This window comes from Talpa occidentalis, unplaced genomic scaffold, assembly GCF_014898055.3.
Source record: "Talpa occidentalis isolate TD23 unplaced genomic scaffold, MPIMG_talOcc4v2.1 talOcc4.17, whole genome shotgun sequence".
NCBI classification, from domain to species: Eukaryota; Metazoa; Chordata; class Mammalia; order Eulipotyphla; family Talpidae; genus Talpa; species Talpa occidentalis.
The window spans coordinates 10,573,262-11,560,968 of NW_023601754.1; the positions used below are offsets into that span (position 1 = coordinate 10,573,262).

Below are 987,707 nucleotides of genomic sequence, written 5' to 3' on the forward strand. Positions count from 1 at the left end.
TCAGTTGTACTGAGTTGAATCTGAGAAATCTGCTGAAGACCATAATAGACAGCGCCAGCAAGCTCGTGGAGCCGGAAAGGGCCTGCTCTAGTAACACAGCATCCTCTTGGGTGATGTAGTTTTGAGGTAGACTTATCTGTGACCCTCTGTAGCTTTGTCTAGAAGGAATAAAAATCATGGCCTTAACACAAAGGGTGCTGCATAGAATATCAAGTGATTTTGGGGCACCGTACTAAAGGACTAGCGGCCATAACTGCCTAGGATACTGATGGTTGTGAAGACTGTTTCAAATGATTGGATCTTTGAAAGCGTCAGCGTGCCTTAGTTTCTAGGATCAGAATTCGTTCTCCTGTCACTTGGCCTTGCTGCTAAAAGGAGAAATCTCTTAATTTCTAGGAATACTTGCACATTTCAGTTCTTTCCCTAGCATAACCATGAAGGGGGGAGCAAGTTTGGATAGATTTCCAAACTATAGAGCCATTATGAGCTAACTCCAGGATGAAAAGCAGTGAGCCTATGTGTGTACTTGGACAATTTCACATGCACTTTTACCTCATTTCCCCTCCTCTTCCAGAGTGGTCTGTGTCCTATACCCTCCCCTCCTTTCCCAGTAATCCCAAGGGAGAATTCATCTGAGTGATCTCAAACAGCTGCAGGAAGGGAGCTCCATCCAAGAAGCTTCTCCCATAATGCTCTGGTGCTGTTACCTTGAGGTGATTTGGAAGTCATGGAATGTTTTATGCTGTGTGTAATGCTCATTTGTTGATTTTAAAGTCTTTCTCATTTAAAGAAACATTCCACAATGTAACACTTGGGAGGGGATTCTTTCCTTTTGCTAGGTTGAAGATGTGGTTCGTACCTCTTGTTTGCCCCATTCACAGAAGAATATAGACTTTTGAAACTGTCCGGCACTAACGGTTTGAGTATTTCCACCAACTCCCTAATAAGCTTTCCATTTTTATGTTCTTCTAGAGGAGATTGGAAGTTAGAGGATACTGTTTTTGAGGTTCAAGTTCATTATCTTCTGCATCGGCAACTATGTAGGCCATGAGAACTAGAGGAAGAAAAGATTTCGAATGTATATATAGGTTTTTTTTTCCTAGTGAATGTCTTTTATTCATGTTGTCCTAAACAGAGAGAGCTAGAGAGCAACAAAGTGGATTTTCACCAACTTTGCATTGATGGAGAGGTGGTGCATGTCTGTGTACTCATGAGTCTGGGAGAATTGATCCTTATGTCCTGAAGTTTAAAACACTTTGACCAGATTTTGCTTAGAAGGGTGGGGCTGCTTGTAGAACTGGAAGTGAATAACTTTTTCAAGCAATAGCAGTGAGTGGGTTCCATCTACAGGGATCCAGGACCTGGAACCCTTAAACAAACGGAAGAAAATGCTGAAGGGGCTCATGCAATTGCTTCATGAGTTTCCGCGAGGCTGATTCTGGCTTCAGATGGAGCATTGGAGTTTTTTGTTTTGTTTTCGTTTTTGGAACCTGCTGTTGCGCTTTGTGTGTTTTGTTTTTGTTTTCTATTTGGGGCCTCATGGGAAAGAGCTTCTGAATTCTTTCCTTTGTGAACTCCCACTGTGTCCCTGTAAAGTCCCTTTTCTTTTATAATGTTGGAAGTTACATTTTCATTAAGCCCTATCACATCTTCTTTACTGTAAAAATATTAAAAGGCTGTTTCCAAGCGGGGCGGCTAATGAAGTTCTAATTATTGCAGACATATTTTTGAGATGTAAAAAAAAATTAAAATTAAATGATAAGTCTTAGAGGCGAGTGAGGAATAAAATGGATGTAAACATTCACATGGGATGCATTAGAATTCTGCTGTGTGTATTGTCTTTTGGTTGAAACAAATTATGAACAGTGACTAATAATAAAAAGTCAATACTCAATGATTTAAAATTTGCTTTCTCGCTTCTTACAAGTGGATTAAAGAAGCTTTGACTTAATTCTTATTCCAGCGCTTTGACCAAACTTTCTGAGCTATTAATGTTCCCTTTACACAGGAATATCACCAAGAAAGGAATTTGATTGAACAACTTAAGAAAAACATGCAATTATAGATAGTAAATAGTATAACTGGAAATTTTACTTGGTTATTTCCATGCTGATTTGCTCCACAAGGTGAGTTCTCAAAGGGGACAAATCATCTCAGGATGAGATGAGTCATAGGGGTTTTGTTAGAAGCTTCCATTTATGAGTTCAAGTATATTTGTGACGGGGAAGAAGAAGTCTTGTCCAGGGGCCTCCCTGGTGGCGCAAGGGGTTAAGACGCAACCTATGGAGCTATCCACAGCCAGTGCAGCCAGTGCAAGTTCGATCCCTGGCCAGGGAGCAACCCACATGGCGCAGCAGACCTCTCCTGACTCGCCCGCTGCTCCCCTCAGCAGTGTATTTCAGTCAATCTGCCTATTCTGCTCCCCACTCTGTCTCTTGTGTATCCTCCCCCCTCCCCACGCCTCTGGCCTGTATCCCAGTTCTTGTATGCATAAATAAATAAATCTTTAAAAAAAAAAAAAAACTCTTGACCAGCCAAAATGAACTATATATATTTCATGGTCTATTTTCCTATGAACTCTTCCATAGAAATGACTGGTTACAAGTTGGAAGCTTTATTTTTTTCTCTTTTGAACTTAATTTATATATATATATATACATACATATATATGTGTGTATATATATATTTTTTTTACATCATTGTTTTGCTTTTTTAAAGAGGCACATATTTTATTTATTTATTTGTTTATACAAGCACTGGGTACAGTCAGAAGCGTGGGAGGGTGAGAGAATTCACCAGAGCCAGAGCTGGGAGCAGAGCAGGCAGAAGGACCGAAGTACACTGCTGAGGGGAGCAGCGGGCGGCAGGAGAGGTCTGCGCGCCATGTGGGACCCTCCTCCGGTGGCCAGGGAGCAGCCAGGGATCGAACTGGCGCTTCAGAGGCCGAGGGGAGCTTCGCAACCCAGCGCTCAACCGCTGCGCCACCGGGGAGGCCCACATCATTGTTCTTTTTTAAACAATCTTTGCATTCCTTCCCTCTCCCAGGTGTAGTCCCCATAGTGCCCCTATGTTTATTGCAACACTAATTTTTTTTTTAAAGATTTATTTATGCATACAAGAGCTGGGGTACAGGCCGGAGATGTGGGGGGTGAGAGGATTCACCAGAGACAGGGTGGGGAGAAGAACAGGTGGATCTACAGAAACACACTGCTAAGGGATACAGGGGGTGAGAAAGGAGAGATCTGCTGCGCCATGTGGGTTGCTCCCTGGCCGGATCAAAATGGTGCTGCAGAGGTTGGGGATAGCTTCATAGGTTGCATCTTAACCCTTGCGACACCAGGGAGGCCCTGCAGCACTATAACAGGTAAAACCCGGAAACAAATTGGAAGCTTTCGGTTTTCTGTTATTCAGATGATCTCTGACACTCTCATTGATTGAGAGGCAGGAGAGTATGACAGTTCCCTTAATTGAGGAGCCTTTTGTATGCTTCAGCAGCTATCTCTCATTTGTCTACATAACGTGCCCTTTGGCACTGTTGATAAATGACATTTTTATGATCATATATAGCTTAGTTGAAATTAATCTTGGTTTCTAATATTAAATTTAGCTCATGCCTGCATCTACATATTATTACATGAAAATATAAAAGCTACAGTAGAAAAGTTTAGCAAATAATAGACTCCAGACATACCCTTAACAATACAGTGACTAGTGCTCAGATTTGAATTTCAATCCAGGAGGTTCTATTTCAATGAGTTTTCCATGCATTTTCCTCCTCTAATTCACTTGTCCCCACATTCAAATAATGTAAAAAAAAAAACCAAAAACTTCAAACTTTGAAGCCAGATAAATAGTACATTTTTATTTGGAGCTAAAATAAGGAATATCTAAATCTGCTCGGCCTGTGGTTGAATGACTTTGTGATCACTGAAGAAATGGGAACCTGCTTTCAATAGTGAATGTTGTAAGCTCTTTGGGCTCCTCTACCAGAATCTGATAGAAATGTTCTTTCTCCAGACTTTTCCATTTTGTAGTGAGGATTAGGAAAATTTGGGGTGTGTGCGCACGCAGAGCCCAAGTGTGAATAGAAGTATGCCTAGCCTTTTAAAGGATTGGGAGAGAAAGAAGAATGATGAATTTTCTGTCTCTTGGTTTGATCCAAACAGTGATTTTTGTAATGAACCTGCAGTGAGGGCAGATGGATTTTTGCACAAAAAATCCCAGAGGAATTTATTTTTAGGGTTAGTTTCAGCTGTTTACCATTTCCAGAAGTTATAGTTATATAACCCTTGGCATACATAATGCACACTGCATTGAATTGGGGGGCGGGGAGAAGAACATGAATATGTGACCTTTGAATCATTATAAAATGTTAATGACACTACATGATTTGAAAAGAAAACTGAGAATCAACTGGTTGTCAATACTTACTGAATTGGATCTTAACTCTTGGAGACCTTTAAGGAGAGTTGCATCCTACATTCTTCCCTGCAACATCTGGGCTGGTGAATTTTTTCAATTTTAATTTTTTTTAAATAATCCTGCTGTTGTTGCAGCAATAGTAAATATGTAACTTTTAGTATGTTTGTATTATGGATTAAAGTTTCAGCTCACTATCATCAATTAAAAAAAAATAAAATGCAAAACCTGTCATCTACTGTTCCCCAGCATGAACTCAAATGTCGGTCCTGGAACTATGTCTTTCCCCTTTAGCTGATTAAGCAACTGAAAAAAGCCTCTGCTCATGAGATCTGGAAAAGGTAACGTGAAGCAGGCATTTATTTATTTATTTTAGATTTATTTATGCATAGATGAACTGGGGTGTAGACCAGAGATATGCAGGGGTGGGGGAGAGATGATTCACCAGAGACAGAATGGGGATCAGAACAGGTGGATCTACTGGAATACACTGTTGAGGGGAGCAGCGGGCGAGATGGGAGAGGTCTGCTGTGTCATATGTGGGTTAGCTCCCTGGCCTGGGGTGGAACTCAGACTTACCCTCTATGCCACGTGGGAGGTCCTGGTTTTTTTTTTGTTTTTGTTTTTTTTTCTTTTAATTTGAGGCTTAAAAAAATTTAAGAGATTATAATGATCTGGAGAGTAGGGGCAGTCTCTTTTGAAACTATAATCTATAATGTATTATAGATTCTGTACACTCAGGGAAGGAAGCAGGCAGCATGTTCATGAAGTATTGCTAAATGGGCTAAAGATCTGTCCAAAGTTCGAAGGACTGGATTTGAATCTGGGCTCTGCTGATGAGGGTGTGACAAATCATTTAATTTCACTGAGCTTCTGTTTCTTCATCTCTGATATGGGGGTTACCATATTTATCTTGAAGAAAACTGATATCAGCAGCAGATCTCTCCTGTCTCACCTGCTGCTGCTTTTAGCAGTGTATTTCAATAAATTCGCCTTTTCTGTTCTCCATTTTGTCTCTGGAAAATTCTTTCACCTCCATTGCAAAAAAACAAAAACTAAAAAACTGATATTTATTGGGCCCTTACTGCGTGCCAGCCATTGTGCTTAAAATGTATCAGCTCATTTAATTATCATACCAGCCTCCAGAGGTCAATGCTAATATTACAGATAGGGAAACAGTTTCAGAAATGCTCACAGATGCTATGTAATTTGCTGTGTCATACAATAGAGGATGAATAGAATTTTATTATTAAAAAATAACTATTCAAATAAGAGTTTTAAGCATAGGCCTCCCTTCTTAACTATGCTGCTAGAATGCCCACTCTGCTGCAGCGGTGATAGCGCTGAGACTTAACCTCTATGCCACCAGGGAGGCCCCTGAAGCAGGCTTTTAGAAACACGAATTCTGAACCACATTTTTATTCTTTCCACTCCTCTCTACTCTTGGTTAAGTCTACTTGTGTCTCCATATGCTACCTACCCCTGACCTAACAGTGCTTTTGCTGAAGATGTCACCTAGTAAGCGCCAAAATGGGAATCTACTGCTTTAAGTAGTTTTCTTGGATGAAAATCCAGGAGGTAAACAATTTAAGAGCTCTTTTCTCCTTGCACCAGGATCAAATCATTTTTAATTCATTAAAACGAGACAAATGAAGATTGCTGGAGAGTGGAATTTCAGTGTGTACAAAGCAATTCATTTGAAACAAAGTAGTGGCCAAACTTTACCATAATAAATAATTTGTAGTGTCAGGATCTTTGCAAGACTCAAATTTTGTCTTGGAACTTAAAATATCTCCAAATAGATAATACATATAGTACAGAAGGTCACAGACTGCATTGTTTGATGTCAAATTCTTGTACTTAGCCTACAATTAAAATAGTTAAATAGTTAAAATTACAGTAGGTTCAAACTAGACAAGCCGAACCGATGGTTACCAGACAATACCACCTTTACCAAATATTTAAGCTCAAAGATTTTTTTCTTGCTATTTAATTCCTTACAAGTTTCTTGAAGATTCATCAACACCTGTGCAAGTGGGGAAGAGATAGAAATCCGTTTATAAGGCTCCCTCAGAAACCGAGAGAGATCAGTATCTTGAGGAACTAAGTGAATCTTAAATTTACTTCATAGTAGCCATTATAATTCTGGACTTGTAAATTTAAGTCCAGAATTATAATGGCTACTATGAATTCCTACTGTGTTACCTAACACACAGTATGCAGTCACAAAATCATCATAACTACTAGGCAGATAGTAATTTTTTTTTAAAGATTTATTTATTATTTATACATGCACTGGGTACAGTCAGAAGCGCGGGAGGGCGAGAGAATTCCCCAGAGCCAGAGCGGGGAGCAGAGCAGGCAGAAGGACCGAAGCACACTGCTGAGGGGAGCAGCGGGCGGCAGGAGAGGTCTGCGCTAGGCAGATAGTAATTTTGATGTCACACTAAGAAACAAAGGCTTTAGCTCAAGTAACTTGCACAAGGATATAGATCTGGCATTTGGAATCAGGAGTCTGGCTCCAAATTTGACCCGCTTGCCAGCCACAACACTACCATCACTGAAGGAACTAAAATAAATGGAAATATGAACTTTTAAAGATGTTCTGAATTAGCTTTGCACATGATAAAATGGCTCACAGACCACATCACTGCTTGAAGCCAAGGAGACAATTCTAATAATGTTACTACATGAGGAGATAAAGGAATGACAATGCGGCTGGGACGTGAGCTCACGTTTTTGTCCACCAGGTGAAACTGAATTTGCAGGTAGTGCACAACTCTACAATGGAAAAGAAAGGGCCTTGCCAAGGTAAGTATTCCCTACAGTTCGTTCACTGGCTTTACCAGTGAGGTGACAGGCCACGCTGAGGTCGAGAGGCAACCTCCCGAGAGGTGCGCTGCAAGTGCTACCCTCTGCGGAGCGCAGCGTCCTGCCTGACAGGTGCAGGCCCCACTGGCCCCTTCTCCGGCCCACACCCTCCCTGAACCCCACTCCTCCAAAACCGAGGGCGGCCGCAGCGGAGAGCCAGCCCATTCGCGGCGCCGGGCTCCTCCCGCGGGGCTGGAGCCGCGGAGGCCCGGGGATGCGGCTTGGCGGCGCGGAGGCCGCGCTGCGCCCGCGTCTACGCAGGCCCGGTGGGCGGTGCGGCGGGAGGGGCGGGGCCCGGGGGCCGCGGAGGGCGGGGCCGGGGGCGGGGCCGGCGGGCGCGGGGGGCGGGGCCAGGGGCAGCTCGCGCGCGCTGCCGAGGCTCCGCGCGCCGTCGCGCCGGCCGGGCGTCCCCGTACAGCCTCCGCCGCCGATGGGGGAGGTGGAGCGCGGGCCCGCGGGCCCGCTGGAGCCCCCGGAGCCGCCCGGCGAGGCCGCGACCCGCCGGCTCGCCGGGATCCGGGTCCTGAAGGTGAGGCGGGGGGCGGGGGTGAGGGAGGCCGCCCCCGCCCCGCTCCGGGCCGCGGCGGCCGGCAGCCCCGGCCCGCGTCAGCCAGCCAGTCAGTCAGTCAGTCAGCCAGCCAGTCAGTCAGTCAGTCAGTCAGTCAGTCAGCTTCGCGGCTCGGCCGCCCGCAGCTCGCCGGGGCGCCGCGGCGCCCGCCCAGGCCTCGCCGCCCGGCCCCCGGAGGCCGCGGCCGCCCGCGCCCGCCTCGCAGGCCCACGCCTTCGGGCCGCCGCCGCCCACCCGCGCCCTCGGGGCCCAGGCCCGCCTCTGCCGCCGCGGCCGCGCGCGGGCCCGGGCGCGGGTCCCTCCCGGACACCTGAGGACGGCGCCCGCGGGGGGGGGGGGGCGCGCGCCGCGGGGCTGGGGCGGCCGACGGCCCCGGGGCTCCGCGCGGAAGTTCGGAGCCGGCTCCCCGCCCCGAGGCGCCGGCCGGGGAGGACGACCTGCCCCGCCTGGAGGGAGTCCCCGGCGGGGCTGCTTCCCGGGGAGGCGCCGGGCGCGCTGCCGAGGGAGGGGGCTTGGCGAGCTCGGGCTTTCCTGCTGGCGGGCGCCGGGCTCGCCCTCCGGGGAGACGGCCACGGGGGAGCAGTTATGCAACAGGCAGCTAGCGGGGCTTTTTGGCAGGAATCGGGGGGAAGTAGGAGGAAAGAAAGCAGATGCTGGCAGGGGAGGGAGTGGGTCCTTGAAGGTGAGGGCTCGAAGTTTGCAGGCACCCGGGATGGGGGGTGGGGTGGGGAGGGAGCAGGAAGAGGAGGAGGGGTTTTGGGGACCCACTGCACGGAGTTTTCTACTGGCCTCTGAAATAGCTGGAGAGAAAATTTCCCTTAGGTCAAATATATAAACTAGGTGTCCTTCTGGAGGTGGGATGGAATTCCTCCTAGAGTTCTGGAGGAGGGATCTGTGGGATTTCAACTTGCCAGGGGGAGAGAAAGAGAAAAAAATTAGAGGATTGATGCACTGAAAAATACTTTGCAAAACAATAAAAAGTGTTCTGTTAAAAAGACGTGAAATACTAGTTGTACATGGGAATGAAAGGTGAGCGCTGTAGATTTTGTTAAGGTTATTGCTAGGACATCACAAAGAAAGAACGTTGAAAACAGATTTGAATCATTTGGTGACTCTATGAGACAACATAAAATAGAACTCTAAAATATAAAAAACAGCTTTTTTTTCTCCTACTACTCCCAATCCATTTTTCAACACTTTACCTCCTTGTCTGCATAAACCTTATGGCTCCATAAACCTTGTACATATTTTTTGTGGCTTTTTTAGCCATAAGTTACAAAAATAATTATGCAAAGGCTTTTTTGGAATCAGAAAGTCACAAAAATGTAAATGTGAACGAACTAAAAGAAAAAAGTTCAGCTGCTCTGACTTATCAGGAAATGGCAGCTCTGAAAGATTGATAATTTCTCTGACCTGAGAGGTAAGCAACTTTAATTTTTAAAAATAAAGCATTTTTTGATGGGAAGAGAGTGAGTTGTGAGATGGAAGGACTTCAGAAACTGTGATCTTTATTGAAGGTTCTTACCTTCCTATAATTCTAGAAAGTGGTCTTGCCTACCAGTGTGATTCCCTCAGGTTCCAGTGTGAAAGATTCCAAAAATTGATCTTGATTGTAGTGCTGAGCTGGTGTGTGGCAAGCTGCCCCTAGTCTAAGGACCTTGCAATGCTTTATTATATATGGTCCCTACTAATCCTTGCAGGTAAATGGGCACAGCTCTGGAGAATAGGTGCTGTGTGTTCTACACTCAGAAGTTCCCTTAAATAGCTGAGTGGTTAAATTTTGTGCCAAGTGAAAATGGAAAAGAATATATTAAGTAGAAGACTTTCTGATTTGGAAGGAAAGTCATAATCTCCCACATGTTCTTCCCTGAACACCCTCTGAAAACTCAAAATTCTCTTTTGTGACTCTTATACTTAATATGAAATCATGAACTTCATTATTTTAAAATAACAGACATCTTCCTAAAAAGGCTAATAAAGTTAAGCTAGTTTAATTTAACCATATTAGATCTGGCTCCATCTGTAAGGGGTATTTGAAAATTTGATTCAAAATCTGCCCCAGATTTATTTAGCAAATGGCTATTTAGAATGCACCGCTTTAATGTGGTTGTAGTAAAAATATGATAGTTTTTAATACCCAAAGTTATTGGGAGTATCTTTGAAGCATAAAATTTACAAATGTTTCCTACAATTTTAGATTTTTTTTTTAAATTATTCTTTTGAGTCCTAGCACAGTACTCTTTTTTTTTTTTTTTTTAATAGAGGCATTTTATTTATTTATTTGTTTGTACAAGCACTGGGTACAGTCAGAAGCGAGGGAGGGTGAGAGAATTCACCAGAGCCAGAGCAGGGAGCAGAGCAGGCAGAAGGACCGAAGTACACTGCTGAGGGGAGCAGCTGGCGGCAGGAGAGGTCTGCGCGCCATGTGGGACCCTCCTCCGGTGGCCGGGGAGCAGCCGGGGATCGAACCGGCACCGCCGAGGCCGCGGGCAGCTTCGCAACCCAGGGCTCAACCGCTGCGCCACCGGGGAGGCCCCAATTTTAGATTTTTTAATTTACTCAGCCTGTAGAACATATGAAGTCACAACTCATATAGTCAGTGAATGGTGAATGCTCTCTTTCTTTTTTTTTTTCAATACTAGTTTCAACTTTTAATCACAATGTGAGCATGCGATCTTAAAAAATTAATACCAGAAAGATTTGAGTGAACTGAAGTACTCTTGCTCTCCTTATCTCACCCCACCCTTCCAAAATATTCCTTAACTGTATGTTCCCAGGGCGTCCCTGGTGGCCTAGGGGTTAAGTCTCAGCGCTATCACGCTATCACCAATGTGGCCAGAGTTCGATCCCCCTCCAGGGAGCTAACTCACACATGGCGCAATAGACCTCTCCTGTCTCGCCCGCTGCTCCCCTCAGCAGTGTATTTCAGGAAATCTGCCTGTTCTGCTCCCCACTTTGTCTCTGGTAAAGCTTCCCCCCTCACCTCTGGCCTACATTCAAGGTCTTCTGTGCATAAATAAATAAATCTTTAAAAACTAATAACATGTATATTCCTAGAGCTGAACTCATTTTGTTTGCACAGTTACTTTACTTACTGAGTATGGGTAGTTACTTTAGCCAACCTTGTTTTTAACTATGCCTATTTTAGAGTCATATGTGGGTGCTTAAGAGTTTGTTGCCTTTGAACTGATGGCAGCCCTCACCTATTATCTTAATTTTTAGAGAGGAGTTAAAAACATGAAATTGAAGTGGGTACTTAATTCATTCTCTAAAGCACTTTGCTTCCTAGAATGTCTTCAAATCTTAAATGTGCTTTTCTTACACTTGCCTTGTGAAAGGTGATTATAGTGTTCCCTTTTAGGTAATTCTTGCAACCGTTCTTATATATAGGTAAGTTAGGATATAAAATGTTCTCAGTCTGGCAAGTCTGGTGGAAAAAGTGATTTAAAACTGAAAGCATCTCAGAGGATGGTGTCATATAGGCAGTAGTGACTGTTTAAGGTCTTTCCAGCAGTTTCCTGATGTTTTAGGCCAGTAGAGTAGAAGGAAGTACTCTGTAATTCAGCGATGGGTAATAATAGTTAAATAGAAAATGATCTACATTGTTTTGAATTTTTTTTTAAATGTATTTCTTTTTTTTTTTTTAAAGAGGCACGTATTTAATTTATTTATTTATTTGTTTGTTTGTTTATACATGCACTGGGTACAGTCAGAAGCGTGGGAGGGTGAGAGAATTCACCAGAGCCAGAGCAGGGAGCAGAGCAGGCAGAAGGACCGAAGTACACTGCTGAGGGGAGCAGCGGGCGGCAGGAGAGGGTCTGCACGCCATGTGGGACTCTCCTCCGGTGGCTGGGGAGCAGCCGGGGATCGAACCTGCGCCGCAGAGGCCGTGGGCAGCTTCGCAACCCAGCGCTCAACCGCTGCGCCACCGGGGAGGCCCTTTTGTTTTGAATTTTTTTAAAAATTTATTTATTTATACAAGCACTGGGTACAGTCAGAAGCGCGGAAGGGTGAGAGAATTCACCAGAGTCAGAACTGGGAGCAGAACAGGCAGACTGATGAAGTATACTGCTGAGGGGAGCAGCGGGCAGCAGGAGAGGTCTGCGCGCCATGTGGGACCCTCACAGGCAGCCGGGGATCGAACCGGTGCTGCAGAGGTTGTGGGCAGCTTTGCTGGACCCTCACAGCCAGGGATTGATCCGGTGCTGCAGAGGCTTCCGGCAGCTTGGCAACCCAGTGCTCAACCGCTGTGCCCCCCAGGGAGACCCGATCTACATTGTTGTTAGAAGACTTTGCTTGCTTCATAGATAAACCTTCTGTTTATTTATTTAATTTCATTTTTTTTTCTGAGAAAATGAACATTTTGAGACTATTTAATGTGACTTCAACTTATCTTCTTTTTAACTTACTACTGTGCATTCCAGAAATTTTAGTTAGTGCTTTATTAAGTGAAGACTTCCCTTTCATGTCAGAAATGGTTCTATGCTGACCCCCAATCTTTTCCATTCCCATTTCTAGTTCAGGTGTTCCTCTACTTCTCTCTTGTGCAGGTTCCATGTGAGTTATCGGTTGGTGGTCCCTCTTGTTGACACATTTTGTGACCAGGTTGCTTGACAACCAGAAGGCTTTGACAGCCTTGAGCATCTCCCCTTCCTCTAGATTTTGATCTTGTGCACTCACATTTCACACCTTGCCTCAAGGCAGAGGGGAGCCAGGTAGAGAATCAGAAATAGAATGGAATGCAGTATCAAGGCATTTTCAATGCCCAGGTTTAAGAGAATGATCTCTATTGAAGTTCCCACTCAGTGTTTTTATTGTCTTCATAGGGTGGAATGAATAGACAGTGGATCCATTCTTTGTAGTAAATGGTGGCCGGTAACACATGTGTCAATAGTGTAAAGTTCCCTAAGGAATTTATAGTCTTAAGGGAAAAATGTATATGATTAAAAATGTAACTGTTAAAAATCCTTACAGGAGTAAAATAGTGGATGAACTAATAACTTCCTGATGTCTTTGTTATCTAAAATTGTGAAGGTTAGTGGGCCATTATTTGACCTTACAATTTTTCTTTAAAGGAGTTTTTTGATGGTTTTATGGAATAGTATCTATTTGTTCTCTGATATCAGTGAGTGAAATTTCTTTCCACTCAGTACAGAATGTAAAGCTTCTATGTATAAATGTTACTGTACCATATAGAATACTGTTTTCATATAACAACAGTGAGACTTTTCCAGAGATTAAAAAATAAGAAGTATTTAAAATTAACCAGTGGTTAATTACTCATTGGTTAAAAATTGTTTAATGGAGCAAATATGATTGCTTCTGTGTTTATAAAATAAGTACTTGTAGGCTCTTTGTAATTTCCTGTATGTTCAACTTTGAGAAAATGTTCTTGTTGAGAAGAGAGAGAGACCTAGTTCCTACCCATAGCAAGATTTTATCCTGCTATCTAAAGTTAGAATCAGTAATAATCCTTATGGTTTTGAATAGCCATATTCAAATTCCTAAGATCTAGAAAATGATCAAGTTTGCTGTGCTAGCCTAAATTAAAACAATATAGCCATTTTCACACTTGTTATTTCTTCCTATGTGGGATACCGTCCCCTTTTTACATCTTTAGAAATTGAATTTTAGGTGCTAGTTACTCTCAAATGTTTAATTTCAGTAATTACAAAAATAATATTTAATTTGCTTATGTATTTCCGTTTTCCAGTAAGTGATAGTAGCAAAAGTATTTAATTACTTTGTAGTTGGTACAAAGAATAGATGTTAGGTAGGGTTCACTATAAGAATGTATAATACCCCCCTAAGTTTGTTCAAATTTTTGCCAAAACTAACTGGATTAAATTAGCCTGGGAAGAAATTTTTGTAACGAGGTGGGAGCCGTGGAAGACTCCATAGACAGCACAGAGAGGCTAACTAGTCAGATTGACAAGGTGAAGGCTGTTTCAATCAGATCAGTAAGAAAACTGCAGAGTAGTGGCGTGTTCTGGACACTCTTAGTAGTTGAATATGCCTGAAACTGAGGAAAGGCAGTGGGAGAGGACACCAGGGTGGTATCTCAGTGTAACTTTTAGTGGAAATTTCTGTTTTATTAAAGGGAACATAAATGGCTCCTAAAAATAGAGTAGGTAAATGTTGATCTTTAGAAATTTGTTAGATTACTGTAGCAGTTGTTTTTGTTTGAGATAACTTCACAATGCATGAATTTCACATACCTAATTCATCAAATGCAACAGCAATATTTTGGAAACTGATGGGAATAGGAAGACTATTTATGCAATGTTTTATATTGTGTTGATACTGTACTGCTTATTTGGAATATGTAGTAGAGAGTCAGGACCCTAGAGAAGCTTTCAGATTGCGTATAGATACATCTACAAAAATGTTTATTGCAGCATTGTTTCCAACAGTAAAAAATTAGAACCAAACTAAATGCCATCAGCAGAATAATAAATTGCAGTGTACTTATAAAATGGAGTATAACTCAAATGAATCAGTTGGGTGTATTAACATGGGTATATTTCTAAACCAGCATTGAACCACATTTTAAAATTGCAGGATGAAGATAAATCTTGTCAAACAATACTGTGTATAACTTACAGGTATATACATATGGCAAACATTAATATGCATGGAATGATAAATACCAAATACAGTAGAGTGTGTGTTTTGGGGGAGAAATGGGTGGGGAAATAGTGGGATGCCAGGTCCCTTCAGCTGTGTAATGTAAGAATAATTTTATACACACGTGTGTGTAGAATAATGATCTAAACTGAATATGGGAAAATGGAAATATGTGAAAGCTGGGTAGTAGATGCACAGATATTTTTCTGAAAACATAAAAAGAATGCATCAGAGAATGATTTCCAGAGACATGAACAGTTAGCAGTAAAGAAAATTTTCCCAAGTTAAGGATGAGCATCGCAGATGCAGAAGGCTTCTTGTGAGGAGGGGATGATACTTCTGCGGAGTATTGGTCAATATAGAGTGGAAAGTTGGGGTTTGGGGTGAAATGTCTAATTCAGTCAAACATTCTAGCTGATTTCTTTCTTGATCTTTTTTAGAGAAATATGAAACGTAATGGGAGTAGAAATTGTTTGAATAGGAGAAGCAGGTTTGGTTCTCGAGAGAGAGACTGGCTGAGAGAAGATGTGAAGAGAGGCTGTGTTTACCTTTATGGAGCAGAGATACCCACTGCCACTACAACCACCACCTCCGCCTCCTCCGACTTGCATCTTGTCCTTTGCACAGTAGAGACACCAGCATCAGAAATATGTGCTGGAGAGGGAAGGGAAAGTCTTTATTTACAACTTCATGGAGACCTGGTCAGGTAAGGTCAGAGTTTTACCCCTCACATTACGACCATCACACAAGTAATGTGAGCCATTTGGAGGTGGGCTGTAGGGTTTTCATTGTGCTGGAACTGATGTTGATTATGGAGTCACTACACTTGAAAAGATTTGTCCTTGTAATGCTGACTTTATGGTTCTTAAATTTGAGAATTATCTGCAAAGGAAAATTTAACGGTGACTTCATTTCGTTTATGCCATAGGTCAGCTATCTACATTTAACATACGTATTTTTTTTTTTTAAAGTCATACATGTAAAAGAATGAAACTGAAATGTATAAAAGGGTACAGAGTGAAAATTAGATATGTTCGTGTATGAGTTTGTGTCTATTTGAATTTTAAAACTTGTAGTATATGCAACACATTGTGCGCTTAATATAAAGATCTTTCCATATTAACATTTAAATAGTTTTCATTTACTTAATGGCTGCATAGTGCTCTATTTTATGAGTATCATAATTTTCGCAACTTTCCATTCAGACTAATTTTGTACTTCTACAAATAGTGCTGCGGTAGCTATGCTTGTACCTGTGATATTCCCTCTGTGGAAGTCATCTGTAGGATAAACCCCTACAAGTAGAACTACTGGGCCAGAGGATGTATACATTTTTTTTTTTTTAAAGATTTATTTTATTTATTTATACAAGCACTGGGTACAGTCAGAAGCGCGGGAGGGTGAGAGAATTCACCAGAGCCAGAGCGGGGAGCAGAGCAGGCAGAAGGACCGAAGTACACTGCTGAGGGGAGCAGCGGGCGGCAGGACAGGTCTGTGGGCCATGTGGGACCCTCCTCCTGTGGCCGGGGAGCAGCCGGGGATTGAACTGGCGCTGCAGAGTCTGCGGGCAGCTTCGCAACCCAGCGCTCAACTGCTGCGCCACTGGGGAGGCCCGAGGATGTATACATTTTTAATTTTTGATAGATATTGTCAAATTCCTCTACCTAGAAGTTGCACTTCAGTTCATAGTACAAAAGTGTACCTATTTCCATCTTAACATTCTGCAGAATGTTAGTGTTAAATTTTATATATAAATGTGGATGCACACTCATGTCTGAGCACATAATTATTTGGGAAAGAAATGATTGTCAACAGTTTCAAAATTTGAGAACCAAAAAATCAGCATTCCAAGGACAAATATTTTTCAAGCCTAATGAGTTGGATTTTTGTAAATCTGATAAAAATTTGGTTATTTTATCATTTTAATTTTCATTTATCTTGATGAGTAAAGGTGAGCATATTTTCATAGGTTTACAAAGCATTTGCGTGTTCTTTAAAATATTTTAGATAAACATTAGGAAGAAAAGCATTGTGGCCTCCCTGGTGGCACAGGGGTTGAGTCTCAGCACTATCAAAGTATAGCCAGGCATTGCAGCATGTCCCTGCAGTCCCAGCCAGGGATCTAGCCCGCTTGGTGCAGCAGTCTTCTCTTGTCTTGTCTGCTGCTCCCCTCAGCAGTGTATTTAGTAGATCCGCCTGTTCTGTTCCCCACTCTGTCTCTGGTGAATCCTCTCACCCCCTGCATCTCTGGCTACACCCCAGTTCTTACATGCATAAATAAATAAAAGTAAATCTGAAGGAAAAAAAAGAAAAGTATTCTCATAGTAGCCTTACACTATTCATATGAACTCTTTGGTTCAGAGTTTTTAAAAAGTTACTGTTCTTTGAATTAAACCGTAAATAAGAGTGCCTTAAGTACCGGACCACTGACTTCCTCTTCTCCCCACCTTTCCTGTAATAAATAAATGTCTTGAAACAATTTAAAGCTGTGGATTGAGTACTGTTGAAAGTGAGAAAGGAAGCTCTAACTTACACCTAAAAATGTGGTAATAATAGTAACACCTTTAGCTGAGCTACAAATTGATGTTATTTTAAAAGTCTAAACTGAGGTTTATTCAAACCAAAACAAACTCTTGAATTCTGACTGCAGGACTGAGATTAGTAGAAGTGGTGATGATGGGAGCAGAGGGTGGAGGGTTCTGGACCGTCGTAGAGAGTTCCTGGTACTTTAGTAGTGGATGTGGTGCCGTAACATAACAACTGTGAACCTGTACTCCTGAAACATATAGTGGTGTAAGCCACGGTTACCTCAGTAAAGGAGAGGTTGGAATCTGACATCATCAATCAGTGTCTTATACCTTTAGTGCCAGATGAGACTTTATGCCTGATTGCAGTGACCAAAGCAAATGTAGTGACTCTGTGACTGTCTTTAGATGGTAGAAAATTGTGGTCTGCTCATTTTCTTGGAAACAGGAAAAACCGCAACATATGTGAACATTCCTGTGATAACTGCTTTTTTTAGTCTTTTTTTTTTTTTAAGATTTCTTTATTTATTTATACAAGCACTGGGTACAGTCAGAAGCCCTGGCGAGTGAGAGGATTCGCCAGAGCGGGGAGCAGAACAGACAGACTGACGAAGTACATTGCTGAGGGGAGCAGCAGGCGGCAGGAGAGGTCTGCGCACCATGTGGGACCCTCGCCAGTGGCCATGGATCGAACCGGCGTTGCAGAGGCTGCGGGCAACTTCACAGCCCAGCGCTCAACCGCTGTGCCCCCAGGGGAGGCCCTTTTTTAGTCTATTTTGAACATTAAAGTGTTTCTCCAAAATTAATTTTTCAGAGAATTTAATAAAATGACATATACATTTTCAAATTAAAAAATAATCTGAGGTTTATTATGTGTTCCTTGTACGATTTGGACTCATTCCTGAAAAAAGTAAATTAACAGGGGCCTCCCCGGTGGCGCAGCAGTTGGGTGCTGGGTTGCAAAGCTGCCCACAGCCTTGGCAGCGCCGGTTCAATCCCCGCTGCTCCCCGGCCACTGGAGGAGGGTCCCGCATGGAGTGCAGACCTCTCCTGCCGCCCGCTGCTCCCAGCAGCAGTGCCCGCTCTGGCTCTGGAATTCTCTCACCCTCCCTCTCCTGCCGCCCGCTGCTCCCCTCAGCAGTGTACTTCAGTTTGCCCGCTCTGGCTCTGGTGAATTCTCTCACCCTCCCGTGCGCTTCTGACTGTACCCAGTGCTTGTATAAATAAATAAAAATAAATCTTTTTTTTTTAAAAAAAAAGTAAATTAGCATTTGAGTGTTTTCCTTGTTGCCAGTTAACTACATTTACTAAATTCGTTTGTAAAAGAAAGGGATCAGATTGGGTGATCCTCAGGCTTTTGTAAATCTTAACACTGATTCTGATCTAATTTTATCAGTTGGAAGGCCTTGACCTACTTTATAGCTGGTCATGATTGATGGAATTCACTTGTATGTGAATGTGTGTTTGTGCAAAGATATTAGGAATGTGGAGAAACCCTCTTGACTTGGCTTGCTGCTGCTAGTTTTGTAGTTAATTAAGAATCTGAATGTGGTATAATTTACTTTGATTCTAAACTGTACTTACAATTAAGAGTTTGTCTCTTTTTAGCCCTGTGGCTTTGATAATTTTGTAATGAAATAGTTGTTTGAAAAATTACTGATTAGAAAATTACTGAAAACACATGAACGATGGTTTGCGAGAATGAGTTTATTTTTACTGCTGGAATAGGATCTTAAGAAGTCTCATCCCGCCAGAGTGATGGCAATGATGGTAGATTGTAGCTAACTTTAAGTGCTTTCTTTTGCTAGTCACTGTGTCTTGTGTTCTTTTGCACATACTCTCATTAAATGCCCCCAGTAGCTCCAGGGGCAGTTAGGGTGGTATCCCTTTCAGATGAGGAAAACGGAGGCTTTGTTCAAGGTCGAACAGGTACTGCCAAGCAGCCTGTCATTCAAGATAGACAGTGGACTTTGTTTGGGTTAAAGGCCCTCTAAGAGAAGAACTGGTATTCATTGAATGGTTTAGTCATACTTAAGGACCTTTTTTCGATTTCTTACTCAGCTTTTAATTGCTTACATTCATATTATGTTACCTAATTGGAGGAATAGGTACTTTCTTCTTGAGAGTCCTTTATAAGATAGCTGACAATTTAAGGTAGTATCTTCTTGTCACTCGTCTATAAAGATTACTGATTTATAGAATTTCCACACTTGAAGGAGCCTTCGATCATCTACCAGTGAAATGTTAGATTGTTAGCCAATCTAACAGTCCCTGTATCCCCTCCTCTTTCAGTTTGAAAATATGTGTGGGAACAGGGTTTCTGGTTTGTCACAACCCCTGGGAGGAATTACTGGCATTTAGGAGGCAAGGGACCAGACAGGCTTAATACCCTGAGTGTATGGGACAGTCTTGTACAGTGAAGAATTGTCCAGCTCAGAAGGCCAGAAACTTCAGTCGGAATCTGAGAGACCATTTCCCTACTTTTTGTAGATGTGAGGGAGTGAGAAGAGGTCAGGTAAAAAGCACACTCCCACAGCTGCCTGGTTGTAGAGCTGTAGTTGGAACAGAAGTGTCTGGTCTCCTGTACCACTGCTGTTTACATGATGTTTGGCCTGTCTTTTCTGTTGAATTACCTAAGTGATAAATGCCTCACTATTAAAGCTTAGTGTGATCATTGCTGTCTGTCTGAAAGGGTGTAACAGTATCACTTGTATCAAGATGGAGTACCCTTTGGCTCATGGTCATATATTTACTTACAGTTTTATTCTTAGTTATCAAAATGACTAAGATTTCTGTGTGTGATAGGCTGTCTTTCAAGATATACTGCAGAGCAATACGATGAATAGTACAGAAAGTCATACCTTGGGTCTCAGGACCTTGAATTCTAATTTCTCTTCTGTCACTGACATCCTGGGTGACCTCTTGCAGTTCACTGAAATTTTGTTTACCATATACTGATGTTATAAAAAAAAAAATGGATTGATTTACTACTGTGGAAAAAGGACATTCTTGTTTTGTATTTCATATCTCTAGCTTTAGTTTTGTGCTTCATATTTCTTATTTAATTTAATTTTTTATTTTTAAAAAAGATTATTTATTTATTTATACAAGCACTGGGTACAGTCAGAAGCACGGGAGGGTGAGAGAATTCACCAGAGCTAGAGCGGGGAGCAGAAGAGGCAGATGTACTGAAGTACACTGCTGAGGGGTGCAGCGGGTGGCAGTTGATGTCTGCATGCCATGTGGGACCCTCGCCCAGCGGCCGGGGATTGAACCTGCGCTGCAGAGGCTGCGGGCAGCTTCGCAACCCAGCGTTCAACCGCTGTGCCACCAGGGAGGCCCCATATTTCTTATTTTAAAACTAAAAGAATGTGTTATATTTCAAGTAATTTACTTTTTTTCTTTTTTAAGATGTATTTATTTATGCATACAAGAGCTAGGGTACAGGCAAGAGAGGGGGGGGTGAGAGGATTCACCAGAGACAGAGTGGGGAACAGAACAGGCAGACTGACTGAAATCACTACTGAGGCGAGCAGCGGTTGAGACAGGAGAGGTCTGCTGCGCCATGTGGGTTGCTCCCTGGCTGGGGCTTGAACTCGTGCTGCAGAGGCTGCAGATCACTTCATAGTGCGGTGCTTAACCCCTTGCGCCACCAGTGAGGCCCTGAACCTTATTTTTCTTATTTGCAAAATAGGCATAGCCTTTTTAAAATGTAGGACAACTCTAGCATAGGATGGAGTATTCTTTTTTGTATTATTGATTTTAATATTTGTTGATTTAATTTTTATAGGTCATAAGGAATTGAGTTTTAATCTGAATTTGATGTACTGCTGTGCTCTGTATAGGGTGTCTGATATAAAGTTTTTTCCTTGTTTGATTTTATTAATAGGTACTTTCCTTCCTGCTATTAACTAGAATTCTTATGAAATGATTGTTGAAATGAAATTTGCTTTTCTCTTACATGTATCCTACCTGTAGCTGGTGACTACTGCTGGCTAAGAGCTCTAGATGGCTCCCTCCCTCCCTCCCTCCCTCCCTCCCTCCCTCCCTCCCTCCCTCCCTCCCTCCCTCCCTCCCTCCCTCCCTCCCTCCCTCCCTGGTACAGGCCAGATGTGCATAGATGTGCCAGAAGGTGAGAGGATCCACCAGAAACAGAGCAGGGAACAGAACAGGCAGAGTGACTGAAATACACTGCTGAGGGGAGCAGCGGACGAGGCAGGAGAGGCCTGCTGCGCCATGTGTGTATTTCCCTGGCTGGCCGGGCTGCAGAGGCTGCAGACAGCTCCACAGCACTGCATGCTCAACTGCCTGAGCCACCTGTGAGGCCCCTAGATGGCTCTTGATAGCATAACTGTATTGGCTGAGTTCTTGGAAAGAGGTGGCTATATATACATTTATTCGTTTTTCAAAGGACTGTAGAAGCTCCTGGAAACCTTAGAAACAAACTAAAACAATGGCATGTTATAGTCTCTCCTTAAAGCAATAGAAGTGTTTCAAATGCTTAACAGAACTTTTCATTGTCAGTATTACTCTTTCCTAACTGTTTTGCGGTATATAATTTTCCTTTGATTTGTGAAATTTAACAAATAGCTAATTACCAGACTGTTAAACTTTTGGAACTTTGTAACACAAAATTGATTTGTAAGCATATTACAGCGTTTTCCTCCCCCATACTCTCTACTCTCTTAAGCAGATGAGTTTAATGAGTAAATAGATTCAGTCTCTTATTTTACTTGTTTTTGCAGTTCTTAAAATATCTCTTGTTTACTCATTTATACTAGATTAATAAGAGCAGATGTGAGATACTCTTGATCTTTTTTTCGCCCGTTGGGAAAATGCTTCCTTTAGGTGGAAATATATAAAGAGAGTTTCCAAAATTTCAGAGCCTTTTTAGATCAGAAAATATGTCATAATTAGATGTTTCCATTTCTTTTGGTTGTCTAGAGAGAAATAGAAAAACTGAGCTAAAATTTAACCTGAAAGTAGTACTTTTTGATCCTGTATATGTGATCAATATATGGAATTAAAGTATTTAAATAAAGTTAAACTCTGTATCCTAAAATAATAGCAGGCTTCAGATTGGACTCTTAGACTCTTGAGTTCTAAAAGACCCTAAAGGTCATCTGATTCAAATTGATTCTTACAGGACTCTAAGATATATGTGACAGATGGCTCTCCAACTCCTTGTGAGCTATTTTGAGAGGCAGTCTATTTTATTATTGGGCATCTCTGATTATTAAGGTTCTTCCTTATTTTCAGTCCAAATCTACCTGTTCAACTATTGCGATGTTCTTGTTCCTAATCTCATTTTTTAGCGCAGTCCAAAATAAGTCATCCTTTTTGACATTTGAAGATACAGATAGCTCTTTTTGTTCTTGGTCATCTTTAAATTAGACTTTATATGGTATGGCTAATTGAACCCCCACCAACATACATTTTATTAGAAGTCCCTCCTAAAATATATCCTTCTTAGAAAAATTCTGCCATTGCACTGAGAGAATGCTTAACATTGTTATTAACTCTTTGTTAATTTTTGTGTGTCTGTACTCATCAGTATAACTCCCACTCCTGAATTTTATGTTCATATATTTGTTTATACTTAGTGTTTTAGTGTTTCCATTTTGTGTTATTTTTTACTTAAAATCTTATTGCCAATATTATTTTCTAGTTCTTTAATCACAAAATCCAGATTCCTTCATCTTTTTGCCATTATGGCAAGTTACTATGTTTCTTCTAATTAACAACATCCTTAAATTTTATAAACAGAATCCTTTTAAGACAAAGATTAATGTTTTTCAAGACCCCTTAAATACACATAGTAGGTTTTCCTAACTTGTTTTTTGGTGGTGGTTTCAGGAACATGTAGTAGAATAATTTCTCAGAATTTTGGGCCACTCATTCCTAATGTCTATGGAAGAGTCATATATGACATCAGTGGAAACGGTAGTACCTAGGTCATAATTGACAACCCGAAGTCTGCATCTCTAAATCGGTGTGCCACAGCACAACAAATCAGTACATCTGTCAGTTTGATCAGTACATCAGTTACGGCCATGTATCATTTTTTATATGTCATAATTTTGCTGCCTTTAAGTTTGGGCCAGAGGTTCTCAGAGGATTCTGTGGCAGTCCTAAGACTCTTAGAAGTGGTGCATGAGGTCAAAACTAGTCCCTAATAATAAAACATTACTTTTTCACTCTTAGCAGCTACATAATAATAGCGTTACAAAAGACTGAATGGAGCCTCCCTGGTGGCGCAAGGGGTTAAGACGCAACCTATGAAGCAATCAGCAGCCACTGCAGCACAAGTTCGATCCCCAGCCCGCCAGGGAGCCACCCACATGGTGCAGCAGACCCCTCCTGTCTTGCCCAACAGTGTATTTTAGTCAATCTGCCTGTTCTGTTCCCCATTCTGTCTCTGGTGAATCCTTTCACCCCCCACACCTCTGGCCTGTACCCCAGTTCTTGTATGCATAAATAAATAAATCTTAAAAAAAAAGATTAAATGTTAAAGCAGATCTGAGAATCTAGCTATCTCCCATTAAAGCAGCTATTAAAGAGATTTACAAAAATGTTAAACAGTGCTATTGTCTTCATGAAATTTGTTTTATTTTGGAAGACATATTTCAAAGAATATTATTTAGGGCTCTCCCTGGCAGTGTGAGCGGTTAAGGCGCAGCACTATGAATCTATTGGCAGCCACTGCAGCACGAGTTCGATCCCTGGCCAGGGAGGTGACCCACATGGCACAGCAGACCTCTCCTGTCTCACCCATTGCTCCCCTCAACAGTGTATTTCAGTAGATCTGCCTGTTCTGTTCCCCACCCTGTCTCTGGTGAATCCTCTCATACCCCACCCCCCACACCTCTGGCCTGTACCCCAGTTCTTATATGCATAAATGAATCTTTTTGAAAAGAGAATATTATTTACATTAACATAGGATGAGCTTATTATTATTAAAATTAATAAATATATGAAAATTCTTTTTTTTTTAAAGATTATTTGTTTGTTTGTTTATTCAAGCACTGGGTACAGTCAGAAGTGCGGGAGGGTGAGAGAACTCACCAGAGCCAGAGCGGGGAGCAGAGCAGGCAGAAGGACCGAAGTACACTGCTGAGGGGAGCAGCGGGCAGCAGGAGAGGTCTGCACGCCATGTGGGACCCTCCTCTGGTGGCCGGGGAGCAGCTGGGGATCGAACCGGCGCTGCAGAGGCTGCGGGCAGCTTCGCAACCCAGCACTCAACCGCTGCGCCACCGGGGAGGCCCATATTTGAAAATTCTTAATTTTAGATTTTAATTCAGTAAATATTGATATACCTCATGTAAACAGAAGTTCTTTGGGAGTCCTCAAAGACTATGGGAGAGTTGTAAGGCCCAAAAACTTTGAGAACTTTTGTTTAGATTAGTTGTATTATATGTAGATTAGTTGTATTATATGATATAGATATAAATCTTGATCTAAAAGTGAGAATGGAGAGCATATGAGAAGACTGAAAGAAATAAATCAAGTATTTTTATACATATCAAATGTTTTTCTTTGTGTAAGCAGGAGACTGGACCCTACTGAACGACCTCTTCAGATTGTTTATGATTACTTGTCCAGACTGGGCTTTGATGACCCTCTGCGTATACAAGAGGAGGCAACTAATCCTGACCTCAGCTGTATGCTTCGATTTTATGGTGGTAAGAGTATATTGGTAGCTTTGTGAACATGCTGACTACTTTAAGTTGATCACTTATGCTTGTATATATTTTTTAAAACATTTTATCAAAGCCCTTTTTAAAAGACATTTAACTGAAATAATTAAAAATGCAGCAAGGACAACCAAATTAAGATGTAATTAAGGAAAGGTTTAGAAGCCAAAAATATCTTCCTTTTTTATTTTTGTTCTAATGTTTTTGTTAACTTACTGTAATTACTATATACCTTTGCCAAAATCTTGATCAAATTGTGCTTCCTTATCAGTTGTATTTTCAAGTTCCTTGTTAAAGCCTTTGAACTTCTGGGTAGTTCAACAATGTTGAGAAGCAGATGGTCATCATCATATGTAATTTAACAATTTGATCAGTACATCTGTAAAATGTATATATTGTTGAATTTAGTGGGTTTTATATCTAGGATTTTTTACTTTCTCTTATCTTTTGGTACATTTACCCCGTCAACTGTTTTTTACCTTATCACTTCAGTGATGAAGTTACACTTTCTAAAATGTACTTTTACTGTCCTTTCTGAATACTGCTTTCCTAAGGACACAGTCTACTGCTTCTACTGAGTCCCATTTATTGAGTACTTTTTATGTGTTTTTATGCTTGTGAATTGCCCTATGCACTCTATATAGCCTTATGCTGTAGGAGCCATTATCTCATTTTACAGATGAGAAAATTGAGACAGAGAAATTGGTTAACTTTTCAAAGTCATGCAACTAGTACATGATAGAACCAGTTAACGCTTTATAGTTTTGAATTAATAGGATCCATTTATTAAACAACCAAATTAATAGCTACATTATGTGTGTATGTAGGCATGACTATTTACCATGACTTCTTATATAACTCTTTCATCGCTCAAATGATTTAATCTCTGAATACTTGTTACAACTTTGACATAATGTCATAATCCAGTTTTATTAAGTACATTTCATAAAAGATTTAATTTATAATTTTTCATCAAAAAATGTCTTGTGTGGGCCTCCCCGGTGGCGCAGCAGTTGAGCGCTGGGTTGCAAAGCTGCCCGCAGCCTCTGCAGCGCCGGTTCCATCCCCGGCCACCGGGTGAGGGTCCCACATGGCGCACAGACCTCTCCTGTCGCCCGCTGCTCCCCTCAGCCGTGTACTTCGTCAGTCTGCCTGTTCTGTTCCCTGCTCTGGCTCTGGGTGAATTCTCTCACCCTCCCGTGCTTCTGACTGTGCTCAGTGCTTGTATAAATAAATAAAAAAAAAATCTTTAAAAAAAAAAAGTCTTGTGATGTTGTTCCTTAAAAGTGGGTTTCATTTCATTTACTTATTTTTTAAAGATTTTTTTTATTTATACAAGCACTGGGTACAGTCAGAAGTGTGAGAGGGTGAGAGAATTCATCAGAGTGGGCAACAGAACAGGCAGACTGACGAAATACACTGCTGAGGGGAGCAGCGGGCGGCAGGAGAGGTCTGCGCGCCATGTAGGACCCTCGCCTGGTGGCTGGGGATCAAACCGACGTTGCAGAGGCTGCGGGCAACTTCGCAACCCAGCGCTCAACCGCTGCGCCACCGGGGAGGCCCCTCATTTCATTTTATTAATAGCTCTCCTTTGCTAGCTGATTAAGGGAAAATAGTTTCTAAGCTAAAGTTAAATCTGAGGAAAGTCTTTTAAAGAGTAATTTGAGGACCAAAAATGAATAATGATATAAAATATATATAGAAATAAATTGAAAAAAAGTAATTTGAGGAGTACAGCCATCTTTCACTATAAAACTTGGTTAAAAATAACAACTTGGAATATTAACATGCTTTTATCTGATTGTGGTTGAATGTGTGTTCTTCATTATATGTTTTCATTCTGGACTGAAAGTTCACTCTTTTTTTTTTTAAAGATTTATTTATTTATTTATACAAGCACTGGGTACAGTCAGAAGCGTGGGAGGCTGAGAGAATTCCCCAGAGCCAGAGCAGGGAGCAGAACAGGCAGAAGGACTGAAGTACACTGCTGAGGGGAGCAGTGGGCGGCAGGAGAGGTCTGCGCGCCATGTGGGACATGGCTGGGGATTGAACCAGCGCTGCAGAGGCTGCGGGCAGCTTCACAGCCCAGTGCTCAAACGCTGCGCCACTGGGGAGGCCCTGAAAGTTCACTCTTAAAGTGCTTTTGAGTTCTTTTTGCCCATTGAGATTGCACTTAAATACACTTATATAGAACAGTGGTTGACAGCAGTACCATTGATTTTCCTACCACCATCTGATAGTATACCCAGGATCTTAACATAAGATGAAATTTCCTTTAGAGAATATTTCCAGTGGAATCTAAAAGAATACTGTTTATAGTACTTATTCCATTGGGGGTGGAGGTCCTAAATAGAGAACATTTACATAAGTGAGCTTCATTAATTTAGAGAAGCTGGAATAATTTGAGTGAGAAAATTATGTTTGGGAAAGGTTTTTAAAGCTTTTTTTTTTTTTTATGTCAATGTATGTATATGGTACGCCAAACAAATGGTGTGTGTGTGTGTGTAATGAAAAGTATATCAGTTATCTGTTGACTTTTCTAAAGATTGCCTCAAAACTTAGTGATTTAAAATGATAATAAACATTTATCAAATTTCTGTGGAGGGGCCTCCCTGGTGCCAGGGGTTAAGGTCTCAGTGCTATTAAGCTATCGCCAGTCGCTGCAGCACGATGAGTTTGATCTAGCCAGGGAGCTGACCCACATGGTGCAGTAGACCTCTCCTTTCTTGCCCTCAGCAGTGTGTTTTGGTAGATCTGCCTGTTCTGCTCCCCACTCTGTCTCTGGTGAATCCTCTCACCTCTTCCCCGCACCCCAACACCTCTTGCCAGTTCTTGTATGCATAAATAAGAAAAAAATATTTAAAAAAAAAACAAACAAATTTTCATGGATTGTAAATCCATCGGGAATTTAGCTAGATAGGATTATAGTCACTATTAGACTCTATAGTCTTCCAAAGACTTGACTGGGTTTGGAAAATTCACTTCTAACATGTCTCACTCATGTGGCTATTGGTAGAGCCCTGGGTTCCTCACTCTGTGGACCTTCCATAGGAATGCCTCAGTGTCTTCATGACATGGCAGCTGGCTTCCTCCAGTGATTTTAGCTCTCTCTCTCTCACACACACACACACACACTCACACTCATACTCCCACTCACATGGAGGCCTTGGGTTTTTTAAAATAATCTAGCCTCATAAGTTACCATCAATTTTACCATTTTCTGTTTATTAGAAATGAGTCACCAGGCCACACTATATAGGTGTATTAGACTCTACCTTTTGAATAGAGGAGTATCAAAGATTTTGAGTCCCTCTCACCTGTTCCTCCAACCACCCATTTACCAAATCAAGTGACAGCTGCACTATCGACAGAAGGAAAGATATTTTTGCAGTGGTCCTCTTGAAGCAAATAGCTTCACTGTCAGCTTTAAATAGTTCTCGTGTAGAGTTGTGGGGAGTAAGCTTAGTTAAATAGTGTTAATGAGGCCAGGGTCAAAAGGGCCTAAGTTCAAACCAGTTAATGTTTTTTTTGTCCCCTGGATAAAAAGGTAGCAGTCATCATGCAAATGCTAGTGGATCTTGTTGGAAAAGGGAGTGCTGGGGAAAAAGATGTGTGAAAGGACTGGCTTGATAAACATTTCTGATATAAAAGCTGTGGAAAAAGAATATTTGACTAAATATCACTGGGTAGCATGATAAGTCACAGATTAAGAGCACATTAATTGACTCCCTTATTTGTATATGAGGAAATGGAGTCTGAGGGTATGAAATGCTAGTGAAGTTGTGGGTCTGAGACTGTACAGCTCAGGTAGCACAACTCCCAGACTGAGCACTTACTTTGTACCATATTCTCTGCACACATTGTTTAAGACAATTTTGTCCAAAGACCATAAACATAAACAAAAGCAACCAGATGCATCACATAGTGTGTTTCCATTCATTCAAAGTTCAAAAACAGGCAAACTCAGCCATATTGTTTAGGGATATGTGGCAATACTACTTACTGCCTGTCTGCCAAAATCTGTTCTGTTCATTTTCTGTAATGATAGAGTTGGCGTTGGGCTCATGACCTGGCAGTCATTAGAGCAGCGCTAGAAGGCATGTTGAAAACAGCAGCGCCACCAGTAGCCTGAGTCTCCAGCAATGTTGATTCCTGGCAACCTGCAATGCCTATCCTACCAGAGAATTAAATTTCTGTTGTATTTGATTCATTATATTCTTTTTGTTACAGTAGTTTAACCTAATATATCTAACATAGGATGCATAAGTAACAAAATTATGACGAGAACAAGGAAATGATCATTATGAAAATCAATAGTGACTGATTGACCTCTAGGGTAGAGGGAGGAGGACATGATTCCTATAAATAGTTTTTCCCAGTGTTTATATTATTTATAAATTGAATATAAATTGTACTACAAGACTTAAAACAGCAATGCCTTGCCCCCAACTCTCCCACACAGAGCCCTGTTTTCCAGAGGTAAAATTTTTCAGTATTTTTTTAGGTGTTTATTACTGTATTCACCTCAAGATAGTGAAATGATCCACCTATGTTCTTCTTAATACTGAATACATGGGAAAAAAAGAAGTATAATCTGAACTTTACAGGTGGAATTTTTGAGTCAATACATATATATTTTTTAAATTTTGACAGAATATCCCTAAATTGCACAGATAGGTGAAACTAGTGCATGCTTTTATCAATAGCGTAGCAATTTCCTTATACCCTTGTCAGCACTGGATACTATTGTTAAAAATTTAACTTTGGGGTCTCCCCTGGTGGCGCAGGCGGTTGAACGCAGCGCTGTGAAGCTATCCGCAGCCTCTGCAGCTCAGGTTCCATCCTGGCTGGTTGGCGAGAATCCCACATGGCACGGCAGACCTCTCCTGTCTCACCTGGTGTTCCCCTTAGCAGTGTACTTGTGTTGATCTGCCTGTTCTGTTCCCCGCTTCTGTCTCTGGTGAATCCTCTCACCCTCCCACACATCTGGCCTGTACCTCGGTTCTTGTATGCATAAATAAATAAATCTTTAAAAAAAAAAATTTAACTTTGCCCCAAATTGAAAAAAAAAAAAAAAGAGTCCCAATTTACATCCTCACCAACACTTTTATTTGGCTTTTAAGATAATAGCCATCTGGTGGATGAGACTCGTTTCTTACTGTGGTTTTTTTTTTTTTTAATATATATATATATTTTTTTAAAGATTTATTTATTATTTATACAAGCACTGGGTACAGTCAGAAGCGCGGGAGGGTGAGAGAATTCACCAGAGCCAGAGCAGGGAGCAGAGCAGGCAGAAGGACCGAAGTACACTGCTGAGGGGAGCAGCGGGCGGCAGGAGAGGTCTGCGCGCCATGTGGGACCCTCCTCCGGTGGCCGGGGAGCAGCCGGGGACCGAACCGGCGCTGCAGAGGCTGCGGGCAGCTTCGCAACCCAGCGCTCAACCGCTGCGCCACCGGGGAGGCCCTAATATATATTTTTAAAGATTTATTTATACAAGAACTGGGGTACAGGCCAGATGTATGGGGGTGAGAGGATTCACTAGAGACAGAGCAGGGAACAGAACAGGCAGACTGACTGAAATACACTGCTGAGAGGAGCAGCGGGCGAGACAGGAGAGGTCTGCTTTGCCATGTGGGTTTCTCTCTGGCCGACTGGGGATCGAACTCGTGCTGCAGAGGCTGCGGATTGCTTAATAGTGTGGTGCTTAACCTCTTGCGCCACCAGGGAGGCCCTCTATATGAATTTTAGGATTAGATTGTCAGTTTCTGTCAGGATGCAGCTGAAATTTCGATGGGGATTGCATTGAAAACCCCATTTGTAATTCAGTTTGAGTATTGCCATCTTAGTAAGCCTTCCAACCCTGGACATTAGATGTTTTTCCATTTATTTAGGTTTTTTAAGAAGGGTAAAATGATGGAGTTTCTCAAAATATAGTTTATGGACTATCTGCATTTAAATTACCTGGATGCTTGTTAATAATACTTTCTGTGATCTATCCTTGGCCCTCTGAATTAGACTTTTTATGGGTGGGTAGGTCTTAACATTCTTCAGTTTAAACTAATTTCTCAGATAATTCTTGGGCAAAAAATAATTGGCAAATCATTGAACTAAAGGAATTTCACAGTTGAGACTAAGAGGAAATGGAAGAAAACTCCAATGCCTTTGTAGCTTCGATAGAAACAATAAAGAGGAATGAGTTGGAGAATGAGAAAAGAGAAAAACTAAACTCCCCAAGGAAGGTGGAATTTAAGCTGTCGGTGAAAGGGCTGGCCTAAAATAAGAGAAGTGCCTCTCTCATATATCTAGTGTTAACATACAAAATTTTAGTAAATACTTTTAAAACTTGTAAGTATTCTAGCCCTTTCCCTCATATTGCATATGGGGAATAAACAATTTAAAGGTCAAAGAGATGCCCAAGGTTCCAGAAGCAATTAGATATCTAGATTACAGCCCAGTTTTCTGAAATGCTGTTTTTTTTTTTTTTATTTTTTGCATTTGCACCACATCACATGATTACTGCTCCTATCGTTTCTGTGTAGAATTATTTGTCTTTTTTCAGTTAGTGCTTTTATCAAGAACATCTCGTCTGTTGGAATGGGCTGCTTTTGTTCACTACATGTCATTCATATAAAGACTTCTAGTGGGGAGGAGGGTGCTAAAAGAAAGAGAAGCTTTTGGGGCCTCCCTGGTGGTTCAAGGGGTTAAGCACTGCACTGTGAAGCAATCCTCAGCCTCTGCAGCACGAGTTCAATCCCCGTTGGCCAGGAGGCAGCCCACGTGGCGCAGCAGACCTCTCCTGTCTCGCCCGCAGCTCCCCTCAGCAGTGTACTTCAGTCGATCTGCCTGTTCTGTTCTCCTCTCTGTCTCTGGTGAATCCTCTCAACCCCCGCACTTCTGGCCTGTGCCCCAACTCTTGTACGCATATAATAAATAAATCTTAAAAAAAAAAAAAGAAGCTTTTGCTTGTATTTATCAACCTCTGCCACCATGATTGGTATAGTTGATTGAAATATCAGCCATAAGCTTTTCCTCATCAGGAAAAGACTTGTGGAGGATTGTGTACAGAACTAGAATACTAGTTATTAATTTCTTCCTGTTAAAATTGGTTAATAAAAATAATAGTGATGCTACTTACTCCATATATGCCTTTTGAGCTGAAAAATATGCTTAGTATTTTACATTCATTAATTTAATATTTTATAAGAGTCCTCTGAAGTTAGATACTTAAGATACAAGCTGTATAAATGAGGAAAGTCAGGTTCAGGGCGATTAACTAGTTGAAGGAAACAGGGTCAGGTTTTACACTCAAACTTGAATGTCTTACTCCCATGCCCATGATCTTACCTACATGTCATACTGTACGTGAGCAGTGTGGCTGTTGGGAGAGGATGAACAGTGGTATCCAAAATAAAGCCTTACTCTACACCAAAATTCACAGGTACCCCCATTATTTATTTATTTATTTTTAAAGATTTATTTATTTATTTATACAAGAACGGGGAAACAGGCCAGATGCGCCGTGGGAGGTTGAGAGGATTCACCCGAGGCAGAGTGGGGAACAGAATAGGCAGACTGATGAAATACACTGCTGAGGGGAGCAGCCGGTGGACAGGAGAGGTCTGCCTCACCTTGTGGGACCCTCGCTGGCTGGCAGGGATTGAACTGGCGCTGCAGAGGCTGCGGACAGCTTCACAGGGCACTCAACCACCTGCGCCACCAGGGGAGGCCCAACCCCCATTATTTAACTTCAGTTATAGATACACATTTTAGGAGTGAGACCTCACTTTGTAACACTTATATTGCTTGGTCATTTTGCAGAATGTTGACACATAATGCTTATTTTTCCCTTTCAGTGTTCTTATACTACTTTAATGGTGGCTCTTGAAATACTGTTTTCTTTTCAGAAAAACCATGCCAGGTGGATCATCTGGATCGAATCCTTCTGTCTGGCATCTATAATGTACGCAAGGGAAAGACCCAGCTGCATAAGTGGGCTGAACGCCTAGTTGTTCTCTGTGGCACCTGCCTCATCGTTTCCTCAGTGAAGGATTGTCAAACTGGAAAGATGCACATTTTGCCTCTAGTTGGGGGAAAGGTAAGACTTACAAGTATGAATTATTCAATTATTCTTCGTTTGAGCATCTTAATTAAGAAAACACTACGGGGCCTCCCCGGTGGTGCAGTGGTTGAGTGCTGGGTTGCGAAGCTGCCCGCAGCTGGTTTGATCCCTGGCTGCGTGGTAAGGGTCCCACGTGGCGCGCGGACCTCTCCTGCCGCCCGCTGCTCCCCTCGGCAGTGTACTTTGTCAGTCTGCCTGTTCTGTTCCCCACTCTGGCTCTGGTGAATTCTGTCACCCTCCCGCGCTTCTGACTGTACCCACAGTCAGAATAAATAAATAAATAAATAAATAAATAAATTAAATAAATCTTTAAAAAAAAAAAAACACTTCATATCCTTTTCTTAGCCTTTTTTTTTACATCTTTTCAAAGAAGTCAATATGAGCATTATTAAAGATTGCGTCATCACCAAGTTTGGTTTTTAGAGTTTTAGGTTTATTTTTTAAAATTTTTATTTTTATTTTTTTTAAAGATTTATTTTATTTTATTTGTTTATACAAGCACTGGGTACAGTCAGAAGTGCGGGAGGGTGAGAGAATTCACCAGAGCCAGAATGGAGAGCAGAGCAGGGCAGGCAGACTGACGAAGTACACTGCTTAGGGGAGTAGCGGGCACGGCAGGAAAGGTCTGCACGCCATGTGGGACCCTCTCCCAGTGGCCGGGGATCGAACTGGTACTGCAGAGGCTACTGGCAGCTTCTCAACCCAGCGCTCAACCGCTGTGCCACCGGGGAGGCCCAAATTTTAATTTTTTTTAAAGATTTATTTTATTATGCATACAAGAACTGAAGTGTAGGTGGGGGTGGGGCGAGGGGAGGCAGGAAGCAGGGGATGGTGAGAAGATTCACCAGAGATAAAGTGGAGAGCAGAACAGGCTGATTGGCTGAAATATACTGCTGAGGGGAGCAATGGGAGAGACAGGAGAGGTCTGCTGCGCCATGTAGGTTAGCTCCCTGGCTGGGAATTGAACTCGTGCTGCAGTGGCTACAGATAGCTTCATAGTGCTGAGACAACCTCTTGCACCACCATGGAAGCCCATGAGAGTTTAGGTTTAAATAAAGATCCCAACTTGGGCTAATCTAAGCATGAAACAGATTTATTTATATTACAGACTCTCTGGAAGTCCAGAGGCTGCCATGCCCCAGATTCTGCTGCAGGACCTGTCTTTTGAAGACTCCCCTGCCTCCCCTCTTGGGCACTAGTGTCATGGGTAACATCAAGAATAGACAGAGAGGGCCTCCCCGGTGGCGCAGCAGTTGAGCGCTGGGTTGCGAACCTGCCCGAGGCCTCCGCGGCGCTGGTTCGATCCCCGGCTGCTCCCCAGCCACCGGAGGAGGGTCCCACATGGCGCGCAGACCTCTCCTGCCGCCCGCTGCTCCCCTCAGCAGTGTACTTTGGTCCTTCTGCCTGCTCTGCTCCCCGCTCTGGCTCTGGTGAATTCTCTCACCCTCCCGCGCTTCTGACTCTACCCAGTGCTTGTATAAACAAAAAAAAAAAAAAAAAAAAACAAAGAATAGACAGAGAGTGCTGCCATTAGAGGCTATGGAACTTAGAAGTAGCTGCCAGCACCCATAACAAATTGATGTTTTCCAGTTTCTCCTTTTTCCATTAGACTAGAATTTGGAATCTGGGGTGGTCACTTAAGCCCCTTTGCAGCTGCTAGGGGGTTATTCCATTTCTTAAATCTACTGGAGAATTCCCCATCATGGGGAAGGCATTAAGGGGCAGATTGGTAGAGTGTAATGACAGCTGACTGTAAATAGATATATTGATATCTATATGAAACTGTACATAATTTTCTTTTATATATATTTTTTTAAAAGGCAGATGATTGTCTTTTTTTTCTATTTATTTATTTATTTATACAAGAACTGGGGTACAGGCCAGATTCACGGGAGGGTGAGAGGATTTACCAGAGACAGAGCAGGGAACAGAACAGGCAGACTGATGAAGCACACTACTGAGGGGAGCAGTGGGCGAGACAGGTCCCACCATGTAGGACCCTCGCTGGCCGGCCAGGATTGAACTGGCGCTGCAGAGGCTGTGGACAGCTTCACAGCACTGTGTTCTACCGCCAGCACCACAAGGGAGGCCCCTAGATTGTTATTTAAAATCCCACTGCTGGGACCTCCCTGGTGGTGCAAGGGGTTAAGACACAGCACTATGAAGCAATCAGTAGCTACTGCAGCACAAGTTCAATCCCCAGCCAGGGAGGTAACCCACATGGCACAGCCAACCACTCCTGATTCGCCTGCTGCTCCCCTCAGCAGTGTATTTCAGTAGATCCACCTGTTCTGCTCCCCACTCTGTCTCTGGTGAATCCTCTCACCCCTTACATTTCTGGCCTGCACCCCAGCTCTTGTATGCATAAATAAATAAATCTTACAAAATAAAATGAAATCCCACTACTAACTACTTTATAAGAGACAAACTTAAATCATTAAAGAGAAAGTTGAATATGAAATGATGAAAAAATAGTAGCCAAAAGAAAATTGATGTGGTTCCATTAATAAGTGAAACATTTATATAAAAGTTTAAAATGCAACAGAGGATTTATATTTTGGCTGTTATACCCTTTACTAAAGTAGATATACAGATGGCAGATAGACATGAAAAGATTCTGAATGTCATTAATCATTAAGGATATACAAATTAAAGTCACATATCTCTAGAGTGACAAAAATTAAAAGATTGATGAATACCAAGTCTGGCAAAGACATGGAGCAACAGGAATATCTTTTGCTTTTTTGACAGATTTTTTTGTAGTGGCTCTGTTTTTCTCCCCTCTTTAGGTAGAAGAAGTGAAGCGACGGCAGTACTCACTTGCATTCAGCTCCGCGGGAGCCCAAGCTCAGACCTATCATGTCAGCTTTGAGAGTTTGGCTGAGTACCAGAGATGGCAACGACAGGCATCCAAGGTGATAAGCTGTCACACATCCTGTTGTGGAGATAAGCATCTAGAATCCCAATAGAAAAGCATTTTGAAATTGTACTTACTCTCAAGAGAGTGAATTATAATTTTTGTGCATATTAATCTAGATCTTTCTGAGTCTGTAATTAATGAAATCAAAATTCCTCCAGGTTCTTAACTTGCTATTTATATTTGCATAATACCAAATACTTTCAAAAGTGTTTGCAAATGCATTTCCCCTTAGACCATCTCTGTGAGGAAGGTAAACTTTTTTTTTCTTTTTATTGAGGTAATACCAGGTTCCAGGTATACAGTTTTTACCTTCAGCAACTGCACATATATATATCATACTATATCCACCACCAGCTGGCCTCTTCTACCTATTTCCTCCCCTTCTGTTTTCTCTGGCAGCCATCATTCTGTTGTCAGGGTCCAAGTGTTTATTTTTGTTTTATTTGTTCAACTGCTTTTTTTACTCCACAAATGAGTGAAATCACAGTGTTTCTCTTATTCCTTCTGACTGACTTCACTTAGCATAATCTCTTCCAGTTCTATCATGTTGTCGCAAATGGCAAGATTTCATCCTCGTTTATGACTGAGTAGTATTCCATTGTGTTTATAACTACATCTTTCTTCAGTCATCCATAGCAAGATAGAGCTTTATTTTTTTTATTTTTTTAAATAATAAATTTTATTTTTATATTCCCCATACATTTGCAACCCCCCCCATTCTGACCCCAATCCCTCCCCTCCCGTCCCCCACTCCCCAAAAACTGTCTCTGGTTCATAGTTGTTTGTTGATTTTGATTTTCACTTTCTTATAGTTATTCATTTTCCTGATCCCTTATTTAAGTTCTCTAGATTCCTGCTATGAGTGAGCCCATCCGGTATTTTTCTTTTTCTTTCTGGCTTATTAAGATAGAGCTTTAAAGGAATCAAGATATAATGAGATTTAGCCCTTGAAGGATTTGAGACACGAGGTTTACATGCCTTTCCTGGAGTGTATTCCAGGAGAGATGGGTCCTTATCTGGCTTGTGACCTAGTTCTTCGCCGTTACATGTTTAGCACAGCCTTGATGTACCTCCTAAATTTAAATTTATTGTTGGGACAAGATCTTACAGTGCTATCACAAACCTTATTCCTGTTACTTCTATATGCTGAAAATAATTAACCTTTCAGCATAATTTCTTGCTAAAGATGAAATGCTCTAAAATTATATTTGAAATTTCAAAATTTTCTTATCCTTCTAGCCATCTTTGCAGAATGTTAGCACTTTTTTTTTTTTTGGTGTAGAGCTAAATAGCTGTATAAGGCATTGTTTCAGTATAATGACATGTCATCATAGCATGAATGACTTTTCCAGTGATATTTTGTTTGGATTTTCAGACCCATTTTCATAACCATGTTTTGGTAGCATACTATAACAGAGATATAAACCTTGTTTTGTTTTTATTGAATTTTCTGTAGTTATATTATGGTGGCAATAAAAATCTCTAAATAAAACTTATTTCAATTTTAAGTAGTTATTCCATTCTCCTGCCCTTATAAAGAGAAGTCACTATTTTTTGAGCACCCATTTGCATGCTATGTACTTGGTTATTTAATTTTATCCTTACACCAAATGAAAGATGTACACTAGTAAGTTGCAGACCCCATGTGTCTATAAGAGACCTTATCTTTGCTATCACAGTGGCCTCCAAAGCTTTATTTACAGTCATTTTGAATTATCTAAGCATTGCTTCTTATATGAAATTATGATGTTAACTTTCTGTATTTTTTTTCTTTTTCTTATAGATACAGCTTATACCTTTGCGCTTTTAAGCAGCTTATTGTTTTAGGAGAAAGTAAAAATTAACTGGTGTTTATAAATGAATAATTGGATCTCATTGTCTTTTGTTCCTTTCTTATGTTGTTAATCAATGTCTTTTTGTATAAATGCCATTCTTCCAATGCTCAGTGAGAAAGATGTAGTATAAAGCTCCTTGGCTTTTCTCTTTAACCTTCAGGTGGTGTCTCAGCGAATGAGCTCCGTTGATCTCTCCTGTTACAGCCTTGAGGAGGTTCCTGAGCATCTTTTCTATAGTCAAGATATCACCTACCTCAACTTGCGACACAACTTCATGCAATCAGAAAGACCAGGGGGCCTTGACACTCTCTACAAGTATGTGGAGAATAGGTTCCTGACTAACTTATTAAAACTGAATAATAGTCAGTATCTTAGTGGTTTGTGCCTGTGAGTAAGCATGTTTACCATCATATGTATTCCAAAATTTCCCATCATTTTGCTGAATAAGTAAAGTTTTTTATTCACAATTTCTCACTACTCTTCTCCCTTCATAAAACTGAAAATAAATGTAAATGTTTTGTTAGGAATACAACAATGAGCTGTCATTGATTTGGGTGATATTTTTATGTCATTTACAATAATGAATGCTCATCATGGGTAAATTGAGAGATTCAGATACATGGAAGTTTTTTAATCAAAAGTGTCAAATGACTTAAAGAAAATAGGCCTAATTTCAGTAATTCCACTTGTAGATTAAGATTTTTATCTTTCCTTTGTACCTATTACTGCCAACCCTAAAGTCTTTTGTTAGCTATGAAACCCCCCTCTTTATTCCACTGCCACGGGACGGTGACCCATATATCTCTATTTCCTTTGTTAGAATATATTCCCCACTTCCATCCTCCACCCATCCTGTCTCCCTCCTCTCTTTAAAAATGGATAGAGGGCTTCCCTGGTGGCTCAAGGGGTTAAAACGCAGCACCATGAAGCTCCCAGCAGCCACTGCAGGAAGAGTTCAATCCCGGGCCAGAGAACTGATCCACATGGTGAAGCCGACCTCTCCGGTCTCATCCGCTGCTCTCCTCAGCAGTGTCTTTCAGTCAATCTGCCTGCTTTGTGCCCCACTTTTTCTCTGGTGAGTCCTCACCCCCTATACCTCTGGCCTGTACCCCAGTTCTTGTATGCATAAAATAAATCTTAAAAAAAAAGAGGTGAATAAATATATGGTGTAACTAATTGTCTAGGCTTCTGGAGGGAAGGGAAAAATTGGAAATAAAAACATTCAAAGTACATGGTGATTAAAAAGAATAAACAGTGAAATGACATTTTTCATATTTCCTTAACTAATATTTCTAGAATAATTTGCAGAAAGCATAATGATTTTTATTTTGTTTAATATGTTTTGGAAGGTTTTCCAAGTATAATCCTGTACATAATAGGGTGATAACTATTTTAATTATATAGGTATGTAAATGAAGACACATTATACATTCTAGGAAGTCGATTTCCAGAATCTCCCTCTGAGTTGCTATGAAAGTAGGATTAATGTAGTTTCAGGAATGGACTAGGAATTCTGAAGTCAAGGCACCAAGGCAATGGAACAACTAGTAATTAAGTTTAGGACTATTGGAAATCAAAAATTGAGAATCTGGAAGAGGAACATTAGAGTGAAATACCAAAAATTCACCGAGAATCAACTGATAAAGATCATTATAGTAGAGAATACTAGCTTTTCCTTACTGTCTTGTATTAGTTTATAATGGAGTATAATATGCATAAGTAGTCTTACTAGAGTGACTCCAGTGGATCCAATTTATTGATCATACTAGCTCTGGGTAAGCCAGTATAGAAGCACTAAAAATTAATCTTTGGTACTGAATATCAGATAACATTACAGTAAAATTCCATATTTTATATATATATATATATTTTTTTAAAAGATTTGTTTTATTTATGCATACAAGAACTGGGGTGGAGGCCAAAGGTGTGGGGATGGGGGGGCGGTGTTGAGGATTCACCAGACAGAGTGGGGAGCAGAACAGGAGCATCTATTGAAATGCGCTGTGGGTCATCCCCCTGGCCAAGGATAGAACTCATGCTGCAGTGGCTGGCGATAGCTTGATAGTGCTGATACTTAAACCCTGTGCCAGCCATGGATGTCCCTCGCATACATATTTTAAAGCTTTAATTGGCACATTCATTCAAATGACTTTTGTGTCAACATAATTTCAATATGAAAAGAAAAGTTGCTTAGAATGGGATTTGATCTGCATGTTTGAGTTGCAAAGTTTTTTATGTTGCATACAGAATTTTAATAAAGGTAAAGATTTCAAGAATCAAATATGAATCAAATATGACTTGATAGAAAATAATTGTACCACCAGCATTTTCTTCATTATTTTCTGTCTTTTTAAGGAAAAAAAGGACTCCCATGGCTCTAGATATGGTTTTCTCTATACATAGACTAGGTGTTAGCCATTTCAGTATTTGTGCTGAGTGCAGTGTTTGGCATGTAGTGAGAATTCAGTAAATATTTGTGGAACACATTTTATGACAGACATTTAAAATAGATCGTTTTGTCTTCCAGTAGTATAATTTGTCCCTTTGCTGTTTAGATTTTCTCAACTGAAGGGCCTGAACTTGTCCCATAATAAACTTGGGCTGTTTCCTATATCATTATGTGAGATTTCTACCTTGACTGAACTAAACCTTTCCTGTAATGGCTTCTATGACCTGCCCAACCAGATCAGTAGTTTACTAAAGTAAGTATCTGCCTTTCACATATTCATTTTTTCCCTTGCAGATTAAGGGACTTGTCTGACATTTGGAATGAAAGTAGCACCTTGAGCTCTTCCAGGGAAATAAATTATGTAATTGTGAAGACTCTTGTCAGCATCAGTTACTTGCCTACAGTAGTGACTAGTCCCTAGTTTCAACAGCAGAGGGTCTGTTTTTATTATGGAGCACTATTCATATAAGTTACTGATGAGTCATTTATTGAGTCTCTATAGATAGGCTTCAGACATTTTATCATTATTGAATTCATGAAAATTTAGTGATATAAAGCAGATTCATACTTGTAGTTCTGTCCATTCCAAATAAAACCTTTCTCAAGAGTTGTTTTTGTTTTCTTTCTACAGTCTTCAAACCCTCTGTCTTGATGGCAACTTTCTAACTTCTTTACCTGAAGAATTGGGAAATCTGCAACAGCTTTCTTCTCTGGGAATTTCCTTCAACAACTTTAGTCAAATTCCCGAGGTTTATGAGAAACTCACTATGTTAGATAAAGTGGTTATGGCAGGAAATCAAGTGGAAGTTCTAAACCTAGGGGTGCTGAATCGGATGAGCCATATCAAACATGTCGACTTAAGGTAAGACCTTCTTTACCATATCTACCTTTAGATTGTTCTGATGGACCTTTCTTTTATAAAGACTTCTTTAAAACTGTAGGATTTTAGGGCCTCCCCAGTGGCGCAGCGGTTGAGCGCTGGGTTGCGAAGCTGCCCGTGGCCTCTGTGGCGCCGGTTCGATCCCCAGCTGCTCCCCAGCCACCGGAGGAGGGTCCCACATGGCGCGCAGACCTCTCCTGCCGCCCGCTGCTCCCCTCAGCAGTGTACTTCGGTCCTTCTGCCTGCTCTGCTCCCCGCTCTGGCTCTGGTGAATTCTCTCACCCTCCCGCGCTTCTGACTGTACCCAGTGCATGTATAAACAAAACAAACAAACAAACAAACAAATAAATTAATTAAAAAAATGCCTCTATAAAAAAAAATGTTTAAAACTGTAGGATTTTAGAACAGTGCACATTTTCAAAGCTTCATTTTTTATTGGATAGCAAAGATAATGAAAAGAAGTAGATGAACCACAGGATAGAGACTTTCGAAATGCCTCTGACAGAGGTTTTTCTGCCTCATCCTCCTAGCCACATTTTATGGGAATTCCTGTTTCCTCACATGGTTATCAGAGTTGGATTTTCAGCAGTCTTTTTTTTCTGTTTTCTTTTTTTTTTTTTTTTTTAAGATTTATTTTTTATTTTTATACAAGAGCTAGGGCCAGAGGCGCGGGAGGGTGAGAAGATTCACCAGGGACACAGCAGGGAGCAGAACAGGCAGACTGACTGAAATATACTGCTGATGGGTGCAGCGGGCGAGACAGGAGAGGTCTGTCGCACCATGTGGGACTCCCCCTGCAGGGCGGGAATTGAACCGGTGCTGTGGAGGCTGCAGACAGCTTCACATGGGGCTTCACAGCATGCGCTCAACCCACTGCGCACCACCAGGGAGGCCCTTTAGCAATCCTTTTTCTTATTACCATTATAATAGGTAGAAAGTGGTATTTATTGTTTCAATCACTATTAACTTATGAGGTTGAAGGTTTTTTTATAGGCTCTTGGTAGTTTGTATTTTTCCATAAACCTGGCCATTTTTCTTTTGGATAATTGAGATTCTTCTTAATATCTTTTGTACTATTATTACAAGGCTAAAGTTACTACTAAGGGTCTTTTTTACAACAGTTTTATTTAATAGTTATAATCTTTTCCTGAAGGCAGCCAGTAAAAGAACATCCTACATATTCTGTCATTTACACTAACACATTGATGTCCTCGTAATAGTTTTCTTGAAATACAAAGAAATGAATATAGGCCTGAGTGCATTAAATAGAAGAAAACTAAGTAACCATTTTCTGCCATTTGCCCTTGAACTATTCCATATACATACAAATTATTTCCTTCTCCATTAATTAATGTAGTATGAATCTTAGCACTAGGGATGGAGCAGACAGAGCAATTGGAGGTTGTACAGCTGCTTACTTTTAATCTTGGCATGGAACTCTGTGACTGTTTTGCTACTTTCTTATCCAGAAGGTTGTGTTCATCCTCTTGTTTCTCTGTCCTACTCCTTCGCCCCTACCTAACCTTATAAGATTTTGAAAGTAAAATTTTAACTGTTGTACATATGGTTCCTTCCTTTCATACTCTTTATTTAATTTCTATATTTACCAGTAAAAGTTGTCTGATTTGGTTTATAAACAAAGAACTCAAGGTGCAGCTATCTGTGGTTTTTACTTAGCACCTTGCAAAGTGAGGCACCGACCTTTCCTTCAGTTGTTTAGGAAAGAGAGAAAGGAAACATATCTCTTCTGTTTTTCTTTTGGTAAGCACATTTAGTAGAATTTATTTCTGATGATTTCCCTGTTTCTGAATATTAAGGATGAACTGTTTGAAAACCATGATTGTTGAAAATCTGGAGGGAAATAAACATATCACCCACATGGATTTGCGGGACAATCAACTGACTGACTTAGATCTTAGCTGCTTGTGTAGCTTGGAGCAGCTGCATTGTGAGCGGAACCAGCTGAGGGAGCTGACACTCAGTGGCTTCTCCCTTCGAGCTCTCTACGCCAGTTCAAACAGTGAGTTCTCTATCCAAGCTCCTGTTTTTCCTCTTTGAACTCTTGTCAGAGCTTTCTAAGCACAATGGCATCTGTGGTGTCCCTCAGCCACTCTGTAAAGTGGAGTTTGAGGTTCATTAAGACCTCACTTTATCTTTAAAGTTTGCTGTCAACACTTAAGTGATTTGAGATAAAAAGACATCAGGCAAGATACTTTGCTCACTGTGTGAGCATAAGAGGCACTTTGCAAAATAATGAGCTGAGAGGGTAGGCAAGCATGCTCAAAATAGAATGTCACTGATAGTCTGAAACAGGGTTGGCAAATGACAGCCTAGGGTCTAAGTCTGGCACTTACTGTTTTTGGGTAGTTGTAAGACATTCCATGGTCCACAAAGCCTAAAATGATCACCTTTTACAGAAAAACTTAGAGAATCACTAGTTTAAAATCTTGTGCAGCCTCAGTTCTAGAGTGAGAAATCTTTCATTTTATACTGATTTGTTCAGGAATATTTTCCAGTGTAAAAGACCTCATAGTTATTGAGGCTATTCTCTCTATGGAGAATTCTTCTTTACTAAAGAGGTTAAGTTTTCCTTTTTTGGATTTAAAGAAGGAATGGAAAAGATAGTTTTGCTAAGTGTCACAGAAATGTAAATTTAGATAATACCATTTTATGTTCATCAAAAAATAATAATGCTAAGTGGTACCAAAGAGGTGGAGAAGCAGCATTTCTTCTGCACCACCAGTGAGTTGGTCAGCTCATACAACTGACTGGAAAGCAAGGTGGTAGTGTTAAAGTCAAGGATGCATGCAGCCTAAAGTCTGCAGCTCCCTGCTGGGAAATTCTTCCAGGGACACTCACGTGTGCATAAGTGTGCTTATCACAGTTTACTTTGTTTTAGTGGGGAAAAAAGAAAAAATATGACCATTAATAAGAAAATGGGTAAACTAAATAGTGGTCTATGTACAATAGATATTTCATAGTATTGGAATAAATGTACTAAAGCTTTGTGTACCAATGTGGATAAATTTCAGAAACAGTTGTTGAACAAAAAAGTACATAATTGTGTGTACACTGTGGCAGTTATATCAAATTTTAAAACACACAAAGATGTTGTTTTCCTAGCTGTAATAACAATGTAATAATAGTATGTAAGGAGCTATAAGAATGATAAAAGTCATATTCAGGATGATATTTACTGTGAGTATGTGTGTTTTAATTGAAAAAAATAAACCTGATGCTTATAAGGTAGTTGTGAAGATTTTTATTTTAAGTAGATGATGGCTAGAAGAGTGTCCATTAATTTCTGTATCTCTAAAATATATTATCAAGATAATAGAGTTGAGTACTTTTAGTTGCCTTTTATCATGTTATGGAAGCTTCAAATTATAACTTAGGTCTTAGGTCAAAGTTGTAGTGTTGATTTTGCTGCTTATAAATATTATGAGATGGTAACATGTTCTTTGTCATGGAAATACTTATCAGACCCATTCTCTTTTCTTAATTTATGAAGACTGTCTAAGTGACTGGCTTTACTGGGAAAGATCTCTGACATACATGCAGTGCCGCTTATTAACTGAGATTCTATCAAAGTTCTATACTAAAAGCTTATTTGAAGTTTACTCTCTTTACAGAATCCTTACATTTTACAACCTGGAAAAATTCACACCAACACTTACAGTTTTCCCACCTCAAAAGTAGAGAACTCAACTTTGCAAAACTGATCCAAATAATAAGTTAACATAGGAAAAGGCATTCAACTCCACTGGTCATCAGGAATATGTAAATTGAAACCCCCATGTGATAATACTGCATACCTACCAGGATGAATATACTAAGAAAGACTGAAATTGCCAATGTCAGCTGTTGGGAGTGTAAATTGGTACAATCACTCTGGAAAACTTTGTTCAGGAGACCTTATTATAAAATTGAGCATTAAGTACCCCATGTGTTCAGCAATTTCTTTTCTAAACGTGTACTCAATATAAATGCTTACTTTAATCTAAAGAAGATGAGGGAAAAAATGTTCATGGAAGCAGTATTCTTAGTAACTGGAAAAGACTTGAATGCCCATCAGCTCTAAAATGGAAAATAAATTGTGGTCTTTTCACATAAAAAGTTTTACATAGCCAGGAGAGTAAATGAACTATGAGTATATGCAATAATATGAAAAAGTCTCAAAAGTATCAAGTGAGTGAAGCCAGACCAAAAATTATATATTCTGTGTATATAAAAAAAACTAGTCACTATTAACATTTCACAGCTGCATCATCTAGTGTGAATCAGTGCAGTACACAAGATCCTTCATTGAGTTGTATTTGGTTTTTATAATGGGATGAAGAAATCTAAAGTTGATGTGAGTTACCTAGTGGTTTTCATTTTTGGTTCATCTAAACATCAGTTTTCTTTCTGATGATTTCATTAAGCCACCTTCTGCTTGTTTCTCTCATTACTTTCTTCTTAGAGAATGTCACTAACACCTTTTTGTTTTTTTGATTAGGGTTGACAGCAGTGAATGTCTACCCAGTGCCCAGTCTACTCACTTCTCTAGAACTCTCCCGGTGAGTGTGTCGCATGAGGGTGGTGCCTGTTTGTTTCCTCATATTTAAGATACTTTGGGAGTTTTGAGGTACAAGAAATCTAAATATACTGAAATATTTGGATAACTTGGAGAAAAGTGAAATTATGGGTGGAGGAATAAGTCTGATGGTCATGCTGTCTAAAGGATGGTCCTCTTGAAACAGTAAGGTGCCTATGAATTACTCATCCTGAAGTATGTGGATTTTGGATGTGATGCAAACAAAGAAGACCCATTATCTTTTTTTTTTTTTTAATTTTTAATATTTATTTAATTATACAAGTACTGGGTATAGTCAGAAGCGCAGGAGGGTGAGAGAATTCACCAGAGCCAGAGCGGGGAGCAGAGCAGGCAGAAGGACCAAAGCACACTGCTGAGGGGAGCAGCGGGCGGCAGGAGAGGTCTGCGCGCCATGTGGGACCCTCCTCCGGTGGCCGGGGAGCAGCTGGGGATCGAACCGGCGCTGCAGAGGCCGCGGGCAGCTTCGCAACCCAGGGCTCAACCGCTGTGCCACCGGGGAGGCCCCCATTATCTTTTTCATAGCAGTAATTTCCTTTTTCCCCGTTGGAATTGGGTAACTCTTGTTTTTTAGTAACTTAAAAATTGTTTTTAATTGAGGTATAATTGGCATATAACTGGTTTCAGGCATACGAAAATGGTATTTGTGTATGTTGTGAAATAATTACCACACTAAGTCTAGTTTTTAATGACTTATTTAAAAATTTTTATTCTCTTTTGTGACCCTTGCGATCTGTGTTGATGTAATTTTCAGAGACATTAATTATATTCAGTATTTTATTACCTCTGTTGGTGGTGCAAAATTGCATAAATGAGGTTTGTTTTATTTCCTTTTTTCATGTTTAAACTATGGTAGGTATTCATGATTCAGTGGTTGAGGTTTATAGTCTAGTGGAAAGTTTGACAATCAAACAAGCAGGTACAGAGCATCCTCATGAGTGTTAAGTACAGAGCCCTAGAAATAGTTGACAAGGTACTGGGCGGGGTACTCTATGGTCAGGGTTGTTGCAAAGATCAAGGGACATAATTAATGCAAAATTGATAGCATAGGGCCTGGCGTTTAGTAGTTGCTCAAGAAATATTAGCTATTATAAACAGGTTTCTTTTTGTTGTTACTTTTTTATCATTATTTTAATTAAACTATTGTTCTCGATTCCATGCCATTCCAGTCATTCTTTTCTGTCAGAGCTTCCCAGCAAAATCTCAACATGGATTAGGGTTAGGGTTTACCTTCTCCACTGAGCTTGATCATTGCCAAAGACAATCATATCCCAATCGACAATACTATAAACGCACAATTTCTAGCCTCAGTTGGAACTTTCTGGTCTTTAATCCTGTCAGCACCTTCCAGTGTCTTAGGTATCTGCTCCAAATTGCACACTTTTCTCAATCACACCACCCCTTAGTCTCCTCCACTCTGTAGAGTTTAGCTTTCTACTTGATTGAGAAAATAGACGTCATTATGGTGATTTGCCACAACGTCTTACTTAAATTTTCATAGATTCACAACCATTCTCAGTTTCTTTCCCTGATCAAGGCCAGTCCAAGTCCAGTTATCTGTCTTTGCTCCTCCTCCCACTGCTCTGCACCATCCTCCCTGTCATGTGTGTTTAGTGTCTTTTTCTCAGGCTGGATACACTTACCTTCTGTCTTAACAAAAGAAAAATAGTTTTATCTTGCAACCCCTTTAGCTTCTACCTAGTCCCTCTCATCCCCTTTTGATCCAAGTGTCTCAAGAGTTATTTGCAGGCCTCCCCGGTGGCGCAGCAGCTGAGTGCTGGGTTGCGAAGCTGCCCGAGGGTCTGCAGTTGCCGGTTTGATCCCCGGCCATCGGGCGAGGGTCCCACCTGGCGCGCAGATCTCTCCTGCCGCCCGCTGCTCCCCTCAGCAGTGTGTTTCATCAGTCTGCCTGTTCTGTTCTCCGCTCTGGCTCTGGTGAATCCTCTCACCCTCCCGCGCTTGTGACTGTACCCAGTGCTTGTATAAATAAATAAATAAATCTTAAAAAAAAAAAAGGAATTATTTGCATTTTTTGGTTCAGTTACCTCTTTCCCCATTAACTTATCCCATCATAACTTGCTTTTGGTCTTCTTTTATGGGCCTTTGCTATTTTGTCATTTTTTTTTTTTTTAATAGAGGCATGTTTTATTTATTTGTTTGTTTGTTTTTTGTTTATACATGCACTGGGTACAGTCAGAAGCGCGGGAGGGTGAGAGAATTCACCAGAGCCAGAGCGGGGAGCAGAGCAGGCAGAAGGACCGAAGTACACTGCTGAGGGGAGCAGTGGGCCGCAGGAGAGGTCTGCGCGCCATGTGGGACCCTCCTCCGGTGGCTGGGGAGCAGCCGGGGATCGAACCGGCGCCGCAGAGACCGTGGCCAGCTTCGCAACCCAGTGCTCAACCGCTGCGCCACCGGGGAGGCCCCTATTTTGTCATTGTTAATCTTGCTCTCTGTTCTTCAAATATGCTGTTTCCTGACTGGCTAATGCAGTCTGCTTTTTTCATCCTACTTTGACCATTTCTTCTGTCTCTTTTGTGTACTTTTCTTCCTCAGTGCTAGCTCTTTAAAGGTTCATTATTCCAGGGTTTTTCTCTGGTTGGTTATACTTCTCATTTGACACAATATAATTTACCAATGATTTAACTCTAATTCTGTATCAGTATGTTAGTCAGTTGGCCAGCACAGGCCCTCATCTCTCAGCCTCACCCATGTGTCCTCTAATACTAGATAGCTCTGACCTGTGCATCTCCAAGTACCTCAAGTACGTACAAAGTTTTAAACCCATTGTCCACTCCTCCACCCTCGACTTAACTTTTTGTCTTGTGTCTATTTTAGCTTTCGACATTATCATCAGAAAGTCACATCCAGGGCTTCCCTGGTGGCCTAGGGGTTAAGGCTCAGCACTATCACTGCTACGGCCTGAGTTTGATCCCCAGCCAGGGAGCTAACCTACATGTGGTGCAGCAGACCTCTCCTGTCTCGCCTGCTGGTCCCCTCAGCAGTGTATTTCTATTTCAGTAGATCCACCTATTGTGCTCCTTACTCTGTCTCTGGTGAATCCTCTCATCCTCCACCCCCATACCTCTAGCCTATACCTCAGTTCATCTACGCAAAAGTTAAAAAATAGTCATATCCAGATGGCCACCAGTAATTTTTTTTAAAGATTTTTTAAATTTATGCATACAAGAACTGGGGTGTAGGCCAGAGGTATGGGAGGTGAGAGGATTCACAAGAGACAGAGTGGGGAGCAGAATAGGCAGATGTACTGAAATACACTGCTGAGGGGAGCAGCGGGCGAGTCAGGAGAGGTCTGCTGCACCATGTGGGTCACCTCCCTGGCCAGGGATCGAACTTGTGCTGCAGTGGCTGGAATATTTAGAATATTCTCTTCCATATATTTTACCTCCTGTTCAGATCTGTGTTGGTTCTTGTTTAGGCTTCTGTAATAGATGGCTTCCCTATTAGTCTTCCTTCTAATAAAACCACCTTATCCAGGCCTTCATGCATCCACAGAGTGACAATTTAAAATGTAGAATTAGGGCCTCCCCTGGTGGTGCAGCGGTTGCGCTGGGCTGCAAGGCTGCCCGCAGCCTCTGCAGCGCCAGTTCGTTCCCGGCCGCCGGCAAGAAGTCCTACCAAAAAAAAAAAAATGTAGAATTGACATTGTCTTTCCACGGCACACAAACCTTTAGCAACTCCCAAATACCTGCAGGATAAAGTCACAGACTTCTAGACATGATTTAGGTCTGCTCCCAGCCTGGCTTTCCAACCTGCTTATTATTTCCCATAAATATGTCATTTCTTTCCTCACCTGTGTCTTCTGCTCATGTTGTCACCTCTTGCTTGGAATGACCTCACCTCAGGTCAATTGTACAACATTTTTCAAATTCTAACCTAGATGTCAGATTTCTTGTCTTGTCTTTATTTTAGAAAAAGTTCTTCATAGCAGTATCTGCATTTTTCTTAGTCCATTTCATTCTGTCTCATTGTATCGACCATTTGATCAGTAGGTACTTTGAGGACTGCAGAAGCTAAATAACATCTAAAAATCAAATTTCTTTTATTGTCTTCCAGGTACTCTTACTAAGTACTTGAATTCACTGAAATTCTGCATATGAAAAAATTTCCCCTTGTTAACTTTTGTCTCTACTTCCTCATTTTGATTCATTCTGTTCATTTTCTCCAGAATATGCTTCTCTTCTCCCCCAGTCATTACTCTTGGGAATCCTACTCATCTTTGAAGGTTTGTTTAAAATGCCACTTCTTCCATTAAATCTTTCCTCACCTTTCTCTCAATCTATCCTACCAAGTGTGCTTTCCTACCAGTAAAAGCCGTTGTATCTTCTTAGAGCGTGCTGCATAACCGATCCAGCATTTTTTTTTTTTTTAAATCTTTTTATTTATTTTTTTTTTTATAGAGGCATGTTTTTTTATTTATTTATTTTGTTTGTTTGTTTGTTTTGTTTATACATGCACTGGGTACAGTCAGAAGTGCGGGAGGGTGAGAGAATTCACCAGAGCCAGAGCGGGGAGCAGAGCAGGCAGAAGGACCGAAGTACACTGCTGAGGGGAGCAGCGGGCGGCAGGGGAGGTCTGCGCGCCATGTGGGACCCTCCTCCGGTGGCCGGGGAGCAGCCGGGGATTGAACCGGTGCCGCAGAGGCCGCGGGCAGCCTCGCAACCCAGCGCTCAACCGCTGCGCCACCGGGGAGGCCCAACCGATCCAGCATTTTATGTGCTTATGTACTTGTCGGTCCACCCTTCTAATTCAGCATTCACTGAGCACCTACTATGTCCTTAAAGTGTTTTGAGGATAGTGCTCATGCCGTCAAGCGGTTTACAGGCCCGTTATAGGTTAGTAACGTGAGTTCCACTCATCTTAAGTGATGCCTTTTAATTATTTTCTGCAGAAACCTATTAGAATGTGTTCCTGACTGGGCCTGTGAAGCAAAGAAAATAGAAATATTAGATGTGAGCTATAATCTTCTGACAGAGGTTCCTATGCGGTATGTGTGTTTGTATTGATATGTATGTATGTATGTAATTATTTATTTTCCTAGATTTGGGTTGCCTTTCAAAGGTACTTTAATTCATTTGTTCAGTTAATATTTAATGCCTGCTGAGTTAAATGCTGTAACACACTAACAGCTAAGTATCATCTTGGCCTGCAAGGAACTTAGTAAGCAGATAGTTGAGGTGACTTGTAAAGGTGACAGCTATAAAATGTAATGAGAGTTGCTGGCATGGACTGGTGATATGATAGTAATAATAGATAATTTTTATTGAATGAATTAGCTGAGTTACTGAAGTTCTGTGAACTTCATTTATTGTCTTATTTAATCTTTTAATGACCTTGCTGTGTAAGTGCTATGACCCTCATCTTACAAATGAGGAAACTTGGGTTTAGAGTGTTTCAGTAACTTACCCAAAGTTCTAGGTAACAAGGAATGATTGGCGCTTGCACTTGAATGTTGTTATTCTTACTCCAAAGTCTTTACTCTTCATCTTTACACCGCAGAAGTAGTGTTTTAGAAATTCAGAGATTTGGATTATTAGAGAATGTGACATGAAGAATGCATATTTGAGTTGACTTAATCAACTTAATCAAATCCTGGCAGATTTCTGCATATGGAAGGAGAAAGAGAAGGAAGGGTGTTTGGAGAGCAATGAGGTGTAAAACATGTCACTGTCACCTAGTGGAGTCTTTAAAATTAAACTAGAGGTCTGGCAGCACAGTAGTGTGAACACTACCTTTGGAGTCAGACCTTAATTTCAAATCCTAACTATGCTGTTTACTATATTCCGTGTGAAATATTTGGCAAAACAAAGTCACTTAATGCTTCTGAACCTCATAATTAAATGGCCTGGGATATTTTAAGTGCTCAATAAATTGTAATTTTTATTACAATAAATTCTGTTATAATAATTTATATTAATATGAGTCAATTTTGGTGCCATCTAGACTTAACATCTGTCATTTAATCTAGAAATTGTTTCTTATTGTTTAAATCTGCTCTCTGCTGCTTGCTTTCATTAATTCACTTTTCTCAGAATGACCTTAATGATTTCTTGGTGGGTGGAGGGTAAACATATGGACGTGACTGTTTTCTTGGCTCATGCATTTGTCGGTGATTACACTGTCTAGAAGAATAATTTTCTTTTAGTTTATTTGTTAAGAGCCAAGGGCAGACTCAGAAAGAAAGATTTAAGTAAGCTGTTTGTGTGTGTGTGTTTTTTTGGTTTTTTTTTTTTTTTTTTTTTTTTTCAATATTTCCCTGTAGCGTTCTCAGTAGCTTGAGTCTTAGGAAACTGATGGTGGGGCACAATCAGGTGCAAAGCCTCCCAGTGCTGGGGGAGCACATCCCCCTCGAGGTGTTGGACATTCAGCATAACTTACTCACCAGGCTGCCAGACGCCCTCTTCTCCAAGGCCTTAAAGTAAGTACCAGAGATACTGCTTAGAAGAGTAAAACCTTTGGCTAAACAAACTGTATGGATTTGTCATTGGGGTGATCTTTGGAACCATACTTACGGAGTGTTTACTTGATAGCTTAGCTCTGGGTGGTGACCTATGTATGAAATATAACACTGTTGTATGAGGCAGTAATCTTCAACTCACAAGTTGAAAGTGTTAGTGTTAAAAACAGTTTCATACAGGTTGGGAAGGCTCAGACTTTCATCTCAGAAAATGAATATAGTTATGACCTTTAAAGAGAAAGTGCAGTACTTTAATATGGCTTCCTTGGGCAATTTTCAGCTATTGCATTAGAGGGGAAAGGACTTTTCACTAAAGCTAATTTAGTTTTTCTTCTCACTTTATCATATAGTCATTAAGTTAGATTCTCTATTACCAGCACCTTTTTACTATCTACTTTGAAAGCTCTGCACTTAAAGGTACATTGTTCCAAATGGTATTACTTGTTTTCTCATAAATTAACAAATAGGGTGCTTTCCTATTTTAATAACTGTAATCAAGTTTGCCTAATGTCTGTGTCACCATTCAGTGGAAGCTAGTTTTTAGTTACAATCTTCTGCATTGTGGACAAGCTTAGAAATAGAGAAAACATAGATAACCATTAGTCAGTTAACATAAGACAACAGGAGACATGAAAAAGCGTTTAACCCACAAGTGTGTGGCTTGTTATTTGTTTGGCAGCTTATGCATCTCTTAATGTATATTATACTTGGTTAGATTTTCCTAAAAATAAAATCCTTGGAATTCTAAAAAAAATTGTTTTAAAGATTTATTTATGCATACAAGAACTGGGGTACAGGCCAGAGGTACGGGGGTGGGGTGAGAGGATTCACCAGAGACAGAGTGGGGAGCAGAACAGGCAGAATGACTGAAATACACTACTGAAGGGGAGCAGAGGGCTAGACAGGAGAGGTCTGCTGTGCCATGTGGGTAGCTCTGGCTGGCCCGGGATCCATCTCCTGCTGTAAAGGCTGCGGATAGCTTCATAGTGCTGGGCTTAGCCCCTTGCGCCACCAGGGAGGCCCTCTAAAAATGTTTTAAGGAAATTGTGTTTTTGGAAAGTTTACATGGAGTCTTCATGCAGTAACATTTGTTAGTAATGCACACCTGTATTTAGTTCTAATGACAGTCTGAATAAAATTAGTTTACAACCATAGAATATTATGCTAAGGAAGTTACCTAGCCATTGTTGCAAACTGTCAACGACATGTATTTAATACTAACTCTGTACAGAGCAGTTCTTGGACTTACAAAGCCTTAAGCAGACACACAGCTTAAAGGCACATTAGGTGTTCTGACCACACAATATGAGGAATACTTAAGAACATACAACAAGTTTAATATTAGCAGTCTTTTTTTTTTTAAAGATTTATTCATTTATACAAAAACTGGGGTATAGGCCAGAGGCGTGGGAGGGTGAGAAGACTAACTGGAGACATAGCGGGGAGCAGAAAAGGCAGACGGACTGAAAACCCTGGTAAGGAGAGCAGCGAATGAGACAGGAGAGGTCTGCGCGCATCTCCCTGGCCGGCCGGGATCGAACCCGCACTGCAGAGGCTGTGGACAGATTCACAGCACTGCGCTCAACCTGCTGAGCCACTGGGGAGGCCCCCAATATTAGCGGTCTTTTATTGAGCATATTCTGTTTATGTCAAATTCTATGCTAGGCAAGTTTTTAAAATTATATCATGTTCTACTTATTAAATAGACAAAGATTAAGATGAATTATGATACCCAGTGTTGAGAAGTGTGAACCATTGTCATTCTTATATCTTTCTCGTGCAAGTATAATTTGATAAACATTTTAAAATTCAATTTGACAATATAAATAAATATCTAAAGGATGTACATAATTGTTTTTTTTTAAGATGTATTCATTTATGCATACAAGAGCTGGGGTACAGGCCAGAGATGAGGGAGTGGTGAGAGGATTCACCAGAGACAGAGTGGGAAAAAGAACAAGCAGACTGACTGAAACACACTGCTGAGGGGAGCAGCGGGCGAGACAGGAGAGGTCTGCTTCACCATGTGGGCTTCTTCCTGGCCAGCTGGGGATTGAATTCATGCTGCAGTGGTTGCGGATTGCTTCATAGTGCTGTGCTTAACCCCTTGCGCCACCCGGGAGAACCAGATGTATATAATTTTTTTTTTAAAAGATTTATTTATTTATTTATTTATACAAGCACTGGGTACAGTCAGAAACGTGGGAGGGTGAGAGAATTCACCAGAGCCAGAGCGGAGAACAGAACAGGCAGACCAACAAAGTAACTGCTGAGGGGAGCAGCGGGTGGCAGGATAGGTCTGCGTGCCATGTGGGACCCTCGCCCGGCGGCCGGGGATCGAACCAGCGCTGCAGAGGCTGCAGGCAGCTTCACAACCCAGCGCTCAACTGCTGCGCCACCGGGGAGACCCAGATGTATATAATTTTTAACCCCCAAATTCTGCTTCTGGGGATGTAGCTTAAAGAAATAATCGGATAAGGACACATGTTCATTGCAGTTTCTGTTATAGCAAACATTTTGCAATAGCTTATCTGCTCATTACTAGGGTGTTGTTATAAGAGAACTGGCTAAATAAGTATGCTGTTAAAATCAGATAAAATTTTTTCTGAAATGTATCTTCAGAAGGGTATTTTTGTATATCATAACGAATGATACCCTTTCAATAGCCACAACAGTGCTCGATGAAGCTAGTTTAGTCAGGCTACTGAAGGTGCCTATAGCACAGTCAAGCCTGTAGTCTCTACTTGGCTGGTAAGAGTTGAGCAAAAGTAACATTGATTGGGTAGAAGCAATAAGAGAAAACTATCTAGAGGAAATTACTTTTGAGTTTGGGTGTATCGGGTACAGGATTCTATAATGAAATGGCATGGTGGTTTCTACATAAGAAGGCAACAAGTAACTGTGATGGCAATGATCATCTGTGCATGTTCTGTCAGCCTCAGATACTTGAATGCATCTGCAAATAGTCTGGAGTCTTTGCCATCTGCCTGTGCTGGGGAGGAGAGTCTGAGTGCACTGCAGCTGCTCTATCTGACCAACAACCTCCTGACGGATCAGTGTGTGCCTGTCCTGGTGGGGCACCCGCACCTGCGGATCTTGCATCTTGCAAACAATCAGCTACAGACTTTTCCTGCCAGGTAAATGAATGCAAACTTGGGTCATTTCAGATACATGACATGCATTCTGCATTTGTGAGATTACCTTACAGCTCTCTTTTACTTGTTTACTCTTGCTTTCTACTGAGTGATTTACTGAAGCTGGTATTTCACTCAGTAAATGGGGTAATCTGTACACATTTGTTAAGTGTCAGTAACAGGAAAAGTTGTGATTAAAATGTATTTAATTATTTCTAATTACTTACTAATGGCATGAAAATTTTTTATTTAGAATGTATAGGGTTAGAAACTAAATTTTAAGAATTCAGAAGATAATTTTTTCTTTTGAAAATTTGAATGAAATCATGTATTTCATATAAAACTATATTGTGGGATAAAACTGGAATGAATAGCAGAAAAACTTACTTTGATTCTAATTTTACAGATTTTCCTAGAAATGTCATAAATTTAGAAAAACTTAGAGATTTTATTTTTGGGGAATATTTATGAAGTGAGATTTGGAGTTCATAGAAGACAAGCAGGATAAACTCGATTGCCTCCTGGAAAGAATTGCAACAATGGTTTTTATTTTTTAATTTTTAAAAAAATTTATTATAAATAAATTTATTATAAATAAATTTATTATAAAAAATTTATTATAAATATTATAAATCTTTTTTAAAAGATTTATTTATTTATTTATACAAGCACTGGGTACAGTCAGAAGCACGGGAGGGTGAGAGAGAATTCACCAGAGCCAGAGCAGGGAACAGAACAGGCAGAAGGACCGAAGTACACTGCTGAGGGGAGCAGCGGGCGGCAGGAGAGGTCTGCGCGCCATGTGGGACTCTCCTCCGGTGGCTGGGGAGCAGCCGGGGATCGAACTGGCGATGCAGAGTCTGCAGGCAGCTTCGCAACCCAGTGCTCAACCCCTGAGCCACCGGGGAGGCCCTGCAACAATGGTTTTTAAATTAAATGCAGAACATTAATTTCAGGATATGATAGATCTCTTCAATTCCTATCAGATTAATTTACTCAGCCTCACATATGTTCATATACAGTGAAAATAACAGACCACTGATACATTATACTGGTTTATGAAGCTGTTGGGATATGCCAGATGCAATACCCTGAAACTAGTGAGTTTTGTCTCACTTGATGACTCTTTTATTGCTGGAGGGTTAAAAGCAGACTCGTGTGAAATTTAAAACACCTCAAATTGGGGCGGTGGGAGGAGAGGGGAAAGGAAGGATTAGGGTCAAAATAAGGGGGGGGTGCAATTGTTTGGGGAATATAACCAAAATGAAAATGCATACATTGTGCAAAAATGAAAAATGCTATAAGAATTATATAAAATAAAATATTAAAAAAAGAAAAGCTAACAAAAAAACCCTCAAATAATATGAAAATAAGAAATTAGAAGTAAAGATGAAATTTAACAAATCACTCAAAATTGGAGTAACCTGAAACACAATAAAAGAGGGATTTTGCTATCAGTGTATTAAAGAAAATGTATGTTCCATGATGAATAGTAAGTCCACTGTCACATTATCTCCTGAACAATGTGGGAATTACACAGACACAAGCCAGAACTTCTGTTTCTTTTGAACTATTTTCAGACTCTAGTGGGATTCCGAGTGTTGATTAAGAGGCTGATTCATACAGGGACACTGATACTGTCTACAGGTCAGAAAAGTTGAAGCAACAAGTGTGATATTTGAGCATGGAAACACTTTTAAAATACTTTGTTAAGCTAAAAAAGGCAACTTATAAAACAATCTGTATTATACATCATTATTTTTTACTTTGAAAAATATAGTTTTGCGCATTAAAAAGATTCTACCAAATGTTACCAGAGATTATCTCTGATAGTAGAACGAAAATATTTTTTGTTTGACTCTATTTTGTAGTAAGTATGTATTATTTAATATTGAGCTTTTTAAATACTATTTAATACTACTTAATAACTGAGCATAGTTGTTTTCTAGCAGTAGAAATTATGTATGAAAAGAGGAGGATATAAATTTTATATTGTAACATGCATATGAAAATTATGCTGGAAAATTCAGCAAAAAGAGAGTAGTAATTCTTTCAGATTGGTGATATGGTTGATTTATTTTCCTAATTTTCACTCCTTGTTATAGCAGTTTATTATTTTCATAATTTTTAAATCAACAAATAAAAAGAAATCAGAACACTTTTTAATAATTTAGGAAAAGGTGTTAGGTCCTCTTAAAGATATTTTGCTTACTGTGCAGAAAACTTTGCTCAATCCAGCAGAATTATGGATGGATCATTTGTGTCCCTAACACAGCACCTTTTGTATAATAAGCACTTAAGAAATGTTTAGTGAAGATGATGGTTTATGTTATAAATAGATGATAACTAGAAATTTACAACTGAAGGGAATGTTAGTGATGTTTTAGTACTTTATTTGATTGAGAATATTGATGTCCACCAACATTATCTTACCCAGTATTTTGCAACAAGTTAGTGGCAAAGCATGTACCATAGCTAATCTAACAACCCTAAGCTAATGCTGATTCAGCTGCTTTCAGGAATTTGTCATGATTAAGCATCTGTAAGAAGAGCAAGGGGAGCTTCAGCCCTTGCAGCACACAGAGGCAGAGTAGCTGAAATTCGGCAGGAGCAGCCTCTGCAGTGAGCCTTTCCCTGTGCTGCGTCTGATAATGTCTTTCTGACCAGTCACATGGCAGTGGACCAGGTTGTCTCTGTGCTCTGTGGCTACTGCACTGCTAGCTTGGCATTTGCTAAGTTTATGTGCACTCTGTTCCTTTTTCAGCAAACTAAATAAATTGGAGCAACTGGAGGAACTGAACCTAAGTGGTAACAAGCTTAAAACCATTCCCACGACCATAGCGAACTGCAAGAGGCTGCACACCCTTGTCGCACACTCCAACAACATCAGCATTTTCCCAGAAATACTGCAGTTGCCTCAGATTCAGGTACTTTTTATGTGCTACTAGGGGAAATGGCAGTATAGTGAACGAGGCTATTCTCACAAGGAAGAAGAAAGTGGCAATTTTGGATCACAGTATTTTTAATTCATTCTTGGGAAGAAATTAGATTCCCTTTGAGGATATAGTTGGAGACTGAGTGTTGAGGAGTTAAGAATAAACTTTCAATATTGTAGATTTTTTTTTTTTTTTAATCTCTCCATTTTCCTCTCAGTTTGTAGACCTAAGTTGCAATGACTTGACAGAAATCCTGATACCAGAGGCTCTGCCTGCCACTTTACAAGATCTTGACCTGACTGGAAATACAAATCTCGTTCTGGAACACAAGACACTGGACACATTTAGGTAGGAAAATTGTAGTCTGTGATCAGACACAAGCTCAAGAAGCACAAGTTGAGTCTACATGTGTTCTCAGTCCCACATTAGTGGATCTTCTTAAGGACCTTGGAGATCTCAGTTAATTAAAAAATGAATTAGCTTGCAAAGCATTCTGGTTCTCTACTTTCACTCCATTATTAGTGGGTACTGTATCAGTAGTTAGCCCATTATATTAGAACTCAGCACTGTGGCTGCTGGTCAGTCACACACTGAATATTTTTACATAGCAAGCTTAGATATTATAGGTGGCACAGATCACATCCCTACATTTGAAAGATAATATCAGCTTATTCATTGTATCAGAATACTTAAAATAGATAGACAGTTGGCTCCTTTGTTGGGCTTAGTTTTCTGCTGAAAAAAAAAAATGGTATTAATTGTAAAAATATTTGGCCCCTATTTCTTCCTCCTATCATTTTCCTTTCTCCTTGGCCAGTGGTTTAGCATACAGCTTTCAACCAATTTCTCTGGAATTGAATCTTGGTCTGTCAGCAGATTATTTCATAAAAACATATATTATTGTTGTGGTAGTTTTTGGTAAGTACAGAGGTGTGTATACTGTTTAATCTTCCTTCTCACTTCCCATAGCCATATCACAACCCTGAAAATTGATCAGAAACCTTTGCCGACCACTGATTCTGCAGTTACATCAACCTTTTGGAGCCATGGCCTGGCTGAGATGGCAGGGCAGAGAAATAAGTGAGTATCTCAGCCATGGAGACAGAGAGGAAAAAGCAACTGCTGATGTCTGGGAACAGGTGTAAGACTAAAGGCCAGGCTATGGTGTTCTCCAGTTGGACATAAACAAATCATAGCATGCCCATATCAGATAAAGCCTTTTGAAACCATGATCCAGTGAGAAAAACACAATCTGAATGTAGTCCACAAATCTCAGATCCCCCCTCTCATGTCTAAAATGGGCATCTGCTAGTGCCTTTATAATTACAGCTTTATTCTTGTGCAGATCTTCCTTTCCTGTAGATAAGATTTATTGTGATCTCAGCCATAGAGCTGCCCCACTTTCTGGCAGCACCCAACCTTGTGTGGTCCCCTACTTTGTTATACCCTCCTCACAGTGATTGGATCCAAGCCCAAATCCTCTACCAGTTCCTTTCCAGTATCCTCTTACCATAGCACACATTCTTCCCTGTTGCTCAGGACAGTCAGCCCAACTCGCTCAACCTTAGATCTGCAGGATATTAACAAGACTAGTCATTAATCGTTACTAAGAGAAAACTTAATCTTTCCAGCCTTTGGCAACATCGCAAAGCAAATATGTACCGTCTGTAAATGTGCTGAATTCCCCCCATTTCTTTTTTTTTAAGATTGATTTATTTATGCATGCAAGAACTGGGGTACAGGCCAGAGGTGTGGGGGCATGAGAGGATTCACCAGAGACAGAGTGGGGAACAGAACAGGCAGACTGACTGAAATACACTGCTGAGGGGAGCAGCAGGCGAGTTAGGAGAGGTCTGCTGTGCCATGTGGATATCTCCCTGACTGGGGATCGAACTTGTGCTGCAGTGGCTGCGGACAGCTTCATAGTGCTACGTCTTAACCAGAGAGGCCCAGTTCCCCCATTTCTTATGACAAACGCTTTGAGATGCCGCTTAGTGATCTCATCCAACAACCTTTTCCTTGTGTAGATTTGTGTCTACTACTATTCTTCTCCATCCTCAGTTAATACTTTTTAAAATAAGGTTCCTCAGAGATAGCTCTTTACTAATAACTTTCTTTAATGCTTGACTTTCTTCCCTTTCTGTGGTAGGCTGTGTGTATCTGCCCTAGCTGTGGATAACTTTGCGGAGGGTGTGGGAGCTGTATATGGCATGTTTGATGGCGACCGAAATGAGGAGCTCCCTCGCTTGCTCCAGTGCACAATGGCAGATGTGCTTTGGGAGGAGGTACAACAGGCAACAAACGACACTATTTTCATGGCTAACACCTTCTTGGTATCTCACAGGTAAGCAGGTGGGTTGAGTAATCCCTAATTCAGTTCTGCTTTTGGAAAATGCATCTCACTATACTAGAAGGTCATGGTTTAAATTATAGGTATAGGATCAAGGACTTGGCAAAAATGAAGGGTTTGGGAAAGGGAACTTAGTTTATAAAGCACCTTCCCAAGAGCTCTGGGCACTGTGCCAAAGCATTTTTCATGATGTATCTTTAATTTTCAAAACAAACTAAAGAGGTAGGTGTTTTATCTGAAAAATTTCTCAAAGAATTAACTTGCTGAGGCTCTGTAGCCTGTGAGTGGCAAAGCTGGAATTTGAAATCAGATTTTTCTGATATAACTGCCCTATGTTTATTAGTATTGCATACTAAGCACTCAGTGCTGGATGCACTTGTATGGGAGGAATACAGAAAAATTACGGTTCTTCCCTCAAGGAATTTCCAACTTGATTGAGTAGTTCTTAAAATGTTATAGAATGCAGCCTCAACATCACCAGAAACTGCTCGTAAATGCAGATTCTTGAACCATCCTACCCACAGAATCAGAAACACTAGCAGTGGGATCCAGCAACCTGTGGTTTAGCCTCCAGACGATTCTGATGTCTTAAAGTTGAAACCTACTTTACTAGGTCATTGTAGTCAGTGATCAGAGACAAGCAGAAGCAGTAGATAAAGATGTGCTTCACTGGCTTCCCTCATCCCCATTTGTAAAATTTTTCTCATTCAACCAAAAGTAGAAGGAAGAACTCTCTACCATCAACTCCCATAGCAAAAGACTGCCTTCAGGTGAATCTCTGAGTCTGATTCATAGTCACATAACAGAAAAATGAGGAAACCACATATGTGATAACAACCATTTTTTTCTAAAGTTAACTACTATGTCTTTGTTTTCATGTCTTTCTAAACAGGAAACTGGGAATGGCTGGCCAGAAGCTGGGCTCCTCTGCTCTCCTTTGTTATATCCGCCCAGATACTGCTGATCCAACGACTAGTTTTAGCTTGACTGTGGCCAATGTTGGCACGTGCCAAGCAGTCCTGTGCCGAAGTGGGAAGCCAGTGCCCCTCTCTAAAGTCTTCAGCCTGGAACAGGACCCAGAGGAGGCGCAAAGGGTGAAGGACCAAAAAGCCATCATAACAGAGGTGATTCTTGCTCTCCTCCCATCACTTCTCCCAAATCTAGTGAATGCTTTGTGCAGAGTGAAGTCTGTTTTCTTACTATCAATCCTTGTAATTGTATCCAATCCAGATAATAGTACTGGGAGAAAATCTAAGAGCAGTTAATTAATGATTCTCAAAAACAAGCAAATTAATTAGAACTAGAAACTCCTCATTTGTGATCCTTTAGAGATTTAACTGGCATATAAAATGAACCTAAACATTTCCTTTGGTTAATTTCCTAAGAAGAAAGGTGCTATAGCTTGACATCCTGTTCTGAAATTCAAAGTTCCAAAGTATTTTTCCTGTTTATGGTGTATTTAACTTAATGCTCTTTTTTTTATAACAAAGAACCAGTATCTCTACTATTTCATAGCTTTCCTCCTTTTTAAGGAATTAGAGCAACTTTTTTTTTTTCCAAAGAAGTCTTCCCAATTACTTGTGATTATTGTTTACTGTGAAGCAGCATTCTGTTCAGATCTTTGGTCCATTTTATTTTTTATTATTTATTTATTTATTTAAGATATATTTTATTTATTTATACAAGCACTGGGTACAGTCAGAAGCACGGGAGGGTGAGAGAATTCACCAGAGCCAGAGTGGGGAGCAGAACAGGCAGACTGATGAAATACACTGCTGAGGGGAGCAGCGGACGCAGCAGTAGAGGTCTACCATGTCGGACCCTTGCCTGTGGCTGGGGATCGAACCGGCGCTGCAGAGGCTGGGGGCAGCTTTGCAGCCCAGCGCCCAACCGCTTCGCCACCGGGGAGGCCCTCTTTGGCCCATTTTAAATTGGATTGTTTGTTTCTTTATGGTTGAGTTTTAAGATCTCTTTGTATATTTTGGAATACAGTCCTTACCAGATTTGTGTTTTGCAAATACTTTCTTCCAGTCTGTGGTGTCTTTTCATACTTATAGCAGTGCTAACAGAAGTTTTTAATTTTAATGAATTCCTACTTGCCAATTGATGTTTCATGTTTTACATTAAGGGCTATTTTGCTTTAATTTTGTTAAAGGTGTAAGCTTCCCTTGGAGATTCTTTTTCTTCTTTTTGCATGTGAATGTCTGGTTGTCCCAGCAGTATGTGTTGAAAGCCTATCTTTTGCGCATTGAATTGCCTTGTTTCTTTGTCAAAGACCAATTGACTTTAATTGTGTGGGTGCATTTCTGGACTGTTTTGTCAGAATTCTGTATAAGGACTATCCATTTTATATTCCACCCTAGGCGGCACAAAATCAAGGGGAGTATTATAATGTGGTTGTTTGAGGACATTGGTCTTAGGAAGATCTTTTGGGTAAAACAAATGAAAGATAAAACAAATAATTTTTTGGTTTGATTAGTTTATTTTTACATACTTTAAGTAATGTTTAGATTTTCTTAGGAGGGTCCTAGACAAATAGGAAATACTTTTATAAATGTTCTTTTAGCCACAGATGTTTATTGTTTGTCTTTCATTTTCTGAGCATTGTACTTCGATTATTTCATCTTCACAAGAGAAGTGTTTCCATTTTATAAGTGAAGGAAATAAAATTTAGAGTTTGCAATAAATTTTGGTAATTGAGAGAGGATTTTCATCCAGAGAGTGATTGCAACTCTAAAATAATGAAAAGGGGATCAGTACAAAGTATCTGCAGATGAACATTCCCAACCTGCAACAGGGTTGTTCCTTTCCACTCAGGTCATATTACCTGGATTCTGACTTGATCTGTTCTCCTTCTTGGTGCAGCCCTTACAGAGTAGGTAAATTATACCACAGCATCCAGACTTTCCTTTTCTGGGCAAATCACTTGAGAGATTATTTAATGCCTTAGCTACAGAGATTCTTTTTTTTTTTTTAAAGATTTATTTATTTATACAAGCACTGGGTACAGTCAGAAGCGCGGGAGGGTGAGAGAATTCACCAGAGTCAGAGCAGGGAGCAGAGCAGGCAGAAAGACCAAAGTAGACTGCTGAGGGGAGCAACGGGCAGCAGGAGAGGTCTGCGCGCCATGTGGGACCCTCCTCCAATGGCCAGGGAGCAGCCGGGGATCGAACTGGTGCTGCAGAGGCTGCGGGCAGCTTTGCAACCCAGCGCTCAACCGTTGCGCCACCGGGGAGGCCCCGCTACAGAGATTCTTTCAGCCATTTGATATCTTCTTGAATCTTTTTGGTTCTAACTATACCTTTAAATGAGAAGTCATTTTGTGATCTGTAGAGTTTTAGCCTATCTGAGAGTACTAGGAATAAAGAATTAATGACAGTTCTGCTTATTGTTTCTCTAACAAACATTTCTCTATTTAAGGATATGTTGAGACCTGTACTTCATGTTAGAGCAGAAATCTTTTGAGGCAGTAGTGCTTTTAGCTGTTTAATTTTAATTGGCTTTATGATATAAAAATATATATAAAAAATAAATTAATGAAAGAAAAATTTTAGGGCCTTCCTGGTGGTACAGTGGGTTGAGCGCAGCTCTGTGAAGCTGTCCACAGCCTCTACAGTGCTGGTTTGATTCCCATCTGACCAGGGAGATTCCCACATGGCGCGGCAGACCTCTCCTGTCTTACCCCCTGCTCCTCTCAGCAGTGTATTTTGGTCCTTCTGCCTGTTCTGCTCCCTGCTCTGTCTCCGGTGAATTCTCTCACCTTCCCGTACCTCTGGCTTATGTCCCAGTGCTTGTATGAGTAAATCTTTAAAAAAAAAAATTTGAATTGGTTTTAACCTCAATCTTCTGAAGTATTTGGCATAATGATCATTTGACATAATGACATTTTATTCTTTTGTGTATTATACACATTTATTTCTGTAAGTCCACTTAAAATGATAAAGATCTTGGGAAAAACCATATAACATGTCAATTTTATTTTATTGTAGCATTGTGATCTAGAAAGATATAAAACTGCAAGTCACTGTTGCTTATTTCTCAGAATTTGCTTCTGCTTGTCTCTAGGACAACAAAGTGAATGGGGTAACCTGCTGTACCCGGATGCTGGGCTGTACATACCTCTACCCTTGGATCCTCCCCAAACCCTACATATCATCCACTCCACTTACCATTCAAGATGAGTTGCTGATTCTGGGAAACAAAGCATTGTGGGAACATTTGTCATATACAGAAGCTGTCAACGCTGTACGCCATGTACAAGACCCATTAGCAGCTGCCAAAAAGCTGTGTACATTAGCCCAGAGCTATGGTTGTCAGGACAATGTGGGGGCAATGGTAGTTTATTTGAACATTGGTGAGGAAGGCTGCACTTGTGAAATGAATGGGCTCACTCTGCCAGGTCCTGTGGGATTTGCTTCAACCACCATGATCAAGGACACCCCCAAGCCCACCACTCCTTCCTCTAGCAGTGGTATTGCCTCTGAGTTCAGCAGTGAAATGTCTACTTCAGAGGTGAGCAGTGAGGTGGGATCCACTGCTTCTGATGAACATAACACCAGTGGCCTGGATGCTGGCTTGCTGCCAAGGCCAGAGCGGCGCTGCAGCCTTCATCCAGCACCCACGTCCGGGGGCTTTCAGCGCCAGCCTTCTTGTGCAACTTTCTCAAGTAACCAGTCTGACAACGGCCTGGACAGTGATGATGACCAGCCCGTTGAAGGCGTGATAACAAATGGCAGCAAGGTAGAGGTAGAAGTAGATATCCATTGCTGTAGGGGGAGGGATTTTGAAAATTCTCCTGCTCTTACGGAGAACTCTTCTAGCCCGTGTCCTGAGGAACTCGCCAGAGGGTTACTTTTGGGGATCCGAAGACAGAACAGTGTGAATAGTGGCATACTCCTACCAGGGAGCAAGGATAAGATGGAGTTACAGAAATCTCCCTCTACTTCCTGTCTCTATGGAAAGAAACTCTCCAATGGCTCTGTCGTGCCCCTGGAAGATAGCCTGAACCTCATTGAAGTGGCCACAGAAGCACCTAAGAAGAAAACTGGCTATTTTGCTGCCCCCACTCAGCTGGAGCCAGAGGATCAGTTTGTTGTACCTCGTGACCTGGAAGAAGAAGTGAAGGAGCAAATGAAACACCACCAGGAAGGCAGGCCCGAATCTGAGCCCAGCGAAGAAGACCGGACAGAGCTCCTGGAGGAGTTCGATACAGCCCTGTAATTCTGCCCCAGAAGCCACAGCTGTGGTAGTGCAGGCTGTGCAGTGTTGGAATAGGGGACCCACCCGCAGGCATTGTGCTCCTGCGTCTTAAACCGTAGATGAGTGGGGTAGAACCCGGAGCCAAAAATGGTGAGAGCTATCAGGGTCTTGCTCTGCATAAGCTATAAACACCATCAGTGTTAAGTTTCACATTTAACTGACGCTGGAGGTCCCAGAATTCCTGGGACAAGAGCAGATGTTCTGTATCAGTCCTACCACCTGCCATTAACCCTTTCTCTCCTAGGATAACCTTGAGAATTTGCCTGCCTGGGCAGGAAAGGGACTATTTCTGTGGAGGAAATAACTGAAGATTGATTCCTTTACTAATTGCTGCTGATGGATCTCTGTGACAGAGAAATCACCTTATATCTCAACCTGACTGATAGGATGTGATGTGACTAGTCACATGGCTTTTCCTTCTTCTCTACGAGAATACAGCCTATCAAAATGACGTATATTGGAAATGTAGAACCAATCAAAGAGATAATTTATGTATGTAATGTAATGAGAGCACTTTTCATTGACTGTGAACTTTATATTTTTGAATCTGCACTCGAGCCAATCTTCTTAGAGGCAGCCAGGCACCTTTGTCCATAGGCAGAACGATCACTGCTCAGGTGTGGGAGCCTTCTGTGAGGGCACTAGGAAGGGTCCTGAGGAATTCATTGAACTGTTGGATGTTAGACTGTGAAAGTTCCTGAGAAACTCAGGGGAGTAGGGTCTTCTTTGGGGGAAGAAGATGGGAAAGAAGTGCGAACTAAAATTACTTCCTCCCAGATCAGAAAAAGAGAGTAACTCCTTGACAAATGTGATACCTACTAGGACTCTGCCAGGTAAAAATAGGCATTTGGGGATCAGCTTCTTTCTATTAACATGTGATAGCGTTGGCTGTCAGCCTCCTAATAGGTAGGGCCAAGGCTGATGCTGCTCACATCCAAGTAACCTTGAGTTATTGCAGGTGACTTCGAACAGACAGGCTGATGGAGAGTAGATGGGTGGATGGTGCTCACAGGTTAGACATTGTTCCTTCTCTTACTCTAGAGCAGAGGGATCATTTCCTATCACTCTCACTTCCTTAAAGTTTAACAGAGTACTCTTCTAAAAACTGCGTACCCACCTCACATGGTTTCAGAGTACTGGGCTCAGTTACTAATAACCAGGAGTTAATTGAGAAAGACCTATGCTTACAGGAAACCTGGTTTACTGTATTTTTTGCACTTTCCATATAACCTTAGCTAAATACAGTTCCTTCCATATTTCTGTTCTGTTGCCTTCTCCATCAGAAGAATTACTTAGGAAAAATAATTCCTGTTCTATGTAATTTTGACATTGCTTGATTTACCCAATGGGGAATGTGCTGTGAATATTTAGAATACTCCCACAATTTGAAAGTAATTTGTCTCATGAGAAACAAAATGTTAAAGATGGGGTTGATTATTTATTAGAACTTAAAAAAATTTTTTTGCTAAAGCAGCAGTAGAAAGTCAAGATGACCTGTTTATAGGTAGCATGGGTGGTTATAGATCTTTGTCTTCTCAGCGGTCCCACCCATGCCCATGTATTAGGGGTCCCATATCACTCCAATAGCTATATAACATTCAATCCCTCAAGAATCTGAATTTGAGCCCCCAAATTGTCAGGGGCACCTGATGGCTCTGTGTTAAAATGCTGGTCAGCTACTGAAACATTTTAGAACTCAGGTCTTGATTTGAACTTGGGAACATTGTGGTTCATACAGAGTTTAGGTGCTGTTACAGGAATGGGAGCAGTAGTGTGTTGCTGCTTTATTTTTGTATGGGAAGATGAAAATGAAGGGAATCTAAGACGATAGTTGTGGGTGATGTAAAACAGCTTCCTGCCCGGAGAGCAGAACAAAAAATGTTATGGGATTGTGATGTCTAGAAAAGAAATGTATTTGGGGAATGCGCCACTTTACTAGTGCAGTCAGTCGCTTAACACTGACCCCCTCCCTGCCTGTTAACTCTTTTCTTTTCTTCTCTTTGCTCCCCATCCTGCTTATTGGAACCACCACAAAACTCAGTTCTGACACACAACTTTACCACTTGTTGATGTGTTTACCTTTTAGTCAGAACTCTAAACTCCCAAATAGTCATGGTAGGTTATTTTCAGGAAATATTAGGTCGTATAAAAACCTTTCATATAGGCTATACCAAAACTTGTTATTCTCTTGTGTAACCCCCTTTAATTATCCCCCTCTATAATTGTTCTTTATTAGCACAGAGGGCAAAACGGCCATAGCCCACTACCAAAAATATACAGAACTTTTTGACCTTTGGGTCATTTTTAGTTGTGTGATCTGATGAGGCTGTCAGGTGGTGAAATCCAGTGATCTGTCTCCAGGCGAATGTAATCTACTTCCCAGGACTTAACCCAGGGGAGGTGTTCCCCAGGTGGGCAGAGTGCAGTTGATCTCCAGCCCGGAGATTCTGGCCTCTGCACAATTCTCAGGTCTCTGTGTGTAGCTCCCTGTTGGTAGAGATGTTTAAAAGTATTTCTGAAAGAACATCACTCCTTATGGGAGCAGTTCAGGAGTCCCATGGAAAAAAGAAAATCTGAGTATTGGCAACAGTGATATTCTTATTTTTACCCAAATTGATTGGAAATATATTTGAGAATGTGAATGCTGGTATGTCATAAAGCTGCAGTGCTACCACAGAATCATTGAATTACCACTCCTCTAACTTAAGCGAGGGCTTTGTTATACTACTGTAGAGTGTGCATGTGTGCAATAAGTGGATGAATTCATTTTCCTGGTATGTAGGAGAACCAACATGAGCAGCTTGGTAGTCATTGGGTGCTATTATAATTGTTTGTAGCGAGTGCTGTTTTCCAGGAGATGGTTTGGCTGATCTACTGAATATCAAATGATGCTTTTCTTTCCTTGTAGATCTTCAGCAAAAGCAGGTACTTGGAAGCCACAGGCTCACCTTCTCTACTCATTATTTCAATGAAGAGACCTCCATAAGGGAGCACTTGGCTGTTACTGATAAATGTATCAATTATTAAATAATTAGTCTCCAAGCCATTTGGTGATGTCTGCGGCATCACTCTAGAACTGTTTTGTGTCACTTCTTACTTCCTTGTGGGGGTGGGCTGGGGTTCAGACTCCCCCAATCATGGAGGCAAGTTAATCTTTCTCTCCAGTTAGTGACTTTTGCCCCATTGTCGGGTAAGCACTTCCTAGACTGAGAAAAACAACTACAGTAAATCCTGCTGTTTCCCTCATTCAATAACACATAAGCTCCTTGTATTCTAGATTTCATACACTTCTCCCAGATGCTATAGGGTTTTCTCTCACTGTAGCCAATGGATGTCCAGACAGTGAGTTCATATCTTATGGTTTTGTGCAATCATTGTCGTATTGTAGTCCTAAGACTCATTATAGTGTATTTTTGATATTTTTGAAATGTGTTAAATTTTTTAATTCAATAATATGAGCCAGAGCATGCTGCAGCAAATCTATTGTTTGTAAAAAATAACAATAACAATAATAATAAATAAAATAAAATGGAATATCTTTTTTCATGGCTTTGTTTTAAAGTGGAATACCTGTTATTTTATAAATACTTCATTTTACCCGATACTATAACTTTCTCTAACTTGTCTGTAGAATTAGTTTCTTAACCGAAAGCACTGTTAGGATTTTTCTGCTTTTTTTGCTTTAGGGGAAGATAAACAAATGAAACCACATTCCTTGACACATTATGAAACTGAGTTAAGTCAAGAGTAAGTATTTTTGATCACCTTTCAAGCTGAAATAGCAAGAAAGATTTTTTACGTTAAGAAACATTCTGATTTGATGTGTAAAGAACTTCCAAAGGGGCCTTCCCGGTGGCACAGTGGTTGAGCGCTGGGTTGCAAAGCTGCCTGCAGCCTCTGCAGCGCTGGTTCGATCCCCGGCCACCGGGTGAGTGTCCCACATGGCACGCAGACCTCTCCTGCTGCTCGCTGCTCCCCTCAGCAGTGTACTTCATCGGTCTGCCTGCTCTGCTGTCTGCTCTGACTCTGGTGAATGCTCTTACCCTCCCGTGCTTCTGACTGTACCCAGTGCTTGTATAAATAAATAAATAAATCTTAAAAAAAAAAAAAAAAAAAAAACTTCCAAAGACAGGAAACTCAGTCCTTCCTTACATGCAGCTTATTAGCTGACTTAGAGGAAACGCCAATTGAAAGTGCCCCTTAAATCAGAGAGATGACTTCAGAGGTGCCAAGTCGATAATCTAGCTCCAGTGTTTGTCGTCCTGTAATGGCTTTGTCATCAGAGCGTCGGGCATAGCGACAGATTTGGCTCACAATCTGGTTAAGCTTCTAAATTGTTTCTCCCATCTCCCCCACTGGTTGTCTCCCATAATTTCTGGATTTCCAAGCAAGATTAGCTACTTCTCACTCCAAAGAAAGCCCAAGTTAAAAAATTTTTTTGCAGAATGAACATTTTAAACTTGATTCAACAACTGCTGTTTAGTGTCCAGTGCGCCAGGCCCCTTTGGCCTTAATACCTCAATTCTTAAGATACGCACCTCCCTGCTCCAGGTGGCAGAAGGGAGAGCCTCTGAGTATCTTCTGTACCTCGTGTGATATTAACTCTGGCACACCAGAGGCCATTAGTCATTGAGGACACGTGCCTGTGTGATTCATGTTGGGTGTAGTTTAGCCTGTACTACTTCAGGCAAGAGTTGACTTCAGACAAGTTACTTGATCTCCCCAAGGCTCAGATTTTTCAGTTGTTAATGGAAATAATAGTAGCTTGTCAGCTGTGAGCTTAAATAAGATGATGCAAACAAGTGCTTCCTTAGTACTGACCTGGCGCACAGTGAGCAGTCAATGAAATGACAACTGTTGGGTTAGCCACTTGCCATTCTTGAGCTGCCCGAGGTACAAGAACAGCTATAAAACTTTAGGTTAAAATTATTGAAAGAACTTTATTTTTAAGATTCAGTGTTCATGATCTGTTACATTATAAAAATAATTAAGGTTAGAGAGATTACAGTCTACTTTTGAAGCCCTGTCAGGGAATGCAGAAATGAAGTCGCCTCAGTTAAGCCTTCATAGTCGTAAAATTAACTGCTTTGTCTTTGAAATCACTTGAGTAACATGTTTAAGAAGTTTATGAATTGTAGTTTGCCCTGTCTGGAAGCCTCCTTTTAAAAAATATTACAAGAAAGTGAATTCCAATTGTGTGACTTGCCACAAGAAAAATACTAACTACAAATGCTGGCAAAAACCATTTTCTCTCTGCCCTCCTGCAGGAATCCCAGGGAGGAACATGTATGCTAAGCATGTGTCTGTGGATCAGGAACCAGCCTCCCCACTCTAATGGAAAAAGGCCTCTGGGGACCCATGTCCTGGTCACAGTCCACTGCAAATGGACAGAATAGTTTCCCTCTAGGAAAGGGAATGTATTGACTCGTTCAGAATTCAGACACAACTGCTTTGAAATTACACTAATGGGACCAAATACAGGAGGCAATGACATACTTCTTTTGGCAACTAAGTAGGTGTGACAGGTAAGATGTTTCTGCTAGAACACTGGGTCTGCACCCCTGATGAGTAGTTCTCATCTTTCAGAATCTCCCTGGCTACTTAGCTATTATCATGATTGCTTTACCACTTGATAAAAAAGCAATCCTCTAAGGGCATTCCCAAACTTCTGATTTTGTTCTTTATACCAAAAGCAGAGATACTTTTCCCAAACTCCAGCCAGCAAAGACTGATGGAAAAATCAGTCATCTGTACCTTCATACCAGAGAGAACACTTAAAAATCAAGTATGTGAAACCCACTTGTCTCACGTGATTTAAAAGGATCCATCATTTTGAGAGAAGCAAGGGAGATGGGTTGACATTTCAGTCCCGGAAGACAATCTCAGAGCGTTCCAGACCATAGGTATTCTGGAGCACCACTGTAACTTTGGTGCTGTTCTTGGCTGTCTTTGTAATGCTTCTGTTCTCTGTAGCTCCGCAGGGCCAGCACCACGCTGGCACTGTACATGATCACCAGAAGACAAGCAAAGGTGGCCGCCGCTCCATCAGTGCCCGCCAGCTGGCAGTTCATCCAGGTGAGACCCTTGCGGGCATAGAGCCTCTCTCTGGCTTTGCAAGTGTCTGTGGAATTGATCTGCAGTGCTCCATGCAGGTAACAGCCAATGCCTATGCAGTAGCCCACTGCTGCCAGGAGGCTGAAAGCCACCTCCAGGAGCAGCCACTTGCTTGGTAGTCTGGTGGGACTCTTGGCTCCTTGGAGTAAAACACCCATGGTGAGGACACCCAGCCCCAGAGAAACCGCCACACCGCCGTATATCAGGGGGGCCCGGAGCACCGTGTACTTCTGGTCCAGCTGCCGAACCTGCTCCAGCTCCGTGCCCTCAAATGGTGAGTAATAGTTGTTCCCAAAGCCGCCACCGCTGGTAAAGCTGGCACTGAATCCAGCAAGGACAAAGTAGGAGGCCACGATACACATAAGAACCATCCCATTCAGTATCACCTCCACTATCTGTACCACACCTAGGAGGAGAGAGATTCGGGATTTAACACTGACGTCACTCACCCACAAAATTCTCTAGGTCAAACTAGAGAAAGACCCTGGTAACCTGATTTTAGGGTCAGATTGAACATTATCATCCTTGGCTGGTTGGTTGAAGATTTCTATCTTGGGAAAATCAAATGTTACTCTGGAAAGTTTTTGGCAATTTCTTGAAAACCTAAACATACACTTACCATCTGATCTGGCAACTAGCCTCCCAAGCATTCATCCTAAAGAAATGAAAACAGTTCTACCCAAAAACATAAATGTTCATGTAGCTTTCTTTGTGGTAGCCAAGTGCCAGAAACAACCAAATGTCTTCCAACTGTGAATAGTTCAACAACCTTGTATCAAGACCAGATCATTTGGTGGGTGAATGTCTTACTCAGCAATAAAAAATGGGCCTGTTGACATGTGCAGTACCTTGGATGGATCGCAGGGGAATTATGATGTGAGAAGAAAAAATCCAGTTTCAGAAGGATTCCAGTAGGATTCCACGGTTTTTTTGTTTCAAAATAACAAAATTATAGAGATGGAGAACAGATCTGTGACTAGGCAGTGGGCAGAGGGAGAGGGTCAGGGTGGAGATGACTGAAGGCGGAGCACTTGGGATGTGCAGTGGGCACACAAGTTATAAAAGTGCATAGACCCACACACATGCTCAGAAACCAGTGCGTGCAGAACGAGTGAAATCAAAAAGCACTGCAGTTTCCTGGTTGTGCTGTTGTACCACAGATGTGCAAGATGTCACCATCGGGGAAAACTGGGTGAAGAGTACACAGGGTCTCTTTCTACTATGTTTGCAATATCTGTGAGTCTGTAACTACTTCAAAATTCAACATTCTTTTTAAAATGTCAAAATGACTAAAAAACATATAAAATCTGCATTTCATCCCTTCTTCCCCTGCTTCCCCCCTGCCAAAAAGGAAGCATGCCACACACACCATTCTGCATCTTGCTTTTCTCACTACTCTCCCAGGGAGGCTCTCAGATCACGTCCCACCGTGTCCACATTCTTTGTTAGGTGGCCTGCGACTCCATTGTGAACACACTGGTCTATTCCACTGGAATCTGCTGAATCTGTTCACTGGGGGGCTTTCTTACTAGTCTAGCCATGGGTAGCAGGAGCCAACAGGTGATGGAGATGGTCTGCTGTTGGCTTTCATTCATCACTGAAAGAGACCCAGTCTCTTCTGAGGTGAAATTCAGACAAGGGGTCTCTGTCCTTTTCCTCAGGGTTCAGAGAGAACTGGAGTGGGAACCCGGGTTTACATCCCACTCTTTGCTGCCCTGTGACCCTGCCAGGTCATGGACTGAGCTGCAGACACTGACAACCAAAGCCTGCGCCATCCCCTTTCACCCCCAGGGAGGTAGTGAAGCCCACAAGAAAGCAAGTACATGGGAATACTTGGAAAATCTCAAACTATTGTTCCAGTGGATGCTGATGCCCCTCAGTAACACTTATAAAATGGAAGGGGATTCGTGAGAGATTTAAGAAGAAGTGGGACAGACTGATGAAAAGTGTAGTTTCCCAGAAACCAGGGAAACTCACACACTGGGTGCAAAAGTGGGGGTGGGGAGGGGAGTACCAGCTGGGCAGCTCAGATACATGCCTAAGTATGCTAAGTATCTCCAGCATACTTAGGCAACAGCACCGAGCTCGCTCATCCCATCTCCTGGGCCCACACGAATTCCTAGGAGGTCCACCGGTCGTGGCATCAAGGGCTCCGACAGTTGAGAAGCTACATTCTTCTAATTTAAATATGAAAATAACATCAGACCAGAGCTGCCTGCTCTGCACTGAGCTTTACCCTCTCTCTCTGCATCAGAGCCTGAACCCAGACATTCCAATTTGGGGGAGGGCGTACCTAATCCCCACACAACACCTTTCTCTGCCTTGGTTCTCCTGCACATAATAGTTAATGTCTGACCCCCAAAGGGAGGCAGCACCCTGCACGGTAACAGGTGGGCAACAGGAACGTTGTCCTCTGGGACAGATTCTGCCAGAACAGTGGAGCCATCATTCATGCACATCAGCAAGGCTGAAAAGGATCTAGATCTTGTCTTGTCAGCTCCCCCCATTGACTAGAACAATCGAGAGGAACAATGGCCTTTACTCATCTGCTGAAGGAATGTGGCCACAGAATATTATTACTAACCCAGCCAGGCTTGACCTGCTCACCATTCAGTATCAAACAGGCGCAAGTATTTCCAACCTACTGTTAGTACAGAAAGACACACCAACAGCAGAAGGGCAACTCCAGTGAGGCAGAACAGTCTCAGGAAAGACAGCAGATAGCTCTGTAGAGAGAAGTGGAGACTGAAACACAAGAAATTTTTGTTATGAAAAGCATCTTTCTGGATGAGGCTGGTTATGTAGCTGATCATTCAATACTCTGCTTAATTATACAGCTACTTCTGTTTTTTGTATATGTGGAAAATGGAGGATAGCAAATCAAATCTTTCATTTTTTATTTTTAAAAATAAATAGTACCTGTGCAGTCAAGCCATGCATAAAATGAAAAAAAAAAAAATCTCTCCAGAAGAAAATATAGTTAATGCTTTCTTATTTACCAGAAAGGTGTCTAATGTCTACAAGCATTTATGTATTTCCTTTCCAAAAGACAAATGAAACTCAACTTTTAAATGCAGTTAACTGCCCGCATTACGGGATAATATTATAAATGTAAAGAGAGCCATCACCTCAAAATTAAAGTTTTTCTTTGGATTTTTATTGGATCCACATAAAACAAAGAACACATTCAGTTGTACTGAAGATACATTTAATGGTGCCAATAAGCACATGCAATAAGAACCCATGAAGTTGCTTGGCTGAAAACAGCATTCTTATGTTGGGAAAGATTTTACATTCTTTTGTTCTGTTGGATCCTGAATTCCAGATGTCGGACTTGATTCTTCATACAATGGAACATTTAGAAGAGGTACAAAACACTTATTGAGCTTTCAAGGCCATTGTAAGGGGCTTGTAGAATAGCTTCTTTGCAGCTCGGCGAATTAATCTGATCTCCCGTTCCTCAGCCCATGCCTGCCTCCAACTTTAATCTGACAGCAGTCTCAGGAGATTCCCCAGCCCCTCCATCCAGACCATTAATGCAGTGAAGGACTTGAGAAAAACTCCAGGGGCATATCTCAAGACAGCTATATTTAGAAAAGTTCTAGGCTGAAATGTTATCTCATGGCTAGGTGGCTTTTCAAGAACTTTGAAGATAAGGTTCTTCAAATTCGCTCAGTTTTCTCTCTTTATTTAACCAAGGAGTGACCTTTGCGGGTGGACATGCTTTTTCCTTCTGGGTCTTAGGCTCTTGTATTGGGGTTAAATTTTTTTTGCTTAGTACCTCACCAAGAGAGGAGGCCAGAATTGGTGCTCAGGACATCCAAGAATGCGGCTCGTGCCACCAGGAGCTGCGCCTAGCAAATCAAAGCTGGCCTGTGGCTCTTCAAGCATCCAGAAGTTTGATGACAGGAGGAGTGCTTCCGAGCATCCATTGCAAACATTTTGCAGAAGGTTTTCCAAAGCCTAAAACACTAACATTTCTGCAGGCTTCTTTTTCAGCTTCCTGATCTTTTGGTAGCCCTTGATGGCCAGCACGGCACCCACAATAAAGACAGCCACGGCCGGGGCAGCAAAGATTCCAACTCCTATATCTCCACCATGGAAAGTGCAGCTGAAGCCACTGTACCCCTTGTTCTGGTAGAGAGTCTCCCTCTCTTTACACACGGGAGAGGCATAGGCTGCAGACACGTGGTGGAAATAGAAGTATAGAGCTGGGATGTAGGCAACCGCAATGAGCACATCCAACAAGCTTTCAACCACCAGCCACCAGGGACAATGCCATGGGACCCGAAGAACACCCAGGGTGATGAGGAGGCAGCAGAAGGCCATGAGGGCGCCACTGCAGGCCATTGCCGCAGTGACCGTGGGTAGTTTTAGCTGATAGAACTGGACGTCCAGCTGCTGGGCTTTCTCCCCGTCAGCACCATCGAAACCACTGTAAGCCCCTCCATACTGATAGTAGTAAATGCCCCCCAGGCTGGTGATGCCCGTGTAGCCCCCCGTGGAACTGTAAGATACAGAGCTGCAGACCAGGATCAGCAAGTTGAGGAGCAGTTCCAGCATTTGACAGCATGCTGCAAAAGAAGGGCGTGTTACCACTTAGACCCATAGGCTGGTGGGAGGGAGGTTTATCTTGTCCGTGGCAGCTCATGCTGCAGCGGCTCTTTATTCGGCCCCAGGGAAGGCCTGAGTAACCATAGCTGCAGATTAGCAGCAGATGGTGGCAGGCAACTGTGGTCTCCAGAAATGATGTCAGAGGTACTTTGGATTAACTCTCAGCAGAGCGCAGCAGCCTGCCCTAGGAAGATGGTGGGAGAGATCAGTCCAGTCAGAAAGAAAGGCTGCTGTGGAAGACGAGAAACTTCTCCATCCCAGCCCTTCCCTGCAAATAAATTTTGATGTATGTTGTGTAGCTCTCTTCACTTTGAAAGAGGAGATGACTCCAAGTTGGAAGGAAATCATAACATAGAACATAAGTGAAGTTAGAAAAAAGCATGTAAGTCATACATTAAAATGTGATTTATAGGTATTAGAAATGGAAAAGATTAAGTTCATTAAACCCAGAAGGCTTCCTGATTAAAGGAGCATACAAGGTTTTTTATTGTTCTCAGACTTTAACTCATTAAGCAGGTTTTAAGTTTCACTTCGTTTTCATTAGTTTCCCTAAAGAGCAAATCTGGGTTTTTCCCAGGGCTGGATTCTTACAGGGTCCTTAGATGCCTTATCTTGGACAAGGAAAGAGCTTTAGCTCCTCTACCCAAACTGGCAGCTTTCCTCAAAATCTTAAGACAAAAAATCTTAAAAACCTCATTGATGTGTAACACAATGGCCCACATCAAGTGTACACCTTTGGTGAGTTTTGACAGTGTCTGTGCCGTGCATTTGTCTGTATCACAGTCAAGATATAGAAGGTTTTCATCTGCCCAGAAAGTTTCCTGGTAACCCTCTGTGGTCAGTCTTCTCCCACCTCAGGCAAGCACTGATCTATTTTGTGCTTTTAGAAATTAGGTTTGCTTTTCTAGAATTTCATGTAAATACGATCATGCAGCTAGGTACCCTTTTGTGTGTGGCTGCTGCTGTTTAGAACAATATAAAGCCAGTGCTTCTGAGCTGAAGGGAAATTGTATTTGTTGAAACGGTTCTAGTTGGTCAGCCAGCTCAGGGATCAGACTGCCTGTATCTCCCTGGTTTGGGGAGAACCAGATTTTGTGCCTGGGTCCAGTTGACCTATGTATGAAGCTATGTTGCATTTACACATTCTGTCTTTGAAATCATGTATTCTCTCATATTATCTTTACACAGTATAATTCCCCACTCCATGCAAATAGCATTACTGTTTGTCATCATAAAGAAATAACAAGTTATTAAATTATAATGTAACACTATCAAAGGTTTAAAATAACATAATGGGGCCTCCCCGGTGGCGCAGCGGTTGAGCGCTGGGTTGCGAAGCTGCCCGCAGCCTCTGCAGCACTGGTTCAATCCCTGGCTGCCAGGCGAGGGTCCCACATGGCGCACAGACCTCTCCTGCCGCCCACTGCTCCCCTCAGCAGTGTACTTCATCAATCTGCCTGCTCTGCTCTCCCCTCTGGCTCTAGTGAATTCTCTCACCCTCCTGCGCTTCTGACTGTACCCAGTGCTTGTATGAATAAATAAAATAAATCTTTTAAAAAAAATAAATAAAATAACATAATGTAAAAATTAGCTAAAATGCCATCAATTAAAAAATACCCATGGTGACCATTATTTTTTCATCTGGACTTTTCTGTGCTGTATGCATACCTTTTGCTGTTATTTGTTTTGTTTTTTTTAATAAATTAATTCATGTGCTAGCTAGCACTTTTTTTTTTAATATTTATTTATTCATATAAGCACTGGGTACAATCAGAAGCGTGGGAGGGTGAGAGAATTCACCAGAGCCAGAGCGGGGAGCAGAACAGGCAGACTGATGAAATACACTGCTGAGGGGAGCAGCGGGCAGCAGGAGAGGTCTGTGCGCCATGTGGGACCCTCGCTGGTGGCCAGGGATTGAACCAGCGCTGCAGAGGCTGCGGGCAGCTTCACAGCCCAGTGCTCAACACCTGTGCCACCAGGGACGGCCCTGTTATTTGCTTTTGGTCAAGAACGGGGTCCTATTCTATCTATGATGTAACTTGTTTCTTCACTTAAGAATACAGTGTGAACCTTTTTTTATATATCATCAAATATTTTTCTTGTTTTAATCATCAAATATTTTTAAAGGCTGTCTACACTACTATAGTGAATTTAAATAATTCCAAGGTAGGCTGTTCCTGATGTTTTACTACAAAGGAGCAAATATATTCTATAGTGACAGTCTTTTATTTATTTATAATTCAGTCAGAAGCGCGGGAGGGTGAGAGAATGTACACTGCCTCTGATGTTCCTTGGCCGGGAAGCAGCCGGGGATCGAACTGGCGCCGCAGAGGCCGCGGGCAGCTTCGCAACCCAGCGCTCATATTCTCTCTGTTTCTTAATATATAGTATTGGGGAGAGAGAAGCCCCACAGCCACTTATTGCTGTTTTTAGCTTTAATAGAACTAGACAGGAATCCTCAGGCCTGAGGGAGACATCCAGTGTGGTATCTGTATTTAAAAATAAAGAACCAGTGCCTGTCCATGTCTTCCAAGCCTTTGCAAGGCTCTTCAAGTGAACAGTCTCTCCCCCGAGACCAGTACTTCATCTTAGGTCTTTCTTTGACCGGCAAATCCTTCACTATTAATGAGTCAACATTCTTAGAGTCAACCATGATTTGAAATCTTTTTTTTTTTTTAATTTTAAATTTCTTTTTTTTTAAAAAAAAAGGTTTATTTATTTATACAAGAACAGGAGTACAGTCAGAGGCGCGGGAGGGTGAGAGAATCACCAGAGACAGAGCGGGGAGCAGAACAGGCAGACAGACTGAAGACACTGCTGAGGGGAGCAGCAGGCGAAGCAGGAGAGGTCTGCTGCGCCATGTGGGTATCTCCCTGGCCAGCCGGGCATCGAACCCGCGCTGCAGAGGCTGCGGACAGTTTCACAGCACAGCACTCAAACTCCTGCGCCACCGGGGAAGCCCGGCTTGAAATCTTGACATAAGCGCCATCCAAATAAGTGCTGGATTAGTGTCTGAGATACACATATACAAGAGAGAGGGGATTGAGAATGTACACTGCAGAGAAAAAAATCCCACCACTGCCCATCAGGAAACTTTTTAGTATGATCATAAGTCCATGCCATTGTCAGTGGGACGCCACCTCAAGACTAAATCTCTAGGCTAAATCTAGACAAAACCTCTTGACTGAATCTCTATCTGAGTGAGAGACAAGCTCCACTGCTAGAGATGGCCGCTTTCCTGGGTGAAAATACTATTAAACTTTTAAAGATGCTCAGGATTAGAGCCACAAGTGGAAAGCAAACATCATTTTGATTGAAAGCTAAGAGCCTAAGAGGAGAGGGCAAGAACACAAGGGAGAGGGGAAAATGCACCAAATGCAAACTTGGGTGCCTAGGAGGGGAGCAGGAGAGGTACCTTCTTTCTGGGGCACCTATAACTCCTCACCGGTCCTTCCAAAAAATCCATGAACAAGGCCCGTCCACACAGGACTCCCTGGTGGTCTGCCCTGCACATGGCGTGTTTGTACTTGGCTTTTATCTTCATCCTCGTCCCCTAAAGAGTCTAGTATCTGAGTGCACTTGCCTGTGAAAGTGAATTTGAAATCTCTTTCATCCTCAGTGTTCCACTGAACTCCAGGGCCCCTCAAGGGAGTTAGAGAGAGCTACCGCTGCCTCCCACTTCTGCCAGTTTGCTAGTGGAAGACATCCTTTCACTGATGAGGGAGAGAGAGCACGAAAGATCTACTCTAACGTGGAGCTGAAAATCTCTGAGTCATCTTTATCCAGGTATGCATTTCCTGTGGGAGATTAAGTTCCTAGTGTTTAATGCCTGTTTCTTCTCAACACACCAGATTGTGTGTTTATGTGGGGCTCTGGGCATCCCGAGTTCTTTATAAGCTCTCATTTATTAGCTTCTGACTGCTGAACCATCCTTTCACTGTCGTGACTCAAAAACGCAATCTCAAGGCACACAGCCAAACAGCCAGAAGCAATCAAAGCTGCATCAAGATGTGCTTTGGTCAAAAGCCTCCAGTTCTGCGCTCTCCTTTCAGTAAATCAATTGAGAAGAAAATACACCTTTACAGAGAAATCTGTTAGCCAGCCTCTGGCTTATTCCTATTATTTTTTTTTTAATCAAGAAAAAAGGTGAAGCAAAGAAACCTTTCAGACCTTTGAATCAGGTTCTTAAGATTCAATTCCAGCTCTACCACTTAAGAGCTGTGTTACTTTAGGGAATCTACTCTACCTCTCTGAGGTTCAAGAGTTGTCAAGACAATGAAAAGTAATGAGGTTGTGCCAACATAGAGAAGCTACAGTAAGGACCCTTGTATGCAGATTCCTCGGGCTCCCTGGATGAAAGGTCTATAATCCTATCATCATGTACATCATTGTAATCCTAAATTACATTTTCAAGTACAAGTTTCCTGAATTCTCTCCCTTAGGCGGAGAACTTTCCCCCCTTAGTCACACACAGGAAAATTTCTCGCTCAATCATGTGAGTCATAAGGGCTCACCCTGACAAACCAGATTTTCTTCATTGCTGGTAAGGCCAGGACTCATGCTAGGAGGGAAATGCTGGGAAACCACTTTGGGAGCTGACACAGGATATCATTGATGTATTTTTCAAATGGTAGATTTTAACAAGTGTGGTTTTTTGTTTCTGTTTGTTCTTAATGAAATGGAATAGCAGTTGGTGTATAGTAGGGTAGTACAGTATCATTTCCCTGTGCCCGTGAGAAAACTTGGTCTTAGCTTAAAATGTCTTACTGTGGGTCTCAGTATCAGATTGCCTGTCCTGTGGTGCTGCCTCCTACAGGGGGCTTTCCCTCTGACCCAACCCTGGATCAGCTGGCAAAAGTTCTGGTTCTACCTGCTCAGCACTACCTGCCCAGTTCTACCTGCAGCCCTAAACCACTGGCTGCTGGCCTCGCGGAACCTCAGGCCACATTTGCAGAGAAGCACAGAAATCTGGCCACATCTTTCAGACTTCTCAGTTCCTCCCCCGCCCTTTTTTTAAGGAAAATGAGAACCGCATGTAGATAGAGAAATGAGAATTCTAGGAAACCAAGAGGGACGTGTGCTTGCATTTTTGCTTTACCAGCTCAGACCCCTTCCAGAACCACCAGTGACAGTAAATGGTCAAAGTTTCTCCCAAATGGCTCACCTCTGCCAGTGCACAAATATCTGCATTTATGGCATTCCAGGAGTCCTTCAGCCTCTGACTGGTAACATTCCACTTCTTCTCCAGGCCAGGCATTCGGCGGCAGGTATCTCCCCACAGTGAATTCACTAGAACCAAAACCAGACATGGCCATTAGGGGGCCTCATATTCAACCACATGACCTCCAGGCACACCTCACACTAGTCCCAAACCTTAAAAGACTGCAAAACAGAAATTTGTCACAGCATTTCGTCCTCCAGAGAATTCTCTGGCTCAGTGGCCCCATAGAGCATCCAAACACTTGCCCCAAGTCGGTTGGCCAACCACATCCCAAGAGCAGACAGACTGTGGACACCGAGAGTAGATCTGGTTCATAAAACGCGGAAGCCCCTGGCCCTGCACCCCGTCCACTGAGTAAGGCTTGTTACTCGGAGGACAAACAAATTGCCCTTTGGTTCCAAACTGCCAGCTGGCTGTGAGTAAAAACAGCAAAAGTATTCCTTTCACTGGCTGACAAGGAAACCTAAAATGTAGCCCTGAGTTCTCCCAGGGCGTGCACTGACCACAGTGCCTAAAGGTGGATTTACCCAAGAAACAATTATCCGGTATCTGGTCACACCCTTGGTTATAGTTTGGTCAGTTGGTTTTAGATAATGTAACATAAACTCAGGATAGTAGCCTGCTTTCCCGCTGTGTGAACACAACATGGAGGAAGACAGAGCTTTCGCTTCCAAGCCCCACAGCAGCAAGGAGCCTGACTCCTCAAAGAGAGGGGGTATCAAACACAGAGCAGCCTGTCACCTCTGCGGCCCGACTCGCCAGCTGGGCATTCAATAATATTTATGAAATAGACTGTTCCATGGGGAGAGACCAATTCCCTGGGGGAGGGTGTGGGGTCCCTTCCCTTCCAGCTCAGCCTTTGAGAACAGCTGGGAGCTTTCGCCTCCCGCGGCCAGATGCTAATTCTGTGTCCCGCAAAGCAGGAGTGACAAAGTTGGTTCAGGAGGGTGGGGTCTAGAGCAGTCAGAATTTGAATGAAGCTACCCAGAAAACCTCACTGACAAAGGGGTGGGGCATTGGGGTGAGAGGGGCACGGGGGGGGGGTGCGGGGGGGGTAGGGGTGGTGGCGGGGGTTGTGGAGGGAATCTCTGTCCTGGAGTGCGGAGTTTTAGGTGGATTTAGTTATTTGCACAAAAGCTGCTCCCAGCAGTGTTTGGAAAAGTACCTGCCCCTGGCAGGGGTCATGTATTCGCTGCTAACTCTCGTCAGGCACTTTTTAAGGCCCCGCCTCCAAGGAAGGGGACTTGGGGGGTGAGGAGGGGGGTATTGGAACTCCGGACGAGGGTCAGAAGCCCCAAGGGGGCAGTCCTGGGACTCTCGGGGTCGGGGAGGAGCTCAGGTTAACCCCACCTACCTGCTCTTCCTACCCCTCCCTTTCCTGTCCTGAAGCCTCTCTTCCTCCTTGCCCGGCGCCCCGCAGTTGCAACAGCGAATTGGGGGTGCTTTCTGCTTTGTTAATCGAGTTCGGGTCAAGAAGTGGAGGCAGCGCGAGGTTTGCCTTCCCTCCCAGGCCACCTCCAAGCAAATGGCACTGTCTCCCTTTAAATCCACTTAGTGGACAAGTGGGGGGGTGGGGTTCGACAGCGCCGAGCTCGCCGGGCCCCCGCAACCTCAGCTCACCTTTGCGGGGCGCGGCGCCCCGATTCTTCCTTCCTGGAGGGCGGCGGCCCCGGGGCGTCCCAGGGCGCGGGCCAGGGGGGCGGGGCCGCGTCCCAGGTGGGCCTCCGGGGTGCGCCCCGCGGCCGGCCGGGGCGGGATTCTTCCCAAACTCTCGGCGCCTCGGCGCGGTAGTCTCCGAGCCCGTGGGCGTCCTGGCGGGGGTCCCGGTCCCTCCCCCCGGCCCGGCCCCCGTCCCTCCGCCCGCCCCCGTCTCTCTCCCGGCGCCGCTCCCCGGGTCTGTCCCGCGGCCGCTCGGGGTGGCGGGTTCGGTCCCGGCGGGGGTGCCGGTCTGGGTGCCGATCTGGGTCCCGCTCTCGCGGCCGGGCCCGGGGCTCGCGAATCCCCGGCGTATCTTCCATGGTCGGGATCCGGGTCCCCGCCCCGGAGCGACCCGAGGGCAACAATCCACAAGTTTCCCGGGCAGGTGGCCAAGCCCAGGGGCGGGGCGGGGCGCGGCGCTCACCTGCGCGCAAGCGCGCTGGCCCTGCCGCGGACCCGAGGGTGCGCACCTGGGAGCGTCCCCCGACAGGGGGCGCAGCTGTGCCCCACCCGGGCTGCGGGCGCCCCAGAGTTTTTGCGTTTGTTTTTTTTAAAAGATTTATTTATTTATGCATACAGGAACTGGGGTACAGGCCAGAGGTGGGGGGGCGGTGAGAGAATTCACCAGAGACAGAGTGGGGAACAGAACAGGCGGACTGACTGAAATACACTGCTAAGGGGAGCAGCAGGCGAGTCAGGAGAGGTCTGCTGTGCCATGGGGGTAGCTCCCTGGCTGGGGATCGAGCTTGTGCTGCAGAGGCTGCTTTGATTGCTGCTTTTGTTAGTAGCTTCATAGGTTGCATCTTAACCCTTGAGCCACCAGGGAGGCCCTGGTTTTTGGTTTTTTTTTTAAACAATAAGCCTTAATCTTTATTTTTATAAAGGAGGCCTGTAATGTAAAATGAAAATAAGTGGAACCAAATACTCTGGGAGGAAAAGCAAATTTCTTTTAAATAATCAAATCGAGATTGTAATTATAAACCAATCAGTTTCTGTGCAGTAGAGTCTGATTTGAGCTGAACCTCAGATAATTCCAAAGCTATTTCTCTGTAAAGGGCACCACTCACTTTTGGATTCACCATCAAGGTTTGCTTCTTTTCTCTCTGAAGTTCTTCCCTGTATGGCTGGATGTTTTCCTCTCTGTCTGATAATACAGCCTCGTCGCCACTACTCTGTTCTTTGCTCGCTTCAGACCTTCGCTCCAAGTTGTTTTCAGCCTTGACTAAAGCAGAAGAAAGAGAACCAAGGGTAACCAATTCTTTCTCCAAAGTATATGCCGAATGATCAATCAGGAAATCTTCCACTCCTGATTTTAGCTTTTTGAGGACACAATTTATAGGGAGAACTCTGATCAGGTTATGAAGGCACTGGAATAAAACTGTTTGATTCCTGAAATAGACCATTAAAATCCCTTCAAATGGTGTTTTTTGTTGCCAACTGAAAATTGTCCCATAGAAACTTCCTGGCCTTTTACAAAAGCAAATTTCTGGAAATTCTTCAATCACTGCACATTCCATGTGGTCGAAGAGCCACACCTTCATTGAATTCAGGGCATAGCTGGGTGATATGATTTGAAAACAACTTTTGCGTAAGGCTGTGAGAAATGCAAAGAGATCTTCCATGTGTTCTATAGGATTCTTCTTTGAAAAGGTAACTATGTATTTCTCATTTGAAAGATCTTCTAGACTTATGAAGATCCTGCTACATTGAATATAACCATCTTCAGAAGAGTCATCATTTTCTCTCTTCCCTGACTTGTAGCAGCACAATGCAACCGAAATTCTTGAGTGCTAAAAGGGGTGGAAGAGATGTTACAGCAGTAATTAGGTGTACAGAATCTTCCTCAGATGGTGGTTTAGTAACAAAACATTCCTTTTTCTCATAGTCAGTGTCCACAGTCAACCTGATTCTTTTTGCTTGGGATTCTATTTCACATGGCACTAAATGTGTTGCTAGTGAGGAATCCCTCCTCAACTTGATCACCCTATTTTGACACTTCACAAAATTAAAGTTGGAGCAATCGGCTTGAACCACATGATTGATAAGAGTGATAAAGTCACATGATTCAGAGATAGGTGCAAAGATGAAGTTTTCACTCCAACAATCAATTTATCATCCATTACACGATACCATATCTTCTCCAGTATCTGTTCAGAGACTTGAAAACTGCCTGATGGCTTTTCAGTAAAGGTATGCAGAGGATTTTCCTCTTTACCACAAAGTGTAACAAGACAGTCCTCTGTACTTGAAGTATTATCATCTTTCCCATGAACCAGATGGATTAAACTTTTGCAAGATTTTGAAATCATTTTTTCCTTAAGTAAGAGATGCTGCTGTAATTCCTGAATAGAAGCCAAACCAACTTGCATTCTTCTTTCCAGAGGTGGAATGATCAAACAACGATTCTTTTGTGTGTCTTCAGATAAATCATTTTTGTTGCATTCCAATGGTTCACTTGAATAGTTTATGCTGCCAAAATCTGTTATTTTAAATGAACTCAGGCAATCTAAATTCAAAGAGTCATTAAAAAGTAGTAGTAGCTGGGCCTCCCCGGTGGCGCAGCGGTTGAGCGCTGGGTTGCGAAGCTGCCCGCAGCCTCTGCGGCGCCGGTTCGATCCCCGGCTGCTCCCCGGCCACCGGAGGAGGGTCCCACATGGTGCGCAGACCTCTCCTGCCGCCCGCTGCTCCCCTCAGCAGTGTACTTCGGTCCTTCTGCCTGCTCTGCTCCCCGCTCTGGCTCTGGTGAATTCTCTCACCCTCCCGCGCTTCTGACTGTACCCAGTGCATGTATAAACAAAAACAAACAAACAAATAAATAAATAAACAAACAAACATGCCTCTATTAAAAAAAAAAAAAAAGTAGTAGTAGCTGTTCAGTTCCAGTTCCAATAAAGTCATCTATCAGTACTGACTTAGTATTTTCCCACTTGGCAGCAACCTGAAAGTTCTTATTCCAAACAGCACAAGCATCGTTAGACCTAAAGGATACCACAAAGAGGATTTGTTCTCCACCGCCATCCATAAGTTGGACCGCCCAAGGATCTCCAAAGGGAAGCTGGCACACACTTTCAGGAGTCCCATTTTGGAATGAAATCAGTTGATTCTTTCGAGTGAGGGCAACCAGCCACATTCTTAGCTGGTTGTTGACCATTTCAGTGGCACAGACATGCACATAAGTGACAACATTGCTATAAGCAGGGGGGATAATGTATGAATCACTTAACACTTCTTGATTTTCAAGAGCATATACACAAAATTTGCTATTCTGAACTGCAAAATCTGATTTTGAAAACTGGGTCCATCCTTCCTCAGATAAATAACATCCCTTTTGTCCTAATAAAATGATACCTAGATTTTCAGTTTCTCCTGCCCACTCAATAGAGGACAAGTTCACAGACATAGTAATGACTTTGCCAGTTTTGGAAGAGATACTGTAGAATGTTTCGACATGTCTCCATAAAAGGAAGGGGCCTTTCAGGACCCTTAACTCTTTCAACTCATGGCTGAGCCTAAAACTCAAACATTTCTCAAATTTATTGGTACTGTGAAGAAATAGTAGAAAATGCTTAAAAATATTCTTTTCAGTACTTTGTATCACAATATAAGGGAAGTTAATTCCAGTTCTGAAATCAGATGCACAGCTGCAACACACAATTTTTGAAGGAGAGTCTTCCTCCTTTAGACTAAAGGATCCTGTGGATTTCTGAACAAATACTCTTGTTTCTCTGTCAAATACCATTCTCCTGATATGTAATATGGGTATTTCTGCAGGCCCTTCATCTGCAAGATTTCCTTTAAACAGTCGAAAAACAAGAACTTCCCCATTATAACACAAGAAACTTTCTTGTTCATCAGCTGGCATTGCTCGTTTACTGGTCGTTCCACAACGTCAAGTCAAAATGCTGGTTCACTTTTATGAAGGCAACTGATTCCAGTGGATGCTTAAACCTCCCGTTGCAGCTGTGTGTAGATGGGGGAGACTTGGAAGCGGGTTATTTATAACATTCTTCATAATTAACATGAGCTTTTCCTCTTCTATATTACAATGCATCAGAGTTTTACCTGTATTTTTACTATATTACAATGCATCGGAGTTTTACCCGGGTCCAGCCTCTGTCACGCTCTCGACGCCACGCCACACGCGGGCGCGCTGACCCCGCCTCCAAGCCTCCCGCCTGCACGCTCCTCGTCCTGCGTCCTGGGAGGGCCTGGCTGGAGGCTCCCAAGAGTATTTGGGACGCTGACAAAGCCCATGTGCCACGCTCGATCTGCCCTGGAGTATCCTCTCCTGCAAGGTGCGTGGCATAGGGAAGCAAACTCTGAAGTGACTCAAGCTTGGGGTTGCTTCCTGGGGTGTATCCTCGCTCACCCACCCACCCAGCCACCTGGCCAGCCACCCAGCCAAGAGACGCTTTCCGGGGTTCCCATCAAGCACACTTAACTGTTTCTGCAAACACAAGTCTCACGCGGGTGAAGCTGGCCCTGCATGGAATGTGGCAGAAGTGACCCCAGGTGACTCCAGGGGCAGGTCCTAAAGACGATGCAGCTTCCACCTGGCTCTTTCTGCGCTTGTTTCACCCTGGACCCAAGCCACAATCACGGAAGGAGTTCCAGGTCGCACGAAAAAGCCACGAGTAGGTGTTCTGACCCCTCTAAGGCCCCAGCCAACAGCCAGCATCACTCACCTGCCAGATGTTAGTGAACGGGCCCACCCTGAACCCCACCCCAGCCACCGCGATGCCTCCAGGCTCTGAGTCTCTATGCTCAGTGCCTGCCATTGTGAGCAGCCCTCCCAGTGTGGGCCTTTCGCAGTTCCTGACCTGCAGGATTCATGAGCATAATCTCAGTTGTCTTATGTTTCTGAGCATGGGGCTCATTTGCTACTCTGCAAATGATAAATCAGAATGCCTTTGAGGACTGGCCCATATTGGCCTCTCCTTTTTTGAATTATTGTAATTTTGGTTCCAAAAATGCATTTTATTTTTGGTCTGGAAATTTTTAAGTAAATATTCATTTGCACTGTCTGTCCCTCTCTCAGGACTGTCAGCTCCCTGGGACAGTTCTTTGACATTTTGCATAGCGTGTAGTAGGTGCTCAATAACTAATTGTTGAGTAAGTAGCATTCATTCTTTTTTTTTTTTTTTTATAAATTCTTTTTTTTTTTTTAAGATTTATTTTTATTTATTTATACAAGCACTGGGTACAGTCAGAAGCATGGGAAGGTGAGAGAATTCACCAGAGCCAGAGCGGGGAGCAGAGCAGGTAGAAGGACCGAAGTACACTGCTGAGAGGAGCAGCGGGCGGCAGGAGAGGTCTGCGCGCCATGTGGGACCCTCCTCTGGTGGCCGGGGAGCAGCCGGGGTTCGAACCGGCGCTGCAGAGGCAGCGGGCAGCTTCGCAACCCAGCGCTCAACCGCTGCGCCACCAGGGAGGCCCAGCATTCATTCTTATAATGAGTTTGTGTACGCAGATTGTATACAGGGACCTTTTATTTTCCATTGCATCTTACGTAGGGTGCATGTAAAAGTAAACAGTCCTAATATGTCTTTTTTTTTTAAACAACAGTCCTAATATGTCTTATTTTGCTAAATTGATCAACTACACCAGGAAGGAAGGAGTAAATACATGAGTGAGGTGCTTGAGAGTTTAGGCCCAGGAAATATCTGATAGATTTGCTTCGTTTTAGTTTAGTTTATGTTCTTTTATTTTAGTTTTGTAGAAGAGAAGGCTAAGAACCAATGGTCTGACTGCTCTTTGGCTGGTTAAAAATATAACAGTCTTGATCTTCCCCTGAACTGAGACTATATTTGTGGAGGAAGATTACAAGGGCAGAAGCCCATTTCTAAGAAAACCCACTGAGTTTTCTTTTTTTTTTTCTTTTTTCTTTCTTTTTGTTTAGAGAAAGAAAAAGTTTATTGAGGAGAAAAGGACCAGAAATAAAATGGGACTCCCAGGCCAGTAAAACCAGGCCAGGGAGGGGCAAAGGAGCGCTGAGTTTTCAACTAAAGCAGACAGCATAAGGAGCAGATGGCCAAAGCCGACAGAAAAGGAAAATACTTGGCATCGATGTGTTAGAGATAATTTTCTCAAACAGGTAAAATCACAACTCTCAGATAGTAAATGAATGTGGGTTAAGGGTGTTACTGAAATGAATAATCACAGAGGGAATCTGGCAGCTATTACGGCAGGTCCAGAGAGACTCCGAAGAGCAGACCCATGATAGAGTGGGAAGTGGAGGTGGATGAAATCCAGAGACGGCACAACTGGTTTCTTCCAAAGAGAGAAAGGAAAGGGAGAAAGGACAGAAGTGGGAGTGCATAGAGGAGAGGATTGCAATCATTTATCCAAAATTAACAGAGCTGTAAAATAGCAGAGTTCTCTACTGAAGATCAAATGAAAAGGCGTCGCTGCCTTAGTTTAAACTGCAAGATTTGGGTGCTAAGTGATTTGAGAACCTTTGGGGTTTGGAAAAGTAGCTCTGAGGAGAAGTAATCTGCCTAGCAGGTCTGATTTAGCAGGCTTGAAATGGAGCCTGGGCACCTGTATTTTTTTAATAATTTGAGAGGCACCCCATTTGAGAACCAACTGTTAATACTAGTGCTTAATTTGCCATCCTAAAGGAGAGTCTAATTTAAGAATAATCCAAATACTAACTTTTCTTTAAAAATAAACATTTCTATTTGTTTGGGGGTATATTCTATAGCATCTGGGGGCAGGGGGTTTTCTTTCTGGCATCTATTCTAACTCTGAGTAGTTTCATCCAGCCATCCCTATGTGTCCATCAAGGGGACATCCTTGCCCTGTCAGCAGGTGATCTGGCTCCCTCTCCCCACCAGAATGCCCAGGCTCAAACCCTGGAGGCACAGACTTCCAATCAGGGTAAACCGGCAGAGCTAGCCAGCAGGGGGCAGCACAGGCTCAGGCTGAGCAGCCCACTGGTGTCCCCTTCTCAGTGTGAGCATTTCTTCCCCACGTGGGTCTGGGTGGGACTCTTCTCCCTCATCACAGGTGAGCAGTTAAGCACACAGGTCAGTTTAACTTCAGTATTTCCTGACTTTCACATACTGCAGAGGTGACTTTGGGATATTCCTGTGTTTGTTTCCTTTGAAAATAGCAATAAGTGTACCTCTATAGGATTCAATAAATTCAATATGTGTCAAACCCTGGAAGCAGGGTCTGCCATATATTAATACTATAAAAGTGTTAGCTGTTAGGATCATTATTGCTTCTCAGGCACTGTGGAGTCCTGAGTGAACAAGGAAGTCCCTTTGAGAGTTCACAGCTTAATGAGAGCCAGAGAGGTAAATATTGGGTAACATTACAAAGAAAAAGATGTGCATAGGGAACAGAAAAGAAAAACACCACCACTAAACAGCCTCTCAGAGTAAGGAGGGCATTGAGGGGTCATAAGACAGAAGCTAGAGTCTTGGGAGTCCAAGGCAGGGGAGAGTATTCCAGAGGGGGCAGCAGACAGGAAGCAAGCAGGTTTGGGGCACTTCAAGTTCAGATCTTTCCATGTGGACCAGAGCTCTGGGGGTAAGACAAGGGAAGATAAGAGAGGATGACAAATAGGGACCAGATCATAAGAAACCTTGAAAGTCAGCCATTTGGACTTGGGCTTGGCACTGTGGTCTCCAACCCAGGCCACACAACCTCCAGGGTTGGGGGGTAGGGGATGATATTAGAACTTCTACTTTATTAGTAAAGGTTATCTTTGGGAGAGCTCTTTTTCGTATATGATTTATAACATGAGCAACATATCGGTACAATGGCACATGGATATGCTTTTTAAATATTTGTGTATTGGTGTGCATGTGAGTTGACAACAGGCTGCGGGGAGTGACCAGAGATGGCCTGACCCTTCTCCATACATGACGTCAGTTTGTTTGAAAGATTTACTTAGCTCACTGATGACAGAAAAGCAGTGTGATAAAACTGGTTCAGAGGCATTTCTGGTCAATGAAAGACAAAAGGCTGAAAGAAAATGGCTAGGTCAGTACCTAAACTGGCTAATGTCTTGCAGGTAGAGTGACCCACCACCCCCATTTGTCAGGGACAGTCCTGGTTTTATTTTTTGTTGTTGTTTTTAAGGTTTATTTATTTATGCATACAAGAACTGGGGTACAGGCCAGAGGTAAAGGGGGTGAGAGGATTTACAAGAGACAGAGTGGGGAGCAGAACAAGCAGAGTGACTGAAACACATGGCTGAGGGGAGCAGTGGGTGAGACAAGAAAGGTCTGCTGCACCATGTGGGTAGCTCTCTGGCTGACCGGGGATGGAACTCATGCTGCAGAGGCTGTGGATAGCTTCATAGAGCTGTGCTTAACACCTCGCACCTGGTTTTAGCCTTAAAAGTCCCATGTCCTAGGAAACTCTATCCCATCCTGGGCGAATGGGAACCATTTGGTTCACACTTGTTCATACAACCCACAAGGCAATAAACTGTAAATGTTGAAGTTTTTCTTTCTAGTAGAAAAGAAATCCACTCTTGTGGTGGTCAAGTTGGTGGTGCTGCTGCCTGGAGGTCCCAGTTGCTCTTCATGAGGGGCTCTCCAGTCCTGCTTGAGTATTGCAGTGACATGGCAGAGGGCTTTTCCCAGAATGAGAGACCCAAAAGACCAAGGCGGAAGGTGCAATGCCTTTTTTGACCTTTGCCATGGACATCATGTACTATCCCTTCCCTGGCATTCTACTGGCCACAAAAGGCAGCCCTACTGAATGTGGTAGGACCACACAATGCATGAATTGTCTCTATTCCAGGTCTCTCCAGGGCTTCAGGCTCATCATGAACTTTGTCTTGCACACCTCTGAACATCATGTTTCCAGTGAAGCAGTTCAGAAGGCCCTAGAGAAAACTAGCAGTAAGTAATGCTAACCACCAGCAATGACACATGTGTTGTAGCCAAACACAAGTTCTTTCAGCCTTTCCACCTCAGCAAACATCCAGCAAGTTGCCTCAAAAGGTAATGCACAGCCCTGCCAGGAGAATGGCTCCCACATCAGCTGATAGAGCTTTCCACACGTGGACGTCAGCAGTATGCCCTGTCCTGTTCTCAGCCCACTGTGACCAGCAGTACCCTGGTGTGAGTGATTCCTAACTGGTTTCACAATGTTCCAGGGTACAGTTGAGTTGAGTGCGAGAGGCAGCCTTGATGGAACAAGAAAACAAATGAACAAACTCAAACAAAAACAAACTTGCAGACTGTAAGAATGAAATGGTGGTTCCCAGCAGAGAAGGGGTAGAAAGGTGGGTAACTTGGGGGAAAGGGTCAATTGTGTGCTGGAGGATAGACCCTAGACTTTTGCTGGAGTAGCTCCAGGTGTGGAGTAGCTCCAGGTGTCTTGACTATACTGTTGTGTACCTGAGACCTGTATATTATGTCATAAAGCAGTGTTACTGCAATGATTTTTGAACAAATGAATGGATTTTAAAAGACAGTTTAAAATAAAAAGAGGTAGTCTTGGACCAGGGGAGCGGAGCTCTGACTCCAAAAGTTGCTTTTCAGTAAGATCTAGACTCAGACAAAGAATGCTGCTCCTACCTTTCCATTCAGCCTCATTTCTGTCTTGTGGGGGGGCACGTGTTACCCCAGCAGGTTGCAATTTGAACCTCCATATCACCCTCAGAAAATTCCTGCTCACAGTTAAATTTAACCTAGGACAAATGGTCTGTGCCTAACAATATCACCCCCCAATAACATCATAATATCTCCCCTCACCCCCCACCCCCATTCTCCCCACCCCCCCAATCCCTCCCACTCCCCCAACCCTCTTACCCCTGCCAATAACATCACCCTCCCAGTGGAAGCTCACAGGACAGGCAATGTTTGTTGTTTTTTTCTGTGATGTCCCCGCCTGGCCTAACATAGAGTCAGCAAACATTTGTTCGATAGAGAAATAAACTTACTCATCTTTTTTTTTTTTTTTAAAGATTTATTATTATTTATTTATTTATATACAAGCACCGGGTACAGTCAGAAGCGCGGGAGGGCGAGAGAATTCACCAGAGCCAGAGCGGGGAGCAGAGCAGGCAGAAGGACCCAAGTATACTGCTGAGGGGAGCAGCGGGCGGCAGGAGAGGTCTGCGCGCCATGTGGGACCCTCCTCAGGTGGCCAGGGAGCAGCCGGGGATCGAACCGGCGCTGCAGAGGCCACGGGCAGCCCCGCAACCCAGCACTCAACCACTGCGCCACCGGGGAGGCCCAACTTACTCATCTTTTAAGGGCAATATTACTGTAATAATTTTTTATTATTAGCAGTACTTACGGTAGAAATATTTGAAAATAGAGAAAAATATAAGGAAGTTAAAGTCACCCATACAAAATTACCCAACATACCACTTGTTATTCCAAATAATGTTAATGTTTTTATTTTTTTCCAGTAGCTTTGACATGCACTCCTATATATTTGCTACTTTGAAAAGAGTGTGGAGGGGTCTTAAAAATCACAGTCATTCATAATTTCCTAAAAATGGCCCTTTTGGTGATTCCAAGTATTTCCTCTAGCCAACCCTATGCCCAGTGACCATCTGCTTTTGTTTATATCCTTCTGGGAGGGGTTGGGATTATCTCAGGGTATGATGAAATTTCCAACACCTGAATAATTTTTTTGAAGTCAGTCCATGTTTGGCAATTCCTCTGGGCTGGCTGGTAAGGGAATGGTGGGGAGGTGGAGGGTGATGGGCAGTGTCACAAAATCAAATAAACAACCGTAATGTGTTGTGTGTTGCAATTCCCAGGAGACGGGAAACAATCATGGCCTGAACACAATGGCCCTGTGACTAGGTTTGTATGGGGGTAACCCTCCTCAAAAACCATTCTTCACACCGGCCCCTTCTGTATGGGTCCTTGTCATGTGACTCTCCTCTCAAAAGCTCTCTTTTTTGGGTAAATGGTTCTTTTAATACCCCAAATCTAACTTAATACTTTCAAGTTTTTGAACAGCAGTGCTATTTCAAAAACAACAGAATGAAGGTAGTACTCAGTTCTCAAAAACAACTCAGAATGAAACAAAAACAACTTTGATGTCATCTATAGGAATCCCCATGGTTTTTTTTTTTTTTAGCTCTAAGTATTTTTTTTTTAAAGATTTATTTATTTTTATTTATACAAGCACTGGGTACAGTCAGAAGCGCGGGAGGGTGAGAGAATTCACCAGAGCCAGAGCAGGGAGCAGAGCAGGCAGAAGGACCGAAGTACACTGATGAGGGGAGCAGCGGGCGGCAGGAGAGGTATGCGCGCCATGCGGGACCCTCCTCCGGTGGCCGGAGAGTAGCTGGGGATCGAACCGGTGCTGCAGAGGCTGCAGGCAGTTTCGCAACCCAGCGCTCAACCGCTGCGCCACCAGGGAGGCCCTGGAAGCTCTATCTTTAGTAGGTCAAGAAATCTCCACACAGCTCTCCATAGTGATTGGACCAGTTTGCCCTCCCACCAGCAATGCAGGAGAGTTCCTTTTTCTCCACAACCTCGCCAACATTTGTTGTTGCTAGTTTTTTTAATATATGCCATTCTCACTGGTGTAAGATGGCATCTCATGGTAGTTTTGATTTGCATTTCCCTGATTACAAGTGATGTTGAACATTTTTTCATATGCTTGTTGGCCATTTGCATTTCCTCTTCAGAGAAGTTTCTTTTTAGCTCTTCTGCCCATTTTTTGACTGGATTATTTTCTTTGTTGTTGTTGAGTCTCATCATCTCTTTGCAGATTTTTGTGATCAGTCCTTTATCATTAGTGTTGGGTGCAAAAATGTTCTCCCAGTTGGTGGGGTTTCTCTTTGTTTTTGTTATTGTCTCTTTTGCTGTGCAGAAGCTCTTTAATTTGATGTAGTCCCAGCTGTTTATCTTTGCCTTCACTATCACTGCTTTGGGTGATGTGTCTGTAAAGATGTCTTTGATGTGCATATCACGTAGTGTTTCGCCTATATTTCCTTCTATGTATTTTATGGTTTCAGGTCTTATGTCTAGTTCTTTAATCCATTTTGAATTGATTTTTGTGTATATGGTGTGAGGTAGTGGTCAAGCTTCATTCTTTTGCATGTAGCGACCCAGTTTTCCCAGCACCATTTATTGAACAAACTTTCTTTGCTCCAATGCATAGTCTTTGCTCCTTTGTCAAAGATTAGTTGACCATAAATCTGTGGGTTTATTTCTGGATTTTCTATTCGATTCCATTGGTCTGTATGTCTGTTCTTGTTGCAATACCATGCAGTTTTGATGATTATGGCTTTGTAGTAGAGTTTGAAGTCTGGGAGTGTGATGCCTCCATTCCCTTCTTTTTTTTCAGGAGAGCTTTGGCTATTCGGGGTTTTTTGTGATTCCATATGAATTTCATCAATAATTGTTCTATTTCTTTGAAGAATGACATTGGAATTTTGATTGGAATAGCACTGAATCTGTATATTGCTTTTGGTAGGATGGCCATTTTAATAATGTTTATTCTTCCAATCCATGAGCAGGGGATGTCTTTCCATTTCTTTGTGTCTTCTATTTCTTTTAACAGTGTTTTATAGTTTTCTTTGTATAGGTCCTTTACCTCTTTTGTTAGATTTATTCCCAAGTATTTGATTTGGGAATAAATAATAAAAGGGATTTTTTTTTTATTTCTTCTTCAGATTTATTGTGTATAGGAAGGCTACTGATTTTTGCGTGTTGATTTTGTATCCTGCCACTTTACTAAACTGATTGATTAGTTGAGTTAGTTTTTCTGTGGGGTTTTTGGGGTTCTCTATGTATATTATCATATCATCTGTGAATAGTGATAGTTTAACTTTTTTTCCTATTTGGAAGGAATCCCCATGTTTTGCAGGTTGGGAATCCCCATGTGTTTTGCCAACCACACAGTTGACAGACGAATGTTGGGACTCCAATTCTGTTAAATCTCTCCATTTTGTCACACCAGCACCAGTGTCTGCGCCCTGTTAGGGGTTAAATTATGTTCCTTCAAGATTCATATGTTGAAGTCCTAGCCCCCAGTTCCAACGAATGCACTTTGTTTGAATATTGGGTCATTAGGGGTATAATTAGTTAGGTTTGTTGTAGCAGAATGGGCCTCTAATCCAGTAAAGCTCATGTCCTTATTAAAAGAGGAAATCAGGACACAGACATGCACGCAGGGAGAGTGACATGTTAAAAATGAAGGCAGTAATCAAGATGGTGCACCCAAAGTCAAGGAATGCCCACCATGGCCAGCAACCTCCAGAAACGGGGAATTGGGGTAGAGGGCGGTGGGGAGGGAAGCTTAGAACAGATCCTCCCTCACAGTCCTCAGAACCAACCCAGTAGACACCTTGATCTTGGACTTGTGGCCTCCAGAATTACGAGACAATAAATCTCTCGTGTTTATGTCACATGCTTCTTGGTACCTTGTACCTCAGTCCTAGGAAACTAATACACTTCCTTTGTATGACCTTGGGAAATCATGGAATCTTGGGAAATTAATGCTCTCCTTTGGACTTGGAATTTCTTTGTCTCCTCCTTCCTCACTTTGGAAAGTGGTAGTACTCAGGCAGAGCTGACATTTTCCAAGCATATGTCAATAGCATGAATAATTTGGAGGAAGCAAGGGGAAATAATCACACCATAAATGTGAAGTTGCACTTACAGTTGGTTTCCAGAAGTAAACTATAATGGGACCTGTGATAGTGTTGGGACATTAGGGAAGATGTTCCCAAAGAAGTGGCATTTTCACTGAGGTGTAGTGAGTGAGTGAGTTAGCTAGATGCAGGACTAGGGGCTCAAGGCAGAGGAAAAGCCTGTGTAAAGGCCACAAAGTAGAAAGGAGAATGATCCGATTCCCTATTAGTGGGAGGCCAGTGACTCTAGAAAATGAAGCTCCAGGCCTCCTGAGAGAATGTAATGGGCCAAGATGGAAAAAATAAGTTACCTTGCCAGAGGGAACTGACATGGTGTGGAGCAGAACACCGAAAACCTTTCACCCAGGGATATGGCTAAAAAATGGCAGCAATCGTAATGGCAAACAAGTGAGGAAGCAAATGTGATAGCTATCCTAGGGTTTGGGGCAAGCAACAGATCAGCAAATTAACCAGAAAGTTAATAGGAAGATCGCAAAATGGGCCAGGCCTAGTGGGTTTTGATGCGCCCCTATATATATATCTCCAGTGATCTGGGAGCTTGTATGTGTGGGCAGCCGTCTAAATGTCCCTGACTCGTGGCCAAGCTTTAGCTGATCTCGGGACAACCCCTAGAAAGCCAGACTGAAAAATAAAGAAAAAAAACTGTAAATAGATAATAGATAAAACTGTAAATAGATAAAAAACTGTAATAGATAACTGTAAATAGATAATAAAACTGTTCCTACACTGAACAGGAGAGACAGAATCTACAGAATTAGTCCAGGCAAGTCATGAAACAAAAACAGCAATTGCAACAGTGCAGGGGAGAAAAATCAGAATCCAGACCTGCAATAATAATTACAATATGCAAAAAAGTATAAGACATGCAAGTAGACAGGAATGTGTGACCGTAAATGGTCAGTAGAAAGTGGACTTACCACAGACTTCAAAGAAACTATGTAATTACATTGTTTTTTGTTTTTTGTTTTTTGTTTTTGTGGGATCCTCGCTGGCAGCTGGGGAACAAACCGGCGCTGCAGAGGCTGCGGGCAGCCTCACAGCCAAGCGCTCAACTGCTGCGCCACCAGGGGAGGCCCTGTAGTTATGTTTTTAAATACCCTAAAGGAAATCATATTAAATAAAGGGAAGTGTGATGACAATGATTGTCATGGTTAATTTTTTGTGTCAGCCTAGTCATTTGGGCCACTGTTACCATGGGTGTGTCTGTGTTTCTGGATGAGATCAGCATTTGAACTGGTAGAGCAAACAAGTCAGATTGTCCTTCCAGTGTGGGTGGCCCTCATCAGATGTCCCCAGCTCTTATAGCTTCCTTCTCAACTATCAACTTGCCAAACTGCATAGGGCATATATACCAGCACATCCAGTCTCTTAAAATAGGTTTCAAATACTTTGGGATCTTGTTTCTTTTTCCTTTTTTTCCCCCCATTTCAAAAGGACAGGGTTATTAGGAAAAGGAGGAAGAAAAAGAGAGGTACCTGCATAGTCACAGGCGGGCAGGAAAGCTGCCACTCCTGTTTTGCAAAGGGAAAAGGTTTGTGAAAGATATACCTGCAGAGTCACAGGAGGGCAGGAGAGCTCCAATACTTTGGAATTTTGGTTGCTATTTTCCTTTTTCAACCTGGTTTTTCCTGTGGCTTTAAAGAAGTTTCAGGTTACTGTATCATGTATTAAGCACCCAGGTCAAAACCTCTCTTGATAAAGGTAACTGGCAGATTCTTAAAGGGGCTCTTTCTGGTGATATATTGATATTAGTGGTTAAGATCGATCTGAAGGTAGACTATCTTGGATTGAATCCCAGATTCATTATCTGATAGATTTGTGAACTTGAGCAAAATATTTACACTTTCTGGATCTTAGGTTCCTGCAATGAAAGGAAAAGTTTTCTTCCAGATTCCTGCTATGAGTGAGACCATCCGGTATTTTTCTTTTTCTTTTTGGCTTATTTCGCTGAGCATGATCCCTTCCAGCGCCATCCATGTTGCTGCCAATTGCATGTGAAAAACGAACATGATAATAGAACCGACCTCATAAGGTGGGTAAGTAGTAAAGGGGTTAATATGTGTAAAACACTGAGAATTGGGACTGGCATAGAATAAGTTCTATGTTTTAGCCATCTTTTATTTCCTCTTGTATCACTTGACGTGTGAACTTTCATAGTTCACACAAAAGAGAAAGCTTTAAAAATAAAGAAGAAGAAAAGAAAAATATCATGATTGACGTAACTTGAAAATGAATCGCGAGGGTCAGGAATTTTCTTCTGACGCTGCCTACATCAGATCCAGTCTGGTCCCCTGTTGAGAATTACCACTCAATGCTAAAGAAACAAATTATATAAACTTGCCCAAATCAGCAATTTTATTAGTCAGTCCTAACTAGTAAAATACCAAGGTTAAACCAAAATATATTTTAATCTGATTTATTTGTCACTTAAATTCATATTTGTTTTATGAATTTAAAAAAATAGAGAAGTCTGAATATGCTCATGGTTTAACCTACTCTAAGAAATAAATATTCAGCTTTTGCTTAAATTGGGTTAACTGACTCCTTGTGTGTGAAATTAACACTGTATAAAACCAGCTATATAAATATGGTCCCTGCCCTCAAAAGCCACAAATACAAAAAGAAGTAAATGCATACACCTTCCCAGAGTCTATAGTTTGGCAAAAGCAAAAACTAGGAACACATTGAGCAAATATTTACAAGACCCATAAACATTACTGTTAATAATTTTCATGTTAGAGCTCACTTACATGAGTGTGAACTTAGGGATAGTTGAAAATCAATAGAGCAGTAAAATAAGTAACTTTTGTAAGCAAATGTATTGGTCACCTTGATAGATTGATCATATATGGCATTTCTTGAGAAAAGCACTAACACAGATACATGTATATGTAGACTTATAACTGTGATTTTATTTTTTTTAAGAAAGACAGTGGTTCCTGGAAACCCCAGGACATCTGACATTCATATGCCTTGCAGTTGTGGATTAATGTCCTGACGTCAACTTACTGTACACTACAAGCCCTTGCTGTGCAGGAAACTGGCCAGATCCATCTCCAGCCCCTCTTCCTGCACTCTCTGCATCCTAGGCAGCCCCTAGGAACTCCCCACTTTCATTTATTAGGATTTAGCTCTGCCTCTGCCACCGGCTTCTCATTTGTGGGGATCACAGGTGGGAGATAGATCTATTTCATGCCACATGCAAGAGGTGCAACACTGAAGTCACTGAGCCTGACATTTCTCAATATTTGCTCTCCAGAGATAGGGAGCTAGCGTGGATCTCCTGTTCCAGGGGACCAAAAGCCATTCTGTAAAGAAGGGAAATGAACCCATCCTGCCCTAGGTCTGAGGGCAGGATGTTTGCAAGGCAATAAATCCAGCCTGCCTTTGCTTGTCCACTTGGCAAATGGACTCCTCCTTCGAGTTTCAACTCAAGGATTAGACAAAAACCACTCTTCTTTGGGGCTCATCCTGAAATGCTTCCAGACCTCCACAGGTGCTCATCAGTTGACCAGCCTGTGCCTTATCTGTCTATCCCTGGTACCTGGCAAGGTGCTTGTTACATCAAGGGCACCTAACAAATGTCAATAAAACAAAAGCCAAGCAGAGTTGGTTGGCTTTGCCTGCCTTTTTCCATTAGATATTCTTTGGCCAGAAAACCTAATGGTCTAATTAACCCAGGGCAGGAGGATCATTCTGGTCCCCCAAATTAATGATTTTCTTGCTTTATTAATTTCTTAGCTCTCTTAAGTATGATCAACAGAGAACAGGATGCTTTAGTGTAGCCTGATGGGTAAGAATGCAGAGCAGGCTGCCTTGACCTGAGTTTTGACTTAGCCATTTAGTAGCTGTGTGACCCTGGGCAAATTACTTCACCTTTCTGTGCCTGGATCTTCTCCTTTGTGAAACAGAGCTTAGAATAGTACCACTTTGTGTTGTTGTGAGAATTAGATGAGTTAATTTATGTAAAGTATTTAGAACTCGCAAAAGTGCCAAGAATAGAGAAATACTTGGTCAATTGTGAATGCACGGTTCATTAGTGAATAAAATTATCATTATTATTTAATTCTCATTTCATTGTTAAAGATGATACTTAAATATGCTTTTAAATTCTTGCAGTTACTTAATTTTACATTCTTGTTAGACTGGGTAGTGACAAGGATTGCTGTCTAGGTTATTGCTAATTTCTTTTTTTTAAAAAAAGATTTATTTATTTATACATACAAGAGCTGGGGTACAGGCCAGCTGGTGTGCATACAAGAGCTGGGGTACAGGCTGCGGGGGGTGAGAGAATTCATCAGAGATAGAGTAGGGAACAGAACAGGCAGACTGGCTGAAATACATTGCTGAGGGGAGCATCGGGTGAGATAGGAGAGGTCTGCTGTGCCATGTGGTAGCTCACTGGCCAGGGATTGAACTCGTGCTGCAGTGGCTGAGGATAGCTTCATAGTGAAGAGATTTAACCACTTGTGCCACCAGGGAGGCCCCTATATGGATTCTAGAAGCTCATTTTAGAGAACATAGTAGTGAAGTCAGAACTTTTGGTTCTCTTTGCTTTCTGAGAAGGAAAAAGGGTTCTTGCAAATCAAGTGGAGGAACATAGCTCTCTCCATGCATGGACTGAAAAGAGACAAGAGGGAAAAGCAAAACCACCCTGCCCTGAGGAGGGGTTAAGGCATGGAGGTGGGCAGAGGGTCAGGGTTCTTCTTGCTTTTCCCTCAACAGCGTTTATGTGGGATGCCCTCCAGTCAGCCTGAGATGATGTCCTTCCATGCTATGACCATCTCTGCCTGCCTGGTGCCCTGGTCATACTTGCTTAATTAAGAACAATCTCATAATCCAACAGTCAATGTGCTAGAAAGAATTTTAAAGACAAGCCTGTGATATTTAAAAATAAATTATTAATCTTCAAATTCCTCTTGTAAAACCCACCAGGATCCTACAGCCTTGACCGTTGAAACCCTGGTTCCTTTCGACCCTTTAGCCACAGGATTCTTAGGTGAGGGCCAAGGAACAGCTGCATTTGGAGGTAAGAAAGAACAGGGTATGTGTAAAATCCTGGGGAGTCACAGCAGGGACTACTCCAGATTCAGTCAGAATAGCCCTTTAATGTCTATCTGCATCTGTGGTCTGTGTCCTGCTGCTCACCCACTATCAGCACACGTGCCTTTTGTGGGTTTATTTCAGTTGTGAGTGGGTAGATGCTGATGCAGATGACCCCTCCCACCCCTTTATGTCTGGAGGCACTTACAGATGGCCAGGTGGGATGGTGAGACAAAGTTTCCTGTGTTCAACCAACAGCCCTATTTAGTCCTCTTGGTAGCAAGACTAAAGCACTTTCTCTCTTATGCCCCCTCCTGCCTCTTTCTGCTTTGCTTGCCCCAGCCCACTTGCCTGGCAATGTCCTGAGCAAGCCAAGTGTACTCCCACCTCGAGGCTATGCCCTTGCTGTTCCCTCTGCTTGGGGATGCTTGTCCGGCCAGTCATCCACCCAACTCATTCTCCCCCTCCATTCCTATCGCCTGTTAAATGTCACTATCTCAGGAGAGGTCATTCCAACGATCATTCACAAAATGCCACCCCTTCTAACCCCACAGCCTGTTGAAATTTTCTTTATGACATGGCGGCTCCTAACATATGTTCTTTTGTTGTTTGCTTTTCTTCCCCCAGAGGGATGTCAGCTCCATAAAGCGGGGGCTGGGTTTCTTTCCTTCACTGCTGTATTAGAACAGAGCCTGGTTCCTATGTACTTGCTGGATGAGTTTATTAATGAGAATGCTTGCAAAACTTGCTGTGGAGGAACTCGAAGTCACCATAGACACATTACCCCACCTTTCCAGGTTTGACTTATTTCAATTCCGAATGCTCTGATAATGTCTAGTTCTTTTTCACTGTCTCTCTCCCAGTACTCCCTCTGAGAGCAACACGTGACCCTCATTTCAAACACTAGCGATCCCACTGCCTCTCATCTTTGTTTTGCCCAGGGTCTTGCGGGAACTTGATGTTCCCACACTTGGGTAACTCACTGCTTTTGGCCCCATCGTTGGTCCTCCCCTTCTATGGATCCCTGCAGTGAGTCTGGGTAGAGTTTGCTGAGTTGCATCACCTCTGGCACTTGTTTCCAGGCAGAATAGGAAAGGAATAGCCTGGAGGCCTCATTGGGGGTTGGCAGCTGCAAACCCTTTAACCTTTGGAACATTCAGTGCTTCTTGGCTGAGAGGCTTCTTCAGAGATCGCTCTCTGTCCAGTCCATCTGCATCTCTGTGTCCTCTTCTTATTGACACAGCTACTTAGACCTTTACCAGGGGAACTGAACTCTGCTTTGGGCTCCACCACCCATGAAATCTTTCTAGGAAGGATGGAATAAATGTCCAGGGTAGATGGATGATAGGACCTTAGAGGAAGATACACAAACCAATTGATTGACCAGGAAAAGAAAAAAAAAATTGATACTCCCTTTAGAATCTCTATAATTCAGTGTGCATCGGAATGAATGGCCTATGCTGCTTCTTCTTGAAAGAGGCCTTGGGAAAAGTCATGAAACACGTAACTGTGATGTTTAAAACAGGATAGAGACCCATGAATGTAGGATGACTTCAAGCTCAAGGCTTTCCAAGATTACTCGCATCCCTCTCCTTGTAGAATTCTGAGATCTAGTTTAGAGGTCAGAGTGGAATTCTTGTTGCCAAATACTTTGGGTTTCTGTGTGTTCCCAGGAGAAAATAAATGGTGCCTAAAAACTAAGCAATTTGAAGAGAATTTAATATAGGACCCATATGCAAAGGTTTTCTGGCATTGAAAAAAAATAACTTATTTTGGATCTCTTGTGGTTCTGAGGGGTCGCTGGGCAATAGTGGGTGGGTCTTTCTTGGGATTTTTCATGGACTGTAGTTATCTTTTTTTTTTTTTTTTTAATTTTTTTTTTTTTTTTTTAGAGGCATGTTTTTTTTTTAATTTATTTGTTTGTTTGTTTTTTGTTTATACATGCACTGGGCACAGTCAGAAGCGCAGGAGGGTGAGAGAATTCACCAGAGCCAGAGCGGGGAGCAGAGCAGGCAGAAGGACTGAAGTACACTGCTGAGGGGAGCAGCGGGCGGCAGGAGAGGTCTGCGCGCCATGTGGGACCCTCCTCAGGTGGCCGGGGAGCAGCCAGGGATCGAACCGGTGCCGCAGAGGCCGCGGGCAGCCTCGCAACCCAGCGCTCAACCGCTGCGCCACCGGGGAGGCCCCGGACTGTAGTTATCTTGGTCTGGTGTCATCTGAAGACTCAGATGGGCTGGACACCCAAGATGGCTTCCTCACCAACCTGTGTGCACCTCAGTGCTTCCAGGTGTCCTCTCTGTAGAAGAATAAACTGGTTCCCTTGCATGAAGGTCTCAGGGTCCTAAAAGCAGGAAGCTGGCAGAACAATTGAAGACTATAACCAGGCTGGCACAGGACATTTTCCCCAACTTCCATTGGTCAAAGTAGTCACTGGTTGTGCCCAGATTTAAGAGGGTAGAAAACAATCTCATCCTCTCACTGGAGAAATGGTAGTCATGTTGTCACAAGAAATATGGAAGGAGCATATCCTTGCACCATTTAGGGGAGACTAAAGTCTGCCTTAAAAATGTTTAAATAGGGGGGCCTCCCCTGGTGGCGTAGCAGTTGAGCACTGGGTTGCGAGGCTGCCCACAGTCTCTGCAGCGCCAGTTCTATCCCCGGCCACCGGCGAGGGTCCCACAAAAAAAAAAAAAAAAAAAAAAAAAGTTTAAATAGGGCCTCCCCGGTGGTGCTGCGGGTTGAGCGCAGCTGTCTGCAGCCTCTGCAGTGCTGGTTCAATTCCTGGCTGGCCACAGAGATTCCCACATGGCGTGACAGACCTCTCCTGTCTCGCCCACTGCTCCCCTCGGCAGTGTTTTCAGCCCTTCTGCCTGTTTTGCTCCCCAGCTCTGTCTCTGGTAAATTCTTTCACCTTCCTGCGCATCTGGCCTGTACCCCAGTGCTTGAATAAAAAAATAAATAAGGGCTTCCCCGGTGGCGCAGCGGTTGAGCGCTGGATTGCGAAGCTGCCCGCAGCCTCTGCAGTGCTGGTTCGATCCCCGGCTGCTCCCCGGCCACAGGAGGAGGGTCCCACGTGGCGCGCAGACCACTCCTGCTGCCCGCTGCTCCCCTCAGCAGTGTGCTTCGGTCCTTCTGCCTGCTCTGCTCCCCGCTCTGGCTCTGGTGAATTATCTCACCCTCCTGAGCTTCTGACTGTACCCAGTGCCTGTACAAATAAATCAATTAATTAATTTTAAAAAAAGTTTAAATAAGAATTAGGAAAACCAGAGAGAAACTGTCATGTGGACATGATCTTCAGAAGCAGCAACCCACCCAGAAGAGAGCCAGAAGATTAATGCACACATTCCCCTTTCAAATCTCTCTCTCTTTTTTTTTTTTAAGATTTATTTATTTATTTATACTAGCACTAGGCACAGTCAGAAGCGTGGGAGGGTGAGAGAATTCACCAGAGCCAGAGCGGAGAGCAGAGCAGGCAGACCGATGAAATACACTGCTGAGGGGAGCAGCGAGCAGCAGGAGAGGTCTGCATGCCATGTGGGACCCTCGCTGGTGGCCGGGGATTGAACTGGCACTGCAGAGGCTGCGGGCAGCCTCGCAAGCCAGCACTCAACCACTGCGCCACCGGGGAGGCTCCCTTTTCAAATCTCTTAACGAATGACCCACAATGGCCAAGGGATCCCATTGATGGGCCCATGCAGGTCAGCCTCCCTGGCACAGAGAAGGATGAGGAAGCACAAAAAGTGGGTCAGAGGGAAGAAGAGGCAGAGGGAAGATTCCCCAACACACCAGTGGAACAAAATATCTAGGTCCAAACAGGCTTTAGGACTGGAATTGTTTCTTGCAGGACTAGAATATAAATGAAATACTTTTGAGCAGCTTGAAGGATTTCTAAATACCTGATGTGTTAAAAGGCACTTTAAACCTTTTCCTTTGGTAAGAAGATACTGCTACAGCTTCGGATCAGTTTATCCACAGCCTAACCCTGGCAGACACCCTTGTACTTCTCCGACCTCAGTCTGCAACTCCCTCCATGCTCATTCTGCCCCACCACATCCTCTCAAGCTCCAAGCCGATCAAGGCTTTCAGCAAGCTGTTTTAATAGTTTGGAACCCCTCTCCCTCCCTTCTTTTGGCCAAATTCTTATCCTAATTCAACTCAAATGCAACTTTTCTAGGGAAGACTCTCTCAACCTCTATCCTCACCCCTGCTCTTCTCTGGAGCACTTCTCTTAACAGTAACTTAAATATCTATTTGTATTATGATTCGCTTAGTGTTAATCTTTGTCACCAGGCTGCAGTTTCCTGAGAGCAGGGTCTATATCTATCTTCTTGAACCCCACATCTGTAGAACTTAGAATAGTGCTTAACACATAGTATATACACAGAAAGTATATTTGACTCAATTGCTATGAGAAGATAGGAGAAAAAACATCAGCAATCATTTCCCTGGAGGTGATCTTTGGACATTTTTTATATTGGTTTTCAGCTAAAACTACTGTTTAGCCAGATTTTGTAAAGATTTATTTTATTTATTTATGCATACAAGAACTGGGGTGTAGGCCAGAGATGCGGGGCAGGGGGTGGTGAGAGGATTCACCAGAGACAGAGTGGGGAGTAGAACAGGTGGATCTTCTGAAATACACTGCTGAGGGGAGCAGCGGGCGAGGCCGGAGAGGTCTGCTGTGCCATGTGGGTCAGCTCCCTGAACGGGGATTGAACTCCTGCTGTAGTGGCTGTGGATAGCTTCATAGTGCTGAGACTTAACCCCTTGTGCTACCAGGGAGGCCCAAGTTTGGCCAGATTTTCCTTGAGGCCTGGAAGAAAGACATGAATAGAATTAAGAATTAGAAAGACAAGATATATATGACATCAAGAGCTGAGTTTGGTTTCCCTATATTTCACATATAAATGAAAATTAGATGGTGAGACTTTTAAAAAAATACTCTTCTAGGGAGAGGGATCAGAGGGAAGGAGGAAGGAGCACAGGGGACAAAGGTGATGTGCACGGGTGCATTGAGGAAGGAAACTCCATGGGGACTACACCTGAGGGGGCGTAGGGAAGCAAATATCGTTTAAAAACAAACAATGATGTAAAATAAAATAAAATATAATTAAAAAAATACTCTTCTCTCAGACAGTAGAAAGTTCAAAAGTAGGGAGGATGTTGGCAGGGGTTGGGGAGAGGGGCAATTAATATTTAATGGGCTTAGAGGTAAAAGATGAAAAAGTTCTCGATATTTGTTGCACAATATAAACATATACTAAACGCGATTTAACTGTAGACTTGAAAAAATGATCACCCCGGTAAAGTGATGTGATTTCTACCACCATAAAGAATGCTTTTCTAGCATAAAATGCAATGGTCTTGGGGCCTCCCCTGGTGGCGCAGCGGTTGACCGCTGGGCTGCGAGGCTGCCCGCAGCCTCTGCAGCGCCGGTTCGATCCCTGGCCACCAGCGAGGGTCCCACATGGTGCGACAGACCACTCCTGTCTCGCCCACTGTTCCCCTCAGCAGTGTATTTTGTCAGTCTGCCTGTTCTGTTCCCCGCTCCGGCTCTGGTGAATTCTCTCACCCTCCTGCACTTCTGACTGTACCCAGTGCTTGTATAAGTAAATAAATAAATCTTAAAAAAATAAAATAAAATAAAATGCAGTGGTTTTATACTTCAAACAACAGTGAAAATTGTTTGATTTTTGAAATGAAAATCTTACTTATAGCTGGTGTAGCCTTTCGTGAGCATTTCCATTTTATTGTGCCCTTACAACCGTGGGGTTGACCTTGTGGCATTAAGACTTCCTCAGTAGACCTGGCTTTCCGTTGACAGAAAACATGAAACAGGGTGTTACCCAAATTTGCTTTGTTTTGTCTGTTTTTCCTTCTGATCTAGGTTCAGTGGTCAGCTACTGGATGAGGGTGTGTTGATAAGGATGACCTGACACAGCTTCCCCTACCCCCTTCACACCCACTCAGCCCTGCAGATTCTGCGTCAACTGCACTATTTGCAGGACCACCCGCCAAAACCCACTGCTGCAGCTGCTGCTGCTGACTGTTCTTTGATCTGTAAACCTAAGTCTGAGCCAGCTGATTGAGACAGAGGAGGCTGGGAGGCTGGGCTGGTGATCTCAGCACAGTGGCTGCGTTCCTAGATCTCATCTAAGAAAAAGGTGAGTACCCCCCACCTCGGCAAGACAGGTGAGGAGGTGAACAGGCAATTTGCAAAACTGGAAGAGCTAATGAATATATGACAAGTGATTATGCTCGCTAAAATAAAAAGAACAGAAATAATAGCAACTCTTTAATCCTATTCTTCCCCTGTCAATCAATTTGGCAAAGATTTTTTTAGAAAATAATTCTCAAGGTTTGCAAACAATTACTGATAGGAAGGGTACTGGTCTTTCTGAAAGCAAACTGGCAGTGCATATGAAAGGCTGTAAATATGTTCATTCTAGAATAGAATATTCCATAGGAAGTTAAGAAAGAGTGAGGGATTTAGTACAAGGTAGTCACGTTTCATATCAAGAAGGGGAGAAACTTCCATTTCTGGTCATGTTGAGGTGGGGTTGACCTTGAGAATCTCCAGTTACAAAACTATCTGGAAATGCTGGATAAAATATAATAAAATACCTGAGTCCCAAAGATTAAAAAGGTAATGTCCCATGGGCCAAACTATGAGAAGGAACGGAAAACCAGAGACAAAGGTGGACTGACATTGGTGCAGCCTAGACAGGATTATCTGAATAAAGGAAGGCTCCTGTTTTATCCTCCAGGGAGAAGACATCAAACCAAAGACCACATGGGTGTGCATGAGGGGGAGATTAACCCCCTCTGGTGTGGCTGGGATTCTTGAAAATCTAAACCATGAGTGGCAGGAATCAGTCACAATGGCTTCTAACTTTATGATTCCCTCCTTGCTCGACTTAACTCTTGCAAAGGTCAATATCAAGAGAAAGTCTCTTGACCTTGGGGATTCTGTCCACCTAGAGTACCTCTGCTTGGCTCTCAGTTGGTTTCCTGAGTCACCCCTCAAACACTGTCCTGACAGTGGTCTGTACTCTAAAGGGTTGTCAGACTAGGACATATTTGTATTGTCTCTCTTCCTATGAGTCAATCAGTTAGGCAGCTTTATTAGTATTTAAAACATGATTCTCCTTCTAGGAAACTGTCCCATAAATTACAGGATATTTAGGGCCTCCCTGGTGGCACAGGAATTAGTCCCAGTGCTATCAAGCCATCGGCCACTGTGGCAAGAGTTCGATCCCCAGTGTAGCAGACCTCTCCTGCCTCACCTGCTGCTCCCCTCAGCAGTGCACTTCAGTAGGTCTGCCTATTCTCCCCAATCTGTCTCTGGTGAATCCTCTCACCCCCCGCAACTCTGGCCTATACCCCAGTTCTTGTACTCATAAATAAAAATAAATCTTTAAAAAAATTACAGGATATTTATAAAAAATATTCCTAATCATATAAGTGTGCTCAATATACATGATTTGTAATAGGAAAAAAATGGAAGCTGTCCCATGTCTGCCATGGCTAGATGGTTAAACAAGTGACACGGAGCCTTCAAAAGAAGTGAATTTTCTGTATGAAAATAAAGATGTCCAAACAACTCATTACTAAGATTTTTAAAAAAGCAGACTATAGAAAAATCTTGTTCAATAGAAACAGAATGCAAACCATGTAGTAATTTCAAATTTTCTTTTTTTTCTTTTAAATTTTTTTTTAAAGATTTATTTGTTTATTTATACAAGCACTGGGTACAGTCAGAAGCGTGGGGTAAGGGGGGGCGGTGAGAGAATTCACCAGAGCCAGAGCGGGGAACAGAACAGGCAGACTGACGAAATACACTGCTGAGGGGAGCAGCCGGGGAGACAGGAGAGGTCTGTTGTGCCAAGTGGGACCCTCGCCGGCGGCCATGGATTGAACTGGTGCTGCAGAGGCTGCAGGCAGCTTCGCAGCCCAGCGCTCAACCGCTGCACCACCAGGGGAGGCCCAATTTCAAATTTTCTAAGAGAAATATTTTTAAATGCACAAAGAAATAGGTGAAATTAATTTTAACAATATATTTTATTTTACCCAATATATCCAAAATATTATTTAAGCATGTAAACAATACAAAATTACTGATGAGATCTTTAACATTATTTTTATAGTTTATATATATATATACACTATGTATTATACAAATATAAATACAGCATAGTATAAAAATAGTATATCGTACATATATTTGAACAGCTCCCAAAGCAGTTAAATAGGTATCATATAGACATAGAAACGCTTAGAAAGATGCACAAGAAATGACTAAAGTGGCTTTGTCTATGGGGTGGGGTGATAGGGAAAGAAGGTATTCAGGGCTTAGTTTATAAACATCTACATTTGAATTATATGAAGATATATCATACCTTAATTTCAAAATGTAAATGAAAAAGAAAATGTTTGTTCCCTTCAATGCAGTAAATCAAAGAAGTATAGAAACTTTTATCGGAGGAAATAATAAAAGATATGAACTGATATTTCATATATTCAGGATATAAGGATGTCATAGGTAGCAGGACTTACAGTGATAAAAACTAGCTCCATATCAGTACAACAACAGAAAAGTTATTCAATAAATTCTGATACTTCTCTTTGGTGAAATGTTTTTCATAACATGGGAAAAGAGCTATTATATAATTTAAAAAATACACAAAGCAAACACTATCCATGAGAATTGAAAACATATGTTCACTCAAAAACTGTGTACAAATGTTAGCAGTAGCCTTATAGTACTTGTAACAGCCAAGCAGTGTAAGCAACCCAAATAGCCATCATCTGGAGAATGGGAACACATATGTGGTCTCTCCATGCCGTGGAATATTACTTGGCCACATAAAGGAATGAAGTACTGATACACACTACATCAGTGAACCTCGAAATCATTTATTAAGGCCACATATTATGATTCCATTTACATGAAATTTCAGGAAGTAGCAAATCCAAAGACAGAAATTAGATTAATAGTTGCCAGGGACCAGAAGGAGGGAAATAAACAGTGGCTACTTAGTGGCTATTGAGTTTTTCTCTGAAGGGATGAAATGGTTTGGTACGAGATGGTGCTGATGGTTGCACATTGTTGTGAATATGCTAAAAATATCACTGAATCTTACACTTCTAAATGGTGAAAATGGTGACTGTTTATGTGAATTTTATCCTAGTTAAAAAAATAGATCTATAGAACAAGTGCTCAACTTTGTGGGAGAAAAATAGGATGAATGTGTTAAGAGTGGTGGTGGGACTATCCATAATTTTAACTTTCCCCAATATACAGATATTATATTTTATTTTTATTTATTTATTTTTTTTAAAGATTTATTTATTTATTTTTACAAGCACTGGGTACAGTCAGAAGCGCGGGAGAGTGAGAGAATTCACCAGAGCCAGAGCAGGGAGCAGAGCAGGCAGAAGGACCGAAGTACACTGCTGAGGGGAGCAGCGGGCGGCAGGGGAGGTCTGCGCGCCATGTGGGACCCTCCTCCGCTGGCCGGGGAGCAGCCGGGGATCGAACCGGCGCTGCAGAGGCTGCGGGCAGCTTCGCAACCCAGCGCTCAACCGCTGCGCCACCGGGGAGGCCCAGATATTATATTTTAAATGCAGGGTGGTGAAATAAAAATATTTAGAAAAGAACGGTCTTATCTCTTGACCAAAATCTACGTTCTTTGGAAAGACCATGTATCACTCTGACGGCAACTTCCCAAAGAGTAGCCCTATCCAGTCTCTGGATCAGACATCTATCTATACAGTGTTTAATGCAACCGTAAAACAAGCTATTTGCCTTTTGCCATAGGCTGCCAGACAACAGAACTGACTCAAGCCTTTCTTTTCTGTCTTCAGATGTTGGCGAGACAGGGCTGTATATTCACCTTTTGAAACAGAGAAGCCCCGCTTAACTAGCTCAGGGCTCGAGGCTTCCGACTTCAGACTTTTAATTTCCTTTGACCTGGCTAGCTTCCTGTCCTTGTCTGGTGCTTTGGCTGCTCCACTGGACAGAACAAATGGTAAATGCTTGTGTCACTGCAATGGGGAAGGGAATTCACTAGATTCATTCTATAAAGCAGAACCTTTTCTGGAAGGCCCGGAAAAATAAGAGATTATTTAACCTCACTGAAGACTCACATCACTGAATCACTGAAAATAGACAGAGAAAAAAGAACTTATGTAACAACTCTCTGTCTCCCAATAAATAAACAGATAGGATCTGAGCCCTGGAGTCACTGAGGCTTCTCTTAACCCTTGAGTGGATGGTATTTTCTTTAGGCTCCCAGCAGTGCTGAGGTCTTTGCTGTGACTGTTGAGCAAAGCTGCTTGTTTAAATCTCACCTGACACCTTATTCTTCCAGTAATTCCATAGCAGGTAAATGAAGAATTCACAATGTAAGGATAAAATTGCCCAGGCTTCCATTGCTTTGAAGACCCTGAACTTTAAAGCTATTTATTGAGTTGCCTCAACTGCCCGGATTGTTCTGAATGGAGTAGAACTTTGTGGACTGACAGGGAAAGGAGTCCAAGCTTTAGAAAGTGAACAAACATGTCTCTTTACAAGTGATACAGTATGAGCCCATCTGTGTTTTGAAAAATCTATAAAATGATGCATCTGTGTATCTATTATAGATTCATAATTCTATCAATCTACTATATCTATCTTGGTCAATGGCTAGAAATGGCTAAATCATTATACTGCCCACCTCTGAGAGTGAAATGGAGTGGGCAGACAGCAAGGAACAAGGAGGGACTCTCATTTTGTACTTGATCAGTTCTGTTAAAATTCTCTTAACATTCCTTGAGTTGTTTTGAAACAAAGAAGGTCTAATAAAAAAATGACCAACTATCATGCATAATGACTCCTCTGAAAGCTCTCTCAAACATCTCCCAAAGTGCTCAGAAAGAGTTAACAAATAGGATTCCAGATGTTTGACATGAGGACAAATTCCTGATTTGGTGATGGGGGTAGGGTTAGAGGTGAGAGGCAGCAAAAAGTGAGGAGGGGCTTGGAGAGGAGGGCTCAGTTCTCACTCTAGCCAATAGCATAGAAGTTTCAGGCCCAACGCCCATGTGTGGAGACTATTTCAGGAGTCAGCAGTTGCATTTGAGTTCACTGTTACTGTAATCTAGCAAAGAAGCACCAACATAACTTCCAGGTTCGCCTCCGTGGAGACAGCTCCTTCTTTATTTGGAAGGTAAAATCTCAAGCCTCAGCTTATCTGATGATTGGAGTGAATGCTTTTGTTCCTTTGTGGTATATTGACTTCTTTTTCCATAGGGCAGTAAGGTGCTTATGGGATGGGGTTTAGGTTTACTCATGATAATATTAACACTATCTCTCTCACGATATGGAGTGGTTCTTCCTGGCTCCTTGCAAGAGATAAGAGTCAGTCTGTTGAAGCATTAGAGAGTTTAGAGAGAACCTTTTTTGGACAGGCTCCACATGGGAAGGAGGGAACACATCCTTTGGTAGTCTAGCAACCTGCCTGTCATCCCCGTTTCACAGACAGCGTGGTTAAACTTTTGAGGAGATTATGGTGGGGGACATAGCCAATCTCATAATATATGAATAGTCAACTAAATGCTCTCCACTAACATAATTGAATGGATTCTTGCTTTCTTGTCCCTCTCAGCAAAACCCCCCTCATTCATAGCAAAGTTACTGTACAAGAGAAAGCAACAAAGAAAGGAGTTTGTAAAGAGGTGTCCAGTGAAATCACCCACAATTTTAAGAGCTTAGGGTAATGTTGTGTTCTTGGCATCACAGGAACCTCCTGTTTTCTCTCAGTCTTCCCTAGCAATGGATCCCTACACGATTCAGATGAACAGCAATGGCAACTCGCCCTCAGTCCTGGACGTGCATGTTAACATCAGTGGGAGAAGCTCCCTGCCAGGAAAAACCAAGGGCAGGAAGGCCAAGTGGTGTGTGAAGCCCTCAGACATGTCCGACAAGACTTTCAATCCCATCCGGGCCATCGTGGACAGCATGAAGGTCAAACCAAATCCAAAGAAAACCATGATTTCTCTGTCAATCGGTGAGTTGGGAGCACTGGACTGGGGCAGTTATTGCTCCCCTTCCTCCCAGGCTAGTTGAAGATGGGAGTGGAGGTTGAGGCTGAGCACCGGATGCAGAAGAGTAACCTCTTCGTGGCTCTTTTCTTTTTTCTTCTATGAAAAGGGGACCCTACTGTGTTTGGAAACCTGCCTACGGACCCTGAAGTCATCCAAGCAATGAAAGATGCTCTGGACTCAGGGAAATATCATGGCTATGCCCCTTCCATTGGTAAGCCCTCCTGAGATCATAAGATGGTTTCCAAATTTTTTTTTAAAGATTTATGCATACAAGAACTGGGATGTAGGCTAGATGTGCAAGAGGTGAGAGGATTCATGAGAGACAGAGTGGGAAGCAGAACAGGCAGACTGACTGAAATACACTGCTGAGGGGAACAGCAGGAGAGACAGGAGAGGTCTGCTGCACCATGTGGGTAGCCCCTGGCCAGCTGAGGATTGAACTCATGCTGCAGAGGCTGCGGAGCTTCACAGTGCTGTGCTTAACGTCTTGCATCACCAGGGAGGCCCTGGTTTCCAAATCTTTAGTGCTTATCTAATGGTATTAAATTTCTAGCAATCCTCTTTGCTTTCCTGAGGCAAAGCTCCTAAGGAGAGGCTAAGATATAAGTGGTCATTTGGATTTGGAGAAAGGGGGACTCATGATGCCTAACCATAGCTACCAACGTCCATATTCTTTCCTTGCTTTCTCTGGCCTACTGGCACCTCCCCTCTAGCCTCCCTCACACACATTTCTCAGATGAACACCCTACCCCTTCATCACTAATTCTAATTTGAAGACCTTGAATTTGGCTGCAGCTGCTTGATTCTTGAGTCCCTTAATCTGAAATTACTCATTGCCCTAAGTAAATGATGTTGTTTTTTGGAGTTTGGCGTGCGGGGTCTTTGGGGTCACTCTGGGAAAGGTGTCACCAGAGCTCCCTTTTCAGTGGCACACGGTGAGTTTCCCAGGCGAGTTTCTCCATGAGGCAGAGATGTTAGTTATATTTAAAGAGCAGGTTTATTAACGACAGGGACAGAAGAGTAAAAGAGACTTGCGTAGACACCAGCGGGCAAAGATAGCTGCCCTGAAAGGAACAGGTTTGCTGAGAGAGGCCTGCATGGTTGCAGGCGGGCGGCCTGGAGGAGAGCTGCCTCCGCTGAGGGAGGCCAGTAAAGAGAAGCCCCGGCAGGTACAGGTCCTGGGCAGGCAGGAGGCTGCTGCCCTGCAGAGGGACAGAGTGGGTGAAAGGAAGCACCTGCATAGTCACAGGTGGGCAGAAAGACTGCGGGCCCGTCGTGGGAGCAGCATTAGGTTTTATCAGCTTCCTTTGGTAGGGCGGGGCTTATCCTTGTGGGTGGATGGTTTGTGTTCCTGACACTTCCTGTAGCAGTCTGACAGTTTCTGAGTGTTGCACCTCCTGATCTGGGCATTGATGCCTGAGGGTTTTGGTTTCTATAAGTGGATTAATGGCTTACACTAATCCCCTCTACCCACACTTCCTTGGGTGAGTCAGGTTCTTGACCTTGTATCTCCTTTCCTCCATCATAAATACTCCTTGACTTTATTTCCCCTTTTCTGTACATTCAAACTTTATTGTAATTATGATACTGATCCCATTCAAATGCAGTACTAATTGTTCGAGATTAAAGAGGTTAAAAAAAACAACAACAAAAGTCAAGAATGACAAGGAATGGGCTGTGTTACTTAAAGAAAAAATCCAATAGGTTGTTTCTGAAAGAAGAAATTATTCTTATTTAGCTTTAATACTATCCATTTATTAAACATTTGTACTCTAAACATTTTGGTAAAATAAATGATTCTTTGACTTTGTTTCAGTTTTGCACATTTCCTCCCTGGCCATATGTGCATATTCTTAATGCAGAGTAGACAATTCAGTTTTAGTCTGAAATAGAATTTTAAAACACTTCAAAGAGGTCTCAGGGACATGACTTTTAGGTTGATTATTTATATTTCATTAAGTATTGTACAACAAAAAGCAAAACAAATTAAGACCAAGGTTATGAATCAATGATTTTTATATCCAAAGTGTTAGAAAACTGCTTTAACCTGAAAAACTAAAGCCAAGTCTCCCTTTGACTAACATTTAAAGGATATGAACATTTCATGCCAAAGCAAATCCAAATACATTATACTCTAGGTAAATTTTTTTCTTATTAATAATTAAGGAAGTACTGATTTATGTTTCTTCAAGAGACCCATCTCTACCTGTTAAGTTAAACATTATGAAATATTACCTCTGGTCTTGCTAACTGAAGGCAGCCTTTCTTGGAAGGCAATTTGGTAAAACATGATTGTGTGTATGAAATGGTTTATACTTCAAACTTGTACGCCAACAAGAATATCATTTTGCATACTGTAAAAAAGTTAAATGGTGTTTTATGCATTGATTACAACTTTTAAAAAAATGGAGGGATTTAGGGATACAAGGGACTCAGGGATAATCTAAGTCCTGTATTTCATGGAGAATAAAACATAATCATAGTTACCAAGATGGGACCAGAGAGTATTTTATAGTTTGTGGAGCTCTCCTTGATAATAATTTATACATTTGTACTTATTATAAAATTATATAAAGTTAATCTCCTTTATCTGCAGTGGCTGAGATACTGGCTCTGAGCCCTGAGAGTAGAAAGTCTGAAACCCTATTGACAGGAACTCGCTCTCAGTTTCAGAATTAAACATTCATCTTTTTCCTAACCCTCTTTTCTTTCAGGGTACCTATCCAGTAGGGAGGAGATTGCTTCTTATTACCACTGTCCTGAGGCACCCCTGGAAGCCAAGGTAAGCCTTAGACCAGGTACCAACTCTGAAGCAATACTGGACAAAGTATACTCTCCCCCCCATTTCTTATTCCTTATTCTTATTTACCTGTTCAAAGGACCAGGGCTAGTGCTTGCTTCAGCAGCACATATACAAAGGACCAAGGCTCCAGGGGGAGCAAAATATCTGGATAACATCCCTTTAGCAATTTCAGGACTTGTGTTATAGAAAGGTCACTAATCAGTGATTATACTTAACTATGCAAGTATGGTGTCATTATGGTGTCATTATAATATGATAATGCAATTGCTACACCTTATGTAGTATCTGTCACAAGAAGTTTCCAGGACTTAAAGGTTAACCTGAGTTTGATGATCTGCAAAAGATCACCAAAGAACAGTAGTTCATAAACACCAAATCATTAATATTTATTTTACCAGTGGAATATTAAAAAAAAATTCAGGGGCCTCCCCGGTAGCACAGCAGGTTGAGTGCAGTGCTGTGAAGCTGTCCGCAGCCTCTGCAGCACGGGTTCGATTCCTGGCCAGCCAGGGAATCCGGCATGGCATGGCAGACCTCTCCTGTCATGCCCGCTGCTCCCCTCAGCAGTACTTTTGGTCCTTTTGCCTGTTTTGCTCCCCACTCTGTCTCTGGTGAATCCTCTCACCCTCCTGTGCCTCTGGCCTGTACCCCAGCTATTGTATAAATAAAAAATAAATCTTTAAAAAAAATTCAGATGGGAAGTAATGTGACATATTAAATGCTACCCTCCCCTTTATTGTCTATTGCGGGGGGGTTGGAGGGCTAACATTTCTTCACATCTGTATTTCACAGAAGAGTCAGACTTCAAATTTCTGGTCAAAGTAAATAAATAACCAGGCAAAAAAGTCCAAGGTCACAGTGATCTCTCATGGAAGTTGCTGAGTCACAGTTGCCCCCTCCTTTTCCAAGGAATCTATTTCTTTTAAGTCATCAACATTTTCTTTTTTTTTTTTAATATTTATTTATTTATTCATACAAGAGGTGGGGTGTAGGTCAGAAGTGTGTGTGTGGAGGGGTGAGAGGATTTACCAGAGACAGCATGGGGAACAGAACAGGCAGACTGACTGAAATACACTGCTGAGAGGAACAGCGGGTGAGTGAGGAGAGGTCTGCTGTACCATGTGGGTAGCTCGCTGCCCGGGGAGTGAACTCTTGCTGTAGGGCTGCTGATAGCTTCATAGTGCTGAGACTTAACCCCTTATGCTACCAGGGAGGCCCAAGTTAACATTTTCAATAACATTTAGAACTGGACACATTAATTTCTTTCTGTTTTAACTTAGTACAGCTCCTACTGCTCCACTTAGAACATCTAAGTTTAGTGCTACCCTCTCATCCGTCTGATAATCTCTTTTCGCCTGTTGCTATTGGAACCCCTGGCAAAATGAACCTTTTATTGTCTTTGCAGGATGTCATTCTGACAAGTGGCTGCAGCCAAGCCATTGAACTTTGTTTATCTGTGTTGGCCAACCCAGGGCAAAACATTCTGGTTCCAAGACCCGGGTTCTCTCTCTACAAGACTTTGGCTGAATCTATGGGGGTTGAGGTCAAACTCTACGATTTACTGGTAAATGACTTTTTAAATTTTGGACTCAGGTGCTCACTTATGACTTTGTAAAAATATGTAGTTTTTATCATAGCAGAGAAGGATCTGGCAGTGTGTACTTGAGGCTACCAACACAATATTTACATTATACCACTCAGGGATTATTCCCCCTAAATTTTTCCAAAATATCTTAGTCTTACTCTTCTTCTTCTCCAGCCAGAGAAGTCTTGGGAAATTGACCTGAAACAGCTGGAATCTCTGATTGATGAAAAGACAGCTTGTCTCATTGTCAATAATCCATCAAACCCTTGTGGGTCACTGTTCAGTAGAAGCCATCTCCAGAAAATTCTGGCAGGTGAGACTAGCAGAATTTACTAGGCAGGAGAGAAGATGGGGACAAATCTGGTAGCTATTTCTTGGAATGAGACAAGAGCCCTTCACTAAATTCTAAGACTTTGATGGAGGTGGGGGCATTCCTCTGTGGTCTCTTGTGAAGAGCATTCCACTAAGATGGTAGGATTTGGCGTAAAAGGAGAAAAAAGCAATCCTGGCCTCTTCACCGTCCTCATCATGTGCAAGACAATGTTTGAAATATCTAGTTACTTAAATGGCAAATCTAGCTCCATTTCCAGGAAGAACATAAGCACTGATAGTTCTTAAAGAGGAAGGTAAAATGCACAAGCTACATAATGACAGGAATGAGAGACTAATGTCTGTGTGTCCAGGCAATTATGATTATAAACGCCTTTAGTATATGTCTCTCACTTGCAGTGGCGGCACGGCAGTGCGTTCCCATCTTAGCTGATGAGATCTACGGAGACATGGTGAGTCTTGCACACAATTGGTCACCACAATCACCACATTCACTTTTGGCATGGGACATTGAGAGGTGGCTGCTAGAATCACCAGAAGCAACTCGGAATCACTTCAGTACAGCCAACCAGTGTTCCTGCACTCTTGATAGATGGATGCATGGAACTATCACCCCCAGGATGGTTTTCCAAAGTCCAAAAAGCTATGAAAATCTGAAGAATTTTGGAATTCATTTGGTGGAAAAACCTGACTTGAACAGAAAAATATTTATAGATTTTTATTGATCTTACTTATGGACCTATGTATTTGTCAAGAGTGTAGGGAAAGGGGCAGGAATGTTAATTGCCTTAGGAGTGCCATCCCACGCGTCTCTGGGGGTGTATGGTTCTGGGGGTATATGGACTAGTTGAGCCCAAATAAGCTGCAGGATATGGAATTGTTTGGGCTTTATGTAGCAGGTCAGAGCGGGTTTCTACAGCTTTTTCTAAAACCCAAACATTGTGCACCCTGCAGCATACCTGGGGCCAGGAATTTCAGATAAGGTGTCTGTGTTTTATTTTTAACTCTGTAATCCAACAGCCATTCATTCCCTAGAGGTGGCTCCTCGAGGTTGTACTACTGGGCTAGGGTGAGTTTCCTCCTTTTAGGCTTCCTTTAATCCAGTCCAGACAACAGGCTAAAAGTCTTAGGATAGTCCCCTTTGAAGTCTCTTGGATCCGGGTCATGCTTCAGGATAAGGAGTTGGTTAATCCTGGGCCCTGTTTCTAGTGATAAAAGAAAAAGGGCGGCTGTGGGGTTTGGAGGAATGTAAGCAAGAAGGCAATTACAAGCACCTCTTCTCCTCAGGTGTTCTCTGATTCTAAATTTGAGCCTCTGGCCACCCTGAGTAGCAATGTCCCCATCCTGTCCTGTGGAGGGCTGGCCAAGCGCTGGCTGGTTCCTGGCTGGAGGCTGGGCTGGATCCTTATCCATGACCGAAGAGACATTTTTGGCAATGAGGTGAGAGCAATTGGTGAAATATGTAATTTAGGATATGTATACATACATACATAAACACACAGATATTTACTTTGCATGCACAGTGGTGAGGAGGTAGGGTTGTTGTTTCCTCCCCTTTTCTTCTTTTTTTTTTTAAAGATTTGTTTTTATTTATTGATACAAGCACTGGGTACAGTCAGAAGCGCGGGAGGGTGAGAGAATTCACCAGAGCCAGAGTGGGGAGCAGAGCAGGCAGAAGGACCGAAGTACACTGCTGAGGGGAGCAGCGGGTGGCAGGAGAGTGGCAGGAGAGGTCTGCGTGCCATGTGGGACCCTCCTCAGGTGGCCGGGGAGCAGCCGGGGATCGAACCGGAGCTGCAGAGGCTGCGGGCAGCCTCGCAACGCAGCGCTCAACCGCTGCGCCACCCGGGAGGCCCTCCCCGCCTTTCTTCTTGACCTTGTCATCTAGGGTGCTTGGAAAGATGCTGGATAAAGATAGCACTAGTTATTTTTTTGCCCCAAAACTCAGTTTTCCTGTACCTGACTCTGAAGAAGCACTATCCACCACCAATTTCAGGACCATCTAAAAGGAATCCATAGTAATAATGACACTTAAATATTTGGGGCTTATGATGTGCCAGCACTTTAGATACATTATTTAATATAAGTTTCTAGACCCCGGGAGACCTGTATTGGTCTTTACCAATTGAGAAAAATGAGGCACAGAGAAGTTATCCAATCCACCCAGAATCACACAGCGGGTCCATGACAGAACAGGCTACAGAGCCAGGTGGTCTGATCTAATAATGCCACTAGGTACCATCACCCAGAGTTAAAACCTGATATAAAGAACAGTCAGAACAAGAACCCCCAAAACCAGCTGCTAAAGAATGACTAAATAAGGTGATTGCTGGGGTGTCTTAGATCCGAGACGGGCTGGTGAAGCTGAGTCAGCGGATCCTGGGACCCTGCACCATCGTCCAGGGTGCTTTGAAAAACATCCTGCATCGCACCCCTCGAGAGTTCTACCACAACACTTTGAGCTTCCTCAAGGTAAGAGAGCCCGTGGCCTTCTGCTTTGGGAGTCGCCAGTGGGATAACGGGTTCTCATTTCTGGAGCAATGTTCCTTCATGGGGTTCCCAAATCAGGAGGTGGATCAGAACACTCATACCTTTGCCTCAGTTCTTACAGTTCACTGTGCTCCTAGCCATAAGCTCCAGGGGACAGGTCTTTTTGTTGTGGACTCCTTATTGTGCCAGCAGAGCCACCTTAGGCTCTCTGTCTTCCATGTGGCTCTCTTTTCAGTGTCTTCATATTTCTCACACTTAAATTTTCATCCTTCATGACTCTGCCTTCTCTCATAGTCCAACGCTGATCTCTGCTATGGGGCGCTGGCTGCCATCCCTGGACTCCGGCCAGTCCGCCCTTCTGGGGCCATGTACCTTATGGTAAGTAGGTGGGCGGCAGGCACTTGTGAGACGAAGGGAGGCAGTCAGAGGACTCTGAGATATCAGTGAGGCTGTGGGCCAGTCTCTTCAGGGAGTCCCTTGTTGTCAGCTGTCCTGCTGACATGATTAACAAACTCTTAAGATGACTTAATTCTTTAGAGAATCATTTTATAAGTAGATAAGGGGAAGATATAACACAAAGAGGCTTTCCGAACTATTGTAGTACTCAACTGGGACTGATACTGGTTCCCTAGAGATGTTTAGGAACATGGAGGAATTTCCTTTGTTTTTGGAACAACTGGGTGTTCTTTTGGCATTCTGAGGGCCAGGCATGCTAACTGTCTTGCAATGGGTGGGGCAGTTCCATACTGGAAAGAACTGCCTGACCTGTAATGCTAACGCCTTTTGGGGAAAATGCTGGCATTCTATTTCCAGCTTTCATGTATCAGTGTCTAGGAAGGAACTCTTTAAGAAACTAAAATAGTCACAGGAATATATCCTTCTTCCCTGTGAAAAATCCCAGGAGCTCATAAAAGCTAGCACTCATCATATTCGGTGGCAGAGTTCCCAGCTATGTTTGAGAGCAGTCCTGAATTGAATTTTTGGCAGAGGGGCTTGGCCTGTCCTCAGGCCTTCTGATAAGTTTGCCTCTCCCTGTTATTTGTATAGGTTGGCATTGAGATGGAACATTTCCCAGAATTTCAGAATGATGTGGAGTTCACGGAGCGGTTAATCGCTGAGCAATCTGTCCACTGCCTCCCAGCAACAGTGAGTGCTCACACCTCTCTCAGGACATTCTTCACAATTCTAGGGTCTCAGATACTCTCCCAGCTGTTCTTAGCCTGACTTTTTCTCCCCCAACAAAGCATATTCTCATTTGAGAAGATGCAAACTGATGGGCCTATGGCCTCTACTTAAAATTTGTTTCTCCCCCATCATTGTCCCATCCATACCAGGAAGCCGTGGACAAACTTGCTAGGTGAGAGGAAACCAAGCTTGTCCCATAAGTCCCTTTTCAGATGAATTAACTCAGTGATTGGCTTAATGATAGCAACTGGGTGAATCGATATCTCTGGGTAAATCAAGGGACTGCTCCTTGCTCATATGGGCCTGGCCTTTTTAGGGTGGTCCAGTGCCGAATCAGTTGCTCTAAGAATAACAGGCACTTTGTTGTTGTTGCAGTGCTTTGAGTACCCAAATTTCTTCCGAGTGGTAATCACAGTACCCGAAGTGATGATGCTGGAGGCCTGTAGCCGGATCCGGGAATTCTGTGAGCAGCACTACCACTGTGCCGAAGGGACCCAGGAGGACTGTGATAAATAGGCCCAGGACATTCTCCTGATGATGTGTCCCCTGCAGGCAGGACTGGGCTGGGCCCTACTGCTCCTCAGGGGATCAGACACCCCAACTGGGAGAGGGGCCCTTGTAAGGGTTCAGAATTACTCCTGCTCCCCGCCAGCTACATTCACATTTACACTCTGAACCCCAGATTCTCCTCTCACTCTGCTGGAATGACTCATTCATTCATCTGTCACCCTCACATATGACTTTTTCTTTTTATTATTATTTTTTAAGGGTACCAAGTTGAGACAAGAAAGTTAAGAGTTCAGGATGAGAGAAACAAAAGATTGTGAGAATTTGTACCCTCACCCCCTAACATTTCCTCATACTGTAAGTAAGAACTTATTCTCTCCAATCAGGTCTGAAAGCCCAATTATGGTCCGGTCTCACTTCAAATATACCTTGCTATATGCCAAGGAGCTATAACACAAGAAGTTAGGGACACATGTATTTGGTTAATTATATTCTAAATGCAGTAGGACCATGTGCTAATTTGAAAGATCCATTACACAAACATTTTCATTGATTTTTTTTGTAAATAGTGATTTTGTGATGCAAATAAATGAGATCAACTCTCTACATTTAGAAATGTGTATCAGGCTTTCTTAAAATGAGGGCTCATCTGTACTAAAAAAAAAAGGAATAAGAGGAGTTTCAGAAATCCTGCTGTGTGAGGGCCTGAAATAGCCTCACTTGTCATTGTTGAAGGATCATTACTTTTGCTGTAACATTGATATTGATTTATTGATATATATATATTATATTATCTTTTCATATGTTTTCTAAGAAACATTTATATTGAGAAGATCCTTTATTTTACCAAGGGCATAAATTATTATTTTTTTCCTTTTTTAAAAAATAAATTTTACTAAGTACACTCTCCTATGATGTGGTTTTTTTTCCCCTTGTGTGGAATTTCTATCCCTAGGTGGTGCTCCTTGCTCAGTCTGGTTGATGCATTATCTTTTATTTCTTTGTAGATGGAATGGCTTTTGGAGTTATTTAAGAAACACTATTCCTAAAAATATTTTGTTTGGGAGCACAACCTCTGGCTTCTCACTTACAAACAAGGCAAAGTCAGAAGCAGTATTATAATCATCTGACCTTTGACTTTACACTTTCAACAATTAGGATTCCCAACCTCTGTTCCCAAATTTCTACACTTGTCTAGATCTACTAACCACTCACCAGGGCCTCTACGTTGAACCAGTTCAGTTAACCCAGGAATGAGAGGTACTGGATATGTTCTTTAAATGTGAGCATTTCGTCTGCAAATGCTCTTAGGCGGTTTTAGGCCTAAATTCCCCCTCACCACTTCCCTCAGAGGAGGGAGACTTAAGTTATCTTGCAAGGTTGGGGGCGAGAATATACCATAATTAGGGCCTCCCTGGTGGCACAAGGGGTTAAGTCTTAGCACTATAAAGATATAGCAAACCACAAGAGCACGAGTTCCATCCCTGGCCAGGAAGCTAACCCACATGGCGCAGCAGACCTCTCCTGTCTGGCCCCCTGCTCCCCTCAGCAGTGTATTTCAATCAGTTTGCCTGTTCTGTTTCCCACTCTGTCTCTGGTGAATCCTCTTAGCCACCTTCCCCCCACCCCCAGGCCTGTATCTTAGTTCTTGTATGCATAAATAAATAAATCTTAAAAAAAAGAATATACCATAATTAGTCTGGAGATTCCTCACTAACTGAAGCTTTCCTTACCTGGAAGAGGACTTTCAGGTCTCAACCTGGCCTGACACACCCAATTAATTTCTGTTGCAAAGATAAACATCAATGTCCTCTTCCAATCAACCTTTGACTTATGTGAGCTCCCATTGAAAACTGCCTTTTAATTTGTTTCAGCAAATTCATGAGGTTAAGATGGCAATGATTAGTTTCCTGTATGCCACCACTGCTGAGAATTTTCCGAAAATTGCCTGGCTCCTCTTTTCCTGTACCCCTTTGCTCCAACTCCGGAAGATCTCTGTCCAGAAATAAACAGGAAGACTAGGTGGTTTACACAAGACATTTTTGTCTTCACATGTACATATTATTCTATCTAGCATTACTGAATTCTCTTAAATTCCTGAATTTCTTTGGTATCAAATGTTTGAATGGAAATTCAAACATTTGAAAAATTTGAACGAAACAATACTCCTCGTGCTCATTTTTCAGCCACCCAGTTTCTTCTCCCCAGAAGTAATAGTGACCAGTTGCTGGTATATACTATAAGTTTATTCTGTGTATATGTGAACGTGTGTGCATGTGTATGAATTTTTCCTTTCTTTCTTCAAATTAACCATTACTCATCTTTATAATAGGCTTTCTATAGCAATCAAAGGAGGGATGACCTTTCTGAAGTACCCATCACATCCTGGGGATCTCTAGATTAAAAAAAAGAGTCCAGGGGTAGGGCTGCTTTCAAGTAAGTTTGAAATTCCTGAAAGAAAATTTCAAGAATGGTATGAGTTACTTTCTAATATTATAACTCTTAAAATATAAAATGAGAAATAGAGAGCATAAGTAATTTGCTTACAGTCACAGAGTCAATGATCTTACAGAAACAGAGGCTGTCTAGCCTGTAAAAAAATAGTGAAAAAAAGTTTACTGAAAAGAGGGAACCCAACAGAGCCTGGTTAATTTATGGTATTTACTATATCATTGTAGTAAATGTGGAAATTAATGTGTGTTCACTTAGTTTCTTGCCCTACTTTAGAAAATAAATGGCACAGGAGTAGCCTCAGTATCAGCCCTGCTGCTCACTGCCCATCTCATGTATCAAGCAAATGATTGACACCTTAAAAGTGGGCCCTCGCCCACTTTTTTATCTGTTAAATGAGTTGTTAAATGAGTGAAGAAATCAACCTATGTTGATCAAAGAAGGAAAACAAAAAAAAGAAAAAGAAAATTTCAGCTGTTTGGTGGACCGCTGCAGCTAAGCGTCCCAGGAAAACACAAAGACAGCGTACAAAGGTCAGAGACAAGGGATCTCCCCTGTGATCTCACCTTTCTTTCTAGGCATGAGCACCGCCTACCGAGTAACAGGCAGGTGGGGCCACACATCGCCCCTTTCAGGTCCCCACCTGCCGTCAACTTCGCCTAAGCCCGGCCACCCGTGATTGCGCATGCGCCGCCGCTAGGCCACGCGGCGCGGCTCAGTGCGCAGGCGTCGAACCCAGACGCACGCCGGGGCTTCGACTCTGGGGGAGGCGACGCCTTTTGGCCCTTCAGGGCTTCCGTTACCTGTCGGCCTCCGCTTCCTCTCCGCGGCCGGTGAGCTGTGGCGGGATTATCTTCCTCCTTGGCCCTTTATCAGGGCCGGCTCCGAAGGGGAGTGTCCAGGAAGTCGACGTACCGTCCCTAGGTATTGTAAACACCTACTAACCTCTCCCGGCGTCGCGCCCTCCCCCTTCACACTTCGTGAAACACAAACGCAAACTCCTTTTACCTGGTGTCAGCTCGCGCGCTCGTTCCTGGAACTTTTCCTCAAAGAATCGTGTCCTTCATGTCCCGAGTGCCTGGCATGTGTGTTCGTATCTCTGCTCAGAGAGAAATTTGAGCCCACCCGCATGCTCCACACACTGTGCACATTAGTGTGGGGGGCTGTGTTTTAAGTACCCTAAAGGTTGAAAGAATTAGTTGGAGGTCTGGATTCCCGGGACATCTTATTCATAGTCTACTTGAAGCAATTTAAGTTTACAAACAAGTTTCATATGATGCCAGGGTGGTACAGGGCAGGGAGAGGGGCAGCACCTCCCCCTTTCCTGGGGACCACCCTGTTACAATGGGACCCCCTAATCTGAGTACTTCTGTCTAGGTTGTCATATTGCTCTGGAAATTCTCATACTTTTATTTATTTATTTTTAAAGATTTATTTATTTATGCACTCAAGAGCTGGGGGACAGGCCAGGGGGGGTGGGTGAGAGGACTCACCAGAGACAGAGTGGGGAACAGAACAGGCAGACTGACTGAAACACACTGCTGAGGGGAGCAGCAGGCAGACAGGAGAGGTCTGACTTGCCACATGGGTGGACCCCTGGCCCCTGGGGATGGAACTCGTGCTACAGAGGCTGCGATTGCTTTATAGTGCTGAGGCTTACCCCTTGCGCCACCAGGGAGACCCAAATTCTCATACTTTTAGCCTCCTCCAACCTGACGCTTTCTCCTTCCAGAGCTCCCGTCCTCGCCCCCCCCATCCTTGTTCCACAGCATGTGGAATTCTCTGCCTTTTCCAACTCTTTAGATTAGTTCCTTCACCTTTTTGCCTTAACTGTAAATCCCCCCAAAGACATTGCCGCCTTGACAACCAGTTTGAAATTGCTTTTATTCAATATAGAGTCTAACTTAGTGTCTTTACAGGATATCTCCTTTCTGAGTCATGCGATAACTATCCTGGTTTAAAATGCAGACTGCATTAATGCTCTTCCTGTGAACTCTCATTTACAAGGGTGGTGACATGGTAAATTCCATTTCTGTGAATGACCCCACCAACACCCTAATCTTAAGACCTCTTATCCACCTGGAACCCTAGGAGCTATAAATCCTACCCCTATTCCAGTAATTGCACCTTTGTTCTTTATCTTCACCCTCAACTAATTTCTTAGGAATCTTGAACTGCAGCACACGCACATTCTTGCCTGCCATCTCAACTTCTTAGCTTCCTTATTCTACAGCATCTCTGTAGAGTCTCTACTTGGGATTAATCTAACTTGAACCATCTTCGTTTCTGTGCTTAAAAATAAGTATCGAGGGCCTCTCTGATGGCGCAAAGGGTTAAGTCTGAGCACTATGAAGCTATCAGCGACCACTGCAGCACCAGTTGGATCCCCGGCCAGGGAGTTGACCCACATGGCGCAGCAGACCTCTCCTCTCTCGCCTGCTGCTCCCCTCAGCAGTGTATATCAGTCAAACCACCTGTGCTGCTCCCCACTCAGTCTGGTGAATCCTCTTACACCACCCCATGCACCTCTGGCCAACATGCCAGCTCTTGTATGCATAAATAAATAAAAATAAATCTTTAAAAAATAAAAAGAAATGAACAGCACTCAGGTCTTCAGCACCCACCCCGCTATTAGTCACTTTACCCTTTTTATTTTATTTTTTTTTAAAGATTCATTTATTTATGCATACAAGAGCTGAGGTACAGGCCAGAGATGTGGCGGGGGCAGGTGAGAGGACTCACCAGAGACAGAGTGGGGAGCAGAATAGGAGACGACTGAAATACACTGCTGAGGGGAGCAGTGAGCGAGACAGGAGAGGTCTGCTGTGCCATGTGGGTTTCTCCCTGACCGGCTGGGGATCAAACTTGTGCTGCAGAGGCTTACGGATTGCTTCATAGTATGGTGCTTAACCCCTTGCGCCACCAGGGAGGCCCACTTTACCCTTTTTAATAGCGACTAGTCATCAAGACTAGCCAGCTGCTTGGGAAGTCATATATTTTGAACTTGAATCACCTGTATCTGGAAAACACCACATTCTTTGGCCTTGCTCACTAGATGACATATGCATGTCATCTGAAAGATAACTTCTCTCTGCTGATAAACTTGTTAGAAGGAAGAGACCATGAAGCTGTAAGAATGTGAAATCTGGCAAAGAAAATGAGTTCTCAAGAGACCTGGAAACTCTCAAGTTAGTTTCTCATTTTGATTTTTATCTTATTTTTGTGTCAGTGGCATGATGGCTTCATATCTATTTTTCCTCTAGTTATCTCAAATTCATCTTTCTATTAAAGTGAATCTTCTGATTTAAAAAAATGATGCCATTGGTGCATAATGTATTTTCACTGGACTCTCTTGTAAATACTGGGGCAGCGCCTCCTTAGAAGCCTGGAGGTAAAGATGCCAGAGCCACATAATGGAAGAAACCTAAGTGTATGTATTACTGCTTGTAGGAAGAGCCATTTATCAAATACAATGGACCTTGGGCAAGAAAGAAACTTCAGCTGCGTTCTGGTAATTAAACATTTGGGAATGTGTTATAGTAACTACCATTATCTTAACTAATAAAATGAGATCCTACTTGGAAGTTTTAGTTTTCATCAATAATAAGAGAAAATTCTCAGAAATCATAATATAAACTATACCATTGTTTTAAAAAGTACATCACCAGTGATATAATTAAAAGTAGCACATGCTTGAACAGACATTTAAAAAAAATTGCTGTGGCCAACAAGTTCATGAAAACACACCTGACATCATTGATTATTAAAGAAACGCAATTCAAAACCACAATGATGTATCCGTCCACTAAGATGGCTATAATAAAAACAGACAAAAAACAATAAAATAACAAGATTGACAAAAATGGGGAGAAACAGGAACTCATATCTTGCTGATGGGAATATAAAATGGTCCACCTGCTATGGAAAACAACTTGTTGATTCCTCAAAAAGATAAACTTTAGGGGGCCTCCCTGGTGGCACAGCAGTTGAGTGCTGGGTTGCAAAGCTGCCTGCAGCCTCTGCAGCGTCGGTTTGATCCCCGGCCACCGGACGAGGGTCCAACATGGCGCGCAGACCTCTCCTGCTTCCCGCTGCTCCCCTCAGCAGTGTACTTCGTCAGTCTGCCTGCTCTGCTCTCCCCTCTGGCTCTGGTGAATTCTCTCACCCTCCCGCATTTCTGACTATCCCCAGTGCTTGTATAAATAAAATAAATAAATCTTTTTAAAAAATGATAAACTTTAGCATTACAAGCAATTCTACTTCTAGGTTTATATCCAAAAGAATCAAAAACAGTAATCTAAACAAAAACTTGCACATGAATATTCTTGGCAGTGCTATTTACAATAGCCAGAAGATGAAGACAACCCAGAAGTCCATCAATGGATGACTAAACAAATGGTGATATATATTTATAATGGAATATTACTTGGCCATAAAAAGGAACAAGATGTTGACACATGCTACAACTTGGATGAATCTTAAAAAATAAGCTAATTAGGGGCCTCCCTGGTGGTGCAAGGGGTTAAGACGCAACCTATGAAGCTATCCACAGCCACTGCAGCATGAGTTCAATCCCCGGCCAGGGAGAAACCCACATGGCACAGAAGACCTCTCCTGACTCTCCTGCTGCTCCCCTCAGCACTGTATTTCAGTCAGTCTGCCTGTTCTGTTCCCCACTCTGTCTCTGGTGAATCCTCTTACCCCCGACTCTTCTGGCCTGTACCCCAGTTCTTGTAAAAAGTCTATATATTAAAAGTATGGAAGGGCCTCCCTGGTGGTGCAAGGGGTTAAGGCACAACCTATGAAGCTATCTGCAGCCACTGCAGCACAAGTACTGCAGCACAAGTATCACACTAGGCAAAATCAGCGTCATTTAAAAATGTAAAGTATGTAACTCAGGAAACATTGGAAAACAGTTTTCTCAGATTAAAAACAATTGAAGGTAACAATTTCCATAAGTTTCAAAAAATATTAAGTATAAAAAGTCACATAGTAAATGGATAAAATTGGATAGCCAAAAGTCCCCCTTTCATCCTTATTCATCTCCCCAACTCAATCTGCCTTGTTTCCTATGGGTACTGTTTTTAGTGTTTCCTGTACCCTTTTTGTTTCTTCTTCTACACAATAAATTTGAATACGGAGGCATAACACCCCCCCCAACACACATACACACACACACACACACACACATACACACACACAGAGTAATACAACGGCAGCATGAAATCTCAGTTTTGCACTTGCTTTTTAACAATATAGATCTTGGGGATTTGGGAGGACTTCCCATATTTGCACATAGAAAAATTTCTCTCATGCGCTCCTCCCTCGCTTTACATCATTAACTTCTGTTCATCCTTCCGAGCACAAATCCCTGAAGTCTTCACACCCTCCACTTTGGTCAGTTTCCTTTACTGTGCTTCCAACCTGTCTTTGTATCATTAGATTAGCATCTTTCTCCTTCACTAGGCTGTAAGCAACCTAAATTCCCCAAACTGCCTGCTCTTGCTTATCATTGCCACCCAGCAATTAATTGTGAACAAATGAATGACTACTGGTGCATGACAACAGAGTTCGCCTTTTCACCATGGTTAGCCTCTGCCCTTTCCTTGGAGTTCTGTAGCCCATAGTCCTACCTCTTGCTTCCGGGGGATGCTGTGGAGGAACAAGCATCTGCCAGCCCAGAGATCACGCAGGGCGCTCTGCATCCATTTTGCCTTTGCCATTTACCAGCTGTGGATTCTTGGGCAAGTCCCTTTTTGCCTCTGAAGCTTAGTTTGCCAGTCTTTAAAACAGGCCTCCCACTTACCTCTTTACAATTGGTTTTATTTTTTTTTATAGAGCCATGTTTTTTTATTTATTTATTATTTGTTTGTTTGTTTGTTTTGTTTGTTTTTTGTTTATACATGCACTGGGTACAGTCAGAAGCACGGGAGGGTGAGAGAATTCACCAGAGCCAGAGCGGGGAGCAGAGCAGGCAGAAGGACCGAAGTACACTGCTGAGGGGAGCAGCGGGCGGCAGGAGAGGTCTGTGCGCCATGTGGGACCCTCCTCCGGTGGCCGGGGAGCAGCCGAGGATCGAACCGGCGCCGCAGAGGCCGCGGGCAGCTTCGCAACCCAGTGCTCAACCGCTGCGCCACCGGGGAGGCCCTTTACAATTGGTTTTAATATTGAACATTTTTTTCAAAAAATAGCTCCTATTACACTGTTCATTTTCAGGGTTTCTAATTATCTTCACAATGTCTTTGTCAGGACTTTGTTTTTTCAATCTAGGATCCAGAGTTCACCCATTGCCTTTAGATGTCTTATCTCTTTAGTTTTCTTTCATTTAAAGAAGTAAACCTGAATTTTTAATTTCTTTTGTCATCCGTTCATGATATTACAATGTTGAAGAGTCCCAGCCTGATGTCTGGTAGAATGCCCCACAGCAGGTGTAAACTCCAAGGTTAGATGTTTTTGGTGAAGGACATCTGATCACATGTACTTCCCCACTCCCTCCACCAGGGGGGGTGCTGTACCGGGGTTTCCCTTTTGATGATGTTAATTGCAATCCTAGGTTAAAGTGACTAATATAGAGTTGTGGATGAGGGGAGGATTAAATGAAGCTATATATATATATATATATATATATATATATATATATAGTTTCTCGGCCTTTTGGCTAAGATCAACTGTAGTATCTGTTCTTAACAGTTTAATATCTGATACGTCCTCTATCCGAGGACAATATATTAAATGGATTTTTGGAACAGGGAGATGGAACAGGAGCTTGCTCTGTCCATTCCGGGCATCGACCTGATATTGCAGTACCTCCAGGAACGGTGCACCAAAGAAGAAATGAAAAAAATTAAAATAAAAATATAAATGAAGCAATATATCCAGGGCTCTAGTCCATAAGCCTTAGTTCTTACTCATTACCCTTCAGCCTTCACTTTGGGCAAACATACAACAGTCATGATTATTCTTCCCTTCCACAAGTGCTTCTTGGTGGGACGGGGAGGTCTTACTAATTTAAGACTACTTAAAAATTTTGTTGTGAAATTTTCAGACAGACACAAAGTATAGAGATCAGTGTAATGAATTTCAGTATATTCACCTAGTTTGGAAAATTATCACCATTTTGCCAGTTGGGTTTTTTTCCCAATCCTTTTCTTTTGGTGCATTTTAAAGTGAATCAAAAAATATATAAATTCATTCTTAAGTACTTTGTTTATTACAGTACATCATTAACCAATAGGGACTTTGGTTTGTTTATTACAACTTAACCATAGCACCATTGTAACACCTAGCAAGATTTAAAATATCTTAGTGTCATATAAAACCTTTGGAGTTTTATCCTTTGAGAACCTCTTCTTTTTCCTAACACACAGGTGCCTGAATTCTACAAAGGTCATCTGGGAAAACATTACACTTCTGAATTCTTGTTCCATTGGTCCACTTACCTTGGCAGGTAAGTGCTAGTGGCAAATGGCATGTTGTTGAAGCGTTGGCCGCCCTGCTTGGAAGAGGACTTCCATCACCCCGAGCTGAGGGAATGGGGTTCATCACAAACGCTTAACTGTTCTTATCAAGATTTAACAAATTTTCTTAGTAAATGTTTCCCCTTAGAACAATGTCCAGAAACTTGGGATGGTTGTTTTTCCTACTTTTCACTAGTTAAATGTCTGTTTCAGTGGGGCGAGCATCAGAGCTCCTCACTGCCATTCCAGAAGTTGTGGCTCCCCCCAGAAGTTTTGATTATTCTCATTATTTTCGTATGAGAAACTTTAAATAGCAAAGTTGAAAGATCGTCACAGTGAATACCTTTATTTTTGCCAAGATTCTACCATTAACATTTCGTTATAGTTGTCCCATAAGGGAACTCCATAGGTCTGTTCTCTTGGTGGGTATCTGGGCCGAATTAAAGACACAGCCAAAAGGGGGTGCAGAAAGGACAAGGATTTATTTCCCTGTGACAACAAAAGGAGACAATGAAACTGGTGTTTCTAAAGACACTGTCTCTCTCTCCAGGGGACAGCAAGGTAAATTGTTTAGCTTAGGAGGAGGGGCTCTGCAGGAATGTCTTTGTTCCTGGTGCTGGTCTCCACTGGAGGGAGGAGGGATTTATCTGTGCAAAACATACCTTCAGGGAAGCTTGAAAGTGTGTCATATACAAGATTCTTATCTAGGTTGAGGTTATGAGCAAGGGCAGAAGGTGACTAATGTGTGGTGATCCTGGACAACAGGGAACATTCCTTAACTCTTGCTAATCTTGCCCTCAGTTTGTCATTTATCTGTCCACCTGTCTGCTTTACATTTGAACACATTGCTAAGTAACTTTTAGATATCAGTAATTTTTAAATTCTCCTGCTTGTGTATCATTAACCAGAATTCAATATTTGTTTGTAATTTTTTTCCTTTTGAGATAAAATTTACATGCAGTGAAGCCCCTAAACCCTAAGTGTACAGTCATTCATTAAATTTTGACAAATTCATGCACCCATGTAATCTTGTCCCCTATGAAGATCTGAACATTCCTGTCACCCCACAAGTATAATCAAATCTCTTCCCAGCCAATCACCACCACTCCCTACCCCCCCAAAGAAACCTCTGTTAGGATTTTTCCTTACCATATTTTAGTTTTTCCTACTCTAAAACTGTATATAAAAGAATCTCACCATATTAACTCTTTCATATAAACTTCTTTAACTTAATGTTTTTGCAAAGCCTCATATTACAGGTATCCTTAGTTTCTTCCTTTTAATGGCATGATATAAATATCTAAATCCATTCTCCAATTTACCTGGGCTTTTTATTGGAGGACTTTAGGCAGAGAGTTGACACCTAATTTATTTTCAGATAGGTCATTCTGGCTAGTAGGGGTAAGATGGACTATGAGGTCAGGGCAAGGAGACAAGAGACCAGTTAGGAGGCTCTAGTAGCACTTCAGGGGAGATTTCAGTTTGGCTTGGATGAACACAGTAGCAGTGGAGATGGTGAGAGGTGGTGTGAGTCAAGGTTTATTTTGGAAGTTGAGTTGGTAGGATTTGCTGATAGATAGACATGGAAGATGACAGAAAAAAAAAAAGATTCAAAGATGACTCTATTTCCTCAAGCCATTCCTTTAGCTATAGTTTGCCACTGCAAGGGTGGAAAGGCAATAAAAATAAACCAGAAAATTTCTGCTTGAAGATTTGGCTAAACACTAAATGTGTAACTATCAATGAACAAGAATTTGCCAATTACTTCTGGGTGGCAATTGATTATTAGTTCATGTGCCACACCCAGCTCTTCAGAAAGCCAGCATAATTTGTAGCATCTCTTGCTATAGTAGTATCACTATTAGAAATACAGGTCAACTGAATTTTTGAATCTCTGCTTTATCATACCCCACCACCTGCCACCCCACTTGACCCAACACTTCTCAGCTGTTGGGGTTTTAAGATTCAATTTCCCTTATTTCTCTCAAACAGGAAACTTTAAAATGTTGGTTTGTTCTTATCTAAATCTGTAAACATGTTACCATTTCTCTGAACAGAAGGTCTGTGATTAACCTTTTTTCTAAGTATGACATAAAGCATGAGCCTTTTACCTGTTATGTAGATGCGTCTAGGATTCATGCACTAAAATATTGATTGCCTACTCTGTGCCAGAACTGTGCTGGGCATTGGTTGTACCACATTGGATAAGAGAATCTCTGCCTTCAAAGAATTCCAGGAGCACATAAATTGGATGGATTTACATAGTGGGATAAATACTGTGATGAAGGAAGCCTGAACAAGTGGAACTCAACAGAAGCTTCATGGTCATGGTCAAGCCAAGAAAAACTCCTAGAGGAGCTTTTCTACTAGGACCGAAAGATGAGCCAGAGAAGTTGGGAACTGGACAGAGTAAGGTTTTCTGGGTGGGGGAAATGGCATTATCTGCCCTCCGGAAGTACATGTGGTGCACTGGTAGAACTTAACATGGGGGAAAGTAGAGGCTAGATCAGAGAGGGATTCAAGGGCCAGATCGTGAAAGACTTTATAAAGTATAATAAGAAATTTAGGCTTTCTGGATGTTCAATAGAATGTAGATACTGGGTTGAAGTGGGCAGTTTGGAGATAGGAAGACTAGTCAGTGGTTCGGTATGGAGATGGTCATGGCATGAACAAAGACAGGAGGGACCAGAGGGGAAAGAGGAGAAGCCCAGGAACTTAAGAACTGTGGGTGAGGTCGGATCAGCTTTGGTTGGCGACTGATTTGTGGAAGAAGTCAAGGGCGAAGTCCAGGTTTTTGATTTGGTCACAGGTTGAAAAGGTGAGAAAGAGACCAAGGAGGGATGAAGATGGTTGGAGATCATGAATGCAGTGTTTGGACATGTTGGATCTGAGATATCTTTTGAGATATTCAAGATGTGGCCACTTGGTTGGTTGGATTTCCAGGACTGGCGGTTGGAGAGAACTGGGCTAGAGAGAGGCACTTGGGCATGGATAAAATAGCCTGGAGAGAGAAAGCATTCAGTGAGGAAAGTAGAGCATCTATGCTGGGCCTAAAGTAACCCCAACATTTAATAGCTTGGTAGAAGAGAATGCTTCTACAACAAAAACCTGAGAAGCGGCCATAGACATAGGAGGAAAACCAGGGTACAAGCTCTTAAGGAAGAGGGAGCGCGCCATACAGTGAATGGTACTGAGGCTCAGGCGAAATGAGAATTGGAAAATGCCTATTGGAATTAGTGAGTGTGGAGCATGGAATTTAACTTTTGTTGTTAACTAGCACTGTTTAGAGAAGGAGCCCAATTCAGGTCAGAGGGAGTGGGTGGAGGAGAAAGTAAAAAGTGGTAAGACAAAGCCCATGACTATAGACACCTCTTTAGAACAGCTTGGCTGCGAAAGAGACCAGCAGTTGGGGAGGGTGTGGGAGTGAGGGGGGAGTTTTTCAAAAATGGAGAGAATTGACTAAGTTAAAAAGCCAACAAGGGGGATTCAATGGAAGAAGTAAGTTCATAAAAATGTGACTAATGACAACATCTAGTTTCGAGAAGATGAGGTGATGGAATCCAAAGCTCTGATGAAGGGACTGGTATTAAACATCTGTATCGTAACACAGTATAAGAAAGCAGATTGGATGCTAAGGGAGGTTAGGGTGTTTGGCTTAGAGGAGTTGAAAAGTCCACATCTAATGGTGCTACTTTTCTTGAGATAGAGGCGGCATGTGGCCAGGAGATGATAGGGGTGAGTTCTGGTGGAGAGAGGAAAAATATTGAAGGGATTGTAAGTGAACATAGGTGATCTTAAATTCCCCATGAACCAAGTTGCCCTCATGTGATTTTCTCCACTCAACATCTGCCTGCTTGGACTTGGGAGAAGAGGTCAGGAGAAAGCAGAGTGCTGGAACCATCCAGGATTTGATTGCTGAAGATAATTCAGCATTTCTCAAACTGCTTTTTCTCAAAATGTTCTCCTAATGGATGTTAATAGGTATATTGAGGGAAAATGTCCTTGGTCAAAGAAGCTTGGGGAAACTGCTAGATGGTCTGTTCCTATTTTAAGATGCATGTGATTTCTGAGGAGCTTATATTTTAAAAATCCAGTTACAATTGTACAGTCAACTTTTTCAAGTTTACTTGTACCCAGAATGTGGTGTGTGTTTGTGTGTTGTGTGGGCTGCATCTGTAAGGTCTTATGATTTGGTCCATGATGGTCAGACCATCAAGAGTTCCCTCCACTCACCTTACCCTTCCATAAAGGAACAGGCATCTTTATTCCTCTTTATCCAACATCATCTGTAGTCATTTAAATCCACATTGGGTTGAGGTGGTTCAGCAACTACCTTTTTTCAAAACGTACCGCATTCTTTATAAACAGTAATTCCATGTACCTAGCCCACTCTTTTCTTTTTAATCAATTCTTATCATAAACTGAGAAAACAAACAATAAACTAGCTTCCTTGTCCTTCCAGGACTATAAGACACCATCTTGAAAGTCAGCAAGGAAATCAGGGTTAGTGACCATCCCAAATTAGGAGTAGGGCCAGCAGGAAGGGCATTAATCAGAGCTACTTGTATTTACTATTTTACTACGAATAACTGATATTTCCATAGACCTTTACAAATTGTACTCATGTGTTGTTTTACATGATCACATTTAAGTATTGTTGGGCAAGGTACAGTTATCAGTGGTGAGAGCTGGCACATCTTTTGCGGGGGACATTGTTTGGGGATATAACAAATGCAAAGATATGCTGAGGAAAAATGATCGAAGCTGGGAAAAGAAAAGACCTAAAAAAAAAAAAATACTAGGGACTGTGTTCTACTTCACGACTCTCAGTGGAGGTGGTGTTACCACCAAGGTGTAAAAAGTGGTTCTTTGGGAGCAAAACAATTGAGATATCAGTGGTCTGTGGGCCACCACAAGCCACAGCACAAACAGCTGTGCGGTATATTTGTGGTATTAGCATTTCATGGTGAGGGGTGAAGGGGGGCAGTCTGAAAAGATTTGTAGAAGTTGGGAGGGGGCGGATAATAATGAAAAGAAGGTTGCAGAGTGCTGGTGGAAATCCTAGGGTGCCTCTGGAACTTTTTCATTCTCTTCAGACAACACATTTGTCTGGCACAGTGTCTGCTTCTGGCTTTGTCAGAGTCACCTTCCCGGAGCACCTAAATGATCATGTTTTGTCTCTGTAAGTTCTTCTCTCCTGGCCAAGGCTAACTGAATTAGGGGGATGTATGCCGAGAACAGGTAGAGCAGACTGTCCTCTTAGCAAACTCTGGTGATGCTGCTGTGCACTTTCGTAATGTCCATGCCACTGCTCCCCTGGAGCTCGCTTGAACAAGTGCCCAGAGAGCCCCAGTCCCTTCATCCCCAGTCAGCACCCCTGGACAGGTGGTGCCCTGTGAGTGATAGTGCGCGTGACTGAATGGAATGAAAGAGAAATCTATTCCAGTCATTGACTATTCATCCTTTACATGGTCACCAGCGACGCCGCCGTGGGGAGGCGGTGCTCTCCTGTGCACTGAAGCTTGGCAGCATCTCTGTTCCCTCCCCACTAGATGCCAGGAGCACCTTCCCTCCAAGCTGGGATGGCCAAAAATGTCTCCAGACACTGCCAGATTTCCCCAGGGAGGCAAAATCACCTCAATTGGCAACCACTGATGTAGAGAAACGAGAACATCAGAAACCCAGCTATTTCCTAATCCTATCGGTATGGCCAGAAAGGCCAGAAAGGGCTCGTGATCTGCTGTTAGGCATGACCTCAGTGAGGAGGTTACCAGAAATGATATTACACAGGCCTGGAGAGTGTTTTTACTCAGATATTTACAGACAGCATTTCGTGAACGCTTGCTTGCTTGCTAGATGCTTGCTAAGCATGTTCCATAGTCCTGCCCGCCGCAACATGCAGTGGGTACTGCTGTGCTACCTGCCCTTTGGTTGACTGAAAGAGAGGAATTAATTACTGACTGTCTACTTTCTGCCAGTTCTCAAGTGCTCAGTGTATCAATTTATCAGTTTACACTTAGTTTATCACCTGATACCAAACATTCTTAGCAATATTTTATGTGTCGCATATGATGATTTATAGATAATGGCAAAAGGATTGAAAAAAATCTATAGAGATGATCATGCTCTTAAACTAGGATCCCATAAGAATAAGTATTTTCTACTAGGTAATTAGAAAGCATAAAAGGGGATATTCCAAGCAGTCTTTTTTTTTTTTTTTGTTTTTAAAGATTTATTTATTTATTTATTTTATATTTAATTTATTTATACAAGCACTGGGTACAGTCAGAAGCACAGGAGGGTGAGAGAATTCACCAGAGCCAGAGCGGGGAGCAGAGCAGGCAGACAGACTGAAAGCACTGCTGAGGGGAGCAGTGGGCGGCAGGAGGGGTCTGCGCGCCATGCGGGACCCACCTCTGGTGGCCGGGGAGCAGCCGGGGATCGAACCAGCGCTGCAGAGGCCGCGGGTAGCTTCGCAACCCAGTGCTCAACTGCTGCGCCACCGGGGAGGCCCTCCAAGCAGTCTTATTTTGGGTTTTTAGTGTTAATGAAAGGCAGCTTCCCAGGTCAAAATCTTCTATGTGATGGGAAAACACTTGGGAGGAAATGACAGATAGATTGGGTGTAGCCACTCTGTGAACTGTTGTGCAGACATCTTATATATATATTTTTAAAGATTTATTTATTTATGCATACAAGAGCTGGGGTGTAGACCAGGGGTTCGGGGGGTGAGAGGATTCACCAGAGACAGAGTGGGGAACAGAACAGGTGGATCTACTGAAATACACGGCTGAGGGAAGCAGCAGGTGAGACAGGAGAGGTCTGCAGCACCATGTGGTCAGCTCCCTGGGCGGGAATCAAACTCGTGCTGCAGTGGCTACCAATAGCTTCATAGTGCTGAGGCTTAACCCCTTGAGCCACCAGGGAGGCCCGGATCTTACATTTGTGATAATCAGTAGCTGTGATGGCAAACCCTCCAGCAAAATCCAACTTTGTTCTCCATTCCCTTTTTGAGTCCACCAGGTTTCAGAGTTCACATTTCTGTGGACTATGCTTGAGAGCACTTTGGTGGAAGAACCATTTTCCTGGCTTTCCCTGTCCCCTGTCCTCTCCCCTTTCCCACAGAGCAAGATATGGACAGAGACATTCATGGACTTACTATACTGTCAGTGTGGTTCCTGACAGACTCCCAGCCCTCAAATCTCTGAAGTATACACAGAAGGAAGGCCAAGGCATTGCTCCTGCTCCACTGCTGGAATGTGCCACTCACGGAAGGTTCCTGAGTCTCTTTCCTAGACACGAGTAGAGACACATGATTTCTTGGCTAGGGCACACAACTCATGCTCACGTGTGCGACAACAAAGGCGTAAGGCCCAGAAGCCTCAGTTATGTGGCAGAGGCTGGTGCCAGCTGGGGAGAGAGCGTCCTCAGCCCTCCTGGTAGTCTTGCTTGGAGGGGGTCCAAGTTGACAGAAGATCCAGTGACAGATTTTTCTGTTCTTGTTTAGACTTGACTAGGTGGTAGCCCAGCAAATTCATAGTATGGCCACAGAGTTCTTGAATTCGAGAAACATTTTCATGAGGCAAGGACCACCGCCAGGCCTGGGAGACATTGCGGGCATTCCTGGTGTTTGTGTGAAAGGGATGGTTCCCCATGCCCTTGCCTTGAGTGATGTTGTGCACCCAGGTCTGCAGCCGGGGTAAAAATTTCAATCCTGCGAACTCATACATTCGCGCGGTCTGAGGCAGGGGATCCCGGACCAGGTCCTCATAGCGCATGAGGAGGTAGCGCTGCCGCAGGGCTTTGGGCAGGGCCTGCATGGCCTTGTAGATCTCCAGCTGGCTCTCGCAGATGACCTGCATCACTTTGTAGGGTTGGTCCTCCTTGCTGACTTTCTTCCCCTGCGGCCCCATCACAATGTTGCTGTCGATCGAGAGTTCGTGCGTGGTGCGTTCCCGGGACCTGAACACCGCCCGGGGGTCGCGCACCAGGTGCACGATGTGCAGATTGAGAGAGGGGTCTCTCAGCAGCGGGTAGAGCACCTGCAGGTTGAAGACGCGCACCTCCTTGAGCACCACGTGGCTGTAGGTGCGGCAGGCCTTCTCCACCACCTCGAAGGGCTGCTTGCTGCACACCAGCTTGCAGTGAGTCTGGGGTATGATCTCATCGCGCTGGAAGACATTGCAGGCGGGTGGGGAGCACAGGGCCCTGCTGGCTTCCCACTGAAAGAGGCTGGACTGCAGGCGGGGCCCAGGACTCATGTAGGCGTCAAAGACACTCATGTCACACAGGAAGACTGCGCGTATCAGATCCCGCACCGCCATGTGCAGCGTGGAGGCGCTGCTATGCCCGAAGTTCATCCACACATGCCACGCGGGCTCCATCAGGTAGAAGACATCCGGATGCTGCCCAAACAGCTGCCCCACAAAAGAAGAGCCCGAGCGCCATGAAGACAAAACCAGCACGTGCATGGGCTTGGGCGCCTCCTCAGTGGGCGGGGGGTTGATGTTGTGGGGGTACAGGAAGATGAAGAAAGTAAAGATGGCCATCTGGGAAACCAGAAACAGCAGCAGCTTCATCTTTTTTAACAATGTCATCTTTCCGAGTTGGAAGACCTTGAAGGAACAGTCAGAGGGGCTGTGTTAGGCTGCCCTTTCGGTACCTGCTTTTCACCTCCTTTCTCTAGAAAATACCCTCCTTCCTAAATCCCACCAAGGAGCAAGGCAGAATGCTGGAAGCCTCTTGCAGCCAGTTACTCAGATCCTTCTGTGTCAATTCCTGTCCCTTGCAGTTAGTCAATAAGTCCTGTAGGACCTCCTTCGTGGCCTAGGGGTTAAGGATCATCATCATCATTATCACCACTGTGGCCTGAGTTCTATCCCCTGCCAGGGAGGTGACCCACAGGTGATGCAGACATCTCTCCTGTCTTGCCTGCTGCTCCCCTCGGCAGTGTATTTCAGTATATCTGCCTGCTCTGCTCCCCACTATGTCTCTGGTGAATCCTCTCACCCCCGCCCACATCTCTGGCCTATACCCCAGTACCCCTATGCATAAATAAATCTTTAAAAAAATACATAAATAGGGCCTCCCCGGTGGCGCAGCGGTTGAGCGCTGGGTTGCGAAGCTGCCCGCGGCCTCTGCGGCGCCGGTTCGATCCCCGGCTGCTCCCCGGCCACCGGAGGAGGGTCCCACATGGCGCGCAGACCTCTCCTGCCGCCCGCTGCTCCCCTCAGCAGTGTACTTCGGTCCTTCTGCCTGCTCTGCTCCCCGCTCTGGCTCTGGTGAATTCTCTCACCCTCCCGCGCTTCTGACTGTACCCAGTGCTTGTATGTATAAATAAATAAATAAATCTTAAAAAAAAAATACATAAATAAAATAAAAGGAGTCACAGTATTTCCTAGGGGGAAAACACCTAAGAATTTTACCAGCTGCTAAATCAGTCATTTCTGTTAATTAACAGCTAGTATGAGCTGGTGTTTTGTCATTACCATACAGTGCAAAGTCTGCTTCTTGTCCATCTGTCCATTTTCGCTTTACCCCACCTAGCAACTAGGTTTATTATTTTTTGTTTCCTTTTAGTTACTTTATAACTGTACAAAATTCACATGGATGTCACCTTAATTTTTCCTTTATAACACACAAAAAATAGCAAGTTCTTCACAGAATAGAATTTTATTTATGGACGTACCACAATTTATTTAGCCAGTTCCTCATTGATTGAGTTGTTTCCAGTCTTTTGCCATTTCAAAAACTTCAGTAATCATCTTTATGTTCATCTGTGATCATACATGGAAGCTAAACCCCAGAAGAATCCGAATATGGATATGTATACCTTTGCCATCTGTGCCTCAGAAAGTCTCCATTCACAGTGGTAGTAAGCCACTATATCCACAACTCCACAGAGTCTAGGGAGTGGATTTTAGAGGAGGAATTGGGCAGCTACCGATGTGACTCCTAGAGTTTATAGCTGGCTTCCTGAAAGGGTAGAATAGAGTGTTGCTGGCTCATGGGCTTCCCTTGGAAGTCCCCCAAAGCTTCTGGGAAATGTGGATGACCCAAGCCAAATCTTGGATGGCAGTGGCACCGAGAACGTTCTCTTCCACTCATCACAACAACGTATTCCCAGAGGATCCAGGGAGGGTCATCTCTCCTTTGTAGCCAAAAAGCGCTTTTTTTTTTAAGATTTATTTTTATTTATTTATACAAGCACTGGGTACAGTCAGAAGCGTGGGAGGGCGAGAGAATTCACCAGAGCCAGAGCTGAGAGCAGAGCAGGCAGAAGGACCGAAGTACACTGCTGAGGGGAGCAGCGGGCGGCAGGAGAGGTCTGCGCGCCAAGTGGGACCCTCCTTCAGTGGCCTGGGAGCAGCTGGGGATTGAACCTGCACTGCAGATGCTGCGGGCAGCTTCGCAACCCAGTGCTCAACCGCTGCACCACCGGGGAGGCCCTCTAGCCAAAAAGTGCTTTACTCTGTGTCAGGGAAATTTCAATGCCTTAATATCCCTGTCACTAGAACAGGACCAGCAAAGACATGTTCCTAGGTCTTTTAAACTTGAACTGAAGAGGAAAGAATGAAAAATTATCCATTATTGAGAATGGTGCAAGAATGACCCCCACAAACCAAAGACTGAAGAGGTGACTTTAGAAAGAGATTTTTCTCCCAAAGGCAATGTGTGTTCGAAGTCTGGAACAAAGATAGGAAACAACAGAATGAAAGAAAGGAAAATAAAGAACAACAGACCTTGATCCCCTGCAATTATGTGTAATAAGGAAACTGTGATCACATTTTATAAGCAGGACCTACATACAGTCAACTCAGGAAAAAGCTAACGTTTACTAGGGATTAGGAATGTAAACCTTTCCAAGTTACACCCTCCTCCACTCCCATCTCCACCCCTCCCCATCCTGGCTTTGGGCCAATTCACTCTCCTCGGCAGGTTCCGTGGCTCTGAGCCCTCCTTGTCTGCCCGTCTCTCCTGGCCTCAGCCCACTCTCGCCCTGAGCTGGAGCCAGGCCTTCTCACTCTGTCCCCAGCTGTTGTCAGGCGTTGGTTGTCCCATAGAAACCCTTGGACCACTCCCTTTCTCTGACCACGATCCCTGGCCAGAAAGAAAGTGTGCTTTCATAAAGTGAGCTCCACTTCTTTTCACTGAGGTCAAGACACAGCCTGGCTCGACAACATGGGCTGACCAAAAGAGGCAGGTGTGTTGAGGAAAGCTTGTCTCATCAGACACTGTTAGGAGCCCTAGAGGAGAGGCAGGTACTCTTGAGATGGGGAGAAGCAAGGTGATGTCCTTCCATGAAAACAAGGTAGGTTTTATGTGGCAAACCCTGCTTCTCTAGCCACGAGCCCTCCCCAGCTGTCTGTCACTAACTGCCTCTGTAGTCCTTGGCGTTGGTGAGCATTTGTGAGGAGTCTGTGACAGGACTCCATCTCAGTCGCTAGTCTGCCTTCCTGAGCTTCCTTTCCTGGCTATGCAGTTGTGCACTTTCATTCCGCCCTATGGGTGGGTGAACCCTCTGCTCCCTCTGGCCTGGGTCTCAGAGTGAAGAGCTGCCGGCTTCTGTCTCTCAGCTCTCTCCGTTGTCCACTGATGCCCAAAAAGATCTTTTCACTCTCCTGTTCAAAGATACTTCACTAACTTTCCAACGGACCCGATTTCATAGAAACCTGCAGGTTTTATATCCAGGGCCATCAGGTTCTGATCTTTGATCTCTGTCACCGCCTTCCTTTTGGGTACCTGAAGCACCAGCATTCACTTTTGGTCTGTCCCAACTTGCTCTGTTATGGAGAAGCCCTGAGCCATTTGTGAGAGGACCTCCCCCCCCAAGATGCGGCATGCATGTCAGCTTTCTCCCTGAAAGCTATCTCTTTTCCTTCCAAGATCTACCTTTTCCCCAAACTTTCCATTCACATCCATCTCTCGCTCTACATGAAATGTCTCTCTCGTGGATCTGCCATAAATTACGGGTAAAGTTTTTATCATATTTTCTTTACAGATACAACAATGTACAAATGATTAGACTCGCTGAGCACTTGCTGAGTAAATAAATTGCTAGTTGAGCGTGAGAAGGGGCATGACCCTTGCTAGGAAGCAGGTAACACTAAACCCATTTTTGAATAACATGGATGTCTCGTTAGTATCGATTACTAACATTTAGGTCTTCCAGTGAGTGTTGAACCAGAGCTAATACGGTCTGAATTGCCCAGAGCAAGATATTAATTGAAGGCATGGGTTGATGTCATATGGCACAGTTAACCTCACTCTAAAAAACAAGTCCCTACATCAAGCAAGTATTAGTTAAAACCAGGGGGGAAACCGTCAACATTATTTTTTTTTAAATAGGCATTAAAAAGAAATTACAAATCTCATTGCAGGGCAATAGATTGCTCAGACTACTTCCCTTGCTCTAGCCTGATCAATTAGAAAAATAAAGGGAAAAGGGAAAGGAAAAAACCCCTCAGCACATCCCATCATCACCACCCAGAGGCTAGTCCTTCATTAAAGGGGCCTGAGAATGTCAGGGTCTTGAAAACATCCCAGAGAGTGCCAGTGAGGGAGCAGCTCCACTGGGCACAGGACCACAGGGCACCGGGACAGACAACCTTGTCCAGCAAGCAGCTGGATTACAGAGCACTGAGGTATAGTTGACTCCCCAAAATGCTAACGTGTGGCCTATTAGGAACAAAATGAGGAATTCTTGAGTATCAAAAACAAGTCGGTTTAAGAGCCCTGGACTCTAGCCACTGGCACATTCCTCACTTAGATTCCCCGGGGAGAATCTGCCCCTGCAACCCGAGTTAGAGATGGTAGAAGACATTTGCACAAACAGATCACAGAGCTGGCTTTGGGGAAAGCAACATCCACACCAGTAGCTATAACCTAAGAAACCTATGGAGAAAACACCAGGCAAAGGGAGCCCACATAATGTGAAACTACACAGCCGCAAAGTGCCAGGAGGACTGGACCAAGGTCCTTGACAATGCTGTGTCCCTAGTGCCAGCAACACACAGCAGGTGCTCAAGAAACAGCCACTGAATGAATGTCAGAATAAACAAACATTTGTAGAGCACATTTTACTGTTTGAGGTGCCCTCATTGATTCCGGTAAGGAAGACAGGACAACATATTTTTATTTTGCACATAACAAAATATTTCAATTCCAGTGAGAAATCCCAAACTTATGCAAGATCATGCAAAAGAGAGATCTCTTCTAGGTTGGCCAGTAAACTGGCCTCATAACGAGTGTCCTCTTATTTAACACACAAATGGCTCTCTGTAGGCTCGAAAGCCACAGTCAGAACAATACACTTGGACATTTAAAGGTCCGTGATGACCCCATTTTTCAGAATACTTAAACTGAATCTTCATTGGTTGACTCAGTGGTGAAATAACCTGCTTGATCAGAAACCCTGTCTTTTGGGGCCTGGGTCTGAGTGTTTTCAGTGATCATACTGTTATAGGGCAGCCCCGATACAAAACGGGGTGCCTGACTGTGGGTCCTCACCCGCGCGCTTAAAAGGACTTATCAATGCTCTACTGCAGGCGCACCCGAAAGGTTAATAAAAGGTTTATTTACAAGGGAAGGGGAAATGAGGAAATGTACAGCTCAGGGAGAAAAATGAGAGACAAAGTTTTAAATGCGTCCTACCTGATCCGCAGATCTGGAATCCCAAATGGTGCTCTGAGAGCTGGCTGCAAGCCAGGAGCAGCCCGTGAAGCCAGGAGGCGAGTGAGAGAGCGACCCGCCAAGGCCCACGTGTCTGGTTTTTATACTCAACCTGGCTGCTTAACTCCACCCTCAGGTCCCAGCCACCCTCCCTTTGGTGGTGATGGGATTTGTCTTTCCCAGTGTCTTGATGGCTTTGGTCTGGAGTGGGGGTGGGGTCCACAAAGGCTGTATGGAATTAGCTCAGAACATCCTTTCATCCTTTCCCCCTAACAGTACTGCATGTTCACCGGAGATAGAGAAAGCCTGATTTCCCCCTTCTTCTCCACACCCACATTATCCCCCCCACCCCCACATCCCCGGCACCTGAGCAGAGGAGTAACTGCGGGAAGTAGAGTTGAAAGCCAGGATCTGAGTAAAGGCAATAGCAGGACCACCTTTAAAATACACTCCAGAACAGCCCAGCACCTTCCGGGTGCTTTCCCTTCTAGGGATGGAACTGGGTAGGGGTGCAGAGCTCTTAGCAGGCAATTCCTGCTTTGGGGGGAAAGATTCTCCAGGGTATTCAGATTGAGAGAGGGAAGCAGCCTTCACCGAAACCCTCAGTGTAACTGCCTGAGTGTACATCATAAATGGCCCTGTGGCCCCTGGCTAACGGCCTGCTTTGGACTTTGCACAGAAATACCCTCTTACCTTGCTCAGGGCTGGGGCTTCCCGCTGCTGTGGAGAGACTCTCCGGTGGCCGGTGGCCGGTGGCCGGTGGCCGGTGGCGGAGGCTGGCTGAGCTCTGTTCCCTGACTCAATAACTACCTTCTCGGCTTCCTCCTCCCACTTGCATTTTGCATAACAGTCCCAGCTCTGAAAAATTCCTTATGCAAAAAGAAGGATAAAAACAAAGATCCTCCTTCCTAGACAGGGTTGGGAAAGCACTTGTTCCGGGAGCCTTGCCGCTGGCGACTTGATCACTGACACTCTGCTCGAGGTGGCAGGCGGAGCCCCGGAGGAGCAGAGCTGTCTCCCCCCACCCCCTCAGCGCAGGCGGTGATCCTAGAACGGAGACTCTTTGAAGACAGCCCCTTAGGGCAAGGTGGGAAAAGAAGATACCCCGGGACGACCTGGAGACAGAAGTGATAGGGAACTTGCAGAGTTACCGCCCCAAAGCCCATACACATCTTCAACCTGATTCTGACATCTGAATCTTATCTCTATTGCAAAAAAGAAGTGTGCGAGCTATTTCTGGGTTGTGCCTACTTGCTCATATCCTCTGGGAGGGAACTAACATTTTTTGGCCTCTGTGTCAGATTCAACATCTTTCCCCTTCTTGTAGGAGCTGGTAACTGCGTGTATGGGGTAGAGAACAAAAAATTCTCCCTTCAAGGGAAAAAAAAGGAGTTGTTACCAAAGGGCATAGCTGTGCGTCCTTGAGCAAATCACTCCACCACTCTGAGCTGCTTTATATAATTGTTTTGAATATAAAAGAATTGATGAGAAAACTGGGCAGCACCTACCCAAATAAATGTAAATTGAGGTGAAGTCTAAAAATCACCAACTTCAGAGTCAGAAATCTGGGCAGGTCATTCCATCTCTCTGACTCCTGTGCCCATGCCGTAGAATTCTTGTGAATGTTAGGATGGATTAATGCATACAGCGCTCCTAACATAATATTACAACACTGAGTCAAAAAGTGGTAGTTATTGTTGAATCATAGTAATACTGATGGAGGAAAGGATAGAAAACCTAAAGGAGGCATCACAAGACTAGAGCCTAACTCTCTCAGGGAGGTGGGGGTAGAGGGGATTAGTGTAAGCCATTACCCAGTTATAGAAACCAGGACCCTTAGGTGTCAACACCCAGACAGGTATCAGACTGTGTTAGGGAGTGTCAGGAGCACAAACCATCCACGCACAGAGATGAGCCCCGCCCTACCAAAGGAAGATGATAAAACTTAACGCTGCCCCCACAACGGGGGCCACAGTCTTTCTGCCCACCTGTGATTATGCAGGTGCTTCCTTTCACCCACTCTCCCTCTGCAGGGCAGCAGCCTCCTGCCCGCCTGGGACCTGTACCTGCTGGGGCTTCTCACTGGCCTCCCTCAGCAGAGGCAGCTCTCCTCCAGGCCGCCCGCCTGCAACCATGCAGGCCTCTCTCAGCAAACCTGTTCCCCTCGGGGCAGTTCTCTCTGCCGGCTTGTGTCCATGCAAGTGTCCTGCATTCTGCTCCTTCCCCTAATAAACCTGCTCTTTATTTATTTATTTATTTATTTTAAAAGATCTATTTATTTATTTATACAGCACTGGGTACAGTCAGAAGCGCGGGAGAGTGAGAGAATTCACCAGAGCCAGAGCGGGGAACAGAACAGGCAGACTGACAAAGCACACTGCTGAGGGGAGCAGCAGGTGTGGCAGGAGAGGTCTGTCACGCCATGTGGGACCCTCGCTGGTGGTCAGAGGCTGCGGGCAGCTTCGCAACCCAGCGCTCAACCACTGCGCCACCAGGGGAAGCCCTAAACCTGCTCTTTAAATATAACTAACGTCTCTGCCTCGTGGAGAAACTCGCCTGGGAAAGCCGCCATGTGCCACTGAAAGGGGAGCTCTGGTGACATCTTTCCCAGAGTGACCCCAAGGACCCTGCACTCCAAACCCACTGACTCCAAAAAAAAAAAAAAACCGACATCGATAGCTCTTTCTTCTTATGCAGCTGCTGACTCATTTTGCAGACCTTGAAGGAAAGGCAGCAGATAGGGAGCTACTGTTAGGGGGAAGTGATGTCTCTATGAGTTCTGGGGTAATCTAGACATTTCTCTGCTGGTTTCCATCAGCTGAGCCCCCTAAGGCCTTTTCATTGGTTCTGATCCTTGTATGAATTTCAGTTGTGTGGCGCTCTCTCCCTTCGTACTAATCTCTGGCAAGAAGAAAAATTCCTCTTTGGAGTGACTCCATGCAGAGATGTAAATTGAAGAGCCAGAACTAAGGAGTCAGTAGTTCTGTATTTATTCTTATTATAAAAGTAATAATTATTTTTAAAAATTAAAACATACAAAATGTGTGTGGAAGGCTGCGCACAATCACCACAGTTGATCACTTTTCTCCTGCATCCTGGAATCTCTCTCACAGAGGTCACATTGCAAACAGTTTTGTACTTCTCTTCCCTTTGTCTTTTTTTTTTTAGATTTATTTTATTTATTTAAGCGTGCAAGAGCTGGTGTGTAGGCCATAGATATGGGGGGAGGGGGGAATGAGAGGATTCACCAGAGACAGAGTGGGGAGCAGAACAGGCAAATTGACTGAAATACACTGCTGAGGGGAGCAGCGGGCAAGACCGGAGAGGTCTGCTGTGCCGTGTGGGTCACCTCCCTGGTTTGGGATCGAACTCGTGCTGCACTGGCTGATGACAGCTTCATAGTGCTGAGACTTGACCTCTTGTGCCACCCAAGAGGCCCTCCCTTTGTCTTTATTTAATCTTTAAACATTTAAAATTTTGAAATTCAAATCAGGGCATAAAGGTATAATTGAACAAGTCATATAAAAGAAATATCACTTAAAAAAATTCACTGTGTACATGTCAGTTAACTTATTTTCTCTTCCTCCTCACAGTCCATGTCATTTCTCAGAAGTGGCCCCTTTCATGCTGAGCATTTATTTGCTTTTAAGATAGTTCATCACCTAAGTAATACAATGGTATTACCCCCAAGTTGACCTTCTGTTAATGGAATCATCCTATGTCAGGCTGACTACGGCACTGGCTGAGCGGCTGGGTTCAGAGAATGGATTCTGGGGGACTAGAGTTTTCTGGTTTGGCAAAGTATCTCGAGGGCCGTAGCGAGTGGAGAGACCTCAGCCTCCTAGGGAACCAGCACTTTCTGAAGAAGTGGACCAGGAAGGGAATCAGGAAGGTTGTTGTAAATCCTATTACCAAACATACAATTATCTAAATGGAAAACTGCTTCCCTGAGCTGGGTTCTGTGGGTGGACACCTGTGTAGGAGTCTCCTGGCAATGGGATGGTCCTTATCTCTGTACAGTATTAGTCTCTATTTCAGTAGTGAGAGAACAAGTTGGATTAAGGTAAGTCAGAATAAAGGAAAAGGTGAATGTGGTTTTAAGTTTCTCAATGATTCTTGTTTTCTTAGCTCCTGAACAGGACATAAAAGAGCGGGAATGGGGTAATAAATAGCCAGGTGCTCTTCATAAAGCTCAATTTTGTCGGTCTTTGGTAGCTCAAGAGCTTGACATGGTTAGACAGTGCATGCCTGGATATCTGCAGTTGGTCTCGGATGCGATCAGGGAGTTCTACCTCCAGGCTCTCAGAAATTTCCAAAGACTGCTACAGGTGATCCATGTTTACCCTGTCAAGGAGTTTCTGGGGGTGACACCTGGGTAAACAAAAGGGTGTCTCCTGGTGAGCTGTAACCCCATGCACCATACTGATCAGCAAGGTCAGTCTATTCTGCCCCTAAAGAGCTGTCAGATGTGCCCCCTTTCTCTTCACATCCACGGTCACTGTCTTTGCTCAGGCTCTCAGTCTTGCTTCAGTTTCTGCCAACAACCCCTCAAATGATCCTCCATCTTCAGCCCTACCCTCTCTAGTCTTTGCTCCACCCTGCAGCTAGAGGGAACTTTCACTGTCTCTGCCACTTCTCAGATGACAACCCTGTGCTGGAGGTCACTGGAGACAAACTCTTTGGCAAACTCTTTGGCACGTGACATCAGCACCTTTGAAGAACTGGTGTCTCCCTACTCTCCATCATAAGCTCCTTCATGCACGAAATTTCAAAAATAGTTGCTGGCCCTGCTCTGGCTACTGAAAACAATAGTGAACAAAGCAGACAGAATGTTCTGCTTGAGTGGAGCTTGCATTCTGTTGAGTGGGGGACAGAGACAGAATAAAAGGTGTTGTATATCAGATTGTGGGAAGTACTGTGGAGAAAACTAAGGAGAGAAGAACATGAAGATTGTGAACAGGAGTGGGAATCGTTCCAATTTTCAATAGCGGGATCAAGGAACGTGACATTTTGGTGAGGACCTCAATGAGGTAGGAGGGAAAAAAAGAACAAGAAAACATCTGAGGAAATACCATTCCAGGCAAAGGGAACGGCAAGTGCAGCAGAACTCAGCCAGGGACCCCAAGAAAGTGGACCCCAAGAAAGCGGTGTGACGGGTCGAATGAGTAGCAGTAAAGGAGAAAGCTAAGAGAAAACAATGGGCAGGGAGGACAAATTGTATCTGAATGCATCACTTAGTTAGTGGGAGTGCAGCTCCTATTATGATGCAATGGAAAGTTACTGGAGTGTAGAGATCATTAGTGGTCATTTATAGTCACCATAAAGAAGGTCAAAGGCAGAAGCAGAACCAGGATAAGAATGACTTACAGTCATTTATTGTCACCATAAATAAGGTCAAAGGCAGAAGCTGGATGATAAGATAGGGGGCCAGGCAACAGTGTAGTAGCAGTAGATTCTAAAATATCAGTTGAAACATATACTTACAGGGTAGCATCCCAGTTATTCACTCACTATTGGCTCAGCTATGGGGAAGAGAGTAAGAGAGGGGACAAGACTGACTCAAGAATTTGGTTCCCAGTTTCAAAAATGGGAAGAATTAGTTTTGGGGTGGAAATCAGGAGTTTGAATTTGGATGTGTGTAATTCGATATCCTGCCGGGAATGTTGAACACATGGTTGGATGTGTTAGTCTAGACTTCAGAGGAAAGATCCAGGCTGGAGATACACATTTGAGAGATATGCAGAGATAAGTCTGGTAGAGCCTTGAGGGGACCCGGACCAGGAAACCAGGAAAGAATCACTGGCAAGTTGGGAGGAAAACAAAGGGTGTGGTGCCTGGAAGCCAAGAGAAGAAAATGTTTCAAGGAGAAAGGAATTATCCATTCTGTTAAAAACTCCAGAAAGAGGGGCTCCCTGCTGGCCTAGAGATTAAGTCTCAGCGCTATCAACGCTATGGCCTGAGTTCTCTTCCCGGCCAGGGAGAGACCCACATGGCGCAGCAGACCTCTCCTGTCTCACTGCTGCTGCCCTCAGCAGTGTGCCTGTTCTGCTCCCCACTCTGTCTCTGGTGAATCCTCTCACCCCGACATTTCTGGCCTATACCCCAGTTCCCCTATGCATAAATAAATAAATAAATCTTTAAAAAATAAATATTTAAAAACAACTCCAGAAAGATTAAGGATAGAGACCACATATTGACCATTAGCTAAAGCAACCATTATCATTAAAAACCTTGCTATGCGGACATTCTGTGGAGCCATAAGCATGAACATCAGTCAATGGGAGCAAAGGAATGAGAAAGGGCAGAGAGCCAAGTCTCACGGCCTTGAAGCGACGAGAAAGGGAAGGGTGGTTGGAAGTGTGGTCAAGAGACAGTTTGTGGGGCCTCCCCGGTGGCGCAGCAGTTGAGCGCTGGGTTGCAAAGCTGCCGGCGACCTCTGCAGCGCCGGTTCAATCCCCGGCTGCTCCCCGGCCACCTGAGGAGGGTCCCACATGGCGCGCAGACCTCTCCTGCCGCCCGCTGCTCCCCTCAGCAGTGTACTTCGGTCCTTCTGCCTGCTCTGCTCCCCGCTCTGGCTCTGGTGAATTCTCTCACCCTCCCATGCTTCTGACTGTGCCCAGTGCATGTATAAACAAAACAAACGAACAAACAAACAAATAAAAACATGCCTCTATTAAAAAAAAAAAAAGAGACAGTTTGTGGTTTTTTTTTTTTTTTAAGGTGGGAGAAATAACAGTTTGCTTATTTGCTGATGGATAGCTGGAGAGTTAGATTTACTTAAGGCTTGCTTTCTGTCCAAAAACTACAACGAAATGAGAGAGGAAAGGAGTGTATTCAAGCATATTGACTATTATATTCAAAGGAGTATTTTTTTTAAAGATTTATTTATTTATACAAGAAGGGGGGTACAGGTCAGAGGCGCAGGAGAGTGACAGAATTCACCAGAGAGAGCGGGGAGCTGAACAGGCAGATGGACCGAAGACACTGCTGAGGGGAGCAGCGGGAGAGACAGGAGAGGTCTGCTGTGCCTTGTGGGTAGCTCCCTGGACAGCTGGGAATCGAACCTGCACTGCAGAGGCTGAAGAGAGCTTCACAGCGCTGCGCTCAACCTGCTGCGCCACCAGGGAGGCCCAGGAGTATATTTAAAGTTACATTCCAAGGAGTGATTGTAATAATGGGCCACGGAACCTTAACTGGATAAGAGATGAAACAAGGACACAGGGGGGATGGCTGAGCTAAGATGGAAGAGAAACTTTTTGGGGGAGAGGAGGTCAAGGCTTTTAGAAATTAGCATTTTGGGAGGATTCCTATGAGGACAGTGAGATCCTGTAGGAGCAGAGCCGGAGAGGGACGATGGCCATTTGACCGCAGTGATATAGTGGTCTGGGTAACATTCGAAGCAAAGGTTTAGGAAGGAGGGCCTGGAAGCAGCAATGAGGACAAGGACACCTCTTTCAAGAGAAAAGCAGGCACATATAAAGATGGCTGCAGAGGAAGCAGTGACCTCAGAGGAGACCCAGGTTTCCTTTGGTGCAAGAAGGTGAAGGAAAAATTCAGACTTTGAGAAAAGAGGAATTTTGCAGATCCCAACAATGAATTCTAGAACGCTTCCAGAGGTGGGGGAGAGGCATGGGAGAAAGGGACACAGAAAGCAGGATGACAGGGCCCCTTGGGATGAAATGCAAGGGACAAGGGGCAACGTTGGGTCTTGGGCTTCTTGAGTGACTAGCATAAATCGGAATAAAGAGAATCAGGAGAACAGTTCATGATGGTCTCAGGGCAGACAGTGGTGGCCAACTGTGAATACTGGAGGAAAGGGAGGTTGGAAGCCAAGCACCTGCCAGGAGCCTCTAAGGTGCCCCTTTTTACTCTTGGCAGTGTGGAAACCAGGGGAGAGGTGTGGTCTTATCCAGAGCACCCGAAACTCTTGAAACTTGGAAAACCTGGAGAATTCACCACTTCTGCAAATGAGGCAAAACATCTAGAGTTAGTGTGACTGCAGAGACAGGAGTTTCGATTAAAGGAAGAAGTGGGGACATAGTGGCTCATGAAACACTGATGGGCAGGATGATTCTCAAGGGGGGTTTATAGGAGCTCCTGGGTTCTAACCCCTATGTCAGGAAATGTGGGGGTGTCAGTTGGGGCTATTGCGGTGGCTCAAGGATGAGGTAAGGGCATCTTTCTGTCTACCTTCAACCTGCTGGTTATTGCCTCATGGTTGTAAGAAGGCTGCTGCTCATCTAGGACTCACATCTGAATTCCAGACAGGAAATGGGGGTGAGGGAGGAGTTAACAGGGGAATGGGGTATACGAGCAAGAGGCAATGATGTGGAAGTACTTACAATCTCTGAAGTCTCTTAGCTCATGTGAGTTGCTCTGCTCAAAGCAGCCTCCCTCCTTTATGATCTTGCTGACTTCTATCCTCTCAAGACTCAACTCAAGTTTCTCTGAAAACTTTCCTTATCTCCTGAAGCTGAATGAGGCGCCCTGGTCTGTGTGTTCAGCGCTGATGACACAATAGATTGCCGCTCCAACCCCAAATCTCCCGTCTGTGTCCAGGCCCTGTACCATATAGCTCTGCTTCTGGTTCTAGTCATGCAACTTATTTCACCAATTTTTAAGCCTCTTCCTAAAAACCACTTGTGCTGCAGGGTTTGCAAGCATGTGTGCAGCAGCAGAGACTTACACACAAGAGAAAGAGCACACCCACAGCACAGCGCATTGAGACACACGAAGCGGAGCCGAGCCTTCACAGAGAGGCCATCCTGGACCAGCCAACAGCAGCGAGCCCTCAGGCCCTTTGGGACGCCCAACCCAAATCAGTAGCAGCGCCTCGGCAACCATCCCAGATGCATGAAAAATGAACGGTGCTGTTGTGTACCACTGAAGTTCTGTGTTTGGTTGTTCCTCAGAATTATTGTGGCTTTAGATAATCAATAGAGTCCCTTGGCCTTATCCCGTCTCCAGCTCAGGTGGGAGAACTCCTTTCTGACAGGGTCACCTTTTATCTGTGACTATCTAGTACCCAGCACAATGCCTGGCACATGAAGGTGCGCAGTGAAATCTCATGAAAAGAATGAATGAATGAACCTTTGTTTAACCTTTATAAAGGAACTTACAGCTTTGCGCACAACTAGTGCAGAATTCCCCATAACTAAACAATGTAATCAAAGGCACTCACCCACAGAAAACCTGGTTCAACAAGATTCGTGAAACTGCAATATAAAATAAACTCATCACAGATTAAAATGCTTTTCTACCTCAAGCACAATGATCAGTTCTTAAACATTGGGCACTGGATTTTATTATATTGGGTAGATCAGTTGAAAGATAAGCTAATCCTATATATACACTTTCAATGGTACAGTGTAAATAAGTAGATATGACTCAGTCTAGATAGCCTGACTGTTATCTTCAGTACACAATACCAAAGCATTGTAACTACTGACATTTCCTAACTCCTGTCAAGGAACTGCGCATTGCTTAAAAAAAAAAAAAAAAAAAAACAACAAAAACCCCACATGGACTGCATGTAGTATTAACATGTAAAAGAGAATTTCCAGTAGGGGCCTTCAGAGGAAAACATGAATAGTAGCCTAGTGAAGTATGGGGTGGTAAGGGGAGACTACCATCCAGAGGAAGGTCAGTGAGCACCTGGTCTGGCATGTTTTGGGGACACTGAGCAAACAAATTTTGCCAAAGAAGAGGCTTTCGGCAGAGAAACAGGGGAAGACTGTATGTGGTGGGGCAGGATGAAGCCGGATTGTGAAAACTCTTAAATATAAGGTCAGGGGCATTTTAACATTATCTTGTACTCAGTAGGGAAAAGTTACAATTTTTCAGTTATTTTCTTTTTTTTTTTTTTTTACAACATAATGAGGCGCCGGGTCAGTCTTAGCTGGCTGGATTCCAGCAGTGTGGTGTGGGATGGATTTGGAGAAACACATTGAACAATCATATCACAATATATAATACCAAATGCTGTCATGCAGAAGCTGTTCTCATTTGTTTCAAAATCACTTGTCTCAGTAACATCTAGACTTAGGCTGGATGCAAGGAATTATTTTGACCAAGGAATTATTTTGAGACTAAGGTTTGCTGTTCCCCAATTCAGACTAAGCCATTGTCCATTGGAAGCCCATGAATTATTTGTCCCACCCCCAACACCCCTGACCATTTCCTCACCCCTGACCATTAAGCTCTCTCTTTTTCTTCTTTTTCACTTTTGATACACTCCCTTGGCTCTTCTGCTCCAATTCTGTGAAGAACTAATTATAGGGTCTCCCCATTGGCACAGCAGGTTGAGTGCAGCGATGTGAAGCTGTCTGCAGCCTTGCAGCGCAGGTTCAATTCCTTGCCTGCCAGGGAGAAGCCCACATGGCGCAGCAGACCTTTCCTGCCTCTCCCGCTGCTCCCCTCAGCAGTGCTTTTGATCTATCTGTCTGTTCTGCTCCCCACTCTGTCTCTGGTGAATCCTCTCACCCTCCTGTGCCTCTGACCTGTACCCCAGCTCTTGTATAAATAAATAAATCTTAAAAAAAAAAAAAAAAAAAAATGGGCCTCCCTGGTGGTGCAAGGGGTTAAGACACAACCTATGAAGCTATCTGCAGCCACTGCAGCATGTGTTCGATCCCCGGCCAGGGAGCAACCCACATGGTGCTGCAGACCTCTCCTGACTCGCCTGCTGCTCCCCTCTGCAGTGTATTTCACTCAATCTGCCTGTTCTGCTCCTCACTCTGTCTCTGGTGAATCCTCTCACCGTGCCCCCCACACATCTCTGGCCTCTATCAATAAATAAATGAATCTTTAAAAAAAAAAGAACTAAATATAGACAGAGGTGAGGTCAGAAGTAACAATGAGTGAGATTCTGTGTAACCCAGGATAGAACTGGCATGGAGATAAACTGTTCTAGGTGATTTTTCCAAGAGCACATCTCATGTGAGTTGTGGAATATTTATCATTTTGTCCTGGAAAAGCGCCTGGCCATCCACTCATTGCATTTGCTATGCTGGTGTCACTTGTTTTTTATTCAAGTGGAACTTAGCATCAGGCAGGACAAATATCTTACCCCAAATCTTCTATCAGTGATGGAAGCATGTCTTTCACATGCCACTCCTCTATACCTGTTTTCTCTATAATGTTCTCCTCCTCACCTTTTTTCCATTTCACCTTAAAAATTCCAGGTCAGGGGCCTCCCCGGTGGCACAGCGTGCTGTCCGCAGCCGCTGCAGCGCTGGTTTGATTCCTGGCCGGCCAGGGAGATTACCAAATGTGCAGTAGACCTCTCCTGTCACGCCCGCTGCTCCCCTCAGCAGTGCTTTCGGTCCTTCTGCCTGTTCTGCTCCCCACTCTGTCTCTGGTGAATACTCTCACCCTCCTGTGCCTCTGGCCTGTACCCCAGCTATTGTATAAATAAAAAATAAATCTTTAAAAAAAATTCCTCGTCAAGCTCTGTTCAGGTGTGCCTTGACTGTGTAGGTTTCCCTTACCAGGGCCTCTGTTCTGTCCCCCCCTACCACCACCCTGTAGAAATGACCATTTTTTTGGATCATACAAATTTCCATGATAATGCACATTCCTTTATATTCTATTGCCTCTATTGGTCTACTGGGGCCTTGAGGGTCTTCCTTTTGTGGCCTAAGCACCAAGCATGGTGTCTAGTACACAGCAGGGGCTCAATTAATGTTGTCGAACCTCAGGGGAGATAATCTAAAGGTGGGGGGAAGGGGTGTGTGTGTGTGTGTGTGTGTGTGTGAATTCTGAACTCTTCTGTGTAAGCAAAGGGTGAAGAAGCAACACCTAGAACCATCCCTTAGAGTTGGCCCTTCCCCCTACCCCGAATGTTTGGGAAAGAAGTTTCTCTCAGCCACCATTTATGCCTTCACTTAGGGGCACCCCCGTGGACTCTCTCTCCAGTGTGTGCTGAGCATGTCACCACAAGACCTTGATCCTCCTGGGTCCCATCCCACCCCGCAGGTTGCTTTTTCAAGCTCGCTGCGCTTCCAGTGTGGATGCTCGCTCCTCGCCTTCACATTGTCCTTGTTTACTTACATTTCTTCTGCCCAGGAACTTTGTTTTCTTCCTCTGAGGAGATCCATGTTCCCACTACATCCTTCTCCACCTGTGCCTCCCAGGAGAGCTGGGCGGAGGGGCAGGGTCGTGGCGGGAGGCTTCCTGTGCTGGCCCGGGGTGTGTTTTCTTTTATGCAATGAATGTTCCTTCCAAGTTTCCAAATCTGTAATCAGACAGGCGTGAAGTGTAATCAGTGGGTGGTGAGAACTGAATGAATTGAACATGAGCACTGTTTATTTAGGGGGCGAGGAGGAAGTGTACACCGACAGGCCGGCTCTTCCAGCTTCTGGCTTTCTATCTGCGAAACCCTGGGTCACACTGGCTTAGGGTTCAGTCTAGCAGGTGGGTTTGGGGAAAACCTAGTCCAGCAGCTTCACACACACCCAGTCCTTAGGATTCCAGAAGAACCCAGAAAGAACAGCATGGTTCAGGGCTGGGTGGGGAGCAGCTAGGGAGGTTGAGGGAGGACCTTGGGACAACAATGTGTTGTTGCCTCCTTGAATCCTCAAATCTATAACAAAGTGGGTGCCAGGTGACCCCCACATCCCCAGCCCTATTGGAGAGAGTGAAGCAGAGAGAGAGTAACCAGTCCCCCTTGGCAGAGGAAGGAGCTCAGAGAGAAAACATACATGATGGTTTTACTTGTATTTACCTCAGCAAATCTCCCTCTATTCAGAGAACACCACTTCAGGGATCAGATTGGGATGAGTAAGGCATGTGATTCAACTGCAAAATTTAAGGGGGTCGGGAATGCTATAAAAAACCCCCTCAGTGGGCCTCCCTGGTGGCGCAGCGGTTGAACGCTGGGTTGCGAAGCTGCCCGCAGCCTCTGCAGTGCCGGTTCGATCCCCGGCTGCTCCCCGGCCACCAGAGGAGGGTCCCACATGGCGCGCAGACCTCTCCTGCCGCCCGCTGCTCCCCTCAGCAGTGTACTTCGTCACTCTGCCTGTTCTACTCTCTGCTCTGGCTCTGGTGAATTCTCTCACCCTCCCGAGCCTCTGACTGTACCCAGTGCTTGTATAAATAAATAAATTGTTAAAAAAGATTAATTTAAAAAAAAAAACCTCAGTAATGAAGATAAATTGTTTTTCTTCCAATTTTATATAATATTTTAATGCAATATTTTAAAATAAATTATTGCAATAAAATCTGGGATATTTTAAGCTAGTATAGGGCAGTTTTCTTAAACATACAATGACATAAAACACATAAGATTGGGGCCTCCCTGGTGGCACAGGCGGTTGAGTGCTGCACTGTGAAGCTGTCCCAGCCTCTGCAGTGCGGGTTTGATCCCAGCCGGCTGGCAAGAATCCCACATGGTGTAGCAGACCTCTCCTGCCGCGCCCGCTGTGCCCCTCAGCAGTGTGTTTCGTCAGTCTGCCTGTTCTGTTCCCCGCTCTGTCTCTGATGAATCCTCTCACCCTCCCATGCATCTGGCCTGTACCCCAGTTCTTGTATAAATAAATAAATCTTTAAAAAGACCAACACATAAGATTGTCTTTATGGAGTCTTGAAATTAACAGACATTTCTTCTTTGAAAAACAAAAAAAGCAAATATCTTAGACCCAAAATACTGACAGTGGGTTGTTGTTTTTTTTTTAAAGATTTGTTTATTTATTTATTTATATAGGCACTGGGTACAGTCAGAGCGTGGGAGGGTGAGAGAATTCACCAGAGACAGAGCGGGGAGCAGAACAGGCAGACAGATGAAATACACTGCTGACGGGGAGCAGCGGGCGCAGCAGGAGAAGTCTGTTGCACCATGTGGGACCCTTGCCGGTGGCTGGGGATTGAACCAGTGCTGCAGAGGCTGCGGGCAGCTTTGCAACCCAGCGCTCGACCGCTGCGCCACCAGGGGAGGCCCTGTGACAGTGGTTTTAACCATCAAGATTCCCATAAGAAACAGAAGGCGTCCTCAGTTGGAATTTCAAAAGGAATCCTTCCAAAGGAACACTTTTACAAAAATGTGGGCTGTGCTAAGGGCATCTGTACAAGGTGTACAGTGCCCAGAGTATGGCAAGAACAGGGAGCTTTTAGCACCTCTATGCCAGCAGCGGCAGAGGAGCTCTATGAGAGCCAGGTGTGGGGAAGAGCCCACTGCACAGGCACTGAATTTGTAGAGGAAGCAGCCTCTGGCAGAACTTTGGTGATGAGAAAGGAGGGAAGGCTGGAAGAAGCACCCCCAACCTTCCTCCCACCCTCTGGTTCCCAGCAAGGGCCTCCCATTGGCTGAACCCACCAGACACCAGAAGGCAAGAAACCCTCTGGGTCAGCCCCCCAAGGGCCAGAATGGGGTTGAGAGGGGGCAGAGAAGGGATATGAGGGTAGAGGAGGTATCCAGGAAATAACCAAGCATGGTGATAGACAGGATTAGGGTGAGACAGAAAGAGAGTGGGGCACGTTCAAGGCTGGATTCTGCCTTTGTTTTAAGATTTATTTTATGCATACAAGATCTGGGGTGTAGGCCAGAGGTACGGGGGCGGGGGTGGTCGTGGTGGTGTGTGTGAGAGGATTCACCGAGACAGTGGAGAGCAGAACAGGAAGATCTACTGAAATACACTGCTGAGGGGAGCAGTGGGCCAAGACCAAGAGGTCTGCTGCACCATGTGGGTCAGCTCCCTGAATGGGGATCGAACTCATGCTGCAGTGGCTGCCGATAGCTTGATAGTGCTGAGACTTAACCCCTTGAGCCATCAGGGAGGCCCCTCCTGCCTTTATTTTATTATTATTATTTTTTATTTATTTATACAAGCACTGGGTACAGTCAGAAGCACGGGAGGGTGAGAGAATTCACCAGAGCCAGAGCCAGGAGCAGAACAGGCAGAGTGACGAAATACACTGCTGAAGGGAGCAGCGGGCGCAGCAGGAGAGGTCTGCACGCCATGTGGGACCCTTGCCAGTGGCCGGGATCGAACTGGCGCTGCAGAGGCTGCAGGCAGCTTCTCAGCCCAGTGCTCAACCACTGTGCCACCAGAGGAAGCCCTGCCTTTATTTTAAATTCAGGTAGTGTGTCATCCCAGATATTGTTGCAATAATTTATTTTAAGATATTGCATTAAAATATTATATAAAATTGGAAGAAAAACTATTTATCTTGATTACTGAGGGTTTTTTTTTTTATAGCATTCCCAGCCTCCTTAAATTTTGCAGTTGAATCACATGCCTTACTCATCCCAATCTGACCCCTGAAGTGGTGCTCTCTGAATAGAGGGATTATGGAGGATCTTGTTTTCTCACTTTTCTCATTTGCTCACCTGTGTGTCCTGATTTTTTTTTAAAGGTTTTTTTTTTTTTTTTGTAAGATTTATTTATTTATTTATACAAGCACTGGGTACAGTCAGAAGCACGGGAGGGTGAGAGAATTCACCAGAGCCAGGGCAGGGAGCAGAGCAGGCAGAAGGACCGAAGTACACTGCCAAGGGGAGCAGTGGGCGGCAGGAGAGGTCTGTGCGCCATGCAGGAACCTCCTCCGGTGGCCGGGGAGCAGCCAGGGATCGAACCAGCGCTGCAGAGGCTGCAGGCAGCTTCGCAACCCAGCGCTCAACCGCTGTGCCACTGGGGAGGCCCTGTGTCCTGATTTTTTGATGGGAGCATGTATTTCTTGTGTAATAAAAACAACTAAATACCAAAATATCTTCTTTGAAATGAAGGGATGCTTTGTTCCTGCAACAGTTAGAGACATCAACTGTTTATTGAATGAGTAAATATAACAAGAGTATGGGGGGAGAGGCACAAACTTCTAGTTTTGAAATAAGTAAGTCATGGGGTTGTAATGTAGAGTGGAGACTAGTCATGGATGTTGTCAAGTGTGCTTGAGAAAGCTGTCAAATGAGTAAATCCTGCAAGTTAAGTTTGTATGGTGATGGCAAGAAGACTTAATGGTGATGGTCATTTTGTAATAAGTACAAATATCGAATCTTTATGTTGCACATCTGCAACCAGTGTGATGTTACGTGTTGATGACATATAACAATAAAACGCTTAAAACTAAAGAAGTGTTCAACTCAATTCCCAAATCTTACCTCTTCTCAAGTTCTAACTCAAACACCATTTTCTCACAAAACCTTTCTATATATCCCCATCTCATCAGCCCACAGAGGCCCCGTGTGTGCGTGAGCCATCTCTTCACACCCCCTTACCTCCTGCCACCCTCTTGCTTACCCACCTGGCTCCTCTACATTGGCCCCTCCTGACTGTTGCTCCTGGCACCTGGGGTGTGGGGCCAACGCAATTGATTAATATTTGTTGAGTGAATAAATGGGACATCTCTCTCCTATGTCATTCTTTTTTTTTTTTTTTCTTTTAAAGCTTTATTTATTTATTTATACAAGCACTGGGTACAGTCAGAAGCGTGGGAGGGTGAGAGAATTCACCAGAGACAGAGCAGAGAACAGAACAGGCAGACTGACGAAATACACTGCTGAGCAGCGGGCATGTCAGGAGAGGTCTGTTGTGCCATGTGGGACCCTCGCCGGCACCTGGGGATCAAACCTGTACTGCAGAGGCTGCGGGCAGCTTTGCAGCCCAGCGCTCAACTGCTGCACCACAGGAGAGGCCCTCTTTTTTTTTCTTTTTTTAAGATTTATTTATTTATATATACAGGCCAGAGTTTATGTAGCAAGCACCGTGCCAGGCACCAAAGGTCACAAGAAAGTGAGTAAGATGTCCTGAGGTGCTTAAGAGCAGAGGAGATAAGATAAACACACACCTACAGAACAAAATGGATACTGGGGTACAGGCCAGAGTTTTGGGGGGTGAGAGGATTCACCAGAGACAGAGCGGGGGAACAGAACAAGCAGACTGACCAAAGTACACTGCTGAGGGGAACAGCGGGCGAGGCAGGCAGGAGAGGTCTGCTGCGCGATGTGGGTCACCTCCCTGGCCGGGGATCCAACTTGTGCTTTAGTGGCTGTGGTGAGCTTCATAGGTTGCGTCTTAACCCCTTGCGCCACCAGGGAGTCCCCTCCTATATCATTCTTGACAGTATCCATTTTGTTCTGCAGGTGTGTGTTTTTCTTATCTCCTCTGCTCTTAAGCACCTTAGGCCATCTTACTTACTTTTCTGTGAACCTTGCTGCCTGGCACGGTGTTTGCTATATAATTAGTAACGGACGTTAACAACTATAGCAGGAAGAGCCATCACTGGGATGATTCCAGTGAGCTAGGCATTCAACATTTATAGGTCTCATCTTGCTTATATATTGAGGGGACCGTGAGGATACATTTGTAAGAACCCGCACAGTTATAAGTGGAGACAGTTATAAGCTGTCATCAGTCCCACTTTATAGCTGAGGAAACTGAGGTCCAGAAAGGTTAAGTGACTGACTTGCTGAAGCTCACACGACTCATGAGTGGCATCACAGGAGAGGGCAGTCCCAAATATATCAGATGAGTAGATCACAAACTGTGGGCCAGGGACAAGTGGGGTCTCCAAGACCCTTCAGGGGGACTGTACACTCAAGACCACTTTTGTGTGGATATGGTGATTTTCCCAGAGGCAACATGTCATGTGATATTGAGTACCTGCTTCTGTATTCAGAAGCAGAAGTGACAATCCTACTGACTTCTATGAAGCCAGCCATTAAAAACATTTTTTTTAAGATTTATTTATTTATTTATACAAATACTGGGTACAGTCGGAAGCGCGGGAGGGTGAGAGAATTCACCAGAGCCAGAGCAGAGAACAGAACAGGCAGACTGACAAAGTACACTGCTGAGGGAAGCAGCGGGCGGCAGGAGAGGTCTGCGCGCCATGTGGGACCCTCGCCTGGTGGCCGGGGATCGAACCGGTGCTGCAGAGGGTGCAGCAGCTTCGCACCCCAGCGCTCAACCGCTGCACCACCATGGAGGCCCTTAAAAACATTTTCAAAAATGTAACGCCGCAACGGTCTTTTCTTTTTAAAGATTGGTTTATTTATGCATACAAGAACTGGGGTATAGACCAGAGGTGGGGGGGTGAGAGGTTTCACCAGAGACAGTGGAGAGCAGAACAGGCAGATCTACTGAAATACACTGCTGAGCAGCAGGCGAGGTCTGCTGCGTCATGTGGGCTGCTCCTGGCCAGCGGGGTATCGGGGTATCGTACTGGTGCTCTAGTGACTGGTGGGAGCTTGCGCCACCAGGGAGGTCTGCAATGATCTTTTCTCTTAATTTATTTTTTGGAAAATATAGTTGTTTTCATAAAAATGTCTTGTTTGTGGTAGCATACAATGTGTTTTCTTGTTATGTTAAAATTAATAACCATTTACAAAAATGATCAGTGCTAACTTCTAATACAACAAATACCATAGATGGATCTTGCAGATGTAATCAAAACCCTTCTGGGGTCCTCAGTATCTTTAAGAATATCATGGGGGCCCTGAGACCAGCTTGCTTGAAAAGTAAGTGTAGTAGATAAAATTTAAGTTTCTTCCCAGCTCTAAAATTGAAGGGTCCCCTGTACTTGAAGCGGTTTAGATCAAGGGACTTTGGGAGGCCATGGTGGGGGCTCAAGGTCATTCATCAGCCTCCTAGTCAGCTCAGAAAAGTGGGCTGCCTTGGGGCCTGGCTCCATGCCCAAGTTCTGCATTGTTTGGTCTTGGTTACTTGAATTTATTCTGGTTGTAACTGTTCCATGAACTTGTGGCAAGTCCAGTTTCTGTTGTGGGCTCACACGTAGCTCCCAGTTACAATTCATTACTTATGATCATTACTTACAATTCATTACTCATTCCTTTGTCCCTCATCCTCTTTACATCTATGTGATGTGTCAGTTCTGGCCTTGACCCTCGAGTGCGTAGGTGTACTTAGTCCTGCCAAACAAAGGTCTCACCAGGCCCAAATGCTTCCTGGACTACGGATTAGCCTCAAGTGGCTTATTTCACACTGCCTACAGTGTGCACAGGATTACAACAGATTTCTTTCTCATTCATTACCTCTGATGAAAGGAACAAAGTGGCAGGAGAAAAGGCGTGGAAGGGAAGTCCACTCTTCCACAATAAATTTAATTGAAACTTTGCTTCAAATGAAGCCTAACAGTTATTTCCTCCAGAGCATAATTATTTGTAAAGACTTCCTTATTTGGGCAGTGGCATTCCCTGCAAGAGGGGTCATCTTGCAGGGGGACACACTTGTGGGAAGTTGCCACCGATCACCGGACAGTGAAAATGAATGTCCACTTTAGAATGGAGAGTGCCTTTGAGGGCTTTAGGTTTTGTTGTTGTTGTTTTTCCCTTCATTGAACTGAGTCATAGTTTGATGGGGAATATCGATGGGCCTGTGTTACTTTATGAAAATGATTTTTGGAAAAATCTGGACATAGGAACTTAGACTCTGTTGGGTGTGGTATCCATATTGGCTGCCCTGCATACTTTCTGTTTATTTGCTGGTGTTTCATTTAATCAGTGATTTCTTATGTTCTGCTTTCCTTCTGTCCTCCCAGGCTGCTGCATTTGGGGAAAGGAGGTAAATGTGGGTGCTAGTCCCATCAGGGTCACTTATTTGCTGTCAGATCTTTGGCAAGTCCTGAGTCTGTGTGACCAACATGTGCCAAGCAAGAGTAAGACTTGCGGTCAAGAGACAGTTTCGAAGGAAATGCAAGACCCAGATAACAAAGTCTTTCTGAAAGTTAGAAGTACTATTCAAAACCTAAGTAGTAGTATTAAATACCCCTCATGCTTACTTCTTCAACACCATGGGAAGGAAACAGGAAACTAAATGTTGGTTCCCTTTTCCAGAATAGAACAATAAGGCTAAAGCACATTCCCTGAGTTGTAAAGCAAGGCCATGGTCAAAGCTTGTGTCTCTGCCTTTTTTCCAGTCCAGAGAAATATCCTCTAAGCCGGAGGTAGGGCTGAGTGGTCTTCAAAGCGGGACTAGCAGCAGCATTAGTTCTTAGGTAATCCAGTTTTACATCCTCAGCTTCCCGGAAGCAGGCCTACTGCTCACCTGGCCTCTTTTCTCAAGTCCTGGCATAATCTGCCTGTCTCTTGCTTTTCCCTGGGAAAGTGCACTCGTAACCTGCACCAACAGCCCAGATAGTCAGACTCTCTGGGGCTCCAAGCAATGGTACAGTTTGACATAATGGATTTCTGAAAAGGCTCTTTTAATTATTAATCAAAGGCAGGGGGGATCCTCTCTACCATTTGTCTTCCATTGTCTGGTACTTTCGTATTGGGAGGAATTAACCTGTATTGGCATATTCTGAATTTGGATATGGTGGCATGGAATAGGGTAGAAATGACCTCCTCTCTCCCCCACCTTCTTTATTGTCGAGCAAAGTTTCTAAGTTCTTAGCAGCAGCTGCAAGAAAGCAAAGCAAGTATCAAGTTCTTAAATTGCCTTTCTCCTCCATGTTAAGGTAAACCAGTCCATTCAGTGCATTCCATTCCACACTCATTCCAGGTCTTGTATTTGTGGAAAGAAAAGTACCTCCTAAGGGGTGCAGTGTGGATTCTTTTCAAGAAAACTTGCACGTGTTGTGGGACTAACAAATTATTCAAGACACTTGCCAACAGAAGTTTCATGTGATTTCTTTAGGATGTTCTGTGCATTAGTTAATACGGAGGTTAACTAAGGTAGTTTTATCAAAATGTATGAAATATGTATTCCTATATTATTCCTGTATTTATAGTTATTCCTGTAATTTCCTACATAATTTTCTCAATCCTCATCTTATTTTCTTTCTTTTTTTAAAAAAAGATTTATTTATTTATTTGTACAAGAACCGGGGTACAGGCCAGATGCATGGGAGGGTGAGAGGCTTCACCAGAGACAGAGCAGGGAACAGAACAGGCAGACTGAGGAAATACACTGCTGAAGGGAGCAGCGGGCGAGACAGGAGAGGTCTGCTGCACCATGTGGGACCCTCCCCAGCTGGCCTGGATCAAAATGGCGCTGCAGAGCTGCAGACAGCTTCACAGTGCGGCGCTCAACTGCCTGCGCCACCAGGGGAGGACACTCATCTTATTTTCTTTTATAGAATGATTAATGATGCACATAACAGATTCCTGCAATACATACCTTTCTCTTTCATAGGAAAAGTTCCGCCATGATGTCTAGCAAAATTCAAGTGAACTTTGAGTTTTATACATAATTTTATTCAGTGATACAAAAGCTGAATGCATCATACTGTTGTATGCACACATCAAAGGAATGTTGTATCTTCTATCATATTTTTCCTTTGTAAATAACTGACCACGTTCCTTGCACATTACACTGAAGTATTTGAATTAAGTGATGGCAAATTGTGTATTTTGCTTTTTTTAAACTATTCTAAATTTGTATAAACTAATTGCATAAGAGCCGCATTATTTGAATCTTAACTTGCTTTTAGTAATATATCTTATAAGAGGTGCTCCGTATGTTATTTCTTAGAAGCTTTTATTTTTATACTCTTCCCCCAAAATTTCTACTAACACATTTATTTGGGAATAATTTTATTTTTCTCATTTATTCAACCATATTTATTGGTCATTTGAAATTTATCAGCCACCTTTCTAGGCACCTAAGATACTTAAGAGAACCAAAACTGAGAAATTCATGCTCCCCTTAAAAGCAATATTTTAGTGGACTAAGACAGTAAATGAAACTCTAATCCATTTATTATATAAATTGTACAGTATGTTCCAAATCCCGAATTCTCTGGAATTATCCATGCTCACATCCATGCTCATATACAGGACGTTTGGGGCTTCTGTGTAGTGAGAACGTGGACAATTTTCTGGTGAGTTCTCAGGTCGTTGTGGTAGGTAGGTGACTCGTGGTGGCTTCTCCTGCAGAGGGACCCACATAGGGCTTCTCTCTTGTGGGGGTTCGCTTCTGAGCGCAAAGATTGATTTTGTGTCCAAAGGACTTTTCACATGTGCGCAGGCTGAACCACACCGAGAAAGCCCAGTCTTTGAGCAGAGTTTCTCAACCTTGGCCCCAGTGAGATCCAATCATTCTTTGCTGAGGTGGGGGAGTGGGGAGACTTCAGTGTGCATGCGGAATGTTTACCATTACCCCTGGCTCTACTCAGTGATGCCAACAGCACTTTCCCCGGGGGAGGACAATCAAGACAATGCCCAATTGAGAATCACCGCTAAAGCGGATGAGGCCCAGGCATCTTTTTTTTTTTTTTTTTTTCTTCAGTCATCGTATTTTTTAAAATCTTCCCAGATGATTCCAATGTGCAGCCAAGTTTGAGAACCAGTGCTTGGATGGAGTTTCCTTTGGGAAGCGTATACTGGTGGAAAGTCCCGGGAATTTTGGAGTGGGTTTTTATAGACTGACTTAATATTGGCTCAGTAAGCATGGATGTATTCTGAATTACATGAGCAGTGCTACTCATCTTGTGGAGTAAGCATCTGTTTCTTTCTAGGATACTCATAGGTGCAGTCTCTGTAGGCAGATTGACCAAAGCAAAGGCTCTTGCTCTTGCTGAATGTTGATTAGACTTTGGAAATGAATAGTTGAGATTACCACAGAGCTCATTATGATGGTCTTTTTTTTTAATAAAAAAAAAGATTATTATTTTTTTTATTTATGCATATAAGAACTGGGGTGTAGGCCAGAGGTGCGAGGGGTGGTGTGAGAGGATTCACCAGAGACAGAGTGGGGAACAGAACAGGCAGATCTACTGAAACACACTGCTGAGGGGAGCAGTGGGTGAGACAGGAGAGGTCTGCTGCACCATGTAGGTCAGCTCCCTGGCTGGGGACTGTAGTGGCTGCAATAGCTTGATAGCACTGAGACTTTAACCCCTGTGCCACCAGGGATGCCCTATTTTTTTTTAAGATTTATATTTTTTTATTCATACAAAAAAGAACTGCGGTGTAGGCCAGAGATGCAGGGGGTAAGTGGTCTTTATAAAAAGACCATTGTATCACCTTCCTTGAAGGTATCACCATTGTATCATTGTATCACCTTCCTTGAAAAACCATGAATCTTATCAAATTGTTTTTCCTTCATATTTAAAATTTATCCATAGATGGGATTTATCATACTGATGCCTCAGCTTTTTTTTTTTTTTAAAAACTCACCAACTGATCTCTTCTTTTTTTTTTTTAATTTATTTTTATTTATTTATTTATACAAGCACTGGGTACAGTCAGAAGCGCAGGAGGGTGAGAGAATTCACCAGAGCCAGAGCAGAGAGTAGAACAGGCAGAGTGACGAAGTACACTGCTGAGGGGAGCAGCGGGCGGCAGGAGAGGTCTGCGCGCCATGTGGGACCCTCCTCCGGTGGCCGGGGGCAGCTGGGGATCGAACTGGCACTGCAGAGGCTGCGGGCAGCTTCGCAACCCGGTGCTCAACTGCTGCGCCACCGGGGAGGCCCCTGATGCCTCAGCTTTTTGCAGGAAGATGGTATTCCAAAGTTAGCCAATGAGTTCTTTCTCTAAATTTGTCAAACCAGGTTCTTTGCAATGATGAATGTTGGATACTACCTTAAGCTGGTTTGGAGTCCTGAATGGGATTTTCTTGGCTGTTATTAAATTACCATAGCACGTTTTCATTTTATTTGAGAGTCCAGTTGACATTAAAAAAAAAAAAAAAAAGGCATACTTTCCATGGGTGAGCCAATTCCTGAGGAGAAATTACTTCAAATGGGCAGCCTGGTCTGTGACTATCACCCTGAACACACCTGATCTTGTCAGATGGGAGACTGGGAGTCCCCAGAAAGCCATTTGCTCCATTTCAGATCTGGCTCCCTGGGTTGGGTTCCGGTGCTGATGTTGGGGTTTTTTTGGTTTTTTTTTTGTGGGACCCTCACCGGTGGCGGGGGATCGAACTGGCGCTGCAGAGGCTGCGGGCAGCCTCGCAACCCAGCACTCAATCGCTGCGCCACTAGGGGAGGCCCTCCGGTGCTGATGGTTTTTAACTTTAACTTTTCAGTAGATGTTTTTATGAGTATAAACAGAAGAAAAAAATTTCAACTGAAGTATTTACAGGAGAAATATGATATCTAGGATCTGCTTTAAAATACTCTAGCAGAACCAAAAAACAAGAATAAAGTGTGTGTGTGTGTGTGTGTGTGTGTGTGTGCGCGCGCGTGCGTGTGTGCCCATACCACAGGCAATAAGGGCATCATTGCTGAAGCTGGTGATGGTGGATGCCCATAAGGGATTCATTATACCACCCTCTCTGCTGTGGTTTTTTTTTTTTTTAAATAAAAGTTTAAAAAATGAGGAAAGAATTGAAGAAAAAAATCCAGACAACTCTAAAATAAAAAATGTAGGCACAGGTATATTTTTATTTATTTATTTTTTAATTTTGTATTTATTTTCTTACACCGTTGTTAATTTTGGAGCAGGATTTGATTTCTTCCCTCAGGTGTAGTCGCCATAGCCCTCCCACCACATAGCACCCGTGATCCATCTCCACCGTCCCCGACACAAGTATATTTAGATATATATTAAAATTATATACAAGGATGAATGTGTTTGTGAGAAAGAGGTAGAAGTGAGACCTCACAACTTTCACTCTGAAAGACCGCGTGAGGGCTATTAGTATGTTTTCCAAACCCCTCCACTAGATGGTGCTGTTGCCCTCCTTATTTTATTAAGAGTGTCTTACAGTCATTTGACACCGTTGTAATTTACTTCAGTAAAATTCTACTCTGCCTTCCAAGGATTTCTTCCTTAACGCACTGCTTTCTTGAGTATGTTTAAACATAGATGTATATAATATTCATCCAAGATTTGGGGAAAAAACAGAAATCTCTGCCCAATTCTATTTAAACAGGACTTGGCCTTTGTTCTGTTTTTTTTTTTTTTTTTTTTTTAATAGAGGCATGTTTTTTATTTTTTTATTTGTTTGTTTGTTTGTTTGGTTTTATACATGCACTGGGTATAGTCAGAAGCGCGGGAGGGTGAGAGAATTCACCAGAGCCAGAGCGGGGAGCAGAGCAGGCAGAAGGACCAAAGCACACTGCTGAGGGGAGCAGCGGGCGGCAGGAGAGGTCTGCGCGCCAGGTGGGACCCTCCTCTGGTGGCCGGGGAGCAGCCGGGGATCGAACCAGCGCCGCAGAGGCTGCGGGCAGCTTTGCAACCCAGCGCTCAACCGCTGAGCCACCGGGGAGGCCCCTTTGTTCTGTTTTTAACATTAATTTATTTTATTTATTCATTTTTATTGAGGTGACATTACAACCCTGTATATTTACACTTTTACAAGCAATGTATGAGTATCCACTTCTCTATATCTTTATTGCTTGTTTTCATTATTTTCTTTATCTGGATCTTTGCTAGTTGTAATGGATATACTCATTTTTAAAAAAAAGATTTATTTAAGAACTTGGGTATAGGCCAGAGGTGTGGGGGGTGAGAGGATGCACCAGAGACAGAGTAGGGAACAGAACAGGCGGATCTACTGAAATACACTGCTGAGGGGAGCAGCAGGCGAGACAGGAGAGGTCTGCTGCACCATGTGGGTCACCTCTCTGGCCAGGGATCAGACTTGTGCTGCAGTGCTGCGGATAGCTTCATAGTGCTGTGTCTTTTTTTTTTTTTTTTTACATTTTTTTAATATTATCTCAAATTCTCAGTATAACTTGTGAAGTAGATGAGGTTTTATAGATGAGAAGACTGTAGTTCACAGTCACACAGCCGGTAGTGACTAAGTTGGAATTCAATCCAGGGCAGTCTGTCTCTGATGACCTCTATACCCACTGCCTCTTGCAGAGAATGTTCTTTTGACCGGGCAGTGGTGTCAGTTAAATATGCCAAGGACAGAACCCTATGACCGAAGGATCCCAGCTCTATCTAGAGGAGCTGTGTTCCTGCATGCCAGCTGTGAACTGTCACGGGCTGGGGGTGGAAGGGGGAGAAAGAGAAAGGGGCTTGATGGGATGTTGGCCCCCATCTAAGATGGTCTGTGTGTCTGTGGACTTCCTTCAGGGATGGGGCAGTGGTGGGCTGCTTCCCTGGATGTGTTGGCTAGAGATTCTGTGCTTATGGAGTTGATTTCTGGGAAGTACCCAATTCCAGTAAATTTTGATCAACATTGCAGTCACTAGTTAGTTGATGGGTTTTCTGTTGTGTTAATTTTTTTTTTAATTTAAATTTTATTTTTATATTCCCCATACAATTGCAACCCTATTATTTTGACCCCAATCCCTCCTTTCCCCGCCCCCCACCCTCCATAGAGTGTCTCTGGTTCATAGTTGTTTGTTGATTTTGATATTTTCTTTCTTATAGTTATTCTTTTTCCTGGTCCCTTATTTAAGTTTTCTAGATTCCTGCTATGAGTGAGACCATCCGGTATTTTTCTTTTTCTTTCTGGCTTATTTCGCTGAGCATGATCCCTTCCAGCGCCATCCATGTTGCTGCAAATTGCATGTGTTTATCTTTTTTGAATGCTGAGTAATATTCCATGGTGTATATGTACCACATCTTCTTGATCCAGTCATCTATTTTTGGGCATTTGGGCTGTTTCCAAAGCTTAGCTATTGTAAACAGTGCTGCTATAAACATAGGGGTGCAGGTGCTCTTTGGAATTGATGTTACTGTGTCCTTTGGGCAAATACCTAGGAGTGGAATTGCTGGATCCTATGGAAGCTCTATGTTTATTAGGTCCAGAAATCTCCACACACATAGTGCTGTGTCTTAACCTCTTGCACCACTAGGGAGGCCTGGATATACTCTAACCTAGTTAATTCCTATTCTTAAACGTTCCCATGTAGGATAAAGTCTCCCCTGTCCCAGTCAAAATCGTGATCTTAAACTTACATATTTGCTTCATGTATGTCTTTCCCTTTCTAAACTTCAGCCCAGAAGGCATTGTACCTTTTCCCCTCCAGCTATCTCCTGTGTCTCACACTTCTCCTGGGAAATATATGTAGTAAATCCTTGCTGGATGAAGAAAGTGCAATTAAGTCTATAATCTCCAACTGGGAGAAGCAGTGTACAGGAAAGGAAAACAGTGTGAGTTGGTAGTGTAATGCGGGAGCCAGATCAGGTCTACAGAGACAGTGTGATCTGAAGGAGAAACTGGCACTACCCATGTGAGGAAGGGTTGGGCTGCTGGAGAGTAGCAAATACAAAGGTTCTAAAGTTGGAGTAAAGTGTTCATACAGAGGCAACAGTAGGTACAAAAGTCCTGAATTAGCAGAGCGAGAAAATGGAAAGGTTTGTGTGGCTATAAAAGGAAAGGAATTGGGCCTCCCCAGTGGCGCAGCGGTTGAGCGCTGGGTTGCGAAGCTGCCCGCAGCCTCCGCAGAGCTGGTTTGATCCCCGGCTGCTCCCCGGCCACCGGAGGAGGGTCCCACATGGCGCGCAGACCTCTCCTGCCGCCCGCTGCTCCCCTCAGCAGTGTACTTCAGTCCTTCTGCCTGCTCTGCTCCCCGCTCTGGCTCTGGTGAATTCTCTCACCCTCCCGCGCTTCTGACTGTACCCAGTGCTTGTATAAATAAATAAATAAATCTTTTTTTTAAAAAAAAGGAAAGGAATTAAGTGATCCATGATGAGACCAACAGGACGTGACAGCACACAATGCGTTTATTTAGGGAAGATGCTAGTTCTTTGACAGATTGGCAGCTTGACAAGAGTACGAAGTGTCTGTATGGATGATAAAGCTAAAACTGTAATAGGGTGGTCCCCAGGAAAGGGGGAGGTTCCAGGTCTCCTATGTTTTGTGTTAATGCAGTGCGGCAGATGGCAAAAACCCATTTAGAGCAGGCAGCTTTGCCGGGTCTGGAGTGCCCCTCTCCCTGCCCTGTAACAAAACAATAGCAATGTTGAGGTGACTTCAGGATTTTGCTGATCAGTTTCAGGAATCCATGTCATGTCCAAGAATGGGGTGACAGACAAAAAAATATGTCTGCCCCCAGATCCTAGTAAAGGTAGACTTTTTCTCTCTTAAGAAGAAAATTCAGAAGACTCTTTTTCTGAATTCTCTTGGCTGCTATTACCTGTTCTCCCTTAGTAGCCTTAGAAGCACTTTAACAAGTTCCAAAAGAGCTCCTGTTGGCATTACAAAAGGAAGCAATTCGATGTAGTTAGTAAAAGCATGACCTTTGGAATCTAGCACATGGGCTTGGGATCCAAGGTCATCCATTCATCAGCTGAGTCCCCTTGGTAGAGGAAAGTATTCTCTTAGCCTAGTTTTCTCATTAGGGACAAACAAAAAGGGTTCAGAGGATTATTGTGGGACCAAGTGAGAGGAGAGCCATTGTTCATTCCCACACATACTTCTTTTTAACCTTTTATGTTTCTTAGTAAAGTTTTATTTTTAAAAACAAAAGTTGGTCTCCTCTTGTTAGGTTTTGCTTCAAGTTTTTTTTTTTGGGGGGGTTGTGTGTGTGTCTTTTGCTTGTTTTTGCTTTGTGAGCTTATATTCACCCTGTACTCATAGATGTGCTCATGTCTTACCTAGGACAGGCAGCCTTGCATGATGTTGGTGAGTACAGGTGCCAGTGACTGAGGGCATGTTACTGCTTAAAATCTCAGTCTTCTCAGAAAGCAAACTTCATGTTATGGTGTGTATTAAAAAGAAATATTTATACACCACTTACCCAGTTGGCATTTGGTAAATGATTTCTGCTGCTTTGGGCAGACTGGTGGTTTTAAAGGAGAACCTTTGACTGGGCCAGGCTCACTTTGGTTCTCTTTGCTTCTTCCCTCAGCCCCTGCCCTTTACTGAGAGGGATCCCAGGTGATGGCAGCATGTCTCTGAAAGGCCGCCACCAGGTGAGCTGTGGATGCCTTGGCTCAGCCTTCAGGAGCTCTTATTGGAAGGAAATGGGGGTGTGAGAGGGGTGATTGTGGCCAAAGTCTTGAGAGTCAAAGCAGTAGGAAGACCCCTATTGATTCTCTCCAGTAGGATGGTGCTGGGGCAAAGGCAAGATGGTGAGGGCTAGCCAACCAGAAGCCCAGCAAGCCAGGCCTGGATCGAGTGTCCTGGGAACAGGAGTCTAGCCTCCTGCTTGCTGAAGCTCTCTAAGCTGGAGGTCCTAGGTTTGGTAGCTCCTTCAGACAGAGGGAGGCGAGAGGATTCACCAGAAGCTGAGTGGGGAGGCCTGCCTTTGCTTTCTGACTAGGAGTCTCACTAGCCCCAAGTCTTGCTGTTAGACCTGTATCATCTTCAGTGTTTTACTTATCAGCACCATAAAGTCAGTGATACTAGAGCATACCAGGGAGAAGTCATTGAAATATAATGCCTGAAGTTGCCTAAGGAGCAGTCTTCGCTGTTTGTACACCAATACCCTGTTGCACCTCATCTGTACTGTGCTATACTCGCACTTTCATTTTAATAGCCTTGTCTCACTAGCAAGTTGATGTGGAGGTTGGAAAAGTCACCTCTGAAAGTGCTATAACTTTCGATGCTCTTTCATGCTTTCCATTTGTTATGTCAGATGCTGAGACCAACGTTAACAGTGAGTCAACACCAACACAGGAAATTTCTGAATAAACAGACATAATGTCACATGGGCAGCAGGAAAATGTTCTTCAGAAACCCAGCTTCCTGGAAGCATGTGAACTGGTAAAGCACCAGAAAATGCCCACAGTGAAAACTATTACAAGAAAGGTTCCCAGAATCTCTTGTGATAGCAAGACGTTCCTGTGTGAAAAGTGTGGAAAATACTTCAACTACTTTTCTTACTATGTTAGACACCAGATAATTCACAAAGGGACAAGCCATTTGAGTGTCATGAGTATGGAAAAGCCTTCAATGGCAATTCCTCATTGCTGTGGCACCAGAGAATCCATACTGGGGAGAAGCCCTATCAGTGTGAAAGGTGCAGGAAAGCCTTTAATGATGATGCGAATCTGATCCGGCATCAGAGAATCCACAGACCCTATCTCTGCGAGGAGTGCGGAAATAGTTTCACCAGCAGTTCTGAGTTGGTGATACGTCAGAGAATCCACACTGGGGAGAAACCCTACGAGAGTCATGAGTGCGGAAAAGCTTTTGTTTGTAATTCACCGCTATTTCGACATCAGAAAATCCACACTGGAGAGAAACCCTATGAATATAATGAGTGTGGCAAAAGCTTTGGAAGGACATTGCATCTTAGTCAGTATATTCACACAGGGGAAAAGCCTTATTCTTGTAAAATATGTGGGCAAGACTTTAATTTTCATACAAAACTAACTCAAGGGCCTCCCCGGTGGTAAAGCGGGTTGAGTGCAGTGCTGTGGGGCTGTCCACAGCCTTTGCAGTGCAGGTTTGATCCCCGCCAGCCAGCAAGAATCCCACATGGCGCACCAGATCTCTACTGCCGCGCCCGCTGCTCCCCTCAGGTGTATTTTGGTCATCTGGCTGTTCTGCTCCCTGCTTTGTCTCTGGTGAATCCTCTCATCCTCCTGCACCTCTGGCCTGTACCCCAGCTCCTGTATAAAAATAAATAAATCTTTAAAAAACTAAACTAAACTAACTTGGCACCAGAGAGTCCACAGTGAAGAGAAACCCTTTGGTTGTCTAGATTGTGGAAAGGCCTTTAGTGCTCAAGAACAGTTACAAAGACACCTGAAAAGCCATAGTCAAGAGGCTTCCTGTGTATGTGATGATTGTGGGGAAGTCTTCACTAGCAAGAGAAATCTTCTTCATCAAAGAATCATGCTGGAAAGAAATCCTTTGAGTGTGTTAATTATGAAAACTCTTCTAGGACTTCTAGCCAGCTAGATTATGTCTACTCTGGAGAGAAGGCTGTGCTGGACTTTTGTCGTTTTGTCCTCTCAGAATTTTTTACCCAATTCTACTGGTAATAATGTACTAAATTTCCTTTTGGATTCTATCTCCCCTTCAGAAGTTGAATGTGTCACAGGCCTGACTTAGCTACAGGTTCCTTCCCCCAGGCCATAGCTACTGGTTCAGGTATCAGTAGGTGACCCATGATGGGCCAAGTAGAATCCCAGGTCTGGTAAAAATGAGCTGGGAGAAATACTCTTCTCTTCTCCTTGGTCTTAAAGTTGAGAGGAACTCCTAGGTACATGTGGAGGCTGAGAGAATGAGGGGAAACAGCAGAATACCACTCAAAGTTGGAGAGTAGTCAGCCTTGAAGATTATGTTTAAACAACTACATTAAAGTCTGTCTGAAGGTGGAAGTACCTCTGGGTTTTGGGGTTTGTTTGTTTGTTTTTGGCTCAAGCAAGTTTGAGTTAAGTTTTCTTTCCTTGAAACAAGAGTCTTGACTTAATACAAGCCATATCAGTGTAACGATTATTTTTTAAGTCTTCAGGAATAACAAACCCGATGAAGGAGAAAGGTATGTTTAGGGCATGATTGTGAAAAGTCTTTAGCTAAGACCTTGGCATTTTCCCTGATTGTAATAGTAATGGGGAAACTTATTGTGACAGTGGGGAACTCTGGTTGCCACTGTATAACACCAGTGAATAGGAATTCTAGCAACTTTCAGTGCTACTACAGCATTATGCCCGCATCAGTGAGCCCATTCTCAAAAGTAGTCTTGTTATAGGACAGGGAGAGGGGCACCCCAGAATCCCCAAACCTACACTGTGTCAGCCACAGCACTGCTGTCAGTAAGCCCTCTCCAACTGAGTAACTGTCCTTGAATCAGTTATGATTAATGTATTAGTCTCATCGCTCTGTAGCAAATTAATACTTACTTGGTGACTTAAAACAACAGGTCTAGTTTAATAGAGGAGCATTACCAGAGTGTTGAGACTTAGAACCTTGGAGAGTTCCATAAACAAGAGCGTGTCAGAACTAGCACCTTGGACAGCACCACCGCGTCCCTGTTTTCTGCCCTAATCTTGTCCGTGACCAGTGCCAAGAACACGTTGCTAATTTCCTGAAACTTTTGACTCCTGCGTGCCTGGTAACCATATTACCCTAAAGCCAGCATTCTTTTTTAGAAGCTTTTTTTTTTAAAGAGACATTATGCATACAAGAACTGGGGTTTAAACTAGAGGTGGGGGGGGGGCAGTGAGAGGACTTACCAGAGACATAGTGGGGAGCAGAACAGGCAGATCTACTGAAATACACTGTTGAGGGAAGCATTGGGTGGGACGGGAGAGGTCTGCTGCGTCATGTGGGTTAGCTCCCTGGCTGGGGATCGAACTCAGGCCGCAGTAGCTGGCGATAGCTTGGTAATGCTGACTTTAACCCCTGCACCATGAGGGAGGACCCTAGAAGGTTTTTTTTTTTTTTTTTTTTAATGACAGTATGGGAGTTGAGAGTCTTCTTTGCATAAAATATCAGCCTCAGAACTGTTCATTGGATTCCCTTGGGAGCCCTGTGGGTTTGAGACTTGGTACCACTGTATTTTTCTGTCAGGGGGAAATACCTGATACCTTATCCTGCTATACAGAGAATACTACTCAAGGTTCTTCCTAGGTATATACCAGAAGCAAGCTACTAGTCAAAAAGGTGTGAGAAAAAGGATATGTTGTATTTACCTGGAGATAGGCAACTGGATATATACCCTCTCCTAACTTGCTACCATTCCACTGTTAACCCTTTTTCAAAAATAATGGATTGGGTATGCTTTCACTGTGGCAAAACTTTAGCAAGTTTTGGTGAAGTCAGGCAAGCCAAACCGAAAGAGGCACTGCAGCCTCTTTCTCCTCCTAACAATGATGCCACAGTTACAAACTTATGCATTAAGTATCTATTCCTTTATGACAAATGGAAAAGGAGATTGGGCCCACAATTAAGGTGGAGGAGGAAAGATGTTAAAGTCAATTGGACAAGTAATGAATGCAGGTCCTATTGTATGTACTTTGAATAAAACTACATAATGGTATTTACAACAACTATATTATGCCATTTTTCAGATGAGTGTGGTTTCTGAAAAGCTAAGTGATTGCCAGTGTCTCACAAATAGTCAGTCGAGGAGCCAGAACCCCCCGATTTCATTCCCACTATCACACTGCTTCAGAAGTCAACTGGTAAGTGATTTTGGACTTACTGACTAGACAGCACTAAGTTTTTGTTCACTTTGGCCTCTGGGTATGCCTGGTTTAGCAGGGGTAGACCTGAATCGCTGAAGTCTTATGTGAGGGCCATGCTTTCCTGTGAGTCGAGTGTTTAAAATAATGCTGTAGATCATATCTTATCCTACATTTCTAGATACCACTTTATAGTGTTTCCTACATTGCCTGAAATGGAACCCTGCCCTAATATATTTTTTGTCTTAATGTAGTTGCTGTAAGCTATTACTATAGCTATGCCATTTTTCATTTCGCTTACTGCTCACCTGGCATCTCTTTTTTAACCCATTCTTTGACTTCCAAGCCTTTTGCCAAAAAAAAAAAAAAAAAAAAAAGAACTTTTCACAGATTTGTATTTTCATATATTAAAAATATATCTATTTTTAATTATTATTCCCCTTTAACCACTCCTTTATTACAGTTAAGATATAACATTATTTTTTAAATGTAGGTTATTTATGTTATGGTCTTCTAAGCCATTATCGATCAGCTTCATGATAGGAGAATGAAATGTCATTACGACATATTTGTAACCAAAAGGGGGCTTTGGGTCCGACAGCGTGTGAGCCACGGGTTCCGCCGGGAGACACCCAAATCCGGTTGCCCCTGCAGCTTAGCCAAGGCCCCGCCCCAGCCCACCGCGAGGGCGTCGGCTCTGGCGGGGGAGACGCCCCTGCGGCGCCCAGCTCCGGCCGCAGGGGGCGGGGCCAGAGTACCACCGAGGGAGCGCGACGCGGCTCCTAGAGCGGCCCGGCCGGGCCTGGTGACGCACTTCCGGCCGCGCCGCTGAACCGCCCCCGGCGGAGGTGAGTATCAGCCGGTGGCGGGCAGGCTGCGTCCCTGGCCTCGGAGCTCTTGGTGCCGTTGGGACGCGCCGCCGCCCGGGGTGGAGCTGGGCCGCCCGCGTCTGCGACCAGGGCCAGGCCGGCGGCCGCGGGCCCGCTTCCCCTTCTCGTGTCACGCTTTGACTTGGTGGCCGAATAGATTCCCTTCCCTGTCAGGACCGCGACCCCCGGAGCTTTTGGCGCTTGCCCTGTTCGGGAAGGAAGCTTCTGGGCTCTCGGGAAGATGCGTTGGAGCAGCCGGAGGTGGAATGTATCCAGGGATCGAGCAGCCTGAGGTGTAATTGTTAGGGGGAAAAGGATGTCCTAAAGCTAATCCCATATAGGCTTTGTGGACCCCACCCCCACCCCAGGCCAAAGCCAAAAGACACTGGGAACTCCAAATCCCATCACCACCCAAGGGAAGGTGGCTGGGACCTGAGGGTGGGGTGAAGCAGCCAGGTGGGTATAAAGCCAGACACGTGGGCTTGGAGGGGTCCCCCATTTTGACTCTCCGCCAGCTCGCAGTGTCCGGCCAGCTCTGAGAGTGCCTTTGGGTTTCCAGGTCGGCGGATCGGGTAGGACGCATTAAAGACTTTATTTCCCTATTTTCTCCTTGAGTTGTACATTTTCCTTCTTTCTTTTTCCCTTGTAAATAAGCCTTTTATTAACCTTTTGTGTATGCCTGTAGTGGAGTATTAATAAGTCCCTTTTAAGCGCGCGGGTGAGGACCCACAGCCAGGCACCCCGTTCAATATTGGGGCTGCCCTATAACATTATCACGAGTCTTTTGAGGTGATGAGATCGTGTAGGGGTGTTTAGGTAGTAAGGATGGTGCTCCCTGGCTGCCGGCGTGAGGGCGCGAGGCGGAGGCTCAGCCCCTCCCGGCGTCCCGGGACCAGAGGGAACCTGCGCGGGGTCAGTACTGAAAGGTGACAGCCAGGCTTCTTTCTGGCTGGGAGGACGGTGACCTGGGAATGCTTTCTGCGATTTAATTGCTGATTTGCTCAATCCTAGAATAAACATAGAATAATTCCAGAATTGCTAATTCGTATCTTCCTGAAATGAGAATTCACCAAGTAGAGGACAATATTTGGGTGGAGGTCTTTTCGACTTTAGTCAAAATACTGTTTTCTAAAATTACTATGTTCTTTTCCAATTCTTCAGTGTGGTTTTGTTCAGCAATTGTAGTATAGTTAGGCTCAGTTGCTGTTGTTTGTACTCCTTTTTGGGTTGTCAGCCCCACCCTCTCCCGCTTGGTTGATTTTCTGTGTGTGTGTATAGTATTTTAATGTGGATATGTGCAACTTTAGTATGGTTTGGCAAGTCAGAAGAAGGTGTTAATTCCTCTCATCCCTTCTACCTGTTTTCTTCCAACTTATTTCTTTTTCTGGGTTCCTTTCACCCTGTTTAAGGAGGCAACAATTCTCCTTAATTTTTGGTTTATCCTTTCTCTTTTTGCGCAAATGACCAGATATACATAAATTTTTGTAAACTCTCCCCTCTCCCCTTTTTTTAAACACCAAAGGTAGCATACTGCCTTTTGCACTTTGCTCTTTTCATTGGACAGTGTATTCTGGAAGCCACCCCATATCATACAGATAGGTATACATATTTAAATATCATTAATTATACAGAAACTGCATCTAGCATGTCATTTAAGAAGCTTAGTAGTGAAACAGCATCAGTGAACACACCACCCCATTAAGACGGGGAACATTGCCAGTACTGCTGCTGTGTACTCCCCAACCCAACTCCCAGCTTCCCACCCCAGAGGTAACAACTGCCTTGAATTTTTTGTTACAGCCTTAACATTTTTTTCAAAAATAATTTGATGTGTATATATGTTGTAAACAGTATGTTTAATTTTGCTTTTTTGTTTTATGGAAATCACATCATAGTGTCTGTTGTCATCTAAGACTTGCATAGTTGAATATTATCTATCCAGATTCATTCATGATGTGTGTGAGTTGTTCATTTTTGCTGGGTTATGTTCCTTTGTTTAAAAAAAGACTACATCAGCTTATTCTCAGTGGACGTTTGCTTGCAGTTTTTTGCTCTGAAAATATTGCTGATGTGGATAATTTTGTACATATCTCCTACATAAGAGAGTATTAAGAGTATTTAATACTTTAGAGTATTAAGTTTTAAAATTTGGGCATGAATGTTGAATTTTATCAAATGCCTTTGACAGCTGTTTAGGTGGAGATTATTTTTATCCTGTACATCAGGATACTAATGTATATCCTAATATTGAGTTTTACGTATATTCATTGAACGATCCTTTATAGTCATGGTATGTCTGTTTAATGAAGTACTGGAATCTATTCCTTACTATTTAGGATTTTTGCATGAATACTCATAAATGAGACTGGTCTGTGGCTTTTGTATCAATATTGCACTGCCGGCATAAAAAGGGTCAGAAAACTTGCTTTGCTATTCTTTGTTACAGTTTAATCATGCTAGAATTATTTCTTTATTAAAGATTTGAAAGGGTTTGCCCATGATCCATATGGGCTCAGTGTTTTGTGAGAGTTCATTCTTTCCTGGCTCTCAGATTTTAATTAGGTCAAAATAATCTAAGATTATGGAGTAAAATCCTGTATAATAAAATTGGTACAGTCGACTTACTAAATTAAAGTAGAATTATATATTCTTCTATCCTGAACTAAGTTTTCTTTTTAACCATCCATAAAATATATTTCAAATGGACACTGCCACCACACATACACACACACAGAAGTCCTAAAAAATTTGTAAGCAGAAGTAAATAGATGAGTTTAAATACCTGGCGGTAAAGCCAGAAATTATGAACAAAGAAATTAACAACATCAAATTGTCCTAAACACCCTTTTGTTCAGAGATAAAAGAGTTCCTGACTAGCAATAAGCTAGTAATTTAAAACATGAAATATAAATAACCTTATAATGTGGCTGAATTGAGTACTCAGAGGGAAATTTATGACCCTAAAGACTTTAGTTGCCAAATAGTAAATAATGATAAGTAAATAAATCACGCAACCTCAAGAAGGTAGAAGAAAAGCCTCCCCGGGATACAGAACATAAGACAGAAGTTGTGTTCAGGCCATTTATTTGGAATATAGTACAGGGCAGAGTGAAAGACATGAGTGAGGGGCCTCCCTGGTGGCGCAAGGAGTTAAGATGCAACCTATGAAGCTGTCCACAGCCTCTGCAGCACGAGTTCCATCCCCAGCCAGAGAGCAACCCACGTAGCGCAGCAGACCTCTCCTGACTCACCTGCTGCTCCCCTCAGCAGTGTACTTCAGTCAGTCTGCCTGGTGAATCCTCTCACCCCCCACACCTCTGGCCTGTACCCCAGCTCTTGTATGCATAAATAAATAAATCTTTAAAAAAAAAAAAAAAAGACGGGAGTGAAACAGAAGTGAGGACAGCCAGAACAGGGGTGCCATGGCAGGCTGGCTCCTCTAGGCAGTTGTGCTTTATCTTGCAGGATCCTTGAGGAGCTGTGGGATTTCTACATTGGGCCTAAAGAGGAAAGTATTTATCCACTGACTTCTGAATAGGGCTGAGAGGGAGACAAGGGGATTTTGAGCAGCACACATGGTGTCTCTTACAGACTTAGGGAAACAAACTAAGCAAGAACTCAGTGAATTAAAAACAGAAAAAAGAATGATGTTCCAATAAATAGAGAAGCTGATTCTTCGTCAATAAAAGAGAACAACGTTAAAATAAACTGTTAATTTGACCTAACTTTATTCATCTGCTCAGGCAGCTATAGCAAAATCCCAGAGACTGACTTAAACAACAGAAATTTATTTCTCACAGTTCTGGAGGCCGTCAGTTGGAGATCTTGGTGCCAGACCGTTTGGTTCTTGGTGCAAACCCTCTCGTTGGGTAGCAGGCAGCTGCCCTCTGCTGTGTCCTCTCAGGGCAGAGACAGTGCTCTGTGTCTCATTACTGTCAATATTACAGGGGCACCAGCCCTGTGAGAGGAGGGCCCCATTCATAGAACCTCAGTTAACTTTCTGTCTCCGCATGGATCCAAATATAGTCACAGTGGGGTTAGGTCTTCGCAAATGAATTCTGGGGGATGCTTTGAGAGTATAACATTAACCAAGGGGAAGGTCTCAAAGGCACATACTCTCAAAAGAAGTAGAAACAGCAAAGTAGCTCTGGATACAGAGGAAATGAAAAGAATCATGAACCAGTGTTTTCCATGACGACACTGAAGTTGACGTTCTGGAAAATAGAATATTTTAGGAAAATACAAAATTTTCAAAGGCAACTTTAGGAGCAGTTAAAATCAGATGACCAGTCCATGTGTTTTGACTATAATGAGCGAGGGGTGCTGGATCATGGGGTCCTGTAGTGATCCCCTCTCAGGGAGCCATGGCCTTGCCTACTAGCTCTGAGAAGGCTGGGAAGTCAGAGGAGCCAGTCTGGTACCATATTTCTGGCCCAGCTTCCTCATGGTAAGCCTGCATCGTTCGGGAGGCAGACCTCCCAAGGTCTCTGCAGCGGCATTGGGACTCTCGAAGACACTCAGCTGTGTGTGGGGGAACCAGGCAGCATGTGGGGAGCAGCCATGCCCTTCTCTGGATGCTGCCTCAGGAGCCTCTGTACTGGGGCTACAGCTCTGCTTCTCTTGTTGACGCTTGTTTAGAGAAAATCAGTCAAAGACTTTGGTCATGCTGGTTCTTGAGCTGACTCACTGCTATATGAGTCATTGTTTATTACACATCAGACCCTGCATACATTTTGTGTAAACACTTAAGTGTGTATGATCAGGATTTAAAAATTGTCTGGGGCTTCCCTGGTGGCCTAGGGGTTAAGTCTCAGCGCGATCACCATTGTGGCCTGAGTTCGATCCCTGACCAGGGAGCTACCCACATGCATGGTTCAGCAGACCACTCTGTCTCTCCTGCTGCTCCCCTCAGCAGTGTATTTCAGTAAGTCTGCCTGTTCTGCTCCCCACCCTGTCTCTGGTGAATCCCCTCATTCCCCTCATACCTCTAGTCTACACTCTACTTCTGCACACACAAATTGTCTTATTGCTAGCAGTGGTCATCAGGCTGGGGACTGAGCCAGAGAACAGCTTACTCCCTTCCTGTGGCAGCTCCTACTTGCACTCCTCTCAGAATTCGGGTGGCTAAGATCTTCTGAGGGACTGTCATGTTCCTGGTGGGGGTGGCTTGCCTCATGCTGTGCCTCTGTTTTTCCTCAGCTCCAGTTCAGCCCTTTTCTCAGAGGGAGGCCAGGGAATGGCAGCCATGCTTCTGACAGCCTGGCCCCAGGTGAGCTGTGGGTCCTTCCTCTGAGCAGTTTCAAAGGGAAGAAGACAAGAAGAGAACCTGGTTAGGCCTGTGATGAAAGCTGGAGGGGGCCTCCACACTTTGCCTGCTGGACTGGAATTTGTGGGAGCAGCTGGTGACATGGAGGGATGGGAGTCAGGCAGAGGAGAGCATGCCTGAAGACATAGTGGAGCCTTCTGTGTATTGGGGTTCTTTGCTTCGCTGGCAAAGAGGAGATGTGAGTGGATGTGGGCGTGGGAGCATTGCAGAGGCTGCTTGCCAGGGACAGGTGTGGGGAAGAGAAATAGCAGGAGCTGCCCAGCAGAAAGGATGCTGTGCCTGTAGTTCAGGGCGGAGGGGAAGTGCGGGTAAGGGAAGGGGGAAAGAAAGGAAGTCCTATCTGTGGGGCAGCGTGTCTCATTGTATCCTGCAGAGGCTTTCAGGACTTGCGGTGCAGGCGCTCAAACTGAAGCTCCCTGCACCCTCCCCCAGAAAGGAATCTGTGAACCAAACTTTATGTACAATTTCAGGGACCTTGTGGACCTCCTGAAACTCTCCATGGGCTGTAGGGAATGATGAGTGTCGCAACGGAGCATTTGAGGCACTATATACTAAGCTCTTGCACGGCACATTCCGTCCTGGCAGTTAGGTGAGTTAGGTGCTGTGTGTGCTCGTTCTGCCACGAAGATATGAAGGCAAAGGAGTAGAGTGACTTGCTCAAGGTCGCTGCTCAGTCCCCGGACAGATGTGGAACTGGTGAAGTTAATGTTGTCAGATTTGTGACAGCTGTATAGGGAGTAACTAGGGGGAGGGATTCAAAGGTGAGGTGGCCAGTTCTGGGCCAGGCGATTTGGGCTTGTGTCAAGAAAAGTAGTTAAGAGGAGAGAGCCAAGTCAGGCGGTCCTACAGAAATCTGTAGGACATAGTCAGGATTGGGGATCGGGCAAGGGGAGGGAGAGACCGAGAATTAGCCCCTGAGGTTTCCTGCATGGATGGGCCTGGGTGATTGACACCAGCAGAGGTTTACTTTCAGGAGGAGGAGCTTACGGGTGAAGGCAGTGAGCAGAGGAGGCATTTGGTTTTGTGCAGAGAAGTTACTTGACCTGTCCAAGACCACACAGGGGTTGACTCGCTGGGAACACCCAGAGGTTGTATCAGAATCGTGGATGGGTGCGGATCAGTAGACTCATGCAAGGCCCATCCCGGCAGAGGAGTGGAGAAGGAAGTGAATCCCCACTGGTGTATCCCCGGGGTTTTTACAGAAGGCTGGCGTGGATAGAGGGAGAGCAGCTGGAGGTTCCAGGTGCCCAGGAGAGAGGAGTTGTTCCGGGGAGCACCAGGCAGCGTCGCCCTGAGCGACAGCCTGTGCTGACCGCATCACGTGGCAAAGAGAAGCCGAAAAGGGTGGCTGAGTGGCCGGCCAGTGGGCTGGCTGGTCTGTCTTTTTCAGACCTTCTTGGAGAGAGAGAGAACTCTAGAGTGAGACTGGAAAGGGTGACACTTGACTAGGAGAGAACAGGAAAGGTTGGCTGTTCAGTGAGGCTCATCTAGGAGCACAGTGGGGCTGTTTCCCCAGCCCATCTGGGCACTGAGTTGCTGGAGGTGCAGAGGCTGAGGCTGCATGACCTCTGTGGGATGTGGGGGTGTCTCTGATGGGAGTCAGGTGGGGTTGGTTGAGATGGAAGCTGTGGCTGTTCTTTGGAGAGGGCTCAAGGTTTGTGTGAGGGTGAGATGTGGGGAGCCAGCCCCGGGCTGAGGTTAGGCCCTTGGGAGCAGGATGGAGAAGCCAAGACCTCCAGCAGATGAAGCGAGAGTGCAGGTGGGTGGTGCTGAGCCGCCTCTGCCAGGGAGCACCTGGTCTAACCCAGAGAACGGAGTTGCTTTAGGAAGCTCGGGATGAGCATTTATTTTTCATTCTAACTTAACATTATCTTTTATAAATGTAAAAAAATGGCACAATGTTCTCTACTGTTAGAGGAGTCAGATACTCTGTGATTTACTTTTCAGATGCTTTTTCTTAATTCTTACCACAGTTACTAATTCTGCGTCCCTCACAAGCCCCTCCCCAAGCCCTTATACTGCCCTCTGCCCCTCACTTAGGGCCTGAGCCATGGAATTGGCCCTAGGGCAGCAGGAACCTGTTGTTTCAGAAGTCGGTGACCTTCGAGGACGTGGCTGTGTACTTCACCCAGACGGAGTGGGATGGCCTGTCCCCTGAACAGAGGGCCCTGTACAGGGATGTGATGCTGGAGAATTATGGGAATGTGGCCTCCCTGGGTAAGGACTCTCCCTGTGACCCAGACTCTGCCTGGGCTTCCCCGTGCAGGTTGTAGGCAGGGGCCTCTGGTAATCCTTCACTGAGGGAGACCCCCCCAGGGACTGAGATTCCTGGTTCCCTAAACAGAAGGGTCGTGAGAAGGATGAACCACACAACCTTTTTGGACTAACACAGGCCTTTGCTGGGGTTCTGTGGACTTTCAATCCACTTTATAAAGCTCTGTTTTGGACACAGTGTGAAAATTTCTTGCTCTGCAGTGTTATTAGATTCTTCTGCAACCTGCCTGCAGTTCTTAAGTCCAAAGATTTCATGTATTCTGAATATTTCAGGTTAAGGTTAAAAAAAAAAAAATTAAATATTCTAACTCTTTGAGTAGAATCTCCCCATTTGCCCTGCTTGAGACCATCTGGGCCCTTCCCGACTTCCCCCACCACCGTCCCAAAACCCCCTCCCCACTTTCCTTAGGCTCAACCCCCTGGGGCTTTTACCTTCCCTCTCCATTGCCGACATAATCTGAGAGGAAGCTTAGGAACTCATCTGTGGGGCATAATTCACCTCTTTCTGCTTTTCCTTTCCCCCAAACAGGATTTCCACTTCTCAAACCTGCTGTGATTTCACAACTGGAGGGAGGTGAGCTTGGGGGCCCATCTCCACTGGCTTCTGGAACAGGCACAGGCCCCCAACCCCTTTGGACAGGTAAGGGAGGCATGTCTTGCCCATTATGCTGGGGGAAAACCAACCTCTAGGAAGAAAGTCAATGTTAGCAGCCTGTGGGCATGCCGCATTTATTGGCCAGATGCACAATAAATGAAATTTAAATAAATTTTGATGTGTTGGAGAGATAGGTACTGTTGAGACCTTTCTAATCCCAAGAACAGATCTTTTCTCAAGTGCCTCATTCAACTCTAATTTAGGAAGTCTACTTTTCTCAAACAAAATTAATGGATTTAGTCATTTTTGGGGTCCTTGCTATTTTCTAAGCATTGTCCACTTAATATGGAAGATACAGAACTAACAGTCTTTTCACATAGACAGGCAGCATAGCCTGATTGTTTGGAGTATAGTTTCACAGTAGACTTTCAATGTCCAGTTCCAGCTGTACTACCTCCTGGTTGTGTGACTTTGAGCAGGTCAACTCTTTGATTTCTGTAAGAATCAGTGTACTCATCCCTGAAAATGGATAATAATAAAACAAGTTAATAGTATTAGTCTGTAGGTTGAAGATTAAATGAGACGTCAAGTTCCTGGCTTATAGTATGTTCTCAAGCATTTTTTTAAAATTTTAGTTATTTATGGGGCCTCCCCGGTGGCACAGAGGGTTGAGCACAGTGCTGTGAAGCTGTCTGCAGCCTCTACATTGGGGGATCGATTCCCGGCTAGCCAGGGAGATTCCCACATGGCATGGCAGACCTCTCCTGTTGCGCCCGCTGCTCCCCTCAGCAGTGCTTTCAGTCTGTCTGCCTGTTCTGCTCTCCACTTCGTCTCTGGTGAATCCTCTCACCCTTCCACGCCTCTGGCCTGTACCCCAGCTCTTGAATAAATAAAAAATAAAAAAATTAAAAAAAACCAAGATTTATTTATTTATGCATATAAGAACTGGAATGCAGGCCAGAGGTGGGGGGTGGGGCGGTGTGAGAGGATTCACCAGAGACAGAGTGAGGAGAAGAACAGGCAGATCTACTGAAATACACGGCTGAGGAGAGCAGTGGGCGAGACAGGAGAGGTCTGCTGCGCCATGTGGGTCAACTCCCTGGCCGGGGATTGAACTCGGGCCACAGTGGCTGGCGATAGCTTGATAGCACTGAGACTTTAACCCCTGCGCCACCAGGGAGGCCCCATACTCAAATATTTTTAAATAATATTAATTATTCATTTTTGGCAGAGACAGCTGTGCATAGTAAGTTGTAGGAAATAAGCAGAGAGAGGAAGTGCTCTTAATTCATTGCTTCTCAGATGTGCAAACAATCACCTGGAGTCGATAGATATACACGAGTAAGTCTGGGCTGGGGAACAAGATTCTGCATTTCTGTGTAGTTCCCAGGTGAGGCCAGTCCTTCTGGTTCCCAGAACACACTGAAGTAGCAAGGTTCTCATTGGCTCAAGCCAAGGAGCTGCCTGATGACTTCCCATTTCTCCTAAGGTTCAGCTTTTCCTGAATTTGGAATCCATCTGATTCTCACTCATTCTTTCAGTGAATTTGTTTTTTTTCAGAGATTTATTTTATTTATACATATAAAAGCTGGGGTGTAGGCCAAAGGTACATTGTGGGGGTAAGAGGATTTACCAGAGACAGAGTGGGGAGCAGAACAGGCGGATTGACTGAAACACACTGCTGAGGGAAGTAGTGGGCAAGTCAGGAGAGGTCTGCTGCACCATGTGGGTTGCTCCCTGGCCCGGGATCAAACTCATGCTGCAGTGGCTGCCAATAGCTTCATAGTGCTGAGACTTAACCCCTTGCGCCACCATGGAGGCCCATTTCAGTGAAACACATGTTTTCAGTAGGTTTTTGTTCCTTGTGATCATATAACCAAGTGTTCTCTGACCAGGAATGACATAAATGGAGAGTTTAAAGTGCTTGGCAAATGGGGTACTTGATACTGTGGAGATTCTTCATGGAAGGAGCCTGGATTTCATTCTATAGGCAGCAGTTTTTGAAGGACCTATCACAACCTTAGCTGAGCACAGAGACATTCTCTTAGTCAGTCTGTGTAGCTTCACTGGGATGCGGCATGTCACGGGTTTGAGGCAGGTGGAAGGAGAGGGCGGAGGGAGCAAGGCCCATCTTAGCAGAGTTAACTTTCTTTTAAAGCCTTTTCAGAAACCTCACTTGGTAAATTCTGTTTAAATCTTATTTGCTGTGTAGATGGCCATCCTCAATGCAAGAATGGTGGAAAATGTAATCCTTAGCTGTTGTTTTTATTGCTACCTCCCCAAAAATGGAGGCTGTGCTAGTAAGGATGAAAGGGAGAATGAATATTGCTTAGGTGACCAGTAGCATATGCCACACCATGGGATTAGTGCAGAAGAATTAGCAAAGATTGTAAATGCTTGATGCACTAAGAAATACTAGTATTAATCAGTGTGAAAAAGAATGTTCACACTATCATTTTGAGAATAATAAAATTATAGTAAGTGATGACAACAGTGAAATAAAACAGGAAGAGACTTCTGGAGGTGGATATGAATAGGTAGTCTTTCTGGAAAGTACTTTAGCAATACATATCAAGAGCCTTTTAAAAGTTTCTACTTAGGGCCTCCCCGGTGGCGCAGCGGTTGTGCGCTGGGTTGCGAAGCTGCCCGCGACCTCTGCGGTGCCTGTTCGATCCCCGGCTGCTCCCCGGCCACCGGAGGAGGGTCCCACATGGCGCGCAGACCTCTCCTGCCGCCCTTCTGCCTTCTCTTCTTCGCCCTTCTGCCTGCTCTGCTCCCAGCTCTGGCTCTGGTGAATTCTCTCACCCTCCCGCGCTTCTGACTGTACCCAGTGCATGTATAAACAAAACAAACAAACAAATAAATAAATCATAAATAAAAATACATGCCTCTCTAAAATAAAAGTTTCTACTTAATAATCTGGATACTTTTTTCTAGGGCTGTATCGTAATAATCAGATATAGGCAAAGATACACACACACGAAAGAATTCATCAAAGTTTTATATAAAAACAAAGTACTGAAGGGCCTCCCTGGTGGCGCAAGGGATTAAGCACAGCTCTATGAAGCTATCCACAGCCTCTGCAGCATGAGTTTGATCCCCAGCCAGGGAGCTGACCCACATGGCGCAGCAGACCTCCCCTGACTCGCCCGCTGCTCCCCTCAGCAGTGTATTTCAGTCTGCCTGCCTGTTCTGCTCCCCATTCTGTCTCTGGTGAGTCCTTTTACCCTCTGGACTGTACCCCAGTTCTTGTATGCATAAATAAATAAATCTTTTTTTAAAAAAGTACATTCTTAAAAAAAATACTGAAAATAACTTTAATTTTCATCACCGGAAAATAGTTAAATTAAGGTGCTTTTGCAGGGTGGAATACTGTTTAGCAATTACAAAGTAATTGAGTAGCTGGCAATAGCTTGATAGCGCTGAGTAATTTTTATAGACTAAAGACACTGGCAAATGATCATGGTAAATATTTTCATTTTCAATTTTGAAAAAACAATACAGGTTAGGGAAATGCTTGGGCAGGAGAAACATCAGAAGATTAGCAGTTTTTGTTAGGTTTATATTTCAGGTAATTTTCATTTTCTTTATAATTTTCTTTTTAAATTCTTTAAAATTTCTTTATAAATTTCAATTTTCTTTCTGATGCTATAGATGAATGTTGTTTTTATAATTGAGAAAAGATCAATATTTTGAAAATGCTTGGTAGGAAATTCAGGACATTTGGGTCTATTAATGGTGAGTGAGAAATACTAGAGTGTGGAACATTGCATGTGGTTGAGGAAAGACAAAAAATAGAGGCAATTAAATTTTTTTTTTCAGTTGAAGTGATATTGCATTAAGTTTCTGGTGCACATCATTAAAAATAAACCTGTGTATTAAACTACACTAAGTTTGCCACTGAAAGTACATTTTTATCCTTCACTGGAGGAAACAGTTTTGGGCGAAGGTTTTAAGACATTTGGAACAGATGCAGAGATTGGTAATTCTCTGCTACTGACTAATAGAATTATATAAAGCAATTTTAGGGAATGATCAATTTTAGAACTGAAGGAAGAAGCAGAAGGGAGAATGGCAAGGTGAATGCAGCAGTGTTCTCCAGGGACTGAGAGAGATGGGGTCTAAGGACTCAAATGGGCCTAAACAGAGGCCCATTAGCAGAAGTTTCTGAAGTAAAGAATAAAGAAGTTGAAGCAGGGGCCTCCCTGGTGGCGCAAAGGGTTAAGCACTGCACTATGAAGCAATCTGCAGCCTCTGCAGGCCAAGTTCGATCCCTGGCCAGGGAGCAACCCACATAGTGCAGCAGACCTCTCCTGTCTCTACTGCTGCTCCCCTCAGCAGTGTATTTCACTCAGTCTGCCTGTTCAGCTCCCCACACTGTCTCTGGTGAATTCTCACCCCCCTCATCTCTGGCCTGTGCCCCAGCTCTTGTAGGCATAAATAAATAAATCTTTAAAAAAAAAGAAAAAAAGAAGTTGAAGCAGGAAGTTTGGAAAGACTGGAGTTTGAGAACTAAGTGAAGAAATAAATGCTTTCCCTTTAGCTTCTTGGTGCTGCTAACACTTGCCACCCCCAAGGTTGCCTGATGTTGTTGGTTCCGGTACCTTTTTCTTTTCAAGAAATTTTCATTTTTATTATCAAGGGACAGCAATGTAGGCATAACAGGGAAGCGACTGCAAAATGTAGTGAGGTATAACGTGATGGAAAAAATGCTGACCTGGAGGACAAGATCTAGAATTTTGCTCTAATACTATCATTTTCAACCTTCATTTTATTGGTCATTGGTTTTGAGACAGTGATCTTTTTTTTTTTTTTTTTTAAAGATTTATTTATTTATACAAAAACCAGAGTACAGGCCAGATGTGCAGGAGGGTGAGAGGATTCACCAGAGGGGGAGTCTAGCAAATTTCCTGTGCCAGTTTACAAAGTTTCTTGTGTATTCTTCTAGAAGTTTTCTAGGGTATACACATATATGTTGGCTCTTTTTATTTGTATTTATTGCAGAACCCACTCTACATACCCTTTCTCAACTGTTTTTCTATTCCATTGGTTGTCAGCTGGACATCTTTTCATGTCAGCATATATGAACTGACTTTGGGCCCCTTGATAACTACAATCCTTTGTTCTTTGTAGCCCAGTTTTCTTTTTCCAACATGGTTCTTCATGAGATTTTATGTTTTTTTTTTTTTTTTTTAGTAAATACTGATATCCAAACTGACAATAATTTGGCAAAGGAGATGTATGAAGAAAAAGATAATACATCATTTGATCGTCAGAGGAACTTTTTCCAAGAAACAGACTTTTCAGAAGCTTGTATTCTAGAGAAACAGCCGGAAGTCCACTCAGTAGGAAGTAGGAAAAAAGAAAACAATAATGTCATTGATAGAACAGTGAAAGATAAGACAAACCTTATGGAGCACTGTTTAAATCAAAGTCCAAATTTGCATCACTGTCATACTATCTCCACTCAAGAGCAGCCCCCTAAGTGCACACGATTGGAGGAAGCCTTCAACTTTGACACAAAACTTACTCAGTGTGAAATAACCAATACTGGGGAAAGGGCTTTCAAATGTGAAGAAGAAACCTTTAAATGTAATAACTCTCATCTTAATCAACATCAAGATAGCTACACTGTGGAGAAGCTCTACCAGCGTCAGGAGTGTGGCAAAGCCTTTAGTGTTAATGCGAAATTAATTTGGCATCAAGGACTTCATAGTGGAGAGAAACCCTTCAAATGTGTGGAGTGTGGAAAATGCTTCAGTTACAGTTCCCATTACATCACACATCTGACAATCCACAGTGGGGAGAAGCCCTATCGGTGCAACGTGTGTGGGAAGGCCTTCAGTGTGAATGGGAGTCTAAGTCGGCACCAGAGAATCCACACAGGAGAGAAGCCCTATCAGTGCAAAGAATGTGGGAACGCCTTTAGTTGCAGCTCTGCATATCTCACACATCAGAGAGTCCACACAGGGGAGAAACCTTATGTGTGTAACTACTGTGGGAAAGCTTTCAATGTCAACGCAAAGTTAATTCAGCATCAGAGAATACACACTGGAGAGAAACCTTACGTGTGTCATGAGTGTGGGAAAGGTTTCAGGTGCAGCTCCCAGCTTAGGCAGCATCAGAGCATCCACACTGGAGAGAAGCCCTATCAGTGTGAGGAATGTGGGAAAGCCTTCAGTAATAATGCAAAACTCACTCAGCATCAGAGAACCCACACAGGTGAGAAACCTTATGAGTGCACTGAATGTGGAAAAGCTTTCAGTGTCAAAGGGAAGTTAAACCAGCACCAGAGAATCCACACAGGTGAAAAACCCTATAAGTGTAATGAATGTGGAAAAGCCTTCCGGTGTAATTCCCAGCTTCGGCAGCATCTGAGAATCCACACTGGGGAGAAGCCCTATGAGTGTAATGAGTGCGGAAAGGCCTTCAGTGTTAACGCAAAACTATTGCAGCATCGGAGGAGTCACACGGGGGAGAAGCCCTTTGCGTGTAACGAGTGTGGGAAATGCTTTACTTCTAAAAGAAACCTTCTGGACCACCACCGAAGCCACACTGGAGAAAAACCTTATCAGTGTAAGGAATGTGGGAAAGCCTTCAGCATCAATGCCAAGCTAACTCGGCATCAGAGAATACACACCAGGGAGAAGCCTTTCAAGTGCATAGAGTGTGAGAAAGCATTTAGCTGTAGTTCTGACTACATCGTACATCAGAGAATACATACTGGAGAGAAGCCCTTTCAGTGTAAGGAGTGTGGGAAAGCCTTCCATGTGAATGCCCATTTAATTCGGCATCAGAGAAGCCATACTGGAGAGAAACCTTTCAGGTGTGTGGAGTGTGGCAAAGGCTTCAGCTATAGCTCTGACTGTATTATACATCAGACGGTCCATACGTGGAAGAAACCCTATGTGTGTAATGTGTGCGGGAAGGCCTTCAGGTTTAATTTCCAACTTAGTCAGCATCAAAGTGGCCATACTGCAGGAAAACCCTAATAATTGGAAGGATGTGGAAAAGTCAAGTTTAATGCTGAATTGGATCATCAGATTCACCTTAACAGATCCCTGAGAGGGAAATCTACATGGTAGAACTTTCCCATGGAAAGAAATCCTTTCCATTTTATTTAATTTTAAATCAACAATGAAGAGCAGTTGAAAAGTTAACATATCAAAATTGTTTTGTACCAACAACCAGATGGAGAATATAATGAAAAAATATCCCATCCTCAATGGCATGAAGGAAAATAGATTTTCTAAAAATAAATTTTATGTGGGACATCTTGGGGAAAGTTTACAAATCTCTACTGAACAAATCTCTACTGAGGACCACAGATGGAAACTTGAATAAATGGGGAAGAGAGAGAAACCTTGTTCTTGCATAGGAAAACTCATAAAGATGTTCTGTACCTAAGTTAATTTATTTGCCTTTCATTTTTGACAATAAGCATGCATTGCTTTTGCAGTGAAGAAAAACTAATAAAGATTTCCTTTAAAAAGATGATTGAATGTTTTCATGGAATGGAGAAAATCTTTCTAAGCATCATAATAGCCAGAAACCCACCATAAGGAAAATATTGATGAATTGACTTTTGAAAATTAAATGTTTTTTGTTTTAATTAATCCCAAACAAGGTTTTTAAAAGCACCAAAAGTGGAAATAACCTTTGTAGAATTTGTGAAATAAAAGTGCAGTATTTCACATACTGATGACTGAGATGTTCCGTCTCGATTGTATTCTGAAGAGTGAATATAAAAGGAAGCTCTCAAACCTCTCTTGGACAGATGTAAGATCTGCACACAGACGTAAACACACACAGGCCCTGCAACTACAAAGTTTACCCCACAGACACCCCCTCCCCCAACATATACAGGTTCACATAGAGCCACAGGCCACCCCCTACCTACCCAGACATCTCTGATCCTGCACTATAACTTGTGCCAGTGTCAGCTGGGAGTGCTGCCTTGAGTACCGCTAAGTTTCCATTCCTAATGGCGTGGCATTAGGACCTCAGCAGAGCGTCCCAGGGATGATGACATTGTGCAAACCGTGCCCCACCCTGAGTGCAGGTGGACTCAGACGTTGGAACCCCCATAACACAGGAAGGAGCAGGACCCCCTTCCTCTTGACCAGTCAAGCCTGCTTCTCTGGGCAGTTCTAGACCACACACTGAGACCCGGAAGCACCCAGGGCACAGAGTCCTCATCAAGGAGGAACAGGCCCAGACATGGGCGGTGCTCCACCTGGCCACACAGCACATCAATGGCTGATGGGGCCCCTTGCCCCTCACCCTGGACACAGGAGAGGCAGTTCTCAGGGCCCTCGAAGTGCAGGCCCCATGCCCTGCCCCTCACAGAGACCAATACTGAATCTAGTGTAAGAAGATGCATGCCAAAGGCGTGAGTCACTGGCTCACCCCAACTTCCTGGTTTGTGAAAAGCCTCCAGATGGGCTGTGGGTGTGGCAATCAGGAGAGGGAGGGCCTGGGAGGCCCCACAGCCCTGGCTCTCAGCAGGATCCAGCAGTTTCTCTGCTGTGGCAGGACCCCAGCACGAGTTGAGAATAACTGAGGACAGAACCCGATGTCCCACATCTGCCACCAGCGCCCTGTGTAACCTTGTGCCTTTCTGGGCCTCAGGCTCCAGATTGGTGCAGGGTGGGGGCTAGTTCTGGGGCTCTAGGCCCTTCCCACCTAGACGGCTCGAGAGTCTGTTACTGTGCAGGGCAGTTTCTGTTAAGGTCACAGTGACAGGAAGGTAAAGAAGGAAGATGCCTACAAAGCTGTGGGAAGTCTGATGGCCCTTGGATTCCTGATAGATGTAACCTCTGATCACTGCTGCGGTGCAGAACTGCCTGGGTCCAGTGGAGGCCTTGAGAAGACAGGAGCCTCAGCGCTGGAGAACGCTGTCCTCTCACAAAGCACATCTTTTCTCATCTGGAGCCATGGGCCTTTCTCCCTCAGTCTGAGTGTTCTGTCCCACCAACTTGGCGCAAGGGGCTCAGCACAGCGCCCCTGGGTCAGTGGCCCTTGCCCTGCGTGGGGCTGGGGTTCTGAGAAAAGCCTTCTGGATCCTCTTGTCCTCCTGCCTGTGCTTGACCTCCACTTTTGACTGCAACCTCTTCCTGACAAGGAGCTGAGGACATCCTGCTCCTCAGACAGTCCATTGGATTCAACCAAACCGTTGCAGGCCCATCCACCTCCCTGCAGCAGGGTCAGCCAGGTAGGTCCACGCTCCCTGCAGACCACGTGGTCCTCGGCAAATCCAACACCTGCTAAGCCGCCAGGGGCTGCAGTCCCGGGTCTGACCGGCGCTGCCAGGCCCTGAATCCTCCACCTACTCACAGGGAGACAGACGCCCGGCCTGAGCCTCCCTCCTGCTCCAGCTTCGCCTCCCACCGCTCGCTTGTCAGCGTGTGCCCTGTGCGCGCGGGTCCCCAGGTGGCTCCAGTGATCCCGAAGTGTGCCCCCCCCCTCCTCATCGAAATCCCACCCACACGCAGCCTAGCCCAGCCTCCAGGAAGCCCTTCCCGGCTGCAGGATTTGCACAGCGGTTCTCTCTGGGCTCTTCGGCCACCACGGTAAGGCGAGCTTGTGCCGCTCGTTCTGTGTCTCCTGCCGCCCCAGGCCTGGCAGCCCCGCGCCCACGTGCTCCTGCTGCGCCTCAAGGCTGGCCCGCAAGGCCCGGGCCCCGGCGCGCGGAGGGGGCGCCCGGGGGCTGCCTCTGGGCCCGCGCGCTCAGCCGGCCTGCGGCGGGCGCCTTCTCGCCCTGGATTCAGTTTTGGTCTCGGTGTGAGAGGGGCAGGACACGGGGCCCGCACGTCCAGGGCCTGAGATCTTCAGGGGCTGGGAGAAGCCATTAGGAGTTACTGGCCGCCAGCTTGGCCTCCTGCTGCCCCTGGTGGGCAAGTGGCTCACCGCAGGCGGGGGTGGGGATAGGGGACCCCCAGCCCACCCTACTGCAGGGTCCCCTCGGGACCCCCTCAGCTGCTCTCTGATCCCCAGGGGTATCCCTTGAGCAGCTGCTGCAGGCCCAGAGTCCTGGGCAAACACGTCTGAGTTCTTGTTGGAAAATCCTCCCGTGGATCGGCGGAGGGTAAGCGTGGAGGCCGGAGCGGACTTGATCTCAGACACGGGGCAGGTCCTTGGGGCCCTGGGGCGCCCCCTGCAGACCAGAGGCCGGCGGTGACGCGGAAGGTTTTGTGGCGCTCGGCGAACGTTCCCCGCAAGAAGCATAACCCCCCCCCCCACCTCAGGCCCGGCCTGTGCGCTCACGTGCGGAGACCCGCGAGGAGAGGTTTGTCAAGGCCCGCGGGTGAGGCCGGGGGCTTTGCTCGCGGGTCCCTGCGGAGGTCAGACGCCCTCCCAGGACAGAGAGCAGGATTCGGGGCCCCAGTGTCCCCCTCAGGGCGGTGGGGGCGGGGTGTGCGGCGGGTAGGAAGAGCCAGAGGAGGAGCTGGGGGGAGACGGGCCCCCACCATGCGCTCCTGGCCAGGGTGCGCGGTAAGGGATGGTGAGTTGGAGGCGTCCCAGGAGCGGGATGGGCAAGAGAGAGGACGCACCGTGAGGGGGGCCTGGAGAACCCCAGTTCCCCACCCTTCCTTACTCTTCCAACTGAGGGCTGTGCCCCTTCCAACTGGGGGCTCGTCCCCGCCGAGCTCACCGGCGCCCCCTTGCTGGGCCCCCGGGTCTCGGTCAGCGCCGGGCTCCTGCAGGAGGCGCCCTCCCCGCCGCGCGCTCCGCCGCTGGGCCTGGGCCTGCGGGTTCGCGGCCCCGGGAGGCCGCCCCCGGGGTCCGGCGGCCTCGCCGTGATCCACTTCAGTTGAGTGGAGCGTGAGCCCGTCGGGGAAGAAGTGTTTTGTGCTGTGTTTGTGCCTCATCGAGCGCCCACATTCCCCCCACCCGTGATTCCCACAGGCCTGCAGCGGGGGAAGAGAGGTTTCCTGCTGGGGAGCAGCCGCGCGCACCCCACCAGGAGAAGCGCGGGGCGGGGAGCCCGGGGCGTTACCCCCCAGGTGGGCCCGGGTTGCTCCCCGGCTGCCGCCAGAGGGCGCTTCAGCCACTTGCGCGCCCCAGGCTGATGCTTGAGGTCGGGCTCCGAGAGCCCCACCTCTGCTTACCTGAGTAAGGAAGGGTGGGGACCTGGGGTTCTCCCACCATGTGCTGGGAGCTCCCCGGCAGTGCGACCAGAGCTGGCCAGGCTCTCTGGGCAGGGGTGGCCGCACTGGCTGGGTCTCCTCACAGAGAAGCGAAGGTAAGAACCCCGCCGGCTGTGCTGTCTGGGGGGTTGTTGGATGGAGAAGAAAGGAAATTTGCTTTGGGGGGTCTTGCTTGTGCCTGTCTTTGTTTAATTTGGGAGTGGTGAGGTCAATGAGGGGGTAGGAGCGGCAACAGGCTAAACCTGGGTGGGGGCCGATCTTAAATACCAGCTAGCTGGGCATTACCTTGAAGGCCACCAAAGTTTCGGGCCCCAGGGAGGTGTAAAAGACGGGGTGAGAGAAAGGGAGGGAGCTTCGGAGGCCGGAAGTCACGGCTGGGGAAAGATTTCTCTAACAGCAACCATTTCGGAACTTCTGCAAAAGAAGGAAGCCAATGGATGAGAAAGAAACAGCAGCAGAGGAGAGTGGGTTCAGTGAGTAGGGCCGGCCAGTGCAGGGGTACGGGGAGGCCCAGCCAGAAAAGGTGCGGCCTCACAGCCCCCACCCCTCCTGCACAGAGGGCCCAGCGCCCGGGGGCCCGCACCGCTTCTCAAATGGGAGTCCCTGTGGGCAGAAGCAGCCTCTGCACCACCCGGGCATTTGTTAGTAACGTGAGGTGAAGTCTCAGCCCCACCCCAGCCCTACAGAACTGGGCACAGCACCCTATTTGAAAAAGCCCTGCAGGGGATTCTAACGCAGGCTCACGTTTAACCTGAATGGGGCCGCCCCAGAAGAGTCTTCCCTGGTGCTCACCTCCTGTGGTGAAGGAGGAAGGAACTCAGGGCCAGGCTTGTTCGAGCTGGGGCAGAGGCAAGACAAGGAAGAGGGGCCTCTCCCCTCCCCCTCTCTTAGGTACCCACATCGGTATCACCCAAAGTCAGCCTTCCCGAGCAAGGGCGTTAGCCAGGAGGCGAGGACTGGAAATGGCTCTTGGGAGCCGTTCAACCTGACGCGCCATCTTTGCTCAAACACTGCCTCTGGTGGGGGAGGCTTGAACCCAGCTCTAAGACTTACATCCCCTAATAATTTCTCAATAATTTCTCACTCCGTCTTGCCTCCTGCCATGAATTCCCGGCTCACCCTCAGCCTAGCCCTCCAGGGTTAAGGGCAGCCAGGTTGTGGCTCTGCAGGAGGCTGTGACCACACCCCCGTCACCTGACCTGCTTCAGCCCCTGGGCTTGATGATCAATTAGGCTTCCCATTAGAATCAGCCCGGCTGCAAGAGAGGGGCAGTGCCTGGGCCCAGGTGGGGGAGGAGGGGTCCCGCCACCATCAGGGTCTCCTCTAACCCATCAGGGTTAGACCTGCCTTCAGAGGTGAGTTCCCTGCCCTCGGGGATCAGTGAGGGCTTGTTTGCTGGCAGAGTGAACCCCAGCTCTAGCATTTGGGGTCCAGCTGAAGCTTTGGAAAAGGAGTTTCTGGGTAAGGGGCGGGATATCTGATATCTGTGTTCCTAACACAAGGGGAGTGGGTGACAGCCAGTCTCTCTTCTGATCTTTCTAGAAAACCTTGTCTTAGTCATAGCGTGAAATCGCCCCACTTCCTTTAAGCTGTACCCAAACTCCACGCCGGGGCCTGGACTCACACGTCGGCTCTCATGGGCTGGGAATGTCTGCACTCCACGCAGCCACCCTCACCGGGACAGCTTCAAGGAGCCTGATGATTGTCGGGCTGGAGTTCATTAAGAACACTGAGGACCCAGCACTGTAATCTGGGGGTAAGATGAGGAAAAAAGGATTCGCTAAGAAAAAGACTCAAGATCCTGCCAGTTTGAACTTAGGTTCAGAAAACCACCAATGTACAAAATCTACCGGAGTTATTCCTTGGGTGACTCCCATTCAGATGAACCATTTGCCAATTTCCTTCCCTAAAGGCAGCCGCTCTTCCTAATTTATGTGCATGCAGATATGCAAGCTAGATTCTCCTTCATCCTTTCATGTAAAAGCTGCTCATCGTGTTCATTGTTCTGAAGTTGAATCGCCCCCTTCCCTCCTCCCTAATTAATATAACGGGATTGTCCATATCCATGCAGAAGGGTCCTTGTGCTTTGTAACAGCTGCATAGTACTCCACACAACACTGGAGATCTGTAATTTCCCCATTCCCTTCCTGAGGCCTGTGGTGGTTTTCCAGGCATCTGCTCTCAGTCAGTGCTTCTGCTTATACATTATCACTCCCATATATTCAAATGCATCAATTGCCCGGGTCTTGTTATTTTCTGTTAATGGATCTCTGGGGCTCCCCAGGGCTTTTCTGGGGCTGGCTGTTGGGCAGCTCATAATGGAACTTCTTGAAGGAAGATCTGGTTGCCTTGAGTCCTCAAAGCTCTGGCCCCAGCCCAGAGTGTCTTCCGTTTGTTGTTTGCCCTGACCCTTGTATAATTCTGAGCGCTCAGCGCGCTCATCCCATTCAGTTCTCAGGACTGGACCGCGGGGGAGGGCAGCTCACATCCCTGCCGCCCAGTAGCCTCGCCATCTTATGCAGCCTCACCCCATCCAGATGAGCATCAAGTCTGCATGCCTCTTCGGGCTCCCCCCACTGTCCCTCAAGAGGGCCAGACACCCTGTGATTGTGGAGTCTCCTCTTGGGTTTCAATTCCACTGGGGTGAGGCCGCATTCGAAGAGCAAACCTTTAGATGAAAGGTTCGTACGTGACCAGGAATTCGGTTCATGGGTCTAAGAGGAATGCATCCATCTCATCAGGCACCCCGCCTCCGGGGGTCTGTGGGGCTGCGCTGGCGCCATCACCACCAATGTTGAGTATCAAAAGTTAGTTGGCACAGGGCCTCCCTGGTGGCGCAAGGGGTTAAGCACTGCACTGTGAAGCGATTCACAGCTTCTGCAGCAGGAGTTCGATCCCCGGCCGGCCAGGGAGCAGCCCACATGGCGCAGCAGACCTCTCCTGTCTCCTGCTGCTCCTCTCAGCAGTGTATTTCAGTCAATCCGCCTGTTCTGCTCCCCACTCTGTCTCTGGTGGATCCTCTCACTCCCCGTATCTGTGGCCTATACCCTGGCCCTTGTATGCATGAATGAATGAATCTTTAAAAAATAAAAAAGGTCGGCACAGTCCTTCTGTAACAGGGTGGTCCCCAGGAAAGGGGGAGGTTCCAGGTTCCCTGCCCCACCCAAGGGAGGGTGGAGCTGAGCAGGAAGAGGAGAAGCTGGAGAAGAGACTGAGGAAAGAAGCAGGATGGAGCCAGGAGACCTGGAGGAGGCACATGGAGCCTAGAGACACGTAAAAAAGCTGCGCTTGTCTTTTGGTCGTGGACTGGGTGACACAGATGTGGGTGAGACCCATGGGGAGGTGACAATGGCAGCTTTTATCTTGATGTTGATTTTGCTCTTTTCCTTCCGGGCTTGTCCAGTTGTTTGTGACCCTTTTCTGTGGGTCTCCACTGGAAGATGCTTTAGACTTGTGGCAGGCCTTGGGGCCTTGCTCTGGGCCAATCCCATATGGATGGAGTTTTACCCACGAGGGGACGGGTAACTTTGGGTGCTTCATTTAGAAACTAGACTCTTTGCCTTACCTGTGTTGTTTCCTAGTTTAATTAAAGTTCCTTCCCATTAAAGTCTCCTATGTTTTGTGTTGATGCGGCGGATGGCAGAACCCATTTAGAATAGGCAGGTTTGTGGGGCTTGGGCTGCCCCTCTCCCCGTCCTATAACACTTCCAATTCTGTCCCTGAGAGAGGGGATCTCACCCCTTCTGGTTAGCCCAGTGCTTCTGGGTGCATCTGCGTATCCACATCTCTCTCTTGCTCCAGGGGCCAGGAGACTTGGGAACCCAAGAGCTGCCGTTTCCAGAGCCCTGGAAGCGGCGGCCCCGACGCCTTCCCTGCAAGGACATGAGCGAAGCCGCAGAAGAGCCCTCCTCTTTCAGGATCCTCACGGTGTACGAGGAAGCAGAGGAACAGAGGGACGTGCCAGAAAGCTCTGGTGCTTCCTCTCAGCCTGAGCACCAAGCACAGGCCCCACTGGGACAGTCAGGTGGTGCGCCCCCGCAGTCCCCCGCGCCCCCAGCCCGGCAGGACTTGATTGAAGATGCCGGGACCCCACCGCCCTGGGCCCGCCAGGCCCTGGACACCCCGGAGCCCCAGGCCACTTGGCTCCCTGAGGCAGAGGCCAGAGAAGCAGCAGAATTCAGCCCCAGGTAGGTCTCCCCCAAACAAGACAAGAGGGGGGTGAACCCTGCTGGGGGGCAGACATTCCATGCTTGTCTCCTCCCTCTCTCTCCGGTCAAAGCTTCCTGCCAGGGTCGGAGTCTGGTGAGTCTGGTCGGAGTCTGGTGTGGGCAGGGGCCGGGGGCCGGAGGCCTGGTGTCGGCAGCGTGGCCTTCTCCCCAGTTCTGCTAGTCTGTGGCCGCCGGACACCGTCTCGGTGAGCGCGTGGCCATTGTGTTCCCCTGCAGGCCAGCCCTGCCCTTTGCCTCCTCCCAGTGAAGACGTCAGGTCACTGCTCACAGCCATTGTAAGTGTCTTTTCTTAAAACAAAACATGAGCTCGTTCCCTTCCCCGTGACTCCTCAGAGAGAGGCCCGTAGCCAGAAGGGGGGGGCCGCCGTGTGCGCCCTCCCGCAGGTGGGGCTGAGAACCAGGCTGCCTGCCTTCGCCCACAGCAGCAGGTAAGGCCTCCAGCTCACAGGGGCACCCCTTCCTGGGGGCCTCAGCCCGGCTTCCCCCTCACAGCTGTGGTCCTCATCCCCCAGGGAAGGAAACCTGGCACCCTTGGGGCTCTGCGGCTGGTGGCTTGGCCAGGGATTCCTCCAGAGGACCGGGCGGCTGTCCCGTGGGTGATGTAGGCCCGTACTGGGGGCCTTTCATGGCCACCCCACCCCTGTCCACAGCCTCCTATCCCCGAGGAAGTGGCAGTCAGGCAGAGGCCCCCACGGACGTGCTGGAAGGTGGGCACCCTCCGCCACAGAAAGAAAGTCTACGACGTGGCCATCAGCAGCTCTACCCACCACGTGTACACATGTGGCCACGGCTACATCAAGGTGTGGGACGAGAGCGCCCTGCATGCCTGGGACAAGGCCCCGCAGGCTCAGGTGGACTTTCAGGTGAGGGGTGCTCCAGAAGGTGGTAGGGACCCCAGCATTCCCTCAAGAAGGGGCGCCCCTCTGAGGGGGCACACATGGCAGCTCTCCGCTTCTAGTGACGGGCCCTCTCTGCGGGGTCATGGGGAAGGGAATGATCTCATGTGCCCCGGGCTGTGCTTGGAGGAGGTGAGAGAGCGGGGCCGTTCCCACAGGACCGTCAGAGCTGTGTCATCACCTGCAAGCTGTTCCCCGACGAGCAGAGCCTGATCACTGGGGGGCTGTCCCGGCACTTGACTCTGTGGGACCTGGCGCCCACACCCCGCATCAGGGCACAGCTGGCCTCCTCTGGCTACATATGCTACTCCCTGGCCATCTCCTCCAATGCCCAGATCTGCTTGGCTTGTTTCAAAGGATTTGTTGAGATTTGGGATTTGCAGAACCAAATCTTGATCAGGTATGACCTGGGGGAGAGCTTGACAGGGAGGCCTTTCTGGACCGCCCCCCCACACACCCACTTTGCAGTAGGTGAGTCCATGTAGAGAACATATGGGGGAATCCTTGGCTTCCTGGCCCAAAAACTTCTGGGGGTCCAGCCAGCGCAGGGACCTCTGAGTTGTGTTCCCACCAGGAAGCAGGAGGTCCCCAGACATGGGTCGCAGTGTGTGGACATCGTGGGCAATAAGTTCTGGACAGGAGGGGAAGACACCAGCCTGTATTCCTGGGACCTGAGGAGCTACCAGAGGCTGCAGCAGGAGCATTTACGCCACGAGGTGCCTGGCAGGCCACGACGGGCCTGAGCTGGGGTCTTGGGTGGATGGGGTGGGTGCGTGTGATGGCGATATTGAAATGACCTCGAAGCTTCTTCCAAGCAGATTGTCAGCATCACCCACGACCCCAGTGAGGAGTGGATATTAGTGGGCTTGAGAAACAGTGATATTGTAATCAAGCACCCGCACCGGAAGGAGAAGTTTAAGGCCGCCATAGGGAACAGATACGTCTTCTACCACAACCTCAAGTTTGCCTCCTGTGGTGAGTGGGAACTGGGGCACCCTCAGGGGTCCTGTTGAACTCCACAGGCCTGGTGCCCCCCTCATTTTAGACTCTGCAGCCTCCCTCTCCAGCCCCTTCACTCTCCCAGGTCTCCCTCCCTCTGCCTGCCGCCTGCCTCTCCTCCCTGCTTTCCTGCTCTTCCACGTGGAGTGACATTGCAGACACAGACAGACGGACGAGGCACCAAGGCTCGTTGTCCTTTGGTTCAGTGATGTCATGATTTCCTGCGTGCTTAGAGGCAGGGGGCAGATGACAGATGCTTTGGGTCCCATCTCTGATTTTAGAGACACGGGGAAACTGAGGCAGAGAGCGAGTTCCTCTTTCATCTGCTGGGGGCTGGAACGCCGCCCCATCTCTGACCTCCCTGTCTCCCCCTCCAGGGAGCTATTTCGTGAGCACACTGGACGAGTCCATTCACTGCTTAGCTGCGCCTTCTCTGCAGAGGTTGTTTAAGGTACCAGAAGGAGGGATGCGCAAACATAGGACTTGGGCCCGACGGCCATGGGTTCCAGCGAGTGCTGTATCACACCTCTTGGGGGGGGGGCACAGGGCCTTTCCATAGATGGGGTGGGGAAACTGAGGTTCCGGAGCCCTGAGACCTGTTCGTCTCCAGTCTGAGCCTTGGGTCTATGCTGAGACTTGAAACAGTCCTGAACGAAGCCTCACTCTCCGTGCAAACTTGTCCTGCGCATGTGGCCCCTCTTTCGGCCTGTCTTTCCAGGCAGAGGAGTCTCTAAACATCCTGTGTTGCGACATGTCCTCTGACAGCCAGTATCTGGTCACTGGCTCCAAGAACAGCGCCACGGTCTATCAGCTCTTGTACTGAAGGTTGTGTGTGCTGGTCCTGCGGTGGGGGAGGCCCCCAAGGAGACAGCGCGAGAGCACGCGCGGTGCCGGACAACCTCAACCTACCTCCTCCTGATCCTGATGACTGCCTGTTCCCACCCCCTGCCCCCTTCCCCCAAGCTTTGATTAGATGGCTTAGGGATTCGCCCTTTGTAATTTTTTTCCCACCGGTTTCTGAGTTCAGATGGGAGCTGTTGAATAAAGTAGAAATGCAAAACCCTGCAAAGGATATGTGGTCAGTGCCTTTGAATAACAAGCTGATTGTGAGGGATTGTGTGCATCCCAAGCTGCCAGCTCCAGGGTGGAGGAAGACTTTGAGATCAGGTTTAGTTTATAAATTTTTTTGGCAGAGTAGTCAGGGATTCTTGGAATCTTCAGAAAACTCAAGAAGACACATGTGTATCTGTCAACTTTGGGATCATATCCTAGAGTTGGTTGACCAGTGCCGCTCTGGTGAAGACATCAAGGGCTGGGGTAACCACGTCCCAACCAAGGGCTCCCTACTTCCCTTGGAAACTCTACTTCATGGCTTTTCTATGGATTTGACTTTTTTTAAAAAAAAAAAAAAAAGAATTTATTTTTATTTGTTTATGCTTACAAAAGCTGTTGTGTAGGCCAGAGATGCAGTGGGTGAGAGGATTCACCAGAGACAGAGTGGGGAACAGAACAGGCAGACTGACTGAACTACACTGCTGAGGGGAGCAGCGGGCGAGACAGGAGAGGTCTGCTGTGCCATGTGGGTCAGGTCCCTGGCAGTGACAGCACTGAGACTTAACCCCCGGGCCACAAAATGCAGCCATTTTGAAAAACAGTTGCTAGGTCTTCAATGCTCAACAGAGATAACCAGATGACCCCGCAATTCCACCCTATGTGTGTCCATCCACGAGAATTGAAAAGAAAGGCACATGAATTGGATGAATAATAACTGGGGAGGGACAAAGTAAAAATCATTCTAAAATTCTTTCTGAAAAGAAGACTATAGCTTTGATTTATAGTTGTCAAGCAGTAGCATCGTAATTTTAGATTAATTGTTAAGAGAATAGTAAAGGTACAGATTTCATACTAATACAGGAAAAATACTGGAATAATGTAATATAAAATGAGGTCAATTAGTTTAATTATTAATTACAATGAATATCATTTTAGTAAGTCATTATTTGTAGTTTAATTTTATATTAACCCATTGTTAATGTGAATAAAGTCATAATAATAATAGTAATAATAAAGCAATCCAAAAGAAGAGAAGAATGGAAAGAAAAGCAACAAAAAATGGCAGAGCAGAAAAGGAAACATTAGTAACTTGACAATTTAGATGCAAATATGTCAGTGTTATATTAAATGTAAATAGAGCAAATATTCCTGTGAATCTGTAGAAATAATATGATTAAAAAATCTCACATTTAGAAAAGACATGTTAAAATATAGATACAGGAAATACAAAGACCAGAAAAAGATACTTCCTACACACAGTAAATCAAAGGAAACATTATTTTAATATTTTACATCCATTTTGTAAAATAAAAAGAAATATTTGAGATAAAGGTCAACACTTCCTAAGTCTGTTAACTGCATTACCAGGAAGATGCAAGATTTCTCTCGTTTTATGCATTTGTCAATGTAACATAGAAAGAAGAATGGAGAAAAAATAGACAAAGCTATCTCAGTAACCAAAAATTCAAGCAGACAAAAAATTAACCGGAAAAGAGAAGCTTGTAAAAACACAGATAGCAGAGTTGAACAATGCGCTTGGAAAACTCAAGACAATGGATAAATCACCGCAGAATCCACGTTTACTTTTTTTACACTGACAAAAACTTGGGCATAGTGAGCCATAGATTAGAGAATTTCTTACAAATATATTCCATGATTACAAAGCCATCAAAACAGAAATGAATAACAAAAAGAAAAACTAGAAATTTTCCTAATCTTGGAATTAAGAAATACACTTCTAAGTAACCGGTAAAGATTAAATCACAAAGTGATGGAAAAATATTGTAAACTGTGTCATAGAAAATTGAAGGATTCCGATAACACTGTGAGAGGACTTAGCCAATCTGGGGTCACCGATGTCAAGTCCCCCCTTGTTTCCCCGGTCGTCGTGGGGACCTGTCCCGTGTGCCCAGGTCTTCAAGTAAAGGAAGTTGGGGGGAAAGGAGATTGCAGGTGGACTTGGGGTCTGATTTTCACAGATGTTGCTGAAGCAATTAACCATCGCTTTGGGACCATCCTCCACAGTCGCTCCAATACTGCGCACTGTCATTTTGGATTTTATTTCTGGGACAGGGGACAATTTTCCCTCATGGTCACGACTCACAATTCCTGTGCAGCCAGAGTGAGCCTCAGTCATTTTTTTCTCAATCTGTTACAGGGCAGGAAGAGGGGCACCCCAGACCCCTCAAACCTGCCTGCTCTTTATAAATAGGTTCTGCCATCCTGCTTCCTTTCCTCAGTCTCCTCTGCAGCTTCTCTCCCTACTCAGCTCCACCCTCCCTTGGGTGGGCCAGGGAACCTGGAGCCTCCCCCTTTCCTGGGGGCCACCCTGTTACACGTCCTCTGGCAGCGCCCCACGGGGTCGGGTTGGGCCCCTGGGGTGTCCCCGCTGAGTGTGTAAAGCATCGCCTCAGGGCGCGACAAAGCGGCTCTCCCCTCTCTGAGGCGCGAACTCCAGACCTTCAGGTGACGAGACTGACGCGCTGGCCGCTGCGCCAAGAGGCCCCCGCGCCTGCGTCTCTTCTGTGTTACTAAAGGGAAAGCGGCCTCAGCCCCTGAGGCCGCAGGACGCCGCGGGTTTCTCGGCCTCTCGCCGCAGCCAGACCGGGGCGCCTCGGCGAGCGCGCGGAGGCCGCGGGCGCTGCGGACACGCCCCCCGAGCGCGCGCCCCGGCCCGACGCCGCGGGACCAGCCGACGGCGCCTGCCCCGCGCAGCCCCTGAGGAGCCGCGGCGCGGACGCCCGAGGTGAGCGCGCGTCGGGGGGCGCAGGGCTCCGAGGGGTGACCCGGGGAGCGCGGCCGGGGTGACAAGGACGGGCAGCGCGCGGGGGGCCGCGTGGCCGATGAGTGGCGGTGAGCGCGGGGACCCCGCCTGGAGGGGCGACGCCGGCGGCGGGTGGCAGCGCCCCGCGCCCCTCGACGGCGGGGTGGGCCGGGAGGCGGGTGAGGGCGAGGCTGGGGCGTCTCCAAACCTGGGTTTTGGTTTGAGAGTGAGGAGAGGCAGAAGGCAAGGAAGACGCCAGAGGCCTCCCGGGAAAAGTAGATGCTTTTTTGGCTTTTTTAAAAACTCGGAATGTGGGGCCTCCCTGGTGTCGCGAGGGATTAAGGCGCAACCTGTGTAGCCGTCCGCAGCCTCTGCGCCACGAGTTCCAGCCCCGGCCAGGGAGCTACCCCCGTGGCGCAGCAGACCTCTCCTCACTCACCCGCTGCGCCCCTCAGCAGTGTCCTCCAGTCAACTGGTCTGCCTGTTCTGCTCCCCGCTCTGTCTCGGGTGAATCCTCTCACCCCCACACCTCTGGCCTATAAATCTTAAAAAAAAAAAAACAAACAAAAAACCTTTAAAAAATAATAAACTCAGAATGTGCATTTTAACCTTGGTTGTTGATTAGTGTCATGGAGCTGAAACATGACACGCAGTTCCTGCCCCCAAGGAAGTTAGGGTTCTTGGAGGCAGAGGCACCCCGGGGCGGGGTGTGGCCTGGACTCAGGGGCCTCCTTTCTGCTGGAAGCGCGAGGTGAGCGGTTGGTGGGTAGGAATGTGGGGGAGCTGAACCGTCCAAGAGGCAGTTGCCGGGCGGGGGGAGGCTGTGAGTGAGCGAGCCGTTGGGATGAGGAGGCTGCAGGAGAGGGGTGGGCCCAGCGCAGAGCTTCATATATGAAGAGGACCTGGTGACCCACACTGCTGAGAGCTGGAATGAGGGAGCTGGGAGGGGCGCGGGGCCCGGCGGTGGGTCAGTCCTCTCCTCGCCCCGTGCTGGGCTGAGCGAGGACTCCCCGGGGGTCTCCCAGGATGATCGCTGATGCGGCCCCACCGGCGGGCGGGGCCAGCGCAGGGTCAGCCGAACCGGGCTTCTGGATGGAAGGATCGAGCTACTAGCAGAGAGGGGTTTAGGGGTGAGCTGCCTGGGGCTGAGACCAGGGAAGAGGCCGCTGGGGGTTTCCAGGAAAGGCTGCCATCCCCTTGGACCTCGGGAATGTGCATCTGTCTGTCCTTCCAAGGGGAAGAAGATTCAGCCCACTGAGATTTGCCCCACACAGTCAGAAGGGGAAGAAAGTGCTTGAGGGTCTTGAGGACCCAAGGGGTGGTCCTGGCTGCTCTCACCTTGGAGACCAGGAAACATCCCGGCTGGGAGAGGGGTTCTTGGTCCAATAACTGGATTCAAACCTCTTTTGTGCACCTGTGGGGGCCTTTGTAGGTTTAGATGAGCTCATGTATATAAAGTATCTTTATAAGTGTGTAAAGTACTCAACAAATGCTACCATTCCTTAGGGGACAAGACGAGATGAAGACGAGATGATGAAGACGAGATGGGAGTAGCAACCCCGGGGGTGGGGGGGCTGCAAAGTCCCCGGAGCCCTGCGAGGAGCAGATGGAATGGAGTCAGCGTCCCCCAGCTACATGCCAGGTATGGAACACGCGTGGCCCCAGACCGTCCTTGCTGTAATCCTAAGGGGGAGTTTCTTTTGTCCACCCATGCTGGGATCCCCCAAACCCAAGGTCACCACAGCATGACCTATGTTTCCTGCTGGGATCTGGACCTTGAATTTAAATGGCCCTTAGATGGAAGGCCTCCTCCCTTGGAGACGCTCATTTGCAGTATGCCCTCCCAGCCTCTCCCAATGCTGGTGACCCCCTTGCAAGCCTGTTACAGGGCAGCCCTTCCCTTTGGTGGTGACGGGATTTGGAGTGGGGGTGGAATGGGGGTGGAGTCCACAAAGCCTGTATGGAATTAGCTCAGGACATCCTTTTCCCCTAACAAGCCCACCCTGCAGGGGATTTTCCCTGGCTACGTTTTTGCACTCTTAACACTTTCTTCTCCTTTCCCTAGATTTACAGCTGTTCCCACCCCAGACTCCAGGTGAGAGGTTGGACTTGATTGTTAGTTGGGTGTGTTGGGGGGATCTAAGAGGACGGAGGTGCCTTGAGCCAGGGATGGGCTCATTACCATCTCCGGAATTCCCCAGGCCAAGCTACAGGGAACTTCCTAAACTCTACGAAACTCTCGCCACCGTTTGTTGCCATCTGGGGCAGGCCCAGGGGCTCACGGGAGCAGATTGCCAGTCCTGGAATCTGGGATGAGGTCTATGCCATCCCACCAGTACTTAGCCAGTGACCTCGAGCAAGCAGGTTCCTTGTGTCTCCTCCCTCTGTTTACCCCCCTCCCCCTTGGTTTCCATCTCTGCTTCTAGGGCATTGAAGTAGACTCTCCCCATGGGCCTCTGGTCTCCAGGACCTGGTTCCTCCAACTTTACTTTGCACAGCAGACCCCTGGAGAGCTTGTTAAAATGCAGATTCTATTCTATAGGTTTGGGTGGGTCTGCAGAGTTTGCATTTCTAATATCCCTGGTGAGTTGTAGGGGTGGCCTGAGAATCTTACTTTGAATCACAAAGGTCTGGCTTGGAGGTTTTCTGCCCTTGAATAGATGGAAGGTCTGAGGTTGCAGCTTTCCTCGCTGCCCCCATTGTGAAAACTAAATTTCCTCTGGGGAGATTGTAAAAAAGCTTGATGGTAGGGTTGCACCTCGGGCCAATTAGAGTTTCTGGGGGTGGGAACCTGACGTCGTGGTTGTTTAAAGCTCCGCAGAAGACCCCAATCTGCAGCCGGGGCTGGGAACCACCGCTTTGCCGCCCAGGCGGAGGATTTAAGACAAATTAGCGGTTTTCTGGTAAAGCTTTTGTCTCCTGCTGCCCCCTTGTGGCCATCTTGTTTCCCCACAGTCAAATTTACCCTCGGGGATTTCCCGTGGAGTCGGGAGTATCCGAATAAAGGCAATGATGCTGTTGCTATGAGGGGCTCCCCTACCGTCCTGAGACCCACCCTGCCGTGAGCGGGTCCCCCCACGCTCTGTCTTTAAGCTGAGGAGAATTCACAGTCCTGGGGGCGTTCCAAATGAGATGGAACCCCAGGTCTGGGGTGACCTGGGCACTGGGAAGGTCCAGGAAAGCAGGAAGGCAGGCCCAGGGCATCAGCCAGGACAGCCAAGCAGGAGGCAGGGACCTGGCCCACAGCATCTGTGCCAGTAGACCGAACAGATGCTTGGCGTGACCCCCATCCTGACAACCTGCCCTCTGCGGGGAGGAGTAGGTTCCCAAAGTGCTCTGACTGCAGCCTTGCCACATCGACTTCTGCTCTCTGAGACTGTTTCTCCTCCATCAAATGGTGGGGTCCATCCCTTGTAGCTGGTTCTAGGATGAAGTATCCCCCAGACCATCCTGGGCTGTGGTGCTGCTATAGCCTCACACATGGTCCTGAGGGCACCGGAGTCACGAAAGCCAACCTGCTCCCTCAGTGGGGACTTGTCCTGAGCTCAGCATTTTCTCCTCTCTGCAAGGCCCCCAGGGCAGTGACAGCAGATGAACTGGGGCCCCTTAAGAGATGCACGTGATGGGGTTTTTGGAGTTGCGGAGTCCTTGGGTTCACTCTGGGAAAGGCTTCACCAGAGCTCCCGTTTCAGCGGCACGTGGTGAGTTCCCCAGGCGGGTTTCCCCACGAGACAGAGACGCTAGTTATATTTAAAGAACAGGTTTTTTAGGGAAAGGGAAAGGGACAGGTTTGCTGAGCGAGGCCTGCATGAATGCAGGCGGGCGGCCTTGAGGAGAGCGGCCTTTGCTGAGGGAGGTCAGTGAAGAGAAGTCCCGGCAGGTACAGGTCACGGGCAGGCAGGAGGCTGCTGCCCTGCAGAGGGAGAGAGATGGTGACAGGAAGCACCTGCATAGTCACAGGTGGGCAGTGGCAGTGCTGCCCTGAGCCTGTGCAGAGTCTGCGCTGTTAAAGCCCTTTTCTCTTTGGGGCGGGGGGGTCACTCCTCGTTGGAGTGGCTGCTCGTTGCCGTTGTTGGGTGACAGGCAAAACTAGAAAGGGACTAGAGATTCCAGGGTGGGCCCAATCTCCATATCTTTCCCCTCAGGTCTGTGCTCCACTCCCTGGAGCATCTGATCCTGCCGGGGTTTCCTGCCTTGTGATAAGGCCCTGGTGCCTGAGTGTCACGACCTCTCCAGCTGGGTTAATGGTCCTATTATTCCCCTCGACCCCCACCTCCTTGTGAGTCTGGTTTTAGTCTTGTGAGGCCTCCTTCCCAGTTTTTCTATACCTGTCCTCCATCGCACCCACCCACGGTCCAGACCTGGCAGCGTGATGCCTTCTCTGTAAGTTGTTGGAACACACCCGCCAGAGTGACCTGTTGATTGTTATGACACGAGTGTCCAGTGCAGCAGGAGAGACGGGGAGAAGGGCTGCCCTGCCAGGCCCCAGGGTGGGGTGGGGGAGACAGGGGCAGCAGGGAAGGGCAGAGCGGGTGGGAGCTTAGACTTGGAATTATGTTTCCTCACTTGGGAAGTTGTTCTGCTGCACACAGAGCAAATGTCTCTGTTAAATCTGGTTGGCTGTTTCTGGAACAAAAACCTTAGGTTTGAATGTGTCTTTGCAGACTACCAAAGCTGCCTCTGAGCCTCTGAGCGCAGTTTGGTTGAATGCAGCTTCTTGGTTGTCACAGGCGCCGGGGAGGTCCTGCTGGGCCCAGTAACCTGAGGGAAGGGTGACTGTCGGGAGAGGAAGACAGAGTGGCCTGGCCCAGCCGAGGAGGAGTGTGTGTCGGTTCCTGCGCAGCGCTCGCCTGCCTGCCGGGTCACAGCAGCCTCACGGTGTGAAGCAAAAGCGGAGAGGCGCCGAGAGAACCGTGACTGGAGGCATCGAGGGGCTGCCCGTCCTCACTTGCGGTTATTGACCGGCCGCTGGCCTGGAGGAGCGCAGGGGCCTGGCCGCTGCAGAGCGCGCTGGCGTGTGGCTGCTCAGATGGTGACTGGGCTCAGTGCCTCAGCTGCTGGCTGCGTGGGTCTTCACGGGTGAGCGTGGCTGCAGGTGATCGGGACCCTGAGCTGGAGCCCGCCAGAGGGGCACCTGCGGATACCTGCACCCACTGAAGAGTCAGGGCCCGGTCCCTCTCCCTGCAGAGGCGGGGTGGGCACAGGGAGCTGTCTGGTGAGGACAGCGTGACAGAGGCTTCATGAGGGGAGGTGGTTGATGAGTGTGTGGTGGATGGAAAGCCAGACTGGAGTCAGAGCCCCCCCCCCCCCCCCCCCCCACTGGCAGGGATCCTGCTGTGGGCTTCCACCTTTGGCCTCGGGGCTGGAGGGCCCTGTGGCTTCCAGGTGGTGTCACTGCGGAACAGTTAGCCAACCCTCTTGGTCCCCCGCCTGGTGATCCTAGCAGGCCCTTCCTGATAGGTTGGTGGCGAGGCTTAAATGAGGCAATATGTGCAAAAGGTACTTTTGAGCAGGGTTTCTTGTATGTATAAAATAAGGGTGGCGGGGGCATGTAGGCCCCTAAAAATACCTCAAGCCAATATAATATTCCTGGGTCCCTGGATTTGGAGAGCCGAGGGGGTGTGTCTGTGTATGTAAACACTTCCCCGCTCCCGGGGACAGAGCATACACACTGAGGTGCTCAGTCTCCAGGTTGGATGCCCAGAGGTTTCAAGCACCTTTATTCCAGACTCTGGCCCCTCAGTCTGGGCACTGCTGACATCTGGGCCCTGGTCATTCTTTGGCATGGGGGCTGCCCTGTGCATTGTAGGATGTTTAGCAGCACCCTATCTCTTCCGTGAGGGGTCGGAACACCTCCCCCCTTCCCCCCCAGTTTTGACAATGAAAAATATCTCCAGACATTGCTAAATGTCCCTGGGGTTGGGGCTGGCGTCGCCTTTGGTTGACAACTGTTGCTTTGCCAACAGCTGACCCCGCAGCAAGTCCTGTTACTTGCTGTGTTGAGGTTCTGCAGGATTACTTTTCTGAACCTCGGTGGTCTCTGTCTACTTCTGTGCACTGTCTGGAGGCCCCCATGAAATCACAACAGAGGGTCTTTCAAAGTTGGCAGACCGCAGACCTGGCAGACCCAGCCGCATTAGATAGAAATGACTGGCCTATGAGCAGGCCAGGCAGCTGGGTCTGCAGGGATTTCTGGAGCAGTAAATGCCGTCCTTTAGTGGGAATGAAAAACCTGAGCTGTAATTAACCAGTTAATTCTGTAGGGAACAAGGTCTTGTGGGACTCTCTTGGGGTGGAGACATTTTTTTGAAAGCTCAGGCCTCAAAGCTGGCAGTTCTTCATCCAGGGAAAGACCAGAGAAGGGGCTCAAGGGGCAGACCCAGCAGGACAGACGAGGAAGGAGACCTGGAAGCATTTGCAGTCCCCGCTATTTAGGAGGCAGTCTGGACTCTGGTGTAGGAGGATGAAAAGCACCCAACTCTGGTGCATCTTTGCTGGGGCAGGCCAGGCGCCAGGAGGGCCTGGGCATCTCTGATGTTCATTTTTTTGACTGATGGACTGTCTCCCCCATCCTGCCTGGTTCTTCGTCTCTCGCCTCATTCCTTGATCAACTGCTCTGACACCTCCCCGGCAGTGCCGCTGCTCAGGGGTCAAGAGCATCCCTCTAGACTTCAGAAGCTTTTTCTCTTGGACTCCTCTCTCCCTCCCCAGTACTTGCTTTTGGGGTGTCTCTTTGGTCCTGGGTGTCTCGGCGTGATAGTCTCTCTTGTTGTGACGGTATGGGAAGAAGCCAACTTTGGAAATAGTGTGGACAGAATATGATGAAGCATTGCCTTGACTGAAGGGACCAGGTGCTAGGGTTCTCCTTGAGTCCCTCCTGGACACTGTGGGGTTTAGGGATCTCATCAGTGACCCCAGGTATGGGAATCGGCGTGGAGCCCAACTCTGCAGGTTCGTGTCAGCAGCCTCGAGTGTGGTCACTTGAGTCTCTGTGGCACTCACGTGGCCCTGACTGTCATCCGCACAGCTGGTCCTGAGAGCTCAGCGACTAGGATTCCAGTGGCGCCCGGCGACGTCCCCGCAGGTCCTGACAAAGGTAATAGATGCTGAGACACGGAGAGCTGGGTAAGGCCTGGGCACCTCAGCGATGTTCCTGACTGTCTTACAGGCACAGAGGTGGCTCTCTGCAGAGCGAATGTGGCTGGTACCACGAGCGTCTCTAGGCCATGCTGCAAGGGTGGCATGCCATGGGCCAAGGCGACTGCAATCGCAGGTCAGCCTTGACGTGCGGCGTAGGTGAGCGTGGGGGCCGGGAGCTGGGCTGTCGGGTTGGGACTTAATTGCAAATGACACCTTTGAGAACACATCTCTGTGAGCCGGACACATGACACCGAGATCGTGAGGCAAATGGGCGCAAGGGTGAGGAGGCCTTTCATTTGCCATGTAGACAGCAGGGCTGGTGTGGGCCTTCAGGGGGTGCCCTGGCTGCTCGGAGCCGGGGGAGTTGCTGATGAAGACGGAGTGGCTCATGCCTACGTCGGGCATCGTGGTGGCAACCCTGTTGGCTCTGACACTTTGACACGGCAGCTCCCCCACCGTGGTCCGGGGGGGTCTGCAGAGCGGCCTGGATGGGGCATTCGGGCTCCTCAGCGGTCGTGGACCTGGTGGAGGCTGAGGTTTTCTGGGAGTGGGGGGACCTGCAGTTTGGCTCATTGCTGGTAGAAAGGAACAGTGATCAAAACAATTTTTTAAAATCCCAAATCTTAAATTGCATTCTCTGCATACATACCCTCTTGGGAGAAAGACGCTCTCCTTTGGGGAAGCACATCACATTTTCTCAGTAGGTCTAAGGGGAACCATAGGTGGCAGAAGAGGGTGGCGGTGCAGGACGTTCCCCTGGTGGGGGCGTGCTGGGAGTCTTGGAGTGGGGGTCATCTTTGTCTGGGTGTGATCATGAACACGACAGGTGGCTGTGATGTCCAGCTCCTTAGAGGACAGGGTTTTGGGTTGTATTGGTGGGACCCCAGCCATACCAGCAGCCGTGCTGTGGGGCCTCAGATGTCCCCTGCAGACTGATCATGGGGCTTCCAGGTGCAGCCGGGCTCCCTTGGCAAGAAGGCCAAGTGTTGCAGAAATAAATTCTAGCCTTTTACCCAGGCAAGTGAAGAACAAGCGGTACTTCAGGAATGCCCTAGGGGCTGGGGGTCATCTTTGTCTGGGTGTGACCATGGAAATGACAGGTGGCTGAGATGTCCAGTTCCTTAGAGGACAGGGTTTTGGGTTGTATTGGTGGGACCCCAGTCATACCATCAGCTGTGCCGTGGGACCTCAGCTGTCCTCTGCAGACTGATCATGGGGCTTTCAGGCGCCGCGTGACTCCCTTGGCAAGAAGGGCAAGAAAGACCCCATGGGAAGCCTGGTGGTCGAGGATGTCTTCCAGGAAGTTTCTGGTGACAGCTTACGTCTGTCTCTCCTTGGTGTGTTTGTCCCAAAATAAGCCTCAAGGCAGCAGCTACCCCCTTCCTCCTCCTGGGTGGCAAGAACTCTTTGAACATCCTGTAACGGGATGAGCCTTCCTGGCTTTCGCGGTGTTACCGAACACGGGCCTCAGTTTCCCTCAGCCAATAAAAGGAAACAGTTTGAGGAAAAGGAAAATGGTTTAATTTGTCGACAAATGAGGAGGGCAGCAGAGTCGTGTCTGAAAGACCACCGTCCTGCTCTCTGGCAGAGGGCAGGGGTATTTTTACAAAGGGAAAAAAGGGAGATAGACCAGGGTCTGCAAAGGGGAGGGGAAGGAGCTCTGCACAGAGACAGGTGGGCGCCAGCTTGCTTTTCTTCAACAGCTGATGTTTAACTCCCTCTTCCTTGAAATGCAGGAGGACTTGTTACTGCTCACCTGAGAGGCGGGGCCATAAAGACAAACCTGTCAGGCAAGGGGAAATGGCAGGGAATGGGGGAAAGACAACCTGCTAAACGCTATTCAGAGAGACTGTTTGTAACTGCATCACTGGCGAGAGTGCTAAGGTGGGCTCTATAGGATTGTTCCCCGGCGTCTTGGATATTCTGCTTGTTTATTTTCATTTCCTCAGGCAACTTCCACTCTTTCTCCTTCCTGATCGGTTGCCTGTGCCCCAGAAGCACCTGTTACTGATGCTTTTATCTCGACTGCGTGGTTTTGCCTTTATTTTCCTGGGGCGCTGAGCACAGGCTGGAGGCTCCCCCCATCTTGCCCCGGGAGCCCATCATCCCCCATGGCTGTCAGATCACTCCCTTCCTTCCTGACTTTGTTAGTGTCGCGGGGTTATGACTGGCTGCTGCTGGCCTACTGAAGGCTCATGTGGTGGGGTGACCCCCAGGGACCCCTCCTCTCTCACCCGGGAAGGGAAGAGAGCGGCCTCTTTCTTGCACAGTTGTGGACAAGATCTGGCCTGAGCATGATCTGACTGGGCCGCTTTCTGTCTTTTCTCATCTTGGGATTCACTTGCTTTCTGACTTGCGGCGCACTGCATGCTGGGCTGGGGGTGGGGTGCGCCATGGTGCGGGGCACCAGGAAGTTGGGGTCCTCATCCACTGACTCCAGGTTCTCCTTGGTTGAGGCATGCTCTGGGAGGGTTGACTCCAGGACTTGCGGCCTCTCTTTGAAAGGGAACCGCTAAGCAAATGAAATCTTTCCTGTTTCCTGCTAAGAGTCATAGGTCTGGTGCAATAAATAATGCAAAGTAAATGTAAACAACAAGTTTTGCTTCTCTAAAGCCTGTCTAGATGAGATGACTAAGGCCAGGCTGATTGATCTCCCAGGGCATTCTGGAATACCTGTCTTTTGTCATCAGTGTAAGATGGTTGTATATAAAAGAAACCCGTTGTCCCTAGACTGGTGCTCAGACCTTACGGGACTACCCAGGTCTGGGACCTCATGCATGAGTAATAAAGCTTCTCCTGACCTCACCGTTCCTGAAGTACTGCTTGTTCTTCCCCTGCCTGGGTAAAAGGCAGGAATTTATTTCTGCAACACTCTGACTTTGAGGGCCAGTTTCTCTCCCCCTTATACTTTTGCCCATGGCTCTTCAGCTCCTCACCACTCAGCCCAGCTGTGGTTTCAGCTGCTTCGTCTTGTTCCTTTGCTTATCTCCTGAGGAGTATCTCCTGACTTCAGTGATTTTCAGGAAACCAGAGGCCCAGCAAAGTGACACTGGAAAGGACGCCTCTTGCAGCAGCCCCTTCCTTCCAAACTTACAAAGACAGCCCCACCCAGGGGAGATGAGGCCTTTCCTCCCTAGGTCTCTGCTCTGGGACCCGACACCCCCCACCCCCACCCCATTCAGCTTCTCCCTTCTGTGTGCTGACAGTAATCCCCAGGACTCCACTCTGTCTCCAAAGGCCTGAGGCTGGGGCCTGCTGCTTGGGCTCTTGGGATTAGGAGCCTGTGGTCAGGAATGGCTGGTCAGAACTTTATTTTGGTTTTTAAAATAGATGTTTAGAATCCCGGCTTTTTCTTAGTCTTTAAGATCCATTGGCAATTTCTGCTTTAACGTGTTTTAGCCATCCCCTTTAAGGGGGGTTGGTGAGATTCTGGATCCCCCTGGAATGGGAGCTCTTCTCCTGCTGAGGATAAGCTAACAGTCTCACGCTGTTCTGCCTTGGGCTAGTGGCCACTAAGCTCATTTCTCTCTCCTCAGTCAAGGGCTGGCCTTGGGGTATCCCACAGGCCCTGTCCTTGGTTTTTGTCTTGTCTTTGTCTTGAAATTCTTAAATTCTGTTGTTGGAGAAGGAGGCCTGTGTTTTCTTTTAGCACTGGGCCTACATTGTTTACCTGCTTAGTCCTAAGGGGGAGCTGTGTTTCCTAGGAGGGTTCCTGAGGGCAGGGGATCAGCTCACCGAAGAAAGTTATGGAAAGAGGACCTCCCCTGGTGGCGCAGGCAGTTGAGCGCAGCGCTGTGAAGCTGTCTGCAGCCTCTGCAGCGCTGGTTCAATCACGGCCCGCCGGCCAGCGAGGGTCCCACATGGCGCACAGACCTCCTGTCGCACCTGCTGCTCCCCTCAGCAGTGTATTTCGTCAGTCTGCCTGTTCTGTTCCCCGCTCTGTCTCTGGTGAATCTTCTCACCCTCCCGTGCATCTGGCCTGTACCCCGGTTCTTGCAAAAATAAATAAATCTTTTTTTTAAAAAAAAGAAAGTTATGGAAATAGCTGGGGTCGAGGAGGAGGGTGGGTCCTGAGGGAAAGGGCTGCCTTACTATCAGTGGGATGGAGAGGGCACGAGATTAGTGTCTGCTGTGGGGCTCAAGGCAGGAAACTCAGATGGAGAGACCCGTGCGGGAAGGGCAGCTGGGCCTGCCCTTGTATCTTTCTGCAACCCCCAGGTTGAGTGTGGCATAGAGCACAGCTCAGTGCTGGTCTCCCGAAGGAGTCGGACCACAGACTCCCCAAGGGAGCCTCAGGCGCAGTGCGTGGTTGCCTCCGGGCGGCCAGTCCCAGGCAGGGCGCTGGGTAAGCAGAAACCAGGGGTCATTTGGTGTTGAGCAGCAGTTTTTTCCGCTGCTGGTTTAACGAGATGGCGTGCTTGCCCTCCGCTACGTCCCTGGCACATGGCCCGTGCCTTTTGAAGAGCTTTCTTTTTCTCTGCTTCTGGCCCTCCAGTCTGGATTCCTGGATTGTGTATCTGCAGGGTTCCCCCAGGCATCCTGGGGCCTTCACTGTGTAGCTCCCAAGGCAACTGTCCCACTTGCATCACTTTCTGCTGGTTTCTGCATTAGGTACAGGGCTTCCTGCCCATGGGCGCTCCCTCCCTCATCCGGGCATAAATGCACTGCCTCTCTTGCATTGCCTCTGTGGTATTTACCCACCCCATCCGCCTTCCCCCCCTGGGGAGCTCTTGCCTCCACCCCACAGGATTTCCCCAGGGCCATGGATTTGCTGGACGTAGTCTCCCGGGATGAGGTATCTGTAGGAAGATGATGCCAGCCAGGTGGCCAGGAGAGGGAAGTGTCTGCGCTCAGCTCTGTACTTGGCAGGGTTGTGTGTGGGGGGGTGTGGTTGTGGGGAGCCAGTGGGCATTTTTCTTTGAGGGAGGGTGTGTGGGAGCCGAGGGCAGAGGCTCGTACGAGGCACACACCTCAGTGGGCGCAGGTCACGGTCATGGCTCTTGCTGTTTCAATCACACTGAAGGGGACGTCCCTCGCCCAGGCCTGCCCCGGCAGCCGTCTGATGCCCTCCGTGTGCATCTTGGTTTTTCTGATGCCCTAACAAAGCACCGTGTTGTATGATGTAAACTTACACAGGTGGTGTTGCTAGGCCACTTACTACTCCTCTTCCTTTTTCCCCCAACACTATGTTTTGAGATCTGGCCTGACCCTCTCCATTCTTGACCATGGAGATTACCCAGAGAGCTTTTGTTTATGTGGGTTAAGACTATCGATATTTACCACATTAGAAAAAGAAGCGGAAACATTTAAAAAAGTACCTGTTTATTCATTCATTCATTTGAAAATAGCCTTGATGAACACACCACAGGTTAACATAAATAACATTTTAGTATTATTATGAAAATAGTTTTGACCCAGTCCTAGAGTACTAGGTCCGTTTGTTCCAGAATGTGAAGGACAAAGTTTGGAAAGTGAACTTTACTTGTGTTACTTTTGTCACACAAAAGTATTGTGTTACTTGGGTCTCAAAAGAAGCCATGCAACCTGTGGTATTTTAGTTAAGGCTGCAGGGGTTGTGTAGGCCTCCTTGCTTTCCCGGCCCACACTACTGCCCACAGCAGGGAAGGTTCATTTAGAGGTGCATTTTATTGACCTTTTCACGTCCTAGGGAAGATTATTTTTAAACACAAGGAGTGAAAACGCACTCATGAACAAGCTGTGTGTACTCCTTGTTCCACGGTTCATGCCTACATAGGCTTTTTTCCTTTCAAATGAAGGTATTTACCTAGGAGAAAGTACAGGTCAGTGATTTTAGTCCACTCTCAGGATGTGCAGCCTCCAGCACTCTCTGATTCCACCTAATTCCAGAACAGTTGCTAAAAGAAGCCCTGTGCCCAGAGGCAGCCATGCCTCCCTCCACCCCCCAGCCCTGGCAGGCACTTCCTGTCTTAGGTGTCTATTCTGGATGTTTCATATACATGGAATCACGCGGTATGTGGCCTCTCTTATTCAGTCTACTTATTTTGAGGTTCATCCATGTGTGGCACCTCTCAGTCCTTAGTTCCGTGTTTCAGGGGACTCACATTCTGCACATTGTGTGGAAACACCACACTTTATTTATCCATTCATCAGTTGATGGACATTTGGGTTATTTCCACTCTTTTGGCAATTATGAACGATGCTGCTATGAACATTTGTGTGCAAGTGTTCTGTGGACCTATGTCTTCAGTACGCTTGGGTCTTTAATTTTTAAATGTTTGCTAATCAATTAAAAGGGGGAGCCAGGGTTATTTCTTGGGCACCCATGATCTTATATTAAAATCTCCAAACTTCCTGACAACGCTTTACATTTTGCCTTCCCAGATAGTGTGATAAATTTAGAGGAAGAAAAATGAAAGGGACCTCTCAGGCTCTCTCTCTCACCTCCAGTGAGCTCTGAGATTTCCCAGGGGAGCCCGGGGAAAGACACCAGGGTGGTTTTTGTACCTCGTTAAGAAGAGTGGGGCTAGAAATAATCCGGCGGGTCTAGAGCGTTACTGTTGTAAGATTTGTGTGAGTTGTGAGATGAGAAGACAGGCTCAGCCTTCCTGGGGTCGAGCCTGTGGGGCGACATGTTAATACACTGTAGAAATTGTTTGTTTTACGAGGAGTCCCCGGTGACGAGTTGGTGCTCACTGCTTGAGTGCCTGCGGCCCCAGGGGGATGCCGCCCAGAGGCTTGTGAAGTGGCTGTGTGCCCTGCCTGTAGGGCTGTGTGCCCTGCCCTTCATACTCCCTTCTGACACCAGCTGCTGGTGTGACCAGTCAGCCCCAGCCAGGAAGGGTCTGGCCTCTGCAGGGGGTTTTGTTGACCTAGACTCTGGCCTCTGAGCAACGGTCCCAGCTTGTGTCTTCAATGGAAACATGCCTCGCCTCGCGGGAAATGACCGCCCCAGTGTTAGGGGGAAAGGATGTTCTGAGCTAATCCCATACAGGCTTTATGGACTCCACCCCCACTCCAGACCAAAGCCATCAAGACACTGGGAAAGACAAATCCCGTCACCACCAAAGGGAAAGTGGCAGGGACCTGAGGGTGGAGTTAAGCAGCCAAGGTTGGTATAAAAACCAAACACGTGGGCCTTGGGGGGGCTTGCTCTCTTGCTCGCCTCTTGGCTTTATGGCTCCTGGCTCTCGGCCAGCTCTTAGAGTGCCATTTGGGATTCCTGATCAGCGGATCGGGTAGGACGCATTTAAAACTTTGTCTCCCACTTTTCTCCATGAGTTGTACATTTCCTCATTTGCCCTTCCCTTGTAAATAAACCTTTTATTAACCTTTCGGGTGCGCCTGCAGTAGAGTATTGATAAGTCCTTTTAAGTGTGCGGGTGAGGACCCACAGTCAGGCACCCCGTTTTGTATCGGTGCTGCCCTATAACAGTTTGGCGCCCACTGTGGTTTCCAAGTTACACCCGCGGTTGACCAGCCCAAAGTAACATTCCTTGCATTGGTCACCATAAGCGCACTAGGTGTGTAGGACTCACGGTGTAGTCTTTGTCTCAAGTCCTGAAAAGGCTTCAGGCGCCTGTCCTTTAAAGAAGTGAGCCTGTGGTTCAGGCTCCTGAACCAGTGTCTCTGAAGTTGTAACAGGGTGGTCCCTTTCCCTGCCCTGTAACAAAGTGACTCTCGGCCTGCCCCTGAGGAGCATGTCCTGCCCTGAGCCCAGGAGCAGCCGCTCTGAGACCCAGCAGGACGAGCTCCGTCCCGGGCCCGAGGCCTGGGCTGCTCTGTTGTGGTTTTCAGTGTAAACCATGGGCATTGTGTCAATGCTCCATTTTCTGGCTTTATGAGGTAACCCACAGCAATTTAGTAAATGCTGCCTTTATAAAGGGAAATAAAACACTGAAAAAAATTAAAAAATTGAATTGGGGTTTCCCTGCTGTCAGATGAGAAGGTGGGCTCAGCCTTCCATCAGTGTTATGTCTCTGGGGTTTTAACTTGCATTTCCCTAAGGGCTACCTACCCGTGTCTGTCCTTTCTTAGAAGTTGTTTTGCCTTTGATGTGTGCTCTTCAGTGAACTGGCAGGAGGTGACTGGGAGGGGGCGGAAGACAGGGTCAAAGTATATGGGGTGGGGTGTATGTGCCTGGGGAAATGCGTGATAACCCTGAAGGGATGCTACTTGTTCCTGAATGAAGACAACAGAGCAAATACAAGTTGCCCACAGTATCCCAGCTGAACAATCATTGGGGAGTCAGGGAGCAATTCCCAGAAGACAAGGCAGTCCCCCTTGCTGCAGCTGCCCAGTGGGGACCAGGGTGGGATTCTAGGCCCACATGCTCCCTTGCCTGGTCAGGGTCAGACCTGCTGGGTGCCCAGCCCTCTCCCCGACTGGCAGTGTGGTGGAGAGCGGCCGCTAGGACAAAGCCTGCTTTATTAGCGCTTTCCAACGGCAGTGGTCCCCGTGGTCCCCATGCTCATAGCACTTCCCAGCCACGTGACTTCCCCTGGATTTGACCAGTCTGCTCTAGGAACATTCTCGTCCTGCCTGGAGAGGCGCTGGATTCCTGCTTATTGGGTTATGGTTCTGAGCGCTGCCTGTCTTGAGATGATGCTCTTGGCGTTTTCCTTCTGATACCGGAATTGTCAGGCCTAGTCTCCCAGCCAGGAACAGATCCCAGGCTGCAGGGGCAGCGCTGAGCCCCAGCCACTAGACCCCCTCGGGTTGGTGTCTCACGAAGCTGCAGCAGGAACTTCGCAGACGCTCAGGCGAGCAAGCGAGAAGAGGCAGTTTGTTTAGAGAAAGAAAAAGTTTATTGAGGAGAAAAAGAGCAGAAATAAAGTGGGACTCCCAGGCCAGGGAACCAGGCCTGGGAGGGGCAAGGAAGCCAAAGTGAGTTGTGTCTCAGGGAATATAGACCTTCTTTTCCTCATTATTCTAAAGCTCCACCAGTTTCTTTGTGATTGGCCAGTTCTCGGCTGTCTCACTTAATTTGTTACTGAGCAGGGGATCTTCACATTCCTTATCTAGCAGGTCTGTCTTTCCCCATTTGTTGCATCTTTATCTTTATGGCCCAGTCCTCTGGAGGGGCATCCCTGCAGTGAAGTTAAACAGCTGCCCTCCTAAGTTGTCCATAAAGTAAACCCCTCTCCATTTCCCCAATCTCCGCCTCCCTTTACCACCTGAAGGAAACCAGGACCAGCGTTAACAATGTTGTCCTTGGTCCTGGCATGTTTGTTTTTCCAGGTGGAATTAGTTACACTCCTCTTGCTGTCCTTATCTCTGAAGCCTTCCTCAATTCTCCGAGGTCCCCTCCTGCAGTGTCCCTAAAACTGCCTAATTCCTAGCTTGCCCTGTGTCTCACTTCCTCTTGGGCGATTGAGCTGAGTCTGCGTGTGAGAAGCGGGGCAGCTGATGGCCTTGTTTGGGGGAGCTGCAGCCCAGAGAAAGACCTCGAGAACCTCTCTGCTCCTCATTGGGGTGAGGCCATTCCTGGGATGAGCCTGGGAGACCCCTCGCCCTCCCCATATGGAGTTAGAGGGGTTTGTGCTGGCTCTTGGTCATCTTTCCAAAGGGATGGTGTGAACGCAGAAGGTACCCTGGAGACCCCTGCCGGAGAGCTGGAGAGCTCCATGCTTGCCCGGGGCTGCTCTGTCCTGGACTTTGGCCTCAGGAGCCAAAGCTCTCCAGGGCAAGCCAAGGCAGTAGAGCGGGGCTGCGAAGTCTAGTGTTCCCAGTGAGAAAGGTGAAGCAGAGGCCGCCCCGCACGCCCGAACGCCTCGGCTACCATTCAGCTCTCCCCAGCCCGGGCCCTGCTGGCCTGTGGCGACGCTCTTCTCGCCCCCACCCCCCCATTTCTGTGTTCACAATGGACTGAATCGGCTCAGTAAAGAAGACCCCGTCTTGAGAGCATGAGTCTGCCCTTCCTGTGAGTGTGCCTGGGAAGACTCCGCCGCAGCCAAGTAGAAAAGGACCAGCTCTGCCCCCAAGTGGACCCCAAACTGTGGCAGCCACTGTCCCCACCTTTCCAGGACACTGAGGGGGATGCAGATATAGGTGTGTGTGTGTGTGTGTGAGGCCAGAGCACCTCATCCAGGGGTCACGGCCGAAGACCAGGGATGAAAAGGGGGGGCTGTGCACAGAGGACAGAAATGGGCTTTTAGGGCATGGAGGGGAGAAGGCGTGAGGAAGAAGTGCGGCAGGGCCTCCTGGAAGGACCTGTCCTTTCACGGTTTCTCTCTGTTTGGCTTATTTTTTTCCTCCGCCCCCACTTCTTCCTCTCCCCCAGCTCCTCCCTCCCGTTCTGACTTTTGACCCCAGGGCGCCCTCTGCTGTCTTCTCCGCTGCCCTTTGATGGCTTCTGCTCTCCACAGCACCAGGTGGATCTTGGTTCGGGTTGGTCTTGCTGCCACCTCTCGCCCCCAAAGCAGCACCTGGCTGCAGGGCCCCACCTTCTCCACGACAGCCCTGGACCTCAGGCTCAGGCTCCGGGAGGCTCTTGGCCCCTGGCCCAGCCTGCGCGTGATGTCCCTCTGGTCCAGGCTGGTGTGCGCAGCAGCCAGAGGCCCCCGGGCTGTGGCACCCAGCAGTGGAGAGGACAGGTCTCTCAGGAAGGGGTGTGGCTGGGAGAGAAATGAGGGCTCCGGGGCCCTGCATGGTCTTTGCACCGGGACAGGAGGCTCCAGAGTGGCAAGGACTCTACCGAGGCGATTTGGAGTCAGACCAGCTGGGTTCAAGTTCTACTTCTGCCGAGAGCGCCTTGAACAGTTTCATGTCTTTAAAAGTTACTTTCTTCGCCTGAAAAGAGTATCTGGCTTGTGGGATTGTTGTGGGGGTCAAATTTCAGGGTCATAGAGCCCCACGGGACCCAAAGGCCAAACCGGCCCTTCACCTAGGGGACAGGGGGTGAATTGTGGGCTCAGCTGTGTTTAGAAGTTAAATTCTCAGGGTTCTAGAACTCCTGGATGGAAGTCCCCCCATTTGGGAGAATTACCTGACCCCACTGTTGCCCCACCCCATTGGTATCCCTGTTATAAAGAACATGGGCTCAGTTGGCCGGGTTCATGCCCTGAACCCCATGTGAGTTTCCTCGGTGCAGAGGAGACAGGGCACCGTCCCTCCGCCTCACAGGAGGAAGCTTTCAAGGAACAGGCAACAGGTCTAATCTGAGAGATGTGGGAACAAAAATGGAGCCAAGAAGTGACGGGACGAAGATGGGCAGTGAGGCCGAGGGAGCCAGAGAGGCTGGTGGTGCCCGCGGAGGGGTGGGCGGGCCCAGGCCCTGCCTGCCTGCTGCCCTCTCTGCCACCAAGAGCGGCTAAACACAGACGCTGCCCCCGCCACAGAACCGGCTCAGCTTCCACAGCAGGACGTTTCCATTTTATTGTCTGTAAACGCTTCTTTGGTAAACAAGACGACAAGAAACCCAAAGGGAAGAGGAGCACGTGGAGTCAGGACGAGGCAGGGGCGGCGCCTCCACAGACGGGGATCTGAGCAGACAGCTACAGGCCAGCAGGGAGGGCCGGGGCGGGGGTCCACTCGGTTGGACACAGAAGCTAAATCGTACAGCGAATGAGCTCATGCATCACAGCGAGGAGAACCGGAGCCCACCTGCGCCCCCACCCATCTCCCGTGTGGCATGCGCCCACACACGAGCACGTGCCCGTCCGGGGCCAGTCGGAGGGGCCCCAGGTGGCCAGCAGCCCATCCTCCATTTCTCCCTCCCCGTTCTGCAGGCCGGGGTGTACAGGATGCAGGGGGGCTGACGGGGGGCTCACGATCTCCAGGTCTGGGTAGAGGTGGCAGGGCAGCAGGGGCAGGCTCTGGGGGCAGTGGAGAAGCAGCCCCCGTCCCCCTTTTACAGGGGGGGCTCGCTGCAGAGGACAATCTCCAGGTCCTTGCGGTAGAGTTTCCCCGCCTCAGCCAAGGACATGACGCTCTTCCTGTAGCTGGTGAGCTGCTGGATGTTCATTTCCTAGAGACACAGGCCGAGCAGGGGAGCAGGCTTAGTGCCAGCTGTCGGCAGCTGTGCCACCCACCTGTCCACCAGGGCACGGGACTCTTCCCCCTCCCCAGCAGGTGGTCTGGCGGGATACAGACCTGGGCCGCATTGCAAGTGTCTCCAGCTTTGGGGAGCACCTTGCCTAAAGTGAAGTCCCTGGAAATGTCACCTAATTCATAACACTGAGGTGTGCCCAGTGAGGCGCCAAGGAGGGGACCCCATCTGGCCAGCCGAGCAGCAGAAAACTCGCTGCCCTGCAGCTTCCGTGGTCCCAGCAGTTGCGGGTTGTGTGTGGGCTGCCAGTGTGCTGGGCCTGTGACTTGCTTGAAGCCTCAAAGGCTTTAGGGAGTTGTTGCCTTAGGAATGCTGGGAAATTGCATCATTGGGATGGGAATCCCACCAGCCCATTAGGATGGGAATGATGGAATCCCATCGGCCTATCAGAAGCTGTATCCCGGTCCCCGCGAGCCATCAACCTGGACCATGCATCTGCGAAGGGGGTGCTTGTGGTGGATCCCCCACCTCTACCACCCATAAATTAAGCTTTGTATTTGAAAAGTTAAACAAATGAAATCACCCTATCCTCCTTAAACCCACCCCCACCGCGTCTGTGACTTTTTTCTTCCTGGATTGCTGGGAACCTTGTATTATGTTTCAAAACAAAGTTCCCTGTGCCCTCCAAGGCGGATAACACCCAGGCGAGCATCTGCTGACCTTCACAGGTGGCTAACCCCGACGGGCAGTCTCTGCTGGAGAAGTGAGCACTGGCTTATGAGCCTGCCCTGCCCAGCACCACCTCAGGCCCGGGAATGTGAAGCCCCCACTCTCCTCATGTCCTGCACCTCCTCACAGCGCCCTGCCACCGTGCGTAATAAGCTCCTGTGCAAAGGCATTCTTGTGGTCAGAGCGTGGCTTTCTGGGTGGACAGTGAAAGACCCGGTTTGGCCTTTCACATCTTCTACTCAGGTCCTTCCCTGGGCCCCCAGGGGCCAGGTCTGGAGCTTGCTGCGGGGCAGGCTCCCGGAGAACAACTTTCTTCACATTCTTGTTTTCTAACCTCCAGAGCGCCTCCCTAACCCCAACACCTGCTCCCTTATTTGCACAGCTCCACTCAAGCAGTGTGGCCATAGCTGTTGTCATGTGTGGTCATCAGGAGAGCACCTAGCTAGGTGGCGATCTGGAAGTGTGGGGTCTCCAGAGATGTAACGCGCCTGCTGGCTCAGCCCACCGCCGGTGTAAAGCAGAGCCGCAGGTGGGATAATCATGTCTCTGAAGGCAGTTGCACCGTCCTGTGCCCAGTGTGGTGTGCGCACCTAAGGGTGCATTGACAGCCCTTGCCTAGATTTTGGTGCCAGGAAGAAGTTTGCTGAGTTCAAGCAGTACTCGGCGTACATCTTAACCTCCTAGGAGGCGTTTGCTCACTTGTAAGTGGAAGCGACTGTAGGTTATATATTGGAGGGGGGTGGTGAAGAAAATGAGGATGCTGTTCAGGACAAAGACAGAGAGACTGGAAAGCAACTGAACAGGGAGACAGGGTCAGAGGCTACAATGAGTTCCCCCTGAAACTGAGCAATCAATTTAGGTCTTGTCTGGGAGCCAAGGCGTGCAGACAGTGCGAGGCACCACAGCCCTTCATTGTCTGATTAAAGAAAGCAGCAAAACCATCTGCTCAGAGAAATACCTTTCCAGGAGGTGAAGGGAGACAATCGCAAAGACTTGTCTCTGGGTTGGGGGCTCCTGGTCTGTCCAAGAGGCAACATGACCAGGCCAAGGCAGGGGCCTCCAGGGGAACAAATGCTTGTGGGACTCCAGTTAGCCCCGTCCTCAGCCCCAGCTTCTGCAGTTAATTGATTCAGAAAGTCTTCTGGTCTCCCTGTGTTGCGCTGACAACACCGCACTGACAAAGGGAGGTCGTGGAGCAAACTGTAGGGTGCAGGATGCTGCAGAAGAGCAAGATTCTGGCCTTTTTTATTGATCGAATAATCATGCAGCATCAGTTGTGAGGGGAAGGAGGACCAGAAGAAAAGGGAGGGGCGAGACTAGAAAATGTGCTGTCATCTATAGTATCAGGGATTGTGAGTCTGCCCTCCAGGCACCTCGCATCTGCTTGATGACTCGGTATTGCAATTAAGATCAAGCCCTAGATCACCAGCCAGGGTTTCAATCTTATCTACAAGGCTTTCCACTGATCACCTTCTGGGGTACCTTGTCATATATCGGTCCTCGGCCCCCCAGGCGTTCCTGGTCATACCTTGAGAAGCATCCCCTTCCCAGAGTGGTCAAACTTTAAGCTCTTGGTTGATTTGAAAGGCATCTCGTAAGAGAACAGACACATAGGCCAATGGAATCGAATAGAAAATCCAGAAATAAACCCACAGATTTATGGTCAACTAATCTTTGACAAAGGAGCAGACTATGCATTGGAGCAAAGAAAGTTTGTTCAATAAATGGTGCTGGGAAAACTCGGTTGCTACATGCAAAAGAATGAAGCTTGACCACTACCTCACACCATACACAAAAACCAATTCAAAATGGATTAAAGAACTAGACATAAGACCTGAAACCATAAAATACATAGAAGGAAATATAGGCGAAACACTACGTGATTTGCACATCAAAGACATCTTTACAGACACATCACCCAAAGCAGTGATAGTGAAGGCAAAGATAAACAGCTGGGACTACATCAAATTAAAGAGCTTCTGCACAGCAAAAGAGACAATAACAAAAACAAAGAGAAACCCCACCAACTGGGAGAACATTTTTGCACCCAACACTAATGATAAAGGACTGATCACAAAAATCTGCAAAGAGATGATGAGACTCAACAACAACAAAGAAAATAATCCAGTCAAAAAATGGGCAGAAGAGCTAAAAAGAAACTTCTCTGAAGAGGAAATGCAAATGGCCAACAGGCATATGAAAAAATGTTCAACATCACTTGTCATCAGGGAAATGCAAATCACAACTACCATGAGATACCATCTTACACCAGTGAGAATGGCACATATTAAAAAAACTAGCAGGCCTCCCCGGTGGCGCAGTGGTTGAGCGCTGGGCTGTGAAGCTGCCTGCAGCCTCTGCAGTGCAGGTTCGATCCCTGGCCGCTGGGCGAGGGTCCCACATGGCGCGCGGACCTCTCCTGCCGCCCGCTGCTACCCTCAGCAGTGTGCTTCATCAGTCTGCCTGTCTGTTCCCCACTCTGGCTCTGGTGAATCCTCTCACCCTCCCCGCGCTTCTGGCTGTACCCAGTGCTTGTATAAATAAATGAATAAATCTTAAAAAAAAAAAAAGAGCAACACATATTAAAAAAAAAAAAAAAACTAGCAACAACAAATGTTGGCGAGGTTGTGGAGAAAAAGGAACTCTCCTGCACTGTTGGTGGGAGTGCAAACTGGTCCAACCACTATGGAGAGCTGTGTGGAGATTTCTTGACCTACTAAACATAGAGCTTCCATATGATCCAGCAATTCCACTCCTAGAGATTTACCCAAAGGACACAGAAACATCAATTCCAAAGAGCACCTGCACCCCTATGTTTATAGCAGCACTGTTTACAATAGCTAAGCTTTGGAAACAGCCCAAATGCCCAAAAATAGATGACTGGATCAAGAAGATGTGGTACATATACACCATGGAATATTACTCAGCAATCAAAAAAGATAAACACATGCCATTTGCAGCAACATGGATGGCGCTAGAAGGGATCATGCTCAGCGAAATAAGTCAGAAAGAAAAAGAAAAATACCGGATGGTCTCACTCATAGCAGGAATCTAGAAAACTTAAATAAGGGACCAGGAAAAAGAATAACTATAAGAAGGAAAATATCAAAATCAACAAACAACTATGAACCAGAGACACTCTATGGGGGGTGGGGGCGGGGAAAGGAGGGTTTGGGGTCAAAATAAGGGGGTTGTAATTGTATGGGGAATATAAAAATAAAATTTAAATGAAAAAAAAATTGAAAGGCAACATGGGCTAATAAACCTAAGAAAATGTAACTGAAGCAGAAAAAAAAAAAAAAAGGCATCTTGTAAGGTGTGGCTCCTATGACTGAGTGACCGGGCAGTTCTGACCTTGTATAGGAATGCAGAACTGCAGGTAACAAAAAATGGTGGCTGAACAGGCCACTTAGGAGTAGCAGACCCACACCCCTGCTCTTGGTTCTCCACAATCTCCCGTCGCTCGTCTTTTTTGTTGGTGGTGAGGCTGATGCTTCCCTGAGCTGAGCCAATTAAAACCCCCACTGCCCATCACCCGGTCATGCACAACTGCCCACAGACAGAAGCAGCCTAGGTGTGGAGCAGCGACGAGCAGATAAACTGCAGGTGGTGCAGTGGAATGTTTGCCTGAAAAGGGAAGGAAATTCTGACACAGGCTACAACACGCGTGTAACTGGGGGGCGGGTGTTAGGCTAAGTGGAATCGCCTGTCACAAAAGACATCCAGGATGGGGCCACTTATGTGAGGGACCTGGGCCACCGCGTCTATAGGGACGGCAGGGTGGTGGGCGTGGGCCGCTGGGGGAGGGAGCAGTGGGGAGTTTAACCAGGACAGATTGTCATGTTGGGAAGATGAGGAGAACACCGCCGTGCCACTGAGGAGTGGTGAAGGTGGTCAGCTTCATGTGATGCATATTTGGGGCAATCAAAACCAAAGGAAACCTCACCAGAGACAAGCAAAACAAAGGCCACTGGCTTGTCCTGGCTGATGAGCGGGGAGCAAACTGCACCCTTGCGGGTTTCCTCCCACCCTCCCTCAGAAGCCTCCCTCCACCCCTCCCAGGACATCACCCCAGCTGCTGGGCTCACTGGCTCACCTTCTTGTTCTTCTCGTACAGATCCTTGAGCAGGGCGTCCAGCTCATTCTCGTCAATGTAGCCACTTCCGTCCTGTCGGGGAGCAGAGTTCACACACAGCTACCCCGACCCGCCTCTTGCCCCCCTTCCATGCATTCTAGGGAGGTCTCTGAGCCTGACCTCCCCTCCCGTTACTCTGCAAAAGGAGGTGGCCGGGCCAAAATAATGGGTTGCCCAGATTTTGCCTGTTAATGCAGGGACTGGACAGTTTGGGGCCAGCTTTTAGTGGCCTTTTGTTCCGTTGTCTTCCATTTGCATGGAAAGGATACCTGTGGTTGCAGAAGCGCTTGGCTAACTCCCTGAGTGTCACATCCCATAGTATCGTGGACTCCAAGACCACTGGAGCCATACTGCAGGGGGCACTAAGATGGGGCTGATTGTGGTCAGGAGGGCCTCTCACCCCAGCTTCTAGAATAACCACCTGCTATGCTGCAACACCGAGCACCCCCCCCGTAGGCGGAGGACGCAGAACTCTGAGCATCCACCAACCATTCTCTCCTGCGCTTTAAGGACCAAAAGCCCTTGGGTTCCACAGGCCGGGGAATGCAGATGACATTTATCTTCTCACAGAACAGAAGATGCTGCCAGGAGTCACGGACAGGAGGAGAGACAGGGCCCAGGATGCCTCTCTGCCGGCTCCGTTGTCCTTAAGGACCAACTGGCGCCTCCCTGTGCAGATGCTGTGGGGTGTGGGAGTGCAGGGGTGCGTGGGGGCTTCCTGCTTTTCCACCCCACACTGCCATCCTCCCTCTTACCTTGTCGTAGAATGTGAAGATGGCGTTGAACTCCTCCGAGGTCAGCTTCATGCCCTGCAAGGTCAAGGTGTGAAAGGGAGAAGCAGAAGTGCCAGCCTGCCTGCGCGTGCAGTGGGTCTGGGGAGCAGGCGGGAGGGGAGCACCCAGAGGCATGAGGGGAAGGGAGGCGCGAAGGAAAGCAAAGTGCCCCTTTTACCTGAAATTTAAGCAGGAAGTTCTCCTGTACGGGCAAGAGTCTGGAAAGAAAGTGATAGAACAGGGGTTAGGAGACCAGCAGAGGCAGGAGCCAGGGCTGCGGAGGGTGGGGGATGCAGAAGCTGTGCCTTTAGTCAGGGAAACCACCGCTGAGCAGGAGCTAGTGGAAAGCTCTAAAAGGAGAGCGACAGGAGCGTTGAGGTGCTGAGAGCCACCGCTCTGTCTAGCTTTGTCTAAGCTTCGGGGCACCTGACCTGTCACTTTTTTTTTTTAAAGATTTATTTATTTATACATACGAGAACTGGGGTGCAGGCCAGAGATGTGGGGGCTGAGAGGATTCGCCAGAGACAGAACGGGGAGCAGAACAGGTGACTACTGAAACACACTGCTGAGGGGAGCAGCGGGCGAGTCAGGAGAGGTCTGCTGCGCCATGTGGGTAGCTCCCTGGCCGGGGACCAAGCTCGTGCTGCCTCGGCTGCGGACAGCTTCACAGTGCTGAGACTTAATCCCTTGCGCCCCCAGGGAGGCCCCTGACTTGTCACTTTCCCACTGATTGATCTTAGAGCTAGAAAGTAGCACAGGACTGGTCTGCAGGGATCTTGTTAGAAGAGACACTGGGGCAAGGGCAGGCACTTACCGGGACATCTCTGAGAGGCCCAGCTTGCCATCCCCATTCAAATCAAACATCCGCAGCTGTGGGGACAGAAAGGGGTACCTGGGTTATTTGCTTTGACCTTCTGTCATGTGGGAGCTGCCCTGTCGTCTCCCTGTGTCCTGGAGGGGAACGGAAGGTGGGTGGAGGGAGTGTGCTCCTGCCTCATCTGTGTCACCTCACCCGGAGCCCCAGGAGCTAAGTCGATTGCTGGGGACACGGTCTCTGTCCTTCCCTCCTCTCCCCAGAGGCCAGGAGGCCAGTGCTGACGGCCCAACCCTCTCTGAGTTTATCCTCTCCTGGAGTTGCAGGTTGTCATGGAAACACATGCTCCCAGCTCTGTGGGGACTTAAGAGAGGCTGTGTGGGGGCCACGGGCCACTGGGAGTCATTTCACGTGGGGCTAAAGAGTCAGCCAGTAAGAGACCCTGCAGACCTGGAATCCCACCAGCTGGGGAGTCAGCCCTGCGCCCCTGGGAGGGGCTTGGGTGCACTCACGATGGTCTGGGTGTATTCTTGGAGCTTGGGCTCATCATAAGGCCGGTTTGCCTTCTTCAGCAGGTCGGATAGGAACCCCTGGAATAAAAAAGGCCTCCTCAGAATTCCTGACCCAGTCAGGCAGCCCCTCATCCACGTAGCTGTCCACTAGATGGACAGCACTGCCTTCTGAGGTCTTCTGTTGGCACAGCTGACACTCCTCATGAGTCCCTATTCCCTTAACACCGCGGAGTGGCCTTGAAGGCCCCAGAGGACAGGCAGTCGGAACTGGCTCTGCCTCCCAGAGCCCAGCACACAAGGCTAAACAGTTCTGGGGACCCGTGGTCCCAGAGGAACTGAGGGGCACATGCACAGGCCAGAAGCCCAGTCTGCTGGAATCGCCTCCAGGATGCCTGTCCTGGGCACTGATGTGCAGCGGAGTGTGGTTGGTTGAACTCTGGGGCCAGGAGCTCCACGTTCTGGCTTCACGCGGCTGCCCTGAGGATCCTCAGCAGACCACCAACCCACAGCCCTCAGCCGGTGTCTCCTCCTTCTGCCCCCCTGCCCCAGGCTCCCCGAATCCCCTGCCAGGCTGACCCCAGCCCCCTTCCCCATGCCCTCCTCCAGGCCCACCCTACCTTGAGCTCGTTGGCTTCGATGTAGCCACTTCGGTCTGTGTCGTATTTCCGCCAAGCCTGCAACGGGAGTGCCTGTTAGCCACGTCCTACAGGGTAAGCCTCTCCACCTCCCCAGTGGACAGGCGGGGTCAGCGTGTCTTGGCCCAGGTCACACGGGGGGAGGAGAGCGCAGGGTTGGTCTCCACTTTAACTGGCTGCAGGCCTGGGGCTTGGTTTTGCGTCATCTTGTACCCAGAGGTGACTGGCTAAGGTGTTAGGTTGGCAGCACCCATCCGGGGGAGAACTAGGGCACAGTGGGCCTGACACGGGTTGTGGGCACGGGACTCTGCCATCTTGGAAAACTGGAGACAGTCCTCTAAATCACCGAAAAATGCAATCCACATCTGACGCTTAGGCAAGCTGCCACTTAAAAAATGACTCTCTCGCCCCGAGAATCAGGTATTTCTAAGTGACTTCCTACCACGTGGGGACAGACTGCCCTGTGGGAGGCTGGGCTACCTCCCCGGGGGTTTTAGGCGGTGACTCACGCAGAGGGGATTACCGGTGGCTGGAAATGGATTTAACACGGCAAATGGCAGTCACGTCACAAGTCAGCTGTTATTTATCACGGCAGGTAGAGCTCGTGGGGGTGTGTGTGGGGCATGGGCTGGGTGTCACCCTGAGGGACACACACATTGAGAGTGTGTTTCCCCAGAAACACGGCAAGAAATAATGGGTAGTTTGCTGCGTCTCCAGCTGGTTTCATCTGTTGGACTCAGAATCTGTTACTCCAAAGACACGAGTTGGGTTGTCCTATTTCACACAAGAATCTCAAAGGATTTCTGTTGCAGGGACAGCAGTGCCCATTTTAAGGGTGGCTGGGGGGAGGGGGCACGATGAAGCCCTGGAAAATACCAGAGACTGGAGTTCTCGCTGGGTTTCTCTCGCTGTACGTCGTGCAAGGGTCATGATCCCCAGGCAGGCCCCTGGGACTCTGACTTCCAGGGCCTGTTCTGAGCGAGAACAAAGGATGGGGGCTCCCAGGGCCACCCAGAGGGGAGCAGGTCTTTACTGCGCATTTCCCAGAGCCCACACAATGCAGATGTCTGTGACCAAACCCCAAGGGGGAGAGAGTGTGCACACAGCACTCCCCAAGTGTCCTTGACCCGGGCTTGCTTCTCACCTCATCCCCCGCACTTTCTGGGGGACACACACACACACACACACACATCTGTCCCCCAGGAATCCTGGCAGATGCAGATCTGACTCACTGGGTGATGCAGGCATGCTGGTCTGCGGCCCCCACTGTGGGTAGCCGAGCCCTCAGGGGTTCAGGGTTCCCCCAGGGACCTTACCCAGGCACCAGGATGGACCTGGCTCTGAACCCGGGAGAAAGGCAGGCCCCGACGCGCAGAGATGGCAGCTCGGCCTTACCTCCATGAACTCGGTGCTGGAGCCCACGTGCTGCCTGAAGCACAGAAGGAAGTTCTCCTCGGTGGGCAGGATCTGCGCCAGCTGCGGGGCCAGAGCGACACTAAGCTTAGGGGGGGCAGCGTAGGAGGGAAGGGAAGGGATATGCCTGGTGGGGACGTGGGGGGAGTTCCGGGGTTTGCTTCCGTCTTTGGAAGGAAGGGTTAAAGGATGTGGTGACGAGTGAGTCCCTCAGGAGACAGCCACTTGGTGAGGAGTGCCCATCCTCATTTTTGGGGGGCGGAATATAAAGTGTTTTATTCAGCTAAAGCAGGAAAAAAAATCTGGTATGTGTTTTATTCTTTTTTTTCCCCCTTCCTCTTGAGGTCACAGTGGTTTCAACACTGAGTCAGTGTAGAGGATCCCAGCTGCCCGTCCTCATTCTTAACCCTCTGCCGCGAGTCAAAGGCTGATTTTCAGAGGTGTGAGGGGCTGTGGGGCAGAGGCGGCCTGACCGGCGCGCAGCCTGCATCGCCGCAAACCCAAGCCTACACCTGTGAGGCCTCAAGGCCAAGGAGCCAGAACCCGAGGACAAGCGACCACCGGCAGCCCTGGCCTTGGCCCAGCAAGGCCCCCTCAGGCGGGGGCCCCTGGGGACCTGCCTGTCCCGGGCCTGGGGGAGGCGCCGCTGGGGAAGCCTGGGTGGGTGCCCCACGCCAACATTTTTTGCTGAAATTAACCCTTTCAATAAGCCTTGGTTTACCTTAGCATCTGCACATCCGTATGGGTTTAACAACACGCGCCTCTCTAGCCTTTTTTTTAAGAACCTTGCCTTGGGATGCCTTTAGGTGCGGCGGGATCTCTCCCCAACAGCAACGGTCCTCACCCCTCCTCCCTACACAGGGCTTGGGGACAATGGACACCCCCTGGAGGACCCTGAGGGCATTAAGGTCTCCCTCCCCCTCTTAGGCCCAGTTTGTGTTTCCTCCTTCCTTGCGGGACTTAGAAAAAGCCCCAACACGTGTTCTCTTCCCTCAGCCCCAGCGCGGGGGACGGAGAGGGGGCGCGGCTCCCCAGCAGCTGGCTCTGGGGAGGGGCGCGGGCCACACACAGGCTCTGGGACTTGGGGCTCACCTCGGCCATCTCGATTTTCCCATCTGAGTTCTTGTCGTACTTCTGCATGAACTCCTTCATCTTCTCCCCGAAGTTGTCGCTCTTGGACATCTGCGGGAAGGTGGGGGTGGGGGTGGGGAGGAGGTGGGGGCCATAAGGCTGCTGGGATCCTGGGTGACACACGCATCCCACGCCCTCTTGGGGCAGCAGGGGTGGGAGTCATTTTGAGCTCCAAATACACCCACGGAGCCAGGCGGGGCCGGTGCTCTGCGGCGTGACCAGGGCTGCGCACTTTCCTTTTCAAGACTGGGTCACAGAATTTCCACAAGGGAACGGGATACACAGCAAGCGCTGGCCCCTGTCATTAAATATGCCCCCCTGCCCCCTGTGGGCTGAACCACTGCTCTCTCAAAGGACAGGACTACTGCCATCTCTTGGAGGTCAGGCTGGAGGCCCCAACATTTTACTGAGGCAGCACATAATAAACCCAGCATAATCCAGCGACCCCCCCATAGGCTGTCAGCATCCCACCCGTGCGTGCTAAGTGACTTATTTCCTTCTTTAAAGACTACCCATTTCACCATGATTTTTCACTGTGATTTTGTGCCTGGAAAAGTGTGAGAAGAAAGTCTTCTGTAATAGAGGGGTAATATAAGTAGTCTAGCAGATTCCTGATGACCAGGAAGGCAGAGCATGTCAACAATTCCTTCAGCCCATTGTCTCCCAGCCAAAGGGGCTCTTGAAGACCAGCAGGGTGCCACTGGTTCTTTGCATTGGCAGCTCTTCTTCCTGGCTAACCCAGGCCTCTCTGCCTACCCGGGTGACTTCTGGGCGGGGGTGTGTGTCCAGGGCTTGGGCCAAGGAGAGTCCCTCCAACTCTTAGAGTCTTTTCTGAATTCCTTCTATTGCTTCTTGCCTTTGGAAGGGGTCTCTGTGTGCCAATAGGCATTAGTTTATTAATAACTCTTGCTTTACATTTACAAATGGAATGACCCTAGGCTATTATCACAAGGTGGGCCTGTCCACTTTATAGACAAATGCAGGCCAAGATGGGGTGACTTCATGCAAGGCCCCAGGGCAGGGGCCAGAATGTGAGCTCATGCCCCTGTGTCCACATTCGGTGTTCCTCCTGCCCGGAGACAGCTGCTCTGACAGCCCGTCCCGGAGGTTTCAGCTGAGATTGTGCTGGCAGATTCAGAGATCACCCTGACGCCAGCTGAGGAAGGGAATGACTCAGAGAAGGATTTCAGAGTTGAAGCACTTTCACTGAAACACGTTCCTCTGCCTCCCTGGGGAACAGCATCAGGTCTGGAGCCCGTGTTCACTGAGATCCAGGCTTTAGGATCCTAGCCGTGAGGGGTGAGGAGGGAACGGTCATGAACAAACCCGAGAGTCACCTCTGCAGCCTAAGACCGTTGCTGGTTGCTGTGACCTCCCCGTCATGGGGGGTGGGGGGGGCTATGCCCAGCTAGCTCACCTGGGGCCAGTTGTGACTCATCTTCGGCACCTTCCATGAGGACTTGCTAATAAGCTAATAAGCAGTGGGTTGGGGTCTAGACCCCACCCGCAACTCCCAGGACCTGCAGGAGGAGCTAGGGAAGGAGTGGGTCTGACTCCCTGTATTTCAGAACCAGACCCAGGAATCACAACAGACCGGGTCCAGACACCTCAATACGTCAGCCTCCCTCAAAAGATTCTAGTGAATTCACCAGTGCCGGGCTAGTGCTGGGGGCAGCAGGATCCTTGCCGCAGAGGGCCTGGGACGTGAACTGGAGCCCGTTCAGGCAGGTTAGGAAGGGCCGCCGGACGCCTGCATGGACCAGACCAGCAGCACTGTCGGGTGCAGATGCTGGTTTGGGGGCAGTCCTCAGTGTTTCTCTAGGTCCTTGCTGAGGATTTAGTCTTTGTGGGCCTAGAACTATGGTTCTCCAGTGGGGACAGTCCTGCACTCCCATGGTCCTATGGGGGACATCTGGCAAAGTCTGGGGACATTTCTGATTGTTTCAACTTGGGGGGTGCTGCTGGCATCTTGTGGCAGACAGCCAGGGGTGCTGCAAATCATCCTACAATGCACAGGACAGCCCCATGACAAAAACGATCCGGTCCCAAATGTCACTGATGCCACTGAAAAGCCCGAGTCTAGAATAGGGCACTTGAAACACCCTGGGCACCTTGAGTCGTGAACCCTCTGCACATCTTAGGTGGGCTCTCCCAGAGGGAAAACTGATTTTCATACACTCGGACACAAGCACAAAGCTTTGCAATTTTTGGGGAGGTTCATCAACTCCTTTTGCTCATTCATGAACACCTCTCAACCCCAGATACCTTAGGATATTAAGGGAAGGTACTCTTGGTAGGGGGTATCCCATTAAAAAAAATCCTTACAAATAAAAGAAAAACTTGAAGTGTCAAGACCAGGGATGTCAGGCCAGCTGATGGGAAGCATAACTGGGACAGACGATGTTCAAAGCCACGGTCAGAAAATCCCACAAACAACTGGGCTTACCATGCCAGAGCCTTTTCTTGCCTTCTCCAGCTCTTGGAAAAAGTTTTCTAGTTCTTTACCTTCAATATACCCATTTCCTGTAAAGAGAGGGAAGAAAAAAAAAGCAATTCATCTTGAGGCTAAATAGTAAGGCTGGTGGGGGTTGGGCAAGGGGTGGGGGTAGGTCCAGAAGGACTTCTTCCTGGTCAACAAGCCAGTGTCTGGCCAGCCTTGGTCTGCACCCATGGGGCGGGCACCCACACATGCAAGATGGGACGTACAGTCAGGAGAGAACCCTGGGAGGACCCAACACCTGAGCCTAACCGGGGGCTGGAGCGTTCATGACAGGCTGGGCCGCTGCCAGGCGCTGGAGACTCAACAGCGTGGAGACTTGTCAGCAAGCAGGGCCGATGAGGTTGGAGGTAGCATTCTGGGGTAAGGAGGTGAATTGATTCTTTTTTTTTTTTTTTTTTTTTAATAGAGGCATGTTTATTTATTTATTTATTTATTTATTTATTTATTTATTTTATTTGTTTGTTTGTTTGTTTTGTCTATACATGCACTGGGTACAGTCAGAAGTGGGGGAGGGTGAGAGAATTCACCAGAGCCAGAGCGGGAAGCAGAGCAGGCAGAAGGACCGAAGTACACTGCTGAGGGGAGCAGCGGGCGGCAGGAGAGGTCTGCGCGCCATGTGGGACCCTCCTCTGGTGGCCGGGGAGCAGCCGGGGATCGAACCGGCGCCGCAGAGGACGCGGGCAGCTTCGCAACCCAGCGCTCAACCGCTGCGCCACCGGGGAGGCCCAGGAGGTGAATTGAATTGAAGGAGTCACCCCCCACGATCTTCACCCATCTAGAATCTCAGAATGTGACCTTATTTGGAAACAGGATCTTTGCAGTTAAGATGAGGTCCTAGTAGATTAGGGCGCCGCTGACTCCAGTGACTGGTGTTTGAGAAAGCCGTGGGAAGACAGGTGGAGCCTGGAGTGACGCATCTCCAAGTCAAGGGGCGCCGCGATGACTGGCACCCCCAGAATGACACTGTCCCTCAGAGCCTCCAGAAGGAAGCCACCCTGCTGTCACCTTGATTTTGGACTTCAGAAGTGGGAGACAATGAATTTCTGTTGTCCCACCCCACCCAGTTGGGGTGCTTTGTTGCAGAAGCCTCAGGAAACTAATCCAGAGGGAAGAGTGGGAAGAAAAAGGCTGGGGCATCTGTCCCAGGGGGTGAGTCTCCTGAGAGAGCCGGTCACAGGGAGGAGCCGAGGGGGCGGCCCACTGCGCTGTAACCGAGAGAGAGGCTCTGAGGCTGGGCTGCAGGCCCACCATAGTTCTGCGCGCACTGGCCGTACGGCTTTGGGCAATCTGACCTGTCACTCCTGCAAAGTGAGTCATTATAATTCACGTTATAGTAACTAATATTATGACTAAGTGGGACTTAGGCATGTAAAGCCTGTCACCCACAGCGAGACACGTCACTGTTGTTTGAGTTCAGTGACCGGACCTGTGTATGAGATGGGAAGGACTCTGGGTGAGAAGCACGATTATCAGGACCAGGTCCTGAGGCCAAGGCCTGACCTGCGAGATCACAGAAATAGTGAGAGGTCCTGCAGGCTCTCACCCCAGAGGCCCAGGTGACCTGGAAACCAGGGCGAGCTTGCCCCTGCCGAGGCCTGCGCGACAGGACAATGGGACAGGCCTCCTCGGGCAGTGCCACCCAGGCTGCCGCCCACGACGCCATCCCCGGGGGCTTCAGAGAATACAGGTGTGTGGCTCCCATCCTCAGGTGCTCTGATGTAATTGGTTTGGCTTGTGAACTAAGCACCGTGACTTTTTTTAAACACCCCAGGTGATTTCCTTGTGCAGTAAAGTCTGGAAACCACTGGCCTAACGTCAGATTCCAAATCTGACCTGCCGCAGCTCAGCAAGGTTCCCACGGAGAGCATGCAACTTGAACAGCAAAGAGGGGCGGGTGGTCGTCTGCTTCAGGGGTGAAGGGAATTGCAAAGTGAACAAAGAAAATAATGACAGAGACTTTACCCCCGTCTTGGTGTGGTGGGTGTGGGGGCGGGGTAGGGTGTGGGGGTCTGGAATTTAGATTCTGAATCAATAACCTTAGCGGCGCCCTCTAGTGGAGAAATCGCACTAGAGCACAGACAATCACGTGATAAAGAATTTTTTTTTTTTTTTTGGTCTGCAGAGAAAAGATTTGATTGTCTTTGAGGTTGGGGGAACCAGACTTGAGTTACCTTTCCCCCTCTTATGCTTGAGTCGCCATTTTTCTTCTAGAATGTTCTGCAAAACTTCTTGGAAGATGCTTGGGGGAAGCTTCTTGGAATTCAAGAGTGTGAGCCTAAGGCCTGGTTGGAGGCCAGCTGGAGACGGGTGGGAGGGTTTCCTAGGCAAAAAGGCATCTAGTGGAAGACTCCTTGAGTAGGAGGAAAGAGTGATTTTCTTCTCTGTGGTCACCTCCTGCAGTGATCTGGCCGTCACCCCATTTCTTAGGTCGGAAGCTGAGCTCAGCTCTGGGCCCAGGTGCAGAAGCCGGAGGCTGGGGTGGGCTGGGAGGGCTCCCACCTGGTGCCTCAAGCACAACCTGGGCTTCCAGGAAGCAGGGGCTCAGAGGCGGCCCCGAGCCAGCACATGGCCCGTGAAGGCGAGTGTGTCTGTTTTGGGAATTAGGAGGTGGCTGAAATGAACTTGGGGAGCCAGCCCAACAGTGCAGCAGGGTGTCTTTCCCAAAGAAGCCACTGCTCAACTCTGAAGATCCCTTCCCCCCATCACAGCATTGCTGCATTTCTCCTCCAGCTCTGTCACCAGCTGTTTGGGGTTCTGCAGAGTGACAGGCCTTCCTGGGTGAGGGGTGGAGCAAGGGGCAGCGGAGCAATAGGAAATTAATTTAAACAGGACATTTCCAGATAGTGTCAAGTGCAACAAAGGGATGATGATGATGATGTAACAGGTTGGCTGCCAGGATGGCTTGGGTGGGGTGGGCAGGGACAGCCACTCTGAGGGATCCCCACTACTGGCAGAAGGAGGAGAAAGAGAGGAGCAAGGTTAGGCAGGGGGAGGGGTCAGGAGCTGGGATGGAGGCACTGGATGAGCTGAATGGGCAGTGGGAGTTGCCCAGAGGCTGGATGAGCTGCTCTGGCCAGGCCAGGAATTCTACCACCCCTGTCTGTACCCCCAACATAGGCACAGAAGCGTGGCTTAGTTTGACGTCTTTGGTTTTTCGAACTGACAAAAAGTCAGACTTTGCGCCCGAGCTTGGGGAGCTAGGGGCAAGCTTAAATGTGGGCCTGTTCCCCAGGAGCATTTGATGGTCTATGGGAATGAAGCAGCCAGACGAGAATCACTGGGACCTACCACTGAAGGCAGAGGGTGAGGAGCAGAGCTGAGGTAGGCAGGCAGGGGCTGCGGGGCCCAGAGGGGCACCCCTATCATTGAGGGGAAAGACCCTCGCTACTTTGGCCTTCCTCAGAGCACACCCGACCCATCCCCAGGGGGCAGCTACTATCCGGGGCTGAGGGTCAGTCTATGTCCTACGAGGCCTTCTGCACTGGACAAGTGACTTGCCTTTTCTAGCACCTGCTAATGGGGGGTAGGGGTGACTGGTCACCAAGTGCATCTCCTGAGGGATGCAGTTACTATGGCAACCACCACTCCTACCCTCCATATCAAACCACATCCTGAGACCATTCAGGACAGGTTGTTGGGTGGGAGCCAGGGACCCTGCACCACCATTTCTTGCTTTCCCCTCATTTAAAGTCACATCCTCTTCTTTACAATTCATCTGACCACAGATGCTGGGAAAGCCTTGACTGAAGGGTGCGCTGCCCCAGAGTGGAAAGAAGCTCCCTTATTTCTCCCTGAGACCCGTGTGTGCAGCTTTCCTAAGAATTGAGCAGCTAAGAGGCACCTGAGCGAGAGGATTCTGCCACCAGCCGCATGGCCGTCAGGTGGTGGTCAGCAAACCAACCTCTCCCGACCTACGTTTCTTGATCCTGAATACGGGTCAAACTATTTATATGCCCTCTCTTTTTTAGAGGACTATTGTGAGAGCCACACGGGAAACATAGTGCAAACATGCTGGAAAATGTAAAATTGCACATAAATGCAAAGCAGCCTTTTTATAGTCTGTCCTCTTAAGGGCCTCTGAACCAAGCCAGGGTGGAGACTCTTTGGCCCAAGTGTTCCCTAGGGGGTGCTCTCTAGGCGGTGGCTGCTCAGTCCAGGCTGCGTACTAGGATCCCTTGGGAAGTTTTTCCAACAACAGCGCTGCTGGGCCCACCGTCAGGCTTCCAGTTGAGTAGCTGGGGTGGGGACCTTCCTCAGTGTGCTGTCAAAGCTCTCCGGGTGATTGTAAAGTGCAGTTGGTGGTAGCTTTAAGAACTGTTTCAGAGCAGCAGGTCTCAGATTTTAAGGTGCTTGTGAATTCCCTGGGGGGAGCTTATAAAAATGAAGAGTCTAATATAGTACGTCTGGAGCAGAAGGGCTTGCTGCCCAAAGTGTAATTGGGAGCTTGTTGGAATTGCTGAACCCCAAGCCCCACCCCGACCAGCTGACCCAGAATCTGCATTTTTCACTGTGTAGGAACATGAACATTTGAGAACTGCTTTCAAATGTTTTCCAGGGGAGAACTGAGTCCTAGGGACTCAGAACCCATAGGAGTGAAGGATGGAATGAAGGAGAAGGATTTAGAATGTCTAAACGCCTCATCTCGTGGATTATAAACCTTTGTCCTTTTCCTGTTTTCTGCCAGTGGTGGCTGGAGGTTGGGGGAGCAGGAAGAGCACAGGGAATTTTTAGGGTGGCCAAACTATTACATATGAGACCACAGGAGGGTGCAATACAGACGGTGAACCCCTTGTCAACTATGAACTAGTAAGAATGTAACCACATTGGTTCATCAAGTATAAAAATATGCATCACACTAATGTAAGGGTGGATAATAGGAGAAGCTAGTGGGATGGGGAGTATAAAAAACTTCTCAGTTTTTGGTAAACTAAAAACTGGTCTATAAAATAAAATCTCTTCATTTTCTTGAAATGTTGATTAAATAGAAAAGCCAGGGCCTCCCTGGTGGTGCAGGGGTTAGAGTCTCAGCACTGTCAAGCACTATTAAGCTCAGCACCATCAGCACTATCAAGCTATCGCCAGCCACTGCGGTGTGAGTTCGATACTGATCCCCAGCCAGGGAGGTGACCCACATGGCACACCAGACCTCTCCTGTCTCGTCTGCTGCTCCCCTCAGCAGTGTATTCAGTAGAGCCACCTGTTCTCCTCCCCACTCTGTCTCTGGTGAATCCTCTCACCCCCTACACCTCTGGCCTAGACTCCAGCTCTTGTATGCATACATAAATTTAAAAAAAAAATCTTTTTTAAAAAAGAAAGAAAAAAGGAAAATGAAAAGCCAGAAAAAGCTCAAAGACACTTATGTGAATGCAGGCAGGTTAATGCCTTTGGCATTAGGCAGTGGAGGTTGGGAGGATGCTGGCTGAGCTCAGGAGTGGCAGACCTGGGCCTGGAATGGACAAGGGACCATGGGTCCATGGAGTTGCGGGCCGAGACCAGCACGACTCAGAGTGTGGGACTTGTCCGGGCCACAGCAGCGCCTGTGACTCTGTTAGAAATACAAGTTCTCGGGATCCACCGTGGACTGCCTGAATCAATTCTGGGGGTGAGACCCAGAAATCTGCTTTAACAGGGCCTTCTGCATGCTCAGGTTAGGGAACTGGAGTAGTCAGTGCTCACCCTTCTGTTTTCTCTGTGACGTGAGGTGTAGAGAAAATCGAAAAACTGCCTTGCCATTGAGACTTCCTCCTTAAGCTGCACACGACAGCGTTCCTGGGGCCAGGCAACTTGGCTGGGGCCCAGAGTCCCAATTGATGGAAAGGCAGAGAGCCCTCCACCCTCAGCACGCCCGGGAACAGCCAGGTACCGCCCTCTGGGCCCAGGAAGTGGCTCCCCGCACGCGGCCCCAGTGTCAATGTCTGCTTTGTGCATGTACCCCATTTATAAAGCCTTCCATTCCCCACCTGCCCATCTGGTCTGTAGGACTCTGCCAGGCAAGACAGGCATTATGGACCTGCCTTAGAGGAGGAATTTGAGGGGGAAGGAGAGTTTGTGGCATAGACCCACCTCCCGCCCTGGGGTCCCCTGCATTCCTGCCCGGGCCCACCTCGGTCCACGCCTGACTCCGCGTCTCGTCAGGGAATCATAAAGATGGGCACAGGCACACGCGCTCCTCCCAGTGGCTCCTGGGCAGGGAAACACCACCACCCATGCGAACAGCTACTAGTTGAATGTTCCAACACTTGCTTTTTAATCTGTTTTTCTGGTCCGGCTGCTTCTGGAACAGCGGCTCCCGAGCTGGCCGTGTCCCGAACCTGCGGACCCTGTGGGCCCGTGGCAGCCTAAGGCTGGGCTGCTTCCAGGCATAGGCGAGGCCAGAAGGAAGGGGCAGATTGGGAAAGGAAAGGAGGGACAGCAGCGAGCCAAAGGGGAGGGGGGAGGGCTGCAGCCAGAGGCCCCAGATGGGCGGGCCGGGCAAAGGAGGGCACATGATGTAATTCGCCAGGGGAGGCCGGGGCTGGCCAGGGAGCGACTGTTCTTGGAGAGCCTCGCGCCTGCTCTATTAATTCTGGCTCCCTGGGTCCTCGCAGAGATTTCCCTGAGGGGTCTCTTTACCTGGAAGCCTGCCCCACGGACTCAGCTAGTACAACCACCGAAGTCTGGTGGGGAATAAACAAGGCAAGTGGCAGGGACGCCGGGTTGCTGGGCAGTGTCTGCCCTGGCAAGGAGCTGAGCATCTTGTTTGTGAAGATGCACCCCAGCGGCAGCCTCCCCTGGGGAGCCCCAGCTCCTCTCATACTCAGCTGCCAACCCCCACCCCCAACTAGTGCGATCACTATGGAGAGGTAGGGTGATGGATAGGAGACCGCATGGGGCGCAGGGGGCACCCAGCCAGGGCTGGCCCGCCGCGGGCTCTCCCCACTTAAGGACACAGTGAAACAGTGGGGCGCTGGGGGTGAAAGGCAAGGCAGGGTGGAGGGACAAGAACCCCACATCCTGACATCATGCTTAGAAGAGACACAAAGACCCTGCAGACCTCTACAACGGGGTTCAAAGACGGCCTCCCTACGACAACCATGACCCGGGTCCCCCTGCACAGGCTCCTGTGGCTTCGGTGTGCCAAGAAGCAGTCACTTTCAGAAATCCTGTAACTATCTTACGATGAGCACCCGGATGCCGCGCTGTGCAGGTTGCAGTGTTTATGTAAATATAATATGTACCAGGTATTTTGTGACCCTGTTTGGGACTTCTTCCTTCAGCGCTCTAAGAGCCCTAGTTCGGGCCCACCACCGCCTTCCACGCTGCTCCTCTGAGAGGCGCTGTTGATTGATCAGCTAACCCATCCCCCCCCAACATTTGGGGGGGTGGCGCTGGGAGAACCAGGCTGGGCACGGCATCTGGCATGTGCTCTGACTGGGTGGGTTTGAAGGACTTATTTTCAAAGTCCCCAAGGCCACACAGGTGAGGAACAAGGCTCAGGCCTCTGCAGAGGCTTCAAGACCCCCTTAGTCACCAGGGCCTTCTGGAAGTGGGCAAAGGCCCAGAAGAGTCTGGGCAGATTCCCACACTTGAAGACACACACACACACACACACACACACACACACACACTTCTTTTGGAAGGTGGGGGAGAGACCCATGAAGTGATTTTCTTTTTATATCCTTATTGTTGTGCTGATTACACAAGAAACACATGCTCCTGTAAGTTTCAAACCCTATAAAATTAAGTGATGAAAATGCCTTTTCATTTTTCTCCACACACGCTGCAGAGCCAATCCTGCCCTTTTCTTGCAGTTTTTCCCAGCATACATGCTGCAATAATAATAAAAATAGACTCAGACTATCCTAATATTCTACTTTTTTTTTTTTTAAATCTTAATATATTCTGGACAGCTTTCCCGGTCAGCCAGGAATGCCGCCTCCTTCTCACTGGTTGCATAATATTCCACGGCAGAGATGAGCACTCTTTCTTTTTCTGTGCCCCTAATGCAGCATTTCCCTCCCAATTTACAGTATTCTCAGCCCCCTTGGTTCATGTAACTTGTCCCTCATGGGTAAGTCTATCTCTGTGTGTGAGCGGATCCTCAAGTTCTTTGCCACAGGCATTTTTGCCACGTAGCTAATTGGCCGCCAGGCAATTTTCCCATCCAAGAAAAAACGACTGGCCGATGGTGTGGCTTCAGCGGATGCACATGGTACCAGAAAACGACAGTCCACCAGTCTGCAAACCCTGGGGTGCACACCGCTCCCCTCCCACCCATCAAAGCCTGAAGTTTACCAGGCTACGGCAAATATAAGAAAAGGCTCGTGAGTCCCCAGCCTTCCAGAACACGAGTTCTCTAGCGGTTGCAGACACAGCGGCGCGCGCAAGGCTCCTCCCCGAGGACGCGCACCCGGGTGCAAGTTGGGGGCTAAAGAGCCAAACTCGTCCTACCCCCACCCTTTGCCCTCCCCCCACCCCAAGAATGGTTATGTGAAGCCTGATGAGTCTAAGTTTCTTCAAAATGGTGAACGGTTTTGGCTCTTTGCCAGCGGGGATCGCCGCGGTCCCTTGGGGCGCCGGCTCGGCTCGGGGGACCCGGCCCGCGGGCAGGTGCGGACACGGGTGTTTCCGGGTGAGGAACCGGGTCCGGCCTTAGACCCTGACCCTGCAGGACGCCCCGGCGTCCGGAAGGCACACACACCCCAGCGCCGCCGGGCCGCCCTCCTGTTTACCGCAGACCCTTTTACGGCCGCGCTGCCTTACGGCCCTGGTCATGGCGGCGGCTCTCCCGAAGGCCTCGGCGCGGCCGGCCCCTGGCGCGCCCTCGGGGCCCCCCAGCCTCGCCGCCGCGCTGGCCAGGAGGGGACGGGGCAGCAGAACCGCGGGCGCAGACCCCAAGGCCAGGGTAGGCCCCCCATGCCCCACCCCCCACTCCCGGCAGGGCCCCCACCTGTCCCCCGCCCTCAGGGCCCAGGGTTGGCCCCACCCCGCTGCAGGGCCCCTGGGCAGAAGGTGGGGGGCAGAGGAGCCGGGCCCAAGGGTGCGAGGGGTGCGCCTCTGGCCTAGCTCTGCCCCTGCCAGATCCCCGAGCCCCCCCAAAGGCCTGACCTTGGCTGACAGCTGAGGAAGGGGCTGTGGGCGACGGAGGGGACCGACAGACGGGACAGAGGGGATGGAGAGACGGGGTTCCGGGGCCCCCCATCTTCCCGTTTTGCTGTGTGAGTTTGCGAAAAGAACTTTGCAAAGTTCTTCTGGACTGCCTGGAGGCCCAATTTCTGCATCTATAACTGCTCCTTCCGCCCTCCACGGCGAGGCTACGGTCGGATCCTCTTGAAACAAATCTAGCTCCTGGGGCAGGGGCGCCGGGAGGGGGACTGCCTGCTCTTGAGACCACGGCTGAGCGAGGGGGGGCCCCCCCAATCCCTCTCTCCTGGTCTCTGTTTACTGCGCACCCACGAGGGCGGGGCGGCCTCCCTGGGAGCCTGGGATTAATTGGGCCCCAGCGGCCTGGTGAGCAGCAAAGGCAGGTCCTCCCCAGGCTCGTGGCGGGAGGACTCTCAGTGAGGGGAGGAACCCCAAGTGGAAACAGAAGCTAGAGCTGAAAGAGGGTTCCAGTTAGGGCAGGGAGCGCCTGGGGAAGGGGGTGAAGCACTGGCTCCCAGCGGGGGGTGGGGGGGTGTTAGGGAGGGTCAGGGCGGGAAGGAGGAAGGTCAGAGCCAAGGCACACAGCAAGGTGGCCTACAGCCTGGCTCGGTGGTAGGAATCCTGATTTGGCTGTACCCATAGCTCCCTACATCAGACAGGTAAGGACCTCGATGGCATTTAAATGCCAATTGCCCTCCTTCCCTGTGAGGCTCACACATAGGAGGGGACAGAGAGGACAGAGGATGCCTAGTGGATAAGGAGGCAAGAAGAAGCATCCAGCTCCCTTTTCACAGAGGAGGAGAGGGGAGCCAGAGGTACAGTGAATGGAGGGGGGGCTTGTCTTCAAAGACTCCTGAGTTCTTCCTACTCAGCTTGGTTATGCTGTAGCTAAGCCAAGGGCCCCTTTCTGGAATGAATGAAAGGAATTGCCCATCACTTTGGGGCTGGGGGCTCTTCTATGGACCAACAAGAGGAAACTTGTACCTCTCATCCCAGAAAACCCCTCTCCTAGCACCAGCAGGTGTCCAGGCCCCAGAGTGGGGGGTAAGTGCTGGCGACCTTGCTACATGACCTGGAAGTCCCGCCTGCGTCTGCTTCCTTGTCTGCAGGAGGAGAATCCTCATCTGCCTGGCAGCCTTGCAGTGCGGATGCAAGCAGGTGCACTTGTGTTTTGAAGAGTACAAAGTCTCAGATAAATGGAGGGATCTGTAGGATTAGCAAGAGTGCTATTGGTTGTCCCTGCTAGAACGGGGGGAAGCAGAGCTGCGGAGTCCTCTGTTTACAGCTGACTCATCTGGCAGGAGGCTGGGCACATAACCTTGGCCACTTGGTAACTTTCCTTGAACCATGCTAGTCTCTGGTGCAGATAAACTGGCAGGAGCATCCTTAGGGAGAGTGCGTGTCTGTCATCAGGAATACTAAGAGGCTGCAATCTTCTCAGCCGTTTCACCAAGGGAGTTTCATGGCACCAGCCAGGGGCTGGAAGTACAGCCTCTCCTTGGTCCCATTTTACAGATTTACTGATCTACCCACCTCCCTTAGTAATTCATGGGCAGATCATGGTTCTCACCTGGGTATCACACGCCCGGTCCTCTGCCCACCTCCTACCCCCAGCTTTCTTAGCTGGCTCCAGGGGAACTAAACTTCATGTATTAGCCTCTCCAGGCATTAACCTTTGCCTCTCCAAGCACTCAGGATAGAGGCACTCAGTTTATCCACCTTGAGCCCACCCAGCTGAGGAAGGGAGGAGGAAAGCATCAAATAAGCCACCACTGACCCTCCCTCTGGTTCCCGCCCCTCCTCCTCTCCTCAATCCCAGGATAAACACACTGAGCCCCCATGCTGCCAGTGGCCCGAGATGCCAGGACATTCTGGATGCCCACTCCAGCCAGGCTCCCACAGAAGGAAGTCAATAATACTATTACTTGAAGTGGTGGACAACTCATCATTGGGGATATTAGAAGCCTTTGGTGGGGGCGAGGCGCTCCCTTTATGCCTGAGTGAGACCACCGTGGGCTTGTGGAATCCCAGGGGTAGGGACCACCTGCACAAGTCTTTCAGGTCAGCTCTTGCTTTTTGGACAAATCAATGGCCAGTCCACCTGGAGCAGTGGCTGCTCACTGAGGCATTTGAGACTCTACCTCCCCCCACCCAGAGAGGGAGTCACCAACCACACCCAGGATTATCATCACAGGGGGAAAGTGTGAGGCTGGCACCCCAATCCTACCGCCACCACACCCACTGCCGCTATGGCTGGGACCTGCCTGCCCAGGAGGGATGTAAAATGCGGGGAAGGAGGCCCAGGGTGCTCAGGACGGTGATATCATTGTCCACTCCCTGCTCCGGGCCAGACAGGCTGGGTTTCCCTTCAGGATTCCCCAGGTGGCCCCAGCCCAGAGACAGTGGCCAGGCTAACCTGGTATTCAAGAGAAGGGGAACTTGGGAAAAGAAGTGAGTGGGCTTCTGAGACCTGTGGCTGCAGCAGCCGAAGGCAGGAAGTTATCCCGAAGAGGAAGGCAGGAAGAAAATATGGCAGGGGAAATCGTGGGGAGCCTTGCCTGCCCAGGCCTCCTCTCTGGGGAGCCACCAACTTGCCCAGAATGAGGCTGCAAAGCCAGGGGGCTCTCTGTCATCTATGTCAGGGAAGAAAAGTTACTGACAGTTGTCATCGGAGCGGCCAGACGTCTTCCGAGCTCGAGAACCCGGGCTCAGCGGCTCTGCGGCCGCCGCACCCCCCCTGGAGCACCCTTCCAGCGGCCGCCTAGAGCGATGCCCCCTTCCCTCCAGCGCAGGTCCCCGGGGGAGAACGGGCACAGAAGTTGCGAGCGTTACTGACCGTCTGCGTCAAAGTGCTTCCAGATTTCCAGGAACTGGGACGCCGTCAGCTCGGCCAGATGCAGGTAAGGGGGCTGCTGCTGCTGCGGGCCAGCCATGGCGAACCGCTCGGAGACCTCAGGCGGCGCGGCGCTGTCCCCGCGTGCGGGCTCTGCTGCTCCGGGGCTGGTCCAGGGCGCGCGCGCCACGCTGCCTTTATATACTGTCCGGGCTGCGCCTGCGCCCGGCCGCCAGCAGGCGGCGCGCGCGCCCAGAGAATCCGCCCGAGGCGCGGCGGGGCGGCGGCGGGGCCCAGGGGCTCGGTCAGGGTTCGCTGCGGGGCGCGCACGCCCGAGCTGAGGCCCCTCGCGCGCCCGGTGGGGGCAAGCCCGAGAGTCTTCCGGGCAAAGGGCGTGACAGGCTGTCCTTCCCTTCCTTCTGTCGCCGACGGCCTCGAGTCCAGCCAGCACGCCTTGTTGCCAGCGGCGGGAACAGCCAGGCCACCAGCAGTTGCAAGTTTAGCAAGTGCTGAGCACCCGGACGGCGCGTTTACTGGGTCTCGCCTGCCTTCTCTCGCCTGACTCTGCCGAGCATTCCGTTGGGGGCCCTGGAGACTTGAGATGACTAAATGACTTGCCCAGCAAATGAGGGGGCCCAGCTAGAATGTGAGCCCAGCTCTCTGGCTGGCCCCCCTAATGGGGCCCTGTCTTGGGGAGAAGCCAGGCGTGCTCAAGGCTGTCCTGGGGAGTGGTTGGATTCAGGGGACGCTCACTGGACCATCCGGATAGGCCTGGAGGAGTGGCTTCCACGCTCCCCTGGGGTCTTGGTTGTTGACCACCCTGGACCCCTCCCTCCACCTGGGCAGGCTCTGGGGTTTTTAGACACTTGTCTTGGGGGAGTCAGCGCTAGATCCTCTCCTGCTGGGTCTTAGCCACGCCCACCTTAGGGGCATCTCAGAGATTTGCCTAGTGCGGTGGGCAGAGACCATCCAGCTGTGACCTAGGGTGTTCTGCGCTGGTCTCAGAGAAAATGGAAGCAGCTGCAGGGAGCATGGCCCTACGGAGCCCCAAAGGGACTCCCCGAGCTGGGGACTGGCCCCATCCCCGGTGTCTCGGGTGGCTTGAGTCCTGGGCACTTGCCCGTGACTTTGCACACCTGCTACCCCCAGAGTGGCCTCTCCCTGCTGAGTGACTGAGAAATGAATTGATGCTCATTAACACGTGCTAATGAGTGTTAGCTGAACTGCCTTCCAAGGGGAGCGAGAGGGAAGGAGGTAAGTGAGAATGGAAAGGAGGTCGCTGGGGAGAGAGGCAGGTCGGGTGGGGCGGCAGGGCAGGGAGCTTGTCCCTCAGACCCAGGGAAATGCCCAGCGTGAGCCTGAAAGGGGTGCTACCGAGTGAAGCTTCCAAAATCACTTGTTTTCTTTTTGCACAGAGCAAATATGTTCAGCGTTCCTTGCAGGAACAGAGTAGGAGACAAGGAGACAGCCAGCTTTCAGGCCTGTCGGCAGGGAGTCAGAGAGGCATGGCCTGAGAGATGGTCTCGCTGGTGCTGCCTCTGGGGAGAGCTGCTTGGGTTTGGATCCCAGAATCTGCTGTGTGACCTTGGGCAAATTACCTAACCTATCTGCGCCTCAAATTGTCTCTTCTGCAAGATGGAAATGTGGGTCTTCACCTCTTAGAATTGTTCTGAGGGTTAAATGACTTGGTGGCACTGTGACCCTGCACGGTGCCTGTGACCTGTGGTGGCTGGCTCGGTGAGCAGTTCCTGGGCCAGCATCCCTCCCCTGGGGTAGCTGAGGGCTCCCCTCTGAGGATCCAGCCCCAGAGCCAGGCTCAGTGCAAAGGCTAAACACAAGCCCCTAGCTCTGCCGCACAGAGCTCTGCCACCTCGGCCCGGTCCTGCCCGGATGCTGGCATGTGGGCGCCTCTGCTCCCCTCCTGGCCCCTCCCCTGGCCCAGATCTGAGGGGGGTGGCGGGTAAGAGAGCCCTCTTCCCTGACTCTTTTTTTTTTTTTTTCTTCCCTGACTCTTTAAAGACCGAAGCCAGCACCGCCTGGTGGCTCTGGTCTTCCTGGTGCGGAAGAGAGCAGCTCCTGCCTCCTGCGGTCCTGAGCCAAGGCTGAGATGGGAAGTGTCGGCCAGACTGGGGGAGGCCCTGGGTACGAAGGCTTGGGGCGGGGCTGTCAACTTGTGTGCATTTTAGATGCATGGTCAGAACCTTGTTTGGGAGGCCATTCCCTCACGCTCAGACGCAGAGTGGGCTGCAGAGGCCGAGGAACTTCCCTCTCCCTTGTTCCCCAGGCTGAAGCCTGCAGTGGTGGCACGTGTGGGACTAACCAGTCCCTGCTCAGGGGGCAGACAGGTGGGGGTATGGACCCCATCGATTGGTTAGGAGGCCTTGGAAAAAGCTTTTAAACCTCTTTGAGCCCTCTAAAAATAGAGGGAATAATAATAACAATAATGGGTCTTTCTAAATGGATATAAGGACCAAAGTGGATGTAGTTAAGGAGTTAGCAAGAATTCTGGCAGTGGTGAGTATGCTATTAAAAAGTAGTTATTTATTAATAACATAGGGTGTTAGTTTTTCTGCTTCCGAAATAGTACAAGAGGAGTTCAGTACTCCGCTTTCAAAACCACAACACAGAAGCCAGGTACATTTTATCTGTGGGGCTCACTAGGCCAGCCCCCCACTTCTGACAAGGTCATGGACTGGAAAGGAGAGAGGGCAGGAGTCTTAGGATTTGTGGAATGCAGCATCTGTGGCTCCTCTGAAGCCACGTTTTTGTGGGGGACTCTCTAGGTAACCTCTGCAGGGCATGGGGCTGCCTGCGGGGTGGGGCTGGGGCACTGGGATACCTTTAGATGATGTTCTAGAGGGGTCTGCTGTGCCTTGGTTAGGTCCTCACAGCTAGTCTCTCAGTGCAACGATTGGGGCCATTTTAAAGACAAGGAAACCAAAACACAGAGAGAGCAACATCTAGCCGAGACCTGGTGGGGGTATTGAGAACACCCTGGCTCCTCCATGGAGACCTTGTAGACCACACCAGTGCTAAACCCTAGGACCACATGAACAAAGTTCTTCCCCTATCCTGGCCTCCAGAGCCTCAGGGCGCCCCCCAGTGGCGAGGAGTGATGCCCTGTCAGCTGTTTCCCAGGTCAGCATGAGGCTGGAGTTCAGCTGATCACTGGTTACTCCTGCCCCAGAGAGGGTGTGTTGGATGCCCTGCTCCCTTCTGCATCCCCAGCCCAAAGAGGCCTCCTTAGTGCTGCATCCCGATCTCCAGCATTGCCAAGGACACCTGCCAGGCCTGCCAGCGTTGCTCCCCCAGAAGGGAGACTGAGAGATGGGGAGATGTGGGAGAACAGATGACAAGCAGCTTTCCAGCCAGTATCCACTGGGCCCAGGTAATTAATTGGTAGAGCTGCTTGAAGCACCTGGTGTGTTTTTGGAGAACATCAAAGAAAAAATCAGAAACCCAACTCAGTTCCTCCCTCTGCCTGTAAATATTTCTTCCAGATATTGCTTCTTTGGTCTTTATAATCATCAGGTCTGGCGACTGGGGTAGTGGAGGGCTGGCTTTGCTTCCCAGAAAGAAGGATGAAAGGCATGCAGGCACCCAATAGTTTCCATGGAAACGGATTAGGTGGAGGGAGAATAGAGTCCAGAGGAACCCAGAGGTGGGAGCAGGACTTTTGAGTAAACCTGAGCTGAAGCCTGAGGATCTGGGGACAAATTCTTCCCTCTGGGGAAAGGATTTGGGTCACCAGAATAGCAACAGGAGGTAGAAAAACAATTGCTGGAGGCCACTGAGAGATACCTTTCCCAACAGGCCTGGGCACAGGGGCTAAGAGGGCTCAACTCAGAACCCCCTCTCCCCCCACCCAGGTCCCTTTCAGCTGGGTTCTGCTGTGAATCAGCAGTTTTGCCACATGAAGGCTGTGTGGCCCTGGGAAAGGTGTCCACCCTCTCTGAGCTTTCATTTCCTCGGGATAAATGGAGGATAATCCTAGTAATTTGTGTGGTTTTTGTGAGTGAGAGTGGTAATGCTTGCAAAGGGTGATGGAGGACCTGGCACACAGTAGGCACTCAAATTGTTTTTGTTGGCGAGAAAACTGAAGGCCAGCGAGAGGGAGTCTGAGCTAGTCAGTCTAACCCATCTCCCTGGCCAAAGGGACCGCTTCAGAAGTAGGCAGTGAGAGCTCATGTCCCCGAATGTGAAGCAGCAGCTGCAAGGGCTGCCCTCTCTGCTTGCAGACATTCCGGTATGACTCTGTGAGGTCTGGGATTGCTGCCGCCACCTTGATACCGTGAGTGAAGAGTCCAGAATGGCCTGAGATGCGGAAGGGCAAAGTGGGGGAGCCTGAGGATGAAGCCCTTATTGCAAAGGGACTTTTCAATTATATGAGTCGATAAATACCCACTAGTTCAAGTCCATTTATAGTGGATAATCCAGGAAGAGAACAGTGGTTCCCCTGGGAGCTGGGCTTGGGAAATCTTTAGGAAGCGAGGCTTCCCTCGCCTCTCCGCTGGCGCACAGGGTCACACTTTCACAGATTCGGCCTCCGCCTGCACAACTCCTCCAGTGTCTCCTCTCCCACCAGCAAGTGTCCTCACACCCTTGCCTAGCCGTGCCCTGCAGAGCCACCTGGCCTCACCTTGACCTCAGGAGTCAGAGCTTTCACCTCCCCAGACAGGCTTTGCCTGTCTCTCTATACCTAATTCCCAAAAGAATTAGACGTGACCGGACTAGTTCATCTTCCTATGGCAGGCCGTAGGGTGCTTGCTGTCCAGCTGTGCCTGGCACCCACTCCTTGGTCTGGGCAGCTGTGACTGGGGGCAGGGAGCAAAGTGGTGGTGGACAGAGAGGGAGGGCTGTTTTCCTTCGAGGGCACAGAGGCATTAATTACCGTCTCTCCTGGCGGGGGGGGGGCGGGCTGAATGTGGAAAATGCAGGCAATGTGATATGTTTGTTGTAAATCTGGCCAAAAACCACTCCATCCAATAAGTCCAAATGTAAAATGGAGAGCTGGGGAGGGGGGTGTCCCCTGGCAAAGGGGTTGACAAATATTTTGAAAGGGCAATCCTATACAATTTTTTTTTTTCCACTCTGCAGGCCACAGGGTCACTGTCTCAGTTCCGTTGTAGTGCAATGGCAGCCACAGGCAGTAAAGAAACAAATGAACTTAATAAAGTGAATGAAACTATTAACAAAACAGGTGATGGGTCAGTTTGACCTGTGGGATGGTTTCCTGGCCCCTGATCTGACAGGTTGAATTCCAGTTTCTCTGTCTTTCCAAACCCCAGTTTCTTCTGTGAAGTAGAAATTTCGCTGATAGAACCTACGCGGAGGAATTACTGGAATGATTCAGGAGAATGATGTGAGTAACTTAGCAGAGGGTCTGGTCCGGAGTAGATAGACATTGATGCTCCTATTCATTTTATCCTGGGGTGAAATTGCAGAATAACTGGATTCTAGATCCTTCAATTTACTTTCTGAACCTGGAAGAGTTCTTTCATCTTCTCTGGACTGAGCTGAGAGTTGATAATCTCTCTCTTCAGAAGGTGCGACAAGATCCCTCAAGAAAGGGGTTAGAGGAGAGAGAGAAAGGCAAGACTCGGGCAAGGAGACAAAGGGAAATAGAGCTGCAGATGAATCCAAATCTGCAAGGCCTCTGTGAGGCTGGCTTGGCCTCACTCAGGGACCTGGCAGGGCGCCCTGGGCTCCATTTGCAAACAAATCTGCTCTATTTCCTGCCAGAACAGGACTTCCTGGTGGCTGGGGGTTTGGATCCTTTTACCACTGCTGAGAAAAGGGTCCCTAGAGGACCAGTGTCCCACTTCCAGGATTCCCCAGGATGCAGCAGGGATGTTGGAGCGAGGTGCAAAAAGATCAGGGCTGTGTTGCGTTCACTCATGAGTTCAGTTGAAAGTTTATTCATTCATGCTGTCAAACAAAAATTTATTCACCATCTGCTTTGTGCTAAGGCACTGTATTGGGCTGTAGGGGCTCCGTGGCTAGCACAACACAAATTGTCCCTCCTGTCAGGAGTTTCAAATTGAATGGGGGACAGACATTGATCAGACCACACAGCTGGGCATGGAAATGCAAACAGTATCTAATAAGAGTCTCATAAACATGCAACATTTATGGGAGGTGAGGGAGCGGGAGACACGCTCCTGGGTGGGGTACCTGGGAGAAGAGGAGATGCTTTTTGGGATGGAGGATGCTACAGGAGGACCAGATATGGAGGATGAGCCCACCGTCACCCCTCCAGTTTTAATGGTTGTGTTGGGTTTGAGTTATTATTTTTTTTAAGATTTATTTATTTATGTATGCAAGAACTGGGGTACAGGCCAGAGGTGTAGAGGGAGAGAGGATTCCCCAGAGACAGAGTGGGGAGCAGAACAGGCAGATCTACTGAAATACACTGCTGAGGGGAGCATCGGGTGAGACAGGAAAGGTCTGCACACCATGTGGGTCAGCTTCCTGGCTGGGGGATCGAACTCATGCTGCAGTGGCTGCAGAAAGCTTCATAGGTTGTGTCTTAACCCCTTGCGCCACCAGGGAGGCCCTGAGTTATCTTTGACTTAAATGCAAAGGAAAGCAGGTTAGTTACAGACCCAGAGCTTGGAGGCGAGGTGGGGACTGGAGAGGTGTCCCTCTGGGAATCTGTGGGTGTGGTGAGTGGACTCTGTGGGAAACTGTGGGAGCCCCTTGGGCTGCTCTCTGCCTTGGGTGCCTTCCATGCCACCCCTAATTCCACCTCCCACTGCTCCTATGACGAGTCATCCTTCAGGAGAGAGGTGACGCCAAAGAATGAAGTGGTTCTTTCTGAGCTTGGGGACTCAGTGGTAAGACAGGGGCCCTGAGCCCCCCAGGCCAAGTGCGTGTATCACCTGGGAGCCCCCAGAAGTCACATGCTAGGTGGGTGGAATTCTCAGAGTGCTGATTCTGGCCAGGGGAGCGAGCGAGCGTGCGCAGAGGACATGGACCAGATCCCACTGATGGCGAGGGAGATGTGAATTTCACGAAGGCTGACATTTGGTGATCAGAGAGGGCCAACCGATGTGAGAAGCACAGGGCTCCTGCTAGCCTGGCTCTGGCCTGTCACTCGCAAGCCAGGTGGGTGAGAAGCTCGGGCCGTTTCCAGGTAGGAGGCTCAGTGAGATGGATTACTCCTCTCTCCCTCCTCACTGCCCTTTCAGCGAGGTGCCCCAAGCCAGCACGGCCTCTCATCGGGATGTTGGTGCTGCCGTCCCAACCAGAGCATATTAAATAGATGCGAGGAACAGATGATTGACCGAAACTGATAAACCCAAGAGGGCTGCTCCATTCGCCTGAGGAGGGTCCGGTGCTGACTGGCTTCAGCCTGACCAGTGCCTGTGCTTCTTTGCACAATCCTCTATGTTGCAGGGGGCCTGTTCCACATTCCTGTGGGCCACCTGCAGTGATACTGCGTTTGTAGACATCAGACAAGTAAAAGCATTCTTGGAAGCTGCCTATCTTCAGTCGGGTTCCTACTGGCAGAGCCCGAGACAAGGATTCTGCACCGCAAGTTATTGAGGAAGGGCTTTTCAGAGATGCTTTCCAGGGAGTGGGGAAGCAACGGGGCAGGAGGAGAGGCCAGTCAAAGGGCCAGTGCAGCGGAAGTGTAGCTGCAGCCTGACCAGGGGAACCCAGGGCTCCCCAAAGCCTTCCTGCCTAGAGGCAAGAGGGCTGAGCTGTTGTGTCTGCTCTTTGCCCTTCGCCCTTCACCACTGGCCAGGGTCTGTCTTCTGGGGTGGAGGTACCTCCCTTCCACCCAGGAGATCCCCTGGAGAAGGATGCAGGTGTGGCAAGTTAGCAGCTGTGAGGGGATGTCCTGGCCAGTGAAGGGAGACCCCCAGCAGCATGGCTATCCCCCAGATAGGAGCAGGTGTGTCTGAGCAGCTGGGCAGGGAGAGACAGGCCTGTCACAGTGGCCAGCAGGAAGGACCTTGTGTTCTGCCAAGTGGCCTCGCCTCCTCCCATTACCCTTTGGTAACTCCTGCCCTCCCTCACATTTGGGTCCCATTATGGTGCAGAGGCGAGGGGCTGCTGGAAAAGATGGAGCATCGAGGGGCCTCCCTGGTGGTGCAAGGGGTTAAGACGCAACCCTTGAAGTTGTCCGCAGCCACTGCAGTACAAGTTCGATCCCCGGCCAGCCAGGGAGCAACCCATATGGTGCAGCAGACCCCTCCTGCCGCCCACTGCTCCCCTCAGCAGTGGACTTCGGGCAATCTGCCTATTCTACTCCCTGCTCTGTCTCTGGTGAATCCTCTCACCCTTGCCACCCACTCTGGCCTATATGCCAGTTCTTGTGTGCATAAATAAATCTTTAAAAGAAAAAAAAAAAAGATGGAGCATTGAACTGGATGAAACCAGCTCCTCCCGAACTACCTTTCTAAGCGCAATAGCATGGTGCTACCAGAAATTGGCAATTTTAAAGCATGCTCCCCATTCCTGCCCCCACTTCCCAGCAGGGCGGGGGCACTGGAGGAAGATTAGGCCAATGACAGGAACCAGAGCAGCACTATCTCCTTTGCACAGCCATCTGAGGGAATTTCCAACTTGCTACACACGGCTCTTGTCTGTCACCCACCCCTGGAACGGCAGCGGGGACCCTGTCTGGGTCACTCTCCACTTTTTCCCAGCGCCCGCCCGGCTTGTGGCCTGCACGCGCTCAGGAAACCATCGTGGAACGAAGGGCTTGAGGACAGCTGAGGGGAAGGCAGTGTTTCTCCTTAAAGCATCAGCACTCTCTGGAAGCTCTAGAAATGAGACCTTGCACGGGCCTGGCCAGCTCCACGCCTGGCAGTTGAGAGCCAGGCAGTGGGCCCAGTTGGGTCAGCCTCAGGAGGGCAGCTGCTGGCCCTGCTGGGGGCTGCAGGCCGTCTGGTGAGGAGGAGCTGCTTGGCCCTCATCCTCGCCCCGAGCATCATTAATCCCCAGCCCTGGCTCCAGGCTTGTCCCTGCCGGCCTTCCCGATCTCGTCAGTGGGAATCCCCTCACGGGCAGACCACAGAATGGGGCTCGGGGTGAGCAGGCCCAGGGCAGAAGAGGCAAAATGGGGTGTTTTCTGGACGCTCAGGCTCCGACTCGGAGAGTCCATGGCCCCGTGCAGGAGCCAGGAGCTGGGCCCTGCCAGCCAGTGCGGGCTGATGAGGCGGCCAGAAGGAAGAGAGGAGCAGGGGTGCTGGGCGGGAAGGAAAGGAAGGCAGATTTCTAGGAGTCCCGAGGCAGGCGGCAGGTGCCAGGTCCTGGGGCGGCCAGCGTTCTCCAGCTGTGGAGAGTTGGCCCCGGGGATCGGCCTGCCCTTGTCCTCCAGGGGAGAGGACTCCACACCTCCACGCGTGCCTGCAGCTGCCTGCCGTGTCAGCCTGGGGCCGACCTCAGCGGAGCTCCCTCCCTTACTTGGCTCCTAACCACCCCCCATCTTTCTCCCCTTGCTCCCTCAGGCTTCTCCCCGGCACCCTCCCTCAGTGACTCACCAACACACAGACCCAGCGCGAGGGGAGCCCTTTCCCCTCAACCACTGCAGGAGGGGGGCGAGGAGGGGCTTGTCCCTGCGGAGGGGAAGGCTTGGCAAGAGGGGACGGGGCAAACTGTCTTTCCCTCGGAGCAGAAGTCTGGGGACTCGGGCCCTCGGGCAAATCCGGCATCCGGCCGCCTCCTGTGTTCCCCGGCCTGCGGGCTAAGTGGTTGAAGCCATGAGAATAGTATTTTATAACTCAGACGTGGCGGCCAGACGGCACAGCCGTACCGTTCGCTCCCTCGTTGTCCGTGGCTGTTTTCCCGCCAAGATGGCAGAGCGGCCAACGTCTCTGATTCTTTTCCAAAAAGTTTGCTGACCCCTGACTTACAGCAGACTTGGCAGAAAGGAGAGGCGCTTCTCCCTTGCTCATGTTCCCCGATCTGCTGGTGCACCCCTTCTCGGGAACCTTTCCCTTCAAATGCTGGGTACTTTCTTCACACCTGGCTAATGCAGAGGGAAGAATCTGATTAGTAAATTCACACTAAGGTGTTGGTGACTTAATGTATTGCACCCTCCTTTTCCCAGGAGATTGGACTAAGGGAAGAAATCTTTGGTGGAATTTTAGCGTGTGTGTGTGCGTGTATGTGTGTCTCTGTGTGTGTATGTGTGTGTGTGTGTCTGTGTGTCTGTGTCTGTCACAGAGGGTAGAAGCTGCAGGGCCCTGGCCCAAAAGAAACAGGGCTTTGAGATGCATTGGGAATGAGCCCTGATTCACCTCGGAGAGAGAAGTAAGAACTAGACTTAGGGCCTCACCGGTGGCGCAGCGGGTTGAGCGCAGCACCGTGAAGCTGTCCACAGCCTCTGCAGCCCGGGTTTGATCCCAGCCGGCCAGGGAGAAACCCACATGGCCCAGCAGACCTCTCCTGTCTCCCCGCTGCTCCCCTCAGCAGTGTACTTCGGTCAATCTGCCTGTTCTGCTCCCTGCTCTGTCTCTGGTGAATCCTTTTACCCCCTACGCCTCTGGCCTGTACCCCAGCTCTTGTATAAATAAGTAAAATATTAAAAAAAAAATAACTAGACTTAGTGGATCCTGGGATCTCTCAAGACACATTAGAGAAGGTGTCGCCCTTTCGGATGTGCATTTAAACCTGTGTGGACGAGCCTCCTTTGATGAGGAAATAGCGCTGGGAGGATACGGGATCTGGGAACAGGTCAAGAGAGCGGGGGCACCACCTCCCCCCCAGACACTGCCCTGGAGGTCAAGTCCCCATGCTGGCCAAAGGACACATGGCAGCTGGCGTCCAGCCTTTTGGCTTTGACACTGGCTCTGTGGGCCTTGGGTGCGCTGGGTGCCAGCTGCTGCCTTTGTCCTCTTCTCTGTGCCTGGTGCTGAAGGTCAGGTGCCGCCGGGGCAGGGCTGTCAGCTCGGCCATGGCGGCTGTCACCTCACAGCCTGGTCCCCTAACTGGTTGCTCTAACTGGTTGTCGGCCGAGATGGGCTTTACCTCCAACCCCTCGCTTCTGGTTTCCGTTCCCCAAATTGTCCTCCCTGCCAGAGCCAGGCTGAGCTTTCAACAATGTCAGCTGTTGGGAGTTGAATCCCCCTAAGTTCCTATGTTGACATCCTAAATCTGGAACCTCAGAGTGTGTCTGCATTGGGGGTGCTACCTTTAAAGAGGCGGTTCAGTGAAACTGAGGCTAGGGTGGGCCTGATGGGTGTTCTTCTAAGAGGAGGAAATCTGGACACACAGAGAGACCCCAGGGGTGCAGGCACGGTAAGATGGCAGAGGGCCACCAGTCCTGCCAATACCAGCACCCGGGTGGTGGAGTTGAACCTTCCAAAACTACTGGCAAAGACATTTCTGTCGTCTCCGTCTCCCCAGTGCAGTCTGTGGGGGCTTGTTAAGCAGCTCGAACAGGACATGCCAGCCTGACTGCAGAACTGCCAAGTTAAAATCTTCACGGCTCCCCGTCTTCTCAGATGCACTCTCCCCACGGCCTTCTTGGCCCCTTGGCCACATCTCTGGACACCCCTCCCCTTCTACTCCCCCACCCCAGGTTCCTGGCTGCTGCGGAGTGTGACGTGTTGCTCCCCGGGGCTGGCCGTGCACGTGCTGTGTCTGGTGTGGCTCTTTCCCAGCCTGGCAGCTCCCGCCGTCCTTGAAGACTCCTTCCAGAGCTGCCTCCTCTGCCTGTCCTGATGTGGATGCCAGTGAGGACTCATCCCCCTGGGGTCCCCAACCAGTAGTCAGGTTGTGCCCAGAGGACGAAGTCACCTCTACTTACCCCTGAGGCCCAGAAGCAGCACCCAGCCAGCTCCGTGATGTGCACAGCTCCTCTTCACCAGCACGTTCTCTGAGTTGGTGCCGGCTCATTCCCAGCTGTGAAGAGAAGTCCTGTCCTTCCGCCTCCAAGGACCGCGTCAGACTTGGTGTGCCTGGAGTGCTTGGCACCGTGCCATGCGTGTCTGGCAGCTCCTGTGGGCCCGCGCACCCCTGTCCCTTCTGGGCCACTTCACCCGAAGTGCTTATGGGGGGCCTGACCTCACACCCTCTCCCTCCCTATCCTACTCCCTCCACCCCTTTCTGGTCCCTTCTGCCATCTCCCCCCCATAAATCACTTGGCCATGAATCCTTGTGCCGCCTTCTGCTTCTAGGAGCATCTGACCTAAGATGGGCCATCTAGTCAATACTTAATCAACATTTCCAGCTTTGCAGGCTTTACAGCCTCTGTTGCAGCTGCTCGGCTCTGTCGTCCTGGGGGGAGGCAGCCATGCACAATAAGGGACGAGTGTGCGTCTGTGTTCCAGTTAAACTTTGTGCACAGAAACAAGACGTGGGCTGGATTTACTCTGGGGTCACGGTTTGCTGACGTTTGAGAGATGACAGCAGCGTGGAAGCTCTGTGCTCTGGCACAGCTCCATTTTTATAAATACGTGAGCAGAGGTAGCAGGCAATAGCCTTCCCAGGCCTACTTGGCAGAGGCACTTCCTGTCCTGGGATCTGGTAGGAGATGTTCCAGGGGCCTCCCAGTGTGGGAGAAAAGGGGGTGCAGGTGAGAAAGTTCTGGTTACCTGAATTCCTCTCCATCTCCAGAAGGAAAAATAGCAACCATGTGCTTGGGTGGGAGTTGGGTGTGGGGTGCAGAGCCCCTAAAGTTCTGGGTGATAGTCATTAATGTGTTCACTGACTGCCCTGTGCAGACTGAGGACTCCTGGAATCCTTTGTGAAACTACGTGCTGGAAAGATTTTAAAAATAGCACCATGCCCTTCCACAAGTGGGGTGCTAATTACCCTGATGCCCTGATGCTCTGGCACCCCAGCTGACACACTGCCACCAAGGCCTCCAACACACCTCCCTACCCCCCGCTGCGCCCCCGCCTGCCCAGCTCAGAATAGGGAAGTCTTTGCTGAGAAGTGAGGTGAGGCTCCCAGTTGGCCCCAAATTTTCCAGCTCAGGCCTGGGAGCTGCTTTATTCTGAGGGTCGCCAAGCTGAATGTGATGCTGGTTGGCATGTGGCACAACCTTGCTTCCTGCCCTGTGAGGGAGAGGGAAGAGGTGGGTGGAGGGAGAGTCCAGGTCCCTTAGGCCCTGTCTACTGGCTAACCCGGGACACTCTGTGTGTGTGTGTGTGTGTGTGTGTGTGTGTGTGTGTGTGTGTGTGCGCGTGTGTGTGTGAACTATTTTATCTGCAAAAATATTTTATAGTTATTGTAGTAAATCCTGCTAAACAAAAAGAAGAAAAACCATCTGTGGGTTAGTGGTTTGGTAACATTTTCATTTATTTCCTTCTAGTCTTTTGCCTAAGCATGTATTTACAAATTATTTATTACAAAAATGGGTCCTACTGCGCATGTGCCTTGGTTTCAGTGGCAGATCTTGACAATCTTTTCATGTTGTGGCTACTCTTCTGCGGTTATCTTTTTATTTTTTGGTAAGGATTTATTTATTTATGCATACAAGAACTGGGGTCTAGGCTGAAGGTGCAGGGGTGAGAGGACTCACCAGAGACAGAGTAGGGAGCAGAACAGGCAGATTGACTGAAATACACTGCTGAGGGGAGCAGCGGGTGAGTCAGGAGAGGTCTGTTGTGCCATGTGGGTGGCTCCCTGGCCAGGATAAAACTCATGCCACAGTGGTTGCCGATCAATGTCATGTCCACCACAGGGCCTTTGCACTTGTGGCTCCCTCAGTATGGTACATTCTCCAGATTTCCACATGGTTTACTTCCTCTCTTCCCGCAGGCCTGAGCCTAGATGACTGCCTTTTGCACCATTCCCTCCCTTGCAATCTTTGTCTCTTTACTGTGTTGTATTTTCTTAGCTCATTATGGCCTTCTGATATATGACAGTTTATTATTTTGTTCATGACTTCATCCCAGTATCCAAATTGCAGTGCCTAGTATATAGATGATATTCTTGCATAATTTTTGGAATGGATGAATTTTGTGTGTGAATTTCTGGGCACGGTGTCAAACCCAGGCTGGTGTGTAATAAACGGTTATTTATGACTAGAAGAGAGTGATCAGGACATTGATGGTGTGTTCCAGGGGGTCTGAGTAGTGGTGACGAGGAGACAGGAGGTGAGACGGGGCAGGGATGTCCTGTTTGACTGCTCTTCCAGCCCTTGCTGGAGCAGGGTTGGGTCTGGCTGGGCCGATGGGGACTGGGAAGTATGGTTCGATGCCCCCCACTCGCCCCTTTCTTCTCGGGGACACCCTCCATCCCCAGACACAGTGCCTCCTCTGAACTCATCTCTTCATGGGATTTTTGATTTTAAAGGGGAGCCAGGCAGCCAGAAACCAAGAAAGAACCCAGGGACCTGCCTTTTCTGCCCTTGTTTTCTCCTTCCGCGGTGCTTCTGCTGCCTTGCCCTGGTTCCCCACACTGCAGCCACTTGCTGCTCCAGCAGCCTCTCCCCCATCTTCCCGATCTCAGTCTCGGGGCCCTGGCCCAGCCTGTGCTCTCTGCCTGGCGCACTTCTCCCTCTCGGCCTGCGCCCACCCCACCCAGCTAGCCTGCCGGGAGGATGCTTCCAGACTTAGGTCAGGTCTCATCTTGGAAGTACCCTGACCCCTCCTCCCGATCTGGTGCCTCTGAGGCCGCCACCCTTCCGCTGTCTCCCTGCTGTCTCACGAGTCTGTTTTCTTACTGGCTTCCTCGTCTGAACTCCGCAGGGCTCTCGGTTTATCCTCAGTGCCTGGCCTGACACAGAGAAGGTGCTTGGTACTGTTGAGTGAATGAGACTGTGATGATGCGAGAGGCCCTGTTAGGTGTCAGCGGGCACTGTCCCCCTGGTGTCCCCTGGTGTCCCCTGGTGTCCCCTGGTGTCCCCTGGTGTGTTCACGGTCAGGTGCTGAGCTGGTGCCAAGAGCCTGGGATCCCGGCTCCTGTCTTAGGTCAGGCCCCGCCACAGATTCTGGAAAAAGCGTCCTTCTGTGCCCTCGGTGTCCAGGACCTGTCAGATTCAAAAGCTTCCTCCGGTTTCCATCAACACGAATGCTTCAGTCTGGCAGCAGCTGCCATGGTAACTGGCTGAATCTTAGGACTTGGGGGCTGGGAGCAGACCAGGGAGCAGGTGACTTTTAAGAGCCCCCTTTTCTCTTTTTAAAACGTGAGTGTTCTTATTTATTTATTAACATTTTTCTTTCTCGCCGCCATCCCTGCACGCCCTTGGCCCTTTCTCCAGTGCGGATAGACCTCGTCTTCCTGATCCAATCAAGAGGCTCTTTTTGACTGTGCTGGTATTTGGAAGCTCATCATTGAGAGCTGACTTTGGCCAAGTGCCCCATGGTGCCAACCCCAGGGCCTCCCTTCCCCTGGGGAAGGACCTTCCAGAGCTTCATGGGGTATGTCTGTGCTGACCCTGGCTTAGCTTCTTGGAGCCCATGTTGTCTGGGGCTCAGATGAAGCAGGTTGTGACTTTTCTTGGTGTAGTCGAGTTGATGAGACTGGGAAGGAGGAGGCATATGGCACAGCGGGGAGAGAAGGTCACACTTAACCTTTACTCTTTTATCCTCCAGCTTCCAAAGAACCCTCCGGGCTCACGGCGCCCCCTTCTTCTGTAGCCTCTTCTCTGACGAGACAATGTTTTTGAAACATGAGTGCTACTTCCCCATGGCATTGTTTTTCTCCCTATTCAAACTGTACAGTCAGTATGTTGCAGCATATACAGCCTGTGTCTGCATACAGATGTTCAGGTGGTGCACTGCCTAAGCCCCCACGCCCTAGAATTGTGGTGTGCGATAGCCCTGGGAAGGGAAGTAACCACACTAGGAAAGGGAGATGATTCCAGGATTTGGCTTTTCTAAAGCCTTGGTCTTAGGGGAACAAAACGAGCCCCAAGTGTAGACAAAAGGAGAGAATGCTGGATAACTGAGAACCGGGGTTCTTCTCCACCAGTCTAAATAAAGGGAGCACTGACAGGTGCATGGACATTAGTGGCTTGTACGCTGCTCCCTGGTCAAGTCCAGGTTAGGGCAGGCGGATGAGAGTGTCGGATTCCCAGGCGGCGCTCCAGAAAGCAAGTCTGTGCAGACAGGTGTGGGCAGCAGAGGGACGACCGCAGTGCTGCAGGCCTAGCCTTGCAGCTGGTCAGAGAGCTGCTGAAATGGAACTTGCTCAGACCCGGATTTGAACAGAATAAATGTGAAGAAAAATGATGAAATGATAGGGAAAATTTGAAGACCAGTTTGAGACTTGATAAATTAAAGGAATTACGATAATTGTGTTTGGGTTGTATTTTTAAAGAGACATTAAAATAGATATTGAGCTATTTCCAGATGACAACTCTTGGATTTGCTTCCAACAAAGGCGTGGGGACGAGGGGGTGAAGGTGCAGAAGGAAAGAGGTCGGGCATGTATTCATCATTGTTAAACTGCGATCACGCTTGATCACGGGTTCCAGGGGGTTCTTGTGTCATTCTCTGTACTTTTGTATGCATTTGAAAATTTCCACCCAAAATGTTTTTTAAGGCTGGCTCGTGATCGCTCGCCTCCTGGCTTCACCAAAATGTTTTTTAAGTAGAAGGAGGAGGGGGGAGGAGGAGGAAAATTAGGGGAGTGTTCCATAGGTTTCCCAAGCAGAAGAATCTTAGCTGGAGCTCAGAGATAGGAGTCCAGGTACCTCCCTGGCGCATGGCTGCTTCCCTCTGCCCCAAAGGTCATGGTGCCACTGAGCAGAGAAAACACGATGGGCAACCTCGGCAGCTATTTGGAAATCCTGGCAGTGGATGGAGAACCCATTTCGAGGCATCTGGCTGAGCTGACCTGGTGGAAGGGCAGCTGTGAGCCTGGTCTCTGTGGAGAGAACCGAGGAACAGAACCAGGAACAGAACCAGCCATGGGCCTGAATCTTCTTTTTTTTTGCCGTGCCTTTTAAAGGGAACACATCCTGGTTTTCATACGGTCCTACTGGAAAGGTTTCCCCAGGAAAGCATCAGCTGAGCCAGGCCTGGAGATACTTGTGTGATTCCAGGTTTAAGATATTTTAAAACACTAAGCTTTTTTTTTTTTTGGATTATGAAAGTAACATCTTTTTAATAACATTATATAACATATGAAAAGAGCCTGTTTCTTGAAAGGAGTCAGGCAACAACAGACTTTATTATTCTGTCATATAAAGCTCAAGAAAAGCAGAATTTAATCATGTTGTCTTGGCGCTCCATGATGAGGTGGCGATTTTAAGGAAAAACAAAGGGATGAATAAGACAGTGAGGAGAATGGTTGTCTATAGGGGGATGGATGGGACCGTGATCAGAAAGGACCCGGGTAGGGCTTTTGGGGTGCTGATAAGGACAGCAGTATGTGTTTACAATTGAGTGTGAGGTAAATTTACGTTTCTTGCATGTTTGTCTGCATGTGTTATATTTTATAAGTATTTAAAACACTATGCCTATAGAAGATAGGAAAAAGTGAAAAAACAAAAAAGGAAAGTCAGCTCTGATCATTCCAACTCGGATTACTCACTATTACCATTTTGGCGTGAATCATTCTGCAAGGAATTGAGCTGGGTGGTTAAGAAGATGGACTTTGGAGTTAAATAGACTTAGCAGGGTTTAGATCCTGGCCTTGTTGCATGCTGAATGTGAGAACTTTGGGCAAGTTACTAAAGTCTCATCTGCAAAGACAGGCAAGAATAATACTTTATTAGAGGGTTGTCACAGGGCTCACATTAAATAATGCAGGAAGAACACCCAACGTGTAATATAGCTTATTGGGCCTCTGTCCCATGTGTCATAGCTTATTTTAGTTGATCCCAATCTTGAAAAAACTTGTGTACATATATTACACATAATATGTCTGTTATATGTATATGTGATCTATAGATTTTTTTTTTATGAAATCATGATTGCAGTTCTTAATAGTTCTAACTGAATGAAAAAAGTAATGATCCCTTATTGAGCCTCTCAGAGGGAGCGCTCTACACAGTCAATTCTATATGATAAAGAATAAACACACTCTATACAATCTTACACATTAATCTCATACATCTTCCCAAGCTGTAACTATTCTACTCTATTGTTCTCCAAAAACTGGTTATTTGCCTTTGCTCATGCCATTCCTTTGCCATCCCTTATGTTCTTGCTGGTTGAAATTCTACTCGTTATAACTGCCCTTCTCCAGAACCCTTCTTGGTTCTTCTGATTGGGGCAGAAGAGAGTGACCTTCTGCCTTGGGATTTCCTTGTTATGGATGCCTCGGGAGAGAAGCCCATACCTGCCAGATGGATCCTTAGTCAGTGTTTGCCAATAAGGGTGATGAATAGATTCCAAATTTGCTTCCTGCTGATTTGAAAGCCATTGGAAATGAATCTCATGTTAGGGCTCAGGGCAGGAATCACACATATATTAGGCTCTTGAACAGAATTTTAAACAGTTTAATATGACTGCTTCCCATCATCAAAAAAACTGAAAATAAAATTAGCAGCTTTAAACATATGAAAGACTTTTTTTTTCATATAGAAAAAGTCCAGAGGGAGATGGATATTGGAGGCTCCACTGTGCCATCATGTAGACTCCCATCTCTGCCATGCCCCCCCCCCCCCAGTGCTCAGCCATCCTTAACTCACCTCAGGGTCTAAAATGGCTACCAGTGCACCAGCCATTAGATATTCATGCCATGGCATAGGGCCAGAGCTTAGACTGGAAAAAAAGGGGGGCATACTTTTATTTTTAGAGTCCTTCCTAAAGTCCCAAACAACCTTCCACTTACATCTCACTGGCCAGAACTTAGCTGCCTGGCCATGTCTATATTCAAGGGAGTCTCCTCTTAGAGAGGAGGAAGGTAAGCATGGTTGTTGGCATCATACAGTCCCTACCTCACCCAGAGGGCTCTGCCCACAAGTATTGCCTGTGGCTTTCACCTCTAAGGGGATGTGGCACAGAACGGGCATTTCTGCCAGCGACAGCGGATGTCCCAGTCATATAGAGAATGCCCTGGGGTCTGGGGACGTTGGCCAGTCCTGCCCTGCAGTGGTTTGAAGGATGCCTTCCAAACTTTCAACTCCAAAATGCAACTGAGTGACTTCCAGGAGCCTGTAGAGGCTGTTTTTCTGCTGCTCTGTACTTTTCAAAGTGCTTTCCCCCACATGACTCTGTTATTTTCTTACCAAAGCCCCAGCTTAGGAGCCATAGGTGATGTGTATAGATCTTGCCCCAGGAAATGCTGAACACTTTACTTGTTTCATCTTGCTTCATTTTCACATGATCTGGGAGCCAGGAGCTGCTGGAAACCCATTTTTCATGTGAAGAAATGGACCAAGGTGACCTGACCTGTCAGAGGTCACAGAGGACCTGGGTGGGATTTGAACCCAGTTCTGTTTGATTCTGAAGCCCTTGTTTCTTAATCATAGGCCGGGGTTGCTCTTATTATCATTTGATAGTTGATGGAAAAGTTAAAGTGATTTATAAGAGTTATAAACCAAGTGGATGGGGCACCAACACCAAGCCAGGTCTCCAGCCTCTGGCTGGGGAGGGCGTGTCCTCCCTGCTGGGGGCCTGGCCTCCTTGCTCTGGGCCAGCAAGGGGCCGGGTTACCCCCAGATCCCCGCCTGATTCACTCCTCCTCCAACTTAGAAGCATCGAGTCTAATCAAAGCCGATGACAGAGGATTTGTGAGTGGGAGAGGCAGCAGAGTTAGCAGGAGGGAGCGAGAGACGTCTTTTGATTTGTGAGCTGAACCTCTTTGATATGAAAATCAATAGGAGTAAATTGGTTGGACCCATGAGAGCCTTTGCCATGCTCCTCCGATGGCAGTGGCTCTTGTACTCACTGCTGCCCACCAGCATCGTGACTCCCTCTGGGCCGGCCCTTCATAGAAAAACTGCTGTCAGGTGGAGTTATCATTTTCTGCTAGCACCAAACAGGCATTTTTTGTTTGTTTGTTTGTTTGTTTGTTTGTTTGTTTTACTGCTGGTTCCAGCCTCTTGAGTGAGTTCAATATCCCATCCCCACTGTCTGGTTGGGGCTGCTGAGGCTCAGCTGGAGGAAGAAGGCCTGGATTTAAGAGATCTTGATAGAAAATGCCAACTGGACCCTGGCGAAGCTTCCTAGAGACCCCACAGGGAGCAGTACTGGCTGTTTCCAGACACTCCAGCCTCACTCAAGGGCTGATCTGGCAGGCTGAAGAGCAGCCCTGGAACGCATTGTCCTGTCAATCACTCAGATGCTCTCACTCCTCCCGCCCCCCCAGTTTAAGGAGCACCTGGTGCAACAGACCCCAGTGATCATCCTGCTGCGGTCCTGGGCATGCCTGTATCTCCAGGCTGAGCCAGGGCAAACCAGATTACTGGGAATATTTTGCAGTTGTAAATAATTCTGCAGGGGGCTTTGCATCCTGCTTCCGCGCCTGGCACATCCTAGGCACGGACACTGAATGAACAAGCACCGGGTAAGATTGCCTCCACAGCCAGTGACTTCCGAGTCAGCAAGTTGTGCAGAGAATGCTGGAATTCATGTTCAGCCGACACAGGAGACGAGGCAAGGGTGAGCCCAGGGCACTCCTCACTGAGCTCTCACCTGTCACTTGACCTCTCGTCCATCCCAGGCAGGTTTCTTAGACCCTGGTGGCTATAGTGTCACAGTTGAGACCATGAGCTTCCGCATTGCATGCGTCTGGGTTCAGATCCTGCCTCTGCCCATCTGTTAGCTGTTTGACTTCAGGCTTCATCTTTTGGGGATTCATTTTTCTCATCAGGAGAATGGGGCAATAGTGGAACCTACTCTTGGGGTGTTTATAGGCTTGCCTGAGGCTGTACGTGAAGTGTGCCTGGCCCCCTGTAAAGGGGTCCAGTGAATCGTAATGTTCCTGGGTCGCCACCACCACGGCTGGTCTCTGAGTCACTCTCCTGCCCATCTCTTATCCAGCAGGTTCTTCTGGCTTCAATATAAATCTTACCTTGTCCCTTTTCCCCAGAGCCATCATTTTTCTAGTGGCTCTTCACCAAGAAAGGAAGAATTAATACTCTAAAAATCAAAATTAAGGAAATAAATATTTGCTCACCATATAGAGGTTTGGCTGGCTTAGCCCACCTGATATACAGCCCTAGATGCTTCTCTTTCATTAGGTTTGTCTATAGATCCATAATAATGATTCATTATTCACGGGTTGATTTTTAATTTTTATTCTTTTTTTTAAAGATTTATTTATTTATGCATATAAGAACTGGGGTATAGGCCAGAGGTGTGGTGATAGGATTCACCAGAGACAGAGTGGGGAACAGAACAGGTGGACTGACTGAAATGCACTGCTGACGGGAGCAGCAGGTGAGACAGGAGAGGTCTGCTGCGCCACATGGGAATCTCCCCGGCTGGCTGGGAATCGAACCCGCGTTGCAGAGGCTGCGGACAGCTTCACAGCGCTGCGCTCAATACGCTGCATTCAACCTGCTGTGCTACCTGGGAGGCCCACTTTATTATTATTTTAAAGGAGCCATTACAGTGTGCTTTATGCTTATGGAAAAGCATAAGGGGGGTTGGGTGCAGAATGACAAGGGTAAGTGAGAGTGTGATTAACAGGATAGGTGTGACCCATCTGAAGAGGTCAGCTGCTCCCCAAGTCCAGCTGAATGTGGTCCTGAAGCTCAGTGTTGTCAAATATTTGTACTTTGTCAAAGGATGGTGGAAATTAACTTTTTTACTTGAGAACTTCCAGTTTTAAGATTTGGGCAATTCTAATCAATTCCCCATCTGTCCCTCTCTAACACATTCCACGCTCTGCCGTCTATGGTCTGATCTGATCTATGCGCTGTCAGTCGGCAACTCAAAGAAACTCAGTGGATTAAACAATAATGACAGCCCCATTTAACAGATACCATTTCATCCATGTCATTTTTTAAAATCTTTTTAAAAATTCATGATTGGGACTTTAGCCTTGTGACTATTACCTCTTAAAACAGTTTCTCTGAAGGATGCCTTCTGGCTTTTAAGAGTGCAGAATGCACACATGTATTACTTTAAGTTTAAAAGCCATCTTGTTTAAGAAAAAGTCTTTAAGTTTGAAAGCCATCTTGTTTAAGAAAAAGTCAGGAAGACACGTATTACAGGAAAACTTTTTTGTTGCTTGGGGCCCGCCTTGATAATGAACAGCCAGAGCGGGGGGCCAGCACAGCTAACTCAGAAGCGTAGCACTGGGACCCAGAGGGTCTTCTGTCTGGGTCACTGAGTTGAAACTGGCCCAAGGCAAAGCTGTCACAAGCATGGAAACAACAGCAACTGCTCGACTAACCGCATGGGAGGGACTTAGGGTCAGTTTGCTGTCCCGCTTGGGTTCTATAGTGCTGCGTGGCTCCTTTCGTAAGACATATGTGAATAGCCCAGCATTGCTGTAACTTGTTTCGTGGAGGCAGAGACTGAGGAAGAGGGAGGAAGGGATGCCATGTTCAGAGGGTCCATGGAGAAGCAAGATTCAAGTCTTGATGTTGAATTTAGATTCTCTGCCTGCCACGTGCCAGGTGGTGCTTCCTAAACGTCAGGCATGCTTGTGTTGCCATGGCATTTCTTACCACATCTTTCTACCACCTGAGCTCTTATTTACACAATTTAAAAAAATTGACCCATATTTTTGCTTAAATAATTTACAAAAAATTTCTCTCATTATCATTCATCAAAAACCATCATTTCTTGCCATAAATAGAAGGTAACAGTAAGGTATCAGTTATGTAACCATTGCAGTCTTATAAATGCATTAATTATATTCGCCTGTCATCAGTGGCACTTATCAGGCCTAAGCCCTCCTGTGCAAGAAGAGTATATCTAGCTCTGATTATACAGAGGTAGCTCGTCTCGTTCACTGTCCTCTCATATCTTTTTTCCTGGGAAGCTATTAGTACATTGATTTGTTTATTGACTTGACATTCATCAGATACCTCTGGGCCTGGCAGAGATTCCCAGGTTTGTGATCCCTCTTATAGATGATTATGTTGAGCTGTTTTGCTCTGGGGTTTGGTTGTGCGTCTTTGGCTGTGAACTGAGTTGACCCTCAGCCGGGACCCAACAGAAACTTCCTGCCAGTTGTGTATGGCTGATGCTCAGTGCATCCAGTTCTGATGGGTGGATTGTAAACATTTTGGATATTATTTGGATTGTAAACATTGGGTGGCAGGAGTGAGAAATGGATTCAAATTAGCTGAAGCAAAGGGGAATTCACTGGAAGGAAACTGAAATCTCACACAGTGTATTGGAGGCTGAAGAACCAGGTTGGGGACAGGGCAGAACTGAGGTCAATCTGGAGTGTGATGACACAGGAGACACCATCCTGGCTGGGACCCAGCTGGTCAGAGATGGCCCAGCAGGGTCAGTCTCTTTGAAGCACTGAGTGCGCTTCAGGCTTTGGTCAACTGGACACAGCCTGAGTGTTAAAGGGAGAAGGTCCAGGTTATTGTATCCCAAAGAGAAGAGGTATATCCCCCAAAAAACCAGAATTGACTTTGGGGGTTGACTTTTCAAAACGCATTTGTATCCCAAGATGTTGTCTTTTCTGATCTGGGAGAGAAGAATTTTGGTTCCTTGCAATTAGTAGAGTAATTGGAGGATGGAAGAAGATGAGTTTGGCCATAAACAATATAGCTGGAAAATGTTGGGCAATATTTGCCCTCTAATCACATATGAGAAAAAGTGTCTTTTTCTCTCTCAGTGATTTTATATCTCCAAATTATATGATTGGACTAACTAAATATGTCTTTAAATGAGGAAGATCATTATCCCTGGAACAGAAGGGTCTCGTTTTGCCACTGTTCAACTCTGAACTTCCTATCTGCAAAATAACCATACTAACACCCCCACCCCCCGCCATGTGGGAGATAATAGGATATTCATTATCCTAGCTCTGACATGGAGTAGCTTGTAGGAAGGGATCTTCAGTGAGATGCTTTTTAAGAGACTTTTCAGTGGTCTGAGGCCAAGACGAACTTCCCAGTATCTCACCTGGTGGATGGCTGCCCAGGTCAGTGGTCTGAGAAGTATAGGTTCCATAGAGGCCCCCCTGACTCATAATCATCCCTCCTGGTGCTTAAAAAAGAACCAACTTTTGGGTAGTTCTACTTCCTAATGTATCAGTTTTGTGGAAGAGATAGTTCAGTTGATTAGCATCAAATATATCAAACCCCAGAAGTCTGACTGCATTTTGACTCAGTGTTTTTGATATTTGGAGTGCTGGCTAAGTTCTCCAGAGTGGTAGCTTGCTGTGTCATTGGGGCTGCTTTATTCATTGTGACAGGAGCAGGAGAAATGGCGTGTGTCACTGTAATCAAAGGGAGACACCAGTAGTCAGCCAAGGCAGAAATAGTCGAGGGTGGATTTTTCTAGAGAAAAGTGATTTAATGGATGAGTGGTTCTCCAACTTTTGACCATCATATATCAATATATGTGTTTTCTGTCTCTTTCTCTCTCTCTCTCTCTCTCTCTCACACACACACACACACACACACTTCATACTTTATATACAGATACACAATTCATTTTTAAAAATTTCATTGTATTCTTTTCCTTTTAAAATGGCCACAGCCCTCTAGTACTGATTTTGCGTAGACCCACAGTTTTGAAAGCACTGATACTAATGGCCCAAGTTCCAAGTCAGCACCTTCTGCCCCATTTGCTGTCATTGGAGCTGTCCACAGTGCTGATTTCTGCCCTCCCAGACTGACTTGGTATATAAACAAAAGCATTGGGAAACTTTTGAGTTAGCTCCCAGGGCATGCACTTTTATGCTCAATTTCTCCTCTTTCCCACCCTGAAAAAAAATGGCCACAGGCTGGATGCACCAACGAAGAATAGTGAGTGATGAAAACTATCCTAGCTAGCAGCCAGCCACTGCCCTGAGCACTTTATATAAATGATCTCTTTTAACCCCTGAATAACTCCATTCGGAAGTGTCAGCACCATTCTTTTCTCCATTTTCTGATAAATAAGTGGGTACTCAAGGTGTTTTTATAACTTAGTTAAGGTCACACAGTTCTTTAGAGGTGGAGTTGAGATTTAAATCCAGGCCTCTTTGACGTCAAAGATTTTTAATATAGTTTCCTACTCAAGACATATAGGCACAGGAACTGAATAATTTAGATCAATACCACAGTGTTTACCTTTACACAGAAGGTCCCAATAATAGTATTTGTCCTGGGGCAGATTGCCCCAGTGTGGGGGACTGGCCAGCAGTGCAAAGTAAGCCTTCTTGATGGCTCTGAACACATACCTCTGCACCCCAAGCACCCACCATCTGGAGAAATGCTTCTCTTATGTTCTGAGGGCTTACAAAACCTTCTTTCCACATTCCTGTATGTTGACTTGGAGCAAATCTCGCCAAAGAGAACATGGCCATGCTCAAGAGAGCATGCATGTTCAAAGAGTACCTCTACTTGCAATCCACACGAGTACACCCTCTAGTCAAACTAGAGAGTTAAACATGCCTATGCAAATGGCCACTATTACACCAGCATAAGTTTCCCCAAGGTCACCTGAGCATTGCAGTATTTCACAGTGAGGACATCTGATATGAACCAGATGGCTCCCTTCTTTTTTTCATAATAGCATGTTTACTTCTTTCCATCCTCAGTTGACATTTATGGAGTACCTGGTCAGATGAGCAAAGAAAAATAAGACAAGGCTCATCTGCTATTGAAACTGATGTGATCTATTTTCTCCCCAAACTGCCCAGCATAGGGCTCTGTGCATTGCCCGAGGGCTCACCTGTCTCTGTTCCTTTCTGTTTCTGCAAACTCCTCCTTACTCTCCCTAGAGAGGAACACAAACTAATGAGTGCATTGGTGATGAGCACATGGCAATATCAGCATTCTAAGAAAGACAGTTTCCCCTGTGTAGAAATGATAGGCTCAGTTCCAGGAAGTCCCTCTGCTTCTAGTCAAACATGCTAATTAAACCCTGTAAACCAGCAAACACTCAGGAGAAGGTGGCTTCAAATGGGATAACCGTGGAAAGCTTTTCTAAACTTTATGTATGTTGTGGGTTAATTTTTTTTACCCTTTGTTGTTCATCAATGAGGGAGGCAAGTTTCTGTGTGATGGTCTTGCTGCAAAATGGTGACTAAATCCTAAGTCCAGCAAGAAAGGTTTCTTTTCATCCCTCAGTGCTATAAAATGGAAAGTTTTCAGCAGAAAATGAAAAATTAGAACCCGGAATATCAACAGACATCTTTGCATGAGGACAAAGTCACTCCAGCCATCGTCAACCACTGTCTTTTCTGTCATGGGATGGGATGGGGATGGGGATATAGAACAAGTAAGAAAACTAAAACTAAGAGAGGATGGTGAAATATTATAGCAAGAGAAGTTTTGGGGACATTTGGACAAAATGTGTGTTTTTGTTTTTGTGAGTTACACAGAAGATGACTGCAGCCTTTGTCACATGATTGGGCAAACATCCATATCAATAGCTTCTTTGAGAATCTTGCCTCTAGAGACAGACCCCTGTCTCATCTCTGGATTGACTTAAGACACCCAGGTTCTTAGAATTTAAGAGCTAGAAAATTCATCAAATCTAGAGTACCTTGTTTACTATGCGAATCTTGGGTTAATGGTCTTCCTTCACTTATTCATTAGTTCAGCATCTATATCTGGCAGATGCTACACACTGAACTCATGTTACTGCAGGGCTTCATAGTAAATGACACACAGTACAATCCAGGAAAGGGCCTCTAAGTTGTACTCTTTGCTCCTACATAGTTTATATTCTGAGGGGAAGACGCAAAGAGAAAACAAGTCAATAAACGAAAGAGCAAGATAGCTTCACACTGTGGTCAATACTGGGTCGCTGATAAAATAAGCTGTGCCCATGATGGGGAGAGAAGACCGACATGAGAATAAGGGAGCATGCCTCTGTGACAAAGGATGTTTGAATTGGGGTCTCAACGACAAGAAGGCACAGCCTTGATAGCTCAGAGTTTCTGGCTGCCTCTGGCAAATACCACAAGGTGGGAATAAAGTTGTTTTATTCAAGAACCGAAGGAAGGCCAGATGGAGTGGATCACTGAGGACGGGAGGCCAGATGTGAGGTGGGAGAGGTGGGCTAGGTGGGCTGCGTGGTCTCGCCTGCGGCTTTGCAAGTCAAGGCAGTGACTGGGATTTCATTCTTTGTGCGATGGGAAACCTCTGGCGAGCTTTCAGCAGCCGAGCAAAGCAGTATTATTTTAAAAAGACAGCTCTAACTATCAAAGGAAAATAGTCCATTGGAGAAGCAGAGAATACAGGGACGAAGCTCCCATTAGGATCCAAATAAATGGTAATGCCTCGGTTTAGAGTGAATTAATGGCAAAGCCATGGGGTGGGGGGAGGTGCTTTAAAATCAGACTTCTTACTACGAATGGATTCAGTACAGTTGAAAAAATAGAGAAATCAGAGGGTAATTATTTATTTCAGTGCTGAGTGTTGCCAGGCTTGGTGTGATGTGCTGCATATACATCATTGTATTAAATATTGGTCACAGTTATCTAGATAGATTCTATTTTACAGGTTGATAATTCAGTGTCCAAATTCATAGAAGTAGCAAGAGACAGAGGGCACGTGGGGATTAAAACCCAAAGAAATCTAAATCCTAGTGCCCTAAAGTCACAAAGATCAGTCTCGTCCCTTCCTGTGAGGGGTGCCTTAGCCTAGCGGTTAAGCAGGTCAGTGTCACGGCCAAGTAGCCTTGAGTTCAAATCCCAGTTCTGCTTTCCCACCTCTCCTGCTTACTAACCCCATGACCTAGCAGTAAGCTGCTTCACTTTTTGTTAAGAGTTTGACATTTTGGCTTTATTGCTTTCCCCTCCACCCTATTCACCCATGTTCCTGCTATTTCCCCATAGTGATTGCCAGTGAGACTCGGGAGAGAAAATATGACCTTAGACCATGTCTGTGCAAAAAATGGAACAGCTGGGCAGTCTGAGTCCCAGGCTATAGCCATAGTTCAAAGAGTGGTACCAGCGCCTGGGGGACGGAACAGATGCTGGTTCTCTGGATCTCGGGGTGGGGGGAGAAGGGAAAAGTGGAGGGGGAGGGGTTCTGAGTTAGACCTAACAAGGGGCCTTGGGGCTGGGTAGGCAGAGAATCCTCAGGAGGAGGCCTCCCTGGTGGTCCAGGGGTTAAGAATCAGCGGTATCATCACTGTGGCCTGAGGTCGATCCCCAGCCAAGGAGGTGACCCACATGCATGGCGCAGCAGACTGTCTCCTGTCTCATCCACTGCTCCCCTCAGCAGTGTATTTCAGTCAGTCTGCCTGTTCTGTTCCCCACTGTCTCTGGTGAATCCTCTCACCCCCTGCTTCTCTGGCTTACACCCCAATTCTTGTATGCAAAAAAAAAAATAAGGTCCTCATGAGTTCGGTGGTACATGTGTGATCTAAAGAGACCTCCAGCCTTCTATCCTTTCAAATGCAGAAACCCAAGTCCATTGTTTTCGCCGGCTATTCCGTGTCTGTGCTCTTACACAGGATGGTCAGCAGGGGGCAGTGTAGCCAATGTATTATGTGAGTGAGGGGCTGCCTGCTTTTCACGCAGGGTCTGGGGAGGAGTTAACGCTGGGCAAAAATGTGTCTTTCTGGGCAGGTTCTGTGTAGAGTAGCCCAGCTATTTTGTTCTCTGTGAGCCTGTTTTTCCCTTCTTAACTCATTTCTCCTGTTCTGTCCTACTACCTCACATCCTCTGCACTGCCTCACATCCCCAGGTCTCACCTTTTGTCTTTGTAAAGTCTGATCATACCCACTGCCTCTTGGGTCTGCCCAAAGATTCTATGAGCGAGACAAGGTCAGGTTAAGTATTTATCACGTGCAGATGAAAAAACAGAGGTCTAGAGTGGTGTCTGGTTCCTTCACCCCTGTATTTTCCTCCATTGTATTTCCAGGACATGAAAACTAACACCAAAACTTTCCAGAGAAATCTCTGACACCACCAGGGCAACCACCCGTGCTTTGGAATTAGCACAAAATCTGCCAAAGGGCTTGTCAGGGCCATGGTCTCTGGGGTACTGTCAATTCCAAGGATGAAAGCTCAAAGGCACACCATTTGGAGTACACACAGGGATTGATGGATCTTTGAGCTTTTTAAGAGAAGTCACCAGAGCTCCTGGCTGGTTGAATCAAGCCAGAAAAAGCCAAGATTACTTAGTGCGAGGAATCAGACTGTAAGCAGGTTCTTTTGTCTCTTTATGCCTGTTTCCTCTCTTATGAAGGGGCAATTATGCCAGAGCCACACATCTGCATTCCACCACTACTGCTGTTGGGGGTCAAAAGAAGACATTGCTGTTTTCCTAGCAACTCATTGTGGAAGATTAGTTACATTAGTGGCCCCAATGAATGGCTTCCTGTTTCCACATCCTTTGCAATGAGAATTTCTAGACCATGCCCTAGACAATCCGGGTTGGCCTCGTGTCTTGCTCTGGCCAGTAGTATCCAGCCAAAGTGGCCGTCTGCTGGTTTTAAGCCTGTGCCTCCAAGGGACCTGCCCTCTTCTGCCATCCCTTACTTGCTTTGAGAGCCTCCCATGAAAAGGCTAGCTTTCTGGAGCATGAGAACCACACGGAACAGAGAGCAGTTGCCCTAGCTGAGCCATCAGCCTAGGAGACTACAGCCAGTTGCCCCTCTATCACGTGAGAGAGCTCAGCTTAGATCAGTAGGACTGCATACCTGGCCCAGCTGACCTCAGATACATGGCTAAATGCGGCTGGGAACCGAGAGACTGCTCAATGGACCCATATAGATTCAGGAGCAGTAAGTGCTTGCAATTTAATATTGCTTACTCTTGGCGGTTTATGCAGCAACAGATAACGGGATACATGCCTTTAAGCAGGCACATGGAAGGAGGGGGGTCACATGGCTGAGACCTGAAGGAGGTTACTATGTTAATGACTACTTCAGGCAGTGTCATGTTTTTAGAAGTAGTGATTCAGACTAAACACTGGAATAAGGCAGATCAATTCCTGCTCTACTGCTTACTAACTGCGCATGCACCTTTCTTCAAATGCACACATCTCTCTATGACTCAATTTCCTCTTTTGTAACATGGGGACGATCATAGCTATTGGGAGGATTAAGTGGGATGATGTAGGCAGAATGTTTAATATGGTGGTTTCTGGCATCTTGTGAGTACTGGATAAAAGTTATGCACTTTTACCGAATGGTGAACTCAATCTCCAAAGATCTCTTGACACAACCGTGTGGGTGTGCAGGCCCACTTGGCTTCCAAGGGCAGGATTTTGTAATAAATTCAGCTAAGCTTTGAAAAAAAGAATTACAATTGCCTAAGTATTTTTTCCACCTCTCTTTAATTATAAAAACTACCATATATAGCAACCCCAAATCTCTTATAAGACAAAAGTCCTGATTCAAAGAAAATTTGTATTGTGAGTTATGACTTAGAGTTCGAATATTGAACTCTGGTGCTTCAGGGCAGATCTCACTGTCTTAGAAAGGAAATGTGAACCCATTGCTCAGTTGGGAGATGGGAAATAAATCTCCTTGTAGCAAGTGGTAACATCTTACAGAGCAGTTACCCACATAGCTAAGGTAGAAGAGAAGTTGTCTGACTCTAGTTCTGGTGCGCGGGTTCAGCTTTGTAGGAGCTCTCAAAGGGAAGCCAGATTAGGTTCATTGTTCAGGCCAAGAGTCCTCCAGTGATCAGTTCCGCACAGGTTTTGGATCACAGTCACTATTTATTCCTAAGGGAGAAGGAAAATTGTGGGGGTGATGGGGAGTCAGGTGGAAATTCTTGCAGCCTAGTGAGGAATGTGCAAACTCCCTCTGGTTCTGCTTGTTCCCTTCTGCGGTGTTGTCTCCTGTGATCAGCTCCATGTAGGGAGGCACCGAGGGCAGTGACCTCTGGCCAAAGGGCAGTGAGGGGCCAAGGGGCAGCCAATCCTGCCAGCAGCCACAGGGATGGGGGTGGAAGTCAGCGCTTCCCCAGGTGAGCCTCGAGGTGACTGTGACCCCAGCTGAGCCCTTGACTGTAGCCGTGTGAGGGACCCAGGCCAGAGGCACCCACCTGAGCCGGGCTCAGATTACCCACTCAAGAAGATGTGAGGTTACAGGTGTCATTCTAAGCCATTACGTTTTACCTGCCTGTCCCCCCTCTAAGCTACTACATTTTGGGGATTGTTTGTTAAGCAGCGATAGATAACTAACATAGGCACCTCGTGACTGGAGAGGCTCTGAGGACCCAGGATCAGATTTTTGTGCCAGTTATTGAACCTATTCAAGTCACCTTCTCGTCTGTAAAATAGAGATAACAGTAATAATACAGTTGTTGTGAGGACTGAATAAGTATACCCAGTGCCAACACTTAGTTTAGGTATACTAATATTAATATATATTAAAAATTCAATATTAAAAATGAATAAATAAAATTAATACTAATAGGGTAACTAATATTAGCCACATCAATAAAATTTAGCTGTGTCACCGAGCTTTAATAGCCCACCTTGTCCTATACTCTGGGTATTGGTGTTTCAGTGCCTTTGACAAAGAAGTCTGGAAGAGTCTATGAGCTGTGGCCTGTGATCAGCTCCATGGAGGGTGGCATTTCTCACAGAAATGATATAAGAGGAACCTAAAATATTCCCTCATCTCTCTGAAACAAATGACTAGTGAATATGGAGAACTATTTTCGCTTTAGTCGTCTTGGTTTTACAGTAAAGGACAATTTCATATCATGAAGAAGTCAAATAAAAACAGAGTCCATTGTTTCAGATTCAAAGTATGAAAAAAAACCAACCTTGAACTGATAGAATTTCTTTTTGCAGTCTCCTTCACACAAAGGCACCCAGCCACCTTCTGCAGCCAATTATTTTGTGCGTGGAAATGCCAGCTCGCTGTGCAGGTGGCCGTCCATCACGACGGAGCCCGAAGACCAGGAGCATGGGGATAATCATTGGCACTTAAAAGGTTTCTGCTTTCTGAAGCTGAAGCCCACTGTGTCAAAGGTTTGATGGGATGTGCTCATTAATTCCAAGCTCCAGTGCTCTGCTGCTGTGTTTTCAGTTTTCCTTGGTGATGCTGCTTTTCACCTTTGGGAGCTCTGGGCCTTGTGTGATAGTGGGAGACGTCGGATTTGCAAATCTCCCATCTGCCCCACCTGCAGCTATTCAGCACTTCCTCAGAAGGTCCCCACTGAAGCTCAGATTTCCAACCTGTCTCCTTCTGCCACCTGGGGTTCGGCCTGCCCACCCCACTTCCACCTTCCTTCCACACTCCTCATCCACTGCCCTGATGCTTCCTTTCTGAGCCTGGCTGATGAGCAGGGGCAGCTTCTTGGATGTTCCCCCACTTTCACTGTCCCAAAGTCAAGTGCCACAGAAGCCCTTTCTGTGCTCAGGGTGACATTGCTCCTTGCTGAGAAAAGAAAGGGCAGCAGAAAGAGTAAATGAGAATTGGTGGCCAGACAACCTGCCCCCAAGGGCTCCAGCCATCGCCATAAGGCTGGGGCTTCTTGGGGTCTGCTGGGGTCACCACCTTTCATCTCCTCCCACCCAACCCTGTGTGTAGGCATAGGAGGGTGACAGAGACAATCTCCTCACAATTGAAGCAACAACAACAGCAACAACAATAACAACAACAACAACACTTTTTTGCTTCCAGAATCAACCTTTCAGGTCACCCGGTGAAATAATCCACTTAACAGTGTTACCAGGAAAGAGGGTATATTCATGCTAGAAATGGAAACATAGCCAACAAGAAGAAAAACAAAGATTTTGGTGTACTTAGTGCTGGTTCTGCATTACCCTTTGCCCTAGAAGTGATATGAGAAAAGGAAGGGAGTTGCAGAAAACTGAGAATTCTCACCGTTATGTCCCTGATTTAGATGGAAGCTGGTAAAGTCGCAAGTAGGGAGCTGAGAGAAAAGTCAAGGAAATCTGCTCCCACAGCTGAGGTTCCCACCTATGATCTGAGCCAAGAAAAGCCCCAGATGCCATCATGTGCCAGGACTCCATGCTGAGTCGGGGCATTGAGTTGAAGCCTAAAGATACTGTACCCCACTATGCAAGAGATGTACCCCAACCTGCACATGACCAAAAGCTTAGAAGACAGGCTAAGCCCTGTCCTATACCAAGAACAACAGGATGTTCGTCTTACTCTTTCCGAGTTCCTGTTGTTGTAGGAATGTGAGTGATGTGCAGTCCCTGGGCCTCAAGATGTAGCTGGAAGGGGAGGTGGTCCCAGATATGGTTAGGAAGTTGTGAATTCATCTTTCTTTCAAAGCTGTAAGAACGGGGTAGAGCTGTCCATTTGGAGTATGAGCAAGATGAAAAGCATCAGCATGGTAACTAAGCAAGTATTCTGCAGGCAAATAAAGCGAATAAAAGAGAGCAGCAAGCACAAAACAGATGCAAGACTGCAGAAAAAAAAAAAAAGTCCAAGGAAACAAGGACTAACTCTTTGCCACAGCTTCCAGTGTCAGAGGATATGAACAAGAACATGAATTCTGAGCCTCCCCTGGTGGCGCAGTGGTTGAGCACTGGGCCGCGGGGCTGCCCACAGCCTCTGCAGCGCTGGTTTGTTCCCTGGCTGCCAGCGAGGGTCCCACCAAAAAAAAAAAAAGAACATGAATTTGATAAGAGTCAAACATAGCAAAGCAAGACAAAACCATTTCAGGGATGAGAGTCAACAAACCAAAGGATGCACAGATCAGGGGAAGGGCGAAAGCGACATTATCTCCAGGTTCATGGACCACATTCTACAAACTTCCGAGGGAAGGTAAATATCAAGTCCTTTGAGGTTAAAGGCTATTGGAGATAGATTTAAGCTTGCTCTACCTTCATCCTCGTGAAAGCATAGTGAAAAGAACCTCTAGGGAGAAACCAAAGGGAAAGGACTCCAGAGGAATGAACTTACACATGAGGACACCAAGACTGGGGGCCACGTGGCCTCAACAGTGAGTTGCCATCTGCCGACATGTGGGAGGCTGTGGGCTGAGGCGGTGTTGGGCACTGGATTCAACTTCAGTTAAAGGCGAGGCACATATGAGGACATATTGGTTGGGCAGTTATGTGTATTTAAGAGACTACAGATGAGAAGAGAGGTCTGGGCTGGAGAAATATGATCTGGAGGGCCTAGACTTAGAGTAACATTTAAAGCTTGTGTCGGCTGAGGTAACTCAAAGAGGCAGAGTGTTATCCCTATATTAAGAATCAGGGAGAGGGCCTCCCCGGTGGCGCAGCAGTTGAGCGCTGGGTTGCGAAGCTGCCCGCAGCCTCTGCGGCGCCAGTTCGATCCCTGATTGCTCCCCGGCCACCGGAGGAGGATCCCACATGGCGCGCAGACCTCTCCTGCCACCCGCTGCTCCCCTCAGCAGTGTGCTTAGTCGTTCTGCCTGTTCTCTTCTCCGCTCTGGCTCTGGTGAATTCTCTCACCCTCCCGTGCTTCTGACTGTACCCAGTGCATGAACAAACAAACAAATAAATAAATAAAAAACATGCCTCTAAAAAAAAAAAAAAGAATCAGGGAGAAAAGGAGAAATGAGCAGAGAACGCTGAGAAGGAAATCTCGCGAGGCAGGAGGAAAACCAGATGAGGGCAGTGTCTGGGACGTCACGTGAGGGTGGGTGTTGGGGAGAAGTAGGTGATTAGCTGTATCAAATGCTGCTGAATGATCAAAGTCAGATGAGCCTTGAACATCATCTGCTGCCTTCAGCAATGCAGAAGTCACGGTGACCTTGACAAGACCTGTTTCGGTGGAGTTGTCGAGGTGAAAGCCTGGCTGAAGAGAGTTTAAGAGAAAATTAATTTCCAAGAAGTTTGCTGCAGTTGGGGCGAAGACCAGGGGAATTAGTTGGCTGGGAGGGTAAGGCCAAGGTAATGTTTCTTAAAGAGGGCACTGGATGTGGGATAAAGGAGAAGAGGGATCATTTTTAAATCTAACTGGTAGCTGGCCAGCTGGCTCTAGCCTCAGTCGTGAGCTCTGCGTGGGAATCATTGACATATTTAAGATGAGTCTACTAGAGAAGTCTGAGGACACCAATATTCAATAAACAGGTAGAGGCATGGGAGCCTGGAAAGATGCCTAAGGAAGAACATGACCCTAGTAGCAACATCAGCAGCGCATATCGTCACCCGGTCTTAGCAACAGATTGTTTCACGAGGAAGATCGTGGGGTGTCAGGGTTCAGTGAAGTGCAAAACGTCCTAGGTTTGATGTAGCAACAGAAGAACTTATTTGTGGTTCTTCAGTGAGTTTCAGGAGAAACAACTTTCTTAGGAGTTGAAGAATCACTGGGAGGTGACGATGTGGAAACTGGGCATCAACCTCCTTCCAGAACTTTGCCTGCAAAGGAGGAGGGAGAGAGGAACACAGATTTGAGAGGGTTATTGTCAGGATGGTGGCGGCTGTTGCAATGTTGGTAGAAAGTTTTCTGGGCTGGGGGAGGCTTCTTTGCCTTTGGGATGGAGAGAGAGAGAGGGAGAGAGGGAGAGGAGGAGAGAGAGAAAGAGAGAGAATATAAATTGATGGAATTAGTTTCCTTGAGAAGGTGGAAGATGGAAGACATGGCACACAGAGAACAGAGGAGGGACGAGTGTTTACACTTACCCCATTATGACAGGCAGGATAGGAGAGCGGGCATAGATGCAGATGAGGCTGTGGTGAGTGACAGAATTCTGAATGCGCTCCTTCTGATGGTTTCTGTTCCTTTGTAAGGAGAGGGTGAGGTCATCTCTTGACAAGGAGGGAGAGGAGGGTCGGGTAGGAAATATGTGAAGAGTGGAGGAAGTTTTCCTTGGAAAGCAAAAGAGATTCCCCACTTGGAAGCATAGCAAGGGAGGTAGAGTGAGTGGAAATGGAGTCATTTGCTCTATGGTCTTCTTTGTCCACCAAACACAAGAAACAGATTCTCTTTTCTTTTAAAAATATGAAGTGTTCAAAGATGGGTGATCAAGTGGGATGGGGATAAGTTGAATTTGATTAATTTTTCGAGATCTTTTAAGAGCCACCAATGCAAACAAACTCTTCTTGTCCCTTCTGGTCTCAGCTTTGAAGCCAGTTTCCTTCACGAACGCTTCTCAGCTCCTTGACTGGCAGTTATGAGGGGATGGTGCTCTAACTCCGACAGGGTCTGTGGAGTCACTGGAGATGGGACCTGTGATTTGGGATGAGGCAGAGTATGCTCAATCTCGACCTGTCAGAGTTTATTTACCACATTCTCTAGCAGGAGTTCAATGCCATGGCCCACAGGCCAAATCTGCTGTTTTGTTATCCAGTTTTATTGCAATACAGCCAAGTCCAAGTTTGCTTTCCAACTATAACATCAGTGTTGAGTGGCTGTGACAGAGACCTTCTGGCTCACAGAACTGAGGGTATTTACTATCTGTCCCTCTCACTGAAAGTGTTTGTCCATCCTTCATCTAGAGGAAAGATGGGAAGGATTTGGAGGAAGGATAACCTTGAGAAAATCCCAACTTCTGAGTCTCTTTCTTTTTCTGCAAAATAAGAAAGGACACCATTCATTAAATCATTCTTTCATTTAACAAACATTTATTGATTGCTTACTATGTGCCAGAAGTTGAACTGCAGAGATCGATAAGATCCGGCCTTGTCCTTTCAAAGCCCACAGCAGCGATAGCTGGGTAGATAAATCGTTGGGATATTTCGAGATAAATGCTATATGCGTGTCAACGAGACTGGGGAGAAGTCACAGAAAATCAGAAGTGAAGGGATTCGTCAGCCTGTGGCTGAGAATGAAATCTGCCAGGGACTGTGGGGGCCTGAGTAAAGGTCAAGGAGAATCAAGGGGGGATTCTTGGGCATAGCAAGAGAGAAGGGGCAAGTGAAGGGAGGTGGAGAAAGAGCAGTGAGAGAGGGAGAATCCTGAAAGTGTTAGGAATGTCGGTGGGACACATGGGGACTGTCCACCACCCTGCTGTTGACACACCTCCTGCGTGACCTTTGCCCACCCTGCTGTTCCCAGAAATGGGTCAGACTAGCTACACAGCCCCCTGGGCAGCTGCCATCAGTTCATTGGCATTTCCTCCTGGGATGGAACCTACCGGCAATCTCAGGGTATCTACAAGCAATCTAAAGGTGGACATAGCAATTTGCTAACTACAGAGCACCCCTAAAGTTGTAAAGTATTACAATTAATGATTGGTTATAAAAGAAAATGAAACAAAAGCCCAAGTAATACAATAGTATGTGTCATTCAATCCAGACTACAGAATTTGAAATGTTTTTTGATAATGGAAACAAAAACACAAAGCATGATCTGTTTCTGATAGACCGATTTTACTCTTTTAAGAATGGAATCTTTTAAGAATGGAAGCATACTCATTTCTGAGAGTCATTTATACGTGTGATTTAGCCACACAAATTCGTTTCTCAAGTGTATGGAGTTGGAATGGTTTAGGAAGGAAGCAAATAGTCTTTTATTAGGCCTAAAAGTTTTAGCAAATATTTCAAACACTAAACATTTAAAAAGTGCTGATTTGTTGCCATTGCTTCAGAGCTTAATAAAAAGAAAAAAATTTTTTGCAGATATAGTCAATATCCCTTTCATGCCTCCTGCCCATCTCTCTTCCTTCCGAGAAGTTACGTGAGCTCTTGACGTTAGTATGTCTCTTGCTCATCCATGATTTTGTATTCTTACTCTGTATTTATAAACATTAACCAGAATTGTTGTGTGTGTTTTTAAACATTACGTAAGTGACAGTGGCAATGCAAAATTGTTTCACAACTTGCCTGTGTCATTCCACATGATGTTTTTGAAAGGCATCCAGGTTGATTCATGTGTTCATTTTACAGCCTGTCTTCTTTCTGCTCTTTGAAAACTGCCCAAATTGTTGAAGACAGAAAGCAGATACATGTGATGGCGTCTCTGTGGCAGATAGCAAATAACTTGGTCTCAATTTGTCATCTCTTTTTCCCCTTTTCTTCTCTATTCTCCCTCCCTCTTTCCCTCTCTGCTCTATTAAGCAACAGCAAAAGAGGGAAAAATCTACAAGAAGGGTCTGAATATGGCATCCTATTGTTCAGAAAAGAACAGACATTTTTCAGAGGCAGCTAACATGGATCAGACTGGCTAAATGCGAGAAGCCCATAACTAAGCACTTGACATTCATCTGGGTGATCCTCAGTGGGATCCTTGGAGGTCTTCCTTGCCTAGGGTCCCGTGGCTAGGAGGTGGAGATTTTAACCCAGGCACTCAGAATGGGTGTGTTTAACGGTTCAAAATGAGAAGCCATATTGATCCCATGGAGGGACAGTGTTAGGTGTGTTATTAGCAACACGAGTCCCCAGAGCTAGTGCTTTAACAACCGTTGGTATAGATTTTACTTCTAACTGAAGTATCGTAATGATTAGTAATACTAAATAATAATAAAGTACTTATATTAAAATTCACAGGGTTGAGTGTTGCTTCAGCTTTCTCACCTGCACTTCAGACACCCATAATTTCCAACTGCCCTCTATCCTGCATGTGACTCAGAGGTATAGGTTCACCCTTCTTCAGGTGTGAACACATCTCACCCATCACCGAGACATCCACAGTCCTCCACTATAATCCACTGGCTCACCAATCCCCTGTGCTCCCCATCTGGACCTTCCCCTTCTGGTTGCCTCTTCTACAGTGAGATTCTAGGGTTTATGTTGGTTTTGCTTTCCCTTTCTGTAGATTCTCACAGCACTTAATCTGTGCCATATAACACAGCCCTTAGTTATATGATGTTATTCTTCAGCATCTTGTGCCTGAAATGAATTGATGCATGCTTCAAAAGTGGGCCATTTTTTATATTTTATTCCACATATCAGTGTTTCCCAAACTTTTTTTTATTTTTTAAGGCCCTGAAACAGCTCTTTCTCAAACCCTTAAGAATGAAAAAACAGGGCCTCCCCGGTGGCGCAGCGGTTGAGCGCTGGGTTGTGAAGCTGCCCGCAGCCTCTGCAGCGCCGGTTCGATACCCGGCTGCTCCCCGGCCACCGGAGGGTCCCACATGGTGCGCAGACCTCTCCTGCCGCCCGCTGCTCCCCTCAGCAGTGTACTTCGGTCCTTCTGCCTGCTCTGCTCCCCGCTCTGGCTCTGGTGAATACTCCTACCCTCCCGCGCTTCTGACTGTACCTAGTGCTTGTTTAAATAAATAAATAAATAAATCTTAAAAAAAAATAAAAAGAATAAAAAAACAGGGCCTCCCTAGTAGCCTAGGGCTTAAGTCTCAGCGCTATCACCCATATGGCTGAGTTCGATCCCCAGCCAGGGAGCAACCCACATATGGTGCAGCAGACCTCTCCCATTTCACCCACTGTTCCCCTCAGCAGTGTATTTCAGTAAATCTGCCTGTTCTGTTCCCCGCGCTGTCTCTGTTGAATCCTCTTACCCTTGCACCTCTGGCCTGTATCCCAGTTCTTATATGCAAAAAAAAAAAAAAAAAAAAACCAAACCAAAAAAAACAGTGCATTTTCAGCTAAGGTGCAGGTGTTAGCATGCTTTTCCTCTCCAAATACTTCAGCATGGATGGGGTTAGAGTCAGTATCTGTTTTTGGCTTTTTTTTTTTTTTTGTGATAAAATTTATATTCAGTGAAATGCTTATATTTTAATGTTACTACCTGAAGAGCTTTGACAAGGGTATATGCCTCTTTAACCGAACCTCCTTCAAGATGTAGAACATTTCTGTCACCCAGAAAACTCCCTCTGGGGTTTTGGAACCAGAATCTTATATTACTGCCTCACAGAATCTGAGGATTGAAGTAGTGATTTAGTAAGGTGACTAGTGATAAATGACCAGGTAAGCAGTTTAGTTTGTGTTTGCTTTAAGAGAGAAATAAAATTGGAGCAGAGGCTGGGAGGCCAGTTGTTTTAATTCTTGTTGTTTAATTCTAGTTGCTTTAGTTCTTGTATGCTAATTACATTCTCATTGTCCTGCCAGTTGAGTACAAAGAACACCCACTAAGTGGAAAGAATAACTCACTGTAGCCAGGCTTCCACCCAGACACTAGTATGTTTCCTAAAATGTGTATCTTTAAAAGTTGGTACTAAATGCATTCACCTGATTGAATTTCAAGCCAAATTTGCAGTGGCAGGTTGGTTATTTTCTTTGAATTTTTTTAAAGTTACAGATACTAATTTCATTTGTTCAAAATATTTCATCATTTTCCAAAAAATTTGCAATAATCTACTATCTTTTGCCTTTAGGGCAAAATAAAAAAAATTCACCTTTAAAAGAATTGGTGGTCTACTGTTAGTATTTCTGTCATTAATGTGGACTGTAAAGTTGTTTTAATATTACTGGAGGCAATTTCTAGGAATTCTTGGCAAAACACACTGAACTTGGAGTCGGACCAACAACCTAAGTCTGACTACTTGTTGACTGCATGACCTTCAGCATCATTTGCTCCTCAGTTTCTTTGTCTATAAAATAGTGAGAAGACATGTTTCTAACTCACGGAGTTGTTGAGAGCATTAAATGAAAAAAGTTTAGCTCAGCGCTTAGCATATATTATGTACTCCATAAATGTAGTCAATGTTGTGATTATTTTAGTAAGGACTGGCTTTGTTGTTTGGAACATCACTGGTAATATTTGTAAATCTCAGGGAATATAGTGATTGCGTTTAAGAGATCACGTATTGTTCATCTAGCTTCTCAGTCCCTCAAAAGACAATCCACATCTTTACATTTTTAATAATATTTATTAAGAATCACCTGAAAAGCAACCAACTCCCACCACTGGCTAAAAGGAAAAAGATTTACAATACCAGAAGTTGGTGAGGATGTGAAGCAAATAGAATTCTCAGGGATTGTGGGTGTAAGCACTTGGAAAACTGTTTAGAGGTTTCTTAAAAAGTTGCACATAGGGCCTCCCCGGTGGTGCAGTGGTTGAGCGCTGGCTTGCAAAGCTGCCTGCAACCTCTGCAGAGCAGGTTCGATCCCCAGCCACTGGGTGAGGGTCCCACATGGCGCGCAGACCTCTCCTGCCGTTCGCTGCTCCCCTCAGCAGTGTACTTCGGTCCTTCTGCCTGCTCTGCTCTCCTCTCTCTCTGGTGAATTCTCTCACCCTCCTGTGCTTCTGACTGTACCCAGTGCTTGTATAAATAAATAAATCTTTAAAAAATAAAAAAAGAAGTTGCACATATATCTATGTCAGTGATTCTCAAAATGTCGAGAACTACTGAACTTGAGAAACCTTAATTTACTCCATGACCCAGACATTCCTGGCTTAGGTACTAATTCAAGAGTAAAGGAAACATGCTCATAAAAATGCTCTCTGTTAAATGCATAGTAGGTTTATTGGTAATAGCCCCAAACTGGAAACAACTAAGATGTTCATCAACAGGAGAAGGGATAAGTTGTGATCCCTCCATACAATGGCATGCTACTACTTAGGAACAGAAAGGAACCCACAGATATGTCAAACATGAATATTGATGGAGCTGCGAACATGCTGCCCCCAGATCTGGGGCCTTGTTGTGTTGAGTATGTTAAACTAAAAGCATCTGAGAAATGGTGGGTGAAGGAAGGATACTCTGACCTTCCCTTGAAGCTTATTACAAGTCCCTTTGTAAGCTATGGTCTCCCTATACCTGGAGGAAAGGAGCATCCTTACTTTTAAAGGTGGGAGGGCTCCCAGAGGGATCTGAAAAAACAAGCTTTCTATATATTTTATGGTTTCAGGTCTTACATCCAAGACTTTCACCCAATTTGAGTTGATTTCTGTGTATGGTGTGAGATAGTAATCTAGCTTCATTATTTTGCACGTGGCCGTCCAGTTGTCCCAGCACCATTTAAGAGACTCCCCTTGTTCCAGTATATATTCTTTTCTCCTTTATCATAGATTAGTTGATCATACATGTGTAGTTTTATTTCTGGGCTTTCAATTTGATTCCATTAGACCAATTCTTTTTTTTTTTTTTTTTTAAATATTTATTTATTTATACAAGAACCGGGGTACAGGCCAGACGCGTGGGAGGGTGAGCGGATTCACCAGAGACAGAGTGGGGAACAGAACAGGCAGACCGATGAAATACACTGCTGAGGGGAGCAGTGGGTGAGACAGGAGAGGTCCGCTGGGCCATGTGGGACCCTCGCTGGCAGGCCGGGATGGAACTGGCGCTGCAGAGACTGTGGACAGCCTCACAGCACTGCGCTCAACTGCCTGCGCCACCAGGGGAGGCCCCCATTAGACCAATTCTTATAAAGACAACAACTTCTCCATTAATGCATGTCTTGGAAGATACGTTAAAAAAAAAATCTCTCTCTATATATACACATATGTAATATGTACACTATATAATTTACATATTCAAATTCTACAGTTTTATTCATTCTGTTTTCACCCAATACTGTTAATATAAAACTTATGAATGGCTGCACAATATCCCATTATATGGATGTACAGTAAAAAATTAATTCCCTTAAAGTAGGCATTTAGAGAACTTCCAGTTTTTGTTATTGTTGTTAAGGTGCTGCTGAAATGAACATTTTGTTCAAAGTGAATGCCAGTTGTCTGTTTCCTAAGGATAAATCGTAAGGAGTGGGACTTGCTGGGCTAATGCACAAGCCCATTTAAAAGTTTGCATTCCATATGGTTTATATCAATTTTTACTCCAACATAGTATACATACCTGGTTTTCCCTATTCTCACCAATAGTGGCCATTATCGATCTTTTAAAATCTGTGCTAAATCAGATGAAAAGAAAACTTGTTTTCATTTCCAATTCTTTTAAAATTCTTCGTGTATCCTTACTGACTCTGACTTTTTTCTGCCAGTTCAAATTTTCACCCATTTTTCTTGTAAGGTACTATTTTTCTTATTGTTTTATAGATACATAACAGTATTATTTCTCAGCTTTTCCGGATCTGGCTTTTAACTTCATCGTTTTGGTCTTTCCAACGCCACTTTTTAAAAAATATTTTATTTTATATAACTCTTACATCATTTTTCATTTATGCACAATGTATGCATTTTCATTTTGGTTATATTCCACGTACAATTCCCCCCCCCCTTATTTTGGCCCTAATCCCTCCTCTCCCCCCCCAGTGTGTACATATACACAATGGAATATTACTCAGCAATCAAAAAAGATAAACTCATGGCAATTTGCAGCAACGTGGATGGAGCCAGAAGGGATCATGCTCAGAAAAATAAGCCAGAAAGAAAAAGAAAAATACCGGATGGTCTCACTCATAGCAGGAATTTAGAAAACCTAAATAATACTAATTATAATAAAAAAAGACTAATTATAATAAAAAAATCAAAATCAACAAGTAACTATAATCCAACACCACTTTTAACTCTGCCAGCATCTGCCCCACAACGCCAGGTGATGGGCGACCTGGACTATTTTGCGGCTCAGTGGGCGGAGCCAGCGCGGCCCGTGGCGGACACCTTGGCCCCGCCCCACCCCGTCCCTCCACCGCAGGGGGTGGGGCCAAGGCGCGCCCCTCCTGCGCGCGCAGCTTCCGTTGCCATAGAGGCGCTTCCCACTTCTCGTATCACGTGGAGAAGCCAAACTCAGCGGCGGAGACCTCGGGGCTGCTGGAGGGGCCGGCGTGCGTAACGACGCACGTAACGCCAGCCCCGCCTTAGCGCGCCTGCGCAATGTGCCTGTCAGGCCCCGCGGGCCGCCGTCGGCCAGAGTTTGGCCGAGGGGCGGCCGGGAGGCGGGTCCCCGCTTCTGGTGGCGCGAGGGCGCTTCCGGGATCCTCCTCGGCCTCCGGGCGCGCCGCCTTACTTCCCTGCGGCGGGCGGGCGTCGCGGCTCAACGGAGAGACCGTCCCGGGAAGCAGCCCCGGGGGCGGAAGTGGAGCATGGCCCCCTCGAGGGCGGAGGCGCGCAGCCGCGCTGGACTCGGGGGGCCGAGGTGGGCGTGAGCGCAGGTAATCCCCGCCCGGGCGCCGGCCCGCGCAGGCGTCCCAGTGGGCGAGGCCGGTGCTGGGGCTGGCGCTCCTCGGGTCAGGGGGCGAGCCGTCCCGTGGAACTTGGGGCTCACTTGCACCAGGTTAGGCGAGGACTCGGGGTGCCCCCGGCCCCCAGTGGTGCACAGCAGCCGCTGTTTTCACCGTGCGGGGAAGAGTTGGCAGAAACTCTGCTCAAGCTCCCCTGTAAGCGTTCTTTTGAAGAGGTAACAACTGTTGATGAGCTCTTGTGGGTTCTGTGTCAGGCCCTTAAATTTCGCCGCTGTTCCCTGTGTGGATGTGGGCAGAGGACTAGCATATCCTCTTTTTCGAGTCTGCAAATTAATAACGGTAGTACCAACCTCCTGGCTGAAGTGGGAGGCCACAAAGCTCTGTCTGCGAGGTGCTTAATGACAGGGGCACAGGAACACTAACTGGAAACTTTCCCCTTACCCCCCACCCAGTAAGCCACATGCTTTTAAAAAAAATTTCAGCCATGCATGGAAGGGCCTGGAGTGAAGTGGAAATGCATTGTGATGACTCATTCAGAACCTGATCAGAAGAGTGCTTTTTGTGCTAAGTATGCTATCCATTCATTTATTTGATCTGTACTTACCGTGTGTATATTAACCACTGTTCTGACCTCCTGGAGTGCTCCAGGAGTAAATAAAACAACGATCCCGGCCCCGTGGAGTTACGTTTTAGTTTGGGGAAGACCAGTAATAAGCAGTGAACGTAAGTAAATTATATGTTGGAAGGAAAAGAGGGTTACGGAACAAAGAGAAAAATACAGCAGGATAATGGGCATTGGAAATGCAAGATGCAACTTGAGTTGTGAGGTGAGGTTTCACAGGCAATTACACTTGAGTTAATGCCTGAAGGAGGTGAGGGAAGTCGCTGTACAGATGGCTGAGGGGAGACAATGACCACTGCAAACCTTGAAGCTTGCACTCTGCCTGGTGTCTTCAGCGAACAAGAAAGCTTGTATGATGGGAGAAGAATGAGTGAAAAAGATAGCAGGTTAGAGATAGGGTGGGGCTGGGAGCATTATCTTCAGGGGCCCTGGGGACTACTGTAGGGACTTTGACATTTACTGGGAGTAAAGTGGGGAGCTATGACTCAGTTTTGAGTGGCACAGCAACGCTGGGACAACGTTACTCTGGTCAGGATGTTTCAGAGTAGAATGGAGGAGGCAAGGATACAAGCAGAGAGGTCTGTGAAAAGGCCGTGGCAGTGATCCAGGAGAGAGTTGAAGGGGTCTGCAGTCAGGAGGCTAGTGGGTGGAGGTGGGAGCTAGTGCCTGGATTCTAGGAACTTGATAGTAGGAAACATAATCTTTGGATAAGTGTACATGCAGTTGTGGATTGCCAACCTGAACGAGATTTAGTATATAATTCTGGTCTAAAGTACAGTCAGGAAGGACAGGAGAGTGTTGGAATTACTTTAGTTGTTCTTATATGAAGTTAATTATTTATTAGCTTAGGTGCCATTGGAGAGGTTACCTACAACCATTATTTAGATGTGAAGTTGAGGACTAAAGTCACTTTTTCCCCCAAATAGTTGAAATCGAATAATGTTTGTAGTTTCCGGTAAGCACACTGTGAATTAAAACATAATGACTTGTAGTAAACTTTTTTTTTTTTTGCTTTTATTTTTTTTATTAATTTTTATTTATTTATTTATTTATACAAGCACTGGGTACAGTCAGAAGTGCGGGAGGGTGAGAGGATTCACCAGAGCCAGAGTGGGGAGCAGAGCAGACAGAAGGACCGAAGTACACTGCTGAGGGGAGCAGCGGGCGGCAGGAGAGGTCTGCGCGCCATGTGGGACCCTCCTCCGATGGCTGGGAGCAGCCGGGGATCAAACCGGCGCTGCAGAGGCCGCGGGCAGCTTCGCAACCCAGCGCTCAACCACTGCGCCAGCGGGGAGGCCCTTTTTTTTGCTTTTAATTTAGGGTTTTAGTGAATCTGGTTATTTAGGATTTTAGTGAATGTGAAAATGCCTCCTTTGACCTTTGAGAAATTTGTCTAAATACAATTTCTAGCAGTAAAAACAGTTAATCTGAGGTGAAAAAAAGATACTGGTGGGTAGTTGTGACTATTAACCTCAGGTTACATGTAACTTGTAAACGTACTGTGGCATATAGAAATGAGGAAGAAGGTTATTTGTTACTTTCAGATAAGTTAGTTGAGTAAATAGACTTGTAAATACTTTAAACATAAAGTATGAAAGGATGAAAAAGTATCCTAAAAAAACACTACAAAGTAAATGATATAGTATATCTTCTGGATATTATTGTACTTATTGTGGTGTTAGCTCATCTGTATTTCCCCTTTTAATCATCATACTTTGGCTTTTTGTGGGATGGTGATCTAGTTGCCAATTTTTCTACTTTAAACAAATTTAGGTTGTTTTTGAAAATTGGGGTAGAATGCATTGAATATGCTAAATAGATAGCAGAAGTCATGAACTGAAGCATTCATTGATTAATATTGTGCTAGCAAGTACTGTGTAATAGTCATTGCTGTATCTGCTGGAATTTAGTTTTCCAACTACACCATGAAGCCATGCTGCTTTCTTTCGTATCCCTTTCGTCTGTGGGCATGTGTTTTTGTTTTCTTAGGCACTGTTAGCACACAGAATGTAGAATGAGTGTTATTTGTATATTCACTTGTACTATTTGTTCAGTTTAAAATTCTTTCAAAACAGGTTAAGTTTTAGTGGCAAGCAGAAATAATATTTTACAGCACAGAGCTGTGGCATTGACCAGATGAGACAGGAACCTGTAGTTTAGAAACTTGCCAGTGTAAACTATAGTCAGTTTCAGTGTTGAGCAGAAGAGGCTAACTTGTCAAGTTGAGCGCAGTGAACAAGCATTGTGGCGGTGATTGTTAGTTTGTGGTGACAGGATCAGTAAAGTGCCAGAGAGTAAAATCTTGAGAGAGTATTTAATCACCATCCCAGTAAGTGAGGCAGTGGATGGTGGGCCAGAGACCTGGTAGCAGGACCAGTGCAAGGTTAAAATCGAGGATTCGCTCCTGGAAGAAGGTGAAATTTGGAGGTAGCAAAAAATAAGCTAAAAGTTATTTATACAGCTTGTTCAGAGGTCAATGTTCAGAGAGGAATTGCTAAGAGTGTTGGGGTCCTGTGGGTGGTGTCTGAGCCAGGATTAAAAGAGAGCTTTGGGGAGTAGTTAGGTGCTTGATGATGGTAATAAGAGCTTCCATTCACTGGTGGTATTTTTTTTTTTTTTTTGGCATATGCGGTTTGTATGCTAGTATATTTTATCATTAAGAAAATGATAGCTCTTTTTTTAAAGAATGAGAAACCGAGACTGAGAGATGTGATTTGCTCAAGACCACTTACTAAGTGGCAGAGCTGAAATTTGAGCCCAGATCTATTGGCTATCAAAGCCTTTTGCTCTTTCTTTATTCTTTTACTATTTATTTTTAATTCCTTTCTTTACTCCCTCATGTAACAGTGTATGTTAACCGTTATGCAGTGTGTCATGAGTCTGGCCCTGTTTGCTGTGTATGACATTTCACTCTCTAATAAATCTGATTCATTTAATCATGTGTTTTCTTTTTCTAGATTTTAATTTAATTTGAAAATGAGTAAGTGCAGAAAGCCTCCAATGGGTTCAGGTCCTGAGACATTCAGCCCAGATGTTCTTGCTGACATTGTCGAACTGTTTGCCAAAAACTTTTCTTACGGCAAGCCACTTAATGAGTGGCAGTTACCAGATATGAGTGAGATTTTCACCTGTGACCACATGGAATTTAATGCATTTCTTGATTTGAAGAACTCACTAAATGAAGTAAAAAATCTACTGAGTGATAAGAAACTGGATGAATGGCATGAACACACTGCTTTCACTAATAAAGCGGGAAAAATAATTTCTCATGTGAGAAAATCTGTGAATGCCGAGCTTTGCACTCAAGCATGGTGTAAGTTTCACGAGATCCTGTGCAGCTTCCCGCTTATTCCACAGGATGCTTTTCAGGATGGAAAACTGAACACCCTACACCTTTGTGAAGCTCCTGGAGCTTTTATAGCTAGTCTCAATCACTACTTAAAATCCCACCGATTCCCCTGTGAGTGGAGTTGGGTAGCTAATACCCTGAATCCATACCACGAAGCAAATGATAATCTTACGATGATTATGGATGACCGACTTATTGCAAATACCTTGCATTGGTGGTACTTTGGTCCTGATAACACTGGTGATATCATGACCTCGAAATATCTCACTGGACTTCAGAATTTTACAAGCACCATGGATACCATTCACTTGATCACTGCCGATGGGAGTTTTGATTGCCAGGGAAATCCCGGTGAACAAGAAGCTTTAGTCTCTTCTTTGCATTACTGTGAAGCTGTCACTGCTCTGATGACTCTTGGGAATGGTGGCTCTTTTGTTCTGAAGATGTTTACTTTGTTTGAACATTGTTCCATAAACCTGATGTACCTGCTGAACTGTTCCTTTGAGCAAGTCCATGTTTTCAAACCTGCCACCAGCAAGGCAGGAAACTCGGAAGTCTATGTGGTATGTCTTCACTATAAGGGACGAGAAGCCATCTACCCTCTGTTATCGAAGATGGTGCTGAATTTTGGGACTGACATGACCAGGAAAGCTCTCTTTCCCCATCATGTCATTCCCAAGTCTTTTCTTAAGAAGCATGAAGAATGTTGTGTGTTCTTTCATAAATATCAGCTACAGACTATTTCTGAGAACATTCGTCTGTTTGAGTGCATGGGAAAAGAGGAACAAGCAAAGCTGAATAATTTAAGGGACTGTGCTGTTCAGCATTTCATGCAAAAGTTTCAATTGAAGCCTCTTTCTAGAAATAATTGGCTAGTAAAAAAATCTAATATTGGTTGTAGTACAAATACAAAATGGTTTGGGCAGAGGAACAGATATTTTAGGACCTATAATGAAAGGAAGGTACTGGAAACTCTTTCATGGAAAGATAAGGTGGCGAAAGGATACTTTAATAGTTGGGCTGAAGAGCATGCTGCCTATCACCCTGGGCAAGGGGCTTTTTTGGAGGGAACAGCTTCTAACCTTGAGTGTCACTTATGGCAGGTTTTAGAGGGAAAGAAACTGCCAAAAGTAAAGTGCTCTCCTTTCTGTGATGGTGAAATTTTAAAGGCTCTTAATGAAGCCATTGAAAAATCACTAGGAGGAGCTTGGAATTTGGATCCCAGTTTTAGGCCCAAGCAGCAGTATTATTGTTCTTGTCACGTTTTTTCTGAGGAAATGATATTTTCTGAGTTGTTTAGCCTGGCCAGGGACCTTCAGGACGAGCAGCTTGTAGAACCCAGCAGCCAGGTAAAGTGTCTGCTTGTTGGTTTTTCAGCTCTTCATGATACCAAGATACATTTGCCGTTGGAAATTGTCCGGGAATCAGCTGAACTCACGACTTTTAGTTGTTCGTTGCTTCACGATGGAGACCCAGCTTACCAGCGGTTGTTTTTGAACTGCCTTCTGCATTCATTGCAGCAGCTTCATACCGGAGATGCTATGGTTTTGCCTGTGCTGTCTTGTTTTACAAGGTTTATGGCTGGTTTGGTTTTTGTCCTCCACAGCTGTTTCAGATTCATCACATTTTCTTGTCCCACGTCCTCTGAGCCCCTGAGAACATGTGCAGTTCTGCTCTGTGTCGGTTATCAGGGCCTCCCAAATCCAGTGTTCCAGTATCTGCAGAATGTGAGCGACTTGTTGAGTGCTCTGCTCCACTCTGATGCACCCCAGCAGGTTTTACAGTTTGTCCCAATGGAGGTGCTTCTCAACGGGGCACTACTTGATTTTTTGTGGGATTTGAATGCCGCCATTGCAAAAAGGCATTTGCATTTGATTATTCAAGGAGAGCGAGAAAAAATCACCAGCAATCTTGAGTTATGAACTTGAACTTACCCTTTCTGGGATTCAACTTTATGGCTTCTTATAGTTTCCAGTGAAATGTTACTGCATTCCTTTGCTCTGTTTATTTAAAAACTTACATTTTGGGGAAAGATCAACTTTTGCATCATTTCAAGTCTCATTATTTCTGGAAAACCATTATCTAATTCTGATCTCTAGGTTACTTACACCCACAGTTTCCCTGTGGTGGGATCTATGTAGCGATAATATTCAACCTGTCCTATGCCCTTGGGGTGGACATACTTCTGGTTGCGTATGCAGCTCGGGTGGTCTGAGTTTTCTGCTTACAGTTTGCACCTGTGTGCCTTAATTCAGAATAGATTTTTTTCTCAATGAATTTCCTCTTAATGGCAAATTCTGTTAATGAATTGATAGAGGTGTTTGATGGAAGGAGGTGATTCACTCTTCAACTATACAGCCCTTAACGTTGACCATATCACTTACGGATTCAGGGAACTCATCTTGCCAGATTTCTTGACATAGGCCATTCATATTCTCTTTAAACCACTCACCCAGTTGACTTTTGAGGTTCAGATTCAGCCAATGTGCTGTGGTATGAATATTTACCACCCGTAGTCATCCAACTGGAAAGGATGTCAGGACAGCTTCAAACCAAAGATCATGTTTAAAACAACGAAAATTGTGTCTAATTATTTCTGTATCGTGAAAAACTTCATTTAGCAATGATGAGGTGATATTTAACTTCCAGGAAATAATCTGTGGAATAAAAGATTTTTAAATTGCAAAATAATGTTTATGATCTCTTATGAATGTGCTGAATTTAGTGAATAACTGAAGGAAAATTTTAACATTTTCAGATTTTTTTCAGCTTTTAACATTTTTTTCTTAAATCACTTTATGATGTAAGCATTTATAACAATATTAAATATATGTATGTATAAATGTCTTGTTATATACATTAACCATTTAGTATAATTACGTAAATAGGGATGACTTGGAGTTTCCTAGCACTACACGAAGCTTCTTATTAAACTTTGGGCACAGTTTGTATTAGCGCTTCACCTTAATCTCCTCTCATATTTGGTCTTCAGCTCTGGTCACTGCTTCTATAGGACATTCTTCTCCATTGTCCCTCATGCTTTTTAAAACTGGGTGTAACACCAATTCTACTTTTATTTCTTATTTTGTGTATTTTTTGAGAAAATACAGTGGGTTCCCATCTGGGGTGTTTTTCTTTCTTCCTTTTCTTTTGAAAAATTTTTGGCTTGTTTCATTTTCAGTATTTCTATTAAGCTTTGAAAGCAAACCATCCTACTTCACACAACCTAGAAAAACAAACCCCAGGCGGCAGAGGAGGGTAAGGAAATGCCCTCAGCAAAGAGACGTGTTAGTGGGCTGCCTTGGGTTGGCATAGTAGCTCAGGGAATCAGTGGTCACCTCAGAGTAGCCTGCAGGGGAGAGGGTGGCCCCATCCCTACTCCTGGTGGTCCCGGGCAGGCCAGTGGGGTCAACCCCTGCTTACCTACCTCAGCTCAGGGCCCCCCCAGGGGGTGGGCATTGGCAGTGCTGTGAATCTGGATACACCCGGGACTTCCTTCGTTCTGAACAGTAAAATAACACAACCTTGCATTTGCATAACTCCATTTGAGTCTCACAGCTGAATAAAACAAGAGGATGGCATTTCACTATTTTACAATTGGAAAAAGTCCCAGTGATTTCCAGATGTCTTTTTCACCTCCCACAATTCCACCACTCCTTTCCAGAGCTCTCCCTATTTAAGTTATAGGTTCTTTGAAGCAAGAAACAAATGTTTGGGTTTTTTTTTTTTTTGGCTTCTTAAAACATTTTATATTTTTTATAATTAAGTTTTAATTGAGGGAATATTGGGGTACTCCCATCAAGTATAACTGCCACAGTGCACCCACCACCAACTATCTTTACTAATTTCTTATGAAGATAGTACTTCACCCAAAGAATATGAGATGACTCTTTTACCAGTTATGTTTGATTTCTTTTGAATTGCATATATTTGACAGTGTAAATGAGCTTTTCTGGAAAACTGTTAAGCAAATATTCATTACACTGAAATGCTGCAAAGTGAAGAATATGTTCTCATGTGTGCATTTTAGACATTTTTGTTATATGAAAAATAGATGTATTCTCTGATGTATTTGGTTGATAAATATTAATCTGAAATTTTTTCATGTTCTTTGCCATTTTGAATTCCATTATAGATTCATGAATAAAGTCATTAGCAGAAAGATTTTGTGTTCATCTTTTAAAAAGAGAATCTTTTAAAAGAAGTTAAAAATACTGCTTGGAAACAGATTTTTTAAAAGGAAGGTTTGAATGGGAGTTAATGTTCCTTCATTTCCTCTGATTTGTATTCATTAAAATTTAGTCCTTAATATTGTAATATTTATGGAAGCTCTACTTTGGGAAAGAAAGTGAATACTTAAGGGAGAGAGGGGTGAGTGTAGATTTAGTTCTTACCAGAAAAGTATGGTGACCAGGCTGTAGATTTCTGAAAGAAGTGTGTTTTTTCTATTGGTGACTATGGAAGCAGTTCTGTGTAATGCTGGACGTCTGATAGAAAATTAGTTAGCAAGAGATAATTAAAAATCACTCATGGAAAGCCATTTTGCACTTAATAGTCTTCACACCTTGCTAGGTTTGATCCAGTATAATACAGTTTATTTTTACTTATTTTAACTATTTGACTAGAATAAAGTTGAAAGCCTAGGTCCAGATTCTGGCATTTAAAGCTTTCAGTTAAGTATTGAATACTTAACTATTTTATTACTGATCTCTACTGGAATATATATCCCATACTGGACTATGCTAGTATATTTTGATTTTTAACCTGGATTTTGGAATCAGTTGCACTTCATCTGATTTTTGGATTAAGATTTGTTGTAGAAGTATGATATGACTTGAAGATTCTTATTGAACTGGTTGTAGATGATAGGTACCAATGAATTACAGAATTTTCTCTTTGAGAATACGAGGGGGAAACGCTGTTGGAAAAAATGAATGAGAAAAAATAGAAGATAGTTGAGAGATGGTTTGTATAGTTTATCAAGATGTTGTCCTTTAAAAAAAATTGTTATGGGTAGACCTTGAAGTTTTTAATTGTGATGCTTTTTGAAAAGAAATTTTAGTAGCCAGACAATGTAAACTTCACATATGTGTTTCCTAGGAGATTTTAGGTGTCAAAGAGGTCTGACATATTTAATTTCTTCAATATTAATTTTTTCACTAAGAAAAATATAGTGAAGGCTTTTGCATATTTTCCTAATGTTACTTAAATAAGTGAGTTAAAAATATCTTCTGAAATTTAAAATCTTACGTATGTGTACTGTACACCCATCTTTAAAAGGTTTTTGGTTTTTTTTGGGCTTGAAGACATTTGTATTTTTTTCCGACTCCAAAGATCTTGAAGTGATGAAAGAAGCAAGTTCAAAATGTTAAATGAGAGGAAAAACCTGTTTATTGGTGCTTTTGTTATTTTACTTATCTTTGATGATTATACTAGGCCTTTAGAAGTATTTAAACCTTATCTTGCATTTCCAGATGAGATCATTAATTGAGTAGTTTTAAATTAGTTTCAGTGCATAGTGTGGGTATATGAAATCAGTTACCCTCTCACATTTTTTAAAAAATTTATTTATTTATACAAACACTGGGTACAGTCAGAAGCGCAGGAGGGTGAGAGAATTCACCAGAGCCAGAGCGGGGAACAGAACAGGCAGACTGACAAAATACACTGCTGAGGGGAGCAGCGGGCGCGGCAGGAGAGGTCTGCGCGCCATGCGGGACCCTCGCCGGTGGCCGGGGATCGAACAGGCACTGCAGAGGCTGCGGGCAGCTTCGCAGCCCAGCGCTCAACTGCTGTGCCACCAGGGGAGGCCCATCTGACATTTTTTTTTTTGAAATAAAAATGATCATAAACCCAAACAAAAATATTTTCCAAGTTTAAGTATTCTTCATTGAAAGAGGACAACATTGATTATTTCTTGTATTTTCACTTTATAATATGGAAAAAATAGGACATTTTTAGTTTTGTTTCAGTTTTTAAAATTGTTTTAAACAGTTAATGTTTATCACTTTTTATGCATACAGTATGTGCTTATAAAGCTTTTAAACAAAGCATAAAAGGTTTTCTATTTTTGTTTTAAAAATAATGGTCTCTTTAGTACACTGGTGTAATGCTTTGTGGTTTGGTTGTATAATTTGAATGATACACATACTATATTCTCTACTAATGTGATGAAAAATTATACATCGATGACATGGATATGGCTGATAATTTGTTTATTCTGTAGTTAGTATTGAAGAAAGAGACTCAGTTATTTGATAACAGGCCTCACCCATCTTTTTTTTCCTTCTTTAATTTACTGGATTAAAACTCACTTCAGACTGATTTTAGGAAAAAACATATTTCAGCTTATCTGATAAATGGATGGCCTCATAGCTAAGGAGCAAGTAAACTAAAAGCTTGATATTACATATTGTAACTGAATATATAACTATGTTTTAAAGCATGTAATTAAAACAGTAATCGTAATAAATTTATGAGTTGTTGCTTATGTACTTCTACTCAATGCATTCTATAATTAGCTTATATAAAAATAGCAGTTTTTGAAATGAGTTTTTTTTCTCCCATTCTGTTATTAAATCTTAATACTTGTTTTTCTTAGTTTTGGCCAATACAGAAAGTGAAAGTAACTTATCACTGCATAAGTACAAGTTTATACTAGAATATTTTGGGAAAAGAGAAAACTCCTTTATCACCTCACAACTATGTGATGATGCCAGCTATTTTTTTTAGTGAAAATATTTAGAAAATACCTGTCAGCATAGGTTAGCACTGAATTTCACTCAAGTGAAATTTTTGTTTAAAAGTCTAATCTGCTTGTGTTCCTGTGTAGGCTGAGTACTCATTTACAAATTGTACCCATAATAATATTACTCTGATTTTCTTGAGATCTTCATCTTTGTGTCTTTCCAGAGTGTCTTTTTTTTTTTTTAAGATTTTTTTATTTATGCATACAAGAGCTGGGGTATAGGCCAGAGACGTGGGGGTGGTGGTGGTGGTGGGTGAAAGGATTCACTAGAGACAGAGTGGGGAACAGAACAGGCAGACTGACTGAAACACACTGCTGAGGGGAGCAGCGGGCGAGACAGGAGAGGTCTGCTGTGCCATGTGGGTTGCTCCCTGGCCGGCCGGGGATTGAACTTACACTGCAGAGGCTGAGGATTGCTTCATAGTGCAGTGCTTGACCCCTTGCGCCACCAGGAAGGCCCTGTCTTTTTTTTTTTTTTAAGATTTTATTTATTTTTGCATAGAACTGGGGTATAGGCCAGAGTTGGGGGTGTGAGAGTATTCACCAGAGACAGATTAGGGAGCAGAACAAGCAGATCTACTGAAATACACTGGTAAGGGGAGCAATGGGTGAGATAGGAGAGGTCTGCTGCGCCATGTGGGTAGCTCCCTGGTGAAACTCAGGCCTTTGTGGTGGTAGCACTGAGACTTAACCCGTAGGCCATTAGGGAGGCTCGCTTCAGAATGTCTTAATAGATCACCTAGGTATAAACATCTGTGATCTCTTAAAAAATTTTTAAATTGGAGTGATATTAGGATACCCGCCTCAGGTATTGCCATTGCAGTGTATCTATCCCCAAATCACCCACAGTCCACCATCATAGTCCATTGTGCTTCCTACCCTGTTTGTTCTTACCCTCCCCACCCATTATCCCCCTCTGGATGCTTCAGTTCTGTAGTCATCTTGGTGTCACTATTATGTGGAATATAGATCAGCCAAACTAAGGGTCAGGTAAGACAAGCATCAGTTTAGCCTATTAGATATTTAATATTTAATCATGCAGTCATATTGTTGATTTATAGCTTAAATTTATTGTGATATAATTAAAAACATTTGAGGGCTTATTTTTCCCTAAACTTTGTAATATGATGAAAAAATACTTTTATTAAAAAGATTGTATAGGTCTTTGTGGATAAACTGGCGTTTTAGCCTGTGTATCTGCATCTTTTTTTTGCTGTTTAAGATTGTTTTTCAGCACCAAATTATTTTACTGTGCAAGACAGGTGTGCTTTTACTGTCTAGGCTTTTGACAGTTTCCATTCTGTTTCCAGTGAATCTCAGGATTGAAAAATTAGTCTATATATTAGACAGAAAATTCAGAACAAGCACAGATCTATCCTAGTGGATTTCATTTTTGTTGTTCCTGCAGCTTGCCTAATGCTGCTACCATTAATTAATATGGAGAAAATTTTGACCTTTCCCAGAACCCCTAAATAACCTGCCACATCAGAAAGTTCTATTTTCAGGTAGCTGGGAGAACCTACGCTTCAATATGTCTCTGGAGTTTCACTTGTTCTATGAAAGCCCTCACACCCCAGCCCCAGTGTTTTCTTTCCGGTGCCATTTTAACTATTGGAAGAACAGGTCATTTCGTCCTGTACTTTTCTATATTCTAGATCTGGCAGATCACTTTCTCATTAAAGATTTCCTTTAACTTATATCTCTGTTGCCACATGTCCCTTGTAAATTGGTAGTTAGACCTAGAGGATTTATTATTTTGGGCAAGAATACTTCACACAAGTGGTGTTAAATTCTTTTTAAGTTACATCACAACAAAATGGCAAGTTGCTGCTAGTGACATTAGGGTTTATCAAAGGTTTAGACATCAACCTTATTCACATACTGTTGTGTTTTTGATTGGTCTTTAATAATCTTACCATTTGTTGAATGTCAATACATAGGGGTTGCAAACTAGTGATTTTTTGTTTTTTCAGCTTGAAGTTTATCTTCTGTGTTAATTGGACTTGTATGAAGATGTTTATTTAGTTATCAACTTATTTTTTTCCTGAGTTTGTTTAGAGAAAGATGAACAAATGCTTAATTTTAAAAAACACATCAATTTTCAGAAAAATAAGTGAAATTCTCTTTTGGTAGTTGTTTTTTAACCATTTTTGGGGACTTTTGGTGGTGTGTGTGCGTGTATGGGGGGGCTATATTTTAATCAGTTAAAACTTGTCAATTGATGTGCAAATAAATGATCCTACATAGGCTTTGGTGACTAGGGGAGGGGCTCTGTGAAATTGATACTTTTTTTTTTTGCATAATTCAGTCTTTGATAACTTCCATACTTTCTGGCGTAATATGTCATCTTGTATATATTCTGTCTAGGCCAGCTATCATCCTGACCTCAATGGGAATGTTTGTACTGTAGTTCTGAAGTGTTTTGGTCTCAAGATCCCTTTACCCGCTTCAAAATGATTGAGAAACCCAAGAATTTCTTTATCCATCCTCCTTTGATGAACACTTAGGTGGTTTCCATGTCTTGTCTGCTGTAAACAATGCTGCAGTGAGCATGGGGGTGCATATATATTTTCATTTCCTTTGGATATAGTCCCAGAGGTGGAAATGCTAGACCATTTGGAGGAAAACCAAATCTCCATAATGTTTCCCATAGTGGCTGCACCAACTTAGATTTCCACTAATTTAGATTTCCACAGTGACCAAGGCTCCATTTTCTCCACACCCTCTCTGACATTCGTTATCTCTTGTCTTTTTGATAATTGCCATACTAACAGGTGTGAGGTGATAACTCATGGTTTTGATTTGCATTTTCCTGATGATCAGTGATGTTGAGTACCTTTTCATGTAGCTGTACACTGTCTTTTTGTCTCTGGAAAACTTTTTTTTTTTTTTTTTTCAGAATCTCTGCCCATTTTAAAATCAAATTGTGTTTTTGCTCCTGCGTTGTATGAGGTTTTTGTTTGTTTTTGTTCACGTAAAATTGCATTACACAGATTTCAGTTATGCATACTATTACTGACACATAAAAGACATGAATCAATAAATTTACATTTGCTGCTTGCCATACAGAAGGATCTTACTATATATTGTAGTTGTTGCACTGAATTGTGAGTGACAGAATTGAAGAGAATTTTAGGGCTGATGTCCATATAGTGCTGGACTTATCAAAGTCTTTGAAAGATGTCCAGATGAATTGAATCAGCCAGAATATGCAAGGGAAGCCAAAATAAAGTGTCATTTCATTTAAAACTAAAAAAATATACAGTTACATTTCAACCACCTTTCTTTCAAATGTATCCATAGAAATGATTAGGGGAGGATAGTGGTTCACTGCTCTCCTTTATTTTTTTTGATATTTTTATTTTTTTTAATTTATTTGTTTGTTTTGTTTATACAAGCACTGGGTACAGTCAGAAGCGCGGGAGGGTGAGAGAATTCACCAGAGCCAGAGCTGGGAGCAGAGCAGGCAGAAAGACCGAAGCACACCGTCGAGGGGAGCAGTGGACGGCAGGAGAGGTCTGCGCGCCATGTGGGACCCTCCTCCGGTGGCCGGGGAGCAGCCAGGGATCGAACTGGCGCCGCAGAGGCCGTGGGCAGCTTCGCAACCCAGCGCTCAACCGCTGCGCCACCGGGGAGGCCCACTGCTCTCCTTTAAAAGGTCCTCCTGCTACTGTTCTGCAAAGAAACCAAGAGAATGTCATGTCCTGTCCCCAGGAAGTTGGAATGACTAGTACCCTTAAATAAACAGGTGTAATTAATCATGTTGCTGCTTGTTTTGATGAGCACGCAAGAGTGACAAATCCATAATAAATCTCCAGCTCATACAGGGAAGGTGGCTAAGGAGGTGCTGTGGTTTAATTTACATCTTTGGAAGGCTCCGAAGATTTAATAATCTCCCTGCCTCATACATCAAAGTAATTCCCCTGAGGCAGAAAAGCAAAACATTTTTAACTGTTACTCTGAGAAGCAATAAAATCATGTCTCAGGTCACAAATAAATTGAGTTTCTGGTGGTCTCGATGGGCCCCTGGTATGTGTGGTTTATTCAGATTCCGAAGAGCACACAGGGCCCCTAGGAGCCTCGGTTGCAGAGCCATGTATGAGAATCACCAGTCTAGTTAGACATTCTAGGCTGTGGCCAGTGACTGATTTTAGCTTAGATCTACCTGATTTATTTCAACTGTGTTGACTACAAATAGATTATGGACTATAAACATGCATGAATTTGAGATTAACTTCTAATGATTGCTTTTAGTTGGGATTGCAACCACCTTTCCCTTATGTAGTACTGGTTCTTAAAAGATCAAAATTGTTTCGAAGTTTTTATTTTCAAGGACAGGATTTTAACCTGGCTAGGGAAACCAGGACACAGAATGTGGAAATGAACCCTTCATGCTATGATGAGCCAATTGTGACCTAAACAGTGTTCAGATTTCCAGCTCTTCATTTCTTTTTGTTTTGTTTTGAAGATAAAGTTTCTAGCACATTTTTAAAAATTTTTTAAAATTTTTAAAAATTTTTAAATTAATTATTTTTTTCCCCATCTCTTCATTTCTAAGCAGCTGAACTCTGGGGTGTATTGACTGTATTAATTTGGAAAACTTTCTCCTTTTTGATATCACTATAGAACATACCATCTTTGTTTAAAGAACAGGCCCTGATGGTCTCAGAGAAAGAGGAAGATAGAGTTATGTGCATTAGCACTAACTGTCAATATATGTATATTCATGGCTACAGTTTATCATAAAATTTCTATTTATTTATTTTTAGATTTTTTTTTAAATTTATACAATAGCTGGGGTACAGGCCAGAGGCATGGAGGGTGAGGATTCACCTGAGACAGAGCAGGGAGCAGAACAGGCAGATGGACTGAAGACACTGCTGAGGGGAGCAGCAGGCGAGACAGGAGAGGTCTGCTGTGCCATGTGGGTAGCTCCCTGGCTGGTAGGGAATTGAACTTGTGCTGCAGAGGCTGCGGATAGCTTCACAGCGCTCAACCCGCTGTGCCACCAGGGAGGCCTATTACAAAATTTTTATAAAGGAATTAGATTTAAAAGATGGCCTCTGCTCGTCGTCTTACTAATGCTGGTCATAATTTCAACTGAATTATTTGTGATGTTTAATGTACTGTTATCGAAGATGGAAAAAAGGAGTCTAAGTTGGTGACATAAAAATAGCCAATTTCCCTTCTATTCCTCCCTCCCTTTAACCCCCGCTGCTCTAAATCAGAGCCATAAATTAGGGCTGCATTTTGTCATGTCTTCCAAGCACACACTGGCGTAGGGTGAGCTTCAGACTATTACTAGCTCATCCATTCAACTTAGCAATTAGGAACCACATACTTCCCTGGAGGCATCTGGGCAGCTTCTGCCTGCTGCTCTGAGGAAGGCTAGATTATCTGGTCAGGAGATCAGGTTGGGGCAGGTGGGGAAAGCCTTTGAGGAAAATCCTTTCCTCCTCCAGTAGTTCTCTTAGTAAACATCCACTCTGTACCTTGGTCCTGGAAGTGCAGGGCCACCTAAGGACAGAGGCAAAGAGCACTGTGTTGCTTTGCTGTTGCTACCATAACAAATCACCGCAGACTTGGTGGCTTAAAGCAATACAAATTCATTATCTTCCTGTCCCGAAGGTTCCTGTCTGGAGACTCTGGAGGAGAATCTTTTTTCCTTTTCCAGTTTTTAGAGGCCACTATTCCTTAACTCATCTCAGTTCTTGCTCCTGTTGTCATATAGTGTTTAGTATGGTCTACCTGCCTCTTAGAAGGATTCTTGTGATTACATTGAGCCCCTGTGCACAATCCAGGTCATCTCCCCATCTCAAAATCCTTAATTTAATCACATCCACGAAGTTCCATTTTCTATATAAGGTAGCATTCAGAGCTTCCAGGAATTAGGATATGGACATCTTTGGGGGGTCTGTGTTTCAGTACATAATTTGCCACTGGAAAATTCTACTATTCTAACATAATATGACTATTACTATTTAATTACTATATAAAATATATTAATATTCTGAATAAATTTATTAACCTTTCTAAATATCACTGTTCTTATCAGGGAAATGGATTGACTAATGGGTCGTGTGAAGTTTAGATGCCTAAAAACAGCACCCTGTGTGACACTCTTTTCCCTAGGTCAGTGAACGGGACGTTCATGAACTATTGTTAGTACTTTTCAGTGATGAAAGGGCACAGGTACTTATAATGCTCATAGAGTTTGACTTTGGTTAATCCTCTATTTAATAATTCAGGTCAAACATTTTCAGAAGGAATATCACACAGTTGAAGCTGTGTTGTTTCTTTTGTATCTTACTGTCAAACAGGATATGATTTTGATTTTTCCCCTTACTGGTGATGCTTACTTTGATCACTTGATTAAGGTGGCGTCTGTGCAACAGTCTTGCTGTGAAGCTTCTCTTTTCTTTTTGTAAGTAGTATTTTATGAGGAGGTACTTTGAAAATATTTAAATTTCCTGTTCTTCATCAAACATTCATTTTATTCATTTATTTATATCAGCAGTCAAGGATTCTTATTTAATGAGTTATAATCTGTTACCGTCATTATTTATTTTGAAGCTCTAATTTCTCAGACTAGAAATGAAGGAGCCACATCAGTCTGACCTGTTTGTCATACCCCATCATTCTTTGAGTACTTCCTTGCTTGCTAGCACAAGATGTCCCCCGTGTGTCTTGTACTTGCCTTGTTCCAACCTTTGGATCAGGTACTTCTCCCTGGTTCCATGGTAATGGAAGCCAAAATCAGGTATAATTGCTGTTGGGTGTCACTCCTAGCTCCTCCCATTCTTGGGGATGGAGCTAAGGAGAGCGTGCGTGTGTGTGTGCGCGCGCACGCGCGCGCGTGCAGTGTGTGGGTTTTGTATTTTATTCAATGTATTTGGATACAACGAACAACTGTAAAAAAAGCATTTTGTGGCAAAGGGGGACATTTTATAGGAAGTGAAATTAGGTGATAGCAAGCACTTGTTAATTTATTATGTGTGATAAGGACATTGTAATTATGTTAAAGAAATCCTTATCTGAGAGGCAGTTGAGATACCAGCAAACTCTCAAGGGGGCTAAGTGAAATAATGCAGGTGAAAAAGGCTAAATGATTTACTGTTCCATATATATGTATATACACATGCATATGTACACATACACATACATACCATGCATGTTAACATATAAAGTAAGATTAAACTTGAGCTTGTAAGGTATGTAAGTAACTGGAATCTCAACCCTCTATGTCCAGTGTCTAGAACTCATGTGCTCCAAAAGCTCCCTGTTTAATAAGTAAACTGGTATCACAAGTCCAATGTTATAAGACCCAGAAAGATTTTAACGATGTCTGAAGAATACTTGTCTCCTGACCTTCATTTTAGTGTATGGTGTTTTTCTTCTCCAAAAAGTAGAGCTAATAATTTGAGATGTCATATGTATTCTTTGCTTTGGTTAATTCTTTGTGACATTAAAAGGTTATTTAGCACCAAATGCAAAACCTATCCTTCATCTTCCTGTGCATTGGTGCTGGTATGACAGGAGGGCTTGATACAGACGTCAGCATTTCCTTCCCTCACTGGCTAGGGTGGCTGGCCTCTAGCCCCCACAAGCTGTTGGGCCATAGTTCCTGGGTGCTCTCTAACACCCAGAGCAACTACAACAGCAAGTGCAAAATAAACTGTCAATTAATCTCTTTGTTATTGGACATTTCAGATGCCAGTGTCTTGGGTAATGCCATAATGAGGTGGGAAATAGCATGACTCTTGATTGCCATATCCTCTGCCAACAGATGGTTGTCCTGCCTACTCCTTCAGCACCCAGAGAAGAGGGACAGTTTAGAAGGTGGTGAGACCAGTATGTGCAGGTTATACCCGTCTAACTTAGCCTTGGCAGTGATGACGCCGCCCTTTCTCTTCCATCCATGAAGCTTATCAGAATGCCAGTGAGTGAGAGGACTCCCCTCAGAGTCTCTTGGTAAAGAAAAGTAAATTTTTTGAAAACTTCAATACTCGGAATAGAAATGAGCTAGTATCAGGATATCATGTTTCAGAGCTACTGCACTAGTGGAATACTTTTTAATGAAGAAAAGAATTGTTAAACAATGTCTGCACACTTCAGCAGATTTGTCCAGAGACCTGAAAAACCCCTAGGAAACCTTCTGCTTTGCACTTAATTACCACCTCTTTTGACTGTTTCTCTTTTACTGCTTTTCTTTCCTCCTCTGTGACTTTCTCTTCTTGTTGCCAAACATACTTTCTCTTCCAGACACCATCTGTTTCAGAATACATTTACATTTCCCTTTTCCCTCCCAGAGTGGCCCTACTTTGGGGCCTGTGTTTTCCCCTTAGTGGACCTCTTCTACTCTGTCCCCAAATGGACCGGTGGGAAGGAGAGCCGGGGCTTGCCTAATTGAAATATAACCAGGAATCCAACAGAGACATTCTTTCTGGACTGCCGGGTATAAGGATTGGTTTGTGGTATTTCTTAAAAATTATTTTCGTTTTTAAAAACAAAATTAAACAAATTCTAAAATGTACAAAGGAGAACGAGAAAGTCATTCTAACACCGGTCATGTTCCTCAGAGGTAGTGAACTTGGCCACACACGGTGACCTAGTGACTGCTGTCAGCCATGTGGCCCATAGCCTTCTAGTCTTTTTGCTGTGCGTGTATCAGAAAGTCCACTGTCAATAAATAGGAATTTAAAACAAGTTGGAGCATAGTATACGCACTGTCTGGACACATTATTATTTTACATAAATATCACGGACTGTTTTCATGCCAGTACACTTGATTTCTCATTATGCTTAGTGCCTGGTATTCCATAGTTAGAATGTACTGTGACTGACTTACCCAATTCATTACTGTTTGTTTACAATTTCTCATTATTATTACCAATACCTAACACATCTATCTTCATGCTCGTGCAATGGTATCTGTAGGATAGTAGGACTTGCTGCATCATGCGATGTGCATTTTAAACACTGTAAAAGGGTATGTTTAAAAGAATATGAGTGTTATACATACTGATACTGTCCTAAACTCCCTGTCTAGTCATGAGCAGAAGCACAGCGTTTTCTCCTCTCAGTTATCAGAGATGATAATGAGATAAATGATGACTTGTGAAGTGTAAAGTATTTCACACAGTACTTTAATTCAACTTATTTAGCACTTACAGATATTCCATAGGAAGGTAATATCTTCAATTTATGAGTAAAGAAAGGGAGGCTCGTGGAGAGGAAGTGATTTACCAAGGTAATACACTTGGAAGTGCCTGAGAGGAACCAGGGTCCCACACCCCTGCTGACTTCTCATGGAGCCTTTCCCTGTGATGATTGCCTGAACGTAGGTGTTGGGAGAAGGGGCAGAGGAGGGGAGGTGAGTGCGGAGGGAATATTGTCCAGCCAACTCAACCTAGTGTGCCTCGCCTTTGGCTATACAGATCTCTCTGTCTGCCTTGGTGGTCTCATCTGGTTACAGCTTTAAATACTGTTTCCTTGTCAGTGACTCTGAGACTTACATTTACAATCTAGAATTCTCTCTCTTATGGCATACCCTATGCTGAACTCGATCTTTTCTCTAAACCTGCTTTGCCTGAAGTTGTCACCGTCTCAGTTGGTTACTACCTTATCCTTATAGCTCTTAAGGCCCACATCTTTGATTTCTCTGTTAGCCTCACACTCTTCCCTGACTGGGAATGTGACCAAGGCCACATTGCTGATTCCTGTCAGGTTTGGAATTAAAACACAGGCAAGTCTTTCTCTAAAACACAATAGATTATACCACTTAATTCTAGTCCCATTAGTTTGGAGCTGAAATTCTGATCTAACTCTTGGAATCTGTGCTCTGATTAGGAGTCTGTGAACTGAATGAATGTTTAGAGATGAGATCGCATTCTTTTTTTTTTTTAATTCATTCATTTATGCATACAAGAACTGGGGTACAGGCCAGAGGTACAGGGGGTCAGAGGATTCACCAGAGACAGAGTGGGGAACAGAACAGGCAGACCAACCGAGATACACTGCTAAGTGGAACAGCAGGCAAGACAGGAGAGGTCCACTGCTTCACGTGGGTTGCTCCCTGGCCGGGGACTGAACTGCTGCAGAGGCTGCAAACAGCCTCACAGCGCTGCGCTCACCCCCCTGTGCCACCATGGAGGCCCTGAGATCATGTTCTTAATAAATTCATGTCAACTGGTTTCTAAGACTACCAAAAATTGTAAGTCTGAGTTAAACTTGTTGAAAATATCATTTAATCTTAGCCAGGAGATCAATGTGTCCAGGCTTTTGAAGATAATAAGTTCCCTCTAGATCAGTTTGTCCGTGTTGTGTGCATATGGGAAGGGAAAGCGGGGAAGAGAGAAGCCCCAGGAGGGAACCTCTTGCTCTGTGGCTTGTTCTCTTCCTCATAAAAATACAGGATCAGAACAAATATCTTCCAGTGGAAAGACAGCTATTTCCTGGGTTTGGACAGGAGCTGAGACCAAGCTGTGGGTTTTCCTCAATGTAAAAAGTCAGCTCTTGAGTAAAACATAGTGAAAACTTAGTATTGACCAGATGTATCAGGAAGCACTTTTTTTTTTTAAGATTTATTTATTTATTTTTTACTTATACAAGTGCTGGGGCACAGGCCCCATGCATGGGAGGGTGAGAGAATTCACTGGAGACGGAGCAGGGAATAGAGCAGGCAGACTGATGAAGCAAACTGCTGAGCGGAGCAGCGGGCGAGACAGGAGAGGTCTGCCCCACCATGTGGGACCCTCGCTGGCCAGCCAGCATCGAACTCGTGCTGCAGAGGCTGCGGACAGCCTCACAGTGCGGTGCTCAAACACCTGTGCCACCAGGGGAGGCCCTATTTTTTTTTTTAAAGATTTATTTATTTATACAAGAACTGGGGTACAGGCAGAGATGCTGGAGGGTGAGAGAATTTATCAGAGACAGAGTGGGAAACAGAACAGGCAGATGGACCAAAGACACTGCTGAGGGGAGCAGCGGGTGAGACAGGAGAGGTCTGCTGCGCCAAGTGGGTTTTTCCCTGGCCAGCTGGGAATCGAACCCGTGCTGCAGATACTACGATCAGCTTCACAGTGCAGCACTCAATCTGCTGTGCCACCAAGCAGGCCCAGGAAGCACTTATGTTAATGTCAGAGGAATATATAACCCCTTAAATCTTCAGGAAAATTGTTTCCTTCAATGAATGCATAGTGAAAGTGAATTTTGGGTGTTGTTGTGTCTGTGTATATGTTTGCTTGTGGGTAGTTGTCATACTCAGAAACCTCAGGTTGAATAGTATGTGCCATTTTATTTATTTATTTATTTATTTATTTATTTATTTATTTATCTATCTATCTATCTATTTGTGGGACCCTCGCCGATGGGCGGGGATTGAACTGGTGCTGCAGAGGCTGCAGGCAGCCTCACAGCCCAGCGCACAACCGCTGCGCCACCAGGGGAGGCCCATATGTGCCGTTTTAATTGTAATTCAATTGTCAGTTGAGCCCTGCCTGGCTTAGCGAGTTTAGGTAAACAATTCAGTCCTCAGTTTCACAGCCTGGCTAGAGTTTGCCGGGGCAGAGGCAGTTCTTGGGATCCAGGCTTCTACTGCTAACACTGGAAAGCCCTGCAGAGACTGCAGCCGTGGCTCACTCCAAGCTTGACTGTCCTAGGCCCTCACCACGATTTTTACTAATTCCAGTTAATCTTTTCTGCCCTTCTTTGTGGGTTCAGATTTTCTCATTTCTACCCCATTTTGATCTACATGCAAAAGTTAGTTCTTTCATGAATTCCCCCCGTCCCCAAAATTCACTTTCACTATGCATTCATTGAAGGAAACAATTTTCCTGAAGATTTAAGGGGTTACATATTCCTCTGATGAGCTTTTAGCTACCTCTTTGGCTTCTTAGCATTCCTCTCTTTCTTTTTCCTTCAGTCTCTGTTGTCATCATCAAATTTGTTGTTGCCTTATCCAGAGTATCTCCATTGCCCAAGGTCCTTGCTTACAGGGAGCGCAAATTTTATTGCAAGACATTTTCTCAACAAAGGTGATTTTCATCTAAAAGGAATTCTTAACCCAGCTCCGTAGAGAAGAAAATTGTACCGATTACATTACATAATACATATTGTTTTATTCAAAGGGGATAAAAAGATTTTGACATCATTAAACTGCCTTCCTTTTCTCTCTTTTCCAAGCTCTTGTAGGATGCACCTCCATTCCCAACTACACCATGCCATTTCCCTCCTTTTTCCTGGACATTACCAGGAAGGGGTGAACTAAGGGTAGCACTTAACTGTCTTCTTATTTTAGGAACATCATGGAATTTTCCTCAGAGGTTTGTGGCTTGATGCATTAACTGCCCTTCAGGATACTGACTTCACAAGTGGAATTGTGTGTGCATCTTAAAAACCAAGTGATGCATCTTTTCTAGCAGAAAACATTAAAGATTCAAGTCTGACTTGGACCAGGGGCCATAATAATGAGGAAGTTGTTAGAACCATTCATCAGGAACGAGGTAGAAGGAGGTCAAGTCTGGGGACCTGATCACTTGCGTCCTTTCTGTCCTTAGACCGGACATATCTGAGCAAGGGTGGGAACCTGTTTGGGGTGGAAGACAGAAGTCTCACCTGACTTTGAGCTCCTCTTTCTCAGCACATCTGAACTCTGAGAGAGTCAAGGAGAGTTATATAGAGAAGTTAGTCAGGAGAGGGGGAAGCATGGAGAAAGACATGCACAGGGCATAAAAGGTGGACCAAGAGAGTACAAAATGTTTAGAAGCTTCCAGAAATCTCTGCTCATGTCCCCATCTGAAAAATTATGCTTTGGTACCATATAACAACAGCGATTAACATTTTTCCATACTTATTATATGCCAGACATGATGTTTAATGAACAAATGAGAAGGTGTTCAACTTTATTGTCGCTAGAGAAATGCAAGTTTGAAATTACAAAATGATAGTGCTATAAACTCACGAGAATAGCTAACAGTAAAATGTCAGAAAATACCAACTATTGCTCAGCAGCAACTGAATTCTCATAGACTGCTAGTAGGGATTTAATTTGGAACAACTCCTTTGGAAAACTGATTGGCATTATCTGTTAAGGGTGCTCTGTTACCCAATAATTTCATCTGATCTGGAAATTATAAACGTATTATCACTAAGTGATATGTACAAGGACTTTCATAGCAGCAGTCCTTGTAATAGCCCTAAATTGCAAACAAATTTATCAAGAATATGACAGAAAATTAAGTCAGAATATTGACAAAAGGGACTATTATACAGTAGTGCGAATGAATAAACTCCAACTATATGCAACATTGTGGATAAATCTTACTCCTCATAGTAACTCTGTGAGATAGTTTTGTTATTATCTTCAAGTTTCAGATATTTATTAATCAGTGTAAACCCCAACACAGTATACCAACTTGATTTTGTGCATTTTGAGGGGAAGTGTTTCCTGGTTAAGGGAAAACCACATGCTGATGGCTTCTGAAAGACCTTTGTTTTAAGCAGCTTTATAGTGAAAGATTTTATTTAGAGTCTGCATGTTCCTTCTGCAGTTTGCTGTTGTCTTCATTGACTGAGAGGAACTTGTATTGATCATCGCGATCCAGTGTGTGCCAGGGTTCTGGGTTAATCTTTCTGTTCCAGCTGATGTCTAGATTGAACAAAGCCAAACGCATGACATATAGTGCTGCTCCAGTGTCTCCGGCTTCAGTCGATAAAGAGGGGCCGGGATGCTTGTTGGCCTGACTGAGCATCTGGTGGAGCATGGTTGAGGGAGAGGCCTTGGGCTGGGAAGGAAAGCAGAACAAATCTTAGTTTTTATTATTAGCCTATTTTATAAATGAGGAGACTGAGCTCAGAGAGAATGAGTTGGCTAAGCCCGCAAAACTAGTAGAGTGGCTAGGATTCAAGCCGTGGCAGTTGGTTGAGTTCCAGCCCTTAGCCACTATGCTCTGTTGCGTATGAGTGAATGCTTCACACAAAAAATAGTGTTGGTCCTCCGTGCAACCCTGTGCAGGGGACACTGTTACTGTGCCCATTGATTGCGTTTCCTTGTCTGTGGTGGGGGGAACGGATATGGAGAGGTAAAATAATGAGGTAACTAAGGATATGTGACAAAGCCAGAACACTACGCCGGGTCTGTGTGCCACAGCGTCTGTGCTGCCACCTCCCACCACATGCCTCCCCTCAGCACCAACCAGGGCAACAGAACCAAGGGGGCAGCACCCAAACAGGAAGCCCTGCTCCTGGCCACAGAGCTTGAGATCCTTGAGCTGTATCCATTTACAAAAACAAGCAGAATTTGAGACCAAACCCCTCAGATTTCTTGTGGCCAACTGGCTTCTGAGCAAAGTCTCTGCTATCAGTTGTTTTCACACACTTTCAAAGGAAGAGGAAGCCAAAAACACATGCTCGTCTCAGTCAGCTGTCCCGGGGGTGTGATACTGCTCTCACTGGGTGTTCCCATCTCACCATTTCAACGCCAGCGCCAGAAACGCTCGCCTTTAAGGGGAAGCCACGAGTTGCTTCTTCCATCTCGGCTTTCTCACCGGCGGGCGCTGGGGAGGAGGTGATGCGGTTATCGTGACACAATTTAAAATGTGGCGCAGTGTTTGTGCACGGGGGAAAGGACTGATTTATTCTCTGTCCTCCAGCTTCCATGCTGGGTTAGTGGGTATCAACAGCTTTCATAAGTAGACTTTTGGAGAGCAGATTTTTAAAAATTATATTTTATATCATTGTTCATTTTGTACAATGTTTGCTTCCTCCTCTCAGGTGTGGTCCCCGTCAGATTCCCACTACCAGGTCACCCGTGCACCATCACCACAGTCCGCTGTGCTCTCCCCTCCCCTGTTTTGACCCCTCTCGTTCCCACTCCCCTGCAGAATGTCTCTTTTATAGTTGCCTGTTAATTTAATTTTATTTTTTTAAACACTATAATAATTACTTTTAATATTTAGAATTAGGAGAACCAGAACTTTCTCCTGGACTCCAGTTTACATATTCTCTTTTTTTTTTTTTTAATTTTTTTTTTAAAGATTTATTTATTATTTACTTATTTATACAAGCACTGGGTAAGTCAGAAGCGCGGGAGGGTGAGAGAATTCACCAGGGCCAGAGCGGGGAGCAGAGCAGGCAGAAGGACCGAAGTACACTGCTGAGGGGAGCAGCGGGCGGCAGGGGAGGCCTGCGCGCCATGTGGGACCCTCCTCTGGTGGCCGGGGAGCAGCCGGGGATCGAACTGGCACTGCAGAGGTTGCTGGCAGCTTCGCAACCCAGCACTCAACCGCTGCGCCACCGGGGAGGCCCTTACATATTCTCAATGGGCTTGTGCGGCCAGTAGGGATACTTCTTCTTGTCTAACTTGGTTTCCGGGAAGACTTCATTCAAGTCCTTGATGGTCATCTGATCAAAAGGAATTATGGTCTTTATCTTCTCCAGCTCTATCTGGTACTCTTCAATCCTGGCCTTTGAGAGGTTCAAAAACTCAGCATAACTTTTCACATCTCCTTTTTCTTCAGCATCCACCAGGGCAGTATATTTATCCTCTGGTACAGGAACCTTCAGGGCCTTGAACTGCTTCTCAAAGTCATCTACTAAGCCAGCCTTCTTCACATTGGCCTTGTAGTAAGCCCAGTTGATAGCAGGGGGATTCTCAGGGAGAGTAGCCAACCTGGAGATGAGGGTCTCATTCCAGGATTTCAGGGAGTTGGCAATAGCCTTTTGGTTTCGGGGGATGATCTCTCCAAAAGCTACCCAGTCAATGGCTTTTAGAGCAAGTTTTCGCCCAGCCATCTTGAGATCTTCGTGACCACCAGACAGACCCTAGGCTGGGAGCCCAAGTCGTTCCTCTGCTGCCTCTGCTGCCAGGAGGACCCGGAGCTGGACTCGGACAAGGTGCACCCCGCCCTTGGGCGTGCCCCTGGCCTGCAGAGACCCGCGCTCCGCCTCTTAATTTTGTTTTATTTATTATTATTTCCTGACCTCTTATTTGGTTCCCTTATAGTCCTCCTGTAAGTGAAACCATCCAATTTTTTTTTTTTTTTTTTTTTTTTGTGGGACCCTCGCCTGAGGCCGAGGAACGAACCAGCACTGCAGAGGCTGCAGGCAGCCCGGCAGCCTAGCACTCAACTGCTGCACCACCAGGGGAGGCCCACCAGCCGATATTTTTAAAGAATATTTGGAAAACCTAAATAAGAGACCAGGAAAAAGACTAATCAATACAAAGTAAAAATCAACATCAACAAGCAACTATAAACCAGAGACACACTGGGGTGGGGTGGGGGAGGGAGAGGCGGGGAAAGGAAGGACTAGAGTCAAAATAAGGGGGGTGCAATTGTATGGGGAATATAACCAAAATGAAAATGCATACATTGTGCAAAGATGAAAAAAGATGTAAGAATTATATAAAATAAAATATTTTTAAAAAAAGAATGGATTTTCTTTTTAAGGACAGACAGTTTTATAGGAAAATTGATCAGAACAGCGAGTTCCCATGTACCCTCTTCCTAACCCAGCGTTTCCTGTTATTAACAGCTTGCATTAGTGGATTACGTTTGTACCGTTTGGGAGCTACTATCAATACATTGTTATTAATTGGAGTTGGTCATTTATTCAGATTCCCTTAGTTTTTACCCAATGTCCTTTTCTGCCCTGGGATCCCATCCCACATTTCACTTAGTTGTCATGTTTACTTAGTTTCCCCTCTGTTGTGACAGACTTGTCTGTGTTCGGATGACCTTGATGGTTTTGAGGAGTATTGGTCCTGTATATTGTCCTCTATTCCTCGATTGAAATTTGTCTGAGGTTTTTCTCATGATTAGGCTGGGTGTGGGGGAGGAAGGTCGTAGAGGTAAGGAGCCTAACGGGTTTTTTAAATGTCTTGGTGTGGAGTATGAGGGCTTCTGGTGCCCGCTCCACGCGACCACATTTGCCATGTGACCACAGCTGCCTTCCTCTTTAACAGTTGAGTTTAACGGTTGAATTTATTTAAAAATAAATTGGTATTTTCTTAAAGTAATTTTCCTCCAAGAAGACTAAATGGTGTGCATGTATGTGCATGTGTATGATTGTGTGAGTACGCATGCAGGAATGTTTGTGTGCACACGTAGCATGTGTATTATGTGTATGTGTGTGTTTGTGTGCATGTGTGTGTGTGGATGCGTGTGCATGCCGTGCAGACTCACTGGGGAGGATTTTCCGGGTCATGGCTTGAGCTGAGGAAGAGAGCTGGCCGTGACTGCAGTCTGCTGTGGGTAGGTCTGGTCCCCTTGCTCATAGTTAGTTGCTATCAAGCTGGAAAAAATGAGAGGCAAAAGGAAGAGAAGGAGAACATATACCTGCCCAGAAGTGTGTGTGGGTGCTCAACAAAACCTTCACTCAGTTTTCTTTTTTAGCGACTTAAAACAGAAACCTCTCTGATGTCAGTGTGGTGGGGACTCCCCACAGCCGAGCTGGGCCCTTGGGCGGCATGGGGTTGCTTGCGGGCTGCAGTCAGGGGTCAGCCGCTCCCCACCGTGTTGCACTTTAATCACAAACACCTTCTAAAATTCACCAGCTTAACCTCAACTACTTAAAACTTCTATAATGCAGAGAGCTTTTGTCACTCCCCAGGCACGGTGTGTAAATGTAAATTGAATCCCTTGCTAGGGACAGCTGGTTGTCTGTCAGTGTGAAACGAGTCCGTTGTGCTTGATGTACGATATGGCTGTCCTAAATTTTAATGGGCAAGAGAAAATGCTTTTCAAATTCCATCTTCCAATTATTCATAGAAGTCTACACTCCTCATTATTAAAGTTTAAAAGTGCATGAGGAATTGATGAACATCTCCTAGGCAGCCTGTTGAGGAAGCTATGAGCGTTCTAGACCAGGGGCGCTTTTTATTATGTCCTGCCCAATGCTAGGCAGGAAAAGGGCTAACAGAGGTGGGGAAATGGTGGATAGAGCAGGAGCCATGGGGCGGGAGTGCTCATAGGCAAGCATTTGGATAATTTGCTGGATTAATTAATCAGGAAGATAAATGCTCTCTTTGCATATTTATGAACATTGACTTGTTAGCAGCTCATGGAAGCTGTACTGTGGGGGAAGCCAAAGGCCATGCAGACATAGTCACCATCGATTTGGAAAGTTTTTATTTCCTGAGCTATCTTGTGAGAGTGGAATAAGAGCTGTTAGTCTGGGATGGGAAATAGCCACCGGTCGTCTAATAAAAGCAGCAGCTGGAACCAAACCGCTGGTGTTTCCACAGTGTGGGAGCAGAAATAAATATGGTTTGTTGAGGGTTTAGGTAGCAAGGTACAGACATTGATAGGCCAAAGACAGTTGGTCAGAAATAGGAAGAACACATGTAATTCCAGTATATCCATGTAACTCTGATGTTATCTTTATCTTGACTCTCAAGAAGTCTGTCTCTCTCTCTCTCTCTCACACACATACACACACACACACACACACCCCCCTATGTATATGTCAACCATCTTCTTCATATTGCCTCGTTAATAAAATAATTTAGGAATATTTTGAAATGCTTCTTTTTGGGTGCATAATCCATGCCATGAGTACCTTCATTAGTTCAGGGAGGCAATAATTGATAAACAGCTGCTGCTCCCCTATTTTGAGTTTTATGTCTCAGTTATTTAGCTTAAATCCTAACATAATTTTAGATGTTACCTTGTTTTTATCCACCATCAAAAGTCAGTGCCTTCAGTTTTCAAAGTCATGACCATGTCTGATGGGTCAATATCTAGAACCAGACCCTGTCAGGGGCATTGCTGGCTGCTATTAACCCCTCTGATGGGTCCATCTGCCTTCCTAATGAAGCCAGGGACCTAAGGGCTCTCTAAAGCCTCAGGGCTGGTCTAATGGGAAGACAGGGCTAATGGGGTGCTTTTAAATTTTGACTGTCTTGTTTCTCCTAATATTCTGCTTGGTCAGTTTATGAAAGACCTCAATAAAAGGCTAAATGTCTGCCTCCTTCTACCCCGCCCCCCCCATGTCGTCATTACAAGGCTGTCCCCCTTTAAATTTAGAGTGGCTGGAAAATAAACAGCAGAGAATTTTTCGCCCTCTTCTTTTTTTGATCTGTATTATCTGACACAGTTGATACAGATTGAATACCCTGATGTCTGAGAGGTGTGTGCTTGAATGAATGAATAGATCTGACATTTTCCTCTCCATTTCTATAACAGGATATTATAATTATCAGAGCAAAATTTTCATACGGACTCAAATCAAACATTTTTTCTTTGCTTCTAGGTCATCTGGGATTTCACAAATCCTCATTTTGTCAGAAAAAAAGCACACCTGAGATTTATCACAATCCCCTCTAAAGTCAGTTAGGCGCCCACCTCCATTTTCATCTTTATGAAGTTCCTGTTGTCACTCTCCAGGCTTATTTCCAAGTGTTTAAGGTGAGACTTTTTTCTCAGAAGTAGTCATCTTCCTCAGGGACAAGCCCTGAAGAGCTGTTCTCAGGGACATTGTAGGTCTCCTCTTCTGGAAGCTTTGCCCCTGCTCTTCCTCTGCTCTTAAGACTCTTGCTTGTTCAGGTGGCATTTCCAGTGCCCTGCATGGAGCGAATGCTCACTGGTGAGCTGTGGAGTATGTTAAAGGAATAAATGAGGGGGACCATGAGCTAACTTCTCAGTGACCCCCCCAGTGAAAGGCACTATCTGCTCTTAGAGCAAGGACTCCATGCAATATTTACTAAACCCATCGCAGGGCATATTAATAAGTGAGTCAACATTTTACTGGTCCTTCACTGGCCACTTCAAATTCAGCCTTCTCTGGAGCTTTCTGACAACTCCAACCAACCACAGTCTCCTTACTGCCCTCTGCTTATGAAAGGCTTTTATAAATCAGTATAGTGGTATTTTTGTGTATGTAGCACATCAGTTTTTGCATGTTTACAGGCTCACCTTCTCTTGATTGCAAACTCTGTGTGGGTGCTAATTTTTGTGGGGTTTGACATTTATGCAATTTTGGAAGCCCTCTATTATAGAAACAAATTAGGTGCAAATATGAATTTTTTCAAAATGAGTTATAACAAATTACAACATGAATGATGAATACCATATGAATAAGAAAATAAAAAATAGCAAGAATTTTATTTGTTACTTGCCTGCCACTTCTCTGTAATAATTTTCTCCTATAATTTTGTCTGCATAATTTTTCATTGCTCCTTTATGTAACAGTGGTTTTGTAGTACCATTTTCTCGAGGACAGATAGTTCAGTCTTTCCATGGCATGGTTGATGCAAATTACTGTTATATTAGTGACAGTTGCTTGTCTGTCTGTGCATGCTATCTCAGACATATACATTCTCTGCACTCCTACTACATAGTTGGGCCCTATAAACACAGGGACTCTATGTTGTGAGATTTTCATTAAAAAAAAAAAAAAGCAGGGCCTCCCCGGTGGTGCAGCGATTGAGCGCTGGGTTGCGAAGCTGCCCGCAGCCTCGGCAGCGCCGGTTTGATCCCCGGCTGCTTCCCGGCCACCGGAGGAGGGTCCCACATGGCGCGCAGACCTCTCCTGCCGCCCGCTGCTCCCCTCAGCAGTGTACTTCGGTCCTTCTGCCTGCTCTGCTCCCTGCTCTGGCTCTGGTGAATTCTCTCACCCTCCCGCACTTCTGACTGTACCCAGTGCTTGTATAAATAAATAAATAAATCTTTAAAAAAAAAAAAAAGCAAAAGAATGCACAGTGCTGTTATAATCAGGTACATTGCATTCCCAAGTATTTTCCTGATAGGACAGTTTTGGCTTCACCTGGGTATTGGCACAAACCAAATCCTCTGCTTACAGTTTTACATGCCTGATGGTTGGAAGCATTTTTCACATATTAGCTCTCCCCCTACTCCCTTTAAAGCGTAGGTCTTCTCTAAGACTTGTTCTGGGGCCTCTGACACTTTCATATCATGAATCAGTGTCTGATCCTGGGTGTTCATGTCTACGACTCTTTAAATTATGTCTCACATCCACCCGACTCAGCTCGTGTCTGGTGTCTGTTGACAAGTGTCTCTCTTTAGATTTCCTCTCGACAGTTCATCACTGGCTGTGTAGTCCTGTTGGCAATTGTTGGATTTGCATTTTCAGGAAGTTCAAAACAAAACAAAATCTGCTTTCAAATTCTGTTGCAATCCAGACAGAGTCCGTATTGGCAAATCCTCAGGACGTAAGGTAATACATATTTCCACCTACAAGCAAGACAGGGGGTGATTAAACATAGTGCTGACAGCTTTTGTTCCTAAGCTTTTGTTCCTTGGCCCTGAAAGAGATTTATAATTAGTCTTTTAACTGTTGAGCTGAGTCTGATGTCCTAACAGAGGTCCAGCTGACTTGTGCAAATGGAATAAATATACGTTTAAGTCTGTGGTCATGGAGGAGCAGTAGCAGAAGATGTAGCCCTGTAGAGACCTGCATGGGAGCTGGGGCTTGTGTCTTCTTGGCTAAATAAGATCTTACACTCAAGTCAGACCCACCTCAGTACTGCCACTTGCTGCCTGTGTGATTTTGGGCAAATCACATGTATTTCTGGGGCCTTTGTTCCTCATTTGAGAATTGGGGGGTTCGTGCATATGCAGTCAGCGCAGAGGCACGTAGTAAGCACCCTAGGCATATTAGGTGTCATTTCTTCTAAGCTGCTCTCTCCTCTCAGCTTATCTGGTACCTAGATGTCTGGTGTCCTTGGTTGTGTGAAACCTTTTCTCAGAAGCCAGCCCCTTCATCTGTTTTTGAAAAAAACTCTTTGTAGGGATGACAGCTTAGCCATTTTCTGTCCATAGGGCCCCAAATGTGTTTCACACATAACAATCCTTCTTGCTAACAGTCTGCTACTTACAGAGCAGTTCCTGTACTGTATTACTTGTTCTTCAAAACGACCCTCTGCTGGCGGTGTCACCGAGTTCACTGAGCTACTGTGCTCGCCTTTCTGCTGCCTTTCTCTAGGCATGTGCCCAGCAAGGGGGGTCATGCTGGTGTTCCTTTCTGGGAGAGGCCCCCCTCCTGCTCTCACTCATCTCACCTCGGGCTCATTCTCCGGAGAGGACTCGGGCTCATCCCACTGCCAGTCTCCACCAGCACGCCCTGTTTGACACTTTCATAGCATTTTCCACATCTGATATTTTACTTGTTTATTTTTTTTTAAGATTTATTTTTTATTTATACAATAGCTGGGGTACAGGCCAGAGGTACGGGAGGGTGAGGGGATTCGCCAGAGACAGAGTGGGGAGCAGAACAGGCAGAGAGACCAAAAGCACTGCTGAGGGGAGCAGCAGCGGAGACAGGACAGGTCTGCCTCGCCCTATGGGAATCTCCCTGGCTGGCTGGGAATCGAACCTGTGCTGCAGAGTCTGCGGACAGCCTCATATCACTGCATTCAACCCGCTATGCCATCGGGAGGCCCTACTTTTTTACTTTTTATCCAGCTTCTCACACTAGAATGTAGGTTCTGTAAGAGCAGAAATGTCCTCTTCATCTCCTTAGGGAGTGCATATTTAATAGGGGTGATATCATCCTCAGGAGGCAAAAAACAAACAAACAACAACTTGCTTAACACACACACATGCACAAACACAAACAGATATGCAGTATCTATGTGGCATTAAAATTTAGGAGAACATAATAAGGACAAAAATGTCTAAAAAGTCTACTTTGGGGAGAGATAATGGAATAAACATTTGAGAATAAAACAGTGCCAGCACAGAGGGGCCCATAAATAATGTTTTTGGAATGACTGAATCATGCCCTCCCATGGCTGCAGCCGCTGAGCTTCAGGGGGACGAGGTTGCTAGCTTTAGGATGGGAAGGTGGTAGACTGTAGAAATGAGTCTGCAGCCTATATTTCTTCTCGTGGTTTGCGTTCTCAGCTTCCCAGACAGTGTTCAGCATATGCTTTCTGAGCATATGCAGTCAGCGCAGAGGCATGTAGTATTCAGATTCAGAGAAGACAGTTTTCTTCTCGGTGGGCATTAATGATTTTCTGTGTGGCTCACCTCTGAAGTGGAAGGCATTTTCATTTCTTACTCTTGGTAAATAAGAGTGAAAAGATAAGCAATATCTTTCGTGTCTTAGTAACATTTTTCCAACATCCCTGGGCAGAAGAACTAGCAAGCAGTTGCACTTACTGAGTAATCTGAGCCAAAGAGCTTACTGTGTTCAGGTCCTAATAACTTAGTGTCTGTTGAGCACTGCATCCTCAAGTCTTGTATTTGTATTGGATGCCATCATCTTCGTTTCCTATTCCTCATTGATTTTTTTAAAGATTTATTTATCTATCTATCTATCTATCTATCTATCTATCTATCTATCTATCTATCTATCTATCTATCTATTTATTTATTTATTTATTTATTTATTTATACAAGCACTGGGTACAGTCAGAAGCGCGGGAGGGTGAGAGAATTCACCGAGCCAGAGCGGGGAGCAGAGCAGGCAGAAGGACCGAATGAAGTGCACTGCTGAGGGGAGCAGCGGGCGGCAGGAGAGGTCTGCGCGCCATGTGAGACCCTCCTCCGGTGGTCGGGGAGCAGCCGGGGATCGAACCGGCGCTGCAGAGGCTGCGGGCAGCTTCGCAACCCAGCACCCAACCGCTGCGCCACCGGGGAGGCCCTCCTCATTGATTTTTGGGGGGTCCCTGCTTTCATCACAGCAGTTACTGAGAACCCAGCTTTGAGAAGTTTTGATGTCATTGGAAGCAGTGTAATGATCTAGTGTTGAAACTGCTAGCTACCTAGTGGTCTCCAGCAGATGTTGCTGTGAGCCCCATGGAAATTGAAAAAACACTGAGATACCCCAGTGAGTTCAGCGTGATGCTCCAGGGTGCCTCAGCATGCAATTTGGGAACTGTGGAAGTAGATGCTGGCTTGAGCTGGAGTGGGGGAGAGAAGGGTGGGGGCTGGAAAGAATCGGGAAAATATATAGAAGTAAAACGTAGGAAGCAATGGGAGCTGGTTCAAAATGGTGACTGAACAGGATGTGGAGATGGAGAAATGAGGTTTGGAAAATAAAGTTTGGAACCTGGATGATTGGAGAACTGTCATGTAGTAGATGGCTTTGGGGTCCCTGCCCACCTTTACTTTCTTGATAATCAGCCATCTTCCACACAGGGGCGCCCCTGGTAGCCACATTCACTAACAGGGACTCCTCTCTCTGGCAGATGATGATGAGGACGCGAGTGGGGGTGGGGTGTGTGACTGGGAGGGGTCGGGGGGTGAGGAGGGTGCACTAGAGTCAAGCTAAAACAATCAGATTTTCTATCTTATGGATTTGGAGTTAAAACTTAAAACTTAATGTACTGGTTTCTTGTGTCCCTTGCAATAAATTATCACCAACTGAATGACTTCAAACAGTAGACAGTTATTCTCTATAGTCCTGTGGCCACAAGACTGACATCAAGGCAAAGGTGGGGCTATACTTGCTCTGGGGCCTCCTGCTTCTTTCAGTTTCACTCCAGTTTCACTCCAGTCCTCCTCTGTGATCACTACACATGTCCTCTTTATGTGTCCATGTCTGCAAAGACTTTTTCCAAATAAGTAATGTTCACAGGGCCCAGGGAGTAGGATGCAAACATGTCTTTTTGGGAGCCACCATTTAACCGGCTACAGTGAGAGATTTAAGATGCACATGTGCTGAGAGGATGGATGTGTGGGGCCCTAGGGATAGTATTTTGTAAGATTTGGGTGAAAGTAGAGAAAGGCAGGTCTAAGGTGGAGGAGAAAGATGGCATAGATGTAGAGAGAGAAGCAGAAACAAAGGGATATTGGCCCAGAGAAAGAGAGGCAGGGGGCAGCCCTGTTTTGCTTCTATTAACTTTCTGCTTCCTAGTTCTGTTCCCTGGAAGCCCAGCTCCCGCAGTTTCTATGATTCTGCAACAGATTCTCCTGTTTGCTTAAGCTAGTTCCAGTGGCTTTCTCTCATTTGCAAGCAGGAGTATTGATGACAGCAAAAGACATCTTAGTCAAGAGCTCTGACTAAGGCAAACAAAATAATAGGAGAGTCTCAATTTCACTAGACCTTCTGACTTCTCCAGGCTGTGACTTATGCTATCTAGGCCTCAGAGAAAATTCTGATGGTGGCTATTCAGAAAAGTGAGACTGATTAGAACTTTTTGTTTTTATAAAACAGGAAAAGGTGACTTATTTTTCTGTTTTGAACATAAGAAACAAAAACATTTTTCTTACAATCTTACTCTGCACACCCACTCAGAGCACGTGAGACAACTGTTTTCATTTTGATCAGCAGTGAAAGAGGGCACTGGCCAAATAGTGTTTGTGTGGTGAAGCATGCCTGGGATATAAAGGGACCAGAAATCCTGCCACTTGAGAAACTAAGAGGTTTGATCACTTTAGTCTGAAACTGGAGGACTTGAAGGCTCTGATGGATGGTTTTTATACGGGAAGGACTGACACCTAAGGAGAAATTAGACGTATTACTGGAAGTGACATCCTGGGAGAACTCAGGAAGTTTCCAAACATCTTAGCCATTCAAAAATCAAGTGGGTCTTAGAAGGACTCAGGCCCTGGCTTGTCTCTTACCCCATCCAAGGGTGAGGTCCCGTTAGGGGCTGGTGGCCCCACTTAAGAATGGAGACATGGGGACTATGGGCTGCTCTTCTTTGTTTTTGGCTGCTGGAGTCATGCCATGGCAGGGCAGGCATTTAGAAAGTTTCTTCCCCTCTTTGAGTGTTAGTTGAAAGGAGTGCAGCTGAAACTGTAACCAGGAGGCATAATGTTTCCTGAAAATGCTCAGTGGTGAGAATTGCAAGCAACAGCAGTAGCATTGGGATCGGGCTTTAAAGGAGAGGGTGAGAGCTTCAGCCAGCTAGTGTTGCAGTTGGGGATCAAGTTCTCCTCCCAGAATATGGAGGCACCAAAGCCGCTCTAGATGACAGTAGTTATTTCGTATTTAGAGATGGTGACATTCTTGCGAGGCACCTAGACGGAAATAAATCACAATTGAAATGGCGCCATGAGGAGATGTCCCTTTCTTCATAAGTTCTGAGATCTTTCATCATGTAAATAATCCCATCTCTCTTGTTTTGAGATAAACTCATTATATCCCCCTCCCCTGCCTCCCCCAAAAGAGTGGGGATGCTGTGTCCTTCCTAGGAACTTTTTAGCTTGAGGGAAAAGTAGGAGCCGTGGCCACACTCACTGGCTTTGGCTCTCAGCTTCTCCAGCATGGCCTCTGGGGCTGGGGATCAGATGCTCATCTTTGGTCTGAGCTGAGTCTAGGTGGCTTTAGATAGTCTGTTTTTGTCCTGTAATAATATGCACGTTAATCTTTAGCTTTAGACAGTCTCTGTTCTGTACTCTTACTAGAGAATAGCACACATTTCTGCCTTTATCTACAGACTGCCTCATAGTTTGTTTTTTTTTTTAAAGACTTATTTATTTATACAAGAACCAGAGTACAGGCCAGATGTGCGTGGGAGGGTGAGAAGATTCACCAGAGACAGAGTGGGGGACAGAACAGGCAGACTGACTGAAATGCACTGCTGAGGGGAGCACCGGGCGAGTCAGGAGAGGTCTGCTTCGCCATGTGGGATTCTCACCGGCTGGCCAGGTTCAAATCGGTGCTGCAGAGGCTGAGGACAGCTTCACAGCGTGGCGCTCAACCACCTCTGCCACCAGGGAGGCCCCTACCTCATAGTTTTTATGTAACCCTTGAGTCAAGCTTCATGTGGGGGCTGCTGCTTAATTTTTGTCTTCTGGTCATTCTTTAAAATGTCTCTGCAAGGGCCTCCCCATTGGCACAGTGGTTGAGCTGGGTTGCGAAGCTGCCCGCAGCCTCTGCAGCACCAGTTTGATACCCGGCTGCTCCCCGGCCACCAGAGGAGGGTCCCACATGGTGCGCAGACCTCTCCTGTCGCCCGCTGCTCCCCTCAGCAGTGTACTTTGGTCCTTCTGCTGCTCTGCTCCCCGCTCTGGCTCTGGTGAATTCTCTCACCCTCCCATGCTTCTGACTGTACCCAGTGCCTGTATAAATAAATAAATAAAATAAATAAATAAATCTTTAAAAAAAAAAAGTCTCTGCATGGCAAATTGTTTCCCTGCCTGTGGGGGAACTCAGTTAGGTGCCCAAACTTTTAGGGACCCTTTTGAGTGTCAAAATGTAGTCTCAAAACAGTTGTCAAAGTGTTCTGTCCAAGGTGGTAATCAAAACTTTTAACTTCATTCAAAGTTGTACCTCCTCTTCTCCTTTTTTAAGTTTAAGGACTGCCAGCAAGAGACCTCCAGTTGGAGAATGAAAGCATGAGCAGCGTCTTCCTCCTTTGCTGTCCTCTCCTAGGGTTCACTGCCAGGCGCTACACCTGTGCCCCCAGCTGCATAGCTCTTTTCTGGCTCCTCTGGGATTAGACCCTGAGGAAGGAGGAGAGAACACTGCAAGGAAGTTGTTACTTGTCTGCTAAGGCACTGACTCAACTGATGCTTCTCTGGAGGGCACTTTCAAGAGTCTTTCCAAAAACTTACCCTCATCTGCACCCTGCAGTTTGCTTAATGAGGCCAAACGCACCTCTTTTGGCTGATTCTTGCTTTTCCGTGGTCCCTAGGAACCTAATACTCTCAGCTTCTCTTTGCTAAAGTCTCTTTGTCCCACTAGAATCCCTCTTCGCAAGGACCCAAAATGACCCTACATACCTCTCTTGAGTGACGTACATTCTGCTCCTTAGAAAACACTCGCGTTTTTTTCCCTTGATAAATTCTGGGGGAAAGTGATGGGTGATTCCCGACCAGCCATCTCTTCCTTTGCTTGTTGTCCATTGACCAGTTCACTCATCTCTTGCCCTTTAGAACTTCCAGAGACTCAGACACAAGCACGCTGCGCTCTCTGATTTACGAAACTCTTTGGGTGGCGGCCTCCCGGCCTGCCCTTCTGCTGGCGAGGAGGCGGTGGGGCCGGCTCACAGTTCAGCTCTCTGAAGAAATCCTCTTTAGTCACCTACTCTTGACCCTTTTATACAGTTGAAAGGCTCGAGAGATGTCTAATAGGTTTTCTTTGTAAGTTTGCACCCTATTGTACCCATGGATGAAATGTCTATTTCAACATCTGTAGTAAAATATCAGTCATTTATTCAGCTAGTATTAAGTTCCACTGGACTGTGTTGTCCAGTAGAAATATAATGCAAGCCACCTATGTCATTTAACATTTCTAGCAGTCAGGTTAAAAAAAGAAACATATGAAATAAAATAATATACCTTATTTCAAGATGAAATCGGTATTAAAAATTATTGATGAGCTATTTTACACTCTTGTTTTGCCCTAACTCTCTAAAATCCAGAGTTTATACTTACTTGCCCTATCACATATCAGGTGCTCAGCCAAAGCACTTATGATCTAAATCATTCAATTCTACACACCTTTAGTTGGCCCATGCAATTTGTAATTCATTTATTCCATCAGCATTTAAGCTTGGTGAAGGTGGGGATGTCTTTGTTTTTGTCTCCACGGTGTACACTGCTCTTAAGTATCTGATGTGGAGGTTGGTGTCGTCAACATACATTTATTTGTTGTCCGTGCTGGGCCAGCTGTTTCAGGTGCTGGGATACTGTGTTGAATAACATGGATGCCATCTCTGTTCCCTTGGAGCTCACAGTCAATAAAAAGTAACCAGGGCTGTGAAGGAAATAATTGAGTGAAGTGATCGGGTGTGACTGGGCCCAGGGGGTGACAGAGGAGCAGGGTAAAGTGGCCAGTCCAGCAAAGAGCTGGGGGATGTGCAGTCGGCTGTGGATGGCCATGGTCCCGAAAGCTCTTTCCTTTTCAGCCAGAGGCCTTCCACCTTTTCTGCCACCCCACATTCATTTCTTTGCACTTTTGCCCCTTTTTGTGCGTTGCTGTCTTCCTTACTCTTCTATAGCTGGTGTCTCCTCATATCTCAGCTCAAATGCCATCTCCTCAGCGTGATCTTCTGACCACCCTACCTGCAGGGCCCATCACCCCAGACACACTCCATGGCATTGCCAGGATTAGTTCATTATCACAGGAAAATCGCGTGTCCTTAGGTGTTGGCTCCTACACCACGAAGAAAACACTAAGAAACGAGGAACTCTGCCTTGGCAGTTGCTGTCTATTATGTCTAGAAAAGTGGCAAATATATGACCCATGATGAGTGATTCGTAGGTATTTTCTGAAGAATGAACGAAGGGTGAGAGTTAGTAAAAGTCTTTGGGGGCTATCTCAAGGCAGGCTTTGAATGAGGCCATGGTCTCAATGAAGTCCGGAAGGCCCGCACTGTTTCTGTTGCTGTCTCGGAGCAGGAAGGTGGGATGAATGCCTGTGGGAGTTATTTTCTTGCACTGTCTGGGGCAACCCGCAAGCGGGGTTCTACTTCTGGCTCCTTTCAGTCCTGGTGGTGCAGAGGGTTGAGCGCTGCGCTGTGAAGCTGTCCCAGCCTCTGCAGCGTGGTTTCGATTCTTGGCCGGCCAGGGAGATTTCCACATGGCATGGCAGACCTCTCCTGTCGTGCCCGCTGCTCCCCTCAGCAGTGTATTTCGTCAGTCTACCTGTTCTGTTCCCCGCTCTGTCTCTGGTGAATCCTCTCACCCCTCTGGCCTGTACCCCAGTTCTTGTATAAAAAAAATGAATCTACAGCTGCGGACCCTCATTCTGGGTAAATGGACATAAATGTCTAAATCAGAGGGTGCATGAACCTCCCAAGATGTCAACATACCCTAGGATGAAATTTCTTGTAGAAACACAGGGAGGCAAATTGGGAAATGCATGAAGCACCTTTCAAGAACTAGGGCGGGCGCCTGGTGAAGGGTGCCTTTGGGGAGAGAGGGTGACTGAGGAATTCCTGAAAGCTAAATTCTTTCCCAAGTAGTGTTGCTGCCTGGAGGTTGCTATGGACGCTGCCCTCTCCAACCACCGCCCGGCTTGCTAGGCGGTGCGGCGCCCGGTGGTTGCTGGGGCAACGGATGGCAACAGCTCCGGATCCTGCAGGCGCACTGGGAGAACCGGCAGCTTGGAAGCTGGGTTGGGAGCCCCTTGGCAGCGGCGTCTGTGAGTCGGACGCGGGGTCTGGGTGGGAGTGGGACCCCTCTTGGAATTGAAGAGGGGTCAGGGCTGCACGGGGTCGGAGGTCCTTGCAGAGGTCGTGGAGTCACGGTGAGGGGACGTGGGAACTGGCCCTGGGCATCTCCTCGCGTTCCCGTCCTTTGTCCTGGGCACCCCCCAGGCTTTCCAAGGGTCTTTCCCAACCTCCCCTGATCCCTTGTCTTCACCCCCATTAAATACCCCAACCTCCGATTTCTGTTAGTGGGGTTCCCCAGCCAGACAGGGAACAAGAGGCAGAAGATCTGCGTGTTTGTCTTTCCTCTAACTTTAAGGCCGTGATGTCTTGGACAGATCATTTCTCCTATTTCATCACCAAAATGGGGTGTACCCCCCAGTTCTTCCTTCCACCTTCCCCTCCTCAGGATGATTGTGAGGATCCAAATGCGCGACCAGTACACCCTCAAATGTACTTTTCCTGGATAATCTCATCTCTTCACCACAGTGGTCCTGTGCAGTGACTTTGCAGTTGGGTAAACTGGGTTCAGAAAGTGCCCCCATGACAGGGCTGGTGAGTGGCCTGGCTGTGATGTGTGACCACCACCTATGCTAGCTACCTGTGTCCTGTTCTCCATGCCTGCTCACCTGGATACCATAGGTTTCTTGCTTCCTGCCTTTATTGTGGTGTCATGCTTTTCATTTCAAAATCTTTCAGTAAGTTGAGTTTAAAGAATCAAGATGATTCTTTTTTTTTTTTTTTTTTTTTTTTTTTTATATTAAATTTTATTTTTATATTCCCCATACAATTGCAAACGCCCCATTCTGACCCCAATCCTTCCCCTCCCGCCCCCCCCCCCCCAAAAAGTGTCTCTGGTTCATAGTTTTTTTTGTTGATTTTGATTTTCACTTTCTTATATTCATTTTCCTGGTCCCTTATTTAAGTTTTCTAGATTCCTGCTATGAGTGAGACCATCCGGTATTTTTCTTTTTCTTTTTGGCTTATTTCGCTGAGCATGATCCCTTCCAGTGCCATCCATGTTGCTGCAAATTGCATGTGTTTATCTTTTTTGAATGCTGAGTAATATTCCATGGTATATATGTACCACATCTTCTTGATCCAGTCATCTATTTTTGGGCATTTGGGTTGTTTCCAAAGCTTAGCTATTGTAAACAGTGCTGCTATAAACATAGGAGTGCAGGTGCTCTTTGGAATTGATGTTTCTGTGTCCTTTGGGTAAATACCTAGGAGTGGAATTGCTGGATCATATGGAAGCTCTATGTTTAGTAGGTCCAGAAATCTCCACACAGCTCTCCATAGTGGTTGGACCAGTTTGCACTCCCACCAACAGTGCACAAGAGTTCCTTTTTCTCCACATCCTCGCCAACATTTGTTGTTGCTAGTTTTTTTAATATGTGCCATTCTCACTGGTGTGAGATGGTATCTCATGGTAGTTTTGATTTGCATTTCCCTGATGACAAGTGATGTTGAACATTTTTTCATATGTCTGTTGGCCATTTGCATTTCCTCTTCAGAGAAGTTTCTTTTTAGCTCTTCTGCCCATTTTTTGACTGGATTATTTTCTTTGTTGTTGCTGAGTCTCATCAGCTCTTTGCAGATTTTTGTGATCAGTCCTTTATCATTAGTGTTGGGTGCAAAAATGTTCTCCCAGTTGGTGGGGTTTCTCTTTGTTTTTGTTATTGTCTCTTTTGCTGTGCAGAAGCTCTTTAATTTGATGTAGTCCCAGCTGTTTATCTTTCTCTTCACTATCACTGCTTTGGGTGATGTGTCTGTAAAGATGTCTTTGATGTGCAAATCCCGTAGTGTTTCGCCTATATTTCCTTCTATGTATTTTATGGTTTCAGGTCTTATGTCTAGTTCTTTAATCCATTTTGAGTTGATTTTTGTGTATGGTGTGAGGTAGTGGTCAAGCTTCATTCTTTTGCATGTAGCGACCCAGTTTTCCCAGCACCATTTATTGAACAAACTTTCTTTGCTCCAATGCATAGTCTTTGCTCCTTTGTCAAAGATTAGTTGACCATAGATCTGTGGGTTTATTTCTGGATTTTCTTAAAGAATCAAGATGATTCTTTCCTGCTCTCCTTGTCTTCACTCCTTTAAGTAATCAAGGTCCTACTTCATGTTTCCTACCAAGCGAGGTATTTTGCATGAAAAAAATATTATAGGACAGGATCTGTGCCCTTGATGAACCTTTAGAGCAGAGTCACATTTTAGTGTATAAGGTTCAAAAGTCAGTACTAAGGTTGATGCTGAATGAAGTAAAAAACAGACCTGGAAAATCCCTTAAATTACCCAGGAGGAAGCCAATTCAGAAACTAAACCACTGAAAAGCTTTAATTCTGGGAATATGTAAACACATTTATAAAAATTCTTCATAGATTTTTCCTATTTGTCTCCATAAATAAGTTATGTCTCTACCTGCCTTTGTGGTGGGACCCATTTCATACTTCAGTTTCTCCCCTGAGAATGTTGAGGAGGCTCTCACCACGTGTGTGACCACCCATCATTCTTTGCTTGGAGGTGGTGATAAATCTTTAGAGTGGTTGGTGTAGACCTCTGTAGCTTCCCCATTCTGCACTGGAGTGGCTGTTCCAGCATTGTTGGAAAGGACAGTCACGTTTTCAGGAAGACCATCTCCCTACACCCCACTGATCGGACCAACAATCTTAAAAGATTATTTTTTCATTTTTTGGTTTAGCTAAGTATAATTATTGTTGACAGCACAACACCTCCAATGATGCATGTATTTTAAGGTCTTATGTAGAGATTGCAATTACCCTACATATACGTAACATTTGATGTTATCTGTCTTTTTGATGGGAAAATAATGGCTATTGCTTTGATTTATGATTTACATTTCCCTAATTACTTCTAATGGGGTTGAGCAGTTATGAGTACTGACTATTACTGTCTCTTCCATGAATTTTTCTATCTTTATCTTTGCCTAACTGTAAAACTTGTCCTTTTCTATTGACTTGTAGTACTCCACACACTTTGGGTATACGTGGTATTCTATGTTCAGATAACATTTAAATTCATTTTGTCCCATTATGTCCTTAGCTATTTATTTTTAAAAAGTGAGGCTTATTAACTGTTATTTACATATAATAAAATCCACCCCTTTTGGTGTACGGTCTCATGAATTTTGAAACATACACAGTTGTGTAACCACCACTATAATAAATACATAGCACGATTCCTTTAGCTCACATATTTCTGGCAACCAATGATTCAATTTTCTGTTTATGTTTTCCTGAATATTATATAAAAGAAGTAATAAAATACATAGCATATTTTGGTGTGGCTTCTTTTATTTACCATACAATTTTAAAGATTTTTCCATGTTTTCATGAGACAGTAGTGCATTCCTTTTCATCACTAAATGTTATTCAATTGAATGCATGTATCCCCAATTGATAGACATTTGGGTGCCTTCCAGTATTTGGTGTTATGAATAGAGATTCACATACAGATCTTTATATTGACGTATGTTGTTACTGTTATTTTAGAAATATCTGGGAGTGGTGTTGCTAGGTTCTATGGTAAGTGTGTGTTTACTTTTTAAAGAAATTGCTGTTTCTCCAAGTGATTGTACCATTTTGCATTTCCACCAGGATAGCCTTAGAGGTGAACTTGCTTCACAACCTTGCCAGCAGGCGGCATTTTTGTTAATTTTCGCTTTCTTAGTTTTGTAGTAGTATCTCATTCTATTCATAATTTGCATTTCCCTAATGATCAATGGCATAGAACAACATACGCTTATTTGTCTCCTTTGTAAAGTTCCTGTTCATAATTTTTGTCCATGTCTTGTGGTTGTTTTCTTATTGAATTATCTTTGAAATTTAAAAGTCTGATGAAGTCAGCTTTGATGAAACCAGATTTATCAATTTTTTCCTTTTGTGCATTGTGTCTCAGTATGCTATCTACAATCTCTTTGCCTAACCCAAGGTGTCAGATTTTCTTTTTGAAGTTTTATAATTTTAGGTTTTACATCTAGGCCTATGACGAATTTTGTGTTAATTTTTGTTTATGATGTCAGGTAAGGGTTGAAGCGTATTTTCCCCATATACATGTCCCTTTGTTCCAGCTCCATTTGTTAGAGACTCCACTTAATCTAGTCAGTTACCTTGGTAACTTTGTTAAAAATCAACTGACTATATACGTGTGGATCTGTTTGATTTATTCCTGGGATAGAGTAGTTAAGAATAATGAAAGTGACATAATTTTATATTTTATTAAATGAACTCCAGTCTTTCAAACAAGTTACATTGTCTTGATTTTGGAACTTTATGTGCTGAGTTTTGAAATCAATTTGAGTCCTTCTGTTTATACTTTGTTTTTATTTTCAAAATTGATTTTAGAATTTTAGAATTAAATTGCTGATATCAGCAAGAAACTCTGCTGGGATTTGGATTGGGATTGTATTGAATCTATAGGTTAGTGTGGGGAGAGTGGACATCTTTTTTTTAAAAATAAATTATTTTAGTGCCTCCCCTGGTGGCGCAGCGATTGAGCGCTGGGCTGTAAAGCTGCCCGCAGCCTCTGCAGCGCTGGTTCGATCCCCGGCCGCAGGCGAGGATCCCACATGGTGCACAGATCTCTCCTGCCACCCGCTGCTCCCCTCAGCAGTGTATTTCTTCGTCAGTCTGCCTGTTCTGTTCCCCGCTCTGGCTCTGGCGAATTCTCTCACCCTCCCGAGCTTCTGACTGTACCCAGTGCTTGTATAAACAAACAAACAAACAAACAAATAAATAAATCTTTAAAAAAATAAATTATTTTATTTTATATAATTCTTACATCATTTTTCATTTTTGCATAATGTATGCATTTTCATTTTGGTTATATTCCCCATACAATTCCCACCCCCTTTTTCTGACCCTAATCCCTCTTCTCCTCCCCGGCCCCCTACTGTAGTGTGTCTCTGGTCTATAGTTGCTTGTTGATTTTTATTTTTATTTCATTGCAATTAGTCTTTTTCCTGGTCTCTTATTTAGGTTTTCTAAATTCCTGCTTTTAGTGAGACCATCTGGTATTTTCCTTTTTCTTTCTGGCTTATTTCACTGAGCATGATCCCTTCCAGCTCCATCCATGTTGGAGAGAGCTGACATCTTAATATTGAATCTTGCAGTTCACGAATGTTGTGTCCCTTCTTTTGTTTAGATCACCTTTAATTTCTCTTGACCATGTTTTGTAATTTTTAACATATAAATTTTGCACATATTGTATCTTTAAGTACTCCATGTTTTTTATACTACTGTTTTAAAATTCTCAATTTCCAGTAGTGGCCAGTATATAGAAATGGGATTGATTTTTGTATTTAGACCCTGTATGTTGCAACCATGCTAAACTAACTTTATTAGCTTTGCTAGTTTCATGTGTTGATTTTTTTTTTTTTTTGCATTTTCTATGTAGACTTAATCACATCTGCAAATAAAGATAGCTTTGGTTATTTCCTTTCTAATCCTTAGATTTTAATTTATTTTTCTTGTCTTATTGCACCAACTTAAATCTTCAGCATAGTTCTGAGTAGAAATCATGGGAGAATATGTCCTTGCTTTGCTCCCAATCTGAAGGGGTAATTGTTCAGTTGTTTATAGGTTTTTCATAGATGCTGACTATCAGATTGATGAAACGCCCTTCTGTTGCTAGTTTTCTGGGATATTTGATTGTAAATATCTATTGACTTTTTCCCCCAATCATTTTTCTAAATATTTTAAGATGATCTTGTCATTTTTCCACCTGTGTGTTGGTATGAATGATTGGCTTTTTTGATTGTCTAACCTAATTTACATTTCAAAAAACAAAACCCCACTTGGTCATCATGTATTATGTTCCATATATTATTGGATTTTATTTACTAGTATTTTGATAAGGATTTTTATAAATCTATTCACAAGGGATATTGGTTCATAGTTTCATTTTCTAATAATAAATATTTTTGTTGTTATGTCAGGGTCATTATGGATCATATGTTGGGAAATGTTACTTCCTGTTCTATTTTTGCAAGGGTTTGTATAATACTTGTATTTTTCCTTAAAGGTTTGATGCTCATAGTTAAAAAAAAAACCTTTATTGGTGGTATAATTCTATATTTACTTTATTCTACTTTAAGTTTTTATGTAGTTAACGTCTGTAAATCTTTTCCTCCAGATTTTACGTTGTTGTAACTGTGTTATATGTATGTGTGTCTCTACCTTGATGATGATAATGATGATGATGATTATCATCATACTTTTTATCTCTCATTACTTTTAAGATGTGTATCTATGTTGCTTAATTCTTTTTTTTTTTTTTAAATAGAGACATGTTTCATTTATTTATTTATTTATTTGTTTGTTTGTTTGTTTATACATGCACCGGGTACAGTCAGAAGTGCGGGAGGGTGAGAGAATTCACCAGAGCCAGAGCGGGGAGCAGAGCAGGCAGAAGGACCGAAGTACACTGCTGAGGGGAGCAGCGGGCGGCAGGAGAGGTCTGCGCGCCATGTGGGACCCTCCTCTGGTGGCCGGGGAACAGCCAGGGATAGAACCAGCACCGCAGAGGCTGCGGGCAGCTTCGCAACCCAGCGCTCAACCGCTGCGCCACCAGGGAGGCCCTGTTGCTTAATTCTTTTAGCAGTTATCCTGACACCTTGGGTTGATGTCTCTTGTTACTTTTGGAAATTCCTAGCCATTAATTTTCAAATATTGCTCTATCCCATTCTTTCTTTTCCTTCTCGAATGTCAGTCACATGTGTGTTAGAACATTTTACTGTGTCTCACATGTCTCTTAATGCACCATTCTTTTATTTTCATTATTACCCTGTGCTTTAGTTTAAATATGTTCTGATGACTTGTCTTTGAGTTTATTCTGCCTTCTTGGCTTACTCTGCAGTTAAACTCATTCAATGTGTTCTTAATTTTGGATTTTTAAAAAGTTGTAGAATGTGAGTTTTTCTTCATAGATTTTGTACATGTGTTGAAATTTTCCATCTTTTCCCTAATTTTGTCCATCTTTTCCTGAATTTTTATCATATTTAAAATTGTTATGTAAAGACCTGCATCTGAATTGTCCATCTTTCCTCTTTTACATTTTTCCCTCTCCCTAAGTTTCGATTGTATGCAGGACATTTTGTTTGAAAGAAACAAATAGACTGACTATAATATTTTTTCTCCCAGAGGAGTTTTTCCCTTTCCTATCAGGGTAAGGAACGGACAATCTAAATTAGCTAGGAACTCCTCTGTGCCATTGCTGGGTTGTATCTTTAATTAGGCTCAGTTCACTTGCAAGTTGTTGTTTTTTGGGAATGATTTCTTTGTTGGCTTTTGATTATGAGCTTTGCAAGTCTTTCTCTGCTTAACTATTGACATCTACAGGAGATTCAGAGTTCTTCCCTTTGGAGTTTTGAGTTTAATTCTTCAGCTTCCCAATCTATGCTGCTTCAAAAACTGCAAATATCTCAAGGTGGAGACTTGTTCCCTCACTCTTGCAGGACTTCAGTTCCTAAGCAGACAAGGCAATGGCGGCATCATCCCTCCTTCCCAGCCCAGCTTCTTCCTTGGCCATGGGACTCTCAGAGCTTTTGATTGAGAAATTTCTGTGTCTCTCCTCAGCCATGAGAGTCTTGCCCTTTGAAGATTTTGACTTTAGGTCTTTGGTTTCACGCCAAAGAGAATGGTATTGTGTTTGTTGCAGGCCCTTCCTTTGTCTAGACCTTGAGTTCTAAGCACCAAGAAACTATGGGAGATTTCACCCCACCTTTCTCATTCAGTTGTGGAATTCTCATGCTGGCCCACTTCTCAGAAACCTGTCCACAGAGAAAGCTGGGCATGGATTTTTAGATACCTGTCAGTTATGCCCGACTTCACAACCTCCTGGCTTCTCTTTCACCTTAGGAATCCCTCTGTCTATGCCTGTTTAGATGCTCTCTCTGTGCCTAGAATTAGCAAATGTCATCAGAGATAAAAATCACTAGCAATCTCAAGTCACTGAGGATGCGCTCTTCGGGCTTATTAGTCCTCTAGTCCGTGTTTCTTCTATAGCTCTCAAATGTTTTTAAAAATAAGACTTTTAGAGCCTCCCTGGTGGCTCAGCTGTGGAGCCCTGGGTTGCAAAGCTGCCCACAGCCTCTGTAGCGCCAGTTCGATCTCTGGCCGCCTGGCAAGGGTCCCACATGGCGCACAGACCTCTCCTGCCGCCCGCTGCTCCCCTCAGCAGTGTACTTCGGTCCTTCTGCCTGCTCTGCTCCCTGCTCCGGCTCTGGTGAATTCTCTCACCCTCTCGCGCTTCTGACTGTACCCAGTGCTTGTATAAATAAATAAATACATCTTAAAAAAAAAAAAGACCCAGAAAAAAAAAATAAAGACTTTTACTATGTATCTATTTGCTCAGTTGTTGAAGCAAGTACAGGGGCTACTGCAATCCCACACATTCTCCTTGGGATTAGAAGTTCTGTTCATTGGGTTTTAATTACTTTAATTTCCATTTCTAGGGTTTTACTTTCTACAGTATGTTTTTGCCAGCTCCTGGTTATGGTACTTTTCCCACTCTCTTGGTGTGTTTCTTTATTTTGACTGTGAGCTGTTTATCTTCCTTGGAAAATTATTTATGGGAAGTTTTTTGATGAGTAAGATGAAGGAGGAATTCTCCAGAGAGGATTTACATTTACCTCTGCCGGCTACCTCAGGGCACTTCCTGTCCAGGCTCACTTTGAGACTCTGGAGCTCATCAGTGGTGTGCGTTTGGGGTACACATCTACAAGGGAGTTGGTTTGTGATTCTGTTCTTTGTGATTCAGTACTTTTTGTTTTTATTTCCCTTCTCTACTCAGCATCTATTCCCTTGCATTTTTCTGGGGATGGTCATATGGGAAAGGTTCATTTTCAGTTCATTCTATAGACCTGTGAAGTCTCCTCATGCCTCCTCAGGTGGGCCTTGGCCTTTGACATCTTGTCCTGCAAGGTCTCCATAACCAGAGCTCCAGAGAACCTTGTCTAAGGATGGCCTCGCAACAAAAGTAGTTTTGGTGCTCCACTTAACCTCTTTCTGTTCCTGTTTTCACTTAGATGTTAATCAGGTAATTCCTTATGGTCTTGTTAGTTCTCTGATGCTTTTAAGAAGATTAAAAAATATTTTAACCACCATTTTAAATTGTGTTTAGCTGGAGAGTTGGACCAAATAAACCAGATCATCCTGCACTAGAAAACATGGCTTACTTTTTAAATCTTAGTTTTTAGTAAATAGCTTATATATTCTTTGTAAACATGCACATGCCTTAGAAATGTAAAAATGAAAATATCCTCATTATTCTCCTCTCTCTCCCAACCCTATTCCCCAGAAGTAATCATGCTTAATAATTCATGTTTTGCTGTATTGAGTGCATCACAGTTAATTAATCTTACATAAAGTTTGAATGTTTTGACTGTATATACATGTGACAGAGATGGAAAATTCAGAATTAACAAATGCCAACTGAAGACTAAATATTTTTTTCCTTATGAGCTCTGGATATCATAATTTTATTCTGTGTCACTTTTAGAGGTGTGAAAATAAATGCATGTTTGAAAAGCTCTTCAGTAGATGGTACTTGTGAGGTGCTATTTTACATTTGGTATATAAGGTAAATTTAGAATTACTTGGGGAAAGATACAACAATGCCTCCGGCGTGTGTGAGAGTGATTCACGAAATCACAAAGTAGAGGGGAAGGTGGTACTTGTTATTAATTAGTGGAATTGTTTTACAGTCTTCAGAATCGTTTTGAGAATGTGTCTCTGTGTTAGCAGCAAAAGCCTCTAGAACATGAACGCTTACCCCAAGTCTGAAAGAAAGCCACATAGCCCTTGCTCGTTGAAACCATGTCTCAACTGGTGCCCTTGGATGTGTGTTTAGTAGAGATTCTTGACTCTGGGTGGGTGGACCTATAGATTCCATGTTTACGTTCATCTGTTGGGGGACAGCGTTTCCAGCTCTCATGGGACCCCCTGGGTACCCAGATCTCAGTGGTTAGAGATCACTGGTTTAGGATGAAGATATTTCAGAACCCACAACAGTGATCAGCTCGCTCATGGTTGCTGTTGTTGAAGTGAAGAAGCCCTGTTTCCTGAGGGTGGGGCTCTTCTCCTCAAATGATTTCTTCCAAGATCTATTTCCTCATTAACACTGTGAAGGCACTTAGCACTTGGATGCTTTTCCTTTAAAATGTCTTGTGAGGAGAAAGGGGGCTTGAAATCAGACAGAAATAATTGTGGGATCGTGGCTAGAAGGATTCATATTGGACAGAGAAGGGCAAGTGAGGAATTGACATGTCACAGAGGAATGCCTCCACTGCAATGGGATTTGAAAAACTGTCGTCAGTCTTTTCATTTCTTTAAGAACTTAAAGTGCTTTAGTTCTCTCTCTTTTTTTAAGGGTCATATTTATTATCCCTTGCAGTGGCGGGGAAACAAAGTGGACTTTTAAAAAGGCTCTGTGCTTGATTAAAAGGCCTGTCAGGAAGTAGACGATATTGTTTAAAATGGTGATCTTCATCTTAAAATGGATATCAAAAAGTCAATTTGGCTGACTTTAAGGAAAAATTAGTGTGAAATGACTAAGGAAGAAATCGCTTGTAATTTCACTGGCAGTTCATAAATCTCCTGTATTTTATTTTAAAATAGCATCTCCTTGCTTTTATAGTTGATCTAGATTGTCCTGAACATGAAGTCACTGTAATAGCATCAGACCTGACTGCAGCTGTGTGCTTACATTTCGTGAAGCCACTATTGTGAGCCGGAGCTAAATGACTGCCTAGTTCTGTGTCCTAACAGCTATGTTGTTACTGCTTGTTTTTATTATAAACAATCCACCCAAGTTTGCAGCAGTGGCTCTGAAAAATCCCTAATTAAAATAAGTTTCAAGGTTAAGCCATTTGTAGTCATGCCTGGAAACAATTACCAATGCTTGTGGCTTTTAAAATAATAAGAGTTGGTAAGCATATTTCAAAACCGGGAAGGCAGAAATTTGTGTCTGTGAAAGCCAAAAAATTAGTCTTGCAATACTTAGGAATGTTCCTGGTAATTAATTGTAAGTGATGGGTATTATATGAAACCTCAAAGATTTTAGCAGGAGGTGGGAAAATGGGCACCTTATGTATTTCATTTCTGATATAATCCCTGTCACTCTCAGAGGGAATTAAAGTTTAATAAAAAGGAATAATAGAGATGTAATCTAAGAATACTAATGAGTAACTCTAGCTCTACCAGAATGAGATTCTGTAATAAATGGTAGGCTGGCAGTTGTTAAATCATGAAATATTGCAGAGAGAGGGAAAAGCAACATACTCTTTCACAGTATGGCTCTCTGTGTTAAGACTGTTAGTGGTAGGGAAGTTTTCTACTTGTTAATCATTCGTGTTTTTACATCACTATTTGTAATTACAATTAAACAGATGGTTCCTAAAAAGATAGTGTGTTCTTAGCAATTAAAACCGTGGCAAGCAGCTTTGCCTCTTTCCCAACATACAATTAAACTGAATAGAATCGCATACTCTGTGGGTTCTTCAGAGGAAGGGTTCTGTGCGGATTCCAGCAGATTGGTATTCTGTTCCCCAGCCCTGTCATCTTGACCCCTGCAGACTGAGAGCTTTGCAGCTGCCAGAGGACTTCCAAACAGGGGTGTCATGCGGTAGTTACCCCTTCCGTGCTATCACTCCAAATCCTACTCTTGCCAGATGGGGATTAATAGAATACATTTTAAAGGAACTCTTTGCAACAGTCCCTGACAGACACTGGATGTGTCGTGTCTAATATGACTTTCTAACCTCTGTGAGATCATATCAGCTAGGCCATGAAATTCCTCCACGGCATAGAAAAGGGTCTTCCCACCCTCACCCTCACCCTATTTTAGCACAACAATGTTGATGTGTTTGAAAAAAATTTTTTTTCAGAGTTTTTAATCTCAAAAATATAGCATTTACTTTGGGGACTAGGAAACCATATTTTCACCAATTTATTTACTCTGATTCTGATGATAAGTGAACTGTGGGAAATTTTGCAATAAGGATTCAGCACCTCATGAAATATTTCACCAGTGGATATATGGCTCTGCAGCCAGGGATTCCTCCAGTGAGCCAGACCCCGTCAGGGTTAGCGGGTCTCCCTGAGAGCAGTAGAGCACGTGGCTGTCTGTTCACAGATTTTTGAAACCTTGGAAATAAGTGTTTTGTTTGCCTGAGCATAAATAGGTCTGAGCACACTCTCAGTGATTTTAGGTACAGGCTTTTGTGCCCACAACTAAGCAGTCATTTGCTGGTATAATTAACCATCTGCACCTTATTATGAGGGTGCAGCTGGCAAATTATGCTCAGTACACAGTGCAGGTTAAACTGCTCATCTGCATGAGAACTGGATTTGCAGCAAAGGACACTGACCTTTACAAACGAGTCCCTAATTTTAACCAGTTCAATTTGAGTTCACCACCCATGGTTTTTTGTTTTGTTCTACAGTGGAGTTTATATATGGTGATGGTAGTTCTGTTTGTAAAGTGATTAGTGCAGAACCACAGGACAGACTCACATTATCATGAGTCAGGGACAAATGAGATCCCTGCTGAGTTCAAATTATTTTGGATTCTCATTTTGGAAAAGTGGTGGGTTCATCAATAGGGATGAATACAAGTGCTCATGAACTTGTGTGAATGACAACATGGAGTGTCATCGAGACTTGAAATGAGGTAAATTGGGATAAAATGGTCAAAATAATTTCAAGATCATTTTCAGCAATAGTTGTACATTATTGTGACTGCGATGGATTGTTTGAGGGATCAGCATAGTACTGAGGGGCAGTATCTTAAATTTCACTGTAGGTTAGATTCTCTCAATGCTAACTGACCAAGTGTGAAGGAGGTCTACAAGCGTGAATCTTCCCACATTTTTTTTGGTCTAAAATTGTCTTTAGATAACGTTGATTGATTTTCGGATGTTAAACCATCCTTGTGTCCCTGGAATGAATCCTACTTGGTCGTGGTGAATTATCTTATGGATACATTGTTGGATTCTGATAGCTAAAATTTTATTGAGGATTTTTGCATCAGTGTTCATTAGGGAGATTGGCCTGTAGTTTTCCTTTTTTGTGTTGTCCTTGTTCGGTTTTGGTATTAGTGTAATGTTGGCTTCATAAAACGTGTTTGGTATTACCCCTTCCTTCTCAATTTTTTGGAAGAGTTTGTGAAGGATAGGCACTAATTCGTCTCTGAATCTTTGGTAGAATTCATTTGTAAATCCATCAGGTCCTGGGCTTTTGTTTTTGGGAAGGTTTTTGATTACCATTTCAATTTCGCTGCTTGTAATTGGTCTGTTTAGGTGTTCTATTTCTTCTTTATCTAGCTTTGGGTGATTGTAGAGTTGTAGGAATTTGTCCATCTCCTCTAGATTGTTGAACTTGTTTCCATATAACTGATTTGTATATCAAAGACATCTTTACAGACACATCACCCAAAGCAGTGATAGTGAAGGCAAAGATAAACAGCTGGGACTACATCAAATTAAAGAGCTTCTGCACAGCAAAAGAGACAATAACAAAAACAAAGAGAAACCCCACCAACTGGGAGAACATTTTTGCACCCAACACTAATGATAAAGGACTGATCACAAAAATCTGCAAAGAGCTGTTGAGACTCAACAACAACAAAGAAAATAACCCAGTCAAAAAATGGGCAGAAAAGCTAAAAAGAAACTTCTCTGAAGAGGAAATGCAAATGGCCAACAGACATATGAAAAAATGTTCAACATCACTTGTAATCAGGGAAATGCAAATCAAAACTACCATGAGATACCATCTTACACCAGTGAGAATGGCACATATTAAAAAAACTAGCAACAACAAATGTTGGCGAGGTTGTGGAGAAAAAGGAACTCTTCTGCACTGTTGGTGGGAGTGCAAACTGGTCCAACCACTATGGAGAGCTGTGTGGAGATTTCTGGACCTACTAAACATAGAGCTTCCATATGATCCAGCAATTCCACTCCTAGGTATCTACCCAAAGGACACAGAAACATCAATTCCAAAGAGCACCTGCACCCCTATGTTTATAGCAGCACTATTTACAATAGCTAAGCTTTGGAAACAGCCCAAATGCCCAAAAATAGATGACTGGATCAAGAAGATGTGGTACATATATACCATGGAATATTACTCAGCATTCAAAAAAGATAAACACATGCAATTTGCAGCAACATGGATGGCGCTGGAAGGGATCATGCTCAGCGAAATAAGCCAAAAAGAAAAAGAAAAATACCGGATGGTCTCACTCATAGCAGGAATGTAGAAAACTTAAATAAGGGACCAGGAAAATGAATAACTATAAGAAAGTGAAAATCAAAATCAACAAAAAACTATGAACCAGAGACACTTTTTGGGGGGTGAGGGCTGGGAGGGGAGGGATTGGGGGAATGGGGCATGTGCAGTTGTATGGGGGAATATAAAAATAAAATTTATTATTTAAAAAAAATTGTCTTTAATTTTCCTTTACTCTTAAAAGATTTTTTGTTGGTTACAGAACTAAAAGATGGCAGTTTTTTCTTCCAGCACATTAGAATGTGTCTTCCTACCATCTCCAGCTTCCATTATATTGAGAAAGTTGTTTCTAATCCAACCAAGGCTCCTTTGAAGATGATCTTTTTAATTTGTTCTCTTAGTGCTTTTTTCTTTTTCTTTTCATTTGTCTCCATCCTCTCTAGGGTGAATCTTGCTCTGGCTTCCCCTTCACCCCCAACCCACCTAACATGGGATTTGTTGGGCTTCATGAATCTATATATTGGTCTTTTTCAACATTTCAGTAAAATTCACAGCTATCATTTGTAGCTATTGCCTCTGATTCATCTCTCATCCAAGGATCCAGTGAGGTGAGATCTCTATCTTCCATGTTTCTTCATTTCACTTCACTTTAAAATTTTCTTTTCAAAAAAGATTTATCTATCTATGCATACAAGAGTTGGGGTACAAGCCAGAGGTGTGGGGGTGAGAGGATTCACCGGAGACAGTGTGGGGAATAGAACAGGCAGATTGACTGAAATACACTATTGAGGGGAGTAGTGGGTGAGTCAGGAGAGGTCTGCTGTGCCATGTGGGTAGCTCCCTGGCCAGGGATCAAACTCATGATGCAGTGGCTGTGGACAGCTTGATAGGTTGCATCTCAACCCTTTGTGCCACCACGGAGGCCCTCATTTTTTAATTTTCTATTATTTTTGTTCACTCCATCTACTACTTGCATAATTCTGACCCATTTTCAAATTCAATCATATTCTCTATTTAAAATATGCTTTTTATTTATCCATAACCATTTTAAGTTTGACTGCTATATCTTCTATTTAACTTTACCCTACAGCATTTTGTTTTTTAAAATTTTCAAACCTAAGGAAAGTTTTTTTTTTAATAGAGGCATGTTTTATTTATTTATTTATTTGTTTTGTTGTTTGTTTGTTTATACATGCACTGGGTACAGTCAGAAGTGCGGGAGGGTGAGAGAATTCACCAGAGCCAGAGCGGGGAGCAGAGCAGGCAGAAGGACCGAAGTACACTGCTGAGGGGAGCAGCGGGCGGCAGGAGAGGTCTGCGCGCCATGTGGGACCCTCCTCTGGTGACCGGGGAGCAGCTGGGGATCGAACCAGTGCTGCACAGGCTGCGGGCAACTTCGCAACCCAGCGCTCAACTGCTGCGCCACCGGGGAGGCCCAAATTTTCTCAATTTTTAAGTAAGGGTCATTATAGTTTTTTTTTTTTAAATTAAATCCAGGATCCAGTTAAGGATCATACACACATTTAGTTGTTAAACTTTTTAGTCTCTTTTAGTGTAGAAACAGTTTCCTTGACTTTTTTTTTTTAGCACATAGACATTTTTGAAGAGCTCAGCAGTTTTACAGAATTGCTGTATCGTTTAAAAAATATGTTCTTGTGCCCCAGAGACAGATTTAAGTTTGTCTGTTAGTAAACAGATTTGTTTTATAAACTATCTCTAATAATTTTCCCATATGAATTCTTTGATGCCTCTCTGCTGTCTTTAGTTTCCACCAGTTTTGCTCATGATGTCTTTTTTCTCCTATGTTTGCTTATTTCTGTTCTTCATTGTTCTTGAATTATTATTTATGGGGATTTTTGTTTTTTGCGGTCTGCTTTTTTGATGGTGCCTTTCTTCCTAGGGATTCGCATTTGTTTCTGCCTGACACTTCAGCATCGTTTAGTCTGGGATTACCCAAAAGCTAGCTCATGGTTTGGAGTTCTTTAGGGCAGGGCTGCAAATTTGAGTTTTAGAAGTGACTCCAACTTTTGGGATATTTTTCTGTTTTTCTTTCTTAAAAAATTATTTTATTTTATATAATTCTTACATCATTTTTCAGTTTTGCACAATGTAGGCATTTTCATTTTGGTTATATTCCCCATACAATTGCACCCCCCTTATCGTTCCTCTCCCCCCACACCCCAGCTCCCGCCGTAGTGTCTCTGGTTTATAGTTGCTTGTTGATTTTGATTTTTACTTTGTATTAATTAGTCTTTTTCCTGGTCCCTTATTTAGGTTTTTCTTTTTATTCTCTCTTTTTTAATTCTCTCTCTTTTCTTAGTATCATGACAAGTTCTACTAGGCTTCCTGGGGATGGTGACTGAGTGGCCAGTTTTAATTTTTGGTCCTAGCATAATGTGAAAAAAAGGTTTCATTATATTACTTCCCATCTTTTTTTTTTTTTTTTTTTAAAGATTTATTTATTTATTTATACAAGCACTGGGTATAGTAAGAAGCACGGGAGGGTGAGAGAATTCACCAGAGCCAGAGCGGGGAACAGAACAGGCAGACTGATGAAATGCACTGCTGAGGGGAGCAGTGGGTGGCAGGAAAGGTTTGTCACGCCATATGGGACCCTCACCGGCGGCCGGGGACCAAACTGGCGTTGCAGAGGCTGCGGGCAGCTTCACAGCCCAGCGCTCAACCGCTGCACCACCAAGGGAGGCCCTATACTACTTCCCATCTTAAGCAAACTCTCATATTGACTTTGTTTCATTGGACAGCAAGGCCACCGAAACCAAGTTCAAATTTTCTGGATTAGCAATTACTCTAAGGACAAAAATTGTTTTGGCATTCTAGTACTTTGCTTACTTCTCTGGTATTTGATTTCCTTTAGATAGTAATTGCTTACTAGCATGACAGGTCTTTAATACTTTAAAGGAGATTAAATTTTTTTCTTCTAGAGCTTTTAGCTGTGTTCACATGGATGGTTGGGTCAACTAATTTACCTGCCATTTCTGGAAATGCAAGCATTCTTTAATTTTAGGAAGAAATTTTATTGTTGTCCTTATTAGAGTTGTAAGCTGTGTACAGATATTTTTCACACTTTTAATGGAAATTGATCTGGCAAAGCTCTGTGAAAGCTTTGAGAATTTCCTAGTCAGTATTTACCAACGTGATAACTGAAAGAAGAAAAATGGCCATGTTTTGTACCAGACAGTCCAGCACAGTGTTCTAATATGTTACCAATCTCTGTCATTGGTTTTCATTACTGAATTCTGTTGTGACAGCCATCCAATATGAATTAAAAGAATTATTCTTGACATTTTAATAAAAGGTAGACATGCAGCACTTAAGTAGCTGCTGGTGAAGGATGTATGAGGCAGTGTTGAAAGCTCTCAGTTGAGCAGGGTCAAACTACCTTGCTGCTCGCTTTCTTCTGGAATTGCCACATCTCTCATGGCCAGTGGAGACTGAGGAAAGCATAGGCCCCTTTCTCCACTGATGTCAGTGGGGGCCATGGAAGGGCCAACACATAAATCCAAGTTTGGGCTTTTAGTGGGACTGGCTTTATTAAAGGGACTCTCAGTGTTTTCTGTGAAAGGAAATTTGATTCTCTGGCATTATTTTTGTCAGGAGGATTTGGTTAACAAGTGAGATCACTTTACTGTTTGCAAATAGCTCTAAGTTTTCAATACTTGTAGAAGATGCATATAAACTATAAAGGATTTTCTCTAACCATTTATAGGCTCTCATCTTTAAGATCTGAAGATGAAATATTTCCAGTTATCTCTTCTGGACTCACATATTCTGAATGACTCAAAAGTTTTGGATTACTCTGAGTTCCTGCAGAGACAATGCTGTACACTAGCCATGCTCAAATGTGGGCTTAGTAAGAATGGAATAATTTATGTATGAAGTTACATGCCTTTGATTACCTAATCTAAATAGCAAATGATTTTTCATGATTTCCAGATTTCCTAGGCATCCTTGATGTTACATTTGATGGCACATATGAATTAATCTATATATTACATATGACTCCAAAATGCATTAGCTTATTCTATTCTAAGAGACCTGAGGAATTTTCAACTCATTTTGAAAATAACAATTCATATCATTGCATAGTAGTAGTGATTTATAAATTTTCTTTAGAAGCTGCAGTAAATTTCAAGTATATGTACAGTTCCTAAAAATATGACAAATATGATAGAGATTGCTGGATTTCAAGTGATAGAAACTTAACTTCAAACATCAATACTTAATCAACATAAGGAGTTTATTCGTCTGCTTAGTTAGGTCAGTAGGATGGCTCATAGGCTCAAGGAATGAGCCTCACAGTTTAGAACTGCTTTCAGTATCACAGGATTCACTCATTCTTATCTTTCTTCCCTCTTGTTACCCATCTAGCTCACATTTCTGCTTTTATCTCCTTGACTTTGTTCTACAAAAACCTTCTCCAAGCAATGGGGAAGAGGCCTGCCCCTAGTTGTATATGCATTTTCAGCCCAGCTCATCTGAAGGAAAGCCTTCTCTTCCCCATGCCCAGCTATTATTCAAGGGAAGGATTCTGATTGGCTGGACGAGTGTCACATGTCCACACCCAAGACCAATCAAAGCATAGGAGACTAGGATACTATGCTCAGCCTGCCCTTACTGCACAGGGAGTGGATTCTTACAGGGGGATGAAGAAATTGTTAAAATGGTTAAAAACCGTTAGAGTGCCCGCAATTGAAGTACTATAAGCAGATTTAAGGAAATGATTTACTGCATCATTATAAGTATGAGAAGATATTTTCTGATATTAGAAAATTCCATAGATTAAATAATTGATATAGCACACTGAGGAAAGGAGAGTTGGTTTAGGGATTGTTGTGTTAGGGAAGGACTTAGAGCATTTCCTTTATCTTCCATAAAAAAGTTACTAATAGTTGGGAGCCTGCAGCTTATTTATTTTTTATTTTTTTGCTAAGCCAGCAGGCTTAGCATTACATCTATTGTTTATACTGAAATATGAATAAACTCTCATCTATTTGATGGTCAGCTCTAAAGTAAGGACATTTAATTATCAAATACGTAATTTTAATATCGCTTTATTTCAGCAAATGAATAAATAAGCATTTGTTTATGAATTTGTTGCAATTAAAATTATATGACTTGTCTAGCATTCATAAGAAGCTTATACAATTATCTTGAGTGATTACCTTGAGTCATGTGTGTGCTCTAAATTCTCCAAGTGAACATTCGAGTGTAATAGCTGTAGAAGCCAAAGATATCCTCACCGTGGGTTTCTGCAGGCCTACCAGTCTTTCAGACTCTGGTAGTGACAGAATCAATAGCACATAAAATAGAAGTTATTCCGTTTTAGTAAGGCAAGTGTGACTTTGTCTTCTGTTTTTAAATTAGCATACTTGACAAAAATCAACCAAACTCTCAAAAACTGATTTTGGCAGTTGTGGTCTGAATGGCTCTCAAGTTATGTACACTACAGTACTACATTATAAATAATAGATGGACTGCAATTATTTATAAGGGATTCACTTTGTCAAGAGACTGTGGCCACAGCATACAGCTCAGATGACACTTGTGTCAGAGAACAGTAATTGGCTCAGATAACTGAAAAGTTCCTGGCTGGATCTAAGGAGTCAAATGATGCCATCACCAGTCTCTTGGCACTCCTTTCATTTGTGTGACTTCAGTCTCAGACAGCCTCCCGTCCTGTCGTCCTGTCAGGGCAAGTGGCTGCCAGCAGTGTCAAGCTCCCACTTTTCAGCAACCTCCATCGAATGAAAGCATGCCTTTCTTTCAGCACTTCCAAAGTCAGAATTAAACCACGGTGGCTCTCATTGGGTTGACTTGGGTCATGTGCCCTGCTCAGAACCAATCACCATGGCCTGGGAGATGTGACCTTGGGGTAGGATTGGGAAAAGGAATGGGGTGTTTGCCTAAGGAAAAAAAACGATACTGTTCTCAGTAGGAGGGGAAATCAATAAATATCTGCCAGATGATCCTTTTTTTTTTTTTTTTTTAAATGAAGATGTCTTTGAGAAGGAAAACCTAATGAATGGTTAGTGGTTTCTCTCCTTATTCCAATTGTTCAAAAATATTTATTGACTCCATGCTAAGTACTTTGCCAGTGTATACACCAGTAGTGAGCGTGATGGTCAAGATCTCTGCCCTCCTGGAGTCTGCTCTCTAGCGGAGAAAGCAGACGTGAAAATCCAGTTACTTTTTCAAATTATTTTTCATTACATGAATAGAGTGTAATTGCTATAAAATCATATAGTGGAGACACAGGGAGGTCAGGAAGTCAGGTCTAAAGGCAGTGATGTTTTGGCTGAGACCTGTGGGATGAGTCGAAATGGGAGGATGGAAGGAGAGTGTTCCATAGACTTTTATCTCCCCTGTACTTTGAACTAAGGAAACAGAACAGCCTGAGAACTTTTAAAAACTTTTAGCTTCTCTCATTTCATTATGATATTAGTTTGTGTTGTCCTGATGGCTAGTGAAAACATTTGTCCATATACTTTTTGCCACTGATACATCTTCCTCAGTGAAAGGTCTCCTCAGGACTTTTACTCAGTTTTTAATTAGATTGTGATGTAGGCAGAATAATGCCTCCTCTTTCCCAAATATGTCCCAGTCCCAAAGGTGTGAATATGGTAATTACACTGGAAAGGAGAATTAAAGTCCCAGGTAGAATTAGCATTGCTGATCAGGTGACTTTAAGGAGGGGTGGGTTATCTGTGAGTTTCCAAGCAAGAGTCCTTAGAAATGTAAGGCAGCAGCAGAGGGCAAGGGATGTGGTGTGAGAAAGCCACGCCTCCTGTTGTTGATTTTGAAGAGAAAGAAAAAGGCAACAATGCCAGAAAATGGACTCTCCCCCCTACCTCTGGAAAGGAGCACAGCCCTCAAGTTTAGGCCAGCAAGACCTGTGTCAGACACTTCACCTCCAGAACATTAAGATAATACACTTGTATTTCAAGTCACAAGTTTGTGGCACTTTGTTGTAGTGGCAGGAAGAAATGAAAACAGACATTATGTTTCTTACTCTTTGGCTTTGGGTGTTCTTTATGTATTCTAGATGTATGTCCATTGTCAGATATAAAGGTCCACAGCACTTTCTCCCAGTTTCTAGTCTTTCTAAGTGCTAAAGTTTTATATTTTGATAAAATCCTCTTTCTTGAAGTTACCCTTTTTTGGATTAGAATTTTATTTTAAAGATTTATTTATTTATGCATACAAGAACTGGAGTGTAAGCCAGAGGTTCCAGGGGGGTGAGAGGATTCACCAGAGAGAGTGGGGGGCAGAACAGGAGATCTACTGAAATACACTGCTGTGGGGAGCAGTGGGCAAAACAGGAAAGGTCTGCTGTGCCATGTGGGTAGAGCTCCCTGGCTGGGGATCGAACTCATGCTGCATTGACTGGTGATAGCTTGATAGCACTGTCTTTAACCCCTGGACCACCAGGGAGGTCCTAGATTAGAATTTCAATGTCACATCTAAGATCTCTTCACCAGAGCAATTGTTAGGCCTAGAAAATTTCTCCTATGTTTATTTCTAATAGTTTTGTAGTTTTATAGGTTACAGTTAAATCTAAGATCCATTTTGAATCAATTTTTTTTTTGTGTAAGATGTGAGATATGCATGGAGGCTTATTTTTTCCCTATATATCTTTAGTTGCTCCAGCTCAATTTATTTAAAAGCTGTTTGTCTTCTATTGAATTGCTTTTGTACCTTTGTCAAAAATCAATTTTTAATATTTGTGGGGTCTATTTCTAAGTTCTCTGTTCTATTCTTTTGATCTATGTCTATGCCTCTGCCAACAACATGTAGTCTTGATTACTGTAGTATATAAATAAGCCTTGAGATTGGTTAGAATAATTACCCCCACTTTATTTTTCTTTGACAGATTGTTTTGCTATTCTAGGGCCTGTCTGTACCTTCCCATATAAATTTTGAAATAAGCCTGTTTATATCTAAAATAAGCTTTGCTTGTATTTGATAGAAATTGCATTAATCCTCTGTACCAGTTTGTGGAGAACCAACATCTTTACTGTGTTGAGTCTTCCAACCCATGAACACAACTCTCCTTTTATTTAAATGTTCTTAAATTTTTTTTTTCATCAGCACTTTGCCTTGGGCATATAAGCCCTGTATATGTTTTCTTCAGTTTACTCATTTCTTTTTTGATGGGATGGAAATTATAAATGGTATTGTCTTTTGAGCTTTGGTTTCCATATCTTCATTGCCAATATATAGAAATATGAATGATATTTGTACATTTATGTTGTATCCTGCGACCTTGGTGTACTCACTTGTTAATTCTAGAAGCTTGTTGTACATTCTTTGGCACTGTCTATGAATTAATCATGTCATCTGCAAGCAGGCAGCTATGGACAGTTAATTTAATCTTTTTTGCTCTGTATACCTTAGATCCCTCCCTTTTCCCCTTGGGGTTATAGCACTTACTAGAACTTGCAATACTATGACTAATAGCCATGCTGTGTAGTGTATGGAGTATTTAAAGTAAATCTCAGACATGGTTTCTCTTTATGTGTAAACACTAAGTATCTCAAATGTTGAAGTTTGAAGTTTATTCTCTGAAGGGTGGTGTGTCATGAGAGAACAGTCAGCTAAAGTGGCAAACTCTGCCATGTATTTATTGGGCAATGTTAATTTGTTTATCTTGTTGGGAAGATAAAAGTGTCCAAATGTAAGAATTGCTTGTGTTTTTGTGAATTTAATTCAGAATCACTTGGTTTGTCTAAAAGGGATTTTTAAACTTTGGGATAAAGCTAAAGCTAGACTAGTTGCATGGAATAGAACCCTTTAGTTATGGCATTTACTCCAACCACTCGATGGATTTGGGAAGGTCATTGTTTCCTGGACATTCCTGTATTTGTAAAAGCTAAAGAAATTGTGACCTGTCACCTATATTCAGAAGTTAACTGTATTTATTCTAAAACTTTTATTTTTCACTCTTAGGTGAGCAAAGAAAATAAAAATGACAAGCAGAAGACTCGAGGAGACCATGGGGGCTGTTCAGATGGGATTAGTCAGAATGCTTAAGGGAACCCAGAGCAAAGTTTTACCACCCCTAAGCCCAAAGCTGGTTGCAGAAGAAGATGTAAGCCAAATGGTAATGTATCAGAGAATTTCTCTGTAAAATACTTAGTGTCCCCCGGAGCCTGGCAGTTGCTACTTAGCATTCTCAGAATTTCAGAGAATTGCTGAGTGATAGTTCTATTTAGTTAACAAGATAGCTTCTTGTAGAACATAGGTACCTCTCAAGGCCCAACAGTTTTTGAAATTACCTCTATGAAAGCAGAAGCTTGAATTGCTTAAGTTAATCAGTCCATGTAAGACTAGATAAACTGCTAAGGTTTTCTAAATATTAGGTTGAACCATATGAGATTGTCATTTGCATAGTTTGAGAAAAAGGTCAAATATCAGAATTTCATAGAGTTTAACCTAAATAATCTATTACCTGTTGATCAGCAGTTATTTATAGAACATAGGGCATTAAATTAATGACTCTGTGTTATCTAGGAAAAGATATAATTTTTATATCCTTTAAAAATATATGTATTTTCAATAAATTATAATGACTTGGTGAGAACTGAATTATAAACTCCATGCTATAGAAAATATCAGTAATCATTTACATAAAGTGCCAGAGATATTATTCACTACACTTAAAATACTAATATTGTGTTCCAATTAGAATATAAAATCTGTCATCTTTCTCTTTCGTGATGGTGGTTGTTACATATTTAAAGTAACTCCTATTGCATTTAAGATTTCACTGTTTTTTGCTTAAATCACAGAACAGCTGATACCTCTTAATATTTTGAGTATTCTATTTCTGGGTTCTAATTAAAAAGAACTTTAAAAAAAAACCAAGTTGGAAGTAATATTAGAAATATGCTTTCATTTAAATGGATTCAATCACAGAAATTAATATTGCTGGGAATTTGAAGAGCATTGATTTTAACCCAAGGCAAAATGAATCAGCTAAATTACATACCTCTGAATGTCTTTAAAATTCTTGGCACATATGTCGCTTTATGTTGCTGCCAATGGTCATAATCTCTTTGCATATTAAGTAGGCCCTGAAACAATGCGAACATTCCAGAGCAGCAGTAACTAAATAATAGTGATTGGTCCTGGCTCACTAAGCTCTTGTTGAGTTAGTTTTATTAAAAGGATAGGTTATGATTTTTTTTCTCATAACATTCGAACGTGATAAAGGATTTTGTGCTCTCCTTTGGGTATGTCAGCATAACAGGCTGCTGGATCTGATGAGTGACACAGGGCTCTTCAGAAACAAGGTCTAAATGTGCTCCCATGCTTTCTAAAAAGTCCAAACTTACTCCTTACCAATGCGATCATGCATCCCAGATCCTTTACATTTAGAAGATTTCTCTGTAACATGATTTTAAACCCCTAAAAGCTTTCCTGGTACGTTTAACTAGTATGTTTAGCTAACTTTCCTGGTATGTTTAGCTAACTTTAGTTGAAAAATAGAAGTATTACAAATTCCTTAGCTCTGGTGCCCATAGTGATTTGAGAATCGAAGAGTTTCATGCTCAGATGACTGTTCTGAGCAAAAATGTTAAGCTCTTTGGTCATGTTCCTGTGCCATTTTCTGGCTCCCCTCACCCGCCCCAGGTTCCTTTGCATCATTCCTCCCAAATCATAAAGAAACAGCAACCAGATGACATTTCAAATTTCTGTGCAAAGAATTCAAAAGTTCCTGGGTACTTCTCTTGTATTATTTAGTTATTTTAAATATTTTATAAGGGGACTTAGCAGCTTTCCAGAATGATCCTGAAAGCTGCAAACACAAATGATTCACTACTGGTATTTATGAAAAGACGTTTTCAAGTTGACTGCTTATGAGTCTTTGGCTCTCATTGTAAATTCTAGCTGACACCCTCGGAGTTCCTGAAGGAAATGTCCCTCACCACAGAGCAGAGACTGGCGAGCACCCACTTCATGTACCGCCCGCGGATCGTGGAGCTCTTAGATATGGGGGAGACAACTCACCAAAAGGTAGTCTCATTTTGACTGGCCTGGGTGTCAAGTAGTCCCTGGAATAATGTCAACACTCTAGAACAAAGCTAGGTCATAGTTACTGTTCCTGGGCTAACCTCTTATTGGTTTTGTTTTATCCATTCTCTGACTTCTGTTGATCTTGATACCTGTGATTTGATATTGAGAATGATTTAATTTATAAGTACAAATGACGTTTGAGTAGTCACACTTCTTTCTTAGCTATTCCAGTCACTACCATTTACAGATTAGGAGTAATTCCAAGAATGAAATTAGCCAAGTCCAATTAAGTTATCTCCTTGGCATAAAGAGAAATCCCTCTTTACCTGAGCTGTCACCACTCAGAAGGAAGAAAGTGGAATTTGTTTATGAAAGTAGGCATTTGTTGTCTATTCTGGCTCATTTCCAATAACAAATGTATCCTTGTAGTCACTAAAGAACGGTTATTTCAACGTGTTTACATATTCTAGTGTCAAACATATGGTCTAGTCTTGTCAAGCATATAATTGTAAATAATTTCTGGTTTCCTACTTTTTAATTTAATTTCTTGCTTCACTTTTTATGCACAAGTTATGGTGTGAACCGCCATTGGTGACCGACAGAAGACTAGTCCCCTCTCAAAGGGTTCCCCTGCTATTCCCAGGAGTTTTTCAGCGTCATTTCCCACATGAAAAAAGAACGAGTCCCTGAGTCCTCTTGTTCTCCTGCCACTGCTCCCTGTCTTGGTGTGATGACATTCCTGTTTCTCCAGAGCACTGCCAGCTCTAGTTGGTGCTTTTTAAAAAAATTATTTATTTTTTATTTCTTATATCGTTGTTCATTTTTGTACAATATTTGATTTCTCCCCTCGGGTGTAGTCCCCAGATTTTCCAACCACCAGCGCACCTGTGACCCATTCCCATCGTCCCTTGTGCTCTTCCCTCCCCTGCTCTCACCCTCTCCCTCCCCTGCTATTTGCCTCAGATCTACGATCTGCCTGCAAGTTTTGTCTTTTTCCTGACCCTTTGTTTGGTTTTCCTATATTCCACCTATAAGTGAAACCATTCAATGTTTTTCTTTTTCCTTCTGATTTATTTCGCTGGGCATAATCCCTCCCAGCTCCATCCATGTTGCCACAAATGGCATGAGTTTGTCTTTGTTGATCGCTGATCAAAGGACACAAAAACACTAATTCAACAGGAAACCTGCATGCTTATGTTTGTTGCAGCACTGTCTACCATAGCCAAAACATGGAAACAACCTCAATGCCCAAAAACAGATGACTGGTTCAAGAAGATGTGGTATATATACACAATGGAATATTACTTAGAGATCAGAATAGTTACTGCTTCTTCTCTTTCCCACAACCAGCCTCTAACTCTGAGGACAAGGATCACCACTTTTCCCAAAGGTAGTTCACCCACATTAAGGAACTGGTTGCACCTTCGCATAGCTCCTTCCACACTACATGCATTTCTCTTCATGTATTGGGTGCGCCGGGTGTGTTCTCATGTATTTTTTTGCCGGGTGTGTTCTCATGTATTTTTTTTATTTAATTTTTTTTCTTAAGTTTTTTTTTTTATTTATGTAAGAGCCGGGGTACAGGCCAGATGCGCGGGAGGGTGAGAGGATTCACCAGAGACAGAGTGGGGAACAGAACAGGCAGATTGATAAAATACACTGCTGAGGGGAGCAGCGGGCAAGACAGGAGAGGTCTGCTCGCCATGTGGGTTGCTCTGAGGCCGACAGGGATCGAACCAGCACTGCAGAGGCTGCGGACAGCTTCACAGTGCTGCATTCAACCGCCTGTGCCACCAGGGAGGTCCTGTTCTCATGTATTTTGACACCTGCTATGAAGTATGAGGAAATTACTAAACTTTCTGTGTCTCATTTTTTCTTTTTCTTCTCTTAACCCAGGTGGCTGTTTTTACATTATATTCTGGAATCTCATTTGTCTCTAAGTTGGATTGTAGTGATCCTCTACTAATTTCTTCAAAAAGTTCTTATGGAAACAATAGTTCCTTGGTTTTATGTGTTTGTCAATATTTGTCTAATGCCTTTATACAGAAGTGAAGACTTGCTAGGTATAAAATTCTCAGGTCACATATTTTTCCTGTAGTACTTTGCTGCTCGAGTCCTCACTTCCTCTGGCTTTAAGTGCGGAAGCAGGAAGCCAAATTTATTTCCTCCCATACAGACACTTCAATCTTTTAGCTTGCCTGCCTAAAGCTGTTTATTTGTATTTGATGTCCAGTCATTTTATTAGGCTAGTTCTAAATTTCCCCTGATATTTATAAAAATAAACACCTTTATTTAGTCAAAGAAATTTTTTCTTGAATTATCAAGTGTTTTTTTCACAGCAACTTTGGGGGTTGCTTCTTTAGGAATGTCAAATATGAGCATGCTCTGAGCCATTTTTAACTTTCTGTTTATTTCTATTTCATGATAATTGCATTCACCAAGTGATCCTTTATGGCTGTTACTTAGAGGTTTTTGTGTGTGTGTGTTTCTCTTAAAATTCATTCTTAAGCTTGACTAACTCAGCAGACCTGGGTTGGCTCACAGCATTCGACACAGTGTCTCTTAGACTCATTTGTGTCTCAGATACCACATTCCTTTGGTTTTCTGCCTACTTTACCAGTTATTTTCTTATTTTATTTGCTGTATGTTTCTCCTTTTCCTGAGCACTAAATGTTGGAGTGCCCCAGTTGGTCCTTAGACCTCTACTTTCTTTTCTTTTCTTTCTTTCTTTTTTTTTTTTTTTGATAATAGACTTTCTTTTCTTAACTCACTCCTTAGGTGGCCCCTTTTACAAAAAGGTTTTGAAGTCCTTTGTTTTTTTTTTTTTTTGGTACAATTACTAAAAATGATCTAAGTAATACTGCATTATAATATTACATGAGTTTCAGGTGTTGTATGATTATTTCTATACTTATATCTCCTACCATTGCCTATGCCCTAAACTCTGGACTATATATTTAGCTCAATGTATGATTAGCAGTTCAAACTTAAAGTTTTTGAGACTTGATTATTCTATTACATTCCTTACCTAAAAACCTGATCTTTCTATTTTTTGTCTCCCTCCTTCAGCCTGTAGTATCTTCATTAATACACAGGCAAAAACCTTGGAGTTATTGCTGATACCTCTCTTTTTCTCATATCTTATATGAAATCCAGTAAGTACTATTGACTCTGCCCTCACAAATATATCTTTGTTTAATTGATTTATTATTGACTTACAGTGCTATTTAAGTTTCAGGAGTATAGCTTCACACCTTGATATATGTATTTACCAAAGTTCTAGTACCATTCACCACTTTCACATTGACCCCCTCTACTGATTCCTCTCAGCACTTTCCTTCCCTCTGATAACCACTATTTTGTTCTCAGAGTCTTGAGTAATTTTTGTTGTATTTTGTTAGATGGTTTGTTCAGTTTATTTATATTCCACATATGAGTGAAACCATCTGGTATTTGTCTCTCGTTTTCTGACTGTATAGCACAATCATCCCAGGGTCCATCTATGTTGTTGCTAAAGGCAAGATTTCATCTTTTTTAATAGCTGAGTAGTAGTCCATTGAGTATATAGATCACAACTTTTTTAGTCATCTGTTGGTGGGTATTTAGACTATTTCCAGGTCTTGGCTATTGTGAATAGGGCTGCTGTGAACATAGGGGTGCGTAGAACTTTTAGAATACAAATACATCAGTACTCAAACCTATGCTCATCACCACCACTACCACCCCCTCCATCCCAGTTCAATCCGCCACCATCAAAAGACTACTGAATAGCCTCCCTGTTTTCATCCTGCTGTCAATTGATTGATAATTCTGTGTTACAAAAACATAAGAGTGATTACAAAAATAAATCAGAACATATTACTTCTGTGTTTAAAACTATGCAGTAGTTTTCAGTTATCCTCAGAGTCACAAGTTGTCCCCCTCACCAGCTGAGTCTGCCTCCCTCATTGATCTTTTTCTTCTACTCTTCCCCACGTAAATGTGAGCACATTGGAACTGAATGTGACTTCAGTAAGTGGTGTATGCTGGTGTGAAGGCTCATTGTCTCCCCAGCTTGCAGTGCAGCTTCCCATGGCAGCTGGCTGCTGTGCAGGGTTTTCTGTAAAACTCTTGTGTGTGAAACATAGTTACCATGCAAGTCATAAAAATGGTAAACAGTTTTCCATCTTCTTCAATATGACCCTAACCCCTGATTCCAATTGTTACCTAATTTCTAAGTCAATAGAAAGTAAGTGTGAGTGCACAGTGTGTGTGTGTGTGTGTTCATACATTCCTTTTGCCAATATATTTATCATGGCAATGGTAGGAACTTTGCTAACCAATGCTTCCCATTTCTTGGCCCAGCAGTGGCAGTTAAAAGGCTAACTCTAGGCAAATTGTTAAATAGATCAAATTTGTTATGATTTCAGCCTCTTCTTTTGTCCTTCCTCCCCCCATCACCCTTCACTCCAGTAAAAAACAGTGTTCCCCCAGTCACTTTCCTTGTCCTGCCTTAATTTTCTTCATGGCCTTCCTCTCACCACCTGACCTCATAGTGTATATTTCCTTATTTTTGGTCCATTTACCCAAGAATGCCACGAGGCAGGACTTTGCTCAGCATGTGGAAAACACTGAAAACTCAATTAGTATTGAATGAACATATGAATTTTTCATCTCCTCTGATTGCTTATCGCTTCTCTGCACTCTTGAATATTTGCTTTGTGCTCTCTGAATTTTTCCCATTATGTTCTTTGCATTTATGGTGAAATAGAATGTTAGGGTTTTCATTGCTCTGAGGTCATGCTTTTCTGGTAAATGTTTATTTGCCATTTTGTTTACTTTTATTTTTTCTTGAGTTTTTTTGCATAGATGCTGGCTTGATAAGCGCCATGATTGTTTTTACCGCTCATCTTTGAAAGAAAGAAAGGGAATTCTTTCTGGACTTGTAGTTTGCAGGCAGTTAGTGCTGAAGCAGGGTCTGGGCAGTGCCCCAGAGCAGCAGGAAGTCTTCATGGAGATTCTCCATGCAGCTTTTTAGGACCAAGGAGTGTGTGTGTGTGTGCACTTGGAAGGGGGGGAGAGGAAGGACGGAAGAGTGACTGAATTGTGTTAGTCTTTTCTTCTCCCAGGAGCTCTGACTGTAGGGATTCTTAGGATTCACATGCCTTCTCTCCCATCCTGCCTCAGTGACAGACTGCTTCCTATAAATATGCATATCTGTGTTTTCTAGCTCAGCTCTGCCTTCCCTACTATTTCACAGTCCCAGATGGCATCTAGGAAATTTCTTGTTGCTATTCCTTTATTTCAAACAAGGAGTTGGTGATTTTGCCTTTTATCTGCTTTGGAGATCTGAGTGTTGCAAACCTCACCCGAGATCTAGCAGACCTTCTTGCAGACATCTTTTCACAACCCGACTTACTGTGGGAAGGGCAGGAATGAAGGGAGTCTATGCTTCCAGTTACAACCCACACGGCGTCTATCTTTGATTCTAGGTGTCATTTATGTAAAAGCCCCGCCTCCTGCACTGGAGGGCCTCCTTTGTCATGCGCCCGGAGTCCAGATATGTGAGGATGGGTTTCTGGACTGTTGTATACCATTGGTTGGTCTGTCTGTCCATCTCCAAACCACGGCATTTATCGCAGATATTTTTGGTTCTCTGTACTCCCATGTACATTTTAGGATCAATTTATTGAGCAGAGAGATTTTGATTGAGATTGCATTAAATCTATAAATTAATTGAGGAAGAATTGCTATCCTTACAATATTACTTCTTATCCATGGACTTATTGTGTCTCTCCATTTCTTGAAGTCTTCTTTAATTTCTGTTAGTGAAGTTTTAGTTTTCTATTTGGTCTTTTTCATTCTGTTCTATTTATTCTTATTTTATATTTTTAATGCAATATTATATAATAGATTTTCCCTCTGTTTAAAATTGTGTTTTGTTTAGTAAGGAATAATTATAATGGTATCTTTTTTTAATCACTGTTGCATCATATCCAGTAGCCTTGTCAAAGTCTCATTTTACTTCTAACAATGTATCTAACAATTTATCTGGATTGTCTATGCAAACACTCTTATTATCCTAGAATATTGGCAGTTTTATTTCTTTCCAATTTAAATTTTTAAAATTAATTGATGAACTTTAAGAGAAGTTTCATATTCATAGAAATATTGATTGGAAAATCCAGAGTACCCACATACCCCACCACCCTGACACACATATACATATAGTTTCTCCTATGATTTATATCTTTTTTTTTATTTTTTTTTTATAGAGGCATGTTTATTTATTTGTTTGTTTGTTTGTTTGTTTTGTTTATACATGCACTGGGTACAGTCAGAAGCGCGGGAGGGTGAGAGAATTCACCAGAGCCAGAGCGGGGAGCAGAGCAGGCAGAAGGACTGAAGTACACTGCTGAGGGGAGCAGTGGGCAGCAGAAGAGGTCTGCGCGCCATGTGGGACCCTCCTCTGGTGGCCGGGGCGCAGCCGGGAATCGAACCGGCGCTGCAGAGGCCGCGGGCAGCTTCGCAACCCAGCGCTCAACCGCTGCGCCACCGGGGAGGCCCTATGATTTATATCTTATACTTGTGCTCTTTGTTATGTTTTGTTTTATAGTTGATGAACCAATATTGATACATCATTACTGACTGAAGTTCATAGTTAATATTAGGGTTTACTTTGTGTTGTATACTTTATAAGATTTATTTTCTATGTCTTGATACTGTCATCGATTTTAGAAAAATCTCTGACATTACTTCATCAAATGTTGCTTCAGCATCAATGCTGTCTTCTTGGATTCCAATTTCACCTATTTCATACCTTTTGGCATAGAGCTCCCACTTCTACACTTTTCCATTTTTACAATTGCTTAGTTCTAGATATTTTCTTCTGGTCTATCTTCTTCTAGTTCAGTAATTCTTCAATTTCAGCTAATCTTCTAAACACATACATTGAATTCTTAATTTTAGTTGTTATAATTTAAGTTGTACATTTACACTTATTTCTTTTTTTAATCATTGCCAATTCTCTGCCACAGTTCTCAACCTTTTCTTTCATTTTCTTGTACAGACTAAGCATGAACCAGATCTCTCTCTTCTGCAGTCTCATTTCTGCTGGTTTTTGCCTTATGACTCCTTATTTCCTCATATATCTGGTCATTTTTCAATATGCAGTTTTTGGTGGTTGCAAACAATTTTCTTGTTTTAAGTTTTCATTTCAAAACTGAAAGTTGTAGAACTGACTTGAACCCCTGTGATGTTCTTGTCTTCCAGAGAGGACACATTTGCTTCTACACCATCCCTGTAAGCACCCACAAGCTGAATTGTCTCCTTAGTTCACTTTCAAGGACTGAGGATCTGTCTGCCATAATGTATTCCTGTTCTGTGGTACAGCCCTGCATGGGTCAGTGTTGGGGAAGTCCATCAGGCCCACTGCCCTTTACAAGCGTGGATTCCAAACTGTTTCCCCAGCCCTGCTACTCTTTAAAAGTGCTGCACAGGGTCTTAGCCCCCTTACATCTCCATTGCTATTTGTGATAACAAATAACCACAAATTTAGTGGCTTACACAATGCATATTCACTTCTGTCTGGAGGACAGAAGTTTAAAATGGTTCAACAGGACTGCTTTCCTTTTGAAAGCTTATAGGGAGAATCCACTTCCTTGCCTTTTTTTAGCTTCTAGAAAAAAAAGTAGTCCTGGGAAAAAGTAGTCAAGTTCTAATTCTAGCCATGGTCTTAGATCTAGGGAAAAAGTATTCCAGTTTTCTCTATTTACTCTACCTTCCACCCTGAGTTACCTGTTTTTCATGGATTTTGGCCAGTAATTCCTCCTTGTCTCAGTAGCACTTTGGTGCTTCCAAGCATGAATTTGTTGATAGAGCTTTCTGGTTATTCTCAAATGGAAGTTGGTTCAAATACCTTCTTATCCATTATTGGAAATGGAAATCTAAGGCTGGTGTTCTGATTAGCCTATTTCTTTTTAACCAGGGACCACAATTTGTAATTTCTTTTGTATTAAAGAAGGTGATGCCACCCTCACTAGTTATAACAATCAACGTTTATAGTGGTCACCCCTTTTTGAGTGTTTCCTGTGTTCTTCATATTAATATCCACAGGTCAATATATCAATAGTATTTTCTGCCTTTCCCCAGACACATTTACCATTGTGTGATTAATACGATGAATTTTCTCTTTCAACTGCAGTTTTCAAGAATTGACGTGGATCAGGCATTATTCCAGCCCTTTCCATCAGAAATTGTATTTCAGAACTACACCCCGTCTGAAGTCTACGAGGTTCCACTGGTCTTGAGGAACAACGACAAAGTGAGTATGTTTGAGATGGTACCTTTCCTGGACTTGTGAGAGGGGTTAAATAAAATGGGATCCTGTGGGATCTCAGATGAAGAAAAGAATCAAGTTTATAGGCCTATGAAAATGATGTGAAAACATGCCCTTGAACCGTAAGCTCTGTGAAGACAAGGCCTCACTGGTTTGTTTGTTGCTGGATGTCCAGCCCCAGGGCAGTGCCCAACAGATGGTGGGTACCCAGCGTGCGCTTTAAGGTACTTCCAACTAGGACTGACTAGCTGACTGTTGGGAGGTTGTCGTGTGTGGCCAGCTGAGCTCAGCTTTCATTCCTGACTGGCCAGCTGCCATTTGCGTGTCCCTGCTCTGTACCAGCATCACCATTTCTCCAACTGAAGGTATAAACTGCACTTGGATGAGTAGCAGTGGTTGAGCCAGGGCTTTTATATTCTTCAAATTGTATTAAAAAAAGACCCTTCTTCCTCTCTCCCTTTCCTCTGTCTCCCCACCCCCCCTCCACCCATTTGGTGGCCCACGCATGTCATTTATAGACAGTTCTGGTTGGCTTCTGCCACCATTTCTGCCTTGTCTCTTTGTGGGTGCCCCTGAGGCTTCTTCTCCACCCTTTTGCCTCTTTCTTCAGAGCTAAATTAGGGTTTATTTCAAGAAAACATAACCAAGTGTCTGAAGATTTCCTTGACATCTAACAATAATGAGAAGAGTGGATAATGCAGAAGGTCAGCGTGAAGCACTGTTGAGTGTGAAAGGAATAGGCTGGCAAGGCAGGTACCTGAGCGAGGCCAAACTTCAGGCCTGAAGACCCAGAGGTAGACCTGCCCGAGCCTGAGAGTGTGAAGGCAAAGACCTGGCTTTAAGAAAAAAGAAGAAATAAGTGAAGACTATGCAAGAAACCGAGGCAGATGGGAGGACTCGCAGTTACACTTGGGACAGTAGCTCATTGAAGGAAGCGGTGAAGCCTTTCAGGGATCAGCAGGTGACATAGTGACAGCAACGTGAGACTCTGGAGAAAATGATGTACTTAGTTCACCTCAGGAGTGTTAGTGAGAAAAGCTTGTGGGACAGAAGCTAGCAGGGTAGGCAGACAGAGAAAGAGTCCAAAGGGCTCAGGATTCTGTACCCAGATCTCTTGAAGAGATACATAGCACGTAGCTTACGTGGTATCATTCACCACATGAGAAATGCCACCACATGTTCCTCCCACCAGCAAAGCTAGTTCCATTCTACCAGATCTGCACACATTTCCTTTTTACATCTCTATCTCTTGTCCTAAAATGTGTCCAGATTGTCTCTGCATTTCTCGAGATCTTCCCTTCCTCCTGGGTTTTAGCTTTGAGAGAATGTGGGGGTTCTTTTTCCTTCACTTTTACCTGAGACTTGTAAGTCATACATTAAATACTGTTAACTTTCCTCTGCTGTCTACTTAGGACAGTCCCAGAGAAAGGGAAGGTAGACTTAGGCTGGCACTTGACTCCTGAATTGGTGTCCTCACCAGTTTGCAACCTGAGTATGTGTGGAGGCTCTCCAACACTAACAAGCAATTCTCAGTTCCCTTCCAGATATCTGAGAATTCAGCTTAATTCTGACACTATTTCCTATGCGGGGATGGCATCAGATTCCAGAAAAGGAAAGGGGCTAAGTCTCCTAGCACTGCCCTCCCTTCAGACATCAGCAGCAAACTCAGGCTGTTCCCTGTTCATCTCACCCACCAGCTAGAGATGGGAGGCCCCCAGACCCCCTCTCCTTACCCTGGAGGTTCATTTGCAAGCCCAGTTTATTATTTGTGCTTCTGACCAACTGGCCATAATGAGAAGTTCCCATGAGCCCCTCCTCAGGTTCATTTCATTTGCTGGAGCAGCATACAGAACCTATTTACTCACTACATCACTGATTTATCACAGTGGATATTACTCAGGAATAGCCAGATGGAAGAGATACACAGGGCAAGGTAGGGGAAAAGGCCTGGTGCTGTCATCCTCTCTCCCAGTTCTTCCACATGTGCACACGTTGGGAAGTTTTCTGAAGGCCCCTCCTTTTTTTTTTTAAATTTAATTTATTTTTTCATATATTTCTTAAATCATTTTTAATTTTTGCACAATGTATGCATTTTTATCTTGGTTATATTTCCCATACGATTGCACCCCTCTTATTTTGACCCCAATCCCTTCTCTCCCTTCCCCTTCCCCCCCGTAGTGTGTCTTTGGTTTATAGTTGCTTGTTGATTTTGATTTTTTCTTTCTTATAGTTATTCTTTTTCCTGGTCCCTTATTTAGGTTTTCTGAATTCCTGCTATGAGTGAGACCATCCAGTATTTTTCTTTTTCTTTCTGGCTTATTTCTCTGAGCATGATCCCTTCCAGCTCCATCCATGTTGCTGCAAATTGCATGAGTTTACCTTTTTTGATTGCTGAATAATATTCCATTGTGTATATATACCACATCTTCTTGAGCCAGACAGTCCTTTTTGGTTTTTATGGAAGTTTCACTACATAGGCACAATTGATAAATATTTGGCTATTGGCAATTGAACTCAATCTCCAGCTCCTCTCTGGAGGTCTGGGTTGGGACTAGAAGTTCTGTCCCTCTAATCACATCTTGATGTTTCCAAGCAACCAGTCTCCATCCTTAAATACTTCCCAAAGTCACCTTACTCTTATCACAAAAGAAATGTTATCACATTCAACACTTAAGGAATTCCAAGGTTTTGAGAAGCTGTGAGCCAGGACTGTGGATGAAGAGAAAATGGATTTTTTGTTATCTAAATGACAAAATATATATTTTCCTTATTAACCATAGCATTGTGGCTCCCAGCAGTATTGCTAAGTGAAGCTGGAGCACTCAGGGCAAGTGTCACTTTCTTCATCTGTAGAAGGGAAATCATAATGAGCCTCCAAAGTTACTTCAAAGCTTCAGTGCAACTCCATGTCAGTGGCTGCTCCTTAGGAGGAAGCACTGTGCTCCTTCCCCAGATGCTAGGAAATCCAGCTTCACTGTGTGTGGGTGATTGAGCAGTTAGTCTTTGAACAGAGTTATATTTAAATAATTAGATGATTATTTAACTTGTAACATCAATAGAACAATAGTAATAACATTAATAAAAATGAAAGCTTCCTCTGTGCGAGAGGCTCTGGGATAAAGATAGGCACGGTTACCTTCCTGTACAGTTGAGGAAGCTGAAGTGCAGACCTGACCAAGGTCTCATGGATGGTAAATAGTAGCCAGATTTCCTTTTTAACCACAAAGCAGGTACCTTTTCTTTTTCACATGCCCCATGTGCCCCATGTCCTTCATCATGTGCTTTTCCCCTGCAGATTCCAAGGATGGTGAAAGTCATTGAGGAAAGTTCACCTTACTTTAAAGTTATCAGTCCCAAAAATACTAGCCACAAAGTTGCTCCAGGAGTGCCGTCTACATTCCGAATCCTCTTCACTCCAGAGGAGAACAAGGTAACAGCAGTGCCAGGAAGAATTGGGTTTAATACCTGTCACCAGCGGTTTGCAATTCTGAGCATTCATGAAGGTGGCAATGAGGGCACTGGGTGTTGGTGTTGGTGGTAGTGGTGGTTGTTGATGTGACTGTGGTGTTGGTAGTGACAGAAGTAGTAGGGGTTGGGTGAGAGTTGGGGATGGTGCCCCACTGAGGGTGAGGAAAGAATTGTCAAACAATGCTTGGGTTGGGTATGAGCTGTAAGTAGTGAGGATATAAAGAAGGGTAATCCTCTGGATGTCCGCTGGCACCGGCCTCAGCATGTTTATAGTTGACTGTATAGCTGCAGGAGGTGTGGTCTGCATGCAACGGGCTGAGGCAAGGATAATGGTTATGGTGTCTTAGAAGCTTGGGGCCCTAATACTCTACTTAGTCACATCCCTCCTGCTCAGATTCTGACTAGTTTTGAGGAGATCCAAGATCCAACTATTGACCACAGTGTCAGTTTCACTACTGGCAAGGAATGTGGCCAGGACACGAAGCCCTAGGCTCCCCTTGCTCCTCAATGACTAGTAGAGAACAGGTCCTGGGGGACGGGCTGACCTAACCCCCAGCCCCACCCAGGCTTGAGGGAGATCCTGGAGCTGAGGGCAAGGGCCTGCTGGGGGCACTCACCCTCGTCAAGACATAGGCAGGCTAGCAGGAGCCCAAGTTCAAAAGGAGAACATCTCCCCTCAGCAATCCCAGAGCTGTGGGGATTTTGGCCCGTTCTTGGCCTCTGCTTAGTCATAGAGGCTGGAAGGACTAAGTGGAGCAAAGGATGGAGGGGCCTTCCCAGCAGTTGTCCTTTGTGTGGCTCCAAGTGGGAGTGAGGAAGGGGGTCTTACCAGCACCACCACAGGGTAAGGACAGAGAACAGGGCTCAGGCAGGCGTCGCAAGATGTGAGTTGTATACAGTAGGTGTAGTGTGTGTGCATGCCTGTTGCGTGGTTGTGGTTGGAACCAACTAAGCACAACGGAGTTCAAGAGAACCAGCGTTGAGTCCCTGCTCCTCACCACTGATGCTGATCAGCCGCTGTGAATGTTGCTCCGGGTATTCCTGCTACCACCATGACCCTTTCTGTTTCTTTGGAAGCAGAATAGAGACTGTAATGTGGTGCCAAGCATGCATCTTTGTAGTGATTAGTGCTTAGAATTTCCATTATAGAAAGGGTGCTGTTATCATTTTGTAACTTTGTGGTATTAGTTTTTATTTCTTGGGTTGTATTTACAGACCTGTAATTTTATTTGGGGTACTATGAAAATAAATGAAAAGATTAGAAGTTCCAGAAGTTGTGCTCTTGTTATATGTTGCTATTTTATGTTGTTATATGTTGCTCATTTTTTCACAAGGCTTTGTGTCCCAGTACCCTGTGTGAGGAGACGGGTCGGCACCTGACCTTAGTTTGGCTGTCAGATTCCTGCACTGCCATTTCTGTAGGAAGCTAATTATAAGCCTTTGGTGCAGCTTGAAATATAAAGTTTGCTGGATTTGGCTCTCCTTCATTTCTTTTCTGCTTGGGAGAAAATATGTTCTGTTGGGAAAGTATCGTTCTGCCTGCAGGAAGTCTGGCTGAGAAAGGGACATGTGGAACTTTCCAGATTGTGATAGGTGTGCCGGTTTTAGGGATAAATTCATTTGTCAAAATAATGATTTAATATTCATGCTTTCTAATAGATTTAATTTACCTTAAAAACTATAAAAATAGAATAATAGCAGTAGAGAGGAGAGGTGGGGGATGGTACAGATGAAGCCAGAATGATAGAATCTGGGTGATGGTTAGACTGGAGTTTGTTATACTATTCTGTTTTCTTTGTATAGTTTTAATTCTGTCCTAATCAAAAGCTGAAAGAGGAGAGAGATCTTATTACCATTCATCTATATAGGCAATAAATAATTGAAATACATTTTAGGTATGTTGGTATTTAATTTACGAATGTGAAATGCCCTCATTCCTATGGAGAACTAGAACTTGACTCTATTTTGTAAGTGTTTATCTTTCTCTCAGCCTTTTAATTTCATTCCATTTGCCCAGCATTTTATTCCTATTGGGAACCCCCTAATTAAATAAAATTAAGTTAAACATTGTTAAACTGTTTCTTCTTCTAAATATTTAGAAGTTATCAAAAGGCTGGGGGACATAGGGTTAGAATAACAGTGAGAATAATGGCTGCCCCTGAGAACTTCAAGGATCCAATTCTGGATGTGTTAAGATTTTGTATTGGATTTGGGTTCCCAGCTTTGTTTTTCTTTCTTTCTTTTTTTTTTAATTTTTTTTTTTTTTTGTGTAGAAGAACTGGGGTGCAGGCCAGAGATGTAAGGGCTGAGAGAATTCACCAGAGACAGAGTGGGGAGCAGAACAGCCAGATCTACTGAAATACACTGCTGAGGGGAGTAGCGGGCAAGACAGGAGATGTCTGCTGCGCCATGTGTGGGTTAGCTCCCTGGCCAGGGATCAAACTCAGGCTGTAGAGGTGGTAGTGCTGAGACTTAACTCCTAGGACAGCTGGAAGGTCCTCATCTTTGTCTTTCTAGACTCAAAGTTGTTTTCCTCTTTTGCTGACTGTCTAAGTAAGAGCCAGGTGTCTGGGGACACTCCTGCTGGTTTTGATCATCTGTCTCTGCAAGGCTCTTCCACACTCGCTGCATCAGCAGGACCCCCCTCCCAGACGCGCTCTCAGTCGTCTGGGCATCTACATTCACTCTTCCTGTTGGAAAGCAACAGGACCATGCACAGAATGGCTGACCGGCTAGCGTTAGCTGCACTCTCTCTCTATTGTTGTTCCAGAACGTAGCAGAGAAGGAACTAAAGTCGCATTTATTTTAGGAAAAAGAAAAGTCAGTCTTTTCACTGTCACTTTTTCTTCGCTTGGCCATGGTGATGGCGAACATACATATGTATTTTTCCTCCTTATCCACTGCTGATTTGAGCCTTCTCCATTCTCATTTACCCTCTTCACATCTGGAGTGTGAGATATGTAAATTGCAGCATGCCACAGTTTAATAAGCCAGTCCCCTTTCAGTTGGCTTTTCAGCACCCATGTATATTAGCATGTCGAAGGTGATAATACAATTTACATTTTTCCCCTTGTCATCTATTAATCTGACTTCCTGGGGATTTAACTTGTTAAGAATGCCAAATACCCAGATAACAGGTGCCGCAAATTCACTTTGGCTTTTCCTTATCTCTTCTTCTCACACACACCTAAAAAAGTGATTGGCTATGATATTAATCTGATAATCTTAGTGTCCATGTCATGTACTGTAGGAATATAGTAATTATTGCTATCATAAAATAGCACTAGAAAATTCTAGAGCCTGGCATTTTTTCTTGACCTCTGAACATTTGTATCTTCACTATTATAAGGAGTATTAAAAATATTAGGCTTTTGTAAGAAAGCAAAACTGGGTGCTTCCTTGAGCTTAAGGAAGCATCTGTTTACAGCAACACTGTTATGTGGAAATGGCAGCAGTGGTTTCAGGAAAATACTAGTTGATGCAATCTCACTGCTTGGTTATGTTTTATGAAAATAATCTAATTTGTAGTCAGAATTGTCTTCCTGATTAGTTAGTAGGAAATTGAAAAATCATGGCCAAGATGAATAGAAAAATGTTAACATTTTGTGTTTTCTAGGTGTGCAATAATAATAAACTGTATTGCCAGCATTTTTAAATAAAGCATAGATAGCAACAATTTCCACAATCAGCAATTTTTATTGGCAAAATAATGATAGGAGTTTGGGTTTATTTTTTCCTGCCTATAATTAGTCCTCACCAGTTTACCCTGGGTCACCCCTGTAACCCCATGCCTAGCACAGTGCCAAACGCACAGGAAATATGCAGTAAATATTTGTCAAGTGAGATAAGTAAAAATCAATCCCAAGAAAATATCAACAATTTTGGGCCTCCCCGGTGGCGCAGCGGTTGAACGCTGGGTTGCGAAGCTGCCCGCTGCCTCTGCAGCGCCGGTTCGATCCCCGGCTGCTCCCCGGCCACCGGAGGAGGGTCCCACATGGCGCGCAGACCTCTCCTGCCGCCCGCTGCTCCCCTCAGCAGTGTACCTCAGTCCTTCTGCCTGCTCTGCTCCCAGCTCTGGCTCTGGTGAATTCTCTCACCCTCCCGTGCTTCTGACTGTACCCAGTGCTTGTATAAATAAATAAAATAAATCTTTAAAAAAAAAAAAAAAAAAAATATCAACAATTTCTTAAATTTAAGGATGGCCTATAGATGATAACAGCAAAAGCATATAAAAAGGACTGAAACATCCTTTTTGTGCCATGAATGTATTAGACATTAATTTTCTTTCTTGTCATTTCAACCAAGAGAAAGATGCTAAGAAGCCTTCTCTAAAAAGACTCCATTTTGTTTAATTTCTTTAGTGAGTCTCCTCACTGGTATTTAGCTTTCTGGGCGTATTAAGTGTCATTTCATGATAAGACCAATGAAGGCCTTAAGTATCCTATTTTTGAAGAACTCTTGTTAGTTTATGAATTGTAGAGTTTAGGCAAAAAAGATGAGGATGCCTTCCAGTTCCATCCATGTTGCTGCAAATTGCATGTGTTTATCTTTTTTGATTGCTGAGTAATATTCCATGGTGTATATGTACCACATCTTCTTGATCCAGTCATCTATTTTTGGGCATTTGGGTTGTTTCCAAAGCTTAGCTATTGTAAATAGTGCTGCTATAAACATTGGGGTGCAGGTGCCCCTTTGAATTCATGCTCAGCGAAAAAAGCCAGAAAGAAAAAGAAAAATACTGGATGGTCTCACTCATAGCAGCAATTTAGAAAATCTAAATTAGGGACCAGGAAAAGGACCTAATTATAATAAAGTAAAAATCAAAATCAAAAAGCAACTATAAACTAGAGACATACTATGGTGGGGGTGAGGGGGAAGAAGGAGTAGGATCAAAGCAAGGGGGGTGGGTATTGTATGGGGACTATAACCAAGATGAAAATGCATACATTGTGCAAAAATGAAAAATGATGTGAAAAATAATAAATAAAACAAGCAAAGAGATGAGAATGCTTTGGTGCAGGCTGGTGGCCATGAAGGTGATGAGAAGTAGGAGGATTAAGGATATGTATTTTTATGGTAGCTGCAGGGCTTGCTGATGGGTTGAATGAAGAGTGTGAGGGAGGAAGGAGTCTAGTGTGACTTGCAGTGTTTGGCCAGCAGCTGATCAAATGATGGCCCCATGACTGAGGTAGGGAGCAGTGGAAGAAAAAAAGCTGGAGCTTTTTACTTTTTTGTGAGACTGGATAGGGATTGGGTGGGATATCAGGAGCTCTGGTTTATTTATTTGTTTATTCATTTATTTATAGTTTTTTAATGTTTTTAATGGTGTTCGTTTAGGGTTATAGGTTCACACCTCTAAAATTGTTTGTTGTCATTATCATACCTACTACCAAGTCCTCGACCATAGCCCATTGAGTCCCCTCCCCTTCCTTGTCCTCCACCCCTCCTCCCTCCTTTTCTGGCCGTCTCAGTTCTGCAGTCAGATTTCAAGGATTTGTTTTGTTTTTGTTCTGTTCCTTTGCTTTGTTTCTTTGAGTGAAATATTTATCTTTCTCCTTCTGTCTTATTTCGCATAGAATAATCCGCTCCAGTCCCATCCATGTTGCAAATGGCAGATTTAATTTTCAATTCTCTTTTCATAGCTGAGTAGTATTCCTTTGTGGATAATCATGCCACATCTTCTTTATCCACTTCTCTGCTTGGGCACTTAGGTTGTTTCCATGGCTTGACTATTGTAAACAGTACTTCGGTGACATAGAGTGCATATATCCCTTCAAATTATTGTTTTTGTGTCCCTTGGGTAGGTATCTAGGAGAGGGATTGCTGAATCTTATGGGTAGATCTATTTTTAATATTTTGAGAAACCTCCACACTGTTTTCCATAGAGGTTGGATTACTCTACATTTCCACTAACAGTATTCAAGTGTTTCTTTCTCTTCCATGCCCTTTCCAACACTTCTTGTTTCTGGTGGTTTTTAATATGGGTCATTCTTACAGGTGTGAGGTGCTATCTCATTGGGTACCATTGTAATCAGAGAAGATACTTGAAATGATTTCAATCTTAAGGAATTTATTGACACTTCTTTTGTCACCCAACATCTGATCTATCCTAGAGAATGTTCCATGTGCACTTAAAGAGAATGTCTACTCAGATTTTGGGGAGTGGGATATATATATGGGGGCTTTGTTTTTCAGATGTTAAGTTTGAACTTCACTTTAGATGTTTGAGATATCCAAGGAATTACCCGGTAAGCCACAGAATGATTATTTGTGACAAAGAGAGATGTTGGGGCCAGAGATATATGTTTGACAATCATAATGGCAAAGATGGTAATTTACACCATGTGAGATGGTGTTAGGGTGAGTGTAGATAAGGAAGATATTGAGGATAAGAAGAGACACCAACAGAGAATGACACCAATAAGGGATAATTGTCAAATGGGAGGAAAACCAGGGGATTACAGTGCTCTGGAACTCACATAGATAAAGCATTTCAAAAAAGAGGAAGAGGTCAACAGTGTCCCAAACTATGAAAAATAGAACAAAATAGAATATGGAATTAGCCATTGGATTTGGCAAAGTCACTAGTGAACCTGGCACAAAGAATTTTTGTGGCGTGTTGGGTTACAGAAGTGTGATGGGTGGATTGGAGAGAGAATAGAAAGTAGGGAGGTGGTAATATTGAGTATAAATAACATGCTTAGGAAGGTTTGCTGTGAAGCCTGGGGGAAAAATGGGGCAGTAGCTGGAGGTGAATATTGGTGTCAAGTTTAGGTTATTCAGTATTTAAGAAGAGGTTATTCAAGCACGATTATAAGCTAATATGTGTGTGACTATTCAGTAGAGGGAAAATTGATGTTTCAGGAAAGTTCTGGAGTCAGTGAGAAAGATTTCTATCTAGTACATAAGGAGAGGAGTTGGTCTTAGGTAATAACAGAACTGAAGGCAGAGCACATGGGTACAGCAGTAGATGAAGTGGTAGATTTAATGATAACATAGAAAACAAAGAGATAAAGAGGAAATTAAATACCTTAAGTGGATGATTTGTGCATGAATCATGAAATGACCATATTATCATTGTGTACTAAGGGCAACAGTAGTCAAAATAAATTTGGAATGCTCGTCTCATTTCAAGCCTGAAGTCAACAGTCATTGTTTTTAAATAGATGGAGAAATGTAGATACTGCTAGAAAGCTGAGATTCCCCTCCCCCACCAGCTGAACCACATGAAGAGTCAAAATGTTAGAGGATAAGGCCCAAGAGACCTGATCAGTCTCATTTTTAAACTGATTGGCATTTCAGAATTGAGTCTTCTTCTTTGAGGGTTAAATTTCTGATTGAGAGATACTGTATAGTAAATACTGTTAACTGGTTGGGGAATTTATAGCATTTTTGAGGGGCACTGAGTGCTAAAGTTACTGGTTCCTAATCAGATATGGGTTTCTCTGTGTTAGCCTTTCCTCCATCAAGTTTAGGGATGGAAAAAAGGCAGAAAGAGAACTTGGAGGACTTAGCCTCCCTGTGGGTGCTTACCCTTGAATGTCTTGTGAATCATGGGCTATAGTAGAGGACACCATTTTCCTTTGCTGGATACTTTAAAGGACAGAGTTATTGCCTTGTTTGTTTTCTATCATGGAGCTAATATAAAATCAAGATTCATTCTTTTCACTTCTCAGAAGAAAAAAATCTGCCATTTTCATATTTTGCAGGTTTTTTTTTTTTTTTGATGCTTGCAAGATGGACTTGTTGGAAGGAAGGCGAATGCACAAAACCTGGATTGAAATGTCATCTGGGGAGTCTTGTTATAAAGGATAACATTTTAGGATATAAAGTGATTCCTGGCCAAGTCTTTTTGCAGTAGAAGGGAGAGAGCTCAGAATAAATATTTTGAGTCTGACTGGTGACCTGAGCGCCCTGAGTCTAAGTACAGTGTCAGGGAGAATATCCACCAAAGCAATTGCTTTGCTTACAGGCTGGCAAATGCCTCCCGAGTCATAACATCTGAATTTATTTTAGGCCAGTGGAGCAATATCTGATGCTAGATTACATAATCTAATATAGTTGTATCGAATACAGAACTTCAGTGATTGGAATACATTTTTAAAGGGGTAGTTTAAAGAATTTCTTCATAATTTCTTTGGTGGGTATGTGAATTAATTATGCACAAAACATATCATTCTGGTCAAACTTCAAATTTTCCTCGTCTGGACATGTGAAAAGATTTGAAAACATGCCTGATAATTTCAATTTCAATTTGTTTCCTAAATTGTTTTCAGCTGCCTTTATTTCCTTATACAACAAGGCAAAGAGTAGGTACATACAAAGTAAGACAGATTTCTCTGGGGTCGCCTCTCATTCTGGATTCAACGGGATCTTTTGTTCTTTCTCTCAAAGCCTCAGTTAAAACTAAATTTCCAGATATGCCAGGAACTTTCCAATTTCTGATTCCCAACAAAAACTTTGCTTGCTGGGTTCTGTCTACTAAGAAAAAATGCAAACAGTACTTACCGCTTAGGGTTGTGATGTAGTCGTACTAGACTGTTTCATTGTTGAATTCTGTGGGGCTTTCTAGGATCAAGTATGCTTAATGTCATTTGTGCTTCCTTAAGTCTGAGTAGCATTAATTCAAGTGTGGCACTCACATCCAGAAACCAGAACCAATTGAAGAGCTAAGAGTCCAGCAACTCAACTTCAGTAAATTTCATGAATACTGCCAATTAATTTTTATTACTTGCTTCTTACCTTAGGATCTTTATGTTTGCATTTCCCCTTATTCGGAATACTCCCTTCCTAGATCTCACCTGACCAGCTCCTTTTGCTGTTCAGGTCTCCTCCCAAAGGTCACCTCCTCAGGGAGGCCTTCTTGGTTGTCCTAACCTAAAGCAGCCCTTCCCACATTGTCACTTTGCTATGTGTTATTATCTTTAAAGCCTTTCTCATTTTCTGAAATTACCTTTTTCAATTATTATCATTTGCAGAATTAGCATTATTATTAATCATCCTAACAATAAGAGCAAATACAAGTTGAGTTTTCACTATGTGTCTTACACAAACCTTTGTATTTTTAATGCATTTTGGTAGCGACAAGTAGCATTTATTGAATATTTTCTATTCACAACACTGGGCTCATAGGTTAGCATGCTAGTCCAGGTCATTTCTTGTCTAGATCCCCACCATGACTTTCTGAGGGCCCTCTCCCCATTTTAGCCTCTTTACATCCGTTGCCCACATAGCAGCTGGTGATTTTTCCAAAACTGGTGAGGGTTTACTTTGAACTTTTTCTTTGCTACATTGAGGATAAGAGTTCCATTTTTCTATATTATGAGATGACAGAGGGTAACTTCATACAGCATTTTTATTGCACTTAGACTTTTACATAGTTGGGTTATGCACAGTTAGCTGCTGTACATAGTAACACTCCACTCCAACATCCACTGGCCTAAGATAATAAACACTCACTACAGCTCACAGATGGTGGTTCAATTGGTCTTCACTGGGCACACTCACACATTATGGACAAGGCCTGCAGCTCTCCTTGCCATGGCTGGGCTCTCTCACATGTCTGGGGCCGTCACCAGAGCCCTGCTTAGGATGCCAGGCCATCATCCTGCATTGGCTGGACCAGGCTTTTTTGCACAGCAGTGGCTGAGTTCCAAGAGCAAGACTGGAAATAAATAACCAAAGCTTCTTGAGGCCTCACATTGGCACTAGTTAGCAAAATGGCCACTTTCCCCTGGCCAAAGCACAGGGTGGAGAAATCACCCATAATGGAGTGACACTGCAGAGTATGGGCACAGAGAGACCACTGACTGGGGCTTGAAGGATGCATCAGGGGTAGAAGGTTATGAGGGAACTGGTATTCCTTCCTCTGATGCAAAGAAAAATGTCCCTTGACCATCCCTCACGAAGCATGAACTTCTCTAGGTTTTAGCACTTGAACTGTTCTTTCTCCTCCTCTCCCAGAAATGATCTCATCGAAAGTTCATCTCTAAGGTTCTTGAGGTTCCAGAGAATGCCATACATCTTCACGGTTGTCTTGCTCATGTTGGTGCCTCTATAAATAATGATTGTACCTGGTCTTGTAGGATTATGCCCACATGCTGACCTGTGTCACTGAGAGAGAGAAGTTCATCGTGCCCATCAAGGCCAGAGGTGCACGAGCCATTCTGGACTTTCCTGATACGTTTAACTTCTCCACATGCCCTGTCAAATACAGCACCCAGAAGATTCTGTTGGTACAAAACATCGGCAACAAAGATGCGGTGTTTCACCTTGAAACTCGTAGGTAAGCATTCCCTTGGCTCTTGTTTTTGATCGACTCTAGCTAGATTTGGTCAGCACAAGTAATTTTCTAGAATAGCAGTCAGGACCCAACTGCTAGTTACGCTCTGGGGTTGCAAGGCAGGAAGATCTCACTGTTGAGGGGCAGACTTTCTGTTCATTCCAAAAGGAAATCAAAATTCAAGGTTACCAGTTTGGTAGTGATGATTTTCCGAAGAGCTGGATAAAAATCTTTTCTACTTAGAGACTGGCCTAAAGGGAATCCATTAACAAACATATTTGTTTTGACTGAGAGTTTTATAACTGGCTGTGTTAGTTTTCTACTTTTCTACTGCTGTTGTAACAAATTGTCATAAATTTAGTGGCTTAAAACAACACAGATTTATCATCTGATATCTAAGTAGGTCAGAAGCCTCTCTGGGCTAAGAGCAGTGTCTTTGGAGCCATGTGCTGTACTATAGGGTAGAAGACATCCCGTGGGGAGTATCTATGCTTATTCTTCCATGTGTCCCAGGAGCATCACTGTCTATGGACCATTTCACATAGATCCGGGTTTCTGTCTGGTATCCTACTTCTTTTTTAAAAATACTTTTTTAGGATTTATTTATGCACAGAACTGGGATGTAGGCCACAGGTACAGGAGGTGAGAGGATTCACCAGAGACAGAGTGGGGAACAGAACAGGCAGATCTACTAAAATACACTGCTGAGGGGAGCAGCAGCAAGACAGGAGAGGTCTGCTGCACCATGTGGGTCACCTCACTGGCCAGGGATCAAACTCCTGCTGCAGTGGCTGGTGATAGCTTAATAGTGCTGAGACTTAACCCCTTGCACCACCAGGCAGGCTCCAGTATCCTAATTTTTTTGGTTGACAAACTAATACTATTTCTGGTAGCACGGGTCCATTGGAAATTCTTTCAAGTTTTGTCTATCTGAAAAAGAAGTCATTGTTTTGCTGTCATTTTGGTAAGCTGTTTTTTTTTTTTTTTTTTTTTTTTTGTGGAACTTTCACTGGTGGCCGGGGAACGACCCGGCGCCGCAGAGGCTGCGGGCAGCCTCTCAGCCCAGCGCTCAACCGCTGCGCCACCAGGGGAGGCCCTGTAAGCTGTTTTCTCTATAGTATATTTTCTCTGGGTTGATGATTATATATGCACATATTCTTTTTGTAGTACTTTCCAAGGTATCATTTCATTGTCTTTTGGATTATATTTTTCTAATTAAAAGTCTGCTGTAATTCTTATCTTGATTACTCTCAGTGTGATTACAGTGGTCCCGGCTTATCTGTGGGACATATGTGCTGAGATACCCAGTGGATGCTGAAAGCCATTAATAGTATTGAATCCATTTTGTGCTGTGCTTTTCCCTATACATACATACCTATGTCAAAGTTTAGTTTATAAAATAGGTACAGTTAAGTGATTAACAACATAACTATTAATAGTAAAATAACTACCCAGAATAATTATGGCAAGATATTATAATAAAACGTATATGAATATGTCCTCTCTCAACAAATATCTTATTGTACATATTTTTGGATTATGCTTGACCAAGTGTAAATGAAATCACAGAAAGTGAAACTATGCATAAGGGAGTGTATCTTTTTGTGGGCTGTCTTTAAGATCCTTTGTTACATTTGGTTTTTAGCAGTTTAAATATGATGGGTCTAGGTATGGGCTTTATTTTAAGGATTTTGTTTAGTGATGATTTCAGTCCTGAATGAGGTTCTATGAGCTTCCTAGTATTTGGGGGGAAATATCAGCTATTGTCTCTTCAAATATTTTTTTCTGCTTCATCCTCTCTGTCTGCCATTAACAGGAAAGTCTGTGCATGTCCCACTTGGGGACAGCAGGATTGTCCATTTTTAATATTCAGGCCACTTGCGTGCCTTGGTGGGTTCAAGATGTTGTTTGTCTGGGTTTTTTTGTTTGTTCATTTGTTTGTGTTTTCACAGTTAGGAGTGAGAGAAAGACACTTTCTAGCTTTCTAGGTAGATGCGAGACTCTCTGAACCAATTTAGGTGAAATCAACCATAAAGGGGAAAAGCAAACTTCTTTTGAAAGTCAGTGTCTCCTGACATCACCCATAAATACCTGTCCAGCCTTTGTCAGTTTGTGGTGGACTCCTCACAACATCTGACTGAAGGAGAGCGAGGCAGGTTGTTGAACTGGCTCACCATGACTTAGAAAGAATACATCGTTTTTATTTTTAAAAAAGCCCTCTCATAATCACCATCCATAATACATTAAAAACTTCCTGCTACCTTGGTATTTTTCCTGTTAAGCCTGTGAAGCTTAGCTTCCTGAACTGCTGGATCTTAAAAGCCACAAAATAAATGGCTAATTTTTACATTTTTACAATTTCTTAAATTTGTATTCATGTAAAAGTGAAGCAAAATCTCCTCATGAATTTAATAATATGAAGTTGCAGCAAAGAGGTAAAACTTTTCTGTCCATTTACCTAAGAACGCCAACCGCCTTTCCTAATATGGAAACACTTCCAAAGTAAAATGAGGAATCAACTCAGGGACTAGCCAGGAATCCTAAAGACATCAGAAACTAGTTCAACAGCCCCATTTTACAGAAGGAAGTCAGGTCTGAGAAAGGAAATGACTTATCCAAGCTCCCCAAGTTAGCAAATAGCAAAACCTGGATTAAAACAAACATGAGCCAGTTATGGACTTGATTCCTCTGATCCATTCCTCTGTTCCTACCCTACCCCCACCCCCATTAACTTTCCTAGGTTCCCAGGTCAGCCAGATTCTAGCTGGGTTTCACCATTGGGAGGCACTAGGAGGGATGGGAGTGTAGGAAGAATCCAGGGTGTTTCTCTTTCCTGTGCCTTCAGCAGAGCCCCCAGCCAGCAGTGGCTGCCTCTTTTTCCATGGCTCTTGCTCCTGCCAGTGGCCTTCCTCTTCCAACTTCTGTGAACACTTCCCCTTTGTCTCCAGCCCAGGGGTGGAAATGGCTCCTTTCTTTTACTAATCTCTGAGCAATCTCACCCTCTAAATTGCACTCCTTATCACTTCCATCTTCTGTGTAATCAAGTCTCTCAATTAAATTCCCTGTTTGCAAACATTTTTGTTTCCCTGTTTGGACTCTGCATGAAAAAGTAGTTACCCATCATTTCCACAAAAGCATGTTTTCCAACCATGTTTTCAATTTTGTGAGCCAAACCCAGATTCTTCCAGTAAATTCCCTTTCTGTTTAAGCAGCCAGAGTAGTTTTCTGTTGCTGGCAACCAAGAACCTCGATGGCCCTGGTGAGAAAGGATGTGGTTAGATTTCTGGTCATGTCGTGTTGAATCAGGATCTCTGGAGAGAGCATCTGACAAGCATCAGTTCTAAAAAAATGCACAGTGGATTGTGCTGCTCAGACAGGGTTGAAGTCACTCCTTCAGTGAAGGTGATTGGCAGTAGACATGGTATAGCAGTGGGTATAGTTTGAAGTTTTGGCGTCAATATGCCAGTCTTGGTCCTGCCCCTTTGAGAGTCAATACAGCTAGATATAACACCTCACAGGAAATTGTTGCAAAAGCACATCATATTCTTTTCATTGAAGTAGTGATTTAATTAATGGCTAAGTTTATAAATGGCGAGCTTCCTATAAGTTAATAAAACAAAAATTTTCCTTGTATGACCATGGCCCCCATTAAAACATTGGCTCCTTAGATGCAAGGATTGTAGTCTCTTCTTTCCATTTATATGTTTCCAGCAAATAGCAAAGTATCTTGAATAACTAAGTGCTCAATAAATGTTTAGAGGATGCCTAACCAACAATATATCACAAAGGCAAAGCTACAACTGTAAACCACAATTATTTAAAAATAAAAAAATCATGCTGCAAGTACTATAAAATAGGCATAATGTTTTTTGTACCAATAAAAGGAGCTTCAGTGTGCTATAAAATATAGAGAAGATAAACAATTACTGTTCAATTTTATTACAAATTTGACCTAAAACTCTGGTGTAGGTATCAGAAAAACTTTGGCTGTTAAGGAAGACTACTTTTGGAAGGTGAAATAGAAAGGATTAAGAAGATAAATCCTCAAGGTAGGAATCAGTTAATAAGAAAGATTACCTGGAGAAAAAAATACTAATGCTATATTCAATATTTAATAGATTAGCATCAGCATTTAGTCTTCTGCTAAAATATTGAATCATTTAAATGGAATTGTTGTAGTTCTTATGAATAGTCCATGATGGATTGAACAAAAACTCAAAATCTTTCTCATGACTCATGGTTTTTCACAAACATCCCTCCCTAATTAAGTATTGTGTATTCATGAAGACGTGATATCAAAACCAAGCATTTTGCCTCACACCTTTGAGGAACAGTACCTTTTACCAATTTGTAAGACTATTTTCTGATACTTGATATTTTCTAGCCTGTTCAGCCTGTCTGCTTTTAGTACAATGAAGTACAAAATGGAATTATAGACATTGTTTAAGCACCAGAACTTAACACACTCTACCCAATTAACTCTGAATTATTGCAAAAGCTTAGGCAGCTCTAGGTAGCAATGGTTACCCCAGGTGATTTTCTACTGAAGAAATTTAGTGTAATATAAACCCAACCATTAGCACAACAGCAAAGTATCTGTTACCACCATATGGGATTTGGATTTCTGGAGGTCCTGGAGAATGGTCATTTTTTTCCTTAGAAAATCAGCTTAGGTTCTGTCTAGTAATACTATCCAACTCATTTCAAAGCTGTTCTTTTGTTACCAAGAAATGTCTGAAAATAAAATGAAAGCACAGTGTAGGAAGAAAAATATTAGGAACTAGAGAGACAGAAATAGAAGAAAAGGTTATAACATTGTTCCAAAAGCCAGGAAGCTGGGCCCAGTTCCCAGCTTTTGAGATTTTGAGATTTTGAGAAGGTGAAGAAAGGAAGACATTCGAAGACTCTGAGGCTCACCTTCATCTCCCATTAAGCAGGAGTTTCCTGAGATATTGAGAGCCTCTTCCTTTTCTGTTCCACCAAAAGGTTATAAATACATTTTTATAGATATTGTTATTTCTGTTTAAAAGTTGATGTAATTCAGCTCGTCGAGGCTCCTGTAAGTAAAGCGCTGTATGTGGGTGGTGAGAAATGTGGGGATGCATGTAACACGTGGCTTCCACGTCCAAGGTGAATTGGGGTTGGGCAGAAGGACCTTGAACTTGAAGGGAGGCTTCTTCCATCTCTGCTCTGCCACTACCTAGTTAGGTAATTTGAGGCCAGTTGCATGTTTTCTCATGTCTAAATTACAAACAACAATACTCACTTTTCTCAGAGATTTTTTGAGGACTGAAAGAATTGACATAGGTGCAGTGTCCATAACAGCACCCAGTGCAGGCACGTATCCATGAGATTTTTCTTCTTCTTTCATCTCAAGACTCTCTAGCTACTCAAAGAGGCAGGCTTGAAAAGAAACAATAGTACGAGATATATTGAAGTAAGAGGTAAAAAGAGTTTTCCCCTCTGAGAGGAAGGAGACGCTGTTGTTAAGAGGAAGAATCAGGGAAAATTCTACTTAAGGGGTGACTTCCAGTCTGGGCAGTGGAGTATGGCATGTGGAAAATGGTATTTCTTTGTGACCCCGGTAGTTCTGGGATGTCTGTTTAGGCGACTGATCTGTTGTAAGGGTGAGGAGAGAGAGTGTGGGTGTAAAGATGAAAGCTGTCACGTCCCATCTCATCCAACCACACCCTATATTGTTGTATCACAATCTTTTGTAAAAAAGATTCATGTGTTAAGACCTGTGTGTGTTTTTACAGTCTCTCTAGAACAGTCGAAGGACTGGGGGGAGAATGAGAAAAACGTGAAATCATATAAACGCCAGAGCTCCTCCCCACGCTCATCTTCTCACTGGGCAGTGAGGACACAGCAATGACAATCACAAAAATAATGAACACTTGGTTAGCACTTCTTGTGTACCAGGCATTATTCTAAGCATTTTACCCACATCAGCTCCTTTAGTCCTCTGAGGGTGTTGTCATTACCATCCTTTTTTTTTTTTTTTTAAAGAGGAAAATAAAGTCTTTTTTCTTTTTTTAGAATTTATTTATTTATACAAGCACTGGGTACAGTCAGAAGCGTGGGAGGGTGAGAGAATTCACCAGAGCCAGAGTGGGGAACGGAACAGCAGACTGATGAAATATACTGTTGTGGGGAGCACTCCTGTCGCACCATGTGGGACCCTCTCCAGGGGCCGGGGATCGAACCGGCATTGCAGAGGCTGTGGGCAGCTTCATAGCCCAGCACCCAACCGCTGCGCCACCAGGGAAGGCCCTGTCATTACCCTCCTTTTACAGAGGAGGAGACTGAAGCTTAAATGACTTGCCCAAGACCATGGCAGAGCTGGGTTTTGAACTCACTCACTTGGCTCCTGGCAAATGACCACTGGCCCACTGTGCCTCTCCAGCAGTGCCTGGGGTTCGTTGGGGCTCTGGTGCTGTAGGTACTGGAAAAGGAATGGAGAAAGAAGTGTAAGTTGAGGGAGATCAATATAGAGGGCACGAGAGAAAAAAAACAGTGTCTCTCTTCAAATGTGGTAATAATTGCAAATCCTCCCCTGGCCATAAGCTCTGTACCCGCATAGAACACTTAGGTTTTCTGAAATTAAGTTCATTATCTAAGGGAAGATTTAAGGAATGAAGACTCCAGAAATGGTTGTGATAGAAGTAAATAATCAGAAACAGCTTAGCCTGCCAGATACCTTGTACAAACATATTACTTTGAAAAACTAACAATTTGAAGAAGTGAAGTGGACCATGAAAATAATTAAATGGGCTGGGTTTCCTATTTAGAAGGAAGGGATCTGTAAGTTATTTAAGGCGCTTTATGATCAGATCCAGCTCCTCTCTTCCTGCTCCCTTCCAGGACAGGGAAATGAAACTATTTCCTATTTCCAAATCCACCTTCTCTCCCTCAATATCTGCATGCCCCAATTCTGTTTCCCAAACACGGGTTTTGTCCCCAGTTTTCTGTCCCAAATGCATTCTCCACCCTTCATCCAGTGGGTGCTTGACCTGCTGGGCAAGGTCCACAGGCTCCCTTGCCTTCACGTTTCTGGTTGGGTGCAGCCAAGGGGAGACCCAACGGACAACCAGACAGGAGGAGGGTGTGTGGTCAGGGCCCCCAGTGTCTCCCTCGTGAGACCTCCAGGGCTGACTGTCCCTGTTGCCTAAAGCTCCTGGCTCCTCACAAGCAGCATCCTCTTAGGACTCCCATGCATCTATGGATTCAGAAGTGGCACAGTTCTACTATTATAACCCTGGGTGACAGCATCATTTCTTGCCATTCCTTTATACTGCCTTGTTATACAGACCCTTTTGTTTACCTTATGTGATCTGTTATCATTTTCCTTTTGGGACTCTGATATTTTTTCCATTATGAAGCCCTCTCCTCTCTGAACTTTCATAAAATTGATTTTCACCCCCTTAAAGGTAGTGTTCTTTTGCAAATCACAGTACTTGCATATATGTCCCTTAATAAAGTCACTCAATGAAGGTTAAAAGAATGACTGAGTGGCAAGAACAAGCAAGAATATTCTTGCATCATTTAAGTTTCTCTTAAACTTGCTGAACTGTTATTTTAACATTGAAACAGAATTTCTCACATTGGAGGGAGAATTATACCTACTGTCTGAATCACTGATCTCTTGAGGTGGGTCTGAGCTGTCTGTGGTGCTGAACCCCCACTACTGGGAATGGGCTGTGATGGCAGGTCTTCCTGTGTGTTGCAGGCCTTTCTCCGTGGAACCATCGGTTGCAACTCTTAATGTGGGAGAACTCATGCAACTGGAAGTGCAGTTTGAGCCCCAGACTGTGGGCAGCCACAGTGAGAGACTTATCGTGTATTATGACACAGGTATGCGTTATTTTTGTTACAAGTCATTAAGAAAGGTCAGGTGGGAAATATGACAAAGCAGAATAGGAAATGCCCTTTTTGGCAGAATTAAGTGAGTAAGCCAGGACCCACAAGGTAAAGAACTGAAGAATGAATGACTCTGATAGACATGCTCTTGAATCAGATATAAGTCCCATATCGATGATTTCTCCAGTGCTTGAAAGTCTGAGAATATAGAGCTCGGGTAGGGTCCTATACCCAGAAGTCACACCGGTAGATTGAGGTTATTTATATGTAAATGGGACTTGAAGGTAGCTTAATACACTTGGGTTTTCCATTTGATTTATTGCCACATTTGTCTAACATTAAAAATAAATAAACCCCTGTTCAGAATGTTCTTGTAGCAATCACTAGTTTATGTAAGATCAGTTACTTTAATCCTAAGGATGTGCAGATATCTTCCATAACATCCCCCTTAACTATAGGACTGTATCTATTGCCACTAGCATTTTCTTGAAGGCCAGAACTTGCATTATCATGCAAATACTCATTGCTGTTGCAAATATAGAATCGTGTAGATTGCATGTGCATTGTACAGTTCCCCAAAGTTGGTTTTCAAATTAATATTTTATCATTGCCATTTATTATTTCACAATTTCTCTCATTTCCTTCTCTTATTTTTCATCCTTACATGTCGATGGACTAGACTGTGTGCATCAGAAGGACATTTTAGGGGGAAAACAGGTGCACAGGCAGGGAAAGAGCAACAAATGACCCCTTGGTCACAGTTCAGAGTTACGGGCCCTGTGGACACCCACCTGGGCAGGACAGTGCAAGCCCTTTCTAAGGGCTCAAGGTTGCATGGATCTGACTCCAGATCGTCCAGCACACCAACAACTGTGACACAACCGTGACACAATCTGTGTTTTCTTATCTTTTAGCATTTGCCATAATGCACTAACTGCTGGCGTGAGAAACCTAACTTGAACTAGCTTAAGCAAGAGGGGGGGTTTCGACCCATGTAAAGTACCAGGTGAAAAGGTTAAAAGCGTAGCTTATCACACACCGTGAGTGTTCCAGTGGCTTCACATCCTTGCCAATGGTTGTGTTGGTCTGTTCATTTTAGACACACTAATGGTGTAAAGTGATGTCCTTTATAAAGTTTTTAAATGAAAATTGTAGTAGAAATTTTCATTTCTGTAATGGTTAAATTATGTTGAGTACCTTTTTATGTGCTTCCAGGTAATTCAGTCTTTTTATATGGAATGTCTGTTCATGTCTTGTTCATTTTTTGTTGACTTTTTCCCTTTTATTCTTCATTTGTTGCAGTTCTTGATCATTTGATATTCTGAATAGTAGTCATTTGTCAGATATACGGATTGTTAATATTTCCTCCCAGTCTGTAACTTACCTTTTCATTTCCTTAATGGTATTTCTTGATGAGGTAAAATTTTTAATTCTGATGAAATCCATGTTACTTTTTTTTTCTTTTAAGATTCATTTTTTGCCTTTTTTGCTAAGAAATGTTTGCCTTCCTTGAGATCATGAATGTGTTTTCCTAAAGGTAATGCTTTTTAGCTTCTCTGTTTAGGTTAATGATCCGTCTGCTTTAATTTCATTTTTGTGTATGTGCAAGGCAGGGCCATGTTTCATTTTGTTTTCCCCAAGTGGATAATTGCCTCTTCTCTGTTCTGTTGTCTTGTTCTGGAATTCTAATTAGTGGCTTCCTTAGCCTGTTACTTATTCTATTAATATTCTGTTTATTTCTTCTGACCTCTAGTTTATGTTTTCCATTTCTTATTCTCTGCAGACTTCCCAGGATATTTCCTTCTTGTCCATTATTCCATTCAATAATTCTCTCTTCAGTGAAATCTCATCTGATGAGTATCAGTTTTTCAGTTATTATAATTATTTTCTTTTTTTCCTTTTTTTTTTTCCCATAGAAGAACTAGGGTGTAGCCCAGAGGTGCGGGAGGTTAGAGGATTCACCAGAGACAGAGTGGGGAGCAGAACAGGCAGATCTACTGAAATATACTGCTGAGGGGAGCAGCGGGCGACACGAGAAGTCTTCTGCGCCATGTGGGTCAGCTCCCTGGCCGGGGATCAAACTCAGGCCATCGTGGTGGTAGCGCTGAGACTTAACCCCTAGGCCACCAGGGAGGCCCCAATTATTTTCATTTCTGAAAACATGTTTGGTTCTTATTAAATCGATTGCTCTCTATGCTTATTTTTCATTTTCCTTTTATTCTTTAAATTTTTAAAATTTAATTTATGTAAATTAAATCAAGCAGAGAGGTTTATATTCTGGGTTTTAGGATTCATATATATTGTTTAGTTTGCCTTTTGTTGGTTCTGATGGTTTTAAGCCATAACATCTATAGAGGAGGAAAATACCAGTTTCTTCTACCTTTCGAGTGTTTTAGCTGGATGCCTGTAACATAAGACAGAAGAAGGCATATAACACACATGTATCCAGTGTAAGTTTTGTGTGACATGGGCTCCTTCATGAGGAAATAAAGACTCTAAAAGACTTAAATCTTCAATAAAGACTCTAAAAGACTTTTATATTATTGATCAAGAGTAGAGAGTAAAAGTGTGATAGGGCAAAAAAGACCTGAGCTGAGTGAACTGGGGGAAAACAGCAAGGCCTGTTCCTGCAGATTCCTCTCAGTGTCCCTCTATCATTGGAGAGAAGGAGGCTGCTTCCCTCTGGGAAGAGGCAGGCATCTCTCTCGTGGGGAGTCTCTATACTTGCCTAGGAGGTGTTCAGAAGATCCTTCCTGGGCCTGCCATCACTCAAATTCCTTCAGCTTAAAATATTCAATCCCCAGGCTGCCAGACTTTGGGGGTACTGTGAATGAACCCCTTCATTGTTTATGTCCTTTGGTGGTTTTTGGCTGTAGCATCCCCCCTCGGACAGGCCCGGGGCTTTATGTCCTGTCCTAGGCACACAGTGCACTAGTTAAAGCTCAAGTTCAAGGTGCGGAAGAAACCTTGGCACCAGGTTACTTCCTGGCCTTCTTCACTTCGTTTGATGGCCTTATTTTCCTGTCAGGTTACTGATGCATTTTAAGTTAAAAAAATATTTTATCAAGTGTTTAGTGATTTCAGTCACCACTTTAACTTGCTGCTTAAAACCGACTAATATAAATCTTTTTCCCCCGCATTGTTCAGCATTCTTTTTTTTTTTAATAAATTTTATTTTTATGTTCCCTATACAATTGCAACCCCCTTATTTTGACCCCAATCCCTCCCCTCCCAACCCCCCGCCCCCCATAGAGTGTCTCTGGTTCATAGTTTTTTGTTGATTTTGATTTTCACTCTCTTATAGTTATTCATTTTCCTGGTCCCTTATTTAAGTTTTCTAGATTCCTGCTATGAGTGAGACCCACCATGGAATATTACTCAGCATTCAAAAAAGATAAACACATGCAATTTGCAGCAACATGGATGTTCAGCATTCTTCACCGAATGGGTCATCCTTTCCTAAACCCTCTCCCTACAGCTTGTCAGCAGGCATTATCCCTCCTGTGCTTAGCGGTGTTTCTGTTTTTCAAGCATCTGGGAATTTTCTAGGTTTTTTCTGATATATAATATACATAAAATGTATATATGTATATATTTTAGTTTCTTTTTTATTTTATATATTTTTCAAATCATTTTTCAGTTTTGTACAATGTATACATTTTCATCTTGGTTATCGTCCCCTTGAATTCCCACCCCCATTCACCTGTGAACCATCACCATGGTCCCTTGTGTTCTTCCCTCCCTTGTTTTGATCCTACTCCCTTATCTCCCGCTGCAGTATGTCTCTGGTTTATAGTTGCCTGTTGATTTTGATTTTTACTTTATTATAATTAGCAGCAACATGGATGGAGCTCGAGGGATTTTGCTCAGTGAAATAAGCCAGAAAGAAAAAGAAAAATACTGGATGGTCTCACTTATCTCAGGAATGTAGGGGATCCAAATAAGGGATCAGGGAAAAAAAAACTAATTCATTCTGATATTCTTACTTGAGTTCCACCAATGACAGAAAGCAAACTCTATATGATTTCTGTCCTTGAAATTAGTCAAGTTACACTCTGCTTCCGAATATGTTCCATTTTGGTAAATGAGCCTCATGCACTTGAAAAGGATACAGGTTGCATCAACATCTATTATGTCAAGCTTGTTAATCATGTTGTTAAATCTGTCCTCCCACTAATTTTTGTGTCTTCTTTTAAAATTAATTATCATGTACTGTTCAGTCCTTTTATGTTGAATGCAACTTCTGATTTATTTGGGTTTGAATCTTCTGTATGATTGTGAAGGAACTGTTACCACTATGGGAAAATTATTAGCTGAATTTCAGCAAAGGCCTTTGTGTTGTTAGTGTTGATAGCAGATGAAAGTGAAAAAGAAATGAGTGTTAAACTCAGTGGTGATGCCTTTCTACCATCTGTGTGTCTCCGTCTTTGTGAAACATCATTTCATTTATGTCAGCCACTAAAATTAATTATTGAAAGAATGGTGACCTAGGAATTACCTTCGGATCGCTATATCACAATGTTTTAAGCCAGGAGTTTAAAAAAGAATGAAGCATAGTTAACCTTTGCGCTAGTTAAAATAGTTAGAATGATAGTTAAATAACAATTACAATAATTAATTGTTGGTAGGTATTTTAAAGAAATTATCTTAAAATATCATTTATCTCATCCTTTTCAATATTTTGTGCATATTTTTAATCATTTGACATGAGTACTCTGGCACATGGGTGTAACTTATAAACAAGTGAACATATGTTGGGGTGTTCAGACATTTTTATCTGTTTGAGTTTTGAGACCAGCTGTGCTCATAGATGAATAGAATCAGGGATAATCTCAGTTTTAGGGATAATCTCAGCTAATCATTATATTTTTACATATGAAAAGCTGAATCCTGAGAAATTAGGTGACTCAAGGTCACAAAACAACTCAGAAGTACAATTAGAACCCATATTCAGCCCCCTAACCCTGCACTGTGCTTTGCCTATCCTGGTGGGTCATCTCCCTAATCTCTCATATGAAAACATGTGCATTTTTTACTCCCTTTACCCACTGACATTCAAATACAACTGCATTCTCCCAATTACCTCCTATCTAGATCTTACTTGTTTGCAGTTTTTTTGATGCCCATACTTAGATTTACTGTCCTATGCCAAAGGAAATGAATATTTGTGTATTAAAATTTTGTCTTGCCTGGAAAAGTTGACTACTGTACCCTGAGGCTATGGTGTCAACTAGGGTATATGAATTAAGTCATTTTCTAAAGATTGCAGAAGTAAACTTCATTGTCTTGTAGCATTTTGCTTGATGTGTGGTGAACTGCTGATAAGAATATGCTTTCATCGTTATTGTGGGTTATCCATGACCAGAACCTATAACCTTCCATTAGTGAAAAACAATCATGAGTAATGACTGCCTAAACACAATTAATCATGGCACTTTTCCAGGCAGCCATGATCACTGGCTGCTCACATTTCATTAAATAAACATCTGATTGAATTTTCTGCAGCTGTTTGAAGTGTGAATTGATCTGAGGAGGGAAATTTAGCATAGGCTGTCAATGCAAATCTTTTCTTCAGATGTCCTCAACAATTCTAAAGAAGGGGCATGATACTTCTCCACAGGAAGTCCTCAATCACAACCTAAAAGTTGTGTTTATGCCCTTCAGTTGATTGAATGCAGCTAGGAGATTTCTTTGCTTTATCTACAACCAGAGTTTGAACCAGTCCTTTGGTATTAAGGAGGTTGAATGTAAGTTTCTCCAATAGCTAATAATTACTCATCAATGTTTTCCTGAACCATAATTCTCCTTTCTCCCTGTGTAAGCCTCCTTCTGTGGTAAAATCAAGTTTGTTTAGGCAATTGATTTTATACCAGAAATAATTTCGTTATCTTTTCATTATAGTCTAAAATTGAGAAAGGATTGAAGTAACTTAATACTTTTTACAAACTAATCCCTTCAGAAGAGATTGAGAATTCAATTACTCAAGACTACGTTGATAACAAAACAAACAAAACCCAAACCAAATCAAAAGTAGAATGAGTAAACTAGTCCTGTCACTTTAATAAAATTGAGCAGTGAAAATATTATTGACTATGAGAGACAAATGATTAATTGCCTAAGTTTTGTATACTTCAGCTGAATATTGAGAAGCTATATAATCTAAGGGTTCAGGGTGGTTTAGTATTCAGGGCAGGCTTTAAAAAAAGAATGTTCTTATTGGATCTGTAGTTACTTGTATGAGCATTAAAATAAGAGTGCAGTGTGTTTTTTCTTCAGGGCCTGGTGAGGTTGCTGTCACCTTGAAGTGACATTAACTACTGGCATAATCAGGAGAGCGAGCTGATGCACTTACTCAGCATTTTTAAAAGTATTATGTCTCTTACTGAAGAGGAACTATTTCAATTCAGGAGTCAGAAGTTGGCAAATAGGCTCTTTTCCCCAAAGGTGTGTGTAATGTATTATTATTAAACATACGAGCAACCATAATATTAGTTCTTCACATGGCAGCTTTATTGTCATTTATATATTTTACTCTAATAAGCCTTAAAGAAATGCTTTTCCTTCTAAAGCAATAAATGAATACCAAGATGCATGTAATTGAATGTGATGTATTTTACAATCAAAACCGCTAAATAATGTGTATCTGAATATACCTATGATGCTCCACCTGTGAGAACCTTGTTTCAGTGGTGTGATTATTGTAATTAATTATAAGTATTTGCCATTATAATTAGAAAACCTGCAAAACATAGTTAATGTAAAAGAAGCAAATGTTTTAGAGGCAGTGCAAATGCTCCTTGGCCAGTATTTTTTGTTTGTTTCTTATTCCACATTTTAGGAAAGGGACCAGCAGAAGTTAGGATGAACTGAAGGTGAAGGATTGTTTAGGGAAGTGGAGTGAGGTCTTTGTAAATTACATAGCAAGAGAATACTCTTCAATCATCAGGACCAGCATTTAAAGGGACATTAAAGGATGTCTCTTCCACTCCCTTCATTTTATTTTTATTTTTATTTTTATTTTTAATTTAAGATTTATTTATTTATTTATACAAGTACTGGGTACAGTCAGAAGCGTGGGAGGGTGAGAGAATTCACCAGAGCCAGAACGGGGAACAGAACAGGCAGACTGACTAAATACACTACTGAGGGGAGCAGTGGGCACAGCAGGAGAGGTCTCTGTGCCATGGGGGACCCTCCCTGGTGGCTGGGGATCGAACTGGAGCTGCAGAGGCTGCGGGTAGCTTTGCCAGCGCTCAACCGCTGCGCCACTGGGGGAGGCCCTCCTTTCATTTTAGAGATGAGTAAACTGAGGCTCAGAAATGTTAAATGACTCAGAGATATTAAAAATAAAGCTGTAACTTGAACCCAAACCTTTGGCACCCTCTGAAGCCAGCACACCCCCTATAATCCTGCCTCCCATGCTGTGTGAGTTCTGTCAAGTCATGTTAATTACACCCCACCCCACCCCCACCCTGAAATCCTTCAAAGACAGAACCCTTCCAAAGAGTTCTGATCCAGCAATTCACTTGAGGGGCACATTCGACCCTGCTGTGACCAAGGGTGAGAAACACTTTCCATCGGTTGTTGGTTCCTCCCCCGAGAATATGAGGCTCCTCATCCATTTTATTTACTGTCCTCTGTCCTCTGGAAGTCTGAAATCACAGTATGAAATGTATCGTGTAAAGAGCTAGACTCAGTTTTGTTTTGTTTTGTTTTGTTTTGTTTTTGGGTAAAGTTAGTTTTGCTCATGTTTGTTTTTGTTTGATGGATAGTAGCAAAACTGGCAAGAGGTAATGAGACTGTCCACAAAATATATCTTACTGGGACATAATAAATGGCTGCGACTAACCTCATCTACAGTGACTATAATGCTCAGAGACTGCAAAGGGACCTGGGTGGGAACAGGCACTGCAAGGGCACAGTCAACACTGACCCCAAGGCACAGCCACCTGCCCATTCTCAGGGTGCAGCCCGCCACCCGTGGAATCAGTCTTGTGAGCAGCGAGGGGCTGGGAGCCCTTTTTAAAAAGGTCCTCTTTATGAAAGCAAGTACTTTAGCAGCTGTGGGAAGAAGAGGAATTACTGCTTCCTTCCCTTTGTACAGATTTTGGGGGCATGATGGTGAGAAATACCAATATCAATTGGTTTTCAAACAGAATGTAGTGGCTCTTGCTGTTTTTCTGGGAAGAACTTTTGTAGCGAGCCACTCACTAGGGGTTCATACAAACCCTAGTTGTATGAAATAGGTAAGTCCCTGGACTTTATTTCCAATTAGTTTTTTGTAAACAATGAAATAGTTGAAGTAACCACAAAAGCACAGAAATATTGTAGTATAATCAACAGCCATTATATTTAACACATCTAAAGATTTTGGAATACACATTTCTTTCAGATATATTATTTTAAGGATAACTGAACTGATTATAGACTCAAAGTGACCTTGTTATTCATTTCTGACCTAAATTCCCATGTCTTATTCCTCAGAGCTGTATTAGGTGTATTTTTATTCAATTACTACAGATTTACTTTTCCATAAACAATATTACTGTTGTCTTGAGCAGTTCTAAACTTCACAGAAGTGGCACCATGGCATATAAATCATTTACCAACTTGCTTTTAAAAAAAAAAAAAAAAAAAGATTTATTTATGTATACAAGAGCTGGGGTGTAGGCCAGAGTGCAGTGAGTGAGAAGATTCACCATAGACTGAGTGGGGAACAGAACAGGCGGATTGACTGAAATACACTGCTGAGGGGAGCAGCAAGTGAGACAGGAAAGGTCTGTTGCACCATATCGGTCACCTCCCTGGCCAGGGATCAAACTCGAGCTGCAGTGGCTGCAGATTGCTTCATAGTGCTGACACTTAACCCTTGCGCTACCAGGGAGGCCCCACAACTTGCTTTTTTAATTGAATATTGTGCTTTAAAGATTTACACATATATAGCTCTGATTCTTTTTAACTTAATATATCACTTCCCAGTGAGTAGAAATACTATAATTTACCCACTTTACTGTTGAATAGGATGCTCTCCCTAGCTTTTTGCTCTTACAAACAATGCTACAACGAATGTCTTTATATACATCTTCTTGTGCAGCTGTATGAGGATTTCCTAATGGATAAATATCTAGAAGTGCAGTTGTTGAGTTTTAGGGCAAATGTACGTTGAACTTTATTGAATACTAAATTGATTTGTCAAGTGGTTATATCTATTTATATTTCCATCAGCACTATATGAAAATTCTTGTTTTTCTTTATCCTTGTGAGTATACTGCCATGCAGCATTCTCAAATTGTTTAAGTTTTGTTAACATTGTTGGTTATGACATGGTATTTTATTTTATATTTCTCTCATTACTGGTCCTAACCAGCTGCTTTGCATGTTTACTGGAGGCCTTGTAAATTTTTCTTAACATTAAAGTTTTGGATGAGTAATGTTTTCATATGTTCAAGAATTAAAGCAGTATATTAAAATACATATTGAAAGGTGTTATTTCTATGCTGCACTCAGCCACTCTTATTTATTGGTTTCTTATTTATCTTTCTAGTGCTTGTATGCAAATAGATGCAAACGTCAAAAATAAACCTTGCTTCTTCCTACTTCTTTCTATGCCCTGGAGATCTTTCCATATCAATGTGTACTTTTTCACACCTTCTACTTTTAGAAGTATCACAGATTATTTAACCAGGCTTCTCCTGAGGAATACTTGGGCTGTTTCCATTCTTGGTTACTAACAACAGTGCTGTAATGAATACCCTGGTTCTTGTTCTGACTCACCTCTAGGATACATCCTTAGGACAGAGGATAAATAGTTTTGTAATTTTTGATAGATATTTTGATCTGTATCACCAGATTCACTCTACTGGGGGAGAAAAATGGCACCACTTTGCATCCCCATAGCAATGTATACGCAAGAGTGCCTTTTCTCCAATAGTCTTGATGACAAATTATAGTCTCAAACTTTTGTTTTACCAATTTGTTGGGGTAGGGGAAATTAGTATATAAGTACATCTTTATTTCTGTGTGTGTGTTTTTTTTTTATCATGAGTGACGTTGAACATCTTATCTAGGGGTCCTTTGTATTTCCTTTTTGTGCAGTTATTCTATTCTTCTATTGACTTGTCTTATTGATTTCTAAGAGCTATTTGTATATGTGTGGATTTAATCCCTTTTTCTCAGATATAAATAGCAAATATTTAACTCAGTTTTTCATTTATTTTTACTTGTGAAGTTATGTGACATGCAGATTTTTTTCCTTTATATGTAATTAAATTTCTTAATCACTTTTGGAGGGATCTTGATTTTGAGTCATAGTTAGAAAACTTTCCCCTCTCTAAAATTATAGAAAAGTTTTCCTATCAATATTTTTGCTTTTATATTTTCATATTGACATTTAAATGTTTGATTTATTTACCGTTTATTCTGATGGTAGACATAAAGTATAATTTTTTTCCATATGACTTCCAAGTTGTCTCAGTTTTTTTTTTTTTTTTGTATTTAAAGAGCAAGTTTATTAGAAAAGAGATAGGACAATAAAAGACACTTGCATAGATGCAAACGGGCAGAAAGAGCTGCCTCAAATTTTTTTTAACAAAGTTTAGTTTTACACCAATGCATTTGGTTTTGTTTTGGCTTTTCTATTCCTTTCATCTACCTCTTCATGCTTTTATAATTATGGAAGCATTATACTACATCTTAATTCTATATTTCCTGTTTTATTGCGTGTTTTTGCAAAAAAATGTTTTGAATTTTATCAAATTCTTTTCTAGCATCAGTGGAGAGCATATATTTTCTTAGATCCAGTCTGTGTTAATAGAGTTTCTAATAGTGAGCCATCTTTGCATTCTGAAATAAACTTTCCTTGGTTGTAAGTATTCTTTTAATGTGTTAATTGATTATTGCTAATTTTCTGTTTAGGGGTTTACATTGATATTCAGAAGTATAGTAGGTCTATAAATTGGTTTATTTGTTTTATCTTTATCAGCTTTTAATAACAATGTTAGACTGAAAACACAATATTAGAAATTAAGACCTAATTGTACTCACAGCTGAGATATAAATGTATCAATATAAATTCCACAAATTGAAGCCCAGAAAGAAAAAAAATAGGAAAAAGTGAAAAAAAAAATAGAGAGCAAAAGCCAATTGGGATACATTCAACATAGTTGTAATTGGATTCTTAGAAAGAGAGGGAAAGAAGAATGGAATAAAATTGCCTGAGAGAGAATGGCTGGGAACTGTCTAAAAATTGTGATAATATGGATCCACGTTTTTACAAAGCTCAGCAAACCCTTACGGGTTATAAATACTGCTGAAAACCAAAACAGGGAAGAAAAACACATTACCCTAAAAGACCTACCAATAATTATGATGGAATATTTTTCAGCTGAAATTATGGAAGTCAGAAGACAGTAAAATAGCATTCATTCCAGGGATGAAAGAAAAAAGTTAATTTAGAATCCTTTACCCATTGCAATGTCCTTAAAAATTGAAGACAGAACAAAAATACTTGTAAACAATAAATAATACTGAGAACCCCTCCTGCATCATATGAAAGATGCCAATCCATTGCTTTTTCAGTTTCTATTGTTACAGTTGACAGACAGCTATAATTTAAACTGTGGCTCCTTTGAAGATGTCTTATTTTCACTGGCTGTTCTTTGAATTTTCTCTTTGTCTTTGATTTTCAGTTTGACTGCATGTTGATTTGTGAAGTTATGAATGTAGCACTAATTACAATAGCCAGCACAAGAAAGCAGCCTAAACATTCATTGACAGAGGGTTAGATCAAGAGATGTGGTCTTTCCACATGATGGAATACTATCCACCCATAAGGAAAGATGAAGTACCGCCATTTATGGCAAAAATGGGGGGAGTTAAGGGGTATCATGTGGAGTAAAGGAAGTCAAACTGAAAAAGACAAATACTAGACATTTATATAGCAGACCATTTAACAACACAAGAATACTGAAAAACCTAGTGGACATTATTAAATGAGGTGAGGATTCTGAGGTGAAGAGGGTGCAAGGAGGGAGAAAGGAACAGGATGTAAGGGATATGGGTGGGGGGGGGAGACAATGTAAATAAATTAGAAAAATATAGGTGAATAAAAAAATAGAAAATTGAAAAGTAAAGTTGTTGAGTCAGTAAAAAATGCTTTGGTGGATTCCATCTTTATTGGTGTTTCTCTGTGTCTCAAAAATGATGTAATCTGCACATTGTATATACAGAACCATCATTAGTTTGTCTAAAATTACTTATTTTTTGCTACCTACTAGGAACCTTACAGGTAACACACAGAAATCTACATTTTTAAGAAAGTCTGTGTAATTATTGTTAATTCAGTTCACACTACATGAATGCAACAAATTTGGTCAGAACAAAGAAAAAAAATAAAGATATTAAAAAGAAGAAGTAGCAAAACACAACAATTCATATTATATATGTATTTTTACCGCAGCCAATCAAGAGAATTTGATTCTCTGTACCTGTAACAAGAAACAAAATTTAAGTTTTCTGATCATGTCTGATCTCTGGATTGATGGAGCATAAAAAAGAATAAAATGTCTTATGCTGATGTTACATTCTCCACCTTCATCTTGGAGGGGGCCTGGGGAATGTTGGGAGATAGCCTAGTAGCATCATTCTAGAATAAATCTAAAAATGTGTCTATAATTTGTTAATTCCTAGGTGAAAAAGTATTTATATCTCTATATGGAGCTGCTGTAGACGTGAATATAAGACTGGATAAGAACTCCTTGATCCTTGAGAAAACCTACATATCTCTGGCCAGTCAGCGGACTGTCACTATTCACAACCGCAGTAACATCATCGCCCATTTCCAGTGGAAGGTATTTGCTACCCAGGAAGAGGAGGACAGAGAAAAGCACAGGTTTGTGAGAAAAATCACCTCTATGCTAAAATTGGTGGGGGGGGGACTCACAAAACTCATTTAGTATGAAAAATCAGTGAGATTGGTAGTAAGGTTTTAGCTAAAATGATGTCAGATTTTTATATTTTGTTTTCTATGTATGATACTCCATTGGAAAAGTTCATTTAAAGAGCTGGAGCTGAGTTATGTGGCACAAAATGTTGTCCATCCTCAGTTAGTCTTGACTTGGTTATAATTTATCAGTAGCTAAACTCCTAGATTTTAAAGACCAAATATATCATTGTTCATTATTCTTTCGAAATAAAGCCATGGGTCTGTATTTCTTTCCATGACCTTAGCCAGACTGACCAGATTCCTAAAAATAATCTCTTTTGGATTGGGATCAATGTAGAATTTTTTTTTCCCAGTGAAAATATGTTTTGAAAAAATAGGAAGAACAAGGAAAAAGAAAGACTTAGCTATGACAGCTTTTATAGTCTCAGTTTTATCAGCATTGTTAAACCCACGCTCATCATGCAGTTTAATCATCACTTCTCGTTGGTATCTTTAATCTTCTGCTTTCAGAATGATTTTCCAGGCAATGGAGAACATTTATAAAATGGAAAACCACACGGTCTTAATTAATCTCATCACTTCAATTTTGAATACTTCTCTTTCTTGAGGCCTGTCCTTGCCTTTTTTAAACCCCATCTTCATTTTTCTCTTCTTCCATCCTCCTGAATGAGCACGTCTGCTGTGTTCACGGAAGTTATTTCAGCCTTTTTTATTTGCCTCTCCATTTTCATTACCCCGGGAAGCTTCAAAGCTTTGTTTAAAACCAAGTTAGCATGTGATAAAAATAAGTCTCAGGTCCATGGAAGCCAGACACCAGTCCCCCAGCGAGCCATCCCTAATTGAATCAGGAGCTGTGACAATGACAGGACACTGTGGACCAGAAGCTTTGTCATTCATACAATGAGCTTTAATCACTGTATCGCCACTGTGCCATCTTTAAAAAGTGAGAAAAGAAAAGCTTTTGCCAGCCCCAAACTTCGTTTTGCCTCACGGTATAGAAATACCAGCCCTTCAAATTGGCGAGAGGAAGCTGTTCCTTCAGTGCACTCCGTGGGTCCTGGTTCTCCAGCTGACATGGCTCACTGACAGCTGGGACGGCCCATAGGACAGGAGAAGAGACGCCAACGACGAGGCGGTATACGGGCAGTGTTTCCACAGCCTCCTGACCAGTGCTGGAACCTTGGGGAGAACATGCGCGCCCCGTGAGGAGGAAAGCCAGCTTCTGCAGTCTGTGTCGCTGTGTTGGACTGCACAGGACGTGATTGATGTCATGTCAGTGTCCAAAAAAGTATTTAAGACAGTTCTTCTATTTAAAGAAAAATTATTTATTTATTTATTTATTTTCTTACATTGTTGTTCACTTTCGGGTGGTATTTGGATTCTCCCCTCAGGTGTAGTCCCCGCAGTGCCCATGATCTGTGTGCACAGTCCCTGCCTCTTCCCTCCCCTATTTTGACCCCTCCCTCTCCCCTCCCCTGCTGTGTGCCTCAGATCTATGGTCAGGTTGCAAGTTTTGTCTCTTTTAAGACCATTATTTTCAATAGTGAAACTCAAGAAAATGTCCAGCCAGTCACTATTAGAGGGACTAAGACAGAGCCCTTGCATCACTCTCTCTCTAATAGTATCCTTGATTCTTTTACTTCCTTTTCTCTTGTTTTGTCTCTTTTTTCTCCCCCAATGTTTTTTATTGTGGTGAAATCCATAACGTAAATGTTCACCGACGCAACCATGTGTAAGCGTACAGGCCAGTGGTGTCCAATGCAGTGACGATGTGCAGCCGCCACCACCATTCATCTCCACGACCCCTTTCACCTGGGAAAACTGAAACTCCATACCGTCTAAGCAGTCACTGTGCAGGCCCCACCCCCAGGCCCCTGGCAACCACCATTCTACTTTCTGTCTCTGGGATTTTTGACTACTTTAAGATCACAAAAAAGTGGAATCACACAGTGTTTGTCTTTTTTTGTCACTGGCTTATTTCACTTCCCCATGGAGGAGACTGTAGAATGTCCTTCCTTTTTAAGGCTGAATAATATTCTCTCATATGTATGTGCCACATTTTGCCTCTTCATCTGTCAAAAGACACCTGGTTAGTTCCACATTTTAGCAGGGGGAATGCTGCTGTGAACATGGGTGTGTGCATTCCTCATCAAGGCCCTGCTTCCCGTGGAATTGCTAGATAAAATGGCAATTCTACTTTGAATTTTTTGAGGACCCATCATGACAGCAGCTGTCATTTCTTACATTCCTATCAGGGGCATAAGGACTCCAATTTCTTCAGTCTACTCTTAAAGATTCAGTACAGGTGCTTCCTCTAAAGAAAGCCTGGCCCCCCATCTCCTCCTGCTGGGGTGGGCGCCCCAAGGTATTTCCACAGTTCTGATAAACTGATGTGTCTTTAGCTCCAGTTCAACACTTAGAAAGCAAGTTTCTTGTATTGTCTTCCTTTTACTCTCTCTCTTGCTCTTTCTATCAGTTCCTGTAGCATTTTTTTTTTTTAGCAAGGGAACAATAGGATAGTGTTTTCATAACCATGATTGGAAGCCTTATTTTATCATGTAGGATCATGCCTCTCCTATGTGATGAGCTGACTTCAGGTGATTCAATAAGAATTGCTGCATTTTGGGCCTCCCCTGGTGGCGCAGCGGTTGAGCGCTGGGTTGCGAAGCTGCCCGCAGCCTCTGCAGCGTCGGTTCGATCCCCGGCTGCTCCCCGGCCACCAGAGGAGGGTCCCACATGGCGCGCAGACCTCTCCTGCCGCCCGCTGCTCCCCTCAGCAGTGTACTTCGGTCCTTCTGCCTGCTCTGGTGAATTTTCTCACCCTCCCGTGCTTCTGACTGTACCCAGTGCTTGTATAAATAAATCTTTAAAAAAAAAAAAAAAGAATTGCTGCATTTTTACTTTGGGTGACACATATCAGTGTAACTCATGTCTCTCCAAACTGGATCGGCTAATTAATCTAAGTAAAGTGAGGAGTGAAAGTGCTGCCTTTCCTCTTTCTCTCCCCTCTCCAAGGGCCAGTTGCTGAGGGCAAGAGGAGAAGAGCTTTAGAGGGAAAAAAAAAGGAGTAAGCCATTTGCCCTACTCTCCTGTTTGACTAGGGTGTCTCATCTCTCTCATGCCTTCCTGTTCCTTGATACATCCCCATTCATGCTGGGACTTTCCTATTAGTAGCCTTGGGTTCTTGTTCCAGGATGTCACTGGCCACAGAATGCCTATTCTCTTGAAAGGCAAGGTAAATGCAGAGAAGTTTGTCGTTTCCTGAACATTTAGTTCCCGTCCCTGCCCCGTGCAGGTAGCAGTAGTGTTGCTATGTCTGGCGCCCCCTCTTCCTCCACCTCAAGTCCTCAGCCTGGGTCGCAGTGGCAGCAGTGGCAGATAAGCAGAATGTTCTTTGGTAGCTTGCTTATGGCCAGAGGTTTGCTCAATTCTGAGCAGCAGCAGTGGACTCTTTAACTAATGGGGTACACCCTCCCTCCAGCTCCCGGGCAAGACCAGTGGCATCCCTGGAATCTTGCTTTTATGTAGGACTCTTCTCCTCTTGATGGTGAGCAGTCCCTTCCTTCCTCCTTCTTCTGGCAGCAGCCTCTGTAGTTAAATATGTTGAGAGAAAGATCAACTTTCATCCTGAATTTGGAGCAGAGAGAATCTAGTCTAAAAGGGCTCATGAATGCTTTTGGAGACTAAGGTTTCTCTTCTCAGTACCCCAAGGGCCTAAGATTTAAAACTGAAGTGTAAATTTTTATGTGAGATGTAAGAGTCTGCTTGCTGCTCTCGGGCTAGAGCAAGGTTTAGAGCATGTTCTGAGGCATCGGCTACAGGCGCTGGTAGCCCGTGTCCCCCAGCGTCTCAGCGATGCACCCGAGCAGACCTGGATGTCTCCTCTCAGTGGAGGAGTTTCAGTCCTTCTCCAGAACAGGAAGGCCTCGTCTTTTTTGGCAGTTTACCATTTCTGTTCCTCTCCGCCTGCAGCATTTTGGTAAAAACCTCAGGACACATGGCCAGATTTGGGGTCCATCAGGCAAATTTCAGGTTCCAAACTCTGACAGGTGTACACTTTAAATTTCCACTAAACCTACACACACACACACATACATTTTGTTTTTGTTTTTGTTTTTTTTTAAACATTTATTTATTTATACAAGCACTGGGTACAGTCAGAAGCGCGGGAGGGTGAGAGAATTCACCAGAGCCAGAGCGGGGAGCAGAGCAGACAGAAGGACCGAAGTACACTGCTGAGGGGAGCAGCCCCGGGGCAGGAGAGGTCTGCGCGCCATGTGGGACCCTCACCCTGTGGCTGGGGATCGAACCGGTGCTGCAGAGGCTGCGGGCAGCTTTGCAACCGGGCACTCAACTGCTGTACCACCGGGCAGGGCCCACATACACATTTTGAATCAGATAGAGAGACCTTCAAAAAATTACCTTTAAAGTCCCTCTGTTTCTTGATGTTTTCCTGGGACTTATAGAGAAATGGTTCTCTTTAGAAATGGAGGCTGCATTTATCTCTCTTCACTCCCTCCACCTTGTCCTGATGGGTTATAAAACATTCCACAAGATTCTTTCATACTCATTCCCATCAGATTTCTGCTCCCTATTTCTCCATCAAGGTCATGGCCATACCAATGGGCACTAATTCTAGATTTGCTCTATCCAAGAACTCCGGGAGTTCTCAATGGAGCCTTCACAGAGTGGACAGCTTGGATTTTTTTCCCCCACAGCATTTCTGGTATTGGAAATGCTAATGATGTGTTTCTTTTCTTTTTTTTTTTTTTTTAAATATTAAATTTTATTTTTATATTCCCCCATACAATTGCAAACGCCCCATTCTGACCCCAATCCTTCCCCTCCCGCCCCCCACCCCCCAAAAAGTGTCTCTGGTTCATAGTTTTTTGTTGATTTTGATTTTCACTTTCTTATATTCATTTTCCTGGTCCCTTATTTAAGTTTTCTAGATTCCTGCTATGAGTGAGACCATCCGGTATTTTTCTTTTTCTTTTTGGCTTATTTCGCTGAGCATGATCCCTTCCAGCGCCATCCATGTTGCTGCAAATTGCATGTGTTTATCTTTTTTGAATGCTGAGTAATATTCCATGGTATATATGTACCACATCTTCTTGATCCAGTCATCTATTTTTGGGCATTTGGGTTGTTTCCAAAGCTTAGCTATTGTAAACAGTGCTGCTATAAACATAGGGGTGCAGGTGCTCTTTGGAATTGATGTTTCTGTGTCCTTTGGGTAAATACCTAGGAGTGGAATTGCTGGATCATATGGAAGCTCTATGTTTAGTAGGTCCAGAAATCTCCACACAGCTCTCCATAGTGGTTGGACCAGTTTGCACTCCCACCAACAGTGCAGAAGAGTTCCTTTTTCTCCACACCCTCGCCAACATTTGTTGTTGCTAGTTTTTTTAATATGTGCCATTCTCACTGGTGTGAGATGGTATCTCATGGTAGTTTTGATTTGCATTTCCCTGATGACAAGTGATGTTGAACATTTTTTCATATGCCTGTTGGCCATTTGCATTTCCTCTTCAGAGAAGTTTCTTTTTAGCTCTTCTGCCCATTTTTTGACTGGATTATTTTCTTTGTTGTTGCTGAGTCTCATCAGCTCTTTGCAGATTTTTGTGATCAGTCCTTTATCATTAGTGTTGGGTGCAAAAATGTTCTCCCAGTTGGTGGGGTTTCTCTTTGTTTTTGTTGTTGTCTCTTTTGCTGTGCAGAAGCTCTTTAATTTGATGTAGTCCCAGCTGTTTATCTTTGTCTTCACTATCACTGCTTTGGGTGATGTGTCTGTAAAGATGTCTTTGATGTGCAAATCCCGTAGTGTTTCGCCTATATTTTCTTCTATGTATTTTATGGTTTCAGGTCTTATGTCTAGTTCTTTAATCCATTTTGAGTTGATTTTTGTGTATGGTGTGAGGTAGTGGTCAAGCTTCATTCTTTTGCATGTAGCGACCCAGTTTTCCAGCACCATTTATTGAACAAACTTTCTTTGCTCCAATGCATAGTCTTTGCTCCTTTGTCAAAGATTAGTTGACCATAAATCTGTGGGTTTATTTCTGGATTTTCTATTCGATTCCATTGGTCTGTATGTCTGTTCTTGTTCCAATACCATGCAGTTTTGATGATTATGGCTTTGTAGTATAGTTTGAAGTCTGGGAGTGTGATGCCTCCATTTCCTTCTTTTTTTTTCAGTAGAGCTTTGGCTATTCGGGGTTTTTGGTGATTCCATATGAATTTCATCAATAATTGTTCTATTTCTTTGAAGAATGCCATTGAGATTTTGATTGGAATAGCATTGAATCTGTATATTGCTTTTGGTAGGATGGCCATTTTAATAATGTTTATTCTTCCAATCCATGAGCAGGGGATGTCTTTCCATTTCTTTGTGTCTTCTTCTATTTCTTTTAACAGTGTTTTATAGTTTTCTTTGTATAGGTCCTTTACCTCTTTTGTTAGATTTATTCCCAAATATTTGATTTTTTTTGTTTCGATAATAAAAGGGGTGGTTTTTTTGATTTCTTCTTCTTCAGATTTATTGTTTGTGTATAGGAAGGCTACTGACTTTTGCGTGTTGATTTTGTATCCTGCCACTTTACTGAATTGATTGATGAGTTGAATTAGTTTTTCTGTGGAGATTTTGGGGTTCTCTATGTATATTATCATATCATCTGCAAATAGTGATAGTTTGACTTCTTCTTTTCCTATTTGGATTCCTTGGATGTCTTTCTCTTGTCTTATTGCTCTGGCTAGGACTTCCAGTATTATATTGAAAAGCAGTGGTGAGAGTGGACATCCTTGTCTTGTTCCAGATCTTAATGGAATTGCTTTCAGCTTTTCACCATTGAGAATGATACTGGCTGTTGGCTTGTCATAGATGGCCTTTATGATGTTGAGGTATGTTCCTTGTATCCCAAGAATTTCAAGGGCTTTTATCATGAATGGGTGTTGCACTTTGTCGAAAGCTTTCTCAGCATCTATTGATATTATCATATGGTTTTTATATTTCTTTTTGTTGATGTGTTGGATAACGTTGATTGATTTTCGGATGTTAAACCATCCTTGTGCCCCTGGAATGAATCCAACTTGGTCGTGGTGAATTATCTTATGGATACATTGTTGGATTCTGATAGCTAAAATTTTATTGAGGATTTTTGCATCAGTGTTCATTAGGGAGATTGGCCTGTAGTTTTCCTTTTTTGTGTTGTCCTTATTCGGTTTTGGTATTAGTGTAATATTGGCTTCATAGAACATGTTTGGTATTGTCCCTTCCTTCTCAATTTTTTGGAAGAGTTTGTGAAGGATAGGCACTAATTCGTCTCTGAATGTTTGGTAGAATTCATTTGTAAATCCATCAGGCCCTGGGCTTTTGTTTTTGGGGAGGTTTTTGATTACCATTTCAATTTCGCTGCTTGTAATTGGTCTGTTTAGGTGTTCTATTTCTTCTTTATCTAGCTTTGGGTGATTGTAGAGTTGTAGGAATTTGTCCATCTCCTCTAGATTGTTGAACTTGTTTCCATATAACTGTTCATAGTAGTTACTGATTATTCTTTTGATTTCTGCTGTGTCCGTTGTGATTTCTCCTCTTTCATTTATGATCCTGTGTATTTGTGCTTTCTCCCTTTTTTTCCTTTGTGAGCCTGGCTAGGGGTTTGTCTATTTTATTTATTTTTTCAAAGAACCAGCTCTTGGTTTCATTGATCTTTTGGATTGTTTTTTTAGTTTCAATTTCATTTATTTCTGCTTTGGTTTTTATTATTTCTTTTCTTCTACTGGTTTTGGGGTTTTTTTGTTGTTCTTTTTCTAGATCTTTGAGCTTCAAGATTAGGTTGTTTCTTTGAGTTCTTTCTTGTTTTTTGATGTGAGCTTCTATTGCTATATATTTTCCTCTTATTACTGCTTTTGCTGCATCCCATACATTTAGGATATTGGTGTCCTCCTTGTCATTCAATTCAAAGAATTTTTTAATTTCTTCTTTGATCTCCTCGTTAGTCCAGTGGTCTTCCAGTAGTGTGGCTTTTAATCTCCATGAGGTAGGATAGTTCCTTGCCTTCTTTTTATGATTTATTTCTAGTTTGATGCCTTCGTGGTCAGAAAAGATGGTTGGTATGATTTCAATCTTGGTGTATCTGTTGATGTTTGTCTTGTGCCCCAGTATGTGATCGATCCTGGAGAATGATCTGTGTGCGCTTGAGAAAAATGTGTACTCCGTTTTTTTTGGGTTTAGTGTTCTATAGATGTCTGTTAAGCCCAAATGCTCTAGGTCCTTATTTAGCGCTTTAGTTTCTTTACTTATTTTTTGTCTTGTTGATCTATCCATTGTTGATAGTGGTGTGTTGAAGTCTCCCACTACGTATGTGTTTTCTCTGATGTCTGTTTTCAGAGAGGACAACAGTTGTCTGATATATTTTGGTGCTCTTTCGTTTGGTGAGTATATGTTAATGAGTGTTATTTCTTCTTGAAGTATTGTCCCCTTGATCATAATGTAGTGACCATTGGGGTCTCTTTTTATTTTTTTGAGTTTGAAGTCTGTTTTATCTGATATAAGTATAGCTGTTCCTGCTTTCTTTTTTGGCCCATTTGCTTGTAGGATTGTTTTCCATCCTTTGACTTTGAGCCTATTTTTATCTTTTGTAGCTAAATGTGTTTCCTGGAGACAGCAAAAGGTTGGGTTTTGTTTCTTAATCCAGGCTGCAACTCTGTGTCTTTTTATTGAAGAGTTTAGTCCATTTACATTTAGAGTTAATATTGATATGTTAGCATCTGTATTTGCCATTATGTTTGTCTTTCCTTTGATTTTATTTATTCTTTTAATAACTTTTTTTTTTTTTGGTCTTCTTTCGTTGTTATTCGTCCCTCTGAGGTTCTGGCTTTAGGATTCCTTGTAGTATTTTTTGGAGTGGGGGTTTATTCGTAATGAAATTCCGGAGTTTCTCTTTGTCTGGGAAGGTCCATATTCTTTCTTCATGGAGGAAAGAGAGCTTTGCGGGATAGAGTATTCTTGGTTGGCATCTGTGTTCTTGGAGTCTGTTGACTATGTCCCTCCACTCTCTCCTTGCCCGTAGTGTTTCTTCAGAGAAGTCTGATGTCAGCCTGATTGGTTTTCCTTTGAATGTTATCTGTTTCTTCCCTCTTGTCAGCTTCATTATTTTTTCCTTGTCCTGGATTCTTGGTAGCTTTACTATTATGTGTCTTGCTGTGCTTTTCCTTTCGTCGTGGAAGTTTGGTGTTCTTCTTGCTTCTTGTATATCAATTTTCAGCTCCTTCTTCGCATTTGGGAAGTTCTCTTCAATTATCTCCTGGAATATTTTCTCTGTTCCTACATCTCTCTCCTCTCCTTCTGGGATTCCTATAACTCTTATATTTCCTTTCCTCATGGAGTCAGATAGTTCCCGAAGTCTTTCTTCATTCTTTTTCCTTCGTACTTCTCTTTCCTTTTCTGTTTTGGTTCTTTTTATTTCTGTGTCTTCAAGAGAACTTATTCGTTCTTCCATTTCATCTATTCTGCTTTCCTTGCTTTTCCCGGAGTTCTTTAGTTCCTCCATTAATTCTTTGATCTCCTGCATTTCTTTTACTTCCCTCTTTAGTGACTCAATTTCCTTCTTCTGATCTATCACTTTTTTAATCATGGCAATTTTAAATTCTCTTTCTGGAAGGCTCAGAAGTTCTTCCAAGTTGCTGTCGTTGCAATCTGGGGAGTGGTTTTCTTTTTGTGGTGTGCTTCTTTCCTGAGGAGTTGTTAGGTTGCGTGTGGTTCTTCTACTCCCTACTGTCTGTTTTCTAATTTGTCGTATGCGTTGGGACACTGTGTTGCTCGGACTGACTGACATCTTGGGTGAACTTCTCCGCTCCCCTCTGGCTCTTCCAGGAGCCATCTCTGTCTTCTGGGGGAGCTTTCTGCTGGTTTTAGGCAGTTTTTACTGAAGAAATGTCCCTGTTCTCAAATGGCGAAGCGGGATGCAGTCCCTGTGCCTCCGGTTTCAGGCACACTCTTCTGCGCACCCGGTCTGCCCCGGACGTGGGTGCCTGCTCCCTCTGTGGGCTCAGACTGCTGGTCGGAAGGGGCCTGGCGTGGAATAACTTCCTGGCTGGCCACTGGGTCCTCCAGAAGCCTTCTGCCCTTTTCAAGCAGTCTTAAGAAATTTCCTGTTCTATGGGGTGTTAGTGACTTTTTTTTTCCTGGTCGCTAGGTGGCGCCAGAGATCTCTCCTATTGTCCTTGGGGGGCTGTTTTTCGCCTCCCCCCACCCCGTGGGACAGGGAACAGAGCGGGAATGGTAGGGTACACCTCAACAGCTTTGGGGTGCTGTGTCTGCCTTGTGCCCCACCGTCGTGGAGAACCCACGCCCCGAATTTTCGTGCCCTGGGTCTCAGTTCAAAGCCCTCAGTTCCAGGACGTGGGCTGTAGCCCAGTTCAGTGGCGCGGGAATGGCGCCTTTTGCACCCGGCTCCCGTGCCTGGGCGCCTGGTTCTTGCTCACTCAGGGAGGGACCTTCACGTCAGTGAGGACCTCCGCGCGTCTCCCCGCAAGCCTAGGTCGTCTCCCCGCAAGCCTAGGTCGCAGGCGCGGGGACCTGGGCAGCCGGGATCCCGGTCCGCGTTTTTTTTTCAAGCGCGCTGAGTGCGCCACTTTTCCGCGCCAGCTTACCGGCAGCCCGGGCTGTGTGCGCGTCTCCCGGGGTCTTTGTTCTTCTCTAATGGCGCCCGGAGCCGTTCCCTCACCGCCGCGGCGGATCCTGCAGGGTTCGCCTCAGCTCCTGTTCACGGGGTGTGGTGGCTGCAATAGTTCCTTTCCACGCACAGTCCCGCTTGCTGCGTCGTTTGTTCTTGTTGGTCGTTTTGGTTTGTTGTTTCCTCCTCTCTGCTGGTCGGAGAGTGCCGCCTCTGTGGGCGGGGGAGGGGAGCAGGGTTCTGCGCTTCCCTCCCTTCTAGTCCTCTTTTATGGCCACTTTCTTCTTCGGGTAGTTTGCTGGCGTCACCCGTTTATCTTCCGTGTCCCAGTTCTCACTGGGACCTGCCGCTTTTCCTCCCTATTAACTTTTTTTAATGGGAGATCTTACTCGCAGCGTCTCCTCGCCGCCATGTTGCTCCGCCCCCTTGATGTGTTTCTTAAAACTAGAGATCTGCCTGCCTGCTTGTCTGTCTGTCTGTCTGTCTGTCTGTCCATCTATCTGTCTACTTGAGCCAGCCACCTGGGTAGTATTAACTTTGATCTCAGTTGTATTTGGTGGCCCTATCCCTTCCTCAGGGCCCTCCAAGAATCTGAAAACCCTGGTGGTACCTGGTAAATAGAAAGAGGACCTCTAATCCTCAGTTTATAGGCGGCATTGCATGATTGCTGGTGGATAGCTCCATCCTTTCCATGGCAAAGCATGGACATGGGAGTGTTTCTGTGAGTCTTAATTGTTATTTCCATTAGAATCCAGTTACCACTTGGGACTGCTGCAAGGGCTCACATGCAGGTCTCTAGCACCTGAAGATAAGGGAGCATCACTGGTTCACTGCCATTATACCTGAGACACACGTCTTCCCTACTGACTACAGCCCACAGATGGGACTGAACTTGATGCCTGAAGGTGATGGATGTTGGTGGCTCCCAGACCATTTGTAAAATGGGTGAAATCCACAGGATTTACTGAGAGAGAAGTCTGTGTGTGGTTATGCTGTCTGATGAGAGGTGTCCTCATCTGTAAAACTGAACCATGTCTGAGTGCAGAAGACCATGAACCTCAGCAGGACAAGCTGGCAAAACAAATAGACAGAGTCAAGCCAGCTCAAGGTCATTGCACAGTCCCTTCTTAGACTCTCAGCCTTGGCACCAATTCTCCTTTTGTGGGTAAAAGAGGGTGACACCTGGTGCCCTCCCTTTGCATAACATGCCTGTTAACGATTCAAGAGTCCCAGCAGCATGGGAGAAGAGTGGCATTTGGGAATTTCGCTTTGTTCTCTTGTTTTCTGGTGTGAAGGCAGTCCTTCACGCAAGCATGAGCATCCTCCGTCCACGTAAGGCATTTTATCCCCACATCTCACTGCCATTCATTCCCCCTAAGTAGATGTAATGTCTGTGATTCCCTTTATCTGTTTAACCAATTCTTCAATCTCATATCACATTTCTCCACAGTCTTTTATATGATTGCAAGCATTTTGATGAACATTTTGCAGCTGTGTCTTTGTTTACATCCTCGATGGTTTCTTTAGGATTTATTTCCAAAGATAGGTATGAATAAATCCCACTCACAGAAATCCTTTCTTTCTGTAGACTGAGCTGCCTTTAATTGGCACCTCTCTGCCCAGCAGCAGAGAGGGACTGATGCTCTGGTTACCTTGGACACTGCTTCCCATCTGGCAATAAAAAGGAAGCACAAAATGCTTTATTCCTTAAGACCAGAACACATGGAACCCATTTATTCAATTTCTTTATGCTGTGTGACTAAAAGATCCCAAACGCTAAAGTTATAACCAAATAAAGGATCAGGGAAAAAATAATAACAATAAAAAAACACAACACAGCAAAACAAAAATAAACAGACAAGTATAAATCAGAGACATTCTGCAGGGGTGGGGGAGGGAGAGGGATCAAAACGGGGAGGGAAGAGCACAAGGGACTATGGTGATGGTGCATGGGTGAACTGGTGGTGGGAATTTTATGGGGACCACACCTGAGAGGAGAAAGCAAACATTGTACAAAAATGAACAATGCTGTAAAATATAAATATATAAATTATTAAAAAAAGAAAAAGTCATTTGACCTCCTGAGCCCGTGGTTCACAGTTAGTCATTTAGAAGCTAGTTGGGGCTGGGGCAGGAATTCAGTGATGCTGGGCTCTCCTGTTGCTCCATAAGTTGTCTCTTACCACTGGTAATACCAGTAAAATGCTGGGGAAATGGTCACATGTCCTGGAGGAGATAAATTGCAACCTTCCAAGTTCTGGTGAAGTAACCGATACCGGGAGTAATGTGGAAACAGCTCCAGTGAGGGCTGTGAAAAGAGACTGGGGAAGACTGCTTTTCTAATTTATCATGGGAGATGTTAAGCGCTAGAAAGAGAGAGAAAAGCAGTGGCCTTTAGCTGTAGCCCAAACATTTTATAAGCTTAGCGGCTTGATAATTGACTATGCTGGAGACAGGGAGAAAATGAGTCTTGATTGAGCACCTGCTTTGTTCTACTAACTGCATCCATTCCTTGATCACATTTAATTCTCAACATACCTTTATGCTGGAGGCGCTCTTGTTGAGTACTGAGATTTGTAGGAATTAGGTGACCCCAATGTCACAGATCTGGTTAATGGGCAGCAGCGTCTGTGTCCACACCCTGTCTTTGCTGGTCTCAAGGTAACAGCTGAGAAGGAACTAAAACTAAGGACGTTTAAAAGAAACAAAGTTTGAAATGTGAGAGGCAGGGTAGATGTTAAATATTTACAAAGCAGCCTGGAAGACACAATTACCAAAAAGAAAATATTTGTCTAAATACACAGAAGGGCTCAGGAACAAACAGGCATTTAGTTGGGCAGAAGGCCCTGGGGGATGGACTTCTTGAAGGAAGTGACTAAAGATGAGCAAACAGAGGCTCTTGAGAGGTTAAAGTCCAGGTCACTCAGCTAGTATTTCTCTATTACAGACTCAGGGCAAGGAGGGACCACCACAGGGTGAGTGGTGAGAGCGGGAAGGAAGATGGCCTGGAGGGACCCCGTTTATGAAGGTCCTCATGGGAGTACCAGAATGAATGTCACATGTCCTGTTTTTTCTCTAGGGTCTGTGATGATCTGACCAAAGAAGAAAAAAATGAGACAGATGAGTTTCTTGAAGAGTGCATTGCTGATCCTTTACTCCGAGAACGTCTTACCATTCTCTCCCGTACCTTCGAGAACCAGAGAAGGCTGGTTCAGGCAGACAGCATGCTCTTCTTGAATAAAACTTTCACTATTGAGCCCCTGGTGAGCACATAAAAAATTATGATCACACAGTAAACACAAGTGGAAGGCCAGGGCTTATCTTGATGTGAATGCTCTGGGATTGATTTAGTGAGTCCCGGGAGCATAAGGATTCCATCTGAAGAGCCGCATCGTTGTTATGAGACATGAGTGAAGGTTAATGGTGTTAATGCTCAAGGTCACATTTATAGGACACGCTTCCTTTGTCTCAGTCAATGTGTTAGATATTTCATATGCATCAACCAGGTTATCTCATTTGTTATGTTTTGTCTTACTATAACCTTAGAGAAATTCAATAACTTACTAGGCAGTGTCAGCAGTTAAAAATTTATCCCTGAATAGTCTCACTTTAGAGAAGCGCTGTTGACATTTGGGGCTGAGTTGCTCTTTGTCCTGGAGATTGTTTGGTGTTTAATAGCATCCCTGACCTTCACCCACTAGATGCTGGCTTTTTCAGCCCACACTGTCTCTGGGCACTGCCAAATATCCCCTGGTGGGCAAAATCACTCTGCTTGAGAACTGCTTTGCCCTTAACGCACTCAATAAATACTGACTGACTGTACATTCTGTACCAGGTCTTGTGTGTGTCCCAGGCATTGACAAAACAGACACTCCTGGACCTCACTGTCCTGGTGAGAACTGAGTCAGTGGGTGTCTTATTCCATAGGTGAAACTCTTGACCAAAATGAAAATAGCCAGTGCCTTCTCAACTTACTATTTGCTAGGTATTGTGCATTATCTCACACTTGGCAAGCACGCTTGCTAGAGACAACAGGAGGGGTGAGAGAGCCCATGATTAGTTAGCGCCGCTGGTTGCGACCACTCAAATCAGTGGGAGACGTGGGCACAGTGACACTAAGTACAAGATCACTTGTGGAAAATCCCGCTGACTCTTGGAGACCTGTTTTTCAGTTCTTCCAAATTGTTATTAAAGGATATAACATAGAAAAGAGATTCTATGAAATAATGCATTTGGGAAATGGTTCAAGTATTGTTTGAAAGATTTCTTTGCTGTAAGGCTCTAGATGTCTTTGATGAGCTAATGTGAATTGCAAATCTCCAAGACAGAGCACTCCTCCTGGAGACATGCTTTGGAACTAATGTTTTGTAGGACCTGCCATGTGAATAACTTGAAGAGAGTTAGTGCTCTGTTTCAGAGGGGAGGTGTTTTTCACAGGCTAAGAAGCTGGAGAAAGCTTCTTGGGAGCAGAGCCTTGAACTGGGTCTTGTAGGATGGGACTTTTGAAGAATAAAACTGTGGATGTGTATTCAAGGCTCAGTCAAGTCTCCATTTGCTAGGAGTAAAGGGCTCAGGTAGGAAAATAAGATTGGAGATATAGGTTGAGGCTGAATTTCCTGTCATGTCAGAAGACTGCTATGGGCTCAATAGAGCAAAGGGATCTTCAGTTATGGGTTACACTAGCAAGAAATTAAATCAAGATGAACAAACAGTGTTGGAAGGATAGGACAGGCACTTGGAGTAAAATAGGTCAGGTGCAAAGATACTGAAAAAGTCGAGAAGGCGTCACTAGTCCAAGTAAGAAGTGGTTGACTTGGGTAAAGACAGAGAGGAGCAACTAACCATGTGATCTTAGACATTTAGCCAGGACAGTTCCAGAAAGGAGCAGCCCAAGAGTCTCCCAGCTGCTCCTGGAGATCCAAGCTAATACCTACAGTACTGTTTCTTATCCCCTTCTGGGAGTGGGTGAGATCTGCACGCTGAAATTGCAAGCATTGGTGGGCAGGATGAGGTGGAAGGCCCACACAGGACTCCTGTCCATTCTTGCTACAGAGGTAGAAAGTCTAAAGTTGCTTCAGATTTTCTTTGCCTCATGTTATGTCCCGAAGCTTCGGATGGACATGTGTATGTTGAAATATGGGGTGTAATGTGATTGCTTTTGAATTCCAAAAATTATCCTTTGGATATGGTATCCTTTCACCAACAGGGAGAATAGCATTATCTTTAAATAGTGATACACAGAAATAGTACCGCTTAAATAAATAAACTAATTTTATTTCTATGGGATGGCAAAAATTCTAGAAACAGGAAGGGGTAATATTCACTTAGAGTACAAGTTGCCTTTATGGCATCTGAAAATGACTGTGTCATTTCTGTACACTGTCCAGGCTTTCTTCTCATGATAGTATTCATTAGCTGGTTGTTGACAATTTTTGCAAAATGAAAATGAAGGCATGAAACTTTCCTAGTGTCTTCCTAAAATTATTCTAGTCAGAACGAGAGAACTCAGTGTAGGATGTAGTGAATTATTTAATGACATTAAATCTCCTTTCCCCTCTCACTTAAAGATCCTGTTTGTGAGTATAATATAGTAACACTTTGAAATTAGTTTGGAAGGTATGAGATGGGGGAAATACTGCCATTTCATTAGCAACTTGACCCAAATGTGAACTATGGGGTTTTTCACTGTTGAAATCTTGGTTTTCCATTACAAATAAATAAATGTTACATGAGTTTTGGAGTAGAGTTGGGGAAAGATTTATAGATGAGATGAGAACTGAGCTGAATATTAAAGAAAGGGTGACATTTAACTAAGTGGAAAGGAAGGAGGAGAAAATTTCCAGTTGCAGAAATTATGAAAACAAAGAAAAGGGAAATTACTATGTTTGTGACTTATCAAATAGCAATGAAATGACCAGTTATTCTGGAGCAGTAAAGTCATGGACAATGTAATAAATAAGACAGGGAAAGAGCATGGAAGAAATCTGGGTGGTCTGGTCAACCATTCCGCCATAGCTTACAGGGTACCATCTCTCCCAGGCTGAAAACCCTCATCTGAGGGGTGGTAATGTGAGGCCCTGGCATAAAGGAATTTCTGTAATCACATAAATTTGGGAAACACTGGTCTAACAGAAGGTGATTCTCCAGATGATAGAGTCGAAGCACTATGTTCCCATGACCACAGCCCCCTTCCCCCACACAGCATGCTGAGGGTGTCTGAGGGTATCAGAGCAGAAGTATGACATGTTTGAGGCTTTGAGAAAGATTATCCTAGTAGTCACATGCAGGTCACATGGACAGAAGGTAGGATGGTTGGTGCGTGCAGGTCAGGTAAGGGAAATGTACCAGTGCAGGAAGGGCCAAGGAGACTGAACATCTCTGCAGCCAAGTTCAGAGTGGTGTGTGAGGATGATGCTGGAACTGGAGCCCAGTGATAGAAAGCAGTGGAAATGGCAGATGTGAGAGATACTCAAAAGAAATACACTAAAAAATGTTTTGATTGATTGGTGGTTGAGGTTGAGATGTGGGGAGATATCATGTGTCTTCTCCGATTGAACTAGAGTGACTGGGAGAATGATGATGTCTTTGATAGAAATTAACAAGTCAGGAGTGATGGGTTTAGTCTCCTAGCTTTGCCAGTAGCACATGTGACCTTAAACAAGTCATTCCCTCTCCCTTGGCTTCAGCTGCCTTGTGTCCAAAGTAAGGTTATTGGGGTAGGGCATGTTAATCCTTTTTGAGTCATAGGTTGTGATCTTCAATTTGGGAACAGACTCTGAGCTCCTTAAGGTCAAGGAGTGCCTTCCCCTCATCTGTGCACAAGATCTAGCACAGAGCCTACAAATGGATAAATGGGGGAGGGAAGGAGGAAGGAAGGGGAATCAATGAGTAATGCTAAGTTTGGTTCTGAACATGTTGAATTTAAGACAATAGATGTGTACACGTTTGAGAAACGCAGTACTAAATGGGAGGGACATCGGAAACAGTCAAGGTTGGTGAGTATCTTAGAGTTGAGGGCATAAAAAGCAGATGGAATTCTAAGCAGAGCAAAGAAGAAAACATGCAGAGACAGCACCCGGGTGCTCACCTTTGGAGACCCCCAGAGGGAGGAGAGGCTGTGAGTTCACAGACAAGGATGGCACAGAGCAGAACAAGTCAGCTGAGGGCTCAGTAACCTACCTTCCCTGTCTTTCTACCCCATATGCCTGGTTTGCCGCCAGTTCTACTGAAGGTCTCTTCTGAAGGTCTCTTGCTCATGTATCACATCAGTTATGCCAAATGGTCGTTATTTAATTTCTGACAGTTAAGCCATGCATCAGTGATTAGTTCTTTTTTTCTATGAGGGCGTGATTCTTTTTAATTAGCTTCTTGATATAAGTTGAGTTTATAGTAGAAGCAGAGAAAATTAAAACCAAGCCATGTACCCACTGATTTAACAATCAATCTCTAATCGATACCCTGTTAAAAAAAATCAAAATAAAATAAAATGTTGATAACAGGGATGTAGAGACCATCTTGCTTTTTGATGGTGCCTTCACCCTCTAGATCTACCAAGGAAGGGCACTGTCTTCAACTGAAGTAAACATAAAAAGTAAAACAACAACAATGACTACAAAGAACCTGTTACTTAAGGATCAGAAAAGAAATAAATGACGTGCTTATTGTCTCAGGCCTTTGGTTCTTCAAATGCATCAGCTAAACCCAAGTTAGTTTAGCCCTTTATTGTGTTTTCTGCATAGTGAATGTTTTTTTAATATTTTTTAATGATTTATTTATTTGTGCATACAAGAGCTGGGGTGCAGGGCAGAGGTGCGGGGCAGTGAGAGGATTCACCAGAGACAGAGTGGGGAGCAGAACAGGTGGATCAACTGAGATACACTGCTGAGGGGAGCAGCATGCGAGTCAGGAGAGGTCTGCTGCGCCATGTGGGTCACCTCCCTGGCTGGGGATCAAACTCATGCTGCAGTGACTGCGGACTGCTTCATAGTGCTGCGTCTTAACGCTTTGCGCCACACGGGAGGCTCTGTGTGTTGAATGTTTTATGGAACCATTGTTCCTATGTTAAGAAGTTTTTAGAATCTTGCAGTTTAAAGCTAGTAGATCCAATATCAAGAAATCAGCCACTCTACCTAAATTGCCCAGAGGTGGAGATGGACTTGAACATAAGTCAGGTGTTATTAACATATTCATGAGAGAAGTAGTTTGACTCAGCGCTGTAAGAACCACCCGAAATGCTAGAATAGTAAGTTCTTACTCAGTTCCACTCCCCGGTAATCACTTGGCTGCTGGTTAGTTCCATTGTCTTGGCCCAGTTTCTTCTCATCGTGCTCACCCCCTAACGTCACTGTGAAATCTCTGGCTCGAAACTTGGAGACTTAGGCTGGGGCATCTTGGCTACTGATGTGGTTGCAGAGTACAGAGGTGGGAGTTTGTTTTTGGGAGACCCCGGAGGTATTCATCATGAAAACAGGAGGTAGGCAAGGACTCAGAGTGACACAGGGAGAAGGCAGTCCAGGGTGGATACAGGGCAGAGAACTGGAAGAAAGTTCTTGCAGCTTTACTTGGTGTTTATTGATATTCTGATAGTGGCCATAATTTGTTGTTCTAGTCATTAAGTCATGTGGTGATTATTGCTGTTTATATCAAGCTCCTCATATATCAATTCTTTTAATATTGTCATGGAGTATTACTATAATTAGCCTAAAATTTTTTATGCCTTACCTAGGGCAGTTAGTGGGTTCTGTAGAATGCCAATCATTTGTTAAGCCACCTGCTTCCATATTTTTCCCCCCTTTTTGGAAAAGAATTGCAAAATTGAGTCTACTATGCATGTTTTGCGCCTTCTAGAAAAGCAAGTTGAATTGATGACTTCCAGAAATATAATATTCTATTAGATGGACTCTGTCTGTACAGAATTTTGACAGTCTCATTCTGTTATTTCCTCTGCTTAGGTCTCTTGGGTCCTCTGAGTGAGAGAGATTCAAAGACAAAAACACAATTCTGAGAATTGAGAGGCAAGAGAATATCACAGGGCAAAAGGAGAGAATTAAGCTTTCGATTTGTGCAGTCCTCTCGGAGTCCTCTGAGAAATCACCACACACAGGTGCCGGCCGGTGTCTAAACTCCGGTGCAGCTGGCTGAGGTCACACTTTTAGGATGCAGCAGTTTTCTGAATGTTGAACACTTGATATTTTTTTCAAAAAGGGATGTCTGAGAATTTCCAGGTATTTGCCCAAACAGGTCCCAACTGATTGGCTGACATTGGAAAGCAGGGAAGACATTTCTGTTTCTGTCAGCAACTGGCTTCTCCATCAAAGAAAACTTCATCCAGTGTCCCCAGGGAAGCCTCAGCTGAATTGAACTAAGCCTTAAAAAGGGAAGGAAACTTGATAATTTCTTTCTTACCATGTAAGTAATAGTAAACCAGGCTTTGTCGTCATCTAAGTTACAGAAAACACACAGTTCAGCAATTCAGACTTTGAAAACACAGCTCAAATTTAGTTTACCTTATTTTTCCCAAATCGGTATGGCATGTGAGGTCAGCAAAACCAGGTTGGGCGGAAGCCCAGATGGCTACCAAAGAGGAAAGGTGTGACATTTAAGCACAGATCCCTTCCACCTTGCGCACATTAGCTGTGAGTCACACTGCAGACACATGGGGGCTGACTCCTTGGAAATGGACACCTGAAATGAGAAAGAGGGACAGCGATCTGCTGAGCGCGAACTGTCCTTGACAAGTCACTGGTCTTCCATCAGTATGACTGCCCCATCCCACAGCCTCCCTTTGTTATTCTTTGTCCTTCAGTATGTTGTGCTTGGCCAAGCCATTCCCAGTCCACTTGGGCCAGTGCGTTCACTCTGGATTTAAACACCAGTGTAGGTGGAGGGAGCCCTAGGGAAACCTTAGGGACTGTGAGGTTCCTCATGCTCATTAGTTCAGTGAACACCCTTCCTTTTGGGTAAAGACTCAAATCTGTTCTCTCCAGAGGGAGGCATGGGCAAAACAGACACCGTTACCTCAGTTCTGTAAGATCTCAGTGGAGTTTTCTCTCTATCTGGGTTGGAGCGCCTCACCCAAAATAAAATATACCTCTGCGAAACTTCCTCTGACAGATGGCCAATTCTGTGTCTCCTCTCTTGGAAACTCTTCTGGTCATTATTTTGAGAATCAAAACTTGAATAACTTCAATTTCTTATCCCAGGAGCTCTAACAGAGTAGAAAAATCTCCTTGCTTGCCATCTGCCTATTGGATCCTTTATCTCAATGATGTTTAATATAGTTTACCTTTGATTTTTAAGCTTCCATTTAGTTTTATATTTTTCCTTGAGCTCTCTTCTGTTTGTCCCAAGTGATGATAAAGAGAGCCATGATGTCTCTCGTTGATCTGGAAAGTTCTACAAGAAAGAGCAAGTGTGGGCAGTGGAACAGATTATAGCTTTGAATCAGTGCTCTTTTCCTTATTGATTTCATTTTAAAAAGTTGACTTTAAGAACATGTTTTCACTTCCCAAGAGAAATTCTTTCTGTTTGTATTTAAGGAAAATGGTAAGGCTACTGAATGTATTTGTTTACGTAGTCGAGAATGTCTCTGTTTTGATGGAGCATCATGTAATTCATCACACAGCATAGCTGCTCTTGAGGTCATTATTCCACAACCTGTTCTGAGCTGGCTGGGCCTTGCCTCTCCACCCAACCAAGATAACTTGATCAAGATACATTTCTTAAAAGCAGTGACACATGACACGCGAGTGTCTGCTCTATCATCTCACAGAGCTTCCCAGGCGTCACCTCCTATGCCTGAATGTGTGAGCATACATGCTGTCTTACTGTGTTCCCCAGACAGGGCCCTCGGCTTTCATCTAAGCCTGTTTGTCAGCACTAGTGTTTTTTAAATTCTTCCATACTTTTAGGACATTAGAAAGGTGAGGACTCCCCTTTTATCATAATTGCATTAAGGTTCAGGAAGTTAAAGAAAAAAATATTATAGAATCCCAGCTCTGCCACTCACTGTTGGCTTGTCTTTGGTGAGAGACTTAACCTCTCTTTTCCTTGGTTTTCTCATCTTTAAAATGGGGATAATACTACCTCATAAGGCTGTAATGCTTGAACTAGGTGATGAATATTAGCACTTAAGAGAGTGACTGAACATTAGCACTCAGTGAATGGTTGCAGATGTTATGATTTGGAGTGAGATTTAATTCGGTCTCTTGATAGAAAGTATGGTCGGAGTGTATAACATTTGAGTGGAAAATGTTTGGCTCACTCTTCTTAATATAAGTTGGGAATTAAAATGCAGCTATTTTATATCATGAATGTAGGCATTGGGGCATGTTGTATACTGTTTTCCAGATGAATTAGGTACCTAAGTACCTCCTTGTTCTTGCACTTTGGATTTTAATTTTGCAAAATTTGCTAGAAATAATCTTCATTGGAAAGAAGGAAGAAAAAGGAGGAAGGGAGGAAATGAGAAGGGGGAGGTGATTTTTTTCTTTTTTCTTTAAGAATTTGGGGGGAAGGGATTTTTAAAAAAGAGCCTCTTTAGCTATCATCAGTACAATTTTTAAAAGAGGTCATTTTTAAAATGCTCATTTCTCATGATCACGTTAATCACCTACCACAGCCAGTGGTACCAAATCCTTAGAGAGTTTTCACAAAGTCTCCAAACTGTGTCTGCCAAGTCACTTGCCATTTGTTTTGTTCCAGAAGGAAATGTGAATTTTTGCCTTCCAGAGACATTTCATATTTGAACAAAACCCACGATATGGCAGTTAGCTTTAGGCCTGAAAATTCAAATTTGATTCGTTCCAGCAGGTCTCTTGATGAATAAAAGTAATGCACCAATAATCCATTGGGCCTCCCTCTCTCTGCTCTCTGCTCTCCCCCACCCCCTCAGGTAGGCCCTATTCTGCAGTCAGGCTTCTAGTTTGTTTTGGTTTAGTTTTCTCTTGTTCCTTTCTTGTGCATATTTTTATTCCACCTATGAATGAAATTATCTGGTATTTGTCTTTTCCTTCTGACTTATTTTGCTTAACATCATCGGCACCAGTTCCATCTGTGTTGTTGCAAAGGACAAGATTTCATCTTTTTGATAGCTGGGTGGTGTGCCATTGTGTGTTGGATGTGGTGTGTGGTAACACACATCTGAGAAGCTGAACTGGTACCCCTAAATCATATGCAGTTTTGTAAGCCAGCATTAGCTCAATAAAAAATAATAGAATTAAAAAAGTAGTCAGTGAAATACCACTATGGATCTGAGGGGAAAACAAAACTTTAAGACCAGGAAGAAAGAAAATTGCAGTATTGACAATTATTTTTTTATAATTTTTAAAAAGATTTATTTATTTATTTATTTATTTATTTATTTATACAAGCACTGGGTACAGTCAGAAGCGTGGGAGGGTGAGAGAATTCACCAGAGCCAGAGCAGGAAACAGAACAGGCAGACTGACAAAACACACTGCTGAGGGGAGCAGCGGGTGCGGCAGGAGAGGTCTGTTGCTCCATGTGGGACCCTTGCTGGCAGCCGGGAATTGAACGGGCGCTGCAGAAGCTGTGGGCAGTCTCGCCTCGCACGCAGCCCAGCGCCCAACCGCTGCGCCACCAGGGAAGGCCCACATTATTGACAATTATTTTTAACAAGCAAGATAATAGTTATAGACTATGTCCTGTGTACTCAGTCTCTCATTTGGAGCAGGAAAATGGACAATGATGGGAGAGGGGTTGTAAATAAAGGGGAAGTAAAACACCCAGCAGGTGGAGGGGTCCGTGCGATGAGACTTGTTTCCTAGGACTAGGAAGAAAGGATACTGATAGCAGAGCAGGTAAGGACAATCCTAAATGGTCTGGTTTTCAGACACTTTAGAATTGAACAATGAAGACAGAAAAAAATTTTGAGACATAAATGACATGGAAGTTAATATCAGAGGTGTTGGAGACATAAGATGAGGTATCTCAAAGGTATATAAGTCAAAGTGGAATCATTTAGGCTTATTGCTTATTTCCAGGCTGTCTCTTCATTTTAGGTTCTGCATCTGATTTGTTAGGAAATGCAGTATTGGGTTTTGCTATAAAGGAATAGAAGTTAACTTTTATTTTAATCCCCTCTATAAAAGAAAAACATCCTTCTACATCTTCCTACCTCCTTTAAAGGACAGAACATTGAAAGTAGCCCTCTGAAGCTGGAACTATTTCTGTTTGAGATGCACTTATCCTCTTAATGCATTTTACCTGATACGAGCCCAGGAGAGGGCTTTAGAGTAGGATTTGTCCTTGTATCTCCCAGGGCCCAGTGAAAGCTACAAGTTACTAGCAGATGCCTCAGGTACAATAAACAGTTTCAACCCAGGATAGGAAAGCTCAGTGCCCACCTCTCCTTCCCACCAGTCTGCATGGAGGCTCCTGTCTGCTTGAGTTGGTTTCCCTCACCAAGCAGAAGGTTCTCTTGGTCTCCAGAGAGCATCATGGATTCTCTCATGGATCTCCACCCTCTGGGGAGATTCTCCTTGCTTCTCAGGAGCATGCCTACCCCACCATTTTCCAGCCCACCAACTCTGATAACCAAGATTCCTCTGATGATCGGGGTGTAATGGAATGTCCCTGGGACTGAACTGAAGTGTGTCCCCACCTTATCTGCATGCAGAAGCTGTGTTCTCTTGCTAGGACAGTGCTTTGATCAGATTTCCACTGAATCCTTTTAGAGACAGAGTTTCCTAGCATAGGTTTTCTCAGGATTCAAGATGGACGCCTTGGCCAGTCAGTTTGGATAGCAACAATTTAGCTGTGTCCAAACAGAACAGAGTCAAAACCTACCAGGGGATACATTTGTCTTCTGAGTTAGGAGGAAGCCCAATTCTTCAGTAGTTCTGAGATGAAATGCCCTTTCCTAACTAACACTGTATCTCCAGAACTCCCACCAGTCAGAAGTGGCCAGCTATTAGCCATTTATCAGAGTGGAGCCACTATTTGTTTCAAGGTTTGGAGAAGTACCACCATGAAATGCCTAAATAAGTGAAAATGCTCAGGACTTTCTGTTCCCTCCGTGACATCAAAGGTCCCTTTCAGGCATGACTTTTGTGGTTCTTCCGGGAGAGAAAATGGCAGAAATAGGCTGCAGAGATGAGCAGGCATCTGCTAATAACTACACAAATAACTACCATCTGCAAACTGCATGGCTATGGCTGGGTCAGTAGTCCGGGGAGCACTCCCTGTGTGTCACCTCTGTGAAAGTGGTCATGTCACCCCCATGCAGCCTGTCCTAGTGGGCCAACAGCTTCCAGGACCCCCATGGCACTGACACCCCCACTGCTGCTTTCTTGGAGGGGACGCTCCATTCTGAAGTCAGGGGACGCTGCCCGGAAAGTGCACTAACCAGACCGTCACCTTCAAAATAAACCCAAATTGGCTCTAGTTCTCTCCCCCTGCTTTGTTTGAACCATTTTAAATCATTTGGTTCTCTACTCAATTATATTTTCCAGCAGTATGTTTATTTCTAGCCAGACCGGAAATAGAACATGAGTTGGGGACTTTCTGAAACAGGAACCTAATTATTTTTCAAGTTGTCTTTCCTTAATTTTCTGTTTGGCTGGTGGGAACATTTATAGATTATTGGATGTGTTTACCCCTGTGCCTTACTTGGTCCTATTTACAAAAACCATAGAAGAAAAATCACTTTTTTTCCTTTAGCTTTTTTCTAATACTTGTATTTTAGTCTTTTCGAATGGCATAAAAATATAGGCAATCACAGTAACACAGTTACTTCCTGATTTTCACTGTGCACTGAGCAGGGAGCCAAGCATCCGACCTCCCTGACCTAGTGAGACCTCAGGAGACCCTTCGAGGCAGGTGCTATTGGCATCTTCTTTTACCATCCCATAAAGTTAATGAAGAGACTCCAGTTTACATCATCAGTACAGAAATATTGGATCAAATAATACCTCAAGGGGATTCAGATAGGTGACATATTGTATTAAAATTTCAAAACTCGGTTTCGGTGTTATGACTTTTGAGTGGTTTGCATTAAACTGAGAATTCTCATACTGAGTCACAACCAGGGTTTGATATGGCTAGTGTTTGGCCTCGGGGGCCAGTGCTGTGCTTTTGCAGAATAAGAATATGTCCTTAATGTGGTCACCTCGAGGGTCAGGAATATGGTCCCATCTCATGAAAGTTAGGTAATTCTTTCTCCATGGCCTCAAAGTCCTTTCTCAGGACTTTGTTCGATAGGCTCGGATGCCCTCAGGTGTATTACAGAATGTTTGTGTCTTTCATCACCCACCCCTGGAAGACATGCGCTCCACGTGGGCTGGCCCGCCCCTTTCCTCATCTCCAAAGTCCAGTGCTGGGCACACGTCAGACATACAATGAATGTTCACTGTAATTTTAAATGCCCTAACCATCTTCATTTATTTTAGAAATGATTTACATATTCATGAATGCAGTTACCTCTGAGGCTCACTGTTATTTGTATCACATCTTTTTTTTAATTTTATACATTTTTTACATCGTTTTTCATTTTTGCACAATGTATGCATTTTCATCTTGGTTATAGTCTCCATACAATTCCCACCCTGCCTGTTTTAATCCTTTTCCCACCTCCTCCTCCCTCCCCACCGTAGTGTGTCTCTGGTTTATAGTTGCTTGTTGATTTTAACAAGGAGTGTCAGTTTACTCTCTGTGGGGTAAAATGGTGCTTTCTTTTATCTGTTGTAAAAAAGGTTTCCTTCAAATTTCCTGGTGTTAAAATAACAACATGTGAAAGCAGTGTCTTCCCTTGTTTGTTTTTGAATGATTCCTGTTTTTCAGGAAGGTGATGTCTGGCCTAACTCATCAGTTGAAATCATTGTGTACTTTAACCCTCTGGAAGCCAAGCTCTATCAGCAGACTGTTTACTGCGATATTTCAGGTAAAGACTTCCTCTGTGTGATAAACTCAGGTTATGAGGCACTCAGGGCAAAAGTGGGAAGGTGGGTGCTGGAGTGTGTGTGCATAATTGTTTGTGTTCTGGCTGTTGGTCACCTACGGTATCAATAGGGCAATAATTGAGTCAAGTTAAACACTTCTTTCTAGAACAGAACAAACTTCGGTGTACATTGCAATTTGTGGTATGTTGGGGAGGATGGGAAACTATGGGTCTGGGTTTCCATTTGATTTTTAGAGCAGAAAGAATATTACTTGAAATAAATTCTCACTATGTTATTTTTTGTTCTTTTTGCAGTATTTGACTCTGGAAATTTTTCTTATTTAAGTTTTAATCAAAATAATGCCAAGTGGGATGGGAAGGCAACCTGGCAGAGGCCAGAAGTGACAGGAGGGTGTATAGTAGGGTGGCAAGCTGATGGCTTCCAGGGACTGGATATGTAAAAAGGAATTAAGCAAATGTACCGAGGATAACAAGGGCTAGACATTTTTATTCTTGGAGGAAGAGATACAAATATGGAAAGGAGGAAGGCTCAGAGGAGCCCTTCGGTATTAGCATAGAATTGGAGCTATCAGATCTGAACTTATGGTTGTCGTTCTGTATAGATAGATGTAGAAAGAAATATATATGTGAGTGAGTGTATGTGTATATGTACATGTGTGCACATATTTCCTCACCATGTCCGTTGAGAAATCCTGGATGCTTTGAGGCCCTAATAATGATGTGCACAACTAACACCCCAAGTTTGGCTTCTAAATCCCACCCTCCATTAGAGGAAACCTTGGAGGACTGACTGATAGTTGAACCAAGACAGGGAAAGAGCAATATGAAAGGAGCATTCTTCTGTTTGTAAAGTAAGGAAATGCCCTAAGAATGACAGAGATAACACAAAGTGACACAGAAGCCATGAAAGGGACCCCCATGAACAAATTTGAAACAATTTGAGGATCAGAATAAATGATAATACCGATAGACCATAATCTATTGAATAAGTAGGCAATAAACCCAAGTTATTCTATGCAATTGTTACTTTCCTAGCCTCTCTCACACAAGTTCAAGAAAGCATTTTGCCAGAGTGGTTTTAGACACCTTGTATTTGGGATCTTGCTTGCTGAAGGTGGAAGCATGTGTTACTCAAAAACTTGTAATAGTGGCCCAGCACCCTGTCAACTTTTTTTCTCTCTTTCACCCACATGAACCTCAATCACAAGAGACTGAGTCTGTTTTATCTGACATACTGTTCAGGGATCTTTTATTTCTGCAATCAGTTTTTTCTGTTTTAGTAACATTGATTTGTGCCATTACACAGGTTTCCAGGTATACACACTTAAATATCAACATTTGTATATATTACATTATGCTCATCACCAAAAGTCTAGTTTCCATCCATCACCGTAAAATTGACTTCTTTTGCTCCATGTGCTTTTCCCTCTGGTAGCCATTTCTATAGTCATTTTTAATTTAATTTCCAAGACTTCTTTTGTTCTCTGTTCCTTTTTCATAACTAACTGTTCTTTTATGGTTGTTTCTTTTCAGATAGTAATTAGAACTTTTTAAAAACAACAATCGCTCGTGTTGTCCAAATTGTGCATTGTCAGTTACATTTCTCACAGGGTTCCTTCCAAGGTCTTCTGGTATGTGGTTGGCCATCTGTTTATAAGTCCATTTGTTTGTGGGTCAGTTTCCTGGCAGTGTGGCTGCAGTGATTACTTGATGGGGCAGAGGGTGAGTAATGACAGTACACAATTATTCAAGTCTCTCCAAGTATAAAAATTCTACTATTCTGCTATACCCAGATTGTTTTCAGGCATATCTGCTCAGTTAGTTTTCTCTGTGTAGGGTCAGGCAGTCTCAATAGTACAGAAGACTCTGCCTTCTCTCCCTGCCCTCAGGTGTGTGTACCTTCCAGTGATGTTTGTCTCACCTTCCCTGAATGTATCTATCACGTGACCCTGATGATAGTCCTTCTCGTGCTTCACATACAACTTTACCCACTGTGTACTCATCCCTAGGCAAAATGGTGTAGTTTCCCCTGTTTTAAAAATGTATACATTGGAATCACATGCCTTATCTTATGCTGTTAGTACCAGGAGGATTAAGTCAGTCAATAAATGTTGATTGAAAGAAGAGCGAATCCATGGGGAAGAAATGAATGGATGAATGAGTGAGTCCTAGTCTGATCTGGCCTCTCCCTTGCCTGTGAGTGTGGATTCGCTACACAAAATGAATGCAGAATGGAGTAGGAGTTTCTGGATTGATATAAGTCTGTTTCTGTACTGCAGCATCACACACCCAGACTCCTTAGTGAATCTGGAGGACTGTTGGCACATCAGTGTTCAGATGGAGGCTGGAAATACTCCAGGCGCCCCCGTGCCACAGGTGGTGGGACCTCCCTCCCATCAAAGGCTCCCCTGGGATGTCGTGCTTGGCCACCTTCCAGAGGGTTGGCTTCTCTCCAGGAGGTTCCCAAACATTACATAACTGGTTATATTTATCTATTGTTTCATTTGCAATTCTGAATTCTGCCACAGAATTCACATCCTGGATAAACTGAATAGTATAATTTTCCATCTGCGTGACATTTTTCTTTATTTTGTTAGTGGTTCATTAAAAGATAAGATTGCCAGAAAAGGGTTTTGTTTACATAGTAATTCCATGTTATCTTCCCTGTAAATTCCATGCAATTCTATGTGTCTTGTCAAGGACTGGTGATGTTGCCTTACTATTATCTTCAAAGGGTTGGTAAAACCTCCTGGTTTTAGGTCACTAAGAAATACTTCTTAAGCTGGAGGAAAAGCTCCTTCCCTTGGTTTTTTTTTTGTTATTGTTGTTTGATTTGTTTTTGTTTTCCTATATGCCTTGAGCATATAAAAGCAAGTACATGTCGGTAGACTTTCTCCTTGCACCTTTTTACATAAATGATAACATTCTTTACACATTGCAGATGATTCCATAATGCTAAAATGTGTCATTCTTTTTCATGGTCATATAGGAATCCTTTGTATTTACATGCCACAATTTAATTTTTCATCCTTTGTCCCTAAGAAGTAGTGACAAGTAAGTTCATAAATGCATATAACACATACTTGGTAGACAGAGTAATGATGGTCTCTCAAAGATGTCCATACCCTAATCCCAGAATCTGTGAATATGCTACTGTAGTTATGTTATATTCTAGTACATCATGGAATTCAGATTACCCACGAGCTGACCTTAAAGACGGAGAGATTACCCTGGATTCTGTGAGTAGCTCAATATAAGCACAAGGGTCCTAAAATATCAAAGGCATGAGGTGAAACAATCAGTGTCAGAGTAATAACATCTGAGACAGACTCCATCAGCTATTTCTGGCTTTGAACATGGAAGGAGCAAGTAATTCAAGAAGACCTCTAGAAAATGGAAGAGGCAAGAAAATGAATTTTCCCCTAGAGCCTCCACGCTTGACTTCTAGAACTTTTAACATAAGTTTGTATATTAAAGTGTACGAAAGCATGCTTCCTGCCCTCAGCAGGATAGATAACATCAATGGGTGCTTTCTGAGTCAAATGCAGAAATGCAGCATGTGGAAATGACTCCAGTAAACCCATTTCCTTCAGTGGCCCAATCAGGATGATGCCTCATTGTCCATTTCATGCCATACATGGCAAGATGGAAACATTAGCATTTTAGCACAACTTAGGTCTTAAATTTTATCCTAAATGAACTAAAGAATGGAGATTAAGGGAAAAGAAAGCTAAATCACCCTAATAATTAAAAACATTTTTGTGCTTTTACAACAATAAGTGGTGTAATATTCCACATAGCTGTAGGTTTTCTTAAGACTCATCAGACTATAAGCTCTATGAGGTTTCTTCCTTGTAAAATAAGAATTTATGTTCTTGATCAACTACAGTGCTTAAATTATATTTTCACTGCCCAAACATTCCAAGCAAAAATGCAGGGAATAATATACAAATATCAATGCATACATAATTCAGATTTAAGAAAAACTGAACAAATGCAAAGGTATCCCCTTACTTTTGGTCAGGTATATCAGTAGCATAGTAAATGCAGTGTGATCCCAGTGATGATGTCAATAAGGTGTTTTTTTTTTTTTTTTCAATTACACTGTGATTTCAGTTCTTTTGAAGGAAAAGTATAAACTAGGCTTGCTTAGAAAATACAGAAAAACAAAAATTATGTGAGAGGACTAGCTCTATCCATTATTAAAAAGCTATTGCAAATATAATTGTGCAGTTCTAGAACATGAAGAAAAAGTGGTTGTAAAATCGATGTTTGTTCCTTTCATCCTTACCACCTGTAGCAACAACAAAATAATAACCAACATGCTCAGATCCCCTAAACCCTCCCCAAATCCACATTCCCCAATGATATGTGAGCAAGATAAAGCCCTAAATTGCTTAAGCCACTTTGTTCTCTTTCTCTTGTGCTACATAACAAACCACCCTAAATTAAGTGGCTTCAAAGAACTGGTAAACATTTATTTTGATCCCAGGCCTGCTATTTGGTGAGGATTCATCAAGGACAGCTCCTCTCTCTTTTCTATATGGGGTCAGCTTCTCTTTGTGGCTCTTTGCTTCCTAATTGAATGGACAACGAACCAAAAATCTACTATCTTTTATATTAGGTTATCTTTTCTCTCAGATTGATAATAAGAATTATCCTAAGCTTTGGGCTTCTACAGTTTTATTGTGATGGAATTGCCTTTATTTATCCTACTTGGTAATTGATGTCCTATTCAATCTAAAAACCTTTTATCAGTTCTGGAAAATTCTCAGCAAATATTTCATTAATGTTTACCTCTCATTATTTCAATTTTGTCCTTCTGGAAATTCTCTTAGATATGTGTCTTCCTCATGGAATCACCATGTCTTTCAATCTCACCTTTACATTTTCAGTCTCTTTTTCTTGCTAATACTTTCCGGGTATTTTTCTAAGATCTTTTTTCTGGTTAACTAATTCTTTCTGGTTAACTAAATCTGTATTTACTCTTTAATATACTCATCTGCTCATCTCTCAATTTATTTAATCTTATTAATTTCACATAAGCCCCTCAACTCAGTTAAGTAGTTTGGAATTATTATCTTTATTTTATAAATGAGGAGACTGAAGCTCAGGTGTTTCAGTGAATTGCTGTCAGGCTTCCAAATCCAAGATTTGAATCCTAGGTAGTTTTGTCTTCTTCCCAAATGTGCAACCCATATTCCATTATTGTTACTGGGAGAAATAATCAAGTTCCCAACCCATTCAAAACCCCATCCGGGGTTTTGACATTTAAAAGAACCATATCAAGGATTGCTTTTTAATCTCGGAATCTACAGCAAACAGATTATCTATATCATGCACAATAAACTAATTAATGGATATATTGGTTTGTAGTATATAAAGATACTACATAATATTAGCTAAAAATTGCATTCTCTTTCTGTTCCTTTTTTATCTTGTACTTCTCATTGTATAGGTTTTTTACCTCCTTTGTTAGTTTGATTCCAAGATAGTTCATTTTTTTTGTAGCAATTATAAATAGTTATTTTCTCAATTTCTTTTGCTACTTGTTTGTTGTTGTGTATGAATTTTTGCATGTTGATTTTGCAGCCTGCCACTTTGCTGTATCATTTATTGTTTCTGATAACTTTTTGATGAAGTCTTTAGGATGGCTATATATAATATATCATCTGCAAATAGTGATAGTTTCACTTCCTTTTTTTTTTTTTTTATTTGGATTCCCTGGATTTACTATGTTTGTTATTCTGGCCAAAACCTCTAAGTTTAAACAGAAGAGGTAACAACAAGCATCCTTGTCTTGTGTCAGATCTTATGGGGAAAACTTTTAGGTTTTCATCATTGAGTATTATATTGGCTGTTGGTTTGTGATATATGACCTTTATTATATGGAAATAGGTTCCTTCTGTTCCCATCTTGGTTAGAGTTTTTAATCATAAATGAGTGTTGACTCTTATCAAATACTTTCCTCTATTGATATCTTTGCCTTGATTTTTATCTTTGCTTTGATTTGGTGTTTTTATTAATTGATTTACATATATTAAGTCATTCTTGCCTCTCTGGGATGAATTTCACTTGATCGTGGTGTATAAGATACATTGTTGAATTTGATTTGCTAATATTTTGTTGAAAATTTTTGCATTGATGTTCATCCAGGATGTTGGTCTGTAATTTTCTTTCCTTTGCACAATACATTTTAAATAAGGATACCGCTAGACACTTGTCTCCTCAGAACAGCTTAGGTTGGACAGCTTAGGTTTATCATGAAAATTCAAGCAACGTAAATGCTTTGGCTATAGCAGACATACATATGCATTATAGCTTGGGTTTAATTTGGATGATAAATTTAGATGAAATTATTTATGTCATAGGATTGTTGAATGTGAAAGTACTGTTAGTGAGATTTTGGACTACAAGAAATACCTGTACATTAAACAGTTCTGGGCTGCAAACATGCAGTGAACTGCTCTATATAACATGTCCTTGACTTACCTTACAATTAATCAAGTTTTAAAATTTTGTCCCTCTGGTGTATGTGAAATGGACTCTTTGTCCTGAGTTCTGTATTTTTAGTCCTTTTTCACTTTGTGCACTAATGCAACACCATCTCAATTATAATAGCTTTATACTGGATTTTAATATATGAAAGGGCAAGTCTTCCACTTTATTCTTTTTATGAACGTTATTATTTGTATTTTTATTTTATATTAGGATTTTATAATCAATCTAAATTCCACCAAATTCTACCTGCTGGTATTTTGTTTAGTAAGGCATGGAAATTATAGGGCTAGATCAATTAGAGAATTGACAACTTTATGATATTGAATCTTTCTTTTGAAGAGCATAACCTGGTTGTCATTTATTCATATCTTTGTTAAATATCTTTCAACAACGTTTTAAAATTTTCTTCTTGAAGTTTGTTAAGTGTATTTTGCTAGATTTATTTCTAGGCACTTTATATTTTTGTTGTATTGTAAATAGTATCTTAGAACTTTATTTTTCTGATTGTTACTGTGTATAGAAATACAGTTGACTTTTATATATTTGTTTGGTAACCAGCAATTTTTCTCTCTTATTAATTTACAAAATTTATTTATAGATTCCTTAGGGTTTTCCAGGTAGACATCCTAAAATATATAAATAATGGTATTTTGTTATTCCTATTTATTATCATCCCCACCTTTTTCCAATATTACTGCACAGAAATGGAACTCAAGTATGTTATCCAACATCTAAGATAGCTTAGCTGGCCAATTTTTTGAACGCCTATAGTTACATTTAATGATATTTAATGCAAAGTAAACTCTTGCATTCAGGTATTTCTGGCCTGTTGAAGGGGTTCTCTAGTGCATTTCTCTGCTTCTCATGTGTGAAACCAGACACTGTAATAAATAAGAAACTTCTGTCTTTTTAAAATACACTTTAATATGTTGCTCTTCTAGTAATGAATGTGTCCTTAGGGCTAAGTGGTTCTTCAGGTTTGTCTCTCTTGCTGCCTTTTGCCAAGACTGAAAAATCTCTGCTTGGAAAATCTTGTGGAATAGTAGCGTTTGTAAAATTTACTAGCTCTTGCAAGTGCAAGACCAGGTATTACTTGTACTCCCATTCTGTCCTGGATGAAGAGAGAAGGTAGTAGTTGCAAATAAGACTAACTCTGGAAGCAATTAATAATTCCCAAAGAAACATTGGCTCTCTGCTTTATTACAACACATCTCCTTTTTCTTTTTTTTTTTTATTATTAAGGAAAGCAGTCAAGGTAACAGATGAAGAAATCTTTAAGCCTGACAGTTATAAATAGTCTTGCAATTTAGTGCACAATATAGTTGCAATTTTTTTCTTTGCCATTCTGAAAGTTGGATCTCTGTCAAAATACTTTTCTTTTGACCAAGGAGTACAAATCATTGCATGTATTAAAACTCTAAATGGAGTAGGATGGTGAGTTTGGGTTTTCTGGAAGCTTTACTCATTTTTTAGAGTGTTCTTGATCATTAGAGGACTAGGGCTAAGTAGTTCTTCAGGTGGGTTGGGGATCAGATGGGTTGGGGGAACTTTGAATGAGTCAGCTATTCCAAATACTGGTATGCTTGTTTCTCTTCTCTTTGCTCTTGTTTCTTGTAATCAAAGTAACCTTGCTCTAGAGGGGACACAGAGACAAGTGTTCCTGTCTTCAAAAGTGCAGTCATGGAGAGAAAACATTAAAAATACAAAAGCAAAACAGCAACACTTCTGCAGAACATGAAGTATCTCAAAGTATTACAATGATAATAAATTAGAAATATGACTTGATTGTTCATAGTGTATTTGAGGTAATACTGAAAATTATATCTAACAGAGCAGCAAAGTATTTTAAATATTCAAAATGTTGCACACAGAGGAAATATGTAATTTTTCCATATAAATAACTTGAAGTTTAAATGGCATGAATTTTAAAAAAACCCTGTTTAACTAGTGAAGATTTTCAAAGGTGATGATAGCCCCACTTTCAGGGAAGATATGGAGCAACAGCAACCCTAAAATATTGTTGATGTTTGTGTGCAAATTATTCTGGATGGGGAAATGGCCATAGCCATCAAAATGGCCAACATACACCCCTGTGCTTGGGCATCTGTACTTCCAATAATGATGGGTGGGGAAATTTAGATCAACTCTTTCTCTAAGAGCAGCAAGAAGAACAAGGTAAAATATTTTTTAAGACCTGTTTGAAGGCAAAAGAGAGCTGCCAGGTCAGTAGAGAAATAGGAGGCTAAGATCCAGGAGAAGGAAGCCAAACCAATCAGACTTTAGAGGCTGCTTTATTTATTTATTTTCTTAACTATTTATTTATTTATTTATACAAGAACTGGGGTGCAGTCCAGATGCACGGGAGGGTGAGAAGATTCGCCAGAGACAGAGCGGAGAACAGAACAGGGAGACTGACGAAATACACTGCTGAGGGGAGCAGCGGGCGTGACAGGAGAGGTCTGCTGTGCCATCTGGGACCCTCGCCGGCTGAGATCGAACCAGTGCTGCAGAGGCTGCTGACAGCTTCACAGCGCTGCGCTCAACAGCCTGTGCCACCAGGGGAGGCCCTGGAGGCTGCTTTACCCTTTCACTACCTTTTTGCTAGAAAATGCAGGAAGACCCAAATGTCAAGGAATTAGGGAAGAAAATGTAGGAGTTCATGGCATGCCCAAGGAGAAGGCATTAATAATTTCCCAAGCTTGAGGCTGGGACCCATAGAAGCAGGGGCTAGAAATGAATCAGCCCTCCCAAGAACTAAAGCTCAGTTTCAAATCATTTTCAATTCTCAATTTGATTAAGACAGCTTTTCTTCACTGGGGTTCCAGAAGATAGTCAAACCCTAATGTTTTAAGCCATCTGTTATATATGAGGAATTAACTTCTCTCTTTTGTACCTAAATACTAGCTCTATTCCCTTCTTGGGAGAATTGAGAAAATAGTCACTGTTGCTGCAGGGCCTAATTCTTTCAGGGAATCTTAGTGAGAAAGGTTAGATTGGGTTATCTGGAAATGCTAATGCCCCCAAGTCTCAAGCCAGAGACTGGAGGAAAATAACATCTTAGAGCTTTAAATTGTCTTTACATATTTTTCTTTTGTATATACTGGTCAAACCTCAATCAAAAATAACCAAGCACATGTAGAGGTAACACAAAATAAGCAATATAAACTTTACTAGGAGCCAGAAAATAGAATTATCCAACAGATTCTTTAAATGTTCTTACTAAAGGCGAGATTGAGCAGAGTCCTGGACACTGTAAAAAGTCTAGTGGAAAGTTTAATCTGAAAAGTTACAGTGTCAATTTGAGAACTCAGAAGAATTTAATAGCCTAATAGGTACAGTCAGAGACAGACTTTGTAAAACAGAAATTAGATAAATCAAAAGTAAATAGTCTGAATGATGTAGAAACAAAAGACAGAAAAGTGCATAAGAGTCAAATGAGATGTGGCCAAAAAGCCAGCTGTATCAAGCCAGCGTTTTCAGAAGAAAAGATGTGAGAAAATGGAGCCTGAGCTCCATGTGAAGAGATAATGACTAAACATTTCCCCAACACTCATGAAAGACATTTACCCACAGATTCACTGAGTGCCACAAACCCCACAAAACATGAATACAGATCACCCCTGGGAATATCATAGTCAGACTGTGGAAAATCATAAGCAAAAAGAAAATCCTAAAGCGTCAGAGGAAGAGATATTACCTCAAATGAGCAATAAGACCATGAGCTGACTTCTCAACAGAAATAGTGAAAGATAAGTGACAATAGAATATCTTGAAAGTACTGAGAGAAAATATAGGAATATGTTCCATGTATGTGTTCAAGGATATGGAGATATGGATTAACTTATAACTTATACTGAAAAGTGGGATACCATTTACATATCCAACAAGAGAAACTAGTTCTAAAAAATTACATCATCTTTAGGTGATGACATAAAAATGTTTCAGCAATTAAATGAAAAGAGTAGGTTACAAAATAATATATAGCGGTGTTCTCATTTACACTGTCTTTAAATGTGATTAAGTGTGGAAGGACAGGCACAAAAATACTATCAGTAGTTGTCTTTGGGTGGTGGGATTATGAGAGAATTTACATTTTCTCTATAATATATTTCATAATGATCGTGTTATCAAATGAAGACATACCATTTTGAAAGGAAATAAGCCAGTCAATACTTTAAAGGTTATGTTTGTTCTCTGTTTACCCCATCCCTTGCAGGGAAGGTATCTCTCATTCATGAGAAGCACCTCTCTACTTAGAAGAATTACTTGGCTTTATGAGAAACTTAAGAATATGGTTAAGACTTGCTTAAAATTTTTAATTATCTTTTTTTCTGCTGAAGTATCAGCCTAAATTGCAAAATAAGCTGCTCCCTAAAGATAAGAAACTATCAGTATTTCTGTTTCCTAAAGATAAGCTAATTCATCAGCCTTGGTTAAATTGCAGTTCCTTGTGTCTAGTGCAGGAGTTTGGTGCGGAAACCTTGATGGCTCACATTGGCAACAAATGGCAGGTAATTTGGAGGTGATAAAGCATTGCCTGGAGTATTATAAAATCTGAATTATTTTAGGGCGAGAGATTCGTCTGCCCCTCCGAATCAAAGGAGAAGGAATGGGACCAAAGATTCACTTCAACTTTGAATTGCTGGACATTGGAAAAGTTTTTGTTGGATCTGTGCATTGTTATGAGGTAAGCACTAGAATTATGTATGAGACCCAAACAGTACCTGCATATTTGTGTGTGTGTGTGTGTGTGTTGATAGAAAATGTGTAGTCACACCCACTTGGCAGAGAGCTTACTCAGACCCCAGAATGATCTGGCTCTTCTCTCTCTCTTAGCTTTACTAAGGGGAGTGATTTTTTTTTCCTTCAGCCTCTCTAACTTTCCTAAAAGCTAAAAAGCATCAAAACCATAATTTAATTGGCTTTATTCTCATCATTTTGTAGATTGCAAAGGGGAAATCCATAAATACATCTCCCCATCTGTTTAATGCTTGTTCTCTGACAACACAAATCCTACAGATCACAGGATAGAGAACCTTTTACATTTTCCAGAATATCCTAATGAGAATAGCTGTTTTCACACCTCAGAATCTTCTCTGAACGCACTAGTCTCTAATTCATGATTTAAAAACCAATCCTCATGATTTCTGGAAGTGACCTCCCTGCTTTGTCTTTCCAATTAAATAGAAAATGATCCTTTTATAAAAGGTCCTCCTGGATTCTTCAGGATCAAAATTATTTCTCTGTTATCTTACCTACCATGTTTGTCCCTTGGGTACTTTTTTCACACCTTATCAAACTATAACCGTTGAGACTTTATTTCAGACAGATTCCTAGATTGTAAATGTTTGTGTTTCTATAGAGGTAGTGACTAAAGCAGTTCTTTAATGAGTGACAGAGCGGCACCAGGCTCCTTGCTTTACTGTGTGTGCCCAGTTTCTACTGCTTACAAAACCGAAAGGTAGGTTTTAATTGCACTGTTTAACAAATGAAAATAGATGAGGGCTCTCTGATTAATACCATCAGCAGCTCACCCCTCATGCGTGTAGAGCATACCTGCTTTCCTTCATTCATGCCTCACGCAATCCCTAAAGAGGAGGTGCAGAGACCCTCCGCATTTCTAGCTGAGGAGCTATATAACCTTTCAGCATTTGTGCTAGTTAAGGGAGTGCTATATAGGGCCACAAACAAATGCACAAATATTCACTATCTCATACATGATAGAAGTGGACTGTATCGATTACCTAAGCCCTAAACCAGGCTGGCAATCAGCAGCAGATCGCCCCCCTGTAGCTGAGAACAGGCCCCTTTCACCTCAGCGCTGCTGCACCTAACTTGTGGACTGCAGAACTGGGGTTTCAGCCATAACCTGGCAGAGGAGAGGGCGTGCAGGAAGGTGTGGCAGAGGTCTGGGTAGGAGGCGACGGGGGTCACTTGCGTACAGCTGAGTGTAACCGCTCGCATGGCTAGGCCGTGCAGAACCGGACGTAGAGGGCACAGGCTGGACTGTGCCACGTGTGTTATGTAAGCCACACAATTCACGCTGGCGGGGAGCACTGGGTCGTTAGGGCGCTGTGCCCTGTGGGAGAGCAGGGCCCTTAGCTGACCTTTCAACTGCTCGCTTGGCACTCAGCGTGGGCAAATCCAGCCTACAGCAAGCACAGATTCAGGCCCCCTGCACTGGCATGCAAGGTTGTGTCTGTGCTGTAGCGCCCCCTACAGTGCATCTCGTCCCCATTCACTCAGTACCCTGGGCCTCCGTGCAGTAATGCAGAAGGTGAATAGCGAGGTTACCTGCAGGGGGAGGTGAAGTGTACCTAAGAGCCCAGTTGAAATGAAAAAGCCAGGGCCATCATAAAATGGAAAGGGGCATGACTGCCATGTGGCATTGTCTTTTATTGCTGTGCAGGAAAAAAAAAAAGGTCATTGAGGGAGAAGAAAAAGCTACAGTCGTTCTTACAAAATTGGTATTTGTCTGTAATTTATCAGCACAGATTTGATGGATGCCATATCAGGAAAGGACGGTTAGTTCAGAGGCAAAATGGATAGGGTTTCCCCAAATGGAGTAATCTTTTCTTGCAAATTTAACAGAAGTGTACTTTAGGCTACCACTTCCCACCCTCCCAGATTTGAATAGTTAAGTAAACCACAGGCGGCTAAGTCATTGTTAAATGAGGTGCCACATCGGACTGGGCAGTTTTCAGAGCCATGCAGTGGCAGAGAAGGACATGGTAAGGTGCTTCTTATGGGAATATTTTGCACTCTCTGCGTATTTAACGCTGATGCCTCACTGCATCTCTCTTTCAATTTATTATGTTACCTACTCGAGACTAATTTGAATAGCTAGCTGGAGCCCTTCGTCATTGCTGAGCTTAGCAGATACTTAAAGAATAAACCATAACCGCAAGAGGATACCCTATTCCCCAGTGTAATTACAAGGAAAACAAATGAGAGGTGACATGCTATTACAATTTTTTTGCACTCCAAGGACCTGGACTGCAAGGGTAAGGGTATTCCTGGTAATCTAAAGTCTCAGAATTATATCCTAAATGGTTTGCTGGATTGTGTGTATACAAGTAGGTACTCCATGTTTTTCTCTGTCAGGGGGAAAAGAATGGCCCGCATTCTTTTTGAAAAGGAAAAGCTGGTACCTTATACAAAATCTCAGTAAAATATAGCTGTTGCTCACAAAATAGAGAGGCAGTTATTGCATCTTCTCAGAGAGAAGAACAACCATCCTCTAATTCACCACAACCACCTTTGAGCTGTCTTGAAGTCACCACTAATGCATGTCAGATGCTTCTTCAGCACAGGTAAATTCTAAGTCCATTCTGTGTGGCTCTGGGGGTATAAATAATGATCACTCACTTAGAAGCACTCTTTTCCAGGCACTGTTGTGAGAGTTACATAAATTAATAAGTTTACTCTTCAGCAACCTCAGAAGCTAGTCGACTTCCATTTCACAAATGGGGGAACTGGCGCACAGAGACACTAAGTAGGTTGTCCAAGGTCACACAGCCAGTAACTCAGTGGCAAAGCTGGGATTAGAACCCAAGTAGTTTGGTTTCCAAGTTCTTGGTGGTAGTCACTTTTCTACTTGTAAGTAACAAAAGGTGAAGCATGATTCTTACTTCCAGGAAACTTATAGCAGGCAAGGGGAATAGGAAATAAACACAAAAGTGAGTAAAATGCAAGTTTTGGTGTATTGTTCACTTTTCTTGGCGAAAGTGGTTGTCTTTCTCTATTCTACAAAAGCTCTTGGTTCTTTTTCTCATCTTTCTGCTTCTAAGTAGTAACCTAATTAGTAGATTAGTAGTAATAACCTACCCTAACCTCAAAACAGGAATCTAGAATAGTTGACCACTTTCTCCTCTGCAACCACTTACTCCCTAGACATTTGTTCTCTGGTTTCTATAATCAAACTCCTTTGGAATACCCTCTTTTTCAAGGCCAGGAATGACCATCAATGAAAAAATCTGCACACAAAAATCTGCAATGTTTTTTCAGAACTTACTCTCCTTAATCTCTGTTCCCATTTGACTTCTTCTAGAAATTATCATATGACTTCTATGTTCCCAACTTGCTCCACATTTCCTGTACCTTTCTGAACGTGTCTCATGATTGCCTGTGCATTCTTCTTCTCCAGGGCTTGAGTATGGGGAGTACCTATGTCAGAAGTGCTGTCCCCTTGTTCAGGTATAAGCGCTGGTGAGGAATGGAGACTGTGGCTTGGAAGCCCAGGAATAGAACTGAGTGGCTGTAGTGCATGTTCATGGGCAGGAATAGTGGCGAGGGGAGCAGGAGACTGAGTGAGCTGTGAAGGTCTCTGAATGCCAGGCATGATCTCTTCACACACACACAAACACATATGCACATACATAACTAGTTAGCAGGCAATGGGCAATGATGTGCTTCTAAAACACCGGTGTGTAGGAATCAAACTTTTCCGGGGTAAAACAATTGCTTGCAGAAGAGTCCTCAGACAATCATCCATCCACTAGAATCTGAGATGAAAATATCCCAACAGGATGCAATCTAACAGTATAGTTGAGAGAACCCTTGCTCTCTCAGTGATGTCTCCTGTATATTCTTCAGGCTACACTATCAACATAGGCTTGGGTGTAGGCTTGATCCTCTATCCTGACCTGCTTTTTGTTTTTCTGGGTGCTTAGTTTCTGCTTCCCATGCTTATTTGAGAAATACCTGCCTCCACTTGTTTACTTTATTGAGAATATTTTCAAAAAAAGTTATTTCTTTGGGCCTCCCTGGTGGTGCAACAGGTTGAGATGCAATCTGTGGAGTTATCTGCAGCCACTGCAGCACAAGTTCAATCCACAGCCAGGGAGCTACCCACATGGCACAGCAGATCTCTCCTGGCTCACCCGCTGCTCCCCTTAGCAGTGTATTTCAGTCAACCCGCCTGTTCTGCTCCTCACTCTGGTGAATCCTCTCACCCCCCACACCTCTGGTCTGTACCCCAGTTCTTGTATGCATAAATAAATAATCTTTAAAAAAAGGTATTTCTTCGGTAGATGTAATTAGAATCAGGCTTTCTAGCATGAGTATAACACACCTGACAAACTCCGTTTTAAAGAGAAGACTGAAAACACAGTTCTTTTCTGACTCAGGATTCATATCTTCAAACAAAGTTTCCATTTCTCCCCTGGAAATTTCATTTGGTTCTAATTCCTGCAGCTACTTCTGTGTTGGTATTAAACAGTACAGCCATGTGATTTTATGGAAGTGTATTGGAGGCCCATTGTTTACTTTTTCATTCTTTCCTTTTTTAAAAAAATAGGCAGTCCTCTCCAACAAAGGCAGCATCGATGCCCTCTTCAACGTGGTGCCTCCGACTTCAGCTTTGGGGTCCTGCTTTGTTTTCAGTCCCAAGGAAGGTATCATCGAACCAGGCGGAGTCCAAGCTGTCCAGATCTCCTTCAGTTCTGCCATCTTAGGGCACTTTGAGGAAGAGTTCCTGGTCAGTGTCAACGGCTCACCCGAGCCTGTGAAACTGACCATTAGGTAAGATACACCTATAACCAACATAGAGTTGATTGAAGCTTTTACTTACTGCCTTCCTAAACAGCAAAACTAGATCACATCTTGGATCTCCATAACTGTCTTCACTGATATGAACATATCAACATAACAGTATGTTTCCTACTGAACACACGTAACTTATTATTGTGACCCAGATATCAATGCCGCTTTGGGACTTAGTTTTTCTGTACTCCGTAGCCTTGTGTAATAAGGACTTAAACATTAAACTAGTTTTGGGTTATTTTCTCTGTTTGAGGATGTTTAGGGAAAATATGTCACCACAGTAACACCTGGATAAAATTACCCTCTTCACTAAGCTCTGGCTGCATCATTTTCTCGAAACCTTCATTTCCCATTTTTACTATGAGGAGTTCTTTAAATGTTCTTACTTGTGATGCCTCCAGGTATTGTAAGCGTCCACTTATATTGTCAGTCAGCCAAGGCTAGACACTTGCAGCTTTTGTGCTTAGAAGTCTTTTGGTGACTTCTCCAGCTGCTTGTGATAATTGAGTGACATTAATAGCAGCATTCGTCCTCAGGTTTTAAAAAGACATTCTCTGACCAGCCCTCTGGGAAGATCTATAACTTTGGTTCCTGGTGCTTAGAAAGACATCTTTAAAACACATTGCACTGATTCTGTTTGGATTCCCACAGTGACAGGTTGTTAATTACCATGGCAGTCTCTAGTATTATAGTTACTGCTAGCAAGCCCCCTCCTCCTCAGAGCCCCCTGAGGTCTCTCATGGGTTCTGGGGATAACATAGAAAAGAGACAGACACATGTGACCTAAAAGATCCTAGGAAAATCATGACCTCTGTTGGAAACCCAGACTCTCAATATCAGTTCAAAGGTGATTACCATTTCTTCTCAGTTCTTCCATATAAGTATCCCTGAATTGTGAATTGTGTCCTTCAAGTACCTCCTAATACTCAGCACCTCAGAATGTGACTACACGTAGAGATAGGACCTTAAGGAAGATGTTTAAGTAGAGTAGGATCATGTGACTGGATCTTAACCCAAGATGTCCCTTCCCTTTCAAGGGAAGGCATCAAGACAGACACACATAGAAGACTTGTGAAGAGAAGGTGGCCATCTTCAGAGTAAACCAACGCTGTGGCACCTCAATCCTGGCCTCTAGCCTACAGAATTGTGAGGAAAATACATTTTTGTAATCTAAACCATTCAATTGATTATGGCTCCCTCACAGACCAGTACAGCCCCTAACACTAAGTAGAATGGATGCTTGTGCCTTAGAGGCTTGGGCTTGGCTAAGGCAGCCTGCCACAATTGTGGCCTTTTTTTTTTTTTACTCTCAAGATTTATCTGGAACGTTCATAAGACATTTGCATTTTTCTTCACTAAAACATCTGTACTTGTGTCATGAGGGAAAAGCAGGGTTGCTTTCCAGAGATATAGATGAGCCGTGCTATACTGGCCCATTCTTGACAGCCTTCAGGAATGCACAGACTATGGGAAGGGGCACCTTTTCACATTCTATGAATGTCAACCCACCTTTAGAACAATGCACAGTTCCTGACAACCTGTGGACGTATTGATAGTTAGGAGAAGCAGGAAGCGCAAATCTGAAAATGCAAGCTTTGTCCCCCACTGAGGGTCATCTGGTCCCTTGAGGGTCTTTGATAAGCTCCAGCAGATGAGCTCTTGAAATTTCCATTCAAGTCAAGGATTTCTGACTTTGTGGCATCAGGAAGTTTAGCTCAGACTCACGAATGCCCTCCACAGCATTAACTTTGATCTTATGCCTTTGCTAGGAATAGGAACACTTTCTTGGGCCTTAGGACCCAAGAACTCTCTACACAGTTAATGTGGAGGATTCTGAAATTTAGTTTCTTCATCTCATGTTGTCAGGTACAGTTTCCTTAGTATCACATAATTTTCATTAGAATGCCTTGAAAGATCAGAGCAGTTATACTTTTCCTGTATCTATTTATTCCTGCAGCTACATGACACAGGTTTTAAGTGGTTGGATGAACAAGTCTAAAATGAATATAATTTTTAAAACTACTCACAAGCATCTTTATTCCACCCTATGGTAACATATGTATTGTGTAAATTTTTTATTTTCTTATGAATACTATTCAGCAATCAAAAAAGATAATTTGTAAAGTTTTAACCATAACATTGATATTTTGCACTCCACTTGTTCTCTTGACATAATAATTCAATCATTCTATCTCTTGGTCTGTGAAATTTTAATTTTAATAGACTATCAATTCATGAAGGACGTAATCTTGGCAGAGGCTGGTGCTCAGCACCCCTTTTAGAATTAATGTGACCAAATCTCTGTCCAGATGGTGTTCAGTCGCAGCTCCTGTAGTGATCTGTGCCTTTGAATGAATGTGACTTAACGTTGGCGCTTTCAACTTCTGTAATGATTAGATGACAGCTTTGTGCACATTTGTGAGCCTCATTCTCGCTTTCTTCTGCCTTTTGTGCATTTCAGACACTTTTGATCAATTTGTTACTTTGGCCTCCTAAAACTCCTTTGACAAGTAAAGCATCTAACCTGTAGGCTTGTTTGACTTCATGCTCAACTGGATCCTAATTCCTTGCTGAGTCCCCCACTCCCTTTGAAACCACTCTGCATCATTAGCATGGGATGGACTAGATGGTTCTGAGGCAGGTTTTTAGAACTGAAACTTGCCACACTGAACCTTTGCTGCGATGGCTCCTCCCTGGCTTCCCACACCCTCTCACCACATTATACTCAGCTCTGAAGAGCTGGGAGTGTCACTAGGCTGCAGTGCATTCCACAGGTGTGACCCACCTATGTCACCAACATCTGGAGCTGGGTAGGTCAGGAGACTCAATGCTTCACGTGTTTGCTGATAACTTTTTAAAGCTTTGGTGCAGAGATGGGGAATTATTTCCGTTCTTGCCTTCGACCTAGAGATTTTAAAAGACAGGGATCATAGCTGATGTACTAGTTTTCTATTGCTGCTGCAACAAATCACCGCAAATTTAATAGCTTAAAACAATACGAATTTATTCTTTCACATGTCTGTGGAGCTGAAGCCCAACATGGATTTTACTGGACTAACATCAAGGTGTCAGCAGGCTGTTTCTTCTTCAAGAATCCATTCCTACCTAACCACTTTCAATTTTGTGAAGTTGTCACATTCTTTGGCTCACTGGCCCCCTCGTGTGTCTTCAGAACTAGTGACGGCTGGTGGGGTCCTCTCTTTGCATCACTCTGACCTCCTTTTCTGCCTCCCTCTTCTGTGTTTAAATAGACGATGATACTGGGCTCATCTGGATAATCCAGGATCAGCTCCCTATCCTAAGATAGTTCTCTAGCAACCTTAATGCCTTCTGCTACCCGAATCCCCCTTTGCCATGCAACCCGGCACATTCACAGATCCAGGGGATCAGCACATAGTCATCCTTGGGGACCATTGCACTATCTACCGCATTTGAAGTCAGCCACACATTGTAGAATCTTTTATTAATTTTAAGCTAGAACGTCACCCACATATCACGAAGCCTTGCCCTGAGAGAGAAGTAGACTAGCATTTAGAATAGGGGCTACCTATTCTGATCCTCTCTCTTATGCACAAGAAAAAGAAACTGAGGCCTAGAGAAGTAAAGATCACAGCAAGCTGGAGGTAAGAAGTGGATTAAAACAGTTTTGTAAAAGTGTGGGACAAGCAATGGTTAGTCTTCCAAGTCTATCATTTGATCAGATCTATAATTTTATTTCTTGTCTGGGTTAATAGCTTTTCATTCGTATTAACATTTTGTGCCACTAGTCCTTAGTTTTGAGATCTGTCTGCCCTTCCTCATCCATTAATAGGAATATGGTGCTAAGTTAATCACAGCACCATTTACTATCACCCAGTGGTTTGAGTCTTGAAATTCTTGAACCACTATTATAGAGGATCATCTTATTGAGTTTTTAAGTCCTAGATTGTAAAATTGACTTAAAGCCAAATTATGATTTTTAGCAATTCCTGATTGTTACCTTGAATTCACTGGGTCTCCTCCTCACTCCTCCTATTTGTGTTTCTGCTTCCAGAGGCTGCGTCATTGGACCCACCTTCCACTTCAACGTCCCTGCTCTGCACTTTGGTGATGTTTCCTTTGGTGAGTATTTTTCCATTAGAAATTGAGTAGAATTACTTTTCTCTCTACACAGGAAGAGGAAAGGTGACAAAGAACTGCTCACCATATTTTATGTCTAATAGCTGGGAGGGTCTTGGATGGTTCTCTCCTTCCTCTCAGCAAGGAAGGATGACATCTCAGTGTCATCTCCTAGTTTATATGTCTATATGTAGGTTGGACCTGTCCGGGGCCTAACGAGCTATCAGGCCCACCGTCCCCACTCCTGCAGCAGTGGGACAACTGAGAGCCTTCAGCCTCACTAGGCCTCAGTGGGCTACCTGCTCCTTCTGAGCACTCTGTTTGTTTTCGGATTCTGACCTGCCAGTATCTGTCTGGCTGTACAGCAACCTTTTCGGAGAGGCTCTCAGGTTTAAAGGGACCGAGGTTACTTGCTACAGGCCTCATGTAATCATGAGGTTCTTTAACACAGAGATCCGGGTGATGCAAAGGGGGACTCCACCAGGCATTGCTGCCTCTGAAGACAGAGGAAGGGGCCCATGAGCCAAAGAAATAGAGAGCGTCAAGCAAATGAAAAAAGCTTAAGGAATAGACTCTCCCCTAGAGCTTCCAGAAAGGCCACTTGGAAGAGAGATCTGTTTTAGCTTAGTGTTGGAGATTGGCATTTACTTGCTTAGAGATGAAATCTAGATTTGGCATCAGGGTCTCTTGTGATTCATGATGTTAGGATATTAAAAATACCATATAGCAGGAGGAAGGGAATAATACTGTTGGTTGGTTTCTAAAATGTTTCAAATCTAGCCATAAAGTTTTCCGTGGTAGGATTAGGTGATGGATGACATAGCTAGTCATCAGATGGACTGAAACCATAGTGGCATGAAGTCGGTTTACAGAATTTGGGTGGAGACTATCCCTGAAGGAACATTGAGGCATTGATAAATCCTCGGATTGGTCAAAGAATAAAATGGTCCAAGCAACAACTGATGTGCCAGGTGATAGACCAAAAGGAGCGGGTAAGTGTCTGCAAACCCACTATTTTTCAAGAGGCAAAAGAGTATGTTGAATGATAATAAGGAATTTGGAAGAATCCAGGCCCTCGGTAGACTTGACTGTTGGAAAATTTGGACCAAGTAGTTAGCGTTTGAGCGCAGTCTTGTTGGGGTAAATGTGTGTGTGTGTGTGTGTGTGTGTGTGTATATATATATATATATATATATATGGCATGATAGTTATCTCTTCCATGGCACCTTTGTGGCCAGGTATGAACTGAGAGCATTTTACTCAAGGAGAAGCAGCTAAATTGACTTTCAGGAGGGTGTAAAGCAGGGAGTCAGGGGCAAAGCTTAGCTGTAACGATCATAGAAAGGTCTCAGAAAGATTGACAAACAAGATCACTGTAGGACAAGCAAAACCTAGATGCAAGCAAGTTTTCATGAATAGTAGTGAGGGAGCTGTCACCACGATATCAAAATTGTGTAACCTCAAGACAGTAAACAGAGAATCATAATGGAAAGGATAAAGAAAAGAAGTGTGCAATGGAAAGTATGAGAATGAGTATCCAGCAAAATCATGTTCCGTCAGCCTTGGGTACAAAGTCTGCTTGTTCTGAGGAGCTTGGAATAGCATTCTATTACTGATTGATTTCTGGAAGTTTTGGTTTTTCAGAAAACTTCCATTTAAGATCTCCAATAACAATAATTTTCATACACCTTCAGCCATTGCATTGATTTTTGTAAGGATCTTACTTTTTTACTGAACCTTTTTAAATTGAGGTCACACTGGTTTACAACATTGTGTGTGATTTAGAGGCATAGAATCACCCACTGCAGATGTATGTTACACCACACCCACCACCAGGCACCCTTGGTCCTCCACCATAGTCCTGTGTGCCCCTTCTCTACTTTGATGTCCCCCTCTAGTAGCCTCAATTTTACAATCAGATTTCTAAGATTTGTTATTGCTTTGGGATTATCTGACCATTTGTTTTGTTTCTCTGTATTCCTCATATAAGTGACACTATCCTGTATTTGTCTTTCTCCTTCTAACTTATTCCACTAATCATAATCCCTCCAGTTCCATCCATGTTGTGACCAATGGCAAGGTTTCATCTTTTTTTTTTTATTTTATTTTTTTTTTTTTTAGTGTAGCTGAGTAGTGTGCATACCACATCTTCCTAATGCATTCATTTGTCTTTGGGCACTTAGATTGTTTCCATAGCTTGACTGTTATTAGTAGTGCTGCAATGAACGTAGGAATGCACATATCCCTTCAAGTTAGTGTTTTTGCATTCTTCAGGAGTGGAATTGCTGGATCATATGGTAGATCTATTTTCAATATATTGAGAAATCGCCATACTGTTTTCCACAGAAGGCTGGACCAGCCTACCTTCACCCTCTTTTTCTCCACATCCTCTTTGAGGGGTTTCTTACTCAAAGGTCACCTCATAAATTAACTGCAGTTGTTACAAGGCCCTAAAGGCCCTAAAGGCCACTGGTGTATTTTTTTCCAGAGTACTCATTGTTGAGGTTGAAAGAAGGGAGACTTTTCTGAGGGTGAGTTTTTGTTGAAGGCTTCTTGAACTGACAGCTGAGTTGGTTCTTGACAACATTTAGTTTTTATCCACATGAAGCAAACTTGATTGTGATTGGTCAGACACTTGTGATCACATGGCTAGTTACATAAAATGTGAGTTCCAGAGGGAACTAACCTGATTGGATGGCCATTAGAACCAAAGGTAAAATTCTGCAGCAGAGAACTCCAGGAACCTCTGAGCTTGACCAATTTAAGATCAATAATACCTTCTCTGTGCTCTATGTTTGCCAAGAATTACCCATTGGGAAATTTTTGATCAAATGGTTGACATACTATGAGATTCTTTGTAATTCTCTAAGAATTACTTCCTAATTCCTTCAGGTGGGAAAGTTATATCCTACAACTTCTTAGTCACTGTTCTGGTGGTAAGCTTTCTCTGTAGGAAGGCTCAAATCCACCTAAAGAATTTATAGACAACCACAAAAATATATTCTTAGCGGTGTGCCTTGGGAATGGTCTGTTTGTATTTGAAACCCATGTCCCACTGCTGTTTTCCTGAAATATGGCTTTAATGTGTGAAGGAGGAGCCAGCCAGATCCCAGTACAGAGGAGAGAGGATCCCATCATCTCTTACTCAGAGTTATCTTGTCTCTTCTATAATGGGGTCCGTGGTTTAAGATTTTTGTCAAAGATCAGTTCTAAGAGGGCACACCATTGCTGTCACCTATCAGAGACATTTGAAGTGGACAGAGAATTCCAATTTTAGAGAATATTTCTTCTCTAGGTAGAAATCCATGTCCAGAATGGCTTGCATATATGTGCTTATTTATTTCCCATGTTCTGAACTGTTTCTCTAGACAACTACAAAAAGGCAACCTGTTTTATACAATGACCTGCCAACATATTTCCCATTGCCTTGTTGAGATTTTTATTTCACTAGAGAAATTAGGAGCCATGGTCTAAAATATCCCATGAATCCCCAAAAGTCTATCAATCATAGTTTTAATGTTTGGTGATGGATATTGCTTAATCAGTTTAATACTGCCCTTAGCCAGGGTCCATTCTTTTTTTTTTTTTAAGATTTATTTATTTATTTATACAAGCACTGGGTACAGTCAGAAGTGTGGGAGGGTGAGAGAATTCACCAGAGCCAGAGCGGGGAGCAGAGCAGGCAGAAGGACCGAAGTACACTGCTGAGGGGAGCAGCGGGCGGCAGGAGAGGTCTGCGTGCCATGTGGGACCCTCCGCCAGTGGTGGGGAGCAACTGGGGATGGAACCGGCGCTGCAGAGGCTGCGGGCAGCTTCGCAACCCAGTTCTCAACCGCTGCGCCACCGGGGAGGCCCAGGGTCCATTCGTTAGAAGAGAGATCAGTTTCCAAATCAAGTACTACCTTTTTGTCAGAACTGAAGTTTTTCCTTTCTAGCCATATGATCTTTAGCTCCTTGTTTCATTTAGAATTCTTCTTAGGGGCTTTCTAGGTCAAGTGAAAATACACATGTTGAGTGAGAATCCAATCTCCTGAGCATGTTGTCTTCTGAATCATTATTTAAGTACTGGGACAAGTACTTAAGTGCCTCTGTGAATCTTGGAGGCATTCTGTCCAAGTGTGTTTTAATTATTTCAAAAAAAGATATAAATCTTGAGTTTTTATATACCAGATGTTAGAAAAGGGAGAAGAGAGGTCTACACAGAGAAGTACTTGCCTTCAGAGGAAATGAAAGTCAGAATAGCATTTGGATCTGGTACAACTGGAAGCCCAGGCATGCTGTTCCTATTTACCACCCCTTGGTCTATAATAATTAGCTAGTGTCCTTACTAGGCTTCTTGACAAGCAACATGGGGGCATTAGTGGTTGTTGTGCTAGGAAAGTTCTAGCTAGGAGTTCAAAATAGGCTTTATTCTCTGAAAAACCAGCTTCAGGGAAGTTGCCTGAGCACTGGTTTGGAAGGACCCATCTGACACTTTGTAGGACCAACTCCTAATAGACCTGACACTAGAAGAATGTTCAGCCCCTGAGGGAATGGGATGTGCGGTTTCTAGAGTCACTGTTGGACAAGCTCAGAGAAGGCCAGTGTGGTAGTTATACCACACTGAGAATGACTCTTGAGCAGGTTCTCTGGAATTTCCAAGAATAACCCCTTAACTGCACTTAACCTGGCAATTCTTATCCCATGAACTATCTCTTCCACATATAATAGATCAGCAGGGGTGGTGTCACAAAGGATAACTGCATGGGTGTTTTCACCATCCTCAGGTCCAGACAAAGGCTCAGACCTGAGGAGAAAAGTAGATTCTTTCAAGCCCCCCACCCACTGCCCCTGGCTGCTGCCACACTGGGTCATACCTCCTAGAGACCAGATGTGTTCTATTGCTATTGGGTGAGAAGCAGAAAGGGCACGGTTAACCTCTAGGAGAAATACAGAACTTGTTCTGGCTGTAGACAATTCTCCTTCTGATAGTGGTAGCAGATACAGCAGCCACCTCAGGGATCCACAATCAGGACCCAGTTTATTGTTTGCCAGGTGAGGAAGAGCCACATCTCTTAGGAAAGGAACACGGGTCTCATTGGCTAAATGTGGGGAGTAAGATAGAACATGCAAAAGTAGTTTTGTCTAAGAGAGGTAGAAGCCCAGGCATTAGTCTCTGACTGACTCAGAAGCAGATGGTGTAGTCTCTCTCCTAAAGAGGCTGCTGTTCGATTTTGTGCCGTCAACCCTGAGAGCGTGAGCCTCAGACAAGTCCAGGATAAGTTATATAAGGACTTGGCCGGCTTGGGGTCACCCAGCGGGTAAACCCTCACAGCCTCCTCTTTGTACCCACACTTGGAAGATAAGAAAAACAAGCATGGGTTTTTTTTTTTTTTTTGAAAAATGTATTTCTATGCCAAAATTAAATGCAAGTATACTTCTGGAAGACTACTCAGCAAACTGATAATAGAAGCTGCCTCTCGACAAGGTTTGGTTTATATCTATTGCCATAGTAAACGCAGAGTAAATATTCATGGGATGAGTGAAAATTGTATGTACTGATCACACAGTTGAAAACAGCGCCAGGGAGGATTGGAGCTGAGGAAGGAGTGATGAGATGCAGAGACTATTCATTGAGGAGGTTGGGTGGTAGCTCAGGGAGCTTGAGGTGAAAGGGAGGCCATTGTGGAACTTTCATTTCTCACACCTCCTATTTCTTTTTCCAGGATTTCCTCAGACTTTGATGTGTTCTCTCAACAACACCTCCTTGGTCCCCATGACCTTCAAACTGCGCATCCCTGGGGATGGCATTGGCCATAAAAGCATTTCATGTTGCCAGCAGTATTCCAACAACAGGAGACTGTCTTGGGACAGTGATGAGATGCCCACAGTGAAGCCAAAAGAATTCACCATCATTCCTGACAGTGGCACCATTCGCCCCCAGGGATTTGCTGCTGTCAGGGTAATGTGAACATCTCCTCCGGGGGTTAGGGTTTCCATGCATGAGTTGGGGGGCACACAGCCTTTTAGGCTGCATAGTTGTTAGTGGAATTGACAGGGGAATTACTGTGGCGGTGAGTTTATTTCTCTTTTACTGAATAAGGCTCAGCCTGCATGTCACTAGCTTTCCAATTATTATTTTTTGGCCTCTCTGATTTAGTGCAGAGAGATTTTAGAAGACATTGCATCTATCCAGCAGTCTTCTGCCAGAACCACTTGTTCTCTGCCTTCTACCCATATCTCCAACACATAAACAAGGGTTAGAGTCACACCAGGACTCGCATGCTGGGGCAGCTACTTCTCCCCAAATCTGATAGATTTTCTTCCTGAGTCTGTGACTCCATCTTCACCTGATTTTACTTTTGTATTTGGAAAAGCTTTCTCCAAACTTTAATTTTCCTCCTGGATCTGCACTTGAACCGGGTCTGTCTGGACTCAAATTTACATCCAGGGATTCCCTCTGCAACCAAAAAAATTTTAATTAGTACCAGATACATAATTTATAGACAGAAAAACCTTAACCTGTGCCAGAAACTGTCTTCTAGACTAATAAGTATCTCTTCAAGTGTAAATCATTTCAAAGCAATTAAAAATTGTAATGAGGCGTTCAAAAGCCTAAGTATAACATTTCACAACAGCAACTAAAAACAGAGAGTAAACTATTCCAACCAGGTATGGTTCTCAGATAGGCTTTTCTTCGGAGCTTCCTATTTCCTGTTCTAATAATGAATTTTGAAGAGGGGGGCTGGCTTGGAGGGGCATGAGAAGGGCAAGATTTTGGTAAAACAATGACTAATTGATTTCTTATGCCATTTCCAGGAACTGACACAGTTGTGTTCATTTATTTTGCTGTAAGAGAAATTTAGCTGTAGTGTTTTATTGGTATATTGAATTTTCATAATTTATGTAGCCCAGAGGCATAGGGAACAACTGCAGTCACAGTAATTAAACTTTGTTTGCTGTTGCTCAGCCTTCAGGGTCATTTCCCCCTCGTGCAATTCTGTGGCTTCTTTGCTGCAACCTCTTCTGAAATGAGTGCGCCTATGGTACTAAAAGCCACTTGGTTCCTGGAAAAAGTCAGCATGCCCTAACTTGTTCAGCCAAAAACATCACACGTGCTGTGTCCCAGGAAGCACTGAAAGCCACACTGGTCATTTAGGTGCTGCTCTGACTCCTTTCCATCTGGTGCAGACAGCTGGCCTTGTGGAAGAGCACTTTTCACCTTTTTCTTTGCAGGTGACCTTATGCTCCAACACTGTGCAGAAATACGAGCTGGCCCTGGTGGTCGATGTGGAGGGCATTGGAGAAGAGGTGCTGGCGCTCCTTATTACAGCCAGGTACCCTGGGCACCAGCCATGTCTCCCTGCTACCCCCCAAGCCACCAGGAAGGGCCTGTCATTCCAGCAGGTGACATGCCTGCAGCCACTTCACACTGGATTTGCTCTGCCTTCCTGGGAAGGGAAGCTGAGTCTGATAAATGACAAAACTTTAAAGCAGTCAAGGTTTCTAGAGCACCTTTGGTAGAGACCAAAGGGATATGTGTGTGTTGCAGTCTTAGGAACCACAGCCCTCACTAATGGGGCTCACTGTTCATGGAAGTAGAAAGATGTGAGCAGGAATTTGGTGCTCCAGAGGTGGGCGGTGGAGAGCAGTGCTCCCAGCCCTAGCTGCTTGGCAAGACATTCCACCTCTGGGACACGGTGGCGTGATGGGAAGGCAGGCTGCCAGCAGCCCCCAGATGAGGCACCTCGGGAGCAGCAGGATCCCCGGGGCCATCAGCAATTCCGCTCCTTTCACTGAGGTGGGTTCTGGAGTCCGGTTGAGGTCGGCCTTGCCAACTGCTGAATGCCTCTCCTTGACTACAGTCCAGTCTCTCTGATGAAGGCTGTTGTGTCATCTGCAGATGATGGCAGTGACCCAAAATCAGATCACTGGCCACATACACTCAGCAATGCAAACGGTGTCTGGGGCTAGGACTTTGCAGTGTGATATGAAAATGCAATCTATAGGAAACAGAGAAAGAGACCTCATCATACTCTGACAATATATCAGTTCGTAGAATGTGGGACTCTCACTTGTGAATGGGAGGACGGTGTGCCTTGATGAGGGAAAACTGCCCCCACTTCATGTGCCATGGGCTCGGTGAAGCCAAACAGCAGCCCTGAGAGACCTTGAAGGTCTTCCTTCCAAAGACACAACTGATTTTTCTGCTTGTTTAAAAACAACAGACACTCTTTCATCTGGTCTTCTTTATACCCAAGTTTTTCCATTTGGTCTAGGATTTCTTTTCTGTGTGGGGTTTTCCTAATACTTTTCAGTCCCTTTCTGACAATAAGAAATCCTAAATTTAAAAACAAAGGTCCTAAGAGACTAGAAATTTCATACTATGTTTATTTACTCCAGGACCCAAGTCACATTCTCGAAACCCTCTCAGCCACAGTGCTTCAGGTAGGAAAAAGGCAGCTTTATAAAAGCCACTGGGTCATCTGACAACTTGCATTCTAGCTAAAAATGAACCCCCATCTGGAACTAAATGTTGGGGTTAGTAAGAATCACTTTCATGTCATTGCTCTTGGTGTAATCTGTAGGATAGTTGCTTTTTGAACTTGATCCCTAAAGTAATTCTCCACGGAGTCACCCTCAATGGCAGTGACTGCCTGCCATGTCCTCCACTCTGCTTGATCCCCACTGAGCCAGCCCATGTGGGACACTAGCTTTCTCCTTCACTCACCTCCTCTCCTGCATTTCCCACAGCTCCCTAGGAAGCGTTAAAAATGCTAACATCAGTTCCCAGAATCACCCTTCATTGTACCTCTGGGCAAAATTGGGGGGGAAAGCAATTTACTCAAGGTGATCCAGGTCACACTTGGCCAGGTCAGTCCTTGGCCCTGGCTCTGTCCGAGTCACGCAGGGTGGCGTGACAGTGCGCAGGGCAGAACCAACTCCGAGATGCACAGACACAAACTAACACCCAAGTCACCTAATAATAGACCAGCCACGCACATGGGGCTTCAGTCGCTCCCTCCCCCGCACACAGCTCTCCCCGCTCCACGCCATCCCTCCATGCTGAGAACCGCTGGCAGGGGGCCGGTTCTGGGTGCACAGCTGCCTGAGCCTGCTGATCCAAGACAGCTGTTCTGCATAGGAATTAGAATTATCACCATGATTTAGATGGCGGGAGCTGTTGCTAGTCCTCAGGGGCCTCTGACTGGTCCAAAGTGTCACAGCCAGTTGGACCCCTGCTGGTGGCTCTGGCCCTGTTTGTCATGGAAACAGATCCACCAGCCTAAGGAACGCGTGGTGAGGGCCCCTTGCGAAAAGAAGGCCGAATCTGAAAGACAGTGGAAATGTTAGTCATTAGCCCGCAGAGTCAGCTGTTTAAGGAGTCCTGCTTCTAGCCATTTTTTGATTAAAAAGCGGTGACTGGGGGCCAAGAGAGGGCAATGATAGGAGAGAAGATTTGAAAATGATTAATGTAGTGATTAGAGATAAACAATGGTGTGACAGTGACTGATGTGCCTAACTCGGGACTCTGTGTTCTCGGGGTGTCAACAAGCTCTGTCCTCTTTAATTCTTTCCCGGGTAACCCGGAGCAGGTGTGCCGTGCCTGCCCTCCAAATGGTTAACACAGAGGTGGACTTCGGGCGCTGCTTCCTGAAGTACCCGTATGAGAAGTACGTCCAGCTTGTCAATCTCGACAACATCCCAGGATGCTATGAGGTCTTGCCGCAGGTGAGCTGCTCCGGCCTCCTTCAGAGTCAGCTCTTCAGTTGGAGTCCCTCAGTGAGAAAGGAAGGCCTTCTAGAGAGCCCTGTTCCTGGACACAGGACCTTTATGCAGTTCTGGTTTTCAACCCTGGGATACTCTGGGGGTGGGTGACAGAGCTGCAGCTGGGTTGCCACCTGTGTGGGTGAACAACTGCAATGGGAAACAGTTGTTAATTTCCCAAGGGATTTGCCTTTGCTCAAGAAGGGAGAGGATCAACTAAACCAACACATGCAAATAATTCCCCATGAGTTAACCCTCCGGGGGAAACGAGGCAGAACCGGGGGTGTTCATTTAAGTCCTTGGCTGTGACTGGAAGGGCGTCACTAAGATGCAGTGATGCACTGTTTATAATTGGGTGTGTTGGACCAGAAAGCTGGAGAGCAGAAAGGAGGAATTGACCATTGATATTTTATGAATGGACCTGTCTGTATGCCACGGCAGCCGGACAGGTGGGATACCAAGCAGGAGAATGTGTGGATAAAGGATTCAGCAAGCTTTGTGCAGAAGGAGTCACGGAAGGTTACTAAGGGATGCAGTTTTCCAAGAATGCATTTGGGTTTAAAATTCAATTCTAAAAGCACAGCACTCTAGTAAAAATCTATGCCCTAGACAGTCAAGCCGGGGGGTTACTTGGGTCCAAGTTCAAAGTGAGTTAAAAGATCAGTGTGGGGCTGCCAAACCAAGGCAGGCTAGAGGCTGCGTCAGGGAGACACGCAGTCAGCTAGGGAAGGCCGGGACCGGCCCAGGGTGTGGGAGGAAAGAGATAGTGATCAAAGGAGTGTCAGAAATTTCTTTTCAGATCTTGACATTAAAAAGAAAAGTTGGAAACTTGAAAGAAAATGAATTGTGTTTGCAGCTACCGGGGTGGCAGTCTACGGCATCTGGAAACAAGTCACATGAGGAGCAGAGGCAACATTTAATCGGGAGCAGAGAAAGCTTGGCCGGGTCGAGCTAGCCAGCTGTGTCTAGTTGAAGGTCTGCCGTGTAACAGAGGGAATTAGGATTAATCTCTCACCCCCTCTGAACTAAAGCTATAAGTCAGGGTGGGGGATGGGAGATAGCTTATCTAACTTTGAGATGCTCAGCAGCAAACAGCCACGGTCACTTCAAGAACTGAGAGCTGAGCCTGTATTGGGATGAAGGGGAAGCTATTCTTGCATGGTTGGGTTGGGAAAAGGTAGGACATTTGCCTGGAGGACGTATAAAGAGGAGCCCAGAACTTTAGCATCGAGAAAAATAATGTTTTCATGCATCATTTTAAGAAGTCAAAATACCAAGAAAAATCCATAGTGAACAAAATATGAAAATATTAGATAAAGACAAGATCAGTGCTATTGCCTCTCCCTTTTGCTGAGGCTCTGGGCTGGGGGCAGAGCGCGCCACTCAGGCAGGTGAGTTAGATTAGACCAGCCACAGACAGGCCAGAGTGTTCCAGAGGGTAAAACCTGTACACCTGTCCTTTTCTCCCAGAGCCGAGCCTCTGAAAAGTATTGCTCAGAATCACCCAAACTAAGTTGGCCACAGGATTTTGACGGTTTTATTTGCTGTTGTGACTGTTGCATAAAAGCTGTCGATTCACCATAGGACAGGACTCCAGGCAACTTCCCCTGGTTACACTGGTCAACGTTCATTCATATCCCCCAACCTGTCTCCCCATTTAAAAGATATGCGCTGAGTGTACATTTGAGGCCAAAAAAAAGCAGGCATATTTTGAGGAGAGGCCAGGTTAGGTCCTGAGCTCCCAGTCATTGGAGAAAGACACATAGTGCATGCTGTGAAAGAGGACCACAGGGTCTGCCCAGCACACAGGACCCACCCCAGCTCCAGAGCACTGAGGGCACTGGGAACATCAGGATGAGGCACAGGGCAGTTGACAGGAGAGGGTTTTCCTGGCAGCATCAGCATAGTGAAAAGGTTGGAGGTAGGATGGAAGGAGTGTCTCATGCTCAGGAGATGCCAGTGGCCTCTCTGGACGAACTGCAAAGGGACAAGGCGGTAGGGATCCAAGCATGGATGCATGAGGCTGGGTGCAGGAATGTGGGGAGCTGTCATCCTGAGCTAATTGGTGCTGTGGCTCATTTCTGCCTCTCGCTGGGTTGTGCACTTTGGGGGTGTTTAAAGGGTACTTAATCAAGCTTCCTTTTTGGAAGGAAGTTTCCAGAAACTTCCTTTTTGGAACCAGGATGCTGAATCAGGATGTTCATCCCCATTTACTTGCTTGAGCAATATCTAAAGGACCTTTGTGGACTCAGGACAACATACGTATCAAAATAACCTACTGAGCAAGGCGTTTCACGCAGTGCGGCGGGCGGGCTAACCTCTGACTCACCTCTCCCACCAGGTGCCAGAGGACTCACCCACCGTTTTGCTCTCCAGCCCCACCCCCTGTGGGATCATCCCTCCCCGCAGCACGATCCACATCCCGCTGGCCCTGGAGACCCAGGTCAAGGGAGAGCACAGGTCCACTGTTTACATCTTGACCTTCGGGAGCCGGGACCCCCCAATGGTGAGTGTGTTGCAGTTATAATGACATGGCCGTAGTTAGTTTCTGTCAGGTGTTTCAAGCCTCCCCACTTAAGGCCCACACCACTTCCCACCTCCTCCAAATGGACTTCCAAGTTTTACAGTTCCAGTCTGCAGTCTCCAAATATGAGTGCTGGTGACCTTGGAGCCTCAGGTGCATCTAAGGGGAGCGACGTCTCCTGCCGGTCTCCTCTCCAGGCCGATTAATCAGTGTCTGAGGGGAGAGGGCCACCCCAGTCGTTCTGGACCCAAGTGGGGTCCTGCTAGCTGACTGCAGGTGGACTCTAAGGTGGGGTTCACGCCCCACTCACAAAATCTCTTCCTGTGTAGTCACTGGACTCAAGGCCCAAAGTGACCCGCCGAGGCTCTCACAGCGTAGGCTCGCTCCAGGTAAGAGGAGAGGGAGACCAGACATCTCTCCTCTCGGCGGCCTGAGCTCTTGGAAGAAGTTGCCCACCAGGCTATAAACCCCTGGACACCTGGCTTGCTTGGCAGCTGCGTGATATCAGCTGCATTTGTTCGAAGAGACTCCAACTGCTTGAAGTGTTCTAGACCGGGAGTATCTCTTCTGTCTCAGACACCATAGTTGAGTCTCCTGGCTTACGAGCAGCGTTATTAAGGGAGGTCAGCCCCAAGATGCCATGGTCCAGGTCTTGCACTCACCCCACTGTGCCCACTGTGCACACCCCTCAGAGGTGGCTTGCTGAGGAGGCAGCATTTCATGAAAGAAACGGGCACCCCTTTCCTCAGGCAGACAGTCCCTGGCAGAGGGCACAGGGAAAAAAGGGGAGCAGAGCAAGTTAGATTTGTCAGGTTGGTCATCCCCAGTCTGCACAGCTGTGCACCGTGGACAGCCCTGTCACGTAACGCAACAGAAGTGGGACTCTGTCCAGCTACACTGACGCGCAAGTGTCAGCCCTTCGCCCCACGCTCGGTGTGCTCGGGCCACGGGCTGGCCGGCTCATGGAGCTAGGTGGTTCCAGTTTCCCTCTGCATGGCTTTAGGCTGACTCAGGGAAGTGGATTGTCCTTCTTGATGGGGAACCCCAGTCGGGAGTCACAGGACTGGCCCAGCATGGCCACCTCTGTCCCTCTGATTACAGAGTCCAGATAGAAGGGATGTCAGTTCTAATAAGTTCGCTTATACCCCGGCTTTTTACAAAAGGGGTGCCTGGAAACCTGTTTCAATTGATTTTATGCGCCAGCCTTTTTCAGGTACTCCTCTGTGCTTTCTCCTGTGTGCAATGCAGGTCTGTCACTTAAAGAGCATCGGAGAAGGCCCGGTTGTCTATATTTATCCTTCTCAAGTTGATTTTGGCAGTATCTTTGTCCTGAAGGAGTCCTCCAGGATGCTCAACCTGTTGAACCAGTCCCTCATCCCCGCGTCATTTGAGGCACACATGGTGAGTAAACCGTAGGTTGTTGTGATGGAAACACAGCTCTGCCTCTGTCACTCAGGCAGGGGCCCCAGTTCTGCACTAGGCTTTGGACATGATCACCAGAAGCAGGGACTTGCATGGTTCAACCATATTAATCTATGTCTTCCCATCTCCAGTACCTCTGTATCGATTTTTTGTTGTTGTTGACCCAGGAACACAATTTTCATGTTATTTGGTAATTAACTTTATTATAATCCTGGTTCAAAAAGATGCTTCAGAGGTAAGAAGCTCTCCTTACTGAACTGTACCTAAGCCCACCTCCTCCAGAAAATACTTTCTAAATGTCTCTGTAACTGAAAGTGCTTTCTTATAGTTGAACACTTTTGGCTAGAACTTTGTTAGTATGCTTATCCTGTTTTTGTTCTCTCTTCCTTCTAGCAATATTTTAACATAGTTTATGGCAACAAGATGGAATTTGCCAAAAGTAGCAGTTAAAGCAAACAGCAAAGCAAAGATAGACATAAAATGGTTCCAGAATTGAATCTGTCTCATTTCAGTGTATTTCATAATGGCATTTAGATCTGCTAATCTTCAATAGACTAATTTTTTTAACAGAAGAAGAGTGACTTTTTTTTTTTTACAATATTTAAAATTTCCAATCCAGTAATTCAAAGTATTCTGGAGGTTAGAGATTATTTTGAAACTTTAATATGACATTTTAAAGGCTAGCACTCCCCAGCCTATCTCCAATTTTTTAGAAATTGAATAAGAGCTAACATTTGGCTTCAGCATTTGCTAGCTACTTCTGAAAAATCAAATATTATTAATTTTATAAAGGCCACTGTCAGAAAGAATAGGACCATAGTTTCCTACTGACTTGTCACAGCTTATCAGATTCATTGGTGCCAATTAGCAGCCAGCCATTCATCATTATCTTTATTCATTTTCATTATCATTTGTTATCCCTCATGCAGGCAGACTTTTCCTGTACAGTCACTGCTCTTTTTAACATGAGCCTGTCTTTTCACAACCTGTCTTTTTCCAGTGTCTTGTGGCTCATGTGTAAAGAATGTTTATTAATACTTAAAGGAAAGCCCTATTGAAGAGGCACCTTTGCTGGTCTTCGTCCAGTTGGCAAGCGTGGGCGTCGCTTAGGAAGTGTTGCTTCGGGCCGGTTGTATCTGTGCAGAGTTGACAGTAGTTAAGGAGGAGAGTCAGGAGCAGTGCAGGAGGCTGAGAACTGGGCGTGGGAGGGCCCAGGTGGATTACGGGAGAGAGCTGGGCAGAGACCACCAAAAAGCCTGGTGTGATGCAGCCTCCGCTGCCTTCCTCCCCCACTCGCCTTTCCCTCTGTTGTCTCAAGACTTCACTTCTTCTGGCAACTCTTGGTACATTTTGGAAAACAAAAGGCACATCGAGGATCTGTCACTCTTTAATATGGCGCCACCATCGGGTGATCTGACTGGTTAACTGGGACCTTTCCTCTCCTTAAACGTGTCATGGTTCCTAGCTGCGATTCTTTAATATCATCTCATCAGCCAGCTCTGCCCCCAAGGAATAACGTGTGATAAAAGCGATCAGTTGTGGGTTGTATTTTTCCTTCAGTTCTCTCTTAGAAAATTGGTGTTTATGGAGTTGATTGCTGGTAAAGCATGAAGGTGATTTCCGCTGCAGTTCTCATAGGGAAAAAATCAAATTCCTTTCATATTTCACCTGGGATTTTTGATGGATATCCTTGTAAATATGATGTTTGAATATTGTAGGAATTTGGGATTAGGCTTAGAAATTTACTACAATGGGAAGAAATTGAAATACATTTCACCTTGACATACAGTCCTGAACTTGCAAAGTCACCCTTACAGAAATGACCGAGTATTGAGGGAAGAGTTTCAATTCATACTTGTTTGCTCCCTGACTAAGCTCAGCACCCAGGTGGTCAGCTGTTGACTGCATTTCATTTCTAGCTCACTCCAAGGTAAGTGGGGCCAAGGGCATAGTCACCCCTCCTGTTATTACTACAGATTCAGGTCTGAAGTCCTTTTCTTTTCCCTCTGGGTGCCCTGATAGAGGGTCCTCCTCTCTCTCCCCACTGGCTGCTGCTGAAATCAGCTCTCCCCACCCATGGCTCCTGCTGTCTGTCGTCTGTCCATCGCTTCGCCTTGTGCGTGGTGGCACAGCACGGCCCCTGCTGTGATTAGATTGTCCCTCAGTGGGGAACAGCCATGTGATGTCAGCTGGAGGGTCAGGAGATGGGAAGCAGGAAACCCACCTTCACTGTGATGTTGGGGAGATAAATGACACTGAGAATGGCTCAGAAATAAACACTAGACGACAATGATTTGTTTAAAATGGAAATCAAGTTGTACGTGGAGTAAAGAAACAGTAAAGATTTTTTTTGCCACTCCATTAAAGTCTAACTTATGAGTATACCAAAAAAAACCAAAAAACAAACAAAAAAAAAAAACAACTTAGGAAAAGCAGCATGCTCTGTGACCTGAGGCAGTGAGCTTTGTGCTCTGGAAAGCCCAAAATATCAGTTCCCGGAGCACTGGCTTAATTTGGATTTAAGCTGAGGAATTCAAAATAATAGTCACCTGTGATTTTGAAGAGTGAGAAATCAGAATGTGGGAGCAGAATGTGTGCATGGGGGCTAGGTGTACACAGCACCGTAGCAGGAAGAGAGCCCTTCTCTTCAGTGACAACAGGAATGGCGGTCTCCCCTGGGCCCCGGGATCTCAGCACTGCTGGAAGTTGGAGCAGGTGCACCACCCAGCACTTGTTTGGAAGCTTCTGGAATCCTTTTCCTCTTCCTCTTGGTTCTGGTTCAGCCAGGGGTCCCATCACCTCAGGCACTTGTGTGCAAATGTCAGTGACACCTTGGGTTTCTCTGGCACTAAAACATATTCATGGGGGGCATCTGCCTCTGTGACTTGCGGGAAAGGCCATTGGGTAATTATATCTTTAGAGTTTCTGGGATCAGGAAACAAGAATTCTGAGGCTTCACTTGAGCACAGTCCTTTGTAAATGTTGATTTTCTCATCACTTGCCAGAGCCGTGTACAGTGCTATGGCATCAAGGAATTTTCCAGGCTTTCACATCTTTTTTTTTTTTTAATAATTTATTTTTATTTTTTTTTAATTTTATTTTTATATTCCCCATACAATTGCAACCCCCTTATTTTGACCCCAATCCCTCCTTTCCCCCGCCCCCCCCCCATTGTGTGTCTCTGGTTCATAGTTGTTTGTTGATTTTGATTTTTTCTTTTTTATAGTTATTCTTTTTCCTGGTCCCTTATTTAAGTTTTCTAGATTCCTGCTATGAGTGAGACCATCCGGTATTTTTCTTTTTCTTTCTGGCTTATTTCGCTGAGCATGATCCCTTCAGCTCCATCCATGTTGCTGCAAATTGTGTCTGTTTATCTTTTTTGATTGCTGAGTAATAGGCTTTCACATCTTAACACCCTCCCCCACTGGTTATTTCCTCCTTGAGCTGAGGACCCCTTTCTATATTTTGTTCATATGCCTTTCTCCTTCCAATGACAAGGGTCTCTGCTTTAAGCCCCCAGCACCTACCAGCAGGTTTAAAATTATGATGATACTAATATGAAGACATGGATTGCAGCCAATGTTTATTTAGTTCAATTTGCCATACTATATGCAATATTCCATTGACTACAACTCTGTGAGAAAAAAATACTGTTGTGTGTGCATTTTGATGAGGTGGAAACAGTGGTCCAGATAGGGTAAGTGAGTCCCTGTGGCCTGTGAGGGGCAGAGCGAGGTTCTAACCCCTGTGACCTGGCTTCAGACCCTGGCCCCTTTCCTCTGTGCCTCTGGCCTGCCTGACTTGGCCCGGTCGGTGGCAATTAAAGTGAAATGCTTTTGATTTCATGCTCATGAAAGAGCTTTAAAGGTAAAACACACCCAGAGGAGCAAGATTTGCTAAGAGAATAGAAGAAAAAATTAAGGAGCCTTTTCTGAAATAGACAAAAAGGACTGTATATTCTTCATTTAATTCCAAGATGTGCTGAATGTACTTATGCAAATCACCTTAATTAATGTCATTTTTCAACCACGCATAATTATTTCAGTTGTGTATCTCAAATAATGATACATCTACTTTCCCACCTTTTTTTTTTTTTTTTTCATTTGATCCTTTGTAATATAGTATGACGGAGCAGTCAGGTCACATGTGAATGTGTGTGAAAATTCTTTACTACATCAGCTCTTAAAAGAGCCCCGCCAGGGCCTCACCTGGTGGCGCAGCGGTTGAGGCTGGGCTGTGAGGCTGCCTGTAGCCTCTGCAGCGCTGGTTCATTCCCCGGCCACTGGCGAGGGTCCCACAAAAAAAAAAAAAAAAAAGACCCGCCAAATGACTCATCCGATGACAAGAGAATGGCAGTCGCTGTGATGTGGCGAGACAAGCGAAGGTTTGCGTTTCACAGAGAGCCGTGTGCTTCTTACCCCACCCCACCTGAGACTTCTTTCTCTTTGGCAAAGCAGAACGTGAGGCCCAGAAGACAAGTCCAGCAGGCCCTATTGATTATAAACTACACTGAGCGAAGGGAAGCTATTGATCGAATGTTAGGTAACATGATGGGTCAGCACCTTCCCTGCATTTACAGCAACAGCACTGCTGATTGAATATGACTGAGTGTAAGTTAAAACTAAAATGAAAGGAGGTTTGGTTCCCTCGTCACTTGAGAACCACCCAGAAAATTGGAAATATATCTATGTGTAGGTTTCCGGCAGGCCTTTTAGCCTTCGTTCTTCCCATCTCAGCTTTTAAATAGCTTTAGTCAATTGTTTTTTCAAGTTAATTATCATTCAGTTATATAGTTGTCACCATAGGCGGAGATGAGGCTGAAAATCCCTTTATATGGATCAAGTGTGTTTTTTCTTCCCAACCCTGCCTTCTCCATAAAAATGTAACTTCTCCGTTACCAGCATCATCATCAACCCAACAGTTAAGGACTGTTTGCCCCCCTCTCCAGTCACATACTCAAATTCTAACCAGCCATGGAAGGAGGTGAGGTCCTTGGCAGGGAATAAGCTCACAGAAGTAGAGCCTTCATGAACAGGGTTCCTTCTCTCCTGAAAGCACCCAGAGTCCACCACATAGTCCACTGTGTCCAGTTCTTGATCTTTTTTAGAAACTTTTTCTTTAGAAAATAACACATGTACACAGTATTAAATTCAAATGACTTCTCTCTATTCCACGTGTAAGTGAGACCGTGGATTCATGGATAAAGTCTTTTGCTTTGATGCCTGCGGTTTTCTGTGTACTTTACAGAGACACGTCATTTGGTGGTAGGTGCACTTGGGATGGGGGGACCCTATTCTTATAAAATACCAGCAACGATGTGAACTAACGGTGCTTCAATTTAAAAAATGAAAAAGAAATGGAATGAAACTAAAGCCAGAGAGCACAGTTAAAATTAAATGGGCTCTAAAGAGAAATTAGAATGTCCATATCCTTTTATTTAATAAATGTGTATATCTTCTTGTTATACAAATAGCATTATCCTTATTTTGAAAAAAGGAAGTTAAAGGTGAGGAAAAAATCACCCATTGTGCCACCAAATGGTCAGACACTATCAAACTTGTGGTGTGCCTCTTCCGAAATCTTACCGTGTAGCTGGTTTGTCTGTGTATTCCTCCACGCTCCTGTGGGATAGTACTTTTTTTGAGACTAGTGGTTTTCACTCAACAGTGTGGTGTAGTCACTTTTGAGGTGAATTACTCAGGATCATTTTCAGTGACTGATTTCTTTGACATCATTTGTCTCTAGCACAGTTGACTTAACGAACCCCCTACTGACAAGTTGCTAACCTTTTACCACTGTAAGCTGTTCCCTGAGACTAAGTTCCTCTCCAGGCAGTTGCTGAGGCAATTGGTATGAACGTCACTATAAGTCCCGATACATCTCACAGAATCATCCCCCAGAAAAACTGCCCCTTGGTGCTGAGGGGCACCTCCCTCCCCCATATCTTGCCAACCTTCTCTTTGCTTCTGCCAGATCTGGCAGATGAGAAAATCCTGCATTGTTAGTTCTGTGGCTGGTGCTAACTGTGTGAACTGTACTAACTGATGTGAGAGCTATAAAGGTAAATCAATTGATTCAGAGTTGAAAGTGTTCATGGGTCGGAACTTTTGATTCACGACTTAAAGGACGAGGACGAGGAGGACAGGGATAAACAGGGTGCACGTTCCAGAGGGCGGCCCAGGTTGCTGCTGCAGTGGTCTGCTACAGCGCACAGCAGGGTGTGGAAATAGCACCTGGGAAATCAGCCTGGGAAGCAGCTCTGGGGCCTGCTCTTCGGGAACCTGTGATCGGCCCTGCACACCTCCCACATAGCCTGAGTCTTCACTGCAGGCTGCTACGTGTCTTACCAGAAAAATAACAAATACCCACCATGTATAAGGCCCATGTATCCTGGAAACTGCACGTAGAGTTTGGGGGTGTATGACTTTCCTATGGAGGGATTCTATAGCTTTTTCAAAGGAGATAAAAGATTCTGTGCCGCTGGTCCAGAGCCCCCAGCATCTTCAGCACAGGAGAGGAGCAGGATCAGGTCTGGGAAAGAGAATCCCGCCAACCACACAGGCCAGGGAGTGCACAAGAAGGAAGGGCAGCTGGACGTGAAGTTTAGCGTGAGAATGTTAACAATAGCCACCACTGTTGAATATTTGCTCTGTGATAGACAAAGTGCTGGACACTTCGAAGCTCATTTATTTCATCTCCAAGTAACACATTTAACCAAAACTGAAACCTACCTTTTCAAATCAGCCCTCGGTGGCCTGGCTGCATTAGCGAGGCCACAGTTGACCACTCGGTCATGGACCTCTAAGCTCATGCTTTTCATCACAACACCCTGCTGTCTCTCTTGTAAAGCACCAGCCCCACTTCTCTTGCGCTCCATCATCTAATATCCAGTTAATTATTTTAAGCAGTAAAGTGACTCACTCCAGGGAAGAGAACCATATGACTAGAGATACCATTTAAAAGCCAAAAAGGAGAAAGGTCTCGGGAACTGTTATTGTTCTTGTTCCACAAAGAATTGATTATCTGCTGAGATAATAGTATAAAGCCAAAGAACCCCCTCACTCTGTGCATTGGCTCCCGTTGTTACGTGCATCTTCTCATCCCATAGAAGGACATTCTTACAGATTTCAATTGGCAAAGGAGTCATTTTGAAGAAAAGTGCACAGTGCTATTTTCTTCCAGCTTCATTGTCATTAGCACTACCGAATAGGAGGTCTGTCTGAATGCATTCCCTCCTCATTGTTGAAATGACATGTGCAAACAATAGTGTTCACTTCTGCCTTTTGTGGCAAATATTAAATCCAAAACAGGGAAGCTTATAAAAGCTCTGTCTTACCTTGGGAGCTGAACCTCCTCCTGCCTGAGGAGCCTGCTGGTGCCCTATTGCCAAAGGAAATGCAAATGCTGTCTTCAGAGGTCTGATCTCTCAGGGAGGGGGTCTTAGCATTCATCACCAGGAATGCGGAATGGCTAAAGATCACACTTGCTCTCTTTGCATCATCCACGTGCCTAGGCAAACCTGGCCACGTTGTTCATGGGCTGCTGTTTGACCTGCCCATTTAGCCCCAATCACAGGGGAAAAAAACCAACAACAACCAGAGCAATTGTTGCTGGAATTTTGGTGGAAGGCTTAGGAAAGCACACTTTTATCAGACCAATGAAACCCTGTATCTGATTTTTATTCCTGTGTAGCAAATTCCCACAACTAAGTGACATCACACATCAACTTGAATCAGTTTCCCTGGGCCTGACTTGACTGGATTCGCTCCTTAGGACCTTCAAAGGCTGAAACCAAGGTGCTGGCTGAGCTGCTTTCTTCTCAGGAGGCTTCAGTAGGGACAGATACACTTCTAGGGCCTTCAGGTTGTGGACAGAGCTGCTTTCCTTGCAGTTGAATGACGGAGGTCACCATTTTCTTGCTAGCTGTTAGCCAGAGTCTGCTCTCAACCCCCCCAGAACAGTTCCCTGCATGTGGCCCCTTCTGAGGGCCCCTCACACCCAGAGTCTCTCACCAGGCAGAGCCCAGTCCCTTCTAGGGGTTCACCTGGTTCAGTCAGGCTCACTAAGGATCATCTCCCTGTCTCCAAGTCAACCATTTTAGGACTTTAGCAACTTGTGCAAAATTGCTGCACCTAGATTTGTGTTTGGTTAAATGTCTGGGAGAAGGTAACTCCGCACCTGGAGATAGAGATCTTGGGGGCCATCTTAGAAGTCTGCCCACCACAAACCCTTACAGACAGCTGCTCTTCTGACATCAGTATTGTATGTTAAATGCTTTCTCAGCAGCCATCTTAATTTTTGCATTTTTTTTTTTAGCAAATACTATTGATCTCATGATCACATGTCACATGGGGCATTTCAGATTTCAGGAAAATAAAGACAATAACTGTCTTTTATGAGGACTTACTATGTTCCAGACACTACCATGAGTTTTACATGAGTTACCTCATCCTAATCCTCCCACAACCCCATGTGAAGGTACATGAGCTACAGGTGAGGAAACTGCGACAGAGCCAGTTAAGTGACATGCCCAATGTCTGATGGCTGGGACGCCCCAGAGCTGGGACTCAAACTCACATCTGTCTTCCTTCAGTGCCCTCCTTTCTAACCTGAGTCCACCTGTTGATGTCTTGCTGTACTGAGATTTTGAAAAGGTAATGCAATGTCCTCCATAGCTCTAACAGTTGTCATCCTTTTCATCAAATTTGCAGTCTAATAACAGAAAATGTCACATAGGCCAAGTCCTCCCTACAAAACAAAGGGCACCCCTGAAAGTCAAATACAAAAGAAACACAAGGGTGTTAGAGCAGTTTAGAGCCTGGCTTTTAGGAAGGTTAGTCCAGTCCCTGAGCAGCTGGCATTTTAATGTGCCGCCTTCTTGGATTTTATGATATACTTTGCTGCTTGGTTTGATGCCAAACATTGATTAATAGGCTTCATCAAATTGAAGAGACATCAATTTGGCCCTAGGGAGCAACTTCAGGTCTTCTATCCAGAACAGCCAACCTGTGTCAGCAGGAATCAGCATAGAAATGGTATGAGCCCTTCGGAAACAAATGTCCCTTGACTTGAAATAGCACTGATGCTGGTGACATACTCTCTTCATTGAGAACAGGGGACTGACCTGTACTACTGGCTGGAGGAGGAAAATAAATGGTCATGATGGAAAATATGGCATTGACATTCAGAAATATCTGTTTGTTGATAAAAGAAGGACAAAAATGGCATTGATTTATGTTGTAATTCTAAACTGAGTCTGAAGTAAGTAAAACTACAGGGACTGCTATAAGGCCACAAATTGGGGGAGAAGGGCCAATAGAATGAGATAATCTTGCACAGAACTTTCTCATTTTATCTTCTAGCTGCCCCTCCACCTATCCTAACAGCAGGCCTCCCAACCTGTAGTTCCCAGAGGAGTTGAAACCCTAAGTTATAGTTCCACTGCTCTGTTCTGATGGAGTTAACTCTGAGTTGAGATCCAGGGCAGTTGTAGGGAGACCCAAGGATGTGGCAGTGGAATGAAGCATCAAGGTAGCTTTGGTAAAACATAGCTGCCAGTTCACCATGCCTCTCCCCTTTACTCTTGGACCCAGAGCTGGGAACAATTCCAGCTCCCTTTGGAGTTAGGTGTGGCCACATGAAATGGCCAGTGGAAGTGGGCAGAAGTGATGTGCACCATTCAGGCTGGGCGCATAACATCCAAGCATAGGGTCCTCCATTCTCTCTTTTCTCTTATTGATCAACTGGGTGTCAATGTTTAGAATGGCTTTGAAGCCACAAGTTAAACATGCCAGAATCTGTTTAGCTGGAGTCCTTGAGCAGGACAGAAACCCCTTCTGATGTCTGTTGTCCATTGGAATTCATGTGAACCAGAAATAAGCTTCTATTGCATTAAGCTGTTGAGTGCCAGGGATCTTTCTGCTATAGCAGCTACCATTACCTTATCTAAGAGAGTAGACTAGAATCTAAAAGCTGAAAGTAAGAAAGACAAGTAGTTCTAAGTAAGGAGAAAGACTGATTACTCTTGCATGAGAAATCAATTTCCATGTGTCACTTTGATTGGGTAGGTCAGACTGAAAATGATATTAAGACTCCCATGTACTGCAATAAAAATGCTGATAAAGCAAAGCTACAATGATCCATTAAAAAGTACTTGCAGAAAATTTAATTTGCATTTATAGCTCTCTTGGAACTCATGTTTATGTCATTTTCTACTTTGACTCTGTTAAAGGAGTTCAGTGTTTTCACTTTGGACCTGTCTTTGTCCAGGCCGCTATACAAAGTGCCACACACTGGGGAGCTTCTAAACAGAAGCTTAGCCCCCAAGTCCTGGAGGCTGCATGTCTGCAGTCAGGGTGACAGCTGGGTCGGTTCTGGATTGCACACTGCTCTCCTCATTGTGTTCTTATTTGGTAAGATCAAGGAGAGGAAACAAACTCGTAACTGGTCTGGTTTCATAGGTTCATGGGTAGAGAGGGATTTTACCTCGGGATGAATTGTACCTTGATTGAGATGCTATCTAGAGAGACCTTGAACTTTATTTTTTATTTTTTTAATATTTTATTTTGTATAATTCCTACATCATTTTTCATTTTTGCACAATGTATGCATTTTCATTTTGGTTATATTCCCCATACAATTGCACCCCCCCTTATTTTGACCCTTATCCTTCTTCTTCCCGCCCTCTCCCACCTTAGTGTGTCTCTGGTTTATAGCTGCTTGTTGATTTTGATTTTGTATTAATTAGTCTTTTTCCTGGTCACTTATTTAGGTTTTCTAAAATCCTGCTATGAGTGAGACCATCCGGTATTTTTCTTTTTCTTTCTGACTTATTTTGCTGCACATGATCCCTTCCAGCTCCATCCATGTTGCTGCAAACTGCATGTGTTTATCTTTTTTTGATTGCTGGGTAATATTCCATGGTGTATATGTACCACATCTTCTTGATCCAGTCATCTATTTTGGGGCATTTGGGTTGTTTCCATAGCTTAGCTATTGTAAACAGTGCTGCTATAAACAAATGGGTGCAGGTACCCTTTGGAATTGATGTTTCTGTGTCATTTGGGTAAATACCTAGGAGTGGAATTGCTGGATCATATGGAAGCTCTATCTTTAGGAGGTCATGGAATCTCCACACAGCTCTCCATAGTGGTTGGACCAGTTTGCACTCCCACCAGCAATGCAGGAGAGTTCCTTTTTCTCCACAACCTCACAAACATTTGTTGTTGCTAGTTTTTTTAATGTGTCATTCTCACTGGTGTAAGATGTTATCTCATTGTAGTTTTGATTTGCATTTCCCTGACTACAAGTGATGTTGAACATTTTTTCATATGCCTGTTGGCCATTTGCATTTCCGCTGGAGAAATTTCTTCTTAGCTCTTCTGCCCGCATTTTTTGACTGGATTATTTTCTTTGTTTATGTTGAGCCTCATCAGTTCTTTGTAGATTTTTGTGATCAGTCCTTTATCATTAGTGTTATGTTCAAAAATTTTCTCCCAGTCGGTGGGATTTCTCTTTGTTTTTGTTATTGTCTCTTTTGCTGTACAGAAGCTCTTTAATTTGATGTAGTCCCAGCTGTTTATCTTTGCCTTCACTATCACTGCTTTGGGTGATGTGTCTTTAAAGATGTTGCTGAGGAGTATGTCATGTAGTGTTTTGCCTTTATTTCCTCCTATATATTTTATGGTTACAGGTCTTTTGGCTAGTTCTTTAATCCATTTTGAGTTGGTTTTTATGCATGGTGTGAGGTAGTAGTCAAGCTTCATTCTTTTGCATGTAGCGACCCAGTTTTCCCAGCACCATTTATTGAGCAAACTTTCTTTGCTCCAGTACATATTCTTTCCTCCTTTGTCAGAGATTAGTTGACCATAAATCATAAATAAATAAATCTGTGGGTTTATTTCTGGATTTTCTATTCGGTTCCATTGGTCCGTGTGAGACCTTGAACTTTAGATGTTAGGGTTGATGCTGGCACAGGGTAAGATGCCAGGGCTGTTGGGATGGAATGGATGTATTTTGCATCTGAGAAAGTACAGAATTTTGAGGACTGGGGCAGAATTCTATGAATTGGATGTTTGAGTTCTCCCAGAATTCATGTGCTAAAGCCTTAGTCTCCAGTGTGACAGTATTAAGTGTGTGTGTGCAAGGGGGTGGGCATTTGGAGGGGAGAATTAGCATTAGTTGAGGTCAAGAGGGTGGAGCCCTTAAGAATAGCATTAGTGCCCTTAGAAGAGTTACAATACTGTAAATGGACTAAGATAGTTAAAAAAATTTCTTGGATTAAAAAAAAACACACATTAGAAATTGTTTCTTTGAACCTACAAGCGGAATACAGTGACATTAATCCTTATAGTTTCTCTCACCAATTATAATTTATCTGTAATCCTGAAAATTCAATTTAAGAAAATTATTATCCTTTTATTAATATTTTATGATAAACCTATAAACAAATGTAGGTTAATGTTCTGGAAAGACATACTTCACTTACTGTGTTCTAAATATTTTAGGACTCTACAAATAAGGGTAATTTATTGTGAGAAAAGATAGAACATTTTAGAAAAACAGATCAAGTCATTCAAGAATCAGCTTTTTTTTTCTGTAACTGTCCTTTGAAGAGAGATAACTATACAAATATCCTGTCTTATTCCTAGTTTACCTTGCGTGGTATTTGATGTTTAATTGTATCTTTTAAGCCTATGTCTCTAGAGATGTCCCATCTTAAAAAAATCATGAGTTATAATAGGATCCATGAAGCTAAGTCTATATTTTCCATTAATACTAAAATCAAAGTAAAATTTCTATATCAACTTTCATCTACATCTTCATTATAAACAATTTATAATCTTGAAAATTGCTCTTATTTCCTTTAATTTATTTAAATTTTAAAATACAATTTATTTATTAGCTCTATAACTAGCTTTCTGATCTAATAGGATTTGCCCTCAGTTGTTAGTTGGGAAATTGGCATTTAGTCTTAAATATTAGATTTTCCTTATTTAAGTACTCATAGGCCTGTTCCTATGAGAGTGTTCATTCAGAGCCTGTAGTCTTTTTTTTTTTTTTTAAGATCTTTAGAGAGCAAGAACTTTTTTTCTTTAAAGATGTATTTATTTATGCATACAAGAACCGGGGTACAGGCCAGAAATGCGGGGGGTGAGAGGATTCACAAGAGAGGGTGGGGAGAACAGGCAGATGTAATGAAATACACTGCTGAGGGGAGCAGCAGGCGAGACAGGACAGGTCTCCTGCGCCATGTGGGTTGCTCCCTGGCTGTCTGGGGAGCAAACTCGTGCTGCAGTGGCTGATGATAACTTGACAGCACTGTCTTTAACCTCTGTACCACCAGGGAGGCAGGGCCCATAGTCTTAATCTGCAGTGAGACCAGACCTGGATTTCAGTGACATTCCGAGGCTTTGCTACCCTGTGGGATTTTGCTGCAATGTACATTCTTATTAACAGTGACCACCAGTGCAATTCTATTCCAAACCCCGACCTAGACTAGTCAGGAAGTCTCTGATTTACAGCCATACATTATACCTAAGAGCTTATGGAGCAACTCAATGTTTTCACATTTCTCTCCACAAGAAGCACACCATTGAGAAGTATACTATAGAGATTAAGTGGAAGAAGATAATTTTGAACTGGATGCCTTCTCCAATCCAGCCCACAGAGTATATTTTAGATTTGTTCTAAACTACATTGTTTTCCTCTGTGTGATTTTCTTTAGGGCTCTCCTTCTGTGCTGCCATACTCAGAAGAAGAGTATGAGGAGCCAAGGAAAGTTCAGGGGAAACAAACACTTCTTCAATAAAATTGAGTTTGACTTTTGCTTTCAGTTATCCTGGAAGTTTCTGAGTGATCTCTGCATCTCTTATTCTTTGTTTTTCTACCCTTTTTCCAGTGCATTGTTGTTCATCACTAAATATTTTCTAAGACTATTCATCCATGTAAGTATTTCTGAGTAAAAGAGGTCAGAATTGATTTATACAATAGAGCAATCAAAACAGGGATATATATTTTGTTAATTTTGAGATGATTGTTTTCATATGATACCAGAGTGGAATAAATCTGGATTTTATTGATCAATAGCACAATATAATTAGGGATCACACTGACTGGTAATTAAGCCTGATTTCATATTTGGATAGAAAAGAGAACATGTCTAGTACATTTGTCATTCAATCAGGGGGTTTCAACATCCTCTGCTCTGGAAAAGTATCTTGTTTAGATTTCCCTGAGGTATTTTCACTTCAGTCTTCTTGTGACTTGCAATTTTGTTGTTTGCATGTTGGTCTCCCTGGATGTCATTTCTGTCTATTCCTTGGGAATGAGAATGTGCTTTGGACATTTTCGTGTCTCCCATAACACCTGAACTACTGAATATGTATGTGCTATATTTACTTGAAAAGGCCTAACAGCAATTGGCTTATCAATTTTTCAGATGATTAGGATGGATAAGGAATAGCTAAAAAGTGCAATGCCATAATCAGAATTTTGAAAGATCTTGACAGGCTGAAAAAAATATGAGAAGAAATATAAATAACAAAACCTGAATTCAAAATAGAAAAACAAAGTGGAGAAGAACAGGGTAGATATGTTTAACAGTGAGTGATAGACAGTTGAAGAAAGAATTAGCAAACTGGAAGATATTGCAGAAGAAATCATCCAAAATGAAGCACAGAGAACAAGAGAGTGGAAAGTACAGATGAGAGGCTGAGAGACAAGAGGGTATAATAGAGACGTCACACACACACATCCAGGTGGAACCACACAAGGCAAGGGCAAAGAGAATGAGGCAGAAACAATTATTTTTTATTTAAATTTTATTTTTATATTCTCCATACAATTACAACCCCCTTAAATAGATAATGGATGAGGATTTTGCAGCAACAAAAGAGATCAAAGCACAGATTCTAGAAGGGTAGCAAATGCTGAGCAGGATTTGCAAATAAAGCCTTACCTAGACACATTATAGCGAACCTGCACTCTAAACAAGACAAGGAGAAAAAATCTGAAAAGCAGCCTGAGAAAATAGATTATCATCAAAGAAGTAGAATATGTATTTTTATTTTTTTTTTTTTTTTTTTTTTTTTTTTAGAATATGTATTTTTAGATTAAGATGCTTATAGGATGATTCATTTTTATGATACCTTAACCAAATTGTCAGCTTTGGAGCCTGATTCTGCCCTGCCCGAGGGGTTTTCTTCTAAAACTGGAATGCAGGGTTTGAAAGCTTGAGCTGAAGCAAAAGAGGAAGATTCCATTTGTTCTCTTTGGCTCTAAGAGAGTGGACCAAATACCATTGTGTGGAAGATTCACAAAACATATCTCTACTTAATATATACCAGTTTGAGTTATTAAAACCTGGGCTTAGATAAGAAATGGGTTCTCTGACCTCAAAGGGTTTGGTTAGGAAGATACATCCATCCATTCATCTATCCAATATTTATCAAGCACCTACTATGAAGTGAGCATAGTTATGGATGCTGAGGATATATTGGGCAATATCAACGAGGACAAAAAAAACAGTGCCCTCCTCTGGGAGCTTCTAGCTTGGTATAAGGAAACAGACAAGCATGATAAATAAGTCAGTTGTGTACTGTACCAGGAGATAAGAAGTGTTAAGGGGAAAAAAATAGAACAGGCTAAAGGGGATCAGGAATACTGGGGGGAGGATTCCCATTTAAAATCCCAGGGGAGGATTGTTTGGCCAAAGGCCTCAGGAGAGAGAGAGTAAGCTCTGAGAGGCTAAGTAGTTAAAAGAACAGATTGGTGGGAATCACTTCCAACTCTATAATGCAGCCCTACTTCAAAGTAAGTGTGGGACTTTAGCAATTACAATTCGATTATTATGAAGTGATAGAAATCAGGATGACTTCCTACTTTGTGTTTATTAATTAAAGCTGCTCATCCTCACCATAACACCATAGAAACTCAGCATTTGAAAAACATTTCTTTTAAACCTTCAAGTTCCAGAAAGGGTGTTGTACCTTCTGTTGATGTCTCAGAATTTGGAAATTAGAGCAGATAATTAGTATAGACTTGTCAGAGAACTAGACTGTCATCCTGAGAAAGAAATGTAAAGAATCTTCACAGAGTGTTCAAAAGTAGAATTGTAGGTTTGCTCTTCAGAATCAGAGAAAAAAGAGAAGCCAACAAACACCCATCTGCTTTGATTTGAAAAAAATAACGTTTGTCTCTGATGTTGGGTTCCGCAGTGCCAGGCATTTGAAGTATAGAGGGCTTTGACATGTGCAGTATGAAAAGCCAAGAATATCTTCACTGTTAACTTGTAGTCTTGTGTTGCAGGCAAACAAAAAGTCACTTTGGACCGTTGAACCCAGTGAAGGCACGGTTCCCCCGGAAGCTGAAGTTCAAGTGACATTGACCGCCAACCTGAATGACATAGTGACATTCAAAGACACAGTAGTGCTGAACATCAAAAATAGCAACACCTACCAGATTCCTGTCCAGGCTTCTGGATTTGGCTCTACCATTGTTTCAGATAAGCCCTTTGCTCCAGAGCTGAATTTGGGAACACGTTTTAGGTAGGCAAAGTATCAGGGACCAATTTTTATAGCTGTCACATATGGTGCATAGCTGAGCATCTCCTCTTAATTTAGGAAATTATTTTTAAGTAAATAAAACCAGTCTCTTCACTCCTCCCCTTTCCCATTTCTTTTTCCCCTTCTAGAAGCGCCCATCAGGCATAAGACTAGTAACCAAGCTATGACTCTGTTTTCCAAGCTGTGTCCCTGTACTCTGGAAAAGAGAAGGTTCTTAAGAAGTGTGTTCTTCCAAACTTTGTGGAGGCTGCTCCTATGACAAATTGAGAATCTCAGCCATGATTTTTCCTCTTTGATTCCAATATGCTGCTAATTTCTTTACATGAATTTAGAAACTACAGATGCATGTTACTGGAGTGTAACAAGAAAGTAGAGTATAACTAGGAAGGTAGAAATTTATTACAAATGTGTCTTATCTGGTATTGCAAAGCCAGTAATTTTTTTTTCTTGTATGTCCTCTGCTTACCTCCCCACTGTAATGCCAGTTGATGTTGTTGCAATTGGCACCACTGATCACTCCAGAAAAACTAGAGAGTCTAAATATTTAAATAAAAGGTGGTACAGTATACACACCTCTGAGAAGATCCAATGTGGCTCGAAAGATGTATGGGGTTTGAATGCATGTGAGGGTTTATTTGTGTTTCCTCAGAAGAGTCACGTGACTGTCACTAGTTGAGTCATGGTGGGGGGCAGTTAAAGTTTACCTGCCTTTGCAATACAGTGAGCAGATCTCAAGGAGGGGGGGGGGCCTGCATTCTTGTCTACCTGGCCCTGAAACCAAGATGGGTACACTCTACTTGAATGCCTGGCAAGAAACCCTTAGGAGCTTCCCACACACCCATCCATGCCTCCTTTCCCCTGTTCCAATTCCAAAATGGGCACTTGATTGAAAGTACTGTAAACCAATAGGAATTAGGTAACAGGCATGTCAGATAGCTGAATTGCATGTGTTTTCAGACACACATCCAATTATGGTTTTGTGTCAAGTGAAAATTCCTTTCTGCCCATCTATTGGCATAGGCTAGGGCAATTTGTCATTGCATGCATACCATGCTTCTATTTCCAAACTCATTTGTTAAGTGCACTCAAATATAATTATAGAAAGCAGTGCACTACAACCAGACTCAATTACATGTTCTTAATCTACAAATAGCCTCAGAGGATATTCTGATGCTTGCTTGGAATTGGAAGGATAGCTATTAGTTTTCTATGAATAGAGAAGCCAACTGTACAACTGTAGTTTTTAGCTGTCTGTTTCCCCCTCTGCCTAAACTTTATCATTCTTTTTGACATGAAACCATGATGCTAGTGATCTCCAGAAGAAAAGGGTAGGCAAACTTCAGCCCACTGCCTGTTTCTGGAACACAGCTATGCCAGTTGACACACATTTTTCCATACCTTCTTTCACAGTACAGCACAGTTGAGTAGTTGTGACACAGACGATGTAGCCCCCAAGTCAAAATAGTTATTATTAATTATAAAATTAACTGTAAGAAAAAATTCACCATCTTTCTGGGCATGTGGGACTACTCATATGTTATCCCTTCTGATTGCATATTCTTTTGGTAACTCCCTGAAATTTTTAGAGCTTCTGTGTCTTCCTTTATAAAATGGGAGAGTAAATATATTTGTAGTGGATTGCTATGGTGATTGAAAGATCATCTTTTATTGTGAGTAAGTGACCAAGAGCTTGCCTATTTGTTATTTGTTATTACTGAAATCTACTGTTAGTCATGAAATCAAACTGCTGAGTAAGAAACCAATGAACATATCCCAGCAGTGACGCCTGACAACTGGCAAATACTCCTTATTTATCTGATGCTTCAACTTATCAGATCTGTCATTTCCTAAGGAGGAAGAGATGGCATGAAATCTCAAGGCCTAATAAAATTAAAGAAGTAAGAGTCCTCAGATGAGTTTTCCCCCTGAAAAAGTCTCTTAAAATAGGCTTGTAAATCAGTTTTTTAAAAATCTGAAAGACACATTTGAACCAACACTAAGATCTTAGAAACCTGAATATCTAGCAATACCCCAGACAATCAAGAGATCTTCACTAAATATTTGTAGAATAGGTGAGTGAATGAATGAATGAGAGAAACTGAAGCATCTTTAGAGCTCATTAGTTTGAGAAACATGGTCCATTGCCATCCCCTTGGTATTTGGCAAGGCTGAGAGGATGTATATTATTGTTCTTCTAAGTTCCCTTCAATATAAGTCCATCAGAAGACATTTGACTCAGTCAATAGAAATTAACTGAATATGATTGAAATATGCCTCTCTCCAAAAGGTTTTTCCCTTTCACTCACTAGTACAATTTCTCCCACGGAAGAGTGGTTTTCACTTGTTCTGTGGCCTGCTGGACCTGCTGGGGAAGATGGAGGGTGGCTGGGACCACTTTCCCACAGCTCCTCCCCTGGGCGTGGCAATGCAGGGACCAAACCCTGTCCCCAGCGCAGTCTGTTGGCCCCATGAGTAGACACTGACCTTGTCCACTGCTGTGGTCACTCCTGGTGGAGCCATAGCTTAGCCTGCCGGGTTTTGTTTTCACATCACGTCTCTTCCATTGCTCACCCTTTAGAAATCCCGGAGGAGTCAGTCCCAGGTATGTAGCAATGAACTTCCTGCACCTGAGCTCACTCAACACTTGTATCCTCTTTGCAGCCAGGACACCTTTTATTACCACTTCAAGTTGACCAATAAGGGACGTCGGGTCCAACAGTTGTTCTGGATGAATGAAGATTTCCAGCCCCAGGAAAAGCTAAGCAGGAAGAGTCTGGCTAAGAAGGGACTTAGTAAGAGCCGGTCCCAGCTCCAGGGGCCCAGGGCTTTCCAGAGCCCCGTATTTCAGCTCCACCCCATCAGGATGGAGCTGTACCCACAGCAGACCTTGGACGTGATCCTGGAAGGCTATTCTTCTATTTCCAGGGTAAGCGGACAGCACGTTTCATTTATTTCTCCTAAATAAATCTTTGCTTTGTTTCTTAGGAGAGTCCCTTGACATTTATCTGAGGAAACGATGTGGTTTCTCAAGGATTTCAGAGTGCACGGAGTTACCATGGCAGCAGCCATTGCTTTCAAGGTTCAGTTCTGCTCAGTTCTCTGTTTCTTTCACAGCTATCATGAACCCAATCTTCATATCCTCTTTCAAGCTGGTTATCGTCCCCCCAGGGTCCACAGTCACCAGCCAACAAGTCTCTGGCAGAGGATATCCAGTGTTCCCCAGAGCTAAGCCTCCCGTGAACACTCAGCAGGGTTCCTTTCATATTTTTCACACAAAGTGTATTGATAGCAACATTCAAGCAGCATCTCCTGTCCAGGTGTCAGGGCATCCCGATGGTTTCCCTCTCAACCTGACAAAGCAGCATCCCATTTATTTTTATAAAAAGATTTATTTATTTATGCATATAAGAACTGGGGTGTAGGCCAGAGGTATGTGTGGTGGGGTGGCGAGAAGATTCACCAGAGACAGAGTGGGGAGTAGAACAGGCAGACCTACTGAAATACACTGCTAAGGGGAGCAGCAGGCAAGACAGGAGAGGTCTGCAGTGCCATGTGAGTCAGCTCCCTGGCTGGGGAGTGGCTCTGATAGCTTCACAGTGCTGAGGCCCAAACCCCTACACCACCAGGGAGGCCCAGCAACTTCCCACTTAGAGTCAGCCTTTGGTACGTCAGTCAAAGAGCTGCTTTGACTTCAGCCTTCCAACCTTCTGCTCTTATTTTGTCATCATTCTCCTCAAAATGTGCAGCCGGACCCAGACCTTGTGTCTGTTTATTCCCCTTCCCTTTTGGAGACAGGAAACCACCAAACGAAGCTTCCAAAAATCTCTTAAGAACCTCTGCTACCTGACAGGCCAGGTTTGCAGATGCCATGGGAGGGTTGCTGAAGCTCCTGGTCGCTCACCAAATCAGAAGGTGATGCTGAACTTCTCCTCGTAGAACAGGGAACAATAAGAAACCTCCCTTCCAGCAGACAAGATAAGAAAACTGCCCCCTGGTAGCTCCACTTCTTTATGAAGTGTTTTCAGGTAGAAGACATTCTCAGGGCAAAAAAAAAAAAAAAAAAAGTGACTTCTCAATATGGAGCATATAATATACCCCTACTCTGTTTGTCAGGAGTCTGGCCTGCTGGTATCTGGCAGGCAGCTGGTGGCAGAGCACTGGTACCGACGAGAGCGGGACCCCACTCAGGCACTGAGCCTGCTGAAGATGTCCGTTTCATTTGCCTTGGTATTTTCAAACCTGGCCATGTATTTTTTTTGATTCATTAAGAATTAATTTTTTCATGAAGTCCCATTGTTTTACATCCTTGTTACTATGTTGACAGCATAGCCTAATTAAAAAAATATTTTGACAGTGTAGGATTTCTCGCCTCAGGCGTGGTCGCCAGAGTGCTCCTACACCCAGGCATCCACAGTCCTCCACCAGAGTCCATCTTGCTCCCCCCTCCCCTTCTCTCCTCCCCTTCCCCCTCTCCCCATGCATGCCTTAGATCTATGCTGACCACATTTTTAAAGGCATTAGATCTAAACTGTAGGGTTTTGAATTCACTTGAAGCTCTACTAAAAGCTTCCTTGAATCTTCACTCAAGTTATGCTGCATCATTAAGACTTGAATTTATTAACACCTGAAACCTTGACACTCTTCCATACAGGCTATTCATGATATAAATTTACTGTTGGTCCTTTCTATTTTTTGAAAATCTAGGCCTCTTAGGTCCAAAAACAAATAGTTTCTATGGCATAATTTTCAAATATTCAAGCTTGAAAAGCAAAGTTTTCCCAGCCACAGTTTCTGATTAGCTTGATGAGAAGTCATATAAGTACCATTGAATATAAAGGATTTTATCTGCCTTGTCCATCGTAGCACATCCAGTGCCTAGCTGACCAGGTGCATAAGAAATAATATATACATGCAAGGGGGCCTCCCTGGTGGTGCAAGGGGTTAATTCTCAGCATTATTAAGCTCTCAGCAGCCACTGCAGCATGAGTTCGATCCTCAGCCAGGGAGTTGACCCATGTGGTGCAGCAGACCTCTCCTGTCTCACCCACTGCTCCCCTCAGCGGTGTATTTCAGTAGATCCACCTGCTGTGCTCCCCACTCTGTCTCTGGTAAGTCCTTTCACCCCCTGTACCTCTGGCCTATACCCTCGTTCTTGTATGCATAAATAAATAAGTCTTTAAATACATATATGCAGTGGTTGAACTGAATGTGAATTGACCATTTCCTCAGGGCAGTCAGAAACACATACGGGATCTCTGCAGGACACGTTAAACCAATCAGAATTGAGTTGTGTGGCAAAGCACGAGTGCCGAAATATACTCTTCCAAAAAAATGTGTTCTTTCCTGGTGTCTGCAGGCAGGCAGTTAAGATCAGCTTATGCGATGTTGAGAATTAAGTTTTCTGAGCTATGGAGGTTCCAAATGCGCTGGTGTGTCTCCTCCGCAGATAGTTCAAGAAAAGCTGGTGTGCCACGCCATCATCGGAGCACAAAAGGGGAAGAGCTTTGTGATGACCGTGAACATCATCTGTGAGTTTGTGGAGCCGATCATCCAGCTGTCCACCAAGCAGCTCATATACCGGCTGGAGAAGGTCAGTGGGGCTGCCCTGGGGAGGGCCGGGTGCTCCCCTGGGGGTCAGCATGTCCACCTTTCACTTGGGGGAGTGAAGGGAGGTCGGTTACACCTACACCCAACAGATGTTTTTTTAAAGTTAAAACACATTCAACTAAAAAATTCTGAATCTAGCCTATGTACCTTTGAAATGTAAATGATTATGGAAATTCTACTTCCATCATTCCTGATGCCTGAGACTAAAGTGAAGTGCACTGAAAACGCATTTCAGTTGATCGTTTGACAAGGTAGGGGAGACAGTGTTGAAGGAGAGTTCTTGATAACTGCAGTCATCTGCACAAGTGGCCGCCACTTGGCTCACGTTCATTGCATGCGTCGCCCAGTTGTTCCCACAGCCATCTGCACAGCAGGGACGTCCCATGGCCATGCCATCAGCACACAAGAGGAGATGCAGATACAACCTGTCAGCAGAGAGATCACCTAACCCACTTGAGAATGACCCTTTTTGAGTCCCACGCATTAGCTGGTATGGCTGTCCATGCCCCTGAGTTTATGGGGCCCTGAGGACAGAGGCAGAGGACAGCGGGTGGGTGGCAAGGACTGCTCGGGACACGGGGTCAGGTGACAAGGAAGTGGTGGGAAGTCGCAGTGGGACTTGCCCTACTCCTCAGCAGTCATCTGGCACAGAATTATTTACTATCCCAATGGAAATATATGGAATGTCTCTCCTGAGCAGCAGACTGCGTTGGTGCTGAACATCTGGTGAACCCGCCAGTCAGAGCCAAAATTGAAAGACTGGTTGTTGGGTACAGGCTGTGAACAGATCGTCATAATTTAGTTGTTTGAACTGCAATCCTAAACAGTCCTGTGGACAAGTGTACAGTTCTGTGAGAACGTTTGTCAGGGGTATTTGTGCAGGTGGCCATCGATGGCTTCCCTGAGCGCCTGCCCAGGGTTGAGACTTGCAGGGAAATAGAAATCAGTCTGGAGAGGAGGTGGAGGGAGGAATGTGGGCAGAAGTAGCGGCACATCCATGGGCTGAGTTGGGAAGGCACTTGGGTGAGCATGTAGACCTGGGAGGCCACCTTCAGCAGAGACTGTACCAGGGATGCCAGGAGGACCCTCTAGAGAAGTGATGGGGACCAGATGTGGGTGGCATGACCTGGAGGCAAGCTCTGGACTTTGGGTTTTATTCTCTCATGGGAAGGTTTTAGGGAGGAGAGTGACACTATCAGATTTATTCATGGATACAGCCAGGCCAGCTGCTGAGTAGAATATTTATTAAGGCCTGCCATGTGCCAGGCACTGTCTAGGGATACAGCAGTGAGGGCAGACACTCCCTGGTGAACCTCGCCAAGCAGTAGGTGGGCCGCTGTCCCACTGTGTTCTATGCTGTCACCCCAAAGGCCTGGGCCCGGGTGGCCCATCAGCCAAAGGTCATCATCTGGAGACTCGTAGGCCAGGGCTCAGGACCATTTATTCTGGTGCTGTGTTCTAGCACTTTTGTTCATATCAAGTAAATCTCTACAGAGCATCCACCTGGGGCAGGCGCCCTTCTAGGACATGAAGGAGGGAACTTACAGCCCAGTAGGGGAACTAAGACATGTAGGCACCATCGAAATCCACAAATCCATTGTGAGCACCTGTAGTGGATTCAGTAGCAGAAACCCTGGCTCACCAGGTTTGTGGGGAGAATAGAAATCGAAGAACTGAAGGGTTTTGGTTTGGTTTCAGAATGCTAAACGAACCGTGGCAAGTTTTGTAAGACATATTAAAAGAAAATACTATAAGAATTCCTGCTACTGTTATTAAGCTCGTTGCTCTGATTTAAATTCTTCCATTTTTAAGTAACAGGAAAGATATTTATTGGTGACAGCTGCACCAAATTTGGTGGCATCATATTTTCTGTAAATGTAGCTATTCAGAGAAAACTCTGTGAATATTTATTGAAAAGCTATTCTGTGCAAGACATTCAATATATGTTAAATATGCAGCTTAGTTTCTTTAGTGGATGCTTTTATCCTAAGCCCATAAACACTCATAAAAATGTGTGGGTAGTGTTCTTTTTTTTTTTCTCTCTTTATATCTGTAAGCCTTGTTTTTCAAAAGTATATTCATTTTCAAATGTCTATTGTTTGAGCTTATCCCTAGAATATAATAGCAAATATTTTGAATATGGCAGTGACTTACTGGATTAAAAAAGGAATTGAGTTACAACCCTCTGCTTATTCACTTTTGTCCTTTCCCCACAGCACCCCACCCTCTGCCCCACCAACATCTCAAGTTTGAAAACTGTCCTATTACTCTATTTTTCATAGTTCATTTCTTGTGCATATTTAATCCTTATTGGGGCCAATGAAGAAGTAGAACCTCATTATTCAGTGTGTGCAAGAGACCTGTGAGGTCTCGGTATTGAGACTTAATTATGTAACACCCCGTTATCTGTTAGGTCTCCTTATTTTAACTTAAGGCGGTGTCCCTGACTTGGTAGATCACACTGTAGCGATACCAGCCCTGCCTGTGGGAAGGGTTTTGTGGTGACCATTTCCTCAGATTTGATCTACTTTACACCTGTCGTACCACTCACGCCGCGGAGATAAAACAGCATCTCTGTGGGATTGAAAAGGTCAATTGAAACGAGCAGTCAGTTTGCTTCATGAAGTCCAGCAGTAGATCCTGCCTCCTGTTAACTGGGGAGACAAACAACCCTGAGAGAAGGGGTCATTTTAAAATAGAACAGATTTTCTGCACATCGACTCCTTCCCATCCCTGACCTCTAAATGGCCTCTTGCCAAAACCAACCAAGTGAGACTTCTTCACTTCCAATCTGCCTGCAGTGGCGCAGCCACCTGGGGAAGGTTGCTGCGTGGACAGTTCTCCTAGCAAAGCCTGCATAAGGCCCCTAAGTGGTGCTTTGCCCCAGACTACAATGCCATCTGCAAGAAGTGAGTCCAGTACCCATATTACCATGTTGGGGGGCCAGGAGGGAATGGTTGGCATCTTGTGGTAAGTGCCAGACCAAACCCCTAAAAGAACTTAGGGGTGTGAAGACAGTGAGTGGAGTGCAACTGAGGGGGGAGGCTGGAGCCAACTATTATGAATGAATGGTTATGTACCCCCCCTCCCCACCAACCCAGATGACTATGTGGAAGCCCCAGTGTGATGGTATGTAGACATAGGGCCCCTGGAAAGTGATGTGCTCATGCAGGTGGAGCCCTCCCGAATGGGGTTAGTGACCTTGTAAGAAGAGACAAGAGAAACACCCCCCACTCTCAGCCATGGGAGGACACCTTGAGAAGGTGAAGCCAGGAAGAAGCCCTCACCAGACACTGGGCTTGCCGGCACCTTCACCCCAGACTTCTCAGCCTCTAAAGCTGTGAGACAAATCTGTTGTTTACACCACCCAATCTGTGATATTTGTGGAGGCAGCCGGAACAGTGGACACTGGGCCTAAGTTTGCTCAGAGCCCGGGCACCCAGAAACCACAACAGAAGAAAGTCTGTGCTGAACAAAGAAGCTGAGACAGCGGCAGACCAAAATGTGATATCAGGAGGATTTAACTGAAATTGGAACAAGAAGGAAAAGGCAATCCAAACAAAGGGGCCTGGGAACCACTGGCCGGAATGGTCAGGAAAGCCAGCGGGTAGAGGGAGGAGTTTCTCCTTGGGGGCCTCCGAGCAAAGGCTTCCCCTCACCTATTCCTAACAGCAATGGGCCCTCTTACCAGCTCAACATCCGCTTCTGATACTTTCTCCATTTGGAAAATTAATTTTGATGTGTCTGACATGTGAAAAGATGCTTCTAAATCAACTCTCCCAGTGTTCATTTTAGAGGGAATGGTTATGAGCATTTGTCAATACAATAAGTCTATTTGCAAATTGGGTATTTTAAGTATGGAAAAACTATCGCATAACAAAAAAAATGTTTAATATAATGATACCGTCCATGAGACATGCTAATTTATTAGACATTATTTTATGAGATTGTGGAAGCTTGTATTGCAATAGTTCTATCCAGAGACATGACAACCAAAGAGTGAGACATTGAATTTGAGTTTTCTCACTTCCATAGAGTCTCTTCTCAGTAGTCCACCATACAGTACATTAAAAATGATGGCTCTAAATCTCTATTAGGGAAAAAACATTATATACACATGTACATATATATGTAAATAGAGAGAGACTTAAAGAGACAGTTGGACGGTGGGAGCAACGCTAATTCTGCTGTTAGCAACGAATATGAGACTCTCCTGCTAAAGGCTTACCATATTTACTAACACTTGGTTTGCATCCTCTTTTTCCTTTTTTGCAGAAGCCCAACACTGTCCTGGAACCCAATTTCCAGCCCTTGGCCCTGAAGAATACCTCCACCCTGCCCGTGAATGTGCTGTTGTCCACGGGCGGCCCCTTCTTCATCTGCGAGACTGATAAATCTCTACTGCCCTTAACCCCTGAGGTAAGTGATCAGGGGGCTTTTCTGACCCTCCGGAGAGGCTGTGTGTGTGACAAAGGAGCAGAATCATGTCAGTGTGCTGCCTGATTCCAGTCCAGAAAAATGTAAAGAACCCAGGAAATGGAGGAAAGAATATAGGAAATTGAAAAGTCGTGCTTTAAAAAGAACTCAAGGATGAGATAAAAGTATTTAAAGAGGACTGAAACTACCAAATAGGGGAAACAAATGGAGGAGAAAATGAAAATTCAGCCACCAGCAGCTTTCTTAGTCTGCATAGTAGATTGGGCCCACTTGCTCCCTCCTGGAGTGGAGGGAGATGAGAGCAGAAGTGTTCAATAGGGAAGAAGCCCGGGACAAGAAAACAAAGCTGGGAGAGGATAGATGTAACCAGACACTGAGCATCTGAAACAAATTCTGGAAGGTAGAATGAAGATTAGGGTGAGTTGATAAATCACAAAAATCTGCAGCCTAGAAAATTCTCCAGTGAGGTTGTGGGTGCCATCCCCCCAAGCAGCCTGTGCTCAGAGGCGATTTGTATGAGAACTCTGAAGACAGAGGGATTCCGTGGGCTGTCCCACCTGACAACCCCTCTCCCCCACCCAAAACATGGGCAACTAGCTTTTATCTCAAAATACAAAAATAAGTGCGCTTCTCCAGGGAAACAGATCAAAATATTTGGGGAAATTTAATGTTTCTAGTGTCAGCATCAGCACCCTAGAATAATCACTGGCATCTGGGGTGTGTCCACCACTGGCCATTCCCTCTCTGCCCATGGAAACTGCCCTGTGGCCAGGCCTGCAAGAATTGAGAAACAGTGACCTCCAGGTTGTTGGGAAGCCAGGGGAGCTCAGGAGCTCCTGCTTTTGGGATGATAACTATTTTAGTACAGTATGGCCTTCTGTGTCACCTGCAAATGTACCTTTAATTAAAGCATACATATAATTCAAGTGCTTCTGCAAACTGATAAGAATACCAACAATCCAACAGAAAAATAGGCAAAAGGAAGTGAACAGTGAGAGCACCAAAAACAAACAAAAGAAAGTCTCTTAAATATAGGAAAATATGTTCAAATTGAATAATACTAGAATAAAATGCAAATCAATATGGCTATGAAGCCCTTTTTTTCTTTACTCTCAAATTGGCCAAGAGCAGAAAATAACTTGGATGTGGCTGCTAGGGAGGGTTGAGGAAGCAGCTGTGCCCCTGCAGTGTGAGGGAAGTGTGCATTGGAAAGCAATATGGCAAGACCTATCGAGATTTTAAATGTCCATACCCCTCTACTCCTAGGAATTTATCCCAAAGACATAGATCCAGCACACAAGGTGAATTATATGTAAGGATATTCGCCACAACATTGACTATAGGAGCGAGAGACCAAAAGCCAATATCCATCAACAGGAGAATAAACAATGGCAGAATTATATGGTGGAGTAAAAGGCTTTCAGCTATTAAGAAAAATGAAATCCTGCCATTTGCAACAACGTGGACGGACCTAGAGGGCATTTTGTTGAGTGGAGTAAGTCAGACAGACAAAGATGAAGCTGTCCGATCCCACTCCTACGTGGTACATAAACAAAACAGATGAAATCCAACAGAATAAATAAAACAAAAATGAACTAAATAAAACAAAAATAAACTTTTAGACTCGAAGACCAAATTAGGGCCACCAGAAGGGAAGGGAGGAAGGAGAGTTGGGGAGCATCAATCAGGTGGAAGGGCTCAGTCGTAGGATGAAAGATGGACCTGAGCTTTTAGGGGTGAACTTAGCCTATAGCTACAGATGTTGGATTATAGCGATGTACACTGATACCTACATAATGGTATCATGCAGTGCTACTTCAATTAAAAAGTATAAAGAAATACGATAAATTAAATGTTTTGGAAACTTAAGGAGTGAGACAGCCCCGTAAACACTAATAAGTGATCTCCCAGTGGGAAAGCAAAGTGCAGAGCAAGAGTGCCCGGGATGCTATCATTTGGGTTTAAAATTAATCCTCCTACAAAGGTCACTTTATAACCATACACTTGGGTAGGCAGGACACTTATAAACTTGAGTACTTCAGGGGAGGGAACCCCTTGGCTTGGGTGAGACATGGGGAGATGGGCATAAAGGTGACTTGCATTTCATTGTTCTAGCTAGTCTACATACAAAGGAATTTTTTTTTTTAATTTTTTTTTTAAAGACCATTCTTTGTCCTGGGACAAAATCATGTAGAATATTCTATAGTGAGTCATATCGTAGTGAAGTTTCTGGTCCTATTGATAATCAAAGAATTCCATTACATATAAGCCAAAAAATAAAAGGAAAAAATCTTCCCACTGAGGGAAGATTTTAGACCTACTTTGGCCTTCTACACAGTACTATTTAATGCCAGTCAACAACAGAGCAGTGGAGACAAAGTGTTGAGGGAAAACTCAAAGGTGACTCCCAAATTTTATAACCAGCCAAACTGCCCTTTAAACATAAAGGCTACAGACACCCTCAAAATGCAAGGAAGGAATGAAAACAGTGTTCACACAGCCCTGATGAAAAACCAGTTTGCTAGTGAAACACTGCAGTTCAGAAGAACGAAATAAGGCACATGGGAATGAAAAAAAAAAAAAAACAGTGGGTCCATTTAATTATAGAATTGAAATGAAACAACCTTGGTGATCCCAGAACACAATGTTTAAGCCTCATCCTTTTAAAATTAGTGCTATAGCCAGTAAAGAGTAGGGGACAGGAAGGACGAACATACAGATTCCATCCCCCTTAGTCCTGGGCGTCAGCAGATGCTGTCTGGAGTTGAAACTACTTAATCCTTACCCATCTTCCTCTTGTATGTAAAGGGATAAAGTAATAATTGGCATTTACACACCATGTGCCAGGCACTGCTTGGAACACATCCCCTACATACCAACTCATTTCCTGCAAAGAGGAAGGTACTATTAATACCCCTGTTTTACTGATGGAGAAACTGAGGGTTGGGGAGGCTAAATATCTGTGTCCAAGTTCATAGGACCCAACCTGGTCCTGTGCCAGGACATTTTGTTCAGGGGTTGTTTTTGTTTTTTGAGAAAAAAATTCAAGCATGATTTTTAAAATATAAGTACATGTAGCCTAGTTCCATTTTGTATTTATCCTTCCATGACGTCTGAAGTGCTACCAAATGTGAATGCTGAAAAATACCATTTAGAGCAAGTGTCTCATTTCTTCTCTGTGCTTTTTTATATATAATAATGTAAATGTTTGTGAATATGTATCATTGCTACAAAACAGCAGTCATTCTTCTGGGGGAAAAAACACATTCAAGTTGATCTTCAAAGATATTTTGAAACCCCTAGCATTTTGATAGCAAGTGCTGCCGTTGCCGTGGCCTACGAGAACAGGACCCAGCCTCCAAGTCATGGCCCGAGCTCTGATTCTTGAGTCAGGGGTCGGCTTGATCTACAGAAGTCATCCGAGTCTTGTTGCTGAAGGGCCCCATGAAACACCTAAACACTGAGACTCTGTGGAGAGGGATGAGCACCTCACACACCTTTGTTCTGTGCACTTCCTCGGTGCCTCGGGCACTCTGCAAAACCAGGAGGCGGCTTGCACAGAATAAATATGGGAATCGAGCAGGTCTTTATAAAGCCAACTCATCCTCTTGATCCATTCGCTTGGGGACATTTGGGTTGTTTCCATATCTTGGTTATTGTAAATAGTGCTGCGATAAACATAGGGGTGCAGATTGCCTTTCAGATTGGTGTTTTTGTGTCTTTAGGTAGAGTCCTGAGATGGAATCACTGGCTCATGTGGGTCATTTTTAGTCTTTTAAGGCCCCTCCATGCAGCTTTCCCAATGGTGGTAGGAGAAATTATGGACTACACACGAGGGGAGAAATCAAATTCTATCTAAAAATTAACATCGATGTAAGAAAATAAAGACATGTAGTTTAAAAATAAGTAAAAAATAAAGAGGAGGGGGAAAAAGCCAACGCAGAGCCAGGCTGTTGCCTGTTACTCTGGCCTTAGTATCCAGAAATACGTGCAGGTTTAACTCAAAAAGAAAAAAAAGAAACTGAACAAACTCTGTAAAACTCCGGAGTACCAATTTAAGTTGAATAGAAACAGCAGAAAGTAGCTGACACTGCGCTTAAAACTTAGAATTACAGACATCAGAAAAGCAATTAAATTACTTAATCCATCCCTTTCTGGGGCAACCTCTACAGAACCCCTCCCCCAGGGCTGTAGGAAGCCTCTTAAAAATTTCTTAAATAAAGACCTTTGCCCCTGTGTCTAGAGAGAACATTTTACAATCCCATGTATTTTCAGTTAAGGATATTTTATAATAGTCACAGGGGACTTTCCCTTTTTATAACTCCTCAATCCTTATAACCGCCTTACTCTTACCAAATCCCTTTCTTCAAAAATTTCTCTCCAACAAAGATGTAAAACAATGGTACTTCATTAATAAAAATACATACATAAAGAAAAAATCCTTTCCAGATTATCCTTGCTTTCATTGTCATCTAATACATGTGTGTGTGCCTATAGATAGATATATCTATATTGATATCTGTATCAATTTAGATGTAGATAATGCTCACTACTTGCATGTAGGAGTAAGTACATGATTTTGGATAAAGTGTGGCTGTATAGGTATTTAGACTAGACTGCGTGCATTCATGTGCTGTGTGTGTACAGAAGTTCCTATAAATAACTTTGGTTGTCCTGTCTCATGTATCAACTTAGACACCCATGGTACAAAGGTCGGTAACGCCCCATTTTCTTGCTTTGCAGCCTATTAAGCTAGAAATTGATGAAGAAAAGAACCTACTAGTCAAGTTTGACCCTTCCTACAGAAATGATTTGAACAACTGGGTGGCAGAAGAAACTCTCACCATCAAGTACGTGGAGCATCCTCAGGTGGACAGCTTGAGCCTACGTGGGGAGGTGCATTACCCCAACCTCAGCTTTGAGACCATGGAGCTGAACTTTGGCTGTATCCTGAACGATACGGAGGTGATCCGCTACATTAACATCAACAACTGCAGCCCCTTGCTCGTCAAGTTCCGCTGGTTCTTCCTGGTGGATGATGAGGAAAATCAGATAAGGTAGGAGCAATCTCACTGAGCTCTTCGCTGCTGTCCCGGTCTTCTCCTTCGGGCTTGCCCTGGGCTTCTGCATCCTGTGTCCTGGTGTTTCATGAACGTGTTCAATTCTGACAACTGGTTATTGACAAAAGGCACCCGGAGCCTAAAATCATGGTCCAGCTTACATTTCCAGGCAGGAAAGGCAGATAAGACATCTTTGAAAGCCCTCCCTGCCTCCACACTGCGTATCTAACATGTATACAGATATCACTATCGGTGTATCTGTCTATAGACACACACTTTTATTAACAGAAAATGAGAGCAAGGATAATCTGCTTTATTTATTTTTTATTTTTATTCATGAAATACCATTGCTTTACATCTTTGTTGGAGAAGAATTTTTGAAGCCTCTAGCTGGCTTTGATGTTGACTCTAGGGGTCAGTTCATCAGCAATTTGTGATCAAAAAATAAAAGCTTTGTAGAGCTTTCTTAATAAGCATTTGAAACCCAGAGGAGGAATTGAGCAGGACAGTTCTACCCTGAGCCCATACCCTGCAACTTGCAGTGTCTTCCCATCTGGCCCACAGATGTGCGTGTCCATGTACATGTGCACACACACAGCCACGTGTGCGCGGCGGGAGGCAGTGAGTCCTGGCAGGGAAAGTCTGCCTTCAACAACTCTGTGTTTAGAGGTGTTTCTTCTGCTCAATTAGATTTAAGGTCAATTAGAAACTAAATCCAAATTTAATTCGGACAAGTCTTTTCAGAATGTACACACAGGCTGTTTCCCGAGCCCACGGCAACATTCTCACCTGGGTTGGATGCCTGGCTGGCGGCCAGGACAGAAGGGCTTCTGCACACGCCCTGTTGGATGCGTTGACAGCTGAGTTTTCAGGCCCTGAGTGTTGAGTGGTCATTCTGAACGGAGAAGCCTGGGGTGCTTCCTGCACACAGTCCTCATGTTTATTCCAGCCCCCTTTTCCTCGCCGGCGCTGGTTACCATGGTGACGATGGCTTGCTGAGGATGTCTGTTAGCCAACTACCGGGGAGTACTGAAGCGGGCCTGGGCTGAGTGTTAGGGCCTGCTTGTGAGGTGCCGCCGCCTGTTCAGGTTGGAGATGAAATTCACAATGGAGATGCTGAACATTTAAAGTAATTATGGAGCGATCCGCCAGCCCGACCTAATAAGCTTTGAGTATCAGATCCTGTGACGCTGTTCTGATGTAACACAGCTAACTGAGTTCGTTCCATCTGGGAGCAAAGGACATGCTTTATTTATTTTTTTCAAGAGGTCATTTCCATAATTTCCATAATCAAACAGATAAGATTTTGAAAGTGTATTTGGGTATTACTGGAGATGACATATAAAATTTTTCATTGCTTGAAAAAATTCATTTAACCACTTTTCCTTTTTTAGTATCTTCCTATATCTTGATATTGAGCTTCTGCTTATAATTCAATTGTTCATTTATTTAGTCATTCAGAGGATCATTCAGAAAACATTTGATGAGATGAGTGACACTAGGGGACCGATTATGTGTAAGACCTCAGCTGCAAAATTGAATAAGCATGGCCTCTGGCCTGAGCTATTGGGGAGCAGATCTGTCAACCACCGCAGATTTGATGATGCTGGGCTCTGAGGGTAGATGGGGGGTAGGGAGGTAACAGCTCATGCTTGTTGGGGGAGGTTGCTCTGAGAAACAGGGTGGAATGTCCCCAATGGAGAAGCAGGGATGCTTTCTAAGGGACAGAAATAGCAAGCATGTATCAGGTAGGCGTGGTGGAGTCCACTTCTGTTGCGAGTAGCAGGAAACCTGACTGAACAAAAGTGGAAAGGAAAGGACATTCATTGGTCCCCACAACCTGAAGTCCAGGTTCATTCTGGCTTCTGGCCTGGCTTCACGCACGAACTTCAGCTGCGTCCCTGGAGCCAGTGTTCTCTGTCTCTTGGGTCTGCCAAGGAGTTGCTGCATTAGTCTCTGTCTCAGGTCAGCTTGTTCCCACAGTCACCAAATGGCCAGCATCCCTGCGGCCAGGTACGTGCAGCTCCAACCAATGGAAGGGAACTATTCTCTTCCATGAGATCCACGGGCGGACCAGCTTCAACACGCCTCTGTCCCCTCCCCCAGCCAGTGAAGCTCTGCTCCCCTTAGGCCTCGCCACACTCCCACACCCAGGCCTGCCATGGTGCCTCCGAACCACCTGGACAGATGGGGCTGTCCAGTGGTAAAGCCAATCTCCAGACAAAAACTGACCTATGAGAGAATGAATGCTGGAGAGAAGAATGACTTGCACCCCCAGTGTGAACAGAGGACACATCCATGGGGCTACAGCACAGAATGCAGGATGAGGGAGCAGACGGGAGCCAGGTCTGGTAGTGTGTGTGAGATGTCTGGTACTTGATAAGGAGTTAACCCTCCTCCTCCCTGCCTCTCTTCCAGACCTGTCCTGGTAAATGACCCAGTTGTCTGGGAGGCATCTGCTTCTTTCCTCTCGCTAACCCACCCTCCCCGTCAGTCCATCACCAGGTTCTGCCTCTTTCACTATCTGAAAAGGCCCATTCCCTTGTCCACTGCTGCCGCCCTAGTTAAAGTCACTGTCATGCCTTGCCTGGACATGGCAGCCCTGACGGGCTCTCTGCCTGCATGCCTGCACCACAATCTGTTCCCCACTCGATGATTCTGCTGGCTTCCAGGCCTTGGTGACCATCCATGACCCTGGGGAGGAAGCAGCAAGTGCTGCCTGTGTCCCACCAGCCTGAGTGGGTGCTGCTCCTGCATCTGCTCAGGCTTCTCCTCAGTCACTTCCCCTGGCCACTCTGACCTCTCTGGCTGCTTTCCTGTCCAGGGGTGGTCTTGCCCAGCTGCTCTCCACTCCTTACCTTCTAGCTCCTCAGTCAGGTCTCAGCCTAAACACCCTCCCCAGGGAAGACTTCTCTGAGATCCTTCCCTCTGCCAGAGCCCCTGTCGCAGGCAGGAGGCCTGTCCCTCTCATACTTTTGTCATCACAGCTCAGTCCAACTTCCCAGCTGGCTCCTTATTCCCCAAGAGACCAGTGAACCATCTGTCCTGTTGCCTTTGGGTCCCCAGAGCCCAGCACAGAGTAGGTCCTCAAAGGGCATTTTTTAATTAACTAGCTGATTCCCCCCAGATATTTGTCGTGAGAGGAGAACCCTTTCATAACTGGTTTAAGATTCTTTTCTGTCAGCTTCCTGTCGCCTGCCAAGCGGAAGGGTTCACAGCATAAATGTCACCTTGAATAGCAAAAAGGAAAAAAAAATGCCACTTGCCCATCACATAGGCACTCCCTGAGCAGACTGTCAGGAAAACATAAACCACTCCTTGGCTAAAGGTCACTTATCAGATTCATCAGCACTAACCTTTCTTTTCCAATTAGGATTCTTCTAAGCCTCACAGTTAGTAAAAGAAACAAAAGAATCAAAGGGGATTTTCTTTTTCTTTTATTAGGCAGACTATGAGGATGCCTTGATGCTCAACCTTCCTGCCTGTGCCTGCGTACAGACATCTGCTGTGTGTGTGCACTCGTGCATGTGGGGGTGAGTTGGGCATGCATGTAGGAACATGTGTGTGCAAGCATGTATGTGTGCACATGCGCAAGGGGTGTGTGCATGTGTGTGGGAGTGAATGCATGTGTGTGCAGTAGTGGGTTATGTGTGGGTTGTGCATATATGTGCATGCATGTGTACACATGGTAGTGAGTGTGTGTGTGTGTGTGTGTGTGTTGTTTTGTAGGCATTTCTGACTGACATTTAAAGCAGCTTTGAGCACACACTTCCAAGTTGGCCATTGTGACACATATTAGTAAAAACAAAGAACAACATAAACCGGACAGGCGTGCTAAATAAGCACTGTGGAAGAGGAAAAGCCAGCCGCTGCCTTAGAAGCTGCTGGTCTGAGTTCATGCCCGTGACAGGCTCCCAGCCGACCTTGGTGGGCCACAGTCTGTGCCCTCACGCACCACGTGAACTGGGAGGCTGGGCTGAGTCGGCGCCGGGTGCGCACGCTGGCCCGCCGGCGGAGTCTGCCTCTCCTGGGTCTGTCTCTTCTGCCTGACTGCTCAGTTAGGGGAGAGTGCAGTGCTCCAGGCATCTTTGTGGCAAGGAGCATGAGGAAGCTCAAGTGGCAACCAGCCTTTACTTCTAAGAGGCCAGAAAGGGCTGCCCCGACACTGGCTCGGCTAGCATCTCCGCCCGGTTCACAGCCTCCAAGCCGAGGCGATGCCAGAAGCTCCATGGCTGCCTCGCCTCCAGGGAAAGCTCTGGCTTTTCTTTTCCAAATCAGATTATAAATAAACGGAACACGAGAGTCCAGGGGAGCCCAGCTCTGCAACCAAAGAGCACGTGTTGTTCTCACATTGGTTCTCCTGTGACACGCATTAGCCGTCCAGTACTGTAATTGAAGGAGGATGGTCGAAAGGCTGGGGATGGACTAGGGGAGACCTCGTTTTCTAGATGCTTCCATGTTTCTCTTCATTACCCGTCAATTTTCACTGCCTCAGGAATGGAGCTTTTGTAAGATGAGTTACATCAGTGGTGGTCGTGGTCCTGGGCCATGGGGTAGGGTGTGGCTAATGAGAATCCAGGCTCTGTCCTCAGCCATGGGCCCTGTGCCCTGGGTTACCTGCCTGGAAAGTGGGGATAATGTCAAAACCTAAGAGAGTTGTTGTGAGGATTAAGTGGAAGAAAAGCTGAAGTCCGTGACTGTTTGCAGGGTGCCTCCATCCCCTTCACTCCTTTGTAACAAGCGCTATTAAAAGAGAGCTCCCCAGAATCTGACAGTGTGGGTGCTGGATCCACAGACACCAAAACCATGGGCCCAGACCCCTTTTTCTCCTGACAAAGGGTGGCAAATCCCAGAGGTGCCTTTCAGATATTTTCTCCTGAAATCAGACCAAAGCCGTTTTAAGGACACAGGAGCTCTCCGGGGTGCGAGGGCTTCGTGTGCTTCTCACTGGCCTCAGCTTTAGTCCCTTCCATAAATATCCTTCTAGCTTCCCTGCAGGCCTCACTCTCAGAACCCTTTTAAGCATCTGTGCTCCTGTATTTTTTCGTTCTACCTCCCAGAGAAGTTTGGATAAGAGACAAGCCAGCATGGCGCCCTGGGGCCAGGGGGGGAAGCTGCACTGATGAGGGAGCAAATGGGTCAGAAAGGAAACAGAAGCGGTGACCACCGCAGGCCTTGGGCAAAATGCCCCGTCCAGCTGTTCTGCCCTCCTACCCCCTTTCTTCCCTAGCGCTTGTGTCCAAGAATGATCTTTTCACAGCCCAAAGAATGAATCATGCCCCCACCCCTGTATGATTTTTTTTCTTGCTGCTATAAACAAATCACCATAAACTAGGTGCCTTAAAACACTGTACATTGATTTATTTCTGGTTCTGGAAGCCAGAAGCCTGGATCCATTTCACTGGGCCAAAAGCAAGACAGACAGGGCCACATTCCCTTCTGTTTCCTCTAGATGATCTGGGGGAAAGTCTAGGAAACTCCTTTTTCTTGCCTTTCCAACTTCTGGAGTCACATTCTTTGTATTCCTTGGGTCATGGCACCTTCTCTGTCTTCAGAGACCACAGCATAACATCTTCCAATATCTCTTTCTCTGCTGACAATCCCACTGTCTCTGGTCTGGAGTATTATCACCCTTTTACAGGGACACTAGGGATTATATCATTGGATGACCCAGATAATCTGGCACAGTCTCCTCCATCTCAGGATCTGCCACTTAATTACATTGGCAAGGTCCCTTAAAAGGTAACACATAAGTGCCATGTAAGGGAACAGTCATAAGTTACGGATACTCAAACATGGACATCTGGAGGATGTCCATTATTCAACTGTCCAGACCCCCCAACTCTGCCAGTGTCAAGTTCCCATAGTCTCTTCACTCTCTCCCAGTCCAAATTGGTTTTTAAAAAGGAATCCAGGGCCTCCCGGTGGCACAGTGGGTTGAGCACAGTGCTGTGAAACTGTCCGCAGCCTCTGCAGCACGTGTTCGATTCCCGGCCGGCCAGGGAGATTCCCACATGGCGCAGCAGACCTTTCCTGTCTTGCCCGCTACTCCCCTCAGCAATGCTGTCTGACTGTCTGCCTGTTCTGCTCCCTGCTCTGTCTGGTGAATCCTCTCACTCTCCTGTGCCTCTGGCCTGTACCCCAGCTCTTGTATAAATAAGAAATAAGTTAAAAAAAATCTAAAAATAAAATAAAAGAAACCTCCACTATTGATGACTTTATAATGACCTGTGAAATCTTTTTGTGAGTACTAGCAAACTTGACTCAAAGAAACTTTAAAAATATATTTTATTGGCTTATATAGAATGTCTAGGTATAGGCTTCAGACACAGTTTGATCCATGGCTCGGGCAGTGTCAGCTGCACCTTGTATCTCTCCCACCATCTTTTGGCTCTGCATTCTGTTGGGTTGGCTCCATTCTCAGCTAGGTTCTGCATCCTCCTTGGCCAGATGATTCAGCAGTTCCATCAATTCCAACAGCTCCAGCTAATTATGCCAGATTAATTTCCAGGGGGTGTGAATGGGAAGCTCATTTCTAAAATAGTCATTGGCAGATGTTTTGCTGCAATTCAGTGACTCTGATTGATTCCTGTGTCCATCCCTGAACTATGACTGGGGGAACCTAGTGCTACCCCTGAGCCAGACTGGAAATCAGACATAGGCTAGTTCCACAGGGAAATCAGAGGCACTGAGTGGAGAAGAAGATGATGGATGCTGGGGGCAAAAAGTAAGAAGCCTACCATAGTGACTGATAAGGCCCTTGTGTCTTCCTTCTTGGTCCCAAGCTAAAGAAATGGACGTCTCATTATAAAGTTAGGTTCCAGATGCTTGGGAGGGTTTTTGAAGAACAGATCACCTTACCAGGTCCCCAGAGACATGACAGGCTGGTAGACACTCAGACACTGGAAAACCGACATTTCCACCTGTCCTCAGCACAGCTGCCCATCACTGTGGAGCCCAGAGTACCTGCTTCAGAGATACCTTTGATTTTCTAGTTCTACAGTTTTTAATCTTTCATATGATAGGCAACATCCTTATCTTTGAAGGCTTAGAATAAGACCACCACCAGTATGGCCAAATTCATGTCTTGAGTAGGAGTTATTTCCTGTAGACAACTGTTAAATGCCAAATCTTCCCTAAAGAGGTAATAGTAGGAGCATGAGAGAAGATCCTATAATATTGGCCGATAGTAATAACTACAGTTGTGTTCTTATGTGCCAGGCATTGTTCTTCCCCTATTACTTACCTTGTTTATATATAGCATGTTATTTACATATCTCTGTCACATACAACAACCCTGAAAAGATTAATATCTCCTATAATATTATTAGCCCTGTAATATTAATATCTCCTCTTAAAACTGAGGCCCCAGGTACCTAATCCCTTAACAATGGATCCAGGACTGTGGGTCTACACTGACTGCAAAGCCCCCTACCTTAGCCACTGTCTTCTACTGACATTACATCAAAGCACATTTTTCTGTGTTATTACCATATTTCATTTAAATGAACTTTTTGTGAACATTCTACTCAATTTTGTGCTAAGTGCTATGGGGACTACAAAAATAAATGAGACCCATTCCTAGTCATGTGAATGGATAACACAACGATGGTGTTTGTGATGGTAGTTGGTAATAATGGTGATGGAGGTGGTGGTGGTTGTGGAGGTGGTGCTGGTAAAGGGGATGATGCTGGTGGTGAGGATGATGGTGATGGTGGTAGAGGTGATGATGGTAGAGGTGATGGTGGTAGAGTGATGTTGGAGGTGGTAGTTGTGGTAGGATGATGGTGATGGTGGTAGAGGTGATGATAGTAGAGGTGATGGTGGTAGAGTGATGTTGGAGGTGGTAGTCATGGTGGTGGTGATAATGGAGGTTTTCATGTGGTAGTTTTAGTATTTGTCCAGTTCATACTTGAGTGTTCTCATCCTCACTCCCCATCACTCACTCTGAACAAACCCATATGTGCAGAACGTAGGTGTGATGAGAAGTAGAGGGGCAGCTTGTGGGGTCCAGCCAGCTTCCTGCACTTCATAAGCAAGGACTCCACACATAGCTGGCCCTTCCTTCTGGTCCTTCCTAGTAGTAACAAGTGCTAACAAGAAAACTATTGCAAAACCCTTTGTTTTGAATTTTTTAATATTCAGAGAAAACCCTGTTGACCTCTTTTAAGAATCAAGTTGTCCTGAGCAACAAGTCACTGTCATACAACAAACTAGTTAGAATAGCTGTTGACCTTGCTTCAGGAGAAGGAGTGGAAAGCTGAAATGGACACTTAAGATCCACAAACTTAGCTACATACACAGATTCTGAGACCTCAAAGACCTTGGTAACTCATGAAAACAGTCATAGTTTCTAGCCAGATGGGAGATGCTTTAAAGGAGGAATGAACAGGGCTTGCTGCAAGTCTGGTTGGGGTTACAGGAAAGGGTACATCAAGGCTGGTGCCTGGACTTTTGATTCAGAGAAGTCAATAATTGACAGAGCTGATAGGTGAGGAAGGAAACACTCCGGGTTTGTTGGTAGAAGAAGAAAGGCCTGTTTCCAGATGAGATTATAATAAGGCTCCATGAGTATCTGACAGACACCCCCATGGAGAACGAATTAATGTAGAAAATTAATTGGGCTCCTTCAGCACAAGGCATGGTGAGTGGGAAGGTGTTGTATGGTGCCAGATTAACAATAGAAATAGTTTCCAGTACTTCAGGGATGCATTTACAAATCTTCTTACACAGATTTATAAATCTGTAGAATGTTAGCTCCTCAGGACATATTACAGCCCCGTGGCCCTTGGCGCCATCTGTTCATTGAAGAATATCTGAAGGCAACAGGAAATGGCAAAGATGAGGATGAAAACCTGAGTTCTTGCTCCAGGGAGGATAGGGATGAGCACTTTTGTCATCCCCAGGCTTTGTCCTTTTCACTGTGCTAGGAATGTGCTTTCTCTTGTTACCATTCTGTGATTCGAGGCCCAAATTGAGGCCTGCCTGGAGCCCTGCCTCTCTGTGATTGGAGGCTGCTGTCTGCCTTGTTAAAGCAAAGTAGAGGGGGATGGTCTTTTGGGAAGACCAAATCGTCTTCTCTGAAAAAGCCTCCTACATGGTTGGTTTGGGCTTGCTCAGAAATAAGAGGACAGGCACTGAGGAGGCCTTGCACGGCGGGATTTTCAGCTGAGGCTGAGAAGACGGCGGTTATCACTAGACAGTTCAGAGTGGGGTGTGGGTACCTCCAGAACACGTCACTATTAACCCAGGCTGGACTTCTTCAAAGTCATAGAATTGGATGCCTTAATAATAAAATATTTTTTTTAAAAAAGGAGAGAACCAAGAATGGAACTTTTATTTAAGGCAAGCTATTTTATTAAGGTAAAATTAGAGGACTGAGTAAAGATGGCTGAAAAAAAGACACAGTAAGAGAATCAGAAGTGGTCATAGAAACCAAAAATAAGGAATTTGAGAGAGAGAGAAAAAGAGAGAGAGAACACAGGAGGAGGGTTGGGGGAATAGTTCCACTTCCAGTAATGTAGTGGGCTAGAACATCAATTAACTTTTTTTTTTTTTAATTTAAGGTATCAATGAACTAATAGGAGTAATAGGAATTCCCACAGAAAAGGTCCACAGAGCCATGCAGTTTTGCATTAGTTTGCTAGAGCAGACTTGACAAAGTGCCTCAGCCTGGGAGGCTTAAATACAGAAATTAATTTTCTTACAGTTCCAGAAGCAAGAATCCTGAGCTCTAGTTACAGGCAGGGATGGTTCCTTTTGAGGCCATGAGGAGAGGATCTGTTGCAGCCCTCTCGCCCTGGCTGTGCTGGCAGCCTTCTTCTCCCCGGGTCTTCCCTCTTATGTGTTTCTTCCTCTGACAAGGACACCAGTCGTATTGGGTTGGCCCCTCAGGATCTCATTTTAACTGAACTACCTCTGAAAAGATCCCATCTCCAACTAGTATGGTCATTTTCTGTGGCACTGGGATGCTAGGACTTCTACTATATGTATTTTGAGGGAGACCAGTTTAGCCCACAGCAGTGTTGAATAAAAAATTTTAAGCAGTAAAATATATGAGGAAATATATGAAGAATAAAAAGGCCATGGTAGCAAAAGCCCACAATGAGCAGGGTGAACTTAGCAAAACTCACGGCAGGGTGGCTGGGGTGGGGGTGGGGTGCAGGAGAGGGAAGACAGAAAGAAAATCCAAAGAGTTGACTCTTGCTATAATGAAAACTACATACTGATTGTTATATGAAAGTTCTTCCAAGAATTCAAGGAACAAATAATTTCAAACTTACTCAACCTCTTTTCCAAGAGAAATAAAAGAGAAAATATTACCCAACTCATTTTAGGAAACTAATTTAATCTTCATACCCAAACTCATTAAGCCAGGTCAGACACATAAATATTTCAGACCCTTCTCACTCATTAATTCAAAAATAAAAATGCAAAATATTCATCCAAATGTTAGCAATCTGAATTCAACAAAGGATAAAAAGATAGGACGTTATGACCATTATTTCAAGGATGCAAAATTGGTTTCACATTAGAAAATCAAGTAATTTAATTTACCACATTATCGTACTAAAGCAGAAAAACCATACGGTCATCTTGATAGATTTAGGAAAAAAATATTTAAACTAAACAACTGTTCATGGAAAAATTCCTCTACCTGATAAGTTGAGAAAACTATAAAAATTCCAGAAACAGGACAAGTGTTACATTTCCATTCAACCATTTACTCAAGACTCTAGCCTATGCAAGAATATATGAAAATAAGTAAAAGGGACTAGATTTGGAAAGGAAGATGTAAAACTGCCATGTTCCCACACAGAAAGTTCAATATCACCTACAGGCAAGTTATTAACCAGAATTTAGTGATGATGATGAATGGGCATGTTATGAAAGTTGATTGCATTTTCATAGAGCAACAACAAATAGAAAATAAAATGCAATAAAAAATGTACTTATGACTAAAGTTAACAAAAATGCAAGGTATTTATGTATAAAATCATTTTATTAAAGTTGTTAAAGATGTAAGTAAATAGAAAGTAAGTAAATGGTGAAACATACAGTGTTCTTTGATTTAAAAGACTCAATCTGGTAAAGATGGCATCATGTCTCCCCAAAATGATCCCCAGCTTCAGGGCAATGCCAGCCAAAATCCCAACAGCTTGATCCTGAAATTTATGTAGAAGAGCAAAGGGAAGAGACTAGTTAAGCCCCTCTAAATGAGGAGGTCTTTCTCCACCAGATTTCACTTCACTATAAAAATATAATATTTAAAGTGCAATGTTGGCTCATAGATGGGGAAATAGATAGCATAACAGAAGCAGGCCTATCTATATATGGAAACAGTTGAAATCGTAGAACATAGGAGAGGGATGGCTTATTCAGTAAATGATCCAGGGACAATCCATCATCTATAAGGACAAAAAAAGACCAAAAATAGATTCTAAACCCATACTCAACAAAAAATGAAATCTGTGTGGATTAAAGATATAAATGTGGAAGTCAGTTTTTAGACTTGGAGTAAATGTAGGAGAATGTCTTGATCTCTGAATAAGGAAGACTTTCTCCAACAAGAAACAAAAACCACAAGACCATAATGACCATATTCATAATTTCTGCATGTAGTTTAAAAACTTTTCTTCATCAGAAGACACCATGAAAAGAATGAAAAGACAAGTCACAAGCCGAAAGGAGGTTTCAGCATACATACTACCTTCAGATTAATTAGGGCACAGAGTTTTTAAGTATGCCTTTGAAGGAAAAACCATAATTCAGTTAAGTAATGGGAGAAAATGAGTAGTTAGTTCCCAGAAGGGGAAAGACGAACAGTCCATAAAGATAAAAAGATGTTCCACCTCATTAGTAATCTTGAAAATGGCAATTTAAACAACTAGACACCAATTGCATACCCACCAGATTGAATAAAATTAAATGTGATGGTTTGAGTATGGCTGGGGTGGACACACACTCAAACCTGGCTGTTGGGGTGCAAACCGATACAATCACTTTGGAAAACCATTTGTCATTTGCTGGTAAAGTTGCTCAGGAACATTCCAAGGCCTCTGGTTTCATGTCATCTTGCTTCAGCTTCTCTCTCCAGTTTCACATTTCCTCCAGTTTTCCCTCAGAAGTGTTTTTTTCTTGGTGTGCCCTTCCTTTCAGCTCTGTGAGCTGTCTTCTCAGGCACACTGCCCTTCTGGATTCTACCATGCCCTGCCAGGTGGCTGGCTTCCCCCGGCCCACCCCTGTCATCACCTCATTCCCATCCCTCTGACATCTATTGCCAATCAAAGCCAAACTTTCTATCTGTGCAGATCTCTAGCAAAATTATTAAAAAGTAAGACTTAGATCTGAGATGCTTCTAAGGAGGGTACGGGGAATAAATCTCCAAGCACTCCATCTCTTTGCCCTCAGCTCAAGCCTTCCACATCATAGAAAGTCTTTCTCTTGATCCTCTTGGTGTTGTGAACGCCAACTCTGTAAAGCAGTGTAAGAAAACAGCACACTGGATGCCACATTTGCTTCCCGACCGAATTTAAGCTGCTGCTGGCCCCTCTCTGAGATCAGACTCCAGATGAAGCCCTTCCTCATTCCACATAAGCCTTTACACCTTTTCTCTTTTTGTGGTAAAATTGCGTCACATCTACAAAAATGTCTATAAAATAGATGACCATCCGTGACAACTGTAAATGCATTACTAGTAAATTCAAAGCCCCTTGTGCTGTGTGAGGCCAGTCTTCAACAGAACTGCTTTTGCTGAGTCCCCAAGGCCCCAAGAAGCCCCCCAGGGCCCCTGGAGCCCATCCACCTAGAGCCTCCTCTTCCACTAGGCTGGGCAAACTGGTTGACCCGAGGCGGGGGTGGGGGTGGGGTGGGGGTAGGGAAGGTGGTCAGATTCTCCTCCGGGACCGGTAGAGGGCAGTCTGGGAGACATCTCTCACATCTGACCTTCAGAAGCAAGTGCCTGACTCTGTGGTGGGCTTGCCTGCGACTCAAATCCAAGGCTTCATGGGAGAGAGACCTTGAAGAGGGCGGGCCTTCATCACCTTCCTCATCTTTCACCTGAAAGTGATCACTGCATTAGGGATCATGTAGTTTGTGGCTATTTGTAGTTTAGTCCAATTTCCTGAGACAGCTTATCTGATAACCCATAGAGAAATGAACTAGGCTATTTTCATTTTCATTTTGAGTGTTGTAAAACTTTTTGTCCTGCTTTTATGTTGCTTTGGAAGAACTCCCGTTACTTTATTATAGATCCATTCTTTCTGAGGCATTTTACCATCCTCTCTAGTATCAACCATCATTCTGGTTGATGTCCAGTGTAAGCAAGCTGGCTTATAAAGAAATGACTGGAAACTATCTGTGCACATCTGAACCTACTCAGGGTTATGTCTGCTGGGCTCATTTAGTGATCTGATTCTCAAACAGAGCTTACTTGATTTGTCTACGTGTTCATTTTAATTAAATCTCCCCAAAGCTAGCTACATCTACTGAAAACTAGACATTAAAAGTGACTGACTTAAAAACCCATCTGGTTTTGAAAGTAGAGCTTTGAAGCTGTTAAGAAGGGAGACTTCGCAGCCTACCTGTTCAGCGGCCTTTCTAAGAACATGTAGCAGTGGGGACACCTTCTGGAGCTTCTATGGAAATGGTCATTTCCCACAGAAATCCCTCTGGAAGTAGATTCTGGGCACCTTCCTTCACTGCTCACCTCACAGTGAACTCCTTGTGGGAAGTCACTTCACACCTAAGGAGAACCAGGTCTTGCTTTTTCTTACCTAGATACAATCAGGATGGTTTTGTCTTTTTCCAAAGAAATATTCTAGACAATACTTACATGTTCCTGAGGTTGTGGATTCCACCTACTTCTAAAATAAAACTTTTTAAGACTTTTTTTTGTGGGTGACTGCCATAGGCAAGGCATAGCTGTGTGACCAAGAAGAACAAGAAGTCCTCACTTGTTGTGCAGCAGAGTTGTGACCTTTAGAGGCTGGCTGACTTAGCTGGGCCACCCAATTCTGTCACCTGGAGGCCTGAGGATCATCCTAGTACCTACCTCATCTGGGTAGGAGTTAAAGAGATAATGCTTATTAAGTGCTTAATACAGTACCTGGTAGGAAGTACATGATGAATAAGGGCTGGTTGTAGTTACTTAACTAGGGCCTGTCTTCATCTGTTCAGACCTCTGTAACAAAATATCAGAGACTGGGTGGCCTATAAACAGCAACCTGACAAGTCCAAGAAGGTGGCACAGATTCAGTGTCCAGGGAACCTGCTTTCTGGCTCACAGAGAGCATGAGGTTTTCACTATGTGTCCACAGGTGGAAGGGAGTAGCTTTCTGGGGTCTCTTATGTAAAGACACAAATCACAATCCCCAGAGCTCAGCCTTTGTGACCTAATTACCTCCCAAAGGCCCCACTTCCTAATACCATCACTTTACGGATTAGGATTTCAACCTATGAAATTGGGGGGACTCATACATTCAAGCCAGAGCAGGGCTCTTGTTTTGCCAGCATTCTTGGTGACCTTCTTGCTGCCATCTTTAAGGCAATGGATCTCAGCCTTGAAGGCACATGAGAATCAAGTGAGATCAGAACCCTTGTGGGGGGACTGAGATCTCAGTTGTTCTTAAAGGTCTACAGGTGATTCCAATGGACAGTTGCAATCCCATTGGGAAACCTTTAAAAGATAGTTTTACCACCCCCTAATTCCTGAGCAACTTGAGTTTCAGCTACTCTATTATGCCCCCCCCCAGCCCCCACTGTCACACAGTGAGTGGCTAGTTGGAAGCATTCCGGGACCTTGGAGCACCAAGGTCCCCACAATGACTATGTCTGCAGTGCTTCCCCTCTTGGGGGGGGGGGGCCAGAGCTAGATATGCTGGTAGGGAAGGCACTGAGCCAGCTCCATCTGTTTCCGTCTGTCGTTTGCTTACCAATGTGGGAGGTCCAGCAAGTGTAAGACCACAAAGCCAGGCAATAAATATGGAAACGTGGCTAGGATTTTGCATTTGTGCCCAGAGAGGCTCAGGAATTTGCCCACTTGTGATATGATTTCAAACAATGATTATAATCTCCCATTACAAAGAGGAATTGGGGCCTATCTAATCTGGAGCAGGTGTGTGATGTGCACTTGGAAGGAGGGAGGGAGTGTAGGGAGTAAAAGCATTAGAGAAGCAGAAATGAGATCACTTGAAGGAAGAATAGGGATGTAAAAAACCACCTGACAGGATCTGACAAGCAAAGATGAGTGGTGTGCTTGGCATGGTACGCGTGATACATTAAGAGGAGTGGACTTAACAAGCGTAACAGCAGGAGAAAATATCTCCCCCAGTGAAACACGGTGTTGTGCAACCATCCCAGGTGGGCAGGTTGTTGATTCAGGCAAACGGAAAGAGAGTCTTGGAGCCTTCAAAAGATTTGTCAGGCATTTAGTGCTGAAGCAGGGGGCACAGGGAGACCAGCAGGCAGGGAGACCAGCAGGCAGGGCAGTGGGAGGGGGCTGGGAGGCAGACAGCAGCCAAGCCTCCCAGCCCCCATGATCTCACTCCCTCTCTTGCTTCTGTCTGGCCACTCTCTCTCCCAATCTCTATGTGTCTCTCCTCCCAGGAGTCCATGTTTATATATGCACATGCCCCCTGCTCTCTGGTTTCTCACCCTGGATATCTGTAATCATAAGTGCATGTGCCCTGTGCTCATGTTCCCAAGCACCTTTTTACTGCAATAACACAATATCACATGTGGGCAATGAAAGTTAGGAGGAAAACAAGGTCGCCGGTGGTAGCCATAGAGGCAGCATAGCATACACTACTGTGAACATTTTCTCTCCTCTCTTGAAATATTTGCATTCACGTGTTCATCCTATAGTTAGTTATTGAGGGTGTGTGTACAGAGTGCTGTGCTAAGGAGAAACAAAACCAATCTGTATCTGTTAACTTTTGCCACATAACAAAACATGTTATTGTTTAAACATCAAACATTTATTAGTTCTCACCAATCTGTCAACTGGCTGGGTGGTTTTCAAGTTGCCACTTGTAACACATCCTGTTACTCCCCATTGGCCAAAGAAGTGACTTGGAGAAACAGCCTCCACCTCTGGGTGGGAGAAGAGACAATGGCACAGTGCAAGGGGCTGTGCTTACAGAAACTTGGGGGCTATTTTTCAAGTGATTGGGTACAACATCTGATGCAAGATTCAGACAAAACCATACCTAGACATGTCAGTGTCTACCTTGTCTGAATTCCAGTAATCTTGCCCCTCATCTGCAATCCAAAAATGATGGCCCGCCTCCCTCCTACTAACCCAAGCACCCTGACAAGTCTGTGCATGCACTAAGCATCACCACGCTTGGACAGGGTGGCTTCTATTACTCATACAGTGCCCAGGCCACAGAGTATGTAAGTGGGGACTCCACCAGATAGCAAACCCAGATCTACAAACCCCCTACAGGTTTGCACTGAACCCCGTGTGTTCTTACTGTGGGGGTCCTCTGTCTCCAACACTTAACCACTGACCTTGGGGTCCCCTGTAGCAAGAATTGGTTTTTGCATCTTCAGAGTCATGCAGTACTTGAAGGGGATGCCCTGGAAAGAGAACCTGACATGGTGAACCTTGGACAAGCAAGCTGTTGAGGGAAAGCTTTATAAGAGGGTCCAGGAAGGAAGACAGGGCAGCTCCATGTTGCCCAGGCAATGCTCCTGAGAAAGGGGCATCTTCTAGTAAAGGGAGGTCTAGACAGCGCACCAACAGCCTCTGCTACAGGTGTTAAGTCAAACGAAATTCAACAGCTTGAGCCCAACAGAATCTTCTATCCACTCCCAGAATCCAGGTCCAGTGAATCAAGGAATTGGAAGGCGCTATGTCTATGCCACGGCCGTCCCTTGTTTACATGACCTGCCCGACGCACAGATGTCCAGCAGACACCATTCCAGCCCCAAATCATGTCCTAGCCACAACACATGATATTGACTGAGATCCAAGCCTGTCCTTTGGGTTTCCATTTTGATGCAACACTGCCTCCACTGACAGGGGAACAGGAAATCAGAGCAGGAAACTTTCTAAAATTTGCCTGATAAAAGATTGCACTGGTCCTGACTTCTCCCAGAGTCAAAAATAAAATATGAAGAAGGAAATTGCTGAGGCCGTACTGGTGCCCTCGACACTGTGTATGACAGGCACCCACTCCCACCACCACAGAAGGGAGGGCTTCCTTCTGGCTCCCCAGTGGCTCTGCTATGGAAAGCTCTGGAATTGGTGCAATATTGATTTTCCTTGCTTGCTACGCACTCTCTTTTAAAAATAACTGAATCTAATCCAGTTTGGGTCAGCATAACAGGAAAGTAATCATCTGTTCCTGAGGGTAGAATGAAATCTGATCCAAAAAGCTCTACCAGCATTCTATTTCCATTTTTTGAAGCAGGTTTCAATTTTGATGATACGCGGAAGCCTTCATTATGATAAAGGCTTCACTGTCTCCTGCGGCTCTGTTTGGTAGAAGCGAGGGCTGCTTCCCCAGCCTCCTTTGTTTGATTCCAAAGAGCCCTCTCACTTCCCAATTGTCCTGTTTATCATTGTTAACCGAGGTGTTGTTTTTCCTCAGGTCTGCAGACATTCCCCAGCACTGTATTTTTTCTTTACACATATTCCCATATGCTTCCTCCCAATCCAACATAGCACCACAGGGGGTGCAAATGTTGGATGAGAGAGAGCTATTATGTGGGGCAGCGATCTGACAGAGTCTCCCCAGGCATCTCTGGTGATCTGGGGTGATTTAATAAGAGCTCCGAATCATCCTCTACTGATTTTCACTGTCCCTGACTGGTAAAGCTGAGTGAGAGCCCCGTATTAATTATCAGTTCCAGTCCTCAGCTGTCATGTTTTCATTCCTACCCATGACTTGTCCTAAAACTGGCTGCATCTTAGAACCACCTGGGAAGACTGTTAAAAATCTCACTCCTGGTTATTCCCTGAGACCTGCTGAATCCAAATAACCCAAGAATGAGGTTCGAGAGTCTTTATCGTAAGGAGCTTTCCAGCACCCACCCCAGCATGGGTCCTCTGCCAAAGTGTGTCAGCCGGAGTCAGCTGGAGACATCTGGTCTGGATAAACCACATGGAAACTCATGCAAGAAGATGAGTTTTCCCACTCTTTTCCAAGGCCATTGCAGATGCGAATGAGGTGGCGACAGGCCCACGGAAGTTAACTGTCCTGCATGAGGCTCATCCATGAGGCTCATCCGTCCATCCGTCCGTCCGTCCGTCCATACATCCATCCATCCATCCATCCCTCCCTCCCTCCAATCAACCAACAATGTATTGAGCTCATGAACTGTATATAAGGCCCTGGGCTGCGATGGATGTAAAGAGATAACACCATGGATTTTGCCATCCAAGTGCTCACAGTTCTGTAGGGTGAGCCCAGCCAGGGCAGAAGCTTGTCCATGGCATTTCCAAAGGTGCTGTGAGGTGACCTGTCTTCTTAAAAAGAGCAAGCAGGGTTCAGCTCAGAGCCCTCACCAGACAACAAAATAATATCATTGATTTTTTTTTCTCCTTCAAATTGATTTTTCTAAATATGGCAGATTAAACTTTAGCTTTTTCATCTACAGAAATAATATAAATGTTGCTTTAAAATTAGCTTGTTCATGAGTACCACAATGTGCTGTCACCCACGCTCACCGAATGGTTGAAATGTAAAAGACTGAATATCAAGCGTGTGTGAGGATGCGGCCTCTCTGGGGCCCTCACACATCACGTAGAATAGTGCAAAGCCTCTCGGAGCCCTTTTGGCAGTTGCCTTAATGTGGAACATACATCGACCCCAACCCAGCAACGTCCTTCCTAGTACTGTGCCCAAGGAGAACGAAGCCATATGACTCCACACAAAGACGTGTACCGTGCTGTCCATAGCAACTTTGATCATAGCACACAAACCCCAAAAACAGCCTAGGTGTCCTTCCGCAGGAAGACAGAGAGCAAACACAGGATGCTGCTCAGGGCCAAAGGACAGGCCCTGCTCACTGGAATCACAGAGAGCAACCTCAGATACGTCATGCAGAACCAGCTGAAGTCAGACACAAGAGGATACATAGTTTTTATTCCATTGCTGTGATGCTGTACGCAAGTCTAATCTATAGTGATAAAAAGCAGGTGTGCGTTTGCCTGAAGTTGGGGTGGAGGGCTGGTCCAGTAGGTCAGCTTGTAGGGTGATAGAAATAGTTGGTGTGTGAATGTGGTAGTGGTAACACACAAGCATACATACTTGTAGAAACCCATCACGCTGTATGCCTATCATGAGCGCTTGTGTTTGTGAATTGTTCCTCAGTAAAATTGATCCATATTAGGTGACGCTCGCTGTGGCAGAAATCTGGACATTGGGTGTGGAATGCCGCAAGTTTAAAAATGGCACCCAGGGACACGGCAGAGTAGATGGTGTCCTAAAAGGAGTGCGGGTGAAACACGGGGAAACTCCAGCAGCAGGAGGGACGGCTCCTGATGGGCAGATGGGGCTGCTGTAGGGCTGCAGGAGTGTCACATAATCTATGACGTTGCTGCTGAGCCTCTGCAACCACGTAGAGGCCTAGCTGGAGTAGAGTGCAGGTGGAGTGAGAAGGAAGATAGAAGAGGGATGGGTTGAAATTAGTATCAAGAGTTTGAGATGGGTCAGGGAGGGAGGTCATAAAAATTCAAAAGCACCCTAAAGGCAACAGGAAGAATGGGGGTTACTCTACTGCTTTGGCCCTTGTGACGTCCAGAGCCCTTCTAGTGAGTGACAGCTGGACACATGGTCTGGGGCGGGTGCAGGCCCCAAGTTGCCCCCCCATCCTCTGGCCAGGGCCAGCTTGAGGCAGACAGAGAGAGGCAAGGCCGGGCTAGTCACTCCAGGACTCTGAGTGTGAGCTCCTCCCATGCCTGGCCCTGGTCCCAGCCCTACTTTCTGGGGACCAGGGAACAGGATCCCTATAATTCATTTGTTCATGACCACCCTCGTGCCCACTCCCACCAAGCACTATACAGACACCTTGCAGATTCAGGCCCTCAGGGACCTCACAATCCAATAGGGATGTGTGAGGGTACGCCCAGAGGGCAGTGGGAAGTCAGAGGAGAGACACCTGGCCCACATGGGAGGGGGCGGTCAGCAAACACTTTAGGAGAAAGTGAAAGTAAGATTTGAAAAAGGCGAGTCCCAGGGAAGGTGGAGGGCAGCCCCTGCTAGACCTGCCTGGTCTGGCATTTGGGGCTTACCCTGAGAAACCAAGCGCCCCCTGGGCAGTGCCTTGCAGCAACTGAGGTGTGTCTGTGTTCCTTCCCCAATGCCTTTGTAGGTTTGTGACGTGGCCAGGGAAGTCCAGCAGTGCCACCATGTCCCAGGTGGATTCTGTCGTGGTAACCTCAGCATCTGTCAGCTCACCAGCAATCCCAGTGATAGAGTCCCCTGAGATCGATTTAAGTGACTTTAGGTAAGTCCAAATGCAAAGGCAGAATTATTTTTTTTTAATATTTATTTATACAAGCACTGGGTATAGTCAGAAGCACGGGAGGGTGAGAGAATTCACCAGAGCCAGAGCAGGGAACAGAACAGGCAGACTGATGAAGTACACTGCTGAGGGGAGCAGCGTGTGCAGCAGGAGAGGTCTGCGCGCCATGTGGGACCCTCACCAGCGGCCGGGTATCGAACAGGCGCTGCAGAGGCTGCGAGCAGCTTCACAGCCCAGTGCTCAACTACTGCACCACCAGAGAGGCCCAGAATTAATTTTTTTAATAGCATCCGTTTGTCTGCACTAACTTCCACTCTCAAGTTCATCCCTCATTTATTCATTTAACCAGCCAACAGTTTAGCGAGTGTCTTTGTGGTAGACCCTGGTAGGCATCTCGGATGTGGAGTTGAAAGTCATCTCTGCTCTCAGGAGGTCGTAGCCTCCCAGGTCCTGGGGGACCTGAGCCCTTTCTGTCACACTGTCCTCTGTGTCTGCCAAGTCAGGCCAGCCAGAGTTCGGTCAGGGTTTGGTCAGAGAAGGATCTGACCATAGCCTAATAAGATAGCCTCACAATACAGTACTCTGCTAAATGATGACACTTAACATTGGACACCAAGGACACATCCAAATTGTCTGAAAAAACACTGGAACTTCCCAAAATGTTTTGTCAATCAGACACGGCCTTGATAGACTGGGGATGAAGGGTTGGAGCCTACAGGAAGTTGACCAATTTGAGGCCCCTAGGCTGCATATTTGGGAGCCAGAGAGTAACAGTGCTGACTGCTCAATAAGGGTGTCCTTTAGTGAGAACCCCCACTTATACTTGGGGGCACAGTGGAGGGAAAGAGGAGGATGGGGCTCTTCAGCTGCTGGATGAGTGACTCTTGTTTTGTTAACTCCCCAGGACCATCCTTGTGAGCGAAGAACTTATGTCTGAAGAGAGGGAACCCAATGTAGCCCCAGAGCTCCCAGTGAACACGTCAGATGTACGGTTGCTTTTCCCTGGGGCAGGCTGGCAAGTGGAGGGTCCTTCCTGTGGAACGAAGGCAAAGCCAGGGCCAGGGTGGCTGGGGTTTGGTGAGGATGAGGCTGCCAACTTTATCCAAGTCACTTCCCAACCAAAAACCCAGCCAACACCTCAGCAAGAGGGAGCCCTGGACCGCTCACCAAACAGATGTTCTTTCTGGAAAAGCCAGTTATCTCTAAACCCTGCAAAAGGAGAAATATTTGTATCAATAATTTCATAGTAAAAACACAGTCGGCGGCGGATGGGCTAGCCAGAGGGTTGAAAAATACATGTTTAAATTCTCCCAGAATGCTGGCCTAAGGAAATCATCAGAGATACGAAGATTTATGCCCAAACAATGTTTGTTACAACACTTTAGAAATAGCAAAAATCTGGAAAAGCAAATTACTGTCTGTCCGTAATGATAATAGTCTTTTAAAATAGTGTTTGTCTTCAGTGGAGGCAGAATAGGGTAAGCGAGCATTCATGCTTGGTAGGTAAGACTGAATTATTATAGCCTCTGTGTCATACAGTACTGGCAAGGGTCTCAGAACTTCGTTCCACAGTTCTTCTGCTAAGACAGTATTGTCGAGAACCACCTTTATATTTGCATTGACATGTGACTGCTCTTGTACACAGCAGCTTTGTTTGCAGAAAACTCGAGATGCATTGGAAACAACTGGTAGGAGGTTGGCTAAATAAGTCACATCTGTACAAGGCAATACTCTGAGCAAAATGAGAAAGTTCTCTAATGCTGATTTGGAGCATTCTCTATAATTAAGTAAAAGAACTGCGTGCATAGTGGTGCAGAGTATGCTCCCACTTATATAAAGATGAAAGTATATGAAAAACACATTGCATACGTGTAGGTTTTACACCATTTTAAGTTTTTTGTTTGTTTGGTTTTTAAACATTAATTCTTTCAAGTCTCCCAACAACCCTGTGAGGTGGGTGCTATTTTCTTTCCCCACTTTACCAGTGAGGGGACACATCCACCAAGCTGTGGGCCTGTCTACCTCCTAATAAGTCCTCAATAAATAAAATAACTAAATGGAACATAGAAAAAACACAGGCCATGGTTCCCTGGGAGAAGGAATCCTGAGGGCTGGGAAATAAAGATGGGGTTTCATTACCACATTTAATTATTATTGTATCATGTTGTAACATCTATTTTTTGAAGCATTTTAAGTGATGCTAGTAAAGAATAGTCATGTGGGAGGGTGGCACTCATAATGTCAACTGAAAAATGAGGATACAGCTATGTATACACCACACGCACACACACAGAGCAGTATAACCCAATGATTGATAAATATTTTTGTCTTTGGAGTTTTTTGTATTTTCCAGTGTTTTTAGAATATGTGCATATTAAACTATTATTGTCCCATAGTTAATTTTTCCCCTCTTTTCAATGATGTTGATTGTAGTATACTCAAGGCTTCAGAAAAATGAAAGCAAAAATGTTTAAAACCCCAGCATTCCTAGAAAAGTGCTATTAAGCTTTAGCAGACAACCTCTCAGCTATCTGTTTGCATGTGCAGGTCTCTGACTGGATTACACATGCCCACACTTCAGGAGTGCCCCACAGGCATATGTAATTTGATGTGAGCAGAACAGCTTTTTCACTCACTCATGTCCCTAAATAGTCTCTGCATCATCTACTTTACATCACACATCATGTGTAGTGACCTCCTATTGAAAGGCCTTTAGTTTGCTTCCAGAGTTTTGCTTTTACAAATAACACTGAGGTAAATATTCTTATAACTTACATTTTGGACACTTGTCCAATTATCTCCATAGGGGAAAAATGCGCTATCTTTAATGTACTACATGCTTCATTTTTCGGTTAGTGATGGGGAGGAACCCATTGGTGACTTATCGCGAACACATGCTAGTTTTCTTCATCCTTCTAATGTCTGGGAATTACAGATAAACTCTACTGAAACAGAAGGATCAGTCTCAAGCCAGAGTCAGGAGTTTCAGGAATCCATACAGCAATATGAACAGGAAGACATGCTTACCATTGGGATAGAGGAAGTAAGTAGCACCTCATGGGCCCTAAAGGTGTTCTGACTGAGCACCTGCTCCAAGTTAGAAACTTAAATCATGCCAGAGCACTGTTATTGCCATCCCCCCCCCATCATATATTTTTAGGGTGCTGGGCTAGTCGCCTTTCATGGAGTCAAAGGAGTCAAAGTCAGGAATTCATCTGTAAACTGACTTAACTTGAACTTACCCTTTGCAGACCCTTCATCCCAGTGGATGCTCTCATGGCCGGTGACTTTCTCTGCAGGTGTTTGATATTCTGCCCCTCTATGGAGTGCTGCCCCCACACAGTAGCCACCAGATCTCTTTCACCTTCTACGGGCACTGTGACATCGTTGCACAGGCGAAAGCTCTGTGCGAAGTGGAAGGAGGGCCCACCTATGAGATCACACTGAAGGGAGAGGCGTCCTTGGTCAGCTATTCCTTTGACACCACAGACATTAACTATGGATTGCAGGTATTGCCAGCCATGGGGCGGAAGTTTGCCTTAGACATCCATCCTAGTCCTTGTGCACTCATCTCCACTGGCGCCCCAACCATCATTGTCTCACTATTATCCCATCTTTGATCCTTAATCTGCCTCCCTAAACCTGAACATCCTCCCACCACCAACGATTAGCCAGATATTTTCACTTGCTGTTCTCACTGTCTCTCTGGAACTCAGCATGTCACTGCCATTTGCGCCTTTGCTCTTAATCCTGAAGTCCGTTCCAACTCTGCTGTTTCTTTCAAATAGCTCTACTACCCTCTCCAGCCCCGAGTTTGCCATCTCCAAGGCATTTTCCACTGCACTCAGTCCTTCACCTCCCCACGTCTCTAGCACCCAGGGGTTGCTAATCCCAATGAGTGTCTTTTCCCTTCTCATTGTCACTGTGGTTACCACACTCGAGTCTCACCAAATCAAGCTGAAACGATCACAGCAATTCTTCTTAAAGTTGTTGTGCATACGAGTCACCCAGGAATCTTGTTTAAGTGCAGGTTCTGATTCAGTGGGGCTAGGAGTTGAGCCTAAGCATTTGCATTTCTGGCAAGCTCCCAAGCAATGCTGATGCTGCTGGCCTACAGACCACATGCAAGCAAGGGATCACAACACATATATAGCTTCTCCCAAGAACCCAGCCAAACATTATTGTCAAATTTTCCCATTATTGCATTTTCATGCCATCAATCCTAGACTCATTAACTCCAGCAGCATGTGGGAACAAAACACAGTATTGAGAAAAGAGTATGGTTTTTTAGTCAGAGCTAAGATATTAGTCTCATCTTACTTTCTACTGACTGTAGCCTTGGGCATATTGCATATCTAGAAAACAGGGATTGGGTAGCCACACCTATGTCACCAGATACCAAGTGTCTGATAAACTATGTTTCTCAGAATTCCCCATTATAGCCCATTCATTATTTGTGGCCAAGCTAGTTTACCCCCTTCCCTAATAACTCCCTCCCTTCCTGTCTCCATGATTCCTCTTATATTATCCCTCTCATCTTCCACCCTGCCAGCCCCAAACCCTCTTGTGCTCTAAGACCCAACTCAGTTTCACCTCTTGGTTATCTCTCTCTTCTTACTTTACATATTATGGCACTCAAGTATATTTGCCATAATATACTGTACTTTCTAATTTTCACTTTGGAATAATTGTCAGTTAATTCTCTGCCTCTACAGCTTCTCTTCCCAATCAGATTTTGTGTTTCGTACTCAGAGACCTTATGCTTACTAAATTTAATGTCATAGACCTCTATTGTGTACATGTGGCATCTGCACATGTAATTACTATGTGTGTGGCTTGTCTGTTTTTATAGATTAAAGATTGTGCCTGAAATCAAATTCACCCAACATTTTTTGAGACCTCATCCATTGCATTGACTAATAAAATGCTCTATCATTCCTTACCTCCTCAGCAGTTGGTCCTCTCAGCAGTTGGTTCTGTCTGAGCTTAGAGTGTTTGAAGTGGCCAGTTCTTACCCTAGCTTGGCCTAAGAATCCCTGAAGTGGCCTCAGTTTCTTGTTATTGGACCTGCTGAACCAGCATTATCTAGGCAAAATCTAAAAGAAAAGGACATGTCTGACTTATTATTGTCATATCTCCATATAAATAGAAAATTTTATTCTAGAACATTCTGAACTCTAATCTGACCCTCTTTCCCTCCCAAAACTCACATTTTCTTAGTGGAGAAAAGCTTACTTTGTGGTGAAACAACAGGTCCATGGAGATTAGATGCCTACCCCACAGTCATAAATCAATGACTAAACTAAATCAGTTGTTAGAAGATCTAAGATTGGAGCCCATTTTCCAGGGTCTAGTGCTTCTCCTGCCTCAGTAGTCACCTTTACTAAAATGTGAGTCTGCCTGCATCTACACCTTAAAAATACTAATCCATGTCTGTGAGGCGTGTCTATCTACCCGCCTTTGTCAGGGTGATAGCAGCACCCCAAAGCATGGATGGCAGAGGGGTCGCTCTCCCCCTTTTTCTTCTCAAGCTATTTGACCGTGTCACGGAGAATGAAATCACACTGAAGAACACCGGCAAAGTTGGTTTTGAGTTCAAGGTTCTGAGTGACCATCAGTCTTTGCCAGACAACCTTCTGCCTGGAGTGCCGCTCATCCTGCCTCGCTCAGTGAGTAGCCTTCCCGTTCACGAGGACCTCGGGAGACTGGTGTGCAGGGCCCAAATCCAGATCTGGGAGTCCTAGCCCACAGGGGCCAGCTGAGTGCAAACCTCCAATCCAAGCAGGTCTTTCTGAGAAGAGCCATTCAGGTCTGCTGAGTTCGTCCTTTCTACACTGCCCTCTTCTTTGCAGTTGACCCTTGCTTTTATGCATCTAAATGGAATTTTTTTTACCCTGCGTGTTTTTCTGTTTTTTTACCAACTATCCTATAATGAGGCCAAATTCTCATTATGAAAACAACTGTTTAGAGAATCCCATAGTATACACGGATATTGAACACAGGACAATATAAGGAAAATTCCCCGCTCCAAATTCCATGAAAGAACTGTGTTTGTTAGAAAAATACACTAAGTACTCAACATAAAAGCTAAGACTCATGCCCCTCCCCATGCCCAGGACATCGAGTGCAGGGAGAACCTCTCTGTGGGAAGCACGGGAAGGTGGTGGATTGCTCCACTCAGGAGTGAGAGAAATAGAGAATGAGGGTGTGAGGGCAAATCCTGGAAGACTACAAAATATTGCACCCTCTGAAATTTGCCCCCAACTTGTGACCCTTCTACACACACACACACACACACACACACACACACACGCACACACACACATTAAAATATGCAAAATTTCATAAAATGTATTCAAAATTATAAGGGGGCCCATTCAAAAAATGACTTTTAAAATAATTCTATCCAGACATTAGTTTCCCCTGTTGTGCCTTTTACAGACATGTATAGCCTTGTGATTTTTTTTCTCACTTTTATTTTCTGACTACTAATCTGGAGGTTATATTTTGTGACTTTATTGATAATTTTTTTTAAGTTTTATGTGATATTTGAGGTATGTAAAAGAAATTGACGGAGCATATTTGACTTATAAAGCACAATAATAAAACTAAATCCCCTGAAACTAACAGCCATCCTGGTTTAAAGCCATCCTATTGAATGGGATTAGGCTTTATCTTGAACTTTATAAAAATAGGGTCAGAAATATAATCCTGTGCAATTTGCTTTTTTTTTATTTTATTTTTTTTTTTTATAGAGGCATGTTTTATTTATTTATTTTGGTTGTTTGTTTGTTTTGTTTATACATGCACTGGGTACAGTCAGAAGCGCGGGAGGGTGAGAGAATTCACCAGAGCCAGAGCGGGGAGCAGAGCAGGCAGAAGGACCGAAGTACACTGCTGAGGGGAGCAGCGGGCGGCAGGAGAGGTCTGCGCGCCATGTGGGATCCTCCGCCGGTGGCCGGGAAGCAGCCGGGGATCGAACCGGCGCCGCAGAGGCCGCGGGCAGCTTCGCAACCCAGCGCTCAACCGCTGCGCCACCGGGGAGGCCCTGCAATTTGCTTTTTTAACCCGATATTGTGTTTGTAAGACCAGTTAGTTGTTGCATGTAGCTATCATTCATTTATTTTCACCACTGAATAATATTCCTTTTATGTTGAAAATACTTTCCATTTTCCTTTTAAAGCATATTTGGGTGTTCTCCCCCAAATTTTGCCATTAGAAACAATCTTGCTACAAATATTCTTGTATAGGTCTCCTGGTCCTCAGGTGAAAACTTTCTAGAAAAATTTCCCTCAGAGAGATTTCTGGGTCATGACCTATGTACATGTCTAATTTACAAGGTGTTGCTAAAGTGTGTTTTTCACAGTGACTGTTCCCCTTGCTCCCACCAGATTTGTCTGAGTTGCTTTTTTTTTTTTTTGGAGATTCATTTATTTTTATACAAGAGCTGGGGTACAGGCCAGTGGTGTGGGAGGGTGATTCACCAGATACAGAGCAGGGAGCAGAGCAGGGAGACGACAGAAGTACACTGCTGAGGGGAGCAGCGGGCACAACAGGAGAGGTCTGCTGCACCATGTGAGATTCTTGCCGGCCAGCTGGGATTGAACCTGCACTGCAGAGGCTGCGGACAGCTTCACAGCACGGCGCTCAACCCGCTGCGCCACCAGGGAGGCCCTGAGTTGCTTTTGATGTACATTCTCACCAAAATTTGGTAAAGTTTGCCAGTCTTGTGGAGTGAAAAGAAAATGTATTATGATCTTAGTTTGCATTTCCCTGGTTCCTTATGAGAACGAGCATCTGTTACTGTATTTATTTGCCATTTGTGTTTCCTCTTTTATGAAATGCCTGGTCACATATGCTGCCTGTCTCTGTATGTTGGCTTGCCTTTCCTTGTAGCTTCGGGAGAGTGAATCCTGTGGGGTGAGTGTGAGAGGTGAATGAGCAGCACAATACCCTTGAGGATTGTCTAGAGGGCCTAGTGCCAGAAGCAACATCCACTGTAGATTTTAAAGTTGTCTCTGGTCTTTCTGCCACATAGGGGTTTATCAGCTCACATAGAGACCAGGTGTTGAAGGTTTACTACTTACCTGGAGTCCCTGAGGTCTTTCAAAGGAGTTTCCAGATACAGATCGCCCACCTGGACCCAGAAAGCATCACTCTCAGTGGAGAGGGAATCTTTCCCCGAATCTGTCTCGATCTCCCCAGGAACCTCAAAGGTACTGTGACCTACTGTAGTATTTCCCCACTGGGGAACAAAAGATGCATTTTAGGTTGATGGATACTTGTGGTATTTGCTTGACAGCCCTCTCTAGTTGCCTTCTGTGTTAGTCTTCCATTGCAAAATCAAGTTGAGAGTCGAAATTGTTTGGGAGTCCAAAATTAAGACCCCTAGCCAATTCTGCCGTCACTGAATTACTATGGAGGATTCAGGAAATTACACCTCCAAAGGCCTTTTCCTCTAGCTAAATCTCTCCCTGCCTCTTCCTTCCCAGGAGCACCCTTACCCATGGCCATTGAGAAGGCAATACCATTAGGAGTAATGTTCTCAAAACACAACTCTCCAGAAAGGCGGCCACAGACTTCTGGCCCCTATTTTCCATTCAAGGGGGTGTGTGCCCACATGCCTGTCTAAGGCTTTCCCTGTCACCTCTGGCCCCAGGAGCCAGTTCTCGGTACCACAACTTCATTGATCCCAAAGCTCAGTGGAGCAGCTCTCAGTCATATGCTTTCTCTGGCTCTGTCCTCCAGGCTGGGAGTGCAGGCTGACGGGCCATGAGATGCTCCCCACTCTTCTTCCAGAATCCTTCCTCCAGCTCCACATTCCATTACCCACCCCAGACTAAGCCTGCACACCTCAGCCTTTCCCCCACCCGTACCCCAAAGTCACTTATTCACCTCTTGAAGGTCACCCATCAAATCCTAATTGTGCCCCCAAAATATGAACACAAACATTGGTGAGTCTTAGGGCACACTAATTACACTCCAGCCTGGAGAGTTCCAGCCAAACATGTCAGTCCGACCCCACATGTAACTGCCAGGGAGGAGAAGCTTTGCCATGTGGCTGAAAACTGGGTACCCAGTGACCCCATTAAGGCAGGAAACACGGTTTGGCCAGTGCAGGGCTTTAAAATCCTTCAACTTGCAAAGTATTTGGATTCTCCCTTCAGGCCTAGTCCCCATAGTCCTCGCACCACCATAAAACCCGTGACCCATCACCACAGTCCCTTGTGCTCTTCCCTCCCCTGGCTTGACCTCCTCCACCCCCTCCCCTGCTACGTGCCTCAGATTTACAGGGAGAAATCAAATACTGTACAAAAATTAACAACTGTGTAAGGAAATAAATGTAATAAAAAATAATTTGAAATAAAACCAAGGAACTGGGAATCTTGAAATTCTATGACGGTATAGCTCTATAATCTCTAATTGAGTGAATAAATTGGTAAAACAAAAAAAAAATTAAATCCTTCAATGTGACTGCCACCAGCTGGGTATTCTGTGCTCCAGCCCCCGCTTCCCCTCGCTTTACAGTGGACATGTGAATTGCTTTGCCTCCTCGCCCCTCCAGCATTTGAATTTGCACTGACTTGATGGTGAACTTGGGTGGCAGAAATCTCTCCTCTGATTGCCTCCCCTCCCTGATTTGGGGGATTGTAGCTTAGTCAATGTAATTAAAGCAACTTGACCCTAATATGTTCTTTGTGTCCAATGAGATTTAATGTGCATGAAGTCTAAATGAAGGCGTCCAGCACGGAGGGGGTCCCACATGCCATCTTCAGTGCTAGAATGGGGGAAGGACCTAATGAGCCAGTGGGTCACTCTGCAAGTGACTTTGGACGTCGCTGCCATGTCCTTGAGAGCCGCAAAAGCATACTCTCCTAAAACTCAGTGAGGTCTCTGGCAAATTCAGCTCCGTTACAAATGACCTCTCCCTCTGAAATAAAGAAAACATGGCCGGTGGAGTATCAAATAGTTCATTTCCCTGCTCACTGCACTTACCCAGAGCTGAGGGTCAATGTTTTAGGCAAAGTCCATATTTTCCTGGGCCTCTCTGGTGGCGCAGGTGGTTGAACGCAGCACTGTGATGCTGTTTGCAGCCTCTGCAGGGCTGATTCGATCCCCGCCGGCCTCAGAGCAACCTACATGGCGAGCAGAGCTCTCCTGTCTCGCCCGCTGTTCCCCTCAGCAGTGTATTTCGTCAGTCTGCCTGTTCTGTTCCCCGCTTTGTCTCTGCTGAATCCTCTCACCCTCCCGTGTATCTGGACTGTACTCCAGCTCTAGTATAAATAAAATAAATCTTTAAAAAAAAATCCGTATTTTCCTAACCATCCTGATTTACTTCTCCTTCCAACTTCCACAGGAAATGAAAAGTATGAAACCTTTTTGAACCAGGCCAAGAAAAACCTAGAAAAAGAGTACAACAAATATGAAATATTTGATCAGTTTGAGATGGCCGAGGAAATGCCTGAGGACGAATCTTCCGAGGTAAGATTGGCCTCATTGTGCACAGAATGTGTGTGGCAGTGGTGCAGGACATGCACATGGTAATCTGTAAAACAGAAAGAAAAAACAAACTTCATAAAGCAAAAAGGAAGGGAAGCAAAGAAACTGAGGAGAACTGGAAGACATAAGCAGCCTCCTTGTGAACCTGTAAGGGTTTTGAACTTTATCCTCAGGATGACGGGAGGTCATTGACGTGTTTCAACAAGGTCTCTGGGTACTCAGATTTGCATTTTATAAACATGTATACAGGCCTTCCCGGTGGCACAGCAGGTTGAGCGCAGCACCGTGAAGCTGTCTGCAGCCATTGCAGTGCAGGTTCAATCCTGGAGGCCAGGGAGGTACCCACATGGCGTGGCAGACCTCTCCTGTCTCGCCCGCTGCTCCCCTCAGCAGTGTATTTCGATCAGTCTACCTGTTCTGTTCCCTACCCTCTCTGGGGAATCTCTCACCCCGCCACACATCTGGCCTGTACCCTGGTTCTTGTATATATAAATAAATAAATCTTTAAAAAAAATAAATAAAAATGCATATTTTCACACCATGCCCACCACTTGTGCCCCAATAATCCTCCGCCGTGTCCCAGCATACCCCACCCCTTCCCACACCCTCCTCACCATCTTCCCCCTCTGGCTGCCCCAGTTCTGCAGTCAGATGTTTCAGGTTGTTTTTTTAATGTAAGCTGATGGAGTAAATCTAGATGAGAGATAGTAGAAGTGTGAATGAAAGCAATGACCTCAGGAGTAGGGAGAATTGGGCAGGTTCCAGAAATGTTCTGGAGGCAGAATAATCTGATATATGTATGTATTGCAAATGGTCACCACAGTAAGTCTAGTTGACATTTGTCACCATACATACTGACAAACTTTTTTTCTTGCGATACAGACTTTTAAGATCTTCTCTTAACAACTTTCAGATACGACTACGTTCTTAATAATTATCTCATCATGCTCTGCATTATATACCCATGACTTCTTTATTTGGTAACGGGAAGTTTGTGTTTTTTATCCCTCCTCCCATTTTGCCCACTCCATGCTCAACTCCCTGCCTCTGGTAACCACTCATCTATTCGCTATATCCATGAGCTTGGTTTTGTTTGTTTTTTTGTTTTTGTTTTTTGGATTTAATATATATGCGAGGCCATAGAACATTTTGTCTTTCTCTGCTGACTTATTTCACTTAGGATAATTCCCTCAAGGGTCTCTCCATATTGTCACAAATGGCAAGATTTCCTTCTTTTTTATGACTGATTAATATTCCATTGTGTATATACATACATATGTGTGTATACATATATATCTACATATATATACACACCATACATACATATGTGTGTATACATATATACACACACCACATTTTCTTTATCCATTTACCCATCCATGGATGCTTAAGTAGTTTCCGTATCTTGGCTAATATACATAATACTGCAATAGAACATACAAGTGTATGTATCACTTTGAGGTTTTTTGGTTTTTTTTTTTTTTGATAAATACCCAGATGTGAAATTTGGAGAAAATGTGGTAGTTCTATTTGTAATTTTTTGAGGACTCTCCATATAGTGGCTGCACCAGTTCATTCCTTTGATTGCTGAGGCTGCTCATAATATAGATGCCCTTGTTTGTTTACCCTGCCTCACCCTCCCAGGAAATGTTAAAATATGCTAGGGGTTTAGTGTGGATCCATGTGTGTACCACAGCCCTTCGGAGAGCCACAAACCATTATAATATCTAAGGTTTTTGTCCACCTTTATGAACCAATTTTTGCCCCTTTGGGGGTGGTATTTCCACCATTGAGGATGGATTTTCTGCAAGAATTTGCTCACTTGCTCTTTTCTCTTGCTCCAGTTAAGTGCCCATCTCCAGATGGAAGTGGAGCGACTTATAGTCCAAGACTATGCTACGGACCCCACAGAGGACTCTAGCCATTGGAGCCGCCGCAAACTGGCCAAGTGAGTGGCCTCGTGCTGTGCTTGTTCCAAAGTACTGCAGAGTAAGCAGTGCTGCCCACTACAGTGCTCCCAGGATGGCAGGATGAAATCCGCCTGCCTCACATATCTGCCCTCCCCTAGCTCAGTCACGCCCATTGGGTCTCTCCCCTCCAAGTCAGAAACCTCCGACTTTATCCAGCAGACAGGCCCGGCCTTGGATCCATCAGGGCAGATGCTAGCTGGGCTTTGCAGTAATGCCTGAGATGGCAGTGCAGACTTCTGGAGCAAGTGTCTCCGTCTCCATGCTGAGGTTCATCAGTTGTTCTCAACTCCGCAGAATGGAGCTGTGCATGGAGAGAGATCTCCAAACTTCGTGCCTTTGAGAACAGCAGCCTTCAGGTTTGAAAGCAATTGGTAAGGAGGGCTTGTTTGCCATTTCAGAGTCCAGCTGCCAGAATACATCTTGGACTTTGGCTACATCATCCTCGGTAACATCCAAACCCACATCATCAAGATCACCAACACCAGTCACTTCCCAGTGTCCTTCCATGCCGAGAAGCGCGTCCTTCATGACACAGGTAACAGGCTGGGGAGGCCTTCCCACTGCCCTTTTCCTTTCCCAGCAAGGTGTCTCCTGCACTATCCTCCTGGGGAAGACTTTCTGTGGCCCTGGGAGCAACTGAAACACTTGTGGGGCCACTGGGGACACTCTGTGTGTCCATCCTTCCCCCCGGGTCTCCATCTGGAGCAGCTCTGCTTTGCTAATCCTCTTCCCCACCAAGGAATTTTGTTGATCTTGGTCCAGGCTTCAGTACCGAGCTAGATCGTGTCAAGAATCTGCCTTACTGTGAAACAGAGATATTTGAAGTGAGATTTGACCCACAAGGGGCGGGTCTTTCTGTTGGAAACAAAGAAGTCAGTCTGCCCATCAAGGTGAGATGCAGCCCTGGGCCTGGCTGACCCTCCCCAGCTTCCAGCGCTGCCTGCTGGTCACCCAGTAACAGCAGCGTTGTACCCGGTGTAGGTGGTCGGAGGGCCCACCGTTCACATCTGTCTCCGAGCCAAGGTGACCATCCCCACCATGACCCTGTCCTGTGGAAAAGTGGATTTTGCCACCGTTCAGTGTGGGCAGTGCCTCGTGGAGACGATTCAGCTCTCCAACCACCTCCAAGTCCCTTGTGAATGGTTTGTCCACAGCCACAAGCCTGAAAATAAGGTGAGTTGTGGCCTGTTGGTCCCCTGTGGCCCTTTCCTTCTCAGTGGGATTTGTGACTCTAGGCCTTCACTCTTATCATTCTGCACTCCTGCTCCCAGACTTTCACTGGCAGACATTGAGCCTGTGGAAGATCTAGGCCCTTAGCCCAGCACTCAAGGACCTGTCTGACAATGCTCCCATCCCACATCTTGATTGTCTCTGTAGCCCTGTATCTGTGTGCTCCCCAACACCCAGGACATACTCAGTTAATGTAGGTTGAGTACACAGAGAATGAAATAAGTCCATTTTCAATAGGTGATGATCTAATTGTCTGATACTTTATTAACCAGCTGGAGAAACACATGCCAAAGTACTTAAAGCGGAAACTACATGCTGAATTAAAGCCAAAGTCCCAGATCTTTGAGATCCAGCCCACTTCTGGAATCTTGGATCCTGGTGAGAGAGCCAATGTGCAAGTGAAATTCATGCCCAAAGAGGAGGTAAGTTTTAAAGAAATGTGGTTTTGTTCAGACTCCTGGATGGCTTTGAGCTCCAAGGAAGCTTCGAGGAAATTGGGTCTTGCTATCCAATTATGACATCTCCAGCACCTCTGGTAAAGATGGGAACTGTGAGGCCTGGTGGTTAAGTGCCCCAACTCTGGAATCAGCAGATCCATCAAACATACTGATTCTTAGCAGCATAGCTTAGTGGCCTCTGCCTCCAGGTCCTTCCAGGCCAGGTGACTCTGAGCAGATTACTCAGCCTCACCATAGATGAAACAAAAATAAGAGGATCACATGTCAAAGATCTCTTGTTGCAGTTCTAAAATCCAATAAGCCCCCAACCTAGAAAGAAAATGTCATAGGTATTACACCTATACTCTGATAGAAAATCCTCATCTGATCTGACATAAGGCTATTTAACCTTCTTTTTATCCCACTTGGTTTGCACAGACAAACAGTGCAACTGCAGAATTATCACTGTGTTTGACTACAGGGGACCTGCCCCAGGCCATGCTGGGGGTATTGGGCAACATAGGGTATACACATGGTGCTCACCTTTTTAAAAATGTGAATTTGGATGCATTCACCCCTAAAATTTCAGGCCAGACATTATCAACCTGCAAGGCTACCTCCTAGGGTGATTTGGAAGTTTAAATGAGTTAATGTGAACAAAGTGCACAGCCTGCTGCTCTGAATGTAGTGCTGTAACTGTCACTGTGGTACTTGCATGATGATAAGAAGAAGTGCATCCTGTAGACAGCCTCCCTGCGTCCCACAAATGTGTCTTTTGTGAACACCATCAGCACAAAGAACACAATAAAAATAATAAAATCCTAGAACCATAGGGAATCTCAAGAGGTTACATTATACAGAATTTTGCTCACAGCCTAAGGCATCTGGAAGATGATCTTCTCTATTCTTTTTTAAAAAAGATTTATTTTTTATTTATACAATAGCTGGGGCACAGGCCAGAGGCGTGGGATGGTGAGAGGATTCACCAGAGACAGAGCAGGGAACAGAACAGGCAGAAGGACCAAAAGCACTGCTGAGGGGAGCAGCGGGCACGACAGGGGAGGTCTGCTGTGCCTTGTGGGAATCTTCCTGGCCTGCCAGGAATCGAACCCACACTGCAGAGGCTGCGGACAGCTTCACAGTGCTGTGCTTAACCTGCTATGCTACCGGGGAGGCCCCCTCTATTCTTTTAAATAAAAAAAAAATCTACATTCATTTTACAGAATAGCTGTGGTTAACATCCATATTCTTGGGGATGGCTTTGAGGAAATGCTTAAAAATCTGCAGTGAGAAATAAGAAAGTGAGTGATTTCATATCCCTATTTCCATCATTATCAAAATCTCCCCCACCCTTTTTAAAAGAAAGAAAATTAATGGTTGGCAGTCTTTAAGAATCTTAAGACTGTGAAGAGGCTTAATCAAGATTTCAGATGTTTAACTGAATGAGGGATATACCAAGAGTCAAAAATAGATTTGTTTAAGAAGTTCCATAAATGTTGAGTTGGAATTGGTCAGAGTTAATGTTTTCCCCAATCAGGAGTGGAACTTCTGGGCTGTATACAAGGATTTGGCATTAGCCCATTCAGTCTACATCTGTATTCCATCAATATCAGCCACACATGATCACTTCTTTGATGTTACAGCATATGTTAAGAATACTGTGTTAGAGAACAAGGAAAAGTGTTAAATGTTTTAGAAAGATTTATATTTTAAAAAGCAGTTAAAATACAGACATGTGGGCCATAAGGTGCTAAACCCATAACTGTCATAGAAAAGTTAATAACATGTTCTCTTACTGTTTCCAACAGATATTTTTCAGAATGTGTCCGTATATCCCCATGTGCATTCCACCCATCAGATTTTTCACCCTGGAAGTAACATAGCTTGGAGTGCTTCAAATCATGGAGCTCCTCAATGTTCTGAACCCAGTTCCTGAACCCACCTGTATCAGCGCAGCCTGGGTATCTGGTTAAAAGCGTAGGCACCCCAACCTTCCCCTGAGCCCACCATATCAGTACCTCCAGGGGCAGGGCCTGTGCATCTGCATTTACTTGGTATCCAGCGACACTAGGTTAGGATTGTTGGTGTCACTATCAACTGGCATTTAGATTTTAATTGTATCAGATAAAATCAGTGCCCTATCTTCTCATCCCCACTTGCTCCTTACCTACATCTCAAATAATGAAAATACATCAGATTCTTCAAGAAACAGATCTGGAGACAAGGATTTAAGTGCAAGCAGATTAACCGGTAGGGAGCACCGGTAGAGAGGCAAGCGGTGACAAGGGAGGAAAAAGGCAACTGATAAAAGATGTACAAGTGAGCCAGCCACCTTGGAGGCTGGAGCTTGATCACACTTGAAAGTTGAGGAAATACACAAAATTCACATTTCAGATTATCCCTCCCAGGAGCAAGAGAGCAGGATCTTTATACAGTAACTCTTGAGTCATTGGTTCAAGACAGATCCAGAGGTTATAACTTTCTTTTCACATCTGCCCCTCATGCTCTGCCCAGTCTGTGCAGAGCAGAGCCTGGGAAATCAGGACCCAGAGGTACAGATAGTGGCGGGGCAATGTTCAAGCACATTCAGGGACCGGAGAGCCTCTTCCTTGTGCCAAAGTATGTGGGGTGCCCAGCATCATGATACCCAGCATTAATACAGTCATAGAAAGTGCTCTTGTGTGATCTCATTAGAAAAGCTCTCTTTTGGGTCTCCCTGGTGGCGCAAGGGGTTAAGTCTCAGCACTATCAAGCTATTAGCAGCCACTCTAGCAAGAATTCGATCCCCAGCCAGGGAGGTGACCCAATGGCACAGCAGACCTTGCCTATCTCACCCACTGCTCCCCTCAGCAGTGTATTTCTGTCGATCTGCCTGTTCTGCTCCCCACTCTGTCTCTGGTGAATCCTCTCACCGCTTGCACCTCTGGCCTACATCCCAGCTCTTGTATGCATAAATAAAGTAAATCTTAAAAAAAAAGAGTCTTCTCTCTCAACCTAAATAGGATCAGTTTTGTTCATCAGTGTTTTTCAGTTCTGCATGGAATGTAACAGAAAAAAAATCAAATGTTTATTTTGGTTTTACCTTTTCCAGAAATCATACAGTCAAATGCTGGTGTTCCAGGTTGCTCAGAGTGCTCAGAAGCTCACGCTGCTGGTGCAGGGGCAAGGCCTGGAGGCACACTTGGAATTCAGCCCTTCCATTCTAGAGCTGGGGCCCCTGCTGCCGTATGCACCTGGAGATGAGGGCGAGGTGGTGGTGAAGAACCCCTGCAACTTCCCCATTGAGTTTTACTCCTTGGAGTTTGACCAGCAATATATCATAGAAGAGAAGGTGGGCAGAGACCCCAGCCGACCTCATTTCCCTACCCCTGCCAGGCACTGTCATGCTCTTCTCTCTGCGGGGACAGCGTCCTCCTGCCTTTGGCCCCTTCTTCCCCTTGATCTTCCTCATCAATTTGAAGATGATGTCTCTGTAGCCTTTCCTGACCTACTTCCCTTGAGAATTCATCGCTTCTTTGTGATCTCATTATACGTTTTAAATAACTAATTGAAAACCTAAAGCATGCCCCCGTTACATCTCTAACAGTAAGGCAACTCTATGTGGCAATCAGAGTTGAAGTGGTTTCTTATAGACAGAACACATTTGGTCTTCTCTATTATATTCTTTCTGTGTCTTTGATCAGTGTATTTAGGCCATTTTACACTTAATGTAATGATGTTAGGGCTTAAATTTGCCTTCTTTTTTTTCTGTTTATTCTGGACTGCTTATTTTTTCTGTTTATTCTGGACTGCTCCTCCATGTCCTTTTTTCCCCATTTACTTTATTTTTTAGAACAGTTTTAAGTCCACATCAAAATCAAGGGGAAGATACAGAGATTTCCCATGTAACTCCAATCCCCACATGCCCACTTATACACAGCCTCCTTTACCAAGCCATTTAAGGGGTATTTGTTGGCAATTGAGGGGCAATAGTTTGGCCTTTTCCAGAATGGCATTATAGTTGCAATCATACAGTATAGCCTTCCACTTAAGAAACATTTAAGGTGCCTCCGTGTCTTTTCATGACCTGATAGATCATTTTCTTGAACATTCTTTTCCTCTGGATCCTCTGTGTATGAGACCACCACGTAGATAGGGTGATATTGCTAACCACAGCAGATTTTTTAGGAATGTGCCGACTGCTTAATGGAGTTCAATATTTTGATCAATAGACAAAAAAATAACAAGAAAAAACAACAACAACAACAAAACCCCAATCTATGTTATTTTTAAAACAAGGAGAAACCACTCCTTCATGGGTGATATACCAAGGCTCAAATGGAACCAAATGAAGATCCCCTGTCTCCTTGGATCCAGGGCTCAGTCTTATTTTTAAGCCACCCCAGAAGATCATGCATGTTGAAATCTAGAAAGTATTTGTACCCACGCCGGTCTCAGAGTCAGAAGCGTGGCTTTTTTTTTTTTAAGATTTATTTATTTATGCATACAAGAGCTGGGGTACAGGCCAGAGGTGTGGGGGGGTGTGAGAGGATTCACCAGAGACAGAGTGGGGGGCAGAACAGGCAGATTGACCGAAGTACACTGCTGAGGGGAGCAGTGGGCAAGTCAGGAGAGGTCTGCTGTGCCATGTGGGCAGCTCCCTGGCCCAGGGATTGAACTCGTGCTACAGTGGCTGCGGGCAGCTGCATAGCTTGCGTCTTAACCCCTTGCACCACCAGGGAAGCATGGCTTTTATGAGATGAAGAAGCACCCCCCGGGCTGTGGGGAGAAGCTGCCCGGGGGACCACCTGCAGCCCCCTCCTTTCTCCCTGAGCAGATCCTGCGAATGCTCAAGGGTTACGACTCCTACAACACCTTGCTGCTGCCTCCCCGCCAGCCGGGGGAGAAGCTGCCCCCAGAGCTGTACGAGCACTTCAAGGAGATGAAGCGCTGCAAAGAGGAGCAGATGAAGGCCAAGTATCTAGAGAGCCTGGAAAATGGTAAGAACTCAGCGCTGGCACTGAGTGACCCCTGCTGGGAAACCAGCCAGTTACTGGACACCAACCATGCCCCATACTGTCTTTCCAAACCTGAGACGATGATCCTGTTACCTCCACCGTGTGGCTGCAAAGGCTGTGTGGTTCACACTCCCCCCTCACCAGAGTCTAGTGGGGCGTTAAGATGTAAAAGCTGCTCATGCAAGTAAGTACCAGCAGCTGCGCGTTGGAAACCTGCCCTGTGCAGAGGCTTTCCACATACAGTTGAGAAACTCAGGCATTGAGCGCCAGACCCATCACCCGTTTAAGTGGCAGAATCAGGACTCATGCTCAGGTCTCTCTGACCTGGAGCCCCCAGGGTAACTGCTGTTCCCCACTTCGTCTGTGCGTTTGCCAAGGCAATGCTGAGGAACCCAGCACACGCTAAGAGAAGGCAGTGGGAGCACTCATGAGGAAGACGCTGGCCCTCCATGGTCCTCAAGGCCATACTCCAACCAGAAAGCTGGACTATGTCCTCATGGTCTTGTCCTTTTGACCAAGCACCCCCGAGTGACCCCATCATCTGCTCAGGGGCCCCTTTGGGTTCATTCGAGCACAAAGGTTCCAGACAACCTACAGGTTGTGTGGTTCATGCTTCCCCACACCCCCCACCCCCTGGCTGTGTGTCTTCCCCGTTGTGTGCTCTCTTCTGCATGATGGTCATCACACATGTCATTATTTCCTTCATACCCATGTCCCCACTAACAAAAAGTCCCATGAAAGTAGTGATCACATATTCCCGCTGAAAACCCAGGGCTTGGAACAGCACCTCGTGTGTCATAGTAGCCAGTAAATTCATGCTATGGAAGTGAATGAATGAATGAGTGGAATGGAGTCTCTGCCTCCTGCCCTTGGCCAATCTTGCTGTCTCCCAAGGAAATACAAGTGAGCCTGAAAATACTAGTTTCCCCTAAAAAAAACATGTAAGAAAAAGAAGTTGCCTCTCCACACCATCTCCTGGCCGTAGTTATTGAGCACCATTTCTCTGCCAGAACTGCCTTCACAAATGGATAAGGCTTGGGCACTTAACCAATAGCACTTTATTTTCTCATGGCTCCTGAGGCTAGACATTCAAGATCAAGGTGTCGACAGGGTTGTTTTCTGTGGACCCTCGCTCCTTGGCTTGTCAGTGGGCATCTTGCCCCATGTGTATCTGTGTCTCAATCTAGTCTTTTAAGAACGCCAGGCATGCCAGTTTATGGAGGCACTAGGTCACCCTTACGACTTCATTTAGGCTTAATTACCTCTTTAAAGGCCCTGTCTTCAAAACCAGTCACATTCTGAGATACAGGGTGTGAGGATAGCACTTCAACATCAGAATTTTAGGGGGACCAATTAAGCCCATAACAAACACCCACTGTGTTCTAAGCATTGAGTTTATGTGCTAGAAAGAAGATCAAACAAGCCATCTGCTTGCTCACGGTCTGGAAGGTGGGTCATAGGCGTTTAAACTTAGGGGTACTTGGTGGTCCAAGAGCTGTGGGGGTGGGGAGGATGTGAGGCCACATACAGAGGACTTTGTGAGGGAGGAGATGGGCCCTCTTGTTCTTGTCCCCACGTTATTGTCCTGTCCTCAAACACCTCAGTATGGGGCCAGGTTGGGAGGGGTGGCAGTCCTCTTGTTCAGTGACAGTCCAGCCTGCCCACTGAAACTGTGGGGTGGAGACAACAAGGAGGGCAGGTGTGCTGAGCAACAGCATGAAGAGACATTCCTGAAAAACTCGGGGCAAAGCTGGCTGCAAGTCAGTATCTACAGTATAATCTCAAGTCCGGTTTTTAAAAATGAGAAATCAGAGAGGTTGCCACTCTCTCGCCTCTGTTGGCTTCATAAATTCAGCTGCAATTCCTCTGTCACCATTTGTTACCAATGTGTCTCTTTTTATAGATGAATTTTATAAATTTTTGCTCTTCTGAATTTTCTGAGCTTTCTAAGACAAATATGTAACCTTGGGTTTTTGTTTGTTTTTTTCTTTTTTTCGTAGAAGATCTGGGGTGTAGGCCAGAGGTGCAGGGGTGGGGGTATTTAGAGAATTCACCAGAGACAGAGTGGCGAACAGAATAGGCAGATCGATTCAAACACTGCTGAGGGGAGCAGCAGGTGAGTCAGGAGAGGTCTGCTGCACCATGTGGGTTGCTCCCTGGCCAGGGATTGAACTCAGAGCAAGGAGGTCATAGCACTGAGTCTTAACCCCTGGCCACCAGGGATGCCTTTGGTGTGTTTTGCTGTTCTTTTTTTTTTTTTTTTTTTTTTTAATTCAAATGGAGGAGCACTTTGTGATGAGAAACTTCTTAAGCCGCCAACAGCAGCTCTTCTTTATTTGGGTTGGCCAGTCCCAGTAGATCACCAGCCATTCAGTGATTCTCCCCCCTTTCTCTCCTTTTCTGCCCCCAACTTCCTCATCCCCCAACTTCTCTCCATGTATTTCCATCCCTTGCTCCCTAACAGAAGAAGAAGAATCGCCCTTGTCAGAGCAGGGGACCTCCATGAGCACGAAGAGGACGTCTATCAGCCGAGGTGTTTCTGTCACGTCCAACCTGGAAGAGCGACATGTCCCAAATGTCGATTACAAAACCTACCCCGATGATGAGGAGGACGAGGAGAGCTTGGAAAAAATAATGTTTCAAAGTAAGCAAACTTTTTCATATGCGGGCGCCAGTTCCCTAGAAGCAGGAGTGGACTGTTCAATGCCCTTTCACCCTTCCCCATAAGGGGCCTCCTCTGAGCCTTCGGGCGCTGCTGTGTATTAATTCTACAGGGAGAGGCAACCATTTTCTTAGCCATTTCCCTCAATGATGCAAATCCTGCAGGTTCCCAATATTATTGTTCAGCAGGAGAGATTCCCAGAAATGGAATCAAGAGTCAGAGAATATCTGTCTTTTAAGATCTCTTAGCTGAACATTAGCCAGAAGGGGCACCTTTGAACACAACAGGGGCCAGCAAGAACTGCAGCAACATTTAAGGCAGATGATGTTTGTCGTTTAAAAATAATGCTTGAAAAGAAAGTCTTTCCTGTTCCCTTCCGAACCATGTGAATCCTGGGTGTGTCCACACACATGCACGTGAGTGTGCACACACAAACTTTTTTTTTTTTTGTAATTTGCAGCTGACAAGTTACAGAGCATTGAAAGCCAGTCAGTAGAGGAGGTTGGAGAAGTAGAGAATAACCCTGTGAACAGGGCCATTGCTCGCTACCTGGGCATTGACATTTCTTCAGAAGGCCAATTGGCCAAGAACCGGAAAGGCATTGCCGTTATCATCCACGGGACCCCCTTGTCAGGTAGGCCAAACTCCCAGGGGCTGGCTTTTTGGGATTGGTGAAATTGAGATGTGTAATTTTTGAGGCAATAAAAAGAAATTTGCATACCAAAAGATTGCCCCCAAACTATTAAATTGCCAACCTCATAGGTACAGGGTTAGAGAAAGAGCAGTGACTGCTCATTTTTCAAATGATTGTGTCTCTAACTTGTTTGCATTTCTATTTTTTCAATAACTTTAAAACTTTAGAAAAAGTCTAAGACATTACATTATATAAAAAAAATGTAAAAGTACATGCAAACACTTTGGCTATATTCTAAAACTTTATGTCAAGTTAGGAAAATAATTAATGATGTGGACAAAATTTAACCACTGGACATATACTGCAGCATTGTTTACCTTAACAAAAATGCAGGGAGCTATTGAGGCATTTAATATGTGAAAATGGTAAATGAAACCACAGTCTGTTCATTATATTACATTGCCATTAAAGTCAGTGCTTTGTACTCCATGTTCGCAGCAGTGTTGCAATAGCCAAAAGGTAGAAACAACTCACTGTTGATGGATGAACTGCTGAACAAAATGTGTTACAGTGGAATATTATACAGCCTTAAAAAGGAAGGAAAGTCTTATACATGCCACAACATGGATGAGCCTTGAAGATACTATGTTTGGTGATACAAAATAAAGACAAAAAGACAATTACTGCATGATTCCATTGATACGGGGTACCTGGAGTAGTCAAATTCTTGGAGACAGAAAGTAGAGTGGTCATTTCCAGGGTCTTGTGGGGGAGGGCAGAATTGAGGGGTTACTGTTTAATATGAGTCCAGAGTTTCTGGAAGATGAAAAGGCACTGGAGATGGATGGTGGTGATGCCTGCACAATGATGTGAGCATACATTTGCAGCTTGAAAATGAGTAAAATGATAAAATTTGTATGCATATTGCCACAATTTTAAAAAATGGCCATGGAAGTGTATTGAATAAAGAGAAAGATGATCACAATGTATCTTTTTACTTAAAAAAAAAACCATACTTATGACTTTTATCTGTATTACTTCCCTATTGCTAACTGTAACAGATAGCCACAAACTTAGTGACTTAACATAATGCAGATTTACTTTCTCTTTTTAATTTCATTTTAATTTTTTAAAATTTACCACTAGTTTTCATAACAAAAGTTTGCCTTTTTGTTGTTGAGTTTTATGAGCTCTTTTTAAATTTTTTTTATTTTATATTTTTTTTACATCATTTTTCATTTTTGCACAATGTATCCATTTTCATCTTGGTTATAGTCCCCATACAATTCCCACCACCCCTGTTTTGATCCTACTCCCTTCTCTCCCCCACCCCCCAAGTATGTCTCTGGTCTTACAGGTCTAGATGTCAAGAGTTAGATGTCAACGGGCTGCTGCGCTCCTCTGAAGGCTGTTGGGGAGGATCCATCCCTTGTCTTTTTTACTGCAAGAAGTATTGCCTGCTCCTGCTCCTTCCTCCATCTTCAAAGCCAGCATCGTGGCATCTCCAGTTTCTGTTTCTTTTAGCTTTCGTCATCACACTCTGGGTTCTGACTCTATCCCCACTGCTTCTCTTTCATAGAAGGACCTTTATGATTAAACCATGTCACCCACATAATCCAGGATGATCTCCCACATTAACACCCTTACCTTAGTCACATCTGCAAAGCCCCTTTACCAAGTGCAGTGACATCTTCACAGATTCCAGGGATTAGAATGTGTTCATGTTATATAGCCCATTTCTTTTCTATAAGGAATAGAGAACAAATAGCATACTCAGGAGCAGTACACTTAGCAACCATATGCTAATTGTCATCTCTCTGGATGAGTAAATTATAGATTTTTTTCCTTTTTTCTGTTACTTCTGAGTTTTATTATTGAGCAGCTATCTTGAAATGAGATAAAAAGTCAACACAAGTTATTCTTTTAACCAAAATAGTCCTACCATTAGAGACAGTGAGACCTACAAGATTTTTAAAGATCACACCATAGAAATCACTTTTTCAACTGAGGGGGATATCCAAAGAGGAGGTAGGTTGCCATAGCTTATGGTACATAGGTAGCAGGATTAGGGCCAGAACCCAAAGTCCAGACTCTTGACTCAGCTCTTCCCTCTCTTTCCTGCTGCCACCAATGCCACAGAGGTCTATTTACTGGGCTCAGCCTGGAACACCGAGCAAGTGTGTCACATGATCCAACCCCCTTGCTATTTCATAGGAAAGTCAGCCACTGCCGTCAGCACAGCCAAGTACTACAATGCAGCCTGCTTGAACATAGACTCCATCATGCTGGAAGCCATCTCCGACAGTAACAGCATTCCAGGGATCCGAGCCCGGGAGCTCTGCATCAGGGCTGCCATCGAGCAATCCATGAAGGAAGGAGATGAATCTAGTAAGCACCCTGACTCCATGGGGTTCAGTGATGGGCACCACCAGCGGTAACACCGAACTCCTTTGCTGCCCCACTGAGCTTTTCTCCCCGAGCCCAGTTGAAAGCTGACTTTGGCTGCCAACGTAGGAGCCTGGAGGAGGGTTCTCTTCCCAAGCACAGACAGCTGTCCCAGGAAGGCACACACTTAGCAGTGCAAGGAATAAAACAATTAACAAGACCTCCCCACACCTTTGGGGGTGACACCTGGAAGGGGGCAAACATGTTCATTCAGCACAGAGGAAACTAATATTGTGACAGAAGTACCAACTTCTGAGCAAATTTGGGGGTACTAAGCATGTTTGGGGGAAATTTTAATAGAAATGGGCTTTGAAGGAGCAGAGAAATGTTGATTGGCAAAGATGGGGACCAGGACATCCTAGACCAAGAAAGCAGGAAAGCTGACAGTAAATCAGAAGTAGGAAGGCAGGTTGAAGCCAGTTGTAGTAGACCTTGATGACAAGATTAGTAATTTGGATTTTATTTGGAAGGAGAAGAGCAGCAGGGAGGTTTTGACCCTATGGGAGAAATGGTCTAAAAATCACGGAAGGAAGTAGCTCTTCTAATGTCTTGGAAAGGAAGCAGTGGTGAAGCTGACTGTGAATGGTACTGGGCAGACTGACCTGGGTGCCTGCCGAGGGCCAGGGAATTGAAGGAGTGGAAGATGTTCAAGATGGCCACGCTACTGTGTCTCATCACTTAGAGCTGGAGAGACTGACGCCGTTACCCAGGGAACAGGGAGGAGGAGAGTTTGCTGCAAAGGAAAATTAATTTTTTTGAGCCCCATGGAAGTGAGACCTGATGTGGCCTACCTACCAAAGGTAGAGAATCCCTCCCTCCCCCACTGAGGACCCTGTAGGTCACCCAAGGGCTTACAAGACAAACGGAGGACTGGTCAATACATTGGAAATAGGCTGCGTGTAAATCAGAGTGTGTGCTCAGAGCTGAATCACTTTTCTATAAACAGCCCTGACAGCACGGCACCATCCCCAACAGGGTGCCACTTCTGCTGCTGGTAAACTGCCTGGGGCTTTCAGGGGCGTGTCCTCCTCTCAGCGCCTCTATGTGAACGCATAGGGAAATGGGAAAGCCGAGAAATAGCTATCCTAACATCTCAGGCCACCGTCTGTGTCTGCTATACCCTCACGTTTCTCCTTTGGGGGCCCCTGATCCATCCTCGCAGAATAGGAACCTTACATTGAGCAAGCCCATGAGACAGAGCTTGCCTTTGTGGTTGTGGGTGAGAAAACGCAACAGCTCATTGTGAAGGCCAAAGACACCCCAGTGAGGGCTTTTATGACCAACTGTCTTGGAAACCCTTTTAAATAACTGCGTCAACCTGAAAAGGAACTTGTCGGGATCAAGTACGTTTCTCCATTTGGCAGTGGCAATCTGACTGGAAGGGTGGGTGGAGGTAAGGACGAGAAATTAATTCTGAAGCCCACATTTGCCAACAGGCCAGCTGTTATTACTCAGCCTGCTGTTTACCGGGGCAGTGTGGCACGGAGCAGAGGATGCTCTGTGCATGTTCCTCGCAACGGGGCCACTGCCCTGAGCCACCAACGTCAGGTGTCGGGCTTCCAGGGCAGGTTACCATGTATAGCAGTCTCAGAAATGATCACCCCCAGGCTGGAAGAGATTGTGGGGAGCTGACTGTGAAGTGCCCTGGGCTCCCATCTCTCCACTGACTCTCATCATCGAGCCTCTGGGGGTGGTAGGTGTCACCCCCTGACCAGCTGCAAAGGGACATGGCTCTGTATTCCTGAAGAGAATCTTGTAAGTCTCAGCCTGCCGTCCCAGCTATGCCTTATGACCCTGAGGTTCCTTTTGATATAAATCCTCTCTTTCCATGTAGCCCAGGAGGCAGGTTCTGGCCAAACTGCTGTGGGACAGACAGGACTGAGTGGCGAGACCCTGGGCAAGTTAACCTCGGAGACCACTCTCGTGCTCCCTGAAGTTAAACCTGCAAAGACTCTGCGTGGGAGCATGGTGGTCCCCAAAGCCAAGACGGAGATCCACACCTCTGGCTCTCAGAAGCACCACTCACACTCGTCCGACACCCCACAGGTACATCCTAGGGCCCCCCAGATGGAGGCTGGGGTGCTTCTTCCTCCTCAGCCTCCTGCCGGCAGGTGAAGGTGATTCCTGGGTGCTTTCTCCAACGGCCCGAGCACCATCGCTGCCCTGCTCCTATGGAAGGATCTCGTCCAGCAGGTGTGGAGCAAGCGCCTTATGTGACAGGCACTAGGTTGGGGACTGGACGAGTGACAGCACATAAAGCAAAATCCCTGCATTAGAACTTCGTTAAGTCTCATACAGGAGAGAACCACACCTTCAATTATTGCCGTAAAATGAGATTGGTGACAAAAGAAGTGTGGACACAGAATTAGATTGAGCCATGTAAAATGGCCAGTGTTCAGCCACTGCAGACTCCATAACCATCTGCTGTGGCTTGCCCTAACACTACGGGAACACTAAGGATGTAATCAGCAGGACAGGTACCCGAGGGCTGCAGAGGAGTCTTAGGAAGTCACAAGAAAGTCATTCGAAGGTCTGGACCACACGGGCAGCAAGCAGGATAGCCAGCCTTGTTTGTTGTTGTATACCTGGTGCCTAGTAGGTGCTCAAGAAATACCTGCTGAGTGAATAAGGTAATGTGTGTGGTTTAGTACGTAGGCAGTTCTTGAATGAAGATGGGGGCCTTCCACTTCACATGGTAGCCCCTATGTTGCAGGAGAAATGAGGCCCAGAGAAATTACATGATTTTCCCAAGGTCACGGGGCTGCTAAGTACAGAAGTCCCTCAGGCCCTAAGCTGGATTCTAACCCCTGACCCTTCCCCTCTTGACAGATATCCAGTAGCCCTCTTCCCTTTGGGCCCATGCAGCGCCGACTCAGCGTCAGCGCCAGTATCGGCGGTGAGACTGGACTTATGAGCTGTGTGCTCCCCGAGGAGCTGTTCACACAGATCCTGGCTGAACGCATACAGGTACTTTCACTGGGGCCCAGAGGTCTCCAGAGCCAGCTGTGGTGCCAGTATAAGCACCAAGGAAAGAACGAGCAATTTTGCATGGGGAGGAGGAGGATCCTGGGGCTGGCTTCACTGTCTTTGCTCTCTCTGTTTCAGCTGAGCGACTGCTTCCGGGGAGTGGTGTTTGATGGCCTGGAAACGCTCTTTGCTCGGAACACCACCTCCACCCTCCTCTGCCTGCTGAAGGCCATTGGCAACAGGGAGTACATCTACGTTCTCAACATGGCCCAGGACTACACAGCCATGAAGGCCCAGGAGAAAGCCAAGAAGGAGCAGGAAGGTAAGGCCCTTTCTCCCAGGTCTTTCCTGCATCGGAGCTTTTGGCGTGGATAATGTTTGCCTGTCAAGATCACACACTGGGCTTCTAGAAAACTCTTACCTTTGCTGTTGACACCGCACTCTGTTCTGTCAGGTGGCAGTTCTTGCTTCTGCTTTGCCCAGTGGGGGACTGAGACACCTGCGGAGAGGTTGTGGAGTGAAGGATGAGCCCGAACGTTGCTTCTTCCCCCACCTCGCAGCTGTCCCTTCACCTGCTCCATGATCATGACCCACCGCAAGGGAGCACATCACTCACCCCACCTGACTCAGGCGACCCACACACCTACTGTGCATTTCCTATGAAACGGGAGGTGCTAGTAGCCTTTTTAGCAGGACCACCATGGCTGTGAGTGCACTTGGGCTTCAGAAGAGGCCCCCAAGTGTCTTCCACAGAGGCAAAAAGAAGGCCCAGTTGGACCCACGTGAGACACATGAAATCACTAAAGCCACCACCCACCAGCAGAAGCTGATAAAGGTTGGCCTGTCATCCAGACACCTGTGACTGTGCAGTCTCAGGCCCAAGGCTGGAAAAATGCCTTGGCCCGCCCTAAGGGAAGGCATATGGGCCTAGGTAAGTGGAAGGGCACCACCAGTGCTTGAATGCCCAGAAGGGTACCTGGACGAGAAGGAGGAGAACTCTGCGCCGGCTACCTAGAAGGTCCCATGAATCTCAGAAGGCTGACACCATCACAGCCTGAACTGGGAAGTGAGGAGGAACATATTGTGAAGCAAGTGGATGCTCAGGTACACACCCACAAACTGAAGGCAGTGGGGCTGTGGTCTGAAACTGAGGAAGCCTGTGAAATGGTGAGAAGCGGCGCCCGGCCACGAAGGAGAGCATCACGAGTCTGTCCAGGGAGGACACCAAGAAATAAAGCTCTTCCCCTCTCTTGTCTGTTCATAGCGGCCATGACAATTACATTCATCGATCATTCCATGAAACAAGACTTTATCTGCCTTAAAAAAAAAAATAACACAAGAGGTATTGATAAACTTTACAAAACAACTTTTACATCTCAGCTTACTGTGTGCCAGGCACCGCAGCAATTTTGTACATGCTAAATGTGTTCAAATGCTAATCTGAGTCGACTGATCCTTGTGTGTCCCTGTGAAGATCATTGTCCCCAGTTTACAAATGGGGAAAATGAGACTCAGATACCAGAGGTCTTGTGTAAGATCACATAGCAAATTAGTGAGACCTGCATAACTAAAACCCGTACTTTCTCTGTCAGTCCTTCTGTGGCCTGGAAAAGCATGTATTGAAAGATTTGATTGAAAAATAGACAGTCATGCGGAGTAATTTTAGGTTAAATTCCCAATTTGGTCAGGAGACCTTGCAGAGCTTGGCCCCCGCAGGAGGAGGTGACTCTGTCCCTGGAAGGCAGAGCCTATGCTGCCTCAGATCTGGCCACCAACCTGCCCTCGTTCACTTGGGCATTTTGCTTGCTTCTGGAATAGTCTACACAAATCATGCTTTTCCACAGAAGGAAACATTTCTAAACCCTGGGCTCCCTTAGTTCTTAAACAGAGCTCAAAGACTCTGTCCTGAATTCTGATCCAGAGGAAATTCTGGAATAAAAACCAGGTCTCCCCAAGAATATTTTAACCTACAGCTTCCCAGTTTTCCAGAAAACTCATTTCCCCCATAATCACCAACTTAAAGAAAATATCACAGTTTTTTTTTTTTCAATTGCGGGTTGAGGTGCCTCCGGGTGGCTCTGCGGGCTCTTCCCCTCAGCCATCCTCCTTGGGACAGGCCCTCGGGTGCACTGCAGTGACATTATTACATCAAAGGCTAGTGTTTACTGGACACTTAGGAATGGGCCAGGTCCCCGGAACAACCCTGTGCAGGAGGAATTATTCTTACCTGTCACAAGCCCTTAGTTATTGTCTGGGAAAGAACAGATGTAGGTGTCAAGCACGAACTGACGAGAATGTCAAGTGAGAATGCTGGGCTAGTGAGGTGTGAAGAAGCAGCCAGTGCCTGTGCCAAGTGTGAACCACACTTCAAGCCAAACCAAAGTCTGTAGGGTGTGGATGATGATGCCCTTGGTCTGCAAAGGCTGTGTGACCCGGAGTGCTTGGTGGCATGTGCGCGTGATGGGTCCAGTCAGCGGGTGGTATTTTGGGTTGTCAGAAAAGTCATGACGTATTTTTCCTATGTTTTCTATGCAAAAATGTGTCGTGACTTTTCTGATAACCCACTATTATTCTCTAACGTCCTATAACCTATTGCCACAATCTCGGTGACTTTAAACAACACAGCCTTATTATCTTTCAGCTCCGGAGGTCAGAAGTCCTACAATTCAGGTGTTTGACAGGCCGTATTCTCTTGGAGGTTCTAGGGGGAAATCGTCTTCTCGCTTCTTCAGAATCTAGAGGCACCTGCGTTTCTTGTCTCTTGGTCTTGTCCACGCAGCCCTCTGGCCGCTGCTTCACCATCACATCGCCTTCTCTGACTCTTAACCTCCTGCCTTCCTCTTACAAGGACACTTGTGTTATGTTGCACCCACTTGGGTCATCCAGGATAATCTCCCCAGCTCAAGGCCCCTCACTTAATCATATCCACATAAGGTGACATCCCGTTTTGTGAGGATAAGGGCATGGCCATCTTTGGGGCCGCCATTTGGCTCCACACATGGAGCCTGAACTTGGAACTGGTGAATGAAGGGAATCAGCAGGCACTAGCAGCAACAGCCTCACAGACTCCCGCCGCCTGTTTAGAAAAAGCTGGTGACTTTTCCTTACCTTCCTCTCTGTCCCCCCCAACAGAGCACCAACACAGGGAAGCACTTGAGAAAGAGAAGGAACGTCTCCAAAATATGGATGAGGAAGAATATGATGCCCTGACAGAGGAAGAGAAAATCATTTTCAATCGGGAGGTTCAGCGGGTCCTCCAGGAGAGGAAGAGGAGGTGGGCATTGAGGGCCGGCCAGAGCAGAAGTGGTTCCCCCTGGGAAATGGGCCATCCCCCAAGGGGGCAAGAATGATCTTAGGAGAGCCTGGCAGATGACCTCAGGAAGAGCGCAGTTAACATGTCTTGCTCATCAGGGCACTTCAGGTTCCCTGCAGAACTTCCTGGCAGAACTTGTCCCACTCTTCTTTTTCCTTCTCTAGGGAGCATTTGGGACTAGAAGGAGGCCAACCTGAGGAAAGAGTTTCTGGCTCCCAGACTGTAGGGGGTAGTCCCTGTGGGATGCCCTGACAATTGCCCCTCAATGTGGCTCATCTGCTTTTGTGCTTATAGCTCAAGTGTCCGCAAGCTGGTGACCCAGGGGCCACTCCACATGCATGTGGTGGTTACTCCCCAGAATGCAGCCAGCTCTGCACCTTCTCTGGCCACCATCTTGCACTTTTGAGATGCTGCCCATACCCTGAGAATGGTTGCCTCTCCCACTGGGTCCTCCATCAGGGCAGGCTCCTAAGCCAGTGCTTTCAGGCGCCTCCGGGCCTCTCACAGGCAGCACATGGGAGTGACTGGGCCACCTCCATAGCACCTTGGGCCCATACCCATGCAGATAAATGTGGGCAGCGCAATGTAGTGCTTTCTGCCTTCAGTTCTTCAAACATGGGGAGTTGGCGGTGGGGGGGGGTCCTGTTGCTTACCCCTCCCTAGGATTCCAAACATGGGAGGGAAAAGAGCCAAGACACTGGCCCATAATTTGACCCCCTTCTCTCCTCTCCCTCCATCTCCAGGCTCTCCCCCACTGAACGCCAAAGAACTTTCATGTCCTCGCTGCCCCTGTATTACGTCCTCATCCCTTCTCCTGGAGGGTCTGTGGTGAAAACACCCAGCCCTCCAGAGGGATGAAAAGCCCAATTTCAGGATTCTAAAGGGATCACTCTGCTTTCTGCCCAGCAGGTTGCTCTCGGGCACTGATTTCATTCATGGTAGGTTTAGAAAATGCAAATCTGATCCTCAAGCTCAGTGACGACTAGTTTATCTCACACACACACACACACACACACACACACTCTCACACACACACACACTCACACACACACACTCACACAGTAATGAATTAATAATGAGCTGACTGCAGAGTGTGGAGAACCAAGAACAACTTGGAATGCATCGTGTATTTTCAGAAATGCTACTCCCACTGCAATTATTTATACTTGGCGCCCTCTGCCACTAGCTGCAGAATCCATAGCAGAAAGGAAATGAGAGGAGCAGAATGTGACTTTCAGATCCTGTGCCAGGACTGCAAGCTGGCCACACTAGGGACTGCCAATAAAAACACTAGTTCTTGTCATCTGAATGTCAAAGGTGACAGTGTGGGGAGATGGGCCTCATTGTATGGTAGCCCCCCCCATCTGTGTGTTAGTTACATGTGATCTGGCAATAGTGTGTGCTGTAAGATATTTTGAGAGACCATATTCATAAAGTTTTAGTGTGGCATATTGCTCTAACTGTTCTCTTTTATTCGTAGTTATTGCTGTTAATCTCTTATACACTGCCTGATTAGTCAATTAAGCTTTATTATAGATATGTTTGTATAGAAAATAACAGAACATCTAGGGTTCAGTACTAGCCACCATTTCCATTATTACAGAGGGTCTTGGAATGTGTCCCCTGCAGGTAAGGGGGACTCATGTTTTATCAGAACAATCTTTGAAAGTTACTTTGAAAGAACATCAAGCTTATTACCTGCCCTTGTTTTGTTCTCCTGTGAAAGGAGATTGGACTCGAAATATAGATGAGCAGAGAATTCCTCTTGGTTGAGTTTTAGCTCATCAGTTCTTGCTGAATTAGCTGTCCAGATGCAGATGTCAGCCGTCCTCGCTAGACAGCTTCATTCCCTCCCTCCCTTTGTCTTTCCTTCCTTTCTCCCTCCCTCCCTTCCTTTCTCCCTTCCTCCCTCCCACCTTCCCTCCTTCCCTTTTGCTCTTTCTTTTCATACCCAAGAAAGCTCTGCCCCACCAAGCATTCCCAGGTTTCCTGACTTGTTTCTTCTGGCTGGTTTGATGAAGGGAGCTGGAGAGACTGGCCAAGGAGATGCATGAGAAGAAGCTGCAGCAGGAACTTGAGCGGCAAAAGGAAGAAGATGAGCAAAAGCGGAAGATCAAAAAGCCAAAGCCAGGACCAGTAAAGGAAGAGCTGCCCGTGAAGAAAACTCAAGGAGCAAGCCGTCAGGTAGCGTCCCCCTCGTTTCTTCCCAAGAAGCAGACATAAGCGGAGGGATCAGCCATTGTGGCCAGCTGGTCAAGCTGGCACACCTTCCCTCCAAAACACTGACCCAGTACAGTTAGGATTTTGTGGTGGAGTGGAAGACAGGAGGAAAGGGACTGACGTTCACTGAGCAGTTTGCTAGGTGCTATGCTTGTGCCTCGTGTCATTCTGTCACTTCGCCGTCCCACCCACCATGTGAGGTTCAGAGACACAACCCTCATCTGAAGATGAGAGAGATGGAGTTGCAGTTCGAGGACATCACCCAATTATGTTTGCCACAGACTTTGCTCTTTCCACTGTCCCCTGTGCTCCCCAGATAGTGCTAAATAGGCTAGTGCTAGAGGTTAATTGACAATGGTAAATTGTGCCTCCGGTAAATTGACAAAGCCCCGGTATGCATCGGAGAGTCTGTCCTTACCCACGGTCAAGGAAGATGCTTGGCTTCAGTCTGTCCTTGCAGGCGAGCACACCGAGTGCCCACCAAGCTTAGCGTTTGTATCTCTACCACCGTGATACCAGAAGGACAGCTCCCCAGGTGGCAAGGTAGCCAAGGGGTGTAGCTCACTGGTGTGGGCAGCAGCTTTATAGCACCATCAGTTCTGAGGATAGAACTAAAGCCAGACTCCCAGACAAGGTACAGACTGGTCCCAGGAGGCAAGCTAGAGACTGAGACCACATCTGGGTAAATGTCAGAGCAGAATTGTCCAATGAGGGACTGAAGAAGCAGGATGGGAGCACACCCAGGTTTGGGAGCCAAAACAGGTATAAGAAACAAGCAAGACTCGAATTCAGACTGGAACCTGGGAACAGGAGGCAGGTACCCTAACCAGATGACCCCCGGTTGTGGATGTGCAGAGGTCAGGCTCATAGCATTCTGAATGCTGTGTTGACCCTGTATCATCTTATATTTCTCCAAAGAGTCTGGACATCATCCGAGAATGACCCAAAAGCTACAGAATCTCTGGGGTCTTTTACCCAGGAAAGGAGAAACTCTGAATCCACAAAGCTAGTTTAAAAGGACAGTGAGCAAGAACCTTATTAGGTTCCTTCCTCTATGCCAAGTTCATCCAATAAATACATATTTTTTTTTAAAATTTGGAGCGCAGCCAGATTAAAAACTCCCATTTATTCCCAACAACACCCACTATACATGCACCCTGCGCAGTTTCAATAACGCGACACTACCAGGTCCTTTACTCTGTGGCTGATGCTACTGTAAGCGTTTTGCATGTGTGCACACATGTGATCGCCAGTAGTCCTCTGGGGGGAGTTATTAACTCCCCCTTTATAAAGATGGGAGCAGAGATGTGGAGCCCCCACTACCCCCTGCCAGCACACAGTTCAACAGGATGGACTACCACAATGGGGACTCTACAAGCCCTAGGAAAGTAGGTACAGAGATCAAAGGCATTCTGCCCCGTTTCCGGTGTGCCCAGTGCCAGACCCCACCTAGCTCTATAACAAGAAGGACCACAGAAATAATATTTGGGAGGAAACCCAGAGTGATTCTTGGGGACCACCCTAAGAGTCGGCAGGAACCCTTGGAGGCCTTCACAAAGAATAAAATGTCCTCTCTTCTTTATGTGATTTGCTGTCCCCTAAAGGGCTGTTTTAAGCATATTTTATGTTTTTTTGCCTCCTAGATTCTTACTTTTTCCAAACTGGATGCCAAGACAGACACAGTAGACAGGAAAATATCTGTTAGGGATCAAGCAATGACTGACAAGGAAGATCTAACCAAGAAAAGGAAGACCCTACCGACAGAGAGCAACACGCTTGGGTTTCCTGTTGGCCAGGAACGAGAGGAAAGTGAAGGGGACCTCATGAAGGACAGTGAGAAGCATCTGGCCCAGAGGTTTAAGGCCTATGAGATGGCTTTGAAGGATGTCCAGAGCATCCTTATGTACTGGGACCGGAAGCAAGGGATGCTGCTGCCCCACGCCGGGGCCGAGGACATGGCCCATGAGCAGGAGGACCAGCGCCAGGTCCCCTCAGGTGGACGTAGAGGCCGCAAGGACCGGGAGAGGGAGCGTGCCGAGAAGGAACGTGCCGAGAAGGAGCGCCTGGAGCGGGAGAAGGCAGAGAAGGAGCGCCTGGAGAAGCTCCGCCAGGAGGACCGGAGCGATGGTGGAGAGGCCAACGGGGAGGAAGACCATGAAGGGAAGAGGGATGTGGGCGTGCCCTTCATCAATGTCCAGACGCCGGACTTCGAGGGCTCGAGCTGGAAGCAGCTGTTGGAGAATGACAGGCTTCCCAAAAAGGACCAGGTACAGACTCTGCTCCAGGATGCAGATGTAGCCACTCAGGTAGCAGGTGCTGTACTGACAGTCACAAAAATGTTGTTTTTCTCCTCACATGAACACCACATCCCCTTAATGCCAGTCATCTCTGGTGCCCCCATTGTAGATTACACAGTGATGGCTGCAGTGCCCTTTCCTACTTGATGCAAGTCCCTGGAAAGTTCCACGGATCTAAATAATTCCACCTAACCCGATTTAAAAAGCCACCTGGCGGTTGATTTTTAATATTGACTATTTTTGGTGCTACTCTCTGTCAAGGCTGGTCTCCTTTGGGGTGAAGCTAGAGGTTCAGCTACTCTAAAATCTTTTCCCAACAAGTTCCCCACAGTGACAGAAAGGAGACTGCCTGATAGTTTTTTTGTCTCTAGAGACCAAAGTGTTGCCTAAAATCACCTGTGCCACCCATCCCCCGCCCCCGCCCCTTTCTCTCCCTATGGGCTGCATGTTACAGCCTTTTGCCCAGAGTCAGAAGTTTTCTGTAAAACACCAGAGAGTGCATCTTTTTGACTGCATGCGATACTGTCTTTGTGGCAACCACTCAGCAACTGGAAGACGAAAAGACATGTCACCTCATTTACACAGATGGTGAGCCAGATTTGACCAGGGGCCACAGCTTGTTGATCCCTGATGTAGTTTACCAGAAATCAGATGCAACGTAAAGAGTAGAGAGCAGAGCCTGAGAGAGGTATCTGGGTGGTCGGGGTTGATTCCGCAGAGGATAGATTTCGATGGGCTGTAGCCTCACTGTGAGTCTTGCAAAGTACTTGAGGGGGACAGGGGGCAGACCACACAGCACCACTGCTTCCAATCCTGCCTCAGGTTCACCTCTGAGGAAAGCAGTCTTTTATATTTTTTTTCCCAGAAATTCAGTTTTTTAAAAAGAACATCTCCTCATCTTATTTATGTCCTAATCCAGTAGCCAACATCTCTTTTGCTTTATTTTATACTCTCCTCATTCCAAGCCATGGGTTAGACAGTGGCTTAAAGAACCACCGGGATCTATTAATTTGCACCAGTTGGTACAGAGTATTCATCTCTTTCCTCACAGACATTCTGAATCCTGGCCACACATTAGTCAGCACATGTCTTTGGCTGCCTGACCCACAGGATTATACACACAGGACTACATGTGGAGAGTTAGCTGCTGGGCCCAGTGGCCCATGGGGTCCACAGAGGGGCAACTCAGGTGGCCCGGGCCACTCACTGTTGCCATGACAGCAGTTAACCTCAGGATAGCTTCCTTTTTCTGAGTGTTTTGCATGCGGAGAAGGAAGTTGCTGCTAAGTTTTCAAGCCCTCTGCTTCGGAGAGTGCATATCATCTATCAGAGTAGAAGGGACAAGGCCGTAAGAATACATCTTCTCTCTCTTGATTTTCTGTGTGACTTCTCTGCTCATTCTCATCTTTTTCCCGCTCCCAGAACCTTTGCTTGTTTGTTTTTTTTTCCTTTGCTGTATTTGACTGGCTTCCAAGCTATCTTTCATTTACCTTTGGAAGGAAAGAACACTTAAAGATAAAAGAAAAATTCGCTTGGGGTCTGAAACAGATGGAACGACTCTTATCATACTGACATCAGAATCTCAAGAGCTGGACTCTGTAAATTAAGCAGAGATTTCTTGAGTGCTACTGTGAGCTAGGTCTGTCCTAATGGAGTTTACAGTCCAGCTGCAGAGACAGACACTTAAACAGGCACAATAAAGTGACAGGTCTGTGATAAGGGGGTGCAGGGAGTGTAGAACACACAGCCAGAGGCTCATCATGCCCGTACTGCAGTGGCATCTCCCAGGAATGTTGGGAGAAAAGGTGGAATGCTGACCCTCCTGGGCTCAGTTCAGGTTGGCTGGCCCTCTGCGCAGGAAATTAACAATGGACTTTTCCTTTAGATCCTAGACATCCTTGGTCTGGGTTCGTCCGGACCCCCCATCCCGCCTCCTACTTTATTCTCAATCGTCTCCTACCCCACGAAGCGGCTGCCTTTGGCCATGACGGAAGTCCTAAAGCATTTTGTGTTTATAATTCCACCATCCGACGAGCTGTCCCTGCTGGAGGAGAAGAGAGATGTGGATACAGAAATGGAGATTTCAAACCTCGTGGGCTCTGTAAAGGTAAAGAGCAATCAACCTGTCCCCCTGATCTTTGGGACGTCAGGGGAAGTTTTCCACATGGCCAGATGTTGAGCATCATGCTGGCTGTGGTATTTTCCCTCATTCTCAGGGAGTCCTACTTGAGGACCTGCGTGAGCCTGGATGTCACCTTCCCTGGAGCCCACTTTACCTAACTTCCCAAGAGGGAACTGAAAAGGACCAATTTTTCCCTTCCAGTCCCTGGTGGGGGGGGAGGGGGTTTGGGAACTGGTGGAATTACACTGACACTCATCTGCAAGAAAAAATCAGCAAAACTTGCTCTTTATAAAAGATAGGAGAATGTATTGTGAAGCTAAGGTAATTCACACAGTACATAAGAAAACAAGAAAGGGTACACAAATATCTTTAGAGGAAAGACCGATTTTTTTTTAAGATTTTATTTTTTTTATTTATGCGTACAAGAACTGGGGTGTAGAGGTGCGGGAGGGAACACAACAGGCGGATCTACTGAAATACACTGCTGAGGGGAGCAGCGGGCGAGAGACAGAAGTCTGATGCATCATGTGGGTCAGCTCCTGGCCAGGGATCGAACTCATGCCACCGTGACTGGTGATAGCTTGATAGCACTGAGACTTTAACCCCTATGCCACCAGGGAGGCCCCAGGAAAGACCAATTTTAAAGAAACTTTGATAAGGAAGATTGGATACTTTGGGTAAAAGCACCTTTTATCTCTTCTACTGATTCAGTACAGTTAAATTAACTCCCAGCTGGATTAAAGATAGAAGTAATCAAAATGAAAAATCATATAAGATACACACACACAAAATAATAGAATAAATCACGAAGAAAAATAAACCTGCAGTAATATGCAGAAGGTATGTCTACTGAAAATTACAGCAGAGCTTTTTATTCCCAGAGAAATATAGTGACCCAAAATTTGACTCCACACAATAGCCTACCAATCATGCATATCAGCAAAGAATAAATAAAACTGGCAACAAATAAATCACCTGGGGCCTTGTAGGTGACAGTGACTTCCCCAAATTTCAGTTTACAAGCAGAAAATCAACATCTGCGGTGAGTGGCACTTGTGGGTGAGCAGAGTCCAAGTTAAAAAAAGATAAAGGGGGAAAACTGCCTCCATCAGAGCTGACTACTCCACCAACCTCTTGTTCTCAACATTGGCCATTCAAAGGAAAGAGCTAAGCATTCTTATCGCTTTAGGAGGAACTCTAGTTTGTCCCTCATTCACAAAGGAAAGGTTCTCATTCTAAAAGAACGGCAGCTAACATTATAGCAGGAACGTGGAATTAGGTAAGCCCTAACCCATGCTCCCCAGTGAAGTGATGGTTTAAGGTTTAGGACACGCACAAAGGGCAGTCGGTGGAAGGCGGTGAAACTCTGAGCCCAAGAATAGAACGTGGTCCTGGAGGTGGCCAGCCAGCTGCAGGGGGCGTGTCTGCTTGCTCACGGCCAGATGTGGTGGTCTGCACCGCACCACGCTCACTCTCACACTCTGCATCTGTCACCGTGGTCAGCCTGATGTTATTTGCCCCATACTGCGACAAAGCAAGATGTGCATAGCATCCCCTCTGAGGCTGGTCAAACCTACGACCTTGTTTTCTTTTACAGGGATTAAATGAGTAAGTTACTTGACCCCAAAAGAATAGTCAGAAATGTACAAACTGAGGGATGTTCTGTAAGAACACCAATCTGGTGTCTCCCCAAAAGTCAGTGTGAACGGGAGGGGGTGAGGGGCCTTGATGGAGAGAGAGAGACAATGAAAACGTAACACAGGCACACACTCCCTGCCAGCCTGCAGTCTCCTCTAAGATTCCTGTCTCATCCTCGGGGAACTGGGTGCCAAAGAAAACATGAGGGTGTTCACCCACGTGCCAGGCTGGGCTCTGCTCTGCTCTCAGCCACTGCCAGCATCCTGAACCTGGGCGCCGTCCCCACCAGGCTGCAGCGGCATCAGGCGTCTGTGTGCCTTCTGTCCGTGTGTGTAAGGGGAGTATTTTAAGAACTCATGCTCATTTTCAATTAAGGTTCAGGAGGAGCAGACTTCCTCGGCAAAAGGAGTCAAACAGAAAGTGAAGGAAAAAACTGATCAGACCCGTGAGCCAAAGGACAAGCGCCGCCTCCCCTACAGGAAGGGCCTTCCTGTGGGATCTCCTGGAAACATCACCCCCCTGTCGGACATAGAGCAGAACATCACAGGGCAGTACTCCCAGGAGAAGTTCATCAGGTGGGCCACCAAGTAACCCAGTGCAGGGACCGGGGGAGCCCCAGCTGGAAGGTACAGCCGTCACAGCAGCAGCACGGAGCAGGACTGTCCTGCCCGCGGGGTCCAGTATGCCTCACCCCGGCTGGATAGGGCTTCCCCCGGGCCGTGGTCTGTCTTCTCTGGGCCAGAAGGAAGCCGTCTCACCTCAGCAGCCTGTGTGGTCTTTGCAGACTGAATCATTTCCGGTGGACCGTGCCTGCCAACAGCGAGGTGACTTTGCGGATACACTTCAGTTCTGATGATCTTGGAAATTTCGACCAGACGTTTAACTTTGAGATCCTTGGAACTCACCGCCAGTACCAGCTTTATTGCCGCGGCGTCTGCAGTTACCCGCACATTTGCCAAGACCCAAAGTGAGTGTACTTTACTTTAGTGGTGGGTGGAGACAGTTCCGCTTTCCCCCGTGGCACTTTGAACAGGCTGTCACCGATACCGGTGTGGAGCTGGGCCAGCACCCCGACCCTCTTGCCGTGTTGGGCTTCAGAAGTCTTGGACACTGACTAAGGAATGACGTGGTTCTGTGAGACTGAGGTAAAGGTTAATAGGTGTTGAGGGAGGAAGGTGATTTTCCTCTGGCAACTGAGTTTATACTTTTTTAACTGCCAAGCCATGGAAACATGTTATATTTTCTGTCGGACATTTTATTCCATAATATGAAATGTGTGCATTTATTTCCATGGGAGCGCTTTTTCCTGAGCAACCGCACACCCCCGTGTCCCTGAGGCATGGTATGAATGCACAAGACTGGTGAATAAGCAGGCCACTGGGGTGATGTTTATAGTTTGTCCACCAGAGGAGCCTTTTTGCGGTTCTCTCCAAGGGGCCACATTGGGCAAGAATCTCAGAAGTTAGCTAATACCCACCAGAACTAGTTTCCCATAAGGATTCTCAGGAACGTTCCTAGCTGGGCACAAAGAACAAGAAATCCAACTCAACCCTGTCATCAGTGCCTCACCTTTCCCTGAAGTTCCAACTGGACTTGTCATCTCTCCGAGAAGGGTGGGGGCCAGGGGAGTGAAGACTCAGTAAAGGTCGCCCAGTGAAGAATCGCTCTGTCTCCAGACACCTGGGCCCCTTGCAGAACAGGGGGCGTGGGCGCCTGGAGACTTGGGCAGGATGACACCGCATTCAGCGCCTCCCTCTCCCTTCCCTCCTGGCACAGAGTGGTGTTCCCACAGCGGCAGCAGGACCTGAAGAAGAACGAGATCATCTTTAAGAAGTATGTTAAGAGCACGGGAAAGTTTTACTTCGGGCCGCTGCTTTGTGGGAAATCAAGAGATAAGTAAGTATTCCACTGTTGCCAAGCAGAGTTCAGACTCCTGGGTTGGACTCATGAAAAGGCCTCTGTAGATGGAGCCTCCACGTGTCCTGAACCTCAAATCAGGAGAATAGGGTTCTCAGGTTTCTGCTAAGCACCCAGATGAATGAGGGCACCATTTTCTTAGACAGGAAGCCTGAAAGAGGACCAGGCTTTGCTAGGGAAAAGAGTTCACTTGCGATGTGCTAAGTTTGAGGTGCTTGGAGGATATCGCTAGTAGCCACATAAAACAGGGACTGGAGTTTACAGTTTGGGTTCTCCAGGGAGAGGTCCGTGTTCAAGTCAACAAAAGCCTTGGAGGTGGATGAGATGGCCTCGGAAGAGAAGGCACTGCAAGGAGAGAAGGCCTGAGGAGGGAGCCCTGAAGAACTTCACCACTCACCAGAGAAGGCAGCAAAGGAGATGAGAAAGAGGGTCAGTGCTGTTGCTGCAAACAGGATGTGACAGGGCCGTGAGGACAGCAGCGGCCAGTTGCGTCAAGTGCAGCGGAGAGGGCCGAGGATGAGGACACTGCCACCTGCGGGGTTCAGCACATGGTGGTCAGCACAGAGGGCTTAACAATCCCCTACTTTGTGGGAATTTTTGAGGGTGAAGCCCAGGTAAAGTGAGTTGAGAAATCGGTGGGAGTTGAGAGAGTGGAGACAGGCTGTGAATGTAGATCTTTGGGAAAGCTTGAGTGTGATTTCCATCCCATGGAGGATGTCCCGGACGGGGATGGAGGGACAGAGGGAGTCCAGGACGGGGATAGAGGGACAGAAGGAGTCCAGGACGGGGATAGAGGGACAGAAGGAGTCCAGGATGGGGATAGAGGGACAGAGGGAGTCCAGGACAGGGATGGGGAGACAGAGGGAGTCCAGGATGGGGATGGAGGGACAGATGCATATTTCTCAAAATTCTTAGTAATAATAATGATAATAGTAACAACTGCCATTTATTGGGCATTTGATATCTGTAGCTGTCCTGAGAGCATTAGGTGCATGATTTCACTTAATGCAGAAATCCTAAGAGATGTTACCATCCCAGCTTAAAAGATGAAGAGCCCAAGATTTGGAGAAGGGGTTCAGGTCCTCACAACTACAGGCTATGTTTTTCCCCTCCGGTAACCCCAGTATCCTCTGGAAGGGGATACCGCACGACCCTCCCTTTCCACGTGAATGCGCGGTCAGTCCTCAGAACTCCCCTCATTTTTGTTCATTTCCAGGTACAAGTCATCGCTGTTCCCAGGCAACATGGAAACACTAACAATCCTGAACAACTCCCCGCTGCTCGTGGAGGTGTTCTTCTGTTTCCAGAATGATGTCAAAGCAAACACTTACTTCCTGGAGCCCGTCAATATGACTCTGAAGCCCAACGAGAAGCAGGTACGGTCCCATGGAAGCAAGTCCTCCAGGGCCCGGTGTCCTTAGGAGATTCAAGACCTTGGCATCCTTGGGGTAACTGTTCTTTGTTATTGCCACTTCCATCAGTTACTGAGCGTGTGGGCCTACCCCACTGCTGTGGGCGTCTTCGAAGACAGCATTGTCTGCTGCATCAAGGAGAACCCAGAGCCGACTGTCTTCAAACTAAGTTGCCAGGGGATCCGCCCAGAACTGGAACTGGAGCCCCGGCAGTTACACTTTGACCGGCTCCTGCTACACAGGTTAGGCTTCTGAGGGATACCAGCTCTGAAATGGAATCTTCTTCCAGGGTACCCAACTCATCCTGGTTTTCTCAGAACATTCCAGGTTGTAGCACTGGAAATCCTGCACCCTGAGCAAGCCAGAGCAATTACTAACCCTGTGGAATTCACAGCTTGTTCACTTAGGTCCGGCAGCTGGACTTTATCAGGATCAAGGCCAGGCCCTCACACCCCTAGATCATCTGCCATATTGTATTCAGATTTGCGCTTTTCTCAAGAGAAGGACTAGCTTTTCCCAGATACTCAAAGTACTCCCGTTATCCTCAAAGGTTAAGAATCTTTGTTCTAGAAATTAGAGAACAGAGAGCAGGACACCAAAACTGGAATTTACATATTCATTTACCGAGGTTGTATTATTTTAAGAAAAGAACGTTTTTTTCTGGGGCTAGTGGGAGAGAATATTGTGATGATATTGACGTGTGTCCTGCACTCCTTGATGATCACCACCAGACCCCATTCAGCTTAGAAAAATGCAGATCAGAGAACTAAGCGATAATTGAAATAACCACAATGCTTTTTCTGACCTGTGATAATAAACGAAAATCATAGGAAACTAATAAAATGTATTTTGGTCCCTACAGAAAGGAATCCAAGGCGATTCTTCTCCGCAACATCACACCCCTCCCCGTGGCCTGGCGGATCACCAGCCTGGAGCATCTGGGCGATGACTTCACTGTGTCCACGATGCAGGGGATCATCTTCCCCAAGGCCGAGTACTGCCTGCAGGTCCACTTCCAGCCCTCCAAGCCTGTCGTCATCAAGAAGGCGATTCGGGTGGAGGTAAGGTTTCCCACATCTTCAGACTTGGTCATTAAAATGTGTATATTTTAATGTGTGTACACACACATGCACACCCTACCCCCAGGTCTCCCTGTTACATGCTCCCATCTGATCCCATTTTGTTAGAGGATTTGGGGTGAGGGGAGGGTATTGCTCCTTGCCACTCATAAGCCAAAATTCAGGAGACAGGAGTTGGTAGAAGGAAATCCAATTTAATCAGGTGCAGGCAAACCTGAGGACATGGTGGGCTCAAAGGTCTCATGTTGGGCTCATGTTGTCTCAAAGGTCACCTCCCTGAACTGGGGAGAAGCGGGCATTTATTTGCAGGACAGTGGGACAAGGAGAGGCTAAAGGGTCTTTGTCAGCAGGATCAGAACAATAGGCAGGGTTTTCTAGGAACTGCATTCATGCCCTTTTTCTTCCAAATTTAGTCTTGGCCTGATCTCCTCTGAGTCTCCTCCTTTTCTGTATCTTATAAGGACACTTGTCATTAGCTTTAGGTCCTCCCAGATAATAATCAAGGATGAATTTATCTTGAGATCTTTAACTTTAATTACATCTGAAAATAAAGCCACATTTACAGGTACCAGGGATGAAGGCATGGACTTACCTTTTTGGGGATCACAATTTAAGCCTCTGCCCTCACCCTATCCCCAGAGTCTAGAACAGGCCTGGATGTAGAAGGTACTCAGTGAGATCTGCGGTGAATGAGGGAATGTATGTCACTGACTGATGCTTGAATCAGTTAGCTCTAAGGAGTCATCCAGATTTTTCTGAATACCTCCAGGGCCAGGAGATGCACCACCATTCCTAGCAGCAGACCTTCCTTTGATCAGATTTGACAGTTAATTCTCCCTTGGGTTGAGCTCAGAGTGCTTCCTGTAACTTCCACACATTAACCCTGTTTCTACCTTTTAGAGTCAGTCGATAGATCTAATCTCTCCTCTTACCCTTTCACATAGCTGAAAACAGACAGTCATAAAGTCACTCAGTCCACAAATGTGTATGAGGCCCAGAGGTGATAGTTGCCATTTCTAACACCAGTCTCTATGCAGACATGACCTCTGCACGGTGAACCCGGGCCATGGGCCTGCTGTGGGGTCCCAGCTGTGCCAGCTTCATCCTTGAGTTGCTAGATCAAGGTGGTGTCCAGTGGTTACCATGGTGAGGAGGTCAGGGGAAGACTAGCAGGAGGAGGAAACCGGAGAGGTCAGCAGATAGCTGTTTACCCACTTGGAAACATTCCTGCAACTTAACAACTGACATGGCACCCCAGTGTGTTCCAGCCAAAGTGGACACAATAGGTGCAAAGAAAATAGAATGTTCAAGGTACTTGCTACCTCTCAGTAGAAAAGCACTGTATGAATCTGGAGCTGATAGTCCCTAGTTCCTTGACCTGTTTTGCCCTTGACTGTCACCCCTTCTCCTTCTGACCTCTTAAGCAGCAAAAGAAAGAGGATGAAACTCATTTGGATCCAATGAAACAGTGGGGAGATTTTAATGAAAGAAAAGATGGAGAGACTGAATTATAGTTTGAGTTTAGTGATGGGCGGCAGATTCCCCCTTGGCACCCAGAGTGGAAGTCATGGCGAGTCGGTGGCTGATTCTTTCACCTTGAAGGTTCAGCACAGAGGCAGGTGGTCCCCAGGCAGAAAATGTACCCCCTGCTCATTGCCTCCTCCCCTTGACAAACACACCCTCTATTGCTACACCCCCCACCTCCCCAACAGTCTCCAGAGTCAACATTGAGTCCAGCTGACAGAAGACACTAGTTCACATGTGCCCCAGGATTAATGGCACATAAGCACTATGGATGACGAGGGAGGCAACAGCAGGCCGCCTGGAGGCTGAGGGTCTTGCTTTCTTTTTTTTTAAGATTTATTTATTTATGCATACAAGAGCTGGGGGACAGGCCAGAGGTGTGGGGGGTGAGAGGATTCACCAGAGACAGAGTGAGAAACAGAACAGGTAGGCTGACCAGAGTACACTGCTGAGGAGAGCAGCCAGTGAGACAGGAGAGGTCTGCTGCGCCACGTGGGCTGCTTCCTAGCCGGCCGGGAGATTGAACTCATGCTGCAGAGGCTGCGGACAGCTTCACGGGCTGTGTCTTAACCCCTTGCCACCAGGGAGGACCAGGGTCTTATCTTTCCCTACATGTCCAACTTCTCCAGCAGGTTGGCGCCTGAATAAAACATTTGAAATTTCCAAAAGACACACATTAGACACTCATTGATAGGTAAACCCTAGCGCTCTTCCACAGGTTGGGTCAGATACAAAGAAGAAAGCAGTTCAGATTTTTAAAATTATCAGAGCAAGGATAATTTCAAATCTGAAAATTTCCATCTCAGCTGTCAGGAAAAAATGCTCTTCACATTGATTTGACTTAAAAGTCCCAGAGAACACTTTCCCACGTTGTATACTTGTGGCCCAAACTTCGGGAACATAACTTCAACTGCACAAGGAGTTTAGACCCAGTAAGAGGACAAGGTGACAGTGGAACCCCCTTTTCCTCATTTGTCTAATGAGCGTTACCCCAGCTTTCCCCAAAGGGTATGTTGAGGAACAGTGATCCTGCTGAACGCTCAGTGAAGATGAAAGCTGAGTTTCAGAAGCACCCCACACCATCTCCCCTTCTTCACGGACTCCCTCTGTTCAAGCCCAGGGCCTCAGGGGTCTCGCTTACCCTGAAGAATTTCTCTTGCCCAACAGGTCTTGGATGCCGACAACCTTGTTGGTGTCGTTCAGATTGAAAACATCATGGTGTTTGCAGAGTCCTACGATGTTGCCCTGGACATCACCTTCCCCAAAGGTCTGTGGGTGAAGTCATGTGTTTAATGTCATCTATGTCCTGTGCAGAGGAAGACTAGTAGGGTCTGGGAGGAGGGCAGGGTTTCAGCGAATAGGAACGCCAGCCCCACCGCACTGCGGGCCACACGTGCACGAGTCTTAGCTTCTCCCTCAGGAGAAACAGTGGACACGCTGACGCTGTCTGCAGTGCTCTCTTCTGCAGTCACCTGAGAGTGAGTAGGTCTCCCTGCCTGTATGAGTTTTCCATCGTGCCTAACAAATGACCAGGCTCAAAACAATACAAATATACTGCCTTGCAGTTCTGAAATCAGAAATCCAAAATGGATCTCACTGGGCTAAAATCAAGGGCAGTGTTCCTTTCTGGAAACTCTGGGAGTGGGTGGATTCATTTCCACGCCTTTTCCATCTTCTCGAAGCCACCCACACATGTTCTTTGGCCCCTTTCCTTTGTCTTCAAAGCCCACCATGCTGGGTCAAGTCCTCTGACATGGCCATCTCCCTGGTTCTCCCACTTCTGTCTGTCTCTTCTGCTTGTGAGGGCCCCTAGGATTATCTGGGCCCACCCAGATAATCCAGGATGATCTCCCTGCTTTAAAGTCAGGCGAAAGGCAGTCTTAACTTCCTCTGATACCTTACTTCCCCTTTGCCGTGTAAAGTAGCGAACCCACAGTTCCAGAGATCAGGACAGCCTCTTTGGAGGATGAGGAGGTCACCACAATGCCCGAACACCCAGGTTAGGTCCTCGCTGTTGCATTCAGCTCTCCACTAACCCTCTTTTCCCTGGCAGGCCTGCTTCTCAACCAGAATCATAAAATGTTGGAGCACATGCTTACCTAGATGTCATGAATCCTGTGACAAAGATATTTACTGCAGCATTGTTTATAATAATGGAATTTTGCCAATAACCTAAATGCCTATCAGTAATGGAATATTATTATTGTAGGAAGAGTATTGCAAATGATGAAACCGCCTTATCATGGTATATTATGCTCCCCTTAGCCTCACATTTATGAGGCATTTTAAATTATGTGGGGAACTACTTGTGAGATGACACTACGTAAAACAGTCCAGACTGACATGGGCTGTCCCAACCCTGATGGTGCACACGTGATTCAAAATGTTTTTAAATACTGGCTGTTTAGTGAAGAGGAGACATGGAAGGAAGAACAGTGCTCCCAGGCTAGAAGCCCGAGGAGGCCGCCCTGTGGAACTGGGTGCAGGAGCAGAGTTTGTTGTTTGCTCAGACTCCGCGACAAAAGGGTTTTCTAGCCCCAGAGTTTTCAGAAAAGAAATTCTCCAAACTTGTCACCAAGGGTTTTCCACGTGAGCTTCAATGGGATGTCACCCCGCTTCTGGCTCCCATGCCCACTCACCCCTTCCCACCCCGCCCCGCCTCTGCAGGAGCTGAAGGAGGCCTCGATTTTGGGATTGTCAAGGTCATGGAGGAGGTGAAGCAGCCCCTGCAGCTGAAGAACCGTGGGAAATATGAGATTGTGTTCAGGTAACCCAGCGCCCACCAGGCCCATGGCCGTCCACTTCCTCTCCTGGGGAGAAGCGTATTATCTGGGACAAAAGCAAAATCAGTCAAGGAAATCATCAGAACATCTATTGCTTTTAGCCTCTCTTGACTTCAAATGGATGGAATTCCATTTGCTAAGAAAGCAGGTTTTCACTCTGTTCTCAGGAGTGTCACTTTGCAGGCAGCCTGAGGGGCCTTGCGGGTACAAGAATCTGGAGGTGCCGGCAGAGACTCAGGGATCGAGAGATGCTGGGGCTAGGCACGTGGCCTCCACCTTCACCTCCTGTCTGTTTCATAAGTTGGCTTTTCACATTAAGATTTCCTGGTGAAGAAAGGATTTTCCAATTTTCCTTCTTAATTTTGAGAGCCACTGCTTTATAGAATCCAGATGGCAGCCTGGACTAGAGCTCCAACTTGTGTTCATTCCAGGAAATGAAACGCTAAATAGAAGAGGTTCCTCTCAGGAGAAAGGGTAGCTTTGGGCGGAGGAAGAAGGAGGTCACCTCACTCAGGCAGGGTCACACAGCCCTCGCTCGCAGTCTTTTTATGAAAGATCATCCTTCTAGAAGAACTGGGGGGATAAATGGACATCTCCCCGGTGGACTTCTATTCATGATCATTTCATTTCAGCTAAAAGAATGCAGGAATGAAATCAGTCCCACCTCAAAGTCACCATTAGGTAGAACTGGAAATGAAAATAAATGTAAATTAAAGCTAAACACATCTAGAAGAAAGCCAGTATCACTTTGGAATCAGTGCTGAATGGAAACTCCCATTTGTGAGTTTTGTGTCCGATGGTGATGGACTGTTAGCTCTGCTCCTCTGGGTATAGGACACAGTTGGGTTGGACCAGATGACCAGGGGTTGTTGACAGAATGGCAGGGAGGTGAAGAAGCCAGGCTGCCTGCATGCTGCAGAGGAGCGGCCAGGTCTCCCCAAGCAAGGGGTGACAGTGGGTCCCCATACCGTCTCCAGGTGTCCTTCCTCACCTTGAATTGCTTGCTCCTGCCCCCTCCCCCCGCACCTGTTGCTGTTCTCATGGGGCAGCTGCTCTCTGGGGCCCCTCACCTCTCCCCCATCGGGCCACCGCTTCCCTCTCTGAATGCCTCTGCTCCCTGGCTTCTGCCCCCAGCTTCCTGCCTTCTACAGCACTGCTCACTCTCTGTTGTGACATTCAGTCACTGAGTGGGAAGAGGAGGTGGGGTGGGAAGATGACAGACAGAGGAAAGGTGGAGAGATGACTTCATTTAGTTCGTCCTTTAGCATCAAGTGTCCCTGTTGGGACACCCCTTCAAGGGGACTCCGTGATCATGGGGTCACAGAAGACAAAGTGCTGCTAGGATTAAGCAGGTCAGAGACATGCTGGCGTTTGATAGGAAAGAGTCTCATCTCTCATATCTGGTATCTTGAGTTCCCTGGAGAATGACTTTAAACAGACTTTTTACTCTTGTCTTTCAGCTTTTCTGTGGACTGTGTAGGGCTTTCAAATACCAACTTAAATTCCATGATCACAGTGCAACCCAAAAAGGGCTCACTGGTATCAGCAGACAAGCCCTCAAATATCCAAGTATTCTTCCGTGCAAAGAAAGAAGTGAAGATCGAGCACCAGCCAGTTCTGCGCTGTCAGGTAGGAGAACGCAAAGGGAGGGACTGGCTTATCAGCCAAACTGTGGGTCTCTTATGGAAAAGAAGAGTCTGTGGTCTAACCCCTGCCCCAAGGGGAGAAAAAGGGGACTAGCCTGAGGCAATCAGTTAGGATAAACCAGGGTTTGGTCCCCAACTAGCAGGCATGGGTAGGTCAGGTGGGAAGTGTGCAGAGTCATTAGAAATTAGGGACACCAGAGAAGAACATGGCCCTGGTCCTTGGGAACCGTCAGAGGCAAGGAAGCTGAGTTCAGTGGTCAAGCGCAGCAGAGGTCTGGGCAAGTGAAAATAGGAAGGAGGCAAAGACAGGTTCATGGTTAGTATTTCTTAGTGTTGATGCAGTAATATTAAGAGAATGAAATAAAGCACTTGGCTTCATGTCAGTTATAAAAATAGGCACTGAAGTAGACGGTCATGGGGATTCTGGAGTCCTGCCAGTGGCCGACACTTCCCAGTCCTTCCTTCCTTTCTAGATTATTGAGCCCAACATGGCGGAAGCAGGTGAAATTATTGCCAGCATCCCTATTAAGTTTTCTGTGAATGCTGTATACTCCAAATATAACATCAGCCCCTCCTCCATCATCAACTTTGGGGCCTTGATCTGGGGCTATCGTAAAAGTGCCACCTTCACCATAGAAAATCAAGGCGTTACTGACTTCAAATTCGCCCTTTATAGGCTGACAGGGGAGATCCCCCTTCATCAAAAGAAAGGGTAAGATATGTATTTACTTAACTCATACCATCCCCTGGATTATATTTTACAAAGAGCTTTTCCATATTTTGTATAAATTCATCCAATCATCAGATCGCCTTTTGTGGGTGAGATCATTAAGGTTTGTAAAGATGATGCAGGAAATGACCGGGACATCTCAGTTTTGAACCTGCATCTTCTGGACCCAGATGTCATACATTTTCTAACTGCTGTAAACTATATGAGACACTTTAGTTGAACAAATGTAAAGTCATCTCCTTGGGGTTGTGTATTTTGCCCTGGTACTTCTAACAAGCTACAAAATTTACTAGTAAGTCGATCATTTGTCCTCTCATTCTTAGAACATTCAGGAACTGTTACAACAGCAGGCTAAATCAAAGACTACAGAAATCAAGATGGGGGACAGCAAAGGGTACCCAGGAAACGTAGACTGGAGAAACCATGGCGAGGCCTTAGTCTATTGGGATTGTTTTTACCTCCTCCCCATGGAAAGGACCCTTTATGACAACAGCTAACTTGTTTCAACTATATAACTCTGTTCTGGCTCACCATCAGTTCACTCAGTTTACCTTTTTGAGTGCTCTTGGCTTTTATATGATCATAATACTACTTTTTGGAAAATTAGATGTAGTTTTACCAATCCCTAAGGTACCTTACCTAGAATTTCCAATAAATTAATTCATTTCTTTTTTCTTAATTTTTTTAGGATTTTTTTATTAATTTTCTTACATCATTTTTCATTTTTAAACAATATTTTCTTCCCCCCCACCCCCTCAGGTGTAGTCACCATTGTTTCCTTCACCAGTGTACCTGTGCACCATCACCTCAGTCCCCTGTGCTCCTCCATTCATTTATTTTTTCATTATAATTCCCCACAAATGTAATTTTTAAATATTGCATAGCAATGCATAAAAAGCTAAATCTTTTTTGCTTTTCTCCACCACCTTCCCTTGAGTCTGCTTTTCCCTTTTCCTACCCCCTCCCTCGTAACCGCCAAGCTCTCAGGATGTTTGCTCATCCATCCTTGCAGCTCCGGGATAAATCCCACTAGATCATAGCATATAATTCTTAGGATGTACAGGTGAATCGATTTGTTAGTACTCTTGAAGATTTTTGCATCAATATTCATCAAAAATATTGGTCTAGAATTTCTTTCACGTGCTATCTTGGTTTTGGTTTTGGTATTAGGATAATATTGATATCACAAAATGTATTAGAAAGGATTCCTTCTTGTATTTTTAAAAACAATTTGAGTATGATGGGTTTCAGTTCTTTAAAAGTTTGATAAAACTCATTTGTAAAGGCATCTGATCCAGGGCTCTTGTTTTTTTGAAAAATTTTATTATTGCTTCAATGTCCATGTGGATGATCTGTGTGTTCACTTCATCTGTTTCTTCCTGAGTTACTCTTGGTGAAAGTTACTGTCACCACCCCAGCCTGAAGGTGTGATCTTGCTTCCTCATCAGAACCTCCCATATTAAACACCCAAGGTCCCGGGAAAGCGATAGCTTCAACAAGAGTAGCACATCCAAAGCAACCAAGTTTTCTGATGCTGTTCCGAAAGATGTTAACATGTCAAATCAGGTGAGCACCTCTCTTCTTGTTCACGGAAACCTGGTAAGGCCACCTCCCTACTAGCTTTTTTTAAAGATTTATTTATTTATGCATACAAGAACTGGGGTACAGGCCAGAGGTTTGGGGGAGGAGAGGATTCACCAGAGACAGAGTGGGGAGCAGAATAGGCAGATTGACTGAAATACACTGCTGAGGGGAGCAGCGGGCAAGTCAGGAGGTGTGCTGTACCTTATGGGTAGCTCCCTGGCTGGGGATCGAACCCGTGCTGCAGTGGCTGAGGCTAGCTTCATAGGTTGCGTCTTAACCCCTTGTGCCACCAGGAAGGCCCCCTACTAGTTCTTACAATGAATGCCTTCTTAGGACAAAAGGATTTGACTCTGTTCTGGTAGGAATATTCATCATATTGAAATATCTCTTTCATTTTAAGATCAAGGTGTTGGGACATCTAATTCTGATACCTTCCTTTGTTTAGACACTTTTGTTGACTCTCCATTACTTTGAAATGAAATTTCAACTCTCCATATGCATTTTAATTCAAAATCATTTGCTTATAAGAAAGAGAAGGCCAGGGCCTCCCTGGTGGTGCAGGCGGTTGAGCGCTGCGCTGCGGTGCCATTTCGATCCCCGCCAGCCGCGGAGATGCCCACATGGAGAGGCAGACCTCTCCTGTCTTGCCTGCTGCTCCCCTCAACAGTGTATTTCGTCAGTCTGCCTGTTCTGTTCCCCACTCTGTCTCTGGTGAATCCTCTCACCCTCCTGCACCTCTGGCCTGTACTGGCCTGTACTCCGGTTCTTGTATAAATAAATCTTTTTTAAAAAAAAAAAAGAAAGAAAAAAAAGAGAAGCCCATCCAGACGAATTTAAATAAAAGGAGATCTGAAGACTTCTGCCCTAGTAAAATGAAGTTGATCTTTTCTTCCACGTACTTCCCAACTTAACAATTTTTCAGTTTTACAATGGCGTAAAAGCGATGCACATTCACAAGAAAACATACATCACACTTTGAGTCTTGGTCTCGGGACTAGGGATAATGGTTATGATGCTCTAGAGATGCTGGACAGTGGCAAGAGCCACCACTTCCAGTCACATGCCCATGGGAGTAAACAATATTCTACAGTGCCCTTTACCACCTGCTCTTGAGTCTCATCAGGAGAGAGAAGTTGATGACCCTATCGCTATAGCATCCCCATCTTTCAGCAACTTTTACGTCAATGTTTCAGATATTCTTCAGCCCCAACTTGCTTGACATTACTTACATTAACGGTGAGGACCCAGGCAACCATTCTTCTCATTGCTTTCAGTACAGTATTCAATAAGTTGCATGAGGTAGTCAACACTGCTATAAAATAGACTTTGTGTTGATTTTGACCAACTGTAGGCTAATGTTCTGAGGTAGGCTAGGAGCTATGATGTTTGATAGGTTAGTTAAATTAAATGAATTTTCAGTGTCAAACATTTATTAGAGTTTATTGGGACATAACCCCTAGTAACTCAAGGGACATCTGTACAACCAAAATCCTGGATGTTATATATAAAGCATAGAAGACTGAAAGGTGGAAATTAAAAATCATACCAGCAGATGTACCCAGTGCTTGTATAAATAAATAAATAAATAAATATTAAAAAAAATATCATACCAGCAGGGTTCCTTGGGACCCAATGTGATTTCCCTGAGTTTTCTTTTTTGCCTCATTTAGCCCAGATAGGGTGCTCAAGGAGCCAGAAACATCAACAGGCACAAGTTAAAATCCCCAACACAGGACTGCTTCCATTAGCCAAGGGACCAGGAAAAGAGCAGCCTAAAGGACAGAAAACTTTCAGATAATAACTATTCTGTTACAGCCAAGGACAATAGAAACATCTCTGGTCCATCCCACCCCTGCTAGCAAAGGCCAAAGGTGAGCCTAAGTTTCCATGGAGTTAGTGAGTTGGATATTATGTGCAAAAGAATGAAATTGGACCCTCATTTTACACCCCCACCCAAAAAAATTAACTCAAAATAGATTGAAGACTTACCCTGTAACTATAAACATGCTAGAAGAAAACATAGGGGAAAAGCTTTTTGAACTCGGTCATGGCAATGATTTTTTGGATATGACATCAAAAGAACAAGCAAAAATAAACAAGTGGTACTATATCAAAATCAAAACTTTCACACACAAAAGAAACAACCAACGGAATGAAACAACCAGCAATCCATGAAATAGAAGAAAATATTTGCCAAACATATATCAGAGGAGGGGTTAATGTGCAAAATATGTAAGGAACTCATAGAGCTGAATAGCAAAACAAAAATCTGATTTTAAAATGAGAAGAGGACCCAAATAGACATTTTTTTTCCAAAGAAGACGTACAAACACCACTAATCATCAGGGAAATGTAAATAAAAACCATGATGAGCTATCACTTCACACCTATTAGAATGGCTATTATCAAAAAGTCAAGAGATAAGTGTTAGTGATGATGTAGAGAAAAGGGAGTCCTTTATGCACCATTTGTGGGAATGTAAAGTGATACAACCGCTATGGAAAATAGTGAGGCGGCTTCTTCAAAAAATTAGAAATAGAGCTGCCATATAATTCAGCAACCCCACTAGTGAGTATTTATCCAAAGGAAATGAAATCACTATCTCAAAGATGCAAGTACCCCCATGTTTACTACAGCATTAGTCACAATAACCAAGACATGGAAATGACCTAAGTGTCCATTAATAAAGAAAATTATATATAATTATATAATACGTACTGATGGAATATTATTCATCTTTAAAAAGAAGGAAATCCTGTCATTTGCTGTGACAACATAATGGATATTGAGAGCACTGTTCTAAGTGAAATAATCAGACATTGAAAGACAAATGCTGCATGATCTCACTTATATGTGGAATCTGAAAGCGTCAAACTCATAAAACAAAGAGTAGAATAGTGGTTGCCAGGCATCTGGGGATGGAGAGGAACAAGGAGATGTTGGTGAAAAAGTGCAAACTTCCAGTTATAAAATAAATATGTTCTGGTATCTAAAATTCAGCATGGTGATTCTAGTTACCATTACTGTGCTAATATATTTTAAGTTGCTAAGAATAGATCTTAAACATCGCCATCTCACACACACACACACACACACACACACACACAAATTGTAGTTGTGTGAGGTGATGGAAGTGTTAACTAACCCTGTTGTCATCATTGTGCAATGAATACAGCAAATCTTCACATTGTACACCTCAAGCTACAGTGTTACATGTCAGGTATATGGAGGGTAGAAAAAGAGGCTCCCAAGAACCAGAGGAGTTCATGCTAACACCCCATTTTTGAGCACAAATTATGTGCCAGGTGCTATGCTAAGTGCATCACACACATTCTTTGACTTAAACCTCCAGTGCTCACTGGGTAAGGGCTTTAGCCCCATTCTGTGGATAAGCTGAGGCTCAGGGAAAGCATTTGTTCAAAGTCAAGTGGTTAATACACAGCAGGACTAGAATTCAAGCCCAAGAGTATCTGACTCAGTGTCCATCATCTTAATCACTTCTGTTCCCCTCTGCTGGGAGGCACCCATCTGGGTGAGTGTTGTCCAGAATGGAACCCTGACCCAATCGTGATTGGCTGGAGGAACATACTTAGAAAGAAGTTGGGAGGGCCTGTCGCTGCAGCCTCCACCACCGCCGCCCACCCTAGGCCCTCCCTGCTTCCAGGAGAACTGAGCCCCAGAGAGAGCCCGTGGGGAGAGGTCCCACCTATCTCAGGCCATACCTCCTCCTAGCTCGGGTGGAAGGGCTCAGACTCTGCCATCCCCTCTGCCTTCCATCCCTCCACCCTGTCCTGCAGGCTCGCTTCACCCATGGCATGTTCACCGTGTACCCTGGGTTTGGCTCCATCCCTCCTGGAGGACTCCAGGTCATCACCGTGGACTGCTTGGCTGACCCCTTGGGAAGGTGTGAGGAGTTTATAGCTATCGACATCTCTGACCGAGACCCCAGAGACCAGCCTGCTGGCATTCCTTACACCCTTTTGGCTGAAGCCTGTCTACCAGGTACTGGGCACTCAGAATGGACAGCCACCCTTCAAAGCCCTTCCTCCGTAATGTTGCTCCCAGGCGAGTGTCTAGCAGGCAGGGCTGGGCTGTTTCCTCTGGGACCCTAGAACATCTAGTGTCTTCAGCCATATTTTTCCTAAAAGACTTAGGAGGCCTGACACCTAGGAGTGTGCAGCTTTAGATCCTAGACTTCCCAAGTTTGGTCCAGGATTCTCAGATGAATATTGTTACCTGGGAGTCATGGTGAGATGGGCCATGCCTGGGGGCCCAGCAAGAGAATCCTGCCCTTGGATGGCCCCCTCCCAGGGGCAACACACTGAGAACCTTGGTCACCAATTGGGAGAACTTTTACTGCAGCCCAGCCCGAGTGCAGCCGCGGCCCAGAGATATCCCCCTTTGCAGTGACTCCAGACAGCCTCCAGCAAAGTGGACCAAATGCCTGCTTCCCTCCCAACCCTTCACCATGGGGAGAGAAAGATGGCAAGGGCCTGGGGACATGCAGGAGCAGTGCCCAAGAGGCAGAGGGGCAGAATTTGTCCCTTAGCCATCACCCCTTAGTGTGAATTCCCTCCCTCTGTCCCTGTGATTGTGCTCAGTCAGAGCCCAGACCTCCCAGTCAGGGGTGACAGAGGGCAGGAGTCGGGCTGCCAGCCTTCGCCTCAGCACCCTCCCCTCCACCCCCAGCCTTCGTGACAGACAACAATGCCTTGATCTTTGAGGAGCATCAGATATGTCACAGCTCCAACCTGCTCCACATCCTGCAGACCACGGAGACTGTGGGGCTGTTTGTGGAAGATGAGAACAAGTTCATCTTCTGCAACGTCCTGGTGGGCCACCTGGCCAAGGCTCGCTTCAAGATCTGCAACCAGGGGAAGATCTCCTGTGATGTGAGCATCGCGGTAAAGCCGGTCTCCAGCAAGGTAAGTGGCAGAGTGGGCCCCAGGCTGCCGAGGTCCCAGGGAGCACCCGCCTCTGCCACGTCTCCGAATGAGAGGGCACAACCTGACTCCAGGGCCTGCTGGAAGTTCTGTGAGGTGACTGGGTGGTTTCCCCAGGACCAAGGTTATGCACTGGCACCAAAGGGGGGTCCCTCCTGGGTACCTGGGGATACACCAAAGCAACCCACTCTTGCACAAACACCCACTGTGGGCAAGCATTGTGGAGGAGCAAGCAAGTGCCAGCCAGGCAGCTGCCTCATGGTTTGCATTTGCCTGATAAGGACATTTTGGGGGCTGTCAAAAGACAAGTGAGGTGAAGTGATGTGCATTTATTGAGCTCCAGCTGTTTGCCAGACACTGTGCTCAATAATCTGCCTTTATCGCTTCATTTCACCCTCACAAGTTTGTATCGTCAAGCTTTGTATTATTATCCCCAGCATCCAGTTAGGGGAATTGAGGCTCCAAAAAGCTAAATCCTTCCCCTGGGCCCCAGGGCCTAGGGATATGGGGCTAGACTTTCGGTAAGCTTCATCCGCTGACTATAAAATATAAGCGCCCACCACGAAACTGCCCTCCCCTCTGAGTCAGGCCCATTGAGATTTTTTTTTCACACTGAAATGGAAGTTTGGGAAACAGAGGGCTCAGTCAGGCAGCATCGCTTCCCCTCCATTTCCAATCAGATGTGCGACAAATGCTGCCTTGTCTGCCCAAAGGTGGAATCTTGGCCAGGCAATCCTTGTGTCCCAGAGAAAGCCAGCCCTGCTTGGGCTGATGGTGGAGGGCAGATCCCCGAGAGAAGGCTGAAGCGGCTGGCACGAGGAGAGAGTGTGCATTCCCCGGCACTGCCAACACAGGGTGGCGCTTTTGGGGGACCACCTGGTCCCTTTTATGGCTCCTAGTGATGTGCAGTCCTTACTCTCTGACCATCTTTGTGACCTGAAGGGGCAGTTTCCTCTCTATTCTGTGCTGAAACACAGTGAGCAAGCCTGGTTTCTAAAGCAAGATGGATTTTCAACAGTGGATTTGTAGATGCCACATCCTCCTCCCCACTAACTTGCAGGCAGTCCCTTGGAAAGACCAAAGAGCCCTGAGTGTCCTCTGCTTAAGAACAGAGGGACCAGTCAGTCTGGAATCCTGCCTACCTCCCAGGAGAATGAAAAGTCTCTCAAGACCATGACAGGGGTCCCCACAGTCCCTGGGGTCTTCCCAAAACACTGCTGCAGGCTGGGACCAGGTGAAGTGCTGTGGAGACTGTTCTAGATGAAGCTCCTGTTGCAAGGAGCAGAAACCCGCATAGGTAGCCCACACAATGCACCAGAGGCTGCAGACAGCCGGGAAGGCACCAGGTAACCAGAGCTCTGGGGCACAGGGACTGCCCGTGCTGACTGCCATCAGCTTTCAGAAGAGTCTCTGTCCCTCCTCCATTTGTCTCTCACTCATGGTACCTCTGAGGTTCCATTGTCATTATGGCATCAAGTTCAGATCCACATCAACAACTAGGTGATCTCTGGGCACCTTGATGGCAGGGGACGGAGGAGAGAAAGAGGGAGCTATCTGAGACCTAGTTCAGTACATCTGTTCATGTCAGAGGTCACAGGTGTAGCCAAATCCAGCCAGTTACTGCTCAGGGGCAGATCCAAGTTATCTAGGCCTCTCCTTCCCAGGACACAGCTATGCAGGCAACAACAAGGCATGTCTACAGAGCTTGGGGAAGGGGGAGGTCACAGCAGGAGATAAAGCTAAGCAGCAAACCCCATGTAGAAGCAGCACCCACAGCCCGCACCCCGCCTCCAGGTGTATGCCCGAATCACTGACATCTTTGACGTGGAGCCCAACAAGATATGTGTCCCCAGCCGTGCACACGCCTTCACCACGGTATCATTCACCCCGCAGACCATGCAGAACTACCAGTGCATCTTTGAGGCCACGCTGGACGGGTTGCCCAGGTACGGCTCCCCAGCAGGGCCTCCTCGGCCGGCTGCCGCCCCAATCCCGTGCGGTGTGATTCCTGTCGCCAGGGCTAACAGCCTCCATCTTCCTGTTCCCTGCAGCAACCTGGCCAAGAACCGAAACCTGGTGTTTGATATTGTGGGCGAGGGGAACCTCCCTCGAGTGACCATTGTGCGGCCAATTCTCCGTGACCAGCAGGGAAACCCCATGATCCTCTTTAAGAAGCTTCTACTGGGTCACTCAGATAAACTGCCCCTCGTGCTCAAGAACAGCGGCACCATCCCCGCCCAGGTAGCTGGAGGGCAGGACAGGGCGTGGAGGGAGAAGATTCACTCAGAGTCAGACTCTGACATTGGGGCCCTGCCGCCCCTAATGCATGAGGGCTGCTTCTTCGCTGTTTCTCATATATCAGCCTGTGTAAGACGTGGGCCATGCCGAGGGTGTCAGGCCTGGTCCCTATCCCCGAGGAGCATGAGAGTGTCAACAGACACAGGTGACTGGTAATCACCGCACAAGGCAGCGTCCCGGGTAGACTCCACACCAAGGGCTAATTTACGGGTGTCCTTATTATCTTCCTTATTCCTGCGCTATTTTCAGTAATGAATATTGCACTATTCATGAGAAAAAAAGCAATAAAATAAACCTCACTAGGAGAGATACAACTTCTGAAGGACCTTTTGTTTCAATGATTAAATTACGTTTTTAATTTTGCAAAAAAATAAAAAGTGGTAAGTTGTGCATTAATAAATAAAGGACAGTAGGATTGTTGGAAGTGATCTAAGCCTTTTTAGGAGCTCAAAGAAAAAGTCACTGTAAAATGACACTTGACTTAGGCATTGAAGGGTCGCTGGGTTTCAGTAAGTGGGCATACCAGTGAGTGCACCCCAATGGGAGAGAAAGCCGCAAAGACAAAGGATTAGAAGCCAGTAGTGTGTAAGATACAAGCACCCAGCCTCATGAGACCACAGGTATAGGGAGATGAGAGAAGAGAGGTAAAAATAGAAGGGTAGAATAAGGAGGCAACTTATAGAGCACTTTGGATTGTTTATAAATGCTATAAACCCTACACAACCCTATAACTATCATGTTGTTATTTATACAGTTAAGACTCATTATATTTCCCCACATCATTAACATTCTTATCAGTCTTCATTCTTGCATCTCCAACTTTCCACCTGAGGTCCTTTTCCTAAGTTCCAAAGAGTATTCTTTAGTATTTCCTTAATGTGGATCTGCTTGTGATGAAATCTCTCCATTTTTCTTTGAAAACTTTCATTTCGCCAACATTTTCAATGTAATTTTTACTGACTATAGAACTCTGGATTGGCAGGAGGTATTATTCCAGTGTGTTCTGGTTTCCATGGTTACTGCTGAGATATTTATTGGCTATAAGCCCACAGTGTTGTTTTTAGGAATCTTTCCTCTCCCTGTCACTTTGTATTTTGCATTTTGTTTTCTGTTGTATTTTGCATTTTGTTTCACTATGATGCCTCTAGGTGTGGATTTCTTTTAGTGTATCCTTCATGGAATTTACCGGGCGTCCTAATCCTGCAGGGGATGTCTTAAATCATCCATCCTGTCTCATCTCTCCTCTGGGAAGCCCAATACATGGAAACCTTCCCACTATATCCTCTGAGTCTCACAACCTCTGTGTTTTCCAATGATTTTTCTCTGGGCTTCTCCATAAAATTCTTTTTTTTTTTTTTTAGATTTATTTATTTATTTATACAAGCACTGGGTACAGTCAGAAGCACGGGAGGGTGAGAGAATTCACCAGAGCCAGAGCAGGAAACAGAACACGCAGACTGACGATACACTGCTGAGGGGAGCAGCAGGCGGCAGGAGAGATTTGCGCGCCATGTGGGACCCTCGCCAGCGGCCGGGGATCAAACCAGCGCTGCAGAGGCTGCGGGCAGCTTCGCAACCCAGTGTTCAACTGCTGCGCCACCGGGGAGGCCCTCCACATAATTCTTTTGACATACCTTCAATTCATTAGCTCTCCCTTTGTATCTATTCTGTTAAACCTTGCATTAAGTTATTAAGCTCTTATATCTTTCAATTCTAGAATTTCTGTTAGATCATATTTTTTTAGACATGTGTTACCAGTTTTTGTGATTTCTAGTTTCAGGCTGAAATGATCAGACTTAGCTTTTATTTCTTGAACTCAGGAATCCCAGCCATTTTGCTCTCCATGCCAGATAATTCCAAATTCTGAAGTCTCTATCCAAAATACATTTCTGATATCTGCTACTACTTCTCCATTTTGCCCCTGTTTTCCTCTCTCTCCTGGGCCTGATTGTTTTTTTAACCATGTATTGGGTATTATATTTGAAGAAATAATTAGACTAAGTATGATGATTTTCCTTCAGAAACAATCTTCATTTGCATCTGCCTGGCACTTAGGGGTCCTAGAAACTCAGATCACCTTAAACTGGCTTGGGGGCTTGAGAGTTTCTGAACTCCTTAGATGACCAGGAGCAGGATTGCTGTCCTCAGAGGGGCTGGTTTCTATGTACCTCACCTTTTGTCTTAAGGTGCCTACCTTTTGGGACATAGTTCAGAAAAAGGAAGGCACCCTACCCTTCACAGGACTGTGGCCCCTTACCACAAGGAGACCATCCCCCACCTTCCAGATTGGCAAATGCCCCAGGTCTAATACAGCCCAGAAAGTTAGGCTGGCCTTTCTGGATTTCCATCTTCCCCCAGATCTTGACTTTTCATTATCTTCTTAACTCCGTGATGCGCTTAAGAATTTTTATGTTATTAAATGTTATTAATCTAGCATTATTTTGTTCTCTTGAGTTCTGATTATATAAGCATTACTCTGCATTACTACCATTATCATGGATTTATAAAATGTTTTAGCATCAAGTTCAGTAAATTCCTACCCACGCCCCATTTTTCTAAATTTTCTTAACAATTTTCGCATGTCTAGACTCTCAGATGAAACTTAGATGTCATTTTGTAATGTTCCTCAAAAAATTCCATTGCTGAAAGAATGAAGCTTGACCACTACCTCACACCATACACAAAAATCAACTCAAAATGGATTAAAGAACTAGACATAAGACCTGAAACCATAAAATACATAGAAGGAAATATAGGCGAAACACTACGGGATTTGCACATCAAAGACATCTTTACAGACACATCACCCAAAGCAGTGATAGTGAAGAGAAAGATAAACAGCTGGGACTACATCAAATTAAAGAGCTTCTGCACAGCAAAAGAGACAATAACAAAAACAAAGAGAAACCCCACCAACTGGGAGAACATTTTTGCACCCAACACTAATGATAAAGGACTGATCACAAAAATCTGCAAAGAGCTGATGAGACTCAGCAACAACAAAGAAAATAATCCAGTCAAAAAATGGGCAGAAGAGCTAAAAAGAAACTTCTCTGAAGAGGAAATGCAAATGGCCAACAGACATATGAAAAAATGTTCAACATCACTTGTAATCAGGGAAATGCAAATCACAACTACCATGAGATACCATCTCACACCAGTGAGAATGGCACATATTAAAAAAACTAGCAACAACAAATGTTGGCGAGGTTGTGGAGAAAAAGGAACTCTTCTGCACTGTTGGTGGGAGTGCAAACTGGTCCAACCACTATGGAGAGCTGTGTGGAGATTTCTGGACCTACTAAACATAGAGCTTCCATATGATCCAGCAATTCCACTCCTAGGTATTTACCCAAAGGAAACAGAAACATCAATTCCAAAGAGCACCTGCACCCCTATGTTTATAGCAGCACTGTTTACAATAGCTAAGCTTTGGAAACAACCCAAATGCCCAAAAATAGATGACTGGATCAAGAAGATGTGGTACATATATACCATGGAATATTACTCAGCATTCAAAAAAGATAAACACATGCAGTTTGCAGCAACATGGATGGCTCTGGAAGGGATCATGCTCAGCGAAATAAGCCAAAAAGAAAAAGAAAAATACCGGATGGTCTCACTCATAGCAGGAATCTAGAAAACTTAAATAAGGGACCAGGAAAATGAATATAAGAAAGTGAAAATCAAAATCAACAAAAAACTATGAACCAGAGACACTTTTTGGGGGGTGGAGGGCGGGAGGGGAAGGATTGGGGTCAGAATGGGGCGTTTGCAATTGTATGGGGGAATATAAAAATAAAATTTATTATTAAAAAAAAAAATTCCATTGCTGGTCTCCCTGGTGGCCCAGGGATTAAGTCTCAGTGCTATCACCACAATGGCCTGAGTTGAATCCCCAGCCAGGGAGCTCACCCACTTATGGCAGAAGCAGACCTCTCTGTCTCGCCCGCTGCTCGGCTCAGAAATGTTATTTCAGTCAATCTGCCTGTTCTGCTCCCCACTCTGTATCTGGTGAATCCTCTCACCCTCCACACCTCTGGCCTATATCCTAGTTCTTCTATGCAAAAAAAAAAAAAAAAAAATTAATTCCTTTGGGAAACCTATGAATTTGGAGGAAAGATTTCTACTTTTAGAGTATTTAGTCTCCCCACAGGAGTAGCATTTAGAATTCCCACCCATTTACTTAGATCTTCTTTGATGTCATTATTTTTTCATATAGTTCCTTATGAAGGTCATTTCTAAATATATAATTTTTTAAAATCTCAGAAGCTTCTGTGTGATGTCAGTACTTCTTCCTTCTTTGTGCCTCATTTTTTATATAGTTCAGTCTTGTTCATGATAGTGCCAGTCTTCGAAAAATGTCTGCTGATTTCCCAAATTCTGAATACCCAAAATCAGATACATGGCTAGTTTTTTTTTTTAATCCATTAGATAGATGGATGGCTTCCTGTGGGTTAGAAAACATCCCCTGGAGGCCCACCTTGATTTTTTTCCTCTTAGTTGGTTGATCCTTTTATCTTGCTTGATGACATTATCAGGCAACTAATGCAATTAGTACCTTGGAGATACTGGATTTTAGGAATTCACATTCATGAAAACCTTTATAGAATAACAAGTATCCATTACCACTTTATTAATCAGTGTATATTTTACAACTCCTGTCAATGACAGAAGCCTTGGCCTCACCCCATTTTGACACTATTTAGCTGGGTGCTCTGGAAAGCAGGGCTCCCAGTTCCTCATTGGGACCACAAGGGCTGGACTCAATTTTCTTGTTTTCTTACCAGGTCTAATATTTATATCTCCCTCTTAATAAGAAATTCCAAAAGTGAGCATTAGGGGCAGTAACTTGTGGGCTACTTCCCAGCAGCACAGTATCTCTCAGGACTCAAACTCTCAGGTGACTTAATAAACCTATCACTCAACCCTGCTTTCCTCCCACCAGCTCCACGTTGACTTGCAGGACGAACTAGGAGTCTTCTCCTTGAAAGGGACGCCGACCACCTCCTACATCTACATCATAGAGGAAAACAACCCTGAGGCAAAAGGTAAGTCAGGGAGGGTGGCTTCTAGAAGGCAGTGGGTCTCAGTAGCCATGTCGTTAGGGAGTATACCCCAAGTAGGGTGCTCAGTCTCTTCACCAGTGGTCCCTGTAGGCAGGCTCATTCCCACGTGAGGGGTACTTTCCCTTGGGTCCGGGTCTTCATAGATCATGTTCTTCCCAACTGGTTCTAAATTGTGTCTTCTCTCTTCTCTTTGCAGCCAAGAAAGCTCACACAGCCTCCCTGGTGGTTTCACCTGGAGCCACAGCTGAGTTTGATGTCCTTTTCCACCCCCAGAAGGTTGGGAGAGTGATGGGCATCATCCACTTGTCTGTGATCAACAACCAGTACGAGGAGACATTCATCCACATGGTGGGAGAGGGCTATGAGGACGAGATCACCTTGGACAACATCCACGGGCTGGTGACGGCTACCAGCCAGGAGATCCCAGATGTCATTGAGGCCTCAGAGGAAGGCAACATGGAAGACCTGGTGGCAGGTGGGAGAAGAGGCAGTGAGATGTGGGCAGCCCTTGGCACTTGGGTCATGTTAACCAAAAGTGGAATTTAAATAACAGCTCAGCTAGCTTCTGGGAATTTCAGAAGGAATCTCTTCCTCATGGCTGTACGCTCCTTCCCGCCCGTCTCAGAACCACACTCACTTGAATGTTCCCCCTTGGAACATTTATTGAGGCTCAGTGTGCATGTACCAAGCCTTCCTCTGGAGTTACAAGTTCTATGACATGAGTCTCTGTCCTTGGGAGTTTACTATTTAAACTCAAATTCCGCTTTAGCTGATAAGTGAAAGTAAAAATTCAAATCCCCGTGTAGCTGACAAGTGAATGTATGTCTCTCTGTAGTTTTCCCTGTCTAGACCTTGGTGCTGGCTTGTGTTGCCGTTATCTGTTTCATCTGAGCCATGAGTCCTAGACATTCTAACAGAAATGGTGGCTGGTGACTGGGAGGTGTGCAGGTGTGTGCCAGCTCTGGAGTATCCCTTTGCCACAGCCTCCCTTCTTGATGCACTGAGAACCTGCAGCACTGGCGTCACCCGGGGGCTCCCTAGAACTGGGAGTTCCAGACCCCAGCCCAACACTTCAGACCTGCTGACTCAGAACCTGAGTGATCTGTGTGTGTATTCAACTCAAGACATGCTGCTCTGCCCCTTATCAAGCGTGGCGGCTCCTTTTGCTTAGCTGTATTCTTGGGGGCAGGAGAAAGTTCACTTCATCGTTACCAAAAAGTCTTTGTTACACACTCTGTGTGGCTCTTACTTGTGTGGAATGAGTTTTAATTTTTTGTTTGTTTGTTGTTATTGTTTTTAATTTTCTTTTTATTTATATATTTTTTACATCATTGTTCATTTTTAAACAATATTTGCTTCCCCGCACCAGGTGTAGTCCCCATAGAATTTCCTTTACCAGTGTACCCGTGCACCATCACCACGGTCCCCTGGGCTCTTCCCTCCTTCCTTCTGATCCCTCTCCCTCCTCCTCCCCTGCAGGATGTCTCTGGTTTATCATTGTCTGTTTTTGTTTTGTTATGTTGTATTTTGTATTGTTATTATTTTTCCCCTGATGTCTTATTTGGCTCCCCTATTTTCCTCCTATAAGTGAAATCATCCAATATTTTTCTTTTTCCTTCTGACTTACTGGAATGAGTTTTAAACACAGTTTCACAGTTCTTGTAGGAGCTTAATTATAGGCCTATAATGTAGCATTGGGCTCCCCTGCAACATGGGTTCAATCTGCATGCCTCAAATCTCTGGAGTTCACACTCCCCCCCACCCCTTTGCAGTGATACTTTGTAAGGGGTCAAAGCAGAAGCCAGCAATGAGCCCCAGTGCAGAAATCAGACTTCAGATTTATAATGGGATGGCCAGATTTAGAAAGTCAGAATAATAAATGATGAATAATTTTTTTATTTACGTGTGTCCCAAAATACTGCATAGGGCATCCTTATACTAAAAATTACTCATTGATTATCTGTAATTCAAGCATAATGGGGACTGCTAGATTTTATTTCACTCTTTTTTTTTTTTTTTTTTATAGAGGCATGTTTTCTTTCTTTCTTTCTTTCTTTGTTTATACAAGCACTGGGTGCAGTCAGAAGCGCGGGAGGGTGAGAGAATTCACCAGAGGCAGAGCAGGGAGCAGAGCAGGCAGAAGGACCGAAGTACACTGCTGAGGGGAGCAGCGGGTGGCAGGAGAGGTCTGCGCGCCATGCGGGACCCTCCTCCAGTGGCCGGGAAGCAGCCGGGGATCGAACCGGCGCCGCAGAGGCCGCGGGCAGCTTCGCAACCCAGCGCTCAACCGCTGCGCCACCGGGGAGGCCCGATTTTATTTCACTCTTAATAGTACTGTTTCAGTAAAGAAATGGAGTTTGCTTGGAAGTAAGGGCAAGGGAGGGAGGGAGGGAGGGAGAGAGAGAGGAAAAAGAAAAGTAGATTCCCCTAGGAGTGAAAACTGGACTGCTCTGGGACTCCAGGCTTTTCCAATAAAACCACCCAAGGAGGGAGGGGTCGCCCAAAGTTGAGATACCATATGTATCAAGTGCTGCCTCCTCGGGAAAGCAGCCCTAGGAGGAGGCCGAAAGGACTGACCACCTTCTTCTCTGTCCCCTAGCTTCCATGGTGGACCACATCAACTTTGGAGACTGTCACGTTGGAAACAGCTACAATATGAGCTTCACACTCACTAATCACAGCCAAGCAAATGTGATTCGATTTGAATGGCCCCTTTTAGCAACAGTTTTTTTCTCCCCACAGGTAAGTGAAAGCCATTCAGTGTTTTCTGGACTCCCTTAAGCCTAAAGCAACCTCAGTTTGATTGTCATTTCAGTCCCTGGCTGCATGGAATGGGATGGCTGGATCACCAGCTAAGCAGCAGCCCAGGTGTCATCTGTGCTGGAGGGCGCTATTTATGTCCCCTGGTCTAAGAACAGAAAATAAGGTCTGCCAAGGCTGTAGCTAGGCTGATTCTATGCAGCCCTGCGTGGGTGAAACAGGTCCCAGTCACCCGATCCTAGAGTGTGGACCCGTGTACCCCGAGGTATGTGTTCTTTAGAGCATTTGTCCTGCAATAGTCGTCCATTGAAAGGTAAGCGGGTGGATTCTGTGGACAACTGTGATATAGAAAATGCTGCAGCTCACATCTTTCTCTTAAAGATTCCCAGTGCCCTTCAGCCTATTAAAACCTACTTAACATTTTTTGAACCTGAATTTTCTAATCCTTTCTTTTAGCACCTCTCAATGTACATTGTATGCCTTGCTGGTCAAAACTTGACCTGATAAGAGACCCAGGCCTACATGGAGGCAGGTTCTAGCCTCTAGTTACTTTTATAGACTGTTTGCTTCTGAGTACCCAGAACCCCAGGACTCCCAGATGTGCTCACTGTCTCCAGCTCTGTTTCAGCCATTGAGTGTTCAAGCATGAAACTCTGAGGGGATAGAACAAGAGGGTTCGGGACCCGGCTTTGTCACCTGATAGCATTTTTTAGTGCTATCAGGAAGAGGTTTTGCTTCCTGGAAGGATGTAAAGTATTAGTCAAAGTAAGCAGAGATGAATAGATGACTGCCTTCTAGTCCATTTATGCGCATGTGCACGCGCATGCACGTGCACACACACACGCACACACACAATTTGAGCCTTAGGAAATACTAAACTTTCTTCACTTTCCGGAAGGGAGAGAGTTTTTATCTGTCAGAAACATCAAACATTTATCATACATGTATACTCATATATATTCTCACACGTGTATATTCACATATATGATATATTCTATTTGTCACATGTATTCTTATTACATATGACATGTGAGTATATGTCTGTTAAATCATAAATGACTTTATCCTACAGAATAGATTGGATTTCCTGTATCTCTACTGTCCCTCACAAATCTCAAATTTTGGGGTCTCAAGACTTCTTTACACATGACTGAGGATCCCAAACAGCTTTTCTTCCTGTGGATTATGTCTACCAATATTTAACATACTAGAAATGAAAACTGATATTGCTTAAAAATATGAATTAATTCATTATAAAATAGAATAATAAACCCATCACATGTAATATAAATACCATATTTTTATGGGCATGGCCCTATTTTCCAAAACACAAACTAATAGCATTACTTTATATTTTCACAAATCTCTTTAAGCACTGACTTAATAGAAGACAACTGAATTCCCATATTTGCTTCTGCATTCACTCTGATGCAATATCACATGTCCTGTAACCTTGTATATGCATTCAAAAATAAAAGTGAAAAAGACAAATAATGTTTATTATGATGAAAATAATAAATTTTTACCTTGTCGTTCTCAAAAAAGCATTAGGGACCCCCCAGAGTCACCAGATCACACTCTGAGAACTGCTAATGTATCATGTACATCCATCCTAACTTGTGCAGATCCTGTTAATTCAGAAGCACGGGTGGGGGCCAGAGGTTAAGAGGGTGGAGTCTGGAGCCACACGGTCTGGGTTTGAATCCAACTCCTCTACCATTAGTGGTCTGGCCTTGAGCAAGTTACGCTTTCCCTTGTCTACCAAATAGCTGCGATAGCTTTATGTTAGGTAGGGTTGTTGTAGGGATTCATAAAATTGTATAAAGGTTTAGAATAGTGCCCAACTGGGGCAACAGCTTGATAAATATTAGCTATTGTTTATATGTTGATCTTTCTAAAGGCCTCTTGTACATGATTAAGGCAGTGTACATATACAGGCTTGAATGAGGTGCTTTTGCCAAAACTTGGTTCTATCCCTTCTCTAAAATGTCACAATCAGGTATCAGAATCCTCATGATTTATTCCCAAAAATAAACCCAAGTTCTTCCCCAGGTGGGCCACCTCCACCCCGGCTGTTCTAAAGACACAGTCGTGACCTTGAAGTCAGATACGCCCATCAGCCTGAAGAAGATGTGGGTCAAGTGCAGACTCTCCAAGATCATGTTTCAGGTCCCCACAGACCAGGTCCCTGACTGGGATGACCGCATGCGCACTGTCAAATGGGTGGACATGCCCAAAAACACACCCGGGACCTTCACTACGAAACGAAAAGTGAGTAGGAGGCACCAAGTACAGACCCACCAGGCTTAGATGCCTCTCAAGTTCAGTGTCTCATCATCCTCTTCTTTCAAGGGAAAAAAAAGTTCTAATTCTCCTTGACTTTGCTTTCAAAAGCAACAGACTGAACTTGCAGGCACACCGCCTGCAGCACTTTCTACACGTCCTACCGCGCTTCTTAATCGGGAGAGGTGTAAGGCTTGATATCTAATTGAGCTAGTCCTCCCACCTTTTTATTCTTCAGGTATGTCACAGTGGGTCTTTTAATGGTTCCCTTTTCCCCTTGTGTCCAGAATTAGAGTCATTATAACCTTTTGTTCAAAACAGGATCTCATCTTCGTTCCATGCATCTTTTTCCCCTTGCTTGGTTTCTTTTTAATAATATACCAGAGATGAACCCACACCCCCCTGTGGCTGGCCTGTGTGGTTCTCAGCCAACTCCATTACCAGCCCCCTACTAGTGGTCATCAGTCTGCTGAATTTGTTTGCTCATTCCCTTGATCTTTGGTTTTTGTTTAGTTTTTAACCTGGGCATTCTAAAAGGCATTTTGTTTGATTTTTTTTAAGATTTTATTATTTATTTATGCATACAAGAACTGGGATACAGGCCAGAAGTGGGGTGGTCAGAGGAGTCATCAGAGACGGAGCGGGGAACAGAACAGGCAGACTGACTAAAATACTCTGCTGAGGGGAGCAGAGGGCGAGACAGGAGAGGTCTGCCGTGCCATGTGGGTGGCTCTATGATGGAAATTTGATTGAAATTGGATTGCATTTTTAAGTCAACTTAGGAAGAATTGTCTCGATTTTATAATATTAACTTGTCTTTTCCATTAAGAGGGTATACCTCTGTGTTTTAAGGTCTTCTGAGATATTTTTTTACTACTACTCAGTTTCTTTAATAGTAGTAAGACTCTCCAGATTTTTTTAATTTGTTTTTGAGTCCATTTTATTACATTATTTTTCTAATCTAGCCCTTCAACTAAGCTTTCATATGCATTTTCATGCAATTACCACAATATGTTCTTGTCTGTTTAAATACGTAGGGTGTGTGGTGATGTGGTGATGTCTCCCTTTTCTTTTTTTTTTTAAAGATTTTATTTATTTATTTATTTATGTATACAAGCACTGGGTACAGTCAGAAGCGTGGGAGGGTGAGAGATTTCAACAGAGCCAGAGCGGGAAACAGAACAAGGAAGTACACTGCTGAGGGGAACAGCGGGCGGCAGGAGAGGTCTGCGCGCCATGTGGGACCCTCGCCCGGTGGCTGGGGATCAAACGGGTGCTGTAGAGGCTACGGGCAGCTTCGCAACCCAGCGCTCAACCACTGTGCCACCGGGGAGGCCCAATGTCTCCCTTTTCATTTCTGATATTGGCTATTTGTATTCTCTCTCTTTCTCTTTTTGATCAGTCTCATCACAATTTTTAAAAATTTTTTCAAACAAACTGTTTTTGCTTTGCTGGTCCTCTCTGTTTTAGATTTACCTTTGACTTCATTAATATCCATCCCTATCTTTGGTGTTTCCTTTTTTTTTTTTTCTACCTTCTTTGAAGACTATCTGACCATGAAACATGTCCAAGTATCTTTTCCATTATTTTGTCCCTTGCTTCTAATATTTTTGCTTTTTGTTTATGAGAGCTGGGAAGCCAGGAAACGAGTCTGTTAGAATTGTTTGTTAAATGAGATAACAAATCAAAGCTCATGCCCATGCAGTCTTAATGCTCTCAGTAATTCTCACTAGTGCCTTTCTTCCTTATGAGTGCCTTTCTCCACTTATGAGTCCTTTTAGATTTGCCTTGATCATTTATTCTAGAACTTGAGTTTGTGGATTGGTGCCCATGTACACACATGCAAGAAAGCCCTGTGTTGTCCCTCCAATATTTCTGTGAGCCAGCTGGCTCTGCATCACTGAGTGTTCAGCTGCCTCTGCCTCTATTACAGGTGATAGAGACGGATCCTGAGCCAGCCCATTCAGTACTGGAAGAAAACTACCAAGACCTGCAGCTTCAGATCAGTGCCAATGTGAATTTTGCTTCATACCAGTGCCAAACAAGAGATGTGCACTTTAAAGAAACCATGGTCTACCAGACCCGAGTGTTTGAGTGAGTCCCAACTCTCATCAGAAAAGCTGTCGTGTCATCACTCACTCACTCCTTCATCAGTCACTCAGTGTTATCTACAGCATGTACCTGGCACGCACCACAGTGTCTTTGTGACACCCATGAAACATCAGACCCATAAAGTTATTGGAGTTCACACTTGAAGTCAAGATTAGACCAGGAAACACAGTCTTCCAGGAGGGTGGCATCAGTCCATCTGCTTCAATGGACAGACTTTGATGCAGTCCACAGCACCACGCAGGAACTGTTCCCATAACCCCCACCCACCTCACTGGTGATGGCTCACACAATGGCCACACCTACAAGGATGGAGTCCATCTTAGCTTAGAAGTCCATGGCCAACAAAAACCAATATTTCTCATAACCACACCATAGGTGTAAGCACAGGTATAGCTTCCTGCAGGGAGCTTGTCCAGGCACAAGAGTCACTCCACTCTGAAAACCCCAAAGCTGTAGCTTCCCACCAGGTTATCATCATTCCTCCCAGACCAAATGCAATTTGCTAATCAAGGGTCATTTTTACTATAAACAATGTTATCTAATGATACAGCTGACATTTTTTCCAGATTTCCAGGGAAACAGAATCTGAACATTCATTCAAAGTCAAAATTGTCCCTGGAGAAGGGGAAAGGGTTACAGTATCCCTTCAACCACCCTTCGGTGCAGGGACCTGGCCATGTCACAGGTTCTTCTCTCTGGGAGCTTGTGGTCTGGAGGTGGGCGATTGGGAAATGGATAAAATGGGTGAATAAACAGTGGCAGCCTGGTATCCTGTGTGTACAGGGAGACAAAGTAGTGCCCCAGTTGAATTTTGGATTATAAATAACCAGTAGCCAGATGAAAAAGTAAGGGGACAAGGGTCTTTGAGTAGAGAGAGAGCAACATAGGCAAAGATAGACCAAGAGGAGACAAAAATGCAAACACAAAAATGTAGACCACTGACATTTCTACTTTATAAAAATTCGTAATTAACTTTCTCAATTCATTTTGCATTTGTTGCACTTTAAGTGTTCTCTCAATCTTATAGAACCAAAGCTGTAAGGCAGGATTTGGGACCACCTGGAGCAGGGGTCAGCAAATGATAGCCCATGGACCAAATCCAGCCAATTTCCTGTTTTTGCAAATAAAACATTGTCGGCCCACAGCCATGCCCATTCCTTTTTATGTTTCTGGCTGCCTCTCACTACGTCAGTGGTGCGAGTCATCGCCACAGAGACCACATGTCATGCAAAACCAGAGAAACTTATACGCTGGCTCTTTACGAACAATGTTTTCAACCCTGGCCCAAACCAAAAAGCCTTAGTTTGAAAGGTATTCTGTGCCACCAGTGTTTCACCACCTTATAAAAACTTTCTTTAGGGTAAAGACCGGTGCTCAGAAATTCATAGTCTGTATCTCAGCATCTTAGTCAGGGGTCAGATGACCTCTGACCACAAAATATTTTTTTCTGGTGGGAAATGATTTAGGCTGGAAGGGGCTGTGGAATTTATGCCCCATGAAGGTGAAATCATAGGAACTTTTCGGGGCTACATTGATGCATTCTGAGAGCCCTTTGCCTCGGGTGCTGGTGGTGTGCAAGATGGTGTTAAGTACTAATCATTTGGGTAGTTTCACTATCAACATATGTATGTATATTCCATGTATTTTAAAGGAAATTTTAACCAGTATGTAAAGGCATGGTTTCAGATAAAATTGTTTAAAATGTGTCTTTGGTAGATGTCCTTAAGACACAAAGTTACTTGAATTAAAGAAAAAAGGTAAAGTAGCCATATAGATGACGAACAGAGAAGGACAAAAATATCTCTGTTGCCTTTCTCCCACCTGTCTGCTCTTTGATCTATCACAGGCTTGACTTGGTTAATTCAGGAAGTGTGCAGCTGGAATTCAACTGTGTCTCAGAAGAGACCACCAAGGCTGTCAGCTTTGCAATGCCAGAATCCCAAGGTGAATGTGATGACATAAAACCTGGACTTGAACCACATCCCCAGTTTGTAGACTAAGAACCTTGTTCATGGTGAGCGGATACTCCTCCAAGGCCTCCTGAATGGTTAAGGAGAAGCAGACAGAGGTCTTGTGGCATTGAGAACTTGATGGAATGAATAGAAATATTTCTCACGAGTCTCCTGTGAGTAATGCAGGAATTCTTTACCTCAAGGCCCCCAAGTTAAATCTGCCTGCTTACATATATCTAAGGGTCCTCAGTGACCTGTGGACTCAGGGAGTGGATTGCCCTCTCCCTGCCCTTCCACTGCAAATGCAGAGTCTCTCACTGGTTCTCTGTCTGCCCCCAGGCTCCAGTCAAAAACTTCAGCTTAGCCAGGGCACACTGCACACGGGCAGCACCCTGGACAGCACCACGGAGGCCTGGACTGAGATGCCCACACCACTGTTCTCTGTGGAGCCCTCCTCCGGCATCGTGCCCGCGGGCAAGACTCAGAAACTTAAAGTGAAATTCTCCCCATTGGAGGCTGGTGAATTCGAGTGCAATCTGTTCTGCCAGTAAGGAGACAGACTCCCTACATCAAAGTTTTGCACCCCACCCTGTCACCTCTTGCGCCCCACCCGTTCTTTCAACCCTAGGACCCTCCACAGCCCCAGATGGCCACATTTCCCTCAGGCCCTTGTTTGGAGAACAAGAAGAATATGGTCCTCAGACTGTTCTTCAGTCCTCTCTCAGACTCTTCCTCCTGCCCACCTCCCCCACACAGCCACATACCAGATTCCATGTGCAAAAGAATGGTTGACAGTCAGGTGCCTTCCAGTCCTTGGGCAGGCATGAACTTGGGGAACTTTTTCATATCTCTTCTGAGACTCAGTTTCCTTATCTGTAAAATGCAAATTAGTAGTACCCACCATGAAGATTAAATGAGCTAATCCAAGTGAAGTGCTTCCAACAGCATCTGGAGCACGATAGACACTGGGTGTTGGTGGGAAGGGTAGGCCTGGTTTATAGTATACCAGGAAATTGAAATGAGCCAATCCTATAACATCTGGCAATAAAGTCCCTGATGTAGTGCCCACTCCCAGGAAGTCTCCAAGAACACCAACCTTTCAGAAGGATTCTGAGAACTGTAGCAAATAAAACCTAGGAACCTTTTGGGGTCCCTGTAATCACACTGTAAGGACCCCTCGCACATCTGTGTCAGCCTGCTCTCATCCAGTTCACCTTCACCAAGGAGCTCCAGATACTCATTTAGGGTTTCTGGATCTTTTCATATCCCACTCGAAGCCTATGCGAGGGTCCAGAGGGTGTAACTGTGTTCATACTATGGCAGGGAGATTTTTGTACCACTGATGGAGGAAGTAACTCGAGACCATAATGGAAGGAGCCAGAGTTCAGGCTGCCCATTCATGTTTTCATCCACTCATTACCAAATACCTACTATGCATACATCATGTACTGCTCAAGGCACTCAGGTTATGTCGCTGATTGTTGACCAAGACAGACCCAGCCTCTACTCTCATGGAGCTCACGTTCTGGTGGATATAATACAATATTCATGCCAAACCAATTAAGAAAGCCACAACTAATTTAAATATATATATATATATATATATATATATATACGAATGAATGAATGAAAATAATCTTATCTTTTCAGGATTCCCAACCTGCCACCTGGAGAGCAAGGCCCAATCCTGTCAACCAAAGGGCGAAGCATCTTGCCCTTCTGCCATTTTGACCTGAAGGATTCAGACTACATCAGTGCTTATCGCTGCAGCTCAGACCTCCGGTGGCCCGGGGGTGGGCCTGTGGACCCTAATACCCGGGTGATTGAGTTCACCAGCTTGGGTGTCGGGGGGAAGGATCTTCGGTGAGTTGTATAGGTTTGGATTGGTTTGGTTCCTATCAGTCAGTCCTTCTAAAGAATTCAGAGGAAGAATTTGGTAAAACAAGCTAGACCGATTTGACCTGAGCTTTAGAGGTCTGATTTGAGAGAACTGCTACATTAAGAAGATAAATCTATCGCCTTAGGCTTGACACTGGGGGAAATTCAAAAGACTTGAAAACAATGTCTTCCTGCCACCTTGACCACAGAGGATCACTGGCACAGAAGGACCATTGGCTCCCTCATTACTACAACATCCAGAACTCTGGCCAGACTTCAGACCCCAGATGAGATGTAGCTTTTGTTTCCACACTAATTTGGTGCCTAGAGCCCTTCAAATTTCCAGACAGGGGACTGCACTAGGGCAGGTGACCCAAGAGTTTCTCATAATCCTCAACCGCTCTCTCACTCTCTACTCTCAATTCTTCCCCCTTGGCCAGGACTTTCACAATCCTGAACCCAACCAGTAGCACCTACTCCTTCTGCTGGCTCTCTGAAGAAATTGATACTCTCCAGCACCCTCCAGCCTTCACATGCCTGACCGAGAGGGGGCTCATCTACCCTGAAAAGAAAGCTGAGGTATGTGTGAATAAGGACCACTGGGCCCCAGGCCTTACTCATTCTGTCCCTCTCTGCATAGCAAGTGTGCCATAGACCACAGGTGGAAGAGTGAGGGAGAACCACCTAAAGGTGCATCAGTCAGCAAGTATTTCCTTCATGGGTGCTACATACATGAGGCAGCCCTCAGAACCAGACAGACCTGAGCAATCTCCTGTGACCAGGGAGAAATTTTAAACTCTAGAATTTGCAATTTAAAAGGCTGAGGTGATTAAGGAAGGAAAGGGGAGCCAGGATACCAATGCCTGGAGACTCCAGGATTCATACAGTAACGTGAAGAGTTATTTTTGACCAAGGGACAGACAACAATGAAAGGACACAGGTATGTTTTTACCTATTCAGGCCAAAGTGAAAAGCAAAAAGGTGGAGCTTGTTCCATGACTGAGTCCTAACATGTATGGGGAAAGGTAGAGTCCTGTATTTATGGGTCCTGTATCCTGTAAGTTCTGCAGAGACTCTTGGAGGCAGAGTTTTATCCATGAAACAAAAGTCTCAAATTCAGATGCCTGCAGGCAGGTCACACAAATGAACGAAGCAGGCCTCTGGGTCAATCACAAGGAATGCAGGGCCCTGCGGCTGGATGGCCACTTCTGTGGGTGACTACCATGCAGATGAGAGGGTCTATGGTGGCCAGTTCTCCCAAGTTTCACAGGAAGAAAAACACATTTTCAGATTTTGATCTGAAAATCTCCAATCTTACATGCCATCTAATGACATGGTAATAAATATGGCAGCCTAGCCAGCAGAGGCTCTGACTGGGTAGGCCCAGTGAGAGGAAAACCAGGCATGAATACTAATCCAACTTACGTGATCTCATGGATGAGTAGACAGGTAGCAATGGCCTGTGATGTCGGCCATCAAAACCCCAGTGCTGACAAGCCGCTAGGGGCACATGCGTAAGCAGACGCAAGTGCCTCTGACCACCCTACTCTGAACTGTCTTCTTAGATTATCTTCCAGTTCACACCTTCCCATCTGGACATCACGGAAGCATTCTGGACTTTCACAGTCCCTGAACACAACATCACAGTCCCTTTCCTACTGGTAGGCAAAGCCACCAACCCTCTCATCAGTCTGGACAAGTCACACATCAACTTCAGTTCTCTCCTCATTGGTAAGACTGCCTTTGGTTTATATTTGGATTTGGTGGGACCGGTGGAGCGGGGAGAGGACTGACCCCGAGGTGAGCCCCAGGAGCAGGCTCGATTGGTGGTACACAAGCATGTCAGAGGCCTCTGTTGCTTTCACAGAGCCATGATATATTTACCTCTCCATTTAATCTCCATCAAGCATCCCCTAAGCCCACCCACTAGTAACCTGCAGAAATGTAGAGCCCCTGCTCCAAATCCTCCTGTTTAGATTCCTGTAGGGCCTGGGTGATACGCATTTCCCAAGTCTCCTGTCAGCTCCCTCTGACTTGCATATGCCCCCACACTATGGGCTGTGTTTGTTTGCTTCCTGGTCTGTGCTGTGGCAGTCAGATTTCCCTGCCATTCTTCCTTGCATTTATTCAACAAACATTATTGAACCTCTCCTCTGACACTCTTCTGTGAGGTGGGAGGGCAGTGGGAAAAACGCAAGTCCCACCCTCATGATGGTTCCATCCGAGCAATTGGAAGCACCATCCAAAAAATAAACAAAATATGTCAGCTGTTGATGAGTGTGCTAGAGAAGAACAAGCCGGGTAAGGGGGAATGGAGCTAAGTCGACAGTGGGAAGGAGAACTCTGGGTAGAGATCTGAAGGCATTAAAGACGTGATTACCAGGTTCTGATAACCCTGTGAATCTATCACTTGGATGTGGGGTGTGTGTGTATTTGTGTAAAATACAACTAAATACAGAGTTTTTTTTTTTACTAACTCACTACATTTTTTTTAAGTAATATTCTTCATAAGTCCATCTATCTGGTTTTACATAAGGAAAAATATACTCGCGCTTCCCACCCATGCTATCTCATCCTTCCCTTTTCATCCAAGGAAACTAAGGTTAAGAGTTTAATGTGTGCTATTTTGCGTACATTTCTTATACTGATACACATAAGTAGGTGGGAAGAGATTATATTGTTTTGTAAGGGTTTGAACAAATAAATCAATGAGTAATGTAGCATAAGAATAATAACAAAAACAAACTGAATTTAATCTAGGAATGCAAGGTGGTGCATTTCAATGTAATCATTACATCAACAGATTAAGGAAGAATAACCATGTGATCCTAATAATATATACTAAAAAGTCTTTGCTAAAATTCAGCAGACAAAAAAAAATAAAATAAAATTCAGCAGACACTCTCAACAATAAAATAAAATAATGAAATAAAATTAAAAGGGGGAATAATAATAAAATAAAAAGGGGAAAACATAAAGATTAATCACACTCAAGAGGCAAATATCTTGTAATAAACCACTAAAGCCAATTCAGTTAAAATCAGACAAGGATGCTTATTACCACTATTACTATTGAACACATTCCTAGTAATTTCAGAAAATATAATGAAACAGGAAAATTAAATAATTGGCATAAACATTGAGGAAAGAGAGACAAAGCTATCTCATTTTGCTGTTGCTGATGACTTCATATTTGAAAACCTCAAGAAGCTCAAGGGAAAAGTGGAACTATTAGAATCAACAAGATAATTTAGTAAGTGATTGACTGCAAGATAAGTATGCAACAAATCAGTAGTTTCTCCTTCTTATAATGGTAAGTACTTAGAAACAGAAACAAAAAAATTATTCAATATTGACAAAACCTAATAATATTTAAGAATAAATGTTAGAAGAAAAGTGCAGGACCTAGATGAAGAGAACAGTAACATCTAATTAAAATGTTCCCAACCATGATCTGAACATTTATCAATTCTCCAAAAATTAAATGTAAATTTAATCAAGTTCCAATTAGACTCCAACTAGGGTTTCTAGATAAAATACAGGATACACAGTTACATTTGAATTTCAGGTAACAGCGAATAATTGTAATGTATATCAATATAATTATGTCTCACGCAATATTGGGGTCATACTTACATTAAAAGATTGCTAAATCTGGCAACCTTAATCTCTAAAAGATTGGAGGGGTGGAGAATTAGATAAAATGATTCTCAAGTTTGTACAGAAAAACAAATGTTCTACAACGACCCCAAAAGTAAGAAAAAGCAAAATAGCAATAGGAGATGTATTTGTTAAAAAACTCATGACATAGTGAAGGTCTAATTCAAAAGAGCTCACTGCAGGGGACATGGGGCCTGCCAGGGAGGATAAAGTCCCAGTAAGGAAACCAGGAAGGTTTTAGGTCTAAAGGTACAAGGAGAGAAAAGGGTGTCATCAGCACCCAGGGGAAAGTGTCACCAATACAGGAACCATCAAGCAGGAGCAGGCAATTGATGGGGTAATGTCTAGAAGGAAGAGGTAGAATCCCCCCCAGAGGAGGAAGGTCACTTGTAGAACAACAGGAAGAGAGGTAGTGAGAGGCCTCTGAGAGGAAAGAAGCTGGAGAAGGCTCCTCTCACCTGTGGAGCAGGATCTGCTGAGATGCTTGGGGAGCAGGCTTGAACCCCCCACTGAGGGCCCATGTTTCTCCCTCAGGCAGAGAAGCCAGGGAGACAGTGACGATCATCAACAAGGAGGAGCAGGCCTTCCATTTTGCCTTCCAGGACAACTCCCGGTTTTCTGAGGGTTTCAGCAACTGCCTGATTGTATGCCCCATGGAAGGTTTGATCCCACCACAGTCCAGGTAAAAGAAAAGGAGGTGCCCAGCACTGCACCCTCTCAATATGACAGGGACTCCAGGCCAGGAAAATCCATTTCCCTGAGAGCATTCCAACTCTAACATTTAGACGTTAGCTGTTCACCTCTGGCCAGCTTACTCCCTCGTGTTCACTTTCCTGACCAATTATGGAGCACTGAGATTTTTACATCCTCGTTCTTGATATTTTCTCTTACCTTAGTAATCTTTTTCTTGCCATCTTTATTTATAGATCCACAGGTGATGCTCAGTCTATCCTGGTAAATCTTAAAATTTCATCATCATTGCAGTTGCAATGCCTTTTTCTCCCAGTGCTTCTGCTCATCAGTTTTTAAAGCAGGTCTTAACAAGTTGCGCTAGTGAGCTAATCTGCTGCCTTCTTCCCCAATCAGATTCCCAGTTGACATCTTCTTCACACCAAAGCAAAACGGAGGTGTGAACTTTAATTTGATCTGTGATGTGAAAAGGAAAGCCAGTCCCTTGACCTTAAATGTTAAGGCTGAGGGCTACAGTATGAGTGCAGAAGTCAAGTGCAAGGACAGGACTGGTTCCATCACTGTCTTAACTCCCAACCAAACCAACATTGTCAACTTCTGTGAGGTAAAGACATGAGAGAGCCCTGTGTGTTCTCTCTCTCTTTCTCTCTCTCTCTCTTCATACTGACTAGGAAAGTGAATATTATCTGACTCTGTCCATTTCAAATGCCAGGGAAATCAGAACAGAAACATACCAAGAGCGTGTCCATCCCCAGAGTGTATATATAGTTTTGACATGAAAATTGTTCCCATTTTATTTTTCTGGGTTAGGGGTGGTGGTGGTGGTGGAGAAATGGTAAGGAAGGAAAAGTGGGGAAAGAATTCTTAAAGAATATTAAATATAGAGGAAGGCTATTTGGCTATCAAGGGAGATGTAATAATTAACTCACCATCTCACTCTTCAGATACAGGAGGCCCCCAACTCTTAGTAGCTCTTGCTGGAATGTGTGACCACATTAGGCTAATGATCCTCAACCACTAACACCATCTGCCATCCCTATTTCCCAGAGTATCTTGTGCTCCAACATGTTCCATAACCTGATCCCAGAGAAGGAGCCATGGTTTGCATTTACACTAGTTACTACTTTGTTCTTGGTCTCTCAGGTGGTCTTGAATGAACCTGTCCAGTGTGAATTCCGTTTTGTCAATACTGGAAAGTTCAGCTTTAGCTTCCAGGCAGAGCTACTTGGCACTAAAGCTCTACTGCAGTACTTTGAATTTTCACCCATGGATGGCAGCGTGGATGTGGGACAGAGTGTCCAGGCCTCACTGTCTTTCCAGCCACTGAAGAAGTGTGTCTTGAAGGGCTTGGAACTCAGAATCAAGGTGAGATCATTCATTGCCCGACACTGCATGCACTCATAGCATTCTGTCTTGAGAGATTAATTCTCCTTTGTGCTCCTTGTCTTCTGTATCTTGTCAGAAGTTCCTGGAGAGTGGTTGTGTTGGAGGTAGTTCCACAACCTCCAGTATAAAGGTTTCATCTGTAGTTGAGTGTCTGGTGTATAAGTGCCAACATGAAAAGTTTCTGAGGCTGTGTGTACCTCAGGGCTGTGCATTTGCTCAGGAAAGACCTGAGAGAATCTAAAGTGAAAAGCATCCCTGAAGTGGATTGTCTTGCAGCGATTTAAATAAGTAAGGGAAATGGGTGGGAGTTGGGGGCGGAGAGAGAATATGAATGAGAATGAGAATGAATATATAACATTTTCCAAGATAAATTTTCATTGAATGAAAAACCAAGGAATTGTGGGGCCTCCCTGGTGGCACAAGGGGTTAAGCACCACACTATGAAGCTGTCCGCAGCCTCCGCAGCACAAGTTCCGTTCCCAGTAGGCCAGTGAGCTACCCACATGGCGCGGCAGACCTCTCCTGTCACGCCCGCTGCTCCCCTCAGCAGTGTATTTCAGTCAGTCTGCCTGTTCTGTTCCCCACTCTGTCTGTGGTGAATCCTCTCACCCCTTCCTCCCTCCCACCCCGCACCTCTGGCCTGTACCTCAGTTCTTATATGCATAAATAAGTAAATCTTAAAAAAGAAGAAAAAACAAGGAATTGTGACATCAGCAGGAATGATAGAGGGCCTTCCGTAGTGGATGAGAACACTGCCAAAAAGTGCCAAAATCAACTTTTTCAGAACTCTAAAAATTAACCAAAGGCTTTCAACAATTATGGTGTATTTGTTTAAGAAAAATAACTGAATATTCCTAAGAACAGTGAGTTTTGTGGTATTTTAATTTGCATTTTTCCCACCATGTTCTCCAAAGACCTGCAGCAGCCTTGATAAACCAGTAATTCTATGATCAAAGTAAAAACCATCAGCCTAGCAGCCAGAAAACCCATTCTAAAAGAATTGTCATTATTTTCCATGTCTAAAAGTTGCCTGGGAACCCTCACTAACAGAGTTTGCCTTTTTTGACTTGACTCAGAGCTCCCTCGATGTAAATACCCTCTTCCTGTGGGGTATTTGTCAAAAACAATAAATGGCCCTTGTTTAACATTGCAGCGGCCTTGTGTGGCTATGATAGTTGGGACAAAGAAGAAGTTAACCAGAAAACTTACAAGTGAAAGAATGAGCTATTCATAGGGACTTTGAAAAGCTCTAATATGTTCCTGAAAATCTATACAGGCATTCACATGTATGGTTGTGTGTACCTCAGGGCTGTGCACTTGCTCAGAAGGATCTAAGCAGACCCCAAGCGCTCCCCACTGACTAACCTTAAGCTCTGTATAGGAAAAAAATGAGAGATGAAGCAGAGTTGGCAATTACCTGGCTGAGAGTTTAAGGAATGCCCTAAAACAAATGCAGAGCCCTTCAGCAAAAGTTGTTGGCTCCAGCAATTTAAGAAAATTTCTGTCTGTTCATCTGCTGATAACTAAGCTAACTTAACAGAGACTTTGGTAGCAACACATAAAAAGAATATAAGGTCTACAGAAAAAGTTACTAAACAAACATAGAGTAACACTACCACCAAACTTTAGCCATATTATATTATTTAAAATCTCCAGTTTTCAACATACAGTTATGAGGCGTAGAAAGAAACAAAAAAGTTGACTCACACTCAAGGGAGGTAAACAGTTAATATAGAGATGGTCCCCAAGAAAGCCCATATGTCATACATATTAGACAAAGACGAGCTCAAGTATTTAAAATAGATATTCAGAGAACTTTAAGAAAACTTGTAGCTAAACGAGGTAGGAAAGAGTGAAGAAACATGAACAGCACCTTGGAGTTTGTGGGATACCATAGAACATACCATTATACCATGATGTGATTCCCCCTTGACAAGAAGAGGAAGGAACAGAAAGAATATTTGAAGGAATGATAGTCAACATTTTCCCAAAGTTGGTGAAAAACTATTAAAATTTCTTTAAAACTCAATGAACTCCAAGAGACCCACATCTAAACACAATATAAACTCTTGCAAAATACAGAGCGTCTTGAAAGCAGCAGGATTAACAGCTGACTTCTAAGAAACCTCAGAGTGTGACATTTAAGGTGCGGAAAGAAAAGGGCCATCAACAAAGAATTTTATATTCAGCAAAACTGCCCTTCAAAAGTGAAGAAAAGCCGGAACATTCCCAGATGAATGAAAACAAAATTCATCACTAGCAAATTGCCCTATAAGAAACAATGGAGTTCCTCAGACTGAAGAAATGAGGAGACCAGTAACTGCGTAGGTTTCGTAAAAGACAGCACGAGTTATTTTTGTTTGTAACTTTTTTCTGTCTGATATAAAAGACAACTGCATAAAACAATAACTATGAATGGGTGTTGATGGACATTAAAGATGAAATTTGCATAACTATAATATAAAGGAAGTAGAAATGAATAGCACTACACAGAAGCAAAGTTTTATTATATATTATTGAAATGATTCACCAAACTACATTATTATAAATTAAGATAGTAATTGTAATCCTCAGGCAGTCACTAAAAAAGAAGTCAAAAAGGAGCCCATCCCCTTCGAGAATTGTCTTTTTCAGAAATTTTCATTACAAAAAGAAAAAGAAGCAAAAGGAAACATCAACTTTAGGTTGATAAATCCTTTTCAGGAAGTCAGCTACAAAGTGCAAAGACTTTCACAACCTTAAATAAGAAAATGTTTTTAAATTTATAGTTACTTATGAAAGCTTGTAACTGTTTTAATGTGCATTCTAAGAATAAATATTGGATATTTTGTTTTAAAGGAATTAATCAACTTACAAAGTTCCCTGTTTGGTTTTTGTTTTTTTTTTTTTTTACGATTTATTTATTTATTTATTTATTTATTTATTTATTTATTTATTTATACAAGCACTGGGTACAGTCAGAAGCACGGGAGGATGAGAGAATTCACCAGAGCCAGAGTGGGGAGCAAAACAGGCAGACTGACGAAATACACTGCTGAGGGGAGCAGGGGGCACGGCAGGAGAGGTCTGTGTGCCCTCGCTGGCGGCTGGGGATTGAACCAGCACTCCAGAGGCTGCAGGCAGCTTCACAGCCCAGTGCTCAACTGCTGCGCCACCGGGGAGGCCCACAAATTTCCCTGTTTTAAAAAGTTTTTGTAGAGTAACTTAAGATCATGTTCCAATGAGTATCTGTACCATGTTGTGGTTGAGTCCAGGTCTTGACCCACATTCTTTTCTTTCCACTCTTTCTTCCTTGCCACATTAGCCTTTGTTCTAATTTTTGTCATCTGGTCACAAGATGTTCATCCCACCTGCAACTCTGTGTGCATTCCAGAGTGGAAATTAGCGGGAAGAACCTGAAGGCAAAACCTTTCCCAGCAAGACCTTGCCTCTTTATTTGAGATAGGGCATGCTCTTGTGTCTGTTTACATCCTAATGATCAAAACCATGTCTGAGGTCACCCTTACCTGCAAAGAAGGATGGGAAATCAAGTGTTTCACCTAAGCATGTTGGCAACCAATCAGATTGGTTTTTTCCTACTGATAAGGAAGCTTGGGAAGAGGATGCTGGGTAGAGGTAACAGTCTCTGCTACCGCCCTCCTCCTTCAAGCCACATCATTGCTGCAGGAGCAAAGCAAGGTCACAGTAGGGTCTGATTCCTGAGTAGCCCATTGTGCTTTTCTCAAATAGACAAACATCTAACCTGTGAACCAGAATCTCAGTAGATGGATGCCTGGGATCTATAATTTTTTTAAGCATGTGGCTGCATCCCTCCCTCATCTGAGAGCTTCGTGGCCCTTTCCTCTGATTTCTAATCATGCTCCACCTGCCATTCCCTCCCCCCAGATCAGCAGCGGTCCAGTCTTCACATGCAGCATCACAGGCTGTGCCGTGAGCCCTGCCATCCATTTCTCCTTTACCAGCTACAACTTTGGGCCCTGCTTCATCTACCAGGCCGGGATGCCTCCATACAAACAAACCCTGGTCATCACCAACAAGGAAGAAACATCCATGAGGTAAGCAGTCTTCCCAGAGCCTCCAGCTGATTTTGTAGCACCTTGGGGTTCTGCAGCCTCCACATAGGTAAAGTCTTGCCAAGACAGAAAAAGGATTATGGGAAGTAGTCAGACAGAGGTGGGTATGAACTCTGAGTCACTCTTCTTCACCACTAATGCTGAACTGGGATAGCCATGAACTACTCGGCTTAAAGTGCGAAGACCAAGGCCAGATGACATAAGATGTTTGGTGGCTTATTTCTCCCCACGTGATGGGGGAACTCGATGTGAAAACTAGAGTTTGGAGACTTAAAAAGTGAAGTTCTCAGGGCAAGGCCTTGCAATAAATGGTAGGTCCAGGCTGAGCCTACACCTTCTGATTCAAATCCAGCCTCTTCAGATCATCACTGTATAGAATGTTCTAGTCCAGGATTCTGGGCTGTATTCCTAAAGAAACAGGAACTGAACCTCCAAGGACTGTCCCAGGGACCTGTGTCCACTCAAAGATCTCAAGGTCAGTACTACGCAATAGGCCTGGTGATGGAAATGTTATATATCTGGACTGTCCAGTATGAGGGTGTAGACAGCTTACGTGTTGCTTTTGCAGCTGAGGCACTGGGTTCTTTATTTTGTTTTATTTCATAGCTGTTTGTCCAGTGGCTACCATGTTAGCATTAGCACAGATGTAGGTTTGAATCCCAGCTTTTTTCTCACTAAGTGACCTTGGGCAATTTTTTTAAACTCTCTGTTCCTCAGTCTCCCTGTCTCCAATAAGGGATAGAAATAGTAACTCTCCTATAGGGCTATTAGGTGGGTGAAATTAGTTCATCTAGAGAGAGGACCAAGAACAGTTACTGGAACTTAGTAACAGTAATCGGCGTGATTACTGTTACTGCTAATACTGCTGCTGACACTGCTGTTGTCATGGTGATGATGATTCTGGTCGTGGTGGTGGTGGTGATGGTGTTCTTGATTGTTAAATGACAAGAATATCATGTAATTAAATACTGCTTTAAGATCTTACCTGCTTACATTCTTTCTTGCATGATTTAATTTAATCTGAATCTTACTTTGTTTGAAGCATTGACTCCATTTATTGGCTTGACTGGACCCTTCTAATTAATGACCTGTGCGGCAGACAAGGAGAGGTTGTTCTGGAGAGTTCTAGGTGCCTTCTTGTCACAGGATCCTTTTTCTAGTTGAGCAATGAAGGGGGGTGTGGAGAAGAAAAAAGAAAAGGGAGAAGAAAAGGAAAAGGAGCTCCCTTTATGGAATGTTTCCTCTGTGACCTACTTTGCAGCTGCTATAGTCATCATGTCATTTAATCCTTACAACAGCCTGACGAGGTAGCTGTCACTACTGCTGTTTTACAGATAGGGAAACAGAGACACATGGCTGCGTAGTAATACAGCCTGGATCCAAACTCCTCTCTGGCTCCAGCACACACATGCCTCTCCCCAGTGCTTTGCCACCCAGCTACTTCAGGAAGCCCTTCTCTCACTGGCAACCACCAAACCTGCGTGGCACTACCAAGTGAGAAGGGATAATTAGAGTGGGAAGTGCTGGGCAAAGGTTCACAGGTTCACTGTGAACCTGTGCTTTGGCTGCCTGGCTCTGCCAGCACTGCAGGGAGTGCCCTGGAGAGTGTGGGACAGCTCGTCCCTGAAGTCCCATCCAGGCCTTAAATTCTGTGACCCGAGGACAGCAGGGCAGGAAATCTAAGGAGACAGAGTTCATTTCTCTGGGTCGGCCTGCTCAGTGCTGACACACCTTCCTCCCGGTTCTTTCCAGCATAGAGTGTTTGTACTCCAGTACACCCTACCTCGAGTTGAACTTCCGTGTTGATGTGATAAAGCCAGGAAAGACTCTGGAGATTCCAATCACCTTTTATCCTCGAGAAAGCATCAATTACCAAGAACTCATCCCCTTTGAAATCAATGGGCTCTCACAGCAAATAGTTGAAATCAAAGGAAGAGGCACTGAAATGAAGGTGAGAGACAGTTGGGAGATTCTTGGGTTTGGTACCCTCTTCTTGCACTTCCCACCCTTTTTCCCTGCCTGGGCCCTCGCCTTCCCTCCTACCTCATATCCTCTGCCTCCAAGCTGTCCTCTCAGAGGTCAGCCAGTTTATGGAGGGGCTAATTGTCAAACTCCAGGGGCTCATAGACCCTACCCAGTACCAAACATCTCTGTGCCGGTGGATGCTAGTAATCAGGATACGAAGCCCTGGAGATACATTCTTTGTCTTGATGCTTAAGACTATCAAATGAACATCCCAAGCATGTCGTTTTTCTCCCACATTAGGGCATGGGTTTCTTTTAAACATGTTTTTTTTTTTCTTTTTAATTATTTTTTTATTATTCTTAATTTTTTTACATCATTGTTCATTTTTAAACAATATTTGCTTACCCCCACCCCCTCAGTTGTAGTCCCCATAAAGTTTCCTTCACCAATGCACCCGTGCACCATCACCTCAGTCCCCTGGGCTCCTCCCTCCCTCCCTCTGATCCCTCGTCCTCCTCCTCCCCTGCAGGATGTCTCTGGTTTACAATTGTTTTTGCTATGTTGTGTCTTGTACAGTTATTATTTTTTTACATTGATGTCTTATTTGGTTCCCCTATATTCCTGCTATAAGTGAGACCATCCGATATTTTTCTTTTTCCTTCTGACTTATTTCTCTGAGCATAATTCCTTCTAGCTCCATCTACATTGCTGCGAATGGCATGAGTTTATCTTTTTGGTCCTGCATCTATTTTTGGGCATTTGGGTTGTTTCCAGGTTTTACCTATTGTAAATAGTGCTGCAATAAACATAAGGGAAGGTGGTCTTTTGAATCAATGTGTTTGTGTTTTTTGGGTAGATCTCTAGGAGTGGAATTGCCAAGTCATATGGTAGCCTCCATTTTTGTAGACTGAGGAACCTCCAGACAGCTTTCCATAGTGGTTGGACCAGTTTGCCCTCCCTCCAGTAATGTAGGAGAGTTCCTTTTTCACCACATCCTCACCAACATTTGTTGTTGCTTGTTTTTCTGATATGTACTATCCTTACTGGTGTAAGGTGGTATCTCAATGTGGTTTTGATTTGCATTTCACTGATTATAAGGGATCTTGAACATTTTTTCATATGCCTGTTGGCCATTTGCATTTCCTCTTGGGAGAAATGTCTTTTAAGTTCTTCTGACCATTTCTTGACTGGGTTGTTTATTTTGTTTTTGTTGAGTCCTGTGAGTTCTTTGTATGTCTTTGTGATCAGTCCCTTATCAGTTGAATGGAGTGCAAAGATTTTTTTCCCAATCAGTGGGGTGTCCCTCTGTTTCAGTTAATGTCTCTTTTGCTGTACAGAAGCTTTTCGGTTTGATATAAGCCCAGGAGTTTATCTTTTCCTTGACTATCTTTGCTTTGAGTGATGAGTCTTTAAAGATGTTATTGTGATGTATGTCTTGTATTATTTTACTTATATTTTCTTCTATTTATTTTATGATTTCAGGTCTTATGCCCATTTCTCATCCATTTTGAGTTGATTTTTGAGAGGTAGTGGTCTAGTTTCATTTTTTTGCACGTGATGGACCAGTTTTCCCAACACCATTTATTTAACAAACTGTTCATGTTCCATTGTATGTTCTTTGCTCCTTTGTCAAAGATCAGTTGTCCATATAAGTGTGGTTTTATTTCTGGGCTCTCTATTTGGTTCTACTGGTCTGTGTGATTTTTTGTTCCAATACCAAACTGTTTTAATTATTATGGCTTTGTAGTATAGCTTGAGGTTTGGAAGTGTGATACCTCCTTTCTCCTTTGTTTTCATCAGTAGGGCTTTGGCTATTCATGTTTTTTTGTGGTTCCATATGAATTTCATCAATATTTGTTCTATTTCTTTGAAGAATGTCATTGAGATTTTTATTGGAACAGCATTGAATCTGTGTATTGCTTTTGGGAGGATGGACATTTTAATAATGTTAATTCTTCCAATCCATGAGCAGTAGATGTCTTTCCATGTCTTTGTGTCTTCTTCTATTTCTTTCAACAGTGTTTTATAATTTTCTTTGTATAGGTCTCTCACCTCTTTTGTTAGGTTTATTCCCAAGTATTTGATTTGATTTTTTTGTTTTAATTATAAAATGGATGGTTTTCTTGATTTCTTCTTCTTCAGATTGATTGCTTGTGATAGGAAGGCTACTGATATTTGTGTGCTGATTTTGTATCCTGCTACTTTACTGAACTGGTTGATTATTTCGAGTAGTTTTTCTGTGGAGTTTTTAGGGTTCTCTATGTATATTATCTTATTGTCTGCGAAAAGTGATAGTTTTACTTCTCCTTTCCCTATTTGGATTCCTTGTATGTCTTTCTCTTGTCTTATTGCCCTGGCTATGACCTCCAATATTATATTAAAGAGCAGTGGTGAGAAAGGACATCCTTGTCTTGTTTCTGATCTTAAAGGAAAGGGCTTCAGCTTTTCGCCATTGAAAATAATATTGGCGGTGAGTTTGTCGTATATGGCTTTTATCATGTTAAGGTATGTTCCTTTGATCCCGAGAATTTCAAGGGCCTTCATCATAAATGGATGTTGGACTTTGTCGAATGCTTTCTCAGCATCTATTGATATGATCATATGGTTTTTATTTTTCTTTGTGTTGATGTGTTGGATTACACTGATCTAAACATGTTTGTTTTTTAATAAAATTTGTTTTAAGCAATGTATGCAGGTATCCTTTACAGTTAGGGGACATCTTTCCTTAACAGCACCTTGATTAAGAGCCTGTCACAGGCCCCAGTAATGTGTTTGATTTAGGGGACCCCTTCCAGCCAGGTGCTCCTCATGAAAGGAAATGGCCCAGTCCTGTGTTAGTGCCTGTCCCAGCACCTAATAAATGTACACTGCTGAGAGCATTTGCATTTTAATAGGAAGGTCAAGACCTTTCAAAAGTCTCGGGAATGCATGGGATGTGGCAGCATCCCACTGGACATGGGAAGGGCGGGTGCCTGGCAGCCTTCTTCAAGCTAGATGAGCAACAAGACATTGCCATCTTGTGTGTCTGCACCCAAGCCAGAGCCAGGGGCTCTGATTCCTTCATTGCTCGTTCTTGTATTCCCTCATTCAGCACCCAATGTGTGTTGGGTAATTTGGAAAAATCCAGAGGTGACTTAAATGTCTTCTCTGAACTCCAGGAATGTACAGGCTAGTGCCAGAGACTCTCTTTTAGAAAACTTGGAAACAACTGAGCTGGGAGTAAAGATAGTTGGGGGATTCGTAGTTTGGTGACTAATCAAATGACAGGGACCAGTGGGTGCTGCTCTTTGTGGGTCATTGTTTAACTCAGCCCCTTCCAGTGTATCCTCAAGGTGCCCTGAGCTTTCCCTTCACATCTCCCAATCTAGTTGTAATTATGTAGCTGTGTGATGAGTTATTCATTGGGCATTTTGTGTGAATAAGGTTTTTATTGAGTAAGTGAATGCCTGTCCGATGTGAAGAAAGCAGGACACACTTGCACACCCTGGACAGACACAGCATTCACTGAGGGACCCTCCCTCACTCCCCTCTCCCCGTTCTCTTTTTTTATCCCACAGCTTACCATCACAGACCCAGCCAACAGGATTGTGAAGTTAGGAGCTCTCCTGCCAGGACAGGTTGTGAAAAAAACAGTTTGCATCGTGAACAACAGCCAGGCCCCGCTCACATTTATCCAGTCAGTCATGTTCTCGACTCCAGAACTCCAAGAACCCAAGGTTGGTACTGGGGTTCCAATGGCTCTTCCTGCTTCCCGGTGTCACAGGTGTCCAAGTTAGCCACACTGACAGCACACAGTTCTCAGGCACCAGCAATGTGCCAGCTCAATCAGAGCTTCCATGTGCCACCCAACAGCGTAGGGTTAGTGCGTTTATTCTTCTCATTCTACGTATAAGGAAATCAAGGCTTAGTGAGGCCACATTCCTCCAAAGAACAGCAGCATGAAATAGAAAACTAGATTTGAGGGGATTCAGAAGATCTGGATTTCAAAGAATATAGCTAGAAAACCGTAAAGGAAAACATTTTGTCCATAAGCTCATACCTAGAAATAATCATTTAATATTTTGGTGCCTTTTTTTTTCAGTGTTTCTCCCATGCATTTTTCTATAAAAATAAAATTATAATGTTCATATTGCTTTCAGTCCTCCGTTACCGGCTAGTAATATATCCTAAACATTTTCCATGTCATTTGTTTATTTATGCCTCCCTGACATAGTTGGGCCAGTCCTCTATTTCTACTCCTTTCAGGTATTTCTAACTTTTTGATTATAAACAACAATGTAATATCCATGTAACCAAACTTTTAAATACATCCATGATTTTCTAATTAAGACAAATTCCCAGAAGTGGACTTGTTGAGCCAAAAGAAAAAGTTTTTTTCCATGCACATCGCCAGTCTGCCTCTGAGAGACTTTCCCCTGGTACACTTGTGTCAGCGGTGTAGGGGTAGATGCTGGTTGCTGAACCCACATCCTGAGTTCCCTGAATAGAGAAGCTACCTGTCCCGACTGCCTGCTCCCCAGCTTACAGTCACCAGTGTTCAGACTGACCTTTGGGAGGACCAGAGGCAGTTCATTCTGAGGGCCATCCCGTTATTCAGTTGGCTCTTAAATTTACTCAGGGAATATGTTGTAGGTACTGGAAGTATTAGGGTATGTCTTAGTCGTTTGGGCTGACTTCAGCAACACATACTGACTTTCTGACATTCTGAAAGCAGAGGGTTCATAAGCAGAGAGCAACATGGTCAGTTTCCAGTTTCTGATTTCCAGTTTCTGGTGTGAACACTCCTAGTGGCTTGCAGACAGCAGCCTTCCCGCTGCATCCCCACATAACGGAGAGAGGAGATTGAGTTCTCGCAAGTATATTCTTATAGGGACACTAACTCCATGATGAGGGAACTGCTCTCGTGACCTAGTTACTTACCATGAACCTAAATGCTTTCCAAAGCCCCCATCTCCAAATCACACACACACATGACTTTGGGGAAAACACAATTCAGCCCACAGCCAGGTCAATATGACCTAGACTTTGATCTGCTGGGAGTTCACAGGACACATGGACCGCACAGAAACCAGCAGGGACAGGGTGTGGATTGGGGCTGCTCCCAGAGACGGGGCCTCAGAAGGGCTCACGGTGGAGAGAGGTCTGTACTGAAATTGAAGAGATGAAGAGGCAGCTTCCGGGAGCCTGAGGGAGTGGGGTGTTTCTGGTGGGCTGAGGTTTAGGAGCTTGAAAGGGGCTGTGCTTTTAGAAACCTAGATGTGATTCAGTGTTACAGGAGTGCTGCAGGCCATCTGGGGATTTCAGGATTCAGAAAGCCTGGCTGTGAGAGGTCGGCCAAAGCAAAAGACCCAGTGCGCATTCTGCCCCAAGGACCGCCCCCCCCTCCCCCCCCGTGCCAGCCACACTCAGGCACCCACAGTGACCTGTGGGTTGACTTCCAATGTCAGTATGTTGACATATCTCTATGATCACTTTCCTGTTGCTGCTTCCCAGCCCATTGTCTCACTCCCTGCTGCCACGGGTCACTTGCTGGTGGCTGCTCAGAACTCTGTACCAAAAGGAACTTACAGATGGAAAGGGCTCAGGCTTCTGTAAAGCTGCTTTTGACTTGATTGTTACCATGACACAGGGAAGAGAAGACCCATATGAATCCAAACTGTAGAAGACATGGGTCACTCGGGGCCCAGTCAGTGGGCCTAGGGCAGGGCAGAGGACAAGACCCAGGAATCTGATTTTAATCTGCACACTGAGAAGTGTGACTCAGGAAGTTCTGGGAGCACTGAAGTTGTTTGCAAGGAGTTGCAAAAAGAATTAACATTTACTGAACACCTACTGTGTGCCACACATTTTATATAGGCAGTCTAAATCTCCTCCACAGAGTACATCTCAGAAAGTTTAAATAACTTACCAACCATGACCCAACAGGTAAGAGAGAGAAGAAGTGAGGTTTGCCCCCTAGAATATAACAGCCCGCTCCCCCTTCCCCGCAGCAGCCAGACCTCCAGGAATGGTGGCCTCAGAGGCTCCCACTGCCCTGTGCTCAGCTGCTGAGTCTCACTGTCATCTCGTCCAGGTTATCACCTTGTTACCCTTCCACAACATCACGCTGAAGCCCAAACAAGTCCATAAGCTGGAAGTCATCTTTGCCCCGAAGAAGCGTGTCCCTCCCTTCACCGAGGAGGTGTTCATGGAGTGCATGGGACTCTTGCGCCCCCTGTACCTTCTCAGTGGCTGCTGCCAGGCCCTGGAGATCTCCCTGGACCAGGAGCACATTCCCTTTGGACCAGTCGTGTACCAGACACAAGCCACACGCCGCATCGTCATGTTGAACACAGGAGACCTGGGTGCAAGGTAGGGGGACAGTGCCCCCACCCCAAGGCTGGAGCAGACCAGAGTTCTGTCCCTGCACTGACCCTGGATTTGGACTAGTCACTTGTTTCACAAGGGTGGCCGCTTCTTTATTTCTTTTCCATCCTCTGCCCTCTAGATGGAGCAGCGTTGGCCTCATGGGGCTGATCGCTGCTGCCTTTAGTAAAATTAGTATGATAGAGGACATTTTCTCAGTGCCTGTTACACAGGCATGCCTCATTGCCCTTAACCCCAGCAACAGTTCTATGAGACCAGTGTTTGGCGCACCCATTTTACAGATGAGAAAACTAAGATATAAAGAGATTAAATAACTTTTCCAAATGCACGCAGGTGCAATGACAAGCATTCTTATATATAATATCCCACTAAATTATCCCATGACCCTCTTAGGTAGGTACTGTGTTGTCCTCATTTCACAGAGGAAGCTGGGGCTCAGAGTAGTTGGGTGACTTGCCCAAGGTCACACAGCCAGGAAGTGAGAAAGATAGGTTTGGGAGCCAGGTATACCTATGGCAGCTCTCTTTTCAAGACTCTCCCACTTGCTAGCAGGTACCCAGCCCACAGGCACTGGGTGTGTGCCACCATAACGATGCAGGCTGCATGCCTGCAGGGGGCACCCATCACACAGAACCCAGTGTGAACAGGACCCTAAGGTGCAACGTGCCACCTGGCATTGGAAGAACTGGTCTGTACCATCTACCCTCTGTCTCCTACCTGGATCTAGTGCCAGACAAGAGGAATGACCACACAGGGCCATCAGACGCCAGTGCCACCAAGAGCAGCTACGGCTCTCACATGAAGTGATACTCTCCACCCTCCTGGGTCTGAACCTCCTGGGTCAGTGCAGAGCATGGCTAAGGCCATGGTCTCGGGAGAGTGCCGGTCCTAGCACGGCCACCCCCTAACCCTGCAACCTTGGGCACACCTGTGTAAGAACATTTGTACGTATCGTTCCCTGATGCGGCATCTCTTCTGGGCAATAAGATGCATCCACTTCCCTCCCTGCTCAGCTTGTAGAGAGAGCTGAGTCAATCTACCCAGGAGTGACCTTGGCCCTTGCCCCACCCTGTCTCTGCTTTGCCCCCTGAATTTTCTTCCTTCCCAGTCCCATGAGTATACAAGGGACTGAGGCTCCCAACTGAAACCCCAGGCAGTCTTTTGTTCTCAGTAGCAGTGAGGACACAGACACACCTGGATGTTAATAAACTCTCTTCTTTTGTCTTGGCAAAGGTTTAAATGGGATGTCAGAAAATTTCAGCCTCATTTCTCCATCAGCCCAGAAGAAGGCTATATCACCTCAGGCATGGAGGTTTCTTTCGAAGTGACCTACCATCCCACCAAGGTGGGCAAGGAGAGTTTTTATAAAAACTTGCTGTGCTTCATCCAGGGAGGCAATCCTCTAAGCTTAACCCTGTCTGGAGTCTGCGTGGGACCCCCTGCAGTGAAAGAGGTCAGTAGGTGCTGCCCAGGGATGGGCCAGTGGGCCCAGCAACCCCCAAGTGAACTTAACCAAGCCTTCTGGTTAGAAACAAGTGACTGGTCAAGCAGTCCTCAGTGCCCACATCAAACTTTCAAACCTACCCTTCCTGCCACAGGGCCTTTGCACGTGCTATAGCCACTGCTGGAATACTCATTTCCCTCTGTTGGTTCAGTTATTTCCTATCCATTCTTCAGCTCTCAGCTCAGGCATTACATTCTCAAGGAAGCTTGCATTCACATCTTTGGCTAGATCAAATTCTGTTATAAGCTTTGTGAGTAAAGTTAAACAAAAAATACTTGGGTTAATCCTCTGCTAGTCCTGTTCCTAGAAGCGCAAAGTGGACTTTCCTGGCAACATTGCTTATGGTAAAAATAACACCTGATCTCTGTCCATGTCTTCGAGTTAGTAATAGGTAGAATGTTACATAAATGAATCATATAATATTCTATAACAAGTATGTTCAAGTCCTGGCAAGAACATACATTTTCATTTTCTTGAGAAATGCCTAGGAGTGGAATGGCTGGGTGATAGGATATACGTATGTTCCCCTCTTTACAAACCTACCAAACTGTTTTCCATAGTGGTTGTGTCATTTTACAGTCCCACCAGGGATGTTTGACATTTACACTTGTCCCACATCCATGTCGGCACTAATTTGGTCAGTTCTTCATTTTAGCCATTCTAATAGTTTTTTTTTTAATTTTTATTTCCCTATTGACTAATGATGTTGAGCATCTTTTCAGACACTTATTGGCCATCCATAGATCTTATTTGTTGAAGTGTCTATTTAAATCTTCTATTAACTGGGTTATTTTCTTATTATTGAGGTTTGAGAACTCTGTATACTCATGACAAAAGTTTTACATATAGCTCTTCCATATTTTTAGAGTTATTTTTCTATGTACAAAATATCAACCAAAATTCTTTTTTTTTTTTTTTTGCATATAGATATCCAATTGTTATAGCACCACTTGTTAAAAAGATATCTTTTCTCCTCTGTACTGCCAAAACCAGTCAATAGATATGTATGGGTATATTGCTGAACTCTGTTCTCATTCATTAATCTATTTAACTCTCTTTATGCTGATAGTACTACACTGTTTTAGTTGCTAAATTCAATGGCCAGTTCTCACCCCTCAACTTTCTTGACTTCCCAATAGCATTTGACACCTTGAACTAGTCTCTTTTCCTTCAAATATATCCTTTACATGGCTTCCAGAATACCAGTCTCTCCTGGTTTTCCTCTTACCATGTTTTCTCCTTCTCCTCAGCACATCTCCTGATTCTTAGCATTAGTGCATTCCAGCCAGGAATTAGTCCTTAAATGCCTTCTTTTGGGTAAATATTCTTAGTGATCTAATCCAATTTCTTGGCTTTAAAAAGACATTTCTCTACTGATAACTGCATAACATATATCTCTAGCCTCAACCTTTTACTTGAACTCCAGATTTGTGAGTTCTACTGTCTGATTGAGTTGTCATTTTCTTCCAGGTGGTAAATTTCAATTGTCAGGTGCGCTCCAAGCACACACAGACCATCATGCTTTCAAACCGTACCAACCAAACCTGGAATCTGCACCCCATTTTTGAGGGGGAGCACTGGGAGGGGCCGGAGTTTATCACCCTGGAGCCCCACCAGCAAAACAAGCCTTATGAGATAACCTATAAACCCCGCACCATGAACGTGGAGAACCGCAAGCATCAGGTAGGCCGAGGCTTCCTCTGCCCCCGTGGCTTACCTGCTTGGTTGGAGGAAGGATTTGAACAAGAAAAGCTAAGAGTCAGTTTGGGAGCCCAGAGGATTGACAAGAGGGGACCCCACAACTCATGCTGGAATAGTGGGGAACTGTAAAGATTACTAAGTCCAGAACTTCCCTTTGGTCCATATGTTTTCATGGGTGGGGGATACTCCTGGAACCAGGGGCTCAGTCTTGAACTAAGCAGCAAGCAATTAACATTTGGCTTAATTCGAAAATAACATCTTAGTGACTGAATAGAAATTTTAAAATAATAGACCACAATATTCCACCCTACAAATGCTATCTTTACTACCAATCCTTGTTCAGAAACAACCACAGCTGCCATCATAGCATACCCAATTTTGCATTTTATTTTCACTTTGCATTATATTTGAGCATTTTTCTATTTAACTCTGTAGTCTTTGTGATACTTATTTTTAATGATTGCCTAATAGTTTGTTGCATGAGAATTTAACATTCCCCAGTTGTTGAATATTTAAGTTACCTCCAGATTTCATTCATATAATAAATACTTGCTATATATACAATATATGTATGTATACACACATATACACACAGACACACACATATGCATGCATGTCTGTCTGTATATAACTTTTTCCTCTAGAACAATTTGGGGTGGGATTCCTGGTTCAAATACGTACGATGATTTTTATGACTCTTGAAACATTTCCAAGCTGCTTTCCAAAAGTGTTATGATTATTTGCACAGACTCCATAGTCCTGTGTCACCTCCTTGCCTGAGAGGTATCTAACAAAGGACCCCTTCTGTTGCTCTGACCACATTTCTTCCTCCCCACAGGGCACCCTCTTCTTCCCCCTCCCAGATGGCACCGGCTGGCTGTATATGCTGCATGGCACTGCTGAGTCCCCCAAAGCTGTAGGCAATATCTACCGTGAAGTGCCATGCAAGACGCCCTACACCGAGCTCCTACCAATCAGTAACTGGCTGAACAAGCCCCAGAGGTGAGGAAGTGCAGCAGGGCATAGGGGTGAGGTGGAAGGAACACTGCCACTGTCTAGCCTGGCCATTTCCTTTGCCAGTGCCTCTGCAGGAAAAAGAGAGACGACCTTGACGGCCAGACCTTGACGGACGTCTCAGGCGTCAAAGAGCTCCTCCTGTTCAGCACTATCTATAAATGGCAGGGTTCTTATAAATCTCATAGAACAGTGCCTGGCACATAATAAGTGCTCAGTAATTGTTAGTTGTTACAACAGTTTTCTCTCATCCACTTGGGGTACATTCTTACACCCCAAATGGATGCCTGATGCTGGGGGTAGTAGCCAACCCTATACATTGTGTATTTTCCTATATGTATGTATACATGATCAAGTTTAATGTATAAATAAGGCAAGTAAGAGATTAAAGCAATCAGCAATAACACAATAGGACAATTATAACAATACACTGTAATAAAAGGTACAAGACTATGCTCTCTGCCTCTCCCTGTCTGTTTCAAAAGATCTCATTGTACATACTATCCTTGGACCAAATTTGGTCCTAATGCTTTCAGTGAAACCTTTGGAAAGTAAAACTGCAGATTGGGGGGACCTCTGTATTACAGTTATCATAGTGATAGTGACAGTTGTTCTTATTAAGTGTGTGTCTTATCTAAGCCCCTGGGTGGAGAGGGTGTCCATTGGGTCTTGTAGTTGCAGTGGGAGCAGAATAGAAGGCAAGGACTAGACAATCTTGAGGCCAGCCAGCCCACTCCTTTCTTTTTCTTTTTTAAAGATTTATTTATTTATACAAGAACCAGGGTACAGGCCAGATGTGTGGGAGAGTGAGAGGACTCACCAGAGACAGAGTGGGGAACAGAACAGGCAGACCGACAAAATACACTGCTGAGGGGAGCAGCGGGAGAGACAGGAGAGGTCTGCTGCACCATATGGGATTCTTGCCGGCCGGCCAGGATCGAACCCACGCTGCAGAGGCTGCGGACAGCTTCACGGTGCAGCGCTCAACCGCCTGCGCCACCAGGGGAGGTCCATCCTGCTCCTTTCTTGATGGAGGGTCAGAGGCTGGGAAGAGAGGCATGGCTCACTGAAGAGCCACCTATTTAACGCGTATGGATAAAAAGGTCCAGACCTAAGTCTGAATCCTAGTTCTGTCAACATCTAGTCATATATAATGTATTTATTTTCTTGCATCCCCTCAGGTGTAGTCCCCATAGTTCTCCCACCACCATGGCCCTCATGCTCTTCTCTCCTCTGCCTCTCCCTCCCCTCCCTTGCTGTTTGCTTCAAGTTTGTCTATGGTCACCTTGCAAGTTTTATCTTTTTCCTAACACTTTGTTTTGGTTTTTCTATGCTCTCCCTATAAGTGAAACCATTTAATGTTTTGCTTTTTCCTTCTGACTTATTTTGCTTAGCATAATCCCTGCCAGCTCCACCCATGTTGCTTCAAATGGCATGAGTTTATCTTTTTTGATCACTGAGTAGTGTTCCATTGTAATACCTAGTCATGTTACAGGCGTATGTTATCTTCCTTCTCTTGGTCTCTATCTCCTCATTAGTGAATGGTGGTCACTGTATTATTAGTGTCAGGCAAAGATTGATCTGCTTTCTCTAAAATCAAGAGCAGAGATAGCACGTTCCCTCTTTCCTTTGAGCAGACAGCCTCATTCCCTCTCCCCCCTTTTCATATGCTTCTGTGCTCCCCCAGATTCCGGGTCATTGTGGAAATGGTGAAACCAGAGAGGACAGACCTCAGTGTAACCATGAAGGGCCTTGACTACATAGATGTGCTGTCTGGCTCCAAGAAAGACTACAAGCTCAATTTCTTCTCGTACAAGGAGGGAATATACACTGCAAAGGTATCCACATGTCAAGGCTCTGCCCAGGGCCCCTTGAGGTTTGACCCTGAGGTTGACCCTCCTGGTATTAAGGAGTGAAGATGTTCTCCCCAGACAGCTTATCTTTATCCTGTCAGGCTGACACTCAGAGTCATCAAGCAAGGGCATTCAGGGGGTGCAGCCTCTTTCAGATGAGACCATATTTCAGGGCCAGCCAACCATCATGTAGGACCATGCCCAACCTTTGAGGCAACAGAGTCTGGAAAATCCTTAAGCAGTAGGCAACATCAGATCAGCAAACACTGATTAAAGAAGGCCCCATGTTCTGAGGGCTTATGGTATCCAGCAATGTGCTGAGCATGCAACACACACAGCTGATAATGGCAATGCTGGGGTTCAGTTCTGAGCCATCTGCTCCCAGACACCTCAAGGTCTTGCACATTTGAACTGTTCCTTCTAATTCTCATTTCTTCAGCAAGAGTCTGTTGAGCATAGATGACATGTACTAAGTGCTAGTAACACAGCAGTGTCTAAAAATATGCTCTGATCTCAAGGAATACACAGTCCTGTGACAGGAAGTGGTCATTCATCAGATAATCACACCATGAATGTATGACAACGATTTGAGATAAGTGCTTTGGAGAAGTGGAGCATCTGTGGATCTGCAGTTCATGGGGTGAGGTCAGGGATGAAGGTGGCGTTTTGAAAGGTATCCACTTATAAATGATATTCAAAGATATGATGGAGATGGAATAATCTAGGGGAAGATTTAAAGTGAAAAAACATATATCTAGAAATACCCCTCCAGAAAAACACACTGGCAAAAGCTACCCAGGGGCATATAGTGCCCTCTCCTGCAGTCCTGAAGGCTGCTTTTCTCAGATTGCATTCATAGACATGCCAACAGTGAATCTTCAAAGAATCAAAAAACATCCAAAGGGGGGGGGGTGGAGAAAAATGGCCACCATAAAATAGAAATACCAGCTCAATGAATAAGAAACCCCCCCCAAGAGAAAAGAGTTATTAAAGCAAACAGAAGATAATTATTGATTATCATGAATACCCTCAAAGGAATAAAGGAAGATAATCAAACCATGAAATAGGAACAATAAGCTATAGTGGAAAAAAACAATAAGCTATGGTGGAAATGAAAATAGAATACTAAAGGGGCCTCCCTGGTGGCGCAAGAGGTTAAGATACAACCTATGAAGCCATCCATAGCCACTGCAGCACGAGTTTGATCCCCGGCCAGGGAGCTACCCACATGGCTCAGGAGACCTCACTTGCCCACGGCTCCCCTCAGCACTGTATTTTAGTCAGTCTGCCTGTTCTGTTCCCCATTCTGTCTCTGGTGAATCCTCTCACCACTCCCCCCATACCGCTGGCCTGTACCCCAGTTCTTGTATGCATAAATAAATAAATCTTTAAAAAAAAAAAAAGAAAAGTAGAATACTAGGAATAGAAAGCTGTAGGGAAAGGCTGAATAGTGTAATGGACCCTGAGGGAGAGACGACAGGGGCCTGCTCTGAGAAAATCTTCATTGGGTGATTTTGTCCTAGTGTGAGGTCATCCAGTCTACCTGCACAAACCTAGATGGTTCAGTTTGAAGGGTCCAGCTGTAAGGTAAGAAATGTTAAAATTTTGACTCAAATTATGACAAGTTAAAAATTTTAATTGTCAGCTCTAGAGCAAACCACTAAGAATCTGTCGCTTTAAAACATAGCTAAGCAGTCAGTAGAAAAGATAGAACATATTCCAAGAGGTTACTTGTTGATCCAAAAGAAGGCAGGAAAGTAGCAACCAAAGAAGAAGGAAAATATGAAGGGGACAAATGGACAACAAGCGAGAGGGCAGACTTTAACCCAAACACGTAACTAAAATGTAAAAGACTAAACATTCCAGTGAAAAGACAGAGGGTGTCACCCCCACGTTCACCACAGCACTTTTCTCAGTAACCCAGATTTGGAAGCAACCTAAGGGTCCACTGACAGATGACTGGCCAAAGAAGATGCGGGATGTATACCCAACAGAAAACTGTGCAGCTATTTAAAAAGGGAACCTTGCCATTTTCAACAACACGGATGGACCTAGATGAAGAAAGAGAAATACCAGATGAAGAAAGAGAAACACCATCTGATTTCACACATATGTAGAAGATAAAGAAACAAAGCAAATGAACAAGCAAAACAAAACAAAAACAAGCTCTTGGACTATAAGAACAAAATGGTCCTTACCAGAAGGGGAGGAGAAAGACAGTGGGTGAATGAGGGGAAAGGAATCAGTTGCATGGTGGAGGATGGAAACTAGAGATTTGGGGGTGAACATAATGTAGTCCATATAGATGTTGCTTTATAGTGAGGTGTGCTGAAACCTGTCTAATGTTATATACCAATGCTACTCCAAGCAAAAAAAGGTTTATTTAAAAAAGACAAAGAAGGTATCAGCAGCATTCTAAATTTAAAGACAGGAAGAGGTTGAAAGTAGAAAGACATATGTAAAGAACTATTACCTAATAGTAAGATTAACAACAAGGTGTTGAAAAGGAGAAAAGACTTGAATAGCCTCTCAGGAGTCGCTGGGAATGAGCAGTGGGCAGCCGGTGTCCAGCAGCATCAGCCACCCCGGGAACACTGAGCAGCTAATGGAGACTGAGATGCAGGGCAGGGAGCAACAGCTGCAGGTGTGATCTCCAGAGTCAGTCCAGTCTGGATTCAAATCCTGGTTCTGCTAAACCTCAGTTTCCTCATCTTAAAAAAAAATGGTGAGGGGAATAATAGGACTCTCTATACAATGCGAATTCAATAAGTACGTCTAGCATGACGTGACCATTCATTAAGGGTGAGATGCCATCCTCGCCCTCACCATCGTCATCACCACTACTACTGCTAACGCTGCTAGCAGCAACAAGATCAGGAGTGAAGTCACTGCAACATGAACTTGTCACAGTTTTGCTTGTTCTCCAGGGCCAGCCAGCTGCCCCACAGGTGACACCTTTACCTTCAGCACTATGTAGTGCTCCTCCAGCCGAGCCAGAGCAGAGGAGGAAAAGGCTGGCAGGGGCGAGGGTGGGTGGAGAGGTGTGTCAGCCTGCTGCCCACGCTTCACGTCCCCAGGCAGAGAGGAAGAGCTCTAGGAGACGCAGAAGACCCCCTGCTAACCCCTCTCCTCTGCCCTGCTTCCTCCCACCCCCGTGAACCCAGGTGATCTTCCGAAATGAGGTAACCAACGAGTTCTTACACTACATGGTGAGTTTCAGGGTTATCCCTTCAGGCATCATAAAAAGCATCGATATGGTGAGTCTGGTCCGGCAGAGCACGTCCGCCTCCATCAAGCTGGAGAACCCCCTGCCCTACTCGGTGACCTTCTCCGTGGAATGCAGGATACCTGACATCAGTCTGCCCTCCCTATTTGCAGTGCCTGGCAACTCTGAGGTACAGCCCTGGCCCTCAGGGGCTCCCTGACACCTATAATAGAGGCTTCTGCCCTTAGGGCCTCCAGATGCACCTGTCTGCAGCTGGTGGGACCAGACCTGGCGGTGGGCGGGAGACCAAGACCATGGATCAATCACACTCTCCCCTTTCTCCTATAGCCCAGTCCCCACAGGAAGTGAACAAAGACTCATAGGTGGGGGCGTCACTGTCGTCAGCTCTTGTCTCTATTATGTTTGCCTTATTCTAATCTAAAGGGGAAAACTTTCAGTTTCCCCATTTATTGTGATGTTAGTTTTAGGTTTCTTATAGACACTCCCCCCTTATCAGATTAAGGATGTCCCCTCCTATTCCTAGTCTAACTAAAGCTTTTTCAAAACACCATGAATGGATATTTTTTATCAAATGTTTTGACTGCGGGATTGATTAAGATGTTCATATGATCTTTGAATTTGTCAGTGTATCAACTAGCTGATTTTCCTAAAGTGACACCAATTTTTCATTCACGGGATAAAACCCATTTAGTCATGTAACATTCTCTTTATTGCTGGATATTGCTGGATTCAGCTGGAAGACACTATTAGGTGTTTTGCATCTATGTTCAGAAGGCGGACTAACAGCCAATTTTCCCTTCTCATGTTGCCCTTACTGAATTTTGCCAGCAAGATTAAGCTAATGCGAGGTCTCCCTCTCATTCCTTTCCCGGGAAGAGTTTATGGCATACGAGATTATCTGGTAGAACTTAAAAGTAAAGCTTTGGTCCTGGAATTTCGCCAAGGGAAACTTTTTGAGTATTCACTAGATTACTTTAATGGTTATAGGACTATGTGGGTTTTACTTATTTTCAGTCTTTATATAACCTATATTTGTTTATACTTCTGTTTATTTTCATCTAAGTATTTTAAATTGTAGAAGGTCATCTAAATGTTTATACTGTATTCTTTTCTATTAAACATCTACAACAAATTTAATCATACTCCCTTCTTAGACTGTTTTTCAGTAAGAATAGTTACTTTTTAAAGAAGCAGTCACTGCTTATGATAAAAACTAAATTTTAGCTCTACAAAAATATATGAAACAAAATCAGAGTCCTCACGATCCCATTTCACCCAACCTAAAATAGCTACTGGTAACAATTTGATATATATTTAGCCTTGCTATCTCTTGTCTATACACACATAGACATATTCTCCTCCACGAAAATGAGCTCACAGTTATATACATTTCTAGAACCTCCTTTTTTCCATTTACACTGTCATCACCAATGCTTATCACTCTGCCCCTTCCTTTTTAACAGCTACGTAATATCCCACTGAAGTGGGTAAACTGTAATTTATGTGTTGGGCGTCTTAGTGCCAACCGTTTGAATGTCTCCCTTATTTTGCTGTGATAAGCAATATTCTTTGGTCTCTGTTTTGTTCCCTACCATAACAACTGAAGGAGAAAGCCTCTCCCCAATACAGGTAGAAACCAGGAAGCTGTTCTGGATTGGCTGTGAGCAATGAAGGGCCTGAGCCCCCCATTCCTGTGACCACACTCTGCACCCCTGCACTTCTGTGAGAGAGATGATCCAGTACCTATTTTCAGATTCAAAAAGATTCCAGATATAGAAATACCTGAACTAGGGAGGCCAGAAGGGGGACAAGGAAGGGAAAAGGCCTGGTTGGGACACAGGCTCAGGATGGGTATGAGCATTTCCTTGCAAAGCCCCGTCTCCACCACCAACCGCTCTCGGTGTCTGGGTGGCGCGGGCAGGCTGGGGCTTTCAGGCTCACGGGAGACCCTGTCTTCTCTTCCAGGGCACGTTCTCATTTGAGTTCCAGCCCCTGAAAGTTGGAGAGACATTTGGGAGACTAACTCTGCATAACACTGACTTGGGGTACTACCAGTATGAGCTCAATTTGAAGGCCCTGCCCGCACTGCCTGAAAAGCCCATCCACTTCCAGGCCACTCTCGGCAGCAGCCAGAGCCTCTTCGCCAAGTTCATCAACTACACCCGGCAGAAGACAGATTACTACTGCAGGGTGAGCCACCCCGCCCCACCCCCTGCCCTTCCCTCACCAGAAGTCTGGGCTGAAAAATAACGGAAAAAGGGCACACAAGGGTGCAGAACTGAGAAACTTAGGGAGCAGGGACTCCCTCCAACCCAAAATACTTAATACTTAATGTCATTTATTAAGAAATAAACAGTACCAGGCAGATCTTGTAGGCCTTCCTTACAGACTTGCTGCCTTGCAGTGTGGGGTGTGTTGGGGAGTTTTGCTTCTCCCAGCCTGCTCAATAGTCATGGACACGGCTGTGGAATCCCGCACCCAGATTTGACTCCTGGCTTCACTGTCTGCTCTGTGTGTGAATAACTTACTAAGGCTCTCTAAGCATAACTATAGATGGCCACAGGACCCCAACCTCACAAGATTGATGTGAAGATTTTTAAATATTTATATAAAACCTGGACTTAGGGCCTGGCCCACAGCAACTGCACCATCTATGTCCTTCTATCATTTGGAATGCAGGTTTAACTGATAACACAGAAAGCCCAAACAACAGCAAAATGGAAGTGTATTTCTTTCTCAAGCAGCAGTGTGAGCCTATGTGGTTTGGGCTGGAATAGAGGCTCCATGAATTAAGGCACCCACATCCCGTGTCCTGAGGCCCTTCCCTCTGGAGAGTTGCCTGGGTGCACGTGGAACGAGATGACTTCTGTAACTTCTATGCTCCAGCCAGTGACAAGGAGGAGGAATGGGGGAGCTGCCTGTGTCACTTCCCCCCACCTTCCAACTTCCCAGGACACACCTTGCAACAAGGAGAGCTAGACGGGGTGGTCTTTACACCAGAGGCCATGTGCCCAGCTAACATCTGGGGTCCCATGACTATAGTCAAGGGGCATAGACTCTCATTTTTATCAGTCAGGAGAAGCTAGATCGTGCTGTAGTAACAAACAAACCCCCCATCAGTGATTTGGCCCCAAAAGGGTTTATCTCTCGTTCATGCTGTCTATCCAGAGCAGGTCAGCAGGGCTCTCCACTTACCACAGTCACTCAGGGATCCAGGCTGAAGAGCAAACACCATCTCAAATGTTCGCCATCATAGTCCAGAAAGTTCTGTGTACATGGAGGAAAAGAAGAGCCAGATGGGGATTTGGGGTGGGACGTGAGGGAAGGGCCAAGGGAGCAGTACCAAGGCCAGCCCCCAGCACAGTCCAGCTGGGTGTCTTTGGGCAAGTTATCTAAGGTCTCTGAGACACGGTTTCTTTGTCATAAAATGGGCATATGCATTTGTGACCGCTCCTCTCTGAAGGCATAGAGGGCACAGCTTCTGTATAAGCTGCCTGCCTCACTCTATGCCGGGTGCTTGATCCAGAGCGCCGGGCTTGGGGCCAGGCCTGAGCTGAGCTGCGGGCATGCTCGCTAGCATCTTGTCTGAGCTGAGTGCATCTGTTCCCTTTCAGACCGACTGTCCGGACTTCCACACCGAGAAGGTCATTACTGCAGCCCCTGGGGTGCAGGGGGGCACCGAGGTCAGTGTGGAAGTCTACTTCGAGCCCAGCCGCCTGGGGGAGACCAAGGGCCTCCTGATCCTGTCGTCATACATAGGTGGGGAATATATCATCCCCCTCTTTGGGATGGCGCTGCCCCCCAAGCCCCAAGGTCCCTTCCTGATCCGAGCCGGGTATAGCATCATCATCCCCTTCAAGAATGTTTTCTATCAGACGGTCAACTTCTCCATCTTTGTGGAGAGCCCAGCCTTCACCATTCGTGCCACCGACTCTGTGCGGGCCAAGAAGATCAACAATATCACCGTGTACTTTGAGGGAAACCCCTCAGGCAGCAAAGTACCCATCACCACCAAGTTGATCGTGGCTTGTCCTCCCATGGAAAACTGTGAAACGGGGGTCCAGTGGGTCTATTATCTGAAGGGCATCACCCCTTAGTGGTCCCGGGGTCAGTGGCCTCAACGAAGAGCCGTCCCCTCGGTCTGGACAGCTATGCATTTATCTAGCCCGGTCATGTACAGAGAAAATTCTCAGAATTCTAAAGCTACCATTTTATTCCAAATATATACATGACGTGTGCTCTGTATTAAACCTGGTAACTACATAAAGCTGAACTATATTTTCCTTTGCAAAGGCAAGCCTCTGGATGTAGTTTCAGAACATGTCCACAAAGCTCGGGTTCTAGGTAATCTCAGTTTGCCTGGACACAGGTGACCCATCCTTGGCCTGCTGTCATCCAGCGTGTGACCTGGGGCACCACCGCTGAGTCATTTTGTCTTTTGCTCCATCCTGGCTTAAGGCCCTTAGACTTGACTCTTTTCTCATGTGCTGTTGTATTCTGCTGTCACATAAAAGCCAAATGAGTCCTGTTTTCTAAGTGACAGATAACACAAGTTTCATCATTGCAGCAACAGGGGGCAGGAAGTCTCAGCCGAACTCCCCCAGGCCCCCGAAGTATGGACTTGACTGTGGGCACCACCCATTGAAATAAAGTTTGTTAATGACCGGCCCTGAAGTAGACTTGTTTCTGCCTACAAAGCCCCTCTATGCTGGAGGGACCCCTGCAACATCTCCTCCCGGCTCTTCATCCCTGGCAGCTTCTCTGCAGCCATGGGTCAGCCATGCCTCCCCCATGCATGAAACAACCACTTGGGAATGAACACTCCAGAGAAGTAGCTCTCAAAAATGGTCCTGGACCAGCAGCACCAGCAGTTCCTGGGCATTTCTTAAACATGCAAATTCTGGGGCCTACCCTGGACCTATTGAGTCAGAAATTCCAGGGGTTCAGCCCATCCATGTGTGTATTAACAAGGCCTGGCAGCTATTAGAGGTTTTTCTAACAGATTCTCTGGGGACTTTGGTTCCTTCACACTATACTCATCCCATTGCTATTAACAAGTTAACCTTTTTCTAGATCTAACAACTTGTTTTCGTAATGGCTAAGGACTCTGCTAATAGAGAAAGACAGAGATAACAGATTGTCCCCATGGTTAGATGAGCAAAGAATGCTCACCCAGGAGGAGGCAGTGACCCCCAAGTCAGTATGTGGCTAGCACAGAGTCTGTGTAAACCAATGTTCTCAACCTTAGTGTCCATGGCCTGCCAGGATGCACCCTCAGAGGGTCTGATCTTGTTTGGGTGAGTTCAAGAATTCCCATTTCTACCCAGTTCCTGGGGGTGCGAGAGCTGCCCCGGAGGATCCCACAGCCTGAGACTTGTCGAGACCCTGTTAGGAATGCAGGATCTCAGGCCACACTGACCCTCCAAATCAGAATCTGCATTTTTGTGTTCCCCACCCAAGGAATGCACGTCTCTGCTGAGAGCGCTGCTTTAGGTCACCAGCATAACCTGGACTTTTGCCGAATCCACAGCCCTCACACGCTGCCTGAGAGCCATAGAGGGCAGTGTCGTGCGTCCTGCTTGTGGCCTGGCTCACCACAAAAAAAAGTCCCTCCTATGACCTCCCCTAAGGGGCCCCCCATTGTATTCTTCACAAGGGGCATCTTTTCAAGGATTGAAACCTCAAACGATAAGTGGTTGTTATGACTCAAGATGGAGGACATGGTGTGAGCGTGGATGAGACACCTGCAATCTGAACATAGGGAGACTTGCGAGCCCTCGAACCTTGTTTGTTGTGTCCCATAGATCCTGATGTATGCATTGAGGATAATATTCCATTTTCAAGATGGTTATAAGCTTATTCACCCATTTAGCTACCACCACTTGTTTTGTTCACATTTAATATCCATTGGGCCCCACTGTGGTATATCTTTCGTCCTAAAGTCCTTGTCCACCGTGGAAGCTTACAATAAGGAGCTCTGATGCAACTCTCTGTGACTGCTTCTCTAGCCACACTGCGGACTTTTTTTTAAAAAAAAAAAGATTTTATTTATACATACAAGAACTGGGGTACAGGCCAGAGTGGTGGAGGGGGTGAGAGGGTTCACCAGAGACAGAATGGGGAACAGAACAGGCAGATTGACTGAAATATACTGCTGAGGGGAGCAGCAGGCAAGACAGGAGAGGTCTGCAGTGCCATGTGGGTAGCTCCCTGGCCATGGATCGAACTAGTGCTGCAATGGCTGTGGCGAATGTCATAGGTTGTGTCTTAACCCCTTGCGCCACCAGGGAGGCCCCCTATGGACTTTTATAAAGATTTTTACCACGGAGCTTCAACTTGTCCCGCCACACAGTGTGACTCTAAAAGCACTTGGGGGATCTGCTTTACCGTGGGTTTGTAACTGTGCTATCCATAGCAAGGGTTAGAGCTGAGCAGAGGGGAGAAGCTGAAGAAGAGGAAAAAGAAGGGGAGAAAGGGAGAAATAAAGACAGGAGGAGGCACATGGAGCAGAGAGACATGCGAAAATACATACTTCTGGCTCTGTCCCCCTCCACCACCTCTGTCCTCACAGGCTCTGCATGTTTCTCACATCCTGGGGTTCCATCAGTCCAGATCACTATACTTATCCCTGTTCCACCCAAGGGAGGATGGAGCTGCATGGGAACCTGGAACCTCCCTTTTTATACAGGGTCCGGGGAGACCTGCGCTCAGCGGGTTTGGGGCTCCTGCTGTTACAGAGCAACCCCGATATAAAATGGGTTGCCTGGCTGTGGGTCCTCACCCGCACGCTTAAAAGATACTTATTAATACTCCACTACAGGCACACACGAAAGGTTAATAAAAGGGAATTTACAAGGGAAAAGGAAATAAGGAAAATGTACAACTCAGGGAGAAAATAGGGAAATAAAGTCTTTCATGCGTCCTATGCGATCCGCTGACCTGGAAACCCAAAGGCACTCTCAGAGCTGGCCAGACTCTGCGAGCTGGCAGAGAGCCAAAATGGGGGATCCCCCTCCAAAGCCCACGTGTCTGGCTTTATACCAAACCTGGCTGCTTAACCCCACCCTCAGGTCCCAGCCACCTTCCCTTGGGTGGTGATGGGATTTGGAGTTCCCAGTGTCTTTGGCTTTGGCCTGGGGTGGGGGTGGGGTCCACAAAGCCTGTATGGGATTAGCTTTAGGACATCCTGTTCCCCCTAACACTGCTGTCAGTAGCCCAGTCCTCCTGGGCTGTCTGGGCGTGGCGGACACATCCTGAGTCCCAAATGTGGGGTGAGAGTCACTGGAGATTTTCGGTGGTAGACAGGTAAGGCTGTTTCTGATTGAGAATGTATTTTAATGTGTCTTTTAAAAATACATAAGTATTCAAATCTATGATTCGGGGGCATAAACAAGGCTAAAGTAGGAATTTAAGATTTTTTTTCCAAGTGAGCTGATCTGAGGAAAACAGAAATCATAGTACAAGCGGTTACGACAGGACCAGCGAAAATCGTGATGGTGTTACTCCAACTTGAGAAACACCGGCCTATGCAGACTCGGTGACTGAGTAGTGAATGAGCCAGCGCTGTCAGCATTGAATAAATTACGGAGCGTCTGGGCCCAGAAGCCATGCGCTCTCGCCGGCGGCTGCAGCAGCACGCGGGCGCCGGGGCTCCCGGCGGGCGGCCGGTCCAGGTCACGTGAGCCGGGCAGCGGGCTCGGGTCGCCGCGCTCGAGGGGCCGCGCGAAAGGAGGAAACGGAGCTGGGCGGGGGCCGGGCTCGCCCTCCCGCGGCGTGCGTGCGGGGGCGTGGCCGGGGGCGGGCCCCGCGGCGGAAGGCGGAAGCGGCTGCGGTGTCACGTGATCCGGGCATCATGGCCGCTGCCCCGTGAGCGCCGCAGGTGCCTGGCGGGAATGAGTCGCGTGAGCCGTTAGGCAGCACCTGGCAGGTGTGCGGGGACCGGATCCGGGTCCGGGTTCTGAGGCGGCGCTCCACGGTCGAGAGAAGCAGGTAGGCCTGGGACTGCGTGGTCCATGAGCCGGCGCCGGAGGCAGCGCGGAGCCGCACACTCCCCTGGCCCCGGCGCGACCCGGGCAGCCGCGGGCTGAGGAGTCGCGGGGCGCCGGGAGCGCCCCCAGCCGCCACCATGAACCCGGAGAAGGACTTCGCTCCACTCACGCCCAACATCGTGCGGGCTCTCAATGACAAGCTCTACGAGAAGCGGAAGGTGGCAGCGCTGGAAATCGAGAAGTAAGCCCTGGGGAGCGGAGCCGGGACACCGCCCTGACTGAGCGGGGTCCCGTTCCCAGGGGTCGGAGGGCTGGTCCTCACGTCTGTCCTGCCAGTGTTGCTTTCCCAGGTTTCAGGCCCGCTAGCGCAGTGCTGAAGAGCAGGAGGGCTGGAATCACGTCTGGGAGTTCCACCCCGCTTTGCTCTCCACTGACTGTGAGACTTGGGCCAAGTCCTTTTACCTCCTGGTACCCCACCATGCTTTGGTCTCCACTGACTGTGAGACTTGGGCCAAGTCCTTTTACCTCCTGGTGCCCCAAAGGGCTGCCCTGAGAATGAAGCGACGTACCTTATGGGTAGTGCTTAGCACAGCGCCTGGCAACGGTGCGCCCTCCGTGTGGTCGCCTTCAAAACCCAACAATTCACACAGAGTGACTTGTGATGAGAGAAAGGTAGATGTGAGAGGTGCTGGTGCGGCTGAACTGCCTCCTTTCTCACCTGCTTCTTAGAAATAAAAGGGGCTGGTAGGTGGCTGAGTGGAGAAATCAGGTCCCAAACCTCAAGATCTCAAGGCTCAGAGGGTTGTTTTATCTCTGTCATATCACCATTCCCTCCACGTTGAAGTAGGAATAGTTTGACCTTTCTTGCTTCTTGCTAGACTGTATTGTAAATATGTGTAACCATGATCTGACATTTTGCTTTATTTCCCATTGTCCTCAATACGGCATTTAAAGTGTTTATTAGAATTTTTTTGCTATTATTTACATTTACACCTTTTTTCCAGGCAAATCTTAATGATAGAATCAGGTGTGTGGGTGATTTCAGAAGAGTGGAAAGAAGCAGGCTTTGAAACTAAAAGTTAGGAAATATGCCCTGTCCAAGAGGGCATCCCCTGGCCAGTTGTGGCTATTTCAATTACTAAGATTAAATTTAAAAATTAAATTCCAGTTGCACTACTAATATTTCAAGTGTTTAATAGCTACATGTGGCAGTTGGCTATCCAATTGGGCGGTATAGATTATAAAACATATCCATCACTGCACAGTGCTCTGTTGGACAGCTCTAATCTCGTCCACCATGTGACTCTCATTCTTTGACCTTGAACAAATTCCTTAACTCACAACTTCTTAACCTGAGCACTGTTGACATTTGGGGACAGATAATTCTTGTTTGTGGTGGGCTGACCTGTGCATTGTAAGGTTTTTAGCAGCCTCCCTGGTCTCTACCCATTAGATGCCAGTAGCACCCCATCAGCTATAACAACCAAAAGTGTCCCCAGACATTGCCAGATGTCCCCTTGAGCTACAAAATCACCCCTGTTGAGAATGGCTGTGTTAACTGTATTGAAAGATATGCGCTTTGCTAACAGGACCCTCCCTTTCAGCTCTAACACTCAGTCTATTCAAAACCACTACTTTCTTGACTTCTTTTTGTGTGCTGCTTCTTGTTTATCCCGATTCTTGCTAGTGCTACTATGCTTTATCACCATCTACTTGACCCAAGATGATATACAGACCTTGCTCCATATCTATGGGTTTTATTGGCTTTGAAGCTACTCTGACATCCAGTTTTATCCATCACCTACTCTGCTTCTCAGAAATATCTCATTGCTTCATAACTTGAGTCACCTACTGGATCCTGAGTAGAGATACTCATCTCAGCATTATTGTTGCTTCTGGCACAACCTGTGTAAGTGTTCTCACTGCTGGCTTTTCCGTTGGGGCTTTTTCTTTACTGGGGCTCGTTTTGTCTTCATCAATGTCCTAGATTTCTAGAATTCAGAGACATCCACTAGGGCTTTCACTGCACTGCAGAGACCCTATTTTATTTATCCCTAGCACTTAGCATAGCGTCTGGCAGCATTTGGCAGTTGGTGCCAGAAGGAATGAAGGACCATACATTTCTGGTGGGCAAACAACAGCAAATTCTAAGGACTTGGCTACTCAGAATTGGTGTGTAGACCAGCAGCCTCAGGATCACTTGGGAGCTTGTTAGAATGAGACTCTCGGGCACCCCCAGACCTGTGGGTCGGAATCTGCATTCCCATTCACTTTGTGGGTGATTCTTGTGCAGTTTACAATTTGAGAAGCACTGACATAGAAGACCTTATAGTTTCTAGCCTTCTTTAGCCATATTGCAAATGAGGAGTGCCCAGTTTGGTATGATCCTCAGAATATATATTTCACAAATCGTGGAGGGACAGAGTTATCTATGTTTCACCAGTGAAGTTTCTGGTGTCTCTTTTTATAAGGACATGGTCTACAGGATCCAAGGCCAGTATAGCCCCATTTAACCTTAGGTTACTAAACTAACCCTACCTCCAGATACAGCCACAGTTGCAATTAGGACTTCAACTGGGAATTTGGGGTAAGGCTAAAGGGACACAATTCAGTCCATAACAGTAGTTATTATAAAAACAAAGTGGCCACGTGTAAAGCACTGTCTGCCTGATTCTGGGGGAGGAGGGTAGAGCAGCTTCCCTTTGTTGGCCGCTGTGCACCCCTCATCTCAGTCCTTTTGCTTGACTGTCCTATCAGCCAGGTGGCAGTGCCCCATTTCACAGATGAAGAACAGGCTCCTTGAGGTTAAGTAATCCCCCAAGTTTCCCAGCAAGAATCTGGGTACAAAAGCCATTGTCACCCATCTCAAAGGGCTTCCCCAATGAATGGTTTCTCTACCAGAAAGGGGACATATATTTAGTAAAAGAAATTTCACACTTGAACATCCTCATGGGTTTTGTTGTTTGTTTTTTTTTTTTTAAGATTTATTTATTTATTTATACAAGCACAGGTACAGTCAGAAGCGCGGGAGGGTGGGAGAATTCACCAGAGACAGCGAGGAACAGAGCAGGCAGACTGACGAAGCACACTGCTGACGGGAGCAGCGGGCACGGCAGGAGAGGTCTGTCGTGCCACGTGGGATCCTCGCTGGCGTCTGGGGATCGAACCAGCACTGCAGAGGCTGCAGGCAGCTTCGTAGCCCAGTACTCAACCGCTATGCCACCAGGGGAGGTCCCTTCATGGTTGTTTTCACTGCCATGTTGGTTTTCCAGAGTCGTCTGCTCTGGTGACTACCTGTGGTGTTCCAGTGAGGAGTTCAAACCTCTAATAAATTTGGGGAAATGCCTCACCTTGAGGCCAGCCTCTCAGACACTGCCTTGCAGAGGTGGATGCTGGACTCAACTGAGGGGCCCCAGGACTCTCGAGGCTCAGGGCCTGTGGAGTGAGGTGGCCGGAGCCTGATGGCTGGTACATATCGCCTACACACGCTCATGGGGCACTTTCACCCCACAGCCAGGGCAGTGTGTCTGCAGTTTTCTAAAGGACGAGGTACTTTTTCAGCTGAGGTTTTAGAATCTTTCAGGTTTTGTGGACTCTCTGTTCAGGGGTGGAGTCGTGGATCCATCCTGATGTAACATACAAGGCTCTCCTCTCTGGGAGAGTCTGATGGGGTAGCTGGAGGCAGTGTGCCAGCAGACATGCTCATCCATGGTGTCTCTTTTTATAAGGACACCATGCTGGGGTGGCAGGACCCTGCCTTGGGGTGGGGGAGGGTTCGCTGTCTCTGCAAGCTGGGAGAGAAGCTGTACTTCATGGTAACCAGGGGTGAGCTCGTGCCAAGTCTCCAGCATCTCAGAACTTGCAGTTCCAAAGTTAGCAAATGGTGGTGCCCGGGCCATGTGCCCCGAGAACATTGAAACCCAAGGGATCAACTGAATTCCTGAATCATTTGCCCTTGCCTGCTGAGGTGGGAGATAGGGGTGGGGGGTGCCCCCAGAGCTCTGTGATAGGAGAAGATTGGAACTGTTGCATCTGACCTGGCTCTTCGGAGCCTACACCTCTGTGGAGAGACTCCGTCTATGACCAAGCGGCATGATGCAGTTTTTGGAGGAAGGGTCCGCATTCTGGACAGCTCTGCTTTTTATTAGCGGTGGGACCCTCAGCAATGACTGGATCCGCAGGTCACAGGCGGGCCATCAGGCCTGTGTCCTGCCGGCAGACCTGTTTGGTTTGGCCTGGATCACAGGTGTTTTAAATTGAGACTTGTCACAGTGAAACTCAGTTTCCAGATTCTCTGAGGGAATTGGAAGATGTGGCTCGGGCAGCAGATCAGGGGACCAAGGGCCACCTCTCCCACTTCCAGGCCAGGACATAGCTCCCCAGTTTGCTATCTGTGTCAGCAAGTTCCCCCAGCCTCTCTTACTACTCTGGCCTTGTCATTTGTATTTCCTGCTCGACCCCTGTAAGCACATAAGTTTGCGACCTCTGGGCTAACTCTCTGTGTCTCAGTTTCCTCATCTTAAAAAATAATGCCCCTTGAAAGCATTACGCTAGGTAGAAACTGGTCACAAGAGGCCGTGTGTGGTCTGCTTCTGTCTCTGAAGTGTCTGGAATGGGCAGATGTACAGGGCCAAAGAATGGCCTGGAGCTTGGGGAGGGGCTAGGGCAAAGTAGGGCGCGGCTGCTAATAGGTGCAGGGCTGCTTTGAGGGCTGGCAGAGTGTTCTGAACTTGATCATGGTGCTCGTTACACAACTTCATGAACATACTAACAACCCTGAAATGTGCACGTTATAAGCAAGCTTATGGCATGTGAATTTTATCTCAATTTAAAAATAATAAGAATGCCTGTCAAGCTGTGTGACAGTGTGAGGGAGGCACCTGCTGGCTGGAACATTGGGATGAGACCAAAGAAGATAATAAATGTGTCATGCTGACTCCCAGTGGGCTGCAACAGGGTGCAGGTGTGATGTGTGAAGAGGGGATAATGTCACACGTCAGGGTTTCAGAAAAATCCACATTTGGCTTCTGTGTCTGCAATAATCTAAGTTGTGTGACCTTGTGTGGGTTTAAAACAAAGTCTCTGAGCTTCAGTTTCCCCCATCTGTAAAGTGGGTATGATAGCACCTGCTCTGTCCCTTATTAGAAGGATTAAAGTAGGAAACGCGTGTCAGTCAGCCAGTGTGTGGCCTGGGCATCTGGCATGTGCTCAGCTATAGTTGCCTCCTCCTGCCTTCAGAGCAGAGCAGCTAGAGGCTTCGCTGCAGGACAGGCACCCAGCCCCTGGTGCCCCAGGGGGTGGCAGAGCAGCGCCCCCGGGCCGTCTGGAGGCTCTGCCGTGAGGGGGGGTGTGTGGAGAAAGCTGTGTTTCACTGGGGGCCGCAGTTCTGCACCAGGGAAGTGCCCTCTGTGACTGTGTGGATGCTGTCTGCAGACTTAGGGCGAGAGGAGCCGGGGTGCAGCTGAAAGGGTGTGGGCTTTGTAGATGTCTGGGTTCAGATCCCCTGAGACCTTGGGAAAGGCAGTGGGTTCCCCCGACGCTCGGTTTCTTGGGAGACGAGAGCCTAACTACCACAGAACCGCCCTGAAAGGCTGTGTGTCAGGCGGGGCTCAGACGCAACAGTGCGTGTCAGCCCACGGGTCCGGCTGTGTCACCGAGACCTCGGCCCCGTCCCCCTCTGGCTGGTGACTATTCCAAACACCCCCTGCCCTGTGGGGGCCCTGCCCGTGGCTGTGGCCCTGGCCCCGCACTGGGGTTTGTGAGCAGTTGGCCCTCTGGGGAAGGGGTAGCTGCATCCAGCAGCACCTCTGACCAGCTGCTGAGCAGGGCGCTTCCTCAGCCAGGCCTCTTCAGCACAGGGGAGAGGAAGCCGGGCAGAAGCAGAGTCTCTCTCGGGTACATGGCACAGGAATACCGGCGACCTCTACGTCCCAGGCACTTGTGATCGTGAGAGTTTCCTGGCCAAATATTAAACTTCAAAACTAGTTTGGCTTCAGCCCCCCACCCCCATCTGTGGCTCACAGCCTGTAGATGAAAGTGGAGACAGTGTGGTCTTCTGAAGAGAGACTGAGCCTGGAACTGGGGACCCCGATTTAACTTATCTGAGTTTGTTCCCTCTGTAGTGGCTCTTTTCTCTCTGCATGCCCCTGGGGCCTATTCACTGGCGCTATTTGGGGCAACCTGGACAGGGGGTTTCAGCAGCCACCCACTTCAGGTCACCTCCTGGCATCGGCGTCTTCCCTAGCCACCGCCCACAGCTCTGGTACCTGCCCTTCCCGCTGCATTATGGGATCCTGCTTGTACTTTGCTCCTACCGACTCGAGTGATAACACTGAGGACTCGGGACCACCCAAGTACCACCCAGGTTAAGCCCACTGGCCGGGTTTAGATAAGCAGGCCCTCCCTGGTCACCAGCAGGCGGTGCAGGTTTGCCCCTGTTTGCCCTACAGCTTGTGCTGCGCTCCAGCCCTGCCCCCGCAGGTGGATCCTGAGTCCCACAGGCCCTGTGCTCGGCAGGGGCTGCAGAGGTAGACGTGTACGCGGGAGAGGCAATCAAGTTGGCCGCAGGGAGGCGGTCCCAAGTCCTTCCGTCTTCAACGAGGAGTGGCCACTTCCTGGGGTGGCCAGGGACAGTGGGGCGGGTGGGATTGCTGGAGGCTGTAGAGCTGCTCTCTACACGAGCGCAGACACGAGCGGAATGAGCCAGGCCCGGTCAGAAGGCGATCTGGCTGCACTGGAGGGTTGGCGGGTGGGGGGAGGAGGGGAAGACAGTTGGGCAGTGAGACGGGGCGCTGGACTTGCCCTGTTTTGATCGCCCCCACTGCCAGCTAAGGACCCGTGGGACAGACTCTTCCTACTGCGACCCAATGCCCGCTGGGTTCCCTGTGGTGAGAACAAGTTCTCAGGACTTCCCCTCCGGAGGGAACCTGTGTTTGTCATCGCGGGCCTTGTTTTCTTGGCCAGGAGGAATATTCTACCCCTGAGAGCGGGGGTACAGGCAGTGGGCTTGGACAGGCCATCTGAGCACAGAGCCTCAGGGCGTGGGCAGGCCATCATTTTCACAGTGGCCTGGGAAGCCCTGGGAAGAACCCGGTAGGATTCAGGGTTGGTCCATTCAGAAGAGTGAAGGAGGAAGGGGGTGCTGGGCCAGCAAAGTGGGTGCCAAACCCAGAGACACCCCCCATTCCTAGCTCCTCCCTTCAGGTCACCCTGTTACGCCCGCGAGCTGGCACTGGCCATCAGCACCCCATTCCTCATTCTTCCCCCCGCACAGGGCTCTCCCCGCCCTTGGCTGCCGTCTGCGCTGGCTCCTTCGCCGAGCTTTCAGCACCTGGCCGGAGGCGGGGAGCCGCCGCGCCCCGTCACCCTCCTCTCCTCTCCCCTGTCCTTTGCTTCTGCCAAGCCAGATGCCTCTCTTCTCCCTCTTAGGCCTCCTTCCTGCTCTTCCCTGTCTGAGCTACCTCGGCCTGAGCAGCTCCAGAAGGACCCTCTCCTCAACTTCGGGCCCCTCAGGTGCCACCCTCAGGAAGCCACACCTAATTCCCTCCCCTCCAGAGATGCTGCTCAAGCCTTTTCTTGCAGCCGCACCTCCCCTTGCATTCTTCTCATCACATTTTCTTCTCTGCTTTGCAGGAAAGTCCTTGACTACTTGCTTGTTTCCTCTACCCCATCCCAACCGGACAGAAAGCCCCTCCAGGGCAGGGAACACGTCCCTTGTGCTGGCTCTCCCACGAGGAAGCGTGCCCTTCCCAGCTGCCTGGGGACCATTAGTGACCTGCATCAAAGAGACAGCGAGGCCTGGCTGCTGGCAGCTCGGAATCTGGCTCCCGCGCTGAGGCTGCAGGTGTGCTCAGGCCCACTCTCGGTGCCGCCCTGACTTGCACCAAGCAGACACGCAGATTGCCTTCCCCAGAGTGCTGTCAGCCGCCAGAGCCCCAGGCAGCGTGGGAGGCATAGCTGTCTTCTATGGCTTTGCTGCATCCCTGCGTCCTGGACCCCTCAGGAACCAAGAGACACGGGTTCTAGATCTTTGTGGAATTTAGGAAACAGTACATCAGTGTAAAACATAAGCTCGAAATGAGTCATTCTCAGTTCTCAGACTGTTTTCATAAGTTTTTTAGGCTGTGTGAAATCTCACATTCGCTCTTTTTAGGACCAAAAGTGTCAGCTCTGTGCATTGGCCGGGAATCGAACCCGGGCCTCCCGCGTGGCAGGCGAGAATTCTACCACTGAACCACCAATGCTCCAGCTGTCAGCAGCTGTGTGAGCGCCTCCCTTTCACCCTGGTCTGTCTGCTGAATCACAGACTATAAGGCCAGGCTCAGATGCTGCCACATCAGCACAGCCACATAGGCTCCAGAGCAAGGGGCGGGGTGGGGGGAGGCGGGTTGTAGTTGAATTGCCTTCAAGTCTTTCCTTCTCTGTAGCAAATACATGTTGAAACTGGGTGCATTTCTCCTTTCTGATGTCTGGGTTCTCCCTTTCCAGGTTCATATGTGTGTGGAGCTATTTTACAGTTCTCAGGTTTCATCCCAGCTTCCTGCTGGAGATTGGCCAAGGCTGAGGGGGTCCAGCAGGAGCTCCTTCCTAAGCCAGGAGTCCTAGGTCCCATAGCCAGTAGTGCTTCTCCCAGAGAACCCAGCTCCCGTGCTCACTGAGCCCGGAAGTTCAGGCTTGCTGCAGGCCGGGCGTGGTTCCTTCGGCAGGATCTCTGGGAGGACTGGCAAAGGATCAGACAAAAAGAGCAGCTCTGCATTGGCCGGGAATCGAACCCGGGCCTCCCGCGTGGCAGGCGAGAATTCTACCACTGAACCACCAATGCTCCAGCTGTTTCTTGCTGCATCTGCAAGGCTTTTCTCATGGGTCTGTATCCGCTGCTGCTTGAGGAGGAGCTGCAGCAGATGGGCCTCACCTGACTGGTTGGTCCAGTTTGGAAGACCGGACAGGCTGTAAAACCCTTTTGACTGGGCTTTGCTACGCTGTGTGGGGAGTTGGGGCCTACAAAACTGGGGTGGAGCTCCATCCAGAGGCCCTTGATTCATCCATAGCTCTCAGTCCCCCGGTGTGGGCTTGGTGGAATCACCCCCTATAAAGATCAAAGGATGCAGCCCCTCACAGGCCATTTGTGCAGCCTTTCCTGGAACACCAGTCCCCTCAAGCCCTGGAGCCAGGCCTGTTTGGTTCACCTTTGTACGCACCCTGCCAGGCACATAAAGGTGCGCCATGCCACTTGCTGTGTTCAGTCTCTGCCAAACCCTGTCCAACCCTCTTGGGGATAACATTTTTTGCAAGAGCAGTCACCACCTCCAGGGACAGCGCCCCCTTTTTTTTTTAAACAACTCTGGTCACTAGCAGGTTCCTGAGACTTGGCTGGAATAGGATGGACTCCTTGATGCTGTCCTTAACACCCTTCAAGCCAACCTGAGGCCCCTGTTTATGCAGTGGGCAGAGTAGACCTGCACGGTCCACGTAGAGCCACTGCAGGGAGTCTGGGTGGCTACTTGGAAATGTCCGTAATCTCTAGCTCACCCTGTCCACCGTCGGCTGCTACTCTGGTATCAGTCCCCAGCGCCTGGATGATGGCGTGGCCTCCCCTCCCCTTCTGTCTCCTAACTGCTTGATGCACTTGGTTACCACGCTCTTCAAAAAACAAAGGAAACATCCCCGTTCCCCATGATGCAACCCATTCTCAGAATTCTGAGGGGCTCTGATGGCCGCAGCGGCCGGTGCTGGTTAACTCTCTACCACCATCATGTTTCCCGGGACCCACACCAACGTGGCTATTTCGCCCTCATTGCCTTTGCTCACACATTTTCTCCTGCCCAAAATGTCTCCTCTCCTCTCCTGCCTCCTTCAAGGTCAGGCTCAAATCCCACTTCTGGGAAGACACCCCTGACACCCAGGCCATGGCTCCACATCAGTTTTCTGGGCCTCGGACCACCGTTCCCCCAGGTGAGGCTTGTAACTGCAGAGACACTGTGAGCTCCTAATGGGCACAGGGTCTCAGCTTCGGTGTCCACTGGGCTCAAAACAGAGCAGGCCCCTGGCAGAACCAGGCCTCCCTCTGCTCTCCTCTGCTCCAGTCAGGTCTGCCCTGGGAGCATCCTTCAGGGAGACCCCAGGTGTGAGCACTTTCACAGATATGAAAGTGGCCTCCCTCAGCTTTACTCCCCAGAGCGAAACCACCCTTGTTACATGGGCTCCCGATCAGCTCTTCTGTTTAGTGTGAAGCAGCCCCTTCCCGCCCTCTCCTGCTGGCTCAGCCACATCTCAGGCCCTCCTTCCTCACCTGGACAGCTGCAGTTCTCCTCTGGGGTTTTTCTTGACATCAGTCTCCTGTCATACACCCCCCTGCCCTGGCCCAGCCTCTCCAGGCTGCCCCCAGAGGCACCTGATTAAAACATAGACCCGAGCACATCCCCTCACTGTGTCCAGCCATTCGTTCCGTGCACAGACTCTTCGTCCTCCCTTGATGCACGGTCTCCCCAGGGCTCTTTGGGCCAGACTCTTCCCTCTGCCCGAGATGCCCTAGGAAATGCCTGGTAATGTTTTTAAGTTCTGACTCAAATGGCAGCTCCCTGTCGGCCCGAGCAGATTAGCATGTGGTGTTCTTCTCACTTCTGTGGTGTCACTGCACCTTGTCACTACCCTTGCGTATTTGTGTGTGGGTCTTGCCTGTCAGACTGGAGCCCTGGAAATAATGACACAGAGAGAACCCCTTGGGTTACCTTAATGAAGGTGGGCTGGCTTGAATAAAGGCGGCTGATGAACAGAAAATGTGTTGCAGCTTTTGTCCCCTGCACAACCTCTATTTCCATCATCTCAGATTCCCAGAAGCAAGATAGCTTCCTTATTCCCTCGTATGCAAAGGGAAACTGAGAGCTGGAATAGGGGAACAGTCGTGACCTATCCGCAGCAGAACTGGGAAGGTCCTAGCTCAGATCCCTGACTCCCAGTTCTTCTTTCTGAACACCTCATCTCCCTCATCCCAGCCCCAAGCCCGGGAGCCACAGGCCTGCAACCCGATGCCGCGGCCCTGCAGCCTCTCTCTCTCCTTTCTCCAGGCTGGTCCGGGAGTTCGTGGCCCAGAACAACACAATGCAAATCAAGCATGTGATCCAGACCCTGTCTCAGGAGTTCGCTCTATCTCAGCACCCCCACAGCCGGAAAGGGGGCCTCATCGGCCTGGCCGCCTGCTCCATCGCGCTGGGCAAGGTGGGCCTTTCTCCCAGAGAGACAGACACCCGCTATGGCCTTGACTCTCCACCGAGACCCTGGAGGGCATCGCAGACCTGTGTTTGATTTCTGTTCTCTCCACTAAGGCCAGCGAGGCTGGCTTTGTGGCCCAGCAGCCTGGTGCCTCAGCCTAGCCCTGTGCTGGGAGGCTGACTTGCAAAGGGCCATGGAGCACAGACTTCACACAGAGGCCCGACTGAGCATCTCAAAGGGGGCTGGGGCTAGGGCACTGGGGTTGGATCCATTTAGAGCAGCTTCTCCTCCTCCCACCCCATGGCAGGACTCAGGGCTGTACCTGAAGGAGTTGATTGAGCCAGTGCTGACCTGCTTCAACGACACAGACAGCCGGCTACGCTACTACGCCTGTGAAGCCCTCTACAACATCGTCAAGGTGGCCCGCGGCGCTGTGCTGCCCCACTTCAACGTGCTATTTGACGGCCTGAGTAAGGTAACTACTCCTCCCAGCTGGGCTGGGCTCACCCTATCCACCAAACTTGACCTTCGGAACCTGGAATGCTTGGATCGCTTTTCCTAGCTGCAACTGGAGCAGATAAGCACGTGGCTGCAAGGAGCACCTGTTGTCTATTGAATCTAATAATTTTCTGAATGGGCTTGTGTGTATGCTTGTTTTTTTTCCTATTTCGCTAGTAATTTATTTTTGTTGCATTTTACAAAGTATTCATCCACCACAAATTTGGAGGAAAAAAACCGAGGTTGCAAAGTACCTACCTCCCAAGTGGGCCACCACCATGGTGACTCCACAGTATGTCTCCCCCGTGAGGAGCACGGAGCTTGTCAGCTCTAGAGAGAGCTCTGCCTAGAAAGGCCCCCTGGGACCTCCTCTGGGCCTTATGGAATCCCCTGGAGCTCTGCTGACCCTACTGTCAAGAATACCAGCCTTGAGGCTGCCTGGTTCCCTCCTCCAGGAGTGGAGAGAAGACCAGCATTTTGAGGCCAGAAACCCTGAGATCCTGTCTGTATAACTGGTCACCGAGGTCCCAAAACAGACGGGGAAGTTGCTGCTCTCAATTCCTTAGCCGGGCTCCATGTGACCCCATCCACCTCCCCTACTCTTTGCTTTAGTCTCTAAATGAGGTGCCCACTCTGTGTCCAGACTATGCCAAGGCCCAGGCCAAGCATTTCCGGTAGTCTCCCTGCCATAGGTAATGCACGTGTTTCTACTTCTATGTCCCCTGCAGTTGGCTGCGGACCCAGACCCCAATGTGAAGAGCGGATCTGAGCTCCTAGACCGCCTCTTAAAGGTATTCGTGCTTTGTCCTCACTTTGCTGATTCACACCTCTTTTTTCTGGGCAGCTTATAAATTCTGTTGTCAGAGATTTTTTAACTTGCATACAGTAAAGTTTGCTCTTTGGTGTCTAGTGGGAGGCAAGTGTATAGAGTCACGTCACCAATGCAATCAAAATGCAGGCCCTTCTCTCCCCGCAGCACCCTGTCGTGTTAGCCCCGCTTCCACACGCAGCCCCCAAACACAGGGAGTGGCTCTGCTCGGTGCCATGGGATGTTACCAGCCACACCACACATGTAGCCTTTTATTATATGATGAGCGCTCTGGGCTTTGGCTCCTGCTTTCAGCCCTTCATTCTGGCTTGTCCTTTGGCCTGAGAGAGCCTGGCTGCTGCCGGGACCTCTCCTAGCTGCCTTGGGATCTCCATCATCCTCGGTAGATGCCTGAGCCGGGAGCCAGCCCTGGGCCAGTAACTTGACCAGATCAGGCAGCCCCTGGCCCCCGGCTCACAGCAGCTCCCGTGCCTTTGACCCACAGGACATCGTGACAGAGAGCAGCAAGTTTGACCTGGTGGGCTTCATCCCCTTATTGCGGGAGAGGATCTACTCCAACAACCAGTATGCCCGGCAGTTCATCATCTCCTGGGTAAGGGCCAGCCCCCGGTGCTCTTTCTCTACCTGGAGGGGGCCGCGGGTCTAGTGTGGTTTCTCCGGCTCTCCCTGCCGCTTCCTCTGACTGCAAGGAAGCCTCATTGTTATCCCTCTAATAGCCAGTGGCAGATAACACAAACACATTTATCCAGCTTTGCCCCATATGTTTGCCCCTGAGAAGGATTCGGCTCTTCTTCCTCATCCCAGGAAACTCCTGACTCCTCTTCGTGCCCATAGTGTTCCTTCCAGCAGAGCCGCCTCTAGCTCCTCCGTCCTTTACCAGGCCTCTCCCTTTCCTCCAGGCACCTGAACCTCCTGGAGTTAAATTTCCATTTCCCTGCACATTCAACAAAATAACAACTGCCCGCCACCCTCCCCCTATGGGGAGTGTCCCTCTGGGCTGCCTTGGCAGGCCCCTTCTCTCTGGCCTGTCCCCAAAGACTGAGGATCCTCTAGCTGATTTCTCAAGACCGATTTCTTCCCCTGGGTCAGATCCTGGTTCTGGAGTCTGTGCCAGACATTAACCTGCTGGATTACCTGCCGGAGATCCTGGATGGACTTTTCCAGATCCTGGGCGATAATGGCAAAGAGATTCGGAAAATGTGAGTCGGAGGCAGTGGGCCCCCCAACCCAGCACATGGGCAGCAGCAGGAGATAACTCTTTTCTTCCTGGCTCATGTGCTTCCTGCTTGAGGAACTGGGCGCTCACCAGCCCCAGCCTCTGGCGGAGTCCCTATGACAAGCAGCCCCCTCGGGAGCACCCCAGCAGGGATGGGCTCAGGTGGAGGCTCCCACCACCTGAATGGCAGGTGCTGTTCCCTGCTCTCATCCATAGGTGTGAAGTGGTCCTTGGAGAATTCCTGAAAGAAATCAAGAAGAACCCGTCTAGTGTGAAGTTTGCTGAGATGGCCAACATCCTGGTGATCCACTGCCAGACCACAGGTTAGTGTGTGGCCCTGCAGCCCCACCATCTCTGGCTCAGAAGCCCCTTTGTCTCTCACCTTCTCCGAGAGAGTGCTGGTAGAGTGTGAGCCAGGGTGACAGTGGCTCCTGGAGCACTGGGGGGCAGATCTTGCAAGAGATCCAGGTAGCCCTTTCTCCTAGCCTGGCCCTGGAGGGGTGTGAGCTCTAGAGACCTTGCTGGTAGGTCTGGCACTAGCCCTGTGAGTCAAAACACTTAGAGGTTGGGGCCGTGTACCTGTTAGTTTCTGTTGAGTGTCTGACCACCATCCAATTGCTTAACACAACAGTCATTTATTATTAGTCTCTGGTCAGCTGGTTGCTGACCTGGGCTGGGTGTGATCACACACCCACAGTGAACATAGGATGAGCTCAGGCTGGATGATCTAGGATGGCCTCGCCCAAATCTAGCAGATGGCCAGTCGTCGCCTAGTCCATGTGTTACATCGTCCAGCAGGCTAGCCGGAGTGCATTCATAGGCATTAGCAAGGTTCCAGGAGACAAAGGAGAAGTGAGCAAGGCCTCTTGAATGAGGCATGCCATCCCATGCCACCTGCTGTTGGCCAAAGTAGCAGGCCACCCCAGAGCCAAGGCGTTGGGAAACAAACTGCACCCACTTAATGAGGGGCACTGCCAAGTTCCATAACATGGACACCGGGGTGGGTGGAGAATCCTGGCTGCTCTTACAGTCTGTTCTGTTCCAGCCTGGTAACATAGAAGCCAAAAGCAAGAGTGAGGAAACATGGGGGGACCTAGAAGCATTGCAAGCCCGTGGGTCACCCTGGTCTTCCAGTCGCATCCCGTGGGCCTGGTCAGTGGGAGGGAGTCTGGCTATTCGTGCTCACACTCCTAGAGCCCGCCATGCCTCTTCCAGATGATCTGATCCAGCTGACAGCCATGTGCTGGATGCGGGAGTTCATCCAGCTGGCCGGCCGGGTGATGCTGCCCTATTCTTCTGGGATCCTGACCGCCGTCTTGCCCTGCCTGGCTTATGATGACCGCAAGAAAAGTATCCTTCACTCTGGAGAGAGGAAGTAAGAGCAACCCCAAAAGAGGCTGTGAAGGTTCAGGACCCTGAAGTAGGGAATGGGGCTCCCTTAGAATCCATGCCCCGGCGCCTCGGGCAGGAGGCAGAGCTGAGCAAGGACAGGGGGATCCCTGCAGGGTCCACCAGGACCCAGAGCTCCCGCTGCTGTCCCCAACCTCACTTAAGATCTGGAGCAGCTCCTGGGTCCCGTACTCCAACCCTCTGAACGCACATGCTGAGCCGTGGTGGGGAAATCCTGTCGCTGAGAGTCTGCCGAGGAGGGGCCCAACAAGAAGTTAAAGGAGCATCTCGTACAGAGGCAGAGAATGGGGACTCGGTTCCAACTACCTGTTCGCCTGCTACCACCCCTGGGAGGCCCGAGCCCTGGGGTTTAGGGAAGACCCCCTGAGTGGAGCTGCTCCTTACATCAGTGGCCTCAGGCATCAAGGAGGTTGCCAATGTATGCAACCAGAGCCTGATGAAGCTGGTCACCCCTGAGGATGATGAGCCCGAGGAGCCGAAGTCTGTGGTGCCAAAGCAGGTAGACCCCAACCCTGATGACTCCCTGGCGAAGCAGGAAGGGACAGCTGGTGGTGAGTAGACCCTGCCCCCACCCCTCTCCTGCCGGGGTGCCCCAGGGAAGCGAGGTCCTAGAAATAGACTGGAGGCCTCATTTAACCTGGCAGGGCTACTTCCCATGTATTAACTTAATTCTGCTAACACCCTGAGGTGTGTATGAACTGTTGTTACCCCCGTTCCATAGTTGGGCACAGGGAACGTCCAGGGTGGCAGCTACTAAGTCAGGGACGGGATTTGAACCCTGGCTGGCAGCCTGCTGGCAGTTGCTTTTAACCCTTACTGCCTCAGAGACCACTAAGCCTTTCCTTAATCTTTTCCTGGGTTCAGCTATAGGAAATAGCTGTTTCCAACGCGAGACAGTTTGGAACATGGCAGTTCAGGCTGTAGGGTGGACTTGGGTCTTGGCTGGAGACATCCAGACACCCAGCTGGTCACTCTGAGGAAAGCGGGGCTTAAGAAAGTGCCAGCGGGCGTGTTTACTCAGCTCTGCTGCCAAAGACAGTGTCTTTAAAAGGGAAAGGACTGCTTTCTTCCCACGCCCCTTGACCATGATTATCTTGTATATCCATAATGTGATAAAAGCCACTTTTTTGCTGATTGGAGTTTGGCGCTCTAAATGTTATCTGGAGCTCTTTATTTTCGTAACTCCTTTGACACCTTTCCTCACTCTCAGTGATGGGCTTTGGGGTGATGGTCTCCTTTGAAGAATTAGCCGGAGAGTAAATTGTTGCACTGCCTACTCATATCTTAGGCTAACAAACTAAGGTCTGGAACCTTCTACCAGGAGCCAGCAGAATTTTTAAGACCTCTTCTCCCACTGCTGTTCTCAGGCTTTTTTCTGAACAGCTGAGCAGAATGTCAAGCACGCTTGTCCTGTGGGCCGCCTCCCATGGTTTGCCTGGTGCAGTCCAGCGGCTTTCCACACTGGATCTGTCTTAGGTGTCAGGTTACGCCTGTGCCATCAGCTACTGTGAGCCAGCGCAGCAAAACAGCTGGCGGCAGGGCAGCACTCAGCTGGAGCATTGGTGGTTCAGTGGTAGAATTCTCGCCTGCCACGCGGGAGGCCCGGGTTCGATTCCCGGCCAATGCACGTAGCAGCTGAAACCTTTTTGACCACTCCTTGAAAAAGAAAACTTGGGGCAATCACTTAGTATCGGCCTCCCACAGCAGGATCCTTCTTTGTGGGAAACTAGAAGAATCTCAAGGAGAGACGTATTTCTTGAGTTTTCACTGATATATGGGTATTCCATTTTATTTTAGCACCTTCTCATGTTTTGATTCCCATTTTAGGAAATTTGGAAAGTAGAAAAATTAGAAAAAAATAAAGCTGTCCCCAAGGGTGGTCAATATTATAATTTCACATCTTGAGATCATCCAATTTATGTAATTCCACATTCTGGTTTTGGTTTTTTTTTGCTTTTATGATAGGTATTTTTGGGGTTTCCTTTGGGCTTGACAAGTCATAGCATGCGAAAGTTTTGAATGTTTCATACTGACTTTGTGCCTCTCCCTCCAAAGTGGAACTATTCAGCCCCTGCCCCACCCTTTCTGCTAATGTGGCAGCGAGTAAAGCCCTCTGGAAAGGAAGCACTGTGTTCTGTGGGTCATAGCAGCTGCTGAAACCCTCCTGCCAGCTGGAGCATTGGTGGTTCAGTGGTAGAATTCTCGCCTGCCACGCGGGAGGCCCGGGTTCGATTCCCGGCCAATGCAGCCTTGTTCCCTTTTTAGATAGTTTTCCTAAGTATTCTTCAAACAGCTCCCAGCACAGCAGAGTCTTATCCGAAATCAGGAGACAGTCAGACAACTTGGCTCCAGATTTTACTGCCTCATAAACAGCATTTCAGCAGACACAAAGCTCACATTATAGTACTTTCCAGAGATGGCAACAGCTAATTTGGGGGCTCCACATCCATTCCCAGACCTGCTCAGCTTGTAACTAACCACCACTTTACTGAGGCACCCAGGAGAAGGTCCCTCAAACTAAGAGAGAGCAGTGATTTAGTTCATCAGTTGGCAGGTTCACGTAGCCCCCCTCTTACTCTGCCCTCTGCCTATGTTCCTTCCCGAATGCACCCTGCAGAAGGCAGAACCTCCTGCCTGGTCTCCCTCATCTAGTGGGTCCCTCCTGGCTCCGTCTGAGATGCTGCAGCCGCCACATACCACGTTCTTCAGAGCAAGGCCCACGGTGAGGCTTGTCAGCCAGGCCCTCTGCTCGAGCATGCACGAGCACACCTTAGCACATGTGAGCCCACGCACCCACACGCACACTCCCTCCCTCACCATGGGGCCCCAGTCAGGGCAGGGCCTCGTCTGTGCCATGCTGCTCCCCGCCCCCCACCTCCCCCTTCTCTCCCTCTCACTCACCCTTCCTCCCCCATCCTCCCCTGGCCTCATCACCCGAGGGCCTGCGCAGCAGAGTCCTTTCTCACATTCTGAGTTCCTGCGGCACTTGATGTGTCCCCCCCGGCTCCCTCCATGACGTTCCCTGACAGTCTTGGGTATCACTCTGGCTGCTGTGGTGAATGTGGACTTTAGCAGTCAAGAGCAGACCCAGAGAGATGAGGTGTGACAGGACGGTGGTCCCTGGGGGCGGAGTGGTGGACTTGGGGCCAAGCGGCCAATTCTGTATGTATTTCCCGTTAGAACGGACAAGGTGGCTGGTGGATTTGAGGTGAGGTGTGAGAAGGAAAGGAGTTGGCAGGTCTGGAAGGACGGAGTTGCCACTGCCTGAGCTGGAGGGGGCGAGGGAGAAGATGGGTTTGGGACAGAAACTCGATGAGCAAGTGGAGCTTCGAGCAAGTGCCCAGGGACAGGGTCTGTGCCTGAGGGGAGTCTTGGGGAGTCTCCATGAGATGGAGCCATGAGATGGGTGACAAGTTAAGGCCTGGACTCCAGGGCACCCTTTAGAAGGAGCGTCCCCCAGGATAGAAGGGAGCCCAGGAAGGGGAATGCTTGGCTGTGTCAGCTGCTGCTGGCAGGCAGGCAGGGCAGGAACAGAGCAGACAGTGGATTGAACGGTCAGGAGGTCTTTTGCGGTTGGACCAGCTGTTTGGGTACAGTCGTGGGGGCAAAGGCCTGCTGAGTGTGGGCTGAGGGAGAATGGGGAGGGGGCGTGCACACGGCAAGGATCAGAATCCTTTTGAAGAGTTTGCCTATAAGGGGGATGGAGCTTTTTTGTGAAGATGGTGCCAAAAGCAAAGAAAAAAAGCCCCCATCCATCCCAAAGCCAGAACTTTAGAGACCAAGAAAGCAGTGCTGAGAGGCATCCACAGCCACAAGAAAAAAAAAAATCCACATGTCTCCTACCGTCCAGAGGCCCAGACACTGTGACTCTGAGAGCAACTCAAATATCCCTAGAAGAGCACCCTGGGAGACATTGAGGGGACCAAAGTCAACACCCTGATCAGACCTGATGGAGAGAAGGCAGGGGTGCAACTCGCTCCTGACTGTGATGCTCTGAATGTCGGCCAACAAAATTGGGATCCTCTCAACTGAGTCTAGTTGGCCAGTTTGAAATATAATTTTTTTACCATTAAAAAAAAAAGAGGAACAGAAATGGGGTGATGACTGATAGGGAAAGTGGAGTGTTCTAGATCTTTAGGGAAAATGATAGCAGGTGTATTTGTGTCTCATTGCTGCTGTAACAAATTGGACACAGCATGAGGACAGTCGCGGACCACATTAGACTTCTGACCTCTGGTCTGTGTTGTGTTAAGCTACTTCTGTGGCAGTTTCTAGAGGCTGCCTGCATTCCTCAGCTCTTAACCCTGCCCTGCATGTTCATCAAAACCTAAAAGCAAGCGTAGTGTGGTGTGTGGGTGTGGGATCTGGAGAGACATTGCCTGTGTCCCACCATCCCACCGCTGACCAGCTGTGTGACCGAGTTAGTCACTCATCCTCTGTGCCTCAGTTTCCTACTTCACAAGGTGACTAAGAAGATTAAAGGCATTTATGAAAAGCCTAGAAAAAATGCCCAGTGCATAGAAAGTAACAGTAATGATGGAAGTATCCAGCACCTCACGTTTGTGAATTACTTCAACGTTTCTCCATCATGACCCATCTTCATATTTCTGTTCTCCCGTCCTTGGTCAGTTTGCAGCAAATTCCTGACATCAAGTCATTTCATCTGCAGATCTAAAAGATTAATGTTCCTTTTCCAGAAATCACCACAACACATCATCGCACCTCAGGAAAGGAAAACAAAATTAAGACATTGTTACTCTTCAATATCCAGTCGGGGTTTGTATTCCCCATGACTAGAGATTTGCTTTTTGCTTTTTCACAGCTTGAGTTAGGAGCAGAGAGGCCTCATTCATTATAGTTGCTGATGAGTACCCCAAGTTAGCGCCTTTTTTTTTCTTCCTTGCAGTTTGCCCATTAGGAAACTGGATCGTTTGTCCTGTGGAATTTCCCGTGGTGACTTCATCGTGGCCATCTGTCCCCTCCATTTCCTGTGAATCAGTCAGAGTTAACTATCAGGTTCAAGCTCCACATTTCTTGGCAAGGGCACTTGGAAAGGATTTCTTTTAAAAGAGACCCATGAGCAAAAATGATCAAAAAGAGCCACCCTATTTAAATTGAGGAGTGGTCTAGCCCAAAGCAGGCTAAAAGTTACAAGACACAGACTGGGAGGAGACATTTCGGTGCATTTCACCCTCAAACCCAAACCCCAGACAGAGTTCCTTTACATCAAGAAGCAAAGAATACCCCAGAGGAAGGAAAAGTTGCACGTCCATGAAGCTTATCTCCTGATGTGACAAACACACCAGGCGTCATCTTAAAACACCTAACAAACATTAGCACGTGTGTTTTCGTAACAAGCCTGTGGTGTGGGCACCGTGCTACCCTCTTGTACAGGCCGGAGATGGAAGTCAGATGGAAGCTTCCTAAATGGCACAGTGTCTCTTAAGATATCAGTGTCTCACCCTTGCACTCAGCAGCCCCCACCATCACCCCCATGAGCCTTGAGAAATACCCGCATCGTGCACAAGGATGTGAGAGTGCAAACATGTAGGCAGTCGAAATTAACTGGCAGCACAAGTCTGATAGCACATCATTTCTATAAATATAGCGGGAGGGAGGTCACCGGGGCACACAGCTGACCTGCCCAGACTTCCCCTGCACCTCCTCTCCCTCGAAGGCCCTGGTCCAGCTGACACCAGGCTGCTTGCTAGTCAGGCCCAGGCATCCCCAGCACCTACCCTAGGGAGCTGTGCCCCGTCCCCCGGGGCCTCTGGGGCAAGAGGAGGCAGGTGGCAGCTTGCAGTTCTCATGTTCAATAAAGACCCCATTTCTGGGGGAGGGGTGGTGTCCAATGCCCATACCTGGAACTACCCTGCGCTAAGACAGAGAACAAAGTGACAGAATACCCTGTGATTCCATTTATGTTCACAAAACAAAGAGGAGGATAGCAGAAGCTGGAGAGGGATCCTGCCTGCTCAGCCAAGTAGATCCCTGCACGTGGGGCAAAGTAAAACTGCAGCCATGGGAGAGAAGTGGGTTTGGCTTTGTTTTGTCTGGAATTTCTAGTCTAATTTAAAACTTTCAAGAGGTCAAAGTTTTTGTACCACTTGAACAACCGTGTATAATGGTGGTTTTCATTTGTAGCCCACAGAATAAATATCCATGGGTCTGTAACGATGGACCCATAATGATGGATGCATGGGTGGATGGCAGGCAGGCAAGGGACAACTTTTCCTTATAGAAGAATTCCAGGTGATCAATGTAGAAAAAAAAGAGGGAATAAGAAATCACCACTGAGCAAATGCCACAGTGCTAATTATAGGCAGGTTCTCTCATTGGATGCTAGAATCATTGGGGGGAAGTTTAAGGGGAAAAGTGTTATATGTCTAAGTGTCTTCCCCACAATATTCATTAATCGCAAAAAGAGAAGTAGTAACCTTACGGGGAGGACCCCTGCAGATGTGGTGAGGGTAATGGTCTCCAGCACAGTGACAGACATCAGGTCCCCTGGGGTGCCGGGCGGAGCAGGCGCATCACTTCAGGGCCTTCTTTCAAAAATGCAGAACCTCCACCTTAGAGTAGGAAGGCATGAGACAGACAGAAACTGGAAGACACTGCAGGGTGACCAGGCTGTACAGAAAGGCTGGGCAGCTGTCTCAGGCTGGGGGGCCAGAGGAGACAGGACAGCTGCAGGCAGGGCGTTCTGTCCGGGACAGGGCTAGAGTGGCACGGCAGGCACAGCCGCCCAGGTCCCTGCTCCTTTCCTAGTGTCCAGTGACCTCCAGCCACGTGTGCTGTTCCTGGGGGAACAGTGGACAGAGCTCACTTTTCACAACTTTTATGCAAATCTAAAATTACTTCAAAGTAAAAAAATTTTTCTTTTAAAAAGCAAACAGCTGGGCCTCCCCTGGTGGCGCTAGGCTGTTGAGCGCCACACTGTGAAGCTGTCCGCAGCCTCTGCAGAGCGGGTTTGATCCCAGCCAGCCGGCGAGGGTCCCACACAGCGCGGCAGACCTCTCCTGTCTCGCCCGCTGCTCCCCTCAGTGGTGTATGTCAGTGGATCTGCCTGTTCTGCTCCCTGCTCTGTCTCTGGTGAATCCTCCCACTCCCCTGCGCATCTGGCCTATACCCCGGTACTCACACCTTACCCCTGTAGCCCTTGGCGACCTCGACCCACTTTCTGGGTCTGGCGATAGGGACATGTGTGCGAGTGGACTCCACAAGGGCCCAGTGACTGCCTTCCCAGCTGAGGTTTCTGGGTGTGTCCATGGTGCAGGCTGTCGGCACCTCTGTCCTTTCACTGCCGGATCATAAAGAGCACGCAGTGTGTCCAAGACACATTTTGTGTGTCCACTTACCAGTGCAGAAATGTGGGTCGATGCCCCTGTGGGACATATAATGTCCCAATAAATAGTGCTGCTGAGAGCCTGGCGAACAAGTGTTCACGTGGCCACGAGTTCTCATTTCCCTTGGGCGTATACCTAGGAGTGGCAGTGCTGAGTCATGTGGTAACTGTTTGACCTTTGAAGAAATTGCCAGACTGCCCCCAGGGCACTTGCACGGTCTTGTCTGTCCCTTCCCCACCGAGGGGCAAGTGGGTTATGGTCCCCGCCAAGCCAGGCTACAGTCCTCACTCGCGGGTGTGCAGTAGCGTCAAATTGCAGATTTGACTTCTGATTCCCTGAGCGCTAGTGATCGTGAGTGTCCCAGAAGTCATTTTCCCCATTCTTTTTTGTTGCGTTTCTTCTTTTTGTTTTGTCTCTTTGGTTGGTTATTTTGTTTGTCAGAGTCATTTTTAACTCTCACCGCCCTCAGGCCAACAGACCCTTTGGGGATTTCCCAGGTGTGTACAGCACTTGGTGTCATGTGTCCACCCCCCTACCCCCCCCCCCCGCAAGATCACTGTGCCTCAAAACTTCTAAGCATGGGCACTGTCCCCAAAGCATGGAGGACGAGTAGGCCTCAAGTTCTCAGGGCTTCAGGGCCACATTTCTTTTCAAGAGGAATTGGGTGTGGGAGCTGGAGGGAGAATGTGTCCTTGTGACAGGGATCTTGTTCATTCAAAAGACCCCAGAACCTCTTAGCCTGATGCCTCATTCCTCTCCCTCCCTCCAGGAGTGCCAGATGGTTCCTGTGACTCCAGCTTCGGTAGTGGCATCAACGTCTTCAGTCCAGCCAGGTAAGTGGTTTCTTCCAGCCAGAGATGTTTGTTCAAAGCCAGAGATCTAGATCTCTCCTGGACTCGGGAGTCTGCAGCGAAGAGTCGAGGCCAGCTCTGCTCGGGGCCACTTACAGGGCCCAGGAGGATGCTGATGAGGGGATCTGAAGGGCACCGAGCAAGCCCATCCCACCAGTTCCGATGGCCACAGCCTCTGGGGAGGGATGGAAGCTGTCGGAGGTCAGTAGAAACAAGTTATAAAAGTTTGACCCGTGCCTGTGACTACAGGGAGCTGCTGCTGGCACAGCTGCCTGGCACCTTTTGTCAGGATGACGTGGCACTGACTAGGGAGGGGGCTGTGAGAGGACAGTGCCCGCACGGAGTCCCAGGCGCCCAGATGGGTGTGAGGGCACAGTCTTCCACATGGGGGCAGTGCAGGCCAAGCATTGAGACTGTCTCCTCCCTCCAGCCCACTCCTACACCCCGCAGGGTGCTGGCCTGCCCCTGGAGAGAGAATTGCCATGTTCTGTTCCCTGAACTAAGTCCCCTGAACTTGCCCCATGTCACTTTTTCTTTGGGCAGAATTGGCACCTGTGGGACCGGAATTGACGGCAATTCCCCCAAGGGGTTTTCTTCCCTAGGAACTCAGCACTGAGCCTGGGCCTGGGGGAACCAATCACTCAGAAAGGGAAAGTGCACTCAACCCCAAGAGGCTCTCCTCCCCCAACCCCGTCAGAGCCTTAGGATCGCTCCTCCATTTATATCATTTTGAGTCTCCAAGGACCATGTGCGTGTTGTCGTGTGCAAGTGCCGGTTGTAAATAAGGACTACTGCTCACACCTCTTCTAAGTTGCTGGAGCAGGCACATAAACATGATGCCTTGGTTTTCAGTGAGTTGTCACGCATTCGCAGAGCACCTGCCTGTGGTCAGCCCGACAGGGGCCAAGACAAAGATGCAGTTCCTGACCTTGAGGCTCTCTGGTGGGAGGCAGAAAAAGGGTAGTAGAGCTTGCTCTGGTGGGGACTCAGGGTGCTGGGGACAAGTGCAGGCACCTGGATGTGATGAACACAGCGCTTCCTAGGCTGGGCTCTGCCAGACTCTGTGTTGTCTCATTGGAGTTTGCCAGCATTTAAATCCTGTGGGGTCAGTAGTATCTCCATTTGAGGACTAAGGGAGGACTGACAATCAGGGACTGCTGTGTGGAGAATGGATTTGGGGGTGCTCCATAGGTGCAAGTTGCTAGAGGGCCACCACTGCCATCCCAGTAAGTAGTGACAGAGTTTAGGACTGAAGAGGTGGCAGAATATGGAGAAAGCTGGAGGCCTGAGGTCTGCTTTGAAGGCAGAATGAATAGGATTTGCTGATGGATGGGATGGAGCAAGAGGAGAGAAATAAGGGAAAGCATGTCTTCTAGACTTTAAGCCTTAGCCCAGTCCAGCTCACCTGGCACCGCTTCCCAAGCTGTGGTAGAAGGAGGAGCAGGTGGCTGCTGGGCCAGTCAGGAGCGCTGTGTGCTGTGCCAGGTCTAGACCTCATGGGAAAGGTCTAGAACTCAGAGGACAGAGATGCAGGGGAGTGGTGGATGCTGCAGAGGCAATCTGCTCTTGTTCTGAAGGCTGTAGAGCCAGAATGACACACAGGAGTGAAGGGAGCAAATGCATGATCCAGAAGACTCTGGCCACCATGGGGTGGGGGGAGGTGTGTGGATGAGGCCTGTTGAAGACTTGTCACTACAATCCAGGCTACGAGGTGTGGCCCTGCTCCAGGACTATGGCAGCGGGGGCAGGCAGAGGGCTAAGAGGAGGCAGAGATGGGGCTGTTAGTTCAGTCGGGCAGTTGTGGAAGCTTTGCTTCCTGGACCCCCAAGTCACCTGGAGGGTGTTACTATGTGCACAGGCCTCACCCTGCCCTGGGCTTTGCCAAAGGACCAAGGTGTCGCTGGTGACATTCAGAACAGGTGTCCTGGTGTAGCTGACTGCCCTGTACATAAGGCAAGTGGAAATATCTAGAGATCAGTGCTCCCAACTTTTAGCATCTACTGATTGAAAAAAATTATAATCATTTTCTATAAAAAGCAACTCTGGATTCAGGAACAGTTCTTATTTTAGTTTCACCTTAGTTCTCCTTTGAGTCAAGAAGCAGCATATGAAAACCATGAGGAGTTAGATGTGATCGAAATTAAGTGCTGCCTCCCAGAGAGAACCTCTGGAATTTACCGTTCTGTTTTGGTTCTATCAGAAGCATTTATTCACTAAATCGATGCTGTAAAAACCCCCAGGAGCACCGTGCGTGTGGAAAACGTATAGTCCATCCCCACGAGAGACGTTCCTTATGAGATGCTTCATGAGAAAACACTCCGGAAGATGGGGTTCTGCAGACACCTTGAAATAGCTCGTCTGCTCCCAGGAGTGACTCGTCTAGACTTTTTGGAATTGATACAGAAATGCATTTTACACTGCGAGTCAGCTCCGTTGTGTCTGCTAGGGTCAGGAAGCCAGGGGCTGAGATGTGCTGTCTCAGGCTCCAGACAAGCAGCTCAGGAGCTGCACACACCACGCAGTGCCCCTCTGGGAAGGCGGTGTCCCAGAGTCCTACTCCCCCAACCCACCATGCACAGAGCCCCACAGCTGCTGGCCCCATCACAGCCGCTGAGAGCAGCCTCCTCAGGGCGGGAACTGGGATCCTCCTTTCCCCAGGCACTGGGATCATCTCCCTGGTGTCCGGGGGCACACCTGCATCCCATGACCTGCACCTCCAGCCAGACCAGGGAGGTGACACCCAGGGAGTCGCCCCGGCTGACGGAATGCGTTCTCGGCGCTCAGCTTCAGGCCAGGCACAGTCCCTACACTCTCCACCTCTGCTCCCCGGTGTGTGCACTGAAGAGCTGGGTCGTGTGAGCCCAGAGGGCTGTGGAGTACAAAGTCCTTGTTGGCTGGAGCCGACAGCCGCCTCCCAGCCATCCGAGGTTCCCATATCTGGGAGGTTTGCTGGGTCTGGAGGCTGTCAGTTTCCATACCAGCTCCATGAAGTCCTCCTTTGTCATTTGGCCCTGGCACAGTGACACCTCACACAGGGGTGCCACCGTGGGCTGACACTTTCTGCCCTCAGTAGAGACACTGACCTGGCCAGAAGCATCTTGGGTGATTTAAATAGCGGAGGGAGCACCCAGCCTGGCATCTTGAGACCCTGTTTGGGACACTTGGATTTGAATGCCCCCACCCCTCACCTCCTCCCCCATCAACACCAGGCATGCCCTCTTACCCTCACGCAGGCTGTCTGACCTGCAGACAAGAAAATATGTTGAAAGGGCATGTGTGACAACCTTTCCTCCCTCTTCCTCCAGCACATGGCTGCAGGTCTAACCCGGCCAGAGAATGGACTGTCTGCCTGGGATTGTCATTCTGCCCCTGTCAGCTGATGGCTGGGAAGTGTACTGTTGTGGGCATCTTAGCCTGACCCACTGGGATGCTGTGTGGTGGGTGAGTCCTCTCTGGACTCAGCCTCCACAGGTTCAAATTGTGGTTCCACAATTCCTGGCTGTGTCACCTTGGACAGGTTACTGAGTGGCTCATGCCCTGGCCTTCAGAATGGGAGTAACATTGCTTCTGGCACAGGGCTTGGGGGGTAGTGAAAGAGGTGGTGCTGATACAGAGCTTGAAATAGCAGCCTGGCCCATTGATCCAAGAAGGTGAGTTGGCATTTTCGGTACTGCCACCATCATGGTGGTTCACCCGCACCAGTGGCCCAACTGTGGGGTGTGGTCAGGGAGTTGGACTTGGCACTGCCTTCTGCCCACCAGCAGCTCAAGTACAAACACATCCCTCCCACGCCATCCCTTCTGCTCACCATAGTCTAGTGGCACCCGCTCTCACCCCAAAACTCGCACCGTGGGGCATCTTCAAACCCTATTAAGTACCCGGTCCATTTAACACTGATAGCTCAGAATCGTACCTATTAAGGATTTACCTGAAATGAACTTCAAAGAGGCTGCAGGCAAATGAGGAAAGCTCGGGCGTGGAGCTCCTGATGCAAATGAATAATTGAGCAGCTGGAAATACCATGAAAGGCCATTTAGTAAGACAGACAACACACGCACCAGCCTGGGCCCTCGGGAACGCAGCCCCTGCTCTGCTCTGGCTTGGCACCTTTGGACAGTCCAGCACCCTGTGTTGTTAGGAAGGGAGACCGGCCCTGGCATACTAAGATTCTCTGGCCACACTGTCCACCCCTCCCCCCAAAATGCCAGCCTCTCTCCGGAGCCCAGGGAAGCCAGGGGTCCCCTGGAGCAAAGCACATTCTGAATTGGCTGTTTCTCATAGGTACAAGCAGGTTGCCTCCTCCCCAATTCAAACAGGAGTGTTTACACCTCACAGGCAACTCAGGGCCTCTCAGCCAGGCAGGCACAGTGCTCTGCCCAGTGGGCAAGGTGTGTCTGCTGAAGGCCTTTCCCCTGGGCCCCTGCACGTGCTGGTTTTGTTTTGGCAACAAACGATCTGTACTTAATGTCCTTAGGTTTGCTGGGGCCCAGCTGCGTGACACCCTAAAGATGGTCTCACTCCTAACCTGTCTCCAGAGCCGGGCTAGTGCTGGAAGAAGAAAGGGGGTGTGGGTGGGCACTCAGCACTCCTCCCTCAATATGGGCATTCTAGTTCCAGCCCTGGGGTGGGTAGCGGGAAGTGGAGGGAGAGATACAGGCTCCCAGGAGCCCCAGGGGAGGGGTCTGCCTGGGCTTCACCCCTACTCTTCTTGCTACTCTTGCCCACAGCACTGACAGGGCCCCGGTCACCCTCCACCTCGACGGGATTGTGCAGGTCCTGAACTGCCACCTCAGTGACATGGCCATCGGCATGATGACCAGGATTGCCGTCCTCAAGTGGCTATACCACCTCTACATCAAGACGCCCCGGAAGGTAAGCCTCATGGGCCTGGCCCAGGAGGCCCCTGGAGCCAGGGACTCCTTCCACATCCCCTTGGTTTTATGGGGACCTGCCCACAATTGCTGGGGTTCTGGTCATTGCAGAGAAGGGACAGTTGTTTAAAGAGTCCTTGGAGCCTGGGTGCGAAGGAGGGAGGTGGCCATGCAGTGGGAACCTGTCCTGCCACTGGAGGCTCATGAGCTCCAACATCTCTGCCCTCCAGATGTTCCGGCACACGGACAGCCTCTTCCCCATTCTCCTGCAGACGTTATCAGATGAATCGGATGAGGTAGGTCACTAATAGCCCCTTCTTTCTGTGCCACTGGCTACCCCACCTCCACTTTTGAATAACTGAGGGATCTGATAATTGAGCAGCATGCACTGTTGTTCTTGATCTCTTAAATCAACACCCAAAAGCATCCTGCTTGTCTTACCTGGTAAGGTGAATCCTGTGGAGGGAAACCCTGTTCAGAGCTCTTGGCTTTGGGAGCAAGGACCTTCCTCTTTACCTGAGCCCTTCTGAAGAGCACGCTGACACCAAGTGTCAGCTACAAAGCCAGTCTACCAGAGGAACTTGCCCTTTAAAGGCGATGGAGAGTGGTGGTAGAGGCACACAGGGGCTGGCCCTGCTTTACTGGCCCTGCTAAACTCAGCTCTCTGCATCCCCATCTCCTCTGGGAAGTTAACCCAGAGCCCAAGCAGCAGGAGAAACCACGAGAGGGGAGGAGAGCTAGGCCCTGGGTCCTTCGGTCTTCTGGGGTTGGGTCCCTGCACACCTGGCCCCACACCAGTCTCCTTGTTCCACTGCTGGACCTTCAGGTTGGGTGATTCTTCCTAGGACTGCCCTGCCACCCAGCCAAGGGGCAGGATTTGTGCCTGGGTGTTGCCATCCGCCAGGGTGGCATCGCTTCCTTCTGCCCATCCCAGCTCCAGGCTACACGTCAGACACTGGCAGTCTGTGACCCCTGGCCCTCTCCTTCCCTCCACTGGGTTCTGGGCAGAGCTGTGTCCTCCACAAAGCAACAGGCCCTCACCTCTATAGACCTCCCCCTGCCTGGTGGGGATGTGGGAGTCGACATGGACTGGGGGTGACAGGGAGAAGGGAGCTGCCTGTGCAGTGACACACCCCAGTCTTCCCTGAGGTGGTACCAGGCTTTGAGGGCCCCACAACTGCAATTGGAAACTGAAGGGGAATGCTAACAGGCGGGTCGAGGCCTATAGGTCCTCTAAGGATAGGGACATGCAGACATACCACACCCGCTCGCACCCCTCACCTCCAGTGTGGGAGGCCCAGCTGGACCTGGCCCAGTTCTGCCTGAGTTGCTCGTGACTCATCCACCACACGGCGCTGGCCCTCATTTCAACACAGAAAGGAAGTGAGGAGCTTAGCCGATTGGTTCCTTCCCTAGGACTTAACTGGAAGCAGCTGAGTTTTCAGTCCTTTGAATAGGGTGGTTTAATCCCATCTGCACTCTGCCTGAGCGTGGGTCCCGCATGCGGGTGCACTTAAAGGCAGGAGATGCAGGCCATTAACAGCCCCGCTCAGACTGTGGAAACTCCATTTGTTGAAGTGCAAGGTTGTCGGAGCTTTGTGGCGCACCTCGTGAGCCTCCAGCAGGGGGAGGATTGCAGCTCCTCTTGGGGACAGTTGAGGGGGTGGAGGAGGGGGTACTGTAACCGGTGAGAGTCCCTGCTTTCCTGTCTCTCTGCTGGAGGGATTTGAGGAGCGTGAAAATCAGCAGGGAATCATGAATCTGGCACCCGTTCTGGACCCCGGCTAACCCTGCTTTGCTGTCTGTGCCCCCCATCCCACTGTCCTCTGCACCCTCTTTCTGCCATTTCTGAAGCAGAGACCCTGCTGGGGACTCTGCCTCCAGCAAAGCAGAGGCCTGGTCCTGCTTCGGGGCCTGAACCCCCAGGCCCCCACACTTGGCCTGGGCACAGGGGCAGCACTGGCTCCTGGGCTCTGTATGGGCTCTGTATGGGCTTATTACCCCCTCATTCTTCAACATCATGGATCCACTGCCCGCAGGCCTGCCCCGAATGCTTCCAAGTGCCCTCTGCCCTCACACACACAGGGAGGCCTTGTGGGTCTCCTCCCGGTCTGGGTGGGGCAGGTCTGACTTACCTGCGGCCCCAGCCCCTGGCTCAGCAGGGACTCAGCTGTTGCTGAGAAAGGGGAGCGACAGAGGGAAGCACAGGGTGGGACAGGTGACAGCGCTTGAGTGCCGGGTCCTACCTGGGGGAGGCAGGGTGCAGCACAGAGGGGTGGGAGAAAAGCAGCCAGTAACTGTCCCTGATAAGCCACTGCTCGAGGAGCTCCATGGCCTGAAAGGGTGAGCAGCCTCGGGTGGAGAGGACCCCGGAGAAGTGACAACCGGGACAGGGTAGGATGACGCACAAGTGTGACCTTGGGAAAAGGAACCTCAGGAGAGGGTGTTCGTTATATCTTCTTTTTTGCTGTTGTTAGATAAAATTGGTTTCAGTTTGTCTACAAGGCTGTGCGCCGGTCAAACCCTCACCACTGACTACCTGCAGTCCATCATCAGCCCACAGAACCCTGAGTGGCCTCATCTTGACTGGGGTCACCATACTGTACCCGGCTGATCTGCGTGGAGCACAGGGCTACCCCCAGGGCCCCCCCACCAGCCTCTGTGGCGCTTCCCTGGTCCTGGACCAGAGATTTCAGTCGCCCTGCTCATTCTTGGCTTGGGCTCTGTACATTCTTCTGCCTCTTGGGCATCTGCCAGGGGCCAACACCAGTCCTGGGGTACACCTATGGGTAAAGCAGGCACAAAGATGAGTGGGGAGCAGAAAGGGACGGGTCACCCCCTACAAAGGGATCAGAGCCCTGCTGGAGTCACTGGGGCAGGTGAGTTACACACACACTCACACACACCAGCGTGTGAATGTGTCCTCCCCAGCGAGGCACCTCCCCACTCACTCTTGAAACCCAGTGAGAAGCAGGAGATGGGGTTTGCAATGATACGAGGGCCCAGAGTAGTGGGATGACTGGGGGACCTTGCAACACCCAGCAATGAGGGCCACACACCTGACTGTCCTCTGTTCCCAACTCTGCATCTTCCTGGGAAGAACCTGGCAGGCTGGGGAAGCCCTGCCCCACTTGGATGCTGTGGAAGTAGCTGAGAATTGAAGAGCGTGTCTGGAAGTTAGGGAGTCCCCTATCAGACTCCCAGTGTGCAGAGGCATCTGCCTTGTGGCCGCCACGCTCAGCAGTGTGACTGTAGGATCTCTCAGGTGGACACTGGGGCCACACCCAAACATTCCCAAGATGTACACCACACAGACTGCACCCTAGTGCCTGAGGGCCCATCTCTTGGGGACCCCACAGATATCCACTCAGGACTGGAGAAGAAAGGTCATGGAAAGTAGGTGGCCAGGCCTAGGCTCCAGCTTGTTACTCTGCTGCCTGTGTCCTTCTTGTCTGTTCTCCTCAATCTCTACCCTTTCTCGAACATTCTGAATTCTTTCATTACCACAGTTGGCAGCTCTTACCAGCCACTCGTCCTCCTTAAATCCCGCTCTGCCCTCTGGAGGACTTTCTCCGTCTCCACTCCCTGTTGTTCATCTCTGCTTTTACCCCCCAGGTTATCCTGAAGAATCTAGAGGTTTTGGCAGAAATTGCTTCCTCCCCCGCAGGCCAGACGGATGACCCAGGCCCCGTTGATGGCCCTGAACTCCGGGTCAGCCACTCAGACCTTCAGGTGCCCACCCCTGGCAGAACCAGCCTACTGAGCTCGCCCAGTAAGTCTGCCCCTGGGGGTTGGGGCCTTGGGCCCCTGGGAAAGCTGGTGCCCGGGTCCTGGATGGTCCCTCCAGCATCTGCCCTGAGAACATCTGGTCTGGAGCTGCCAGAGCTGCAGGACAACCTGGGGGGTGGGTGGGCCCTATAGGTCTGACCTCGCTTCGCTGCCCACCAGTCACAGGAGGCCCTGGCATTGAAGCTGTGTCCCCAGTGATGCCGGAAGTATCAGCCCCTGCAGCGGGGGGTCCCATAGGACCCCAGCTCCAGACCACCTCCTCTGTGCATGCTCCACCTGCAGCCATTCCCCAACTTCCTGCTGTGTCTGATGAAGCAAGGAAGGAGTAGGGGGCTCCTGTGGCACCCCAGCTTCCTTCTCTTGTTTTCCCAGGAAGCAGTGGTTTCCCTGCCAACGACTGTTTCCTCTGGGCAATCAGAAGTCATGGTCAGGAGACCCCACATCCTGACTCTGGGACCCCTCCTGGGGGTTCCCACTCTCTGTCCATAGCCCCAGGGTCCTTCTTCATTCTGTGGCCCCAAGTGAGCAGTCAGGGGTCAGTCTGAAGTCCCTGACAGGGGACAAGAAAAAGGTTGAGCACAGAATTGGCCTTTGTCAGGAGCTCCTCCCACCACCTGTACATTCGGTCTTAAAGGCAGGTGGCACAGACTGAAGCTTCAGCAGGGAAGTGGGCCCAGCACATGCCTGTAACTGCCGTATGGGTGTCAAGTTGCCAAAGCCAGGTCCCCATCCCACGGGCCACTTGCCTCCTCGGCATTCCCTCTCGCCTGACCTGGCACATCCATCCCTCCTCCAGCACAGAGCAGGTGGGCTCACTTCACCCCTCCCCCTCATTCCTGACCTGCACAGTTGACCCTGCTTGGAAGAGACCACCACTGGCAGGCAGGAGGGGAGCGGCCTGGGTGGCAGCTCACTGGGAAGCCAGTGGAGGGACACGTGTCCCTGTCACCCTAGCCTGCGTTGGCGAAATGAGACAAAAACAAATGCTTCGTTGTTTTTTTCCTATGACTTGCAACTTTTGTGCTTTTTCTGCCATCTAATCAGGAGCAAGAAGGGCAGACCCTCACCATGCACTGGGGAGAGGGTGATATTGGGAGTTTATATCCCATCAGGGAACCAAAACTGATGTTAGGCAATACAAGCAGAGCCCAGGAGCCCCAGATTAAGAGGGAAAAACCCATGTTGCCCATCCTAGGGTTCCTGCTGCCCACATGCACAAAGGCAAAGTTATCAGACTCCAGTGTACTCAAATGTTTTTAATCAGGGAGAGGTTTAAATGATACAGTGAAAGAGCGAAAGGGAGTAGGGAAGAGAAGAGTTCCCAAATCCTCACACTCCCAGATCACCCGTCCCTTTGTGGGCAAAAGCCCAGGCAAACACACAGGCCCCAGAGCAGAACTGCCAGGAGGACAAGTCCAGCAGGAAGCTTAGGCAGCGCCCAGAGGCTGGGAAAGAAAGAAATGAGAGAAAGAACTGCACAAGCTGAATCACCCGAGGGTCAAGGCAGTGGCTGCCCTGTCTGTGAAGAGAGAGGCGGCTCGTTCAGGCTACACTGAAGCCGCAGAAGGAAGCGGACACAGGAGGCGCCTCTTCCCCCTAGTGTTCACTTCTCTCTCCCTGTTCAGAAATGTCCAGGCTGCTCCTTGAGGCTCAAGGGTCGGCTCCCCTTAGCGGAGTTAGGAGTTTTATAGGATTGCTGGCGTGGGGGCAGGTGGGGGCAGCGAGGGGTGTCTGGAGCCTGGTCTCCATGGGACCAGTATAGGTTCATGACCAGATCGTGCCTTTTCAGATTGTGCCTCTTCGTGGGTCACGTGTTCACAAATGGTGGCCGGGGACCACCTGGGATGGGGATTTTATTATGTGAATGGATGTTCCTGCACCCAAGGAAATGTTAGTCCCTGAGGGTCCTTGCGCATGTATAACTTTTAACTAGGTTGGGCCCGAACGGGCACCTGACTCCTGGGCGGTTCTGAAGCGGGGCTCACTCGGGTCTCCCTGGTGACACAGCTGTGCCCTGGGCACCCAAACTCAGTCAGATCCCCCTCTCCCTGCGTGGTTATGCTTGACCCTTGCAGCTTCTCCGGGACGAGCATGGCAGGGCGCATGTTTCAAGGGCCCGTCTGAGGGTGAGTTGAGCTGCTCCATGTGAAGGGGCCATACGGGCACGGGACACAGCGGCGCTGAGTACGCGCCGCAGCCGCCGGGGGTTAAGGAGCCGCACTGGGGAGACGCTGGAGAAGGGATGTGAACGCCCAGTTTGAAGATGAGCGAGGCCAGACTGGTGTCCAGTGAGATGGCCATAGTGACTGGGACTGTTATGTACGTGCCAGCGGCTGAGAGGGTAGATCCTCCATGTCCTCAGACGCAACGGAAATGGTAGCTCTGTGGGGTGGTGGAGGGAGGTGTTAGCTGCAGTTGTAACATTAAAGAGTATATGTGTGTGTGTGTATGTACATGTGTATTCAGTGCATTGCGCACCATAAACTTAGACATCACTATCAGTTACTTTTCAATCAATGTGGAAAGTTATTTAAGTATAAAAAGTAAGTAATGCCCCCATATGTGGAAAGATACTGTGACACCATTAACGGGGAGGAAAGGCCTAAATGTAAGAGCTCAAACTGAAACTCTCCGAAGAAAGCAGTGACTCTCTGTGACCTTGGATGAGGTAATGTTTCATCGATAACACCAAAGCACAAGCAACCCAAGAAAGAATAGAGGAATTGAACTTCATCGAAATTGAAAATTTTGTGTTTCAAAGAACACCATCAATGAATCCTCTCACCCCCCACACCTCTGGCCTACACCTAAATTCTTCTACACAAAAATAAAGAAAGAACACCATTAAGAAAATGTGATGCTGTCACCCAGAAAAGAGAAAATATTTTGCAAATCAAATTCCCAAAAGACTTGTACCGAAGAACTCTTGCAATTCAACAATAAATACACAAAACCCAATTTGAAAATAGCCCGAGGACTTGAGTGGACGTTTCTCCAAAGCAGGTAGACAAATAGCCCGTAAGCACGTGGGGAGATGCTCAGTGTCCCCCCTCCTCAGGGACAGGCGCTCACACCCGCTCCACACCCACGAGGGGGGCTGTCACAGGAAGTCAGATCATCACAGTGTTGGGGCTGTGGGGAAACCGGAATCCCCTCGATGGCTGGTAGGAAAGTGCAGCTCAGTGGAAAACGGCCTGACAGTTCCTCCAAAGTGAGCCATCCAGCTGCATTGTGATCCAGAACCTGCACTCCTGGGTACATAACAAAGTAAAACGACCATGTGTTCATACAGAGACGTCTGTGTTCCCAGCAGCTTTTTCTTAGCAGCCAAAAAGTGGAAGCAACCAAATGACCACGAGCTGATGAATGGATCGAATATGGTACCTGCAGGCAATGGAATATGATTCAGCCGGAAAAGTGAATAAAGGACAGATGCGCACTGCCTCGAGCACGAACCCTGAAAATGCTACACCACATGAAAGAAGCCACACAGCGTGCGATTCCATTTCCATGAAGTGTCCAGAGTGAGCAGATCCTAGAGACTGTGGTTTCATGGTTGCCAGGGATCGGGGGGTGACAGCAAGTGGGTGTGGGGTCTTTAGGGGGTGATGACAATGACCTGGAGTTAGTGGTGACTGATGAGTTACTTTGTGAATATACTGGAAACCCCTGAATGGTGTACTTCAGGAGTGCACGTCATGACATGTGAATTGTATCTCAATTAAGGACAGATGTTGTTCAAAAAAAAGTCCTGTTAATGACTCAGACTGATAGACAAGGATCGCTAACGTCCCTAACACCTCAACAGCCGTTGTGTTGAGGCCATGTGTGTTGGGGGGGGCATGTGGGGTGACCCCCGAGGGTGAGCACACGTCACCAGGATGACCAGGTCCCCACCCGCTTCCCTCCGTGCTGGATGCTTTACAGAGGCGGCAGGGGCAAGCGGGCTGTGTAGACCCTTGGTATTTTTTCAGCTGGGACACATGCCAGAGGGAGACCCCAAAAGTGCTTCTGGTTCTAAAGCCCACTCAGAGCTGTGAAAGTCTCCGGATGTGACTCTAAAGGAGCATCTTTGCCTGAAGAATATCTGGTTTCAAAACACAGGGTGAAGGCGACGCACGGTGACGTTTGTCAGCGAGTGCTGTCTCCTCCGTGGGCGTTCCCACTTACCCTGCTCCCCGTTCACGCGGGAGAGGAGCTGCCCTTTGCCTCGGTGGGTTGGGGTCTTGCGTCTTTCCCCTTTTCCTCTTGGGCTCGTCGTGAGTCCTTAACCGACGGAGATAAAGACCAAGTGTAGTTCATTTCCTGGGGGCGGCCGTGGGGTGCTTTAACTCCAGTGCTGGCAGCGTCCCCTTGCCCTGGGCCCGCGGGGGGCAGGTGATGGGGTGCGCAGGGAGCAGGGGGTGTGTGCTTGTTCCCGTGTGCACCGTCCCTGCTCTCCTGCCGTCCACCACGGCCCCTGGTGGGAGAGTCGCCCTCGACCTGCCCCCCACACACACCTTTTCATGTTCCCAGGTTTCTGTTCTCAGGGCTCCGTCTCTGAGGACACGCAGCGACATCACAACCCTGTCCTCTCTCCACAGGTACCAAAGGCTTAGAATGTTCTCCCTCCACTCCCACCATGAACTCCTACTTCTATAAGTTCATGATCAACCTTCTCAAGAGGTTCAGCAGTGAACGGAAGCTGCTGGAGGTCAGAGGCGCCTTCATCATCAGGTCAGCCGCGTCCCTCCTCGGCCCCTGGCTCCCACCTCGCTCTCCCTCCTCCTCTGCCTGGTCTTAGAAGAAGCATAGAAGGTTCTGCCCCCACCCCGGTGGCTGGTGCTGCCAGCTCGAGGCGGATCAGCGTCGCCATCTTGCCAGCAAATGAATTTGTTTCTCAGCTGTGAGTTGCGGTTTCCCCGTGGGGTCTGGTGTCCTTGTCGACACCCGTGTAGGCGTCATGAGAGGAAAGCGGTGGAGCTGAGTAGGCTGGGACCCGGGCTGTGCGTGGGGGTCCAGCCGCCAGCTTGGGGTTTGCCCACGGTCGGTAGCAGCAGTGACTTCCACAGAGCCGGACCCTTGAATCATGTCAGCCTGTTCACAGGCACCAGCCCCAGTGTCTCAGTGCTTCTAGAACTGTCACCACCAGTCGCATGGCCACACCTGGTGCTTTACCTGCTGTGCGGAAGTGTGACCTGCAGGTGACCCAAGTCTGGCTGGGGCACAGGTTTCTCCAGGTTCCCAGCAAAGCCGGGCAGAGGAGTTTTCCCCAATAGTCTCAGCTGCCCTTTGCCCCTGGTCTCAGCCCTGGTCTGTGAGGTCAGAAGGAGGCTTGGAGTGAAGTGAGTGAAGTGAAGTGGAGTGAAGGTGGGGCCTCCCCCTTGACCAGAGAAGTCAGGGCCCCTGGGGTGATGTCTGATTAGAGCCGCCCAAGGTGCTGGAGAGCTTTCTGCCCCGATCCTGTGCCAGGAGGGGCCAGAGGCCATCCTGAGGAGGCTGGGGGTTGAGGAGGAATCCAGCAGAGGGCCCAGCCTTGCTGAGGCTTCAAGGCTGGAACAAACAGGGAGCGTCATTCTGATATAAACCAGAAGGCGAGGGAGGAGTCAGCCCCGCGGCCACGGCGAGGGCCTGAGCAGGGGTGGTGTGGCCAGATGCTGCTTGTAGAGACTGCTGTGCTGTGGGGGACAGTGGGTGGGGGACCGGTTGGGCGGCGACTGTCCCTGTGATACCTGGAAGCGGCTTGGTGGGGGCCGGGAGAGGCAGCAGGAGTCCAGAATTGGAAGGAAGTAGAACTGATCGGTGACAGTGCGTGAAGGGCCAGGGAGTCGCGTGAGCAGCTGGGTGGGTGGTGGGACAGTCCCTGAGAGGGGAGCCCTGGAAGAGAGCAGGAGGGAGGAGGCTCCCAGTGGGCGTACATTGTGTGGGGGCCACCAAGGGAGAGATGTCGTAGAAGCAGACCCGGCCCCGCATCTCAGGAGAGGGACCCAGGCCTGAGGTACTAATCTGGAATTAAGGGCATAGTCATTCATTCATTCTTCTATTTGCTCATTCAGTCATTCATTTCCTCAACAGATTTTACTGAATGCTGGCTCTGCAGGTACACTCTGGAGATGCCTGCGCTGAGGCGTTTTCATTCTTAGGTCGTTAGGATGGTCAGTGGGTGAGGGCCTGAGGCAGGCTCTTTGGAGCTCCAGTGTGTAAACGTGCAGGAGGGAGAAGCCAGGAAAGAAAGCTGAGAAGGCCCCAGAGGTGGAGGGGAGGGGAGGGAAGAGGATATGGCAGGAGCCAGTGAGGGGAGATGAGGTCCCTGGGTTCTAGGGGGAGCTGTGGCCAGGGTGCGTGAAGGAGTAGGGGACAGAACGTGGAGGGGGCAGAACTGACACTGCATCCCAACCTGCCTGAAGGAGGGTAAGGAGAGCCCCAGCACCCTTGCCCAGGGCATCCTGGGGACAGGTTTGTCTTGAGAGAAAGAAAAATATCAGGACCACAAAGTGCCAGGCCATCAAGAGGAATGGGCCTCTGAAGTCCCCGACCCCCAAAAGCTGTCCCAGAGGTATTGGGATATCGCCTCCCTCTTGTTCTGAGCTCTTACAGAGCAGGGTATCTCAACCTCTGGGGCCCAGGAATTCATTGTGGGGCTGCTCTGCGTCTCATAGGATATTGAGCAGAGCCCCCAAGCCCTCCCCACTAGATGCAGTCTCCAGTCCAATTCCACCCCCAATTCTACTGGTGTCTCAGCTCTTCAGCTGTGCACCCTGCCTATGAGTATTTCCCGTCCCCTGACCCTCCACAGGAAGACATGTAATCTTCCTGTCTGGGGAAGCCCGAGGGGAGGGGGCCATGGAGAAGCCACTGGCCCTTCATGTCTCTGCTCCCCCTTCTGCCTGTGGTGCCTGAAATAGCAACAGGAGCACCCTCTGTGCCCCCAGCCCCAACCCCGCAGCCCAAGGTCACTCTGCCCCCCATAGGGCCCTGGGCTGGTGTGACCCGGCAGCTGCCCGGTGTTATCTGTCCCTGCTCGGCTGCCGAGATGTCTGTAATTAGAGCTCTTAGAAGGTCGCAGCTTTCATTTCATTTGTGTGGTGTTTGAGAAAAGTTCCAGCCTCTCTTCACATGTTCAGTCCTCCCAAGCCAGCCAGGGGGCTGCTGAGAGCACAGGCAGCCATCGGGTGTGCCCCCAGGCCCAGCAGGATGGCAAAGAGAGAAGGGCCAGGCCACAAGAGGCGAGACCAGAAAGGAAGGCAGGACCACAGACCTGGACAGGGGTGGGGCTGAGAGGGTGGGCAGGGCAGAGGTGGCACCTGACCAGAGGGCACGGCCTCTTGGGTCCAGGAGCGCTGGCGCAGCCCCTGAGATTGTCCCTCCACTGCCAGCACCAGCTCCTAGTGTCCCTCTTCCTTGGGCTTGACCTTGCTCTGTCCTGCCCCTCAAAGGCCATCCAGAAAGGCAGCCTGAGACCCTTTGCTCTTAGCCTTGGACGGAGTTTGCATGAGGCAAAGGGACTTTGGGAGCAGCGGGAAGGTGGCCTTCCCTGCTGTGGTGGTGTGTAGGGCCTGACACCCCGCCCTGGAGGAGGCGACTCCCCTCTCTGGGGTAGCGCGGGCTGCGCCTCCATGGAGAGGATGCCCTCTCCTGCGCTCAGCCTCCCTGGAGCAGGTGCCTCTGCCTGAGCAGCCTGGCCCGCTCTCCTGCTCGTATTATGCTAATCACTCTCACAAACAGGCAGACTTAGGAGGAGGCTCGCCTGGTTCTAGATGAAGCCTACGCCTTTGAAGCAAAGAGCTGCAGTAGCTAAAAATATCATTTCCCGGCTGTTGATCCTCTCATTTGTAAGATGCATGTTTCCATTGTCAATTCTGGAAATCTGCTGCAGCCCCACGCGGAGCCCGCAGCCCTGACATCTCGGCCGCCAGAGCCCGCTCTCCCCTGCCCCCTGCACGCTCTCCCCAGGGCAGCCCAGCACGCTCCCCGCAGGGGGAACTCGCGCGATGCCTCCTTGTTTATCGGGAAAAATACCCTTTGAGCCAAAATAAGCGTTGAAAGAGCGCAGAAGAGGATAAAATGTGAAGGACCCTTCACGGCCACCTCCCTCCCCAGGCGAAGCCTGTTTCCAGATTCAGGTATTTCCTTCCCAAACCGTGTGTTTGCGTTTGTAAATACACAGCCGGTTTGGTGTCGGTTGTGGTTGTGGTTTCCAGCACCGAATTCTGAGTCAGAACTGTCCCGGCCCCTCGGCCCTGAACTCCTGGGACACGTCTCCAGCCTCCAGGCCGCAGCCAGGGCTCAGGGCCGCGCTCCCTCCCCACCAGGCCAGGCCACGGCGCCGAACCCCATCACACACGCTTTCCTTGGAGGTGGCCGTCTGGTCTGCCCCAGGGGCAGCGATGTGGAAACCAGAAGTAGCCAAAGTGGGAGACGGAAGGTACCAGGTAGTCCTGAGGCCACAGAGTAGGGCAGGAAGGACCTAGCAGGGCCACAGGGTCGGGAGGGCTTCTGGGCACGTTTAGAGGTGACCTTTTGGGATCAGGTGAGGCCCTTCCCTGGGCCCAGCCCACCTGGGGACCCCCAAATGAAATGCACGACTCCAGTCAGTGGCACAAACAGGGCGGGTTCCTGTGGGCTGGACGGGCTGGGGCCTGGTCCCGCTGTTGGCACAGGGAGAGGGCCCTGCAGACCCAGGCTGCCCACCCGGCCTGGAGCATGGCCACTGAGGCTGACTGAGTTCTCTGTCCATCCCGGGGCCTTTGGGCCCGAGGCCAGCGGGACCGATACAGGACCAGACTGAACAGACAGGCAGGAGGAGGGCGCTCCCCACTTTCACGCCATCCCTCAACACTGGCATCTCTTCCCACTCTCAGGGGATCCAGGGTCCCTCCCCGCAGGCCACCGCAACAGCTTCTTGCTGAGGACAGTCTAGAACCAGAGGCTGCGGGAGATGAGGGCGCCAGCCGCCACCCCCTCCGAACCCCTTGAATCCCTTTCCGCCTCCCTGTTGGGTAGCCTGGTGGGGCCGGCGCGCCCTTCCCCTACCAGCCCTCAGCTCTGGGCTGGGTGTCCGATGGCCGATGGTCGGGACAGACAGGCGCCAGGGTCAGCAGGGCTTTACTTGGCAACAAGAGCTGGAGGGGAGGCCCAGCGGGAGCTGCAGGCGCTTCCAGAGCAAATGGCCCAGGGGCCTGGGGAGGATCCAAGGACAGCAGCTGGGGGAGGCTGCTCTGGCCGCAGTAACTCTGCTGGTGCTTGTCAAAGGGTTCAGGGAGTGGGGCCATGGGAAGGCGTCTTATACCTTCTCTGAACGCGCAGGCGGAGTCCTGGCCCGCACCTCTGTACTAGCCCAGGTTCAGTCCCCTGGTCCCCCTGCTGGGCCTGTCCTCTCAGGAACTCCCCCTTCAACACTCCCACTAAAAGCCTGGCCTCCTCAGCAGTCCCTGTATCCCACCAAGTCCCCCTGTAACCCTGTCCCTCATATCCTGCCACCAAGGGTTCAGTCAACCAAATATTTCCATGAATGCCTAACTAGAGCAGGCCGGGTCCAGGCAGGCTCACCATCTGACAGAAAGGTGCCCCTCCCGCAGCTAACTAGAGAACGTGCAACAGCGTGCTCTCTGGCCAAGGACAGAGAGCCTCGCCCGCCCGAGGCAGTGGCTGGCCAGGTCCCTGGAGAGAAGCGCTTGGGGCCTCTTTCCCACCCCTGCAGGCTGAAGAACCGCCCTGGGCTCCCTGCTGGCCCGGCCTGGGTGCCGGCCTCTCCCGGGCCTCCTCCCACAGGGCGGGCAGCTGCTGTTTCCTGCTCACGGGCCTTCTCCTGCCCAGCCTAGGGCTGCGGGCGTGACCGGCCAGTCTAGGGTCACCTGCAAGGCCAGCTGATGCCCTCCCGGTCTCACTGGCTCCGGCCCATGTGTCACCTGAAGCAGGAGCTGTGGGTGGGTGCCAGGCTGGGATTCAGGGGAGCCCCTTCGCTGTGGCCCCCCTGAGCTCGGGGCCAGAGCCTGGTGCAGGGCGGATGCTTGGCCACTGGTGGTGGTTCAGGGACAGTGACACGAAGCTGACACTGGCCTGGCAGGCATGAGGCCTCTTCCAGGTGGGCACTGCTCCAGCGAGCCTTCCCCTGTCTCTAGTGGAGACCTCGACCTTGTGAGGCTGCCCAGGGGAGGAGCATCTCCTTGGGTGAGGTAGCATCATCTCCGCCCATTTCGGGGTGTGGCCCTCCCTCATTTGAGTTTCAGGGTGCTCCTGAGGGAGTTGCGGTGGTAGGGACAGCACACACATGGCCAGTGTGTGTGTAACCCATCACACGAAAATAAGTTCCATCTGGAGAGTAAATATGGGGCGGGGCCCGCAGTGCCTTGGCATTCGGGTGGGAGGGGGCGGCACATGGTTGTGAAAAGTAGAGAATCTGGACTGTAGCTCAGGGCTCCTGTGAGGACTTTAGTAGCCAGAGTCCCACTGTGTGTCTGCGAATTCCATTTTCTGGACTAGGGCGTGATGTGGGGGTAAGACTGTGGGGCTCTGGAGATGCACATTGGTGGGGCCCCTGGTCTGCTGTGAACAACACCCCGGTGGCCCCCCTCGGGCCTCAGAGCCAGGTTCCAGCACAGCCCCAGGAGAGAGCAGCTTCCCTCAGGGGCTGCCGGCCAGGACAGGGGGCCAGCCTGGGCCGTGACCTCCGTCCACCCGTCTTCCAGGCAGCTGTGCCTCCTGCTGAACGCTGAGAACATCTTCCACTCGATGGCAGACATCTTGCTCCGAGAGGAGGACCTCAAGTTCGCCTCCACCATGGTGCACACCCTCAACACCATCCTGCTCACCTCCTCTGAGCTCTTCCAGCTCAGGAACCAGCTCAAGGACCTGAAGACTCTGGTAAGCCGAGTCCATGGCCCGGGTCCTGCGTGCACGCGCCAGAGGCTGGCGGGAGGAGGGGCAGTGGGGAGCTCCCTGGTCTGTACAGCACCGACCCCCTGGGCGGGCTGTGTGGCTGCGCCCACCCTGGCAGCAAGTCACGGCATGTTTCCGTGGGGCCTCCCGCCAGAGGTGTCCCCCACAGAAGGCTCCTCCCTGTCCCCCGGGTCCAGCGCCTCTCCCACTCACTGACACCCCACCCCACGCCACCCCACACACAGATGGGCTCGGCGCTAGGCCTACCCCGTGGACCCTGTGGGGGGCGTGCCGGCTGGGTCAGGCCTCCGGGTTATATCTTGGCCACGGGTCAGGGGCTAACACTCTCCTTGGCTCTGCCCGCTCTCCCCGGCTCGTACTCTGCCCTGCGGGGCACCCGTTATAAGTCAGGGCTTGGTGCTGCCTGTCCCAGGCTGTGGGTGAAGACCCGCCAGGGCTGGGAGGCGCTCGCCCGGCAGCCCAACAGAGCAGGACCAGGAATGTGGGTCTCAGGCCAAGCGGCTAGAACGTTCCAGGCCAGCCCTCCTTCCTCCTGTGGCTCCTTCCAGACATTCGCAGAGGCCTTAAGAATTTCCCTCAGGCAGGGGCTCCCGAGTGTGGGCTCCCTCCCTGCGGTTCCCGAGTGAGAGTGAGTTCTAGGGAGTGGGGGTGTGCTGGAGAGCAGGGAGCCATGGCCTTTGAGGATGAGCACACACGCTGCCCAGACGGCTGTCCCCTGTGCCCTGCTGTCCCGCCGGCCGCGCCCCCCCAGGACCACAGAGTTCTGGGAAGGACAATTACCGCCATTTGCTGAGGGCAGAAACGCCAGCACAAAGGAGAGTCTCCCTCCCGCCCAGGCCCTCGCTGCCACCACCACGTGGCATGTGGGACTGGGAGGTAATGACAGGGTCTGAGGAGGCGCTGTCAGCATTTCCTGTGTGACAGCTCCTTCCCCGTGGGACTGGCTCCTGGTGCTCTGAAAGGACCAGAGACCTGGAACTGGGCCCTTTCCTCCACACAGCTCCCCGGGGGACCCCGGCAGAATCACTGCTCCCTCTCTCTCCCCCTCAGGAGAGCCAGAACCTCTTCTGCTGCCTCTACCGCTCCTGGTGCCACAACCCCGTCACCACCGTGTCCCTCTGCTTCCTCACCCAGAACTACCGGCACGCCTACGACCTCATCCAGAAGTTGTATCCTTCACCTCAGGGCGGGGTGTGCCGGGGAGAGCACGATGGCTCAAACAGGGTCAGCCAGGGCCTGGTGGAAGGGGCTGGCCCTGAAGAGACCTGTGAACCGGGAATTGGGCTAAGCTGGCCCAGCCCAGAGGTGCTGATTAGGGGTTTGGTGGGTCCTTCTAATTGTGGTACCCCAGGAAGGATGTGGTGTGCTCTCTGCTTCTGTAGACACTGCAGTCCACCTTCAAGCCAGACCCAGAACTGGGGGCCTTCGTGCCAACGCCTGGGAGCAGAGGGGGGTTACATGACAGTGGGTAGGCCTAGGTGCCAGCTGGAGCTCACACATCAGGTGTGTTGCTCGTGATTTGCTCAGGGACCTTCAGGTCCTCAGATCCAGAGCCCAGCAGTCTCAGCACATGACACATGGAGGGGAATCTAGCTGAATGGGCGGCCTCAGAAGAGTAGAAGACACCCCCTACCCCATCCCACCCACCACCACAGCACACCTCAGGGCCTGCCTTAGCAAAAGGCACCCACGTCAGATTTGCTTTAAAATACCCTGAGGCAAACCAGCCTCTTCAGTGAATGTCTGGTATGTGGGTCTTGGTCGGAGCACTACTTAGGATGCAAAATTGGTGGCCTTAGGCCTCCCCTGGTGGCGCAGCGGTTGAGCGCTGGGTTGCGAGGCTGCCTGCAGCCTCTGCAGCGCCAGTTCGATCCCCGGCCATCGGCGAGGGTCCCACAAAAAAAAAAAAAAAAAAAAAAAGGCGGCAGAGGGGGCCTGGGGGCAGGAGAGCAAGGCCCTGAGTGCCTTGGTGAGGATCAGCTGTGACCTGGCTCCTTACAGGTGCCTGCTCTGCTTCCACAGCCAAGACCAGGATTTGCTCCTCTCAGCCTCTGGTGTGGCCCAGAGATCACAGGCCACACACACACACCCCAGCCCCCACTCGGGCTGCCCACGCTCCCCACAACCCTAGTGTTGGCCCTGCTGACCAGCATCTACTCAGGCAGGTCCAGGGGCCTCCTGCCCAGCCCTCCTGCCTCAGGCTACAGGGCCCTGCCTGACAAGAGTCTCACAGAGCCAAAAGGACGCAGAGGTGAGAGCTACAGAAGCGGACCTGGTGCCCATGCAGCGGCCCAGCTGAGCTGCTTTTCCTACAGCGGAGCAGGAAAGCAAAGAGGAGAACAGACTGATGTGCTTTATAGGCCACGCCCTGCTCAGGGTCTGTGCTAGGAAGCAGGACATGCTCCAGACTGTACTAAGCCACAGGTCCAGCCCCCGGGCCCCTTCTGCCGCCTTTCAAGGCAGGCTCTCTGAACCCCAACCCCAGCTGCGCCCCACCGGGAGAGGGCTGTCCTGGGCCTGTGGTAACTTTCCTTGACTGCCCACTCAGTGGGGACCTGGAGGTGACCGTGGATTTCCTCACAGAGGTGGACAAGCTGGTGCAGCTGATTGAGTGCCCCATCTTCACATGTGAGAGCCTGGAGCGAGGTGGGAGGGAGGCGGTCACCCAGGGGTGCTGCTGGAATGCCAAGAACGTGAGGCCAGGATGGCAGGCAGGGGTAGAGTGTAGTGGAGCAGGACTGGGACATTGGAATGTGTGCCCCACCTCTGAGCCTCGAGGCGACCTCGAGAAACAGGCCAGCACCCACGGCACCTGAGGGTTAATGTCACCCTGCGGGGAGAACTGGGGCAGAGCTGTCAGGAGCAGGAGAACACCCTGTCCCAGAACTGTCCCTGTCCCAGAACTATTCCCCTCCATCCCCGCAAACTTGTGCCCTCTGCCCTGGCCTTGGAATTGTGGGATCTGCTTATGGGTGGCCCCTTGTGCCCAGGGGCCATGGCCACATCCCTGCCAAGCACAGTGGCATTTGCGGGTTGCTGATGGGCAGGCGCTGATGAGTGGTCAGACACGCAGCGACCAGCGGGCACTGCTCTGGGCGCAGCAGCTCTCACTGCCCACTCCCCAGAGCTGGGGCCATAGGGAAGCCTGCCTGACACTGAGGCCCTCCTGCCGAGTCACCCCAGACTCCCACTCTCTAGCAGCGCCCCTCCCTGCCACGCTGAGCCCGTCAGGCTTCACCCCAAGTGCATAGTCAAACAGGGCTGAGGGACCCTCCCATCCAGGCAGAAGCCTGCTTCACCAAATGGCCAGGCCTCACATGATACGTGCCTGTCAGCAGGAGGGAGGACCTGCTCCCCCAGAGTGCATCTGAGCCTGTCCCCTGGTGTCCCTCAGCCTGATGTCACTTCCTTGAGGGCCTCCCCAGTAGCCAGGCACACACCTTTCCCCTCCCAGCACCCGTTCCAGTCCTGGGGGTGCCTGGCAAAGCCCTGTCTCCTCAGCCCAGATTGGAGACTGGACTCGAGACAGGCCCACATGTCTGCTGGAGCGGCCAGGCCTCAGCACTACTGCTGGGGCCTCCACTGGGGTTCCTGCCACATGGAGCAAGGAGAGCGCCTTTGATGGGGACCCCATCTTCCTGTTTCACCGTGTCTCCGAGGCCTGGCTGCTCCAGCCCCAGCCTCAGCCCAGGCCCTGCCAGTCTGCTGTTGGGGTGACGTGGCCTCTCCAGGGATTGGTGGCTCAGTTTCTATGAGGATGTCCCAGACCGGGTCCAGATACTCAAAGTGGAGACACAGTTCTCCTAGAGGGGCTCAGAGGCCTGGGGCAGGTGCTGGCCAGGGCCGGGGTGCAGCTCTGCCTGGCTGGTGCACTGGTGGCGGGGCTGAGGCGGAGACCCCAGACGTGATGGGCCTGGGGTGTGGACAGCACCACACTAGTGGTTTCCAGCCCCCTGCCCTACAGCTGTCCTAGTCCACTCTGTCCAGCCCACCCCATTTCTAGCCTTGTGTGCAGACCCATGCGGAACAGGTGAGGGTGTCTGTTACACGGAAGACTTCACCCCTCATCTGGGGAGGCCACCTGGGGACAGGGGAACTGCCTAGCGGCGGGTTTGGGGTAGCCAGGAGGGGTGACTGCCAGGAAGATCAGGCAGAAGGGCAGGTGGGAGCAGGAAGAAAGAACTTGAGCTCCATTGTGGGGCCTGCTGAGGTCCTCCCAGGGGAGGGGAGGCATGCGGGCTGTGGAGCCACATCACCACCACCGGGCTGGACCTCTCCTGACCAGGCCGCAGCAGGGAGTCTGGGCAGGGTGAGGTTCTAGGCCTTGCCTCACCCCCGGCCCCTGCCCCCTGCCCTGCTGCAGATCTGCGCCTGCAGCTGCTCGACGTGAAGAACAACCCGTACCTGATCAAGGCCCTGTATGGCCTGCTCATGCTGCTGCCCCAGAGCAGCGCCTTCCAGCTGCTGTCCCACCGGCTCCAGTGCGTGCCCAACCCCGAGCTGCTGCAGACCGAGTGAGTGCCGGCCGGCCTGCCCTCTGCACCGGGGCGCCCGGCTTCTGCCACCCAGCAAGGTCAGGGCCCGAGGGGCCTGGAAAGTAGGGGTGTGTAAGAGTATGGCCCAGCATCTCCCTTGCCTCAGCCCTGCACCTCTCTGTCACTGTGAACACAGCCATTTGTCTTTGGTGGTGCAGTTTCACGGCCGAGCCCCAGGCTAGGGGTTGTGGGCGTGTCTCCGAGGTGGTGGCTGTAGCGACAGCTTCTCTGAGCCGTCAGGGTGAGCGTAGGACGACCAGGACTTAACTAAACCACCAAAGCCAAACCGGTCACCGCACAGAGGCCCTTGGACAGGAGCTTCGGGAAGTGGAGGGGTCCAATCCCGGGCCTCAGACAGCGCCCCCGTCCCTGCCGTGGCACGGGCTCCGGCCTGGACCCCTGAGAGCCGCTGGCACTGCTGGGACCTGCCCACGCTCCTCCTGGGCGGGGTGGGAAGCAGGGGGCCCTGGCCCGCCCCGCCCTTCCCTGCCCCGGGAGAACAGGTCCCGCGTGGCAGCCTCCGGGCAGAAGGGCCTCGGCTCCCCCCCTGAACCCCCTGCCGCCGGCCCCAGAGCCTGTTGGGCCGTGTCTATATTTGGTAACCCTTGGAGGCTTCGCCTCATCCACAGGCATTTGGCATCCGAGATGGAAAATTTCACTTGTCAGGTCGCCATGGAAACCAGCAGAGCCACTGAGAAGATTTACGCTGAATGGAGCGCCCGGCTCGCATCAGATGCCCGTGTCTAGAATCCCCTCCCGGGCAGCCGGAGCCACTCGGGGTCCTGGCGCCTCGCTCCCAAGCAGGGCGCAGGCGGCCTTGGGGTGGGCCTGCCGGCACCTTGCCCCCGACCTGAGCCCGGTACCCTCTGCAGCCGCTTGGCCACCGGAGAGGTTGTCTGGCCCAGACCGGGTGGAGGGACTTGCCCCCAGCAAGTGTGGTCGCCGAGCCCAGACCCAGCTCCAGCCCACTCAGCCCCTTTCCCGAGACACTGGCAGCCACTGGTGAACAGGAAATGCTTCCCAATGCAATGCCCGCTGTGGGCACCGTGGCAGCCCACAGACTGAAGCCTCATCCAAGCAGCCGTGGTGACCAGTCCCACCAGCTGCAGGGCAGGGGATACTCCTGGGGCTCCCCAGCCCTTTGGGGTTCACTGTTGGAAAAGGACTGCTGGGCTCGAGGCAGAGGCTCCCTGAGGTTGAGCTGTGCCAGCCCTGACCCCCAAATGCCCAGTGACAGGTGCCAGCCCCCTGCAACCCTCCTGTGCCGGTCCACTGACCTGCTTTCTCTCCGCAGAGACAGTCTGGAGGCCGCCCCCAGGTCGCAGAAGACAGACACCCCCAGCATTGACTATGCAGAACTGCTGCAGCACTTCGAGAAGGTCCAGAAGAAGCACCTGGAAGTGAGGCATCAGCGGAGTGGGCGCGGGGACCACCTGGACAGGAGGGTCGTCCTCTGACGGGCGTGGCATGGGGCAGGGCCAGGAGTGGCCTGCAGAGCACCCAGGGTCTTCAGGAGCCTGAGGACCTGCCTGAGGCAGGGGGTGGAGGCTGCTGTCTACTCGAGCTCCTCTCAGCCCAGCCCTGGGCCCCCAGCCCTGTCAGCTGCACCCTCATTCTGATAGAGCCGGCTCCCGCCAGGGTGGGGCCGCAACCTCAGGTGCCACCCGCCTGCTGGAACTGATCTTTTCCTAGTACCCTCTGTGACGGAAGTTGACGGCGCCAGAGCGCCGGCCTCGGGCAGAGATGTGTATACACAGGTGGACGTTCCTGTGTGCACACGGGCCCAGCGCAGAGGTCCCTGGGAATGATGCACCCCACCCCAATAAAGAGCCGACAAACCCTCCACCCACCCCCGCCTGCTCTTTTCCACGGGCACCCATCCCCCACCTAATGTACCCCAAGACCTTGCTCCCTGTCCTGGAGAGCCGGTCTCTGTGCTGGCTGTCCCGGGAGAGGCAGGTCCCGAACTCACCTAGGGTGTGGGCTTGGAACCCAGCCCTCACCTCTAGGGTCCCCCACTTCTTTCTGGAGAGCACCTAGCGCTGGCTTCACCCTGAACAAACCTTTCCAGGGACCCAATCTGGCTATTCCCCCTGATTAACCCCGGGATAACGAGCCCCAGCAGTTTCTGAATGGTCATCACACTAGCAGACACTCTGCAGGTCCCTGGGGGTGGGGTAGCCTCAGCTAACACCTGACCCAAGGCTTTGGGAAGCCTCCATTGGCATATTGAGCTCCCAGGTGGCTCCCCAAGCTTAACAGCTTGTACCTGCCTTTTTCCAGGTGGTCCCCAGGAACCGGGGAACCCCAGAGACCGAAGTCTGCACTCTGGGTCCATTAAAGCACCCTGCCCCAGGACTCTACACCACCCCCCAAAAGTATGACCTGGCACCAGGTACAAGTGGCATCACCACCACTTGGAAACGGGTGAAGAGCTTACGGAAGAGGTGCCTGGGCGAAACATACCCATGAGGGCAGACCCAGAACCTCTCCCCACTGTGTGTGTGGTGTATCTTCCTTGTGGGGGGCTGGTGGAGGCCCCAGGCCCACCACCCCCAGCTGGAAGCTCAGAACCCGCCCAGGGCAGGGCGGAAAGCAAAGAAGGCAGGGTGGTGTGACCCTTCTAGCCCATATGGCAACCCCAGCTCAGATTTCAAAGCTCTGCTTTCTGGCTGAGAAGGGGCCACAGCTCTGAGCCTTGGAGGTTCAGATCACAGCTCTGCTCCAGTCCGCGCCCCCCCTCCCCCCCCCCCCCCCCCCCGCCACGCCGCCACTATGATGTGGCCTGAAACGGGGCCTGCCAGCCAGAGGGTGGAGCCCAAAAGATACCCTCGGGGCCAGCTCCCTGCCTCTGCCTACGTGGGACGCCATGGCCCAGCCCGGCCGGAGCTCCACAACCTCCGAGGAGGGGGCTGCCTGGGCCGGCTCTTCCAGGCCATGGTCAGCGACTGCGGGAGCAGAGTGGTGGGTGTGGTGAGCAACTGTGCATCACGGTGTGTGTATCCATGGCTCCAGCCTGTGTCCACCTAGAGCCTAGATCTCCGGTGCCAGTCTGGAAGGCGGGTGTGTGCGTGCAGTGGGGCATCTTGGACCCAAAGCAGCTCCCTGTAGACTTCAGCCATTCTCTCTCCAGGTCTCGGGTTTCTCATCTATCGGGGGCGAGGGGCGGGGGGAGGGGTGATACTATTTAACCTGCTTCCCTGGGTTGTTGGAAAAGGCCAAGGCTATTGAATGACAACATTGTCCAAGAGCGAATCAAGGAGTGTCAGCATTTTCTTCATCTTCCGCTGAGAAAGTGTTGGTCAAGTATTAAGGGCACGGCCGGGGAAGGCGTGGGGAGCAGATGAGCCTGTCTGCACCACAGGGGCCGTGAGGTCCCTATGCCCTCCTGTGGAGCGAGGATTCAAGGCGGCAGCTCTAACCTGGGTCCTGTCCCCCTTCCCTCCCTGGGAGTCCTTATTGACCTCCGCGCCCCCAGGGTGTTGGCATGGGGCATGAGGCTCTGGGGATGGGGGGGAGGGGTGCCCTGACCTGGCCTGAAAGTCAGTGCCAGGGTCTCCATTCCTTGCCCCCACCCCTGGGGGTGATGGTGTCCTCACTCCTGGGACGACGGCCATGTGGAACAAGAGGGGTGAGGAAGGGCCTTCCCTGGCTGGAGAAATGGTGTGGCATCGGGGCCTGCACTGCATTGAGACTGGCCACGGGCCGAGGGCCTTGCCCCAGATGCAGGCTCTGGAGCATGGCTGTGGCTGGCCACTGGCCCGGCCCCCTCTGGTGAACAGACTTCTTAGGTGGGAAGCAGGTATGGCTGGGCTAAGTGAGGGGCCAGCCTGGCAGCCTGGGCGGTGAAGGCTGGTGGCATCTGGCGCCCATGGAGGCCTGGGCCAGGCTACATTTCCCTCCAGGGAGCGGACTCCTAGCATGTGAAAGGTCACGTCAGAAGCTGAGTCCTGGGGCCTTTAGAAATGGGTCCTAGGGGCTTATTGGCAGAGACCCCTGCAATTGCCAGGCTCGGGGTCCTTGGCAGAAGCAGAGGTGCCCGCATTAGTTGGGCAGAGGCCCAGCTGGGAGATAAATAACATCTCCTCATCAGCTGTCCCAGGTCCGTGAGGGCCGCGGGACACATTCCAGGCCAGCGTCATGAGAAGCTTTGCGCGGGAGGCCTGGTGGGTCTCTCTGCCCTGCTCTGCGCGTGGACTGGTGGAGGCCACAGGATCCCACAGGGCAGACGCCCCTGCCCTCCCCGCGGCGGACACAGCAGCCAGTCACAGCACACCCCTGCCTTTCCCTGCTGCCCCCCTGGCCGGCTCTCCCCTCAAGACCCGCCTCCGGTTGGGTTGAGGGAACATGGGCTCAGGAGGCAGGTGGGGTCAAGCTCCAGCTCTGTGCCTCAGTTCTGAAAAGTGGGGGGCAGGGTACCACCTAAGAAATCCAGGGAAGAGCCCCGAGTGTCACCGCTGGGCTGCGCTGGACGCGGGTTTCACGGCCATTCCACAAGTGGAACGGCCCCTCTCACAGGGTGCAGGGGCCCCACAGCCGAGTTTGCTTGTCGTGGTTGGCTTGGGGCCTTCTGTGGGGGTGGGGGGGGACAGGGGGTTGTTTGGGGGAAAGGGTGAGTACTGTTTCAGAATCCCAGTTCCCTCTCCCTCTGTGAGGCTGAACCTTGACCCTGGGTGTGGGGGCAGACGGGATGCTGGCCCCCAGCCACACCTGCACCCCACTCCCCCCGCCCAAGGCGTGGAGGGAAGCCAGGGCACAGGTGAGCAGCTCCCTCTCCCGAGCTGGTCCTTTCGCCCTACGTTGCACCCCCAGACCTGCCGTGAGCACAGATGGAAGCGTCAGAACTTGGAAATGTGAGAATAACTTCCCAACTTGAGCCGTCTGCGGGGGGAGGAGCGCCTCGGAGGCGGCCTGCCCTCACTGCCCGCCCCAGTGCCTGCTGCCCCCCTTTCCAATCCACACCAGGCACCCTGTGGGCTCCCCGGGGTTTTGATGGCAAAGTGGCTGCCTGGCGGGTGGCGAGCCCAGGGCAGAGGCCCGCAGCCGCCCACAGCCGCTGCGCCTTTAAGGACAGGAAGCTTCACGGGCCTGCGTGGGCCTGCGTGGGCCTGCGCAGGGCCTGCGTGGGCCTGCGTGGGCCTGCGCAGGGCCTGCGTGGGCCTGCGTGGGCCTGCGTGGGCCTGCGTGGGGCGGGGTTGCTGGCGTCCTCCCGGCTCTGGGTCCCCCCAGTGAGGGCCCCCGGGCCTAGGCCGGGCGCGGCTCGTGCTGGAGTCCGTGATCTGTGACGCCTCAGGAGCCCGCGCCCCGCGCCGCGCCCGAGGAGGGCCTGAGGGCCGAGAGGTGAGGCGCAGGCGGGCGGCGGGACAGGTGGGCGTCGGCCATGGGCGCCTCTTCCCGCTCCCGCCGCCGGGCCCAGAACCGTGGCCGCCGCCCGAGGGGCCTGAGTGCCGCCTCCCCGGGCCTCCGCGGGCGGCCTTCCGGGCCGGCGGGAACCATGGCGGCTCTGTGGGCCCGAGCGCCTCGCGGCCGGCCGGGCGGGTGGGTCGGCGCCTTCGCTCCCCGGGGCGTCCCCCCAGAGCCGGGGCTGCGTGCGGGGACGTGATTTAAGGGTGAGGAGATAAACGGGGCGCCGGGAAGCGAGAGGGGTGCGCGCTCCTCGGGCGGCCTGGCCTCGGGGCTGCCGCGGGGGTGAGGCGGGGGCGGCCGGGTGGCGCCCCAGGGGCTCGGGTGAGAGGCCGCGCAGGACGAGCGCGTCTCGCTCCCCCGCCGGCCTGGGCTGTGAACAGACGGGGCTGTGGGTTCGGGGTTTAGCGGGAGGAGCCCGTGACTCTGAGCTGGGGTGAGTGAGAATCCGCGGGGCGGGCAGGGGTCGCCTGGAGTCAACCGCTGACGGGGAGTTGGCTGGGTCGGGGCTGCCCTCCCTCCTGCAGCGGGGCAAGTACTGGGGCGAGGCCGGAGGTGTGGGGGTGAAGGAGCTGCCCGGAGGCAGAGCGGGGAGCAGAAGAGGCGGGCTCGTTGCCGTGGGGAGAAGGGGGCGTCCGCGGCCGCAGGAGGGCTGGCGGCTCTCGCCGTCGCCGGGCGCTTTCTAGCTCGGGCGCCTCTGTGCACCTGCTGTCTGCGGGTCCCGGCCCTGCCTCTGCGCTCCCGGGGCGGGGCTGGCGCCTCTGGTCACGGTGGTCGGTCTGCGGCCTTGCTCCCGGGCCGGGCGGCCTGCTCGGCTCCCTTGCCCATGCCCGCCGCGGGGCCTAGTTTCCCATCTTACCAAGCGTGACTCCGCCCTTGCAGGCGGTGGGAAGCCACCGGAGGAGGCGCTCCTCGGCGAGAAGGAACTGGGCTCCCCCACTCCACCGACACCCACGGGCCAGGCGCCGTGCTGGAGCTGGGGTGCCGGAGGATCTGGGGTAGGCATCTTCCTGCTCACCCAGCTCCACTTTCCGCTGCCTGTAGGGGAGAGGCGAGCTGAAGACCCCCAAATTCTTGAATCCAAAATCTCTCGCTGGCCCTTGTGGGCCCAGGTGACTTGGAGCGCGGGCAGTGGGGAGGCTGCTGTCACTCCTTTGGCTTGGCAAGGAGAGACCCCAGTTTTTGCAGAGTATTCAGGGGAATAAAATGGGCACTGGCGGCGATGTCCCCCTTGTGCCCCAAGTAGACCCGGCCCCCACAACTCCACCACACACACCTGGTTGCCTTCCCAGGCCCTCGAAGGTGACAAGAAGCGGCGTGGGGCCTGCTCATGGCAGATCCCTGAGACAGGCTAGACATGATGTGGACAAGGGGCTGCCCCCAGGCCTACGTGCAGAGGACACAGGCAGCCTGGACCACAGGCCGGGGCTGGGTGTCCTGCGAGGCTCTCGGCCTGGGCACCAGGGTGGGGCAGGGTGCGTGGGGTGTCCTGGGAGACAGCTCCCTGTGCTCAATGCTGAAGGTCATTCATTGTTCCTGGGCCAGAGGGGGTTTCTGAGTGTTCCCTGCAGCCCCAGGGGGCTCAGTTGGGGCAGCTTCCCCGGGGCAGGGAGGGGTATCTCCGGGTTAGTTGCCCACATTCCCGACATTCCCAGGTGTGAGCTGTAACCGTAGCTCCTCGGGATGCTAAATTGGATCCTGCCCAAGAAAGTTCACCTGGCTCAGGAGGGCAGCGAAATGCTGACTAAACAGCCGCTCTGTGTGAGGAGGAGCACCTGCAAGCAGAGCTCGCTAAGCCTCTGAACCCCGATAAATGTGGCCGGGGGTGAGGGGAGCATTTCCCAGAAGCAACTTGTGAACCCCTGTACCTCCAGACACTGTTCTAGGCGAGCCCCTATCTCAGGGAAAGAACGGGGACCTAGAAGGGTCAGGTTCCTTGGTGGTGCCCCACCCCCCACAGCCCTGCCCTCTGTTCTGACCAACGTGGGTGAATTCTGGGGCTCAGCCTCCCCCTTCACACTGCAGGAAGGGAGCACAGGTGTAGGGTAAGGTAAAAGTATCAGGCTTTTCTGCCCTCCCGCCATCAGGGTAGATGACGGAACCCTGCGGTCCCGAATGCATGCCTGATGGCGGGCACCTGGAGTAGGGTGTGGGCATAGGTAGATGGCATTCACCTGGGCTGAGACTGGGCTTTTAGGGGAGGCGTCTCGGGGACGCCAGCAGAAGCCAAGAAAGAAGCAGAGGAGCACAGAAGCCGAGAGAAGAAGCAGAGAAGAAGCAGAGAGCCCAGATAGAGTGAGGATTTGCTGGGGGCTGGGAGGCTTGGCAGCCTCCCGGCCCCCCAGCACCCCTGCCTGCCATATGCCTGGTCAATCTAAATAAAAAACCTGTAAAAGCCACTGAGGGCTCCAGGACTCTGCTCCTTTCCCCCGTCTGCATGGGATCGTAGAAAACCTGTGCAGTGCCGTTCCTGCCCTTCCAGCGGGCCCCAGGGGCTCAAGCCCTGGGGGAGGCTGTCCCCAGCCCCCACCTCCCCGGCCTCAGCAGGGAGGAAATGGGAATTAGTGTTGTGTGGCCAGCCTGTCACCATCATGGGGCCCCACCCTCTGCCCTGCGCCCCATCCTTGGTCCCATCTGCTCATGGTGTGCTCAGCAGATTTTGGGAGAGAACAGGAAAGCCGGGGTGGGGGGTCATGGTAATGGCGTCACAGACGTAAGGACTGGCTCCCTGCTCCGACCTGCAGAGGGGGCTTGCCATGTCTCCTCCTGTTCCCCATTTATAAAGGGCAACTCCAGGTGCCAGCGCACAGGGGACAAGAAGCAGCATGGCCAGTGGCTGGGCTGGGTGGGCAGGCGGGCAGGCTGCTGCCGAGCGCCCCTCACTCGCTCTGCAGCCGCATGTGCCCTGAGTTGCTATGTGGTGGGTGCAGGCGCCATAGCTGGGGCATGTTGAGGGGAAATGGCACTGCAGAGGGGGTGATGGGTGCAACGAGGGGGTGGGGGGGGCCCAGGGGCAGCGCAGAGTCCACCTGTGGCCCCTGACCATTGCTTCCCCTTCCCTCAGACTACTTGGAGCACGTCGTCTCGAGGACATCTCGGCCTTGCCAGACACCTTGAACCGCTCTGTCCCAAGGCTGTGGGCTACACCAAGAAGGTCAGCGGGTGTGGGTGGCCAGGGGGCTCCAGGGTCCAAATGCTGGTTTGGTCCAGACTTCCCAGGGGTGTCCTCACCACAGGTGCCTGGATTCGCTCTGACACGTGAGGGTGGGCCTGGCTCTAGAGTGGGCTGTATTGTGGGCTCCTGGAGGGAGCGGGCGTAAACTGTGAAGAGAGCAGAGACGCCTTGTGAAGGGCACCGTGAGCCTGTGTCTGGTTCAGAGAGGGAAGCCCTTTCTCAGAATCAGGCGTGGCCCTCAGATGGAGTTCTAGAAAGAGCGGCAGGTACACGTGGACTCCCAGGGTCCCTGACGGGTGTTGTCCCTGCTGAGCTCATGCCTTTCAGCAGGGCCACTCGTCGGGAAGGGCGGGAGGGGGAAGAGTCATGTATTTGAGCTTGACTAGGAAATCTGATGGGGCCTGGCAGGAGGACGCCAAGCTAAGGCAGGGAACATCCTGGAGAAAAGTCTTTGTCATGTGCCCCAAATCTCTGCCACGACCTCTGTGTTGCCTCAGCCCTGGAGGGGGAGAGGAGAGGCAGGGCACTGGCATGGGTGTGAGCTGGGTGCCCGACCCCTTGACACTGGGGCTCAGTTCATCCTCCCCAGCTGGATTTCCCACCTGAGTCTGCACCCCACAGTGTTGCACCTCCTGAGGGACAAGACGGGGCTTCTCAGCCTCCACAGAGACAAGGCACAGGACATTTCCGAGGATTCAGCTAGCCAGGACAAAGTGCTCAGTTTAATCCTTACGGTGCCTTGGGGGTCTCTCATGTCCCCATCACAGAGCCACTGAAACAGTCTGAGAAGGGGGAGCCCTGCAGTTCTTGGGTGAAGTGAGAAGGGGAACTGAGTCAGGGGCCTGGCAGGGAGTATGGAGCGCAGCCCAGGATGCCAGGCCACCCAGGGTCCGCTAACCAGGAGCAGGACAGCTGCTGGAGCCCTGGGCCTGCGGACGAGAGTAGAGTCGGCCTCAATGTGGGGGTGCACTGGCACCCAGGGCTTGCCGCCCATCAGCAGCTTTGAGCTATGGGGCTTGGAGCAGGCTGGGGAGTGTAGCCAGTACAGTCAGTCAGTGGCTGCGGGCCCCACATTGTCCCTTCCCAAGTTCAGCTTCTCCATCTGAGGAGGGGGGTGTTCACCTTCCAGAGTCCTGATGAGGACTGAGTGGAGTCCTCTAAGCTGATTAGCACAGGGCCCAGCGCCAGCAAAGGCGGCTCCTCCGGTTGCCCAGACGTAGGAAGACCAAGTCTGTACATATTTTCAGATACTGCTCAGGTGCTGCTCGGCCTTGTAGTATAGAGAATCCCGCTCTCCCCATATTCACAAAAATAGCTGGGCCTGCCCTGCCCTCCACTGACCCACATTCCTGTCTCTGTCCTGGTGTTATACTGTTTTAAAGTAGTTTTTTTTTAAGATTTATTTATTTTTATAAGCACTGGGTACAGTCAGAAGCACGAGGAGGTGAGAGAATTCACCAGAACCAGAGTGGGGAGCAGAACAGGCAGACTGATGAAATACACTGCTGAGGGGAACAGTCAACGCACCGTGTGGGACCCTCACTGGCTGGGGATCGAACTGGCGCTGCAGAGGCTGCGGGCAGCTTCGCAGCCCAGCGCTCAACCGCTGCGCCACCGGGGAAGCCCAGTAGTTTTGTTTTTTTTAAAAGATTTATTTATTTATGCATACAAGAGCTGGGGTACAGGCCATAGATGTGGGGCACGGGGGGGTGGGGGGTGAGAGGATTCACCAGAGACAGAGCGGGGAACAGAACAGGCAGATTGACCGAAGTACACTGCTGAGGGGAGCCGCGGGCAAGTCAGGAGGGGTCTGCTACGCCATGTGGGTTTCTCCCTGGCCCACCGGGGATCAAACTCGTGCTGCAGAGGCTGCAGATTGCTTCAGAGTGCAGTGCTTAACCCCTTGAGCTACCAGGGAGGTGCTGTTTTAAAGTAGTTTTTAATAGTGTGTGACCGACTCCCACTCCATGTTCAACTTTGTGGACAATTGTGGAATGTTCTGAAAGTAGTGGGTGGGGGCAGGTTAGCAGAAAGCAGGAAAGATCCAGACTGGAATCACCCAGATCGCAGTGTCCCCAGCCCCTCACAAAGCATCCCTAGTGGCCTCTTGGTCTCACATCATGACTATTCAGAGATGCGATGTGATTCTCCTTCAAGGAGGGGATGTGAGGCCTCCCAGCACATGGATTGTGCTTTTGGTATCATATCCAAAAATTTGTGGCCAAGGTCAGTATTGGGGAGCTTTGTTTTCTTCTAGGAGTTCTATTGTTTCACTTCTCAGGTTTAAGTCTCTAACCCATTTAATTTTTATGAGTGGTTTAAGTGCAACTTAATTCTTCTGTGTGTGGTGATCCAGCTTTCTCAAGACCACTGAGTTCCTCCCCACCACCCCCTGAGTTCCTCTGATAATGTCTCCTGTGCCTGTGAGTTTTGGATATTTACCTGTTTTAGATATTTCATATTGGTAGAATCGTACTCGTCCTCTTGTGTCTGGCTTGTTTAGCTTATAGTAAGTTTACAAAGCTCATGTCGGATTGTGACAACTTTTTTTTTTTTAAAAAAAGATTTATTTTGTCTGTCTGCCTGTTCCCCGCTCTGTCTCTGGTGAATCCTCTCACCCTCCTGGACCTCTGGCCTGTACCTCGGTTCTTGTATAAATCTTTAAAAATTTTATGCATATAAGAACCAGGGTACAGGGCCTCCCCGGTGGCGCAGAGGTTAAGCGCTGGGTTGCGAAGCTGTCCACAGCCTCCGCAGCACCGGTTCGATCCCCGGCTGCTCCCCGGCCACCGGAGGAGGGTCCCACATGGCACGCAGACCTCTCCTGCCGCCCGCTCTCCCCTCAGCAGTGTACTTCGGTCCTTCTGCCTGCTCTGCTCCCCGCTCTGGCTCTGGTGAATTCTCTCACCCTCCCGTGCTTCTGACTGTACCCAGTGCTTGTATAAATAAATAAATCTTTAAAAAAAAAAAGAACCAGGGTACAGGCCGGAGGTGCGGGGGTAAGAGGATTCACCAGAGACAGAGCGGGGGTGCAGAACAGGCAGATTAACCGAAGTACACTGCTGAGGGAAGCAGTGGGCAAGACAGGAGAGGTCTGCTGCACCATGTGGGTAGCTCCCTGCTGGCCTGGGATTGAACTGGTGCTGTAGAGGCTGCAGATAGCTTCATAGTGCTGTGCTTAACCCCTTGTGCCACCAGGGAGGCCCAACTTACTTTTTTTTTTCTTTTTTAATAGGTTTTTTTAAAAAGATTTATTTTTATTTATTTATTTATACAAGCACTGGGTATAGTCAGAAGCGCGGGAGGGTGAGAGAAATCACCAGAGCCAGACGGGGAGCAGAGCAGGCAGAAGGACCAAAGCACACTGCTGAGGGGAGCAGCGGGCGGCAGGAGAGGTCTGCGCGCCATGTGGGACCCTCCTCCAGTGGCCGGGGAGCAGCCGGGGATCGAACTGGCGCTGCAGAGGCTGCGGGCAGCTTCGCAACCCAGCGCTCAACCGCTGCGCCACCAGGGAGGCCCCCAACTTACTTTTTAATGGCTGTATAATGTTTCACCCTTTCTGCCACATTTTGTGTCTGTATTCTCCCACTGAGAGATACATGGGTTGCTGCCACCTTTTGGCTACTGTGAGCCATGCTGCCTGAACATTCACAGACAGCTAAGTGGTTGAGCTCCGTATTCAGTTCTTTTCGTAGCTATCGAGTATTGGTATTGCTGGATAATATGGTGAGTCCATGTTTAACTTTCTCAAGGATCCATTAATCTTTGTTTTGCAGCGGGTGCACATTCACACCAAAGATATATGAGGGTCCAATTTCTCCATATTTCACCACCACTTATTACCCATCTTTTAATTACAAACGAATGAGTAGGTGTGAACTGGTATCTCGTGGTTTGATGTGCAGCTCCTTGATGGTTGATATTGACATCTTTTTGTGTGCATATCAGCCATTTTTACATCCCCTCTGGAGAATGTCTGTTCGGATCCTTGGCTCATTTCTTAATTGGATTATTTCTGTGCCTCAGAGGATTGAATCTCCATGACAATAATAGAAGTGGCGAGAGTGGACATCCGTGCTTTGTTTCTGATGTTAGAGGCAAAACTTTCACTGTCATCATTAGTACATAATTATTCAATCCTTTTTATTTCTGATACTAGCTGTGGGCGTGTCATAAATGTTTCTCATTTTTTAAAAAAGATTTATTCATTTATGCATACAAGAGCTGGGGGTACAGGCCAGAGATGTGGGGGAGATGGTGAGAGGATTCACCAGAGACAGAGCGGGGGTGCAGAACAGGCAGACTGAGGAAATATACTGCTGAGGGGAGCAGCAGGCAAGACAGGCAAGGTCTGCTGTGCCATGTGGGTATCTCCCTGGCCCACTGGGGGATCAAACTCGTGTTGCAGAGGCTCTGGATTGCTTCATAGTGTGATGCTTAACCCCTTGCGCCACCGGGGGAGGCCCTGTTTCTCATTTTAATGAACTTCCTCATTTCCCAGATGTTTCGGTTGCTGTTGGTTTTTTTTTTTTTTAAGATTTGTTTATTTATTATTTATACAGGCATTGGGTACAGTCAGAAGCGCGGGAGGGTGAGAGGATTCACCAGCAACAGAGTGGAGAGCAGAACAGAGAGATGGACCGAAAGCACTGCTGAGGGGAGCAGCGGGCGAGACAGGAGAGGTCTGCTGCGCCATATGGGTAGCTCTCTGGCCAGGGATCAAACTCAAGCCATAGTGGGGATAGTGCTGAGACGTAACTGGGTGGGGATTTTCTTTTTTTTTTTTTTTTTAAAGATTTATTTTTATTTATTTATACAAGCACTGGGTACAGTCAGAAGCGCGGGAGGGTGAGAGAATTCACCAGAGCCAGAGCGGGGAGCAGAGCAGGCAGAAGGACCGAAGTACACTGCTGAGGGGAGCAGCGGGTGGCAGGAGAGGTCTGCGCGCCATGTGGGACCCTCCTCCGGTGGCCGGGGAGCAGCCAGGACTTGAACCAGCGCTGCAGAGGCTGCGGGCAGCTTCGCAACCCAGCGCTCAACCGCTGCGCCACCGGGGAGGCCCTGGTTGCTGTTTTATCAGGAAAAAAATACTGGATTTTGTCAAAAATTTCTTCTAAGCTACTGAGATGACTTGTGAATTTTTGTCCTAGAGTCTGTTGTCATTGTGTGTTGCATTGATTGGTTTTCAGATATTAAAACAATCAGACTTTCCCATGTTCTCAGTTGGTTTTGTGTGATCTTTTTTTATACATTGCTGAATTCTCTTTGCCAGAGGGTTTGCTCTGCGGTATTCTTGTTACGTTTTGGTTTTGCTAGCAGGTTGTTACTGGCCTCATAAAATGAGTGGGGAAGATTCCCTCCTGGGTTTCTTGGGAGAGTTTGAGACTTGGTATCCTTTAAATATTTGGTAGCATTTAAAATGAAGTCATCTGGATGGGGACTTTATAGAAAGTTTTTTGATTACTAATGCAGCCTCCTCATGGGGTAGGTTTGTTGGGTTTTTTTTTGTTTTGTTTTGTATCAGTTCCTGGTAAGTGTTTTTCTGTCTTCACTTCATCTGTGGCATCTGAGATTGTCATACCATTGTCCATACTATTATTTAACCCTTTCTATTTCTGTAAAATCAATGATAGTTATACTTTGGTTCTTGCCTTTAGTAGTTTGAGTCCTCATTCTTTCTTGGTCGTTCTAACACTTGATGAATTTGTTGATCGTTTCAAAGAAACAACTTTGATTTCACGGATTTTTTTAAATTGTTCCTGTTCTCTTTTGTTCCTGCTCTAACTTTTATTTTCTTTCCTCTTGCTTTCGCTTTTCTGTGTGCCTAAGGAAGGTTAAATTATTGACTTCAAATCGTTCATCTTTTATAGCTTATTCACAGCTATAAATTTCCCTCTGAGTAATATTTCACTGTTTTCTGATTTACCTTGTGACTTTTTTCTTTGACCCTTTGGTTACTTACAAGTGTGCCCTTCCATTCCTGTTTATAGGGGAATTTCCTAGATGCCCTGCGTCACTGAATTCTGATTTAATTACACTGTTGTTGGTCAACAAACTTTGTATGATTTCTGTGCTTGTAAGTGAGGGGGTTTCCCGCCCTAGTGTCGTTCTTTCCTGGAGAAGAATTTTTTTTTTTAATTTATCACTTACATGGTTGTTAATTTTTGGACACTACTTGATTCCGCCCCTCAGTCCCTGGAGTTCTCCCACCACACACCCATGGCCCATCATCTTAGTTACTTGGCTCTTCCCTCCCCTGTTTTGATCCCTCTCTCTCCCCTCCCGTGTGCCTCAAATCTATGATCAACTTGCAAGTTTTGTCTTCCAAATCCTCTGTTTGGTTTCTCTGTATTCCATATATAGCGAAACCATCAGATATTTATTGTTGCCTTTTGACATATTTTGTTTAGCACAATCCCTTCCAGTTCCATCCATGTTGCCACAAATGGCATGAGTTTGTCTTTTTTGATCACTGTGTAGTATTCCATTATGCAGATAGACCACATCTTCTTGATCCAGTCATCTATTTTGGGGCATTTAGGTTGTTTCCATATCTCGGCTATTATAAACAGTGCTGCAGTAAACACAGGGGTTAGGTTTCCTTTAAAATTAGTGTTTTTGTGTCCTTTGGGTAGAGTCCTAGGAGTGGAATCGCTGGATCATATGGAAGATCCTTTTTTAGTGTTTGAGGGTCCACCACACAGCTTTCTGTAGTGGCTGGACCAGTTTGCATTCCCACCAGCAGTGTAAAAGGGTTCCTTTTCCACCACATCCTCGCCAGCATTTGTTATTTCTGGGTTTTTTTTTTTTTTTTAATATGCACCATTCTCACAGGTGTGAGGTGGTCTCTCATTGTGGTTTTGATTTGCATTTCCCTGATAATAAGTTGAACATTTTTTCATATGCCTATTGGCCATTTGCATTTCTTCTTTGGAGAAGTGTCTTTTTAGCTCTTCTGCCCATTTTTTGATTGGGTTGTTTCCTTTTTTGTTCAGTTGTGTGACCTCTGTGGAACTTTGCCATCCATCCCTTATCAGATGTATAATATTTTCTTGCATTCAGATGTGTAATATGTCTCTTCATTTTGCTTGCTGTCCATTTTGCTTCTTTTAGTTTTATGTAATCCCAGATGTTTATATTCTCCTTTGTTTTCCTTATTTCTGGAGACAAGTCCTCAAAGATGTTTCTGAGGTTTATGTCATGGAGTTTTGTCTATGCTTTCTTCTATATATTTTATGGTTTCGGGTCTTACATCCAGGTCTTTTATCCAATTTGATTTGATTTTTGTGTATGGTGTGAGATGTGGTCTAGCTTCATTCTTTTACATGTGACATTCCTTTTTCTCCTAGCACCATTTATTGAAGAAAGTTTCCTTGTTGCTGGGGAAAATCTTTTTTTTAAGATTTACTTATTTATTTATACAAGCACTGGGTACAGTCAGAAGTGCGGGCGGGTGAGAGAATCGCCAGAGCGGGGAGCAAAACAGGCAGACTGATGAAATACACTGCTGAGGGGAGCAGCGGGCATGGCAGGAGAGGTCTGCGCACCATGTGGGACCCTCGCCGGAGGCTGGGGATCGAACCAGCGCTGCAGAGGCTGCGGGCAGCTTTGCAGCCCAGTGCTCAACCGCTGCACCACCGGGGAGGCCTGCTGGGGGAAATTCTTAATGCATTTGAAAAGAACATGTAATCTTCTTTGCTGGTTTTACATGATGGGGCTCTCATTTTAAATTTCAAAGTAATGCTATGAGAAGGCAGTAGTATTCTTACATCCATTTTATGGAAGTGTAAACTGAGACTTAGAAATGGATTAACATTTCTAGCCATTTCATCAGGAATTGGTAGAGGTAGGATTTTAACTTAGGATTTTCAGACTTAAAGCTTCTGTTCTTGACCTGTCATTAGGAAGGAAGCAAGTGTGGGGTTAGAAAGATATTAACATTACTTAGCAGCCTAGGGGACTGTAGAAGCCAAGGGAGGCGTGTTGCTGTAGGAAACAAGTGTGAGAGAAAATGGTAGCGAAAGATTAAAAAAGCTTAAGTCAGAAGAAAATAAGAGTAAGAGTGTAGCTGGAGGGGTTGGGGGAGGATGCTTGTGCAACCATCCCAGGCCAGGCAGCTTCACTGTTGATTCCAGCAAACAGAAAAAGAATCTTCAAGCTTTAGGTAGATCCGACATGCCTTCTTTTTGAAAAAAAGATTTATTATTTCATACAAGAACTGGGGTACAGGCCAGAGGTGCAGCGGTGGGGGTATGAGAGGATTCACCAGAGACAGTGGGGAGCAGAACAGGCAGATTGACTGAAATACACTGCCTAGGGGAGCAGCGGGTGAGACAGGAGAGGTCTGCTGCGCCATGTGGGTAGCTCCCTGGCCGGGGATCAAACTCGTGTTGCAGTGGCTGCAGATCGCTTCATAGTGCTGTGCTTAACCCCTTGTGCCACCAGGGAGGCCCATTTAACAGTGTATTTTAGACATCCTTCTAGCAGAATGTACAGATCTTCATTGCTTTTATATATGTTTGAACTAACTCCTTACGAATCAACATTTGTTTATAATGATTTGCTCTGAGATTAACGCTATAGGGACTAATCTACAAATGTCCTCACAGTCCTTCATAATACACATGATGCTCTCTGTAGGATAAATTCTAAGGGGTAGAATTTCCTGGCCGGTGGGTGTGTGCATTTTTTTTTCCCCAAAGGTGGTGAAATTCACATAATATAAAATTAACTATTTTAAAGCAAACAGTTTAGCGGCACTGAGCTCCCCAACATATGCAGCCGCCACCTCTGTCTCGTTCCCAGGCATTTCCATTTCTCTGAAGTCCTGTACGTAAAGCAGTTACTCCCCATTTCCCTCCTCCTCTCCCAGGCAACTGCCAACCTGTATTTTATTTCTCTGGATTTTAGCTACTTAAGATATTTGATACTGATATAACCCTACCAAAAAATAAGTCAGCTTGGTATAAAGCTACAATCACGCCTCTCGTACAAACAGAAAATGCATGCCTGCCACAGATTTTTTTAATTAGCATGAACAGCATGGTGTTACTCTGGGCTCAAAGGAAATTTCAGAGAACGCACGCCATGTGGGGCGCGCGTGTGGCAGCTGGGAATCCTGAAGCGGGTTTGTGAATAAATGCAGAACTGATCACACCATCCGCAGGGTAACCGCCAACTGCATTCTGCCCAGCAAAATTCTCATGTACTTCTCTGGGTGAGAATTATTTGTGTCATCACTGTCTCCTACACCTGAAAGTCTTAAAAGTAGCTCCCAAACCAGGAAAGACCCAGCTACACCAGACGGTCACCTCACAGGAAAACCAGTCATGGTGTTTGCCCATTTTAGAGACATTCACACTTCTTCCTGACAACGCCTTTGTTATGAATTATTGTTTAATATTTCTGTCCTGCAGCGCAGTAGTGAGTCACTGTCTCACAATAAACTGTGCTTTGTTACTTGAGCTTTGTATCTCTAATGTTTTTGCCTTCCACACCTTTAGCCTTATTCTTTGATGCATACAGATCCTTGTTTTGAAACCTTTATTACATGCTCAGTATATACATACTTTGTATTAAGTATACAAACTGGGGCAAGTAGAGCCTCCCTGGTGGCGCAGGCGGTTGAGCATAGCGCTGTGTAGCTGTCCGCAGCCTCTGCGGTGCTCGTTCGATCCCCGCCAGCTTCGGAGCAACCCACATGGTGAGCAGACCTCTCCTGTCTCGCCCGCTGCTCCCCTCAGCAGTGTATTTCATCAGTCTGCCTGTTCTGTTCCCCACTCTGTCTCTGGTGAATCCTCTCATCCCCCTCATCTCTGGCCTGTACCCCTGCTCTTGTAGAAATAAAAAAATCTTTAAAAAAAAAAATGGAGCAAGTAGAGAAAACATAAATAAAAAAATACAAGTCTCTTCTATTTTTGAAAAAAATATATTTTTACATAGAAGAACTGGGGTGTAAGCCAGGGGTTGGGGGCAGTGAGAGGATTCACCAGAGACAGAGTGGGGAGCAGAACAGGCAGGCAAACGGAAATACACTGCTCAGGGGAGCAGCAGGCCAGACAGGGGAAGTCTGACAAGCCATTTGTGGGTTAGCTCCATGATAGCACTGAGACAACCCCTAGGCCACCAGGGAGGCCCCTCAAGTCCCTTCTGATGCCCACTGTCTCTAATCACTGTTAACATTTTGCCTTGTTACCTTTCAGTCTTTTTTTCCCCATATGCATTTCTTTAATATGTTTAATACCATTCTGTGTACAAAAACTGTTTTTCACCCAACATTTAATACTTTCCCCAAGTTTTTAAAACTGTTCAGAAGCATCATTTTTTTTCTTAAAAGATTTATTTATTTATTTTATACAAGCATTGGGTACATAGTCAGAAGCGCGGGAGGGTGAGAGAAATCACCAGAGCCAGAGCGGGGAGCAGAGCAGGCAGAAGGACCGAAGTACACTGCTGAGGGGAGCAGCGGGCGGCAGGAGAGGTCTGCGCGCCATGTGGGACCCTCCTCCGGTGTCCGGGGAGCAGCCGGGGATCGAACCGGCGCTGCAGAGGCGGCGGGCAGCTTCGCAACCCAGCGCTCAACCGCTGCGCCACAGGGGAGGCCCCAGAAGCATCATTTTAAATATTCTTATTTCAGCTGGGTTACTATTCCTGTTGCTGGGCATGAGATGACGTCCAGGTTTTTGCCATTATGGATACCTCCTGTAACCTTGGGGCGTAAAGAGAGGCCCACATTTTGTATTATTGCTTACAGGGGCTTGTCTGTCGTGGAGAATGACTGGGTCAAAGCGCATGAGCAGCGTGAGGCTCTCAGTGGGATGGGAAGCAGCATCGCTTTAGAAGACAGTGGCGGCCACCTGAGTCCCAAAGCCACAAGCAAAGCCCACCCGCGCCACTGTGTGAGTCAGTGCGGCGGGTCCCTGCCGCGCCCGTGGTGATAGTCCGCCTTCGGCAACACTCTGGTTTCAGTTCTACCTTGATAATGAGGCGGCAGCTTGTCCTCTTTTTTAAAAAAATTTATATAATTCTTACATCTTTTTTCTTTTTTTTTTTTTAAACTTTTTTTTTTTTTTAATAGAGGCATGTTTTTTTTTTTTATTTGTTTGTTTGTTTGTTTTGTTTATACAAGCACTGGGTACAGTCAGAAGCGCGGGAGGGTGAGAGAATTCACCAGAGCCAGAGTGGGGAGCAGAACAGGCAGAAGGACCGAAGTACACTGCTGAGGGGAGCAGCGGGCGGCAGGAGAGGTCTGCGCGCCATGTGGGACCCTCCTCCGGTGGCCGGGGGGCAACCGGGGATCGAACCGGCGCCGCAGAGGCCGCGGGCAGCTTCGCAACCCAGCGCTCAACCGCTGCGCCACGGGGGAGGCCCTCTTACATCTTTTTTCATCTTTGCACAATGTATGCATTTTCGTTTTGGTTATATTCCCCATACAATTGCACCCCCCTTATTGTGACGCTAGTCCTTCCTCTTCCCACCCCCCAGCAGTGTGTCTCTGGTCCATAGTTGCTTGTTGATTTGATTTTTACTTTGTATTAATTAGTCTTTTTCCTGTTTGATCCCCTTTGGGCGCAGAATCTGCACGGGCTCATCTTTACAAATCCCTGGGTGCCGTCTGGGTGTGGCTGTGCCTACACTTGGAGCTCGTTCAGTCAAATCTGGGACCACATCTTAGCGGGGGAAGTGGGGGCGTGGGCTGCTCTTCTTGCGCGCCGGGCTCTGTCTGGTCTGACTGCTGTCATGATGTTATGCTTTTTATCTTGAGTGCTGCTTTCATCTGTCTGGCCTGCTCTGACCTGCTTTAGTTATAGCTTTGATGATCGTTTTGAGCGTAAACGTCCTGGACTTGGTTTCACTAATGCTTCCGCAACAGACGGTTGACCTTTGACCCACATGAAGCTTAGGGGCACTGACCCCTGTCCCCACTCCCACCCTATGGATTCGAAAATCCTAATATAACTTTTGACTCCCCCAAAACTTTTAATACTCTGATGAAACCTTATCAAGAACACAAGTCATCGATTCCTACGTGTTCGGCATGTCACATGCGTTATGTATCGTGTTCCTACAATACAGCTAGAGAACAGGAAAGGTCAAGGAAATCATAAGGAAAAGACATTTTGCGTTCTGGCTGCAGTTACTGCTACTGTAGGGTTATGTCATCTGCTTATAAGCTGAGTCATCTCTCGTCTCGGAAGATACAAAACACCGGGGCTGCTACAGATGGCTAACCCGAGACAGCAAACAGGAAAGGCTAATGTGAAAAAGAAATCCGTATTTCGTTACAAATAGAATGATCCATGTGTTTCTGGGCACGTGGCTGGCTGTGAGTTCTTTCAAGTAGTTGCTTATCTTCAAAACCTTTCCCAGTATACTTACTGAAAGGTTCCCTGTCCACGTGAGCGTGTGCAGTTCAAGTCCACGGGTGCAAAGTCACTGTATGTTGTTAATGTTTTTCATCCATGTTTATACCTTGCTCACCAAAGACGAAAAGTCTCTTTTCCTTTTTTAGAACTGAGTTTTGGAGCTGATTTTGGCTGTTTTTTCCATACTTTGATACTCTTTGTTGAATGAATCCAGTGACATAAAAATTAAACTACTAATGTTCCTGACCTCTGTCACCTTAATTTCAGCTGTCACTGCACCACTTCCCTATTTGAAATTTGTTTTTCTAATTCGACCCGTGCTGATTGGGGGGAAATTATTTGGCATTCTCTGCAGGACGGTATTCATCCCGTGAAGTGTCAGAGATGTGCTAAAGAGTAACTGCTCCTCATGATGCCCAATTCCTCTCCTGATGTTTTTCCTCCAGAATCCATGCAGCTGGCCTCTTGGCTGAGGCATCGATTGTGGTGAAGAAGACATCTGTCAAACCTGAATTTTTACCCCTTGGACCATAACTTGAGGTTTTTGAAATTCAGTGGCCAGTTACACTTGACCTTATCACACCTTCAGTCATGAATTGCAGTGCTTTGGGGTTTTTTTTTGGGGGGGGGGTTGCATTTTTGCTCTTCCATATGCGCATGTTCCACTTATTCATGGAACCACTCCTGCCCTTACGCATCCACCTCCCTCTCCCACCCTCCCCCACCCTCCATTCCCTCTGGTAACATTCTGTTCTTTCACTGAGCTCAAGATTTATTCCTACTGTATTTTGCCTGTGTGTGGCTCTTGGTTAGTCATAGTCCACAAATGAGTGAAATTGCCCAATATCTGTTTTTCATTTTTCAACTTATTTTACTTCACATATAATCACCTCGAGGGCTGTCCATTTTGTCCCATATGCCATCGTCTCATCTTTTTCAGAGCTGTGTAATATTCCATTGAGAATATATTCCACAAATTTTTATTCACTCATCTGTAGGACACCATCATCACCATCATTATCACCATCTTCGCCACTGTCCTCACCTACAGTCAGCACCACCACCATCTTTGTCATAGCAGCCCTGTTCACTATTTGCATCATGACAGGCATCGTGCTGAGCATTTTATATACATTTTATCATTCAGTCCTCACTACAACCTTGTAAGACAGAGTCTGCAGTGAGTCCTGTAGCCGCCAGAGGGGTGACAGGCCTAGTGAGCAGGGAAGCCGGGCTTCAGATCTTGCCTCTAAGTCCCTAGCTCATGCTTTGATGGAGGATTTCTGTAGCCTCCAAAATGCAACCCCCTTCCCACTGCAAGACACTGACCCCGCTCCCAAGTCCCCCCGCATCAACCTCTTTTCCCTGTGCCCTCCCCTCCTCAGGTGTACAAGGACAGACCAATGTGGGACAGCTGGCGATGGCTTCCTCCTGAGGGACACACACTCAGATCCATGGCTCCTAGCTGCATGAAAAGCACAGTGGAGGCCACTGGAGAGCAGACCAGCCAGAACCGGTGCGTCTCTGGGACCCCGAGGGTCAAGTGGGGGTGCCCTGTGCCATACATGCGCTGACCTGCTGCGTGGTGGGGTCCTTGTGTGCATGGGAGCTGGGTGGCCTTGGCCATCTCCTCCCCTGTAAAGTGGGCGCCTACCCCCCAGCCCTGTGAGGGCTGACTGGGGCCATGGACACGTGTCAGAGAAAGCCAAGCGTGTGCTTGCAGTTCGTGCGCGCAGGCGCTCCAGGGTGTCCCTGGGCTGATGTGTCCACATCTGCCTGCCATTTGCCTTTCGTTATCTAAAACGACTATTGGACCCCTTTTTTTGAAAAAAAATTTATTTGTGCAAACAAGACCTGGGGTGTAGGCCAGAGATGCGGGGTGGGGGGGGTTTTGAGAGGATCCACCAGAGTGGGGAACAGAAAGGGGAGCAGCGGGCGAGTCAGGAGAGGTCTGCTGCGCCATGTGGGTTCCTCCTGGCAGGCCGGGACCAAACTCATGCTGCAGTGGCTGGCAACAGCTTGATAACGCTGTCTTTAACCCTGCGCCACCTGGGAGGACCCTATTTAACTCCTTTTTAAATTTTTTTTTTAAGATTGATTTATTTATACAAGAGCTGGGGTGCAGGCCAGAGACGCGGGAGGGTGAGAGGATTCACCAGAGACAGAGCGGGGAGCAGAACAGGCAGATGGAATCGAACCCGTGCTGCAGAGGCTGCGGACAGCCTCTCAGCGCTGCACTTAACTTGCTGCGCCACCGGGGAGTCCCTATTTAACTCCTTTTTGAAAACTGGAACTGGAGTTAGTGACTGTGGTTACCGTCACTGTGTTACGGCAAATTCGCAGAGCAGTCAGACGGCACTCAGAGAGGTGGAGAGAGACATTTCCTTGTCACCGGCGGGCTCAGTGGGATAGCTTGCAAACGGCTGAGCACCCAAGGGTAAAAATGGCAGGATTTTATACAGTGTGTATGAGGAATGGCATAAGCATTCTTTATTGTTCGGGAAGGGGGTCACCGTAGCCATGGCTACCGCGGGGAGCAAGCCGTGCAGCACAGCCAGCGGCTTCTCCGCTCCAGCGAGCAGCAGAATCTAAGGAGTGGACTCCCCCACGCAGCAGACTCGGGAAACTTCCTGCTTCACCAGGGCAGCAAGTATCCTGAGCTGCGACCGGTAACAGTAAAAGGAGTGTCTGCTGCCACCAGAGTCGGGGTGCTCCCACGACACCCCATTTGTTTAAGAGAAACCAGGTGTGGGGAGAGGCGAGGAAGGCCCGCGTCCTGACTTTCTCGGGAGGGTGGAGCAGTACACTGCAGCGATGCGGGTGCTGTGGAGTGTGGGGGCCAGTGCGCTGGGTTGGTGAGGGCTTGTGCCACCCGGTCTGGTAGGTGGCAAAGGCTGCTCGGCGTCACTGTTCCTCCAGATGTGTTTGCGCCAAGACCTGCAGCAAAACACCTGGGAGACGGAAATGAGGATTCCTGGGCCCCAAGTCCCTGCCACTCAGGGTTCCTGGGACCTAAACCCAGAACCCTTCATCCACAGACAGGCGTATGCCTCTGGGGGTGCCCAGAGTTAGAGAATCCTCTTATTAAAAGCAAATCCATGTAAGTTTTTACATGTGCATAAAGCTTATTAATATCCTATACATTCAAATGTGAAGTTTAAAGCATATCCTAAAAAAGTATTTTTCCTTCGAAGACTGAATAATATATAACATGGCCTATGGAGTTGTATTATTCCTTAATAGGTTATTACAAAAAGTTTTGTCTTTGATTTTTGATAGTTAGACAATGATGTGTTTGGGTATAGATCTTTCTGTGTCTAAGAGTTTAGGTGTTCTCTCTGCTAACGACTTTATATTTCATTCTGTAGGTTTGGTAAAATCTCTATTGGGGTTTTTTTGGTGGAGCCCTTGGGAGCCGGCACTTCGGGGGCTGGGGGCAGCCTCGCGGCCGGGGGCTCGGCCAAGCCGCACCGCCAGCGCCGCCCGGGAGGCCCGGCAGGGGAGGTCTGTGCGCCATGTGGGATCCTCGCTGGCGGCCGGGGATCCAACGCCGGGGATCGAGCCAGCGCTTCGGAGGCTGGGAGGCAGCTTCGCAGCCGAGCGCTCAACCGCTGTGCCACCGGGGGGGTCCCCCCTTGATTGGTTTTTTGAAGGGTATTTCTACTACTATTTCCTTCTGGGTGCTTTTTTTTAAAAAAAGATTTAATACAAGCTTTGGGTATATGGTCGAGGGCGGGGGAGGGTGAGGATTCACCAGGGCGGGGAGCGGGGCAGGCAGGGGGAACCGAGGTGCGCTGCTGGGGGGGCGGCGGGGGGGGGGCGGGGGTCTGGGGCCCTCCTCCGTTGGCCGAGGGAGCAGCCGGGGATCGAACCCTCCTCCGTTGGCCGAGGGAGCAGCCGGGGATCGAACCGGTGTTTCGGGGGCTGCGGCCAGCCTCGCAGCCGAGCGCTCAGCCACTGCGCCACTGGGGGGGGTCCCCCCTTTGATTGGTTTTTTGAAGGGTATTTCTACTACTATTTCCTTCTGGGTGTTTTTTTTTTAAAGATTTATTTTATACAAGCTTTGGGTATATAGTCAGAAGCGGGGGAGGGTGAAAGAATCCACCAGAGCCAGAGCGGGGAGCAGAGCAGGCAGAAGGACCGAAGTACACTGCTGAGGGGAGCAGCGGGGTGCAGGGGAGGTCTGTACGCCATGTGGGACCCTCCTCCGTTGGCCGGGGAGCAGCCGGGGATCGAACCGGCGCTGCAGAGGTTGCGGGCAGCTTCGCAGCCCAGTGCTCAGCCGCTGCGCCACCAGGGGAGGCCCGGCAGGAGGGGTCCCCACGCCATGTGGGACCCTCGCCGGCAGCCGGGGATCGAACCAGTGCTTCGGAGGCTGCGGGCAGCCTCGCAGCCGAGCGCTCAACCACCGCGCCACCGGGGGGGTCCCCCATTGATTGGTTTTTTGAAGGGGATTTCTACTACTATTTCCTTCCACTTCTGGGTGCATATTCTTTTAGTTTCCTCTTCTAAGTGAATCTGATACTTGTAGAGTTTCCCCACTGTCCCTACACAGTGGCTGTGTAGGTTCAGACACTGCTGATGGCTGCGCTGCTCTGTACCTCTCCTACCACCCAATGAATTGTATACTATAAAAGTGATTTTATGTGTATTTTTAAAATGTGAAAAAAAAAAAAAACCATGCAGGCTGACAGTTTTATCACCACCACCACCTTCTCTGGCGGGGGGTCGGGGGAACCATGGCCCGAATCCACCAGCATCCAGGATGGCCCGGTCCAGTCAGGGTCAGTGCCATAAGCACAGTGATGCCAGGCCACCCGCTCCTCCCGCCTCTCTCCAAGGCCCCTCAACCTGGACTCAGGAAGGGCCGGGAGGGAACAACAAACAGTTCTCTTGGCTTCTGGACTATTCCAGTCCAGCCAGCAGGAGGGAAAGGAGTGTCTCCATGACCCTGGCTTTGGAATGTGCAGGTTGTCAGCTATAAGCATAACTCTCCTTGGGCACAGGCAGGACCAGCATTCCCTGAGGCCCGGGTCAGAACCACACTCCTGTGGTCTCCAACCCACTGTGGGGTGCCCTCTCCTTGCAACTTTGACCCTAAACTCCAAAGCAGAGATCTTGAGCTTCAGTTTCACCCTCTATTATGGGTTGAACTGTGCTCCCTAGAAAAGGAAGTTCAAATTCTAACCCCTACAACTCTGACTTTATTTGGAAATAGGATCTCTGCAGATCCTAATTAAGTTAAAAGAAGATGTAACTAAAATAAGGGGACACTGAACTGGGGTCAGCTCTAATCCAATGTCGGGCGTCCTTGGAAGATGGCTTTCCATGCCCCTCCACGCAGCCCTTCACCCCTGAGCAGCAAAGTTCCTCTGTGGCTCTCAATTCTGCAATCTCTCCTAAGGCTATTGAAGCTGTCACTGCCCACTGACTGGGGCCCCTGAAAGCATGTCTCCTATCCCCATTCTAGTCTGGGGGAGCCTCAAAAAACACTGGTACATCCTTTCTGTGACTCAGTTACCAAAAAGCACCTACTTCTTGCCTGTTTAAGTTAGGGCATCAGGATATGTGCTTAAGGCTCCCCCAAGTTAAGTGTGCTAGACATGGTTCCTCTGTGAAATGCAATGCAGGGTACACTCACGGAGTGTGTACTGACAGAGCACCTACTGTGCGCAGGGCACCGGATGTGGGGCACCTGAGAGGTACTGAACACCATGCCCCACAGACTTGGGGTTTCTGACCTGAGCATCTGTCTGCCCCTCTCACCCTCCTCCCCCAACTTCCCCAGTGCAGCCTCATCTGGTATTCTGGCCAGGTAACCCTTAGGCCATGTCCACTGGACCCACTTGTCATCACTCCTACCACTGGGAAGCGACCGCCCCACATGGAAACTGCATATGCCTCTGACGTCAAGGACACGGTGGAAGGTCTTCCTGGGGTGTGTTTGAAACACAACATTTTTTAAAAACGCAAAAAGCCGTGAGGTGACTCGGCCTGCTGTGCACCCCTCTTAGTCTTCCCATCAGCAGGAAAGGACGGACCCCAACAGGCACATCCATCCATAGCAGGTACTTATAGAGGGAACCCCAGGCCCTGCCCAAGTCCCACCCTCAGACCCTGGACTCCCTGCAGAGGCAAGCCAGGGAGGATGAGAGGCAGGGGCAGAAAGTTGGCTTCTCACCTGGGAAGATGAAGGAGATGACGCCGCTGATCTGGCTGAGGTTGGGCAGGAACAGCTATGGCGAGCGTCACAGTGACCCACAGGAAGGTCATTGGCATCTGGACCCATGGTCTTGAGGGGTCAGCCAGGGCCCGAGGCACACACGCCAGCCAGCAGCTCCACTGCCAGAAACCCTGCATCTCCGACCTGGAAATCAAAGCACCATGGGCACCACAGGCCCGCAAGGGCTCTGACACCCCCCAAGTTCCCTCCTGTTATCCCACACAGCTAGCTGGGTTCCTGTGTACCAGATGCTTATTCCCCAGGGACCTTGAGGCAACGACAACCCTCAGGGGTGTAGCTGCCACCCAGCCCTACAGAGAGGGCCCCAGGTGGGCACTCAAGGCAGGCTCAGGAGCCAGGCCCCAGCCCTGACACAGTACAGCTGGGCAGCTCTGCACAAAACAATTCTCTGCCTCAGCTTCCTACTCCATGAAACGACTCTGCAGGCCCTGTACCACAGGCGTGCGCAGACCCCGAATCGCGAGGAATGCTGACCCGTGTCCCTGTGAGCCGGGCCTCACCTCCCCAGGACAAGCACAATGGGGTAGACGGTCCCAATGGAGGTGGCGAAGATGCCCTGGGCGGCCATGCTGGCCACGCTGTCGCCTGGGCGGTGTAACCAGGAGACGAGCTCGGGCCAGCTGTCGCCACCAAACACCAGTAACACAGAGACAAGAACTGAATCTTGAAGGTGCACTGTGCTCAGACAGTCGGCGCTCTGGAAGTCGCCCTCACGCTGCATTTCCCGCTGGCTTTTTATAGTGAGCTGAACGAAGACGGTTGTTCCAGAGTAAGTGGGCCTGGCCCGCAGCCAGGAGCCCGTGAGTCCAGGCCCCAGAGCGCCTCGGCGCTCTCCCGGACACCGGGCCGGCATCCCAGCGCGCCGAGCCTGCCTCCTGATGGCGGTGGCCCCGGTACTCCTCCTCGGGCGGGAACGTGAACTCAGGCCACAAACAATGCGTGTGCGCACAGTGCCTGCCACACCATACATCATGTCCTGCCCGCGCCCCCCTTCCTAGCCCCTACCCGCAGGACATCAAGATGTTAGCAGAAACTTCAGTCCCGAAGGCCAGGAAACTATAAACCCATGAGAGGCAGGGAGGGCAGAAGCCAGAAATGCAATGCACCCCTTCAACCTCAACATGCTGAGCGCACCCAGCTCCTACTATCTTGAAGCTTTCCCTGGGAGTAGATGGAAGGTTCCGGAAGGATGTCCCTCAGCTGTAAACACTCCCTATTCCCAAGCTCCTGCCACTCCCCACATCCAGGCTCCGGGCGACCCAGGCCACACCTATGAGCAAGCAGACGAGGGAGCAGGCCAGCAAATACTTCACGGAGATGAGGGCGCAGTGCAAGAGGCCCGGGTTATGCATGCTGCAGTGGATGGAGACAGCAGCCTCATGGCACTGGAAGAGAGGCACACTCAGTGGACTCAGCCAGTGGAACACAGTGTAGCAGGTGCCAGAGTCCGCTGGAGCGGCCTACATAGTGTCAATGTCCCAAAAGATAGGCGAGACCCCAAATGTCCACCAAGAGCAGGAGGCACGAGTAAATGTCTGTATATTCTTTTTTTTTTTTTAAAGATTTTTTTTTTTTATTTATTTATTTTTACAAGCAGTGGGTACAGTCAGAAGCGCGGGAGGGTGAGAGAACTCACCAGAGCCAGAGCAGGGAACAGAGCAGGCAGAAGGACAGAAGTACACTGCTGAGGGGAGCAGCGGGCGGCAGGAGAGGTCTGCGCGCCATGTGGGACCCTCACCCAGTGGCCGGGGAGCAGCCGGGGATCGAACTGGCGCCGCAGAGGCTGCGGGCAGCTTCGCAACCCAGCGCTCAACCGCTGCGCCACCAGGGAGGCCCAAATGTCTGTATATTCTTGTGGAATACTGCACAGCCCGACTGCAGACCTCAGTGTGGAAAGACCTCACAGCACTTCCCTGACCTCAAGTGCCCAGTGATCTGTGGACTAACTCAACCAGGCAGGGGGCCTAATGCTCCTGGGTACCCTCAACCAGTGGCAGCAAATCCCTAGATCAATATTCCCACCTCTTGTACTCACATGCTATTTCTGGGGTGCACTCTCATGCTTCCCAGGTGGGCCCAAAAAAGTAGCCTCCATAACGCTCCTTCCCAGCTCCCAAGCAGAGACTAGGCCCCCAACCCTGTCATAGGCTGTGCTTCCAGGCACCCCAAATGACAGCACGCAGCGGGGTCCCAGCACCATAGTTCTAAGCACAGACATGGGAGAGAAGATACTTTGGGGATGGGATGGTGCCTGCATGCCTTCCTCAGTTTGTCCGAGTCAGGTCTGTCTTGCTTTACATGGAGAGACTCAGCTGTCTCCGGTGGGCAGGGTGGCTCTGCTGGACAGCGGCTTCCCGAATGCTGGGGCTGGGAGGCAGGGCCAAGCAGCACAGGATGACTAAGAAATGGAAAAACCCTAAGTGTCCGCCCACCGAGGAACCGGTAAAGTGTGTCTGTCCACCCTGTGGGACGCGATTCAGCCGTCAAAAGAACAGGGGTCACAGCCTGCATAAAGCTCAAGCAGCAGCTGTGGGAAAGACTCCCGTCACCAAAGTCTCGGTCCTGACCGACGTCATGCAATGCAGCATCTGGAACAGGCCAGGCCCCGGGGATGGAAAGTAGATCCCTGCTTGCCAGGGGCGGGGAGGGAAATGGGCTATGACTGCCAAGGGGTACAGATTTCTTAGGGGATAAGGTAAGTATTATAAAATTGATGGATATGCACCAGCGGTGACGGGGCACTATGCACGGAGCAAAGCCAAAGGCTAACAATGGGAAGAAAGAAAAATACAAATGACCAAGCAGGCCCTTCTGGGAACAATAAACCACAGAAAGAAAATCAACCTCCAGAACCTGATCATAAGAACACAGAAGAATATCTCCACCTAGCAAAGAATTTTAAAAGGCCATAATGAAAACAATTTAAAGAGTTAAGAGAAAATGCAGAAAGAGATAAGGATATAATCAATGAACTGAGGAAGAGAATGAAGGAACTGGAGTATATCCAGAGATTAGTGGAGGAGTTCAAGAATTCTGGGGAAAGCCATGAAAATAGAAGAAATGGAAGAACGAATCAGTACTCTTGTAGATACAGACATAAAAAGAAAAGGAAAGAGAAGTACAAAAGAATGAAGAAACACTTCGACAACTATGTGACACTACAAGGAGAGGAGATATAAGAGTTACAGGAGGGCCTCCCCGGTGGCGCAGCGGTTGAGTGCTGGGTTGCGAAGCTGCCCGCAGCCTCTGCGGCGCCGGTTCGATCCCCGGCTGCTCCCCGGCCACCAGAGGAGGGTCCCACATGGCGCGCAGACCTCTCCTGCCGCCCGCTGCTCCCCTCAGCAGTGTACTTCGGTCCTTCTGCCTGCTCTGCTCCCCGCTCTGGCTCTAGTGAATTCTCTCACCCTCCTGTGCTTCTGACTGTACCCAGTGCATGTATAAACGAAACAAACGAACAAACAAACAAATAAATAAATAAAACATGCCTCTATAAAAAAAAAAAAAAAAAATAAGAGTTACAGGAATCCACAAGGTGAGGAGAGAGACAAAGGAACCTAGAAACTAATCAAGGAGATAACTGAAGAGAACTTCCCAAGCATTAAGAAGGAAATGAAAATAGACATACAGGAAGCTAGAAAAACAACAGATTACCACAAAGGAAAACTACAGCAAAATGCATAATAGTAAAGTTTCCAAAGGTCCAAGACAAGGGAAAAAAAATGAAACTGATGAGGGAGAAGAAATAGATAACCTGTGAGGGAAAACCAATCAGGCTGACATCAGACGTCTCTGAAGAAACACTTCGGGCAAGAAGAGAACGGAGGGACATATTTAACAAACTCCAAGTCAACAAATGCCAGTCAAGAACACTTTACCCTGCAAAGCTCTCCTTCCTCTATGAAGGAAAAATAAAAACCTTCTCAGACAAACAAAACCTCCAGACATTCCTTACTACTAGCCCCCCACACCAATAAATATTATCAAAAAACCCTAAAGCCAAAACCAACAGAGGAATGAATAGGAAGAACAGTACAAGGTAGGGAATAGAATCATAAAAAGGCTAACAAAATGGTAAATACAGATGCCAGTGTATCAATATTAACTCTAAATATAAATGAACTACATTCATCAATAAATGACACAGAGTAGCGTCTGAATTAAAAAACAGAATCCAACATTTTGCCCTCTCCAGGAAACACCTTTAACTACAAAAGATAAACACAGATTGAAAGTAAAGGTTGGAAAACAATCCTACAGCAAACGGGGCGAAAAAGAAGGCAGGAACAGCTATACTTATATCAGATAATAGAGACTTCAAACTAAAAAAAGTAAAAGGAGACACAGTCACTACATTTAGATTAAGGGGACAATACATTAAGTAGACATAACACTCATCAACATATACTCACCAAATGAAGGAGCACCAAAATATATCAGACAATTATTATCATCTCTGAAAACAGACATTAGAGAAAATACACATGTAGTAGGAGACTTCCAACACCCCACTCTCACCAATGGACACATCAATGGGACAGAAAATAAGCAAGGACACTAGAGCTCTAAATAAGGATGTAGACCTCACGGCTTAACAGACATCTATAGGGCACTGCACCCAAAAAAATCTGAGTACACATTTTTCTCAAGTGCACACGGATCATTCTCCAGGATCGATCACATACAGGGACACAAGACAAACAACAGATATACTAAGATCAAAATCATACCAAACTATCTTCTCTGAGCAGAAAGGCATCAAACTAGAAATAAACCATGAAAAGAAAGCAAGGAACCCTCCGACCTCATGGAGATTTAAACCCACACTACTGGAAGACCATTGGATCATGAGGAGATCAAAGAAGAAATTTAAAAAACACCTTGAGACAAACTACAATGAGGACACAATTCTCCAGAATGTATGGGACACAGCAAAAGCAGTCATAAGACAAAAATATAGAACAATACAGGCTCACATCAAGAAACAAGAAAGAAATCAAATAACAACCTAATCTTTCCACCTTAAAGAACTGGAAAAGGAATAAAAAGCCCCAAGGTCAGTAGAAGAAAGGAAATAATAAAAATCAAAGTAGAAATAAATAAAATAGAAGTTTAAAAAACAATTCAAAAGATCAATGAAACCAAAAGTTGGTTCTTTGAAAAAATAAACAAAATAGACAAACCTCTAGCCAGGCTCACAAGAAAAAAAATGGGAGAAAACACAAATAATTAGGATCATAAATAAAAGAGGAGAAATTACAACACAGCAGAAATCAAAAGAATAATCAGAGATTACCATGAAGTTATATGCAAACAAGTTCAACAATCTCGAAGAGATGGACAAATTCCTAGAGCTATACAACCACCCAAAGCTAGATAAAGACATAGAACACCTAAACAGACCAATTACAAGCAGTGAAATTGACACAGTAATTAAAACCCTCCCCCAAAACAAAAGCCCAGGACCAGATGGCTTCACAGATGAATTCTACCAAACATTCAGAAATTTTCTAAAAATTGAGAAGGAAGGAATACTACCAAATACGTTTTATGAAGCCAACATTACACTAATACCAAAACTGAACAAGGATATTACACAAAAAAGAAAACTACAGGCCAGTCTCTCCAATGAATACCGATGCAAAAATCCCCAATAAAATCCTAGCAAACAGAATCCAACAATGCATCGAAAAGATAATTCACCATGACCAAGTGGGATTTATTCTAGGGGCACAAGGATGGTTCAACATCTGAAAATAAATTAATATAATCCAACACATCGACAAAAAGAAAAATAAAAACCATATGATCAAATCAATAGATGCCAAGAAAGCATTCAACAAAGTTCAACATCCATTATGAGGAAGGTCCTTGAAATTCTTGGGATAGAAGGAACATAACTATATAATAAAGGCTGTATATGACAAACCCACAGCCAATATCATTCTCAATGGTGAAAAGCTGAAAGCTTTTCCCTTAAGGTCTGGAACAAGACAAGGATGTCCACTCTCACCACTGCTTTTCGAGATAATACTGGAAGTCCTAGTCAGCAATAAGACAAGAGAAAAACATACAAGGAATTCAAATAGAGAAAGCAGTAAAACTATCACTATTTGCAGACGATATAATATACATAAAGAACCCTAGAAACTCCACAGAAAAACTAATCAAAATAACCAGTTTAGTCAAGCACCAAGATACAAAATCCACACACAAAGATCAGTAGCCTTCCTATATGCAATCTGACAAAGAAATCAAGAAAACCATCCCTTTTATAAATGAAACAAAAAAATCAAATACCTGGGAATAAACCTAACAAAGGAGGTAAGTGACCTATACAAAGAAAATTATAAAATATTGTTAAAAGAAATAGAAGACACAAAGAAATAGAAAGACATCCCCTGCTCATTGACTAGAAGAATTAATATTATCAAAATGGCCATCCTACCAAAATCAATTTACAGATTCAATGCTATTTCAATAAAAATTTCAATGACAGGGGCTTCCCTGGTGGCGCAAGGGGTTAGACACAACCTATGAAGCTGTCCGCAGCCTCTGCAGCAGGAGTTCGATCCCCAGCCAGGGAGCTACCCACATGGCACAGCAGACCTCTCCTCACTCGCCCGCTGCTCCCCTCTGCAGTGTATTTCAGTAGATCTGCCTGTTCAGCTTCCCACTCTGTCTCTGGTGAATCCTCTCACCTCCCACACCTCTGGCCTGTACCCCAGCTCTTATATGCATAAATAAATCCTTTAAAAATTTTTCAATGACATTCTTCAAAGAAATAGAACAAATATTGATTTCTGTATGTTCATTGCAGTCCTACTTACAACAGCTAAGTTATAGAAACAGTGCCCAAGGATATAGGACTGAACACACCCCCCCCACAAACACACACCCCCTCCCCCCCAGCAGAATACTATTCAGGTATACAACAGGAAGAACTCCTGCAATTTGCAACAACATGGATTGAACTGGAAAGGATAATGCTAAGAAAATTAAGTCAGACAGAAAAATACAATTATGGATGGTCCACTAATAAGTGGAATACAGGAAAAAAATAAAGGCTCAGTCAAAATCAAATCAATAATAAACTCTTAAGGGCCTCCCCGGTGGCGCAGCGGTTGAGCGCTGGGTTGCGAGGCTGCCCGCGGCCTCTGCGGCGCCGGTTCGATCCCCGGCTGCTCCCCGGACACCGAGGAGGGTCCCACATGGCGCGCAGACCTCTCCTGCCGCCCACTGCTCCCCTCAGCAGTGTACTTCGGTCCTTCTGCCTGCTCTGCTCCCCGCTCTGGTGAATTCTCTCACCCTCCCACGCTTCTGACTGTACCCAGTGCTTGTATAAATAAATAAAAAATAAATCTTTAAAAAAATAAAAAAATAATAAACTCTTAAATCTGACTACAAAACTGAGGCAATCAGAGGGAGAGGCTGGTGGGGTGGGAGGAGGAGGAGGAAGGAAGGGACCCAGTGGAGGCTGATGGAAGCTTACTGGGGCACCGGTGGTGGGCAGGGGTAAAGTACATCTGCAGAGATTTGAGCCTATAACCCCCAGAGCAGAGGTACAAAGATGCAAACCTATTTTACTGCAATAAACATCATAAAAATCCCAATACACGGTTAGGGTTTCACATAAATAGGGGGAGAGAAAACACTGTGTAACAGTCATCTGCAGGAAGCTAGAGCAGCTACATGCACAGCAAAGGGTCCTTCTAGGGAGAGCAGGGCCAGGGACAGAGAAAGTGTCCTCGTAATCAAAGCGCAGTTCACGGGTAAGAGTTTCCAAAACCACAGAGTTTCATTGTGAAACAGGCAGAATGAAATGAATAAACAAATCTGTTATCATAGCTGGAGAGTTTCACACCCCCTCACACCGCTGTCAGAGATTGATAAAATAACTAGATTTCTGCCCCCCCCCCATTAGTAAGACGATGGACGGTCTACCAGATCAAAGCTGCAGACCACCGTGACCTACGCAAAGGGCAGCACAGCGCACCCACTCAAGAACACACAGGGGTTCATCAACACAGACCACACAAGGGTCGCAGGCCAAGTCTCCAGTGCCCCATGACTAACACAATGTGACCGTCACGTGAAGGCAGCAACCGGAAAGGGGTCTAGATAACTCCCCCAAATCGAAATTAAACCACATGATTCTAAACATCAAAGGAGGAATCGGCAACAATTGGCAAATATTTTGAATGGCATGAAATGAAAATAAAACGCAGCAGAAATGGTAGGAAGTTGTTGTGCCAGCAAGCACAGGACAGGTTCTCTATGCAGCAGACGCATGAAGGAGAGTCCTGGAGCCCTCCGTGGCTTTTTCAGGCTTTTAACGCTCTTTCTACAATTGTTGTGGCAAGCCAAAGGCTGGCGAGGCAGAGGCGCCAGGGTCCAGGTCCCCCAGCCCCAGTAAATCTTTACCCTCTTTTCTCTGGGCTCTCTCTGGCATTCTCTTGTGGACTCGTCCCCTTGCAGCCATGCTGCTGTAGCCCTCCCTGAGTGACGCCGCCCTTCCAGCCTCAGCCTGCGGGCTCAGGTGTGCACACTTGCAAGCCCACACCATACTCCAGGTGTCCACATTCAGGCAGGTGTGCCCCGCGACCACACTCCCAAATGCCTTTTGCATTCAGGGCTGCAGGTGATAGCCACAGAGGCTAGCAGCAGAAGAGCCTGAGCACCTTCGCTCACCCTACAGCAGCACTTAAAGGAAATCACTGGGGTGGAGGGCGGAACTAGAGGCCAAGGTGGTGAGGCGGGGAGAGGAAGAGGCTGAGTCTCAGTTATCCCAACCGAAGGTACTGTTGGTTTTCCTTGAATCAACGGGGCCTCCTCGGAGAAGGCTCCCTCCTCCCCCTCCCTGTAACACGCTTTGCCCCGCCAGCCATCCCAGCCACAGCCTCTCCCTGTGACTCCTGGTGCTCCGATCACTGCTTCCTGGCCTCCCTGTCCCATGTCATAGGAGCTCAGTGGTAGTCTTGGCCTCTGCTATCTCCCAGGCCCAGCAGAGTCTACCTCCTGTGTATCCATCAGGAGCCCCCATGGCCATCAAGAGCTCAGTACCCTGGGTACCTCCACTTCTCTAGCTGATCCCCCAGCCCCGAGGATGGCCAAGGAGATCATGAGCAGGCTGGTACTAAAGCGGGCCTCGAGCAGCTTCCTGACAGTGGGGTCGCTCGGCCCTCAGTGGGCCTGGTACGTGACCTGGCTGCCGCCAAGGACAGGGTAGCCCAGAATAACCTGCCCACTGATCTGGAAGGCCAAGGAGACCAGAGGTGCAGGATTCACCTAGCCAGCCGCCCCTCAGGACTTCCACATACCCCACACCTACAGAGACCATGACCACCTACAGCCTGGGGGCCTCTCACACCTGCCTCCAGCCCATGCCCTGAACCCACCCTGCGTCACATCGTCCCACCCCACCCCTCCTGGCACTGCCCACAGCCTGAAACTACCTTGTTGGTCTTCCTGTGTCTTTCAGGAGTTCCCCGGGGGAGCAAGCTTCATAAGGACGGGCACCGCGCTGTCCTGGCCTTCCAACAACCCTGGGGGACAGCGGGTCACACCAGACAAGACAGGGCAGGATATAGCAGTTTCCAGGACACAAAGGGCCCTGCAGACAGAACCCAGCTACTACCAGCTGACTGCCCTAAAACAGCCTTTGAGATGTCTGCCAACGAGCTCACCCTGAAACAAACGCTGCATTCCTGCCAGTCTGAAGAACAGAATCTTTGCAAATAAGATGAAGCTGTGCTAATTAGCAGCCCACCACTAGGAACACGCAGCTCCTGGGCATTCTGGGAGGGGATTCAAGCCGGCCATGTAGCCACAGAAATGACTGAATACCTGGGACGCCGCAGAAGACCTGACCCAGCCGTTTGTGGGGGTGTCACGGCAGCCTCAGGCCTGATCCCCACAGCACTGAGCTGAGACACGGGCTGCTGCTCAGAACTGACCTTTCCCATCTGAAATGCTGCAAACCACCAGGCTCTGCCTCTCCCTCCCCACCTGGTCGCCCAGCACCAGACCCCCTGTGGGCCAGAGTTGGTTTTCTGCTTGCCTAAGTGGTACCACCTTCTCCCCTCATCAGCAGAGCAGGACAGAAAATCAAATCCCAAAAGGACTGCTTCTGAGACAGGCGGCGGCACCGCAGAAGCCAGCATCCCACACACCCCAGGAGACCCCCTCCCACCCTCCTTTCTCAGAATGCTTCCAGCTCCACCAGGAGGGAGGCGGCCACTCCACCACCTGTGGGTGCGCAGGGAAGGTAAGCAGCCTGCAGCCCGTGCAGATGTCAGAGAATAAAGCCAGCACCTATTGAGGGCCAGGCCGCTGCTTCCCGAGCTACTGTTCACATTTCAAGTTTACAGGGCTATCTAGAATGGCGGCAGTTCTTTCAGAGCCAATGTCTCTATCTTTACATCCCTAAGGCACCAGCAGGCCTTTCTATACCTTCTGCTGCCTCTTTCCAAAGTGACCCACATCCACTAGACAGAGCTTCTGGTGTCCCCTTCTTTTCCAGCCCTCCACCCCGTCCATCCGGACTTTCTCCCCACTTCCTCATGCCCACCCCCACCTCCAGCCAGACCTCTGCACTGACAGCCCCACCAGGGTCCTTACCACCAACTCCAAACTTCAAGGACAGAGGCCCTCCTCCGCCATCAGAGCCTCATGCTCACTCCAGGTAGCTCCGCTGCATTTCTTGGGTCCGGGGTAGGCCAGTGAGCCACGAGGTAAGGGAGCTGTGGGTCATATCTCCAAGCCTAGGGGGACAAGGACAAGTGTTGAGTCTGCTATCCCGAGAACTGGCAGCCTCTGGCCTGAGAGACTGTGTCTCAGTGTTCTCCTCCCCATGGGCGGGGCTTTCCCAGCAGCCCCCAGGGTGGAGGGAGCTCAGCTGGAGCCATCATGGGACACTAAATAAACACGGACAGTAAAAATTGAGAGAGTAAGACCTTGGATAGAGGAGGTAAAAGGAGAAACTCTAAGACCTGGGAAAATGGGCACATCTGCCTGAAGGAGCATAACTACTGGGAGAGAAAGCCAGTCACAAAGCAGGATGATGAGATTGTAGAACAGAGAAAAAAATTTTAAATATCCCCCAGACATGGGCCCATGGTGATGACTTTTGCCCCTCCTGAGCATCGCTGCCCATGAGTCTGCACTTTTGTTCTTTCTCCTCTAAATAAACTTGTCCTTTGTTCTCTAAGTAAGGTTTGCTTCTCTTCACTTATTTATCTGAAAGTCTGTCTACAAATTCCTTTCTACAGGTTCTTGTCATGAGATAAGAACCCGTAGTGGTTAGAGGGCTAAATTCTTGGCTTTTCACAGCCAGTTTAGGGTGAAAAGCAGCAGCAGCAACAATTGCAATCAAGGTAACAGCGCACACCGGCTTCAGTGTCTCACAGAACCTGTGGATCCAGGAACACGAGGTGAAATCACATGGCTCCCTAACCTGTGAATCTTCTGAGGCTGTCAGGACAAATTCCCACAAAGTGGGAGGCTTAAAACAACAAAAATTGCTCACTCACATTCTGGAGACCACAGGCCAGAGATCAAGGCGTGGGCAGGGCCACTTCCCTCTAACAGCTCTAGAGGAGGGTCTTGCCTCTGCCAGTTCCTGGCTGTTCCAGGCATCCCTCAGTTGTGGTCACATCACCCCAGTCCCTGCCTCATCCTCACAATACTTCTCCTATGTGTCTATGTCTCCTTTTCTTTTAAAGACACTTGTCATTGGAATCAGGCCTATTCCAACAACCCAGGATGACCTTATCTTAAGGTCCTTAATTAGACCTGTAAAGACCCTGTTTTCAGGTCATATCCACAGACTCAGACATATCATTCAGCACTATACATGATATATCTGGGGTCGGATTCCCTCAGACAGTCATTTAACAAACACTAGTTAATTAAGCACCTACTATATGCCAGGTCCTAAGGATCCAGAGGTGACAGAGCAGGTCTGTTATAGAGACAGGGCGAGACTGCAGAGACCAAGATAAATAACATAATCTAATGGAAGGAGGGGACAAGAGACTCAGGAGAGGGGAAATCTGGAGAAGCTCCCGGGAGGAGGTGCTGGGACATGAGAAGCCTCTGCACCTTTGGTGAATGGTGGAGGCAGGCAGTGGAATAAGGTCTCCCTCTGTGAAGGAAACTAACCAAGGAAACTAACTCAATGCTCCCAGGATGACCACAGTGACATGGGGTTTCCCAGGACTGAGACCAAGTTGAGGCCCAGCTGGGAATGGCTTCTTGTGGTACCAGGATCTATACCCACTACCTCCTTGAGGCCTTCCTGGATGGCAGTGAGGTCGTGTGGATGGCCCGATATCGTGCAGAAAAGCCAGACAGTGGTGCACGCACCTTCTAGGGACATACCTGCCAGCTTTCCCAGGCCTCCTGACATCCACTCTTCTCTCCCCCAAATTCACAGAGGCGGGAGAAAGGCCGTGGCTTTGCACCCTTTTGTACCCGTTAATGTGGGCTCATGCCCGGGTCCCTCATTAGCAGCCCATTAATGTGCATGACTTAGAAATTGGCCATTGGGCAATGAAATTCCACTCAATGGGAAAACCTCTTACATCAGAGGGCCTCTGATGTCCACTCTGTCTAAATAATAATTAAACTGTTATGGAACCAATGGCACTGAAGCTTTATGGCCCTGCAGCTGAATGTACCTGGGGCTGCATGGAATCCTCGTCAGGGCTCTACCATGTCCTGGAGATCAATGACTGGTGCAGACATGTCCTGGTTACACCACAGCAGTGACAGTGTGCCAGCTGTATCTGTGAGAGGTCCCCAACATTCTGATGGCTGGACACTGCAGCTCCCCTGAGCATGGAGACCTCTTCTGACAAAGACCCTGGACAGGGAGTATCCATGGAGAGACGCGGCACAATTGGCTGTCAGGAGCCAACACCACTCTCAAACCTCTCTCACAGATCCCAAAGCTGCCCTGATCTAGTTGTCTGAGGACTGAGGATAATTTCAAAAGACAGGAAATGTGAGATAAAGCTGATAGGTATGTTAGGAAGGACTTGCTGAGCGTGATGGTGAGAATGACATTCCAGGCACTTACGACCCGCATCTTACGGGCAGGCCACTAAGTGAGGGATTCTTTGACGTGGACATGCAGATATCAAGGATCTTGTTAGCTGTCTCTCAAGGGTGCTCTGATGAGCGCCATGGAGAATAATTGGGTTTCTGGAACTTTAGCCAACTCTGACGGTCCACTGAGTCTGAACTGCTGACCACAGCTAGAATGAAAGTCTGGTCCGATTGTTAGGATAATGGAGGGCTATAAATAAATGAGATGGACAGATGGAAAGGCCTCAGAAATTTTTAAATGATGAAATGTTAAATGGAACAGTAAAGCACCCGCTAATTAAAATTTCAGGAAGAAAGTTGCTTATGAGAAGGCTAGCCTATAATTCTGTCTTGTGTTGAACAAGTCTAAAATGAAGATGCACAGCCTGTGAGTGGCACAGCATGTGCTTTCGGGTCATGCCGTCAAACAGGCAGAGCAGAGAGGTGCTCCTGCAGGCAGCTGCCCTTCAGGGCTCACAGCTGAACGTGGCCCTGTCTCCGGTCATACCTGCACATGCTGAGACTCACAAAGAGTGAGCAGGTGGTTGGTGAGAAGAGGCCATGAGCTGCCATCAAGGGGCACCTGTGCCTGAGGGGCTAGGGCATGTCTGCCTGTGAGGAGGACAGATTCCACAGGAACTCTCAAAGGAGACAGTACAGAGGGCGGCTCCCACTGCTCCCCTGGGAATCGGCCCATTTTACAGGTCCCTGGAGCAGGAAAAGCTCCCATTAGCCTCACCATAGCAGGACCTGGTTCTGCTAGGGACCAAAGAGAGAAGCAGGAGAAGCAGTTCCCCTCCAGCTTCACAGACATCCTTTTGAAAACTGAACAGTTCTTTCCGCAAACCCGAGCCTGTTAAGGAATCACATCACTCGCTCTCTGACTCAGTCTTCAAAGACACACATTGTTATTCCATCTCTCAGGATAATGGCCCCATTAAAAAATCAACACAAAACCTGTCACACAGACAGGAGTTCATTCAGGGCTGGGATGCGAGCCCCTCCGGGGTCTAGCATTCACCACTGCCTGTGAGTGACAGAAGGCATCAAGAATGAAGGGGAGGGCCTCCCCGGTGGCGCAGCGGTTGAGCGCTGGGTTGCGAAGCTGCCCGCAGCCTCTGCGGCGCCGGTTCAATCCCCGGCTGCTCCCTGGCCACCAGAGGAGGGTCCCTCATGGCGCGCAGACCTCTCCTGCCGCCCGCTACTCCCCTCAGCAGTGTACTTCGGTCCTTCTGCCTGCTCTGCTCCCTGCTCTGGCTCTGGTGAATTCTCTCACCCTCCCGCGCTTCTGACTATACCCAATGTTTGTATAAAATAAATAAATAAATCTTAAAAAAAAAAAAAAGAATGAAGGGGATCCAACACCCCTAACACCTATTCTTCTCATGGCAAAGCTAAATGTCTCCTGCCGGTACCCAGGACATCCACTCTAAGGTTTTAGCAGAGACTAACTGGCCTGGCTATGAGTAATACTCAATATAATTTAGTGTGTTTTACCAAATCTGATTTACTCAGCCAGCGAGCAGAATAAATCAAAACTAAATTTATTTCATGAAATACACAGTTTATAACCACTGAGCTTAGCCCTCAAGTGGGTCAGTGAAGGACAAGTATGAGAAAGAAGCTTATAAAATTCAAATCAAAGACTCTAAGGGAAAAAATTCAAAATATACTAGAAGAGTGACATGTTCCTAATAGTTTGGAATCCTTGATCAATAACTGATTTGCTGAAAGTTTTCTTTAAATAACAGCTCCTTTCATGCATTTAAATATGTACAGATGCAGTGATAGAGGAGGAGAAAAAAGAACAAAACAAATTCATGTCTCAAGAATCTACGACCAACAAGGAAAAACAAAAAGCCCTTCAGCAGTGCTTGAAACACTGAGAATCTTTCGTGTTTTTCAAGCAACTGTCAACAACAGCTCTAGGATATGACAGAGCCATTAGCCAAGCCTTCCGGACATGTCCCTGACAACTGCAAAGACCAACCAGCAGTTTGAACCATCAGGGTGTGTACCTGCTGGGCAGCATGCAGCTCCCCAGAAGCCTAGTACCTTACCCAAATACCAGCTCCCATCAGTACCTTGTGTTTTCATCATAAAACTTCATTTTTCTCGTAACAGATGTGTGGTATCAATTACTGAAGGCAGGGACTGGCAGCATTTGCCGAGTGACTCCGCAAAAGTCAGGGAAAGAGGGCATTTAAGGATGAGTTGGAGGGGTTTTCGTGCACAGCTGCAGAAGCTTCAAAGGAGAACAGCAGGGCACCCTGAGACATAACAAGGATCTGCCACATCTCACAGAAATCCAGGCTCAAGACAGAGCCAGGTCTGCTCCTCAGAGGGGCAGAGATGCCAGTCTGCTGGGGAAGTACTGGGAGATATAAGGCATTGTGCTTGGGGGCCACTTACCAGTCCAAAGGGTCATTCTCCATCCTCAGACTGTCCCTGGATAGTAGCGGACGGGTAGGGGAGGTGGTGGGACTGGTGCTGCGGGACCCTCTTGCCTCTCAGAGGGGCCAGAATTCTCTTCACCATGACTGGGAGCATCACCACCAAACTCTGTTCTGCACCATTTTTTGACTGAAAAAGATTTCAAAAAGTTGAAATGCCTCTTTTGCTCAGATCTTTCAGGCTTTTGAAGCTTAAAAAAGTCATTTCTATTATCAATTTAACCCAAATAATCTGAACCCAAGAGTTTAAAATAACAACAAACATTAGAAGGAAAATTCACTTTCCATGACGTCCACCAAAATCTTTTAAGAGTTTAAGGTAAAAGCCATGCACACAGTTCCTAAAAACCACTAGACTGAGGACTAACCCAGCATTCCCTTTTAGAGAACCAATACTTTTTGCAATTGTTTTGAGCTCAAAATTTGGCACAAAATAATCCTGTCTGCTGTTGCTCAGCCATAAAACTTGAGGCAGCATCCTACATGCAGAGGCGGCTTCTCACTCTCTACTGCTCTGCAGGCCCTGCAGCCATCCATCCTGGCCCTCCAGACAAGTGGTCTGTCAGTTGCCTTCAAACCCGAGACCCAAGGGGTCCATTCTGGTCTTCTAGCCCCAGCAGGAGGTGGTGAAAGGCAAGGACCAGCCAGCCCCTTCCCAGCATGCACTTACCTCCACTTCTGCTGAGAAGGTGATCACAACATGCACCTGCACTCTGCTTTCCCAGGAAGCCATCCTCTTGACAACAGAGCTGGAAATGGCCAGGTTGCCTGTTCAAGGCCATAAGACCAAGGACTATGAAAAAGCAACTTGATGCTGTCCCCATTCTTGGGTAAAAAGGTTGCCAGTTGGGCTGCAGAAGAAAACAAACAAGCAAAGACTAAGGTGAAATGTACAATTCCTAAGTGATCTACATCAGCTTTTGAGAAATACCACATAAAAAGGACAAAATGAAACATATACAGAGACATGAAGCAAGTGCTAACCAAAAGCAGCATATGGAATGCTCTGGAACTTCATCCACTAGAAACCACTATTTTGACAGCCTCCAACTTTTTTTTTCCTTTTAAGATTTATTTATTTATTTACTTATTTATACAAGCACTGGATACAGTCAGAAGCAGGGGAGGGCGAGAGAATTCACCACAGTCAGAACGGAAAGCAGAACAGGCAGACTGACGAAGTACACTGCTAAGGGGAGCAGCGAGCAGCAGGAGAGGTCTGCGCGCCATGTGGGACCCTTGCCTGGTGGCCGGGAATTGCACCGGCGCTGCAGAGGCTGCGGGCAGCTTCTCAACCCAGCGCTCAACCGCTGCACCATCAGGGAGGCCCTCGCCTCCAACTTTAAAGGCTTCTTCTCCAAGTTTAAAAAAAAAAAAGGATACATGGTTTGACAGAGACAACTGAGACTTGAGGGTCTATCTCATCACCTGTGCACTTAAAGAATAGAAATAACTTGAGAGGAAGAAGTGAGAGGTGACATGGGTACAAACTCAGCCATCAGAGTTTGGGCCAGTGGGGTGAGGGGAAGAGCTGGCTCAGCTGCAAAGCTAACTGTCCTCTCCATCTCCCCTGGGTTTGGGGAGGCAGAATGGGGAGCTTGAGGAAAGTATCTGGAAGAAACATAATCTTGCTCTGACAATGAACCAATATTCCAAAGTAACCTAAATCGCTCATTTCCCTGACAGGCCACATAGCAACAGTATACTTCCCAAGTGAGTCAGCATTTTAAAAAATTATGAAAAAGGAAAAAATACATGTAGGAAACAGCATCCTGGTTTATTTTCATTCATCTCTTAAGCCACATATCAAATTAACAGATTAAAATTAAATATTTAACAAGCATGAAAGGAAAATTAGTAGAAAATACACTTGAGGTTTATATTATTGTTTATATTATTATTGAGGGGATCCGTTTCTAATTTTTGAAACAACAGAAATCATAAAATAAATTATAAAAGACAAAAAGTACATGAAAACAAAACTTTTATAGAACAAAAAACAAATAAAACCCACCAGTAGTATTAAAGAGAAAATAATAACCTGAGGGAACTTTTGGCATAAAACACAACAATGGCTAATTTCTCTATATGAAGATCTTATTCAGAGTCGGAGGGAAAGCCGAAACCCAGAAGAAACGTGGGCCAAGGAGATGACAAGCTGGTTCACACAGAAGGAAATACAAATAGTAAACAGCCTGGAAACAGCCATGCACAAATAACAAGCCATGCACGGTGAGCTCCGACGCCACCTACCCTCTAAGTTTACTGCGAGAAGATAACCCACCTGGAAACAAACCAATATCCACTCATTGGTGAATAAAGACATGGGGTCTATCCCAACAATGAAATATTACTCAGCCATGAAGAGGACTGAAGCACATACATGCTATATAACACAGGTGAACAGAAAAACTGTATTCAGCGAGAGAGGCTAGTCACAAAAGATTGCTGTCTGCATGAATCCATGTACATGAAATGTCCACACAGGAAAATCCACAGAGACAGAAAGTGGATTACTGGTTGCAAGGGGGTAGGGGAAGGGACAATGGAGAATGATACCAATAAGGGTTTCTTTGGGGGGTGATGAAAATGTTCTGGAATTACATAGTAATGATGGCTGCATCACTGCTTATGCATATACTAAAAACAACCAATTGCACAATTTCAAAGGGTACATTTTATAGTATGTAAATTTTACCTCAAGTTTTACAAACCTCATGGAATAAAAAAAAGATACAACCCAGCATAGGATCAGTGGAGACCTGGGCCTTCTGCTTGCCGCTGCCGTTGGCACAGGCCACCCTAGTGCGCCACACCCTCTGACTCAGGTTGTTGATGATCATAAAATAATTCAGAAGAAAACCATATAGGCAAAGACATTCAGTGAAATATTTATGGGTGAAAACCACCTTAATGCCCAAGGAGAGGAAGCACTTAAACAAAATGTTCAATGTCACCGTAACAATGCAAATTAAAGAGAAATGCCTAAAATGCTAATCAAAACAACGCAGACACCATTGCTGACCTCTCAGGATAGCTGGTGAGGCTCTGGGGCAGCAGGCCCCTCCTTTGCTATAGGTGGGGGGGCCAGGGGCACAATCCTTCCTGAGAGCATACTTAATAAAGCTGCCTGCATCCTTACCTGTGACGCAGTCACCCCACTTCCAGGAATTTCCCCTGAACACAACCTCCAACAAAATGAAAATACATAGGCACAGGTTATTTACTGCAACCGCTTCTAATTACAAAACATTGGAAATACCTGACACGCCCATATTCTCAGTGGGCCAGTAAGGTTGGCACCGGCACTCCGAGCAGCTGTACAAATGAGGCACAGGATCTCAGGGAAGAGATACACTGTGATTTCCAGAACACTGTTAAGTTAAAAAAAAAAAAGTGGAGAGGAGTATATATAGTAGGGCCAGACTTCCTGCAACAAAGGAGATACAAGAAAAGCTCTATGCAATAAAGAAATATAAGAGCTCAACCACAAATAAGTGTGATTGTCAGCCATGGGGCGGGGGGCGGAGAAGGAAAGGGAAGGTAGAGTGGGGACGATCTTTCTCAGGGGTACTGGCTTTCCAGTCAAGGGAAAGTCTATTCACGCACCCCATAGCAACTAGTTGCAGTCAACCAGGATGTAGGGGAAATGGAGAAAGAATTAACACTAACAAACGAATGCAAATGAATTGCATTAAAAATGAATAGCAAAACCACACTGACAGGGCATGAAAGAAAAGTGTGAGCCCAGGTAACTTTGGAAAACAGTACGGCTATATTCCGTAAAGGTAAAGATCAAAGGACTACACTCAAAGACTGCACTCTGGTTAGTAAATTACTTCTTCTCGAGGGTATGGTTAGCAATTCTGGAACCACTCACTCTGTATACACCAGCACCGAGCAAAAGTTAACTGGCCATGAACAAAGAGAGCAGCTTTCCAACAGAGAGGAAGACCAGGAGTCCTGGTGGTGGGCGGGGTCGGGAGGACCAGCGTATTAGCACATACGTGGACGGACAGACCTAGAGCCGAGCACAGATGTGTGTGCACACAGGCACTTCCGAGCTCGGCGGCTGGGTGGGCCTAGAAACATCTGTGAGTACAGCTGCAGGAGCACACTGAGTGCCCAGGTCTTGATTTCTGAATTCCACATTCTAATGAAATCAGCTGGGCTGCTTGGAAAAGACCTAACAGCATGGCTGAGCATGAACATGCTGTGCTGTCGGGAAGGAGAAAGGGCTCAGAAGTGATGGAGACATGCAGCCAGCTAGGAGGAGCTCCCAGCAGCCAAATGCAGGGCAACAAAATAAACTAAGATATGAACAGGTTACGACCCATAGAGTAAATAGCAACGTGTCCGATCTGACATACACAACTAAATGAAGACATAAGTGAGAGCAAAGGGACAGTGCTCCCGGACACCAGAATTCTAATTAATACATGAAGAGAGAAACAGAGAATTAGCACTGGGCCAGCTCTACAGGAACAGCCCTGCACCAAGAGCCATCGCCAGATTTATGGGTTCTGTGAGTGATGTGAGGAAACAAGACCGTCTCTGAGTGCGTCCCCACAGATGTGGCCATCATGCAGGGACTAACCGCAGCTCAGTGCAGAGACCAGCGCCATGTGCCATTGCTCACATATGCGAGCAGTTTCCCGGCTGCTACTAGTGAGCACACAGGGCACTACGGCCAGCGCATCCCTGTGGGCTGAGGCTCCTTCAACGGGCAAGCTGGGCTCACGGACTCTGAGGCGTGCACAGCTGTCTAAGGTTCTTCCTCCCCAGTCCTCCCTCCCCTGGCCTGTTTCCACGGGGCCACATCAGCATGGCATCCTAAGATGCTTCCAGCCTCTCCCAGCCTCCTCGCCTCCCCACGGCAGGTCTCCTGGACAGCCTATCCCATCTTGCGTGGCGCCTGCTTCTGAGATGGCCCAAACTGACACGACACTCAACCACAGGAAGCAGGCAAACACCAGCAGCTCTAAGAGGAAGAGAACTGAGGACTGTGCCCGACTGGAACTGGCCGAGAAGGGATGCTGGGTCCAGTCCAGTCCAGGAAAAGGACACGAGCGGGGCAATGGGTGAAGTCTGAGTATGGTCCAAAGAAATGTCAATGGTCATGTAACTGTGAAGTTCCAGGCCCTGGGGCTTAAACAGTGCTTATGTGGATGCCAACATCAGGACGAGCTGGGTGAAGGATTTATGGGTTCTCAGCTACTACTTTTTAAAACTTTGCTGTAAATCTAAAATCACTTTAAAATACAAAGTGGAAAAAAATTCTTACCAAAAATACGTGGCCTCAATGTATTAGGAGAAAGCATCAGATAAACTCACATCGAGATTGTCCACAAAATAAGTATGCTGCTCTCCCACAGGAGTCAGTCACGAAGGACAAGCCAGGTGAGCTCTGATGTCCAAGGCTGGACATCACAAAGTCACAACAGCTGCATAGAACATGGGGCCTGGACCCCTGGGCCCCACCAAGAACTGGAGGGAAAGCTGGCCAGGGTGCAGATGAGCTAAAGTGCGGGACCACGTGTGTCTGCTAGTTTTGGTACAGAATCACGGTCACCTAAGACGCCAGCATTAGGGGAAGCCGAGATGAGGGTTTATGAGAACTCTGAATTATTTTTGCAAATTTCTGTAACCCTAAGGTTATTTCAAAATGGAATTTTAAATAGAAAATAATTATTTTAAATTATTTGTATTAAAAATAGCAGAACATCAGGAGGTGGAGCAGTGTTACGTTCTGGCAGGAGCAGCAGAGTAAGCTCTCCCTGAAGCCCACGGGCTGGGCAATCAGTGATCAGCTCCTGGTCTGAGGTTAACATTTGGTGCAGAGGAAAAGCACCTTAGGCTCCCAGGGATGAAGCATGAGGCCTGTTCCGAAGGAAAGCACACCCACCCTGCCCGGGATGGAGGCCTGATGTGCTCTGTGCAGGTCCAGCTTGCCATGGCCTTGTGCAAACACACTGACACCAAAGCCTCAGCAGATGTAGTCAGGGCCTGCTGCTCCTGGCTGAGTCACCGGTTCCAGTCCTGGACTTGCTATTTCCTCTAAAAGTGATCACCAGCTGTCCCTCACGTGTCCAGCACAGCCCCTTCAGTATCTACAGGAAGCTTCTCTGGTGGAGGCCTACAAGCTGAGCACAAACCTGCCCAGGACCCACCCCTCAGCCTTCCCTCCACATGGCTGTGTGAACAGTAACTGACAGGCTAGTGTCTGTTGATATGAAATTTATCAGAAACACATATTTTCCCAGTAACTCAACTAATTCAACCCCAGATGCTGGAATAGGCAAGAAAAGAGAGGAGCTGCTGGTTCCTCAGGGGAGGGGAGACCAGCTGGCTGGGAGAAGGAACAGAAAACTCGTCCTGGAGAAAGACCTTGATGCAGGATGGGCCAGAGGCACAAGCATCAGGAGGAAGCTGCCCCCTGCGCAGCTAAAGCAGGCCTTTTCTGTCTTGGAGGCTTTGTCAGATAAGGCCTTACAGACAGTGCAGACCTGAGGCCAGCTCAAGGTTCAGTTCCAGAATGCTTCTAGCTCAGAACTGAGTCAGCGACACCTGGGCATCATCCGTTGCATAAAACCACTGACATCAACACATTCATTTTTGTTTAACTGTGTTATAAATACAAGTACATTTTAATCCCCAAATGCAGGAGGAGGGAGGGGGCAGGGAATTCTCATAAATTCCTAAATATCTTCCTGAGATGGCAGTTGATCTTGATGCCTGGGTAGAGTTTTCTAACAGGAACAGACTGGAATCTGACATGAGAAGAAGTAAGGGAGGAGATAAAGTAGGGTCAGGGCCTAAGATAGAATAAACACCTGGGAAAGTTGGCCACGGGTCGCCCCTGCCCCTCTGCATGCAGATAAAGCCAGGCAGAAGGTTAGAGCTAGTTCTTCAGGGAGCCTGCAAGGCTGGAAGCTGAGGAAGTGCTTCCTTGTGGCCGGGTGCCTGTGAGGAGCTGTTGGGCCTACAAGGATTCCTGGCCCTTCACGGGGACAGTGTGACCTGCTGCAGCCAGATGAGGAAAGCAAGGCATTTTCCTGGCACAGAGGTGCCCTGGGAATGGAAAACTCCTCGTCCTCCTCCACTCCCCAGGGCTGCTTCCCCACAGAGTTGCAGAGTGGTCACAACAACACCAGATGGCCTGCAAAGCCCAAAATAGCTATATCTGATCTTTCACAGAAAAGTTTGCCATTGCTGAGCTAGGATAGAGGACCCTGAAGAAAAATTTGGATTAGAATAGGCAATAATGACCCAGGGTAGATGCCCGAATATGTAAGTCACCAGAAGATATATTTTAACAGCAGAAGCCAAAAAAAGGAAGAAAAGAACAACTACCAGTCTAGAGCCTCAGAATGCCTGGTGCCGTCCATATTGTGCACAAGCAGCGTGGGCTTCTCCCCCTCCTGGGAAGGATGGCGAGAAAGGAGGGAGGGACCCACAGGCTGCAATGGGCAGGCGCACCATTAGGGTCACAGCCTGGAGTCTGCGGGAAGAGCTGGGCAGGGTGGACTGAGAGGCAGGGAGACAGGTGGGGAACCAACTCGTGATGGGAACTCTGAGGAGTGCTGGCCTTGACACCAGCAATAGCAGACATGGCAAACATGAGAACACCTGTAAGGGCAAGCAAGAATACTTGATGAGAATACTCAGGAATTGGTGTTTTTCATGGTGGAATTATAGTTAGAAGCATCCTATGAGTGATAACATACATTACTGACCACACAGCAAAATCCAGAACTTTGGACAAGGGGACAGGATGGCTAACTGAACAGCTATTATACTGGAACCATGTGACTGCCAAAAGGCATGGTTTTATTTATTTATTTATTTTTTGGTGGGACCCTCGCCAGTGGCCGGGGATCGAACTGGCGCTGCAGAGGCTGTGGGCAGCCTCGCAACCCAGCGCTCAACTGCTGCGCCACCAGGGGAGGTCCAAAAAAGGCATGTTTTTTAATCCATAAAGGCATTAGTTTCACAGGTTCAGTCTAATCCTATGCTCTGGAACCTTCGCATGAGCTCATCAGTCCTGCCCCTCCCTGCCCTGCCTCCGCACACACATATGCCTAGGGATGTGACAGAAAGACGCAGAGAGCGTGTGATTCTGAAGAGACACACACACACGGGAGAGCACTTCTGCTGAGTTAGGGAATACTGAGAGCAGGCACTGCATTCTCCTTTTTCTTTGTAGTTACCTCATACCCTTTGCTATCATACTGAACTGCACCCATACGAGTACCCCATAAGGGGGTGACAAACATCCTACTGCAAAAGCATTTCCGCACAAGAACTGACTGCTCTGTTATCTACAGAATACAAATTGAGGCTGTAGCAGAAGAAAATTGGGGTCTCTAACCAGACTAAAGTTTTTTGCCCATGATTCCATGACTGATGTTTCACAGCTCGCGCACTTTACTTTACTACAGCCCAGCACGGAGGACCAACCTTGGCTGCTCTCCCTGCTGCCCTCCAATCTGAGCCTCTCTTCAATCTCCGAAGCACCTCTGTGTCTGTTCTGCCTGTCTGTACTTCCATCTCCGTATTAGTTTGTGCCTTCCCATTCCTAAAAAGGCGGGCACCTCATCTTATTTACCTCTTCACCCCAGGCCTCAGATATGATGGGTCTCAATGAATACTACCAAATCTACTTATTTCTAACAGGTTTATATTCCTAATCAGTTGGGGGGGGGAGGGGAAGAAGGAAGGGAAATAAAAATGTCAGACTTCCAAATTACTGTTTACTGTTAACGGAACAACCACAGAAATGACTAACGCTTAATGTCTGCCTCCAGCCACCTAAAAACTCGATGAAGCTCTCCCCACAGGCACTGTTTCATTTTCTCTCCCTAAGAACCCTTTAAGTTAGGCAGTATTATCTCCATTTTTTGGATGAAAGCGAAAATAGCTGAAGAAAAGCTGCCTACCACACAAGGTCATAAGTAATGAAAAGAGATCAAGTTCTTCAGGAGGTGAGCATTTATTTAAGAGGGTGTCAAGTACAGCATCGACACCCACAGTGAAGATTAGACAGAAAGGAACCCCAGCTGTGAGATTCTACAACTACTATGCTTAAAATTAGGCATCTCCCTATTTCCTAAAATATTTTGAGGCACTTTAAGATTGAAAAAAAAAAAAAACCAACATAAAAAGGGCAGCCCCAGGGGAGCTGAGCGAGCGAGAGGGCAGTGGCCTCTGCCTAACAACTCGAAGGTATGGAGCTTTAGGAGGTGAGACATTAGTTCAGAAGAGAGCAGATTCTCTTAACAATACCTCTGACACTTGGTTGTAATTAGGAAAATCTAAGGGAGGCACTTCTCAGAGCTCAAGTCAAGGAAAAACTGATGAGAACCAGCAGAAAACAAGTGAGGGGCAGCAGAAACAGAAAATGACTGTTCAGTTGGACTCCAGCTTGAGCAGACGGAGAAGCAGCTTGGTGCAAAGCCTTATAATGTACTGAACATGCAGAGTTTTAGTCTGAGCTCGGAGCTCGACTTTTTCAACACCAGCAGATCCACACTGGAAAGAAATCCCATAAATGTGCTGATGGTGGGAAAAGTTTCTTTCAGAGTTCTAATCTCAGCATGGTTAGCATCATCCTAGGGAAAAGCCAGCCCTAAAAATGTGATGAGTGTGGAGAAAGGTTTTTCCAGGAGCTCAGAACTCATTCAGCACCAGAGAACTCTTATGGAGAAAACCTTATCAGTGTGACAAGTGTGGTCCATGTTTTATTCAGAGTTGCCTCCTTAGTCAACATCAGAGAACACAAGCGGGAGAAACCCGCCAGGGCAGTGAACGTGGCTGATGCTTCAGCCACAGCTCAAGTGTCAGGCAACACATGAAGGTGCACAAAGAAGAGGAACTCTGATACTTGGGGCAGAAATATTAGGGCAGAAACTCACTGAGTATCTTCTTGGAAAACCTGACAGGAAGGAAGTCAGTTTCTGGTCTCTGCTAAGTAAAGAGACTGCTTCAGCCCTGTTAAAAAGTGAAAACATAAAAGTTATCTCTTTTAGAGCTGGAGATACTTCATAATAGAGAACTTAAATATTATCCCTCCTTAGCATGTAGGCAATGGGAGGTTGATGACACTGGGCTAAAAGAAATGACATGTATCTAGCTGTCATCAATTCTTTTTTATGTCACAAGAAGTACGAAGAACTGAAAATATGTTTTGAGAGAATCTAAGATCCTTGACCTCACTTGAAATTGCTTTCTGTATCATTTTGACAAGCGTGTTTGTAAAAGAGCAGGAATATCAATGACTACTGAGTTTTAGATTTTAATTCCATTAGTTCTGGAGTTCTACAACAGAGAGGACTTAATAGTTGTAAAGTTTGGGAGTATATTAGTCATTGGTTTTTAAGTGTTAACTCGTAATGACACACAGCACTGCACAGACGGTCATAGGAATATTAGATATCCCCACCATTTGTAATGGTTTTTAACTCCAAGGGAGAGTTGAAGGATGGTAGGGCTTAGAATTGAAAATGTAGCCCCAGTATCAATCAAAGCTGTCAAACTTGGATTTGATGCTCAATTTCCCCCAAACTATCAGACAGGAAGAAAGAGAAAACTCTCTTATTTCCCTCAGAACATCCCCATTCTAGCAATATTTTATGATCCTGGTTGCCTCTGGGGTCTCTCTTTTTCAAGATTTCTGTCTTTTCCTGCAGTCTTTCTTTTTTGATGGCCAGGTTTCACACAGTAAAAGCATACTCTGGAGTTCCCAGTAAAACAAAACTCCAACTTGCTTTTTTAGCCATTCTGTTGTCCGATTTTTCAGTCGTTTCAACTGGCAAGTCATCATTTTAGTGGCCTTATCCCTTCCTTTCCTCTTTATATTTTCAGAAAATTGCTGTTGGCATGACTAATGCATTGGTATGCAGCAATGACCAATTCAAATTACGTATCTCAATGAAAATGAGTAGTTCATTCCAACTTCCTAAAAAGACTGTTTTGTTTTTTTTCAGCAGGGGATCATTTAGGCCATCCTGGAAGGAGGCAGCAGGCATGCCCGAAGTGTTCGAAGGTGCTCTTAAATCTCTCAAAGTATAACCAGGAACAGTCCCATCAGATTATTGCTGAATTTTAGTCCAACTAGTAGTTCTAGGAAAATATAAGAGGAATAACATCATAAAGACAGTTTGCTCAATGGACTGCGGTGGTGGAATATGAATGAGTTGGTAGTGGGTGCACTAAGGTGGTAATACCTGATGGCAGTACCCCAATGTTAACCTCAGTTTAAAATAAATTAAAAAAATAAAAGTTTGCTAGTGCCTGACACCCTTCCTTGTCAGTTAGGGAATGGCGGTCAAAATTCTCCACAGGCTTTTTCCATTTTGCCTTTTCCATGCATCACTTAACCTTGCTCCCTGACATAAGCATCTGAATTAATTGATAGGGATCTGAATATCCTGGCTCCTATGCCTTAGTAACCATGCTAAATTCCATTACAAAGGCTGTGGGGTCCTGTGAAGGATTTGGGACCTTAGATATAGCCCATAATTCAGTCCGAGACTATGGGGTAGTGAAGGTTCCCCCATACTCTGCAGCTGGTTTTTCCCTATTAGGGGTATACTAGGCTTTGCATCCTGACCATTCTCTAAAGACTTTGAAGGTAAGGTAGAATAAGGAGATGGAGGAAGAGAAATAAATTCTGGTCCAGGTAGTTCTGAGAGTGGGGAAGTATAGAGAACAAAGGGGAGGAGCTAAAGGAGAAAGAGCTGCCTCTGTGACTTTCTTTTGGAGACTGTTTATTCAATGCCTGGGCTGAAATAGCACTTACTGAAGCTTCTAGGTGCGTCCAAGAAAGCCTGCCACTCCCTTGTGGCGTTTCTGAGCCTGATGTGTATGTAAAAAGATTACTATGGCATAGCAAATGTGCCCCATTTTGGCCACCTTAAGGCGAGATTGCCCTTTGTAAAATTCGCCCACTTAGAGAGAAAATTACAAGTATGAACTCCAAGTGTATTACACATGAAGTTCATTAGGAATGCAGTCTGGGGTTTTGATGTCCTGAGTCCCATCTTTTTTGGTCTTCCACGACTTGTTTCCCACCGCAAAATTCTACTTTTGGCAAGGCACAGAACTGGGAGTGAATGCTTACTGGACTCGCAGTGTGCGGCTCTGGAGCTACTGACCCAAGTCAGCTGGCCCCTGACCTGTGTCTCAGGTTCTCTCAATGCGATTCAACACAGGAGCTGGGGTTCAGGGCGCTGGGGTGGGGGTGGGGCAGCCCTAAGAGAGCGTGCAGGGGGAGCCATAATTCACTATTTGGAGTTTGCTTCACATCCGAGGGATACCCCGGCACCTCCGCACGGCTACTAGTTTGCACTGGGCAGAGGCAGCAGTGTGCCCTGCCTTCAGAACTAGCTCGGGCAGCTCGTTCTCGTTCCCAAAGACACAGGTGGGCCTCGCCTCGGGCCTCTGACGATTCAGGAAAGGAAAACCCGGGGCCTCGCACCCCTTGGGCTCTCCTCCCTAGCCCCTTCCAGGTAGAAGGAAACTCCTTCCCGGCAAACCTTTACCTGAGGAAAACCCCGCTCGGTTTTGCCCGAGGGCACTGTCGGAGTCCGCTCGTCCCGGGGTCCGTCCATTCACGGGCCAAACCCAGAAAACGGCCAAAGCGCGAGCGCCCGTCCCTCCCTCAGGCTGACCGGGGCCGAGCGCCGCGCGCCGCGAGGAAGAAGCCGGAAGAGAAGCGCGCGCTGATGACGTCAGGTCCGGGAGCCAGGTGAGGCCCAGGTAGAGACGAAGGAAGGAATTAAAGGAGAATAGGCGACGTCCTAGAATGTTTGGGGCCCAACCAATAGCGGGAGCCCAGTTTCGAGCCCGGGGATGTTGCGCCCGCGTCGGGAAGTGCTCGAGAAGCGGGATTACCCGACCCCCGGGGGCTGCTCGTACCTGGGCTGCTGCTCCGCGGCGCTTCGGGAGCTCGTGGCTGGCGCGGTCTCTGTCGAGGCCACCATCTGTTCATTTATAAGAATACGCAGCTCTGGCTAGAGAGGGGGGAAATCAAAATGAGGATTGACCCCAAAGAGGAGACTGCATGGAAAGGAGTTCTAGCCAGCTGTTTATGCACTTCCCCCTACACACACACACACACACACACACACACACACACACACACACATTTTATAAAAAGGAGAAGAAATTAATTCCATTAGTTTTGGAGTTGTACAAGTGAAGATATTTTATGTTTGTAAGACCTTGCAGTATACTAATCATTGGCTTGTAAGTATGTCTCAAGAGTCAACATTAAAATGTGCTCATCTTCACAGATTTTCAATCAAAAGTCTCCATCACTCAAAGTTGACTTCCTCCTGTGTCTTCCCTTCTGCTTTAGGACAATTATTAAAGGAGTAGAATTTCCCTGCTGGTCACCAAATTCCTTTTTTCCCCCTTAAAATTTACGTGTTTTTTTTTTTTTTTGGTTGTTTCTTTGTTGTTGTTGTTGTTGTTTTTGCCAGGAATAGGACATGATGTCGTATCCTCCTCCTCATAGTTTACCAGGATCCATAATGGCCATGGGTTCCAAAAAAATAGTAACGTTAGCGTTGATCTCTGTAAAGGCGGTAGATGCCCTCTCCTGGCTGTTTCCAACATTGCAGCTGCTGTGCCGCAGCTGATGATGGACAAGAGGCCGGATGAAAGCTTGGTGTATACATACCCTGCTACTTTGTTGGCTGTGAGACCTTAGGAAAGTTATTCAGCATTATTAAGCCTTGATTTCCTCGTCTGTAAAAGGAGGGTGACAGTCCCTGCTGTGCTTCCTTCACAGGGTGGTTGAGTGTGAAAGGATCCTGCAAAGGTGTCATGTGACATTTCTAGGCTAATATCTACAGTGGCTGCTTAGACTCCTTTGGAAGCCCAGCTTCACCAAATTCTTAGCAAGAGACATTCTAACTCAATTAGAACACAAGTCTCCTATTCCTACACATTCTGACTTTGTAATGGCATCATGTTGTATCACTTGTTTTCCAGAAGTTGAGATGGATTTGTGTCTCACCATTCCCTGCCTTTGATTTCTTTTGGCATGCTCTTGTGTTCTGAGAAACTGAGCTAGCCTTTTAGATCTACATGAGCAAATAATTAAACCTTATTTTACTAAAACAATCTCAACGTGCTAATTAAAGCTCTGCAATTGACTTGTCTCCCTGCCTTCCACTTTAAGAGCTTTAGATAACCCTAGTTTTCTTAAACAAAGGTTTGTTGGCAGCAAAAGTCATTCAAGTGCAGTGCTTTGTGGCTTCTTTGAAACCTATGTTGACTTTTTCTGAATTGTGTACATTATTTACAAAGCCAAGCTAACCTGTTTCTTAATTGCTATCAAAACAGGGCTGGGTGTCTCCCTGTTCAGCCTGGAGCTCAGGTTTTAATGATTGTAATGCTAACATCCTTCTGGGTTTTTTTTTTTCTGTCTTTTATAATCATACCAGTGCCTGCTGTATTCATGACAGTTATCCATTAAAAATGGTAATGAATATTTTGCATAAAAATACAATGCAAAGGCACTGTATGTGTTTGGCTAATTATATGAGGCTTCATGAATTGTTTCAAGGGGATTGTTTTAAGGAGAAAAAGCAAAGTGAATCAGGTGAACTGGTAGAAAGGGCTCCAAAGTAGTCAGACACCTGCATTCAGAGCTGACTTGAAAGTGGAGTTCACACCATTCCAATTCATTAGCCAGTCCCCAGAGACAGTAATGCCAAGGTAAACAGATCTTGCTCTATACTGTTGTGTTTTTTTTTTTTTTTCCAGCCTATTCTTCACAGACGATGCATCTGTCTCCTTGTTCTCCAGCCCTCAGTCACCTAGTACTGGTGAGCGACCTCTGAGGCCAGGAAGGCCAAACTTAGTACCGTCTTCATTTCACTTTCAATCCATCTCCTTATGCAAATAAAATGAACCAGTCTAGTTAACAGAGTTCTGCAACACGTTCACATTCATTAGGCTACAGGGAAGGGGACATCAGCTTAAGTCCATTTACCACTTCCTTAAACCTACCTCAGGAAAAGCTCAGAAGAGACCTAGGTCCGCTACAAACACAAGGTCAAGCTTCCCATCCTTAACCTGTCAAGTCACCAAGGGCTGGAGTTGTCAAGTTTTTCAATAAAAATATAATCACTATCTCAACTCTCTCCTGGTGGAAAGAGGCAAGTTAAATTTCCCCCCACAACCCCACTTGGAAGACTAATGAAAAAAGTATGTGGCAGATACTGGAGAAGCAGTGACAAGAACTATCTGCCAGCAGATGGAGAGCACACGGAATCAAAGAACATTGTGGATTGCAAGGGAGTGCTAAAAACCACTGGACTAGGAGAGACCTGTTTGCTCCGCAAACACAGTCTTGAGAGTTTCCCTTTTTTCATAGATTCTGTGGGGTACTTGGGGAGCACAGTGGAGGGAACTACTAGGGCCACCCCTCCCCCGCCACCTGCAATAAACAGCTCTTGCCATCTGCATCATACATGGGAACACAAGATAAAATTCTATTTGTAATATAAATTATATAATAGAATACATATAGAGTAGTTACTGCAGATTAAAAAGTTGACAATTACTGTTCTCCAAGCCCCTCATTTTTATACATATGCAAACTAGAAAACTAAAGTGGGGGAGCTACTTACACGAGCATAGTAAAGACAAAGAAAGGATTGCGGAAAATGAAATTCTCCAGAAGTAAACTCTGAGTTGACTCTCATTTGGAAGTGTCAGTAAGCATCTGAAGTAAAGATTTAATTTGCATAGACAAACAGGTCAAAATTCTTGGGGGTTCTACCCCAAACCAGGAGTATAGATCTTAACAAAAATGATCAATTGTTGGGCCTCCCCTGGTGGCGCAGTGGTTGAGTCGTGGGCTGGCAAAGCTGCCCACAGCCTCTGCAGTGCCAGTTAGATCCCTGGCCACCGGCGAGGGTCCCACATGGTGCAACAGACCTCTCCTGCCGTACCCGCTGCTCCCCTCAGCAGTGTATTTTGTCAGTCTGCCTGTTCTGTTCTCCTCTCTGGCTCTGGTGAATGCTCTCACCCTCCCGTGCTTCTGACTGTACCCCAGTTCTTATATAAATAAATAAATCGTTTTTAAAAATTGATCAATTGTTGAGGATCTGTAACTAGTCTTAGGTGGCACAATCAAGATAGGGCAAGGGGGGCCTCCCTGGTGGCACAAGGGGTTAAGCACTGCATTATGAAGCAATCCGAAGGCTCTGCAGCTCGATCCCCGGCCGCCAGGGAGCAACCCACATGGCAAGCAGACCTCTCCTGTCTCCACTCGCTGCTCCCCTGAGCAGTGTGTTTTGTCGGTCTGCCTGTTCTGTTCCCCGCTCTGTCTCTGGCGAATCCTCTCACCCCCCAGACCGCTGGCCTGTACCCCAGCTCTTATATGCATAAATAAATAAATCTTTAAAAAAAAAAAAAAAAGATAGGGCAAGGAGAGGTTTGAAGATCCCACGGGTCTAAACACCATTCCAGACCTGACAGTCCTAGAGAGACTCACAGATCCAACTTGCCATGGAGATTTTTAAGTTGCATTTTTAACATCAGCAGTGGGTCCTGACTCTGCCACCTCCTGGCTCTTCACCAGTATCACATTCCTAAGTGTCCCCTGCACAATCTCTTTGGCGACCTTGAGGGCGGACTGTGTACTTGGCAATGAAATACCGCCCTGAACAAGACCAAGTCCCTCTTCTCCTGGAGAGAGCTTCCTTTCTAGGATTTCTAGAAAGTATGCTCTGTGGGGGTTCCCCAATAATTCCAATATTTCTCACAATGATGCTCCCTGCAGTTCAAGACTCTGAAAACCCATTCAGCTAAGTCAGATCACAGCCAGAATGGTGAGGAGAGGCCCTTTTCTATTGAAGTTATCATGGAGCCTCCTTAATTCACACATGGAATTTAACTATAACACCCCCAGACACTTCCTGCGAAGGTCCTTACATCAAGCCTAGGGGCTTGGGACATAGGGCATCCCACTCTCTTTTGAGCTTATTCATCACAGTTTACTTGTAGGAAGTTTTCACTGTGCCAGGGACTGTTCGGGGGGAGGTGAGGTAACTTAGCAGGGTAGGGCCAAACTCAAAAGCAGAACTGGCTGACTTCAAAACTCCTTTAAATCACATACCCACCTGCCTGTGCTTCAAGTGTGTACCCAACCACCATATCAGAACCAGCGGGAGAGGAGGGAAGCTGGTGTTTAATTGTATCATCATCCCCATTTGTGACTGTTTCCCTTGGTCCACAAGTACTTGGTAAGAATTCTCACTTTGGTGGGCCTCCCCGGTGGCGCAGCGGTTGAGCCCTGGGTTGCAAAGCTGCCCGCGGCCTCTGCGGCGCTGGTTCAATCCCCGGCTGCTCCCTGGCCACCAGAGGAGGGTCCCACATGGCGTGCAGACCTCTCCTGCCGCCCGCTGCTCCCCTCAGCAGTGTACTTCGGTCCTTCTGCCTGCTCTGCTCCCCGCTCTGGCTCTGGTGAATTCTCTCACCCTCCCGCGCTTCTGACTGTGCCCAGTGCATGTATAAACAAAACAAACAAACAAATAAATAAATAAAAACATGAAATAAAAACATGCCTCTATTAAAAAAAAAAAAATTTAAAAAAAAAAAAAAGAATTCTCACTTTGGTATGGAGAGGGGTGTGATTTCTGCAAGACCTCCCCCTTCAGCCCTTTGTCCACTTTTCTTATCAACTTGTAGAAACTCTGTATATTGGGGACATTTGATCTGTCTTCTTCTATGTGGAAAATGTATTTCTCTCCCAGTAGGATTGCGATAAGCCCACGTGTCCTTACTTTGTGAGAGCCACTGGCCTCAGGGGACAGAGTATACCAGGTGTTGATGATGCAAGAACCAGACACAGGAGGGGCAGAGCCTCAGAGACCTAGCTCTGTCCCTCTGTCATATTCCCCATCCCACTGGCACATGGCCTCACTGGGGTGTTGTGGCTGCCATTGTCCCCCAGTTCTACCCCAGAGACAGTTCTCCAGTCCACCCCCTGCTGGCATCCTCCGTTGTCTCTGCTTTTCCATTATTCAGGATAAGTGGCTATTTCCTCTGTACCGCCTGCTCCTCACAGACTTTATTTGAAAATCCCTTTTGTCAGAAAGAATTCGCAGGTGTCAAATTAATATTCTTGGCACCAAAGTAGAAATCCTCCCATCAGCTAGAGATCCAATTACTTGTTTTTAAGGGAAAATGCGACCCTGATTCAACAGCGTGGAATGCAGGGCACATGCTCAGAGCTTCCTGCTGCAACCCGGCTGGGACACAAGGCTGCTTCTTCCCCTGCCCGGAAGGTACCCGTGTCAGCTGCCTCGTGAGCCCACAGCTGCCGAGTCAGCCCGGGCATGGCTGAGCAGCCAGGGACGGGATCCTCTATGTGTTCCTGGTGGTGTAGCTGGCCTGGGGGTGGGGGGCCTGGGGTGACTCCTCACCTCCACCCCACTAAGCACAACTCCTCCAAACTCCACTGAAAATTCTCAGGGTGTAACAGTGGAGCTATGTCACTATCATTTCCTCCCAACACGACACCAAGAGTGAAACCTGATGTCAACTGTGGACGTGATAATGACTCGTCCACATAGGCTCATCCATTGTAATGGACATATGGCCACTGGGGGTTTGATAGGAGAGGCTGTGTGTGGGGGGATGGTAGAGGTAGGAGACAGGAAATCTCTGTACCTCTACTCAGTATTGCTGTGAACCAAAAACTGCTCTAAAAAATAAAATGCTTTTTTAAAATGTAGAATTAAAAAAAAATAGACCTCAGCCCTAGAAGAAACCTAGAGGGGTATCTAGGTATCCCTCTGAGAGAAGGTAGTGTCCTAGTCCACTAACTGGCCATGAGAGCTCCATCCGAACCCCAGCCCTGAGCACTCCTCGCCAGGGACCTTGGCAATGAGTCTGACTCCCAACATGTGAATGGGGCCCGTGGTGTCCACACTTGCCTCCCAGATCGTTGTTGAAAGAGACAGCATAATGCTCCCCCAGATCCTGGCCCGTCCTCTCTACCTGCCTGTCCTCACAAGTTCATAGGGGAAGTTGGCCTTCAATTTTGTTGCACTTGCCCAGGAGCAGGACTCATCCCATCTATATTAGGTCATCCTGTGAAGCTTGCAGGTCTTTTTTGGAGGTCTTATAAAGTTTACTTCCGGTGACTTCTGCTTCCGTAGTGCTTTGGAATAGCCTCCCTTCTTGGTAATCTTCTCTCCCCAGAGGTCAGGGGGACCCGGTGGTTAAGAGCACGGTCTTTGGGACCAGGCCATCCTAGCGTCCACGCTGACTCTGCCACTTATTAGTCAGGTGGCCGAGAGTGAGGGACCTTGCTTCCTGGAGCCTCAGTTTCCTTATCAGAAAATGGAGACTAAAAGTGGAATAACCCTCCTAGGCTGGTTGAGGCTTAAATGAGGTCACAACTATATGATCATGGACAGTCTCCACAGGACCCAGCACGTGCAAATACAGGGTCATTGTGAGCTGCTCTGGCGATGGTTTCTGTCAAAGGGCCTGAAGGCAGAGACACACTGGAACCAGGAGGTGGCCCCCATGTTTACCCCAAATCCTTCCTGCTCAGCTTCCACAGAAACCAGAACAGAAGCTTAGAAAGCCAGAGAGGGCTTTGCCCACACCCCAGGCTGGCCTCGTTCAGAAATCACACCCCCACCCCCGCACTCTCCCACCCACCCCCATCACCCCACCACCTCAGGTCTGTGGGAGGAGAGGCAAAACCCCAAGTAGATGGGGAGGCTGCACTGCTGGGAGTGGATGGCACCTATTGTCTCCAGGAGTCTGCTAGCCATCCAGGGGGGCTTAATTACCTTCCATTTGAGGAGCATGAGGACACCCTGCCCAAGGTCATGCCCCAGGAGTCAGAATTAGGTTGCATCGAATTCCAGGGCAACTAAACACCTCCCTGTCCATACATACAAGGCTTGACATCCCTGCAGAGGAGATCCTGCCTGGATGGGGCAGCCCCGGACCCCTTCCATAGCCTTGACCACAAGTTAGCCTGGGCTGACTGCAGTGCTGGAGGTACCGTCTCTGAACACTTGACTTCCCCCTGCCCAGCTGAGATGCTCAGTCCCCCAGGGCCCCCAGCTCCCTCCAGGGCCCCTTCCTCGGAGTGGGGTAAGGGGCTAGAAGAGCTGAGGGGCAGTGAGGAAGCCAGGTGAGAGGCTCTGTGAGCCTAGACATGGGCAGGTCATCCCCACACAGTTTCTTTCTTATAAAGCCCGGATTGGACTGGACTGCTGTGACTTTGTGTGGTCTGGCTCCCCTCCCAGAATACTAATGCCACCCGCTCAAAGTGGACAGTCTTCCGTAAGAAGGGGGCTTGTTTTTCTTCCTTCTGTCCTGGGCTCCGTTTTTATTTCACTGCAATTTTCATTCCACCCACTCTCCAAAAGCAACACAAACAGCCCTGCCACCCCCACCTCAATTCCAGAGATTTCTTTACAACCAGATCACACCAACAGGTAAATATACTGGAGCTAAGAGCTTGTCTCCTCATGCTGAGGGTTCACCCGGCCAGGCCAGGACAGCCCGAACAAGAAGGATGTGAACTGCCCCCCACCTTCCGCAGAGGCCACAGGGACCCCTGTCTGCTCAGAGCTCCCCATCCTTGGCCATGACGCTGCCTTGGGGCTTCTAAGACAAAGTGGGGGCTGGGAGGACTGGACAGGAAGAGCCTGGCCAGCAAGGGAGGCTGCCGGACCCAGGCAGGGTCCTCAGGGTTTCCGGCCTCCAGGCCCAGCAGACTGCAGTGGCAGCTCTAGAGCTTTGGTCTGAAGTGAGCCCTTTGGGGGAGGGGAATTCTGGAATGTCTCAGAATCATGCCTGGTGAGAAGGCCTCAGCTCACTCTTTCTTCCATATTTCTGCACTTTTTTAGGCTTCAGCACCCATGTTAATCACCTTAGCATAACGCAGACCCGTAATAACCACAGACAGCCTTGTGGCGCTCAGCCTGGACCAGGAGGGTGTGCAGTATTTACCTCTGTCTTATTTACCTCTGTCCAGATTCTTCCCACTGATGGCAGCTGAGGACCCAAAGTGGGCACAGTGGTGTGCACGAAAATGGGGTGGGGGTGGGGCCCACCCAGGCCCACCCAGGCCCACCCAGGCCCACCCAGGCTCCTAATGAAGACAAAGTTTGGACTAAAAAGGGTAGAAAAGGGGGGACTTGCTTTCTCAAAGTGGGGTGCAGCATGCCGGTGGGATTCCATGAAGCGAGCCAGTGAGGGGTGGGGGTGGCTACCCCCTTGGCTAGGGGGCTCTTGCAGAGTCAAGCTAGAGGGTTGAGCGGCCTGCAGGCCTGGGCGTGCCAGCCGACCCAGACCTCACTTTCCACACACCCCCCATCTCTCCTTAAGCTCAGGAAGTGATGAGTAATCTTACCTAGAGAGGCCAAGTCCAAAATCCCAGGCAGAAGCCCCACCACACAGCCATCCACACCAGGCCTGTGTCAGAATCCTTTGGAGCTTTTTAAAATCCAGTTGTTAGGTCCTCCCAAGACCTCCTGAGCTGCACTCGCGGGTGGGCCTCCTTGGCTGGGCTCTGGCGCTTCCTGCCGGCTCCCAGGTGATTCTTATGAGCATCTCCAGCAGGAAACCACCCATCCTCAGCCCCTGCTGGGAGACAAGGGCCCGTGCCCTAGACACTGAGGCCCACAGCCTTAAACCCTCCCTCCGTAGCTTTCGGGAAGGTGGCCAGGCCTCTGGAGTGGTGGCCAGACCAGGCTCCCCTGCTTTCACCCAACTCAGTGCCCGTGGCATCTTCAGAAGTCAATACTTCCTCTAAGATGTGTGTTGATCTGTCCTCCCCTGGAGATGGCCACACTAAGTGCCCTGCATTTCCCTGACATCTTCCTGTTATCCGTTTTCCAGAGCCACACAGGGGCGGAGAGTGGTGGCGAGTCTGAGGAGGGTGAGTGGCACCTGTCTCCCCACTGCCCCTTGTTGGGGCACAGTCTGAGATCATCTCGAGGACAGAGACACTAAGACTCAGAAGTGAAGCAACTTGCTCCAGATCTCAGCCTCGAGGCTCCACGTACACTTACTAGCCACACACCCCAGCCCCCACCTCCTGCATGCCAGGCTGGCCGGGTCCCGAGGTGCTCAGAAACTTTATGAGAAAGTGGGCAAACTGGAGGTGGAGGGTAAGCAGATCGCACGCGGGACCTGCTGTGACCTGGCCTTGCCAGAGCAGACAGGAAGCCGGGCTGGAAAAGACCTGCCCCCTCGGCCCAGGGCTGTGGCCTGCAGGTACGTGGGAGCCATTGGAGACCTGGAGGGGGGCAGGAAGCCAGGGCGCCTCTGTTGCTCTCCTGGTTGCCATGGCTGGTGCCCGGAAACAGGCGGCCCCTCAGGTCATCGGTAGGTAACCAGGCTCTGATAGTGTGTGCGCCGCTCCCAAGCTGCCCTCGGCCTTCGCCCGCAGTTCCCTGCTCATGGGGAGGATTTATGATGCTGACAGTGTCCCTCCTGGTCAGGGGCCTGGCATGATGCAAATGAGCTGGGCCTGGCAGTGTCAGGAAGGAGTACATGGGGCAAGGGTGGGGGGATCAGAAACTTGTCTCCGAGTTCTCCTACCCCAGACTGCTACTCTCAGGCCCTGGTGACTAGAATGTTCTAAGTTGCCTGGCCCCCCATACTGTGCTATCACAGTTAGTAGAACTTAGCAGCAAGCACTAGTGTTTATTTTTGCATATAGGGCACTTAAAGAAGGATGTTAAAGTGTATTTCTTTGAAAAACAGAGACAAGAAAGCAAGCAGTCCTGATCCCGAAGGGCATGAATTGAAAGTCAGGTGAAGCAAGTCGAGATTTTTTTTTTTAAGTTGTTTTTCTTTCTTAAAACAGAACTTTTTCATTCAGGCCAGATGGTTTTCTCAATGGGGAATAAAACAAGTTGCAACCTAAGCCATCCTTCTTTCCCGACCCCTAAATCTAAAGGATCTGCTTCCAGGCCTCCCTGGTGGCGCAAGGGGTTAAGACGTAGCACTATGAAGCTATTAGCAGCCACTGCCGCACGAGTTCGATTCCCGGCCAGGGAGCTGACACACATAGTGCAGCAGACCTCTCCTGTCAAGCCCGCTACTCCCCTCAGCAGTGTATTTCAGTGGATCTGCCTGTTCTGTTCCCCACTCTGTCTCTGTTGAATCCTCTCACCCCCATACCTCTGGCCTGTACCCCAGTTCTTGTACGCATAAATAAATAAATCTTTAAAAATAAATAAATAAAGGCTCTGCTTCCTGGCAGGGTTTTCCTTATTTGCCCAGGAGGCAGGGCAGCTGCCTGGGCCCACCTGCCAGGAGATGGCATGGCCTGCCACACCCCCTTTTAGTCCAGAGCTTTTCCCAAAATACCACCCCTTCCCTGGACCAGGCTGGGCCTGACTGCTGCCTCTGGGACTTTGGTTCACTCAGCCCAGACTGGGGTCTCCCCTGGGTTGGCTGCTCTGGAGCCTGCGGGGACCGGTTCCTGAGACAGCAGAGGCCAATTCCAAGCCAGCAAAGGACACGGTATATGACGGGGGGCACAGAGCCTGACCCGCTGGGCTGTGCTCCAGTAAAGGAAGCGAAGAGACTTCCATGTGGAAGGAAGCAGAAGGCCTCAAGTCTTCTCGGGGATGCCTGGCCTCAGGACCTCTACACTCACTTCCAGATCCACTTCACAAGAATAAGGGGCAGTCTGACCTGAGACAGACCCCAGGCACGGCCCGACAGCCACCCAGCTCGGGGCAGAGACTCCAGATGCCCTTGACATTACCCCTAGTGACCAGACCTCAGCCTCCAGGGTCACGGGCCTGAATTCAGTTCCCCTGCCAGCACTCAGGTGTGTCTATTGGAAATGTTCTTGCTATTTCCCCTGGCCCAGACTGGAGAGGCCCTATCTTGGGGGCTTCCTGTCAACATAAGGATTCCCTCCTCATGGACCTATGGGAAGGCTGGCTAGTTGCCATCTGGGACTCAGTCAGCTGCCCAATGGCCTAGTCAAACTTTTGACAAAAGCTTCTCGAAGACCAGGGGGAGATGGAATGGGAGGCCGCTCCATCCACCCCCTTAGCAGCAGCTCTTCAAAACCATCCACTTTCCATTTCTTGCCTGGTGCTGCAAATGCCAACATGGGACGGGGAGCAGGGGGAGGAGGGCCTGAGACTTCATGTTCAAGAGACTTGGTAGGAGGCGAGGATGGGTGTTCTGGACTAGAGACCTAAGTTCTGTGTGTCCGCTGTTCTCAGGATGGAGGGGGGCAGTCAGGAGCACCTGGTGGGGAGAGGAGGAGCCCCCAGACACCAGGGGTTTTCCAGGCCTGCTCTGTGATGAGGTTGGGACAGATCGGGGCTGGATGGACCAGTGAAAGAAGCAAGAGAAACAGACTCTCTCCTCGGCCAGCTGGAAGGCTGCGGGTGACAGCCCGCTGAGGCCATCCAGGTGATGACACCTCACACACTGAAATGTGCCCTTTGCTGGCATCAAGTCATCTCCTAGAAGGAAGGGCTTTCTCAGGCCCTGGAGGATATGCACCCCACTTCCACCCCGCCCACAGCCTTCCCCTTAGATTGTCTTCCTCAGACATTTCCCGCACCCAGCTACTACCCACCCTCTCCCATCGGCGATGGCAGGGAAGGACAGCCAGCTCCTCCAGACCAGGGCCAGGATCAGGACCAGGAGGAGGGACCAGCTGATGTGGCTTCCCCACCCCCAGCCTGTTACCATGGTAACAGCAGGCCCTCCTGCTCCTGTAGAATATTGCTTTCTTGTAACCTTCCTCCCTCCCTCTCTTTCCCCTCTTCTTTCTCTCACACAGAAAGAAAGCACAAGTGTTTTATATTCATTTTGCAAAACGCTGTGTAGCGCATACTAATTGGTGTGGCTTCCTCCGGCTTTCTCTGAGCCTTTCCTGGTCCTCAGAGCCAGGGCCACAGGCCAGCGCAGGCACCGGCCCAGCCAATCTGCTGGTTGGAAGGAGGACTAGCTGTGTTTCCAGATGCCGAGCCTCGAGTCTGTAGCTTGGGGCCCTGTGGCCAGGCCTTGAGCAGGTGCCCCGTAAGCAAGGCCGCTGAGACCACCGCGTCCTGTCCCTCTGCCCCTCTGCTTCCTACAATGGGCCAAAAGCTCTGGAGCCCAGGGCGGGGGGAGGGGGGTGCCTGGGAGGGGGACCATCAGAACCGTGACCTGGCAGGGAAACTCAAAACCAGGTGCAGCCAGAACAGAGGCTCTAGCTCCCCTATTTCTCCCTGCCTCCCAGACCTTTGCTGACCCTGCCTTTCAGGGTCTCTCCCTGCAGGCCAAGGCCAGGTCCTGGCCTTGCCCTCTGTTAAGTGCTCCACAGCCTCAGTCTAGTCCCTGGGCTTGACTGGGTTTGCTGGTTAGCAGAGGGACAGCCAGCTCCAGGCTCCTTGACATCCTGGAGCCTGGATGTCAGAGTCACCTCAGATCCCTGCAAACCCCACACCCCTCTTCAAGCTGGTCCTTGCCTTCTATTTTGGAAGACCCGTCCCCTCTGCGCCTCTAGGAGGCTGAAGGAGATGGTGCTGTTTCACGACTCCACTTTAAGTAAGGAAGGGGAAGTGCGTGTGCGTGTGTGCATGTGTGTGTGAGTGTGTGTGTGTGTGTGTGTGTGTGTATGGCCTCAGGCAAGGCTGTCTGTGGGCTCTCTGCCAGTCCTGGGGACCAGAGACAAATCTTTTGATATGTAAGCACTAGAGGAGAGGTTGGGATTACTGAAGGAACCTGCAGACAACATTTCCGGCTTTAATTGTGCAATTGAAGTGTAATTTGCATTCATTTGCCATTTGGTGTTAAACTTTCTAAAATAAGAGAATTCAAAATGTAAAGTATGCAGCTCTGCTGGCTGAGCTCTCCAGTGAGTCGGGAGGAGGTGGTGGAGATGGGTAATGCAGATTCCCTTGGGTGAAGAAATGAAGTCTGCAGCCCTGAATTTGACCACGGCCATCCCTGCCCAGCCCCTACGCCAGGGCTACCGACCAAGCCTGACTGCGGTACCAAAAACCTCATAATAGAAGCAGCACATAAAATACCTTCTGTAATCCTCACAACAGCCTCGCCACAGTCAATCTCCAAGTGCACATGCAAGGAAACTGAAGCTCCCCATCGCTTGCAAAGCCAAGTTCAGACCTCTCTGTCTGGGTCATACTTTCCACGACCTGCCCCTGCCATGTCATCTGCCTGATTTCTGGCCTTGCCCTGACTCCCATCCCAAGCCCAATTCAGAGCTAGACCACAGCTTAGTTTCCTAGAAGGTGCCTTGTGGTTCTGGGTCTGTGTTCAGGAACAGCTTATGCTAAAAAGAGAATGCTTCACATGCCTCTGCCCCTTGTTCCCATAGCAGGTGCATGTTCAGGTACTTTCCAGGCCTCTGTTGGCTGCATATCTGTGTTTCCACCTATGACCCTGAGAGGCAGGTCAGTCCTTGTTCAGCCCTGCACTATTTGGGTACTGTCCTTGGCCAGCTTTAGTGCCCTTTATTGCCCAGTATCAGAACCAGCACAGGCCCCATCCATGTTGGGTGCTCCAGAGATGCTGAGGAGAGGGGTTGTCTGGCTGGGGCATGGCTGACTGGCAGGGTGAGAATGGAAGTCTGGACCGTGCCCACAAAGCCCGGTGTGGCTTACAGGTTTCTAGCTGCCTATGAAGTGAGCTCCCCATTACCTTGAGCACATGACCACATGCAAGGTGAGACTAACAAGGGAGAGCATTAATCCTGGCTGAGAGAACCACAGCTTCCTCCAATGCCTCCCCAACCCTTGCAGCCTGGTCCTGGGGCCACTTGGTGTGTGGCAAGATCTCTAAGACTGGGCCTCTCAGGTATTCTGCTTCTTCCCAAGCTTCTTTTTTGACAGGGAAATAAGTATCCCCAGAAACCAGGCAGGGGTCAGTGTGGCCCTGAGGGGTGGGGATCTACCAAGTGTGCCTAGCCCCAGCTGCCTCACTGGCTCTCACTTTTATCATCTGATTGCCAGAGTTTGCTGCCTGGAGACGGATTGCCTCTACCCACCTGCACAGCCACAACTAAGAGGAAGAGTCTGCCGCTCAGAGGTGTGGGATGTCCATCCAGGCTGACAGGTGCCAAGAGATGAAAAGAGACAGAGGTGGCGTCCTCTGTCCTCTCAGTCCTCCTGTAAGTCCAAATCAGTGGGGAGGTGGTCGGAGTTGGCAAGATCCCCGACCTCGGGTGATGGGCAGAGCAAGAGCAAACTGCTTTATGAGTGCCACTGAATTGGGAATTAGGTCCCCATTTGGGAGTTTTGACTTGATTTTTTTTTTCCCCAAGATACAATTTCTATACCATAAATTCCATCCTTTTAAACAGCTCTGGTCTGTAGGACTTTCATGAGGTTGTGCAACCACCAGTACTATATAATTCCAGAACATTGTCATCAGTCCATAAAAATACCCCAAACTATGAGAGCAGGCACTCCCCAGGATTCCCTCCCACAGCCCTGACAACCAAGAATCCCTGCTCTGTCTCTGAGGATTTGCCTGTTCCGAACACGTCACATAAATGGAATCACTGTACAGTATGTTGTGAGCTTTTGCATCTGGCTCCTTTCACGGAGCAAATGTTTGCAACCTTCATCTATGTTTAGCATGTCTCAGAATTTCATTCCTCTTTATTGCCAAATAATATTCCCTGGCGTGGATGGGCCATGTCCTGTTTATCCGTTTATCAGCTGTTGGCACTTGGGGTGGTTTCCACTTTCTGGCTGATGAACAGGACAGCCTGTACATTCCCGAGTCATCACAGGACATGTGTTCGGCCTCTGGGTGAATACTAGGAGCAGAGGAAGCCCACGAGAACCCCAGGCCTAGCTTTTCGAGGCACCATAGGCTCACTTCTTGCCTCACTGTTGAATTTGAGATGAGTTCCTCCCCCACCCAATTTCCTGGTCTCCTTTCACCTCCCTAACCTTTAGACAGAGATTGATTGAGAAACCTGACATCACAGGCCTGTGTACATGCTGCTGAGGCCTGGCTAGGGGCTGTCCACCCCCATGTCTGTGCCCCCTACCCATATCTTCTCTGTACCCGCATTCTGCCATTTCTGAAGCAGAGAGCATTCTGGGGACCCTGCCCTCCACCAGAGGAGAGGCCTGGACCTCCCCGCTTTGGGGCGTAACCCCCAGAGCCCCCATGCTTGGCCTGGGCACAGGGGCAGCACTGGCTCCTGGGCTCTGTCTGGGCCTCTTACCCACTCATTCTTCAACATCATGGATCCACTGCCCGCAGGCCTGCCCCGAATGCTTCCAAGTGCCCTCTACCTGTGCACGCAGGGAGGCCTTGTGGGTCTCCTCCCGGTCTGGGTGGGGCAGGTCTGACTCACCTGGGACCCAGCCCCTGGCTCAGCAGGGACTCAGCTGATGCTGAGAAGGGGGAGTGACAGAGGGAAGCACAGGGTGGGACAGGTGGCAGGTGACACCATGTGAGTGCCAGGTCCTACCTGGGGGAGGCGGGTGCAGCACAAAGGGGTGGGAGAAAAGCAGCCGTTGGGCCGGGAACTGTCCCTGATAAGCCACTGCTTGAGAAGATCCAGGGGCCTGAAAGGGCGAGCAGCCTCGGGTGGAAAGAACCCCGGAGAAGTGACAACCAGGACAGGGTAGGATGAGGTGCTGGCACATCTGTGACCTTGAGACAGGAACGGCAGGAAAGGATAGTAGCTCTCTCTATATATATTAGATAAAATTGGTTTCATTGGTCTACAAGGCTGTGCCTGGGCCAAACCCTCCCCACGACCTACCTCCAGTCGGTCATCAGCCCACAGAGCCCTGAGTGGCCTCAACTTGACTGTAGTTGCCATATTGCACCAGGTTGGCCTGCGTGGAGCACAGGGCCACCCCAGGGACCTCAGCCTCTGTGGCACTTCCCTGGTCCTGGACCAGAGACTGCGGTTGCCCTGCTCATTCTTGGCCTGGGCTCTGTCCGTTCATCTGCCTCTTGGGCATCTGCCAGGGGCCAACGCCATTGCCAGGGTACACCTATAGGTAAAACAGGCACAAAGATGATAGGGACAGGTGACCCCTACAAGCCTCAGGCCCCTGGGAAAGCTGGTGCCCAGGTCCTGGATGGGCCGATGCTCGGGGCTGGCACGCTCAGCCCTGAGGGTCGGTCCACATCCTCCCAGGGTCCTCGGGCCCCCAACTTCCTGTTCCTCCTCCTCACACTCCAGCTGCTACACTCCCAACCCCCGTAAGAGCCCCTCCCACGCCTGCTCCTCATCTCCCTGCATTTTTCCTACTCCCAAGCCACGAGCCACGGGCTGACCCACTTCCCTGGGCAGGTTCTCCCCGGTCAGGAATCAAGGGTTGGGAGACCCTCAGCTGGGAGGCCAGCAGCCACTTCTTTCCTGCCGAGAAGCTATAAATAGCCACAGCATGGCAGGCAGCCCAGCCAGGACTCAGTAATTCAAGCAGTGTGTTTCGGGAGGTCCTTGGACACGAAGGTGCCGAGGCGTTGCTGGTCCTCACCCCTCCGGCTCCTTCCAGGCAGCGGGCGGCTCTCCCGGGCCGAGGCGACACCCGCTGCTGCTCCACGCAGAGCCCGTTCTCTGGTGAGAGCCTGGACAGTGCTCGGGATGCAAGTCGGCAGGGAAGTCCCCCCGGATCTCCGGTGTTTGCCTGGGGAGTCTCTTTGCCCCTGGAGCGGCTCTTGACACCCAGACACAAGGCCCTACATGCTCCTCCTTTGATGGAGAAACCAAGGGGCAGATGGTTTGGGGCGCCTTTCAAGGGCCTCCTCCCTGGGTCACCCCACCATGCTGGTCCCCCGAAGGGCCTCCGGCATCTGCCCTGGGAACACCTGGTCTGGAGCCACCAGAGCTGCAGGACAACCTGGGGGGTGGGCCCTGCACGCCTGACCTCGCCCCGCTGCCCACCAGTCAGGAGGCCCTGGCATTGAAGCTGTGTCCCCGGTGATGCCGGAAGTATCAGCCCCTGCAGCGGGGGGTCCCATAGGACTCTGGCTCCAGACCACCTCCTCTGCGCATGCTCCACCTGCAGCCATTCCCCAACTTCCTGCTGTGTCTGATGAAGCAAGGAAGGAGTAGGGGGCTCCTGTGGCACCCCAGCTTCCTTCTCTTGTTTTCCCAGGAAGCAGTGGTTTCCCTGCCAACGACTGTTTTTCTCTGGGCAATCAGAAGTCATGGTCAGGAGACCCCACATCCTGACTCTGGGACCCCTCCTGGGGGTTCCCACTCTCTGTCCATAGCCCCAGGGTCCTTCTTCATTCTGTGGCCCCAAGTGAGCAGTCAGGGATCAGCCTGAAGTCCCCGGACAGGGGACAAGGAAGACAGAGGTTGAGCACAGCGCTGAGCCTGATGTGGGAGTGGGGACCGCGATGAGAGCTATGAGGGGCAGTAGCCAAGATAAAGCATCTGGGGGGCGGTCTCCCAGACCAAGAAGCCGAGATTGGAGCATCTCCCTCCCTGAAAGTGGGAGAAGCAGGAGCTGGCTGGTACATCCTGAGGCACGGAAAGGACACCTTGACTCCCCAGGACTCTGTAATCTGTTTCTCTATCTAGAAGAGGTTTCTCCTCCTCTGGTCACAGGGACTCTGATGACCGTGACAAGCTGACTCATTAGTGGAGAAATGTGCTGGCAGATGCCCAGGTTGGTATGTGTGCCCTGGGGCAATAGGACCTAGCACAGAGGATTCTGGGGGAGCGGCTGCTGCACAAGTCATTTGAGCTGCTCGAGCGGGACAGAGGGGGACCTGCATGGCCCAGCTCTCTGAACCCCAGTTCCTGGCTCCACCAGGATGGGGGAGTCGCTCACGAGACCTACGGTGAAGACTTGCCCCAGCTCACCAGGGATGTCAGGCTGGCTCACGGCAGGCAGGGGCTCGCCCTGAATTCAGAAGATAACCACCAAGAGCATCAGCAGGGAAGACATTCCATCCAGGAAATTACCCTTGGGAAAGTCAAGCTGCCAGGAACGCAAGGCCTAGTACGGCCACCTGTGCCTTCAAGGAATGTGGGAGCCACACATGCATGTCCGCGGCTGGCATCAGATTTTTCAAGTGTCTCTGGGATTTTTAAAGGTCAATGTCAAGCTTAGGAAAGGGAATGGGAAGCCCAGCCAGGCCCTGTTCCCTCTCCCGCCTCAACCGTCACAGGGTGGGATCACACCAAGCACCCAGGATGCTGGGGTGACTCTGAGGGTCAGAAAGTTTGCAGGAAGGGACAGTGGCTCCTCTGCAGGCTGTTCCTTCTCTCGCTGCTTCTCTGGTTTGCAAGGGGGTTGTTTTGTCTGTTTCCATCTGGCCAGGCACGTGGGCACAGGCTGCAAGGCCAGACCTTTCCTGTTTGGAACCTGCTTTCCTCCGACTCTCCAGGGCACAGAGGGAGAACTCGAAGGCATTGGGGCTGTGTCCCTTTAGGAGAGATCACCCCACTCCCCACTCGCCAACTCCTTGGAAAGCCGAGGAGATAGGGAGCCTAGTAATTGTGGAATCAATGGCCTTTGCAGGGAACCAGTGTCCCTACCTACACATTGGGGCTATGAACTCAGATGTGCAGACTAGAGCTGCCAGCGGGGAAGCGGGCCCAGCACACGCCTGGGTAGCCGCTGTGTTGGTCTAAAGGCGCCACAGCAGGGGGACATGGGGTTTCCCTCCCGCCCTGCCTGAGTAAACATCCCTCCAAGGCAGAGCCAGCCCTCTCTTTTCAGACCTGCAAGGGAACCCAGGCTGGAAGAGGACCACTTCTCAGGCAATTAGGGGGGAGTGGCCTGGGTGGCAGCTCCAAGCAAAGCTGGTGCAGAGACACATGTGTTCCTGTCACCCCAGCTTGTGATTTGGTGAAATGAAACAAAAACAACTGCTTGTCCTCCTGTAACTTGTCAACTTCTGTGCCTTCTCTGCCATCTCCACGCAGGAGGAAGTCTGCAAGGCCTCAACTCACAGGGGAGGCAACAAAGAGGGCCCTCAGGCAGACCTGGGGCCAAACCTTGGTCTTCGAGCCAGGCAGGCAGGAGCAGAAGCCTCTCAGATCAGCCTCTTGATAGAGGGGAGTGGCCAGACCTCGGGAACACCAGGCCAGCCTTGGTCAAGAAGCAGTGTAGCAATCTGGGGCCAAAGGTCACCTAGGACCGATGTTTACCCCCACAATCCTGTCTTCCCTGACCTTCCCTGCTGACAAAAATGAAATTTTCTGAATCCATTTCATTCCTGCTAGCCCAAGCCAGTGTGGCCAAACGTCAGGAATAACTTCATGTTATTGGACAGAAGCAAACTCTAGAAGAATCCCAAGAAGTCACCTGTTTTCTCCAATAATACACAGCCACTGTGATACTTGGAATTTTTTTGGGCCCAGGCACTGTCAGAAGTGCTGCCATGTCAGCTCGCTGAGCCCATCTGTTGACGACATCCCTGTCACGAGAGCACGCTGTCATCCCCACCAGGGATGAGGGATTGAGGCAGCCTGACCTGATAGCCACTCTCTTCACCCCACCTGGGAGCACATGTGAACCCCACTGTCATCCAACTCTGGGTACTCCCTCCACCCAAAGGGAGGTGCAGTGCTGTCTGCTCTCTCTGGGTGCTGGGTGGTACCCCCACATGGCAGTTTTGAGGATGCCCCTCCTCTTCACAGTGACTTCAGACCCTCCCACTGGTCTCAGGCCACTCATTTCTTGCCCTACTGCCTGCCTGCCTCCCTCCTTTGCCCTCCACTCCCTCCCGCCACGACAGATGGCTCCCCGGACACTGAAAGCCTGGCCTGTGCCCCCTTTTCATGCAGCAGGAAGAGGAGGGATGCTGGGGTCAGAAGATCTGGGTTCCGCCCCACCTGTCCTGTGATCTTGGGCAAGTGTCCAGCCTCTGTGCCACCTGTCACCTCTGTAGACTGGGTGACGGGACGTGTGCGAGTCACACGTGGAGCTGATGGAGCTACTCCTTGAGGTGAGGCCGTGGCTTCTGTCCCTGTCATAATCACTCACTCTTGCTCCCCACACCCCAGGCCAGAACCCCTACTCTGCTGCTGTCCTCTCCCCATCACACCTTGCATGGGGTGACCCCTTGATTCTCTCCTGGAACAACCCTTGCTTCTTGTGGCAGCCTCTGCGCCAGAACCAGGACAATCTTCAGAAATGCAGGCTCTCAGGCCCCTCCAGGCTCAGAGTCACATTTTATCAGGTGACAGGTGTGCTCCTCACAGTTGGACACCAGCCATCTCAGGTGCCAGAGGTCTGTGGCACTCAACTCTAAACCTCTAGCATCAGATGCCCAAGTAGGGGTCAGGGCCTGGCTTTCTGATGGCAGGAGGAGGTGCCAGGGCGGTTACCTGGTCATCAAGACCAGTCTAAAGCCCCCTCACACTGCTACCCAGTTCTCACTGTCTCCAGAGGGAGAACTAGCCCCCTCCAACCCAAGTTCCTCCTCCTCCTCTCTCCTGAGCTGCCCTGGGCAGCCCCCTCCACTGCTTGGTCAGCTTAAGTCCCTCAGGGCCCTGTTGTGGCCCATTAGCATATCTCTTGCCTTGACTGGAGCAGATGGAAATTCTCCTAGATTTGGGTCACAGCCTGGGGCAGAGGGCTTCCCGGCTTAGGTGGGGCTGACCCACAGAAATGACAGCGACCTCCTCTTGGCTTGGGTCCCCAGGGTGCTGTTGCTGCAACATCTGAACTTCTGAATCTCCCTTTAGTCCACACAGTCCCAGGGGACAGGTGATCCACTGCAGCTGACTCCTCACCCCAAGACCGGTTTCATAAGAGGCCATGGTCTCCCTTTCTTCCAGCCCCGATTCTGGGAGGAAGCCATCCATTCCCCACCTGTCACCTCTGGCGCTATGTTCCTTCCGCCTGCCAGCCTCAGACAGGACCTGGCCCTGAAGAAAATATCACTCCCTCAAGAAGGTCCTGTCAATCAGCGACTGGATCAATATCTGACTTGGGACCCTGGACCTCCCCACCCCGTTTTCTGAGAGCTCAGATCCCAACAGCCTACTCCAGGGTCTGGCCAGGCACATGGGCCCTGGCCCAGCAGGGAGGGGTGGGGGCAGGAGGGCAGGCGGGTGTGGAGGGAGCAGGGCCCCTGTCAGGCCTGGGCTGGGCCGCTGATGTTTTCACATCTGGTTTTGTGGAACTGTAACTTTGCATTGTGTATTGAGGCCAGGGCTATTTTTATCCTGACATGTGAGGCTCCTTCACGTCACAGCCACAAAACTCAATCCAAAACATCCCAGCTTCGGAAGGTTGTTTGTGAGCCGGCCTGCAGATTCTCATGTCGCCACATCAGGTTTCACTTAGTAACATCTGCAGGGTTGGCTCTCGGGCCGCCCACCCCACCGGCCTGGTTCTGTGATGTGTATACAGAGCGCTCCTGACAGCATCTTTCTGCCCTGGTCCAGCTGGCAGTCACATGAACTTCCTGCCAGAGCCCACTGTCCCCTCTAGAAAGACCAGAGCGGCAGTGGACAGAAGGACAGCAGGACTAGGGGTTAGAAATCTGCTCTGCTGGACCCTCAGGGCTGCCTCTTTCCTGAGACACAGGCCCAGGCTGTTCCCAGCTCCCCACCCCCACCTCTTCCCTGCCTCCTGGGCCCTGGAGCTGCTTACCCACGGACCCTGGTGGACCTGGAAGACTGTGCTGTCTGTAATGTCTCAGAATAAAGCCCTTAGCCCTGTCATCCCAGCAAATCCTGAGAGGGGGCCAGAGGAACTGGACGCTGAGCTCCTATTCCGGCTCAGCCCCTGCCCAGGGCCCCTCCCACAGGAGGGTCCAGCAGAGTTGGCTTTTATCAGAATCACTGAGAAAGATGGCCATTTCCAGTCGGGCCTGTTAGGAGTACTGAGAGCAGAGGCGGGCTGAAATGACCAGTGGAGGGGCCCACTGCGCAGAAATGAGTTCCCCCTGGGCTTCCCTGGTGGCGCAGGGGTTAAAGACAGCGCTATCAAGCTGTGCCAGGCACTGCAGCATGGGTTCGATCCCCGGGTGGCCAGGAAGCAGCCCACATGGCACAGCAGACTTCTCCTGTCTCACCCTCTGCTCCCCCCAGCAGTGTCTTTTGGTGGATCTGCCTGTTCTGCTCCCCACTCTCTCTCTGGTGAAGCCTCTCACCCCTTGCACCTCTGGCCTGTACCTCAGTTCTTGTATGCATAAATAAATACATCTTCTTAAAAAAAAAAAATGATTTCCCTGGAGAGGGGCTGACCATTCCTGTAGCAAGTGAGGCTCTGAGAGAGAGTGTGTTCTTTGCACAGCCTTCTGCCACACCCGCAGCCCTGCCTGAGAACACCTCTCAGATTCCAGTGCAAGCCAACTAGACTTCGAGGACTGGTTAGGTCAGAAAAGTGGCTGGTGGGCTAGTGAGAAACTAAGGCAGGGAGGCATGCAGCAGGGCCTCCCCTTGTCGCTAGAGTGAGCACTGAGATGCCCCAGATACTGGGTCAGCACACACAGGAAGTAGCTGCTCTCCCCCACACACCCTGCCCAAACCTGTGCCCTCCACACAGCTAGGCAGGGGTCTCAGCAGGCCTTCCTAGTCTCCTAGCCCTATCCTTCCAGTCTACTCTGGCAGACAGAAGTCTGGGGGGCAAAAGCAGGCCAGGCCCTGGTCAGCACCCCGAGGCTCCCATCAGCCACTCAGGATACCTCAACTCAGGTTAGGCCACCTCCTGCTTGGTTGTTTTTAAGAGGTGGGAGTGCTGAGGGGTTTGAGCTGTGGAAGTTTCTGGCAACCTCTGCACTGTGAGAATGTGGCCGCTCAGGCCTATGACTCTGGCCTCCTGCCCATCCTACTAAGGGCCTCAGATGGGGGCTGGCATGCTGGCCTGGACAAGAGAGAACTGTGGCCCAGAGATGTGTCTAGAGAACCCAGGCTTCTTATTCTGCCATCTTTGGTCAGTCTGTCCACCAGGAGGGGGACAGATCTCCCTCTCCAAATGTTAGGGTATTTGGTCACAGGTGAGCCCCTCTCTACTTACCCCCCTATCTACCTCCCAGCAGAGCACTGTGATTTTTGTCCCATATCTGAATTCTCCCCTCTCAGACATTCCAGACCACACCCCGGCCTCAGTACTCCATCCTGAGACTCAGCAAGAGACTCAGGGCGCCCTGATCAGCAATCCAGGTGATGGAGTGTTGGCTAGTTAGTAGCAGCCCCCAGTTACTGAGCTTCACTGTGGTCCTCCCCTTACTCACCAAGGCCCTCTGGCCCTGACCTTGCTGGGAGGCAGAAGCTGGGGGCCCCAGTGCAGAGGGCAGGCCGGCCAATACTCACTCGGTCTGCAGCAGCTCAGAGTTGGGCATGCACTGGAGCCGGTGGGACAGCAGCTGGAAGGCACAGCTCTGGGGCAGCAATATGAGCAGGCCATACAGGGCCTTGATCAGGTACGGGTTGTTCTTGACGTCGAGCAGCTGCAGGTGCAGACCTACAGCAGGGCTGGGGGCAGGGGGAGGGGGTCAGGCACGACCTAGAACCTCACCCAGCCCAGACACCCTGCCAAGCCTGGTCAAGAGAGGCCCAGCCAGGTGGTGGTGATGTGGCTACATAGCCGGCACACCTCCCCTCCCCTGCGAGCACCTCAGCAGGCTCCACAATGGAGTTCAAGTTCTTTCTTCCTGCTCCCACCTGCCCTTCTGCCTGATCTTCCCAGCAGTCACCCCCTCTGGTGACCCTAGACCTGCTGCTGGGCAGGTCCCCTGTCCCCAGGTGGCCTCTCCAGATGAGGGGTGAGGCCTGTCATGTAACAGACACCCTCGTCTGCTCCACACGGGCCCCCACACAAGGCTAGAAATGGGGTGGGCTAGAGAGAGACTGGACTTGGGCAGCTGCAGGGTAGGGGGCTGGAAACCACTTGTGTGTTTTGCTGTCCACACCCCAGGCCCGGCATGTCTGGGGTCTCCACCTCAGGCCCCCCACCAGCACACAGCCAGGCAGAGACACACACCTGGTCATGCCCAATACCTTCCCAGACTAAATTGCCCCAGGTATCCTCCTCAGGGCCCCTCCAGAATTGTGGCTTCCATCTAGCATATATCAGTCCACCCAGGAAATCCTCTGTGGAGGCTGAGCCACCAACTCCCGGAGAGGCCATGTTACCATTACCCTAACAGCAGCCTGGTAGGACCTGGGGCTGATGCTGGGGTTGGATGCTCTCTTCAGGGCCCTGCAGACTGAGGCAGGAGGGCTGGGAAGGAGGCCCCTGGACCTGCCTGAGTAGATGCTGGTCAGCAGGGCCAACACCATGGCTGTGGAGAACGTGGGGAGCCCGGGTAGGGGTTGGGGTGTGTGTGTGGCCTGTGGTCTCTGGGCCACACCAGAGGCTGAGAGGAGCAAATCCTGGTCTTGGCTGTGGAAGCAGAGCAGGCACCTGCAAGGAGCCAGGTCACAGCTGATCCTCACCAAGGCACTCAGGGCCCTGCTCTCCTGACCCCCAACTCCTGGTTCATCAAGGAAGACCACCAATTTTGCATCTGAAGTAATGCTCCGACCAAGGCCCACATACCAGACATTCACTGAAGAGGCTGGTTTGCCTCAGAGTGTTTTAAACCAAATCTGACATGGGGCCTTTTACTAAGGCAGGCCCTGAGGTGTGCTGGAGTGGGGGGTAAGGGGAGTTTTGGGGTGTCTTCCCTTTACCTGAGACCTTACATCTAGCCAGTTTCTCCCCGTGTGTCATGTGCCGGACTGCTGGGCTCCTTATCTGTGGAACCAAAGGTCCCTGAGCAAATCACAAGCAACACACCTGATGTGTAAGCTCCAGCCCTCTCCTGAGTAGGGAAGGGTGGGACAGCAGGCAGAGCCTCTGACCTCCCTCTGGGGGGCCCATTTGGAGACCTGCATGGAGGGAAGGGCCTAGTCCAAGATCTCGGGGTCCTCTCAGAGTGCTGAGAGCCAGCTCAGCACCCAGGCTGCGTTTGGCAGCCCAGCTGGGAAGGAGCTGTCACAAAGGAAATGCTGACAGCGCCTCCTCAGACCCTGTCATTACCTCCCAGTCCCACATGCCACGTGGTGGTGGCAGCGAGGGCCTGGGCGGGAGGGAGACTCTCCTTTGTGCTGGCGTTTCTGCCCTCAGCAAATGGCGGTAATTGTCCTTCCCAGAACTCTGTGGTCCTGGGGGGGCGCGGCCGGCGGGACAGCAGGGCACAGGGGACAGCCGTCTGGGCAGCGTGTGCGCTCATCCTCAAAGGCCATGGCTCCCTGCTCTCCAGCACACCCCCACTCCCTGGAACTCACTCTCACTCAGGAACTGCAGGGAGGGAGCCCACACTCGGGAGCCCCTGCCTGAGGGAAATTCTTAAGGCCTCTGTGAATGTCTGGAAGGAGCCACAGGAGGAAGGAGGGCTGGCCTGGAACGTTCTAGCCGCTTGGCCCCACATGCCCTCAGACTCAGGCCTGGGTGTCCTGAGAGCCCCTTGGGCCAAGCACCCCCCCTTCCCCCACTTTCCAGGGCAGAGCGAGGCCTGACACCCACATTCCTGGTCCTGCTCTGCTGGGCTGCCGGGCGAGCGCCTCCCTGCTCTCTCAGAAGCCCTGGCGGGTCTTCACCCACAGCCTGGGACAGGCAGCACCAAGCCCTGACTTATAACGGGTGCCCCGCAGGGCAGAGTACGAGCCGGGGAGAGCGGGCAGAGCCAAGGAGAGTGTTAGCCCCTGACCCGTGGCCAAGATATAACCCGGAGGCCTGACCCAGCCAGCACGCCCCCCACAGGGTCCACGGGGTAGGCCTAGCGCCGAGCCCATCTGTGTGCGGGGTGGCGTGGGGTGGGGTGTCAGTGAGTGGGAGAGGCGCTGGACCCGGGGGACAGGGAGGAGCCTTCTGTGGGGGACACCTCTGGCGGGAGGCCCCACGGAAACATGCCGTGACTTGCTGCCAGGGTGGGCGCAGCCACACAGCCCGCCCAGGGGGTCGGTGCTGTACAGACCAGGGAGCTCCCCACTGCCCCTCCTCCCGCCAGCCTCTGGCGCGTGCACGCAGGACCCGGGCCATGGACTCGGCTTACCAGAGTCTTCAGGTCCTTGAGCTGGTTCCTGAGCTGGAAGAGCTCAGAGGAGGTGAGCAGGATGGTGTTGAGGGTGTGCACCATGGTGGAGGCGAACTTGAGGTCCTCCTCTCGGAGCAAGATGTCTGCCATCGAGTGGAAGATGTTCTCAGCGTTCAGCAGGAGGCACAGCTGCCTGGAAGACGGGTGGACGGAGGTCACGGCCCAGGCTGCCCCCTGTCCTGGCCGGCAGCCCCTGAGGGAAGCTGCTCTCTCCTGGGGCTGTGCTGGAACCTGGTTCTGAGGCCTGAGGGGAGCCATTGGGGTGTTGTTCACAGCAGAGCTGGGCCCCCACCAAGATGCACCTCCAGAGCCCCACAGCCTTACCCCCCACTATGCCCCAGCCAAGAAAACAAAATTCCCCGACATACAGTGGGACTCTAGCTACTAAAGTCCTCTGAGAGTTCTGAGTTACCATCCAGATGCCCCATTTTCCACAACCATGTGGCCCCCCAGCTCCAGGCACTGCTGGCCCCTGCCCGGTTTCATCATCAGATGGAACTTATCTTCGTGTGACAGTTCACACACACTGGCCATGTGTGTGCTGAGCCCCCACCCCAGGAGCACTCCGGTCAGGAACTTGTTTGTGCTGTTGAAGTTGCTCCCTGCCCAGGCTGCCTGTAGGTAGAAGGCTCAGATCCCTGCGGGGCCAGTGAACCCTCCTGATGACCCTGAGTGACGACCTTGCTGTTCAGATGACGAAAACTCCAGCAAAGGCCCCAAGATGGGACAGGCATGCTTCTCCTTCCCACCTTCTCGCTGCTGACAGTCTCGAGGGGCTTTTTAGCAAAGTGTCTCCATTTTGTAAAATGGTAAACAGAATTCCCAGAGAATGAAGAACAGCAGCTCTGTCAGGGTCCCTGAGCCAAGGTGACATTAACAGCCACAGGCTCAGAGGAAGCCTCTTGACACCCCAGGGCGCCAACACGGGGGGGGGGGGGGGGGGGGCGGGCTGGGCCTCCAGGGAAGCAGAGAAGGAAGCAGGTAGGGCCTCACAAAAGCAGGCCAGCAGGGGGAGTGGGGTCTGGTGTGCACAGCACCCCACTCTCTCCAGCCCAGGGTTGAATGTTGTCTGCCCAGCTCTTAGTCTCTGCTCCCAGGAAGCACCCACAGATTAGGTCTATGAGATTTGGGGACAAAGAGAGGTCTGAGGCCCCAAAGTTTCGTGGGCTGAACGATTTGAGCCACATTCCAAGCCAGCATGCCCGAGGCACGTCCCCCCTAGGTCACTGCACTTGCCCTCCACTCTCTAGTATCAGGGCCTGGTTTCCTGCTTCCCTGGGATACCAGCCATGCCTTAGGCGCAGGCCCAAGAAGATTCTTCCCCACCCCCAGCCCCGGAGAAATCCCAGAGCCTTTGATAACTGGAGAGGCCAAACCACCAAGAGCAAACAGTGGGCAGGCTGTCTCCAACCTAGGCCCAGCCGGAACCAGTAGACTGGAGCAAGAAACCACCAGACAGCTCCAAACAAAGCTGCAGAGGGGTGAGACAGTGGCGGGTGGGGTAGGGGGGATGTATAGAGAGGGCTCTGCCAGGGCCGGGGGTGCCTCTGCTCCTCTGGTGGGGGTGAGAACAAGAGGTTGTGTGACCCCACATGTCTATGTGACAGTTTCACCTCTTAATCAGGGGCAATACCTATCTATACAAGGGGCTCTTCAAAGGGTTGCCACCAAGAATAATGATAAGTGTTGTGGGGTGTACAGGACATGGTATATGGGGGCACTGTTGGGATTGCGGGTGGAAACAACCAGCTCACAGGGAATGGAGGGCAGGCTGGCCCTTCTTCAGAGATAGACAGCCCTTCCTCTCCCCTCGCAGCACCCGCCACCCCCCACCCCCACCCCCACTCCACATGAGCCCTGTCTCCAGGGCCGTGGGATAGAAATGTTCCAGAAGGGCAGCCCGGGGAGGAAGGGGAGCCTCCTGACAAATGGTCACACACACGCCCGTCGCCTGCAGCTGCTGCCGTCTCCATGACAGAGGAGACAGCAGAGGCTGCTGCCAGGCAGCAGGCGCTCCAGGGACCACCGGCCAGCGGGGAGCCACAGCAGCCAGAGAGGGTTGTGCTCTCATGCAAGGACGCTGGGGAGGGTGCAGAGGGACAGGCAAAGGGGGTCGGTGAGAGAAGCAAGCGCCATGGCCTCCTGGTGTAACTAAGAAATCAGGGGATGCTGACGATGCTATTGAAGAGCAGAGATGGCATCGTTTTCTAGAAACACCTTCCCCTTCACCAGTGACCCTGCTCTCTGGTTCTCCTCCCTCACCGGCTGCTCCTCCTCTAACATGGTGATGGTGGCTGCTCTGTCTAGTCTGGTCTCTAGATCAGTGGCTCCAGGTGCAGCTCCCGAAACCCCAGGAAGGTCAGGGTGGGACAGCTGGGGCCGGGGGGTGGCCCTGCCTTCTACCCAACAGACATTTCAAATTCCAGGGCACCTCGCCTGGCTGCCTTGACTTGGATCCCCCCAGCCTTCCCCAGCTCAGGAAATGGCTTCACTGTCCACTCAGTAACCCCAGCCCAAACCACAGTGTCCTATCAACCACAAGGCCTCTCTGTCTGTCCTCCAGTAAATTCCAAGCCGGCTCCTCATGGGTGGGCTGCTTTTTCTCACACCCCTAAATTTCATCCTCCATGTACCAACTGGGGCAATCCTTGAAAGGTGCTAATAATCAGAGGATGGCACTCCCAGCAGCTTCCTGCAAGAGCTAAATAATATCCAGCCCTCACCAGCCTCCTCAGCTCACACTTCCCGGTAGTAGGTCCCTTTGCTACCTCAGTGCCTGGGTTTCCTCTGTATGCAGAGCACGCTGACCACGAGGGCTCTTCTGCTCCTGACCTTCCTGGCCAGCTGCCGCCCTGCAGCCTGGCCTGCACTGCCCCAGCCTGGAAAGCTCGGCCGCCATTCTTCCCACCATGGGGGTCTCAATTCCAGGCTCAGGTCTTCTGGGAGGTCTCTCCCCAGCGCACCCCTCCTCCTGCTGTCCTTGCTAAGGGAGTGAAGTTTCTCCCCAAGTGTGTCTCACTCCTGGACTCCTCTGGTGATGGACTTGTTTCCTGGGCCCCTGACTGCCTCTGCCACAGGACATGAGCTGCCAAGGGCAGGACCCTACCTGTGACTCTTGTTTCATTCAGACCAAGAAAGCCTGGCACTCACATCTCAACTGTTGAGCCCTACTTCGTGGGGGGCCCATGCTCATCTCCAGCAAAGGTTCCGTGGGCAGGTTGGGGGACATTCCTGTGTCCCGCTCCAGCTCACCCCCGTGCTGGTCTGGGCAGGCCCCTGCTCGCTGTGCATACCCCCATCCACAGAGAGCTGTTACATCTTCACCTCATCATCTGGGGCCTGGCTGCCCTGCCCAGGGAAACCAGCACCAAACGCCAGGCTGAGACCCCACAGAGAGCAGCTGGGGGGAGCACACGTCACCCCCTGGTCTTCAAGTCTCTCCGGCTCTGGTTGTATCACGAGTTCTGCCTCTGTAGGGTTTGTCTCCCCTGCCCCTGGAGGCTGCTGGGTGGAGGGACTGCTGTGGGCACCCCCCACTCTCAGGTCCCAAGACAGTGCTCACAGATTCTGAGGGAGCTTGGTTCCTGTGGAGGGGGCTGGCAGCAACCTGATCACCTCATCCAGCCTTTGCCCGTCCCATCCCGTGGCTTGTGGAAAAGGAAAATACCTCTCAGGCTGCTGGTTGTGAAGTCCCCAGAGGCGGTAACAACGAATCATTAGCGAGCCCCTCGGTAGTCTTTACCTCCCACAAGGCATCAGGAATCAGCAGCCCGGGGAAGTACTGGCCACTCACCAGGTGTGGGGCCCTGTCCCGGGCACCCCCGGCCTGGGCCAGGTGAGTCTGTGTGGGGCAGCAGGGCCACATCCTAGAAAGCCCTGAACAGCTGTCAGGAAGCTCAGGGTGGGGAACACTAGGGGTTCAGTTTTCACTTCAACCCCAGTCCAGAGAACAACCTACAAGGCGACCTCAGAGCCTCCATGGGCCGCGGTTCCCTCTGCAGCATCTGGCCTGGTCCCCACACAGCCCAGGCAGGGGGCCCTCCATCACCCCAGGCAGAGAGGGCCGCACAGCTGACTACGGGGGAGGAAGAAGGCAAGATCCAGACCGCGAGACATCAGTTTCCAGAACCTCCTTGCGTGGCCTCCTCAGTGCCCGTTGTGAGCGGGCTTTGGGGGCCGGGCCGCCCCACCCGTGGGGCCGGCAGATGGCTGCCTCGCAGGGCTGCTGCGTCATTACTTCTCTGCTGAGCCCCAGCCCGGCTTGAGCTGCCTGCCTGGCTCTCAAGCGTAGCATCAATAATGGAACACAGCTTGCAAGCATTACACATTTGCCCATATTTTTGAGTACCCATATTAAAGTGTTATTCATCAGGAGACAGAGCTAGGAAAATGCTTGGACACAAGGCAGAGAGAAGGGATGGGGGTGGGCGGGTCATTAAAGAGGCCTGACAAAGCATGGGGAACCCCTATAAACAAGCTTGTGGCCCCCCGTAGGGCTGGAGAAAGTCAGGGCCCAAGTGTGCGTGCCCTGAGGTGGCCTCTGTCATGCAGTGTGGAGGCCCCTGCCCCTCATACCAGCACGGGAGTTCCCATTGACCGGGCTTTGTCTCTTCTTCTGGCCCCTTCTGCCAATCCCCTGGACAGCTGGCCCTGTTTGGATTTGGATTCCTAATTGGAAGGGGTTTGGATTCCTAATTGGAAGGGGACACTTCTCTGTCACACAGCAGGAGCTCGTAAGGAAGTAACCCATCTTAGGCCTGCTCTGAAGCTCCCTGGGGCCCAAGAAAGAACCTCATAAGAGGAGAGGAGGCTGCTTCGTCCGGGAGATGCGCTTCCCCGAGGCAGCTTCACAAGGCCCAGGTCTTGGCCAGAATCAAGGGAAGGCTCGCTGGAGCAGTGCCCACCTGGAAGAGGCCTCATGCCTGCCAGGCCAGTGTCAGCTTCGTGTCACTGTCCCTGAACCACCACCAGTGGCCAAGCATCCGCCCTGCACCAGGCTCTGGCCCCGAGCTCAGGGGGGCCACAGCAAAGGGGCTCCCCTGAATCCCAGCCTGGCACCCACCCACAGCCCCTGCTTCAGGTGACACATGGGCCGGAGCCAGTGAGACCTGGAGGGCATCAGCTGGCCTTGCAGGTGACCCTAGACTGGCCGGTCACGCCCGCAGCCCCAGGCTAGGCAGGAGAAGGCCCGTGAGCAGGAAACAGCAGCTGCCCGCCCTGTGGGAGGAGGCCCCAGAGGGGCCGGCACCCAGGCCAGGCCAGCAGGGAGCCCAGGGCAGTTCTTCAGCCTGCAGGGGTGGGAAAGGGGCCCCATGCGCTTCTCCCCAGGGACCTGGCCAGCCACTGCCTCGGGCGGGCGAGGCCCAGCCTTTGTTGGGAGGACAAGACCTGCTTAGAGGCTCTAGCCCCGCCTCCCGCCCAGAGCATGCAGAGGAGGCCTGAAGGGACACTGCTCTCCAGGGGCGCGAGGCGGTTGGTGGTGGGGGCGGCTCTGTACCAGATGCCTCCCCCACCTGGGGTTCATCCTGTCCTGCAGTGGGACACGAGAGATGGGATTCAGTGCTGAGCAGTCCCGGCTTTTAGTGGGGTGATGCAGCGGGGACCTCACCCAAGGAGCCTGGGAGCTGACCTAGCTGGTACAGAGTTGGGGGGCTGGGAGGGTGAGGGCAGCCTGGAACCCCCAGAAGGAGGCACCTGGCCTCTTTCCCAGGCCCAGAACCTACCTGGGAGTGAATCCCCGAGGGCAGGAACCCAGCTCAGGGGCCCTTCTTGGGGAGCTGCTTTCCTGCTCCCTGCCTGTTATGCTCTGGGGACCAGGACTCCACCTGTGGGTTCAGGGAAGATGTAAGACTCCTTCCCATGGCCCCACTCCCTGTACCCTTACCACAGCCAGAGCAGCCTCCCCCAGCAGCTGTCCTTGGATTGTCCCCAGGCCCCTCCCTGGGCCATTTGCTCTGGAAGTGCCTGCAGCTCCCGCTGGGCCTCTCCTCCAGCTTTTGTCACCAAGTAAAGCCCTGCTGATCCTGGCGCCTGTCTGTCCCCACCATCGGACACCCAGCCCAGAGCTGAGGGCTGGTAGGGGAAGGGCGCGCCGACCCCACCAGGCTACCCAACAGGGAGGAGGAAAGGATTCAGGGGGCTCGGAGGAGGTGGAGGCTGGTGCCCTCATCTCCCGCAGCCTCTGGTTCTAGACTGTCCTCAGCAAGAAGCTGTTGCGGTGGCCTGCGGGGAGGGACCCTGGATCCCCTGAGAGTGGGAAGAGATGCCAGTGTTGAGGGATGGCATGAAAGTGGGGAGCGCCCTCCTCCTGCCTGTCTGTTCAGTCTGGTCCTTCTTCGGTCCCTCTGGCCTCGGGCCCAAAGGCCCCGGGATGGACAGAGAACTCAGTCAGCCTCAGTGGCCATGCTCCAGGCCGGGTGGGCAGCCCGGGTCTGCAGGGCCCTCTCCCTGTGCCAAGAGTGGGACCAGGTCCCAGCCTGTCCAGCCCCCAGGAACCCGCCCTGTTTGTGCCACTGACTGGAGTCGTGCAGAGAATTTCACTTGGGGGTCCCCAGGTGGGCTGGACCCAGGGAAGGGCCTCATCTGATCCCAAAAGTTCACCCCTAAACATGCCCAGAAGCCCTCCCGACCCTGTGGCCCCGCCGGGTCCTTTCTGCCCTACTCTGTGGCCTCAGGACTACCTGGCACCTTCCATATCCCACCCAGTCAGGCCAGCCCCACTGGGCAGGTAGACCCGCCTGTGAGCTCAGCTCTCTGCTTGTGGGGTGGCCTGGGGAGGGGCTGGTGCCAACTGTGGGCTCAGTGTGGGCTCTTCAGGGTGACCAGGCAGGCAATCCTGGTTCTAGCTTCCAGCCCAGGACAGGGGATCCCAGCCTCAGAACATGGATGCCAGGGCTGAGCCAACCAGCAGCAGGCAATGAGTGAAGGGGCCTCTTGAACAGGTGTTCTGATGCCAAATCCTCTGTCTCCCTTGCCTGGGTGCTCCCACTCAGGGTCTTCCCCTTCACCCGCTGGCCTGGACCTCCTCCCTTCATCTCCATCCCCAGCTGCTGCTCTTGCCTCCGGGGCAGGCCAAGACTGTGCACCAAGGGACAGGCCCTGGCTTTCTCTCTCCTTTAGCACTAGATGGTGTCTCCGTCCCCTCGGAGGCCCAGGGCAGTGGACCTGGGTGCATTCCTGGGCTCTGCTAGGAGTCTCAGAGCCAATAAATCTGAGTGTGACCTAACAGCAGAGTCAGCCTCTAATACAGAGGCCAGAGCCACTCCCAGTGGAAAAGGGCCTCCACCTCACCCTGGCCCTGCCCACAGCTGGGATCCTTTAGGAATTTAAAGAGAAAGCGGCTTTCAGGTCAGCGCCACATAGGGCTGCGGCAAGAAGGAATGGCCTTGCCTCTGAGGTTCAGAAAGCTCCAGAGCCTCACTGCATCCGCCCTCTGGCTGCCCCCTCGCTCCGCTTTCCTTCCAGCTCTCTACTGCCCAAGTATGAAAATTGTAAATCTGTTTTATTTATTTCCATCAGTCCTCGGCAATGTGCCCCTCAGGGCAGAGGCAGCCATGGTAACCCTGCCAACTCAGCCCTTAAGAATTCATCGTGTTTAATGCAGTCGGTGTGTCTGATACACTTAAAAGTTTCTGGTGGGGGAGGGCAGCTGCAGGGTGGGAGGAGACGCCAAGACTTGTTCTTTGGGTCTGACTGGGAGTTGTTGGGAAGGGGTGAGGGAGGGGTAGAGCTGGTGGCAAGAGGGAGAAAGGGCCCTTTTGTCCACTTAGCTGCCTGTCCCTCTAAGAGAAGACTCTTAGGACCACAGCCCCCAAACCTGCTGGGCTCAGGCGCTCAGAGCCTGGGCTGGGCTCACCTCGGGACTTCTGGGTGGAAAGAAGTGTCCAGGACACCACGGGGTCACATGGAACCCCCTGTCTCAGCCCCCTGTGTGGAGCAGGCTTCTCACCCAAGTTTGAGGTTTGGGGAACAAACTAAGAGTGGAAAAGAATTTGGAGAGGCTTCTTCCACTGCCCAGTGGGGTCAGGGGGCCCCTCTTGCTACATGAGGGGCACTGCCTGCTCCCCAGGACAGAGGTCATCTTCACACACAGCCCGACTGGCCTGCTTGGCCTCATTTTCCATAAGCTCTTAGCCACCTGCCCAAGCCTGTCCCCACTGTCCACTCACAGACTCCTCTAGCACCCCTTTGCTCTGGCTGTCTGCATCCCAGACCCCCAGAGGGATTTTCAACCCCTGCCAGTGCCCCAAGATGTCATTCTCACATGGAATGTACCCCCCAACCTGCTGAGCACCATCTACAGGCCACCAGCTGAGTCTCCTATTGCCCTAAGCTGCCAGAGCCCAAGGCAGGGTTCCAAAGCCCACTGGGCTGTGTCCCCAGGGGCATCAGGGGAAGGATACTGGTAGAACACAGAATCAGCCAGAAGGGACAGCATGGTGGATCACATAATGGAGGAATTCAGTTTGAGCCAGAAGCACAGGCTCAGGGGCCTGGGGGAGCCCCAAGAATTTTGACCGAGAGTGGGGATTTTGTGAAGTGTGTTTCTGCTTGAAGCACTTCCACAATTTCTGAGGAGGGGCCTCTGAGGGGACTCAGCAGGTTCAGATGTCCAGGTGAAGTCCCAGAAAAGAGGCTTCCCCTTGTACCCCATATGCAGATGCCCTTGAACCTGGCTGATCAGGTGGGTTGGCAGGGGCATGACCCCCATGCTGGAAGTCCAGACAAATAGGTTAGGGTCCCAGGACTGAGGTGGGCTGGGGGCTGGAGGAAAAAGCAAAGGCCTGGTGAGAGCACAGCAGGAGCTATCACCCCCTGGTCTCTAACCCTTGGTGGGGAAGCCCAGGGCCTGTGACAGTTTCATCTTTTGAAATTCAGAGCAAACGAAAAAAAAAACGCAGGGCTAGGTCACTAAAGAGAACCCTGCTGTTTCCATGACAATCAACTGCAGGAAAGGCTGACACACACCCACCAGGAGAACTCCCAAGCCACAGCTCCTGTGAAGGGGATTTCCTTCAAGCAGAATTGCCATTTCCTTCCTAGTAATGGCCACACGTAACTGACATCTGTCTGTGATTGCTCTAAACTTAGTGGCCTCAGGGATCTAAATCCTTGTAACACGAGACAATGTTACTTCAGAGAATGCAGGGGAGGCCCTGTTAGGGGCCTGGCCACAGACCCTGTCTGGTCAGCCTGACCCAGCACCTGAGCTCACAGCTGCTGCCCAGTGGGCACAGGGGCTCGGACCTGCATTTTCTGCAAGATGCTTTGTGTGCGCCTTGGCTACAGATACAGGGCCTTCTGCTGGGCCAGAGCCTGAATTTTTTCAGAATCTTCCAGTGGCTCCCAACCTTCAGTGGATCTGCAAGCCAGCTCCTTCTACCCCTCCCTCACACTGGGTCTATCTCTGTGGGTGACAGACCCACACTGGCCACATGGGCACACCTGGATGGGATCATCTGACTCATGTCTACACTTAGTTCTTCCCACTTGGCTGGTTTGTCTCCAAGGGAATGGCAGGAGACAGAATCCAGAAGATGTACTTACAGCTTGCAGCCAGGACCCAAATTCAAACCCAGGGGGATGTACGGGAATGACTCCATCAGGCTTCTCACCAGAAGGAGAAGCGGCTTCTGATGAGGAATCAGCTCCTCAGTGAGGATCCCAGGCCAGCTGCTACCTGAGGTCAAGGGGAGGGGACATCGATAGAATGACTGCTAGCCCAGGTAACACTGCCAGGACATACCATCCCCCAGCCCCACAACCTGGGGGTCCCCAGGGTGGCCATCAGAGTCACCGACAGAACCTTTCTTCCATCTGAAGCCTCTGAATCTTCCACCCACCACCCTTCCAAGCAGGGTTTCCTCCCAGGCTGGGGCTCAGACTCCCCACAAAGTTGGACCCTGCCTGTGAAGAGGCCACACGCTGACTCCCAGTCCAGCCAGCTGTGTCCGGGCCCCAACCCTCCCTGGCCATCCAGGCCCTGCCAACTCCCAGCCAGGCTCACAGGATGGAGGAAGAAGCTGAAGCCAGGGGTGGTCTATGTCAAGCCCCTGAGGAGAATTCACGTTCCATTCTCCCAGGCAGCCCCACACCATGTCACCTATAGAGGATGCAGACCTCTCCCCCCTGGTTCGGCCCCTCTTTCCACCCACCTGAAGATCCAATTCCTACAGCTCCAATGCCCAGGATGGAGGCACCCCTGTACTTGTGGCCTTCTGTGGGGTTCCCTGAGGTGGAGCCTGCTTGGAGACCAGATAAGGGGAAGGGACCCTGTGCCTCTGCCAATTCCCCCTTCAAGCTAATGGGGTGACCTGAAAAATATAGCCTGCAGGTAACAGAAGCACCAGGATCTGGGGGTGGGGGGCGCTGTCCAGGGACGGCCATTTGCTCCCCGGGAGCAGCCTTTGCACTCTGACCTTGAGCTCTGGTCACATTTCTCAGCAGGAAGCCATTAGTCCCAATCTTATTAGTGCCCTCACTCGCCCAGAAGTGTCACAATAACCCTCCAGCAGGAGGGCCCTCCAAGCCAGGAACAGCCCCTCACCAAGAGACCCCAGAACCTGGCTGTTCACTGAGTCACTGGGAGACTTGGGACCTGCAGGCCATGCTCAGTCCAGTCCACCTGAACCCCCACAGTCAGGACTGAAAACTGCCACCCAAAACTGCTAAGGCCAGAGCCCTGGTGGCGCCTTCCCTTAGAAGAAATGGGGACTGCCCCTGCAGTCCCCGGGGATGAGGTTACAGAGATCGCCTGCAAGGCCCGGCTGCTTCCCTCCACCCCCCACCCCCCACCCCCGACCAAATCAAGTCTCAGCCAGTCCTGAGCCGCCAACCTCCCCTCAGTCGGGGCCCCTCAGATGCTCAGGGAGGGACTCAACCTGCCTCGGGCACACACCTCTCCCGCCTTTCTGGCTACTTCTGGTTTCCAGAGAAGATAACTGTCTCCGATTAGGGAGACAATTTTCGTCTGGGAGTTTTATGAAATTCCATGACCAAGACTGCGTTCTGGAGCCCTGGACATGGGCCCGCTCACAGGGCCTGGAGATAAGGGTCGGAAACAGCCTGGCAGTGAGCGTGTCCCCACTGCTGGTGACAGGCACAAACGTCAGCGCGGCCTCCCTGCCCAGTCTCCTGAAAACGGTAAAAAGATCAGATCAGAGTGGACGGGCTGGGGGGGGGGGCGGGGCAGCAGGGGCCCCGCAGAAATGGTGACAATGACAGCATGGAGGGACCCCTCGTACCACAGGGAAGGGCTCCTCTCCTTTGCACCCCTCTGCAGGAGGCTGACACACTTCCTTTCGTGACAGTTCGTTTTCTGGGAATTTGAAGATGCACGAAATGTGCTTTTCACCTGGAAGGTCCTTTCCAGCCCAGGGGATCTTCACCTGATTCTATGTGGGCGAGGAAGAAAGGGGGCCCAGAGGCCATCTGGATGTCTCTCTGGGACACAGTCCTGCGGGCGCCTGAGGAGGTCCAGGTCTCACAGATGAGGGGCCTGCTGGGGAGCCCCCTGACACTCCCAGTATCATATCACTGCCCCTGGGGCAGACCAGACGGCCACCTCCAAGGAAAGCGTGTGTGATGGGGTTCGGCGCCGTGGCCTGGCCTGGTGGGGAGGAAGCGTGGCCCTGAGCCCTGGCTGCGGCCTGGAGGCTGGAGACGTGTCCCAGGAGTTCAGGGCCGAGGGGCCGGGACAGTTCTGACTCAGAATTCGGTGCTGGAAACCACAACCACAACCGACACCAAACCGGCTGTGTATTTACAAACGCAAACACACGGTTTGGGAAGGAAATACCTGAATCTGGAAACAGGCTTCGCCTGGGGAGGGAGGTGGCCGTGAAGGGTCCTTCACATTTTATCCTCTTCTGCGCTCTTTCAACGCTTATTTTGGCTCAAAGGGTATTTTTCCCGATAAACAAGGAGGCATCGCGCGAGTTCCCCCTGCGGGGAGCGTGCTGGGCTGCCCCGGGGAGAGCGTGCAGGGGGCAGGGGAGAGCGGGCTCTGGCGGCCGAGATGTCAGGGCTGCGGGCTCCGCGTGGGGCTGCAGCAGATTTCCAGAATTGACAATGGAAACATGCATCTTACAAATGAGAGGATCAACAGCCGGGAAATGATATTTTTAGCTACTGCAGCTCTTTGCTTCAAAGGCGTAGGCTTCATCTAGAACCAGGCGAGCCTCCTCCTAAGTCTGCCTGTTTGTGAGAGTGATTAGCATAATACGAGCAGGAGAGCGGGCCAGGCTGCTCAGGCAGAGGCACCTGCTCCAGGGAGGCTGAGCGCAGGAGAGGGCATCCTCTCCATGGAGGCGCAGCCCGCGCTACCCCAGAGAGGGGAGTCGCCTCCTCCAGGGCGGGGTGTCAGGCCCTACACACCACCACAGCAGGGAAGGCCACCTTCCCGCTGCTCCCAAAGTCCCTTTGCCTCATGCAAACTCCGTCCAAGGCTAAGAGCAAAGGGTCTCGGGCTGCCTTTCTGGATGGCCTTTGAGGGGTAGGACAGAGCGAGGTCAAGCCCAAGGAAGAGGGACCCTAGGAGCTGGTGCTGGAGGTGGAGGGACAATCATGGCAGGGGGCTGAGATGGGAATCTCAGGGGGCTGCGCCAGCGCTTCAGGCCCTCTGATCAGGTGCCACCTCTGCCCTGCCCACCCTCTCAGCCCCACCCCTGTCCAGGTCTATGGTCCTGCCTTCCTTTCTGGCCTCGCCTCTTGTGGCCTGGCCCTTCTCTCTCTGCCGTCCTGCTGGGCCTGGGGGCACACCCAATGGCTGCCTGTGCTCTCCCAGCAGCCCCCTGGCTGACTCGGGAGGACTGAACATGTGAAGAAAGGCCGGAACTTTTCTCAAACACCACACAAACGAAATGAGAGCTGCAACCTTCCAAGAACTATAATTACAGACACTCATCTCGGCAGTGGCAGCCGAGCAGGGACAGATAACACCGGGCAGCTGCCGGGTCACACCAGCCCAGGGCCCTGTGGAGGGCAGAGTGACCTTGGGCTGCAGGGGTGGGACTGGGGGCACAGAGGGTGCTCCTGTTGCTATTTCAGGCACCACAGGCAGGAGGGGGAGCAGAGACATGAAGGGCCAGTGGCTTCTCCATGGCCCCCTCCCCTCGGGCTTCCCCAGACAGGAAGATTACACGTCTTCCTGTGGAGGGTCAGGGGACGGGAAATACTCACAGACGGGGTGCACAGCTGAAGAGCTGAGAAACCAGTGACCCTGCTACTGGGGGGCGGGAGAAGCAGAAGGAATTGGTCTGGGGCGGCTGCCCAGGCTTCAAGAGCAGGAAGGAAGTGAGGTAACTCCAGGAACCAGCCAGCTGTCAGGGCCAGGGGCTACCGACAGATGTAGGTGGGGTGCTCCTGCAGGAAAGGGGCTCAAAGGAGGCAGGCTTTTCTCTGTCAGGGAAGGAGGAGTTCAGTTCATGTGGGAGGAAGGAAAAAGCTGACTCTTCCCTGGAGAAATGAAGGATAAGACAAGTGGGCTGCATTCCCAGGCATCTGGAATTAACTGGCTGAAGGCTGCCCTGCAGAGCCAAACAAGTCAGGGCAGGGATGTCTGGAGTATGAAGGTTTTAAATTTAGTCCAGATTATCTGCTCAAACTGCTGGTCCCTTCTAGAATGATGTAGCCACACAATCCCTCATCAAGCAAGCTTCCTGAGCCACTCACTAGCCTTTGGTGCTTAATGGTGGGGAAGGAACATGAGGCCACATCTGCCACAGAGAATGAATGAACGTCCCTATGGCCAATGAGCCCTTAGCCTCCCTTGCCTCCATTCACCGCAGTCCTGGGAGCACAGAGGTGCTGGGTTCAGGCCCCAACCCCTCCTTGGCTGAAGGATGTGAGGGCTCAGTGCCTCCCACCTCCAAGGCTCCAGGGTGGCCACTTGTCTGAGGTTGGTGTGCCCCCCGCCACCCCCCGCCCCAGGGATTGTGCACACACACAGTCGGTGGAGAGGGTTTTCTGGACCAGCTCAGGCCACAGTGGTGTAGGACGCAGTCAGGCACCTGGTCCCAGTGCTTCTGAGCAAACCACTTACTACATGGGAAACACCTTCCCCTCCCTGCCCTGCCCCTAGCCGGGCTCTGATCTTTCAGGGCTCAGCTTAGACAGCATTTCTTTCTAGAAGCTTTTCTGGACTCCTCCATCAGGCTGGGCATGCCCCTACCCCATGTGCTTTGACAGAGCATCTCGTCAGAAGGCCGAGTGGTGTCTGTGACTATCCCTGGGAGGCAGCCACCAGCTCAGCCATGGTGGTAGCCCCGCCCATGGGCACCAGGACAGGTCTGCTTGCTGACAAATGGCATTTCCTGGCCCTCCCTAGGCCAGCACAGCAGTAGCCCATCACGGGGGGCACAGGGGGGTGTTGCTCATCTATCCTCATGGGGTGGACCCAAGTGCCTGCTCCCCGCAGCAACATCCTCAGATGCAGAGGACTCCTGCCTGGCCTGACAGCTGTGGCCTAATTTCCAGGGCTTTACCCAGGCTCCTTATTTTTACCCACTTGCTAGTTTTCATCCCTGATACAAGGGGGATGGGAGGATGGGGGAGGTGTGGACAAGTGTCGGAATGAGGAATGAGTGCAGTGGGGCTTGGAGTGGTCGGGCAGCAGGGAGAGAACAGGCCAAGAGGAAAGGAATGGGGTGGGGAGGGCCAAACTGATTTTTTTTTTATTTAAAAAAAGAAACAAACAAACAAATCCCGAATCCCACCCCCTCGATTTTACTCAGTAAGCATTTTCAACAAGGTCACAAATGCACTGGCTCTATAGATTTTTGGCTCCACACCACATTTCAGGCAGCCTTTAAAAGCCAGTTCTTGGCGTAGCTTCAGCTGAGCCTGAGGAAAGGGAAAACTAGGGCACTTTCATGCTCTGAGAAAACATCGGATCCAGGTCACTGCTTCCTGGCTCTGCAGGAGCCGTGGGGCACCCGCCTTCCCACAAGCCTGAACCTGAGTGTCCCCACCCCCGCCCTGGGTTCCCTGCCAAGCATGAATCACAACACTGGGGCACACGTTTCTGAGTCACTTGTCACCTGTTGGCCCCTGTCGCTAGACTGCCACCTTGGTGAAGACAGGAAGCTCTCAGTCCCCGGGGTGCCCGGGCTTGCTCAGGGCCCACATTCTAGGCAGTCACAGATGCAACTCTCTGGGGAGTGAATCTATACTCCTGCCCCAGCCAGGTAGCCAGGCTCCTCCCCACCCCTCCTGTCATCCCTGGGTGCCCTGTCTCTGGCCTGAGACGGCCAAACACAGGAAATATTTACTGGAAAAATCCAAGCCTGGGATTTCTCCTGTGTGAAGGAACTGAGCTGATCTAAAGGTCCCTTCGGCCACTTAGCACTAATCGAGACTGGTCTCTCCTCAGTTGTGACCCTAGGCTACCATCTGGGGGCACGTGTGTGGGGAAAGCGTGTCAGGGCACGTGTCGGGCAGACCTGCTGAGAAGGGCTGGGCCTGCGGCTGACCCCAGCTCCACACATGACCACCGAGCAGGCAACTTCTGCCTCTGGCCAGGGGCAAAAGGGGAGGAAGCCATGGAGAAGGTTTTGGTGGGGGGCCTGCTTCCTTAGAAGCTGCCCACATGCCACCCACCCCCACAGTGGGGTCTCATACACACACAAGCTGCCCTCCCCTTGCCTTCCTTCCTGGGAGGGATGGAGGATTCGGTTGCTGGGACGGCATGGGGGCGTCCCTCCAGCAGCCACCGCAATGAGTCTGCAGTGGGGTCTGATTCACACCCTTCAGTCAGTATTTGAACCTGGACCAGAGAGTGGACACTGGCTGGGTCAGCCTCCCCAGCACCCTTGTCCTCAGGTTCTGGTTCCAGAACCACAATCAACTGCTCCTCCTCTAGCAGCAGAAGACAATCAGGGCACAGGGCTCTCTGGTCACAGTGGCAGGTCCAGAGAGACTCCAGTGCAGAGCTCCTGCTGAAGGCGGGGGGATGGGAGGCAGGAGAGGGCCCGGGCTGTGGGGGCATCTCACCATCAGACACGGCCTGTCCAGGAACGGGGCCGACGGAGGAGGTTGCTATGGCAGGTTTTTTTCAGTTTTAGTGAACCCATCCTTGTCCCTGACCACCCACTACCTTTATTTGTTTCAACATGAGGTGAGAACTAGTTTTTTGTCTGGCACAATCAAGAGGCGGAACAGGGCAGGGTCCAGGCCAGGAGCAGAGGAAGGAAGGATGCCTGGGGTCAAGTCGAGGTTTGCTCAATGGCTTTCTCTCTCACCCTTCTTTAGAAACAAGAGAAGGCCAGAGCGGACCCCCGGACATCTGCCTTCCAGGAGCCGTGGGAGCAGTAGGTTGCCGCATGGGAGGGGACCAGGGACAGGAAAGGGGGAGCCCTGGTGAGGCTCAGCTCTGCGGCAAAAGAGGCGACGCTGCTTATTGCAAAGACGGTCCCTGAGTGCCTGGTACTTACTGCAGTTACCAGCTGCCAGACTCCCCTAAGCCCTCCCCTGTGATGTCACTTCATCCCCCGAGGCTCAACAGGGGAAGGAGATGGAGATGATCACCCTCCTCATTGGCCAAGGAAGAGTCCCACTCAGGAGGGCAGCCCTGCGGTTCTCACCGCTCAGCAGCTTCCCTGTGCTCATGGAACGAGCAGTCTCTTTCCTCTAGACTGCTGGTATTCCCCACGCCATGTGGGAGTCTGTTAGGGCTGCTGCTCCCAGGACTCCCACCATGGTGGGCACACCACTGCTGTGAGCCCATCAGAGCTTCCCTGGAGTGTGACCCACAGGGACCTTGTGATGGCCACATGACAAGGAGGCCAGGTCTCTGCCACTTGAAGAGACAAAACAACAAGGCTGACCACAAACAAGGGGGAGAGGACAGACAGCGCCACCGGGACACACCAAGGGCCTGGACCGGCTGCTTCAGCCTTGGTCTGGCTGCGTAACCAGTTCGCCCCCTTGCATGTTTTGGTGTCTCTGACCAGGTTCTTGCCACCTGCCACCCAAGGAGTGCTGACCACCATAGTTAGGTGAGGGGTACCCAACTCCAGGCTGCAGGCTGATGGGACAAAACCCCCTTGGATTCAGTCGGGTGCTGTTGGGGAGCAGGGAGATAAGAATCTCTGTTGCTACACTAGAGGAGCAGGCTGGACTAGGTGGCCTCCGAGATCCTGTCCAGAGTTAGGAAATCCTGCTTTTGGGTTTTAGGTGGATGGTGCTGGGTGTCTCGCTCACTGGTAACACTTAGCAAACATCAATCAGAAACAGGCAGCTTTGTGGTTAATTCTCACGAGCTAGTTCTCATGAGCTCCTAATCCCCTGAAAAAGCACCACAGTACATTAAAAAAAAAAAAATGCTAACTATGAAACAAAAACGATCACCTGCATGACTTTAAAATAAAGAACTTCTATCTGTGGGAAGGCACTGTAAAGGGAGCAGCATGGCTGTCACTGAGCAGAGATAATGACAGGTCTGGGAAAGAGGAGAGGCTACACTGGCCAAAGGCCGATAAGCCAGGAGAAAGTATTCAACCTCATTAGTCTTCAGGAAAATGCAAATCAAGCTACAAGGTGTATCCCTCCACACCCTTCAGAATGGAGAAAACCAGGGCCTCCCTGGTGGCACAAGGGGTTGAGAGCAGCGCTGTGAAGCTATCTGCAGTCTCTGCAGTGCAAGTTTGATCCCCAACCAGGGAGACCTGGCACAGCAGACCTCTCCTGACGCCTGCGGCTCCCCTCAGCAGTGTACTTCGGTCAATCTGCCTATTCTGCTCCCCACTCTGTCTCTGGTGAATCCTCTCACCTCCCACACCTCTGGTCTGTACCCCAGTTCTTTTAATCATAAATAAATAAATCTCTTTTTTAAAATGGAGAAAACCAAAGACTGAGAATGCTGAGGGTGTCAGCGGTTAGAACTCTCAGGCCACCGACGGAAGCCAGAATCAGCACAGGCGCTTGGGTGAAACATGCGGTCTCTGATCCAGCAATTCCCTGCTCTCTTCCTAAGAGAAACGTGCACCTCTTCACCAGAAGACACAGAAAAAGGGGTTTGTTGCAGAATTATTCACCATAGCGCCCAACTGAAAACAACCTAAATACCCATCAATAGTAGAATGGGTTAAAAATGGGTCAGAACATTCTACAGCAACGTGAGCAGCTACATCTAACATAGATGACTCTCACCAAACAAGGTGGAGTGAAAGGAGCCAGACTTTGTAAAAGAGAACAAACTGTATGATCCCATTTATAGCCAGTTCAAAGCCGGGGAAAATGGGCCTGCAGCATTAGAAGTCAGGACAGCGGCTACTCTGGGGAGGAGAGAAGGGAGAGTTGGCAGGAGGTGACCTGAAAGGGACCTTGGCACGCTGGAGATGTCCTTGATTTCTGTGCTCCTGACAAGGGGGAAGAGAGTGAGAATTAATTTTGCTATAGTACACTTACAACTTATGCACTGTTTAATAGTCAGTTGTGCATTCACATAAAATTTGTATTAAAAAAGGCATCTCAGGAATCAAGGCATCCTGGGAGGTAAGGCTGCCACCTGGCTCTGGTCAGGACGAGGAACGAAGACAGATGAGGGCTCTGAAGCAATAGGATGATACGGTTGAAGAAAGACAGGGGCTCTTCTAAGAGGCAGGAAAATCAAGTTAGAACTTCTTGGAACGTAGCAGAACTTGCGAGACGTGTTGTCTGAAGCTGTGTGAAGGGCTGAGTGGGAGCCTCAGCCTGCAGGACTGTTCTTACTGACAGGGACAGAGCGCATGTGCAGGTGGCAGGTCTGGGACAGAGCAGAAAGGGCCACCCAAGCCACAGGCCTACTGATGACAAAGCTCAGGGTGGAATAAGACATGGGTGTCCTGTCAACCTAAAGAAGTGGCTCTCTGGGGAGCAGCGGGAGGCTCAGATGGCCCCAAGCTGAGTGAGGGAAGCAGTCATGTGCAAGCATTGGGCATGAGGCTGCGGCAATGCTGGGGGCCACAGCATGTGGTGCCATGACAGAAAGAAAAGAATGAGATGAGGATCAGGACAGACAGCACAGGTCCATGAGAATTAACCACATTGGGCCGCCCTGGTGGCACAGGGGTTAAGTAATGCACTATCAAGCTGTCGTCAGCCCCTGCAGCATGAGTTTGATCCCCAGCCAGGGAGCTACCCACATGGCATAGCAGAACACTCCTGTCTCACCTGCTGCTCCCCTCAGCAGTGTATTTCAGTAGATCTGCCTATTCTGTTCCTCACTCTGTCTCTGGTGATCCTCTCACACCCCCACACTTCTGGCCCACACCCCAGTTCTTATATGCATAAATAAATCTTAAAAAAAAAAAAAGAAGAAGAACTAACCACCTTGGAGGAACAAAGCCTGTTGGAAAAATGAGTGATGACCCTGGAGTGCCCGTAAGAGGTATCTTGGCTCAGTTCCCGAGCGAGAGGCCAGTGTGGCTATCAGGCCACTGCAACCAACCAGAAGGAAAAGCAAAGACTCCGGGAGGAAGGAGGCAGTGAGACTCGGCCTCTTCAGCAAGAGTTAAAAGGGAGATTTAGACCAAGAAAGACATTCACTGTCCAAAGGCCGGGCAGATCCAATGAGATTATGTCATGGAAACAAAGACCGGAAATATCCCAGGATAACGGATGGGCCAGAGTCTACCGAGGCAGGGGCCTGAAAGGAAGACAGAATGACACACAGATTTATTCAGCAGTTCACGCTGCCTGAGAGGTGGAGCCAGCAGGATGAGCGTCCCAGGAGAGGAGAAGGAGGCCACATCAGGACAGGTCTTTGTGGGGATTTCTGTGGGTTTAATGGCCCACACTGGGTGCAAGGGAGATGCCACAGGAGAGTAGTTTCTTGCCAATGAGGGCTGAGGAAAAGCACATTCCAGACAGGAAATCAGGCACTTTTCCCAAGTAGCCTCCAACACCCAGATTGGAAGAGAACCAAGAGCCTCAGCTCTGGGGTGCCTGGAGCCAGGCACCCCCATGGAGCATGTCCCAACACCACAGATCCTACCCCAAGACTTGGGCTGAGTGGGCCGGAGCACATGCCCTGGTGCAACAGGGCATTTAAGACACGAGGCAACAGCCACAGACCCAAAGCCCAGGCTCTCCTGGGAACGGACCTGCAAACTTCAAATAAATTTCCATTATCCACTTCGAATCCCAAGAGCCTCTTGGGTGGGCCACGGCAGCCTGGCTCATAAAGCATCCTGCCCCCATGGACTGTATACTACTTCACATGGGCTTGTGCTTGCCGTCTGAGGCTGAATTCAGTTCCCAGGTCCCCAGGCCCGGCCCCTCCAAGACTCAACCATCTCGTGGCCTCAGAGCCGGGAACTCCTTTCCTTGAGGAAGGAGCAAATAGTCTGGGCTGCCTTTCACAAACTACATGTGATGGAAACCCTTCTGGGTGTTTTCTGAAGACGGGGTGACTTGTGTGTATGTGTGTGTGCACACACATGGTGTCAATGTGTGATCTTCGTGACTACCTGCTAAAGGAAGCTACTTGTGGGGAGAGAGAGGAGAAGTATGTAGGGGCTCCAAGGGCAGGAAAGATAAGCTAAAGTGAGGCCAGGATAAAAGAGCTTCCTGAGAAATGCAGGGACACTGTCACTGCTGTTCTAGAAGGAGTTTAAAAGCACTTTTACTTTTACTTTTTTTTTTAAGGACACCTGGCTCACTTGCAGCCCTCCCCCAAGATGGACAGGACTTGTTGGAGCCAATTCTGAACTGTGGCCCTTGGGTTAAGAGTGTGTGATGGGATAGCCCTCTACTACTTGCTAGTGGAGCCAGCTGTCTGACTTACCAAAGTCAAACTCTTAGTTTCCTGGTGTCCTGAGGTAAGGAACAGTCACACTCAGAGAGTACTAAAGATTCCACCAGTAAACCACCTCTCCAGCATCAGGACAAAATTCATAATCAAGTGCTCAGCCCCTGGCAAGCAATCCTGACAACCAGCCCCAGCCCTGCTGGCTTCTGGACTGGGGCTCTGATGCTCCTGTGCGTGTAAACAACAGAGAAAGTGCTTATCACTTCGGAAAGGACCAAACAGGTGCCAGCACCTGTGAGGTGAGTCAACTACAACCATGTAGTGGGTGCCAATGAGCCTTACACCCTTCTGTTCCTGAGTCCTCACCCCTCCACAGGGGCCTGGGGCAAATGGCTGGCTCCACAGGGGGAGGGCTACTTGGGCCACATGGCCTCCCCCTGCCAAGTTCACTTGTGCCTTCTAACCTCCTACAAGTCCAGCTCAAAGCCAGGGAAAACATGGTCTGCTCCCCCTTCCCCGAAATCCAGGAGGACCAGAAGGACCCCTGAAAAGAAGGGGTACCCTTCCCTCTAAAGCTCCCAGATTTCCAGCACACATTTGGAGGAGCTCCCTCTGGCCAGTGCTTTCTCTCCAACCCCCACACCCACTGTCGGAACTAATTAATCCCAGCCTGGCTTAGCAAGGCCCGTCACATGTGGTTTCCATTTATCCGAAGAAAAGACATCACTTCTTACAGGGAGCGCCAGTGTGTGCGACAGTAGGCTCCACAAGGGCAGCGTGGAGACTGCTTGGAGGAGGCAGAGTCAAGCCACCCCCACCCCATCATAGATGGTTCCTTGAGGTTCTGGGACCGGCACCTGGCCAGGTGAGGAGACAAAGTTTTGGGCTCTCTGGGCGGCTTGAACTTTGTCCTTCCTAAGGCCACCTTTTCACCTTGGGAGGCTCTTCCTCCCAGGCAGTCTCGTGTGGCATATCAGAACGTGCCTCTCTGCATCCACCTTCCCTTGGCCTTGTCTTCAGTGAGGAAATCTGTGCCAAGAGCGGGTTGTGCAAAATTGAGATGCCACTGAAAGGTCCATGCAGCAGGCCGGAATGCAAAAGCCTACCCGGAAGCCCACCTGGGGGGCAGGAATGCAGATACCTGCCTGGAGGACTCAGACGATGAGCCTCCCCCCTCCCCCTACGGGTCTCATCTCAGACAAAGAACCTCTACCTGCCCTACGAACTTTTCCTGCCGTAGGAGCCCAACTACCCACCTGACCTCTCCTCACCCTATAAAACCCTGCTTCCCCCTAACAACGTGCGCGGCTTCACTGACCCCCACCTTGGGTGCGTGAGGTCCGCCCGGGGCGCAATAAACTTTCCCTCCCTTTGAGAAATGTAGCCTGGCTCTCCTTTTCTTTACCGCGCCGAACCTTTCAGCCACTATACACTCCTGTCCCATCCTGCATCTCCACAAAAGCTCCCCTTCCTTGCCTCCATCCCATGGGGAAGGAGAATGACTGTGGAAAGTTCCAGAAGATTCTAGCACAAGTTGCTGAGAGGATGACTATGGAAAGTTCTGGAAGATTCACACAAGGATCTGAGCGACTTACCTAAAGCTGGCAAGCAGAGAAGCTTCTTCTAAGAGGGAAGTTAAGATATTCCTTGGAAGAATTGCTTACTGACAAGCCCCGCTCAATGTACTGTCTCCTTCCCCTCAGCTGGGGACCCGATCAATATGGCTACAAACTAATAAAAGATCAAACCCCGCCTGCATTCTGGGTAGATGGGTCAGGGCCTCTTCTAACAGACAGACTTAGGTTGGCACATGTTTGTCAAGGCAATTTATTTTTACTCTGAGCAAATGAATGCAATCCATTAAGGGGGCCAGAGGAAGAGAACCCTGGAGAGGAACCTCTTAGAAGCTCTCTCCTGCAAGCTGGGGGGGCCAGAGGCAAGGCATGCTTTTCTAAAAAGCCATTTGAACCAGGGATCTGGGTCTTGCCACTTTATTCCCATTCATCTTTCATTAGCATCAGCACAAAGGGTTTTTGGGGGCCTGGCCAATCCCTTCCCACCCCCAAGCAGGTAAGGTGACATATGAAGACAGGCAGGGTAACTCCAGAGGCCCGGAAGGCCTGGAGGAAACAGGGTGAGGAGGGGAGCCAGGGTAGGGAGGGCTTGGACGGTGTGAGCTGGCCCTGTCTCCCAGGCAGAACGTACAAGGACAGCAAAGTGGAATTTCCCAATTACGGCATGAAAGAGAGACTCTTCGTGCAAGGCCCTCCCCCGCAGCCCCTGCAATTAAAAACAAGTCCAGTTTCTAGAGGCTTCCCAGGCCCAGGCTCCCCTGCCCCACCACCCACCTCAGCAGCCAATCAATTCCTCACTCCACTGCCTCCCCCCAACTGGGGCCCTTATGCAAACTGGGGACACTGCGGGAGGGGAGGGGAGCATTAGTCAGGGCACATCCGGGCATCTACTGGATGGGAGCAGCAACCACTCCTGACTCAGGGGTGAGGAGAGGACAGAATGAACCAGAAGCCTTATTGCTGGATATCTCTGGGTAGGGGTCTCACGGAAAGGGCCTCAGGACTCCTTCCTCCTCTCCCTATCAGACTCCCACCCCACGCTCTTCAAATGTCCCCCTCATCTCAGGGGCACCCCTTTCCCCAGGAGGGTGCATGGGGGCCTCATCTACCGTCAGTTAGGCTGGCTGGGGTTGGAGCTGTAGGGTTCACAGCACAGTCGCTGGCTAAAGAGAAGCCTTCTTCTCTGTCAAGTCCTCTTGGGGAGGCAGCCGGGAGGAAGAGGAGGGGGCAGGCACAGCTGATGAAGCCCAAGGCCGGCTGGCCAGAGGGCCATCTTGGCCGGCCGAGTGGAGCCGCTCACTTCCCAGCACAGAAGCAGGCCTTGTAAAGATCACAGCTGTTGGATTACGCTGGAGTTCATATCACAGTTTATCAAAGAGGCTGGGTTTGCTCCCTCCTCTCCTTTTCTACAGAGTATAAGTGAAATGGTTCATGGGCAAACAAGCCCTGCGCTTGTTCTGCCTGCTCTGGCAGGGAGGGTGGGAAGACCCCGGGGAGGGAAATGTACACGAACACCTACTTGGGGCAGAGCTGTTTAATGGACCAGGGCAGGGCTGCTGGTGGGTGCCCTGGGTGCTGGGCGGCAGCCTGGGGCCCCAGAGGCAGCGCTCGGAGGCACAGAAACTGCACTTATTTTGCCGTCTCTCTGCATTCCCCTCCCCACAGACCACCATGGGAGGCCAAGGCCTCATCATGAGGTAGAACAGCTCCCCTTTATCAAGCTGTGCTGAGAGCCCTAACACGGAGGAGCTTATGTAACCCTCTCTGCAAAACGACAAGGCAGGCACTATTATCGTCTGATAGCCAGAGCAAAATGAGCTTGGACACAGGCCACCGAGTTAAAAACGGGAGGATCCAAGATTTGAACCCAAGTTTGTGATTCCAGAAGCCCCACTCTTATCTGGCCCTGGAGTGCCTGGGGAGGCCCACTGACCCCTCTCCTGACAGTCCTAGGGAGGGGGGAAGGATGTGGGTAAGATGGGGGAGACTTGGAACAGCCCCCCTGCAGCATTCCTACCCCCTGCCCCCTCTTCCCTGCATCTGTGGACTGGGCCTCAACTCCTGCAGCCCAGAGAAGGACCGGATCCTGGGCAGGTCGCAGTGAGTGTGACTCAGAGGAGGTTTCGGAGCCACTGACCTCTCCAACCTCCACAAGAGTCTAAACACTTCCATCCACCAGATAACAAGGCCATGTGGACTAGCTGTCCAACCCGCCCAGGGCCTGGCTGGGTTTGGGGGTCCCCACTCCCACTCCCCCATGGAGGGGCAGCCTGGGAAAGTCATGTCGGGCAGAGGAAACGCTCCGGGTCCTGAGGGAAATCATGCCTCTTCCTCCACGCCAAGCCCCCCTGCCAGATGTCTGTCTTCCAGAACTCCGGATGCCTTTGTCTTTCTACAGACAGCAGCCACCCAAGCAGCCTGAGCTAAACACACTAACTGCAGAAATAAGGGCTTTAAACTGGTTCACCAGAACAATCTCTTTCCTTTCTTTCTCAAAGCTCAATCTTGGTGGTTGAGAGGAGCAGCTTATAGTTTGCTTGCCACCTGAAGGAGAGGGCGAAGGAATCACTTATTGTGTTTCTTATCAGGCCGGTGGCTGCACCTCAGCTGCCTGCCTGTGCCATTACCATGCTCCTCTTTAAAGTCGTCAGCAGAAAATCAGGAAATGAAATCAAAAGCAGGCGGGGAGGCCGGCAGGCTGGAGGGCTCGTCCCCAGCAAACCTCTGCTGAAGGGCCTCAGCCCACCTGACCACATCGCCCGGGAGAGAGCCCGTCTTCCAGGCCTCCTCTGCATCCGATCCGGGGCGGGCTGCACCCTCGGAGCCCACACCTGGCCTGGACCATGACCCAGAGCTGGTCAGCTGTGGCCGGGCAGGCTAGCTGAGCAGGCAGCAGATGCACAGAGCCAGCATAGCCAGGAGAGCTGGACCAGGTGGCTGTCGGCTCTAACATATAAGGACAGGTGCCAGGGGCTGCTTTTGGGGCATGGCAGGCCGGACAATGAAGTCCAGGACTAGCAGAGACAGTGTAAGGGGCCCAGACACAAGGTTCCTCCATCACAGCCTATTGGGTTCTTGGTGCAAGTACCAAGGACTAGGAGATCTCTGTTCGAGGTGGGAGTGAGGTCTGGCCCCAAGGCCTAGAGGCCAGGTTCCATGCCCACTGAGGCCCTGATGGGGACCCCAAGAGTGTGAGTCTCTGGACAGCCAGCTATTGCCAAGCCAGAAATATTGATGCCCCAGAAGGGAAAAGGACCCATGGGCACAACCCTGGCCTCTGAGGAATGGGGCTCCAGGTGGTTCTGGGTGTACAGGGACCTCAAGGCCCCTGGCTCAGCACTCTTTCCCAGAAGGGGTAAAGTAGTGGCTGCACCATTAGCAGAGGACAGAGGTCTGCAGCCTTATTCTTTTTTTTTTTAATTTATGCATACAAGAGCTGGGGTGTAAGCCAGAGGTATGGGGAGGAGTGTGTGTGGGTGAGAGAGGATTCACCAGAGACAGAGTAGGGAACAGAACAGGCGGATCCACAGAGATATACTGCTGAGAGGAGCAGTGGGCAACACAGAAGAAGTCTGCTGTATCATGTGGGTCACCTCCCTGGCTGGGGATCGAACTCGTGCTGCAGTGGCTGCGGACAGCTTCATAGTGTTGCGACTTAATCCCTTGTACCACCCGGAAGGCACCCGCAGCCCAGTTGGGTGGGCACATGGCTTCCTCCCATTTCCCTGCTGCAACATGAGGAGTCCCATCAGACCAGGTTGCCCAGAGACACTGCAGAGGCAGTGAGGCCTCACTGCCCTAGGGGCTGTAAACAGGAACATGGCAGGCAAGGGGCCATTGGCTTTATGGGATCTCAGGGTCCTGTGGGTGGGGAGAAGATCGGAGCTTAGGGTGCCCGCACTTCTGCTCGGTGCTGCCCAGGGATGCTACTTCTTCCCCTGAGCTACTGAGCCACATGCCTGACAAGGCATGGGAGGCTGATAGAGGATAGAAAACCCCACGTCAGCCCACCCTCCAGACAGAAACGCAGGTACACGTTTCTCTTTCAGAGGCCTCTCTTTCTTTCCACAAGGAGGCTCTTCAAAAGAGCTGACACTGCAATTTGGAAAACCACATGAATTTAGCTGTCACTCACAGTCCTGGCGGGGTGGGAGGGCTCACACCACACTTAATCTCTGCTTCAACCCCCAATGCACTGTCCAGCTGGATGTGAAGAATTGGATGTGGAAGTCTTCTCGGCAAATGAGGGTGAGAATCCCTGTCTGTCCCCCTCTCCCCACCATGATTTTGCTCCCCAGGAGACACTGGCAATGTAAGAGACACTTCCCAACTGGGGGAGGTGCTCCTGGCATCTAGTGGGGAGGGGCCAGGGGTGCCGCTCAAGACCCTGAAAGGCACAGGACAAGCAGGCCACAGAGAATTACCCGCCCAGTGCCAAGAGCGCCGAGGCTGAGCAATCTGCTCAGAAAAGCACCAAGGCAGCCACGCTCTTGGGGTACCTTTCCTTGGTCTGAAACCACTGAAGCCCCTTCTTCCAAACAGCAGGAATTTTGTGGTCCTGCTGTTCATCTTTCTGGCCAGGAAAGTGAGTTTGCCCCTTCCTGAAACTCAATGCTGTCCTCGGGGTATCCTCAAATCCTCCTCAGACCTCAGAGGACGGTGCTGTGGCTCTTCCTCTCCCTCAGGCAGGTCTGGGTGAAGGTGGGGGCCTGCTCCCTCCTCACCCTGTCTCCCATTCCTACAGCCACTTCATGACTACATAGGCTCCCAGGAGACCCCAAGGGCCTCATCCCCTCACTGTCATCCCCACTTTGCTCCCTTCCCTTTACCACTCAGGTCCTTCTCAGCCTCCTCTCCTGGCTTCTCCTGCTTCTCCTACACTGGGGCTCCTCTTACCACACGCCCCTCTAACACATCCTAGCTACCTAAGAATGAAAGCGCCTCAGGGCAGGAATCTCTAGAGTGTCCCTGCATAGTTAGTGTCCAGTAAAATCTGTTGAACAAGCCAATGGATGAATGAGGAATAGGTGAAGGAAGGAAGGGATGAGTCGACAATTCCAGATTAGTACCTCAGGCCTGGGTCCCTCTCCTGAGATGCGGGGCCGGGTCTGCTTCTACATCTCTCCCTTGGTGGCCCCCACACAATGTACGCCCACTGGGAGCCTCCTCCCTCCTGCTCTCTTCCAGGGCTCCCCTCTCAGGGACTGTCCCACCACCCACCCAGCTGCTCACGCGACTCCCTGGCCCTTCACGCACTGTCACCGATCAGTTCTACTTCCTTCCAATTCTGGACTCCTGCTGCCTCTCCCGGCCCCCACCAAGCCGCTTCCAGGTATCACAGGGACAGTCGCCGCCCAACCGGCCCCCACCCACTGTCCCCCACAGCACAGCAGTCTCTACAAGCAGCATCTGGCCACGCCACCCCTGCTCAGGCCCTCCCCATGCCTGCGGGGCTGACCCCTCCCCTGCCTTCTGGTTTATATCAGAATGACGCTCCCTGTTTGTTCCAGCCTTGAAGCCTCAGCAAGGCTGGGCCTTCTGCTGGATTCCTCCTCAACTCCCAGCCCCCTCAGGACGGCCTCTGGCCCCTCCTGGCACAGGATCGGGGCAGAAAGCTCTCCAGCACCTTGGGCGGCTCTAATCAGACATCACCCCAGGGGCCCTGACTTCTCTGGTCAAGGGGGAGGCCCCACCTTCACTCCACTTCACTTCACTCACTTCACTCCAAGCCTCCTTCTGACCTCACAGACCAGGGCTGAGACCAGGGGCAAAGGGCAGCTGAGACTATTGGGGAAAACTCCTCTGCCCGGCTTTGCTGGGAACCTGGAGAAACCTGTGCCCCAGCCAGACTTGGGTCACCTGCAGGTCACACTTCCGCACAGCAGGTAAAGCACCAGGTGTGGCCATGCGACTGGTGGTGACAGTTCTAGAAGCACTGAGACACTGGGGCTGGTGCCTGTGAACAGGCTGACATGATTCAAGGGTCCGGCTCTGTGGAAGTCACTGCTGCTACCGACCGTGGGCAAACCCCAAGCTGGCGGCTGGACCCCCACGCACAGCCCGGGTCCCAGCCTACTCAGCTCCACCGCTTTCCTCTCATGACGCCTACACGGGTGTCGACAAGGACACCAGACCCCACGGGGAAACCGCAACTCACAGCTGAGAAACAAATTCATTTGCTGGCAAGATGGCGACGCTGATCCGCCTCGAGCTGGCAGCACCAGCCACCGGGGTGGGGGCAGAACCTTCTATGCTTCTTCTAAGACCAGGCAGAGGAGGAGGGAGAGCGAGGTGGGAGCCAGGGGCCGAGGAGGGACGCGGCTGACCTGATGATGAAGGCGCCTCTGACCTCCAGCAGCTTCCGTTCACTGCTGAACCTCTTGAGAAGGTTGATCATGAACTTATAGAAGTAGGAGTTCATGGTGGGAGTGGAGGGAGAACATTCTAAGCCTTTGGTACCTGTGGAGAGAGGACAGGGTTGTGATGTCGCTGCGTGTCCTCAGAGACGGAGCCCTGAGAACAGAAACCTGGGAACATGAAAAGGTGTGTGTGGGGGGCAGGTCGAGGGCGACTCTCCCACCGGGGGCCGTGGTGGACGGCAGGAGAGCAGGGACGGTGCACGCGGGAACAAGCACACACCCCCTGCTCCCTGCGCACCCCATCACCTGCCCCCCGCGGGCCCAGGGCAAGGGGACGCTGCCGGCGCTGGAGTTAAAGCACCCCGCGGCCGCCCCCAGGAAATGAACTACACTTGGTCTTTATCTCCGTCGGTTAAGGACTCACGACGAGCCCAAAGAGGAAAAGGGGAAAGACGCAAGACCCCAACCCACCGAGGCAAACGGCAGCTCCTCTCCCGCGTGAATGGGGAGCAGGGTAAGTGGGAACGCCCACGGAGGAGACAGCACTCGCTGACAAACGTCACCGTGCGTCGCCTTCACCCTGTGTTTTGAAACCAGATATTCTTCAGGCAAAGATGCTCCTTTAGAGTCACATCCGGAGACTTTCACAGCTCTGAGTGGGCTTTAGAACCAGAAGCACTTTTGGGGTCTCCCTCTGGCATGTGTCCCAGCTGAAAAAATACCAAGGGTCTACACAGCCCGCTTGCCCCTGCCGCCTCTGTAAAGCATCCAGCACGGAGGGAAGCGGGTGGGGACCTGGTCATCCTGGTGACGTGTGCTCACCCTCGGGGGTCACCCCACATGTCCCCCAAACACACACACGGCCTCAACAGCACGGCTGGAAAGAGGTGTTAGGGACGTTAGTGATCCTTGTCTATCAGTCTGAGTCATTAACAGGACTTTTTTTGAACAACAGCTTAATTGAGATACAATTCACATGTCATGACGTGCACTCCTGAAGTACACCATTCAGGGGTTTCCAGTATATTCACAAAGTTACTCATCAGTCACCACTAACTCCAGGTCATTGTCATCACCCCCTAAAGACCCCACACCCACTTGCTGTCACCCCCCCATCCCTGGCAACCATGAAACCAGTCTCTAGGATCTGCTCACTCTGGACACTTCATGGAAATGGAATCGCACGCTGTGTGGCTTCTTTCATGTGGTGTAGCGTTTTCAAGGTTTGTGCTCGAGGCAGTGCGCATCTGTCCTTTATTCACTTCTCTGGCTGAATCATATTCCATTGCCTGCAGGTACCATATTCGATCCATTCATCAGCTCGTGGTCATTTGGTTGCTTCCACTTTTTGGCTGCTAAGAAAAAGCTGCAGGCCTCCCTGGTGGTGCAGGAGGTTGAGCGCCGCACTGAGAAGCTGTCCACAGCCTCTGCAGTGTGGGTTTGATCCTGGCCGGCCGGCGAGAATCCCACATGGCATAGCAGACCTCTCCTGTCTCGCCCGCTGCTCCCCTCAGCAGTGTATTTCATCAGTCTGCCTGTTCTGTTCCCCACTCTGTCTCCGGTGAAGCCTCTCATCCTCCCACGCATCTGGCCTGTACCCCGGTTTTTGTATAAAAATAAATAAATCTTTTTTTAAAAAAAAGGACATGTTTGTGACTAGTGTCCTTTGTCGTAAGAATAAGCTGCTGGGAACATTCACAGCCATTTTTGTATGAACACATGGTCGTTTTACTAGGTTATGTACCAGGAATGCAGGTTCTGGATCACAATGCAGCTGGATGGCTCACTTTGGAGGAACTGCCAGGCCATTTTCCACTGAGCTGCACTTTCCTACCAGCCATCTAGGGGATTCCAGTTTCCCCACAGCCCCAACACTGTGATGATCTGACTTCCTGTGACAGCCCCCCTCGTGGGTGTGGAGCGGGTGTGAGCGCCCGTCCCTGAGGAGGGGGGACACTAAGCATCTCCCCACGTGCTTAGGGGCTATTTGTCTACCTGCTTTGGAGAACTGTCCACTCAAGCCTTTGGGCCATTTTGAAATTGGGTTCTTTGTCTTTTTATTGTTGAGTTGCAAGAGTTTTGGGTATGAGTCTTATCAGGTATCTGATTTGCAAAATATTTCCTCTGTTCTGTGCAATGTCTTTTCACTTTCTTGGTGATGTCCTTTGAAGCACAAAATTTTCAATTTTGATGACTTCAATTTCTCTATTCTTTCTTGGGTTGCTTGTGCTTTGGTGTTGTCGATGAAACATTACCTCATCCAAGGTCACAGAGAGTCACTACTACGCTTTCTTCTGAGAGTTTCAGTTTGAGCTCTTACATTTAGGCCTTTCCTCCTGGTTAATGCTATCTATTCGTTGTGAGGAAGGAATAGAAATTCTTTCCATTTATGGGGGCGTTACTTACTTTTTATACTTAAATAACCTTCCATCTTAATCTAAAAGTAACTGAGGGCCTCCCTTGTGGCACAAGGCGTTAAGACACAACCTATGAAGCTATGTCCAGCCACTGCAGCACGAGTTTGATCCCGCCAGGGAGCTACCCACATGGCACAGCAGACCTCTCCTGTCTCACCCGCTACTACCCTCAGCAGTGTACTTGGGTCAATCTGCCTGTTCTGTTCCCCACTCTGTCTCTGGTGAATCCTCTCACACTGCCCCCCCACCTCTGGCCTGTACCCCAGTTCTTGTATGCATAAATTAATCTTTTAAAAAAAAGTAACTGATAGCTATGTCTAAGTTTAAGGTGCACAATGCACTGAGTACACACACACACACACACACACACACTGTGAAATGATTACAACTGCAGCTAACACCTCCCCCCACCACCCCACAGAGCTACCATTTCCGTTGCATCTGAGGACATGGAGGATCTACCCTCTCAGCCGCTGGCACGTACATAACACAGTCACAGTCACTACAGCCACCTCGCTGAACATCAGCCCGGCCTCACTCATCTTCTAACTGGACGTTTGTGTCCCCTCTCCGTAGTGCGGCTCCTTAACCCCCGTGGCTGCTGTGCGCACTCGGCGCTGCACCCATGTGGCCCCTTCACAGGGAGCAGCTCAACTCACCCTCAGATGGGCCCTTGAAACAGAAGCTGCATGTCACCGAGGGTCAAGCATCACCGCGGGGGAGGGGGACCTGACCTCGCTCAGATGCCCAGGGCACAGCTGCCTCACCAGGGAGACCCTGCTTCAGAGCCACCCAGGAGGCAGGTGCCCAACCTAATTAAAACCTACAGGTGCGCTAGGTCTCTCGGGGACTGACCTTTCCTTGGGTGCAGGAACATCCATTCACATAATAAAGTCCCCATCCCAGGTGGCCCCCGGCCACCATTTTGTGAACACGCAGCCCACGAAGAGGCACTATCTGGTCAGAAAATGACACTTTCCCCATGGAGCCCAGAATCCGGACTCCCCACCCTGCCCCCACCTCAGCAATCGGCCGGGCTTTGCGCACAATCTCCACGAGGGTCAGCTGGCGGGCACACACCAAGCCCCCACCCTGAGGCAGTTGGTCTTCAGAGCCCACATTCTTGGCCTTCTGCCATGCTGCACATCTCTGGGGCACTGGTTTTGGGCACTCCTAGGCAGGAGGCAGAAGAGGGCATCAGGGCTGAAGCCCAGGTCAGCCAAGACTGAAGATCCCATGTCAATGATGCTGTCAAACTGGGTGGGAGGGGAGTTAGGGGGACGGTGTTGGGGTGGTGGTGAGAAAGCACCTGGCCACCACACTCTGGGACCTCAGGGAGGACACTGAGGAAGGGAGAGTGGCCAACAGAGGGGTCTGGGGCCCTCATTTGCAAGTCGACTCCCCTCTGGCCCAGGAGCAGTGTGGGCATGATGGCTTCCTCTCTAGACCAAGCAGTAGGACATCCAGTGAAACATATAAGACAGGTAGGGGTGGGGTCTCTGGGAATCAGGCTTGGCCTTGCAAGGGGAGATCAGTTCCCAGAAGTATCACAAAAGCAGAACGCACTACCGGAGCACTACCAGCAAGCCTTACAGAGGAGCCCCATGGGCTGCTGGCTTCGTCAGATGCCCTTGCCCGGGGCGAAGCAGTCAAGCTTCCTCCCAAGACTTTGCCAAACCCAGACTTCCCTGACTCTTCACATGGTCCTGATGGGGAAGTGGCTGGGAACCAGAAAAGGTCTTTTTCTGTTATTTTTCCCAGCTGTGAATCACCCTACGAGGATTCCTACAGGGAACCAGACCTTCGAACTACTGTCCTCGCCCCAGGAGCTCCTAGACAGCTCCCAGGGACAGGGCAAGGGGTGAGTCCTGAGTGAGAAGCCGGGTTCAAGGGCTGGCCCCACTGAACTTCTGACTGTTTGCAATGCGTTGTTCTGGGTCCCTGCCCAGAACAGCCTGGCCTGGGAGGTCCTAAGTGACTCTGGAATGGCAAACAGCTCTGCTCCCTGGCCCAGAGGGGCTGTTTGCAGAATCAAGTGTCACATTCTTACAGATCAAGTTACCCTGGCCCAGCTGGGACTGATCTCTGAGGAGGTGGCTGCAGATACAGCTGCTGAGGCAGCCTGCTGCCTGCTGACTCCTCCCTGTCCCCGCACCAAGGATATGAATTTGGCTCACCCACACACAGGAGGTGCATGTCTACCGGAGTCCAGCTACATGCAGCCTTCCCCCTGGGCGCTCATTCTAATGCCCTCCCTCTACCAATGGTCCTGTCCCCTTCTTGACTCTTCATGGGTACCCTTGCCCCACCCCACTTCCAAGTCTAGGGCCATTTATCCTCCAAAGTCTTCCAAAGGACAAAGACACCAAATCAGAGAATGACCTCCCCATAGAAATCCTCCCCACTGGTGTCACAGTCTCCATTCCTGAGGGGCTGGGTGACGTGAATACTAGGTAGAGGTGTTCTGGCCTCAAGGGTATAGCGTAACTATAAGAGCCTAGCCTGGCTGTCCATCAGACATGGGCTCAAGGTACATCTTCACACTACCACGTACTGGCGTGCAACTTTGGGCAAGTCTCTTAGGCCCTCTCAGCCTCAGTTCCCTCACTTATATAGTGGGGCAATGAGAATCCTTATTACATGTGACAAACCATGTAATGCACTGGGCCTAAGAGTGGAGGCTGGATGCAGGTACACCCCAGCATCTCCCTTGCCTCAGTCCTGCATCCCACTGTCACTGTGAACACAGCCATTTGTCTTTGGGGGTGCAGTTCCACAGCCAAGCCCCAGGCTAGGGGTTGTGGGCGTGTCTCCGAGGTGGTGGCTGTAGCGACAGCTTCTCTGAGCCGTCAGGGTGAGCGTAGGACGACCAGGACTTAACTAAACCACCAAAGCCAAACCGGTCACCGCACAGAGGCCCTTGGACAGGAGCTTCAGGAAGTGGAGGGGTCCAATCCCGGGCCTCAGACAGCGCCCCCGTCCCTGCCGTGGCACGGGCTCCGGCCTGGACCCCTGAGAGCCGCTGGCACTGCTGGGACCGGCCTGCGCTCCTCCTGGGCGGGGTGGGAAGCAGGGGGCCCTGGCCCGCCCCGCCCTTCCCTGCCCCGGGAGAACAGGTCCCGCGTGGCAGCCTCCGGGCAGAAGGGCCTCGGCTCCCCCCCTGAACCCCCTGCCGCCGGCCCCAGAGCCTGTTGGGCCGTGTCTATATTTGGTAACCCTTGGAGGCTTCGCCTCATCCACAGGCATTTGGCATCCGAGATGGAAAATTTCACTTGTCAGGTCGCCATGGAAACCAGCAGAGCCACTGAGAAGATTTACGCTGAATGGAGCGCCCGGCTCGCATCAGATGCCCGTGTCTAGAATCCCCTCCCGGGCAGCCAGAGCCACTCGGGGTACTGGCGCCTCGCTCCCAAGCAGGGCGCAGGCGGCCTTGGGGTGGGCCTGCCGGCACCTTGCCCCCGACCTGAGCCCGGTACCCTCTGCAGCCGCTTGGCCACCGGAGAGGTTGTCTGGCCCAGACCGGGTGGAGGGACTTGCCCCCAGCAAGTGTGGTCGCCGAGCCCAGACCCAGCTCCGGCCCACTCAGCCCCTTTCCCGAGTGGGGTGGCAGGGCCAGGCATGGCGCTGTATGTTGGCGGTGCCCCCCAGGAGATAGCTTTCAGCATCCTGAGTGTCCCCAGGGGGCAGGGAGCCGCCATGGAGTGGGGTCTGTGTTTGGATTCCCTCCGAAAGGGCTTGCTGGGCTCCGCACTGGGCTGTCGAGGGACCAGAGCAATGGGGTCACCCCGGTGGCACATATGAGGGAAGGTATGTGGTGGAGAGGTAGACTAGACAGCAAGGGCTGCTTCCCTGTGACACACCCTGTCCCCGGCCTCCCCCCGCCCCCGGCTCTGGTTTCATCAGTAATGAGCATTTGGACTAACTGGGTACTCAGGACCCTGCCTAGCCGCTCAGGGCCTGGGGTACCAGCCATTCTTGACAAGGAGCTGTGGGCCAGGAGGAGGCCTGGGAACAGCCGGGGGAAGGTCGGGTTGCAGGGCTGGGCATGGAGGATAGCCCACACTGCACCCAGGGGGTTGAGGACAGTGATGCTGGGAGGGGTGGGCAGCTGGAAGGCAGCGTCAGGTTGCCTGACAGGCCTGTGGCAGGAACAGCTGAAGGAGCCGCTTGCCTCTTGACTACACTCATGCTGTGCGCTCCAGGCGCCAGCAGGGCTAGGGACCCTGGCCCCCCTCAGGCATCCCAGCCACTCTATCTCCTCAGTGAGGCAGGCAGGAACCTCTGAAGGAAGAGCTGGTGATGCTCACCGCCCAGCCTGGGGGCAGGTGCTTGGGCGGGGTGGCAGGAGAGAAGGCCAGCTTTGGCCTCTGGAATCCCAGCTTTGTGCTGTTGGCTTAGGGTCTTCAGTGACTCTGCCTGAGTGTTGTCAACCCCGAGAGGATATGCAGGGCCTGAGCCGTGGTTGCACCCACTATCTGCGCAGGGAAGGAGCCTCTCCCCAAACCTCAGGCCAGGGAGGGTGTGCTGCCGGGGCCTGGGGGTCCTGCTGCCACCGGGCCCTTCTTACCATGACAAGTCCCCAGGGTTCAAGGTGTAGCCTGCTCCTCTACCCTTACCCTCACCTGGCCACACCTGTGCATGTCACCCAAGGTTTGCCATCCTTCACTGACTTCTTCCTGGAGACCCCTCCTCTCAGTCTCTCTTCTGGACCTAATGCCTTAGATTTCCAGGGTGTTGGGGGGAGCAGCAGAGAGATCTGTGGACACCTAATATCAACCTGGCATACTTCCAGGCCATTGCTGTAGCCCCGGTTTCTGGGCCTGTGCATCTCTCACCCCAAAATCCCCCATCAAGCCCAGCCTACATGGGGTGAGGCCACAACCTATCAAGCTCTGACTGTTGGTGGCCTGTGCCTTACCAGAGGTCAAGCTCATTATTAAGGGTTCCCTTTGGGTGAACACCATTTATGTATCCCCCAGAATGAACTGGGCAGTCCAGAGCTGTGTGGCTCTGGCTGGCCTCACCTCAGAGGGGCAGAGTGTAGCCACTGTGGCACACAGGGGAGCACCGGGCTACACTCTTCCACTTCAAGTCTGAAGGAATCCTCACAGTGATCTCTGGGGTGGCCCCTGTGGCTTATGAGGAAACTGAGTCATGTTCAAAGTCAAACAGCTCAGATGGAATCTTGTTGTGGTTGGATCCAGGTCTGTAAAACTCCTGTGCCCAGCTGTGGCCTGAACCCATATTGGGATCGCTTCATCACCTCAAAAGGCCAAGGACTTGCTGCATGCTGAACAGCCCACAGCCCAGGCCTCAGGGGCTAGTAGCAGATACTTCCCCACCCACATGGACGTGCTTCCTCAAGCCAGGGAGGCCCAAATGAGAGATAGCAGAATCTTCCATGACTCTCTCTTCAGGAGGGATGGTTAGGGATGGGACAGGGACTCCCAGGGGTCTAGTCCCCAGGGGCATGCTAGAGAGGGGCAGAGGGCTACTCCACTGAACAACAGGTGGGAGCGTCAGGCACACGCAGCTGGGCAGTGCACAACCTGTGCTGCTATACAGAGCGACTAGGGAGAGTGCAAGCAACAGTTGTTGGAACCGTCAGCATGCCCAGCAGTAAACCGAGCTCTCATCCCAGGGACAGGGAGTGACTGTAAGGCTCTGGGCCTCAACACTCAAAAACAATGTCTTGCCAAGTCGAGGACCTAGTGGAGACTCTTCAGCCATCCCTGCTGTCCTGGGCTCTAGCTCTACCACAGAGAAAGGGCCAGGGTGCTGTCTCCCCCTTCTCCCTCGACCCTGTTTCAGGCCCCAGCTGGCTTCCTGGCTGGCTGCTAGCCCTGGCTTTCACCCCAAAGGCAGCCGCTGGTAAACAGGAAATGCTTCCCAATGCAATGCCTGCTCTGGGCACCGTGGCAGCCCACAGACTGAAGCCTTATCCAAGCAGCCGTGGTGACCAGTCCCACCAACTGCGTGGGAGGGGATACTCCTGGGGCTCCCCAGCCCTTTGGGGCTCACTGTTGGGGAAGGACTGCTGGGCTCAAGGCAGAGGCTCCCCAAGGTTGTGCTGTGCCAGCCCTGACCCCCTGCACTCCCATGCCCCATGCCAACTCCCTGCAACCCTTCTGTGCCGGTCCACTGACCTGCATCCTCTCCGCAGAGATGGTCTGGAGGCCGCCCCCAGGTCGCAGAAGACAGACACCCCCAGCATTGACTATGCAGAACTGCTGTAGCACTTCAAGAAGGGGTCCAGAAGAAGCACCTGGAAGTGAGGCACCAGCGGAGTGGGCATGGTGGACAGGTGGACAGCCACCTGGACAGCAGGTTCGTCCTCTGACGGGCGTGGCATGGGGCAGGGCCAGGAGTGGCCCGCAGAGCACCCAGGGTCTTCAGGAGCCTGAGGACCTGCCTGGGGCAGGGGGTGGAGGCTGCTGTCTACTTGAGCTCCTCTCACAGCCCAGCCCTGGGCCCCCAGCCCTGTCAGCTGCACCCTCATTTTGATAGAGCTGTCTCCCCGCCAGGGTGGGGCCACAACCTCAGGTGCCACCCGCCTGCTGGAACTGATCTTTTCCTAGTACCCTCTGTGACAGAAGTTGACGGCGCCAGAGCTCCGGCCTCAGGCAGAGGTGTGTATACACAGGTGGACGTTCCTGTGTGCACACGGGCCCAGCGCAGAGGTCCCTGGGAATGATGCACCCCACCCCAATAAAGAGCCGACAAACCCTCCACCCACCCCCGCCTACTCTTTTCCACGGGCACCCGCCCCCCACCTTGCTGCCTGTCCTGGAGACCCGGTCTCTGTGCTGGCTGTCCCGGGGGAGGCAGGTCCCAAACTCACCTAGGGTGTGGGCCTGGAGCCCAGCCCTTACCTCTAGGTTCCTCCCCTTCTTCCTAGAGAGCACCTAGCGCTGGCCTCACCCTGGACAAACCTTTCAGGCACCCAATCTGACTATTTCCTGGGATCACAGCCCAAGACTCCACTGGACAGATGACCTGAGCCTTAGGAGTCTCCGGAAGCAGGGTCGTCACACCTGCAGACACTTTGCAGATTGCTTCACAGATCGTGGTGGATGGGGCAGCCTGACGGCTTTTAGCTTGATTTAGCTAAAAGAGCCTCAGCTCACACCTGACCCCGGCTTTGGAAGCCTCCCATTGGTCTAATGAACTTCCAAGTGCCTCCCCAAGGCTAGGGAGTTTGTGCTTTTCCCCACGGGAAGGTAGGTTTCCCCGCCTGCTTTCACCACGTACCCTGGGACAGACCTCAGCTCCGGGAGCCCCTCCCGCGAGGAAGTTGCCCCAGGACCCAACACCACCACCCCGAAAAGCACGACCTGGGCACCAGGTCCGAGTGGCATCGCCACCACTTGGAAAGGGGCAAAGAGCTTATGGAAGAGATGCCTGGGACGAAAGCCCCGAGGCGGGTGGTCCCGGGACCCCTTGCTTCCCAGACACCCCCTGTGTCTGTCGTGCATCCTCCGCGTGGGGGGCTCGCCGAGGCCCCAGACCCCCAGCGCGCCACCTGAAAGCGCGGGAAGCACCCCCACCCCGCCTCCCCCTCGGGGGCACGAGCCAAGGCTGGAAGCTGGTGCTGCGCCCCTTCCCGGGGGCGGGCCCCCCTCGGCCGGCCCCCTCCGGCGGGGGAGCCAGGCGGGCCCCGCCCCAGCGCCGCCCCAGACTCGCGGTGGCGCCCGCGCCCGCCGGGCCGCGCTCGCCGGACCAGTCTGGCCGCCCCGGGCTCGGATTTCAAAGCCCCGCTCGCCGGCGTGCCGGGGCCGGCGCTCCCCGCCGTTCCCACAGCCCCCCCCGCGCCGCCCGCCCCCCGCGCCCACGTGACGCCGGGCGCGCGGCTCGGGTTTCCGCCGCGCTCAGTCCCGCGCCCGGCTGCGCCGCCAGCTGCCCGCCGCGCCCCCCGCGCCGCCGCCCGCCCGCCCGCCCGCCGCGCCATGGCCCTCGCCGCCCCGCCGCGGCCCGCCAGCCCCGAGCGCGGCGCGGCCGGCCGCTGAGCCCGGCCGGGAGGCGGGAGGCCCGGCCCGACCCCGGAGCGCGCGCCCGCCGCGGCCCGGCGCCCCCGGGGCCGCTCCCCGCGCCCTGCCTGCGCCCCCCGCCGCGGCCCGGCCGGAGCATGGAGACCGCCGAGAAGGAGTGCGGCGCCCTGGGCGGGCTCTTCCAGGCCATCGTCAGCGACATGAAGGTAGCGGGGCGCGGCGGGCGGGCGGGCGCGGGTTCTCGTCCCCTCTGGGGACTCGAGGCGCGGGCTGCCGTGCCCCGCGCTGCCGGGCGTCCTTGTCGGTGAGCTCCGGCCTGCGGCCCCCGTTCCCCTGCGTCTGCGGGTGCTCGGGTGTTGGGGTGGCCGTGGGGTGTCCGGGATCTCCCGGATCGCAGCGCCCGGGTAGGGTCCCGACCCTGCCCTGCACGCACGCGGGCTCTCTTCGCCCCAGACCCCCGGACCGTGAATGGGGTTTGAGTCCCGGGGCGACTCTGAGGCCCTTTAACTGTTGGGGTCTCCGGGCCTACGCCCCCTTCCACCACCGTGCCCCCCTCCCCCAGCCCCGACGGCCCCGGAGCCCAGACAATGCTGTCACCGCCAAGCAGGGAAAAATAATAAAGCAGAGAACCGTTAACTCCTTCCCCGCCGGCCTCGGCCAATGCGACTGACCCTGGGACTGCCGCCCCAAGCCCGGACCCCTCGACAAGCCCCGGGAAGGGCGAGGACGCCAAGGTCTCCAGGCAGTGCCCCTGCCTGCGTCCCAAGGCCTCTGCCCTCACCTTGGGAGGCGGCAGGGAGAGGCAGGGAGAAGAAGGTCGGGGGTTTTTGGAGCAACCCTAAGCGATGGCCTACCCTCTCCTACTGTGCCCCAGGTTCTCAGCCCAACCCCCTCCCTTGAAGGCCCAAGGTCAGGGTAGAGTAGGCCACCAAAACCTGGCTTACCAGGTGGGGAAACTGAGACCTGGAAATGACTCAAGGTCATTAAGGAGACTGTTGGATGCTGCCTCTGACCTCACCCCTCATTGTTGATCCGGGGGGCGTAGGGGATTCTCTTCCCCGCAAAAGTCAGGGTTTGGCATGGCTGGTGCAGAGAGACAGGGAGTAGGAGCAGCTCCAAGGGGCAGGAGAGGGGACATGGTAGAGCTCCTTCCACCTCTGAGGGAGGGTCGTGGGACAGAGGAAGAGCAGGCAAAGAGAACTGGGCTCCCCAGCCTAGTTCTCCTGAATGCTCCCCCTCCCATCACACACTCTCAGGCATACAACACAGAGTCCTGAGTCCCACGGTGACATCTCAGGCCCAGGGGGAAACACCACACACCAAGGTGCAGACAGGCCCTTGGGGGTGGTGGGGGGGGCAGGGGATGGCAGGCTGACTCCAAGGGAACAGCTCCAGGGACAGGCACTAGATCACTGTGCCCTGGAAGAGGCCTGAAGTCACCGTGACCTGGAACCATGGGGTTAGCAGCATGTAGGTGCCCCCACTCCCCGCTATATCTGGTGCTCCCCTGAGACTTTGCAACTTCATCTCCGATCCTTCTGCCAGCCCTCACAAGGCATGGCCTCATTGCCCAGCGGACATCACCACCCTGGCACCAGCATCCCCTCCAGGGACCTGAAACCGGGCTGCCCAGACCACCCTCCCCCAACCACTGCCAGGGCTGGCTGAGGGTGGGACCTTCCCCGCACCCTCCTCCCGCTGGCAGCCTCTGCAAACACTGCAGAGGGCAGCAGTTTTGCTCAGAGAAGAGGGGCAGGACTATCTCCCTCCCTCTCCAGCCAATTTGCGAGGAGCATCGGGATGAGACAGAAGGAAATGGGCCCAGATTGTAGCAAGAGATCCAGGCAGGATTTTCTGGCATGCGGAGGCAAAATGGGAGCGATTTCACCTGGGATGATGCCAAGTATGCTATTCCCCTACCTATGACACATGCCTGCATTCAGCCAGGGACAGAGCTGGTGACTCGACCACCTGGAGGCTGAGCACCTGGATTTGGGGTGCAGTTTCTAGCTGTTTCTCTCTTTTGTGGCCTGAGCCACAAAAGCATCAGGGCTTCCCTCAGGGGAGGTGGCTGAGGAGACAGCTGGCCCCATGAGGCCTCTTCACAAAGCACCCCCAGGCCCCACAACAGTCCTCCTGCCCTCCTGGAGGCCCAGACCTGGGCCTGGGAGCAGGGAAGGTGGGGGGGGGCTCCCAGACCTACACCTGGAGCCTGGAAGGATCCAGCACAGGGAAGGGAACCCCTCAGGAGCTTTCTCTGCCTGCTATGCCCCATTTAACTCAGCTCAGATGCCCACTGGGTGCCAGGCTGCCCACTGAAGCCCAGGGAGGAGCGGGCAATTGCCGAAGATGCCAGAGCTGGCCATAGTAGCCCAGGCCGTGTCTTCAGCGAGTGCTGGAGCCTCCACCCCAGATCAGCCCATCCAGAAAACTCCATCGTCATCTGTGCCTGCCCTCTCTTTGCTAGCCAGCCTTACTACGTGCTTACATTGTGCCAGGCACTGTGCTAGTGCCTGCAGAGTATCCTGAGCCTCTACACTGGCTCAGTGACGTGGGGGAACTTCCACTCTGATTTTATGAGTTAATGGAGGCGCTTAGAGAGAGGACCCTGGCCTGAAGTCCCCAGGAAAGCCCTCTTGAAATCACAGCATGGACTGCTCCTTAGTACAGCCCATGCCTGCACCACGGCCACCTGAGCCAGGGCCCTCCACATTGGCTTCATCCCATATGGTTACAGGCACGTCACTTCCCCCCTCCAGAACAGCCCACTGTGTTCTCTGGAGTCCCTGCCACTTCCCTACCACCCGTGAGTCCTGGCTACTCACCTCCCTGCACCCTGGAAGTAGGGGACCCTCTCCCCACATGTGTCCAGTCAGACACAGGATCAGAGCCTGACCCTGCCATACTGTGGCCTTGGACAACTCACACTCTGTCTGAGCATCAGTTTCCTCATCTGTAAAATGGGGGTGTAATAGCACTATTTAAGGGGCTCCGGGAAGGACTTGATGGATTCAGACACTGAGAGGGCTTCCTCCACACCATGCCTGCCCACTGCGAGCACCTGACCACTGCCGCTAATGATGCGAGCCAGAGACCAGTGCCACTGGGGGATCAGGGAGAGGGGTGGGCCCAGGTGAAGGTTCAGGACACTGCCCTGGGACCCGGCCCCTCCGCCCACCCCTCAGCCGACAGACCCTCTTGTGTCTGGGTTCCTTCAGGAATGACAGGGGGATGGAATCCCAGGTCCTTTGAGACCTTTGAGACACCCTGCTCAGGAGGAACTGGGTGCCCACTCCCCACTGGGAGCGCCAAGCCTGTGAAGGCCTGGGATGAAGTGAGCCTGGCTGGGTAGTGGCAGGGGGTGGGCCCAGCCCAAGGACTCTTTATGGGGTAGGGATCCTTGCTCTCTGGACCACCCCTCCGCCCCATAGCCCCTACATCACTTCTCTCCCTCTGCGTCTTAGCAGAGCTTCAGGATTGACAGAGTTGAGGTGGTGGATGGGTACCCCTTTCAGAAGACCCCAGCAGGTGCCAAGACAGGGGTCAGCCAGGGGCAACATTCCAGGCCTCTTTACCCTAAGCTGTGCCCACATGGAGACAGCCCACCCACAGCCACCCCCTTCCCCTCCATCCTGTGTGAACTTCTCAAATATTTGCTTTCCCTGGGCACTGGTTGGGCTGGGAGAGATGAGGAGGGAGTTTCTGAGTTCCCAGGAGCTTTCCTTTCTCTTTTCCACCCAACCAGCTTTCCCCTGCTGGAGAAGCACCTAGAACCCACTCCTGGGATTCCATCATGGAACCCACATGGAAAGGAGTATAAGAAGCCCCTTGGGACTGGGGTTTGGCTGACCTGGGCCCCAAAGGCCCCAGCCAGACCTTCACAGAGCCTTGGCCAGGGCTGCGGTTTCTGCAGGAGCCAGTAGCTGGGGGAAGGCACATTAGCCAGAAAGGCCCCTTGATCAAACTGGACAACTCGGACGCCAGGAGTCCGACCTCCCTACTGGGAAACCCCCTCCCAAGTCGGAACTTTGGGCCAGGCTGGGATAAAGGCCACACTGTGTCCCCAGGAGGGGAGGGAGCCGGGGGTGGAGAAAGGTGGCTCTGTTGGCGGCACAAGGCCCCATTCAGCCTGAGGCCTGGCTGTCCCAGGCAGGCTGACCAGGGCCTACAGAAGCCACAGCCTCCCTGGGCCTGGGAGCCACCACTGCTGGCCATGCTGGCTGCCTGGCTGACTGGTCGGGCTGGCAGCAGCTTCCTGGCCGCAGAGTGGGGGCCCACTTTAGGCCTGACATGCCTTGAACCCTGCCAGCCTCCACCCTGCACACTGTGTCTCTGCCCCCACAGCATGGGGACCATCCCCAGCTGATCCCTAGGGCACAGGGTGCCAGGCCCCTGGTGAGCCCTGAGAAGACACAGGACCTGCCCTTTACCATCTCCTGCTCCCCTCAGAGAGGATCTGGGCTGAAAAGGTCACCACCATAGACAGTAGGCCGGACTAGTAGGGAAGGAAAGATGAGCAAAGATGTCTGTTCCCAGGGCCAGGCCTTCCTTGTGCCACATGGCTCAGTCCTCATTCCTCCCAGAGGACCCAGGAGTCTCCCCTGAAGCAGGACAGGGCTCTCTGAGAGACGCCCAGAATTGGAAGGAGGGAGGCACTCGTGGAGCCCAGCCTCCAGGGTCCGCTGCCCCCCTGGAGTCTTGACTTCCTCTCCCGTCTCCTCTGCAGAGCTCCTACCCCATCTGGGAGGACTTCAACTCCAAAGCCACGAAGCTGCATTCCCAGTTGAGGTGAGACTGCTGAGGTGCCCCAGCTGGGGAGGGGATGGGTGAAGGAGCCGGCACCTTACCCACAGACCACCCCACTATCCATCTCCCCAGGACCACTGTGCTGGCTGCTGTGGCTTTCTTGGATGCCTTCCAGAAAGTGGCTGACATGGCCACCAACACCCGAGGTAGGGAGGGTCGTGGCTGGAGGTGGGAATACTCCAAGTTGGGTGTGGAGGCTAGAAAGGGGGATGGCCAGGCTGAGGACACCGGGCCCAGAATTGGAGCCTTGAGTTAGTTCCACACCCTAATGGAATGGGGCTGCTTGGGAAGAGAGTGAGCCCCTTGTCCCTATAGGCGTGCAAGCCCGAGTGGGTAGTTGTGACAGGGATGTGAAGGGGTATTCCTTTCTTGTGATGGGTGGTTCACTGGACACCACCAACCCCACCTCCCACCAAGGTTGTTCACCTGCTCTGAGTCTGAATCTGGCATGTTCCCACCCACCCCCATCTGCTCCCCTGTGCACAGGGGCAGGTGAGCATTCCCTGTCGGCCTGGGTGTCCTTCCTGTCTGCTCCTCCGAGTAGCCGGGACCTAGAGCTCCTGCTGCTTCCCAGGAGTGAGGCACTGGGCGCCTGCTCACACACTTAGCCTGCATCTGGGCACAGCTGGAGGGGCTTCCAGGTAGTGTTGGGGGTAATTTTTCCTGGCTCTCTGCGCTGTCCTTGGCGCTGGCCTCTCCCAACTTTGAGAGAAGGGAAGCTTCCGGCCTGAAGAGCTGCTGGAGGCTGGCATGGCCAGAATGGGTAGGGCCTTGGTCCCCGCACGGAGGAGGGGCTGGGTAAATACTGAAGGATGATCAAATCCCCGGCAGGGGCCCTCAGGATTGCAGAACGCAGGGGGCGGGGCGCGGGCTGCGGGCAAGGCCTATGCGGCCCGGCGCGCCGCCTGGTGGCCCGAGGCGGGGACTGCAGAGGCCGCGGTGGCCCCTTCCCATGCCGCGCGCTTGCCTCGCCAGGGGCCACGCGGGACATCGGCTCGGCGCTCACGCGCATGTGCATGCGCCACCGCAGTATCGAGACCAAGCTGCGGCAGTTCACCAAGTGAGTGGGCGCCGCGTGTGGACGGGCAGGTGGGTAGGCGTGTCGCAGGGAGACGCCCCTGGTAGCCCTGACCCACGCACCCCCAACTCCCGCCCGCAGCGCGCTGCTGGAAAGCCTCATCAACCCACTGCAGGAGCGGATCGAGGACTGGAAGAAGTCAGCCAACCAACTAGACAAGGACCATGCAAAAGGTGGGGCCCGGGCTGGAAATGGGGCTTCCCCACAGCGCTCCTTGGAGACCCCCATCTTAACGCTCCTCTCTCCCGCCTTGCACAGAGTACAAACGAGCCCGGCATGAGATTAAGAAGAAGTCTTCAGACACGCTGAAGCTGCAGAAGAAAGCTCGCAAAGGTAGACCCCAGCTCAGTGCTGGAGGCACCACCCCGGCCCCGCTCCGGACCCAACCCACCCCTACCCTATGGGGCACCCCAGGCTATCATGCTGGCTGGAGGGGGTCTATCCTCCACACAGGACCCTCCAACCTGTTGGGTGGGATAGGGGGAGCCACCCTGCATCCCAGACCTGGCCCAGCTCCTCCCTCAGCAGGAGGCCCCACCAGCCCAGGAACCCCCCCCATCCCCACCCCCACCCCAAGAGTGGCTCTGTCCATCCGGCTGTCTTTCACACATTCTTTCTCTCTCTGTCTCTCCTCTCCTCCTCCCACATCCTTCCTGTAGAGCTACTTGGTAAGTCAAATGTCCATCCCTCCAGCTGCTCCTCCGTCCTTGTCGCATTTGTCTGTCTCCCCCAGCTCAGGGCCATTCACTGGAAGGAGCCTCTCCCAGCCCAGGAGGAGCGTGGAAGGCGGCTGGTCCAGCGAGGGAGGGTTCCCTGGGGTCCCTGGACAGGAATGAGTCCGGGGCCACTGCTGGGTCAGTCTGCCAGGCCCAGACAGGTTGGACTGAGTGGGATGGGGGGCACAGGCCCTGGCTGCCCTGCCCTCGCCCCAGCCAAGGCCCTCCCAGAGTCCTTATTTGTCGCCTTCCCCCTTCCTGTCTTGCTGTCTCCTCTACATCATCCTCTCGCCTCTCTCTGTCTCTCTCAATGCTTCTTTATGTCGCCTTGGCTGTCCTGTGCTGCACCCTGAGCTGAGTAGGGGCCCACGCTCAGACACCCTCTTCCCTACCTCCCCCTGGGGCCCGGCCCCGAGCTTTCCTGACACCAGCAGCCTCCAGGGGCCTGGCCCACAGATGAGCTTTTTGTGCCCTGTGAGGCAAGGGAACGCCACCCCATGGCAGTGCGGGTGTCCCGCGGGGGTGAGTCTCAGCTGTGCGGGGGCCTCCTGTTGGGCTCCCCTGAGCACAGCAGCTCCAAAGGCAGCCCAGGGGCAGCTAAGGGCTATGCGCACCCCAGGACGTGGTGGCTTTGCAGCTTTGGTGTCTTTCCTGTGTGTGTGTCAGTCTGTCCTCTCTGCCTGCTCTGGGGACCAGCCCTGCCACATGCCCTAGAGCCCTGCCCACCCTCCCTGGTCCCCTGCCCCCCAGTCCCACGGTCAGGGACACCCCATGGAGCCTGAGCCATGAATGTGGTGAGCCCGGGCAGCGTCCCTAGCGCGGCCTCTCCTCCCAACCCCTCCAGGGAAAGGAGACCTGCAGCCCCAGCTGGACAGTGCCCTGCAGGACGTCAACGACATGTACCTGCTGCTGGAGGAGACGGAGAAGCAGGCGGTGCGCCGGGCCCTGATAGAGGAGCGTGGCCGATTCTGCACCTTCATCACCTTCCTGCAGCCCGTGGTGGTGGGTCCCTAGCAGCACTACGGTGTCCCTACCATAGAGCTAGTGGAGCAGCCCCCTCGGGTGCTGCCATCACGACAGTTTGTGAAGCAGGATTTGGAAATTGCTGGGCGGGAGCAATTCTTGGTGATGGTGGCTGCAGCACGTTGGGCCAGGCCCAGGGTTGACCTCTTGCCCTCCAGGGAAAGCCACTTCTCGGTGACCCTTGGCTGGGTCCATTCAGGGCACATGCTTCTGGACAAAAGGAGGGTCTCGCACACACCGGCCCTGATGTGTTCTGGACAGACTGCAGGCCAGGGGGCCTGTTTCTTCATGATGGGCGGGCAGGGGTGGGCCGGCAGGTCTGACTTACTCCTCCCCTCAGAATGGTGAGCTGACCATGCTGGGAGAGATCACCCACCTGCAGGGCATCATCGACGACCTGGTGGTGCTGACAGCAGAGCCACACAAGCTGCCCCCCGCCAGTGAGCAGGTTCGGACACCCCTGAGGCCAGGGAGCAGGGGGGGGAGTGGCAGGAGGAGGGAAGGGCCTGGCCTTGGTTGGGGACAGCAGAGGAGACAGGGGGACAGCATTTGGGGGAGGCAGGTGGCCCCTGCTGCGGAGCATCCTGGAGCACCTGCCCAGGTGTTCCCAGGGTGTTCTGCCCAGGACTGAGGGTGGCCTCAGACTGAAAGCAGCTGAGTGGAAATTAGTCCTAGACCCATGGGGCTTGGCACCCCCAGGCTCCACCTGAGAAATCTAGCAACCCCTGACCTGCTTACCCCACCTCCTCCTCCCCGGCACCAGGGTTAGTCTGTCTGGCAGCCTGTGGTGTTAACTCATTTCACAAGAAAACTAAGGCTCAGAGAGGTTCACGAACCTGCCTGAGGGGCACAGCAGAGCCAGCATTTGAACCAGCATGGTATCCTTCATGGTCACTCACCTGGCTCCTGCTGGCTCAGAATCTATTCAAGTGTGTGCGAGTTGAGGGGGCCTGAGCCAGATGAGTGCAGTGTCCCCAAGAATTAGAGAGGGCAGCGTCTTCCTGGGAGTCTCCCCCAGCCCGCTAGTAGCACTGCATCCAGGCTTCGCCCCAAGTGAAGAACTTGCACTTGGAAAAGGCTGAAGGGGGTGCTCCACTCTCTTGGGGATCTCCTGGTGGTCTCACTTGGGGAGAGACTAGGGGGCCTCTCGCTGGTAGCGGTGACTCCAGTGACTCCCCAACCTCCATCCCTGTCCCCATCCAGGTGATCAAAGACCTGAAAGGCTCGGACTACAGCTGGTCCTACCAGACCCCACCCTCATCTCCCAGCAGCTCCAGCTCCCGAAAGTCTAGCATGTGCAGGTCAGTGGGGGACTGGTGGGGGCTGGGGAGGCTCCTGGGAAGGGATGGGGAAGCACCCACCAAAAAGTGCATCAAGACTTACTTCAAGGCCTCAGAATTCACATAACTTGCATCTCATCAAGGAATTTGAAAGTGTGGAGAGGCGGGGCATTGAGTTTGTGCGTGTGTGTGTGCGCTAAATGCTTTATGCATTTTCTGCATTAATGGTGAATCCTGACACTACACATCCAGATAGCGCTGGCTCCATTTCACAGAAAGGGAAGCTGAACTCCAAATCCTAGCGTTAAACCGCTGGGAAGCCTGGCAGTCTGGGATAATAAGATATGGGAAGGGCATGAAGGCTCTGGGGAGTGTGCACTGAGGCCCCAAGGGAAGGGACACTCCAGCCTAGTTCCTGAGAGCTGGTGCCCGAACCCTGGCCTGGCTGGCCCCAGCAAAGCCAAGGAGAGGCAAGTGCCCGCACTTAGTCTCTGAGTCAGGAATCCTCTGGGACTAGCACTGGGGCAGGATTTGGAGAAGCTGTTTAAGTTGCGAAACTCCTGGGGGAAGACAGTGAGCACAGTCACTAATGGGGAGGCCTTGTCTGCCGGGCACCTTGTCCCCAGAACCACCTTTGGCTGAGCACCAGGGCACAGGAGGTGGCTGGGGCAAAGCCATCAGCTACTCCTGTGGGTGGAGGAGGTGAGGGCAACTGTGGGGGGAATGGAGGGTCCAGGACCACACAGACTACCGCCTGCTGGATAGCCAATGAGGATTTGATAACAAATGTAAGACTTGGAGAAGGCAGTCTAGAAGTGATCAGACTTGTGTCTGGCTCCAGCCAACTTGTGAAACTGACATGTGGTGACTCAGTTTCCCCATTGTTGCTCTGAAAGACAGAGATTGCCTGGTGCTGGGTGTGCCCTGGTGGTGGCTCCTAGAGCACTGGGTGGCCCACAAAGTGGGAGCTGGACCAAGTCTCCAGGGTGTCCCCTGCCCGCCCCGTTCCCTCCCTGGTTCCCTGACCCAGGTCCGGGAACCCAGGTCCTCTGTGGCACCTGGGTCCCAGGACCTTGTAGTCTGACATTATCTTTTCCTCCCTTTGCCCCTCACCTTCCCCCTTCCCTTCGTCTGTCACCCTTCCCTCCACACGCACCCCTGTGTCTCCCTGTCTGGCTGCTGTGCCCTCCTCTTTCATCCCCCCAGTGCCCCCAGCAGCAGTAGCAGTGCCAAGGGCAGCGGAGCCCCATGGCCTGGGGGTGCCCAAACATACTCACCCAGTTCCACCTGTCGCTACCGCAGCCTGGCGCAGCCAGCCACCGCCCGCCTCTCCAGCGTCTCTTCCCACGACTCTGGCTTCATCTCCCAGGACGCCACCTACTCCAAGCCCCCCTCACCCATGCCTTCAGACATCACCAGCCAGGTGAGGGGGTGTCTGAGGGACTAAGCGGGGGTGCGGCACAGCAGCCTCACGCCAGCCTCAGGGATAGGCCCCCATCATTGGGGACCAACCTGTGCTCACTACCTCAGACTTAAGGAGAGATGGGGAGGGTTACAGTGCATCACCGGGGGCTTATGTCCCTATTTTTCCATTCCTTGCCTGCATCCTCCTTCCAGCTTTGGAGTAGGGAGGGGTCACCTTGCCAGATCTGGCCCCTTGTGACCCTCTCCTACACAGACTTAATGCGATGGAGTGGCTGGCCCCTAGCAGCCATCCGCAGGGGCCCCCAGGACCTGCAGACATCCTCCTGCTTCCACTTGGGCCCATTCACTCTGGACACAGAGACTGGCCCTCAGGTGCAGGCTGTCTCTCAGTTCCTGCAGCCTCAGTGAGGTAGAAAAACAGGGAGCACACAGAAGACAAAGGGAGGGCAGGCCACGTGCCCAGGTGGCTCTCCACGATGCTGGCCCTTCCTACCATGGCTGTGCTCCCTTTGGACTCAGCATTCTGTATTCTTCTGCTCTGTATTCTTCTGCATGGCCAGCTTTTCTCCTTGTATGGGCTCATTCCTACCAATATACACAAAGGCTCTAGAATCATCTATCATAAAAGCCCTCCCTCCCCTGACATTCTCCTCCAGCCACATGGTCTTCAAAACAACATTTCTCAAGAGTTGTCTACACTGACCACTTCTCCCTCATTTTCCATTCACTCCTATCAATAATTGAGAAATTACGGATTTGTCCATTTCTCCCACATCCATGTTTGCTTTATATATAGACTATTTTAGTAGGTGCTTCCAAGTTTAAAATATTAACTCTTCATAGTGAATTGACTCTTCTAACAGGGTGGAGTTGATCCTCTGTTCCTTACATTCTATGTATCTTACAGTCTATTCTGTTTAATATAACTATACCTACCTCAGCTTTATTCTGTTCCATGTTTATATTATCATTTCCCATCTCTGCTTTTAAACTGACTACAACCTTAAGTTTTAAATGAACCTCTTGTAAACATAGTTCTTGATTTTCTTTTCTTACTCAATCTGACAAGCTCTCTCTCTCTCTTAATTGGCATTTTTAGTTCATTTATATTTATTATGATTACTGACATATTTGGATTTCTGTCTTGCTTTTTCCAATTCATTGTTCTTTTCTGTACTTTGTCTCTTCCCTTGCCATTAGTTTATCCTTTTCCCATTATTTCCTCTCTACTAAATTGTAGTAGAGAGTAGCTCTTTATTCTTAGAGTATAGGTTCTACAGATTTTTTTCTACTAGATTGTAGGTTCTACTACAGGTTGTCTTGAAAAATTTTTTTCTAAGATATTGTCTTAAGAGTTTATTATAAACTAGCTTCACAGACCACAAGGAAATAAAAGGAGTATATACAGCCTTGAAGGAAGCAGGCAGGGAGCTGAGGGCCAAGATGATTCTAGGGTCTTGGTGGGCACATTCCCTGGGAAGGGAGCTGCCTCCCTAGAAGGGGATGCCCATTGGAGTTCCTCATACCAGGAGGTAAGCCCATCATGCCTGGAGGGGGTCCCCCTCAGCCCATAGGTGGGGGAGGATCCACACAGCCAGAAGGATTCTGGGCTGGAACCCTGCAATACTAGCTGTGGCAGCAGCTTCAACTGTGCTTCTTCCTTGGTGGGATGGCCCACCAAGCCCACACACTGGTGTAGCAAGACCGGCAGGAGCCTAGGGCATGGGAATACCAGCTGGGATTCCTCTACCAGTAGCTCTGCTGGTCTCTGGGCCCCCAGCAGCTCCAGCAAGTGGAACTCAGGCGATGGCAATACCTTTGGGATGAGGCCCCTCTACTAGTGAGACCAGGTTCTCCCCCTCAAAGTAGTACCAAATGGAGGACTCGTTTCTCTTTCTGCTTGTTTTGAGTTCTTTTGCTTAACCTTCCTGTACTCATCATACTCACAGAGGATCAAATTTACAAGCTTGTCGAATGCCTTAAAGGTGCCAGTGAAGAACCAGCCATCTTGCAGGCTGCCCCTCATTCTGTAGCCAATGAGCTGCAGCTTGCTGTTCTTGCCCACAGTCATGGTGGCGATTTCCATGGCTCCAATTCCAGCAGGATTTACCTCCTTGGCCTAGAACCCTGCCAGCAGCCTGATTCCTGCTGCCACTATTGGAAGCCTTTTACTTTGAAACTTCACCATACGTCCTTAGCAGTCACGGCCCCACCTCCTGAGTAATTCAAGGATTTTAATACACATTTTAACTACAGTCAATTTCCTTGCCAACATAGAAGCTATTATATGTTCCCTCCTTTTATAACACCCAGAAATGACATTTTTCTTCTTCATTTCATCGTTATTTTATATATACAACGTTTAGGTTTACCCGTGTGTAATTTTTCTGTTCATTTTTTCCTTGCATCTCAAATCTTCTTTCTGATGCAAAGTATATCTATTAGAAGTTATTTTAGGGGCCTCTCTGATGGCCTAGGGGTTAAATCTCAGCACTATCACACGGACACTGCTACTGTCTGAGTTCTATTCCCGGCCAGGGAGCTACCAACATGGCACAGCAGACCTCTCCTGTCTTGCTCGCTGCTCCCCTCAGCAGTGTATTTCAGTAATTCTACCTGTTTTGCTCCCCACTCTCTCTCTGGTGAATTCTCTCACCCCCTGCATTTCTGGTCTACACCCCTGTTCTTCTAAGCAAAAAAAAAAAAAAGCTCTCTTAGAAAAGATCTACAGAAGTAAACTCTTAGGTTTTTTGTTTATCTGTAATGCTTTATCTTGTCCTCTTTCTTGAAAGTTAACTTTGCCAAGGACATGATTGTGGGGTAATATTTTCTTTCCCCACTTTGAAGATACGTTCCCAGTGCATTTTCACTCCCATTTTGTGTTGAGGGCCTGCTCTCAGCCACATTATCGCTCCTTTGTAAGCAATCTAACTTCTTTGGCTGTTCTTGAAGGTCTTCTCTTTAGGTTTGTTAATGTGTCTAGTTATGGATTTGCTTTTATTTAACGTCACTTGATGCCTTGGTATTCCTGTAGCTCTGTATCCACGTCCTTGATTTGTGCTGAGAATTTTTAGTCCTTGTCTCTTTACTCCTACTTTGATTCTTTTCTCTCCTGGGATTCCAATTAACTGTGTGTCAACTTCTTATTCTGTCTGTGTCCCTTAATTTTCATCTAGTTTTTCTGTCCTTTTTGGATAATTTCTTCCGGTAGAGCTTTCGGTTTACATTTTCTCTTTTTTAATAGTTATTTAACCATTGATTGAGGGTGGTATTTTTTTGACTTTTAATTTTGAGATCATTTGTTTGATAGAAAACTTGCAAAGAGTACAGATTTCCCCCGCCCGCCCTTACCAATCCTCCCCATAGCTTCCTAATGTTAACAACATGCATCACCATCAAAGAATTTTCAAAACCAAGACATTAACATGGGTGCCATACTATTAACTAATATATAGACTTACCAGATTTGGCCAGTTTTCTCACTAAGATTCTTTTTTTCTGATCCAGGGGTCCAAGGTCAATGCAGGTTCCTACACTGCCTCTAGGGACTGAGTCTCTTTTGGCTCCATTCCACTACCTTATAGAACCTCTCTCCATTTGGGATGTTTGATGTCTTCCTGGAACTAGACTGAGCCAATACATTTTTGGCAAGAAAAGCAGAATAGTGGCTTGTGGCTCTTCCATGCTCTCACCAGCCTTAGATACTTTTTTGTCATTTTCACTGTAGCCCTTCTGGGGGTGTGCAGTGTGGCGCCCTTGTTCTTCACATGCATTTCCTTAGTGACCACTGAGTCTGAATACATTCTTATACCCTTAAAGGCCATTTGGGTACCCTCTTTGGTGAAGGTCCTGTTCTAATCCCTTGCCCAATTCTAGGTTGTCTGTCTTTCCCTTTTTTAAAAAAAAGATTTATTTTTTTAATTTATTTATGCATACAAGAACTGGGGTATAAGACAGAGTTGCAGGGGTGGGGGTGAGAGGATTCACCAGAGACAGTGGGGAGCAGAACAGGCAGATTACTGAAATACACTGGTGAGGGAGCAGTGGGCGAGACAGGAGAGGTCTGCTGCGCTATGTGGGTTGCTCCCTGGCTGGCTAGGGATCAAACTCATACTGCAATGGCTGATGATAGCTTCATAGCTCTGAGAGTTTAACCCCTTTGCCACCAGGGAGGCCCCATCTGTCTTTTTCTTAATGATTTGTAGAATCCATCAGGAAAACTCTCTTATAATGATCTGAATTTCCTAATTTTAATATACATCTAATTTATCAATGTTTTAATTATTAATGCTTTCTGTGTCTTCTTTGATATGTTTATGCACTCTAAGGTCACAGCAATCTTTCCTCTTTTTGTTTTACCTGGAAATCTGCAGCTCATCTTGGAATTGATGTGTTGGGGCAGGGGGAGGTGGGTGTCTTTTTCTGTATATCTGACAATTTATTGAAAAGGCCATCTTTTCCCCCACTGCATTGCCTCTGTCATAAATCAGGTGTCTGTATGTGTGACTATTTTTGGAGTTTAATTGTGGTTCCATGGACTAATTTGTCTGTTCTTATACCAGCATTACACTGGCTTAATTATTGCAGCTTTATAAAAGAAATCTTGATCTCTGGTAATGAAAGTCTTCCAGCTTTGTTGTTCTTCAGTATCACCTTGGCTATTTTTGACCCTCTGCATTTTCTTATAAATGCTAAATATCAGCTTGTCGGTTTTCACCAAAAAACAAAGACCTGCTGGCTTTACCTCCTCTCAATAACATTTTGTAATTTTCATGTAAATCTTACACATCTATCACTGGATCTTTTTTTTGGCCTGGGTATTTGATGCTTACTGATGCTTTATAAATTGACTTTTTTAGTCCTTGTTGGCTATGCAATTTAGAACTTTAATTTTGTTTCTTTGTATATTTAACCGGTACCCAGTAACCTTGCTAAAGTCACTTGTTAATTCTGATAATGGTACATTCTTTTGAATATTCTACATAGACAATCATGTCATTTATAAAGAATGACCATTTTATTTCTTCCTTTCCAATCCTTTTACTTTTTACTTCTTTCTCTGGGCTTATCATTACACTGCTAGGGCTGCCAGTGCTGACTAGTCAGGGTGACAGTGGGCATCCTTAACTTTTTCCCATCTTAGAGAGAAAAGTATCTATTTTTGTAGATACTCTATCAGATTAAAGAATTTCCTTTCTAGTCCTACTTTAGGTAACTTGGCTTTTGTTTTTCATCAATGAGTGTGGATTTTTTCCAGTGAGTTTTGCAACTACTTTTTCCATACATATTTTTTTAACAATTCTATTGGTAAAAATCTAAATTTGTTTATTTGTTCCTCTGAATCCTCTCCTATGTTGTTTTGTTTCCTTTTTATTTTGGTAATTTTAAATCATCATAATCTGTAGAGAATGTGGGAGTCTAAATCAAGGATGATTTAGAGAATTTGGCAGGATGGGGGCCTATAGGTATGTCGTACCTTATTTGGGTCACCGCAGAGTGAGCGCTCCACTTTGCCACTTCCAGTGTCCCAGCCACCACATTGAAGTCCCCGTCTATGCTGGGGACCCTGCTGTCCACACAGGCTCAGGAGTTCATGGTGCTGTTTCTGTGTTTGCGGCTTTTTTCTTCATTTATTCTTGTTTTGAGTTGAGGACCTACCAGGATGCCTGGTCCATCAGCCCCCCAATGCCCAGAATGGGAGTCTCCTGTGCACATGTCAGTCCCCTCTTAAATAGCCCTCTGCCTCCACATGATGAAACAGCCCTCACTGCCTCCACCCCTCATCTGCCAGGCCCCCTACAGCAGCATGTACCCCACCTCCACCTCCCCCTACCCCCACCCCAACACCCTGACTTTTCCTCCTACTGCAGCAGCAGCTCCCTGTCATTCCCCTTTGATGGACCCTCTTGGCATGTCTAAAGTCCTTGAGGCTTTTCTGTAACACCCTCCCTACCTTTGTTACCATGTTCTGTCCCACAGCTGCCAGATATGTGGCTCCAGCATTGATGTCTCCCTAAGACTTGTAAATAACAATACAGCGTAGCTAACCTTGCATCTGCGTGGCTTAACATGTACAGGATGGAACTGTGGACCCCACGGCCCGTAGTGACACCAAGAACCCAGCTGCTGTCCTTTGTATGGTTGGTTCCTTTGCCTACCACATCCAGGCCACCAGCAGGGAGCCCTTCTTTCAGCTTCACAGCCTGTGGTGTTTGGGCTGGGCCGTGGGGTGGGGTAGCACCTGTTTGCACTCTGGGTACTGCGTTTTACCACAGACGCTCCAGGCGCTGGCCCTGGGGGCTCACAGGGCAGGGTGCTGAATCTGCCACCGAGTGCATGCCTGTGCGGTGACTAGATCTATTCTTTCCTCCCGCCTCCCTGCCCTGTGCTGCGCACTCACCTGCTCGCCTACGCATGGCAGAAGTCCTCCAGCTCCGCGTCCTCTGAGGCCTCCGAGACCTGCCAGTCGGTCAGCGAGTGCAGCTCCCCCACTTCGGTTAGTGCTCCCTGCCTGGGCACCCCTGCAGCCGCTCCCCACAGACAATATCTTTCCCTCTTGGCATCTGGGCCCAGCAGGTCTGAGGGGCACAGCACCCTCCATGCTCTTCCCCTCACCGTCATTGAGTCTGGGACCTCACCTGGGCCTGGAAACCCTGAACCTTGAGTACAGTGAAGGGCCCCTGGCCACGGCAGCGGGGTCAGGGTCCCACTGATCCTCCCACCATGCCCTGCAGGACTGGTCCAAGGCCGGCCCCCATGAGCAGCCCTCAGGCACCACCCTGCAGCGGAGGAAGGATCGCGTGGAGCTCCTCCGGGACACAGAGCCAGGCCCCGCCAGTGGGAGCACTGTGGGCCCCAGTGGGGAGGAGGCACCAAGACCCCGCATGTCCCCGGCCACCATCGCAGCCAAGGTAGGCGGCATTTCCCTGGCAGCCCAGCCAGGACACCACCTGCTCTGCCAGATCTGTGCCTGGAAGGCCAGGCACATGATCTCAGGACCTGTTCTGATCACTTAGAGAGTGCTGCCTGGAGTCCAGGCTGGGGTTGAGAAAAGGGGGGGAAAGGCCTCAGGCTGCAATATTATCCCCTCCCCATCCCCAGCATGGTGAGGAGGTGTCCCCTGCAGCCAGTGACCTGGCCATGGTGCTGACCCGCGGCCTGAGCCTGGAGCACCAGAAGAGCAGCCGAGACTCCCTGCAGTACTCCAGCGGCTACAGCACGCAGACCACCACACCCTCCTGCTCGGAGGACACCATCCCCTCCCAAGGTAGGCCCTCGGTGCCGGGCTGGGTGACTGTCACCAGGCCTCCTCAGCCCCGGCGCCCAGACCCACTGCCTCCTAAACCCCCAGGCTCTGACTACGACTGCTACTCGGTGAACGGGGACGCAGACGGCGAGGGGCCCCCTGAGTTCGACAAATCATCCACCATCCCGCGTAACAGCAACATTGCCCAGAATTACCGCCGTCTGATCCAGACCAAGCGCCCGGCCTCCACTGCGGGGCTGCCCACTGCGGGGCTCCCCTCCACCTCTGGCCTGCCCTCAGGTGCACCCCCTGGTGTGGCCACCATTCGCCGCACACCCTCCACCAAGCCCACCGTGCGCCGTGCCCTCTCCAGCGCTGGCCCCATCCCTATTAGGCCGCCCATCGTGCCTGTGAAGACACCCACCGTGCCCGACTCCCCCGGCTACGCAGGGCCCACACGGGCAGGCAGTGAGGAGTGTGTCTTCTATACTGATGAGGCCGCCTCACCCCTTGCGCCGGACCTGGCCAAGGCCTCCCCAAAGCGGCTGAGCCTGCCTAACACTGCCTGGGCCAGCCCGACCCCGGAGGCCACCAGCTACCCGGGGCCAGGGGCTGGGCTGGGCGCCGAGGATGAGGAGGAGCAACAGCAGCAGTTGGCTGCCAATCGGCACAGCCTGGTGGAGAAGCTAGGAGAGCTGGTGGCCGGTGCCCATGCCCTGGGAGAGGGCCAGTTTCCCTTCCCTACTGCTCTGTCGGCCACTCCTGCAGAAGAGACGCCCACCCCACCCCCAGCCGCCACCAGTGACCCTCCAGCTGAAGACATGCTGGTGGCCATCCGGCGGGGTGTGCGGCTCCGCAGGACCGTCACCAATGACAGGTCGGCGCCCCGCATCTTGTGATGGTGCCGCCCTCCCACCCTCTGACCTGGGGTGCGCCAGGCGGCCTGGCCCGGAAGCAGCTCAGAGCAAAGTCACAGCCAGGAGAGGGCTGTGCCTGTTTTTAAAGTCACTTGAGGCAAAGCCACTTTATGAAGAGACGCCCAGCCTGGATTTCAGCGATGAAACAGGAAGTGGCTTCTTGAACACCAGGCTGGGATAAAGCCTGCGGGCAGAGAACAGGATTTGGAGTCTGTTTTATACTTCTCTTGCCCACTCTGTTCTCTTCCTCCTCACAGGCCCGGCCTTTTCCACATCTCAGTGAGCCCCAGGCCGCATACCCCACCCAAGGTAGAGGCTGCCTGCTGCTGGGACCAGCAGGGCCACTGCTCAGCTCCAGGCCCAGCTTCTCCCAGGGCCTGCAAGGCCTCAGGCTTTTGCTGAATGCTGAGCCCCTGACTGATCTCTCTCCTTCACTCTTCCTTCCCTCTGCCTCTCCAGGCTCCCTCCATCCACCCTGGAGACAGGGTGTCTGTGGAGGGGACAGGTCGACAACCTGCCAAAAAACTTCAAAGACTGGTTGGTTGGGGATCAGGTTGAAGTTGAGGCTGCCTGCCTATGAGGAAGGAAGCCTAAGGACCTGAGTGGAGTTGGAGACGTGCGGGGGCTCTGCTTAGAGGAGGCCCCCCAGGCAGCTTTTCCTCCCTCGGAGGGTGTGGCTGGGGTTGGGGGTCTGGGTGGGCAGCAGGGAGAGGAGTCCAGAGGCCCCGGGTCATCTGGCCAGGAGGGCAGGAGCTGCTTTCAGATGTCCATCCTCATCTGAGCATGTTGGGACTCTGACTCTGGTGGCACTTTGGTCCTGGTTTCAGCCACCTTCGGGGATGAGGGCTAAAGCTGTAGAGGGTGTTGGGGGGGTGGGGTCTTTTATGGACATAATAATAAAATGGAGCTGACTGGACAAGGACTGCGTGTGGGGACAGGGTGGACAGTACAGGGTGTGTCTGAGAGTGCCTGAGGGACAGGGGTCCCCACAGGGGCCTAGTGGCCCATGGCAGCAGGAGGAGGGAAGAATTGGCTCCCTGAAAGCCAAGGGGCAGTGGTTCTTCTCTCCAGTGATCAGAGCATAGTAGCCAAAATAAGGTTGAAAAGGGCTGGTGCAGGGCCTGGCCTATCTGTGGTCTGAGGGTGACAGGGAGAGGGGGATGGGGGGGAGTAGGGGAGATTGGCTTTGACTCTCTGTAGCCAGAGGAGATGCCATCCCAGGACATCCCCTCCCCCCAAGTTCAGGTCCTAAGGGGACAGGGTGGGGTGGGGAGGCCCTTCCCCTGGACACTAGGTCAAGCCAACTCTAAGCAGGTAAAAGCACGTGGACCCAGGGAGAGGGCCAGAGGGCTTCTCTAAGGGTGTCAGGGCCATAGGGCAGGGCCTGCTAGCGTCAGGAGAGCGGGCTTTTCCTGGACTAGATGGGGTGGGTGTGAGCCCCCAGCACCAGGCTGGAGCTCCTGGTCCTTCTTGTGCCAGGAACTGGGTTCCAGGCAAGGGGTTCTGGGGAATCAAGGGTACCCCTGAGTGGCTGGAGCCATAAGGGTGGATGGAGAATGAACCTGTAAGTTGCTAGGTCTGAGATGGCCTTGCTGAGCCACCTGGGGAGGGCCCCTGGTGACAAAGGAGGGCCCATGGGAGTCTGGGAGCAGGTGGCCAGTTTAGGAAGCACTCGGGTGGGCTGTGCAACCCCGGCCCCCAGGGCTGCGTGGGGGTTGAGCCACGGCGGGTTGATGGTGTGAGGGGCAGGATATGTGATGTGAGCCGGCTTAGGGGCTGTGGGAGGTGTGTGTGTTGGGGTGGGGTAGGTCAGGTCCCTGTGAGGAAGAGCATGCCTCTGGAGGCACAGGGAGAGGGTGCATGTGCCCCCCCCCCCATGCTCCTCCGCCCCCTCCTCGCCCTGCCAAGCCCACCCCATCCGGGCTGTACATAACCCTCCATCCCGTGCCCGTCTCCACTTAGTGCCCACCGCTACTAGGCCCGCCCCTCGGGATCCGAGCCAGCCATCCCGCGTCACAAACTTTGGTTTGGGGGACTTATTTACGTTCGTTTTATTTTTCATTTTGTACAGAGAAATATTCTTTTCAAAAGCGTCTTTTGACTGAAGTAACTTTTCTGGTGCTGTTGTTAACTTGTTCCTTTTTTTTTTTTTTTTTTTTAATTTATTTCCCTACCCCAGGACTCCCCTCTTGGTCCCTACTCACCCTTTCTTCCTCCACCCACCCAAACACACCCAGCCTCGCCCCCCACCCAACACCCTATCCCATCTGAACCATCTTGTTTCTTTTCTTTCTGTCCTTTTTGGATAAACGTACCTCTCTCCCGCCCCTTCCCCCTCCCCAGGATTTAGTCACTGCTACAAGTAACAAATGCACTGTGAAGATTCCAGTATTAATAAAGTTGTACTGTAATTAACACCTGCCTCTGACTAGCTTCCTCCGACGCTGCAAACCCGTCACCCCGCAGCCCCCAGCCCTCACCCTCTGCAGACCCGGCAGCGAGCCCTCCTGAACCCTGCACTGCAGGGCAGGAGCGCCAGGTCTTGGGCCCAGGCCTCACCTTGGATTGCTGCCTCTGTCCCTGCTGGGGCCTGTCTTCTGCCGCGAGCTGGCTGCGGGCTCCACACTCTAGGGCGGGACTGCAAGGAACTCAATCCCTTAAAGACCGATCTTTGCAGGACCCAGGCTCAGGGACCTTCCAAATCAATCCTCAGAGCCGCGCCCCAGGGCTGGACCCGCTGCCCGCTCCTCCCACCCCCTGGCTCCTGCACTTGGCAGTGGTTTCGAAGATGAAATGCAAAACAAAACAAAAACAAAGCAGATGTTTAATAGAAAAAAGGGAACTGGAAGAGCATCCACTGGCAAGATGTGGCATGTGTCTCAGCCCTCTCTAGCCTCCCCTAGTGGAGTTCCCCCACAAGCCTATCTACCCACGGGGACAGCGCTCCCCTCCTCAGGCCACTGGACACCTTCAGCACCGCCTTCCACCGGGGAGGCAGCCATTGCGGTGGAGAAGGGGCCTCAGGCTCTGCCCCAACCACTTTCAGGCCCTGCCCCTGCCACTCCAGGTGAGACCAAGTGAGGTACCCTAGGCTGGAGACAGCCCATCTCGGGCACAAACCCCCCTCAAAGGAAAAGCACCCTTTTCCCGGGGTTCCTCTCCCAGTGAGGGGCGCCCCTCCATCTAGGTGCTGGCACCTTGAACTCCAGCAGGAGTTGCCCCACTCAGCATGGGAGGCGTTGCCCTGGGCCCTCAACATGCTCACTGGGGTCCAGCCTTGGCTTCCGGGGAGTGGGGCAGGGAGGTGGGGGGCTCCTGGTGCAGAGGGTATAGCCGGGCAGCTTCACACTGCAAGGAAGGGTCTGGACTGTGGGGCTGAGGGCTTGGCACCTCACAGTCCTGCCAACTTAGGATGGAGCTTTGTTTACCTGCAGGGGGCAGGAAAAAAATTGCAGGAGCAGTTAGCCCCCTCCTCATCCCAGGCAAGCCACTTTTTTCTTATCCCCAACACTCTGGGGAGCCCTGGAGAACATGCCAGCCCAGGAGGGTGTGACTCTGCCCTGTGGCCTAAGTCCCTGCCCTGGCCCAGCCCCCAGGGCTCCTTACAGCACGAGCAGTAGAGCAGGTCCATGACCCGGAAGCAGTTGTCCAGCAGGGCTTTGGGACGCACCAGCTTCAGCCCTGAGGTATTCACAGGTGGCAACAACGCTTTCACCCTGGGGCTGGACTTTACAGCCTGAAAGAGAGGAATCCTTTAGGATGGATATCAGACAATGTTGTCACCCCACCCAGCCACCTCCCAGGAGAATGGAGTGGGGAGTGACTTCTGGGGACCAGGCAGCAATCTTTCCTTCTTCCAGCAGGGCCTGAGATGCCTGAAAGGGAGCCCCCTTGATGCCCCTTACCCAAGCATGACAGAGGCTCCTCTTTTTCTGTCCTTAGAAAAAAATGACTGCAGTCAAGCTTCATTCTCTTGCATGTAGCAACCCAGTTTTCCCAGCACCATTTATTGAACAAACTTTCTTTGCTCCAATGCATATTCTTTGCTCCTTGTCAAAGATTAGTTGACCATAAATCTGTGGGTTTATTTCTGGATTTTCTATTCAATTCCATTGGTCTGTGTGTCTGTTCTTATTCCAATACCATGCAGTTTTGATGATTATGGCTTTGTAGTATAGTTTGAAGTCTGACTACTACCTCACACCATACACAAAAACCAACTCAAAATGGATTAAAGAACTAGACATAAGACCTGAAACCATAAAATACATAGAAGGAAATATAGGCGAAACACTCCATGATATGCACATCAAAGACATCTTTACAGACACATCACCTAAAGCAGTGATAGTGAAGGCAAAGATAAACAGCTGGGACTACATCAAATTAAAGAGCTTCTGCACAGCAAAAGACACAGTAACAAAAACAAAGAGAAACCCCACTGACTGGGAGAACATTTTTGCACACAACACTAATGATAAAGGACTGATCACAAAAATCTGCAAAGAGCTGATGAGACTCAACAAAAACAAAGAAAATAATCCAGTCAAAAAATGGGCAGAAGAGCTAAAAAGAAACTTCTCTGAAGAGGAAATGCAAATGGCCAACAGGCATATGAAAAATGTTCAACATCACTTGTAATCAGGGAAATGCAAATCAAAACTACCATGAGATACCATCTTACACCAGTGAGAATGGCACATATTAAAAAAACTAGCAACAACAAATGTTGGCGAGGGTGTGGAGAAAAAGGAACTCTTCTGCACTGTTGGTGGGAGTGCAAACTGGTCCAACCACTATGGAGAGCTGTGTGGAGATTTCTGGACCTACTAAACATAGAGCTTCCATATGATCCAGCAATCCCACTCCTAGGTATTTACCCAAAGGACACAGAAACATCAATTCCAAAGAGCACCTGCACCCCTATGTTTATAGCAGCACTGTTTACAATAGCTAAGCTTTGGAAACAACCCAAATGCCCAAAAATAGATGACTGGATCAAGATGTGGTACATATACACCATGGAATATTACTCAGCATTCAAAAAAGATAAACACATGCAATTTGCAGCAACATGGATGGCGCTGGAAGGGATCATGCTCAGCGAAATAAGCCAGAAAGAAAAAGAAAAAAACCGGATGGTCTCACTCATAGCAGGAATCTAGAAAACTTAAATAAGGGATCAGGAAAATGAATAACTATAAGAAAGTGAAAATCAAAATCAACAAACAACTATGAACCAGAGACACTCTATGGGGGGTGGGGGGCGGGGAAGGGAGGGATTGGGGTCAAAATAAGGGAGTCGCAATTGTATGGGGAATATAAAAATAAAATTTATGATAAAAAATAAATTAAAAAATTAAAAAAAAATGTTACTGAGAAGTTAAAAAAAAAAGAAAAAAAAGAAAAAAATGACAGCAGGGTCAGGCAGGCTGGAAGGAGGTGGGTGCATCTTCACTGTGGTAGTCCAGGCATGACCACCACAGGAGGAAACTGTCCTACAGAGTACAAAGACCCTCACCAACCCCTAATGAGGCCACATGGTAAGGGCAGTGAGGCACAGCTGGGACTGCCAGCTCATGGGCTTCTCGCCACAAGACTTAACAAAAGGAACATGGGGGCTATGGGCATCAAGGGAGGGGGTAAGCAGGGCCTAGAACCCTGGTAGAAGACATCCTGTAAGAGATGTGGGGGCTGGGGGTGGGCCCTCCTAAAGGTCCATCAAACTGCCCCCATTCCTTCTGCCTAGAAAAAGCAATGTCCAAGACCTAATCCCTGCTACCTGTGAAAGCACCCCTATTTGGAAATAGGATTTTGCAGATGTAATTAAGATCTCAGGGGCCTCCCCGGTGGCGCAGCAGTTGAGCGCTGGGCTGCGAAGCTGCCCGCAGCCTCTGCAGCACCGGTTGGATCCTGGGCCACTGGGCAAGGGTCCCACATGGCGCGCAGACCTCTCCTGTCCCGGGGCTGCTCCCCTCAGCAGTGTACTTCAGTCCTTCTGCTTGTTCTGCTCCCCGCTCTGGCTCTGGTGAATTCTCTCACCCTCCAGCGCTTCTGACTGTACCCAGTGCTTGTATAAATAAATAAATAAATAAATAAATCTTAAAAAAAAAAAAAAAAGAGATCTCAGGATGACATCATGCTGGCTTTTGGGTGGGCCCTAAATCCAATGACTGGTGTCCTTGGAAGAGAAAGGACATGAGACACAAAGAGAAAGGCTGTGGGAAGGTGGAGGCAGAGTCTGGAGCTGTGCTATGATCCTCCCCTAGAGCCTTTGGAAGGAGTAACACCTTGATGGACTTGTCTCCAAGGACTCAACAGAATAGATTTCTATTGTTTTAAGCACCCATTCGTGGTCATTTGTTATGGCAGTCCTGAAAAAATGAATTCACAAAGGCCGAGAAAGAAGTGAGGAGCGTGGGATAGAGAAGGGGCCCACTCTGTGGCCACACCCTGGCTGAAGAGACCCTGCCACCTCACCCAGTCTGGACATACTGGGATGGACTCAAAGGCCACTGATATTGTCAGGCTGGTGCTCAGCTCCCCTCCCAACTCCTCCCACCCCCCACCCCCATGGTCCCAACAGGGCTCAAGCCAGAGGCCCTCAAGGAAAGGGAGGATGGAAACTCTTCCACGCAAGTCAGCTCCTTCACCCACTCTGCCCACAGGCCTGAAAGAGCCACCAATGAAATCACCCAGTCCCCTGCCGCTGCCAGAATTTTGAGCTACCCCAAGTGCAGGAGGAGGGAGGGGGCTGCAAAAGCAGATGCTGGTGCTAAGCCCTGGTGTCATCAGCTGTTCAAGGTTGCTGCTGAGCGTTCTGGCTGGGTAGCAGGTAGGGGCCTGGGGCAGGTGTGTGCCAGGGTCCTGAGGAGGACTGGGGTGGAGTCAGGGAGCAGAGCAAAATGGAGGTGTGGGTAGGGGGTCACCTGGCACACACATGGCCTGCAGGACTCATGTCAATCCTAGCACCTCTCTCTTGAGGCTTCTTAGAGGACCTGTCCTCGAGGCCTCAGTCAACCTGGTTGAGCAGGCAGGTACCAGCGACCTCATTATCATCATCATCATTATCTATTTAATGATAATAGTTTAAATTAGGGTTCAGTCTTTGAATTGTGAGGTTCTATATGCTTTGACTAATGCATAATGTCAGGTGTCCACCCTCACAGTATCATAGTAGAGCTGCATGGCAGAGAAACCCTGTGCTCCTCCTGTTCCTCCCTTGCCCCCTCTTGGAGGGATCAGTGACTGCCACAGAGCAGGAGAGAAACTGAAAGAGGGTTTCAGGCACCCCTCTGGCTGTGCCAGCCCAGTCCACTTCGTCATCACAGAGGCTTCTCTTTCGGCTCGCTCCCCCATTTCTCCCAGGCTCTTTAGGACACATGCTGAAGGCTTCCATGTCCTCCCTGATATAGGCTGCACGCACAAAAGCACACAGGCACATACATGCATGTAATGTACACATGTACTCACCATGAGGCCTCGCTCGACATTGTTCAGTAGCATCTGTACCTCCTGCAGATACTCCCAAGATGGGTGGCCCTCTAGCAGCACCCCCTGCACCGACTCAGCAGCAGATAAACTCACAGAGACCCACAGATACCGCAGCTCCTGCTGGCTCATCTGGGCCTTCTGCTGCGGAGACAGAAGAAATCACTGGACCCTGACCCCCACCCCATCAACATGGTCCTCTGAGCACAACCCTCCCACTCCTACATCCCCTGGACTAGTCCCACATGGGGGGCAGACCACAGTGTCCACGGCAGACAGCAGGCAACCGTGGGCCTGGGCGAGGGCATCATGCCTGAGGAAGCAGAAATAGGACCTGCCCAGCCCAGTGGGCCTCTCAGCCCAAGTCCTCAGGATGTCCCAGGAAGTAGGGGTTCCCCAGCCCAGGAAGGGATTCTCACCAGCCTGGTGATGTTAGCGGTTCTGAGCACTTCCTCATAAGGCACGCTGACCCTGTAGTTGATGGGGAAGTAGTGTTTCTGGAAGGCACAAGAACAAACCATGAGGTCAGAAAGGGCTTGGCCAGGCTCCCCCACCTCCCACACGACTGTAATGTAGGGGCGGCCCCTAGGGCCCTCTGTGGGGGCTATCTGACTCCCACTAGAGATCAAGACTGCTCTCTTTCCTCTGGACACAGGAAAGGCAGAACCAAAATCTACCATTGTTGTTAAGGAAGAAGTTCCAGGCCATGAAGTAGTATGAAGGACAAAGAGAGACAAATCCTTTTGGGGTGAGAAAGTACTTAAAAAGATAACTCTAGGGGCCTCCCCAGTGGTGCAGCATTTGAGCGCTGGGTTGCGAAGCTGCCCGCAGCCTCTGCAGCGCCGGTTCAATCCCCGGCCGCCAGTAGAGGGTCCCACATGGCGCGCAGACCTCTCCTGCCGCCCGCTGCTCCCCTCAGCAGTGTACTTCGGTCTTTCTGCCTGCTCTGCTCTCCCCTCTGGCTCTGGTGAATTCTCTCACCCTCCCGCGCTTCTGACTGTACCCAGTGCTTGTATAAATAAATAAATAAATAAATAAATCTTTAAAAAAAAAAAGATAACTCTAAAACTTAGGGTGATGGCTGTATAACTTGGGGAATATACTAAACACCATGCACTATGCACTTTAAATGCATTAATTGTATGGCATATCTATTGAATCTCTAGAAAGCTATTAAAAAAAACAACAGGAGCCTCCTGGTGGCTCAGGGGTTAAAGTCTCAGTGCTATCAAGTCATCACCAGCCACTGCAGCATGAGTTCAATCCCTGGCCAGGGAGCTGACCCATATGGCACAGCAGACCTCTCCTGTCTTGCCCACTGCTCCCCCCAACAGTGTATATCAGTAGATCTGCCTGTCTGCTCTCCACTCTGTCTCTAGTGAATCTTCTCACACACACACACCCCCACACACACCTCTGGCCTACACCCCAGTTCTTGTATGCATTAGTAAATAAAAATAAATCTTAATTAAAAAAAAAAACAAAAAAGAAAAAAGAAAAAGAGTCAAGTGCCACCTGGGTTTCTTTCTCCACCCTACAAAAGAATGGAATGTTCCCATTTCCTGGTCCTTAGCATCCCTAATAGTGTGCAGTTCCCCCAAGGTTTCCTAAAGGCCATTGCTGAGCCACAGTGAAGGTACCACAAGTAGGTAGGAGCAAAGATCAGATCCAGTCAGAGGTGTATAGGCCCCTAGATGGGTGGTGGAAGTGGGAACAAAACCCTCAGACCAGGATGTGTGTATGTATGTGAGTAAAGGCAGAGATAGGGGATTTACAGGTCCAAGGAGGGGCCCTGAATGTCTAGGACCCTAATCCCAGCGAGCCAAGGGGGCTTGGGAAGAGGGCCCAGAGGACGCCCACACAGTTACCATGTACTGAAGACGATTCCTGTACTGCAGCTTTTCCCGCAGGAAGCCGGTGACGGTGCACTCCTGGCCCAGGGCCGTGGGCCACACCTCCGAGCCCTCAGTCCCCAAGGCCATGCCCAGGAGGAGCCCGAGATCTGTGGACGGGAACGCATAAGCACTCCGCACTGCTTCCACACTCCCGGGTATGCAAAGCCGTGCCTATCCTCCCTTTCCCAGGGCACAAGTCCTGATGGAAGAGATAGGAGTGGGGAGAGGCAGAGGCCCACACAGGCCCTCCCACCACTTGGAATGTTTCCCTGGGGTCTGGGCTCCAGAACAGCAAAGCCAGACCCCAGTCCCTGGCCAGCAGAGCCAGGCTCTGGGATTGGTCTCCAGCATCCCTGCACTCCCGCCCCAGGAGGCAGGCACACCCCCTTCCTGGGCAACCTCAGCCCTCTGTCTAGGGCTGATGTGTTTTCAAAACCTGTTGCAATCTTTCCCAGGGGATACAGGAGATACAGATCCTCGTTCCAAATCTACAGATGACTCCTTTCCCCTGCTCTGTCTAACCTCGGCATCCTTCTTGGTTAAATATACACCAAATAGTTGGTGTTAGCGGCCTCTGCAGTTTGACCATTGGGGGATGCTTAGCAAATCACAGGCTGTTTCTCCTCCCTGCCAATAGGAGAATATTACCAGACTTCACCACATGAAGGCGCTGTGATTTCAAAAACAGCCTGAGTGGCTTCCCAGTGACTGAACAGATATACAAAAATACTACAGAATTTGCAACAAAGATGAACAAAGGTTAAGTCAATCAGAGTGAAAAGGAAATGTAGCCAGGCAAGTGAAGAATCAAAAAAAATCAACCTCACTAATAAATAAATTCACATTGAAACAAACAAATGTCATGTTTCGCCTATTGAAATGGGGTGGTTTTTCCTTTGTTGTTGTTTTATTTTCTTTTAATAACACCTGGTGCTAGCAAAGTTGTAAGATAGTTGCGCTCATCCTGAATAAGCAATTTGGCAATTTTTGCTAATACTGGACTTTGACCCACAAAGCTGTAAAAATGCCAATACCCTTTGACCCATTAATCTCATTTCTAGGAATAAATTCAAAGGAAAACAAGATTTGGAGTCAAAAACTTCCACTGCAGCATTGTTTTAGAATAGTGAAAAATCTGTAAATGACCTGGATGTTCAGTAATCATGAACATAAACAGTAAAAATCCCATTCTCAATGCTGATGATATGCTGATGTGATAAAAAAAAAAATGCATGATATGCTGAGTGAAGTTTTAAAAATACTCCTTACTTCGTTATAAGCATATCTTGCATTTTGCTAATAGTGGAGGCCAAGAAACATACCAATCTCTCTGGGAGATTATTATGTTCTTTTTATCTTGTAGGACATACTTTATAGTCTACAGTCAATATGTACTATTGTTATAGTCAAAACCAATTTTTTTTTCCTTCCTCTCCCCTCCACCCCCACCCCCAGACCCATGGAGTCACCTCCTTGATCTAACCTGGTTACCAGTGGGAATTATTGATGAGACTTCCCCACTCACCTCCCTGGCACTTAGGAAGCCTTGTTCTTAAAACCTCACTGGCCTGACCTGCTCGCCATTCCTGCCCATCTCCTTGTGGGTCCAGTGGCCACGCCTTTGCTCTCGCTGGGCCCCTCACCGGGAGTGCCCTCAGGTCTGGCCCCTGCATGGGCTGCAGACAGCCAGTCCATCCTCTCTCCCAGAACTCTGATGACCACATTTTTCGTAAGGCTGCAAATTTGCAACCCATCTTGCACTTCCGAACTCTCTCTGTCCCATGCGCTTAACAGTGTTTGAACAAAGGAACAGATCGACACAAATGGAACCAGTGTTTCTGCCAGCTTTCTCTCTTGGCTACAAGTCACCCACCCTCTCAGCTTGGCACCCCTGCAGATCAGGAACATCCCTACCTTGGGGTTTGTGCTCGCCCTTGGCCAGTGTCCTGAGTTACCCTCACCCAGCAGGCCCCTGCAGCAGGCCCCACCAATCCCCATCTCAGCACCATCTGTCCCATGTCTTGACCAGTTCCTCAGCCCTTCATGTGTGAATACATTATGCTACTAAGCATGCAGGTCTTGTTTATTGAGCATTTTGGGAGTTCACCTGGAGCAGGGAACCAGGAGCATGCACCTGAATCTCCAGGCCAGCTGGTTAAGGCCCAGCGTGCCACCCAAGAGTAGAGTCTGATTCCCTAGGTTGGTGTGGGGCCAAACAATTTGCATTTCTGTCAAGTTCCAGGTGAAGATGCTACTGCTTGTTTGGAAACTGTGTTTTGAGAACCAGTGACCTAAAGTGACATTTGCAAACTGGTGTCCAGGGGCCACATCTAGTTCACAGAAATTTCATGTAAGAAATCCAAACATCCCTCTTTTTTAAAAAAATCAATCTGTCCACACCAGGATTTCTTTCCCATGGATAGTCACCCACTGGCGGCCTACTCCCCCACCCAGGTCCTGCTTCAACTGTCCTCATCTGTGTCCTTCAGGGCCTGGTAACAGTGGACTGAAGTGGGACTTAGGGAGGCACGGTGCCTGGAACTCAGGCTGCACCAAAATCTGTGTCCATAGATGACCTGCCTTCCCTAACCTCAGACTTCCTCTGAGTCTGCAGTCCCACTACCATTTCTCATTTTAAGCTTTTTTCTGCTACCTCCACCCCAGAGAAACAAACCAACAAACGGGTGCCAGGCTGAGACAGCTGTAGTCTCACGGCTGCTCTGCACCCCAGGAGCTCCGTGGTCTGTGCTGCCCTGACCCTGGCTGGGAGGCACTCCTTGCCCCTCTTCTCGGAGGTAAGATGCAACAGACGGAAGAGGCTAAAGAAAGAACAATGCCCTTTGCCCAGGAAAATGTAACATGTCCACTGCCTCAACCCCCAGCAAGCAAATCTGAGCCTGTGTAGGTGGCTGAATAGCACTCCCAAATCCACTTCCACCTGAACTCAGATTCAATCTTATATGGAAATAGGCTCTTTGCAGTGCAGTTAAGGGTCTCTAGATGACACTATCTTGGATGTAGGGTGGGCCCTAATAGCACCTCCCCCAATAGCAAAGGCGAGGCCACAGACACACAAGAGAAGCCACATGAAAATACAGGCAGATTGGAGCTACGCAGTCACAAGCTTAGGAGCCAGGAGCCACCAGAAACTGGAAGAGGCAGAAAGGATCCTCCCCTAGAGTCTTTGGAGGGAGCCTGGCCCTTCCCACACCTTGAATCCAGACTTCTGGCTTCCAGAGTTGTGATAGAACACCTCTCTACTGTTTTAAATCAAGTTTATGGCAACTTGTTATGGCTGCCAGTCCTTCTCCAGCACCCACGGCCAGCTCTTGCCAAATCCTGCCATCCGCCTCCATGAGCAGTCTCCCCTCTACCTGCATTTTCATTCTCACTTCCGGGAGCTGGCCCTCCTCACCGCCTGTGGGCACTGCCAGGCTTATCTTCCAAGGGCAAAGTAACTCCCAATCATGACTTCCACCCCCAGATCACAAGCCCTCTGAGGCTGCCTGTCATCTCATGAGGCAGGTTCCTTGACTTGAAAGCCTCAGTCATCTGCACCCAGGCAGGCTTCCCCATCTTTTCCCAGCTTTCCCACGCTCACACTGTCCCCTCCACCTAGAATACGGTGCTCACATCTCCCTGTGTAAACACCAGCCACTTCCTGGACCATCTCAACGGGCCCCTCACCCACACTGCTTCCCTATTTCTCACAACCCAGGGTCCAGGGCCCTGGGCTTAGGCCCTTCTGCCTGTTCTGAACACCCTGACCCTCTGCAGGAAGGATCCATAGTGAACCCAGCCCCTCGGCACAGCCCTTGCAGGATCCAACCCCAGGCTGCAGGTGTTAAGCTTCCTAGAGCCCAACTCTGGGCGAGACACTGGATAGGGAAGCACGTACGAGCCCAGGGTCCTTGTCACCATGGCACCGACTGCACTAGACACATGGGAGGCACCAGAAAAATGCAATTGATTTAAGTTAATTCAATTGAATCAGAATCTGAAAGGATCTTGGTCTGGCCTCCTACCCAGCAGGTTTGAGAGGCTTCTAGTTATTTTGTGGGGGGATCCCCATTTCAACTTATCTTTCCTTGTACTGATAACACTGTTCTCTTGCTGCGTGACTGTTCTGCAGTGGAGGGAGCACATGGGGACAGACACCTGCTGCGCTTCCTTTCTGTGTCTTGGGGCCCAGACATGTTCACCAGCCTCCCTCCCCGCCTGGCCACACCCAGGAAGGCCAGAAATTCTCTCCCTGCCACCTCAGATCCATCATGCTTCCCAGCACCAATGACTCTGAGGAGGTAGGGCTGCCCCCATTCCCAGTGCCTACTGGACACAGTGATCACTCACTGACTGTGCCCACCCGGCCTACAACTGGTACCCACCAGACCCGCTGAGTCAAGTCAGCTGGAAACAGGATGTGGGAGGCTGCAGGAGTCCCTGAGGGTGCCTGCAGTTAAGCTGGGAAGCATCTCAACTTCTCCCCAGCAGGAATGCCCAGTTGCCATGGTTACCACAGAGGTTGGCTCTGGGCCAAGGCCTCCCAGGAGTGGTCCCCAGGGACCCCCCACCCCACCCCCCACTCCTGCCCCAAGTACTCACAGTGTAGCCAGGCAAATCCCTGGGGCATGGTGGTGCACTGGGTCCCCCAGAGAGCAGAGGCAATGTCCCTGGCAGCGTGTCTGTCCTTCTGTCCACAGAGGCCCAGGTAGGGCCTACATGGCCTCGGGTGAGCCAAGGTGGCCCAGAGTCAGAAGGGCTGGCCCCAAGGGAGCGGCCTGGCAGAAGCAGCAGGTGCTCCCAGGCAGCACCCACCCTTATCTGCCTGGCAGTGAGGAGGGCAGCTTGGGGGTGGTGGCTGCGAGCCCCATGGCAGCCAGGACCTGGCTGGAGACAGCCGCCTGGCGGTCTTCCTTCCCGAGCAGGAGGAGAGTCCCCGGCAGGCCCCTCGGAATCTGGAGCTGGGTTGTGCTTTCTCTGATTTTTCTGTCTGCAGCTGCTCAGTGTGAAATCTGGCTCTGGAAAGAGAAAGGAGGAGAGAAACCGATTATGTAAGAGCAGCACTGCCACTCAGACATCAAGCGGCAGGCACCGAGAGCCCAGTGTGCATGCTGCACCCACCACCCCAGGCAGGACCTCCAGGAGAGGTCAGCCCTGCTCACACTCAAGAAATGATTTCAGAAAATCAAAAGGGCTGCACTTCCTGCCCAGGAGTGTTATGATGACACTGCCTGGAAGCCGGAAGTCAAACAAAAGCAGGAATGAATGGGCAGTGTTAGTTAAATCAAGGAAGCTTCCTGTAGGAGGTGGATTGTATGTAAAGTTTTGAATGATTTAGGCGGCAGGGAGTGTTAAAAGCCAAAGGTCATTAACTCCTCTGCTCATCTTTAGATTTAGCCCCCTCCTCAGTTTACCCAAAATCCACATCCCTGTCTTTCCAGATGAAATATTGTACAAGTTAAATTTGAACTTTAGGAGAACAACACATTAATTTTTTTGTATAATTATGTCATGACTAATTTTTTAGTATAAGTATGTCCCAAATAATGCATAGGCTATACTTTAAAAAATTCATTGTTGGGCCTCCCCTGGTGGCACAGGTGGTTGAGTGCAGCGTTCTGAAGCTGTCCGCAGCCTCGACAGTGCTGGTTCAATCCCGGCCGGCTGGCGAGGATCCCAAATGGCGCAGCAGACCTCTCCTGTCGCGCCCACTGCTCCCCTTAGCAGTGTATTTCGTCAGTCTGCCTGTTCTGTTCCCCGCTCTTTCTCTGGTGAATCCTCTCACCCTCCCATGCATCTGGCCTGTACCCCAGTTATTATATAAAAATAAATAAATCTTTAAAAAAAAAATTCATTGTTTAGGGTCTCCTGGTGGCGCAGGGGTTAAAGTCTCAAAGCTATCAAGCTATCGCCAGCCACAGCAGCAAGAGTTCAATCCCCGGCCAGGGAGCTAACACACATGGCACAGCAGACCTCTCCTGCCTCGCCAGCTGCTCCCCTCAGCAGTGTATTTCGGTCAATCCACTTGTTCTGTTCCCTACTCTGTCTCTGACAAATCCTCTCACCCCCACCCCCATATCTCTGGCCTACACTCTAGTTCTTGTATGCATAAATAAATAAAATAAATCTTTTTTAAAAAATCATTGCTTAAATGAAATTCCAGATTAACTGGGAGCTCTGTATTTTTATTTGCTAATGTGGCATCTCTGTGATAATAATGGGAGAGCTCACTATGTGGTAGACACAGGGTTAAGGCCTTTATTAATTGAATCCTCACAACAGTATTATGGGGCCATGAAATCTCATTTTATTAAGGGAATTGAGGCCTAGAATGGTTAAGTCACTTGTCCAAGGCCTCCCCACTTATAAGAAGAGAGACAGGAATTCAAGCCCAGCCTGCTGGTGGCCATTCCCATCAGCTAGAGCCATTCCCATGTGGATCTAGAAACCTTTCCTAACTACACGTGGGCACCTCATCTAACCCTCACTGGACTCTGTGAGATACAGACTGCTGTCCTCATTTTGTAGATGAGGAAACTGAGGCTCTCGTGGCAGCAATGCTGCCTCTGAAATTTGGTCTCTGGCTCAGCTCCATTGCATCCCCTGCCCTCCCAAGTTTCTCCTCTGGCCAGAGAAAGTGGCCACGGCTGATGACCTGAGGGGAATGTGGGTATGATTTGTGTGTCTCCTTCACCAGGGTGTCCATCCTCACAGAATATACCAAGAGTATCTTACCATCGGAGGTTCCCAGGGACAGGCAAGGCCTCACACAAAGGACCCGTTATGTAAGGTCCCCCTGAACCTCTCCTGCCCCATCCGACAATTTCCCTGCTATCACAATGTCACCACAAACTCTCACCTAACACGAACTTTTAGTTGTCATTACTCTCTATTTTTTGGGTTTATGGAGGTCTAATTCACAAACAGTAAAATTCACATTTTTAAGCCTACAATTCTGACTTCTGACAAATTCAGAGAGCTGTGCAACCACTATAGTCATCAAGATATAAAACATTTCCTTCCACTCAAACAATTTTGTCCTATCACTTTGTAGTCAGCGCTCCTCCCACCCCCAGCCCCAGGCAACTCTTGTGTATCTTGTCAAATGCTATCACTTTGTAGTCAGCGCTCCTCCCACCCCCAGCCCCAGGCAACTCTTGTGTGAGTTGTCAAATGCTCAGCTTTCTCCAGAGCCCTCCTGTATACAAGTGTAGGGTGGGACCTTTTGTACGGGGCTCCTCTCAACTTAGCATAGCACATGAGGGATTCCACCAGGTTGTTGCATGTGTGAATGGTTTGTTCATTTTTTCTTTCTATGTAGTATTCCTTTGTATAGCCCGATCACTGTCTGTCCACCTACCAACTAAAGGGCATAGGCTATATTTTACTTAAAAAACTTGTTTAGGGCCTCCCTGGTGGAGCAAGGGTTGAAGTCTCAAACTGTTTCCAGTTTTTGATAATTGTGAATTAAACCACTGTAAGACTCTGGTTTGGGTGGGAAGTTTCCATTTCTCTTGGTCTATCTGTCATTTGGAAGCTTTGCATGGGGCCTAGGAACAGTTGACTGTTCTCCCACCAGCTCAAGCACACCTTCAACCAACCTCCCCATGCTCATGCACACCCAAACCAGGCTCTGCACCCTGTCCATGCTCCACACTCAGAAATCTCCCACAAAGCCTTCCAGTGTTGAACCTGCTAAGCATCCTGGAGCACCATACCCTGATGGGAAAGCTGTGACAGAGAGAAATAGGTTCCTGGTCACCTTTCTGCTACATAGAGAGTCTTAACTTGGGCTCCACCTGGGGTCCTCCCCATCTCAAGCCCCACCAAAATGGGGGAGATGTGTGAAAGGCAGAGGGTCCATGAAGTGGGATATAGCTGATATGCAGAAGCAAGAGCCTGGGATGGGGACAGGGGAACAGAGGAAACCAGGATGCTCACAGGGCCCGCAAAACACTTATGTCAAAAATCTCAGGGTTCCTCCCCGGCAAATGAGACCTGAGGGCAGTTGCCTGAGAGAGTGAGTGGCCTTCCCTGCTCCTGGGAGGGCCCAGCCTCCCCCTTTCTCTCAAGGGTGGGGTGGGGAAGGGCAAAGAGTTGGCCATATACTCCACCCACTCCCCGCCCCCAACAGCTAGAACTGCCTCCGGGAAGTTCATGGATGAAAAAGTGGCGCAAGAAGGCCTCCCCTGGTGGCGCAGGTGGTTGAGGGCAGCGCTGCGAAGCTGTCCACAGCCTCTGCAGCGCCAGTTCTATCCTAGCCGGCCGGCGAGGGTCCCACATGGCGCAGCAGACCTCTCCTGTAGCACCCGCTGCTCCCCTCAGCAGTGTATTTCATCAGTCTGCCTGTTCTGTTCCCCGCTCTGTCTCTGGTAAATCCTCTCACCTTCTTTTGCATCTGGCCTGTACCCTGGTTCTTGTGTAAATGAATAAAAATTAAAAAAAAAAAAAAGTGGCGCAGGAGTCAAGGCAGGAGCAAAAGGCCCCACATTTCCAAAGTCACAGTAACAAGTAAAAAGTGAACATTCATTTAAGGGATTCCAGACTTGAGGATCCTGGAGAGGATAAGAAGTTGGGGGAGGGGTTCTGCAGGTGTGAGGAGGAAGGATGACAAAGAGTTAAATCCTCCAACAGATAAAGCTTCAGATGATGAAGTAGCAGCACTATGAGCATGCTCGTTAGGATAAAAATACAGACACTGCCTTTTAAACAAAGTTCTGAGTCCTATGTGTGGGCAGTAGAAAATGGGGAGGAGACAGCCAGAGGCCTACTGGTGTTTATAACAAGGTCACTCTTTAAGTCAGGAACAGATTTAGCTGTGATTTTTATTTTTTTTTATTTATTTTTTTTTTTAGATAGATACTCTTTTTTTGTTTGTTTGTTTTTATTTATTTATATATTTATACAAGCACTGGGTACAGTCAGAAGCGAGGGAGGGTGAGAGAATTCACCAGAGCCAGAGTGGGGAGCAGAGCAGACAGAAGGACCGAAGTACACTGCTGAGGGGAGCAGCGGGCGGCAGGAGAGGTCTGCGCGCCATGTGGGACCCTCCTCCAGTGGCCGGGGAGCAGCCGGGGATCGAACTGGCGCTGCAGAGGATCGAACTGGCGCTGCAGAGGCTGCTGGCAGCTTCGCAACCCAGCGCTCAACAGCTGCGCCACCGGGGAGGCCCCTTAGCTGTGATTTTTAAATTAAGTGTATATTTTATGAAAGACATTTCTGTGTCAGAGAGATACTATGATTTCACCCAGGTTAAGCGGTGTACCTGCTCTGGCTCCCCACTTCCCTGCCTGAGAACCAATTTGCACAGGTGGCCCTGGAACCCAAATTGGAAGCCATAGCTGCACTCTGCAGCCTGCACCCCAGGCTGAGGAGGAGGTGTGGATTTATGTCAGGCCACACAGCCCAAGTGCTGACTCTATCAGCTGTGTAACAACACACCTCAAGGTCTACTGCCTGAAAGCAACACTTGTTTCTTCTCTTTCATGAATCTGTAGGTAGGTTGGCTGGGACCTGGCTGATGGAGCCTGTGCTCAGCCATGCTGGTAGGTGGGGAGGGCACTGGCTGGTCCAGGCTGACTTCAGTCTGGGAGGTGTGTTCTCCTGGAGAGGAAGGGTTACAAGAAAGAGAGCAGATGAATCAGTGCCCCTTCTGGCAAGGGGGCAGACTGGCCCACACCATCTCTCACCAAAGCAGATAGGGGAGGCAAAGGAGGAGGGTGAAGCAAAGAACAGACCCCACTTCTTGATGGCAAGTGATGGAAGAAACTGCAAAGAATCCCTGCAAAGGGCATGGATAGGGATGTGTGTAAAGAACTTGGGGGGGGCGGTGTTTGCAGGCAATCTGTACTCACACACTGCAGTTTTCTCCCAAAGTGACCAGGTCTGACCCAAGGTCCAAGAGACAGAGCATCAGACCACCTGCCACTCCCCTCTAGGCAGGGCCTGGCCACAAGGGCCTCAGGAACATTCACTGCAACCCCCACATCGTAGAGATGAGGAAACAGGGGCTGGGGACTTTGGGGGGGTGAGAGGAAGCTGGTTCAAGGCCGCACTCACTGCCTCCTCTAGCCTCCTGTGAATCAAACTGGCACTGCCTTTTGAAATGTGGGGAGAAACAAGCAGCAGTCACAATGAGTGAGTCACAGATGCTCTACACAAGGAGGAAGTGGAGAAAAATAGTTTAGGCCACAGAAAGAGAAAAATAAAAGCAGAAATAGGAATGATTTTTCCTGGTTAGTTTCATTAGCTCTAGACCTGTATTTCTGAGTAACACTATTCTACCAGCAGAAATAGGATTTTAGACCTAGGACAACTGAATTAAAGAAGACCCATTCTCATCCACATCTGAGATGCCAATTTCATTCAGGAGGGCAGGCTGGGTTAGACTCTGGCTACTGCCATTGGCTCCCATTCAGTCCAAGTTGAATCTGCAAGGGAGCTTCTACTGCTCTGACCCTTAAAGCTGGCCATGTGACTTGCTCTGAACATGGGGTGGTGCCTTGGGGTTTAATGTTCTCTTGTGGTTGGGAAGGCTTCCAATCATGTAAACAATTTCTGGCAAGCCTCCAACAGGGGCCACTGCTGAGACCCAGGACCTTTGAGTGAAGCCTTCCTAGACCATCTGGCCCCAGTGAAGTCCATCCAGAATCTCAGTCATCCTACAGAATCAAGAGAAATAATTAACTCGTTTATTTTAAACCACTAAGTTTGGGGGTCATTTGTTACAAAGCAGAAGCTAATTGATACATTAGATGAGGTGGGGGCTCTCCTGATGGGATTAGTGCCCTTCCAAGAGGAGACACTGAAATTCAGTCTGCTCTGTGTCCGTGTCAATGAGCTGGAATCTTTTATATAAGTGCTGTTGGGCTTCCCTGCATTTGTGCAATCGTCTGTTGCATAATCTAGTTTCCTAAACTGGGAATTCACCATATTCTTATTGCAGAAGAATTTAGCATTTGTTTTTATATTGTTGGAGTCTATCCCCAGGGCTTTTGCCCATAATTCATATACTAGCTTGCAGTTTCCATCTTTCAAAACTTTGGTCCCATGTTCTGTCTTTGCTTTAGTGGTCTGGCCTTCTCATGGTCAAGAACCATCATGACAGCCATACAAAAAACTGAAACACCTTCCCATTATAGTCTTCATAATAAAGGCAAAGACTTTGTATTGTACATACTGAGCACCTGCATTGGTGGATTTACTGGTTAAAAAAAAAATGTCACTGGCTTTCTGTATAAGTCTGTGTTTCAGAAAAATAACCTAGTGTTGTCAAACATTTTTCTTTAGGAATTTTGAAGGGATGGCAGGTGGGGGCAAATTCTATGGCATGGCCCATACAGAAAATAACCCTCTAAAAAATTGCACTTCTCAAAATCCATTTCCATTTTCACATACTCTAAGGCTGCATTAGCATTCTTAAACTCCTGTTGGGCCTGAGCATTTTTGTGATCCAATGGTAGGGTTCTCCAGAAACTTCCAATTCTACCATGCCATTTCCTACAGATATGTGGCATTTGCCCTCTCATAGTTGTCCCAAGATGAAGCTGTCATCCAACCTACTGGCCAATCTGCATTTCCAAAAGCTCCCAGAACCTTCTAGGCATCAAGGCAGCTCCTTGATTCTTGTAATAGTTAGCATTTTTAGGATACATATTTATGGCTCTTGTATAATAGTTATGTGTCAGTTTTCATAATCTTTCTTGGTATACATTTCTTTATTTCTTGACTCTCCTTCCCGCTTCACTTCTTTGCCCTTGAGCAACACTGGCTCCATCATTACCATGATAACATATTGCTCTGCAGCAGCTGCCGTCTTACTGCAGCAACCAGTACTTCATTTATTTTTATTGTCAAGTAATATTCCATTGGATGGATATACCACATTTCTTTCTCTCTTTTTTTTTTTTGAAGATTTTTTAATAATTTTTGCATAGAAGAGCTAGGATGTAGGCTAGAGGTGTGGGGGCTGAGAGGATTCACCAGAGACAGAGTGGGGAGCAGAACAGGTGGATCTACTGAAATACACTGCTGAGGGGAGCAGAGCGCAATACAGGAGAGGTTTGGTCTGCTGCACCTTGTGTAGGTTATTAGCTCCCTGACCAGGGATCAAACTCAGGCACCTCCCTTGATTCAGAATTTCATTAAATTGTGACTCTCTAATTCTATCATTCCCTCTATATTTCTGTAATTCTTCTATAAAGCATAACTTACCCTTCTCATCTGTTATCTTCAAATTCGGTTTGTGCAGAAAAACAAGATAAGTTCGATTCTTTCTCTTTATTCAACAACTTTTGGAATTAGTTTATTAGAATCCTACAAAAGTGCCTAATGATGAATTTTTAGTATTGTTTTGAATTCATTAATTGTTAAATTTTTATATTTCTACCCATTGATGTTATTTATAATTCAAATTTATTATGGTATAATTGCTGTACACTGAGGTTCACTCTAAGTGTATGTTTGATGAGTTTCAACAAATATCTATGTACTGACACCTTATTCAAGACAGAGAGCATATCTATCACCCCAAAAAGTTCTTTTACAGTCAATCCCTTTTCCCACCCACCTCATTGGCAATCATTTACCTAATTTTGATTCCTAGAATTTTAATTTTTCCTGAACATTAAATAAATGAATCATGCAGTATGTTGCCATTTCTGTCCTGTCTCTTTATTAGCAAAAGCTTTGGGGATGCATCCATGTAGCTGGGTGTGTCAGCAGTCTGCCCCTCTGGCTGCTGAGCAGTATTCTACTACACCACAATTTGCTTATCCATTCATCCTTTGGCAGACCTTTGAGTTGCTTCTAGGAGTTTGCAAATATGAATAAAGCTACAAACATATACATACAAGTCCTCCTGTGGACATGATTTTCTCTCTCTCAGGCAAATACTTAGGAGTGAGTCACTGACAAGAGATTTAACAATAAGAAATTGCCAAGCTGTTTTGCAAAGGGGCTCTGTTTTATTCTTTTTGATGTTTAAATGATTTCATTGGCTTGTGGGAGCTTCTTCTAGTATTTTCCTGTCCAAATGACATGATTCCAGGAATTGTCCACAGCTTTCTTGCTTTCAGAAATAACTGCAGCTTCCAGGCTCATCTTGTACATTTTCTCCCTCTGACTTAAAATGAGCTACTTTCCCAGGAACGCCATTCTCGAGAATTGGTCCTTAGAAACCACAGCCTGTGGGCCTCCCTGGTGGCACAGGGGTTAAGATGCAACCTATGAAGCAATCCGCAGCCACTGCAGCATAAGTTCAATTCCCGGCCAGCCAGGGAGAAACCCACATGGCAGGACAGACCTCTCCTGTCTCGCCCGCTGCTCCCCTCAGCAGTGTTCTTTGGTCCGTCTGACTTTTCTGTTCCCCACTCTGTCTCTGGTGAATTCTCTCACCCTCCCATGCATCTCTGGCCTGTACCCCCCAATTCTTATATATAAATAAATAAATCTTAAAAAAAAAAAAAGAAAGAAACCACAGCCTAAATACTAGGGAGACTCATTACTACTGGATAGTCAGCATTTTTTAGGCTTTTTCGGGCAGACAGCTAGGAAATTTGTATTTTCCAGAAAAAGAAAAGCAAACCATTGATCTATACATAAATTATCAGAATTATGTTTTTGCATCTCTTGTGCTGAAATCTTGATTCTTAATGATACTTAGTATAATTATTTGTTTTTTCCATATACATAGGTATATGTATAATATATATACATGTATATATATACATAATTGTTTCAAAATAGTCTGTGCAATATTATCTTAGGATAATTTCCTGGCAAGAAGATACAGTCAAAAGATCATGCATTTCTATTTGTTTCTTATTTTCACGGATTCTTAAAATTTTTTTATGCTCATATAATTCCACAGTAAAAGCTATAAAAAAGTCTGTTCGGAAAGGTCTAGCTTCCAGGTCCTATTTTTCATCACCCTCATTCCTTCCTTCCTGATAGACATGCATTTTTTTTTTTAATTTCTGGCTTATCCTGGCATTGGTTATATTTTAAAATAGAAGTCTATTTTTCACAGTTCCTCTCTTTTTGCCTATGAAAAATAACATACACATATTCTTTTGCACTTTGCTTTTTAAAAATGTTCTGTTTTTAAATAAGACACAGACACAGGTAACAGATAACAAAGGCATTAATGCGCTAGTACAAGACAATCCTACCTTATAACTACCACCCGGTCAGGAAACAGAACACAGTTCTGTTTCAGTCACCTAGAAGGCCCTATGTGAACCCCATTCCAATCACTGTTCCCCTTAAACGTCAGCACCATCCTACCACACACAAATCGCCAGGTTGGGTTTCTAGTTTTCTCAACCAAGGCTGCAACCCTAGACAGGATAGGGTTTTTTGTTGTTGTTGTTATTGTTGCTTTGCCAATCTTTTACATAGCTATACAAATCTGAGAATACATGTCACCCTTCCACATGTGCTCGCACACCACTCACCCTCCACCAAAGCTCCAGGGCCAGTGGCTATTCCTTTTTCGCCCCAGTCCCCAAGAGGACAGTTTAGTTTTCAGCTTTGCACAGTTTAAAAATTTCATCTTGGAAGTCTCCTTTAATCCATGGGATTTCTCCTCCCATTCTTCCTATTTCTCTTACAGTTAAAGAACCCAACCCAGGATATTTGCCCTGTAGCGGTTCCCAGGTCAAGCCTTTGCTAATTGCATATTCATGGTATGATTTAGCATGTTCCTCCTCCTCCTCCTCTCTATTTCTATACCCTGGCAGCTGGCTTAGACTCAAGCTCAAACCCTTTGTCCCAACTACAGGTGGTGCTGGGTTCTTTCAACAGGAGGTGTGTAATGTCAGGTTTTTACTCTTTTCTGATGTTGGCAGCCACCTTTGCTTGATGCCTAAACCGCTCAGGGGCTGCCAATTATGACAGTCCCACTCATCTTGCCTTCTGATCAAGCCTTTTCCCATGAGGGTAAGCAGGGGTGGTAGCAGATCGGCAGCTTTGCCAAGATGTCTGATCTGAATGAAAATACTGTACTTCCCTCCCACATCTGACCTCTGTGGAATCAGGTTCCAGATCTGCGTGATTTGTTTTCAAATGCCTGCTTCCCAGACAAGGAAGATCACTCTCTCAGACATGCACTGCCTTTCCCCGGGTGATCCACAAGGGCCTGCATGATTTTATCAAGAAGACCCACTCCTGGGTCCCCAGGCCACATGCTGGCAGCAGGCAGTCCCCATCAGGCAGGTGCCATGCATGTGTGATCTGTGTCGGCACAGGCGGGAAACTTGGCGCCCACACAGATCCCAAGGGCATCTCTCAAGCTGGCATGTTGTCTTAAGTGAAACAAACATGAAACACTGCCCAGTGCTCCAGATGACAGAAGCACAAAAACCCCCCAGCAAGATGCCTGACTCAGCATTTCCTAAGAACCAGGTGTCTGGGCGGTGCCCTAGGAGCCAGGTATCCAGAGGCCGAGAGAAACCACTCTGTAGCGCTTGCCTTTTTACTTAAATTTACATGTAATGAAGGCTTTTAAACACTTGCATTAAGAGAAAAAACCATTCTCTTGGGCCAAAATGCAAAGGTAACATAAAGGGGAGCAAAATGCTGTTTAAATCTCATGAGAAATCTTTCCCAGCTAAAAGCTCTAAGCCAGGGAAAAGGGGTATCAGCAAGGGTTAGAGAAGTGTTAAAATATATTAGCACAGACTGAATCTTTCTCTTAGAGCAGTATTTCTGAACCGAAAGGTGGATTTTGTCCTCCCAGGTGACATCTGGCAAAGGCTAGAGATATTTTTGTCACAACAGGAGATGAGGGTGCAAATGGGCCGAGGCCAGGGATGCTGCAAACATCTACGATGCACGATACACTGGGCAGCCTCCCACAACAATGGATTTTCCAGCCCCTAAATGTCAATAGTGCTGGAGCTCAGAAAGCCTGTCCTAGAGAAGGAAGAGGGCTGAAAAAGAAATGAAAAGTAATTTCCTCACTCTGGGACTCAACATAATTTAATGGAGGTGCCAGGTAACATGTAACACCCCGGGCACACTCTTAGAGAAAATGGCCTAACTCACAAGATGTCACAGGACTGAGGTGCCCTGGCTGCTGGTGTAAAGGAACACTGCTGTCCAAGACTCACCTCAGAGAAGCCCCCGGACCCAGCAGCAATGCAGATCATGCTGCACAGGTCGCACTTAGTAAGCACCTGCTATGTGCAAGCACCATGCTACAAGGGGTAAAGTGGTAATGCCAGTAAGAGATACATGTGAGCCCCTGAGGGAGTTAAGAGGTAAATGAAAGAGTAGAAAACAGAAAGGGAAAGTGTGTGCCGCCAAAGGGAGGATGAGAAACTACCAAGTGGGGATCAGGAGCTCCAGGTGGGGGGAGGTCAGAAAGGTTTCCCAGGACAGGAGATGATTCCTGTTCTCAACCCTTCCGTAGCTCCCTCTGGTTGGAAGCAGAGCTAATCCAAAAGAAATACATCGTTTCTGGCAGAGTATATGTGTTCAAACACAACACTCATTTATAGTATGGATAAATATAATCGAAAATTGTTTTAAAGAAATAAGCAAAGCGGGCCTCCCCGGTGGCGCAGCGGTTGAGCGCTGGGTTGCGAAGCTCCCCGCAGCCTCTGCAGCACCGGCTCGATCCCCGGCTGCTCCAAGGCCACCGGAGGAGGGTCCCACATGGGGCGCAGACCTCTCCTGCCGCCCGCTGCTCCCCTCAGCAGTGTACTTCGGTCCTTCTGCCTGCTCTGCTCCCTGCTCTGGCTCTGGTGAATTCTCTCACCCTCCCGTGCTTCTGACTGTACCCAGTGCTTGTATAAATAAATAAATAAATAAATCTTAAAACAAAAAAAAAAAAAAAAAGAAATAAGCAAAGCTGGGTCCACCAGGGTCCTCCCTGGTGGCATAAGCACTATGAAGCTATCTGCAGCCTCTGCAGCATGAATTCAATCCCCAGCCAGGGAGGTGACCCACATGGTGGAGCAGACCTCGCCTATCTCACCCGCTGCTCCCCTCAGCAGTGTATTTCAGTCAATCTGCCTGTTCTGCTCCCCACTCTGTCTCTGGCGAATCCTCTCACCCCCCACACCTCTGGCCTATACCCCAGCTCTTGTATGCATAAATAAATAAAACTTAAAAAAAAAAAAAACAAAGCTGTATGCCTGGAATATCCATTGCATTGCTGTTTACACTTGAAGAAAGAAAACTGCAAACAGCATAAATGCCAAACCACAGGAAAACATTTAGTATAATCCAAGAAGTAATTGCTATTTATTGAGTGCTGACTTTGCGCCAATGGGGTTTATATCCAGGGTAGCAAAATAATTATATATTTTTCCTCCTTGTAGCAACTGTGAGAGTGAGCCCTCCCATTCCCTGAGAAAAACCAGAATCAGAGAAGACAGAAAAAGGAGTCTTTTCAACAAATACTGTAGAAATCATTGGACATCATTTTTTCCCCTTCCAAATAATTAAGTGTAACCCTTACCTCACATTATGGATAAAAATAACTTGAACTGGATGGCAGGTTTAATTATAAGACCTAAAATTACAACCATTCTAGGAGAAAATCTTAGTGGCTTTGAGATGGGCAAAATTTTCTTAGCTCTGACACTAAAAGCACAAAGCACATGTAAAAAAAAAAAATGGGCAGGACAGGAACAGGAGCAAGTTAATACAATGTTATATTATGATCAGAGTATACTTTCTTATGTCTTACGGTTATTATCTATTTATGGCAAGTGATGTGAACCTCCCATTTATGGAAGTGCTATAAAGTCACCTTTTTAAATTGATGCGATTTGGTTTCCAAAACAATAATGACCCCCAGGGGGTAATGTGCAGGTTACATACTGCTACAGAACTCCTGAGTTCAAATTCTGACTCCACCTCTCCTTGGCAAGGTGAGAATTCTTTTCTTGCCTCAGGTCCCTCATCGATAAAATGGGTTTGATATGCAATTCCAACCTCCAAGGGTTATGAAGATTTACCATTTTATATACAAATATAATTTTTCTATAAAGCTTTGAACAGTAGCTTTCTATAAAGCTTTGAGTGCAGAGTAGCTCAATATTTACCATAATTATTAGCACTTTTTAAAAAGATTTCTATTTATTTATTTATACATATAAGAACTGGGGTGCAGGCCAGAGGAGCGGGAGGTGAGAGGATTCACCAGAAACAGAGTGGGGAGCAGAACAGGCAGATCTACTGAAATACATTGCTGGGGGAGCAGTGGGTGAGACAGGAAAGGTCTGCTGTGCCATATGGGTTAGCTTCCTGGCTGGGGATCAAACTCATGTTGTAGTGGCTGGTGATAGCTTGATAGTGCTGAGACTAATCCGTGTGCCACCAGGGAGGCCCAATTATTAGCACTATTACAATTAGCAGTAAAGATGGGGTTTGAATGAAAACTTTTATTTTTGAATGATTTATTGTTATCAATTTTATACCATTAATAGAGATCTGTGACGAAAACACTACTTGATTATGAAAGAAAGAGAAAGAAAGAAATCCAGTGTGGAGTTAGTCATAAGGGACCCTTGATCTTTTCAAACAGCTCCTGTTTCAAGGACGCTGCTGATGTCCTCCTGAAGGACCTATGACTTCCAACCTCTGACCGTCACCCTTTAACCTCTAAACTGACTCCAAACCAAGCAAGGAGACTTGAGAGTACAAGAACAGAGTATGGGGGCCTCCCCTGGTGGTGCAGGTGATTGAGCGCAGCGCTGTGAAGCTGTCCTCAGCCTCTGCAGCACAGGTCCGATCCCAGCCAGCCAGGGAGATACCCACATGGTGGGGCAGACCTCTCCTGTCTCGCCTGCTGCTCCCCTCAGAGGTGCATTTTGTCAGTCTGCCTGTTGTGTTCTCCGCTCTGTCTCTGGTGAATCCTCTCACCCTCCCGTGCATCTGGCCTGTACCCTGGTTCTTGTATAAATAAATACATAAATCTTAAAAAAAAAAAAAAAAACAAAGCAGAGTATGGCGGGTTTAGACTAGTGCACTTCTCAGAAAAAAGGGCCAGTGGACAAAGTGACCCCAGCAGGCTGTTGTGCCTAAAAGCTTCCTTGACGCAAAAGGATAAAAAAGAAAGAAAAAGCAAAAAAGAAGTGAAGCAAAAGTCAGTAGTTGGAGGGCTTTTAGCTCTACAGTTCAGTGGAAGGAGATAATTGCAGAAAGTTATTCTCTATACATTCAAGAAAATAACTATCACCAAGAAAACAACCAAGTTCAAAAGGATATAGAGAAACTGGAACTCTCAGAAATTACCCTTGGGAGTATGAACTGGTATAATCATTTTGGAAGACTGGCAATTTTAAAAAAGTTAATCAGACACCTGCCCTATGACACAGCAATTCTATTCCTGGTATTTAACCTAAAAAAAATCAAAATATATGTCTATAAATAGAATAAACAGGAATGTTCATTGCTGTTTTATTTGTAGTATGCAGTTCCCAAAACTAAAGACAATCTAAATGTCCCTTATAGAAGACTGGCTGTACAATCTGTAGTGTAATCACACAATGGAATACTACTTAGCAAGAAAAAAGGAACTACTTACTGGCACCCAAACAGGGACTTTATCAGGGACCGGGCTGGCCCTGACTGACCAGAGATGGATTGATCAGGGATCGCAAGCTGTTCCTCTACTCAGTGAAGGCATAGGACGTCTGTTTCAGCTGTATTACAGCCCCACAGACCTTTGAGTCTGCAATGGAACTGTATTTGTGACTTACTTTCTTTCACACAGCACTTGTGCTATCTTTTCTTCCTTACTCTCCTTGTGTTTTCTTTACAAAAAGTAGGCTGAGGTCCTCACTGGTGGCACATGGGGTTAAGACACAACCTATAAAGCTATCCACAGCCACTGCAGCACGAGTTCAATCCCCGGCCGGCCAGGGAGTTACCCACATGGCACAGCAGACCTCTCCTGTCTCGCCCGCTGCTCCTCTCAGCAGTGTACTTCAGTCAATCTGCCTGTTCTGTTCCCCACTGTCTCCAGTGAATCCTCTCACTCCCCTTATCTCTGGCCTGTACCCCAGTTCTTGTATGCAAAAATAAAGAAATCTTTAAAAAAAATAAAAATGTTAAAAAAAAAAGTAGGCTGGAAAAGCCAAAAACCGTATGTTTTAAGTAGGCCGAAAAGGCTCACCTGGCAATGTTTTTTCCTCTTGCTTAACATCGCCTTTATCTCAGAGCCAATTAAGAGGCCATATAAAAAAGGGCATCGGTTGGCCAATTAAACATTAGGTGGCCGCTGTAAGACAGTGACAAGACGCAAAGATCCGATACAAGAATAAAAAACCTCCACCCAGGCCTCAGATCCCCTGCCAGATATCTAAGTGGCTTGTCTTGTGTTTTTTGTTCTTTCCTTATCTTGGAGAGAAGTTTAACGTCTTGCAAGATGGGGAATACACCGATGTGTGGGGGAAAAACAACTTTAAAAACACTGAAGGGTCTTTTAAAAGTGGCAGGCTGCAAGGTAACAAGGCAACAGTTAAAAGATCTCTCTTTTTTTATATAAATTAGATTAGTTGTTTTCTTTTCTTTTTTTTTAAGATTTATTAATTTATTTATACAAGCACTGGGTACAATCAGAAGCACGGGAGGGTGAGACAATTCACCAGAGCGAAAGCGGGGAACAGAACCGGCAGACTGACGAAGAAATACACTGCCGAGGGAAGCAGTGGGCACGGCAGGAGAGGTCTGCGCGCCAAGTGGGACCCTCGCCGGTGGCCGGGGATCGAACTGGTGCCGCAGAGGCTGCAGGCAGCCTCGCAGCCAAGCGTTCAACCGCTGCGCCACCGGGGGAGGCCCTAAAAGATCTCTTGATAACCATCAGAATGAGATGCCCCTGGTATTCTAGCAAAGAAACCTTAAATTTAAATAACTGGGAAAAGGTAGGGCAATGGCTAAGGCAATCAGCTAGCCCAGTAAAAATATATCACCTTTCCACATGGAATCTCTGTGGATTAGCATTGAGCCCCATTCAAGGGGATAAAAATTACATTCAAGTGGCCCAGGGGCTTCTGACCTAAGTTGTCCTCTTCCTCCCCCTCCTGCGCTGCCACCATAGTATGGGTGCAATTGAGATCCAAAAGCAGGACTACTGCCTGCAACAGATTTTGAGCCACTCATAAAAAATGTTTTCATAAAATACAATTGGAGGGGAAAATGCTTCAACCTTTTCCAGTTATTTGAGGAGGCGGCCAAGGTCCCTGACACGAGTTTGCCATTTGTTGTTTCTTAGTAATTAAAAAAAAAAGATTTTCTAAAAATGGTATTCAAAGCTTATTTACAAAAAAAAAATTGTTAAAGTTATAAAAAATAAATAGGTATAAAAATAACTGCATGGGACCGGAAGGTTCTCATCAAAACAGTAGCAATGCACTGCAGCTGGCAGGTTGGGGGCTTCCCCTGGTCTCAGCAAGAAGCTGCCAGGTCCTTTGCTCCAGTGTTGAATCATTGGTATGTCTCTGCTCCTTCCAGCTATGGGAAAATTGGACTCTTCGTTTGTCCACTATAACATACTAGTCTGGTACATCTACGGGTAAAAAATTCTACTTCCCATGCCTCTCTGGTGGTGCAAGGGGTTAAGACGCAACCTATGAAGCTGTCCACAGCCACTGCAGCACAAGTGCAGTCCCTGGCCAGGGAGCTACCCACATGGCACAGCAGACCTCACCTGTCACACCTGCTGCTCCCCACAGCAGTGTACTTTGGTCAGTCTGCCTGTTCTGTTCCCCACTCTGTCTCTAGTGAATCCTCTCACCCCCCTCACCTCTGGCCTGTACCCCAGTTCTTGTATGCATAAATAAATAAAATATTTTTTTAAAAAATCCCAAATTTTGAGATCATGATCTAGAATTTTGCTAAACAAAAACTAGTTCAAAATTTAATGGTTTAATTTAAAGTATGGGGGGAGGGAGAGGAGGGGAGAGGAAGAACTAGAGTCAAAATAAGGGGGGTGCAATTGTATGGGGAATATAACCAAATTGAAAATGCATACATTGTGCAAAGATGAAAAATGTAAGAATTATATAAAATAAAATATTTAAAATAATAATAATAATTTAAAGTATGCATGCCTTAGGTTATAATGTTGGGTATTAATACTTTATTCTATGTTTAAATGTGTTTAATTAAAAGAACCCATGGTATTCAACAAAAAAGAGTAATTAGCCTAGTCTATGCTAACAAAGATATAGTTGCCTTTTGTTATACCAAAACTTCTCTTCATAAAGTTCCATTCCAGGAAGACTAATCCACTCATCTTTTCCTCTTAAAAAATTACTTTTTTTTTCTAGTAGATGCCCTCACTTCTTTCCTCCCCTAGCTAAGGAATTCAAGATGACATCTAAAGTCATCTGGATAAGCTATTCAGCCATACTAAATCTCTCACAAGTATACAAAAAAGTATATCATATTAAATCTCTCTGATTTTTCTTGCTTTTATCAATCTATCTAGTGCAAAACTAAAAAAAAAAAAAAAAAAACCTAAAGCTGCTTTCACTAGCTTCCCACAACAAAATTAAGACTGTGTAGGTAATCTAAAAATCTTGGTGCTCTCTTACCCTCAGTATACCTAAAAAAATTCTTCACCATTGCTTCACCTTGTCAAAAAAAAAGAACAAAAAAAAAATCCTTGTTACTCTGAGTAACTATTTTATAAAAATCTGAAATGTTGGTGAGGATGTGGAGAAAAAGGAACTCTCCTGCACTGTTGGTGGGAGTGCAAACTGGTCCAACCACTATGGAGAGCTGTGTGGAGATTTCTGGACCTACTAAACATAGAGCTTCCATATGATCCAGCAATTCCACTCCTAGGTATTTAACCAAAGGACACAGAAACATCAATTCCAAAGAGCACCTGCACCCCTATGTTTATAGCAGCACTGTTTACAATAGCTAAGCTTTGGAAACAACCCAAATGCCCAAAAATAGATGACTGGATCAAGAAGATGTGGTACATATACGCCATGGAATATTACTCAGCATTCAAAAAAGATAAACACATGCAATTTGCAGCAACATGGATGGCGGTGGAAGGGATCACGCTCAGCGAAATAAGCCAGAAAGAAAAAGAAAAATACCGGATGGTCTCACTCATAGCAGGAATCTAGAAAACTTAAATAAGGGACCAGGAAAATGAATAACTATAAGAAAGTGAAAATCAAAATCAACAAAAAACTATGAACCAGAGACACTCTATGGGGGGTGGAGGGCGGGGTGGGGAGGGATTGGGGTCAAAATAAGGGAGTCGCAATTGTATGGGGAATATAAAAATAAAATTTATTTTTAAAAAAATCTGTAAGTTTGTTAATACTGTGACAACTTCCCTTATATCAAAAAAATTCCTTTTTTGATATTAAAATCTTAAACTTAATATTAAAATCTTTAACTTAAAAGGACTCCTAATACAGGCAATAACAGTGTTTCCCTTGTATAAAACAATTAGGTTAATCTGGGTACATTGATCACTCATAAAAAACGTTGTCATAAAAAAATTGTTACACCTTTTCTATATAAATGTAAACTAATGGGAATAGTGTAAAAATACATAAGGCTTCCTTTTTTAAATATATATTTAAAGGGCAGGTTTATTAGGGAAGGGACAAAACAGTTAAAGACACTTGCATAGACACAAGCAGGCAGGAAGAGCTGCCCCAGAAGGGACAGGTCTGCTAAGAAAAGCCTGCATGGTTGTAGGCGGGTGGCCTAGACAGGTCACCGGCAGGCAGGAGGCTGCTGCCTTGCAGAGGGAGAGAGCTAGTGAAAAGAGGCACCTGCATAGTCACAGGTGGGCAGTGGGATTTCCGCCAAGGCTTCTTTTTTTTTTTTTTAAGGTTTATTTATTTACGCATACAAGGACTGGGGTGTGAGCCAGAGGTTGCGGGGGGGCGGTGTATGTGTGAAAGAATTCACCAGAGAGAGTGGGGAGCAGAACAGGCAGATCCACTGAAATACTGAGGGGAGCAGCGGGTAAGACAGGAGAGGTCTGCTGCGCCATGTGGGTCACCTCCCTGGCCAGGGATCAAACTCTGTGCTGCAGTGGCCATGGATAGCTTCATAGTACTGAGACTTAACCCCTTGTGCCACCAGGAAGGCCCTGAATCTCATTACTAAGAACAAAAGAAGCCAGGCACAAAAGCAGCACATGTTTTGCCATTGATCTGAATGCAAAACAGGGAAAAAGCTAATTTATGGTGAAAAAAATCACAACAGTGGTTGACTGGAGTAGGTGGTGGTGGTAAGAACTGATTAGAAAGGAGCATGAGGGAACTTTCTGGGTTAACAGGAATGTTGTAGCTCTTGATTGAGGTGTGGTCACATGGATACACACAACAATCAAAACCCATATTGAATACTGAATATTGTCTCCCCTCCCTAAATTCATGTCCACCCAGAATCCTAGAATGTGACCTATTTGGGAATAGGGTGCTTGCAATTGTGACTTGTTGAGTGTGAGGGAGGTGGGCTCTAGTCCCATGATAGGTGTCCTTATAAAAACAGAAAGCAGACACATGCAGGAAGAACACAGAGATTGGAATGATATGTCCACAAGCCAAGGAATGCCAGGAATTACACACAACCATGAGAAGCTAGGAAGAGGTCATAAAAGATCCTCCCCTAGAGATTTTAATGCGATCACAGTACTGCATACGCCTTTATTTTTGGATTTCTAGCCTCCAGACCTGTGAGAGAACACATTTCTATTCTTTTAAGCCATCAAGTTTGTGGTACTGTTATGGCAGCCCTAGAAAACTAATATAGCAGCAAACTGAACATTTAAGGTCTGTGTATTTTAAGTAAATTGTACTCTAACTTTAAAAACTGAAAATAGTTGGCCTCCCTGGTGGTGCGAGGCTGCCTGCAGCCTCTGTAACACTAGTTCCATCCCTGCCGACCAGGGAGCTACCCACATGGCGCAGCAGACCGCTCCTGTCTCGCCCGCTGCTCCCCTCAGCAGTGTATTTTCAGTCTGCCTGTTCTGCTCCCCACTCTCTCTGTGGTGAATCCTCTCACCCCCCACCTGCACCTCAGGCCTCTACCCCAATTCTTGTATGCATAAATAAATAAATCTTTAAAAAGAAAAAAACTGAAAAAGCTCATTGGAAACTGAGTTGCTGCTGAAGGCTCCCTCCTAGTTTCTCCTTCACCAAATTACACAGAACACCTGAAGGAGAGCCAGCCCAAGGCTATTCAGAATCCACAAGGAGTGGGAAAACCTAGGTACTGCCCTGCAGGGCCTCCCAAAGCCCCCAGTGGCCCTCCCTTCTCCCTCATCCACCAGGGGAGCCCCTTCCCTCTGTGCACAGTGAAAAATGCCTCCTGAGCCCTCAACCTCAAACACAAATACAACAAAGGCTATGGCAGCACTACCCCAGAGAGCCACCTTGCAGATGCCCTATTCAAAAATGGGCACGTCGACTACTGAGGGAGCACCACCCCTCGCAATTCAAGACCACAGAAAAGTCTTGCTAGGAGCTAAGAGCTGTGGTCCAACTCTTCTTCATTAACTCACAACTCTTATCTGACATGGCAATCTTAAGGAATCTTCAATTCCATCCCTTTGCTTTCTGTAGTCCAGATACTTACAAAAGGAGGTCCTTGGGGTTTTGTTTATTTGCTTTTCTTTTCGTTTTTCATTATTTTTCTTTATTCCAGAAACCCCTGACCTTGAGAACTTGCCCTAGAGTCCTAAGCAAAACCTGCAGATATCTACATGAGGACTGGGGTCAACAAAGGTCTGGAAGGCCACTGAGTGCAGAAGCCACCCACACAGGCTCCCCTACATTTACTGGGTGCTCACAGTGTGCCAATGCACGTGGCTGCACTGCCAAGTGACTGTCTCATGTCTGGCTTGGACATTGCATCTCCCAGTCAGCAATAACCCAAAGGTTTTTCTTTACTACAGACACAGATTTTTCAAGTCCCCATCCCTTCTTGAGAAACATTAGGGCAGTGAGTCCCAGGTTTAGTTTTATCATAGACCAAAGCCTCTAAAAGACTGTTGGGATGGCCTCCAAGACATTACATAAACAAAACAGTACAACAGAATAAAAGTTGTTTAGTTTAGTTCTGTTTTGTAACAGAAGTTGGTTAAAACAACAACAGAACTAAATTGAAAAACGGTGAGATCAGAGTCATGCAGAATCATGGAAAACCCCAGTTTCTCATGTCCACTACCAGGGGAGTTTGGAGCTAGGTTTCCTGGAAGAGAACCAAAGCAATGGTTCCTCATTTCTGAAAAGGAAACTTCAATCCCCATGGACTGACTGTAATGTCCACAAACCCTCTCCAGATGAATCCACGGCAACTTTGGTTCAAATAAGCTTCTCCATTCGAGGAAGAACACTCAAGGACCAAAGGGCATGTATTCCAGGAGTGCAGGTATGGTTCAAGGTGAGGAAACTTAGTAGAATAGAATGGAAAAAAGATGCCAGGAGATCCATTAATGTTGAATAAGCATTTAACCAAAAAATCTCCTTTCCTCATAAAAAATCCTCAGTAAAGTAGGAATCAATAGATATTTAAAGTAGGAATCAATATATAAATCTCAATGAAAGCCAATATTTTGCTCGACTAGGAAACACCAGAAGCATCCCCACTAAAGTCAGGAACAATAGTAGTCAATGTAATTAGAAAAGTGAAATAAATTAGAGATATATTGGCTGGAAGGACAAGATGTACCACATAGTGACTATAGGTAATTATACTGCATTGTATACTTGAAACTTGCTAAAAAAGTAAATCTTAGAAATTTTAATGACAAGAAAAAAAATTTTAATCTGGTGATGGGTGTTATTGTGGTGACCATTTTGTAATATCCACTTATATCAAATGATTACATTGTACATCTAAAACTAATACCTTATGGCCTCCCTGGTGGCACAAGGGGTTAAGATGCAACCTATGAAGCTGTCCGCAGCCACTGCAGCACAAGTTCAATCCCTCCGCCCGCCAGGGAGCAACCCAGATGGCATAGCAGACCTTTCCTGACTCACCCTCGCCCACTGCTCCACACAGCAGTGTACTTTGGTCAATCTGCCTGTTCTGTTTCCCACTCTGTCTCTGGTGAATCCTCTCACCCCCCACACCTCTAGCCTGTACCCCAGCTCTTGTAGGCATAAATAAATCTTTTTTAAAAAATAAAACTAACATGTTATATGTCAATTATATCTTTAAAAAATTGTATTTTTTTTAAAAAATATTTTAAAGACTTATTTATTTTTTCATACAAGAACTTGGGTGCATGCCAAAGGTGTGGAAATGAGAGGATTCACCAGAGACAGAGCGGGGAGCAGAACAGGAGGATCTACGGAAATACACTGCTAAGGGGAGCAGTGGGTGAGATAGGAGAGGTCTGCTGCACCATGTGGTCAGCTCTCTGGCCAGGGATCACACTCAGTCCATTGGGGTGATAGCACTGGGAGGCCCAAAGAGGATATTTAAATGGTATTTATATTTAAAGTGCTGCTTTTTTAAAAAAGATTTATTTTATTTATACAAGAACCGGGGTACAGGCCAGATGCGTGGGAGAGTGAGAGAATTCACCAGAGACAGAGCGGGGAACAGAACAGGCAGACTGACAAAATACACTGCTGAGGGGAGCAGTGGGCGAGTCAGGAGAGGTCTGCTCACCATGTGGGTTGCTCCGAGGCCAGCGGGGATGGAACCGGCACTGCAGAGGCTATGGACAGCTTCACAGCACTGCGCCCAACCACCTGCACCACCAGTGAGGCCATAGTTAAAGTGCTTGTGTGTGTGTGTGTGTGTGTGTGTGTGTGTAGAAGAACTGGGGTGTAGACAAGAAACGCTGGTGGGTGGGGAGGGAGAGCAGGTAAGAGAATCCACCAGAGATAGAGTGGGGAGCAGAACAGAAGGATCTACTGAAATACACTGCTGAGGGGAGAAGCGGACAAGACAGGAGAGAGGTCTGCTGAGCCATGTGGCTCCCTGCCCAGGGATAGAACACACAGGCGGTAGGGATGACAGTGATGAGACTCAGCCCCTAGGCCACCAGGGAGGCCCTATATTTAAAGTGCTTAACCTCATTAGTCATTACTGTAATGAAAATTGGAACGACTCATTACCATCCCCCCACACACAACACACACTGAGTAAAATTAAGAGACTAACAAACCCAAGTATTGCAAGAATGTAGAATAACGGAAGACACTATAGAAGGGTGGTAAATTGTCACACATCCATTAGGGAAACAGTTTGGCAATATTTTCTGAAACTGAACACACGCATATTCCACCCTCCAGCAAGTCCCCTCCTAAGTAAATAACCAACAGAAATCTGTATGCCTGCCACCAACAGACATGGGTTTAAATGTTTATAGCAGCATTACTCATGGCAGCCAATAACTGGGGACAACTTAAATGTCCATCCACAGATACAAAGATAAATAAACCTCACAAATACAAGGCTGAAAACAGAAATCAGATACATACATAAAATGAAAAAACAAAACAGGAAAACCAATGGAGGACACAAGACATGAGGCAGAGGATCACCTTTCAAAAGAAGGTGGGGCAGTGACTACTTGGGAGGGCAGGATGCCTCTCTCCCTAGAAATGCTCAGGGGTAGACCTGCCTACAGTTCACTTTACTGGCCTCACTTTGTGATAACTCATCAAGCTGTCTTCTTACAATTTCTTTGCTTTTCTATATGCTTGTCATCCTTCAACTTTTATTGAAGCAATTCCAATAAAATCACCAGCGTGTGTGTTAATTAGCTATTAGGTTTTTAAAGTTCAAATAGAAAAGCAAACAAGCAAGAATAGCCTGAAAGAAGTCGAAAAATAAGGGAAGCAGCCCTTCCATCTATTAAAATATATTTTAAAATATTATACACCTTAGCAAGCAAAACAGTGGGAACATAAAGAACATGCACAGAGCTGCCAATAAAAGAGTCACAGGGCTGAAAGATGCAGGCACTTAGGAGAAAAGATGCTTATGATGAAAGGCTTATTGTAAAGCACCCTCAACGTAGCAGAGAAAGGATAGCCATTGGGGGACAGGCCCGGGCTGGGGGTGGGGGGGAACGGAATGAAGAGGTTAGCTCTATACTTCCCCACATACACTGGGATAAATTCCAAATGGATCAAAATTTGAATGAGAAGGAGGCACAGGCGACTTGCTGGAGGCAGGATGGAAGGCTTCCAAGCAGCCGGGGCCATGGCTCTATTTTGTTGTTGATGAAGTGAGCGACATTGTCAGAGAGGCCACCGAAAGGGCGGTCGCTGGCAGCGCCCAGCAACCCCACTCAGGGTATCCGTGGACGACACAGGTCGTGGAACAAACTTTAAGCCAACTCACCAAAACCTTTAAAATACACAGTGAGGCGCAGGCGCGGTGGCGGGCTGCGTGGGCGGCGCTGGCGAATCGGACGCGTGCAGGGGTCGGGGCGCTGGTCACGGGCAGCGAGTCGCTCTTGGAAGGGACCCCGAGCAGCACCCGAAGCCTAAATTTCAGGAGGGTGAGCGGATGCCGCGTTTTCACGGGCCTCTTCTTTAGGAACCAAAGGGTGTAAAGGTGGCCGTAAAGGACATAAGGAGTGAAATACTTTCAGACATGGCTGTTGTTGGCACAAACACTGGGATGAACGGGTTCCAAAGCAGAGTCCTAACTTTGAGGCCCCCATGCTGCAGGCGCAGCGAGAACTTCCGAAAGGAGCAGTGTGCAGCTGGATGAAAGGGTCTGCCCCAGGAGCCAAGACAGCTGGCCTGCAGCAGAAAAATGTTGAAGTTAAAAGAAAAACAAGAAGAGAAAACTCTGGGAATGGAGATGGTGGCAGTTTACCTGCTGAGGCACTTGGGCTTCCTCAGGAAGAAAAGGGTCAGAGCAGATCCTTCTGTTATAGAGGGGGAAGCATTCATAGACAGAGTTGAAGTTTAAGTAAAAATTCCTGAGCAACTAAAACCATGGCTTCTCCATGACTGGGAATTTAACTCCTGGCAGCTCTCTCTCTTCCAGCCAAGAACTGGATTCTGTTCTAGAGGGTTATGCAAATTACAAGAAATCTCCAGGAAACCGATCATAAAGAGCATGCTGGTGGTGAAATTGTAGTTGTGGACAAAGAATACTTCCCTGTCGCCTCAGGCACCCAGCTTCTCTACAAGTTTGAGAGGCCGAAATAGTCTGAGATCCTGGCAGGTCTCCCCAAAGCACCACACCTGCCTAGACTGTAGAATTGGAGGGAAGTCAGCTTATATGCCTCTGGATGAGAAGATTTTTGCTTTGTTACTAAATTAGCATTAGAATTTCTTCAAATACCTAGCAAAGAATTCCACAACTTAGTTTAGCGCCAGGGATTATGAAGGGGCCCCTCTCTAGGATCCCCGGAAAACCATGTTAGGGTCGCTGGATTATGCTGGGATGTCTGTAAACCTATTTTTTGTTCTTAGTCCTCTTATACAAATGATGTATTTTGGGGGCCTCCCTTGGTGGCACAAGGGGTAAGACGCAACCTATGAAGCTATTCGCAGCCACTGCATCATGAGTTCAATACCTGACCCGTGAGCTACCCACATGGCATAGCAGACCTCTCCTGACTAGCCCACTGCTCCCCTCAGCAGTGTGCTTTGGTTAGTCTGCCTGTTCTGTTCGCCGCTCTGTCTCTGGTGAATCCTCTCACCGCCCCACACCTCTGGCCTGTACCCTAGTTCTTGTATGCATAAATAAATCTTTTTTTAAAAAATTATGTACTTTGAAAATGTGACTGTTTAACAGAAATGATGTTTGTTTTCCAATTTTAAACAGAGTAAATAAAAGGGTTATAGCTCTTTTTATTCTTTTCATTTCAAAGTTTTGCTACCTGTGTATTCAGTAATGGACAAGGGAGAGACAAACTGTTGTCGCCTGTGGCCTAGCTGACAAAGCTGCTTTAAATGCTGGTGGTTTTATTCTTTTAACACTATGCATTTTGATCATCCGTGTGAATGCTATATGACAAATTGCTGGTGCCAAAGGTCCAATTCAATGTATAATTGAACCTGTACATTGTTTTTTTTTTTTTGATGGTACTTCAAGAGCCCAGCCTTTGCGAGTCATCTATGTCATTCCTTAAGCATCTCATCTTGGCCCAGATGGTTGAAGAAGGATGGCTTGTTCATGGCTTTTGTAATTGTGTCTAATATACCTTTTAGCCTGGTAGAGGTGACAGCAACAGTATTCTGGAAAAAAATCTTTTAGGAATTGTTTTTCAGGTCTTCAATAAAAGTTTTCCTTACATTTCAATACACTGTGAGCTGTGTAATTATACAGAAGATCAGAGCTGGGTTATACACAGTGAATCTACACTTCTGGGTCAACTGCACTGACTTTGACGGGAGAACATAAGCTGCATCAGCAATGCCTTTGGATGTTCTGTCTGACCTCCTCATCAGCCCACATTTTTCCATTTCTCTCCACATCTCTCTTCCCTCTTCTCAGTTGAGAATTCAGAGAACACCTTCATGATTGTCTTTAAGTGTGTTTTTGTGCCACTCTCACAATGTGGAGGGAGAAACCGCAGTGGTATATGAACCGCATGCCCAAGTCAAAGGAGCCATCAACTCTGGGGCCTGAGTCTGTGCTGCTGTGGGTCTGAAAGCCAAATATTTCTTTTCAAAGCTGCTAAAACCTGCAATCTGCTAGTGTGAACCTTTCTCTACTCTCTGAAATGATTCAGACACTAAAAGTCTGTATTTTGTACTTTTGTTGAAATAAACAATTCCAATGAAAAGTTACCTGAATGAAAATAATAGAAGTGGGGACTCCCTGGTGGTGAAAGGGATTAACCGTCAGCACTATGGAGCTATATGCAGCCACTGCAGCACGAGTTCGATCCCTGGCCGGCCAGGGAGCAACCCACATTGCGCAGCAGACCTCTCCTGTCTTGCCTGCTGCTCCCTTCAACAGTGTGTTTCAGTCAATCTGCCTGTTCTGCTCTCCACTCTGTCTCTGGTGAATCCTCTCACACACACACACCCCCACCCCCCGCACCTCTGGCCTGTACCCTAGTTCTTGTATGCATAAATAAATAAATCTTAAAAAAATGAAAATAATAGAAGAAAATATGGGACATGTCCTTTTATCTTGAAAAGGGAAAAGTCTTTGTACCTATGATTGAACATTCAGAAGTCATTTAAAAAAAAAGGCTGGTAAAATCCTGCATATAAAACAAATCGTCAACCAAATAAAAGAGAAACACTAACCTGGATCCAACTTGTAATAAAAGCAAAAGGCTTATCTCCCTAATAATGAGTTCATAGAAATAAAAAAGAAAAAGTCAACAATCCAATTTTTAACATAAGCAAAGAATATGAGCAAGACAGTCAAGAAAAAAATAGAAATGGTCCTTATGCATATTATAAATTAAAAAACTTTTCATAACAAATTGAAATTAAGATTTGGTTCAGACATTGCCAGACATTGCTACCAGTGATGTGACAATTTAATGCACTGGCCAACATGTGACAACAGTCAACTCATCTAAAGCTGGTGGAGGTGCAAATTGTCATTAACCATAAGGAGGGTATGTTGGCATTATTTCCCAAAATTACAAATACAGGTAATTAGCAATCTCAAGTCTGCAACTTTATCTTGCATATGTAATATGCACTTGCGAAATGCCACATGTATAAGTGGAGTCTATGATAGCAGGCTGGAGCCAACCTGAGTGTTCACCACACAGCAGAATGAGGTGACATAATCAATAAAACAAGCCTGGCACAAAACAGCGTATATTCCATTTTGTAAACTGCATTCAGCAGAGATGACAATGCAATATAGAAATATCTATATTGTATGTATAAAGAGACTCTGTATTAGAATAATTCACACTAAAGTGTGAAATATTGGCAGCTCAGAACCTCCCAGACATAGCGCATCCTCAAAAGAAGATGCTTGCTAACACAAATAAATCTGTAATTTGACTTTGTCAGGGAAATAAAATGAATTGGAAAAATACTAAAATCCAGGGCCTCCCTGGTGGCGCAAGGGGTTAAGACACAACCTATGAAGCAATTGCCAGCCACTGCAGCATGAGTTCGATTCCTGGCCAGGGAGCTACCCACATGGTGCAGCAGACCTCTCCTGTCTCGCCTGCTGCTCCCCTCAGCAGTGTATTTCAGTCGATTTGCCTATTCTGTTCCCCGCTCTGTCTCTGGTGAATCCTCTCACCTCCACATCTCTGGCCTGTACCCCAGTTCTTGTATGCATAAATAAATCTTTTAAAAAATACTATAATCCAGAGATTGTTGGGTTCATGAGGGCAGTCATATCAGGAAATTCCCCAGCTTTCCCAATGATCAGCTTTAATTGAATTAGACCCAATAAACTAAAAACAGTTACCTTGGAGTGGGAGGTATTAGGTAATTATGGAATAGAAGTGAAAGAAAAATTTTCACCGTAGTTTTTTTATATAGTTTTAACATCATATGAATGTATCAAAATTTAAACAGTGAAAGAGAAAAGCTACAGTTAATGAGTTCCTAAGCTTTGATCAAGACCTACAAGATCTACCTCAACTCCTGTTCCAAGAGCCTGTCATTTATAATCAGGTAACTGTTAAATATTTACAAAGAGTTTTATTGCCAGAAACATTTATTGGCAGAAACATATTAGGTCAATATTGCTCTGCAAGACATTTCAAGATAGAAAGATCTTGGGCAACCACCTTTAAACCTCAGTTTTCTCTTTGGCAGAACAAAGGACAAAATAACATCAAAGAATTACTGTGAAGTGCAGGTGTATGAATATTTCGGGAAGCTGCAGGATGAAAACGCTCAACAAACAGCAGCAGGTCCATGTTAGTCCTGAGCTGCAGGACTTCTCAAAGGTCAGTGTACTTCAGAACCACCGAAGGGGCTGTTAACACTCAAGTTCCCAAACCTCACCCTCAGAGTTGTGGTTTGAGACCTATGAACATGCAGTTCTAACATTTCTTCTCTGATGCTACCGACTGGTTAAAGGACACATTTGAGAAGTCTGGTCCTGAACAGGACTCCTCAAACTGTGATGTGCATAAAATCTTTTTAAAATGTAGATTCTGGTTCAGCAGGTCTGGGGCAGGGTCTGGGAACCTGCATTTCTAACAAGTTCCTCTATGATATCTATGCTGCTGGTCTGCACACTTTGGGTACAGAGGTCCTAAAATATTCATCCAATTCCATTCATTTTACAGATGAGGAAGTCATATATGGGAAAAGGTAAATTACTTGCCTGAAGCAAGTGGGGAAGGCCTGCCTCCCCATTTGTCCCCATCCTGTGCCACCAACCTGCCTGAGTCAATGACTATAGAGAATGGTGTGGAAATATAACAAATCAATACACAGTCCTTTGCTCTTCCGAGAAACAAGTCACTTTTCAGGTTGCTGAACTCAAATGACTCTGTTCTTTCAAAAAATGTCCTTTTGGCAAAATCATTTAACTGAGTCACCTTCCCCTCCGGTGACTCACACCTTTGACAGGCCCTATTGTGGGAACCTGGGGAAGACTCAACATTTCTCAACATGTGTCTTCTATCATGGGGAAGGAAAGTCCACTGAATTACAGATTTATTTGTGTTGAAGAGCATCTTTCTGAGCTGTCCATCTTTCATACTTTATTTTTTTTATTTTTTTTTAAGGTTTATTTTTTATTTATTTATACAAGCACTGGGTACAGTCAGAAGCGCGAGAGGGCGAGAGAATTCACCAGAGCCAGAGGGGAGAGCAGAGCAGGCAGAAAGACCAAAGTACACTGCTGAGGGGAGCAGCGGGCGGCAGGAGAGGTCTGCGCGCCATGTGGGACCCTCCTCCGGTGGCTGGGGAGCAGCCGGGGATCGAACCGGCGCTGCAAAGGCTGCGGGCAGGTTCGCAACCCAGCACTTAACCGATGCGCCACCAGGGAGGCCCCATCTTTCATACTTTAGTATGTACATTATTCTAATACAGAGGGAAAGGGTTGGCTAAGTTCTCCAGAGTCATTAAGGCATCAGAGTATGGGGGGGCCTACCTGAAAGATGTCTTGATCTGGGAGAAGACCTGCTGGGAAGCCACAGCTTCAACCTTGGCCTTTGCACTACATTCACCATCAGGCCACTCCTCCTCCTCCCTCCCCCCCAACCCCCAGCAACCCCGGTGCACTCAGTAAGTGGTTTGTAGGCCTGGCAGTGCTGCCACTAACTTGTGATGTGATTGAGTCAATCTCACAGTTTTAGAGATTTTCAGAAGTGAAAGGAAAAGTCCAGAACTTCAATTTCTAAACCAAAAAATACATGGCCCCTAATGACCTGAGCCTAAATTCCCTAGAAGCAGAGCCTGAGATAGGGGTTTGGTTTCACATGAATTACTGGGGGCATGCTCTCAGGAGATACCATATGTGGGTGAGAAGTCAGGATCAAGCTCTCAAAACATTTTGAAATCACACCACAGAATTCACCAACCTTGAGGCAAGGAGGATGGGCTTTCAGCCCCCAACATGCCTAAGCAGGTAGGCTGGAGGGTGTAAACTCCCAGATATCTCTCAGGGTGGCTTGGAGCAAGACAGGGGACTGTGGTTTGTTGCCGCCGCTCCCACGCTGCAGAAGCTGGGCTGTGAGTCTAGTGGAGATAAGGGGGTCTGACAGCCACCAACCCCCACTTCCTATTCTGAGAGGCCCTCTAACATGTTTCTAAACAAAAGGCTCCAAAGATCACACAAGAGGGATGGTGAGGTAAGGATACAAGTGTTTGGAGTACAAGTATTTCCAGAATCCTGGAATCTGTACTTAGAATGAATCCTAACTGCTCCCCTGACTTCCCAGCAGGCTTCGAAGTGACCCCTCCCTGACCTCCACCCACAGTCCCCACACTGACCGCCCAGCCACACACTAGACTGACTCCTGACTTTCCCTGTTTTCTCTGCCTAGAATGTTCCAGCCCAGACTTTTGTCTAGCTGACTTCTTTTTGCCAACTCAAACCTCACAGAGAGGCCTTCTCCTAGGTCATTCCTGGTCACACGCCCGTGGTACTTCTGCATGGCACTGGCCACTCTGACATTATCTTAACCATGTTCAACTGTGGGCACAGAGACTTGTTCTGGTCTCATCACAGGTCCCCTGGAGCCTGGTGCACAACTGGGCCCATAGATGACAATCACAGTTGGTGAATAATCTGAGTGAATAAAATGGACGTTTGTGCCAGATGCTGAAATGCCAGCATAAAGGGGAAATAGGAAATGCTGGAGAAAAACCCTGCAGGCAGCCAGGAGGAGTGTGGATAGACCCACCTAGTCTCCTATTCCTTCTTCCTCTCCCAGCTCCTTGCCCTCAACTTGGAGCCAGAGTTAGCCTCAACCCTGAGGAGATGGTCACCTTTTGGAAGGGTGCAAACATCTCAAAACAACCAAGGGCATCTGGTTCCCAACTCAAGCTAGGGCTCTGAGCAGCTCTTTCCCCACTGTACCTGGCTCAGAGGCAGCGCTGAGCCAGTGCCAGGCTCAGAGGCAGCGCAGCTCCCAACACACACCACTGCAGTTTAAACCAGGATGGTGAACGCCCTCCCTGGCCATGGCCCCACCAGGACAGTCTCTTTTGCCAGCACCCCACCTTCCCAGACTCCAGGCGCCTATGAGATCCTCTGAATTTCACCCAGCATTTCCCACGAGCCAGGTGCCTGACATGCCCTTGCTTGCTCGTTTGCACAATAATGCCACATTAGCATCAGTACCCCAATCTCATGGTTGCCATTTTACAAATGAAGAGACAAGCAGAGATTCAGTCAAAGGACACATGTCTAGTGAGGAGGGCCAGCCAGTTGCATACTTTTTTCTTGCTTATTTAAGAGGTTTGTCACCTGGGGTCTGCCAGATGGCAGCTGGCAGCTCTGGCAGAAAAGCTTATAAACCGGGCCTCCCCGGTGGCGCAGCGGTTGAGCGCTGGGTTGTGAAGCTGCCCACGACCTCTGCGGCACCGGTTCGATCCCCGGCTGCTCCCCGGCCACCGGAGGAGGGTCCCACATGGCGCGCAGACCTCTCCTGCCGCCCGCTGCTCCCCTCAGCAGTGTACTTCGGTCCTTCTGCCTGCTCTGCTCCCCACTCTGGCTCTGGTGAATACTCTCACCCTCCCGTGCTTCTGACTGTACCCAGTGCATGTATAAACAAAAAACAAACAAACAAACAAACAAATAAATAAATAAACATGCCTCTATAAAAAAAAAAAAAAGAAAGAAAAGAAAAGCTTATAAACCATTATTTCAGAGAAGGCAACTTAAGTACCCAGCACCATGGTCTGGTGGGCAGCCCCTCTGCACTTGGGGTTCACAGACTTGTAGCACATTGCCCCATGGTTCAAGTGCTCTCCGGGCTGGCTACCTGCTGGTCCATTTTTGCAGATGCAGAGAGACTGAGGCTCCGGGAGGCTTAGGGTTGCGTGACAGACCCTCAGCGAGAGCAGAGGCAGCCACACTCTGTATGCACTGTATGCACTGTAGGGAGCAGCTACCTGTGCCCCAGTTGGCTTGCAGCTCACCTGGGGTGGCTCACCTGGAGCTACTGGGCCTCAGGTCGGCTCCCCCCCGACCTTCTACTGGATGACTGGGCCCAACAAAGTCTCGTTGGGGCCCAAGAACTAGGATGCTCTGAGGCACCTGGATCCCCAACATCCTAACCTTCTAACCACAGGCAGTAACAGGAATGAAGGGTTGATGTAATATTTGAAAATCAGTCATTGTAAATTCCCCATGTGAGCAAACTGAAAAACACTTCAGTTGATGCAGATTTTGTCTCTTCTGACAAAATCCAACATCCACTGGCAACAGAACCTCTCAGTAAAGTCTGAATAGAAGGGAATTTCCTCAACTTGAAAAAGGGCATCTTTGAGAAAATTAGTTAAATGGCAAAAGACTGAATGCATTCCCCTTACATCTGGGAACAACACATGCCAATGAACAAAGTCAGCAAGGAAACAGGACATTTGATGACAGCCAGCTGCGTTTCTGTTTCTATGATCAGTTTCTATTTTTACACCAAAGCTGGAAACAAGACAAATGTCCATCAGCAGGTGAATGAATAAAAACATGATGGTAGATCCATACAATGGAATTCTGAGCCCCAATAGAATGAACTATTGGTACACGCAGCAACATGGGGGAAGCTTGTGATGAGTGAAAGAAACCAGACAGCCCCCAAGGGAAAGATAAACTGTCTAATTCCATTTATTCAAAACTCTCCCAAATGTATCTGTAGGGACAGAGCAGATCAGAGGTTGGATGGGGGTGGAGGACAGGGAGCAGCACAGGGAAATATTCAGGAGTGATCAAACTTTTCTTTTTTTTTTTTTAAATTGAGGCAACAGTGGTTTACCTCACTGTATGTTCTAAGAGTGCAGGCTCACACTTCACATGTATGGTATTGCACCACAGCCACCAAAATGGCAGTGACTGATCTTGGTATGGTTTACATTTTCAAAAGTGTAAATTGTGTACTTTAGTACAGTTTACTGAGGGTCAATTTTACATCAGCTGTTCTTTAAAAATGGCCTTAATTTGAGGTACCTAGGTTAGGCAAATTCATAGACAGAAAGTAGGCCCGAGGTTATCAGGGACAGAGAGGGGGGAATGGGGAGTTTCTTTTTAATGGATACAGTGTCTGTTTGAGATAATAGTGGTGACAGTTAGGTAACAATGTGTTAGGTAATGTGGCTGAACTGCATATTTAAAATGGTTAAGATGGCAATTTTTATGTTATGTATATTTTATCATAATGAAAATTAAAAAAAAAAAACTAAAAAAGTTGCATGTTAGAAGACATTTGCATTTGAGGGGAAAGACATGGGTTTACTGCTTTTTCTCATTCCTGAGGGGTATTTATCCTCAAAGAGGTTACAAACAGGGCCTCCCCCGTGGCGCAGCGGTTGAGCGCTGGGTTAGCAAAGCTGCCTGCAGCCTCTGCAGCGCCAGTTCGATCCCGGGCTGCTCCCCAGCCACCGGAGGAGGGTCCCACATGGCGCGCAGACCTCTCCTGCCGCCCGCTGCTCCCCTCAGCAGTGTACTTCAGTCCTTCTGCCTGCTCTGCTCCCCGCTCTGGCTCTGGTGAATTCTCTCACCCTCCCGCGCTTCTGACTGTACCTAGTGCTTGTATAAATAAATAAATAAATCTGGAAAAAAAAAAAAAAAAAAAAGAATCTTTAAAATTAAAAAAAAAAAAAGGTTACAAACAGCCTTGCTGCCATTAGCTAGACGGGTCCAGTCTCACAGGACACAGGGCCCCCTACCCTTATAGCCTGCGCCCCCTCCCCTCAGGATGACTGACCAGTCTCAGTTCCCCTGCCCCCTGCACCTGCTGTTCCTGAGCTGAAGCCCCTTCCCCCACCACCTAATCCTCCCTCCCGCAACCAGGATCCCCAGCCCTTACCCATCCACATACCTCCCCCAGATTCTGTTGATTCCAGCTACCCCTTCTCCAAGGAGCTGTCCCTTTGTGTCCCCTGGCTCCCCTGTCCTTTGGAATGGCCAGTGTCCTATGCATCTACCTTCTGTCCCGCTGTGGGCTGGGAGCTCCTTTCAACTCCCGGACCTCACCTAACGACCTGTCTCAGACTTCTGGATTCCAGTTGAACCCCAGCACAGGGCATAGCCGATCAACTGCCAGGACTTGGGCCGGACCAGTCCTGTTTTACCAATTCAGGAATGTCCCCAGTGGAGGACTTGGGGGAAATGGAATTCTTGGTGAACAGAGCAGCCTTGTTTCAGATTTTTTGGCTCACAGCAGACAGACTCTGGGGACATGGGCAAACCCACACAGGGTGCTGGGAAGCCTGGCTTTGGTTCCTCCTTACTTGGGCCTGGTGAGCAAGTCCATTTCTTCTTGTTGGCCTTATACTCTACCCATCTGAAAAACACTGGAGAAACTTTCCCTCCATGGAATTGGAAGATGGGTAGAAGGGAAAATGAGGACGTTTGTGGAGAGCCCCGCCATGGGGAACATCTTCCTTGTATAAAGTTTGCTCCTGGTTCAGCCATACACTTGAGTTGGGATTCAAGTCCTGCTCATCGAAGGGTGCTAGCAGGGGTACCCCTACTCCTCACAGGCCCTGTGTTATGGTTCATTGTTAATTCCTCTGCTATACCTTCCAAGAGCAATGGGCTTCATTACAAGGATTGAAATTGTAATTAGGGCCTCTCTGGTGGCACAAGGGGTTAAGACGCAGCACTACGAAGCTATCTGCAGTCACTGCAGCATAAGTTTGATCCCCAGCCAAGGAGCTACCCACATGTTGCTGCAGACTTCTCCTGTCTCATCCGCTGCTCCCCTCAGCAGTGTATTTCAGTAGGCCTGCCTGTTCTGTTCCCTGTTCTGTCCCTGGTGAGTCCTCTCACCCCCCACATCTCTGGCCTGCATCCCAGCTCTTGCATGCATAAATAAAATAAATCTTAAAAAAAAAAGTATAATTAAACAATCATTCATTAGTAGTTTCCCATCTCTGTCCCCTGCTGGAACATAGGCCCCACTGAATTCCTGACTTAGTGCCTAACTCAGAGAATAATGCAATTGTCACATTAATTAATGTGGGGAGGCCTGCGTGGGAGATCTTTTCTCCTAACACCCACCCTCTTGCCAAGGAGAAACTGAGATGAAGACCTCTGTCCCTGAGCCACTGGAAAGGGTAAATCTGGGGCCACAGTGGTGTCCCCCGCCTCCTAACAAGGCCTCATCCCCTCCTCCCTCTCCCAGTCTGATTCAAGATCCACCCTGGTTCCATTATAGCCCCCTTTCTACTGTGCCACCTTGCAAAAGAGCATAAGATTTTTTAAACAGGCCATAAGTTTCCATATCAGTGCTAAATTTTACTCAAGGCATATGTGACCCAGGACTTGGTACAAGAAGATGGAAAGTTGTGAGCCTAGCCTGGAGCAGCTGACACAGAGTGGGTGGTCACTGAGCAGGATGGTGGTGAGAAGGGTCTCAAGAGCCAGGCCAGAGAGGACAGGAGGCAAGAAGGGGTGAGCAGGCTTCCTGGAGCAAGGCCCTGAAGAGTCTATCATTACCCCTCAAACAAATGACAGTCCCTCAGGACACACAGTCTGGGCAAGGGAGCTGTTCTATAACTTCCAGAAATATTCTTATCAGAGTTGCTATCAGACCCATGGGCTGGTAGAGGGGGAGAGCCACATCAGGTCCTACCACCCCCAGCTTTTCCCATGGGGCCTCTAGCCCAAACATGAGCAGAATGCACTGGCACTCCACTGAAATCCTCTCCCCTGCCTTATCCAGCAGGGGCCTACTTTTTGCCCTGAGTGTGCTTTCTGCCAGAAATAGTTCACATGAATACTTTGTCAGTCTTAGCTTTCTCTGTCATTCCAGAACACCTGCCATAAACAAGCATCTTTTATTTATTTAAAGATTTATTTTATTTATGCATACAAGAGCTGGGGTTTAGGCCAGAGGTAGGGGCAGGGGTGAGAGGATTCACCAGAGACAGAGTGGGGAGCAGAACAGGCAGATTGACTGAAATACACTGCTGAGGGGAGCAGTGGGTGAGACAGGAGAGGTCTGCTGAGCCATGTGGGTAGCTCCCTGGCTGGGGATCGAACTCATGCTGCAGAGGCTACAGATTGCTTCATAGTGCTAATGCTTAACCCCTTGTGCCATTAGGGTGACCTGCCTCTTTAATTTTTTAACCTACACCACATGTGTTTACAGTGGGTTGAATAGTGGTCACCAAAACTTATTGTTCACCTGGAACCTCAGAATTAATTTGGAATAGAGTCTTTGGGGATGTCATTAGTTTAGATGAAGTTATAATGACAATACCTTTATAAGAGCAGACACAGACAGACACACACACACACAGCTTTATAACACAGTAGTTATACAGCTACAAGCATGGAATGTCAAGGATTTCCAGAAACCACTAGAATCTAGTAAAAGACAAGGAAAGACCCTCTCCTGTAGTCTTCAGAGGGAACATGGACCTTGATTTCTAGCTTCCAAAATATGAGAGAAAAATGTTTCATGCTTCCATGACAGGCCTAGAACACTAACAGAACTGTTCTCTGCCCTTGTTCCTCTCACTCAATCCATCTAGAAGACAACACTGTCTCACTTTTTTTCCCATTGGTTGCTAAATATCCCACTTTATATGGACCAAAACTGTGATCTGTCTCCAGCTGATGACCATTTAAGTTGTTTCAATTTTGAACTTCTTCAAATAACACTGTAATGACTGTCTGTTCAGACAGCACTGTGCCCCCTCACCCCAAAGTCCATATATAGTAATATCATAAGGTAGAAGGATATACCGGGAAGCTTTACATTTTTTTTTAAAGATTTATTTATTTATGCATACAAGAGCTAGGGTACAGGCAGAGATGCGGGGGTGAGAGGATTCACCAGAGACAGAGTAGGGAACAGAACAGGCGGATCTACTGAAATACACCTCTGAGGGGAGCAGCGGGTGAGTCAGGAGAGGTCTGCTGCGCCATGTGGCTTGTTCCCTGGCTGGCCGGGGATCGAACTTGTGCTGCAGAGGCTGCAGATTGCTTCATAGTGCAGAGCTTAACCCCTTGTGCCACCAGGGAGGCCCAACCTTTACATTTTTAAAAGCTATTGCAAAATAGCTTTCAAGGAGCTCTCACTATGTCCTTAGAAGCAATGTATTTTTCATTGGCTCACTGGTTTCTTGTTTGTAATTGTTTTTTTTTTTTTCATGCTCCAAATTAATGCAAATTTGTAGAGAAATACTCCAATACAAAGATAGTTGTATGTGCGTCTGTGGGGTCCCTCTTACAAGGACACGGGAAGTAGACATCTCTTCCCACTGCTCTTTCCTCCCCTTGCTCTTTTACTGTATTCCTGTCCTTCCCCTTCCTCCTTGCTCACACTAACACTAGTGGGCATAGATAGGGAGAGGAAGTCTGCTTGTGTTAATAAATCAAATCAACACATAACTTTGTTTTCAATTCCCACTTCAGTCAGTGATGGGTATATCTGTTAAGTCAAAATTCTAATTTTGCTATGCTTTAGACAGATAGACACACACACACACACACACACACAGAGCATCCTCCATACACGAAATCTTAGCAGGCATGCTGAGGGTTAAGTGATGGAAATATTTTCAGTGCAATCTGAAAATATCTCAGTCACTGTCTCCTACCTTTTTTACATCTTCATTTTTTTTTAAATTTCTCCTCTCCCTTCTTTCTCCCTTCCTTCACCTATAGCCCTACACAAGTACCCCTGATGGGCAGCCATCACTGCCATTTTTCATATATCCATATACAAATACGCACATATACAAGTGTGGGGCTTGGGGTCGAGTTTTGCTTTCTTTGGGGTTGTTTTGCAAAAATAGGATCAACCCATCTCTCTTTTTTACTTTTTTCATTCAATCATAAAATCCCTCCAAACATTTTAATGGGTGCAAAATAGTAGCTGAGAGACCTTTATTTTGATTCGTTATTATTGTTGCTGTTAACGTTATGACTAAAGCTATGTAAACACCACAGACATTTATCCTCTTGCTTTCATTTTTTTTTTTTAAGTCATTTTTCAGGAGGTAGGATTTTTTTTTTTTTTAGATTTATTTATTTATACAAGCACTGGGTACAGTCAGAAGCACAGGAGGGTGAGAGAATTCACCAGAGCCAGAGAGGGGAGCAGAGCAGGCAGAAGGACCGAGGTACACTGCTGAGGGGAGCAGCGGGCGGCAGGAGAGGTCTGAGCGCCATGTGGGACCCTCCTCCGGCGGCCGGGGAGCAGCTGGGGATTGACCCAGCGCTGCAGAGGCTGCGGGCAGCACTGCAACCCAGCGCTCAACCGCTGCGCCACCGGGGAGGCCCCTCTTGCTTTCATTTTTGCTGTTGCTGCTGATTCCCTCATGATGTCTGGTTTCCCTGTGCATTTTGTAATTGGGATTGTTTGCTCAAGTTTGATGGGCAGCCTGTCAGCAGCCTGAGTGGGCTGGTTGAAGGTATGTTCTTTCAAAGAGGTGCTTTTACTTCTGCCAGGTATCCCAAGGAGTTATCAGCCAGAACTAGTTTGTTTGGGGTTTGTGGTTTCTTTTTTTAAATTGTGGTAAGCTATATATAACATAAAATTTTCCATCATAACCATTTGTAAGTGTTCAGGTCAGTGGTGTTAAATAATTCCATGTTGTTATACAAACAATTTCCAGAATTCTTTTCATTTTGCAAAATGGAAACTCAATACCCATGAAACAGTTCCCCTTTTCCTCCTCCCCCACTTCCTAGCAATTCTGCTTTCTAGATCTATGAACTTTCCAGCTAGGAAGAGTTTCATTTCCAGACCTGGAGACCTTAGGATGACAGTAGTATAAATTTAATACCCAAATCCAAAAGAGGGCAGCTGTGTGGCTACACATTTCTGAGAAAAGGCCTTCCTCTTCCCCAACCACACCCACGCCATGCCAGAAAAGCTTTCCTCTCTGTCCCTGGTCTAATTTTCATGGGAGGTTTAAACTTTTGGGGGTTCCAGCTACCTGTAGGAGTCTCTGGTCTACTCTCCGCTGCAGGTTGGCTTAAAACTTCCTCCCTTTTCCCAGCAGTTAGTTAACCCTAAATCCTGGGTTATCCAGACCAGCAAGTCCTCAGAGCAGGCAAAGTAGCCTAGCTCCCTCACCAACTTCCTTCACCTTGCTTGTACAGCGACTCTTTCCACGCAGCACAACTGTGCACACATAAAAAAAAAGTGTCGATTGTTTTGTATGCTAAGTTCTTAGATGTTTTATACAGTCTCCTCGCTGAAAAGCTCTTATGGTTTTTTTTTCTTTGTAATAGGATCTTGCCTTTGTCTCCAATGGAACTAGAGCTCTAGTGTCTACTGGACAGAGCCCCCTCTGGACAGACATATAGCAGATAACCCAGTGGAAACTAGTAGAATGAAGAAAAAACAGAAGGACTCCTACAGATGGTGCTGCGTCTGTTTCAGAGATGTGTGGAGCTGTGAAAAAAATGACATAAGTGGAGCCATTTTTAAATGGAGTCAGAGCAGTCATTCCAGAGAAAGCACCTTGCACAGCTTGCTCAAACTGGCCACTCCTTGGAACTAGGCCAAAGCTCAACTATTTTGAGAAATCATCAAGCAAACAATTGTTTGAGAAGTCTCCTGATCAGAGGACTAATGCTTGTGGCCTTTTTCCAGAGGAGAGCCAGCAACCTATGATCTATAGCCAAGAATAAGCTAACCTTGTTAGTGCTAATTAACTCAGTCTTTTTTTTTTTTTTTAACTACTTCATTTTCCTCGTTTCTATCCATAAAAATCCTTACATTTTCTTTCTTTTCAGGACACTATTTGGGTTTCTATTCAAATCTTTGTTCTTCTTTGGTCCCAGATAAACATGCTTTTTCTATTTATTGCCTCTTAATTTTAGCAGCATCTCTAGTTTTAGCCTATAAAACTTCTGCTGATAATTTTGGCAACGTCCATGGGATGGAGCTGGGACTACTTCAGCTAGAATAAAAGGGCTAAATGAATGTCAATGATAACAGCTAATGTTATCACTTTATGTCATATAATACACACACGTGCACGCACACACACCCAACATCGGAGTTAGGAATTCTCACCTCATTTTAAAGATGAAATCAAAACCCAGAAAGTTCTGCAACTTGCCCAAGATTGCAAAGCTAGGACCTCCCTGGTGGCACAAGGGGTTAAGATGCAACCTATGAGGCTAGCTGCAGCCGCTGAAGCATGAGTTTGATTCCCAGCCTAGGAACTACCCACATGGCACAGCAGACCTCTCCTGACTTGTCCGCTGCTCCCCTCAGCAGTCAATCTGCCTGTTCTATTCCCCACTCTGTCTCTGGTGAATCCTCTCACCGCCCCCACCCCATACCTCTGGCCTGTACCGCAGTTGTTGTATGCATAAATAAATAAATGTTTAAAAAAAAAAAAACGATTGCAAAGCTAGCAAGCACAAGAGTAAATATTAACTCTAAGTGTGTTTGAACCCAAAGAGCATGCTGATAACTCTGTATTAGAGGACAGTCTGATGGCAGGAGGAAAATATATCCTCAAATCCAACAGTTTTGTGCCGCTCGAAGACCCTGACTATGAGACACACTGTGGCTTAGCCTAAGAGATAGAGCCCATCAAGACCTGGAGCTGGAGGGCTTCCCTGGTGGCACAAGGGGTTAGGTTTCAGCACTACCAAGCTATCGCCAGCTACTGCAGCATGAGTTCGAACCCTGGCTAGGGAGCTAACCCACATGGTGCAGCAGACCTCTTCTGTCTTGCCTGCTGCTCCCAGCTGTAGTCTATTTCAGTAAATCCGCCTGAATCCGCCTGAACTCTCATTCACTGCTGGTAGGGATGCAAAATGGTACAATCAATTGGGAAGACAGTTTGGCAGTTTCTTACAAGCTAAGCATAGTCTTATTATATGATCCAGCAACCACATTCCTAGGCCCTTACCCAACTGAGTTGAAAACTTATATCCACAAAAAAACCTGTATACATGTTGATGATTGCTTCAAACTAGAAGCAATCAAGATATCCCTCAATAAATAAATGATAAACTACAGTGCACACATACCATGGGAAGTTATATAAGGCTAAAAAGAAATGAGCTATTAAGCCATGAAAAAAACACAAAGAAACATTAAATGCATTTTTAGATATGCAAGTAGAAACCAACTAGAAAGGCAATAAAAAATACGATTCCAAGTACATGACATTTGGAAGAGGAATACTACAGACAGTAAAAACATCAGGGGTTGGGGCCTCCCCTGGTGGCACAGCAGTTGAGCGCTGGGCTGCGAGGCTGCCCGCAGTCTCTGCAGCGCCAGTTCGTTCCCCGGCTGCTGGCGAGGGTCCCACACACCAAAAAAAAAAAAAAAAAAAAAAAAATCAGGGGTGGGGCACAGGGGATTTATAGGGCAACGAACTATTCTGTATGCTACTGTAATTATAGATACATGACATTACACATTGATTAGAATGCACAGAAGTACAACAGAGAGTGAACCTAATATAAACTGTGGCTTCTGCTAATAATAATGTATTAATGTGGATTCATCAATTGCAATAAATGCACCTCACTAATAACCCAACATGTTGAGAGTGTGTGTGTGTGTGTGTGTGTGCCTGAAGTGGTGTGGCTATGTGCACCTCTGTAGTAGCTGCTCAACTTTTCTGTAAGTCTAAAATTATCATTTTTTTAAGCCTATTATTTCTTTAAAATAAAGCTTTAAAAAGTATTTGAAAATGGAATCAGCCAATGCTAGGGACTTTGCAGGTAGGCAGTCCAGGGTTTAAGTCCCAGGTTCTGAACCACCCTGAGTTTCCTCCTCTGGGGTCAGCAGTCATGCCTTATGGGGTTGGCTTAAGCATCCTAGAATTCTGTTACTGCAGGGTGCCAGCCAGAAGTCAAGTCACCATAGTGATCTCCAGGGAAAGTAGACATGTCTTCTCTTGATGGGGAGGGGAAACCAATGCCAGCAGGACCAGGAGGCAGCCTCACCAGAGATGTTGCCTAGTGAGGGTTTCCCAGCTGTGGGAAAGCACTGGAAGGTCCCAGTCTGGCCTCCATCGGGCAGACTAGCCTCCATTGGTCTGTTAGCGTCTGTGCATTGCAGCTGCACTAGGGTCTGGGACAGCCCCTTTGAGGGGACAAGAGGAAGCATGAAACAGTCCATGACACAGTACAGTGGAGGTGGAAAGAGGCCAGCAGAATGAGGAGGTCAGAAGGATCAGCACCTTGTCCCAGAGTGTCCTTCTATTGTGGGGCTCTGGGGAGTCCCTAATAATCTTCATCACCTAAAACATCATTACCACACCCACTTCCAGGGTAGCAGTGAGGGCATCATGAGGCAACAAAAGAAAATGTTTAAATGTCCTTATTCCATCAGGCAGCAAGTGAATCAATATTATAGCTATCAGATCCAGCAACCAACACTCTCAAGGGTAGCAACAAGGGGTGAAATCCAGGCACTGAACACATGACTTAACCTTACCCAGACTCAGTCTCCTCATCTGTAACATGAGAGTAACACAATCTCCTGGGATCTCTATAAATCCAGTGAGATAGTGTCCTCACAGGTATTAGCATGCTGCCAGCAGAGGGGTCCATAAATGATCATCCCCTGCACCTTCATAAGCAGTACCTTTGTGCCACTCCAGCTGAGTCATTCTAGATAACCACTGTCCCTGCCAGGGTTTCCTCTGTAATCCTGCTCAGATTTGACGACAGAGGCAGCCACCATTAGGGATGTTGTTTATTGCCTTGTGGATGTCAGACTGGGAGTTGGACAAATTAAACCACTTGGCAAGGTCTTGGCACCCAGAGAACTGGGCTGGAGAAAACACAAAATGAGCTCAAGAAGGCTCCCTGGTGGCCTAGGGGTTAAGTCTAAGTGCTATCACGCTATCACTGCTGTGGCCTGAGTTCAATTCCCCCAGTCAGGGAGCTAACTAATACCACATGGCGCAGCAGACCTCTTCTGTCTCACCCACTGCTCTCCTTAGCAGGGTATTTCAGTAGATCCACCTGTTCTGCTCCCCACTTTGTCTCTAGTGAATCCTCTCACCCCCTGCACCTCTGGCCTATATCCCAGTTCTTCTATGCAAAAATAAATTTAAAACAAATAAAATAACAAACTGAGCGCAACAGCCCTAGGAAAGATTTTGAGGTCTGTAAGAGTTAAGGAGGCGGCAAGGGAAACATTGAGCGATAGGAAACCTGGTTCCAATAAAGGCCAGTGTGTCTTCAATGCTCTCCTTGGACCCAAGCTTCAGACAAGCCAGCCAGAGGGAGAAAGGATGACAGGAAGCCACTAAACCCTTATGTGTCAGTGCCCTGGAAACTGGCAGCCAGGGCGGCAGGGGCTGGGTAGCAACTGGAGATGGATTTTGAAGATTTCTGTCCATCAGAGAGGGCAAGAGTCAGACTGTCTGGGTTCAAACCCCAGCTCTAGTGTCTACTGACTACGGGCATGTGACTTAATCTCTGGGCTTCAGTTCCCAGCTGTAAAATGGGAATGACAATAGCACCCACCACACAGGGATGTGGTGAGACCTCTTTAGCACTGAACATGGCACTTGCAGGAGCTGTAATTACTGTTATTTAGGGAGGATTGATACACGCCTTCCCACCTGCCCGCATCCACCTTGGGTCCCCCTATACCCAGGCCTGTTAAACATAACTTTACCTAGGTTGGATCTCATCAGAGAGGCACAGAGATGTGGAGACTGGGGTCTCCTCTTGCAGTTTGCCCCAGACACTCCTTACATGCCTCTACTAATGGGTTGCTCACAGCTCCATGAGGCAGCCTGCTCCACATTCACATAGCTCTGATCACGAGTTCTCCAGGTGGAGCTAAAATCTCCTCCCTGCACACTACCCCTTAGTGCAACTGATTTTTCTGCCAGGGACTTTCCGATGTTTGGAATCCACCCATCTCATGAATGCTAGAATACCCCTGATTAGGGCTCGAGTCACTCCTCCAGGAAGTCTTACCTGAACCCCGCCCTGAACCTCTCATGCAGAATGGCGCAACTGCTCCCACAACACTTGGTCTGTAGGTAGAAAGTTTTCAGTATCTCCTAACTCTAATAATAGTTCACATGCTCTGCCTCACCTGATCCTCATACAACCCCTGTAAGGGTCATACTATCTCTCCCCTAAGTTAAAATAACTATGGTAAAATACACGTAACAATCGTAGCCTAGATTTTGGTTTGGGGCTAAGTGTGCAATTCAGTGGTACTAAGTGCCTTCACATTATTGTGCTACCCTCACCACCATCCTTCCACAGGACTTCTTACACCTGGCGAAACCAAAACTCTACTAGTTAACAGCAATCCCCCCTTTCTCCCTCCCTCCAGCTTCTGGCAACCACCATTCATTACTATAATTTTGATGAATCCCATACCTTGTGTAAGTAAATCATACAGGCACTGCCCTTTTGTGTCTGGCTGATTTCGCTTAGCATAATTTCCTCAAGGTTTATCTGTGTTGTAGCTGGGATCAGAATTTCCTTCCTTTTTAAGGCAGAATAATATTCCTTTTTACACACACACACACACACACACACACACACACACACACACATTTTGTTTATCCATTCATCTGTTGACAGAAAGTTAGGTAACTGATCTCCCTTCCAGATCCTGCTTTCAATTCTTGTATAAACCCAGAAATGGGATTGCTGGATCACATGGCAGTTCATTTTAACTTTTTGAGAAACTGCCAAACTGTTTTCCATACCATCTATTCCATTGTACAGTTCTACCAACACAGCACAAGAGTTCCAATTTCTCCACATCCCTTCCAATACTTGTCTTGCTTTTTATTGTAATTTCTTTTATAATAATCATCCTAATGAGTATGAAGTGGAATAGGGGGATCCAATTCTTATTCCTACTTGACATCTCAGCAAAGTAGGGCTGGAGATATCCCTTGATTTGCTTAAGGTTGCACAGGCAGCATGCAGTAGAGCTGGGACTCAAACTCAGGGCTGTCTGTGTTTGGTGCTCCCAGTAATCCCCATCTCCAAAACTCCCTGCTGCCCACCTAGTCAGTGACGGCCCTGGGGCCTTCAACATCCCCTGAGTTCCATCCAGGACCTGGCCAGGAAGGAGACAGTGACACAAGGAGACCTCACACACACACTCTAATTGTGCAAGACCAGATTCTGAAACCCCCAGAACCAGGTGACCCTGAAACTAGCATTTCAATAGAAAAAACTTACCCTGTGAGGCCCACTGAGCTGATTGACTTTGCCTAGGAGGTCTCTCTGGCCAGCCTGGAGGGAGCCGGGCTCCAGATGGATCACTAATTCTCAAATCCTGTGGGGCCAGGACATGGAGCAGCTGGAGCAGGGAGAGGGCCATGGGGAAGGTCCAGAAGGTGACCCAAGCAAGATAGCTAGGCAGGAACCCAGGTGCATCCCTGGCGTTGCTGCATCTCACCCGTGTGACCATGGGCAACCTCGTTTTCCCTATGCCTTAGTTTTTTCATCAAGTCAAAACTTGCAGGGAGCCATGTGCATTAAATGGGCACCAAATGATGAGCAGTATCAAATAGTGCTGGCTACCACAGCCTCCTCCTGTGCCCATGCATCTCTCTGCTCACTTGTCCTTCATCTGAACCAAATATATCCCATCTCTAGCTCACCTTTATGCCACACTCCCATGCCCCTCACTATTGCAGGGCTGGCAGAGCTTTAAAGAGTACAGGTTCCCAGGGGTCCTTTGAGGAATAACACACTGGAATGTATTAGTTCTGGTCTACTTCTTAGAAAAACAAATAAGCGGGCCTCCCTGGTGGCGCAAGGGGTTATGATGTAACCTATGAAGCTACCTGCAGTCACTGCAGCATGAGTTCGATCCCTGGCCAGGGAGCTAACCACATGGTGCAGCAGACCTCTCCTGTCTTGCCTGCTGCTCCCCTCAGCAGTGTATTTCAGTCAGTCTGCCTATTCTGTTTCCCACTCTCTCTCATGAATCCTCTCACCCCCCTGCACCTCTGGCCTGTACCCCAGTTCTTGTATGCATAAATAATCTTTAAAAAAAAAAAAAAAGAAAAAGAAAGTAGAACAGTGGCTGCCAGGGTAAGGAAGGGGAATGATCATTTAATGGGCAGTTTGCTTCACAAGTTGAAAAGTTTTGGAGATCTGCTTTACACACAATAACGTAAATAAACTTACTACTTAAAAATGGTTTAAAAAAATGCTTACAAAGAAATTTTAATAATCTGAAAAAGTAGAAATTCCAAAGTGCCTGCTCTTGGGAAAGAGGGAAGGGCTGGTGTCGTAGGACGGGAGAGTCCAAGAGACATGGGCTATAAGCACAGAAGTGGTGGCCTGCATGTGGTGGGAGACCTGGGTCAGACTGTGGACGTTTTCGTGCTGTGACAGGCTATAGGCATTTCAGAGCAGGGTCCCAAATTTCAGAACAGCTGCCAAGCAAGTTCGCCTCTCTTTGGTCCTTCAATCTCAATCACCTTGACCTGAACCTTGCTAACAGTTGTCCTAGGCCAGCTCATACATCTTTCACCACCCTACAAGGCACAGGAGGAAAGGTTTGGCTGGTTCTCCAGGGGTAAACACAGTGGGCCCTTCCTGGCTGGGATGCATAGCCAGAACTCTGCCGACAGCCCCTGGGGAAGAAGGTTCCCAGGCCTATTGCAGCTTAGTTCCCAGAGCACAGACCTCCCCAAGAATGAGGAAAGGCCCTCATGCACTAGTGTGCAAGACAGTTGGAGCCCATAACTCCCCTGGGATTGTCACAGGCCTGGAAGCCACAATTTTCTTTAATCCGTGGATTCTCTTGGGGTCAAAGGAAAAAACTATTTCAAACAAGATGCCTCTTCCTCCCAAGGCTGGGTCAACAATGGCCAATGGATAGTATTGCCAAGAGTTGTGACGGAGGTGGCACTGTGGCCTCTAGACTTTCCCAGAAGGAAAATCTGTCTTGAACCCTCTTCTGAGCTAGGAGACCCACCTACTCCAGTGATAGAAAAACAAGGAACCTCACGCCCAGGGCCCCAACTCCCAGGCAAAAGTTCCCTATACTGAGTCTATCTAGAGAATCCTACTCTCTGAATTTATTTGGGTACCATCAAAGTACCCCCACTCCCCCAGTTTGTCTTTTATGGTTCTTTCCAAATGCACTGCATACCCTTGACCTTCCACAGTGTAGGCCACTAAAGGCCAGCTGCTTTAATGTTATCTCATGTTGCTCTATAGCACGGACATTTACATTCTACAGATGAGGAATTTCATGTTCAGGGAGAGCCACAGACTGCCCACAGTCGGGAACTGATACTACCTGAATTGAGTATTGTAACCCAGCCAGACCAGCTTGTGGACATTGTGCTGCACGCGGTCTCCCATTACCCCACGGGGCAGAGAATGAAAGTTGTGCCCAAACTTGTGGGGATTTCTCCATTCTTTCTAGAGATTCCGTATACCTGCACTTTGAGGAAAGCAGCTGACATGGGAAGGGTAGCACTCAGATTGACAGCAGTGGGAAGTCAGCAGTCTAGCCCCTGATGTCCAGTCCTAAGCCTTTAGCACAGACAGGAGCCTAAATGAATAAATCCTTTAACAGGAAATGACGTCTTTCACTCTAGTTAGTACAGTGAGTAGGGGGTCAAGATGCTCCTGAGATGTCCAGTTATAAAGTGGCCCAGGGAAAGTCCAGGCTCATAAGAGCCCTCTAGGGGTACTGATTAAGTGCCAGACCTTGTGTTAAGTGCTTTACAAGACCTGTACCCCTAAGCTTTATAACCTCTATTTTATTTGAGAACAAATTCAAATACAATTAAGTTATTAGGTTGAAAGTTAGGCAGCTGTGCATACAAACCCAGGCTAGTCCACCTTCAAAGGTCAAGTCATAACCACTCCACATTAGACTGCCTCCATCTCACTATCTGAAAAACCCCCAGAGAAAAGACATCCCCATCTACCCCCTCAGGTCATCATAGTCCTATTAGCAAGTTATTATCAATAATTTCTTGTGAGTTAACTGACCCATGCATAATGTGACTTGAGCTACAAAAATGTTGTTAGCAAGTTAGTATCAGCAGGAGAGGTCTGCTGTGCCATGTGGGACCCTCGCCGGCGGCTAGGGATTGAACCGGCCCTGCACAGCCTGCGGGGAGCTTCGCAGCCCAGCGCTCAACCGCTGTGCCACCAGGGGAGGCCCCATAAGTTGAATTTTTAATTGCAAAACACTTGGACTCAATCCAACCTCACAATCAGGTAACAAAGGCTGCACATCCTGGGATGGGTTTGTTAATGTGGTATATACCACACAGACCTTGAGCTATCAAGCTATCGCCAGCCACGGCAGCATGAGTTTGCTCCCCGGCCAGGGAGCCGACCCACATGGCGCAGCAGACCTTTCCTGTCTCACCCAATGCTCCCTCAGCAGTGTATTTCAGTAGATCTGCCTGTTCTGCTCCTCACTCTGTCTCTGGTGAATCCTCTCATCCCACCCATTCCCACCTTGGTCTAGATCTCAGTTCTTATATGCCTAAATAAATCTTTAAAAAAAGAATTTTAAGTCAATTTTTGATAAGAAAATTCATGCACATAATACATTAAATTCTAAGAATCCAAAGTAATATATGGTGGGGCAGCCGCCAGGACCCCATGACAACAATTTAAGAACGCAGATTCGGCAATTTGCAATATTTGGAAGGGAACACAGAGAGAAGCACTTGCTTTATGGTAGTTTAGAGGTGCTGCTTTCCTGCAAGGCTAAGAACAAAGGTTTAGAAATGAAAGCCAGAGTAAGGAATTCACATAATTTCTCTGAATCACAGTTCAGAGGTTCTTAGTTGGGACTCTTCATCTTACTCAAATCCCTCTTGCTGTGATCTGTGAAGGAAAAAGCTAAAATGAGGTAAAACCAGGCAAAGAAAACCCACTGTTTTACCTGTTAACAAACTAGGATGAGGTCTTCTTGGGCTTTGCTGGCAGCTTTAAGGGACCTTAAGGCCTGAGGCAGGTGCCTAGATGCTGGGGGCAACGCCAGGTAGGAGTTGCGGCTCACCCCAGTACACAATCCAGGCTTCCAGACGGATAGGAATCCAGGGTGGGGAAAGCAGGCTACTGCAACTCCAACTCAGCAACTGGAGCCAGTAAGGGCGGGGCAGTAAGGCCACGTGTCCTTGGCCTGCCTGGAGTACAAAGGAGGGGGCCATAAGCCCAGAGGATCAGCTAAGAACCCTGACACCAAGCAAATCAATGGGAGTTTTTAGAACCCAAATCTTTTTCTTTTAAAGATTTATTTATTTATTTATACAAGCACTGGGTACAGTCAGAAGCCTGGGAGGGTGAAAGAATTCACCAGAGCCAGAGTAGGGAACAGAACAGGCAGACTGACAAAATACACTGCTGAGGGGAGCAGCGGGCGAGGCAGGAGAGGTCTGTCGCGCCATGTGGGACGCTTGCCAGAGGTCGGGGATCAAACTAGCGCTGCAGAGGATGCGGGCAGGCTCGCAGCCCAGCACTCAACCACTGCGCCACCAGGGGAGGCCCTAGAACCCAAATCTTAACTCCCAGGCAATCTGGACTGTTGTGAGGTTACTCTGGATTCTGTAGAAAAGATTTACTCTAATAAAATTCTCTTACAAAAGCTTATACAACTGAGTTATGTGGTAGTTACCGGAGTGTACATGAGTATGTAGGGGGAAGGATACTGGAGAAAAGACCTTTGATAAGTATTATTGAGGACTGACCGATTATCCAGAATAAAGACGAAGACAAAAGCTCAGAGAGACAAAATATCTAATAAACTTCAGGGCTTTCCCCAGGGCTATCCTTAGTGTAACAACAGGCCAGACACAGCAGTTGTAGGAATTCCTGGGAACAGAAATCCTTCACCCTTAGCCCTGTCTTGAAGGACAAGGGCATTCTCCCTTTGCCTAAGCAGAGTGCTACGGATGCCTCTGCCCAGCAGGGCATCACAGGGGAAGTGTCCTCCCTCCCTACTTTTCACATCTAATTATCCAAAATAGTCTACACTGTTTTCCTGAATATGAGCACAGGATAGTTTAAGGGTTCCCTTGTTAATTTCCAGGATTCCACAGCAACTTGTTTGGGAAACACTGGCCTAGATGATATCGTGTCTTACTCTGAATGTCTATGCCTAGTACAAGGAGTTATTCAAGATACGGTTTCTCAATTGGAGTGACAAAGCTGGAATTCTAGTTTGGCCCTGAATTTCTAGCTGGACAATAATGCCCACACTGGAATGCACTAAGCTCATTTCCCACCCCCGTCCCCAAAACAGTGGATACATTGGCCACACCCCCTGCGAGGCCTGTGGTAATCAGCCAAGCTGATTCATACCAGTGGGTAGTCCTAGCCAGTCCATGGGAGGGCAAGAGGGGGTGGAGGTGACAGGGGCACAGCTGCAGGATCTGAGTAGGGTCTCAGATGCCTGGAATAATGCCCCTTCCTTTCAAAGCTCTGCATGTAAGACTAAAGCTCAATGTAAGAGTGGCTCCAGGTCTTCTCAGGCTTCCAGACCCAATTCCAGTGGCCATACCGCCTCAGCGCCTCTGGACTTGATTACTAACTACAACCCTGTCTATGTTCCCCATTTTTCAGACAGGAAACCAAGCCTGTGCTCAGAGACTGGTTGTGTCCAGTACTCACTCTGGCCTTCACTCCATTTGGCAGATGGGGTCCTGCTTGATTGTTTCTGATAGCTGCCTTTCTCCAGCTGCAGCATCAGCTCCTTAAGTTTCCCAAGGGTGCCTTCCCAACAGCACTAGGTCCCAATAACACAGTGACAGCTAATAGTTCCCTTGACTATTACCCATCACTAGCTTACACATACCCATGACTGAAGATTAACTCCTGAATTCTCCTTGTACTTTTTTTTTTCTCCTTGTACTCTTGATTTCTACTGGGTCCACCTGTGGACTGACAATTTTTTGAAAATTTAAGGAGTGAGCTCCAAAAAGCTGAGTTAAGAGATGGTAACTGAAATGGGTTTTCTTCTGGGATTACAACCAAACCTGATGGGATACTGATAAAGCTGACAGATCTAGAGTGAGGAGGTACTGACAGGGGCCTTTAACTTCTAGTTCTCTCCCAGCCTTTTGTCCCAAATCTTTAATTTCCAAATTTTATTTGATTCATTTTGAACAAGAAGCAATGTTTCCTCAGTGCTCCTACCACATCTAGTGGTTTCTAGGTTGGGTCATCATCACCACATAAATCTACCTGTGAAATCAGCAGCAGTTTCTTCAGTCACCCAGGTGAGAAACCGGGAATCAGCCTAACATCCCACTGGGGTTAAAAACCATAGTTACAGATTTTCTACAGCTTCCTGACGTAAAACTTTTGGCTGCTCACCCTCCACCTCAACTTTCAGACTTGGAACCATCTAATTTTTCCTAAAAGTTCAAAGCTGTGCCTGTTTTTTTTTTTTTGTTGTTGTTCTTTTTTATTTTTTATTTTTATACAAGAGCTGGGGTACAGGCCAGAGGCACGGGAGGGTGATAGGATTCCCCAGAGACAGAGAGGGGAGCAGAACAGGCAGATGACCAAAATACACTGCTGAGGGGAGCAGTGGGGTGACAGGAGAGGTCCGCCATGCCATGTGGAAATCTCCCTGGCCGGCCGGGAATCGAACCCACGCTGCAGAGGCTGTGGACAGCTGTCACAATGCTGCACTCAACCTGCTGCGCCACCAGGGAGGCCCTGTGCCTGTTTTATAGGGGACTGAGATATGGGCCTTAGGCCCTCCTAACATGTTGCCAGGCTCCCAAACTGACTCACCTCACGCCACTGAGGGTCAGCAACAGCTAGGTTATAAAACTTTGTTCAACTTCTGCAGAGCAAACCTGGGCACAGACTAGGTGTCCCATAAATAATGGAATAAATGAATTAAGCAGCATCTTCAAGTGTGTGAGGCATATCTCCTGATGTTGGTTTTCAAGACTCAAGAAAAAAAAATCTTTGTTGTGTAGACTGTATCCACTGATTTCAGTTCAATTCAATTTCAAACAAGTCCTACACATTGGACTATCAGATCCCCGAATCAACCACCGACCAAGGTGTTCACTGAATTCCTCCCACATACCCAGAGTGAGCCATCTGTCCCCCTAGCAGCAGAGATGGCTCTTCTGAGAGCTGCATATAGCCCTTGAATGTATTTTCAGAGTGTAAAAAACTTAAAATATTCACATTCAATATCCCATGTGCAAATGAACAAATATGACTCATACACATTTCTATTTTGAATAGAAACAGAATTTAAAAATTGAAATTGAAAGTGAGGTTGATCCCAACCGAAAGATGCTCCCAACATGTCTGGCTTCACACTAATGAGTAGCTCAAGGGAGGCTGCACTCATGGGAGCAGCATGCATGCAGGAGATTAGTGCTCTTCCTAGGAGACGAGTGCACCCCCAAGTCTTTCCCAGCCCCAGCAGCGGTCTTGCTAGCAATATTCCAAAAACCAAGGAAAAGTAACATTCCATCCACAGCCCAACTGGAAACCCCCCCCTCCCCACCAAGGAATGCTGTTCTTGGCAACCGATCTTCCAAAGGAAACAACATCTGCAAAACCTCCTCCACCCGTGAGATCAGGGAAAAGTTGAGGCAGCTGAAAACTTTTGTCCTCTTAGACCAACAGGGACTTAGAGCAGCAAGATGGGAGCAAACCCAGTAACCCAGTTCAAATGCTTCAGTGTCTTGACATCATTCTAAGTTCCATGGCAATCTCTGATACATTCTGCAAGACTGAACAGACTGTCCCATTCATTTGGTTGCTCAACTAAACCAAAGGAATTGAGAGGTCCACGTAACACCCACACAGATGGGAATTAGCCCCATCCAATCACTAAATATTTATTAAATACCTTCTCTAGGTCCTGGATCAACAGCTATGAAGTAGACAAAATTCCTATTCTCATCATAATTCCTTGTACCTGGTGTCCTGGAAATTCTACTTGGCAGAGCTCTCTATACAGAGAAAAAGCAAACTGATGGCTAGATATAAAGGAAAGCTCAATGATGACAATTTCTAAATTCTACAGAGATCAAGTTTACCTTTCAAATATAACCCCTCTCCTGCCATTCAGGAAGAGGTTAGGAATAAGGAGCCGCTACTCGGTCTGGTTTCTTAGACAACTGCACACTAACGTCATAAAATCTGACAGACTCAATGGGATTTAGATGGGGCCAAAGGAAAAACTAGGTCACTGAATTATGCTATGCAAATATAAAAAGTACTGTCTATATGAATCATGAGCTAAGCGACAAAGGTATTATTCAGAGATTAAACTCCTGGCAAAACCTGGTTCTCTATTGAACATTCTAACACATGATTAAAGAATATGCAGACCCAGGGTCTCTATCAGGGACCCTCTCTGCACTAGAGGGTGAACTATTTGGGATCAACACAAATCTAATCACCCCCATGCCTGATTTTGTCAGTGCCAGTCACAGAGAATCTGCTCAATGAAAGTGGCTGAGCGCATACACAGAAAGAACATTTTATTTGTGAGGTACTGAGAATAGCAGTAAGCTCAGGTCTCTTCAGGTTCACTGAAGCTGCTGGATGATTTGGCTCCTCACACAGTTGGGAAGGAGCAAAGTTTATTTCCTTGGTGTGTGTGTGTGTATTGGGGGGGGGGTGTACAAATCTGAGACTGAGTCACTTACAACAGACAGGCTACCAAGTGCTATCTCCTCATATCCCACAGGCCCTCCAGTACATGTCTTAGACATCTGCCATAGACAGAGGTGCTGACTCATGTGCCTTTGAATAGGAAACACATATACTGAGACTTTGTTCCCAACGGCAGGTTAGTATCTGGTTTCTTTTGTACTTACTGAGCCTTCCTAGTAGTCTTATGGCAAAAGATCATTTCAGGAGCTGTAGAAGTAAAGGGAGCATCTGTTAAGAAACTACCCAGATGGGAACCATGCCAAATCCTTCAATCTAAGACCTCAAAGACGGAAGCTAAAAAAGGGGATGAAAAATCAGCCAGCCCTTTTCAATACCCAAAGGGAAGTATTGGGTGACTACATTGTGGTCAAGCCCAAATTTCATTTGCATAACAGAAAGGACTAGAAAAGCCAAAGAAAGCATCACAGGGCTGGAAGTGGGAGACCAGAGGGTGCCAAAAGCCTGAGCAAGAGCTAGAAAAATAAGGAGGGTACTCAATTCTTCCTGCTCCAACATGGGCTTAAGCTCCCCACCCCCGCCTAAATTTTCATCCGCAGAAAAAGACACATGGATGCCAGCCACCTCAAAAATTAGGTTTGTATTTCTGGTTAGGTTCCAGAGTGGCAAAACTCAGAAATCATACTTACCATACAACCTGGTTCCCACCTCAGTTTACTTCCCACCCTCCCACAAAGATAGCATTGTACAAAACTATATTTACAGGAAAACCAGTTAAAAATTAAGGGTGTGTACAAAAGTAGACTAGAGTCAGAAACATCAATGTAGGGAAAGCCCTGGGGAGTAGGGATGTTGTATTCCACAATGGAACCTAGGCAATGCATTATGTACCAGGCAGGGAGAGCACAGTGAATCTCAGTGCCAATTTTAGGGGAAACCAGTCATTCCAGGGGAAATCAATGGGAAAGAGCTATTAATCTTGATATTGCAGTCTTAATTATCCAGCCACCCTTCTACCATATGGGTTCAGAGACAGGTGGTGGTTATGGTGGTGGAGGAAACAAAATACAGAGTCTTTGACAAGACCCACAGGAAAAGGAAGGGCTCAGAAGGCATAGCGGGTCCGGATATCCTCAAGCTTCTTGGACACCTCTGGTGGGGTGCGGTCCAATTCTTCAGAGACATTTTTTTGCTTGTTGGGCTCCATAGAGTTGAACTGCTCACAGAGGTCTCCATCAATCACATTCTAAGACAAGGAAAAATGAGAGCATAAGAAAAATCTTAGCTATCCATAGAAAATGGCATATGCTAAAGCATTAGCTGCAAGGAAAAGTTTTACCTTCCCCCCAGATACCAAAACACCATTGACAGAACCATGTACATTATCTAAATTAATCCTTAGTAGCAGAGTTCCGATTACAAAGGCAAGTGAAACCACCTTTCTAGCTGGGATCTGTCCCAAAGGGAGAGGACTCTGCATATCACCAGCCCTCTCCCCCCATTCTTGCTTCTATCAATCCACTCCATTGCTGCTTCTTCATTTAAAACTATTATGATATTTAAGGGAGGGAGGCCCAGAGGAAAAAAAAAATCAACTAAAAGGGCTAAGAACCCCCTTTAGAAACTGAGATTTCCAACAAATACCTTAACAGGGAAGTAATAGGATCGAAAGCTGAGGTGGTCACGGCCACACAGAGGGGGATGCTCAGATCTCAGGTGCATTTCCACATGCTGGAAAAAGTCATGGTCCTGGTGGAAGAAACAAAAAAATTGGTCACAGAAAGAAAAAATGATTTCAACTACCAGTCTATGGTATTTTAAAGCACAATGAAAACACAAACCACTGATTTTTATCATGCAAAAAGGTGGCAAAGAGTTAATTGCTCCTCTGCCTATCACAGGTTTTCCTGCTATTATGACAAAGTTATCCCCTCACCGTACTTAGAGAACACCATACATGAACAGTAAGAACCCCAGTCCACAATGCCCATTCACTTCTAGTTCTGTGGGATTTGGTTCTGGAACAATGATCTCTAGCTAACTCTGTACTCCCAACAGAACTGAACCAAACTGAACAGCATAAAAATATATGACTTTCGGGCCTCCCTAGTGGAGAAAGGGGTTAAGACGCAACCTATAAAGCTATCCGCAGGCTCTGCAGCATGAGTTTGATCCCCCGGCCGGCCAGGGAGCAACCCACATGATACAGCAGACCTTTCCTCCTCACCCGCTGCTCCCCTCAGCAGTGTATTTTGGTCAATCTGCCTGTTCTGCTCCCCGCTCTGTCTCTGGTGAACCCTCTCATCCCCCACACTTCTGTCCTGTACCCCACCTCTTGTATGCATAAATCTTTAAAATAAATAAATGACTTTCCCCAAGGGGGTAGAATATCAGGATTCCTACCTCCCCAGGCATTTTGTCAAATTACAAAATTTCCAGATAATTCGCAGCTACAGGTGGGATAAAAAGGTCTTCCTTCTTAGGCAGACTCAGCACCAAGAAATAGTCCTGACAAGGAACAGATAAAACATTATGGGAGATTTCACCTCATGGGATGTGAATGGGACAAGGATGCCAATTCCTCCAGACAAGGTGGTATAGACAAGTGATTCTGAGCCTCCAGGGATAAGAGTGGTCTTCTGTAAGGATAAAACAGTCTCCCCCACGTGATAGTTCATGATCACCTCTGCCTGCAAATCAAAAAGACTGGTTATTATGGGTGTCCCTGTCAGCCTGTTCTAGATTCCGAAGAGCAGGTAATGACACACTCCCATCCCCACCTCAGGGAAATTTCACCATCTTTTAAAATCCATAAATTACAAAAATTTAAAAATATATTATAGTGCTCTCAACATTTAAAGATGGTCTCATTGGGCCTCTCTGGTGGTGCAGGGGGTTAAGTGCCACACCGTGAACCTATCCACAGCCTCTGCGGCATGAGTTCAATCCCCGGCCGGCCAGAGAAAAACCCACATGGCACGACAGACCCCTCCTGTCTTGCCCACTGCTCCCCTCAGCAGTGTATTTCAGTCGCTCTGCCTGTTCTGTTCCCCACTCTGTCTGGTGAATCCTCTCACCCCCCGCAACTCTGGCCTATACCCCAGCTCTTATATGCATAAATGAATACATCTTTAAAAAAAAAAATTCTCATAAATATGGTAAAATTAGATCAGACTTGATAACAATGGAAAAATTTTTGCAATTTTATCAAATTTATAATAAAAAAAAAAGGAAACCACAAACAATTATGAAAAACAGCAATTGAAAAACAGCAACTGGGGACCCTCCCGGTGGCGCAGCGGTTGAGTGCTGGGTCGCGAAGCTGATCACAGCCTCTGCAGTGCCGGTTCGATCCCCGGCCGCCGGCGAGGGTCCCACATGGCACACAGATCTCTCCTGCTGCCCGCTGCTCCCCTCAGCAGTGTATTTCAATCCTACAGCATCATTAAATGAAACAGTGACTGGACACCTTGTATCAAACCCAGAGTTCATCACAGGTTGTATATCGTTATCTTAGAGTTTTCCAAAAAGGAGGACCATGCAGGAGAGCACTCAGTACAGTCATGTGCACTGTGGATTACTCAATAAAGTGTTCCTCATGAGGGTTACTGGGAACACAGTGCATGCTGGTGTCTCTTCCTTGAATCACCTTTTTCAATCTTACCTTCTGAGAGGCCCCATTGAGCAAGCCCCGGTCCCAGAGGGCTTTGTTTCCTGTGGGATCTTCATCCACTTCATCATTGGTGTTAGGCGGTAGCCTCACCTACAAGGAAATGACACAGATAAACAATAGAAGTCAGATGTGGTTTTAAAAAGAATAACCAAACCAAACCAAAATTCTGACAAAAAGTGAAAATTATTGCTAGCCATTAGTTCAAACTATACCTATTGCTATTAAATCATGTTCTTGGGGTGGAGAGAATCTAAAATAGTTAGAAGGTTTTTTTCTCTATATTCGAGCTCATCCTGGAACCTTGGCTGTCCCACAAACTAAGCCAGGTTTCCTATATGTAACAAGAATATAAGTATCAACTCACCACACAAATGTTGCCAAATTTGTCTGCCCCTGCCACAGTGTCATAGTCGAGAAGGCTGGCTGTAGTGACCCATCGAGGGTAGGTGTCATCAGCAAAAATGATGAGTTGGTTCTCATTACGCTTGTAGCGAACCCAGATGAAACTTTCTTGGACATCAGACACAATTACCCTGTGCCCAATTGTCTGAATCCCAGAGATGTAATTGGCAATATGCTAGGAAAAACAAGCATAACAATGACCATAAACTTGGGGTTCAGCACCAACAGAAAGTCCAGCTGACCCCAACTATAAGATATAGGGTCTGCAGAATAGCACACATCAAAGAACAATAGTCAGCAATAAATTCCTAGAAGATGGAAAAAAGTAAAAATGGTGCAAACACATGTCTAATTCTCACAAGAAGTAAGCAGGACAGAAATTTGGCTCTTAGTTTAAAGAACCAAAGAAACCCAACAACTCCCACCCCTCTTAATCTTCTTTTTTCTTTTTTTAAAGATTTACTTGTTTATTTATATAGGCACTGGGTACAGTCAGAAGCGCGGGGAGGGTAAGAGAATTCACCAGAGCCAGAGTGGGGAGCAAAGCAGGCAGAAGGACCAAAGTACACTGCTGAGGGGAGTAGCGGGCGGCAGGAGAGGTCTGCGCGCCATGTGGGACCCTCCTCCAGTGGCCGGGGAGCAGCCGGGGATTGAACCAGCGCTACAGAGGCTGCGGGCAGCATCGCAACCCAGCGCTCAACCGCTGCACCACCAGGGAGGCCCACCAGCCCTCTTAATCTTAAGGGCCTAATTCTGAGCCTGGAATTAGGAGACTACAAGGTCCAAAAATAAAGACACATGATTTACTGTCCACCACCCCATCTATGTCTCCTTCCTCACTCGTTAGATACAGGACCCTCTATCAGTACATTTACCTTATTCTCACATTTTCGGAGTAATTTCTTCTTCCCCAGGTCATAGACTCGCAGGAGCTTCCCTACACCAATCAATACTCTCCCCTGGAATGGGGCGATGGCAGCAGGGACCTCTTCCACTGGAGTCTGTGAGAAAAAAGTAAGTAATGCAAAACACACAACATGCTAGCCACAGCCCTTCGGCCCAGAACTGCCTCCTATAGGTATGTTAGAAGACAGTGAGTGATCATGTTTTGCTCATCAGAGAAATAAACCAATACACAATTGTCTATGAAATGGGGTGTTTGGGTAAATAGATCCCACAAGCTTCATTTCACCCAGTAAGGGGACTACTGCCACAGTGAGCAGAAGTCTTGGTGCCTGATGCCTGAGGGCTCATCGTGTCAACAGTGAATCCTCAATATGAAAATGACTGGTTTGTCAAAGATGAGAAAGGAATGATAATAACAAGTAACAAGTAACACGTTAGTTGTAGGGAAGATACGCAAACTAGTCTGTGCGAAATAATTATTTCCTAGAGGACACATGCTTTGTAGGAGGGCTGGAGAAGCTGCATTTGTGTGCTGTCAGCGTACAGGAGACACCAGGAATTAATTTTTAACACCAAGATACACACACACACACACACAACACTTCAACTTACCATTTTAACCACTTTTAAGTATATAATTCAGTGGCATTATGTACATTTACATTGTTATGTAACCCTTGCCACCTCTATACCCAGAACTCTTTCATCTTTCCAAAGAGTAACTGTACCAGTAATTCCTAGAGAATATATTCTTTGTAACCGTTGATTTTGGTTATTAAGAACAGTAAATCACTACCAGCTTAGTAAGAACAGTAAACAAGGGACAAACTCTGTACATTTACTTCCCTTTTGTCAAGTTAGTACACAGGCATTCTGTGAGAATCACAGGCACCAGAGCATCACTAAGAATGAAAGCCCCAGCATTTTCCACGTGCCACCAGGTGATAAATCTAAATCAAATCAATGTCCGCACTCTCAAAATGATTACTAAGACTTGTCCCACAACTTAAGGAAAAAAGGAGCTAATATCCAGGAGACCCACTGTTTCCTACCTTGTGCAAAAACTCCAGTTTTTCCCCGTTGTTCACAAGCTTGTAGGTATAAACAAAGCCCCCTGCTACAGATCGGGGATTCAGGATCAGGTCTTTGGCCACACCCACCAACACATACCAATCATCCCCAGTGTTGGAGAACCTGCACACGGCAACACTGCATACAGAGAAAGAAGAGTCAGGCATTAGCCAGAGTCAGGGAATTCCCGTTTTAGATTCCCAACCAGGTAAAGTCCTGGGATCCTTACCTAAAAGCAGCTTCATTCTGTTCCAGCTGGACAAGGTCCAGTGTGTTCCCCTGAATAGGATTCATCACTCGGATCACAGAGGCCCACTGCCCATTGCCAGCCTTAGGAGCTCCAAAAATGGATTCAGGGAGGTTTTCGTTGAGGAATGCTGCTGCCATTTCTGCAGCCAGTTCCCGCTCATCCTCACCTGCTGCTTCCACCATTTCCTAAATTCAAAAATGAAGAAAGAGTTGGTATGCTGTGCTTGAAAAGTTGACAAATAGCTCATAATAAAGTCTGTCAACAAAACCAGGATCTCCCAAAATGAAGATTAAAGGGCGGTATACAGATACATGATAAAAGATTACTAGAGGGGATACCAGGCACTTCTTTAATGCTCGAAAGAGCAAAAAGTTGTGGCAAATACCTGACCAGCGGTCTGAGAAATAAGAAAAACACCATTTTTCTACCTAGTCAATCTTGAATGCCCTTGCTAAAAACTACTTACCCTCTTTTCTAGGCCAGATGCAAATTTTTATGGTCGGGGTTATTTGGTTTGTGCTGGGGAAAATTGTTCTGGAAGGAACTTGGATTGTGAGGAATATGAAATCAGCCTCTTCAGATCCAAATCCAAGAAACAAGTAACATACACTATTTTGGAAGCTTGAGGACTGAAGAATTCTGTTTCAGAAAGGAAAGCTGAATACTAAATAAATCCAAGTCTGTATAATAGTTTCTGAGTCACAAAGACTCAGGCAAAGAACACTTTGAAAGACCTGAAAAAAGCCTGGAATTTCCAGCATCACAAAGATTATCATCAAGGATTAGTTTTTAGATTAGGGTTTAAACTTTTCACCGTAGTTTTACATTAATGCCTTTTAAGCGAACCCTGAGGGTCAGTCACTCTAAATACCTCTGCCATCTGCTGCTTCCTCTGAGCTTTTGTGGCTTCAGTATAGGCATTGTGATCAGTCTCAATGATGATAAGGTTGTTACTTTCAGGGTGGATGACAAATTTCCTGGGTGTGTACTGCAGTGGAAAGGCTACTTGATTGAAGACAGCACCTAGCTTCTCCAATGCCAAAATCCTGTGGCAAAAGGCAAGGAGTTAAAAGGCTACTCAGGAACTAGAAACTGAAAGGGCACAGGAGTAGTCAGTCAACACACCTCTGAAGCTCTAATGTGAACCTCAGATAACATGAAACAACAGCCTTCTAATCGAGGATTCTGCACAAGAGACAAGGAGTTCTAAGAAGCCTCCACTTCAGCAATTGCCCACCATTTTTCTTTTTCTTTTCTTTTTTTTGTGGGACCCTCGCCGGCGGCGGTGGCCCAGCGCTCAACCGCTGTGCCACCAGGGGAGGCCCATGCCCACCATTTTTCATGGCAATTTTGGTTTTCACCAGTGCAGTCCATATCAGAAGTCACAAAGGAATTTTTTTAATTACTCAAGGACTTTGAGAAGTTAAAACTTCCTCTTGATTCTTACTGACAAACTCTGAAATGAAGAGCTCCAATTCTAAGTCTTGCAAAGTGGTATTTATGCTGATGGTGATTCATGAAATAAAATGGATGCCCTCCTGAACTAAAACCAGAAAGCTTTAGGAAATGCAAGAAATATAAAAGAGATGGCAAGGAGGGAACCTATTAGCTTTGTTAAATAGAACACATAGCTATCCCTAGGCCAAATATGTGCAAAATAGCGGAATACAGATACTATTAAAAAAACATTAACTTGAGGGCCTCCCTGGTGGCGCAAGGGGTTAAGGCACAACCTATGAAGCTATTCGCAGTTCACTGCAGCACAAGTTCAATCCCTGACCAGGAAGCTACCCACAGGGTGCAGCAGACCTCTCCTGACTTGCCCGCTGCTCCCTTCAGCAGTGTATTTCCGTCAATATGCTTGTTCTGTTCCCCACTCTGTCTCTGGTAAATCCTCTTACCCCCCCACACCTCTGGCCTGTACCCCAGTTCTCGTATGCATAAATAAATCTGTAAAAAAAAAAAACAACCCACTAACTTGATCTCTAATGACAGTGTTACACATACTGTATATATTCTCCACAGATCACACACAATCATATGACTAATTTTTAAAAAGAGCAGAGAACTATTCCATATTTTTTAAAGAAAACTCATTTTTTAATTTTTTTTAAAGATTTATTTATTTAAGCATACAAGAGCTGGCGTATAGGCCAGAGGTTCGCAGGATAAGAGGACTCACCAGAGACAGAGTGGGGAGCAGAACAGGCAGAACCACTCAAATACACTGCTGAGGGGAGCAGCAGGTGAGGCAGGAGAGGTCTGCTGCTCCATGTGGGTCAGCTCCCTGGCCGGGGATCAAACTTGTGCTACAGCAGCTGCAGACTGCTTCACAATGCTGATGCTAACTAAACCCTTTGTGCCACAAGGGAGGCCCTAGAATCACTGTTTTAAAACACGTAATATAAATCACATTTTCTGATACAATACTTGGCTATCTGGGGGATATCCAAGTCATTAGTACATTCCTTGATATTATAATCTAGTATGTTACAAATACCCAAGTAATGAAAAATATTTTCAACATCAAAAATTATCTTTTTTTTGGTGCCTCTCCGGTGGCACAGCGTATTGAACTCAGTGCTGTGAAGCTTTCTGCAGCCTCCGCAGCGCCGGTTCGATTCCCAGCCGGCCAGGGAGAATCCCACATGGCAAGGCAGACCTCTCCTGTCTCACCTTGCTGCTCCCCTCAGCAGTGCTTTCGGTCCATCTGCCTGTTCTGCTCCCCGCTGTCTCTGGTGAGTCTTCTCACCCTCCCATGACTCTGGCCTATACCCCAGCTCTTGTATAAATGAAAATAAATCTTAAAAAAAAAAAAAATATCTTTCTTTGGGGGGTAGATGGGGATGGCAGATGGGGAAAAACGGTGTATAGAAAACAGAAACTACAACCATCGACCCAGTTTTCATTGCTCTGGTAGCACTCACACACTGACCTGTTTTTATAAAGGCACTCTACATACCACACTACAGGCAGACTCAAGGCAGAATTACTTGCCCTCAGGAGGACACCCCCAGCACTGGAGGAAGCAGTGCTTCCTCTAAGTGCATTCTTTTTTTTTTTTTTTTTTTTAATAGAGGCATGTTTTTCTTTATTTATTTGTTTGCTTGTTTGTTTGTTTTGTTTATACATGCACTGGGTACAGTCAGAAGCGCGGGAGGGTGAGAGAATTCACCAGAGCCAGAGTGGGGAGCAGAGCAGGCAGAAGGACCGAAGTACACTGCTGAGGGGAGCAGCGGGCGGCAGGAGAGGTCTGCGCGCCATGTGGGACCCTCCTCCGGTGGCCGGGGAGCAGCCGGGGATTGAACCGGCGCCGCAGCGGGCAGCTTCGCAACCCAGCGCTCAACCGCTGCGCCACCAGGGAGGCCCTCTAAGTGCATTCTTCCTTAGAAAACATGAGGCTAGTCAGTGTGTGTCAAGTAGCATATTGATGATACCCAAAATGACTTCAGACAGTTCTTAGATGGACTTCAAAAATAAAATGTTTTAATAAATAAGTAGTCTTTCATATGACACCACAATTACCTGAATACACGCAGTATTTGTGCTTATGAGGTTTCATAAAATAAAGTGGGAGGCCTCCAGAACAAAAATCACCTAGTTATTCAACGTATTAGTGACAATGCAAAAAGAGATGGCAAGGAGAGGAACTATAGAAAGTGAAATGACAAGCAAAAGAGTAAGAGAAAATATCTAAAAATCATACTATGAAAAGGGAGTTGTATACAGAATATATAAAGAACTCTTACAATCCTATAATCAACAGGCAAATTCTTCTGAATTCCAAAGAATAGCTAATAGGCATATGAAAAGATGCTCAATGTCATTAACCATCAGGGATATGCAAATCTAAACCACAGTAAGATAATATTTCACTCAATGGGATGGCTAGAATCAAGAGGTCCAATTAAAAACTGTTGGGAAGGAAGTGGAAAAGTTCAAACCCTTATACCTTGCTGGTTGAGACTATAAAATGGTAGGTACAGTTACTTTGCCAGTCTCATAGTTCCTCAAAAACTGGTAAGTCACCACATGACCTAGCAATTCTACCTTTACAGGTATGTAACAAAGAAAAATGAAGACATCCACATGAAATCTTGCAGATAAATGTTCACAACAATAACCGTGGAAAGATCTAGAAATCTGGGAATTCACTTTATAAGTAACAGTGATTATCAAGAGACCAGAGTTGGGAACAGCCAAGAGCTATAACCAAAACGTGAACAAAGGTGGCATTAAACGGTTTAAAAAAACCCCAAACTCTCAAAACTTGAGTCAAATAGGTTATTTTCCATTTTGCAGTATAGACAGTGCTCACTCCAATATAATAAGCCTGTATAATAAGCCTGTCAACTTGCAAAAGGCCTACATAATTTATGTTGAGGTTAAAATTTTGTATCTAACATTTGGAATGACAAGTGAAAAAATGTCAGTGATTCAATGTCTGCTCTAAAACTAATCCAATGGCATTGTCTTAGAAAATGGGAATCATAAATCTCAAGAAAAATGAGCTGCACTAAGTAATAAAACTTGGCCCTGTAAGTTTAAGCAGAAGTTAAAAATTAAAAACACCGAAACTTGGCTACCAGGTACTTAAATCATGAGCCAAATAAAGGTTTCAATTTCAACACACTAACTAGTCCCATGGTGAAGAGGTGGCTTTCTGCCATCTCTTCTTACCTTCTTCCAACACTGGCAAAATGGTCTAAGCCCCTGGCAGAAAGGCTTCTCTCTGGGCTTCAACTATGGGAGTCACTCACCTCAGAGTATTGGTGGAGATGGCCACAATGCCCTCAGGACACTGTTCTGAAGCGAAGCCAGATGCAAATTCCAGGGTCTCATAAGACAGAGGGGTAAGATGGAAACGAGATTGGTAAGAATAGCTCAACCATGAGCGACTGGACATGGCCAACACCTGAGGAAATCAAAACACTTCCAATAAGCTTGGGGAAAACTCAAATGTGGTATGTTGATCAAATACTCCAACCCCCAAATTTCAGCCCACAGATATCCCAAAGCAAATTAAAAACCTAAAAAGCTTCATTAAGGAATAGAGGGCCAAATGAAGCAGCAGTGTAACTAAGTACTTGTTAAAAGCATGTACTACTTAGATAATATGACCTACTCAATTAATCTAAGCTTCAGTTTCCACGTGTATAAAATGGGAATACTATCAAAGATTAGGTAACTACAAGAATTAAATGCAGTAACAGGTAAAGAATGAGCACAGCACACAGTAACACTAATATTCTTAGTTATAAAGGACAATGTTTCCTAACCTCTGTCACATTAGTTTTCTTAAATTCTTGGAAAATAGAACTTTAAAGCAGGTTTTACAGCTGGTATTTTCTTTTTTTCATAAAGTCCCCCATTTTGTGACTCCTCAATGTCATAGTAAACCCAAGTTGGTTATTCGTCATTAAATAACCTGCTGTACAAAGTGGATCATAATATTGACACAAGGTTGTTCATGGGAGAGATGTCCTAGATAGCCTGACGGTAAAAGGGATCTGTATTTCAATCTACCTAATACCAACCCATGGCCTAGTGCCACAGAATCCCAGTCGAGAAGCTCTGGATGAAAGAACAAAGACTTCCCACATGAAGGAAATTGCTCAAGATAGAGCTAATGTCAAACTACACACTGGTGGAATTATTGAAACAAAACTTACGTCAAGGGAATTTCCTCAGCTAATGTCACTAACATCTGTACACGCTGTCTGCCCCCTTTCATTACTTACTGCCTCTTGTCCTTGCATCCGGACTCGAAAAAGCTTCACAGGACGGGACCCAAGGTACCGAGTACGGGTGTCTGACAGATCCCCAGTAACAGGGTCTAGGACAGTTCTCAGCAACACACCATTCTAATAGAAAGGAGAGAAGTAGATGAAGCCTACCCATAATGGAAGGTCCTGTGGCCACTTCATACAATAATTTCAAACAGATGGAGGAAGTGACTTAGAGGTTTAAAGAATATCCCAAATAATCACCCTGCCATTCTCATTTTCTCTTTAAATCACTCAAATAGTAACAATGACCCATTTACTAATGAGCAAAGTAAAAAGTACACTTATTTTTCACTGTGTATCCTTAAAAACTTTTTTAGCATGTTCCATTAAATTCACCATGATATTAAATATCAAAAATATATGTAGTTAAAAACAACTTGGTTTACTGTGTTTTCCAATACCATTTTCCTCCAAAAAGAATGAAAATCCGGCCTCCCCGGTGGTGCAGCGGTTGGGTGCTGGGCTGCAAAGCTGCCCGCAGCCTCCGCAGCGCCGGTTCGATCTCAGGCAGCCAGCAAGGGTCCCACATGGCGCGCAGACCTCTCCTGCCACGCCCACCGCTCCCCTCAGCAGTGTACTTCTGTCAGTCTGCCTGTTTTGCTCCCCGCTCTGGTGAATTCTCTCACCCTCCTGTGCTTCTGACTGTACCCAGTGCTTGTATAAATAAATAAAATCTTTAAAAAAAAAAAAAGGAATGAAAATCCTATGAGAAATTGCTAAAGTCTGCTAGCAAGAATGTTTCAGATGTGTATGGGACATGTTGTTGTGTCAGAGGAAGGAAGTACCCAGTTAAAAGGACAAAGGAAACCGTATACTAATCTAAAATGAGGTAATTTAGCTTAAAAAAAAAAAAAGGGTGCAGGGCCTCCCCTGGTGGCGCAGGCGGTTGAGCGCTGCCCTGTGAAGCTGTCCGCAGCCTCTGCAGCACCAGTTCAATCCCTGCCAGCCGGTGAGGGTCCCACATGGCACAGTAGACCTCTCCTGTCTTGCCCACTGCTCCCCTCAGCAGTGTATTTCATCGGTCTGTCTATTCTGTTCCCCACTCTGTGTCTAGTGAATCCTCTCACCCTCCCATGCATCTGGCCTGTACCCTGGTTCTTATATAAATAAATAAATCTTTAAAAAATTTAAAAAAAAAATAGGTGCAGGGGAATACCACATAGTTCTAAGCACAAATATGTAAAATCTGCACATTAATGTTACTTAAAAAAACAACCCACTTCCTTAGTCTTCAATGGAGTTACTAAGGCAGTGAGACTCCTTACTTTGAAAATAGGAAAACAAACAGGGGGAAATGAAGTCTTTATCACTTCCCTTTATGAACTGTTCCTCAGGATAAGCAAAGATTTGAAGCAGATTCTGTCTTTAAAGTTCTGACTAATTAAAGACTTAAATAGAAATGTGATCATTCTCAACCGCTAATGAGATAATGAATCTAGGCAGTGTGTATCAATGTCTGTTATTAAAAGAAAAAAAAGGCTGATGGAAACTTTAAAACAAAATAGACACAAACATCCTGGCATCACTAACAATGGGATGTGCTGTAATAGTGCGCACCATCTAGGAAATATTGTCATCCCCCCCCCCAAAAAATCGGCAAATCAATTTTGTGTCCTGTGCTAACCTATCACTATAGTTATCACACCACATGGGGCTAGTCAAAATTGAGAAATGCTATAGTGTATAAAGTACAAATTACCAAATTTCAAATCCTTAGTACAAAAAAATATATGCAAACTATCTAAAATATATTAGGTTAAACCAAACATGAAAATCAACTTCATCTGGGGAGCCTCCCTGGTGACACAAGGAGATAAGCACAGCACTGTGAAGCTATCTGCAGCCTCTGCAGCACTAGTTCAATCCCCCACCAGCCAGGGAGCAAGCCACATGACACAGCAGACCTCTCCTGCCTCACCGACTGCTCCCCTCAGCAGTGCATTTCAGTCAATCTGCCTGTTCTGTTCCCCACTCTGTCTCCAGTGAATTCTCATCCCCACCTTCGCTGTCCTATACAGCAGTTTTTGTATGCATCAATAAATAAATCTTAATAAAAAAAATCAACTTCAGCTGTTCATTCTGCTGTGGCTACTGGATAAACTTTTAATTACACATGTGGTTTATGTGATATTATTAATCAACCACATCAACCACTAGTTTACAGGAAATACAAAGAATTAGAATAATATTAAACATAGAAAGACTGCCAAATCCATAAAGTGGGAAATTCTATAAGACAAATGATTGAATCTCTTAAAAAATAACGTTAAATAAAAAGTGTGGGACTATTATTAAACAAAACATAAAAAGATCAAGCAGTTGCAAACTGTGGACGGCTGTATGTGGATTCTGAGTAGAACCAATGTAGACTCTTTTTTTAAACAAAAACAGTAGAACAAGGACAATGTAGTGTTATCAGATAACAATCTTCATTTGGCTAAATTTTGTTGGGGTAAGGGTAATAGTAAGATCTTAAAAAATCCACTTTTGTTAGAAATAGATCCTGAAGTATTTGTAGATGAAATGACACATAATCTTTAAATTGTTTTAAAATACTTCAGGAGGACCTCCTTGGCAGCGCAAGGGTTAAGACGCAACCTATGAAGCTGACTATAGCCACTGCAGCATGAGTTTGATCCCTGGCCAGGGAGCAACCCACATGGCGCAGCAGACCTCTCCTGTCTCACCCGCTACTCCCCTCAGCAGTGTATTTCAGTCAACTGCCCTGGTCTACTCCCCACTCTGTCTCTGGTGAATCCTCTGACATCCCTCACCCTGCACCTCTGGCCTGTACCCCAGTTCCTGTATGCATAAATAAATAAATCTTTAAAATACATCAGGAAAAAGGTAGAATACATCTATCAAGGATAGCAGAATTTTGATAATCAGTAACAGGGACCTGAAGGTTCACTACGTTAGTCTACCTTCTACACGCATTTGAAAATTTCTAAAGTATGAAGTAAAATTAAAAAGCAAAAAGGAACCTGATCTGGATTATTGGCATGTTTGAGTAAATAATCATTAAGATGGTCTCACTCATAGCAGGAATCTAGAAAACTTAAATAAGGGACCAGGAAAATGAATAACTATAAGAAAGTGAAAATCAAAATCAACAAAAAACTGTGAACCAGAGACACTTTTAGGGGGGCGGGGGCGGGAGGGGAGGGATTGGGGTCAGAATGGGGGGGGCTGCAATTGTATGGGGAATATAAAAATAAAACTTATTATTTAAAAAAAAAAAAAATTAAGGAAAATTCAAAGCACCAGGGCCTCCTGGTGGCATAAGGGGTTAAGTCTCAGCACTATGAAGCAATCCATAGATCCCCGGCCAGCGAGCTAACCCACATGGTGCAGCAGACCTCTCCTGGCTCACCCGTTGCTCCCCTCAGGAGTGTATTTCAGTCAATCGAGCTGTTCTGCCCCCCACTCTGTCTCTGGTGAATCTTCTCACCCCCACTGTACCTCTGGCCTACACCCCAGCATTTGCATGCATAAATAAATAAATTAAAAAGAAAAAAGTATATGAAACCCAAGGAAAGATAGAAAACAACAATGTGAACCTCTGGGTCTCTTACCTGTAGTCCAATATTCAGGTACAGGAAGCCAATAGAACCCCTCTCTCCCAGTTCATCCTGCTTCTCAGTGCCTCCCATTTCCACAATACACAAGGACTCAGGCTGGGCTGGGAGAGCCTGCATGCTCAGAGGTTGCAAACAGTCCTACATAGAGAAAATAATAAAAAAAGGGAAATAAACAATTTCAGGGGAAAAAACCTACGTAAAAATCTAACTCTAGGAGTGAATAACGTTCTTATGAAGAGGGAAAAACCCAAAGAGTGAGTTCTAAATGGGTAGTGGGTTACTATCCAAGTGAATCTTAAGTTCGAGAGAAAATCACATTTTCCTTGTCAAAGTAGTTAACAGTAAAGTAAATAAACAAAGTGTAACTCTCTTAAAGTCACATAAGAGAGGCATGCCATTAAAAAGGCAATTCCAAGTTGTTTTCTGAATACATAGTCTTAAGTTTGTTTTTAATTATGAAAGGGAACCAAGGTTTAAACCAAAGCAGCACTTAGTAGTCTTAGCAGTACAGACGACTTCTAAGGTATGCTGCATTGATAATCAAAAGTAGCACAAGCAGGGCCTCCCCTGGTGGTGCAGCAGTTGAGCGCTGGGCTGTGAAGCTGCCCGCAGCCTCTACAGTCAGTTCGATCCCGGGCCACCAGCGAGGGTCCCACACGGTGCACAGACCGCAGACTTCTCCTGCCACCCGCTGCTCCCCTCAGCATTGTATTTCGTCATGCTGCCTGTTCTGTTCCCCGCTCTGGTGAATTCTCTCACCCTCCCGCGTTTCTGACTGTACCCAGTGCTTGAAAAAATAAATAAATTAAAAAAAAAAAAAAGTCACACAGGCAGACTTCAGGGACCAATCCAGGAATTATGGAGTGAGCCTGATGCTCAAGTTCCACTTTAAAGTTGAGGGTGACACTCACTGAGGGGTCCAGGGAGATGATTCTGACAGTATTGTCCACCAGCCCCACGGCCAGGAAGCGAGACCGCTGCTCTCCAGGGGGCACATTGGCCAGGCTCATGCATACCACATCTGCTGACATCTCCTTCCGCTCTGTGTACTCATTCAGCTGCCCTGACTATAGCAGTGAAAACAGAGAAGTTACAAAACCACTCCAACTTGCCCCCAAACCCTGGAACTGGGGATAAAAAGGGGGTGGCTAAGTTACATTTTGTTTCTTCTCATTCCTCTTATAATCAATAACCAAAGATTTCTCTGTTTGGGATGAACCCCACAGGCTAACACTAAGCAAAATTACTGACCAGATATTCAAGAAACTTTTGACAAGTGCAATGAGCTACAAATTTTCTCAGCCATCCTAGCTCTCAGGAAATGGGAATATATAAAACCGTTAATCTGTTCATGGAAGTATATTGAGTACAAGAGAATTGAAATATGAAAATCTCTATCATAGGTATAGTTAGATCACACAAGATGGCCACATACAGAGACTCACTAACAGCTAAGTATGCCCAACATCCTTCGATGTTTTTAAAAAAAAATCTGAAATGGATTCAGACTGTAGAAATTAAACCTATGGCAAATAATTGGTGGAAAAGTAGAGTGTGGAGGGCAGGAAAAGCAATTATTTCATTTCTAAGTTGGCTTTTCTTTACACCAATTATAACCAGCATAAACATCTACCCCTTAGCCCTCATTAAGGGTCGGATTAGGTCATAAACACTTTCTTTCTCAATTCTCTTTCTTGTGAATATAATCTGAATGCCTGGACTAAAATTCCCATTTTTACCCCTACAGTGAAAACATACAGGATCCATCTCAAAATAGACGAGCTCTCCTCCTGTAAGGGCGATCACCACCTGTCGCTGGTTCACTGCACATTTAACAATGGTTTTCTTTCCGGGGGTCTTCCATTCATTGACTCTCTTGTCCGCTCGTATGTGCCGGATGCCATCAGGATATACCTAGAGTCAGTGAAAAGACAGACACCCAACATTCGTAATTTGACTCATCACTTAAAAACAACTCACATCTACCAGATCTGAAGCCATGCATTTGAGGCACCAGTTAAGTCAAAAACAACAACAAAAGTTAACAGGCCCTAGGCATGATAACTTTAAAAAAAAAAAAAAAAAACTTATATTTTCTCACATCCACTTTAAAGACGTTCAAAGCTCATTAATGTGAACAGAGCAGCCTACACCAGAATGAAGGCAAAGAAAGAACAAAGTGAGGTGAGCTGATAAGCAGTTAAGGATGCTCACCTGCACCAAGGCATCATCTCCTAACAAGGAGCAGGACAAGGTTGGGGTGGTGCCCAGGAACCCTGAGTCAGTCACTTCTTCTACAGTCTCTCCGATAGATAACACAAGTGTGGCATTCACGAAAGATACAATGATGTAGGCATCAAACTCATCTGAAAAAGGGAGAAAAAGAGTTGGTCAGCTGAGAATTCATTAATTACAAGTCAAATGAGACAGTTTTCTCTTCAGAAACCTTCCATGGCACTTCCCTCTATGTGTAGTCATCACGTACATGGTCATGTGGCAAAAAGCACGAGGTGATCCAAAAGATAATTGAGGGTCATAACAGCCTACAGATAAACTTTCCTTCCTTGGTTGCCTAAATACATTGAATAGATATGCCCACCACCAATATATTTGAAAATTAATATATCCTTGAGACATCTGCCAATAAACTGCAAAAGAGAGCAAGGCGTAAGAGGCATGAGGAAATTCTGAATATGCCAATACTTTTATATTCTGAAGCTGAAGTTATTTGTGCCAGTTGCCAATTACAATCCAGTCTTAAAAGATACTCCTCATTACCAGGAAAAATGCTCAGTTTGTTCCAAAAGCTATGTGGGAACACCAGAAATAAAGACAAAAACAGATTACTTAAGCCTCCATAACACTATGTCATTCTAGGATTGGAAACTGATAATGCTAGCATATCCCAACAGGAATGATGTTAGAACACTAGGGAAATGGGGAAGGAGTTGTTTATATTGTCAGTTCCTGACCTTTCTAGTTTTTCTCTATTTAAAAATACAACTATTCAGTGGCCATGAGCAATCCTATTACAATTTATTTTTTGTTTAATGAAATGTAGTTGTTTAAACAAACACTAAGTTTCTCAAGGTGGTGAGGGGACATGAGATACACGGCAACCCCAAAAGTTTCTCAGGCAGATCTCATAGTTAAAGGCCATTTTCCCTCATATATCCCACCCTACAAGATGGAACGCCTTCTGTTTATCTCCCATACCCAGAACAATGTTTGGAATTAAAACAGGGGCCTCTCTGGTGGCGCAGGGGTTAAAGTCTCAGCACTATCAAGCTATCGCCAGTCTCTATGGCATGAGTTTGATCCCAGTCAGGGAGCTAACCCACATGGTGCAGAAGACCTCTCCTGTCTGCCCACTACGCCCCTCAGCAGTGTATTTCAGTAGATCTGCTCCCCACTCTGTCTCTGGTGAATCCTCTCACTCCCTCTGGCCTACACCCCAATTCTTATATGCATAAATAAAAATAAATCTTTAAAAAAATGCTTGATAAACACTGAAAAGCATGTACATTTCTTAAAATAAGTCGAAGTTTACCTGCTTTCACATTTGAATGTTTTTTAAATCATCTATTTCTTCTACCTGCATCATACAGAATTCAGGTAAACAGGACAGAACAAGTAGAGAACGTGCTATGTTGGAGTGGCTACCTCACTCTTAGCAGAAGCAGCTATAAAATCCTTTTCATCTGAGATCATGTCAGAACTCAGACCTAAAGCTAATCCACCCTACCCACATAAAGGACAGTTTTCGTTTAGATTGGTCTCAATGGTGGTCCAGCTAAACTAAAAGGGCAAAGGAAGGTGTATCACTGGTGCACTTTATAATAGTATTCTACCTGTCAGCAGGACAAAATCAATTTGGGAGGTTACAATTAACATTCTTAAAAAATAAACATAACTTATTGACCTATTCACACAAAGAAGGGCTAAGTACTGTTTTCAAAACCTCTGTTTCAGCTAATAATACTGGGTGGATGAAAGGCAAGGACTTAAAATATTTCGCAATGGGTATAATCTAATGCCTACACCAGGAATTCAGAGTAAGGGTTCAGACCCCAAACCATAAGAATTAACAAAGACAAGGTGATAGCTTGTTTTAGGTTAATTTGCTTTAACTGCCAAATGTATCCAATGCTTTAGGGACACCTTATAAAAAGGCTTTTTTAAGAAACCACTTTCACCATCCATATAAATAAGGGCATGGTTACTGTTGAAATAGCGATTCTAACATCTTACAACAAAATCTGTATCAGTTGTGTGAAGACACAACACCACTTGGAAGCTTTACTCCAGCTCTCAAATTTTTAAACTGAAAATTTCTGGTGCATAAAAGCCATAGGAATTTCATCACTTTAATATATTAATATTATATCTATTGTATCTTCCTTTCTCACTTCTCATTACAGAAACCTTACACCTTAAAGATTGTACCAAAGCAAATTAAAGTCAAAGGGCCCTAATTGGCCACAATTTCTTGTTTCTCCCTTCATTAGAATGGGAGAAAGGACTCTCAAAATAGAAATTACACAACTTTTAATTTGTATGCAAGAGAAAGGGGAGGAAGGAGAGCAACACGAATCTTTATCTTCCCTTTGGCAAAAGGCATAAAGAGTTCAGTGCACTTACAGAGTCTGGCAACTCAACAGTAGAGCAATGATAACTGAAAGCTCTTATATCACACATTTCCTCAAAATTAATACTAAGTACACTGTAACTTCTTTTTTCAACCTAAGGTCAGATGAATCTGCAGATCAGTTTCTCTTATCTCCTAGGGAGGTAGTGGGTTTGAGTTCAATAAGAGCAACGAAACTCAAGCTTCAGTCAAGGCAAATGACTAGGGACTCCACACACACACACACACACACACACACACACACACCCCATGTTGTCTTTTACCAGGAACCACAAGTGTTATATGAAAGAAAATTAATTCATACGGCAAAAGATGATACAATGTGAGAATGCATTTTTTGTCTCAGGGCTGTTGAAGCACCCCATAAAGGAGGAATGCTTTATTCTTCTTCCCCCTGCCACAGTATCTAAGGCTCAATAAAGCAGCTCATTACAAAGGGTAAAGTAAGCAACCATTCAGAAGATTTGAAAAGAAAAGAAAAGGGAAAAAAAAAACTTTCTCCAGGGCAGAATCTTTAAGGCAGCACACTTGAAACATACAAAAAGCCAAAGGGAGACTACAAAGCTAAGGGTTTTTTGTTTTTTGTTTTTTTTTTTTTTTTAGCTTAGTTAAAAAAAAAAAAAAAAGTTAATTGCATTTTCTACATTCTGTAAGAGAAAGGAAGAGAAGTTGATTCCTGCCTCAGACCATTTAATATACAGGCAGATGGGTGCACATCATTGCAATACACATGGACATCCAACTGCAAAGTTACCCTTTAAGACATACCCATCAGGGCAGCCTCAATATTTTGTATAGGTCCCTCTCCCTGGGTAAAGTGCAAGACCCCACGGTAGACCCTAACAGTAAGTACACACCTGTGGTGATCAGCACCTTCACCAGCCACCTGTGGAAGAGAAAAAAAGGCTTGGTATTGGTAGTGTGTATCACCACGTACCAGCCAAGGTTAGTAGTCGCCTGGAAGACTGTAGCAAGTGAGGAAATGTGAGATGTTCACTCAACAGTAATTTGGGAAATCAGCAAAGAGAATGAACAGAGAAAACCTGACCTGTTTTCCTGAGTGATCACCTGAGTTACAGTTCCTAAAAAGAGGTATTTATCAGGATGTAGTCTGTGGATTTTGGTATTCAGAGGTGAAAATTTTCAGCTACAAGTTCCATCAAGCAACGGCACACTGCTTATCACTAACTTAACAAAGGTCCAAAGGGTCTCCCCTGATTTTCAAACACATGCCCACTTCCTCTCCTATAACCTTCCTGGCAATGTGCTTGTGCAGTTCAACACAATGGTTCTGGACATTTGTTTCCTCTTCCGGGCAGCAAGTACTCTGAGAGCAGGGACCCTAGTAATTAGTCTGAGTACATAGTGGTCACTCGAAAGACTGTAGGATCAGAGTATAAAACTAAAAGCCAAAACCCATAGATTACCACTAAAGGGCTAAAAAAATGAGCACTGGATTGGGATTCAGGAGACAGTTTTCAGTCTCCCGATGTGCTCTCTTAGGATCCTTGCCTTCTTCAAAAAATAAGCAGTAATTTTTGTGTAAATCTAAACCTATTTTATTTTTTAAAGAGGCATGTATTATTTATTTGTTTGTTTGTTTATTTATACATGCACTTGGTACAGTCAGAAGCGCGGGAGGGTGAAAGAATTCACCAGAGCCAGAGCCGGGAGCAGAACAGGCAGAAGGACTGAAGTACACTGCTGAGGGGAGCAGCGGGCGGCAGCAGAGGTCTGTGCGCCATGTGGGACCCACTTCCAGTGGCCGGGGAGCAGCCAGGGATCGAACCGGCACCGCAGAGGCCACGGGCAGCTTCACAACCCAGTGCTCAACCACTGCGCCACCGGGGAGGCCCAATCTAAACCTATTTTAAAATATAGTTTAAGAAGGAAAAATAAAACAAGCGAGGTACATTATGTTTTCATCTCAAAAGATCTTTCTAATACAAACCATGTAGGCCATGTTTCTGAAAGCCTTAATATCAACTAGCCACCAAGCATGAAAGATGAGTGTCAACACAGACCAGTTTCTTTTGAAGACATGACACACAATGAGGAAATTTTTCAAGTTATATAATAAATACGTTCTCAGTGCCAATGAACCCACCAATCTCTTATCCACTTTTCTTTCTACTCAACTCAGATTTGATCCCAATGCCTACATGAAAAGCAAGCCTATCAAAATATGTGTATTGTACTATCGCCAGCCACTGTGGAATGAGTTTGATCCCTGGGCAAAGAGGTGACCCACATGGCACAGCAGACCTCTCCTGTCTCACCCGCTGCTCCCCTCAGCAGTGTTTTTCAGTAGATCTGCCTGTTCTGCTCCCCACTGTCTCTGGTGAATCCAACTCTTTAAAAAAAAAAAAAAAAAAATGTGTGTATTGTAGAAAACATTTCTGGAATAGGTATTTCCCTCCTATGTATTTTCTAGTTCCCTTAACCTTCTTCTCCACAATCAAAACGTCTATCAAGAATTTCCAGGGTGATCTTACTCACCAATCCCACATTCCTGAACAAAAGACAGGAAAATGAAGTCTAGGAGTTGAAATGACGTATCACCCCAATCAAAGGGAAAATGAGAATTAGGTTTTATTTCTAATGGACATAAATTCCACAGTTAGGAAACTTTGCTGCCTTTGTACACTACACATTTTCAGATAACTTTAAAATTTCAGATGTGGTGACTATTTTTATTACCCAGCAAGCAGCTCAGACTCCATTCTCTTTCTTCAACCCCTTCTTTTCTCTTCTATCTAAAATTCTGATTCCACTTAATCTCTGCTTTCTTTACCCACTATATCCACTGAGTAGGACTGATTAACAAGCCTTACAAATCTTAATATTTATAGTACACCCTGAATTTCACTGTAACTTTTAACACAGGAGCATAGTTGACAAAAAATGAAAAACAACTTTCCTTCACACAATACCTCTTACAGATGGAACCAATGTCTTAAAGATGAAACCAATGTCTTAAAGATGAATATAATCAAAGAACATCACACACAACAGCTCTATCAAACTAAAGTGCGTATGTACTGAATACTAATAGCCACCTATGTACCCCTTGCCAAATGTGTGCAAATAGTAGCAGGTGAGGGCATCCTGACAGGAAAGTATCAAAAACATAGTCTCAGGCTAAATAAAGTTTCTATAACATGGTGTCAGATTAAGTGATATAGAAATATTATGAATGCAGCCTCTTAAGTCTTCTATTATCAGTATCATTTTGACAGCTGGGAAACAGCTGCTTACCTTCAATGTGCCGACGCACAGTCCAGACAGCATTGGGGTTACCGGGTAGCTCAGAGACAGCCATTTCTGATACCTGACAGGAGACAACAGATCCAGTGAACAGGAAACTCCACTCTGTCCTCAAAACTACACAAAGACAATGCTCATGGTATATGTTGCATTAAATGCAAGGAAAAACCTAGTCAAAAAAGAATACAAGCACCAAAAAGGCCAAAGCATGAGCAATGCCTCATTATAGACTTAAACAAGAACTCATAGAATTCCTGAGCAGTTGTTGCAGGTCACATCCGGAGTGCTCTCTTCACCAGCACATATACTATAAAAAGCCTTCGGGAAACAAGTCATCTAAGTTAGCACCATATTTTCTCCCTTTATGTCACATAAGGCCAAATCCCATCTCTCTTTAATGGACTAATTAGAATGCTACATCCTTCAGGAAAAATCTTCCCTTATTATCTTGGCTGGCAAACATGTCCCCTTCCTATAAGGTCTCAGAGAAATCATTCACCACCTCTTAAGGTACTTATTTAAAATGAGACTTTGATTAATTACTTTGTCCTTCCTACTAGATCTTTGTCCTTCCTACTCCAGACGATCATAAATGAGTAGGGGAAAGTCACCTTTCTTTCATAGAAACATTAAATTTACCTTTTATCCCATCAGAGCAAAATCATAAGCTATTTTGTCATTGCTTCCCTCCATATTCTACAGATACCTAGAAATTCCAATCTTACCTCAAGTCCATGCCTTAAGACTCTCAGAGATGACCGGGGTCCTCTACCACAGGCCACATATAACTGCGGAGTATCTTCATTGGCCAGATCAGCTATCTGCATGGATCAAAAAGGAAAAAAATATCACTGTGAGAAGCTTCACATCCAACTTTGACTATTCTCAAAGGACAAACTACACTTTAGCAGCTCTCCTGCCTGACTGTAACTGTGCAGGTGCCTCTCTTTTTCTCCTTTTCTTTGTAACCCTGTTCTTTTAAAATGTAAAAAAAAAAAACAAAAAAAAAAACAAACCCCTACTTTTTAGTTTAACAGGTTATATATTGGCTACTGGTCTCAGAGGATGGGGGGAATCAGTATTACAAAGAGCAAACCAGTTTGAAATGGTTTTTCCAATTACAAAAGAATTAGCAAGGAATTTTTTCCAGTAGTGAAATGAAGTTTCATTGATCCTCCAACTGAAATTAATTTCTCTCCAACCAAAAATACATTCTATCTGTACCTGTGACTTTACCACAAATAAAAGTTACATTTACTTACATTAAAGTTTATAGACACCCCAATTCATTTATCCTATCACTACTTCAAAATTACATTGATAAGATCTGCCATTAGACTATACATGATCTCAGATGCCCTATTAAAGCTGCTCCTATGATGTAGCAATCCAGCTACTGGATAACCCTAACCAGTTGTTTAGCCACCTAATGAGGAAGTCACATGTTCTCATATTGGCATCTAGCTGCTTTCTAGTACAATTACCTCTTAATCAATATGTGAAAAAAGGTGAATCATTTGTACTGTAGTTTGTCAAATGGGACAATTAAAAAAAATTCTTGACTCTATAATGCAGAGAATTCAAGTCACAATGGATAAGTATGTGGATTGAGTGTATATAACCTTCAAATCAATCTTTAAGAAAAAATATATTAAGTCACCTATTATATAAAGTCACCTTGTTATCTAAAATCTTGATTAAAGCACATAAATTACATTTAAACCTAAAAATAATTTGCTATCTGGGCTATCATAAGTATGTTACTGTATGCATTTAAAAGTATTATTCAGGGCCTCCCCGGTGGCGCAGCGGTTGAGCGCTGGGTTGCGAAGCTGCCTGCGGCCTCTGCGGCGCCGGTTCGATCCCCGGCTGCTCCCCGGCCACTGGAGGAGGGTCCCACATGGCGCGCAGACCTCTCCTGCCGCCCGCTGCTCCCCTCAGCAGTGTACTTCGGTCCTTCTGTCTGCTCTGCTCCCCGCTCTGGCTCTGGTGAATTCTCTCACCCTCCCGCGCTTCTGACTGTACCCAGTGCATGTATAAACAAAACAAACAAGCAAACCAGCAAACAAATAAATAAAGCATGCCTCTATCAAAAAAAATAAAAATAAAAATAAAAAAAAAAAAAAATAAAAGTATTATTCAGAGGAGATCTAATACCTCACCAGCTAGTAAAGAGATCTACAGCACAAAAAATGCTAAAAACCCTCAAGATATCTACCTCCATATTAATTATATTCTTGAGCTACAAATTATTTGCACAATTACTTCTTTCAATGAAGTGGGGGAAATTACTAATAACCAAATCAAGAATTACTTACACTGACTTTCTACTACCCTCACAACTAAACATTTTTCTCAGAAAGGAAGAATTTCGGGCCTCCCCTGGTGGCGCAGCGGTTTGAGCGCTGGGCTGCGAAGCTGCCCGCAGCCTCTGCAGCACCAAGTTCGATACTCGGCCAACAGCGAGGGTCCCACATGGTGCACACACCTCTCCTGCCGCGCCTGCTGCTCCCCTCAGCAGTGTACTTCAGTCCTTCTACCTATTCTGTTCCCCGCTCTGGCTCTGGTGAATTCTCTCACCCTCCCGTGCTTCTGACTGTACCCAGTGCTTGTATAAATAAATAAATCTTAAAAAAAAAAAAAAGGGAAGAATTTCAAAAAGGCTAATATGATCAGAGAATGCAGGAAAAAGACTTGTTTTTCCAGCACCCCACAAGCAAATCTTCCACTTAGAGTGTAACTGACTAAACAGTGGAATGTAGCCCCTAGGGGCTATCCTCGTTATGTAGTATGTACGCAATGGCATGGCAAAATTCCTGCTACACTGAAGCACCACCAATAGTGATACCCCCCCGCCCCCCATCATTCAATTTTTCTGTTACTAACTGGTCCCCGTGTCTCTAGGGTATTGTAAGGAAATGAGTGCTAAAATGGGATAAAGGTATTTAAAGACACGATAAAAGATAAATTTCAAAATGCTATAAATTCTATGAAGCCACTTACATTAAAAAAAAATGTAACACAAAATACAAGATTCACAGAAAATGCTTGAAAGTGTTTTTTAAGTTAACTGACCATGAGTTATATAATTTGAAAAATTAATTAAAAGGTCAAGGACTTACATAATGGTTTTCAATTCCCAAATGTCTACCTTTACACTGGTGATGCCATTGACAGTCTGACAAAATTGACTTAGATCTTAATTAGAGAAAAAATTTTTAATTCATTCAGATTCAAAACCAGTTAGTTGGCACTAATTGTGAACATGAGTGGAAAGACTCACACCTGGCAAAATAAAATGGGAGAGAGGCTGTCCAACTCATCAACCAACACAAGGTTTTTGAGTGGTCTTGGCTGAAAGAAGAATGTGTCTCCTTCTTCCAGAGGCATGGCAGATGAAAACTCAGGTTCTTCATCATCATCTCCAAGATGTGCAATTTGATATAAGTAACTGAGAAGCAAGAAGACTTCAGTTAAAACATTGTCTGATGTTTGCTGTCAAAATAATGCTCATAGAGCACTTTATAAATAGCGAATCATAATCACAGTATATATTATTGAATCAGCATCTAGCGTTCTAAATCTCTGCTTATCTGAGTGAGTTTTCTTCACCCCCCACCCCCGTCTTTTTTTTAAAAAAGGAAAGAGTGAGGATGAAGAAATTAAAACTACTAGAATTTAACTTGGCAAATGACAATGGTAAGAAGGTACTGGGACGCCACTAGAGTGCCTAGGTTTGGATCCCAGCTCTGCCACTTAGCTAGTCACATAACCTTAATTAGGCTTACTACTTAATCCATCTGTGGCTCACTTGCCGCATATATAAACCAGTACCTTCCAGAACATAATGACTTACGACAGTACATGGCACCTAAGCAACAGTGTTTGTCATATGAACTGAAATATGGATAAATGAAATCCAAAGATAATCTGTAACTATTTCCTATTTCAATCTATAACTAGATCAGATCTAACAAAAGAACCATGAACTCTGGTGATGACAAAAAAAACAAAGAAGAACTGGTACGCAGATATTACAGTATTATTCTGGAACAAAATAAAAAATTATCCAGAGATAATATGTAACAAAATCATCTTGCTCTTCCCTTTGTCCTTGGGCTAATAACACTTTGTGAACTGAATCAAAGGCAAACCAAGAAAAAAAACAGGGAAAGGAATGTAACAACAGATATTCTGCAATATACCATCCTTAACTGAGTGTGCACTGAGATCTTTTAAAGGCAGTTCAATTAAACACCAACGTGCTGGTTGTGTTTATCCTTAAGTCAACAGCACTTTGAACAGTCTCTGGTGTATCAGTGTAGCTTTTAAAAATGACTATATCAGGGCCTCCCTGGTGGTGCAAGGGGTTAAGCACCGCACTGTGAGGCAGTCTGCAGCTTCTGTAGCACGAGCTCAATCCCCGGCCAGCCAGAGAGAAACCCACATGCCAAAGCAGACCTCTCCTGTCTCGTCCGCTGCTCCCCTCAGCAGTGTATTTCACTCAGTCTGCCTGTTCTGTTCCCCACTCTGTCTCTGGTGGATTCTCTCACCCCCCGCATCTCTGACCTGTACCCCAGCTCTTGTATGCATAAATAAATAAATCTTTAAAAAATAAATAAAATGACTACATCAGGGCCGCCCCGGTGGCGCAAGAGGTTAAAATGCAACCAATGAGGGCCTCCCCGGTGGCGCGGCGGTTGGGCACTGGGTTGCGAAGCTGCGCTCAGCCTCTGCAGCGCCGGTTTGATCCCCGGCTGCCGGGCGAGGGTCCCACATGGCGCGCAGACCTCTCCTGCCGCCCGCTGCTCCCCTTAGCAGTGTGTTTCGTTAGTCTGCCTGTTCTGTTCCCTGCTCTGGCTCTGGTGGGTTCTCTCGCCCTCCCGCGCTTCTGACTGTACCCAGTGCTTGTATAAATAAATAAATGGATCTTTAAAAAAAAAAAAAATGCAACCAATGAAACTATCCGCAGCCACTGCAGCACGACTTCTATCCCCTGCCAGGGAGCTTAAACTTTAAAAAAAAATCTGTATCAGAGTCTGAAATACGTGAAGTGTAGAGTGTCAGATCCCCGCATTTAACTCTTTTGAACATAGCAGATTTATACAAAATTATGAAAAAGCAAATAGGGCTAGCATTCTTGAATGATTTATAAAAACATTTTAGGATAAACATGTAAAAAGTTAACTGACACGAACTCCTTATTCAGACAATCTGTCCACATACAGATAATAAATACCACATAAGTTAGTAGACACCATGCCTTTGGTGTCTACTAACTGCCAGAATCAAACTGATGGTAGAACCCCTATCTCCATCATAGGAAAGGTTGCTTTGGCTTAACCTTAGTAAAAGTTTCTGAAACTACAGTGTTGTGCTTAATAGCAGAGACTTTGGAACCAAGTTGTCAAGAGTGCGTTAGGTGATCAAATTAAATTCTAAACAACCCAGTTCTCAAAACTGTAAACAGAATAATGGCAGTGTCACATAGGGAATGTTATACACAAATACTTGTAAAGTGCTTATTAAAACAGTGCTTGGAACAAATGCTCAATTAGATGTTTGACTGATAACAGGTTGTTATAAGAATGAGGTGGCAAATACAGCATGTCTCTGAAGTCCCAAACCAGCACTCTTAAATCTTTCAGATTTCTGCTACAATAGACAATTTCCCACAAACTCAAACCCATTTCACCTGACAAGCATCCTATGTAGCATATATACATACAGTGAATTATTATTCAGGAATTAAAAAGAAATGAAGTACTGATACATGTTACATATAAATCCTGAAAACATCATGGTACGTGCAATGAGTCAGACAGCAACACCAGGAACCCCAAGAGGGAGAGGTGGGGGGGTACTTAATGGGTGGAGAGCTTTGGTGTGGAATGCTAAAAATATTTGGAATGACAACAGTAATGGCTATATAACATTGTAAATGCAATTAATGCCACTTAATTGAACACTTAAAAAATATTTACAAGGCCTCCCCAGTGGCGCAGCAGTTGCGCGGTGGACTGCAAAACTGCCCCCAGCCTCTGCAGTGCTGGTTTGATCCCTGGCCGCCGGCAAGGGTCCCACATAGAGCAGAGACCTCTCCTGCCATGCCCACTGCTGCTCCCCTTGGCAGTGTCTTCGCTCCGTCTGCCTGTTCTGCTCCCTGCTCTGGCTCTGGTGAATTCTCTCACCCTCCCACACTTCTGACCTATACCCTAGTTCTTGTATAAAATAAATAAATCTTAAAAAAATAAATAAATAAATTCGATAAAATGTCCAGTAAAAGCTTGGGAGGTACCACTTCTATAGCTATTGACTTAAGTTGCTGAAATGAAGAACATAACCAGAAGAGAATATAAAAGGAAAAAGACAAAACTTTTGTTTTAAAAAAACTAACACTCGTGAAAACCTGTTGCCTGAAGCTATATCTCCCTACTCCCAACTTTTATAGTAACCAGAAATAAGAGGGTTACTCACTGGTTTCCAAATTCTGATGCTACAAAAAGGAAACCTGTTTTAAGCACACACATGGCAGCAGCAACAGGTACAGTATCAAAATACTTGAGCCGGATCTCAGTAACCTGGAGTGAAAAGAAAAAAAGATTCTAGTATGTAGGCAAATGAAACAAGGCCATGGAAGGGAGCCCAGTATAAAACCATGCAAGCAGAGTAACTAATAAATAGCATTTTTAGTACTTTAGTATCTAAACCAGGGGCCAGCAAACTACAGCCCACAGATCAGTCGAACCTTATTATTTAAATATTGCTATGGCTCTTTTTGTACCATGACAGGGTGGAGTTGGTCGGAAATGTATGGCCACATAAGTTGAAAACGTTAATGACCTGACATTTACAAAAATTTCCCAGAGTCAAATCTTGATTTAAAACAATTAACTTAGAAATTGCCCATTTGTTCCTAGAGCTCTTCCTTAGGATGAAAAAATTAACAGATCATATATATTTCCATCTTCAGGAGACAGGAATGTTTTCCCTTGTTATTCACCGTAAGTGACATTACCCAATCTCATGCACCAAACCAAAACATTCTTAACCACAGGGAGAAAAATCTATTCATATACTAGTCCAAAACTTTAAAGCCTTTTCTGTTTCCATGTTTCTAACTTGTAAAGTACCAACTCACTTATCTCAGAGTCACTGTCGTTGTAATGAACTGGCTCGTAAACCACCCTGTAAACTTTGGACTACACACAAATATCAACTTTTAAAATAAGACTATTTAATTATATTATAATTAGAGTAATAGTGTACAAAGTTTGATCAAACCAGACTAACAAGTGGTATTGAGGATTTTCATTCTTCCCCCCTCCATCTGCTTACCATATCTTCATCTGTCTCCAAAGTTATCTTGAAGATATCTCCCTGCTCAGTTTGGGCCAAAAAGAAGAACATTGATTTGGTCTTATGGGTGGCAGAGCAGACAAAAATCATTCCTCTTTCAGGATCATCCAAGTCATTCTAGCAAAGACAAATACAAAACAACCAACACCATAAATGAGGATTTATTGCTGAAATTTAGCACTTTCACTCAGGTCACCAAGGACCTAGCATCACCTGGAACTTTTCTATAGAAGTTTCTACCCAGAGCAGCCTCCAAGTTGCAGTAAAATACAATAGCGAAAAAGTCCTATCTGGTATAAACACATAGCTTAGATATCAAAAAAGAATTTTTAAATAGTTATCAATTTAAAAAAAAAATTGTACAATTGGGGCCTCCCCAGTGGCACAGCGGGTTGAGAGTAGCGCTGTGAAGCTGTCCGCAGCCTCTGCAGCATGGGTTCAACTCCCGGCCAGCCAGGGAGAAACCCACATGGCACAGCAGACCTCTCCTGTCTTGCCCGCTGTTCCCCTCAGCAGTGTACTTTGGTCCTTCTGCCTGTTGTGCTCCCGGCTCTGTCTCTGGTGAATTCTCTCACCCTCCCATGCCTCTGACCTGTACCCCAGTTCTTGTATAAATAAATCTTTTTTTAAAAAAAAATTGTGCAATTAAAGTTATAATTTAAATAGCTACAATTAAAAATATAGTTATAATTTTGGGCCTCCCCGGTGGCGCAGCGGTTGAGCGCTGGGTTGCGAAGCTGCCTGCAGCCTCTGCAGCAACGGTTCAATCCCCGGCTGCTCCCCGGCCACCGGAGGAGTATCCCATATGGCGCGCAGACCTCTCCTGGCGCCCGCTGCTCCCCTCAGCAGTATACTTCGGTCCTTCTGTCTGCTCTGCTCCCCGCTCTGGCTCTGGTGAATTCTCTCACCCTCCCGCACTTCTGACTGTACCCAGTGCATGTATAAACAAAAACAAACAAACAAACAAATAAATAAATAAAACATGCCTCTATTTAAAAAAAAAAAAAAAGAACAATGTTTATTTCTAAAAAAAAAAAAATAGTTATTATAATTTTATTACACAGACTGATCACATCAACAAGGTAAAAGCTATTATCAAACAAAAATGTCAAGAGATTTGAAATTTAAAGAATTATCATTTCAGGCTGTAAATTGAACTCTCACAATGTCCACAACAATGCGATACAAAACGTCAAAAATCAGCCCTGTCTGATGTCAATTTCCTTGATTCTAAAAATGCAACCCCATGGCTATGATTTTGGATTTACTTTAATGTTTCCAACATGTTTTACTCTTCTCTGTAAGTGCTTCAAGGGCAAAACATGTTTTATACTTCTTTGTCACCCTAAAGCCAAGTACACATATAGTGCATGGCAGTTAGGTGCTCAATAAATATCTGGTTAACCAAATCTGATTGCTTCTCATTCTTTACCAAGAAGAATTTAATTTGCCATATATCTTCCCAGATTTTTAAAAATTGAGGGAATCTTACTCAGAGGCCATATGTTAGATAAGCTAAGTCTAACAGATTTAGCCCAGAGTCCATGTATTAATATTCAAAAAATAACAGGGATGAGAAATTGAGGAAGCAAAAATGAAACAAGATTAATCATTTGTGATAACCGCCAAAGCTGGATACACATAAGTTTCATTATATTCTACTTTTCTGTGTGCTTAATTTCCACAGTAAACTGCGCATATTAAGAACATACCGTGGGTATGGGGGCAGGAAAAAAATTAAAAGCAATGAAATACCTTTACTCAACCACCAGTGCAGTGACTTATACACCACTGGGTGAAAAGATGTTGAGAACAGAATACACCAATTATGAAAAAGAAAACACCCCTTTATAATCAAGAGGAGCAGGCAGATACCACCTTAAGGACCAATTTAGCATCACCAATGAGACATATCAACATTATACACTCCTATGTGATGTAATGTGAAATGAGTATCACCACCATATATTTTTATCAAAAATATTAACCTGGGGCCTCCCCGGTGGCGCAGCGGTTAAGCGCTGGGTTGCGAAGCTGCCCGCAGCCTCTGCAGCGCCGGTTCGATCCCCAGCTGCTCCCCGGCCACCGGAGGAGGGTCCCACATGGCGCGCAGACCTCTCCTGCCGCCCGCTGCTCCCCTCAGCAGTGCACTTCGGTCCTTCTGCCTGCTCTGCTCCCCGCTCTGGCTCTGGTGAATTCTCTCACCCTCCCGCGCTTCTGACTATACCCAGTGCTTGTATGTATGTATAAATAAATAAATAAATAAATCTTTAAAAAAAAAAAAGATCACACTTTCAATTACAAAAATTAAGTTCACTTCACTAACAAAAATATTCTTTCTTTTATAGCAAAAACCTTACCCGTCTCCTAGGAATTGGACAGCGGATGTCCGGCTGGTCACCAAAGTTCTTGTAAGTGATATAGTTTTCAGAGCAAATCAGCACTCCACTCGGACCATCTGACCCTCCCGGAACTGCCAGAGAAAATAAAACTTAGTAATGACTTGATAACCATGAATTACAGTTTAGCTTTCAATTCCTTCCCTCCTTCAACACTGTTTCATTCGCCTACTAGGCTAGACAAGGATGGAATAGAATTGGTTGATGGCAGTTCTGTCCAAAAATCTGATAATGTGGAAAATGTAGAAACAGTTTTAGATCTAACCCTAGGACTTAGTTCTCAGCTTCAGATCTGTAATCTTGACAGTCTACTGGACACATGAACATACCATAGGCAGCCTTAGAAAAACAAGGTGCTGAAAAACTCAAGTTCCTTCCTGGATTCTTCCTGGAGTCTATCGGTTGACAGAAAACCACTATCAACCAATAAACCAAATCCCAAACCCAGACATCTTCCTTTATCTTCTCATCTCAGTCCTAATGGTTCTTCTTCTTCAATAGTTCTTAATGCAATCTCCTTGCTTGTTCTCCTGGCATATTCTTAATATTCTTTACTCCATTAGTCAAAATATAAGCAAGTAACCTTCAAGTTATTTCCATACTTATAATCTTTCCATCGCTACTTCTATCCCAGCCCTTTAGCTCTAATGATCCAATCACAGGCAATGAGATTTCTGGCACATGGTTCTTTCTATATGTTGTTCCCTTTGTCTTCCTCTACCTTCACTGTTCCTAGCTAACTCTTTACTTGTCCTCAGGTGCTAGCTTGGAAAGCATTTCTCCAGAAAACAATTTCTAAGGGCCCCCCTGGTGGTGCAAGGGGTTAAGCACAGTACCATGAAGCTGTCCACAGCCTCTGCAGCATGAGTTTTTGATCCCAGCCAGCCTGGGAGCAGCCCAAATGGCACATACCTCTGCTGTCTAGCCCTCTGCTCCCCTCAGCAGTGTATTTCAATCAATCCGCCTGTTCTGTTTTCCACTCTTTCTCAGGTGAATCCTCTGACACCTCCTCCCTGCACCTCTGGCCTGTACCCCAGTTCTTGCAAGGATAAATAAACTTAAAAAATAATTTCTAGGTCCTCCCCTGGTGGTGCAGGTGGTTGAGCGCCGCACTGTGAAGTTGTCCACAGCCTTTGCAGCACCAGTTCGATCCCGGCTGGCCGGTGAGGTGCCCACATGGTGCCACCATGTGGGCCCACATGGTGCCCACAGCAGACCTCTCCTGTCGCGCCTGCTGCTCCCCTTAGCAATCTGCCTGTTCTATTCTCCGCTCTGTCTCTGGTGAATCCTCTTACCCTCCCGCGCATCTGGCCTGTACCCTGGTTCTTGTGTAAATGAATTAAAAAAAAAAATTTCTAATACATCCCTTTATCTTTCCTGGGTTAGGAATCCCTCCTCCACATTCTCAAGTACTTGGCATACTGTCCTCTCTTGTTATGTATTCCCCACTGAACATAATCTTACATTATGAGAGAAACCGCATCTAATTTTTCATTGCAGGACCCAGTAGAACTGATTTTACACATAGAAGTTCATTTAAAGTCCTCATAAATGAAAAGCTATGCTAATGTTACAGCAAGTAATAAGATGTAAAACCTACATTCAAAGGTTTTTCTGCTAAGTCTCTTCCTAAGATTTAATGCTCAAAAATAAGTCATTTTTACCATTCTCCTTCACAGTTCTTCCCCAAGCCTGCTGAAATTTAGATGACCACATAGTTGTCCTTTTAGTCTTTTAATATAATGAAAACTGATTTTCTCACCTTGCATATCTTTGACCATGGTGCATTCAAGACACCACTGAACTTGATCTGCTATAGATTTTTAAATTTGTAATGGCAACTAGTCTGTAAATTTTTCCTGTTATTGTATTTCCCCAGTTTTGGTACCGAAGTTATTTTCAGGTTGTAAAGCAGGAGAGTAGTTTTTATTTTTTATTGTCTTAGGAGAAACTTATAGTCCCTGAAAATTCTGGACCTTAAATCTTTTGGGAGAATTTTTGACTATTCCCTCAGTTGATGCTCTTCAGATTCTTGATTTTTATTTGATCAGTTTTGATAATATTTCCCAGAAATATTCTATTTCACCTAAGTTTTCAAAGTCACGTATATACAGCTTGATCTTGCTGGATTTATCCATTCATCTGTCCAATAACCTAAGTTTTGCTTTTCTTAATTAGTAAAAGACTGACTGTAGTCAAAATATCACAACAACCACAGTCTCAACATTCCAAGCTGTTTATCCTTTCTTCCCTGCCCCCATTAGAAGGCAAGAGTTAACCACCCCTACATTTCTAACCTCACCAGAATTTAAACACATTGAAGTCTGCTACAAAAGCATTCCCTTCAAAACCCAATTAAGTAAATCCTTCCAAATTCAGGCATAAGATGAATCAGGCAAAAGAACACAGAATAGTCTTGACTAAAAAGTACCTGTGATAAGGAAGTTGCCATGTTCCTCCAAAGGTTCACTGTACTTTCGGACCACATGATTTAAACCAAGATCTAACTCATAGAAAGTAAGTGTCTGCTGTGTATTAGCCGCCGCTTCCCCTGTTGGATCATTGTCTGCTTCCTATAAAGTACAATGGCACAACAACTAATCACTACTATGAAACAAAACTTTTATAGCTGGAAAGGATATTAGGAGTCTCCATTTTAGAAATGAGGAACCAGAGGTCTGTAGATGCCAAATGGCTTGCCAAAGTTTATACCGGAGATAATAACAATGCTGTAACCAGAATGCAAGTCTCTTAACTCTGACACCAGCTTTTTCTCTACTCAAGGATACACCTTTGCATTCAAGGGAAACAGTATGTTCTATCTTTCAGTACCTCCCTGTGAAAAAATACCAATCAATTTACCTCCCTTTTCAGGGAGCTCTTCCCAATAAATACCATTTCCACAGGGAGACCATTCAAACCATTGCTTATTACATAATAAGCTTTGGAACAAAACATTTCAAGAAGGCTTTTGAATACAGGTAAGATTTGTTAACAGGATGGGTAAGACAAGTACAATGAAGAAAACATCTTAGGAAAGCAGTGAGGTGACAGGAAGAAACCCAAAAGAGAGGGAAGAAAAGGGAGAGAATTAAAGAGGGGAAATAGATAGTAAGACAGGCATGATCCCCCTTACCTCATAATCCATTTCCAAACAAGCAAACATTGGATTTTCAAATCCGACATCTACTCCAACCACATGATATACTAAAGTGTTTGCTTTGTGGGCCTCCAAGGGAGATGAAATGGTAAGCCTAGCTGCAGCATCTCTATTTAAAATATACACCAATTTCTGCTTTTCAATAGCACCTGCATTTGAGTAAGAGAAAACATGTAACATTTCCAGTTAAGGAACAAAAGGACTTACAGAACATTTAGTTTCACATCAAAAGTATCTTTAAAAATTAACAGTAACAGATTAACTGTACAAGTGTATTAACTTTACAAGTTTACTAACAGGATTCTGCTATCATTAATGTAGACAATAAAATCATCCATCCCCTCAAGCTTCAGAAATCTTAATATCACACTAACGCGTCAAATCTTTTTAGTGTGCCTTAGCATAATACTAGAAAACAATAATTCATAAAATTGCCAACTTTTATTCTTTCAATTAAATCTAGTGATTGTGTGACTGGTCAGAGAAAATTGCCCGCTGGAGGCCTGATCAGATACACAGAAGTTTCTTCAAGAGATTTGTCAGAGAAGAGACATGAATGTGGATCATCACTTCAGGCTGATGAAAGCAATCATATTCATCATCTAGTAACATGAAACCATTTAAGTGTAGTCTTTTTGCTACAAATAAAGAAATGGAAAAATATCCATTTTCAACTGAAGTGTAAGTAGAAAGGTGTGTTAAGACTTTTCCATGGTTTGAAAGGTACAACTTTAAACCATGGAGTAAACCAAATATGATCCAAACTTTACCCAGTTGTAATTTATTAGCACAACACCAAAATCGTAGCATTGTTATCTTAAAGCAAGCATCCATAAAAATCCAAGGTGCACTCTTAGAACAAGTCACTCACTAATCATAACAGCACGCCCTTTGGGATCCACAGCTAAGAACTGGCCAGGAACAATGCGGCGGCATCCACTCTTGCCAAAGGTTTCTTGGTGAATTTTCTCAAACATATTCTTAGATGGCTGGTATTCCAAGATAACAATCCGGCCTGAGTCACTGCCAACCACAATGTAGTCTTTAGTGCCACCTGTCAACCTAAAGGCCATGAGCGACCGGATAACACCAAATACTTCCACAGTTAGTAGGGTGTGCACTTTGCCAGTGTTGGGGTCAGGGCGAAGCAGCTCCAAGATTTTCCCACGGGAAACAACAATTTCCTGTTGTTTGGTTCCTAGATTGCCAAAAAATAAAATCCATGAACAGTGAGATTTAACGTAAAAAGTAATCTGAATGGACAATAATTCCACTAAAGATAACTAAACAAGTCTGAAGTTCACCATATTAACTTACTCTATTTGGACAAGTACTTTCTCTAGAATTGAAATGATCTGCTGGAAGTAATATCGAATCAAATAAAAAATGGTCCCAGTTAACTTTCTTAAAAACTTTTCCCCTTCAGATTGATCATCAATCTGTACAATTAGGAGCTATCTATAACTAGAAGCTGATATATATTTTGTTTCCTAAGATTAAAAATCTCTAAATGGGCCTCCCTGGTGGCGCAAGGGGTTAAGCATCAGCACTATGAAGCTATCCACAGCCACTGCAGCATTAGTTCAATCCCCAGCCAAGGAGGTGACCCACATGGTACTTCAGACCTCACCTGACTCACCCGCTTCTCCCCTCAGCAGTATATTTCAGTCAACTGCCCTGGTCTACTCCCCACTCTGTCTCTGGTGAATCCTCTGACATCCCTCACCCCGCAGCTCTGGCCTGTACCCCAGTTCTTGTATGCCTAAATAAATTAATCTTTAAAAAAATAAAAATCGGGCCTCCCCGGTGGCGCAGCGGTTGAGCGCTGGGTTGCGAAGCTGCCCGCAGCCTCTGCAGCGCCGGTTCGATCCCCGGCTGCTCCCCGGCCACCGGAGGAGGGTCCCGCATGGCGCACAGACCTCTCCTGCCGCCCGCTGCTCCCCTCAGCAGTGTACTTCGGTCCTTCTGCCTGCTCTGCTCCCCACTCTGGCTCTGGTGAATTCTCTCACCCTCCCGCGCTTCTGACTGTACCCAGTGCTTGTATGAATAAATAAATAAATAAATCTTTAAAAAAAAAAAAAAATATAAAAATCTCTAAAGGTATTTTCAACTCCATATTCAAAACTATTATTCTAAAAAATCTTATTAACTTTTTATGCAGTTTGATTTAGTATCTGAAAAAATTCTCTAAGCTGTCATCAAGAGTTTTTTTTTTTGGGGGGGCCTCCCCGGTGGTGCAGTGGTTGAGCGCTGGGTTGCAAAGCTGCCCACAGCCTCTGCAGTGCCGGTTCGATCCCCGGCTGCTCCCCGGCCACTGGAGGAGGGTCCCACATGGCGCGCAGACCTCTCCTGCCGCCTGCTGCCCCCCTCAGCAGTGTACCTCGGTCCTTCTGCCTGCTCTGCTCCCCGCTCTGGCTCTGGTGAATTCTCTCACCCTCCCGCGCTTCTGACTGTACCCAGTGCTTGTATAAATAAATAAATCTTAAAAAAATGTTAGCCATTAAAAAAAAAATTTAAAAAATTTTTTTTCATAAAAAAAATTAAAAAAAAAAAAAGTTTTTTTTTTTTGTTTCTACATTTTAAAGAGACAGGTTTACTAGAAAAGGAGAAAAAGGGCCTCCCTGCTGCTGAGGAGTCAAAAGTATCAGTGCTATCAAGCTATCGCCAGTCACTGCAGCATGAGTCCATCCCTGGCCAGGGATCTAATCCACATGGCACAGCAGAACTATCCTGTCTCGCCCATTGCACCCCTCAGCAGTGTATTTCAGTCAATCTGCCTGTTCTGCTCCCCACTCTGTCTCTAATGAATCCTCTCACCCCCTAAACCTCTGTCCTACTCTCCAGTTCTTGTAGGCATAAATAAAAATAAATCTTTAAAAAAAGGAAAGGAGGAAAAAAGAGATACTCTCATAATCACAGGCAGGCAAGAGACCTGCTAATGTAAAGTTTTACTTCTAAATTCACTCCTTAAAAGGCCTCCCCAATGGCACAGTGGTTGAGCTCTGGGTTGCGAAGCTGCCTGCAGCCTCTGCAGCGACGGTTCGATCCCAGGCCACCAGCTGAGGGTCCCACATGGCATGCAGACCTCTCCTGCCGCCCGCTGCTCCCCTCAGCAGTGTACTTCGGTCCTTCTGCCTGCTCTGCTCCCCGCTCTGGCTCTGGTGAATTTTCTCACCCTCCTGCACCTCTGACTGTACCCAGTGCTTGTATAAATAAATAAATAAAAATTAAAAAAAAAACAAAAACAAACATTCACTCCTTAAAAAAGTTGACTTGCTTTCCCAATTGCAACACTTTTCTAAAACCAACACTTCAAATGCATAAATGTCAACAGTCTCCATCTCTCCCTGACTGCTACATAATTTCACCTTGATGATTTCTCGTTATCTTTAAATTAAATGTTTAAAATAATTAAGTTCCTCCTTTCCCAAACTTCCTCTCTGGTCTCAACTGTCAATGCCTGCTACCTAGGCTAGAAACTCGCATCCTTCATGTTCTAGATCCACTGCCCTGATACAAACGTTCACTATCTAATGCCTAAATCACTTCCTAGCTGATACCTCAACCCTCTCCATGCCAATACATCATCATTTGCTCAGGCCACCACTTAAGAGGTCACCTTACTTTCCAAAGGTCCTCTGGGTATCGGATAAAATCAAGCATTCTGAAGTGCTTTGGAAACCATAAAGCATTATGCAGAGTACAATGTTCTGCGATGATTTAAAAAATTTCTTTCCTGTAAATTGTTTTAGAATAATATTGAATTTTCAAAAAGGGATTTGAATAAAACTAGCAATATTAAAGATATTAAATTCAGAAAGATAACTACAGACTTACCAGAGAAGTTGCCATGAATGGCAAAGCTGATGCCAGTGGCTCGCTGCAAGGTTAAGTTGTAGAGGAACATGGTGACAGCAACACTGAACTACTCACAACTCCACAATCCAGGCCTCAGTTACACCAATTCAAAAAAAGCTAAGAGCACATAAAAGCGGAAAAATATTAGCAGGGAAATCTCCCCTCCCCTGACCCCCAGATAGGAAGGAGGGGGTAGCTTTGAGTCTCTCATGCATGTAAGGCCGGCCATTTGCCCACAGGATCATGATTAAGGATTTATTTGACCACAGAGTCACTAGGATGAGCTCCTTTTCAGCCACCATGTCTTCCAAATTCAGCCACCTTATTGATAAAACCTAACTTCTTAGACCTGGATCTTCTGGTAGCCAGGAAACATGATCTCGGCCCTGCACAGGGCTTTTAATTGTGGCTTTGACATGATTTGGCAGTGTCTGGACCCGTCCTGGACACTGTGCCCAGGGGTTTCCAACTATACCCTACATACATGTCTATAGTCTAAGACTGGAGAGAGCATGAAGTACCACATAAATGTCCACAGGAAAGGTTATCTCCAAGGTCCCTTAAGGCACCTAAGGCTGCCAGCAGGCTGCATACACTAAGAAAATTGCTGTTTGCAGTCACTGCACACCAGCCCTCATGGGGGAAAAGAACCAAGGTCAGCTTAAATGGCTGCAAGAAAGTTATTTTAAAAGACATTCTGGGGCCTCCCTGGTGGCACAAGGGGTTAAGTGTCAGCACTATGAAGCAATCCACAGCCACTGCAGCACGAGTTCAATCCCCGGCCAGGGAGGTGACCACATTGCGCAGCAGTCCTCTCCTATCTCTCCCGCTGCTCCCCTCAGCAGTATATTTCAGTCAATTTGCCTGCTCTGTTCCCCACTCTGTCTATGGTGAGTCTTCTCACCCCCCTGCCCCTGTGGCTCTTGTATGCATAAATAAATAAATCTTTTTTTTTTTTAAAAGACATTTTGTATGGGTACTGTCTTAAAACAGCACAGAAAATTAATAGAAGCAACTTTAGGGGCCTCCCCGGTGGCGCAGCGGTTGAGCGCTGGGTTGCGAAGCTGCCCGCGGCCTCTGTGGCGCCGGTTCGATCCCCGGCTGCTCCCCAGCCACCGGAGGAGGGTCCCACATGGCGCGCAGACCTCTCCTGCAGCCCGCTGCTCCCCTCAGCAGTGTGCTTCGGTCCTTCTGCCTGCTCTGCTCCCTGCTCTGGTTCTGGTGAATTCTCTCACCCTCCCGCGCTACTGACTGTGCCCAGTGCATGTATAAACAAAACAAACAAACAAACAAATAAATAAATAAATAAACATGCCTCTATTTAAAAAAAAAAAATAGAAGCAACTTTAGAGGAACAACAACAAAAAAAATTAGTGTTTCTATATGCTGTAAGGCAGTATGCTATATACTGTCTCCAACTGCACAAGAAATCTATAAAATATTGTGTTATACTCACTTTAAGGAAATTGAGGTTAAGAAATGAAGCCAGGGGCCTCCCTGGTGGCGCAAGGGGTTAGGAAGCAACCTATGAAGCTGTCCACAGCCACTGCAGCACGAGTTAGATCCCCAGCCGGCCAGGGAGCTACCCACAAGGCACAGCAGACCTCTCCTGACTCACCCACTGCTCCCCTCAGCAGTGTACTTCAATCAATCCGCCTGTTCAGTTCCCCACTCTGTCTCTGAAGAATCCTCTCACCCTGCCACACCTCTGGCCTGTACCCCATTTCTTATATGCATAAATAAATAAATCTTTAAAAAAAAAAGATATGAAGCCACCTGCCTAAAATAACATAAATGGTGAAAATGCTGGGAGTTGGAATCTGTACAATTCATGCAAGCAACAACACACTTAAGACTTTTTTTAACCTCCATTTACCAAAGGATGCTATATGTTATACACTCAAATTATACCGCAGTTATTTTATCTACCTTGGGGACAGCAATAAACAATGTTTCGGTTTTTTTTGTTTGTTTTTTCATTTTTATTTTACAGGCGCAGAGCAGCCCATTAGTGAGTATATTAGAATTCATTTAGTAAATACCCTATTGAACAATTAGTTTGTTCCCACTCTCTTGCTATGAATATGAAGATTGCTGCAAAGAAAATTCTGCCTATTTCAGGTTATTTATGTGTGCATGAATATAGCTCTAATATTAATTTCTAAAAGTGCAATTACTGGATTGAGGGACTCAGATTTGTTTTCATAGAAATTATCTTTTTTTGAAAGAAACTTTTTCTTTAAAATTGTCTTTGAAAAAATTGTTTTACATTTACATCACCAGGAGGGTTAGAAGTCCCTGTTTCTCTATAACCAGGTCTTTGCTAACCTAGCAGATAAAAACCGGTAACTTAGTTTTCATTTGCATTTCTTACATAGTTCCATAATCAAAGAGTAATTAGAATTTGAGATTTAAATCTACTCATCATCAAATTAAAACAAAATAGAATTTGTGCCATTTCAGGAGGAGGCCTTCCTAAAGGAGCAGAGTAACAGAAAAGGACTCTCTTCATGAGGGACTCAAAATTGTAAATGGGGCCGCCCTGTTGGCACAAAGGCTTAATAAGCACAGCACTAAAAAGCTATCTGCAGTCACTAGAGCTCTGAGTTCCATCCCCAGGCAGGGAGGTGACCCACATGGTGCAGCAGACCTCTCCTGACTTGCCTGGTGCTCCCTCAGCAGTATATTTCAGTCAATGTGCCTGTTCTGTTCCCCATTCTGTCTCTGGTGAATCCTCTCACCACCCCCACACACCTCTGGCCTGTACCCCAGCTCTTGTATGCATAAATAAATAAATTAATCTTAAAAAAAAAATCAAAGCACTGTGTAACATAAGTTGGATTTTGTTAAGTGAGAGAATCCCAAATGTTCTCATAAGTAATCACTCTTTCTGAGCTAGGCAAAAGCAGTGTGACTGAGGAAAAAATCAATTTTTCCATGTGGAAATGGTTGTGAAATATAAATTTTCCTGCTTAATATGTTCTTAAAGCACACTGAAAATATTAAAGGTCTGAATATTAAAGAAAAAGAAGGGCCAAGACTTGAGGAAAATAGTAAGGAAAGTTGTGCTCAGCTTAAAATATACAGAAAAATTAGGCAGAGAAAATTTGTAATTGCTCTCAATTGAAAAGTGATTAATATAACTGATTCTTAAACATAATTAAGTATTGATATATTCTCTTACAGCTTACTGAGTACACATCTTCAAACGTAACTTCAAAACGACAGCAATAAAATTTATCATGAAAAACCTATCGTTATAAACCTGACCCACGTTGTCAGATTAACTACAGTAAAGGCAAAGTTTAAAAAAAAAAACAGAAAACAGGGAACCACAAGTAACTTCTGAAGCCCCCACAGACATACAGCCAACTACTTTTCATTCTTGGTGGCTATCTTAGGAATTCAATCTGTAACCTTGGTGCCCTGCACCAAATCCACTTTCCACTTCCTCTGTAACAGAGGCCACCCATTAGGATCCCTGAAATTCATTTTGCACAAAGCTCGTTCAATCCAGTTTCCAGTTCTCCTTTCATCTTGCTGAATAAAGAAATTTATATTGTGAAAAGACCAGTCTAGACCTTCACGGCCTATATTCCAGGAGCCATTAATCGTCAAAACTTGGTTAAAACAAAAAAAATGTTATTCCCACTTCTACCTCCTGCCTGAGATAACGAGCCTAAGATTGCTTCGTTCTTTCTCCACGTGTCAAAGTGTTACAGGGCAGGGAGAGGGGCACGAACCTCCCCCTTTCCTGGGGACCACCCTGTTACAAAAGGACCCGCAATGCACTTAAACTTCGCAAAGCCTTTGCAATAACTAAGACTGCCCCCGGTTCGCAAATGGTGAAACTGAGGTTCTGAGTTGGAAAAAGGCAGCCCAAGTGTTATAGAGCAGCCCCGATACAAAACGGGAAACAGGGTGCCTGACTGTGGGTCCTCACCCGCGCGCTTAAAAGGACTTATCAATGCTCTACTGCAGGCACACCCGAAAGGTTAATAAAAGGTTTATTTACAAGGGAAGGGGAAATGAGGAAATGTACAGCTCAGAGAGAAAAGTGGGAGACAAAGTTTTAATTGCGCCCTACCCGATCCACCGATCTGGAATCCCAAATGGCACTCTGAGAGCTGGCTGCAAGCCAGGAGCCTAAAGCCAGGAGGTCAGCGACAGCGAGCCACCCCAAGGCCCACGTGTTTGGTTTTTATACCCAACCTGGCTGCTTAACTCCACCCTCAGGTCCCAGCCACCCTCCCTTTGGTGGTGATGGGATTTGTCTTTCCCAGTGTCTTGATGGCTTCGGTCTGGAGTGGGGGTGGAGTCCACAAAGCCGGTATGGGATTAGCTCGGGACATCATTTCCCCCTAACACAAGCACCAAAATACTAATTCACAACTGGGTCTTGGCTCCCAAAACTGTTTCCGTTATGTGCCCTGTTCGCACACGCTCGGCCTCCGCACCTTCCCTCCCGGTGTCGTCTACTCTCTTCAGCGAGAAACGTCGCTCCCGCCCCTGCCCACATTTCCCCCGGGTCCCAAGCGGCCCCAAATTAAAAAAAAAAAAAAAAAAAGAGAGAGAGAGAGACAATGCCCGAAAGACTTATTTCGAGTCAGACCTCTTTCTGAACCAAAGGACGGAAGCCGTTTTCGCGTCCGAAGCCTTCCTCATCGCGTCCCTACCCCAGAACTCTCGGGCCTCAACTACCACAGAGACCCCGACTAAAGGCTAGGCCCACCCTCCCACATGGCTGCTCTGCGCCGCCCTGGACCCGAGGAAGTCGAAAAGCCACTTCTTTACCCTGTAGCGAGGAGGATGGTGGCGATACCCAACGGATGCTGACTTTCCTCAAGGTCTAAGCCACAGCCAACGCCAACTCGCCGGCGCCCGCCATTAGCTCTCAAGGCAGGGACCTTTCAGTTGGCGCGCAGCGGAAAAAGGTCCCCTGCCGGCGCCTGAAGAATGTGTACGTATAATTATTTAAATGTTTCTGTATTTTGTCCATGCCTCATTGAAATGTAGCCCAACACAGTTTACGACAAGCGTATTTTCCAGGGGTATAGAAAATGAATAAGTTTTTTAAATAGACTTTTGAAAAATATTTATCAGGCACTTCTGTGGACAACCACACTACCCGACACGCCAGCGAGGAGGGGGCCTTAAGGAGCCGGAAGCACGGAATGGGGACCAAGATGGCGGACTTCGAATCCCCTTCGAAGCTCTTAGGGGTCCTCCCGCAGCCTGATGGGGTGGGAGGAGGTCGCTGCTCGGAGATATCCACTGAGCTCATTCGCTCCCTGACGGAGCTGCAGGAGCTGGAAGCTGTGTACGAACGGCTCTGCGGCGAGGAGGTGGGGGGGCTGAGATTTTTTTTCTTGGAGGATCCGGGCAGTGGGCGTAGGAGCCGTCAATCTTGGGAAATTTGGGGTATGGGACTCTCCTTACCAAGGGAAACAAACAAACAAAAACACCTATTCGGGAAGCACAAGTGTACTTGGGGGTTATATGTAGGGAGGATTGCCGTCTCCGTTTTCTTGACGAGAATCTCAACGTTGTTTTCCATGTTACCAGAGGATCTGATCTCTAGGTTATTCCGCCAGACTGAAGTTTGAGTATCGGCCAATTCGTTTGGTTCTCAGAAGACCAGTAAAGACTGTCTTGCTTTGGGTTTGCAGCTTTAAAATTACGAGACGATTTCGCTTTTAACTCATTTAAGCAGGATGTAACTGCAAATAAACTTGAAGGATTTTAAGACTTCCCCTTGTGGGGAATGATTTGAGGATTTAAGCTTGAGATTTTACCTCTCAGGCACAAATGTCTAATTTTTGACAAGTCATTTTATCTCTGGTACCCCAGACTTTTTAATCAAACGAGGGGTATATTCGCCTTAATTCCGTTTAGGTCATACCGCTCCTTTCTGCTTCCTTCACATTTCTGCCTAATGCTGTCAGTATATTTTGGAATGTCAGTTTAGTCCTTGCCAGTATAAAGAAAGAGATCTAAGCTCTGATCTAAAAGTTTAGTAGATGTTCTTTAAACCGAACTTTTAAGTAAAGTTGCGCACGCAGCAGTTCCAACCTAGGGGAGGATGGATCATTTGATAACTTTGATTTTCAATTATTACCTTGCACCAACTCTAGCAGTTTCTGATACTTTTTTTTCCCCCAGCAAGATGGGTCTTTCAAAAAAAAAAAAATTGGTACTCTAACATACCTGAGTTTGCATTCATTGAGTTTAACTTTTTGGAGGGGAGATAAGGAAATTGTGTGATATTAGACCGGAACAATATTAATCCTGTATTTGTACTTGATGATTATCAAGGAGAAGTTTACCTCTAGATCCTATTGGACCACTTTGTTGTCTTATTGATGACACAGAACATTCTTATGGGATGTGTATTAGCCTGCTTTACAGGTGAAACATAAGAAGGCTACATTAATTGAGGTAATACAGTAAATGACTTGGCTGAGATGGAATGATATTTATCCCCTCTGGGCACTAACTGCACTATAAAGAAACTTTTTGTAACTAACTTAGGACATTTCATTTGTTTAGCCATTATATTTTGAATGCCTTCCTGGGTTAGGCTCTATGCTAATGACATTGCATGAAGGTTTATACACTTTGTGGTATTCATCTGCTAGATGAAATGAAACGAAACATACTTAAAATTATAATCATTATGTAAAGTAAAAAGTACAGAAATAAATTATAGTTTGTTAGAACAATAATTCTAAGAAATAGAATAGAATAATAGAACAACAATTCTAAGGAAGCATGGTAGAAGGAAAGAAAATATTTGAAATGGGACTCACTCTTCAGCTACGTGGTTGGGTTAAATATCTCTTAAGGCCTTCCTCACCATTCTGATGACAGGATGTTTCTCTGTGTTTCAGAAAGTGGTGGAAAGAGAGCTGGATGCTCTTTTGGAACAGCAAAACACCATTGAAAATAAAATGGTCACTCTCCACCGAATGGGGTGAGTCTGTTCCTCTCAACAAGAGCTATTATGAATTCCAACACAGACAACTGGGAAAACTATGTTTCCTAACTATCATAAAATGTCAGGAGAGTTTGAAATGAAGTGAATACCTACAGGTGTAGCAAAATGGTTCTTAAAGTGTCCCTCAAACAGCAGCATCAACATCATTTGAAAACACATTAGAATTGCAAATGCTGGCCCTGAGTCCCAGTGAACCAGAAACTGTGGGGGTGGGGCCCAGGAATCTATATTTTAAAGACATAACAAATGGTTCTGGTGCATTCAAGTTTGAGGAAGTTTTTACAGACTTTATGCATTTGCTAGTCATAAAACATATTCTTTGATCTCATCAGCCTTTTGGTTGATTAGTGTATGTTATGCTCACTTAGCAATTGGGAGAATCTGGTGACTAATTCTAAGGATACTGAGTTCAGTCCCTAACTGGAAGCTAACCCACATGCGGCACAGCAGATCTTTCCTGTCTTGCCCGCTGCTCCCGTTAGCAGTGTATTTCAGTAAATCCACCTGTTCTATCCCCCAATCTGTCTCTGGTGAATCCTCTCATCCCCCACCCCCCACCCCCGCGCCACCACACCTCTGGCCTACACCCCACACACAGTTTTATACACACACACACACACACACACACACACACACTGATAATTTTTCCATCTTTTATCTTCTACACATTTGGATATATGTGTGTTGACAATGTGTGTCTCCAGTCCCAACCTGCAGTTGATTGAAGGAGATGCAAAGCAGCTAGCTGGAATGATCACCTTTACCTGCAATCTAGCCGAGAATGTGTCTAGCAAAGTCCGTCAGCTTGACCTGGCCAAGGTAAGCCCATTGAACTTGTGAGCTTTTGATGTTTGAATTAATAAAGAGCATTAAAAAAGCTATCACTTTAGGGCCTCTCCAGTGGCGCAGCGGTTGAGCGCCAGGTTGCAAAGCTGCTGTTCGATCCCTTGCTGCTCCCCAGCCACCGGAGGAGGGTCCCACATGGCGCGCAGACTTCTCCTGCCGCCCGCTGCTCCCCTCAGCAGTGTACTTCGGTCCTTCTGCCTGCTATGCTCCCTGCTCTGGCTCTGGTGAATTCTCTCACCCTCCTGTGCTTCTGACTGTTCCCAGTGCTTGTATAAATAAATAAACAAACAAATAAATAGATCTTTAAAAAAAAAAAGCTACCACTTTAGAGTTTAGAGCAGCACCATCCAATAGAAATCTAATGCAATATACAAAACCAGACAAAGGTATCATAAGAAAACTTTAGACCAGTAGGTCTTCTGAATATAGACATAAAAATCCTCAACAAAAGCAGCAAACCAGTTCCAGCAACATATAAAAAGGACTGGCAACAAGAAAACAGGATTTATCCAAGGATGACAGGTTTGTGTAACATCTGAAATTCAATTAATATAATATACCGTATCAATAGAATGAAGGGCGAAACCACACAATCATCTTATAGATTAAAAAAAAGCATATGTACTAAAACTGGAATAATACAGACATTAGCATGGCCCCTACTCAGGATGACATTCAAATTCTTGGAGAAGTCCATAATTTTAAGAGCACAAAGGACTATGATGATGGCTCATGGGTAAAATGGTGGTGGGAAAGTTATGGGACTACACCTGAGGAGAGAAACCAACTACTGTGCAAAAATAAATGATATAAAAAAATAAATTTTTTAAATTTTCACCCCTGGGGAAAAAAATTATTTGACAAAATTCAATACTTCTTATGATGATTCACTAATCAAACTTGGATTAGAAGTTAACTTCCTCGGCCTCCCTGATGGCTCAAGGAGTTGAGCACCGCTCTGTGAAGCAATCCACACCTCTGCAGTGCAGGTTCGATCCCCGGCCGGCCAGGGAGAAACCACATGGCGCAGCAGACCTCTCCTGTCTCGCCCGCTGCTCCCCTCAGCAGTGTATTTCGGTCAGTCTGCCTGTTCTGTTCCCCACTCTGTCTCTGGTGGGTCCTCTCACCCCCACATCTCTGACCTGTACCCCAGCTCTTGTATGCATAAATAAATAAATCTTTAAAGAAAAAAAGAAGTTAACTTCCTCAACATGGTAAAAGCCATCTAAGAAAAAACCCACAGCTAACATCCTACTTACTGGTGAAAGGCTGGGTACTTTCCCCCTGAGATCATTATCAGAACAAAGTTCTCAGCTCTTGATCCCTCTCTTCAGCATTATAAGGAAGGTTCTAGTCAAGGCAGTCAGGCAAGAATTTGAAAGCTGTATAAAATGAGGAAAAAGAAATCTAATATGAACCACATAATACTCAATTCTCTAGTAGCCTTTTTTTAAAAAAATAAAACTGAAGGGAAAATAATTTTCATAATGTTTTTAGTCCATTATATCCAAAATACATTTAAATATGTAATTACTATACAAAGACATTAATGAAATATTTAACCATTTTTATTTTTGTACTAGCTCTTTGAAACCAAGTATGTATTTTAAGCATACGCATCTTAATTGGGACCAGCCGTTTTTCAAGAGCTCAATAGCCACAAATGGTTGTTGCAACTCTATTGAATAGCACAAGGTTTAGTCTCTTGCATAATTCAATCCCAGGCTCCATTTGCCCTGTGAAATAGAATAACCCTTCCTAATCTATTTGTTTAGATTCTGCAAAAATAATTTACCACAAAACATGATAGCCACACATATTAAAGTTTTTTAAAACATTCTTGTTTATTCTAAAAGTAAAATATTTTCCATCTATTTTCTACTTGTTTTAACAATGTCTTCTAAAATGTCAAGTACATTCTGTGATTCTATAATTATTTTAACAACATATGCCAAAAATAAAGAGCTTATCCCTGTACCTACTTCAATGAAAAGAAATGCTCTGGTCACATAAATAAAACTGTGGTATCTATCAGTGGTCTTCATCATCATCAATAACAATTTTGCGCAGTATAGTGGTAGTGTTTTTGAGTTCAGTAGAGAAAATTCAAAGGACCTAGGCTTAAACAGATTCAGCCCTTGAATCTCCCTATCTTCTGGAGAGGTGTTTTTTTTGTTGTTGTTGTTTTTAAAGACTTATTTATTTATTTATGCATACAAGAGCTGGGGTATAGGCCAGAGATGCAGGAGGTGAGAGGATTCACCAGAGACAGTGGGGAGCAGAACAGATGGATCTACTGAAATACACTGCTGAGAAGAACAGGCAAGACAGGAAAGGTCTGCTTCGCCATGTGGGTTAGCTCGCTGGCCAGGATTCAAACTCGTGCTGGAGTGGCTGTGGATAGCTTCATAGTGCTGAGACTTAACCCCTGTGTCACCAGGGACGCCCTGGAGATGTGTTTATGAAGAAGACATTGTTTGTAAGCATCAAGTCTTTGTGTGTGAGTGTGTGTGTGTGTGTGTGTGTGTGTGTGTAGGGGTTGTAGGCCAGAGGTATCAGGGGGCTGGGGAGGATGAGAGGACTCACCAGAGACAGGCAGGGAGCAGAACAGCAGATCTACTGAAATGCACTGCTGAGGGAAGCAGCAGGCAAGACAGGAGAGGTCTGCTGCGCCACATGTAGGTTCCCTCCCTGGCTGGGGATCAAACTCAGGCCATGACAGTGATAGTGTTGAGACTTTTTTTTTTTTTTTAAAGAGGCACGTATTTTATTTATTTATTTATTTGTTTGTTTGTTTGTTTATACATGCACTGGGTACAGTCAGAAGCACGGGAGGGTGAGAGAATTCACCAGAGCCAGAGCGGGGAGCAGAGCAGGCAGAAGGACCGAAGTACACTGCTGAGGGGAGCAGCAGGTGGCAGGAGAGGTCTGCGCGCCATGTGGGACCCTCCTCCGGGGGCCGGGGTGCAGCTGGGGATCGAACCGGCGCCACAGAGGCCGCGGGGAGCTTCACAACCCAGCGCTCAACCGCTGTGCCACCGGGGAGGCCCGATAGTGCTGAGACTTAACACCTAGGCCACCATGGAGGCCCTAAGCACCAAGTCTTTTTGCAGAACCGCCTATATCAAGCCATTCAGAGAGCTGATGACATCTTAGATCTGAAGTTCTGCATGGATGGAGTTCAGACCGCTCTGAGGAATGAAGATTATGAGCAGGCTGCAGCCCACATTCATCGCTATTTGTGTCTGGACAAGTCAGTCATTGAGCTCAGCCGACAAGGCAAAGAAGGTCAGTATCCCCAACTGTGGTAATTAGTTTAGTTACAAGCCTCTGTAGTTAAGAAATTCCCTAGTGTGGTTCTAGATCTGATCTAAGTCCCACACCATCCCAGGGCACTATTGTTCCTATTTTACAGAAAAGGAAACTGATTCTACATCTATTTTTTCTCTGGCCAGTGGCTGCTTTTTATTTGACCATGTTGTCTGCTCATTACATTTTTTTTTTAAAGATTTATTTTTATTTATTTATACAAGCACTGGGTACAGACAGAAGCACGGGAGGTGCGAGAATTCACCAGAACCAGAGCGGGGAGCAGAGCAGGCAGAAGGACTGAAGTACACTGCTGAGGGGAGCAGCAGGCGGCAGGAGAGGTCTGCGCGCCATGTGGGACCCTTCTCCAGTAGCCAGGGAGCAGCCGGCGAATGAACCGGCGCTGCCGAGGCTGCGAGCAGCTTCGCAACCCAGCGCTCAACCGCTGCACCACCGGGGAGGCCCCTGCTCATTACATTTTTTAAAAAATATTTATGCATACAAGAACCGGGGTACAGGCCAGATGGTGCAGGAGGGTGAGAGGATTCAGCAGAGACAGAGTGGGAAACAGCACAGGCAGACTGAAACACACTGCTGAGGGGAGCAGACAGGAGAGGTCTGCTCCACCATGTAGCTTGTTCTGCAGCCGGCGGGGATTGAACCGGCACTGCAGAGGCTGCGGACAGCTTCACAGTGCTGCACTCAACAGCCTGTGCCACCAGGGAGGCCCCTCATTACATTTTTAAAAATAAATTCTTGGCCTGGTATTCTTTGTTCTCAACACACTCTGTATTTCTAGCCTTGTTTCATGCTATTCACTCAGGCATCTATTCATTGTCACATATTTATTGTCCTGTCTGTACACCAGCAACAAATCTTTTCATGTTTCTGCTTTCATTCCTTTCCTTATTTTATTCCCATTGCCCTGGAATGTGTGTTCATATTTAGGTATCAAAATCCTGCCCATCTTTCAGAGATGGACTGTCACCTTCACTAGAAAGCTTTTTCTTATTACTACAACCAGAAATCTGACTCGTGGGCACCTTTCTTATGATGCTGTTGATTCCATGAATTTTATACAGTTATTTGAGCACAATATTTATCTTTCATTTAATTTTAACTTCTGGGGCAGGTTCATGACTGATTTCATTTCTAAATCCATATTGCTAGTATATTTTGTACACAATAAATGCCTAATCCATGTATTTTGTTTTTTTTTTTTTTTTTTATTATCTCACCCTGCCACCTCCTACCTCTGCCCCACCAGAAGAAGTCCAGGACCAGTTTTCATGTAGGATCTACCAAACCTTAAAAGATGAGTTAGGGCCTATCCTCAAACTCTTCAAAAAAATTGAAAAAAGAGGGGATAATTTAAGACAATTTTTTTTTTAAATCAAGTTAACATTGGTTTACAATGCTGTTTGTGATTTAGAGATCCAGGATCTCCCCCTTCAGGTGTTGTTACACCCTCACACCCATCCCCCAAACAACCACAGTCCTTCACTATAGTCCATTTTGCTTTCTTCCCACTTTGCTCTTTCCTTTCCTCTGCCCTCTCTGGAACCTCGAATCTACAGTCTGATTTCTAATTTTTTTTTATTGTTTTGGCTTTATTTGACCCTTTGTTTAATTTTTCTATAATCCACATGTAAGTGAAAACATACAGTTTTTATTTTTCTCATCCTGACTTATTTCACTTAGCAGTTCCATATATTTTTTTTTTAAATAATAAATTTTATTTTTATATTCCCCCATACAATTGCAAACGCCCCATTCTGACCCCAATCCCTCCCCTAATCCATGTATTTTGAACAAATATTGGTGCACAGACTCAGAGACGTAGCCTGAGATAGTACCATTCTTTAATTCTCATTTTCTCCCCATTGCTTAGGGAGTATGATTGATGCCAACCTGAAATTGCTGCAAGAAGCTGAGCAACGTCTCAAAGCCATTGTAACAGAGAAGTTTGCTAGCGCCACTGAGGAAGGCAATCTACCCCAGGTCGAGCGCTTCTTCAAGATCTTCCCGCTGCTGGGTTTGCATGAGGAGGGATTAAGCAGGTTCTCAGAATACCTTTGCAAGCAGGTATGGCTCCTCATTGCTTGGCAGGATAATGGTATGAAAGGTGTGAGCCTCTGAATACAAATTAGGGCACTGAATGGATCCTGTTTCTGTGGGTAACAGGATCTTGCCTCCAAATTTGACTCTACTTTTCTGCCCTTGATCTAGCCTGGCAGGACTGGATGTATGCATTCATTCAGCAGTTATTTGTTGCCAATCTGCTGTGGGCCTGGCATGGCCTAGACATCTGCTGATGCATATTTATTTCCAAGAAACCAAGTGAAAGTAAGGAAAGTTAAAATGCAAATTCTCTGACAAGCTGTCGGCCAGGGTCTGGCTGCTTTTAAGAGCATTTGGAGCTCTTTGTTAGTGGTTTTAACTGGTTAACCAGGCTTAAGTTTCAAAATAAGCTACCGCAGATGAAACAGGTAAAGTCCCTTTAGGTTAAATCCTGAGAAATAATCAGGCCTCTGTTAGTCTCAACCCTTTCCCCCCATCGGTGGAGATGGAAATGGAGAATAGCAGACCCCATTAGGCATTTGTGCAAAAGGGTGGTGGTTCTTTTTTTTTTCCCAAGATTTATTTATTAATGCATACAATAACTGGGATATAAGCCAGAGGCATGGGGGGGCTAGAGAACCCACCAGAGAGAGTAGGGAGCAGAACAGGCAGATCTACTGAAATACACTGCTGAGGGGAGCAGCGGGTGAGACAGGAGAGGTCTGCTGCACCATGTGGGTCAGCTCCCTGGCCGGTTGGGGATTGAACTCATGCAGCAGTGGCTGCCATTAGATTCATAGTGCTGAGACTTTAACCCCTTGCGCCACCAGGGAGGCCCTAAGAGTACACATTTTCAAAGTAAAGGAAATAAAGGAAAGCATTGTTTATACCTCTGAATGGTAAAGAGCCACCACTCTTTTAAGTTCCTTGTGCTTGTTTCATTTCCTTGTCCTTGTTTAAGTTCCTTGTCCTCCCCGAAGCCCAGAGAAGTCCTGCATTCACTTTGAAGCATCAACAGAGAATGAGAAAAAGAGAGCCAGTGGAGCTCCCTTTGGAAAACAGACTGGTCTCTGGTCTGGGAAATACATGTGGATTTTCTACTTTTTCAGGTGGCCGGTAAAGCTGAGGAAAATCTGTTGTTGGTTCTAGGGACAGACATGAGTGACCGAAGAGCTGCAGTCATCTTTGCAGATACACTCACTCTCCTGTTTGAAGGCAAGCCTCTTCTCTACTCTGCGGAGCCTTAAGACACTTCTATATAGCACCTGCATCCTAGCTTTTCTTCTCTCCCATCTAGCTTGATGCCTCCAATTTTATTGTTTACTGTGTCTTGATTCATTGGAAAATTAACTTTCAATTAATTCAGTATCTGATTTGCAAAGATTAGTCAGAGTCTCTCAGGTGTTTTGAGACTCCTTAACCCTCAAGACCCATGCTCTGAGTAAATTTAACCCTAAAATAAGTTACTGGGAAGGGGGTGAGGCTGATAGCAAAGATGGTTGCTTTTGTAGAAACAGTACTGATAGAATTTATTTACATTGGTATCTATCAGCTTATCAAGTCACTGCTAATACACCAAGTGCTGTGCATATTTAACAAACAAATTTGCCTGGCAACTTCTGGCACAGATAAGAAACATTTGAATTCATTTCAGAAAGCGAAGCAGCCAGAAAGGGTGGATTGGACCCTGGGTTCATCCTAGGTGGAAGAAAGTAGTTTATTTGGAATGTTTGAATTCCAACCCTCTCTCTGCCTTATAGGGATTGCCCGCATTGTGGAGACCCACCAACCAATAGTAGAGACCTATTATGGGCCAGGAAGACTTTATACCCTGATAAAATACCTGCAAGTGGAATGCGACAGACAGGTGGAGAAGGTGGTGGACAAGTTCATCAAGCAGAGGGACTACCACCAGCAGGTGAGCTTAGGATGCTTTGGGCGGTTTATAAGCAGCCAGTGAATTGGGGGGAAGGGAGTAAAAAAAAATATTAAGATAGTAGAAACAAATGTGAAATGCAGGCTCGCCAGCATCTTGCCCATCACCAGCTTACTTTGGACTTGAGATGTTGTCAAGATGATGGTGACCTCAGTATAACATTGAGAGGAAATAGAAAGGGCTTCCTGAAAGGATCACAAGAAGCTTTACACCAGTTGTCTATCATGGTACCTTCTGGTGAGATAATGAGAATTTTTTTTCCTAGGGTCCTGGTAAGCATCAAGTATTTTGTCTCAAGTTTTCTATAGTTCCACTAGTGCTGAAGGTAACATTTGCCTTTTCTGAACTATTTTCTGTTCTTTTTTGGATGGCAACAGAAAAAGTACAACTTAAAAATGGGAGTAGCCCCAAGCAGATATATTTATAGGCCTTGAGGCTAGACGAGTCTAGACAGCATTAGCATCACTTTAAGTACAGTACTAGAGGTGAGCATTAGCATTAGCACCTAAATCAAAAACAAATTTGGCTCATGATCCTGAAAGCCACCCTTTGGCTTGCCTGTTAAACAGACTAAACCTAAGCTATCTGTGTATGGGAAGTTTGGCATGACCAGCAAGTGGCAGAGAGAAAGAGGGTAGGGACGAGCATTCTCATTTCTGTGGTGTCTTGCAGTTCCGGCATGTCCAGAACAACTTGATGAGAAATTCTGCAACAGAAAAAATTGAACCCAGGTGAGATAACCTTTCTCTTTTCTTCACCCCATAGGAGTTTGAATTCATAATCATATCATTCAGAGTCTATTCTGTTAAAATGTGGTCTGTGGTTTTAAAATATTTTATTATGACTTATTTTTTAAAAGAATATATCATACAAGCAAAAGCATCTCTGTGATTTGTAAAGAATTACCAATATATCTGAAACCCCAGAAGTTACTACTCTCCTAGAATTTTTCAATTTTTACTTCATCTAGTGAAAATTACATAGACGTATTAAAAGAAAACCTAAACATTCATAAAAATGTATTCATTCAGTCAGCCAGTTTTTACTGAGTACTCTTGGCCAGACACTGGTCCTTTGATATGGGGATATGGCATCCACCACAGGGAGTGAAACAATCGCCGTTTCTTCGTAGTGTCTATTTTCTGTGAAGTAGTCAGATATAGTAATAGTACACACACGGGGCTTCTCTTATGGTGCAGGAGTTAAGTCTCAGCACTATCAAGCTATTGCTGGCCACTGCAGTGTGAGTTTCATCCCCAGCCAGGGAGGTGACCCACATGGCACAGCAGACCTCTCGTCTTGCCTGCTGCTCCTCTCAGCAGTGTATTTCAGTAGATCTGCCTGTTCTGCTCCCCACTCTCTCTCTGGTAAATCCTGTTACCCCCTGCACCTTGGGCCTACACCCCAGTTCTTGTATGCATAAATAAATAAAAATAAATCTTAAAAAAAAAAAAAAAAGAGGGCCTCCTTGGTGGCGCAGGCAGTTGAGTGTAGCACTGTGAAGGTGTCTGCAGCCTCTGCAGTGCCAGTTCGATCCCCGCCCGCCATGGAGCAACCCACAGGGCAAGGCAGACCTCTACTGTCTCGCCCACTGCTCCCCTCAGCAGTCTATTTCAGTCTGCCTGCCTGTTCAGTTCCCCACTCTGTCTCTGATGAATCCTCTCCCCCTCCTGCACATCTGGTCTGTAATCCGGTTCTTGTATGAATAAATAAATCTTTGAAAAAAAAAATGTGGTTGACAGCTGTCTCTATTGTAATGGGGCTGAAGGAGCCAGGGTGACCATTCAGCAGAGCTGACCTTTTCCAGTCAGCGCCCAGTGGGGAGGGGGAGTTAGGGACTGTTACTGCCTTCTAACTCTTGTATCTAAGGGAATCCAGTATTTTCTGGCTCATTCCTTCTGTTCTGTGGATCTCAGGGAACTGGACCCCATCCTGACCGAGGTTACCCTGATGAATGCCCGTAGCGAGCTGTACTTACGCTTCCTCAGGAAGAGGATCAGCTGTGACTTTGAAGTGGGAGACGCCATGGCCTCAGAAGAAGTAAAGCAAGGTAAGAGTCTCTTCCCATAGACCTGAGGGGGCTAGAGTACAATTGACACTGTTTTGTAATAGATAAGCCACAGATCTCTTGCAAAGAAATAACTGAAACTCCTTAGCTTCTAGGGGTCTATGGGGCCCCTGGGAATCCCAGGAGGAAAGAAATCTAGACTTCTCCAGACTTTAGACTTCAACTGGACCTTTGTCCATCTAATCATCCTGCAGACAAGGAAAGCTAATGCCTGGAATTGTTAAATGATTTTCCTCTGCTCTTCTCCCCCACCGTACTTCCTCACAACTATGGCTTAGGGGTTGGTATTTACGTATGTGATACATGCACCTGGCAGGTAGATAAATAAAACAAAAAGATATCCATAGCTACATGAGGGAGCTTTTGGGAGTGATAGGAATACTCTAAAACTAGACTGTGACTATGTTGCAAAACTCTATAAAGTCATGAAAAAAATCATTAAATTGTAGTGATAAAATTACACCCAATACTTTGGGTGAATTTTATGTTATATACCTCAATATGCTTTTGGGTTATAATATTGAAATATATGGTAGAGTGAAAACAAAGTATACAAAAAGGGTATAGACTAACAAGAAATCCCTTCTCCCCTCCCTCAATTATCCAGTTCCCCAATTACAATTTTTGAAGGTATCAATACTTGGGGAAAAAAAAGGTGTGCCCAGTCCTCTTTCATTACACATTGCCTATAGGATTTTTTTTTTTAAAGATTTATTTATTTATTTATACAAGCACTGGGTACAGTCAGAAGCGCGGGAAGGTGAGAGAATTCACCAGAGCCAGAGCAGGGAACAGAACAGGCAGACTGACGAGATGCACTGCTGAGGGGAGCAGCGGGATGTGGCAGGAGAGGTCTGTCACGCCATGTGGGACCCTCGCTGGCGGGCAGGGATCGAACCTGTGCTGCAGAGGCTGTGGGCAGCTTCGCAACCCAGCGCTCTACCACTGTGCCACCAGGGGAGGCCCTCTTATAGGATTTTAAGAAGACAATTTTGTTCTGCTGGGCAAGTCCATACAGGATTCCCTAAACTGGAAACTTGAAACAGACACTTTGCATGGTTTATGCCCATCATACTGGCATGGAGAGAATTGGAGAGGATTTATGTGAGCCAGGGGTGTTGCCTTGAATTGTGTTTGACAGAGGATGTGTGCTCATTGGGAGTTTGGTGCTAGTTGCTATTAATAATGACTGTCGGTGTTCAGAGCTGTGCTGTCCACTACAGAAGCTGTCAGCCACATGTGACTTTAAATTTAATTAAAATTGAAAAAAATATTTCAGCTCCTCAGTTACATTAGTCATGTTGCAAGTGCTTGGTAGTAGCTAACTTATTATACAACACAGGTATGAAACAGTTCCTTCATCACAGAAGATTCTCTTGGACAGCATTGGTTTGGAAAATGAAATGCTCTGTACCTAACATATTTCAGTCTTTTCTCAGGAAACTTACATCTAGTGAGTCTTACTAATTAATTCTAAGGCAATAATGGAAATGAAGTGGAAAGTTATTGACAAAAAATGTTCACTGTGAAGTCCAATGATCATGACTTCCAATTTTCTCTAATAATGACAAAACATTTGGAAGTCATCCAGGTGTCCAAAAATAGGAGAATAGTTTAAGAAAATACAGGCTATCAGGCCTTCCCGGTGACGCAGTAGTTAAGCACTGGGTTGCGAAGCTGCCCACAGCCTCTGCAGCGCCGGTTCGATGCCTGGCCACCGGCGAGGGTCATACATGGCGTGCAGACCTCTCCTGCCGCCCGCTGTTCCCCTTAGCAGTGTACTTCGTCAATCTGCCTTCTGCTCTCCCCTCTGGCTCTGGTGAATTCTCTCACCCTCCCATGCTTCTGACTGTACCCAGTGCTTGTATAAATAAATAAATAAATCTTTTTAAAAAAGAAAAACTTGATTAAAAAAAAAGAAAAGAAAATACAGGCTATCTACCTGATAAGCTATCACATAAGCATTAAAAATAAGTAAGCTTTTATTTTTAAAAGCTCCCTAGTGGCGCAAGTTGTTCAGCACTGCACCATGAAGCAATCCACAGCCTCTTCAGCACGAGTTCGATCCCTGCCCGGCCACAGAGCAACCCCCATGGTGAAACAGCCCTCTCCTGTCTTGCCCACTGCTCCCCTCAGCAGTGTATTTCAGTCAGTCTGCCTGTTCTGTTCCCTGCTCTGTCTCTGGTGGGTCCTCTCACCCCCCACATCTCTGACCTGTACCCCAGCTCTTGTATGCATAAATGAGTAAATCTTGAAAAATAAGTAAGCTTTAGAGCCTCCCTGGTGGCCTACGGGTTAAGTCTCAACATTATCACCACCATGGCCTGAGTTCAATCCCAGGCCAGGGTGCTAACCCACATATGACACAGCAGACATCTCCTGTCTGCCCACTGTTACCCTCAGCAGTATATTTCAGTCAGTTTGACTGTTCTACTCCCCACTTTGTCTCTTCTCAACACCCCCTCCATTTTTTTGGCCTACATCCTAGTTCATCTACATACACACACACACACACACACACACACACACACTCAGTAGGCTTTAAAAAAAGGAAAAGTAATGTAGAAATTTAAATTATTTCTGAAATAATTTTTTAAAGCAGAACTGTATCTGTACTACATTGTAACCATGTAAATTATATACAGATTTGAAACAAAGACTAAAAAAGGAACCTGAGAGATTGAAAGGAGTTGCTCTATTTCCCTTGAGGAGGAAAAGTGAGTATCCTTTCTTGGCTGTCCCCTAGAGCACCAGAAGTGTCTAGACAAGCTCCTCAATAACTGCCTGCTGAGCTGCACCATGCAGGAGCTCATTGGCTTCTACATTACCATGGAAGAGTACTTCATGAGAGAGACTGTCAACAAGGTAGGAAGGGGCACATCCCTTGGGAAGGGCTTCCCGTCCAAGACACCAGACTGAAGGGAATGGCCTGGGTGCATTGTACCTCTCTGCCCAGCTTTGAGAGTACCCTTGCGTGAGACTGCCTAGCACCACTTTCTGTGGCTCCAGGGCATGTTGGGAATGCTGTTCGTAGAATCAGTGGGCTTACTTGTTCCATGCCTCTCTAGCGGTATGTGGGCAACGAACCCAAAGTTGAAGGGCCCCTTCTGATACCTTACATTCCAGGTAATGGATGTCCCCAAGGCAAAAGTCCCAAATACTTAATTTCCTAACATCATGATCAATAGTGAAATGAGCTGTTACAGTAAGAAGGATCCCCACCAAGGTGTAATCAGAAAAGCCTGGACAAGGCATAGAAAAGGGAGCAGAGCCAGGGCTCATTCCAGAACTATCTAGAATAGGAATATACAAAACCAGGGCCCTCACTGGGTGCTTTGCCTGTTCGGTAGGCTGTGGCTCTGGACACCTGTGAGAAGGGACAGTTGACCTCAAGCATGGTGGATGATGTCTTCTACATTGTTAAGAAGTGCATTGGGCGGGCTCTGTCCAGCTCCAGCATCGACTGTCTCTGTGCCATGATCAACCTTGCCACCACAGAGTTGGAATCTGACTTCAGGTATATTGCTTCTCTTTCTCTTTTCAAAAAGGCAGATAGGTCCTAGCTGTGACAGATTCCTGAGACCCATTTTCTTCTTGTTTTTTTCCCTTATGATTCTCGTTCAGTTCCATACAAATATACATTTCTATTCACAACATCCTTGGTTGCAGGTAGCTCAAAAGGAGCCAGAAATCTTAGGGACCAAATCTGTGTTCCCTCAACTCTTACACTGAACTATTTTTCAAACTGTGTCACCTCCTCTTGATTTTGTGGGTCTCAGTAGTGATAACTGAAAGCCTCAGAGGAAGTAAAGAATTAGCTAGTCTCCTCTTTGTGTTCTTGTCACATCTGTGCCCTTGTGGGGGAGGCTGGGCAGGGGGGTTGGTCACTCTCTTACCCTAGCTCCTCAGATCTCAAGAAGTGGTATCCCCCAAAACAGCAACTCCTGCTGCTGGATCGGTGTAGTGGGTCCCTGGTCCTGGAGGCCAAGTTGAGTTGCTTTTCTGCCCCCAGGGACGTCCTGTGTAACAAGCTGCGGATGGGCTTCCCAGCCACCACCTTGCAGGATATCCAGCGTGGAGTGACAAGTGCGGTGAACATCATGCACAGCAGCCTCCAGCAGGGCAAATTTGACACGAAAGGCATCGAGAGCACTGATGAGGCCAAGCTGTCCTTCCTGGTAGGTAGCCACAACTACTGGTTGGAAACTGAGTGGTTTATCTCAAGATTAAACTATGACCTCTAAGCCACGGTATAATCAGCCTTCAACTGGAGGCTTTTCCTCCAGTTTCTATATGGAAGCCGCACTCTGCCTTTAAGGTTGTGAAACTTTCTTACCCAGGGACCTGTCCTGAGCAGCCCAAAGCAGAAAATACACTGTTCCCTGCCTGGCAGACTGGGTACCATGAGCAATGCCCAGCTGTTCAGGGACTGCACTGAGTGTCGAGCTTGGCTCTTTGCATCTGTGCCAGGCCTCCAGCTGCTTCTCTGAAGCCAGTCCCCAGCGAGGATCTACCAGGGCCGCTTCTATAGTGCACTTAGGCTTTCAGTTTCCTGAGAAAGCTTGCTTATTAAAACCCTTAGCTACATAGAGTAACCATGTAAGCTGAAGCAGTGAGTCTGACCAGATGTGTGACAACTGGGGAAGGAGAAGCATGGAAGAACAAAGGATTTATACAAGGTAACAGCCAGTTTGTAATGAGTCAAAAAGAATAAGTGAGTCCTGAACTCATGACCAGGCCTCTGTGGCACATGCCACCAGAGCGTGAGTGGGAACAGCACTATCATTCTACTCCACCCCCACCTTGGCCGGACTCAGTAGTCTTGGCTCCTGCAATTCAGAGGCTAAAGTAAAGAAGCATCCAGTAGACGAATTCTCAATCAGTAGTCCACTGATGATGTCTCTGAACACCCTGAGATTGGATCCAAAAATGTGTATGTGTTTTTTTTCTGGAAGCAGGGTCCTTCACTGTTACCAGATTCATAAAGACCCCAAAGACTTAAGAGCTGCTACTTTCAGAGTCAGGAGTCTAAACATTCTACTCTCTACCCTGTCCCTGCAGGAGAACCCACAAGAAATTATCACCTCTAAATATGGTAGCTTTGAAGATCTTTGCCAAAATGTCTGGCAACCAACTTCACAGGATCGTAGGCGCTGACTTGAGTTTTTCATTTCGTTTACAATTGTCTTTCATAAGTTGCCTTCATTCTTTCACTAATCTGCTCAGAAAGCTTCATTGACTCCTTGCTCCCTGCCACTCAAGGAAAGCAAGTGCCTGGTCATCTGTTGATGACCCCTTGAATCTGCCCCATCCTGCCTGTCTGGTCTGTTTTCCACCACTTGGCTACATGAGTTCCCATTAGGCCGGCCACTGTGCATTCATTCACCCATTCCCTGCTCCCATGCAGACCAAGAAAGGACGCTGAGTGCTTGGTGACAGGTACTTAACGTGTCATCACACCCACTGCAGCTCATGTTTCTTATGTCACCTTGATTTCTTTGGCTGTCAGGAGAATTCCCCAGCCATGCTGACATGTCATTCACCATGAGGTGGGGATAAGCACAGTGAATCCAGGCTTTCAAGAACTGTCAGTACACAGAAACTCTGAAATCAATGCCACTTGAACCCAAATCCATTTTCCCCTCATGACAGATTTCTCTTGGTGCCCTTAAAAGCCTTGGAAATTTGGTCTTCATCTTCGTCGTGATGGCAGTTACTTCTCTGGAAGCTTGTGATGGTAGCAAGCTGTGTGGCCTTAGGTCATCCATCCACAGTGGAAATGGCCTTGTTCTTTCTGTATTGAATACAGGACACTTCTGAGGGCAACACTCTTAGGAAGAAAAGAGGAACATCCTAATCTCATTCCCTGGGACTCTTCCTTTACCCTGGTATTCTGATACTCCTGACTCATCTCTTGACTCTCTGGCGCCTGTTTACCTCACCCCTACTTCCCTGGCCATCCTCTCAACATACCAGTTCAAAGGGAGTGTGATGCTCTTCAACACTCTTAATTCCACCACACATATTCTATATTAGCTATTCCCAAACCACCTGCTCATGTGGAATTCACCTCACTGCCACCCCTTTCTCCAGGGGACGAGAACTGTACTCACCTTCATGACTGTCAGAATTCTCTTCCAGCTTTTGTTTTATTTTGTTTAAGGTATAACTAACACAACATGTTCACTTCAGGTGTACCATATAACCATTCATATTTGCATACATGATGAAATCATCTCAAATCTAGTTAACATCCATTGCCATACATAGATACAAATCCTTGTGATGAGAACTTTTAAAATCCATTCTCTTAGAAACTTTCAGATATGCAATATGCTATTCTTATTGTCATGTGTTCCAGCCATTTAATCAACCTCAGTTACCAACCCTGCCATACAGCTTTCCTCAAGTGCCTCAGATCAAAACATTTTCTTTCCTCTAAATGGCCATAGCAGTTTGTGCGCTGCCACTTTGGTCACATGCTGCTTTTTTATGATTGGTATTTCTGCAAGGGTTTAAAAGGTAATTGAGTTATGGAAGAAGGAGTGAAGAGATCTGACTTCTAAACCTGGCTCTAGCTCTGTGGCCTGTTTCTAGAATTATTTCCCCCCACTTAATTTTTCTCATGGTTTTTATCACTATCTGACATTATATATCTATTTATTATCTGACTTCCTTTCTGGAATGTAAGCTCTCTGAGAAGGCTGATTTTGGTTTCTACTTGCTTCCTCCCCAGTGCCTACAACAATGCCTGGCTCAGTGGATGCTCAGTAAATATTTGCTGAGTTAATGGTTGACTGATATTGGTGAATCAATTCACCTAATGAGGAGTCTTGTTCCCACCTATTGGCTTGTTCCCACTTGATAGTACTTGTTTTGCAGAGTGTATCAGGGAGAGCCAGGGAGATAGTAGATGAGAAAACACCTCAGAGGTGGCAGGCTCTCAGGAATCAATTCCTTTACGTCAGTATCACTAATCTGTATTTGGAGATTTGGATCCTCAGGATTTCCTGTGGCCTAAAACAAACAGCAAAAGACCTGCCAGTCTTGCGTCACTACTCTGAGGTTGGATGACTTTACTGCCTTGGTGTCCAGTCAGGAGAAAGGGCAGGTCTGGTTCACCATTCTACCTAATCGGAGGCCTGAGCAACCTGCCTGAGGGCAGTGCTATGGATGTTCCTTAGCTCTCCTCTGAGCCTCAGGAGAAGTAGCTAACAGCAGTAGCAGCAGGGAGTCACATGTCCTATCCTCATTTCACAGGTGACTCTGAACAATGTGGAAGTCTGCAGTGAAAACATCTCCACTCTGAAGAAGACGCTGGAGGTACAGGGGAAATTGCCTGTCAGCTTTCAGACCATACTTTGAGAGAGAGTCCTGTACACTGATCCTGGCAGGGGGTGGTGGCACTCCCTGGCATTGAGCCAGCTCTTCTTCAGAGCATTTGAGGGATTCACTCATGATTGTCATGGTCACAAAGCATTTCTAAACCAGTGAGAAGAGATCTGAGCCACATGCAGGAAGATCAGAATTCAAATGAGATCCTCCCGCACATTCTTGGCACATGACCTTAGACAATTTCCTTAACTCTCTGAGCTTCACTTCTCTCATCGAGGAAGAAGCCCTCCAGACTGCTCTACTTTAGGCTTCTTGGGTGGCCCAGTAAAAAGAAAGTGTTAAAAGCACTTTATAAAAATGATAATACCCTTGATGACGTTTATTAGTTGAAGTGAGATAGGGATCACCAAACACTATGAAGCCAGTTCCACATAGAATAGTGGGAATTACCTTGTCAGTCAGATATCCCTGAGTTCAAATCTCCACTTGGCCACTGACTAGTGAGGCAAGTTCTCTATAACCTCATGAGCCTCAGTTTCCTCACTTGTAATACAGGGAGAACAATCTCTGTCCCAAAGGGTGTTTGTGAGAACTGAACAAGATAGCATAAAGCACTTAGTCGATGGAAGGCAGGCGGTGTTAATCAACTATTGAATCAATAGTTAAAATAATAGCATGGAGCAACCACTTTGTTAACTATTAGGAAATGAAGGACCCTACCCCTAAATTCTGCCTCTGGGAGTGGGGGTAGGGCAGGGTCCTGTCTCTCCTGCAGCCTCTGACTGAGGAGGAGACTTGACTGCAGTGGCACACGGCTCAGTGCCCAGGCTGGTGCCAGTGCTGGCTGCAGGCTGAGCAGTCTGAGGGGGCTGGGGCCAGCACACAAGGAAGAGGACCAAGCGGGTGATGGGTTCCCTGAAGGAGTTCACTGTTAACTGGAATTTACCCCACGAAGGGCTTAAAATGGAATGAGTGATACTCCCAAAGGCAAATAGCATAATGCCCGACATGTCGTGTATATTCAACAAAGTGGCTGGCATCATTGTGTTTAAACCTTGGCACCTTAGATTCTTTTCTTGACTTCATCCTTAACATTAATATGTTGTGTTTTGAATTAAAACTTTGGGAAATGTTAGAAATTCAAAACTGAGCTGCTAGAATTAGCCAAGTGAAAGAAAACAAGGATAGCAAAGAGCTAAAGAGAAATAAACAAAAGCCAAGTCCCATAAATCCCACCCCTCCTTAGATGTACATTTCTCATCTCTTTGTTCACCCCATTTGCAGCCCTTTGAGAGAGGTGGCTTGATGTCTGTTGTACAGCAGAGATGAAAGGCTGCTTAAAGGTAGTAAGTGCTGGAGCAGCCATAGGGCTGAGGGCCTCTGCTGCCAAATCACTGCAGTAGCCAAAGCAGTACAAACTCTAAGGAGGCTGCAAGAAATGTGGGCAGCTCCTGGCAACCCCAACCCTGGTGAGCTTCCGTCAGCGACCCTATGGTGTTCTCACCACCTGGGCTGTCGTGTGACAAATAGGAACAGCTGCTCTGGAGCCAATTCTCAGCTTGAATCCTAGCTCCACAATGTATTGCTGTGTGACTTTAGCCAAGTCACTAACTTCTCTGTACCTCAATTTCCTGTCTGTACAATAGAGATAATTGTAGTACCTACCTCATAAGATAGGTACTTTAACAAATAAAAAAGGCTTAGAGCAAGGCCTGGCACACAAGTAAGCACTTAAATTCTAGCTAGAATCAAGACAATCTCCCTTAGGCAGCCAGAGCAGAATATTTAAGCAGAAACTATTAACAGCAGTAGCTACATCTCCTTCCTGCCTCCTGTGCACCAGGCCCTGGGCTAAGCACTGTGTGTGTTGTCTCATCCACCTCATAAACGCCATGGGAATTTGGGTTCCCATTTTATACTCAGATTGAAGCTCAGAACCTTTAAGTCACTAGAGAAAGGTCACTCATCTGATACATGGCTGAGCCACGACTTCAACCTAAGAACACCTGTTAAAGAGAAGAAAAAAAAATTTGGTATGTGTTTCTTCTTATTCACATTCCCTGATACCAGTACCTCCATATTACAAAGGTGGGAGTCAAGTCAGGATAGAATGGCTGTCAGGATAGAATGCCGGTTTTCTGAATCCCATCTAGGGCTTCTTGCCTAGGATGAGTCATAGCTGCTCCCAGAGAAATCATTTTCCAGAAGAAAAAAATGACTGGTTGCATATTGTCATCCTCTACTACCCGTCTCCCCCCATATGCTCCCTTGATCCAGGCCTAGAGAAGCCTAAAAGCTTGGTGTTCTTCCTAGAGTGACTGCACCAAGCTGTTCAACCAGGGCATTGGAGGGGAGCAGGCCCAAGCCAAGTTTGACAGCTGCCTTTCTGATTTGGCTGCCGTGTCCAGCAAATTCCGAGACCTCTTGCAGGTAAGCTCCAGGTTTAACTGCTGACTGAGGCCTGCCTGTGCCCAAGGAGATGTTTCTGGCTTATCATGGGCACCATGTGCACAAGAAAACAGGAAGAGGGGCGAGGGATAAGCACACATGACCCTAAAGTTATTTGAGTCCTTTGAGACCAGAATCTCAGCCTTGTGGCCATTACATAAACAAGCTAGCATTCTGGTCCTCTAGAACCTCCACTTGGCCTGCATGGAGCCAGAGCCCTCAGAAAGGTGCTTTGAGGAAACAGAACCAAATGGTGACCCAAACCTGCTGCTTGACCTTAGCCTCAGGTGTGCCTCTGCCAGGCACTCACAAATCTTATGAGTTTACCAGCCAACCTCAGAGCCCTGTCTCTGGTCTGGACCAGAATCAGCACATCTGCAAAGGAACAAGTTGCCTGGCCTTTTTATTAGGGTTGTCCCTGTTATACTTCAGACAGGGCCTGCAGAAAAGCCTCAGAGCTGGAAGAATGCCCTGGTGGTCAGGGATGGATGAGCAGGGGGAGGGGGTGCTTGCTGCGTCTGATGCCACTCTGCCTTGTCCTGCAGGAAGGGCTGACAGAGCTGAACAGCACAGCCATCAAGCCACAGGTGCAGCCTTGGATCAACACCTTTCTCTCTGTCTCCCACAACATCGAGGAGGTGAGCTAACCGGAATCACCCCTCCTCCCCAGCCATCAGCTGCAGGGCAGTGGGCTGTCTGAACAAACTAGACCCTGTATGCTTCTCAGGCCCGCTGCCCTTGCCCTCAGAGACTGGGTTCCTCCCAGGAAACAGTTTGCACTACAGAGGGGCCTGAGAGAGATGTGACCTGACACATCCTCTTTCTTTGAGGCTCTCTTTGCCCCCCTTTCATAGGCTTCAAAGCTTTTTTTCCCCTAGCTTGATTTCACTTCTAGAAAACATGAGACACAAGAGGGAGTAAAATGCCAGGAGCTCCACCATATCCTGGCCGTGGCTACAGTGAGGGCCTTTGCTGGTCAGATATGTGATGTAGCAGGTCCTGCCAGCCTGGGCATCCAGCTGCTATAAGCTGGATGAGTCAGAAGCTTCAGGAGAGGAAATATCTCTTCCCTCCTGTCTTAAAGGAGTGGAAGGGGGCCAGGGGAAATGGTACCACCTGAGGAGGCCCCCGGTGACCCCCTCCTCTCTGACAATAGGAAGAATTCAATGACTATGAGGCCAACGACCCTTGGGTACAGCAGTTCATCCTTAACCTGGAGCAGCAAATGGCAGAGTTCAAGGTAAGCAGGGGCTCTAGGGACCAGCTTGTAGAATTCCTACCTCTACCCAAACCAGCGGCCTGCTACTTCTCAGCACACGCCTGCTGGGAACCCCGAAAGCCCTTCCAAGCACTGGGCTGTAGAAATAGTCTCAGTGGCCTCGTGTAACTCTCCGTACCCCAAAGACTCCTGTGGAAGCAGAGGGATTAGGTGGGACTTCCGCTGATGTCTGGCCTCTGTGTGCAGGCTGGCCTGTCCCCAGTCATCTACGACAGCCTGACCGGCCTCATGACCAGCCTTGTTGCAGTCGAGTTGGAAAAAGTGGTGTTGAAATCCACCTTCAACCGGGTAAGGTCAAGGGAGCACAGGTCTGAGGGAGACAAATCCTGCACCCCAGGCCCTGCCTGTGTGGGCCCAGTCCTGCCCTGGCTTCTGAGGCTGTGAAGCCTACTGAAGTACACGTGAGGCCCAGTTGGCCTTGCAGCCCAGCACTGAGGGGAAGTGGGGCTGTTTCTGCTTGGCCAAAGGCTAGGCATTGAACTCCGGGCTTGTTTTGCCATGCAGCTGGGCGGTCTGCAGTTTGACAAGGAGCTGAGGTCACTTATTGCCTACCTTACTACGGTTACCACCTGGACCATCCGAGACAAGTTTGCCCGGCTCTCCCAGATGGCCACAATCCTTAATCTGGAGCGGGTACGTGGGGTTCCCTGGCAAAATTTGGATTCCTTCACTCCCTCAAAATCATGTTTCCAGGGCCTCCTGGTGGCCTGGTGGCTTAAGGGGTAAGTGTCAGCGCTATCACCACTACAGCCTGAGTTCAATCCCAGGTCAGGGAGCTAACCCACATATGGTGCAGCAGACCTCTCCTGTCTCACCCACTGCTCCCCTTATCAGTGTTTCAGCAGTTCTGTTCTGCTCCCCATCCTGTCTCTGGTGAATCCTCTTACCCCCTGCACCTCTGGCCTACACCCCAGATCTTCTATGCAAAAAAAGAAAAAAGAAAAGAAAAAAGTCATGTTTCCACCAAGAGCTCAGCGCAGCCCTGCATGGTACCCTCTCCTTCCTGGGCACCCCTCTCTGCCTCTGGTAGAGCCCCAGGCTTTCTCTCAGGAGAGTCCTCTCCTTGATGACTTGTCTGTGTTCTTCCCCCACAGGTGACTGAAATCCTAGACTACTGGGGTGCCAACTCTGGCCCATTGACATGGCGCCTCACCCCTGCTGAAGTACGCCAGGTGCTGGCTTTGCGCATGGACTTCCGCAGCGAGGACATCAAGAGGCTGCGCCTGTAGCTGCCACCATCCTCTCACACTTTGGGGCCCCTCACGTGGCCTCAGCAGAGAAACTGAGCAAGGCTGACTGGTATTGGAGAGCTCAGACAGCCCAGACTGCTCCACTGCTGGACTCACTCTACTCTCTGCCCTCAGACCTAGCTAGATTGTGCTTTGGGGGCATCTTTGCCTCAGCCAGCATGCCCCTGGGCTCTTGATCAGGTGGAAAGTTAAGGCAGGCCCTGTGTGGGTGTCATTCTCGTGCTTGGACACTGCAGCAAACAGGCAGCTCCCTGCCAGCCTAGAAGAACAGGTGCATCTGGGAACTAGGGAGTTAAGTTTAACTCCAAAGAGAGGATGTAGTATTTGTCATCCCCCTAAATAAAGACACTCCTTAGAGACAAGCCAGCATGACATACCCAGGGAAGGCTGGGTGCTCCAGGGCTAGACAGGGACCAGTTGCACCAAAATGTGACGGCAGAAGCCACAGCCTGAGCCGTCTCCCACACCAGGGAGGCACAGGCTACCGCCCACATGAGAGTCAGTACCTCATCCAGTCCTGCACCCTCACCCCTCTTCTTGGACCCTCAGCACCAGAAGCTGGCTCATCCCAGAGGCAGTTTCCTACAATGCCAGGGTAAATGGGAAGTGCTCTTGGCAAAAACAAAAAAAGAGCTTTATATACAGACAAACTTAAAGAGCAGAGTGGTTTATTCAAAGAAGGCTATAGTCCTGAGAAGCCACTGTCCTCAGGTACTGGGTCACTGGGCACAGTTTGTCGTGTTGCTGGTTAAGACCGGGGTTGGCAGCAAGCTGCTGCAGGACCTTACTGGCTCACTGCCTCCGACGTGGATATGAACCCCGCCCCCCATGCTGCTCCTCTCCCCCAAGTCAGCCTGGGAGGGAGTGTAGAGCATGAAGTCTCCACACTGACCTCAAAGGAAGGCCATAGGAAATGCCTCGGGACTCTTCAGGGTCAGCCTTACGAAGGGACCCCTGCCATCTGCTAAAGCTGGTTGGCACTCCTTTCATCCAGGGCCTCATGGAGTGTAAGAGGCCAAGGAGCAAGCTGGGCCATGGGCTGCATGGGACACAGCCTGAGACTTCCTGTGTCCAGATGAAGCAGAGGCCAAGCCTAGACCACTGTCAACCAGGAGGTCATGCTTCTATTTCCAAGCACTGTCTCTGTGTCGCCGAGCTCCAGAAAGCTCTGGGCCCAAACTCAGGTCATCTTCCTTGGGGAGCATATTCACAGAAGTGGGCAGGGAGTAGGAGGCTGAAAGTTCCCACGGGGAAAAGAAAAGGTGCAAGTGTCACTCTGGGTTTTCTCCTCTTGCAGCAAAGAGACATGCCTCTTAAAGGGGCATCAGGTTGAGGTCTCACTCCCCAGCAGCTGCAGGCTCAGTCCCTGAGTGTCCACTTCCACCAGATGGATGCTGTAGTTCCCAAGGCCCTAGGACCGAAGGACAGAAGGTATGGAGAGGGGACCCTGGGCTGCAGGGCCAGGGGATTTGCAGCTAGAGCCCCTGGTCAGCTGTGGGCCACAGTGAAGGCTCCTGCCTCCCCACACCTACTACCAGACCCCATCACTTTCAGGTACCTGAGTCTTGGCCAGCACAGCCTGCAGAGCCTCCTTTTGCCGTGGCTCCTTGGTCAACAGATAGAGAAAGCCCCCGCCGCCTGCCCCTGCCAGGCTCTGGCCGTGCACATGAGGGGCCAGGGCATCCATGATACGCCGCACAGCCAAGGGCTCAGAGCCTGGGGCCATGAGTTTCTTCTGTTCCCAGTACAAGGTCAGGCACTGGCCCAGCAGAGGTAGGTTTCCTGGGGTAAGCAAAGAGGGAAGGGGTGTCCCTGAGCCAGGATATTCACTCGCTGCCCACTTACAGGCTGACATAGTGCCAGGGGCACAACTTGAGTCATGTAAACCTGGGTGTGATGCTGGCTGGAAAGCGGGTGGTAGTGCCCACCTCATGGGGTTGTTTGAGGTTGTATACTGATGTACATAGCATAGCTGGCACAGTTCCCAGCTCTGTTCAATAAAGTGTGGCCACAGCTCTGACTCCCCAATGCCTAGCTATGTGGCCAAGGCTCCTCTCCCATCTGCTTCCTGTAGGTCAGGCAAGAGGATGCATGTGTTGTCCTGAGAGATGGCTCCCACCTGAGTGGGACACCCTGGGGAGGACAGACACTAGGCTTCACTCAGGTGCCCTGACCTCTATGGGACAAGCACCTCACCTTGGCGAAAGGCCTCAGCACATTCATCTGTGTGCCGCACCAGGCTGTGGGCATTCTGCACAACAGCAGGCAGTCGGGCATACCAGTTCCTCAGCACATCCTGCAAGAGGGGTGCAATGAGGAGATGGGTCCAGCTGAGCCATCTACCTTCCTTCCTGCCCCTCCTGGGCAGGGCCCACCTGCAGCAGATTCCGTGCCAGGCGGGTCTTGCCAGTGTACACCAGGAGCAGGTGGTCATTGAGCGTCTGGAGGAAGCCCTCAGGCACAGCGATGTCTTCTACCTCCACCTTCAGTGGCAGCTGAGCCCGGGAGTGCCCCACCTTGATGCCAGGCCTCAGGCCACCCACTTGATCCTGCCAGCCACCTCCTGCAAACCCACAGCCCTGTTACTGTTGGAGCCTATACAGCCCAACCTCTCTCCCAGCCCAGACTCAGTACTCCAAAGACAGTTGTCAAGACACTCAAAAGGAGAGAAGTTCCCCTTGTCTGCCCCCTTTACTAATGACTACCTATCATGGGATGTGACTCCATACTCAAAGGAAGGTGCAGGCTACGGGGTGGCCAGGAAGATGCCATAGTCAGGCACTTGCCTTCCCAGAGTCTTGCTGCAGACGAGGCCTGGCATCCCAAAGTGGGCAGGGCACCCTGGGATCTGGGGCCAAACATCAGGCTGCCCATATGCCTGGGATCCTGGAGAGGACAGCTCCAACAGTGTCATAGTCACATGTGCTGGGCCCTCACTGCCCCCGCATGCGGCCGTGAGGGTGGGGTGAACAAATGACCAAGGAAAGGGCCAGGTGGCCAGAAGGGCCAAGGTCCCCTGCTCCTGTCCCCTTCTCCAAACTAGCTCTGCCCCGCCCAACCCTGAGGGACACCCTGGGTGGGGGTCAGTCCTGAGGAACAGCACCTGGTTAACTAGGTAGCTCACACAAAAGAAGGGGGCAGCACTTAGTAGTTGCTTCCTAAACATCAGCTCCTTTGAAACAGAAACATGTCAAGCCAAAACCCATGGGAGGGAGGAGTAGAGTGACAAGGATTCTGTAAGCATTTGGAGGAGCAGCACGGGAGCCCCTTGAGTAAGTGCCCTCCCTCCCACTCCAGGGCAGTCCCCTACCTGTGGTGAGCACCTGCTCCAGGTGCAGCACAGCATGGATCAGGGCCTCCGTGCCCACTACCCGGCCCGCAGCCCGCTGCAGGGCTGCCAGGGCAGCTCCTGCCAGGATGCTGCTGGTGCCTGCAGGGTGTGGAAGAGGGCACCAGGGCATGAAACAGCTCTGCCAGATTCAGTCCTGCCCCACCCACTCCTTGTGTCAGAGCCCCAGGGAGGAGATCCGAAGTGACTAGAGGGTCGGGATGGAGCTGGTGGGCAGCAAGGGGACAGGACCAACTCACCGAGGCCAGAGCCATGGGGCAGCTCAGACCAGGTGTGCAGCTCGAAGCCACCCCTGAAGGTGCGCATCAGCTGCTCACTCAGGGAGAGCTTGGAGTCGACACTCACGATCCCCGCGCAGATGAAGGCTGCCTTCAGCAGGGCCCCTGCAGAGGGACCACAAGGAATTTGGTCTCCAAGAGCTGAAGCAGACACCCCTCCACCCCCGACCTCCACTTTTGCCCAGCCCAGTGTTGGACTCATTTGGTGGACAAAAGTCCAGCAGCCATGCAGGCCCCATCCCCAAGCCATTCCTGGGCCCTCAACACAGGAAAATGGCTGTCTCTACCTCCTACACCCCAAGCAGGGTGACTTTAGGGCTCTTCCACCAGACTGGTCCTCAGGCCAGCCCCGGTGGTCTGCAGGGCCTCCAGGGTTCAGCCCCACCCCCAGCTGGCTATGTATGCCATCTCCCCACAGATGTCAACACCCTGACCTGGAGCATGGGGCTGACAGTAATCCCGCAGGTCATCCAGGCTCCGGCACGTGATTTTCAAGGCCATCTTGTCCTGCCCAGGTCCCACCGCCAGCCACAGCTCGGGTTCTGGTATGCGGCGCGCCCTAGCTCCGATGGGTCTGCGGCCATCCACCTGCACGGCCAGGCCCAACACTGCCCCACCAAGCTCATAGGCCAGGGGTGGTGTGTCGCTCCAGCCCCCTGCAACAGTTAGACGGAATCAAGCTGGTCACAGGGCTGCCAGCCAGGTCTAGAGTGGCTACCCTTCCCCTCCCACCCCTCACAAGGGACTCACCAGAGAAGTCCACACGGGCTGGGCACTCAGCCACCACCCACTGCCCCAGTGCTGGCAGCTCTACAGGCTCCGTGGAGACAAAGCACTGGGCTGACATCACAGCTTGACGGATCAGGATCTGCACAGCCCCCTCGTAGTGGCGGGCAGCTCGAACCAGCAAAGCTGGCCTGACAGGAGGAGAGTGACAATGGTAGCATGGAGCCCCAAAGTAGGGGTAGATGGCCTAGGTTTGAGAACCTGACTGCCTGGGTGACCCGAGGGCACCCCGCCTCTCCCTGGGCCTCTCCGGGCTTCTGACTTCCAGTAGCACCCACCTGCTCAGCCACTTGTCTCTCTCCCGTGCCAGCGCCTTCACGCCAGCCGCCAGGTCCCCAAACTCCAGGTAGGAGAAGGGCTGTAGCCACCCAGGGTTGGCAGCCGGCCCGCTCCGTAAGCCTCCACGGCCCTCTGCCATGCAGCCCAGTACATCTGCCACACAGGCCAGTGCCCGAGCTGCCACATCAGGGTTTTCAGCTGCAACTGAGGCCCAAGTGTCAGGTGGGTGGGGAGCGGGCCCCACCCTCAACCACCTTTGTCCCCAGAGACTGTCCCCAAACACTCCAGATCCCTCATATCTCTTTTCTTTCACCCAGTATGTATCCCTGCCTATGAATGCACGCCCACTCTCCCCAGCAAAGTTCTCCCCCTGCCAGCCCAACAGAGGTGCACTTCATCACCCCATCAGGACACCCAGAGTGGTCAAATCAGGCTCAGGAGTCAGACCACTTGAGTTCAAGTTCCAGTCCCACCATCAAAGCCACACCATCAGGGGTGTGGCTTACATGGGGGTCATTTCCCACAGTCACGGGCACTGTTAATAGGGTGCTGCCTATGAGGTGAAGATTGAGCCCCCATCCACTCTCCCAGGCCCTCAGGCAGAGCCGCCACATCCCTCTGGGCTCTGCTGGAGCTCTCCACCCACATCCTGGCCCCCACTTCAGAAAATGTGGGTTTTTCTGATGCTCATAGGACACAAAGGTTCAGCCCCAGACCTCAGCCTTGCCCCTGACAGGATGAAACTTCCCAGAAACCTGAAAGTAAACTGCTCTCTCTCTCCCCTGCTTCACAGTCTCGCGGCTCCTAGTATGCTCAGGTTGATGAAGTGGGAGGCAGAGGACACAGTGGCACTGGGTCTGGCAGCCTAGACCCCGGCCCAGCACACTCACCCTGGTCCAGCGTGGCCAGCAGGGGCCCAGGATAGCCCTCTCGGACAGCGGCCCTGATCAGTGGGCGCAGGCTGAGGTCCTGCCGGGTCTCCAGCACTTGCTGAGCCTTATGCAGGGCCTGACGAAAGAAGAGGTCCTGGCGGGAGGCCAGGGTGGCAGCCCGGTCCAGGAAGGGCTGTAGCTGCTCCCAAGACAGTCGCCAGGAGGCTCGCCAGGCCCGCAGGGCCTCACCCCGATCCTCCTGGGGGTCCAGCATCCACAGCATGTCCCGGGGCCCAAGGGCCCTCAAGGGGTGAAGCACGGGAAAGAGGCGGGCATTGAGAAGGCAGCACTCTGCGGGAGGCGTGTCTGGGTCCCACAGGTCCCAGTCTCTGATGTGGGGAGAAGGCACATGAGGGAGGGAAACATGCCCAGTCACCACATCTGGCTGCTTGTCAACTGGCTAATAAAGGGGGACCGGGACAAACTCCTCTGGGGACAGTACGAGCAGGCAATTCAGGGAGGGAGGTCCCACTTTGTTTCCCTGCCCACTATGGAGGTGCTGGGGAGGGTCAGTCGGGCTCCCCAAAACTACCCCAGGTCCTGGGGTCTGGAGGTGGCAGGGCAGGTATTGCTCTGGGGCAGAGGCAGAATGAATCTAGAAGTGGCCACACAGACCCAGTTGTCTAGGCCCACAGACGCCCATCAGGGCCATCAGCCTTACCGAATGCCTGTCTTCTGGAAAAATTCACTCCAGGACATGTTGAGATAAGTGCCTTTTCCCTGTCTCTAGGGGAAAAGGAGAAGCATTCAGGGCTGGAGGGGGGATCGGAAGGGGGACACTAAGCCAGAGGGCCAGGACGTGCACGAGAGAAAATAGGGCACATACTCGAGCACGTTCTGAGACACTCTGTCAAGGCCTGGAGTCTTCAAAGCCCCTTTCCAGGTGCCTAGAACTTGGGGCAGAATCATGTTTTAGTCCCGATTCAGCATAACTGGCTCTACAGCCCAAGGCAGGTCACCTCCCTCTCTGAACCTCAGTCACTGGCCTGTGAAATGAGGATGAAAATCCCCACCCAGGGCCTCCCCGGTGGCGCAGCAGTTGAGCGCTGGGTTGCGAAACTGCCAGCAGCTTCTGCAGCGCCAGTTCGATCCCCAGCTGCTCCCTGGCTGCTCCCGGCCACCGGAGGAGGGTCCCGCATGGCGCGCAGACCTCTCCTGCCGCCCGCTGCTCCCCTCAGCAGTGTACTTCGGTCCTTCTGCCTGCTCTGCTCCCCGCTCTGGCTCTGGTGAATTCTCTCACCCTCCCGCGCTTCTGACTGTACCCAGTGCTTGTATAAATAAATAAAAATAAATCTTTAAAAAAAAAAAAAAAAAGAAAATCCCCACCCAGTTACGTCTCAGCACTATCCCCACTATGGCTTGAGTTTGATCCCTGGCCAGAGAGCTACCCATATGGCGCAGCAGACCTCTCCTGTCTCGCCCGCTGCTCCCCTCAGCAGTGCTTTCGGTCCATCTCTCTGTTCTGCTCTCCACTCTGTTGCTGGTGAATCCTCTCACCCTCCCGCACCTCTGGCCTGCACCCCAGCTCTTCTACACAAAATTAAAAAAAGAAAGAAAGAAAGAAAATCCCCACCCAGCGGGCTTCACAGCAGATGAAAGGGAGGTAAGGGCCTCATAGCCTATCCTTCAAGGGAGGTGGGCTGGGAGCCCTGAAGATAGGTGTGAGGGAGATAGGAGGGCACCTACTTCCCAGCTATCCAGACGGCCAACGAGGGTAAAGACACAGCTGAGGGTGTCATGCAACCGCACATGGTGTCCCTGAAGGATGAGGTCCTGCAGCTCCAAGCCACGCAGCACCTCGGACTGGGCCTTGTCTAGGCCGCTCACCAGGCAGCCAGCACCGATGTGAATGGGGCCCTGGTGGTGGAGAGGGCAGCCATCCTGAGTGGGCAGCAGAGGCCCAGGCATCCCACAACACTCTCAGGTCTTCCCCTACAGCCCCTGCCCTCCCTGTGCCCAGGCCTTGGGCCTCACCCTCAGGTGGCAGTGCTGCAGGACGCTCCCAGGACCCAGGTGGACAGGACCCTCCAGCAGACAGCTGACCACAGAGCTCCCAGCCCCCAAGAGCTGCAGCCTCTGTGAAGCCAGAGAGAGAAAGCGTTTTGAGGGTCAAGGCCAGGGGCTTCCCCTATCTTCCAGCACAGCCAAGGCCCCAACTAGCATTCCTGCCACTCCCTCCCAGATCCCGATCTGCACCCATCCTGGCCCCAGCCTCAGGCCAACTCCATGCTGCTTGTTCATGCTGCTCCCCTGGGGCACGCACTCCCTGCATTCTCCTCCAGAACAAATCTCAACGCAATAGTGGCGCTCCCACCAGAGGACAGCTCCCCCCAGAAATCCTTTCCTACCTGACCAGCCCCTCCCTTCCTTCACCCTGATGGTCACCTCTGAATTCTATCTGCCTCCTTCCTCCACACCATGGCACCAAGCCACGCCCATCATCTCAAATGTGCCCATCTCCCCAGCGGACCCCAAAGGGTGGGGGGAGTCTTCTCTAGCTTCTCATTCAGGCAGACCTGGATGTAGAAGCTTGATGTGACCACTATTAGCTCTGTGACCTTAGGCAAGTTACTCGACCTCTCTGGGCTTCCAGGGAGCATGTGTGTGAGAGAGATAACCCCGACACTCACTAGGAATCTGTCCCAAGTATGGCCAGTTCCTTCCCTTCTCTAGTTCCCTCATTCCACCTGTCCTCAGGCACCCGGCAGGTCTTACCTCCACCTGAGAGTGCACCACCTGGGCCTTGGGAGCCCCTGGGAATGTAAGGTTGCGTAGAAACTCACTAGCCGAGTTGGTCATGTAGCTGTAGCTGCCACCGGGGACATATGCTGAAAGATACAAGTATTGACTTCCAACTTCGTGCCTGCTGCCACTCAGACACCAGGTACAATCACCTGTCAGCAGACGAGTGTCCTCAGCAGGTCCTGGGAGGACAGGCATGGTAAAGAGCTCACTGTGCCAAAAGAGAAGCTGAGATCCAGAGAGACTCAGGAACCTGCCTAAAGCCACACAGCTAGAAAGTGAAAAGGCAGGAACAGGTGGCCAGATGGATACAAAGGAAGACGGGACGAGAGATACCTTAGTGCTGGGGGCCCTGGATTGGGAGAGGGTGATAGACTAGTCCTGCACTAGGCTGATTGTTCAGGAGTCCTGTTCCAGGCTCACCCTGGGGGTCCTCATCTCATGTTCTCCCCAACCCAGAGAGCAGGAGAGCCCAGAGGTAGTACCCACCCATGGTGAGGGGCTGATCACGAAGCTCCCTCCACAGCTCAGCCCGGGCTCTCTGCAGATACCCCTCCATGTCCGCATCCCTTTGCTCCATCTCAGGGGGCCTCCCCACCAGGAAGTCCTGCCTGCTCACATTCCGAGCCATGCAGAGCAGGATGTCGAAAAACAGAGATACCTGGCAGGGGTAGAAAGCACAGCTACTTGGGGATTCCTAGGCAGAAATGGGGCATTCCCATCCATCTCCAGAGATGCTGACCCAGAGAAAGAAAGAGATTGGCCTGAGGTCACACAGCCCAGGTCAGCCTCCCCCATTAATCCCCCAGGCCCAGTCACCTGGACAGGTCGGGCTCCGGAATCCAAGCCCATGTAAGTGCAGGCATCCAGGGGTGGGCTCACGTGGGTGGCCAGGAGGTGCTCAGCTGTCTCCACAGAGAAAAAAGCAACCCCAGAGACCTGGAGGGGGCCACACAAGGGTCAGGTGGGGAGCCAGTCTTGAATATGAGTTGGGGAAGGGACATGTAAGTGAGTCCAACAAGGGCCAGCTGCCATGCCAGGCAGGGTCCTTCATTTTTCTGGCCACTCCAGCACCAGACCTGGGGCAGCTGCCAGCAAAAGGAGCCCCTCAGCAGACACCTTCTGGGCCTCCTCTCAAACCCAGTTCTCCATCTTTCCCATGGTGTAGTTTCAGACTCTTGCCTGCCATATCAAATCGTGTCCTTCATTCTAGAAGGATCCCCAGTGTCAGGTTCCAAACTGAACTCCCAAACTCAGTCCAGTTCTGGCCTTTCTATTTCGGGATGAGACACTGAACTCCAAGACTTTCTCAGATTCTAGCTACACCTGTTTCCCTGAATGCCAGTTCCAGATCTTCCTCAGATTCCACCAGATTCTGGTGCTAGTCTGTCCTAGAATCTTCTAGAAGGAACAGGTCTCTGCCCCTGAGTGGGAAGGCAAGCCCTCCCTCCCACCCCAGTAGGCTCCCAAAACCCCCCAATCTGGGACTGGCAGCCATACCAGTGGCACCTGCCCATCAGGCTGCATGCACCGTTGTATCTCTGCTTCAGTGCCCTGGTAGTAAATGTCCAAAACGAAGCCCTGTGGGGGAGCAGAAAACAGGGTCAGGGAAGGGAGCACGAAGACCAGGAAGGAGGACGGGGCAGGGTGCTCTCCCACTGGCTGACAGGGAGTAGCGTCCAGCACAAGAGTCCCACCCCTTGCCAGCAGAGGGCAGACGTTGCATGTCTTCACAGCCCACGCACAGAGCCTGGCACAGAGGCAGGTTGCATTCATGTTTGACAAAAGACCAAATGAACACAAGAGCTGTTGCCGCAGGGGAAACTCCTCAGATCCAGACCATGCCAGGAAATTCAGAGCAGGGGAAACTCCTCAGATCCAGACCATGCCAGGAAATTCAGGGTAAGAGGCCACCCAGAGCACCAGGACTAGGAGCCAACCCAACCCAGCCCCAGGGGCACTACCTGGGAGTCAGTGAGATAGACACCATGGTTCCGGGCATAGGCTGTGCTCCCTGGAAGGGCAATCACTCTGGCTCCCCGGAAGCCATCCCAGCTGATTCCTGTGGGTGGGGCAGTTAGTTCCTTTCCCTGGGGCCCCAACCTGGCCAGGAGGAGGCAAGAGGTCAGGCAGGGCTGGGCATCCAGACACTTCTAGAAGGTCCTGGGAGGTTTCCAAAGCTAAAGGGACATTCCCTTGGGAGAATTACTCCCCTTCCAAAGTTCTTCCACAGAGCCTTGAAGGACAGAAAGCAGGCACAGGCCTGGGTCTCCCCATTCTGTAGATAGGCAGACTGAGGGCCAGCAGGGGACACCCTGCCTCTGGGTCTGGGCTTCATTCTCCATACTCTACAGCTTCTCTTCTGAATGGGGCAGCATGCGAGGCCCAGAGACGAGGTGGGCAAGCAAAGGGAGTGACTGTCTCTGGGTGTGACTAGGAAAGGCGGTCTCAGTCTCACCTGGGTTTGGAGGGACAGACAGCAGCATGTCGGTGCTACAGACCCACACACCTGGTGGGGAGCCTGGGCCCAGCTGCAGGGGAGAGAGAATGCAGCTGCTGGCCCAGGCTTTCCTCTGCTGCCACGCAGCCCTGTCTTGGCCTGTTTCATGTGCTCCAGCAGCCGTCTTGTTTCAGCAGACTCCCCAGACCCAGGCCCCCACGCCAACCCTCTCCACCACATCCTGGGGCCACACCTCCCCCAAGACCAACTTCTTAAAGCTCTAACTATCTCTAGGTACCCTTCAAGTCATTAATCCGGTGTCTCCGCCTAGGCCAGCACAGACTAGAGCAGGTGGTCTGTGGGAAAGCTGTTGTTCTTGCTGGCACAAGGCCCTAAAGCTGCTGCCCACCTTACCCGATGGCTCATGATGTCCAGCAAGCAGTCCAGGTTACAGACCACAGCCTCCACTGGGGCCTGGGGGTTCTCCACAGGGAGGCAGGCAAAGGCCCGGCCACAGTCATCGAAGGGGAAGTCTCGGCCCTAGGGCAGGAGGGGAGGCAGTGGAAGGAGCTCTTGAGGTAGGGAGCCTGGGGACACCCCATCTGCTGTGCAAGGGCAGAAGGCCATCAGGAGAGAGGTTGTTTAAAAAATATTTTCTCGGGCCTCCCTGGTGGCACAAGGGGTTAACTCTCAGGACTGTGAAGTCATCACCAGCTGCTGCAGCATAAGTTCAATCCCCAGCCAGGGAGGTGGCCCACATGGCACAGCAGACCTCCCCTGTTTTGCCTCGCTGCTCCCCTCAGCAGTGTATTTCAATAGATCCGCCTGTTTTGCTCCCCACTCTTTCAGGTGGGTCCTCTCACCTCCCACATCTCTGGCCTACATCCCAATTCTTGTATGCATAAATAAATAAATCTTCAAAAAAATCAGAAGATATGGATATGCAAAAGAAAAATAACCCCTCAAGCATACTAATCTTTGCCTTCATTTTGAGGTATATCCTTTCAGACTTTTATTTATAAATCCTTTCCAAAAAAAAATTTTTTACAGGGCCTCCCTGGTGGCGCAGCGGTTGAGCGCGGGGTTGCCAAGCTGCCCGCAGCCTTGCAGCGCCGGTTCGATCCCCGGCTGCTCCTCTGCCACCGGAGGAGGGTCCCACATGGCGCGCAGACCTCTCCTGCCGCCCGCTGCTCCCCTCAGCAGTGTACTTCGGTCGTTCTGCCTGCTCTGCTCCCCGCTCTGGCTCTGGTGGATTCTCTCACCCTCCCGCGCTTCTGACTGTACCCAGTGCTTGTATAAATAAATAAATAAATCTTTAAAAAAAAAAAAAATTTTTTTACAAAAAACAAAATGTTGAGGGCCTCCCCTGGTGGCGCAGCAGTTGAGCGCTGGGTTGCAAAGCTGCCCACATCCTCTGCAGCGCCATTTGATCCCTGGCCACCGGCGAGGGTCCCACCAAAAAAAAAAAAAAAAAAAAAAAAGTTGAAAAGGTGGAGACAACAGATTTCACACATGAGTGTAAGTAAAAGTGGGAGCTAAGTCTGGGAACAAGATCAGTGTCAACACCCTAGCTGAGATTATACTACAGTTTTACAAAATACAACCACTGAGGGACTCTTGGTAAAGTTTACAAAGGCTTCTCTCTATATTATTTGTGAACACCCTCATTGCCTATGGTCTACAATTATCTTTTTTTTAAAAATTCTTTTTTTTTGGGCCTCCCCGGTGGCACAGCAGTTGAGCGCTGGGTTGCGAAGCTGCCCGCGGCCTCTGCATCGCTGGTTCGATCCCCAGCAACTCCCAGGCCACCGGAGGAGGGTCCCACATGGCGCGCAGACCTCTCCTGCCGCCCGCTGCTCCCCTCAGCAGTGTACTTCGGTCCTTCTGCCTGCTCTGCTCCCCGCTCTGGCTCTGGTGAATTCTCTCACCCTCCCATGCTTCTGACTGTACCCAGTGCTTGTATAACCAACCAACCAAACAAACAAACAAATAAATAAATAAATAAAGCATGCCTCTATTTAAAATAAATAAATAAATAAATAAATAAATAAATAAATAAATAAATAAAATTTTAAAAAAATAAAAATTCATTTTTATTTATGCATGCAAGAACTGGGGCGTAGGCCACTGATGTGGGGGATGAGAAGATTCACCAGAGTGGAACAGGCAGATCTACTGAGATATATGCTGAGGGGCGCAGAGGGCAAGACAGGAGAGGTCTGCTGCGCCATATGGGTTAGTTCCCTGGCTGAGGATTGAACTCATGCCTCAGTAGCTGGTGATAGTTTGATAGTGCTGAAACTTTAACCCCTGCACCATCAGGGAGACCCCTAAAATTATCTTGATCAAAATTCCAATTAAAAAACTGAGGTCAGGGCCTCCCCGGTGGCACAGCCGTTTGAGCACTGGGTTGCGAGGCTGCCTGCAGCCTCTGCAGCACCCGTTTGATCCCCGGCCCCCGGGTGGGGGTCCCACATGGCGTGCAGACCTCTCCTGCTGCCCGCTGCTCGCCTCAGCAGTGTACTTTGTCAGTCTGCCTGTTCTGCTCTCCGCTCTGGCTCTGGTGAATTCTCTCACCCTCCCACACCTCTGTCTGTACCCAGTGCTTGTATAAATAAATAGATCTTTAAAAAAAAATAATAAAAATAAAAAATAAATTAAAAACTGAGGTCATTCGATACAATTGTATGTCTGGCTTTGTTCACTAAACAATACAAATACAATCAATGGCTGTTCAAGTCAGGCAGGCAGTTTTAAGAACCCATAGGGATCATCTCAGCACATCTGCCCCAAGTGAGAACTGTTGCATCCTCATTTTACAGATGAGGAAACGGAGGCCTAGAAAGGGTCCAATGACTTGCCCAAGGCCACTCTCCAGGTCGATGCAGAGTTAGATGAGCTTTTTTTTTTTTAAGATTTATTTATTTATTTATACAGGCACTGGGTACAGTCAGAAGCGCGGGAGGGTGAGAGAATTCACCAGAGCCAGAGCGGGGAGCAGAGCAGGCAGAAGGACCAAAGTACACTGCTGAGGGGAGCAGCGGGCGGCAGGAGAGGTCTGCACGCCATGCGGGACCCTCCTCCGGTGGCAGGGGAGCAGCCGGGGATCGAACCGGTGCCGCGGAGGCTTCGGGCAGCTTTGCAACCCAGTGCTCAACCGCTGCGCCACCGGGGAGGCCCTAGATGAACTTTTGAATCATTGTCTAATATTCCACCAGGAGGATATGCTGTGTATATTTAGCCAGTTCTCCATTTTTGGACATTTGGCTCAGTACACTGCTGAGGGGAGCAGCGGGCGGCAGGAGAGGTCTGCATGCCATGCGGGACCCTCCTCCGGTGGCAGGGGAGCAGCCGGGGATCGAACCGGTGCCGCGGAGGCTTCGGGCAGCTTTGCAACCCAGTGCTCAACCGCTGCGCCACCGGGGAGGCCCTAGATGAGCTTTTGAATCATTGTCTAATATTCCACCAGGAGGATATGCTGTGTATATTTAGCCAGTTCTCCATTTTTGGACATTTGGCTCAATTCCCATTTGACTGTTACGTATTTGCACAATGAACACCTTGCACATACACAAAGGCAGGAGACCCCTGATGTCTGCTCCCACCCGAGGATCGATGGTTCCAGCCTTCTATATGACACATGCTCCACATTCCACATTCTACTTACCATGTGCAGGATGAGAATCCAGGCCGAATGCAGGACATCAGATGTGACCACCTGTCAAGAGTAGGAGACCCTGTTAACAGAGACCTGGGCAGATGGCACCCAAGGAGCTACCTTCCTGTCCCTGGGGTAAGGAGGGTGCCCGACACAAATCCACTCAGGTAACCAAAGAGAAAGACGTAAAGTCAAAACCAATGGCTATAGGCAGGCAGGAGTCAGCCCTGGCCTTTCTTCCATAACAGAGCCCAGCGGCCCTTCACCTGAGCCTCCCTGCTAGCCTCTGGTTTTAGGGGAGGATGTAGGCAAGAATATGGAGTTGACTGGCTCCCTTGGTAAGTCATCTCCATGGCAGCCACACTGTGGTCCTTCTCTGCCAGTGCCACCTCCATCATCAGAGAGCTTCCATGCTTGTGAACACCCTCACTGCCTACTCAGGCATAGGTCTGTTGGAGACACCGACTCTCATGCCCTGCCCCAAGTCACATCTCAGCTCCAACAAACAGTTGCCGCATGGGAGAAAGAGTAAGGGTAGCAAGATCTTGGCATTTTTCAAGAGAAGCCAGAAAGCCTAATTCTGAAATACTGACTCCAACTTTCCAAAACTGCTACAAAGGCTGGTCCTGCCTTCTGCCCTCATTGGATGAGTCTGCACAATCTACAGATATAGAAACTGAGGCCAAGTGATGTACTGGTCAAGGCAGTGGAACCAGAAGAGCTGGGGGTCTTGACTGACACTGCCGTTATAATCCTGGCCCTGACAGGATGAGGATATGCGCCCGCCGAGGGTGGCCCTTCCCAAGCACTCACTGTGAAGCCTGCCCGTGCACTCAGGTGTTCTGCAGCTACCAGCAGGGCATTGAGAGTGGCTCCTCCGCTGCCCACACGTGTCTCAGGGTCCTCCACGGCCAGCAGCACTGTCCCGGCAGGGATCTGCTCCCGCTTCTGCCTCAATTCCAGCTCTATGGTCAGAACACAGGCTGGGACCTGTCTCCCTGCTTCCCCACCCTGGTCCAAAGCACCTGGAGCAAACCTACTGTCAATATTTTATCTTCTTTTTTTTTTTTTAATGATTTTTTTTTAAAGACCTATTTATTTATGCATACAAGAACTGGGGTACAGGCCAGAGGTGTGGGAGGTAAGGGGATTCACCAGAGACAGTGTAGGGAACAGAACAAGCAGACAGACCAAAGTACACTGCTGAAGGGTGCAGCAGGCAAGACAGGAGAGGTCTGCTGCGCCATGTGGGTCAGCTCCTTGGCCAGGGATCAAATTCGCACTGCAGAGGCTGCAAACAGCTTCACAGCACTGCGCTCAACCCCTTGTGCCACCAGAGAGGCCCAATATTTTATCTTCTTTGACTGAGCAGTTTCTCAAGTAGGAACTCAGAAGATCTTCACCCAACCTTATGAGGTAAGTACAGTTACTACCATTTTACAGATGAGAAAACTGAGTCTCAGAGAAGTCACATGATGTGGCTGAGGTCACATGACTAGGATGTGGCAGAAACTGGATTTGAGCCCAGGTGACCTTGGCCCCTAGGGCTATGTGGGGTAGCAAGGGAGAAGGTGGGGTTCCTATGTCATGGGCAGAGAGGAAGGGAACAGCACCTACCTCTCTGGAAGACCTGGACGCAGTCCTTGTACTGGCATGTTAGGATGATAACTGTCCATTGAACCCCTTTTGGCTGCTCCATTCTGCCCAAAGCTGAGGGGCTTCCTGAGGCTGAGATGTGTGTATGTAAGAACCTTTTTAAAATATTATCATACCTTAAAAGTGCTTCTGGTTGGTGTTCTGTGAATTTTAACACATGTATGAATTCTTGGCCCCATCACTACCTGCATCCAAAACGACTCCCTGATATAATTCCTTACGGTTCCCCCCTCCTCTGTCCCTCACTCCTGAAAAGCACTGATTGGTTTCCACAGTGAGAGCTGGGGTGTAAGTTTCTGAGCTGCCTCCTCTCCCTCCCCAATAGTACCTCCCAGATGCATCCAAGTTGGCTGCATCCTTCAGCATTGCATGGTGCTCCACCCACCCACTGGAGGACATTTATGCTGTTTCCAGGTTTTGGCAACTGTGCATAGAACTGCTATAAATATTTGTGTGCAGGTTTGGTGTGAACATGAAACTTCATTTCTCCAGGTGGATACCCAGGGGTGGGATGGTTGGGTCTTGTGATAAGCGCATCTTTGACTTTCTCCATCTGGGCCATGTGATTTCCTCAGGAGGGGAAGTAAAAAGCATAGGGTGGGGCGAACAAAAGGTCCCACCTTAAAGCAAGAGGCTGCCCATACCTCATCATCTAGCTACTGGCAGTAAGCTGGGGCGAGGGAGAGAGGGAGGTTGGTTCCAACCTCCCAGGCTCCTGAGGCTGAGGGTAAGTCCATGGAGAATGAGGCAGCTGTGGGAGGGCCCTACCAGCCTATTCAAGGGGATCTGGGCAGGGCTCCAACAGCACCCACTACAGGGACATCGGAGAGGATCTCTCCCAGAGACTGCAACCCCACCTGTCAGCCATCTTCTTCCAGGACACCCTGAGCAAGTGAGAGGGAGGGGAGGCCAAACCTATGGTGTCACCCCCTCCTGTTCTCTCCAACACAGCTCTCCTACCAGATGGAAAACAGATCTGACCTGAGTCCCTGGCCTAACCAAGACCAACTACAAACGAGTCCCCAGGAGTTCCCCGACATCTGCCTCTGTCCCAACAGCAGCTCCCCTCCCCTACTTCTTTCTAATACCCAAAGTTATGCATGGGGAGGCATGGTAGAAGTCAGCTGCATGCTGTTTTATTTATTTTTTTTTAAAGGTATTCAGTTTTTTTTTTTTTTTAAGATTTATTCATTTGCTTATTTATTTATTTATTTATTTATACAAGCACTGGGTACAGTCAGCAGCGTGGGAGGGTGAGAGAATTCACCAGAGCCAGAGCGGGGAGCAGAGCAGGCAGAAGGACCGAAGTACACTGCTGAGGGGAGCAGCGGGCGGCAGGAGAGGTCTGCGCGTCATGCGGGACCCTCCTCTGGTGGCCGGGGAGCAGCCAGGGATCGAACCGGAGCTGCAGAGGCTGCGGGCAGCTTCACAACCCAGCGCTCAACCGCTGCGCCACCAGGGAGGCCCAGCTGCATGCTGTTTTAGAGGTGTATGTCCAGCAGGTAGCACACTCCCTAGCCAGAGCAGGAAATCTGAACCTCAGCAAGAGTTCCTTCTTATGCCAGATTCTGCTGCCACCAAGCCCATGGTTAAAACTGACAGACAGCTCCACTTAGCAATGCTCACACTCCCATGAGGCTTCCAGGAAAAGCTCCACCGCTAACAGAAATTGCTCTATTCCCTGCTCAGTCCAGGAGGGAAATCCAGAGGGGAAATTTGAGCTAGCAATTTTGGTCAGGCACCTGAGGGCAAAGGCATTCTCCAGGCTGCCCAGATAACCTTCTCAGGAAAGGGGGTGGCGAAGGATTCCTGGCTGGCCACAAACTCATTGTGTGATCTGCACCACTCTACACTCTCTTAAGCCCCGTGCAGCAGGGAGTGTAACTGACAGATGTCCCCAGCTTGTTCACATGGAGGTCAAACGTCCAGCCCACTGCTCCCAACCAATGAGTCAGCGCAACAGGGACAAGAAGAGAGGCCATTCCTGCAATAGGAGAATGCTCTGAAAAGGCAGCCTTGGCTCCAGGTTTCCCCAGAGACCTGACAGAAACAGTCTAAGAAGTGCACTGCAGGCACCTGTGCAGTGCACCCCAGCAAGTGGGGGAGTGAGCAGTTCCTGAACCCTGCTAGAAGACTGGAGGCCGTCCTCCTTCACACTTGCTCTTCCAAAGGACTCTACACAGCCCCCAGGACTTCTTCCTGGGTGTTCAAAATTTTATTGTCTCTAAGTAAACTCTACTTTTTGCTTCTGCTAAAAAATAAAAGTGCACTGCAGCTTGAGACCCTGCCTACCCATCCTTCCTTACTTCCACCCAGTGTTCCTTAACAGGGAGCAGACCTGGAGGGCAAACTGACACCCCTGCCTCCTTCAGCTCTCTCTTTATCTCTCCCAATAAATGTCTTGTAAATATAATCCCATCACAGTATCTGCTTCTCCAAGGATCTGAACCAACATGGGGAGTATAATATCATTCCCCTCTTGACACCTTCAAGGGAAAAATCATTGTGAGAACATCCTAGTTAATGTTTGTGAAGTACTATTTCTTTTTTTTTTAAATAATTTTTTAAAGATTTATTTATTTATGCATACAAGAACTGGGGTGTAGGCCAGAGGTACGGGGGGTAAGAGAATTTACCAGAGACAGAGCGGGGAACAGAACAGGCAAATGTATTGAAATACACTGCTGAGGGGAGCAGTGGGGGAAATAGGAGAGGTCTGCTGCACCATGTAGGTAGCTCCTTGGCCAGCCAGGGACTGAATCAAATTCATGCTGTAGTGACTAGAAGTAGCTTGATAGCTCTGTTTTACCCCTGCGCCACCAGGGAGGCCTGGAAGTACTATTTCTATCTTGAAAGAAAAAGACACAGAGAGATGAAGTAACTTGCCCAAGGTCACCCAGCTGTCAAGTGGCAGAGTCAAATTTAACCCCAGACACTTTTCCAGAGTCCATTCTCTATACCACTACACTGAACCTACTTTGCAGGATTGGAGAGAGAAAAAAAGGAGTAAACATGTAAAGTGCTCAGTATATATTAGCTATTATAATTCTTAAAAGCCTGAACATATACAAATGACAACAAAATGAGGATGTTAGTGATCACAAGACCTGAGCTCACCCACTTTAGTCCATAGTTAAGACACTATGATTTTTCATCCTTTCCATACCCTTGTAGGGTAAGTGTTATTATCTCCACTTTACAGAGACTAGCAGATCTGCAACCATGCCAGGAAGCCAGTCTGGTCTCCCTGATTCTTTTTTTTTTTTTTAAAGATTTATTTATTTTCATACAAGAACTGGGGTACAGGCCAGAGTGTGGGAGGGTGAGAAGATTTACCAGAGACAGAGCGGGCAACAGAACAGGAAGACGGACGAAATACACTGCTGAGGGGAGCAGCGGGTGAGACAGGAGAGGTCTGCTGTGCCATGTGGGATTTTCGCCCGCCAGGATTGAACCCGCACTGCAGAGGCTGCAGACAATTTCACAGTGCGGTGCTCATCCGCCTGTGCCACCAGTGGTCTCCCTGATTCTTATTCAAGTGATGATGAAAATGAGGTTTGGTCCCAGGCAAAGGTGCTAAAAGGGACCAAGGAAGAAATACCCCAAGTAGAGTTCAACATCTAGGAGATCTGAGCCCAGTCTTGATCTCAGCATAGTGGCTGGGAGAATTGGGCATGGCCAGAGGGAAATGGGCAGCCCTGCCTGGATGTACCCTACTAGAGACTAGAACAGAACAGTCAGGACTGCAGCCACTGCAGCATGAGTTTGATCCCTGGCCAGGGAGGTGACCCACATGGCGCAGCAAACGTCTTCTGTCTTGCGCGCTGCTCCCCTCAGCAGTGTACTTCAGTAGATCTGCCTGTTTTGCTCCCCACTCTGTCTATGGTGAATCCAGAGACCTCTGGATTCAGGCACCTCTGGCCCATACCCCAGCTCTTATATGTGTAAATAAATGAATCCTTAAAAAAAAAGTTGGGGGGGGCGGGGGGGTCCTGTAGCAGATGGGAGTATAGACTGTTCTATCTTCTGGGTCAAAGATACCTCTGCAGAAAAAATCAGGGAAAGCTTGGGGGAAATCAAGCAAGGCTGAGGAGCAGGCCTTGCCAGATCAGTCCAAGGTATTTTGAGAAGACAAAGGTGGAATGATAGTGGTAGTTAACACTTGGGAAGTGCTTTTTTCAGGCACCAAGCCAAAGGCCTTGCAGGATCAGCTCATATGACTCACTCCACAGCCCTATGAGTTGGATCTTATCACACCCATACTGCAGGTAAGGAAACAGTAACTTAAAGAGGTGAAATAGCCTGACCAAAGTCATACACAGATAGTACAGACAGGCCAGGTGTGTCCCACTCCAAAGTTCATGTTCTTAACCACTCTGCAGAAGTCCTCATCTCTGCCATACTCGACATTTGTTTAGAAATCTTAGAAAAGAATACATATTTCCAGTGGCACTTCATCTACTGAGGCCAAGTAAAAACACTCCTAATGTCCTCAGTCATATCCTGCCCAAGGCGGAAGAGGACAGGTGCCCGGCGTCCTCCCAGTGCCCGGCGTCCCCAGGTCCCCGCAGCACCTGCCAGGTCCCAGAGCTCGGGATGCGAGACCCGGCACAGCTCCCGGAGACCCTTCCCCATCGGGAACCAGGCGAGAGGCCTGGCCCCCTTCTTCCAGTCTCCGAGGGTGGGCGGGAAAGATTAGCTGCGGAACCAGGTGTGCGTTGCGGGGACTCGCGCGCACCCACGTACCTGCCTCCGCCCGGCGCCGGTCGCAGCGGGCTCTTTAACCAGGTAGCGCGTGCCCTCGCAGTGCACCCTGGGAAATGTAGTTTTACCCCTGCGCCCGCCTCAGAGGCGTCCCCTCAAAAGAGTGGGTCCGGGCTATAACCCCTTCAAGCGGATGTGCACAGAACGGCGCTTTTCTAAGGAGGAAGGAACCTTTAGATTACCAAGGGAGGTGACGCGCGAAGGCGGCTCCGCTGGAGAAACTACAGCTGCTACTCGAACTACAACTCCCAGAATTAACACGTCTTAAAGACGCCGGCTTGTTTTCTAGGACTGGGGGTTCCAGGTCTTGGGTTATGTGTGTGGGGGGGTTTGTTTGTTTTTAACCCCCTGACCCGGGGTTGTGGTTGCTGCTGTTCTCGGAGAAAATACATCCATACGAAGGAAGGGGGAAATTACAAATATTTTCCGAACTTAAGTGGCTACCTTGGGTTTAGCATTTGGCAGTGCTTCCCGCTGGTTTCATCACGTGGGTCCTTCTGAAAGAAACTTTCCTGTTCTGCTTTGGGAGAAGGATCTGCAGAGCCTTAGGGAAAGTTGTGAATGGAAGCACTGTTTATAATACCGGAAAACTGGAAATATATTGTGTCTCTACGGTACTGGAAAAATTAACTAATGCAGTGGAATATTATGCGGGATAGATCTGCATGTACAATAGGCAGAAATGTTCATGCCATTTTGTTAGGGGGAAAAGGCAAGTTCTAGAACACTATGGGAAACCACAGTGTCAAAATGATGCTTGTGGGGAAGACCAGAACTGGAAGGGAGCACACCATGGGGCAGAGACCACCTGGGATGGGGCTAGACAAGGAAAAATTGTATTTTATCTGTATTGTTTGATTTTTTTCTTGTAAGAATGTACCCAAACCTACTTCGTTAATAGGGAGCCTGAGAGGCCTAGTCATCGGTTCAAAGGAGATGGTGAACCCTGTTGCAACTCTGTGTAATCACCTGGCTACTATGTCTCTTGTCTCCATCTGTGCAATGTGTTAATAGTATCAAATGACTGCTGTCATGAGGTTAAAATAAATGCTTGACTCCATCTCAAAAATATTAACCATCATTATGATTATTTTTGTTTAATGTTGCCCTATTAAGCCAGGATCTTTGATTTGTTGACAGTTGCATCCGCACTGTCACTAGAATAGTGGTTAAAATAATTTATGGAGGGCCTCCCTGGTGGCGCAGCGGTTGAGCGCTGGGTTGCGAAGCTGCATGCAGCCTCTGCAGCGCCGGTTCGATCCCCAGCTGCTCCCCGGCCACCCCAGCTGCTCCCCCGCCACCAGAGGAGGGTCCCACATGGCGCACAGACCTCTCCTGCCGCCCGCTGCTCCCCTCAGCAGTGTACTTCGGTCCTTCTGCCTGCTCTGCTCCCCGCTCTGGCTCTGGTGAATTCTCTCACCCTCCTGTGCTTCTGACTGTACCCAGTGCTTGTATAAATAAATAAATAAATCTTTAAAAAAAATAATAATTTATGGAAAAGGGGCCCCGGTGGAACAAGGAGTTAAGACGCAACCTTAGAAGCTGTCCGCAGCCTCTGTAGCACAAGTTCAATCCCTGGTCAGCCAGAGAGCTACCCACATGGCGCAGCAGACCTTTCCTAACTAGCCCATTACGCCCCTCAGCAGTGTACTTCATTAGATCTGCCTGTTCTGTTCCCTACTCTGTCTCTGATGAATTCTCTCAACCCCCACCACCTCTGGCCGTATGTACCCCAGTTCTTGTATGCATAAATAAATCTTTAAAAAAATAATAATTTATTGAATGATTGATGAAATGTTCCTTGCTCAGCTCCCATTATCCTGCCTCCACCCCAAAATCTCTCTCCTTCCTTCCATCTTCTCCCACTGGAGTCATTCCCCACCTCTTCCCTTAGCTCAGGTCTCATCCTCCTACCCCCATTTCTGTGAACCCAGGAGGCCTTCCAGACAGTGATGAGCTGCCTCCCACTGTTGTTGTTCTCAGCCATGCAAATCCCCACTTTGCAGTGGAGTGAGAGACAGGAATGCCTGCTGCTACAGCTTTGGCAAGGCTCAAGGGCAGTGTTGAGCCCAAGGACTCAAAGGAAAGGGCTTCCCCCACCTTCTAGAGCAGACATATTCTAGCAAGTTTTTTAAATTAATTTATTTTTCCTTTATTTATTTTTCATTTAGGAAAGTTTTTTTGTTTGTTATTTAAAATAAGGTGAAGCCCTTGGTGCAATCTGTCAGCAACAGAAACAGAAATGCATAGGTCTGTGCTGTGTACATGGCCCAGTGTCCTAGATAGACAGAACCAAGAAGAAAAAAATAGTTCTGATGTTATAATATAGAGTAGTCTAGTAGTTAAATACAAGAGCTTGAAAACAGACAAATCCTCCCCAGTTCCTTTACTGTGTACATAAGCCACTTGACCCCTTGGAGCCTGTTTCTTCATCTCCAAGAATATAATAGTATTTACCTAATCAGGCTGACAGGAGGATTCAATAGCTAATGTACATAAATGGTTTAGCATTGTATCTGGCACGGAGTAGCTAGCCAACTTCCTTATTAAACAAACAAACATTGCCAGAATGTGAGATCCCAGTTCTGGAAGATTTCTTAGAGGCAGTGCAACCTTCAGGACCCTGCATGAGATGTGTGGCTGCTTCCCATAGCCAGAAATCCCTCTGGGAGCCAAGACCACCCACTTAGGCTGGGCTCCATAGATGTAGAGCCAGAGACAGGGATTCTTGGGCAAATGACTTATTAGGGTGGTGAGTGAAGCAGGGCAGGGGAAGCAGCCAAGCTTGTGGATTCAGCTAAGTCTGATCCTGCAGGGAGCTCTGGAGGATAAGATGTAATAACAAGGTTATCCCTCTCAGAAGAGAACTGGGTTTTGTACCCACATTAGTCATCTGTGGGCTCAGGGCCATGGGGAGGAAAAAGCAGAACTTCTGGGCCTCCCTAGTAGTGCAAGGGTTAAGACACAGCACTGTGAAGCTATCTGAAGCCTCTGCAGCACGAGTTTCATCCCTGCCAGGGAGCTACCCACTGGCGCAGCAGACCTCTCCTGACTTGACCGCCGATCCCCTCAGCAGTGTATTTCAGTACATCTGTCTGTTCTGCTCCCTACTCTATCTTTGGTGAACCCTCTCACCCCTCACATCTCTGGCCTGCAACCCAGCTCTTGTATGCATAAATAAATATATCTTAAAGGAAAAAAAAAAAAGCAGAATTTCCAAGCATCTCTGGGTAAAGCAGCTCACATGGACTAAGGACAGTTTTCTGGAGAAGGATGAAAATGTGAGCCATTAGCAGCCACTATTTACATCAGCTGGAGAATAAGGGTGCCATCCCCATAATGGGGTCCCCCTCAGAGGCATAACCATGTTTCCTACAGGAGGACTTTTGAAGAGATGGAAACTAGGTGAAGAAAATAAGAAAGATGTTAACATCACCTTGGAGAGGAGCTAATGCAGTACCTGAAATATTGGTGGGAAGTGGGTCCCTAGAAATGAGAGACCCTGGGGGGATAGGGCACAGTTGGGAGGATTTAATCTGCTGTAATCAGCACCTTTCTTCTGCCCTTTTGTATGGTTTTTGAGAAGTTGCTTCTTTGACCTGGGCCTCAGTTTATCTACCAAAACAATGGTCCCCATGGAGAGCATTGAAAGCATCATTTAAAAAGCTTGATTTTTAAAAAATATCTATGCAAACAAGAACTGGGGTATAAGCCAGAGGTATGGAGGTGGGAGGTGGGGAGAGAGGATTGACCAGAGAGAGTGGAGAACAGAACAGGCAAATCCACTGAAATACACTGCTGAGGGGAGCAGCGGGCAAGACAGGAGAGGTCTGCTGTGCCACGTGGATCATCTCCCAAGCCGGGGATCAAACTCATGCTGCAGTGACAGGTGCTAGCTTGATAGCACGGAGACATAACCCCTTGCACCACCAGGGAGGCCCCTAACTCATTTTTAATCTTTGCTTTACAGTGCGGTAACAAGTATCCATCTCTATATGTAACTTTTGAATTTGTGCAAATAGGATACTTTTTTTTTTTTTAAGATTTTTTTGTTTATACAAGAACCAAGGTAACACTGCTGAGGGGAGCAGCAAGTAAGACAGGAGAGGTCTGCCCCACCATGTGGGTATCTCCACAGCCGGTGGGGATTGAACCAGCACTGCAGAGGCTGCAGACAGCTTCACAGACTGAGCTCAACCACCTGCACCACTAAGGAGGCCCCGAAATAAAGTATCCTTGTAAGGATACTTTCTTACAAGTAAAATTGTGGACCTCCCTGGTGACCTAGGAGTTAACTCTAGGTGCTGTCACCTCCATGGGCCTGCACATGGTGCAGCAGACCTCTCCTGTCTCACCTGCTGCTCCCCTCAGCAGTGTATTTCCGTAGATCTGCCTGTTCTGCTCCCCACTCTGTCTCTGGTGAATCCTCTTACCTCCCCATACTGTTGGTCTGCACCCCAGTTCTTCTACACAAAAATTAATAAAATCTAGGGCCTCCCCTGGTGGCGCAGGCAGTTGAGCGCAGCTCTGTGAAGCTGGCCACAGCCTGTGCAGCGCAGGTTCGATTCCCGGCCGGCCAGGGAGATGCCCAAATGGCACAGCAGACCTCTCCTGCCTCGCCCGCTGCTCCCCTCAGCAGTGTATTTCAGTCAATCTGCCTGTTCTGTTCCTTACTCTGTGTCTGGTGAATCTTCTCACTCCCCACAACTCTGGCATATACCCCAGCTCTTGTATGCATAAATAAATAAATCTTTAAAAAATAGAAAGAAAAATGATATCTCAATTTTGTTTTAATTTGTATTTATTTTTAAAGATTTATTTATTTATGCATACAAGAGCTGGGGTATAGGCCAGAGGTGTGGGGGGTGAGAGGATTCACCAGAGACAGAGTGGGGAACAGAACAGGCAGACTGACCAAAGTACACTGATGAGGGGAGCAGTGGGCAAGTCAGGAGAGGTCTGCTGCGCCATGTGGGTTTCTCCCTGGCCGGCCGGGGGGATCAAACTCATGCTGCAGAGGCTGCGGACAGCTTCATAGGTTGTGTCTTAACCCCTTGCACCATCAGGGAGACCCTTAATTTGTATTTCTTTTATGAAGAGTGAAGCTGTGAGAAAAGAAGTGTTGGAGAAGGTGTGGAGAAATTGGAAACTTTGTGCCCTATTTGGTGGGAATGAAAAGGGGCCTCCCTGTTGGCTCAAGGGTTAAAGACATAGTGCTATCAATCTATCCCTAGCTTGAGTTCAATCTGGATCCCCAGCCCCTGCTGGAGGCCAGGGAGCTAACCCCATGGCACAGCAGGCCTCTCCTATCTTGCCCGCTGCTCCCCTCAGTAGTGTATTTCAGTACATCTGCCTGTCCTGCTCCCCGCTCTGTCTCTGGTGAATCCTCTCACACACACCCCCACCCCGCACCTCTGGCCTATACCCCAGTTCTTGTATGCATAAATAAATCTTTAAAAAAAAAAAAAGGAAAAATGGTACAGCTGCTACAGGAAACAGGAGGGTTGGTCCTCAAAAAATTAAAACTAGAGTTCCCATATGACCCAGCAATTCCATTTCTGGGCTTATACCTGAAAGTATAGAAAGTGGTGACATATTTGTTGTACACCCATGTTTATAGCACCATTACTCACAATAGCCAAAGGAGGGAAGCAAGCCAAGAGTTCATGGGCTAATAAATGGATGCAGCGGGGTATGTGCACACAATGGAATATTATTCCGCCTAACAAAGGAAGGAAATCCTGACACATGCTACCACATAGATGGACACAAGGACATTATGCTAAGTGAAATAAGCCAGAGGCAAAAAGGGCAAATACTGTCCTCATATTTATATGGTTTAGTAACAGAGTCCATAAAGGCAGAAAGCACAGTGGAGGTTGCTGGGCCAGGTTGGGGTTCTTAAGAATGGGGAGTTAGTGTTTAACATGGACAGAATTTCAGTTTTGCAAGATAAGAAAAGTTCTGTGGAGGTGTAGTGGTGATGGTAGCCCCACAATGTGAATAGACTTAACGTTGCTGCCCTGCACATTTAAAAATGGTCAAGATGGACCTCCCTGTGGCACAAGGGGGAAAGAGAGCACTATGATGCTATCAGCGGCCACTGCAGCACGATTGCCAGCCCCAGCCAGGGAGCAACCCACATGGGGCAGCAGACCTCTCCTGTCTCGCCTGCTGCTCCCTTCAGCAGGGTATTTTAGTCAGTCTGCCTGTTCTGTTCCCCGCTCTGTCTCTAGTGAATCCTCTCACTGCCCCCCCACATCACCTCTGCTGTGGACATGAGTCCATCAGCCTCTGCTGTGGACATGAGTTCAATCCCGGCTGGCTGGGGAGGGACCCACATGGTGAAGCAGACCTCTCATGTCTCACCTGCTGCTCCCCTCAGCAGTGTGTTTCATCAGTCTGCCTGTTCTGTTCCCCACTCTGTCTCTGGTGAATCCTCTCACCCTCCCGTGCGTCTGGCCTATACCCTGGTTCTTGTATAAATAAATAAATCTTTAAAAATAAAAAAATTTAAAGAATAAACTTTAAATATATGCAAGAGTAGAAAAATGTCAGCATGAACCTCAAGTAACCATCACCCTCACTTTCCTCACTGGCTAGTATAGCTAGCATTTTTGTGTTTCTGCTTCCATCTCAAACTTGGATTCATTTGCAGCAAACCCCAGACATCTTATCATTTCCACAAATACAATTTTAGTATAATGACTTAAAACCTAACCACAACATCCTTGGCACACAATACCAATAATAATTACTTAATATACAATAGTCAGTGTTAAAATGCCCCTATTCTCATACAATTTTGCCTTCAGTTTGTCTGAATAGGGTTCCATTGAAATTCACCCATGGTAGTTGGTATGGTTGATACAGTTTACAGAGTCTCCTGCATGTCTTTCAGACACATGTCTTTGCAATGCATTCATTGAAACTGGGTCATCTGTCCTTTAGACGTTCTCCCTGAATTTTGTTGGATGCATCCCCATGGTTTTGAATAACACAATCCTCTGATCCCTGTATTTTCTATATATCAGTAGTGGTCAGACGGGGTGATATTCTTTCCAACACTCCTGTTAGAGTATCATACTTTGATGAAGTATCAATTACCTGTTTATCTTCATATGAAACTAGCTCTCTTCATTTTTGTGATACTGATTACCAAGTTGACGTAGTTTTTTAGCAGATGGTTCTCCAATGGTCTCTGCACCATTTATAGGATAATTCATCTTCCCCACCCCCCCACCACACACACACACACACACACACACACACACACATTTATTTATATTCACCATACGCCAACTTTCCAAGTGTATTTATTTCTAAGTTTTCAGGCATATTCTAGTAACTTATCACACTGTTTTAATGTATCTTTTTTTTTAAAGATTTATTTATGCATACAAGAGCTGAGGTATGGGCCAGAGATGTGGGGGGTGAGAGGATTCACCAGAGACAGAGTGGGGAACAGAACAGGCAGATTGACTGAAGGACACTGCTGAGGGGAGCAGTGGACGAGACAGGAGAGGTCTGCTGTGCCATGTGGGTTGCTCCCTGGCCAGCCGGGGATCGAACTTGTGCTGCAGAGGCTGTGGATTGCTTCATAGTGCGGTGCTTAACCCCTTGCACCACCAGGGAGGCCCTCAAAAAAAGATTTTATTTATTTTTGCATAGAACTGGGTATAAGCCAGAGGTGTAGGGGGTAAGAAGATTCACCAGAGACAGAGTGGGGAGCAGAAAAGGTGGATCAACTGAAATACCCTGCTGAGGGGAACAGTGGGGGAGAGAGGAGAGGTCTGCTGAGCAATGTGGGTAGCCCCCTGGCCTGGGATGGAACTCAAGCCTTCCTGGTGGGCCTTCACAGTGGAAGTGCTGAGACTTAATCCCTAGGCCACCAGGTAGGCCCTCAATGTAGCCATATAACATTTAATATCTGAGAGGGCTAACGCCCTTTACTACTGTTAGTTTTGCAAATATTTCCTGACTAGCCTTGCTAGTTATTTTTTCCAAATCACTGTTTTAAATGATTTTCACTACTCCTCTCTCCCTCTCCAAAAAAACCTGCTGGTATATATACGGGGCTCACATTACATTTATACATTAACATGATTTCTTTTTAATAGTTTTCCTATCCAAGATCACAGTGATTTTTTTCCATGTAATCTTCATAACAACTCTATAAGGAAAGGCTTATATTATTTTATAGATGAAAGAGTTATGTAATTTGCTCCGGGTCACCAAACCATTAAGTGTGGGAGTGCCAGACTGCTCTGAATTTAAGTTTCTGTCCCCAAAAATGGGAAGGAGGGAGGGGTCCCTCCTCTTTGCACCTTTCTACTTAGGAGCTGTCTGCCTCCAAAGCCTTGTGCTTCCAGTTGCCATCAGTCATATCCAGCTGCCTATTTCACTGCCACTCTTGCCCTGGATAGTTCATCAGCAAAGTCAGGCTTTTATTTATTTTATTTTATTCTGTTGGAGTACCTTCAACTGAACCCCCAGACATAAACACAAATATAATCAGAGTTGGTGAGGAACACTTCAAGAAGGTTGAATAGTGTTCTCTCCACAAAGTTTCTTTTTTTTTTTTTTTTTAAAGATTTTATTTATTTATTTATACAAGCACTGGGTACAGTCAGAAGTACGGGAGGGTGAGAGAATTCACCAGAGCCAGAGCGGGGAACAGAACAGGCAGACTGACGAAGTACACTGCTGAGGGGAGCAGCGGGCGGCAGGAGAGGTCTGCGCGCCATGTGGGATCCTCCTCCAGTGGCCGGGGAGCAGCGGGGAATCGAACCAGCACAGCAGAGGCTGTGGGCAGCTTCGCAACCCAGCGCCCAACCCTTGCGCCACCGGGGAGGCCCTCTCTCCACAAAGTTTCTTTAAAGCTATAACCAGGGCCTCCCTGGTGGCGCAGAGGTTTAAAGACAGTGCTATCAAGCTATTACCAGCCACTGCAGCATGAGTTCTATCCCCAAGCTGGCCAGGGAGCAACCCATATAGCACAGCAAACCTCTCCTGCCTGGCCCACTGCTCCCCTCATCAGTGTATTTCAGTAGATCTGCTTGTTCTGCTCCCTACCCTCTCTGGTGAATCCTCTCAACTCCCACACCTCTGGCTACACCCCAGTTCTTGTACACATAAATAAATAAATCTTTAAAAAAAATAAATAAAGCCATAACCACCTCCACCCACACTAGAGTCCGAAGAATTATCCTCAACTCTTTGTATCACACTTGTCATATAAGGAAGGTCCTTTAGAACAACAAACATCCCCTAACTAGTTCAGCTCTCTTGCAGATAAATGGGCCTTTTTCATCTTGCTAACCCAAAATGCAGTGTTCAGTAACAGTGTGTGCCTGCCTTGGTTGACTGAGTAGCTGCCAAAGCCAGGCTTTTAAACGAACAATGCAAATACAAGTGTCCCACAAGGGGTGAGGTTCATATGTGGTGGGGTAGTTGGGAGAACCTGAAGGAGGAAATCTCAAGGTAGGTTTTGAACACTCAGGTAGAATTTCGATGGGTCAAAAGAACCACAAAGCAAAACCAGCAAGTGGAAGTAAGTAACCCAGTCGAGCCATCTACTAGGCTGCTAGTGATAGTGATGATGGGGGTTCCTGTAGGAGCTGAGAGAGAGACTAATTCTTCATCCTGCCCACGAAAGGCATCTTAATTCCTCTCCCTGATCAATCTGCTACCAGATCTGTGAAATGGATGTACACTCAAAAAGGCTCTTTTACCTCCTTCCTGTGAGGGATGTTTCCTTTCCCTGGGACTCAAGCGCTGGCTAGAACAAATAGCAAATTCTTTAGGCAGCCTTGAGCTTTCTCATGCAGGTATCTCAAAGGGGTTTAGGGTCATGCTAGGGATGTAGCCTTGAGCTGTTAGAAACTGTGTAACTGTGTTTAACACTTTTTTATGTGAGAGGAAGAGGCAGATGAATTTGCATTGAAATTGTAGCTCTGACAGGCCAAGATCGAGGCCTACGGGAGAAGGGGTTCAGAGGTGCCTGGCTAGAGTCTGGTCAAGCACAAAATCTTGTTACCTTATAACTGGAAAAGGCACAACCTGAGGGTGATCGTCATCAAGTTTCTCCTCCAGAACAGCAGGACAGTTCCCCCTGGGTAAGTATGAGTCACTCAGTTACCTGACAAATCAGGAACCCACCTCTCCACTTCTCACTGCCCCTGTCTGTTTTAGTTCATAGACTATCCAGGGACAGGCAGCAGTTTCTAGGGAGATGACCCTGTCCTTGGGGATTTAGATCCAAACCCTGGTTTACATCCGTGTGCCTAGGAGGTAGCACCCAGTACACCTCTGCAAGCTGCCCAACCATCCTTCCTCCCCCTACCTCCCCCACCCCACCCCCCAGGCCTTGGCAACAGAAAACCTTCCGACTTTAGAAGGAACATCAAGGAATAAGATCTGAATACCTTTCAGTCAGATGGCCCATGTGTTATTTTCCCTTTACTGAATGAACTGATGTGTTTGTTACAATTAAAAAGTGCTAAAGTAGGCTGGGATCCTGCCTTCTACAGTCTGGCTCTTCAGAGGCTGTTATTATTCCACAGCCAGCCTATTCCTGAAGGACAATGACAGAAACCTAGCTGACAAACACTAACAGTCATATGAAACAAACACACCGGAGAAACCAAAAATCACATTTGCGCTTATGGTAGCCAGTGCCATAGGGAAGCCCAATTTCCCCATGGGGCTGACTAACCACGGATGGCTCTGTCCTAAATCTTCGTGGTCGCCAAATCTGTTATAGGACAGGGAGAGGGGCAGCCCAAACCCCGCAAACCTGCCTATTCTAAATGGGTTCTGCCATCCGCCGCATCAACACAAAACATAGGAGACTTTAATGGGAAGGAACTTTAAGTAAACTAGGAAACAACACAGGTAAGGCAAAAAGTCTAGTTTCTAAATGAAGCACCCAAAGTTACCCATCCCCTCGTGGGTAAAAGTCCATCCATATGGGATTGGCCCAGAACAAGGCCCCAAAGCCTGCCACAAGTCTAAAGCATCTTCCAGTGGGGACCCACAGAAAAGGGTCACAAACAACCGGACAAGCCCGGAAGGAAAAGAGCAAAATCAACATCAAGATAAAAGCTGCCATTGTCACCTCCCCACGGGTCTCACCCACATCTGTGTCACCCCGTCCACGACCAAAAGACAAGCGCAGTTTCTTCACGTGTCTCTAGGCTCCATGCGCCTCCTCCAAGTCTCCTTACTCCATCCTGCTTCCTTCCTCCGTCTCTTCCTGCAGCTTCTTCTCTTGCTGCTCAGCTCCACCCTCCCTTGGGTGGGGCAGGGAACCTCCCCCTTTCCTGGGGACCACCCTGTTGCAATGGTTCTCAAAGTGATTCCCCAGATCAGCAGCATTTGTATCACCTGGGAACTTACAAGAAATGCAGTCTCAGTCCCAATCAAAAAATAGGAGGACAGGAGCCAGTCATCTGCATTTGAATAAGCTCTCCAGGAGACTACGATTGCAAACCCAAGTTGGAGAATCACTCACCTACAGGGTTCCCCTCTACCAGAGGGGATGAAGGTTGGAGGGTGAGCTAGTGGTCAATCTGGAGCTTAATAAAGAATTTGAACTAGGTTTGGGGAAAGTTGGGGAAAGATGCTAAGAAAAGTCAAGAAAAGATAGTCCCCATGTGTGGAATTCACCCTAAACTATAAGGTGCTAAGGAATCTAACAGAAAAAGTAAGATTGGAATGAGAAGGTGCCCTAGTGGGTGAGCACCCTAGGAAACCCACTGTTGACAGAAAGGTAAGTCTCAATGATAGTTAGACAAAGAGTTTATTAGATAATCACAGTGAGGATTTGAATCCCCAGCCAGGGAGCTGACCCACATGGCTCAGCAGACCTCTCCTGTCTCACAGGCAGTGTATTTCAGTCAATCTGCCTGTTCTGTTCCCCACTCTGTCTCTGGTGAATCCTCTCAACTCCTGCACCTTTGGCCGTACCCCAGTTCTTGTATGTATAAATAAAGAAATCTTTTTTAAAAAGAGACTTAAATATTTTGATTTCCTAAATTATTTCATCCTAAATGAACACTGATGTGTAGAGGAGGGCAAAGGCTGGTGCTTAATCATTTCTTTAGATTTCTAAAGAATGCACCACCGTGGAGTTGCAAATGCTAGGTGCCAGTGCTAAACTCTTCACCTGGCTCCTGGGTTGTTAGCATGGACACAAAGGTTCGTTTACCTACAGACAACAGATTCCTGCATAGGCTACAGGGTGGAGCTTGTTCTGACTTCAAGTCTGAACAGAAGGCTTTACTCTCCAGCCTGCTGGACCAGGTAAGGGGCGGGGGTGCCCAGAATATTTTATTGCATGTTCACACCACAGACACGAAGCCCGCCCCCCTCCCCCCCACTTTTCCAGGTGGGGAAAACCTCACGCTCACACACCTCCTGGTGCTCTTTCTCCTCCAGGCCAGGGCGCAGCTGCCC

General features: G+C 46.8%; 18 protein-coding genes, 2 long non-coding RNA genes, 9 other non-coding genes and 3 pseudogenes across 59 annotated transcripts; 15 read left to right on the forward strand and 17 right to left on the reverse strand.

The window, feature by feature from the left end:
- Positions 1 to 7,762: 7,762 nt before the first annotated feature.
- PHLPP2 (PH domain and leucine rich repeat protein phosphatase 2) lies at positions 7,763 to 69,193 on the forward strand. Its single transcript, XM_037516073.2, has 19 exons — positions 7,763 to 7,819; positions 14,926 to 15,191; positions 24,559 to 24,692; positions 32,612 to 32,802; positions 35,616 to 35,741; positions 37,742 to 37,896; positions 40,137 to 40,283; positions 40,662 to 40,892; positions 42,728 to 42,930; positions 45,409 to 45,469; positions 50,414 to 50,509; positions 51,785 to 51,940; positions 54,916 to 55,116; positions 57,878 to 58,040; positions 58,267 to 58,397; positions 59,019 to 59,129; positions 60,199 to 60,393; positions 61,292 to 61,523; positions 64,465 to 69,193. Exons 2-19 carry the CDS (start codon positions 14,932 to 14,934, stop codon positions 65,617 to 65,619), a joined length of 3,948 nt encoding a protein of 1,315 aa, XP_037371970.1. The 5' UTR covers positions 7,763 to 7,819; positions 14,926 to 14,931; the 3' UTR covers positions 65,620 to 69,193.
- Positions 69,194 to 70,622: 1,429 nt separating this feature from the next.
- On the reverse strand, positions 70,623 to 83,625 carry MARVELD3 (MARVEL domain containing 3). The gene is made up of 3 exons (XM_037516076.2): positions 83,228 to 83,625; positions 81,551 to 81,675; positions 70,623 to 72,178 (listed from the first exon to the last, which is right to left on the reverse strand). The coding sequence occupies exons 1-3, from the start codon at positions 83,623 to 83,625 to the stop codon at positions 71,541 to 71,543; spliced, it is 1,161 nt and encodes a 386-aa protein (XP_037371973.1). The 3' UTR covers positions 70,623 to 71,540.
- Positions 83,626 to 84,279: 654 nt separating this feature from the next.
- On the reverse strand, positions 84,280 to 88,083 carry LOC119250303 (Fanconi anemia group B protein-like). Its single transcript, XM_037518058.1, is given in 6 exon segments — positions 84,280 to 85,050; positions 85,052 to 85,339; positions 85,342 to 85,848; positions 86,178 to 87,177; positions 87,406 to 87,593; positions 87,991 to 88,083. Coding segments are annotated over 6 exon segments (2,847 nt in total).
- Positions 88,084 to 108,080: 19,997 nt separating this feature from the next.
- On the forward strand, positions 108,081 to 123,226 carry TAT (tyrosine aminotransferase). The gene is made up of 13 exons (XM_037516077.2): positions 108,081 to 108,103; positions 111,807 to 111,970; positions 113,743 to 113,989; positions 114,133 to 114,237; positions 116,741 to 116,808; positions 118,235 to 118,393; positions 118,589 to 118,727; positions 119,144 to 119,196; positions 120,032 to 120,184; positions 121,088 to 121,216; positions 121,529 to 121,612; positions 122,282 to 122,380; positions 122,795 to 123,226. The coding sequence occupies exons 2-13, from the start codon at positions 111,968 to 111,970 to the stop codon at positions 122,933 to 122,935; spliced, it is 1,380 nt and encodes a 459-aa protein (XP_037371974.1). The 5' UTR covers positions 108,081 to 108,103; positions 111,807 to 111,967; the 3' UTR covers positions 122,936 to 123,226.
- A 1,908-nt stretch (positions 123,227 to 125,134) lies between these two features.
- Positions 125,135 to 126,055, reverse strand: LOC119250360 (uncharacterized). The gene is made up of 3 exons (XR_005126270.2): positions 125,944 to 126,055; positions 125,474 to 125,516; positions 125,135 to 125,377 (listed from the first exon to the last, which is right to left on the reverse strand). It is a non-coding gene; the product is annotated as an uncharacterized LOC119250360 (long non-coding RNA).
- An 83-nt stretch (positions 126,056 to 126,138) lies between these two features.
- Positions 126,139 to 197,951, forward strand: ZNF23 (zinc finger protein 23). 10 transcript variants are annotated; one of them, XM_037516079.2, is made up of 10 exons: positions 126,139 to 126,301; positions 132,745 to 132,824; positions 175,156 to 175,219; positions 175,885 to 176,012; positions 179,270 to 179,383; positions 185,452 to 185,521; positions 187,669 to 187,795; positions 188,382 to 188,492; positions 193,644 to 197,661; positions 197,786 to 197,951. In XM_037516079.2, exons 6-9 carry the CDS (start codon positions 185,489 to 185,491, stop codon positions 195,437 to 195,439), a joined length of 2,067 nt encoding a protein of 688 aa, XP_037371976.1. In that variant the 5' UTR covers positions 126,139 to 126,301; positions 132,745 to 132,824; positions 175,156 to 175,219; positions 175,885 to 176,012; positions 179,270 to 179,383; positions 185,452 to 185,488; the 3' UTR covers positions 195,440 to 197,661; positions 197,786 to 197,951. The 10 variants fall into 10 exon arrangements, with proteins under 10 accessions (XP_037371976.1, XP_037371977.1, XP_054552961.1 ...); XM_037516080.2 differs by lacking the exon at positions 175,885 to 176,012; XM_054696986.1 differs by lacking the exons at positions 175,156 to 175,219; positions 175,885 to 176,012.
- Positions 132,016 to 132,206, forward strand: LOC119250558 (U2 spliceosomal RNA). Its single transcript, XR_005126306.1, has one exon. It is a non-coding gene; the product is annotated as a U2 spliceosomal RNA (small nuclear RNA).
- CHST4 (carbohydrate sulfotransferase 4) lies at positions 140,150 to 141,432 on the reverse strand. Its single transcript, XM_037516084.1, has one exon. It carries the CDS (start codon positions 141,429 to 141,431, stop codon positions 140,262 to 140,264), a length of 1,170 nt encoding a protein of 389 aa, XP_037371981.1. The 5' UTR covers position 141,432; the 3' UTR covers positions 140,150 to 140,261.
- A 2,922-nt stretch (positions 197,952 to 200,873) lies between the features above and the next one.
- On the forward strand, positions 200,874 to 206,792 carry TLE7 (TLE family member 7). Its single transcript, XM_037518059.2, has 10 exons — positions 200,874 to 200,952; positions 203,399 to 203,784; positions 203,877 to 203,899; positions 204,043 to 204,101; positions 204,477 to 204,689; positions 204,881 to 205,122; positions 205,297 to 205,438; positions 205,541 to 205,697; positions 206,099 to 206,172; positions 206,440 to 206,792. Exons 2-10 carry the CDS (start codon positions 203,480 to 203,482, stop codon positions 206,542 to 206,544), a joined length of 1,320 nt encoding a protein of 439 aa, XP_037373956.2. The 5' UTR covers positions 200,874 to 200,952; positions 203,399 to 203,479; the 3' UTR covers positions 206,545 to 206,792.
- A 3,657-nt stretch (positions 206,793 to 210,449) lies between these two features.
- On the forward strand, positions 210,450 to 625,975 carry HYDIN (HYDIN axonemal central pair apparatus protein). Of its 9 annotated transcripts, XM_037516090.2 has the most exons (90): positions 210,450 to 210,668; positions 211,045 to 211,180; positions 211,604 to 211,633; positions 253,204 to 253,311; positions 360,967 to 361,120; positions 362,911 to 363,036; positions 370,288 to 370,317; positions 371,219 to 371,338; positions 374,649 to 374,783; positions 384,907 to 385,106; positions 392,833 to 392,957; positions 405,651 to 405,852; positions 419,656 to 419,839; positions 432,378 to 432,477; positions 443,565 to 443,683; positions 448,295 to 448,518; positions 452,573 to 452,640; positions 458,343 to 458,578; positions 459,853 to 459,953; positions 462,213 to 462,348; positions 464,726 to 464,890; positions 466,157 to 466,309; positions 482,639 to 482,877; positions 485,557 to 485,821; positions 488,342 to 488,485; positions 492,778 to 492,921; positions 497,683 to 497,996; positions 518,322 to 518,456; positions 519,379 to 519,460; positions 521,410 to 521,517; positions 521,774 to 521,983; positions 524,006 to 524,143; positions 526,513 to 526,690; positions 528,832 to 528,956; positions 530,819 to 530,922; positions 531,343 to 531,479; positions 531,707 to 531,834; positions 531,926 to 532,117; positions 532,447 to 532,596; positions 535,733 to 535,942; positions 537,428 to 537,590; positions 540,073 to 540,252; positions 540,731 to 540,904; positions 543,119 to 543,292; positions 545,184 to 545,395; positions 546,179 to 546,316; positions 546,455 to 546,638; positions 549,449 to 549,590; positions 551,651 to 551,813; positions 553,493 to 554,116; positions 556,032 to 556,253; positions 558,282 to 558,481; positions 558,691 to 558,873; positions 559,683 to 559,802; positions 561,040 to 561,199; positions 561,305 to 561,477; positions 562,098 to 562,296; positions 565,006 to 565,105; positions 566,506 to 566,605; positions 568,082 to 568,250; positions 568,741 to 568,979; positions 570,446 to 570,563; positions 574,379 to 574,583; positions 575,271 to 575,506; positions 577,319 to 577,470; positions 577,576 to 577,765; positions 582,771 to 582,873; positions 583,088 to 583,366; positions 585,491 to 585,633; positions 587,704 to 587,922; positions 589,868 to 590,028; positions 591,893 to 591,990; positions 592,338 to 592,545; positions 593,649 to 593,861; positions 594,317 to 594,455; positions 595,442 to 595,607; positions 598,071 to 598,218; positions 598,623 to 598,830; positions 599,370 to 599,591; positions 603,498 to 603,667; positions 605,438 to 605,636; positions 609,208 to 609,366; positions 611,724 to 612,001; positions 613,250 to 613,469; positions 614,991 to 615,203; positions 616,060 to 616,223; positions 617,923 to 618,073; positions 621,253 to 621,483; positions 623,280 to 623,504; positions 624,929 to 625,975. In XM_037516090.2, exons 5-90 carry the CDS (start codon positions 360,986 to 360,988, stop codon positions 625,409 to 625,411), a joined length of 15,282 nt encoding a protein of 5,093 aa, XP_037371987.1. In that variant the 5' UTR covers positions 210,450 to 210,668; positions 211,045 to 211,180; positions 211,604 to 211,633; positions 253,204 to 253,311; positions 360,967 to 360,985; the 3' UTR covers positions 625,412 to 625,975. The 9 variants fall into 9 exon arrangements, with proteins under 9 accessions (XP_037371987.1, XP_054552950.1, XP_054552951.1 ...); XM_054696975.1 differs by lacking the exons at positions 210,450 to 210,668; positions 211,045 to 211,180; positions 211,604 to 211,633 and adding an exon at positions 250,140 to 250,172 and having other exon boundaries at positions 535,703 to 535,942; XM_054696976.1 differs by lacking the exons at positions 210,450 to 210,668; positions 211,045 to 211,180; positions 211,604 to 211,633 and adding an exon at positions 250,154 to 250,172 and having other exon boundaries at positions 253,199 to 253,311; positions 535,703 to 535,942.
- CALB2 (calbindin 2) lies at positions 228,016 to 253,394 on the reverse strand. The gene is made up of 11 exons (XM_037516086.1): positions 253,248 to 253,394; positions 241,235 to 241,311; positions 238,750 to 238,839; positions 237,640 to 237,720; positions 236,227 to 236,283; positions 235,610 to 235,687; positions 235,098 to 235,153; positions 234,462 to 234,501; positions 234,266 to 234,319; positions 233,472 to 233,543; positions 228,016 to 228,625 (listed from the first exon to the last, which is right to left on the reverse strand). Exons 1-11 carry the CDS (start codon positions 253,342 to 253,344, stop codon positions 228,509 to 228,511), a joined length of 819 nt encoding a protein of 272 aa, XP_037371983.1. The 5' UTR covers positions 253,345 to 253,394; the 3' UTR covers positions 228,016 to 228,508.
- On the forward strand, positions 296,950 to 306,708 carry CMTR2 (cap methyltransferase 2). Of its 5 annotated transcripts, XM_054696981.1 has the most exons (3): positions 296,957 to 296,991; positions 297,474 to 297,589; positions 300,601 to 306,708. In XM_054696981.1, the coding sequence occupies exon 3, from the start codon at positions 300,620 to 300,622 to the stop codon at positions 302,912 to 302,914; it is 2,295 nt and encodes a 764-aa protein (XP_054552956.1). In that variant the 5' UTR covers positions 296,957 to 296,991; positions 297,474 to 297,589; positions 300,601 to 300,619; the 3' UTR covers positions 302,915 to 306,708. The 5 variants fall into 5 exon arrangements, with proteins under 5 accessions (XP_054552959.1, XP_037371984.1, XP_054552956.1 ...); XM_054696984.1 differs by lacking the exon at positions 297,474 to 297,589 and having other exon boundaries at positions 296,950 to 296,975; XM_037516087.2 differs by lacking the exon at positions 297,474 to 297,589 and having other exon boundaries at positions 296,954 to 296,991.
- LOC119249046 (ATP synthase subunit d, mitochondrial-like) lies at positions 323,047 to 323,553 on the reverse strand. Its single transcript, XM_037516093.2, has one exon. It carries the CDS (start codon positions 323,530 to 323,532, stop codon positions 323,047 to 323,049), a length of 486 nt encoding a protein of 161 aa, XP_037371990.1. The 5' UTR covers positions 323,533 to 323,553.
- LOC119250305 (10 kDa heat shock protein, mitochondrial-like) lies at positions 333,321 to 333,728 on the forward strand (annotated as a pseudogene).
- Positions 501,895 to 512,328, reverse strand: LOC119249048 (uncharacterized). Of its 2 annotated transcripts, none has more exons than XR_005126053.2 (3): positions 512,107 to 512,328; positions 510,945 to 511,058; positions 501,895 to 502,620 (listed from the first exon to the last, which is right to left on the reverse strand). It is a non-coding gene; the product is annotated as an uncharacterized LOC119249048 (long non-coding RNA). The 2 variants fall into 2 exon arrangements; XR_005126052.2 differs by lacking the exon at positions 501,895 to 502,620 and adding an exon at positions 509,004 to 509,164.
- A 3,182-nt stretch (positions 625,976 to 629,157) lies between the features above and the next one.
- VAC14 (VAC14 component of PIKFYVE complex) lies at positions 629,158 to 678,575 on the forward strand. The gene is made up of 19 exons (XM_037516094.1): positions 629,158 to 629,543; positions 640,366 to 640,516; positions 640,818 to 640,985; positions 641,737 to 641,799; positions 642,322 to 642,429; positions 642,927 to 643,036; positions 643,270 to 643,376; positions 644,269 to 644,403; positions 644,862 to 645,014; positions 652,579 to 652,642; positions 657,388 to 657,532; positions 657,762 to 657,827; positions 661,147 to 661,303; positions 665,904 to 666,036; positions 671,988 to 672,162; positions 673,249 to 673,367; positions 674,747 to 674,826; positions 676,562 to 676,712; positions 678,028 to 678,575. The coding sequence occupies exons 1-19, from the start codon at positions 629,440 to 629,442 to the stop codon at positions 678,188 to 678,190; spliced, it is 2,352 nt and encodes a 783-aa protein (XP_037371991.1). The 5' UTR covers positions 629,158 to 629,439; the 3' UTR covers positions 678,191 to 678,575.
- TRNAG-GCC (transfer RNA glycine (anticodon GCC)) lies at positions 637,475 to 637,545 on the reverse strand. The gene has a single exon. It is a non-coding gene; the product is annotated as a tRNA-Gly (tRNA).
- TRNAG-GCC (transfer RNA glycine (anticodon GCC)) lies at positions 638,053 to 638,123 on the reverse strand. Its single transcript has one exon. It is a non-coding gene; the product is annotated as a tRNA-Gly (tRNA).
- TRNAG-GCC (transfer RNA glycine (anticodon GCC)) lies at positions 646,020 to 646,090 on the forward strand. Its single transcript has one exon. It is a non-coding gene; the product is annotated as a tRNA-Gly (tRNA).
- TRNAG-GCC (transfer RNA glycine (anticodon GCC)) lies at positions 646,640 to 646,710 on the forward strand. Its single transcript has one exon. It is a non-coding gene; the product is annotated as a tRNA-Gly (tRNA).
- Positions 678,576 to 747,663: 69,088 nt separating the features above from the next.
- LOC119249051 (uncharacterized) lies at positions 747,664 to 771,953 on the reverse strand. 2 transcript variants are annotated; one of them, XM_037516096.2, is made up of 6 exons: positions 771,651 to 771,953; positions 768,018 to 768,150; positions 764,195 to 764,296; positions 758,430 to 758,604; positions 755,704 to 755,865; positions 747,664 to 748,465 (listed from the first exon to the last, which is right to left on the reverse strand). In XM_037516096.2, exons 2-5 carry the CDS (start codon positions 768,071 to 768,073, stop codon positions 755,719 to 755,721), a joined length of 480 nt encoding a protein of 159 aa, XP_037371993.1. In that variant the 5' UTR covers positions 768,074 to 768,150; positions 771,651 to 771,953; the 3' UTR covers positions 747,664 to 748,465; positions 755,704 to 755,718. The 2 variants fall into 2 exon arrangements, with proteins under 2 accessions (XP_037371993.1, XP_037371992.1); XM_037516095.1 differs by lacking the exon at positions 771,651 to 771,953 and having other exon boundaries at positions 768,018 to 769,147.
- A 25,685-nt stretch (positions 771,954 to 797,638) lies between these two features.
- MTSS2 (MTSS I-BAR domain containing 2) lies at positions 797,639 to 818,452 on the forward strand. 3 transcript variants are annotated; one of them, XM_037516100.2, is made up of 14 exons: positions 797,639 to 797,743; positions 802,264 to 802,325; positions 802,416 to 802,489; positions 803,319 to 803,403; positions 803,503 to 803,594; positions 803,680 to 803,754; positions 804,982 to 805,139; positions 805,501 to 805,608; positions 806,364 to 806,461; positions 807,647 to 807,863; positions 814,287 to 814,361; positions 814,600 to 814,776; positions 814,967 to 815,132; positions 815,217 to 818,452. In XM_037516100.2, exons 1-14 carry the CDS (start codon positions 797,675 to 797,677, stop codon positions 816,008 to 816,010), a joined length of 2,250 nt encoding a protein of 749 aa, XP_037371997.1. In that variant the 5' UTR covers positions 797,639 to 797,674; the 3' UTR covers positions 816,011 to 818,452. The 3 variants fall into 3 exon arrangements, with proteins under 3 accessions (XP_037371997.1, XP_037372001.1, XP_037372002.1); XM_037516104.2 differs by having other exon boundaries at positions 807,743 to 807,863; XM_037516105.2 differs by lacking the exon at positions 814,287 to 814,361.
- Positions 809,315 to 810,304, reverse strand: LOC119249056 (small nuclear ribonucleoprotein-associated protein B'-like; annotated as a pseudogene).
- Positions 818,453 to 818,541: 89 nt separating the features above from the next.
- Positions 818,542 to 885,046, reverse strand: IL34 (interleukin 34). 6 transcript variants are annotated; one of them, XM_054696990.1, is made up of 7 exons: positions 879,761 to 885,046; positions 830,017 to 830,432; positions 825,388 to 825,521; positions 823,939 to 824,016; positions 823,502 to 823,660; positions 819,635 to 819,764; positions 818,542 to 819,456 (listed from the first exon to the last, which is right to left on the reverse strand). In XM_054696990.1, exons 2-7 carry the CDS (start codon positions 830,042 to 830,044, stop codon positions 819,290 to 819,292), a joined length of 696 nt encoding a protein of 231 aa, XP_054552965.1. In that variant the 5' UTR covers positions 830,045 to 830,432; positions 879,761 to 885,046; the 3' UTR covers positions 818,542 to 819,289. The 6 variants fall into 6 exon arrangements, with proteins under 6 accessions (XP_054552965.1, XP_037372006.1, XP_054552964.1 ...); XM_037516109.2 differs by having other exon boundaries at positions 823,502 to 823,663; XM_054696989.1 differs by lacking the exon at positions 879,761 to 885,046 and adding an exon at positions 860,386 to 860,428 and having other exon boundaries at positions 823,502 to 823,663.
- Positions 855,048 to 855,755, forward strand: LOC119250306 (mortality factor 4-like protein 1; annotated as a pseudogene).
- A 53-nt stretch (positions 885,047 to 885,099) lies between the features above and the next one.
- Positions 885,100 to 929,752, reverse strand: SF3B3 (splicing factor 3b subunit 3). The gene is made up of 26 exons (XM_037516098.2): positions 929,630 to 929,752; positions 924,815 to 924,952; positions 921,849 to 922,175; positions 920,954 to 921,126; positions 920,249 to 920,390; positions 917,779 to 917,891; positions 915,398 to 915,535; positions 914,537 to 914,640; positions 911,345 to 911,510; positions 908,785 to 908,880; positions 908,051 to 908,123; positions 902,359 to 902,510; positions 901,903 to 902,058; positions 901,056 to 901,211; positions 900,139 to 900,282; positions 896,516 to 896,638; positions 895,535 to 895,689; positions 891,646 to 891,820; positions 890,754 to 890,959; positions 890,506 to 890,662; positions 889,423 to 889,548; positions 888,510 to 888,722; positions 888,137 to 888,235; positions 887,019 to 887,162; positions 886,117 to 886,221; positions 885,100 to 885,718 (listed from the first exon to the last, which is right to left on the reverse strand). The coding sequence occupies exons 2-26, from the start codon at positions 924,882 to 924,884 to the stop codon at positions 885,578 to 885,580; spliced, it is 3,654 nt and encodes a 1,217-aa protein (XP_037371995.1). The 5' UTR covers positions 924,885 to 924,952; positions 929,630 to 929,752; the 3' UTR covers positions 885,100 to 885,577.
- On the reverse strand, positions 916,480 to 916,566 carry LOC119250565 (small nucleolar RNA SNORD111). The gene has a single exon (XR_005126312.1). It is a non-coding gene; the product is annotated as a small nucleolar RNA SNORD111 (small nucleolar RNA).
- On the reverse strand, positions 921,477 to 921,556 carry LOC119250564 (small nucleolar RNA SNORD111). The gene has a single exon (XR_005126311.1). It is a non-coding gene; the product is annotated as a small nucleolar RNA SNORD111 (small nucleolar RNA).
- LOC119250609 (small nucleolar RNA SNORA70) lies at positions 925,378 to 925,510 on the reverse strand. The gene has a single exon (XR_005126347.1). It is a non-coding gene; the product is annotated as a small nucleolar RNA SNORA70 (small nucleolar RNA).
- Positions 929,753 to 929,988: 236 nt separating the features above from the next.
- On the forward strand, positions 929,989 to 956,614 carry COG4 (component of oligomeric golgi complex 4). The gene is made up of 19 exons (XM_037516114.2): positions 929,989 to 930,180; positions 931,726 to 931,808; positions 932,537 to 932,651; positions 935,792 to 935,966; positions 937,879 to 938,072; positions 939,158 to 939,263; positions 939,809 to 939,966; positions 940,657 to 940,715; positions 941,901 to 942,034; positions 944,799 to 944,917; positions 945,403 to 945,569; positions 946,065 to 946,230; positions 949,313 to 949,375; positions 951,701 to 951,817; positions 952,381 to 952,473; positions 952,992 to 953,075; positions 953,301 to 953,402; positions 953,619 to 953,747; positions 954,209 to 956,614. The coding sequence occupies exons 1-19, from the start codon at positions 930,010 to 930,012 to the stop codon at positions 954,341 to 954,343; spliced, it is 2,370 nt and encodes a 789-aa protein (XP_037372011.1). The 5' UTR covers positions 929,989 to 930,009; the 3' UTR covers positions 954,344 to 956,614.
- Positions 933,274 to 933,382, forward strand: LOC119250594 (U6 spliceosomal RNA). The gene has a single exon (XR_005126333.1). It is a non-coding gene; the product is annotated as a U6 spliceosomal RNA (small nuclear RNA).
- FCSK (fucose kinase) lies at positions 954,959 to 975,205 on the reverse strand. The gene is made up of 24 exons (XM_037516113.2): positions 975,059 to 975,205; positions 970,446 to 970,556; positions 969,642 to 969,793; positions 968,838 to 968,888; positions 965,585 to 965,710; positions 965,189 to 965,261; positions 964,695 to 964,792; positions 964,231 to 964,311; positions 963,550 to 963,669; positions 963,220 to 963,391; positions 962,704 to 962,816; positions 961,963 to 962,064; positions 961,675 to 961,845; positions 960,650 to 960,714; positions 959,947 to 960,317; positions 959,056 to 959,260; positions 958,742 to 958,908; positions 958,426 to 958,647; positions 957,953 to 958,096; positions 957,675 to 957,794; positions 956,740 to 956,927; positions 956,561 to 956,660; positions 955,923 to 956,146; positions 954,959 to 955,775 (listed from the first exon to the last, which is right to left on the reverse strand). Exons 1-24 carry the CDS (start codon positions 975,117 to 975,119, stop codon positions 955,689 to 955,691), a joined length of 3,324 nt encoding a protein of 1,107 aa, XP_037372010.1. The 5' UTR covers positions 975,120 to 975,205; the 3' UTR covers positions 954,959 to 955,688.
- Positions 975,206 to 987,707: the final 12,502 nt, after the last annotated feature.

Coding starts and splice junctions, on each gene's coding strand:
- CMTR2 (XM_054696984.1), top strand. CDS start 300,620: ATGAGTAAGTGCAGAAAGCCTCCAATGGGTTCAGGTCCTGAGACATTC.
- PHLPP2 (XM_037516073.2), top strand. CDS start 14,932: ATGAAACGTAATGGGAGTAGAAATTGTTTGAATAGGAGAAGCAGGTTT. Junction 32,803..35,615: donor TGCCTCTAGTTGGGGGAAAG/GTAAGACTTACA, acceptor TCCCCTCTTTAG/GTAGAAGAAGTGAAGCGACG. Junction 58,398..59,018: donor AAGACACTGGACACATTTAG/GTAGGAAAATTG, acceptor CACTTCCCATAG/CCATATCACAACCCTGAAAA.
- HYDIN (XM_054696975.1), top strand. CDS start 360,986: ATGACAAGCAGAAGACTCGAGGAGACCATGGGGGCTGTTCAGATGGGA. Junction 464,891..466,156: donor GGAGCCGGGACCCCCCAATG/GTGAGTGTGTTG, acceptor TGTGCAATGCAG/GTCTGTCACTTAAAGAGCAT. Junction 530,923..531,342: donor AGCCGCCGCAAACTGGCCAA/GTGAGTGGCCTC, acceptor TTGCCATTTCAG/AGTCCAGCTGCCAGAATACA.
- MARVELD3 (XM_037516076.2), bottom strand. CDS start 83,625: ATGGAAGATACGCCGGGGATTCGCGAGCCCCGGGCCCGGCCGCGAGAG. Junction 81,676..83,227: donor GGGCGCCGCGCCCCGCAAAG/GTGAGCTGAGGT, acceptor TTTTGGTTCTAG/TGAATTCACTGTGGGGAGAT. Junction 72,179..81,550: donor ATATTTGTGCACTGGCAGAG/GTGAGCCATTTG, acceptor CTCTCCTCCTAG/GTGTGGTACAGATAGTGGAG.
- CALB2 (XM_037516086.1), bottom strand. CDS start 253,344: ATGGCTGGCCCGCAGCAGCAGCAGCCCCCTTACCTGCATCTGGCCGAG. Junction 237,721..238,749: donor GGAAAATCGAGATGGCCGAG/GTGAGCCCCAAG, acceptor CTGGCCCCGCAG/CTGGCGCAGATCCTGCCCAC. Junction 233,544..234,265: donor TCTTCACATTCTACGACAAG/GTAAGAGGGAGG, acceptor GCTCCCCGACAG/GACGGAAGTGGCTACATTGA.
- LOC119249046 (XM_037516093.2), bottom strand. CDS start 323,532: ATGGCTGGGCGAAAACTTGCTCTAAAAGCCATTGACTGGGTAGCTTTT.
- FCSK (XM_037516113.2), bottom strand. CDS start 975,119: ATGGGGAAGGGTCTCCGGGAGCTGTGCCGGGTCTCGCATCCCGAGCTC. Junction 958,097..958,425: donor CTGTCAGCCCCATGCTCCAG/GTCAGGGTGTTG, acceptor GTCCCTCTGCAG/GGGCCCTGCTGAAGGCAGCC. Junction 956,661..956,739: donor TGGCACGGAATCTGCTGCAG/GTGGGCCCTGCC, acceptor CCCCTCTTGCAG/GATGTGCTGAGGAACTGGTA.
- VAC14 (XM_037516094.1), top strand. CDS start 629,440: ATGAACCCGGAGAAGGACTTCGCTCCACTCACGCCCAACATCGTGCGG. Junction 640,517..640,817: donor GCTCCATCGCGCTGGGCAAG/GTGGGCCTTTCT, acceptor ACCCCATGGCAG/GACTCAGGGCTGTACCTGAA. Junction 657,533..657,761: donor ACATCAAGACGCCCCGGAAG/GTAAGCCTCATG, acceptor TCTGCCCTCCAG/ATGTTCCGGCACACGGACAG.
- COG4 (XM_037516114.2), top strand. CDS start 930,010: ATGGGGACCAAGATGGCGGACTTCGAATCCCCTTCGAAGCTCTTAGGG. Junction 939,967..940,656: donor AGAGGGACTACCACCAGCAG/GTGAGCTTAGGA, acceptor GGTGTCTTGCAG/TTCCGGCATGTCCAGAACAA. Junction 951,818..952,380: donor AATTCCGAGACCTCTTGCAG/GTAAGCTCCAGG, acceptor CTTGTCCTGCAG/GAAGGGCTGACAGAGCTGAA.
- TAT (XM_037516077.2), top strand. Junction 118,394..118,588: donor TCAAACTCTACGATTTACTG/GTAAATGACTTT, acceptor CTTCTTCTCCAG/CCAGAGAAGTCTTGGGAAAT. Junction 122,381..122,794: donor TCCACTGCCTCCCAGCAACA/GTGAGTGCTCAC, acceptor TTGTTGTTGCAG/TGCTTTGAGTACCCAAATTT.
- SF3B3 (XM_037516098.2), bottom strand. CDS start 924,884: ATGTTCCTCTACAACTTAACCTTGCAGCGAGCCACTGGCATCAGCTTT. Junction 915,536..917,778: donor GTCCAATTCCTAGGAGACGG/GTAAGGTTTTTG, acceptor TGTCTTTGCTAG/AATGACTTGGATGATCCTGA. Junction 887,163..888,136: donor TCAATGGGGCCTCTCAGAAG/GTAAGATTGAAA, acceptor TTTGATTTGCAG/GCAGAGGTGATCATGAACTA.
- ZNF23 (XM_054696985.1), top strand. CDS start 180,519: ATGTATCCAGGGATCGAGCAGCCTGAGGT. Junction 185,522..187,668: donor TTCTGACAGCCTGGCCCCAG/GTGAGCTGTGGG, acceptor CTGTTGTTTCAG/AAGTCGGTGACCTTCGAGGA. Junction 187,796..188,381: donor TGGGAATGTGGCCTCCCTGG/GTAAGGACTCTC, acceptor TCCCCCAAACAG/GATTTCCACTTCTCAAACCT.
- IL34 (XM_037516109.2), bottom strand. CDS start 830,044: ATGCCCCAGGGATTTGCCTGGCTACACT. Junction 823,664..823,938: donor CCGCTAACATCACCAGGCTG/GTGAGAATCCCT, acceptor CTGTCTCCGCAG/CAGAAGGCCCAGATGAGCCA. Junction 819,765..823,501: donor ATGTCGAGCGAGGCCTCATG/GTGAGTACATGT, acceptor CCTCTCTTTCAG/GCTGTAAAGTCCAGCCCCAG.
- MTSS2 (XM_037516100.2), top strand. CDS start 797,675: ATGGAGACCGCCGAGAAGGAGTGCGGCGCCCTGGGCGGGCTCTTCCAG. Junction 797,744..802,263: donor CCATCGTCAGCGACATGAAG/GTAGCGGGGCGC, acceptor TCTCCTCTGCAG/AGCTCCTACCCCATCTGGGA. Junction 803,595..803,679: donor AGACAAGGACCATGCAAAAG/GTGGGGCCCGGG, acceptor CGCCTTGCACAG/AGTACAAACGAGCCCGGCAT.
- TLE7 (XM_037518059.2), top strand. CDS start 203,480: ATGAGCGAAGCCGCAGAAGAGCCCTCCTCTTTCAGGATCCTCACGGTG. Junction 205,123..205,296: donor CAGAACCAAATCTTGATCAG/GTATGACCTGGG, acceptor TGTTCCCACCAG/GAAGCAGGAGGTCCCCAGAC. Junction 205,698..206,098: donor CCTCAAGTTTGCCTCCTGTG/GTGAGTGGGAAC, acceptor CTCCCCCTCCAG/GGAGCTATTTCGTGAGCACA.
- CHST4 (XM_037516084.1), bottom strand. CDS start 141,431: ATGACATTGTTAAAAAAGATGAAGCTGCTGCTGTTTCTGGTTTCCCAG.
- LOC119249051 (XM_037516096.2), bottom strand. CDS start 768,073: ATGGAGTCATTCCCGTACATCCCCCTGGGTTTGAATTTGGGTCCTGGC. Junction 764,297..768,017: donor TTGGGTCCTGGCTGCAAGCT/GTAAGTACATCT, acceptor CTGAACCCACAG/GTGGAGTCCTGGTCCCCAGA. Junction 758,605..764,194: donor CCTCGGGGATTCACTCCCAG/GTAGGTTCTGGG, acceptor CCCGTCTTCCAG/GCAGCTGTGCCTCCTGCTGA.